Here is a 958,760-nt window from a genome sequence, read left to right on the forward strand (position 1 = left end):
TGCTCTGTCACTGTTCCACATTCTGCCTAGGCTCCACTGGGTCTGGGATCTGGCTCGGGCACTTCCACATCTGAAAGAAAGCTACAATAACATTTGAAGAACAAAATTTTAAGCTTATTAATGTAATTTTGCAAAACTTAGTGGCTGATATTTCAAGCTCACACCCAAATGGCCGTTGAGTCATAGAATGCCACCAAATGTTTCTCAGTTGTATCCAAATAATGAGAAACTAATTGTAAAAAGTTATGATAACAATAATTATCTGTGAATTGATATTGGCTCCTCCCTCTCTTCCTGTACTGTTATTGCTGAAACATGGAAAAGCACAATTGACCCAACTTGATGGCAACCAGCCAATTTCAGTGACAGACCCTACAAACCAATACAAAAAGCCATGAATCTTCTCACTTACTCAGGGATTTCCACAGTACTTCATATTCATCAAAATATTTGAAATGCTATTGCATGATTCTGATGATGATTCTAAAAATCTGCATAAAAGAGCACAACTTTTCCAGACGACCTAATTTTTTTATTTGAAGACTAGACCAGTTTTAACCTAGGAAGTACAACAACTAATTTCCACATTGCAAACTCCAACAAACTCCAAAATGATAACAACCCATATGACTTGCCCGTGCAGTGCTGAGAGAAGAACAAATATGGCTCAAAACTGAGTCAAAATAGTGGAACCTGGGAGAAAAAACAGGGCCCCAGTTGAAGACCAGATTTCAGGAACAGGACTTTCAGCAGCATGGTACTGCAATGGGCTGCCAAACTGAACGTTGGCACTCACATCTGGAATAGGATAAAGGCAAGAGACTATCTCCAGAGCCCCAGCTGACAGCACACACTGTAGTCCAGGAAATTATTAGCAGCTGACCAATAACACTAAAAGTCACTCTGCTTGGAAACAGACCAAAATAGATTAATGCCTTATGAAGGACAAGGTTGCTATTTTCACTTTGGACAATAGTACAAGACAGATTATATTTAGTCACCCACTGTTAACATCACTTCCAATTTATATTCCTATGTTTTGGTTTAATGAATCATCTTCATTTCATTCCAAATTTTTCCATTCCTTTGATTGACCTTTCCTGTGAAGACTTTGGGTTCTCTTGGCCAGGAATATGGTGACTGCCATCTCACAGAGACCTGGGTTAAAATATAAATCTTTGAGGACGTAGTCACCTTTCAATTCCCATCCTCCCCATAACGTCATTAACCTTTCCTGCTCACCTATGTACATTGTTATACGTTAAGTATCAGCTTTATCAGGAGAATGTCATGTTATGACCTTGAAACCTCCCTGGGCACTGAATCCTCAATTTCTTCACTTACATACCCCAGTCAGTTTGGATTGCAAACATCTCCTCGACAATCATTATCAGCACAGGTGTGCCACAAGGCTGTGTGCTCAACCCTCTGCTCTACTCACTTTACACTGATGAGTGTGACACTTAGCAAAGCTCCAAAGCCGTATTTCAGTTCACTGACATTGGCCGAATCAAGGATGGTGATGAATCAGCATATAGGAGGGAGATTGAAGATCTGACCGGGTGGTGCCACAATGTCAGCAAGACCAAGGAGTTGATTACTGTAAATAGGAGGAGACCAGAGGTTTATGAGCCAGTCCTCATCATGGGATCGAAGATGGAGAGTTAAATTCCTTGACGTTACCATTTCAGGGAATCTGTATTGGGTCAAGCTCGTAAGTATAATTAGAAAAATGCATGTCAGTGCCTCTCCTTTCTTGAAGTTTGTGAAGATTCAGCATGTCTTCTAAAACTTTGACGAATTTCCATAGATAAGTGGTGGAGAGTATACTGACTCAACATAATGACCTGGTGTGGAAGCACCACGCCCTTGAATAGAAAAGCTTACAAAAAGCAGTGGATACGGCCCAGTCTATCATGGGTAAAGTCTTCCCCACCATTGAGCACATCTACATGGAGCGCTGTTACAGGAAAGCAACATCTATCACCGAGGGTCGCCAACATCAAGGCCAAGCCTCTTTTTGCTGCTGCCATCAGGAAGGAGGTCTCGGAGCCTCTGGACCCACATCATCAAATTCAGGATGAGTTATTACCCCTCAGCTATCAAGATCTTGAACCCAAGGGAATAACTGCTCAAGTTCACTCACCACAAGAAGAATGTAATGCTGAGGCTATATATGGTATTAATCAGACTGCACTTGAAATATTGGGAGCAGTTTTGGTCCTGTTATCTAAGAAAAGCTGTCCTGGCATTGGAGAGGGTCTAGAGGAAGTTCTGGAGAATGATTCCAGGAAGGTATTATCCTGCCTTCACCCCATAACCTTGGATGCCCTGACTAAGCAGGAAACTATCAGCCTCCCTTTAAATAGACTCAGTATGAGGAGTGTTTCATGGCTCCGTGTCTGTACTTGCTGGAGTTTAGAAGAATGATGGGGATATCATTGAGCTGTTCCCACAATCACACTTTCAAGGACTCGTCATCACATGCTTTCAATAATTATTGTTTATTTAATATTATTATGTTTTTGTTATTTTTTTGTGTTTGCACAGTTTGTTGTCTTTTGCATGTTGGTTGTTTGTCAGTCTTGTGTGTGGGTTTTCATTGTATTTACTGTGAATGCCCACAAGAAAATGAATCTAAGGCTTGTACATGGTGCCATATATGTACTTTGATAATAAACTTACGTTGACATTTGGACTTTGAAGTAATGAGGAAAACCTTAGTGCATCACCTGCCCCTTATATGGATCAGCCCTTTCTGTCCCTGATCTTTAACCGGCATCTTGTTCTAATAAACACTTGTATATGGTAAGCTTTCAATCAGAGTAATGGTATTTTTTAAACAAGCTATGTGTAAGCATATTACCTTCTTATACTAAGTACCCTATTTACTTTTAGTTAAACAGATGCAAAAAAATTAAAGATATTTTGTCTGAGCACAATGAATTTGAGTAGAATGTTCTTCAAATCCAAGAGAGTTGAATAGTCTGAAAGTTCAATTTAGAAAAGGGTAAAACCATAAGACCAGGCTATTAGTCCATTCGGCCTATCGAATCTCCTCTGCCATTCCATCATGGCTGATTTATTAACACTCTCAAACCCATTATCCTGCTTTCACCCCATAACCTTTGATGCCCTGATTAATCAAGAAACTATCAGCCTCAGCTTTAAATAGATTCAGTGACTTGGCCTCCACAGCAGTTTGTGGCAATGTATTCCGCAGGTTCACTACCATCAGGCTAAATAAACTCCGTCTCATTTCTGCTCTAAATGGATGTCCTTGAGTCTATTCTAAGGCTGTGCCCTCTGTTCCCAGACAAACCTATTATAGGAAATATCGCCTCCACATCCACACCATATGGGTCTTTCAATATTTGAAAGGTTTCAATGATATTCCCCTCATTCTTCTAAACCCGAGCAAGTGCAGGCACAGAGCCATGCAACATTCCTCATGTTAATCCTTTCATTCCTGGAATCATTCTCCTAAACTTTCTCTGGACCCTCTCCAATGCCCAGACAACTTTTCTTAGATAAAGGGACCAAAACTGCTCACAATATTTCAAGTGCAGTCTGACCAATGCCTTATAAAGCCTCAGCATTGCATCCTTGCTCTTATATTCTGGTCCTCTCGAAATGAATGCTAACATTGCATTTGCCTTCCTTATCACCAAATCAGCCTGCAAGTTAACCTTCAGGGAGCCCTGCACAAGAACTCTCAAGTCCCTTTGCAGTCACCTCAATCATCAGCAAATGCTTTGAGAGGCTGGTCAAGGACTACATCTGCGACATGCTACCACCCATGCTGGACCCCTACAATTCGCCTCCTGACACAACCAATCAACAGACGATGCCATAGCCACAGCACTACACACCATCTTCACTCACCTGGAGAAGAGGGATGTTTATGTTAGAATGCTGTTCTTGGACTACAGTTTAGCATTCAACACCATAATCCCTTCCCCCACCCCAGATTCAACAAAGAGCTCAGAGACCTCGGCCTGCAAAAGCCTTGTGGAACTGGATCCTGGACTTCCTGTCAGGTTGCCGGCAGGTGGTAAGAGTGGGCTCCCTCACCCATGCCCCTCTGACTCTCAACGCAGGAGCTCCCTAGGGCTGTGTCCTAAGCCCCCTCCTCTACTCCCTATACTCCCATGAATGTGTTGCCAAGCATAGCTACAACCTGCTGATCAAATTTGCAGATGACATGACATTGATCAGCTTCATTTTCAACAATGATGAGAAAGCCTACAGAGGAGGAGTCAATGCCCTGAAACAGCCATGCCAAGAAAACAACCTCTCCCTCAGTATAGAAAAAATGAAGGAGTTGATCGTGGATTTACAGAAGGAATAGAGACAGGCCAGCCCCTATTGACATCAATAGGACTATAGTTCAGAGGGTGAGTTGTTTCAAGTTCTTTGGTGTACACATCACTGAGGATTTCACCAGGACTGGACATACTGGTTATGTGGTGAAAAAAGCACAACAGCGCCTTTCACCTCATATGGCTGAAGAAATTCGGCATGAGTCCCCAAATCCTCAGGACTTTCTACAGGGCACCACCAACAGCATCCTGACTGGCTATGTCATCGCTTGGCACAGGAACTGTACTACCCTCAATCGCAGGTCAATGCGGACAGTTCAGCGCATCTGTGGATGTGTGTCCTGTATTCTGGACATTTACAGCAGCAGGTGTGTAAATAAGGCCCAGAGGATCATCAGGAACTCTGGCCAGCCCAATCACAAACTGCTTCAGCTGCTTCCGGCCAGGAAGCTCCAGGACAGCTCCAGGACCAACATGCTCCAGGACAGCTCCAGGACCAACATGCTCCAGGACAGCTTCTTTCACCAGGCCATCAGAGTTATCGATGCACACTGATCTTATGGCATATCTGACTGTACACACATGTATACAAAACAATTACGTATACAATCTTTGTGTTTGGACCATACCCTCCCACATTTCCCTTCCTTATTGCTTGTACACAGCAACAGAGAAGCAACATAAAGATATTCACTTCTTCGGATGTAAGAAATAAAATAAACTGTAAATACAAATATCTCAGATTTTTGAATTTACTCCCCATTTAAAAAATAGTTTTGATTCCCTCTACCAAAGTGCATGATCATACACTTCCTTGAACTATATTCCATCTGCCACTTTTTGCCCACTCTCCCAATCTGTCCAAGTCCTTCTGCAGGCTCCCTGCTTCCTCAACACTACCTGCCCCTCTACCTATCTGCCCCTCTACCTATCTTAGTATCATCCACAAACTTGACCACAAAGGCATCAATTCCATCATCCAAGTCTTTGAGATAAAATTTGAAAAGAAGCAGTCCCATCACTGACCAATATGGAATACAACTAGTCATCCAGCAGTCATCCAGAATAGGGCCCCTTTAATTCCAACTCTTTGCTTCCTGCCAGTTGGACAAACTTTTATCCACACTAGTATCTTTCCTATTAAACCAGGGGTTTTTAGCTTGTCAAGCAGTCTCATACGCAACATCATGTCAAAGGTCTTTTGAAAATTCAAGTAAACAACATCCACTGACTTCCTTTGTCTATCCTGCTTGTTATTTCATTAAAGAATTCCAACAGATTTATCGGGCAAGATTTCCTTTTACGGAAACCATTTTATCACGTGCCTCCAAGTACCCTAAAACTTCATCCTATTAAAAGATTCCACCATCTTCCCAACCACTGAGGTCAGGCTAACTGGCGATAATTTCCTTTCTTTTGCCTCCCTCCCTTCCTAAAGAGTGACATTTGCAATATTTCGGTCCTCTGAAACCATTCCAGAATCTGGTGATTCTTGAAAGATTATTATTAATCCCCCCACAATCTCTTCAGCTAGCTCTTTCAGAAGCCTGGGGTGTAGTACATCTGGTCCAGGTGACTTACCCTTCTCCAGACCCTTCTGCTGCTCAAGCACCTCCTCCTTAGTAATAACAACTACACACATTTCTGCCCCCTGGCTCTCTTGAGTTTCTGGTATTCTGATAGTGCCTTCCACAATGAAGACTGACACAAAATACTTGTTAAGACCATCTGCCATATCTTTGTCTCTCACATTACTACCACTCCAGTGTCATTTTCCAGTGATCTGATATCTACTCTCATCTCTTTTTCACTCTTTATAGATCTGAAAAAAAACTTCGGTATCCTCTTTTTATAGTATATGCTAGCTTACCTTCATATTTCATATTTTGTCTCCTTTTGCCTTTTTAGTTGTGAATCCCACTAATTTTTGCAATATTTTATTGCCTTTCTTTACCTTTTATGCTGCATTTGGCTTCCCTTGTCAACCATGGTTGTGTCTTCCTCCCTTTAGAATACTTCTTCAACTTTGCAATGTATCTATCTAGCACCTTCTGAATTGACTGCAGGAACTCCAACCATTGCTGTTCTGCCATCACCCCTGCCAGTATCCCCTTCCAATCAACTTTGGCCAGCTCCTCTCATTCCTCTGTAATTCCCTTTGTTTTACTATACTACTGCTACTTCTGACTATAGCTTCTCCGTCTCAATCTACTGCACTTGGTGATTTCCATTATATTCTGATCACTGTCATCTCTGAGTTCCTTTACCTTAAGCTCACTAATTAAGTCTAGTTCATTACACAACAACCAATCCAGAACTGCCTTTCCCCTCACAGGCTCAGCCACAAGATGCTCTAAAAAGCCATCTCATAGACATTTCACAAATCTCCCATCTTGGGAATCAACACCAACCTGATTTGCCCAATCTACCAGAATATTCAAATCCCCCGTGGCTTTTATAACAATACCATTTTCTGTGCCTTTCCACTTCCTGGTGAAATTTGTACCCCACACCTTTGCGTCTATATATAATTCCCATCAGTCTTTCGACCCTTGCAGTTTCTTAACTCTACACCAAAGGAATATACATCTTCTGATACTATGTCATTTCTTCCTAAGGACTTGATTTCATTTTTTACCAACAGAGTCACCCCACCCCCTTTGTCCTTTTGATACAATGTCTCGAAACATGTTGGATGTTAAAGCTCCCAGCTATGATATTCTTTCAGCCACAACTCAGTGATAGCCACAATGTCATACCTGCCAGTCTCTAACTACACTGCAAGATCATCTACCTTGTACTGTAAGCATTCAAGTACAACACCTTCAGTCCTGTATTCATCGCCCTTTTCAATTTTGCCCCCATGTTACACTTCAACCCATCAAACTGACTGCAATTTTCCCCCTATCATCTGCCTGTCCTTCCTCACAGTCTCACCATCCTCTGCACCTATGTGTACAACAGCCACCCATGCTCAACCCTATCACTCCCATTGCAATACCCCTGCCAAATACCCCTAGGACCTACCAGAGATAAAACAGGAAACATGTGCCTGGAGTCAGAGGAGGTAGTGGGGGGCCTTAATGAAAATGTTGTTTCTGTATTCACCAGTGGGAGGGACTTCAAAGAATGTGAGGTCATCATTGGTCAGCTAATATGCTGGAACATGTCAATGTTATGAAAGGGGATTTGAAGAAACTTTTGAAAAACATTAGGATAGATAGGTCCCCACAGGCCAGGCAGGATATACCCCAGGTTACTGTGGGAAGTGTGGAGAGAGGTTGCCGCACCTTTGGCAATTATCTTGTGCACCTTCTGGCCACAGGTGTAGCACCAGAGATTGGGGGTGGTGAAAGTTAGTCCTTTGTTCAGGAAAGGTAACAGGAATAATCCTGGGAATTATAGACCAGTGACTCTTACTTCAGTGGTGGGCCAACTATTGTAAAGGATTCTTAGAGACAAGACTTATAAGCATTTGGAGGAGCTCAGTCTGATTAAGGATAGTCAGTATGGCTTTGTGACAGCAGGTCACAGCCTGAACCTCAGGAGCCTGAGTGAATACTTTGGGAAAGTGATAAAACTAATTGGAATTTGGAGAAGGAATTTCTTTAGCCAGAGGGTGATGAATCTGGGTTTTTTTTTTGCTATGGGCAGCTGTGTCATTGGGTATATTTAAAGAAGAGTTTGATAAGTTTTTGATTAGCAAGGTCATGAAATGTTATGGGAAGAGGGTAGGAGAATGGTGTTGAAAGGGAGAGCAAATCATCCATGATTGAATAATGGTGCAAATTCAATGGGCTGAATGGTCTAATTCTGCTCCTATATCTTATGGTCTTATAAACTGATAAGAGGCATAGAGTGGACAGTCAGAGTCTTTTTTTTCCCCAGAGCAACAGAGGCTAGTATAAGAGCAAATTTTAAGGAGATTGGAGGAAAGTATTGATCTTCAAGTAGGTTAAAAAGTTAGCACAGCTTCGTGGGCTGAAGGACATGTACTGTGCTGTACTGCCCTATGTTCTATGCTTTATGATACAGACAAGAAATTAAAAAGCATAATTTTCTCTAGAGAGCTTGGACTGAAAGCGAGAAATGGCTGTCACAAGATTACTGTGAGCAGCAGTTTTACTAGCATTGAATTTTTGAGTTCCAAGCATCCAATCTTCACCTTGTGCACATTTAGCAACATATGTCAGTTACCACAACATTACCTGCAGAGAAGAGGTGCTTTAGTGATAACTTTCTGGTCTCTAAGTATTTATGATTCTGTAACAGAGCTGCTCGGAAAATTCCCAAAATTCACCTGCTTTATTTTGGAAGGGAAGATTCCCTACACAGAATTTAAACATCAAAAGTACTGGATTTAGGACATTGTAGAGAATCATTGGAAACCATGTTAAGATCAGGATTTTATATTATCGCAGTTTTTGTCATGAAAACGCTTGACATTCCATTAATAAAACATAGTTACTTATAGCAGTCAGAGTGGGAATGCTGAGGGAAGGGGTTACTTCTCCTGTGGCCACTTAAAATAATTCCCCTTAATCCACAGCCAGCCTTCAAGGCTCAGGAATAGGTGTTTGTCTTCTACAATCCACACTCTCCTTGTTTGTTTTTCCATCTATCTCCACTGGGACATACGCAGTGTTTTCCTGTTGAGGAGGGGCAGCAATTCAAATAGAACACAATACACTATAGGCATGCCTTACGAATTATGTCAAATAGTCCTCTGCAATGAATATCTGCCTTATGACGCATTTCATTTGTTTCATAGGACCAGCCAGTTTCACACATTGTTCTTTTAGCTTGATTCACTGGGTTTGTCCATCACCTTTCTTTTCCTCAGCCAAGGCCAGGACAGCCTTCACAAGACCCAAAGAAGCTACAGAAAGCTGTAAAGTTAGTCAGCTCCATCTCGGGTACCAACCTTTGTAGCATCTTCAAGAAGCGGTGTCTCAGAAAGGCATCTATTATTAAGGACCCCCATCACCCAGGATGCTCTCCTTTCACTGTTACCATGAAGAAGGAGGTACAGAAGCCTGAAGGCACACACTCAGTGATTCAGGAACAGCTTCTTCCCCTCTGCCATCCAATTCCTAAATGGACATTGAACCCATGAATGCCACCTCATTTTTTTAATATCTATTATTTCTGTTTTTGCACTATTTCATATATATATGATTTGCTTATTAATTCAATCAAAGAATGCATTGGGATATACGATCAGTTACAGTCATGAATAGAGAAGTGGAAGATGAAGTTTAATCCCAGCAAGTGTGAGTGTTGCACTTTAGAAAGTCAAATGGTGGAAGAGGAAAGAACAGTCCAAGTCCATAGTTCACAGAGTTCATAGTCCACAGAGTCACAGTTCACAGTTCACAGTTCACAGAGTCCATAGTTCATAGTTCCCTTGCAAGGAGATAAGGAGATAAATCGTTACTTATTTATTTAAAGATACAACGCAGAATAGGCTCTTCAAGTCCTTTGGGCCATCCCACCAGAACCCCTGATTTAACCCCAGCCTAATCAAAGGACAACTTATAATGACCAATTCAGCTACTAACTGGTGTGTCTTCGGACTGTGGGAGGCAACCAGAGCACCCGGAGGAAATTCGCATATTCCACGGGGGCGACGTACAAGCTCCTTACAGAGAATGTCAGGATGGAACTCTGAACTCCAGTGCCCCGAGCTGCCGTAGCGTTGTGCTAACACTATGCTACCGTGGTATCCAAGATGGCCTAAGGAACAGTTCCCTTCATTTGCAGGCTTGCTGAGTATAAGAATAAGGAAGACTTGCTCTAGAAAACATAGAGTATTGTGTGCATCTCTGGTCAACCCATTGTAGGAAGGAAATGGAGACTGTGGAAAGAGTGCAGAAGAGGTTTACCAGAATGCTGTCTAAATTAGAGGGTATGTGCTATAAGGCTAGGTTGGACAAATTTGAGTTGTTCTCCTTAAAGCATGAGAAACCTGAGAGAGGTTTTTAAATTTTTGAGAGGCAGTCAAAATCTGTTTCCCAGGGTAGAAGTGTCAAACACTAGAGCAAATGCTTTTAAGGTTATGGGGGAAGTTTAAAGGTGATGTGAGGAGCAAGTTTTTTACCGAAGGTGGTAGGTTCCTGGCAGTGATTAGCAGGGTTGTAGTGGAGTTTAATGGAGTTTAAGAGGTTTATAGATGAGTACATGCACATGAATGGAGTAAAGGTTATGATGATAAACAGAAAACAGGCACAATATTAAGGGCCAGATAGTCTATCCAGTGCTGTTCTATGTTCTATGATCTATGAGTAGAAAGACCAAAATGAATTGACAAAGATCATTCAATTTCTGTTAATAGATCAGTGATTTTCTCATGTTACCCATACCAGCAATCAGAAGAGTAATTTTTAATTCCTGGAGTCTCCCATGCGTGTCTTGAGGCTTGACAAATCCACTTACAGATGAGTTGAGCTCAGACAGTTTATCCAGGTAACACCCTTTCCAATCCAGATGTTTGTTAAAAATGAAAGAGGCATGATGGCGTTTGATGGCATCAAATGCTACGATGGCATTTGTCTTCATACAAATCACTAGCTGGGAAAAAAGCTTCTTACACATCTTATTACTCTCATACATACCCAGCTTGCATTTGACATGACTTAGAATGGTCAAATGAAGGCCAGATGCTTCAATGAAGGAAGAGGAGAGCTGGAGGTTCTCCATTTCAGTAAGTTTTGAGTAAATAGCTCCTGGGATTGGCATTGCAAAAAAATCCCTGTTGTCTACTTAATATGAGTAATATTGTAAATTTATTGTTGATTAAGCATTCTTTATTTGTTTTCGTCATGCATTGTGGATTATATTAGCAAACTCAGAGACACTCACAATAAACTAGAAGAAGGAAAGCAAGGCAAGAAAGAGAGAGGTGTGAAAGAGACTGGGAATAAGAGCATAAGCAGGATTGGGACCATGAGCAAGACGATGATAGGAATCATGAGAGAATCAAGGATAAGGAAAGGGAGAGCGACTGAGGAAGGGGATGAGAGTGGGATAGAGGAAATGAAAGAAGCCGAAAGAAGTATATTCAGAGAGATATGCAAAGAAAAGGAGAAAATAATTGTCCAGAGCTGTCAGAATCACTTCCTGCAAATCCAGAGTCAACTCCCTCAACCTCCATGGAGAAGGCCCCAGAACCTGCGTTTCTTTCACAGCTGCAAGTCTCACCTGCCAAGCAAAATGACCTCCTTTGTCAGGAAAGACGCTATCCCACAAGAATAAGAAAGCACCCACAGTGATTACTTCTGAAGGGGACAATTTAGAATTTACTATGCTGTGGATGTCTTTAAAGTAGTTGTATTGTATAGTAAATAGTGCATGAAGTATTTGTATACAAGGTAAGATGCATTCTATATTGAATTGAAATTCACAGCTAAGCAGGGAGGAGGGTTGTGTGTTAAATATTTGAATAATATTGTAAATATTTTGATTAAGTATTCTTTATATGTTTACATTATGAATTGCAGGTTACATGTAAAAGTGCGTAAATGGCATACGTCATTGCATCTCACTTAAAGTAAAAACACATTAGAGTCTCATTTCAGACAATACTGTTTTTCTTCTGATTAGTTTTATGCTTTGGAATTACAAAACTTAACAAAACCAGAGTAGTTGAAATACATCATGGAGAAATGTGAAGTTATTTATTTTGAAAAGAAGTATGAAGAAGTGAATTATTATTGAAACAGAAGTGTTGCAATAAAGAACAGTACAGATTCTTTAATTTCCTGTTACATGAAACAAAGAAAATTAGCAGACAGAGCAGACATTAGCAAGCAAGCAGGAAGACTAATGAAAATTTGGGCTTTACTATGAAGGGTCTGGTATGTAAATATAGATTAGTTTGATGCAATTTCAGGACACAAGAGAGACCACACCAAGAATACAGAATTAAGTTTTCTTGCTCTCCAGTTTTAAGGCAGGATAGAATGGATAATAAGAAGATTCACTAGGTTGATTGTTGCAAGGAAGGGAATTGACATCTGAGAGCATTAGAGCACAAATGAACGAGGAAGATTTTTTGTAACATGAAAGGTTTAGAAGAGGATTGACATGGTAGATGCTGATAGGATGTTTTCCTTAATAGAGTTATCTAGAATTAAGGACAATCTCAGAAAGAGTGCTCACCCATTTCACATAGAGATGAGAAGGAATTCCTTCAGTTAGAGTTTTAAAATCTTTAGACTTCCTACCTCAGACACCTGTGGAGGTGGTATTATTGAATACTTTTTATGAGAACGTTCACATTCATTTAAGCCACAGAGGAGTCAGGGGGAATGAAAGAAAGCAGGAAAGTGATACAAAGACCAAAGAATGCATTGGCCTTGTCAACCTTGGTAAAATCAAAGTCAAGTTTATTTTCATGTGCACAAGTATGCTTTTGCACAGGAGCGATAAATACTTTCAGAAGCATCACAGATACTCGTGACATCAGAGGCACAGCATTCACAAGAAAAACTTATATTCAACATTAATTATACAAAAGGGTGCAAGAAAAAAGGGCAATTAAAAAAGTAAATAAACAAAGTCCTTTGTAGTGCCAAGTGGCCACAGTGGTCATTTTGTTACTATACAGAGGTAGTAATTTGGGCTGCGTCCTTTCAAATGTGGTTATTTTAAATGAGCATGCCTCAGAGAAAACAAGGATGGCGAAGTTAGTTGAAAAGACAAGGCAAGTTGTAGAGTTTGGATGGATTGATGTTTATATGCAAGGTGAAGAATAGAAGGTCAGCCAATGGACAAATAGATTGAGCAACATGGTGAAAGACATGATTGGCCATGTTAATAGTGTTTGGATTTGTTTCATTGGAAATTATTGATTGCGATCTATTTTATCAATTTGCCACAGTTCTCATAACTATAAGAACTGAAAGTGATGACATTAAAAGGAAGTCTGGGATATTCAAGACAGCATTTGCCAACTTGAAACTTACGGATTATACATACGTTTTCAAGTTGCAAACAAAGAGGAGCTCAGAAGTGGTTCATTTGAGCCTGGTCTAAGAAAAGTCGAGTCTGAAATCCCTTATGTTTTCCTTCTTTCTTTTAAAGACTTTTCAAATATTTGTCTAACATTTTATCTTTTAACCTGCCATTAAGCACAATTGTGCTCAAGCTTTTAAGCAAATAGGAATCACCAAGTGAGTGTAAATTGTTTTAGACTATAAATCCGAACCTTAATCCTTATAATTTGGTGTTAACATTGAACAGTCAATTTAAAAGTTTCAAGAGTTGAGAAGTATGCAGCATTAGAAAGGAAATTATCAAAACAATGAAAAACCTGGGAGTGAACAAGACTTTCCAAAAATAACCACAGTGTCGCCTATGTCTTTGGTTGTCAGGGCTCCAGTTAAAACAGTGCCAAGTACAAACTGACATCATTCCACATGTCACAAAGTCACCTAAAGAGAATAGGAGAGAGGCTGACTGAAGAAATTATATTTTTATATGTAGAGCCGCAGTAAAGTGTGATTATCTCCCTTATCTCTTCTGTTTGCTTTATGAGGCACCATTCAAATCTGTCAGGACTTAGATATAAATTTAATGAGTACACAAGATTTAAGAAAGAAGATATTGAATTAAGGACTTTTACAGTTTTTTTTTACTAATTTCCTTCAAATGTCCAGTAGTAAAACCGCCTTGAAATGGTACATGAACTTTGTATTTCAACCACTTTTAATTTTGAAACTGTAAAATGACACCATTACATGTGAAAGGGCTAGAAAGAGATTTTTTTCCTGGCAAAAGACAGAAATACACTGACGTGGCTGCCTTCCAAATTAAACAAGCTGATATAAAGTGAGCATTGCCACTCTGTTGCCTTCTCTGAGAGCAACAAAATCTGAACATTCAATCTTGCCCTGCAAATAACAAAGCCCAGGCCTTAAAAGTCAGCACCATTCTTTGGATGACCGGTGTGCCTGTTTGTTTCCAATTTGGCGTCCTTTGCACTATCCCACATTTGCAACATGAGACGTACCAGCACATTGGAAAGGTGCTATATTATGCCTGTCAGAGATAAACAGGGCAAACAGACCCTAACGTCCATCAGCGTGTAACTGCCAAATGCAACATCCATTAGGTATACGGCACCCTGTATCAACACACATGGAGGATCCAGCGGAATACGCACAAAGTGACGGAGGAACTCAGCAAGTCAGGCAGCATCTCTGGAGATTCAAAGTTTTGGGCCGCGACCCTTCATCAGGACTGGAAGAAGCCAAAATATGAAGGTGGGGTGGGGGGGGGGGGGGAGAGAGAAAGGAGTACAAAATGATAGGTGGAATTGTGAAGTGGGTGGGGTGTGGGGAAGGGGGATGAAGCGAAAAGCTGGGAGGTGATAGGTGGAAAAGGTAAGCAACTGAAGAAGGAGGAATCTGATAGGTTGAAAGTGGGCCATGGGAGAAAGGAAAGGAGGATGGGCACCAGAGGGATGTGATAGGCAGGTCAAGTTGGAGGCTACCCAAATGGAATATTGTTCCTCCAAATTAAGAGTACCTCATTGTGGCAGTAGAGGAGGCCATGGACAGACATGTTGGAATGGGAATAGAGAGTGGAATTAAAATGGTTGCCAGCAAGAAAGCCTGCCTGTTGCGGACGGAGCAAAGGTGTGTAACACTTACCCAACAGGCTGGTATATGTCTAGGGGAAAAGGAGATCCAGCCACTCACCAACCTACCTCCCGTACACGCAGGTGCTGTGAGAATCGAGTTTATGCCTCGCGCCCGCCCACAGTATCAAACCCACAACAAATACCGTTATGAAATACACTTTAAAGAGTTTACTAAAATTAAAAGAGTATTAGGCAATACAATATATATGCAAGGGAAAAAACAAAAAGGCGCCAACTTATCAAAGTTCAGTCAGTTTAGTGCACATTGTTGGAGCTCAAACATCGAACCATTCGACCCCTCGTCGCTTGCCTCCGACCTCCACGTCTTCGCACTTAGGACCACGCCTGGGGGGTCTTCCGAGCAGTGCAGTGCACGTCCACCTTCCTCAGCGTCATCCTCCCGGCTCTCTACCAAAAGCCCACGAAAAACCCCTCCCCCAAGTTCCCAGCCTCACAAGACAAAATAACATTCCCCATTGGTTAACAAATGAATACAATTACCATATCAACAAGTATAAAGCAAAACAACTGCGAGAGAAACACTTATCAAAGAAGCATTCCTACTCTTAACAAACCCAAAAACCCATTTTGAGTAACATACACAGGACATTGTACAGGTGCTTGACAAAGCAATCCCGCTATCTACATCTGATTCAGTATTTGACAGTGTGAGGGATCCCTCCCACTACCCCCTCTAACACATTGCTGTTTAAAGAGGTCACCGTTAACTTACAGACTAAATGCCAGGTTAGTGTTTGGTACTTCTGGACTTCTTAGGAGTTCAGATGCCCAAGCTGCTTTTGTAGTTTGGACTTACTCCTGCAATGCTCAGTCACTCCTGGGTGCTTTAAGATCCATTCCTCCATTGCAGAGAATGAGGACAGGACACGCTGAGATTAACAAGAAAATAAAGAGGGAACCTCTGCCGGAGACTTCATTCTCTAATCCTCTTCAATCTGTAATTCGGTGAAGAGATTCTTACTCAATTATGACAAATACCCCAGTCACACCTAGCAGGAATATGTTTCAGACATTCAAAGTTCAAAGTTCACAGCAAATTCATTATCAAAGTAACATATACAACCCTGAGATTCATTCTCTTTGGGCATACTCAGCAAATCTATACAATAGTAAGTACAAGAGGATCAAGGAAAGATCAACCAGGGCGGTGTTCAAACTACGGTAACCATCAATTTGTACACTTCCTAGGCCAAAGCTGGAAACACAAACAATGCTCACAGATTGGGAGTTGGTTAGTCGTTTTCAATACCAAACCTGTTGAGTACAGCTCAGTCCAACAAGAACGTAGCAATCAAGGCAGGCTTGTGGCTTCACCAGGATTTGAGCTTCCAAATAGAAAGGGCAGGACATTGAGTACCTTGTAAACCCCAAATGTGAACTCAGGGATATAATACACCTGCTACCAGACTGGTGCAAGGCTAAACATAGCCCATGGTGATATTCTGGCAGGGCAGCAGCATTCTCTCAGAGATAGTCTATTTTTATGTCTATACTTGCCCCTCCAGAACAAACCAAGGAGTGACACCTGATAACATCTAGCTACATGCAAATCACTCATAGACTGCATGTGTCTATCATGAATACCATCTATGATTTCTGGATATTAAAGAAACCAAGTGATGTGGATATAATGCAGGAAGATGGAGCGCAGATAGAAGGCCAGCCATGATGTTAACAAAAGGAAGACCATGCTTGAAGGGCCAAATAGCTGGCGTCTGCTGCTAATTACCGTGTTATGTTCACACATCCACTAGCTCAGCAAACGTAGATACCAACCCTGTGCCAGCTCTTATGTTATGCAAAAATTTGCATCCAAGCTGCTGACTGCATGCATCATCTGTAATCCCTCCAGTCCTTTTTGCCTTCTCTGGCATTCAAAAAGTCATTGCTGATCTGTCACCTCAGAGCCATTTTTATGCATTAACCCTAGATGCCTTATTTCATTCCATTTATAATCATCAATCAGATCTCAGCCTTGAATATACTTGGTGACTGAAACTCTCAATTGGTTTCTTGGTTTCTAAAGATTCAAAATTCTGAAGATTCACTACAGGAGAAACATCAACTTTGAACCTTGAACTTCATTTCTACTTTGTCATTGATGAAGTAAATTCACTTTTGCTCTTTTCCCATTCTAGTCCCATCAAGTTGCCAGGCTGAAGAGAGAAGGAAGGTCTCTGAGATTTTAGATGACGCCCTCTACACTTGCAGATGGGAAAAGGATGAGGGTTGAAGGGGGATAATATGTTGGGAGGAGGACTGTTTGTGAGGAAACTGTCACGCTCAGTTACCCATATCTATGAACCCCTTATCTCCCTGCTCACCATGGATTCCATCATAATTGTAAGCATCCTCTCGAGGGTAGGTCATGTGTTGCAGTCATAATCCTTCAGTCATAATGTTTCATTGCTACTGTACAACATACAGTTGTCCAAGAGGAAGGTGGGAAGAGTAGGAATGAGTTGGCAAATAGGACGCCAAGAGACTCAGCAAGCCCCACTGAACATTAGTATCCATGGGCAGGATGGCAGCAGATGAGCAGCTAATAGGGTTGGGTCCAGGCAACACACACAAAATACCGGAGGAACTCAGCAGTCCTGCTTAAGCGAGTTGGCTAGATGTTTTCTATACCAAGTCAGTTGAGTAGCCTTCACTCCTACAAGAATGTAGCATTCAAGGCACATTTGAGGTTTCAAAAATATTTCATCAGTCCTGATGAAGGGTCTTGGCCTTAAACATTGACTATTTACTCTTTCCCATAGATGCTGCTTGACCTTCTGAGTTCCTCCAGCATTTTGTGTGTGTGAGTAGATGTGGGTGATGTGCCTGCCGTGGTTGACAGTACACATAAGGTGTGAATTGTGTGTGTAAAACTTGCAGTAGAGTTGTAAATAAAAGTGAGGTGAACTTCAAGTGTAGGCTGACAGAAATTATCGGAGGGGGGGAGTGACGTGGATTGATGAATTGAACAGAGAATATGGCTATTGTGCAATGGTTTAAAAAGAAGCTTGCATTTACAGAAACCTACTTCCTGACATAATGATGCTAAAAAGTGTTACCCAGACAGTCTTGCAATGCAGGAACACAACAGCCAATGTATTGACAGTAAACTCTAACAACACAGCAACAGGATGTCAATCAGGTTCTGATATTGACTACACAACAACCATTGGCTAAAACAGAAGTGAAAAATCTCTTCAAATTATTTTAAATAATGCTATTAAATTTCTTACGCCTACCTGACTTGACAGATAGAACCTCAGTTTTGCACCTCATCTTAAAGACAGCACAGCACTCACTGCCCCTCTGAACAGTAAGGTTAGATTTTTTTTTGTAATCTGTGCTGAGTGCTCCCCTTTGAGTCACAGCTGAAGGGGCATCTCTGTTGGTGACTGTGCAGGAGGCGCCTGTATAAATCAAAGCCACAATAAAGAAATTAACCAGAAAAAAACAATGCACCTGCTCATTAATTTTTAACAGCTTCTGAAAAGGTTTGGAAAGGAATTGCATTTTGTGAACAACATTTCTAACCTCAGAACAAAACAGATAATTGCCCTTACAGGTGGCTTGCCTTGGATGTTATGACCATCCAGAGGAGCCCAACACGAGATGGAGGGTTACTGTACATAGAATCGGCAGCCAAAAGCCAGCGTACATCAAAAGATTAAGTGGACTGGAAGGCACATTGTAACATCCTGAAGCTGTGAATGGTGCTACGTAAGTGCAGGTTCTTGCCTTCATCTACAATGTGTCAGGGCTTAGGGGAGAATAAACAGGAACATGTTGCAGGAAATTAAACATTGATTTGATTTTGCAGTGGAGCCCCGGCTTTAAAAGTAAACATTTTGTGACAAATATTAATCCTGCTTGCCAGTTGTGAAATAGTGTTTTAAAGGAACAACAAAGTCTGTTAAAAATGTAATTCAACAGAAATGGCGTAAAGATCTTACCTAATTACATCTGTGCCATAACATTTTGATATTCGTTTAGTGAAAACCATGGAGCCTCGTTATTTCTCCTCTGTATATGTGTGTTTTGTAACAGAGACTGCAACAGGATGTGGTTTAGCATAGAGCACCAAGTCTGGCCTGCAGCAGGTTTCCTGTCAGGCAGCGACTGTTAAACGCTGGAGCCGTTATCTCCCTGCTGTCAGACCCGGCTCGGAGTAAAGTTTGTCCTTAGTGCCTCACTTCCTTGGTTTCTTACAGCATTTCCTGAGCACAAATCGATAAACCATTGACACGCTTTGGAAAAGAGGGGAAAAAAACTTTTAAGGAAAGCAGGAGAAGCTGATGTTTAAAAACCCGGTCTTACAGGCCTGGAAGAGAAAACTCCCGCAAATTTGAAGCGGTGTAGACCTGAAGAACTGGCTGACGAGAAGTGGGACAATTAAGGAATCATATTGTTTCTGGTCGCTCACAATGTGGACTCTGCAGAAATCATTTTCTGTCAAGACCGACTGATTAAGCGTGGTGCCAGGATGTGAGTCTGCATTTGGTCGGCAGAGATTTGATGGGATTGTGTTTTTTTTAAAGGAGCAGAAACTCATGGTTGTTTTCGGATAGCTCCCGCGATAGAACACCTTGACCCGAGGATTATTGAAGTCAACTTGTTCACCGATGAAGAACAAGGCGGCAAAGCAGAAAGGAAAGCGAAAGGGTGCAAAGGACACTGCATTTGGCTGTGACCTGGGCGAATACTTACAGAACTCCAATCAGGATGGTAATGTAAAAGCTTATTTGGATATTGTTTTTAAAAAAGCTGTTTTTCCAAGTGAATGGTTCGTCCCTGCGCGCCACCACCGTTCCCGTTCCATTACAAACCGTGCTGCAGCTAACTCAGTGACAGGAAATTTTATTTCAATTAAATCGTAAGTGACAACATGCAATGAAACATTTGTGTTTTACAGTTTGGTTATAACATCGCAATGGTGGGGGGGGGGGGGGTCAAATGAATGACTGTGCACCTCTTATTCTTGCGGTCGATTTCAGCGTTTTGCACGCAATTGGTTTCAACGCTCTGGCGTTAAAACGCTTCCCAACACCTGCAGATTGTCTCTACATCTCCATTAAGACCATTGCTTACTGTTTATTTCCTTGACAGCCTCAGCAGTGGACAGCACTTTCCCGAATAAAATGGAAGTCAACGAGATGTGTTAACCATCTAACACACACTTCAAGCTTTCAGTGGCAATGTGCTGGGGGGTGGGGGCGGGGGGGGGGGGACTGCTTGTAAGAGCATTTCTAGTTTTAAGATGATGTCTTCTTTGACACTGGTAGTGGCATTTAGACCTGAAGTCAGAAGTAACTTGTCAGCCAGTTCCTTCCAGTGACAGGATATGACAGGGGTAACAGGAGGGGAAAGAGTATGAGGATGGAAGGGGCGGCCCCCGCCTCTGGAAAAACTGCACTGCAGTTGCTGAAAGGTGGGAACTGATTTCACACCGCAGGTTGAGTCCTTCTGGTCAGTTCCCAAACAGCTGGCAAGCAGATCTTCCCCCCCCCCCCCCCCCCGTGGCTACACGATTCATCGATGGTACGGAAGTTTCGGGAGGAGTGTCATGGCTGAGAATGCAGTGGGGGGAAAAATAACCCTGTGAAATCAAATGCCTTACTCGACGTTGAGAGTGTGAAGGACGTGATGCAGGGAAAGAAAGGCCACTCACATTCCTTGGATAATTTGATCCATAAACTCAACTTCGTCCCTACTGACTCCCATAGAAACAGTACCCGGACTCCCACCACGTACATCTTGCAGTCACACTGCATATCATTTCTTAGTTAATTTTCATCTGGCCAGTTTACCCGTTGGTTAAAGAATAAGTGGAGACCGCTTTGGTCAGCACTCCTCCAGTCTCGGGCACTGTTTCCTGTTCATTTCGTTGGAAGCGATGCTTTTGCATAAGACTCAATCTGCTCTTGTCCCAGAGTTACGCATTAGGGTTTCTGTCCCGGCCCGAAGTAATGAGGCGTCGTCCCAGTAAAAATGTCTCACCGCAACCAACGGATCAGAAAGTGCTGGAAATGCTCAGAAAGTCATGATGCGTCTGTGGGAAGAGACCAGCTGAGCATTCCCAACATTGAATGCTTTGGATTCTCATGTACAGTTCAGGCGGCCAAGTCGCTGAAGGCCGCTTTCTTGGCTTTGCGCATTTTTGATAGTCCCTGATCTCCCCAGCGCTGCTTTGGAAACACATGTTGTTGAGATGGTGGGCATGCCAATCCAGTTCCCAGTGCTAGTTGAAGAGGCCTGGTTGAAATCAGGGGACGAGTGGGGGGAGCAGCTGCCAAACCTGCAGAAGTATTGGTTCAGGATCCACAGAAATCCTGTGTTCCACTGTATCCTCATCAATACCGAGAAACTAATGGCGCTCCTCACCATCGTGCTTTCATTCAGCTGCCACATTCTTCATTCTTAAAATGTCCTGAGTACCGCCCAGCAAAAGTGATGATATTTGGTGTTGTGCTTCCCAGTACATTTGTGCTTTAGATGATTGGGTTGCCTTTGCTGTATGAAACAGAGTAAGTGGTATGCAAAGAGTTAATAAGCACAGTGCACATTCCAACCCCTGGTTAAGAATGCCTGACTTATAGACACCTTAGGTATATGTAGAAGCTCCCATAGTATTATTAATATCTGAAGTATGAGGTAGACACGTGTTTGCTCCTACAAACACCAGAACTGTTTTCCACTCTCTGAACTTTTATTACTTTTTGGTACTTATCAGTCCAATGTGCCTTTGATGTTGTTCATTGCAATACAGTGGAGGTATAGTTACCGTATCAGTGACTTTGTGTATGTTCTGACTTATGGGCAGAATCAACTGGGGAACATCTGTGAAAACAGAACCCAGTGCTGACCTAGTAACTGCCTGAAGTAGATTAACATTGCTTGCATTATCAGAATTTAAGCATGATCCATTAATATGTGTGGAAGCAGAACACGCTAACAGTAACATATCTAGGTTGCGCATTCTGTCCAACAACAAAATTTCAGAAGTTTCAGTTTATTTTCAAGAAGAAGAAAAATATGTTGCTAACAGCAAGGCTGTGTCCTGTTCATCCCTCTTGCCACCCTCCCTGCATCTTTCTTTTTACCTACTTCCCAGTTCAGGTGAAGGACTTCCAAATTGAAGTATTAAAATCTGTTTCTCCCACAGATTTTGCCAGAACTGATGAATGTTTCCGGCATTTTCTGTTTTTAATTACAAATTTCCAGCATCGGCGGTATTATTAGATTTTCATCAGATAAACACAGTTTGAAATTATTACCCTTCCTCATCTTTTGCCGCATCCATGTGTTTCAAGCTGTCCCATACAAACAACTCAACAACAGAGTCCACGTGTTCCATGCCCTGTTTATTACCTGGGTCTGCATCTGTGCTGCTGCAGATCAATCTAAACATGAGTCCCTTTTTACAGCACAGAATGCTTACCATTTAACTTATACATCATCTTGTACACATTAATGCAAATTTTTATTATTTTGTTCGTCAGACTAATGCATGTCCCTGTGGATATTATATACAATTCCATATATAATTTGTAAAATATGTTCCACTTTACAGTGAGACTCATCTAATCTTTGCTTTCCCTGCCAATGTACTAAATTCAAGATGGACCTTGTAGCAGTTCACGAGAAGCATGAGGCAGTGCTGACCATCTCTGTGATGACCTGCTACATTGGTTCCATCTTTCAGATCGTTGATTGAAAGCACACTCATATCACTTTATTGTAGCAATGGTCAGTAAGTGACATCTAACATGGAATTTTTGTACGTCATCAATCAATCCTTAGTCTGCAGTGAGACCTAAGAACCATAGACACTTCACTAGTTGTTCTATTATTAGCTGCCTGGGAAATGTTAAAAACACATTATTGCTATTGCTACATGATTTATTTTTATATGGTCAAAATCTGATTCGCTGGAAAAAGATTACTAGACCCCACCTAACCATTATCTTTTAATACCTTTGTGAAAATTATACATACATAGCTATAATCTTTCTCAAAAAAATGGGACTGATGTCTCTAAAATTCAGTGATGGTTAAATTTAAGTTCTGTTTGTGTGATTGTTTTACCCTGCGGGTATGGTTGTTTGCCATGATGTAGAGACAGGGGAATGCAATGAATTAACCTGTTGTTTTTGCAACTTTAGAGATAAGGTTTAAATATATTATGAACCAATAGGATCAATTTACCCTCTTGGTATCTTATGCAATGGATGGGGTTTATCTGAAACAAAAACAGAAATTGCTGGAAGCAATCAGCAGGTCAAACAGAATCTAGGAGAAGCATCTTCTGTTTTTGTTTCCATTGCCCAACTTTTTCTGTTTTTGTTTTGTTTTTCCACTCTCTGTGCCCTTTTGCTCCACGTGTTTTTTCTCAATTCCGGTTCTTGTGGGATAGCACAAAAATTCTCCTCGTTTGGGGTAGACAGGCTCTTTAATGGCACTTGCTTGAGACATAGAAACATGTCAGTCTGTGAGGGGTTGAGATGTGCTTCTGAGGTTGGATGAATAGGTGCTTTATTCTTCATACTGATTACTCACAATGCATAGAAATTGTAATGCAACCCTAGATCATATGTGAATCTTCAAGGGTTCATTTATTAAAATGAATTCAAAATCATGCAAATAAAGAGCAATTTGCATCAATGCAATAGAGAATCATAGAGTCATACATGGCAGGAACAGGATCGTTGGTGACTGAATCATCAACCCCCATTTGGACTGATTCTAAGTTACTTTTATTTTATTCTCCCCCACTCCACCATAATTTCCCTGAATTGTCCACCGATTACATCCCTTATCTATGCACTAGAGACAGTTTATCGTATTCCCATTACCAACCTATAGGTATTTGGGATGTTTTAGAAATCAGGGCACTTAGACGAAACCCACACGATCACAGCAAGAACATGCACACTCCACACAGACAGCACCCAAGGTCAGGATTGAAACTAGTTTGCTGGAGTTGTGTGACAACAATTTTACTAGTGTTGCCAATATTCCCAATGGAGGTGTACTTTTATCAGCCTTGTTACAAGTTTCTGTACTATTAAAGATTAAGGTTTATCCTGATCTCTTAAAGAGAAGTTGTAACTTTTATTTTCGCTTCAGATGTATGAAGTGAAAAAAAATGCAACTTCTCTTTAAGAGATTAGGAAAAATCTTTTTTTAGTCTTCAAAAGAATTAGACATTCCATTAGCCTGGCACACATTGAAAGCTCCGTAGTTATAGAGTGGCTTTTTGAAGTTGCCTTTATTTTCCGCCACACTCTACTCATGTATCTGGATCAGTCAATGAGATATTTTCAACCCAGTTTTAACAGAAGTAATTTATTTGAAGTTTTATATTCATCCAAGGGATGTGGGCTTTGCAGGCTGAGCCTGATTTTAATCGTGGAGTGATACTGAGCAGCCTTCTTGAACCACTGCTGTCCTTGAGGTGTGAGTGCAGCCACAATGGTATTAAGTAGAGAGTTCCAGGATCTTGATGCAGTAATGGTGAAGGAACGATGATATATTTCCTAATTAGGATGGTGTTTGGAATGGAGGACAACTTCTAGGTGTTGGTGTTCCTATGTTTTTACTGTCCTTGTCCTTCTAGAGTCATAGAGCAATACAGCATGGATAAGGTCCTTCAGGCCAGTGAGTCTATACCCTCCCAGCCAGTCCCAATTCCCTGCATTTGGCCCATATCGCTCTAAATCCCCTCCCTCAAAGTGCCTATCCAAATGCTTCTTAAATGAAACTATTATGGTTGATTTAGCCATTCCCTCTGGCAGCTCATTCCATGTTCTTATAACCCTCTACATGAAAAAGTTGCCCTTCAGGTCCCCTTTAAATCTTTCCCCTCACCCTAAATTTATACAAGCATAATTTTGGTCTCCTATATCCTGGGCAAAAGACAGTCGCCATCCACCTTATCTATGTCTCTTAAAATTTTAAATATTTTACAAGGTCACTCCTCATTCTTCTACATTCCATAGAGTAAAGAATCAGAATGAGGTTTAATATCACCAGCATATATCGTGCAAGTTGTTAACTGTACATCAACAGTGCAATCAAATACAAACGTTTGTACATGATAAATAAATTTATAGAAAATAACTGAGTTATGTTAAATATACATATGGCCATTAAATATTTAAGTCAAAATAAGTCATGAAAAAAGACAGTAGTGAGGTAGTGTCCAAGGGTTCAATGTCCATTTAGGAATCTGATGGCAGAGAGGAAAAAGCTGTTTCTGAATCACTGAGTGTGTGCCTTCAGGCTTCTGTACCTCTTTCCCAATGGTAACAGTGTGAAGCGGGCATGTTCTGGGTGATGGGGGTCCTTAATGATGGTTGCTGGCTTCTTAAGGCACTACTCCTTGGAAATGTCTTGGATACTACAGAGGCTAGTGCTCATGATGGAGCTGACTAATTTTACAAGTTTCTGCAACTTATTTTGATCATGTGCAGTAGTCCCTCCCCAATACCAGACAGTGATGCAGCCACTCAGAATGCTCTCCACAGTATGTATGTACAACTTTTTGAGTGTTTTAGTTGACAAACAAAATCTCCTCAAATTCCTGATAAAATATAGCCGCTATCTTGCCGTCTTTATAGCAGCATCAATATGTTGCGACCAGGACAGGTCCTTAGCGATCTTGACACACAAGAACATGAAATTTCTCACTCTCTCCAGTTCTGATCCATCTATGAGGATTGGTTTGTGTTTCCTCATCTTACCCTTTCTGAAGTCCACAATCAGCTCTTTGGTTTTGCTGACACTGAGTGCCAGGTCGTTGCTGCGACACCGCTCCACTAACTGGTCTATCTCGCTCCTGTACGCCCTCTCGTCACCATCTGAAATTCTCCCAAAAATGGTTGTATCATCTGCAAATTTAAAGGCCTAGTCTGGCCAATCATTCCTTATAACTCAGGCCCTTTAGCCTTGACAACATTCTCGCTAATCATTTCTGAAGTCTTTCCAATATAATAATGTCTTTTCTATAACAGAGTGACCAAAACTTACAAAGTACTCAAATATAGCCTCAACAACAGCTTATAGATCTACAATAGACCATATAAGCTTATAGACCAGCTTATAGCTTATATAATAAGCTTATAGACCACAATGTCCCAACTCTTGTACTCAGTGCCTTGTCTGATGAGCACCAGCATGTTAAACACTATTTTCACCATCCTGATCACCGGTGACACCACTTTGAATGAATAAAACACCTGTACTCCTAAATCACTCTGTTCCATTACACTCCCTAGTGCCCTGTCATTCATAGTACGTTCAGTGTTTGAGCTTCCAAAATACATCAAATCATGGTTATTTGTATTGACATCCATTTACTGCTCCTTGGCCCACTTCACTAAATGATCAGGTTCCCGTTGTTATCTACGATAACTGTCTTCAGTATCAGCACCTCCTAATTTTGTGTCATTCACAAACTTACTGATCAAGACTTGTGCGTTTGCATCCAGATAATTAATATAAATAACAAATAAAATAGATTCCAACACCAACCGCTGCAGCACAGAGCTGATCACCATCCTGCATTGCTGACACTGCAGCACACCACTGATCTCCATCTACAACAGTGACCACTGATCTCCATCTCCAACAGAGACCACTGATCTCCATCTCCAGCAGTGACCACTGATCTCCATCTCCAACAGTGACCACTGATCTCCATCTCCAGCAGTGACCACTGATCTCCATCTCCAACAGAGACCACCGATCTCCATCTCCAACAGTGACCACTGATCTCCATCTACAGCAGACCACTGATCTCCATCTCCAACAGTGACCACTGATCTCCATCTCCAGCAGTGACCACTGATCTCCATCTCCAACAGTGATCACTGATCTCCATCTCCAGCAGTGACCACTGATCTCCATCTCCAACAGTGACCACTGATCTCCATCTCCAGCAGTGACCACTGATCTCCATCTCCAACAGTGACCACTGATCTCCATCTCCAACAGTGACCACTGATCTCCATCTCCAGCAGTGACCACTGATCTCCATCTCCAACAGTGACTACTGATCTCCATCTCCAGCAGTGACCACTGATCTCCATCTCCAGCAGTGACCACTGATCTCCATCTCCAACAGTGACCACTGATCTCCATCCTCTGACAGTGACTACAGATCATCCTCCAACAGTGACCACTGATCTCCATCCTCCAACAGTGACCACTTATCCCCATCTCCAACAGTGACCACTGATCTCCAACTCCAACAGTGACCACTGATCTCCATCTCCAACAGTGACCACTGATGATTCTCCAACTGTGACCACTGATGATTCTCCAACAGTGACCACTGATCTCCATCTCCAGCAGTGATCACTGATCTCCATCCTCCAACGTTGACCACTGATCTCTATCTCCAACAGTGACCACTGATCATCCTCCAACAGTGACCACTGATCTCCATCTCCAGCAGTGACCACTGATCTCCATCTCCAACAGTGACCACTGATCTCCATCTCCAACAGTGACCACTGATCTCCATCCTCTGACAGTGACTACTGATCATCCTCCAACAGTGACCACTGATCTTCATCCTCCAACAGTGACCACTTATCCCCATCTCCAACAGTGACCACTGATCTCCAACTCCAACAGTGACCACTGATCTCCATCTCCAACAGTGACCACTGATCTCCATCTCCAACAGTGACCATCAATCTCCATTTCGAGCAGTGACCACCGATCTCCATCTCCAGCAGTGACCACTAATCTCCATCTCCAGCAGTGACCACTGATCTCCCTCCAGCAGTGACCACTGATCTCCATCTCCAGCAGTGACCGCCGATCTCCATCTCCAGCAGTGACCACTGATCATCCTCCAACTGTGACCACTAATCTCCATCTCCAACAGTGACCACTGATCTCCATCTCCAGCAGTGACCACTGATCTCCATCCTCCAACAGTGACCACTGATCTCTATCTCCAACAGTGACCACTGATCATCCTCCAACAGTGACCACTGATCTCCATCTCGAACAGTGACCACTGATCTCCATCTCCAACAGTGACCACCGATCTCCATCTCCAACAGTGACCACTGAGCTCCATCTCCAACAGTGACCACTGATCATCCTCCAACAGTGACCACTGATCTCCATCTCCAGCAGTGACCACTGATCTCCATCTCCAACAGTGACCACTGATCTCCATCTCCAACAGTGACCAATGATGTCCATCTCCAGCAGTGACCACAGATCTCCATCTCCAGCAGTGACCACTGATCTCCCTCTCCAACAGTGACCACTGATCTCCATCCTCTGACAGTGACCACTGATCATCCTCCAACAGTGACCATTGATCTCCATCCTCCAACAGTGACCTCTGATCTCCATCTCCAACAGTGACCACTGATCTCCATCTCCAACAGTGACCACTGATGATTCTCCAACTGTGACCACTGATGATTCTCCAACAGTGACCACTGATCTCCATCTCCAGCAGTGATCACTGATCTCCATCCTCCAACGTTGACCACTGATCTCCATCTCCAACAGTGACCACTGATCATCCTCCAACAGTGACCACTGGATCTCCATCTCGAACAGTGACCACTGATGATTCTCCAACAGTGACCACTGATCTCCATCTCCAACAGTGACCACCGATCTCCATCTCCAACAGTGACCACTGATCTCCATCTCCAACAGTGACCACTGATCTCCATCTCCAACAGTGACCACTGATCATCCTCCAACAGTGACCACTGATCTCCATCTCCAGCAGTGACCACTGATCTCCATCTCCAACAGTGACCACTGATCTCCATCTCCAACAGTGACCAATGATGTCCATCTCCAGCAGTGACCACAGATCTCCATCTCCAGCAGTGACCACTGATCTCCCTCTCCAACAGTGACCACTGATCTCCATCCTCTGACAGTGACCACTGATCATCCTCCAACAGTGACCATTGATCTCCATCCTCCAACAGTGACCTCTGATCTCCATCTCCAACAGTGACCATTGATCTCCATCCTCCAACAGTGACATCTGATCTCTATCTCCAACAGTGACCACTGATCATCCTCCAACAGGGACCACCAATCTCCATCTCCAACAGTGATCACTGATCTCCATCTCCAACAGTTACCACTGATCTCCATCTCCAACAGAGACCACTAATCATCCTCCAACAGACCACAGATCTCCATCTCCAACAGTGACCACTGATTATCCTCCAACAGAGACCACTGATCTCCATCTCCCGCAGTGACCACTGACCATCCTCCAACAGTGACCACTGATCTCCATCTCCAACAGTGACCACTGATCATCCTCCACCATTGACCACTGTTCTCCAACTCCAACAGTGACCACTGATCATCCTCCAACAATGACCACTGATCTCCATCTTCAATAGTGACCACTGATCTCTATCAATGACCATTGATCTCTATGATTTGAGAAGCAATCTTCAGCCACGAGTCTATTTCCTGCCTTTTAATTTTGAATCTATCTAGTTAGCACTCTGGATTCCATGGGACCTAGCCTTCCAAACCAGCCTGCCATGTCGAAGGTCTTGCCTTGCATTCAAATGAACAATGTCCACTGCTTCACCCTACCCCCATCTAAATTTTTGTTCAAAAACCTCTAAAAGATTCATCAAGCGCAACTTACCAAACAGAAAGCCATGATGATTACTCGTAATTAGCCTCTGTTTATCGAAATGCTGGTATGCCCTACTCTTCAGAATTCCCTCCAGTAGCTTCATCAACACTGATTTCAGGTGGATCAGCCTGTAGTTTTTTTGGCTTGTCCTTGCTACCCTTCTTAAACAATAGAGGAACATTTGTTACCTTATTGTCTTCGGAACTTCACCAGCAGTTAATGATGAACCAAATAACTCTGCAAGGGCCCTTTCAATTTCTTCTCTAGCCTCCCGGAAAGTCTGAGATGCATTCAGTCAGGCCCCGTGGATTTATCCACCTTAATGCACTGTAAGGCTGCAAATACTTCTTCCCTGGTAATTTGAGGGGCTTCCAAAACATCTCCACTCATTTCCCCTAGATAAACTGTGATTTTCTGCTCAATAAATACAGTGGAAAGATATTTTTAACAAATCCCACCCATCTCCTGAGGATCAAGACATAGGAGGTCCTGCTAATTTCAAAGAGGACCTACTCTCTCCCTTATCACTCTTTTCATACAGCTAAAGAGCCTCTTGGGATTTTCTTATGCCTGTCTGCCAGTTCCATCTCATACCGTTGCTTTGCCCTCCTGATTTCTCTCGTAAGAGTATTCTTAATCTTTTTATAGTCATTAAGGGATTCACTCAATCCTGACATCCTAAACTCAATGCTTACTGTACTTCCTTCCTTTTCGTGACCAGACCCTCAATGTCTCTTCTCAACCAAACTTCACTGAACCTGCCAGGTTTAGCCTTCACCCGAACAGGAAAAGCCTCCCGCTTGCTGTTCATTCCTTTTGCTTCAGACTCATCTGATAGACCTCTGCTAGAAATTAGCCCTGCTACAGTTTAAGATCCCAACCTGTGGACCTGTCCTACCATTTTCCATCACTATCTTAAAGCTAGTAGAATCATGTCACCAGAGACAAAGTGCTCCATGACTGCTATTTCTGTTACTTGGTCTGCTCATTCCCCAAGCGGAAGTCCAGCATTACACCCTGCTGAGTAGAGCCCTCTATATATTAACTCAAGGAACTTTCCTGGACACATTTCACAACTTCCACCCCATCCAGGCCCTTAACACACTTGGCCAATCAGTACTGGGGAAATTAGAATCACCAACTAATACAGCTAGTTATGGATTGTGGGTTTGCAAGGTGCTGTCTGGGGAGCTTTGGTGAGTTGCTGCAATGCATCTTGTAGAAGGTACACACTGCTGCTTCAGTGATGGAATGAGTAAATGGTTTTGGGTGGGGTGCCCATCAAACATACTGCTATATACTGTAAAGCATCAAGCTCCTTGAGGGTTGTTGAATGTGTACTCATCAGGGCTAGTGTAAAGCATTTCATCACCAGATGTTGGAGCAGCTTTGGGGAGTTAGCAGGAGAGGAGTTAGCACCACAGGGTTCCCAGCCTCTGCTCTGCTTTTGTGGTAAGGTTTTGTATGAGACTGTTTGAGGTCAATGGTAACTCGCAGGATAACAGTGGCGGGGAGTTCAGTGAGGCTGATAGATGTGAACTGCATCACTATCTCCGGGGTTCGGGAATGGTGCAAAATATTGCGCAATTAGTGAATGTCCTTACTTCTGACCTTGCAATTGAAGGAAAGTCAGTGTTGAAGTAGCTGTAAATGGTTGGGTAAAGACATATTTCCTGGCCATATTCTGCCATAGTTCCCTTGGGAACTCCAGAGACATTCTGTGGCTGAATCTCCAACTACCATAACCATCTTCTCTGCTAAGTAAGATTCCAACCAGCAGAAGGTTTCCCATCAACTTCAGTTCAACCAAGCCTCCTTGGTGCCATACTCAATCAAAAAGTTTTCTTGATGTCAAAGGCAGACTGTAATCCTATAAGTATGTATTCATGTATAAATTATGTTACTTTGTGTTCTTCTTTCTTCACCAATCAGATTACATTAAGTAATCTGTAGCTAATTGCCTCTGCTTTTCCTGATTTAAAACACTGGACATATCATGCAACTCATTTTATTTGTGACCTTTCTAATATTGTGCTAAATATGCAGATGACTTAGAGATATTGAGATGCTATGGCCAGAAAAAGATAAAAAGTAGGACCTTAAAAGTGGCAGTCATTGCTATACACCAGCTTAAAAAAAAGCGAGGATTGGATCCCTAATATTCATGGAGATAAAACTGGGGAAGAAAGAGCAGCAGTTATATTACAGATCTGGTTAGATATTATTGTATTTGACAGGACAAGGACAGAATCGGTTTGGCTGGAATTAATGAGCAAAACAGGTGTGATTATGTTACTGGGATGTTCTACAGACCACCAACAGTGAGAAGTAAAAAGGAGGAGGAACTTTACAGGGATTACAATGTGTACAAAGACTTTCCATTGAGTATACAAGGAAACTTGGAATTATCCAAATATCATTGGAATGTGGTCACGCGCAGATCAGTTGCCAAACACAATGCTTTCTATGGAGTATCGATAAGGATCTAAGGGGATATGCCATATTTCTTTGGCTTCCTTAAGAAGAGTGCTGGTGAGCTTTCTTGGCTGTGACATCAACATGGATAGGCTCTTGATGATGTTCACACCAAGGAACTTGAAGCTCAGCCCTCTCAACCTCAGCACCATTGATGTAGCAAGGAGCATGTGCACGCTCCCCTCCCCCCCGCTTTCTGAAGCCAATGACCAGATTTTCTGTTTTGCTGACATTGAGGGGAAGTTTTTTGTCATGGCATCATGTCACTAAGCTCTCTCTCCTTCCTGTACTCCAACTCATCATAATTTGAGATGTGGCCCACTGCATTAGGGAGTCATCTGAAAACTTGTAGATGAAGTTGGAGCAGAATCAAGGGTGTTAATCATTTATGCCAGAAAGACCAATGCATTGTCTAAAAAGTGGACATCAAGCATAAATGATCAGTCACTAACTTTGGCAGTTTTTATCTCTGATACTGGGTTGTTGATCACCTTCAAGTATAACATAGCCCAGTTGCTATTAATGTGAAAGAAAATCTGAAAAATGCTAGAAATATTGAAGGGAATGGAATTAACTTCTTTGGTTAATTAATTATCTTTCCAAGCTTGTGACTTCTATAACTACTCTCCCATTTCTTTGTTACCTTTTATAAAATGAATATATTTAAAACAAATCAATTCTGAACTGCTCCCATTACTAATCAATAAATTTTCTCACAACTGTTATGATATAAAAAGCTGTCACAAAACTCTGGCCAAGCAATGTCCTTAAATGACCCATTAAACTGATGATAAGTGATGGCTCATTATATTTTGTGCATTGACTCCCTATTATAATATCTCATTGCACTTAAGTACCAGAGTCCTGTGCAGTAGATACAAGATGTAGCCTTGAATACTTCGAACGTTTTGCTAATGAAACTAGGTAAGCATCAGATCATGGGTAGCAGAGAGATCAAAACGGAGAGAAAGCCCCAAGGAGGGATACGGAGCATTGATTTTCAGCAGGCAAGCGATCAGGATCTCATGTATTGTGTCAGGACATTTATCTTTCTGGTGGAAGAGAGTCAAGATCTGATTGGTGGGCGGGGGGGGGGGGGGTTGGGGGGGAGAGGCCTACTGAGGCTCAAAGGAGGCCTCCAATGAGAGGGCCAAGACTGGAGAGGGGTGAAAGTAAAAGGTTAAAAAAGTCAAGTGTGAAATTCCATAGTGATAGTGATGTTCTCATTAAGCCAATTTATGCCGTGACTATGAGTGACCCATGCCATTTGTAGGCTATGCAGTTGCATAAGAATTTTATGAGTATCCTAATGTGCTTTGAACATCTCTGTACTCAATTCACATATCGAAGAATTTCCAAACATAACCAGGTCATATTCTTGAGGACCCAGATGCATACTTGTGCATATGCATATGACAATAAACTTGACTTTAACTTTCACCATGCCAGTATTGGAGTTTCTACTGCTTTCCACACGTAAACATTGCACAGTCTGACAGATTCCATGAATTAATGCAAGACTAACATTAGAAAGCTGAGCATGTGGGATTCATAAACACAAGACATTCTGCAGATGCTGGAAAACCAGAGCAACACACACAGAGCACTGGGGAAACTCTGCAAGTCAGACAGCACCTAGGGAAATTAATAAACAGTCAGCAGGACTGTGTGGGATTCAGATTCAGCCTGAGCTACTGTTTGATGTAGACCTCCTGTCTAGTCATGCTGCAGGTGAGCTCAGCATTATTTAAGAAATTGGCAATCAGACTCAAGAAGATTGTGACATCAGATCAGAGGGATAAAGGTGAAAAAGCTTGATATAGGATTCAAGAGCTACTTACTATCCCCAAACTCTGCCACAGCACGCTCGCTCACATCCATCCTGAGCCTTATCATTCTCCCCTCTTCTATGCCCGCTTTACCCACCCCTACACCATCCCTACCCCGGAACAGACTCATGCAAGCAGCCAGATGAGACAACAGGCTTAGAACCTCTATTGCACCTCTGCAGAAACCAGGCACTAAATTCCATTACTGAAAACACTCCGGAATTACAATTTACGACGAGGGGTTTGAAAGTTCAGAATGGTGTGCAGTGAATTGTTTTAACCTTGTGACTTGTCTGGATGAATTCTAAATTCTGACAAGGGTCATGAATAAACTGGAAATGATAAACATGCCTTGAAGGTATCTTTATCTTGAAAGATTCCTGGTTTCATCAACAGTGTGTGTAAACAAGTCACATTCTCTTCCACCATTGGAGTCCAGACCCTGAAATGCAGGTCTGTGACTCTGCCACCAGTTTGTTTGGCCACTGTAACAGTAGAAACACAAGGTACTGCTACAGGGACCCCGTCCCCCTCTGTCCAAGTTCTAGGACTGCCAAATACAGTCATATCTCAAGAGGAGAACTGCACTGCAATGATTAATGTGCAGACGGGAATTTGGGGGTAAGGATGAATTTGTAGAGAGCAGCTGGTCCAGGTTAAATGGCAGAGACATGGGAGTCAATGAAAATCTTCATATTTAGCCAGATTATTTTGGGGAATTAGGGATTACCTGGCCTGGGAAAGGAACAAAACTGACTTAACTTTCTCATCCCAGTTTGTGTGGTTTTAATGTATTTTCTTCAGCTAAATTCTCAAAGGCTGAGAGTTCTGCCTCTGTGTGATTCTGAGCTGGGTTCCCAAAGGTCTGAGCCTGAGGGGCTTTGCACATGTGACTGGTGATCCTGAAATAGCACAAATAACTTCTCTGGTCATATCTAAAGTAAAAGCTTTCAGATATAGATCTAAAAGCTCATAACAATGAACATCCTATCCACAAACCCCTCCCATCCCCGCACAATCCACAACCCCTTTAAATCAAGGACAAACTGCTGTGTTGGGTTTGAGTTATCACATTTTGTCAGGAAACACCATTGATACACAGCAGGTGGCCTTTGTATTTAAGAGATGGCTGTAAGAAATTAAATTGCCTTTTACACGTAGTGGATCTGTCATTTATTGCTCTAATAAAATCTGATATATATGAAGCAGACCTACACATGAATTGAATTGGAATTGGTTTATTGTTGTCACATGTGCTGAGGTACCGTGAAAAGTTTGCCTTACATAATGTTGATGGAGTGCGGTTATTACATAGTGCATTAGGAAGTACAAGGCAAAGTAATAATGGAATATAGAATAAAGTGTAACAGCTATTGAGAATGTGCAGTGCAGGTAGACCATAAGGTGCAAGACCATAGGGAGGTAGATAGAGAGATACTTTATTGACCCCAAAGGAAATTACAGTGTTACAGTAGCATTACAAATGCACAGATATAAATATTAAAAGAGAAGTAAGAAGAATAAAAAGTAATTTACCACAAACAGTCCTGCAGGAGGGTGTCAAAACTTCCCCAGATATAGGTAATGGCCAAGGGTAAGAATGGCCTCATACAGCGCTCTTTGGAGCAGCACAGTTGTCTTAGTCTGTTACAGAAAGTGCTCCTCTGTTCAGCCAAGGTGGCATGCAGTGGGTGAGAAACATTGTCCAGAATCGCCAGGATTTTCCGTAGGGTCCTTTGTTCTACCACAGCCTCTAGTGTGTCCAGTTTGACTCCTACACGGAGCCAGCCTTTCTAACCAGTTTATTGAGCCTGTTGGAATCACCGATGTTGATGCCACTGTCCCAGCACACCACACATAGAAGATTGTGCTGGTGACAACAGACTGATAGAACACATGAAGGAGAGGCCTGCATGCTCCAAAGGACCTCAGTTTCCTCAGGGAGTAGAGGTGACTCTGACCCTTCTTGTACACAGTCTCATTGTAGATCATGAGGTCAAGATTAAAGATTAGCTTTATTTGTCCAAATATACAATGAAATGCATCATTTATATCAAATCAAATCAGCGAGGACTCTGCTGGGCGGCCTGCTAGTGTTGCCATGCTTCTGGCACCAACAGAGCATGCTCAGAACTCCCCTCCACTAATTTTGGATTAACCAGAAATTACATTGCATTCAAGATTTCACTCCATTCTATAATTCGATTTAATGCACAGATTTTCTGGAAGCTACTTGAAATTGGTGCAGGTCAGCTGTTTCAGGAATCACAATTGCCGTTTTCATTCAGTAGCTCTTCACTGCCTTTTCCAACCTGCACCAGACATCCAAACATCCCTTTTACCAGATCTCTACGATAGTGTCAATAGGTTCTTGAGTGTTACAGTTTAGTAAGGCAAGTAACAAGTGAAATTTCTAATAAAGTTCCATTTCTGAAAGGAGTCAGCTCTCAACTAACAGCAGCCAGTGGAACAAATATTAATACCACAGGGTATCACAGTTATAAAAGGGATATATTTATATGCACTGAATGTTTACTTTAAAAAGTAACTACAACATGCAAGCCTCTAATTATTTACATAGTGCATATTGAGTTGTATCAGCAAACTACTTATCTATGTAAATGTATACTGTACAATCAACAATGTTGTACATAAGCACAGCTCAGACCCTAATCTAGCTGAACATATATTTATACATTTCTGTAGTCCCCTCGCCCACAATTCCTCCTGCATAAGCTAAAATTAACATCTGTATAGTATCCATTCCAAGAATAGTTAATTTCCACAAAATATTTCTTCTTGCATCCTTCATCCTATACTACATCCTTAAGTATAACCATAAATACTTCATACAATACATTTGCTGAACATCAGTTTAAATAATCAAATTATACTTATTAATTCATACAGCTAAAATTGTACATCATTTTCAGTATATTACTAAGCACGTAAACCCAACCGTATTATTTTCTGCTTTGATCCCTTCTCGAGTGTCTCTGCTTTGCCTTGCATCTGTAGTGTAGACACTGAACCTTTTTTCTTTCCTGCTTTTCCTGTTGAAGTTAGAAATTCATTGCTTCTGATCTCCAGTTCTTGCACTTTAACCATAACCACTTCCGGCCTCACTCGGGACACTTGGCCATTCTGCATAGAGCTGACATCCATTAAGTCTAAGCCTGGGGTAACACATCTCATGGGATCTTCAGATCACTTCAATCACCTCTACAATGCAATACAGTCCTCCCACAAACCAGCCAATCTGTGAACCTTTAAGCATCAGAAGGCTAGTTGGCATCAAGTTCTTTACCAGTATGTGTATTTTCAACAGCTGCAACATTATTTGTTATACTTGAGCTGACCTCACTGCCATGGGCTGTGCAAGTCTGTTGCCTTACACAACATTTACGTCCCTTGCAAATGGCACAGCCGTTGCTCTGACAATGTGATAAGTCAACGTGCCTTTACATCATGGCATTCTCAATAAGTAAGAGTATATTTAAGCATTTTGGTGTTAGTCTCTTCTCAGACATATGGCAAACACCATTCAACACATCTGTTGTCACCTCTTCATTAAATAATCCCAATGTCTGGATTATTTCCCAGTGAGATTGGTCCACATCTTTACTCCAAGGTTTCCAGAGCAATGATGTTCATCACTTTTCTTCTTTAAGGACTTGCACTTCTGTGCAATATACCTTAATCTGTGATGGTTATTGCATCATCTTTAATAAGCTTTCTGACATTGCATGCCTCCCACAACATTTCTATTAATGCTTCTCTTTTTACAGCCACTTGCCAATATGGTTAACGGCAGGATTTTTAGCAGTGTGGAGTCCATATCCATAGATCCCTCAAAGTTGCTGCACAAGTTGATATACTAATTAAGAAAGTATATGGTGTGTTGGGCTTCATCGGTCAGAGAATTGAATTCAAGAGCTGAGAGGTAATGTTGCAGCGTACAAAATCTGCTTACAGCAGAGTTAGAATATTGTGTTCAGTTCTGGTCACCTCATTATGGGAAATGGGAGTGCTTGTAACATTAAGTTTGACCTAATGAATGACACTCCAGAGATGGACACTGAAGATGAAGAAAAATCACATGTGGCCAGTTTTATCCTCAGCACCAATGTTATGACCCAGGTTAACAAGATTAACAAGAAATTTTAATATCCAAGTACAAATAAAGCTAAACACATTTTAAGAAGTGATCTAATAAATCCTAATGAAAGTTTGTAAGAAACGTAGCTATAATACAGTTAAACTTCTATAAATTTAAACAATGATTTATAAAAATGAATATTTCAAGAATGTTATTCAGCATTTGAGTAAATGTAACTTATCCATGAAGAGAGTTAGGAGAATCAAATCTCTGAGAGTGCACATAATGAACAATCTCACTCGGTCCCTCAGCATCACCTCTTTGGCCAAGAAAGTGCAGCAGCATCTCCAGTTCCTGAGGAGATTGAGGCGAGTCAGGCTCACCCCTCCCATTCTAACCAATTTTTACAGGAGGCACCATCGAGAGTGTCCTGACCAACTGATTCAGGAATTGCAAGGCATCTGACCTCAAGGATCATGAGGCTGGCTGAGAGGATCATCTCTTTTCCACCCATCAGAGATATTTATCAGCATTGCTCTATACGCAGAGCCCTTAGCATTGTCAATGATACCCCCCACCCATCCTTCCAACAATCTCTTTTACCCCTTACCATCAGGCAGGAGGTACCATTAGGACAAGAACTGTTAGGATGGAAACAGCTTCTTCTCCCAGGCTGTAAGACTGCTGGACTCAATGTCAGCACTTATGAAGCACCAGTAGCGTTATACTTGTGCTAATATTACTTTATGTGTTATGTGCGTGAGTTATATGTACTATGTTGTGCACCTTGGTCTGGTAGAACATTGTTTCATTTGGCCGTATAATTGAATGACAATAAACTGAACTTGAACTAGAATTTTAGCAAATGTGGTTGAAACCTTTTGCAGAGCTTTGATGAATTGAAATTACACTAGGGCCCTAATTTTAAGGCAGAAATTCAAGAATGGTGTAATGAGGAAGTACGTTTTCTCTGACCCCTGTTCTAGCCTAACTAGCAGATGCATATAGAAGTCCAGAGGCAGCAGTCATTTCAGAAGAATGTAGAAGCACATCCGGCAATTCAATAGGCAGTGACAGGGTTCTGGATGTGATCAGGAAAGGGAGCTCCGGAGTATGACACTGGGGAGCTGGATTCCTCCTGAGGTTCAAGGAGAATTCTTATTCCACAATTCACAAAAAAAAAACTGAAGAATGATTAAAACTGGGAGAACTGCTGTGTTGCTGTTTCGGAGATCTGAGTTCATCCTGATCTCTAATATTGACTGTGTGGAGTTTGCACATTCTCCCTATAACCACACGAGCTTTCTCCAATTGCTCCAAGCTACTCCCACATCCAAAGGTTGGTAACCAGTTGCTGTAAACTGCGAGTGTGGGTCGGTAATAGAATATGGGGGAGTCAGTGGGAACATGGGGGAAAGAGGTTGCAGGAAAAGTTAGTGTGGAAAGTGAGAGCTGCTATATACTTAATGAACTTCCCTTAACTCTCTGCAATGAGGAAATATGGCAACAAAATACTTCCTGAACTGGGCAGGCGTTGGAACAAAATTAAGACAGAATAACTCAGAATAATTTTTTTGACAGCTATTCTGATGGCACGGAATCTCCAGAATTTAGGGACCTCAGCAGCTGAAGACATGGCCAATGCAGGTGCTGCACTTACATTACGGCTTGAAAAAGAGGCCAGAATGGAGTGCAGGGTATCTGAAAGGCTGGTGGTTAGGAAGAGATTACAAAGGTGAGCAGGTGGAAGGACAAGGAACTGAAAACTGATTGGTACTTAGGGTATGAAAAGAAATGGCTGGAGTCGCTTAGCATTTCCATGCAAGGATGTTTATTGGGTGAGTCAAAATTCAAAGTTACAAAAATAGCAAAAAGAAAACTGCTGATATTGCCAAAGAGATATCTACTCAGAGAAAAAATAACAATAGCTGCATAATATTTTTGTCTGGTATGAAATCTTGGCAGACCCGATCTCTCTCGCCTACTGAGACCCTATTTACTGGGCACTAGGACACACCAACCTTCATTACCCACAAAGTTAACTTAAGACTACACATGTATTAGAATATGATGCACCCCACAATGTAGCTGCAATACTATTACAAAATAAACAGATGCATCTACCTTAAATACAGTATACAAACTACATATACACACACACACACACATTATTTGCACATCCCCATTACTAAAGAAATGGAATATTCTGCTATGTATGGTAGGAAAAGCACCACTCTTTAGGATCCATTATGAAAATATACTGGGGGACAGACACTGAAGTGCGTACGCTCAATGCAATAGCAGCAGAAAGACAAGGCACTGTGTGTGCATGTGTGTGTGAGAGCGAGAGAGACAGAGAGATGGAATGTGTTTACTGAGCACTCTCCATCACAAACACAGACATTAGAATTTTTCCAGTGAGATGCTTCCTCACTGGGGGACAACATTGCAAGCCCAGGGCTAACGGGTGTCTGCATTTGGCACAGCCAGCTCAGTTCTGGGTGATCTTAAGCACTTATCAGAGGGCACAACCTTTGACGATTCTAACAGATAGGATTTACTGATGAATACCAATATAAGTGTGCAGATTGCATTAGGGTATGTGGAAAAGTGATTGTAATCAAATTAAGCAGTTGGCTAAATTCAGGAACGACTAGAGTGCCAAAGAAACTTACTGAGCTAATAAAAATACACAAATTGCTAGCAGAACTCAGCAGGCCAGGCAGCATCTATGGGAGGAGGCAGTGATGACGCTTCAGGCCGAAACCCTTCATCAGGAGTGAAGTAACATGGGATGGTGGAGAAGTAGATAGCTGGGAAATGATAGGCTGGAGGGAAATAGGCTTAAGGGGAAGGTGGAGAATTATGGGAAATAAAAGAGAAAGAAAGGTAAGGCTGGGGGGTGGGGATTATAGTGAGGGGGGAAAAAAGAGAGAAAGAGAACCAGACTAAAATTATAGATAGGGATGGGGTAAGGGGGTAAGGGGGGGGGTATCAATGGAGGTCTGTGAGTTGAATGTTCATGCCGGCAGGAAGGAGGCTACCTAGGCAGGAGATAAGGTATTGCTCCATCGACCTGCGTGTGGCCTCATCTTGACGGTAGAGGAGGCCATGGACAGACATATCGGAGTGGGAGTGGTCTGTGGAATTGAAGTGTGTGGCCACAGGGAGATCCCGCCACTGCTGGAGGACTGAGCACTGGTGTTCGGCGAAATGGTCTCCCAGTCTGCGGCGGGTCTCCCCAATGTATAAATGGCCACATAGGGAGCACCGGATACAGTATATCACCCCAGGTGACTCACAGGTGAAGTGGTGCCTCACCTGAAAGGACTGTCTGGGGCCTAGGATGGTGGTGAGGGAATAAGTGTGGGGGCAGGTGTAGCACTTCTTACATTTGCAGGGATAAGTGCCTGGAGGGAGGTCGGTGGGGAGGGATGGGAGGGGGGGGAATGAATGGACAAGGGAGTCACGTAGGGAGCAATCCCTGCGGAAAGCCGAGAGTAGGGGGGAGGGGAAGATGTGGCTGGTGGTGGGATCCCGTAGGAGGTGGCAGAAGTTACAGAGGATTATACGTTGGATCTGTAGGCTGGTAGGGTGATAAGTGAGGACCAGGGGGACTCTATCCCTGGTGGGCTGGCGGGGGGATGGGGTGAGGGCAGAGGTGCGTGAAATACGGGAGACGCGATGGAGGGCAGAGTTGATAGTGGACGAAGGGAACCCCCTTTCTTTAAAAAAGGAAGACATTTCCTTTGTCCTAGAATGAAAGGCCGCATCCTGAGAGCAGATGCGGCAGAGGCGGAGGAGTTGAGAGAAAGGGATAGCATTTTTGCAGGAGACAGGGTGGGAGGAGGAATAGTCTAGGTAGCTGTGGGAGTCTGTAGGTTTGTAATAGACATCGGTGGATAGGCTGTCTCCAGAGATAGAAACAGAAAGATCTACAAAGGGGAGGGAGGTGTCGGAAATAGACTGGGTGAATTTGAGGGCGGGGTGAAAGTTGGAGGCAAAGTTAATGAAGTCGAACTTACTGAGCTATTGCTTTGAAGTCATGGGGAGAGATAGGATAGGGAGAGCTTGTTTTCCCTGGAGCAAAGGAGGCTAAGGGGTGGCCTCAAACAGCCAGAATGGGTAGACTCAGATATAATTGCTGTGTTTAAGAGCATTTCAACTGGTAAGTTAAAAGAAGTGGTGGAATCAGATGTAGTCATTACATTTAAGGAATAGGCAAAGCTGAATATCTCTAAATCTCTTAATGTTGTAGATAAGTAGTCAATAGAATAAATTGTCAATTAGCTGGCAAGTGTCATTTATTGTTACTTCCTTTCAGGTGCTGTGAAAGGCATTGACTGTGTTTGCTGCAAAACCTGATAGAAATGGGAATCACTTCACCATTTCAGAGAATAGTTTTTGAATTACAGTTAGAGTACAAGCCCGTGAGCTGGGAGTTCTATCCAGAAGTCAGAAAGATTGTGTTTTTGGGTTCTCAAACCAAGCTGTTAGAATAACAAACAAGTAGCTTACATAAGAACTGAGGCATTCCACTGGGTGTTGTTTCTGAACGAGCAAGGTCCTAAGTTGACGAGGTACATTTGATCATCATCACCCTGACACATTCATGACTAATCCTTTATTTCAATCCCATATCCCTGCTCTCTCCACATACCTTGTTGCTTGTTGTGTCTTGAAATCTACCTTTATGGTTCCCAAGTGTCTGCAGTGACCTGCTGCTTGTGGTAAAGTATTCCGAGTGTGCAGCCTTGTCTAAACAAAGGGTTTTCTCCTCTCTCAGTCTTTCCCGAGATCCTGAAACCAGTGAGGGCACCCTTCCTTTCAATGAGATTCCATCTTATTCTTCTAAAACTCTAGTGAATCGAACTAACCCCGTCTCTCCTTGTAAAACAGTTGTGCCTTCCCAAAAGTTGGTCTGATGAGCCTTCATTGCACTCTGCATGTGGCAAATATACCCTTTCTGAAGTAAGATGACAAGGACAATGCACAAAATACACCAGGTGTGATCTCATCATATTTCTTATCAAGACCTCTTGTATTAAAGGCCAGTTTGCCTTTCTGTGCTTGCATACTCTGAATGACTGTTTACAAAGAGACCCAGATTCCCTTGTACATTTCCACATCTATCGACATTTTTATGTAATTGTATGCCTTTGTGTTTGTCCTACCACAGTGAAGGAATTCTCACCTATCCACTGGCCAGTGTATTGGTTTGCTAATCCAATTTATCAAAATTGGCTTGAAGCCCCTTTGCATCCACTTTACAATCCCACATCATATGCTGTTGTCAGCAAACTGAAAATATTGCCTTTGGTTCTTTCAATCACACCATTGATATACATTGTTAATAACTGGGATCCAAATGCTGTAGTGCCCACTAGTGATTATTTACTGCCCCACAAAGGACCCACTTATCCCAATTCTATTTCAAGCATGCTGTCATACTACAATCACAAGAGCTTTAATTTTGCGCATTAGCCTCTTATCAATACACTTCTGAAAATCAACTCCTAACTAATCTAGCAGCTACCTTAAGAGTTTAATACATAGGAACAGAATTAGGCCTTTTGACCCATCGAGCTCGCTCTGCTATTTGATCATGTTTCATTTATTTTCCCTCTCAACCCCATTCTCCTGTCTTCCCTCTGTAATCTTCGACACCATTTGACAACTATCAACCTCTGCTTTAAATATACCCAATAAACTGACCTTCAAAGCCATCTGTGGCAATGAATTCCAAAGATTCACCAGCCTCAAGCTAAAGAAATTCCTTTTTATTTCTTTTCTAAAGGGAGGTCCTTTTATTGAGGCTGTGTCCTCTGGTCTTAGACTTTCCCAATACTGGAAACGTCCTTTCCACATCCACTCTTTTCAGGCATTTCAATATTTGGTAGATTTAAATGAGACCACCCCCATCCTTCTAAACTCCAGTGAGAACAGGCCCAGAGTCATCAAATGCTCCTTTTCCAATGCCAACAGATCCTCCCTTTGATATGAGGTCCAAAACTGCTCACGATATTCCAAATGTGGTCTCAGCAGTGCCTTATAAAGCCTCAACATCACATCCTTGCTTTTATATTCTAGTCCTCTCAAAATGAATGCTAACATTGCATTTGCCTTCCTTACTGGTGACTCAACCTGCTAGTTAACCTTTAGAGATTCCTGCACTAGGACTCACAAGTCCACTTACATCTTTGATTTCTGAATGCTCCACCCATTTAGAAAATAGTCTATGCCTTTATTCCTTCTGCCAAAGTGCATGACCGTGCACTTCCCTGTGTTGCATTCCCACCACTACTTTGTTACTTTCCTACTCGTCCACGTCCTGCAGACCTCCTTCCCTTCAACCTATCTATGTATCATCTGCACACTTGGCCACAAAGTGATTAATTCCATTATCCAAGTAGTAGACCAAACACAGACCCCTGTAGAACACCACTATGCACTGGCAGCCAACCCAACAAAGTCCATTTATTCATACTCTTTGCCTTCTTGTAATGCCATGGGACTCCTATCTTGTTTAGCAGCCTAATGTGTGGCACCTTGTCAAAGGACTTCTACAAACACAAGTAAACAACATCACTGACTCTCATTATTCTGCTTCTTACTTCCTCAGAAAGTTCCAACAGATTTGTTAGACACGATATCCCTTTTACGGGAACCATGCTGATTTTGACCCATTTTATCATGTGCTTCCATGAACACTGAAACCCCATCCTTAATACTGGACTCGAAAATGTTACCAACCACTGGTCAGGCTAACTGGCCAATAATTTCCTGTCTTTCTTCCTCACCCATAATTAGAGAGTCGGGTGACATTTCTGATTTCCCAGTTTTCTGAAGCCATTCCTGATCTTCGTGATTATTGAAATGTCACTAAGTATGCCTCCTTATTTCTTCAGCTACGTCTTTCAGAAACCTGGGTTTTAGTCCATCCAGTCCAGTGACTTATGCACCTTCAGACCATTCAGCTTCCTAAATTCCTTCACCTTACTGATAGTAATTACACTCTCTCCTGCCCCCTGACTCTCAAATCTATGATGTTGGTGTCTTCCATTGAAGACTGATGCAAAATACTTCTTGAGAGTTCATCCACCATTTATTTGTTCCTCATTACAACTTCTCCAGCATCATTTCCTAGTGGTCTGATTTCTACCCTTGCCTCTCTTTTACTCTTTATTACTAAAAGCATCCTTTCCCCTAATTTCCCTCTAATTTTTGCTATATTGCATGCTCTCTCTTTTGCTTTTATTTTGTTTTTGATTTCCCTTGTCAGCAGTGCTTACCTTATTTTCCCCTTTGAATACCTCTCGGGACTAAATTGAAAACAGCAGCAAAAAGTTAATCCTCTGCTTTGGGATAAAATGACCATGCATCTTCTGAATTGCTCAAAGAAACTCCTGCAATTGCTACTCTACTATCGTCCCTGCTAGGACCCTTTCCCATCAACTGTCCAGCTCGTCTCTCATGCCTCTGTAGTTACCATTACTCAATTGCAATACCAATGTGTTTGATTTTAGCTTCTCCCACTCAAACTGTAGGATTAATTCTATCATGTCATGATGACTGGCTCCTAAAGGTTCCTTTAACTTAAACTCCAGAGTCAAATCTTGTTCATTACACACCAAATCAAGAATTGTCTTTTCCTTATTTGAAACACAAAATGCTCTCAGAGCATTCTGCAAATTCCCCTTCTTGGGATCCAGTGCCAACCTGATTTTCCTAGTCTACTTGCATATTAAGGTCCCCTATGACTATCATAACATTGCCTCTCTTACATACCTTTTCACTCTCCTGTTGTGAATTATACCCACATCCTGGCAATGATTTGGAGGCCTGTATGTAACTCCCATCAGAGTCATAGACTCAATGATAGACTTCCACTTTAACTCTACCTGAACACTACTTTTTTCTTAACTCTGCCTGAGGATTCTGCTTCTTCCAGTCCTATATCACATACTTGCGATGGATTTGATTTAACTTTTTATCAAGAAGTCGAGTGTTAATGAACCCGGTCACTGACACTCAATTCTTGCAATTGTGTATAATGACTTGACTATATTATCCATAATTACAACTAAATTTCTCTTCTTTCTCCTCTCTTGAATGGCTCCCTGAACCACCGTCACCTTCACAGGGAGTCTCCGGAGATGTGAGGGAGTGGCTTTCCTCGCTGCGCTCTGTGCTTCTCCAGGAAATATTTCCTATCTGCAGGATTTACACTCCAAACTTGCAATTTTTCCCATGCTGGGCTAGATGCTTTGTGGCATTTTTGGAATGCCAGGTGTCTTTTGAATCACCAGTCTGATGCTCAGTGTCACTTTCTGCAGGTAGTTTAACTCATTTTAATAAGACAAGTGGAGCAATGCATTAAAACAAGGGAAGCTTGAGTCATCATTTTCAGAAAGATTATAGCAAAGCTGTACAAATCATTTTGGCATTCCTGGCATTTTGCTGCTCTTACTCAACCCATTCCCTGTCACATCTCACTTGATGACTTTAACATATCCGACTGCATTATTTCTCACATCTCAAATCTGGTTAAAAGACAAACCATCTCAGCTATGAACGTTATACCCAAACTATAAAGACCAGATAAATGTCTTAACATTTGTGGTGAAAATAATATATTTAATTCTAATCAATCTCCTGGGTAAATAGTAATTTCTCCAATGAACACTGTGGGATAAACAGAGAGAAATAACTGTACTGTTACTTAGTTTGTTAGATACAGACTCTGTATCACTGCTGGGCCAGTCATCTGATTCCTAACTTTAGAATCAAGTCAATTACCGGAAAGAGGACTTGCTAGCCAAATAGACTAAAGGAAATGACAGATGCACGAAGGCACTTGCAATTCCCACTAATGAATCGAGCATTTGACCTTAAGCATGGACATTCAGCTTATGTTTCTATAATTCTTTAATTATCAGTATTCAGTGACAGAAGAGTGTGTGCTTGTGTGTGTATATGTATAAAACTGAAATTATGATTTTGTTGATGTTAGCTCCCCCAGAGAGTATCTTTGTTAGTGAGGTTTTATAGAAACAGGTTTTCATTTATTTAGTTTTGCTAAGATCAGGAATGCCATTGGCATCTGAGTGGTGATACAAACATCACATCAGTCATTGTTGGAGGAAAAGGATTTGGAACATTTTTATTCTGGCATCTCAGCAGAGCAAATATTGATTTCCTATTGTTTGCTGAATGTTCGCAGGAGGTGGGATCCAGCACGCTGTGTACAAGCCAGCAGCCTGGAGGTTTTGTTCCCTTTGAACACAAAACTCCGATCTGTCCCTCCAGTTCTGTGGTGAGGGATTGTTGCCTTGTTTGCCCCTGTTGAAGTGAGGCTCCCAATGCCCTTACATAAATAAAGAAGGGAGCTATTCCCAGTGCTGGACAAATCACGTCTTTCAATCTGCATCAATGAAACAAAATCTTTACTTCAGCTTGGAGCCTGTGAGCACTCATGTCACCATACTAGGATATCCTGAGGGAGTGAGAGGAGCAATGCAAACACAAGTCCTTCCTTTCTTCAAATATGCTGCTTCCACTCTGACTTAATCACCAATAATTCACTGCAATTCCCTTCTGTACCTGAGCCATGGTTGAGAAATCCTTTGCATTCGTATAGATAGGTCATCAAAGAGCTGATTTAGGAATGCACAGTTCCTGTTGCAGTTTCAGCAAGAGCAAATGGAGAATTGCTAGGAAGGCTGTAGGTCTTTAACTTTGTTGATTTTAAAATGCTCATATTTGCTTTCAAGTCCTGCCAGTTGCCCACCGTTCTGGTTTGCTGCCAGAAGGCTCTTCCTCTCCAAATTTTGTCCCTCCCTGATAGTGCCAAGACTCTGACATTCCCTTCCTGAATCACTGGCACTCTCCTTGCTCTTCTCATCGAAGTGTTGTCAGGAAGTGCAGAGAAGCTTGACCCAGGAGCAGATCAGTGGAGATGATTTAGCAATAGACAATATTTTACTAATAAACTGCAAAGTCTCAGACTAGTTGGGTAACTGTCACCAAACTGATCCTGGTGAATGAGGTTTTTGGTTCTTATACATGATTGTTTATGGAACGAGTTCCTAATGAGGCAGATGTCGCAGAAAGGTTCTCGCCACTTTTCAAATGAAAAGCAGCAACCATGCTCAGTAAGCATTGCAACTTTGATTTAGGGAGAACTTTATTGTGTCAGATGCATTTCTTCCTGTTTGGCTTATGCCAATCTTTCTCGTCATGTGTGTAAAAATTGTATTTGTTAAGTTTGGGTCTAATGCTAAGCTGCAACCTATAACATGCTTCCTTAATAATTCCATGCTTGCCATGGAATGATTGTTAACCTTTGACACTTGCTTTGGAAAAACAATGGGCTGCAGCTGGATTTCTGACAAAAAGTATACTTCATTTCCATGTGTTTTTTTTTTGTATCCGTTGTACGACAGGATAATATTTAGAACTATTTACCTTGCTATCCCTTGATTCTGCTGAGTTCAACCACTGTAAAACCTTGGTCTATAATGTTTCGACCTCTTAGTTTATAAATTGGTATAAAAGATCAAGTAAGTTATATATAAGTTGACTTATTATTCAATGTCCAATGCAGCCATTTAGTCATAAATAATTAAGTATCCTCATTGCCAGTGTTTAAGTTTTGCCCTTAAGGCACTACCTTGTGATGTTCTCTCTAAAAATATAACACAGGAAACTCTTTGAGCTCCATCATATGTTTACTGTGTGTTTCTGTTGTCAGAAACAATTAGTTGAGTTGTTTGGCTCAGAAGGCTAACTCCTGGTGCATGTGGAAGACAGATGCATGTCTCTGGTTTAGTATTCAATGGAGCCAGTAGATAGAAAAATATATTGAGTATACACATTGCGCTCCTCAAGTATATCCAGAACTTTTACTGCTTGGGCTTTCTGTTCAGCCATTCCAAACTGATACTTTCCTTGTGGAGAAAGTATTAATGACTTATTTACTAACAACTGCCAAGCAAAATGGCAGTTCTGGAATTTTTTTCCAAGAACAATATAAAAATATAATATTTTTCAGAAGCTCAAGTTCATAACTTCCAGCCAAACCCATGCACGGTTGATTGCCAGATATATGCCTGAAATGTCTAAAAATATATTTTCATAGTTTTCATGTAGTAGATAGAAATAAATGTGTTTTTATGCACTTTGGGAATTACTAATCTCCAAGTGGATCAGTTGTGATGCAGTATTATACAATCTCAGTAGTCTGTGTGCTACATGATGTTTATTGACCCAGACAGAACCATCTTTTAAATATAAACATTTACTACCCATTCATATAAACCAAACAATCAGACTCTTTCAGTATTAATTAATCTTTGTGATGTGTAATAATTCTTAGTGTGTTCAATTCAGAATATTAGCATAAACCAACCAAAAGAAAGCATATCTAGGACCATTTTTAGTAAAACACACTAAAAAAAGATTTGGAGTTGGACATCAAATTCTAGTGTACATCATATCTTGAGGGTGTCTTTCGATATTGCATGGGAAAGTGTTTCTCCTTCAGGTGCAAATGTTCTGCCAAATATTTTAGATGCAACAACTTCACCTTGACAAAAGTTCCAGAGATGTGTATTTTTCATGATCATTGTCAAATCCCTCTGTGAGATTCAAGGCCATGCAAGAGTACAAAATGGAAGTTGCAGCCTCTTCTTATTGCTTGTAGGTTGTTCTGTCTCTCTCCGTGTTGAGTAAGGAATCAGGATCACCTCAATTATTCTGTCATTTGCTAGTAAGGAAGGCAAATGCAGTACTGGCATTCAATTTGAGAGGACTAAAATGCAAAAGCAAGGATGAAATGCTGAGGATTTATAAGGCACCCGTCAGACCACATTTGGAGTATTGTGAGCAGTTTTGAGCCCTATATGTCCTGAGGAGGTTTCTGAGAATTATCACAGGAATGAAAGGGTTATGTAAGAGGGGCATTTTATGGCTTTGGTTCTGTATTGTTGGAGTTTAGAAGAATGAGGGGGAACTCATTGAAAACTACCAAATATTGAAAGGCCTAGATGGAGTGGACGTGGAGAAGATGTTCATAATAGTGAGAGAGTCCAGGACCATAGAGAGAAACCTCAGCATAGAAATTCATCCCTTTAGAACAGGAATGAGGAGGAATTTCTTTTGCCAGAGGCTGATGAATCTGTGAAATTCATTGCCGTGAACAGCTATGGAGGCCAAGTGATTGGGGATATTTAAAGCAGAGGTTGATAGTACTTAATTAGTAAGAGTGTCAAAGGTTATGGGGAGATGGCAGGAGAATGGGGTTGAGAAGGGAAAATAAATCAGTTCATGATTGAAAGTAGAGCGGACCCAGTGGGCTGAATGGCCTAATTCTGCTCTGAAGTCTGTTGACCTTATGGTTACTAGATCATATTGAGTATGGCACATCAATGCAAATAATTCATTGTACCTTCCATGAAAATGACCTAAAATGTGCATTTAAATAAATAGCAAGATTAAAAAAAGACATTTTATAAGGCACATTGAATTATTTATAGTTCTAGTGTGTTGTTACTGGGCACAACTAAATTTAGATCTCCTTTAAACAATGAATACTGCCAGGGCAGACACTTTGAAACCTGCACTTCCTTTGCATAACTGGTCCCCAGTCTAAATGGGAGGTCACAGCTGACTTAATATGACCTCAGTAGAGTTTTCTCAGGGCAGGTCTTCTTCTGTCAAAAGTTATTTTTTTATAAAATGTTTCACTGAGCTGTTTTCTATCACAGTAACAACAGGAAAATACCATCACTGTTGTCTGCTCATCCATTTGCTTATTTGTTTTGAATTAAATCAAGGGGAAGATAAATACAGGGCTGGGATTTACCTTGGTTAATGCAGGCTGATGCTTTGGCCCTGGACCTGTGTTCCAGCCTGGTGATACATGGCCCTTGCCTGGTCTGTGCTCCTGGACTGATCTCCCCCTGTTCTTGGAACCACTCTTCAGATTATCATTAGCTGGATTGTGTAGGTGTTAGGCGGGGTGCTGTGGATAGAAGGGATGGTTATAAGCAGTTTTATTGTTCATTAGTGTCCACACCGTTGCTTGTATCACCACAGGAGAGTGGGAAAGTTCCCCAAACTTTTCAAAACTTCAGGCTGCCTTCCGAGCAGAGAGAGAGAGTGTGGCAGCCTGCATGTGGAAATTCTGAGTGCTCAGATTATGTGCCAGCGTATGAAGGCGGGAACCATAGCACTTGCGTAAATGTACTGGTGAGCACTGTAATGGCGGGTCCCTGTGGATCCCTAAAGGGAGCACCTGCGATGGCTTGTCTCTGCACTTCGTCTGGAGGATCCTGCTTGCTGCACTGGAGGGGATAAAATGGATCAGGAATCACACACCCACCTGCACCTGACTACACCATTGGAGATCTGCACCACACCCCACCCTCACCGCGACCCACTGGCCAAAAGGTGCTTCAGATCCTTCCTTGCACTTTACAAAGAAAAACTATCTAAGGTAGAGGCGCACAGAAAGGATCTGCTGCTCTGGTGCCAGCAGTATTGACTCATCTGGGTAATACACAAAGAGGGAATTCACTCAGGGAGAGTAACATGGTCTAAAGAAGCCCACAGAGTATTCCATTAGTTAGCTTCAGTAAACAGAAAATCCGAGACAGTCATGGTGCATGTGATTACTTCCATTCGGTCTTGTTCCATTCACTAAGCCCTGGAAAAATGCGAGGTAGAGGCAGTGGTTCAATAGACGACGCCATGAACCTGACAAAACCCCTCAGTTGGAGAATTCCATAGATTGACAAGTGAAACTCAAAGTTGAGGTCATTGTCACGTGTACAAGTACACATATACACAGGTGTGCAGAGAAACTTACCCACAGGCACATAGCATTAGATACCTAACATTTACAAGTAAAACATAAATTAACAATGTGAATCACACAAAATTATACAAGAAAGAACACAATTAAATGCCCATGGTGGTGTCGATTGGCCATAGTGTTGCTACGCTGAGGTAGTGATTTGGGTTGTGCAGGTTGCTTCAAGAATTGAATGCTGAAGGGAAGAGACAGCCGTATGTAAATAAATTTCTCTTCATCCCACTGACTAGCTTTAGTCAATTCCTCCTTGTCCTAGACTCTTCAATACACCCATGTATAGACAATGATAATGCTACACTTATAAATCCAGACAGTGGATTGCCAGAATAAGGATGGAAAAGTCCACAGGATTTGAACACCATATCCACTAATTTTTGAGGGATTTTCTCAAAGGCATTGGTGTTTCCATGCCAGACTGTTATGTAGCCAATCAACATACACTCACCAAACATCTATAGAAGTTAGTTGAAGTTACAGATGTTATGTAAAATCTTCGCAAACTCTTAAAGAAGTAGAGGTGCTGCCATGCTTTCTTTGTAATTACATTTATGTGCTGGGCCCAGGACAGTTCCTTTCAAATGATAATGCTGAGGAATTCAAAGTTGCTGATCCTCTCCACCTCTAATCCTGCGATGACAACCTCCTCTGAAGTCAATAATCAGCTCTTTAGACTTGCTGACATTGTTGTTGTGTCACCATTCAGCCAGGTTTTCATCCTCCCTCCTATGCGCTGATTTGTCACCACAATTGATGACACTGGTGTCATCAGCAATATTAAATATGCCATTGGAACTGTGCTTAGTCATAAGTGTGATGCGAGTAGAGCCTAAAGACTAAACACACAGCCTTGTGGTGCACCTGTGCTGATGGAGATTGTGGAGGAGATATTTGTTACCAATCCAAACTGACTGGAGTCCGCGAGTGAGGAGATAAAGGATTCAATTGCACAAAGAGGAATTGAGGTCAAGCTCTTGAAGCTTATTGATTAGTTTTGAGGGGATGATGGTATTGAATGTCGAACTGTAGTCAGTAGAGAGCATCCTGCTGTTTGCATATTTGCTGTCCAGATGTTCCAGGGTTGAGTGAAGAGCCAATGAGAAGCTTCTACTATGGACCTGTTATGCCATTGTGTTACCAAGGAGATGCTGCTGGGAAATCTGTTCCATTGTTTCTTATTAACAATGAGTGGAGAAAACATTCAACGACAAATAAGAGTATTGTCAATTCAGCACTGATTTGTGATCTTCATATAAAGAGGTGTAAACCTGGAATCATATTTACCCAACACTAAAATACCAGATTAGAAACAGGAAATCCAGACACATAAAAAAACCCACTGTCCTCTGGGTGAAATCTGAATATCAATGCAAATATACTGTATTTCTATCTTTTACAGGTAAATGAAATGTACAATAACTTTTGAGCAGATTCTGCTGGAGGTACATTGCAAATCCACTGCAAATTTTGATGAACAATCCTACCCTGAGTCTCCCACCTTCCATGTACAGATCTGTTTCAGCTAAAGGAAACTCATTCAAATTGACCCGCACTTACTCCCAGCTAACCTATCAGTTGCCATTGAAACTCACGATAACAGAATAAGAAAATAAGATCAAAATAGGACATGAATGATTGCTTAAAGTCCAAAGCAACATATACAAAATGCTGGAGAAACTCAACAGGACAGGCATCTATGGAGAGGAATAAGTAGTCAACATTTCAGGCAACTTTTCTCTTCTCTTCTCCTCACCTGCCCATGACCACTCTAAGGTACACCTTTTCCTTCCCTTTCTCCCATGGTCCAGGCTCCTCTCCTATCTTCTTTAGCCCTGCACCTTTTCCACCTATTACCTCCCAGTTTCTCACTTCCCCCACCTGCCCACACACCTTCCTCCTCACCTGGTTTCACCCGCCAGCTTGTACTCTTTCCCCTCCCCCACCTTCTTATTCTGGCTTCTTCCCAATTCCTTTCCAGTCCTGATGAAGGGTCTCGGTCTGAAATGTTGACAGTTTATTCCTCTCCATGGATGCTGCCTGACCTACTGAGTTCCTCCAGCATTTTACATGTGTTGCACAGAAACAACCAACCACACTTCAATCATGCCCTAGTATTCAAATTGATCATGGCTTATCTGCCCCAGGCAACATCTCCTCTTCTGTGTGGTTCCCAGAGCATTTAGTTCCCTGGATTTTTCAATAAAAGATGATATGTCTCCCCATAAAATGCTCCCAGTAATCTAACCTCCACATATCTCCAGGATAGAGAATTCTCTGGGGTAAGGAATACCAGAGACACACCACCCTGTGCAATAAGAAACTCCAACAGGTCTTGTTAAATAACAAAATCCCCACCCACCACAGCCTCATAACCATGTCTCCTGCTTCAAGATTCTCCCTCAAGTGGAAACTCCTCAATTTCTACCCTGCTGTATCCTCAAGACTTTAAATGCTTCAATAAAAGTTGATGAAGCTGGAGTGGGTTATGCGTTAGAAGACTATAAAGGATTGGATTGGAGAGCTGTTGGAGATCTGTAATCCAGAGCCCTTATCTGGGAGTGGTAACTGGGAGCCCTGATTAGTAATTTGGCAAATACAGAATTAGTTCCAAATACCACACACGGCAGGTTACAAATTAGAATTCAGTTTTTTTTCTCCCATAAAATCTGCAGACATGGCCGAAGAAACCAAAAAGCTCTTGAATTGTAGTAAAAAGCCATCTGGCCAATTCATATTCATTAGGATAAGAATTCAGCTCCCAAACCCAGCCTGGCCTATGCTTTGACTTCAGCATTCCAACCAATGATGTCAACTAATAATTGCCCTCAAACATCCTTCTGTCTTCTCAAAACAATTATTGGTGGTCAGTAATTGCCAGGAAAGCCCACATCTAAGGAGTGATTTTATGCAAAATAAGTGTGTCTGTTCCCTTGACAGCTCCCTTCAAATATTTGTACCAGTGTGTGTTAATTGTGAACTTCCACCTTGTGGCTTCCTGCTTTGTAGCAGGCTTGAATGTTGCCTCATCTTTCACCAGAATTGCTACAACATTGACAAGTAAGGACTGCATGTCAATGAGGTCAGCATTTTTTGTGAGCTGTCTGTTTTTCTTAAATCAGCCGCACAGTCTCCAGCTGCTCCCATCTGTAGGTAGTTTGTAATATCGATATTGTCAGGAACCCACAGGTCATGCTAGAGCAAGCCGAGTCCAACAGGATGTGTACTCTAACACGCCACTAGTACTACAGATTTTCTTAATTGCCTGGATGCTTTGATCAAGCCAGCAGTACATGTGGTCAATTCCATACCAGCAAAACAGTAACCACTTCAGTGCAGCAGTCAACCACTTCTCATCGCACGGACATCTGTCCCAATTGCTCATGAATGTTTTGCAAAACACTCAGCACATCAGTCATCAGAAGACATGAAGAAGAAACAAAAATTAATTAGTGTCAGGTCAGGCAAATGGCAATGAATGTTTTTTTAATTAATTTTTTATGCATTCCTACAAAACCGCTACAAACAAAAAACCCAACTATAAAGTGAATACAGTTCAAAATAAGCATATCAAATATATAATTCAAAACAATAAGGAAACAGCACCCAGAATAAAATCATATAAAGTTAGTATCCTCCCCACCCTCCCACTATATAACTCCAGGCTAACCATTACAATATTTAAAAATAAATTAATCAGAGCGTTCGACCCCACAGAGCTGTAAATATAAATTTAAAAAATTATAATGCCTAATAGCAAAACTATAATGTTACTCCCATCAAAAAGAAACCATAAAACTTACAGAAAGAAGAAAAGCTGAAAGTAAGGGATTAAAAAGAATAAAGTTATTCTAAAGGGGGGTTTGAAAGTATCCAAGAAAAGGTCCCCACACCTTTTGAAAATTTATGTCCGAATTGAGAAGTGAATAATGATTTTTTTCAAGGTCTAAACAGGACACAATATCGTTAAGCCATTGAGCATGAGTGGGTGGGGCAACATCTCTCCACCTAAGGAGAACTAACCGTCTAGCCAGAAGAGAGGCAAAAGATAATGTTCAACATTTAGTCAGACTCAAATGCATGTCCATCTCACCCAAGGTACTAAAAAAGGCAATCAGAGGATTAGGTTCTAAGTGGCAATTAAGAACATGAGATAAAGATAAAAAGACTTCTCTACAGAATTTCTCCAGACTAGGACAAGCCTGGTACATATGGATAAGAGAAGCCTCGCCGCCTTTACACTCGTGGCAATGAATGGTACCTCTCTGACTAGTGGCCTGTGACTAGTGGAGTGCCACAGGAACTGGTGCTGGTCCATAGTTATTTATCACCTATATCTACAATCTGGACGGTAGGGTGGTAACCTGCATTAACAAACTTGCAGATGACACCAGGACTGGAGGTGAAGTGAATAGTGAAGAAAGCCAACAGAGCTTGCAGTGGGATCTGGACTACGTGGAAAAATGGCAGGTGGAATTAAATGCAGACAAGTGTGAGGTGTTGCAGTTTGGGAGGGCAAACTAGAGTAGAACTTACACAGTGAGCATTAGGGCACTGAAGAGTGTTGTAGAACAGAGGGTCTGGGAATACAATCCATAATTACTTGAAAGTGGCATCACAGGTAGGTAAGGTCATAACGATAAGGCCACGTTGACCTTCGTAAATCAAAGAATTGAGTACCTTAGATGGGATATTATTATAGAGTTGAATAAGATGTTGGCAAGGGCCAATTTGGAATATTGTGTGTAGTTTTTGTCACCTACCTACAGGAAAGATGTCAATAAAATTGAAGAAGTACAGAGAAAATTTACAAGGATGTTGCCAGAACTTGAGGACCTGTGTCATAGGGTGTCATAGTGACCTGAGAGTGATTTAGGACTTTATAATCCTAAGAGCATAAAGGAATGAGGGGAGATTTGATAGAGGTATACAAAATTATGAAGGTTATAGATAGGGTAAATGTGAGCAGGTTTTTTCCACTGAGGTTGGGTGAGACTAGAACTAAGGTGAAATATTAAGGAGAACATTAAGGGGAACTTCTTCACTCAGAGGGTGGTGAGAGTGTTAAATGAACTGCCAGCGGATGTGGTGGATGTGGGTTCAATTTAAGATAAATTTAAGATAAATTTGGATGGGTACATGGATAGGACATGTATGGAGGGGTACAGGTTGCAGGTCAATGGGACTAGGCAGAGTGATAGGTCAGTATGGACTAGATGCGCCAAAGGGCCTGTTTCTGTGATGTGGTGCTCTATGACTCTAATATATCATCAGTTGCCCCCAGCTGACAGTAATCAGCCCCAAATTAATTTCAGAGTGACTCCATTTTACAGGGAATTAAGCTATCATTGCAAATCTGTTGATACACCAACCTTGTCTAAGATAAGGAGGTGAGGGAAGAATGTTGTAGGTCAAAGGTCAACAGTCCAGGCACAAAGCCAGAGAGGTTCTAACATTACCATGTGTGCAGCAATATCAATACTGTGTTCTGGCTTACATCCCAATGCTTGGGCTATTTAACACCCAACTCCTTATCACCTTCCTTGATGGGTTTTACTGACAACTCTTAGCATCACAGGAGGAAACGGATGCAGGAACAGTGGTTCACAGTATGTCAATATACGAGACAACATATCTTTCCACCATTCTTCTGCAGTGACAGCCTGGTTATTTAGTGCTTATTTATTTATTATCATTATTATTATTATTATTTACTTTTTCTCAGCTTAAGCTTGTAAAACCTGAGGTACGGGCACAGCCAAGCAAACTCATCTCTCAATTGCTAGGGACTTTCGGACTATTCTAGTGGTGTTTACTATTGTGACTTTTTGAAGATATTCCTGAGTAGGCCTAATTGTTTAATACTATTGTGTATTGTCTTTGAGATAGTATTATTATTAGGACAATGTATACCATGTTCATGTTCCATAGTCTTTCAATTTACTCTTTTAATTCAGCATATTTCTGCTGTTTTTCACTTACTGATTTCTGGAAGTTATGTGTGTTTGGAATGGCTATACCTATTAAATAAGTTGTTCTTGCTTGTTTATTCTGTATTATTATATCTGGACAGTTATTATGGATTGCCCTCTCTGTAATAACTGATTGGACATAATATGATTTGTGGTATTCTGACTCTAAAATAGGATCTGGCTTGTATTTGTAGTAATGTATGGTTTCTTTTATGAGTTTGGATTTTAAAGCAATATTTGGTGCGTGATGTTCGCCATTCGGTGGTGACTGTGCAGGTAATCAGATTGACTTAAACTGCTGCAGGATCCTATAATGTGTTGGATTGTTTCTGGTTTCTCTTGGCATTTTCTGCATTTATTGTTTTGAATTTGTTGGTCTTCTATGATATTTTTTGATGATTTTTGTGTTAACCACCTGGTCCTGTATTGCCACAAGCAACCCTACTGTTTCTGGGAAGAGGTCTCCAACTCTGATCCATGCTTTCGATGCTTCCTTGTCAACACATAGTCTGCTTGGATCATGAGGATATCTTTTCAATTGGTTGAGTTTTTCTTCAAAGGTGATAATTTCTTCATTGTGCTTTCCTTTAAGTTCAGTGGCGTGTATTCTTACCAGAATTGCATATGTTCGCATGGAGTGCTGAATCCTGATTCTGTTGATGAAGTATATCCCTAGACATTTTATCTGACTTTTGTGTAGATTTTTAATGTCTTATTATTCCTCTTCCCCCTTCTGACCTAGGTAGTGTTAATCTAAGCATGTTCAAGTATTCATAATGTTTTCAGAAATTTGTCATTTCAGTTTTTTGTAAATTTTCCAGATAGATATAGACAAAGATATTATGTGAAAAGAATACATTTACATGGGTGGTGTGAAAGTGTTTATTGCCTCTTTTATATTTTTACTGTTGAGCTCTGTTCAGCTGTTTTTCTTAATCCTTGAATTAAATTCTGTCTAGAGTTTTTCCTTTATCACACAATGATCTATTTTCTTTGCTTGTTGACATCCCAGATATTTATATGTTGCATATTCATCCATCAGTTGGGTTGTATCCTGCTGCTGTGTTTCATGTTCTACTAGCTGTCCAGAACAGCTGTCCATAGGCGGAAAGAGGCCAGCACCCCAACATTGTTTGCTACTAGCTCTATTACATCTTTCTTTATGTTTAACATTCTGCACTTATTCAGTACAAAGTTCATGTTTATATCTTTCAAAAATAGTTCTACTATTTGAATTAATTGCTCTGGTTTTACTGATGAAGTATAGTTTCAAATCATTCATGTAAAGAAGGTGTGTCAAAGAGTAATTCATCTTGTTTTTTTTCTGATTTGATACCCTATTTTCATCTGATTCAGTAAATTAGAGAGGGGGTTTAAAGCGAGACAGAACCATAGTAGGCAGAGAGACACCCAGAAAAACTTTTCAGTTTATTTTGATAATGTGGTTGTTTACCTTTTATTGGTTTTGGATCAGCTGGTTCATCAGATGTTAAAGGAATTTCACAACTATTGGGTGTAGTTCGCATCTATATTAAGAACTTCTAGTAAATGAGTGTGGGACAAAGTCAAATGCTTTTTGGTAGCCAATATAGCAACATGAAAGATTTTTGCTTTATCGCCAAGCTTGATTTAGAATTGCAGAATCCATTATCAGCTGTTCTTTACATCCTTTCATAACTTTACGGCATCCTTTCTGCTCTTCTGTAAACATATTGTGGTTATCTGAGTGACTGGTAATCGGTTACAAGTTGCATGATGTTACAATTTTATGTATAATTTGTAAATGAGCAATAGGATGATATCTTGATGGATCATTTGTGATAATAAATATTAATTTATGATTATTATTATTTCTTTTTATTTCGTTTTCATTCCTGCATCTCTTTCTGCTGGTCCTTCAATGTTCCTACTCATGACTGGAGCCCTGATCATTATATTTACCATAATGGACTAAATGTATACACAGTCAGCAACAAGCATCAAAGTGTACGACTGACCACACTGTTCATATCATGCCACAGTGACGAGGATGGTCGGTGTTTTGCCAGTGACTGTCCGGTTATTGCTAATATGTGTTAGTGATCTGGGCCTTGGCCTAAAATGTCAACTGTTTATCCTTTCTGTAGATGCTGAGTTCCTCCAGTATTTTGTGTGTAGTGCTGTGTGATACTGTTTTAATTAAAGTAATCACTTTTGCTGCAAGTATTTATTGTTTTGAATGGCTGAGTGCATTTTGCAGTGAGAATGAAGAGTTGTGTACAGTGAGAGAGTCACATGTGGGCTGTATCGCCTGCTCTGAGAATGTGGCTACTGTTTTGGTTACACAACTGAGAAAAACTGCAGTATCATTTCTATACACTTTTTAACTAATTAATATTCACTTCTTGGATAACACAGGCATCAGTGAGGGAAGGTCAATGTTGTCCTGACTCTGTTCTGAACTGATTCTTCTATACAAACCAGGGTTGTGACAGGGTCCAGTTTGATTTATTACTCTCACTAATTATTCTTCTCACTGTGGTTGAGGCATCCACAATCCAATTTGTCTATGATGTCAAATGGTCCATCAACCACCATTCTGTGTTATGTTTCATTTAGTCCACATCGAAAAGAATAAACAGAATATCCCAATCACGCACAGTATATTGTGGGCTGCTAAGATCAGGAACTGTACTATTTTAAAAATAAATCAATTTTTAAAGTTAAAAATGACAGACAGAGACAGAGAGAGGACAGAGACAGAGAATGATGGGGAAAGTGAGGGAGGGGAGAGGAGAGAGAAAGAGAGAGATCACTGGCCCATTGTTATTAAGAAAAATTTGCTGCCAAACTGCTAAGTTTGAAAGTTGGTGTTGAAAGGCTCCATGCCATTGAGAGAGGGCGGAACGTTACTGTGGAGACTTCGATACCTGTTGCAGAGGAAAACCATGGTGGATATCTGGAGGAAGCATTGTAGAAGCCAGGCCCCTCCAATAGATAAGATAGCTTTCATGAATACAAAGGTAAAATTTCAATTCAATTTCATCGATTTTGCCTCCAACTTCCACCATGGTTTTAAATTCATTTGGTCCATTCTGGTCTCCCCTTTCTCAGTTTCTCTGTCTCTAACTTTGGTGAAAAAAGTATCTACTGACATCTTTTATAAACCTACTAACTCTCAGGCTATCTTGACTATACCTCTTCTTACCCTGTCTCATGTAAAAATGCCATTCCCTTTTCTCAGTTCCTTTGTCTCCACCACATCTGTTCACCAGGATGAGGTTTTCATTTTTAGAACATCAAAGATGTCCTCCTTCTACAAAGAACAGGGTATCCTATCCCGTTCCATTGAAGCTGCCCTCACCTGCATCTCCTCCATTTCCTGGACATCCACACTCAAACCATCATCCCAACACTTTAACAGTGATAGAGTTCCTCTTGTCCTTACCCACCACCTCATGTTCCACCATCTCCAAAGGGATCCTCCCACTAAACACATCTTTATCCACTACCCCCCCCCCCCCCCATCCTCCACTTTCTGCAAGGGTCGCTCCCTCTGTGATTCCCTTATCCATTCGTCTTTCCACACTAATCTCACTCCTGGCAAGTGACCAAAATGCTCCACCTGTCCCTACACCTCCTCCAAACAGTCCTTCCAGGTGAGGCAACACTTCATCTGTGAACCTTTTGGGGTTGTCTGTTGTATCTGGTGTTCCTGATGCAGCCTCCTCTACATTGGTGAAACCCGTCATAAATTGGGAAATCACTTTGTCAAGCACTTTCGTTCCAGTTGGCAAAAGTGGAGTTTCTTGGTGGCCAATTAGTTTAATTCCTATCCCCATCCATGGCCTCCTCTCTTGCCACAATGAAGCTGCTCTCAGAGTGGAGGAGCAACACCTCGCATTCCATCAACCTGATGGCATGAAAATCTATTTCTCATTCTGGTAATTTTTCCCTCTATCTTCCCTCTTGTTCTATTCCAATCTCTGGGCTCTTGCCTCTTCACCTGCTTATCACCTGGTGCCCCTCCCTCTTCCTTTTCCCGCATGGTCCACTCTCCTCTGCTATCAGATTCCCTCTTTTCCAGCCCTTTAGTTTTCCCACCTATCACCTCCCAGCTTTTGTCTTCATTCCCCTCCCCCACCCACCCGGCTTCACCTATCAGCTTCAAGCTTGTCCTCATTCCCCCACCCCCCCCCCCCCACCTGGCATCTTACCCCTTCATTTACAGCTCAAAACTTTGACCGTTTATTCATTTCCATAGACGCTGCCTGAACTGCTGCGTTCCTACAGCATTTGCGTGTGTTGCTCTGGATTTCCAGTACCTGCAAAATCTCTTGTGTTTAAGACAAAATTTTGCTTTTCTTTTTAACACTTGCACATCAAAATATGCAGTGAGATGCATTGGGCGAGTCGGATCAGTGAGGACTGTGCTGTGCAGCCCGCAAGTGTCACCACGTCCACTGTGCCAACCTCGCATGCCTGCAACTCACTAACCCCAATGTCGGAGGAGACCTACATGGCCACAGGGACAACGTGCAAGCTCCTTACAGAATATGCAGAACCATCTCACGGTCCATCACAAACGATTCTGCGCCTGCCTTTCGTAATGGCTCAGGAGATCACAGCCCTACCAGCGATCCTTTAGCCTCTCGTTACAGCTCATTTCCCTAGTCAAAGCCCACAGTATACTCTTACTCAGCATCAATAATCTACCATGGCTGGCCTGAGGTGCCAGCACCCCAACATAGTTTGCTGTGAGCCCTCAGAAATCCCGAATATAATTCAAAATAAATTGAAAAGAGATAAATATTTAATGAATATACTGCTGATGGCTGGTAAAAGAACTCTTACTAGGAAATGGTTATCAGAGGAGAGCCCAACTTTAAATACATGGATGGAAATTACAATGGACATGTACAAAATGGAGAAGATAACAACATCTGTTAATCATAAGTTGGAACAACTTGATTCATACTGGGAAAAATGGTTTAACTCCATAACACCTCATAGGCCTGATTTTATTCTCACGAATCAATGAATATGTTGTTGAAAAAGATCACTCCCTACTTGTACATAGTTTTCTCCTTTTGCTTGTTCTTCTGTTCCTATCTTTTCTATAAGTGTATACCTCAGATAAATATTGTGTGGAGACTTGTGGCAAATATGACTATATGATGTATATGTACAATGTCTGAAATACATCTTATAGAAATGTTTGTTTGGTGATGAACTTCAATAAAAAATAAATTTTTCAACGTTGCAATTGAAAATTTCTAATACCGTATGTTGCATGACTTTTGACTTGTTGTTGTACTAGCTGCTGCTGTTACTTAAAAATTCACAAACATAACCTTCTTATTCATCTTGGTAAAGAACAACACCACCAAAGGGCCTACAGGCATATCGCCCCGTAACCAGCACACCTGCGAGCACCAATCCCCATCAAAACAAGCCAGAATTTGCCTAATTGTGTTCAAACAGGTATCATTTGTGAGCCAAAGTCAAATTAAATTGATTAGCAAAGTACGTATGGGATATATTACCATATACTACCTTGAGATTAATTTTCTTGCAGGCATTTACAGGAAAATAAAGAAATGCAATAGAATATATGAAAAACCATACAGAAAGACTGACAACCACCCAATGTGCAAAAGAAGAGAAACTGTGCAAATACAAAAATAAATGAACACATGAATTGTAGAGCCCTCGAAAGTGAGTCTGTGAGATGTGGAATCAGTTCAGAGTTGCATTGAGTGGAGTTATTCATGCCAGCTCCGGAGGCTGATGGTTGTAAGGTAATAACTACCCCTGAAACTATAGTCACATGCTGTAAAACAAAATGCATGCATCCAACCCTTCAGCAGCATCTGCAGGCACAGTTCATATAGCACTAAATGTTAGTTACTGCCCACATTGCTAATGCACGCTGCTTGGACAGAATGCATTCACGTTAGTCACAGTTCATTAATGAAGTTAACTGTTCACATCAAAACAGGGAAGATCGATGTAAAACAAGTACAGTACTTGGATAACAGGGTAGATTCAAAGAAAATCACTGAAAGTACATCTTTATTCTGAACTGCTATAAGATTCAGAATTTACTATGAAAGCCATAAATGGTCTTATTTTGCAAACACGAGGAAATCTGCAGATGCTGGAAATTCAGGCAACACACACAAAATGCACAGTAGGCCAACTGCTGCGCTCCACCAACATTTTGAATGGTCTTATTTTGTTTACTTGGGTCTCTTGTATGTTGACCTGCTCCTTAAATTGTGCATGGCATTATCACAAAGTCTGGGCCTCTAAGCAGTTTATTACTTGTGGTTGCTCTCCCCAGAGTATAAAAGCAGCTTCACTGTCCTTTTCTGGTTTAAGATGGCACTGGTGAACCTCAGCGACTTCTGGCTGGTGGCTAACGAAACAAGGAATGCAACTAAGTACTCTGTTAATCATACTTTTTCTGGTAAATGATCTTTGCAAGAAGTAGTCTGTAGCTTCCCTTTCAACTTGGAGGCAACTCGATGTGGCAGAACTGAGGCGAGGCAGTGGGCCTGTCGCTGAGGGTGAGGGAGACCCAACGTTCAGTTGGTTTCAGCGCTGTGCAAAACCAGAAAGTTAGGCTACAAGCCGAATCAAAGCGGCAGGGTCCAGGTGAGGCAACTGAACCCAATGTTTGAACATCGATTAGGCACCGGGCCAGGTTGAAAAAGGTTAGCGTGTCAGGTGCAAGGGGAGGGATGGGGTGGTTCAGCTCACTGCTCAGGGACATTTACTCAGCTCTGTGCTGAACTATGAACTCTCTTCGTGTTCATAGTTCTCTTAAGTTCAAACTCCATTCACTTGCGGTTATTGTTTGCATGGTTTATCTTCTTCTCTCGCTGCGCATTGGCTGTCCAACAGTCTTGCTTTAATGGGTTCTTTTAGGTTTTGTTCCGTAGCTGCCTTTTAGGAGACGAATCTCAAGGTTGTATAATATTCACCTACTTTAATATGAAATGTACTTTGAACTTTTCACACCGTATATCAGGTTGTTTAGGAGCAGAGTGCAATCAGACTTCCTATCGTAGTTGTTCAAACTGTGTCATGAATTAACGTCGTCACCTACTGTACATTGGAGATTGTATTGAAAGACAAACACTAGAGAGAGCAAACAAGAGAAAATCTGCAGATGCTGGAAATCCGAGCAACACACACAAAATGCTGCAGGAACTCAGCAGGCCAGACAGCATCTAGGAAAAGAGTACAGTCGATGTTTCAGGCCAAAACCCTTCAGCAGGGCTAGGGGAGAAAAGCTGAGAAGTTTAAAAGATGGGGGGGAGGGAAGAGAGAAATGCCAGGCGATAGATGAAACTGAAGGGGGAGGGATGAAGCCAAGAGCTGGGAGGTTGATTGGTCAAAGAGACAGAAGGCCATGGAAGAAAGAAAAAAGGCAGGGGGTGGGGTGGAGCACCAGAGAGAGGTGAAGGGCGGGCTAGAAGACAACATGAGAGAGCAAAAAGGGGATGGGAAATGGTGATGGGGGGAAGGAAAGGCATTACTAGTTCAAGAAATTGATGTTTGTGCCATCAGGTTGGAGGCTACCCAAACAGAATTTAAGGTGTTGTTCCTCCAACCTGAGTGTAAACTTATCACGACAGTGGAAGAGCCCATATTGGAATGGGAATGGGAAGTGGAATTAAAGTGGATGGCCACTGAGAGATCCCACTTGTTCTGGCAGACCAAGCACAGATGCTTAGTGAAGTGGTCTTCCAATCTATGTCGGGTCTCACTGATATACAGGAGACCACGCTGGGAGCACTGGATACAGTCGATGACCCTAACAGGTGAAGTGTGGCCTCTTCTGGAGGGACTGTTTGAGACCCTATATGGTAGTGAGGGAGGTGGTGTAGTGGAAGGTGGAGCACTTGTTCCTCTTGCAAGGAAAAGTACCAGGAGGGAGATCAGTGAGGAGGGACCAATGGACAAGGGAGTCGCGTAGGGACTGATCCCTGTGGAAAGTTGGGGGGAGGGAAAGATGTGTTTGATGGTGGGATCCCATTGGGGGTGATGGAAGTTTCAGAAAATTATGTGCTGGACATGGAGGCTGCTGGGGTGGTAAGTGAGGAAAAGAGGAACCCTATTCCCGGTAGGGTGCTGGGAGGATGAGGTAAGAGTAGATGTGCATGAAATGGAAGAGATGTGATTGAGAACAGCGTTGATGGTGGAGGAGGAGAAGCCCCTTTCTTTGAAAAAGGAAGACATCTCCTTTGTTCTAGAATGAAAAGCCTTATCCCGAGAGCAGATGCAGCAGAGGTAGAGGAATTAAGAGAAGGAGATGGCATTTTTACAAGTAGCAGGGTGGGTCGGCTATGTGGAACAGTCTGTGTTCCAAGCCTACACTGGTGACTGTCCCGTACCTTTCCTACGCTGCATTGGTGCTGCTTCTTGGCCCCATGCTAAACTCGTCGATTTCATCCACTTCCACCCTGCCCTCAAATTTATCTGGTCCATTTCCACCACTTCCCTTCCCTTTCTCAATCTCCGGAGACAGCTTATCTACTGATGTCTATTATAAACCAACAGACACTCACAGCTACCTGGACTCTATCTCGTCCCACCCTCCCAACCATTTTTTTTCTTCTACTAGCCTTCTGTCTCTTTCACCCATCAACCTCTTAGCTCTTTACTTCATCCTTTTGTCTCACCTCCCCCCCTCAGCTTTTTTTTTCTCCAGTCCTGCCGAAGGGTTTCAGCCTGAAATGTAGACTGTACTTTTTTTCCATAGATACTGCCTGGCCTGCTGAGTTACCAGAGGAACGTACGTCACATATATAACACCACCATACACAATAGGTAAAAAACTTACCTCATTACACAGTAAGCATGTGAGCACCTCCTGCTGAGGGAGTTTACCTTTGTATTGTAAAAATCAGGAAGACTTTATATCTTCTGCATACAAAAGCCTGGGAGAATGTAGTTAGAATTATTAAAAACTGATCTAAAGATCTAGGTATATCATTACTGATATACCTGGATTTGACTGGACAACTCTGATTGTACACTAGGCATTTTTTGAGGTGTCAACCTTGAACCAATGTGATGTAAAGTATGGAAGACCACTGATGAATGAACACTTTATCTGAATGCCAGAAATGGTTAACCACTTTCTGATGAAAAATTATCAACTGAAATGTCAACACTTTATTTCTCCACAGGTGCTATCTGGCCTGCTGCGTACTTCCAAAATATTTTTGTTTACAGTTCAGATTTCCTTCCAGCATCCACATTACTTTGTGTGTGTCTATATATCTCCAGGACCATGTCAATGTCCTGTACAATGACTAGCAACTTGCAACAGTAGGGCCACCTCTAACCTAATGACATGAACATCAGTTTCTCCAACCTCTGGTAATTTTCCCCTCCCTTTTCCCTCTTTTTCAATTCCCCACTCAGGTCACCTGGTGCCCCTCCTCCTTCTCTTTCCCCGTGGTTCACTCTCCTCTCCTGTCAGATTTCTTCTTCTCTAGCTGTTTTCCCTTCTCCACCTATCTCCTCCCAACTTCTGACTTCATTTCCTTCCCCCACCCACCTGGTTTCACCTATCCCCTTCCAGCTTGTCCTCCTTCCCCTCACCCCCACTTTCTTATTCTGGCATCTTGCCCCTTCTTTTCCAGTGCTGATGAAGGGTCTTGGCCCAGAACGTTGACTGTTAATTCATTTCCATAGATACCGCCTGACCTGCTGAGTTCCTTCAGCATTTTGTGTGTGTGCATTGCCAAAGATTTCCAGCATCTGCAAAATCCCTTGTGCTTACAGTAGGGTCACAAATCAGATTCTGCCACAGAAATCTTAAAAACTTCAACTAGTAAAGCTGAGTAAATTAATCTGTAAATGGCTGCTGCATGAGGAAGGCTCAGAGCAGTGAAGACAGGACCGAATGGCCAATAATGTTGACATTATTTACATACCAGCCAGTGCAAAAGCTGTCCTGTAACGGGGAACAACTGTTTGTAGAAGTAAAATGAGTGGAAGTATTCAGAAAGTCATCTGCAGAGATTTTAAAAAATCGACCGCTGGTAGCTTTTGATATTGGAAGGCCAAAATGTAAATGCTTTGCCTTTTTAATATAATTCAAACTTGGACTGCAGTACAGTCTCGTACTGTTCAAACTTATGAATACAGCAATTCATATTCTCAGCTTGGGTGAGTCTCTGAGATTTTCCTTCATCCTATTTGGGCCTTCTCCAAAACTAAGTAAAAAACATTTGCAGACAGTGGTGTGTGTGGACTGGATATAGTCTAGTGTTCAGTTACTATAGATATCACCACAGCAGCCAAAATGACTCACAGATGGAACCCACAGTGAATATCCGCCTGAAGCTGGGAAAAGTGTGGGAGGACTTTGGGATATATGCTGTGGAAGGTGAAACTGAAGCCAGGTTCAAAGGGCAAATGAGAGGCATTGCTGACAGAGCAATGTGACGCCTCACACACTCTGTCCCTCGTTAATGAGAGAGAGTCTGTGGCACGTCGAATTATTGGATGAACAATGGTTTTTGCTGGACTGCAGATCATAGTCTTTCTTTGGGTGTTTTGTTATTGCTTGCTCAAAAGGTGGTGGACGCAGACGCTTCCTGTGTGAACAAATGGGGAAAGGCTGATGCCTTGCCACTGCTTATGTGTGGGAGGGGGGAGGGGAGCTTTGGGGGTTCTAACGTTTTTACTGTCATTCGTTCTTTGGGGTTTTCTCCTGTTCCGTAGATGTCTGTGAAGAGTAAGAATTTCAGGTTGTATAATGTATATATTTTATGATATTGACTGGAAACATTGAACCATTATTAACCTGCAACAAGGCTGAAAAGGTACAACATTTCCAGTTAGAGTTGGGAAATAAACTCTTTCCCTCAATCAACACACGCAAAATGCTGGTGGAATGCAGCAGTTCAGGCAGCATCTATAGTACCTATAGATGCTGCCTGTCCTGCCGTGTTCCACCAGCATTTTGTGTGTGTTGCTTGAATTTCCAGCATCTGCAGATTTCCTCGTGTTTGTCTTTCCCTCAATCAGCAGCCACTAAATGCCCAGAGGAAAATCTCCAAAACACTGCACCAGAGATATCAGAGTTGCTTTCTAATTAGAAAAATGCAACTCATGGTTGATTTTTGAAAGAAGTAATCTGACTTAATGTTGCATTCCTCCTGAAACAATGCCAGAGCGGATAATGACTACAGGTAGAGCAGGATACTGTGACTTGTTGATCATAGTCTCGTGCATCAATGAAGTCTCTCTTCTATAACTGATCATTTCCTCTAATTACTGCTCCTTTCGGGCAACTGACACCCCCAACTCCCACTTCACCCCTGTATACTTTCCCTCCTTGTCAAAGGCCTGATGATCTTGTGAATGTTGCTCAAATCACTCAAGATCAGACAGGCTGGTGTATGGCAATAATAGAGGCATTATACTGTATTAGATTTGTTTTATTTCTCACACTTATTTTGATGTATATGTGACAAATAAAGCTAATCTTTATCTTTTCATCATTTTTGTATATCAGGCTTGCTATCTCTCCATGTTCTCGCTCTCTCTCGCTCTCAACGTCACCTACATTGACTCTCATTTTCATTCTCTCCCCAATCTCGCATCCCCCTTTCTTCCTCCCTATCTCCATCCCTTGTCACATTGTCCTCCTAATCTCTCTTTCTTTCCAGTTTCTCTGTTTTCAGTCTTTCTATCCATGGTTACCCTTGAACTTCTCTGTCTGCCTCCCTCCCTCTATCCTTCTGCAAGGCATTTGTCTCAGAGATCAGACCACTCGAAAAGACAAACAGGAACCACACTGCAGGACAAATGACTTCAAGGCCATGTCCAAACAGATAAGTGGCAGGTGCCACAGAAATGGCAGACAGTGACCATCTCACTTGCATCACCCATCTGAAAACATTAATGGCATCATTACTGCAGAGTCCTTGTCACTAACATGCTGGGCACTAGTAAAGAACAATGCTTTCACGTTTCGCTCTTCACTAAAGATGTTCCTTCGAAGTGTGTCCTCTGCCGCAGCCACAACAGCAAGCAGAGCAGAGCAAGGACAGGTACTATCAAGTTCAGCATGGCCATGACTTTTTACTCTCTGCAGGCAGAAGCTGAAAACATTCGCAACGTATCACAACTTTGCAAACTCTGCTGCATAAGGGAGAATGCAGAGGCACTTTTAAAGAAAGCCGAATATTTAGTTCCCTCTTGCTGGAAAGCAGATCTCATCAGGCAGTGAGCGTGTGTGGCTCCACCAGGATTAGAGATGCAGCCTGCTCTCTCAAGCAAGGGGCATGCATGGTGAGCTTCATGCAGTTGATTTGAGCGTCCTGCCTTAAATTGCTGGCAGTGTACTTTGGCTGTGACGAACGGCCACTGAGGCATCTAGCAGTTTAAATTCGCAGTGGGCCGCGTGAACGTTGGGAATGAAAGGTTGACCATGAGGGTGTGGTGGATTGAACAGTGCATTGGCGGAACATGTGATTTGTCAATGCTTTCACTGACCTGTAATATGTAAGGCATTGAACTTCTTAAATTCAGGAATTCTGAGCTTGCTTTCTAGCACTGAATGCCAGCATCATCTGCTCCCACTGTCTTCTGTGAGTGAGACTGCAGAGTCTGCCAGCCTCCTGTGTGTACCAGGTAACCCCTTTGTTTTGCAGTTCCTCCAACTGCCCATGGACGCGGCACCCACAACTCGATACTTGCCGTGCCATTTGGCAGCATTTCCCTGGATATGACTGAAATTCTGCTCCATGGAAGGGAGCGCAGTGACTTCCAGCAGTGCAAGCAGCCTTAACCAGAACAAGCCCTCATGATATTGCCCCCCCCCCCACTATATCCACGCAATCAAATACACCTCCCGCGGTAGCTCAATGCTGAAATCATGTAACTGAGACCCCAGAGCCAGTGTCCGAATGTCAAGCCTGTTGCAAAGATTAACTGCAAACCAACTGTCTGTTTACAGGAATTATCCAATTCGGAATTTGTTTTGTACACAAGGAATAGTACAAATGGAGTGTAATAAAGCATCCATTGACTAGGCTGATGCCTGAGTCCAATAATTACAGTTAAAGCTATAATCAACGAAGAGCTAAGGGAAATATTTACTGAGGTCTCTCTAGAGGACTGAACCGAGCTGGGGTAAGAGTGTGGTGTGGTGGCAGAGGTGGGTGTGGTCCAGGCAACAGAGAAGCTTCATTGCATCATCCCCAGTTGAAGCATTACTTCCCGCACCCTGCAACACTGTGCAAACTTCCTCACAAGTGCCTTTTGCAGCCTCCAGAAGCAAGACCGAGGAAACCTGGGAACGAGGATTAGCCCAATCGTGATTCAAAGGAGAAACAGAAAAGATTCCTGCTAACAGATGTAAAACCCCAAACATCACCACCTGAAATAAAATCTATAGTCAGTCTCCAAACCAAGGATTCTACATACCAGACACACCGCAGGTTTCATTCCTCCCTTCCTAACAGCCAGCAGAGGGAGCAAGGCCAGAAGGACCATTTAAATTACCTCGACACCTAACCACATTGATTCAAAGAAGAATATGCTCTCAAGCAAACTTGTTCAGCAGAGGAAATGCCCTGCAGTAATAGCTGACAACTATCATTGCTGGCTGTGGAAAGAAGTGTGGTGAACTACATATACCTGTCTGGACACGCTCCCTGCTGACTGCACCTGTGACTCCTCCCGCAGACCCCTGTATAAAGGCAATCAAGGCCTTAGGCCGGCCTCTCAGTCTCCAGGATGTAGTATGGTGGTCAACCACTGCTTGTTCCTTCTTCCAGTCAGTAAAAGCCGATATCTCGCCCTCCCATCTCAGAGAGTTATTGATGGTGCATCAAGAAGCATCCTCCTCCAGGAGCTAGTTCAGCAAGAAGTTCCCACAAAAATATGCACCTGAAGTAGACTGGGCATCAGAACAAGGTCTGGCTTTGCCTGGAAATAAGGAGACAAGAGCCTCTTCTTTATGACTCGCCAACATGAACTACCTCCTCCGTGAGGCAGTACACACACCTCAGCCTGCATGTTCGCTACTGCCACTCCGCAGCAATCAACAGTACATCAGCAATACCTTGTCCCCACTCCGCCTCCACAAAATGACTGATTCCAAGGCCAATTAACCCACCAGCAGCCTCAACCACTTGCTGCATCATTCCCAGTGTATGGAGTCTAGAACTGGTTTTTCAATTCTCTCACACAGGGAGAAATTTCATGAATTATATTTGGCAATGTACCCTCTCATAAGATGTCTAGATATACAGTTACCTCTTTAAATGCATTGGAGAATGTTTCTCTCCATTATATAGTATCTTTGTTACAATGTATGGATGTGCTTCACAATTTATTTACCAAGGACTTATAATAAGTTTAAATGTAAAATGTTAGAAGTACGTGCTAACTAAGAATGTCAATGTATCTGCCAGAAAGCAGGGCTTCCTCTCCTGTTTTCACTAGGCCTCAGTTGGACCCCTCCTTTGTAAATGATGACAGCAGCTGATCTGTCTAATTCTCTTTGCAGACAGCGCTTAGCACGCCTCGAGGTGCAGGGCTTCAGCCTGTTCCATTTCCAACACAGCAACAACACTCTCATGTTGGGTGTGTTACCTTTGCTTCACTGAAACAAACAACCAGTTTTCATTTCCTGTGACCTCAACCTTCCTGCCTGCAATGGAAAGAGCCATTCGAAACCTTGATTTAGCAATGACACAATGCAGGGAATGAGCACATTTTTTCATAAAGTGCCAAACCCATCAGCAGTATTGCCATACTTGGAAGGTGTCAATTAAAGGACCTGAACATCGTTGTTCTGATGGGAAGTAAACAAATATATTGCTATGGGAAAATCCTGATTTAACTTGTTGCACGCTTTTTAAAACTGCTCTCACTTGACATCCTGTGCTTAATGTGCTAGTTCAAAGTTTTCTTTCAGATCAACGAAAATTTCGAAGTTTTCTTTCGTGTAAAATCGTCATTTCGTGATTTTTTTGCTGCCTAATTCCCAACACCTTATTATTTAAGAATTAAATGCTCTGGGTTATTTAAAGTTGCGAAGGCAGCATGCCAGGATGTGAGCTGGAGATTTTAAATGTGTAAAGGTTGCGCACAAATTTCCACAAGGGAAAAGGTAAAAGGTGGGCTCGTTATCTTAGTGGTGGGAACAAGACCAACTCTTCAAGCAGCCGAGGTCAATTTTCTGTAACAACTCAGGTCTATGTATTGGTGTCATTGAGAAGATAAGAAAGGGGGCTGGTGAACTTTGGCAGAACCAGTCCTGGACCTCCGTAGTGAGTAGACCCTGGTACTTACACAGCATATACCTCCGTGCACCTTATAGAGGTTTGGATGTGTTAACCCAGGATTTGCTGGGAAAGAGCATCTCACGGTGTACCTCATTAGTTAGATTTTTGAAAATGTTTTGGCCTTTTACATACTTGAAGTGCAGATGTGGCACATTTGAGACTGTAGTGGTGTTTAGCTTAACTGTCTGTCTCTTTAGGAAGATTTGAGAGTGAGAATTGAGAAAAAGGCTGAATCAGATTCAAACCAGATAAAGAAGTAGAAGTAAAGAAGAAAGTAAAAAGATGGGACTGAGAAACAAAGAGATGTAAAGAAAAAATTTCAGCAATGTGCTTAAAAATCACTAACACAATCGCAAACACTAACAGCAGAAAGAAGCTTCAGAAATTAAATTATCCATTTTATTTAGCCAAGAAATCAATTGGCATTGCAAAAACATAAGTCTCCTCATTAAAAAAAAAGCTACTTAGCTGCTAAGTAGCTGCCGTAACTCCTTGCTGCAGGTTTAGTGATTTTTGAGTAAGCAATGACGGCTTATTCGAAGGAGCTCTCTAAAGTGAGAGATACTGGAGGTGATGCTGAAGACCAAAGTCAATCGGAGGTACAGGCCCATTGGCTGAGGCCCTGGTCCGTGATCTGCAAGTCCAGTGGGGAGGCAGCGGGCAGATATTTGCAAGCCCGTGACTCCATTGGAGGCTAGAAGCCCACAGCTGGCCTGGTCTGGGGTCGGAGGACTGTGAATGAGTGGGTGGAAGGACAGGGGCTTGCTTTGATGCTGTTGTTGTTGCTGTGTCGTTCTGCTGAGCTTTGCAGGTATGCTGTGCTGGTGTCAGAATGTGGGGCAGCACTTGCAGACTGTCCCAGCACACCCTTAGGTTGTGTTGGCTGTTAATGAAAATGACACGTCTCACTGTGTGTTTTGACGTTCATGTGATAAATGAATGCATCTGAATCGGAATAAATAAAATGGTTCAAGAAGTCTTTGCAGACAAACGTTATAACCTAGAGAGTACAGTGTGGAAGCAGCCCTCGGAGAGAATTAGAATCAGGTTTAACATCTCCGGCATATGTCAGGAAATGTATTGTGGCAGCAGTACATTGCAATACTTAATAATAAAAACTATAAATTAGAATAAGGAGTATATATAAAAATTGTTAAAACACTGTTGTCTACATCTGTAATATCCTCATTTCCCAACTGGAGTACTGTATGAAATGGTATTGCCAGTTCCTGGTACTCGTCAACACACCTAGCCAATAGTTACTCTGCTTCATAACCAATGGCGCAGTTCCTGCTCTGCTTGGGAAAGCTAGTAGTTAACCATTTCTATAAAGCCCACACAAATGATGATGGGAGAAGTGACCAGGCCAGACGCTGGCTGGGGAAAATACACTGCGGTTCCCCACACCTGTCAGAGTGGCCGAAGTCATCTGTTGCCCCTCGCACGGCTAGACAAACACAATGGCCACTTAACAGCAGCTCCAACTTTCAACATTTTCAGGAATGTAGTTCTACCTCTTTACTATGCCAAATAACTCTCTTCAGAATCAAGTTTAATATCACTGGCATATGTCGTGGAATTTGGCTCAATTATGAAATGAAACTTGAGCCCACGATCTTCTCATTTTATGAATTAGATTCTGGCTGGAGACGGACCTTATTCCTTGAAAGTAATCGTGCATACAAATTAGTTTGTTCTGAATTATGCAATTTTGTGTTTCTAAACTGCTTTAGTACCTCCTTCCTGGCGTAACAATGAGAAGAGGGCACATCCTGAGTGATTGGGGTCCTTAATAATAGACTCTGCTTTTCTAAGGCACCACTCTTGGAAGACATCTTGGATACTATGGAGACTAGTAGCCATGAAGGGGCTGAAAATGATTGCTTATTGAAAAGTAAATTGGTTACAAATGTAGGATTCAATTAATATTGGAATTTTAAATCAGTTAATGCTATGCCTTTAGCAATGTGCTGGGGATTTTTTTTTTCCATTTCTGCCCTTCCACAGACACCACTACTTGTTTGTAAACGCAGGGCATTAACGCTGCTCTTATTCAGTTCCTCAACCAGTATTCTACCCAGAGCACAATAAATTCCTATTTCTATCTCTTCACTCATCCTATTTAAACTGTCATCTTGCAACAGCGGTTCTTGGGGAGAGGGACAAATGAAAAATTTCTCTGCAAATAATTTCCATGCCCAAGGAACATATTTCCTTAATATAATTTCATAATAATCTTGAACAATTTACAAACTGGACCCAGAAGAAGTGGAGAGGCCCAGGCTCTGCAAGCAATTTTCCAACTTTTGAAGAGCACACAGATTCTAAGAGTTAAGGGCAAACGTGCTCATTAGCTCTTCTTTCATATATTGTAGATAGTCTAGGGGCAGAGGGACGCAGCCAACTTTGCCTCATCTCCCCTCCCTGCTGACCAAAATTATTTGACTCTGGAACCTGGATTAATGCACTAAAATTCATGGCAACAAAAAGTCAAGATCCTGTGCACCATGCTTGGCTGTCCAAAGTATTACTTTATAAGGTCCTTCTAATCTTAAAGGAGTTTCTCAAAAATCGAGCTGCATTTTCGCATGCAAACTGAATCTCTGAAAGCTTAAATTAGAACATGCCATTGTAGCTGTGGTTAGCAATAGTGCAGAATGAATATTTACTCAGTATATGTTACAGTCGGAGAAAATACTGTATGGATTTAGGTTATTGACTAAAAGAAAAAGACACACTTTACTAAATTTATTCCTGTAAAGCTTTTAAAGATCAAGGTTCACTTTTCTGAAGACTTTTTCATTTTATATTTCTGTATAGTCATCAGCTAAGGAGAAAGAGGTTGAATGAATTGAGCACTGAAACAATTGTCCATCTCTTCTTTATTTAAATAGTTCCGCAAGTCCTCAAAAGCTGTGCAGAGTTCATTGAAAAACACGGCATTGTAGATGGGGTCTACAGACACTCAGGGATTACATCCAACATTCAAAGGCTAAGGTAAGGCATCGCTTGATATGGTTTTAATGGTGTGAAATTGCATAAATAGTTCTTACATTGAGACAATACTCCATGTAAGCTAAGCTTTATCCTTAAACATGAATGAGTGCAGATGTATTGAGTTTGGCCTGAAAGATGTCAATAATACCTGTTTTTACCCATTGAAAGCAACCTCAGTACTGCACTAAGCCCCCTCTTGACCTGGTCTTTAGCACTGTACAAATTCATGATTAAAGCATTTGAAATTTTAAAAGGTAAAAATGCTTTACACTGTTTTCGGTAATGTAAAGAGCACCTTAATAATGACCAATCAAAACAGAAAATGCTGGAAAAATGCCACAGGTCGGACAGTATGTGTCGAACAAGAGGCAATCAAAGTTTCAGGTCAGTGATTCTTTCGACTTTCATTTAAAAATTACCAATTTGAATTCAAATAAAACCTTGTCCCTTCTACCTGCATAATCTTTTATGTGGAGTCAGAAAAGACTTGACGTCCATCTTATTCCGGCTCCAAGAGCGAAAGGGCATAAAATGGTGTTAGTGGTCTATTCATACTGACGCAAATATTGGTGAAATAGAACCTTGTGTTGCAATTTATAGTTTTTAAGCATGCCAGTTACCAACTCTGGGCCAACAGGCAAAGCGACCCAGACACAGAAAGCTTGGATTTGTATGTGTATGATAAGAACAGCACAAAGTTAACTTGAGTGACTGGCAGCCTGGGTCAAACCACTCTCTCATATCCCAACACCATCCTCCATAATCACACACCCGCCCTTGAGTATTGATTGATAAGTGATTGCTGATCACCGTGATCTGATCAGCAATATTGGGACATACAATCAATGAATCTTCAAACGCCCACCCCCCCCCACTTACCTCCACCATTTAATCTGTCAGTTCACCATCTCTCACCCCAGGTTCAAAGTACCATCCAGCACGCATGGCTGGCTGACTCCCAAGGGTCTTGTCTGACCTTGCTGGTGGCATGAATTATATGTGGCCCTGGGTTTGCAGCAGTTTGATTTGCCCTGCGTGGCACCTTCGCAGTAAATCACTGAAAGTCGATTGCTTCATCTGTTCAGACGTCTAAAGCCTAAACAATGTCTGTTTGCTTTCTCATTAACATTCCATGGGTTCCTTCTTCATTTATGGTGCCGAGATCATGGGGGAATTATACCAGCAGAACATATTGCACTTGGTAACTTCCATTTCTGGCAATGATGCCCTGGCTCCACTGATATTCATAGCTCTTGTGATCCATGTGTAACATCTAATTTAGATCCTATCAAGGAAAGAGGAAGTGCACCGAATGTTCATAGGAGCTGCTCGAAATGAGTTTAGTTTCCGAAAAAGAGCCCACATTTGTAAAGTGGCTAATTGTGTCCTCTAGATATCACAAAATCCTACGGTGCAGACACTACTTTTTGGGTAACTGCAACCTGTTTTTAATACACCACCACCAGTAACAAAAAAAATGAATATCTATGTCATTTTTAGTTAAAGGGAAGAATGTTGACCATCAGATGAAAAGCAGTCCCTAATCCCTTCCAGTAGTGAGTGCAATGGACTATACACTGCAGCAGGCAGCTGGAAAGCAGAGTTCAGCTTCACAGTTACGTAGGATTTCCTTCTTATAATGGAATATCAGTCTCAATGACATACTTATGCCTGTTATGTCACAGAAGTGAAATTACTTTCAGCTGCCACATTGTTTTCAGGTGTCATTAAGCGATGGTCTTCAGTTATCATTAAGCTTTATTCTCTTCAGCATCTTGCTGTAACTTTTGCTTCTATGTTTTTATTTCACTTAAGAATACATCTAGTTTCAGCCTTTCTACAAATGTTAGATATTGTGTAGATTTTCTGTCCTTTGAGTTAGTGAAGGGAACATGCTTGGGTCTTTGATAGTAACACCAAATAATTGACCAAAGTTTGTGGCTATCAACTTATCAAAGTTGTGGAGATTAAGTCTGAAGATTCGTTCAAGACTGTTTAATGTCATTTCCAGTACACAAGTGTAAAGGAGGATGAAATAATTGTTACTCCGGATCCGATGCAGCCCAAAAAAACACAGTAAGATAAAGAACAGAATAATAATAAAACACACCATAGCTACAAATACATAAAGAGCTGAGATATATATACACACAGATAGAGATTAATTATATGTCCATGAAGTGACATTAGGCATAGGAGTATCTGTACATAAGGTGAATGATAAGTAATCGTGGTGGGAGTGTTAGTGGGTTAGTGGGTGCAGGTGTTGACCAGCCTTACTGTTTGGGGAAAGTAACTGTTTTTGAGTCTGGTGGTCCTGGCGTGGATGCTACACAGCCTCCTCCCTGATGGCAGGGGGAGAAACAGTCCGAGAGCAGGGTACATGGGATTTTTCATGATGTTACTGGCCTTTTCCCAACACCCTTGCTGGTGGGTAGGCTGGTGCCATTCTCGTGTTGGGCCATTTTGACTACCCAAATGTAGACCCTTCCTGTCTGCCGCAGTGCAGTTTCTCTACCATGCAGTGATGGAGATTGTTAGGATGCTCTCTACTAGAACTGATGTGAGTAAAGATGTGCATTGTTCGGATCTCATCAGCCTCCTCAGAAAGTAGAGATATTGGTGAGCTGTCCTGATTGTGTTTAAAGTGTTCTGGCTGTGTGGGATGCCTCCGTCCAGGAGTTTGAAACTTCTTGCAGCTGATGTAAGAGTGTATGAATAGCATGAATCCTCCAGAACAAAGAGGCAGGTGTGAGATGGGTTAATTTCATCTGTATGTAATATGGATCTGCTTAATAAGTAACGTGAATAATGAGCGACTCATCTGACACTGCCAATTTGCACTATTACTCAAAGCTGGAATGACAGCTCAGTCTTCAGTTCATTAAAGGCTTTATTTGGTGAAGATGTATTCCAACTAGTTTTTTTAATTATTTGGGAACTTTCAAAGCCCTTTATTCATTTGGTTCTGATTCATGTTTTCAAATTACCAGTTCTCTTTGTTAGAATTTAGTAATGCTTTCAATAAGGTACTGAATGTAATTATCTGCAGATTGTGTTTGCATACCATATTTTATGACACAGCCTTGAGATTTCAATTCATTCATCACAGTTAATAGTATGTCATGTTAGATCTCTGTTTATGTGCAAAATATTAAAGGAGCTGTTACATTTTTCAATTTACTGAAGGAACAGTGTGGTCAACTATAGAGAACAAAATAGTAAGGATCACAATAGATATTAAGCTACTTTGCTGTAAGTCACTTGGTCTTTATTCTTCTGGGAAATGTTTCTGCCTATCAGCTAGTCTATCTCACATTTCATAAAGTTTCCATTCAGTTTACCTTCCTGATAATTCATTAATGCATCCAGTGCTTTCACCACTTGTCGCGAGTTGTTTGGGTTTTTTTTTAAATATGGAAAACATTTAGAGAATCAAGTTAAATGTCAGCCACTTATTTTGAGGAACAATTCACGCATCATTTACGTTGGATCCCTTCTCTCGCCTGTAGTTCAAAAATAACTGCAAGCTGACTTTGGAGGGTTCTTTTATACTTGAAACAAGTATCTGAGCTGCTACCTGTGATGAGATGTAAGATATTGTCCACAACTAGAGAGAGACACTCAGGTTTTGTCCCAGACTCTTTACAAATAAAGTGCTTGGACAAAGATCAAAAAATGGCCACCGTAGTCCGAAAGAACTTAACAAGCTCATGGTCCATTAAAGACAGGGTAGTAAGTGGAGGGAACACTGTAACTCCTGAGGCTCCTGCAGAAATACAAAACATCCAGAGTTGAATATGGAACAACTGGTTATTCATGACAACTGGATTAAAACCATGTCTGCAGCCAGAGACACCACGGGATGACATTGTCTCCAAGGACTGCACTGTGTCAAGAGGACAGGTCACCCCACCACCTTCTGAAGGGTAGTTAATGAGTGCAAAACATTCCAGCCTTCCTTTTGATACCCGTATCTGAGAATAAATTGGTATTTTTTTCCAGGAGGAATTCAAGAACATGGACAATTAAACATCTTATCATGAATTATAATTACAAAATTATAGCCAGCAAAGGGTCAGGTGGTGGCATGTGGTTTCTGCAGGGTCAAGCAAATGTGTTATTTTCCTTTCTAAACATATTTTTTACAATCACAAGACATTAAGAACTTGAAGAACTGCAGGTCTACTCCATCAGCAGGTTGCTCATTGGAGGAGGAACTGGATGGTGCAGATCGTGCTGCTGCTCGAGTCAGAGAGGCGGTGGAGAAGTCAGTGTGCGATGGAGGTGTGCAGTATAACAGCAAGTCATCATCTTAGTCACTTTTCCTGTGAGTGCAAGACCCAGTTGGACTTTGTTGAGGTAGAAAGCTGCAAGTCAGATTCTACTGATTTATTGGCAGGCAGCAGGGGTGGACAGCGAGGGAGCTGCATGCCCTCAAACGTAGCAAGGACTAGGCCTCAAGCCACGGGGTTGCCTGCTTGCAGCTGCCCAGGAGAGGGACGTTGGAGTCAGTGCACTCCACCAGAGATGGTGCAGCACAATGTCCAAGCTGGAGTCGGTGCAGACCACAGTGTTCGCTTGGCAGAAGACAAGCTGTATTCTGGTCAACAGCAGATTTCTGCAAAGGTTACGGACTCTGTCTTAGACTACATGTTTTGTGTGACTGTATTTTACTGATATCTTATACGTGCTTTGTGCGGAGTATGACTGTTGGTACCAGGTTTTGCACCTTGGCCTCAGAGTAACGCTGTTTCGCTTGGCTGTATTCATGGCTATTCATGTCTGGCTGAATGACAATTAAATTTGAACTTGTAAATCAACATGTGAACTTGCATTTGTTGCAGAAGGAATCCTTCTCAATGCAAAATTAAAGGTTGTGGCTTGCTTCAAAATTTAATGAACACTTCAGCACAAATTTATGGATGCTTACCGCACGGCATTAAGAATGTGAATACCTGCCCCTCCAAAGTTCCTGCACACCCCTCCATGCTCATGTTCTTCCTTCCTCACCAATAACATCTTTTCAGAGAAGTGATGTAGAGAAGTTGTATTTTCTTCCCTACCCCCCCCCCCCCAAGGTGGGAGGATCCAGGGTAGGAAGTTCTTTTCTGGCTGTCTTGAAACAATAAGAGCCCTCCTAAACCCACCATCGTTTCTGAGGTATAACATCCAGAGCAAAGTCAGGTATTGCACAGCTGGGAACTCTGGTGGATGAGAAGACGGAAATTCTTTAAGATTGGGTGCATAATCTACTTTATCCACTTTGGTGGCAAGAACAGTAAGGCAGAGTACTATCTAAATGGAGTCAAGTTAGGAAAAGGGGAAGTACAACGAGATCTAGGTGTTCTTGTACATCAGTCAATGAAAGCAAGCATGCAGGTACAGCAGGTAGTGAAGAAAGCTAATGGCATGCTGGCTTTTATAACAAGAGGAATTGAGTATAGGAGTAAAGAGGTCCTTCTGCAGCTGTACAGGGCCCTGGTGAGACCACACCTGGAGTATTGTGTGCAGTTTCAGTCTCCAAATTTGAGGAAGGACATTCTTGCTATTGAGGGAGTGCAGCGTAGGTTCACAAGGTTAATTCCCAGAATGGCGGGACTGTCATATGTTGAAAGCAAGATTGGAGCAACTGGGCTTGTATACACTGGAAGTTAGAAGGATGAGAGGGGATCTGATTGAAACATATAAGATTATTAAGGGATTGGACACGCTGGAGGCAGGAAGCATGTTCCCGCTGATGGGTGAGTCCAGAACTAGAGGCCACTGTTTAAGAATAAGGGGTAGGCCGTTTAGAACAGAGATGCGGAAAAAAATTTTCACCCAGAGAGTGGTGGATATGTGGAATGCTCTGCCCCAGAAGGCAGTGGATGCATTCCAAGTCTCTGGATGCATTCAAGAGAGAGTTGGATAGAGCCCTTATAGATAGTGGGGTCAAGGGATATGGGGAGAGGGCAGGAACGGGGTACTGATTGTGGATGATCAGCCATGATCACAGTGAATGGCGGTGCTGGCTAGAAGGGCCAAATGGCCTACTCCTGCACCCACTGTCTATTGTCTATTGTCTATTGTCTATAATGGACTGGTTCTCTTTCCTAGCAAAGGACTGTGTCTGTATTCTGTGCTGAATCACCAGCACTTTCACAAGCAGGACATAAGTCAGCAGAGCAAGAAAGGAGGCAGAGATTCATGCAGCAAAGAAACATTCTCCATTTTAAGCTGCCAAATATTGATGGGGTGGATTTGTCCTGAGAAATACTGGGAGAACTCATTGTTAATTGTTTCATCTGAAATCTCTTTGAATGCCAATTCAATAAAAAAAATGAACTAACTTTGACTCTTTAGCTATTAATACTTATAGAGCCATCTCTTCTCAAGTAGCCAACTTTAAACAGCTCCTCCATTGCCCGTGACCCTACATTACCAAGCAACAGTGAGGCAATAGTTTACCCTGCCTGGCACACATGTTTGAAAGAGTTCATCTGAAAATCATTATTACCAAAGAAAACTTTCCATCACCAAACCTTGCTGCAATAGCAGGCGGCAATCGGTCACAAAAACAAGACATGAAACCATTAATTACTGGTCCATTTTGTGTTTTGAGAGTACTATTTGATTTTTAATCAGTGTTCTGAATCAGTACATGCCACATAATACTGGTCCAGAAACAACAATTTGCATTACACGCCTTTAAAGATAATTTCATGTTGACTGTTGGCTATAATTGTAGAAAGTGTTGTAACAATAAGTTCTCTTTGGTAAAAATGAGTTTTTGTTTGAGGTTTTTAATGTTTACTGCTGCTAAAAACCATCTTGGATCAATAAGTTGCATCCAGCCATTAAAGGTCATATAACAAACACCCTTGCTTAAGTTAAGTAGTGACCATCCACAAATAACCAGTTGCAGTGTAGTTCAGCTCGCGAATACCCACATCTGCTCTGCTAAACCACAATCAAGTGTCACACAGGCATTCTACCCTTGGTGGGTTCATAGGAGGTGCAAAGTGACAACTAAAGATAGCTGTTAGGAACCAGCCCATCCTTCTGTTTTCATGCTCAGTCGTGCAACACCAAAAGAGTAGACTACTCGTAAAGTGTTTTGTACCACACCCATGCCATCCCTTTAGGTCTCCAATATTTGTTCCAATAACACTACTACTGAATCTCCATCTGCTACACTATAGAACAAATCAAAGGGAATATCTCCAGTCAAATAAACACCTTGATTTTAAGTTTCTTGAAGTAGGTAGTGTTTATGGAGGAACCATCAGTGCTGTTCAACTGTTTCAAGCCTTTGACCACTGAGGTGTGAAAAGGGACAGGGTCCTTAAGACGCTGAGTAACAACATTCTCAACAAACACAAGAAATCAAAACATCAGAGAAAAATGGTTTGCATTTCAACTTGTGCCTTTAGACAGAATTCCAATATGACCTCAGCTGCACAATTCAGTTTTCCATTTCCTTTGCCTCGGACTCTGAATGCTCCCCATGCTACACACAGCTATAGTTTGTTACGGTCATCATACAGGATATTAAATATCAGGTCTGCACATGCTTTACGAAAAGATTACTTCATCAGTAGAAAAGGAAAAGGAAATGATGGTTGTTTTCTAAGCTCATGAAAAGCAACATCTCTCATTTCTTGGTTCACATGAATCAGATCAAAACTCATTAACTGTTGCCCGCTAGTGCGTGACAACAGGTGAAAATGGCTGCTCCACATTTTCACCTTTACACCATGAACCCCTATCATTAGCAGACGATTCCATGGACTCTAGGTTGGGAACCCCTGCTATAGAACAACAGATATTTGTTGCTTGAAAAGATTTAGAATTTCTAGTCAATCTACACAATGACTGCTGCCTTAATGGTCTTCAGCCAGCCTGTGACCTGAAATTCCTCCCTAAATCTCTTCACCTCATTGGTTTGTCCTCCTCCTTCAGAAGACATGCCATAAAATCAACTTTTTTACCATAGGTATATTAAAAAGGTAGCTAGGGAGAGAATAGGCTCCTTTAAGGATCCACATGGCTAAAGGGGAGATTTTCAATTAAGATTTCTCGTCAATTTTTACTGTGGAGGAAATGATAGAAGCTAAGGATTTATGATAAATGAGTGGTGTTGTCTTGGACTACATAGGAATAAGTAGGAAGGAGGAACAGAAAGCCTTAAAGTGGATAAATTCCTTAGGACCTAACTTAGTGCATTCTCAGACCTTGTGGGAAGTTAGAGAGGTGGTCCTTACAGAGGTTTTTGCTTCTTCGATGGCCACTGCTGAATTTCTGGAGGACTGGAATTCCCATGACTGAGTGGCTAAGCACGTTCCAATGTCAGGTTCAGGTTTCCAGACAGCACCACTGTCGTTGGCTGAATCAAAGCTGGTGATGAATCAGCATATCGGAGGGAGACTGAAAATCTGTCTGAGTGGTGCCACAACAACAACCTCTCCCTCAATGTCAGAAAGACCAAGGAGTTGATTATTGTCTTCAGGAGAAGGAAACCAGTCCATGAGCCAGTCCCTCATCGGAGGATTAGAGGTGGAGAAGGTCAGCAACTTTAAATTTCTCGGTGTTATTGATGCACCATCAATAACTCTCTGAGACGTGAGGCGAGATATCGGCTTTTATTGACTGGAAGAAAGAACAAGCAGTAATTGACCACCATGCTACATCCTGGAGACTGAGGGCAGGGCTCAGGCCGCAATCGCCTTTATACCGGTGTCCATGGGAGGAGCCACAGGAGCAGTCAGCAAAGGGGCGTGTCCAGACAGGTAGAACATGTAGTTCACCACGGTTATTATTTCAGAGGACCTGTCCTGGGCACAGATATAAGTGCAATTAGGAAGAAAGCATAGCTGTGCCTCTACTTCCTGATGAGTTTTCAAAGATTCGGCATGACATCTAAAACTTGGATAAACTTCTGCAGATGTATAGTGGAGAATATATTGTTTGCCTGCAACACAGCTTAGTATGGAAACAGCAATGCCCTTGAAATCCTACAAAAAGTAGTAGATGCGGCCCAGTTTCTTAAGGGTAGAGCCCCCTCCCCTCCCACCAACATCCACTGTTGAGCACATCTGCACGGAGCGTTGCTGCAGGAAAGCAGTGTCCATCATCAGAGACCACTCACCACACAGGTCATGCTCTCTTCTCACTGCTCCCATCAGGAAGAAGGTACAGGAGCTTCAAGACTCACATCACCAGGTTCAAAGACAGTTATTACCCCTCAACGATTAGGCACTTAAACCAAAGGGGCTAACTTCACTCAACTTCGCCTGCCCCATCTTTGAAATGTTCCCACAACCTATGGACTCACTTTCAAGGACTTTTCATCTCACGTTTTCTTTATTCCTTATTTATTTATTATTATCATTTCTTTATTTTTGTATTTGCAATGTTTGTTGTCTTTTGCACACTGGTTGAGCGCCCAAGTTGGTGGGGTTTTCCATTGATTCCATTGTGGTCATTATTCTGTTAAGGATTTATTGAGTATGCCCACAGAAAATAAATCTCAGAGTTGTATGTGGCAATCTATATGTACTTTAATAATAAATTTATTTTGAATGTTGAGGAAATAACTAAGATGGTGAATGAGATTAGGGCAGTGGATGGTGTCAATTTGGACATTAGCAAGATCCCTCATGACATGCTTGTCTGGAAAGTTAGATTGCATGGGATCCAGGGGTTATAGCAAAGTGAGTCCAAGATATCCTGAAGTGGGAGGGTGAAGAGCCAGAGGTCATGGTACATGTAGGTACCAATGACATAGGAAGGAAAGGGGAAGAGGTCCTGAAACGAGAGTATAGGGAGTTAGGAAGGCAGTTAAGAAGAAGGTCCGCAAAGGTAGTAATCTCGGGATTACTGCCTGTGCCACACGACAATGAGAGTAGGAATAGAATTAGGTGGAGGATGAATGCGTGGCTGAGGGATAGGAGCAGGGGGCAGGGATTCAAGTTTCTGGATCATTGGGACCTCTTCTGGGGCAGGAGTGACCTGTTCAAGAAGGACGGGTTACACTTGAATCGTGGGGGGACCAATATCCTAGCGGGGAGGTTTGCTAGGGCTACAGGGCGGACTTTAAACTAGTAAGATGGGGGGGCGGGAGACTATTTGAGGAGACTATGGGAGAGGAGGTTAGTTCACCAGTGGAGCAAGTAAATAGACAGTGTGTGAGGGAGGAAAGGCAGGTGATGGAGAAGGGATGCGCTCAGCCCAAAGATGTAGGGGAGAAGAAAGAAAAGAATAATAAATTTGAATGCATTGTTAGGGATGGAAAGAGAGGAGGAGATGGAGAGTATCTTAAATGTATCTATTTTAATGCTAGGAGCATTGTAAGAAAGGTGGATGAGCTTAAAGCGTGGATTGATACCTGGAATTATGATGTTGTAGCTATTAGTGAAACATGGTTGCAGGAAGGGTGTGTTTGGCAACTAAATATTCCTGGATTTAGTTGCTTCAGGTGTGATAGAATAGGAGGGGCCAGAGGAGGAGGTGTTGCATTGCTTGTCCGAGAAAATCTTATGGCGGTGCTTTGGAAGGATAGATTAGAGAGCTCCTCTAGGGAGGCCATTTGGGTGGAATTGAAGAATGGGAAAGGTGCAGTAACACTGATAGGAGTGTATTATAGGCCACCTAATGGGGCGCGTGAGTTGGAAGTGCAAATGTGTAAGGAGATAGCAGATATTTGTAGTAAACACAAGGTGGTGATTGTGGGAGATTTTAATTTTCCACACGTAGACTGGGAAGCTCATTCTGTAAAAGGGCTGGATGGTTTAGAGTTTGTGAAATGTGTGCAGGATAGTTTTTTGCAACAATACATAGAAGTACCGACTAGAGATGGGGCAGTGTTGGATCTCCTGTTAGGGAATGCGATAGGTCAGCTGACAGATGTATGTGTTGGGGAGCACTTCGGGTCCAGTGATCACAATAGCATTAGCTTCAATATAATTATGGAGAAGGACAGGACTGGACCTAGAGTTGAGATTTTTGATTGGAGAAAGGCTAACTTTGAGGGGATGCGAAGGGATTTAGAGAGAGTGGATTGGGTCAAGTTGTTTTATGGGAAGTATGTAATAGAGAAATGGAGGTCATTTAAGGGTGAAATTATGAGGGTACAGAATCTTTATGTTCCTGTTAGGGTGAAAGGAAAGGTTAAAGGTTTGAGAGCACCATGGTTTTCAAGGGATATTAGAAATTTGGTTCAGAAAAAGAGGGATGTCTACAATAGATATAGGCAGCATGGAGTAAAGGAATTGCTCGAGGAATATAAAGAATGTAAAAGGAATCTTAAGAAAGAGATTAGAAAAGCTAAAAGAAGATACGAGATTGGTTTGGCAAATAAGGTGAAAGTAAATCCAAAAGGTTTCTACAGTTATATTAAAAGCAAGAGGATAGTGAGGGATAAAATTGGCCCCTTAGAGAATCAGAGTGGTCAGCTATGTGTGGAACCGAAGGAGATGGGAGAGATTTTGAATGATTTCTTCTCTTCGGTATTCACTAAGGAGATGGATATTGAATTGTCTAAGGTGTGGAAGTAAGGTGTGTCTAAGTAAGGAAGTTATGGAACCTATGACAATTAAAGAGGTGGAGGTACTGGCGCTTTTAAGAAATTTAAAAGTGGATAAATCTCCGGGTCCTGACAGGATATTCCCCAGGACCTTGAGGGAAGTTTGTGTAGAGATAGCAGGAGCTCTGACAGAGATCTTTAATATGTCATTAGAAACGCGGATTGTGCCGGAGGATTGGTGTATTGCTCATGTGGTTCCATTGTTTAAAAAGGGTTCTAGAAGGAAGCCTAGCAATTATAGACCTGTCAGTTTGACATCAGTGGTGGGTAAATTAATGGAAAGTATTCTTAGAGATAGTATTTATAATTATCTGGATAGACGGGATCTGATTAGAAGTAGCCAGCATGGATTTGTGCGTGGAAGGTCATGTTTGACAAATCTTATTGAATTTTTTGAATAAGTTACGAGGAATGTTGACGAGGGTAAGGCAGTGGATGTAGTCTATATGGACTTCAGCAAAGCCTTTGACAAAGTTCCACATGGAAGGTTGGTTAAGAAGGTTCAGTCGTTAGGTATTAATGCTGGAGTAATAAAATGGATTCAACAGTGGCTAGATGAGAGATGCCAGAGAGTAGTGGTGGATAATTGTTTATCGGGATGGAGGCCGGTGACTAGCGGGGTGCCTCAGGGATCTGTTTTGGGCCCAATGTTGTTTGTAATATACATAAATGATCTGGATGATGGGGTGGTAAATTGGATTAGTAAGTATGCCGATGATACTAAGGTAGGAGGTGTTGTGGATAATGAGGTGGATTTTCAAAGCTTGCAGGGAGATTTATGCCGGTTAGGAGAATGGGCTGAACGTTGGCAGATGGAGTTTAATGCTGAGAAGTATGAGGTTCTACATTTTGGCAGGAATAATCCAAATAGAACATACAGAGTAAATGGTAGGGCATTGAGGAATGCAGAGGAACAACTAGGAATAACTGTGCATAGTTCCCTGAAAGTGGAGTCTCATGTAGATAGGGTGGTGAAGAGGGCTTTTGGAACGCTGGCCTTTATAAATCAAAGCATTGAGTACAGAAGTTGAGATGTAATGCTAAAGTTGTACAAGGCATTGGTAAGGCCAAATTTGGAATATTGTGTGCAGTTCTGGTCACCGAATTATAGGAAAGATATCAATAAATTAGAGAGAGTGCAGAGACGATTTACTAGGATGTTACCTGGGTTTCAGCAATCAAGTTACAGAGAAAGGTTGAACAAGTTAGGTCTCTATTCATTGGAGCGTAGAAGATTGAGGGGGGATTTGATCAAGGTATTTAAAATTTTGAGAGGGATAGATAGAGTTGACGTGAACAGGCTGTTTCCATTGAGAGTAGGGGAGATTCAAACTAGAGGACATGATTTGAGAGTTAGGGGGCAGAAGTTTAAGGGAAACACGAGGGGGTATTTCTTTACTCAAAGAGTAATAGCTGTGTGGAATGAGCTTCCTGTAGAAGTAGTAGAGGCCAGTTCAGTTGTGTCATTTAAGGTAAAATTGGATAGGTATATGGACAGGAAAGGAGTGGAGGGTTATGGGCTGAGTGCGGGTAGGTGGGACTAGGTGAGATTAAGGGTTCAGCACGGACTAGGAGGGCCAAGATGGCCTGTTTCCGTGCTGTGATTGTTATATGGTTATATGGTTATATGAATTTATAGCGAGAAGCAGAAGGAGATAGCCAAGAGATGTTTCTCAGACAGTAGTGTGCCCCAGTGGTTGGTGCTGGGACCTTTGTTGTGTGTAACTTATACAAACAATTTGTATATGAATATGTAAGGCACAATTAGTAAGTGTACAGATGATACTAAAATAGGTGATGTTATAGATAGTGTACAAAGTTATAAAAAAAAATGACAGGGGAGCTGGATTTGTGGGCTGAGGGTTGACTAAATGGTTTGCAATCAAAAAGTTGTGAGGTTCTGCATTTTAGGAGATCAAATCAGTGTAGGGCTTAAATGGGGCATGGTAGGGCTCTAAAGATTGTTATGGAACAGGGGAAATCAGGGGTGTAGGTGCATAGTTCACAGATAGTGGTGTTAAAGGAAGATAGGGTGGTGAAGAAGGAGTTTGGCATGCTGGCCTTTATCAATCAGGACACTGTGTACAAGAATCGGGAAGTTGCTTTGTACCATGGAGAACATTGTAACTGGCTGTAATCACCTTCTGGAATTGGTGGGGGAGGGGGGGTGTTCTACTGCACAGGAATCAAAGTTAGCTGCAGAGAATTGTAAACTTAGTCAGTTCCATCTTGGGCACTAGCCTCTATAGTGCCCAGGACTTCTTCTAGGAGTGATGCCTCAAAGGTGGCATCCATCATTAAGCCCCCCTCTCCTCCCCAGGACATGCCCTCTTCTCATTGTTACCATCAGGAAGGAGGTGCAGAAACCTGAAGGCACACACACTTAATGATTCAGGAACAGCTTCTTCCCTCTGCCATCCATTTTCTGAATGGACATTGAACTCATGAACGTTACCTCACTATTTTTTTATTTTTGCACTACTTAATTTAATTATTTAATAGATATACTTAACGTAATTCACATTTTCCTCTATTATTATGTATTATGTTGTACAACGACAACAAATTTCATGACATATGCCGTTAATATTAAACTTGATTCTGCTTCTGATCCTAAGTTGGTGAGGCCACATTTGGAGTATTGTATGCAGTTCTGGTCACCCTGTTATTGTAAAGTTATCACTAAACTAGGAAAGTACGGAAAGGCTATGCCGGGATGGATTTCAGAGCCTGGTTGCATAGACGAGGGCTTTATTCCCTGGAATGTAGGAGATTGAGGGGTGGTCTGATAGAGGTTCATGAGATGATGAGGGGATTTAGAATGGTAAAAGTGCATAGTCTATTTCCCAGAGGGCACAGGTTTATTAAGATCAAAGGTGAGAGATTGAAAAGGGACATCAGGGGCAGCTTCTTCCTGCAAAGGGTGGTGCATATTCGAAATAAGCTGCCAGAAATAGGGGCTGAGGTGGGCAAATTAGTAACACTTAGATAAGTGCATGGATAGGAGAGGGTTGGAGGGTCAAGGGCCAAACGTGGGCAGATTGGACTATCTCGATGGGCAACACATTTAGCACACGTAATTGAGTTGGAATAACTGACCTGTTTTGATGATGTACGACTCTAAGTATTTGGCCCCTACTCAGCTCACGTAAAGTACTTTATTGAGGCATTCTGGAGTATTTTACCTCATTAAAAGGTACCAGGAAAATGAAAATTGTTGTATAAAACAGCCCTCTATATATACACTGATTGATAACTCAGCTCAGCATCACAGTCTATCAGCAATTAACAGAAGTAGCACTGAGATGTGCACTCAATGAAAATTTGGAAGTTTTGGAGAAATAACTAAAGAGGAAAGTGAGCTGAGGCCTCATCCACACTTTATGCAGCTAAGTACCCCTGTGCTATTTCTATCTCTGAGCCTTGTAGTGTTTCAGGGAAGCAGTCATCCCTAAGTTGCAAGAGGCAGGTACGTGGGGGAAAGGGTCATGAGAGGGAAAGGAAATGGGCAGCCAGTGCAGAGCATTCCTGTGGCCATTCCACTCAATATTATGTATACCGTTTTGGCTGCTGTTGGGGACAGTGTAATGCCACAGCAACAGGGTCTCTGGCACTGAGTCGGCCTCTGTGGCTCAGAAAGGAAGGGGGGAGAAGAGGACTACAGTAGTGATAGCAGATCCAATAGTTAGAGGAATAGACACAAGATTCAGTGGATGCGATAAGACACCCAGACGGTATTTTGCCTCCCAGGTGCCCGGGTCAGGGATGTCTCGGATTGGGCCCACGCCATTCTAAAGGGGAAGGATGAGCAGCCAGAAGTCTTGGTATATATTGGCACCAATGACATAGGTAGGATTAGGGTGGAGGTCCTGAAGGAAGGTCCAGGATAGATACATCCCAAAGATGAAGAAGTGTTCTAAAGGCAGAGTGTTGCAACCGTGGCTGACAAGGGAAGTCAAAACCATCAAAAAAAGGAAAAAAGAGGATGTATAATGCAGCAAAACTTAGTGGGAAGTGGGAAACTTAGAGGATTGGGAAGCTTTTAAAATCCAACAGAAGGCAACTAAAAAACAATAAGGAGAGAAAAGATGAAATATGAAGGTAAGATATCCAATAACATCAGAGGATACCAGAAGTTTTTTTTTCCAGATATATAAGGGGTAGAAGAGGTATCAAACTAATGGAGAGGTAGTGATGGAGAACAAGGAAATGGTGTGTCAGTCTTCACTGTGAAATACACTAGCAGTACGGTGAAAGTTCGAGAGTGTCAGGACGTATCAGTGAGTTACTAAGGAGAGGTATTTGAAAAGCTGAAAGGTCTGAAGGTAAATATGTTACCTGGACTACGGCCCAGGGTTTTGAAAGAGGTACCTGAAGAGATTGTGGAAGCTAAGTAATGATCTTAGAAGGATCAATAGATTCTGACATGGTTCCGGAGGACTGGAAATTTGCAAAAGTTACTCCACTCTTCAAGAAGGGAGAGAAGCAGAAGAAAGGAAATTATAGGCCAGTTAGCCTGACCTCAGTGGTTGGAAAGATGTTGGAGTCGATTGTTGAGAATGAGATTTTGGGGTATTTGGAGGCACATGATGATAGAATAGGCCATATTCAGTGAGGCTTCTTTAAGGGAAAATCTTGTCTGACAAATTTTTTGGAATTCTTTAAGGAAATACTAAGCAGGATAGACCAAGGAGAATCGATGGATGTTATGGACTTGGATTTTCAGAAGGCCTTTGACAAGGCACTGCATATAAGGCTGTTTAGCAAGATCCTATGATACTACAGGAAAGACACTAGCATGGATAGAGTATGGCTAATTGGCAGGAGGCAAAGAGTGGGAATAAAGGGAGCCTTTTCTGGTTCGCTGATGGTGACTAGCGGTGTTTTGCAACAGTCAATGTAGGGACTGCTTTTTACGTTTTATGTCAATGATTTCGATGATGTAGTTGATGGCTTTGTGGCCAGGTTTTCAGACAATATGAAGATAGGTGGAAGGGCAGGGAGTGTTGAGGAAGCAGGGTGGTTGCAGAAGGACAGATTAAGAGAATGTGCAAAGAAGAGGCAAATAGAATACAGTGTTGAGAAGTATATGAGAAGTATATTCTTTGGTAGGGAGAATTAAAAGCGTAGACTATTTTCTAAGCAGGGAGAAAACTCAAAGCTCAGAGGTGCAAAGGGACTTGGGAGTCCTTGTGCCGGATTCCCTGAAGGTTAATTTGCAGGTTGAGTTGTTGGTGAGGAAGGCAAATGCAATGTTAGCATTCAGTTTTGAGTGGACTGGAATATGAAAGCAAGGATGTAATGCAGAGGTTTTATAAGGTACTGGTGAGGCAGTTTTGGACCCCTTACCTAATAAAGGATGTGCTGTCATTGGAGATGGTTCTGAAAATTAACGAGTTTCATATGAGAAACATTTGGCAACTCTGAGCCTGTGTCCTTGCTGGAGTTTGGAAGAATGAGCGGGGATCTCATTGAAAACTATCAAATGTTGAAAGGGAAATGGATTGGCCATGATGAAATGGTGGAGCAGAGATGAGGGGGCCGAATGGACTAATTATGCTCCTATTTCTTGTGGCCTTACGGTCTTCTGGTCTAAATTTTCAAACATTTTATAAACATTTAGCAGATACTGCACTGTAACTATCTAGCAGAAGAGTGCAGCATAGACAGATCTTGACATCACTGACTTCTCCCCTCCTCCCCTATATTATTGGCATTACAGAAAATCCTCCTGCACTTTTTCCAGCAGCAACCAATCAAAGCATGGCCTGTTCTGTTCTCAACAACAAAGCAAAGGGAGGGTCTGTTAGACTGCCCCCCAAGGGATCTCAGAATCACATTTATTATTTCTTTGGGTTATTACCAAGCTTCGAAAGGCACTCCATTCCACAGGGACTGGTGTTATAAATGGGAGGAAATGTTCAATCGCCCTGCAGTCCCCCAACTGTGTCTCTCTGACAATACACGTACGTTAGCCTTACATCAACCCTGGCGTCAGAGATGCATGTGGCACAGGGTGCACTCCGGCAGGACCAATAATCAGTAACTTATTAAGGATGTACTACATTGTGTGATATATGTGTTTAATATGCCTCTCCAAAGCAGACACTAAAGTTCCTGCTCACATCACTGTGTGGAGCTGACTGCTGTCATTTTCAGAGTATCTTCAGGCTCCTCACTACATTCTGAATGTGGTGTTATAACTTAATTTGTTCAATGTGTAAAACCTCCACAATTGCAGTTCAAATGAGGCTGATATCAATCGTTTGTGAGGGGAACAGGTTTTCTACTTTTTCACTGTGCAACTCTGATACTTGTCAATGTCCTGCCATCACCCCTCCTGTTGTTGCCATTGCAGGCAGGAATTTGGCACGGAACAGCGTCCTGACCTGACCAAGGAAGTGTACCTACAAGACATCCACTGTGTGGGTTCTCTCTGCAAGCTCTACTTCCGAGAACTCCCCAATCCTCTCCTCACATATGAACTCTACAAAAAATTCACAGTGAGTACTCCTTCACTTCCAGCTCTCAAGATTACGCTTTCTTCCTCCTCGTCCTTCTCTGGTGAGGGCGATGGTTTGCATGGAGGTACAAACCTACAGAAAACTGCTGCCCCCCACTCCCCCCAGCACTTCACCTTTCTTAGGTAAACCCAGCAGGTGTGTGCTGACCTATGGGGTGTGGGAGGGACAACAAAGCATCACAACTGACCGTGCACCTGGGAGACAACGAGCAAAACAAAAACGATCACGAGCAATACTCACAGCGGACTTTACTTTTGTTTCCGTTTGCTGCCCAGCTGGGATCACTCTCCTCAGGCTTGATGCTCTGTTTGGCTTTGCATTTGCACACTCAATAAAATAGGCGTGTTGCCACAGCAAGGAAGACAAACTCGTTGTGTGTAGGCCCAAGTTTCCCCAAGGAAGGAGCGACTAGTATCTGATGGCACAGGACTAACTGTGAATTTATGGCTCAACCATTAATATCCCATTAAATTCCATTTCACTTTCACCGCCCCCTCTGCTGAAGCTCAAAGACATTAGTTGCTAAGCAGAGCTGACCAGGGACCACTGAAGCAACACTGAAAGATTTATGTCTCTTGGCCATCTGGCTTACTCACGTTTTTCTTAAACAGCTACTTATTGGAAAGCAAAGGCTTTTATTTTCTCTTTAGAAATCTGAGTGATCCGTGTCCTCTCTGCTTGCTCCTGATCCCATTAGAGGCGGGAATAGAACAGCAAACCTCCTAAGGTGTGTACAAAGCAAAACTAGGCTGCTTTGCGAGATGTCCAAATCGGATGTTGAACGAGGAGGGCTAGGCCATTGGCATGTACATTATAATATTTGATCCTGCTGCAGGCCAGAACTTTATGACTTTGATAGAAGTTAAACTTGTATTACAAAGGGGTGCCAATACAATCTGCTGCACCATGGTGCTCAAGAGCTGTCCTGTGCAAGTAGGCCTTTTAATGGAATAACTTATATCCTCAGGTTGAGTGTTGGCGCGTGGCCTAGTGGATAAGGCATCGGTCTAGTGATCTGAAGGTCACTGGTTCGAGCCTCAGCTGAGGCAGCGTGTTGTGTCCTCGAGCAAGGCACTTAACCACACATTGCTGTGTGACGACACCGGTGCCAAGCTGCTTGGGTCCTAGTGCCCTTCCCTTGGACAACATTGGTGGCATGGAGAGGGGAAGGCTTGCAGCTTGGGCAACTGCCGGTCTCCCATACAACCCTGCCCAGGCCTGTGCCCTGGAAACCTTCCAAGGTGCAAATCCACAGTCTCATGAGACTAATGGATGCCTATATATTCTTAGGTTACAGTTGCTGGCATTATCTCCAAAATTATCTCCCTAGTTGGTTTGGATGCTTAGCCTTACATCTTTTTACTTCTCTCATTTTGTTCTTGACTTCTTTGGGTTATGATATTTCATACTGGGTGCCTGGGAAAGACAGAAAAACTATCTAGGGTTTTCAATCTCCTGCACAGCCAGGATGAGGAAGAGGTAAAGGTGATCACTGTGTTACAGGAGAGGTACGATCATACTGGAGAGGGGCTGAGGATGTTACCAGTTCCACCAAGCCATTGGTATGAGGAAAGCTTGTATCAGTTTGGAGGTGCATTCTTGGGAATAGAAGAGGTTCAGGAGAGACTTTATTGAGGTGTATGAGGACCTGGGTAGAGAAAAGAAGAAGGACGTATCTCCCCATGTGGAAAGGTCAAGAACAGGAAGTATAGAGTTACAGCAATTGATTGAAGAATCAGTGGGGAAATGACAGTAGTTTTCTTCCAGTGGTTAGTGGGGATGTAGAATTCGCTGCCTGAAGTGGCGATATAAGCCAAAGCTCTAGACATACTTAAGCAGTAATTGCCCATATAGTTGAAGAACCATAACTGCAGGGCTTTGGACCAAACATTGGAAGGTGGGATTAGCCAGCAACACTTGCACAGATGCAGTGAGCAAAGTCTCCTTGCTGTGCACCATAACTCTTCTCTGACTCTAAGAACGCACAACATGTAAGCGGTTGTGAGTTCAGTGAAAATATAGAGAGAGTTGTGCTCACACACAATCAAGTGTTCTGATTTATTTCTTACCAAACATGTTCACAGGGTTAAGTATTCATGGACATTCACAGTTCAAAGCTTAGAAGCAAGAAGAGACCAATCAGCTAATGTGATTTCTCTAGTTAATCACTTTAATTGTACCCTGTAGCTGCATACGGCCTGATACCCAGTCACAACTTTAAGGCTTGAGACTTCTATTTGACTCAGGCTCACAGATGGGAAATGAATAGTTGGGGAGGGGATGGGGGTCTAATGAAAATGGGAGGTCCACACTATTTCCCCTCATTTCACCCATCAGCAAACACATACCAGGATAGGTCTATAATGCCTATTGATTTTAACCATGCTCCAGTCCTGTCAGTGAGTTACTTTGAAATTTCCTTGGGCCATTGGTCAAATAGCATTTAGAGACAGCAAAAGTCTGGATCATAATTATTTTTCATAATATGAAACTCTGGAATCAAATTAACTGAACAGTTTATAGCAATGAAATAGAATAATGTTTGATTTTCTGCACTGAGTGAGGCATTTCAACAATCTCATGGAGATATTGATTGACTAGTGTACTGTGATAGGCAAGATAACATTTTATTACCACAAAAAATCTGGAGGAATTCAATGGATCAGAGAGCTTCAATGGAAAGAAGTGGACAGGCGAGCCTTCATCGGCTGTCTCCATCGTGTGTTTTGATTAAATTTCTTCAAATAACAACCAGTTACCTTACGCTAATCTAATTAGACCGAGGGTATCCTATTGTACCTCACCAAGTTCTGTTGTTTGCTTCTTCAGGAAGCTGTTGCTGCTCAGTCAGAGGAGGAGCAGCTGTTAAGGATCCAGAATGTCATCAAAGAGCTTCCTCCTCCACATTACAGGTAACAAAGCCGGCTGACAAGTGACAGCATCACTGCCACACCAAGCAGATCAGTCAGAACCATGCCCCATCTGGCTTTTCATGATCTTCTGAGCACATTTCCAACAGCTAACATGCAAGGAAGTTCTCAATCATTGAAATAACCTAGGAAAAAAAACAGACTAAGCTGTGATAAAAGTAGAAAAGTAGGAATTAAATTATCTTCTAATTCTTCTCCCTACTTATCAGTGCCTTTTTAATTCCTAAATATTGAAGATTAAAGATCAGTTTTTTTGTCTCTTGTGTAACGAAACATACAGTGAAATGCGTCATTTGCATCAAAGACCAACTTAGTTCGAGAATGTGATGGGGGCAGCCACAAGCGTGACTAGCTTTTGCCGCCAGCATAGCATGCCCACAACTTATTAACTCTAACCCATAGTCTTTGGAGCGGGGGAAGAAACTTGAACACTTGGAGGAAACCCACGCAGTCACAGGGAGGGCGTACAAACTCCTTATGGACAGTGGTAGGAATTGAAACAAAATTGCTGGCTGTCTATTGCTAACCACTACACTACACAGCTCTGTCGTACAGTTTTGAAAGACCAGTTAATAAGGCATGTCTTATATCATAAGTTGGAAGATACGTTGCGGGAGGATTTCTCAAGCTCCCCAATGATACAGGAGGCAGGTCCCATGATTCAGTACCAATGGGGGTTGGTTGAAGCATGGTAAAATCTGGTTTTGTCCCACTGAATCATCTGAATCTTTTCTGCTGTTACATCAGTATCATCTGTAGGATTGGTGCGATTACGTGTGTGCCCTGACAATCAAAAGTCTGGAATGTTAATCAAACTCATAAATGTGAATCCCACTATGGCAATTGGGGAATATAAATTTACGTAATTAAGTAAATACAGAATTATAAAAACATACTGGTCTTGGTAAGAGTAACCGTGAAACCATTGGATTGGCATAAAACCACATCTGGGTCACGTATATCCTTTGGGGAAGGAAACCTGCTGTTTTTATTCCTTTTGACCTTCATATGACTCCAGACCCACCAACGTCAGCAAAGTCCATAATGTGCAAATGAATAAAAGGTGCTTTTAATACAAGAGTTGTAGATGTTATATTGAGTAAATATATGAATGTGTGGTGCAAGGCAGATAGATTATTCAATTTGGATATTAATCTTGTAATATTAAACAAAAATGAAAATTCGTAAAGTGCTAGAAATCTTATTCATAAACTTTACCCCTTTTCTCTTCCTGCAGAACTTTGGAATACCTGAGCAAACATCTAACACACATAGCTTCCTTTAGCACCAAGACAAACATGCACTCCAGAAACCTGGCCCTTGTCTGGGCTCCCAATCTGCTGAGGTAGGGAACTAAAGCTAACTCATTCTGTTTGCAAACTTGGGGTGGTTGTACGGAACAGGAAACATCTTGGATGAAAATGCTGCTTTTGCCAGTCGAAGAGCGAGCTGAAACCAGAAACACGGGAGAAATGAAGCAGCCCAGCTGGATATTATGGAGAGAGAAGCTTAATATGATAGGTGAATGGCAATCAGTGTGGCAATAGCAGTTCAACAGGTCCCTTCTCCCACTCTGGGGATATGAACTTGCCTGAAATTCTGTTGCCCAAACATGCCTTACTCTGCTGCTTGTCTCTCACCCCTCTGTTCAATAATCTGCACTGGCTTCTAGTCCAGCACTCTCCAAAGCTAAAACTTTCATCATTGCCCTTAAATCCCTCCATTGCTTACAATTCCATAATTTTCCCTTGCCCTCCAAAGCTCCTGGACCTATATATTCTTCTAATTCTGCCATATTCCCATTCATTCACCCCACCATCAATAGTAATGTCTTCAGCTATCTAGGCCATAAGCTCTTGAATTCCTTCCTTAAATCTTTTCACCTCTCACATGCTGGCACCTACATCATTAAACAATCTTTTTCTTTTGACCCAATATGTTCTTACATGGCTGTGAGGCCTTAGGCAGAAGTTAATACCTTCAAGGTTTTGGGGAAAAGGCAGGATGTTGTATTTGGGGGGAAAGAAATCAGCCTTGAGTGAATGGCAGAGCAGACGTATTGGACCAACCGGCCTTATTCTGCCCCTATAGCTTGTGGTCTTATTGCTGAAGTACCTGTCACCATGTAGGGCCTCCCGGTGACAGTGAGAACTCATTGTAGGTGAGTGGCAAGTGGACGTGGTTCACCACTGACCACAAATTCTGGGCCAATAATTCATGTCAATGATTTCTCATCAGAAAAGGGGAACTTATGAACACTGTAGGTTTTAAATACGTGCAGATGGAGAGGAAGTGGCTACCCAGAACACTTGCATTCAGACCACACGTGTGGTCCCAAGTTGCCTTTATTCTTATTGATTTCCTTGATATTCAGAAATCTACTGTTCTCAGTTCTGAACACATCAATCATCGAATGTCCACACCCCCAAAGACAATTCCCAAGATTTAACCCCTGTTGAGTAAAGATATTTCATATCATCTTGTTTCTAAAAGGCCTTCCCCTTATTTTGTGACTGTGCCCTCTCCCCCCCCCCCCCCCCGCCACCACCACCTCTGGTTCTCTATTCTTCAGCTTGGGGTAAAGTCCTCCCCACATTTACCCTTTCGGACCCCTTCAGCATTTTGGATATTTAAATATCATTTTTCTAAAATCTGAACAACAAAACCCACTCTTTATTATGGAATAGAACGTGGTAATGGGCAAGTGAAGGAACAAGAAAATTTTGGGCTGACATGTTAGGGTAGTGGTTAGCACAACACTTCACTGTGCCGGCAACCAGGGTTCAACTCCCGCTGCTGCCTGTAATGGGATTGTAAGTTCTCCCCGTGACTCTACGGGTTTTCTCCAGCTGGTCGGGCTTCCTCCCACAGTCCAAAGTTGAATGTGTTAGTAGCTCAATTGGTCATTGTAAATCGCCCCATGATCAGGCGAGGGTTAAAATTGAGCAGGGCAGTGCAGCTCAAGTAAGGGCCTATTCCATGCTGTATCTCAATAAATAAAATTTTGACAATCTGAATATGGAGTCCTCATTAGTGGATTGAGTGATAACTTTGTGGGTCACTTTGACTCTAATCTAGTTGCCCATCACTTAAAATCTCCACCTTATTCTCTCTGTGACCTGTCTCTCTTCCAATGAAGTTGAACACAATTTCAACGATCAACTCATTTTCCATCTTGACACATTGCAGACTCTACAATGAATTCAACTATTTCAGGTATTCGGCCATGAGGAGCCAGGCATCTCACATCTCTCCTCTTGTGATACTTCACAAGACCGGTTTACATCTCCTCAAGCCATGAGCTTACCACCCACTTTTAGCCGGTATTGTTACCACTTGTGTCACTGGAGTCTCCTGGTGTCCTCTGTATGTTTTCTCCAGCTTAAAGCTTGTCTCAGATTTCATCAGGCTCGGGATTGTTTATTGTCACGTACACTAGGATGCAATGAAACTCCGTGCCGACAGGGTAAACAGTAAATGTGGGCATGATAATAAAGAGGGCAACTTCCAGGACACGAAAGATTGTTGGGCCCTGTGAAGTAGTGTGAAACAAATTGCTGAAATGACCATAATGCAATGATCCAGTGAGGTGGATAAAGAAACTGAGAATGTGGCAGCACCACCAGGAAGGGCAAGTGAGAGAGGTGCTTGGTCAGAAGTGGGGAAGAAGCTGGACATCGGGTTTTTAGCCAAAGCTGATATAACTCTCTGTCACTATGTGCAGCCTTCCCTCACCCTCTGCGTTTATATGGATCGAGAGGAAATGTAGTTCACAGCAGTTAGACTTATTTCCAGATAAAATCACTGATGCTAATCTAAAATGGTTGAATTTAGATTTTGAGTCTGGAGCTCTAATAACTCCTTTATGAGGAGATAATGTGCGGTTCCTCATTTACATTGGTACTGAGTTATGGTCAAAAGGGCAGAGAGTTCCGAGTGGCAGTGGAGCAGGAGGTAATGAGGTGAGAAACCAGATGCTCCTGACCAAACTTGTGGTCTGAATGGAAATGTTTTATGTAGAACGTTCGCCCGGAGTACGCCGGGAGTCGGCGGTGGGTTCGCTCGGAGTACGCCGGGAGTCCGCGGCGGGTTCACCCAGAGTACATCAGGTCTCCATGTAGAACATTCACCTACAGATCATTGGGTCTCTCCAGTTTTGAGAGTCAAATTTCCTACGTTAATTCTTCATGCTGGTTTTCCCCCATTCACTATGAAATATTTACAGTTTGAAACTCTGACTGGGAAAAGTTATCACACACATACAGGGAACATTGCTGTAGTGTGTTGACATTTGCAATCAATAATTCCAAAGCAAACATGAAAATGAGATAATCTCCAGACAGTCAAACTCCCTTTAGAATTGTTTCTCAGGTTTGAAAATCCAACTTAATTTAGGGACTGAAGTTCAAGTTCTTGTTGAATCTTCTTTGTAGTATAAACTGTCGCTCCATTGTTGGTAAACAGAAATAAATAATGTGCGGTCTATGATACACCAACTCAAATTTTCTCTTTCCTAAGGCCCCACTCAAGCAGCAAGGACCAGCCGGACAATCTCGCCTATGACCAGTCAAATGCCATGTTGGGCAATTTAATCCAAAAGCACTGTGTTTAACAGAGAACTAGTCTACTGGCAAAAGAGCTCTCCTCCTGTACTGACTGTGATAATTGTGCCTTTCCACCGTCCTTAAGCAGAGGTTTCAGCCAGGCCTTTGCACACTTTATTGGTCTTGCTAAACACCTCTGCATTGCACCAGTTTGTGTCATCAGATGTATGTCACCCAACCTCCTGCCCTTTACACTTTGACTACCACTTAGTGTTTAAGGCACTAGTCCTTCCCCTGCCTATAAAATATTTTGTGGTTTTGCCAGCATTATAGGGGCCTTGGGTTTGACCTTGGGGGATGTGAGGATGGGGACCTTATGTGCAAGTCCACTGTCCCTAAATAATAACTTACATTAATAGCCCCATGCTATTATCAAACAGAATGTAACACTGAACTGTATAAATGTTGAACAAGGCATCGGTTTCCAGATCAAGAAGGCAAGAGAGAGATAAGAAGGCAGAGAGGTTTAGGGAAGAAATTCCAGAGTTCAAGACATGATGGCATCACCACCAATGATGGGGCTGTGAATATCTTGGATGTGCAGGAAAGCATAACTGTCTCTCAAGACTTGAAAGAGTTCCACAAAGCATGTGTGCAGTGTGATATCCCATTGTAAACATCTTACCGAGAGGGAGGGGTTGCAGCTGCCTCTTGCCTTGCTTTCTGCTGCCCGACCATGGGAGAAGTAGACCAAAGTAGAACAAGATTTAGTAGAGGTGAGCGGCTTGGTTAGGGAGAATTCCACTGAGTAGAAGAGCTAGTCTTCCCCATCTGGAGCACTGGTAACAGTACAAGACCAGCGAAAGAGGACTGTAGAGGAAACGAGAAAAGCAATTCGAGGGCACCTTGAGACAAAACGCGAAGCAAATCACGAGTAACCCTGCAGATGCTAGAAACCTAAAGCAACATGCTCAAAATGCTGGAGGAGCTCAGCAGGTCAGGCAGCGTCTATGGAAATAAATAAACTTGCTAAGCAGATACACACTAAAAATCAAAAATGGCCCCATGAGTGTAAATTATTACAGCTATTACTGCCTTAAACCAAGTGCATGAAAATCAGTGCTCAGGCAAGTGTTCTGTTCCAGTCTCCGACTTACACTGTTACCAAAGGCAGGGAAGAGTGATAACGCAGAGTTGTGGGGCACAATGAGCACAACTGTAAATACATTCTAATTGCTACAGGTTATACGTATTAGAATATGCCCCAGAGGAGCTTTCATTGAAAGTAAACAAAAAATATACTTGTCTAGAAATGTAAAAATCCAGGAGAAGTGCAGATTTGAATGAAGAAAGCTACTTATTGGGTTACTGTTTTTTCCAGAATGTGTTATAAAAACTAGCACTTTACTCTTGAGAATCTGAAAATCCAAAGTAACACACACACACAATGCTGAAGGCAGCATCTGTGGAAACTAGTAAACAGTCAACGTTTTGGGCTGAGACCCTTCTTCTGGACTGGAAAGGAAGTGGAGAAGTTCGAGTAAGAATTTAATCTTACGTGTGCAACCATGTTATTCATCCACAGGTCAAAGGAAATAGAAGGATCTGGTTATAACAATGATGCCGCATTTCTGGAAGTGCGCGTTCAGTCCATTGTTATTGAATTTATCCTGAATCATGTCAGCCAGCTATTCAACAGCAACACCGCCCAGGCCAAACAGGACTTGGAAGGTAGGACTGAGACAGCAGCAGTCTCCATCCCTATCTCTAGCTGAGCAACTTGAATCTGCTGTGTGTTGTGATACTAGTCTCTTCAGCCCGCAGAGCAACTCCCGGCTTGTATTTTTTCAGGATTTTAGCATATCCTTGGGATACACGGTGCATCTTACTGCCAATTAGTTACTTACGAAATTCAAAGCAAAACCCTGCAGATTCTTGAAATCTGAGATATAATGAAAACAGAAAATGCTGGAGCTGCTGAGCAGGTCAGGCAGCATCTGTGGAAAGAGAAACAGGTAATGTTCCAGGTCCAAGATTTTGACGTTTTGACGAAGTTCTTGGACTAGAAATGCTCACTTTGTTTCTCTTACCACTGATGCCACCCAACCTGCTGAATATTTATGACATTTTTGTGTTTTTATGAAATCTAGCGATTTCAGTTATATAACAAGAGGCATTTGTTGGTTGCATGTATCTTTGCATATGAAGAGAAAAGCTGCTAATTACCATGACCCATGGCTCTAAAGTTCCATGAACAAGCTGTTGAGGAGTTCACAAACGGGATTCCATTGCCGTCAGTCTGGTGAGGCAAGTCTTCTCATTTGCAGCAAATATATCTCACCTGCCTCGTGTAGGAACTATTTAACAGGAATGGGTTGTTCCAAATGTAGAACACACTTCTACAAATGAATTCTGGTCTAGTAATTGTAAACTGTGTATTGTGCAGTAATTTGCATTGCTCTCCATGTCTGGATGTCTCCAAGCACAAGAGTGACACACGTTACAAGGGACCCAGAATATATGTAACTTTCTGTGAGAACTATACAATAAGTACCCGATCATAAGTAGATCAGGCTTTTGATGGAATTTCCTTACATGGTTTATAAATTTTCATTGCTGTGCAATGTAATTTCTCGCCTTCTTTAGTTGCTCTAGATCTGGATGAAGAGCCGGGATGGAGAATAAGCAAAATAACATCCTTGTAACATTCTACTTGAAATCATTTACTCCACAGCACACAATCCTGTTGCTAAGTGCAAGTCACTTCCTATTGTATCACCGTCCATGAAGCTCTTATCCCTGGAGGAGGCTCAGGCTAGGACCTTGAAACCAGACCATCCTGCTCGCCTTGAGAAAATACATTGTGTTCCAATGGACACCGGACTTGCTGCTGGGACCATTTATCATACAGTCATCGACCTGCCAGATCCTAGGTAAGTATACTTCCCAAATTCTTTTACTCCCATGGAGCACTCTAAATTCTTAGCTGGAATCTTACCGCAGTCCACAGCTTGACAACTTCTGACTAGCTAATCTTCATCATTTCATATGAAATGCAGGCAGATTTCAGTTGTATTGACTACCACTGATAATATATTGTATACTAGCTGATGAAGAAGGGAACAAAACATAGCTGGAAAGTACCTGACTCATTTTGGCTCCCGAGGAGCAGACATTTTAACCTGGATTCCTCCTGTTGATCAGTATCAACTCAAGGAGGTAAGTTTTACACAGACTCTAATGTAGGCCTTCTCAGCCTGTAGTATGCCATGGACCAATACCATTAAGCAAAGGGTCCATGAACCCCAGGTTGGGAACCCCTGCTCTATAGGAAGGGGAAAAAAAGAGCAAAATGATTTGGTGAAAGGATCAACTCAGATAAGGACACAATGATTATTGACGGAATGGAGGCATGAATGCATGAGAGGCCAAGGTTAAAAGATCCAAAGATCCTGCGGAGCTGGGTGTTAGGGAGAGGGTGTGAGACGAGGCTATCAAGTGACTCAAACACACGCAAGGGAATCAAATGACACAAGGCCAGCAACGTTCCTGGTTTGCATGTCCATGGGTTACCAAAGGACAAAAGTGATGCCATCTTCCTGCGGCGGGAATTCGGAAATCTAGAAGTTCTGCCACAGACTCTTGTTGATGTCACATCCACAAAGTTTTTAAAAATGAGCTAGTTGGATGGAAATAGGAAAACAACAGAGTATGAAAGTGGGAGTAGACTGTGGGTGACTCAGAGACAACAGCATACAGCCCATTCTTCAATGTAACACTTGAGGATTTAATGTGTTGCCTAGTTACACTGGCAGTCAACCTGACTTCCATCATCATGTGGAACCAAAATAATTTCAAAAATCAACACGTTCTTGCACGTCAAGAAAGTAAAAATAGAGACAATTATTAGACGGTACCTGACATGCCAGCAACCAAATTGCATTTGAAGTGACTGCTTGGTTAGTTAATGGAGTTAAATCCACTTCAAGCAATTTCCCAGTGTGTTCATCTTGTTTTAGACTGAGGCACATAGAAAAGAGCCGAGTTTAATGATGTGCTCACCCATAACCTCAGCAATGCCACCCTCTCCCTCCTGTGAGCACTCCATCCAATCAGAGTTGATTGATTTCAGCTTTGATCCCAAAAGAAGATTCACAATTAGCCTTTGCACCCGAGGCAAACCGGGAGAAAAATAATGAACCGTGGGTCACTGTTCTAACAGCACTCCCATGGGCTTACCTCTAGTGAGCCAGAAGATGAGCTTCTTTATTACAAGATTGATGCCAGTGCTACATAGTAGTTAGTACCAAGACTAACTACAAAGTAATATTTAGTCATTATTACCTCTTACTCTCATACAGGGGTGTTGTACCAGGACACAGACATTGTAGTTCTAGGTCCAGGGCAGGATGAGGGACTGGGAACAAGGAGCCTGGGGTGGACTCCAAGCCCGAGACTGGACAAGGACCCAGACCCCAAAAACAGATGGGGACGTGACAAGACTTGGCTAGAGACTTGGGGTCTTGAGGCTTGGCTCGAGACTTGGGGCTGGGGTCGAGGCTTGGCTGGAGCTTGGAGGCAGACTAGGAACTGTACATAAACATAGAGCCAGGACTTCTCCTTCGACAAGCCGGGACTCATCTTTCACAAAACACCAAGATGGGGCAGGACTGTCCATTGGGTAACGGCAGAACAGCCTGACTTACCCCACAGAGGCGAGGACAAGACAAGACAGATTCCCCCCACAGGGCAACAGCAGAGCAGCCTGACTTACCCCACAGGGCAAGGACAGGAAGAGACAAACACTGAAGAACGACAGACAGTTCCATCCCTGCATCGGGGTTGCTCCGAGTCGCAGTTATGGCCAGCAACGTTGGCTGGCTACGGAAAAAACCGGATCCCCACCTAGCTTGGAGTGGCTGACGGCCACCCAGCTGGCCCGGAAAATGGCTGAATCCATACCGCAATGACAGCTCCGACTACCGACAGTAAGGTTCCAAGAAGCAATGGTTCTCCACGCAGCCTAAAAATAGCATGTGGCCGAACCAGCCATTTGCTCCGTGAGAATCTTGCCAGGGAAGCTTGACAAGACGACCCCCCAACCACACTCAATCCCAGGGCCATTTATATTCCCAGCCAACAAGATGAGCGTCAGGTGTTTATGGTTTAGTCCAATCGAAACAAGGGACAGCCGGAGGACCCGGAGTCCGGAGCCCGCAGGCCGCGAACTTGAACGCAAACCCCGGACCGGACCATGACACTTACCACCAATAGAGAAACCATGGAAAATTAATTGGAAAAAAGTGGGTGGAAAACAAAATAGGAGATAGGAAGTTGTAAAGTTCAAAGCAAATTTGTTATCAAAGTTCACATATGTCATTATACACAACCCTGAAATGTTTAGGTTGTCCTAATTTATTTAACATCATGTGGGGAGAGGTGTTGATAGTTTGGGAATGGTCTTTAGGAAAGAGGTTGGGACTTTCAGTAAATCCGTGCACTGGTCTTGGGTAGGTCATCAATGTATCTGGGTAGTGTTGTCAGATGCAAGGGTTGGGATGATAGTCTGTGGAGTGTTTCTGTGAGAGCTGTTGATGTGTGTGGGCAGTGATACTGGGGTAGTCAATGTTGATCTTCTTTCTAGTGATAGATCCTAGGCTGAATGGTTAAAGATACCTTTAAGTCTTTATAGACAGTGAGGGATCTTCTCTATGAGAAGTGATTATTCTAACTCACCACCCCATCCACCCCAAATCTCCTGCCAAATTCATCTGGTGCCAAAATTAAATATTCACAGTCCACTTGGTTTCTTCAGGGGATGTGAATTTCATAGCTGGCACCAGCCTGCCCACCATTAATGATGTTTGTACTGGAAAGTGCCAGAAAAAGGCCAGCAATATAGTGGAGGGTCCCACCCACCCTGCTTATGGACCATTTGTCCCACTCCCAGCAGGGAAGAGGCCATCCACTCCAGGACCACCAGACTCACAAATAGTTACTTGCCTCAAACCAGCAGGCTGATCAACATCTCCACTACATATACATCACCTAGCATCACTTTACGTACATACAATGAGTCAATGTATACAGTAGTCTGTATATGTCTCTATATATATATATATATAGAGCCAGGTTATCTAAGACTTCGGCAGCTTTATGTATTGCATGCTACAAGAAATAACAATATATGGGTCTCCTTTGTGGACTGAGAATAGGAAGGGGGCAAGCAGAGGGATGGAAAAGGGGTCAGAGAGAGTGGAGTGAGTGGGAAGCACCAGAGAGACATTCTGTAATGATCATTAAGCCAGTTGTTTTGGAATCAAAGACCTTGCCTGGTGTCTCAGGGTTGGGTGTGTCAGTGTCCGGGCCACTGCCCTGTGCCCGGCACTGCTCCTCCTGCACTTGTCCCACACCCTACCTGCAGCACTCCGACCTCACCATTCCCAACATCCTTTGCTCCCACTAGATTTATAAACTTGCTCTCTGCCCCACATTGACAAATGCAGTACTGTGCAGAAGTCTTGGGCACCCTAGCTATATACATGTGCCTTGGACTTTTGCACAGTACTGTACAACAATATCCTGTATATCCTGTTTTATTAAGATTGCTTTTATGTTTACATTTATTGTGTTTTCTTGTTTATTATTGTGTTCTTTTTATGCTGCGTCGGATCCAGAGTTTCATTCTCCTTAATACTTGTGTACTAAAGAATGACAATGAACAGTCTTAAATCCTCAATCTTGAATTTCAGGGATGAGTTGAAATTATGCAATTTGGCTAAAGGTTAAATGAAATTTACAATTAAACTGGATTTTGCCTCACTTCTAGAAGAAAGCTTTCTGCAAAGCCGAAGAAGTGGAAATCCATATTTAACCTGGGGCGACTGGGAAGCGACTCGAAGGGCAAACTAAGCAGGAATGGCAGTGTGTTCGTGAGAGCGCCTCTGTTTGCAGGTAAGGAGTGTATTGATACCCGGTGGCCGTGTATTGTGCTTTTCTGCTTTTCTGAAACAATTTCTGGCAAAATAAAGGAAAATTATTGGTTAGACTTTTAACATCTAGTGAGGAACATAAAGGCAGTGGCAGTGGGTTAATTATACGTGAGCCACCCGGCTGTCTCAACTGCCTTCTACCCTTTCCTCAGCCACCATTCATTCTATCCCGTAACTCTGAGGGGAGCGCAGTGTGTGCAGGTCTTACAGAAGGGAGCAGCTCTGTTTTACCAACTGGCTGGAGAAGTAAGAATGGAAGTGTTATGCTTACATATTTCTGATGGGTAAGAAAAATGAATGACGTACATACTTAGTGCAGTGGTTAGATTTAGCACAGAGAGAAAAGAGATTGGTCGTGACAGTAACCTCAGCTCTATTACTGGCTACAGGACAATGCAGCCATTACTGGATCAGCTAACTGTTCTATATCAGTGCCCATTCTGAGTTCTATTTCCACTTCATTGAGACATACCTAACAGGCAGCTGATCTGTCCGTCTTACACTAATGCCACTGTGCCCTTCAGTTGTTTTAAATATCAAAACAATGTGGAAAAATACCGACAGAATGGCCGGGATGGAGCAATCACAGTGAATATCTGATTACTGCCCTTGAGGAGTGTTACACTGACATTGTGCTCAAGTTCAAAATAATTCTTTTGGTACTTGACCTGGCAGCTAGGAGTGACAACAGAATGAGGCCTGATAGGCCAAAGTTCTTTTGCTTGTCTTTTATTTTCTTCTTGTTCTCATTAGATATTTGAGTCCTGAGCAGTCAAGTACAAGGGGATAAAAGTGATTAATTTGCCGTAGAGTGAATGTCATGTTAATATGTCATTGCAGGTCAGAGTTCCTCACAGGTACATGGTTTGTATGGGGTTAATGACATTACTAGATTAATATTCAAGACTTTTGGCTGGAGGAGAGATGAGTTTAAAGCTCCACCAAGCCAAATTAAAACTGCAGTTTCTTTAGGCCAAATTGAAGAGAGGTTATTACGCCACAATTATTATGTCTTTATTATGAGGTTATTATGTCTTGCAGAGTTAAACATACCTTAACAAAGAAAAGAGGGCAGGGACTGGTTGCACTGGGGAAAACAACAGCAGCAGAAGAAGATGGGAGTAGTGAATCCATGTAGATATCGTTGAAAGAAGAGAAAGGACCAATCCCATTTGTATGGTACCAGGAAGAGATGAAGTAGAAATCTACAGACTGGGGAAAAGAGAAGAAATATGTGAAATGATGACTAGGAATTGGAAAAAATCTAGCTTTATTTTTCAATCCTAATGAGAAACAGGGACAGTTAAGTGGCTTAGCCTAACAACAATATTGTATCCACAGAGCAATCTCTTAGTGCTGTACTGAAGTACGAGCCTTGATTATCCACTCAGATCTGGTCGAAGGTGAGATCTCTGTCACTGCACCATGTTACCACACTTCCATTTACTCAAGAAATCACCAGTTAACAGAGCTGGGTGAGGGACAATAGTGCTCCTAAAATGTGTACAGGTATTCTTTCAACCATGGAGTTGAAGAAGACTGACAAGTGAAGATTTACCCCTTGTTCCAATAATTGGAAATGAGGTGAGAGACTATAAAAGAAGTCTATACAATAGTGAAAATAATATGCACTTGTAGATAATTATTGCAAACTACACAAATCGATAACAAGTTGGTACTGAGAGGCTGAGGATGGATTTTGGAAAAAGAAGATTGGTCAGTTTATTAGCAAAAAGAGAAAGGAAGCCCTTAAAAGTATTTTCAACAGAGTTTATTCTGTTAAATAATTTAGAACAACTTAAAAACTTATTGGACCCCAGAGCTGAAATTGGAAAAAGTACTGAGGTTACTGGAAGAGATATTACTAAATATGTGAAGTGCAAGATATAATATGGAAAAACAGCTATGATTTGATTCGAGGCAAGCAAGGCTCCCCCTGCCCCCCCATCTTAACTGCATTTTACAGGAGCATCATTGAGAGCGTCCTGACACGTTGCATCTGCGTCTGGTATGGGAGCAGTCGAGCACTGGACCAGAAGTTCCTACCAAGGACTGCGAGGATAGCTGAGAGGATCACAGGGGTCTCCCTACCATCCATCGGGGACATTTATCAGGAGTGTTGCATACTCAGGGTCCTTAATTTTACTAGGGATCCCACCCACCTATCCAGCATCCTCTTTGACTTTCTACCATCAGGCAGGAGACAGGATGAGAAACAGTTTCTTCCCCCAGGCCATTGGGCTTCTGAACTCCCTGTTACAATGTATTCAAAGTGTCACTGAATCTGTTCCATGCTTTGATATTAATGCTTTTTAGTTTGTCATTTATGTGTGGATTCATCTATAGATTTGATCCTCACCTTCATAAGTTATTGTATGTATGTGTGTTATGTGCACTACTGTCTTTATATCCTGGCTCAGAAAAGTGTTGTCTCGTTTCTACAGGTATATAATTATAATATTATGATTATATGGTTAGACACATTATATACATGTATATGGTTAAATGACAATAAATGTGGCTTGACTTGGTTCAGAGAAAGATCACCAAACGACTAGTTTGATAAGATGATAAGTGAAGTAATGTAACCAAGGAGGATAAAACAAAATAGTGAAATATTCTGCATGAAAAAGAAAAGCCTAATAGTGTCAGGGGCACAAAGAGGTGGTCAAGGATAAAATCACTGACAGCAATACCAGGAATATGAAATAATTACTTCACGTCAGTATTCAGGGAATACAGAGCAGGTAGACAATGTCAAAGGAAGTGACCAACCTGAAAAATACAGGAATTTAGTAATTCTTGGAAGATCATTACAAGCGCCTTCTCAGCTACCTCGTTCAGGACCCTGGAACATACAGCATTTGGTGCAGGTGACTCAACTTCCTTTCGGCCTTCCAGCTTCCCGCCTCTTCTCTGTAGTAATAGCAACTGTACTCACTTCTGCCCCCTGGCGGTCTGGAACTTCCAGCACACTGTCAGTGTTTCCCACAGTGAACAAAGATACAAAATGCTTATTTGGTTTGTCCACCGTTTCCCTGTCCCCATGACTACCTCTCCAGAATCATTTTCCAGTGGTCCAATATCTATTCTTGCCTCTCTTTCACTCTTGACATACATGAATAGACTTTTGTAATATCTTCTGTGATATTATTGGCTATCTTACCATCACCTTTCATCTTTTTGCTCCTTATGGTTTTTTTAGTTGCCTTCTCGTGGTTTTTAAAAGCTTCCAATCCTCTTCTGTCCCACTACTGTTTGCTCAATTCTATGCCTTCTGATCTGCTTTTATGTTGATTTTGCCTTCCCTTGCAGGCCATGGTTGTGTACCCTGCTTTTAAGGTGCTTCTTCTTTGGGAAGTATCTATCCTGCACCTTCTAAAGTGCTCCCAGAAAATCCAGCCATTGCTGTTCTGCCGTCATCCCTGTCAGTGTCCCCTTCCAATCAACCTGTTCGGATTGGCTCTTAACCATCCGAATCGGCCCCTAATGAAAGCAGACTCTACTTTTGGTTTAATGTGCCATGCCAAAGTATCACTTCCGAACCAGATAACTCAGAGTCAAGAATGCTGTCAATCAGCCAAAACTGACCAAGGGTACGGTTTGGACAGGTCCTCTTCTCACTGTTACCGTCAGGGAGGAGGTACAGAAGCCTGAAGGCCACACTCAGTGATTCAGGAACAGTTTCTTCCCCTCTGCCACCTGATTCCTAAATGGACATTGAACCCGTGAACACTACTTCATTACTTCTTTATTTCTGTTTTTGCACTAGTTATTTAATTTAACCATTTAAAAAAAATATATATACTTACTGTAATCCAGTCTTTTTTCTATATTAACATGTATTGCATTGTACAGCTGCTGCAAAGTTTACAAATTTCATTACATATGACAGTGATGTAAAACCTGATTCTGATTCCGATTCTGATTTGATATAAAGCCTAACTTTTGTTGTCAAGGCTGAAAACCTTCATTAAAGGGATATCTTGTGACTCCCCCTAGACTCATCGCTCACCAAGTCTCTGTTTGCTTTGTTTTGAACAGAAAAGGGCAACATCCGCCCTGCGAAGAGTATGGAGTCCCTTTGCTCCTTGCCAATAGAAGGTAAGACATTGTATTATTGAATATCCTCCTTCAGAGAAAAGAAAATTGCACGTAACCTGGTGCCATGATAAACATTACTGCAGATTCACTGTGGGTCCAAGCTCAGGAAGAGAGCAAATGAGCTGCTCTGGAACACGTTAAAAATAATCGTCGTGAGCACCCTTTAAAAAACTAAACAATTCTGAACTGTCTTGGAATCTTCTTACTTTGTTTCAGCTTCTTCAGACAGGTCTTGTTTTAAATGTCAGTGTGTTATAATTGGGTGCCATGGTGCATTGAACCTGCTATGTTTCATGTTGCAAAGCAAGGAAACAAATTATGAATCCAGAAGAAAAAGGATATAGGTTAATTCCTTGTCTTCCTATCAGGCTGGTTAGATAGAGCAACTCAATCCCTGTGATTGAATCACTAGTATTCGCAATCTCAAATGGAAAGAGAAAGGATGATCATAGAGAACTAAAAATAAGCCATTGTTAACCATAATATAATTCAACAGGCAGATAGGTCCCAGATTTGAACCCTGACTCCTCATCGTAATAAATGCAATAGTGGATTGCAACATTTATGCTCAATATTTCTTTGAGAATATCATAGAAAATATGCCCAATTTTGCACTTTTAGTACTGATCTGATGGAGGTATGTTGCTGTAAGCTTTGCACAAGGGCAAGACTGTCTTTGAGCTGTGATTGTTGAAGGAAGCAACTATGAGAGAAGATATCCAGAAAACTGCCATACCTCATATTGTACCCAATTGTACACTTTGGAAGACAGATGAAGGCAAAGCAGAGGGAAGAGAAGAAATACAATTAATAACATACTTCTATTCCTTCAAACATTGATTTTTTTTACTAAACTTTGTAATTCTGCCATGAAAGATGTAAGTTTAACTTTTCTTGTTAGCTGTAGTAACCATGGAATTAAAGAGATCACCTCATTAAAGCCCATTACCACTCAGCCAAAACTGCAATTTTCATTGTAACATTCTAAAATCAAGGGTTAGACTTTTTGGTGGCTGTGCCTATATGAAGAGACTTTGTGTCAATTTAATTTCTGTTGTCTCATTATTATATATTCAGTCAGCGAGACCCCGATGATCTCAGCTGACCTCACTATCCGCTGTTTCTCTTCAGTATTTTTTGTGTACCATAGGATAGGAATTGATAAAGAACCCTACAGCTCTTTCAAAACTTACCTAGTTTGAGCTATTCATCGGGTTTATATGGCTTTCCTTCATTTTTCCAATTGTTCCTTTTATACTCACTTATGTTGGAATTACTTTTCACAACCTATGTTTCCCATAATATATATCTTTCCAAGCTGCTTTTCAATGAGTTATAGGAGATTTCTTACTGATTTTGCAAATGGTAGTCTTAGCATCACATCAGCCTTATCTCCTAGAAAGCGATTAGCTCATTGCTTGAGACTAAGGCATTGATTAAACTTCCTCAAAAGAAGTGAAGTGAAAAATGACACTCTCTTACATATGGACCCCATCCCTCAAAAGTCTAATTTCAGCAGAATTTTATTTCAGGCCTTATTTGGTATGTCATTGCTATTTCCTAGATGACGAGAAAGGGGTTCGATTCAAACATTGTGGAACTCTGGGAGGAGGTCTCTCAGCGTCTATGAAATCACACACTCTTGGATCGGGAAGTTCCTACAGTCTGGGTCGGAGGCACAGCGATTGGGATCAAGAAGACCTGGTGGGTGCAATTGGAGGATGTATGGGTAACATTAGCCCAGGAACACGTGAAAAAGAGCCAACCATTTTAAAGGCACAACCACAGCAGCCGAAAGCTTCTCGTGGAGATGCCATCAACAAATTGGAACCATCACCGAAGACTAGACGGTTGTTTTACTCAACAAATCTCAATGATTCTTCACCAAAGTCTAATTTCCCGGGTAATTTGTTTCCCCTTGAAGCATCCCCTCGGCATCATAGAAAGCCAATGGCAGTGAATATTTCTGAGCCCTTTTCTGTTTCTGTGCCACTACACGTCTCAGGAATTATCAGCCCTAGTGCCACATCCTGTAAGGAAGCGCGAAACAATGGACAAGTTCTGAATGACACGGGATCACAGGAGACAACGGACAGGCCATCAGAAGCTGAAAGCAGCGGAACTTCCAAGGCCAGTGAAGAGAAGGCAGATCTGCTCAGTACGCAGACTGATTCAGACCAGCATGAGTTGACTGGTATGTTCCATAAATCCTAATAGATACTTACTACCTCTGAATATGATGTATCTGAAATGTGACGAGCACTTTATTTATCGCCCCATGTCCCATAATGCCCCCTGTAGTACTAAGAAACTGATATAAAAAAGTGGGAGCAAAGTTAATGTTTCAAATCAATGATCTTTCATCAGAACCAGTACCAGTACCAGAGACTCGGGTTCAATTCCGTCCTGTAAGGAGTTTGTACGTTCTCTCTGCGATGGCGTAGCTTTTCCTCCGGGTGCTCTGGTTTCCTCCCACGGTCTAAAGAGGTACCGGTTGGTAGGTCAATTGGTCAGTGTAAATTGACCCGTGATTAGGCTCGGGTTAAATCAGGGGTTGCTGGGCAGTGTGGGCTTGGAGGGCCGGGAGGGCCTATTCCATGCTATCTCTCAATCCATCAATCAACCAATAAATGGAAGGATGAATGAACGGATAGATAGATAGAGAGATTAATTGATTTAGGGTTGAGGAGAAACAGGCATTAGAGAGCAGAAATGGAGATCTCTCTGACAGGATGGAAGAGACAAATTATTACTTTGATGACAGTTTCTCTCTGCGTTGAACAAAATTACTTACCTAACTTGTTTTTGTTATTTAGATGAAAAGGACAGTGAAAACGAGGGATCGAAGTCTGAACCCCCTGTTATCTCTACAGATTCAACATCCCAGAATCAACCAGAGCTCTCCCTAAATCCCACACTCCAGGACTCTGATTCACAGCAGCCTCTCTTCTCAGAGCCAACTACTACCGCATCTGTTCCTCTAAATCCTTTAGAAAACACAAAGTTGGAAGAAGCACCTTCTCCAATTGTTTCGTCGACAGAGAAACTATGTGAAACTAAAACTGAAAAACGTTGTAGTGGGAGCAGTGAAGAACAGCCAGCAACTAAACCGGTAAGAAAAATCACTGTACATTTAATTCAGTATTTCACAGAATTGGTACTCTGTGGGACGAAGAGCATGGGAGGTGTTCACATCGGTGCAGTTATGGTGTGGCAGCATGGTAGGACACTCGTCCTACTACCTGCATTGCATCAGGAGCCTCCTATGCCTTGGTGATGTAAATATAGTGAGAGGTTCTGCCTCCACCTATTTCCATCTCCAAAATCCTGAGTGAGGTGCAGGTACAATCACCCATCCCTCTGGGTTTCACGTGGTATGTGCCACAGACTGTGTGAAGTTGTTCACTTTATATTACGTTCACTGAGTTTGTTTTGGAACAAACACCCAGATTGTTGCAGTGCCACGCCTGCAATTTGAAAGGCTGGTGACTCTCAGATTTCAATTATCCATCAGGGAGGGAAGCATACTTTTTCTACTGAGATCAGCTCCCCTTCCCTGACCTCACTACGAGTCTCCACCTTGGGAAGGGAGAGAGAAAACAGAAAGGGAAAGATGTAAAGAAACCCTCTGACACAAGGAGCTGGCTGGTGGCGAGTTCATTGTGACCAATTTCAACACCTCTCATTTCCTGAAGCCTTTGATGCCCTGCTGTTTATGGTGCCAAGGACATGCGCACTTTGTGATGCGTTTGCTTTGTGGCATCGCAACAATGCTCAATACATACCATAAGTGTTCTGATTCTCAGCTCCAAGTCATAGCCAGGCACAGCACAAAATCAGGATCTTAATGTTCAGCCACCATTTACACTCATTGTACATCAATCCCACTTACTGTCCACCCTACAAACGCCATTCATCTCCCACTCCACGGGACTATATCCCTCTCCTACACTAGGGCAAGTTTACAATTACCAATTCCTCATTTTTGGGATGTAGGAGGAAACTGGAACGGCTGGGGCATGGAGAGAATATTTGAACTTCACACAGACTGCACCCACGGTCGGGACTGAACCCTGGTCTGCACTGCTCACAGCTGGTAGAGGGACATCCCCAGTGGTTTCCCTTCCAGCTGGGAAGTGTTCTTTCTGGTAGGCTGTACAACAGTAAATGTAGTTACAGCGTGGTCATTATAGCGTCTGTTTACAAAATGTAGTATGTCCCAACTAACTCGACACAGGCTCTGTGCATTTGGAGCTGAGAGTCTGCAGAGAGCATAGTAAGAAATCCAACACAACAAAATCCCAGAATTCACATTTAACTTATTAAACAAATCTGGATTAAAAAGTTAATTGTCAGTCACGGTGACCAGTTGGCTGCTGGAAGAGCTCCTCTGGCTCACTGCTATCTTTCAGGAATGGGTATTTGGAATCTGGCCTTTAACTGTTCTTTAAAATGGCCTTGGAAGCTGTTCAGTTTTTAGGAACACCAACACAAAGACAGCTGTTTTCTCCAGTGCTCCCCGTGTAGGGCAAGTGAAAAATGGAAAAGATTCCATGTGAAACTATTGAAATTGCAGAATCAGTGGGTGTGCTGTTGCTGCTTTCTATATTCTTAGCCAGTGATTGGAAGTGGAGGCCCAATAGCAACCCCACATTACTGAATAACTGGCTGAATTAGCAAAAGCAGAGCTCCCAACATAATTTTTTTTCAATACTGGCTATCACTATCATTATGTACCGTGTCGTATGACTTGGGCAATCATGGCCTTTGACCCTGATTGATCTCGGCAAAATTTTTCTTCAGAAGCAGTTTGCCATCACCTTCTTCTGGGCAGTGTCTTTACAAGACAGGTGACCCCAGCCGCTATCAATACCCTTCCGAGATTGTCTGCCTGGCGTCAGTGGTCGCATAAACAGGACTTGTGATCTGCACCGGCTGCTCATTTGACCATCCACCGCCTGCTCCCCGGTTTCATGTGACCCTGACTGGAGTGCTACCCCTTACCCAAGGGTGACCTGCAGGCTAGTGGAGGGAAGGAGCACTTTTCACCTCCTTTGGTAGAGACCCCACCACCCACATGCTGGTAGAATTTTTTAAAAGCTTATGTTTGTGAGAGTCATTGTGTTGAGGAATGTGAACACTGTGCACAAAGCAACATGTTGCAATTGTGTGGCACTCCTAAGGGTGCAAAGTGCCCAAGAGAATTTCATGCCAGTGATGAAAGTAGAGGTGAATAGAAAGGGTGAGGTTATGACTGAGTCATATTAGTAGTTACAACAGCGTACTGTATAGTAACACACGCTTTCAAAACTCAGGTGTTAATGTAACAATATCAATAATGATGTTTAGAATGAGTTTTTTTTCTGCTCAAACATAACCATTTTTGAGGATGATTTAGCTGCTCTGGGTAACATCACCTGGACTTCAGGCAGTATTTGACTGGAGAGAAATGGCGTTGGGTCCATAAATGGGGGGGACGCCTTTACCCGCCAAATTGATGGCTGCAGTTTTAAGTGAGTGGCCTTCTGAAACTTACAGACATATTTGAATGAGGTCCTGATGATTCATGTCTTTGCAAGAATCATATTACATCATTACCACTCATTTATACAAATGTCAAAGCACACCCATATAAAACAGGTACTCAGAGTTGGTCCAGAAATAAATTGCATTCCAACTTAAAGAATACAGCAGGCCATGAAATTGGTCACAAATATGGAATTTTCAGTCAGTTTTAATTTGAACCTTAAGTCTGCTGTTAAATTCTTGAGCCCCCTGCTCTTGCTCCTTCATTCTCCCAATTTCCAGTTCTGGAGAAGAAACAATATTTCCCTACTTTTTTGTACAAAATCAGAGGGAGAAGGAGGCCAGACTGGTGCAACAGCACAGCACACACTAGGCACATGGTCTCCACAACATCCACGTCAGAATTTCTAAACAAAAGGAATCTTACATCTGAATCAGACAATTCTGACGGAGGCTAGTCACCAATGAGGATATTATCATCGCGTCACATCCACACCCAATCGTAGCCTGTGCCAAGTTCTACTCACCCAGGAATCATGGTGATGTCCGCTGAAAATGGCATATCTGCCTTATTCTTTGAAGAAGTTGACCTATCAAAATAATTGTACTGCTCTGGCCTCCTTAAATTGTGGGGCATTAAAAAAATTCCCCTTTAAAATATAGTAGCTGTTTTCCTTCTGTCTGAATCATCCTCTGGGTTGCAGTATATATATATATACATATATACTCATTAACTGAAAAGGGATTTATTCATACACACCATGGAAAATCTAATGGCCATGTGAATATTTTTTTTCTTTAAACTGCACTATAAGCAGAGCTGTCCAAATATTGTTTCTGTGCAGAATGAAGTCACATTTAGATCTGAAAGTGGCTTGGATTTCACCAATTTTCTGTGGATGTGTAGCACGGCTGCCCTCTACTGGAAGCAATCAGTACATACATTTTGTCTTTACAATTGCAAGGGGCATGGAAGGAAGTGCTTCACAAATTCAAGCCCCCACAGAAAGCCACCTTCAGCTAGGCCTGTATATTGTAATTTTAGGCACAGATGTCAACAGGTGCATTAGGCATCTACTTCCACCCCCTGAATTCCCAATGCACATTTTTTTTTTGCATATTAATTTTTTTAATTCCTCTTGCCATTCTAGATTAGCTCACACAAGCAATCTCAACTCTGACTCACAAATGTGGAGATATATGATTTTTGATTAAAATTATAGCCATACATAATGTATGGCTATCTGATGTTGGTTTCTGTGTCTGAAATTCCAATTCAGAGGGATGATTGAAGACAATTTGCTCTGGGAGCTTGAATCATGAATCATTTCCTTAACTATTATCTACGTGGTGAAGGTGCTACTTCCACTAGAGGATAGAGCGGTAGATCTAAAGGTCATCTATTTAATGCCAGACAGAGGACAACTGTACCGATGAGTATGCAGGCTCCTGGAGGAACTTGCATCGGCAGGTGTGAAGAATCCATTCTTCCAGCGGGGGAGTTCTGATCTTTCCTAGCCAGTATTTTCCCATCAACTAACACGACAGAACACAGATATTCATGTCACATGGATTTACTATTTGTGGACTGATGGGTTGTAAAGCACTTTAACAGACATTATATAATGTAAGCTCCTACTTATTTTTGAATGTGGTGATTCTTGCGAAAGGGCACATTAACTGTTACAAAATGCCCTATGGCATCTCACCACATGGTTATTTTACACATATAAGACTATAATATATAGGAACAGAATTAGGCCATTTGGCCCATCTAGTCTGCTCCACCATTTCAACATGGCTAATCCATTTTCCCTTCTCAGCCCCAATCTCCTGCCTTCCGCCTGTATCTCTTCATGCCCTGGCTGATCAAGAATCCATTAACCTCCACCTTAAATATACATAAAGACTTGGCCTCCACAGCTGCCTGTGGCAACAAATTCGACAGATTCATCACTCTCTGGTTAAAGAAATTCCTCCTCATTTCCGTTCTAAAAGAACACTCCTCTATTCTGAGGCTGCTCCCTCTGGTCTTAGACTCCCCCACCATAGTAAGCACACTCTCCACAACCACTCTATCAAGGCCTTTCACCATTTGATATGAGGTCACCCCTCATTCTTCTGAATCCTAGTGAATACAGGCACAGCCATCATACGCTTTTCATATGACAAGCCATTCAATCCTGGAATCATTTTCATGAACCTCTTTTAAACTCTTTTAAAGTGTAAGCACGTCCTTTCTTAGATAAGGGGCCCAAAACTGCTCATATTACTCCAAGTGAAATCTCACCAGTGCTTTATAAAGTCTCAACATTACATCCTTGCTTTTTTATTCTAGGCCTCGTGAAATGGATGCTAACATTGCATTTGCTCTGTACCACAGAGTCAGATTTTCAAAATAACCTTTAGGGAATCTGGCATAAGCTCCCCCAAGTCCTTTTGTGCCTCAGATTTTTGTATTTTCTTTCCATATAGAAAATTGTCAACCCTTTCATTTCTTCTACCAAACTCCATGATCACACATTTACCGACACTGTATTCCATCTGCCACTTCTTAAATTCTCCTAATCTAAAGTCCTTCTGTAACATCTCTACTTCTCCCAATCTACCTTTCCCCTCCATCTGTCTTTGTATCATCCGCGAACTTTGCAACAAAGTCATCAATTCCATCATCCAAGTCATTGACATATAATGTCAAAAGAATCAATCCCAATACAGACTGTGGAAAACCGCTAGTCTGTGGCATCCAATCAGAAAAGGCTCCCTTTATTCCCACTCCTTGCCTCTTGCCAATCAGCTACTGCTTTATCCATGCTAGAATCTTTCCTGTTATACCATGGGCTCATAGCTTGTGGCAGCTTGTCAAAAGCCTTCTGAAAATCCACATACCCAAAATCAATCGATTGTCCTTTGTCTCTCCTGCTTGTTATTTCTTCAAAGAGTTCCAACAGATTGGTCAGGCAAGATTTTCCCTTGAGGAAACCATGCCGACTGCATCCTATTTTATGATGTGCCTCCAAGTACCCTGAAACCACATACTTAACATCTTCCCAACCACTGTCAGACCAACTGGCCTATAATTTCCTTCCTTCTGCCTCTCTCCCTTCTTGAAGAGTGGAGTGAAATTTGCAATTTTCCAGTCTTCCAGATGCATTCCAGAATCTAGTGATTCTTGGAAGATCATTACTAATAATTCCACAGTCTCTTCAGCCACCTCTGGGGTGCAGTCCATCTGGTCCAGGTGGCTTACCTACCACCAGCCCTTTCAGTTTCCCAAGAATCTTCTCCCTAATAATGGTGAATTCACACACTTCATGCCTCCTGACAGTTGGAACTTCCACCATACTGCTAACGTCTACCACAGTGAAGACTGATGCAAAATACTTTCTCAGTACATCCACCATTTCCTTGTTCCCCCATACCTACCTCTCCAGCATAATTTTCCAGTGGTTCAATGTCCACTCTTGACTCTCTTTTATACTTAATGTATCTGAAGAATCTTTTGGTGTCCTCTTTAATAGTATCGGCTAGCTTACTTTCATATTCTAATTACCTTTTCGGTGACTCTTTTAGTTGCCTTCTGTTAGTTTTTAAAAGCTTCCCAATCCTCTAACTTCTCACTATTTTTTGCTCTATTATGGACAATTTAATCTCAGGGGATGTATGCAATATACTACCTGAAATTCTTGCTCCTCAAAGGTATCCGCGAGAAACAGAAGGGTACATGAAAGAATGGGTGACAGTAAAAATGTTAGAACCCCAAAGCCCCTTCACCCCTCCCACACACAAGCAGCAGCAAAACGTCAACCCCCCACTAATTTCATCAAAAAGCATCAGCCACCAAGCAAGCAATGGCAAAACCCCCAGGAGAGACCATGATCTGCAGTACAACAAAAACTAATCATTCACCTGACAATTCGACGTACCTCAGGCTCTGTCTCTCCCTAATAAAGGGCAGAGAGGTGTCACCCTGCGAGAGGGGAGACATTAACAAAACAACTCGCTGGTTTATGGGTTAAAGTTTGCCATGCTGTTTTCTTTTGAGTTCTCTGACTCAAGAATAAGCAACAAGCTTTCCCGCTCCAAAAAGAGAAAGAGAGAGAGAGAGATTCATTGAGTACCGAGACCTCCGACAGCTGATCCGCTGTTCCCAGTATTCCATTTTCTCCCACAATGCTTCAGTCAGTGATACAGGCCAGGAATTGGCTCGTCCACAGGGCCGAGAAGCCTCAGAGCCCCGAAAGTGTACTTTTCTTCCAGGCCACACCCTTGGGATATCAATAAGCAGCCAGTCAGTGGGACCATCACCATGAGGATCCACAGTCTAAATGCAGCTGGAAGTCAAAGGCACTTACAGAACCCCAACCATCTTGAAAAGGAGAAATAGAGACATTAAAGGTAGAAATTAAGCTGTTTCCACAAATGAGCTCAAAGAAACTGCTCTCTAGCAACATCATAGCTCCATCCTCTCTTTGGCTTTTATGTTGGCTTTGCCTTCCCTTGTTAGCCACAGTTATGTCATCTTGCCATCTTCCTCGTTGGGATGTATATATCCTGTGTCTTCTGAATTGCTTCCAGAAATTCCAGCCATTGCTGTTCTGCCATCATCCCTGTCAGTGTTCTTTTCCAAACAGTTCTGACCTACTCCTCTCTCATGTCTCTGTAATTCCCTTTATTCAACTGTAATACTGATACATCGGACTTTAGTTTCAAATGTCAGGGTGAGTTTCATCATATTATGATCACTTGCCCCTAAGGGTTCTTTTACCTTAAGCTCTCTAATCCATTCTGGTTCATTGCACAACACCCAATCCAGAGTAGCTGATCCTCTAGTGGCTCAACCATGAGCTGCACTAAAAAGTCTTCTCGTAAGCACTCTAGAAATTCCCCCTCTTGAGATCGAACACCAACCAGATTTTCCCAACATACCTGCATATTGAAATCCCCCATAACTATTGTAAAATTGCCCTTTTAGCATGCATTTTCTATCTCCCATTGTAATTTGTAGACCACATCCTTACTACAGTTTGGGGGTCTGTATACCACTCCCGTCAGGTTCTTTTTACCCTTGCAGTTCCTTAGTTCTACACACAATGATTCAACCCCTTCCCCTGTCAGCCCATTCTGATGATTTGATTTCAATGATTATATTTCTAACGATTATATTCAAGTAGATAAAGAACTGATTTATCCAGCACCCTGCATTGTCTCAGGACATTACAAAACATATTGTACCCATTGTAATTTCATGAGAAACTGTCCATGCATTGTGGGAAACATAGTATCTATTTTGTGCATGGCAAGATCTCACAGTAATGTGATGATGTCATAGAGTCATATAACACAACAGCATAGATAAAGGCCCTTTGGCACATATAGTCCATGCTGAGGTATTACTCTGCCTAGATCCATTGGCCTGCTCCTGGTCCATGACCCTCCATACCTCTCTCTTCCATATAACTGAAAATTCCTCATAAATTTTGAAATCAAACCCACATCCACTGCTTCCACTGGCAATTCGTTCCACACTTTCACCACCTTTGGAATGAAGAAGTTCCCCCTCATATTCCCCTCAAACATTTCACCTTTCACCCTTAATCCATGACCTCTAGTGTTAGTCTCAACCAGTCAGTGGAAAAAACCTGCTTGCATTTACCATATCTATACCCCTCAAACCTCCCCTCATCTTCCTACCCTTCAGGGAATAAAGTCCTAACCTATTTAAACTTTTCCTATAACTCCAGTCCTCCAGTCCCGGCAACATCTTTGCAAATTTTTTCTGCACCCTTTAAATCTTATTGATATCTTTCCTGTATGGAGGTGACATAAACCGCACACAATACTCGAAAATAGGTCTCACCAACATCTTAGACAACTTTGTCATAGTATTTCAACACCTTTACTCAATAGACAGATAGATACTTTACTGATCCCAAAGGAAATTATGGTGTTACAGTAGCATTACAAGAGCACAGATATACAAATATGTAACTATCAGAAGAGAAATAAGAAAGGATTAAAAATAATAAGCTACTTCTAACAGTCTTAAATCCAATACGTTGATTTATGAACACCAATGTGCCAAACGCTTTCTTTATCTACCTACTTCCAAACAATTATGGATCTGTATTCCCAGATCCCTCTGTTCTCCCAGATTCATCAGTGTCCCACTGCTTACCATGTAAGTCCGACCCTGGCTGGCCCTCCTAAAGTGCAGCACCTCACACTTGCCTGCATTAAATTCCATCTGCATTTTGTCAGTCCATTTGTTTTTGTAGCTGGTTAGATCCCGCTGCAAGCTTTGATAACCTTCCTTGCTGTCTACTACATGCAGAATCTTGTTGTCAGCCACAAGTTTGTTGATTCAGTTTCTCATATTGTCATCCAGATCATTGCTACAGGTGACAATCAGCAATGGAACCAGCACTGCTCACTGCACACACTCCAGTCAGAGAGACAACCATCTACTACCACTCTCGGGCTTCCCCTGCGAAGCCCGTGTCTAATCCAATTTGCTACCTTGTCCTGACCTTCTTGACTATCCTCCCATGCAGGACATTGCCCAAAGTCTTGCTAAAATAGGCCCTTCATGGCAGGCTGGCCTGGAAAGTTAGATCGGATGGGATCCGGGGGGCAATAGCCGATTATATTCTTAATTGGCTCAGTGGTAGGGAGCAGAGGGTGATGGTTGAGGGTTGCTTATCCGACCAAACACCTGTGTCTAGGGGTCAGTGTTGGGACATTGGTTGCTGGCAAACAACTTGGATGTGAATGTAGAAAGCGTGGTTAGTAAATTTGTGGATTATACGAAAATAGAATTGTTGATGGTTATGAAAAGTTAGAGGGAGATCTTAATCAGCTAGCTAAGTGGGTTAAGCATTGCCAAATAGCTCTCAAGCCAGGTAAATGTGAGCTATTGCATTTTGGGAGATCAGCCAGGGTCGAGCGTATACAGTAAATGGGAGGGGACTGCAGAGTTATGGAACAGATCGACCTAGGAGGATTAGTGTATTCTTCACTGTAAGGTAGGTAAGGTGGTAAAGGAGACACTTGGTGTGTTGAGGCAAGAAAACCTGCAGCTGCTGGAGATCCAAAGCAATGCTCTCAAAATTCTGGAGCATCTCAGCAGCCCAGGTAGCATCTGTGGAAAAGAGTAAACAGGCGACTTTTCACCAGGACTGATGAAGGATCTTGGCCCGAAACACGGACTGTTTACTCTTTTCCATTTGGCATGATGGCCTTTATCAGTCAGGGTATTGAATCTGCATACTGTACACTAGGACATTACTGCTGGAATGTAGGAGATTGAGAGGTGACCTGATAGAGGGATATAGGATCATGAGGGTGAAACCACAGGTGAAAGCATGGGTTTAAGATCAGAGGTGAGAGATTTAAAGAGGACAGCAGGGGTAACTTCTTCACACAGAGGGAAGGGGGTGTGGATTTGGAATGAGCTGCCAGAAATAGTAGCTGAGGTGGGCAATTTAGTACCATTAAAACCATCTAGATAAGCACAAGGGGGGAATGGGGTATAAGGGATATATGACAAATGTGGACAGATATGACTAGCTCAGTGGATGAGTTGGGCCAAAGGGCCTGCTTTTGTGCTGTTATGACTCTATGACCAGATATTCTGCTTCAGTGAAATTGGGCATGGGAGACCAGTGACAACTCTCTTGTTTCTTTTCTAAAAGTTGCCATTGTCTTTGTGTCACCTAGAAGAGAAGGCGTACCTTTTGTTTAGTGGTACATGGCACCCATGACCAGGCAATATTCTCTCAGTTCTGCAACGTAGGGTGAAAGTCAGTCAGCTTGCCATCATGGCTAAGGGAATGGGCAACGTTAAGGAGCACAAATCCTAATTAACTTTTGTCTCTGCATTATAGGATTATTCAGGTCAATTACATCCCTGAGCCAAGAGTGGTTGCCATAGGTAGAGAATCTACTCATTATCTAGTGCAGTTATCCCATTGAACTATCCTTTTGATCAATGTGTAGGTGCCTGAGTTACTTCTGCACCATCTGACACAGAGTCCTGTTAGTCAAAGATATTGGTAAACTGAATATGCTATTCCAATGCAAGTTCCATAAATATCAGTGTCTGTGTTTTTTTTTGTAGGACACAGATAACTCTGTCATGGAGCATCTGTGGCCCCTTACCAAAGAACTTAAGATCATTGAACCTGAGGAGATCACCGGGCCTGATGTCTTTCTGGAAAATATGGAAGAAAAGTTTGTCCAATCCCATGATACTATGTATACATCCTTGCCTGATGCCTCGAAGGTAGCAAATATGTCTGGGCATCAAAGAATGCACAGTCTCCCTAACCTCTTTTCACAAAGTTCACCTCTAATGCTTGAAAGTGATCCTGAAGAAATCTCTCTCCAGTCCACAGGTAGTCAATGTTCCAGTGAATGGGACAGCACCAAGATACCCGGTCAAATCCAGGCTACTGGGTCCTTACTGAACCCTTCCTCCGAGATGGAGCATACACAGTCAATAACTGATCAAAATATTTTGAAGGCAATAACAGAGAGCTCACCAACAGAGTGCTTTGGAGCATCTGTAGATTCAAGTCAATTAATTGATATTAATTCAGATGCAAAGGATCAACATTCAATTGCTTCTCAAGAATTTCAGTCTTCAGAATCTTGCATTAACAAACTTGGATCAAACGCAGAATTAGATATTAAATTTTCAGAACTATGCTCAGATGGTTTGCACACGGGGGCAGAACATTCAGGGCAAAATCTTTCCTGCAATGAAGTAGTTCATGAGGGGCAAATGGCAGATATTCAGTCAGACCTGAAATCTGAAGCTTTGCCGGCTGATACCGGTGAGCCTGGCGCCCCTGGCAAACAGTGGACGGACAGCGACACACCAAATCGACCCAGCTCCCCTTCATTCCAGCTGGTTGAAGCCAAAAGCGATGAGGAAGACTGCTTGGGAAAGCTGTCACCGGATATACGGCCAGACGAATGGCGATATGCTGATCAGGATTTATGGCCCCTTGATGCTTGTGCGGATAAAGTAGCTCCTGGAGAGTATTATGATGTGCCATATCAATCTGCTAACAAGAAGACTGATTGGAATGATCAGAGCCCAGAGACTCCTTCACCAATTTGTAACGGTGAACTTTTAAACAATAGCTGTCCTGTGACCAAGCCTGTAAACGCCCTGAATGAAATAGAGGCAATCTCCACGCAAACACAGCTAACTGGTTTAGGAGCTGAAGATGATGCTTTAGCATCTTCTCAACTGGATGGTCTACATATTGGAAGCACTGGGGCAACACCATGCTTAGAGAGCGTCAATGCGATGTCAACAGTGGCAACGCCTGATAGCACTGAGGAAGGACACTTCAAGTCTGAAGATAGGCCACCAATATTTGCTTCACATTCAGCCAATAACAAACCTTCTGTACCCGATGGATCCCCAGTGCAGTCATTCCCAGTTGGCGTCACTGCTATTCGAACAACCTACATGATAAAAATGTGTCAGGTCAAAGCAATTCCCGTCATTCCACCGAAGGTACAGTTTACGCAGGTCCCCCAGCCTTTGCCAAAGAAGAACCTCACACTCCCCTCCCTCCCTCTGGACAAAGTACTAACGATTCTGCAGCCAGTGACACTGTGTGAATCAAATTGCCCTGAAAGCAAACAAAGGCTGGATCCGCCTGTAACCAATTCACCAATGGCGGAACCTAAAGACGGGAAGGAAAATGGTCTGCCGAAGTCTCAAGCGCCAGATCATGCAAAGTGTGCCATCTCTGCAGAGAGTTCGCTCTCCCAGTCCAAAACCAGTCAGGCGAAAGGGGAAGATCTACCAGACAGCTCTGTGCCTTTGAGAACAGAAAGATCCGCAGCGCAGCAGAAGCCTGCGTTTACGCGACACGTACAGAACAGGGCGAAGGCGAGCAGGCCCCAGAGCCTCATCCTGTTCAGCCCTCCCTGGCCGAACATGGAACGCCCGTCCCCTGTGGAGGCCAGCAAGGCACCCCTCAGCCCGGTGAAATCCAGTCCGGAGTCACAGGCGCCAGAGCCAGATCACCCAATTCCTGGCAGCCACTCAGCGGAACTTACCGAGAGTCAGAAAGGGCCAGAGGGGGTCACCCTTCGAAATCGCATGAGCGTGCCTAAAAGTGGGCAGAGGCTAGAGACCTCAACCAGTTGCTTCTACCAGCCCCAGAGGAGATCCATGGTGTTTGAAAATAGAAGCGGCAGGCAAATCGAATGACTGCTTTTAATGATCTCACAGACTATGGAGACTTGACAAAAGATTCTATTTTTTAATGACTCGTTTCATCGCCAACACCTTATGTATTCTTCCTCCCAAGCTCAAACAGCTCACAGTTTTAAAGTATATGTCAGACTAAGAAGGGGGTAGAGAATGTAAAAGAATCCAGACTTGTACATGGTAAGAAATAAGGTTATTTGGTTTACAAGGTAAGATAACTTTAAATGTTTAAAATGCTAGGCCTTTAATAAACAAGAAGGTGCTTGATTCTAACTTTGGTTTCCACACAACATATCCATGGTCAAATCAAAATGGGTGAAGGATAATGTAAAATAGGCAAAGTAATAAGAAATAGTTCATTAAAAAGAATATTTTATAAGCTTTCTCAGAATGAAATCTGTGCCTTGAATGTGTGGAAACTGGTAACTGCAAAAATATCAGTCCTGCTGATGAATCATCTCTCACTTTAGCCTAATTTCTACAAGGGGTACATTACTGTAATTATCCTTACATCTTCTAGTAATACCTGTAAGAGAAAGATTTTACTTTATGTATAAATAAATGCGGAGAATCCATTGTTGATGTTTCATGCACTTAAAGATTGACTTTCATTATCATTACGTGCTATGCTGTTTTCCTATTGGCTTCTATCCCCATTACTCTATTACTGATATTAATAGAGCAATGGACATTCAAATTATTTCCCCTTCCAAATCTGGATTCATTTCTTTGTACCTCATGGAAAAGTTAAAAAAAAACTGGCAAATTATGAAGTAAAGAGTGACTTTTGACCAAAGCAGATAATCTATTTAGACATACTACTAGATTATTTATCTCAATGCAAAACCATCTCAAAGAGTAAACGTCGGTGTTTCTGTAAATGCTTTATCATCTCGGTTTCCAATGTTAATGTACTTCTCATATGTATTGAAATTATTTCTATATTGTCAAATATTAAATATAAGTATTTTTTGTCAAGTATGAGAATTAAATAGTTTGAACACGAGTATACAGTGTCGAGTGTTTAGTCATTCCTAGAAGCAGAAAATGGTGGGAATGCTCCGTGGCTCGGGCAGCAGCTGTAAAGGGAACATAGAAATCTACGGCACATTACAGGCCCTTCGGCCCATAATGTTATGCCGACCACGTAACCTACTCTAGAAACTGCGTAGAATTTCCCTGCCGCATAGCCGTCTAGTTTTCTAAGCTCAAAGTTAAATGTTTCAGAACAGTGACTTCTTAAAAATTCTAAATCCAGATGTGTGGGTCATCGGGGACTCAATAAGACCTTGTCCCTCCTCTAAAGGTAATAAATGGGTGCAGACAGAGATGTCGTTTCACCTTTGCTTACCCATTCGACAGCATCTAGTTGTTACCCGGAAGTCTCCTCCCATCCTTCCACTATTGCACGTACCAGAGTAGCCAGCTTAAAACTGACCAACAGCAGCAAGCACTGAGGATCAATGAACTTCAGGGAAAGTCAGAAAGTCTCTGTTTTCAATTAACATGCTAACAGCACACCTGTTTAACATAACTTATTTATCAGTCAAGCAGAATGCTCGGTCCTGGATGGCATGAAACCTCTTAGAGATAAACATGGGAGCATCAGTAGATTTGCCCCATTGCCCCAAACTGCACACCACTCAGATTTGGAAATAAATAGCCAGTCCTTCATAAACAAGAGAAAATCTGCACACTTCATTGTCATTTAGCCTAAATCCTGGAACTCCCTCACCAACAGCACAGTGGCCATAGCATAACAAGAAGGTCTGCAATGGTCAAGCAGACAGCTCACCACCAATTTCTCAAAAGGACGACTGTACCCCAATGCTGCCGTGTGTGTGTTTTTTTGGGGGGGTGGGGCTTGGATTTCCAGCATCTGCAGATCTTCTCTTGTTTGTGAATGAAATGCGCATAAGCGTCCAAAAGCTTGTTAACAAGAAAATGAAATTTCCTGGAGATCTAGAATCCAATTATCAACAGGAGTTTCTGGATTTGCCAGTCAAGAATGGCAGAAAAATTATTGCAGTTATAATTAAAGTACCTAAAAGCAACACTGTGGGTGAAATAATCAGCTCATAAGATACTTATTGCACTTTCACTCCATACGAGCAAGTGGTGCCACAGATACCCAGCAGGTCAGAATCAGGTTTGTCATCATAAGTTGTGAAATGTGTTTGTTTAGTGCAAAGGATGAATAGTGAGGTAATGTTCGTGGGTTCAATGAACCATTCAGAAATCTGACAGTAAAAGGGTAGAAGCCACTCCTAAAATGTTGAGTGTGAGTCTTCAGGCCCCTGAACCTCCTCCCTGATGGTAGTAGTTGTGTTATTTTGTTTGTACATCATACAGAACTTCATTTCCCAGTGTGCAATGTGGATGGTTCACCCGGAACTGGAAGTGCCGTTGCTGAGCTGGTCACACCCGCTCGTGTGGAGCTGAAGCCATGACTGGAGTGAACTGTAAATAAATACAGTATGTGTTAGTTTTACCCCTGCAGTTTGTCTTTTATCAAGACAAACGTGACAATAATGAAAACAGTGCATGTGTACACAGATGGTGAGGTTCCTTAATCATGGAGGCTGCCTGCTTGAGGCACTGCCTTTGGAAGGTGCCCTTGATGGTGGGGAGGCTTGTGCTCATGATGGAGCCTCTGAAGCCTCTGAAGATCCTGTGCATTAGCACCTTCTTACCAGACAGTGATGCAACCAGTCAGAATGCTCCCTATAGAAATTTGCTGGAATGTTTGGTGACGTACAAAATCTTCTCAAACCCTTCGTGAAACATAGCCACCGACGTGCCTTTGACATGATGACATCAATATGTTGGGCTCGGGATAGATCCTCCAAGATATTTACACCCCAGAACCTGAAGCTGCTCACACTTTCCACTGCTGAACCCAAGCTGAACCCAATTTCCCCCTCCTGAAGTCCACAGTCCATTCCTTGGCCTTGCTGACGTTGAGTGCAAGGTTGCTGTTGTGACACCACTCAACCAACTGATCTGATCTACCCATGCTCTTCATCATGATCTGAGATTTGGCCCATGGTGGTGTTCATAGGTGGTGTTTGAGCTGTGCCTAGCCATGCAGTCATAAGTGTAGAGAGAGTAGAGCAGTGGAGCAAGCAGGTAACAGTTACTGTTAACAACCTTTCACTCGAAGAGACACAATGACCACCGAGTGGTTGGAGAGGGGCATAGAAAGGAACAACAATGACCTTTCTGATGAAGGTATGGAGATGTCTTTTTACAATTTGTGGGAATAAACACTGAGAAGAGGAAATGTTTGGTGATGTCAAGAAAGGCAATTGAATGGAAAAGGTGGGTGATCTTGGATTAACTCAATCTGGGAGGATCCTGTGGTGGAAATTAATGTGCGCTAAAGGATGAAAAACATAATGAATAGAATCAGGAGTAGAGAATATTCACCATTCTGTACATTTGTTGTAGCTTATCAACTTTCTCAATGATCTCTATTTCCTATGATTCCTTTAGCAATGCAGAAATCTTTGAAAAACTATGAATAAGTAGGGGTAAAAATTAAGGAAGAAAGAGCGAGAAATAGCCAGCGGTCAGACAGCACTTGAGGATAGAGAGACGGAGAGACACTGATCTTCCCTGAGATCTGATCTCTAAGAAGTGACCATCAAAGTCAGGCCAAAAGCAAATTTGATAGAGAGGCTGAAGGAAGTATTTAGTACCAAGGAAGAGACTCTGTTTCTCCCAACTTATCTTAATATAGGAAGGAGGAACGTTACCTACATGGCCTGTAGAATGAGAGGTGACGGGGGTGGGGGTGGGGAAGGAAACAAGATGACGAATCTGGAACCTGTGAAAAAATAGTTTGTTTGTGATGACACCACTGTAGCAGGGCAGGGCGGAGATAGTTCCCAATTAAGGAGCAGTAGAAGGGAGGATCCGTTGCGACAACAGTTAACACCCAAGATGTTAACATCTTTTTATGAGTGTTGCTCATCGACCAGCAGGTTTTCCATATCATAATCAGGCTGATAGGACTTATGGTATTTTTTAAATTCTCAATTCCTTTTTTTAACGTGAAAAGGAATTAGCCAAGCATCTCAAAGGCCATCTTTGAAATATGACATAAATCCCTGCGTCTTATTGAGCTCCATTCAGAATAGTATGGAAAGAATGTGGCCAAACTCGTCTCCCCTCACTACCTACGGGGTGTGCAATGTCACATTCTGGTGTCAGGCACAATCAACAAAGCTCCTTTCTGAATCAAACAGACAAGTAAACAATCACCAGACAGGAAAGTTCATTAATACGAGAACATTGGCTCATTAAGCTTTAGATTGGGAGGTCATCCAGAAATATGAACTTTACACCAGGTTAGGTGGGTTCAAAACTGGGTCAAAGGTAGGAAGCAGGGGGAGCTGATTGAAGACTGTTTCTTGGAATGGAGGCAGGGGACTAATGTCCTGTAGGGGTCTGTGTTAGAACCCACATTATTCATCCTTTATTTATACAATTTGGATACAAATACACAAAACTTGATCAGTAAGTTTATGGATGACATAAAATTAAGAGGTGTTATTGATAGCAAAGACAGTTACAACTGGAAGTGGGCTGAGAAGTGGCAAATGGGTTTCGATACAGACAAGTTGATATATTTTGGATGGTGAAAGCAATATAGGACTTATACAGTAAATGGTAGGGAGTGTAATAGAATAGAAGGACTGCAGAGGCATTGTAAGTAGACACAATGATGAAAAAGGCATATAGCATGCTGGCCTTCATCAATCAGGGCATTGAGTATAGAAGTTGGGACATGATCCAAGATGGCAGCGTGACGCAGCTTGCAGCGGCCACTCCAGAGCTGATTTATCTGTTATTTGTGAAGCGGGGTGCCGTGTGCAATCACAATCGGTTGAAAACGGATGTGGGAGCACGGAGGAACATATGGAAATCTCCAGGAAGACCTTCTTCATTGCTTCTGCTGCTGTGAGGTCCAGGACTCTGCTGAGAAGAACAGGTCCCCAGTCCTCGGGGTCGCGTTGCCGATGGCCGTTGGCGGGGACGTCTTAATACGCTCGGCAGAGGATGGTACTCGGAGAAGCTGTGCCGGAGGGGATGGTTGGAGGCTCAGAGGTTCAACAGACTCGGAGTTCACTGCGATCAGGTCACTTTCACTGTGTGCTGCATCTGCGAGGCTGGGTTCGATGGAGCTTTCACTGTGTGCTGCGTCTGCGAGGCTGAGTCGGGTGGTGCCGTGGAAGTCCATAGCGGGGGTATTCCCTTCTGCCACCGGCTTGGGATGACAAGTCAAATTGGGACCCTGAGAACTTGCGGAATCTGTGTGGTGGTTTCTTTCGAACTTATAGTCTTTTAACACCTTTGGACTATTATTACTGTGCCTATGATCTGTTTTTTTTTATCAATTATGCTATTGTTTGCATTGTTGTAACTGTATGTTGTAACTATGAGATTTTGTGCAGGTCTTGCAGCTTTAGTTTTTGGTCTTGTTTTGTCTGGTGGATTTGGAGCTCCTTTCCGGGGAACGCGCTAAGACGGTAGCGCGATATTAATACGCAGCAGCCTCTCTGGACTCTGGATTGGGGATTGCCAAATGTTATGTGGATTTTCTGGTGTAGTCTGTTTTGGCATATGCTTTTGTGATATCATTCTGGAGGAACGTTGTCTCATTTTTTAACTGCATTGCATTTGTGGTTTCTAAATGGCAATAAACTGAATCTGAATCTGAATCTGAATCTGAATTATAAGACCATAAGATATAGGAGCAGAGTTAGGCCATTTGCCCCATCAAGTCTGCTCCACCATTTCATCATGGCTGATCCATTTCCCTCTCAGCCCCAATCTCCTACCTTCTCCCCATCTCCCTTCATGCCCTGACTAAACAAGAACCTATCAACCTCTGTCTTAAATACACCCAATGACTTGGTCTCCACAGCCACCTGTGGCAATGAATTCCACAGATTCACCACTCTGGCTAAAGTAATTCCTCCTTATCTCCGTTCTAAATTAACATCCCCCTATTCTGAGGCTGTGTCCTCTGGTCTTAGACTCCCCCACCATAGGTTATATCGTCTCTATATTCACTCATTCGAGGCTTTTCAACATCTGATAGATTTCAATGAGTTCCCCCCCCCCCCCGAATTCTTCTGAATTGCAGTGAGTACAGGCCCAGAGTCATCAAATGCTCCTTGTATGATTAACATTTCAATCCCAGAACCACTTCTGTGATCCTTCTTTGAACCCTCGCCAATGCCAGCATATCCTTTACATTGGAGCAGTAATGCTGCATTTGGAGACCTGGTACAGTTTTGCTCACCGTTTATAGGAAAGACATGGTTAAACTGCAAAGACTAGAGGAAATATTTACAAGGATGTTGCCAGGACCAGAGAGCCTGAATGATAGGAACAGAATGGCCAGGTTAGGCCTTTATTCCCTGGTCCATAGGGAAAAGAGGGGTGACCTTATAGAAATGTTTAAAATTATCAGAGGTATAGATAATACTGCAATGCTTCTTGCGTTATGCCAGGGTATTCTGAACCACAGGTGGTATCAAATAAAGGCAGATCTTGTCTGGGGGTGTGTACGCACTCCCTTGATTGCCCCTTCCCCTCATTTGAAAGGGGTCAACATGAGTGATAATCAATATCAAAGTTGAGTTCATTGTCAAATGGAAATTTGCATGTATTCACAGGTACCATGGAAAACTTGCTTGCAGTAACACCACAGGCTTACTTCAGCTTTACACTTGTGAGATAACGCACCCCAGAAATATATTTATAGCAAGAAAATATAGACCTATTTGAATAGTGACATAAAATCCTAGAGTAGGCGAGTGAAACTTCATAACTCATAAAAATGCATTGCAATTTAGATTTCTAAACTCTATTTGAAGCATTTATTCTCTTTCTCTCTATCATCTTTCTGACTGGTCAAGTCATTTTCAACTGTGTTTTCATTATTCTGCAGTTGGAGCTGCTTCTGGCTTCTCTTTTATTTTTATCCCATATGGTGCTAAGGTGCCGAGAAAATTGCTTGGGGGCAGCGAGGGCCAGAGACTGTCACGAGTTCAGCACTAGAACGGCTAAATCCCTTTCACATCCCGGCTCAACCCATCACTAGTATCTTGTCAGCCAATGTCTCTATTGTGGGGGAGTGATTTCCCTGCAATGTGACCTCACACGTGTTGTGATAGTAAAAGCCCAAGTTTCTTGCAAAGGAGTTTACAGGTTCGTTCATCTGTGCTTTGCTTTATACAAGAGATATACCATACATTTGATTTAATCTGTCTGCTGGAGCTATTTTTCTCTTCCTTATCTTCTTTGTGCCATTTTTTCTGTCCCTTTCTACATTTCCTGCTTTTATGTCATGTTTTCCTTTCTCTTCCTTTAGGGTCAGGCTTTCACTAAGACTTCAATTCTCTGCTATAACAACTGGGCAATTTAAATGTAGGTCATTAGAGTGGAACAGCCCAGGACAGGCCCTTCAGCCCAAAGTGATGGTGCTGACACTAATCCCATCTGCCCGCACCAAGTCTATATCCCTCCCTTCCCCGCCTATCCACGCATTTCTCTAACTACCTCTTAAACATTGCTTTTGCATTTGTTTTCATCACGTCCCGGCAGCACCTAACTCTCTGTGTGAAAAGAAGAATATCTGTCTCATAAATCTTCTTTAAATCTCCCCCTTTCACCTGAAGCCGCGTCTCCTGGTAGTTAATATTTCCAGCCTTGGAGACAGACTCTGATCATCTACCCTATCTACGCCTCTCATAATTTCATATATTTCCATCAAGTCTCCCCTCAGCCATCAGATCTCCAGGGGAAACAATTCAAGTTTGTCCAACTACCTGTAGCTAGTACTCAGTGATCCTGCTGAATCTCTTCTACATCTGATTCAAAGCCTTGTCATCCTGTAGTGACAATGAGCAGAGCTGCACACAATCCTCCAAATGTGGCTGAACCAAGTTTTATTCGACTGTAACATGGCTTCCTGACATTCATATTCAACACCTCAATGGATAAAGTATGTATGCTCTAAGTATGTTGTACATCTTCTTTACCACTTTATCTACATCTGTTAAAGCAACACACACAAAATGCTGGAGGAACTCAGCAGGCCAGGCAGATTCTATGGAGAAGAGTTAACAGCCACTGACTGGGCCAAGACCCTTCATCAGGACTGTTTGTTCTTTTTCCATAGACACTGCCTGGCCTGCTGAGTTCCTCCAGCATTTTGTGTGTGTTGTTTGGACTTCCAGCATCTGCAGACCTTTTCTTGTTTGTGATAAACTACTTAATCCAGATCTGAGAGTCAGGAGTCAGCAGCACTTCAATTCTATGTAAAGGTCTGTGATTAGCAGTATGTGGCAGGCTGGACAAAATTCTAAAATTATCTCTGACACAAAAACAAAAAAAAATGCTGGAAGAAAGCAGCTGAGGAAAGATAAATAGTCAACATTTCAGATCTGTGACCCATTGTGAGAAATGTGCAGTTCTTTGCTTCAGAGTTCCAGCTTCTGCCTTTTCTTCTTTGATGAACACATGTCACTGTTGGCTGTTCAAGTTTACACTTGGCTTTGCAAAGCTTAGAAACGTCGCTATTAAAACAACAAATATAAGAAGCTACATCTTGCTGATGCTCTCATTTGAAAACTAGGAAGAGAAAGAAGTATTTGTACGTCACTTAACAGTTTTGCAAATTGTCCAAAACTGCATCATAGCCAATGACTCATTTTTAAGATAGAGCTGCTGTAGTTACACAGTCAAATACAGAAAAATGTTTCATGAGCAAGTTACTGGAGAAGTGATGGGCATCCCTGTTGTCTACTGATTTGTGTGCACTGATTATGGATAGACCGAGGGAAGACCGAGGAGAACATATTCCTCTTCTTTGGAGATAAAATTAATTGTTAGGTATTCTCACTAGATTCAGCTGAAAGAGGTAGCATGACCTTAGCGTGCAAGTAGTTCTGTAAATTTGCTTTTTTCCCATAACAAAATGTAAAAACATACTGCAGCAACCAGTCTGACCTTGCTCTGTGAAGAAGCCAAATGTCAAGAAGCTGTTATGAAGCAACCAGTTCAGGCTCGCTGTGGTTTCTGCCAAACCTGTCTGGCCTGTCTAGCAGCAACTTCCAAGCTTAGAACTGTCTAAATGATCCGAGTGCCAATCAATTGCATTCCTATTAATATCCCCCAGCACATTTCAAAGTGAGGAGAATGCACAAGGAAGGAGATCACACCCATTCAACTCTGTACATCGGCATCAGTTAATGACTAGTTTTTGCTCCCAGGTTCGGGTTTTAATCTCCAATTAGGCTGTACGTGTGCAGTATTTTCCACCCCATAAAGAACTACCTCCCTCTTTTGTTGAAGCCGACGTCAGTTTGATTCAAGAGACATACGATTTTGCGTGATTTTTTAAAATATGATTTTGATTAACTCCCAGCAATCCAGGTAAAGAGGAACTAATTACATTGGCACTAATTACATTGTTCTTTCAAGAACAAAGATAAGGACAAAACTTTCTCCTGTGGTGTATGGTGCAGAGGCCAATTACATGAGGCTGCTCTTCCTGATCACCAACTAAACTCCGACCTTCCCTGTTGCAGTCTACCGCCTAACACGCTATTGACTAACAATACCACAGACACTACCTGAAGGTGGTATGGAGGGTTGTGCCAAACTTATGAAAAAAGCAACAAGAATGATTGCAGATATTTTAACCTTTATCTAAAGAAAGACCCATCAAATCCAAATGAGAAAGAATTTTTACAATCACTTTTCAGACCTTTTTTAAAGCACAGGGTCATAGAGAAACTGAAACAGGCCCTTTGGCCCAGCTAGTCTGTGTTGAACCATTTAAACTACCTACTAACCATCGATCTACACTGGGACCATAGCCCTCCAAACCCCTACCATCCTAGAAATAATGAAAGCAATAATGTCACCTGCTGAATATTAGAAATATTTTTGAAAAAGTTAACTTTAAGATTACTTAAGGGCACCAGATTTCTTGGTGTTCACATGACGGAGAATCTCACCTGGTCCCTCAACACCAGCTCCATAGCAAAGAAAGCCCAGCAGCATCTCTACTTTCTGCGAAGGCTGAGGAAATTCCATCTCCCACCCCCCCATCCTCATCACATTCTACAGGGGTTGTATTGAGAGCATCCTGAGCAGCTGCATCACTGCCTGGTTTGGAAATTGCACCATCTCGGATCGCAAGACCCTGCAGCGGATAGTGAGGTCAGCTGAGAAGATCATCAGGGTCTCTCTTCCCGCCATCACGGACATTTATACTACACGCTGCATCTGCAAAGGAAACAGCATTATGAAAGACCCCATGCACCCCTCATACAATCTCTTCTCCCTCCTGCTGTCTGGGAAAAGGCTCCGAAGCATTCGGGCTCTCATGACCAGACTATGTAACAGTTTCTTCCCCCAAGCTATCAGACTCTTCAATCCCCAGAGTATGGACTGACACCTCATTGCCCTATTGTTCTGTTTATTACTTATTGTAATGCATGCACTGTTTTGTGCACTTTATGCAGTCCTGTGTAGGTCTGTAGTCTAGTGTAGTTTTTTTTCTGTTTTTTTTTTACGTAGTTTTGTCTAGGTTTTGTACTGTGTCATGTAACACCATGGTCTTGAAGAAACGTTGTCTCATTTTTACTATGTACTGTACCAGCAGTTATGGTTGAAATGACAATAAAAAAGTGACTTGACTTGACTTACTGAGGGAAATTCCTAGAATTAGGTTCTGAGCTGTAGAGTAGGAGAAGATGGGGAATGATGCCATTCTAGGCTTGGAACAGGGACTGTTCCATGTGGCTGACAAAAAGGCATGTATAACTGGGACCCTCGCGAGTGCTCATGGCTACGCCTTTGGGTTGTTGGAAATGGGAGGTGCCAAAGGAGAAGTTATTGAGAGTGAGGTCTAGTTTTGCCAGACATGGGAAAGTGGTGGTGGAGGAGAACTGGTTGGTTCTGTAGTACAGAAAGAAGCGGAGAACTTTAAGGCCCTCCTGATGGAAGAAGGAGGTGTATAGAGTCTGGACATCCACAGTGAAAGTTACACGATCGGGGCCAGGGAACTTAAAGTCATTGAAAAGATCAAGAGCATGTGAAGTGTCATGTATGTAGATAGGAAGGGACTGAATGGGGATGAGAGGGAACACTTTCTGCTTTCCACAGGGATCGTTCCCTATGTGACTCCCTTGTCCATTCTCCCTTCCCTGGATCTCCTTCCTGGCACTTATCCTTGCAAATAGATCAAGTGCCACACCTACTCCTATATACCTCCTCCCTCATTTCCACTCAGGGCCTCAAACAGTCCTTCCAGGTGAGGCCGCACTTCACCTCTGAGTCTTTTGGGGTCATATACCGTGTCTGGTGCTCCCAGTGTGGCCTCCTGTATACTTGTGAGACCTAACATAGATTGGGAGACCATTTCACCGGGAATCTAGACTCTGTTCACCAAAAAAAAAGGATATCCTAGTGGTCACCCATTTTAATTCCACTTCCCCTTTCCATTCCTATATGTCAGCCCGTGGTCTCCTCTACTGTCATGATGAGCCATGTTCAGATTGGAGGAGCAACACCTTATATTCCATCTGGGTAATCTCCAACATGACGGCATGAACATTGATTTCTCAAACTGGTGGCAATGCACTCCCCCCACACCACCCCCCCGCCCGCCCGCCTTCACCATTCCCCATTCCTATTTTCTTCTCCTCTTACCTGCCCATTGCGTCCCTCTGGTGCTCCTTTCTGTTCCCTTTTCTGCATGGTCTTCTACCCTCTCCTGTCACATTCCCCTTTCTCCAGCCCTTTACCTCTTTCACCAATCAACTTCCCAGCTCTTGACGTCACCCCTCCCCCTCTCCTGGTCTCACCTATCACCCACCACCTTGTACTTCTTCCTCCCCTCCCCCACCTTCTTACTGTTACCTCTGCCCTGAAGAAGGGCCTCAGCCCCAAACGTCAACTGTTTACTGTTTTCCCTAGATGCTGCCTGACCTCCTGAGTTCCTCCAGCATTTTGTGTGTGCTGCTTTGGATTTCCAGGTGTCTATGGCTGCCAGATACAGCACAGGTTTGGCCTAGGTATATCACCTGTCCCAGAGCAGAAAACCCATTTGGCAATAGCCTTATAATGTACATTCAACAGCAAAACATGTCTCCAGTCCTGCTGTCTTCCCCCCTCCCTCTGCCGCTTGTTAATGAGTTAGTGTTATGTTGCTCTTCCTCATGGAGTCTGACATGCTGCCAGCCAGAAGCATTTTCAGCAGGTTCAGACCCCTCCGCTCTCACAGAGCTAAGTAGAACTCTTCAGGTAAGCCGTCACTTCTGAGACTTTTGTTTGTGCCTAGGGAATGGTGGAGCCAATCAGCTCCTCAAGGCTCAGTGGCTGATCCGGACTCTCTTGCTTACTACAGCTAGCACCAGTATGATAAAGGACAGGAGGTGTAATCAGTGGAGTTCCACAGGGATCTGTGCCAGGATCTCTGCTGTTTGTGACCTACATAAATAACCTGGGTAAAAATGTAGATAGGTGGGTTAGTAAGTTTGCAGATGACACTGAGAATGGTAGAATTGTGGACAGTGTAGAAGACTGGCAGAGTACAGCACGATATAGATCAGTTGTAGTTATAGGCAGAGAAATGGCAGATGGGGTTTAACCCAGATAATTATGAGGTGTTGCGCCTCGAGAGGGTACTGTTGGGGGCAAGGTCCTTAAGAGTGTTGAAAAGTCCATGTCAGGGCTGCGTAAAAAGAGTTGCCTTTAAATCAGGATGGTGGTCAAGATTTTAAAGGCAGAGTTTTGTGTCAGTTTCTCTGAGTTGAGGGGCCACCAATCAGCAAGAGGGATTCATGAGAAAGGGCCAATAAAGGTAATTCCAGTGCAAGCAGAGCGGCTGTTTTTTGGGGTGTGCCAGTGTTTGGAGTGGCTTTCACTCATCAGGCTTGGCTGAGGTAAATTGTCTTATAAGTCACTCTCTCCCTATTCTTATTTGTTCATTTCTCATCTGTTAGGGCATAGTTTACTGAGAATGGTTCCAGGGCAGAGTTTTGTACTCAGTGTGGGATGTGGGAAGTCTGAGAGATCTCCAGTCTCCCAGGTAAACACATCTGCACCAGGTGCACTCAGCTGCAGCTCCTGAGAGAATGCACTGAGGAACGGGAGCTGCAGCTCGATGACCTTCGACTCATACGGGAGAAGGAGATAGACTGAAGCTACCAGGAGGGAGTCACCCCTAGGTTGCAAGAGACTGGTAACTGGTCAGGAGGAGGAGGGGAAATGTACAGCCAGTGCCGAGTACACCTGTGGCTGTTCCATCAATAATAAGTAATCAACTTTAGATACTATTGAGGGAGACGACCTGCTGGGGGGTGCCACAGTGACCGGGCTCTGGCAGAGAGGTGAAGAGGACTGCAGTGTTGATTAGAGATTCCTTAGACAGGGGAGCAGAGTTGAAGTTCCTTGGGTGTGCTAGAGACACCTGGTTGGTATGTTGCCTCCCTAGTGCCAGGATCAAGTTCAAGGGTTCAGATTTAAGGATCATTTGGATCTGTTCTGGGGGAAGTATGACCTGTACAGATGGGATAGGTTACAACTGAACCTGAGGGGGTTCAATATCCTTGACAGCAGGTTGGCTAGATTCGCTTTGGTGGGTTTAAACTAATTTGGCGCAGACTGGGAACTGGGGTGGTAGTGCTGAAGATAAAGTAGTTGGTTTAGAAACAAAGGCAGTTTGTAGTGAGACTCCTAGCAATGAGAGGCTGATGATAGGGCAAAATTGCAGCCAACAGGATGAGTTGCAACATAAAAGCTGGACAAAATGGAAAAGGGTTAATACAGGACTGAAGGTGTTACATCTGAATGTGCTCAGTATACAGGAGAAGGCAGTTGAACTTGTAGCACAGCTCAAACAGGGAAGTGTGATGTTGTCGGCATCACTGAATCATGGCAGAAAGAAAATTATAGCTGGGAGCTTAATGTCCATGGATACACATTGTATTGAAAGGATAGGCAGGAAGGCAAAGAGTGGCATTGCTCTGTTGGTAAGAAATGAATTCAAATCATTACAAAGAGCTGACATAGGGTTGGAAGGTGCTGAATTGTTGTGTATAGAGCCATGGAACTGCAAAGCTGAAAAGACCCTGATGGGAGTTGGAAGACAGACCCCCAAGCAGTAGTAAGGATGTGTTCTACAAATTACAATGGGAGATAGAAACTGCATTCCAAAAGGGCAATTTTACAATAGTCATGAGAAATTTTAATATGCCGGTAGATTGGGTAAATCAGATCAGTGCTGGATTCCAAGAATGCCTGCAGATGGCTTTTTGAGCAGCTTGTGGTTGAACCCACTAACAGATCAGCTATTTTGATAGGGTGTTGTGCAGTGAACTGGAATTGATTAGAGAGTTTAAGGTAAAAGAACCCTTAAGGGCAAGTGCTCATAATATGATCGAACTCACCCTGAAATTTGAGAAGGAGAAGTTAACATCAGATGTATCATTATTACAGTGGAGTAAAGGCCATTACTGATGCATGACAGAGGAGATGGCCAGAGCTGATTGGAAAAGAACACAGGCAGGACGACAGCAGAGCAGCAATGGTTGGAATCTCCGGAAGAAATTCAGAAGGCTCAGGATATATATACATATATCCCAGTCGAAGAAGTATTCTGAATTCCGCAACACTAGTAGAGAGGTCCAAGAAGGTATGGACAAGGGAAGCACAGGACTGCTTTGAATTGGTAGACTGGTCTGTTTTTGGGGATTCATCTTTGCACATGGATGAGAATGCCACATTTGTTACCAACTTCATTAAAATCTGTGTGGATGAGTGTGTGCCTATGAAAACTTGATGTACGTTCCCAAATCAAAAGCCATGAATGAACCAGGAGGTTCATTGTCTGCTGAGGACTAGATCTGTGGCATTTAAGTCTGTACAAGAAAATCAGGTACGACTTGCAGAGAGCTACTACAAGGGCAAAGAAACAATTCCAAGTGATATTGGAAGCGACATTGGATGCACTTCAACTCTGGCAGGGTTTGTAGGTCATTAGATCCTACAAAGCAAAACCCAATATCATGAATGGCAGTAATGCTTCACTATCAGATTAGTTCAATGCCTTCTACGCCCACTTTAAAAGGGAGAACTCAACTACAGCTGTGAAGATCCCTGCTGCACCCGGTGACACTGTGAACTCGGTCTCGGAGGCCAATATCAGGCTGTCTTTAAGGATGGTGAACCCTTGCAAGGGGGCAGACCCTGATAGAGGACCTGGCAAGGCTCTGAAAACTTGTGCCAGCCAACTGGTGGGAGTATTCAAGTACATTTTCAATCTCTCACTGCTATGATCAGAAATTCCCACCTGCTTCAAAAAGGCAACAATTATACCAGTTCCTAAGAAGAGTAGTGTGAGCTGCCTTAATGGCTATCACTCAGTAGCACTCACGGTGATGAAATGCTTTGAGAGGTTGGTCATGGCTAGAATCAACTCCTGCCTCAGCAAGGACCTGGACCCATTGCAATTTGGTTATCGCCACCATAGGTCTATGGCAGATGCAATCTCAATGGCTCTTCACACAGCCTTAGATCACCTGGACAATACACACATTGACAGTTCATAGTCAATGAACTGTCAGGATGCAGTTCATTGATGATAGGACAGCATTTAACACCATCAATTCCAATTGATAAGATGCATAACTTGGGGCCTCTGTACCTCCCTCTGCAATTGGATCCTCAACTTCCTAACTGGGTTTGTGATAATATCTCCTCCTCGCTGATGCACCTCAGGGGTGTGTGCTTAGTCCACTGCTCTACTCCCTCTATACCCATGATAGTGTTCTAGGCATGGCACAAATACAATCTATAAATTTGTTGATGATACAACCATTGTTGGCAGAATCCCTGATGGAGATGAGAGGATGTACAGGAGTGAGATATATACCAGCTGGTGGAGTGGTGTCGCAGCAACAACTTTGCATTCAAAGTCAGTAAGACCAGAGAGCTAATTACAGACTTCAGGAAGGGTAAAATGAGAAAACACAAATCAATCCTCATAGAGGGATCAGAAGTGGAGAGAGTGAGCAATTTTAAGGTGGTCAAGCTCACCGAGGATCTAACCGGGTTCCAACATATTGATGCAGTTAAAAAGAAGGCAAAACAGTGGCTATATTTCATTAGGAGCTTGAAGAGATTTGGTTTGTCAACTAAATCACTCAAAACCTTCTAAAGATGTATCACGGAGAGCATTCTGACAGGCTGTGATACCATCTGATACAGGTGTGTTGGGGGGAGCTACTGCACAGGACCAAAAGAAGCTATAGAAAGTTGTAAAATTAGTCAACTTCACTTTGGTTATATGCCTCCGTAATATCCAAGACATCTTCAAGGAGTGGTGGCTCAGAGAAGCGACATCCATTTATAAGGATCCCCATCACCCAGGACGTGCCCTCTTCTCACTGTTACCATCAGGAAGGAGATACAGAAGCCTGAAGTCACACACTCAGCAACTCAGGAACAGCTTCATCCCCTCTGCCATATGTTTCCTAAATGGACATTGAACCCATGAATATACCTCACTATAAATTTTTTTTGGTTTTGTACTATTCTAATACTTACTGTACTATACTTACTGTAATCGATTAACTTTCTTCTATATGATTAGGTATTGCATTGAACTGCTGCTGCTAATTAGCAAATTTCACTACATATGCCAGTGATAATAAACCTGATTCTGATTCTGTTTCTGTTTCTGATTCTAAAGACAAGAATGACACAACAGTGGCTAACAGGAGAAGGCAAAGCCAACAAAAATGCCAAAGAACGGGCATATAATACTTAAATATAACATATATAATGGCACGAGAGGGGAACTGGCCAAAGTCGACTGGAAAGGGACACTAGCAGAAAGGATAGCAGAGCAGCAATGGCTGGAGTTACTGCAAAAAAAATTTAAAAAAATAAGGGAAATGCAAGAAATGCATTCCAAATAAGAAGAAATTTTTGAATGTAAGAAGGACACTATGGTGGCTGACAAGTGAAGTCAGAGCCAAAGTAAAGGCAAAAGAGAGGGTATACAAGGAAGCCAAAGCTAGTGGAAGATAGAGGATTGGGAAACTTTTAAAAACTTGCAGGAGGAAACTAAGAAGGTTATTAGAAAGGAAAAGATGAATTATGAAAGGATTATGAAAGGCCTGAACAGATTAGATATGGCAAAGTTATTTCCCATGTTAGGGGAGTCTAGGATAAGAGGACATGACTTCAGGATTGAAGGAAGTCCAATTAGAACAGAGATGTGGAGAAATTGCTTTAGTCAGAGGGTGGTAAATCTATGGAATTTGTTGTCACAAGCAGCTGTGGAGGCCAAGTCATTGGGTGTATTTAAGGCAGAGATAAGTAGATTATTGATTAGCCAGGGCGTCAAAGGGTATGGGGAGAAGGCAGGGGAGCGGGAATGACTGGAAGAATTAGATTAGCCCATAATTGAATGGCAGAGCAGACTTGATTGGCCGAATGCCCTACTTCTGCTCCTCTACTTTATGGTCTTATGGTCTTAAAATGCATATAGAAACAAGACAACATTTCTTTAAACAAGGGTGTAAAGCATATAACACAGGATACCTTATGAAGGTAAGGATAAAATCTACAGATGAATCACACATAAATAACAAACAAAAGGGCATTAATATTAAGCAGCGTAAGGTATGGAACAGACTAACCAGTGGCACTTCAAATACAATGTGACCAGGAATTCAGACGCCTAATGGACTGGGTGAGGAAACTGTTTCTCATCCTGACCATTCTCGTTTTTATACATTGTAGTCTCCTGCCTGCTGGAAGAAAGTCAAAGAGGATGCTCGATGGATAGATGGGTGGGAGCCTTGATAATACTAAGGGTCCTGCGTATGCAGCGCTCCTGATAAATGTCCCCGATTGATGGTAGGGAGACCCTTATGACTCTCTCAGTTGCTCTCACAGTCTTCAAGTAAGGACTTCAGGTCTGATCCTCAATTGCTCCCGTACCAGATGGAGATACAACTTGTCACAACTCTCTTAATGGTGCTCCTGTAAAATGCAGTTAAGATGGGGGTTGGGAACCTTGCTTCCCTCAATCTTTTTAGGAAGTGGAGATGCTGCTGTGCCGCCTTGTTCAAGGAGGTGATAATAAGGGACCAGGTGTGGTCATCCGTGATGTGAACCCCCAAGAACTTGGTGCACTTAACTCTCTACGGAGTAACAATGTATTCGCAGAGGGGGCTGGCTTGTCTGCACTTTCCTGAAGTCCACAATGATTTCCTTTGTCTTCTCCATATTCAGGCTTAGGTTGTTCTTCTCACACCAATCCACCTGCTGCTCCACTTCCTCTCTATGCTCCGTCTCGTCATTGTTCTTGATAAGGTCAGCCACTGTTGTGTCATCCACAAACTTGATGACATGTTTTGATAAAGATAGAATACGAAAGTAAGCTAGCAAATAATATTAAAAAGGATACCAAAAGTTTCATCAGATACATGAAGTGTAAAAGAGAGGTGAGAGTGGATATTGGACTGCTGGAAAATAATGCTGGAGAGGTAATAATGGGGCACAAGGAAGTGGTGGCCGACCTGAATAAGTATTTTGCATCAGTCTTCACTGTGGAAGATACTAGCAGTATGGTGGAAGTTTCAGATGTCAAAGGTCATGAATTGTGTGAAGTTACCATTATTAGAGAGAAGGTTCTTAGGAAACTGAATGGTCTGAAGGTAGATAAGTCACCTGGACCAGATGGTGTACACTCCATGGTTCTGTAGGGGATGGCTGCAGAGATTGGGGAGGTATTATTAATGATCTCTCAAGAATCATTAGATTCTGGAGTGGTTCCAGAAGACTGAAAAATTGCAAATGTCACTCCACTCTTCAAGAAGGGAGGGAGGCAGAAGAAAGGAAACTATAGGCTAATTAGTCTGATGTCAATGGTTTGAAGATGTTGAAGTTGATTATTAAGCATGTGTTTTCAGTGTACTTGGAGGCTAATGATAAAATAGGCTATAGTCAACATGGTTTCCTTAGGGGAAATCTTGCATGACAAATCTGTTGGAATTCTTTGAAGAACTAACAAGCAGGAGAGACAAAGGAGAATCAATTGATGTTGTGTACTTGGATTTTCATAAAGCCTTTGACAAGGTGCCATACATGAAGCTACTTAAGAAGCTATGAGCCCATGGTACTACAGGAAAGATTCTAGCTTGGATAAAGCAGTGGCTGATTGGTAGGAGGCAAAGACTGGGAATAAAAGGAGCCTTTTCTGGTTGGCTACTGGTGACTAGTGGTGTTCCTCAGGGGTCTCTGTTAGGACCAATTCTTTTTACATTATATGTCAATGATTTGGATGATGGAATTGATGGCCTTGTTGCAAAGTTTGCAGACAATACAAAAATAGGTGGAGGGACAGGTGGTTGTGAGGAAGTTGAAAGACTACATAAGGATTCATAACAAACACAAAGTACACTGCAGATGTTGTGGTCAAAGCAACATGTACAACACGCTGGAGGAACTCAGCAAATCGGACAGCATCCCTGGAAACGAGCAGTCAACGTTTCCAGCCAAGATGCCTGGGTCTCAGCCTGTAACGTTGACTACTTGTTTCCATGGATGATGCCCGACCTGCTGAGTTCCTCCAGAGTGTTACACGTGTTGCATAAGGATTCAGACAGATTAGGAGAATGGGCAAAGAAGTGGCAGATGGAATACAGTGTTGGGGAGTGAATGGCCATGCACTTTGGTAGAAGAAATGAAACGGTTGACTATTTTCTAAATGGAGAGAAAGGACAAACATTTGAGGTGCGAAGGGACTTGGGAGTCCTTGTGCAGGATTCCCAAAAAGTTAATTTGCAGGTTGAGTCGGTGGTGAGAAAGACAAATGCAATGTTAGCATTCATTTCAAGAGGACGAGAATATAAAAGCAAGGACATAATGTTGAGACCTTATAAAGCACTGGTGAGGCCTCACCTGGAGAATTGTGAGCAGTTTTGGGCCCCTTAAAAAGGATGTGTTGAAACTGGAGAGTGTTCAAAAGGAAGTTCATGAACATGATTCCAGGTTTCAACGCTTGTCCTATGAAGAGTGTTTGATGGCTCTGGGCCTGTACTCACTGGAATTCAGAAGAATGAGGGGTGATCTAATTGAAACCTATCAAATGGTGAAAGGCCTTGAAAGTGTGGATGTGGAGAGGATGTTTCTGATGGTGGGAGAATCCAAGTCCAGAGGACGCAGCCTCAGAACAGAGGGGTGGCCTTTTAGAATGGAGAAGATGAGGGAAATTTCTTTAGCCTGTGAGTGGTGAGTCTGTGGAATTCTTTGCCACTGGCAGCTGTGGAGACCAAGTCTTGATGTACATTTAAGGCAGAGGTTGATAGATTCTTGTTTGGTCAGGGGGGCAAAGGGATACAGGGTGGGCGAGAGGCAGGAGATTGGGGCTGAAAGGAAAAATAGATCAGCCATAATGAAATGACAGAGCAGACTCAATGGACCAAATGGCCTAATTCTGCTCCCATACCTTATGGTTTTAACAGTGTGGAACAGAGAGATCTTGGCGTTAAAGTTCATAGCTCCTTGAAAGTGGCTATACAAGATGGTTAAGGCTTAGGGAATGCTTCTTTTGTTAGTCGAGGCGTTGAATTCAAAAGTCAAGAGGTTATGTTGCAACTTTATAAAACTCTTGTTAGGCCATATCTGGAGTATTATGTACAGTTCTGGTCACCCAACTGCAGGACAGATGTTGTTGAGGGTTTGGAGAGGGTGCCGAATAAGTTTGCCAGGATGCTACCTGGAGAGTATATGCTTTTGCGAGAGGATGGATAAACTCGGGTTGTTTTCTCTGGAGCACCAAGGCTGGGGGGAGATCTGATAGAGGTTTGCAAGATTATGAGAGGCATTGATAGTAGGCAGAGTATCTGTTTCCCAGGGTTGAAATGTCTAATACTAGCAGGCATACATTGAAGGTGAGAGGGGTTAGGTTCAAGGGAGATGTGAGGAATAAGAGTTGTAGCTGCCTGGAATGCGCTGTTTGGTATGGTGGTAGAGGCCATAACATTAGAGGCTCTTAAAAGACGTTTGGATAGGCACATTGATACAAGGAAGATGGATGGATATGGACATTGTGTGCGTAGGAGAGGTTAGTGCCTGGGTGTTATTGATTTGCTTTGAAGTTGCCTTGGCACAACATTGTGGGCCAAATGGCCTGTTCTTACATTGTATTCTTCTATGATCTATATTCTTGCTATCTGTTTTTAGGGGAAAATGGTAAGAGGCCTACGTTTCCCTCCTGTCATCTTTGGATACTGCACTATCCAATCTAATTCCACAGCCATTCTAGACGAAGTTGTAAAGCCCACATACCTCCTTTAAGAGGATGCATTCAGAGCAGAAAATATAACTTAATGTCAATCACAACATCAACCCCATCTGTAAACGCATCACTGAACATATGTTTGTAGTCATGACTACTGAAATATATTTAGCTGCAATTAGAAGGGTCTCCCTGAGACAGAGAGGGAGTCATCCTTTACCACCTTGCTTTGCTATCAAACTACTCGTCATGTTGGTTTAAGGGTTGGTGCACAACAGGCCTGACGTTTACTACAGCTCAAAATAGCATCAACTGTATTGTTGATTTATGATATTATAAACACCATACAGTCAGTGGAAGAGCATGATCAAAGCAAAGACAATCTGGAATCTGAGTCTAGAACAGACTATCTGCTGGAGGAACTCAGCAGGTCAAGCAGCATCTGTGGGAGATGGAGGAAGAATTGTCAGCAACCTGCGTTGGAAACCTTGTAGCAGAGTGAATCTTGATGCAATGTTTCAAACACTGACAATTCCTTTCCCCATGACAAATGTTGTTCAACTTTCATTAAAACCATTTTCAGCTAGACTAAATTTAGAAAAACTAGCAGGGCCTTTCGCCCATTGAGTCCACACTAGCAACTATTTATTTACAATCGTTATTCTCCCTATCCTTATCCCTCTCCCCCCCCCCCCCCCCCCCAACCCCAATTCCACCATTCACCCACACAGGAGCAATTTCACTGCTAATGAACTCCTGCAATCTGCATGTCTAGGATGTGCAGGAAACCTGTAATCATAGGGAGCTCATGCATTCTCCTCTCACACTGCACCAGAGTTTCTGGTGCTGAGGCAGTAACTCTGTTGGCTGTACCCCCCCGCCCCCTTCAAATATGACCCCATGGTAATGGGGTCTTTCCAAATGGGGGATTCAGTCCAAGTTGCTCTTCAGCTCCATCATGATTTTCTTCATATTTAAAACAGTTTGTTGTTTGATCATTGCCCATTGTCATCTTGTAGCAACATTGTGTTCTGAACTTAAAATAGTGTTAACTCAATGTCCTGAATATTCATAATTTATTGAAAATTAACGCTTTCATATATTAACAGATATAAAAGAAAATCTATACTGTACATGTTTAACTCATGATTTGCTTACAAGTAGAACTAATACAATCTAAAGTTACCTGCATTTTTGTACTCTGTACTTAAGATTTGTGAAGCATCTACAGCACAGTTATATTCAGCTTACATTGGATTCTAAACACTACAACTTTGGCCACTGATTTTATTGTTCATACAGTTCCACAATACTTAAAATGAAAAAGCACAGTGAACAGAAAAATTTTAAATCAAAATGGACTGTTGCAAGCCTGTTAAAATAATAGAAACAAGACTGAAGGGAAACTGGAATTAACACGATTGTGGAATGACTTCAAGCAGGTACTTCCTTTCCAAATTGTCAAAGTAGCATCCACTATTCCTAGCAGACAAGGATAAATTTAAGTCCACCATTCACAGAGCAGTTAAAGGGACATTTATAAATCAAGGTAAGCTAATGTTTATACCAATTAAGTCACATAAGTCTGGGCAAACATGCTCGGTTAATTAAAATAGGCAAATATGGGGAGTGAAAAATCCAATTTTCAACAGCAGTCAATTGTTTATGGCAGGGTTATAGCAGTGGACAATGGGTTCAAATTCATGGTTCCACAGAAGACTGCTCGATAAGAATCTAGGCAAGAATTAAAATTATTTCAAGAGGCCTTACATCAGGCCAAGATGCAGCCAAGTACAAAATGTTATACAATTCCAATTCCCAATACGTCACATGTGCAGTTTAAGTGTGATTTCCTCAGTATTGCCAAGTGGTAGATAGTTGGAAATCATTCAATTCAAATCCATTAGAAATCCAATTCAACCTTCCAGGATAGCATAGTAGTACATTGCACCAACAAGGACAAAAAACTGAAACGAGAGAAAAAAAATGGCAGTTTGTATTAATTAGTTCATTATTTCAAATCTTCTATTCAAGTTAAAGTACAATTGTCAGAGTGATTAAATATAGCACAGGACATCAGGGGAACCAATCACTCACTTCAGAAAAGGGAACATTACATGTGCACATAGTGCTGATGAAGCCTCAAAGCCCAAGGTAGAACTTCCATACTTGCACTCAATCATTGTACTGAATTGTACTAGGCTGCTTTGAAGACTGGCATTAAACAGAAACTTGATCTCGAATCAGTCCTACCTACTGAATATTTATCACATTATAGGGACAGTTTTAAAAAAAGTGAATCAGTTGATGATTACCACAGCAGGGATTTGTAAACTCCATTTCCTAACAAGATGTAGCATTCAAATTTATGGAATAAGCAGCACTGGGGCTAAATAACATTCATACACTTTATCAACACACATCAAAATTATCAACATACACTTGATAATTGAAAATCCTTTGGAGCGAGTGCACAAATATTATCAAACAATACATTAAAGATAAAGACTTACTGTCCAACAAAGAATGGCAAATCCAAACCATGCAACACCCCAAGCATGTCTACTCAGAGCTCCCGAGATAGCTTCATAGCAACCCTAAAGTTATTAGAAACCATTAATACAAGTTTAATATTGAATGCATAAAACATTGATTTCATTAATATGAACAAAATCATGTACTCATGGACTCAAAATAGATCCTATTGCCTGCTCAATAGTGACTGCAGACAGGTGATAGTTAGAATATTGCATTTACTGCAAGTACTCACTCACCTTTGTCTAGTTATCGCTTTAACTAGTTCAGTTGTTGCTTTAACCAGCTCTAGGACAAATAAATAAACTAGATATTTTTTGCATTCATCCCTGAGAAGTGTTCAATTTATAAAAGCTGGCATCACCTCCTTACAAGTCTAAAAATGAGATACTATCCACTTTGTCACACTGAAAGGAATATTCAAAACATTTTGCTCAGCTTTTACACATTTCCCATAACAATTAACAGGCATCATCAATCTTGGAATTGTTAAATCAATTAAGTGTTACTGTATAGGCTTGATCCCCTTACAAAAAGCATCTCCCATAACATTTATAATACAGCAAACAAGGCAGCTCTTCCAGTAATTTCACTGTACCCAGTAGCTCCAGAAGTGTAATCCATGACTGCATGTGTAGACCAAAAGACAAAGCAAAAAGCCAAACAGATTCTGGGCCTAGACTTGAAATCTGATCTCCTTGTCAGTCTCAACAAAGCCTCAATTGACCACACATACCAAGATACCTGGATACTTGGTTAGAAAACAGTCATACAGAATCCAAGTAGTCCTTTCAGGCTCTGTAAGAATTACCATCCACCCCTAATTGCTATTTGCTTCCCCAATGAGCCAACTACATTGTCCACATGCATGTTTATTGGTGAATAGTGAACTCCTCCCACAGCAGCTTATTTGCCAATAAGAATTTCTTTCCATCCAAAGTGCAAAGAGAGCCTACAAGCACAGGCTGTCCACTGCAAGTTATTGTATACTTATGAATAAAGAGGAGATTTTTTGGCCACTTTTTAAAATGTCAGCATGTTCAGTGATCAAGCTGCTTCTACAGGGTTCATCTCCTCCCAAGATGCAGGTCAACTCATCAAACCTTGATAAGCATCACCGTCTTCAATTGACTGGTGACAAAACCTCTGGCTAGGTTAAGGATCATTTTGGTTTGGAGTGGCTGGGGTGTAAATGCAGCAAGCTCAAGTAAAGCTGTAAAAACCAAAGAGGAAGATGAAGGATGGCCCCATCATAGGAAGCTTGCCAAAAAAGGGATATTGAAGGGAAGGGAAAAGTGAACAAGGAACAATGTAGTGGAAAAGGTCAACTATTTGGGTGGGGGTGAGAAAGAGGGCATAGGCATGTGGCTAGAGTGTGTTACCTTGTGTGATAGTCTCAGGATTGTAGTGGGTGGTCATTGTACACTACCTAACATGAAAAATATCTGCAGTCAACTTCCACAGAGTGTAAAACCTTCCACTGAAGGACAACACAAGACCAAAGTATTCCCCAAAGTAACTTCAACTCATTAAATTGCATCCCTTAAAGTAAATATGTTCAAGTGGAAGAATCAGATTTACCCGATTATAAATATAGCCATCGGCGCCAAGCTTGCATGCATCAAGATCAAGGATTTGGCCAAAAGAGGATGTCCTACAACACTGTCGAGGCCAGGGAAATTCAGAATCCAAATGGTTTGATCTGAACATGGAGTTAAAATTAATCCAGTCTTCAGGTCCATTTACACCACAGCATTCATTCTGCAAATGGAAGACAAGTTACTTCAGTCACTTGGTTTTAAAGAAAACTGCATAAATACAGGATTGCAGATTCCTTGGCCGGCTCTGCAATGGTTGCCCGTTTTAGCTTTCTTCCCAAGATCTTCCTTCAAGCCACCACCTCCATACACACTTTTATTAGTAATTACTATCAATGTTGGGTTGCTACAACCAAATATTACACAACTAGATTCTTTATCAATAATGTATCCAACCTCTCTCCCGTTTACTTACGTTAGGCATGATGTGATTCCAACTATTTGTGACATCTACAAACTTCCTGAATTCTACTTCATTCTGCCAGTTTCTGTTAGAATATAGCTTCAGCATTTGTTTGAGGAAGAAATTTGGAACAAACTATGAGAAAATAGATATTGGGAAAAAAAAATCAATTTACACATCTAAATCTGAAATAAATCATCCGCACTCCCTCCCAGCCCATTCCAAAAGAGGCAAAAAAAATAGGATTCAATGTCTGAAGATAACAAAAGTATGCAATAAACTATGAAAATTGGGAATTTTTTGACCAAGTCAGATTTTATAACCTAATCTTAAAATTTAAAATGGATACAGATACAAGTGGCAAAGGGCCTTGAGCATCAAAATATAGCTGTAATGAGAAGCAAATTTAGCAGATGTAGAATCACAATCTACATATTGCAGTAAGGCTACAGCTGGATTGATTTGTTGTGTCAGTAATGATCAAAGCTAAACATATTCAGGAGTCTAGAATACAGCTTTCATGTAAGGTTGAAAAACACTTCCCTTATCCGGGTTGCTGCCTGATTTCCCAAGTACCTCTTAGCCATAGAACATTACAGCACAGAAACAGGCCTCTTGGCCCTTCTTGGCTGTGCCGAACCATTTTTCTGCCTAGTCCCACTGACCTACACCTGGCCCGTATCCCTCCATTCATCCATGTACCTGTCCAAGTTTTTCTTAAATGTTAAAAGTGAGCTTGCATTTACCACTTCATCTGGCAGCTCATTCCACACTCCCACCACTCTGTGTGAAGAAGCCCCCCCTTAATATTCCCTTTAAACTTTTCCCCCTTCACCCTTAACCCATGTCCTCTGTTTTTTTTTCCTCCCCTAGCCTCAGTGGAAAAAGCCAGTTTGCTTTCACTCTATCAATGTGAATAAATGTGAAGTTATCCACTTTGGAAGCAGGAACAAGAGTGCAGAGTATTGTCTGAACGGTGTAGAGTTAGGTAAGGGAGAAATGCAAAGAGACCTAGGAGTCCTAGTTCACCAGTCAATGAAGGTGAATGAGCAAGTGCAACAGGCAGTGAAGAGGGCAAATGGAATGTTGGCCTTTGTTACAAGGGGAATTGAATTCAAGAGCAAGGATGTCCTTTTGCATTTGTACAGGGCCCTGGTGAGACCACACCTGGAATATTGTGTACCGTTTTGGTCTCCAGGTTTAAGGAAGGACATTCTGGCAGTTGAGGAAGTGCAGCGTAGATTCACTAGGTTGATTCCTGGGATGGCAGGGCTGTCTTACGCAGAGGGATTGGAGAGATTGGGCTTGTACACGCTGGAATTGAGGAGATTGAGAGGGGATCTGATTGAAACGTTTAAGATAATTAAAGGATTTGATAGGATTGAGGCAGGAAATATGTCCCAGATGTTGGGAGAGTCCAATACCAGAGGGCATGGATTGAGAATAAGAGGTCAGTTATTTAAAACAGAGTTGAGGAAGAGCTTCTTCTCCCAGAGAGTTGTGCAGGTGTGGAATGCACTACCTCGGAAGACGGTGGAGGCCAATTCTCTGGATGCTTTCAAGAAGGAGCTAGATAGATATCTGATGGATAGGGGAATCAAGGGATATGGGGACAAGGCAGGGACTGGGTATTGATAGTGAATGATCAGCCATGATCTCAGAATGGCGGTGCAGACTCGAGGGGCCGAATGGTCTACTTCTGCACCTATTGTCTATTATCTATTCCCATCATAATGTTATATAGTTCTATCAAATCTCCCCTCATTCTTCTGCACTCCAGAAAATAAAGTCCTAACCTATTCAACCTTTCTCTGTAACTCAGTTTCTCAAGTCCCTGCAATATCCTTGTAAACCTTCTCTGCACTCTTTCAACCTTATTAATATCCTTCCTGTAATTAGGTGACCAAAACTGCTCACAATACTCCAAATTCAGTCTCACCAATGTCTTATACAACCACACCATTACATTGCAACTCTTGTACAGAATATTTTGATTTATAAGGGCCAATTTACCAAAAGCTCTCTTTACGACCCTATCTACCTGTGATGCCGCTTTTAGGGAATTGTGTATCTGTATTCCCAGATCCCTCTGTTCTACTGCATTCCTCAGTGTCCTACCATTTACCTTGTATTTTCTACCTTGGTTTGTCCTTCCAAAGTGCAATTTCTTACACTTGTCTGCATTTAACTCCATCTACCATTTTTCAGCCCATTTTTCCAGCTGGTCTAAATCCCTTTACAAGCTTTGAAAACCTTCCTCACTGTCCACTACACCTCCAATTTTTGTATCATCAGCAAATTTGCTGATCCAATTTACCACATTATCATCCAGATCATTGATATAGCCACTAGTCACAGGCCTCCACTCAGAGAAGCAATCCTCCACTACCACTCTCTGGCTTCTCCCATTAAACCAATGTCTAATCCAATTTACTACCTTACTATGTATACCTAGTGACTGAATCTTCCTAACTAACCTCCCATGCAGGACCTTGTCAAAGGCCTTACTGAAATCCATGTAGACAATATCCACTGCCTTCCCTTCATTCGCTTTCCTTGTAACCTCCTCAAAAAACTCAGATTGGTTAAACTTGACCTACCACGCACAAAGCCATGTTGACTCTCCCTAACAAGTCCCTGTCTATCGAAATACTTGTAGATCCTATCTCTTAGTACTCCTTCCAATAATTTACCAACTACCAATGTCAAATTTACCGGCCTATAATTTCCCAGATTACTTTTAGAGCCCGTTTTAAACAACAGAACAACATAAGCTATCCTCCAATCCTCCGGCACCTCACCCGTAGATACGGACATTTTAAATATATCTGCCAGGGCCCCTGTAATTTCAATACTAGTCTCCTTCAAGGCCCAAGGGAATACCCTGTCAGATCCTGGGGATTTATCTACTCTGATTTCCCTCAAAACAAGAAGCATCTCTTCCTCTTCAATCTGTATAGGTTCCATGACCTCACCACCTGTTACCTTATTTCCATAGACTCCATGCCAGTTTCCTTAGTAAATACAGATGCAAAAAACTCATTTAAGATCTCCCACATTTCTTTTGGTTCCATACATAGCCGACCACTCTGAACTTCAAGAGGACCAATTTTATCTCTTACTGTCCTTTTGCTCTTAATATACCTGTAGAAGCTCTTTGGATTAACCTTCACCTTAACTGCCAAAGGTTTTAGCCCTTCTTTTAGCCCTCATGATTTCTTCCTGAAGTTTTTTTTTTGCACTTTTTATATTCAAGCACCTTATTTGCTCCCTGTTGCCTATAAATGTTATACATCTCTCTCTTCTTTGTATCAGAGTTCCAATATCCTTCAAGAACCAAAGTTCCTTATTCACTTTGCTTTCAATCCTGACAGGAACATACAAACTCTGCACTCTCAAAAATATCTAATATTATAAACTACCATTTACGACCAGCAGATTAGTGCAATTGTACAAGATCAATACCTCAAACATATTCTGTCACTTCAAACTACCTTTTATCTTTGCCCACATTGTAACTGTATGGGCAGAGTAAATATTATTTAAACTTAATGCATGCCATTATGATAGCACTTTGTCATCCATATAGAATATTTAGTTTGGGAATAAATTTACAAGAAAAAATATAGGTACATTAAACTGCATTTCAAACTACTTCATTAACTCAAACAGTTTACTCATGAAATTAGCAATATTACCTTGAATACTGATTACTTACATAGTCTCGTTGTGTCGCAGCTGTGATACAGGAGGCAACTTCAAAGGTGTAAACAATTATCATCAGTACAAGGTACTGAAACAAAACAAATGCCATTTAAGTATAGTGGCTACAAAGGCTACTAAGTGTTTTTGATACTCAACATGTTTTGTCAACTGCATTGCTACTGATAACTGAAATTGGCATGATTAATTGGTCATTCATTCCTTCATTGCTTTGTTATTTTCAGTAACTATTTACCACAACTGTTTACTTGAATCCATTACATGGAAAAGGGCATCACATTTCATTTGTCTGAAGAGTAACCATGTTCCTTTCAGTATCTGAAAGCAATTTAATCTCTCCCCACACACAATTTGAATGATTTTTTTTTTTTAAAAAACAAACTACAATCGGCCCTCCTTATCCGCAGATCGGGAAAACCTGGAAGTTCTCTCTCCAGCACTCAGTACTTGAGCATGTACAGACTATTTTTTCTTGTCATTATTCCCTAAACAATACAGTACAACAACTATTTACATAGCATTTACATTGTATTAGATAATGTAAGTAATCTAGAAATGACTTTAAAGTACAGGCAGTCCCCAGGTTATGAATGAGTTTCATTCCTGAGTCCGTCTTTAAGTCGGATTTGAAGTCAGAACAGCTACATCCGATATTATTTAGCGTCAGTCAAACGTTTTTCTTAGTATATAGTACATACTTTACCTTTCTAAGTATATAGAACACTTAAGAAACATATGTATTTCAATAATTTAACCACTGCGTTGCTTAGTAATAATCATAGCTTTCATCGGGGCAGGGCCTTTCACATTCTCCATTAAAATTGTTCTGATCATTGACCGACTGTAGCCTAACGCTTTTCCAATGACCGATGGCGTTTCACCTCTTTCCGATCACTTTATTACTTCCACCTTATTTTCAATCGCGATCGTGACTATTTTCGTGAACAGAAACACTGCAGATTCAGAGCTCACTGCCAGGTCCTAATGTCCACCGCATGGAGACATGTTAAATAAAGTCTGGGATTCCACTGGGTCCTGAAGACCACCGCACTGATTCAGGTTAAATAAGGGACTTGAGCATCCACAAATGTTGGTATCCGCGGGGGGTCCCGGAACCAATCCCCCGCGGATAATGAGAGCCGACTGTATGCATTTTATTAAAAAATACAATTACAATTTCCCAGAGTGCGCCATTTTGGTTCATCACAAAACAAAATACATGTTCAATGAAGTTCTCAAAAAACTTGAATTAAAGAATTCAATTTTTGGATTACCAGTGATGGACTCTAGTCAATTATCCCCTTCAGCTTGCAATTTGATTGCATTTGTTACATTAATAGCCAGAAGATCCTTTTTATTTAAATGAAAAGATTCTAATCCCACTACTACATTTCAATGGTTTCCCCAAACTATAACATGCTTAAACTTGGAAAAAATTAGGAGTGGCTCTATCGACCCTTCGGTTAAATTTGAAGAAACTTTAAGGCCAGTTATTCAACATTTTCATATATTGTAAGCTGACTTTTTCTGAATCCTTCTTAATAGAGTTTTGTACATGTATAGAGGAGCGGAGTTAATGACAAATAACAATTTTAACCGATGAAACAAGGCAGCCCAGCTTTTGTTTTGTTTTTAATTGTTTTTTTTCCCCTGTTAGTTTAGGGGGATTTTTTTCTTTTGTAAAATCTTTTTTCTTTGTATCCTTTTCATGTTTAAGTTACTAAGAGATTGGGAGGTTTAGATTGCACATGTTACTCAGAGTCTGTTTATGTATATGTTAACCTTTATTAATGTAATCCTGATCTCTTTGAATCACTATCACTGTTATGTTTATCTATTTGAAACTTTAAAAAATTGATAAGAATTTATATTACAGACATTTCTTGTAAACAGAAAGAATCTATGTAAGTACTAGTGAATATAACTAGAGTTCAAACTTACTGTCAAGATAACTTTCTTGGCCGACTTCATGATTCCAAATATACCAAGAATGCTCAGCAGAAACAGGAGGAAGCCAACAAAGAGACCGATCCATGCAGCAGCAAAAATGTCTGTGTTGTCAGCAGCTGCCAGCAAAGGCCAGAGCCTGTACTGATCCGAGACGTGGAAGATGCATTCGGCCGTCAATGCAATGCCACATAACTGCCAAACAGGAGCAAAGAGATCAATCAGAAGCTGCACCTTTCAAACAACAGTCAAGTTTCGAATCGCTTCTGGAAAACCGAGAAAGTACAACCAAAACTAGGACTTCTAGAGAATATTCTCAAATTCTCCTAGGTGGGCAATTATTTACAGTTCTTTTACAAAGAAAAATAGAGTCAACTTCACCAAGTTCTCACAAGAAACAGCATACAATGGAAATGTTCTCTCAGAATGTCTCAGCATTTGTTATCGGTGTGAGCTAAAGTAGCATGTCAAGTTCCAATATGATCAACATCAGAAGAGCAGGGGGTGAGCATCAAAACAAAAAAAAGTCCTTGCTTATTTTGATATTTTTATTAAGAGTTTCTCAGCCCTTAATGGAAGAGCTCAGTACAGCATCCAAAGTATCTAAATAGGAACAAATTTCTCATACAGACAAATTATCTTAATCCACAGGGAAAATAATCATTTAGCAAATATAGACAAAAACCATTTGCATTCAAGCATTGGTATTGTTCCTGGCATAGATATGTAGTTTGGTTATCTTCAAATGATAAAGAACCTATACATTCCCAGTTATCATTGATTGAGACTGAACATCCCAACTGCAGTTTCAAATTAATGAACAGCACCAAATTTCAAAGGGAATACTGTTACGCAAAACAGATTAAAATGATAATATTTCCAGAATGAACGTAAAATAGAGATGCTGCTGAACAGCTGTTATTTTTCCCCCACCACTAGTTTTCAAACATTGTCTGCTTAGGGAAGGTAGATACTTATAACATCTAGGAGATATTGATTCAGAATTAAAATACAAAGGTTAGTCGTGAATTAAAGAAAAGGAAGAGGATAGTTGGAAAACAGTCCTCTTTAGAAATATTAATATTATTACAGAGAAAAAAAGATGTCAATAAGGAAGAAGTGCAGGCAAACTGGGCTTGAAGTAGATGTTTTTGGACAGTGGGTTGGGCAGCGCAAAGGAAGAAGAAAACAAAAATCAAAGTGCTCAGGTCAGTGTAAGCATCTTTTCCCGTGGGTGCTTCTACAACCTCTGTCGTATTCAGATTGCCTGCTAGAATTTGCTATGTTATCCTTAAGCATTATTATCCAACTTTTAAGTTTTTGTTTTGAAAAAAGGTAGTCAAACATCAGAATGTTAGAGAAAGCTGAAGTACCACAGAGTCAGACTTGATAGCTCCCCCCCCCCCCATGTTTTTGATAAAAATACTGATACAGGGAAAATGTTCTGATTTATGTAGTATCCGAGCACACATTCTTATTCCAGATGCCTACTTCCATTGAAATTTAGATCTCCCAGCAGAATTCTTTGCTCCTTTAACCAACTCTTTGGATAAGGGTCTGATGTCTGAGTATAGAGAATACGTGCAGCCCAGGATATTCCAAGAGTTTAATGCGCCAGGATCAGCTTCCTCCAACTTTTCTCTCATGCCAGAGATCTGCATGCCAGGCTGGACCCTCTGTGGCCTTTAACCCCAGGACCACTTTCCCGCAATAACTATATCCTTCAATAAATGAGAAATTCTGCAGATGCTAGCAATCCAAATCAACACACAATGCTGGAGGAACTCAGTAGGTCAGGCAGCACCTATGGAAATGAATAAACGGTCGACATTTCGGGGAAACCCACTGATGCCTCAAATATACAAATCAGCCAAGTAAACAGCCGTATCGGTCAGCAAGTCAACTTTTGTTTAGTTCAAATAAATTAACGCACTTTGACAAGGAGCTGCTGGGGCGATTACGGTAAATTAACAGTCACACCTTTGAATGTTTGATTACATCTAACATTGGCAATCATGACACAGCCAGGGCTTTGGCAGATGGGAAGCACAAATCTCTGCTGGCTGTCAAAAGCTGCCCTGAAGCATAACCAGCCACCAATACAACACTTGTCTTCCAACAACTTTGGAATCAATCTCCCATTGGAAACCTGCACACCATAAACTGCATGGCCCAAGAGAGAAATCTGTCGGCAGAATCACTGGCTCATTATTTAGGTTTTTTGATGTTGATATCCAATTACAGAGCAGATACAGGAACACAATGCAAATCTCAGTTAATACTCACCATAATCACCACATTTCCAAAAATGAGCAGTCCTTGGAAAGCCCTAACTCCTGAACTTCCTTTAGCCATTTTGAGTCACCTAAAAAGGAAACAGAATTAATCCTTCCAGCTGGCATAGAAACAACTACAGCAAGAATCATGGTAAAGAAATGTAACTAGCAGGAGAAATATTGCACTTTGTTCTGGAAAATGCAGCCACTTCTCAGATTGATTAGAAAGGCCAATTCTCTCAACTGTTTTCAATAATGTTTTTCAAAAAAACCCACTGGGGAATGCTCACATCTAGTTATGCTACTTGCATTTATATCTGAAAGCTTCAAAAAAAAAATTAGACTGGTTTATCCAGGATTCAAACCCATAATTTTACAAGTTCACACAAACAAAAGCTTAGCAAATACATCATTATACAGAAGAGCCAAGATAACCAATCTCTGAAGTAACTACAGCTAAAACAGCTTTTGGTACAAAATAAGTTAAAAGTCATATACTGTAGTACAACCAATGTATCAGAACAGTGAGAAAATATATAGAGAAATAATTTTTTTCCTGCAGTAAAGACCCTGCATGATAGAGTATCTGACACCAAGAAATTTATTGAAGACAATAAGAATTTTGTGAAAGAAAGTCTTTGAAGATTAATCAGAGTGGTATCCCTCAAGCTTCAACATGGGAAACTGAACATTTTCCAAATAACTGAGGCACAAAGAAAACCTGACCAGGATGCAGTCAGCACTTGTCAGCATTATCTTCCATTCTTCACTGAAGTGATACCTGAAGATGCAGTCCAGTAGCTCGAAACAGAAATCCCACAAAAACCCAAGTACAGCACCACAGCCAACCCCGGGGTGTCTACTGAGACAACCTTCAGGGGAAAAACACGTCGCTGAAAAAAACAACAGGGAACCCAGTTCAATCAGTTATAAACACTGATAGTTTCCGAGTTCTCTTCCGTCAGTCTGGAAGATATAGACAAACATGCACACAAAACGATCCCACTTCCTTGGCTCTGTCGTGTAACATTAGGCCACACCACCAGCTGCAGGGTGGGAACAACAGGTTTAACCGCATTCTTTAAGTGACGAACTGCAACATTCCAAATTAGCAACTTGGACCGACACCAACAATTGGTTATCAATACACCCATTTATTACATGGGAAAGGGTGGACATGGTGCGACTTAAGCCAGAAATGCTCGCCCAAATTACGCGCCCCAAACGCTGGGATCACAAACAGGTCAGTGGCAACCCAGGAGGCAGAAAGCGCGACACACCCATCCATTTCCAAGTCACATGCTGGAGTGAGGCGGACAGCTGAGAAGATCTTTTGTACTTTAAAAAAAGGAGTCACACCGAGTGGTAATAATAAAATTACCTCAAAAATGACCGGGTGAAACCAGGAAAGTTTCCACAAAACCAAACGACGAACTACATACATGCCATCAGTTGGTGTGACAAAAGTTCAGTTACAAACACCGCTTGGAATTAAAGCTTCTCTTTACCCCATATAATGCAGACTTAATAGCCAGGAACAAAATAAAATCGCCGCAACCAGACGAACAAAGGGCGCAAAATATTTCTAGCATCGGACTAAACAGGAATTGGGTGGGAGCGCTGTAAGTTTATAAACCCTTCTCACCTGCACAACACCTGTTCCTCTTCTCTCCAGTAGCCGACTGAACGCGCAGCTTTTATAGATAGCTTATATAGCACTGGCGCACTGCCCCGGCCCCACCTCCCAAAGCCTCGCCCTCTCGGCGCATGGGGTCTCATTCCGGGGAAATAAAGCCCTCTCTAGAATCGCCTCCTTTCTGATGAGTATTTCCAGCAATCCTTTTCATCTGTTGAATTTCAGATCGTCGGTATCCGTCGTATTTTATTCTAATAACAATGTAAATCAACTGCGGATTCTTTTTTTTTAGTCGGTCAAAACAGTTCATGAATCAGCTGTAATGCCATGTGTAAGAAACTGGTATCTTCTTGGCAACTTCTGACTACTGTTGTTGCAGAAAAGTCTTCGGGACGTGGAAGAGAAGTGGGGCACTCTGAGGAAACCCATATGGTCACAAAGATAACATGCAAACTCCACACCATGGCATCTGAGGTCAGGATTTAATGCTGTTCTCTGGCATTCTGTGGAAACTGAAAAGGCACTCGACACACACACACACAGTGCTGGAGGAACTCAGCAGGCCAGGCAGCATCAATCTACCTTTTGGGCTGAGGGCCGCAGGCAGGACTTTTCTCCACAGATGCTGCCTGACCTGATGAGCCCCTCCAGTATTTTGTGTGTGTTGCTTGGATTTCCAGCATCTGCAGATTTTCTCTTGTTAGTGATTTGAAAAGTCATCATGATTCTCTCCCTTTCCAAGGACATGCCTGACACAGAGAGCATTTGTTTTGTGCCAGATTTCCAGATTCTGAATTATTTTTTATTCCAAAATGACTTCCTGAGGTTTACATGAAATGTGTTATAATCAGGTGAATGCAGTGGAAGATTTGGATGAGTGTAGACAAAGAGAAGCAGCATTAGGAATTGGTGGAAGGAAAAGGGAGAGTGTTGGGGAAGTGTGCTGAATGGAATGTGCCCTTATTATCTACAAATTCAGAAACACAATGCTCAGATGCTACTGAAGTGGGGGTGGTTGTGAGTGGGGGTGCCATGGAAAATGGAAAGCATTTAATTCAGCCGAAGTAGTCAAGGGAGTACAGAAGGCCTCACAACTCTTAAATACTGCCGGGGTTTGGGATTGTGACTGTATCCTGAGGTTGTGGGAATTTTGATGGTGAGAACAGCATTCAAAGTTCAAGGTAAATTTTATCATCAAAGTACATTTACAACCCTGAGATTCATTTTCCTGTGGGCATACACAGGAAATCTGTAGAATAGTAACTATAACAGGATCAATGTAAGATCAACCAGAGTGCAGAAGGCAACAAACTGTGCAAATATATATAAATAGCAATAAATAATAAGAACATGAAATAATGAGATAAAGAGTCCTTAAAGTGAGATCATTGGTTGTAAAAACACCTGAATGGATAGGAAAGTGAGTGCAATTATCCCCTTTATTCAAGAGCCTGATGGATGAGGGGTATTAACTGTTCTTGAAGATGATGGTGCATGTCCTGAAGCTCCTGCAGTGAGAGCAAAGTATGGCCTGGGTGGTGGGGATCTCTGATGATGGATGCTGCTTTCCTCCGATAGTATTTCGTGTTGATGGGCTCAGTGTCTGGAAGGGTTTTACCTGTGATATACTGGGCTGAATCCACTACCTCATGTAGGATTTTCTGTTTAAAGGCTTTGACATTTCTATACTAAACTGTGATGCATCCAGTCAATATCGTCTCCACTGCACATCTACAGAAGTTGGTCAAAGTTTTAGATGTCATGCTGAATCTCCAGACTCCTAAACTGTAGAGGTGCTGCCATGTTCACTGATTGCCCATATTGCACCAAGACACAATGCAAAATCCCTTTTTAAAATGGTCAGTTAGTTACTGTGCACAAACAACACACACAAAACGCTGGAGGAACTCAGTAAGCCAGGCAGCATCTATGGAAAAGAGTAAGGAGACAACATTTCCAGCCGAGACTCTTTTCCACAGATGCTGCTGAGGTCCTACAGCATTTTTTGTGTACCTTGCTCAGATTTCCAGCATCTGAAGGTTTTCTTTTGCACCAATTAGTGATACATTCTTTTATTTCACATCATTGGGACATACAGTACTTGAGTGATGCAGTTACTATGTTAAGCTGTGAAAACTTAAGAGAAATTAGACTTCAAAAATATCCTGTTAGAATTTTGTAGAGTAACATGGACAATAATAACATGGTGTCATGTAGGAATCTTGAGAAGATAACAGAGATTGGAGATGCTGGAATCGGGTAGCTCGCCCCAATTTTTTTTTCTATTATATGGACGAATACATTGGTGCTGCTTCCTGCCACTATGTGAAACTCAGCAATTTTATCAACCTTGCTAATAATTTCAACTCTGCTCTCATAATCGCTTGGACCATTTCTGACACCTCTCTCACATTACGGGCTCTTTTTGTCTCCATTTCAGAAGACAGATTTTCTGCTGACATTTCCTGTAAATCCACCAACTCCTGCAGCTACCTGGAGCACATTCTTCACACCGTTTCTAGTAAGAAATCCATCCCTTTCTCCCGGTTTCTCTATCTCTTGCACATTTGCAGTCTAGATGAGGTCTTCCATTCCAGGACATTTGAAATACCCTCGTTATTTCATGGCTTACCCCTTTATTGAGATTGATAAGAGTATTTCATTTTCCCATTTCCTGGATTTCCCGCTCTCACCATTCTCTACCACCCCCCCCCCCCAAACAGAGCAGAGACAGTATTTCCCTCAACCTCACCTCTCAGCCTACTGCCCTTCTCATCCAGCACATCAATCCTTCATCTTTTCCAACAGCTGCAATGGGGGCATATCATCAGCCATATCTTCCCCTCCCCAGCCCCTCTGTCATCAGCATGAACTATTCTCTCTATGATTCCCTGGTATGCTCACTCCCCATTCCCACCCCATCCCAACTTGTCCACCCTACCCTGACTCTGTACTTGCCCTCACAGCCACCAGAAGTGCAGAACTTGTTCCTACATCTCCACCCTCCCCACTGTTCATGGACCTAAACAGCCCTTCCAGGTGAGCCAGATATTCATGTGCACATGTTCCAATCTTGACCGTGGCGTTCAATGGGAAGAAGCAAAGGTTAGGTGGCTGAGGGGGGTAGTGAGCATGCCAGGGGGCTCTGTTCACCACGGTTCAATCAGCTATCGCCTGGAGTGTATTGTGAGAATGGAACGAACTGCCAGTGGCAGCAATGGATTCAGAATAAACTGGTTTGGATAGGTACGTGGATGGGAGGGGTATGGAGGGCCATGGTCTGGATACAGGTGGTTGGGGCTGGATGAGAGATGGGTTGAAGGGCTTGTTTCTATGCTGTAGTGCTCTGTAACTGAGCCATCCGAGCTCCCGACTGTATTCCATTTCAGCTCCCATCCCATTAGGATGAAATGATGAGCCTGAGAGCTCTTGAGTAAAGGGGAGATCACTGCCTTTCTTTTAACTCCAGGAGCATGCCAGCCTATAGTACTTGGAGCCATTCCATAGTAATCGATGCAGATAAGAATGGGCCACAATAGTCTTCCAAGCCACTGTAGAAAACTAGATAATACTCTGTCTTCCTCCTCATTATTAAATAATGAACACCTGATTGGAGACCTTCAATCAATATCAGTACCTGCATTTGGAAAATAACTGGAGAAGGTAATCAATGGAGCCATCACCTACTGATCGTTCATCTACTTAACCAGGACTTCAACACTGTGTTCAATTAATCCAAGAGGGCATGCCTTGAGGATATTAGGCATGCAGAAATCAGGTACATAACCGATCAGATAAACAGCTAGATGAGTGCCTAGAGCATGACATTAGTGTACGGATTTACTGCTGGAGGCTAGTAAATGTTTGGCTCTTACTGGTGGGTCATGGGTATAGTAGGAGGCTCAAAATGCACCTTTAGGCAGCCTAACAATGTTTCAAATTAGTGAGAAATCCGGGGTGGGGGGGGGGGGCGTTGAAAGAAATAATAAAATTACAAATAAACTCTATGACTCCATAAAAGACTTGCCCTAAATCGCATTAACTGAGCCAAAATGATGAAAGGCCAGAAAGCCGAGCTATTCCATAGTGACACCCAGTGGTCAGAATTAGTAATTGCAGGCAGACAAATTTGATAATAAACTTACAGTAATGGGTTATCATGCTGTGGAATATTCACTTTTTTATTTTCCAAGATGCTCCCTCTCCTTGTGACTGTTTTTCAGCGTTTCTGTGTTATCTTTATGCACTTACAGCTCCCGTATTATTTTGATTTACATATATACAGTGGGATCCTATTAATTAATCGAGTCAGCCACTTATTTGGTACAACTCATAAAGAACAAAAACTAAAAGAGAAAACAGCCGGGATTCCCTTTGTTTATTTGGGACACTTTGCCACTTAATTCAGACAGGAGACGAGTGCTGAACAGTTTCTAACTAGTATCAATCACATGAACTTGTGTGGCTGTTAAGATGCTGCACTGTGCTTAGAGCAAACAGTTCTTAAATAGCGTCGTTTGCACGTGCTTGCACTGATAATTGGTACGGAATAAATACTAAGACAATTTTGAATTGTTTTGCTCGCTGCAGCTTCAAGCATTCAGGAGTGAAAATGAAACAACTTTACTACTTTAACAAGTTAGGAGATATGAAAAACTTGAAGTATTGACAATCATCTTGTATGTTACAATGAAAATGAAGATTTGGAGAATGCAGTCTTCAAAAGCATTATGTGAAGGCAGTCTATTACAATTCTTTACAACCCTACTTACCTGTTACACTGCTTTCAAGGGATTATGGATCTGTACTCCCAGATCCCTCTGTTCTACCACACTCCTCAGTGCCCTATCTCTCATTGGTGTAAGACCTACCCTGGTTGTCCTCTCAAAGCACAACACCTCACAGTTGTCTGCTTTAAATTCCATCTGCCATTTTTAAGCCCATTTTTCCAGCTGCTCCAGATCTCTCTGTGAGCTCTGACAGTCTTCCTCACCATCCACTACAACACCCCAATTTTGGTGTCATCTGCAAATTGGCTGATCCAGTTAACCACATTATCATCCAGATCATTGATAGAGATGACAAACAACAGAGGACCCAGCACTGATCCCTGTGGCACACCACCAGTTACAGGCTTCCAGTCAGAGAAGCAACCATCTACTACCACTCTGGTTTTCCCTGCAAAGCCCATGTGTGATCCAATCTGCTAGCTCATCTTGAATGCCAAGCGACTGAACCTTCTTGACCAATCTCCCCTTCAGTATCTGGTCAAATGCCTTGCTAAAGTCCATGTAGGCAACATTCACTGCCTTGCTTTGATCAACCTTCCTGGTGCCTTCTTTGAAAAGCTCTGTAAGACTCATTAGACATGATTTACCACGCACAAAGCCATGTTGGCTATCCCTATCAGTCCTCGTCTATCCAAATACTCGTATTCAGTCGGCCCTCCGTATCCGTAGGGTTCAATTACGGGACCCACCGCGGATGCTCAAGTCCCATATATAAAATGGCGTAGTATTTGCATATAACCTACGTACATTCACCCCTATACTTTAAATCATCTCGAGATTACTTAGAATACCTAATACAATGTAAATGCTATGTAAAATGATTGTTACGCTGTACTGTTTAGGGAAAAATGACAAGAAAAAAAGTCTGTACATGTTCACTACAGACGCAACCGTCGTAGCTCTTCTGGGAACGCAGATGCTGCCTCGGCATCAGCCGATGCCGATTCTCCGGTGATCTTTAAGTTCTTGAGGCTGCAGCGCATTACATAGTTAGCCAGCCATCCCTTACTAGCCTTAAGCTGCTTCCTCTCGCGTAGCGAACAAGTAGCAAACAAACGAGATGCAAGGCAAACAATGCTCAAACAACAAGTAATACTTTTAATCATCTCTAGATTACAGTACTTTACGCTCCATCTTAGCCTTTAAGGAATTGCTTTGACCACTTAATTGCTTTTTAGGAGGCACTTTTTCACAAAAACAAAGGGTACACACAACACAAGTAGCGACCAAATGAGGCGCGAGACGAACAATGCTCAAACAAGTGCTGGAGAGAGAACGCCCAGGTTTTTCTTCAATCCCGATCTGCGGTTGGTTGAATCCACAGATGCGGAGGGCCGACTATTATATAGTCAAATAATCATATATGGTGGGGGTGTTGTCGATAGTCTGGAGGGTTGTCAGAGGTTACAGCACAACATCAATAGAATGTAGAACTGGGCTGAGAAGTGGCAGATGGAGTTCAACCCAGATAACTCTGAAATGGTTCATTTTTGAAGACAGGATATGATACTAATGGTAAGGCTCTTGGCAGTATGGAAGATCAACGAGATCTCGGGGTAAATGTCCATGGGACACTCAAAGCTGCTGCACAGGTTGACAGTGTTGTTAAGAAGGTGTATGGTGTGTTGGCATTCATCAACCATGGGATTGAGATCAAGAGCCGTGAGGTAATGTTACAGCTATCTGAGACCTTAGTTAGACCCCACTTGGAGTACTGTGTTCAGTTCTGGTCACTTCACTGCAGAAAGGATGTGGATACTATAGAGAGAGTGCAGAGGAGATTTACAAGATATTGCCTGGATTGGAGTGCATGCCTTATGAGACTAGGTTGAGTGAACTTGGCCTTTTCTCCTTGGAGCAATGGAAGATGAGAAATGACCTGATAGAGGTGTATAAGATGATGGGAGGCAATGATCACATGGACAGCCAGAGGCTTTTTCCCAGGGCTGAAATGGCTAACACGAGGTAGCACAGTTATAAGGTGTTAGGAAGTAGGTGCAAGGGGGATGTCAGAGGTAAGTTTTTCACACTGAGAGTGGTGGGTGTGTGGAATGCTCTGCCAGCAGTGGTGGTAGAGACAGAGACAGAAATAGGGTCTTTTAAGAGACCCTTAGAGAGGTACACTGAGCTTAGAAAAATAGAGGGCTATGTGGTAGGGAAATTCTAGGCAATTTCTAGAGTAGGTTATAAGGTCGGCACAACATTGTGGGCCGAAGGGCCTGTAATGTGTTGTAGATATCTATGTTTCTGTGTTTCTATACAGTCTCTTGGAATACCTTAAAATAACTTCCCTACACTGGCCTATAATTTCCTGGCTTATTGTTTAGCCTTTCTTAAATAACGGAACAACATGAGCTATCCTCCAATCCTCCAGCATCTCACCCATTGCTAAAGATGTTTTAAGTATCCCTGCTCGGGCCCCTGCAACTTCTGCACTTTCCTCCAACAGGGTCCGATAGGAACACATTGTCAGGCGGTGGGGATTTATCTACGCTGATCTTCCTCAGGACAGCATACAGCTCCTCCTCTGTAATCTGTACAGGGCCCATGACTTCGCTACTGCTTTGCCTCACTTCTGTGGACTGCGTGTCCATCTCCTGAGTAAATACAGATGAAAAAAAGTCATTTAAGGTCTCCCGCATCTCTTTTGGCTCCTCGCAGAGATTACCACTCTGATATTCCAGTGAACCAACGTTGTCCCTTGCTATCCTTTTGCTCCTGATCTATCTGTAAAAGCACTTAGAGTTCTCCTTCAGCTTGTCTGCTAGAGCAACCTCATGCCTTCTTTTAGCCCTCCTGATTTCCATCTTAAGTGTAATCCTGTATTTCTCATACTCAAGTGCCTCATTTGTTCTTGTCTGCCTATACCTGCTCTGCCCATCCCTCTTTTTCTTAATCAGCACCTCAATATATCTTGAAAACCAAGGTTCTTTAAATCGGGTGTGGCCGCTGATGCATGCAAACAGCTACTTGGAGCCACAGGTGAGAGCTCAATGTCAAAGGTGAGTGAACTACCCCAGAATGGACATGACAAGCCCCAGAGATGCTATCCCAACCTGGACACCCCATACATGGCAGTGAACACAGGATGAATTCCTCCGTTGATAACTGTTAAGAACTAATGCACAGCTTTATAGTATGGTGGTAGTATTGGTAGTGTTCTAATTTGTTCTGTATTTCAGTTAAATATATAACCTGTTATTCAGTTAAATGGTAATTTGCCTTTTTTACACCTTTACAACAATTTCCGTGAAAGCTTGGCTGAATGAGGAAACCGCTTAATTGAGCCAAAAAGTATTGGTCCCTGTTACGTACCCCGTAACTGGGTCACTTACCAGCAAACTATCGATAGAGAGGTCCGTTGAAGTCTGATGGTACTATTTTAACAGTATTTATTGATAAAAATACACAAAAATAATATCAATGCAAACATACAGGTAATATATGTCGTCAATACTAAATCTAAAAGCACAGGTATAATAATAATCAATAAGGAATAGCTCTATCGTTGTCTGGGGATAATGTATTGTCCAATGGAAATATAAAAGTCACTTTAGTTCATTCAAGCTCCAGCTTTTTGGTTAGAGAGAAAGACGGGTTAAAACTTGCCCATTCCTTTTATGATGTCAATCCTTCGAGAGTCGTTGGGAGTTGATTTCCCTGTTGTTAGCTAAAAACCGTTCTTCCGTGGTAAAGGACCACCGATTCCGGGGCAAAAGGAAACGGACGCACGTGGCCTTCCCACCGGCTTTCGCTATTACGGGATCGTTAGCGTTTCTTCTGGTGCGTCTGAGGGGCTGTTCCCACAGACCCTCTTTTATCCTGACTCACAGGGTCTCAGATGTCAATCAGATTGGGATGATGCAACCCCACCACCAACCTCCCCCTCGGTTCATTGCCTGGGGGCTTCGATGCATCGTACCGGATTCAATACACAATTCTGTCTCCAAGAGACAATAGCTGGTATCAATGGTTCTGCCTCTCGGCGGCCAGGACACATTCCAAATTCTTTGTGGATTCTGCATGTCTTTCCTAGGTCTCCTGAACTGACTCAATAGTGATCTTGCGATTCACAAAAAGGAGGGGACCACGGGCGTAACATCTCGATGTGTCCTAATTAACCAGAATCCACTGTATTGCACCAGCTGTTTTAACATTTGTGTGATACTTCATAACAACACAAGCAATTAGTACACTTTGATAATGGATTTTAATTTGGAGAAGGTACAACATAGAGTTTTCATTATAAATGAAGTTAATCACTCAATGATTCCAATAAGTGATTGATATGGATTTTAAACCCTGAAGTCAGATATGCTATGTATTGCAATTGTCATTGTAATGCCTGATAATGCTTTTTCTTTAATCCACATTTCAAGGATGATGGCAGAACAACAGTGGCTAGAGTTTCCAGGAGCAATTCGGAAGGTGCAAGATAGAAATATGCCAAAGAAGTAGTAGTATTCTTAAAGGAAGATGAAGCAACCATGGCTGATAAGGAAAAATCGAGAAATGCCGGACAAACTTATTAACTATTTTGCATCAGTCTTCACTGTGGAAGACATTAGCAGTTGTGAGAAATTTGAGAGCTTCAGGGCAGAAGTGAGTATAGTTGCTATTGCTAAGGAGAAGGTGCTTGCCAAGCTAAAATAGCTGAAGGTAAATAAGTCACCTGGACCAGATGAACTGCCTCCCAGTGTTCTGAAAGAGGGAGCTGAAGAGATTTTGGAGACATTGGTAGTGATCGTTCAAGAAACACTAGATTCTGGCATGGTTCCAGAAGACTGGAAATTGCAAAAGTCACTCCACTCTTCAAGAAGGGAGGGAGGCAGAAGAAAGGAAATTATCGGCCAGTTAGCCTGACCTCAGTGGTTTGTTGATGAGATGACAGAGTCTATTACTAAGGATGAGGTTTCAGTTACTTGGGAGGCACATGATAAAATTGCTTGGTTTTCCTTAAGGGAAATCTTGCCTGACTAATCTGTTGGAATTCTTTGAGGAAGTAACAGGCAGGATAGACAAAGGAGAGTCAGTGGATGTTGTTGATTTGGATTTTCAGAAGCCTTTGACAAGACGCCACACATGAGAATGCTAAACAATATAGGTGCCCTTGACACTCTCAGGAAGATGGATGGAAGATTAGCTGATTGGAAGAAGGGAAAGTCCAGGAATAAAGGAGGCCTTTTCTAGTTGGCTGCCAGTGACTAGTGGTGTTCTGTAGGGGGCAGTGTTAGTACTGCTTCTTTTCATGTTATATAGCAATGATTTGGATGATGAAATTTGCAGATAATACAAAGATAGGTGGAGGGGCAAGTAGTGTTGAGAAAGCAGGAGTCTGCAGAAGGACTTAAAATGGGAGAATGGTGTGGCAGATGGAATATAGTGTTGGGAAGTGAATGGTCATGAAATTTGGTAAAAAGAATAAAGATATAGTTTATCTTCAAAACAAGCAAAATTTAAAATCAGAGGTGCAAATGGATTTGGGAGTCCTCATGCAGGATTCCCTGAAATTATCTTGCAGGTTGAGATTGTGAAAAGGAAGGCACATTAACATTCATTTAAAGAAGACTAGAACATAAAAGTAGGGACGTAATGCTAAGGCTTTATAAGGCATTGATCAGACCACACTTGGAGTATTGTGAACACAAGGGAACACAAGAACACAAGGAACACACACAGAATGCTGCACAGAAAGATTGTTCAGTCCGTGGACCCTTACAAGAAAGCATTCAAAAAACAACTTCTAACTGAAGCACAACTCACATTTAAAAGAACAGTTGAAATTGCTGTATCAATGGAAACAGCAGACATAGATGCATTTGTGTTGCAGTAAGGAATGAAAGTGAGCATGCAGAAAATTGCAGCATCTAAACGGAAAACAGCTTGGCAGAACAAATTGTGTTACTGTTGTGGCAGGGACTCACGTTCACCAGAACAATGCAGGTTTAAAATTGAAAATTACAGGAAATGCAACAAAGTAGGACACCTATAAAGAGTAAGTCAGGCAGACAAAAATAAATAGATTGCACAGGGAAGAGAAAAAGATAAAAAGTCAAGTTGCAGTTTCAACTGGAGCACTAATCTGCACACTTTCGATGAAAAATCAGATAGAAACACAAGATTTTCAATGTGAAAACTAACAATAGACAAGCGATAAGGCTTACACCAAAAGTGAATGACAAATTAATTGAAATGGAATTGGACACTAGTTCAGCTATTTAAGTCATTCTACAAATTGAGTTTGAAAGGCATTTCAAAAATACAAAACTGAAGTGTACAGATTTCTAAGTACTTATACTGGAGAAAAGGTAACACCTTGGGAATGACATTTGTACAGTAAAATGCAACAACCAACAAACCTCATTGGGCTGGTATATGATAAAAACTGAAGGATCAGCGTTCTGGGGACGTGATTGACTAAGACAACTGTAATTTGATTGGAGGTCCATCATCCATTTGCATGCCACAACCCTGCAATAGAGCCAACCAAATGCAAATTTTAAAATGTGCTGGATGATATCACATCTGTCTCCATGTTGTACACCATGAACCATTGCCCATCAGAGGGCAAACAGGTGTTGGTATCATTCTCTGTGCTTCTGGTTGGAAAGCACATTGGATCAAGGAAGGATTGTGCTGCTCAGAGAATTCATGAAAGTAACAAAAACAGTGGTCCGATGATAACAGTTTTTGTAGGCGTCATATCGGAGAAAGCCTCTGATATGTAATAAGCCAGTTACTTGTGAAACAAACAGTGTTGGAATAATTGTGGTGGAGATGTTGTTGTCTATCCTTACTGATTGGGCTTTGTTGTTCAGAAGGTCAAGGATCAACTTGTAAAGGGAAGTCTTGAGTCCCAGGTCTAGGAATTTAGAGACAAGTTTGCTTGAAGTTATAGTTTTGACAGAGAGCTGTAGTGAATAAACAATGGTCTAATGTAGGGCCTTTACTGTCCAGATGCTCCACAGATGGCATTCATTGTCTGCAAGGTCATAAACTCAAAAGGAGGCTTTAAGCCCTATCCATTATAGGTATGTAAAGATACCCTCACCATAGGGAGTTTATATTGTATCAACATTGAATAGCTTATCATAGCTGCCAATGCTCACTATCTGATTTGTGGGTCCTTTCCTCTCACCAAGAAGGAGATACTTCCAGGTAACAAAGTAGTTTAAAAACAGTTCTTAAAACAATGTTGATGATACATGTTTAATTTTAGACAAATATTTAAAACTCGGAAGATTCCTAATTTATAAAAAATTTCCAAATTACGAACAATTTACAAACTACAAAGCACTTCCAAACACAAGTACAATTCTTATGAACTAAAAGAGCATACCAACAACTTGCAGACAAACGAGTTGTCCGTCGCAGAAACCGAAGGTTGAGGAATGAATGCGAGTTCTTTCTGTCACGGGTCTTGGAAAGTGAATATCCACCACAGATGTTTCGGCAGGACCTGTTAGATGCTTTCTGCAGGTTTTCTCCCTGGCAGGCTGCCCTTACATCCACAACAGTGACCATAGGTTCAGGTGCTTTGGAGGCTATTAGGATCAGTGGTGACATTCTTTGCAAAACATACATAGAATGCATTAAGCACATAGGGAAGGGATGGGAAGGGATGAGCTGGTGTGGGCAATGCCGCCTGACTTTGTCTAGTAGCCTGTTGTAGCACTCTATTTTGGACCGATATTGCTTCTTGGCATTCAGGATAGCTTCACAGTCTCATAACATTAGCACTACTGCACAGGCTTTGACCTTCCTATTAGCCAGACAGGACAACCTATTCAAACCATTTTGGTACGCTGGATGTACGCCTAGTAGGAAGTGGATGGACTTCCAATAAATTAATTTTTATAGAATCTTTCTGTCATAATAGACATTTATCTCATCATCTTAATAGGGATATTGCTCATCCTAAGCTGGATCAAACTTGTGTTGGCCTTAAGTAACTCCGAGTCCCTTGCACGGAATGAGACAAAATTAGTATAGCAACTTACTGCACAGAAAGAATCAATTTAACTCAGTCTATCAATGCTACCCCCTTAAAGGAATGATCATGATTAATTTCACATTGCTGTCCCTTTATTCATAATCCTGAGAGTTCTTTGTTCTCAACTATTATATTACATGTAGAGTCATCTTTCAGTGCCTTTTCAGCTGACACACTTTTGATTTCATCAACACATTTGTGAAAACATGTTTTCCACATCTCCTCTCTATGTCTTTTGTGAATGATTTAAAATATGTAGCTTTTGGTTACTACCAGAGAGAATAACTTTTCATTGTACACCATTAACATCTTGGAATTCTCAATTATGTTTATCTCTATTATCCCTTTTTTGATCTCTCCTCAAAATGGGAGCCCCCTGTTTTTTGGTAACATCACAGATATCTCCTCTGGACCTTCATATTCACGTGTCAACCTAAAGACCACAAACTGGCTTCTTCCACTACCCTGATAACCCATTCTCTGCCACTCTCTGCAAAAAAAAAAAATGTCCCTCACATTTCCATTAAACTTCTCCCCCCCAAAGCTTAAAGACAGTTATTCAGAGACTTATTCAAGCTGGCCTGGTAGAAATCCCTCAGAAGGCATCAAGGTGCACAGTTTCATATCTGTTGATTACTGTGCCTGCCTCATGTTGGTCTGAAGAGGAATGTACGTCGCTCCCAGGATGATGATGAAAAATTCCCTCAGCGGATAAAATTGGACATTCGACGCTAGATGTTCCAGGTCAGGTGAGCTGGACTGAGACAAGCTGTGCACCAAGCTGAGTTAATCATAAAGCATACTCCACCTTTAAGAGACTGAGATGTCCTGTCTTTGCTGGGCTGCAGTAATGTGGGGGATAGCCACGTTTCCATGAAGCGGAATACACTGCAGTCCCTGATGTCTCTCTGGTACAGTAGTCTTGCTCTGAGGTCTTCAATTTTACTTTACAGAGACAGCGCATTCACCAGAAGGATAGTCAGGAATGTGGGTCTGAGGTCTAAGCATTTCAACTGTACTTGTAAACCAACTTGGCTTCCACGCTTCCATTTACTTAAGCGGGAACTGCACTCACAAGCTGAATCTGCAGTCTGGGATCCGATTTTGAGTATCCATAGATATTTTTGTATGTGGAACCAGACTAGTGAACGCACCTGACCACTGTTATACCACCATCAAAAATGCTCACTGTGCCATCCTAGGCCCAGATGTCGGACAGTTCGATCACCTGACTGTACTTCTACTCCCAGCATACAGGCAGAGGCTGAGGACCGCAGCACCAGTAGTGAGGATGAAGGAGGAATGGTCAAGGGAGCTGGAGGAGTGCTTTGAGTTGCTGGGTTTCTTCCACCCACCATCATATTTCTGAATGGATTAAGAATCTATGAATACCACCTCGTTGTTCTTTTAACTCTTTCTGCACCGTCATATAATTTAATCTTTATATATACTGCCTGTTGTAAATCATAGCTTTTATTATTATGTATTGAAGTGCACTGCTGCCACAAAACAACAAATTTCATGACCTACGCTACTGCTATGAAACCTGATTCTGAGGGCAAATGTAAGGAAAGAGTTAATTTTGATTCCTCCTGGTTTCACTATATGCTAAGGTGTGTAACACAAAATGAAAGTTTGTAAGACAAAGTTGTGTCAGCTTGGAATGTGACGATAGTCTGGTGATGTGCATGAATGCACACTGTTTAGATTAGTTGTTGGTGAGGGACATTTTCCTCCTTTGTCTCCTGTTGTCACGGTTAAATTATGAGCTTAGCCAAAGGCCACCTGTGATAAAAAGGTACAGGCTCATACTGCTAAGAGATGGAAAAGTACTGGGATAAAAGTTAGTTTAGATTTTTGAAGGGATCTTGAAGGATATAAAAGGGGCAATTTCATTGTGCAAGGGAGAATCTTCTCTTAGGCTGGGTTGTGACTGGGCTGGAGAAGCAACAAGGGGAGGGAGAGGGAGGGAAGGGGGTAGAGAGGGGGGGAGAGGAAGGGGGAGAAACCACTTGTGGTTGCCTCTGGCAGTATATTGGGCAGTGTGATCTTGTGATTAGTTGTTAAGTATTATTTTTCCCTTTTACTGCTTTATTAATCGTTTTTCTCTTTCTGTGTTATATTCTTTACATAACCCTAATAAAGTAATTTCTTACAACCTTAGCACATGTACAGTGCCTTCTTTGTAAATACGTTCCTCTTAAAGCAGAATCAGAAAAAAAAACAGGAATTACTTTTTAAATAATTTCATTACACTCTACCCTTTGCTATTTGATATTCCTACCCTGGGGAAAAGATTCTGATTGTCTAACCTATCTATCCCTTTCAAAATTTTAATAATTATCCTTATTTCCCTTCTTGAATAGCACAGGTGCCTTGCCTTCAGCAAGCTCCTCTGTCATCTCCTCAAAGAACTGAATCATGTTGGTAAGGCATGCCCCGAACAAATCCATGCTGACTGTCCTAAGCAGGACATGCCTTACCCTGCTCAGGACAGGAAAGTATACAGTATCCTCTATAGCTTATCCCTTAGTATCCTCTCCAATATCTTCCCTATCACTGACATGGGGCTCATTAGCCAGTAATTACTTACTATATGTTATCCGTATTTCCCTTCTTGAATGGCACAACTTTTGCTACTCTCCAGTCATAAATCAGAGAATAGAGTACAGGAAATGAGATGTTATGTTGAAGTTATGTGCAGTTTTGGGTCCTCCATCATAGAAGGGATGTACTGATGTTGGAGAGATTTCAGAGAAGATTTACAAGAATGATTACTAGAATGCAGTGGCTAACATACGAAGAGTGTTTGTTGGCTCTTGATCTGTATTCATTAGAGTATGGAAGAATGAGAGGGGATCTCATAGAAGAAGTTGAAAGGGTTGGACAGAGTAGATGTGGAAAGGCTGTTTCCCTTGTTTCCCTTTCCTCTTGTCCTGGACAAGAGGCCACAGTCTTAAAATTAAAGGGTACAGAGATGAGGAGAAATTTTTTTAGCCAGAGGGTCATGGATTTATGGAATTCGTTGCCACATACAGCTGTGGAGGCCCAATCATTGATGGTGTTTAAGGAGGAGATTGATAAGTATCTAGTTAGTCAGGGAATCAAGGGATATGGGGAAAAAGCTGGAAATTGGAACTGGATGGGAGAATAGTTTAGCTCATGGTGGAGTGGTGGAGCAGACTCAATGGGCCAAATGGCCAACTTCTGCTTCTTTGTCTTATGATTTTGTAATCTCTTTACTTGCTCTTTTCAGTGTTCTGGGATATAAACATACCATCAGGCCTTGGGGACTTATTTACCTTAATTCTTTTCAGAAGACACAGCACTTCCTCCTCCTTAATCTCAAAGTGTCCCAGTGCATTAGCCTGCCTCACTCAGTTTTCATTATCCTATAAATCATTCTCCTCAGTAATTACAGATGGAAATTACTCATCTGGTATCTCAAACTCTTGCTCCGACTCCAAGCGGAAACTCCTCCTTTATCTTTGAATAAGCCTTCCTCTATTCTTCTTTACCTAAAAATAAAATGCCTTTGGATTCTCTCTGATTCTGCTCACCAAGGAGTCATCTCATAGCCCATTTTGACTCTCCCAACTACCTGCTTGAGCACTTTCCTGTTATCTTTATATTACACAAGGGCCCAGTCTGATTTTAGCTTCCTAAATATTACATATTACATACATATTTCTGATCTGCACTCGACTCCTTCGTATCCTCAGGCAACTGCAACGAGGTTTTATAGATGATCCTTGTGCCCCCGGGAATAGACTCCAAGGATCTGATGTTTAAGAGTCTTTCCTTTAGTCAGGACCTGGCGACAGGATCCCTTAGGCTCCAGGTTACCTCACAGTGGGCTGTCCCTTGCTGGTCATTGGACTCAGGAGTCTGGAGATCAGAACACCACACCACAAACAAACCCCCTTATAATAACTGGACCAAGCAATGATCCTTCCTTCCTTCTAGTTCACAGAAGGGTTATGCTGGGACAGCCATGGGTACCTGAGGATAAGGGGTATGAGTGGTGAGTCAATAATGTAGAAACTAATGTCCTCCAATTGATTTGCTATCCTTATCCTGAAGACTAATGTCTGTTGCTGAATCTACCTGGAGCTTTGCGGACAGCCGTCCAAGAAAGTAGTGGGCATGGACTGGCTCAACTCTTGTAGTGGTATGTTGAATCGATGGGCAGAAAACTGCCAGCTGCCCCAGAGTCCACAAAAGCCTTCACCTGTCTTCTGTTGTTACCCTAGGAGATCTCCACCTTCAGCGCCCGAGTCTAATGGGTTGGGAGTGGTGGCTGTACCATCACAGTCCTCCCAACACTGGATGGTGTTAGCAGCTCCCCAGCTGGACATTCTGCCCACAGGTGACCTGCTTCCCCACAGTGGTTGTAACAGCCTTGATTCTGGCCCGGGGACCTCTTGTCGATGAGTGCCTTGTGTAACTAACCTGCATGAGCTCGAAAGAGTTCTGAGCAGGAGACAGGCTGGTCGTGGTCTGAGATCAAGAGGTGCAACCACAATAGCACCTCGAGCTAGCCCTGTTCAGCCTCATGATATAGGCCCTTCTTCCGCAAGATGATTGTGGAGGTGGGTGGACTGGTTGATGAGGACTTCTAAGCCCCTTGCTGGCTCTCCCAAGGCAATACAATCCTTTAGTTGTACCGGAGTCTGTGGCAGTATAGAGTGGCCATGGCTTCCCAGTTCCAACCACTCTCTTGAGCCAAAGTCCAGAACTCGATAGTGTAGTCGGCCACTGATGCAGCTTGATCAGATAGTCCATGGCTCTGTTTACACCGGCACGATGATAAAATCCCTTTCACATGACAGCCATGAGTTCTTCCAAATCTGTGCACATCTCTAACCTCGATTTCCAATGCGTGGTCACCCAGGTGAGAGCTCTCCTGGTCAGGAGAGATCATGAAGGCCACTTTTCCGCACTCTGAAGGCAACCAGGACAGCTGGAATTCAAACACCAAAGAGTGCGGAGGGAGAAAGCCCCAGCAAGAACCCAGGTCCCCACCGAACCTCTCCGAGGTCAGAAGATGTACTGGCTCTACAGAGCAACCTACCACCTCACTTGATTGGCTCTGGCATTCTCTTTGCGATAGCTGAGACATGGCAGCCTGGAGGTCATGCATCTCCAGGTTCTGCCTGGAAATCCTCTCACTGTGGCTTGCCATAGTGGCCGAGAGGCTCTGATACCCCACTTCATACTGACGAGACACCTTTGGTTAGGACCCAAGTGCTGGAGTATCTGAGGAAAGGATTGAGACATGGTATGAGACTGGAATGAGAACTGAGCGCAAATCAAACGCTGGACAATATCTCTGGTTGAGCTTGCATTTGAGCACTGAGGTGCTCTTTACATACTGAATCATTAGCTCCAAAACATGATTGCCAATTAGCAGGATGGTTCTGAATCCTTAAAGGGGATGATGGTGTTGAACCTTAAGGTGTAATTAATAAACAGCAGACTGATATAGGTCCTGACGCAGGGTCTCGGCCTGAAACACCAACTGTACTTCTTCCTATAGATGCTGCCTGGCTTGTTGCGTTCCACCAGCATTTTGTGTGTGTAGACTGATATAGGCATTGCTATTGCCCAGGCGGTCCAAGGCCGAATGGAGAGCCAGTGAGATTGTGTCCTGTTGTGGTAAGAGGCAAATCCATCATGGGCACTAGCCTCACCAGCATCGAGGACATCTTCAAAAGGTGATGCCTCAAAAAGTTCAGTGAGACCCTCTCTCACCACTTGTCATCTGTGATCTCTGCTGCCCTCTGACTCTTCAACTGTGTGCTCACCCAGCTTACCTCATCCCTACTCCTCCACCCTCCTGGTTTCACCTATTGCCTACTCGCTTGTCCTCCTTCCCATCCTCCATCCCCACTTTCTTATTCTGGCATCTTCCCCTTTCTTTTCTGTTCCCAAAGATAGATCTTGGACTGACACGTCAACTGTTTATTCACTTTCATAGATGCTGCCTGACCTACTGAGTTCCTGCATTTTGCCCTGGGTTTGCGGCATATGCAGGTCAAGCACTTCCACTCCATCCTCGAAAAGCAGAACTTCCTGGTGGCCAAACATTTCATTTCCCATTCCCATTCTGACACGTCGGTCCATGGCCTTCTCTTATGCCAAGATGAGACCATCCTCAGGGTGGAGAAAGAACACCTCATATTCTGGGTAGCCTCCACCCTCACAGCATGAATGTAGATTTCTCCTTCCAATAAAAAAATATTTTCCCTCACCCTGCCCTCTTCTATTCCCCACTCTGACCTCACCTGCCTATCACCTCCCCTGGGTCTCCTCCTCCTTTCCTTTCTCCCATAGTCCACTCTCCTCTCCTATCAAGCTACTACTTCTCAAGCCCTTTACCTGTCCAACCACCTGGCTTCACTTACCACCTTCTAGCTGGTCCTCTTCCACTCCCCACCCCCACCTTTTTATTCTGGCGTCTTCCTCCTTTTTCAGTCCTGAAGAAGAATCTCTGCCCGAAACATCGAATGATTAGTCATTTTCATGGAAGCTGCCTGACCTGCTGAGTTCCTCCAGGATTTTATGTGCATTGTGTTGGATTTTCAGTTTCCGCAGACTTTCTTGTGTTTATAATCTGCAGGATCTCTTGTGTTTTCCAAAGGAATGCCACTTTCATCTCACCTCTAGATCTTAGCTCTCCTAACATTGAGTACTTGCCCTAGGAAAATGCCCAATGTGCATATGGCACAACAAGCTGGTGTGTTTGCAGACATTTTTAATTACTCCACCTCCCAGTATGTAGTACCTTCCTGCTTCAAAATACTCAACATTGTCCCTGTACCAAAGAAAACCAAAGTAGCACATCTGGATGATTGCACTCACCTCAATCATAGGCAAATGCTTTGAGAGACTGGTCAAGGACTACATCTGTAGCATACTACCACCCACACTGCACCCCGACGATTTGCCTACTGACACAATCAATCTACAGATGCCATAGCCACAGCTCTACACACCATCTTCACTTACCTGGAGAAGAAGGATGCTTATATTAGAATGCTGTCTTGGACTACAATTCAGCATTCCCCCATGCTCAACAAGAAGCTCAGAGTCCTTGGCCTACATCCTGCCTTGTGGATCTGGCTCCTGGACTTCCTGTTGGATCACTGTCAGGTGGGAAGGATGAGCACCCTCACCTCTTCCCCTTTGACCCTCAACACAGGAGCCCCCCAGGGCTGTGTCCTGAGCCCCTCCTCTACTCCCTATGCACCCACAACTATGTTGCCACGCACAGCTCCAAATTGCTGATCAAATTTGCCGATGACACAACATCAATAGGCCTTACTTCCAACAAAGATGAGACAGCCTGCAGAGAAGTCAACACCCTGACACAATGGTGCCAAAAAAAAACCTCTCCCTCAATGTCAAAAAAACAAAGGAGTTGATCAGGAGGAATGGCAACAGGCTAGCCCCTATTGACATCAGTGGGACTGTAGTTGAGAGGGCGAGTTCCTCAGTGTACACATCACTGAGGAGCTCACCTGGACTGTGCATTCCAGCTGTGTGGTGAGAAAAGCACAACAGCACCTCTTTCACCTCAGAAGGCTGAAGTTCAGCATGAGTCCCCAGATCCTCAGGACTTTCTACGGGGGCACCACCGAGAGTATCCTGACTGGCTGTGTCACCGCTTGGTAGGGGAACTGTACTACCCTCAATCACAGGGCACTGCAGAGAGTGGTGCGGACTGCCTAGCACATCTGTGGATGTGAACTTCCCTCTATTCAGGACATTTATGGTGGCAGGTGTGTAAAAAAGGCCCAGAGGATCATCAGGAACTCCAGCCAGCCCAATCACAAACTGCTTCAACTGCTTCTATCTGGCAAACTGTACTGCAGCATTATGGCCAGGACCAACAGGCTTTCAGCAGACCATCAGATACAATGAACTGATTGCATATCTGACTGTACATACAAGTATACAAAGCAATTATGTATACAATCTTCATGTTTGGGCAATATCCTCCCACATTTCCCTTCCTTATTGCTTGTACATAACGATTGAGATGCAACATAAAGATTTTTACTCCCTCATTGTGAGATTGATGTAAGAAACAAAATTCTAATTGTTATGAGGTCTGGAGAAGATGCCTGACCTGCTGAGTTCCTCCACCATTTGTGTATGTTGCTCTGGATTTCCAGCATCTGCAGGATCTCTTGTGTTTAGAGTGAAATTAAAACTGGGTATCATGAGCAGATTTTCGGTGTTATTGTTAACAGTAAAGGGCACTGTGGTAACTTAATAGTTAACTCAAAGCATCAGAGTTAAATTCCATCACCGTCTGTAAGGAGTTTGCATGTTCCTCCCCATGAGCGTGTAGGTTTCCACTGGCAACCCAATTTCTTCCTACACAAAAAAGATGTACCAGTTAGTAGGTTAATTGCTTATTGTATATTGTCCAGTCATTATAATAGGGTTACATAGGTGAGTTACTGGGTGATATGGCTCGTTGGCCCAGAAGGGCCTGTTTCATACTGTATCGCTAAATAAAAAATAAACATTGTTAGTTACATCCATCTATTCATTACTAATCAAGAGTAAACTGATTAGATGGCAATTAACTGGTTGTCCTGCTTTTTGTGAACAAAACATACTTACACAATTCTGTACATTGTCAAGCAAATGCTCATGTTGTGACCATATCAGAACATCCTGAGAGGAGGAGGAGAGTGCCTACATCTGGAGAGCCAGTCTTGTGTACCGTTGTTTGGTCCCAGAGCCATTTCTGTAATCTGGTGTTTCTGGACATCGAGCCTTGAATCTAATCAGCTGGAGCTTGGCTTATGTGAAGCTGGGAAATAGTGATGTGTCATCGATTCAGCACATCTGGCTGAACACAATCCAAATGTTTCAACCTTGCCTTAAGAACATAGATGCTGTGTCCTCCCTACCAACAGGGAAGGGAATATTCTTGGAACCTTCTCCACTCTTTGTGTCAGGACGCTGGAACAGGGATGCAATCACAGACCCAGTACTGTGCACACCGTGATATTAATTGAGTAACAAATCCCAAGGTGCAAACAATGTCAGCATCACAGTTCAGGCAGAAAACAAATCATACAGAGAAATTCAAAAACCAGAATTGGGAAACAGGCAGAATCGATATTTGAACAGATAGCGTACAGATACAAATGTTGGAAAGGCCCAGGAAAATTCAATGGCACAATCTGGCAACAAACAGGTGAAAGCACAGGACTGAAATACACTGAGTAATAAACAGAGAGGCAGATGACAGGTGGAGCACAGTGAGACACAGGTGACAGCAATACAGGTAATAATGAGAAACAGATGAGAGACGGAGTACTCAGTGATACAGGGGCCGAGGTAGAGTAGGAGTGGAGACAGGAGCACATGACAATACAAAACCACAGACTGACAGCTAGGGGAAACACACAAAAAGACAGAGTTCAACTGGAGGTACTGACACTTTGGCCCTTTAACTGCCCACCTCCACTCACCATTAAATGTGGTGGGGTTGCTGAGTTCTCTCTGTTGCCGCTGTTAACACATATACAGTCCTGTGCTGCTGTAGCAGGCTGCGTTGATCAGACATAATTATTTGAGTGTTCAGGAGTTGTGGTAGTAAGTCTACAAGCACAACAAAGTAATGTTGTTTTGTTTGGCTGTATTCATGTATGATTGAATGACAATTAAAGTTGAATTGAAACGAAGTAACTTAAGCCTAGTTTATTATCATAAAATAGCTAGCACAAATAAACCACACAAAGTACTATAGTCAGTTACAAAGATTTCTGCAAGCCACAAAGATTTTTGGGCTCATGATTCCTAGTCACCACTCGGTTGTTGCTAACGAGAAAATCTGCAGATGCTGGAAATCGGAGCAACATACACAAAATGCTGGAGGAACTCAGTAGGTCAGGCAGCATCTATGGAAAAAGGTACAGTTGATATTTCGGGCCAAAGTCCTTTGGCAGGACTGGAGAAAAAAATCTGAGGAGTAGATTTGAAAGGTGGGGGGAGGGAAGAGAGAAACACCAGGCAAGAGGTGAAACTTGGAGGGGGAGGGATGAAGCAAAAAACTAGGAAGTTGATTGGTGAAGGAGGCAGAAGGCCATAGAAGGAAGGAAAATGGGGAAGGGAGTACCAGAGGGAGGTGATGGGCAGGCAAGGAGATAAAAATGAGAGAGGAACAAGAGGATGGGAAATGGTGAAGTGGGGGGAGGCGTTGCTGGAAGTTTGAGAAATCGATTTTCATGCCATCAGGTTGGAGGCTACCCAAACGGAATAAAAGGTGTTGTTCCTCCAACCTGTGTGTGGCCTTATCCCAAAAGTGGAGGAGGCCATAGATGGACATACCAGAATGGGAATGGGAAGTGAAATTGAAATGGGCAGCCACTGGGAAATCTTACTTGTTCTGGTGGATGGAGCATAGATGCTCGGCGATGCAGTCTCCCAATCTACGTTGGTCTCCCCAATGTACAGGAGGCTACACCAGGAGCACCAAAACAGTATATGAGCCCAACAGACTCACAGGTGAAGTGACTCCTCACCTGGAGGTGGTGGAAGTTTTGGAGAATTGTGTGCTGGACACTGAGGTGGGTGGGGTGGTAGGTGAGGACAAGAGAAACCCTATCTCTGGTAGAGTGGTGGGAGGTGGGGTAAGAGCAGGTGTGCGTGAAATGGAAGGGATGCTGTTGATGGTGGAGTTGTTGCTACTGGGGGAGCTCCTATACTGACTTGTGAAACCACCCCTTGGTCCCAGACACTAATCGCAAACCCATTCTGGGTGAAATTCTAGTGAAGCCTCAAAAAGAAGCTGAACAAGCACAGTCATCAAGAGATGGACAAATCCTTTGTTCATGTCACAGCATCAGTCTTTTATCATTCAAATAATACTTGTGTCCATTAACACAATCTCATAAATCAATTAGACATTTTAATGGTCACTCCTTCTTATCTCATTCCTTAATCACACATAACATTCCTTGGGCTTACACAGTACATTGATGTTTACAGATTAGTGATAAACCCTATTTCCGAATGAATCCAGCTATCAAAGCACTAACAGATATTCAGTCACTCTACATGCTAAAAGTTCAGAAAGAACTAAGATGTAAGCTGACCTGAAAGATATTCAATCATTACTCTATAAATCCATTTGCTACTGTTGCAGCTTCAATAAACATATGTGGCTCATGACTCCCCTGACATGCCCTTTTGTATTCCTAACTAAAACACGTTTGATGGCTTGGCTTGATCATAATGGTAGTGTGAGAGAAATGCCAGTCCCTGAAATTACAGATTGTGGTAGTATACAAGTTTTGTGATTGATGATGTTTTTCCTCTGTCCAATCAGCTCTTATTTTATGTAAAAACATTTTGTATGATACTTACCAGAATTTTTAAAATCCATATTCCACTCTGCTATGTTTTGTAACCTCAAAACATTAAGCTAATTCAAAGGAAGGCATGGGAGTTCAAAATAAAGGTGTAACTTCAAGTTTTACTTTTAAAGAAGGCACACATATATCACATGGTAGCATGATGACATACACAGTTAATGTATTTTTACATATAACCCGTAATCTCACATCTACAGTGATGAAATGTTTTGAGAGATTAGTCATGACTGGACTGAACACCTACCTTAGCAAAGAACTGGACCCATTGTTATTTGCCTATTGCCACAATAGGTCAATGGCAGATGCAATTTCAATGCCTCTTCACATGCCTTAGACCACCTGGACAACACAAACACCTACGTCAGAATGCTGTTCATTGACTATAGCTCAGCATTCAACACCATCATTCCCACAATCCTGATTGAGAAGTTACAGAACCTGGACCTCTGTACCTCCCACTGCAATTGGATCCTCGACTTCCAAACCAGAAGACCACAATCTGTGCGGATTGGTGATAATATCTCCTCCTCAATGACAATCAACACTGGTGTACCTCAGGGATGTGTGCTTAGGCTACTGCTCTACTGTCTCTATTCCCATGACTGTGTGTCCAGGCATAGCTCAAATACCATCTATAAATTTGCTGATGATACCACCATTGTTGTTAGGATCTCAGATGAACATTAGAGGGCATACAGGAGTGAGATATGCCAACTAGTGGAGTGGTGTCGCAGCAACAACCTTGCATCCTTGCATTCAACGTCGGTAAGTCGAAAGAGCTGATTGTAGGAGCTGATTCAGGAAGGGAAAGACAAAGTAACACATACCAATCCTCCTAGAGAGATCAGAAGTGGTGAGAGTGAGCAGTTTTAAGTGTCTGGGTGTCAATATCTCTGTGACCCTAACCTGGTCCCAACATATCGATGCAGTTATAAAGAAGGCAAGACAGCGGCTATACTTCATTAGGAGTTTGAAGAGATTTGGCATGTCAACAAATGCACTCAAAAAATTCTATAGATGTACCATGGAGAGCATTCTAACAGGCTACGTCACTGTCTGGTATGGGGGGTGGGAGGGGGGAGGTTACTGCACAGGACCAAGAGAAGCTGCAGAGGCTTTTAAATTTAGTCAGCTCCACCTTGGGTACTAGCCTACAAAGTACCCAGGATATCTTCAAGGATCAGTGTCTCAGAAAGGCAGCGTCCATTATCAAGGACCTCCAGCACCCAGGGCATGCCCTTTTCTCACTGTTACCATCAGGTAGGAGGTACAGAAGCCTGAAGGCACACACTCAGCAATTGCCATCCAATTCCCAAATGCACATTGAACTTTGAACAATACCTCACTTTTTTAAATATATATTATTTTTGATTTTTGCATGATTTTTCATCTATTCAATATAAATATACTGTAATTGATTTACTTACTTATTTACTTATTTATTATTATTTTATTTTTTTCTTCTGCTTCTATATTATGTATTGCATTGAACTGCTGTAGCTAAGTTAACAAATTTCACGTCATATGCCGGTGATAATAAACCTGATTCTGATTCTGAATTAATTGTTTAAACGAGCAATAATGCTTAATCGAATGATATACCATAGATGCAAGACCACTCAATCATTACTGAAATATTAAATACACAACACTCCTCCCTGCTTAGCTATTAACTTCAACTCAATAGAGAATGCACAGTAAATGTATATGCAGTAAACTATATAATACAAATATAATATGCACACATCCACAGCATAGTAAATTTTTAATTGTCTCATTCAGGCTTCAAGATTTAATTGCTATGGAGGATTTCTTACTCTTGTGGGATAATGTCTTTCTTGACAAGGGGGATCAATCTGCTTGGCAGGTGAGAGTTAAAGCTGTGAAAATAACCTCAGTTTCTGGGACCTCCTTCATGGTGGTTGTAGGAGTTGACTCAGAGACTGCAAGAACTGGTTCTGACAGCTCTGGACACCAATGTTCCCTCTAACCTGTAATGGCCAGTGTTCGCAAAAATCTTGGGCTGTGCAATGTTTTGCCCAGTGACAACAACATGTGTGTACTGAATAATTTCTTCAGTAAAAACGGTATAAATAGGCCAGTTCTAAAATCTGCAGACAAATCATTGGAAACTGCACATTCAGAAACCAGAAAAGGGAATGTGATTATGTATGATCATGAAATATACTTAACATGTCCACAATGTAGAGAGTGACAATTTTTTGTGCGCTAGTAGCAAAAGATGTGGGTGCGCACACTTGTGCACACATTAGACAGAACATTGCTGTACACCTTCCTTCTCCTTTTCTCTCTCTGGATCTACTTTGATCTCTTTTTCTCTTTCTCAAATTCCTTCTCTCTTTTACACCTTTCTCTTTCTCATTCACATTCTTTCTCTCCATCTCTTCCCTCCTTTTTCTTCTTCTAGTTTCTGTATCTTGATCTTGGGGTGTCATGGTCCGGATCAGTTCCCCTTTAAATTTAGTTAGGTTGTGATCCGGACCATTGACGCCTTGTTCCCTTTTAATTTTGTTTCACGCGTCCCTTGAGCTTGGCAATCAAGGTAATCTACCCTCGACCTCAACCAGCAGTTTATAAGCCCCTGGCTTTAGCCGTTCGGGGTGAGAGTGTTAAGAAGCCTTCACAAGTCGCTGCCACCACCACTACGACGACAAGCCAGAGTGATCCAGCCCTCATCGGAGTACCAGCAATTCACCTTCCAACGCCAGAGTGGGTCCAGGGAAGGTCAATCTACCGGAGAGAGTGGAAGGTGGAGACCTGACTCGACATTCATGCCCCTTGTCCATGTCTACCCCCTGAAGAAGAGTCCCAGCTCAGTGCCTGAGTTGAAGGCAGAGTTCTGGCTCAATGTCATGCCCAGTGTCTGTGTCTACCCCTGAAAGAGTCCCAGCTCGATACCTGATCTGGAGGAGGAGTCCTGGTTCAAGATTCCTTGTCCTGTGTTTTGGTGTCCACGTTTCTGGCTGCAGCGATCCATGGTATCCAAGTGTCTGGCAGCGGTGAATCAAGGTCCCAGGGTCCAAGTCCAAGGGCCGTGGCGGTCCCAGTCCCCAAGTCAAGGTCCGCGGCTGTCCATGCTCCCCCTGTCCAAGTCCAAGGTCCGCGGCTGTCCATGCTCCCCCTGTCCAAGTGCAAGGTCCGCGGCTGTCCATGCGCAAAATCTTCTGATGGTTTTTCTGTTTTCATATCTCCATTAACTCCTTTCTTTTATGCCTTTCATTCGGCCATCTGGGCTTTGGTTGTTTTGTATCTACTTTTACAAGCAATTTTTTTTTTGTCTTTCACTTGAAGTTCATATATCCATCCCTCCTGATTAATTAGTCTTTGTCCAATCAGGTTTCTGCTGTAAACAATCTGGGACAGTAGAAACCTGATTGGATGAGGACTAAAAATTAGGCGGGACGGACAACTGAGGTATAAAAACCGCTGAACTAGACATGCCCAGGCATCATCCCTGATGAAGATTGAAGAGTTTGTCATTGAAACATTGGTTAAGATCGATACTAGCACCCGGCTGGAAACCCGAGAAGAGCTTATTCACCTTTCTCATATATGTTGCCTAACAAAACAGTTGTGGTCAGACCACTGCTTTTGTTACTTCCATGCTTCCTCTAAGCAGTATAGTCCTTCCTCGCTCCAATATGCTTTCCAACTAGAGGCACAGAGGTTGGCACTAACACATATTTGCTCTCTATTGGACAATGGTTCATGGTGTTTGGCATGGAGACACTTGTGGCTTCTTCCAGTGCCTTTCTTAATTTGCTTTCAGTTGGCTTTATTGCAGGGGAAGTGGCTTCCAATTGATGGATGGATCTCCAATCAAGTTATAGCTGTTTCAGCCAACCACACTCCACAATGCTGGTCCTTCTCTTTTTACTGCATACAAGCTCAATGTGGCTTGTTGGTTGTTGTATTTCACCATTATGAATGTCATACCCACAGGAGTTATCTTTTCTGCAGTATAAGTTCTTCCTGAATATTTGCAGGCTTCAGTTTGGTATCTTTGAAATGTCTGTCGTTCAGACTCATTTTGTGGAATAACAGAAGCAGCTGAGTCAGTGTTTGATTGCATTTTAATAGATTTGCCATTCACTTCTGGCAAAAGCCATATTGCTTGTCTGGAAATAACTCAGAAAATGTGTAGCTGTGGTGGTTGATGGTTGAGTTGTCTCCTATCTTGGCAATCCATTTCCAAACGTTTTATCACCATATGAGCAGGCATCATAAGTGTGCTGTTCCAACCAAGAAGCGACCAAATGGGTTGTCCTTCGATACATTTGAGATATCTCGGCAATGATGACCCAACTGCTCCAAGAACATAGAATTTCAGTCATGCATAAACCAACAGCAACATTGAGGAAAGTATGCTGCAGGCGTAAAGAACAAACCAATATGGTCTACAGAATCCAATACAGGGACTGCAGCAAATGCTAAGATGGCCAAAATGGGAGAAAACTATCCACAAGGATCCATGATGATCAACTGGCTGTTAAGCGGCATGACCAACTCTCCCTAGTCTCTACCCAAGATTGAGGTGCACATATTTAACTGGGCATCAGTGAAAGTTATGATGCAAGCAAACATGTGGCATGCAAGAGAGTTCCTGGAAGACATGTAGACCTTGATCCCATTTCTGAGGCAAAATTCCAGAAAACAGAGTTCACCATGCAACCAATCAGTGATGGGACCCCTTCCCTACATCACAATTATGTTCCCATAATGATGACCAATCAACTGATTGATAAGTGTATAAAAGGCAAGCTTTCAGAGGACGCATCACAAGTGAAAAGCGCACTGATGGTGTCTCCTCGTATGGAGACAAAACCATTGCAAATGGATTGCCAAGTTTGGAGAACAACTCAACCCAACCATATTGCTTGTCCAATGGTAATTTTCACATTGTAAATTTCAAGGCTACACAGTCCTGTGTCACTCAAAGGTTTATTTTATTGTCAAAGTATGCATCTACAATATAACTCTGATATTTGTCTACTCCTGATAACCATTAAATACAAAGAGAAATAATGTCAACCCCCTCCCCACATGAAAAAGAAAAACTAAACTCACAAACCCCCAAATTCCCACCTCCTCCCTTATGTTAGCACAAAAGCTAACACATCACCCACATGGAAAACAGCAGCTGGACTATCAAATCCCAAACCCCCGACCCCATCCCTCATGATAAGAACAGTGACAATAACATCACACCTCAACCCCCTCTGTCACACATAAAAACAAACAGATCACACATACAGAAATATCAACAAGAACATCAGACCCCAAATATCCAATCCCTCCCCTCACAGAAACTACCATATCGCCTACTGGAATGCCAACCTGCCAGTCAGCAACAAGAAAGTAAACATAGCAATCTGAAGGAGAGAAATGTAAACCACAGGCCAATTATCCCATAAATCTTAGATTTTGAAAACATCCTCCCATTGGAATTGAACTCAGTCCTTCCATGAAGAGAGCAATCACTTTTACAATAGCAGCAAAGCTAGTTTCTGATGGTTTGGTTGGAGCAGTTATTCAAAGCAAACTATATCCCTTTAAACCCAATTCACTTAGCTTCTCATTGGCTATTTCATTTGCTTCAAAACTCTGTTCCAATGGCTGAGTACATATGAGCCAATTACCTGTTGTGTAATCAAACTCGTCAATCTTTCCACATATCCAGCCATTTCTGATTTTTTTAAATGATATCATCTCCCGGTACTCACTCTTTATGAACCCTGAATTCTTCTGTTTATGGCCTTTTTTAAAAACTCGATGTCTCTGCATGCACTGGGCTGCATTTAACTCAACCATTCCTCATTTTTCTTTTTTTAAACTTGAAAGCTTCACTTCACTTGAACGGGTCAGTACCCATTTCGGGGTTTTAAAAATACCTCGTTGCCAATGTTTTGTAACTTCAAAATATTAAACTAAATCAAAGGAAGGCACAGGAGCCCAAAGCATAGGAGTAACTTTGAGTTTTACTTTTAAGTGAGGTACACGCATATCACGTGCTAGCGTGATGACATATGCAATTAACATATTTTACATATAACCCGTAATTATTTAAATGAGCAAGAATGCTTAATCAAATGACATATATACAAGATTACTCTAACATTACTGCAAAATGAAATACACAACATCACTCCAAGCTCAAACCACCCCCACACCCCCTTCATTATCTACCCTTCTAGCCAGTAGATGCCCAGTTTTCAGCTGCCAGGTCTGTTCTCATAATTTTCCAGTTAGTACATATTGCACAATCTTGCAAGTGATACCCCATCACTATTTAGTATATTATTCCTACTAAAGTGAACTGTCTCACATTTTTTCACCTTACATAAAATGTGTCACCCTGTTGATCAATCATTTCACCTATTGCCTTCAAATCTGATTTCCCATCTAGATTTGTACCATTGGCAAATTTAAACTTACTACACTCTATAGTTTTATCTGAGCAATGAGGATGTTGTAGTATGAGAACCTGCAATGATTAATTTATTAACCTATCAGTAAAAGCCTGTCTACCTATAAGAGAGTCTTTCATCTTAACCAGCTCTGTGCTGTAATTTCTCTGTCAAAGGAGTTCTTATATATGTGATAACTTTTTGTATGGTACTTTATTAAAAGTTTTTTTAATCCAGATATATTTCATCCATTCACAGCACAAATCAACCTATCCCATCCTTATCTACACAGCTAACTACAAGGGGTGATTGATAAGTTCATGGTTTAAGGTAGAAGGAGACAATTTTAGGAAACTTAGCACGTTTATTTTTCCTACATTTGCACACTTAGTCCAGGGGTTGTGGAGCATACAGATCCCTTCTTTGTGGAAGTCGGTGTCTTGGACCTCCAGAAGTGGTCCACAGCATTGGGTGATTAATAAGTTTGTGGCCTAAGGTAGAAGGAGATGAGTTATTAACTTCAAACTTTCTGCATTTTCAAATTAAAGTGTTGAACTGCACATGCATGTAATGAGAGCTGTAGAACTCATCTCCTTCTACCTTAGGCCACAAACTTATCAATCACCCCCGCTGTGGACCACCCGGAGGTCCAAGACACTCTCATTACATGTATGTGCAGTTCAGCTCTTTGAGTGATAATGCAGAAAGTTTGAAGTTAATAACTCATCTCCGTCTACCTTAAGCCACAAACTTATCAATCACCCCTGCAGTGGACCACTTCTACAAAGAAGGGATCTGTATGCTCCACGACCGCTGGACTAAGTGTGTACATGTAGGTGGGGACTATGTTGAAAAATAAATGTGCTCGGTTTTCTAAAATTGACTCCTTCTACCTTAGGCCACGAACTTATCAATTATCCCTCGGATATCCTCAAAAATGTGTCGGCTTTGTCAAACACAAGTTCCCTTTCATCAAAGCAATTTGATTCTGCCTAATTATTTAATGGCTTCATATGCCCTGTTAACTTGTCCATAATAACAGATGGACCAGATGTAAAAGGATGCATTCAGATGTTTGTTTTCAGAAAAAACGTTGCTATCATTGTAAATCTTAACATCAAATTCATGTAAAATATACATTCATGATTAGAAATATTGACCAGATCTTGGTGTCTGTTTGGGAAAGGGATACAATTTCATTCATTCAACTTTTGGCATCGTTCACTTGTCTTGTGTTCTCTATCTTACACTATACCATATGCTGTATGGTATTACAGAAACAATAAGAGGAGGCTTGATTAAAAATCAAAACACATCAACTCCTACATAATGTTTTCACAGCACAGTCGGCTCTGGTGCATTTTATTCAACACAGAATTCTTGCTGGTCACGCATCCAGATCATTGCTTGTACCTGTCATGGAGCAGAAATAGTCACATATTGTGAATAGGTATTATGTTTATTATAAAACAAGAAAATATCTGAGATTCTATTTGATTTAAATAGAGTAAGAGAATCCAGTCCAGAGGATTAAATGCATAAAAAGGTAAGAAGAAATATTATCACAACTCAACAAGAACTAAATACACTTTAAGAGTTTTTGTCACAAGTATCTTCAACATTTGTTGTGGAGCAGGAGCAGGGAATTTATAACAATACTAATGATATGAATTATTTAAAGGAATGGAACTCAAATTGCTGCAGTTTCATACCTCAAAAATTGAGAATGATTTGAAGACAATCCAACATATGGGGATGGGGGGGCAGGAAGAAATTTTGGTGGATATGCATTTGGGAATAGCCACAGTATTGAGATCAAAATGTAGAAAGAAAAGATAGGTGAGGAGTGACCTTTTAGGAAGTAGGGAAAGACAGGGAGCAAAGATTCAAAATAGGAGGAGACAGATGAGCTGCAATTAAAGAAGTGGTTAAAATACGGAAGTGCAGAAGTTTGAACCTGGAAGGGAAGAATAGGAAAACAAAACCAATCATGATAAGTTACATGAAGGGAGACATGGGTATGCATAATATTCAGACAGGAAAAAACTTTAGTCATAAAGATATGGAAGAACTCATTTTAAACAAGGAAACTAGTGAAGCATTATGTCACTAAATGATAAAGTAAACAAATAGTAAAAATAGCAAATAAATTTAAAAATCTCCATTTGGAAATTCCAGAAAGTGGGAAAATCTGCTGGGTGAAATTGATTATTATTTTGTGAGGGTTAAGTAAAACAGTAAAGATGTTTAAAATGTTGGTATGGTTGCAGGTTAGTCAAAATTAGGCTCAGTAACAGTGGGACAAAAATATGATAGGAAATTTGCAGCCATATTAGCCAGATAAGTTGGAAATACCAAAATTATCTCCCTACAATTGTTGCCCATCTTGCTGAACATTTACAACTGTTCTAGCTTTATTTTTAATTGTCATTGTATTGAATGTGACAGAGGGTAGATTTAGAAAAAAAAATAGAATTACCAAGATATCAGAATCAAGTTTAATCAGAATCACAATCTGGTTTAATATCACTGTCTACAGAACAGTTTTCTTTAACTAGTATTGTGGCAGACTGCATGGGTAAACTGTTCCTAGGTCAATTGTATTGTTCTAAAGCTATCTTGATTGAGAATCCTAGATTAGACTTTCAAATGGGAACTTCTTCACCTATCTACCTCAGTTTAAGTTTTACTGTGTATTTACCCACTAAGGTGCAGGATAACCTTGGTCAATAGCTTTTTTATTAATGTAGATGGGGTTGCAAATTATTTTGTGGTACATCTCATACCTGCTGTAACATGAACTCAAGGGGGTCATCTGGTCTTTCATATACCAGTTTTTCAGTAATTTTCTGTAAAACAAAATATTTAAAATCTGTTACATTTCTTTACAGAATTAATATTAAAAACCCAGTCTAAAAACTGTTAGTCCTCCTACCTGAGTTATGTGGGTGCTTACATTTTCATGTTGGTAATTTTATGAAAATGTTTAATTCATAAAAAAATATAGTGCTTTACAAGAACTAATTGAGTTTTGAAAAGTTTGCACTGTTTAGTGAAACCCAGCATGTTCCAATTTTTTAAATTATTTATTCCTTTACTTCTTCATTCAGCTCACTGGAAATCTTTGCTTACCATAGTATTTTACATATAATTTATTCATTGTACAATTTTTCCAGAATGTAATGCCTCATTTACTCAATTTATTTTGAAGTCAGTGATTAAACATTAATACTGCATTTTAGTCTGAAGGCTTAGAAATCACTATTATTCCATACTCTGCTTAGCATATTTGTCAAAAACTTAGTGTTGCTACTGAAACACCTTCTGTTTAAGACCCCTATATGCAGTAGTTATGCTGGGTTTCAGAGAGAAAGGACTCTGGTCGATGTTTACCGTCTCACCAGAACCACAACTGCTTGCACCCCAAAACCAATTCCTGCACGAAAGCTGATATTCACTTATTTCTGATTATCTTGTTTTACTATTATTACAATGCTGGAATGCAGTGAAGGTGTTTCTCATGAAATATTTTTCATCGGTGTACCTATGCAAAATAATTCCATAGAATAACCATAGAACCATAGAACACTACAGCACAGTATAGGCCCTTCAGCCATCCATGTTGTGCTGACCCATATAATCCTTTAAAAAAAGTACTAAACCCACACTACCCCAAAACCCTCCATTTTTCTTTCATCCATGTGCCTGTCCAAGAGGCTCTTAAATACCCCTAATGTTTTTGGCTCCACCACCATCACTGGCAAGTCATTCCAGGCACTCACAACCCTCTGTGTAAAAAACTTACCCCTAAACTGATGTCTCCTCTAAACCTCCCTCCCTTAATTTTGTACATATGCCCTCTGGTGTTTGCTATTCATGCCCTGGGAAACAGGTACTGACTATCCATCCTATCTATGCCTCTCATAATCTTGTAGTCCTCTATCAAGTACCCTCTCATTCTTCTACACTCAAAGAGAAAAGTCCCAGCTCTGCTAACTTTGCTTCATATGACTTGTTCTCCAAACCAGGCAACATCCTGATAAATCTCCTCTGCACCCTCTCTATAGCTTCCACATCCTTCCTATAATGAGGTGACCAGAATTGAACACAATACTCTAAGTGCAGTCTCACCAGAGATTTCTAGAGTTGCAACATGATCTCTCTACTCTTGAACTCAAACTCCCTATTAATGAAGCCTAGTATCCCATAGGCCTTCTTAGCCACCCTATCAACCTGTGTAGTGACCTTGAGGGATGTATGGATTTGAACCCCAAGGTCCCTCTGTTCATCCACACTCTTAAGTAACTGACCATTAATCCTGTACTCAGTCTTCTGGTTTGTCCTTCCAAAATGCATTACCTCATACTTGTCCGGATTGAACTCCATCTGCCATTTTTCTGCCCAACTCTGCAGTCTGTCTATATCCTCTTGTAACCTTCGACCACCTACAGCTCCATCCACAACCCCTCCAATCTTCGTGGCATCTGCAAACTTACTCACCCATCCTTCCGCCTCTACATCCAGGTCATTTATAAAAATCACAAATAGCAGGGGTCCCAGGACAGATCCCTGCGGCACTCCACTAGTTACCGACGTCCAGGCAGAATACTTTCCTTCCACAACTACCCTCTGCTTTCTTCCTTTAAGCCAATTTTTTATCCAAACAGCCAAGGCTCCACTGATCCAATGTATCATGAATTTCTGGATGAGGGACTTTGTCAAATGCTTTGCTAAAGTCCACGTAGACCACATCCACTGCCCTACACTCATCAATTTCTTTTGTTACCTCTTCAAAAAACTCAATCAGTTTCATGAGGCATGATCTTCCCTTCACAAAGCCATGTTGACTACAAAATACCAAACTCAAAATAATAGAATGATTCAGCATAGGAACAGTCCCTTTGGCTCATGATACCTATCTACACTAATCCAATTTTTTCTGCATTATTTCCATATTCTTCTGAGCATTGCCTATTCAAGTATTTGTCTAAATGTCTCTTAAATGTCCCTTTTTGTGTTCTGATTTCACATCCTCCTCAGGCAGTGAGTTCCAGTGCTATTCTACAAGTAAAAACAACTTACCCCTCAAAACTAATCAATAAGTTCCAAGACCGTGGACTCAATACCTTCTTGTGCAATTGGATCCTCATTTACCTCATTTGCAGACTTTAGTCAGTTCAGATTGGCAACAACATCTCCTCCACAATCTCCCTTACCACAAGACTGTGTGCTTAGCCCCCTGCTCTACACACTTTACACCTATGACTGTGTGGCTAAGCACAGCCCCAATGCCATATTTACATTTGATGACCACACAACTCTCATAGACCGAATCAAAAGTGGTCATAAGTCAGTATAGGAGGGAGATCAAAAATGTAGCTGAGTGGTGCCACAGCAACTTCTTACTCAATGTCAGCAAGACTATCGACTTCAGGAGAGGGAAACCAGAGGTCCATGAGCCAGTCTTCATCAGAGGTGAGAGGTGGAGACAGTCAGCAACTTTAAATTCTCCAGGGTTACCATTTCAGAGGACTTGTCCTGTGCCCAGCACATATGTGCAATTATGAAGAAAGTACAGCATGCCTCTACTTCCTTAGGAGTTTTCAGAGATTGATTATGACACCTAAAACTTTGACAAGCTTCTATGGATGTGTAGTGCCTGGTATGGAAACGCCAGTGCCCTTGTAGGGAAATTCCTACAAAAAGTAATGAATATGGCCCAGTCCAATCATGGGTAAAGCCTTCCCCACCATTGAGCACATCTACATGAAACACATGCTCCCTTCTCACTGCTGCTGTCAGGAAGAAGGACCAGATTCAGAAGCAGTTACTACCCCTTAACCATCAGGTTCTTGAACCAAAGGGGATAACATCACTCAACTTCACTTGACCCATCATTGAAATGCTCCCATCACCAATGGTCTAACTTTCAAACACTCTTATCTCATGTTCTCAATATATATATATATGTGTGTGTGTGTGTGTGTGTGTGTGTGTATTTATTTATTTATTATTTCTTCTTTATTTTGTATTTGCACAGTTTGTTGTCTTCTGCATTTTGGTTGAATACCCAAGTTGGGCAGACTTTCATTGATTCTGTTATGGTTAAATGTACTTTGATAGTAAATTTATTTTGAATTTTTGAACTTTGTACCTGTGTTTTCAGTATAAAGGGAACTATGGACCTGAACCCAAGGCCTCGCTGTGTATCAACACTCTTAAAGCCCATGCTATTTACTGAAAAAGTCCTGCTAGTACCTGATATCCCAAAATGCATAATCTCACACTTGCCTGGATCAAATTCCATCTATCACCCTCAAAGCCCAACTTTCCAGCTGAATCTACATCTATCTGTATCCTCAGACATCCTCTTTCACTATTTATGACTTATCTGATTTTTATCTCATCAGCAATCAGACCATCTATCACCAGTCATTTAAATATGCAAGTTCAGTACCCCTAATCCTAAATGCCTGGGGTCAGAAGTGTTTCAGATGCTGGAACATTAAACGAGAGAACTTGGGACCGTCATCATTTCTGACTCTGAATTTATGTGCTACTGGTAAGTAGTCTTTGTCTTACACTTGTTCATCATACATGTGTACAGTACTTAACAGCAAAAATTATTACATACCATTAATATAATGAAAAAATAAAGTGTGCAGGGTAACAAAAACAACACAGCAGCATCGGGAAAATACTTGAAACAGCTATTAAACAACAAATAACGAAAGGATTTCAGTCTCCTTCGATGCCGTGTTTTGATTAAAAGGTTACATTACACTGTATTTGGTTTTATGAAAGGTATAAATACCAATCAGTATTGTAGACTTGTTTGGATGTTAAGATGTTCAGCAGTGAAGATCTTCACAAACTTTTTAATGCTTCGTGATCAGCAGATGCTTTATCTTTAAAATCTTTAAAATTTTTAAGTCATGCTTTTTCTTAAATTTCTGCAACCAGCCTGTTGAATATTCACAATTACCATCAATTTTCAGTTTGTTGTGATCGATCTTTGCTTGTTTTATGATCAGCAATACCGTTAAGCGGCATATGTTCAGTCCGACGCTCCACTCTTTCAATACATATTCGCGATCTTCATTTTTCGCTTTATGCAGCATTTTTCTATTTTTCTTTATTTTCTGTTCATTACATATGTGAGGCTGCTTCTCAGAACTGTCTGTGATGCTGAGACACCTGCGCATCACCTGGGAACACTCCCAGCGCTGTGTGGAATTTACACTGATGATGTCATGTCAGCTCTCAAAAAAAATTCGGATTTCCGGTTTTTGGATGTTGGATTTTCATACAAGGGATACTCAACCTGTGTTATAAACAGCAAAGGTTTCAGTACCAATCCCTGAGGTATACCACTGGTAACAGTCTTCCACACTTTTTGGATCTTGCATCTTGAAAGGGTTCACCTTCTTGAAAGATACTCTGATGTCAGTCTCTGAGACAGAGATCACAGAGTCACTAGATGCTGCAGGGATTCTCACGCCTGTAGTTTTATTCTCCCCTTCAAAGTGTGCATGGAAGGCATTGAGCTCATCTGGGTGTGAAGCATCACAGCCATTAATGATGTTAGGTTTCATTTTGTTGGAACTAGTGACCTCCAAAAGCTGCTACAGCTGACGAGCATCTGATTCCACCTCTAACTTCAATCGGGATTGTTTTCTCACTCTTAAAGTAGCCTTCTGTAGGTTGTATCTGGACTTCTTGTACAGCACTGGATCATCGGTCCTGAATGCCACAGATCTAGCCCTCAGCAGACTAGGAATCTTCTGTTTCATTCATGACTTTTGGTTTGGGCATGTCCGGTTTGTTCTCAAAGGCACACACTCATCCACACAAGTCTTCATGAAGTCAGTGATATCTGTGGCGTATATATTCAGATTTGACAAAGAATCCCTGAATATCTTCCAATACACTGACTCAAAGCAGTTCTGTAGGCACTCCTCCTCCTACTCCTTTGACCATACCTTTTTGGTCCTCATCAATGGTGCTGCAGTCTTTAGTCACTGCTTATACACTGGGAGTAGAAATACAGCCAGGTGATCAGACTTTCCAAAGTGTAGGCATAGGATGGTATAGTAAGCATTCTTAATGGTGGTATAATGGTGGTCAAGTGTGTTGGTTCCTCTGGTTCCACAGGTGGTATGTCCAGGTAGCACATCATTGAAAACTTTACATTGATGCAAAAAGGAATTAACTTTTTACATTGTGAATGGTTGTAAATACCTGAAGTTTAATCAGACTACTTACTTATAAAGATATCTGGGGAGAAGATATACAATCAGTTTCACAGTGTACAGACAGCAAAAGTTGTCATTTTCACTCAGATAACAGCTGCAAGGACTTAGCCATAATTCTCTTAAGGCAGTACTTGGATATCTCAATAAAACTATTCACATTATGCATTGTCTTTATACTAAGAAGAGGTGTGTGACTAATTTCCAAAGGCATTTTATATTCAATGAAGCGTCAAAAATAATAATTACTTATTCAAAGAAAATAGAAAGGGAGCTTAACAGGATTAACTGGCCAAAATGTTGGAGCAATTATAAATCAACTTTTGAATGTTATGCCTCCACATATTCAGCTTTGTTTCAGTTGGTCTCATGCCAATGTTGACCAAGCACTTGAAATCTCATAAACCTCACTTTCAAAGTCACAAGAGCATCCAACATGCCCCCCCCCCCAACCCCAGACAAATGCAGCAATGGGGCTTGCAAAATGGAACAGGTCAAGGATTCCTCACCTTCTTCCAATCTCAACTTGAGCATTTTCCGCTGCTTCTGTGCTCAAGAGAAGAATTTCTGACCTGTTACAAGAACAGAATAGGCAGAACTTCCTGTGCTTTACATTAGACTGTGTACAACTCAAAAATACTTGATCCTGGTCAGAAGTTATAAAGATTTACAATTCTACTAGAACTTATTCAGACACAGGACTTTGACAAAAGAGATTCCATAGGTAGATAAATCTGAGATAAGCACACCAATGCTAAATAGTTCCAGACCTCTGACATTAATAAGGCACTCTAGGTTGCTTTTATTATAGTGTGTCCAAAAAATAATCTGTTGAGAGCAAAACAGAATTTTAATCTAATCCTAATCCCATTCTTAAAAAATAGAGAGAACTGGGGTATTCACAAAAGTAGTCAGTGCAGAATCAAAGGTCATCACAAAACTATGATGTATCCTCACCAACTGATTCCTGCATGGAAAAACTATGTAGAAGAATGACACAGATAGGCCATAATCTATGCTTCAATTAATTGGTAACCAAACTAAAAAAATGGTCTCTTTTGATTTATAGACAGCTGTTTGGATGTACCTCTTTTTTATGATTATAGCAGATATACAGAACCTTTATTTTTAACAGTAAGTGATTTAGAACACATAGTTTGAATGAATGGTAAATGAGATTAGAGAGTTGAATTCTGCACAGTAGGACATGCCCACGATGTGCTGACTTCTCAACCAAATGTCCAATCAGTCTAATCTGTCCCTCCTACACAGCTCATAGTCCTCCATTTCTTTTATCCACATAGCTACCTAAGAGACTCTTAAGTGTTCCTAATGTATCACCCTCTACCACCACCCCCAACAGTGTATTCCAGATACTTACCACTCTGTATAAAAAAATCTACCCCTGACATTTCACATCTTCCTCCACTCACATAAAATGTCTTCTAGTATTAACCATTCCTGCCCCAAGCTGTCCACTCCATCTATGCCTCTTATAATCATATACACCTCGATCAAGTTGACTGTCATTGTCCTACACACTAAAGAGAAAAGCCCTAGGTTGCTCAGCCATTCCTCATAAGACATGTTCTCTAATCCAGGCAGCAGCCTGATAAATCTCCTCTGCACCCTCTCTAAAGTTTCTGTATACTTCCTATAATGAGGTGACCAGAACTGAACATAATTCTCCAAGTGTGGTCCATCCACTTTTATACAACATTCCCTCGCAGCTCTTCACCTCAGTCCCTCCATCTGCCACTTCTCAGCCCAGCTTTCCATCCTATGATATACAACAACTTTCTACACTTTCCACAATGCCACAAACCTTTGTGTTGCCTGCAAATTTATTAATGCAGCTTTCCACTTCTTCAGCCAAGGTATTTACGTAAGTCACAAAAAGCAGGGGTTCCCAGAATAGATCACTAAGAAAAACGACTAGTCATGAACCTCCTGGTGGAATAGGCTCCATCTACTACCACCCTCTGCCTTCTGTGAACTAGCCAATTCTGAGTCCATGCATCTAAGTTTCCAAGGATTGCATGCCTCTTGACCTTTTGAATGACCTACCAAGGGGAACATATTTAAATGCCTTACTAAAATCCATATACACCACATCCATTGCTCTACCATCAATGAAATGTTTTATGACTTCTTCAAATAATTCAATCAGGCTCATAAGGCTTGACCTGCTCCTCACAATGCCATGCTGACTATACCTAATAATCCTCTCTCCACTCCTCCTCAAACCTTAACCTTCTGAACACACTGCCCTCCACTCTCTCTGTGCCAATCCCAACCTTACCATCAAATCTGCAGACAAAGCAGGTGCTGTTGTGGTGTGAGAAACTGACCTCCACCTTGCTGAGGCCAAGCAACAACTCCCAGATACCTCCTCATGCCTACTCCTTGAAGAGGACCTCACTCCAGACTATTGAAAAACTGTCTCTGACACAATCACTGACTTCATCAACTCTGGAGAACTCCCATCCACAGCCATGAAAATCATTGTTCCCTTACCCCACACTGCTCGCTTCTACCTCCTACCCAAGATCCACAAACCTGGCTGTCCAGGTAGGCCCATTGTCTCTGCCTGTTCCTGCCCCACTGAACTCATGTCCACATACCTTGACTCCATTCTATACCCCTTGCTTTAGACCCTTCCCACCTACTTCATCGACATTTCTCAAGCTCTCAGTCTCCTCACTAACCAATCTAATCAAATCAAACTCAAGTTTAATTATCATTCAATCATACATGAATACAGCTGAATGAAACAGTGTTCTTCTGAGCAAAGTATACACAGCACATCCAAAATAGCGAGCAAAAAAACATAGTCACACAAAAAAGTACATATATAAAGCCAGCTTCCTGAGTGACATGTCCAGCAAATTGATAGTACAGTTCCCAGCGGCACAGAAACATATGCACACAATCCAATCTGTCATTCCACCAATCGAACACTGAAGGGAGGCATGGGTGTGAAGGGCCATTCCCTAACCGAGCACAGACGTATGCTACACCACCTCTGGCATCTCCTCTCCTGGACTGCAGCAGCAGGCAAGCCCGTGGCTTGAGGCCTAGTCCTTGCTACATCCAAGGCCACACAGCTTGCCTGCCATCTGTCGTACCACCAAACAAGGGAAACAGACCTGTAGTATCTTACATCGTCAATGTCCAACAGGGCCTTGTGATCACAAGAGAAATGTGGAAGGCAATCACCCCATGGTTACACTGCACGCCACCTTAGCACACCTACTCCAATGCCTTCCTGTAGCAGGCAGCAACACAGTCCAGTCCAGCACCTCCACCAACGTGCAGCTCACTGATGCGGTAGACTTGCAGTGCCTGAAGTTCTTGGAGTCCAGCATTACTTTGCAACGTTAAAAAAATGATTTTAACAAAGAAATGACACCTTTGATTAGCCCCTGAGAGGCCACTGAATCCAAACGTGCTGCCATCTTACCGGAAGGAATAATCTTCAATTCTCTGACCCTGACTGACTCATGGATGTCCAGTCCCTATACACTTCTATCTCCCTGTGGTGAACTACATATACCTGTCTGGACATGCCCCCTGCTGACTGGCTCCTCCCACAGACCCTGGTATGAAGGCGATTGAGACCTGAGCCCGGACCTCATTCTCCAGGATGTAGTATGGTGGTCAACTACTGCTTGTTCTTTCTTCCAGTCAATAAAAGCCGATATCTCGACTTCACGTCTCAGAGAAAGTTATTGACGGTGCATCACTCCCATCAAGAAGGGCTTAAAGCTCTCCACTTCTTTCTCAATAAAAGAAAAAATCAGTTCCCCTCCTCCACCACCACCTTCCTCCATCTGGTAGAATTGGTCATCACACTCAACAATATTTAATTGGCTCCTTCAGCTCCTCCCATTTTCTCCAGATTCAAGGGGTAGTCATGGGCACCTGCATGGGCCCCAAGTATATCTGCCTTTATATTGGCTACATAGAACAATATATATTTCAAGCCTTCCCTGGTAATGATCCCCAATTCTTCCTCTGCTGCTTTGATAACTGCTTGGTACTACTTCATGTACCCATGCTGAGCTCGTCATCTTTGCCCCCAACTTCCACCTTACCCTTAAATTCACTTGGTCCATTCCTGACACCTCCCTCCCCTTTCTCTCGATCCCTGTGCCCCAATCACTGGAGACAAATTGTCAACCAACATCTTTTATAAACCACAGTAGGTTGTTGTACTGTGATGAGGCCACCCTCAGGGGAGAGGAACAACATCTCATATTCCATCTAGGTAGCCTCCAAATTGATGGCATGAATATCGAGTTCTTCTTCCAGTAAAAAAAATTCCCACCATCTCCCCTCTTTTCCTATTCCCCACTCTGTTTCCTTACCTCTTCTCACCTACCAATCACCTCCCCCTTGGTCCCCTCCTAATTCCTTTTCTCCTATGGTCCATTCTCCTCTCATATCAAATTCTTTCCTCTCCAACCCTTTATCTTTCCTACCCTTGTTATTCTTGCACCTTTCCACAATCTGCTTACTTATTTGATCTTCAGTGGCCCTATTACTATGGGGGGGCAGGGAGTGGTAAAAAATATTCTCATTAGAATGAGTGCTCCCATCCTGCTCCTGACTTCTACCTACACAGACTCAGTATACCAGGGGTTTCTAACTGCTTTTGTGCCATGGACCATTAAGCAAGGGGTCAGAAAACCCCAGGTTGGGAACCGTTAGCATAGACAATCCATCCATGATGTTCTGCAGTTGTGATACTATTCCTGATTAGCCATGTCCCTCTCCCAACTCTGTTATGTCCTTCCCTGTCCCTTCTGAAACATCTAAATGCCAAAGCATCAAGCAACCAATCCTGCCCTTATTACAGCAATGTCTCAGAATCGCCACAGCATCATCATTCCATCAGCTGATCCATGCTCTAAGCTCATCACCCTTGCTCGTAATACTTCCTGCATTAATAACATCAACCCATCCATCTGACTGCAGTTATGTCCTACCCTCTGCCTACCCTTCCTCACTGTATTTGTACAGTGCCTCTATCTTCACACCAACTGTCCCATCATCTCTCCTAACACTCTGGTTCCCATCCTCTTGCCAGCCTAGTTTAAACTTCCCTCACAGCTCTAGGAAACCTACCCAAAAAGACACTGGTCCATCTTGAGTTCGGGTATAACCCATTCCTTTTGTACAGGTCCTCCTTCCCCAGGAGAAATCACAATGATCCAGCAAATCAGAAATCACCCACCCCTGCACCAACTCTTCAACCACACACAAGGAAAATTGTGCTTTTATCTACAGCTATGTTATGTAGCAGAAGTAACCAGGAAACAATTTGGTGCAGGAACCCTAACTGATCTCTTTCCTTCTTAGTACAGGGACATTGATGCCAACTGAAAATTTTCTTACCAATCCCTGTCTGAGATCAGCCAGGTCAGCAGAGACCAGGTGAAGGGCCTTACCCTGCTGGCAGCAATACTCTTCTGTGTTGTATATATAATGAGGCAGGGAGGACAAGAACTTCACCCAGCCATTTACAAATTCACACCTCCCCGAGAAGAACCAAACAATATTAACCTGGCACCAGAAAAAAAAGTCTGCAGTTAATTTAAGCTCCTGCTAATCAGATAGACTAGAGTAACTTGCTTTTGAAGTGCCCACCAACCTGAAATATCTGTAGAATATTATGCTTCTCCATATACGACACAGATTGCTTATATGGATCTTCAAAACAGACTGCAAATTTTTCTTCAATTTCTGTAGACACCTCTGTCTCAGCTGCAGCTGGGGGTTGAATTGTAGCAATTGTTGTAGGCTGTAGTTCGGGTTTAACTGATGTTTCACCTTTACTTATTGGCTCAATTTCAGATGTGCTAATGACCTTCCCTTCTGCTTCAGCTGCCGTTTTTGCCACTGGTTCAGCTGCGGTTTCTGCCACTGGTTTAGCTTCAGTCCCTGCCACTGGTTCAGCCACTGGCTGTATTGCTGGTTCAGTTGCCGTCTCTGCTACTGGTTCAGCCACTGGCTGTATTGCTGGTTCAGTTGCCATCTCTGCTACTGATTCAGCCCCTGGCTCTGGCACTGGTTCAGCTTCAGTCCCTGCCACTGCTTCAGCTACTGGCTGTGTTGCTGGTTCAATTTCAGTGTCAGCTGCTTGGTTATCCACTGGCTCTGGCACTGGTCCAGCTTCAGTCTCTGCCACTGGTTCAGCCATTGGCTGTGTTGCTGGTTCAGCTTCAGTCTCTGCTGTTAGTTCGGCCACTGGCTCTGGCACTGGTCCAGCTTCCATCTTTGCCACTGGTTCAACCACTGGTGGTGTTGCTGGTTCAGCTGCAGTCTCTGCTACTAGTTCACCCACTGGCTCTGGTGGCTCTGGCACTGGTTCAGCTTCATTCTCTTCCACTGGTTCAGCCACTGGCTCTGACATTGGTTTAGCTTCAGTCTCTATGATCAGTTCTGACACCACTTCTGGGACAACAGTAAGAGTTCCTTGCTCATCAGATCCTTCAGTTTCCTTTTCTACAGATTTCTGGTCATCGTTCTTTTCAATAAAAAATGTGAGATGATATCGTAAATAGATGTACAATTGTCTCAATTTAATGCAAGAAACATTTTCAGTGTCTCAGCAAGAACCGCAACTCCTGGCAAAATGTGTACAATCATTGGAGCTGCAAATGGACTCACTATGGAGTTTTTTTTTAAGTGGGGTCAAGCAAAAAAGAAAGAAAAGTAAGAGAGGAGATCATTACAAACTCGAGAGTCAAAAGTATGGTTATCGTACTGGAGGATTTCAATTATTTCTTGGAATCATCTTTGCTCTGAAGGCTCAGAGGGATGTATCCAGGAGAGCTTTTTGATGCAGTATAAGATAGATAAACAAAGGAAGTATTATTGGATCTTGGCTTGCAAAATGTAATAGTTAAGTGCAGGGAGTGTCAGTAGGGTATTATTTTGAAGATAATATATTTTAAAGCAGCTATGGAAATGGACCAGTAATTAAGGTCTTAAATTGTGCTAAGGCCAATTTCATTAACATAATAGTAGATTTGGCAAAGTTAGACCGGGGTGATCTACTTATAGGTAATTCTGCATCTGCATAGCGGGGAGCAATCAAAGAAGAAATAGCAAGAGTTCAAGGCCAACATGTTCCTAGAAGGCTAAAATTTAGTGGCAACAACTGTAGGGAACTCTGATTGTCAAAGGATACTTAGGATTGGATAAAGAGAACAGGGGAAGCAAATGAGATAGGTATGGGGAACAACTGACGGGTGAATTCTGTCATGAGGACAAGAGCTCAAGGAAGAGGCTTAAAAAATTAGCAAGACTAAGACAGACCATGAAAAGAAGTTGGCAGGGAAGATTGGGTAAATCAAAAGGGGCTTTCTAAATATATTAAGGGAAAAGCATAATGGAAATTGTGGACCCAGTTAGGTACATCAAGGATGTTTTGTACATGGAGCCAAATTGTATAGCTGAGGTTTTAAGTGAATAATTTTCATCATTATTCACAAAAGGACCTGCCTTTGTAGCTGGAGAATTCAGTGAAGGGGTGGATAAAAATCTAGTGCAATATTTGGTGCATAAACATTAATCAAAATTACTTTTTGGTTATAAAGTAAACCAGTAATTAATAGGAATCTACAATATGAGTCTGAGATTGTATCATAATGAATAAATGGGATCAAAGGGTCTATAAAAATGGAAACACCTTTTAGTTTGGTCGATGAGTTTGAGTGTAACTGTTGACTTTTTCAAAACCTAAAAAAACGCTGCGCAAAAATAATCTGAGTATTCAATCTATGAAAAACTTTAAAAATCTTCTTCCATTTAATTGGATGACTGAAACCATTTGTGTTCCATGAAACAAAGTTAATAATATTATCCATTTTCCTTAAATAAACCATATGGTGTGTAGAGGGTTAACCACATTGTATACAATGTTTCCTATAGGAAACTCATGAATCAGGAAGAGGAAAAAGAAGTTTAAAGAGGAACTGGAAGTTACAACAATACAAACATATTTGTAGTTTCAAATCAGCCCAAATGAAAAATACTGAACTAAAAGTAGACCCCCCCCCCCACAATGCCACGAAATCTGGCCAATAGACACCAGAAAATTATCTAAGAACCACCCAATCCCCATCTCTCTTGACGACAAGACTCCAATATAAAAAAAATTAAACCATTTATAAATAAGCATTTATTTATCTCTTCCCAATTTAAATGAATATATGTTAATAATGGATGGAGATTTTAATCATTTGAATCCTATGATGGTTAGATCTGCGCCCAGTCAGGTACTTCCAAACAAATCTGCTACTTTTATTAATTCCTTTTCCATTGACTCAGGAATTTTAGAGATTTGGAGGTTGTTTACATCCTAATGATAAAGAGTTCTACACGAAGAAATGTGCAGATGCTGGAAATTCAAACAACACACACAAAATGCTGGTGGAACACAGCAGGCCAGGAAACCTCTAAGGGGAGAAGTACTGTCAACGTTTCAGGCCGAGACACTTTGTCAGAACAGACCCTTCTCGGGTCTCGACCTGAAACGTCGACAGTGCTTCTCCCTATAGATGCTGCCTGGCCTGCTGTGTTCCACCAGCATTTTGTGTGTGTTGATAAAGAGTTCTCTTTCTTTTCTCATGTATATCATAATTACTCTAGAATTGATTCTTTATTGATTCTCGATTAGTGTTGTCTGTCACTACCTGTGAGTATGATGCAATTGCCATTTCTAATCATGCGCCTCTGAAATTATCAATTAAATTTAGTGATGTAATTTTTAGTACCAGACAATGGTGGTTTAATTTTATTTTGTTTCAGGATTTAAATTTTGTTAATTTCATTAAAGAACAGATTGCATTTTTGTTTTAATCTAACTCAACTGAAGAAATTTCCAGTGGAATATTATGGGATACCTTTAAAGTATATATCTGCGGGCAAATTATTTCATACTCTGCTGGATTGAAAAAAATGAATTAATAGTAAAATACGTACATGGTTGATAAGATTAAAGAAATTGCTAAAAAAAATTCTATTACTCCCAATTTGGAGCTTTATAAAGAGAGAGTTGTACTTCAGATGTAACATAGTATGTTATTAACATCCCCGATTGAAAACCAATTACTTAGAACTAAGGGTCAATTTTATATACATGGTGATATATTGGGTAAATTATTGGCTAACCAATTGATAGCTGCTTTGGTGAAACGTCACAATAATTAAGTTTGTAGATGGGATGGTATTTTGATGGTTGACCATGATGAAATTAATAAACCTTTTCAAGAATTTTATACCAATTTATATCAATCAGAATTTCCTGATGATCCTACCACAATGCATGAATTTTTAAGGAAACTGAATATTCCAAAATTATCAGCTGATGAACGTTTAGCATTAGATGCACCCATTACTGAAGAGGAAATAAAGAAAGCAATTTTTTTGATGAACTCTGGTAAAGCAGCTGGCCCAGATGGGCATACAGTTGAATTTAAAAAATCTTTTTCAGATTATCATTATTGCTATGTTTATTAATTTGAAACTTAATAAAAAGGTTGAAAAAGAAAAGAAAAATCTAGTCCAGGCCTCTATGAAAGAAATTAGGTATTTGATGGCTAAGCAGTCTTAACAGGATGTAATGTTGAGAATTTGTAAAGCACTGGTGAGGACTCACTTGGTGTATTGTGAGTAGTTTTGGGCCCCTTATCCTAGAAAGGATGTGCTGAAACTGGAGAGGAATTTCTTTATCCAGAGTGTTGTGAATCTGTGGCATTCTTTGCTGCAGGCAGCTGCGGAGGCCAAATCTTGATGTATATCTAAGGCAGAGGTTGATAGATTCTTGACTGGTCGGGGCATGATGAGTTACAGAGAGAAGGCAGGAGATTGGGGCTGAGAGGAAAATAGGATCTGCCATCACGAAATGGCGGAGCAGACTCGATGGGCCAAATGGCCTAATTCTACTCAGGTTTCTTATGGTCTTAACAGTAAATGAATCCCCAGGATTAGATAAGATTTATCCCAGGCTGCCACACCAGGCAATGAAAAAGTTTGCCAGTGCTCCATCTGAGAATGTTAAATCTTCGCTAGACAAAAGCTAGATATCAGATGACTGGAGGATCGCAAACATTGTCACTATTTTAAGAATGGCAGCAGGGAGAAGCATGGTAACTATAGACCCATAAGCCTAGCATCAGTGGCATGTAAGATGCCAGAAAAAAAAACTGAGGCAAAGTACTATTGTTGACTTGGAAAAGCAGCTACTAATCAGAGACAGTCAGCACAGGTTTGTCAAGGGCAGATCCTGTTTGACTAATTTCAATGAATTCTTTGAAGAGGTAATAAAGTGCATCAATGAGGGAAAGACAATAAATATGGTTTGCATTGACTTTAATAAAGTCTTTGTCAATATCCCACATGGAAGATTGGTTCAAAAGATTGGGAACCATGGGATCCACAGTAAGTTGGCAAACTGGATCCATAAGAGGCAATAAGAGACAGAAGGTGATGTAGAGGACTATTTTTGTGATTGGATACATGTGACTAGTGGTGTTCTTCAAAGATCAGTGCAGGCATCCCACTGTTTGCAATATGCATGAGTTAGATTTGGACTTGGAAAGCAAGATAGGTAAATTTATAGATGACACCGAAATTGGTGGAGTCCTTGTAGTGTGTAAAGTTAAATTTGGCCACAGATGCACTGATTTTAGTAAAATAAGCTGAAAAATGCCAATTATATAGTACGTAATCCACACAAATGTGAGGTTCTGTTTTTAGAGAGTACTACAGATGTGACGATAGACCATGAATGATAGGATCTTAGAGAGTATTGAGGAACAAAGGAACCACAGTACAACTCCATAGATCCTTGAAGGTGCCAACATAGGTAAATAACATGGTTAGGAAGGCATAAGGCTACCTGTCTTTGTTAGTCGAGGTGTTGAATATTACAAAACTTTATCTAGACCTACCTGAAGGACTGCAGGCAATTCTGGTCAATCGTACTGATCTTGCCTCCCACATTCAAATCAAAGTCATAAATATTACAAACAACTAGGGTCCCAGCAGTGATCTTTATGGGACATGACTAATCACAGGCATCCAAATGCAAAACAATCTTCTGCAATCACCCGTCTCCTATTGCCAAGCCAAATCTGGATCCAGTTTGCCGACTGTCAGATCCCATCAGTCCTAACATTTTCAACCAGTCTCCCATGTGGGACCTTGTCTAAGGCTTTACTAAAGTCAATATAAATCATGTCTAATGCCTTGCCTTCTTTTATACATGCCACAGGAAGGACATAATAGCAGTGGAGATGGTGCAAGGGAGATTCACCAGGATGCTGCCAGGGGTGGAACAGTTCAGTTATAAGGAGGGGCAGGAGAAGCTAGTTTGTTTTTACTTCCTGGAAAAGAAGTGATTAAGAGGGGACATGACTGAGTATTATAGAATTATGAAAAGTATAGACAAGGTGGATTTCAGAAAATTTTTACTCATAACAAAGATACAAAAAACTACAGAACATAGGTTTTTAGGTAAGTGCAAGTTTCAGAGTGGATGTGTAGAGAACCTTCTTCAGCCAGAGAGTGGTAAGTACCTAGAATGCATACTGACAAAATTAAGTGTCTAGATAAGCACTTATACTACTGAAGCATATTAGTCTATGGACCAAAGGCTGGAACATGGGGTTAATACAGAAAGGTGCCACTGGGTGTCGTGAACAAGATGAGTGAAATGGCTTCTGTGCATGTTGCATAATTCTATGACTCAATGACTCGAAACTGTCAATTTGTTAATTTAATTGAATCTCTATCAATTATATATTCAAGATAAGGTTGTTCACAATCTGAAACAATGATTTCAATTCTCAGATGCTACCTAACTTTTGAGTAATTTTAGCATTCTAAGCCTATATTATATTGATTGCAAGGATATTTTGCCAGACATCTGTATCTGGTACAGCTCGGTCATAATTTATTTATTTTATTTATTGAGATATAGTGTGGACTAGGCCGTTCCCACCCTTCTAGCTGTACCACCCAGCAACCCCCCCCCCCCCCACCCAATTTAACCTGAGCCTAATCATGGGACCCATTAACTTATCAACTGGTATGTCTTTAGACCATGGGAGCACCTGAAGGAAACCCATGCAGTCAAGGGGAGAACATACAAACGCCTTACAGGCAGCAGCAGGAATTGAACCCCAGTTGCTGGTACTGTAAAGCAGTGGTCCCCAAACACCGGTCCGAGGCCCACTGGTTGGGGACCACTGCTGTAAAGCATTGTGCTAAGCACTACACTACCATGTTACCCTCAGGCTCCTCAATATACATAGTGGACCAAAAAGAGGAGACTGAAAGAAGTACAATTAAAGAGATCTCAGCAATATGATCTAAAAACTGCTATGAATGGATAAATATTATAGAGGTTAAGAGCAAGTGAGATTGGGAAATGGTGTCCCACAGGATTTGTTTTGGGATTACTGAAAGAGAAGACAGTAAACAATTCAAAGAATTATTTCTGTGTCATAAACAATGGAGAATTTGATATTATTGGGAGTAATTGAGGTGAATAATATAGAAGACAAAGCTTGAATTAAAGGAGATATTGATATAGTTAGATGGGAATTAGATACAAGTCTTGTAACACACCAGGTGTGACCTGAAGCAAGCCACATCTAAAAATTTCTGTGGCTTTATCTCACTCAGGGTCAGGAATACAAACCAGTTCAAATGTTGTATTCTCTATAATTAAACCTTAATTGAACTGAAACCGTTACTTCATGTGCACTGTTGAACCTATAATATACTGTAATTGAGAACTTAAGAAACTGTTGAATTTCAGTTAAATTTTAAAATGAAACATCTTACAGCATCTTAAATGTTAAAATTTAACAATTTTAACTAAAATAGTAAAAATAGTAGATGCTGGAAATATGAAATAAAACATAACAAAGTTGATAATTTTCAGCAAGACAGGCAACATCTGTGGAATGAATAACACAGTTAATGTTTTGAGTCAGAACCCCTCTGAAGAGACCAGAAAATAGATACAAAAAGTTAACTCTTAAGTTGCTGAAAAGGTTGCAGAAGGGGTGGATAAAACAAAGGGAATTTGTGACTACTTTGTCCATGTCACTAAAAGCAGAATAGTAGAACATGTGTAGGTTGGAGTAATGGAGAGAGAAATGAGTCAAACTATTGAATGTTCTACAGGAGAAATGCCCAGTTCTGATATAGACAGTAAAAATGAGCAAAAGTTGGAGAATTCAATATTGCATCCTGGAGGATGCAATATATTCACATAGAAAATAAAGTGCTGTGCATTGAACTTGAAATGGGCCTCGTTGTAATGATACCAGAAGCTACAGATAGAATAGGTAAGAGTCAGTGAAGAATTAATGTAGTAGGTAATAAGAAGCACTTATAGACTGAATACAGATGCTTCACAAAGTGATTTCCAAATCTGCATTTGTTTCTCTTTTACAGAAGAGACCAAATTGTGATCACCAAATGTAGAATACTAGTTCTGAAGAAGCTTAAATGACTGCTTTGCTTTGGAAGACTGCATGCATCCCTGGATGGTGAAAAGGAAAAAGGTGAAAGAACAAATATAGCATTTCCTCTCGTTGCAAAGAGCTGTAAGGTGAGGAATGGTTGGTGGAGACTGAAAAGAAGATCAGGAGTCATGAAGGGTCCACACTCTTGAAAATAAAAAAAGGGGAGAAGAATATGTGTCAAGTAGTGGAGTCCAGATGGAGTTGGTGAAAAATGAGAAATATGATCTGTGAAATGTGGAGCTGATGGTGTGTAAGGTGAGTTCTGGAGAAGTCTGTTCTTTGGAGTAGCGAGAGTAAGATCTGTGTTAGAGCAGAAGCCACTGAAAAGAGCAAGTCTCATTGCAGATGGATCACTTAAGCCAATAAAAGGAAGTGGCCATTGTGGGAGCAGCCATTGTTAGAGTGGGACAGGGATAGAGTGAGGAACTAAGACTTTGACTCAAGAGGCTTTAACAAGAAGAGGTGGAAGCCAAGGTACCTGAGCCATTTGGGATTGGCCATTGCATGAGCAGGCCAGTATAGGAGTCTGAAGTCTGATACTCAGAAGAGCAGGTAAGAACAGGTAAGGACATTTATATAGCAGTTAACTAAAAAGATAACAAATTGCAACTACATATTAAGTAGAATGCAGTACCTGGTGATGTGTTGTAGCTGCATGATGTAGAAGCTAGTGGAACCATTGTGGCTGCTGGTGACCACATTTACAGTAAGTATTGGTTGCTCAAGGAACTCAGGCTGAAAGTTGATAGTCTGAAATCTGACTTTCAAACAAGGTGATGCATCAGGGGAGAGGATAATTAACTTACACTGTGTTTCAGGAGGCAGTCTCACCCATTAGATTAATTACTTCAAATTCAGTCTGAAACCAGGGACAAGTGGTTGTGACTGTGAATGAGGCAGGTAGGGGGATCTAAAAGAAGTGCTGGTGCAGCCTCAGCCCTGAGCTTGCTCAACAGGTCTGAGATTGTTGCTCCCTGTGAGGATGAGAGTAGTGGTTGTAGGAAGGAAGAACAACCAAACCATGGCACCATGGTTCAAGAAATGTAACTGTAATGGGAATAGTATAGTCAGAAGAATAGACACAATTCTCTGTCATAAAGATCAAGAGTCTCAAAGGCTGTGTTATCTGCCTAGTGTCCAAGTTCAGGACATTTCAGATGAACTTCGAGGGGGAAGGGGAAGGTCCAAAAGTCATGGTCTATGTGGGTATCAATGACGTAGAAAGAACAGGGAAAGAGATTCTACTAAGTGAATTTGAGCAGCTAGGGGCTAAATTAAAATGCAGAACCAAAACTGTAACCATCTCTCAATTGTTACCATAGTCACATGCAAATTAGCACAGGGTTAATAAGATCAGAGAGCTAAATGAGTGGCTCAAAAATTGGTGTGGGAGAAGTGGATCTGAATTTGTGCAACAGTGTCACCAGTATCGTTGAAGGAAGGAGTTGTTCCAATGGGACGAGTGCCATCTGAACCGTGATGGGACCAGGGTCTTAGCACGTTGCGTAATTCGGGAGCTGTGGATATTGGGCTACAAATGAAGTAGTTGGTAGGGGGGAGGTGAGTTCAACAGCTTGGAAAAGTATGGATAAAATAAAAGTGAAGGAGAGCGCAAAAGAGGTTACTTAAGTCTCCAGAATAAGACACAATGTTTAGACAGGGATAAGAACATAACAGATGGGAGCTTAACAACTAAGAATACACCTTGTATTGAAAGTACAGGCATGTGAGTAGAGGGCATGGGGTGACTTTGTTAGTAAAATATGAAAGCAAATCCTTAGAAATAAGAGACATAAGATCAGAAGATGTAGACCCCTTGTTGATAGCGTTACACAACTACAAAGGTGAAAATACCCTGATGTGAGTTATATATAGTACCCAGGATGTGGAGTACAAATAACAACCAGAGATTAAAAAAAGGAATGTAAAAAGATCAATATTATGATAATCATGGGGAATTTCAATATGCAGGTAAATTGGGAAAAAGAGATTGTTACTGGATCCTAAGAGAAGAAATTGGAGAATGCCTACAGGATGTTTTTCTTTATAGCAGCTTGTAGTTGAGCCCACTGAGACATAGGCAATTCTGGATTGGGTGTTGTGTAATGGACCAGATTTGATCAGATAGCTTAAGGTAAAGCAACCATTGGGTTGCAGTGATCATAATATGATAGGATTTGCCCTGCTTTTTGAGAGGGATAAGCTAAAGTTAGATGTGTCGGTATTACAGATGAGTGTGCAGGCATGAGACAGGAGCTGGCTAAAGTTGATTGGAAGGGAACACTAGCAGAATGATAGTAGAACAGCAATGGCTGGAGTTTCTGAGAATAATTCAGAAGATGCCAGATGGATACATCCTAAAGAAGAAGAAGCATTCTAAAGCAATGATGAGACAACTGTGGCTGACAAGGGAAGTCAAAGCCAGCATTAAAGAAAGAATGAGGGCATACAATATAGCAAAAATTAGTGGAAAGCTAAATGATTGGGAAAAATCTTAAGAACAAACATAATCAACTAAATAAGTAATAAAGAGATAACAGAAAAAATATCAAGGTAAGCTCGCCGATAATATAAAAAAAAGGATATCAAAGGTTTGTCGGATATGTAATGAATAAAAGGTAGGCAAGAGTGGACATTGCACCACTGAAAAATGATACTGGAGAGGTAGTAATAGGGAACAAAGAAATGACAGATGAACTGAATAGGTATTTTGCATCTATCTTCACTATGGAAGACACCTGTAGCATGTCAGAAATTCAAGACTGTCAGGAGACAGAAATGAGTGTAATCACTATTACTAGGGAGAAAGTGCTTGGGGAGCTTAAAAGTCTGAAGGTAGATAAGTCACCTGGACCAGATGCACTACACCCCAGGGTTTGGAAAGAGGTAGCTTAAGAAATTGTGGAGGCATTATTAGCAATCTTTCAAGAATCACTAGATTTTGGAATAGTTCCAGAGGACTGGAAAATCACAAATGTCATTCTACTCTTTAAGAAGAAAAGGAGGCAAAAGGCAGGAAATTACAAGCCTGACTTCAGTGGTTGGCAAGTTTCAGGGCACTTGGAAACACACAATAAAACAGGCAGAAGTCAGCTTGGTTTCCTTAAGGGGAAATCTTACCTGACAAATCTGTTGGAATTCTTTGAGGAAATAACAGGCAGGATATAGAGTCAGTGGATGTTGTTTACTTGGATTTTCAGAAAGCCCTTGACAAGGTGCTGCACGTGAGGCTGCTAAGGAAGATAAAAGACATTGGTATTACAGGAACGATATCATGGACAAAAGATTGGCTGACTGGCAAGGGACCAAGAGTGGGAATGAAGGAATTGAGTTTCTAGATGGCTGCCAAATGATAAACGGTGTTCTGCAGGGTTCCGTGCTGGATCCACTACTTTTTATGTCATATGTTAATGATCTGCTTGACAGAAATTATGTGTTTGTGGCCAAGTTTGCAGATGATAGAAAGACAGTTAGACAGGCTGTTAGTGCTGAGGAAGCAAGAAATCTGCAGAAGGACTTGCACAGATTAGGAGAATGGGTCTAGAAATGACAAATGGAATACAGTGTAGGGAAGTGTATGGTCATGCACTTGGGCAGAATGAATAAAGATGTAGACTATTTTCTAAATGGGGAGCATATTTGGAATTGGAGGTGCAAAGGGTCTTGGGAGTCCTAGTGTAGGATACTCTAAAGGTTAATTTGAAGGAGGGGTCGGCAACAAGGAAGCCCAGTGCAATGTTATTGTTTGTTTTGAGAGGACTAGAATATAAAAGCAAGGATGTGATGCTGAGGCTTTATAAAGCATTCATCAGAACACATTTAAAGTATTGTGAGCAGATTTAGGTCCCACTTCTAACAAAGAATGTGGAGAGGATCCAGAAGAGGCTTACAGGAATGATCTTGGAAATGAAAGGGTTAGCATATGAGGAGTGTTTGATGGCTCTAGGCCTGTACTCGCTGGAGCTTAGAATAATGAGAGGGGAGAGATTTCATTGAAACATTCTGAACATTGAAAGGCCTAGATGGAGGATGCATCAAATAATGGGAGAGCCTAGGATCAGAGAGGACAGCCTCGGAATCAAAGGACATCCCTTGAGAACAGAGATGAGGAGGAATTTATTTAGCCTGAGGGAGATGAATCTGTGGAATTAATATCCACAAACGGCTCTGGAGGCCAAGTTATTGGGCATATTTAAAGCAGAGTTTGATAGGTTCTTGATTGGTCAAAGGTTCTGGGGAGGAGGCAGGAGAATGAGATTGAGAGGGAAAACAAGCCAGCCATCATGTGGCAAAACAGACTCGATGGACTGAATGGCTTAATTCTGCTCCCATGTCTTATGATCTCATGCTGAGACCAGAAAAAGAGGTGAGTGCAGAGGTGTGTAAAATAGATAAGTAATTGTCAAGGGCTCTGTCCACCTTGGTTGAGAGAAAGCCATGAGACAGGAAGATGGAAGACACATCAGTCATTAATTCCTGATGTCTATTAAATAAAGTGATTTCTTGCATAACTTTTCCAAGTACTTACATCAGAATGCATCTTGTCAAATTTAGCAGCTGCAGAAATTGTTAACTATGCTTTCAAATCAGTATTTTTAATAACTGGACAAAAAGCTTTTTGTTTTTTTAAAATTATTATATAAATATTTGTATCCAGCTGTATACATAATAAGTATCCAACAGAAACCTGTTTGCTAAAGAACTAATAACATGTCATTTTCATTGGACATTAATGCTAAAATTAATTTGTTAAATGGTTATTTACAATGCATGTTCTTACATAGTGGTTTTCAGCTCATAGGAAAAAAGTTGGTGATTTCTATATATAGTTTGTTGCATAGTCATAGAATTATGGAACACTATAGTACAGAACCAGGCCCTTTGGCCCTTCTAGTCTGTACCGAACTATTCATCGGCATTGTCCCATCGATTTGCACCTGGACTATAACCCTCCCATCCATATACTTACCCAAATTTCTCTTAAATGTTAAAATTGAACCTGCATCACCACTTCTGCTGGCAGTTCACTCCACACTCTCACCCTCTGAGTGAAGAAGTTCTGCCTCATGTTCCCCTTAAACATTTCACCTTTCACCCTTAACACATGACCTCAGTAGAAAAAGCCTGCTTACATTTACCCTATCATACCCCTTATACTTTTGTATACCTCTATCAAATCTCCCCTCATTCTCCTACACCATAGGGAATAAAGTCCTAAGGATTCAACCTTTCCCTATAACTTAAGTCCTCAAGTTCTGGCAACATCCTTGTAAGTTTTCTCTGCACTCTAATTAACATCTTTTCCTGTAGGTAGGTGACCAAAATTGCCTCAGTAATGGTTTACAATTCAACCATTAGTTTAACAATGGTAATTCAAATGCAAGCCATATTGAAAAATGGAAACTTTGAAATTCAAAGCAGAAAAATTTCTTAAATGTTGTCTTCTTTGTTGTCTACTTCAATAAATTCTAATAAACTCCACTATTCTTTCCTGGGATAATTCACCATGACATAGACATATTGCAAGTGGGAACAAAAAAAAGCAGGATTGAATTTTGCTGAACAAAGTAAATGTGCAACTCCATGCACTTTACATTTCCGTGAAACCGAATAAAAATAAAGCTACTCTGTTTGTGCCGATAGATTTTGACTTTGGCTGTACGCGCATTGGAAGGAAGAAGAACTATTATCAGAGAAATATACAAATCATGAAAACATTACGCTCCATCAAGGATCCGCCCTATGAAAGAACTTCAGAGGCTTAATTGTAAATATTTTAATTTGCTTATTAATATGTGATAACAGTTAATGTTTTAGTATTCTTGTGTTGGATGGAGAGTTGTCTGATTGCTACCTTTTTTTTAACAATTTCACGAAATTGAGACATAGTGAGGTGGTCATCCTCAAGTTAAAATATGCGTGGAAAGATTTCATATATATTTCCAATATTGCAACCTGTACATCGTTGCCTTTTTAATTTATTTCTTGGGGTGTAATTTATCCGACGGGTTATTCCCATTTACTTGGGCATTACAGTAGGCACGGGATCAGATAACTTATGACAAATGACCAAGCTCTGGCGATTGAGGAAACGATTACGTGCCCCAACCCGTGAGTGTAGTTGTGCCTGTAGAAAGCGGAAGATGTCCGCCATACCTCAGGGTCGGCTCCAGAGACATGAATTGAGGATGAACACGAGGAAATCTGCAGATGCTGGAAACTCAAACAACAACACACACAAAATGCTGGTGGAACACAGCAGGCCAGGCAGCATCTATAGGGAGAAGTGCTGTCGACATTTCAGGCCGAGACCCTTCGTCAGGACTAACCAAAAGGAAAGATAGTAAAAGATTTGAAAGTAGAGGGGGGAGGGGGAAATGCGAAATGATAGGAGAAGACCGGAGGAGGTGGGATGAAGCTAAGAGCTTGAAAGGTGATTGGCGAAAGTGATACAGAGCTCAGGAGGAAGGGGGGGAGCACCAGAGGGAGATGGAGAACAGGCAAACAACTAAATATGTCAGGGATGGGGTAAGAAGGGGAGGAGGGGCATTAGATTAGGTTAGAGAAGTCAATGTTCATGCCATCAGGTTGGAGGCTACCCAGCTGGTATATAAGGTGTTGTTCCTCCAACCTGAGTGTGGCTTCATCTTGACAGTAGAGGCCATGGATAGACATATCAGAATGGGAATGGGACGTGGAATTAAAATGTGTGGCCACTGGGAGATCCTGCTTTCTCTGGTGGACCGAGCGTTCAGCGAAACGGTCTCCCAGTCCCCCCACTACTTTCACATCTCTTACTATCTTTCCTTTCGGTTAGTCCTGACGAAGGGTCTCGGCCCGAAACATCGACAGCGCTTCTCCCTGTAGATGCTGCCCGGAATTGAGGATGAAGTAAGAGTACACATCCTAATTCCCTAAATTACTCTACACTCGTGTTGTTGGTGCTACTGACCCACGGGCACACTTGTGTTCTGCCCAAGTCAAAATTAGTGAGTCTCTCTCCGCAGCAGCTGCCTTAACTGCTGAATAATTTTATATTCAGATTTCTGCGCCCGCAGTGCTTTGCTTTGGTACCCCGGAGCCTGGTACAGCTTTTCCTCCCGCCGCCAGCCGGACCTGGCTCTACCCAGTGACCACGAAGAGCCCCCAGGGATGTGGTTACCTCGCTCCTGACTGCACCGATGTGTCTCCACAAGCCGTAAAACAAATGTTAACGTAAGTGTTTCCGAAATGCACGCCTCAAACCGCTGTGATTTTCCGTAGAGGATGGTGGTTGCCGTGGAAACCGGCACGCAATATACAACGCGCAGGCGCTGATCTGACGTCGCACGGCGCCGTCGCCGTGGTAACTGTGTTCCCCGCCGGCGCATCCGCTCAATCGCTACTTTACAAAGAGGGAAGCCGCCTGGGGCTACAGGCAAAGTAACAGAGAGCCAGAACTCTGGAAATGACGGGCATTGGTACCGTGTGGGACTACCCCACTGGTGGTAGGAATAACAAACAGATATGTGAATGGATAGTGAGTGACATTGGAGATAGGATTCTAACTGGTTGAGAAAGTAATAAAGAGTTCTGCTAGGACTAGAAAAACAGGCTATAACTAGAAACAATAGGTTTTAACAGGGAATTGTTGCAGAGAAACTTGAACTGGGGCAACCAGTAGGCATAAAGATGAAAAGATTTTTTTTCTGATTTAGAGAGATACCCTTCTGGTCCAGCAACACACCGATTTAACTCTAGCCTAATCACAGGACAATTTACAATGACCAATTAACCTACAGACTCCCACAGCTACCTAAACTATTCCTCCTCCCACCCTGACTCCTGCAAAAATGCTATCCCTTTCTCTCAATTCCTCCGCCTCCGCTGCATCAATCTAGGACAAAGGAGATGTCTTCCTTTTTTAAAGAAAGGGGGTTCCCTTCGTCCACTATCAACTCTGCCCTCCATCGCGTCTCCCGTATTTCACGCACCTCTGCCCTCACCCCATCCCCCCGCCAGTCCACCAGGGATAGAGTCCCCCTGGTCCTCACCTACCAGCCTACAGATCCAACGAATAATCTAACTTCTGCCACCTCCTACGGGATCCCACCACCAGCCACATCTTCCCCTCCTCCCCCCGCCACTCTTGGCTTTCCGCAAGGATAGCTCCCTACGCGACTCCCTTGTCCATTCATCCCTCCCCACCGACCTCCCTCCGGGCACTTATCCCTGCAAACGGAAGAAGTGCTACACCTGCCCCCATACTTCTTCCCTCACCACCATCCCAGGCCCCAGACAGTCCTTTCAGGTGAGGCACCACTTCACCTGCAAGTCAACTGGGGTGATATACTGTATCCGGTGCTCCCTATGTGGCCATTTATACATTGGGGAGACCTGCCGCAGACTGGGAGACTGTTTCGCCGAACACCGGCGCTCAGTCCTCCAGCAGTGGCGGGATCTCCCTGTAGCCACACACTTCAATTCCACAGACCACCCCCACTCCGACATGTCTGTCCAAGGCCTCCTCTACCGTCAAGATGAGGCCACACGCAGGTCGATGGAGCAATACCTTATCTCCCACCTAGGTAGCCTCCTACCTGCCAGCATTAACATTCAACTCACAGACTTCCGTTGATACCCCTGCCCCCCCAACCCCATCCCTATCTATAATTTTAGTCTGGTTCTCTTTCTCTTTTCCCCCCTCACTACAATTTCCCCCTAGCCCTACCTTTCTTTCTCTTATTTCCCATAATTCTCCATCTTCCCCCTAGCCCATTTCTCTCCAGCCTATCACTTCCCAGCTCTCTACTTCATCCCTCCCCCCACTTCTTATCCCCCCTCAACCATCCCATGTTACTTCACTCCTGATGAAAGGTTTCGGCCTGAAACGTCGTCACTACCTCCTCCCATAGATGCTGTCTGGCCTGCTGAGTTCTGCCAGCATTTTATGTTTTTATTTATTTCCAGTATCTGCAGATTCACTTGTGTTAACATACTATCTGGTACGTTTTTGGACTTTGGGAGGAAACTGGAGCTGCCGAGGGAAACCCACACGCTCACGGGAGGGACGTACAAGCTTTCTCCATAAATTGAACTTTGAACTCTGACGCCCTGCGCTGTAATGGTGTCAAGCTCATCGCTATGCTACCGTGGCGCCCAAGACTCAGGGACTAAAGCTGGGATTGGAATAACCGCTGGGACCGGCAAATCAAAGGCATATGGATCTGTGAAAACAAGCAATGTGGCCGTGACTGGGATTGCTAATACCAATGTGGCTGTGAACGCCACTAGAACTAAGACTAGCGCAGGTTGTTGCCATGATACAGGGAACATCATGAAAGTGAAAATACTATGGACAGTGACCAGCTGGGAATAGAGGTCTAGCAGTGATGGACCGACACTAGGCCAGGGCACACTTTAAATGTTCGCAGAATGGTTTATCAAGACTGAGAATAATATGGAGATCAGGAATAATATGAGCCTGGCATTAACACAGTGATACTGGAACCAAGAATACTGTAAATCTGTAGGACTGGTAATAGCACGTGTCAATGATACAAACACTATTACTATACCCAAAGTAACACTGGGAATATCTGGCTATGAGGATGGACAAAGAAGATTCTGCGAGATTGGGACTAGGAATTTGACTGAAATTGGGACTGATAATACCTTAAACAGTGACACTGTAGCTGGGAATACCACAGTGAGGGTGGAACTATGTATATTCCACTAGGAATGAGAGTACAATGAACAGTCAGTCTTGGAATATAAGTATCATTCTCTCTTTGCACATCTTTTGTATCTTTATTGGCTATCCTTTCTTGTTCATTAATCTTTCCTGCCATCCAATCTATCACAAACCTTGCCCTTTGTTCTTTCCTAACTCTTATCCCTCTTTATGCAGCTGTATACAACATTCGGCTCTGAAGTTTATCAAACTAAAATATTAAATCAGTTTCCCTCTCCACAAATGCTGCCTGATCTGCCAAGTATTTGAAATTTCCAACTTCCATAATGTTTTGCTTGAGTTTAAGTTATTTTCTTATTTCTAGATTAAAGACCAAAAGACATATTGAAAACAAATAGGTTATTTAATAAGAGTTGTGTACTGCCCTGGTTAAGATTTCTATTCCTATGTTGTGGGGTATTTCACTTAGTAGCTTTTTGTAGAAGTCATATGTCCTACTGTTAGAATGTTTTGGTTTTGGCTGAAGCTAAGGAGGCATGTTGTTCAGCTTAGGAATGTGGCGTCAAGCCAATCAGGATGGTGAATTTGGAAGAAGGTTCTAGAGCGCGCTGGGAGGAGAGAGATTTGTGATGAACACCGGTGGGGTTCATAGTCTTTTGGCAGGAGATGAAGAGAAGATCGGGAAAGATGGCTGTAGGTTTTGATGTGATGGGAAGACAGAATTGCAAGGAGTACTTCTTGAGACCAAGGAGTCCAAGATGGGAAGCTCTACCGGTGATTAGTGATGAGAATAGAGTACCGTGAGTAACAGTTATATCCAGCTTTTGGAAGAGACAAGTTACAACAGTCATGTGCACATTTAAACTGGCCCCTTTTATTTTTTATTTTCTTTCTTTTCTTTATCTTAATAACTATTTGATAAAACTGAAATTAGTAAATATTCTTTCTTTATAATTTTATGCAGCGTACAATCTGTTATTTCTTGCTGTCTGATAATTATTGACAAAGCATTTGCTCAAATCGTGATTTCTTTAGTTGGAATGTCATAATGTTCCTGTTTGGTTGAACCCCAAATCATACTGACCCTAGATGTATATTGTTTGTGAAAGGTAGCCTTCTCACCGCTGAGTCCATGGCTGTTAGCTATTGAGCCAAATTTGCATACAAGCCCCATGAGAATCAGAGTTCATTGATCAATCAAAGAAACTCACAATGTTATGGTCAGTGTCTTTCATGCTTTGCCCAGTCTTTGTAGCCTGCTCTATAGTGATAAGCTCTACAGATAACAGGAGATGTAAAATTAAAACCTCAGGTCAATTTCAAGCCAGCTCAATCTATTCTTAAACTAATATGCATCTCATGGCAACAAAACCAATGAATTGACCCTTTGCACCTTTTAAATAGCCTGATCAATACAATTAGTGGATCCAAACATCTGCTAGCTTACTCGTATTGTGAGAGTTTCATAGGTACAGTAGAATAGGAATTTGCATTTCCACCTGGAAAATAACAGCTGCCATATTTGCCAGTATTGCAGTGATACTTCAAAATTCTTCATTGCAAACATTTTAGGAGATTAAGGCTGTGAAGGACACTATCTGATGCAAATTCTTACTTCTTTCATTTAATTTATCCATGTGCTGTAAGCATAAGATTTCCATTTATACTGCAATACTCAATTGGCTTTGTTTCAAAAATACAAATGATAGATTTTGATAGAAATTTGAATTATTTTTGTGCCAAAATGTTTGAACTGAAGCAATTTTAGTTGAAAAAGAATAATTTCAATACTGTTGTATCAAAATTGCTGAGCCCTTCCTTTATTATTCAAAACAGCCTTCAAGAAAGCAAAATAAAAACTTGTAAGTATTTGTAGGATAGGTTTCATATGTAGGATAGCTTATCAGTTAAATCATAACTTTCAATTTCTCTACCTTGTGTGATTAACAATGTATCCTAGAAAACTATGTTCCTTTATACATCTCAGTTTGGTAACTTTAAAAAATAATTTTGCAGATGAAGTCTCATAATTCAACTATTCCTGATTATTTTTCAAGAAAATCCAGTTTAGTTTCCATGCAGAACTGTTAGAATTTCTGTGGTTAACTGTTAGGAAGCTCAGTCTCTCTCTGTGTGAATGTGCAAGGCCTGAGCAAGCTGGGAGGTGCGTGTCAGGACTTTGTGACTGCATCCGGTGCTGGAATCATCAATTAATTCTTGAATTCTGCACAATCTTCCAGGTTCCTGAAAATTGCACCCTGAAATTACTACTTTTCAGGGTGATTAAGAAGGCATATGGTATGTTGGTCTTCGTTAGTCAGGGGATTGAATTTGAAAGTTGCAATTTAATGTCACAGCTCTATAAAGCTCTGGTGAAACTACACTTGGACTATTGTGTTCAGTTTTGGGCACCTCATTATTGGAAGGCTTAGAAAGGTTTAGAGAAGGTGCAAAGGAGACTTACCAGGATGCTGCCTGAATTAGAGTGTATGCCTTATGAGGAAGGATCAGATTGATCTTGGAATAGGTTAAAAGGTCGGCATAACATTGTGGGCCATAGGGACTGTACTGTGCTGTAATGTTCTATGCTCTGTATTCCAAATCAGCCAGCTGAATCTTTCCAGTGTTAGTGATTACATTGGTAAAGAATAGCTGTGATGGAGAGAAATTAGTTTCTATCACAACCACGGATGCAGCAGCGCAGCAGATTTGGGAATTGCACACATGAATATGCACGTGTCAGCCAATCATTATTTCATTGTTATAGTATTTAACTCTATTTGTTCCATCGTAGTGTTTGTCCAGACTTGAACTCAAGACATAGCTATGCTTCGTTATCTGCATTTCGCTTTGCCTGAGAAATTGGACTGTCGAGTTAGCTGACTCTGAAGACTAGCGGTATTCGTTTTATTCTTAGTTCTTTCTAGCCGCAGAGTCGGCTTCATTTTCCATTTGAGTGTTTTAGTCAACGGCCCTGTTTGGCCAATTCTTTATTGTTTTCTTTTTCCTTTAACATTGTTCGCATTAAAGTCTGTGAAATATCAACCCGATTCAGTGTCTCTCACTCCGCACTCGGACCATATCCAAACTTGGTGACAGTTTCACACAATTTATGTTTTTAAATGGTAAAATCAAAATGTTTTTAGTAGATTGTGTGTTTTAATTTATATCCTTTTAAACTTTTAATATTTTGTAAATAACAGGTTTACATTTTTTTTTAAGTTTTGGAATATTGGTAAATATTAGAGATATTGACAAATTTTTTTGGAGGGATGGACTGTGACTAATCCTGGTATTAAAGCAATTATATAGGTGGGGTTTGGGTCCTGTCATGTGCTAGTTAAGATAGAAAGCCCTGCTCTGTGCAAGGCTCCATTGTCATCTCTGATAACTTGGTGACCATCTTTGATAACCTGGTGTGCAGGAGGGGATAGCAATGTAGCTAGATGTCAGCTTACTGGTAGGAGAACAGTGTGCATGGGCCTTTTGTACTCTTGAGAAATTCTGGCTGGGTGTGCAGAGCAGTTTCATCCTCAAAGCTTACATTTCCAATATGTCCATGAAATGCCCATGCAACCTAAAAGAACTATCCCTGCAAATAACAAGCACCACTCAATGCAGTTGACAGCATATTAAGATCTGGCACGAGGCTTTCTTAGCATGTTTTCTGTTTAACAAAGTCTTGGCAAAATGCTCTACCTCACTTTTACATCTTAACCCCATGTTTCTAAAGGTGGTTAGTGTCCAAACCACCTGGTCCTGAATCCACAGCCTTCTGAGACATAAAAAAAATTACAAGCAGGGTCAGCCCTAATCAGGGCTATTTTCATTATCTAGGTTTTTAAATGTCATGTGATTCCCTTATCATATGATTATGACCGCAACGTTTAATGGGCTGGGATTTCAAATTAGATGTTCTAGTCAACAGCACATATTTCTCTATCTCTTCACCCACCCCCCACCACCAACACCACCACCCACCCACCAATTAGATTCCTAGACACAATTATTATGCTTTCCCATGTAGATCTCCTTCAAGCTGACTTTTTTGGTCTTGACCCTCCAATCTTGTTTGCTTTACATTGTCATCCCTTTTGTCATTTATTTTTACAGCCTTCCATTTATCAGTCCTTCTCTCTTTTCTCCCCTTCTCTATTCTCTGCTTTTCTTGGGTCTTAAAACTCATTTTATCTCAGATGTTTTCCTAGTCATCAATCCATAGAATGCTGAATGAAGGATTTTTTTTTACCATATTCTTGGGAAATCTCCCTATCCTTTGAACTGGGTCATTTAGCAATAACACAGACAAGTTATTGGTATCTCTTAAAAGGAAAAATAGCTTCATTGATATTCTCCTTAGCAGTAGAATCAACTATTACCAAAATATTAGACTCCTTGAAGATTTGCCCCTAATGTTTGAATGAAACTTCATTAATTTCTGTTACTGCAGAGGCGTGGATCTGTTTTAATTAACTCTGATTATTAGTCATGTCAAAAATACATATATTTTTAGAAGAGATTTTTAAAAGAAATTCCTTTGGGAAGTTAATTATTTTTTGAAGTTTAGAAGTCTACGTACTAGGATAATCCCAGACTCTGGGTTATTTCAAGTTCAAATACATTTGTTATCAACGACTGTATGCAATATAGAACTTTGAGATTTGCTTGCTCACTGGTAGCCACAAAACAAGAAACCCAAAATAACCCAATTAAAGAAAAAAAATAAAAATAAAAACAAAAGACCAATACTGGATACGCAAGAGAAAGAAAGAAAAAGTGATGTCAATCAAACAGTTGAAGTGAACAACAGCATTCTGAACTATTTCTAAGGCACTTGCACTCCCCACAGCAGTGTGACACTAAGATACAATAATTTTGACTTCTCCAACTTATATATCTCGTGAAATGTTTCCATTTAGAACTTAAGGGCAGTCTTAAGCTGACCTACTTCTAAAGCAAAATCAAGACCAGTCAGTTTGGCATCTAAGTTCAAAAAGCTAAAGTAAATTTATTATTAAAGTACATATATAACCCTGAGATTCACTTTCTTGTGGGCATACTCAATAAACCTATAACAGAATCGACGAAAGACTGCACCAGCTTGGGCATTCAACCAGTGTGAAAAAGACAACAGCTGTGCAAATACAAAAAATAATAATAAATAAATAAGCAATAAATATCAAGAACATGAGATGAAGAGTCCTTGAAAGTGAGTTAATAGGTTGTGGGAACAGTTCAGTGCTTTGGCAAGTGACATTGAGTGAAGTTATCCACCTTGGTTCAAGAACTTGAAGGTTGAGGGGCAATTACTGTTCCTGAACCTGGTGATGTGAGTCCTGAGACTCCTGTATCTTCCTCCTGATGGCAGCAGAGAGAAGGAAGCATGTCCTGGGTGGTGGGTGTCCCTAGAGATGGATGATGCTTTCCTGTGACAACTCTCCGTGTAGATGTGCTCAATTTACCCTGATGGACTGGACCATATCACTAGTATTTTCCATTCAAGGGCATTAGTGTTCTTATGCCAGGCTGTGATGCAGCCCGTCAATATACTCTCCACCAAACATCTATAGAATTTGTCCAGGTTTTAGATGTCATGCTAAATCTTTGCCAACTCCTAAGGAACTAAAGGTGCTGCTATGCTTTCTTCATAATTGCGTCTACGTGCTGGATCCAGGACAGGTCCTCCAAAATGGTAATACAGTACCATGGAATTTAAAGTTGCTGATTCTCTGCACCTCTGATCTTCTGATGAGGACTGACTCATGGACCTCTGGTTTTCTTCTCCTAAAGTCAATAATCAACTCCTTGGTCTTGCTGTCATTGAGTAAGTTGTTGTTGTGGCATCTCTCAGACAGATTTTCAAGCTCCCTCCTACATGATGCTTTATCACCAGATTTGATTCAGCCTGTGATGGTGCTGGCATAAGTAAACTTGAATATGGTATTGGAGTTGTGCTTAGCCACACAGTTATAAGTGTAAAGTGTGTAGAGCAGGGGGCTAAGTACACAACCTTGTGATGCATCTGTGCTGATGGAAATTGTGATGTTGTTGCCAATCCAAATTGAGTGGGGTCTGCAAGTGAGGTAAACGAGGATCCAATTGCACATGGAGCTATTGAGGCCAAAGTCTTGAAACTTATTGATCAATTTTGTTGGTATTGAATGTTGAGCTGTCGTCGATAAAGAGCAACTTGATCTATGCATCTTTGCTGTCCAGATGTTCCAGAGTTGAGTGAAGAGCCAATGAAATGGCATCTGCTGTGAAGCTGTGGCGCAAGTAGGCAAATTGGAGTGGATCCAAGTCACTTCTCAAGCATTTTGATGTATTTCATCACCAACCTCTGAAAGCACTTCATCACTGGGGATATAAATTCTACTGGATTATAGTCATTGGGGCATGTTCTTCTTTGGCACCTACGCAAGTGAAGCCTGCTTGAAGCATGTGGATACATCAGACTGCCAAAGTGAGAGAGTGTTTTTAGTGAACACTCCAGCCAGTTGATCAGCACTGGTCTCAATAATCAGCTAGGATGCTTTTTGTGGGTTCACCCTCCTGAAGGCTACTCACACGTCAGACTGAAATCACTGCATTATCAGGGGCTGCGGGAGTTTGACGATCAACGTGAGTATAGAAGGCATTGAGCTCACCTGGAAGCGACCTTAAAGTGGTTCATAGAGCTCATATGTCTAAAGATAAGCTGTCTCATTTTTATTTGGATATATCTCCCTATTGTGATAGATGTAATACTGGAGAAGCTTCACTAATCCATATGTTTTGGACTTGTCCAAGTCTTGAAAAATATTGGAAGGAAGTATTTCAAACTTTTTCGGTGCTTTTTAAAGTAAATTTCAAACCTACTCCTTTGACTGCCTTATTTGGTATTGTTGGAGGAAACATTATTATTTTGGAGACAGACACAAAATGTTGGTGGAATGCAGCAGGCCAGGCAGCATCTATAGGAAGAAGCACAGTTGACGTTTTGGGCCGAGACCCTTCAAAACGTCAACTGTGCTTCTTCCTATAGATGCTACCTGGCCTGCTGCGTTCCACCAGCATTTTGTGTGTGTTGCTTGGATTTCCAGCAACTGCAGATTTCCTCATGTTTGCGTTATTTTGGAGACACACGATTTGCATATTTTGGTTTTTATTTCTCTTATAGCCAGGAGGGCATTGTTGCTTTAAGTGGAAGGATGTCACTCCGCCTACTCACACTCATTGGTTAAATGATGTTATGTCTTGCTTAAATTTAGAGAAGATTCGCTGTTCAATTTCTGAACCTAGACAAGATTTTTTAACATTGTGGGGACCTTTTTTGAATTATTTTCAAAATCTTTGATTTGCTGTTAAGCACAGATGTTGGCTAAGAATACGCTTTACTATATGTTAAGGATCTTTTTTCTTTTTTTTTAAACCAAACAGCTGTTTTTTTTTTCTGGTAGTGGGTTTAGATTTTTTGTATAATAAAATTATTTCTTTTCAATTTTATGCTTAAATTTAATCTATATGGATATGGGGTAATTACACTTCATCTGTGATTTCAATACAGTGTAATTGATATATATCTTACTGTACCCTGTATTCTTTTATGTAAGAAATTAATAAAAATATTGAAAAAGAAAGAAATTGATTGAGGAATAAGAACACGAGGAATGTAGTAAAGGAGACTGGCAAAAGAACCAAAAATAATGTGTGGGACAACAGTAAGTAGTTAGTGTCCAGAATGCACTGCTGGGTAAGCAGTGAGATGAGATTCAGCTACAGTTTTCAAGAGCCCTCTGGACAAATAATTGAGGAGAATTTGTTGCAGCATCATGAGTAGAGGGAGAGGAGGAGCACTGGCTGGATTGTTCTGACATGGATCTCCACGGCTGTGTTATAAACTTTCTGTGGTTTTCCTTAGATGAAGGAATCGCAGTTTTTTAAACATTTAGTGAAGTTTTTATGTTATAAATCTATGTGCATATTGAAAATCTTTTATAGACTGAACCTCCTATCTTTAACATTATTTCTGCAACAATGTTTTGATTATACAATCCTGTAATCCTCTTCCATTAGGCATAATATACAGGAGCAGAATTAGGCCATTTAGCCCATTGAGTGTAACGGGGGTAGTTGCCAAGCTGGCTCTGAACCAGGGTTGTTATGGTTAAGTTCTATATTTGTAACTAGTGGACTCCCAGGAGAGATTTAGACCAGTTGAACCCAAGTGCAAAGGAGACCAGAGACAAGGATGATATTGAACAAAGAGTCTCTACTTGTGAATTGATTAGTACAGAACATAGGGAGGTAAACTCAAGACTGAACAAAGTCATATAAACCTGATGCACCATCAATAACTCACACTGAGATGTAAGGCGAGATATCGGCTGTTATTGACTGGAAGAAGGAACCAGGAGTGAGTGTCTATCATACAATGTCCTGGAGACTGAAGCCGAGCGTCAGGCCTCAGATCTCCTTTATACAGGGGCCTGTAGGAGGAGCCACAGGAGCAGTCAGCAGGGGGTGTGTCCCGACAGGCACATAGTTCACCACAAAACCAGACGGAACTTAAGTAGACAAACAAAACAAGACAGAGGTGCTGTGGTAACTAAAACAAGGGATGGAGAACTCTGGTGCTGCCAGGTGGTCAGATTGAGGCATGACAGGATGCCACTCCACCTCCACTGCGGCCGGCACCTGAGGGTCCAGGCCGAACTGCATGGCAACAGTGGAAGTCTCTGACAGGTCCAGGTCCAGGACATCACAGGGCTGGTGTGAGGGGATAACCACGACCTTTCCTTTGGGCCATAACCTTCCCAGCCCATCAAGTACTGGAGCCAGCCCTGAACCAGATGGGAGTCCAGAGGACAATGGACTGCATACCGTTGATGATGCGAGGAACTGCGGTCGATCTCGGGATTGGCACCAGCGGGCCGCATAGAAGGGACTTCAGATGGAAGACATGGAAGGTGGGATTGATACACATGGCGTTTGACAAATGGAGATGGTAAATCACTGGGTTGATCCGATGGAGAACCTTGAACGGTCCACTGTAGCGTGAGGCCAGTTTCCGAGACTCAGCCACAGAGGAAGGTCTTTGGTGGAGAGCCAGACCCATTGATCAGGATGGAATGAAGGCCTTAGCCACCTCCGATGAGTGGCTTCTCTGTTGCAGAGAGGCCTTCAGCAAGTTTGCCTGAACTTTCCTCCAATTCTATCAGCAACGACAGACCAGTTGCTCAGCCAACAGGCCTCTCTGGAAACAGGGTGGGTGGAAACCAAACTGACACTCGAAGGGAGCAGTTGTAGAAGAGTGGTGCTGAGAGTGAGCAAACTCTGCCCAGAGCGGGTGATCACTCCAGGTAGTCGGGCTGCCGGACACAACGCCCTCCAGGGTCTTCTCCATCTTCTCATTGGACTGGGAGTGAGATCCCGATGAGTGACTGACCATAGCCCCAGTGAGCCAACGGGAGGTCTTCAGGAACCAGGAGGTAAACTGCAGACCTTGATCAGAAACAATATTCTGGGGAAAGCTAAGTACTCTAAACACGTGTTGTAGCACAGGGTTGGCCACCTCCCAGGCTGAGGGAACCGAGGGCACATTGGGACAGACCTTGAAGAACCAACCCACCAACAACACAATCACAGTGTTACCTCATGAAGGTGGTAGACCAGTAACTAAGTCCATGGAGATATGGGGCCAAGGATGGGAAGGAATTGGCAGTGGGTGTAGCAGCCCCTGTGGATGTGATCTGGGTCCCTTTTTCTGGGCACAGATGTGACAGGCTGCCACATATGATTTGACTTCCCCCTCCATGCTTGGCCACCAGAACCACCTCTGGATGAACTCTGCTGTTTGAGCAGTCCCCAGATACCCTGCGAAATGGGATGTGTGCACTCACTATAACCCATCGGAATGGACAGTGTTCAGGGACGAACAGGTGACCCAGTGGGCCATGACCTGGATCTTCCTCCTGCTGTTGTGCTCTTCTGATGATGGTCTCAACCTCCTTTCATAATGGTGCCACCACCCTGGGCTGCAGGAAGGTGTGTTGTGGGATGGCTTCAAACTGCCTGGTGAAGGCATCCACTTCTGATACTTCAAACTAGGATGGTAGGTAATGATAACATCAAAATGGCTATCAACAAGAGAGACAACTGAACCTGGCATTAACTTATTTGGTTTGCCTCTTGAATATAGGCCAGGTTTTTATGGTCTATCCACACTATAAATGGATGTTCAGCCTCCTCCAGTCAATGTCTGTACTCTTCCAAGTCCAACTCCTCCATTCCCATAATTCCTTTCACAGGGCTTAGTCTCCAAGAGAAGAAAAAGCAAATAGTTACAGTTTCTGATCAGACAGGGGCTGGCAGGTGGTATTGCAAAAGACCAGCCCCAAACCCAGCATCTGAGGTGTCTACTTCAACAATGAATGGTAGCTCTGGGTCAGGGTGAACAAGGATGGGAGCTGTTGTGAAGCAAAAAGTCACTTTGGTTTCCAGGGTCCAAGAAATAAGCTGGAAGGGGAGCTGCGATGGATTGGAAGTTGCGGACAAAACTCTGGTAAAAATTTGCAAACCTCAGAAACCACTGGAGCTGCTTGATTGTGGTGAGTTATGGTGAGTTGGCTTGGGTCTTACTAGGGTCCATCCGGTGGTTTGCCTTTGAGATAATAAACCCCATGAAGGAGTCCGTGGAGACATGGAACTCACTCTTCTCCAGCTAGATGAATAGTTAGATCTGGAGGAAACACTGAAGGACCCATCGAACATGTTGGATGGGTTTGTGGTAGGACTTGGAGAAGGTGAGTATATTATCCAGGTACACAAAAACAAAGTGATGTAGCATCTCTTAGAGAATGTTATGGATAAGGGTCCAGAAGACCACAGAGCCATTGTCTAAACTAAGTGGCATCACAAGATATTTGTATTCGCCAGTTGGGGATTTAAAAGTTGTTTTCAATTCGAATGCAGAACAGGTTGAGGGCCTAGTTTGGTAAAGATCGTTGCTCCTTGCAGCAACTTGAAAGCTGTGGTCATCAGTGGCAAGGCGTACTGGTTCTTGACTGTGATGTTATTGAGGCCCCGATCTATTCATGTGGTTGGAGTACTCCATCCTTTTTCACCATGAAGAAGCAGTCCATACCAGTAGTGGGTGTGGAAGGGCAAGATGGATGGATTGCGCCTGAATAGGAGGGGGACCAACATCCTGGTTAGGAGATTTTGCAATTCTGCTGAAGGGGGTTTAAACTAGAGTGGCAGGTAGATGAGGCCTTGAGCTTTAGAGTTGAGATGAAAAATTGGGATGATACTATAACCAATGAAAACAAGCTTAGTCATCAGGATACTCAGGTGCACAGTAAAAGGAGAGGAAGAACCTTTGGTTAAAGCTGCACCTACTTCAATGAAAGGCTTGGTGGATAAAGCAGATGAACTCAAAATCTGCATTGGCTCTGGGGACCGGGATATCACTGGCAATACAGAAATATGGCTGAGAGAAATATGAGCTCTCCGAAATAGTGGTTGAATCAGGCAGATTAGCAATATTTAAAATCCATTTGGGTAAGTACATGGATAAGAAGGGTTTAGAGGGCAATGGGCCAAATGCAGTAATATTGCAGAGACTGTATCCAATTTGTTCGAACCAAGTTCCCACAGACTGGAGAATGAGAAAATCTATTGTTACCCTTCTTCAATATACATCTAATATTACTTTGAAATTCAGCTGTCCTGCAGAGTCAATATGAACTTGCAGATAAGGATAAGTACATCTGTTTTAACATATCCTTTTTTGATTACAAATAGACATTTTCAAGGTTATATATCCAAGTGCAGATAATTTCAGACTGATACAACATGCCCCTTAAGTTATAGTTATTTATAGGTGCATATTTTCACTCTGGTTTCAATATTTTTAATAATAGCAACTTAAAATATGTGAACAAAGTTTACAATAGCTGAATAAAATTCTGAAGTTCGAAGTTCAAAATGCATTTATTATCAAAATATGTATACATTATACAACCTTGATATTTGTCTCCTTCTTGGACTACAGTTCAACATTCATCACCATAATTCCCTCCAGGCTTGACAAGAAACTCAGAGACCTCAGCCTTCACCCTGGATCCTGGACTTCCTGTCAGATCGCCAGCAGGTGGTAAGAGTGTGCTCCCTCAATTCTGCCCCTCTGATGCTCAACACAGGTGCCCCTCAGTGCTATGTACTAAGCCCCCTCCTTTACTCTCTGTACACCCATGACTGTGTCACCACCTACTCCAATCTGCTAATTAAATTTGCTGATGACACTGCATTGATTGGCCTCATCTCAAACAATAAAGAGGTGGCCTACAGAGAAGAAGTCATCTCTCTGACACAGCGATGTCAAGAAAACAACCTCTCCCTCAATGTCGCAAAAACAACGGAGCTGGTTGTGAATTACAGGAGGAAAGGAGACAGGCTAACCCCTAACAACATCAATGGATCTGAAGTTGAGAGGGTGAACAACTTTACGTTCCTCGGCATAAACATCACTGAGGATCTCACATGGTCTGTACATACCGGCTGTGGGGTGAAAAAGACACAACAGCGCTTCTCACCTCAGACGGTTGAGGAAGTTTGGTATGGGCCCCGACATTCTAAGAACTTTCTATAGGGGCACAATTGAGAGCATCCTGACTGGCTGCATCACTGCCTGATGTGGGAACTTGATGCACCATCAATAACTCACACTGAGACGTAGGCGAGATATCGGCTTTTATTGACTGGAAGAAGGAACCAGGAGTGAGTGTCTATCATACAAGGTCCTGGAGACTGAGGCCGATCTTCAGGCCGCAGGTCTCCTTTATACAGGGGCCTGTGGGAGGAGCCACAGGAGCAGTCAGCAGGGGCGTGTCCCGACAGGCACATAGTTCACTACAGAACTGTACTTCCCTCAATCGCAGACTCTGCAGAGAGTGGTGTGGACAGCCCAGCACATTTGTAGATGTGATCTTTCCACAAAGACAGGTATTTGATACTTCCAGTTATAATGTAACAGAAGTATCTGAGTGTTGCTAGTGAACCTGGCAATAGTTTATTTTAAGTTCTCTGAGCTTGCAAAAGATTATAACAGTTTAAGGTTATTTACTTAAACCTTGCCACACGCCACTTGGTTTTGGCCACAAGGTGTATTAACTAGCATTAATTAGCAAGCCCTCCAAGCTCACATCAGAATTTAGCAAGTTATTGGCAAGCAGAGGCCACAAGACTGGCCCTCATATTTGCTGAAGCTATACACACCGGTAGAGGCTGTTTACCAAATTCACAGGCACCTGAATTCCTCTTGTAGTAGTACATGCAAATAAAAAAAATGACTTAGTTAATTAACAAAATACCTGACAATACACATGCCCAGAGAGGTTTTAGTGACAAAGCAACAAAAACAATTTATTTTCATTTTTCATATTTTTTTCTTTATCAGTATAAGTCCAATGATCTGCTATCCATCTACTCGGAAATCCTGTTGGGTCAGCCAATAACTCTCTTCAGACGATACATGGACAATTCCTGCATTCCCTTCCCACTCTCAAGCGACCTAGATTCTCAGCCATCAATCCCTAATTCCATTACTCCATTTAAATTTGCCCAGTTCACCAGTCATGTCATTATAATATCCTGTAACACACTATTCTTTTAAACATTTGTGGACTGAAAATCATGACCAAGCCCTGGTCAAACTGAGGATAAGCATTTTTTTTATTTGTTGGCACTTGCAGGACATCAACCATGGACATAGACTTCAATAGAAAATAGACAATGGACAATAGTTGCAGAAGTAGAGCATTCGGCCCTTCGAGCCTGCGCCGCCATTCTGAGATCATGGCTGATCATCTACTATCAATACCAGGTTCCTGCCCTGTCCCCATATCCCTTGATTCCCCTATCCATAAGATACCTATCTAGCTCCTTCTTGAAAGCATCCAGAGAATTGGTCTCCATTGCCTTCCGAGGCAGTGCATTCCACACCCCCACAACTCTCTGGAAGAAGAAGTTTTTCCTTAACTCTGTCCTAAATGACCTATCCCTAATTCTCAAACCATGCCCTCTGGTACTGGACTCTCCGAGCATCTGGAACATATTTCCTGCCTCTATCTTGTCCAATCCCGTAATAATCTTATATGTTGCAATCAGATCCCCTCTCAATCTCCTTAATTCCAGCGTGTACAAGCCCAGTCTCTCTAACCTCTCTGTGTAAGACAGTCCAGACATCCCAGGGATTAACCTCATGAATCTATGCTGCACTTCCTCTATAGCCAGGATGTCCTTCCTTAACCCTGGAGTCCAAAACTGTACACAATACTCCAGGTGTGGTCTCACCAGGGCTCTGTACAAATGCAAAAGGACTTCCTTGCTCTTGCACTCAATTCCCTTTGTAATAAAGGCTAACATTCCATTAGCCTTCTTCACTGCCTGCTGCACTTGCTCATTCACCTTCAATGACTGATGAACAAGGACTCCTAGATCTCTTTGTATTTCTCCCTTACCTAACTCAACACCGTTCAGATAATAATCTGCCTTCCTGTTCTTACTCCCAAAGTGGATAACCTCACACTTATTCACATTAAACGTCATCTGCCAAGTATCTGCCCACTCGCTCAGCCTATCCAAGTCACCCTGAATTCTCCTAACATCCTCATCACATGTCACACTGCCATCCAGCTTAGTATCATCAGCAAACTTGCTGATGTTATTCTCAATGCCTTCATCTAAATTGTTGATGTAAATCGTAAACAGCTGTGGTCCCGATACCGAGCCCTGTGGCACCCCACTAGTCACCACCTGTCATCCCGAGAAACACCCATTCACCATTACCCTTTGCTTTCTATCTACCAACCAGTTTTCTATCCATCTCAATGTCTTCCCCCCAATGCCATGAGCTCTGATTTTACCCACCAATCTCTTATGTGGGACCTTATCAAATGCCTTCTGAAAATCAAGGTACACTACATCCACTGGATCTCCCTTGTCGATCTTCCCAGTTATATCCTCAAAAGACTCCAATAGATTAGTCAAGCATGATTTACCCTTGGTAAATCCATGCTGGCTTGGCCCAATCCTATCACTGCTATCTTGATATGCCACTATTTCATCTTTAATAATGGACTCTAGCATCTTCCCCACTACTGATGTTAGGCTGACAGGACGATAGTTCTGTTTTCTCCCTCCCTCCTTTCTTAAAAAGTGGGATAACGTTAGCCATTCTGCAATCCTCAGGAACTGATCCTGAATCTAAGGAACATTGGAAAATGATTACCAATGCATCCGTAATTTCCAGAGCCACCTCCTTTAGTACCCTAGGATGCAGACCATCTGGACCTGGGGATTTGTCAGCCTTCAGTCCCATCGGTCTACTCATCACCGTTTCCTTCCTAATGTCAATCTGTTTCATTTTCTCTGTTACCCTATGTCCTTGGCCTATCCATACATCTGAGAGATTGCTTGCGTCTTCCCTAGTGAAGACAGATCTAAAGTACTTATTAAATTCTTCTGCCATTTCTCTGTTTCCCATAACAATCTCACCCTATTCATTCTTCAAGGGCCCAACATTGTTCTTAACTATCTTCTTTCTCTTCACATACCTAAAAAAGCTTTTGCTATCCTCCTTTATATTCCTGGCTAGCTTGCATTCGTACCTCATTTTTTGTGTTGATTTTTTAGTTAAGTTCTGTTGTTCCTTAAAAATTTCCCAATCATCTGTCCTCCCACTCACCTTAGCTCTGTCATATTTCCTTTTTTTTAATGCTATGCAATCTCTGACTTCCTTTGTTAACCACTGTGGCCCCTTTCCCCCCTTTGAATCCTTTCTTCTCCAGGGGATGAACTGATTTTGCACCTTGTGCATTATTCCCAAGAATACCTGCCATTGCTGTTCCACTGTCTTTTCTGCTAGGATATCCGTCCAGTCAACTTTGGCCAGCTCCTCCCTCATGGCTCCATAGTTTCCTCTGTTCAACTGCAACACTGACACCTCCGAGCTGCCCTTATCCTTCTCAAATTGCAGATAAAAACTTATCATATTATGGTCACTACCTCCTAATGGCTCCTTTACTTCAAGATCGCTTATCAAATCCTGTTCATTACACAAGACTAAATCCAGAATAGCCTTGTCCCTGGTCAGCTTTCGTACAAGCTGTTCCAAGAATGCATCCCATAGGCACTCTACAAACTCCCTATCCTGTGGTCCAGCACCAACCTGATTCTCCCAATTCACCTACATGTTGAAATCCCCCATAACTACTGCAATATTACCTTTGCCACATGCCAATGTTAACTCCCTATTCAACTTGCACCCAATATCCATGCTACTGTTTGGTGGCCTGTAGACAACATCCATTACGGTCTTTTTCCCGTACTGTTCCTCAGTTCTATCCACACAGACTCTACTTCTCCTGATCTTATGTCCCCCCTTTGCAAAGGACTGAATCTCATTCCTCACCAACAGGGCCACCCCACCCCCTCTGCCCACATTTCTGTCCCTACAATAGCACGTGTACCCTTGTACATTAATTTCCCAGTTCTGATCTCCCTGCAGCCATGCCTCCGTTATCCCAACAACATCATAGTTACCCATTCACACCTGAGCTTCAAGCTCATCCGCCTTATTTCTGACACTTCATGCATTCAGATATAGAATATTTAGCCCATTTCTCCTCTCTCTGTTTAAATCACTGCCTATTGTGCTTAACCCAGCTCCCCAAACTCCCATCGGGCTATATGCCCCTTGAATTTTGTTGTCCTTCCTAAATTTACTTATTCTTTCTGCACATTTTACTCCATGTTCCACCAGACCATCCCTCTGTACATGTGTCCTCCTTATCACTTGTTCCGCCTCACCTTTCTCTACTACACACTTAATATTCCAGAACCGTGTAGACCCCACCTGTCCTTTATTCTTCATCTTGCTATCCTCTCTTGCATTCTGGATCCCTGCCCCCTGCAAATTTAGTTTAAACCCCCCCCCCCCCCCCCCCGAGAAGCACTAACAAACTTTCCTGCAAGAATGTTAGTACCGCTCCAGTTCAGGTGTAAACCGTCCTGTTGGAACAAATCCCACCTTCCCTGGAACAAAGCCCAATTATCTAAAAACCTGAAGCCCTCCCTCCTGCATCATCCTCTCAGCCACATATTAATCTGTGCAATCCTTCTGTTCCTTGCCTCACTCGCACGTGGCACAGGTAGCAATCCTGAGATTGTTACCCTGGAGGTCCTGCCCTTCAGCTTCGCACCTAACTCCCTGAACTCACTATGCAGGACCCCCTCACTCATCCTACCCATGTCATTGCTCCCTACATGGACCACAACATCTGGGTTCTCTCCCTCTCGAGAATTACCTGCACCCGATCTGAGATGTCCCGGACCCCGGCACCAGGGAAGCAACATACCATCCGAGACTCCCGATCTTCCCCACAAAATCTCCTATCCGCCCCGACTATAGAATCCCCTATCACTACCGCTATCTTCTCTTCCCTCCTCCGTTTCCTAGTCGAGGGTCCAACCTCAATGCCAGAGACAGGACCGCTGCAACTTGTTCCTGGTAGGTCATCCCCACCAACAGTATCCAAAACGGTATACTTAATGTTGATGGGAACGGCCACAGGGATGTTCAGGGGTCTCATGGTGTTCACGGCTGACAGGGGTCTCAGTGCCCACCTCGTCTAACATCACCCATGGACTTAAATTAATTACCTTCAACAACGAACAATCCATCCGCAGCCTGTCTAATGCACATTTTTGACGGAATCCATGAGGAACCCAGAGACAGTAAACTTGAGTGTGTTGGTGATTATTCACAGCCATCTGGTTCCACAGAGAGTGGGGTTTCTTCTTGGAGATTACAGCTGGTCAGCAATATCTTGCCAGAATCAAGACTCCTGAATGACTCCAGTGACTTTTTCTGGTTCAACCCTTTCCCCCCAAAATAGTTCCATAAATTTTCATCTACTCTTCACCACAACTAGCCACTTTACTCTTCCTTAAATGCCCAGTCCAGGGTAGCATGTATAAAAAGTGAAATCTGGATTGTGGTGATGTGGACTTGACATTTTCCATAAGCAGGTATGACATTTTATAACAGCGTTACCTTGAGCTTGATTCCCAGCCCCAGCTGGTATTGTATTTTCACCATGCTTTCAAAGGTAACTTTGAAAAGCCTCCAAAACCCTTGGGATGCAAATTTAACTTTTAATCACCATCCTTAGCTAACCCAACATGAAAATCTGTCAGGTTAAAATTTGCCTCAGAATATGGTAACAATCAAGTATAAATTAGTATTCAAACAGAAGTGAAATAAGATTGCATAGATTTTACTGTACCTGTAATGCATAATTTAATTTTTTGTACATAATAAATGAAATTCCATTCTGCTCCTTAACCACCATCTCATTAAAATAAACCACTTGCAACTTCAACCCTGTTTCCCTCCATAGATGAGGTCCCTATCATACAATTTCCAAGGATGTCCAAATTCACATTGTTGTCCATGCTACAATCACATTACTGACAACATTTGAAAGCTATACTTAGTGTTTACAAGAACTCACATCAATCACAGCATACTCCCCATAAAGATGCAAGAAGATCAATGTTGGTCAGACTTGTGGCTTTTTTTTTGTTCCTTGATGACTCAGGTTCTCTCTTTGTGTGTTAGTAGAACAATCTCTCTGTGATCCAGGTTCTTGGTAGAGGTAAATCCTATTTCTTGAAATCACCCCTTACAATTCTGATCTCTTCCATGAAGTAGTACTACATCAGTAGTCTAGCCCACATCTAACCAATTTTGTTCACCTTCATTCAATTGCTGTTGCATGATTTTCCACTAAAGTATCATCTTCATTTTTGACTTGAGTAGCATCCTAGTGATTACTACTAAACTAATTGTTCAAGGAATTGATTGTTTCTGATGTTTCATTCAAGGACCTCACTCTCCACTTCTGTTAAATGAACTGGCTTTAAGTATTTCCTTGTCTTAACCCAAGCAACCTCAATCAGGATCTCAAATTTTTCAGAACAAATATATTTATACAAGTATTGGGCAACACATCATTTTCCATATAAACACTGCAATCCAGAGGGGAGATACCAAGTGGGTCCCTGCCACGTATCGTCCTAATTGCAGGGGTGGTGAGCCAATAGCACACATGCCCAAGATGGCATGTGCAAAAATTTTGTTGGCACACGGCATGTAGTGCAGCACCTCAATTCATTAAAACCTACCCATAATTAAAAAAAACATGATGATATTTATGGCCAAATGAAACAGTGAATGACTTTTAAAACCTGAGAGATACTTTCACTTATTTTATTTCAATTTGCCTCTGTTTTACTTTTATTAATAGTAAAACAATGAATACATATAAATAAGCAGCAGGATTCATTCTTTTTCCTTTAAAAATGTTTTATTATCTCTGCACAAAGTTACCATGGCACATGAGAGAATCTTCTTTTAAAAGATTATAGTCAAATTGAGCACACGCTCTGAAAAAGGCCTGCTATCCCAATCTAATATAAAGGTCTTTTTTTTAACACAGCCACATTTTCTGATTTTAAAAGCTGATTAACGTTTGCAAGTATCGATGCATTGAATGGAAATCTATGATATTATTTTCTTTTTGATATTCAAATTTTAATGTATTTATTAAATTTGAATTCAATTTTCCATTCCTGCCCCAGGCATGTTCCTGCATGCTGTCCCATTTTGGTAGTACACCAAGTTCTTGTTACCTGATAGGAATAGGATGTGGTCTTCCTGCAGTTAATAGAAAACACCACCAAGGACTTCTCCCTTACACCCAATACACCTCTAGGGCATATTAATGGTGATGTGAGGATGTAACCTCAATAATATTTTCTTACTGGATTAAAACTGGGGATATCTGCTGACAATATGTAATGCTTAAGTCCATTAAAAGTTCCCAACAGAGTAGTACAGACCATACCTGTATACAGCAAAACAACATTCAGAAATTAAAGAAGTAACAGAAACAGTAACAATAAAGAGTGCCATGCAATGGCCACGTCCAATGGGAAACCTAAGGTTCAATTGTAAGTCACACAATATCAATACTTCTGTGAGTCCTAATGAAGTGTCTCGGCCTGAACTTTGACTGTTTATTCCTTGCCATAGATGCTGCCTGGCCTGCTGAGTTCCTCTAGTATCTTGTGTGGGTTGCTCAAATGTTTTGGGTCACCTTGACCAGAAAATACATTGGTTGGACTGGCTATACAAATACTGTCTCAGAAGTAGGCTAGATATTGGATATACTATAGTGAGAAATTCCCATCTTGCTACCCTAAACATTTCCACCATCAACAAGGCACGTTGTCATGAATAAGTTAGAATACATTGCCTGGATGAATGCAACTCCAACAACCCAGTCTATGACAAAGTAACCTATTTGAATGGAACAATTTCCAGCAAATTAATTGTTCAGTACCTCCTTCAAAGATGAACCATACCTGTAGTGTGTACCATCTGTAAAATATGCTGTACTCATCTGCATAGCCCACTCCATCTGCACCATCTACTCCCTTGACCTCCCCACAGTGAAAAACAAGGGTAGCAAGAATCTGAGAACAAGGGTTCAGTTAACCCTTTAAGTCACTCCAATCTCCAATCCTTTATCGCCAGCCTGGAACTCCTGACTCAAAGCACAGCAGTGCTTCAAGTTTTGTGATTCAAAGCAGCAACTCATCGTCCTCATCTTCTCAGGCCAACCATTGATGGGTAATATATGCAGGTTTTTTAGTAAAACCCGCATCCCATAAGCTAATAATAATAGTTCACTGAGTTAGAATCAGGGTGACCAGGCAGTACAATTGTAAGGCCCTGGTTTAACCCTGCTTTATTTCATTACTACCGTTATACTGTTGGGTATTATATTTTCTCAAAATGCAATATGTTCCTTAAATACATTATACAATCAAGTAATTCGGTTGATTGATAAATTAGGCTTGTTAAATTAGCCAATACGATTAGTCTTGTAAATGCCCCAGAACATTCTAGAGATATTGGGGTAGCTGTTTTTCTGGAGGGAGTACAGGACTTTTGGAGGACGAAGGAAAATGGACACACACCAAACATAGCAGAAGAACGTGAACTAATTTGGAAGGACAGCTTCTACTGTCGGAAAATCCCCAAGCAGAGAACATTCTCATGGAGAATGTACAGGTAACTTACAATTAGCTAATTATCACATGACCTTGGAGAATGTTTGACACCTTGTCCTTGGACACTTGTTTATGCTTCGCTTGGATTCTGTTTTCAGGCAAATTACCATGAGGAAACTAAACAAATTGAAGCAAACCAGATTGATTATGCAATGATGAGCTCCAAAGATTAAGTGCACGCACTATAGGCTAATTAATATATGTGTAATGGGCCCTTTTCTTTATTTTGTTTGTTATAGTTTAAAAGATTTTGTTAATGCAATTTTGATTTAAGTTTTGATGCACCATCAATAACTCTCAGAGACAGGAGGCAAACGATAGGGTTTTATCAGATGCAAGAGACCACGATTAGTATCAAGAGACCACCACACAACATCCTGGAGACTGAGGGAGGAGCAGTGCCTCCAATCACCTTTAAACAGGGGTCTGTGGGAGGAGCCACAGGAGCAAACAGCAGAGGGGCGTGTCCAGACAGTTCACCACAAGTTTATACTGGTGTAAGTTAAATTGTTGCTTCCTGCAGAACAGTACATTTACATGGGTGTGTCAGTATTCATATAAGTAAAACTCCTACTGTCCCTTGGAAGAACATTCAATTTTTTTGTTTACCAGAATCATATTTACCCTAGATGTGTTTATTTATTGAAAATGGCCTTTTCATCATTATTCTCCAAGCATTGTAGAGGTATGTTACTGTTAGTTTGCATTCTCAGTACTAGCCAACTCATTATAAGCTCATGGTGAAAGGGTACACAATGATGAAGGAATGCTGATTAATCACAGCTATAAACATCAATTAGTTCGATTACAATAGATCTTGAAATGACAAGTGGTGGATATTTTGGACAATCATATTCAGTCACTTTCCTTCCAAGCCTGCTTCATGAACTACTTCACTTACTAGTTTGTGTGGATCTTAATGAGTGATAAACTTATAACAGTTTTGTGTTGTGAAGGTTATCACCTTTCAACATAAGTATGAAGGGGGACAAGTCAACATGAAAGGATAGCAATAGGGAAATGGTTTTAAAACTGAGCCACTCCAGTTTTATCTTCCTTTGAGGGATTCCAGTGTTAATAATCATAAATCACATTAACAACCTCCCTTATGACATCAATTACTAGCTCTAAAAAAATTGGAGAAAATTGTTATAAATCCCTATATTTTCCCAAGTGTCTTTGAGTTGAAAGGAAAGGCTAATGAGAAGAATTCATTTGGTTTTGGTGAAGCTGCAGATGTAGCTACCACTTTGGAGAGGAACAAAATTGGCAATATTGCTTTTTTTAGTTTGCCTTATATTTCAAATTGATATTGGTATGAAACTTTATTCAATTATTCCAAAGTTGTAGTTTATCCAGCTTGATTAAGAATGTTTTCAGAATAACAAAAGTTGTTTTGAGTGAAAGGGGGCCATTCAGCCTGGTAAGTCCATACTACCTCATACAAGAACAATCTGATTAGTTCAGCTTCACAGATCTCATTTAAACACTCCGCAAATTCTTTCCTTTCAGATTCTTATCTGACTTGCTTTTGAAATCTGCAAATCAAACTGCCCTTGCAATGTAGTTTCTATCTGCGTGTCACTTTTGGTTCTTCTGCCAATCACATTCATTTTATAGCCTATGGTTCTTTGCCCTTCCACATTTTCTTCATCTAATCTTTCCAAACACTTCATGCTTTAAGATAATTCAGTCAGATCCCTCTCAATCTATTCTATTTCAAGTAGAAAAATCCCATTTTCTCCAGACATAACTAAAGTCCTTGTATTGCAATATTTTAGTAAAACTATCTGTCACTTTGCAACTGGATCCTTGAATTCCTCATCAAAAGACTTCATCAGTATGAATTAGAAGCATCTCTTCCTCATTGATCAGCAACACAGATGTGTCCTTTAGACCCCTGCGCTACTCACTTTTCACCCACAACTGTGTGGCTAAGCAGAGCTCCAACATCATAATTTCATCAATGACAATACTGTTGATGCCAAATCACAGGTGGCAATGAGTCAATGTACAGGAGATAGACCATCTGATTGAGTGGTGCTCTAATAACAATCTCATCCTTAACATCAACAAAACCAAGGAGCTAGCCATTAACTTCAGAAAGGAGAAATTGGGAGACCACATACCAGTACTCACTGAGAACTGGAGAAGTGGAGAGAGCAACTTCAAATTCATTGGTGATTCATGACAAGTCATCTTGTGCTGTACTTCAAAGCTGAAGACTTGGCATGACAACAGATATGCTAACAAACTTCTACATGTAATGCCCTCATTAAAGTATACTCAGAGGTAGTTTATGTCAACAGTTTTCTGTAAAAGTAGTGTTCCAGGCTGGGAAGGGTGTTTTGGCTTTGGCTAAAGGTATGTTGTCCAGTCAGGATTGTGGGATCTGATAGAGGGTTCTAGAGAGCTGCTGGGAAGAGTTTTCTGAAGGACAGTTGATGCACCATCAATAACTCTCAGAGGCATGAGGTGAGATATAGTCTTTTATTGGCTGGAAGAAAGAACAAGCAGCAATTGACCACCACATTACATTCTGGAGACTGAGGCCGGGGCTGTGTCTCCAATCGCCTGGGAGGAGCCACAGGAGCAGTCAGCAAGGGGGCGTGTCCAGACAGGTATATGTAGTTCACCACAACAGTAGTCTGGTCTTTTGGCAGGAGCTGCAGAGCAGAGCACAAGGGAAAATGCTGCAGAATGCTGTTTGAACGAGAGTCCCCATCGCAAAAAGTGCTTTGTGCAGATGGATGGCTCCCAGGAAGAAGGGATAATACTCCGAGAGAGCCAGTTCATTTAAGATCGTTTTGAGGGGAGTTCAGAATGCAGTGGGTGTTTTCACCCAGTCTGTGGGCCCAGTGCGCGAGTAAAGAGATACACCCCTGACTACTCCAGTATGAGCTGCAATGTTTATGTCCACTTTGGATTGGTTTAACTGTAATAGGCCCTTTTATCTTCTCTCTCTGTAACTGTTAAAGTTGAAAATTTGGTAAATATGCTTATAATTTTATGCTGGGATACGATCTGTCATTTCTGGGCTACTGATAATTGTGTATGGGCAGTATTTACACAACATTCACTCTAATTGAGGTTCCTTTAATTGAAACATCACATTGTTCCTGTTTGGTTAAACCCCAAATCATACCGACCCTAGTTGTTTATTGTTAGTGAAGGGTGGCGTTCTCAGCAAGTCATGTGGCTGGTAGCAGTGTTAGTTAACAAGCCCAATGAAAGGTTGACATTTATGAGGTTCTCATCTGGCAGTGCTGTGTGAATGCTGTTTAAGGATTGATTAAGCAGTTTATTGATGTGTTTAAGCCAGCATTTAAACTAGAATTTGTGTAAACTTAGCTGCATTGTAATTATAATACTTTATTTTGGATGCTGCAGGGATTAAGGTTTGGTGCAATACAAAGAGGACATCCATAAGTAATGCTTGTGTTCTGAGCAGGTTAGATGTCCAAATTCCCAGTGAACTACTCCAGAGAGTGCTGAGTTCTGTAAAAGTGTTGGGACAAATTATGCTGATTGAATGACATTTTGACTGATCAGGTGGTAAGCGTGTCATGTTAGTCCAGGCAGCCAATAATGTAACTGAAATCCCAATGCCTGATAAGATAGGGGCACCTGGAGAGGTGGGGCCATGGGCAGTCCATATCTCTAGACAAGCTGTTCTGATTTCTGTGAAGTGAGGGAAAGGAGCTGTCTGATGTGAAAGGTCTAATGGGTCTTCAGTGGTTGACTTAAATTCTGAGCTGGTTTCAGCTACTACATCACTAATTGATAAATGCCAAAGTGTACCTGTGGAGAGCCAAAGTGATCATAGGGGAAGAAGATCATGAGGCTTGGGTGGAGCAGACGTCTCAGTGATGGGATGAATGGCAGAGCTCAAATAATATTTTTAAAAAGAGACTGGTACAGAGTTTAAAGGGTCAGACGGCTGATATATTGAGGTTCTTAAAGGCAGAAAATCCATTAGCTAATTACTTGCATCTCTGAAAGATACTTTTGGCACTGCTGAAAGTGCACCTGATCTTAGGATGACGTTTAGGCACACATTCCAGGAGGAAGGAGAGAAGCTGTCTGCCCACCTTTTCAGGTGGGAGAAACTGCTGCAATGTTCATGCCACAAAGGAGACATTCAACAGTCTGAGAGAAATTGCTTGAGGATGGAGCAAGTTGTGAAGGGCACGCAGTCACGTGACATGATTGCTCTATGTATTCGAATGGCCCACAAAATGCACCCTCCTCCACCTTTTACTGAGTTACTCAGAGAAGCTAGAGAGGAGGAAAACATGATTGGAACATTTCCAAAAGCTGAGTGGCGTCTTCATCGACAGCCTCTGCTGCTAAAGTGACCCCTGATACCATGGAGATAGATCTTTTGATGAATGAAGTGAAAAGCCTTTGAGTTAAGCTGACCCTGGATGTCTGCTAATGTTTCAGCTAAATGTGACATGTCCACCTTATGATGAGGAGGCCTGCTGCTGAAAAGGCTCTCTTGACTGAAGAGGTGAAGGGTATTTTCTGTTACAACCATGGAGAAAATGGATTATTTCAAGCAAGACTGTGAAGGGCAGTAAAATCTTCAAAAAGTAGTGTCAGTGGTTAATCGAACAGAGAAGAGGAAAAACTATAGAGGGACCTTGTAAAGGAACTACCTGGGGAACTGTTCTTGGGAGGATATGTTCCGATCAGTGTTTCAAGGGAAATGCTAAAGTGCAACGCACTATTCCTGAATGTTTATAGGGACCAAGCTCTGATCTATCCATTAAGGATTCAAGGTGTTTATGCCGGAGCCATACTTAACACAGGTTCCAAAGTTACTTTGCTTTATGGATTGTTTAACAACTGGTATTTGGCACATTTACCATTGGTGCCATTCAGTGCCCTTGGGATTTGAGGGCTTAGTACTGATGAGTACCCGTACAATGGCTACTCATCGTTGAAACTGGAGTTTCTGGAAGCAGGTGTTGAGGTAACAGACCAGTGTTGCTCTGCCTGGATCCAGAAGAAAGAAATTAAGCTTCCAGTCTTGTGGGAACAAATACTCCAATTGTGAGAAGGCTCATAAGGAGCATGCAAGAAGTGGAGAGAATTTTTTGAAAATCTTGTCCATTCACTGGGTGTTCAGAGCTGATCTTGAAAAGGCACAAGTTCCTCTTAAGGAGAATGATGAGCATAAACAAGGAAGTGTGTGATGCACCCAGTCCAAACCCATCATGTTACGTCCTGGAGGAGTAGCTAGAGTGACAGAGGACACCCCTTTCTGAGGGAGGTCTCCCCAGTTAGCACCAGCAGAGTTTGAGGATGTTTGGCAGTACCTGCCCAAACTGAAAGAAGCTGCATTTAGCCATGGGGCAGAGGGACCTAAGCTGCTGGAAGGTACAAGTGATAGACAGGGGGAGGCATCGGCTGGTAGACTGGAAAAGACAAGTAGTGGCTGAAGCTGGAGAAATTGGAGGTGAGATAAGGGCTGAGAGTCAGGAAACCCCTAGCTATGCTGGCACAGGATGCACCTGAGAAACAGTGATATGTTACCTCCATTTACAAATAGATTTGGGAGGGGTCCTGGAATCACAAAATTCATTTAAATACAGTGTTATTAAAAATGGTTTAATGTTCCAAATTCATGTGGCCTTGACTATTTTTGGTGGGGGCTGGGGTGTCTACTCTAATTGAGGTTCCTTTAATTGGAACATCACAACTTTACTGTTTGGTTAGTCAAATCATACCAACCATTGAGATATACTATGAAAGGTGGTGTTCTCACCAGAGTCACGTGGCTGTTAGCAGAGTTAGCTAATGAGCCAAGTCTGTGTACAAGTCCGGTGAGGGTACATACAGATGCACTATTGGAAATATTACGACTGGTTGCATCACCTTCTGCTTTGGCAATTCCATCACAGAGGAATACAAACTGGCAGCATACAGCCTCCCCACCACCCACAGTTGTTACTATCAAGGTCCCACTCGTTTCTTGCTGCTATTGTCAGGGCTGAAGTCCTTCACCAAGTTAAGGAACAGCTACTTTCCTACAACCATCAGCCCATAGAACCTTTAACCCTAATTCAGCAATGGAACACTATAGATCGTTTCTATCTGTCATCGATTCTTTTGTTTTTGTGTGGTTTGCCACATCCTCTCCCCACTATATTGTATACCTGTAATTTATATTGTGCTGTCTGCACCTACTTTTTCTTTTCTTTGTACTTCACCTTGTGTACTTGTGCACAGCACAATAAACTCAACACGACTTGCATCACCTCCCAGGCCTTCAAAACTTCCCTAAGGTGGTCTAGAACCAGACATAACACCTTATTTGTGCTGAACTAATGTTTTATAAAGTTCATCAGGACTTTGTAGCTGTTGTATTTTGTATATGTTATAACCCCCACCTCCCCCACGACTCCGCACAGTTTTAAATATATAAACCACTTCCTCAACTGGCCCTGTTGCTTTATAAATTGTACCTATATATCTCTTGTATTCTTGTACTCCACTTAGAATAGTGCACTCTGATCTTTTTGTTTTTTCTCTTCATTATTAAGTTCACTTTGTCCAACTATTATGATGGCTGAAAATTTGTAAATTATGCCCTGCAAGTCTACATCAAGACCCCTGAAGAACATGACCATAAACTTCCTTCCCTTTTTACTACTACTCAGTGGTTCCTGACACTTAGCCAAGTTGCTGTCCAGGCTGCTACAGCCACTTGTATTCCATGGCCTTCATTCTGCATGACAAGCCTATTATGCAGCAACATTAAAACTGCTGCAAACTCAGCAGGTGAGGCAGTCACTGTGGAGAGAGAAATATGAATCAATGTGTCAAATACTACGTGCAAGTGATCCTGTGGAGCAACTTCTAAAGGATCTACATTGCACATACCACCAGGCTCAAGGGCAGCTTCCATATTGCTGTTAGACTACTTAAGTACCCTAGTGCAATAAAATGAGACACCGGACCTCACTGAGGCCTTGCCATTTCTGGTCTGCATGCACTGCATTCTATTGATTTTCCCCTGTACTACCCTGATGTACTGTTTACGATGAAATGATCTGTGTAGATGACACGTTTCTCACTGTTCTTCAGTACATGCAATAACAATAAACCAATTTACTAAGTTTTATGGTGAGTGTGGGGAGGTACATTTATGCAGCACTGACCCCTGCTCCAACTCCAACCTCCCTCCCGCCCAATCCCCCACCCTCTCCACACCTCTCGCCCCTTCCTCACACTGTCTGTAACCCTGCCCCAACTCCCCCTCCCCACACACACACCCAGGCATCATCTCCTCCTCTCCACCCTCCCCTACCCAAACCCCCCTCCACTTTTCCATACGTCAACCCACCCCTTCCATTCTCCCACACTGAGCCCTCCCTCCGTGCCCCCACCCCTCCCTCCTCTCCTTGATGCTACCACTCAACCCCTCCTGCCTGCCCTCTTCCCCTCCCACCAACTCCTCACCCTCCCCTCCCTTCTCTTCCCCTACCCCCTCCCCTCCTCCAACCCCCGCCCTCCCTCATCCCCCTCCCCTCCCTCCCAACTCCTCTCCTTCCCTCGTACCTCGCACTCCTCTCCCCTACCTCCCTCCCCTCCTCTGACCCCCGCCCTCCCTCATGCCCCTCCCCCCTCCTTACTCTCTCCCCTCCCCTGCTCCATGACCCACCAACTCCTCACCCTTCCCCACTCCTCTCCTTCCCTCCTACCTCCCACTCCTCTCCCCTGCCCTTCCCCTCTCCTCCCTACCCCTTCCCTCTCCCCCCACTCACCCCCTACCCCCTCTCTCCCTCCCCTCTCCTCGATGCTACCACTCAACCCCTCCTGCCTGCCCTCTCCCCGATGCTACCACTCAACCCCTCCTGCCTGCCCTCTCCCCCTCCCACCAACTCCTCCCCCCTACCCTCCTCTCTCCCCCTACCCCCGCCCTCCCTCATCCCCCTTCCCCTCCCCCACCCTCCCACCAACTCCTCTCCTTCCCCTCCTACCTCCCACTCCTCTCCCCTGCTCCCTCTCCTTACCCCCTCCCCACCCCTGCCCTCCCTCCCTCCCCTTACCCCTCTCACCCTCTCCCCTACCCCGTCCTTTCCTCTGACCCCCGCCCTCCCTCATCCCCCTCCTTACTCTCTCCCTTCCCCTGCTCCATGACCCGCCAACTCCTCCCCCTCCCCTCTCCTTCCCTCCTCTCCCCTGCCCCTTCTCCCCTCTACTCTCTCCCCAACCCACCCCCCATATCTCCTGCTCCACATTCCCTCGCCGCAATTGCTTTTCCCCGCTCCACTCTTTCCTTCCGCTCCTCCCTGTTCCCCCCGCGGAGCTGGAACTCCGCTCTGTCACTCTGACCCCGACCCCGGGCCCACGGAAGTGTTTCCTCTTGTTTTGGTCCGTTTGCTGGAAGTGACGTCAGGTGGTGCAGGTCGGTGCAAGAGAAGATGGCGGCGGTGGGTTGGAGCTGACACTCAGTTGGGGGGGGTGGGGGGGTAACGGTGTTGACTTCATTGTCGGCCGAGATAGTGGAGCGAGAATGCCGACGCAGACCCCTCCGTGATTCGCGGTTAGAAGGAGGGGTGATTTGTGTGTAAGGAGCGGCGGCTACTGATGTTGGTGAGTGGAGTGGAGGGGAGCGGAGCGGGAGTCGGAAGCATCCACTTGGGAAGAGTTGCCCTTCTCAGTGTAAAACCACTACTGGGACGAGATTAATTGGTCTCAGATCTCAATTAAAACACGCCGCTTCATTTTACCTGAAGAGGAAAGAGATTTGGTGGCGAAGAATGGGGGGGGGGGGGTTAACTTGGAGACAAGTTTGTTTTTAGAAAAAACCCTTTCTTCTTGACTCAAGCGGTCATATGGAAGTATTTAAAATGAAAGTTTATTCAAGTCTTTTCTGAGGTAAAAGTAAATCTTAATATCTCTGAACATGGCCGGGATCATCCAACCCTCTGGCACGTGTTTCTCTTTTATGACTGAGTTTTGAAGTGTAAATGTTTATTTCGGCGTTTAACAAATTTCAAGAAAGCTGAAGAGATTTTAAGACTGGTAGATAATTAATCCACAGTATTAGCATTTGTGGCGTCCAGAAGTGCATACTGTAAAGAACAACGTTTGTACTGTGATTATGAAGACACTAAAATTAAACGTTTTTCAAATGTCTTTCAATTTCTGATTACAGGGATGATCCTGCTGAGGAAAAATTAAGATAGGGAGTCTGAATCCCAAATGCCCTTGAATGTGTCATTTGCACTTTTTATAGTGTGGGTAGATACTGTCTGAGTGGTGGGGTATACATACATCTCTACCAAAGGAGGTGAAAGTCTCTCCTTCCTTCTGCTAGCCTGTGTGTCGCTGTTGGGCAAGGTGTAGCACCTGCTTAGCCCACCCCGATCAGTGTCACATGAAGCCATGGGGGCAGTTGCCGGATGGTTGTAGGAGCAGTCAATGCATATCACAAGTACTGGTTATGTGGCCACTGACGCTGGACACGATAATGACTGGGGCCACCCATCTTGTAAAGAAAAGACACTGCCCAGAAGAAGGCAATGGCAAGCCACATCAGTGGAAAAATTTGCCCAGAGCTCTCATGGTCACGAGACCATGATTACCCACTTCATACAACATGGCACATGGCGATGGGACATTATCATTGTCAATATGCTGCTTGGATGCATTTATTCCATCATGTATGTAGGAAGTTTGAAATAGTGCTCACATAATGTTCAGCTTAAAAATGAGATTTTATCAGCACTATTAAGATGGAACTTATGCTAAGTTGACCATATTAAGTACATTTTCAAACACTTGTAACGAAGTATACAGATGGAAATAACAGTAAACTGACACAACTTGAGTTAGGTGATTGCATTGTTTCTTGGGTTCCTTTAGCAAATCTGACATAGTTTTTATGCATATGACTATTCATTGAGCATATGACTTGGGAGCAGGAGTAGGTTATTCAGCTTCTGAAGTCTATTCCCCTATTTCAATACTGTCTAATGGCAATCTCGACTCCATTTTCCTGCCTAGCCTTCATAAACTTCAAAGTTACCTGATCTTTGTCTTAAAAATATTCAGAACTCTCTGGATATTCTGAGAGAAGGATTCAAATCTGTGTTCCAAAGATTTATGTTCCTCAGAGGGGGGAAAATATACCTCATCAGTTTTAAAAGCCTGGCCCCCTTATTTTTAACAGTGATCGCTTGTTCTGGATTTTATCCTTAGAGGAGACATCTGTGCATGCCCGTCAGAACATTTCATGATCTTGTTAATCTTGCTTTAGCAGTTTTGGGACTATTGATTAAGGTTAGATTGGATTGTTTTCCTGCCTGTGATTTCATCTCCAGTTAGGGAATAAAAAGCCACATGGGCCAGGTATGAAATAGCTGCAAACAAGTACAAACTCATTAGCAAGGAGGAGGGGAAAAATGAGGCTGTACATGTGATGGATGTTTTTCTCTGTAGCTGTAAGGGCTATCTATTTGAATGTAAGTAGGGAAATGTTTTAGTATATATGTTAATTTTTCTGGCCCTCCCATGCAGGAGCCGCTTGATAGCACGGAGCCTCTTTTAGGCAGGAGTACGGGACGATCAGGTCTGAGGACCCCGTCACGAATTCCGCCGATGTCACTACACACGTGTCCAACAGAAGGTGCACTTGCAGCAAGGTGAGATTACTATGGGTATTTCCTCTGAATGAGAATGTATCTTTATCTTAACAGCAGCCCAGGTAAGAACTGAGAGTTATTTACTCCTGGTTTTTGGGACAGCTGGGAACTATGGCTCTGATGTCAATGTTGTTCCCTTGCCCTTCCTCCTCAAATGGTCCCGTGAGATTGTGGGTGACTTTCTACTCAGCTCCCACTGGCTAAATGTCAGACAATTAAAAAAATCAAGTAATCAGAAATAACACCTAATCATTAAGCATGCAAATGATTTAGTATACATGCTATTTGTAGGTACCAGATGTGGATGATGTATATACTATTTCTTCATGCTCCTTCAACTTTCTGACCTATTTTGAAATCTGTTGGTAACAGTTGAAATTTGTCGTGTTGTTAGGTACCTTCTGAAGGCAGCCTCAAATCTTACTGTATATGGAACTTTTAACTGCTTCTATCTTTCTCATTAATGTGCCTCCAAACTGAAAGAAAAGCATCAATGTGAAAGTTTGTGCATGCTATTTTCTCCAATACAATGCATTCCAAGGTAGGGCAATGGCCACATATAAAAAATGAGAATGAATGAGTTGTTCTTGGCCTTTTGGAGACAAGATAACCTTTGCCTGTATTGAGATGGTACACGTACTCCATATGCATGAAAAATTTGGACAATTGTGAAAGTTGTTCGTTTCCAAATTCCACCGTCTGCAAAAGAATGCAAAACGTTAAGCAAGCTGTGCAGTTAATTTTATATAGAAAATATAACTTGTAGAAAAAATGAATTAGAAAGGAACTACCAAAAGTATTAACATTTACATTAAATGTGGAAAGCAGATGACTGCCTTACTGCAGGTATATCTGAAAATGGCTTGGGGATAAGTGAGAGAATGTAATGGATTCTGGTTGTGAACAATGGGAAGTTGAAATTGCTTTTCATTGCAAGAGAACTGTATAGGTCTTTTTGTGAGACTACAAGGAGAAATGCATACAGTTTTGGTCTCTTATTTAAGGAAAAGTGTACTGTTTGATCATGTGCCACCTTTTTTAGTGTTGTTCTGTTATGCTAACTTTAATGATAATAGCTAATTAATAGCACTCTTTGTTTAAGGTGATGAACAACTAAGTTAATCTGCCCCAAGCAGTGCAAGAGCTCTTTTCTGTGTGGTGACTCACACATTATTTCCTTTCCAGGCTGGAGCAGAGACCCATAAGTTGTTTTCATAACTGCTGAAACATTTGAGATCAAGAAAGGCAACAGCATTTCAAGGAGAATTTGAATTCAGAAACTGAGAGATGTTAACTAATTCATTTTGAAAACAATTCCTTCTATAAAGCAGTTAAAATAGCATTACAAGTTTGGAAACTGAAATGTTGTTTTGAATTCTGCAGTATGTTTTGCAATACAATTAATGGAATAATCTTTCATTTACAGCTGTAAAAGTTACTTTTCAACAACTTTACTTGTTACTAATGGTAGACCATATAAATGAAGTCACCTTGAATAGCATTTCTCTGCATTTGAGGCTTTGTGTTCACAGTAGAGGTGGACAATAGTTGAGCTTTCTTTTAAGAATACGCTAAAAAATGATTATATGGGCAAGACACTGCTGACCTGTATCCCAGTAAGAACTATTGTTCGTTTGTATTAGAAAGAATAATTAGCCTGCTTGATCTCACTACTTGAAAACACAAATTACATCCCCTTTAGTTAGCTTATTATTTTTTTCAGTGTAACTATAAAGCGCAAAGCAGTACAGCACAGTACAGGCCCTTTGGCTCATGATGTTGTGCCAATGTTTTAACCTCCTCTGAAGATCAATGTAACGCTTAGCCCATAGCCCACCATTTTTCTTTCATCCATGTGCATATTTAAGAGTCTATTAAATGTCCCTAATGTATCTGCCCGTACAACCACCCGGATAGCACATTCCACCACCTTTCCACTCTATGTGAAAGCCTTACCGCTGACAACCCGCCCATACTTTCTTCCAGTCACCTTAAAATTCTGCTCCTTTCGTATTAGCCATTCTCTGGGGATAAAAGTCTGTGGCTGTCCACTTGATCTATGCTTCTTGTATGCGTTTGATCTATGCCTATTATCATCTTGTATGCATCTATCAAGTCACCTTATCCTCTTTTGCTCCAAAGAGAAAAGGTCTAGTTCATTCAACTTGTCCTCATTAGATATGCTCCCCAATCCAGGCAGCATCTTAATAAATCTCATCTGCACCTCTAAACCTTCCAAATCCTTCCAATAATGAGGGCAACCAGAATAGAACACAATATTCTGACCAGAGTTTTATAGAGTTGTAATATTACATTGCGATTTTTGAACTTAATCCCCTGAATAATGAAGACCAGCACACCATATGCGAGCTTACTACCCTATCAACTTGTGTAGCAACTTTGAGAGATCTCTGGACATGGACACCAAGATGCCTCTGTTCCTCCACGCTGCTAGGAATCCTGTTATTAACCCAGTATTCTGCCATCAGGTTTGACCTTCCAAAATGTATTATTTCACGCTTTTTCCAGGTTAAACTCCCATCTGCCACTTTTCAGCCAAACTCTGCACCCTGTTAATATCCCATTGTAATCCTTGACAACATTTACACTATCCACAACACCAGCTTTTGTGTTATCTGCAGACTTACTGTAACACACCCTTCCACTTCCTCATCCAAACCATTTAAAAAGATCACAAAGAGCAGTTGTCCTAGAACATTTCCCTGTGGATCATGACTGATCACCAACCTCCAGGCAGAATACACCCCCCTCTGCTTTCTGTGGCAAGCCAATTCTGAATCTACAGTCAAGTTTCTTGGATCCCACAACTGACTTTGACAAAAGCCTTACTAAAGTACATATACATCATATTCATTGCTTTGCCTTCATCATCATGCTTTGTCACTTCCTCAAAAAATTCACAACCTCCCTCTCACAAAACCATGTTGGCCATCCCTAATCAATTTCACCAAATGCTCATAAATCCAGTCTCTAAGAATCTTCTCCATTAATTTGCCTACCACTGATGTAAGACTCACTGGCTTATAATTCCCAGGATCATCCCTGTTACCTTTCTTGAACAAAGGAATAACATTTGCCAGCCTCCAATAATCTGGTACTACTCCTGGGGAAGAGGAATAAAAATTCTAGCTTATTCGCCTCTCAATTCTGCAAACCCGAAAGCTTTATTCTTTTCTCTCCAGGCCTTTGTGCTTCTTTCTTTGTCCCTTCCCTTGTAAACCACAGTGTTTTGAAGTTGTCTTGCAAATCTTGTTATCTATTCCAATATATTTCAAAATATTAAGACCAATCTCTTGACAATGTTTTTAGTTTGTTTCATCCCCATCACTGAAAGTTCTTGCCCAGATTGGTAGCAACTTTTTAAATGCCTTGAACTTTACTTGGTTTAAACTGTAGATGTGAGCTACTGTAAAATAGAGATTGTAGCATAGTGGTTTCTTACTCGTTGACAATGAAAATGGTTGTGCTAAGTAGTTGGATTCTAATTCTAATGATTGCACAAGTCCATCTTCCTTCACAGAAGGTGCCTTGTTTATTACAATTAAAGCCATTGTCCCTGTCATTGGCTGAATCAAAGGTGGTGACAAATCAGCATATTAGAGTGATCTAAAAATCTGGCTGAGTGGTGCCACACCAACAACATCTCGCTCGATGTCAGCAAGACTAAGGAGTTGATTATTGGCTACAGGAGGAGGAAGCCAGAAGTTTTGAAGCCAGTTCTCATTGAGGGATCCGCTAAATTCCTCAGTGATATTTCAGAGGATCTGTCCTGGGTCCAGCACACAAGTGTAATTACAAAGAAAGCACAACAGCACCTCTACCTTCTTAGAAGCTTGTAAAGATTCGGCATGTCATTTGAAACTTTGACTAACTACTATAGATGCACGGTGGAGAGAGAGTATGTTGACTGAGTGCATCATGGCTTGTTAGGAAACACCAATGCCTTTGAACAGAAAAGCCCTACAGAAAGTAGTGGATACAACCCAGTCCATCATGGGTAAAGCCCTCCCCACCATTGATCACATCTACAAGGAGAGCTGTCACAGGAAAGCAACATTTATCATCCAGGGCCCCCACCATCCAGGTCATGATCTCGTCTCACTGCAGCCATCAGGAAGAAGGTAAAAGAGTTTCAGGAACAGTTATCAACCCTCAACAATCAAGCTCTTGAACTAGAGGGGAAAACTTCACTCACTCCAACACTGAACTGTTCTCATAACCTATGGACTCACTTTCAAGGACTCTTTATCTCATATTCTAAATATTTGTTTATTTAGGATTCTGTTTTGTATTTGCACAGTTTGCTATCTTTTGCTTATTGGTTGACCATCTTCTATGTGGTTTTTAATTGATTCTTAAGGTGTTTCTGCGTCTCTACAGTGAATGCCTATAAGACAATGAATCTCAAGGTTGTATATGTACTTTGATCATTTTCTTTGAACTTTATTTTTTTCCTGAACTAGCCACAATGAAAGCTTCCAAACCCTTTTAAGAATCAAAGATGAAAAGTGAAATGTAGATAATTTCTCTGGAAAATAAATGGATGGAAGTCGAAGTCAATCCATTTATCTTGTACTGCTAGCCAAAAATACCTTCTTTTTGCTGTGGTTTGTTAAGCATTTCAAATGATTAGCAGTTAAAATTGCAGCAAATTTGCTGTTGTTTTCTTTTCAGATGAAGCAGTGTTTATTTGTTGACATGGTTTACGATCAAACTGGCTTTTTTCCTGTTACTGGTAAATGCAATTTTTTTAAATTCTCATTGCCTCTTCTGCCCCCCCCCCCCCAACCAATGAACTTGATGAGTAATATTTGAGTTTAAATCTGGAAAATGAATGAAATACCAAAGGATAAAATATTCTTTATATATTTAGCACTTCCAAATTCACAGATTTAGGTACGAGGCTTAAAATCCTAGAGTAGGTCTACAGCTTTCTTCAGCTGAAACATTTAGTTGACAAATGAAATTCAAAAACTGAGGTGCCATTGTGAAAGGTGCTCTTATTTCTTACAATAATGGCCTGAATTATGGTTTCCTGCAGATCCGCTAAATGAGAAACCCATGTCAAATTTCTGAAAAATGGACTTAGGCTGGATTGACTAGCCAGTATCGACTTTGCTTTCAGATAAATATTTCTGATATCCAGTCCCTTTTTTGGGGCCTGGTAAATTTGCTGGTCTTGATTGATATTCTGCTGAAACTACATAATTTGGCTCAGCCAGCTCATTAGCACTCTTGAGCAGCCTTAGTGGAATTGTGCAGGTGTTGGCACTAGATTAAATTTGGATGAGTTTAACTGTGGTGTTTCATAACTGAATAGCCTACACAGAAACTCACGCATGAACAGAAAGAGGAGCCAGAAGATGACCTCAGAATGGAGCTCTGAAGTCAATGTTGAAGAAAGGAAATAGCATCTTATGATATTAGATATGAAATTTCTGAATTTCACATTTTAATGTCTGTGAGAAGGGAGAGCGGGCTAGCATTTACTAGAGGAAAGGGACAGAAGGGCAGGGAGATCATCCCAAATTAGTTGCAGGTCATTATTATTGTTTTTTATATGTCACCTGTCAATGGACCAAAACGCCAACAGTAAAAACTCACAACCAAAGGGAATTCGCAACAATCAAAGAACTGAAACAATATGGACCTTACAGCACTTTTGCTGATGAGACCAGAGTAGCAAACACCTGCCAAGTCTGAATATAGTCTGTGGTTTGCCGGGCCTTGGGAAATCTCTTCAGCATTAAATTCAAATTGTTGCCAAACTCTGAGGAACTGAGCCATAGAAACATGATGATGTTTCATTTTCTCTTCAGTAGATATTTCTTGGATGCTCTGGTTAAACAGTAATTGGTTGAGATAGAATAATGTCCATTTACTATTTTAATTGATTAATTCCCATTCTTCTGTACTGGCTTTACGATGTGAACAATGTTGAATCCCTTTTAGGAAATAGTGAGAATTTCAAGTGATTAGACACATCACAGTCATCTGATGAATCCTCAGGAGCAGTTAAATAATTTATGACTGTTGCTATCATTAAAGATATTTTTGCATTGTACCCACCCCCTTGGCAACTGTCCTTCTAAGCATGTTTCAGTATACCGTTGAAAGGTGCATGGCACACTTCTTGTGCTGAAAGATCACTGATTTCTTATTGTTGGTAATGAGAGTAAATTGGCTGCTTAACTAACCTTCATTCTAGTTGTGATTGATTTGAATAGAATAAACAAAAATCATTTGGATGATGATATCTTAGTTCATTGGTCCAGGTGCTGAAATTCTGATCTCTTAAACGTACTGACAGTGATCACCGCATATATTGACACTGAGCCATCTGAATACAAGCTGATTATGAGTTAGCACTGAAGTAAGCAATATACAGTATGTGCAAATGACATTGATCGCAAGTAGTTTGGATGTAAACTAATGTTAATAAGCACTGCAAATGATAATTGGCAAGTTTGATATCCCATGAATTTATTTTGGTATTTGACAATCCATTTAGTTGCTGATATTAAGAATGAGAACTGTATTATTTATGGTTAAAAACATTTTTTAATTTAACATAATACTTCTGTTTGGTAGGGAATTACCTATGCAAAATGTAACCATTAACTTGAATATTAAACCAGAAATTTTAAATATGCTGTGATTAATATAAAGTGTGGGCTTGGGGACAAGCCAGTAACTGCAAATTCTTTAAATATGTTCATCTTACCTTGATGAATATTAAGATTCAGTCTCTTGTCTGTTTCAGGGTTTTAATGGCTGGAAACGTGGATGTGTACAACTCTACTGTTCATGACTCCTGCGTCTCTTCAGGGTTTAAAACCCTATATGAGGAGCGATTGTTATTTGATGTCACACTAGTTATCGAGGATCACCAGTTTCAGGCTCACAAGGCACTATTGGCTACTCAGAGTGACTACTTTCGAATAATGTTCACAGCTGACATGAGGGAGCGGGACCAGAACAAGATTCACCTTAAAGGACTCACTCCTACAGGCTTTAGTCATGTCCTTCAATTTATGTATTATGGCTCCATTGAACTGAATATGAGCACTGTCCATGAGATTCTTCAGGCAGCAATGTATGTCCAGTTAACTGAGGTCGTGAAATTTTGCTGTTCTTTCCTTTTGTCAAAAATCTGCTTGGACAACTGTGCAGAAATCATGCGACTTTTAGATGATTTCAGTGTTAATATAGATGGTATCCAAGAACAACTGGACAAGTTTCTACTCGAGAATTTCGTGCCACTCATGTCCAGAGCTGATTTTCTGTCCTACTTGAGTGTTGAAAAGCTCTTGATGTGTTTGGAAAATGACCAGTTGAGCCGATTCCCAGAGATTGAGCTCTTCGAGGCAGCACAGGCCTGGCTGCGACACGACAGAAGTCGTTGGAGGCACACAGATACCATTGTTCAAAATGTCAGGTTTTGTCTGATGAATACCACAAACGTTTTGGAAAAGGTTAGTATGTTTGAGAGCGGTACCCAAGTCACAGCACTTAGGCTAGACCATTGTGTACTGTGAGGAAATCATCAGTCAGGATCCATTTATTCTTTACTTTAGCTAGCTGATTTATTATAATTAGCAATTACTCTTTGTCTTTCGCTTTTTAGCTAGTGTGGATTATAAAGGTTTCTGATGTCACATGGTGAGGAAATGTCAAGAAAGGTATTTCATCACGTGCCAGGAATTAAGTAACTATTTTTCACAAGAATATGGATCAAAGTGCTTTGGGTGCAACATTTTATAACATTGATTTCTGGTTAAGTTTAGGAGAGGAACTAGTATGAATGGTACCTCAGTGAGAGTTTTCACATTGAGTTTTTTTTAAACAGTAAATGCTCAGCTTCAATTGTTTTTTCAAGCTAGAGGGATTCTTCTTTCTCACCCGTTCTTCATTGTGAATGATAGTATAGACACCTAGGATTCTGGAGATGTCGATTCTACCAAGCCTTTTAGCTGCTGGTGCTTTGATATTTTCACCACTTGGAACTGGGTTTGAACCAGAATGGATATTTATCACCCTCAATTAGAAATACTATCATATCGTATAATGTAGTGACAAGTGCAAAGAAACTATTATTGGTTATAAGTCCAAAGAATCGTTTAAAATGATTAATGATTAGATCATGAAATCTCTATAAAAATAAGTTCTTCTTTGGCTTTGGTTATCTAGAGTTTATGGATTACGGGCATTTTGTGAAACCAATTGAACTAGAAATACTTTCCTAACTTTTAATAAAAAAGATACATTGCTGTCCAACAGCCATTTAATCTTTATCCTTCTGCAGTTTAGTGAAAGTCCTGTCGTTTTGCAGTCCAGCTCTGTGTAGTGGACTTTTATTTAAATTCGAATCCAGGAGAGCCCTTGTAATAATGTCTCCAATTAGACAAGAATTTTTGCCTAGCACATCTGCTTGGAGATGTTCCGTTTGTTTTTAATAAGGAGCTTGTTGGTAAACTGCACAGAAACTGCTGTATTTCTGTTCATCATAGCTTTGTGAATTCAGAAGAAAAAGTAATGAATCAAGGTGCCCAATAGTTTTGAATTTTGGCTGATTTTCACAGGATTCATTTCTTATAGTAATGTTAACTTTGAGTAATTTCAATATCCAACAAAATACAATTGACTGTAACATTTATAAATGTAAATTTGGCAAACAAATACAATGCGGTCACTTAAGATTAGTTTTTCCTGTCCAAATTACTGCTTTTCCTGCAGCTGAGCAGATAGGTGTGCAAGATATGTTGTGCAGCCACCTGGTAGAAGATTTGAAGGATTGGTTTGCTGAATGTGTTTCTGCTTTTCTTTCCCTCTGAATTATCAGCACTGTGAGGTAGGGGGACAGCAAAAGGCCTGCACTGTCCACACTCATACTCTTCCATTTTAGTGTCTAAAGTAGCTTCAGTGATCCAGTCCTGTGCAAAGTTTTCTGTTCCTCAACAAAAAACATCTTAAATACATATTTCATAGTACCTTGTACCAGGTGTTTGTATACCAAGCCATGGCCAGCAGCCATGTTCAGATTTAGAATCAGTTGTCCGAACAGGATGACTTCTGCGTCTAGTGATTTACCGAGCAGTTTTTTTTTGGCTGAACATCTAATTGTGCTAAATTGATTACTATGTGTAACATCAGGCTCAGTTTGGTGTAGTATTAAATTTTAATGGTGCTGTTTAATAATGTCCTGCACCCCACAGACCCCAATCTGTGATAAGTTCTTCTGAAGCTAGTGATACATACATGATAGCTCCAATCAAACACTGAACAGTATTCATAGTGACTGCTTGCAGAGAGTAGATTCTGCTGTATCCTCATTCTATCTAAAATCAATGGTGAATGATTGGATAAAGGCCAAAATTTTCTTGTGCAAAAAGAGATTGAGCTTAAGATGATCCCACTAGTCATCAATGGGTGCTACATGTTAGTATTGCTGTTTCTTCAAGTTCAGATTTGGTGTGGTGAAGGGAACCGTTGCTATGCTCGTATTAGTGACTGTAATTTTCATTCATCTTGTATGTGAAAACGTACACGTGATATTGATATAATTACAGAAACTTGAGCAAAATAGATATCTAAGGTTTTTGTTTGGTATTATTGTTTAATGGGGGATGGAAGGGACAAGACACACACTTTTACTCTAATACAGCTCACCTTTTGCAGTAACACACCAGCCGTGTGGCGTGGACTGATACTTCCAGCACACAACACAATGTGGAGAGCATTTGTACTGGGGATACCAACCTAGCCTGTAAGTCTTTGTGCATTTATTTGTAAATAAAATGCAAGCTGTAAGAATGATCAGAGAGCACAATGATTTGTGCGAACTGTGTAATATGATTGGCCAGGGGCTTGATGAAGAAATGCGTAATGCCATAATCTTTAAATCATAATGGCAGATTTATTTTGCTATTTGAGTTATTTTTCTTCCCTCCTCTGGAGTTAATTGACAATGAGAAATATCTTATGCTACCCAGGTGGCATTTGCTGAACACAGTCCTATCTGGAAGCTTAACTGTGACCACATTTACTTTTAGTAGAGGATGTTACTTAATCATACATTTATAAGTGGGCTTGTTAAAATATATTAAAGGTGTTTTCTTTCCACACACAACTGCATTTTTGTGGACCTGAGTGAAAATTTAAATCAAAGTAATCCACAGTGTTCCACAGTCTGTGTTGATTGAGGATCCTAACAAAATTGCATGCTACAGAAATTTGCGATTCTGTCATTAAGATGCTGGCTTCACCATTATTCCATTTTCTCCATGGCTCTCTTACCAGTTTTCTTCCACTCTTGATGCTTATTATTTGTGATCTGATTCAGTGAAAACTTAACAGTACTAGAGGAAATCTTTTTTGGGTATTAAAAAGTTTGTTGTATTTAGATAATGAAGTCAGTTGAATAGTGAGCTGCAGTTTTATAATTAATTCCTTTTTGTTGTCGTCATCCCACCCCCGTCAAATATCAACTGCTTCTAAACTGTGAACACATTTACTAATCTTGGGTTTATTGGTAATAATGAATGATTAATTTCTAACATTAGAAATATAAGGGATGGTTTGGAGCTGAAATAAATGATCCTGATAGGTCAATTTAAATCCATTTTTAGAAATAGACTACTTAACAGTGGTGTTTGAATGGTGCCCTGTGGATTGCATATCTTGTAACTCATTCTTTAATAAATTGACATGCTGGTGTTGTGGAAAATTTAAATGGGCCAGTGATTGAGATTACCAAGGTTGTAAGATGCTTGCAACTTTATCAAAAAGAGACTTCAGGTATCCCCTGACCTTTCAGATTGAGAGTACTGATTGGAATATGGTGCTTTTAAATTCTCATTTGTACAGTGGATGTTACAGGCAAGCACTTAATGCCCTTCCCTGTCTGTCTTGGAGAAGCTGACGGTGAGACTCTAATCCAAGTGGTGAAAGTATTTCAAAAGTGCTATTAGCAATGGAATTCTAAGATACTTACAGTGACAATGAAGTAACAAAAATACATTTTGATGTACAATCCCTTCTGTTTGTATTTTTATGTAAAAACAAATATTTGAGCTCACTCTATAAACTTGCTAGATGTGTGAGAAATACCAGTTTTTAACCTTAGTCCACCAGTGTATTGAGCCAAGGGGTGGAGAAAAAAATCAGCCTGTGCCTCAGTTTTCCATGCGTATCAAGTTGCTTTTGCATACATTAGAAGTTAGATGAAACAGGTTATTGAATTAACTGATGTTGATGTTTGATTGCATCTGTTATCTGGCTTCAACTCAAGATGTTTCAGGAGATATGCTGTTGTCAACATATTGTTTTCCAGTGTTTGATCAGAAGCAGAGGGAAAATAAACTTGCATTGATACTTTTCCATCTGTAGTGAGACTTATCATCTTTATATGGTCATATTCTGATTGATTTTATGTTTTGTATTATGTTTTCAACAACACATTGTTGAATGTTAATTTGCAAACAATGCCAGTCAGGTGGAAAATTTGCCCATAATTTCATTTTTAAAGACATCCTAAGCTTTTCATTTAGTCTGCAAGTATTTGAATAATAAAGAATTGTATGAAGTTCTGTGTTTGAAGTTTGATTTATTTCTTGTTTTAAGGAATTAATTGTCAAGTGTCTTTCCTTTTGTTTGAAAGTTCATTCTTGCATCCTACCTCAGATTGATTAGATTTAGTGCAGAGTTTGCAGACAGTCATGTCTTTTGATTCTAACTTAATGGAGTGATTCATGAAAGATGCAGTTTGAAGTGTATAACATTTAAGAATGAGATAAAAGTAATAAATGTGCAATTGACTATAATGCGGTTTTCCATTAGTGGCAATTAGCTATTAGGAACTGCATTGTTCAGTATATTTTGCAGTGTTCCATCCCTTCACTTACTCCCCCACAGATCCTGCATTGTGCTATAAAAGTCTTTCTATTTAATCTATAATTGAAATTGTGTTGTCCATTGATCTGTGAATCCTGAATCATTATTTTGCAAATAATTGTAACTGTGCTTTAAGAAGGAAAAGTTAATCTTGAATTCAGCCAGTTACTATTGAGCATTTCCTTTTTAACTGAGATGCACTTCAATTCATTTCTTTCAGTTTTAATTATCCCAGGTTAAGTTGAAAGTGGTTAGCTATTTGATATTTCTTAATGCATGGGAAAAATTCCAATACCATGATGACTTGATAACTAAACAAAGAATAAAGCATGACTACACAGTTGACAGATATTAAAGTATTGCTCAAACATGAGGAAATCTGCAGATGCTGGAAATTCAAGCAACACACACAAAATGCTAGTGGAATGCAGCAGGCCAGGCAGCATCTATAAGAAGAAGTACATTCAACGTTTTGGGCCGAGACCCTTTATCCTGACGAAACGCCGACTGTACTTCTACCTATAGATGCTGCCTTGCCTGCTGCATTCCACCAGCATCTTGTGTGTGTTGCTTAAAGTATTGCTGACATTGAGGAGGAACCCAAAAACAAGGTATTCATTTTGATCTTTTGTAAATGAGGAATTAATGAGCTTCACATTAAAATAAATATAAAAATGAGTACATCTTATAGATGATGTTATAAGATGAACTTATATATTCTTCGTTAGATTTCAGTTTCCCATATATTGACTATTTACATTTGTAAAGTTGTTCAGGAAAGTAATGAGAAAGTTTCTATTTTCTGTAACAGATCCAAAATTGTCACAAACATCGGAATAATGTGTTAAGTAATTATATTTTGGAACTATTTATTCAGTGTCCTTGTTTGTAATTTACTCTGCATTCTGCCGTTACCTAGTGTGTAAAAGCTGGATTGCAATGTTAGTAAGTATCCATTTTGGTCTGACCTAAAATTGTCCAGCCATGAAACATAATACTTTGGTGGATTGCTGATATGAATTTTTTTTGGACAATGATTTACTTTTGTTAAGCATTAACCAGATGGGGATTGATAACCAGTGCTATACTGGTTGCCGTGTAAGTGCATCATTTGAACTTGATTTTTCTTTTTTTAAAAATAAGTGTCATCGTTTTATTGTACCTTCTGATTTTTCTCAGGTAAAAACATCCGAATTTTATCGCTACTCACGGCAGCTTCGTTTTGAGGTTGAGCAGGCTTTAAGCTACTTTCAGAACGTGAATCAGCAGCCACTTTTGGAGATGAAATCTAACCGCATTCGCTCTGCTAGGGCGCAGACTGCAGTTTTCCGAGGGATGATTGGACACAGCATGGTAAACAGCAAGATTCTTCTGCTGCACACACCCCGCGTCTGGTGGGAACTAGACGGTCCACAAGTACCACTACGACCTGACTGCCTTGCAGTTGTGAACAACTTTGTGTTTTTGTTGGGAGGGGAAGAGTTGGGTCCCGATGGTGAATTTCATGCTTCCTCCAAAGTCTTCCGGTATGATCCCCGACAAAACTCATGGCTGAGAATGTCAGACATGTCTGTCCCCCGATCTGAATTTGCTGTTGGTATCATTGGGAAATACATCTATGCTGTGGCAGGCAGAACAAGGGATGAAACCTTTTACTCAACTGAACGCTATGATATCACGCAAAACAAATGGGAATTTATTGATCCATATCCAGTTAATAAGTATGGTCACGAAGGAACAGTTCTCAATAGTAAGCTTTACATAACTGGTGGTATAATGTCCTCCTCAACCTCCAAGCAAGTGTGTGTTTTTGATCCCAGTAAAGAAGGTACTGTGGAACAACGGACAAGGAGAACACAAGTGGTTACAACGTGCTGGGAGAATAAAGCTAAAATGAACTATGCACGCTGTTTTCATAAAATGATTGCCCACAATGGGAAACTTTATGTTTTCGGTGGTGTGTGTGTAATATTACGTGCATCGTTTGAGTCCCAGGGCTGTCCATCAACAGAAGTTTATAATCCTGATTCTGATCAGTGGACTATCCTGGCATCAATGCCCATAGGAAGAAGTGGGCATGGGGTGGCAGTTGTTGAAAAGCAGATAATAGTCCTTGGCGGCCTTTGTTACAATGGTCAATACAGTGACTCCATACTTACCTTCGATCCAGAAGAAAATAAATGGAAGGAAGATGAATATCCAAGGATGCCTTGTAAATTGGATGGTTTACAAGTTTGTAGCCTTTACTTTCCTGACTTCATACTGGAGCATGTTCGGCGATGTACCTAAAACATTGCTATGGTTACACAACAAAAATCACCTAAGGAGGGGAAACCATAGTTTTGTTAAGCTTTTGGGGAGAGCAAGTTTTACAGTATTGTAATGGTATTGCCCTCAAAAATTGCAGTTCAGAGTGGTTTGGTTTTCATCTTTATTTTGTGCAGTCAATTCAAATCCATTGTTAATTTTATCCTAATTAATAATCTACTATCTAAGAACTTTTAGTGAGTAAATGTGCACTTGTACAGCTTCTTGACAGGTTGTCTATTCGTGTCCTTGCACCACTATGACACTGAGTACCATTGTTGAAGATTTTACCAGATTTATAAGACCATTTATAGGAGCAGAATTAGGCCATTTGTCCCATTGAGTCTGCTTCATCATTGCATTATGGCTAATTTATTTTCCCCCTCAAACCCATTCTCCTGCCTTCTCCCTGTAACCTTTGACACACTTACTAATTAAGAATTTATCAACCTCTGTCTTAAGCATACCCAATGACTTGGCCTCCACAGCTGTCTATAGCAATGAATTCCACAGATTCACCATCCTCTAGCTGAAGAAATTCCTCTTCATTGCTGTTCTGTATATTTTTGATAACTTATTTAGTAGGTTTTTCCTTTTTAATCTTATTTTAGTATTTTATCAAACGTTTGGCCTTTTCACTAAAATTGTGACATTTTATTAAGTTGTGAACACTTTTTTTGCTGTTGTCTTATATGATTAATCTGCGCTCTCACTGAAGATTCAACTTGTTGCAACTTGTTGGAAAGTACTCTTAAAAAAATTTTTTTTAATGGAAAATGCTAGAAGCATTCAGAAAGTTAGGCAGCATCTGTGGAAAAGGAAATAGTTGATATTTCAGTTCATACCCCATTTGTCAAAACTGAAATAGAGACAAATTAGGTTAGTTTTAATTTCCAGAGAGTGTTGAGGAAGGGATGATGGCTCCCTAACTGCCCTATTTTGTTCACTTTCTCCGACTATCCTTGCAGAAAGATTTTTGCTTTGACCCTTCCCTCCTCCCTATTATTTGTGTTAGAAATACTTCATTGCCCAGTTTCCAATATTTTAAAAAATTCTTCAACCTGAGACACATTTTTTTCTATTTCCACAAATGCTGCCTGATTTGCTGTGTGTTCCCCATATTTCCTGTTTTCATTTCAGATTGAACTTCTGCATTTTAAAATTTTCATTTAGGACAATATTGTATGTTTAGATTAATATTTTAGAGATATTTTGGATTGTAGGAGGGCTTGGAGGTGGAATCTGGCAGCTGTGAACTTTTTAGAATGGTCAGCTGAACATTAAAATGTTTTGAAGGAAGTATTCAGTTCTTCCTTTGTGTAATCCTGCGCTTTTCAAATTAGTTTTGGGTTTGCTCCTTTTACTTGATGTAGATTTGCTTTCTGTTATTTGTAAAGTAATTGTTATACTATTATGAGTCAAGTTTGGCTCTGGAAACCTTCTGAATATTCTAGCTCCAACTACTAACTTAAAAAAAGGGTTGCTGGGAAATCCTTCACTAAGACACTGCAAAGTCTTTTATTTGTTTAGTTGTTATCTTTGAGTGAATGATAGTTTGAAACAATGGGATACATTTTTGGTAGAATTACATGAATTGTGTAACTGTCCAACATGGATTTATGTTCAAATGAATTGTTTGAGTGGTAAAAACACTGGAAAAGGGTTCTTTTTTTAAACAAGAAAAATATGTTCTGTTGTAAGAACAGCTTTTCAATGCATGTATATTTTATTACCATCTTAATTCAATCATTTATTCCAGAATGAACAGGAAATTCTCAAAGCTTTTCCAGGGACTGAAAAGTTATCTTGCACATTTGTAATACATTATTTCTCTTTTATAATCTGTAAAACCTATTTAAAAAATATTAGACACGTTTACCATTTTAATTATTCTGGAAACCAAAAAATAGCAAGCTGTGTTCAATTGTAAACATTTAAAACTTGTAAAGGGACAAAAAGATGTAAAAAAAAATTGCTCTGTAAATATTGAATCCTATTTTTCACTGAGGCTAAAGTGGATGCATTAAGTTTCCAAATAAAATGTATTTAGTGAGCTCTAGTCTTGAAAACCTATGTGACAGACAATTAAAGTATTTAAGAAAACTACAATTTATTACCTTAATTACATTGCAACAATTAAGACATCTACATTTATGGACTCAGTTACAGAATGGCATCCTAAAAGAAGCTATATTCATCGTCCTCATCACTTTACATCTTCTGGCATGTAAATTGCACCTTTACAAACAACCATTTTTTTTCTTGTTTTATGAATTCCATTTCTATTGATTAAAAGAGCATCTTTCAGACTGCATTTATTTATAAATTATCACATTTGTAAAGCACAAATCACCACGATAAAATTAAAATATTGGGAAAACGCAGCAGGTCAGGCAACATCTGTGGAATGAGAAATGGTCAACATTTTGGTCCTCCTCCTCATCATAACTAATTTCCATCTGCATCTTGTTTTGTTCCTTATGCTTGTTTGCCTGGTTTTTATAATGAAGACTTAAGATGACAACAACAGATTCAAGGAAAGTACACACTTGTTGAATGGTGTTGAGCCAATTTGAAAGCATTTAGTCTGGAGAATACCTTGGCTCTTACAGAAGAATATTTTGAAGGTAGCATGTTTGTGTCTGAACACTTCCTTAAAATTATGGCCCCTGTTGTGGGTTTTAACAATTCAGTCTAACACTCCATTTAAATAGATAATTCTGTTTAAAAGTTTTGGTAACAGACTGGATATTCAGACTGATCTCCCAGGGATTATAAGTGCCTGTATTTATAAACTAATTCTGAGATTTAAGACTAGTCCACAAAGATTCATTTAGCACATGGTTTTGTTCTTTTGGGTCACAGGAAGCGCATCAAACCATAACTTCTGTAATGTCAACGTTTTGTTTAAAGGGGAGTGTTTGTACATTTGTAGCAGATCATTCTCGGAGCATTTCAATTGAAGTGCAATGGAAAATTACATTTAAAATGTAATTTTAATTGCTGATCTCCCATTTAAAGTTTACCTTTCTGGTCACTCAGTCACAGAGGAGCTGCTGTGTTAATGTTGAACACAACCTTTACCAGCAAGTACAGACAGCATCATTTTCAATCTGAGGTAGACCCAAGGTAAAATACATTTACTTACCTGATAGAATGATCAAGTGTTATTCTTTATATTAACTGTTTATCTTCACTGGCAGACTTGGACTCATTTCAGTATAGTACAAAATAACTCAAATATCCACTTAATTAGTGCAAAAAACTTTTGAGACTTTTTAAATCAAAGATATTTGTATACAAAATGCAAAAAGTTAAATAAAAGAATTTTCTTTTAAAATGGCCGCTTGTCAATTTCATTTGAAGAGCTGGGTGTGAAGAAAACATTTTCAAATAATGCTGAACAAATTTAAAGGTAGTAGTTATGGACTTGCCTTCATTGGTTTAAGGGTATAATGGGTTTAAATATGCTGTCTGTATCAGTGGATGTGGATGTGCATGATTATTTTCAAATGAGCATGGGATGACAAAATCTAAAGTTAATATGTGCAGTTGCTTTATACTTATCTCAAAAATCTACTTGAATTCCAATTATTGTAATAAACAGTTTGAATGCTAGCACAACTACACACCCCTTAGCTTTGGCCAGTTTATTAAATAGTTTGTTAGTTAAGCCCATGACTCCAACTAAGGTATAGTCTACAACAATAGCTTGCCAGAATCCTCTGTCCTGGCCTTTCTAGTTGTCCCCGGGCATAGCCCATCTTGGTGTTGGATTCAAGGTCACATTGCCAAGTGTTTTTTGGCTCTCTTAGAAGGCTGATCGACCCTGTAGCTAACACAGACTTGTGTTTTTCACCGCACAACTTTGTACGTCTTTTAGGTGAAGATCCTTTCTCTCCCAGAGATGAAGTCTTTGGAGCTCTATTGCTGTTTCTGTCGCTGTGTTTTTATGGGTTTGCGTTGCTAGCCCCATGCCCAACCCTCCTTTCACAGCCAGGTTTGGGACTATCCATGGTGGAGTTAAAGTATTAGATAACTTAAGAAAATTACAAAGGTTCCAGGAACTTCTATGCACGCAATAAGCAGGATTGTGTAAAATGGGTGAGCGATGGCCTGTGTCTGTGCTGTATAGCTCTGATTCTGAATGTTTGATTTTATTAGGCCTACATTGAGAATTGAACAAGAATGGCTAATTTGAATAATAAAAATGCAGCTTTCTGCTAAGAATTTATATGCTATGTCCTCGTTCCCTTTTGTACATTGTTCAATGTCTTCTATTAGATTCCCTAATCTTCCACCTATTACCTCCCAGCTTCTTAATTCATATCTCTCTCCCTCACCTGATCTCACCCTTCACCTGCCAGCTTGTACACCTCCTCCACCCCACCACCTTATTCTTGTTTCTGCCCCTTTCCCTTCCAGTCCTGATGAAGGGTCTTGGCCTGATTATGCTCCTCCATAGATCTGCCTGACTTCATGAGTTCCTCCAGCATTTTGGGTGCGTTGTTCAAGACTTCCACCATCTGCAGTATCTCTTATGTTACAGAATATTTTGCAATCTATTAACCCCTTCCACTTCACAACATTAAAAATTCTTGTTTTTTAAAATAGAAGATTATTTTCAAAACAAAGAATCTGAGGTCTATTTTTATGGAAGATTAATAATTAAGTTCTGTAATGATTCATTCGCTAAAATATTTCCATTCATGCTGTGTATTCAAACAATCTAAGACATTGAATAGTATCTTGTGGATTTTAAGAAGGGTAAGACAAAGGAGCATATATAACAATCCTCATAGAGGAATTAGAAATGGACAGAGTGAGCAGTTTCAAATTCCTGGGTGTCAAGATCTCTCAGGATCCTGCCTGTCCCAACATATCAATGCAGTTATAAAGAACAAACATGAAGAAATCTACAGATGCTGGAAATTCAAACAACACACACAAAATGCTGGTGGAACACAGCAGACCAGGCAGTATCTATAAGGAGAAGCTCTGTCGACATTTTGGGCGGGGACCCTTCGTCAAGCCTAACCGAAAGATATTAAAAGATTTGAAAGTAGTGGGGGGGGGGGGGGGGAGGAAATGCGAAATGATAGGAGAAGACCAGAGGGGGTGGGATGGAGCTAAGAGCTGGAAAGGTGATTGGCAAAAGTGATACAGAGCTGGAGAAGGGAAAGGATCATGGGGTGGGAAGCCTCGGGAGAAAGAAAGGGGGGGAGCACCAGGGGGATATGGAGAACAGGCAGAGTGATGGGCAGAGGGGAAAAAAAACACAACTAAATATGTCAGGGATGGGGTAAGAAGGGGAGGAGGGGCATTAACGGAAGTTAGAGAAGTCAATGTTCATGCCATCAGGTTGGAGGCTACCCAGAAGGTGTTCCTCCAACCTGAGTGTGGCTTCATCTTGACAGTAGAGGCCATGGATAGACATATCAGAATGGGAATGGGACGTGGAATTAAAATGTGTGGCCACTGAGAGATTCTGCTTTCTCTGGCAGACCGAGCGTAGGAGTTCAGTGAAAGGGTCTCCCAGTCTCCTTTCTCCAGCTCTGTATCACTTTCGCCAATCACCTTTCCAGCTCTTAGCTTCATCCCTCCCCCTCCGGTTCTATCATTTCGCATTTCCTCCTCCCCCCGCCCCCCTCCCATTACTTTCAAATCTCTTAGTATCTTTCAGTTAGTGCTGACGAAGGGTCCCAGCCCAAAATGTCGACAGTGCTTCTCATAGATGCTGCCTGGTCAGTTATAAAGAAGGCAAGACAGCGACTATACTTCATTAGGAGTTTGAAGAGATTTGACATGTCAACAAATACACTCAAAAACTGCTATAGATGTGCCGTGGAGAGCGTTCTGACAGGCTGCATCACTGTCATCACATTGGGGGGGGGGGGGGGGGCTACTGCACAGGACTGACAGGAGCTGCAGAGGGTTGTAAATTTAGTTGGCTCCATCTTGGGTACTAGCCTACAAAGTACCCAGGACATTGTCAAGGAGCGGTGTCCATTATTAAGGATCTCCAAGGCATGCCCTTTTCTCACTGTTACCATCAGGTAGGAGGTACAGAAGCCTGAAGGCACACAGTGATTCAGGAACAGCTTCTTCCCCTCTGCCATCTGATTCCTAAATGGACATTGAATCTTTGAACACTACCTCACTTTTTAAAATATGTATTTGTTTTTGCACAATTTTTAAACTATACAGTATATGTATACTGTAATTGATTTTTTTCTTCTAGATTATGTATTGCATTAAACTACTGTTGCTAAGTTAACAAATTTTATGACACATGCCAGTGATAATAAACCTGATTTTGATTTAGTATTGGAACTCTAGTGACAATAAATAATTTAAAATATAATTTAGGCCAATAAAATCTTTATTAATTGCACTAGAATTATGGTTATGTAAATACTTAAAACAAGTTTAATCATTTCTGCCTGGAGCAGACCATAAAGTCCAAAGTCTTTATTTCCTATCTTCTGCTGGCCAGTAAGCTTAAATGCCATAACCGGACTCCAGTGTTCTGTTTGAGGATGTGTAAAATTCATCCAGAGTAGCTATTCTTTTTAGAGACTGCATATAAATAGATAGCTGTTGTTGACTTGATTTAAATTTGCTGGGAATTCACCAGTCAGATTGTCCACTGCTTGCACAAAATGTGAGAACTGCTGGTAACTCATCAAACTCTGAATCTGATTGATCCTTTGTGTCATGAGGAATAAATTATGCAACAACATTGATACAACGAGGCTTCAAGTAATCATGTTGGTAGTAAATTGGCTAGGTGCAAAAATAAATAGTGCTTACATCAATTAACTTATCAACAATGAAAATTCAGTTTATTTTGTTGAACATTAGTAACTAATACTGCATTGCTGGTTTATCTGGTCACATTTCAGGATTTGTAATCTTAGTTTATAAGCATATTTGCTTTAACCTGCCTCAATATTAGTTTTGAAATTTAAAAAGCATGACTCAGTGAAGATGACAGCAATATTATTAGCATCTATTTTTAATATTTCTTATAACTCCTTATGCATTAAATTTACTCACAATACTTGGCTACTAACTTTGCAAATGGAAACACCAACATCATTTTGCAATGTAAATATAGAAGAATCTGTATAGTTTGGATTTAATGTGTTTAGGTGTGCATCTTTCAGTTGCTTCCTAGCATGAATCTGGGCGATGCTTTCAAGTTTTTGTTTTTTTTTAATTTGGTTCCCTATTGAAGATGCCATTTGGTGGTTTTAGAAACATTAGTATCCTAGATCATAAGGCAGCAGAATTAGACTATCTATTCTAATGCATCAAGTCTTCTCCCCACATCCTTGTGACATCTTGCTTAAACATTATCTGGGTAATGAATATTATATTCACCTGAAGACCAAGCTGGAAACTAAGCCTATTTGTAACTCCCTTCCTTACTTTGGGTGGTCATCGATCCCAAACGAACTTTTACAATCCGCCAGATTTCAGCATGGCTCATAGCTGGCACATTCACCTCAATCAGTTTCAATTGATTACAAAAGTAATTGTCCACAAAATGCAACACAACACCCAATGGTGAAAATAACTATAGAGTCATCACTGCTGCAGCTTAGGAGAATTTCTAAGATTTCTAAAAACATAGCATGACTCATATTAATTTAATGGATACAGTTTGGCCAGCTTAAGCCATGCGTTCAAAGGGGAAATATCAGAAGGATGTTATTTGCACCTTAGAACACAGTATATAATAATGCCATGATCTCATGCATGCAAAGTTTGCATTAAAGATAAATGGTATATCAAAGTTAAAGTGCACAGTGTGAATTGTGCAGAGTGTTGGTCAAAGTGAAAGGCAATAAGGTCTTCATATCTTTTCTCATTTGTTTAAAAACATGTCTTTTTTTTGACTGGGCACAAACTAATGTATGCCACAATTGATCTTCCCCTTCTTAATACATAGTATTGTTTTAGTCAGGGAAAGGTGTCTCACATAAATCAAGTGAGAGTTTTTGTGTCCAAGCATAGAGTTTATCAACTTCATGCTCCCATTCTTCCTCTGAAGTTAAATGTGTAATTTCATCTTTTTCTTCTTGATCAGAGCTTGTGTAAAATTGAGAGTCATCCTGTGCAGGGCTGTGGCAAACTGATGTTTTCTTCTCTTCCTTGTCATTTTGTAATACATTCAAGAAAATTAAAAATGAAAAGCATTAATACAGATTAATCAAAATGTATTATAAATATACTGTATTTTACGTGTCCAAACAGGCTATTATTGCTGTACAAAAGGAACAAATCTCAATCATACCAATGGTACACTGATGTCATATTTAATATTATACTGGCAACTGAAATTGCACATTAATTTACAGTTATATTACCAATGAGTGAACAATCTTGCCAGGTTTCTCTTTTGTAACTTACTTTATCCTATTGTTAATCTTGCTTATAAACCTGGTTTGGCTTATCCAGAAAAGGATATTTCATCAGAGAAAGGTAATGCAAAAGGAAGAGTTGTCAATGCAAAATTCTTCATTGAATGCATGAGATTCAAACAAAATGTTCACAAACTTTACAATACTAACTACTCTATTCCGGCAAAAGGTCAGACTTTTCAGAACCCCTACAATGTACTGTAGATTGATCAGTCCTGACTATTTGCTTTGTAACCAGTCAGAATCAAGTCATTGTTTGACATGTTTCAAATAATGGTGGGTAAGAATATAATCACATTCCCAATACCAGCTAATGCTTACTTTAAAGTAAAATATATTCCAAGATGTTCTGCAAAGAGCTGAAAAATTATGAAAAAAAATAAAGTTTTGAGGTGTAAGAAGAGGTGAGAGCCAAGAAAGGAAAATGCCAAGGGTCTGGAAGTATACAGAGTGTGGACAATTAGTGACCATGACAAGGACACACTTGCTAAATAGATTCATAAAGGTGGTGAAAGAAGACTTTTTTCTAAGATGGAAGTTAGAAAGTTTTAGTGATATATCGGGGTGTAAGTATAAAAACAACAGCATTTAAAATGAAAGGGAGAAACCAGGTTGCTATGATTTTGCAGGGTTCTGAGGTGCAGAGAGGCCTGTGTATCACAATAGGTCATGTTCAAAGGTCGTTGAGTAATTAGGAAAGTTAAGAGTTATTTATTGCTGGAATAATTGAATGCAAAGCCCACTTTTGCTTCAGTATAGTTTTGATTTCCTTATTAAGGGAAGAATGTGGACAATGAAAGGAAGGTTGTCAGATAAGGACAACAGACTAGGTTGCATCAATTGGATTTAGGAGAGTTGAGAATAAGACTCTGAGCAGTTTCAACAGGATGGATATGGAAAGGATGATTCCTCCTGTGGTAGCATCTAGAACTAGTGCCCCCTGGTTAAAAACGTCACTTACATGAGACAAATAAAACCAAATTATATTTCCTTTTGGGCCACAAGTCTTTGAAATTTCACTTCCACTGTCTTCTGAGAAGGAGAGGCTTTGAATATTTTAAGACAAAATTGGATAGGCTTTTGATGAGAAAGGGGCTAATAGGTTACCGGGGCTAGATCCAAATGAGATCACAAAGGCTGAGTGGCCTCATCCTACTTCTAATTTACAATTAAGCCACTTGGATGGTTCAATTCAGTATGAGTAGAAGATGCAGAGCAACTGAGTCACTGAAAGATTGCAGAGCTTGTTTTAGGGTGGAAAAATATAATTTCAGGTCTTCCAAATATTGTTAGATAAAATCATAGTTAGTTATCTATGCTTTGAGATCCTACAGCTTGTTGATAGCTTGTATTTCCTAAGCGTTTTGCTAGATTGTGAAGATTTCTGACGTGAAAGGTGGGAAGAGAAGGAACTCAGTTAACAACAGACATCCATCTTGTTTCTAGTGTGTGGATTTAACAATGTTATGATTCTAATGAATTTACCTCAACACAGCAGCATTGTTTAATATACCATACTTGGATAATGACAAGAAATTCAATTACTTTAACCTCCCGTTGATGAACCCATTGAGGATTACTCAAGGTGGACAGCATAGAATAGGCAATTCAGTCCAACCATACAGGTGAAGAACTGATTAAGTACAAAAGAGTTGTATTTTGGTATAAGAAGGCATAGTCCTAAAGGGGCTAAAATAAATCACAACAGCTTCGCTGCTTTCTTGGGAATCTGTGGGAGATAGGCATGTTATCAAAAACCTTGGCAAACTTCTATAGATGTGTGGTGGATAGTGTGTCGACTGGCTGCAATACGGCCTGGTATGGGAACACCAATGCCTTTGAGTGGAAAATCCTACAAAAGGTAGTGGATTCGGCCCAGTACATCATGGGTAAAACCCTCCCAACCATTGAACACATCTACGTGGAATGTTGCCTTAGAAAAGCAGCATTCATCATCAAAGATCCTCACCACCCAGGCCATGCTCTTTTCTCACTGTTGCCATCAGGTAGGAGGTACAGAAGCCTCAGGACTTGCACCACCAGGTTCAAGAACAGTTACTATCCCTCAACTACCAAGCCCTTGAACAAAAGGGGATAGTTAGGCTTATTTAAAGACTCTTATACTGTTATTCCATGCTCGTTATTTATTGCTATTTAGTTATATCTGCATTTGCACGGTTTGTTTAGTTTACGGTCTCTGATGTTTCCAGTTACTGTTCTATAGATTTGTTAAGTATGCCTGCAGAAAAAGGATCACAGGGTTGTATGTGCTGACATGTATGTACTTTGCTAGTAAATTTTACTTGAGACGTCTGGGGAATATATGTAAAGTGGTTTAAAAAATCTCATTGTGCTTGTTTATAAAAGTCAGGGTCCACAGTACTACTGACAATTAATCTTTATAAAACTGGTTCAGACTTAAATGGAGTAATGTTTCCAATATGGGGCACCAAACTTTAGAAAAAAATATTAAGATTTTGGAGCGGGTGCAGAAACATCATGAAAATCACTCCAGGGATGAGAGACATTAATTAAGTGGATAGTCTGGAAAAGATGCAGATCTTTTGAACAGAAGAAGTTTTGTTTTGAAGGGCTCTAGCATAAACATGTGAATGTGTTACATGGGAGCAGGAGACAGTGACAAACATCTTTATAGAGAATGAGTGATTCAGGTTTGGAATGTACTGCCAAGATAATAGTTGGAGACAGTTGCAATTGTAACATTCAGAAAGGAACTGGATAAGCAGTTTGAGGAGAGATCAGGAGATTGAAATGAGCTACACTGCTCTTACTAGCATGTAGGCCAAATGGCCTCTTATCATAACATAACTATTCAATGACTGTATATTGGTCCATGCTGGCATTTATGCTCCATTCAATAAAAATTTATTTATTCATTTACGGGATGTGGGTGTCGCCAGCTAAGCCAGCATTTATTGCCCTTAACAAGGTGGTGATGAGCTCCCTTCCTGAACCGCTGCAGTCCCTGAGGTGTATCCACAGTGCTGTTAGGGAGGGAATTTTATGATCTTGACCAAACAACAATGAAGGAACAGCGCTATGTTTCCAAGTCAGGATGGCGAATGACTTGGAGAGGGATTTCCAAGTGGTGGTGTTCCCAGGTATCTGCTGTTTTTGTCCTTCTAGATGGTGGTGGTCGTGGATCTGGAAGGTGCTGCCTTAGGAACTTTGGTGTGTTGTTGCAGTGCCTCTTGTAGATAATACACTGCTGCAACTGCTCATCGCTGTTTAACACCATCATTCCTACAATTCTGATTGAAAAGCTCCAGAACCTGAGCCTCTGTACCTTCCTTTGCAACTGGATCTTTGACTTCCTAACCAGAAGACCACAAATGGTGTGGATAACATCTCCAGCTTGCTGAAGATCAATGCTGGCACATCTCAGGGATGTGTGATTAGTCCACTGCTCTGCTCACTCTACACCCATGACTGTGTGGTTAGGTCCTCTATAAATTTACTGATGATACAACCATTGTTAGCAGAAACTCAGATGGTGACAAGAGGGTGTACAGGAGAGAGATATCTCAGCTAGTTGAGTGGTGTTGCAGCAACAGCCTTGCACTCAACATCAGTAAGAGCAAAGAACTGACTGTGGACTTCAGTAAGGGTACAATAAGGAAACACATACCAATCCTCATGGAGGGATCAGAAGTGGAGAGAGTGGGCAATTTAATTTCCTGGGTGTCATATCTCTGAGGACCTACCCTGAACCCAAAATATTGATGCAGCTATTAAAAAAAGGCAAGACAGCAACTATATTTCATTAGGAGTTTGAAGAGATTTGGTATGTCATCAACAACACTTGCTAATTTCTACAGATGTACCATGGAGTGCATTCTAATTGGCTGCATCACTGTCTGAACCATAGAAACATAGAACACTACAGCACAGAAAACAGGCCATTCGGCCCTTCTGGTCTGTGCTGGAACTTTATTCCACTAGTCCCATTGACCTGCATCCAGCCCATAACCCTCCAGACCTCTCTCATCCATGAATTGATCCAATTTATTCTTAAAACTTAACAGTGAGCCCACATTTACCACGTCAGATGGCAGCTCGTTCCACACTCCCACTACTCTCTTGAGTGAAGAAGTTCCCCCTAATATTCCCCCTAAACCTTCCCCCTTTTACCCTAAAGCCATGTCCTCTGGTATTTATCTCTCCTAATCTAAGTAGAAAGAGCCTATTCACATTTACTCTGTCTATACTCCTCTTAATTTTGTAAACCTCTATCAAATCCCCCCTCATTCTTCTATGCTCCAAGGGATAAAGTCCTAACCTGTTCAATCTTTCCCTGTAACTCAACTCCTGAAGACCGGGCAACATCCTAGTAAATCTTCTCTGTACTCTTTCAATCTTACTGACATCCTTCCTATAGTTAGGTGACCAGAACTGCGCACAATATAGCAGGTAGGGGCTGGGGTGGGCTTCTGCACAGGATCAAAGTAAGCTGCAGAGTTCTAAAATTAGCCAGGTCCATTGTGGGCACTAGCCGCCATAGTATCCAGGTCAACTTTAAAGAGCCCCCACTACCCAGGACATGCCTTCTTCTCAAGACTACTATGGAGGTACAGAAGCCTGAAAGCACACACTCAACAATTCAGTAACAGCTTCTTTCCTTCTGCCATCTGATTTCTGAATGGACATTGAACCCATGAACACTACCTCACTACTTTTTTTAAATTTCCTATATTTTTGCACTACTTATTTAACTATTACATATATATATATTTACTGTAATTCACAGTTTTCTATCATGAATAGAGAATTGACCAACGGCGTTTCTGGACATTATAAGTTTGGAGAGGAGGGGACTTCAATCAGGTCCACTGTCTGAGGATAAAAGGGCAGGCGTGGTTTGTGGCAGTGTAATAGAGCTTTGACCAGCAACCAATAAAGGAAGGCGGGGCAACGGCGGCAACCAGCGTCTGAGTGGACATAAAGTGATGATTTAAGGCTTTAGCAAAGAGAGGTCAGAGAAAACAAAGGAAAGAAAAGCTCATTGTTTTCATTCTCTTCTTTATATTTGCTCAGCTAGGACAGTAGGGCTGACAAGCAGGATAGTGAAATGCTCCTCTTGCAGGATGTGGGAAGGCAGGGATATCTCCAGTGTCCCTGATGACTACAACTGTGAGAAGTGCAGCTTCTAACAAATCACGTTAAGGAGTTAGAGCTGGAACTGGGTGAACTCCCGATCATTCAGAAGGCTGAGGGGGTGATAGACAGGACACGTACATCTGAGGTGCAGGATACAGGGGAAAGGGTAATAGTCAGAAAGGGGAAATGAGTTAAGGAGCCAGTGCAGAGTACCCTTGTGGCCATCCCCCTCAACAAAAGGATCTGTCGGGGGTGGGTGGGGGGATGATCTAACAGAGGGAAGTTTCAGTGGGCGAGTCTCTGGCACTGAGTCTGCTTCTGTGATTCAGAGGGAATGGGGACGAGGAGGCACGCTGTGGTGACAGGGGATTTGTTAGTTAGGGGAGGGTACAGAAGGTTCTGTGGGCGAGAACACGATTCCCAGATGGTACGTTGCCTCCTGGGTGCCAGGGTCCGGGATATCTCAGATCAAGTCCTAAACATTCTTAAGTGCCAGAAGTTGTGGTCCATGTACGTTCCAAAGACATAGGTAGGATAAGTGACAAAGTTTTGCATAGAGAGTTAAGTGCTAAGTTAAAGGGCAGGGCCTCCAGGGTTGTGATCTCAGGATTGCTACCCATGCCATGTACTAGTGAGGCTAGAACTAGGAAGATTATTCAGTTTAATATGTGGTTAAGGAGTTGGTGTAGGAAGGAGGGCATATGATTTTTGGATCACTGGCTCTCTTCCAGGGAAGGTGGGATCTGTACTGAACGGATAACTTGCACCTGAACTGGAGGGGAAAATAATATCCTAGAGGGAAGGTTTGTTAATGCTGTATGTGGGGCTTAAACTAGAGTTGCAGAGGGATGGGAACCAGAGTGTCAGAAGTTAGTGGAGAGGTTATGGAGACAGATGTTACTAAGCCCTCAGACAAAGTTAGAATTCTAAAGGTTGAGCATGATGTGACTAGTGTCCTGAGCTGCATATATTTCAATGCAAGAAATATTGTAGGAAAGGTGGATAATAGTGCTGAAGATAAGAGAGCTGGTTTACAAAAAGAGGCAATGTGTAGTTAGGAGAGGCTGTTGATAGGGCAAAATTTTAGTCAACAGGATGAGATGCAATGTATAAGGCAGACAAAATCAAAAATGGTGAATACAGGACTCTGAAAGTGTTGTATTTGAATGCATGCAATACACAGAATCAGGTAGATGAACTTGCAGCACAATTTGCAGATTGCTGTATGATGCCGTAGGCATCACTGAATCATGGCTGAAAGAAGATTACAGCTGGGAACTTAATGTCCAAGGGTATATATTGTATCAAAAGGAGAGGGTGGTGTTGCTCTGTTGGTAAAACATAAAATTAAATCATTAAAAAGAGGTGGCAAAGGTTCAGAAGGTGTTGAACCACTGTGGATGGAGCTAAGGAACTGCAAGGGTAAAAAGATCCTGACGGAATTTGTATACAGACTCCCAAACAGTAGTAAAGATGTGGTCTACAAATTATAATGGGAGGTAGAAAATACATGCCAAAAGGGCAATGTTACAATAGTCATGGGGGCTTCAATATGCAGGTAGATTGGGAATATCAGGTTGGTGCTGGAATACAGGAGGGGGAAAGGGGGAATTTCTAGAGTACCTATAAAATTGCTTTTTAGAACAGTTCATGGTTGAGCCCACTAGGGGATCAGCTACTCTGGATTGGGTGTTGTGCAATGAACCAGAATTGATCACAGAGCTTAAGGTAAAAGAACCCTTTAGGGGCAAGTGATCATAATATGATCAAATTTACCCTGAAATTTGAGGAGTAGCTAAAGTCTGATGTATCATTATTACAGTGGAGTAAAGAGAATTACAGAGACATGAGAGAGGAACTGGCCAAAACTGATCGGAAAAAGACACTGGCAGGGCTGCTGGCAGAGCAGCAATATCTGGAATTTCTGGGAACAATTCAGTAGGCACAGGATATATACAGTCCAAAGGGGAGGAAGTATTCTAAAGAAAAGATGACACAACTGTGGCTAACAAGAGAAGTCAAAGCCAACATAAGCCAAAGAGAGGGCATAAAATAGAGCAAAACTTAACGGGAAGTTAGAGGATTGGGTAGGTTTTAAAAACCAACAGAAGGCAATTAAAAAAACATATAAGATAAAGATGGAATAGAAAGCAAGCTAGCCAATAATATTAAAGAGGACACTAAAAGCTTCTCCAAATAAATAAAGTGTAAAAGAGAGACGAGAGTGGATATTGGACCACTGGAAAACATTGCTGAAGAGGTAGTAATGGGGGACAAACTGAGTAAGTATTTTACATCAATCTTCAAGGTGGAAGACACTAGCAGTATGGTGGAAGGTCTAGGTGTCAGGGGTCATGAAATGTATGAAGTTACCATAACTAAACAGAAGGTTCTTGGGAAACTGAAAGGTCTGAAGGTAGATAAGTCACCTGGACCAGATGATGTACACCCCAGAGTTCTGAAAGAGGTGGCTGAAAAGATCGTGGAGCTTTAGTATTTATCCTTAAGGAATCACTTGATTCTGGAATGGTTCCGGAAAACTGGAAAAGTGCAAATGCCACTTGACTCTTCAAGAAAGGAGAAAGGCAGAAGAGAGGAAACTCTGGGCCAGTTAATCCATCCTTAGTGGCTGGGAAGACATTGGAGTCAAGAATTAGGTTACTTGGAGGCAGATAATAAAGTAGATCATAGTCAGTATGGTTCACGCTAGGGAAAATCTTACCTGACAAATCTGTTGGTATTCTTTAAAGAAATTACAAGGAGAATAGACAATGGAGAATCAGTTGACGTTACGTACTTGGATTTTCAGAAGGCCTTAGACAAGGTGCCACACATGAGGCTACTTAACAAGCAACAGTCCCAAGCTATAACAGGAAATATTTCAGCATGGATAAAGCAGTGGCTGATTGGCAGGAGGCAAAGAGTGGGATTAAAGGAAACCTTTTCTGGCTGATTGCCGGCGACTAGCAGTGTTCCACTGGGGTCTGTGTTGGGACTGATTCTTTTTATATTATATGTCAATGGTTTGGATGATGGAATTTAAAAATGCAACACAAGAAAATCTGCAGATACTGGAAATTCAAGCAACATACACAAAATGCTGGTGGAACACGGCAGGCCAGGCAGCATCTATAGGAAGTATAGGTATGGTATAGGAAGATGGCCCGAAACGTCAAATGTACTTCTTCCTATAGATGTTGCCTGGCCTGCTGCGTTCCACCAGCATTTTGTGTGTGTTCGATGATGGAATTGATGGCTTTGCTGCAAAATTTGCAGACGATATAAAGATAGGTGGAGAGGCAGGTAGTCTTGAGGAAGTAGAGATGCAACAGAAGGACTTGCACAGATTAGGAGAATGGGGAATGAAATGGCAAATGGAATACAGTGTCAGGAAGTGTATGATCATGCAATTTAGTAGAAGAAATGAAAGGGTTGACTTTTTTAAATGGAGAGAAAATACAAAAAAACGAGGTGCAAAGGGTCTTGGAGAGTCCTTAATTTGCAGGTTGAGTCTGTGGTGAGTAAGGCAGATGCAATGTTAGCATTCATTTCAAGAAGACTAGAATAAAAAAGCAAAGAAGTAATGTTGAGAGGAAACTTTATAGAAGTACTGGTGAGGCTGCACCTGGAGTGTTGTAGCAGTTTTGGGCCCTTTATCTCAGAAAGGATGTGCTGAAACTGGAGAGGGTTCAAAGGAGGTTCATGAAAATGATTCCAGGATTGAATGACTTGTAATATGAACAGCGTTTTATGGCTCTGGCACTGTACTTGCTGGAATTCAGAAGAATGAGGGGTAACTTTGTTGAAACCTATTGAATGCTGAAAGGCCTTGATAGAGAGGATGTGGAGAGAATGTTTCCTGTGGTGGGAGAGTCTAAGACCAGAGGACACAGCCTCAGAATAGAGGGGTGCACTTTTGGAGGGGAGATGAAGAGGAATTTCTTTAGTCAGAGAGCGGTGAATCTGTGGAATTCTTTGTCAAAGGCAGGTGTGGAGGCCAACCCTTTATGTATATTTAAGGCAGAGGTTGATAGATCTTCAATTGGTCAGAACATGAAGGGATATGGGGAAAAGGCAGGAAATTGGGGCTGAGAGGAAAACTGCATCAGCCATGATGAAATGGAGGAGCAAACTTGATGGACTAAATGGCCTATTTCTCCTCTTATCTCTCATGGTCTTTATGTATAGCATTGTACTGCTGTCACATAGTTAACAAGTTTCATGATATATGCCAGTGATATTAAACCTAATTCTGATTCCTCCCTTTCAGTATAATTCTATCTCCTCTATTTAAATGTTTGACTTACCACCATTTAGGTTCATCAATACCATTCATCTCAATCACTTCTTATAATTGCATTCACTACTCCTTGGATAAGATGGTTCTTCTGAATTTTCTACTTGATTTCTGGTTGACTATATCATCGGTCCCTTGTTTGCCCTTTTCCTGGATATATTCTCTCCATCTCCTCACTATCAAGGTATTTTAGTTTTAAAGTGCACTCTCAGGTCAATTTTCAATAATATTTTTCTGAAGAGCAAAGAAATTCCATCTGTTCATCTTCTCTGATATGTACAGTATACACTATCATTTTCAGTATCACTCTTGAAAATGGATGTCAAAGGAGAAAAGCATTTTTATGCCCATACCTCAAACATTAAGGAAGTATTTAATATGTCACATGATTTTACCTCTTTGTTCTTATCCAAGCCATATATCTTTCTCATTTTGGAAACTTTCATTCTTGCTTTGTGAGAACGCCGTTGTGACTCCTTTCCTGCTTTTAACAATTTTGAGGTTCGATGTGGAAGAGTTTGTGTGACTGGAGAAGCTGACCTTGAAAATTAAGCATATGTTTTAATAAGTAACCATGTTATATGCTGGATTGAGGAGTGGTTGCAAGGTTGTGGTCAAACTTGTTAGCTGATAAGTTGTAGAAATTCCACCTTCCAATTCTTTCTGTTTGTAGTGACTCAATAAGTACTCATGGGATAACTATATCATAATCATTCTGAGAATTAATATGATAGTTACAGTTTTCACCAGAACCACCTAAGGTATTGTCTGATATATGCTGAAACTTGAGAAATTGGGAGCTCTCCCAACCATCTTCATGATATACTGCTATTGCTCCTTTGAACAGTTTATAGCCATCTATACATTTGCTGATGACACAACTATAGTTGGCAGAATTTCAGATGGTGATGATGAGATGTACAGGAGTGAGGCAGATCAGCTGGTTGAGTGGTGTTGCAACAACAACCTTGTACTCAACATCAGTAAGACCAAGGAACTGATTGTGAATTTCAGGATGGGGAAATCCAGGGAACACACACCAGTCCTCATTGAGGGATCAATAGTGGAAAGGGTGAGTAGTTACAAGTTCCTGGTGTATTAACATTTCTGAAGATCAACCTTGGGCCTAACATCTGGTTGGAATTACAAATAACGGAGTTTGATGAGAGTTGCTATGTCACCAGTGACTCTTGCGGACTTCTACACTTGTATTGCGGACAGCATGCTAACTGGTTGCATTACTGTCTGGTACGGAGGGGTCACTGCCCAGGGTTGGAAAAAACTGCAGAAAGTTGTAAGCTCAGCCAGTTTCATCATGGCCACTAGCCTGCCAGTAACAAGGACATCTTCAGAAGGTGGTGTCTCAAAAAGGTGGCATCCATCATTAAGGACCCCCATCACCCAGGACATACCCACTTCTCATTGCCACCATCAAGGAGGTGGTACAGGAGCTTGAAGACACACACTCAATAGGAACAGCTTCTTCCTCTCCACCATCACATTTTTGAATGAACAATGAACCCATGTACACTGCCTCTTTATTTTTGAATGGACAATGAACCCATGTACACTGCCTCTCTATTTTTGAATGGACAATGAACCCATGTATTTTTTCTTTATTTGCTCTCCGTTTGCACTATTTACTTATTTTATACATATATATTTTTGCTTTATAATTTTTAAAACTGTGTATTGCAATGTACTGCTGCCTCAAAACAACAGATTTCATGACATATGCCAGTGATATTAAACCTGATTCTGATTCTAACATTTTTCCGATGATAGATATTAGACTAATGGGCCTACATTTTTCACCTTGCTATTTGAACAGGGGTGTCCCATTAGCAGTTTTCCAAGCTTCTAGTACATTATCAGAATCAAAGGATTCATTGAAGATTTTAACTAATGCACCCACTGTCTCCGTAGCCACCTCTTTCAGGATCCTAAGATGTAGCTGTTCAAACCAGTGGACTTATCAGCCTTTAGTTTTAGTTAGCCTAATACCAATTCACTAATAATGATGAAGGTATTTAATTCATTCCCAGTATTATCCAGATTTGTGTTTATAGTGTCTTTATTGTAAGGATTATGTAAAGTATCTGTTTAATCCCTCTGCCATTTCTTTGGACTTTATAGAATGAGGCTGGGGAAATAGTTACTGAGAATAATGTTCACTCAGACCTCTATCTTTCTTTTGATTCTCTTATCACTCACTTGTTTTCCTTCATAGTTTAATTCCTCTCTTATCTTTTGCTTTATCTTCCTTTGCTGGATTTTGAATTCATCCCAGTCTAGAGATCTACCTCTGACTTTTAGCACAAACAAGAGAAAATCTGTAGATGCTGGAAATCCAAGTAACACACACAAAATATGGAGGAACTCACAGGTCAGGCAGCATCTATGGAGAAAAGTACAGTCAATGTTTTGGGCCAAAACCCTTCAGTTCCTGCAGTATTTTGTGTGTATAGCACTTTACCTCCTTGTATGTTTCAACTTTCAACTTAATAGTCTCTTCTTTGGTTAACCATGGTTAATCTATCAGAGTCCTTGCTCCTTACTAGGTTGAGTTAACTCCTTAAATTTCTGATTGGGCTTGCCTGTATTCTCTGTTGACTTATCAGTGGAGTTCACTTCAGTCGACCTTATCCTCATTGTATTTTAATTGCCTTTAAGTTAAACATATACTTTTCCTACTCAAGTTCCTGCCTCTTAAGTTAAATACATATTTCAATCATACTATAAACAGTACTCTTCAGGAAATCACTTACACTTGATCATTTATTAAACCTCATTACCCATTACCGGATCCCAGACAAAACCTGTTCCCCAGGTGGTTCCATAGTACATCATTCAAGAAAAGAATTTTATTTCATAGCTACCCTTTGTAATTGGACTAGCTAATCTATGAATGAATTCTTCCATCATTACTACATATTTCTACCTGTATGTCCCCATTGCTTGTTGATATTTAGTTTTGTGTGGCAAACATTTAGGGCCATTCACTGCTCCTACTGGTAACTTCTATGCTGGTAATTTCTTCCTGATGCAGGGTTTTGTCCTTAAAGATCACCATTTCCTTCCGCCCCACAGATGCAATTTGATGGCTGAATTCTTCTGGTAGCTTGTTTGTCACTCCATATTCCAGCATCTGCAGTCTTTTGTGTCTCCAGCTTTCTTCTTTCCTTTGCTTTTTTAACCTCTACCCAACCAGACTCAATATGTTGTAAAGTCTAGGAATTTTCACATTTGTATTTATTTCATCGCTTATTAATAAGCTGACCCACTACCTTTTCCTTCCTGTCCATCCATTCAAAAAGCCAAATGTTCTTGAGTATTAAGTTCCCTTAAACATGGGTAAACAACATACCCATTTACCTGTGCTTGTGCAGTAAGTTTATTTACATTTATCTAGAAAATTTATCCACAAAGTTTATCAAAAAGCATTTAGATTATCTGTTGGGAAAAAAATTTACAGTTAGTTAACTCCTCCTATATGTGCCAAACATGCCCTAATACAATTCAAGGTGGTACACAGAGCCCATATCTCTAAGGACAAACTTGCTCGATTTTATTCCCATGTTAATCCAATCTGTGATAGATGTCTTCCTGAAGTAGTCTCTTTGACCCACATGTTTTGGTCTTGCCCTTGCTTGCAAAAATACTGGGAAGATATTTTTGGTACCATTTCAACAATTTTGAGTATTAATTTGCAACCTCGTCCTATTACTGCAATTTTTGGCTTACCAATGGTGGATAATAGTTATTTATCCCCTTCAGCTTGGCAGATGATTGCATTTGTTACATTAATGGCTAGAAGATCCATTCTATTGAACCGGAAAGAAATTAATCCCCCAACTACATTTCAATGGTTTTCCCAAACTATATCTTGTTTGAGTTTAGAAAAAATCAGAAGTGTCATTTTTGACCCTTCGGTCAAATTTGAAGAAACCTGGAGACCATTTATTCAACATTTTCATGAGTTAAATTGACCTTTCCCGAACCTTTTTCTTTCACCTTTAGTTATTTGGATAGAGGTGTGGAGTTATTGACACTACTGTGTATACCTGATATGATACAATAGCCTATGTCGGTTAGGTTAACTGTTGTTGTTAGTTTTATTTGGGTGGGGGGGGGGTTTGTTTTTGTAAACACAGTATGAATTTGGGAGGTTATTCTAACTGTGTTATTAACTGTTTGCATTTGCATTCCAACCTTATTAATTATGTACTCTCAAGCTCTCTGTATTTGTTGTTTTCTTTGTGTTTTGTTTGAAAATTAGTAAAAAGATTTAAAAAGAAAGAAAGATTATCTGTATTCCATTTTAATCAAACTTTTTGTAATTTTCTATGGCCCTAGTTGATTCTATTCCATTATCTCCCTGCCTTATTTTTTATTTTATTGTTCTTTCTCTCACTTTTGTCCCTGTGGTGATATGACATGTAAGAACGTGATTGGAGAGAGTTCTGAGCATGCGCAGGAATGATGGAAAGATCGAGAAAAGTGCCATTGTAAAAACGTGGTGGTTGTTGTTAAATAAAAGTTCCATTTCTTTCAGAAGATGTTTCTTTATTAGTAACCCACAGTATGTATGAATATAAAGAACACAACTTAGTGTCAGAAGTTGGTCTGGAAGAATAATATGTTTCCTAACATGGGAGATTCGAAGATAATTTTCTGAAAAAAGAATTCAAACTGTTTTGGTGTTTGCTAACAGTTTTACAAATGGAAGGTTTGCAGCCTCCACCAACACTTCAATTGTCTGGGAACGTAACTGAGAACTGGAAAAAATTTAAAAGCTTTTGATAGGATTGAGTGGAATTATCTTTTTAAGACCTTAGAAAAGTTTAATTTTGGGCCTAAATTTATTCATTGGATTAAATTAATCTACTTGTCTCCAACCGCTCAGGTTATTACTAACTCCCAAATTTCTAAGCCCTTTAAATTACAGCAGGGAACTAGACAAGGATGTCCTCTTAGTCCTTTACTTTTTGCTTTAGCTATAGAACCCTTAGCAATAGCACTTCGAGAATCTAAGGACATTTTTGGTATACTAAGGGAAGGTATGTCTCATAAGATTTCATTATACGCTGATGATATTTTACTTTTTATCTCTAATACTGAAACTTCTTTACCTTTGGTTCTTTCTTTAATCTCCCAGTTTAGTTCTTTTTCAGGATATAAGCTGAACCTACATAAAAGTGAGCTATTTCCTTTAAATGACCTAATATCATCAAATGCCAAATATCCATTCAAAGTTGTTACAATTTACATATCTAGGTGTAACAATTACTAAAAACTTCAAGAATTTATTCAAAGAAAACTTAAACTCCTTATTGAATTATGTGAAAAAGATGCTTTCTAAATGGTCCCCGCTTTCTTTATCCCTAATCGGCCAAATTAATTTGATTAAAATGAAGATTCTTCCTAAATTTTTATATTTGTTTCAGGCCTTAGGCCTGTCCTAAGACCTACTTTGATTCTTCAGAGTCAATTTTAACCTCTTATATTTGGAATAATAAACAAGCTCGTTTAAGTAAAGTTTACTTACAAAGAAATAAAGAGATGCCCTACCCAATTTTAGGTTTTACTAATGGGCTGCCAGTATAAGGAATATTACTTTCTGGTCCTATTATATTTATCGTAAAGATTGCCCATCATGGATCTCCTTAGAAGTTAATTCTGTAAAAAATTCCTCTGTTGTCTCTCTTCTTGGATCATACTCTTCTTTTTCAGCAAATAAAACAACAGATAACATAATTGTTAAGCAAACTTTAAGGATCTGGTCTCAATTTAGAAACTTTTATGGTTTAGAGAATTTTTCATTATCATCTCCCATTCTCCTTAATTATTTTTTTATCCCTTCCATGACTGATAAGGTCTTTAAAGATTGGGATGAATTAGGTATTAAGTGTTTTTGGGACCTGTTTATCTCAGGATCTCTTGCTTCATTTGACCAATTGTCAAATAAATTTGCACTCCCAAAATCACATTTTTACAGATATCTTCAAATTAGAGATTTTCTATGTTTCCAATTAGCTACTTTTCCTATAGGTCCTGATAAAATTTTACTGGATGATCTTTTAAATTTAAAACCTTTTGTTAATGTTTCTGTAACTTCTGTAATATCTATAACTTGTTGATTGATTCTAGACAAGAGATTTTAGATAAAATAAAAAAAGCTTGGGAGGATGACCTAAATTGTAAGATTTCTGATGATAGATGGAATAAAATTCTTAAATGGGTTAATAAATCATTTTTCTGTGCTTGTCATTCTCTTCTGCAATTTAAAGTGGTTCATAGAGCTTACAGTTCTAAACAGAAGCTCTGCAGTTTTTACCCGAATGTTTCTCCACTTTGTAATAAAATGAAACTCTGCTGATGCCTCTTTAATTCATATGTTTTGGTTTTGCCCTACAATTGAAAAGTTTTGGTGGGAAGTATTCCATACCTTTTCACAACTTTTTAGGGTCCAATTTGACCCAAATCCCCTTACTGCCTTGTTTGGTATTATTGCAAATGAAGATATAACTTTAAATACTCCTAACCTACAGGTTTTAATTTTTACCTCTCTTTTAGCAAGAAGAGCAATCTTGCTTAAATGGAAGGAGACTACCCTTCCTATACATCTTTAATGGCGGCGTGATATTACTTCGTATTTAAATTTAGAAAAGATCCATTGCTCCATCTTAAATTCGAAACAATCTTTTTATGATATTTGGGGACCTTTCCTAAATTACTTTTCCAATTTATAAAGTTTAACAGTGCACAGACTTTTATGTATATTTTTATCTTCTCTTCTTAAGTGAATATGTTTTTTTTTCCTAATTATCCATTGTCATCCATCAGCTTTTTTCTTTGGTAGTTAGTAGGGGTTTGACTTTTTTTATATATAAAAAATTTCTTTTATGATGTATGACCTATCTTTAAATTTTTGATTACAGAGTGGTATACCTTTATGTCTTATGCTGTAACATTTTGATAAATTTTATTACAATATATGAATGTACACAAGTTATGTTGAGATGTATCTATGTGTTGCACTCTGTAAATCTTTTTTTCTTCTGAATAAAAATATTGTAAAAAGAAAAGACCATATGTTATTGTCGAGACACCGGAGTAAAACATGCGAGTTTGGAGAACTGACAGACTCTCATATTAAAGACAGCATTGTTCGTGGCATTCTGGATAATGGTCTGAGAGAAAGACTGTTAAGAGAACAAGACTTAGACTTGGAAAAAGCTTTGATGCTCTGCAAAGCTTTGGAAACCATGATGTCACAGGCTAAAGAACTTTTCATTGACAGCTGCAACGTAGACGCTGTGAGGAAGTGTGAACATATTAGAAAAAAATAATAAAACGACAACAAAAACAACAGAGAGCAAGATGTCATTTGAGAGAAAAAAGCTATGTGATCGCTGTGGGTGGCAGCATCGGCCAAAGCAGTGTCCAGTGTATGGGAAAATGTCCAACAACTGCTGTAAGAGTAATCATTTTTCACGCTGTTGCAGAAGTAGAAAGAAAATAAAACAAGTAAATGCAGTGCTTGAAAATGAACGTGAGGAGTTTTATATAGATGTGTTTTGTGAAAACAAAGTAAGAATGACTGGAATATTTCATTGCAAGCGAACCAATACAATATTCTGTTTAAACTGAATATTGGAGCACAAGTAAATGTTCTTGCAGAATCTGAGTTTAATGCATTAATGCCAAGACCTAAGTTACATAAGACAAATATAAAAGTGACTGGGTATTCAGGTGCAGAAATTCCAGTTAAAGGAACATGTGTGGCAAAAGTATCACAAAAATATTGTGCACACGCTTTAATTCGTGGTGGTGCCAAGTAATATACAATCAATACTGGGTTTATCTGCCTGTGAGAGAATGAACTTGGTGAAAAGAGTATTAGTCCTGGACAGTGACACAGAGTCAGAATACAGTGACTTGATCAAAGAGTATGAGGACTTGTTCAAAGGGCTTGGTTGTCTTCCAGGAGAGCACATGATTAAAATTGACAACACAGTGCCACCTGTAGTACATCCATGTAGAAAAGTGCCTTTTGCATTACGTCAACTGAAAGCAGAGCTTGACGGAATGGTACGGCTAGGAGTCATAAAAATTTGATGAACTGACTGAATGGGTCAATTTGCTTGTCATTGTTGATAAGAAAAATGGAAAGCTGAGGATTTGCTTAGATCCAAGAGACTTGAATTGGGCCATTAAAAGAGAGCATTTCAAATTGCCTACTTGTGAAGAAATTATGTCACAGTTTGCTAATGCAAAGTACTTTTGTAAATTAGATGCATCCTCTGGATTCTGGCAACTCAAATTAGATGAACTGAGTTCAAAATTGTGTACCTTTAACACTCCTTTTTGCCAGATAATATTTTCTTAGGTTTCCATTTGGAATTGCATCAGCTCCTGAAGTGTACCATAAAACCATTCATGTTATATGAGCACATTGAGGACGTGGATACTTCCATGGACGATATTATTGTTTGGGGATCATCTAAACAAGAGCACGATGCCAGACTCAGACAAGTCTTTGAGGCAACATGCAAGGAAAACCTGAAGTTGAATAAAGACAAATGTCAAATAGGAGTGACTGAACTTACCTTTGTGGGTGATATCATCAGCAAAGAGGGTGAGTGTTCTGTTCCATTGAAGGTTTCTGCTATTGAGAACATGCCAAGACCACAATGTAAAAAGGATGTTCAAAGGTTTATTGGAATGGTCAACTACATGGGAAAATTCATACCCAATCTTTTGGAACAGCTTGCTCCATTGAGGCAGCTAACAGAAAAGAAAAACAAATGGAGCTGGATTCAAGAATAGGAGAAGGCATGGCAAAATCTCAAGAAAGTGCTCATTAAAGAAACTGTGTTGAAATTCAATGATGCTGAGGGACCCATCAAAATCTCAAGTGATGCAACTCCAACAGGCTTAGGGGCAGTATTACTCCAGAAACATGATAAGGAATGGCTACCGTAGCATATGCATCTCGTTCATTATCTGATCCAGAAACAAGGTATTCCCAAATTGAAAAAGAATTGCTCAGCATTATGTTTGCTTGTGAGAAATTTCATCAGTTTGTGTCAGGGCAAACTATTGATGTTGAAACTGATCATAAGCCTCTGATGGCATTGTTTCACAAACCTTTAACTGACTGTCCTTTGCAAATTCAGCAAATGATGATCAAATTGCAAAGGTATGTATCAAATGTGTCCTACACACCTGGAAAATTCATGTACTGTGCACAGCTGACACACTTTCCAGAGCTGTGAATCTATCAACAAAAGACAGTCATAGGGATGCTGTTGATGTTCAGGCATTTGTTGATGTGATCATAGAGATTGTACCTGATGCTGCTGAAAAGTTGGAACTGCTGCATCTTGAGGCAGAGAAGGACAAAAAAAGGAGTCCTGACGAAGGGTCTCAGCCCGAGACGTTGACTGCTCCTTTCAATGGATGCTGCCCGACCTGCTGAGTTCATCCAGCCTTTTTGTACGTCTTGATTTGACCACAGCATCTGCAGTGTACTTTGTGTTTAATAACAGATTACCACTCATTGTATCCTGAAGTGTGTGGTCTGAGCAGAACAACGGCAGAGAAAGTAATTACTTGCATGAAATCAGTTTTTTCCAGATGTGGTGTACCTGATGAAATTTTCACAGACAATGGTCCACAATTCAATGGTGAATGCATGAGACATTTTGCTCAGTAATGGGGCTTTGTTCAAACAACGCCTAGTCCATTTTTCCCTCAGTCCAATGGATTAGTTGAGAAGTTGGTAGGAATTATCAAGAAGCTGATGCACAAAGCAAAAGGTAGTGGAGGTGATTTTTATAAAGCTTTGTTAGCCTACTGAAGTACTCCACTTGAATGTGGATTTTCACCTGTTCAGTTCTTGATGGGACGCAGTTTGAGATCCAATCTGCCAATAGACGAGAGCCTTCTGAGAACAGAGGGAGGTGAACAAGTGAAAAGATGGAAAGATGAACACAAAGCAAAGCAGAAAACATATTTTGACAGATGTTCTCATCCATTACCTGAACTACACCAAGGAGATGAAGTAAGGGTACAGGACAAAATGAACAGATGGACATAGAAAGCTACAGTACTTGAAGTACAACCCAGATCATACATGGTCCAAACAAAAGGAGCAGTGTTAAGAAGAAATCGCAAAGACCTCATGAAAGAGCCAATTTCAGAGTTTCAGTTAACTGATGCAGACCAAATAAAACATGGAAATACCAACAAAACACAAGAACTGTCTGAACCACTTAGAAGGTCTACTCGTGTTCATAAACCCGAGAGAGACCGACAGAGACATGTTAAATTAAGCATTTGCTCTGGTCATGTTGCTAATTGTTTTTCTTTTTAAGGAAAGGAAGATGTGGTGATATGACATGTAAGAAAGTGATTGAAGAGAGTTCTGAGCATGCACAGGAATGATAGAAAGATCGAGAAACATGGCACTGTAAAAACATGGTGGTTGTTTCAATCGAAGCAGGAGGCTGAGAGTGGAAGACTGAAGGCATCACAGAGAGAAGGTCGTTTTTCTTTTCTTTAACAGCTCGGGGAAAAGAGGCTAGACTGTGCAGGTGTGTGACGTAGCGCACCAAGGTTTAAAAGAAAGACTGCCATATACAGCAGTCATTGTTGTTGCGGCCATCGTTGGAGTGGACTGAGTCAGAGTGGGACGGCTTTGGCTCAATCAGGCTTCAACGAGAAACAGGCAGAGGTGAGGGTAGGTTCTAGTAAGTTTCTGTTTTTCTTTTATTTTGTTCAGACTAGAGAATATGCCAGGCAGGATGTTGAAATGCTCCTCTTGCAGGATGTGGGAAGTCAGGGAGACCTCCGGTGTCCCTGACAATGATACCTGCAAGAAGCGCATCCAGTTGTAGCTCCTAACAGTCTGCGTTAGGGAACTGGAGCAGGAGCTGGATGACCTCTGGATAATTCGGGAGACTGAGCAGTTTATAGATAGTAGCTTCCGGGAGGTAGTTACACCTAAGAAACAGGGCACAGGTAACTGGGTTACCATCAGGCAAGGGAAGGGGAAAGGGCAGGTAGTGCAGGGTTCCCCTGTGGCCATTCCCCTCCAGAACAGGCATACCGATTTGGATACCGTTGGAGGGGGTGGCTTACCTGGGACAAGCTGCGGCAGCTGGATCTCTGGCACTGAGTCTGGTTCTGCAGTGCAGAAGGGAGGGAGGAAGAAGAGGAGAGCAGTAGTGATAGGGGACTCCATAGCCAGGGGTACAGACAGGAGATTCTGTGGTCGTGACAGAGACTCCCGGATGGTTTGTTGCCTCCCGGGTGCCAGGGTCAGGGATGTCTCTGATCGCGTACACAGCATTCTGAGGTGGGAGGGTGATCAGCGAGATGTTATGGTACACATCGGTACCAATGACATAGGTAGAAAAAGCCAGGAGGTCCTGAAGAGTGAGTACAGAGAGCTTGGTAGGAAGTTGAAAAACAGGACCTCGAAGGTAGTAACCTTTGGATTGCTGCCTGTGCCACGTGCTAGTGAGGGTAAGAGTAGGATGCTCTGGCAGATGAACACATGGCTGAGAAACTGGTGTAGGGGGCAGGGTTTCAGATTTCTAGATCATTGGGACCTCTTCTGGGGGAGGTGGGACCTGTGCAAGAGAGTCAGGTTACACCTGAACTACAAGGGGACCAATATGCTTGCAGGGAGGTTTGCTAGTGTTATTGGGGAGGGTTTAAACTAGATTTGCAGGGGATGGGAACCAGAGTGCCAGAGTAGATAGTGGAACGGGGGTAAAAATAAATGATGTTAGTAGTTCATGCAAAGTCACAAATAGCAAGGTTGTGTATGGTGGTAATAATCTTCTGAGGTTTATATATTTCAATGCAAGGAGTATTGTGGGAAAGGCAGACGAGCTGAGGGCCTGGATTGACACATGGAATTATGATATCATAGCCATTACTGAAACTTGGCTACAGGAGGGGCAGGACTGGCAGCTCAATGTTCCAGGGTTCCGATGTTTCAGATGTGATAGAGGCAGAGGGATGAAGGGTGTGGGGTGGCTTTGTTAGTCAGGGAAAAATATTACAGCAGTGCTTCGGCAGGACAGATTAGAGGGCTTGTCTACTGAGGCCGTATGGGTGGAGCTGAGAAACAGGAAAGGTATGACCACATTAATAGGGTTGTATTATAGACCACCCAATAATCAGTGAGAATTGGAGGAGCAAATCTGCAGAGAGATAACAGACAACTGCAGGAGACAGAAAGTTGTGATTGTAAGGGATTTTAATTTTCCACACGTTGATTGGGACTCCCATACTGTTAATGGATGGGTTAGTGTTTGTAAAATGTGTTCAGGAAAATTTCCTAAGTCAATATATAGATGTACCAACTAGGGAGGATGCAATATTAGATCTCCTATTGGGAAATGAGTTAGGGCAGGTGACAGAAGTGTGTGTAGGGGAACACTTTGGTTCCGGTGATCATAATGTCATTAGTTTCAACTTGATCATGGGTAAAGATAGATCTGGTCCTCGGGTTGAAGTTCTAAACTGGAAAAAGACCAAATTTGAAGAAATGAGAAAGGATCTAAAAAGTGTAGATTGGGACAGGTTGTTCTCTGGCAAGGATGTGATTGGTAAGTGAGAGGCCTTCAAAGCAGAAATTATGAGCGTGCAGAGTTTGTATGTTCCTGTCAGGGTTAAAGGCAAAATGAATAAGAATAAGGAACCTTGGTTCTCAAGGGATATTGGAACTCTGATAAAGAAGAAGAGAGAGATGTATAACATGTGTAGGCAACAGGGAGGAAATAAGGTGCTTGAGGAGTATAAAAAGAGTAAGAAAATTCATAAGAAAGAAATCAGGAGGGCTAAAAGACATAAGGTTGTTTTGGCAGTCAGGGTGAAGGATAATCCTAAGAGCTTCTACAGGTATGTTAAGAGCAAAAGGGTAGTAAGGGATAAAAGTGGTCCCCTTGAAGATCAGAGTGATCGTCTATGTATGAAACCAAAAGAAATGGGAGAGATATTAAATGGGTTTTTTGCATCTGTATTTACTAAGGAAACTGGAATGGAGTCTATGGAAACAAGGCAAACAAGTAGGGAGGTCATGGAACTTATACAGATTAAACAGGAGGAGGCGCTTGCTGTCTTGAGGCAAATCAGAGTAGATAAATCCCCAGGACCTGACAGGGTATTCCCTCAGACCGTGAAGGAGATTAGTGTTGAGATTGCAGGGGCCCTGGCAGAAATATTTAAAATGTTGATATCCACGGGTCAGGTGCCGGAGGATTGGAGGATAGCTCATGTAGTTCCCTTGTTTAAAAAAGGCTCAAAAAGTAAGCCGGGAAATTATAGGCCGGTAAGTTTGACATTGGTAGTAGGTAAATTATTGTAAAGAATACTAAAAGATAGGATCTACAAGTACTTGAATAGACAGGGACTTATTAGAAAAAGTCAGCATGGCTTTGAGTGTGGTAGGTCATGTTTAACCAATCTATTAGAGTTTTTCGAGGAAGTTACCAGGAAAGTGGATGAAGGGAAGGCAGTGGATGTTGTATACATGGACTTCAGTAAGGCCTTTGACAAGGTCCCACATGGGAGGTTACACATTGGCTCAATGGAAAAAACCAGAGAGTAGTAGTGGAGGATTGCTACTCTGAGTGGATGCCTGTGACTAGTGCTGTGCCACAGGGATCAGTGCTGCGTCCATTGTTATTTGTCATCTATATAAATGACCTGGATGATAATGTGGTAAATTGGATCAGCAAATTTGCTGATGATACAAAGATTGGAGGTGTAGTGGACAGTGAGGAAGGTTTTCAAAGCTTGTAGAGGGATTTGGACCAGTTGGAGGAATGGCCTGAAAAATGGCAGATGGAGTTTAATGCGGACAAGCGTGAGGTATTGCACTTCGGAAGGTCAAACCAAGGTAGAACATACAAGGTAAATGGTAGGACACTGAGGAGTGCAGTAGAACAGAGGGATCTGGGAATACAGATACATAATTCCCTAAAAGTGGTGTCACAAGTAGATAGGGTCATAAAGAGAGCTTTTGGTACATTAGCCTTCATAAATCAAAGTATTGAGTATAAGAGTTGGAATGTAATGGTGTGGTTGTATAAGACATTGCTGAGACCGAATTTGGAGAATTGTGTGCAGTTTTGGTCACCTAATTACAGGAAGGATATTAATAAGGTTGAAAGAGTGCAGAGAAGGTTTACAAGGATATTGCTGGGACTTGAGAAACTGAGTTACAGAGAAAGGTTGAATAGGTTAGGACATTATTCCCTGGAGCGTAGGAGAATGAGGGATGATTTGATAGAGAAGTGTAAAATTATGATGGGTATAGATAGAGTGAATGCAAGCAGGCTTTTTCCACTGAGGCTAGGGGAGAAAAAAACCAGAGGTCATGGGTTATGGGTGAAGGTGGAAAAGTTTAAAGGGAACATTGGGGGGGGGGGGCTTCTTCATGCAGAGAGTGGTGGGAGTGTGGAATGAGCTGCCAGATGAAGTGGTGAATGCCGGCTCACTTTTGACATTTAAGAAAAACTTGGACTGGTATATGGATAAGAGGGGTTTGGAGGGATATGGCCCAGGTGCAGGTCAGTGGGACTAGGCAGAAAAATGGTTCGGCACAGCCAAGAAGGGCTAAAAGGCCTGTTTCTGTGCTGTAATGTTCTATGGTTCTAATGTTCTATGTTGTTAAATAAAAGTTCTATTTCTTCCAGAACATGGTTCTTTATTAGTAACCCATAGTACGAATGAATATAAAGAACACAACAGTCCCTGTTTCTCTTCCCTCGGCCATCCTGTTAAGTGCATATCTTCCTGCTGTTCTAGTGTAAACTCTTGCCAAAAGCGCTAGAAAATATTCCTCACTAGGACATCAGTCCCGATCCTTCCTGGGTGTAAGGTAAACTGATTTGAAAGTAACAAAGAAATCATTGTAATCTGCCTTTGTTTTCTTTGTTGGTGATCATTATCTTGGATGACTTGCAGCATGTTCTCACTTCTTTTGAGATGGGATGCACTTGAAATTTTTTAACCTTATATTTATAGAAGCTTTAACTTAAAGTGGAAGCTGAAGACATCCAAGTTAAATCAAATATCCTTCCTCAACTGGGAGCTTTCAGTTGCCCCATAATATCATTTAAAAAGTATGATCCTATGTCCCTAGCTCATCTTCAAGTTAACTTTCCTTTTTCTTCAAGGAAAGTATGATGGCTTCATCATTTGACAAAACTACTTAATGTTTTGCTACCATCTGACATCTCACAATAAGGTGTGTTTAGGTACTTATGTATTCAAATTTCAGATCTTTAATTGCATTTTTGAACTGTTAAGTCTTGCATATGAGCAGATGAGGTGAATAATTTCAAGGATATGTTTTATAACATTTTCTTACTTCAAGTATCTGCTACGATGAATGATGATGCAACGAACTTTCTTGAAATTTGGGATTGTATTTCAGGAATCTTCAACGGTTTTTAATTTGGAGCAAGAAAGCTGAGACTGAACAGCTGATTTTTCGGAGCAAAGGGAGCTTTTTACTACTTGGGGTAAAAAAGAGGCAATACTGCACAGGCGCGTGACATCAGCCAGTAGAGCGTGAGAGGTTTAAAAAGAAGACCGCCATATCCAGCGGGTAGTGGAGTGAGAGGTAGCAGAGTGATAGGGCTTTGGCTCAATGGGACGAGGCAAGGTAGGTTTAACTGTGTTATTTGCTGAAAGGAGGAACAATGTGTGTGAGGCCAGTTTTCTGTGCTCAGTGTCAGATGTGGGAGGCCCTGGAGTCTCCCAGCCACCTGGACAGGGAGGAAGGCAAAATAGGTGGAGCTTGGCACTATTGATCAGAGATAGTGTCATGGCTACAGAAAAGGTGGATGCCATGGAGGGATTGTCTACAGAGTCTCCGTGAGTGGAGGTTAGGAACAGAAAGGGCTCAATAACTTTACTGGGTGTTTTTTATAGGCTGTCCAATAGTAACGGGGATATCGAGGAGCAGATAGGGAAACAGATCCTGGAAAGGTGTAATAATTACAGAGTTGTCGTGATGGAAAATTTAAATTTCCCAAATATTGATTGGCATCTCCTTAGAGCAAGGAGTTTAGATGGGGTTGAGTTTGTTAGGTGTGTTCAGGAAGGTTTCTTGACACAATATGTAGATAAGCCTACACGAGGAGAGGCTGTACTTGATCTGGTATTGGGAAATGAACCTAGTCAGATGTCAGATCCCTCAGTGGGAGAGCATTTTGGAGATAGTGATCATAATTCTATCTCCTTTACAATAGCATCGGAGAGAGAGACAAGTTAGAAAAGCATTTAATTAGAGTAAGGGGAATTATGAGGCTATCAGGCAGGCTTAAATTGGAAACAGATGTTCTCAGGGAAAAGCACGGAAGAATTGTGGCAAATATTCAGGGGATATCTGTGTGGAGTTCTGTATAGATACGTTCCAATGAGATAGGGAAGTTATGATAGGGTACAGGAACTGTGGTGGTACAAAGGCTGCCACAAATCTAGTCAAGAAGAAAAGAAAAGCTTACCAAAGGTTCAAAGAGCTAGGTAATGTTAGAGATCTAGAAGATTATAAGGCTACTATGAAGGAGCTTAAGAATGAAATTAGGAGAGCCAGAAGGGGCCATGAGAAGGCTGTGGCAGGCAGGATTAAGGAAAACAACAAGGCGTTCTACAAGTATGTAAAGAGCAAGAGGATAAGATGTGAAAGAATATGACCTAACAAGTGTGACAATGGGAAAGTGTGTATGGAACCGAAGGAAATAGCAGAGGTACTTAATGAATACTTTACTTCAATATTCACTATGAAAAAGGATCTTAGTGATTGTCGTGATGATTTGCAGCAGATTGAAAAGCTTGAGCCTGTAGATATTAAGAAAAAGGATGAGCTGGAGCTTTTGGAAAGCATCAAATTGGATAAGTCACCGGGATCGGATGAAATGTACCCCAGGCTATTGTGGGAGGTGAGGGAGGAGATTGCTGAGCCTCTGGCAATGATCTTTGCATCATCAATGGGGACAGGAGAGGTTACAGCAGGACATTGATAGTTCACTTTGGTAGGTCAAATATGATGGCAGAATATAGTGTTAATGGTAAGACTCTTGGCAGTGTGGAGGATCAGAGGGATCTTGGGGTCCGAGTCCATAGGACACTCAAAGCAGCTGTGCAGGTTGACTCTGTGGTTAAGAAGGCGTATGGTGTATTGGCCTTCATCAATCATTGAATTGAATTTAGGAGCCAAGAGGTAAAGTTGCAGCTATATAGGACCCTGGTCAGACCCCACTTGGAGTACTGTGCTCTGTTCTGGTCGCCTCACTACAGGAAGAATGTAGAAGCCATAGAAAGGGTGCTGAGGAGATTTACAAGGATATTGTCTGGATTGGGAAGCATGCCTTATGAGTAGGTTGAGTGAATTTGACCTTTTTTCCTTGGAGCGAAGGAGGATGAGAGCTGTAGAAGATGATGAAAGGCATTGATCATGTGGATAGTCAGAGGCTTTTTCCCAGAGTTGAAATGGTTGCTACAAGAGTACACAGCTTTAAGGTGCTGGGGAGGAGTAGGTACAGAGGAGATGTCAGGGGTAAGTTTTTTACTCAGAGTGGTGAGTACGTGGAATGGGCTGCCAGGCACGGTGGTGGAGGTGGATTCGATAGGGTCTTTTAAGAGGCTTTTAGATAGGTACATGGAGCTTAGAAAAATAGAGGGGTATAGGTAAACCAAGTAATTTCTAAGGGAAGGACATGTTCAGCACAACTTTGTGGGCCCAAGGGCCTATATTGCGCTGTAGGTTTTTCTGTTTCTATGAGTCTGAGGCTTATGATTTTTCCCACAATTGTAAATGTTTCATCTGTTGTAATGCTGAGAAGTTTATAACTGGCATATCAGCTTTGTCCAATGTTTTGCAAGTGTATTCTTAGTAATACATTGTGGATTATTTCTTATAGCAACACTTAGTCTGGCATTTCTTGTTTCAGAGTTTCATCCAAGAGAATATAGTGGATATACATATTGATAGTTCTGGTTTATGTTGTACGGCTGTGAATTTGTTGATAGTGATGCTGAATGGTAGAGGAACTTTCAACTTGTTTTGCAGCCTTTCTACCATATCTGAAAGATGAGTTTCTCTGTCGGGTGGAATGAAATTAGTAAAACCATCACTGAGGTTTTGATATTTTGATCTAAGATTGTCATCTTAACAAATTCCCTTTCAAAATATGTAAATTAAGATCAAACGATAGCGCCTGAAATAAAACTAGTTTCTTTTGTTCTTTAGTTTTCTTATTGAATAAAAGAATTATGTCTCTATCTGTACTTTTAATACATTTATCTTGTTCTACTTTAAATTTTAATTCAGTAGAATTTACAGTAAGCACTTGCCAATGATTCATTTTGAAGGGGCATGTATAGTTGATTACTTTGTGATCAGTGTGCACTGGTTTATAAATAAGGCACAGCGGTCTGCTATCGTTAACAGTGAAAACAAACTTCTTCCAAACCTAGCTTAAAATTTCTATTCTTTCTTACATTGCTGTAGTTTTTACAATTTAGGTGTTAATACAGTCATCTCAAGGTTAATGCAGGTTTAAGTCTTAATGGTCATAAGCATAACTTATCATATTCTGCAGAAATATTCTACAAGCAGATCACAGTATACCATTTGTATCCACCATAATGGCTGAATACTATTGGTCTTTGCTATATGATCCAAGAGTGCTATAATACAAAACACAGTTCTCTATGGCTAGTCAGCTCAGGCTAGAAAAGAAGATGCTCTGGACATCACATCACCCACCCAATCCTAAGCCCAACCACCTTCATGCATGCCAAGGTTAGAAGGAACAGTGGGATGGACTTTGTTTCTGCTGAATTTTAAACAAAAAAGAGCCTGAGTTTGTCTGCATCTCTGAAAGCTGCACCTGTGCTATAGGATGGCCAAATAAAGTTCATGTGCTATGATTTAGACACCCTTGTTATAGCTTAAGACAATTTTAGAAAAGGAGTTTGACACATTACCCTGAAAAATAGTTCAGTGAAAATTTTGAAAGAGAAGGAGAGAAAATATCTCAATGAAATAACCAATAAACTTGTTAAATCAGAAGCAGAAGGCAAATCAGAAGTCACAGCTGATAACAAAGGTCCGGGAACCATTGAGAGATTGGGATACTGCCTTCAGATTATGGAATAAGACAGCTTTTAGATCAGCAAGAAATGCTCTTTCCCATACCATCAAGAAGGCAAAATGGGATTATTCACAGAGATTTTACAGCCATTTCTGTGACAACAGAGACACAAGGTGGATGTGAAAGGATATTCAAGCCATAATGAACTACAAGTCTACCCTGCATGTCAAAAATAGTGATGCCTCTCATCCTGATAGGTAGAATGTCTTTTGTGCACGGTTTGTTGCATGGAATGATGTACAAGCGAGGAAGGATCCCTCCCCCACTCCCCACCAAGGAGCAGGCAGTCTGTCTGGCTACAACTGAATTCAGGAAGATCCTTGTCCATGTAAAGCTCCAGGGTCTGATAATATATCGGATTGGTGCTGAGAGACTGTGCAGCCCAGATAACAGAAGTTCCAACAGATATCTTGAACATTTCTCTGGAACAGTCCTTGATCCCGCAAGCTTCAGGCAGCCACTATCATTCTAGGGCCCAAGAATGTGATCTGCCGCTGTCCAACAATAATGAAGTGCTCAGAGCAGCTGGTTATGGACCACATTAGATCCCATCTTCTTGCTACATTAGACCCTTTCCAGTTTGCTTATTGCTCAAATCAGTCCACTGATGCCATAACCTTTGCGCCATGGCCCACCTGGAAAATGGTGGAAGATAAGCCAGGATACTCTTTATCGACTTCAGTTTAGTGTTTAATACCATCATCTCTCAGATGTTGGTTGTAAACTGTCCCGTTGGGTTTCAGCATCTCTCTCTGTAAGTGGATCTTGGACTTAACACATAGACCACAGTCATTACATGTTGGCAGCAACATCTCTAGTTCCATCACGTTGAGCACTGATGCCCCTCAGGGCTGCGTGCTCAGCCCACTGCTGACGCATGTCTGCATTGCTAGATCCAGCTCAAACTGAAACATCAAGTTCACTGATGACACAGCAGTAGTTGGCCTCATTAACAATGATAATGAAACAACATACAGAGAGGAGATAGAGCAGATGATAGAATGGTGCGAGCACAATAATGCATCTCAATGTGGACAAGACTAAAGAAATGATTGTGGACGTTAGGAAGGTGCAGGCTGGCTGCTCCTCACTACACATAAATGGCTCCTCCATGGAAAGAGTTAGGAGCACCAAGTTTCTGGGAGATGATCTCACCTGGTCCCTCAACACCAATTCTTTAGTCAAGAGAGCACAACAGTGTTTTCACTTCCTTTGAAGATTTGGGCAAGCAAGGGTGGGGACATTCAAACCAACATTTACAGAAGCACCATTGAGAGTGCCATGACCAGCTACATCACTGTTTGGTATAGGAGTTAGACCGCAAGACCGCATCTGCATCTGACTGCAAGACCCTCTGAAGGATTGAGAGAGCCATTGGGGTCTCTCTTCCATCTACTCAGAATATTTATCAGGAGTGCTGCATACACAGAGCCCTTAGCATTCCCAAGAATCCCTCTCATCCATTCCATAAGCTCTTTGACCCTCCCCCCAACCATCAGTCAGGAGGTACCACAGCAATAGGATAAGGACTGTTTGGATGGGAAGCAGCTTCTTCCCCCAGGCCATGAAGTTACTGATCTTCCTGCCATCACAGACATCTCATTGCTTATGAAGTTTCAGTTGTGTTATACTGTTTACTTTTTAACTTGTGTTGTAAATGCACCTTATGTCAATCTTCTAAAATATATTTTATTGTTTTTTAATTTCTTTGTGGTAATATTATTTTATGTGTTGTGTGTGAATTATATTGTACTGTGTTGTGTACCTTGGCCTGGAGGAACGTTATTTCATTTGGTGATATACAGGCATACGATTGAATGACAATAAACTTGAACTTGAACATAAGATGAGAGAAAGAAAGATGATAACACTGATCATATCCAGCCATAGAAGTACTGAATTCACCAATAATTAAGGTTTTGGAAAGCAGGACTTTGAAAATCAGTACTGCAAGTCAAATTGCTGTGGAAATAGTGGTCTTCAATGAGCCACAAAATGGTAGAAAATTCCCAGTTTAGATTCCCACTATCAATACTCTGTTCTGACAAATATCTCCTTTTCTATTATTTACGAAAAGATTCAACTCACAACAGCTGCTAATATCAAACAGTATGCTAATGGAAAATGTTTCTTCTGAACTTTCATGCATCCCTACATAAACTGTTTGATTAATAAGACATTGATGAATTTGTAGTTCTGTATTCAATATATCATGTTTATTGTTGGTCAGTCTAGCTTTTCTATATAATTGGACTCTGATTTCTGAAAAACAAAATATTATGTAAGTTTCATCAAAAGTACCTGGTCTGAGAGAGAGTTCTAATATGTTGAAGCTGAATTCTTTCAGTACTTGGCCTGGAGAGCAGTATTGGCAATTCCTCCTTTAAACGTTGTGATAAAGTTCTGCTGTACGCATAGTCCACAATATCATACATGATTGTTGTTCTAGGCAGATTTGTCAGGGTCAACATCCTCCAGTAGTTCTCTCTGCCCCCAAGGCAGGCTGGAGTCTCATCCAGATTACTTGCATACTTCAGAAGAATAACACAAAATAAGTACACAAATATCTCACTGATAACTTAATTCTTAGAATGTGATATAATCTATTTGGTTCATTTGATGTATATTTTATTTCACTTCTCTAATTTGTTGGCTTACCATCAGGTTCCAGAAAAGATACTACAGTAGCTTTGCTCTTTAATTATTTATTAAAAGGTACTCAAGTCCTAGGATAAAAATATTACCAATTATAAAATCCATAGATGGGTGGCCTCATAATTCTTTTAAGTAGGTACATAACACTACTGTACAATATGCTTTCTTAAAAAAGTGGTATGGTTACAGAATTATTGTAACATAGAGAGAGCCCATTGAGCCCATGTTGCAATGCAGCAGAAAAATCCCACTAGTTTCTTTCCCTCTCTCACTTCCCTCCTGAATATTCTCAAGGGGGAGGGTGAACAGCTAGAGATCATGGTGCATATTGGCACCAATGACATAGGCATAAAAAGGGCAAGAAGTCCTAAGCAGTGAATATATAGAGTTAGGAGAGAGGCTGAAGAAAAGGACCTCCAAGGTAGTAATCTCTCATTTACTCCCAGTGCCATGGTCTAGTCCTGGTAAGAATGGGATGATGGTGCAGATGAATGAGTGGCTGAGGAGATGGTGCAGGAGGGCAGGGTTCCAAGTTCTTGGATCATTGGAACCTTTACTGGGGAAGGGGTGACCTGTACAAGAGGGGCAGGTTGCACATGAACTGAAGGAGTGAACGTTGTCTACATGGACTTTTGTAGGGCGTTTGAAAAAGTCCCTCATGGGAGACTAATCCAGAAGATTAGGATGCATGGGGCCCGGGTCGAATTGGCTGTTTGGATTCAGAACTAGCTTGCGCATAGAAGCCAGTGGTCGGAGGGGCTTAGTCAAGTTGGAAGCTTGTAATCAGCGTTGTTCCGCAGTGATCTGTGCTGGAACCTCTGCTGTTTGTGATGTATATAAGTGACCAGGATGAAAATGTGGATGGTTGGGTTAGTAAGATTGGTGGAGTTGTGGATAGTGTAGAAGACTGGTAAAGAATACAGCATGATATTGATGAGATGCAGACATGGGCAGAGAAATGGCAGATGGAACTTAACCCAGATAAATGTAAGATGTTGCACCTTGATAGGGTAAATGCAAGGAGACAGTACACTGTTGAGTGCAAGACCTTAACAGTGTTTTGAGCAGAGAGATCTTGGGGCCCAAGTTCATAGCTTCATGAAATTGGCTACGTAGGTCGATAGGGTGGTTAAGAAGGATTATGGAATGCTTGCTTTTATTAATTGAGATAATGAGTTCAAAAGTCAAGAGGTTATGTTGCAACTTTATAAAACTCCGGTTAGACCATATTTGAAGTATTGCGTACAGTTCTGGTTGCCCCACTATAGGAAGGGTGTTGGGGCTTTGGAGAGGGTGCAGAAGAGGTTTACCAGGATGTTGCCTGGTTTAGAGGGCATGTGCTATCATGAGAGTCTGGACAAACTTAGGATTGTTTTCTTTGTAGAAGCAAAGGTTGAGGGGAGATTTGACAGAGGTTGATAAGATTATGAGAGGTATAGATAAGAGTAGACACAGAGTATCTGTTTCCCAGGGTAGAAATGTCTAATACCAGAGGGCATGTGTTAAAGGTGAGTGGGGGGTAGGCTCAAAGGGGATATGAAAGTTAAGTCTTTTACTCAGAGAGTGGCGGATACCTGGAATGTGCTGTCTGGTATGGTGGTAGGGGCAAATATGTTAGAGGTTTTTAAGAGACATTTAGATGGGCACATGAGTATGAGGTTCTGTAGATGGAGGGATGTGGATGTTGCGTAAGTGGGAGGGATTAGTTTTGTTTTTTTAATTTACTTTTTAAGCTGGTTCAGTACAGAATTGTGGGCTGAAAGGTCTGTTCCTGTGCTGTTCTGTTCTATGTTTGAAAGTATTTGCAGAAACTCATGAAGATTAAGTGACACTTCCACTGTAAAGATACTCAGAGCAATTGTGACACAGATCTACGGCCATTGTAAATGGTAGATCAATGATTAGTCTAACATTCCAAAACTGGGCACCTATGCTATCAATTCTCCATCAATTACAAAGTGTACACCACCTTAGTCTGTAACTTAATAGCTCTTATGAATAAACTCTTCTCGGGCTTCCGGCCAAGTACAGGTATTGATTAAAACCGACATTTCGATGACAAACTCCACCATTTTCTTCAGCGATGATGTCTTATTAATTCTTACTTTCACAAATTGTTCACTATGAAGCTTTATGAACAAAATTGATTTAAATGAAACTTCAGACATAGCTTTATCATTAAAGAAGCTACTGCAGCAAGTTAAATACATACTAAATGTATTGTCAATCTGGTGGTAGAGATTCTGTGCTTGGAAGATGCTGTTAGAGAGGTCTGGGAAGTAACTGCAGTGTATTTAAGATGGTGCATACTGTGGCCATTGTGCACTGGTGAGAGTCGGAATAAAGATTAAGGTTGGTGGATAAGATGCCAATCATGTGAGCTGCTTTGTCTTACATTGTGTCAAGCTTCATATTTTGATTTTTAGCTTATGGACTGTCTAATCAATCAGACATTACAGGCAATCCAGTTTTTGCCCTGTTCTTGTAGTGATAGCATTTATGTGCTTGGGTCACTTGAGTTTTTGCTCATTCCAAGTATATTGATGGTAGATGACTCAATGAAGGTTAATGACATTAAATTACTAAAATAAATGGTTCCATTCTCTTATTGGAAATGGCAGTTTCATGGGATGAGTGTTATTTGCAATATTATCAGCCTATGCCTGACTGCTTTCTAGGTTTTATTGCATGCAGGCATGAGCCACTTTATTTGCTGAGAAACTGTGAATGAATTTTTTAAAATATTAATAAACATCCTCACTTCTTATTTTATGATGGAAGGAAGGTCATTGATGAAGCAGCATTGTCAGGTACATACTAGTGTTCAGTTGAGATCAGAATAGCTTGGGTAAAGGCATAGCTTGATCAAGAACATAGAAATGTTCATATAACCTACTCTAGAAACTGCCAAGAATTTCTCTACTGCATAGCCCACTATTTTTCTAAGCTCCATGTACCTACCTAAGAGTCTCTTAAAAGACCCTATTGTATCCGCCTCCACCAGCATCATCGGCTGTGCATTCCACACACCCACCACTCTCTGTGAAAAGCTTACCCTTGATATCCCCTTGGTACGTACTTCCAAGCACCTCATTTCAGCCCTGGGAAAAAGCCTCTGGCTGTCCACACAATCAATGCCTCTCATCATCTTTTACACCTCTATCAGGTCACCTTTCATCCTCTGTCACTTCAATGAGAAATGGCCAAGTTCATTCAACCTGGTCTCATAAGGCACACTCTCTAATCCAGGCAACATCCTTGTAAATCTCCACTGCAATCTTTCTAAAGTATCCACATCCTTCCTGTACTAAGGTGACCAGAACTGAACACAGTACTCCAAGTGGGGTCTGATCAAGGTCTTATATAGCTGTAATATTACCTCACAGCTCCTAAGTTCATTTCCACGATTGAGGAAGGCCAACACACCATACGCCTTCCTAACAACACTGTCAACCTGCGCAGCAGCTTTGCGTGTCCTATGGACATAGACCCCAAGATCTCTCTGATCCTCCACACTGCCAAGAGTTCTTACCATTAGTATTATATTCCGTCTTCAAATTTGACCCACCAATATGAACCACTTCACACTTATATGGGTTGAATTCAATCTGCCACTTCTTAGCCCAGTTCTGCATCCTATCAATGTCCCACTGTAACCACTGACAACCCTCCAGACTATCCACAATATCCCCAACCCCAGATCTCAGGCATTTTGTACTAAATTTGATCCTACACAAAGACCCTACACATCCAAGACATACTCAATTCTCCCCTCTGCCATCAGGCAGAAGCTACAAAAAACTGAACATCATTGGTCAGGATCACCATGTCTTGGAACATCCTCCACTGTTAATTCTTTAAATGTTCACTACATTTCTTGACAAGATGTGAGCACTGTAGATCTTCAGTCTTATCTTAAATTGTGAGATTAATTACCTTGTATATTGGTTTTGTTGTTCAGCACATAAGCTGTCTTGGACTGCAAGTTTTGCCAGGCTGACACCTGACCATTTTTTTCTATGTCTGATATTGTTCCTGGCATGGCCTTCTCCAATGGTTATTGAACTAGGGTTGAACTTCTGCCAAGCCATCAGTGCTTCATGAATGCACAGATCTTTTCTGAGATCACCCTACTGCATTTGTGCTAACTTAAGTACATAACCCATTAAGATATTTATAATTTCTGCATGATATTTCTTGTTCCCTTTCCACTTTAATGAGAATTTTTGTGGTGTTTGTTACCTAATTGCTACAACACTGCATTTGATTTCTCCACAGAGGAGGAGAAAGGACCATAGAAGAATGCCGGGCAAGAAAAAGTACCAGAGAAAGAATACCAGACAAGAAACCATCTTATTTGGATGCATAACACATTGGTATACTAACTACTCTGCACATGACCACAAGGAACAGCAGAAAGTTATCGACAGAGCTCAATGCATCATGGAAAGCAGCCTCTCCTCTACAGACTCCATCCATACTTCTTACTGTCATCAGTCCATAGACAGATACAGATAGGTTAAGTAAGTTGGCAAAGGTCTGGCAGATGGAGTATAGGTGAGGCCATCCACTTCAGAAGGGAAAATATAAGATCAGATTATTATTTAAATAATGAAAGATTGCAGCATGCTGTTGTGCAGAAATACTTGGGGGTGCTTGTGCATGAATTGCAAAAGATTGGTTTTGCAGTTGCAACAGGTTATCAACAAAGCATATAGAATGTCGGCCTCCATTGCTAGATTTAACTTAAGAGCAAGAAGGTTATACTGCAACTGTACAGGGTACTGGTGAGTCTGCAGCTGGCGTACCAGATATAGTTCTGGTCATCTTACTTGAGGAAAGATATATTTGCTTTGGAGATGGTGCACAGGAGGTTCACCAGGTTGATTCCGGAGATGGAGTTAGCCTATGAGAAGAGTTTGAGTTGCTTGATTTCAGAAGAATGAGAGGGGATGTACAATTATGAAAGGGATAGATAAGATAAAAGCAGGAAAGTTGTTTCCACTGGTAGGTAAGACTAGAGCTAAGGACATAGCCTTGAGTTTCAGGAGCATAGATTTTGGACAGAGATGAGGAGAAACTATTTTTCCCAGAGAGTAGTGAATCTGTGGAATTCTCTGCCCAGAGAAGTAGTAGAGGCTACCTCATTAATGTATTTAAGGCACAGATAAGATTTCTGCATAGCAGGGGAATTAAGGGTTATGGAGGTAAGTAGGTGGAACTCAGTCCATAGCCAGATTAGCCATGATATTGAATGTTGGAACAGGCTTGATGGCCAGGTGGCCTCCAACTACACTTATTTCTTAGGTTCTTGTGTAAAGTAGCCAGCATAATCAAAGATCCCACACATCCCAGACATACTCACTTCTCCCCTCTCCTATCAGGCAGAAGATACAAAAAACTGAAAGCTTCTACCACCATTGCTCAATGACACCTTCTACCCCACTGTAGCAAGACTATTAAGAATTCTGTAATCTGATAAGATGGACTCTTGACTTCACAATCTACCTCATTATGGTCTTGCACTTTATTGCTCATCTGCACTGGAATTTTTCTGTAGCTGTTACACTTTATTCTGCATTATTATTGTTTTACCTTGTTCTACCTCAATGCACTGTGTAATGATTTGATCTGTGTGAAAAGTATGCAAGATGAGCTTTTCGCTCAAACTGGGTATGTGACCATAATTAGTCAATACCAATAAAGCGATATGAACTACAAGCGCACAATTGCATGTTGTATTTTTCTACCTGGACATTGAATATACATAAATTCTAGTCAGAAGTTATAGAGCGAGATTTTTTTTTCATTGCTAGTGCTAAACAAACTGAGAAAAAATGTTGATCAAATCCCAGAATTCAGTTTCACTTATGCCAGTGCAAGCAAGTATCAGGAGTTAAGTGCAAGCTGATACACTGACATCAGCTTTGTTTCATCCATAAACAAAGAATTCTCCCTGTATAGCAAAGAAAATGTACTACTTCTTCAAACCTGCATATAATCTTTGGCTGTAACAATATCAGCTTCATCTGCTACTTTCATCCTTTGATATTGAAGGTTATCCTGTATGATAAGATCATAAAATTTCCTTCTTCCCATGATCTTGCAAGAAGCAGCTGCTGCCTGTTAAGAAAAGAAGCCCACTGACATTAAAATCCTTTTTTAAAATACCACTTCATCTATGAATGATAAAGTGCAGAACAATGGGCAATTTACATCTGCTCTACCTTAAATGCTTCAGAGAAGCAAACCTTAAGGATAAGTAATCTATTATTTACTTGAAATCTGTGCATTTCAGATTTGTTACCATTTCTCACAGTCTAAATAAAAATGCTGCTTTCCTACATGTTAATTGCCTTTGTTTCAAAAGGGGTTCTTTTCTAAAGTATTTATCCTGATGTGCAACATATGCTACAAATGCACATTCTCATCTCACCAGTGTTTGTAAAATTCAGTTCTATAAATTAAGCCAGCCAGACATATGATAGTGTCTACATAATGCAGACATGGAGTGATCCATGGTTGGACGAAACACACGAATGGATGTGAACTTTTAATTTAAGCAGCACTGGGAGGAACAACAATTCAAAAGATTGAAAATTATTCAGACATCTGTTACTTTTTTTAAAGCTGGGACAGGAAAAGGCTGGAAAAAAGAAAAGTGACATAAGAGAGTGTGCAAATTAGAAATATAGAAAACCAGTGCAATACAGGCCCTTTGGCCCATAATGCTGCGCCGAACATGTACTTACTTTAGAAATTACTTAGGGTACCCATAGCCCTCTATTTTCTAAGCTCCATGTACTTACCGAGGAGTCTCTTAAAAGACACTATCGTATCCACCTCCACTACCATCCTTTCAATATTCAATAAGTTTCAATGAGAGTCCCCCCCCTTATTCTCCTAAATCCCAGCAAGTACAGGCCCAGAGCCATCAAATGCTCCTCGTATGTTAACCTGTTCATTCCTGGAATAATTTTCGTGAACCTCCCCTGCATCCTCTCCAATGCCAGCATATCTTCTAAAGTAAGTACATGTTCGGCACAGCATTGTGGGAAAAAAGGGCCTGTATTGTGTTGCAGGTTTTTCTATGTTTCTATCTATTCTGAGGTAGGGGGCCAAAACTGTTCACTATAAGGCCTTATGAAGCCTATGTCTTACATCCTTGCTTTTATATTCTGGTCCTTTTAAAATTTATGTTAAGATTGTACTTGGCTTCCTTACCACCCAACTCAACCTGCAAATTAACCTTTAGGGAATCCTGCTTAAAGAACTACAAATCCCTTTGCACCTCTGGTTTTTGAATTTTCTCCCCATTTAGAAAATAACCTACTTATTTATTTCTTCTACCAAAGTGTATGACCATACATTTTCATACTAAAATTCCATCTGCCACTTCTTTGCCCTTTCTCCCAATCTACCTAAATCCTCCTGCAGACTCCCTGCTTCTTCAACACTACCTGCTCCTCCACCTATCTTCAAATCGTCTACATACTTGGCCACAAAGCCATCAATTCTGTCATCCAAATCACGGACATATAACTTGAAAAGGTACAAACACCAACCCCTGCAGAAAACCACTGGTCACCCACAGTCAACCAGAAAAGGAGTCATAGGAATAAAATTTAACTGCATAGAAATATGGGATTACTAAATAATTTAGCAAAATTAGCATAGTGCAAACACACAGATTTCCTGATGTACTTGATATTCATGTTAAGTTCAATTTAATCTGTATGGATTTCAGATATTATGGTGTTGTAGGAATTTCTAAGGGTCTTTGATATGAAGAAAATTGGCTCAGGCTCCAGCTTTTGATAACCATCCACTAACCTTCAATTTCAAAGTGTAAGTGAGTAAACTAAGATTAAAAGCAGACTAAGCCTAGCTGTTCTAATTTCTATTAATGAACAGTTTCTCAGGTAAGATTGCTATTTAGGCACAATATTGGAGGGTTGCAGGACTGAAGTAAATGGTTTCCAATTACCCTCAAAGGGAATGGGCATCAGTAATTACCATTTACTACTTTTCTCCCCAGACCCAAACAAGATATATATATTTATATTTAAAAACTCAGGATTTGAAGCATAACTGGATGCCAGTAAGCACCAAAGACCAGGTACAGTTTTTATCTAATATGAGTAATGTTACTGCAGATTTTGTAGGTTAAAAAGTATGTAGCACCAAAATACCAAATATTTTTATGCCAGAATATAAATGGAAGGATGCATGAAGTTTTCTAATAAAGGAAAAGCAAAATACCACAATTGCTGAAAATCTGTAAGACAAACAGAAAAGAGCTGTCAGTACCAGTAGGGAGTTTATGTTTTAGGTCAATAACCAGTTCTTATGGAAGATTATCAATCTGTAGATACTAATCAGCTTCTGAGTATTCCTTTCTGTTTCCGCATTTCATTTTGGCTTTTACCTAGATTAGTCAAAATGCTGACTGCTATGTGTACAATTAATTATAAATTACATGATATTACTAAAATGACTTAGCAATATCATGTAATTTTAATTAAATAAATCATTTATCTTGTACCTAAATAAATATCAGCAAATATACCATATATTTATACTCATCATTACTTTTAAATATTACTCTTTGTTTCAAATCCTTTAAAATCTTGAATATAAATTCCATTTCTATATTGTTAATGATGAGTTGGTTTACTTTTACTTCCTGTGATTTTATACATAGAATGGCAGTATTATGGAAGGCATTGCATTATGGAAGACCAATGTTGATAAACAGTTTGAAGGAGTTGAAGAATGTATGATCTGCTTTTCAGTAATTCACGGTTCTAACTATTCACTTCCAAGAAAAGCCTGCAGAATCTGCAAGAAAAAATCCCACTCAGCCTGCTTGGTAAGCAATTTAAACTAGCAATAACATTCACAGAATTGCCAAACAAATTCAGTAAATTATATTTCATAAATTAATTTTAACTTCAGGGCATGTAACCCCATAAACACAAGAGATTCTGCAGATGCTAGAAATCCAGAGTAACATATACAAAATACTGGCGGAACTCAGCAGGTCAGGCAGCATCCATGGAAAATACACAGTTGGCGTTTCGGGCCACACCCTTTGCCCTAAATGTCAAGTGTTTATTCCTTTTCTTGGATGCTGCTGGATCTACTGAGTTCCTTCAGCATTTTGCATGTGTTATGCTATAATCCCATCAATTCTGTTTAAAAGCAGATGAGCTTAGAGCATGGATCAGCACTTGGAGCTATGATGTTGTGGCCATTACAGAGATTTGCATGGTGCAGGGGCAGGAATGGCTACTTCAAGTGCCAGGCTTTAGATGTTTCAGAAAGGACAGGGAAGGAGGCAAAAGAGTTGGGGGCTTAATGATCACTGTTCATCAGAGATAGTGTCCCGGCTGCAGAAAAGGAGGAAGACATGGAGGGGTTGTCTACAGAGTCTCTGTGGGTGCAGTTTAGGAATAGAAAGGGATCAATAACTCTACTGGTTGTTTTTTATAGACCACCCAATTGTAACAGGGACATCGAGGAGGAGGTAGAGAGACAGAATCTGGAAAGGAGTAATAATAACAGGGTTGTTGTGATGTGAGATTTTAATTTCCCAAATATTGATTGGCATCTCCCAAGAGTGAGGGGTTTAGATGGGGTGGAGTTTGTTAGGCATGTTCAGAAAGGTTTCTTGACACAATATGTAGATAAGCCTACAAAAGGAGAGGCAGTACTTGATCTGGTATTGGGAAATAAACCTGGTCAGGTGTCAGATCTCTCAGTGGGAGAGCATTTTGGAGATAGTGATCACAATCCTACCTTAGCACTGGAGCGAGATAGGAACAGACAAGTTAGGGAAACGTTTAATTGGACTAAAGGGAAATATGAGGCTATCAGGCAGGAACTTGGAAACATAAATTGGAAACAGATGTTCTCAGGGAAACGTACGAAAGCAATGTGGCAAATGTTCAGGGGGATATTTGCATGGGGTTCTGTGTAGATACACTTCTATGAGACAGGGAAAGGATGCTCGGTACAGGAACTGTAGTATACAAAGGCTTTTGTAAATCCTGTCAAGAAGAAAAGCTTTCAAAAGGTTCAAAAAACTAGGTAATGATAGAGATCTAGAAAATTATAAGGCTAGCAGGAAGGATCTTAAGAATGAAATTAGGAGAGTCAGAAGGGGCCATGAGAAGGCCTTGGCGAACAGGATTAAGGAAAACCCCAAGGCACTCTACAAGTATGTGAAGAGCAAGAGGATAAGACATGAAAGAATAGGACCAACCAAGTGTGACAGTGGAAAAGTCTGTATGGAACCAGAGGAGATGGCAGAGGTACTTAATGAATACTTTGCTTCAGTATGCACTACGGAAAAGGATCTTCACGATTGTGGGGGTGACTTGCAGCAGACTGAAAAGCTTGAGCATATAAACATTAAGAAAGAGGATGTGCTGGAGATTTTGGAAAGAATCAATGTGGATAAGTTACCGGGAACAGACGGGATGTACCGAAGGCTAATGTGGGAAGCGAGGGAAGAGATTGCTGAGTCTCTGGCGATGATCTTCGCATCATCAATAAGGACAGGAGAGGTTCCGGAGGATTGAAGGATTGTGGATGTTGTTCCCTTAGTAAAGAAAGGGAGTAGAGATAGCCCAGGAAATTACAGACCGGTGAGTCTTACTTCAGTGGTTGGTAAGTTGATGGAGAAGATCCTAAGAGTCAGAATTTATGAACATTTGGAGAGGTGTAATAAGATTAGGAATAGTCAGCATGGCTTTGTCAAAGGCAGGTCGTGCCTTACGAGACTGATTGAATTTTTTGAGGATGTGACTAAACAGATTGATGAAGGTAGAGCCATAGATGTAGTGTATATAGATTTTAGCAAGACATTTGATAAGGTACCCCACGCAAGGCTTATTGAGAAAGTAAGGAGGTATGGGATCCAAGGGGACATTGTTTTGTGAATCCAGAACTGGCTTGCCCACAGAAGGTAAAGAGTGGTTGTCGACGGGTCATATTCTGCATGGAGGTTGGTGACCAGTGGTATGCCTCAGTGATCTGTTCTGGGATCCCTTTTCTTCGTGATTTTTATAAATGACCTGAATGAGGAAGTGGAGGGATGGGTAAGTAAATTTGCTGATGACACAAAGGTTGGGGGTGTTGTGGATAGTGTGGAGGGCTGTCAGAGGGACATTGATAGGATGTAAAACTGGGTTGAGAAGTGGCAGATGGATTTCATTCCAGATAAGTGTGAGATGGTTAATTTTGGTAGGTCAAATATGATTGCAGAATATAGCATTAATTGCAAGACTCTTGGTAGTGTGGAGGATCAGAGGGATCTTGGGGTCCGAGTCCATAGGACGCTCAAAGCTGCTGCGCAGGTTGACCCTGTGGTTAAGAAGACACACAGTGTATTGGCCTTCATCAATCGTGGGATTGAGCTTAAGAGCTGAGAGGAAATGTTGCAGCTATATAGGACCCTGGTCAGACCCCACTTGGAGTACTGTGCTCAGTTCTGGTCACCTCACTACAGGAAGGATGTGGAAACCATAGAAAGGGGGCAGAGGAGATCTACAAGGATGTTGCCTGAATGGGAGGCATTGATTGTGTGGATAGTCAGAGGTTTTTTCCCAGGGCTGAAATGGCTAGCATGAGATGGCACAGTTTTAAGATCCTTGGATCCTTGTATCCTTAGGTACAGAGGAGATGTCAGAGGTAAGTTTTTTTACACAGACAGTGGTGAGTGCATGGAATGGGCTGCCGGCAGCGGTGGAGATTGAAATGATAGGATCCTTTAAGAGACTCATGGATGGCTACATGGAGCTTAGAAAAATAGAGGCCTATGGGTAAGCCTAGGTAGTTTTAAGGACATGTTCGGCACAGTGTCGTGGGTCAAAGGGCCTGCATTGTGCTAAAGGTTTTCTATGTTTCTATGTTTCTAAAAAATGCTGATTTGATTCCATGTTGATGTTATGAGTATATTTGTTTTTATAACCAATGAGATTACTAACTACTTAGTAATCTTGGTGGTAATCTTTTGCCTTTTTTAATATTGAATATTAATTGTAATAATGCATTTTGGGCAACACATTAAAGGGGGAGCTAATTACAGTGCTTCACTTCACATTATTACAGAAGTGACTGTAAATCACTAACAGGATTATTTTTCTTTTTAGTGCATTTACTGATTCTTGTGTAGGGTTGAGCTGGTGGTGCATCGCCATTTACATTACAATTACCTCTATTATATACTTACATAATGGTTACTTTTTTTGTCTAATTCAGAACAATGAAGATAAAAGTCTTATTATTTCCTCATCTCCTTTGTATCTGATAATCCACTGTCCAGTTCAGCATCTGGCTCATGTAGTAGTGCTCCCTTTACTCACTCATTGAGCACTCCCTTTAAACCCTTTGAGGTGCCATTTCCCAGACTTGCTTCGAGTTCACCTGGCTCTATAATTAGCAGCATGAAAACCTGGAAATCAGATTTCTGATAGAACCAGAACAACATTTTCCATATCAGCAATATGAAAAATTCTTATTACCATCTGATTCCAGATTAGCATCAGAAGGCAAATTAAAAGTGTCAGTTTTAATCTAATTCATTTTTATATAATTCTTATTCTTGTTGAATAAAACATAGAAACATAGAAAACGTACAAGCACAGTGCAGGCCATGATGCTGTGCCGAACATGTATTTAGTTTAGAAATTACCTAGAGTTACCCATAACCCTCTATTTTTCTTCTCCTCTGAACCTACTTCCAAGCACCTTAAAACTGTGTGCTGTCGTCTTAGCCATTTCAGCCCTGGGAAAAAGCCTCTGACTATCCACACGATCAATGCCTCTCATCATCTTATACAACTCTATCAGGTCACCTCTTATTCTCCGTCGCCCCAAGAAGAAAAGGCCAATTTCACTCAACCTATTCTCAGAAGGCATGTTCCCCAATCAAGGCAACATCCTTGTAAATCTTCTTTGCACTCTTTCTACGTTTTAACCATATAACATATAACAATCACAGCACGGAAACAGGCCATCTCGGCCCTCCTAGTCCGTGCCGAACTCTTAATCTCACCTAGTCCCACCTACCCGCACTCAGCCCATAACTCTCCACTCCTTTCCTGTCCATATACCTATCCAATTTTACCTTAAATGACACAGCTGAACTGGCCTCTACTACTTCTACAGGAAGCTCATTCCACACAGCTATCACTCTCTGAGTAAAGAAATACCTCCTTGTGTTTCCCTTAAACTTCTGCCCCCTAACTCTCAAATCATGTCCTCTCGTTTGAACCTCTCCTCCTCTCAATGGAAACAGCCTATTCACATCAACTCTATCTATACCTCTCAAAATTTTAAATGCCTTGATCAAATCCCCCCTCAACCTTCTACGCTCCAATGAATAGAGACCTAACTTGTTCAACCTTTCTCTGTAACCTAAGTGCTGAAACCCAGGTAACATCCTAGTAAATCATCTCTGCACTCTCTCTAATTTATTGATATCTTTCCTATAATTTGGTGACCAGAACTGTACACAATATTCCAAATTTGGCCTTACCAATGCCTTGTACAATTTTAACATTACATCCCAACTTCTGTACTCAATGCTTTGATTTATAAAGGCCAGCATTCCAAAAATCTTCTTCACCACCCTATCTACATGAGACTCCACCTTCAGGGAACTATGCACTGTTATTCCTAGATCTCTCTGTTCCACTGCATTCCTCAATGCCCTACCATTTACCCTGTATGTTCTATTTGGATTATTCCTGCCAAAATGTAGAACCTCACACTTCTCAGCATTAAACTCCATCTGCCAATGTTCAGCCCATTCTTCTAACCAGCGTAAATCTCCCTGCAAGCTTTGAAAACCCACCTCATTATCCACAACACCTCCTATCCTAGTATGATCGGCATACTTACTAATCCAATTTACCACCCCATCATCCAGATCATTTATGTATATTACAAACAACATTGGGCCCAAAACAGATCTCTGAGGCACCCCACTAGTCACCGGCCTCCATCCCAATAAACAATTATCCACCACTACTCTCTGGCATCTCCCATCTAGCCACTGTTGAATCCATTTTATTACTCCAGCATTAATACCTAACGACTGAACCTTCTTAACTAACCTTCCATGTGGAACTTTGTCAAAGGCCTTGCTGAAGTCCATATAGACTACATCCACTGCCTTACCCTCGTCAACATTCCTCGTAACTTCTTCAAAAAATTCAATAAGGTTTGTCAAACATGACCTTTCACGCACAAATCCATGCTGGCTACTCCTAATCAGATCCTGTCTATCCAGATAATTATTAATACTATCTCTAAGAATACTTTCCATTAATTTACCCACCACTGATGTCACACTGACAGGTCTATAATTGCTAGGCTTCCTTCTAGAACCCTTTTTAAACAATGGAACCACATGAGCAATACGCCAATCCTCCGGCACAATCCCCGTTTCTAATGACATCTTAAAGATCTCCGTCAGAGCTCCTGCTATTTCTACACAAACTTCCCTCAAGGTCCTGGGGAATATCCTGTCAGGACCCGGAGATTTATCCACTTTTAAATTTCTTAAAAGCACCAGTACTTCCACCTCTTTAATTGTCATAGGTTCCATAACTTCCTTACTTGTTTCCCACACCTTAGACAATTCAATATCCTTCTCCTTAGTGAATACCGAAGAGAAGAAATCATTCAAAATCTCTCCCATCTCCTTCGGTTCCACACATAGCTGACCACTCTGATTCTCTAAGGGGCCAATTTTATCCCTCACTATCCTCTTGCTTTTAATATAACTGTAGAAACCTTTCGGATTTACTTTCACCTTATTTGCCAAACCAACCTTGTATCTTCTTTTAGCTTTTCTAATCTCTTTCTTAAGATTCCTTTTACATTCTTTATATTCCTCGAGCAATTCCTTTACTCCATGCTGCCTATATCTATTGTAGACATCCCTCTTTTTCCGAACCAAATTTCTAATATCCCTTGAAAACCATGGTGCTTTCAAACCTTTAACCTTTCCTTTCAACCTAACAGGAACATAAAGATTCTGTACCCTCATAATTTCACCCTTAAATGACCTCCATTTCTCTATTACATCCTTCCCATAAAACAACTTGACCCAATCCACTCTCTCTAAATCCCTTCGCATCTCCTCAAAGTTAGCCTTTCTCCAATCAAAAATCTCAACTCTAGGTCCAGTCTTGTCCTTCTCCATAATTATATTGAAGCTAATGCTATTGTGATCACTGGACCCGAAGTGCTCCCCAACACATACATCTGTCAGCTGACCTATCGCATTCCCTAACAGGAGATCCAACACTGCCCCATCTCTAGTCGGTACTTCTATGTATTGTTGCAAAAAACTATCCTGCACACATTTCACAAACTCTAAACCATCCAGCCCTTTTACAGAATGAGCTTCCCAGTCTACGTGTGGAAAATTAAAATCTCCCACAATCACCACCTTGTGTTTACTACAAATATCTGCTATCTCCTTACATATTTGCTCTTCCAACTCACGCTCCCCATTAGGTGGCCTATAATACACTCCTATCAGTATTACTACACCTTTCCCATTTCTCAATTCCACCCAAATAGCCTCCCTAGAGGAGCTCTCTAATCTATCCTTCCAAAGCACCGCCATAAGATTTTCTCGGACAAGCAATGCAACACCTCCTCCTCTGGCCCCTCCTACTCTATCACACCTGAAGCAACTAAATCCAGGAATATTTAGTTGCCAATCACACCCTTCCTGCAACCATGTTTCACTAATAGCTACAACATCATAATTCCAGGTATCAATCCACGCTTTAAGCTCATCCACCTTTCTTACAATGCTCCTAGCATTAAAATAGATACATTTAAGATACTCTCCACCTCCTCCTCTCTTTTCATCCCTAACAATGCATTCAAATTTATTATCCTTTTCTTTCTTCTCCCATACATCTTCGGGCTGAGCGCATCCCTTCTCCATCACCTGCCTTTCCTCCCTCACACACTGTCTACTTACTTGCTCTATTGGTGAACTAACCTCCTCTCCCACAGTTTCCTCAAATTGATTCCCGCCCCCCCCCCCACCATCTTACTAGTTTAAAGTCTGCCCTGTAGCGCTAGCAAACCTCCCCGCTAGGATATTGGTCCCCCCAGGATTCAAGTGTAACCCGTCCCTCTTGAACAGAGCCTGCCCCAGAAGAAGTCCCAATGATCCAGAAACTTGAATCCCTGCCCCAATCCCACAGCCACGCATTCATCCTCCACCTAATTCCATTCCTACTCTCACTGTCGCGTGGCACAGGCAGTAATCCTGAGATTGCTACCTTTGTGGTCCTTCTTCTTAACTGCCTTCCTAACTCCCTATACTCTCGTTTTAGGATCTCATCCCCTTTCCTACCTATGTCATTGGTACCTACATGTACCACGACCTCTGGCTCCTCACCCTTCCACTTCAGGATATCTTGGACGTGTTCAAAAACGTTCCGAACCCTGGCACCAGGGAGGCAAATTACCATCCGGGACTCCCGATCACCTCCACAGAACCACCTGTCTGAACCCCTGACTATCGAGTCCCCTATTACTATGGTACTCTTTCTTCTATCCCTACCCTTCTGAGCTATAGGGCCGTCCTCTGTGCCGGAGGCCCAGCCACTGTCACTTCCACCAGGTAGGCTGTCCCTCCCAACAGTACTCTAACATGAGTACTTATTGTCAAGGGGTACAGCCACTGGGGTACTCTCTAGTACCTGCCTCTTCCCCTTCCTGACCGTGACCCACCTATCTGCCTCCCGTGGCCCCTGAGTGACCACCTGCCTGTAACTCCTCTCTATCACCTCCTTACTCTCCCTGACCAGGCAAAGGTCATTGAGCTGAAGCTCCAGTTCCCTAACTCGGTCCCTCAGGAGCTGCAGCTCGACACACCTGGCGCAGATGTGGACGTCCAGGAGGCTCGGAGACTCCAGGACCTCCCACATCCGACACCGAGAACAACAAGCTGCCCTCACACTCATACTTCCCAAATAACTGAAAATAACAAGAACTAAAAGATAAGCCTACTGTGCCCTCTTCCGCCTAAGCCCCCTGAGCCCAAGCCCTCCACTCTGCTCCCGGCGCACTCCACTGCCCACAAACGAAGCTGCCCGCTTCTTAAGGCTGCATTCTTTTTATATCTTCCCTCCTTCCCAGGCCTCCTTCCTGCGCCTGCGCAGTCCCGCCTCTCAGAACTCCGATCTGAGAAGCAATTGGACAATTTGAAAATGGCTGCCGCCGCACTTCCTCTCAAAGCCTCGCTGTCCTCTTCCAAAAGCTTTCCAAATCCTTCCTGTATTGAAGTGACTAGACCTGAGCACAGTACTGTAAGTGGGGTCTGACCAGGGTCCTATATAGCTGCAAAGTTACCTCTTGACTCTTGAACTCAATTCCATGGTTGATGAAGGCCAATACAATGTATGCTTTCTTAACCATAGAGTGAACCTGCGCAGCAACTTTTAGTGTCCTATGGTCTCAGACCCCAAGAACCCTCTGATCCTCAACACTGCCAAGAGTCTTACCATTAATACTATATTCTGCCATCATATTTGACCTACCAAAATTAACCACCTCACACTTATCTGGGTTGAACTCCATCTGCTACTTCTCAGCCCAGTTTTGTACCCTATCAATGGCCTACTGTAATCTCTGACAGCCCTCCACACTATCCACAACACTCCCAACCTTTGTGTCATCAGCAAATTTACTAACCCATCCCTCCACTTCCTCATCCAGGTCATTTATAAAAATCACAAAAAAAAGGGATCCCAGAACAAATCACTGAAGCACACCACTGGTCACCAACCTCCATGCAGAATATGACCCATCTACAACCTCTCTTTGCCTTCTGTGGACAAGCCAGTTCTGGATCCACAAAGCAATGTCCCCAGAGGTCCCATGCCTCCTTAATTTCTCAGCACGCTTTACATGGGGTACCTTACCAAATGCCTTGCTGAAATCTAAATACACTACATCTGCTGCTCTACCTTCATTAATGTGTTTAGTCACATCCTCAAAAAATTCAAACAGGCTCATAAGGCATGACCTGCCTTTGTCAAAGCCATGCTGACTATTCCTATTCATATTATGCCTCTCCAAATATTCATAAATCCTGCCTGTCAGGTTCTTCTCCATCAACATGCTAACCACTGAAGTAAGACTCACTGGTCTATCTCTACTCCCTTGCTTGAACAAAGGAACAACACCTGCAACCCCCCCCCCCCAATCCTCCGGAAACTTTCCCGTCCCCATTGATGATGCAAAGATCATCGCCAGAGGCTCAGCAATCTAATTGTAGAACATCAATACGGAGCACATGTTTAAGTACTGAGAAAGGATCTTTCCTGGTGTATTTGACTAATAAACTCTTCTCGGGTTTCCAGCCTGCAGCAGGTATCAATCTTAACCAACTCTTCTATGACAAACTCTGCCATCTTCATCAGGGATGATGCCTAGGCAAGTATAGTCTGGTGGTATTTACATTCCTGTCATCTGTTCCTCCTGATTGGTTGGTCCTCACCCAACTAGGTTTCCGCTGCCCCACCTTGTTTACGATTGAATTCCAGTTCTTACTTTGAGTGACACCTTTGTTAAAATTCTGTTTCACTAGTTTTATTTCAGTGGCTTCCTTCATCAGGCAGTCCCAAAAGCCACTGATGTGGCACTGTAGTTTTGTGCTGTCAAAATCAACCCTATGGCCATTGCAAATGCAATATTCTGCTACCGTCAATTTCTCTGGGTAAACCAAACGGATATTCTTCCTGTGCTCCGTGATGTGGGTTTCCATTTGTGCACCCTATTTGGCCAATATGTTCTGCTCCACATTCACAGGGAATCATATAAACGCCAGCTGTCCTGAGTCTCAGGTCATCCTTAAATCACATAAAAAGTGATCCGAGCTTCCTTCTGGGTTTGTGGATGGTATTAATCCAGCATTTCTTCAGGATCCTGGTGATCCTTCCTGAATCTGTGGAAAAGTAGTGACAGCTCCTCCTTGTTGCTAGGTTTCCTGGTTTTTCCGTCGGCCCTTTTAAAGGCCCGATTGATTTCCTTAACCTTCTGGCTATTCTGTAGGAATGTCATGTGTCTATTTTCACAGGTGAGACAGCGGAAATGTGATTGGATGAAGTCTAACCAAACAGGTGGGACGGATGATGAGGGTATATATACCACCAGGCTAGACATTCCTAGGCATCATCCCTGATGAAGATCGCAGAATTTGTCATCAAAACATTGGTTAAAATTGATACCTGTACCCAACTGGAAGTCCAAGAAGAGTTTATGTTTAAGTACTGTTTATCATGATGCTAAATGGAACAGAATAGAAGGGTCTTAGCAGATCGCAACCTGGATGGAGGCCGTACTGCCAAAATTGGAACAGAAAAGAATATAGAAAAAAATATCAAGTTTCCAATGTTGCTGTGTCAGATGGTAACAGAATTGGTTCTGCATCAATAATGAATACCTTATTGTTGTTCAATGCATTAGGGAAGGCAGTAAAATATTGATAAGAAAGAAACCCAGCATGGGGCAGATGCTATAGTCAATAAATGGATTGAAGAGGGCAAGAAGAATTCCATACATAAGATGTAAATAATATCGAAAACATTAAATCAGATCTACAAAAGAAACACAGATGGGGCAACCAAGCTTTTTTCAATAAACTGTAATGCAAGTGATTATTAAAAGGAAAAACAATGTTATTAGAGTATTAAATTTAAATCATAATTAATAAATAATTAGAATAGAAAATTGAAACACTTAATTAACAATTATTTAGAGTATGGATTTTAAGATTAGTTATTTATTAAAAACAATGTATGGCCAGCTATATTTAAATGCTTATGTAGAAATAAATTAATACTACTGTTACATTGCTGATGTAGGCATTAGAGTAATTTGTGTATACACAGATTAAGATAATCCCGGTATTAGATTTATATTGAGAAGTTACAGAAAGGAAAAGTGTGTTAGGAACTGGGCACATGAATATAGACATCAGGCAAGGACAGGATTGGGTTTAAATATAATCCTCCAAATAGATAGCTCAGTAGAGCACACAGTTAAAATGCAGTCATGAAAGAGGAGCACGAATTTCACCTGCCAAACTCAACAAAACTACACCTTTAAGGGAAGACAGCTGAAGGAAAAAGATCAGAATTACCTCAGTTGCGGGCTTGATTATTCTTTTTCCACTTAAATATTGATTCTTGTAGTTCCCAGTATGTTGAAAAATTTTAAACACAAGAAAAGGAGGAAATTCTTCTCCAGCAAATCTGATGGAAGTTAAGAATACTGATTTCAGTAGATAAGGTTAGCTGTCTTATGTAACTGTGCCAATTATGTTTTGTTAAAATTTATGAATAATGTGTCTATGGTCCAACTTTCAATGTTAAACCTTATAAATTCAAGCATTTTATTTCACTAGCAGGCCAAAGTCATGTTTTGTTAGTGGCAGTGAAGTGCCAAAAGCAAAATGGCTACATTGCCATGTTATAAAACATACAAAGCATGATTTTGGGCTAAATGAAAGATATTGGTGTATGGTTACTTTTGAAATTAAAAGCATACAAAATATATCAAACTGCAGAAAGCTGTTGAATTTTGTTATAATCACTACACCACACAAAATAACCACATATGGACATATGCTTGATCATGTTGCATTCTCTTTACTTTATACATAGACATATGGAAGTTATTTTGTTTAGCAAATTCTCACAGAACTTACCTGAACCTAACTTTATATGCCATCTTGGTATCTTTCAAGAGTTCAGCCTCAGAGGGTTGTAGTTTCCTTAAAATGTCAGTTGTCAGACAATGTTCCTGTTACAGAAATATTAATGGATTTTTACAGATTTTGAAACAAATACATTTGAAGATAAATTGTAATTTGTTTGCAGGCTAAAAGACCGCTGACCATTAATGTAATGACTAATTCTTAAGTTAAAAATAATCACCAATTGCTAGGAAGGATGAAGTTGCATTTTTTAAATATGTCATATTTCAGTGCAGTACCAAGCTTTAACGGTCAAGGTTCAAACCTAACTTCTCTGTGGAGTTTACACACTCATGTAAGTACATTACAAAGGAACCAAAGGGGAGTTGAAAAGAAAACAGAATCAATGAGATTGCTCTGATGGGAACTGGCATGGATCTGATAGAATGAATGGCCTCTTTCTACTCTGTAAAAACAGGACATTGCTCTGTTTTTGGATGTGTTTTGCTGTTCCGTGTTCAGAGTGCTTTCAGCACTTGTACCACTGATGACTAGAAGGGTAGGTATGTCTTCAACATCTGGACATTGATGCACAATGTCCAATTATGGATTAATTTGCAAATGAATATTTATCTCTGGTGCATAAATAGTAGGAAAAGAGGAAAGGGATGACTTCCCAATTTAATAGCTTGTCAAAACACTTGCCAGCTTGTACTCCTTCACTTCCTTCAACCTTCTTATTCTGGCGTTTTCCCCCTTCCTTTCCGGTCCTGATGAAGGGTCTCAGTGCAAAAATAACATCTGTTTACCCCTTTGCATCAATGCTGCCTGACCTGCTGAGTTCCTCCAGAACTTTGAGTGTGTCCCTTAAGAGTTCTTGCTGCAGAATCTCTTGTGTTTGTAGGTTATTCAATTGCACTTACTGCAGCACAGATTGTGTGTTTGAGTAGGCGAAATAACTGTTTATTTCTGTAGGAAATCCATGAAGTCTGGATAATTCTAGCTGCAGAGTCTGGATCAATTCTGAAACAGAAAAAGATTACCAGATTACAATGGAAATTAAAATCTGAATCTGAACCATGTTTATTCTCACTGACATTGTCATGAAAAATGTTGTTTTGTGGCAGCAGTACAGGGCAAGACATTATAAAAAACTGTAAGTTAAAAAGGAAATAACTAAGTAAGGCAAAGAGGAATAGCTAGGATGTGGTTATGGGTTCATGGACTGTTCAGAAATCTGATGCCAGAGAGGAAGAAGCTGTTTCTAAAATGCTGAGCATGTGTATTCAGGCTCCTGTACCTCCTCCCTGATGGTAATAATAAGAGGGCATGTCCCAGATGGTGAAGGTCTGTAATGATGGATCGTGTGCACTAGAGCCTCCATACTGGTGCAACAGTAAGAATGTTCTCCACAGTACATCAGTAGAAATTTTCCGGAGTCTTTCATAACATACTAAATCTCCTCAACACTGAATAAAGTATAGCCACTGGCGTGCCTTCTTAGTGATTGCTTCAATATGTTTTGGCCCATGATAGATTCTCTGAGATGTTGACATGAGGAACTTGAAGCTTCTCACCCTTTTTCTGCTGACTCCTCAATGAGGACTGGTGTGTGTTTTCCTTACTTCCCCTTCCTGAAGTCCACAATCAATTTCTTTGTCTTACTGACATTGTACAAGATTGTTGTGACACTACTCACTAGCAGATCTATCTCGCTCCTGTACACCTCTTTGTCACCATCTGGCAATCTGCCAAGGTGTCATCAATGAATTTACAGATTTTACAGAATTTTTACAGATAGTGCCTCAATTGGGCTTGGCCACACAGTCATGAATATTGAGAAAGAAGAGCAGTGGGCTAAGCATACATCCTTCAGTTTATTTATTTATTATCACATTGGACACTACTCAAAGATTGAGTTATTTTGGCAAAAAAGGCAAACAGAAGAAATGGTAGAAGGTCAACAAAGTAATCTTGAGGCACCTGATGAGCCAAGATATTGCTGGATAGCAGATTAGGCTACAGGGTTCATCTGGTTCACTATTGCTTATACTACTAAAGAAGAAAAACAAGCCCTGTCCAATCTACAAAGCCATCCTCATAAACATTTGGGGAGATAAATCAATCATGCTCATTGGATCTTACAACTAGTCAATGTCCCAGACTCGTTCACCACTATCTCATGGTATGGACTGCTCACTTTATGAAAAGACTCACCAGAGGTGGTGGCACAATGGCTTACAGTTGTAAAGAAGAAACTCTGAGAACGAGCTGCATTATACCAAGTTTACACTGTACTTCCCGTGTTGAACTCGCATTTGGAAGAATAAGTGAGGATACCAAGTATACAGTCCTTGGACTACAAGACTACAGTCCTAATGCAAGTGTCAGATCATAGCCACAAACAAAACTGGCTTTGTCTTCAAGTATAAAATTGCCAAGCTGGGTCTGCAGTGGAGAACCGACTGGACGGAAACTTCTCCATTGCCTTGTCTTCACCATACGTGTACAGATGAATCTATCCATGAGACACAGAAGCAGAATTATACCATTTGGCCCATTCAATCTGCTCCGCCATTTTGTCATGGCTGATCCAATTTTCCTCTCAGCCCCAAACTCCTGCCTTCTCAACATATCCCAAACCAATCAAGAATCTATCAAAGTCTGCCTTAGATATACATAAAGAGTTGGACTCCACAGCTGCCTGTGGCAATGAATTCCATAGACTCACCACTCTCTGGCTAAAGAAAGTCCTCCTCACTTCTGTTCTAAAAGGACACCCCTCTATTCTGAAGCTGTGTCCTCTGGTCTTAAACTCTTCCACCATAGGAAACATCCTCTCCACGTCCACTCTATCAAGGCCTTTCACCATTTGATAGGTTTCAATTAGATCACCCATCGTTCTTCTGAATTCTAGCGAATACAGGTCCACGGCCATCAAATCCTCTTCATATGACAAGCCATTCAATCCTGTATTCAATCCATTTCATTGTTAGCAACAGTGACTATTGCACAGGACTGATGAGAATTAAAACCTTTATTTTTTCAATAAGAATGCCCTCCATTATATTGTGCAGCTCAAAACTAGGAATCCATGAGGCATTAACAGCTGAACAGTATTCTACCACCATCTATAGTCTCACGTCCCAGCATGTTCCTTTATCTGAACTGCAGACCAAGTTTGCTTCACAGAGTGTAGAAAAACAGGACACAAGCGGAACTGATTTTGCACTATAAAAATCAGGATAAATCTGATCTGGTTAACTTTTGCTCTATTGTTCCAATCAGCAACTATGTGATTAAACAAAAAACAGAAACCTGCTCACTCATGTATAGATTGAGTTCTATCAAGTCTCCTCAGCAATCACTCAGCAATTTAGTATATGGACAAAAGAGGCAACTTCCAGAGGTAAACTGAGAGTGAATGGCATCTATGATTTACAGCGGACTGAAAAGCTTGAGCATATAAACATTAAGAAAGAGGATATGCTGGAGTGTTTGGAAAGTATCAAGTTGGATAAGTCACTGGGACTGGAGGAGATGTACTCCAGGCTACTTTGGGAGGCAAGGGAGGAGATTGCTGAGCCTCTGCCAATGATCTTTGCATCATCAATGGGGACGGGAGAGGTTCCGGAGGATTGAAGGGTTGCGGATCTTGTTCCCTTAATAAAGAAGGGGAGTAGAGATAGCCCAGGAAATTACAGACCAGTGAGTCTTTACTCAGTGGTTGGTAAGTTGATGGAGAAGATACTGAGAGGCAGGATTTATGAACATTTGGAGAGGCGTAATATGATGAGGAATAATCAGCTTGGCTTTTTCAAAGGCAGGTTGTGCCTTACAAGCCTGATTGAATTTTTTGAGAATGTGACTAAACACATTGATGAAGGTAGAGCAGTAGATGTAGGTAGAGCAGAAATATTTCACATCTGAGTAAGGGAAAAATACTAATGAATTACTTACATCTTTAGTTCTGATTTATGCATGTGTACTTTTATTTCTTGACTATTCAGTAATATGTGGTCCTTTTGTAGAGATTCACAGCATGGTGAACTTTTACTTTTCAGTTCTTTGAGATCCATCGTTAATAATTCACAACATTCTGACAAAAATAGGTTACCGTGATTATATCATCTGAATAGTATTTTTTTTGTTATTATCTGAGAAGGCAACATCAGTACATTAAAATAACCAGACATTAGACTTTACACACCAATGTGTTTCAGAAGAGGAGTCTCACATTTTAAAGGCAATACTTTATCACTGCATTGCCACACTGCACTTGGGCAAATGTTTCTTTATTTATAACTATCTTCATTAACTTTCATATTTAATTAGATATGTTCAAAAAAGACAGTACAGTTTGTAATCTAATACAGCAACAATAGGAGATTATGATTAAGAAAACCAGACATAGTTGGGATTAAGAAGCATTTACTACAATTTAATTTGAGTTTCTGAAATAAAGAAGCTCTCAGGAAAATACTGGCTCACCTCCTTAACCTTCTACGGTGATCAACAAACAGAAAACACCGGTTTTTAATTCTCATGTTTGTTCACTGGGAGTTACCTAGAGTCAGACAGTATGGACCATGTTAATGGAAGTACCCCCATTCAAGCTAGTCCCATTTGTCAGCGTTTGGCCAATAACCTCATAAACCTTTCCAATCTCTGTACCTGTCCAAATGTCTTTTAAATGTTGTTATTTCACCTGCCTCAACTGTTTCATCTGGTAGCTGGTCCAACATTGAGTTCCTCCATTGGTCGGGGTTGACCATTGATGTTGCATTGATACATAAGCCTAGGCAGTACTATACTGAGACCAAGCTGTTGCCCATGTAGCAAGCTCCCCCTCTCCGTGCGGCTGATGAATCCAAAAGAATTACAGGGGCCGATACAATTTGGCACCAGTGGAGTCACAGGAGTTGCCAGTCAGTGTAAAATTCAATACAGGACTGCCTTAGGGACGCCTACATAGGATCCAACATAGATACCACCCTTCTGTATAAATAAAGATGGCCCACAAGATCCTCTTCCCCACTGATGTTAAACCTACGATCTCTCATTTTTGATGCCTCATATCTGGGAAAAGGACGGAATTAATTCACGTTATCTATGCCCCTCATGATCTTATATACCTCAATAAGATCACCTCTCAGTATCCTGTACTCTGGGGAATAAAATGCTAGCCTGTGAATCCTCTTCCTTGATCTCAGCCCCGCAAGTCCTGGCGGCATCCTTGTAAATCATTTCTGTACACTTTGCAGTTTAATAACATCTTTCCCATAGTAAGCCGATCAAAACTGAATACAATACTCCAAGTCTGGCCTCACCAACATCCAGTTCAACTGCACTATGACCTCTCAACTTTTATACTCAATCCTCCGACTTATGAAGGCCAACATGCCAAAAGCATTTTTCACCTGTGTCTCCGTTTTTAGGGAAACATGTACTTGCTTTCTATGGCCCATCTTCTCCACAACATTCCCAGGCCTTGTCTTTTACTGTGAAATCCTGCCTAGATTTGAGTATACTTCTGCAGCTCCCAGGATTCACTTGATCATTTCCGGGATTCACAAACTTGGAACTGGAAAATGGTGGAGAATATGTTTAATAGGCTGGATTTTATGTCAGCCTGGCTTAGCTGAATCTATCCTAGCCAGAGCTGACTCTTGGTAGGACGGACTATTCTTTCCACTTGAATTTGATCTTTGGCTATTCAGATGTCGGATCCCAAATGAGGTTTCTGTCATGTATCTTTGGCTATTATTCATCCATAAATGAGGGGAATTGCTCGAGGAATATAAAGAATGTAAAAGGAATCTTAAGAAAGAGATTAGAAAAGCTAAAAGAAGATACGAGGATGGTTTGGCAAATAAGGTGAAAGTAAATCTGAAAGGTTTCTACAGTTATATTAAAAGCAAGAGGATAGTGAGGGATAAAATTGGCCCCTTAGAGAATCAGAGTGGTCAGCTATGTGTGGAACCAAAGGAGATGGGAGAGATTTTGAATGATTTCTTCTCTTCGGTATTCACTAAGGAGAAGGATATTGAATTGTCTAAGGTGTGGGAAACAAGTAAGGAAGTTATGGAACCTATGACAATTAAAGAGGTGGAAGTACTGGTGCTTTTAAGAAATTTAAAAGTGGATAAATCTCCGGGTCCTGACAGGATATTCCCCAGGACCTTGAGGGAAGTTTGTGTAGAAATAGCAGGAGCTCTGACGGAGATCTTTAAGATGTCATTAGAAACAGGGATTGTGCCGGAGGATTGGCATATTGCTCATGTGGTTCCATTGTTTAAAAAGGGTTCTAGAAGGAAGCCTAGCAATTATAGACCTATCAGTTTGACATCAGTGGTGGGTAAATTAATGGAAAGTATTCTTAGAGATAGTATTTATAATTATCTAGATAGACGGGATCTGATTAGAAGTAGCCAGCATGGATTTGTGCGTGGAAGGTCATGTTTGACAAACCTTATTGAATTTTTTGAAGAAGTTACGAGGAATGTTGATGAGGGTAAGGCAGTGGATGTAGTCTATATGGACTTCAGCAAAGCCTTTGACAAAGTTCCACATGGAAGGTTAGTTAAGAAGGTTCAGTCGTTAGGTATTAATGCTGGAGTAATAAAATGGATTCAACAGTGGCTAGATGGGAGATGCCAGAGAGTAGTGGTGGATAATTTTTTATCGGGATGGAGGCCGGTGACTAGCGGGGTGCCTCAGGGATCTGTTTTGGGCCCAATGTTGTTTGTAATATACATAAATGATCTGGATGATGGGGTGGTAAATTGGATTAGTAAGTATGCCGATGATACTAAGGTAGGAGGTGTTGTGGATAATGAGGTGGGTTTTCAAAGCTTGCAAGGAGATTTATGCCGGTTAGAAGAATGGGCTGAACGTTGGCAGATGGAGTTTAATGCTGAGAAGTGTGAGGTTCCACATTTTAGCAGGAATAATCCAAATAGAATATACAGGGTAAATGGTAGGGCATTGAGGAATGCAGTGAAACAGAGAGATCTAGGAATAACAGTGCATAGTTCCCTGAAGGTGGAGTCTCATGTAGATAGGGTGGTGAAGAAGGCTTTTAGAACGCTGGCCTTTATAAGTCAAAGCATTGAGTACAGAAGTTGGGATGTAATGTTAAAATTGTACAAGGCATTGGTAAGGCCAAATTTGGAATATTGTGTACAGTTCTGGTCACCGAATTATAGGAAAGATATCAATAAATTAGAGAGAGTGCAGAGACGATTTACTAGGATGTTACCTGGGTTTCAGCACTTAGGTTACAAAGAAAGGTTGAACAAGTTAGGTCTCTATTCAATGGAGCGTAGAAGGTTGAGGGGGGATTTGATCGAGGTATTTAAAGTTTTGAGAGTGATAGATAGAGTTGACGTGAATAGGCTGTTTCCATTGAGAGTAGGAGAGATTCAAATGAGAGGACATGATTTGAGAGTTAGGGGGCAGAAGTTTAAGGGAAACACGAGGGGGTATTCCTTTACTCAAAGAGTGATAGCTGTGTGGAATGAGCTTCCTGTAGAAGTAGTAGAGGCCAGTTCAGTTGTGTCATTTAAGGTAAAATTGGATAGGTATATGGACAGGAAAGGAGTGGAGGGTTATGGGCTGAGTGCGGGTAGGTGGGACTAGGTGAGATTAAGGGTTCGGCACGGACTAGGAGGGCCAAGATGGCCTGTTTCCGTGCTGTGATTGTTATATGGTTATCTGAAAAGACAATATTTTGAATATTTGTCCATTTCCCTTTTGAAGCCATAATTCATACAGTGAGAACATAATTTGGCACTGCGTCTTTTAACAATCTCAAGAGTTGTGTTCTTTTAGTCGGAAACGCCTTAGGTTTCAATAGTTAAAAAATCATCCACTGACAATGGCAATTGTAAAGGGGTTTTGATCTGAAAGGTTTGGGCTCATACCCGTTATTCTTTTTCCATTCAATTTCTCTGTTTCTTAAGTTGGCAAAGTCTATCAGCTCCACTCACGCCTCTGCTACCAACGAGACATTTCAACTAGTCCATTTTATTAGAGTAATGCATTGGATTTACTGGCGCCTTTGACTTACTCTCAGAAGTCTGTATACGCTTGCTACTTGTCCGCATAACCCCGAAATCAGAAATAATCATCAGACACCAAGGAATACCTGATTTTCCTCGCAAAAAAAGCGATCTGAGGGAGGCGAGGGGCCTGCAGCAGCCGCCCGTCGCCATGATAGCTTCGCCGTTTCCTGGCAACGGTGGGGCGGGACCTGGCGCCGGGGGCGGGGCCGGGGAATAGTGTTAGAATCGGCTCTGGTCTGACTCTCCGGGGTCTGTTTGCACTAGATTAAATTGAAGCCCAACTTTCGAGAAAAGGATTTAGGACCTTAGGTAAAAGTATTCAATGAAAATAGCGAAATATATAAGAAAGTTAACTTAATTTGTTCAAAAATGAAATAAATTTAGCATCAAGCATTTATGTTTCTCCATTTATTTCGGCTGGACAAAAGGCTGACTCAATGTGCCTAATTCTGCTCCTATGTCTTATAATCTTATGGTTTAAATCTCCATATTATAGAAATTTTTGACAATGTGGATAATAGAATGAAGAGTTCTTCGATAAGTGCCATGCACATCTAATATGCAATTACACTAAGATCTTTTGGACTAATGACAAACAGAATGTAAACTAAGCTTTCTGTGCTTGTGTATGTGAATGTGGAAATGTATGATTCACAGTAAGACAGCAGAATGTACTTCAGAACTGTATTATAATATTCTTTTCCAAGGAAAAAATAATTTGGGTTATTTGCCCAAAACATATTGCAAACTCATCAGAATACTTAGCTCCTTTCCCAAAGAAGCACAAAATGATCGAGATCTATTGATTTCAATGGATGAGAACACCTAGTGATGCAAATGAAACATTCTGGCAGGAGCTTGGCAAAGTAGGTGAAATAATATTTAAAAATATCATGTTTAATAATTTTCCATAATATTTTAAAACATTGAAGTATTGAAGAAATTAATTAAAACTTTGTGTTTTCAGCTTTTTAAAAAAACTTGCCAGAATCAGGATCTAGTGCTTTCCAGGTGTACATGATGAATGAACTCTTCTCAATCAATTATAACTGACGTTTTGATTTCAAACTCTGCTATCTTCATCAGGGATGAGTAAATGTGGAATTTTATTTACCTCTCACCTTACTTGCTCCTAAGCATTTTCCTGAGATTGCAAACATTCCCATTTATGAGGGGTGATTAATAAGTTCGTGGCCTAAGGTAGAAGGAGTCAATTTTAGAAAACCTAGCCATTTATTTTTCAACATAGTCCCCTCCTACATTTACACACTTAGACCAGTGTTCGTGGAGCATACGGATCCCTTCTTTGTAGAAGTCGGTGTCTTGGATCTCCAGAAGTGGTCCACAGCAGGGGTGATTGATAAGTTTGTGGCCTAAGGTAGAAGGAGTTGAATAATACAGTTCTCATTACATGCACATGCAGTTCAACTCCGAGTGATTATGCAGAAAGTCTGAAGTTAATAACTTATGTGGTATTTCTGTTTTAGATCACTGAAAATTGCTAGTAAGCACTGTCTGAGAAAATAGACATCAGCCTTCGTGCAGTCATCTGCTACCTCGGTCTTAAGGGCTTATCACCCAAAGAGACCCACGAGGACATGGTGGCAACACTAGGGGAGGGTGAAAAATAAATATGCCAGGTTTTCTAAAATTGACTCCTTCTACCTTAGCCTCGAACTTATCAATCACCCCATGTGTGCTTTCAGTGTCTATACTGGACAGGGAGAAAAGACTGGAACAAATTTCTAATGATGAACAAGTACAGAAACTGACAGGTACCATTTTGTTTTTAAAAAGGTGGAAAGACACTTTAAAAAAAACAAAAATCACCACAGTGAGTACAACTCATTAACACACTCCACACTATTATACACAATTTACAGTTTTACTAATGAACAATTTTATTACACATAATATTTTATATTATAAGGAAATTTAATGGTTTTAAATTCAACATGTGATGATTGCAAGTTTGACTATCCATTGTTATGTAGAAATCTGTGATTGGAAGAAGTGAGCTGCCAGGGAGTTGTTTGGTATTAACTCATACACTTTCCTGCAATGGATCCACAACAACACCATTGAAGGAATGAATGCAAGTCACCAAAGACAGAGGAACAAAATGAAACAAGGACAAACATCTTTATACAATATACTGTCATTGATTTAATTGATAAATTTAATTGTGGAAAGTTATTGATGCCCTTTTTAAAAAAAAAGGACACCTGATTGACTTTTAAAATTACAAGTTTTAGCAACAGACCAGAAAAAAAAATTGCTTCTGTTGTTTTATTCAAAAATTGTTATTTACTGGCTGTTATAAAGTCATTGAGTGATGTCTTCTGCTTCGAGACTACCTCCTGAGTCCACTAGGCCATTAAAATAACAGAAAACACCTCACACCTCACAAGAATGTCTCTCGACACAGTGGACATGTAGATTTGTTGCTGGAAGTAAACCATCGGTACTGTAAACACGACAAATATAAAAATTAGAAATTATAGATTCAGTTTTATACCGTTAGAAGAAAATATAAAAGCCTGCATAATTTGTCAGCAATTCATTCAGTCCTCTTTCAGAATTAAAATCAAGATTTTTGCTTGACAAGTCTTTCTCACTTCAAGTATTACAAATAAACATAGACATTCTAAATGATAGGAGGTTTTACAACATAGTTATTCACATCCAAAAGATCCAAAAAATTGTCTCAACATAGTGGAAGTTGAATAATAGATCTAAACAGATATTGATATTGACGTTGCTCTCTGCTATGCAGTCCTTTCTGTGGCATGGAATGTTTTAACATTTTGAAGTTTTCGAGGTCTTAGTGACTAGACACTTTGAAGAAAGATATACGAGTATTTAATAACTTATCTTTAGTTTATTTTGGTAGCTGAAAATTCAGCCATAAGAACAGAAATACAGAACATGCAATTAAGGATTAATTTACTACAACATTCCAGCTGAAAAGTATTTTCTGTTCCCAGAAATTATCAGATAGTATGGGTCAGCTGCAATATGGACTGGTACTTATTGTGAAAAGATTAAAGATGAGCTTTATTTGTCACATGTACATCAAAACATACAGTGAAATGCATTGTTTGTTTTCAGCAAGGACTGTGCTGGGCAGTCCGCAAGACTTGCCATGCTTCCAGCACCAACACAACATGCCTACAACTCACCAAACCTAACTGTGCATCTTTGCAAAGTGTAAGGAAACAGGAGCACCATGTAGTCACGGGGAGAACATATAAACTTCTTAAAGACAGTGGAGGGATTGCACTGATTGCTATGCCATGTTTTAAACAGCAAGGGACAAAACTACTTGATCACAATGGAAAGGACCAGGTGAAGTTTGAGAAAATAATCAGGAAACAAGAGTAAGGTCCACTCATGCTCCTGTTTACTTTAAAGGTCTTCTGAGAAAGAAGCATTAGTAACAATATTGAAGACAAATCCAGACAAAAAATAGGTCAGTTAGAAAGGCAAAATCCAAAATAAATCTTAAAAGTCATTGGAACATGCAATGCAAAACTGAAGAACATCTTAAAGCTGGAATTATATATTACCATTAGAGTGGAATAAAACAATATATTTTAAATTAATCAATCAGTGATGGATCTGAATTATGCTAGTGGGAATATGTATTAAAATCATAATTTAAAATCTCTGTTATTATTCAACAAGTACAATCATCCTATAAAATAAATGGAAGAATTCTGCTGATTCTACTTCGATTACCTCTACTGAATCAAATCTAATGAGGATCAAAGATAAACTTTATTCACCATATGTTGTGTTAGAAATTTACTGTGGTGTGTTGGTGCAACTTACCACAAACACAACAACAATCATCTTCCTAGAGCAAGGGTTTACATGGAGTGGAGTTTGTTAGGTGTGTCCAGGAAGGTTTCTTGACACAATATGTAGATAAGCCTACAAGAGGAGAGGCTGTACTTATTCTGGTATTGGGAAATGAACCTGGTCAGGTGTCAGGTCTCTCAGTGGGAGAGCATTTTAGAGACAGTGATCACAATTCTACCTCCTTTACCATAGCATTGGAGGGGGATAGGAACAAACAAGTTGGGGAAGTGTTTAATTGGAGTAAAAGGAAATATAAAGCTACCAGGCAGGAACTTGGAAGTATAAATTGGGGACAGACGTTCTCAGGGAAATGTACGGCAGAAATGTGGCAAATGTTCAGGGGTTATTTGTGTAATGTTCTGCAAAGGTACGTTCCAATGAGACACAAAGTATGGTAGGGTACAGGAACCATGGTTTACAAAGGCTGTTGTAAATCTAGTCAAGAAGAAAAGAAAAACTTATGAAAGGTTCAAAACCCTAGGTAATGATGGAGATCTTTAAGATTAAAAGGCTAGCAGGAACAAGTTTAAGAATGAAACTAGGAGAACCAGAAGGGGGCATGAGAAGGTCTTGGTGAACAGGATTAAGAAAAACCCCAAGGCATTCTACAAGTATGTGAAGAGCAAGAGGATAAGGCGTGAGAGACTAGGACCAATCAAGTGTGACAGTGGAAAAGTGTGTATTGAACCGGAGCAGATAGTGGAGGTACTTAATGAATATTTTGCTTCAGTATTCACTACAAAAAAAGGACCTTGGTGATTGTAGGGATGACATACAGTGGACTGAAGAGCTTGAGCATATAGACATTAAGAAAGAGGATGTGCTGGAGCTTTTGGAAGCCATCAAGTTGGATGAGTCACTGGGACTGGACAAAATGTACCCCAGGCTACTGTGGGAGGCGAGGGAGGAGATTGCTGAGCCTCTGGCGATGATCTTTGCATCATCAATGGGGACGGGAGAGCTTCCGGAGGATTGAAGGGTTGTGGATGTTGTTCCCTTATTCAAGAAAGGGAGTAGGGATAGCCCAGGAAATTATAGACCAGTGAGTCTTACTTCAGTGGTTAGCAAGTTGATGGAAAAGATCCTGAGAGACAGGATTTATGAACATTTGGAGAGGCATAATATGATTAGGAACCATCAGCATGGCTTTGTCAAAGGCAGGTTGTGCCTTATGAACCTGATTAAATATTTTGAGGATGTGACTAAACACGTTGATGAGGGAAGAGCTGTAGATGTAGTGTATATGGATTTCAGCAAGGCATTTGATAAGGTACCCCATGCAAGGCTTATTGAGAAAGTAAGGAGACATGGGATCCATGGAGACATTGCTTTGTAGTTCCAGAAATGGCTTGCCCACAGAAGGCGAAGACTGGTTGTAGACGGGTCATGTTCTGCATGGAGGTCAGTGACCAGTGGTGTGCCTCAGGGATCTGTTCTGAGACCCCTTCTCTTCATGATTTTTATAAATGAGCTGATGAGTAAGTGGAAGGATGGGTTAGTAAACTTGCTGATGATACAAAGGTTGGAGGTGTTGTGGATAGTGTGGAGGGCTGTCAGAGGTTACAGCGGGACATCGATAGGATGCAAAACTTGGCTGAGAAGTAGCAGATGGAGTTCAACCCAGCAAAGTGTGAGGTGGTTCATTTTAGTAGGTCAAATATCATGGCAGAATATAGTATTAACGGTAAGACTCTTGGCATTGTTGAGGATCAGAGGGATCTTGAGGTCTGAGTCCATAGGACACTCAAAGCTGCTGCGCAGGTTCACTCTGTGGTTAAGAAGGCATACGGTGCATTGGGCTTCATCAACCATAGGATTGAGTTTAAGAGCTGAGAGGTAACGTTACAGCTTTATAGGACCCTGGTCAGACCCCACTTGGAGTACTGTGCTCATTTCTAGTCATCTCAAGACAGAAAGGATGTGGAAACTATAGAAAGGGTGCAGAGAAGATTTACAAGGACGTTGCTTATATTGGGGAGCATGCCCTATGAGAATAGGTTAAAAGAACTTGCCCTTTTCTCCTTGGAGTGACGGAGGATAAGAGGTGACCTGATAGAGGTGTATAAGATGATGAGAGGCATTGATCATGTGGATAATCAGAGGCTTTTTCCCAGGGCTGAAATGGCTAGCACAAGAGGGCACAGTTTTAAGGTGCTTAGAAGTAGGTACAGAGGTGAAGAAAAATAGCTGAGAAAAATAGAGGATTATGGGTAACTCTAGGTAATTCCTAAACTAAGTACTTGTTCGGCACAGCATCATGGCCTGCACTGTGCTTGTACGTTTTCTATGTTTCTATGTTTTATTCACCAAGAATAAGAATTATATAAAAATGAATTAGATTAAAACTGACACTTTTAATTTGCCTTCTGATGCTAATCTGGAATCAGATGGTAATAAGAATTTTTCATATTGCTGATAAGGAAAATGTTGTTCTGGTTCTCTCAGAAATCTGATTTCCAGGCTTTCATGCTGCTAATTATAGAGCCAGGTGAACTCGAAGCAAGTCTGGGAAATGGCACCTCAAAGGGTTTAAAGGGAATGTTCAATGAGTGAGTAAAGGGAGCACTACTACATGAGCCAGATACTGAACTGGACAGTGGATTATCAGATACAAAGGAGATGAAGAAATAATAAGACTTCTAACTCCATTGATCCGAATTAGACAGAAAAAAGTAACCATTATGTAAGTATATAATAGAGGTAATTGTAATGTAAATGGCGATGCACCACCAGCTCAACCCTACACAAGAATCAGTAAATGCACTAAAAAGAAAATAATCCTGTTAGTGATTTACAGTCACTTCTGCAATAATGTTAAGTGAAGCACTGTAATTAGCTCCCCCTTTAATGTGCTGCCAAAAATGCATTATTACAATTAATATTCCATATTAAAAAAGGCAAAAGATTGCCTCCAAGATTACTAAGTATTTAGTAATCTTATTGGTTATAAAAACAAATATACTCCTAACATTAACATGGAATCAAATCAGCAATTTTTAAAACAGAATTGATGGGATTATAGCATAAAACAATCAAAATGCTGGGGGAACTCAGCAGATCAGGCAGCATCCAAGAAAGGAATAAACACTTGACATTTTGGGCAAAGGGTCTTGGCCTGAAATGTCAACTGTTTATTTCTTTCCATAGATACTACCTGACCTGTTGAGTTCTGCCAGCATTTTGTATATGCTACTCTGGATTTCCAGCATCTGCAGAATCTCTTGTGTTTATGGGGTTACATGCCCTGAAGTTAAAATTAATTTATGAAATATAATTTACTGAATTTGTTTGGCAATTCTGTGAATGTTATTGCTAGTTTAAATTGCTTACCAAGCAGGCTGAGTGGAATTTTTTCTTGCAGGTTCTGCAGGCTTTTCTTGGAAGTGAATAGTTAGAACCGTGAATTACTGAAAAGCAGATCATACATTCTTCAACTCCTTCAAACCGTTTATCAACATTGGTCTTCCATAATGCAATGCCTTCCATAATACTGCCATTCTATGTATAAAATCACAGGAAGCAAAAGTAAACCAACTCATTAATAACAATACAGAAATGGAATTTATATTCAAGATTTTAAAGGATTTCAAACAAACAGTACTCTTTAAAAGTTATGTTGAGTATAAATAAATATTAATTTGCTGATATTTATTTAGGTACAAGATAAATGATTTATTTAATTAAAATTACATGACATTGTTAAATCATTTTAGTAATATCATGTAATTTGTAATTAATTGTACACATAGCAGTCAGCATTTTGACTAATCTAGGTAAAAACTGAAATGAAATGCAGAAACAGAAAGGAATACTCAGAAGCTGATTAGCATCAACAGACTGATAATCTTCCGTAAGAACTAGTTATTGACCTAAAACATAAACTCCCTACAGATACTGTAGGGTTAGTGGATGGTTATCAAAAGCTGGAACCTGAGCCAATTTTCCCCATGTCAAAGACCCTTAGCAATCCCTACACCACCGTAATATCTGAAATCCATACAGAACTTAACATTATGAATATCAATTACATCAGGAAATCTGTGTATTTTGCACTATGCTAATTTTGCTAAATTATTCAGTAATCCCATATTTCTATGCAGTTAAAGTTTATTCCTATGACTCTTTTTCTGGTTGACTGCGGGTGACTAGTGGTGTTCTGCAGGGGTTGGTGTTTGTACCTTTTCAAGTTATATGTCAGTGATTCGGCTGACAGAATTGATGGCTTTGTGGCCAAGAATGTAGACGATTTGAAGATAGGCCAATGTTAAGGAAGCAGGGAGTCTGCAGAAGAACATAGGCAGATTGGGAGAAAGGGCAAATAAGTGGCAGGTGGAATTTAGTGTATGAAAATGTATGGTCATACACTTTGGTAAAAGAAATAAATGAGTAGACTATTTTCTAAATGGGGAGAAAATGCAAAAACCAGAGGCTTTATAAGGCATTGGTCAGACTGCACTTGGGGTATAGTGAACAGTTTGGGCCCCCTACCTCAGAATAGATAGAATCATAGAAAAACCTACAGCACAATACAGGCGCTTTGACCTACTATGATGTACCGAATATGTTACTTTGGAACCAGAGTAATAGGGGTGAGGATGGGGCAGTTGGTATGTGAGTAGATGCAGTCTATAATGAGACTGAGGAAGGGTAGGCAGATGATAGGGAAAAAAATCGAAAAGGGTGATGAATACAGGACTGAATGTGTTATATTTCAATGCATGCAGTACATGTAATAAGGTAGATGATCTTGTTGTGCAGTTAGAGATAGGCAGGTATAATGATATGGGCATCACTGAATCATGGTTGAACGATCAGAGTTGGGAACTTAACATCCAAGATTACACCTTGTATCGAAAAGACACACAGGTAGGTGGAGAGGGTGGGGTGCCACTGTTTGTATAAAAAAAAATGAAATCAAATAGGATTGGAAGATGTAGTATTTAAAACTGCGAGGATAAAAAGACCCTGAATGGGAGTTATATACAGACCCCCAAGCTGTTGCCAGGATGTGGGATATAAGGGGTTGTTGGGCAGCATAGCTCGCTGTGGAAGGGCCTGTTCCAAGCTGTATCTCAAAGTAATGGCAGATGGAATATAGTGTAAGGAAGGGTTTGGACATGCACTTGGCTTGAAGGAATAAAGGTGCAGACCTTTTTTCTAAACAGGAGGAAAATTTTAAAAAAAGCAGAGTTGCAAATGGACTTGGAGTCCTTGTGCAGGATCTCCTAAAGTTTAACTTGCAGGTTGAGTCAGTGGTAAGGACGGGAATTGCAACGTTAGTATTCATTTCAAGAAGACTAGAATACAAGAGCGAGGATGTGATGCTGAGGCTTTGTTAGGCATTGGTCGGGCTGCATTTGGAGTACTGTGAACACTTCTGTGCCCCTATCTCAGAACTAATGTGCTGGCATTGGACAGCCTTCAGAGGATGTTTACGAGAATGGATTAAAGTATGAGGAGAATTTGATGGCTCTGGGCCTGTGCTCACCAGAGTTTAGGAGAATGACGGGGTGGGGGGAATCTCATTGAAACCTATCAAATATTGAAAAGACTACGTAGAGTGGAGGTTTCATAAAGTGGGTGAGTCTCCATAGGGCCAGAGGGCACAGAATAAAGGGATGTCCATTTAGAACAGAGCTGAGAAGGAATTTCTTCAGCCAAGAGGGTGGTGAATCTATGGGTTTCACTGGATTTTATGGACTGCCATGGAGTCTAGGTCATTAAGTATATATAAAACAGAGGTTGATAGGTTCTTAGTTAGTCAGGGAGTTAAAGGATACAAGGAAAAGGCAGGAGAATGGGGTGGAATGGGATAATAAATCAGCCACGATGGAATGGTGGGGCAAACTTGATGGGCCAAGTGACTTAATTCTGCTGCTATGTCTTATTGTCTAATAATGATGTTTCATGCCACTAAATAAATACTGAGCACAGGGAGATTGGTTTTTCAGCATTGTTCAAGTATTAACTATCTAGCACTTAAAAGTATTTTGCAACCTGGAAATATTTTTGGTAACCCTATTACAGACTTTGTTCTCACCACTCTTCCATGCCTCTCTGACTTAAAACAAACTTGTTTTCTCTCTACAAGTTCTAGCAAAGTGTGATAGACTCAAAACATTTACAGGAATGCCAAGCTACAACTCGCTGCTTTATTTTCATGTTTTAAACAATTTCTATTTTTTAAATTATTGAAGCATTTTTATTTTTTGGTTGCTTCAATAATTTGAATGAGTCTGCATGCTAGACCATTTAAAAACTCTTAAAATTAAGAGTCATCCAGCACAGTAATAGGTCCTTTGGCCCAGCTTGTCTATGCCAGTCATAGTGTTCACCAAACTACTCCCATTTGGCTCACATCCCTGTTATTTCCTACTAACCAAGTACTTATCCAAATGTCTTTTTAAATACTCAGGTGCTCTTTAAATCTTTCTTCTCTCACCTTTAACCTATATCGTCTGGTCCTTAGTTCTCCTTCCCTGGGAAAACGACTGTGTGCGTACCCTTATCTATAACTTTCATGATTTCATGATTTTTTTTGTCTGAGTGACAGAAGGAAAAGCTTTCCAGACTGTTTCATGTGGGGCCCCACAATGTGATGACTATAACCCAACTGCGATCTGGACCATGTTGCTAAACCCCAAAGTCTAGCATGCCAGTGAGACAGACCCACCCCCTCCTAGTATCTGGTTTTGTATGTGTGGACATGTGTGGAAACATAGGTAGCAATTCCATCTAGAATACTGTGTCATCATGATCAAGCTGTATATTTTTCCCAGATACGCTGTAGTATACAAAACTGCTTAAATTCTTTTTTTAAATTCACTTGGCCTCCTGATTGTGATATTTTTCTAAGGCATTAACTAGGTATACAGATAAGATTCATTTTATTTGTCACATGTACAATGAAACATTAGGTGAATACACTCAAATGTGTCACTTGAGTCAACAACCAACACAGTCCAAATATGTGCTGGAATGCCTTTTCTGACAAATTTAAAAAAAGCTCAGGTAATGTTCTAGTGTCTTACAAATTCCAAACTTGTTCCAAACGGTTTGAATAAAAAAAACTATCAAAATGCCAAATTGCATCATTTTTGTGTACTTTCCTCCTCCAGTTCAAAAAACTTGCCTCAAGTCTTACCCTTAGACAGGACATTTGTGAGTCATAAGTGAAAATAATTCTGAAATAAGAGGGAATTCAATTTACAGTGAAGTTAAACTATTAGAAAGCCTACGCAAGTGAGTTTGGGTATTACAAATATAACATCTAATTATATTATTTGAATGAATGTAATCAAACACAACCTGAAGATTAAGAAATGTGTTTAGCTGCAACATCCAGTTACGCCACTGTTGAACAGCCACACCAATTCGTTTTCCACTTTCAACAGTAATTGATCCAATAGGATAGTTTGTTGGTAACTGAATAACAAGCTCGATGAATACTTCATTCACAGTATAGATAGCGAGTACTTCTCGGGCAACAGGGCGAGCTTTCACCTAAAGGGAAACAAAAAATATTAGCAACTTGCCTCTGAATGTGCAGCATCAAGTTTACATAGGCTTCAAAATACAACAGTGAAGTGAAAGTATGATGTCAGTTGTTAAGAGTCGAGAAAATAAATTTTCCATCACAGGTTGCTACAAAGTTTATGGCAACACCAGATGGAATGCAAGAGAAAATCTCCTCAGCTTTGTCAAACTGGTGTGCTGAAATTTGGCACTATTGACACCTGATCAATATCTGTGCAACGCCAGCTCAAAATAATCAAAATGAAGACCGAAGGACTCTGATGCTGCCAAAGTGACTATAGTAACACTTCCTGATATTTGGTCTGTTGTTTTGATAGTATGTGCAATGTGGAACAGAGCGGGACTGACAATTTTTTTTTGTATGTGCACTGTTTGTTGTCTTTTGCACACTGGTTGAACACCCAAATTGGTGTGGTCTTTCACTGATTCTATCATGGTTAATATTCTTTTATGGTTTTATTGAGAATACCTGCAAGAAAATGAATCTCAGGGTTGTATGCGGTGAAATATGTATATTGATTATAAATTTAATTTAGACTTTAAAGATGTGAACGTCTAATGTTGACATCTAATATGCTCAGAACTGTCAGCACAGATTCAGCCTGCATTACTTTTAGGTGTAGACAATATTAATGATGCCTAAAAAAACTACTACAACTTATACACTGCTTAAAATTTTCTTACTGATGTCTGTGACTTTTCTTTTAACCAGCCCATTTAGGAGTTTAGTGATTATTAGAAATTGTAATACAAAGCTACTCAGAGGGAATTAAAGATTCAAGGTCACCTACTAAGATGTGACTTACTGAATATACTTGAAAAAGCAGGAAAGTATACATTGCAATTGAAATCTATATTTGTAATGGTTACTGAAGATTGCTCAACATAGGCTATTGCCCATTGTAACTAGAGGGATAAAACTACTGAGGATTCTAAAAGGCTCTTGGTATTTAATAAGGTCCTTTGTTGGACATCTTTGTGAATTAATAATATTTAAACCTTAGCAATCTTTTCATTTACTTCAAATAAAATAATCAGGAAGTATGTGGCGTCAACTGTATCAATTCTTCCAACTTAAATTCAAACATAAGAATTTTTTTAGGTTTTACCTCCAACTGTAATTAATACAGCAGCAAGCAAAGATTCTAGCCCTCTAGGTGGAGAATATTAAGTTGCATTATAAGAGAATGCATCCATTAAAATTAGAACAAGCAAAAAACATAATTTTTCATGCAGCAGAACAAAACTCTAAGTACATCACCAACCATCATGTTCTTGAATACTGAAGTACTGGTTTGCACAGCTGAAATTTCCTGTGAGGAAAGAACGTTGCTGACATATTTGCTGGTGTATTTATCCACTGTACTGGACACACGCTTGTCTTGACTATTCCACCAAAGGCGAACTGTAGCTGGCAGGTTTTCCAATGCACTATAATATACAGCACAAGCCAATTTGGGAATCTCTGTATTTAAAGCTTTTGTTTCTAGCAGAAAATACAAGAACAAATTGCATTTTATTAAAATAGTCTTTTAATAAAGTATCAAAATAACCACGGTTCAATTTATACACTGGCAAAACTGATTCCTCAGTATTTTATCAATGCTCATGAGAACCAAGTAGATTAAGTGTAGTCATGATAACTGATGAAAGACTGCAATTTTAATGAAAAGTAAGACTCTCATTTCATGTGAAAAAACATGATTGTGTATATAAATAAATATTTTCCCATTTACTGCTCCATATCTTCAAATGTATTAATTTAATGCTAACAATTTAAGGATTGAGGTGAAATCACTAGAGAAATCACTTCTAGAAAATTACAAATTAACCTAAGTGTCAAGGGTCTTTCATCCAATGTTGTTTCTGATTAAGTGACTTGAATGTTTTCCATTTTCATCTTGTATTTTACCTTGAAGAAGAATGGCATGCTTCTCTGAGAATAGAGTGCGTACTCCTTTGCTAGTAGAATCAGCAATCTGTCCAGGAAGAGTTGGATTTTCCGGCATTAGTCTGAACAGATTTTGCAATAATTTGTGTAAGCATTTACTATCACGGAGATATGGTGCATATATGGCCCGTAACTAGAAAATATAAGAACAGATTATTCGTTAAGGATTTGCAAGCTTTTTCATCATTTTGCCTAATAAAAGCTAACTTCATGTGCTCGCCAGTACTTTTTCCCCTGCAGCAAGCTTTCAATTATTTAACATGAAAACACAATAACATTTAGACTAAATCAAGCCAACAATTAGTATAGTTTTCAATGGAGCTTAGAGTATGGTGTGGATTTTCACTCTCCATTATAACAAGTAAGAGGCCCAGCAAATTCTGGAAACATTGCAATAGAATAGAAACACTGGAAACACAAGTCAGCAACAAGAAAGCAATCATGTGATTTAGAATAATAGACAATAATAGTGTACTTATCAAATACAACAAGCATAGCTTGCACTAAAGACATTCCAGTCTCCATGTGTACCTCAGAGGGTGATGCCTTGAAAAATACAAGAAGCAGTTTCCAGCCAAGCAAGTATCCCAGGATGCAATAGTAAGCTGCACTCAGCGGTTCGATTTCTGTGTACTCTCCAACTGGAATGTTATTGAACATATCCTCTAAAACCTTCTCCTTAGCACTAATTACTGCCACAAGTGCTTCAGGTGGCGATCTAAAGGGCAGAAATGGAAACCATTAACTGATTATAAAGTACTTAATTTAACAAACATCATACAGCTGTTATTGATACAATCTATAATAAATTCTGCTCTGATCCTGGTTTAAAAGCTTCCACAAGTTTATTTATGCATTAATATTTCATTACTTTATGCAACTAATATTAGCAGTTTAAAAATCAGTAAATCTAAAATACTGTGGTTTATTACATTTTAAAATATTCACAAAAATCCACAATATCCTGTTACGTTGCTTCTTTGTACTACCCTTCAATACTGTGACAATTCTTTGATAAAAAATATAAAATTCTGGATGAACTAAAGTGTGAACTTGTAGGGAAGCTCTGTGGCATTGCAGATTGAAACACATAATTGCATCATGACCAAAGTTTGAAGCTATTCAAAGTAGTTCTAAGGTAAGTTTAAACTATTTGATACACTATTATAACAGGAATTCAAGTTGTGCCTTTGTTTTATATGGAATCCAGAACAACGAAAGATATTTAGAACGTTAAAAAATTCAATGTTAAAATGTTATACAAAAATCTTTAGATCATTACTTACAAACCATGGTCTTCATCATTTCCACTGTCGTCATAAGATTTCAGATGTTCATTATCAAAAGCAGGCAGCTCTGGCATTAACCTGAAATTTAATATCAGAAGCAAAAATATGTTTTACTTTTGTTTCGGGAGTCTGCGTTGCTACAAAGTGTCATCCAATTTACAGCGCAAGGAGAAAGATCATTTTGGATTTGGAATTCAAACTGGTAGATTTACAGTGCCAAATGTTGCAAATGTTTTTATATGGCTAAATGTTGTTTAAAAAATGACTTCTTTCCTTTCCTAAAATGTAACATCAGACAGTTCATCCATGAAATTAGTTAATATCCACATCACATTGGCATCTTAATGCATAGAATGAGAGGGCATAACTCTAGTCTTTGTCACAGATCACTCGAAAGAAATTCATGGTGTGTCTGACACAAGGTGATCTCAGCAGAGACAAGTAGACGGAAAATGACAATGGTTCAATATGTCAAGCTGCCTCAATCAGTTTGTAGTAATTATTAAATAGAAGGAAAGACAGTAGTTACTTGACTTCACTTTGCATGCCTGTAATTAATTCATCACTTGTGGTGTCTTAGCTTTGAAATAATGAGAATTTTGGAAAGACTTGAAATTCAAAATGTTTGAACTATTTGAGTTTTATATTCCACATGTAAAAAAAAAGGTGTATCAACACGTGCAGAAATTTTCTTCCACAAAACTATTCAAGTTTTTCCATTGGATTCTCTCAGTCTAGCTGAATTGGACCTCAGTTTAAAATTCAAACATGAATACTGCTTCCAATTGATAAAAGACATGGCTACAGGTAAATCAGCCTATATCTTGGCACTGTCTGGATTATTGTTCTGGTTTTAAAGCTCACACTAAGTTAACAGTAAAATTAGGAGTGTGGGTAAAGATTAATATTTCATTCTTGTTCTCCCTCTATTTTGCCATACTACAGGACTACTAGTTGTATTAAAAAAAATCATTTTCAGAATTTAGGCATCACTGGAAAGGTCAGCATTTCTTTCCCATCTTTGAGAAGGTGGTGGTGAGCCACCTTCTTGAACCACTGCAGTCCTATGGTGAAGTTTCTCCATAGCGCTGCTGGAGAAGGCATTCTAGACCTTACAATTCTAAGTCAGAATGATGCACTACTTAAGTGGGAGCCTGAAGATATTATTGTTTCCACATGCTTGCTGCCCTTGTCCTTCTTGGTAGGAATGTTTACCATTTAGGAGGTGTTGCTGTAATAGCTGAGTTACAAATGCAACTTGTTGATGGTACACACTGCGACTACTTTAATTTTAAGCACAGAATCTGTGAAAAAAAATGTAAAAAATGTAGGTCTCTGTTTTCTTTTCCAGTGCTACTATTATACCTGTGTCAATATTTTTACTGTGCATTGATTCGTGGCTGAACTATGGTTTTCTTACTGCCAGTGTTGCTGCAAGCACGAACTATTAACAACAGCTCAAGAATTATGGAAATCACCTCTTTAATTTCAGGGAAGTGCACAGAGATGAAAGACAATGGTAGCACCAGTAATCTAGCAAGGCCATGGGTGTGTTTGTTTAATAACGTTAAGGATAAGTACTTAATGTTAAGATAATATTAAGTACTAACATTAAAATAAAGTTGAAACTTTAAAGCCCTGCCTGAAAGTGACAATATCACGTTGTATCATTAGATATGTTAAAATTCCCAATTACAATGGAATTAGGGCTGACAACTAAATATTTGAAGTTATTCCACAGTGCCAGATTTAAAACTGGATTTCATGTTCCTGGATAGAAGAAAGAGGTTTTTGAAAGCAAACTTACAGAAAATGCCAAACTTGTCAACAAATAAGAGTTCCTAAACTTAATCGGACTTTCTAAATAGGCACAGAATGTTCAACATGAGGGGGAAATAATGAATGTGTCGGTCTGTAGCACTCTTAAACATATCTGAACAATGATCCAGGAATAAATTGCTTGAATATAAAGTTGCATGCAAGGAGAAAACAATCTCAAGTCAAGATTCCAGAAGATTACAAGAGTTCTTCTAACTTATCTAAACATGTCACTTCAAATTAGGTAACAAACTGGAAACTCAATTGAAAAAGATACCATTTGTGCCAGCAGGTGCACCGTTACATTACTGCAATGAATTATTTCTTCGTGTGCATTAAATACCAATTGTAAAAAAGTGCAGAAGTAATTTATCATTTTCACTACATGGCAGTATTCCGATTTGGTGGGTACATACTCATGAAAGAAACCACCTAATTTTAGAAAATTAAATTGTCAGGTTTTTTTAAAAAAATAAAATAGAAATGATGTATTCCACCTTTTGCATTGCAAAAAATGAAAATTTTCTCTTACTTGTATAACATATGATAAGCTGTGATTTGCAGAGGTCGCGTCTTGGAGAGCAACAATGGCGCCAACATGTTCATAATTGACTGAAGTTTATCAGGTAAATTGGTTTTCTGACCAGCAATATATTTAGCTGGCAGACTGTGATTCATCAGCTGCTTTAGTGGAATAAGTGCAGAAGCTTCACCTAAGGCTGTTAGCAGATGTATGGAGGTTGGGGGAAGAACATTTCCTTTGAATTCCGCTGTAAGGGAAAAAAAAATGTATTCTACATTTGTACAATTATTGAACTTACAATTTATGTTCAATCTAACTAATGAATTTAGCATTTTATAAATAATAAAGAAATGAGAAGAATTTTTGCTTTCTACTTAAACACGGCTCCATGGTTTGTTCATCCTGCAGCATGTGGGAAATCAGGGATACTTCCAGTGTCCCTGACGACTATGTGTGCAGGAAGTGTGTCCAACTGCAGCTTCTGGCAGACCGCATTGAGCGTCTGGAGCTGCGATTGGATTCATACTGGAGCATCCGTGATGCTGAGAAAGTCATGAATAGCACGTTCAGTGAGTTGGCCACACCTCAGGTAAAGGCTACACAGGCAGAAAGGGGTGGCCGCCAGACAGCGTAGCAGTAGGCAGGTAGTGCAGGAGTCCCCTGAGGTAATCTCCCTCCTAAACAGATATACTGTTTTGGATACTGTTGGGGGAGATGTCTCATCGGGGAAGGCAGCAGCAGCCGAGTTCATGGCACCATGGGTAGCTCTGCAGCACAGGAGGGAAAGGAGTGAGAGAGCTATAGTGATAGGGGATTCGATTGTAAGGGGAATAGATAGGCATTTCTGCAGCTGCAAACAAGACTCCAGGATGGTATGTTGCCTCCCTGGTGCAACAGTCAAGGATGTCTCTGAGCGGCTGCAGGACATTCTGGAGTGGGAGGGTGAACAGCCAGTGTTCATGGTGCACATAGGTACCAACGATATAGGTAAAAAATGGGATGAGGTCCTACAAGGTGAATTTAGGGAGTTAGGAGATAAACTAAAAAGTAGGACCACAAAGGTAATAATCTCTGGATTACTACCAGTGCCACGTGCTAGTCAGAGTAGAAATAGGAGGATATTTCAGATGAATACATGGCTTGAAAAATGGTGCAAGAGGGAGGGATTCAAATTTTTGGGGCATTGGAATCAGTTCTGGGGGAGGTGGGACTGGCATAAACAGGACGGTCTGCACCTGGGCTGGACTGGAACCATGTCCTAGGGGGAGCGTTTGCTACTGCTGTTCAGGAGGCTTTAAACTAATGTGGCAGGGGGATGGGAACAAGTGCAGAGAGACAGAGTGTAAATTGAAAGTAGAAGCAAAAAGTAGTAAGGTGAAAAGTAAAAGAGGCAGGCAGACAAATCCAGGGCAAAAAGCAAAAAGGGCCACTTTTCAACATAATTCTATAAGGGGTAAGAGTGTTGTAAAAACAAGCCTGAAGGCTTTGTGTGTCAATGCGAGGAGCATTCATAACAAGGTGGATGAATTGAATGTGCAGATAGTTATTAATGAATATGATATAGTTGGGATCACAGAGACATGGCTCCAGGGTGACCAAGGATGTGAGCTCAACATCCAGGGATATTCAATATTCAGGAGGGATAGACAGGAAAGAAAAGGAGGTGGGGTAGCATTGCTGGTTAGAGAGGAGATTAATGCAATAGAAAGGAAGGACATTAGTCTGGAGGATGTGGAGTCCATATGGGTAGAGCTATATAACACTAAGGAGCAGAAAACGCTGGTGGGAGTTGTGTACAGGCCACCTAACAGTAGTAGTGAGGTTGGGGATGGCATTAAACAGGAAATTAGAAATGCGTGCAATAAAGGAACAGTAGTTATAATGGGTGACTTCAATCTATATATAGATTGGGTGAACCAAATTGGTAAGGGTGCTGAGGAAGAGGATTTCTTGGAATGCATGCGGGATGGTTTTCTGAACCAACATGTCGAGGAACCAACTAGAGAGCAGGCCATTCTAGATTGGGTATTGAGCAATGAGGAAGGGTTAGTTAGCAATCTTGCTGTGCGAGGCCCCTTGGGTAAGAGTGACCATAATATGGTGGAATTCTTCATTAAGATGGAGAGTGACATAGTTAATTCAGAAACAAAGGTTCTGAACTTAAAGAAGGGTAACTTTGAAGGTATGAGACGTGAATTAGCTAAGATAGACTGGCAAATGATACTTCAAGGGTTGATGGTGGATATGCAATGGCAAGCATTTAAAGATCGCATGGATGAACTACAACAATTGTTCATCCCAGTTTGGCAAAGTAATAAACCAGGGAAGGTAGTGCACCCATGGCTGACAAGGGAAATTAGGGATAGTATCAAGTCCAAAGAAGAAACATATAAATTAGCAAAAAAAAGCAGCACACCTGAGGACTGGGAGAAATTCAGAGACCAGCAGAGGAGGACAAAGGGTTTAATTAGGAAAGGGAAAAAAGATTATGAGAGAAAGCTGGCAGGGAACATAAAAATTGACTGTAAAAGCTTGTATAGATATGTGAAAAGAAAAAGATTGGTCGACAAATGTAGGTCCCTTACAGTCAGAAACAGGTGAATTGATCATAGGGAACAAGGACATGGCAGACCAATTGAATAACTACTTTGGTTCTGTCTTCACGAAGGAGGACATAAATAATCTTCTGGAAAAAGTAGAGGACCGAGGGTCTAGTGAGATGGAGGAACTGAGGGAAATACATGTTAGTAGGGAAGTGGTGTTAGGTAAATTGAAGGGATTAAAGGCAGATAAATCCCCAGGGCCCGGGTCTACATCCCAGAGTGCTTAAGGAAGTAGCCCAAGAAATAGTGGATGCATTAGTGATAATTTTTCAAAACTCCTTAGATTCTGGATTAGTTCCTGAGGGTGGCTAATGTAACCCCACTTTTTAAAAAAGGAGGGAGAGAGAAACTGGGGAATTATAGACCGGTTAGTCTGACATTGGTGGTGGGGAAAATGCTAGAGTCGGTTATCAAAGATGTGATAACAACACATTTGAAAAGAGGTGAAATCATCAGACAAAGTCAGTATGGATTTGTGAAAGGAAAATCATGTCTGACGAATCTTACAGAATTTTTTGAAGATGTAACTAGTAGAGTGGATAGGGGAGAGCCAGTGGATGTGGTATATTTAGATTTTCAAAGGGCTTTCGACAAGGTCCTACACAGGAGGTTAGTGTGCAAACTTAAAGCACATGGTATTGGGGGTATGTTATTGATGTGGATAGAGAATTGGTTGGCAGATAGGAAGCAAAGAGTGGGAGTAAATGGGTCCTTTTGCGAATGGCAGGCAATGACTAGTGGGGTACCGCAAGGCTCAGTGCTGAGACCCCAGTTGTTTACAATATATACTAATGATTTAGACGTGGGAATTAAATGCAGCAACTCCAAGTTTGCGGATGACACGAAGCTGGGCGGCGGTGTTAGCTGTGAGGAGGATACTAAGAGGATGCAGGGTGACTTGGATAGGTTAGGTGAGTGGGCAAATTCATGGCAGATGCAATCTAATGTGGATAAATGTGAGGTTATCCACTTTGGTTGCAAGAACAGGAAAACAGATTATTATCTGAATGGTGGCCAATTAGGAAAAGGGGAGGTGCAATGAGACCTGGGTATCATTGTACACCAGTCATTGAGGGTGGGGATGCAGATACAGCAGGCGGTGAAGAAGGCAAATGGTATGTTGGCATTCATAGCAAAAGGATTTGAGTACAGGAGCAGGGAGGTTTTACTGCAGTTGCACAAGGCCTTGGTGAGACCGCACCTAGAGTACTGTGTGCAGTTTTGGTCCCCTAATCTGAGGAAAGACATTCTTGCCATAGAGGGAGTACAGAGAAGGTTCACCAGATTGATTCCTGGGATGGCAGGACTTTCATATGAAGAAAGACTGGATCGACTAGGCTTATACTCACTGGAATTTAGAAGATTGGGGGGGGGGGGGGGGATCTTATTGAAACGTATAAAATTCTAAAGGGATTGGACATGCTGCAGGTAGATTGTTTCCGATGTTGGGGAAGTCCAGAACGAGGGGTCACAGTTTAAGGATAAAGGGGAAGCCTTTTAGGACCGAGATGAGGAAAAACTTCTTCACACAGAGTGGTGAATCTGTGGAGTTCTCTGCCACAGGAAACAATTGAGGCCAGTTCATTGGCTATATTTAAGAGGAAGTTAGATATGGCCCTTGTGGCTAAAGGGATCAGGGGGTATGGAGAGAAAGCAGGTACAGGGTTCTGAGTTGGATGATCAGCCATGATCATACTGAATGGCGGTGCAGGCTCGAAGGACCGAATGGCCTACTCCTGCACATATTTTCCATGTTTCTAAATACTTTTGCAATCCTCTGATGTTACAAGTAATTTTGTCCTTCCTGTGCATTTTTGAATTAATTATCCATTTTGCAAAATGAAACTCTTAAATTGTCCCAATACAATTAAAACCCATGGTGATTGTACAATCAGAATTCATCTTCTATTATTTTCATTCCAACATAGAGTTATGAAAAAGTACAACACAGAAACAGGCCCATCTAGCCCTCCATATCCTTAACATCCTTGTACCTATCCATACTTCTCTTACACATTGAAATTGAGCTCACATGCACCACCTGTGCTGGCAGCTCATTCTACACTCTCACCACCCTCAGAGAAGAAGCTTCCCCTAATGTTCCCCTTAAACTTTTCACCTTTCACCCTGAACCCATGACCTCTGGTTGTAGTCCCACAGAACCTCAGTAAAAAATGTCTGTTTGCATTTATCCAATCTATATGCCTCATAATTTTGTATACCTCTATCAAATCTCCTCTCAATCTTCTATGTCCCATGGAATAAAGTCTTAATCTATTCCATTTTTCCTTCTAATTCAGGTCCTCCAGACCTGGCAACATCCTTGTAATTTTTTTTTTCTACTCTTTCAACTTTATTTACATCTTTCCTGCAGGTAGGTGCCCAAAACTGCACACAATACCCCAAATTAGGCCTCCCCAATGTGTTATACAACTTCAACATCCCATCTCCTGTACTCATTACTTTGATTTATGAAGGCCAATGTGCCAGTTTTCTTTACAACTCTACTTACGGTGATGCCACTTTCAAAGAATTATGGACCTGTATTCTCAGATCCCATTGTTCAATCACATTCCTCAGTGCCCCAGCATTCACTGTGTTACACCTACCCTGGTTAGTCCTTCCAAAGTGCAACACCTCACACTTGTCTGCATTAAATTCCATCTGCCACTTTTCATTCCATTTTTCCAACTGGTCCAGATCCCGCAGCAAGCCACGATAGCCCTCCTTGCTGCCCACAACACACCAATCTTAGTGTCATCTGTGAATTTGCTGAACCAGTTAACTACATTACCATCCAGATTGTTGATAAAGATGACAAACAACAATGGACCCAGCACCAATCCCTGTGGCACACCACTAGTCACAGGCCTCCAATCAGAGAGGTAACCATTTACTACCACTCACTGGCTTCTCCCATAAAACCAATGTCTTATCAATTTAGTACCTCATCCTGAATGCATAGTGACTGAACCTTCTTGAACAACCTCCCATATGGGATCTTGTCTAATGCCTTGCTGAAGTCCACATAGACAACATCCACTGCCTTGCCCTTATCAACTTTCCTGGTAACTTCTTCGAAAAACTCTAAGATTGGTTAGACAAAACCTATTACACACAAAGCCATACTGACTATCCTCAACCAGTCCATGTCTATCCATTCCCTTAGAATATAATTCTCATATATCTGTTCCCTTAGAATACCTTTCAATAACTTTCCCATACAGATGTCTGGCTCACCAGCCTTATTTTAGCCTCACCTGGTTTATTTTTAGTGCCTTTTGAAAACAGCAGAACAATGTTGGCTATCCTCTCATACTCTGGTACCTATGCTGGCACTAAGGATGATTTGAATACCACTTTTAAAGCCCTGCAATTTCTGCACTTGCTCCCCACAGGGTCCGAGGGAACACCTTGCCTGGTCCTGGGGTTGCATCCACCCTAATTTGCCTCATAACAGCAAAAAAATTCTACCTCTCTAATCTGTATTTGGGTCCATGAAGTTGATGCCGCTTTGCCTCACTTCTATTGACTCAATTGCCTGAGTAAATACAGATGCAAAATTTCATTTAAAAATCTCCCCATCTCTCTTGACTCCACACAGATTACAATTCTAATCTTCCATAAGGACCAATTTTTTGCCTTGCAATCCTTTTGCTCTTTAACATATCTGTAGAATCCCTCAAGATTCTCATTCACATTGTCTGCTCGGATAACCTCATGCCTTCTTTTAGCTCTCTTTGTTAACTGTTCTCTTGCAATTCTTATGCTCCATAAGCATCTCTCAAAATTTCACATTTGGAGGCCTCCCACTTACCAAGTACACTTTTGCCAGAAAACAGCCTGTCACAATCCACACTTGCCAGATCCTTTCTGATACCATCAAATTGGCTTTTCTCCAATTTAGAATCTCAACTTGCAGACCAGACCAATCTTTTTGCATATTTAATTTGAAACTAACAGCATTGTGATCACTAGATACAAAATGTTCCCCTACACAAACTTCTGTCACCTATCCCATCTCATTCCAATAGCAGATCAAGTATTGCACACTCTCTCATTGAGACTTCTATGTACTGATTAAAGAAATTTTTCTGAACACATTTGACAAACTCTATCCCATCTTGTCCTTTTACAATATGAGCGCCCCAGTCAATATGTGGAAAGCTAAAATCACCCACTATCACAATCTTATGTTTCTTAGAACACTCTGTGATCTCTCTACAAATTTTTTTCCCTAAATCCTTTGGACAGCTGGGTGGTCTATAATATAGTCCCATTAACGTAGTCATACATTTCTTATTTCTCAGTTCCACCCATAACACCTCACGAGATGAGTTCCCTAGGCTGCCCTTACTGAGCACTACCATAACATTTGCCCTGACTACTAACTCCACCCCTTCTCCTTTAATCCCTCCTACTCTGTCACATATAAAACAGCGAAACCCTGGAAGATTGAGATGTCAGTCTGCAACCAAGTTTCACTAATGGCTACAACAGCACAATTCCAGGGGTTGATCCATGCTCTGAGTTCATCTGCCTTTCTTGTATTGAAATATGACACAGCTCAAGACATTAGTTGTATAATGTTCAACCTTTTGACTCCTGACTTTGTTTGAAGCCTTACCGACATCTGTCTCCACAACTTCTCCACTAACTGTTCTGGCCCTCTGGTTCCCATCCCCCTGCAGTCTAGTTTATGCTGCCAACCATGCTGCCCCAGCAAATCTTCCTATTGGGATACATGTCTCCTTCAGGTGCAAACCGTCTCTTCTGTACAGGTTCCACCTTCCCTGCAATTTGGTTCCCATTCCCCTGCAACTCTAGTCTAAACCCCACAGTGCAGCATTAATAAACCTTCCCGCTAGGATATTACGCCCCTCTAGTTCAAGTGTAAGCCTTCCCTTCTGTACAGGTCCAATCTTCCCTGGAAGAGAGCCCAATGATCCAAAAATTTTATGCCCTCCCTCCTACACCAACTCCTTAGCCATGTGTTAAACTGCAAAAAACAAAACTTCCTATCTCTGGTCTCATTAGCATGTGGCATGGGTAGTAATACTGGGATCACAACCCTGGAAGTCCTACCCTTTAACTTAGCACCTAACTCCCCGAACTCCCTGTGCAGATCCTTGATACCCTTCCTACCAATATCATTGGAACCTACACGGACCATGACCTCCGGTTGTTCACCCTCCTACTTAAGAATGCTGAGAACATAATCCGAGATATCCCAGATGGACCCTGGCAACCAGGAGGCAACATACTATCCATAACATGTTCAAATTCTCTATGGAATTAAGATTTCAAAAGACCACAGACATAAGAGCAGAATTAGGCCCATCAAGTGTGCTCTGCCGTTTCAACATGGCTGATCCAACACGGCAGCCCCAATCTTCTGTCTCCACCCCCCCCCCCCCCCCACCCCGTATCACTTCATGCCCTGAGCAATAAAGAATCCATCAACCTATGGTTTAAATATACATTAAAAACTTGGCCTCCACAGCCACCTGTGGCAAAGAATTCCACAGATTCACCACTCTCTGGCTAAATAAATTCCTCCTCATCTCCATTCTAAAAGGACACGCCTCTATTCTGAGGATGTCTCCTCTGGTTTTAGATTATCCTAAAACAGGAAACATCCTCTGCACATCCCCTACATTGAGACCTTTCACCATTTGATAGGTTTCAATGAGGGCACCCCTCATTCTTCTGAATTCCAGTGAATAGTCCCAGAGCCATCAAACACTCTTCATATGACAAGCCATTCAATCCTGGAATAATTTCTGTGAACCTCCTTCGAACCCTCTCCAGTTTCAGCTCATTTGTTCTAGGATAAGAGGCCCAAAACTGCTCACAATTCTCCAAGTGAGGCATCAGCAGTGCTTTCTAAAGTCTCAACATTATATTCTTGCTTTTACACTCTCGTCCTCTTGAAATGAATGGTAGCATCGCAGCTACCTTCCTCACCACAAGACAAAACCTGCAAATTAACCTTTAGGGAATCCTGCACAAGCAGTCCCGAGACCCTTTGTGCCTCAGTTTTACATATTTTTTCTCAATTTAGAGAACAGTCAAGCTTTTCATTTCTTCTACCAAAATGCATGACCAAGCACTTCCCAACACTGTATTCCATCTGCCACTTCTTTGCCCATTCTCCTAACCTGTCCAAGTCCTTGTGCAGCCTCTCTACTTCCTCAAGACTACCTGTCCCTTTGCCTATCTTTGTATCATCTGCAAACTTTGCAATAAAGCCATCAATTCCATCATCCAAATCATTGACATATAACATAAGAATTGGTCCCAACACAGAACCCTGTGGAACATCACTATTCACTGGCAGCCAGCCAGAAAAGGCTACTTTTATTTTCACTCTTTGCCTCCTGCCAAGCAGTCACTGTCTTATCCATGCTAGAATCTTTCCTGTAATACCATGGGCTCGTAGCTTCTTAAGCAGCCTCAAGTATGACAGCTTGTCAAAGGCTTCCGTAAATCCAAGTACATAACATCAACTGATTCTCCTTTGCCCATCCAGCTTGTTATTTCTTCAAAATATGTCAACAGATTTGTCAGGCAAGATTTTCTCTTGAGAAAATCATGCTGACTACGGTCTATTTTATCATGCGTCTCCAAGTACCCCAACACCACATCCTTAACATTCGACTCCAACATCTTCCAAACCACTGAGGTCAGACTAACTGGCCTACAATTTACTTTCTTCTGCCTCTCTCCCTCCTTGAAGAGTAGAATGACATTTGCAATTTTCCAATCTTTGAGAACCATTCCAGAATCTAATGATTCTTGAAAGATCATTATGATTGCCTCCACAATCTCTTCAACCATCTGTTTCAGAACCCTGAAATATACACCATCTGGTCCAGGTGACTTATTGACCTTCAGACCTTTCAGTTTCCCAAGAATTTTCTCACTACTAATGGAAACTTCATCCACTTCATGACCCCGACACCTGGAACTTCAACCATATTGCTAGTGTCTCCTCATATGTTAACCCCTTCATTCCCAGAATCATCCTTGTGAACCTCCTCTGGAGTCTCTCCAATGACAACACATCCTTTCTGGGATATGAGGCCCAAAATTGTTGACAATACTCCAAGTGCGGCCTGACCAGTGTCTTAAAAAGGCTCTGCATTATCTCTTTACTTTTATATTCTGTTCCCCTTGAAATAAATGCCAACATTGCATTTGCCTTCTTGACCATAGACTCAACCTGTAAATGAACCATCTGGGAGTCTTGCACAAGGACTCCTAAGTCCCTCTACACCTCTGATGTTTGAAACTTCTCTCCACTAGTCTGCACTATTGTTCTTTTTACAAAAATGCATTATCATACATTTTCTAACACTGTATTCCATCTGCCACTTTTTTGTCCATTCTTCCAATTTGTCCAAGTCCTGCTGCGAAGGCATTACTTCCTCAGCACTAACTACCTCTCCACCTATCTTCATATCATCTGCAAACTTTGACACAAAGCCATCAATTCCATTATCCAAATCATTGACAAACAACGTGAAAAGCAACAGTCCCAAGACTGACTCCTGAGGAACACCACTAGCCACCATCAGCTAACCAAAAAAGGCCCCTTTTATTCTCACTCGCTGCTTCCTACCTGTCAGCCATTCCTCTATCCATGCCAGTATCTTTCTTGTAACGCCAGAGGATTTTATCTTGTTAAGCAGCCTATCAATCAAACGCCTTCTGAAAATCCAAATAAGTGACATCCACTGCCTCTTCTTTGTCCTTCCTGCTTGTTACTTCCTTAAAGAACTCTTAACAGATTAGTCAGGCAAGATTTCCCTTTACAGAAACCATGCTGAATTTTGACTTTTTTTGTCATTAGTCTCCAAGTACCTCAAAACCTCATCCTTAATAATAGAGTCCAACACTTTCCCAACAACTGAGGTCAGGCTAACTGGCCTATAATTTCCTTTTTTTTTTGCCTTCCTCCCTTCTTAAAGAGTGGAGTGCTATTTGCGATCTTCCAGGCCTCTGGGACCATGCCAGAATCAAGTGATTCTTGAAAGATCATGATCAATACATCCATATTCTCCTCAGCAAACTCTCTCAGGATTCTGGGTTGCAGTCCATCTGGCCCAGGTGACTTATCCACCTTAAGACTTTTGAGTTTGCCTAGCACTTTTTCCAATGTAATAGCAATGGTGTTCTCTCCTGCTCCCTGACACTTACAGACGCCTGGCACACTGCTAGTTCTTCCACAGTAAAGACAGATGCAAAGTTCACATTAAGTTCATCCACCATTTCACTGAATCCCATTACTACCTCACCAGCATCATTTTCCAATGGTGCAATATCAACTTCCTTTTACTCTTTAAATAACTGAAACTTTTGGTATCCTGCTTTATATTATAGGCTAGTTTGCCCTCATATTTCATCTTTTCCCTTCTTATAGAACTTTTAGTTGCTTTTCTTGGATTTTATAAGTTTCCCAATCATCCAACTTCCCACCCATTTTTGCAACCTTCTATGCCCTTTCCTTGGCTTTTATGCAGCCACCTCTGCTCTGTAGTTATCCCAGCCAGGATCCTCCTCCAAAAAATCTGAGCAAGCGTCTCTCTCGTGCCTATGTAATTCGCTTTATTCCATAGTGATACAGATTCAGATACATTCAGAATACTTCTTCCACTTTACATCCTGTGCCTTCCGAATTGCTTCCAGAAATTCCAGGGTGAATTTGATCATATTCTGATCACTTACTGCTAAGGGTTCTTTTATCTTAAGCTCTCTAATCAATTCTGGTTCATTGAGCCCACTCGAATATTAGCTATTCTGGATTGGGTGTTGTTCAACCATGAGCTGCTCTAAAAAGCCATCTTGTTGGTATTCTAGAAATTACCCCTCTTGGAATCCAGTATCAACTTGATTTTACTAATCTACTTGCATATTGACTACTGTAACATTGCCCTTCTGGCATGCATATTCTGTCTCCCATTGTAATTTGCAGAACACATCCTTGGGGGTCTGTTACAACTCCCATCAGGATCTTTTTACCCTTCAGTTCCTTAGCTCTATTCACAATTATTCAACTCCATCTGACCTTCTTTCGAATGATGTAATTTCATTTTGTTTTAGAAACAACAGAGCAATGCTACCTTCCTGCCTGTCCTTTCAATACAATGTGTATCCTTGGACGTTAAGCTCCCAGCTATGATCTTCTTTCAAACATGATTCAGAGATGCCTACAACATCAGACATGTCAATCTGTAACTGTGCAACAAGTTCATCTACCTTATTCCGTATACTGCGCGCATTCAAATATAACACCTTCAGTCCTATATTCATCCTTTTCAATTTTGTTCGCCTTTGATATTGCAATTCATCCTGTTGACTGCAACTTTGTTCTATCATCAGCCTCTTCTTGCTTGGAGTCTCACTATACCTTGCCTCTGTAAACAAACTACCTCATCTTCAGCACTATCAACTCTGGTTCCCATCTCCCTACCACATTAGTTTTAGCCCACCTGAACATGAAACCTATTATTACGGAATGTGCTTTTTTTTGTTATTGTTAATGAAGCATTAATAAGTAATAAATAGAAGACTTGCACTATATCACAGTATCTTTCAACAAATCTCATAGCACCTCAATTATTAACAACTGGACATTAGAACAGTAACTGCTTATAGCACTTAAGGAAGGAAATAACATGCAGCTCATGTGAGAAGAGAATTAGGCATACAACCAATTAGGCATAGGACTTAAACTCTAAGGCAGGGGTTCCCAACCTTTTTTTATGCCATTGATCTCTACCATTAACCAAGGGGTCCAAGGACGCCAGGTTAGGAACCACTGCTCTAACGTAAGTACACTGTTAGCAGCTTCCAGTAATTGGAAAAAAAAGACATTGGAAAACAGACTAATTATAACCATGGGCTATATTTTAATTCCTTTTTCAAACAACACCTGCTCATCTTCTTCTGTACTCAAGATCACCAAATTAAGGTTTTGCAGCATTTATTATAAATTATTCCATCTACTAATAATTAAATGGAAAGCTTACTGGGAGATTTCAAACTGATATATTTGATTTCAAATCAAGAACAAAGCAACTTCAGAATATATTATGTGTTAGTTTAATTATAAAACCAATTTGAACTCTTTCAAATAGGTACTTATAATGGAATGGCTTTAACTTATAAATTAATTGAATTTTCTTCCAAAGACTTTTAAAAACCCTGTGGCTTTCATTATAGAGTTTGGGATAAACATTAGAATTACATTGCAAAAGCATCCAAGTTGATCCAATTAGTCTATGGCAGACTTTACCCTCCAAGTAAGCAACGATTTGAATCATATTTACCCAAATTGTTCCCATAACCCTTCATTGTTATTTGCTTCATCTTCTGATGAGATAGTTGAGTATATATAAGGACATACTGCACTACTAATCCTGAAACTGGGACTAACAATCCAGAGATTCAAATGCAAATAGTTGTTGAATAGAAATTCAGTTAATAATTTTAAAATGTATCGATTGTAATAACGAACCCATCAGATTGCTGTTAAAAAAACATCTGGTATACCAATGCCTATCAGTAATAGCATATCTATGCCATTAAAACAAAAATAAAGCAGATGAGCCATACAACATTATCAACATCCAAATATAAATATGGCAAAGTTGTTCTCTGCTTGGTTTCACCTTGCTGTCTTCCTCATAAACACCTGGTATCCAATTGCAGGATCTCAAGCACAGAGCAGCCATCGCTGACTTCACTATGTTTGCAGAAACATCCCTTACGAGCTACTTGCGGTTTCCTCCATCGCAATGTCTGGGCAATTTTACTTCTGACTTCCAAAGTCTACAGTTTTATGATTTTAGCCCTTTTTTATTTATTCCAGGAGATACCAAGGAACAGCTGAGAGCACTGGATGCAGCAAAGGCTACGGAACTAAACAATATCAAGGCCAAAGTGATGAAGATGAGCTGAGCTGGTTCTGTACATATAACATATTGGCATCTGCCAAAAAGCTGAATTTAAAAGCTGAAAAGAGGGTCATATTTTGTTACAAAGCAGGAGGCTACTCAGCTCAACAAATCCACATTGACTCTCAAAACACAACCTGCAGTCCCACTCCCCTACTTGAAACCTATTCTCTCCATGAAACTTGAGCCCCCAGGGAAAATCCATGTAATTGCAGGGAGACTGTTTCAGTTCGACAGTTCGAGGTTTGACTGAAATTCAAAATGCTGAAGCTGGAAGGCGACAGTGGGCAACTCTCATAGATACTAAGGCAAGCTCTGACTCTCTGTGACATCAATAAGCCCCAGTAAAACTGAAGGCAGTGGACATTATGGAGGAGACACGCCAATGGTTGGAATAAAAATTCAAAGTACAATTATTATCAAAGTATGCAAAAAGTATGTAACCCTGAAATTGGTCTTCTTGCATACCTTTTCAGAAAGTAGGTAGCTATGGTTGTTGTACATTAATCAACCAAGTCCCAAATCTGAGTCCTTGGCCCAACCACCTTCAGCAGTTGTAAAAACTTCTCCATCATAAGGACAGAAGCAAAGATATTTTCTAATGTTTGCACAATGTTCAATTCCATTTGCAATTCAATAGTAAATGATGCAGTCTCAGTTGTACACAACAAGTCCTGGATAACAATCGGGTCTGGTAAGTAGTATCAGAATACCACTGGAATATATCGTGAAATTTGTTGTTTTGTGGCAGCAGTACATTGCAATACATAATAAAAACTATAAATTACAATGTAAATATTAAAAAAGAAAATTAAATAAGTGGTGCAAAAAGAGAGGTGTCCATGGGTTCTTTGTTCATTCAGAAAGTAAACAGGGAACATTCATACCACAAAAGTGTCAGGCAATGATCATCTCCATTAAGTAGGAGACTACTCACCTATTTGTAATGCTCAAAGACAGCAGCTTAGCTGAGCACCTCTCCTTAACATCTTGGAGATCATCACTGACCAGAACTTACAGATAAATACAGTGGCTGATTGGTATCCCATCCAGTATTCTAAACCTTAATTCCCTCTGCTAATGCATTGTAAGTGCATTGTAATACCATCCATGAAAAAGACTGCAGGTGGTCATGCAAGTTACTCCAAACGCATTGGAGTAAAGTATTCACAACCTGCGTCCTCTACCAGGAGAAAGATAAGGGCAGCAGGTGCAAGGAAGCATGATCTCCTGAATATTCCCCTACAAGTTGCATACAAACTTCATTCTCTTCCTTTATCATCACTGGATCTGTAACATGGAACTCTTGACTCAAATGGAGAATCTTCAACAGACAGACTGTACTATTTATCTTCTCCACAATCCTTACAACCTTTGATAACACAGTTTAAAATGAGAATGCACATAAAATGCTGGAAAACTCAGGTCAGTCAGCATCTGTGGAGATGGGAAAGGAAGGGGAAGACCTCAGGAAAAGACAAAGGGGTGAGAGGAAGCTGATATGTGATAGGTGAAACAAGGTGAGGGGGAAGGTGGGTAGGTGGGGAGAGAGCATGAAGTGAGAAGTTGGGAGGTGATAGGTGGAAGAGTAAAGGGCTAAAGAGGACAGTGGCCCATGGGAGAAAGGGAATGAGAAGGGGCATCAGAAGGAGGAGATGAAAAAAGGGTAAGAAGAGAGCCTGAATGGGGAAATGGAAAAAAGAGTTATTGGATGTTAAGAGAAATCTATGTTCATGCCATCAGGTTGGATGATGCTCATAATATGAGGTGTTGCTCATCCAATCCAAGAGCGGCTTCATGGTGACCTTGTCGGAATGAGAATTTCAATTTCCAAATACATTAAGCCTCAATTTTGACCCCTCTACTTCAAAAGCATCAGAACACATGTCCAAACTTACTCCAATTCTGGCCTGATTTTAATCATCAATATAGGTACCCTTGCCTTCAGCAGCACAAGCCCTTAGTCCCTTAACTCTGTTACACAATCTTGTTTCTCCTTCTGGTCTATCTTTTTGCTACTTTTCCTAATATTTCCCAGTGTCTCATTGTTTTACTTAAATTTGAGGGAACACTTACTTTTTAACAAAAAGGTTGCTATGGTTAATGTTTATGCTCCAAATGTGGATTATCCCAATTTTTTTAAGTCATTATTTACTTCTCTACCTAATCTAAATGAATATAAGTTAATAATGGGTGGTGACTTTAATTGTTTAAATCCTTTGTTGGACAGATCTATATCTAATCAGACTTTACCTAATAAGTCGGCCACTTATATTAACTCTTTTTTGACTGATAATGGAATTTTTGATATTTGTAGATTTCGGCATTCTAAGGACAAAGAGTTTTCATTTTTCTCACGTTTATCATTCCTACTCGAGAATTGATTATTTTTTTATTGACTCTTGTTTTATTCCATCGGTAATTGGTTGTAATTATGATATTATAGCCATCTCTGACCATGCTCCATTAAAACTTTCTATTAAATTTACGGATACAGCTTCTAGTGCTAGACAATGGCAATTTGATTCTACCTTACTGCAAGATCCGGATTTTATTAAATTTATGAAGGAACAGATTGATTTCTTCTTTTCAACTAATTCCACGGATGATATTTCTTGCAGAACGCTTTAGGACACTTTTAAAGCATATATACGTGGACAGATTATCTCCTACTCCGTTGGTCTGAGAAAACGCATTAAGAAAGAAACTCTTTTATTGGTTGAAAAAATTAAAGAGATTGACAAGAAATATTCGATCACTCCTAGTAAGGAGCTTTACAAACAAAGGGCTGAACTTCAAATGGAACATAGTTTATTACTTACATCTTCCATTGAAAATCAATTAATGAAAACCAGATCTGATTTTTATATACATAGTGATAAATCAGGGAAACTGTTAGCTAGTCAATTGAAGAATGCTTTGGTTAAACGTCAAATTACTAAGATCCGTCAGCAGAATGAGGATCTGACAGTTAACCATGATGAGATAAACAAATCTTTTCAAGATTTTTATACCTCCCTATATCATTCTGATATATCTCATGATTATAATACCATGTATGATTTTCTTGGGAAATTGAATTTTCCAAAATTATCATCAGATGATCTTTTAATATTAGAAACTCCTATTACAGATGCAGAAATTAAAGGGGTTATTTCCTCTATGAATTCTGGGAAAACACCAGGTCCAGATGGGTTTACAGTAGAATTTTTTTAATGTTTTTCCGCTACTCTTTCTCCTTGGTTATGCAGGGTTTTTGAAGAAGCAATTAGGTTGAGTAATCTGCCACAATCTTTTTATAGAGCTTCCATTTTTTTAATATTGAAGAAAGATAAAGACCCTACTGACTGTGCATCCTATAGACCAATATCTTTATTGAATGTAGATTCCAAGATTTTTTCCAAGTTACTGGCATCCAGGCTGGAGAAGATATTACCTCAAATTATCTCGGAAGATCAAACTGGTTTTATTAAAAATCGCTATTCTTTTTTCAATGTCAGTAGATTACTGAATATTGTTTATACTCCTTCACATAGCACCTCAGAATGTGTCATTTCACTAGACGCAGAGAAAGCATTTGATAGAGTTGAATGGCCATACTTATTTACTGTGCTTGAGAAGTTTAATTTTAGTCCGACATTCATTTCCTGGATTAAACTGATATATCATACTCCAGTAGCCTCGGTGCTTACTAACAATCAAAGATCTCCCTTTTCTCGTTTATTTTGGGGTATTAGACAAGGCTGTCCTCTTAGTCCATTATTATTTGATATTGCTTTAGAACCCTTGGCAATTGCTATCAGAGAATCACAGAACATTTTTGGCATTAATCGTGGGATGGATATACATAAGCTATCATTATATGCAGGATTTATTATTATTTATTTCTGATCCTGAGAAATCCATTCCTGCAGTTATATCATTGTTGGCTCAATTTAGTAATTTTTCCGGGTATAAATTAAATCTTAATAAGAGTGAATTGTTTCCTTTAAATAGACAAGTTCCAATTTATGGAAATTTACCTTTCAAATTAGTTAATGACTCTTTTATTTATTTAGGGATTAAAATCACAAAAAACTATAAGGACTTATTTAAGGTTAATTTTTTACCCCTAATCGATCAGATTAAATGTTTGTTTACTAAATGGCCACCAGTATCTTTATCTCTGATAGGTCGGATTAATGCTATTAAGATGGTTATTTTACCCAAGTTTTTATATATATTTCAAGCAGTACCAATTTTTATTCCAAAATCTTTTTTCTTGCTAATGTTGATTCAAAAATTTCCTCATATATATGGCAGAATAAAAATCCTAGAGTAGGTAAAAAATATTTACAGAAGGCAAGGAAGGAAGGTGGATTGGCATTGCCTAATTTTAGATTTTATTATTGGGCAATTAATATCCGATATTTGATATGTTGGTTAAAGGATTGGGATTTATCTTTTAGCCCTCATTGGGTGAACCTGGAAATTAAATCTGTACAAGGATTTTCATTGGGATCTATTTTAGGGTCTTTTCTTCCCTTTGCTCTTTCTAAATTGCAGAAACGAATTGAGAATCCGATAGTTAAACATACTTTACGTATATGGTCTCAATTTCGGAAATTTTTTGGGTTGACAGTTTGTTTTAAATATTCCTATTGTATTCAACTGCTTTTTTTATCCTTCTATTATAGACCAAGCTTATTCAGCTTGGAAGACGAAAGGATTACTAAGATTTTCCAATTTATTTTTGGATAATTGTTTTGTCTTTTGAACAATTATCTAATAAATATAATTTGCCTAGATTTCATTTTTTTTTAGATATTTACAGATTAGGAATTTCTTAAATACTGTACTTCCTACCTTTCCAAATCTTGCATCTTCAGGTATTTTGGAGAATTTGTTTGAACTAAATCCTTCTCAGAAAGAGCTAATATCAAAACTCTACAATATAATTATGAAGATACGTTCAGAGCCCTTCTATAAGATTAAAAATGATTGGGAAAGAGAACTTAACCTTACTATCCCTATTGAGAATTGGGATAAAATTCTTCAATTAGTTAATACATCATCTATATGTGCTAAACATTCATTAATACAGTTTAAGGTTGTGCATAGGGCTCATATGTCCAAGGATAAATTGGCTCATTTTTATTCCTATATAAATCCTATTTGTGACAGATGTCATTCTGAGATAGCGTCTTTAATTCATATGTTCTGGTCTTGTCCGCTTTTGAAAAAATATTGGAAAGACATTTTTGATATTAGTTCCACGGTATTGAACATTGATTTACAACCTCATCCTATTACTGCAATTTTTGGTTTACCAATGATGGACTCAGTCCATTTATCCTCTTCTGCTTGTTGAATGATTGCATTTCTTACATTAATGGCTAGAAGATCTATTTTGTTGAATTGGAAAGAAATTAATCCTCCTACCGTATTTCATTGGTTTTCTCAAACTATGTTATGTCTAAATTTAGAAAAAATTAGAAGTGTTGTATTTGATACTTATATTAAATTTGAAAAGATATGGAGACCATTTATTCAATATTTTCATATGATGTAATATGACCCTGTTCCAAGCCCATTTGTTTTTCCAGTTTTGGTTTTACATATGTTGAGAGGATCGGAGTTGACGACATTGATGATTTTGTATTTTTGTTAGATATTATAAACAGCCCTTTTTTTTCATTTTTTCTTGTTCCCTTTTTTCTTTTTTCGTTTTTTTTCTTATTAGTTATTAGATTGTTAGATTAGTTTTTTTGCATATTTTTTTTTTCTTTTTCTTTTCTCTGTTTTTTTTTAAATATATATTACGATATACCTAGGTTTGCCTTGTTTATTGGTTACTTGTATCGTCCATGATTTGGGAAGACTCATTTATACTGTAACTATTGCTTATGTACTCTTTCATGTTCAGTTGTAATGTGTATGTTTGTAATCCCATTATCTATGTATCAATCTTATTATGTTGATAATAATAATAATAATAAAAAGATTGAAAAAGAAAAGATCTGAGGGAACACTACCTCTGATTCAGAGGTAGTGCTTCCAATATTACATTAAACATTGATCTTGTGGGAAAATTTTATCTAGCTGCATGGGCCAGATTTTCACTGCAAATGACAATGCTTATACACATCTCTAATTAGAATTTGAAGACGGCAGCTTCCCATTGCTCTTTCACTCTGCCCATACTATTCAATTGCTGTGTTATTACGCTTTCCATAGACACAGTGATCCACTGACGTCTTTTAGCCCTTGCCCTGTAGAATGAGTCCTACTTCAGATGATCTAGGCAGTGTCCAAAATAAGTTGATAGCTCAGGTTTGCCTGAGCTCCCCTGCAGCGACAATATCTCCCCAGCAGCTCCACTCTCCCATCTACTCCCGGACTCTCCTTAGCTCTCCAGATCTCTTAGTTGCTGAGATCAAGTGAGGGTTCAACCTCATTTTTGTAGGAGACTGAAAGTAAACCAATCAAATCTACAGCGTGAACAAAAACACTATTCCAGGGAGAATTAGGAGAAAAGATTTGCATTTAAGGAAGCAACCCAGTTTGATGGGACTGCAATAAGAGTCCTTTGATCAGCACCCACAGGCTCATTCTGCCAATGACATGGTGCAGTGTTTCAAAATTTATCTTAGCTTTATAGTTACACCAGCACAAGCTGCTTTAGACCAAAGAGCTGATTGTGGACTTCAGAACGGGTAAGACGAAGGAACAAAAACCAATCCTCAGAGGTATCAGAAGTGGAGAGAGTGAGCAATTTCGAGTTCCTGGATGTCACCATTTTTCAGGATTTAATCTGGTCCCAACATATCAATGCAGCTATAAAGAATGATGTAATTTCATTTTTTACCAACAGAGCAACACTAATTCTGCCTGTCCTTTCGATACAATATGTTTCCTTGGACATTAAGCTCCCAGCTATAATGGCATTGAGAACTCCCACCACCTAGGACATGCAGTCTTCTCATTGTTACCATCAGGAAAGAGGTACAAGAGCCTAAAGACACACACTCATTGATTCAGCAACAGCTTATTTCCCTCTGCCATCCGATTTTTAAATTGATCTTGAACCCATAAACACTATCACACTACTTTTTAAAGAATTGTTTTTGCACTACTTATTTTAATCTGACTATTTAATATACATATATTAACACTGTAACTCAGTTATTTTTATTATATTTATCATGTATTACATTGCTAACAAAGTTATCAAAGTGAATAAATTTCACGACGTACGCCATGATATTAAACCTGATTCTGATTAATGGCCTTTGGACCTATCTGGGCATTCCTGGCCTTGACTCTCTGGTGACTAAACAGGAAAACTTGCATTCCATTTCAAAATTGTATTTGGCAGCTAAGTTTCCTGTTGGACATGAGAAATCCTCACAGAAGGACTCAGGGGAAAGAGTATGACCAACAGCTGAAAACAATATGATGGAAATATTAGACTGACATGTAAAAATCTTACAAATGAAAATAAATGTCCTTAAAATATAAAATATACTTTGACCTTTTTTATCTTAATTTAAAAGATTAAAAGTAGTGGTTAGCACATCACTTCACAGTGTCAGCTTTCATTATTTCCTGCTGCGCTCTGTGAGGAGTACATATGTTCTCCTCCAGCTGCTTCCACATTCCAAAGAACGTACTGTTAGCGGTAGCGAGTTGTGGGCAGGCTGTGTTGCACCACAAGCACGGCAACACTCACGGGCAGTCCACTGACTTGATTTGATGCAAATGACAGATTTCACTGTATGTTTCAATGTACACATGGAAATGAAGCTAATCTTTAAATGGTTGAACATAAATTCCTCAGAGCCTAGGCACAGTATTTTCACATGGTGAAAGTCAACAATATTTGCAAAACAAGTACAATACTTCACACTTACGACATGCAATCATTGCTATGTCACACAGAAAGAAATCAAACAGCTAAAGTCACAGAATTACTCCTTCAGCATACATAATACCTCTCTTACAGAATCTATGCATCATAAGTGCATTTTTACTCTTGTCACTAGAGTTCAGAATTGTAAGAAAATGTCATTACCTGCCATTTTAAAAAAAAGAGGTAACAGTTGGCTGTAGGCTCCTTCTACAAAGAAGTTGTTCCATTCATTCAGAAGATTAGCAGGAAGAGCTTTGCTTAATTCTGGAGTTAAAGTCTGAAACATGTAGCTAAGATCTGAGAGCATGCCACAACTCTGACAAACAAAGTGCAGTATCAGAGGCTTGGAGTCAAGGGATACAGTATTACCAGAAGTCTGAAATAGAAGAGAATAATTTAAGTATAAGATGGCAATCTGCTATTTTAACCTATCGACACACAGCCACAGTATTTCGAAAAGTTAACAAGTTTAAATTTAGGACATTTAATCCAGTAAATGACAAAGGTGAAACAAAAAAAAAGGAAAGCACCACAATAGAATGTAAATTTTATTTTAAACACTGTATACTACCCTAACCTACATCACTGATGACATGAAGCAGTGCACCCTACGATGCATCTCAGCATCAGCTTCCTTCAGAAGTTGCATGTTATTTTTTCCCACCCATAATGGTAAGAAACCCACTAAAAGTGATCCAGATTTGAGTAAAAATTAAAAGTTGAAAAAAATCACACCTGTAGCAGTATAGCAAGTATTTTTGAGAGAGCAAGGAAAACAAAAAAAAAAGTCAAGACAAAAACTAACAAGGTTTAACTGCAGTAGTGGCAGATGCTGGATACCACTAGCCAATTTCCTAATTAATAATTGTGAATCTGGAGAGTCTCAGTTATTCCTGCAGTGTAATCTGGACAATGCTTATCTGCCTTCCTTAAAGTGAGCTAGACATTAATGAACAAGGAAATCAGTCTTACATTCTCTAATTAGTCCAGCTAAAATTCTATAAGATCATTTGTTTGAGTAGCAGTCTGTTTCCCTATTTTACACCTCACCTCCAACCACATCAAAGTGGAACACATGATGAAATCCCACTGTTCACTCGTTAGTAAAGTTGGTAAATATTTGATCAGCAGTCTCAGAAAGCGTATAATTTCCACATTGATTCCAAGCAAATGAGGTCCTGGATTTTTTAAAGTGCTAGAGAGAAAGCAGAGATATTTAAAAATATTAAAATTATATATTAATCTACCTAAACTACAGAATCAAAGCACCATCATACATTTTAAAGAAATAAGATCAAGCTTTCATTTAAATAGTGATAGCCATACACTGAGTTATTAGGTATAAATAAAATGATAATTGTACAAAAACTTGCAACATTTTAAATTTAATTTTATAAATATTTCCACCACTTCTTGCAGAATTCTTTAAGTTAGAGGGCAGAGTCTATCCATGAGAAACTAAAATTAACAGGCATGAAGTATGCAACGGGAATCTTCGGCTGTTTAAAGTTCCTTCAGTGATATTTTAGGAAGACAGTGAAACAAATAGAATAAAATTTAAAACAGAAAATTTTACATTTTCAAATCTTCACATGAAACCTCAGAAATTTCTGTGACAATAAACTGAGGAAATATATAGGCCAAACAGCCATTAATTTGCTTTGGATTTCTCAAAGGCTCACTCCTTGCAGGTATTAGTCACAACACTATACTGCTTTTTTTTTGTGCTTTCAAGTAACAATAATAGACTCTGGCATTTTGAAGGGATGAATGCTTACTTTGATACTGTAAGTGTAGCTTTTTTGGTCTTACATTTTGTGCTATTATATATATATAACTTAAAATTCTGACTTACATGATTTATATACAATTATAATCTCAAATGTAAATCAAACACAATATTACCTTGGCTGAAGGTGCTACAGTATTATATGGCTGAGAAACTAAAACACTGTCCTGTCAGCTGTCTCATGTGGTTAATACAGATTTGAGAGGGAGTACTAAATGTCCTCAGTCTTCCTCAACCAAATTCACCATAAGGACTCAATAAAATCTTTCACTGCTTAACGTTATCCCAAAGTGCCTTTCAGCTAATTAAGTACTTTTAAGTATTTGCAGTTGTCAAGTAAGAAGATGCTGCATTTTCCACTATACCAGTCACAGTACATCAACGGCAATCTAATATCGCTTAATAACAAGTTCACCAACTATTTTGTTACTAATGAAAATCAATTAACACACATATAACATACCATTTTTAATGCTGTTCAAATTGTGTCAAATTATTAGCTATATCCAAAATATTATACAAATTTTACCACTAGCCACAACAGATAACCAGTTCTGTCTTCAACTAAAAACAAATAAACAGTAAAAACTTAAAAAAATTCATCTTACCAGTCAAACAAATATATCTGTTCATCAAGGTTTCTCCATCCCATGATTATATTTAACACATCCATAAACAGATGATCATGTACAACATGATCTCCCTCATTGACTCCTTTCTTTAAGTAGCTATTTAAAATGGCGAGGCTTCCAAACCCTCCTATGAAGAGAATTAAAGCAAAATACATTTTATACTGGTGATTATCAAGCTACAGATAGATACACGTTCAGAATAATTTTACAAAGAAATTATTTTAAGTTGCCAGGGGAAAACAAACATTAAGATTCCAGGGATAAGAGATTTCAGCAAATAGATTAGCCTAGTGCAAAGGCAGCACATAGAGGTTGTGTAGATCTTTACTGGTTTTAGAAAGGGTAGACAGAAGAAAGATAGTCTCATTCTTGGCAAGAATACAGAATTAAAATTCACCTCTTTTTCAGGTCAAACCATTTCAAAAAGGACTGATAGTTATAATTTATAAATGGTTATTGAATTTGCATATGTTATCTAATGATAAAATTAAAGCTGCGTGGGAATTGAGTTTCAAAAATCACTTCCAGATAACCAATGGGATAAAATTTTTCATTTGGAAAATACTTCTTCTATTTGTGCCCGTCATTCCTTGATACAGTTCAAGGTAGTGCATTGGGCGCATATGTCAGAGGACAGATTAGCCCGTATTTTTTCTAATATTCATCCTATTTGTGACAGATGTAATATTGAGATGGCTACTTTAACACACATATTCTGGTCTTGTATCAAGTTAGATAATTTTTGGAAAGAAGTCTTTAAAACTTTATCAAAGGTTCTGAATTTGGATCTACAACTGAATTTACTTACAGCAATTTTTGGCATCATTCCATCGGAAGGAGGAGATAACCTGCTTCCACTCAATAGATGATAGCTTTTAGAACTTTATTGGCTAGGAGAGCCATTTAGCTTAAATGGAAGGACTCTAATCCACCTACTGTTATTTATTGGCTTACCTCCATTGTGTCCTGTTTAAGTGTTGAGAAAATAAGAAATCGGACATTTGATACATCCTCTAAATTTGAGGAAACTTGGCCAACTTTTATTCAATATTTTCATATGCTCTGACATTTGGCCCTTCCAGTTACCTTTCTGAAGTTTTGGATTTGATCAGAAAGTTTTTCCTTGTTTTTTTATTGCTTTCACTCTCAGTTCTTTTTTCTCTTTTTTTTTGGTTGTTTTTTGTGTTGTGGGTTTTTTCCCTGTACATTTTTCTTTTTATGGCTAGGAGGAGAATCAATTATTTTTTTCTTTATTATATACTATTAGATTAATACTATGTTTGATCTTGATAATGTTTATTTTTCCTTTTATCCAAACTGTTATTGATATAGATATTTGTGATAATTCTCCTCTTGTCTATATATATATATATGTACAATTTTATTTAACTAATAAAAAGATTGAGAAGGAAAGAAAGAATTAAAATTCAGGGGAGAAGATGCACGAGATCTGAGGAATTTTTTGTATTCTAATACCAATTGGCATCTGGAATTTGCTACCTATAAAGATGGAGGTAAAAGTATTAAAGCAGAACCTTCAAAAAGAAACTGGATAGAGATTTGAAAACAACAATTTGTAAGATAGAGGAATGGAACTGAAGCTCCAATCCTCCTCTTTGATTGTTTGCATCACAGCTTGGCATGGCATTTCTAACACAGGAACACAAAAGGCTGCAGAAAGTAGTGCACAAAGCTGAGTCCATCACGGGCATTATTTTCCCCACCTTGACAGCATCTACAGGAAGCCGTGCCACAAGGAGATATTTATCATGAACGATCCCCACCATCTGGGTTATGCCCTCTTCTCACTGTTACCATTTAACCAGGAATTACAGAAGCCTCAAGTCCCACATCACCAGATACAGGAACATCAAACACCATCAGGTTCATCATGCGCCTGCACAACCTCAACCCAACCTTAGCAATGGAGCACTATGGACCTCCTGCACTACCATCGACTCGTCTTTAATTGTGCCTTGATTTTTTTCTTGCACTATCTTGCTTTTGTAGTCAATTTTCCCCCACGGTATGACAATAATTTTATGTATCCGTTATATCTAATGTATATTCGGTGCGTTGCCTGCGTCCGTGCTGATTCAAGTTTGACATTGTATCTGTACTTGAGCACATGACAATAAACTTGACTTGTTCTAGTAGGAACCTCCATACACATAATGGGCTCAGATTTCTCCCTCTGCCATAACAATTTTATTATTTTGTTTCATAGACAGAAGTGATAAATTTTTGAAAAGCATACCATGATATAATCAGAACTGAGAGGAATATGATGAATACTCACAGTATGGTAACATGCATAAAGATTAAACAAAATGAGACTACAGATTTATGGAGGAACATCAAAAATGTTTTCATGATATTTTAGAAAAATCATTGGAAAGCTCCATTAAGAGTATCGAGGAATATATTTTGTGGCCATTAGAGAGAAATAGCAGAATGTGCAGTTGTGCTTAATTATCTATGCTCAATATTAAAAGTAACCTACATAACTTTAAATGTAAACACTGTATCTGGCACAATTATTAATTAAATTCCTCATAGTCATTTACATGGTGATTTTACTACTTCTAGAAATGTTACTGCCAGCTATTAATGAAAGTGGTATGAACACTGAATTAGGAGCATAATCAATGAGCTGGTTCTGCAGCATGCTGCAATATGTGAATTTCAAGACATGGGAATACATATAGGGGAGCAATACAAAGCAAATTTGCTCCACTCATACATTACAGCTAGAAGCAAGAATTGGTGTGTGCACCTGTTAATCAATCTGATTTGGGAACCAACAGAAGACACAGAAAGAGCCTGGCTCGATTTAGCAGGAATGACATGCTTGTCATCTATATAAATGTGCTAGAATGTTCCAAGCTGAAATATCAGTGCCTGGACCCCTATTGTTCACTGGCTCTATCAATGACTTGGATACTGGAAATTCATCAAAACAAATGAATAATGTTAACACAAAATGCTGGTGGAACACAGCAGGCCAGGCAGCATCTATAGGAAGAAGCGCTGTCGATGCTGCCTGGCCTGCTGTGTTCCACCAGCATTTTGTGTGTGCTGTTGTTTGAATTTCCAGCATCTGCAGATTTCCTTGTGTTTGCTGAATAATGTTAAACTGTGTGGGACATTCAAAACAAGGAAGGCTGAGCAAAACACAAGATAAACATCAGCAGGATTTGCAGAAACAGCATGTAAATGCAAATTAATTCCAGTTTAAATAAGTGCAATGTAGTGTACTTTAGTTGTAGGAAATAACAAGGCTACCATAAAATCCCATGAAGAAGTAAGAGTCCAAATAGATAGATTGTGTCGATGTTTACAAAATATTCAAACAGCGATACCTATATCAACATAAGCTTCTAAAAAAAAAGCATGGAAGTCATATGTAAAAGAACAAAACTCAAAACCAGAGATGAACTCAGATACTATGCAAATCCATGTGATCACGGAGAGAACTGAAGGATGGAATCAAAGCCAGGTGCTTAGAAATTTGAGGCGGTAGGACTAACTACTGTTCCACCATGATGACTCACCCCCCCCACCCCGCAATAATGCTTACTATAACATTTAAATGAATAAAACAAAACACTGACCATCAATATCTGTAATATCTGAAGCTGTGCTTGAAACAAGTTTTGCAATGCATTGGAACAAAATAAGATCTTTATCTTCCTGAAGAACGTGCGGAATAATATTCTGAATAGTGTGCAGGCTTGCTTCAGTCAAAGGGAAAAATCTGGAATGGAAAATTTAGACATTTTATAAAGACTGCAGACTGCAAGTTAAACCAGATACCCACAGAATTACTGACCCCCAAGAGAGACACTGTAGGTCTCTTAAGTAAAGAAGTAAGTGTGATTAGAGACTATAATTCATCTTCCAGCACAAATATTCCAACAAGGCAGGATCTTTGCCTTCACTTCCAACACAGTTATAATTTTCTTTCTTTTTCCAAGATTTTAATTGTTTCATATACACAAATACAGAATTCATAAGGATGCAGGTGTCCTCCGCTTTACAAATGTTTGCTTTACGCCACTTTGCTTTTACAAAGAGGATTTTCACTTTTAAGAAAATTTTTCCCATTTAAATAAATGGTTTTTCGCTTTTTGCCATTTCGGCTTAAGAAAAGTTTCACAGGAACACTCTACCTTTGTAAAGTGGGGGGGAAGGGGAAGGAGACACCTGTACATTATAAATCAAGTAAGCACAAAATGCACTATATATAAATCAAACTGATACAATCACAGTATCCCATATTGATGATCAATCAAATAAAATAAATTGAATGATTAAATACAATAGTACGGTTAATTATACTATTTAAAAAGTCTACACCTCCTACCAAGACAAAGTTGGTTGGTAAAAAAAAAAGAGAAAAAAAAAGAGTACTTTACCATATAGTATTTTATAATAATAGCCCAGGTCTAAATTTTAATAACAATTCAATTATTTTTAAAATAGTTCAAAAAGGGTCCCAATAGTGTATGAAAATCTTGGTTATAATTTTAAAACAGTGTTCAAAGTGGTCCATCCCCAGGAAGGAGTGCACACCTGTAAACCATAACTGTACTGAAGATGCATCAGAAACAGCCATAGAATCAAAAGGACAGAAGTGCCCTTAAAGACTTGAACAATGAAGCCCTCTAAATGAAGTGAAGGCACAGTTTATGTACTGGGATCCCACATGTTCTGTTTTGCCGTAGGTGGAATACCAACTTTTCATCGGCAACACCAGGAATCAAATTTGTAAGATACATGGGCAATGCTAAATTTCTCATCCCACCGCACTCAGCAAATACTGAAAGAACGGGCAACAACAGAAAATCGAACTAAAATCTTGAAACTCTATAAATATGCCCACTGTGGATGTACCATTATCATATGTAGAAAAATGACTCAAAGCAGCTCACCATCATCATCTTTAGAGCAATTAAGGTTTATTTTATTCCCTTTTTATGGTGTTGCAAAGAGGATAAGAGATGAGGATAAGAGATTAGGATTAAAAATTAAGAAGGCCCAAACAATCATTTATCTTTGTTCTTTATCATACTCCTTTCGTTCTTTATTGGTGGTGATGGATTTTGGTGTTTAAATCCAAGGTTCTTTTGGAAATCAGGAATGGGGCATAAAACTTAATAATCGTTTTATTAAGAGTTGACAAAACAGTAGAAATAGGAGCAGAAGGCTTACTGACAAGAGACTAAAAAGATTAAGATGGCACTGCTTTGTGTTTAGCTATTTTATGCACAGAGGTAAGAAAGAATTCCATTCTAATCGAAAGACAAAAATTAACCAGTCAGAAAGTACTTAGTCAACATCACAGTAAAAATTAACCAGTGAGACTTAATGCAGAACAAAGCTTTCAAGCTTTCCTCAATTATACTTTGTATAGCCACTAGTATATTAAACCTATGTACATAAAGACTACTTAAAATGTAAACAGATATTGTTAAACTGCAAAGAAAATGACAATTAAAAAGTCTAACCAAGAATTAAACAATCAGATACAACAATCCCTCCCACTCCTTGATTCTAAATTCTAAATGTAGAATCATTACATCTGAAAATTCAGAAGCAGAAAAACTTGTGATATCTATGTTACGTACAAAGTAATTTTTTGAAAACTACTTAGGTTATGAAATATCCAAGGGTATATATACTTCAAAGTAAAGGCTGCAGCAACACTTTAATCTCTTACCTCCTTGCAACACCATAAAAAGGGAATAAAACAGATGCAGAACAATCTCCTTCTGAAATGTCTCATTTACTCCTAGACCCAGGAGGTATAGGTAAGGTGTGTCTCACAGCAGGGAGAACATACCCTAAATAACAAGTTCCATGGAAGAGAAGTGTTGGCTCCATTTCTGCAAATAAACTATGTAGTGTTCTATGAACTTTGACTATTTATTACTTGACAGGAGCTTTGTAATACTTCTGATCATCAATAATACAAGTATTTCAACTGGCACATTATGAGTAGGGAAAATTGGCAAAAATATACAGTAACAATAACAAATGATATTAGAAAAAAACTTCATAATCTCCAGTATTTGTCGATTGCTTGAAGTTTCCTGGCTGGTTTGTGATTTGCTCACTGCAGCCCAGCAGCTCAGATACTGTGTACCAGCACACTAACCACAGTGCTTATTGTTTGTATCAGATACCACTCTAGCTTGCTTGCAGTGGCTGGTGCTCTTATTTTTACCTTCTAATTTCACCGCTCAGTTGGTAATTACCAGTACTTGATAAGGACTTTCCCATCAAGCTCCTTATACAATTTTTAATCAGTACCCACTCGTCAGGCATCAGGGTGTGTGCTCCTCCTGTTGATTCTTCCCCAATGGCAGAAATCTGTTCAGATGCAGACTGGACAGCTTGGGTTGATTTCATACAATAGTTAACTAAACTGTCTACCATAACATGTATATCAGCTTCTCTGAGATCGAGGACTCCTGGCAGTGACATAGTACATCCTGTTACCACCTCAAATAGACATTTTCTTGTTTGGGATTGCTCTGATGCTACACAAGACCATATGAAGAGCTGTAGACCATGGAATGCCTTCCTCATGGTACTTAGTCAGTTGTTGTTTGCTGGTTTCACTCATTCGTTTGACGCTGGGTGACGTGGACAATAAAAAGACCATTCGATGTTCATCAGTTGACATTATTCCTGACAAACACTCCCAGTGAAATGTGTTCCTTGGTCAGAATGAATCCCCTTCTGGGAAAATAGTCCTTGATCACAGCTTTTGCTGTGTAGGTGGCGATGGCGGCTTTCTTTACTGGAATAACTTTCACCCAACCTGAAAGCTCTTCCACTATTACCAGTATGTCTGAGTATTGTTGACACTGGCAAAGAAATGTAGTCTACTTGTAAGGGTAAAAATAGATCAGATAGGGCAGGAGCACTTAATTATGGTAGCTTTTCCACTGCTCCAGGATTTATTTTGTGTATTGTCATGCATCTTCCAAATGTTTGTCGAGCTTGTGCCCTAAACTCTGGAATAAACTACCATTGGGAGAATCTGTCGATCACATTTTGTACTCCAATGTGTCCTAGAGAGTGTATTTGCTGTGCCAGATAAGGAAACAATTTAGTTGGGACTACCAGTCTATGACTATTGACATATTTCCATTCACTGTTTAACTTCCCACCATTCTTCATTCACAACCACTTTTTCTGTGGGGAGCACTGAGCTTACATTTCTTGAAGATCTTGTACGTTTGTCTGTGAAATAGAGTTTAAATTAGTTCCCATAATTGCAGTTGTCCATATACAGTTCCATAATTCCACTATATATGTTCTTGGTATATCTTTTATTCCTTCCCATGCTGCCTTTTTGCAATTTCATCTGTGAATGCATTTCCACAGCTTTCCATTGTATTCATTCTGGAGTACATTTTAATAGAGCAGCTTATGATGGCAGTTGTATAACATCCTAAAATTCTTGTACTAGTTGGCCATTCTTGATTGGAGTTGTATAGCCATAAGAACTCCTCTTCATCTCCATTAGTTTCCAAAATCACGAACACCTCCAAAAGCATATAGAGAATCAGTGTATAAACTAGCTGATCTTCCTTCTGCCAACCTACAGGCTTCAATTTGAGCTTCCAATCCCACCTGTGGCTTGGAGGTACCAGGAACCATGCTTCCTGATGCAAGCATTTCAGTTACAGAAATAACTATTCAAATTCCTCTCTTGTTCATTGAGGGTCCATCAGTGCACAGAACCAGATCTCCGGCAGAGTAATAACCAACAGGATGCTGTCAGTCTCCATGTTCTTGAGCATGACTACGATCATAGGTTACTCATTGACATACAGGGTAAATAGTCTACCTGTATCCGGGATTCTTAATGCAGATGCAGTGCACAATGTCACCTTTAAATTCTGAAATGCTTTCACTTGCTGTTCATTAAGAGTCACGGGGTCACCTGAGCACTTAGTCCTTTAGCAGATTGTTGAGTGGTTCAGAAAGTGTTGATGGATCTGCCAGTAGCTGGTCAATACATTGATTGACAACGGTTTCATTTTCAGTCCTGTGTCTTCACACAGTTGGCCTCTAATGGAGTAAGCTGTAACGTAGCTGTCATTCTTATTGTTTCATCATTGTCATCCCCACTTGAGTCACTAGGGACTGCAGTAAAATCCACGTTATGTCCATCCTGTAATTCTTCGGAGTTCAGGTAGTATCACTGTCTCAGAGGGCTGTCCTTTGTGAGATGTAATTCCTCTGGCTGAGCTTCAGAATCAGTTGTTTCCCAGGGTGAAGTGCCAGCAGTAGCGTCACTGGCAAGACTGCCCACCGGAAGTCGCAGCTGTGCTTTTCCATTTTGCCTTGAAACTCTGTACAATGCACACTGATTGAATTATGGCATTTCTTTTTTGCTCATTCAGTTAATTAAAAGATTTGCTATTCATAGTTCTTATCCTTATCATGCTGTATTTATAGTTTATCTCAAGTTTTGCATTTCTTTCGATTGCTAAGACTTTAATGAGACAAGTGAAGTCTTTCAATTGCTCACACATTTGATTAAATTGACTAGATGGTCTTATTACTTAAAAAGTAACAGCCATTTCCTTGCCATCAGGCATTTGCTGGATTTTACCTTAACATTGTTGGTATTTTTCTTCCGGACTTTTTCATTCATTATATCAAACTGACGTGTTTTATTCAGATAAGACCTCCTAGCAATGTGCACGACTTTGGCTAGTGTTTTGATTCAATCTTAATTTTTATGTATTTTTATCACTTTGACTGAAATCTCTAAATATTAATAACCAAACACCAAATTGATTGCTTCAGCAAACAAATAGATCACAATTACATAGGATTTATCCAACAACCATAAATCGATCTAGCAAGCAAGTACATTGTCAAACCACTATTTTCACCAGGTACCAAAACAGATCGCTGTGCGACCAAAATAGATCATACCCAAATAAGTTAAGAACAAATAGATTGCAACTAACTTTTTCCAAACAGAAATGCAGCTGTCTTTAATCCTCATTTTCATCCAATATTCAAAGTCAGAGCTTTTCTCTCAGATAGCAGAGGAATAGAGGAAGTTCTTATCCTTTTTGGTGCATGCTAAAGATTCACTCTTTTGTCTTCGAGTGAAACAAATCCTGAACTTGGTAATATCCTGCTGACTATGCCACTTAATGCATTTTGCTGTTTAATAGGCAATAGACAATAGGTGCAGAAGTAGACCATTCGGCCCTTCAAGCCTGCACCGCCATTCTGAGATCATGGCTGATCATCTACTATCAATACCCGGTTCCTGCCCTGTCCCCATATCCCTTGATTCCCCTATCCATAAGATACTTATCTAGCTCCTTCTTGAAAGCATCCAGAGAATTGGCCTCTACTACCTTCCGAGGCAGTGCATTCCAACCCCCACAACTCTCTTGGAGAAGAAGTTTTTCCTTAACTCTGTCCTAAATGACCTACCCCTAATTCTCAAACCATGCCCTCTGGTACTGGACTCTCCGAGCATCTGGAACATATTTCCTGCCTCTATCTTGTCCAATCCCTTAATAATCTTATATGTTGCAATTAGATCCCCTCTCAATCTCCTTAATTCCAGCGTGTACAAGCCCAGTCTCTCTAACCTCTCTGCGTAAGACAGTCCAGACATCCCAGGAATTAACCTCGTGAATCTACGCTGCACTTCCTCTACAGCCAGGATGTCCTTCCTTAACCCTGGAGACCAAAACTGTACACAATACTCCAGGTGTGGTCTCACCAGGGCCCTGTACAAATGCAAAAGGATTTCCTTGCTCTTGTACTCAATTCCCTTTGTAATAAAGGCTAACATTCCATTAGCCTTCTTCACTGCCTGCTGCACTTGCTCATTCACCTTCAGTGACTGATGAACAAGGACTCCTAGATCTCTTTGTATTTCTCCCTTACCCAACTCTACACTGTTCAGATAATAATCTGCCTTCCTGTTCTTACTCCCAAAGTGGATAACCTCACACTTATTCACATTAAACGTCATCTCCAAAGTTTTTTTTAGGTCAGGAATGAGACATAAAACTTGTTGCTTCACAATCGTTTTATTAACAGTTGACAGAACAGTAGAAATAGGAGCAGAAGCCAGTAACAGAAGGCTTACAGACAAAAGACTAAGAAGATTAAGATTAAGATGGTGCTGCTTTGTGTTTTGTTATTTTATACTCAGATAAGGAATTCCATTTTAATTTGTAGATAAAAATTAACTGGTTAGAAAGTACTTGATCAATACTGCAGTAAAAATTAACCAATGAGAAAACACTTACTCATTTATTGCAGATCACAGCTTCTGGAATTATACTTTGTTTAAGCAGTAGAAGCACATTAAACTGTTAAATGCATAAAGACTACTCAAAATATAAGCAGCTAATTAATTGTTAAACTGCAAAGAAAATTACAATTAAAAAGTCTAATCCGCGAATTAAACAATCGGATCCAACACTAACCAGACAGGAACGTTGCATAGAATTCTGTGCCAAATGAGTGAGTAAGCAAAATCAATAGCAATACATTAGTGTGACAATAATAGCATACTGGAAGATGGCTTAATATGTAAGTGATTACTGGAACTAACTGTTACAGTCACAAGAAATCCTGCACTCAAAACTTTTAAGAAAGTAAAGCTGTTTAAAGAGTAATCAAGTCTGACAAATTCCTTATACAATAAGTATATCCTCAAAAATGTGCTGTTGACTCTGAATTTATTTTGAGATAACTTTGAGAGTTTAATAAGGCAGTTTCTCCAAAAGTGAATGTGGATTACCAGACATATCACTCTATCTGTACAAAGCAGCATATCTGCCATAAGCAAACACACTTAAAACTTACTTATATTCAGTGAATTGTTTAAGGTATATTTGAATCCAAATATATCTTTTAGATTTTAAAAAAAGCCAATACGGTCACTCTGTCAAGATGGCAAAGTGGCAGCAGTGACGAAGATTGAGTTGCAATGAAGATTACGGGGAGAAGGTGGGAGAATGGGGTTGAGAGGGAAAATAAACTAGTCTATTTCTGTTCCTATGTGTTATGGTCAACAATGCAATTACCCTTAGCCTTTAATTGACAAGAGTTCATGAATAATACTTACCTATCCACTGTAACATAGAGTTGTTTCAAATTATAACCGCTATTAGACTTGTTTTCAGCAATATATGGAGAGGTGGTTAAAGCCCAGAGCAATCCACTTTCTAATGACCTGTTTGCAAAAAAAAAAAGTGCTTATAGATCTGTTAACAGCATTGTGGAACAGCAGATACAAGAAATTTAGTTCAATAAATGGTGAAAAAGACTTCAGGACAAAATCATAATCAGGTTTCTTATCACTGTCTTATATGATGTGTGAAATCTGTTGTTCTGAGGCAGCAGTACAGAGCAAATGGTCCAAACAGTTCATGGACAGTTCAGAAACCTGATAGCTATTTCTGCTTCATTGTTCCTTTATATACCATTTACAATGTAAAACCTTAATTTCCTTTATTGATCAAATATATGCAAGAACTAAAAAAAAATTAGTATGAAGTAGGAATCTCATTTATTAAGAGTTTTACGCTGATTCCACTCACTTTAATTCATTTCATTTCAGATGTGATAATTTCATTCTACAAAATCAATCTTTTATTAAATTATTCTGGACATTAATATTACACTATCACCTATTTTCTATAAGGTCACATTAACGCGCACAAGCTATTGATTTTAAACAAAAAACTCAGTCTCTGACCTGCTCTTATGGCTACAGTATATGTGCAGCTAGTTCAGTTTCTCGTCAAAGGTAAACTCGAAACTGCTGACATTAAAAGACCTGTTGATGGCAATGTCTTGAACATTGAGATTAGTTGGTTGTTCTGTCTCGATGGAGGCAATCGTTCCTAGCACACTTGAGGCATAAATGTTTCTAGCCACTTACTAGCCTGTGTATTTGCTGGGAACTGTTTTATGTATTTTAATTTGCTAGGGAATGGAATTTAACATCGTGCAAGCATATCCAAGCATCATCTCTTCTAACCTTTTGGAAGCTGATAGGCAGCTTCAGGTAGTTGGTCCTGAGGCATTTCTGCAGTATGTCCTGGTGCTGGGCTTAATGACTGCCAATACCAACTACATCTTCCTGTGTGAAAGCTACGATTCCAAATTTTCAAAGCTCAAAGTACATTTATGAAAATTTGTATATACTTTATTCAACCTTGAGATTTGTTTTCTTACAGTCAGCTGCAAAACAAAGAAACCCAATAGAATCCATTGGAAAAAAGACCCACTTAAAAAACAGAATATTGCACCCTATCATTTCAGTTCTACCAAGGCTCCTGGATTCCACACTCAGTCACATGATAGTATTGGTATTTTGTTGTTAGTATAAATTAAAAGAACTTAGTATCACTTTTTCCTCTAGAATTCAGCTCTTGGCCCATGTTTGAACAAAGTTCCGATGAGGCCTGTAGCCAAGCAGCCCTGGTAAAACCCATATGAGAATTGCGTTATGTATTTTCTGTAGGTAGTTCCACAGAAATACCTGTCTGTGATATTCTCCATGAGCGTTGCAGACAAAGGGCCAAAATATTGTTAAGAATTCCTACCACCCATCCCACAATCTCTTTGACCTATTAACTTTGGGAAGAAGGTACAAAAGCATCAGGACAAGGATGGCCAGACTGGGTAACAGCTTCTTCCCTCAGGCTGTGAGACTAATGAATACCCTGCCACGACCAAGGTCTCGTCACTAGGACAGCGAGCTGCTTACTGGACTGTTCACCTGTACTGCACTTTACTAAATACATCTTGAATTTATTTTATTAACTTATTTACAGTATAATATTTTGTTTTATATAGTGTGTGTGATATATGTTGCGTAGGTACACTGTGGTCTGGAGTAACTTTGTTTTGTTTGGTTGTATATATTTAAAATCAGATGACATTAAACCTGAACTTGAACAAGTCATAAAATTCATCTTAGTACCTGGTAAAAAGAGTTTCACATGTTGTGCTACAGGCTTTCTTCAGTCTTTGGATAATGTCAAAGTGAAGTAGTAATTCATGGTATTTAGAAATCGTTGGACAAAAGTCTTTCATTTCTTCAGACCACTGCACAGCGTAGAACATTTCTGCAGCAACTACCAAAATCATAAACAAGTTGGAACATTTTTCAATGTATTTTTATGCAAAATAGACAGGCCACAGATTTTTCAATTTTAACAAAAGGTTTTACATCACTGTTATAAGTGTTATAATAATAATTAGGAAATAAACTAAAATCAGATCAGACTCATCACACTAAGTTACAAGTCAAATGGCACCTAGTATAAAAACATACATAAATGCTATCCATTCATATTACATCTACTCACTCCCAATAAATAATTTTGCAGCAAATAATTTATAGTGCTAGAAATCAGAAAGTTTAGAACAAAGGAGACCATCTAGTCCCACATAACTATGACCATTGAGAAAGAACTACCTAACTTAATCCCACTTTTCTGATGGAAGATCTGTAGCCTAGTATATCAAAGCTCTTCAAGCACACATCATAACAGTGTTTAAAGGTGATAAGAACTTCCTTCTCTACTCTCCTTCAAATAGAGAATTTCACTTTCTAGTTATTCTCTGGTTGAAGAATATTCTAATTTCTCCATTAATTATTTTACCCCATGCTTTCTGGTTTTTGAACCATTCCATCTCTGCTAAGGGAAATAAGTCTTACTTTAGCTAGGTTATTGATAATTGTATATACTTCAATTAAGTCTCCCTTAGTCATCCCCATTCCCAAACAAAAACAACAATAACCCATCCAATCTCCTTTTTAAAAGGAGTATTTTTTCTAGCCTAAAAACACCTTTGTACATCTTCTCAGTGCAATCCCAACTTTCATCTAATCAGTTACCAGAATTGCATGCAATACTCAAGCTATTAGTGATGTATTTGATTGATTGACTGTTTCTCATAAACGTTTTACACACCATTTGTTCCAAAATTAATACACATCTAGAAATAATAGAAGATGAACCAAAGACAGCATGGATTTACTAAAAATGAGCAGAGGTGATAGGATGAACAAAATTTTTATTTTACTTCCAATATGGCATGTAAACACTTTGGGATTAAATTGAATGAAAAAGTTCTCACTGACAATGCTGCACAAGATGAAATTTATAATGCCGTCTAGTTTAGGAAGACAAAATAAAAATCAAGTTGAATCGTGAGATTTCAGAATGTTGGAATTCCTGTATTGGAATGCTTTCAAATTCTGTTAATAACATTTCATTCAATCGATAAATCAAAATTGGTTTTGACAATACAAAAAATATTAAACTTACTCTTTTAGTAAAGAGATTTCACTGAAACATAGAGATTCGATGTTCCACTAAAAACACTGAAATGTTCATTATAAAGACTGAAAAAGGCTATTCCACTGAGACCATTGACTTTTAAAACAAAGTCCTTTTCCTCTTTAAACAGTACTTTTTTTAATCAGAAAAGTGATTGATTGTAATGAATTGCATCATATATTAAAATGTTACCCATTTTAGTATCGCTCCATAAGTTTTTTAGGTTGCCTTATTGCAAATATCAAGATAATTTCTTAACCTTCTGGACCGTAACTTTTCCATGTGATCGAATTCACTCTAATTAATAAATACATAAGATTTTGATGAATTATCAAAGAACATAACTTTTATTTATACTTATGTACAGACTTACTTTCTGGTATGGATATAATAGTGGAAATTTCCTTCAGTTCAAAAAAAATATTGCTTTCTAATATCTGCAATAGCACGTGGCATAATAAAGTTGTGGCACACAAATGATTTGGTATCTTGTCAGAAGAGTAAATATTAAGCCCAGTGTACAATATATCTGTGTTTAGACTTATTTGTTCTTTCAGCAACACTTTACTCAGCCACTGTAAATAAAGAACACATTAAAGTTTAAGGCTTTTAGCATTAAAATTTTAGATATCATAAGAAATATACCTAAAGTTGTAATTATACATTACAACTCACAGTCATACAGTTACAGCACACAGACAACATAATTGTTTGTTCTTGGTTAAAGCTACATTTTCAATTGATAAAATTGTATATAACATTAAAGAATGACCCAAGAAAGCATATGTTAAAAACATGCAAGTTTGTATCTTGGGCTGAAAATTAGATATTACCTGAGATCCAAGTTTCTGCCTCAGATTTTCCCACTCAGAATGGTCTGGAGTCATACACTCAACTAATATTTTGAGATGACTGAGTGACTGAGGTTGAGTTCCTTTCAAAAGTTTATCAAGCAAAGTACGAACACAGGAAAGAAGTACCTGCAGACTTTAAAAGAAAAGAAGTGAAGTTACTGCAGCATATGTCCAGAAACAAATCTAAATAAAAACATTATGAATGTACCGAAACTATGACTTAAAAATAATCTGTAAGTTAACACGAGTCATAAATTTCCAGAATTCTTTGCTCCAGAAAGCAATAGAAGCTAGCTCAATAGAAATACTTAAAGTGAAGCATGATAAAAAGCTATGGGGATCTGACACAAAGGAGACGTTGAGGCCTGGGTAGCCACTCATGATCATAGTGAATGGTGGAGCAGACCTGAGACCTATTCCTGCTCTTCGTTTTGTATGTTGTGATTACAAATAGGAAAGTCATTTTAAATACAAAATAGTAATTTAAAGCAGTCAGTTTATACAGTCCATGGGCATTCTGAAGAAAGAGAATTATATCTTTCATGCAAGTAAACCCATTATGCTAACCCACATGTTCAGTGATTGATATGAATTTGTATATACACTGGTCTTCACAAAAGTAAACAATTTCTGAAATCTACAAAGAAAGATGAGGAACTACAGTAAAGATAATAGAGTTAAAAACAGAATTGCAAAAAATAAGAAACAAAGAAAGAACAGAATGCAGCAGTGAGAGGAGGGATGTAATAAATGATACATAGGATGCAAGAGTTAAGAGTATCAGAAATGTTGCAGAAAAAGAATGGAATGGGGCTGCAGAAGAATGGAATGAGACTGTTAGAGTATTTTAATTTTCATCCTGTGGAACACAAAAGGATGCTGCTGATGGCTTAAATATAAGACGGAACACTAATGGTATTTGCATGAACGATTTAGAGTTTGAAAGAAATGAATACATAAGAGAGTAATGCAGACATTAGAGAAGTTAAATCTAGAGATTAAAATACTGCTTTCAGATTACAGTCAACCATCACAAAGGTGGTCTGGCAGTACAAGGTGGAATGAGGTGCAAAATAGCAAAGATGTGGAGAAGAGAATCATCAGAATCAGTAATGCTCTGTAAAGAGATGAAGATGTATCATCCATTAAAAACTGAAAAATCCTCAAAGAATGCTAAAGGTAGCTCTGTGGTACTTCACTGAGAAGATGGGATTATGGTTGATATCCAGCATCGGGAGAATCTCTTGTGTTTAGGGTTATAGTTGTGTTGCTTATGGAACAAAGAGGAGGATAATCACAAAAGAACATAGCGGTTGCAGCATCAAATGAAGGTAAATTGACCAAGCTATCTAAGTAACAGAAATGGACATGACATCATGGAGTTGGTCATTGAAGATATGAGATTTGTAACTCTGTAAGCATTTCAGAAAATAGACTGAAAAGAATTAAAACGGTTAGGAGGTTATGACATGCTAAGAAACAGACAAATAGTGCAGAGAGATTTAGTGGAAATTAGATCATTCACATTTATAGTTATCAGTGTGGTCTCTGAACAACCAAATAGTGAAAGACAGGGAACAAGGTATACAAAAAGATTACAGAAATAAGTGAATTACGTGGAAATTTTAAATACCCATTATTAATTAAACAGAAAGATGATGGAGAAAGGAAATTAGATTCCTACAAAGTATACAGAACTCCTTTCAAGTAAAGTATGTAAAAGGTCTGAAAAGCCTAATTGCACTAAAATGGGCAATAAACCAGAGCAAATATAGTGTAAGTTGGGGAACATCAAGGAAACAGTAACAATAATATACATACAACTGAAGATGATAGAGAATTACATCGGTTCAATGAAAATCAAGTATACAGTTTAGTGAAAGCAATGCACACAAAATGTTGGAGGAACTGCCGAAAGTTCACAGCCCGAAACGTTGACAGTACTCTTTTCCATAGATGCTGCTTGGCTTGCTGAGCTCCTCCAGCATTTTGTGTGCGTTGCTTGGGTTTCTAACACCTGCAGATTTTCTCGTTTGCAATTTAGTGGAAGGCTTTTTCTAGGGACTGAGATCAAAATTTAGAAAGATGACATGAGTAACAAACAACAATCACTACTTTATATCATCAAATGTATTTACTGTTGTTTAATCTAAAGACCTACACAACCTTATGGATGACTATATCACCAATGATGCAAAAGAAAAACTAAAAATAAAACTTTAAAGATAGTATAGAGACCTAAAGGACTTTAAAGATCAAGGTTGTCAAATCAAAACATAGACATTCTGGAAGGGAAAGAATTAGAAACTCCAGGACTCCAGAGCTAAACCGTTTGTTTAATTCCACTCAGAACTGTCAGAGTGAATGCTATTACTGATCCAATCAACCTCTGCAGTACTTAAACATTAAGCAGTATAAAGTAGAAAATTATATCTGTAAAAAATACATTGATATTTGCCTTTATCTCTCCAACTTATTTAAAAAAATAAATTTAAAGCATTTTTCCTTACAAATTTAGTTGGTCACCGCTTTTTCCACAAGAGATGGGAACTTCCAAAACTTTAATTAATATAGCTTCAATTCAGCTTTCATTTTGTAATGAATTCCTTCTATTCTTCAGGGTCAGCGTATTGCGCCTAATAGTATTTATTGCTCCTTTCACTTGTCTTCATTGATTTACAATATACTGCAATGTTACTAGTGACTAGCTTTTGAAGGCAAATCTCTCAAAATTAATTTCTAGATCACCAAATTACATATTTTTAAATTATATAATAACCCTAACTTATAATGTCTTATGCTAAACACATAAGTTGCAGTTTTGAATAATTTGAACATTAAAAAATGTATTTCTTCATACAACAAAATATTTGCATGCAATAAAGTAATTGTATGGCTAGAGGCAATAATCTTATCATCACACTACAGCTGGACATCTGCACATAATTCACATGAGCATGATTTTATAGACAACTAGAATAATCACAAAAACAACAGTAATGCATTGTTTCACATTAATTTAAAACATAGTGTCTTGATCAAGCATATATAGCTTTACACAAAGGTTAAATGTGATCAGCTGTTTATGGCTTAGATTCTTAAATTAAGTAAATGCAAGTAAAAAGCAATACTGTTTATTTAAAAAATACCTTTTTACATCCACCGTTGATGTTAGCACCTGACTTTTCAACCATGTTGCAGAGCTATGAAAGAAACCACATTTTCTTAAATGTCCTTGTTGATTGATTAATGAAGTTAATCCCAGCAACCAAGTCTGCTCTAGCTTATGCAAAGCAGCATCTACAACAGAAACAAAAAGAATTGTAAATTAATATGTTAAATATTCTTCACTCATTTATGTTTATTCTGAGATTTAGGAACTTTTCTTCTAAAATGATAGCTTACACAAACAAAACAGTCATGACTATACTGGGAATATAGTGGGCCACCCAGAGTTTGGAATAATCATGGCGGAGGTTTTGCTGCTCAAGCTTATTGAATGTGGTCTATTGATCACTAAGTCAAGAATCTAGTAGCTGATGGAGGTTTTGACTCCCAGGTTCTGGAGTTTGGAGATAAATTTGCTTGGTATTATAGTATTGGAGGCTGAGCTATAATCAAAAAACAACAGTCTGACATAGGTGTCTTTACTGTCCAGATGCTCCAGAGACAATGGTAAGGCTATGAAGATGGCATCCACCACAGACATATTTCAGTAGTAGGCGAACTGCATTGGGTCAAGGTTATCAGGAAGGCTGGAATTAATGTGTGTCATGGCCATCCTTTCAAAGCACTTTAGGATGGGAGAAATCAGAGCCATTCGGTGGTCATTGTTAAGGCACATTATTTTGTTTTTCTTAGGTACAAGAACAAACTGAAGCAGGAGAGGTTTAAAATATCTGCAAATAAGCCCATCAGCTGCTCTGCACATGACCGAAGGACATGGTCAGGAACGTCACCCAGACCAGATGCTTTCTGCAGATTCACTGGATGCTTTTGGTGGTGTGTGGTGACTTACTTATTCCCTTTTGTTCTAAACATGCATCGAATGCATTAAGCTTATCAGGAAGGGATGTGCTGTTGTCACCAATACTGCCTGACTTCATCTTATAGCCTGTTATAAAATGCAAGGACTGCCACAACTGATGGCTGGTCTGGGGCTTGATTTTGGACTACTACTGTCTTTTAGCAAATCTGATAACTTTACAGAGGTCCTATCTTGAATCCTTAGGATCACCTGATTTTTTTTTAAATTGCAAACCTAATCTTCAGTAGCAAGTGAATTGCCTAGTTCTTCCATGGTTTCTGATTACAAATACCTAGATTGTGTCCTTTGGTACACTATCCTCCATACACTTGCTAATTTCAGTATGATTAAGTGACAACAAACTTCTTCAGTGTACTACGTGTTTGTTTTATCTGTAATATTTAAACTATTCTTTTCAATAAGAGCAACATCAAAGAATATATCCTTAAAGTACATTGCCTGTTAAATTGCTGAATAGTTCAAAGAATTTTTGACTTCAACAACCTGTTAGTATTAAAAAGCTTCTCCTCTTCAGCAAAACCTGGCAAGGCAAAGGCATAGTAGTTGTAATGGGCTGCAGTTCCAAAAAAGAACCAAGAGGCATGGTTTAACATGCATTACAATAATTCAATAGGCTGTGATCTACGTGGTCTGCATGATTGACTGTACTGCTATCCACATTATAGTCCAAATGCTTGCAGACCATTTCAATCAGGATTCAAGTGAAATTTTCTACCAGTGAACAACCAAATGAAGACAGACAGATGTATTAAATATGATTGAGAGTGTTTACTTTCTGTATGAGTAACTGAATATACCCATTCATCAAAATAATGAATGTTAAATACATTATTGCTCTTCTAACCATATTGATAACAGTATCATCAGTATGCGAAGGTAAGTGTTGCATTTTACTATGTTCAATACAATATTACAGAACATCAAGTGCAAATTGTAATCAAAAACAAGATAAACAGCATTTTTAACTGTGCTGAAATCATTTACTGCGTCACAAAGTAATATCAGTCTTTAAAGCATTGTTCCTGTGGCTAGCTTGCAGTTGATAATGGTATAAAGTTACAAGAATATTCACATCATTTTAACCCTTTTTGAAATCTTTCTATGATTTAAACATGCAAAGTTAATTCTGCAATAATCTATAGACCTTATAAATTTGCAATGTGTTTGAAACTAGCTATGTTCTTATTGCTCTATCGATGATACATTTTTAAGAGTCACAGCATCCCATCAAATCCAGACTGATTTATTTATTCCTTTGTTAGGACTCCAGCAGTTTGGGCGTTGGGCACAAAAACAGCCTACAGTAGATGCTGGTCAATCAGTAAACCGTATCATTCGATGTTCAGGATGCAATCACTCGGCTACGAGACAAAATAAACGCACCCGACCTAAACTCTCTCACAAAAGTCCACTGCCTTTCTAAAATCAGGTAATAAAATCCTGAATTTCTGATTATTGCTTAGGTTGAAGTATTAACATTTTGCTAAGGAAGAATAAACAATAGGCATAGAAAACATTGAAATAAAAAAATAGTTCTTAAAAAATCATAAAGCTTGGGGGGAGGAAATCAGGTGTGTTCTTAACAATCAGAACTTTTAATGAGATCTTTATTAATAGTCAAAGGTAAAAAAAAGTTGGTAATGGAAATAAAAAAAATCCCCTGATGAAGCAAGGGTGTTTGTTTTTTTAGATTCAGATAGAGCAAACTAAGGTCAGACTAGAAAGTACTCATCACAATTTGTATTACAGTCACTTAAAAGAGAAGATCAAAAATAATCCATTTTGCAAGAACTATAATGCATTATCAATCCTAGCTTGCAGATCAACAAAAATAAAAGTCAAGAAGTCAGGCAGAAAAAATACTTCCTATTCACTCAGTCACTACCTTTTCCACAAGGGGAAAATTGCAAAGATAACGAGAAATGAATGTAAGTTAAGAAAATGTATGTTTAAAGTAATTGTTATTAACTAGTGACTATTATTCAAGAAAAAAGGTAACAAATCATTTTACCTACTATGACATTTTAAATCCACTTTTGGACCAATGTGGGACTGTAGCTTGTAGAGAAGAGAAATATTTATTCAAGCTTTTAGCCATGCCATCTGAGATGGATAGGAACAGAGAAAATCTATTTCACAACAGGAGGAAGGAAACAGTGACCTAATGTTTCTTTCATGCTATTCCAACAAGTTATCTGGTAATTTAAAATAAAGTCACCAGGATGCCCTCTTAACCAAAGTGATACACTGTTCAGCTTACATGGACAAAGAGAAGATTAAAAAGTGCAGTGATGCAAATTGATTTCTCCCCCCACAACTGGCTTTTATTTGGTAAGATCTGTGCCTGGAAAATAGTTGAGCAGTGCATAGGCGGGCACACAGTAAGACAATAATTTGCTTTTTACCATCAGAACCATAGCAACCTCTTGTAGTCATTTTTTTTTACTCAGAAAGGAATTTGGGTTTGGAATACAGGGCCAGTATTGTACAGCTGGGCTTGCTGTCCAATTTACCACAGTAACAGTAAAACAAAGCCACTTTTATAAATTCAATCATAATTTCTCTTGTTTTTTTTTCTCTCCTCCCTTCAGGCACACTACTGCACCCAGTACTTCTTTACGGCAAACATCATGTTCTGTGCTATCTACGAGCAGAACAAGGAAGGACAAACATCTGTTTACTATCTCTTTGAGGAATACAATCTTTATTTCTGTTGAGATGCAGAAGATAGCAGTTTCAGCTGCCCCTAATACAGTTGCAGAAGGAACCAAATTTTCCAGTTGTGAATCTGCCACTTGAGCAAATATAATCAAAAGGGCAACAGAAAATGTAACATGCTTTGAGACATGCTGTACACAACAGACAACCACCATGCTTTTTTTCTTATATACACTCCAGGAGACCAGTTCTATCTGTAAGCAAGAGATTTTCTATCAGCTATTTCTTGCAACATACCCAGTAGATTATGAATAATTTAAATGGTTTAGAGACAGCTTTAAAAATAGTAATCACCTGACATTTAAAAATACCAATAATAGTCCAAGAAAATGTCATGAAAAATGACTGCATAAGTGAAATACTGTCAATTGCAGAAAATCTACTTGAATTATTTACAGCCCATTTAAAGCAGGATAAATGGTAGCAAATCAGAATTAAAATATTATTGAAGATTTAGATCTCATTATTATAAAACATTACACATTTATACTTCACTATTTTCTATGACGAGATTTAAAATAATGTAAATTCTTGCTTAATATACCCTGCGGCTGCTGTTTTACATAAAATTCAAAGCAACAAAATGTATTGACCATTAAAAAATTTCACTCAGCCTCAATTTATGATTAAATTGGTGAACTGTAAACTGAAGGGTAGAAATATAATTTAGAATATTCCTAAAATAACTAAATTAACTTAAAATATTGCAAATTTCATTAGTTGAATTTGCAACTTTTATTACTATTTTTAAATGTGTCTATTGCTTGATTTTTTAAGCACTTCATAGTTCATCATTTAATTTTAGAACTTAAATTATTATCAATTTAGACTATTAATACTGTGTTCCATGGACTAATTAGTTTTCAGTTCCAGGATGAATGGTAATCAATTTTATTAGAATAATACATTCATAAATTAAACTCATTTTTGATGTCAAAATTAATTCCAGAGCTGACACCTGCTAAGTCAACGGGGCACAGAAATTTCTCCCTTTATTTCTTGTAGCTTGGCCTGATATTATAGTTCTGACCTGACTCTTTCAATGTTTAATTTGGTACCTGACCACAAATCATCTCTCTTGCAGTTAATGAGAGCCAAACATTGATAGACAGCTCATAAGATGTGATTTTAATCATTGCCAGTACAGAAATGGCCATCTTCTTTTGTTCAAGGATTCTGCATGAGCTATTTCAGAACAATAACAAAATAATCTCACTAGATTATCAGTATCACCATCCCTGATCATTTCCTTGCAATCCAAATTGTACAGTCATAACATTCTATCAATTATATCAAGAACTGAATAAAACTTCCTGCCATATCAAAATAAAACTATTTTTTCTCAAGGACTCTGATAAACTACTTCCTTTACAGACATTGAATCCATGGCTTTTGAATAGGAGATGAGAAAAGGAAATGATGAAATCATCAGATCAGCTTGTATTTGTAATGAAGAAAATACATGTTATTATTACCCTCAGAATGGAAAAAAACATATAGATAACAAGCATTTAAAAATTGAGATTAATAAATTAGAGAAGAAATTAAATATTTTTTAAAAAATGTGTTTGAGAGGAGCTGTTGAAATCTGCCCTTCTTCCTTTACCTTTCATTTATCAACTTATCTGTGCTAATTCTTACAACCCACTGCAGTCAAAGTACTCTTGACAATGTATTGGAACAGAAATTTGGTGAGGATGGCTATTGTTACATTAAATGAAGATTTTCATCTTGCTATGGCAGTAAAACAACACCTCAGTGTCCACTTTTAGAATATCTGAAGCAAATCCAATACATACTATTCAACCACGAGGAAATCTGCAGATGCTGGAAATTCAAACAACACACACAAAATGCTGGTGGAACGTAGCAGGCCAGGCAGCATCTATAGGGAGAAGCGCTGTCGACATTTTGGGCCGAGACCCTTCCTCAGGACTTGTTAATAATCATGAGATTTTCCTCTTAGGACCTCCAACCCAGTTAGTCAATTTCTGTTATGTTTTGTAACTCCAAAACATAAAAATTAATTGAACGGAAAACAAGGAAGCTGAGAAGGCAAATCTAACTTTTTTTTTTAAACTTTAAGCAAAGCGTGTATATATCGCATGGTGGCGTAATGACAAATGCCAATTACATACTTTTACACACAATCTGCAATGCATTATGTAAGCAAGAATGCTTAATCAAATACATTTACATTATTACACAAATATTAATGAAATATTACATACACAACATTTTTCCCTGATTAGCTATATACTCCAATTTAATACAGAATACATCACAACTATCTACATAGTACACTACATAAAACAACTGCTATATACAGACATCCACTGCACAGTAAATTTTAAACTGTCCCATTCAGGCCTAAAGTTTTAATTGCTGTGAAGAATTTCTTACTCTTGTGAACTCTCCTGACAAGAGAGTTCACTCTGCTTGGCAGATGAGACCTGTGGTTGTGGAACAGTCTCCTTAGTGTTTGTAGGAGTTGACTCTGGTGCTTCAGGAAGTGGTTCTGACAGCTCTGGAGTTGTCTCTGGACACCTTGTCCCAAACAGTGCACGGCAAGTTTCACTAGCGATGTGGATCATATTATGTGAGCACAGTGTCAGACATCACCATTTCCTTTACCTTTTGGAAAGCCACCTCACACTACATCGTCCATTGCCATTTCCTCCCAATCTGTTCAAAGGCTAGAGCACAGTAGTCAGGTTTGTCAGGAGCCTGTTAAAGTAATTGGCAAATCCTAAACGACTGCAACGATGTCAAGTCCATTGGCCTTAGGTGTGGCATTTTCATAATTTATTTTACCTTGATACATTTGAGTTTTCCAATGCCATGCTTCAACACAGTTGTGGCATCATCCAATACCTTTCTTAACCTGCTCTCAGTTGACTCTGTTACGGGGGGTGTCGCTTGCAAATGATGGATGGATGGATCTCCAATCAAGTTGTAGTTGCCTTAGCCATCACGCACCCACAATGCTGACCCTACTGTTTTTACCACATACAAGCCTGATGTGGCTTATTGGTTGTTGAATTTCACTGTTAAGAATGGCATTCCCACAAGAGTTCTCTTTTCTTCAGTACAAGTTCTTAGTTGGATATCTGCAGGTTTTATAAAGTCTCAATGTTCCATCCGTGCTTTTACATTCCAGTCCTCTCAAAATGAATGCTAACATCGCATTTCACTTCCTCACCACAGACTCAATCTGCAAATTAACCTTTAATGAATCCTGCACAAGGATTTGCAAGTTATTTGCACCTCAGATCTTTGTATTTTCTATTAGAAAATAGTGAACCCTTTAATTTCTTCTATCAAAGTTCATGAGCATACACTTCCTGACACTGTATTCCACCTGCCACTTCTTTGCCCTTTCTCCTAATCTGTCTAAGTTCTTCTGTAGCCTACTTCTTCAAAACTACTTGCCCCTCCACCTATCTTTGTATCACTTGCAAACTTTGCAACAAAGCCATCGATTCCACTATCCAAATCATTGACCAATAACATAAAAGGAATCGGTCCCAACACAGACCCCTGTGGAACACTGCTTGTCACCCAACCAACCAGAAAAGGCTCCCTTTATTCCCCACACTTTGCTTCCTGCCAATCTGCCACTGCTTTATCCATGATAGAATTTTTTAGTAATACCTTGGACTTGTAGATTGTAAAGAGCCTCATGTGTGGCACCTTGTCGAAGATCTTCTGAAAACCCAAGTACACAACATCAACCAATTCTCCTTTGTCTATCCTGCTTGTTATTTCTTTAAAGAATTGCAACAGGCTTGTCAAGCAAGAATTTCCCTTGAGGAAACCATGCTGACCACGGCCTATTGTATTATGTGTCTCCCTGAAATTACATCCTTAACAATAGTCTCCAACATCTTTCCAACCACTGAGGTCAGAGGAACTGGCCTATAATATTCTCTCTTCTGCTTCTCTCCCTTCCCATTCATCTGAAGGAAGAGATTCTCAGCCTGAAAGTTAATTAGAGCAAGTTTTTCCTTAATTGTCACTCATAATTTGAATATTTTAATTATTTAATTAAAGTTTCATTAAGTTATTTTGAACAATCTGAAGGAAATTTAATCACTCATAAATATTTCTCATTATTAAAAATGTCAGGGGCAATCTTGGGCAATATGCCACCTTAGATCCCATTGTGCCTCCCAGGTCAACTCTATTGAGCCACTGCATCTGATCCAGGTAATCTTCTATAATTGAGAATCACAGCTAGAGAGTTGGATACAACCCTACCCTTGACACTTGATTTGTATTCAAACACCTCAAAGGAATACATGTCAGGGTCATCTTTTAGTTTTTTTATCTGTAATTTTAAACACGTCGGATTACAAGTAACAAAAAAAAACTTAAATTCTGCTGTCTCCATTTGATGACTAACTACTGAATCATTCTAAAATTCTGTGTTTAATTTTAAATTTGTAGATTTTTCATATATATATATACTGTATATATTGGTGAAGTTATGTATGAAAAGTGCTTGACTGTATATTATTCATATTCTGCTACATCACTAAAACTGAGGATTATTTCAAAATAATCATTCAATTGTTGAAATGTTTTCTGTAACTAGATATCGATAGAATAAAAATCAAGGATTCAGACCTAAAAACTGCATTGAAAATATTTATTTTCTACACAATTAAAAATAATCTCAAATTCTGGGAGCTGAATTGGTAAATAGATGAGAAAATACTATTACTACAAAATGAAAAGCTCTGAACTTCCCTTTATTGAAACACTGAGTAGAATGTGTGTGGAACGTGGCCAAGTGGTTAAGTCTAGTGATCTGAAGGTCACAAGTTCGAGCCTTAGCTGAGGCAGCATGTTGTGTCGGTGAGCAAGGCACATAACCACACATTGCTCTGCGACAACCAGTGCTAAGCTGTATGGGTCCTAATGGCCTTCCCTTGGACAACATCGGTGCCATAGAGAGGGGAAACTTACAGTGTAGGCAACTGCAGGTCTTCCATACAACCTTGCCCAGGCCTCAGTCAGCATTGAAAAAAATCGATGGACAGCCGAAGGAGTAGAATGCATGTAAAGTTTTGTTAATTAAAAAAAATTAAAGAAGATTTAGTTTAGATAATAATAAACATGAACACAAAATGCAATATCTATTGAAATGAATAAACAGACAACATTTCAGGCTGAGACCTTGGTTAAGAAAATAAGTGGGTGCATTGCAGGTATAGGCAAGTAGGAGCAAGTGGTGTGCTAATGGAGTATAAGAAATGCAAGAGAATACTGACAAAATAAATCAGGAGGGCTAATAGAAGGCATGAGATTGCTTTAGTAGACAAGGTGAAGGAGAATCCTAAGGGATTCTACAGATATATTAAAGAGCAAAAGGATTGCAAGGGACAAAATTGGTCCTCTGGAAAATCACAATGGTAATCCATGTGTGAAGCCAAAACAGATGGAGGAGATCTTAAAATGAATTTTTTGCATCTGTATTTACTCAGGAGATGGGCAGAGTCTTCTGAATTCAGGCATCAAATTTATGGACTCTTTGCAGATTACAGGAGGAGGTGTTTGCTTTCTTGAGGCAAATTAGGGTGGATAAATTGGGACGCAGGAGGCAAGTGCAGAAATTGCCAGGGGTCTAGCAGAAATAATTAAATCATCCTTAGCGACATGGGAGATGCCAGAGGATTGGAGGATAGCCAATGTTGTTACGCCATTTAAGAAAGGCTCTAAAAATGAACCAGGGAATTATAGGCCAGTGAGCCCAACATCAGTAGTGGGAAAGTTATTTAAGGGTATTCTGAGGGACCAGATATAGGAGTAAATGTTAGACATGGACTGATTAAGGAAAGGCAACATGGCTTTGTACATGGTAGCTTGTGCCTAACCAATCTTACAGAATTTTTTGAGGAAATTAGCAGGAAAGTTGATGAAGCCAAGGCAGTGAATATTGTTTACAGGGACTTAAGCAAGGTGTTTGACAAGGTCCACATGGGAGGTTGGTTAAGAAGGTTCAGTAGCTCAGTACTCAAGATCAGGTAGTAAATTGGATTAGACATTGGCTTTGTGGGAGAAGCCAGAGAGTAGTAGTAGATGGATGACTCTACTGGAAACCCGTGACTAGTGGTGTGCCGCTGGGATTGATGATGACTCCATTGTTGTTTGTTATCTATATCAACGATCTGGATGATAATGTGGTTAACTGGATCGGCAGATAACACCAAGATTGGGGTGCAGTGGATAGCAAGGAAGACCATCAGAGCTTGCAGTGGGACCTGGACCTGCTCAAAAAATGAGCCGAAAAATGGTAGAAGGAATTTAATGCAGACAAGTGTGAGGTGTTCCACTTCAGTAGGACCAACCAGGGCAGGTCAGGCACAGTGTACAGTAGTGCACTGAAGAGTGCAGAACAACGGGATCTGGAAATCCAACCCATAATTCATTGTAAGTTGTGTCAAAGGTTGATAGGATCGTAACAAAAGCTTTTGGCATATTGGCCTTTGTAAATCAAAGTACTGAGCACAAGGGATGGGATGTTATGTTGAAGTTGTAAAAGACATGGTGACGCTTATCTGGAGCATTGTGTGCATTTTTGGTCACCTACCTACAGGACAGATGTAAATAGGGATGAAAGGGTACAGAGAAAATTTCCAAGGATGTTGCCAGGTCTGAAGGACCTGAATTACATGGAAAGGTTGAACAGGTTAAGGCTTTATTCCTTGGAATGTAAAAGATTGAGAGATTTGAAAAAGGTACACAAAATTATGTGGGATATAGATAGGATAAATGCAAGCAAGCTTTTTGCACTGAGGCTGGGTGGGACTACAACCAGAAGTCATGGGTTAAGGGTGAAAGGTGAAAAGTTTAAGGGGAACATGAAGGGTAAGTTTCTTCACTCAGAGGGTTGAGAGGGTATGGAGCAAGCTGCCAGCATAAGTGGAGCATGTGAGCTTAATTTCAACATTTAAGAGAAGTTTAGATAGGTACTTGGATGGGATTGGTGGGCTATGGCCCAGTGCAGGTCAATGGGAGTGGGCAATTTAAAAGGCTCGGCACGGACTAGGCGAGCCAAGAGGCCTGTTTCTGTGCTGCACTTTTCTGTAAATTGATGACTATGATTATAATTGTTAAAATATAATGCCATTTTGTATCATGAATACTTTAAATTCACATTCACCATAACCCACATTTATGGCCTTGGCCAAGTCAAATTAGTTTATACTAATGTAACAAATCATCTAATCAAGCAGCATAAATATAACACAAATGAAATAAAAGAAAGACACAGGAGAAAAATTAGGCCATTTGGTTATTAAGTCTGTTGGGACAGCTTCTTTTCACATTATGTCAATGATTTGGATGTTGGAAATGACAGCTTTGTGGCCAAATTTGTAGATGTTACACAGATAGGTGAGGGGAAAGTAATGCTGAGGAAGCCAGAAGTCTGCAGAAGGACCCAGCTAGATTAGAAGAACAGGCAAAGAAGTGGCAGATAGAATACAGTGCAAGGAAGTGTATGGCCATGCAGTTTGGTAGTAGGAATAACGGTGTAGACTATTTTCTAAATGGGAAGCAAATTCAGAAATCAGAGGTGCAAAAACACTTGTAAGTCCTCATGCCAGATTCCCTAAAGGTTAAACTGCAGATTGAGTCAGTGGTAAGGAAGGAAAATGCAATGTTAAGATTCACATGAAGAGGACTGGAATATAAAAGCAAGGATATAATTCTGAGGCTTTATAAAGCATTGGTTAGACTGCTCTTGGAAGATTGTGAATAGTTTTAGAAACATAGAAAACTTACAGCACAATACAGGCCCTTCGGCCTACAAAGCTGTGCTGAACATATCCTTACCTTAGAACTACCTAGGCTTACCCATAGCCCTCTATTTTTCTAAGCTCCATGTAGCCATCCAGGAGTCTCTTAAAAGACCCTATCATTTCCACCTCCACCACCGCCGCCAACAGCCCATTCCATGCACTCACCACTCTTTGTGTAAAAAACTTACTCCTGACATCTCTGTACCTTCTTCCAAGCACCTTAAAACTATGCCCGCTCGTGCTAGCCATTTCAGTCCTGGGGAAAAGCCTCTGACTATCCACACGATCAATGCTTCTCATTATCGTGTACACCTCTATCAGTTCACCTCTCATCCTCCGTCGCTCCAAGGAGAAAAGGCTGAGTTCACTCAACCTATTCTCATAAGGCATGCTCCCTATTCCAGGCAACATCCTTGTAAATCTCCTCTGCACCCTTTCTATGGTTTCCACATCCTTCCTGTAGTGAGGTGACCAGAATTGAGCACAGTACTCCAAGTGAGGTCTGATTAGGGTCCTATATAGCTGCAACATTACCTTTTGGCTTTTAAACTCAATCTCACAATTGATGAAGGCCAATGTACCGTATGCCTTCTTAACCACAGAGCCAACCTACATAGAGGCTATGAACTCTGACCCCAAGATCCTTCTGATCCTCCACACTGCAAAGAGTCTTACCCTTAATGCCATATTCCGCCATCATATTTGACCTACCAAAATGCACCACCTCACACTTAATCTGGGTTGAACTCCATCTGCCACTTCTCAGCCCAGTTTTGCACCTTATCAATGTCCCACTGTAACCTCAGACAGCCCTCCAAACTATCCACAACACCCCCAACCTTTGTGTCATCAGCAAATTTATTAACCCATCCTTCCACTTCCTCATCCAGGTCATTTTTAAAAATCACAGAGTAGGAGTCCCAGAACAGATCACTGAGGCACACCACTGGTCACTTTGATCTCCATGTAGAATATGACCTGTCTACAACCACTCTTTGCCTTCTGGATCCACAAAGCAAAGTCCCCTTGTATCCCATGCCACCTTACTTTCTCAATAAGCCTTGCATGGAGTACCTTATCAAATGCCTTACTAAAATCCATATGCACTACATCTATGGCTCTACCTTCATCAACGTGTTTCTACGGCTCTGCCTTCATCAACGTGCTTCTACAAGTCTACCTTCATCAATGTGCTTCTGCAAGTCTACCTTCATCAATGTGCTTCTGCAAGTCTACCTTCATCAATGTGCTTCTACTAGTCTACCTTCATCAATGTGTTTTGGGTCCCTTATCCAAGAAAGGCAGTGCTGGCAGTGAAGGGGGCCCAGGGAAGGTTCATGCAAATAATCCTGGGGATGGAATGGTTGATGTATGAAGAGCATTTGATGGCTCTGAACCTGTACTCGCTGAGTTTAGAATAATGAGATGGTGATTTCATTGAAATCTATTGAATATTGGAAGACCTAGATACTAGGGAGAGGATGTTTCCTATAGTGGGGGAGTACAGGACCAGAAGGCATCGCCTCAGAATAAAAGGATGTTCCTTTAGAAAGGAGATGAGGAGAAGTTTCTTTAGCCAAAGGTTGGTGAATCTGTGAAATTCATAGCCACAGGCCAAATCATTGGATATATTTAAATCTGAGGTTGATAAGCTCTTGATTAGTAAGGGTGTCTAAGGTTACAGGAGAATGGGTTTGAGAATCATGTGAGATAAATCTTTAAAGTTTAATAAATCCCTAAGAAAGCAGAGATCCGATAGCAACATTTGCAGCATGGTCTGCAATCTGTGCACTTGGATATCTAACACACAGGACAGGAAGACCACTATTCAACTCTTCTTCCAATACAAGCTACTCCCTTCTCCTAAAAAGGAAAAAATCTGCAGATGCTGGAAATCTAAGCAACACACACAACATGCTGGAGGATTTCAGCAGGTCAGGCAGCATCTAAGGAAAAAAGTACAGTTGATGTTTCGGCTGAATGTTTCCCTAGATGCCACCTGGCCTCCAACATTTTGTGTGTGTTGCTCTCTTCTCTTTCTGCACTGAATATAACAGGTGGGATGTCCAACATTATTAGAATTTTCCCTTTGCAATATATGGCTGCATTTTGTTGAAGATGCAACACCATTCCGAAATCTGAAATAGCATGGAGTTTGAATGGTGGAGCTAGTGCCAAAGTAAAGGTAGATTACCCTGGTGAAAATGGAGATAATATAACAATCCAACATTATCTTGGAGAAAGTGGGAATGCAGATTTAAACATTAGGGTATCTGTGCTGTATAGAGAGGAATGGGAGTGCTAAGATGAGTGCAAGGCCTGAGGGACAGACAAGTGTTAAACTATTTCCAAAGAAAAAGGGATAAGGAACCCTGGGCCACCTTAAAGTTGGAAAGTCCGCAGTAAATTTAGTAACAAAATACGGTCACAAAATACAATGGATTCCAGTTAATTGGACACATTAGAACCAGTACATTTTGGCCCAATTAAGTGGCTGCCCCAATTAGTTTGACTGAGTAACAAACTACATATTAAAGTGAAATACAGAATAAGAAAACTACTACAGTATGTTAAAACTGTATATTAGTTCCTTATTGTTATCAATGGAGGAATTCATCCAGTGTATGCTGCTGTGTTCTTTTGATTGACTATAAATGAAAAAAAAGTCAGCATAGACACCTAGTGCAGGTAATAGACTACCTTCATACAATGCTTTTGATGATACTCCCCCCAAATCTCCATTTTCATTGTAACATTCAAGATAAGGGTCAAAATAGCAGTGAGCAGAACATTCTGAACTGTCTTACTGCTTATTTCTCACCGACTATCAGTGACAAAAATCACTGATTTTTGAATACAAGCAAAGGCAACTGATGCTATTTAAAATGTTTACTCTAAGCATAGTGTAGTGCCTAACAGCCACAAATGCATGCGTCTGACGCTAGTTAGAATCTGTTCGGCAGCAGTCTCCTGCGCCAGTTAGAGGGCAGAGTGTCCCCAACAAACAAAGGAAATCCCAGCTATTTCCTCAATTAGATTTTGTTCTTTAAGAATTGTCCTGATTAACTGATGACACAACTACACTGAGATTCATTTTCTTGCAGGCATTCATAGTAGAATAGAATCAATACAATAGAATCAGAACAATGGGATCAATGAAAATCTAAGCACAAGGACTGGCACACAACCAATGTACAAAAATAAACTGTGTCAAACACGGAAAATAAATAAATATAATAATAAACAAAACTACTGAGAATGTGAATTATGGAGTCCTTGAGAGTGAGCAAGCTTATAAGCGTAATAATCTTTGAATGAAGTCTCCATGTACTCCAAGAACACTAGTAGCTTACAAGCAATACAAGCTCAGCTTACCACATATCACCACACTGACATTAAAATCCGCTCAAAACACTGCTTTTTGAGATATCTCAATTTGCTGGATCATAATGACTAATGTTCAGCTGTACATGTGCAAGCAAGTTCCAATCTTAAATAGACATAATTACTGTACATGTCAAATGACAGGTGCCAGTCCTACCATTAAAAAACCCATTAAACAATACTAATAAGGCTAAGTCAGATTACATGTATTACCAAATGGTATTCACAGGAACTTCAGCTATAGAAAAGGATATGCATAAATGACCAAAGCTTCTACATTCCTTTACTGGTCTATAAAGAGCTATTTTATCCCTGATCCACAGATATACAAGTTTTCCCCGCTATCCAAAGGTGGAGCGTTGCTATGAAACAATTTGTAAGCTGAAATCTCGTAAAGCAAAGAAGCAATTACCATTAATTTATATGGGAAAAATTTTTGAGTGTTCCCAGACCCAAAAAAATAACCTATCAAATCATACCAAATAACACATAAAACCTAAAATAACAGTAACATATAGTAAAAGCAGGAATGATATGATAAATATACAGCCTATATAAAGTAGAAATATTGTATGTACAATGTAGTTTCACTTATCAAAATTGAGAAGACAGCGAGCCAAAATTGATTTGGAGGAAAAAAATGTACACGCCTGCGCATACAACTGCCCACACAAGGCTTCACGGTCATGGTGGTCTTTCTTGGGGTAAACACACGTATAAAGTGGCTGTCTTTTTTTCGTAAAAGCGAAAATCCTCTTTGGTTAGCGAAAACAGGTACTAATGTAGGTCTTTCGTAACAGCGAGCTGTTGTAAAGCAAATGTTCAAAAAATGGGGGCCACCTGTGGAAGCTCCACAATTGGTTCTGGCCATGGGCTGAGGGTATGTGAGAAAAGCAGTCAGCATTTGTTCACTCAATTAAACTTACCCTTGAAGAAATGTTATGGGGTATCAGGTAACAAGGTCAAGTTGATAAACTTGAAATAATGTACAGGCATTACTACACCAACAACTGAAGACAAATAACTTAGGCAAGATTTCAGGGAACAGAAAATCTTGAGATATGCCTATCAAAATGGGCATCTTAGGGAGAACTGTTAAAATAATGTCAAAAAAATCATTGTTTTCTTTTCTGCTTTACATCACACAGCAAAACTATATATAGTGATACTCCAATTTAGTTCTAACAATCATAAAGAAATCCTTAAGCACACATTTCATATTTATAAAGATATAATCAAGCAATAAACTCTGTGTCTCCATTTATCTATTGAATAAACCTAATTTAAACCAACTATTCCTTGTCCTTGGTGATCAAAAAGATTTAAATCCTGACAACAGTTTCAAGAAATACAAATACAGTGGACTATGGTTATTTGAGTCATTAGTTAATTGGGGTAGCTGCTTATTTCAGACAACTTTTAAATAACGAAAACTAAGTGAGAAAATAGCCAGGATTTCCTTTGTTTATTTGGGACAGAAAACTGTTGCTAAATAGTTGCTAATTAGATTTAGTCATGTGCAGTTGCATGGCTGTTAGACACTACACTGTCCAAGAGTGGACAGTTTTAAAATAGTGTCAGTAGTGCGTGTTTATTTAAAAAAAAAGTGATTTTTGTCACCGATAATTGACAAGAAATAAGCAGAAATAATTCACAAGTGTTTGGCTCACTGCGGTTTCAGCATCCCAGCTTGGAGATGCCAGAAAGAGTGGGAAATGAAAATGAAACAATTTCACTACTGCAACAAGTTACAAACTACAGAGAATTTGAAGCTATCATTGTATCAATCATCTTGAATGTTACAATGAAAATGAAGACTTGGAAGATGCAGTCATCCACAGCACTGTATAAAGAAGTGCATTATCTGCACGAGGTGTCTGTGCTGATTTTGTTCATTTACTAAAAAATGTGATGCAGACGAATTCCTCTGTTGATAAGTATTAGGGACTAATAAACAATTTTATAGTACAGTAGTAACATTGGTACTTTTCTAATTTGTTTTGTATTTCATCTAAATAGATCACGTTACTCAGTGTGTCTTTTTTATGCCTTTTTATCTAGTTCTATGAAACTTCAGCTAATTGGTGCAGCTGCTTAAATGGGCCAAAATGCACTGGTCCTGATTTGTCCCAATTAATCAGAACCTACTGTATAAATTAAACCTTGCCAGGTGGAACGTTCTAAAAACATTTCTAAAATAAGAACAACCAACCTTTATATGAAGATGTTAGATTTGGTAAACACTGCTATGGTGTTAGTGAAGGTCAAGAACAAATTGCATAACAAAAGAATGTAAGCTACAAACAAAGACACCTACAATTATCTTACTTTGTCCAAATGCAGCAAATTTACACCACCTATTGAACAATTATAGAAAATAAAAACTTACAAAAAATAAATCTGAATTGATCCTCAAAGTAAGATCAAAATTTAAAAGAAATCTACAGTAATAAAGAAAAACTGTTCAGAAACAGGCCCTGGGCCTATTAAGTCAACACTGACCATCAATCACCAATTTATACTCATGCCACATTAATTCCACTATTTTATACTCTTCACACTTGCATTCATTCCCTCAAGATTTTATAACTCATTTGTATGAATCACAGGCAATTCTGAATAGCCAATTAACCTACCAAACTTTTGAATGTAGGAGGAAACTCACACAGTCACGGGGAGAACGTGCAAAGTCCTGAAAGACAGCACCAGCTGTCAATTTTGAATTGGGTTGTTAGTGCTGCAAGGCAACAGGTATATTAGATGAAGAATAAATGCTCGATTTGGCAGGTTTCCTTAGAAAGCAAAATGTCCTTGTAACTTGTGTTATGGAAGTCTTCTCACAGAAAGGACAGCACGATAGTGTAGTGGTTATTGTAACACTATTACAGTGCCAATGACCCAGGTTCAATTCCGCTGTCCTCTATAAGGAGTTTGTATGTTCTTCCTGCGACCACATGGGTTTCCTCCGGTTATTCCAGTTTCCTCTCACGTTCTAAAGATGTATGGGTCTGTAGGTTAATTGGTCACATGGGTGTAATTGGACAGTATGGGCTTGTTCAGCTGAAAGGGCCTGTTATCATGCTGTATCATTAAATAAATTTACAAGATTTTAGTTGAGGAAAGAGAAAAGTATAAATTTGATCTCCACTTTTTCCTCGGAACAAGTGACATGTAAAAATGGCTGTACTGTTCAGCAGCATGTCTAGTAATGCAAGTTAACCATATTCTGTTTTGGTTTACAAGATGTTGGTGTCCTCATAAAATTAATATGGATAATTAAGAAAATTAACAGAATGTTGGCCTTGATTACAGGAAGGATAGAATGCAATTGTCAGGAGATTTTTCGATAGCACTTCAGTAAAATTGCTTCTGTGTACTACATGCAGTTCTGGACTCTTTAGATAAGAGGCATGCAGTATGCAAAGTTCACTTGAACATGATGGTGCAAGATAATGCAATAATTCAAATAAAATAGACCAATATAACATAGATATTGCATGAAAATCCAATAAGGAATAACTAAGCTTTACCTGAGAGACGAGTCTTCTCCTGGCTTTGGGCACAGAGCTGGAAGATAGTGAAAAGAAGATCCTCAGCTGATGACATCTGCAAACATCCTTTGATGGAGCAGAAGAAGTTAGATGCCAAATCACAAATGAAAGAAAGTGATGGCTCCAGAACTCCAGTTTTAGTGAGGTCCTTAGAGAGATTGCTTGAAAGTGCATTGTGGAGTCTGTCAATTATCCTTTCGATATAAATTTCGGCAATCACGAACTCTAAAGACAAACAGTAAATTAAAGTTATTACAATACATCACCAAGATATATTCTTATCAAATTCTAATGTCAGCTATTACACAATTATCAACAAAATAAAGATTCAAGATAATTATGAAGTTTTTTTCTGACAAAAATATCCTTAGTTTTGGTCTTTTGAACCACACTGTAAACCAGCTGAGTGAGTGGGCTGGCTTGTTATTCCATGCATTTGTTAACAGTGATTTTACATTGACTGCTACGTGGCACACAGGTAGTCTAACATGATTTACTTTGAAGACTTTCTATTAATCTAAATAAAGTAAACGGGATGGTTCAATGGTTCAATTTAATGTCAGAGAAGGCACACAGTATACAACCTAAAAGTTATCTCCTTAACAGATCACAAGATCATAATATTGGTACACCCTATCCTCATTATGTGCATCTTCAGACTATGCGGATTCACAGTTATGCGAGGAACCTACTTCTACCAATGTCTCCTTCTATGCGAGGAGCACTGCTTTCCCGCCAATTCAAGTCACATGCGCACGTCTCCCAGTCTCACTCCCGCCAGTCTCGCATTGGTTTTGGTAACGTATGGATGTGCAACCTTGTGCTCTTAAACTTCTGTTGGTTTTACCTATGGTCCAGTGATTTAGTGCTTGAAATATTTAACTATGACTCTTATGTGTCCGATGTCATGCCCTGGGCTATCAGCCTAGTGGCAGAGAACTGCTTTGACACCTGAAAAAAGGTTGGAAATTATAAACAGCGTGGCATCAGCTGAAGGTAACACAGCTCTGGGGCGCTAATAACGGGAACAGAATCTTGCCTTTAAAGTTCTTTTGTTGCTTGATAATGTGCCAGCCCATCCTAAACATTTGGACAGCATTCATCCTAACATAACAGCGTTTCCTGCCACCTAGCACAACATTGCTGATTCAACCACTTGACCAAGGTGTGATCCACATTCAAGGTGTATTTTTTTACGGCGGACTACCTCTCAGATGCTGCAAGCAACAGACGATTTTGAAAACCCCGGGAGTTTACCAACGGTGAGGGAATGGTGGAAGTCGGAACACTTGGCACAAATGGCGATGGATGCAGACCCAAGTTTAGAACAGAGTCAGCATTTCAGTCGTTCCCTGCCGACAACCCTTATTCCCTACAAGCAAATTTATGCTGTAAAACAAAATGCTGCCAAGCAAACAACCCTTACCACTTTATTCAAACAGGTGTCAGCTCCTGCTGCCCGGAGTTCTAAGAGTTCTGTGAGTCTTCCTTCACCTCTTGCTATGCTTTATATGATCCCTACACCACAACAACCACTCCTCTCCCGGAGTGAACACACCCATCACTGTTGCTGAGTACCGTACACCGTAGTATGTTAACTTTCTATGATTTATTTCATTGAATATTACCTTAAATTGATGAAATATAATACAAATGTTGCCTTGTGGTACTGCTTTTGTGTCATATTGGTATGAAAATGTGAATAAATTACAGATAAAACATACTTAGGAAGCCGTCTGGAACGCATCCCTATTTTCTCTATTTAAATAATTATTCACATTATGTGCCAACTGCAAGGAACATATCCCCGCATACAACGAGGATAGGGTGTACTTAGTATTTGAATTCTAAGGCAAAAGAATATATTTTTAACAAATCTTTTCAAACTATCATAAAAAAATCAGTCATGTTCTAAAGTGGGTGACAGAAGTGTTATTCTTTGAAATAAGTCAGTACTGGCTGTATATCGCATTTTCTGAGAAATGCTTCCTATTAAGACTTTGAAATACTCTAGCATGTTGCAGCATAATCTTCAAAGTATTGTAAAACAAAAATTACTTAGAGGTTTTTTGTCATGTACTTGAAAACTTAATATCTAACGATATGAAAGAAAATGGAAATTGTTAGTATACTTGGGAAAGTTTGTTTCTACTGTACAAGAGCTAACAACTCACAGGAAGAAAGCAGTGGGAATAAATCACAACTAAGTGAAGTAGAAGAACTTACTTCACTGACAAATGTTGTTCACAAATGTGGTTAAACAGACGTTCCACTGCCTTTTGTCATCCAATTGGACATTTCAACATTAATTGCAATCAATGATAAACAAGTTCAGATAACATTCCAATGTCATACAGTAAGTTTGTAAGCAATCTATATTATTAGCTCATAAACTGAAAGGCTGCTGTCATAAAAAATAATATAATCTTCTTTACCATAGTAGAGTGCTGCATTAAACAACAACACAAGACATTTATGTTTATTTTATAATTTCAATTCCTTTAAAAAAATTGAATGATGTGTTTGGTGACTAGTTGGCAATTAATTTTACTGCTTCCCTGCTTTAACAAGAAGTAACTTCTAAATAAAAACAAGTGATTCTGCAGATGCTGGAAATCCACAGCAACAAACGTAAATGCTGGTGGAACTCAGTAGGTTGGGTAGGGTCTATGGCAAGTAATAAACGGTCAATGTTTCGGGGGAAGACACTGTATCAGGACTGGAGAGGAAGGGGAAGAAACCAGAACAAGATTGGGGGGGGGGGGGAGCATAAGCTGGAAAGCCACAGGCAAAGGCAGGCAAGGAGGAAGCTTGGTGGATAGGGGAGGGATGAAACAAGAAGCTAGGAGGTGATAGGTGGAAGAGGTAAAGGATTGAAAGAGGAGGAATCTGATAGGAGAGGAAATTGGATTATGGGGAAAAAGAAAAGAGGAAGGGAGGTGATGAGCAGATGAGGAGAAATTGCCAGAAATAAGAAAAAATAGATGTTCATGCCATCGGGTTGGAAGCCACCCAGATGGAATTTGAGGTGCTGCTTGTCCAACCCGAGAGTGCCTCATCATACAGTAGAGGAGACCATGGACTGAGATTTTGGAATGGGAAGTAGAACTAAAATGGTTAGCAACTGGGAAAAAAAAGCAATTTTGTGGCAGACCAACTGAAAGTGCTCAATAAAACAGTCCCCAAATTTATGTTGGGTTTCATTGATGTAGAGAAGGCCACATTGGGAGCACCTGATACAGTAAACCAGAATTTCATTCAGAATACCACTTAGTAGCCAATGTATACTATTGTACCCGATACTGCTGTTGAGAGTTACTGCCTTCAGTAAAGGATTTTCTGCTGATAATTCCACCTCTGTTGTTTGCTCATGTTAAGCAATGCAAATGAACTAACTAACACGATAAAAGAACACAGGAACTTGAGAATCCTGCAATTCAGGTTCCTGGAGTCGAATCCATTGGTCAACTTAATCATAATTAATCTGTACATTGTCTCAATTTACCTGTTTTTGTTCCAAATGCTTGGTGGGTACTTCTACAAAATACTATCAATCTCAGTCTTAAGAATATTACAGCTCAGAAGGTTCTTGTCAGACCATCAGAAATGGTTTACATTTGTGGAATAATATGTATCTCATGTGCGGAAATGGAGCTTACATCTCTCTCCTACGTAATTAGTCGGGATCTTGCTATTTGGGTGATGTTTTTGCTGCTGTGAAACATACACAAATTTTATCTTTCCATCTTGAGTCCAGAAATAAATGGATCATTTCAGAAGGGGCTCTTTTAGCAACAATTTTATTCCCAACATATGGTTTTGCCAGAACCATCAGAGAAATTTTAACAATGGTGCAGTTTTAGAAAGTTCAACTAATGACACTGCTGGTGCTCTTTTGCTTGCTTATATTTTTTTATATAATCACTTATTTGAGCGTGTCATTCACTTTGGAAGGAAAAATGGAAGATCAGATTATTATTTAAATGGTAGAAGACTGTAGCATGCTGCTGTGCAGAAGGAATCATACTTGTGCATGATTTGCAAAAGGTTGGTTTGCAGGTGTAGTAGGCTATCAAGTAGGCAAACGGGACGTCAGCATTCATTGCTTGAGGGATTGAATTTAAGAGCAGGGAGGTTATACTGCAACTATGCAGGGTACTGGTGAGGCCGCACCTGGAGTACTGTGCAGTTCTGGTGTCCTTTTCTTGAGGAAGGATGTACTGGCTTTGGAGGCAGTGCAGAGGAGGTTCACCAGGTTGATTCCAGAGATGAGGGGGTTTAGACTATGAGGAGAGATTGAGTTGCTTGGGACTGTACTCGCAAGAATTCCGAAGGATGAGAGGAAATCTTACAGAAACATATACAATTATGATAAGGATAGATAAGATAGAGGCAGGAAAGTTGTTTCCACTGGTAGGTGAGATTAGAACTAGGGGACATAGCCTCAAGATTTGAGGGAGTAAATTTAGGATGGAGATGAGGAGGAACTGCTTTTCCTAATGAGTGGTAATCTGTGGAATTCTCTGCCCTATGAAGCAGTGGAGGCTACCTCAATAAATATAGTTAAGACAAGGTTCAATAGATTTTTGCATAGTTGGGGAATTAAGAGTTATGGGGAAAAGGCAGGTGGGTGCAGATGAGTCCATGGTCAGATACACACACACACCACCTGTTTGCGTGTAATTGTTCAGAGAGTTTTCAATAATTGTAATTTCATTAGTCCTGTATTTTGTTTCTCTGCAGCCTGTACAACATCACTGAATCTTTTTCATAAGTTACCTCTCAACACTGGGATGTTCTTTATCTGTCTAGTCTGAGATAGTCTTTAGGATAAAGACTACCACAACTTCTTTATTCTCCACTCTTCATTCATTCTTCTCATGACACCTAATAGAAAGGCTGCTACCCCCAAGTTTTATACCTCATTCTTGATGTCCAAAGAACCTCTGGATCATAACAACACCAGATCCAACAACCCCCTTGTTCTGATTTCCTTCAGAGAAAATAAATTATCTTTATCCACTATATTAAATCCATATTACAATTTTAAACTGCTGTCCAGTTAAGATTACTGAACATGAGGAAATAGTTTTAAAGAGCTCATGTTTGAAGAGTTCTGTACTCACCATTGTTGGTGTGTTTGGATAGAGCAAAGCCAAGTAGCATCAAGTTACTCGAGTCAGGTTTTCTTGGCAAAGAACCTGCTGTCACTTCTATTGTACAGAGGTCATCAGCTAACAAAACCAGCTTCTCTCCCAGAACATCTCCTTTTAACCAATCAGCAATCGCAACATACTTGACAGGATCAGCACATGCCTGAAACAAACAGGTTGGAAATAAAAGTAGTACAAAGCAAAGCAATGTATATTGCCAATACAGGTGGCCCCAGCTTTTCGAACGTTTGATTTACAACAACTTGCTGTTATGAAAATCTTACATTAGTACCTGTTTTTGCTAACCAGAGGATTTTCGCTTTTACGAAAAAAAGACGCCCACTTTATATGTGTATTTACCCCGAGAAAGACTACAATGACTGTGAAGCCTTGTGCGGGCAGTTATTCGCGCACGTGTGTACGTGCGTATGCACGTGCGTACATACGCATGTACATGCCGATTTCTTTTTCTCCAAATCAATTTTGGCTCACTGCCTTTCCGAGTTTGATAAGTGAAACTACACTGTACCTACAATATTTCTATTTTATATAGGGTGTAAATTTATATAATTCCTGCTTTTACTATATGCTCGTGTTATTTTAGGTTTTATGTGTTATTTGCTTTGATTTGGTAGGTTATTTTTTTGGGTCTGGGAACACTCAAAAATTTTTCCCATATAAATTAATGGTAATTGCTTCTTCGCTTTACGACAGTTCGGATTACAAACCATTTCATAGGAACGCTCTACCTTCGGATTGCGGGGGAAACCTGTATTAGAATAGACTGTATCAATTCAGCACATTCTTAACCATCCAGCATCAGTTGAGAACAAGGGGCACCAGCTACATGAATGTATCAGTCACATGAGAATTGTTCAACAAAAAACAGATTATATATTAGTATTCTATCTATAATCCTTTAAAGGAGTTGCTAAACTAAACAAAGTTTCATCGCCTTTTTAAATAACAATGTTTTAGACCGCAATTCTATATTTTAAGGCTGAACAGTTTTTGAATAAATCTTGTACAATAGTTTAACATTCTTGGAAATTTTTGCCAGTTGCACGAAAATTCCTAATGCACAAACATCAGAAAAACAATGGTTTACTATAGTGCAATTTGTTCTTTTAAAACAAGTAATAGTTATAAAAATTTGAATGTGCTGTAAGTAACCAATGTAAATTATTTCAAGTAATTTAGATTAATATTGACTACAAAGAATTCTTTAGCTCAAATTTGTTTCAATTTGAATATTTTAAGTAAGAGGCTGATGACACTCACAAACATAGCTTAAATTGTCTGCTACCTCTTTGAAAACAAAATACATACGTGCAAATTTAATTACAAATTTATGTAGCACTTAACACCTTAAGCTTATGAAAATAATATCAAGTTTGTTATTTTATTGCTAATGAAATTATATTCTGAAATTTAGCACAATGATGTATAAAAAATTACCTTTTCTATAACATGAAATAAGATGCGCCATCCTTGCTCCATCTAGAAAGGAAAAAAAAAAGTTAATTCAGTAAAAAAGGTAAAATGACAACAAAGTTCATATTTACAGTTCCATCAGAGCCTGGTATGGAGGATCCCATACACAGGATCACAAGAGGTGAAAAGGGCTGTAGACTCCACCTAATCCAACACAGGCACAACCCTCCCTACCTTTGAGAACATCTTTGAGGCGGTGTCTCAAGAAGATAACATCCATCACTAAGGACCCTCGCCATGTGAGATATGCCTTCTTCTCACTGCACCATCAGGAAGGAGGTACAGAGGCCTGAAGACTCCACACTCAAAGATGCAGGAACAGTTTCTTACCCTATTCCATCAGCTTACTTAGTGGCCCATGAACACTACATCACTACTCCTTTTTTTTTGCATTATGTAATTATTTGTAATGTACAGTAATTTTATGTCTTTGCACTGTACTCTTGCTGCAAAACAACAAATTTCACATAATCTAAGTCAGTGATAATGAACTGGATTCTGACACTTAAACATTGATGTTTCAGAGATATCAAATAAAAGTAAATAAAGAGAGAAAAGCTTATTTAGGTAGTGTAAATAAATGCTTATTCAGAGTGATGTACATATACAAAGTTTTTAAGGAGGTGTGGGTGATGCAGAAGCAGAGGTTTATAAAGGAAATCTCAGCTAGAATCAATCAGGCATATCCATCAATGATGCTAGAATAACAAGTAAAGGAAAGGTCTAGAGCCAGAGGCTCTAGAGGGAGAAAGGGAGAGCAAAGCAAAGACAGAATTTGAACATGCTGAGAAAAGTTTACAATTTAGGATATTTAAACATCCAGACCTAATATTAATCAACATGGACAAGGAGAGAAGGTTAAATGAGAACTAGCAAATCTAAACTTTGGATGAGTTCAACTTTGCAGGTCATAGAAGATGTTCAGTACATGAATAGCCGTGATAAAGGTATCAATAACGGTTTCAGCAGCAGATGATGGGAGTCAAAGCAGACCTATGCTACAAAAATTGACATGGCCAATCTCTGAAGAAGAAGTGGAAATGGGGGTCAAATAAGAAAACCAAAGTTATGAGCGGCCTATTAATCGACATCAAATGGATGGAAAAACAATGGAGTACTTCCAGGTCAACAAGCAATCTGCAGGGCTTCAAAGTGTTTTGACTGTGATGATTGTATTATAATTTCAATCTATGAATAATGTTGTAATACATAGTGTTTAAATGTTTTAATATTGTACTGTTGTATTCACTGAATAAACCATATCTGGAAAAAGGTAAAAAAAAAGGGCGAGCCCTTAAAGTGTCAGGCCCTGAAGCTGTACCTAGACAGGTACTGAAAACCTGTGCCAAATAAATGACTGGACTTTTCACGTACATACCTGCCTACCGGCTGAGCTTAAAAAGCAAAGCTTCAGAGATCAGGACAACTATGAGGTGATTGCAGGAGGCAGAGGAATGATTGCACGATTGTTTTGAGTCAGTGGACTGGTTCGTGTTCAAGCACTCATCTAGAGATCTGAATGAATACTCCATGGTTGTAACGGACTTTATTAAAACAGCTGCAGATGAGTGTGTCCCCACTAAATCAATCAGTCTTCTCCAATCAGAAGCCCTGGATGAACCACGAGATCCACAACCTGCTGAGGGTCAGATCAGCGGCATTCAGGTCTGGTGACCAAGAAAGTTACAAGAGGTCCAGGTACAATATCTGGAAAACCAACTCATAGGTAAAGTGGCAATTCCAGAATAATTTTGAATCAACAAAGGATGTTCAACAGTTATGGCAGTGCTTGAATGCTATCACCTCTTATAAAGTTAAATCAAATGACAAAGGCGTTTGATTGTAAGAACATGGAGGAAACATCACGAACCCACCACATTTTCCAATGATCCTTTGACCTCAGTATCTGAGCTGATGTGTAGGCTACGTTCAGGAGAGTGAATCCAAGCAAAGCATCTGGACTGGACAGGGAAACTGGCCATGTACTAAAGACTTGTGTTGACCAACTTCTGGTGTGTTCACTGATATCTTTCACCTCTCGCTTCAAAGTATGGGTACCCACATGCTTCTATCAGGCTTCAATTATACCAGAACAGCATGGTAACCTGCCACAATGACTATCGCCCAGCTGCACTTACATCCACAGTGATGAAATGATGAAGTACTATGGGAGGCTGGGGATGAAACATATCAGCTCCTGCTTGAGAGGCGACTTAAATCCGCTCCAATTTGCCTACCTGAGTAACAGGTCCACAGCAGATGCCATCTTATTGGCTCTTCACTCAACCCTGGAACATCTGGACAGCACAGATGCCAACATCAGGATGCTCTTTATCAACTACAGCTCGGCATTTAATACCATCATCCCCTTAACATTAATCAATAAGGTCTAAGACCTTGGCCTCAATACCTCCTCGTGCAATTGGATATTGGATTTCCTTACTTGTAGACCCCAGTCAATTCAGAATTGGCAACAACCTCTCCTCCATGATCTCCATCAGCACAGGTGCACCACAGGGATGTGTGCTTACCCCACCCCCCCCCACTCTACTCACTTTAGAGCTATAACTGTGACACCAAGCACAGCTGCAATGCCATATTCAAGTTTGCTGTTGACACCACTGGTATAGGCTGAATCAAAGCTGGTGATGAATCGGCATATAGGAGGGAGACTGAAAATCTGGCTGAGTGATGCCATTACAACAACCTCTCACTCAATGTCAGCAAGACCAAGGAACTGACTGTAGACTTCAGAGGGAAATCAGAGGTTCATGAGGCAGTCCTCATTGGAGGATCAGAGGTGGAAAGGGTTAGCAATTTTAAATTCCTGGGTGTTACTATTTCAGAGGATCTGTCCTGTACGTAAGTGCAATTGTGAAGAAAGCACAGCAGCACCTGTACTTCTTTAGGAGTCTATGGAGAATCGGCATGACATCTCAAACTTTGATAAACTTCTATAGATGTGTAGCGGAGAATGTATCAACCGGCTGTATCACGGTCTGGTACAGAAACACCAATGCCTTTGAATAGAAAACCCTACAAAAGGTAGTGGATTCAGTCCGCTACATCACAGGTAAAGCCCTTCCAACCATTAAGCCCATCAACATGAAACACTGTCATAGGAAAGCAGCATCCATCAAAAATCCTCACCAACCAGACCATGCTCCTTTCTCACTGCTGCCATCAGGTAGAAGTTACAGGAGCCTCAGGACTCGTAACACCAGGGTCAAGAACAGTTACTACCCCACAACCATCAGGCTCTTGAACAAAAGGGATAACCAAACACACTTGCCCATCCATTAAGATGTTCCCACCATCAATAATCTCACTTTAAGGACTCTATCTTGCTATCTCATGTTCTCGTTATTTATTGCTATTTACTTATATTTGCATTTACACAGTTTGTTGTCTTCTGCTCTCTGATTGATCTTTCATTGATCTTATTATAGTTATTATTCTATAGACTTGCTGAGTATACCTGCAGGAAAATTAACCTCTTGGTTGTATGTGGTGACATATATATCATTTGATAATAACACTTACTTTGAGCTTACTTTGAACTTCCCATCTGCTTCAAAAGGGCAGCGATCATATTAGTACCAAAGTGAGCTGCCTCAATGATTATCAAACAGAAGCACTCACATCTGCCATAAACAAGTGTTTTGAGAGGTTGATTACAGCTAAAATTAACTCCTGTCGTAGCAATGACATGAACCCACAGCAAGTTGCCTAAATACCACAATAGTGTCTACAGCAGTCACAAACTTACTGGCTCTCCATTCTGCTTTGGAGCATGTAGACAACAGCAAAATATATGACAAGCTGCAGTGTATCGATTACTGCTCAGCATTCAATACCATCACCCCCTCTGTATTAATCACGAAGCCTCTAAATGTGGGCCTCCAAACCTCCCTCTACAACTGGATCCACAACTTTTCCATCAGGAGACCACCGTCAGTATGAATCAGACAGAACATCTCCTTGCTGACAGTCAACACAGGCACATCCTCAAAAATGCATGCTTCACTCATTTCTCTGCTTTTTTCTCCACACTTATGACTGTATGGCTAACCACACCTTGAATGGCATCTATAACTTCACAGATGACACTCTTGGTAAAATCTCAAATGGAGATGAGTCGTCATGCAGGAGCGAGATAGATCAGCTGGTTGAGTGGTGTCACAGCAGCAAAATCACACTCAATGTCTGCAAGACCAAGTCAAGTCAGGTCACTTTTTATTGTCATTTCGACCATGTACACGTACACAGTAAAAACATTTCTTGTGAAATTGTAGATACAATTGGATGGATAGCAACTGTGGCAAGGCTTGCATGACACTACTTCCTGCGAGCAAGAACCTAACAACATAATTGGCAGTGATGTTTCACTCCCTGATCAGTTTAATGTCTTTTATGCATGTTTTGAATGGGAAAATAACATTAGCTCTGTGTGAATCCCCAGATCATCCACTGACCCTGATCTCCACCTTGGAGGCTGAAGTTAGAACATACTTCAAGAGGCTGAAGTGTTCCTCACAAGGCATCAGGCCCTGATGGTGCATGTACCTGGCAGGGTACTGAAAATCTGTGCCGACCAACTTGCTGGAGTGTTCAAGGACCTCTTCAACCTTTCACTGTTGTGGCCTGACATTCCCACCTGCTTCAAAATGGCAGGAGTTATATGGGTGCCTGAGAAGATCAGGGTGAGATGCCTCAGTGACTATCGTCTGGTAGCACTCACATCTAATTGTGATGAAGCACTTAGAAAGGTTGATAGCATCTAGAATTAACTCCTGCCCGAGCAAGGACCTAGACCCGCTGCAGTTTGCCTGCAGCCACAACAGGTCCAAAGTGGATTCAATCTCATTGGCTCACCAATCAGCTTTGGAGCATCTAGATAACAGCAAAACATACATCAGGCTACTGTTTACCAATTACAGTGCAGTGTTCAACAACATCACCCCCTCAGTACTAATCAACAAGCTGCAAAATCTGGGCATCTGGACATTCTTCTGCAATTGGATCCTCGACATCCTTATCAGCCAGTGCAGATCTTCGCCTCACTGACAAACAACAGATTTAATATATCACCAAAGACTCTTGCAAATTTCCATAGATGTAATGTGGAGAGCTTTCTGACTGATGCATCAGTGCCAGGTTTGGAAGCTCCAATACATAGCACTGAGGGGCTGCAGAGGCTTGTAGACTCAGTCAGTATCATCACAGGCACAATACCCCCAACCATCGAGGGCATATTCAGGGGGCGCTGCTTCAAGAAGGTTGCACCCATCATTAAACACCCTCACCACCAGGAACATACCCTCGTCTCATTACTATCATCTGAGAGGAAGTAAAGAAGTCTGAAGACCCACAGCCACACTTATTGTTTTAGGCAAAGCCTCCTCCCACCCCCACCTTCAGATTTTATGAATGGTCTATAACATATGAGCACGACCTCAGTATTCCTCTTTTGTACTTTTTACTTATTTTTGTAACTTACCGTAATTTTTATGCCTTGCACTGCACTGCTGCCATAAAACAAATTTCATGACACGAGTCAGGGATAATAAACCTAATTCTGACTGTTCTCCTATTTGCAGGAATATCCCAGTGGAGACATAAGAGTTATCCCTGAATGGAATAGGAAGAGTCTAAAAGAACTAAAATCTGCTTTGATAAACTCAAATAATGTTTGTACTACTGCAGCTTTTCCTGTTAATCTGCAGACCATATTCATTTCTCTGGTTCTTGCTTTAATCTTACATTTACATTTCAGAGCTACTGAAAATGCTCACTTCACCACCCTGTCTCTAGTGCAATTGCTACCTATCTTGAACACACTGATCCTAAGCTTTACTTCCTTAAAGGCACCTCAAAATGTATATGAAAAAGAAACAAATGCTGTAGAAACATCCAGAAGAGGTAAGTAAAATTACAAAGTATAGAAAGTACAATGGAAGCAGAGAAGAGGAAAGAAAAACAAAATAAAGATTATTAATGCCAAAATAACTGCTGTATACTTACTAAATGTGTTCATAGTTTGAAAAACGTAAGTAGCAATAAGAACATTTTAGAACCAGTGATCGACCTTAAAATATTGTAAGAGAGAAAACACCTACCTCAGATATTTGATTAAGTATCATGTTCTTCACATTCTTCTGACAGCAGTGAAGAACACTGTAGAGCATTTCAATCAGGCAACTGAAATCAGCTTTGTCTTCCTTCATCCAGATTAACAGCTTTTGATTCAGAAATTGCACAGCAGGATTAGATGCCATTGTTTTGACTTCATTATTTGCTTCAGGGAAAAGTTCAGTATTCCCCTGATTATCATTTTCCAGCAAAACTGTAAATAAATTCATTGATGGAAAGGAGCTGACCAGTGTAGCCAAGAATGCAAGGTAAGTTTCAGAGTTCTCTCTTCTGATAAAGCCTATACAGAGTTTGGCCAGTTTACAAACTAGATCTTCCAAAGGTACAGTTCTGGAAGGATTACAATGCTGAGAATTTTCTGAATTCAGCACATTTGTCGGTTCAAAATTTAATTCTTCCTGATGATTGCCATTGTTAGTTTCACTATTCGTAGTTTCTTCTTTGTTAAAAAACTTAACCTTTTCTTTCTTTTTAAGCATGTATTTTTGAGACCTCTCAGGATTTTTTAACAATGTAAGCAAGGAGGACACTCCTTCCAATATATTTTTGTCAGCTTCTGCACTTTTCACCTGAGACATACAAAGCTGAGAAAGCCCATCCCAAAAGTAGGGTAACAGTCTTTGATATGCTTCAGCACATTCTGTTATTTCTGGATTATTAGCTTGCCTTTCCCAGGACAAAAGGGTATCTGCCAGGTGGGAAAATGCACTGTTTTGCAGCTTGGGATTCTTCAAAGCAGAATGGAGCAGAGGTAGTAACTAAAAAGAAAGATAGGGTAAACGCATTCATTTTGAATTTATATTTGCAAAGAAGATCTTTGTATTTTTCATATAAAGCACTCAAATTCTTTTCTATGTCTTGCAAAAATATTCATCTCTGAAATATTTGATCAACCTATCATGTTCACATGGAAAACAGACATGAATACAACTTTAACACAAAGTACACTACAGATGCTGTGGTCAAAGCAACACGTACAACAAGCTGGAGGAACTCAGCACGTTGGGCAGCATCCGTGGAAATGAGCAGTCAATGTTTCGGGCTGAGACCCTTCATCAGGACTGAAGAGGAAGGGGGCAGGGGGCCTACAAAGAAGGTGGGGAGAGGGTGGGAAGGAGAAGGCTGGTAGGTGCCAGGTGAAAAACCAATCAGAGGAAAGATCAAGGGGTGGGCAAGGGGAAGCAGGGAGGGGATAGGCAGGAAAGGTGAAGAAGGAATGTAAAGGGAAAGCACTGTGTAGGCGAAGAAGGCAGAATCATGAGAGAGGTGATAGGCAACTGGAAGAGGAGGCAGAGTGAAACTGGGATGGGGGAAGGGAGAGGGAGGGAATTACCAGTAGTTGAAGAATTCGATGTTCATGCCAAGGGGCTGCAGACTACCCAGACGGTATACGAGGTTTTGCTCCTCCAACCTGAGTTTGGCCTCATCATGGCAGTAGAGGAGGCCAGATATGGACATATCCAAATGGGAATGTGAAGCAAAGTTGAAGCGGGTGGCAACCAGGAGATCCTGTCTGTTGTGGCGGACTGAGCGGAGGTGCTCAAAAATGCAGTCCCCCAATTTGCGTTGGGTCTCACCGATGTAGAGGAGGCTGCACCGGGAGCACTGGATGCAATAGTTGACCCCAACAGACTCACAAGTGAAGTGTTGCCTCACCTTGAAGGACTGTTTGGGGCCCTGAATGGTGGCAAGAGAGGAGGTGTAGGGACAGGTGTAGCACTTACACTTGCCGGGATAAGAACCAGGTGGGAGATCGGTGGGGAGGGACGTGTGGACCAGGCAGTCACGGAGGGAACGATCCCTGTGAAAAGCGAAGAAGGGTAGAGAGGGAAAGATGTGCTTAGTGGTGGGGTCTTGTTGAAGATGGCAGAAGTTGTGGAGGATAATATGCTGGATCCGGAGGCTGGTGGGGTGGTAGGTGAGGACAGGGGGAACACAGTCCCTGTTGTGGTGACGGGAGGATGGGGTGAGGGCCAAAGTGCGGGAAATAGAGGAGATGCAAGTGAGGGCACCATTGATGACGGCAGAAGGGAAACCACGATCCTTAAAGAAATGAGATGTCCTGAAACGGAAAGCCTCATCCTGGGAGCAGATGCAGCAGAGATGGAGGAGCTGGGAATAGGGAATAGCATTTTTGCATGTGGAAGGGTGGGAAGAGGTATAGTCGAGGTAGTTATGAGAGACAATGGGTTTATAGAAGATGTCAGTGGACAGTCTGTCTCCAGAGATGGAAACCGAGAGATCGAGAAAGGGGAGAGAAGTATCCGAGATGGACCAAGTGAATTTGAGGGCTGTGTGGAAGTTAGAGGCAAAGTCAATGAAATTGACGAGCTCAGCATGGGTGCAGGAAGCAGCACTAATGTAGTTGTCAATGTAGCGAAGGAAAAGTTGCGGAGAAGTACCAGTATAGATTTGGAGCATAGACTGTTCTACATAACCCACGAAGAGGCAGGCATAGCTGGGGCCCATGCGAGTGTCCATAGCTACACTCTTGGTCTGAAGAAAGTGGGAAGCTCCCTCTGTGACCGCTTGGTCCACACGTCCCTCCCCACAGATCTCCCACCTGGTACTCATCCCTGCAAATGTAAGTGCTACACCTGTCCCTACACCTCCTCTCTTACCACCATTCAGGGCCCCGAACTGTCCTTCCAGGTGAGGCAACACTTCACTTGTGGGTCTGTTGGTGTCATCTGTTGCATCTGGTGCTCCCGGTGCGGCCTCCTCTACATTGGTGAGACCCGACACAGATTGGGGGACCGCTTTGTCAAGCATCTCCGCTCCTTCCACCACAACAGACAGGATCTCCTGGTTGCCACCTACTTCAACTCTGCTTCACATTCCCATTCGGATATGTCCATACATGGCCTCCTCTACTGCCATGATAAGGCCAAAGTCAGGTTGGAGGAGCAACACCTCATATACCATCTGGGTGGTCTCCAGCCCCTTGGCATGAAGATCGAATTCTCCAACTTCTGGTAATTCCCTCCCTCTCCCTTCCCCCATCCCAGTTTCACTCTGCCTCCTCTTCCTGTTGCCTATCACCTCTCATGATTCTGCCCTCTTCGCCTACACAGTGCTTTCCCCTTACATTCCTTCTTCACCTTTCCTGCCTATCCCCTCCCTGCTTCCCCTCGCCCACCCCTTGATCTTTCCTCTGATTGGTTTTTTACCTGGCACCTACCAGCCTTCTCCTTCCCACCCTCGCTCCACCTTCTTTATAGGGCCTCTGCCCCTCCCTCTTCAGTCCTGATGAAACGTTGATTGCTCACTTCCACAGATGCTGCCCAACCTGTTGAGTTCCTCAAGCTTGTTGTACATGTTGCTATGAATACAACTTTACATCCTGACATTCTAATATCATATATGATGTTAATAATTATATTCAGCTGAAACGATAATTAAAGACAAATAATATCAGGGATATTAACAGAAAGAATAACGTGTAATAATATGTGAGAAACAAGATAAATAGTCATGATGGTATATAAGTCTACTCTTGGTGTTGTATTATATATTGGAATATATACTACAACAAAGAGAGATAATTGAAGATAATCTGCACAGCAAGTGGTCCATCTGTAATCAGAGCCGTTAGGTACAAACAAAAAAACTACAGTTATCTGGTTAAATAGCTGGTTAATTTCACCTTTAGTCTAGAATATTTTCCAAGTAGAAGGAATTGAATAAAGGAAAATAATAAAATAAAAAAACGAAGATTTCAAAGCACCACAGTATTTTAAAGATGTCAAGTCAAGTCAAGTCACTTTTATTGTCATTTCGACCATAACTGCTGGTACAGTACATAGGAAAAATGAGACAACGTTTTTCAGGACCATGGTGTTACATGACAGAGTGCAAAAACTAGACAGAACTATGTACAAAAAAACAACACAGAGAAAGCTACACTAGACTACAGACCTACACAGGACTACATAAAGTGTATAGTGCTGTAGACTGAAATGTCACAAATTCCAACTTCTCACCTTAAAATTTTTCCCATCGCAGCAAGACAATTCTTAGCAATTTTTCCTGCCAAGAAAGATTACACCTTGGCTTTTCTCACATACCTGATCATTTATGAGCATCCGTTGGAGCTTCTGTTGATCCTCATTCATTTCCAGATTCTGGTGTAATGTAAAACGTAAACATTCCATAATTGCAGCCACAATTGCTGAACTCTCAGAATGGCTCATCAAGGCACGTTCACTCAGTAATCTAATCAAAACAAAGTACGCTAAATCGTATCTTACAACTTTACCTGAAATTAGCTTTTATTATTGGTGTTTCAACTGAGTATTTTGTTTTGCATGGGCCAATTGGTTTGAAGGGTCTGTTTCTATGCTGTATAACTCTACTTAAAATAGACTGTACAAAAGATTTGCTCTTGTCTTGCAATTAGAAAAATGTGCTTATTATCAATGCAAGCATTTTCCCCAAAATCACACTGCTTTTGTCCTCAAAATTTATTCAACTGTTTGATCAACTTGGTTCTTAAGTTCTATTCAATTACCTTTTTGTGACAATCTCATTGATTTAAAACGAAGTCGAGTTATGCCTCGGGCCAAAGCCAAGTTTATTGTTCTGGAAGTAAAGAATTGGACTATTTTCATTTAAAATGATGTATATAAAATCCAACCAAAAGGATAAGCCTCACCAAGCATATGCACAACACAATTCCATGCTAAAAGGCCAATGGATAAGCAGAGACATCACACCTCACTGAAAATTCATAACTAAGTAATTAAGCTACTTAAGTATAGTTTTTTCATTAATCAGAAACTGCAAACTGTGGTGGGGGGTTGGAGAAGAGGCTGCAGGGATGTCAATACGAATTAAGGGAGATTCAAGACACAAAATGATCACAAAAGACTGTACCAAAGTCTTCTGGGGGCACTTGGCAACATGAAACTAAAGCTCCCAACATCAGTGAAGCAGACGTTCTGTGGGAATTTATTTTTCTCATTTGGTTCAAAAGCACCCTGAAGAGGACAGTTGCACTTGAATAATCAGTGAGAAAACTGCCAATATCCTGTAGTAATAAGATGCATAATCTTAAATTATTCAGATCAGTAGGGCTTAGTTCCTGCATAAAACGGTGTCAGCTGTAAGCCTGCAGCTGGGCAAATAAAATCTGCATTTATGGTTGCTATGCTTATACCGATTCAGGCAAAGTGGAATCTTTCCTAGAACATAGAACAGTGTAGCACAGGAATACAATGTTTGTGCTGACCATGATGCTAGATGAAACTAATCCCACTTGCCTACACATGATCTATATCCCTCCATCCCCTTCACGCTCTCTTAAACACCTTAGATAAAAATGTTCAACATTTTACGTTCATAATATTTTACACAGCATGAGAACTTAGATAAGAATTAACATATATTTAATAGTATTATCTTCGTGTGGCTAGCTGGAATAGATTGGCTGCAATATTGTTACATTTTCATTTCTCTGAAAAGGCAAATTGAAATTAACTGTTGGATCTGGTTTGTATTTCTATTACAGTCATCCAAATCTCTTATGCTCAAATCATAGTAAATGTGTGCTTAAAACAACGATCAAGGTTATACATACTGCACAAACAAGAACAAATCTGCAGATGCTGGAAATCAAAGCAACACACACAAAATGATGCAGGAACTCAGCAGGCCAGGCAGCATCTAAGAAAAAGAGTACATTGACGTTTCGGGCCGAGACCCTTTCATGGAAAAGAGTACGGTCGACGTTTCAGGTCGGATCCTCCAACAGTCCTGCTGAAGGATCTTGGCCCAAAACGTGGACTGGATTATTTTCCATAGATGCTGCCTGGACTGCTGAGTTCCTCCAGCATTTTGTGTATTGCTTATACATACTGTAGATGAGCTTAAAGAGCATTGTTTAAATGACACTTTCATTGGTACCTGTCAGAGAAGATTTGTTATTTCAAACAGAGAAATCCCGTAAAAAAAACCAAAAACTTTCAAACTCATGTTTGATTAATCTGATTCTAAGAGCACTTTAAAGGTGATTCAGTAATAATTAGCCAAGTAAGAGGTGAAACTAAATCGAGTTCTTTAATCCTCATTCTCACTATTTTTCAGTACACTCCATGAATTCCATTCATGACCATAAAGCAAAAATTTTGGAAAACTTAACAGGAACAGTGAGGCGGTCAGGCAGCAGATGGAGAGAAAAGTTAATTTCAGCTCCATGATTTTTCATCAGAATTCCAATCACAGAACTTTTCAATGGCACCACATTTCATATAGTTGAGTCTAACTTATGAGAGTTTTCCATTCATGCAATGCCTTGTCACACTTTTAAAGAGCTATTCAAAACTAGTCTTTCATCACCTCTAATCATTCTGCCATCAATTATTTAGCTAATTTCCCTTTCTGTCTTTTTAAATAACATCTGTTGATAAAACACTATAGGATGTTGTTTGTTATAATGATCCTGTTATAAATTCAACTACTTTCTCGTCTTCCTCCAGCCAGTTGGTTGCTCCAAAAGCACAACAATCACCATTCCATGTTTGCTCGCAGAAACTATGCACACCTAATTGTTGGAGTAGAGAGAAATATTATGCAAGCAGTGTTTAATGAAAGGAATGTGTATTTTACACAATATGAAAATATGTGTTCCATTCTGTACACTGCTTCATCTTATTAAATTTACAAACATTTATATCTTGGAAAAATTATTGGTGCTTGGAGACAGAAAAATAATTATTTTAAAAGAACACATTTGCATCATGCACTTGCAGATAAACTGATGAGAAAATTCAGGAAAAATCCCCAGCTAATAGTGACCAGGACTAAGAAAGAAATGTCACAAGTGGTCAAAGTGAATAGCACAGAAAACTGAACAAAACCTTTATAAAAACCTGAGAAGTAATTTTCCTGTGCTCCACATTCCATGTAACTGAAGACAGCCTCAATTAAATACATGAAAAGGTCCTTCTCCCCTAACAACTAGCTGAATACAGTTTGAGAATATAATACTGCAGCAACATGATGCATCTTATTTTTCTAATGCTACTTTTAAATTCTGCCTAATTGACAACAACAGCACTTGCCTTCCTTTCAAATACATCTTTAAATTACAGGACAATAATATTCAAACCTCACTCAATCCCTATAGGTTGCTAAGAGTTCAATCTAATGACAGTGAGGCCCTAAAATGGAGACTGCATGCTGTCAGCTGAAGCAAAATCAAATGCGTCAGAATTTGGCTGACCAGAAACAAACAGCATAGCCTTTGTTCCTTTTAATAGAAGTTGTCATGTTGTTTTTTTTTTAAACCAGAAGCTAGCTGGTACTGAAATTTGACATCTGGCATTACCAATATGTTATTTTATTTTGTGGCTGTTTATTTCCCCAAGTAATTAGGAAGGTTTGGGTTAAAGACCAATTCGTAGTATGCTAACTCAATTACTAAAATCTTAAAATCAATGAAACTTAGAGCAAAGGACGCTATTTGCTCTGTCACTTCTGTGCTTGCTCTCTGAAAGAGCAACTATGTTGTTTTACATCTGTAATCCTGTAATCTTCTTATCCTCACTCGTCTGACACAAAAAAAATTGTTGCTTTTAACACATTTATTAGACTAAGGAATCTACATCTGATATTTCAGTAAGAAAATTGTCCTCGTTCTTCATCTATATAATTGGCTTTTCCACGTATATGTATTCCAGGCCCTACGTTTTTAATTATAACATAGCTTACAAAGAAAAGCTTCAAACTAAGTAGCTGCATCACAATAGAGTCTACACAGTGTAGGAATAATAAAAAAAAACATACCCCTTAGCACAGGTGCTGAAGAAAATAGTAAAAAATTCCATCTTTGGTACAATTATTTCATCTGGTAATTTGCTAAAAAATGGTAAAAGATTTGGATAGATCACAGTAGCAAGTCCTCGACCACCTTCTTTAAGTACCATCCATAATTTTGGCAAAACTCCTTTTCTTGCACTTACATGGGTCCAACAATCCTAATAGAAACATCAAAAACACAGGAAGTTTAAAAAAAATCTCTCCAAGGCTGAAAAGGACTACGTCAGTAATAGTTCATGTACAGGATTTAAAATTTGATGGCTTTTAAATACATTATCTCACGCTATATGTATTGTTTAAATCAAGGACAGGAACTGTGTTCCTGGTTTTCCCCTCTTGCACTCCAAATAGATGCTAATTCCAAATTACCTGCAATATCTGAAACAGAACAGAGAATCATTATATAGGCCTTTTTCAACATTCTTCATAGAAACTTGCTGCAGATTCCCTGCAAATTCCACTGATCTGAATCCTATTGCATCAACCTTACTGCCCAGGGTCATTGTTTCCAAAGCTCCTTATCTGTGGATTTCGGGGGACTACCTTGTTCCCCAAAGCATTCTGGATTCCTGTAGCATTGCCTGCACGGTGGCAAGACATCAAATGGTGCATCATAGCAGCTCGTCTCAAAACAATCCTGAAACACCAGCAGCTGGCAAACTACAAACTATGAAGTAAGACTACAGATTTTACTTCTGAAGTGGTAACCTATTAAATTTATTTCAAATTAGCTGTCAGGAACAAAGATAAAACTGATGTCACGAGTCTTTAAGCGAGTGCTAAACAGATGGTGCATGAGAGATCACATATTACAAATGACTGAACTTTTCAAAGAAGTAATGAAGATGATTGATGACAGTGAATGTTGTATACATGGATATCAGTAAATCTTTCAACAAGGTCCCTCATGGGATAACTGAAGACTTAATAGATTGGATTCAAAATTGCTTCGCCATACAAGACGGAGGGTGGCGATGGAGGCACATTATTCTGTCTGGGAGGAAGGTATCAGTGGTCAAAACTGACTCTATTGTCATGTGAACAACTACATGCATGCAGAGGTGCAATGAAGAACTTATTTGCTGCTGCACTACTGAACCGGATGTCCTATTTCAAAAAGATTATGCTATGTTGCTTGTTACATAAGTGAAAGATTTGGACAAAAATGTAGCTGAGATGATTAATAAGTTTGCACACAACATAAAAAATGGTAGAAACTAGGAAGGTTGTCAAAGAATTCAGGAGGGTATAGATTAGTTAGAAATATCAGCACAGCATTGGCAGATGGAATTAAATCCAGGCAAGAGTGAGGTGTTGCATTTTGGAAGGTCAAATGCAAGAGGAAAGTATACCGTTAACTGCAGTGCCCTTATGAGCATTAATGTACAGGCATGCAAGTCCATAACTCCCTGTAAGTGGCAATTCAAGTAGATAGGATGGTAATGATGGCAGTCAACAGACTTGACTTCATTGGGTTTGGGTATTGAATATAAATGTCGAAGTACTGAGGGTTCAGACAGGATACACAAAAAGTTCCCCAGGATATCGCCTGGATTAGAGTGTAAAGAGAGGTCAGACAAATCTGGGTTGTTTTCATTGGAGCATTGGAGGACTAGCTTCTTGTCTTTTACACATTGGTTGTTTGTCTGTCCTATTAGGTGTGGACTATCATTGATAGTATTTATTGTGATTGTCCACAAGCAAATAAATCTCAGGGTTGTGCGCGGACGGACGGACGGACGGACGGACACACACACACACACACACATCATTAATAATAAATTTTCTTTGAACTTGAACCTTGAATAGTGACATGATCAAAATTTATTAAATTACGAAAATAGTGCAGACAATCAGAATCTTTCTCCCAGGAAAGAGACATTAAATACTAAAGGGTGAGGGGGGAAAATTAAGGTGAGGGGGGAAAAGTTTAAAGGAGATTTATAAGAAAGGTTTTATTTTTGATTCACCAAGAGTGGTAGTTGCCTACAATGTTTTGCCAGCAGAAATGATGCCAGTAACTTTTAAGAGTATTCAGACAGGCAGGGTATAGAGAGGTATAGACAATGTGCAGGCAGGTGGGATTAGTTCAAATTGGCAACATAGTTGGCATAGACATTGTGGGCCAAAGGACATGTCCCCGTGCTATACTGTTTGAAAAGACACTCTAAAGGTGTCCCATTTTCTAAAACCAAGTGGTAGCCAGGAATATGGGTACTAAGTAATGAGTGAGGGAACAGGAGGTGAGTTATTTGGACACAAAGAAGTGAAAATGGGAGAAAAAGTGGATAAAATTGAGTTTGGAACTAGGGACAGGTGAGGATTAGGGAAGGTGCTGTTCAGTTTATCTTAGTGTCTTGTTAAATGTTTATAAAATGCCAACAGCCTGCAGGTCCAATGGGAGATTACAGGTCGATTACGATACTATTGTCAATTGCTATCCATAAGCAAGTAATTCAGGAACAGAAGACCTAGGAAACTTTGCTGTCAAAGCTTAGGGTTATTGTTTGTCCATGATTAGATGAATCAACCAAGATCGAATTATTTATAGAAAAGAATTTATAACTTCAACAAAGCAAAACCTTCAAAAGGATTTCTTCTCTATTTTTTGTATTAAATAGAGAAATCAACTTTGCATCAAACTGTCCATCTTTCACTTTACCTCAATGCAGCTGAGCACATGAAGTGCCGCTGCCCAGACAGAAGGGCACACCACTGGATCCAGATCATCTATGCTCAGCAGTACAGCTGGACTGACTTCTGCAGCTTTACACTTCAACAGCTCAGGGAAATGTTGGCAAAAACCAATAATCAGCTCGAAGAAAGCTGATCGGATCTAGCAAATTAAAGAAAGCAGTAGAAACTTTGGTTTTGCACAGTTAATATAAAATATTTTTATACAGATTATAAAATAATTGAAGTAAACCAAGGATTAAGTATTAAAACAATATTAATTTGAAGTCCTCAAGTTATGCTAACGTAAATGGAGCTTTTTTAAAAAAGCTAACTCCTGTGTATTGTTAATTTGCCTGCATCAGGGAGTCTGATTTCCATACTGACACCATCAGCAAAAACATCTTTTCCTCATGCTATCAAAATCTTTCCTTTTTTAAAAGACCTCTGATAGGTCAACTATTATAATGAAAAGAGATTCGGGCTACTCATTTTTCCTGTCCTGTTAAGTAATCCCTTGTACTTCTGGCACTTTTTTTTTTAAAAAATACACCCTCTCCATTGCCTCCTTTTCCAAAAGAAATGACAAGCTGTGCTGTATACAATTGTTGCAAACCATGGTTTGATACAGATTTAGCTTTACTTTCCAAATCTTTCCCTCTATAAACAAACCCTGGAGCTTGGCTTGCTTTATGTATAACCCGTGCTACAACTAGAGAATGATGTAACTGTACTTCAGTGCTCTTCTGTTATCCATGTAGATATGACTATCCAAGTATCCAGTGACCTCACTATTCCTACCAAACTATACTATACTAATTCACATTTACCTCACCTGCTTACTGTATGCACATTCTGTAAATGTTATGTCTTTCTAATCTACTAAGGTTTCCTCACTACCAATTAGCCATATCACACCTACAAACACCTCCCCAATTCACCATGCATTATCATTTGCAAATTTAGAAATTGTTTTCACAACTTCAAACTCAAATTATGAGTGTAAATTGTGGATATCAATGGTCCCTCTGCTGATCCTTGTGGAACACTGCAACCCACCTATTTTCACTGTGAATAGCTACCATTTACTCCCACTCTCTGCTTCCTGACTTAAAGCTAGCTAGAAACCTTCATTTCTCCCTAACTTCATATTTTCTGATTTTATTTGTTAAAATATTATAGATTAACTTTTTGATGACCTTTTGAAGATCTGGAAAAAAAATACACTTACAGCATTGTACATACGTCTACTGTGTATTACCTCTTCAGAGAAGTTCAATACAATTAGTTAAGCAAGACCTCCGCTTTTGAATTCTAAGTAGATTATTCGTGATTTGCTTGTAGAACACAGAACCGCACAGCATAGGAATAGGCCCTACTACCTGCAATGTTCTTCTAAACGGTGTCAGGAGTTGGGGTGTCAAGGATTTTGTATATTCAATCTTTTTTTCGAGTTTTTGAGGATATAGGCGTTACTGATAAGGCTGCAGAAAATGCCAATCCTTATTGCCCTTGGTAATCTACATCCAGGAACTGCTCCAGTGCTCATGGTGAATTAAGGACTCTTACACTGCAGAAGAGCCCACACTTCCTCATGTAAAAGATCAATAGCAACTTAGCAATATTTTAACAATATTTTTTTTCTGTATTTCCGAGTATATTAATCAAACCTGTGGATTTTTATGCTTGCAGTATTTCCAAAACTTCGACTGTGATAAAGTTTTTATTAGTCTGTCCTTCAGAACCATATTTTCATTTTCAGGCAGAAGGTCAAGTAGCTTCTTCAAAGCCAAGAGTGAACTGGTAACAACTCTGAAGTATTTGGCTTCCCTTTCTTCTTCTGGAACACTTCTAAAGAAAAACAGCAATAGTGAACTGTTTTGGCTTTTATACAAATTGAATATTAGCAAGTACAAAATAGCATTTATGCACAAATTACTTAACACAATAACAAATTTGATTCATTTGTCTATTCCTAAAGAAATACACCTTTAATTGACTGTTGCAAAAGTTAAAAGTCTTCAAAAACAAACAACCTACTGTGGGTCACTGAGAGTCTCAGGAGTCTCCTTCATGATGTTATCATACAGAGTCTGTAAAATAGGGAAATACAACTATAATTACAAACAAATCTACAATATGAAGCTTAATAAAGGAGTTCAACAATGAAATTATTCCAGTCTTACAAATAAGACTTGGAAAACAAGTTGTATATGAATGGGGGGGGGGGGGAATATCACTAAATAATTAAGCAAGAAGGTTCCACATCAGATGAGCATAGAGTGAATCAGGATAAGCTGCAACAGGGTAAGATAGTTTCCGCCCTTTAAAAAAACAGAAATCGCCCACCAGTTAAAACATACTTGTGTGTCCGCGCAGTAATTTTTTTCCCTTACAAGGACACCTATGGGTGGATATTGGGTTGGCAAGCTCTGTGAACGAAGACCAGTAAAGACAAGGTCTGGTGAACGCGCCTCCCATCCCCAAACCAGACTGCCGGATCCTGCGATCAGAGGTCCTACCAAAACAGAGGCACGAGGGCTGCTGACCCCCTAAGTCGGCAAGTCTAGAGTTCAGGGTCCCGTTATTGGTAAGTCCCGGGTTCAATATGAAAGACTGAAGCCAAAAGGTCAAAGACCAAAGTAGGTAAGTCAGGAAGTTGAGGCCCTAAGACTGCAATTTGACGGGAAGTCAGAGATATTCGTAAGTCCAGTGAAAGTTGCTCAGAGGCAGCCTGTCCTAGGCCTGGAGAATTGGTAGTGGGATGGGGGGAGGGGGAGGGAGGGGGAAAGGGGGAGGGGGAAGAGAGGGGGTAGAGAGAGAACAGTGAACAGTGGAAAGGGCTAGTTTTGCTGTTCTGTTTTCACTGTTGTTGCTTGTATTGTTCTGTAGAACATTGGGGGCATGCTATGTTGGTGAGTAAATGTGTGGTACCACTTGCAGGCTTCCCCCAGCAAGTTGTGTTGGTTGTTAAAGCAAATAACACATTTCACTGTATTTTTCGATGTACATGTGGGGAAAAGAATGAAGTTGAATCTGAGCAAAGGCTGATGACAGCAATGGCTGAAAAAGGTGTTTTTTTGTTCTGGGGAAAGGCAGGACTGCTGACATTTGTATTTTATTCATTATGTGCTGTGCCATATGACATGGGAGATCATGATCAAATCATACCCTAAAGATTTGAGCTGGAAACTCCTGGGTGGCACCTGAGCACAGTACTAAGACTGCTGTACTGATAGAAGTGCTTTATTTTGCATGAGAACTTAAAGAGATCTAATGATATATTGTCAATGAGCATCAGGGCTTTATTCACAGAGAATTGGTATATACAGTATCGCAAAAGTGACGTGACTAGTATATTACCTAGTTGGAGTCATGTTGCCGTTTATGAGAGTTTAAATTTGGGTAGGACGTTTCTTGCATTATAAAAAAAAGGGCCCATTTTGCCAGTTAAGTATTTTGATTGTTCTGCTGTTAGGTTCATAATTTGAGATCAAATTGTATGCTTACACCACGACAATTCAAATTTTCAATCCTTAAAATTACTATGCACAAGATTTAACAAGCCAATAAAGCATAGAAACCTTATCATGAATTGAAACACAAAGTGGATTAAATTATACCATTGCCCTGTGGTGTGAAGTATTTAATGTTAAGGCACAGAAAAACAATTATACAAAATACAATGATTACAACTCAAGATAGAAGCCACAAACTCTCAAAAACAGAATATTTGTTTAAATCCTACATGGTATGCATTAGAAGTTTTTTTTTAAACTTACAGTCATAATTTCCTCTTTACAAAAAGCCACGGCCTCTGATTGTTTATTTGGAGGAAAAGCGACTTGAAATGCCATCTTTGCTGCTGAGGCTGCTGGACCATAGGTATCGCACTGAGCAATTAGCCAATGTCCCATTATACTCTTCAAATAAGGTGCTAAATTTCGCTTCACCTGAAGAATGAGTGACTCAAATGCCTGTTGAATTGCTTCTCGGACTCTACGGTCATGCTCCTGAGAGGAGAGGGCAAAATAGAAATTAAAAGCACACAGAAATATTACCAAGGTATATCACATCTGCATCTTCAGTCTCTCCTCCTAAATTACACCTTCTTTACTTACTCAACGAGTTGTTGATAACTGATAAGTAACAGGCAACTTCTCTGCCTTTTGCATTAACAAACATTTATTCATTACATGAAGAGCATGAATATTTAAAAACAAGAGAGATTCTACAGATGCTGGAAATCCAGAGTAATAGACACAATACACTGGAGGAACTTAACAGGTCAGGCAGCATCTTTGAAAAGGTTGATGTTTTGAGCAGAGACCCCTCATTAAGGCAGGACAAAGATTTGTTAAAGATTTGTTTTAATCGATTCAGATTAGTTTATTAGTTTAGTGTCATATAGAACCAGGGTGCAATGAAATTTCTTGACTCTTATGAAGCTCACAAAGTAAACAATAGAATGACACAAAGATAGTGGCTCAGTTTAAGAGGAGCTGCAGGTAAAATGTCACCACTGGGCATGTCATTGTTTTTTTTAAAACAAATAGCAATTATATTAGATGAGTAAATGAATATGTCACAACTTTCCTGTGAGATGTATTTATTTTATCATGGTCCCACTATCGTGGAAAACATGGTCAGCTGGAAAATAAGTAGGTTTAGACTACAGGAAGAACTCAGTGAGCCAGTGGAGCACCAAGGAGGCAAATGGATAGTCAATATTTTAGCTTCTGACCCTTGCATCAGGACTGAGAAGGTAAGAGGAAAATCAGCCAATATGAAGAGGCAAGAGGGAGGTAATGAGATAATAGGTAGAACCATTTGCCCCAAAAGGAAATCTTTACCTTCAATTTTGTTAGCTGCAATTGTTTTCTCTGCCTCTCTCCCTCAAACAACCTTTAATTGCTTACTTTCTACCCTCTGCCTCCTCCCACTACCTATCGCAATCACTCAATCCCTACATTCCCCTTAAGCTTGGGTTAAGGCTTCAGGGTTGCAGCATAACATCCAGACACTGGATGTCCCATCAGACACATAAGCAGCCTCTCTCATTTGCCGGATTGGAGGGTTGTGACTAGCGGTGTCCCAAAAGGATCTGTTCTGGGACATCACTTTTCGTGATTCTTATTAATGACCTGGATGTGCGGGTAGAAGGGTGGGTTGGCAAGTTTGCAGACCACACAAAGGTTGGTGGTGTTGTGGGTAGTGTTCAGGATTGTTGAAGATTGCAGAGGGACATTGATAGGATGCAGAAATGGGCTGAGAAGTGGCAGATGGAGTTCAACCCGGAGAAGTGTGAGGTGGTACACTTTGGAAGGACAAACTCCAAGGCAGAGTACAAAGTAAATGGCAGGATACTTGGAAGTGTGGAAGAGCAGAGGGATCTGGGGGTACATGTCCACAGACCCCTGAAAATTGCCTCACAGGTAGATAGGGTAGTTAAGAAAGCTTATGGAGTGTTAGCTTTCATAAGTTGAGGGATAGAATTTAAGAGTCACGGGGTAATGATGCAGCTCTATAAAACTCTGGTTAGGCCACACTTGGAGTACTGTGTCCAGTTCTGGTCGCCTCAGTACAGGAAGGATGAGGAAGCATTGGAAAGGGTACAGAGGAGATTTACCAGGATGCTGCCTGGTTTAGAGAGTATGCATTATGATCAGAGATTAAGGGAACCAGGGCTTTACTCTCTGGAGAGAAGGAGGATGAGAGGAGACATGATAGAGGTATTCAAGATATTAAGAGGAATAGATAGAGTGGACAGCCAGCGCCTCTTCCCCAGGGCACCACTGCTCAATACAAGAGGACATGGCCTTAAGGAAAGTTCAAGGGGGATATTAGAGGAAGGTTTTTTACTCAGAGAGTGGTTGGTGTGTGGAATGCACTGCCTGAGTTAGTGCTGGAGGCAGATACACTAGTGAAATCTAAGAGACTAATATACAGGTATATGGAGGAACTTAAAGTGGAGGGTTATATGGGAGGCAGGGTTTAAGGGTCGGAACAACATTGTGGGCCGAAGGGCCTGTACTGTACTGTAAAAAAATGAATACGTAGTGTTGCCTGCACATGGTTGCCTTTGATGAATTTCCTTGCGTTACTATAAATTGCCTACCTCCTCATAACTATAAAGGCCAATGTCCAAGTAGCAAAGTTCACTTATTGAAAGTTTCAGAGTCAAAATTCTGTTCAGTAGTTAGAAGGGAAGAAGGAATTCATGGAAACTTACCAAAGAAAATTTGCAATAAATCCTTGACCAATAAGGAAGAACTCCTTTTACACTTTCAGGATCCTTCTCTTTGCACATTGTGGCAAACTCTTGTAAAGCCTTATAGGAAACAATTAAGTAGTCAATGAGCATACAAGAGTATTGAAAAAAAATTAAACTTTCAACTCGTCAGAAAGAACACTAACAGATATGGGTATCTCAAAGAAGAACTCTCAATGCAATATATGCCCTTCAAATATGATTTTAAATTTAATATTTAAAACTAACTCTGTTCACTGTGTGGCATAAATTTTTAAATATCAGGCAAATAATACTCCAAAACAACTTGAAAGAGAAAGATTAATTTCCAATTATCCAAATAATCTGTCTATACTGAGACATTAGAAATCAATTTAAAACAGCAATGTTAATATCGCATTAATGGTACCATCACACAAATAAATAAAAGATAATCTTGCAGATACCGAAAAAGAACCTGAATTTACAGTAACATTCAGAGTTTCCAGTCCCACGTCTTGTAGATTGTGGACCGAAGGATAAGTATTGGAGAGTCATCGAGCAGTACAGTAAGGATGTAGGCCCTTTAACCCCCCCCCCCCCGAGTTCATGCCAACCACTGTGCTCACACATCTTGTCCCAGTTTTCTGCATCTGGCTCACATCATTCTAAGTCCTACCCCAAATGCTTCTTAAATTATACTGCTGGATCTGTTTCAACCACTTCTCTGGCAGCTCACTCCGTCTACTCAACACCCTCTACATGAAAAAGCTCTTTTACATGGTTGAAAGCTTCCACAAAATCACAGCCGATGATTCCCTATAACACAGAGCAAAAAGTAAACTACTGGAGGAACTCAGCGGGTCAGGTTGCCTCTGTGGAGGTAAAGAGATGACCACCATTTTGGGTCAAGACCCTGCATCAGGACATGCTGCTTACCCCACTGAGTTCCTCCAGATATTTCTTTTTTTGCTCCAGTTTCTTATTTCCAGCTCTCCAAATCCCATGTATTGTAAACGGACCAAGCCAAAAAGATCCTGAAAGCCAAAAGACTGATTACTTTTTCACTTATTAGGGAGAGAGAGAGCCTGTGGTGTGTTGAATTACTGGGTGAATGATAGTCTTTGAGGTACTACAAGTCTGTGTCTTTATTGATGCTTTCCTGCACGCTTGAGTGCTCGGTGGAGGGCACCAATGCTTTTTTTTTGCTGGTGGTGGGGGGGGGGGGACTTAGAGGTTTTAACATTCAACTGTCATTCATTCTTTGGGGCACTCCTCTGTCTTCATGGATGCTTGTGAAGAAAAAGAATTTCAGGATGTACAGTGGCATGCAAAAGTTTGGGCACCCCGGTCAAAATTTCTGTTACTGTGAATAGCTAAACTAGTAAAAGATGACCTGATTTCCAAAAGGTATAAAGTTAAAGATGACACATTTCTTTAATACTTTAAGCAAGGTTACTTTTTTATTTCCATCTTCTACAGTTTCAAAATAACAAAAAAGGAAAAAGGCCCAAAGCAAAAGTTTGAGCACCCTGCATGGTCAGTTCTTAGTAACTTGGAATTTAGCAGGATGAGAGGGGCTCTGATTGAAACATATAAGATTATTAAGGGATTGGACACGCTAGAGGCAGGAAACATGTTCCCGATGTTGGGGGAGACCAGAACCAGAGGCCACAGTTTAAGAATAAGGGGTAGGCCATTTAGAACGGAGTTCAGGAAGAACTATTTCACCCAGAGAGTTGTGGATCTGTGGAATGCTCTATCTCAGAAGGCAGTGGAGGCCAATTCTCTGGATGCTTTCAATAAAGAGTTAAGATAGAGCTCTGAAAGATAGTGGAGTCAAGGGATATGGGAAGAAGGCAGTAGCCGAGTACTGATTATGGATGATTAGCCATGATCACAGTGAATGGCGGTGCTGGCTTGAAGGGCAGAATGGACTACTCCTGCACCCACTGTTTATTGTAACACCCCCTTTGACAAGTATCACAGCTTGTAAATGCTTTTTGTAGCCAGCTAAGAGTCTTTTGATTCTTGTTTAGGGGATTTTCACCCATTCTTCCTTGCAAAAGGCTTCTAGTTCTGTGAGATTCTTGGGCCATCTTGCATACACTGCTCTTTTGAGGTCTATCCACAGATTTTTGATGATGTTTAGGTCGGGGGATTGTGAGGGCCATGGCAAAACCTTAGCTTGCACCTCTTGAGGTAATCCATTGTGGATTTTGAGGTGTGTTTAGCATCATTATCCTGTTGTAGAAGCCATCCTCTTTTCATCTTCAGCTATTTTCTACAGATGGTGTGATGTTTGCTTCTAGAATTTGTTGGTATTTAATTCAATTCATTCTTCCCTCTATCAGTGAAATGTTCCCCGTGCCACTGGCTGCAACACAAGCCCAAAGCATGATTGATCCACCCCCATGCTTAACTGTTGGAGAGGTGTTCTTTTCATGAAATTCTGCACCCTTTTTTCTCCAAACATACATTTGCTCATTGCAGCCAAAAAGTTCTATTTTAATTTCATCAGTCCATAGGACTTGTTTCCAAACTGCATCAGGCAAACTTTTGATGCTGAATATTGTGGTGAGGATGCAGGAAAAGTTTTCTTCTGATGACTCCTCCATGAAGGTCATATTTGTGCAGTTATCGCTGCACAGTAGAACAGTGCACCACCACTCCAGAGTCTGCTAAATCTTCCTGAAGGTCTTTGGCAGTTAAACGGGGGTTTTGATTTGCCTTTCTAGCAAACCTACGAGCAGTTCTCTCGGAAAGTTTTCTTGGTCTTCCAGACCTCAACTTGACCTCCACTGTTTCTGTTAACTGCCATTTCTTAAATATTACGAACTGAGGAAACAGCTACCTGAAAACACTTTTCTATTTTCTCATAGCCTTCTCCTGCTTTATGGGCATCATTTATTTTAATTTTCAGAGTTCTAGGCAGCTGCTTAGAGGAGTCCATGGCTGCTGATTGTTGGGACAAGGGTTGAGGAGTTAGGGTATTTATAAAGCTTTGAAATTTGCATCACCTGGCCTTTCCTAATGATGACTGTGAACAAGCCATAGCCCTAACAAGATAATTAAGGTCTGAGACCTTGGTAAAAGTTATCTGAGAGCTCAATTCTCTTGGGGTGCCCAAACTTTTGCGTGGTGCTCCTTTCCTTTTCTTCCCACTCTAAAATTGTGCAAAACAAAAATAATACACTAATCTTGCTTAAAATGTTGAAAAGAATGTTTCATCTTTAACTTTATGACGTTTAGAGATCAGTTTATCTTCTACTCACTTAACTAATCACAGTAACAGAAATTTTGACCGGGGCACCCAAACTTTTGCATGCCACTGTATATTGCGTACATTTCTCTGGCATTATATGTACTTACTGAACTTTAATCATTGCACAAATTTGCTCAGTCTGTGACAGAATTTGGTACACATTTTGGTACTTTCATTTGCTGAAACAATACATTTGTAAGCCTCCAAAAACAGAACTGCAAATCTTAATTTTAAGCAAAATTAAGACAAATATGCATCCATCCAAACTGAATAGCCCTTCACCCTAATAAAAATGGTATGTATAAAGAAATGCCAGAAATAGTAAATGTATCTCTTTGCTCCAACACTTTACTGAGTGAGTTTATAATGTGATACATGTCAATATCTGCTACAGAAAATAAGCAAAATGCAACAATAAAACATACTTTTAATTTAGTGATTGCATCCCTCTTTGACATTTTGCGCAGAACCATTCGGAAGTCAGCATCCACCAAGCTGTCCACCTCTTCGAGGCCTTGGACTGCAGGGACATAAGCCAATTCATTCTGGGTGGCTCCAAATCCAATAAAGCCTGGAACTATACCCTTGTCTTTGGCTAGCAGCTCAGCTGCTTTACCACTGCTCGATGGCTGTATAAAAAAAATGAACAGGAAACCAGATTTGTAGTTATGCAGATTTCATTAAGAGCAAAGATACTCCAGTAAAATATTTGACTAGCTCATGCAACATGCTGGACTTTATAAAAACAGTCATAGATGAGTGTGTACCCTCAAAATCATTCAGTCTTCCCCAACCAGAACCCCTGGATGAACCACGAGATCCGCAAATGCTTAGGGCCAGATCAGTGGCATTCAGGTCCGGCACCAAGAAAGAAAGAAAAGGTCCAGGAATGGTCTCCAGAAAGCCATCTCATATGCAAAGTGGCAATTCTGGACCAAACTTGAATCACTGTAGGATGCTTTACAACTGTGGCAGGGCTTGAATTCTATCATCTCCTACAAAGTTATCGAAGTGACATAGGTGAAAACAAGGCTTCGCTCCCAGAAGTCCTCGATGCGTTTATGCTCACTTTGACTGTCAAAACATGGAGGAGCTTTCACAAACTCTCACAGCCCCCAGTGACAGTGGGATTTCAGTCTCTGAGGCTGACGTAAGAGCATCCTTCTGGAGGTTGAACCCATCGAGAGCATCCAGCCCAGATGGGGTACCTATCCATGTACTGAAGACCTGTGCTGATTAACTGGCTGGAGTATTCACCGATATCTTTAACCTCTTGCATCAGTAGTCTGAGATACCCATCTGCTTCAAGCAGGTTTCTATTATATCATTGCCTAAGGAGAACATGGCAACCTGCCTCAATGACTATCGTCCAGTAGTACTGTGATGAAATGCTTTGAGAGGTTGGTGATGAAACATATTAAATCCTGTCTGAGAAGTGACTTGTAACCGCTCCAATTTGCCTACTGGCACAACTGATCCACAGCAGATGCCATCTCATTGGCTCTTTACTCAACCTTGGAACAACTGTTCAGCAAAAATCATACATCAGGATGCTCTTTATTGATTACAGCTTAGCATTCAACACTATCATCCCCTCAAAGCTAATTAATAAGCTTCAAGACCTTGGCCTCAATTCCTCTGTGTGATTGCATCCTCCATTTCCTCACTTGCAGATAACAGTCACTTTGGCTCGGCATATACAATCTCCATCAGCACAGACACACCACAAGGCTGTCCCCAGCTCCCTGCTCTACTTGGTTTGTACTTATGACTCAGTGGCTAAGCACAGCCCCAGTGCCATATTTAAGTTTGTTGATGACACTACTGTTGTAGGGTGAATCAAAGCTGGTGATGAATAGGCATGTAGGAGCAAGATTGAGAACTTGGCTGAGGGGTGCCGTATCAACAACCTCTCACTCAATAACAGCAAAACCAAGGAGCTGATTATTTACTTCAGGAGGACCAAACTGGATATCAATGAGCCAGTCATCACTAGGAGATCAGAGGTAAAGAGGGTCAGCAACTTGAAGTTCCTTCGGTTGATCATTTCAGAGGATCTGTCCTGGCCCCAGCACACAATTGACTTAACAAAAAAAAGAATGGCAGTGTCACTACTTTTTTTTTTAAAAAGAAGTTTGCAAAGATTCCACTTGACATCTAAAACTTTAACGAACTTGTATCGATGTGTGGTGTAGAGTATATTGACTGGTTGAATCATGGCCTGGTATGGAAACACTAATGCTCTTGAATAGAAAATCCTACAAAAGTAGTGGACATGGCCCAGTCCATCAAGGGTAAAGCCATCTACATGAAGTGCTGTTGCAGGAAAGTAGCATCCATCATCAAGGACGCCAACCACTCTGGCCATGCTCTCTTCTCACTGCCACCATCTGGAAGGTGGTACAGGAGCCTCAGAACACACACCACAAGGTTTAGGAATAGTTAATGGCCCCCAACTATCAGGCTATTTAACCAGAAGGGTAACTTCACTTGCCCCATCACTGAACTCTTCCCACATCTATAGACTGTATTCAAGGACAATAACGTCCTGGCATGTTCCACTTAACAGGACCTAAAATTAACATATTTACAAATTGTCAGTTAGTAATCCCTGGATTATCCAGGCACCATGTGCTAGTCAGGACAGAAATAGCAAGATAGAATAGATGAATGAGTGACTGAGATGCAAGACTTCAGCTTTTTATCATCAGATCCTCTTCTGGAGCAGGGATAAACTGCACAAGAGGAAATCACAGGGGTGTTGCCAGCTCTGGAGGACCTGAGTTATAGGGAAAGATTGAATTGGTTAGGACTTTATTCCTTGACATGTAGATGATTGAGAGGAGATTTGACAGAGGTATACAAAATTATGCGGGGTATAGAGAAGGTAGGTGCAAACAGGCTTTTCCCACTGAGGGTGGGTGGAGCTACAACTGGAGGTCATGGGTTAAGGGTGCAATATGAAACATTTAAGGAGAACACAAGAGGAAATTTCATTCAGAGTCATAAGAGTGTGGAATGAGGTGTGTGCACAAGTGGTACATGTGAGCTCAATTTCAACATTTAAAAGTACATGGATGGCTGTGGTCCCTGTGGGAATAGGCAGTTTAAATAGTTTAGCACAGACTAGATGGGCCCAAGGGCCTGTTTCTGTGTTCTACTTTCCTGTTCTTGATAGTTATTGCTAATTTATTTACTTTTCTTTTGTATTCACAGTTTGGTGCCTTTTGCACATTAGTTGTCCTGTAGGGTATGATCTTCCATTGATTCTACAGTGTTTCTTGGATTTATTGTGTATGCCCACAAGAAAATGTATCTTGGGGTTGTATATGTACTTTGATAACAGACTTACTTTGGACTTTGAAGAATATTTACAATTGCTATATGATATTTGGCACTTACAGAGTAATCATTTACGAAGAAGTGAAATAAAAAGGAGCTGGCATTAAAACTGATGACACAGGACATAAAATATAGCTTCAAGCACTGCCTTAATTGTGCTGTGCCAAAATAGCAGCTAAAGATATGAGAGAAAAGCTACAAATGACATTGTCACGTCTAGCAATTTCTACACAGCAGACCAGAAAATCCTGATTTTAATTCATCCATTCATGTTTCCACCATCACCAGTATAACTAACACTGATCAAAGCATGTAAAGACATATTATGGTTGTGAAAAATGTTCACCCTTGTGTCTAGTAATTTAAATGTGCCACCCCAATTTGCCAGTTACATTCTATCACTGAATTCAACATCAAGACCAAAGACATGGCAGATGCTTACTGGAATTCCCAACAAAGTTGTTGCAGATTTTCAGCTACATTCACTTGAATTGTAATGATAAAGCTACAAGGAAGAAAGGTAGATAGTTTTAAATATGTCTGGGTTAATTATTTACAGAAGTTTTTAAATCATTTAATGTGTTTGTTTCAAATCAATTGCTATTAAATTAGTTTTAAGTATTCAATCTTGAACAATTTTTTTAAAATTCTAAATTTCACAAACACAAGTACTGAAAAACTTTAAGGCTTTGACAAATGGCAACTGTCATCTTTGCAAACTGAGAAGACTTCCAAATGAAACCTGCTGTCACTAGGTAACGCACATGATCTGATTAATTCACTTGAGGTCTGTACATAAATACTTGTAGGTAAGGTTTTAAATTGAATTGTAAATGGATAAGGGGTAGAGAATAGAAATTCAGGAACAGACCATTTCAGATCTGGTATTATGTAATGCTCAAGTTTTAAATAAGTCATATTGTTGTTTTCAAGTCTCACACTCCCTATCTGCAATCGCATCTTCAGTCATACAATCCTTTTGATAGATCTATACACTTCTAATACTGGACTCTTGCTGTTCTTTATATTTAACATCTTCACCATTTGGGGGAATGCCTTCAGTTGCAAGTTGACCAAATCCTCACAGGTGTTTCCTGCTCTTTGCCTCCTGCCAATCAGCCACTGCTTTATCCGTGCTAGAATCCTTCCTGTAATAGCATGGGCTCGTAGCTTGTTAAGCAGCCCCATGTGTGGCACCTTGTCAAAGGCCTTCTAAAAATCCAAGTTCTGTACACAACATCAGCTGATTCCCCCTTTTCTATCCCGCTTAATACTTCTTCAAAGAATTCCAACAGATTTTCCCTTGAGGAAACCATGCTCACTATGTCCTACTTTATCATGTGCCTCAAAGTACAATACGACCTCATACTTGATGATTAACTCCAACATCTTCTCAACCACTGAGATCAGACTAACTGACCTGTAGCTTCCTTTCTTCTGCCTTTCCCCTTGGAGTGACATTTGCAATTTTCCAGTATTCCAGAACACTTCCAGAATCTAGTGATCTTAATGCCTCCTGAATCTCTTCAGCCACCTCTTTCAGAACTCTGGGGTGTACAGCATCTGGTCCAGGTGACTTATCTACCTTCAGACCTTTCAGTTTCCCAAGAACTTCTCTCTAGTTATGGTAGCTTCACACACTTCATGCCTCCTGACACCTGGAGCTTCCACCGCACTACTAGTGTCTTCCACAGTGAAGACTGATGCAAAATACTTATTCAGTTCGTCTGCTACTTCAATGTCCCTCATTACTACCTCTCCAGCATAGTTTTCCAGTGGTCCAATATCCACTCTCACTTCTCTTTTACATCTGAAGAAACCTTTGGTATCCTCTTTAATATTATTGTCTGGCTTACTTTTATATTCCATCTTTACCTTTTTAGTTGCCTTTTGTTGGATTTTAAAAGCTTCCCAATCCTCAAACTTTCCACTAATTTTTGCTCTATTATTACTATTACGTGCCCTCTCTTTGGCTTTTATGTTGACTTTGACTTCTCTTTGTTAGCCACGGATCAACCTTTTGATTCCTAACTTTGTCTGAGGTCTTACCAACATCTACTCCCACAACCTCTCCACTAACAATGTGGTTCCCATCCCCCTGAAACTCTAGTTTAAACCCCACCGTGCAGCATTAATAAACCTTTCCGCTAGGATATTAGGCCCCTCTAGTTCAGGTGTAAGCATTCCCTTCTGTACAGGTCCAATCTTCCCTGGAAGAGAGCTCAATGATCCAAAAATCTTATGCCCTCCCTCCTACACCAACTCCTGAGCCACATATTAAACTGCATAGCCTTCCTAGTTCTGGACTCACTAGCATGTGGCACGAGTAGCATTCCTGAGATCATAATCCTGGAGGTCCTGCCCATTAACTTAGAACCTAACTCCCGAAACTTCCCAAGCAGAACCTCGTCACTTATCCTACCCATGTCGCTGGTACCAACATGGACCATGACCTCTGGCTGTTCACCCTCCCACTTAAGAATGCTCAGGACTCGATCCAAGATATCCTGGATCCGGACACCCGGGAGGTGATGTACTATCCGAGAATCTCACTCTCGCCCACAGAACTTCCTGCCTATTCCCCTATCACCACAGAGTGCTTTTTTTCCCCACTTCCCTTCTGAGTCACAGAGACAGACTCAGTGCCAGAGACCCAATCACTGACTTTCTCTGATAGGCACCCCACCCCCGGCAGTAATCAAAATGATAAACCTGTTGTTGAGGGGGATGGCCACAGGGGTGCTCTGCACAGGCTCCTTAGCCCCTTTCCCATTCCTGACAGTCACCCAGTTTCCTGTGTCCGGCACACTGGGTGTAACTACATATCTGTATGTCCTATCTATCACCCCCTCAGCCTCCTAAATGATCCAGAATTCATCCAGTTCCAGCTCCAACTCCTTAACGTGGTTTGTTAGAAGCTGCAGGGTAGCTCACCGTTGTCAGGGACACTGGAGGTCTCCCAGTCATCCCACGTCCCACAAGAGGAGCATCTAATTTGGCATCTCTACTGTCCTAACTGAGCAGATATAAAGAAGAAAAGTGGAAAAAATGAGTTTTTCTTTCCTCTGCTTTCTCTGACTGAAGCCTCCAAGATCACCAATCTATGTCCACTCGAACAACAGCTGCAGCGCTTGCCCCTGCTTTCCTTTCATTTGCTCTTACTAATCAATCCCAGACACCGATTAGTTGCTGATCGAAGCTTTGTCGCAACCTGCCTTTTACCCTCAGGCAGTGGACCTGATTGAAATGCCCTCCTCGCCAAACCTTCAATGTCCAGTTTGGCTACTGGTCAAAGCTCTGCTACAGCCATATTTTTATTGTAAACCAATAGTCAGCTCATTCAAAAGTCTTGCTTACTTTTTATAATCGGCAATGGACAAATTACAAATCCATGCATCTCTCTGGCAAAGTTTTTTTGAACCATTTTGGCTGTCGCCCATTTGCAACTATTCAGGCTACTTCAGCATCACCTACAAAACATTCAGACATGAGCCGATAAGGGGCAATTACACCACAAGAGAGCCAGACAACAAATACCTCAAACAAGGGAGAATCTAACCAATTATTTTTTCATTCAAAATCATTACAGTTGCTAAGTCACTTCATCAATATCTTTGGAGTTACCACTGACTAGAAACTAAATTACACCATCACATAAATACCATGGCTACAGAGCAGATCAAGGCTGGGTATCCTGCTGGGTCTTTCACATCATGAGACCCCAATATTTTCCTATCTATGAATCACAAATCAGGAGGCTAGTAGAATACTCCACTTGCCTGGATGAGTAATCAACAAAGAAGCATGATGCCATTCAGGCCAAAAGTGCTGTTTGATTGACACTCCATCAATGACCTTAAATAGTCATTCATTTCACCACCTTGCAGAGGCCGCAGTGTGTTATATCTACAAGTTAATCTCCCCGTCATTCTTGAAAAACAAATCCCAAACCTATACCGTCAAGAAGGGCAGGACGTTTATCACCACCAGAAGGTTGCCTTCAAAACTGCACATCACACCTACTAAGGAATACAGACAATCTAAATCCTGGAACTGCGGGAAAACTATAACAGTTCAAGAAGATGACTCATCAGCAGCTTGTCAAGGGCAAATAAAGATGGAAAACAAACACAGACTTGCCAGTGATACCCAGATACTGTAAATAAATAATGAATTTCTGAAGCACATTACAGAAAATGTAAGCCAATTACTGAAGTAGTGAATATGGATTCATGCTTTGAAATTCTATTCTGTTATAGAACAAATGTAAACAAATATAATAATTTACAAGCTTATCAAGTCTGACTGGTTGCAATATGAATCACACCACCATGGCTATTAGCCTTACTACAGGCATACACAATCCTACTTACCAGGATAGTTTTATGGACTCCCTCAACCACATACTGTTTTGACATGAATGAAGATTAAACTTAGAACTGAAACACCATCCTTCACTCATTGTGAATGACTGGAGTTTGATTCCAAGCTTTTTTTTCAACCTGAGGCTGTAGTAAACTTAAGTCTTACTCATTTAAAGCAATTTGGGCTATTGCAACAAACAATATCTAAAAAATGTATCAACTGCAGTGTGACCAACATGGGCACCATTATCCTGAAATAACTTTCTGCTTCTGACTCCTTAAAATTAAGAAAATCGACAAAGCCAATTCTGCCTATGATAAGATTTGCACTATTTCCAGCTAAAAAGCATGCACTGTATATTGGAAAGCAAAAGTAATTGAGCCCTCTCTGCTCTCTGTGTCATTCCTGGAGAGGGATGGGCTCTGCCAGGTTTCAGATGCCCAAGACACGCCATATGATGAGCAATCACCAAAAAGATCAGTGCAAAAAGCTTGTCATGACTGCGCCCCGACGACTCCACCAGGAGTTAAGGGTGCACACACACAGACAACATGCCCTCTATGTGGATGAAGTCAAACCAGATGAGTAAAATCTCTATACAGCCCTCACTATGAAGGCTCATGTAATCAATTACATTACTTTCATACAATTCTTTAGCAGAATCCAGGCACTGTCAGTAAAATAAATCAGATAAAACAGAAACTGGAATGGTTGGATTGTAGCACTGCAGCATTGTAGACGGTGTGATTTATTCGAAAGCCAAATTTGTGTTCCACATGCAGCATCCATATTTATCTTTACTGCTTTCTGATTTTCAAGCTCACCTAAGGTAGCCAATTTTAGCTTAATCACTATCAACAGGTTATTTGCAGAACAGGTAAAATAATCCTGAAGAAGCATCTCGGCCTGAAACATTGACTGTACTCCTTTCCCTAGATGCGCCTGACCTGCTGAGTTCCTCCAGCATTTTGTGTACGTTGGCTTGGATCTCCAGCACCCACAGATTTTCTCGTGCTTGAAAATAATGGAAAACTTGCCATAGGGTTACAGTGTGATCTGGCCCTTTGGACCACTGAGACCATGTCAAGCATGAGGTGCCCATTTTTATACTAATCCTACCTGAGCCATCTGTTCTTTCCATGCCGTCATCAACTCCCCAGATTATACTACTCAGCTACATATCGGGGTGTATTAATCTCAGATTATACTACTCAGCTACCTACCAGGGTGTATTAATCTCAGATTATACTACTCAGCTACATATTGGGGTGTATTAATCTCAGATTATACTAAGCTACATATCGGAGTGTATTAATCTCAGATTATACTACTCAGCTACACATCAGGGTGTATTAATCTCAGATTATACTACTCAGCTACATATTGGGGTGCATTAATCTCAGATTATACTACTCAGCTACATATCGGAGTGTATTAATCTCAGATTATACTACTCAGCTACACATCGGGGTGTATTAATCTCAGATTATACTACTCAGCTACATATCGGGGTGTATTAATCTCAGATTATACTCAGCTACATACTAGGGTGCATTAATCTCAAGATTATACAACTCAATTACATACTGGGGTGCATTAATCTACCAACTCGTACATCTTTCAGATGCACAAAGGCAGCACTCAAGGTCAAGATTGAACAAAGATTGCTGGAACTCTGAACCAGGGCTCAACTAACTGCACTGCTGTGGTATCCACTATCCAACCCAAATATTATCTGAAAGCAATGTATGCACAAACTTTAGAGTCACCAGAGGAGGAGCATGAATCCTAGTTCAAGAAAGAAGGCAACAAACCCCAACGAAAGCACCTGGACACCTGCCATTGAGGAAACTCAGCTGAACTAATGGAACAACTGTATGTTTATCTACTGAGTTATGGTGATACTAACCATGGTGGTTTTTCATAACACAAGTGATGTGTCTCAATACCTTAGACACACCACTGTAATATTGCCCAATATACAAATCACAAAACCCAGCCTATTTAGGTCTGATCAGTCCTTTTCCAGTCAGCTGTTAGTCAAAGCCGGTACTAGCAAATGCAAAAACAGCAGGGTTTTCTTGAGTCACTAATAAGAAAAAAACAACTCAATTTTTATTTCCCACAGCCCCTCACCAAAATAAAACAAGGTACCCTTGAGGAAGTGCTTCCCTGTTTGAAGGGATAACATCACTGGCGTGAGCACACTGTCAGACTGACAACCCAGAGCTGCAGAGGAAGTATTCCGCTTCCTTTGCCCTCTCGAGAGTTGACTTAAGATTCCAGAGCACCATTCCAAAGGTCAGTAGCGAGTCTCCCGGGTGTCCTGGCTAGAACTTGTCCCCTCCGCCCCCAATCCGAGAAACAAGACACCAGGTCTGTAGATCTTGCCCTGTACGGAATGGTTTCTAGATTCCGTGTGTCAAAAATACTGCGCTCTTTGCATGCGCCCAGAGGTGCAAGTTTGGGGGGAAATTCAGGCCACGTTTCTGCGGCACTGGGATGGAGAAACAGCAATGAAGATTGGTGCTTCTGAGATACACAGTCTAAAACAGCTGACATTGCTGCGTGGGCCAAAGGGCTTTTACCAGCGTCGTGGCGGAAGCCAATAACTTACCCGCACGTTGCCTTTGGTTCGCTGTTTGTTTTTGCCACCCATCACAGGTGCCCCTCCCCCAGGCCGGGATCGGGTCCGCCGCCACCACGCCAAACTTCGGTTACTTTCAGAGAGCCACGACTCTCCACACTGCCCAGGCGTTGCGCTTGCGCAGGTGAACGGGCTGGTTGCCGTCCCTCACTAGCCGCCGGCTGGAAACCGCAGCGCCAACAGGGAGTTCCGTCTCTGGCGTTCCCTCTTTTCTCGGGAGCAGTAGTTGCGGATGGATTTGAAGGAACAGATCTTTCACCAAACTTAAATGTGTTGAAAGTGTTGCCGGAATTCATTTGACAATGACAGATAATAAACACTACATTCGTGTCACAACTTTAATGTAGGAAACCAGTTCACAGAAACTTCTTAAAGCAGATAAATGAGCAGAGCTAAATCCCTTACTATCTCTAATTTCAGTTAGTCCTGACGAAGGGTCTCGGCCCGAAACGTCGACTGCATTTCTTCCTATAGATGCTGCCTTTCCTACCGCGTTCCACCAGCATTTTGAGTGTGTTGCTTGAATTTCCAGCATCTTCAGATTTCTTCGGGTAGTGATCAAATGGTTGATTTAACGAAGGGGGATCCAAAAAGAGCTGACATTAATGGGATTAAGGTGAGCGATGTAAAAAGGAGTCCAATCACAAACAAGAGAAAACCTGCAGATGCTGTGAGGGTCTCCGCCTGAAATGTCACCTGTACTCTTTTCCATAGATGCTGTCTGGCTCAGTGTAAAAAAGAGCCATTTGGCATTGGGAAATAAACATATAATTTATTTTCGGTGATGGAACTGGTATGCCTTTAGATACGTACTGTGTCATGTCATCTGCAGAAATTCCTTGACGAGTTGACAATAGTTGAATGTATAAAGGGAGAATGAGAGGATGAATACAGGGCCCTGGTGAAGGACTTTATCAAATAGTGCAAACTGTATCATCTGTGCCTCAACATTAGTAAGACAAAGGAGATGGTGATGGACTTTAAGACTAAGCTTGCATTGCTCTCTGTTGCTATTGATGGTGAGGACATGGATGTAGTGAGGACCTACAGCTATTTGGAAGTGTACCTGAATGACAGACTTGAGTGGAGCACCAACACAGAGGCTGTGTACAAGAAGGGCTGAAGTCACCTCTACTTCCTCAGGAGACTTAGGTTCTTTGGAATATGCAGGCCTCTCCTTCACATCTTCTACCAGTCCATTGTAATCAGTACAATCTTCTATGCAATGGTGTGCTGGAACAATGGCATAAACACAGGTGATGCCAACAGGCTCAATAAACTGATTAGAAAGGCTGGCTCTGTTATAGGAATCAAAGTGGACACACTGGAGGCTGTGGCCGAACAAAGAACCCTATGGAAAATACTGGCAATTCTGGACAATCTTTCTCACCCTCTGCATGTCTCCTTGGCTGAACAGAGGAGCACTTTTAGTAATAGACTAAGACAACTGTTCTGCTCCGAAGAGTGCTATATGAGGTCGTTCTAAACCTCAGCCGTTATGAGTCAACCTATAGTTGGGGAAGTGATGACCCCCTCCTGTTAGTTTGTGGTAACTTATTTTTGAAATTCTTTATACTACTCTTCTAATATTTATATCTGTGCACTTGTAATACCGCTGTGATGCTGTAATTTAATTTGGGATCAATTAAGTATTGATCTATATCAATCTTTTGAATTTGAAGAGTGAAGGAACTAAGTGTGGGGAATTGTTTGGGAGGTGGAGAAAATAAATGTTTCAATGGGATCAAGGGCCTCAGAACTGAAAGGAGTGGTTGAATGGAAATGGAGAGACTGAAGTCTCTAAATTTTGCCTTCCCAAAGCTTTCCAGAATTATTCCTGTGGATGGAGGGGAACAAGTGTGGCCCTCATTATCTAAGAAGGGAGGGGACTATTGATCTTTCAGATGAATACCAGTAATGGGAATGATGTTGTGGTCTTTTTTAATAACAAGAAACCTTGAAAAGAATAATTAGATTGAGCAGTTAGCAGTTATCTATGACAGAAAATTAATGTATTGAGTAATGTACAAGAGTACTTTAACTTGTGACTAGATGTATAGTCAAGAAAATAACGGATGTGATGTGCTTAGGTTTTTAGAAAGCTTTCAGTAAAGTACCACACAGGGCTTAGATCACATGAAATGAGAATTGGTTATCACACTAAAAGTGAAGTGGGAATAAGTTCATCTTTTTCATTTGGCAGTATGTGACTGTTGGGCATTGAAGGTATCAGTGCTTGAGATCTAACTATTCACAATCATTGATTTGGCTATGAGGATCAAATGTCATATTTCCAAATTTGCCATGATACAAAACTAGGTGGGATTATGAGTATGAAGATGAGTGTAAAGTGGCTTCAAGGAGATATAAAGACGAAGAATAATGAAGCAAGGACATGGCAAATAGAATATAATGTGGAAATTGTAAAGTCATCCAAGCTGTGCACAAAACAGAAAAGAAGGCATTTGAAGTGACAAGGAATCTGGAATTAGGGTCATATGTTCAGTGGGCCATTTAAATTCAAAGTGAGAGATTTCTTCTCTCAGATTTTTAATAAACAATGTTGATGATAATTGATTGACCTGCATAAAGAAACTTCTACCCTTTTCATTTGAGGCATTGAATACCCTGGATTATAGTTTACACACTGCATTTAACCTTAATAAAGATTGAAAACAATCATTATAAAGGTATGGATTTCATTTAGCTCTTAACAGATATGTTAATCATGTTGTACTTGTAGTAACAAAATGGCAGTTTTGTCTGTAACAAAATGGAGCCTGTATTGTACCAGGGTACTTTGCTAACAGTGTTCATGCAATATTATGCCAATAGGACCTGAGTCGTTGACAAACTGCAGACCCAGAAGTTTTGATTACTGGAAGAATGCCAGCAATGATAAGCAGATGTACAGAATGCCCATGAAATGAAGCTAACACTTGGGCATAAAGGAGTGACAATGCTGTCTGTTTCTTCAAAGCTATCACCAGCTCTTGTGTAGTGATGGTCTTCCCTTGCAGCAAGTAAAATAACTGTGTTTATGATTAATCTACTCTAAATTAATTGTTGTTTGCTGCAAGACGTAGCAAAAAGGTGCTCAACAATGGTAACATTATAACCTGTACTGGAAATGTCTGATCAAAAAAAGGGTTACAATTACCACAAAAAACTCTAAATTTATTCAAATTTAATAACAGGTATATAAAACTGACAAGAGTACTTTTAATAACCCATTTTGAAAAATTAGATTCCCTTAACTGTTAATCGAATACTGTTTAAAAATTAATTAGATTTCCAGCAAAGTTGGATTGTAATACAAGTATTCTTTGACTTACAAAAGTTTAACTCCACAGACTTTTTAGGCTGCATGTTGATTTACCAACTATTGTTCAGTATAATGAATAGCATGTCAGTCTCTTTGCACAGAAAAAGTGTACCAAAATTCCCATAACACTTTATTCAGCCTTTTCAATTTATAAATCAACACCTCACAAAATGTTTTTCAGAAACAACCCTTTTGTAAATTTATGACCATCAGAGAATAACGGGGTATACTTAAACAAGTCTCTTTTTCTCTTGGTATAGTAAACAATCATTTATACCCACAATTGATTTAGGAAGCTTTTCCTTCTACACCGAAGTACAATTGAAAAATGTCTCCACAGTTTCTTTCATTTAAGAACTGGTACAACTGTCCAAGATCCATATGATTTCCCCTGTTTCCATGTGCATCAAATATCTTTTCTTCAAAATTTGTGAACTTCTGAAACTTTTGTATTGCAGAAGTCAAATCGGCATTTGTGATATCCATCGTTGTGTCCTCTCTGTGGCGGAGTAAAATTCTCTTCCAGGTCAACCGTTTTACTCTGTAATGGAGACACACATATATTAGCAGGATACTGAACAATTGCTCCGGTATGCTGGTAGCATTATGCAATATTAAGTTAAGCATTTGTGGCTTTGATAATCAACCTGTTTCCTGCCTTGTTGTAGAAACAAGTAAGCACCAAAGTTCAACCAGAAGCTGTACAGCCTCCACTCACCACTTGCCCAAAGTACACAAGTTCCCTGCCCAATGTTGCAGACATTAAATATTGATACAATATCTTTTAGATTTCATATACAAATTCAAATGAAAATGCAGTATATTCATAAATCCTCTCTGATGTTTCATCCAAAAAATCAAAAGTTAAACACAATTTGCCTCTGATAAATACAAGATTTCATCTATTAACCTTTAATTTTACAAGTCTCAATTTATTTTAATCCAAATTAATGCCTTTAATTTTTCAAACATTAAGCTAAGAAGCAGAGGTATCCTAAGTAAAAACGATATAATAGCACAAACACTTAAAGCAATATTACATCATGCATTGTGGATCCTAGTGTATGAATTGCATTAAGTCCACTAGGATATACTGCAAAGAATCAGGATAGAGAAAAAAGTAATTTTGCTAAGTGAAATTAATACAAAAGTAGGAGGCACTTATATAGAGCACTGGTGAAATCACATCTGAACTATTGTATACAGTATTGTTCTCCTTATTTAAAGAGGGGTGTGAAAGTGTTGGATGTGGTTCCTAGAAGTTTAACTAAATTACAAGATGGTGGCACAATGCAGCTTGCAGCGGCCACTCCAGAGCTGATTATCTGTGAAGTGGGGTGCCATGCACAATCATAATCGATTGAAAACGGATGTGGGAGCACGGAGGAACATCTGGAAATCTCCAGGAAGACCTTCTTCGTTGCTGCTGCTGCTGTGAGGTCAGGGCCGTCTTAATACGCTCGGCAGAGGATGGTGCTTGGAGAAGCTGTGCCGGAGGGGATGGTCATCAGCTTGGAGGTTCGACAGACTCAGAGTCTGCTGCGGTCAGGTCGCTTTCGGTGTGTGCTACGTCTGCGAGGCTGGGTTTGACGGAGTATTCATAGTGTGCTGTGTCTGCGAGGCTGAGTCAGGCAGCGCTGTGGAAGTCCATAGCGGGGGTATTCCCTTCTGCCGCCGGCATGGAATGGCGAGTCTGTTGGGACCCTGGGGACTTGTGGAAACTGTGTGGTGATTTCTTTTGAACTCATAGTCCTTTAACATCTTTGGACTATTTTTACTGTGCCCATGGTCTGCTTTTTATCAATTATGCTATTGTTTGCACTGTTGTAACTATGTGGTTTTGTACAGGTCTTGTAGCTTTAGTTTTTGGTCTTGTTTGTCTGGTGGATTTGGAGCTCCATTCCGGGGAACGTGCTAAGACGGTAGCGTGATATTAATACGCAGCAGTCTCTTCGGACTCTGGATTGGAGATTGCCAAACGTTATGTGGATTTTCTGTTGTAGTCTGTTTTGTCATATGCTTTTATGATATCATTCTGGAGAACGTTGTCTTATTTTTTAACTGCATTGAATTTGTGATTTCTAAATGAATCTGAAATTGGAAAATGGGTTGTGTTATGAGGAAAGGTTGAACAGGCTGGGTTGCTATCCAGTGAAATTTAGTATAGTGGGAGTTGATTTGATCGAAGCACAAGGTGTTGGGCGTTCTTAAGAGGGTCAATGTGGAAGTGGTATTTATTCTTGTGGTAGAATCCAAAACTCATTGTCTCTGGTTTAAAACAAAATATTTAAATCAAAAATGGGCTGATTTTTTTCTCTGCCAGAACCCGTCTTTGGAATGCCTTTCCTTAAATGACGGTGGAAACAGAGCCCATGCATATTTAGCACTGCAGGTGGCCGGCTCCTGCTTCTAATTCATGTGTTTGATAATTGGAGGGCACGGTCAGAGTATGCACAATGTTCACCTTTTCTCGCCCAGGTGCTTTCTATCTAGAATTAGATATCTTTTTTTGTGAAAGTTGCCAACCTTGTAACTAACTGTTGTTTTATCCTATCCAATACTGTTGTTACCAATTTCTTTACTGTTATATCATACCGCCTTTTCTCAGAAGAATATGCATACGTACGTACTTAATTGCATTGGACCTTAACTCACTCCTTCTTTTGATTACTATTTCACTGTTTATAGATGCTCTTAAAATGTATCTTCCGTGGATATAAAACAAATGTGTTGCTTGTTTGTTATGAGATTTCAAATTTGAAATAAAAATACTCAATGATGAAAGTACTCAACAGATTAGTCAGATCCATAGACAGGGAAAATGTTCAGGTCAATTACTTAGCATCAGAATCTTGAGAATTGGTGAGCATTCTGAAATATTTCAGATCTGTAATGTTAACTCTGTTTTTCTCTCCCCAGATGCTACCTGAACTTCGCAGCATTTTCTGTTTTTATTTCAGATTTGCATCACAATATTTTGTTTCTCAAATTCTCAATGTGGATTCCCTTTCTTTCCTCCTTGTGGAGATATATCAAGCCTATATCTTAATCTCCCAACTTCAAATTAGTATTTAACCTGAATAACTGATTTTAGCTCACTTGCATTAGAATCATTAAATCGTTGAAATTATCTCTCCTTTAGTCAAAAGTCTCCTTCTCCTTTTCATGCTCCATGCTCCAAAACTTAATCTACCCCTGCTTTCTAACACATGAAGCTGAAAACATAATTTCATAAAACCAGCCCATTCCTATGGATGGCAGAAGAGCGATATGGACTACTGGTTTGAATGGTGGAGAGTAAAACAGTTGAGAGAGGATTATCTTTATTTATTATCCATTACAATCCTCATAGAGGGATCAGAAGAGGAGAGAGTGAACAATTTCAAATTCCTGGGTGTCAATATTTCTACATTGGTCTAATCTGGTCCTAACATATTGATGCGGCTATAAAGAAAGCAAGGCAGTGGCTATATTTCATTAGAAGTTTGAGAAGGTTTGGTTTACCTCTAAAAACACTTGAAATCTTCTGCAGATATTCTGTGGAGAGCATTATGACTGGTTGTATCACCGTCTGGTATGGGGGGTGAGGGTGGTGGCTACTGCACAGGATTGAAGTAAACCGCATAGAGTGGTAAAATCAGTCAGCTCCATCATGGGTACTAGCCTCCATAGTATCCAAGACATCTTCAAGGGGCAGTGCCTCAGAAAGGCAGTGTCTGTCATAAAGGACCCTCACCGCCCAAGACATGCCCCCTTCTTATTGTTACTAAGAGGAAGGAGATACAAAAGCCTGAAGGCACACACGCAACAAATCAGGAACAGCTTCTTCCCCTCTGCCATCTAATTTCTGAATGGACATTGAACCCATGAACACTACCTCACTACTTTTTAAAGTTACAGTTTTTGCACAACTTATTTTAATTTACTTAAGTAATATACCTATAACTTAATTACAGTAAGTTTTTTCTCTCTATTATCATGTACTGCATTGTACTGCTGCTGCAAAGTTAACAAATTTCACAACACATGCCGGTGATATTAAACCTGATTCTGATTTACAAGTTGATTAATGTATGAGTAAAGATGCCATTAAGTACAGCTAATTATAGGGTTGGCCTTAAGTGTATGCACATATATTTGAATATAGGAATTGTGTGTTTTGTTGAAGGCTTCCCCTCCCACACCCAATGGGAAGAAGGACTAAAATTCAAGGTCTAGAGTTCTGGAAACAGTAAGAAGTACCTAGAGATAAGAAAACATATACTTTCCAATTACTAAAGTACACAATAAAAAAGTGTCACAGTAGAGTTCAACTTCAGATTTAGATTATATTAGATTAACTGTAATCTAAATATCAATATTTAACTGTTGAAAAGTTAAGGAAATGCTAATACTTAATGCTATTTTAATTATGACTTATCTATTCTGAAAACCTATTATGAGGAATATATTTATCGATAATCATGTGCCCTGATGAACTACTCGATTAATTCCGAAGAAATAGTGTAGACTAAAAATCAAACCTTGCCCAGTATTCTTCGCATGCCCTGTGTGCCCCTTCTACGCAAATCACTCCAGGCTTGCCAGGCATACAGAACCCAGTCAGTGAAAGCTCTTTTGCCCACTCCAGGATATTTTTCCTCTTCACTTTGTTGTAGATATGGTGGCTATAGATCCACAGTCTGGTACAAACTGCATCTTTGCTTCTGTTAGTAAGATGCCCCTTTTCAGTTGGAATACTTTCTTTGTTCATGTATGTGGTAGCATGTTCTTTGATCCATTCGATTGCATCCAATACGCATATCTCACCACAGCAGCTCTTTCGCAAGTACTCATGAAGGTCTGAATTTAACTGCATCTGCTGTGATCTGTACAAGGCATCCGACCTGGGAAATAGGTGGACTGTCAATTACTTGAAATCCAAGTTACCACATTTAAAGCACTTCAAGACATAGAACAATTAGCTGAACATATTTTCTCAATTCAGCTTCTAAAGGAAGAAAGCAACCTTTGTATGCATGTTTTACATTGCAGAGCTTTTCTCATATTGGTGAAGGAACTGCTAAGGTACTGCGTTTGTCAAAAGGTTTTTTTAAAGGAAGTAAACACTTGAATGTTGACTGCTTAACAGAGTTTATATAACTCTGAAAATCCTGTTCCTGGTTGTGAAATTTGACACAATTTTCCAGCAAATGTGTTTTTTTTTAATTCAAAGCTATCAGTTCTTTTAAAAATATTTCCAATTGTGGTTCTCTGGTAACAAAAGCTGTATAATGGAAACCTGCAAATGTAGAGTTAGTATGGTTTCTCTACAGCAATCAAAATGTCAGACAGAAATTATTGCCCAGGCAGCAATCGACATTTTTCTAACATTGGTTCCAATGAATCATCCTCAAGAAGGGTTTAAGGCCCTATAAAGATTGTTCAGACAATGTATGTTCTGCCAAGGTCAACCCTTTAAGGAGGAGATAGTTAAGCATCAAAACTTTGACTCTGGGAAAGTGACAACATCCACATCCATTACATGTGTTATGCAAATTACTTGAAATTTAATATCCCTCACTCTCAACTATTTAAAATGATTAATGTTTCAAAACAATTTACACATCACATTATACTGGAATTTTTCAATTAACACATCAGCCTGCATATTTGTTAAACTGTTTCTGCATTTTGCTTAGCTTATAATTTTAATAATTGAGGGAAAGAGGTGGAATGAGTAAATTAGATTGCAGAGCAGTGCAACAATCAAAATGGTGCTGCAACTGTAATCTAATTAGTTAATTCTTGGTACGATAACTATCTGGACAATATGTAGAGCCATGAAATTCTATGCTTTACTGATTATTCTCAGAGTTCATGATCTCAAATGTGTTTCTTAATGACACAAAAGGTCATGCACTTCTCAAAAGGGAGCAAGATATCGAGTCTAAGTATTATTTAGAGTGAGCAAGCAGTTGAGCTTACATTTCAATGACAGCTTCACCAATATAACAGTTTTCTATTTGACTGAAACATAGAGTAAGAAAGGAACATGAAAGAGAAATGGGTAGAACAATGAAACAAATTAAATCATTAATCTGTCTCCACTACAGTTAACAAAGTAGCCTCCAGCAAAACTGACTCTACTGTACCTTATTGAAATTTCTGGTAGTACAGATGGATAATTTGGGGGAAAAACACAACATAATGCACACAATACCTGAAAAAAAAGAAGACATTCATTGGAAGAAAATGTTTTATGTACAATAATCCAAAATAATCAGAAATTATCTTGTTTCATAAACATTTCTAAAGCAATACCGACATTTGGACCATCCAGATGAAGGCATACAGTGTATTGTAGTCTTGATGTTGGTGAGCTCTGTGTCTTTCCTTGTATATAGTCTCTGAGATCGGCTAAAGCCAGCTGATCATCCACTGTAACTTCGTTAGGAAACATGCTGAAAAGAAGTTCCAGTTCAGACATCTGTGCCTCAGCATTAGCAGGACTGGACATTTTGAAAGAAATGTCTTCACAGAATAGGAAAGCTGCACAACAGAAGTGAATATGTTGTATGTCAAAAAAAATTATGTAATTGCAACAATCCCAATGTGAATGCACATAAATAATTGCTGGCAGGATTACAACAACTTAGATAGTAAAATTTAAAAGTTGTTTTGTATGCTTTTAACTTGACAACTCTCTCACCAATCTTCTATTGGCAATTTATCAAAACTTTAAAGCTCTAGATCTTCATTCATTAAAATAAACACAGTTTTAGGTTCAAATGAAATAACATTTCTCATTTCATTTTCAATCTTTTTTTTATTAATTTTCCAATGAGAAAAAAATACAAATCAGAGGAGAAGTTTTAGCAAACACATAATACAAAAAATGTAGAAACAACAAATATATATATACTGTCAAGGTCAATTAAATATAAAGTTAAGCTATTGTATATAGTATCACAAGAAACCACAACTCCTCTTGACAAATAGTAAAGAAAAAAAAGATTGGAAATTTTATTAATAAAGAGGAAAAAAATCCCTGCTAAACTAAACTAAAAAAAAATAAAATAAGATTGGGCAGTCCATTTGAGGATAAAACAAGAAAAACAGAGAAAACATCCTTCCAGTCACCTCCGAACCTTCGCAGATAAGGAAAATTTTTTCCTTAAAAAATTTTTAAAAGAGAGAAAAAAATTAAATCATATGAAAAAATTGAATAAAAGGTCACCAGACTTGTTCAAAGTTAAAAGATGTGTCAAACGTCCGGCTTCTAATTTTCTCCAAACTTAAACAGGACATAATGGAAGAGAGCCAGTTAAAGACAATAGGTGGGTTAGAATCTTTCCAGTATAACAAGATAGCTCTCCTAGCCAGTAAAGTTGAAAAGGCTGTCACATGTTGAGCGGAAGCAGGAACTCTTCCTGTTTCCTCTGGAATAATCCCAAAGATTGCCATAAGTGAACTGGGTTGTAAATCCACACCTATAACTATAATATTCTAAACACTTCCCTCCAAAAATTATTTAACTTTACACAGGACCAAAACATATGAGTTAAAGTAGTCACCTCAGCGTTGCATTTGTCACAGGTGGGGCTTATATTAGAAAAAAATATGCGCTAATTTATCTTTTGACATTTGTCTGACGAATTTTTTGAGGATGTAAATAGTAGAGTGGATGGGGAGAACCAGTGGATGTGGTATATTTGGACTTTCAAAAGGCTTTTGACAAGGTCCTACACAGATTAGTGTGCAAACTTAAAGCACACGGCATTGGGGGTAGGGTATTGATGTGGATGGAGAATTGGTTGGCAAACACGAAGCAAAGAGTGGGAATGAACAGGACCTTTTCAGAATGGCAGGCAGTGACTAGTGGGGTACCACAAGCCTCAGTGCTGGGACCCCAGTTGTTTACAATATATATTAATGATTTAGACGAGGGAATTCAATGTAGCATCTCCAAGTTTGCGGATGACACGAAGCTGGGTGGCAGTGTTAGCTGTGAGGAGGATGCTAAGAGGATGCAGGGTGACTTGGATAGGTTAGGTGAGTGGGCAAATTCATGGAAGATGCAATTTAATGTGGATAAATGTGAGGTTATCAACTTTGGTGGCAAGAACAGGAAAACAGATTATTATCTGAATGGTGGCCGATTAGCAAAAGGGGAGGTACAGTGAGACCTGGGTGTCATTGTACACCAGTGATTGAAAGTGGGCATGCAGGTACAGCAGGCGGTGAAAAAGGCGAATGGTATGTTGGCATTCATAGCAAGAGGATTCAAGTACAGGAGCAGGGAGGTTCTACTGCAGTTGTACAAGGCCTTGGTGAGACCACACCTGGAGTATTGTGTGCAGTTTTGGTCCCCTAATCTGAGGAAAGACATTCTTGCCATAGAGGGAGTACAAAGAAGGTTCACCAGATTAATTCCTGGGATGGCAGGACTTTCATATGAAGAAAGACTGGATCGACTGGGCTTATACTCGCTGGAATTTAGAAGATTGAGGAGGGATCTTATTGAAACGTATAAAATTCTAAAGGGATTGGACAGGCTAGATGCAGGAAGATTGTTCCCGATGTTGGGGAAGTCCAGAATGAGGGATCACAGTTTAAGGATAAAGGGGAAGCCTTTTAGGACCGAAATGAGGAGAAACTTATTTACACAGAGAGTGGTGAATCTGTAGAATTCTCTGCCACAGGAAACAGTTGAGGCCGGTTTATTGGCTATATTTAAGAGGGAGTTAGATATGGCCCTTGTGACTAAAGGGATCGGGGGCATGGAGAGAAAGCAGGTACAGGGTTCTGAGTTAGATGATCAGCCATGATCATACTGAATGGTGGTGCAGACTCGAAGGGCTGAATGGCCTACCCCTGCACCTATTTTCTATGTTTCTATGGGCCCTGCGTACTATCTTAAACTGAATTAAGGAGTGACGTGCACAGATAGATGAATTATTAACTAGATAATAAATTTTACTCCATTGATCATCTGAAAGTGAACGTTGAAGTTCTATTTCCCAAGTATGTTTAACCTACTTGGCATCATACGTACATTCATTAACTGCTTAAAAATAATAGCTATTAATTGTTTCTGAAATGGTTTAAGCTGAAAAATAGCATAAACCAAATTTAGTGAATAAGCCAATGGATAGTTCAGTAAAAAATCACGTAAAAAATTCCTAACTTGCAAATATCTAAAAAAATGTGTACTAGATATATCATATTTATCCATTAACTGTGAAAAAGACATCAAACAATCCTCTAAAAACAAATCTAAAGAAGTTTTTATTCCCTTAGTTTTCCATATTAAAAAAGCCTTATCCAGAGTTGATGGTTTAAAGAAAAGGTTAGAATAGATATTACTAGAGAGTACAAAGTTATTTAATTCAAAAAATCTACGAACTGAAACGAAATTTTTAAAGTATGTTTAACAATAGGACTAAGACCTTGTCTACCTGTCCTGGAGAACAAAAAAAAGAAGAGGAACTCCTAGTAAAGAAGCTAAAGAAAACCCCCTTACTGAATTCTCCTCCAAATGTAACCATGAAGGGCAATCCTGGTTATCTACACCATAAATCCAGAAGGTGATACAACGAATATTAATTGCCCAATAATAAAATCTAAAGTTTGGTAGCACCAGTCCTCCATCTTTTTTTTGATTTTTGCAATAAAAATTTATTCACTCTCGAGCTTTTATTATTCCAAATGTATGACAGAATCATGGAATCTATTCTATCAAAAAACATTTTCGGGACAAATGATGGAACCCTTTGAAATATACATAAACATTTTGGTAAAATAACCATTTTTATAGCATTTATTCGACCAATTAATGACATCGACATAGGTGACCATTTAGAAAGTGCTTGTTGAGTATATTCAATTAGAGGGGAAAAAATTATACTTTTATAGGTCTTTAAAATTTTTAGTAATTTTAATACCAAGGTAAGTAAAATAGTTTTTAGCAATATTAAAAGGTATTTGATCATAATAATCAGAATAATTATTAATAGGAAATAGTTCACTTTTATGAAAGTTGAGGTTATTTCCAGAGAAAATACTAAATTCTGTAAATATAGATAACATAAAAGGAATAGACTTTCTAGTGTCTGAAGTGTAAACTAATAAATCATCCGCATATAATGAAACCTTATGTAATTTATCCCCTCTCTTAATACCCTGCACAGAATTAGAATCCCTAAGAGCAATAGCAAGTGGTTCTAAAACCAAATTAAATAATAAAGGATTGAGAGGTCAACCCTGACGAGTTCCTCCATATAATCTAAAATAAGGAGACTTTTGATTATTAGTTATAATCGCAGCCACCGGGGCTTGATAAATCAGTTTAATCCAGGAAATAAATCCTGGACCAAAATTAAACCTCTTCAAAACCTGAAACAGATAAGGCCACTCCACCCTATCAAAAGTTTTCTCTGCATCCGGAGACACAATACATTCAGATTCTTTGAATGAGGGGGAATAAATGATATTTAACAGTCTTCAAATATTAAAATGTGAGTAGGCAAAATATTCTCAAGTCTATTGGCTAGAATCTTAGAGAGAATTTTAAAATCTACATTCAGCAAAGAGATAGGTCTATAGGATGCACATTCTGATAAATCTTTTCCTTTTTTAGGAATCAATGAAATTAATGCCTCATAAAAAGTTTTCGGAAGATTCCCAGAGGGTATAGAATCAGTAAAAGTTTGACGAAGATGTGGTATAAGTATTTCATGGAAAGTCTTGTAAAATTCCACCATATAACCATCTGGTCCCGGAGCTTTCCCTAATTGCATAGAGGATATAGCTTTAGCTATTTCCACTTGTTTAATAGGTGCATCTAATATATCAACATCCTGAGTTGAAATTTTGGGTACACTTAATTTTTGCAAAAATGTATTCATAATAATAGTATTGTCAGAGAATTCAGATTTATAAAGATTAGAGTAGAAATCCATAAATATCTTAATAATTTCATAAGGATCTAAGGTTTCAGTTCTAACTGGTCTATGAATTTTTAAAATCTGTCTTCTAACCATACCAGCCTTTAACTGACCAGCCAAAAATTTACCTGACTTATCTCCATGTATATAAAATAGTCTTTTAGATTTAAGAATTGGCTGTTCGATGGGAAAGGTCAGAAGCAAATCATATTGTGATTGAAGTTCAACCCTTTCTTTATGTAGGCCTTCAGTAGGTTTAACTGAATACACTTTATCTATCTCTAATTTTATTAGTAAGCACTGACAGTTCCATTTTAATTTTCTTTCTTAAAGCTACTGAGTATGAAATTATCTGTACCCTAAGAAAAGATTTCATCATGTCCCATGTAACCAAGTTTGACATTCCTTCAGTTGTATTAAATTTAAAAAATATAGAAATTTGCTCCTTAATAAAAAATAACAAAAGCTGGATCCTGTAACAACATGGGATTCAATCTCCTCTGTAACATTTTCAAAAAGCTATCAGAAAGCTTCAGGTTTAATTTCAAAGGCACGTGATCTGACAAGGCAATGATGTCATACGCACACTCAACAACGGAGTTTAACAAATGTGTGACTGGAAAAAAGTAATCAATTCTAGAGTATTTATGATGAACATGTGAAAAAAAATCTTTGTCGTTAGGTGTTTATATCTCCAGATATCGACCAGGCCATATTCTAGTAAACAAGAATTAATACAAGCCGCCGCTTTATTAGGAAGCGACGGATTGGTTGATGACCTATCAATTGCCGGGTTCAGACAGCAATTAAAGTCACTGCCCATGATCAACATATTCATTCAAATTTGGTAGCTCAGACAAAAAGCTTCTTAAAAAATTCAGGATTATCTACATTAGGTACATATACACACACCAAAGCTACATTTTGATCGCATAATAAACCAGTAACAATTAAATATCTTCCAGTCGAATCAGTAATAGTATTGAAATGTACAAAAGGGATTTTGGAGTTAACAAATATAGATATTCCTCTAACTTTATTAGTCGATAAAGAGTAGAAAAAAAGGTCCTTTCCAAAATTTGAAAAAACTGTCCTCATCCTGTCTCCATATATGATTTTCTTGCGCAAAAATAATATCTGTGTTAAATGTTTTTAATTTCTTAAAAATCTTTTTACGCTTAATTGGATGATTCACACTGTTCAGATTCCGAGATTATATTAATTTTATTAACATCCATGTTTAAAATTTAATTTAATATTCTATAAAGAAAACTATTGCACAAGCGCAGATTGATCCAAAAGGTACGGATATGAGTCAAAGGAATGACATATTTGTGAAAAAAATTCCCATCAAAAGAACCCCCCAATCGAGAAAGAAAACCTATTCTAATAGCTCCCCCCAACAAAGCCAGAAAAACAGCAACCAATAGGCTGGTCGCATGCTAACCTAATGACCCTTGACCCTATCCTCCATTTTGCAGCTATGTATATTAAAATTAAAACATTAATCCCATCCAATTTAGCCATAATAAAAGGGACAAACAAATTTCAAATACTGCAATGTTATGTCTAACAGTAATAAAAACATAACTGGTGATGACCATCTTAAATTCATCTAAAGTATATTAATCACATATTCAAAGACAAGTAAATCCAAGCAATTAATATTGCAACTGAAGTTCTTTCTTTCAAAACGAATAAAAAATAAATGAATATATATAAAACAAACCTAAAACTATATTAATGTTGAAACAAACAAAAAATAATAAGAAGAATAGTTCACGGCAGTTCCTATATGGACCTCTATAGTATAATACTCTAAGAGTTCCCTACAAAACAATTATAAGTATATACTAATTATTAATGAGTAAAAAAAAATTAATCAGCCACATCCCATACCAGAGATTCAAAAAGCATAGAATAAACTTTATTCAGGGCATCTATAAACATCTCATACATCAGAATTACATATTCAGCAATCGGCTTAACTTTAAGATTTTTATTGTAGTCCCATCCCTCCTGGGGGGAGTAGATTCTCTGTGACTGAGACCCTTCAGGAAAGATTATCAGCCGTGCTGGATGCCACAGAGATGGATGTAAATTTAGCTTATACATTTCGCTCATAACTTCTCGGTATTTCCTTCTTTCGGCAAAAATCTCAGGAGGAAAATCTTCAACTATACGAATCTCTGTTGACTTGAAGATTATCTTTCGTTTTCTTCTGGCCTCTCGAAGTACGACTTCTTTGGTTGTATAATAATGCAAACAAAGTACGATTGCCCGAGGATGCAATTCAGATGAACGCCGAAAACTTGGAAGTCTATGGACCCTATTGAGTAAAGGGCTAGCTTCCAGAGTCTCACTAAAAAGTGAGTACAGCATGTCTAAGAACTTTAACAGAGCACCAGTGATGCACCATCAATAACTCACTCTGAGACATAAAGACGAGATATTGGCTTTTATTGACTGGAAGAAAGAACAAGCAGTGGTTGACCACCATACTGCATCCTGGAGACTGAGAGGCCGGGCTCAGGCCTCAATCACCTTTATACCGGGGTCTGTGGGAGGAGCCACAGGAGCAGTCAGCAGGGAGCGTGTCCAGACAGGTAGATGTAGTTCACCACAACCAGCTTCAGTATTTTCAGGCAATTCTAGTATACGCAAGTTCCTTCAACGTGCTCTATTATTCAAATCAATAATTTTTTCTTCGTTTTAGATAGTTCTGAGGTAATTTCATTAATTTTCTTTTCCATTGAAGACATCTTCATTCCTTGTTTTTTAACTGTTTGCCTGAATTGTTCATGTTCATTCTCAATTCGATCTGTAGTCTGCTTAAGCATCTGAAATTGAAAGTCCAAATTCTTCAGAGATTCTTGAACATTAAAGATAGATTTTTAAGCTTCCCATTGGTATCCGTCAGCTTATCAATCTTAGTATTGAGCGATCTGAATTCAAACTTCATGTCTTGTATTGAAGAAAATATTCCTCTCATTTCTTTATTTGTTGAGTTTGCTCCGTTTCAGGAAAAGTCTTGCCGCTTCTCAATTCAATACCAGATCGACTTCCGGCCATCGTAATTAAATTGTAAATCCTTCAGCAGAAGTAATAAATCATCAAACTTCAAAGGAATATGTCAGTGGGATGTAAAATATAAAGAAAAGTGGAGCTGCTGTAAAACACGTCTTACTCCATGCGCTGCAAAATGGCGGATCCATAAAATTTCTAAACCTACATTTGGCATCCACAGTTCTAAAGCTTCCTCAGCTGAGTTACAACTCCTTTTAATTCAAACCCATTGACTGGCTCTGTTACAGGAGTCAAACTGGACACACTGGAGGCTGTGGTAGAACAAAGGACCCTACGGAAAATCCTGGCAATTCTGGACAATGTTTCCCATCCTCTGCATGCCTCCTTGGCTGAACAGAGGAGCACTTTTAGTAACAGACTAAGACAACTGTGCTGTTCCAAAGAGCGCTCTATGAGGTCATTCGTAGCCTCGGCCATTAGGCTCTATAATGAGTCAAAGTATAGCTGGGACGTGATCACCCCTCCTCTTAGACTGTTTAGACGCAGAGCGATATGGTACAGAAACAGGCCATTTGGCCCACCAGATGCACACTGGCCATTATCCACCCATTTACACTAATCCTACATTATTCATTTTTAAAAAATTCTTCCTGCATTCTCATCAACTCAATCCAGAATCTTATGCGCTGGGACATGCCCTCTTCTCATTACTACTATCAAGGAAGAGTTACAAGAGTTTGAAGACCCACACTCAATGATTTAGGAATAGTGTTCATTCTTCCAGTGTTTCATCCTTTCTACTTCTCTTCTAACATTTATATCTGTGAACTTGTAATGCTACCGTGATACTGTAATTACCTTTCCTGTGATTTTCTATCTATATAAAGTTACAAAGCTCAAGAGAATCCATAACTAAAGATTAAAATCTAGTTCTGGAGTCAGAACATTAACACAAACAAACTCATTTTGTTCTTAAAATATACGCAGTTCTAAAAACTGGCACATCAAGTGTATATAAGACTTGATCTAAACATTTGGACCATTTCTGTGAGTTTCACTGAAGTTCAAACCTGAAGACAGCACAATCCACCAGGATTTGAAAGGTTACATTTTTAGAATGCAATTATAAATTCAAGGGATGGTTTAAATTTAACTTTGAAAATATTTGGTAATTCAGCTACCGAGAAGCTATTTATTCAAGATGACAGATTCATTGACTTGGTGAATTAATGTTCGGGCAATTTTGAGAGGTTTATTGAAATGTGAAATATAATTCTTTGAGACCACAACTCCTTTTAAAAAAGCTTTCACGATGAAAGCGCTCAAGTTGTTCGTTCTACTGTTGTTTTTAAAGTGTGCCATTCTACTTAATTTTAATTAAATAATGCTTTATATCTTCTAACAACAGAATCCTAACTGGTGGACAAATTTACAAACTTCGTAATATAAACCTGTAAGACTACAATAAATAACTATCCAATAAATTATTGATGTTGTTTCACCATTCAATAAATTAATTCATGGAGTTGCGGAAACAGGCCATTTGGCCCATTGAGTGAGTCCTCGGTAATCATTAAACATCCAGTATAATTGTACACTATTCCCCCACTTTATAACAACTTCCTCTTACCTCAAATGTCTTTGGGAGGCAGGAAGAAATCGGTACACCTAGCTGAAACCTACATGGCCAAAAATATTATCTGCAAATTCCACTCAGATAGCACTGGAAATCAGGATTGAAGCTGGGTCACTGGAATCGTGAGGTGGCAGCTTTACTGGACCGTCTACTTGTTACATTACAGGCGATCATGAACAGTCATAAAGGGGTGGAACAGCCCTCTTCTGTGTCATAAGGCAAAGTGGATTTTACTTTGACTTTCGTTTCACTTTCCCCGCTTGTTCTCCAGAATCATCCACACCCTTACAGCCAAACAAAAAATTCAGTGAATTGTTTTGGTACTCGATTAATCTTTTGTGATGGAGCTTTTTTGGCCATTGCTCTTCACGCTATCTCCGAACTTCAGTAAAGAACAAAGCATTAGCTACTCAGACCACACTACAAATTGTGATTCACAGAGGGGTTTTTTTTGAAATGTTTCGAACCTAGAGAGAAACGTTAGATCAAAATAGGAACGGTTTCTCGTCATTTCAAGAGGCAAGAGTTGAATGTTTCAACCAGATTGGAAACTGGTTTTAAGATACTGGGCGAGGAGGAGGTTGTTAAATATTATATAGAGGAAAAGTCTTTACTTGATGCGGACTCAAGAGGCAGGAAGGTGATGATTTCCACAAGACATATGTTTCACGAAGGTGTACTGTACCTGCCCAACGCCAGCTGGGTCCGCCGTTACCGCTCGTAATCCATCGGGCAACGCGTATTCTGACCTCTCTCGACCACCGTCACCTGTTCGCGCATGCGTGGTAGTCAAACGAGCGCTCAAGTGTCTCCCCCCCACCGTCCGGTGTGGCGTTGGAGCCGGCCAGGAGCCCCGAAAGGACCGGCTGAGGAGGAGGAGGAGGGTTGCGACCCTCGGCTCGGGACGTGTTCGGTCTGTGAGGTACAGGTAACGGGGCCTGGCCGCAGTCAGGTTCAGAGTGCCGTGCATCAGCCTTCTGCACATGTGTACACGTTTAAACCGGCAGGAGCGGCCGAGAACGCTGTTGTCGATCTGATCTGACCGAGTCTTACCTTTTTAAAAGAAGTTTCATTCCGATTGCTTAGTTGGATACAACTCATGGTATTAGTATTCAAAGTGAACCGCAGATGCTGGAAATCTGAAATTTAAAAAAATGAACAGGTAGGAAATTAGGGAATACAGGCCCCAAGTGAGTTTGACGTCAGTGATAAGGAAAATGCTCGAATATATTGCAGGAATCTTAACGAAATGGTTCAATTCTTACGAAATCTTAATTATTTAAAAAATCATTATATAAGAGCACTATTATTTCTGCTGAAAATGGTCGATGGGTGTAGACAGGTTATAAATGGCTCGGCACGGACTAAATGAGCCGAAGGGCCTGTTCCTGTGCTGTACTTTTCTATGACTCTAAAATGTTCGGTTCCTAGTTAGTGCTAAAGCGAAGGAAGATGCGGCTGGTCACCCGCCTGCGCTCCCTGGTAAGTTTTAGGAGATCCAGTTCGTTCACTTGTGAATGCTGATTGGGTTCAGAGTGAGTCCATTGATTCGTAATTGACGGTTGATTCCATTTAGAATGGTAACCTGCACCCTGGATGACTGGAATTACTCCCTGTACAGCAACGTTATTACATAGGGGTTGCTCACTGCCTGATGTGATGATATTTACTTTGTTTTGTAGCTGCCTGTAAGAAGACAAACCTCAAAGTTGTATAAAATACACACACTTTGATAATAAATATACATTGACTTTATGCCCACTGTTCTCAACAGTGGGCTTGTGGGGTGATGATGGGGTATGCATTGAGTTTATATCAGAATCAGGTTTGTTATCACTGTCTTTTATGATGTGAATTTATAAAACAAAATTACAATAAATTACAACATAGAAACATGAAAATCTACAGCACATTACAGGCCCTTTGGCCCACAATGTTATGCTAACCATGTAACCTACTCAAGAAATTGCCTAGAATTTCCCTACTGCATAGCACTCTATTTTTCTAAGCTCCATGTACCTGTCTAAGAGGCTCTTAAAAGACCCTATTGTATCCATCTCTTTCACCTTTGCTGGCAGTGCATTCCATACACTCACCATTCTCTGTGGAAAAACTTAACTCTGATATCCCCCTTGCACCTACTTCCAAGCACCTTAAAACTATTATCCCCACATTGTACCCTTTTCAGCTGTGGGAAGAAGCCCCTGGCTATCCACACAATCAATGCCTCTCATTATCTTGTACACCTCTATCAGGTCATCTCTCATCCTCTTTTGCTCCAAGGAGAAAAAGCCCAGTTCACTCAACCTATTCTCATAAGGCATACAACCCAATCCAGGCAATATCTTTATAAATCTCCTCTGCACTCTAATGTAGGCTAGCTGGTGGTGCAATGGCATTAGCGCCGGACTCCGGAGCGAAGGTTCGCGAGTTCGAATCCAAGCCAGGCCACCCCCGAGCGTGCTTTCCGTCCGTGCCGGGTCGGGTGTCGAGCTAGCTGCTCGGCCTCATAAAGCAACAAGGGTCGAGTCAGGAATGTTCATATCATGACTTGGTTAATCTGAAAGGAGACCAATCCTGACACCACGTGCCAGACTGACTGACTAGTGTGATCCGCTAAAAAAAACTAATGTATCCACATTCTTCCTGTAATGAAGTGACCAGAAGTGACACTCCAAGTTGGGTCTAACTAAGGTCTTAAATAGCTGTAACATTGCCTCACGGCTCTTGAACTCAATCTCATTGTTGATGAAGGCCAACACACTATACACCTTCTTAACAACACTGTCAACCTGCGCAGCAGTTTTGAGTGTCCTGTTGACATGGACCCCAAGATCTCACTGGTCCTCCACACTGCCAAGAGTCTTGCCATTAATATTGTATTCTGTCTTCAAATTTGACCTACCAAAATGAAGTACTTCACACTCATCTGGTTTGAACTCCATCTGCCACTTCTCAGCCCAGTTTTGCATCCTATCCATGTACCGCTGTAACCTCTGCCAATCCTCCAGACTATTCACAACACCCCTAACTTCTGGATCACCATTAAACTTACTAACCCACCCTTCTACTTCCTCATCCAGGTCATTTATAAAAAATCACAAAGATCCCAGAACAGATCCCTGTAGAACACCACTGGTCACCAATCTCCATGCAGAATATGAACCATCCACAACCAACCTTTGCCTTCTGTGGGCAAGCCAATTCTGGGTCCACGAAGCAACATCTCCTTGGAACCCATGCCTCCTTACTTTCTGAATGAGCTTTGCATGGGGAACCTTATCAAATGACTTACTGAAAACCATATACACCACATAAACTGCTCGACCTTCATCAATCTGTTTTGTTACATCCTCAAAGAATTCAATCAGGCTTGTAAGGCATGACCTGTCCTTGACACAGCCATGCTGACTATCCCTAATCAGATTATGTCTCTCCAAATGCTCATAAATCCTGCCTGTCAGGATCTCCAACAACTTGCCCACCACTGCAGTCAGACTCACTGGTCTCTAATTTCCGGGACTATCTCTACTCCCTTTGTTTGAACAAGGGAACAACATCTGCAACCTTCCAATCCTCTGGTACTTCTCCCGTTCCTATTGATGATGTAAAAATCATCGCCAGAGGCTCATAAATCTCCTCCCTTGCTTCTCACATTAGCCTGGGGTATATCTCATCCAGTCCTAGTGATTTATCTAACTTGTACCTTTTGAAAGCTCCAGCAGATTCTCTTTCATAAGTTCTGTACACTCAAGTTTTTCAGTCTGCTGTAAGACATCTGCACAATTGCCAATTTCCTTTTCACTGGTGAATACTGAATTAAAGTATTAATTAAGTACCTCTGCTACCTCCTTTGGTTCCATACACATGTTTCCACTCTCACTACTGATTTGTCCTATTCTGACACGGCTCAAATAGAGCCAAAAAAAAAAAAAATATGATGAGGTTGTTCTCATAGATCATTCAGAATCTGATGGCCAGGAAGAAAAAGTAGTTTCCGAATGTTAAATTTGAGTCTCCAGGCTCATGTACTTCCTTCCTGATGGTAATAGTGAGAAGAGGACATGCCCTGATAGTGAGGATCTTCAGTGATAGATGCGTGAGGTTTGCCTCTTGCAGATGTCCTCAATAGTGGAGGGGGTTTTGCCAGTGCTGGTATTGGCTGAGTCTATAACCCTCTGCAGCCTCTTGCAATCCTGTGCATTGGAGCTTCCAAACCATGCTGCGATGCAACCAGTCAGCATGCTATCCACTGTAAATTTGCAAAAGTCTTTTGATGCACCAAATCTCCTCAACCTCCTACTGAAGTAGAGCCACTGCACAATGGCAAATAGCAGAGAGTCCAAATGCATTTCAGGAAGTGATGCAGCATATTAACTAACATGCTGTTGTGTCAGAATTATGTTTTTTCAGACACTGCTAACCTGTAGTAAAGAAGAGGTAGAGTGATGCTTAGAAAATAAAGAATAGATTCATTAAGGAGTAATGAAAATAAAATTATGATATTTTAAGATTGTTGCAAACAGATTATCCATGTTGGAACACTTAATAGAACACATAGTAGAAATGAAGAGTATCTGTTAAATGGTGTGATATTACATAGTGTTGATTTTCAAAGGTTCTTATTAAATTGCTGAAAGCCAGTATGCAGACTCATCACCCTGCCTTGTGTAGCTGGATCCTGGACTGCCTGTCAGATCGCTGGCAGGTGGTAAGAGTGGGCTCCCTCAACTCTGCCCCTCTGACCCGCAACTCAGGTGCTCCTCAGTGCTGTGTACTATGCCCCCTCCTTTACTCTCTGTATACCCATGACTGTGTCACCACTCACAGCTCCAATATGCTAATTAAATTTGCTGATGATACTACAATTGGCCTAATCTCAAATAATAATGAGGTAGCCTACAGAGAAGAAGTCATCTCCCTGACACAGTGGTGTCAAGAAAGCAACCTGTCCCTCAATGTCGCAAAATCAAAGGAGCTGGTTGTGGACTGCAGGAGGAATGGAGACAGGCTAACCTCCATTGACATCAACGGATCTAGGTTGAGAGGGTGAACAGCTTTAAGTTCCTTGGCAGTAACATCACTGAGGATCTCACGTGGTCTGTACATACCAACTGTGTGGTGAAAAAGGCACAACAGCACCTCTTTCACCTCAGACAGTTGAAGAACATTGGTATGGGCCCCAAATCCTAAGAACTTTCTACAGGGGCACAATTGAGAGCATCCTGACTGGCTGCATCACTGCCTGATGTGGGAACTATAACTCCTTTAATTGCAGGATTCTGCAGAGAGTGGTGCAGATAGACCAGTGCTTCTGTAGATGTGAACTTAACACTATTCAGGACATTTACAAAGACAGGGCCCGAAAGATCATTGGGGACTCGAGTCACCCCAACCACAATCTATTCAAGCTGTTAACCATCTGGGAAATGGTACTGCTGCATAAAAGCCAGGACCAAAAGGCTCCAGGACAGTTTTTTCCACCAGGCCATCAGACTAATTAATTCATGCTGACACAACTGTATTTCTATGTTATATTGTTGTACATACTATTTATTATAAATTACTATAAACATTTAGAGGGAGACATAACGTAAAGATTTTTGCTCATTTATTTGAAGGATGTAAGAAGTAAAGTCAATTCAATTGATGTGATTAAGAGGAGAAATTGATTGTTAGCTTTTACTATGAGGGGATATGAATACGGGAGCAAGCAAGTCTTTTTGCAGTTGCCCTTCAAACTTCACATGGCACATTGTGGATGGTTTTGACATCCTTGCCTTAGAGAATAGTGCAGTAAAGATTCACTGGACTTGTTCCAGAGATGGCAGGTTTGTCATGTGAAGGGAGATTGAGAAGATTATTTTCTACTCTGGTGTTTAGAAGAATAAGTGGCTATCTGAATGGAACAAAATAATTCTTCAAAGGTCTTGGCAGGCTGATATTAGGATGATTCTCTGGAATGGAGGTTCTAGGACTGCGGAGCATAGCCTCATGGGGGTTGCCCATTCAGTACTGAGATAATAAGTTCTCCACTTCAGTGGAGTGAATCTGGACAGCTCTGTCAGAGAAAGTTGTGGAGGCTCAGTTACTGAGTATACTCATGGGTTGATTTATGGTATTTATTCAGGAAGTGGTCATCAGTCACGATTTTTCTGAATAGGCTAACACTGTTTTTTCTTTACTCTTGTGTTCTTGTTTTCCGCAAGTCAACAGCATTTGATGTAGAAAAACAGGTCATTGACCTCAAATATTAAGTTGTCATCAGAATCATTTAAACCTGATAATCACTTGATTATTTTACTAAATGACTTATAGGAGCCCCCACCTTTTGACAAGTTGTCAGTAGGTGATGGCAAAGAACATTATTCAAAAGGTATACAGTAAACCAGCTTCTCCCTCCAATTATAATATATTTTTATTATCTGTAATTACCTTATCATTGACAAGCAGTTGTTGCAATTCTCGGATAGGGATTTAGTGAGGAATCCATCTCTGAAGTTCTCTAAGACCTATTGGAGAAGGATATCTGAGGTACTTAGACAACCTAAGTACAAGGAGGTGAGCATAAGGAAGCTACATAATTATGATGCTGATAATGTGAACTGAACAGTTTGGTTTGATAATCATTCATCAGAGCTGATGGTTGACTTGATTTTTAAATACTTTTCTTCACTGAATTTTTTGAATGTTTTCAGATTTTCTTTTATTTTAAACATTTGAATAACTTTCTCTTGTTCAAGCAGAATTAACAACAAACAAGTGTTGCCTTGAGATGGTGCTTTGTAAAAGTATTCAGCCCCCAATCCTTCGTGCACATAAATGTTACAACCAGGGATCTTGATCAATTTAACTGAGATTTTTTATTTGTGGATCCTTTTTTTCACATTAGAGAAAAAAACAGGGAAAATTGTGATGCATGGAAATCTAAAAATTAAAAAACTGAAATGTCAGCAGTTCAAAAGTATTCACCCCCCCCCCCCACGCCCCACCCCCATCCTGCTTTGCTCAGTACTTAATTGAACCACTTCTTGCAGCTATTACAGCTGTAGTCTTTTTGGATAAATCTCTATTAACTTTGTACAACGTGATGGAGCAAGATTTGCCCATTCCTCCTTTCAAAATTGCTTAAGGAGTGCCAGTTTAGTTGGGGAGTGGCAGTAGACAGCAATCGCGAGTTCTTGCCAGAGATATTCGATCAGGTTAAGATAAGAACTCCAACTGGGTCTCTCAAGGACATCAATTTTCTTCATTCGCTATCACTCCATGGGCTGCTATGGAAGTGTGCTCTGGGTCGTTGTCCTGCTGAAAGAATAACCTCCCCAGTTTAAGCTTTCTGGCTGGTTTTTATCCAGGATATCCCTGTATTTAGCAGCGCTCATCTTCCCATCAATCCTGACCAAATTTCCAGTGCCTGCTGCTGAAAAGCATCCCCTGTAGCATGGTGTTACCTTCACCATACTTTACAGTAGAGATGGTGTTACATGGCTGATGTGCAGTATTTGATTTACACCACACATACCACTAAGTTTAGGCCAAAAAGTTACGCTTTAGTCTCATCTGACCGCAAGACTTTTTTCCCCAGCTTCTAAGTGATGTCTTTATGGGCAAGGATATATTTTTTAAGCCGGGGTTTTTCCTTGCTACTCTTCCATAAATACCTTTTTTTAAAGTCAAGGCCATAGAGATTATGGAGCCATGAACTTCATCTACAGTTGCAACTGTTGGCATCTCAGTAGCCTCTTTTACAAGTCCCATTGTCTGGTGACTAAGTTTAGAGGGGCAGCCTGACCTAGAGAGTGTGGCTGTGGTTTCATATTTTTCCACTTTTTCACAATGGACTGCACTGAGCTCCGAGGTATGTTCAGTGCCTTTGGGATGGTTTTGTACCCTTCTCCAGATTTGTGCTTCTCTATTGCATTTCCCTGACTTGCCTTGAATGCTCTTTTGTCTTCCTTTTGGTCTTGTCTGTTGAAAATCTATCATATTGTTCGGCCTTACAGAGAGAGGGGGCATTTATTCAGATGATCCTCCAATTTTCTACATCACCAAATTGGGTGAGTTGATAAGATAATAGTATATTGCACTTGAGGAGAGTGAGTTGCTCCACACATAGCCACTCACACATTTTATTTTAAAAAGCCCTGCTAGCTCTTCCCCTCTGCTGCTCTAGGTGTTGCACACGAGCACACAAAAGGGGAAAAAGCAACTTTTAAAAAAGCTGCTAGCTCCTGTCCTCTGCTCCTGAGATCGCAGAGGAAACAGAATCATTGTAATAGTAAGGGTTTCAGCTATAAGGTTAGGTTGGGAAGGGGGGGGGTGGGGAATGGAGCTGAACTTTTTGTTTGAAGGGAAGTTGAGATTTGATTGAAATGTGCAAGGTGGGCTCAGAAGGAGTGAGGAGGAGCTGTTTCCATTAGTTGGTTTAAGGAGGAGGAGAGCAGATGAGTAGAGATATGTATGTTGGTAATATAGAGTCATAGCATACTAGAATACAGAAATAGGCCTTTGCTTATTAGTGCATGCCGACCAGAGCTTCTGTCTCATACTACCTACCTGCATCCAGACCATAACCCTGCATACTCCTTCCATCCATGTATCTGCCGAAGTTTCTCTTAAATGTTACTATTGAACCCACATCTACCACGTCTGCTGGCAGCTCATTCCTCATTCGCATTACCCTCTGGGTGAAGAAGTTTCCCCTCAGATTCCCCTTAAATGTTTCATCGTTTACCCTAAACCTATGACGTCTAGTTCTACTCTCAGGGGAAGCCTGCATGCGTTCTCCTGATCTACACCTTTCATAATTTTGTATACATCTATAAAATCTCCCCTATTTTCCTGCACTCCAGGGAATAAAGTTCTCATCTATTCAACATTTTCCTTTAACTCGGGTCTCCAAGTCCCGACAACATCCTTGTAAGTAAGTGTGTAGGTAGGTGACCAGAGCTGCACACAATACTCTTAAATTTTGTCTCACCAACATCCAGTACTTTGTCAACATAACATCCCACTCCCATACTCAGTACCTTGATTTATTAAAGCAGTATACTAAAATCTCTTTCTAACCCTATTTACTTGTGATGCCACCTTCAAATTTTAAATCTGTAATCCCAGGTCCCTTTGTCCTACTGTACACTGCATTCACAGTTTAAGACTTACCCTGTTTTGTCCTCATGAAGTGCATCTCCTCACAATTGTCTGCATTAAATTCCATCGGCCTTTTTTAAAAAATTTAAGCCCATTTTCTCAGCTGGATAGCGCAAAGATCGGAGGCTTAGTGGACAGTGAGAAAACTACAAGCTTTAACGGCCTTTTTTGCTGTCCACTATGCTCCTAGTATTTGTGTCATTCACAAATTTGCTGGTTGCATTTATCATGTTATAATCTGAATCCTACAGATGATAAATAACAACAAGACCCAGCACTGATACCTGTGGCACTCCGCTGGTCACAGGCCTCCAAACAGAGAGACCACCATCTACTATTATTCTCTGGCTTCTGCCGGTAATCCGATGTTGGATACAGTTGGCTGCTTCATCCCACATCCTGTTGAACCTTCTGGGTTAGCCTGCCATGCAGGACTTTTTTTTAAAAGGCCTTGCTAAAATCCGCCACCTTTCCTTCAACAACCTTCTTGTTAACCTCCTCGGAAACTTCCTCAAAAAATTCTTGAGATTGGTTAGAAATGATCTACCATTCCCAAAGCCATGTTGACTGTTTCTAATCACATCCTGCCTATCTAAATACTTATCCTGCCCCTTAGAATTATTTTGAATAATTTACCCATTATTGGTGTCAGGCTCACAAGCCTGCAATTTTTTGGTGTACTCACTGAGGTTTTCTTGAACAACAGAACAATGTTCAAGTAGCTCATCCTATAGCTAAGGATATCTCTACCAGGGCTCCTGTGATATGATGGTGGGGGAGCAAGGCAGTACGGTTATTGGAAATGTGAAATAAAACAGAAAATTTTGGAACACCAAGTCAGATATCATCTGGGGAAGGAGATGGTTAAGGCTTCAAGTCAAGCTTCTGATAAAAGTTTGTTGGCCTGAAATGTTACCTGTGCTTCCCTTTCCAAAGGTATTGCCTGAAGGAAAGTGAGGCAAATCCTTTTTGTAGATGGATTTTAATTGGGAACTGGCTACCTACAGAGGCAGGATCACCGAGACTTCTGAAAAGGAAATTACAGTATATAAGTGAGGGAAAATAAATTCAGTGGAGTTGGACTACAAGGATAACTTCACAAGAGTCAAAGTTGACTTGATCTACCTTCTCTGCTGTGACTATTTTGTTAACTCTACACTTATTCTGTGGTGGGATTGTAACAAAGTACCAAATGGATCACAACCACATAGGTTGGTCCAGCAAGCAAATACCGTAGATTGTGATCTATTTGGTTACAATCAGATAAATTGTCCAACCAAAATTTTCACCAGGTACTGAAATAGTTTATAACTGAATAATTATGACCAAATAGACTGCAACCAAAGTTTTCACAGCTGTTTTTAAATAGCAACGTAGCAGTTCTTGTTCCCTGATTTCCATCCAGTATTCAAAGCCAGAACTCTTTTTTTTCCCCCTCTCAGACAAAAGAGGAGCATGCCAAAAATTCACCCTTTGTCTTCAAGTTGATAAAAGTTCTAAATAGCTGTAATATCCTGCTGACTACACTTGATGGATTCTGGTGTTTATATCCAGGGTTCTTTTAGAAGTCAGGAAAGAGGCACAAGATTTGTTGCTTCACAATTGTTTTATTAAGAGTTGATAGAACAGGAACAGACAGTGAGGAAGTGGGCTCTACTCGATGATGGAGACAAAGGAACAAAGATGGTGCCTAGCACCTAGCATATAACAGCCACTTTTATACCGCAGAGTTTAGAAAAATTCCATTCAAAGCTGTGGATAAGAGGCAGCCAATTAGAAAGTACTCATTTGAACACTGCCATACCAAGTTAACTAATGAGAAACCACTTATTCAAGTAATGCAGATTAAAGAAACTTCAAGAGCTTTCCAGTATTATACTTTCTATAGTCACTAGAGGCGTGTTAAACTAGTGTGCATGTAACTTGCTGCCCATTACACCGCGGGCATTTAGGGCAGCAATGAAGGAGCTACACATGTATGTATAAGAACTACTTAAAATACAAGCAGATAATTGTTAAACTGCAAAGAAAATAACAAACTGCCAGTTGTATTGTTCTGATACAATGAAAATTGTTTGTTAGAAAAAATATTAATTTAAAAATTATTAAAATAAATAGTTGAAAACATAAAAGTATGTTTGAAAAACTTACTTTTCCATGATCTCCCATTCATAAATGAAGATTCCAATTTCTTTGCAGAATGGAGACAAGTGATAGACATAGCAACATCTTGAGTTGTTTATTTTGGGATTCCAGCAGGATCAGAAAGTGTAAGCAGTTGATTGTTATCAGTCCCCTTTGCAACCTGGCTACAGATAATTTAATTCCGCCGATTACCTTCAGTTGTACATTTTTTCAGATGCTTCGTCTTACAAGTTTTTCTTTTTTTTAAGGTTATTGAAACCTAGTAAACAGCATTGGAATGGGGAAGAAGAAGGAAAGACTGAGTTCTGCTCAGGATGATGAGGCGTCTGATAATCATGGTAATAAAATGCTTTGTTTCATAGAACAGTACAGTTCTATGTACTGTTGTGCCAACCTTTTAATCTACTCAAAATCAAACACTTCCCTCCCACCATTTTGCTTTCATCTATGTACCTGTCTGATAGTCTCAAAAGTCCCTAATGCACCTGCTCTACCAACAGACCTGGCAATGTATTCAGTCCACGTACCACTCCCTGATACTTTTCTCCTCTCACCTTATGATTACAATTATGCCCTCTCATATTAGCCATATTATGCTACTCTGGGAAGAAAGGCACTCTCTCTGCTTCTTATCATCTTAATGATCTCTAATCAATTCACCTCTCATCCTCCTCTGCAAAGAGAAAAGCCCTACCTTGCTCAACCTTTACTCAAGACATGCTTTCTAATCCAGGTAGCATCCCGGTATAGCTCCTCTGTGCCCCCTCTCTCAAACTTCCACATCCTTCCTATATGAGGTGACCAGAACTAAACACAGTACCCCAAGTGTGGTCTAAACAGAGTTTTATAGGGTGGCAATATTACCTTGTGGCTCCTGAACTCAGTCTCCCGACTAATGAAGGTCAACACACAATACGCCGCCTTAACCATCCTATCAACTTGTGTGGCAACTTTGAGGGATCTACAGACATGGACCACAAGATCCTTCTGCTTCTCCACGCTGCTAAGAATCTGCCATTAGCCTTGTACTCTGCCTTCAGGCTTTACCTTCCAAAATGAATCACTTCACACTTTTCAGCACTGAACTCCATCTGCCAGTTTTCAGCCCAGCTCAGCATCCTATCAATGTCTAGTTGTAACACACAATAACCTTTTACACTATCCAGAACACCACCAGTCTTTGTGTCATCTTCAAACTTACTAACCCACCCTTTCACTTCTTCATCTAGGTCATTTATAAAAATCACAAAGAGCAGGGATCCCTCACAGAACTTTGTGGGAACCACTAGTCACTGACCTTCAGACAGAATACATTCCATCTACTACAAATCTCTTTCTTCTGTGGGCAAGCCAATTCTGAAACCACGCAGCCAAGTTTCCATGGATCCCATGCCTTCTAATTTTCTAAGTAAGCCTACCATGGGGAACCTTATTGAACACCTTACTAAAATCCTTATATACCACATCTACTGATCCTCGTTCAGCAATTTATTTGGTCATGTCCTCAAAGAGTTCAGCTAGGCTTGTGAGACATGACTTGCCCCTCACAAAACTGTTCTATCCCTAGTCAGATTATGCTTCTCCAAATGCTAGTAAATCCTTTCTCTAAGAATCCTCCCAAATAGTTTGCCCACCACTGATGTAAGAGTCACTGGTCTGTAATTCCCAGGGTTATTCCTATTACCTTTCTGAACAAAGACTAGATTTAGAAATACAGCACGGTAGCAGGGCCTTCTGGCTCAATGAGCATGTGCCACCCAATGACAAATTTACCTACTGATCCATTCATCTTTAGAATGTAGGAGGAAACCAAAGCACCTGGAGGAAACACACATGGTCACAGGGACAATGTACAAACTTACAGAAAGTGGTGGATTTGGACTGGGTTCCTGGAGTTGTAATAGCATTATGCTAACTACAGGAAATAACCCCCCCCTTCCCTCCCCCCCCCCCCCCCCCCCCAATCTTCTGGTACTACTCTCATGGGCAGCGAGGATGCAAGGATAATTTCTAAAGGAGCAGCGATCTTTTTCCCTTGCTTCCTGTAGAATCCGGTTATACGCTGATCTCATATTCATAAAGGTCCCTCTATCATACTCGCAGGCCTTCTCATGTCGCCTTAAGCTCCTTCTTGATGACCTTATAGCTCTCAAACCCTGTCTGATCTTTTCTTCCTAAACCTTAAGTATGCTTCCTTTTTCTTGACTATAAGTTCTACTTGTCAACCATGTTTCCTTCACCCGACCATCCTTTCCCTGCCTCATAGGGACAAGCCAATCCAGAACCCCATGCGAGTGCTCCCTAAGCAGCCTCACATTTCTGTGGTTTATTTCTCTTGAGTTACATCTGCCCCACATTCATCTGCCAAATCATCCTTTTCTTACCCTCAATGGCTCATGGTACAGAGATTACTACATTTGAGGTCCTGCCTTTTAGCTTCTTACCTAGCTGCTCCCTATATTCACTCTGCAGGACTTCATCCCTTTTCCTCCCTATATTGTTGGTACGAATATGTTCCATAACTTCTGGCTGCTGTCCCTCCCCATTAAAAGTGCTGAGGACCTGATGTGAGGCCCTGGTACCTGGGAGACTTCTTACCACTCAAATTTCTTACCACAGGAGCCTAGGTTGTACCTCATCAGGCCCTGTCAACTTACTGTAATACCACCTTTCTAATGGTAACTTGTTCCAGATTTTCCAGGTCCAATGTATTTCTCCTCAGTGAACAAAGATGTGAAATATTTATTTAGGAACTCACCTGTGTTCTGTGACTCCATTTTATTCTCAAGGGTTCTACTCTTTCCTTGGTTACTTTTTAAAGTTTAATCTATTTACATTATATTTTGCAATTTTTTTTTAATGTCATTTTTCCTTCTGTTGTTCCTGTATGTTTTTAAATGCCCTCCTAAGCTTTCTATGCTCCTATTCGGCCTTTCCATTTTCAGTTCTCTATTACCAGCACCATACTCCCTTCCAGCTCTTGATATCCCGTAACATCAAAGGTTCCTTAGACTTGCTGTCCTTGAAGTTTTTCTACCTTCACTTCTGATTGACTTCCAGTTCAGAGTTGCTGCTCCTGATCTACTTTTGCCAGATTTTGTCATATTTAGTTCTTCCCCTAATTCAGGATCTAAATCTCTGAGTCATCCGTATCCTTTCCTCATAACTGCATTGAAGCTTTACAGTTACAGTCACCATGACCAAAATACTCTTCTACTGTCAGTACCTCACCCTATATTCCCAAAGATTAGATCTAGCACTGCCCTTTTGTTGGACAGAATGTATGTTGACTCCAAAAGTCTCGCCTCAATCCACTTGAATAATTCCACCCTCTCTCATCCCATTTGATATTGGGGAAGTTGAAAACCTGTTATAGTAACCTTATTCTTACATTGTATACTTTGTTAAATCATGCTCTCTCCTGATTAATACCATCAGGTAGGATGGGCAGGAGCATGAAGACCCACAGTAAGCATTTAGGTAACATAATCTTCCCCTCAGTTATCAGGTTTTTGAACAGTCCATGAACACCAGTTCAGAATTCTTTTGAAAAGGAAACACGAGGAAATCTGCAGATGCTGGAAATTCAAGCAACACACACAAATGCTGGTGGAACACAGCAGGCCAGGCAGCATCTATAGGAAGAAGCACTGTCGACATTTCAGACCGAGACCCTTCGTCAGGACTAAGGAAAGATAGTAAGAGATTTGAAAGTAGGAGGGGGGGAATACGAAATGATAGGAGAAGACCGGAGGGGGGTGGGGTGAAGTTGAGAGCCGGAAAGGTGATTGGCAAAAGGGATACAGAGCTGGAGAAGGGAAAGGATCATGGGACGGGAGGCCTAGGGAGAAAGAAAGTTTGGGGGGGAGCACCAGAGGGAGATGGAGAACAGGCAGTGATGGGATGAGACAGAGGAAAAAAATAGGAGGGGGGAAAACTAAATATACCAGGGATGGGGTAAGAAGGGGAGGAAGGGCATTAATGGAAGTTAGAGAAGTCAATGTTCATGCCATCAGGTTGGAGGCTACCCAGCTGGTATATAAGGTGTTGTTCCTCCAACCTGAGTATGGCTTCATCTTGCCAGTAGAGGCCATGGATAGACATATCAGAATGGGGATGGGGCGTGGAATTAAAATGTGTGGCCACTGGGAGATCCTGCTTTCTCTGGCAGACAGAGCGTAGGTGTTCAGCGAAACGGTCTCCCAGTCTGCGTCGGGTCTCACCAATATATAAAAGGCCACATCGGGAGCACCGGACGCAGTAAACCACACCAGCTGACTCACAAGTGAAGTGTCGTCTCACCTGGATGGACTGTCTGCGGCCCTGAATGGCAGTGAGGGAGGAAGTGTAAGGGCAGGTGTAGCTCTTGTTCCGCTTACAAGGATAAGTGCTAGAAGGGAGATTGGTGGGAAGGGATGGGGGGGGGGGACGAATGGTCAAGGGAGTCGCGTAGGGAGCAATCCCTGCGGAAAGCAGAAAAGGGGGAGGGAAAGATGTGCTTGGTCGTGGGATCCCGTTGGAGGTGGGCCCGTCCCATGATCCTTTCCCTTCTCAGCTCTGTATCCCTTTTGCCAATCACCTTTCCAGCTCTCAGTTTCACCCCACCCCCTCCGGTCTTCTTTCATTTTGCATTTGCCCCTCCCCCTCCTACTTTTAAATCTCTTACTATTTTTCCTTTCAGTTAGTCCTGACGAAGAGTCTCGGCCCGAAACGTTGACAGTGCTTCTTCCTATAGATGCTGCCTGGCCTGCTGTGTTCCACCAGCATTTTGTGTGTGTTGCTCAGAATTCTTTTGTACTCTTTATTTACTTGTTATAACTTATGGTAATTTTTAAGTTGAAGTTCAAGTTTACTTGTCGTACAACCATACACAAATACCCATAAATCGAGACAAATACTGGGTTACTCTAGGGCCAAGGTGCAAAACACAGTACCACCAGTCATACACAGCACATATAAGGCAACAACAGTAAAATAGTAACACAACAAAGTATAGTCCAAGTTCCTGAGCCTATAAATGTTGCAGCAGTCTGCAATCAAACACCCTACATCTTGTCTTCTGCCAAGCAAATACTGAAGGGCTGCACTGACTCCAGCACGAACACCGCGCCACACCCACTCCACCTCTCCTGGTTGGCTGCAAACAGGCGACATAGCAGTTTGAGCTCTAGTCCTCACTGTGACCAAGGCCATGCAGCTCCCCTGCCGTCCGCACCCACCATTCACCAATTAAAGTGAATTGGACTTGCAGCATTCTACATTACCAGTGTCCAGTAGGGTCTTGAAATCACAAGAAAAGCGACTAAGATGATCATTTGCTGATAAACTGCACACTGACTCTGCCGCAGGCAGCAGCACGGTTCACATCAAGTCCAGCTCCGTCAGTTTCTCCATTAGGCAAGTCGCTGTTGGGGTAGGCCTGCAGTTCTTAATGTCCAGCAGGATCTTGCAATCATAAAGAAAAATGCATTTAAAATAAAACCAGTAACACCTTTGGTTGGCACTGTAGAAGCCGCTATGTCCGAGTGTGCTGCTATCTTACCAGAACCAGCTTATGTTCTTGCACTGTCACAAAACCACAAATTTCACAACATATGTCAGTGGTAGTGAACCTAATTCTGATTTTAATTCACTTCTGTGATTTAGCTCTCTGCTGTTGACTTATCAGGTCAATAGCAAACTCAGGCAAATGATTTCATTTGAATAACTTTTTGAGAATATCCTCCCTCATTACTGCAGAAATGGAGTACTTAATTAATATTGTAATGTGACCTCCTGTTTTATATTCACCCCATCATGTCTAAAAATTCTACACCTGGAATGTTGATAGTCTCTGACAGGAATAAAATCATATTCCCAACAACTAAGTTATTCTGTGTGTTTTGGTCTCCTTGCATTAGAATAGAAGCAGTTTAGAATTGTATTCTATTTGCCTTATCACACCTGTGCATGTTCTGTAGACTCTATTGGCTTAATTTTGTTTCTATATTTGACTGTAGCTTCCCTCTCCTGCCAAGTTTAAATCCTTTCCAACAATGGCTAGCAAACCTCCACCTAAGGACATTAGGCCTATTCCAATACAGGTTCAACTTGCTTACCTTATTTAACCTGTTTGGTTTTGCATAAAATGGTCCCAGTGACCCAGAAATCTGAAACCCTCCTGCACCCTCCTTTAGCTGCATGATCGCCTTATTTGTCTTCTCATACTTGCTGCCACATGGAACTGTGTAGTTCAGGGATTGCAAATTTAGAGGTCCTTTACTTTAATCTGCTAATTAGGTCCTTAAATGGTACAAGACCCTTTGTGTCTGTTACTGATATTGATGCAAGAGCATTTCATTCATGTGGTTTTCTCAACACCTTTAGAATACCATGCAACCAATTTATCAACTCTATCGGGATTTGCGTTTACATCAGCACCAGTGCCTGTCTGTTCTCACAATTGAGTTTCTGACCATTAATCGCTTTAGAACACCTCCTGCTCCTTTTATGCATCTGAGCGATCCACAGTGCCATGATCTTAGTTCTGCCTCTTCTCCCTGGATATACAATTCCAAAATAGAGGAATAGTTTTGGAACAAGATAAAGATTTAGGTTCAAGATTCCAGGATTCAAGATTGTTTCATGTTACTTCCAGTACATAAGCATAAATGAGAACAAATAATTGTTACTTTGGATAAGACGCATCACCAAAAAAAAACACAAAATGAAAAAGTATACCATAATATAAAACAATAAATATACATAAGATTGGTTCTTTACATTGATTGTATGTATAGTGCCTTTGAAAAGTATTCAGCCCTCTTGGAAGTTTTCATGCTTTATTATTTTACAGTTTTGAATCACTGTAGATTTAATTTGGCTTTTTTGACCCTGATCAACAAAAAAATACTCTTTCGTTTTGAAGTAAAACATTTCTACAAATTGGTCTAAATTTATTTGTTATTAAACACAAAATAATTGATTGCAAAATTATTCATCCCCATCAAGTCACTGTTTAGTAGATGCACCTTTGGCAACAATTACAGCCTTGAGTCTGTGTGGATAGGTCTCTAACAGCTTTGCACATGTGGACAGTGTAATTTTTCCTCATTTTTTCTTTACAAAACCGCTCAAGCTCTGTCAGATTGCACAGGAATTGTAAGTGAACAGCCCTTTCAAATCTAGCCACAAATTCTCAATTGGATTGAAGTCTGGACTCTGACTTAGCCATTTCTGGACATTAACTTTGTTGTTTTTAAGCCATTCCTGTGGAGCTTTGGCTTTATACTTGGGGGTCATTGTCTTGCAGGAAGACAGATCTTCTCCCAGGTCACAATTCTTTGCAGACTGCACCAGGATTTCCCTGTATTTTGCTGCATTCATTTTACCGTCTACCTTCCAAGCCTCCCAGGACTTGCTGCAGTGAAGCATTCCCACAGCTTGATGCAGCCACCAGTGTGCTTCACAGTCGGGATGGTGTGTTTTTGATGATGTGCAGTGTTTGGCTTACACCAAACATAGCTTTTAATCTGATGTTCAAAAAGCTCAATTTTGGTTTCATCAGATCGTAGAACCTTTTTCCAGCTGATTTCAGGATCTCCCATGTGCCTTCTGGCAAACTCTAGCCAAGATTTCATGTGAGTGTTTTCTCAACGGTGTCTTTCTCTTTGCTACTCTCCCATAAAGCTGTGACTGGTGAAGCACCTGGGCAACAATAATTGTATGTGCAGTCTCTCCCATCTCAGCCATTGAAGCTTGCAACTCCTCCAGAGTTGGCAAAGGTCTCCTGGTGGCTTCCCTCACTAGTCCCCTTCTTGCACAGTTACTCAGTTTTTGAGGACAGCCTGCTCTAGGCAGATTTACAGCTGTGCCAGCCATATTCTTTCTATTTCTTTACAATTGACTTAACTGTATTCCAAGGAATATTCAGTGACTTGAAAATTTTTTTGTGTCCATCTTCTGACATGTGCATTTTAATAACCTTGTCTTCTTGGTGTAGTTTTTGCCAGGATACTGTCTGACCAGCAGTTGGCCCTTCCAGATAGAGCTGTATTTTTACTCCAATCAATTGAAACATCTTGATTGTACACAGTGATCTCCATTAACTAATTATGTGACTTCTAAAACCAATTGGCTGCACTAGTGATGATTTGGTGTGTCATCTTAAAGGGGGATGAATATTTGTTGAATCAAATATTTTGTGTTTTATATTTGTAATTAAGTTAGATCACTTTATAGAGATCTGTTTTCACTTTGATATGAAGGGGTCTTTTTCTGATAATCAGTGTCAAGAAAAGCCAAATTCAATGTGAATCAAAAGTGATTCAGTGTTGTAAAACAATACAACATGAAAACTTCCAAGGGAGGTGAACACTTTCATAGGCACTATACATAATGTGATGCTAGGTACAGGAGTGTTTGTATACAAGGTGACTGACAGGAAATGATAAAATAGGATGGTGGGAATGTGTTGTGTTGGGGTTTATCAGCATTACTGCTTAGTAACTGATTTTGAGACTGTTAGTCCTGGTGTGGATGCTGCATCCTCTCTGATGGGAGTGGGACATACAGTCCATGATCAGGTTGGTTGGTATCCTTCATGACATTGCTGGCCTTTTTCCAGGATCTTTCTGTATATTAGTCCTTTGTGCTGGATAGGCTAGTGCCAGTGATGTGTTTGGCAGTTTTGACTACCTGTTGTAGAGCCTTCCTGTCCACCGCTGTGTAGTTTCTGTACCCTGCAATGACACAGCATATTAGGATGCCCTCTACTGCACATCTGTAGAAAATACTGAGTATTGATGTGCAAAGATGAAAATTAGCTTTATTAGTCACGTGTATTGAAATATGCAGTGAAATGCATCATGTGCTTCAAAGACCAGCATAGTCCATGTATTTGCTGGGGGCTGCCCACAAATGTTGCCATCCTTTCGGCACCAACCTAGCATGACCCTGACTTACTAACCCTAACCTGTAGTCTTTGGAGTGTGAGAGGAAACAGGAGCACCTGGAGTAAACCCGCACAGTTACAGAGCGAACGTACAAACTCCTTTCAGATGGCAGCAAGACTTCAACCCAGACTGCTGATGCTGTGGTAGTGTTACACTATTATGCTACTATGGTGCCCTGTGAAATTTATGTAACTACCTGACCTCTTTTTCTACCTAATGGTTACTAATTTGTTCTCTGGCCAGCCTTCCTTCAGGTTTGAGGTCACCGCTTCTTCTTGCAGTGTGCTGTTTAAGTAACTGTCAGTGTTCTGGATGAACTGTGGTGCTTCCATCTGCTGCTCAAGCCTCAAAACCTTGCACTTAAGTTGGCCAAGCTACAGTCATTTTCTGCATATGTGGTCATCTAGAAAGCAAACAGCATCTCGGAATTTCCACATACTACGTCACACCACACGTGGAACTATATTCTCCAATCCTTTTTATTTAGAAACAGCTCCATAAAATGTATTCAGCAGTTGCTGTATTCACACAATTTGAACAATAAAAAAGTAAAAATATTCATTGAGAGTCTCAATTGTGTTTGTGCCCTTTTCCGTGATGTAATACTAAGACACAAGTTAGGTTTGTATCATTGAGTGTTGCAAGGACTTCTACTGAGTATTTTCAATTTTTATCATTCAAATTGTGGGGCGGCACAGTAGCATAGTGGTTAGCACAATGCTATTACCGTGCCAACGGCCTGGGTTCAATTCCCGCTGTTTTCTGTAAGGAGTTTGTATGTTCCCCATGACTGTGTGGGGTTTCCTCCCGCATTACAAAGACATACAGATGAGTTATTAGGTTAATTGGTCACATGGGTGTAATTGGGCCAGCATGGGCTCGTTGGGTCGAAATAAACTGTTATGTACCTATATTGAATATTAACAGTAGACCAATTTATTTTAAAATTTGCACAACTTTAGAGAAAAAATATGTAACTAATGAAACCAATGATTAGGCAACATTTGTATGCCTAACTAAATTTTGAATTTCCCATTATTTTAGTGCCTCAATGTACTCACTTTCATAAGGGATTGAACCAACGCAAGGTTAAGAAAGTTTTTGACCAGGATTGGTGCGATGCTTGTGATGTCTGCAAAGCTGAGGACAAAACCAAGAGCAAATGTGAGGAAACTGATGAAACGCCAACCATCTGGTTATGCTTAAAATGTGGGCATAAGGTAAATGGCTGTAAGAATCACAGTAATTTGCTTGCAACCTTGAGTAAAGTTTGGCTTTAAATATTAAAAGACAATGTGTGATACTTGGTTAAAGGAGCTGAAATGTGTCTCATGACTGGCAAATGATTTAGCATATTATGATGGTTTGAATGTCTGAGGAAAAATATCTTCATTAAAATATTTCTTGATCTTTTGGTCAAAAACTGATGTCAGACCACAAGATCAAGTTGAGAATCTGTATGAAAATGGTTCCCCACCATTCAGTGAATATATGTGAGCTCAGAGATTACAAAATTTCTACGTCCACATTCCCATTTATTTTGTCATATATGCCAGATTTTGTTGTTTCCTAACTTTTTATCTGCTGTAACTGCTATATACTTACCTACAAGTTTAATTTTTTTTACCTTTAACAAACCTGCATTGAGTGAACCTTTTTATTTGCATAAAAAGAATGAAATAATGTGCTTGACTCTGATATTCATAGTCAATGCAGACACCAAAGCAGAAGTTAGAAAAGGGAAAAGATTGGAGTGGAGTACAAAAGAGCCGAGTTCAAAAAGCACAAAGATTACTAGATTCTAAAAGGACCACTAGTGTGAGGGTATTTTATCTAAATGCTGCAATACTCAAAGCAAGGCCCGTAAAGTTGTGGCACAAATCAGTACAACAGGGTATGATTTTATGGTGTTTTCAGAAACATGGTTGCAGGGTGGAGATGTTTGGCAATTAAATATGCAAAGATATCAGATACTATTGAAGGACAGGCAGAAAGGCAAAAGAGGTGGGATGGTGCTTTTAATTAAAATGAGATCAGGGCATACTGAGAGGCTGTATAAGATCTATGGAGCTAAATGTTGAATCTATTTGGGTAGAAATTAGGAATAGTAAAGGGAAGCAGTCATTGGTGTGAGTTGTCTATAGGCCACCAGATAATGACATTACAGTGGTACAAGAAATAAACTTAAATATCTGATGCCTATAAGAATGGAAAGGCTGCGGTCATGGTGTATTAAACATGCATATAGATTGTGCGAATCAAGTTGGTCCAGACAGATTCAGGAGGATTTCATAGAATGCATCCTTTATTAGTAGCTTTCTTGAACAGCATATTACTGAACCTATAAGGGAACGTGCTGTCTTGTATCTCGTCCTGTGCAATGAGATGGGTAAAATTAATGATGTTGTAGTTAGAGATCCTCTTGGAAAGAGTGATTACAGCATAATTGAATTTCTCATACAAATGGAGGAGGTAGTGGTTCCATCTAAACCAGTGTATTGTGACTAAATAAGGAAGACAACTTAGGATCACGAAGAAATTGGTTAGTGTAGACTGCAAACACAGAATATATGGTAGAACAGTTGAACAAATTTTTTATGGTTCTCAACAAAGTTATATTCCAGTTAAAAGCAATGATGGTAAGGGAAGGGAGAGCCAGCCTTAGATAACTTGGGAAATAAAAAGTAAGGCATCAAACTAAAGTTCATGCACACAAAATCACCAAGAAAGAAAAGGAAGATGGATTGTGAAACTAAACTAGCACAAAATGTAAAAATGGATAGTAAAAGCTTTTATAGTTGTGTATAAGGAGGGCAGTTAAAGTGAACATTTGTCCCTTAGAAGGTGGAAATAAAATTTTATGATGCAGAACTGGGCAAGGCTTTGAACAACTATTATGTAAGTCTTCACAGTGGAGGACTCTCCTAACATCCCAAAATGTGATCTAAGTTGAAGTCCTCAATACAATTACTGTTGCTGAAGAAATAGTGCCAAGCAAGCTAGTGGGCTCAAGGATGGATGTTTCCTAGTCTTGATGGAATGCATCCCTGGGTACTGAAAGAAATGTCAGAGTATTCAGAAGATGGTTTTGTAATAATTTACCAAGATTTCCTGGATTTTGGGCAGGTACTGGTGGATTAGAAGGCAACGAATGTCATGACACTTTTTAAAAAAAACTATGTTAAGCAAAATGTAGGTAACTATAGACCAGCTCCTAAATGTCTGTAGTCAGGAGAATGTTTGATGCTATCACTAAGGATGAAATAGTGTGATATCCAGGTAGAAATGGTTCCATCAGGCAGATATAACATGGATTCAGGAAGGGCAGGTTCTTTTTGACAGATTTAGTGGAGTTCTTTTAAGGATATTATGAATGCAGTGGATGAAGTGGAACAGGTGGATTTTAGAATGCAATGGATTCTGATTCATTGGGTCACAACAGGATCCAGTACATTTCAGTCCAATTAGCTGGTTTCATGGAAATAGTTAAAAATATATGAAAAAGACAAACTACCGTTTAACTGAGTAACAAATTACGTATTCAAATGAAATACAGAACAAATTGGAACACTACAGATACCATTACAGTACTATGAAACTGCAGGAGTTCAGAATGATTAATGACAGATGTACTTCATCCAGTGTACATTGACTGTAAATAAACAAAATTAATGCAGAGAATGGACTGCTTTCATACAATGCTTTCACAGATTGCATTCTTTAAATTTTGATTTTCATTGTAACATTCAAGATGATTGTAGATACTTTCAAATTCTTCATTGTTCCCAACTTGTTGAAGTTGTGAAATCATTTCTTTTTCATTCCTGGCTGTTCCTGGCATCTCCAAGCCTGAATGCTTACAACCACAGTGAGCAAAACAGTTCCAAATTGTCTTACTACTTATTTCTTGCCAACTACCAGTGACAGAATTTACTGCTCTTTGCATGGAATTGATGCTATTTTAGAAACTTCACTCTAAACACAGTGTAGTGTCTAATGGCCACAGAGGTATACACAACTGAAGTACATTAGAAGATGTTCAGCAACAGTCTGCTGTCCTAATTAAGTGGCATAGTGTCCCACTTAAATGAAGGAAAACACAGCTATTTTCTTGGATTTGTTTTTATTCTTCAAGTTGTCCCAGATAAGCAGCTGCCCTAATTAACCAATGGCGCAATTAACTGGAATCCACTGTACTTGGATTTCCAGAAGGCATTCGACTAGGTGTCACATAAAAGACATCCAAAAGATAAGGATGCATGGAGTTGGGTGTAATCTATTATTATGGATAGAGGATTTGTTAATCAATAGAAGGCAGAGAGTTGGGATAAATTGTTGGTGGAAATTGTTGGTTAAAGTTTGAACATAAAACATTAAGCAAGCAACTCAGGACTAGTCCATGGTGTGTGTGCCGACCATGATAACAGACTACAATAACCACCCCATTTCCTGCCTGTTTATGTGTGAACCTAAATGCCTTTTTAAACATTGTTCTACCTACTTTCATCATCTCCCCTGACATGTGTTCCAAGCACAATTCTTTGTACAAACAAAATAAAACTTGCTTTGTAAATTGTTTAGACTTTCCCATTCTCTCTTTAAAGCTATGCCCTCTGATGTTTGATATTTCCACTCTGGTAGAAAGACACAGACTCTTCCCTTTTTGTGCTTTTCATAATTTTATGCGCTTTCATCAGGTCACCCCTCAGCCTCTGGTGCTCCAGAACAAAAAGTTCAGGTTTGTCCAACTTCACCTTCTAGATTATAACACTTTAAACATCCCAGTGAACCTCTTCTGCACCCTCCCCAAAGCCTCCATATCCTTCCTGTAATGCAGCAACAAGAACTCCATGCAAAGCTCCAAATGTGGCTGAATCAGTTCTTGTTATACCTGCAACGTGACTTTGCTGATTTTTGTACTGGGACCAATGAAAGCAAGCATGCCCTATGCTGCTTTTAACACGCTATCTACTTGTGTTACTACTTTTGAGGAAGTATGAACTTGTGCCCAAAAATTCCTTTGTACTTACTACTCCGAATCGTCCTGCTATTTATTGCATAGTTTCTTTATGTATTTGACTTTGCAAAGTGCAATACTTCACATTTGACTCTGCCATTGTTCTGCCCATATTTTCAAGTGATCTATATACTGCTAGTTCCTTTAACAATCTTCCTAACTAGTCATGATGCTGCAGTTTTTTGTGCCATTTCCAGACTTGCTAATCAGCTATCTTACATTTTATCTAAATCATAAATATCCTGAAACAAAGGGTTCCGGACTGATTACCACAGAGTATCACAGATCTTTGACCAACAATAAGAATAATGCCCCTCCACTACCACTCTCTGTTTTCTACAGCCAAACCAACTTGAATCTATTCTACCAAATCTCCATGGACCCATGTGACTAAACCTTTTGGATCAGCGTACCATGAGATTCCTTTTCAAATGATTTAGTAATGGCCCTGCTACCCACGCAGCCTTGCCCCCAACATAACCTAATCAGCTTCATAAGAAATGCTGTCCTCTACACAAAGCCATGCTGACTAATAATTCCATGCTTTTCTACATCTAAGCCCAAAGAATCAACTCTAATAATTTCCCTACCACTGTTGTGAAACTCACTGACCTATAATTTTTTATTATCCCTACTGCGCTTAAATGAAGGAACAGCATTGGCTGTTCTTCAATGCTCCAGGACTCAAAGGCCCCAGCAATCTCCTCTCTTGTCTCCCTCAATAACCTGAGAGAGATCCCATCAGGCCATAGGTGCCTATCCAGTTTAATGTTTGTCAAAGGACCTGGCGCCGCCGCCTCCTTCTGGGCAAAGGCGTGCTTCCAATGGCCATTTTGTGTAATATAAACTGTTTTCTCAGCATTGTGTAATTATGTCATGGCTTACTTTATATTTTTCAGGGTTGTGGGAGGAATTCAGAAGGACAACATGCTCTTAAACATTACAAGGGGCCACATTCAGATACACATTCTGTGGCTCTTTGTTTGGACAACTGGAGCACCTGGTATGTTGACTTGTGTAGGGCAGATATTCATTTATATATGATTGACTGCTATTTTGATAGTCGATTTGTTGTGGGATCCTGATTAACCAATTATGATGAATACACAAATAGTTTCCAGAATGATCAAAAAATATTTTTGATACAGTTTTAATGCGTTTTTACCAGTTAGTGACTGCATGGGACTGGGTACCAGAGAGGATCCACTGGAGTTGAAAATTGAGTTTCTGAATTACCTATCATAGAATTATTTTCCACTAGCAAGTGTACCCTAAAGGCTGTAGAAAAGTTCACCATATCACCTTCTGAACTCTTTAGGAAAAATGTGATTAAGCTAGAGTTGGTGCAGAAAACATTTGCATGAGTTGCTTAGATTGGAGAGCTTGAATTTCAAGAAGAACTGGGATAGATTAGATCTATTTTTCCAGGAAGTGACTTGCTGTATAAAATTGAGAGGCAAAGGTTGGGTAGGTTGCTAGTGTCTGCTTCCCATGTTTAGAGGTGTCTAAAACTAGAGATTTTGGGAAAATTTGCATTTCCAATAAATTGGTCTCTTTATTAAAGGAGTGTGGGGGAGGGGAATTTGGATAATTACTGCAAACGAGATACCATATGATACAAGATCAGAATTAGACCATTTGGCCCATTAAGTCTGCTGCACCATTTTGATTGATTATTTTTCCTCCCAACCCCATAGTTTCACCTTCTCCCTGTACCATTTGATGCCCAGATTAGTCAGGAGCCTTTCAACCTCTGCTTTAAATATATCCAATGACTTGGCCTCCACAGGTTTACCACCATCTAGCTAAAGAAAATTTTCCTTATCTCTGTTCATAAAGGGACATCCATCTATACTGAGGCTGTACCCTCTTGTGCTATACTTTCCTACTATTGAAAACATCACCTCATGTCCACTCTGTACGGGCCTTCAGTGAAATCCCCCACTCATTCTATAATCTCCAGCCACATACAGCCTCACCAATGTCTTATACAATTTCAATGTAACATCCCAATTCTTGTACCCAGAACTGATTTATGAAGGCTATGGGCTGAAAAGCACTTTTTTTTTCACAACCTTGTCTACCTGTGATGACAGTTTCAAGGGAATATGGACCTGTATACCCAGATTCCTCTGCTCGACCTCACTCATTGGTCTCCTACAATTCACTGTGTAAGTCCTACCCTAGTTTGTTCTTGCAAAGTGCAACACCTCACAATTGTCTACATTAAATTCTATCTGCTATTTTACCAGCTGTAGCAGATCCTGCTGCAAGCTTTCTCGAGCCCTACACCCCCCCCCCCCCCCAATCTTGGCATCTTCTGCAAATTTGCTGATTCAGTTTATCACATTATCATCCAGATTGTTTGATATAAAGTAGGTGATTAGCAAGAACGGACTAAGCACTAATGCCTGTGGCACATCACTGGTCACAAGCCTTCATTCAGAGAGGCAACCATCTACTGCTACCCTCTGGCTTCTCCAACAAAGCCAATGTCTAATCGAATTTACCAGTTCATCCTGAATACCAAGTGACTGAATTTTCTTGACCAGTCTTCCATGTGGGACCTTGTCAAGGGCCTTGCTAAAGTCCGCGTAATCAACATCCACTGCTATTCATTCCTGGTAACCTCCTTGAATATCTATCCCAATATTTTATATCTGATTCCTTAGAATACCTTCCAATAATTTACCAACTACTGATGTCTGACTCACCAGACATAATTTCTGGACTTATTCTTGAACAACGGAACAGAATTAGCTACCTCCATTTCTCCGGCACCTTACCTGTGGCTAAGGACATTTTTAATACTTCTGCTAGGGCCCCTGTGATTTCTGCACTAGTCTCCCACGAGGGTCAAAGGAACACCTTGTCAGTCCTTGGGGATTTATTCACCCTAATTTGCCTCTGGACAGCAAGCACCTCCTCCTGTCCAAGCATATAAAGTCCACAACCTCTCTGCTGCTTTACCTCAGTTCTATAGGCAGTGTGACCATCTCCCAAGTAAATACAGATGCAAAAAAAACATTTAAGATCTCCCACATTTTTTTCAGCTCCATGCATAGATGGCGACTCAGTGCTTCAACAGGAGCAATTTTGTCCCTTGCTCTTGCTATACCTGAGGAAGTCTTGCAGATTCTCCTTTACCTTGTCTGCTGGAGCAACGTCATTCTTTCCTCCTGATTTCCTTCTTGCACCCCCCCCCCCCCGGGGGCCCCATCAAATTATTTACATTATTTATTTATTTATTCATTGAGATATTTATTGATTTGTTATGCTCCACTGTATCTAATTTGTTGTGCTGCCTGTACCTGCTATGTACCTCCTTGACCAGAGCTTCAATATCTGTTGAAAACCATGGTGCCGTAAAAGTGTTAACTTTGCCTTTTATTCTGACAGGAACACACAAAACCTAATCTCAAAATTTCACTTTTCAACCCCTCCCCCACTTACCAGATATCCCTTTTCCAGAACCAAGCTTTTCCAATCCGCACTTGTCAGATCCTTTCCGATATCATCAAAATTGGTCTTCCTCCAACTTAGATTTTCAACCCAAGGATATAACCTATCTTCATAATTATCCAGAATCTAATGAAATTATTATCACTAGATACGAAGTGTTTCGCACACATCCTTCTGACACCTGCTCTGTCTCATTTCCTAAAGGAAGATCCAGTATCACACTCTCTGCGGCTTTTACACGTTGATTAAATAAACTTTCATGAACCCATTTGACAAACTCTATCCCATACAATTCTGTTACAGTATGGGAGTCCCAGTCAATATGTGGTAAGTTAAAGTCATCTACTATCACCATCTTGTTTCTCTTGCAAATGTCTGCTATATTTCTGATATTTTATACCACCCATGTAGCCTCAGTAGACAAGACTTCCAATCTGTCCAGCACCCAAACTGCTCACAATATTACAAATATGGTCTGACCAACACCATATAAAGCCTCAGCATTACATCCTTGCTTTTGTATGCTGGTCTTCTCAAAGTGAATGTAACATTGCATTTATCTTCCTTGCTAGCAACTCAATCTGTAAGTTAACTGTGAGGAAATCATGCAATATAACTCCCAAGTCCCTTTGCAACTCCAATTTCTGAATTTGCTCCCCATTTTAAAAAAAATACTTTATGCCTTATTACTTCCACCAAAGTACATGCCCATGCACTTCCCTATGACATATTCTGTCTGCTACCTCTTTGCCCATTCTCCTAATCTGTCATATCCTTATGCAAATTACGTGTCCCTCCACCTAATTTTTTATCATCTGCAAACTTGGTCACAATGCTATTAACTCTGACATCCAGATCATTAACATATCACATGAAAAGTAATAAACCCAATACCAATCCCTGCATAACACAACTAGTGGCAGCCAACCAGCAAGCCTCTACCTTTATTCTCACTCTTTGCCTTCTGCCAGTCAGTTAATCTTCTGTCCATGCTAGTATCTTTCCTGTAATACCATGGGTACTCATTTTGTTTCCAGCCTCGTGTGGCATCTTGTCTAATGCTTTCTGTAATTTACGTCCACAGACTCTTTTGTCTATCCTGCCAGTTATTTAGTTAGTAATGCAGTACAGAAACAGGCCCTTCAGTCCATTCAGTCCCTGCTGAATTATTGTTCTACCTAGTCCCATTGACCTGCATATGACCGGAAGCCCTCCATACCCCTCCCATTCATGTACTTAGCCAAATTACTCTTGTATGTGAAATTGAACCTGCATCCACTACCGCTGGCAGCACAGTCCAAACTCTCGCCACCTCATGTTTTCCTAAATAAGTAGTAGGCAGCCTTCGATCCCAGAGGATGATGGGTTTGTGCCTCTGGTGGACTGTGTCCTCTCCGGGTGCAAGCCTGGGTGGGAAGATTTGAAGAACCGGCTGTTGTCCAAACAGCAGGTTCCCCCTCTCCACGTCACTGATGTAGTCCAAGGGAAGGACAAGTGCCGATACACCTTAGCACCAGTATTGTCACAGAGATTGCCAGAGTGGAGTTATAAACAACATCGAACTGCCTTAGGGACCCCAGCTCCGGATTTCTTCCTTGGTTTTTACTCCCGAAGCCTTTCCCATGGGTGGGTATGGCTGCAAGGCAGTGGAGGTTTAAAATCGGAAACTTCCTTCTCCTCAGCGAGCTGCCGTCCAAGGCTGATGAGCACCACCTGCCTGAAGCATCTGGTTTTGAGGCGCCAGTGGTCCGCCTTTGCCCCTTTTCTTGTCAGTAGAAACAGTTCCACCAGACCTAGTAGCTAAGCCACATGTGAAGGCCAAGAGTTGGACTAGGTGGTCAGAAGCTGTCAAAAGACGCACACCATTAGGAGCACTTTATAGTTAGTGGGACCTTATCCCCACTACCACCCCCAGCTATGACAACCTTAGGAATCTCCCATAAGTAACTCACTTCCTACAGTAGCTTGTCCTCTGTCAAATTGTGCCCAGGTGCAGCCCGTTTTGCCTTCTAGATGAAGATCTTCCCTCCTCCAGGGATGAGGTGATTGGAGCTTCTGTTGGCATTTCAGTCGCACTGAATTTTTACAGGATAGGGTTGCTAGCCCCATGTCCAACCTTCCTCTTTTCACAGCTGGGCTTGGGACCATTCATGGTGGAGTTACAAATATTTCACCATTCACCTTGACCCATGACCTCGAGTTCTAGTTTCACCCAACCTCAGTGCAAAAAGACTGCTTGCCCTATCTATACCGTTCATAATTTTGTTTACCTCTTATATAATCTCCTCTCAATCTTTTACATTCCAAGGAATAAAGTCCTAAATCTATTCAACTTTTCCCCATAACTCAGCTCCTCAAATTCTAACAGCATCTTTAAATTTTCTCTGCACTCTTTGAATTTTCTTGATATTTTATCCTTAATGATGGATACTGATGTTTTACCAACCACTGAAGTCAGGCCAATTAGACTAAAATTTCCAGTCCTTTGCCTCCTGCCACATCCCTTAAATAGTGGACCAATATTTGTGATTTTTCAGTCTTCCAGAACCTTTCCAGAATCCTGTGATGCTTGAAAGATCACTGCTATTGCCTCTACAATCTTTTCAGCAATCTCTTTCAGAACCCTATGGTGTAGTCCATCTGGTCTACCTAGCTACCTAGCTACCTTCAGACCTCGCACCCTCCCAAGCACCTTCTCCTTAGTAATAGCAACTACACTCACTTCTGTTCCCTGACCCACTCAAATTTTAGCTGGTGTCTTCCACGGTAAAGATGACACAAAGTACTTTCAGTTTGCCGGCTATTTTTGTTTCCCATTACTAGTATCCAGTATCATTTTCCAATGGTCTGGTGTCTACTTTTGCCCCCCTTTTACTTTGCGTGTATCTGTAAATATTTCTGGTATCCTCTTTTGTAATTGATGAGCTTACCTTTATATTTCACCTTTTCTCTCCTTACTGGTTTTTTTAGTTGCATTCTGTTGTTTTTTGAAAGCTTCCTAATCCTTTAGTTTCCCTGTAACTTTTGCCATATTGTATGCCTTCTGTTTTTCTCATAAGACAAAAGGTGAAGGCAATCTTTTAGTAGTGTACTAAAAAAAAAGACCAATGGATTAAAGTTATAAAAGAAAAAACAAATCGGGGAAAGAAAGATTGATTAAGGTACAATGAAATGTTCACATTGTATGTGGTTGATTTCATTAACTTTTAGTTACTTCATCGCAGGTGCTATTTGTGTGATAATGCAGTACATTATGAACCCACGGACCAGTTAGGACAACTTGTAAGCCTTGTCAAAAAAATGGTTGCTGGCAAATCCACTAAAGAAGGTGAGTTGTCCAGAGGTCTTTAAAATAATTGCAGTTTGTAATCTTGTACACCTGCAAAACTTTCTGCACAAGCAGCCTGCTGAAAATTGCTTTTGCTAGCATTACAATCCATTTAAGGACTGCAGAAAATCAGTTGACTGCCTTTCTGATAAAGTAATTAGATGCATGTCTACAATCTGCATTACTACTGAATTATGGATGTTGTAGTTGTTTTGATGGCAGTAGCTGAAGGGACAGATTAATGCAATTTGAAAATGTATTGAGTTTAATTTGCTCCATATTTCTTGTTACAGCTACATTCCCTCTGTCACATGAAAATGATAATGATAAGGGAAGACAAGACAATGAAACAGATGCTGAGAAAGAAAGCAGTTGGGAAGAGAAGAACCAGCAAATATCAGTGAAAGGACTTAGCAATCTTGGGAATACATGTTTTTTCAATGCTGTCATACAGGTGACTAACATGAAACACCAACCATGCTATCTTAAAAACATTAGATAGTTAGTTCTCATTTTGTTTAGGTGATATTTTATACCTTATTTCAAAAATTGCTTTTAACGGGTAAATGTCAAGCTAATTTCACTCAGAAGCAACTGCGTGCCGCAGGACTTGGACAGTATCCTTGCAAATAGCAATTGCTTCACAAAGGTGCTACCTATCCTTGATAACCAATGGCATTATCATTGCTGAGTTCCGCACCACCAGTGTCCTGGATTGGCCATGTATGTACCATGATTACTACAGCAAGTCAGGGCATAAGACCATAAGATTTAGGAGCAGAAGTAGGCCATTCGGCCCATTGAGTCTGCTCCGCCATTCAATCATGGGCTGATCCAGTCATCCCCACTCCACTGCTTTCACCCCATACCTTTTGATGCCCTGGCTAATCAAGAACCTATCTATCTCTGCCTTAAATACACCCAATGACTTGGCCTCCACAGCTGCTTGTGGCAACAAATTCCACAGATTTACCACCCTCTGACTAAAGTAATTTCTCTGCATCTCAGTTCTGAAAGGATGTTCTTCAATCCTGAAGTCGTGCCCTCTTGTCCTAGAATCCCCTACCATGGGAAATAACTTTGCCATATCTAATCTGTTCAGGCTTTTTAACATTTGGAATGTTTTTATGAGATCTTCCCTCATTCTCCTGAACTCCAGGGAATACAGCCCAAGAGCTGCCAGACATTCCTCATATGGTAACCCTCTCATTCTTAGAATCATTCTCGTGAATCTTCACTGAACCCTTTCCAATGTCAGTATATCCTTTCTAAAATAAGGTGCCCAAATTTATCTCTTGACAGACTCTGCCTTCCCAGCGTCTACAAGGCCCAAATCAGGGTCCTAATGAAGCACTTTCCACTTGCCTTGATGTGCACTGTTAACAGCTCTTTAAGAATTTTGATGCCATCTAGAATAAGGCAAACTTCTTAATTGACTCCTCCTCCACCAAGTTAAATGAACACATACAAACACGCTGGATGAACTCAGCAGGTCGGACAGCATCCGTTGAAAAGAGCAGTCAACGTTTTGGGCCAAGACCCTTTGTCAGGACTGAAGAAGGAGGGGGCAGGGACCCTATAAAGAAGGTGGGGGGAGGGGAAGGTGCAGGTGAAAAATCAGTCAGAGGAAAGATCAAGGGGTGGGAGAGGGGAAGCAAGGAAGGGATAGGCAGGAGAGAGGTGAAGAAGGAATGTAAAAGGAAAGGACTATGGGTAGTAGAAGAAGGCAGAGTCATGAGAGAGTTAAATGTGCAGTTCCTTCAGCACTGGTACACAGTGGTTGAACTGTGTAGCGTTCACAAAATGTGCTGTACTCGTGTAGGTTACTTACACAGCAGGTGGTTAAACAAATTACCTTTACACCAAGAAGGACAAGGCAATAAGCAGATGAAAACACCATTCCTCCAAATTTCACTTCTTTAGGAAATATATCACCAGTCAATCCTGGAACTCTCAGTACTATGGGAGCACATTCATCAGAATGGGGTCATCACTACTTTCTAAGGAGCAGGTAGGAATCAGCAAAAAATGCTGGCCTTGCTGGGAATACCCAGATCCCAAAAAATGAAACTAGTTTGAACAATGATATAATTGCAATACAATCTCCAGCAACTCAGTTAACCTGATTTTGTAAAGTTAGAGTACATTTTTTGTTTCCTTACCCCTGTAGTTTAAGAACTTTGTGGCCATTTTATATAGGGATTTTTTTTAATAACTTTTAATATTTGACAAACGCTATTCTTTATTTTTTAAACCTAGATCTTGTCGCAGACCTATGTGCTGAATGAGATGATTCGTGGAACAAAAATGAATGGAAATACATTGACAATTATAACTCCTAATTCTTCAGACCTGGTGGGTGTTTGGAAAGCTTATGTTCATTCATTTGAATTATAGATAATGACCATTACTTTAAACATGATTTAAAAAAGTCTTCCTCTGGATTTTTTTCATATTCAGGTTAATATCCAGGTTATAACACACAGTAGCAATTTGACCACAAATTTCCAGATTGTGAATTTTTATGGGTTTCTGTCTAAAATTTAACTTGTGGATCAAAGATTTCATTAAGGTGAAAACTTATCAGTTCTCTTCGTGTAACTAGTGGAATGAAATCATGAAACAGAATTATCTGAGCTGATTTTGGTGTAATTTTCAGTTATTGATATTGCAATTTTGAAAAATGACTTTGTACCTGTCCTCTAAATTCCTTTTTAAAATTGGTATCATTGAGTTATGTTTGATGTTGCATTTTAGTAATGTTCCAAAATATTAGCATTTCAGTCATAAGTTTAAATATTTCATTTTGGATTTCATATTTTTGTTGGAGAATATCTGGGACATATAAGATAAGACATAGGAACAGAATTAGGTTAATCAGCCATTGAGGCTGCTCTGCCATTCCATCATAGCTGATATATTATCCCTCAAACCCATTCTCTTGCCTTTTCCCTATAACCTTTGGTGCTCTTACTAATATAATCTTACTAATCCAGTCATATTAACAGCTGGATATGGTCATATACTTTATAAGTATTGGTATCTTGAACTTGGAGGGGTGGAAGGAGGTTCTTGCTTCTTGCCTGAAAAGTCCTCCTGTTTTATGGTTTAAAAAAAAAGGGATGCGTTGTTTCCCAGGTGGGAGAGTAATTGCTTCCAAAATTTTGGCAATGTTTTGTGATTGTTTTGAATCCTGCTTATTGAAATAACTGTTGCATTTGCCTAGCTACGAACAGCTGATGTATAATGTTCTGCATCTGATAGAAACATCTTAGTTTATTGTACATTCTGACCACGCATAACACTATTAATTACAAAGCAGCTATTCAATTATTTATTGAAACTTTAAAATGACAAAAGTTCATTCTAAACATTTAAAACTTCTCAAGCAGCCACCGTTATAGTAAACATTCTATCAGCCAATGAAAGCGCTTTACATATGCTCTGAGCCATTCACAGCCTATCATATATTTGTTCACGCTCTGTCTCCCCCACGTGGGTAAACGCTCTCGGCCTCTTGACAGTTCTATGTTTTTCACCCTTGTCTGGAAAATGGCCTGCAACTTCCAAAGAGGGTAGTACATCTAAGGTGTCTAGAAAAACATTAGCATGGCTGTGACTGCAAGTGATATGGTGTTTGGAAGCTGGGGAGCATCAGGTTGATGTTGGTGCCTCTTTGAAATTGGCTATATGAACGATTGGAACAATTATAGAAAATGCAGACAAGATAAAAGCTTCTGCAATGACTACCTCAAAGTTATCAATAATGAAGGTGACTCATTAAAGGAGCCACTTGCTTGAAAAATTGGAAGATAGGCTAAATATATGGATGGATGACCAAACACAACAAAACATGTCCCTAAGCCAGGTGATGATAATAATGGTCAAAGAAAGAAGCATCTTCAGTCAGATTCAAGAAGATGATGATACTTTGGGAACATTCACAGCCAGCAGAGGTTGGTTTGATAGATTTAGACAGCACAGTAACCTCCATAGCATACATATCTCTGGTGAGGTGGCTAGTTCTGACAGCAGGGCAGTTAAGGATGGCAATGTTGAAGAGTTACTGCAACGCATCCTGGGTGAATCTGACGACAAGGATGGAGAAGAAGAAATACCAGCACGAAACCTCACTGAAAATTTCCTCAGCATTAGCAGCACCACAGTCGCACAAATTATGGACCAGTTCATCGATAACTACCCTGATTGGGAGTGAAGCAATAAGGCAAAGAGGGGTGTTCTGGACATGATTTACTGCTACTGAGAACTGCTTTATAAGAGGAAACTTAAGGCAGTCAAATCTCTACTACATCGACTTGAAGAAGGCAAAGTTAGAGGAGGACCCGTGGCCTGGTCCCTCCTCTGAGATGTAACCACCACCCACTTCCTGCCACTGTTGCTGCTCCACTGGTGTACAGGTTAGGCCTACTTGCATGTTTGTTACTCCATGGACTACTATGTATACATAAAATAATATCATACACCTTGGGTTTGTTTTTTTAAAATAGATATATCAGGCGCACATGTCATTTGCTTAATGTTCTAATGACTCCGCATAGCACTCCAAATCCAAGGAATGTTTTCTCAGCGTTAAGCAGGGTCTGAATGTATTGAAATACAAATTTTGAGTTTTCCATTTTTCTTTATTTCTTAGCTTTCCTTTGTAATTTATTCATGGTGAGCTTTCAAACGTGTATGTTGAAATTGTGAAACCAGGAGATGTTTTCAAGAGAGCCAAGATAATTACACAGCTCTTTCAAAACGTTGAATTGAACAGCAAAGAAGGAACAAAAAGGATAGAGGTTTTTTGGCAGACTTTGTTTGTTTTGCTTATCAATTATTTTTTGAACTTTAAAGATGTTTTGGTTTAATTTAAATTATCAGGAACCTCTAGAGATACACACTGAGCAACTAGGCCCACTGTCATCTGCAATGCATCAATTTCTTCTTGATATTCAACACACCAAAAAGAGTGTTGTTACTCCAAAGGAGCTGTTCACTCAAGTCTGTAAAAAGTGAGTACTTGTGTTTGTCAGTGATATGGAAAGATGAAGCATGTTGTATTGTGACGATGCATTCTTTAGCGTTTGATCTCTCAAAACTTAATAACGAATAGAAACATTGCCTGGTTTTCCCATGGTAGTGCTAATTCTTCATAATAGTAGTGTTCAATTTATTTTTTTAATTTGATCTTTTTTGCAACAAAATGATGAGTAATGAGAACAGAAAGACTTGCATTCATATAATGTTTTACACAACTTCAGGAAATCCAAAGCATTATAGAAACTGATTATTTTGTGTGTTTGGTATGAAAATAGAGGCAGTGCAATATTCAGTAAGCAACAATGAAATAATTGACTTCTTTTAGAGTTATTTTGTACTTTATGATATCAGGAAAGGTGAGGTATGGCAAAACAGCCAATCAAGTAGAAACTGTAGGAAGTTGTAGATGCTCTCAGTAACCTGGAGGATTACAGGTGTGAGAACTGCCTCTACCTGCAGTGATTTGAATCTTTGGAAATGTCCATAAGACTGTAAGATTTAGGAACAGAAGTAGACCATTCGGCCCATCGAGTCTGGGCCTTTAGCATGAAAATGTCAGCTGGAAAGGCGACTGGAGTCACTGGCACAGCTACAAGACTGAGTTTATTGTTAGTATTGTTACAGAGATGGTCGCAAACAGTTTAAGAGGATGCTGATGAAGAGAATTGGCGACCATCAGCCAGACCAGAATGAGCAGTCAGGTGGTCCCTTGAGTGAATTTTGTTAACTTAATAACTTTGTTTTGGATACTCTTGAGAATGTTAGTTCCTTAAAGAAGTGCAGCTGAAGCCAGAGCCATGGTATTATGAATAGCTCAAGGGCACAAAAAGGGAAGAAATGTGACAGGGCAATAGCAAAGGGTGCTCGTATCCTTGCCATAGATGTAATTCCGGGATGGCATGTTGTTTCTGGTGCCATTGTCAAGGATGTCACAGAAAAGAGCAATGTGAATGGCAAGGTTGGAAAAGATCAGATGAGGTCTGCATTGTACCAACAACAGATGCAAATGAAAGAGAAGCCTGTGCAACTCGTAAAGTGTTTATAAAAGCAATACCTTAAAGGTATAGTTCATCTCTGAAATACTCCCAGTGTCATGTGCTAACATACTGATATAGGAAAATAGAATGCATGACTGGAGAGATGGTATGGGAAGGAGAAGTTTGGATTTCTGGGACGATGGAATATTTTCTGGGACAGGTGGGACATGTACAAGTCAAATGGACCAGTGTCTTCCTGTAGAGGTTTTCCAGTGCTTTTGGGGAGCGTTTAAAATAGACATGATGAACAATAACTGAGAAGAGTCAGGTTGGGGAAAAGTAAAGCTGAAAGTTAGGAATGTAGTTAATAAAAGTAACTGCAATGAAATCAGAAGGAAGGAGCACATGGGGTTAAAGTACAGAAGATTGTTAAAGCCAAATTTAAATGTCATGTGTCATGTCATGTGCCACTTCCCTTGCAGAAATATGGGTGTTGGGTGGCCAAAGCTGTGAAATAAATATTCTAGAATGTCTGACATATAGGAAGGTCAGGTAAGTAGGAAGGTGAAAAAGAAGCTGAGGTATCTAAGTGATGATAACTGTTAGATGGGATCTTTGTGCAGTAGATGGTAATGAAAATTATCCTTGGTAGATCTGAGTGGAATTGAGGGCAGAGCAAAAGTGTTGGTGGAATTGTTCCTGTGCCTCAGCAAGCAGATATCACATGGAGCATAGTAGAACTGAGGATGGTTTTATTCTTCTGCCATTTCTTTATTCCCTGTTAAAACTGCATGTAAAAGAAATAACATCATTCTGAAGTTATTTAATCCACTTGGACAGGGTAAATCAATTAAGTACCAACAGTGTTATAGAATTATATGCTGAGTGAGTGTCCAGATTTGTGTATTGGGGAGCCATTGAGGACACTAACTATATTAGATATAGGACAGTAGATTGTGAAAAGATTAATTCGTAAAGGGACTCCTGGGAAAGAGCGACAACGATTTGATAGAAATTTATTATGAGCGCAAAACTGATGTAGTTAGAATTGAAACAAACTATGAATGTGGAAGGTGTAGACTGGCTTTGGTAGATGGATAACTGTTGAAGGATTTGACAGTGGCAGCCATTGGCTGGAAATAAAATTAATTATTTATTTTAAGGGTAAAATAACAGGAAAATGGTAAGCAAAACAAAAGAGCTGGTCATTAACTTCAAGAAGGAAAGTGGTGCACATGCTTCAGTTTGCATCAAAGGTGCTAAGGTTGCAAGGGTTGAAAGCTTCAAATTCCTAGAAGTGAACATCACGAATACCATGTACAGAAGAGATTCACCAAAATGTTTATTTCCGGCGCATTCAATGGTAGTGGCTTCTACCATTGGTGGGGTCGACCAAAGGTGTTACTATCTTTTTCTATCGTACCTTTTATGATCACAAGACTCTGCTGGACATTAAGAGCTTAGGGTACTGCAGGTCTGCCCTCCAAGTGAGTTGCTCATTGGCAGAGAAACTGAAGGAGCTGGTCTTGCAGTGGATTGTGCAGCTGCCTGTGTCAGAGAGGAGTCTGTGTGGGAAGGTGGTGCGCGGTCTAACAGCAAATGGTCACCTTAGTTGCTTTTCTTGTGATCACAAGACCCTGTTGGACATTGTCAATATGGAATCCTGCAAGTCCAAGTCACTGATTTATTGGCGGATAGCGAGGGATTTGCATGGCCTTGGTCGTAGCGAGGATTAGGCCTCAAGATGCAATGTTTGCAGTTGCCCAGGATTGAAGTGTCAGAGTTGGTGCAGGTCTCTGGAGACGGTGTGGCACGGCATCCAAGCTGGAGTTGGACCAATTCCCCAGTGATTGCTCGATATTGTGTTGGACTGCAAATTGCTGCAACATTCATGGACACAGTCTTGGACTAAATTTTTTTTGTATGATTGTGTTATGCGCTATATGTGCCTCGTGCTGTGTATGATTGTTGGTACTGTGTTCTGTCCCTTGACCCCGGAGTAACGCTTCATTTGGCTGTTTTCATGGGTACTCATGTACTTGACAGAGTCATTTCTGTTGTGAGGGGACACTGGATAGGCTGAGTTTGTTCTCTTTGAAGTATAGAAAATTGAAGGGGGTCCTTACTGAATTATACAAAATTATAAGGCGTGCAGATATTAAGAAACATTTTTTCCAAGTAAAAGAAAATTCTCTAAGCAGAGGCGACTGCATCCAGACAGAACAGGTTTAGTAAGAAAGAAGAAAACTGGAGAGGATTTGAGGATTTTTTCTTTCACTCAGGATGATTGAAATTTGGAGTGCACTGTCAGAGGAGGTGGAAGAGGTCAGATGGCTTGTATTTCTTAGATCAAACAAAGAATGTCTTTTTTAAAAAATGCAGTGTAATTTCCTATGGGGACAGGAAGGGCCTCATATTAAGGGCTTCGGATATGAACCAGCAAGCGTTGGACTTTGAGGCATAAAATGACTCAAGGCTAAGTACAAGGAGCTGTGTTGGTTAAATAAGTTCTCTATTATAGATTTGTGACTTTATATGTTGTCTCTTCAAATCTTGTTTTTACTCAGGGCCGTGCGCTTTAAAGGGTTTCAACAGCAAGATAGCCAGGAGTTACTTCATTATTTATTAGATGGAATGAGAACCGAGGAGATCAAAGTAAGTAAATCCTTTGGTCATGTATAAATGTAGATAAAGTGTAGTACTGAAGTATCATAAGACAAGGGAGCAGAATTAAGCCATTGAGTCTCCTTTGCCATTCATTGCTGATTTACTTTCCTTCTCAATCCCATTCTTTTTGCCTTCTCTTTTGACATCCTTACTAATCAGGAATTTGTCAGCTTTTGCTTTAAATATACTGAATGACCTGACCTTCCCAGCTATCTCTGGCAATGAATTCCTCAGATTCAGCACTGCCTGGCAAAAGAAATTCCTCCTCATATCTGTTCTAAAGGGACACCATTTTATTTTGAGGCTCTGCCCTAGATTCTTCCATTATTAGAAACATTTTCTATGTCCACAATGTCTATACCTTTCAATATTTGGTACATTTCAATCTCAGCCCCCTCCTCTCCCCATTCTTCTAAACTCCAGTGAGTACAGGCCCAGAGCCATCAAATATTAGACTTCCCATTGTTAAGTACCCAGTAACTGTTTGTCTTACCAGCAAAGATAGAAGTGTCCATTGGAGTCTGGTACTATTTTCAAAACAGTTTTTATTAGTAAGATATACAAATCAATATCAACAATGCAAATATACAGATAATACACATTAGCAACACTAAGCCTAAAAGTGTGGGTATAATAATAATCAATAATAAACTATCGATGTCTAGCGGATAATGAATTGTCATATGTGAATATAAAGTTCAGTTCAGTTCGTACAGGCTGAGGTAGTTGTTGGTCAATGTGTTGTAATTGTTGGAGAGAGAGAGAGAAAGCAAGCAGTGACAGCCAGTCAAACCTTCCTTTACGATCCTGATCTGTCGATGTGTTGTTGTGGCCATTCAGGTATGACCCCTCTCGCATTTAGCTAGACCGTTCCTCTATGGTGGACTCATCACCCAGGCAAGGGTGGGGACACACACAAGCTCCCACCGGCCTCACTATAAACACTGTGAGTTAAAATTGACCGATCCCTTGTTCGTTCTCCGATGCCCCACACTTTCTTGTGGTTTCCAACACTTAAGCAGTACTCACTAGTGTGTCTCTTGGTGCGTCTGAGGGGTGTCTCCCCAGACCTCACTTTTATCCCTACTCACGGGGTCTCAGGTGTCAATCAGTTTTGAATGGCTTAGCCCATGAAACCAGCCCACTCCACTGAATTTTAATGAACAGAATAATACCAAGTAAACAGCCCTCTCCGTAGCCATAGGTCTTACAGGAGTCATAATATGGTGGAACAACAAGTCTCTTCTTCCCTGTGTTATCTCTCCCTTATCTGAAGCAAATGTTCCAGTCCAAGTATGTTTTTGTTCCATCTCTTTCTCTCTCATTATCAGCCTGGCAACAGTAACGGTTTGTAATTCTCCCAGGGGAGGGGGACTTGGGCAACCCTGCACCCTTCTGCCCACCAGAGCTGTTCATCCTTCGTAACACCATCCATCCATCTCTGGCAATGAATTCCACAGATTCACCACTGTCTGGCTGAAGAAGTTCCTCCTTATCTCTCCTTAAAGGGATATTCTATTTTGAAGTTTTGCCATTATACATCAACTCTCATTCCCGGGATCATTCTCATGAACTTCCACTGGACTCTCTGTAATGCCAGCATATCCTTTCTTAGATATGGAGCCCAAAACTATATATGCAGGCTGACCAATGCTTTAATAAGCCTCAGCATTACATCCTTGCTTTTATATTCTAGTCCTCTGGAAATGAATTAACATTACATTTGCCTTCCTTACTACAGGTTAATCGTTAAAGAATCATGATGCACTATGACTCCCAAATCACTTTTCAAATCTGATTTCTATATTCTCTCCCTGTTCAGAAAATAGTCTATGACCTACCATTCCATCTGCCACTTCCTTGCACGTTCTTCTAATCTGTCCCAAGTCATACTGCAGACTCCTTGCCTCTCCACCTATCTTTGTAACATCTGCAAATTTGGCCACTCAAATCCATCTTCCAGATTATTAACATGAAGAGTAGCACACTTAAACTTCTACTTCTGCAGAGCACCACAAGTTACAGCCAATTTATTCCCATTATTCCCATTCCTTTATTCCCATACTTTGCCTTCTGCCAGTTAGCCAACCTTTCTATTTGTGCTAGTTAGTATCTTTTCTGTAATATCATGGGTTACTGTATTGTTTAACTGCCTCATGTGCGGTAGCTTGTCAAAGACCTTCTGAAAATCCAAGTGCACGACACCCACTGACTCTCCTTTGTCTATCCTGCCTGTTTTTTCCTCAAAGAATTCCATCAGATTTGTCAGGCAAGATTTCCCCATAATGAAGCCATGTTGACTTTGGCCAACTTTATCATGCATCTCCAAGTTCCCCGAAACCTCATCCTTAATAATACTCACATCTTCCCAACCACTTAAGTCAGGCTAATTGGCTTATGATTTCCTGTCATTTGCCTCTCTCCCTTAAAGAGTGGAGGGACATTTATGATTCTTCCAGTCATTCATAACCAATCCACAATCTCTTTCAGAACCCTAAGATTCAGTTCATCTGATCCCAGTGATCTGACTACCTTCAGACTTTGCAACTTCCCCAGGCACTTTCTCCTTACTAATAGCAACTACACTCACTTCTGCCCTCTGACATCTCCAAATTTCTGCTGCTGTCCTCTACAGTGAAGATGGGTGCAAAATACTTCTTGAATTTGTATGCCATTTCATTGTTTCCCATTTCTGCCTCTTTCCCAGCAGTTTAGTGTCCACTCTTACCTTTCTTTTATTCCTTATATGTCAACAATCTTTTGGTATCCCCTTTTATGTTATTGCCTAGCTCATAGGTGTCAAACTCAAGGCCCGCAGGCCATATCCGGCCCGCGAGATCATTTTAGATAGATCTATTATTTTAATTATTAATAGCGCGGCGATATGAAGCCTATGATTGTAAGTTAATACCAATCATAAAAATAATGCTTGCTTAGCAGTCTTCTTCATAAAAAACGGAATTTGTGAAGTGAAACACTTTGTAGTTATAGCAGAGACTGAGACACATGAGAACAGGCGGAAAAAACGGAGGCAAAGAAAGCTGCGCTCGCACGCGCCCGACTGATCCGGCCCGCATGAAGCTGCATTTTGCCCAATCCGGCCTGTGGCCTAAAATGAGTTTGACACTCCTGGCCTAGCTCATCTTATTTCATCCCAATCCTCAAGCTTCCTACTAATTTTTGCTATATTGTATGCATTACTTTTGCTTTTATGCTATCTTTGACTTCTGTTGTCATCTATGGTTACCTCATCATCCCATTAGAATGCTGCTTCTTTGAAATGACCATGTATCATCTGAATTAATCCCAGAAACTCCAACCAAAGCTACTCATCTCCCCTTCCAATCAACTTTGGCCAGCTCCTCTCTATGCCTCTTCTCCCTCTCAAACTGCAGGGTGTACTATCATAATATTATCATATTATGATCACTGCCTCCCAAAGGGTTCCTTTACCTTAAGCTGCCTAATCAAATCTGGTTCATTACACAACACTCAATCACGAATTGCCTTTTCCCTAGTGAGCTCTGCCATAAGCTGCTCTAAAAAGCCATTTCATAAGCATTCTTCAAATTCCTTCTCTTGGGATCCGGTACAAACTTGATTTTTCCAATCTACCTGCAATATTGCAAACCCTAATGACCATCATAACATTCATCATAACCATCACAGCCATCATAACATTACTACAGTCCTTTTTTATCTTCCGTTGTAATTTGTATCCCACATCCTAGCTTACTGTTCGGACTACATAGGGCACCGTGATAGTGTAGTGATCAGTGTGACGCTATTACAGCTTGGGACGTTGGAGTTCGGAGTTCAAATCTGGTGTCCTCCAGAAGCAAGTTTATACGTTCCTTCCCGTGTGCGAGTGAGTTTCCTCCCACTGTCCAAAGATGTACTGGTTAGTTGGTCAATGTAAATTGTCCAGTGATTAGGCTAAGGTTAACTTGCTGGGTGGTGCAGCTCAACAGGCCAGAAGAGTCAGTTTGGTGCTGTAAGTGAACAAACTTCTGTCAGGGTCTTTTTATCTTTGCAGTTTCTTAACTACCCACAAGGATTCTGCATCTTCTAGTCCTATATTGTTTCTTTCTAATGATTTAATTTCTCTTTTTTTAAAAGCGACAAAGCTACCATACCCTCTTTAACCACCTTCCTTTCTTTGATAGGATGTGTGTCATTGGATGTTAAGCTCCTAGATCTTTTAACTATGGCTCAGTGATTCCCACAATGTCATACCTGCCAATTTCTAACTGCACTACAAGATCATCTGCCTTATTTCGTATACTATCTGCTTTCAGTCCTGTATTCCCCATGTCTCTATTGTCTTTTCTATTGTCTCCCTGTTGCCTGAAGTTCAATTCTTATTCCTTTCTAAACTTTGCTATGTATTCTCGACCTCTCCTGCACTCTCCTTCACTTTCACTTTACCCATATTTTTCCACTTTAAATATTTTTATTAGTTCCTGCATAGAGAAATAGAGTACAAGATATATAAGTCAAAAGAAAAAAGTACCAAATACATTGTATTAAAATTACAGTTACAATCACAAAAACCTGTATTCATAAAATGAAATTAAATTGTAATATTGAAATATAATAATTTTGTTATACAGAAAAAAAAATCTAAACCTACTACCAAAGCCAGAGCTGTTAGGAAAAGCAAGAAAAAAGGGGAAAAAACCCTTATATAATAGAATATATTATTAGCCACCATCTGTAGTTTTACAACAAATCAAAGATTTTGAAAGTAACTCAAAAATGGTCCCCATAATGTATAAAAGTCTTGGCTAGATTCAAAAACTGAATGACAGATCTTCTCTAAATTTAAGCATGACATAACATCCCGTAGCCATTGAGCATGAGTAGGCGGAACAGCATCCTTCCATTTAAGCAAGAATGCCCTCCTAGCTATAAGAGAAATAAAAGCCAAAATATGCAAATCAGGAGTCTCCAAAATAAAGTCTTTTCCTCCAACAATACCAAATAATGCGGTCAAAGGGTTAGGCTTAAAATTTACCTTGAAAAGTACTGAGAAAGTTTGGAGTACTTCCTTCCAGTAATGTTCAAGGCTCGGTCCAAAATAAGTGAATTAATGAGGTGACCAGTTTATTAGTGTCCTTTTTACAAAATTCAGTAAGGTAAAAAAGTTTTCATTAAATAGGTATTTTATAATTCTTGGTAATTGTTACACCCAAATAGGTAAATTGATTTCTTACTATTTTAAAAGGAAGGTTAGTATTAATTGATAACAAATTATTCAGAGGAAAAAGTTCACTCTTATGTAAGTTCAGTTTGTATCCTGAAAACTGGCTAAAACAAGAAAGTAGAGAAAGCACAGGAGGTAGTGAAGGCTCGTCATATTTTTCCTAGTTGTTGAATCCAAGCAATTCAATTTATCTTAAAGCCCTATCCACAGCCCTAGTTATGCGATTCACCAGAATCTTGGTTCCATCGTGGTTCAGGTGGAGTCCGTCACATTGTAGCAGTTTCCTCCTTCCCCAGTGCTGATACCAGTCAACATCTCCTTTCACACTAGTCTTTAGGCCATGCATTTAACTCTCAGATCTTATTAGCCCTTTGCCCATTTGCACATGGAACCTGTAACTATCCAGTGATGATTACCTATTTGGTTCTATGTTGTAATTTAGTCCCTCGCAGCTCAAATTTCCTTAGCAGAACCTATTTTCTTCCTTTATCGTTAGTACCCACATGGACCCCAACAATGGTTCTTTCTCCTACCTCTCTGAATTCCTGTGCAGATCTGACGAGATCTCCCAAACTCTGCACCATGCAGACAACACAGCCTTTGGGACTCTATTCTTACAACAGGGAATTGTATTCTCCTGACTATACTATCCCTAATTCTCTTCTCTTTCCCCCACCCCCTTGAATGGCTCACTGAACCATGGTGCCATGGTTCGGTTTCTCATCCTTCCTGTAACCCCCACACTCATCCTCACAGGGAGCAACAAACTCAAGACGTGTTGAGCTGAGGCTCCTCCAGCACTATATTGAATTTTCCTACTTGCCTCACTTGCAGTTACACCTTCTTGTCCCTGGCCATAGATGGAATTTGAAGTAGTTAATCTAATGGGTGTGACTGTCTCCTGAAACAGTATCCAGGTAGCTCCCTCCTTCTCTGATGCATCTGTTCTCAAAAATCAAACATGATTTCCTGTAGTTTCACAAAGTAACTATTTTATAAGCAGCGTTTTATATGTACATAGACTTATTTTACGAGTTCCTTTGGAGCAGTCCAACATGCAGATCTAGTTTTGTGCAGTTTCTAACGTCTACCAATCCCATCTTTGTATTGCAGGCAATCCACTTCTGTGTACGTACACTTTTGTAAATTTTGTGGGCTGTGAGTTCAGAAAAAGGGATTCGTTTGCTTTATTGTCTTAGTTTCAGAATCATTTCATTTCAATACCTTCAGAAATGTATATAATTACTTGCAACATACAAGCACACTATAGAGTAGGAGTTCCCAACCTTCTTTATGCCATGGACCTCTACCATTAACCAAGGGGTCAGTGGATCCAAGGTTGCGAATCCCCTGTTATGGAGTATGCCGGGGTAGCTCATGAAAGAAAAATCTGGGATCTGGCAACATTAAAACTGATATGTGGCTGTAATTTAAAGAAAAACTTTGTAAAAATGTACATGTTGCATAGCTTCCGATGCTGAGGTCATAGAAATTAGTCCATGATTGAGTGCACCAATTTAATTGTGGATGTAATTGAATTTGTGAATCAGGACAGGATTGTTGACAAAAATTAAAGCTTTTCGTCCTCGTCCACCTAAATAAATTTAATATGAATTTTCCACTTTCAGTTGTGGATGGTCAGATCTTTTTTAGTTAAAATTGATTTGGATAAATCAAAATTCATTCACTTAACTGAATACACATCAATACAGGCATTTAAGGATGGTCTGATGTTCGGCTAAGACATCTGATATTGAGGCAAAAAATAAATTTCAATAAACAAGATAGAGCAATAGAGTGGAGGGTATTATGAATAATTCAGATAAGTATTGATTTAACTTTAACCAAGAATGTCACTAATTCAGGAAAAGTATGATGTAGAGTTATAACTTTTTAGTCCAGCTGTGCTTTATTAAAACTAACAGCACTGTTCCATAGACTTTGAGGACAGTACCTTTAACTTGAAGTAACAACACTATAAAATTCCCCCACTGTCAATGGTTTGTAACTGTAAAGCAAAATGCTGGACCCTAGCTATCTTGTATGTTTTGCTGTTTCTTTTGTTCTTAGCTGCAGCTGTAATCTGTTGAGTAACCTAGAACTGAAATCCAAATACTGACTGTGGTTGTATTGCTGCATTCAACCTGCTTTCACAATAGACTTCAATTAATCTTGTTGCCCAAAGTCAAAAGCTTTCCATTGTAAAGAAGCTGAGTTGAAAATGGTAATTCTCGACTTCGATTTTGGCAGCAAACCCGGATTATTGATTTATTCATGATCTTGTTGAAATGAATACTCAGTCTCTTTCATTCTTAGATTGGACAGTGAAAACAGTCATATTTATTTGGGTCATTAATCAAGCTTTGTTGTCTTTACAGAGTGCTTGATGGATTGGAAAAAATGTAAATTAAGATTTTAGCTGACTTGATTGATATTTCAGAATTAAATAAGTAAAATGCTTTGATGTTTTGCCACATAGAATTTAGTTATTGCCATTCATTCATTGCCTTGTTTTTTATTTATTAAATGCAACTAAGCAGTAAGTACATTGTGGAATTTAGAGTTCTGTGTTTTGTAAGTATAATCCAGATTTTTGTAACTGTATGGAGGTTGTTAAATAGTTGAGATTAAGGAGATTGGAGTATTGGATGGAATTGCTTGCTTTACAGTTTTGATTGTATAATTGAAACTATATTTATATTCTAGAAATTATTTTTTGAAACTATCTTTTAATTTTATTTCATATCAGCGATTTGGTGCTGCCATTTTAAAAGCCTTAAATTATCCTTCAGAGAAGAGAGAAGATGAAGAATCCAGGAAAATCAGGAAAGGTAATGCCATATCATTGCATGTACCTATCGGAACTTCCCTAGTGGCTCATTGTCTACATGTGCTAGTGACCTGGGTTCAATCTGGACGTTGGAAGCTGTATGCATGTGCTCTGTTAGCGCATGGTTTCCCCAAGTATTGCAGTTTCTTCTCATATCCCAAAGATGTATGGTTTAATTAACCACTAAGTATAAGTTCCACAGATACTGGTAAATTTGAAGGAAGTTGATGAGAATTTGGTGGAAATGAAATGGGATTAGTGTAAATGGATGCTAGATAGTTGGCATGGATTTGCTGTGCCAAGAGGCCTGTGTGACTCAGATGAGCTGAACTTGATGTAGTATATTATGACTCCCTGTTTTGTTCCACACAAGAAGAATGGATATTAAGTGAATCTAATTGGATGCACAAATTTGAAGACCTAAAAGCAAAAGTATTATAGTAACCCTTTTAAAGGAGTACATGTCCTGTTTGTGATTTGCTACAGGACCCAAAAGCAGCCATTTGTTCAAATTTAAGCAAATATGCAAAAACTATCAGGAACTTGTATAAAGGACAGTTGTATCTGAATATTTGGTAATCATAGCCAATACCATTTGATACTCTTTAATCTCTCTGGTTTAGCACTGTAACGACAAACACCATGTTGTACTAGATTTGCATGTTTATAATTCAGAGCATCATTGTCTCAAAGAATTTTTTTTTATAAAACTGAGTAAGAAGGGAACTCTATAATAATGTTAGTCATAAGGTAGTCATTCTTGCTTTCTCATATAAAAAATGTTAAATCATTTGTTTTCCCCTTTTCAGTATATGAAAATGAAGCTTCCATGCTGAATTTTGTTGATCAGGTTTTTGGTGGGACTTTGACAAATACAATCATGTGTGAGGAATGTAAAATGGTAAGGTTGATTACATGATAAATAAGATAAACTTTTACAGATATGGTGTGAACTTAAAAAAATGCTTTGTGTACATAGATGTCCTTCATAATTTTTGTTTGCCATAAGTTTGCATGCCTGATTTCTTTCTTCCCTCCTGAAGGTGTTCACTTAATGAGAAGCAACTTGATAGTGCCTTGTATCCACAGTACCATCTGCATTGAGCAAGTCATTAGATATTGGGACTGTTACAATAGGGTCATATCCTCACTTCCCTCGTGGATTCATAGAAAAGATCCCTAGAACCTGAATGGGGCTCTAAACTTGCATTCTTTGTGGGAATTGCAGCAGTACTAGTCATGCAGTGACCAAGTCCCTATAAACAGAGCATGGAATTTTAAACCGATGCTTGTCCACTCTTGATGATAAATCTTGCAAAGCTACTGTAGTATGTAAACTGAATAACAAATTAACTGAGGTTGTGATCTGCATTGAGCATGTAGCTGGTAATTTAACAGTAATGAACATTTTTGTCCTCTTGTGACATTTCATTAGAGGTAATAATACAAGGTCCTTTGGTTTAGATTATATATCTGGTATATAGGGTGTGCCCATGACACCACTATTTTCTTGTTTTAAAAAAAAACAGCTTAATGTACTTAATGCTGCCATATCAGTATTCTCCATGGGGCTTTCATAAAATGAAACTACTTATAATCCCATTTTTGAAACCCAGGATGCTTTGTTTTGAAGAACAGTTGAGAATGTGTGCTGTTTTTAAAGATATGGGGTTGAGTGTTTTTGAGGATATGTACATACAAAATGTTTTGTGTACCAAGATGTAATTATTATGATTAATTAAAATCAAAGGAATAGATAGTATTATTTAATAGTTTGAGCTGGTTAGTACCAGGTTAATAGCATGACTCTTTAGCAGTGTGGAGAAACAGACCTATGTCCGTAGGGTCTATGTCCATAGATCTCTCAAAGTTGCTGCACCAGTTGGTGGGGTGATTAAGAAAGCTTATGGTATGTTGGTGGTCTTCATTAGGCAAGGGACTGAGGTAATGTTGCAGCTCCATTAAAATGGTTAGACCAGACGGAGTAATGGGTTCCCTTCTGTGGTCACTTCACAGTAGCAAGAATGTCGAAGCTTTAGACAGTGCAGAGGAGATTTAGCAGGATGCTGCCTGGATTAGAGAGCATGTTTTATGAGGAAAGGTTGAGTGAGCTAGGCATTTCTCTTTGGAGTGAAGGAAAATGAGAAGTGACTTGATAGAAGTGTACAAGGTTTTAAGAGGCATAGATAGAGGACAGCTAGCTCCTTTTCCACAGGGCGGCAATAACATATGAGAGAACATAATTTTAAGCTGATCGGACAAAATTATAGGGGAAATTTTGGAGGTTGGATTTTTGAATACAGTGGTAAGTGCATGGTAACTGCCAGAGGTGATAGTAGAGGTAGATACATTAGGGACATTTAAGTAACTTTTATATTGGCACACGAATGAAAACAAAATGGAGGGCGCTGTGGGAGGAAATTCTTAGATTGATCTTGGAGTAAGTTTAAAAAGTCAGCACATCATAGGCTGAAGGATCTGTACTGTGCTGTAATGATCTATACTCTGTTACGAGTGCATAGTATAGTTGGGTGAAGGGCATGGTTGGCTCAGCTGTGTCTTCCCCCTAATTAACCACCCTTGCATTATATTAGGAATAAAAGAACAGTCAGAATCTGAATTTAATTGACTTTATATCTTATATTCTTCACCTACATAAGGAGTAAAAATCCTTAGGTTACATCTCCGTCTAAATGTGCAATGTACAAATTATAGTAGTATGTACTGAAACTGCAACTGTTAAAGGAATGTCATTGCAACAGTTGAAGAGGTAAAAATATTTTAATTACATCAATAATAAATTACTTAAAATATGAATATTTTGTGACTTACTCTACAGGTTACATTAGTGAAAGAAACCTTTTTAGACTTGTCACTACCTGTTTTGGATGATCAGGTAAAATATTGCCTTTTTTAAAATTTGATTTGATTGTGAGGGAAATGTGTAGAAGTTTAATAATCAGAGGCATATTTTACTTGTGGGCATTACTGCTTTGTTCTGAATTTTAAAAATAATTGCTATTTACTTTCCTATCAATGTCCTTTAATGACATAATTAGAGATGATGTAGTAGAGGATAGAGTGAGGTTGGCCTCACCTTTTGTTTGATTTGTATCTTAATTTTCACCATCGGTTGGTAGATAACAATCACTTTGAGAGTTTGAGCTTATTTTCCGTCAAACTAAAAGCCATGGTCAGATAGTCAGTGGTTAGATACCCTAACTCTCTCTCTGAACTACCTGTGTAAATGTTCTTTTGTGTGTGTCATTTTCTTCAGTTGGATAATTATTCATTTGTATAATAACTTGTTCAGGTGTGCATGACAATCATTGGACTTGGCTGTGGAAATGTCTACAGTCAATGAGAAAAAGAGTGGCTACTTAAATCTCTATTGCCATTCATTCAAATTAGTTTATTTCATCATAATCAGTTTCTGGTCTTGGTTCTATATGACTTCCCTAACAAAAACAACCTGCACCTGTCTTTTGTGTACTGGATGAAGAAAAAACTTCTTGGCTTTGCTAATGAATGGTCTAACACCTTATATTTTTAAAATTCCTTTTCCAGATTCTATTACGCACTTCAAGTGTGTTCACTTGACCCAGTCAACTCCATAATTCACATCAGGTCGTTGACAATCCGAATATTGAATATTTTTACTGGTAGTTCACATCTTTATCTTAAGGCATCCAAAGATCTTGACACTGGGAAGGAGTTAGTAACTATTATGAGTATTTTAAAATATAATATAATTTTTGTCCTTGTAAGGTATCATTGTATGAGGCTGAGTCATTAAATCTCTTATAGCAAAGTTGTGCAAACAAGTGTTTGGTATTAGTTAATAGTTATTTGTTTGTTTCTCTGATGCAACATGGTTTCCTATGTTTGACCTCCATCTGCAGAGCAGTTAATTCACAATTAATTAGTGCACTTAATTGTGGTGTTTTATTGCAGGGGGACAAGAAGAAATTCCAGGGAAAGGGTGGAAGAAACACTACTGAAAATGATGAAAATGAAAATCTTGGTCGTTGTAATGGAAATTTTATCTCTAAGGACAGAAATGAAATTTCAACTGGCCCGAGCAAATATGAACAAAAGAAGGCAAAGAAACAAGCTAAAAAGCAAGCCAAAGTAAAGATCCCTCTTCTGTAATCAAACTATTTGTCATTTTGTGTCATAGAAGTTTGGAGTTCATTTGGTGCCTCAGTCTCTTCTGGATCTCTGCGTAACAATCCAAGCTAATTCCAGTGGCACTCTCTACTGAACACCTCCACCCCTCACAATTTACTCTATGGCCTATTTCAGCTTCTTGTCTACGTACTGGCCTTCAGTCGCTCCATACAAAAACAAAGCTGGTTCCCACTTCCATGATGTTTATATCTAGCTCAGTTTTTCATCTTGTCTTTAACTCATCACAGTGCCTGACCAACTTATAGTCTTGAAATTTATCTAATTGAAGAAATGACCTAAGATATTTCCTTCAGTCATTATCATATGCTCAGTTCCCTGTACGCTGATTCCATCCTTCCCCCTGATTACTATGTGCTCTTTTGTTAATTGCATTATATTATATCTGTAAATGTTATGTTTTGCTTTGTTTTAGCACCATCGCCAACAGCAGAAATCTCAAGCGAAAACGCTTAGTTTAGAGGATTCCAGTGTCAAATGTTCTTTGGATGAAGGTCAGAGAGGAAAACTTGATGCCTCTGCAGAAGGCAATGAAGACCTAGACTCAAATGGCATTGAAGCAGAGGCCTCTCCAGAATCAGATAAATGTGACAGCTTATCAACTGACCATTGTCTTGCGACCACAGCAAAAGAAACAGTGGCAGTTAATGGTCAAGAAGTGAGCCAAGAAAATCTAGATGTTGAAGAAGGCAGCAAATCTGCCGAAACTGAACAAAAAGAAAGGCACTCTGATTCCCATAACTCCAAGGACTCTGACACTTCAGATACATTAGAGTCGAACAGAATTTCAGAGGACCTAGTTAGTGGATCCAGTGAAGATGATGAAACTATTACCAATAATATGAATAAACTGAATCTCAATGAGTACGTGACAAATCATGATGAAATAACTTCAAATCAAGTGGAGTGTGAGAGTGATTCTGGAACTTCAAATGATCGACTCTCTTCCATTAAAACTGAACAGGTGTTGTTTTTGGATCCGGAGAAAGCATTTTGCACATCTACAAACGGGAAGCTGCTAAGTGGAAAAGACTGCTCTATTGAGGCTTGTTTACAGCAGTTCACTCAGATAGAAAATCTCACCGGAGCAAATAAACTACTTTGTGAAAAATGTACCCAAAGGCAGTACAAAAGTGGAATGAAGAGCAATGCAAATGGTAGTAAAGCAATTTCAAATCTGTGCCTTTCATTACAGCTGCCTATCATGTATCTGGTGTTAACTTGTTGAAAAGTATGATACTAGTTAGCATTGCATCACTTCGGCTAATTCTAGAACTCAAATTTAATTCTTAGTTGTATCAAGTCTTTAAAGTTAGGTGCAACAATAATGCTTACAGGAAAAAGGATGATGTATTCGCAACAGGTGTCCAAATACATAGTCAAAAGAAAGTTTTTAAGCAGTGTCAAGGGAGAGAGAGAGAGAGGTGAGTCTGCACAGCTGAAGTTATGTCTGCCAGTGACGGGAGTATAGAATGTGTTGGGAGATCAAAGTGGTGAGGGGAAGAACAGAGGATTTCCTGCAGGGATGAATTGGATGAGTTTAACTTGGATTGGATCCAGATTGTGGGTAATTTATTGGTGAACAGTGATTCAGTATAGATTAATTTGAATGGGTGTGTAAAGAGTTGCGTATAGGGGAGAAGAGGTCATTGTGATGGACGATTTGTTGAAACCCCATAATGACTATTCTAATGCTCATCTTCCGTTAGAATAGTCAGTCCGGGATTTCAACAAAAGCTTGAACAGTGGATGTGATTTACTTTCTGTCACTAGAAACACAAAGGCCTATACTTAACAGCATGGTTATTAAATCATATATGCAAACTTACAATTCCAAGTGCAAGTTAGTAAAAATGCTTCTATTGCTAAATCAAAAGGTCATAATAATTTTGCACTCTATTTACCCAGGTTGGGGCTAATTGAGTTTTGTGATGATGTATTTTGATCTTTTGCTTTCATTATGTTCAGTATTGACAGAAAACTCTTTAGTTGTATGCTTAAGAGCAAAAGTAGTCGTTAATTAGCAAACTGCTTGCTTTGCAATGGAATTCATTGCATATTGAATCTTTTTTCTCTTTTTTTAAAACACGTTAGCAGATGACAAGTGGGTGTATAGGAATGCCAAGAAACAAACACTTATTTCGTCATTTCCCCCAATTCTTATACTTCATTTGAAAAGGTTTCATCAGGTAATTGTTATTTTTGGTATTCCGATTTCTGTGTTTCATCATTGTATTTCATTTAAAAGTCAAGTGACTTGTGGATAATGTCTGTTACAACAGTGAAAAATTATTTTGGAGAATACCTTCTACTTTGGGATCTTAGTTTGTTTATGTTTTCATGGGATATCATTGTCCACATCTGGGAAGTACTGACCTCGATGCTGTAATTGTGACCATCTTCAAGAAAAATGACAAGTAGAGCTGTGATAATTGCAGGGAAATCTCCCTACTATCTGCTACAGGAAAAACCATTGCCCACCTTCTCCCCATGGCCAAGGAGCCACTCATTATGTCACAGCATGGCTTCCAACCATCTCCAGGCAGATTGGACAGTATTTTTGTGGGGTAACAAGATCATGAAAAGTGCAGGCAATAGCTCCAACCATTTCACATGACTACCTTCATTCTTTCAAAAGCCTTTGATTTTATCGATCTGGAACTATGATTAGGCTGACTACAGAAATTCCTCTCAAACTTGTGTTTGCTGCATATGGCAGGCAAACTGCAATACTAACTAACAAGTCAACATCAGAATTGTGAAGACCAGTGTCAACATTTTGTCCTGTCCCAACATGTCATACTTTCAGTTTTACTTGTCAGCTTCAACATACCTGCTTTGGGAATAGAGCAAATCTTCAGAACTAATAGGAAATTGTATAACCTGCAGTCTACATCATCAGAGCTAAGGTCAGTCAAATCTTATTTGTTGAACTGCAGTATCAGGACAACAGTTCAGTTTGCACACATTCAGAGAGAGAACTCTGAAACTTCATCAACTTGTTCACTAACGTATACAAGTGAATGGTCCTTGCACTAAACATCTGCAAAGCTGCACCTCATTGCATTCAAACAAGAAATGTTCATAGTGAAAATGTAGGCCGTTTCCCATACCTCGGGAGTCCTCCCCTGGTGAAGGCAGACATCAGTAATGAAAACCCTTAAATGCAGCCTTGGCTTGACGGCAGTGATCCCTGCCCTCCTGTGAGCTTCTTGCACCTGATCTGCCTACAACAGGGACTTCAAAATAATGAAAAAAACTTCAGCATTGCCTTCATAAAATCCTCCAAATTCCTGGGAAGGTAAGGGAACCAATGAAAGGCTCGTTTCTACAGCTACATTATAGCACCACATTATTTGGAATCAGATACTTAGTCTGAGTTGTATTTTGAGATGAGATCTGTGAAAGTGTTGCAGTTCCTGCATTAGCTACCTCCAAATGGAGTGGAACCGATTCATCCACAATCCTGAATTTTCCTACAATGAATTTGCATTAGCGACATAAGTGACTCCCATTTTAATAGTATTGCCCAACAGTCCAGAAATTAGAGACTTAAGAGTATGAAAGATGCTGTGTAAACGCAAGTGTTTTATGTTTTAACCAGTTTTCAACAAACCTTTTTAGATGCCCATGCCAAACTATTTTTCTGCCGATATACCTCTGATGTCACTTTCAAGGAATTATGTACCTGTATTCCCAGATCCCTCTGTTTTACCTCACTCCTCAGTGACCTACAGTTCACTCTGTAAATCATGCTGGTTCAGATCCCGCTGCCAGCTTTAATACCTTTCCTTGCTGCCCACTGCACTAACAATCAAGTTTGCTGATCTAGTTTACCCAGTCATCCAAATCATTAATATAGTTGACAAACAACAACTGACCCAGTACTGATCCCTGTGGCCTATCACTAATCACAGGCCTCTGGTCAGAGAGGCAACCATCGACTACCACTCTCTGGCTTCTCCTGCTTAAGCCAATGTTGAATCCATTTTACTACTTCATCCTGAATGCCAAGAGACTGAAGCTTTTGGACCACACTCCCATGCAGGATTTTCTCAAAGGCTGCCTTAAACTCCATATACACAACATGCCTTGCCCTTCCTTCATAAACTTTCTTGGTAACTTAATAAGACCTAACACACATACAAAGACATGTTGACTATCCCTAATCAGGCCCTAAATATCCAAATCTTATTTATGCTGTTCCTGGAATACCTTTGAATAGTTTACCTACTACTGAAATCAGGCTCTTCACCCTATAATTTACCTGTTTATTCTTGGAGCTTTTGTGAACAATAGAACATTAGCTTTCCTCTAGTCGTTGAACATTTCGCCCACAGCTAAGGATGTTCCAAATACCTCTGACAGGGCCCCTGCAATCTCTACAGTAGCCTCTCGCAAGATTCAAGGGGACACCTTATCAGGTTCTGAGGACTTATACACCCTAATTTGCCTCTAGACATCAAGCACCTCCTCTTCTGTAATCTGGATATAGTCAATGACCTCCCTACTGTTTTGCCTCACTTCTATAGACTGTCCATCTTCTGAGTAAATACAAATGCAACAAATCCATTTAAGATCTCCCACATCTCTTTCAGCTCCATGCATAGGTAACCAAGACAATTTTGTCCCTTGCTATCCTTTTGTTCTTAACATTTGCATAGATTCTCCTTAACCTTGTCTACCAGAGCAACTCCATGCCTTCTTACAGCCCTCCTGATTTTCCTCTTGTGTTCTCTTGCACTTATACTCAAGCATCTTGTTTGTTTCTTGCTGCCTGTACCTGCTTTGCACCTCCTTTTTCTTAACTGGCATTTCAGAATCCCTTAAAAACCAAAGTACCTTAAATTGTTAGCCTTGCATTTTATTCTAACAGGAAAATACAAACTCTGTACTCTAGATATTTCACTTTTGAAGGCCTCCCACTTACCTTTGCCTTAAAACCTATCCATCTACACCAGCTAGATCCTTTCTTATGCTATCAAAATTGACCTTTCTCCAAATTTGAATCTCAACCCAAGGACCAGTCCTGTCCTCCTTCCTAATTATCTTGAAACTAATGATATTATGATCACTAGATCTAAAGTGTTCCCCTACACACATTTATCATCTGCCCTGTCTTGTTCCCTAATAGGAGATCCTGTATCGTGCTCTCTCTGTTTGGGACCTCTGTCTTGATTATGCAAATTATCCAGGATACGTTTAACAAACTATATCCCATACATTCTTTTTAAAGTATAGATGTCCCAGCCAATATGTGAAGAGTTTAAAATCACCCACTATCACAACTTTATTTTTCTTGCAACTGTCTGCTATCTTTCTAAAGAATTTGCTTCTCTAAATCCCATTGACTTTTGGGAGGTCTATAATATAGTTCCATTAACGTTGTCATTCCTTTATTATTCCTCTGTTCAACCCATATAGCCTCAGTGGATGAGTCCTCCACTGTCCTGTCTGAGCACTGCCATGACATTTTCCTGGTTGAGTAATGCCATCCCCAATCTTTAATACCTCTTCCTCTGTTACATCTATAACAGAACCCCAGAATATTGAACTGTCAATGCTGCCCAAGTCTCACTGAAGGTTATATCATAATTCTATATTCTGATCCATGTTCTAAGTTGCATCTTCCTTTCCTGCAAAACTCATTACATTGAAATAGAAGCAATTCAGAACATGAGTCCTACCATGCTCAACCTTTCTGTTCTTGGCCTTTTAAGCTTAACGTCTACTTTTCCCCACATACACTCTGGCACTGGTTCCCATTCCCCTGCAAGTTTAAACTCTTCAGAACAGTCTTAGCAAACTTTCCAGCAAGGATGTTGGTCCTCCTCCAGTTCAGATGCGAACTGTTCCATTTCTACAAGCTCCATCTTCCCTGGAAGAGATCCCAATTATCCAAAAATGAAGCCTCCCCTCTTGTACCTTCTCCTTAGCCATGTGTAGTAATACTGAGATCACCACCCTGGAGATCTTGTTCTTTGACTTAGCACCTAACTCCCTGAACTCTCTTTGCAAGATCTTGTTACCCTTCCTGCCTATGTTATTGGTACCAACATGGACTGTGACCTCTAGCTGCTCCCTCTCCCCCTTAAGAATGCTTTGGACTTGATCTGAGAAGTCCGACTCTGCCACTTGAGAGGCAACATTCAATTCAGGAATCTTGTTTCATCCAGAGCCTGTTAGTTGTTCTCTTAATCAATGAACTCCCTACCACTACCATTCACCTCTTCTCTTCTCCTCCCCCCCCCCCCCCTTTCCCTTCTAAACCAGAGCAAGACTCAATGCCAGCAACCTGTCTGCTGTATTTTTCCTCTGGTAGGTCTTCCCCCTATATAGTTTCCAGAACAGTATACTTGTTATTGACAGGAATGGCCATAGTGGTACCCTGTGCTGGCTGCCTATCTCCTTTCCCTCTCCAGATGGTCACCCCCAGTAACCTATGTCCTGCACCTTGGGTGTAACACCTCCCTGTGTCTCCTGTCAATCAGTCCCTCTGTTTCCTGAATGATTGGAAGGTCCACCAGCTCTGGTTCCTAATGTGATCTGAAAGAAGCTGCAGCTGGTTTCAGTTCTTGCATGTATAGTTGTCAGAGATAGTAGAGATTTCCATGTCTTCTCATATCCCACAAGAGCACTTCACAGTCCTGTTAGTCACTTCCTCTGCACCAACTGCACAATAAGAAAATGTTTGTACATTTAACTGTCTAATACGCTATTGTATCAGGAAAGTAGTGAAGAAGTTTTGAAAGTAATTTTGAAGGGCATATTAATTTTTCTAAGCATGATATTTAAAGAATAATTCTACTTTATGCTAGCAAGATTTTTATTGCATATAATGTAGATGACCAATTTTCTTTTGCGTATAATACAATAGTGAGTATTTTGTTTCCTTACCTAAATTCATAACCTGAGCTAGTAAGACTTGAATGTGAATAGCCAAACAATTTATTGTACGTTTGTTGAAAAAATGTTCTGTAGAATGCTTAATGTAGATTGTTGCTTAACCAATCACTGACAAACCAATGTGCTTTTAATAACTGAAATCTGCACCATACTTATTTTTCAGCTGGGATTCAATCTTCGTAAAATAAACAAGCATATCCATTTCCCACAAGTTCTTGATCTTACTCCATTCTGTGCAGTGAACTGCAAGGTATGTTGAACAAAAAAGATTGAACACTCAACTGGTGTTCATGCTTTCACCAATCGTTCAACAGCACTGACGTCACAAGTTTTATTAATCTAAATCAGAACCTTTTATACTTGATCAGTTTTCCTCCACTTTTCCTGAAGGTAACTGATGCCAAGGCTGCGAACATTAATATCATATAGTACTTTTGCATTGCCACATCAGTGATGTTCTGTTTATTTTTAATATAAATCACTAGTTTCAATACAAGATAATTTAAGTATTAAAAAATAATTTTTAGCTTCAAGGGGTGACAGATTTAGAATTATTAAAATTTCATTTGAGCCTAACTTAAAGTTGCAATTTATCATAGGCCTTAAAGCTTTCTTAACTCCCCACAATTTCCAGTAACAAATTTCCTCTCTTCTAAACTGCCTACTGTGATACCATAGACTTAGCTTGATTGATAGCTGGTCCTTAACTCATTACTTACAAATTCTGAATATTCTTTCAGTCATGGTTAAAACTGCATACATGTTTAGTAATTCCTGGAAATAAGGCTGATAGTTGTAGTGCAGATGTTAGCAATTGTTGCACATTAACACTTGAGTTAACTATTTCATTACAGAATGTTGAAGGCTATACAAATATATTATACAGTCTCTATGGAGTTGTGGAACACAGTGGCACAATGAGATCTGGACATTATACGGCTTATGTCAAAGTGCGAGCTCCCAGAAAACACCTTTCTGAATATGCACTCTCTAGATGTAAAGTCCCAAGTAAGTGGTGTTACCTCCAAATCAATGGTAACAGAGCAATGATTAAAATTGGGTTAATTAGAATAAGTGTAGAAGGGCCATAACTTACCAAAGTAACATATGCTTATTAACATTTGGAATTTATACATGATTACACATGTGTATTAATGTATGGAAACAATTAATATGTATGTTCATAAGTTTGGAATTAATCCTTCATTGTAGTTTGACTTTACAAGCTTTTTGAGGAAATTTTGGATTTGAGACTACTTACAAGTGGCAAATACTTATCTGAAAGTGGAGAACTTGATGTTTATGCTGTCATTTCTTAAACTACCCAGACATACTGAGATGCTGTTCCTCTATTTTGAATTTAGCCTCCTCTGTATCTTGTAACTGTTAACTGTTCCCATCTACAGATGCTGCCTGACCAGCTGTTTCCCCAGTTACTCATTTTTTTGCTCCATGATAAATCCCGTTTGCAACTAACATGACTTTGGTGGTGGGGTAAGAATATATTATTCAACTGAGTAATTTAGAACTTGCATCACAACACAGGCCTTTTGGTCTATCTACCTTGTGCTCACCAGTTTCATTCCCCTTATGGTTCCTTGTACAATTTCATTTGTGTCCTTAGATTACTTTGCCATTCATAACTGGAAAGAAAATACAGGATACTGTAAAATCTCATTCAGTTACAGGAAGAAAATGTAAACTCCACCTAGACAGATTTGCAGGTCAAGATAAACCCAGGTATCTGGAGCTGTGGACAGCAATAATAAATACTGTGGTATTATGCAATTAGTATTAATATTTTATTAAATAAAAACACAAAATGCTGGCAGAACTCAGCAGGCCAGACAAGCATCTATGGGAGGAGGTAGTGATGATGTTTTGGGTCGAAACCCTTCATCGGGAGTGAAGTAACATGGGATGGTGGAAAGGGGATAAGAAGTGGAGGGAGGGATGAAGTAGAGAGCTGAGAAGTGATAGGCTGGAGGGAAATGGGCTAGGAGGAAGGTGGAGAATCATGGGAAAAAAGAGAAAGAAAGGTAAGGCTGGGGGGAAGATTATAGTGAGGGGGGGGGAAGAGAGAGGAAGAGAACCAGACTAAAGTAATAGATAGGGATGGGGGTAAGGGGTATTAACGGAGATCTGTGAGTTGGATGTTCATGTCAGCAGGCAAGAGATAAGGTATTTCTCCATCGACCTGCGTGTGACCTCATCTTGATGGTAGAGGCGGCCATGGACAGACATGTCAGAGTGGGAGTGGTCTGTGGAATTGCTTCCTTGTACAATTCATTTGTGTCCTTAGATTACTTTGCCATTCATAACTGGAAAGAAAACTGAAGGGTATTCACCTCTGTTAATACCCTTGCCCCCCCCATCTATTATTTTAGTCTGGTTCTCTTTTTCCCCCCTCACTATAATCTCCCCCCAGCCCTACCTTTCTTTCTCTTATTTCCCATAATTCTCCACCTTCCCCCTAGCCCATTTCCCTTCAGCCTATCACTTCCCAGCTCTCTACTTCATCCCTCCCCCCACTTCTTATCCCCCCTCCACCATCTCATGTTACTTCACTCCTGATGAAGGGTTTCGGCCCGAAACGTCGTCACTACCTCCTCCCATAGATGCTGTCTGGCCTGCTGAGTTCTGCCAGCATTTTGTGTTTTTATTTATTTCCAGTATCTGCAGATTCACTCGTGTGCCTTAATATTTTATTAATTTATTTTTTACAGTCATCAGTGCAGAGGCACCCAGGGGAAGGTGGTTCCACGTAAGTGATACCTCTGTGAAAGCAGTGGCAGAGTCTGACGTAATGAATGCACAAGCCTACCTCCTGTTCTATGAGAGGATCTTTTAATTTTTGCCGATAAAATGACTTATTGATCACATTCATTTGTACCAGAATGGTCTACTTTTGTTTGAGGGAAAAAAAATGGAATCTATGCAACATTTATCAAATGAAAACAGTGACTGTGACAAGCACCAAAAATATTATCTGTATGATCTGTAAATTAGTCTTTCTAAACCACTAAGATTACCATGTATTTTCCTACATATTAAACATTGCTTTTTTAAAAGTAAGCAGTGATACTTTGGGAGAATAAAATTGATTGTTTGATAGCAGAATAAATTTCAGCATCCTCTGAGTAATTTTGAAACATTCATTGATGTATCCTATTACATGTAAAATGAGTTGGGAGAATATGCAGGTTTTAATTAGGTTCAATTTTAATGGAGAATGCTTAGCGGTTCCACTTATTTACATGTAAAATGAAGACGGGTATTGATAGGATCTGTTAGTTTTTTCCATTCACTAAGGATCAACAGATACTTATTGAGTGATTTGTTTCATATGTATGACATGCTGAATTTCAATGTTGTAAGCTTTGTCTCAGGAAATTGCAATTAATAAAATTTAATTATTGTCTTACCTTGTTTTCTCATAAGCACTGCTTCACACCCACAGACTTGATTAATCAAGCTTCCCCTCTTAATTCCCCTCAATACTTAGCCTTAATCGACATGAGTGGTTCATATCCCACTGTCTTTATTTCAAGCTTTTTAATATCAACACCTTTACAATACACTCATACCCCACAACATCGAGGATGTGTTCCTTGTAGGTGGAGCGCTATGTAAATCAGCACCATGCAGTCATTATAATACGTAAGTGGACATGTGCCCGATTCTTTTTTTAAATCAAACCCGAGATATTTTATGTACATACAGTAATTTGTGGAGTAACAAGCATGAAAATAGGCCAAACTTGTTATCAGTGGAGCAGCAACACATTACAGAGAGGTAGGTGGTAGTTGCATCTCGGAGGGACCAGGCTGTGGGTCCTTCTCTAACTTTGGCTTCTTCAAGTAGGCGTCAAGATTTGACTGCCTTTTAAGTTTCTTCTCAAGAGGAACAGCTCTGCCAATTCTCAAAGTTCTTCGTTATTAAGGCTCTCACCACAAGAATGCAATAACTCTAAAGCAATGTCATCATTAACATCCTGTAATTTCAGTTCACCGGCAATGTTTGGATGACTGGTTCTACCTGAAATCCTAGAATGCCATTCAATGCTTCTGGCCATAGCTTCTATCACACTCTGTTCATGCAGTTTGAAGTTACTTCATCCTAGGTTGCCCTGATACAGTTGTCTACAACTTTCATGACACTTGTAATTTTCCAAAATTGCCTGATGGATTGTTTGTCTTAACCTTTTGTTTCTTCTACAGTTGCTTGAATGTGTGAAGGTATTAGGCTTTAAAATTCAATACTGCCTTGATCCTTTGGAGTGAAGTGGTGGTGGGTGGAAGGTCAACCACTTCTACAGGAATGCAGGATTGGAGTTGTCAAAATTCTCAGTATGGCCTAGGTTATCAAGTATTAACAATGCTTTAGGTTCAAGATCAGACTTCTCAAAATACAGCACTGCTGGACAAAAAGGCGAAACAAACCTATTTTGGAAAATACCAAGTCACCTAGGAAATCTTTGATTTCCAAATCACTGGTAGACTTGACGTTAAAATGTCTTTTTAAAATGCTCATGGTGGTTCAGTGATACACAATCAAAGGCTTAACTTAAAAGTCACCTTTAGCTAGCATAGTGTTAAACCAGTTCTTTGCAGCCTTGAGCCATTTCCATTAACAATCAGCCAGCTTAGGGGCATGTTTCATTGTTTGGTCACCCACCTCTTTTCCTTTTTTTCCCCCATACATGAAGCACTTTTAAAAAAGAATAAATTGGCAGGGGAGCAAGAGTTCTGTAAAGCACTCTCATTGGCTGATTGCACCAAACAATGGCCACTATTGAAGTTTAGTGGTGTTTATTTTTTTTAATTAGTTTTATGCATTTTCTACATCACTACAGATAGGAAAAAACCCCAAATCAAAATGAAGAAAATTAATACAGTGCAAAAACATACAATAATAATACAAAAAAGATAATTGAGAAAGCACCCAAATTGAAGACATGTAAAGTTAGTATCCTCCCCAAGCCCCGCAACAAAAAAAAAATTCCAGACCAACCACAACACAATATAGAGAATATTAATCAGGACATTCAAACCCCCAAAACTGTAAACACACTTGAAAACAGAAGATAATGCCTACTACCAAAAAAAAGCTGAAAGCAAGGGACCGAAAAAAAACCTTAGTTAAGAGGAAGGTTATGAAAGTACTCAATAAAAGGTCCCCAGACCTTATGGAACTTTGTATCTGAATTAAGAACTGAATAATGAATTTTTTTCAAGGTCTAAGCAGGACATAATATCATTAAGCCATTGAGCATGCGTGGGCGGGGCAACATTTCTCCATCTAAGGAGGATTAAACGTCTAGCCAGGAGAAAAGCAAAAGATAATATTTGACACTTAGTTGAACTCAAACGTTTATCTGTCTCACCCAAAAAAACAAAGCAATTAAAGGGTTAGGTTCTAAGTGGTGATTCAGAATATAGGATAAAGTTATGAAGACATCTTTCCAAAATTTCTCTAAGCTAGGACAGGACCAGTACACATGAATAAGAGAGGCCTCGCCCCTTTTGCATTTATCACAAAGAGGACTAATATTAGGGTAAAATCGAGATAATTTAGATTTAGACATATGGGCTCTATGAACAATCTTAAACTGTAAAAGGCAATGACGAACACAAAGAGAGGTTGAATTAACCGATTTGAGAATCGAGTCCCAAGTCTCATCAGATAAAGAGATATTTAAATCATGCTCCCAAGCCATTCTAATTTTATCCACAGGAGCACGCCATAAGAATGCTAATTTATCACGAATAAATGATATTAAACCTTTACCCAGTGGATTAATAGAAAGAAAGAAATCCATAACATTTTTCTCAGGCATTTCAGGGAAGTTAGGAATTAAAGGATTAATAAAGTGTCTAATTTGGATATCTAAAAAAAATGGGCATTAGGCAGATTGAACTTAGCAGAGAGCTGTTGAAAAGATGCGAAGCGATTATCAATAAAAAGATCTTCAAAATGTCCAATGCCCTTCCTATACCAATCATGGAAGGTTGAATCATACATAGTAGGTAAAAAAAAGGTGATTATGTAAGATAGGACTAGAAGAGGAAAAACCATAGAAACCATAAAATTTCCTAAACTGAGCCCATATTCGCAAAGTGTGTCTAACAAGAGGATTAACAATTAATCTGGACAAACTACTAGGGAGAATAGAGCCAAGAAGTGCAGAAATAGATAAATCTTTAGTGGAACTCAACTCCATTGCCACCCAATTGGGGCACTCAGGTTGGTTATGGAAAAAAGACCAAAAGGTAGCACAACATATATTGGCTGCCCAATAATATAAACAAAAGTTAGGTAAGGCCATGCTACCCTCTTTTTTAGATTTTTGGAGATAAACTTTATTATTCTGGAACGCTTATTCTTCCACAGATATGACAAAATAATAGTCATATATAGGAATCAAAAAAAGTTTTAGTAATAAAAATTGGGATTGATTGAAATAAATATAAAAATTTAGGGAGAACATACATTTTAACAACGTTAATACGACCTACCAAAGACATAGATAGAGGTGACCATTGTGACAGACTCTGTTTTGTAGTATATAAAAGATTGGCAAAATTTTCACGAAAAAGATCTTTAAACTTCCTTGTAACTGTAATCCCAAAATAATTGATTATGAACTACTTTAAAAGGGAGGTCACAAAATGCTAATTGTGCTTCTTTATTAATTGGGAAAAGTTCACTCTTATGTAAATTAAGTTTATAGCCAGAAAACTGGCTAAACTGATCAAGAAGTGAGAACATTGGCGGTAAGGATGTAGACGGATTTGAAAGAAAAAGTAGTAAGTCGTCAGCATAAAGAGAAACTTTATGCTCAACACCCCCCACCCCCCTCCAAATCCCGGTCAATTCAGGACAGCTTCGAAATGCTATCGCCAAAGGTTCTATAGCCAAATCAAAGAGAAAGGGACTTAAAGGGCATCCTTGACGGGTGCCACGTTTGAGGTTAAATAACTGGGATTTCTGAAAATCAGTCAAAACAGAGGCAGTAGGACACATACAGCAATTTGATCCAAGAGATAAAACTTTGACCGAAGTCAAATTTTTCTAAAACTGCAAAAAGGTAGTTCCACTCTATATGATCAAATGCTTTCTCCGCATCGAGGAAAATAACACATTCAGGAATCCCAGTTGAAGGTGAATATAAAATGTCAAATAAACGCCAAATATTTAAAAAAGGAAGACAGTTTTTAATAAAACCAGTTTAATCATCAGAAATAATAGAGGGAATAACGGTTTCTAATCTATAAGCCAAAACTTTGGCCAAGGTTTTAACATCAACATTAAGCAAAGAAATCGGCCTATACGAGGAACACTCTGTTGGGTCTTTTTTTAATAAAATAATAGATGCCTCATTAATAGAGGGTGGCAATTTACCGTAATTAAACGAGTCAGATAGTACTGAGTAACTGAGGAGAACGAAGTGAAGAGAATGATTTTTAAAATTCTACGGGGAACCCATCAGGTCCAGATTTCCCTGAAGACAATGCAGAAATTGCAAAAGGTATTTCTTCTGATAATATAGGCATATTAAGTTTGGCTTTAAAATCAGATGAAAGCAAAGGAATATTCAGATTATTTAAAAAAAAGATCAACAGAAATATTCTCATTCAGAGATTCAGAGGAATAAAGTCCAGAGTAAAATTTTTTGAATACGTCATTGATTTCTAAGTGATCCGATGTAAAGTCTCCATTTTCCTTCCGGATCTTTGTAATATGTTGTTTAGCTTTAGAACGCCTCAGCTGATTAACTAGAAATTTACCAGATTTGTTACCATGAATATAAGAGCGACTCTTACTTTCAAGAAGTTGGCGTTCAACAGGTTTAGACAGATGATTAAATTTAGTTTGAAGTTCTACACTCTTCTTGTATAATTCAGGATTCTTAGTTAGAGCATACAATTGATCTAATTCTTTAATCTGATTAATGAGGTTTAATCGATCTGTACAGGACTCTCTATTAAGATTTGCTGTATAGGAGATTATTTGACCCCTCAAATATGCTTTCATGGCATCCCAGACAATCTGGGATGACATTTCAGATGACATATTGGTGTTAAAATAAAAGGTTATCTGATCCTTAATACATTTTAGAAAATCATCCGATAATAAAGTTGAGTCAAGACACCAGTGTTTATTCCTCTGAGGGGGACCAGGAAAATTTAAAGACAAAGTAATTGGGGCATGGTCAGAAATCAGTATACTCTGATAATCACAAGAATAGACAAATGGAATAAGTTGATTATCAAGTTAAAAAATACTCAATTCTAGTAAAGGTATGGTGAACATGTGAAAAAAAAAATCTCTCAGTAGGATGAAGGAAACGGCATATATCTGAGATAGCATAATTAGAAAGAAGAGTGACTAGCTAAGGCAGATTTAGTAGGTGATCTAGTAACAGAGGACGATCGATCCAAATTAGGATCTAACCAACAATTAAAATCGCCACCCAGAATAAGAGAATATGAGTTTAAATCTGGTAGTGAGGAGAAAAAACGTTCAAAAAAATTAACATAATCAAAATTGGAAGCATACAGGTTTGCTAGTACAACTTTAGTATTATATAATTTACCAGAAACAATAATAAAACGGCCATTTGTATCAGATATCTTATTATGGAGCTCAAAAGGAATATTTGAATTATTAAGGATGGAAACCCCCCCCCCCCTAGCTTTGGTGGCAAAGGATGAATGAAAATGCTGACCTGCACACTTTGACAAAAGCCGAGAATTATCAAAACTACGAATATGAGTTTCTTGAAGGAAAGCAACGTCAGCTTTGAGTTGTTTAATATGCGAGAAGACCTTCCTTCTTTTAACAGGATGATTCAATCCCTTTACATTCCAACTCACAAATTTAAGTGTATTAACCATTATCAATTGTTAGTGCATAGAAGGTAGCAGGCATATAAAAAATCAAGCAGTACAGTAACAGTCTGGGAGCAAAAATGTAAACATAAATCAGTAGAATCAAAACAGAGACATGTCCTAAATAACAAGGGAAAACAAAAGAATCAGTGAGTAGTGTTGGAATTGGAGAGCCCACCCCACCCTCGCAACCCAAAACTAGACGGCTACCCGAAAAAGCAACTTGCTCTACAAAAAAAATTAACCCAAAAATGACTTCCAGTTCCATATCGTTAACAAAAGTTCCGTATAAATAATATAGCAAATAATAGCTAATTTATGCACTAAAAAGTATAAAACTTAATACAAAAAAAATCAGAAAACTAAAACTAACCTACCCGTGAAAAATTATAAAAGACTGAAAGAAAAAAAAGGGGGGGAAGGGGGAAATTATAAATTTAAAGAGTACATATCAACCGTTTACAGAAAAAAAAGCAAAACTTACAACTATAAATCAACCAACAGGGAGGCCTTCAATAACAACTCCAAACCTCCAAAACAAGTTAAAATCAATTGTAGTTCTCTATAAAGATATACAGAAGTAAAATAGATGACACGAGTAAAATCCGCAGGGAAACATTAAACTTAAATCATCTATTTAGAAAAAACGCACCAAGTCCAGGGAGAGATTAACTACAGCCCTTAAAGTTTCAATTGTTAATGTCTAGATTATTCAAGTAAAGTCTGAGTTCGGAAAAAATAACTTCACTTCGAGAAGTACTTAACTACCATTTTAGAAGGTCAGACCGGTTCAGAAGAAGACGAGATGGCTGGAAGACTTCCAACAAATGCCTCAGCCTCCTTCACTGATTTAAACCACTTATATTCTCCAGTAGTAAGCGTAATTCGAAGATCGGCTGGATTTCAGAGAGAGGGTCTGAATCCATGATCAAAAAGCACTTTCATTACATCTTTAAACTCAGCAAGCATCTTCAGAACCTGGGGGGCATAATCCTCCACAAAACGAATGACCATATTTTGAAAAGCAAAAGTACCCCTGCGGCATGCCTCCATAATCTGGCTTCTGGCAAACCAAGAATTCGTAGATTGCAACGTCTGCTCCGATTTTCAAGATCCACCATTTTGGAAGAAAGTTTACTGTTCTTCTCCGCTAGGTTGGAGCAGAAAGTTTCGAGATGTTGAACACGGCGTTTTAAATCTTCTGAAGTTAAGTCAATGCGAGATAAATGTTCAGCATGTTCATCCACTCTAGCATTAATCTGATCCAATTTGGAATCCAGCTGGTTGAAAGAGTTCTAAATTCAGTTTTAAAATCCGTTAAAGTATCTTGTCGATGTTGTTCCAAAATAGCGAGAATCTCAGCCGAAAGAGCCATATAAGTTTCCTTTTTCCCGATTTTAGTACTTTTGGTAGCCATTATGAGATAGATGTGTTCGCAGGCAGGTAAAAGAGAACTAATAAAATAACTAAGGTTTAAGAAGGGAGACAAATAGTGCAAAGATAGGAAGTATAACGGAGCAAAAATTCGGAGCGACTAATCACTCGCCATCTTACCGGAAGTCCCAAGTTTAGTGGTGTTTAGAAAATTTTTTTGCAATTAAAAAATCCAATAAAGAATTGAATAACTGCATTGTAATGAATTAGCACTATGTGGGGTCTGAGTGTACATCTCACTCAATTGTTAGGGGTCTGAGTGGAATCAAAGGCATTGAGATTAACCCAGAATGTCACTAGGGAAAGCATGTTACAGAATCTACAAGTACAAAATCAGTAGACCAAAGACTTGCATGCTTTGTTCAGTTTCTTTATTAGAATATTAGCAATGTGATCAGTGCACAATGAAACTTAACTTCTAATGGGCATTGTCTGGTACTTTACAGTGATGGAACTTCACTCATTTTGATCATCATCCCAATCCTTTTTCTGTGGTGGTGGTTTAGGTCCACCTGCTGGTTTTGCCATGATTATCTGAAAAACATAACAAAAAAGCTAGTTAGGGAGTTATCCTCCAATGTTTAAAAAACTCGTAATAATTTTTAGGAATTATTTCATACTGTACAGTAAAACAGCAATCTAATAACTTCAATCCTAATGTACCAACCGACATCCTGTTTTAGCATTCCTGTTTGTCAGTCAATGTACAATTTTAAAGGCAAAAAAAAAATCGGCATTTGCGATTGAAAACCACAAGATAGAGGAGCAGAATTAGCCCATTTGGTCCACTGAGTCTGCTCTATCAGTTTTAGCTTAAAAAGTCAGAATGCATTTTGATTTGCATTCCACCTGACATTGTCAAACATCCAATAAATTCAGTATCTAATTCTTCAGCTATTTTGCACCATTCTAAAAAAGTTTCTAAATAAAAACTGTCTTCCTAAGCTACGTGGAAGTGTTTCATGTAGACCAAAAAGCCAAGAACAGCATGTTACAACGGAGAAAAAGATTGTACAATTCTCAACATGCTAATAAGTTCCTTATCCAATCAAGATTAGTCATCCTTCATCTTCATGTACCCCTGACAAATTATAGAAAATTTGCCTCAGGTGTTCTATTGAAATAACTATTCCATATGTTCTTCCCTCTGGTACAGACTCCACTCAGTGTAATCTTAAATTAATAATAAAGATTTGTGCATGAATAAGCCTGGCTTCATGCAGGTGTACTTAATTATGTACAATAACAATTACCAATCAGCAATGTATACATTGCCCTTTGTGCCATTATGGCTGTGGAAATGCTTAAAGATACGAACACAAATTACTGTTAAGGAATTGAATTCAGTTACCACAGGCATTCCCATGCACAGCTGAAAAAAGAGAATAATTGGTATTTCTGCCCTATCTCAATAATGGGAGGCAACCCCAATAATTCAGTTTTGTAAAATCAAAGTGTAATGAAGAAATGACTAGAATTTTATGATCTGTACTAGGAGGGTATAATGACATTTGGGACCCATGATTGAAACAAAACATCTAATAACATCCGAAGCAAAAGCTATTGTCTCTTGCCAGAAATGCAATTCTGTGGCTTGAATTAGCTTATTCAATTAGAGATTACGAGACTTTCAGAACAAATGCCTGGTACCTAGACCTCATAGTCCAGATTTCTAACAATGCCAACCCTATCATGCAAAGTAAAACCTGAAATAATTTTTTGTACAATAAAATCATTACATCAGATCTCAGAGCCATTCTTGTTCACTACTTACCTGGTCTACCCTTAGAATAGTGACAGCGGTATTTGTGGCAAGCTTAATTCCCCAGTATTTAACCAAGTATGGATCAAATATTCCAGCCTCAAGCATGTCCTTTAGACCCAAACCTTCACCCTAAAAACATGAAAATATTGGGATACAGGAGATCAATTTTAAAATGATTAAAGAAAATAGTGGACTGGCTCATTGGAGTGTAAAGTGAAAGGGGAATTAAAAAATACAGAACAGTTTAAATGTAAGAAATATGATTATCTACTATTTCTGTAATCTTAAGTGTAATCTTAGCCACCTGAAAAACAAACTCATACTAAACATGCACTGATGCATCAATTGGAACTTCCTTATAATCAAGCACTGTATCTTGTCATCTAAGAAACTACAGCCTGTCCTCAAAATCATGGTCAACTTTGAGTTGCAAACTCCCATTTGCAAAACATTAGCTAAATTGGATTTAAACTAAATTCACACAAAGTTTTTACATTAAAAGATGGGCAAGACTTCAAAGCTATCAAGACATGGTATATTTTGGACGAAGTTAAGGCTACAAAATGCCTGTTCCCTGGTCAGGATAAGTAAAAACTCAACCCTAGGGCTATGTAATCAAAGTAAAAATACTAATACTCTTGCTTAAGCACATTAAGAATTACTTAAATACCTCAATGTCAAAACCAATGTTCTTGTTTCCTTCCTGATGAACTGCATACAATTTTGAAATTATTTCATTAGCCCGAATGCCAGAATTCTCAGCCAATGCACGTGGAATACTTTCAAAAGCTTCTGCAAATTTCTTGATTCCATATTGCTCAAGACCAGGACATGACTGAAAAGAAACCAAGATTATATTACTCATTCATCAGTGAAATTTTAAATGTGAATAAAGAAATTGTTTTATTCCGTACCTCTCCGTAAGTAGTGATTCGTTTAGCCAGTTCAATCTCAGTGGCTCCTGCACCTGGCAAGCAGCGTTTATCCTGCCAATAATACATGTTGTTACAATACATCTGAATAAGTTAAAAGCAGCTTTCCAAAATGTTGCCACTATGTATCAATTATTACAATTAACACTAAAAATGGTACCCAAGGTAGATTTGATTTGCCCCACGATTTCTATCTCAGACCATAAAAACTGATTTGTCTTAACAAAAATTCATGCTAGTCATGTGAGTGTCAAAATAAATTGTTTGCATGATCATGTCAAATATCATTCTAGAGATTATTCATATTTTTAAGTTTTGACTTTCTGTGAATTTGAATAATGCTTAAAATACAGTATCGGTTCTAAAATCAGAAACTCATGTACTATTAGAAACAAATTTAATCAGTAATTCTGAAGATATTCAATACCATACCCTTGTGAGAACTTTGAAAGTGTTGACGCCATCATCGACTGCCCTCTCAATGTCATCCATAATGTTGTCTGTTGAACCACGGATTACAACTGTGGAAATGGTACCATCTTCTTTCTCTGCAAAATAACAATTCAGTAATGAGGGTTCATGTAATAGTATAAAAAGGATTCATCCCTGTCTATTTAAGGTTACAGAAACTTTTTGTTGTTTACACCAGTCCTAAGAAATTGTATGCTTACAATTGAAAGTACCTGACATTTTTCAAATGAATTGCAAAGTTTCAGCAAAAAAAAGCCTTGTGCCAACTCTACATCACTGAACACAAAAACACAAAACAGTTCAGATATTCTAAGACTCTGCAGTTATATAGAATTGAACATGTTCCCCTTCATCTGAATTATAAAAGTAACAAGCTAAGATTCCAACTTAAACCCTTAAGTGTTACTGTTGATGAAAAACCACAATTCCTGAACAATATCACCAGACTTAACCTGCAATTTAACCTTTAGAGAATCCTGCAAAAGGACTCCCAAATCCCTTTGCCTATCAGATTTTTCTATTTTCTCTCCTTTTCTATCAAAGTGGATGACCATACACTTCCCAACACTACATTCCATCAGACACTTATTTGCCAATTTCTCCTAATCTGTCCCTCTGTAGCCTCTCTATTGCATAGAAACAAATAAAACGTACAGCACAATACAAGCCCTTCAGCCCACAAAGCTGTACTGAATATGTCCCTACCTTAGAACTATCGAGGCTTTACCCATAGCCCTCTTTTTCTAAGCTCCATGTATCCATCCAGGAGTCTCTTAAAAGACCCTATCGTTTCCGCCTCCACCACCGTCACTGCCAGCCCATTCCACGCACTCACCACTCTGCATAAAAAACTTACCCCTGAGATCTCTTCTGTACCTACTTCCAAGCACCTTAAAACTATGCCCTCTTGTGCTAGCCATTTCAGCCCTGGGAAAAAGCCTCTGACTATCCACACGATCAATGCCTCTCATTACCTTGGACACCTCTTATCCATCACTCCAAGGAGAAAAGGCTGAGTTCACTCAACTTATTCTCATAAGGTATGCTCCCCAATCCAGGCAACATCCTTGTAAATCTCTTCTGTACCCTTTCTAAGGTTTCCACATCCTTCATGTAGTGAGGCGAACAGAATCATGCAGAGTACTCCAAGTGGGGTCTGACCAGGGTCCTATATAATAACTGCAACACTGCCCCTAGGCTCTTAAAACTCAATCCCACAATTGATGAAGGCCAATGCACCACATGCCTTCTTAACCACAGAGTCAACCTGCATAGCAGCTTTGAGTGCCCTATGGACTCTGAACCCAAGATCCCTGATCCTCCACACTGCAAAGAGTCTTGCCATTAATGCTGTATTCAGCCATCATATTTGACCTACCAAAATGAACCAGCTCACACTTATCTGGGTTGAACTCCATCTGCCACTTCTCAGCCCAGTTTTGCATCCTATCAGTGCCCCGCTGTAACCTCTGACACCCCTCCACACTATCCACAACACCCCCAACCTTTGAGTCATCAGCAAAATTACTAACCCATCCCTCCATTTCCTCATCCAGGTCATTTATAAAAATCACAAAGGGTAGGGTTCCCAGAACAGATCCTGGAGGCACACCACTTGTCACCGGCCTCTATACAGAATATGACCTGTCTACAACCACTCTTTGCCTTCTGTGGGCAAGCCAGTTCTGGATCCACAAAGCAATGTCCCCTTGGATCCCATGCCTTGCTAAAAACCATACAGACTACATCTAAGGCTCTACCTTCATCAGTGTGTTTCGTCACATCCTCAAAAATTTCAATCAGGCTTGTAAGGCAGACTTGCCCTTGACAAAGCCACACTGACTATTCCTGATCATATTATGCCTCTCCAAATGTTCATAAATCCTGCCTCTCAGGATCTTCTCCATTAACTTAAAAACAAGTGAAGTAAGACTGACTGGCCTATAATTTTCTGGGCTATCCCTACTCCCTTTCTTGAATAAGGAAGTAACATATGCAACTCTCCAATCCTCGAAACCCTCAAAATTACTTGCCCCTGCAACTATCTTTGTATCATCTGTAAAAAAATTGTCACAAAGCCATCAATTCCATCATCCAAATCACTGGCATATAATGTAAAAGGAATCTATCTCAACACAGACCCCTGTATAAAACTACTAGTCAGCAGCAGCCAACCAGAAAAGGATCCTTTTATTCCCACTCTTTGCCTCCTGTCAATCAGCCACTGCTTTATCCATGCTAGAATCTTTCCTGTAATTCCATGGGCTTGTAGCTTTCTGATGTTCCAAGTACACAACATCAACTGATTCTCCTTTGTGTATCTTGCTTGTTATTTCTTCATAGAATTCCAACAGACTTGTCTGGCAATATTTTCCCCTCGAGGAAACCATGCTGACTACAGCCTTTTAAAATCACGTGCCTCCAAGTATCCCAAAACCACATCCTTAGCAACTGACTCCAACATCCTCCCAAGCACTGAGGTTCAGGCTAACTGACCTATATAACTGCTTTTCTTCAGCCTCTCTCCCTTTTTGGAGTGACATTTACAGTTTTCCAATCTTCTGGAACCAATCCAAAATCTAGTGATCCATGATTACTAATGCCTCCACAATCTCTTCAGCACCTCTTTTAGAACCCTGGGGTGTACAGCATATCATTTGTTATCATATCAAATTACAAATATATGAAGTACTTTAAATAATAGCTTTTGTAAAGAAGGTCAGAAGATAGATATCGAAAAAATGATCAAAACTACTTGTAACTTCCCATGCCTCTGTGCAGAAAAGTTATGGGCTGGTGAGTGGTTAGCAATACTTCCATCACAAAAGTACCCGTCAATAGTCACATCCAACAAGAGGGATTCCAACCAGGGACACTATACCACAAAGCTTTACTATCAACAAGTGTCACAACAGAATTGTGTGTCATCAGTGAACAAAAAGTCACATAACATAACATGGTTCTAAAAGCAAATCATTTACTACAGTGAGCACCTCATTCCAAGACCTAAGGCACAAGTCACAAATGTTAGAATACTCTTCAAGATTTATAGTGTCAATAACTCAAGCACTTGACACCATCCAGAAGGAGCCAAATCCATTTGATTTTCATCCATCCTTACAGTCTCTTCATCATTGGTACACTCTGGCTTCACTGTTCACCATCACTGCAGATGCTCACACAACCTATTGCAAAGACAGAACCTGCCTTCCTAAAGTCAACAGGAACAAGTACACGAAAACATCACCACCTGCAGTAGCCCCCCACACCACACAGCATTACAATTTTAAAATGGGTCAAATTCCTCTTGCCCTGTCTTGCTAAACTTATACAACTGTGGACAAGCATCCCGAAGTCCCTTTGGTCCTCCACAGCATTCATTATCCTTTGACATATTTTACACTGTTTTTTCTCACAGATCCCCAAATGCAGCAACTTCCTTTACACTAAATACAATTTTCCACTTTACTGCCCAAATGATCTTGTTGTATTCTAATTTGTCCTCCTGTTAACCTCACATCCAATTTAGTATTATCTACAAAAATTCAATGCATGTCAATTAAAATAAACTCACCATGTTTAAATATTATCACCTGTGTGTCTCCAACCTCTGACAAGTACACATTACTGCATGAACCCATTTCCTCTGGGGTTGGTGGTGCCTGTAAAATTTAGACTATATTTAAAAACTAAGCCGTTAAACTTTATTGTAAGATTTAATTTACAGCGTTACCCACCAATCGTGGAAGTGCTGTAGCTCCAATTGTTTTGCATAATCTTCTTAAGTCCCATTTTGAATTTAACCTGGAAAATAAACACATTGTATGAAGCTATGCAATTTATATTTTAGGTCAAACATACAGTAGTGTGCAAAAGTCTTAGGCACAAGTGAAAAAAATTCTAGAAAGTGAAGACATTTTCGAAAACAATTAAGTTTCTAAATACAAAATCTATAAAGACTAACAAAGTGTTTAAAAAAAAAACACTAAAATGAATCAATATTTGTTGTGACAACCCTTTGCCTTTAAAACTGCATCAATTCTATCAGGCACACTGTCATGCAGTTTCAAAAGAGAATAAACTGGAAGGTTGTTCCAAGCGCCTTGGAGAACTTGCTGCAGTTCTTCTGCAGACTAATGCTGTCTTGCTTGCTTCTGTCTCTCCAGGTAATCCCAGATTGCCTCAAAGATGTTGTGATCAAGGCTCTGTGGAGACCATATTTCCTGTTACGGAACGCCTTGTTCTACTTTTCACTGAAGTTCTTTATGACCTTGGCTTTGTGTTTGGGGTCATTACCCTGCTGAAGAATTAAGTTGGGACCAATCAGACACCTCCTTGATGGTACTGTGTAATGGATGAGAATCTGTTTGCACTTCTCAGCATTGAAGATTCCGTTAATTCTGACCAGATCACCAACTCAATTTGCAGAACTGCAGACCCAATCCTGCAGGAAGCCTCTGCAGTACTTTACTGTTGGCTGAAGACACTCACTTGTGTGGTGGTCTTCAGCTTTTCTACTGACAAATTGTCTCCTGCTTGACCAAAAAAATTTAAAATTTTGGCTCATTAGTCCAAAGCACGTGCTGGCATTGTCCAGCACCCTTGTGCTTTTGTGCGTAGGCGAGTCTCTTAAGGCTGATTTATACTCGTGCGTTGCCTCGACGCCTTAGGCAATGCATACCCTAAGCTGTAGGGTGACATGCACCTCTCCAGAAAAATTACTCACGCGTCGCAGACCGCAACAACTGTGATTGGTCCGCTTGGTAGCATCACATTTCCACCTATGCACTTCCGGTTGCTTCTTCTCCGCCACATCTGTAGGCTGCGCATACACTGATGTGGAATACATGAACCAAATCGTCAAATCTTCCTGCCAACATGTGAAAACGTTTGAAATGCGTTTCCTCACCCATGTCTCTCACGAAGAAACTCAACATAGTGGTATAGAAACAACACTACCAACTAGCGTTTTGGTGTACACCAACGCATGCTCACTACAGCGTACAGCAACGCTATAGTGAAAATCAGGGTTACGCCGCATGCTGCGGCGTAGCCCCTACACACAAGTATAAATAAGTTTTGTTTCAACTTTGGAGAAATGGCTTTTCGCAACAACTCTTCCATGAAGAGCGTTTCTGACAAGACTTCTCTGGACTATAGAGGGGTGTACTTGGGTCCCAATGGTTTTAAGTTCAGCGCTGATAGTGCTGGACTTCTGAATTAGAAGTTATGCCAGTTTGTTATATCTCTTGCCTACTGCGCTGTTTCCATGGCTGCCCACTATATTTCTGGCCCTCATCCTTGCCTGTTTCATTGTGCTTCTTCAGAAGAACTTGGACAACACATCTTGAAACTCATGGCTGCCATAAAATTTCTGCTTGGGAGAGTCCTTGCTGACACAGGATGACCACCTTGTGTGCTATGTTCACTCTTGCCGTGGTGTAAGAAATAATAATTTGTAGGTTAAACCATCACATCTGCCACACCCTCACCTTTTAGTTTGGCTGTTCTTCACCCACTTTAATTCCTTCTACACTCAGAAAAATTTCTGCTTCACTTAATCAGTTTAATTCATTCAAATTATGTCACTGATCATTAGCAACTTTTTTTTAAATCATGCACTGGGCTAGATACTTACAAAGAAATCAAGTTTTTAATTGAAAAGTGGTCTGTTACTTAATATGAAATACAAAAAAATACTCCCAACATTAAATTTTTTGAATATCTGAAAATCCAAAATTCGTTCTAAACATCTGAAATAAAATTTATTTAAAAAATCTAGGGCGCCTTAGACTTTTGCACAGTACCGTATAAATAGAAATTTAAATTTCAGTAGAAAAGGTAAATAGAATGTGGAAATTACAATCCAAAAACAACCAATGGAGATTGCAAATTAATAACAAATTCATAGTCCTAACCCTTCAAAGTTTTCATTAAATAGGTGATCCTTGTGCAAATTTATCTTAAAATGGGTTGCTTATCAAAAAATTAGAAACCTTACCATTTGAACATTCCACATGAGTCTGCATCCTTTGGAATCTATGCCAAATAACTATTCATTTGATAACGTACTGATTGCCTTTATAGTGTTTGAGCACTGCTTGCCCCATTTCTTCTAGTATAATCTTATAACACATATAGCTTACTGGACCCCTAATGTTTTTAAATCAACTGCAATTGTTTTTAACATACACAAATATTTTGCCACGTGAAGCTGTGGAGGCCAAGACATTGGGTGTATTTAAGGAAGAGATAGATAGGTTCTTGAATAGCCAGGACATCAAAGAGTATGGGGTGAAAGCAGTGGAGTGGGATGACTCATAGTCTTAAATAAGCATCAATACACATGGAGCCAAACTGTATTTTAAAGTAATAAAGTGTAAACTTGTGATCAAACACATTACACATCAGGCAAAGCAAATCTAGTCCTAGAAAATAATTTATAGAATAATTTACCTAACTACCATCAGCTGGTACTTATTAGCATAATGCAGTGCCATGTCTGCCACTTTTCCTCCAGTTACAATTACATTAGCACCGGCATCTGCTATAGCCTTTACTTGAACCTCCATGAGATCCTCCTCTCCTTTGCTGAAAGTCATCAGTTCAGCTGCATTCTTCAACAAAACCGTTCCCTTAAAAAAAAATCATTAAAAAATTATTCACTTCTCAAAAACTAAATTCAAGTTTATTGCTAAAGATGTTTCGGATGGGAAGAGAAAGGTTTAAAATAATGTTTTAAAATATTTATAGAATTCCTCATAATTTTACAAAATTACACCACTATCTAAATGATTAGAAATCTAGCTGGCTCAGCAGCTGCAATTATGAAAAAACTTTAGAAAGCATGTATGTGACACTAAAGTCAGATCTCAGAAAAGATGAATCATGGCAAAATCAAGTGGAACTGAATACATTTATATCAGCTCGATGACATGCACAATGAGGAGCTGGCTATTGGAGAAAAAGGAATGAAGCAAGTACAATGCCTGGGGATAGCTTTGAACATGGAAAGTTTTTATACAAATAAAGATAGATTTAATAGATGCAAAATTTTGAGAGCCAGACATCTTTTGAAGGCAGTTACAACAATAACTTCAAGATGAATTTACTTTTAGCCAAAAACTAAAAAATATTTCAATAGTTAATTGACTTCAGATTTATTTACAATGTGCAGGCTGTTATTTAACAGGTCAGAATAAAGATACCTCAACCTCTGGAGAACATATAATAAATTAGGTATTAAAAACCTTAATCCATAGATTAATATATCACAGGAACCATCTTTCAAAAAAATTTCTAGTAATCTTGAAATGTAGTTTGTGAAAATGGTTATAAACATAATCTGACTGCAGTAAGGTACCTTTGTCTCTGTTACCATACAGTCAAAAGGACAAGAATATACTGCTATTTTGGCATCTTTCACAGAGGAAACATCCCCTTCAGTCTCTCGTTTGAAAACCATGCCATGCAAGACTGATGAAGAAGTCACACCAGATCCCTGAAACACAAAATCCAGTTATCAATTATCACACAGAATTTAAAACAATACAGGAACAAACTTATGAGCCCACAATGACAATTAACTAATATCATCTGGCAGCATACAATGCATTTCCTGCTTGTTCCTGGGGTCTGTCTAAATCCTTAAATTTTACTATCCTATCAGCTTCAACCACCCTCCCTTGGCACCACATTCCAGCCATCTACTCCTTTGTTTAAAACATCTGCCTCTCAAATCTCCTTTAATCTTATCCCCTCTCACCACAAATCAATGCCCTCTGGTATTTAGACATCTCCATCCTTGGAAAAAGACTATTATCTCCTTTCAGATTATGTATTATTCTACCAGGTCATCAATCAACCTCCAACACCCCAGAGAAAGCAGTCCCAAGTTTCCTAATTATCCTTATAGCTGATACTTTCAAATCCAGGCAACAACCTGGTGAGCCTTCTTTGCACCCTCTCCAAAAGCACCTATAAAATGGCAACCAGAACTGCTAACAATACTTCAAATAAAGTTCAAAGTTTTATGTAGCTGCAACATGATTTCGTAAATTTTATACACAATGAAAATACGTTGGGACCTCTTTTTTGGCTACCCTACCTACTAGCGATGCCATTTCAGAAAGCTATAGATTTGCACCACAAATCATTCTGCCCATCAATGCTCATAAAGGCCTTGCTATTTACTAAATATTTCCTTACATTTGGCTTCCCAAAGTGCAACACCTCAAATATGAACAGATTAAATTTCATATGCCATTTCTCTGCCCATTTTTATAACTGATTCATACACTGTTGAATCCTTTGACAATCTTCCTCGCTGTCCACCATATACCTCTAACAAGACCTCAGCAAGCTCCTTTCTTGCCTCTCCCAATAACTTGGAGGTATATTCCATCAGGACCTGGGAACTTATCCAGTTTAATGCTCTTTAAAAAAACCCAACATCTCCTCATTCTTCCTGGTATCAGCATGCGTCAGAGTATCAGAATGATCTCACTAGCCTCCATATTCTTCTCCTTGGTGAATACTGATGGAAATACTCACCACTTCCTCCATTTGTTCTCCAGTGGTCCTCACTCTTACCTGGCTACCCCGTTTTTAAACTCGTAGCATTTAAAATGCTTTTGGGATTTTCCCTAATCTACTTGCCAAGGCTATTTTCTCTCATGCAGTATGACGCTTTGAATTAACCTAATATTTCTGCAAACAACCACACATCTACAAATTCTCTTAAGCCAAATTTAAAATTACTAATATTCTTCAAAATCCATACAAATACAAAAAAGATTTTTTTGTAACATATCTCAATACTGTTAACATCAAGGATATGCTAATCAGTGCAATCTTAATGTTAGTAACCTAATTCACAAAACAATTGCTTCACCAAAAACTCACCAGAATTTTGCAGACTTGAATATTGTCCACATTAAAATGGCCAGTTTCAGAATAAATGCACACTAGAAAAAGTAAATACAGCAATTACTAGCACAAAAGGTATATGTCTTCCAGTTTAAGATGGTGCTACTGAAGACATGCAACAGCTTAATGGTAGCCCGAAAGCAAAAGAATTTGATTAAAAACATTATTACTAACTCTTTTTGAAGTAAACTATCACTGAAACAATGCAGATGTGGTTGGGGATAAACCAAACTCAAGATATGTGCCCTGCTGGTGTGCTACAAAATCGACACACTTGGGAGTTGGAGACCTGCTAGCTGGAGTGAATGATTTGGAGGAAGATGGGTCAGTTCTGATGCCCATCTAACTGTCCTGGATGCGAGGGTGGATTATTCTAAGCACCCAGCCGATTTGGAGAGGTCAAGAACGGCATCTTCAGCAGTGAAATTTAGGTCCAAAGTGAATTGCTGGGCAGCATTTCTAGGTCTTCAATGATTCACCGCGCCAAGGTCCTGGACTGATGTGAAGTACAATGTGCTGCTTGGACAATCTAAATGCTGGCCCAGATAGACTGGGTATCAGGTGAGGTTGGATCACTTTGGTCACCAAGCCGATATTGGAGAGGTTGAGAACGGCTTATCCGGCAGTGAAATCCAGGCCTGGACAATTTAAATATAGTCCCAGATAGTTTTGGGACTCCTTTCTGCAACACTGTGGCTGCAAGACTCCCCCCCCCCCCCCCCACAGTTGCTGTGCTCTGCATCTGTTAGCTTTGCAGCCATTTGCCCCACTAATATGAACTGTATACTAAGGCTTTGAGGCTGCTCCAGGGATTTGGATCTAAGGACTCAATTTGGGTTTGGAATACTGTTGTTGTTTGCTTCTATTGTTTGCAGGATTTGTTTTGTGTTCCCCCCCCCCCCCCCCACACTTACTCTATGGATATGATCTTTTTTTAAAAATTGGTTTCTTTCAGTTTCCTTGCTTTATGACTGCCTGTAAACAAACAAATCTCATAGTTCTATAATTTATACATTATTTGATAATAAATACACTTTCAATCTTGTTTGCTGCATCTATTCTGTAAATTTTCTAATTGTTTCCCATTTGTGGCCCTTTTCCTCAACTAAGAATTCTGTACCACCAGAAAAGCTAGTCTTCAACTGAGTCTTCAACAAGAATATTTCGCATTCCTGTTAACTTTAGCTTCCTCTCAGAACAGCATTCACCCCATCAAGCATTTTATTTCTCAAGCTCTTCTCCTTTCGATACCTAATGTTGATTTCAAACACTCCAAAACTGCTAGGCAACGCACACAAAATAATAATGATATGCAAAGAAGTTTCAACTGCTTTCCAAAATAACAATTTACTGTGAATCATTTTTTTAAAAAATGTATTTAAATTTTCCAAGCTCAAAACAGTTACAAGAAACTTCAGGAAAAAGGCTCAAAGATACAGTCAAATGGCTCATAACCACCATGGGTTTCAAGTTAATTTAGAGCTTCCAATACTCACTCTTAAATGCCAAATATGGCCGATAACTCTGTCAATGACCACTCAATAAACTATACTAAATTCACTACTTCTGGCCCACTATAAATCAATCAATCCTCACCATACAAGAAAATGTACAAGACCAATAAAATGAACACAAATCAGTCTTTTAGTGGGGAGTTCTGGCTTCATTTTCAGTTGAAGATGTAGGGCTTCTCTTTCACAGTATTGGCCCTAGGTTCCCCTACTTTTCCAGGGTTTGATGAGTAATTAAATCTTGTTTCCAGGACCTGTCCACCTTTTTTTTTGTTCTTACCCAATGGAATTAAGTGCTCTGGATAGTTCTTACAACGTCATTCCTGATTATAGACATGATAACCAAACCTTATCACATGTATTCCAATGTCTTAATCTAGGTCTTAAAAGTATTTATTCCCATCATGACAACCAGCTTGTAAGTGCAAGATATAACAGCATCATTTTCCCCATGGTAGGGCAAATGAACAAAGTCATTATGAACATGGTAGGTAGAAGGGCCCATTTCAGTGTTTTACAATGCATGACTATCACCATTAACTAACCTTGCGTGTGACAACTTGCAAATATCAGTTCAGATTGAAATCATTATCCACTCTTCTATTCTGCCCAGGAAACAAATACGTGCTAAAAATATAACCCAAGTAACCAAAATCAACATTGCAACAGGAACATGAGGGATTAGTGTTCCCCTTCGAACACCCTTGTAGTCTACAGCATATTCTAGCTTAGCAGCTAAGTTTTCAACTCCAAAGCTGCAATTTCCTTGAATGTCATGGTTTGGTTAAGATTATTTCCAAGTTATTTATCTGCACATTGTACTGAAAACTAATTTAATATAAAAAGATGCAAATTCAGAACTCAATTCATTATATTTTTATACATACAACATGCTTGCGTAATCAGCTTGGACAGGAAATCCTCATTGCCATACTGTTTGCTCATTACAGATGTTCGAATGACAGGCAAAACATCTGCTGAATCCTGTAGGCTTTTAACAGAGCAGCATACCAGATCTGGAAGAATTTCTAGAGCCTTTTTAGAGGCTGCCTCATAGCCTTCTATCACCTGTAAGTAAATAAGAAGCACAAAATATTTGGTCAGACTCATCAGATGCTGATCATTGCACCCACGGATCTTCCAGTGGGGTAGAGTGTGCTGAAAGCTGCAAATAGATCTCAGTGAGTATAACCTGAAAGCACAACTTTCATTGCTCACCAGAGTCAAAATTTTTGGACTTTTTCCTCACTGTTTTTTAAACAAATAAATGTTCAATATATAAAATGTAAAAGATTAAGTATAACTCATACAATTCCTCAAAACAGTCAATAGCCACCAATTCAGAATATCACATTCAGACACCAAACTGTGCTTATCATTGGCTAACCTTGGCATAGAGGGCCAGCTGTAATGAACATTCAGCTCCTTTCTACAGCAGTACTCCAGGTTGGACTTCATACGAAGCCTGACATTCAGCATTTGACTTTTAGTTGAAGTGTGACACAAATGGGACTGAGTTAGGGAACTGGAGATGCAGCTTGACGACCTTCACCTAGTCAGGGAGAGCGAGGAGGTGAGAGAGGAGTTACAGGCAGGTGGTCACACCGGGCCCACGTGAGACAGACAAGTGGATCGGGGGGGGGGGGGGGGGGGGGGGGGGGGACACCTACCTGGGGTAAGCAGCAGTGGCCATGCCTCTGGCAGAGTCTGGCCTTGTGGCTCAGAAGGGTAGGGAAGGGAAGAGGAAGGCAGTAGTGATAGGGGACTCTATAGTTAGGGGGTCAGACAGGCGATTCTGAGGATATAGGAAAGAAACTCGGATGATAGTTTGCCTCCCAGGTGCCAGAGTCTGAGATGTTTCAAATTGCGTCCAAGATATCCTGCAGTGGGAGGGAGAACAGCCAGAGGTCCTGGTACATACTGGAACCAATGACATAGGTAGGAAAAGGGAAGAGGTCCTAAAAAGACTACAGGGAGTTAGGATACTACAGTATGTAGATAAGCCTACAAGAGGAGAGGCTGTACTTAATTTGGTATATACTTTTTTATACAGTATATAAAAAAGACTGGGAGACCGTTTCGCTGAACACCTACGCTCGGTCCACCAGAGAAAGCAGGATCTCCCAGTGGCCACATGTTTTAATTCCATGTCCCATTCCCATTCTGATATGTCTATCCATGGCCTCTACTGTCAAGATGAAGCCACACTCAGGTTGGAGGAACACCACCTTATATACCGGCTGGGTAGCCTCCAACCTGATGGCATGAACATTAACTTCCGTTAATGCCCCTCCTCCCCTTCTTACCCCATCCCTGACATATTTAGTTTTTTTTTCTCTCTCTCTGCCTATCACTCTGCCTGTTTTCCATCTCCCTCTGGTGCTCCCCCACTCCCCCTTTCTTTCTTCCGAGGCCTCCTGTCCCATGATCCTTTCCCTTCTCCAGCTCTGTATCACTTTTGCCAATCACCTTTCCAGCTCTTAGCTTCATCCCACCCCCTCCGGTTTTCTCCTATTATTTCGCATTTCCCCCTGCCCCCACTACTTTCAAATCTCTTAGAATCTTTCCTTGCAGTTAGTCCTGATGAAGGGTCTTGGCCTGAAACATCGACAGTGCTTCTCCTTATAGAGGCTGCCTGGACTGCTGCGTTCCACCAGCATTTTGTGTGTGTTAGTTGATTTGGTATTAGGAAATGAACCTGATCAGGTGTCAGATCTCTCAGTGGGAGAGCATTTTGGAGATAGTGATAATTCTATCTCCTTTACAATAGCATTGGAGAGAGATAGGAACAGACACGTTAGAAAAGCGTTTAATTGGAGTAAGGGGAATTATGAGGCTATCAGGGAGGAAATCGGAGGCTTAAATTGGTAACAGATGTTCTCAGGGAAAAATACAGAAGAAATAAGGCAAATATTCAGGGGATATTTGTGTAGATTTCTGTATAGGTACGTTCCAATGAGACAGGGAAGTTATGGTAGAGCACTCATACCATGGTGTACAAAGGCTGTAATAAATCTAGTCAAGAAGAAAAACTTACAAAAGGTTCAGAGAGCTAGGTAATTTTAGAGATCTGGAAGATTATAAGACTACTAGGGAGGAGCTTAAGAAGGCAATTAGGAGAGCCAGAAGGGGCCATGAGAAGAACATGGCAGGCAGAATTAAGGAAAAACCCAAAGCATTCTACAAGTATGTGGAGAGCAAGAGGATAAGACGTGAAAGAATAGGACCTATCAAATGTGACAGTGGGAAACTGTGTATGGAACCAGAGGAAATAGCAGAGGTACTTAATGGATACTTTACTTCAGTATTCATTATGGAAAAGGGTCTTAGTGACTGTCATGATGACTTGCAGGAGACTGAAAAACTTGAGCATGTAGATATTAAGAAAGAGGATGTGCTGGAGCTTTTGGAAAGCATCAAGTTGGTAAGTTGCTAGGACCAGACAAAATGTACCCCAGGCTACTGTGGGAGGCGAGGGAGGAGATTGCTGAGCCTCTGGCTATGATCTTTGTATCATCAATGGGGACAGGAGAGGTTCCGGAGAACTGGGAGGGTTGCAGATGTTGTTCTTTTATTCAAGAAAGGGAGTAGAGATAGCCTGGGAAATTATAGACCAATGAGTCCTACCTCAGTGGTTGGTAAGTGGATGGAGAAGATCCTGAGAGGCAAGATTTAAGTACATTTGGAGAGGTATAATATGATGAGGAGCAGTCAGCATAGCTTTGTCAAAGGTAGGCTGCGCCTTACTAGCCTGACTGAGTTTGTCGAGGATGTGACTAAACACATTGATGAAGGAAGAGCAGTAGATGTAGTGTATATGGATTTCAGGCATTTGATAAGGTATCCCACGTGAGGCTTACTGAGGAAGTAAGAAGGCATGGGATCCAAAGGGACACTGCTTTGTGGATCCAGGCAAAGAGTGGTTGTAGACAGGTCATACTCTGCATGGAGGTCAGTCACCAGTGGAGTTCCTCAGGGATCTGTTCTGGGACGCTTACTCTTCGTGATTTTTATAAATGACCTGGATGAGGAAGTGGAGGGATGGGTTAGTAAGTTTGCTAATGACACAAAGGTTGGAGGTGTTGTGGATAGTGTGGAGGGCTGTCAGGGGTTACAGCCGGACATTGAAGTGGCAGATGAAGCTCAACCCAGATAGATGTGAAGTGGTTCATTTTGGTAGGTCAAATATGATGGCAGAATATAGTACTAATGGTAAGATTCATGGCAATGTGGAGGACCAGAGGGATCTTGGGGGCTGAGTCCATAGGACGCTTAAAGCAGCTGCGCAGGTTGACTGTGGTTAAAAAGGCGTATGGTATATTGGCCTTCATCAATCGTGGAATTGAACTTAGGAGCCGAGAGGTAATGCTGCAGCTATATAGGACCCTGATCAGACCCCACTTGGAGTATCATGCTCAGTTCTGGTCGCCTCACTACAGGAAGGATGTGGAAACCATAGAAGGGGTGCAGAGGAGATTTACAAGAACGTTGCCTGGATTGGGGAGCATGCCTTATGAGAATAGGTTGAGTGAACTCGGCCTTTTCTCCTTGGAGCGAAGGAGGATGAGAGGTGACTTGACAGAGGTGTACAAGATGATGAGTGGCATTGATTGTGTGGATAGTCAGAGGCTTTTTCCCAGGGCTGAAATGGTTGCCAAAAGAGGACACAGGTTTAAGGTGCTGGGGAGTAGGTACAGAGGAAATGTGAGGGGCAAGTTTTTTTTTAACTCCAAGCGTGGTGAATGCGTGGAATGGGCTACCGGCAACGGTGGTGGAGGCGGATATGATAGGGTCTTTTGGCTTTTAGATAGGTACATGGAACTTAATAAAATAGAGGGCTATAGGTAAGCCTAGTCATTTCTAAAGTAGGGACATGTTCGGCACGGCACAACTTTGTGGGCCGAAGGGCCTGTATTGTGCTGTAGGTTTTCTATCTTTCTATGTTCTATGTTTCTAAATCAAGCTGCAACCAGATGACCCCACTGCTCCCTACCAAACCAACCATCTACACTGTCAAGGAATTTTAAACATAATATATAAGCTAGCTGGAGTAACAGAGATTTGCTTGAATTTACTTTAACAGCCCTGATTTACAAAGACATCAGAAATCCATTCAATTGTCTGAATGCATATGTATTAACCCCGTTTTAATTACACCAAGAAAATATCAATATATATTTATTTTTAAAAAATTACACACCTCTGAGACAGAAAGACCCATTCGTAGAAGCTCCTCAGCTAATTCCAGCAGAGCACCTGCAAAAACTAGCACAAAATTTGTTCCATCTCCAACCTCTTGTTCCTGCATTTGCGAAGCTAAAACCAACATCTTAGCTGCAGGGTGCTGAACCTGTATTAAAGAAATGTAAAACATTAAGCCTCCAAGAATAAGTGCTACTTGCTTATATTCAAAACTGTTTAGCAGTCTTCACAGCTTCTAAATTATGAAAAGTGGTTCAAACTAATTACACACAAAATGCTGGTAGAACACAGCAGGCCAGGCAGCATCTATAGGAAGAAGCACATTCGACATTTCAGGCCGGGACCTGGATTGGCAAAAGATCTCGGTCTGAAACGTCAACAGTGCTTCTTCCTATAGATGCTGCCTGGCCTGCTGTGTTCCACCAGCATTTTGTGTGTGTTGCTTGAATTTCCAGCATCTGCAGATTTCCTTATGTCAAACATTAGATATTGTCTCTAGAAAAAAAAGGCAGTATTGTGCAGTTCTTAAAATTTGTCTGTTAACAAAGCCCATGGCATACTGAAACTGTAAAGAGCACTTCACATTAAGACCGAATGGCTCACTTCCGTGCTTTATGACTACGCCAAATGCAATAGTCAAAGAAAATCTAATAATAAGCTACAAGTTTCCCAAGGAACTCCCAGCATCTAGCAAATATAATGTCATATATCCAGAAAGATTTACAAGCATAGCCAGAGCCAATGCTAACTAATTTTGCAAACGTAACAAGGAACATTGCAGCTTAGTCAGTTTGGTTTAAACAGCATTTTATAAGGAAATAGAAAGAAACAAAACTTCAGGGAAGACATTTAGCTGTAGATCAACGGAAAATTCAAAGATGTGTGAGATTTGAGAAAGCACAAAGATCTCAAAACTTGTGAAAATGATTGTGGGGTGCACGATGTTGTAGGGAAAATGAAATGCAAAGGAACAGAGGGATTTGTTAACAAATTATGATAACTTTAAATAAATTTGTCACAGATAATGAATTTACAATCCAAGGACCTATAGGAGTAATAAGTACAACACCAGATTAAAATATTTGCTTATTGCAGAAGATAATGCATGGCCCAAAATTTAATTAGCATTGATTATCTTTACATAACATACTATCAGGTTTTATTGCCAAGGAACTTCTGCCATTCATCAAATACTATACAGGTGTCTCCCCCCCCCCCCTTCTTTTTCAAAGGTAGAGCGTTCCTATGAAACCTTTCTTAAACCGAAATGGCATAAAGCAAAGACCATTAATTTATATGGGAAAAATTTCCATAAAAGCGAAAACCCTCTTTGTAATGTGAAAACAGGTTACTAATGTAGATCTTTTGTAAAAGCGGCTTAAAGCAAACATTCATAAAGTGGTGGACACCTGTATAATCAATCCAGAAAAACTTTGATTAATGTACAGAGGCAATGTTTAAAAATCTTTTAAAACATTATGCAGAATACTGCATGACAACTGCACAAAGATTATTACAGCCAAAATAAATCTATTTTTGTTTTAAAACCCTTAAATTTTGAAACATTCATACAAGTTGTGACGCACAAAATTAGTTTTCATAGATAAGTGGTTGTTAGTATTTAATTATGACTTAATAGGCATGCAAAAAGATAATTTATATCCTGTTACATCTGAATTGAAGACTTTAGAATATTTTATGGTGGAATAACTTCAACTAATAATTTTGATTTCCCCAACTTCTAATTCTCTCAATCATACTGCAAAATAAAAAGTGCTTATTAAGTACTGAATAACACATTACCTAAGCTGACTTTCAAAATTTGTTCAAAAATAGCCAACTGAAGAACTACCACCATTTCTAGTGTCTTAACTTTCATTGCTGAAAACTATACATCATAACTGAGCTGAGCCAATATTGGAATAGACAGTGGAAATTTGAATCTAACAGCCACCCACTTCTTTACACATTAAATAAACCACCTACCTCTAACTGTTGCAAAATAGTCGCTGCATCATTGGTAACAAAAAGCTTCTCCAGATGATTAATGACCATTTTATTCATCCCTATAAAAGCATTAATGATATTAATTACTCAACAAAACAACAAGAAAACAACAAGAATGACTTTATTTATGAACTTTAAGCTACGTAATCATACCATTTGGACCATAAGCTGTTCGTGTAGTTTGAGCCAGCTCCTTACAAGCTTGAATGTTCCTATAAACTGCCTCTTCCAAGCCAGAGTAATGCTGAAAAGTACACAAGTATATCATTATAAAGATTGTCGAGCATTCTCCTGATGAAATAATAGCTAGGATGAAGTTCCAAGTGTTAGAAGTGCACAAATGGTGAAGCTATGTTTGTAAAACTGTACGAAATTAAGCAGAAAGTGTAACATTAGTATACATGTCAGAGTACCACTGAAACAAATTCACGATGAGAACAAAGTTCAACATGTAATGCAATGTGCTTTGCTCAAGAAAATTGTGTCAATTTTCCAAAGCAGCTCTTTCGTTTCTCAGAGTTCAATAATTTTCACCATGAATCTTTGCTATATTCCTCATCAAACCTGTATTAAAGCAATACTCAACATTCATAGCACTAGCTCATCTTGCTTCTCATCTGAAGCAAGTGACATCTCAAATGACTTGTCACTTGACTGAGAAAACAAATGGACACAAAGTTTAATATGATGGCATAGTTAAATATATTACACCTTTAATATTACCCATAAAAGTTATCAAACTGGGCGAAGGTGAGGGTTTGGCAGCTGTGAGAGTTTAACCTTCAAATAATCAATCCTTACACCACAGCATGAATGAGCATAGCAACAAGTCACAAGGTGGCCATCCTGCACCAGCAAGGTCTCTCTCAAGCAGATTTTTTTTGGGAGATAGAAGTTTCAAGACGTGCTGCCCAAGCTCTTCTGAAAAAGCACATAGAAATGGGCATGCTTGAGGACAAGATAGGTAGTGATCAGCCACAGGAGCTGTATACAGCAGACAAGAGATGCATCAAACCAACATCCCTTCAAAATCAGAAGTCGTCCATCACTGCTATCAGATTTGAACTGATAGAAACCACTGGAACCCAAGTACACCCCTTTACAGTTAAGAATTCTTGATAGAAGTGATCTTCATGGAAGAGTTGCTGCCAAAAGCTATTCCTCTAAAGTGGAAATGAAGTCAAGAGACTCACCTACACACAAAAACAAGGACTGGGGTGCTGAACAATGGCTGCAAGGGCTCTGGACTGACATGTCAGAATTTGAAATTAAATTTTTGGCTCAACAAAGACCTGATCTCAACATCGTTGAGGCCATCTAGGATTACCTGGAGAGAAGGAAGCAAACAGCCGAAGTCTGCAGGAGAACTGTGCTCCAAGAATTTTGGAGAACTTGCCAATCTATCAGGCAATTTTCTTACAAAACATCATAGTTTGCTTAAGAGAATAGATGCAGTTTGAAAGGCAAATATTGATTTGATTTAGTTTAGGTTACTGCTCTTTATTTAGATATTAATATTTAGAAACTTGTCTTTTCATTTAGAAACTTTTTGTTTTTGAAAGCACTGCTTTCTAGTATTTTTTAACGTGTCAAAGACTCCTGCACACTGTATATATATTATACATACATAGTGGATTTCGGCTAATTGGGCCATCAGTTAATCAGGGCAGTCACTTAACTAGTGTTTGTTGCACGTACTTGTGTGGCCGATATGGACACTACACCGTGCTTAGAGTCAAGAGTTTCCAAATAGGGTTTGTTTTGTGTGCTTGTGATAGTTGACAAGAAATAAGCAGCAAAACAATTCAGACCTGTTTGGTTCACTGCAGTTGCAAGCATTCAGGCTTGGAGATACCAGCAACTGCCAGTGTGAAAATGAAAGGATTGCATTACTTCAACTAGTTAGGAACTACATTAGGAATTTGAAAGTATTGACAATCCTCCTCAAAGTTACAATGAAAATATATATTTGGAGGATGCAGCCACAAAAGCATTTCATTATCTGCACTAGGTGTGTGCAGTAATTTTCTTCATTTACCGAAATTGAAATAACATGGCAGGCTGGATAAATTCCACCATTAATAACTAATAATATTTTAATTTATTGTGCATTTCATTTGCTACATAGTTAACCAGCAGTTTGTCTTTATTATACCTTTTTAACTAAATCTATGAAAAGTCGGCTAATTTCTCCAAAATGTACAGGTCCTGATTTTTATGAGGGTGGGGGTTTGTGTATGCACGCAAACATACTTCCATGGGAAGTACAGTCCTTGGCCTTTCAAGAGAATTGCAATGATCAGAACCACTCTTAAAATTGATCTATTCCCTTTCCAAAGATCTTAACTGTCAAGTTTCTTTAATACTTCTCTTTGTTCAGGATTTCCAGCATAAAATATTTGACTTTTGTTATAAATGCAAGAACATTACAGACATATTGCCAAAAGTGCCTATTCATGTTATACCACAAAAAACAATAAATCAAAAATGTATGACAACACATACAATGAAATGTACTGTTCCGCATCAAATCAAAATGGTGAGCATCATGCTAGGCAGCCTCCAAGTGTTGCCACACCCAGTCCCAACACAGCATGCCTGCAACTTACTAATCTTAACCCATATGTTTTCTGAATGTGGAAGGAAACCCAGAGTCTCAGGGAGAACATACAGAGTCCTTACAGACAGCAGGATTCAAACCCCAATCTTACATTGGTGCTGGAATTGTGTTATGCTAACCATGCCGCCCCTAAAGCTGGAGAAGACTGAGAACAGGAGAAGGAAAACGTGTTGGTATTCATCAAAGAAAAAGAATGCTTCTCTGCAGATTAGAGAGCATCCAGAGAGACTAAATTTTAAGACTAATGACCTTTCTTCAGAATTGGCCAGCTCTAGGACAAAATGGAAAGGTTGTTTACTCAAGTCATTGAATTCAATGCAAACAATCAAGTGAGAAAATAGGATGCTGTTTGAGTTTATGCCAATTGCACAAGGTAGAGGTTAGTGCAAATGAACGTGACAGAATTACCCAGTGAGCCTGTTAGAAAAACACCCAAATGGCTTTTCATCTCTCCGATATACATGAAGTTATACAATAAGCATCAAATGAAGGGCTTGTTTCCAAGCTGTACCTCTTTCGATGACTCTAAATGTGTACTAATTTGGAAGAGGCACTAAACTTCAGTTTGAAGAATGTCTGAGTTAGGATGATGTTATACCTCTGAAGTTTTAATAAATTGTGATTTTGGCATATTGAATTCATTCTAAACCTAACTCAATTCATTGATGACCAGGGGAAATCTTAAGTGAGGTCGGAATTAGAATTTATATATGGTACACAGCTTGACAGTAGTCCGGTAAAGCCTACCAACCCTTGGTAGGCTGGGTGGATGGTAGCTGTCAGCGATTCCTCCGATCAGCCAAATTAAAGTGAATTATGATTTAAAAACAAAAGATCATAATCAGAATCTGGCCGGGGTCGTTTTCTCATAGAAATGCAGAAGTCCTGCTGAAGTCAAACGTTGCGATTCGGCTGCAAAGTGAATAAAAAGGCGAAAATTCAAAGACAGAACTGTGAAAAGGATTGGGTTTGAGCTCGAGGGAGAATCCTCCAACAAACGCTGGGCTAGTTGCCTGGACAATGTGCCCTCTGCCCGAGGATGGTGGATCTCAGCATCATCCAGCCGGCTCTGAATAATCCAGACAGTGGCCGGCCTACGCACATGGCACCGTTCCCCGACCCTACCCCATTCATTCGCAGGTAGGCCTGCGTGGCGCAAACCGCTTCCCCATCGTTTCTCCAGTCCATCCCCGGCCCGAAGAACCCGCGTCCCAGCCCCCATTACTCTGCATTTCTAGAACCTTCTCACAGCGTGCGCCTCGTTGTAATAGCACTTCCAAAGGAGAACCACTTCCTTCCTTCTCACCAAATCGTCGTAGTACTCACCTTCGCTCCATCTTTTAGCATCTGGGCAAAGCCCGGAGCTTTGGGGACGTGCATGGCCATTTTCCGTAACACAACGCAGCTCCCACCCAAGCCGGTTCACCCCACGGGAAAAGATCGCGTGCGACAGTTACTCCCCACCTTCCTCCCAGCAACCATCGCGGCCCTATTGCCCTTCCTCCCAGCAAACATCGCGGCCCGATGCTACCCTTCTTCCCAGCAAGCACCGCGGCTCCATGCTACCCTTCTTCCCAGAAGTCTCAAAAGTCTGAAGCTTGTGCAATTTGTTCCTTCATGTGCTCTGTATCAAAAGAACTGAAGAATATATCTAAAAGTTAGCATTCCGTTAGCTTTTTGGTATTATTTTCCGAAATTGTTTACGTGGAAATGTTATTGGGTGCAAAAGGATATCCCAAACAATTGAATTTCCTTCTTGTGTATATCATGAGGCTGTTTGACAGAAGTTACCACAGTTAAATTTCAGGCTTGGTCCTCACTGTATTTGCAGAATTTCTATCTTAATAGTTTGAGAATACAGGTACTGGAATATTATCAGTTCAAAACGAAAGCCATGGTTTCCAGTTGGGTGCAAAATAGAATTACGGCAACTATCTTATTGGCCAAATACTAAAATCATTTTTTGAAATTCGTTTCCAAGTGCAGATTCTTTTTCCAATTTGTACAAAAGCATTTATACTTATCTTCCCATTGCCATTATTTTGTACAAAGTGTAGAAAATAATAGAACGTCCTTGGTTCTAAAAATAAAAAGTAAATTGTTTTGTGGGGTGACAACCGAGGAAGGATAATATTCACACTAACGTGAAATTCTCATTAAGTACTAACTTTTCCCAGTAGTGATTGCTCTGTGAATGCAGAGCAGTGATATCATGCATATGTGGATGCTATTTGTATCACAAAAGCTGGAAATAAATGGCAGACCTTCTGAACAAAACCATCCAAACAATCAGTGGAATTTACAGAGTTGTTTCAAGTCATTCTAGAGAAAGAAATAGCCACAAATATTTTTAAAACACACTTTGATGATACAATTTCCTGTAACAAATTTGATTTTAATTAGATTAATTTTTATATTTGCGTACAACAAGAAAAAATCTAATAAGGGGTTAACAGCTGTCTTACTTCCAGAAATCCTTTTATTAATTGTACTTTCATTGCTTGTTTATTTTCAGACTATTGGTCATAAGCAGGCAAGATGTACAATGTGTGCTTTCTACGCAATGCAGTGCACTAGTGAGTGATGAACAACAGCGACTATTACTTGCCAATCACCTCACTCTGGTTCCTTCTTCCTTCCCTTTCCATGGCCACTTACCTCCCCATTAGACTCTTATTCAGCCATTTACCTCTTCCACCTATATCCTCCTAGCTTCTTACTTCATTCCACCCACCACCTTCCCCCACACCTGGTCTCACCTATCATCTGTTAGTTTGTATTCCTTCCCCTCACCCTTTCATTCTTAAGAGGGCTTCTGCTCCCTTCCTTTCCAGTCCTGATGAAGAAGGGTCTGGGCTCAAAACACTGACTGTTTATTTCTCTCCATATATGCGGCCTGATCTGCTGAGTTCCTACAGCTTTTTGTGTGTGTTGCTCTGGGTTTCCAGCTTCTGAAGAATTTCTTGTGTTTAAAATGTGGTAACGATGCAGGCACACAACATAGACATTCGCTATTGTCCAGCCAAAGACATGCTTGTGTCTTTGTGTCAAAGTGTATCCCAGGGAAACAAGAAATGTTTGGAATACTAAGCTTGGGCATTCAACATAATGAGACCCAGTCCATTCAATCAATCAAAGCTGAGATGATCAGACAAGATGAGATATAACATCTGTGCGAGTGATTAAGACAAGATGAAAAGAGTCTGAGCATGTTCTTGGACAATACTGAGGAACTGTACCAGTGCTCCAAGTTCAAAGTAAATTTATTATCAAAGTACATATATGTCAGAATGTAGAATGCTGAGATTCATTTTTTGCGGGCATACTCAATAAATCTATAATAGGATAATAACCATAATATGAAAGACCTCAACTTGGGCATTGAACCAGTGTGCAAAGTACAACAAACAGTGCAAATACAAAAGGAAAGAAATAATAATAACAAATAACTAAGCAATGAATAATGTGAACGTGAGATGAAGAATCCTGGAAAGTGAGTCTGTAGATTGTGGAAACATTTCAGTGATGGGGCAAGCGAAGCTGAGTGAAATTACCACTTTTGATTCAAGAGCCTGATGGTTGAGGGATAATAACTGTTCCTGAACCTGGTAGTGTGAGTCCTGAGGCTCCTGTACCCTCTTCCTGATGTCAACAGCAGGAAGAGAGCGTGGTTTGGGTGGTGGTGGTCTCTGATGATGGATGCTGCTTTCCTGCAACAACGCTCTGTGTAGATGTCCTTAATGGTGGGGAGAGCGTTACCCATAATGGACTTCGCCACATCCACTACCTTTTGTAGGGTATCCTCTTCAAGGGCATTGGTGCTTCCATACCAGGCTGTAATGCAGGCCAGTCAACAAACTCTCCCCACACATCACTAGAAGTTTGTCAAAGTTTTAGATGTCATGTCCAAGAAAGTAGAAATGCTGCTGTGCCTTCCTCATAGTTGCAGAGGTGGAGAGGGTCCAGGGCAGGTTCTCCGAAATGATAACACTGAGGAATTTAAAGCTGCCGACCCTCTCCACCTCTAAACCTCTAATGAGGACTAGCTCATGGACCTCAGGTTTCCGTGCAGTCAATAATCAACTCCTTGGTCTTGCTGATGTTGAGTAAGAGATTGTTGTAGGACAATTCAGCCAGATTTTCAATGTCCCTCCTATATGCTGATTCATCAGTACCTTTGATTTGACCAACAACAATAGTGTCATCAGCAAACTCAAATACGGCATTGGAGCTGTGCTTAGCCACGCAATCGTGAGTGTAAAGCAGGTAGAGCAGGGGCCTAAGCACGCAGCCTTGTGCTGCACCTGTCTGGATGGAGATTGTGGAGGAGATGCTGCCAAAACGAACTGACTGAGGTCTGCCAGTGAAAAATCGAGGATCCAGTTGCTGAAGGAGATATTGAGGCCGAGGTCTTGAAGCTTATTGATTAGTTTAGAGGGGAAGATGGTATTGAATACCGAGCTGTAATTGATAAAGAGCATCCTGATGTATGTATCTTTGCTGTCCAGATGTTCCAGGGTTGAGTGAAGAGCCATTGAGATAGCATCTGCTTTGGACCTGTTGCGCTGGTAGGCAAATTGAAGTGGATCCAAGTAGTTTCTCAGATGGGATTTGATATGTTTCATCACCAACCTCTTAAAACAGTTCATCACTGTGGATGTAAGTGCTGCTGGATGACAGTCATTGAGGCAGGTTACCACCTTCTTAGGCACTGTTGTAATTGAAACCTGCTTGAAGCTTGGATACCTCAGGCTGCTGAAGCGAGAGGTTAAAGATCTCAGTGAACACTCCATCCAGTTGATCAGCACAGGCTTTTATTACTTGGCCAAGTACCACCTCTGGGCTGGATGCTTTTTGTAGGTTCAGCCTCGTGAGGGGTGCTCACATGTTGGCCTCGGAGACTGAAATCACAGCATCATCGGGGGCTGCAGGAATTTGTGATGGTTCCTCCAAATTTTGACAGTCAAAGCAACCAGAGAAGGCACTGAGCTCATCTGGAAGTGAAGCCCTGTTGTCGTTTATATCCCTTGATTTTACTATATAAGAGGTGATGGTATACATGCCCTGCCACAACTGTCAAGCATCTTTTGTTGATTCAACTTTAGTCCGGAATTGCCACTTTGCCCATGAGTTGGCTCTCCAGAGATCGTACCTGGACCTCTTGTAACCTTCTTGGTCACCAGACCTGAATGCTGCTGATCTGACCCTCAGCAGGTTGTGGATCTCGTGGTTCATCCAGACTCTGAATGATTCTGTTAGGGCACACTCCTCTCTGACTGTTTTTTTAATATAAAGTCTGTGACACTCAACTGTTCTCAGAGTTAATTAATCCAAGATACAAGTAAACAAGATGATAAAAATATTCACTCCTCACATCTGGAAATGAATACATCTGCAGAGTAAGAGAAAATATCTGCTGGCTTGGGATAAATGGGAAGATTGGGTACTGGGTGAAGAAAAACTGCATCTGTGAATCTCAAAAGAAACCCTTTCATCAAATCCCAAGCATATCTGAGATTGATCAGGGCTTTTTCACTACATGGAAAAATTATCTGATGACAGTTTACTGTTTTTCAAACCCATTCATCAATGTTCAGTTTTCCAGCTGTGGGACTCCTGAAGCATTGATCATTGATAACAGGTGTAAAATACAAACTGCTTGAAGGAACTCAGCAGGACAAATAGTATTTCAAACCCAATGTAAATTCATTATCAAAGTATGTTTATGTCACCATATACTACCTTGAGCTTCATTTTCTTGAAGGCATTTAGAGGAAAGTAAAGAAATACTATAGAATTTATGAAAAACTGTACATAAATACTGACAGATAACCAATGAGCAAAAAAGACAAATTGTGCAAATAAAAAATAAATAAATAATGCCTAAAACCTAAGATGTAAATATTCCTTGAAAGTGAGTCTGTAGGTTGTAGCGTTAGTTCCTGTTGAGGTGACAGACAGACCCTGCTGGTTGAAGAATGATAACTGTTCCTGAAGTTGGTGGTGTGGATCTAAGGCTCCTGTACCTCCTGCCCGGTGGTAGTAGTGAGAAGAGAGCAAGGCCTGATTGATAGGGGTCCTTGATAATGGATGCTGCTCTCTTGGAGAAGGGCTCCTTGTAAATATACTCAATGGTGGGGAGGTCTTTGCTTGCAATGGGCTGGGCTGTCTCTACCACTTTCTGTAGGCTTTTCTGTTCCTGGGCATTGGTGTTTCCAGACCAGGTTGTAGGGCAGCCAGTTAGGATATGCTCCACAGTGCATCTATAGAAGTTTGTCAAATTTTTAATGAAGTACTTACAGAGGTGAGGGGATAGTTGATGTTCTCGGATCAGGGCCCTGCATCAGAACTGAATACGTGAAGGGGAGATAGCTGGTTGATGCACCATCAATAACTCACTGAGACGTGAGGCGTGATATCGGCTTTTATTGACTGGAAGAAAGAACAAGCAGTATTTGACCATCATACTACATCCTGGAGACTGAGGGCCGGGCTCAGGCCTCAATCACCTTTATACTGGGGTCCGTGGGAGGAGCCATGGTCAGTGGGAGGGGCCACAGGAACAGTCAGCTGGGGGGGGGGGGGGCATGTCCAGTTAGGTATATGTAGTACACTGGTATAAACAGATGGGAGGGAAGGGTGAGGCAGGGGAAAGAAGGAGCTAGCTGAGGAGGGATATGATGGACAGATGGTGAGGGGGTGGTGTGGAGTTGGCAGACCACAGCTGTTGGTGATAAAGATAGATAGCAAAGAGGGAGGGTAAAAGCCAGATGGTCATGAGGCAACCGGGGTGGGGGGTGGGGGGTTGCAATAGAGACAGAAGCCAGAAGGTGATGTGGAAACGAGGTTTCAGAGAATGAATCTGATAAGGAGCTCAGTGAAACAGTTAGGAGAGATAGAGGGGAAGATGGAACAATTTGGAGAGGGGTTAGGAGAACTGGAAGGCATAATATGTAAATGATGGGCAGATAGGGAATGAAACTGGGTGTTGTGTGTGTGTGTGTGTGTGTGTGTAATAAGAAAGGAGTGCAGGGAGCATTCACTGTACCTTCAGTGCCTATAAAAAGCATCCTCTCCCCCGCTCCCCAAAAGTTTTCAGGTTTACAACATTAAATCACATTGAAATTAAATTGGCTCTTTTTGACACTGATCAACAGGAGAAGACTCTGTGTCAAAGTGAAAACAGATCTCAACAAAGTGATCTAAATTAATTACAAACATAAAACACAAAATAATTGATTGCATGGCGCAGCCAATTCGTTTCAGAAGTCACATAATTAGTTAAATGGAGATTGCCTGTGTGCAGTCAAAGTGTTTCAATCGATTGTAATAAAAATACACTTGTATCTGGAAAGTTGTACTGCTGGTGAATCAGCCTCCAACCTGGTGGCATGAACATTGATTTCTCAAACTTCCAGTAATGCTTCCACTCTCCCCCCCCCCCAACCTTTCACCATTTCCCATCCCCTTTCCCTCTCTCATGTTATCTCCTTGCCCACCCATCACCTCCCTCTGGTGTTCCTGCCCCCCCCCCCCCACCCGGCCCTTTCTTCTTTTTTCCATAGCCTTCTGTCTCTTTCACCAATCAACTTCTCAGCTCTCTCCCCTTCCTGTCCTCTGGGTTTCTCTCTCCCCTCCCCCCACTTTTCAAATCCACTCCTCAGCTTTTCTTCTCCAGTCCTGCTGAAGGGTTTCGGCCCAAAACGTCGACTGTACTTTATTTCCATAGATGCTGCCTGGCCTGCCGAGTTTCTCCAGCATTTTGTGTGTGTTGTCAAGAAGACAAAAGAACATTCCAAGCAATTCCAAGAAAAGGTTATTGAAAAAGCACAAATCAGGAGAGAGATACAAGAAAATTTCCAAGTCAATGCATATCCCTTGGAGGACAATTGAGTTAATCATTATGAAATGGAAAGAATATGGCAGAGCTGTAAATCTACCTAAACCAGGCCATCCTCAAAAACTGAGTGATTGTGCAAGAAGGGGACTAGTGAGGGAGGTCACCAAGAGACCTATGACAACTCTGGAGGAGTTACAAGCTTCAGTGGCTGAGATGGGAGAGACTGAGCATACAACAACTGTTGCCCGGGTGCTTCACCAGTCACAGCTTTATGGGAGAGTAGCAAAGAGAAAGCCACTGCTAAAAAGAAACTCACATGAAATCTTGGCTAGAGTTTGTCAGAAGGCATTTGGGAGACTCTGAAGTCAGCTGGAAGAAGGTTCTGTAGTGTGATGAAAGCAAAATTGAGCTTTTTGGCCATCAGACTAAATGCTATGTTTGGCATAAGCCAAACACTACACATCATTAAAAACACATCATCCCTACTGTGAAGAACAATGGTGTGTGCATCGTGCTGTGGGGATGCTTCACTGCAGCAGGCCCTGGAAGGCTTGTGAAGGTAAAGGGTTAATGCAGCAAAATACGGAAAAATCCTGGAGGAAAACCTGATGCCGTCTGCAAGAGAACTGTGATTTGGGAGAAGATTTGTTTTCCAGCAAGACAATGACCCCAAGCATAAAGCCAAAGCAACACAGGAATGGCTTAAAAACAGCAAAATTAACACCATGGAGTGGCTAAGTCAGAGTCTAGACCTCAATCTATTGATTATTTGTGACTGGACTTGAAAAAGCCTGTACACTCACAATCCCCGTGCAATCTACAGAGCTTGAGCAGTTTTGTAAAGAAGAATGGGGAAAAATTGCAGTGTCCAGATGTGCAAAGCTAAGAGAGATCTATGCATTCAGACTCAAGGCTGTAGTTACTACCAAAGGTGCATCTACAAAGTACTGACTTGAAGGGGATGAGTAATTATGGTATCAATTATTTTGTGTTTAATAATTGTAATGAATTTAGATCAATTTGTAGAAATTTGTTTTCATTTTGGCATGTAAGAGTTGATCTGTTGATCAGTATCAAAAGAGGCAAATTAAATCCGCTGTGATACAATGTTGTAAAATGTGAAAACTTACAAGGGGGTTGAATACTTTCTATAGGCATTGTATATTTGGAAAATTCAATGTTTTAACCATTGTAGATTACCCAGGTGGAATGTGAGATCCTCTTCTTTTAGTTTACATTTTGTATCGCCCTGGCGTTGGTGAAGGCCGAGGACTGACAGGTTGATATGGGAATGGGCGGGTAGTAGAAATGGTATATAATATAGAGATTAGGATAGCTATTGGCCATGCCTCACAAAGAACTGGCTGTTCTATCATCATCACTTCAGTTCCTCTATGGAAAATCAGAAATTGCTGTGAAGGTGGCCATGAAACTACTGAGAAGGTTGATAAATCGGGCCCCTATTTGAGCATAATAACCTTCCTCAATCTTTCCAATGTCACTGCCTTTTGGGCAGACTTAGAAGTACAAAAAAATGCAGAAAGATAACCGGAGCTCAGCAAAAGATGACAGGTAGACTTCTACAATGCAGGTGCCAAAGAACTACCAATGCTAAGAACTTGCAACATAGTGAAAATGAAACTCACAGCAGACCAGTATCGGGTATGTCAGAAGGTGGTGGAGGTTCAACTCAGGCCACCTTCCAGAACTTTGTGATATCCCACATTAGAACAGATGCCATCTCAGAAAGGCCAGCATGGAAATGTATTGACTGCACCAGATATGGAAATATCAGAGAACGCATCACTAATACTATAGAGTTAGTACACGCAGGATGACCACAAGCGAACTGTAACCATTTTGGACCAGATCAGGAGCAACTGTCTGTCAACCCAAATACCTAAAGAGCATATTGCCAATCTAAAGCATATAGGAGTGAGACAATTATCTGGCCTTTTTTGTTTTATGTAATGAATTAGCTGATGTGTCCTTTGTATTTTTTTTTCTCCTTTTAAGCATTGTATCTTGTAAAAACAGTTTCTGGCACTATAGCATAATTGAGGGTCAGAAAGTCCCAGAAAGCAGCTTCTGGTTCAAAAAAGTAGCCATGTTAGTCTGTTGACTATAAGCTGTTACATGAATAAAGAATCTTTATTGATAATTGAAATTGCTCTTTCCATTTTTGAGACAGTGGGAAAGGAAGCTACAAAGTCTACTCAGATGCAGTATGTGTGGCTGTAGTAATGTAGATCACCATTCAGTTTTACAAAAATATCTTTTATGATCATGGTCTAAACTCAACAACTAAAATACAATGATAGGTTTTCACTTATTATACAACATAGTCTTTAATGAATATAATGTAAAGCAAATTGCATGGTGTTCATGTCATATACAACTAAGAGAGCAATTCATGTGATAATTTAGACATAATCCTAAAGCATCTATGTGATATCGAACATTGTCCTTGATTTGTATTCAAAGTTTTTAAATCCTGCTGGTAATTCATGGGAGGTTTCTCTTAAAGAGACTTGTTTATTCCATTTGGAGATTACTACCTTAAAGATTTCTTAACAACAATTTATCCTCCACAATGACTACCTTGGAAGTAGCAATACAATCCCAGCAGACTCCAGGAAATTCTTCCTGCAAAACGTTAGTTTCAGCCACTTCCTCATTTTAATTAAATCCAGTGGAGAAACCAGTATCATAATGCTCATCAAAATGTTGTCCCAAGAAAACAGATGTATATTTTACATAAGTAAACTAGGAACAGGACCAGTGACAAGTTACGTTTGAAATCAACTCAAAGCAGAGCAAGGGTCAAATTATTCTCACCAATATCCTAAACTATTGCTTTGCATTCATCCAGCAACTTGGAGGCAAGTTCATAACTCTGCCGATTTTACTCACAGAGACAGCACTTTCTGGGGACACAATTTACCATTACACATGTGACTCTCAGCCTTCATGTCTTCATCAACAATGTCTGGTCAAATCAAACTTGAATGTGGAAGTAGTGTCTGTGACTTCCTTAGCAAGATCTTTTATAATAATCAAACATCTCTCTGAGTTCCCTGAAAGTTTCCAAACTGAAGCTATTACCACTACTTTGTCACCAATGCAGCCTTCTATATCTCACACAATCAGTGGGATTTTATTCTGAAAGGAAATGCTTTCATCAAAATTGCTTCCCTTAAATTTTTAAAATATTGTTCTCCCTTTATTAGTGTATACCACCTACATTACCTATCAAATATCATTTATTTTTTCTATTGTTCCCATTTTCAAAGTTAAGCATTTCTATCTATATGCTTCCAATTCATAGACATTATCAACTGCAGCCTTTATATATAGTGTAATAACAACTTTTTTTTTTGAAAATAGTGTCAATAATAAGGCTAACATTTATTATTAATCTGTATTAAAAAAAAAGATTGTTCTCCCCCTTCTCTGCCTCTTCCCCCTCCTCCCACTGGCCAGTCCTCTGCTGAAGCACCTCCCACAAATTTAGATCAAGTGACAATGAAGGACTGAAAATGTCGGAATTGACTGTGCCTTGAAGGGGAATGTTCAGGAGGTGATGTTTCCATACACCTACTGACCTGGTCATTCTTGGTAGGGCTTGGGAAGTGCACTCAGATTGGCCTCGAAAGTCATTTCCAGTGTATTCTGCAGATTGGATGCACTGCAGCCATAGTGAAATGGTGGTGGAGAGGATTTAGGGCAAAAAGCAGAGTACCAGCTAAGTGGCTCTCTTTGTATGAGGTGGTGTTAAGTTTCTTGCGTATCACTGGGGCTGCACTCAGGCAGGCAAGCGGAGAATGTTCCATCACACTCTTAGCTCATGCCATGTAGATAGAGAAACGGTTTTAGGCTTTAGGCTGTAAGCAGATAGGTCGTACATCATTGGATACCCAGTCTATAATCTGTTTATTTAGCTAGTGTATTTTCAGACTTTCCCTGGGTAACAAACTAGTTCCACTATTACAGACATCTATAAGTTGGAAAACAGACAGAAATCTCTCCATGTGGTAATCATAGCTGCAAAGTATTGTAATGATACTTTACATAGGGCGTATAACAATGAACTAATATAGTTAAAAAGATATCTGTCCATAGAACTTAAGTATGCATGTTGGACTTTTGATTTTAATGTCATGGGAGCTTGATATTATGCTGAGATGACCATAAATTGGGCATTCATCACCCAGAGATAGCTTGCTGTCTGTAGCTGCCCAGTTAAATCTGCTGTCTGTGGTGATTCCACCAGGATATTGATGTGGAGGGTGTGTTTGCAGCATGTGCCATTGAGTGTCAAGGGCAAGTTAGACTTTAGTTGGAAATGGCTGTTTGCTATTGAGAAGATGTTTTCTCTCACATATTAATAATGTCCATGTGTTGAGTGTGCTGCATGTGGGTGTAGGCTTCTTCATTTGCCCAGGAATTGCAGATATATTTGAACCCTCTGAATTCATCAGTGTTTATTCATTACATTCACTCATTAGCAGCAGTAAACTCAGTATAGCAATTATGTCATTCATGACTTGGTTAATAGTGGGAATACTAACCCACTTTTGATGATAGACAGATCCCCATCTAGAGTACATTTTAAGGCATTGCAACATAGAGCAGAACAGATTGAATGAAGTCATTGATCAGGACTACCTGCCCAGTACTCCCTCATACTGCACCACCCCTGCCACTGGGACTGCCAGTGATTATTTTGGAGTCTGACAGATTGTCTCCAGGATATGCTTGCTCCTCTGAATGTGATGATTCACTCCCAATAAGTATGTTCTGCAGTAGCATTTTTTAATATTTTGCCAGCTAACCTGAACAACAATAATTTAATAATTTTCTCAAATGAGACAAAAATGTGTTGATAATTCCTCTTCACTGAATTTAGGTATTAGACCAAATTTCTTTGCCAAAGCAAAACCATTGGAGTTTTCTTTGTGTCATCATCTCAGGATCATTTAATTTGAACAGATTGATGATTGCAAGTTTCCTCATTTCTTTTTCTTCTCTTTCTAATCTCATTCCCTCCATGCTATCCAAACACCAACAGAAAACTTTGTTTCTTTCCTAAGTGTCACCTGACTAACCTTCCCATTTGAGGATCTGAGGGTACACTGATCCCTACCTAGGGTACTAAATTAACTAAGTAAGCTTTTCATCTCATGCAATTTACTGAGGCATGGCTTTTCTTACGGCAGTAATCATCTTGATAGTGACAATGGGAATAAGCTTATCTTGTGTGTTCAAGTTCTGAAAAGCTCTAGTGAATTTGCTTTATTATTTCTGAATACCAAAGCTTAATTTGTCTCCCAATTGAGCATTAACAATTACTATGTTTCAGGTAAAGTTGCACTTAAAATTATACAACATAACATTTAGTGAATAAAATGAGAAAGGTTAAGTTTTTCACAACTTAACTGATAAATGAGGAGGAATTGGGAGATCATGAGTTTGTAAATGCTGCTGTTGTACCATGGGAGGTTGCATCAAAACAACACTCCACTTATAGATGATGTGCTCCAATTGACTGCCATTTCACCATCAACTCCCATAACAGTGTCTTCTCCATTAAATATGAATTATATTGGTTTCCATCCTTAACAGTGGGCTGAAGGTACAAAATGGTCTTTCCCACCAAGTCCTAGGCATATAATTTTAATTTGTGTGGCCTATTAAACTTTGTTATCATTAGTTACACATTTTGAAAGCATCATTCATAATATCATCAAAAATAAGATGTTGCACCTCCATTATGTATTCATTCCTCTGTTCAATCAGTTCCTCCATTGTGTTGCCAACAATTGTGCTAAATTAATACTGAGCTGTTGAGAGGGCAACCAATGCATTTGCAAGATCCAAATATGAATTGTGAAATCTAGCGGAAGGTTTTAATAAAGTTGATAACTTGTAATGTATGTACTTACATTATTGTAGAATTTACCCTGCTGCTTGGTGTTGGTGCAGATTGGAGATGGCTGTTGTTCTGCCTCATTCTTCTTGGTATTTGACCTTGAGTTATCAGCTTTATTCAGCTGGATCATCTTCTGTGATAAACCAGAAACATCTTCAATGGTTCAATTTAATATCAGAGAATGTATCCAGTATGACAACTGAAACTCTTATTCTCCACAGACATCTGCAAAACAAAAGAAATCCCCGAAGAATGAATGGCTAAAAAAAAGTTAGAAGTCCGAAGCATCAACTCCCCCTCCCCCCTACATGTTCGAGCAGGAAGCATTAGCTCACACCACCCACAAAGCAAGCAATAGAAAAGCCCCCAAAAAGCCCATGATCTGCAGTCCAACAAAAACTGCAATCCACAACGCAGCACTTTGTCATGTCACAGACTTACTCTCACTAACAAGAGACAGTGGGTGCCACCCTTTCCACAGTGAGAGGGAGACAACAGATCACTATTTCAGTGTTACAACCTGAAGTGACACTTACTCAAGCTGATGACCCAACTCAAGAACCAGCAAACTCTTCCCCCACCGAGAGAGTGATCACTTGAGCCCAGAGGCCTCTGACAGCTGCACCTGCTGTCTTGATGTTCTGATCTCTGTGATGTTCCAGTTGGCGACACTAGTGAGGAATCTATTCATCCACAAGGGCCATACACCGAAGGCTACAAGGTGCACATCTTCCAGGGCACTCCCGGAGGTATTAAAAATGCTAGGCTGCCTGGTGAGCTCTGGAAGTGGAAACCCCACAGCCATGTAGGACCACAGTTTGAGTGAGCTGTAGATCACGGACTCCCACAGGATCCCACCCTCCTTGAAAAGGTAAAAAAAGACATTAGAGAAAGGAACTTAAGCTGTTTCACAGATCAGCTTGAAGAAGTCAATCCCTGGCGACACCTTAACTCCTCCCTGCAAAAGTGTTTGATTCACAATTTTCATTGGCACCACTTCCTGAGAAGGCAATTATAACTCCCCCATCTCTATTAGTCTTCTCAGATGTTGTTTATTTATGTTGGTGTTGCATTTTGTTGATATCTTAACATCTGGAAAATCCAGTCATGCTTTTCCTAAGGCAATTAATGAGATGGGGCATCTACTAGCACCATATATTTTCTGCTTTGTATTTTAACATGGAATCATAATTGCAAAGCCTCATATGATATTGTTCCAAATAGTTTCCCCTTTAGGTGTTTTAGATGTAAATGATATTAGCTTGCTAAATTGTACCTCTGTTATCCCTAGGCTTCTACCAATGAAATGACTCTGCTTGTTTCTGATATGAAATTCACTCATTTCTCAGGATTGTGATCATTGGTATTTACTATTTACTCTCATAAGTTCCTTCATGTTTGCCATATCTTCTGTTAAATGAGGATTAAAAGAATTTACATATCATCTCAGAAAGTTCTGGATTTCTTTCTTAATTGTGTCTATTTTTTGGGCTTGGCATAACTTAATTATTTCTATCATTCTGCAAGAAGCCATTCTATCTGAGTCTGGTTTCAAGTCAGGCTTCTTCACCATAAAGAAGTTGTTCCTGAGATATGGACTCCATATTTCCAGGTTTCATTGTGGGGCAGGTTGGGAGAGGATGTTAAATGCAAGGTGCCTCTTGTGCATTTCAGTAAGTGAATTGATCATGACTTGGAGCTCAGTTTCCCAATGGGCATATCAACCAGCATCTCCTACATCTGGTTACTCTGGTTGGGGGTAGTCTTGGTTAGAAACATAGAAAACCTACAGCACAATATGTGCCGAACATGTCCTTACCTTAGAAATTACCTAGGGTTATGCATAGACCTCTATTTTTCTAAACTCCATATACCTATCCAGGAATCTCTTAAAAGACCCTATTGTATCCGCCTCCACCACCGTCGCCGGCAGTGCTTTCCACGCACTCACCACTCTCTGCTTAAAAAACTTAGTCCTGACATCTCCTCTGTACCTACTTCTAAGCACCTTAAAACTGTGTCCTCACTTACTAGCCATTTCAGCCCTGGGAAAAAGCCTCTGACTATCCACATGATCAATGCCTCTTATCATCTTGTACAACTCTATCAGGTCACCTCTCATCCTCCATCACTCCAAGGAGAAAAGGGCAAGTTCTTTCAACTTGTTCTCATAGGGCATGCTCCCCAATCCAGGCAACATCCTTGTAAGTCTCCTCTGCACCCTATCTATAGTTTCCACATCCTTTCTGTCATGAGATGACGAGAACTGAACACAGTACTCCATGTGGGGTCTGACTAGGGTCCTATAAAGCTGTAACATTACCTCTCGGCTCTGAAACTCAATCCCATGATTGATGAAAGCCAATGCACCGTATGCCTTCTTAACCACACAGTCAAGCTGCACAGCAGCTTTAAGTGTCCTATGGACTCAGACCCCAAGATCCCTCTGATCCTCCACATTGCCAGGAGTCTTACCATTAATACTCTATTCTGCCATCATATTTGACCTACTAAAATGAACCACCTCACACTTACCTGGGTTGAAGTCCATCTGCCACTTCACAGCTCAGTTTTGCATCCTATCGATGTCCCGCCGTAACTCTCTCCACACTATCCACAAATTCCCCAACCTTTGCATCATCAGCAAATTTACTATCCCATCCCTCCACTTCCTCATCCAGCTCATTTATAAAAATCATGAAGAGAAGGGGTCCCAGGACAGATCACTGAGGCACACCACTGGTCACCAGCCTCCGTGCAGAACATGACCCGTCTACAACCACTGTTTGCCTTCTGTGGGCAAGCCAGTTCTGGATCCACAAAGTAATGTCCCTTTGGATCCATGTCTCCTTACTTTCTCAATAAGCCTTGCATGGGGTACCTTGTCAAATGTCTTGCTGAAATCCATATACGCTACATCTACTACTCTATCTTCATCAATGTGTTTAGTCACATCCTCAAAAAATTCAATCAGGCTCGTAAAGCATGACCTGCCCTTGACAAAGCCATGCTGCCTATTCCTAATCTTATTATGCCTCACCAAATGTTCATAAATCCTGCCTCTCAGGATCTTCTTCATCAACTTACCAACCACTGAAGTAAGACTCACTGGTCTATAATTTCCTGGGCTATCCCGAGTCCCTTTCCTGAATAAGGGAACAACATCCACAACCCTCCAATCCTCTATAACCTCTCCCGTCCCCACTGATGATGCAAATATCATTGTCAGAGTCTCAGCAATCTCCTCCCTCACCTCCCACATATGCCTGGGGTACATCTCATCTGGTCCCGGTGACTTATCCAACTTGATGCTTTCCACATGTTCCAGCACATCCTCTTCCTTAAAATCTATATACTCAAGCCTTTCAGTCCACTCTAAGTCATCCCTACAATCACCAGATCCTTCTCCATAGTGAATACTGAAGCAAAGTATTCATTAAGTACCTCTGCTATCTCCTCCGGTTCCATACACATTTTTCCGCTGTCACACTTGATTGGTCCTATTCTCTCACATCATATCCTCTTGCTCTTCACATACTTGTAGAATGCCTTGGGGTTCTCCTTAATCCTGTCTGCCAAGGCCTTCTCATGGCCCCTCTGGCTCTCCTAATTCATTCATAAGCTCCTTCCTGCTCGCCTTATAATCTTCTAGATCTCTATCTTTACCTAGTTTTGTGAACCTTTTGTAAACTTTTCTTCTTGACTAGATTTACAACAGCCTTGGTTCCTGTACCCTACCACCCTTTCCATGTCTCTTTGGAACATACCTATGCAGAACTCCACACAAATATCCCCTGAACATTTGCCACATTTCTTTCGCACTTTTCCCTGAGAACATCTGTTCCCAATTTATGCTTCCAAGCTCCTGCTTGATAGCCTGTTATTTCCCCTTACTCCAATTAAAATCTTTCCTAACTTGTCTGTTCCTATCCCTCTCCAATGCTATGGTAAAAGAGATAGAATTGTGATCACTATCTCCAAAATGCACTCCCACTGAGGGATCTGACACCTGAACAGGTTCATTTTCCAATACCAGATCAAGTACAGCCTCTCCCCTTGTAGGCCTATTTACATATTGTGTCAAGTAACCTTCCTGAACACACCTAACAAACTCCACCCCATCTAAACACCTTGCTCTTGGGAGATGCCAATTGATATTTGGGAAATTAAAACCCTGTTATTATTACAACATTCCAGAACCTGTCTTTCTATCTGCTTCTCGATTGGTTCTGGAATGGAGGCTGGAAGCTTGTTGATGGTACTGTGCATCAGTGTGTCAAGAAAAATGGAGATAGTGATTGGAATGATAATGCATATCATGTGTGACACTAGTCCACATTGAGATTAGATTTGATATAACCCATTGTTTAAGATCACAACTTCATGTAGCAGATGTAAAGTGCAACAAAATTTCTGTGGATAATCAGATTTGAGAATGATGTTCCACAGTCTCTCTTGAATGGCATAGTCAACAACAATAAATTATAAAGTCATTGTCAGTCACAAACATTTTCCCAGTATCGATTATTGAATAAATGTAAATCTGTGGAATGTGGTTGTCTATTTTTCCTTGCTTCCAAAGAGCTGTAGGTTTTCGTACCTTGGCACTTTAGCACAGGTCAAAGTTTCAGGCATTGGCCCAGGTTTGATGAATTCCATGTTAGTTTAGCAATTGTTTTCTGCTGGACAAATCTGTGCCTGCTAGTTCATATGACAGAACCATGTTGACTATCTTTTATCTATCAAATAACAGAAGGAAAATAATTAAACCGTCATGCCAATGCCAGTCAAAAAAGCACACTTTACATCTCAGTGGAATGCCTTGTACATTACACAAATCAAATATTCATTCATGTACTTTTGAAATATGGTGAGAATTTCTGTCTCCACCACCCTTTAAGACCACCAAATCCATATCTCATTTACTTGTACAGAAGAGTTTTCAACTCTCCTGTAATGCTTCTACTGATTATTGTAAATTTAGTTACCCTGGTTGTTGACTGCTTTCCAGAAATGAGTGGCCCTACTTATTTGCTGTCTAAGCTTTTCATCATTTTAAACATTCCAATTAAATCACACCTCAGCTTTTTTTTTGTTCCATGAAAAACAGCTTCAGTCTAACAGCTCTTCCCTCAGATCTAAAGTCCTTTAGCCTCTTGAAAGATCCACATAATTACATCCATTCTGGCATTTTCACATTTTCATGGAAAATAGTGACCAGAGTTTGTATGGTTTTTTTAACAGTGAGTACAAATAGAACACTTGCATCTATAATAATCATTCTTGTAATAAAATAACATCAATACATTTTCAGCATGTAAGGGGAACAGCTGTGGTTTGGCTGAGAAGTATAAATGTAGAGTTTCTTAAATAGGCACAATGGCTTTCGATATTGTTAATTATCAAATCCTAGCCAATCACAAACATTTCCAGTGTCAGTTATTGAACTCATCTAAATTTGTGCAATGCAGTTGCTTGGTTCTAAATAGCTGCCATTTCGATTACCTTTATAAAGATCTAACAAATCTTGGCCTCAGTTAATAAAGTGAGGTATCCCAAATAGCTGCTTTTCTCCCCACATTTTGATGTTGCTAGTGCAGAGACATATCAAGGACAAATGCACCATAGGAATATGCCAAACACCAGCATGGTAGAAGCAACTGAAGACATTGCTAGTGATTCTCCCATTATAACCTTACAGATGTGAACACAGGTGAAGACTCATTCGGACATATGGAGGTAGAGAATTGATGGAGGAAAGTGGTCTGGTCAACCACATCAAAAGCTGCAGATGGGTCAAGAAACTTAAGTTGGGTTAGTATACAGTTGTAACACTAAATGTTGTTTGTGAATTAGATTGCACATAATATATTCTATGAACTGTTAATAAACCTTAGGTGTTAATATTTAGCAAAAAGATTGCACAAAATATGGTTGGCTGCAAATTATAAAGTCATGCTTAGTTTCCATAATTGGCCAGCAGTGCTAAACCTTAGACAATATGTCATAGCTGAAATATTTGACACCTCCTTAATGGCTGAGATGCTAAATTCAGTGTGTAACTGAGCCTTACACAGTGGGAAGTCCCAGACTCAATCTGAAGGCTGTGCTAAATTAGCTCACTTCAGGCAGGGCAGTAATGTCCTTGTTTTAGTTAAGAAAATATCAACTAAGGGGGTTTTGATGTACAACTAGCCATTTATGCTGGAAAGATTGCATGAAAACAGAATGGATTTGTTTCTATTTCTATTAAACTGCCTGTTGATAAAGGTTGCCAAGTCTTATCCACTTAAGTGGATATTTAGACTTCTATGAAAAGCGTAATCATGTATCTCTTGCCTAATACAACTTTACTGGACAAGTCGAACAAAAACTACATACTGCATGCATTTAGAACTGATTTCCCTGTGTAATGAGCATCTATATGTGTTCAGGGCTTGAAGGAGGCTGACTTTATCATAAGGACATCTATGATCTGGAAGTAACATGATGAGTATTTTAACTCTTTAATAGTTGCTACTTGACACAATTGTTGCCTCAACAAACAGAACATGTTTCCAGAGTCCCTGCCTGAACTTACAGAATGATAGTACTGTATAATTGTGCTGTAACAATCCTATGATTCCTGGAAAAGTGTTCATATATGGGTCAGTTAAGGTTAATTGCCCTTAATAGCGAAAGGTTCCAGCTTATATGATACTACAAGTGCTATACATGTAATCATTGGTGTGGTATAGAACTAAGACCAGGTCTCTTCGCAAAGCCAGTGAACAAAGGATGTTTAGTGAGATTTTACTGATATGTTTAGAGCTAGTTTTATGTTGTTAAATAATATTTAGTGGTCGGACAACGATCTTCATTCTCAATTGGATTACTGTGTAAGATGTAGGGGTACACCACAGGGGACCAGCCAATTAGCAGAACATCTCAAAGTATATCACAGGAATGTTATCAGGTAAAATTTGACATTTTGTAAAGAAATTAGAATAGATGTTTAATCAAAGATATTAGTTTTAAAGGTTATTTCAAAAGAGGAAAGAGAATCAAAATAATGAAGGTGTTTAGGGACACAGAGTTCCCAAAACTTTAGGCTCACAGCCACCAATGAAGCAAATAAAAAGAGGTATGAGCAAGAGTCACAAAGGGAGAAACTCAGATATATTACTTTTGGAGTTGGAGGAGATTACAAAATAGTACGGTATAGGGCCATAGAAAGATTTGTAAAATCAAATGGAGTAATTTGTTTTTGAACAAAATAGAATACATTTCCTAAATAGAAGGAAGGCTTTCTTTTTGTTTATTTTCTTTATTTTCTCCTTCACAAGGTTTTAATATTAAGTAAACTGACAAAGAAAGTAACAGACCATTTGAAGCTAGTCTTTTATTACTTATACCAATAAGAAATGAGTGCTTCAGTTAATGATCCTTCATTTTAACCAAGTGATACTAAATATTCTACTCTGAAAGTTACTAATAAGAAATTGACTAAGTAAGTAAGCTTTGCTGATGAGTATAACTCCGTGCTCTATACATTTTATGAGCCTCTTTGTTACCTCTTATTTATTCTTTGCTTTGATTCTACCATGTTTATCTGGCTAAATCACTAGATTATTTTTTTTAACTGTTTTTAAAGTAAATTTAGATAGACTAATTAAATGTTTTCTTGATATAAATAATACATGATTGTATATGGATTGTATTGGACTAATGTATTAATAAATATTGTAGTTGAAATTTGTGTAATGTTTGTGTAACATCACATCTGCTTATGAACACCAGTGCTTATGCTGCACATGTGACTCTGCCTACCTTCAGCCCTGTTTTAATCCCTTCAGCCAGAAGCTTTGAACAGAAGACTCATCTTGACTTCTTCCTGAGATCCTCATTGTCAGAAAAACCATTTCTCTTAAATGGTGGCAAGAAATGGCTGAGAATACTGGGATATGAAAATAAGTACCTTGAGGCCTGTACCTTCGCTGTGGCACTGAAGATTTGCACTCCAGAATCAGCTGGGCCTTAAGGCAACATGTTGCACATAAGCATCTACTTGATAGTGTGGAAATCTGCCCTGTTCGAAAAAGCAGGATTAATTCAGTAGAGCTAATTTCCACCTCAATGTCTCAGTCTACTGCCGGTCATCAGCAAAATGATGAAAGCTGTCATCAAGAGTACTGTCACAAAGGACTTACTCACCAATAACGTTTCTCATTGACGTCCGGTTCTCAGGATTGCTTGGGCCCAGACTTCATCAGAGCTTTGATTCAAACGTGGATTGTAAGCTGAAAACCAGAGGCCAGTTGAAAGTGACTGGCCGGAACATTGCGGCAGTCCTTGACAGAGTGTGGCATTAAGAAGCACTGGTGAAACTAAAACAAAGGGACATAAAGAAGAAAACAATGATAAAATGAATGCAATGATTGAAGTAATGTCTGACAGAAAGGAAGGTGGCTGTGGTTTATGTAGGTTGATCATCCCAGCCCCATGATAGCCCCATAGGAGTCCTCAGGGCAGTGTCTGATGACTATATCCGAACAGGGAGAGTCTAAGCATTCACCTTGAGATTCAATGTCAGAATCTGTGAGGGTCACCACTGACCAGAATCTTAATGGGACCAGCCACATGAGTACCATAGCTACAAGAACAAGTTACTAATCGGGCACCCTGCAACTCAACTCTTGACACCCCGAATCCTTTCCACTATCTGCAGCACGTAAATCAACAGTTTAGAAGAAAACCGTCAACTTGTTCAATGAGTAAAGTTTCGACAGCTCTGAAGAAGCTCAACACCATCCAGAGCAAACTCCCTATACACTCATTCAGGACCAGCAAACAAGGGTTGCAATGTATACCATCTACAACATGCAGTGCCGTTACTCATTACAGTAGCAACACTGCCCAGAACCACAACCTTCACTACCAAGGACAAGGGCATGGGAACACATTTTTATATGGGCTGCCATCCAAGAAATACACCATCCTGATCAGCAAATGTGTCAGTCCCCATTGTCACTAATTTCAAATTCTGGAGCTTCCTGTCCAACAGCATCGTGTGTGAATCTTCGCCAGAAGAACTGAGATGGTTCAAGATGGCTCTCTGCTTACTTCTCAAGGATAATTTGGGATGAGCTGTAAATGCTGGCCTTGTCAATGATGCCCAGATACAATGAATAAAACAAAACATATTAAGTCCCTTCTCCCTTGTGCATTTCAAGCATGTTTCGGGATCTGCTGCTACAATTGAAATCATTCTCCTTTTACTCTGCCATCTCAGTCCTGGGTTGTCCCATCTGACTTACATTTTACATTAGTCCAAATTGTGTACCACTGTCATGTAAATATTTGTGACTGATGTGCTTTTCCTTCATTTGATAAAGCAACATTGAAACATGCAATTACTTTTTCTCTTACCTAAGGTCTTCCCCACACCACACAATGGAGCCTAAACGCAGCATCATGGTTTGACCTCAATCATGTATTTCAGGTTTTTACGCTTTGAACAAGAAAGGTTTAGCTGGGAAAATCATTGATAGGTTTGTGGAGCTTTTATCAGTTTATCAAATTAAACCAATGCTTTGAACTCAGAATAAAGTAATATTAATGAAAGGGTTGATTTCAACATTGTCAGCAAAGAAGTTTAAGAAAATGTTGGATAGAGATGTAGCAGATAGAATGAATGGATGAAAATTTTCAGATTCACAAGTAATTCAAGCAACAGGAGACAAAGATTGAAATTTTTATCTAAATGAATCAGTAAAAAAAAACTTGGTTTCCTTAGAAAGTAGTTATGAGCTGGAATTCACTGCTAGAAAGAAAGAATTAATTGGCTTCTTCAAGAAGGGCTTGCACGGACATTTGAAATGAAACACTTTGCAGAACGATGGAAAAAGTTGAATGAATGGGACTCCTCTTCTCGGAGTCAGAATAAATTCAATGAGATGGATGTAATACTCCTTTTGGCACTCCCAAATGTCAAGTATCAAGTTTGACTTCTCAGTCTTGTATTTCTGATCTTAGTGGTGTACCAGTAGGAAGTGGATAATATGTCACCCATTTACCCAAGCAATAACAATTCTGATGTTACAATTTAATATATTTTGTAATTTAATATTTATGCTAATTTTTGTTTACATACTTTGACCACTGAAAAAGTACACTGATTGTTGTGATTCAATTTATTTTGTGAATTTATAATCATTCCCTTTTTTGTCAACATGTTTAAGAACAGTATAGATGTGGAAAAATACTAAATATGAAACAATCTCAAAATTCAATTACATTTAAACATTGTGTTATACTTTAGCCTATTATCAGAAAGCGGCAATTAGATCTACTGTATAGATTATCTGTGTGGCGGGGTAGAGATATGTGTCTACCAAAGGAGGTGTAAGGCGCTACTTCCCTCTGCCAGCCTGCACGTCACCCTTGGGCAAGATGTAGCACCTGCTTAGCACCTCCCCCCTTCCACCCGATCAGGGTCACATGAAGCCATGGGAGCAGGTAGTGGACGGTCATACAAGCAGTTGGTGCACATCACAAGTGCTGGTTATGCGACCATTGACACCAGGCAGACAGTCAATGAAGGGTATTGATAGTTGCCTGGGGTTACCCATCTTGTAAAGGCATTGCCAAGAATGATGATGGTCATGCAGAATGGTTTCAGGATATTCAATATCATTTACATGGCTCAAGAATGGGGTCGTGGCACATGAAAGCCATCTACATAACTACTTATCACCTCAATCATGAACCCATTCTGATATTATTTACAAGTTTCACAATTCATTTAAAAAAAACCTGCAGATGCTGGAAATCTGAATTAATAATAGAAAATGCTGGTTAGGATGCATCATCTTGATCTGAAGCTTGAACTATGTTGCCTTCTCCCTGCCTGACCTCAGTGGTTCCAGTCAATAATGTGCCATGGATGTTATTTTACTTATTACTTTGTTTGGAATGAGAGGAGGAAATTATTTTATAAATAAATAATTATAAATTGAAATTTTATATAATAATGAGGAGAATAGTGCTGGGCAAAGGTTTGGAAATGAGGGAAAATATGAGTATTAACTCTAATCTGCCACTAGAGGACAGCAAACAATTCCAGTTTGGTGAGCAATTCTTCAGTAATCATGTGATCAGTTGATTCTCTGAAATTACTCTGGTCATAACTGATAGAAACTCTTTGCAGCACTCCCTTACTAGGTTTGGAATGAGAGACAAAGAACACATGCATGTAGCAAAAAGGCAAAACAAAGAGGAAGAGAAGGTAGGTAAAATAAAGAAGCACTATGGATTTTGCTGTTGTGTTTCTACTGATAAAACCAATGGGCTTTTTTTGCAGTATTATCATTCAGAAGAGTTTGTGTACTGTGAACACAGACCAAAGAGGAGTGGGCTGCCGTACATTTACTCTTGGTCTTTTGCTATTGGTTAAAATGAATGCTGTGTATAATGCATATTTCTCATATACAGATGGCATTTTTTGTCATTATTTTCATGCAGTGAACATGACAATTTTAACTGTTTATGCGCAGTGTTAAATTCTTTTCAGTGGCAACAAGTACAGCACGTTGCAGGTTCAATCCAACTGAGTGATTACAGGAGTAAGTACTAGAGATTGATAATCACCAGCTGATTATTACAGACCAGGTCAAGATATAAGCAGCTTTCATTTATGTGGGAAATAATCTGTTGAATGAAACCATAGATTTAACAATGCAAGTCCTGAACACGTCCTTAGACAAACCACTGGTCTACACTATTCCTCAGGTTTTGGTGCATTTAGGAATTTGTAAACAAGTTTTGCCACAATATTGAAAGATGCCTAAAAGTGCTTCATGGAACCACAAGGAAATAGACTGAGTCAGAGGGGAAGATTAAAAATAATCATCAGTGAGAGGAAATGTAAGGAGAATGATTATTGAGATTGGGACAGCTGAAGGCACAGAGGACGAGTAGGTCAAAGCCATAGAAGTATTTGTTTTGGAAAGAGGTACAGAAGCTTGAAGGCACACACTCAGCAATTCAGGAACAGCTTCTTCACCTCTGCCATCTGATTTCTAAATGTACATTGAACCCATGAACACTACCTCACACTACTTTTTAAATTTGTTTTTTTGCACTACAGTACTTATTTTAATCTAGCTTTTTAATAGACACACATATATTTAATGTAACTCAGTTTTTTCTCTATATTTATCATGTATTTTGTTGTACTGCTTCTGTAAAGTTAACCAATTTCACAACATATGCCATTGATAATAAATTTGATTCTGATCAAAACTCCCATCTACACATATGCTGTCTCCAAACTCATTCGCTCCCAAAGAGCTTCTTTTCTCCATCTTCATTTCTCAACGCTATATGATCTAGCTTGCTGGCTTCCACCAACTCAGATTCTTCACACCTTCTAGAAACCTATTTTACTATGTTAAATCTAACCACAATTTCACCTCACTCTTTGGCTGTAACCCTCTCCAACCCAACAAAAATGGCTTTAATAGTTCCTAAGGCACCGTCCCTTGAAGATGTCCTGGATACTATGGAGGCTAGTACCCATGATGAAGTGGCTAAGTTTACAAGTTTCTGCAACTTATTTTGATCTTGTGTGTTAGCAAACCCTCCCCCATTCCAGACAGTGATGCAGCCAGTCATGATACAATTGTAGAGTTTTTCAGTGCCTGAATTGACAAATCAAATCTGATGCTGCATGGGGGCAGTGAATAATTTAAAAATAGAACTGGTTGTCCCCTATCTAGGAAAGAATATGAATTCTGAAATTCAGCTTTATTGAATAAAAAGCAGAGAATGTGAGCAGTCTGTGTCAGCCTTGGGCAAACTATGGTGGCTTTAGTGGTTGAAAGGTGGTATCATAAGCATAAAATGTTGCTCAAAGAGTACTTGTATACAGCATGTTGCCAAGAAGGATGTAATCAAAAGGGAAACAAGAATATATTTTGCTTCAGAGATAGACAGGTGCTCAGGAATGCATTGAGGGCAATTAAATTGAAGTTTGCTGTCATGGTAAAAAAAATCAAAGTTCATTTCTCATCATAGAGTCTGAGGCAGTAAGAAGGTGAGTTTAGCTACTTGTTCATTCGCAGAAAAAAGCAGCTATGTCGAACTTTTGTCTCCAGTGTGTTCTATTAGTGGGAGATTATGCCAGGGAGAATTATATGTAGTTAAGTCATAAAGGGTTCCGGATGATTAAGCAGGATTTCAAAGTTTACCTTCTCAAGGAGGCATAAAATCGACTCATTCTGAAGAATAACTGGGATAGGACACAGTGCAGGGTTTGGTGGAGTCACCGACATCAAAGTAGATGAGAAGACATACTTGAGCAAATCAACCTCGGTGATATTGAATGGTTAATAATTAAGACATTTAGGACGGGGTGGACTTTTGCAAGTATAATCAGATAATGCCGAAAGTACTCAGCTGAACTGAAGAGAGAGAGAAGCCGGTCAATTACAGTCAATTACTGTTCACCACAAGTGATCACCGATCGGCATTCGATTACTGCCGCTGTCTGTGAAGAATTTGTATGTTCTCCCCTTCACTGCATGCGTTTCCTCTGGGTTCTCCAGCTTCTTTCCACATTCCAAAGATGCACAGTTAGGGTCGGGAAATTATGGCGGGCTATGTTGGAACCGGAAGCATGGCGACACTCGCGGGTTGTTCCCAGCACAAAACTGACTGCTTTGGTTTGGCACAAATTACGTATTTCACGGTATATTCACAGGTACCTGTGATGAATATTGCTAATCTAAATTTAAAAAAGGGGGAGGGTGGAGAACAAAGGGTTTAATGGGATAGAGTCCTGAAGAATCTGGATGGTGCAAGTACTGGTGGTGCTGGCTGAGTGACGATGTGAAGTCGTGTTAATCGCAGCTGATGACTTTGGAGGAAATTTAAATGCAGGACATAGAAGAGAGAAAACAAAACAATGCAAGGATTGTGAGATGCAGAAAATCTGAAATAGACAAAGATCTGGAAAATATTGCATTTTCTGTTTCCTTCTCCGACTTGGAGCATCTGCAGTGCTTTTTTTTTGCTTTTCAATGTGGGTGAAAGTAATTGGTGCAGGTTTTTTTTTCTTTAATTTCCAGGTAGCTGAAATAAAATTTTGGTTAAAATTATATTAGAAAATTATATTTGGTCTTGACAGTGATGAGGACAGTGGTAGTGGAGAGCCTGCACAAGGTGTGTGTGTGTGTGTGTATATATATATATATATATATATATATATACACATACATATATTCATTCAGTGGCCACTTTATCACATACACCTGCTTATTAATGCAAATATCTAATCAGCCAATCATGTGGCAGCAACCTAGTGCATAAAGGAAAGCAGACATGGTTCAGTTCAATTGTTGTTAAGAGCAAACATCAGAATGGGGACGAAATGTGATCTAAGTGGCTTTGACTATGGAATGATTGTTGGTGCCAGGTGGGGTGGTTTGAGTATAGAGACATAGAAAATAGGTGCAGCAGTAGGCCATTCTGCCCTTCGAGCCTGCACCACCATTCAGTATGATCATGGCTGATCATCCAACTCAGAACCCTGTACCTGCTTTCTCTCCATACCCCCGATCCCTTTAGCCACAAGGGCCATATCTAACTTCCTCTTAAATATAGCCAATGAACTGGCCTCAATTGTTTCCTGTGGCAGAGAACTCCACAGATTCACCACTCTCTGTGTGAAGAAGTTTTTCCTCATCTCAGTCCTAAAAGGCTTCCCCTTTATCCTTAAACTGTGACCCCTCGTTCTGGACTTCCCCAACATTGGAAACAATCTTCCTGCATCTAGTCTTTCTTCATATCAAAGTCCTGCCATCCCAGGAATCAATCCAGTGAACCTTCTCTGTACTCCCTCTATGGCAAGAATGTCTTTCCTCAGATTAGGGGACCAAAACTGCACACAATACTCTAGGTGCGGTCTCACCAAGGCCTTGTACAACTGCAGTAGAACCTTCCTGCTCCTGTACTCAAATCCTTTTACTCCTTCTGAGTATCTCAGAAACTGCTGATTTCCTGGAATTTTCACGCATGGCAGTCTATTAGAGTTACACAGATTGGTGCAGAGAACAGAAGTCACCCAGTGATTGGCAGTTGTGTGACTGAAAGTGACTTGTTAATGTCGGGGAGAATGGTCAGACTGGTTCAAGCTGTTAGGAAGGTGACAGTAACTCAAACAACCACATGTTACAACAGTGGTGTGCAGAAGAGCATCTCTGGATGCACAATACATCAAACCTTAGAGTGGATAGGCTACAGCAGCAGAAGACCACGCTGGATTCCACTCCTCTACCCAATGAAGTAACCACTGAACATAAGCTGAGGAGATGACTGTACTTTGGGTTGTGATGTTTACATGTATGGAGAACAGGTGCAGTGAATTCTGAATGAGAAACCAAGGTTAAGATTCAACTAATGAAACTAATGGATTATCATGAAATGTGACTGTGGTGAACTATGTGCCTGTCTGGACACGCCCCCTGCTGACTGCTCCTGTGGCTTCTCCCACAGGCCCCTGTATAAAGGCGATCTGAGGCCTGACGCTCGGCCTCAGTCTCCAGGTCATAGTATGATGGACACTCACTCCTGGTTCCTTCTTCCAGTCAATAAAAGGCGATATTTCGCCTTATGTCTCAGTGTGAGTTATTGATGGTGCATCAGTGACTCCAGACCCACAGTAATGTGGTTGACTCTTAATTACCCTCAATTCACAAACCATTCCATTCAGAGATGACTGAGGAGGGGCAATAATAACTGACCTAGCTACCAGCAAACATTTACAACAAATTCCAATAAACTGAGCAATCTCCTCTCTCCCCAGAATCAGTGTGTAAACTAGTGGCTAGAAAAGGTTAATCTGCAATAGTTGCAGATGCGAATAGTGTTAACTAACTGAGGAGCCCAGGAGCATATTTAAAGCTGTGGAAAGACTGGAGAGATACATTCAGAGGATTAGTACAACTACGAAGATGGTTCAAGTGTCAGTAATGATGCGAAATACATGAGGTTGGAAGCAGCAACTTAAGCATGTGGACCTCATCCAACTCAGAGCAATGAAGAGTGACAGAAAATCTGTAAGCGGAGTAAAGCAAAGTCCGGCTCATTTCAGTTATCTTTGGTGAACCTAATCTAAAACAAATCTTTCATTCAAAGCAATGTCAATGTTATCTAATGCACTCTCGCACTGTAATACATGATATATTTTTTAATCCTTTTCCTCAATGACTTCTTCCCAGCATCAACCTTTCATCTCCAGCTGGGCTGGTCAAAGTATGAACAGCTGCAGCTCCCTGGCTTGTGCTTCAGATGAACCGAGTGCAACCTGCCAACTTTAGGATAAGTTGTTCTGACATGCTGTACAGTGTTTGAACAGTAGGAACCAGCAGGTGAAATCATGGTTAAGCTTGCAATTTTGAACTAACAGGTTAAAGCCATGGTAATAATTAAATAATACCAACAGGGCAATGTGCAGATTCCTGCTGGAAGTACTCAAAGTGTATCAAGAATCCAGTAATAGTCATCCAAGGTCACCATTGCTGAAACAAGATCACAGACCCATTAAATAACATTTATTTAATATCTATTTTTGCTTTCCACTGCTTGCAAAGCACAATTAAATAGGTGCAGGATATAGTTAAAAAATAGCATAATAACTGCCCAGCACACAGCCAGCCAAAGCTTCATTACATTTCTACAGATTTTACGTTGGAACATAATGTGCAAAGAGCAGGACTGCTTCTATATGGTGCTCAAGTTGTTTCAATCCTACTTGTTCTCAGATTTTGACTTAAAGTGTCTAAACACTGGAACTATTAAATCATATAACATAGATTTAAGATTCCTAATAACTACTTCTTACCATCAAATATTAGCATACCTTTAGTTTGCATACTTAATTAACTTTTATGTTAGATTCTTACATTTTATTTCTATTTGCTAAACAAAAATGCAATGATGCACATTTAGATTCTCAATTAACTATGCTGATTAACAGCTGATATATTGGCCAACACTAACCTGGTAACCCAATGATTTACATGAAGCCGGTTAAGGATATCTGGAGCAGCAATCTTCAAAAGTGTTCATGTAATGTTCAATAATGGTTATGATCACCTCAAAGGGAATAGTGACTGTTGTGTCAAAAGTGTTTCTCATATAATCTCATGATATTTAGGAACACTCCTTTGTAATCCACTTTTTAAATATGGAGTGGAAAGGGTTTTATTAATGTGCCTTCCCTTTTGCTTCACTTTTCTAGGTTAGGATAGAGGATAAGCAGACTTCATTTGACATTAGCTCACTTTGCTCTCCATGGGGACAAGTCTTTGAGCACTGAACACGAGTCATTCATTGTTCCCATCTATGTATTATTACAACATTTTGAAACACCTTATCAGGTACCAGTATTTTCAAGCAACACAACCTGCAAATGATGGAGGTGAAGTAAAAATTAAGCCCTTGGAAATCAGTAGGGGTTATTTAGGGTCTTGGAAATACAATTCAGTGAGTTATGGAATGATACAGTTCAAAGATCCTTTTCATCATCTTCATGGTAACCTAATCTTTAGCTCAATTCTCCTGTTTTATTCCCGTAGTTCTGCAATTCTTTACTCTTCGGATACATACATAAACAATTTCCCTTTGAAAGCTAATATTAAATCTACTATCTTAAAAACATAAGAGCTTGAGAAGTAGAGGAAAATAACCTCACAAGCCTGATCTACCATTCAGTAAAATCCTAGCTGATTCTGTGTTGCAAGACCAATTCAAAGATCTATATTCTCACATTTTCCTTAGTGTCCAAAAATTGATTGAGTGCTGCCTTGAATTAATCAATAACTGAATTATAGAGTTCCAAGGACTAGTAACTCTTCATTTAACAACATTTCATCTCATCATAGTCCCAACTAGTGACTACTGATCCTAAATCAATATTCCCTGTTTTTTTTTTAGTCACTCTTGGGACTCTCTTGACAACCCTTCGTAGGATCCTGCATGTCAGCTCCTTTTTTTTAAACAAACTCTTACCAGTTATAGATGAATCACACTCAGTTAGTCTTCTCAGGACATCTCCCCTCATCACAGCAATCAATCTATTAATATTCACTACATTGACTCTAAGGCATCTATATCCTTCTTTAGGTACAGTGTCCAAAACTGGGCACACTTATCTAAACGAGGTCTCGATCTCACCAAGCCCTGTACAGATTTGGCAATTTTATTCAAATTTTGTTTCTCAATTTGCCTTTCCAATTGCATTCTGTACATGAATGTTTTTGTGTCTTATGAACCAGATGGCTAGGATCCTCCAGCATAATAAAATATAATAGCTTCTCACCATTAAAAATACTATTTTTTTCCCTTATTCCTATTACTAAAATTTGTAACCTAGCAAATGCTCACATTATATTCTACCTGGTTCCTTCATTCCCCTTCTCTTAATTTGTCTGAAACTATTTGTAGACTAATTAACTGGTATTGGTTTATTACTGTAGCATATACTATGATACATGAAAAGCTTTTCTATTACATGCCATCCAGACAGATCATTGCCGTTCATTACATCATGGTAGTAAAAAGAAAACAGGTTTTGTATTGTCAGCAAACTTGGACACATTGCACTCACATCTATCATCTGAGTCTTTAATATCAATCATAAATAACTGCAGGCTTAGTACTGATTGCTGTCACACCCCATGAGTAACAGTATCAACCCACTCAGTTTACTGTCAATCATTACCACAGCAATGGAAATGTCATTTCCAACCTTATCAAAAGGACTGACTCACCAATCACCCGCTCACTAATAACCTGTTAGGTCTTTTTTTTTCAGATCCATTCAGCTCTAGCTTTGAACCCAAAAATACTTCTGAGATGACAGTGGTAGCCTTTGACATTGATGTCAAGGTAGCATTTGACTAGGTTCATCTTCAAGGAGCCCTGGTGCAACTAAAATCAACTGGCATCCAGAGAAAATGCCCCATAGTTGGAGTGATGCCTTGTGCAAAGGCTGAAGTTAGAAGAGACTTCAGGTCCAGGATAATTACATGAGAAACTGCTGAAGTAGTATCCTTGCCCCAGCCATCTCCATGTGCTTCACCGTGAACTTCCTTCCATCAGAAGGTCAGAAGGAGTTTGTTCAATGGTGAATGAATGCCATTCATAATTCTCTGGAGAATGAAGGAGTTAACATCTGTATGAATCAAGACATAACAAACATTAGACACGTGCTGTTAAGTGACAGGTAATATTCATATCGCATCAGTGCTAAGCTTTCACCATTTCGTACATCAAAGTATCTAAACATCTCCTTTCCATATTCATAGAGTCATAGAATTACACACAATGGATATGGGCTCTTTGGCGCAACTCACCCATGCTGACAAAGGTGTCTTCTGATAGTCCCATCAATCTGTATTCAATAGCAAATCCATTCTCAGCCACCCAGACATCACCGTGGTTGCAAAAGCAAGTCAGAGATTGAGAACTCTGCAAGAAGCCACTTCACACCAGGCTGCCACCATTTCCATCTTCAATAAGGCACATCAGGAATGTGATGCAATACCTTCCGCTTGCCTGGATGAATGTAGGTAGGGAAATTATTATAGCTTGACTTGGAAATATACTGCTGATCCCTTAGATCTTGCCAGTGGAGCCCATGTCCCAAAAACTAAATCAATAATAAAATTCCAACTCTCTGTTTTCTGTGCACTACCCCAAAAACCACATTTCAGATTATATTAAAAAAATACTGTTCTCTTTTTTAACTTTATTTGCTGACATTTTTTGACATTCTAAACAAAGGAACTGCTTTCAGTTTTGAAACATAGAAATCTACAACACAATATAGGCCCTTCGGCCCACAATGTTGTGCTGACCATGTACCCTACTCTAGAAGCTGCCTAGAATTTCACTGCTGCAGAACCCTCTATTTTTCTAAGCTCTATGTACTTATCTAAGAGTCTCTTAAAAGACCCTATTATATCCGCCTCTACCACTTTCACTGGCAGTGCATTCCACGCACCCACACTCTGAGTGAAAAACTTACCTCTGACATCACTCGTTTACCTACTTCCAAGCACCGTAAAACTATGAAAACTATGCCCCCTCGTGTTAACCATATGTTAGAAACATTTCACGATTTTGAAATCCTCTGTCAAATCCACCCTTAACAGTTTGGTCTTTGTACTTCAGCCACAGGTGAAGTTCTGGAAGTCTGGATGGCGGTTAGCATACCACTATTTAAGAAAGGTACCAATGACAAGCCGGGGAACTACAGGCCACTGAGCCTGGCCTTAGTAGCTGGAGGGGATTTTGAGGGATATGATCTTCCAGCATTTGGATAGACAGATCTATTAGAGTTTCTTGAAGAGGCATCCAGAATGGTGGATTTGTTTTTATGGATTTCAGCAAGCCACTAGGTAAAAACCTGCAAGGAACACTAGTCTGGATCAATAGCCAGTGGAATCCAGGGAGAGCTAATTAAGTGTATGCATAATTTGCTTGATGGTAGAAAGAAGAGGGTGATGAGAGAAGGTTTTTCTTTTTCAAACTGGAGGCCTGTGACAAGTGGTGTGCTATAGGGATTGGTGCTGGGTCCATTTTGATCATTTATATAAACTCTGAGAATATACATGGCATGGTTAGTAAGTTTGCAGATGGCACTAAGTGCCATGGACAGTGAAAATGGTTGTCAGAAGTTACCGAAGTGAGCCAGCAAATGGAAAGTAGCATTCAATCCAGATAAGTGTGAGGGGCTACAGAATGGGAAATAAAGCTAGGCCAGGAATTTCCGAGCAAAAGGACCTGTGACTACAAGTACACAGTTAAAGTTAAAGTCATAGGTAGACATTGATGAAGAAGGTGTTGGCATGCTGGCCTTCATTAGAAAGGGCATTGAGTCTCAGAGCTGGGACATTATCTTGCAGTTGTCCAAGACATTACTGTGGTGAACTACATATACCTGTCTGGACATGCCCCTCTGCTGACTGCTCCTGTGGCTCCTCCCACAGACCCCTGTATAAAGGTGATTGGAGGCACTGCTCCTCCCTCAGTTTCCGAGATGTCGTGCTCCCTTTTCGCTGTTAATAAAAGCCTATCGTTCGCTTCCAGTCTCCTAGAGTTATTAATGGTGCATCAATTACTGAGACTGCATCTGGAGCTTTGTTATAAGGAAGGTGTTATTAAACTGAAAAACAGTGCTAAGAAGAGTTATGAGAATGTTGCCAAGAGTTGAGGGGCTGAGTTATAAGGAGAGGATGTGCAGGCTTAGACTTTATTCATTGGACCATAGGCAACTGAGGAATGTTTTTGTAAGATGTATAAAATCAAAAGGGACGTACATAGGATAAATACACAGTTCTTCCCAGTTAAAGGGAACCAATAGCTAGAGAGCATAGGTTCAGGGTGATAGGGGAAAGATCTAAAAGGGACCTGAGAGGCAATCTCCACATAGAGAATGTGCTATATACAACAAGCCGCCAGAGGAAGTGGTTGAGGCAAGTACAAGAACAACATTTAAAAGGTATTTTGAGGGGTCGTTGGATATGAAAGGTTAAGTGGAATATGAGCCAAATGTGAACAAATGGGTCTAGTTTAAATGGGTATTGTGGCCAGCATTGATAAGTTAGGCCAAAGGGACTTTCTCTGTGCTGTATTGATCTGTATCTCTCTTAAATTTTGACTGGAACAATCCCAGCTTTTAAAGTCTTATAAATGCTGATAACTGACATCTCATGTGCCTGGTGTCTTACCAGCGTGTGTTCTTCACAGTTTACAAGGCCTTGACCATATAGTATGGAATCCTAAATGGCTACAATTGTGGCCTAATTAGTATTTTACAAATACCTTCAAAGAGATGAACAGTATCTTATTAAAATGACATTTGGTTAATGACTCTGCACATTAAAAGATTAAAAAAGAATGTAAGTCACTATTCAAACGTACAGTGATAATTTCAAGCATTGATAATTCTTCATTAGTTTTAGACTTTGTGGCAATGCATGCTGATAATGGAATTGCTGGAGTGAGGTACAGTGACCAAGAATGTTTAATATAATCAATCAGGTAAGGATGGTACGATGTGCTTCCCTATGGAGGTGGAAGAAAAACTGAAGGACAGGTCTCATGAGGTCACTCCCTTGCGTTTATTAGAAGCCAATTCCAGAATGGCATTAAGGGGGTTTATTGCCTATCCAGTTTGCTAAGGAATGGCATGTAGCTTGGGACAAACTAAAAGAAGAGGAGATATAACAAAAAAAGGATGATTATAAATAGCTACTAGAGCCCTCAAAAGATTAATTACTTATCTAGCTAGCTTTAAACCTTTATGTTTTAATCCAATCTAAGTTTTTTTTGGTTTCCAAAACCATGACCATCATTGCAAATGTCTCCTCTATGATCTATAAAACTCCAAGAATTTCCCAATATATTTAAGAAAGTGTCCTTGATTTTACTAACAAATTATGGCTGGAGGTTGACTGTCAAATTCAGCAACCAGTGCTATAAGTGAATGCTGTATCTCAAAATGTGGTTATTTGATCTGAGTTGCAGAAAACATGCCAAAATATGTAGAGGACTTTCGAGTCAGATGAGGCTGACACCTGTCATTACTGTCATTCAAGTGTACTACCATTCTGTCATATTGTGCAAAAGCACAGGCACACAGAGCCTCAGTTTGGAAGGCTGCATCATGGTACATTAACGTACTGTTGCAGCTGCAGTCCAAACAAGCTATGTCACCCTGTGCTAATTGGGGTCACAGGCATTTTTACTGACTGGAGTCATGTTGTTTAAAGGAGTTTGCTGTATTGAACTGAGACAGATAGCGTCATGCTGACAATCGTTTTCTAGTTTTAAGACAGTTTGTGCTGTAAGGTTTATGGACAATGTGATGCGAGGCACACACTGCAGAAAGGAATTTCTGTGCTTTTGTGGAAGTGAGTAAAATTTGGTGCCTTTTTCAGCAGAAAAAGAAGAGGAAACCCAGCTGGCAGAAAGCAGGCCCAGAGGAGCCCCAAGCCCATGGGAAGTGCAGGTAATGGCGTGCTGTCTGCCAACTGCTTCATTACCTATTACACTCTCAATTTGTTGCCACTCAGCATGTGCTCTGTCTCACATTTGATCTTTAATGCTCCACCAAGGCAAAGACCAGTCAAGAGAGAACTCCGTCCAGAATCTTGCATTGGCAGGTGTAGAACTGAGGAAGGTAAGGCAAGAGGTGCGGGCTGGGTGCATGCAGTAAATCTGAATTGTGCCTTTATAACAAAGGGAACAATAGTTTACTTTTGGATTTCTGCAGTTTGTATGGTCAGTTATGCTTGCTTTATGATGACTGGCAAGCACGGCTGTAAATGTTTGAAGTTATTACTGAGAAGTAAGATATGAGACACTCAATGAACGCTGATGTTTTCTGTGCCTGTTTTATCATTAAAGATTATTATTAACTTTATGTTCACTTTTACATTTGCGATTTGAAGGGAATAGGTTCTGTTTAGCAAACATACTTTAAGGAGAGTGATGGTAGTTTACTCATTCAGTGCTTTAAAGACTTACTAAGTAAATACAAGAAAATTGTACTGAATTGCACTATTTTTTGAATTGCACAGCATAAGAACAAAAACTACAGTCAGACCTCTAGTACTATTGGCCATATGATTACCACAAGGAGGCTACCTTCAGATAAACCTGTCCATATTTCCCTGAGCCTAGATGACCTTACAGGTATGATAATACTTCTAAATTCTTAATGTCAAGGTGAATACTCTTAAATGTAATCCTTCAGTCAACACTTCAAATCTGAATAATTATATTATAAAGAGAAAACTTACAAAGTATTTTACAATGAAATAAGAAGCTTGAAAATGATCGATGTTTTATCCAATGGAAAAGAGAATAATAAAATAATAATAATGTTGATATGCGGGAATACAACCACTGCTGTAGCTGATTATTAAAATATTTTATATTTATCATATTTTCTTGTGACATAGAAGTGGTAATTTAGTCTTTAAATGTGCAAGGGTTAATTTTGATTAATTGTACATGAAAATTGACATTGGTTGAGTCATAATTTCAATTTATTTTTGATGACTGTTTTTTTTCCATTCTCTGTGTGCTAAATTCAGGATGGCCATTTAAGCAATACAGAATTATGTATGGCAGTTTCTGTTATCTGATGTGATAGTAGATGTAGATGAATTTCTTAATCCAAATAACTCATGGCATACCAAACAAGAAATGGAAACTAGTAAAGCAATCTGCATTACAGTAATGTTGTCCATTATGCACATTGCATAAACTTCCTTTCTGAGTGTTACAGAGCGATTTTGCTTAAAATTCTTTGGACCTTCATTTGAAACAATGGTAATCACTTCTTAGCCTGGTACCTTAATGACCAGACACTTAATTCCCTCTTAAAATGGGTGAACTTACAACAACCATTTGACATAAAATCAGTAGATTTTTTACATCTAAAGTTCAAAGAGCAAGCATACACAGTGAAACAAAGTACAATAGAATCAGTGAAAAGCTGCACCCCAAGACTGACAAATTGACCAGGTACAAAAAGAAACGTGCAATAATAAATAAATAAATAATACCGAGGCCATGAGTTGTAGAGTCCTTGAAAGTGAATCAAAAGGTTATATTCAATGATCATTTCAGTTATCTGGTGAGTGAAGATGTCCATGCTGGTTCAGGAATGACAATTCCTGACCCTGGCGGTATGGGACCTAAGGGTCATGGACCTCCTGATGGTAGCAACAAGGTGAGAGCATGGCTGGATGGTGGGGATCTGAGTTGATGGATGCCGCTTGTGGCAGCAGTTTTTGTAGATGTGTTCAATGGTGGGGAGATGTGATGAACTGGGCTTTATCCACCATTTCTTTGTCGGGTTTTCTGTTCTTGGGCACTGGTGTTTCCATACCAGACCACAATGCAACCAGTTAGGATACTTCACGGTGTGCATCTATAGAAGTTTGTCAGAGTTTTAGATGTCATGTCAAACCTGTATAAACTTTTAAGAAAGTAGAGATGCTGCCCTGCTTTCTTTTAAATGGCATTTATGTGCCGGTCCTAGGAGAGATGATAACACCCAGGAATTTAAAGTTACTGACTCTCTCCATCTCTCATCCCCTGATGCTCACTGCTCATGGCCCCTCAATTTCTTCCTCCTGAAGTCAATAAGCAGTTCTTTGGTTTTGCTGATGTTGAATAAGAGATTCAATAAGACCCCCTCCCACACTCTCGGCTTTCCGCAGGAATCGCTCCCTACGCGACTCCCTTGTCCATTCATTCCCCCCCATCCCTCCCCACCAACCTCCCTCCGGGCACTTATCCCTGCAAACAGAAGAAGTGCTACACCTGCCCCCATAATTCTTCCCTCACCACTATCCAGGCCCCAGACAGTCCTTTCAGGTGAGGCACCACTTCACCTGCGAGTCAACTGGGGTGATATACTGTATCTGGTGCTCCTGATGTGGCCATTTGTACATTGGGGAGACCCGCCGCAGACTGGGAGACCGTTTCGCCGAACATCGGCGCTCAGTCCTCCAGCAGTGACTGGATCTCCCTGTGGCCACACACTTCAATTCCACAGACCACCCCCACTCCGACATGTCTGTCCATGGCCTCCTCTACCGTCAAGATGAGGCCACACGCAGGTCGATGGAGCAATACCTTATCTCCCACCTAGGTAGCCTCCTTCCTGCCGGCATGAACATTCAACTCACAGACCTCCGTTGATACCCCTGCCGTCCCCTACCCCCATCCCTATCTATTACTTTAGTCTGGTTCTCTTCCTCTCTTCCCCCCCCCCCCCCGTCACTATAATCTCCCCCAGCCCTACCTTTCCTTCTCTTTTATTTCCCATAATTCTCCACCTTCCCCCAGCCCATTTCCCTCCAGCCTATCACTTCCCAGCTCTCTACTTCATCCGTCCCCCCACTTCTTATCCCCTCTCCACCATCCCATGTTACTTCACTCCTGATGAAGGGTTTCGGCCCGAAACGTCATCACTACCTCCTCCCATAGATGCTGTCTGGCCTGCTGAGTTCTGCCAGCATTTTGTGTTTTTATTGAATAAGAGATTGTTGTTGTGGCACCACGCAGACAGATTTTCAATCTCCCTCCAATATGCCTATTTGATTCCATAGACAAAGATCAGCCCCTCATCCTGCAAGGCCACTCATATGCCAATCAGCATGAGTATTAGGGCCCCACGTGGTCAGTGCAAGGTTATGTGTCAATGTCAATGCCAGACCTGGCTCGTTTTTTTTTAGTATGAAGTCGTGTTTCTGTAATAAGATGTCTTTCAGTCTCAGCTTTCAAGAGTATGGTAAGCTGCAGGGCTGCGACACAGTTCCACGGTGTGCTTTATTCAGTATTAAGGCCATTATCATTCAGTGTAAATCCAAGGCTTTTTCCAGGTAATGCAAACTTCTGTCTCACTCATTGCCGGGTATTTCTAACTCCTTTCTCCCTACTGCTAAAGCCGGTCACTCATAGCCAGGGCCTTCATATTGGAGGTCACCATAACACAGGTTTTCAGTCAGCACCATTGCTTAGACCTCCTCCATTCACCAGCACAGCCAGTCTGACTAATCGCACGAGGTGTCAGTTTCACTTAGTGGCATGGTCCTTTGGTGAGGTGATCTATCTAACGCAAGACAGTGTAAGGTGAATCCATCTCAATGCTTGATTCACTCAGTGGAGGAATCTCATTACATTCAGGGATAGAGACCAGCTGCTTATGCTGTCCCGTATCTTGCACCAGATGAACATACAACAAGTAGGTTGGAGTTGAGCTGAAATCCATATATTGTATTTATGACCAACTTTCCTCATCAATTTACCAGAGTAGTTACATCGCATGTTTGGCTGTGCTCAGAGGTGAGAACTTGCACGCAAATGAAGTTCTAAATGTCAGTGACAATCAAAAGGAATTGCTGCAAGGAATGTTTTGTGAACTGAATACCAGACCAGAAGTTCTGTTGAGCTGCAACCAAATCAAGAAATGTGAGCTCAGAAATCATTGCTGTGTGTCTGTTATAGAGGAAGCTAAAATAGTTCATGCTTCACAAGAAGGTCGAACGCCCTGTCCTACACACAAAGCACGGATCTATGAATGGAAAAAACAGTGAGTATGGGGCCTCAAAGTGCGTACAAAGCTAGCAAAGCTCAGGGGAGAAATAGAGAGTTAATATAATGCATCTAAAATGCCCTACTGATGCACCATCAATAACTCACTCTGAGACGTGAAGGCGAGATATCGGCTTTTATTGACTGGAAGAAGGAACAAGCAGTGGTTGACCACCATACTACATCCTGGAGACAGAGAGGCTGGGCTCAGGCCTCAATCGCCTTTATACAGGGGTCTGTGGGAGGAGCCACGGGAGCAGTCAGCAGGGGGTGTGTCCAGACAGGTAGATGTAGTTCACCACACTTACCCATGGCAGTATCCTTGCAACTGCTTTAATATAACTATCTGTCACTCAGTGTTGGGGATACTCACTCAGTATCAGGATACCATAAGATTCAATGGCCTGAACTCCAACGTGCATACAGGCTCGTCTAAGTTGAAGTTGGATGAATTCAAGTTATATAATATTTGACAAGCACTGGACAGATCAGCCAGCAGATGCAGCCATATCTACTGATACCTTTCTCAGAGAGACACAGTGCCAGTGTTTTTCTGCTAGCATTTAGTGCCAGGATCTATCTGATTCAGTGCCAGGCTGTCTCAATGCCAGAATTTCTATTGCAAAGTTGAGGGTCACTATATCAGTTTCTCTTTAATCTAATGCCAGGGTGTCTTTCCCTTGGTGTCATTTCCAGGGCTTCTCTCACTGAATGCCAGAGCCAAGGTTCCTGACTCTGCACCAGATTGTTTCCTAATCAGTGCAGGCTCTCTCATGTTTTGGGTCCACCCTCTTTCAGCAAGCATCATTGCTGCTTTTGCTTTATAATAGGGCCTATCTCACTCAGCACCATTGCTAAGGTTTTGCTAAGTCAGAATCAATGCCCTTCACTCTTTGCCATGGTCTGTCTCAGCAATATTTCCATAATCCCTCTGTCTCTTGCACGGTATCAGGTTTTTCTCTTAACCAGTGCCAGGTTGTGAATGACACAGGGTCAGAGTGTATCTCACTAAATGTCACAGCCACATTCTATAAGCCATGCTATTTCCGTGACAGGAGCTTTTCTCCTGCAGTATATTATCCATGTGCATCTCTATCTCTCTCTCTCTCACTGTCTCTCTCTCACTCTCACTCTCTCTCTCACACACTCACTCACTCACACACCTCCCTTCATCTCTCTCTCTCTCTCTCACACACACACACACACACACACACACACACACACACACACACACACACACACACACACACACACACACACACACACACACACACACACACACACACACACACACACACACACACACACACACACACACACACACACACACACACACACACACTCACTTAATGCCAGGATAATTTTTGCTTCATTCCAGATTCCCCATCACCTAGTATCAGTATCACAGACTTCACATTCAGTGCCAAGGTTTGTTTCACTGAATTCTTTCACTGATTGCCAAGGTCTGTATCTCATTCATTATAAAGTCACTCTGCTTTTATCAATCAGTGTATCTTGCCTTTTTAATTCATACATACGACATGGATGTCATTAGCAAGCCCATTGCTGATTGCTCCTTAAATAGGAAGGGATATGTTGTGCCTTCACCTTTATAGTTTATATGGAGATGTTCACACACACTCTGATGTTAGGAAGTGACACAGGCAATGTATTTTCAACTCATCATGTTCTGGAGGTGGTGTTGTTCCCATGTGCCTTCGTCCCTTTTACTTCTAAGCTGCAGGAGAATGCTTGTTTGGAAAATGCTGCAAAGAAGCCGTGACAGGTTTAGTGGTAGATCTTGTAATGGGCACATATTGCAGCCACAGCTCACTGATAGCAGAGGAAATAGCTCAGGGTGCTGGATATGATGCCAATCAAACCAGCTCCTTTGTCCCGCACAATATTGAGTTTCTTGAGCATTGGAACTGCACTCATTCAACCAACCGCAAAACATTCCATCACGCCTGTCTTGTATTATGCTACAAGATACCTGGCTTCTGATCTGATAGCAGTAATGAATGCCAAGGAGAAGTGATTAAATCTTCTGGTAGAGACGCTCATTGTTTGGTACTTGCATGACGTAAAAACTATGAATGATTTCCAGGACTTAATGCACCCATATACAGACGGCTTTCTTTAACAGGTGAACTGTAAATGGAATTGAACTCAGTTTATGAACAGACCCACTTAAGAGTTTAGCATGGATGGAGGTATTTTGAACCAAGTAAAAGCAATTTTGCCTTAGATTGCTCTTGGGGACCCCTGCAGTAATATCCTGGGACTCAACGGAGTGGTCTGAAGTGCCTCATGCCACAACCATCGTTTGCACAAGCTCTGAACTACAGAGAGCCTTCCTTGTGAATTCCATTTCCTTCAATTTGATTTCAGCTCTTTGAAGTCGTATTTGATTTAGTACTGGTTTAATGTCAAGGTGAATTACTCATCATCCATGTTCCAAATGTAGCTCTGATATCCATGTTTGAACTGAAGTTCTAATGTAGTCTAGAGCTGCATAGTTCTAGCAGAAAGCCAAATTAAACCTCAGTACACAGACTTCTGGTGGGTAATTGCATTTGAGATCACCAACAGCAATCTCTTCAATTGCTCATTGCACTTTATATACAATAAATAGTGTTCAAGGCCATATCCAGCCAAGGCTTTGGGCCTACACTGGGCTGCTCCAGCATTCGAATCTAAGGACTCATTTTTTTCAGAATGTTGTTGTTGGCTTTATTGTTTGTATGATTTTTTTCTCCTTTCTCTGCCTATTGGGTGTTGGTCTTTATTTTACTTTTTAAATAGGGTTCTTTCGGGTTTCTTGCTTTGTGACTGCCATTAAGCAAACAAATCTCAACATTATATAACTTAAACATCCTTTGACAATAAATGTACTTTGAAACTTTAAAAAAACTCCATAATTTTAGAATGAAGTTTATTGATCCTCCCATCATCTTGACTTCAAAATCAACTTTAAGCCTTAAAACCCTAATTACACTACCTGGTCCAATCTGGTTTGCGCACTTTATGCAGCTGATGACTTTTTAAACATGTAATGCTTACTAAAATCATTGACTTACAAAAATCTAATGTTCGTAATTTTAAAATTTTATATCTCCTATGAATCAATAGAGCATCAATTTGAACATTAGATAGACTAATAAAAGTAGTTTTAAACAGCACCCCTGTAATCTGGGAACCACACAGCCAATTTGAGCACAGCGAGTTCCCCTCCCCCCAAATTCGGTAATGTGATAATGACCAATTAATCTATTTTACTTAAGTAACATTGAGTTAGATTAATATTGTCCAGAATACTAAAATCAATTACCTGCTCCTCTTCAATTGTGCTGACAATTTTTTTTATTAACTCTCAGAACAGAAAGGACCTTCTTTAAATTTTTTTAACCCCCAACAGCACTTATGACAGTGCAAAACTCCTTCACATCTACACAGGAGTGCAAACACAGATATTTGTGCTTTGGTCTCTTGGGTGGAATTTAAACCCAGAACCATCTGACTAGGAGATGTAAGTGTCACCAACATCGCCAAAGAAAAGCAGGCAGCCATTTTGACAACTTGTGCTGTCCATCTTGACCGATCTGATACCTATCACTGGTTAACTAACTGATAGAGAAATCTGTCAGTCACATTTTAAGAAATTTGGCAAGTTCATTTATTTAACTGAAAATAAAATAAAACTGCCAATACTGGAAATCTGGAATTAAATATGAAAATGTGAGAATTCTTCAGCATGTCTCGCAGCATCGATAGAAAGATTTAACGTTTCAGTTCAGAAACTCTTCAGAAGATTTATTTAACTAATACGTTCCCCAATTGAAATAAAATGTCTCCCGTTTAGTGTTTCAGTTGTAGATAAATAACATTCCATTTCATAGAGATACTTAAACCATACAAGAATCAAAAAGGTTTTTATTTTCCGTCAATATTGTCTCAACAGTTGTGATTTAAGACTACAAGTATGATACATTTTTATTTTGCTTTCTTTAAGCCACTGGGGAAAACATGGGGAAGCAGATAGATACAGATTTGAAGGTAATAGTGAATAATTTGGCTGAAAAAGAATTAGCAAAATTATATTGAGACTTTTGCACAGCAATAGACCTTTTGGCTCAAATGGTTAATGGCAGCATTTATGATTAGTGCTTCAATCTGAGGTTTCTAACTGCTTTAGGAAAACCACTATCATCCATGTGCCCAAGAAAAATAGGCTAACGTGCCTTAATGTTTACCACCCACTGGTTCTGACATGAGGTGTTTTTTTTGAGAGGCTGGTTGTGATATGCATTAACTAAAGTCTCCCAGGCAACCTCAATCCACTGCAGTTCACCTACTACCAAAGCAGGTCTATGAGAACAGCTGCCATCTCCCTGGCCCTACACTCATCTCTGAAGCTTCTAGACAGTAAAAACACCCATGTTAGATTATATTTATTGACTACAGCTTCACCTTCATTACTATAATTCCAAAGAAACTCATTTCCAAACTCCGAAATCCAGGACTCAGCTTCTCCCTTTGCACCTGAATCCTTGACTTCCTGACCAACAGACTGCAATGAGTAAGGATAGGCAGTAACATCTCCACCATGATTATTCTCTACACTGGCACCCACTAGGCTGTGTACTCAGCCCCTTTCTCTACTCCCTGTGCACTCACAACTGTGTGGGCAGGTTCAGCTTTAACTCCATCTACAAGTCTTCAGATGATGCCACCATAGTGGGATGTATCTCAAAAAATGCTGAGTCAGAACATAGGAAGGAGGTAGAGAGTCTGGTGACGTGGTGTTATGGCAATGATATTTCCCTTGATGTCAGTGAGTCGGAAAAGCCTGTCATTGGCTTCTGAAAGAGGTTGGTATACATACTTCTGTCTACATCAGTGGTGCTGAGGTCAAGAAAGTTGGAATTTCCTGGGAATGAACATCACTGTTCAATCACAGAAGCTCACCACCTCCTCTACTTAAGATGTTAAAAGAAATTTGGTATATCTGCTTTGACCCTCACTAGTTTTTAACAATGCACCACAGAAAGCTTCCAATCTGGATACATCACAGGCCAATACGGTAGAGTTGTGGACACAGCCCAGTACATCATGGAAACCAGCCTCCCTTCATGGACTCTACATAACTCACTGCCTCTGTAAAACACACAGCATAATCAAATATCCCAGACGTTCTTTCCTCCCATTAGGCAGGAGATACAAAAGATTGAAAGTACTTACCACTAGGCTCAAGGACAATGTCTATCCTGCTGTTATAAGTCTCCCTGGCATGATAAGATTGACTCTTGACCTCACAATCCACTTTGTTTTGATCTTGTACCTTACTGTCTCCCGGCACTACATTTCTCTGTAACTGTAACACTATTCTGCACTCTGTTATTGCTTTACCTTGTCCTAACTCAGTACTCAGTTGTAATGTATTGATCTGTATGGACGTGATGTTCACTGTGTCTCGGTACGTGTGACAATAATAAACCTCCATTGGTGAGGGTGGTACAGTGGTGATGCTAGTGAAGCTGCTGGCTCACATTTCCAGTGACCCAGATTCAATCCTGATTTGTAACGGCATCACTTTCAACTTGTTTTCACAATGAATACCTGGTGATCTGGTTTCCTCACACAGCCCAAAGACATGCACATGGGTAGGTACAATGGACATTGTAAATTACCCCTAGTACATAAGCAAGTAAACAATCTGGAAGGAGAAAATGGTGAATAAAATATAATTTGTATAGAATTCTATATTCCTACAAGATGGGTTCTTCATAACTGACCTGGACTCAGTATGCCTAAATCTCTTCTTCCCCCAGCCATCATCAGAATATCCTTCTATCCCATTCTTCATTTTATATATATATATATATTTAGTTCCATCTTGAAAGCATCAATGCTTTTAATCTTGTTACAGGAGTACCATATTATTAGAGTGGATAAAGATATTTCTGCAGAATTGAATGTGTTAATTGTTTTGGGAAAATTGCAGGAATTAAGAAGAATTTGTGGCTGCAGGCACATTTTTGAAGACAGTACCTCTTTGAGATCCACTGTCTCACATCAAACAAAACATTGTATTTATTCATTCTTTGTCATGACTTCCAGGCATCTGGAAGTGACTTACAGCCGATGACACTCCTTTGAACTGCAGGTGCGATGAGAGTGTTGGAAATGTCATGGCTAAGTTGAAAAGAAAAGTGATAAGGGTCAGACTATTTTTTTTAGTGATTTTTATTGAAGAGTAAATGTCGGACAGAAATCATCTCCAATTCTTTTGAAAATAACATAATAACTTATGGTCTTTTAAATCTGTCTGCAAAGGCAGGCTTGGTCTCTCTTTAATATTCCCAGGTTGAAAAATGCCTTTGAATAATACCCAAAAAATGCATTACATTTTAGTTGAGAAGAAACCAAGTAGACAAAAGAGCTAACTGCTCTTGTGTTCGTTGTATCATAAAAGGGAAAACTGAATGATTATTTGACGATAATGAGAGCAGGGCAGTGAAATTAATTTTGGTTACTTTAGCAAAGAGCCAGTAATATCAGGAAGAGCTAATTAGCTTCTGTTTGTGCTGCAAATCTCCATGGTTCCGTGGAATGTAATTGCGAATCAGAACTACTGAAAACATACTGTACAAATGGAAGGACCCTGGCCAGATTATAGGGTTAAAAAGTTGCTTTCTGACTTCATGCGTTGCTGTGCAGCACTGTAGCTCCTGTTCCACCATCACACAAGCACAGCATTGTCATTTAATTGAGTATTCCATGCAGTATCTCATTATCAGTGAAAGCATTTGGCCCACATCTTAAAGCTATGACTTATTAGAATCTATTTTCAGAAGTTAGCTGTTAATTTTTTCCACTCTCGAGAAGGCTGATTGAAGTAGTGCTATGGAAACTGATCCAATTTTATGTGCACCAATCCTCTGAATCAATAAATCAAAAATCAAAGAGACCTAGGAGTCCTAGTTCACCAGTCAATGAAGGTGAATGAGCAAGTGCAACAGGCAGTGAAGAGGGCAAATGGAATGTTGGCCTTTGTTACAAGGGGAATTGAATACAAGAGCAAGGATGTTCTTTTGCATTTGTACAGGGCCCTGGTGAGACCACACCTGGAATATTGTGTACAGTTTTGGTCTCCAGGTTTAAGGAAGGACATTCTGGCAATTGAGAAAGTGCAGCGTAGATTCACTAGGTTGATTCCTGGGATGGCAGGGCTGTCTTACGCAGAGAGATTGGAGAGATTGGGCTTGTACACGCTGGAATTGAGGAGATTGAGAGGGGATCTGATTGAAACGTTTAAGATAATTAAAGGATTTGATAGGATTGAGGCAGGAAATATGTTCCAGATGTTGGGAGAGTCCAGTACCAGAGGACATGGATTGAGAATAAGAGGTCAGTTATTTAAAACAGAGTTGAGGAAGAGTTTCTTCTCCCAGCGAGTTGTGCAGGTGTGGAATGCACTGCCTCGGAAGACGGTGGAGGCCAATTCTCTGGATGCTTTCAAGAAGGAGCTGGATAGATATCTGATGGATAGGGGAATCAAGGGATATGGGGACAAGGCAGGGACTGGGTATTGATAGTGAATGATCAGAATGGCGGTGCAGACTCGAGGGGCCGAATGGTCTACTTCTGCACCTATTGTCTATTGTCTATAATATTCTATCAAGCACAAATACCTTTTTGCTTAAGAGGTATCACATCTGCAGAAAGATACCAGAAAGAAATTTGGTAGACTATGGATCACAGAGTTACCTGTGGGAGGTGGGATGAGGAGCGGAAGGTGGAAGGGAGGCACGAGAATGCAGATGCTGGAACAATAAACAAGGTGTCAGAGGAGCTCCGCAGGTCAGGCAGCATCTGTGAAGGGAACATGAGAGTCAACATTCTGAGTCAAGAACCTTCAAGGCAACAGAAAGACAGGGGTGAGATGGCCAGTATAAAATAGGTGAGTGGGCTGGGTGGAGCAAAATCCAGCAAGTGACATGTGGATTCATACGTGGAGGGGTGACGGGACAGTTCAAATAGTGACAGAAAGCTGAGAGGTGATAGATGGAACCAGCAAAGAGCTGCAGATGAAGAAATAGACATTCTTTTCGGAATTTAGTTTTTGCATTCACAGAACAAAAATAAAGTACAGAAGAAATAATTCTTTCCACTCTCCTTCTTCCACTTTGTTTTTATATTATTTATGTATGACAGCTTGATACTGGGCAGTCAAAAATAAAACTCGTAATTCTGGGACCTCCTCTGAGGCCCTAGGATGTGGTGGTAGGAAGAAGAATTTAGAATCAGGAAAACATGCTCTTAGGAAAGGATGTCTTTGGAAATCATCATCTGAACGGACACTAGAAGCAGAGTAATTATATATCTTTAAAGCATAGGTGGAAAACTGTTTGATAAGCAAGAGGATGAAAGGTGAGAATGGAGAATTAAGGACATGATCAGATTAACGTGTATGTTTGCATTTAAAACATGCACAAGTTGAAACTGGCCTGTTTCAATTTTTATTCAATTTGTGGATACTGTCGCATTGCCTTTTATATAATGTATCAGGATTGTTTAAACAACCCCCAGTTTTCATAATCTACCAAGCAGCTTTTGAAGATCTACACGTGTTTAATTTAATGTATTTACTTTATCAATATACTTCAGTACTTCCTCCATTGTTTAAACACCATTTCTCAGTGCATGCCATGACCTTGCGAACTCTGCTCAGCTCTGTTATCAAGTTAGCTAGCCTGTGGTAAATATGCTTAATGCTTTCCTTTTCTGAATAAAGGTGCAACATTAATATATCTTACAGTATTCTAGCTCTGCTCAAGTCAATCTCTGCTGCTGCCTTTCTGGCGTGTCTAAGCTTTATGTCGAGATAAAGCTGTTTGCTCCAGCTTTTTTTATAAACCTACTTCTCTATCTAAATTTTACTTCACAATAATGTATGGGAATTGAGTGATTACGGGTTGGATCAGAATATGAAGCAGAAAAGATATAATATCCTGAGAACCCAAGAATAATGAGATGCTGTGGGAACTCAGACAGATGCCTTGATGCCAGAAGCAATCTTAGTTTGATTAGCTTAAGCAAGCAGGCCTATAAATTCAAATGTCAGATAAAAGAGAAATTATACCCTAACCTTGTTTATAAAGTGTTTATTTTAACATTTATCAATGAAATTTCCATTATCAAATTACTATTTTAATCAAATGTCATGTTTTGTGACTTAAAAGCAACCTAAATATTTGAAATACTTTGCATTGTGTGTGTAATAGACATCGTGATTCAAAATTGCCCAGGATTTCAGAAGAGTTTTGCAATTTTTAAAAGCTAAGTAAAGAGCGCAGGCATCTTTATCACAATCACAAACAAGAGAAGATCTACAGATGCTGGAAATCCAAGCAATGCCATAAAATGCCGGAGGAACTCAGCAGGCCAAGCAGTATCTATGTCGATGTACAGTCGACATTTTGGGCTGAGACCCTTCAGCAGGACTTGAGGAGAAAAAGATGAGTAGATTGAAAAGGTGGGGTGGGGGGGGGGGAGCGGGAGAAACACAAGGTGACAGGTGAAACGGGGAGCGGGAGAAACACAAGGTGACAGGTGAAACAGGGAGGGGGAGCGGGAGAAGCACAAGGTGACAGGTGAAACGGGGGGAGCGGGAGAAACACAAGGTGACAGGTGAAACGGGGAGGGGGAGAAACACAAGGTGACAGGTGAAACAGGGAGGGGGAGAAGCACAAGGTGACAGGTGAAACAGGGAGCGGGAGAAACACAAGGTGACAGGTGAAACAGGGAGGGGGAGCGGGAGAAACACAAGGTGACAGGTGAAACAGGGAGGGGGAGCGGGAGAAACACAAGGTGACAGGTGAAACAGTGAGGGGGAGCAGGAGAAACACAAGGTGACAGGTGAAACAGGGAGGGGGAGAAACGCAAGGTGACAGGTGAAACGGGGAGGGGGAGAAACACAAGGTGACAGGTGAAACAGGGGGGGGGAGCGGGAGAAACACAAGGTGACAGGTGAAACGGGGAGGGGGAGAAACACAAGGTGACAGTGAAACAGGGAGGGGGAGCGGGAGAAACACAAGGTGACAGGTGACAGGGGGAGGGGGAGAAACACAAGGTGACAGGTGAAACGGGGAGCGGGAGAAACACAAGGTGACAGGTGAAACAGGGAGGGGGAGAAACACAAGGTGACAGGTGAAACGGGGAGGGGGAGAAACACAAGGTGACAGGTGAAACAGGGAGGGGGAGAAGCACAAGGTGACAGGTGAAACGGGGAGGGGGAGAAACACAAGGTGACAGGTGAAACAGGGAGGGGAGAAACACAAGGTGACAGGTGAAACGGGGAGGGGGAGAAACACAAGGTGACAGGTGAAACAGGGAGGGGAGAAACACAAGGTGACAGGTGAAACGGGGAGGGGGAGAAACACAAGGTGACAGGTGAAACAGGGAGGGGAGAAACACAAGGTGACAGGTGAAACGGGGAGGGGGAGAAACACAAGGTGACAGGTGAAACAGGGAGGGGGAGAAACACAAGGTGACAGGTGAAACAGGGAGGGGCAGAAACACTAGGTGACAGGTGAAACGGGGGGAGGGGGAGAAACACAAGGTGACAGGTGAAACGGGGAGGGGGAGAAACACAAGGTGACAGGTGAAACAGGGAGGGGGAGTGGGAGAAACACGTGACAGGTGAAACAGGGAGGGGGAGCGGGAGAAACACAAGGTGACAGGTGAAACGGGGAGGGGGAGAAACACAAGGTGACAGGTGAAACAGGGAGGGGGAGCGGGAGAAACAAAAGGTGACAGGTGAAACGGGGAGGGGGAGAAACACAAGGTGACAGGTGAAACAGGGAGGGGGAGCGGGAGAAACAAAAGGTGACAGGTGAAACAGGGAGGGGGAGAAACACAAGGTGACAGGTGAAACGGGGGGGGAGAAACACAAGGTGACAGGTGAAACAGGGAGGGGGAGCGGGAGAAACACAAGGTGACAGGTGAAACGGGGAGCGGGAGAAACACAAGGTGACAGGTGAAACGGGGAGCGGGAGCGGGAGAAACACGTGACAGGTGAAACAGGGAGGGGGAGCGGGAGAAACACAAGGTGACAGGGGGAGGGGGAGAAACGCAAGGTGACAGGTGAAACGGGGAGCGGGAGAAACACAAGGTGACAGTGAAACAGGGAGGGGGAGCGGGAGAAACACAAGGTGAAACGGGGAGGGGGAGAAACACAAGGTGACAGGTGAAACGGGGAGTGGGAGAAACACAAGGTGACAGGTGAAACGGGGAGGGGGAGCGGGAGAAACACAAGGTGACAGGTGAAACAGGGAGGGGGAGAAACACAAGGTGACAGGTGACAGGGGGAGGGGGAGAAACACAAGGTGACAGGTGAAACGGGGAGGGGGAGAAACACAAGGTGACAGGTGAAACGGGGAGGGGGAGAAACACAAGGTGACAGGTGAAACGGGGGGAGCGGGAGAAACACAAGGTGACAGGTGAAACAGGGAGGGGGAGAAACACAAGGTGACAGGTGAAACAGGGGGAGGGGGAGAAACACAAGGTGACAGGTGAAACGGGGAGGGGGAGAAACACAAGGTGACAGGTGAAACGGGGAGCGGGAGAAACACAAGGTGACAGGTGAAACGGGGAGGGGGAGAAACACAAGGTGACAGGTGAAACGGGGGGAGCGGGAGAAACACAAGGTGACAGGTGAAACAGGGAGGGGGAGAAACACAAGGTGACAGGTGACAGGGGGAGGGGGAGAAACACAAGGTGACAGGTGAAACGGGGAGGGGGAGAAACACAAGGTGACAGGTGAAACGGGGAGGGGGAGAAACACAAGGTGACAGGTGAAACGGGGAGGGGGAGAAACACAAGGTGACAGGTGAAACGGGGAGGGGGAGAAACACAAGGTGACAGGTGAAACAGGGAGGGGGAGAAACACAAGGTGACAGGTGAAACAGGGGGAGGGGGAGAAACACAAGGTGACAGGTGAAACGGGGAGGGGGAGAAACACAAGGTGACAGGTGAAACGGGGAGCGGGAGAAACACAAGGTGACAGGTGAAACAGGGAGGGGGAGCGGGAGAAACAAGGTGACAGGTGAAACAGGGAGGGGGAGAAACACAAGGTGACAGGTGAAACAGGGGGAGCGGGAGAAACACAAGGTGACAGGTGAAACGGGGAGGGGGAGAAACACAAGGTGACAGGTGAAACAGGGAGGGGGAGCGGGAGAAACACAAGGTGACAGGTGAAACGGGGAGGGGGAGAAACACAAGGTGACAGGTGAAACAGGGAGAGGGAGAAACACAAGGTGACAGGTGAAACGGGGAGCGGGAGAAACACAAGGTGACAGGTGACAGGGGGAGGGGGAGCGGGAGAAACAAAAGGTGAAACGGGGAGGGGGAGAAACACAAGGTGACAGGTGACAGGGGGAGCGGGAGAAACACAAGGTGACAGGTGAAACAGGGAGGGGGAGAAACACAAGGTGACAGGTGAAACAGGGAGGGGGAGAAACACAAGGTGACAGGTGACAGGGGGAGGGGCAGAAACACAAGGTGACAGGTGAAACGGGGGGAGCGGGAGAAACACAAGGTGACAGGTGAACCGGGGAGGGGGAGAAACACAAGGTGACAGGTGAAACGGGGAGGGGAGAAACACAAGGTGACAGGTGAAACGGGGAGGGGGAGAAACACAAGGTGACAGGTGAAACGGGGGGGGGGAGCGGGAGAAACACAAGGTGACAGGTGAAACGGGGGGGAGCGGGAGAAACACAAGGTGACAGGTGAAACGGGGGGGGGAGCGGGAGAAACACAAGGTGACAGGTGAACCAGGAAGGGGGAGCGGGAGAAACACAAGGTGACAGGTGAAACAGGGAGGGGGAGCGGGAGAAACACAAGGTGACAGGTGAACCAGGAAGGGGGAGGGGGAGAAACACAAGGTGACAGGTGAAACAGGGAGGGGGAGCGGGAGAAACACAAGGTGACAGGTGAAACGGGGAGCGGGAGAAACACAAGGTGACAGGTGAAACGGGGGGGGGAGCGGGAGAAACACAAGGTGACAGGTGAAACGGGGGGGAGCGGGAGAAACACAAGGTGACAGGTGAAACGGGGGGGGAGCGGGAGAAACACAAGGTGACAGGTGAACCAGGAAGGGGGAGCGGGAGAAACACAAGGTGACAGGTGAAACGGGGAGGGGGAGAAACACAAGGTGACAGGTGAAACGGGGAGGGGGAGAAACACAAGGTGACAGGTGACAGGGGGAGGGGGAGAAACACAAGGTGACAGGTGAAACGGGGAGGGGGAGAAACACAAGGTGACAGGTGAAACGGGGAGGGGGAGAAACACAAGGTGACAGGTGAAACGGGGAGGGGGAGAAACACAAGGTGACAGGTGAAACAGGGAGGGGGAGAAACACAAGGTGACAGGTGAACCGGGGAGGGGGAGAAACACAAGGTGACAGGTGACAGGGGGAGGGGGAGAAACACAAGGTGACAGGTGAAACGGGGAGGGGGAGAAACACAAGGTGACAGGTGAAACGGGGAGGGGGAGAAACACAAGGTGACAGGTGAAACGGGGAGGGGGAGAAACACAAGGTGACAGGTGAAACAGGGAGGGGGAGAAACACAAGGTGACAGGTGAAACGGGGGGGGAGCGGGAGAAACACAAGGTGACAGGTGAAACGGGGGGGGAGCGGGAGAAACACAAGGTGACAGGTGAAACAGGGAGGGGGAGCGGGAGAAACACAAGGTGACAGGTGAAACAGGGAGGGGGAGCGGGAGAAACACAAGGTGACAGGTGAAACGGGGAGGGGGAGCGGGAGAAACACAAGGTGACAGGTGAAACAGGGAGGGGGAGCGGGAGAAACACAAGGTGACAGGTGAAACGGGGAGGGGGAGAAACACAAGGTGACAGGTGAAACGGGGGGGAGCGGGAGAAACACAAGGTGACAGGTGAAACAGGGAGGGGGAGCGGGAGAAACACAAGGTGACAGGTGAAACGGGGGGAGCGGGAGAAACACAAGGTGACAGGTGAAACGGGGAGGGGGAGAAACACAAGGTGACAGGTGAAACGGGGGGGGGAGCGGGAGAAACACAAGGTGACAGGTGAAACGGGGGGGGAGAAGCACAAGGTGACAGGTGAAACGGGGGGGGAGAAACACAAGGTGACAGGTGAAACGGGGAGGGGGAGAAACACAAGGTGACAGGTGAAACGGGGGGGGAGCGGGAGAAACACAAGGTGACAGGTGAAACGGGGGGGAGCGGGAGAAACACAAGGTGACAGGTGAAACGGAGGGGGAGCGGGAGAAACACAAGGTGACAGGTGAAACAGGGAGGGGGAGAAACACAAGGTGACAGGTGACAGGGGGAGGGGGAGAAACACAAGGTGACAGGTGAAACGGGGGGGAGCGGGAGAAACACAAGGTGACAGGTGAAACGGGGGGGAGCGGGAGAAACACAAGGTGACAGGTGAAACGGGGAGGGGGAGAAACACAAGGTGACAGGTGAAACGGGAGGGAGCGGGAGAAACACAAGGTGACAGGTGAAACGGGAGGGAGCGGGAGAAACACAAGGTGACAGGTGAAACGGGAGGGAGGGGGAGAAACACAAGGTGACAGGTGAAACGGGAGGGAGCGGGAGAAACACAAGGTGACAGGTGAAACGGGAGGGAGGGGGAGAAACACAAGGTGACAGGTGAAACGGGAGGGAGCGGGAGAAACACAAGGTGACAGGTGAAACGGGGAGGGGGAGAAACACAAGGTGACAGGTGAAACGGGAGGGAGGGGGAGAAACACAAGGTGACAGGTGAAACGGGGAGGGGGAGAAACACAAGGTGACAGGTGAAACGGGAGGGAGGGGGAGAAACACAAGGTGACAGGTGAAACGGGGAGGGGGAGAAACACAAGGTGACAGGTGAAACGGGAGGGAGCGGGAGAAACACAAGGTGACAGGTGAAACGGGGAGGGGGAGAAACACAAGGTGACAGGTGAAACGGGAGGGAGGGGGAGAAACACAAGGTGACAGGTGAAACGGGGAGGGGGAGAAACACAAGGTGACAGGTGACAGGGGGAGGGGGAGAAACACAAGGTGACAGGTGAAACAGGGGGGAGCGGGAGAAACACAAGGTGACAGGTGAAACGGGGAGGGGGAGAAACACAAGGTGACAGGGGGAGGGGGAGAAACACAAGGTGACAGGTGAAACGGGGGGGAGCGGGAGAAACACAAGGTGACAGGTGAAACGGGGAGGGGGAGAAACACAAGGTGACAGGTGAAACGGGGGGAGCGGGAGAAACACAAGGTGACAGGTGAAACGGGGGGAGCGGGAGAAACACAAGGTGACAGGGGGAGGGGGAGAAACACAAGGTGACAGGTGAAACAGGGAGCGGGAGAAACACAAGGTGACAGGTGAAACGGGGGGAGCGGGAGAAACACAAGGTGACAGGTGAACCGGGGAGGGGGAGAAACACAAGGTGACAGGTGAAACGGGGAGCGGGAGAAACACAAGGTGACAGGTGAAACGGGGAGGGGAGAAACACAAGGTGACAGGTGAAACAGGGAGGGGGAGCGGGAGAAGCACAAGGTGACAGGTGAAACAGGGAGGGGGAGAAACACAAGGTGACAGGTGACAGGGGGAGGGGCAGAAACACAAGGTGACAGGTGAAACGGGGGGAGCGGGAGAAACACAAGGTGACAGGTGAACCGGGGAGGGGGAGAAACACAAGGTGACAGGTGAAACGGGGAGGGGAGAAACACAAGGTGACAGGTGAAACGGGGAGGGGGAGAAACACAAGGTGACAGGTGAAACAGGGAGGGGGAGAAGCACAAGGTGACAGGTGAAACAGGGAGGGGGAGAAACACAAGGTGACAGGTGAAACGGGGAGGGGGAGAAACACAAGGTGACAGGTGAAACGGGGGGGGGGAGCGGGAGAAACACAAGGTGACAGGTGAAACGGGGGGGAGCGGGAGAAACACAAGGTGACAGGTGAAACGGGGGGGGGAGCGGGAGAAACACAAGGTGACAGGTGAACCAGGAAGGGGGAGCGGGAGAAACACAAGGTGACAGGTGAAACGGGGAGGGGGAGCGGGAGAAACACAAGGTGACAGGTGAACCAGGAAGGGGGAGGGGGAGAAACACAAGGTGACAGGTGAAACAGGGAGGGGGAGCGGGAGAAACACAAGGTGACAGGTGAAACGGGGAGCGGGAGAAACACAAGGTGACAGGTGAAACGGGGGGGGGAGCGGGAGAAACACAAGGTGACAGGTGAAACGGGGGGGAGCGGGAGAAACACAAGGTGACAGGTGAAACGGGGGGGGAGCGGGAGAAACACAAGGTGACAGGTGACAGGGGGAGGGGGAGAAACACAAGGTGACAGGTGACAGGGGGAGGGGGAGAAACACAAGGTGACAGGTGAAACGGGAGGGAGGGGGAGAAACACAAGGTGACAGGTGAAACGGGGAGGGGGAGAAACACAAGGTGACAGGTGAAACGGGAGGGAGCGGGAGAAACACAAGGTGACAGGTGAAACAGGGAGGGGGAGCAGGAGAAACACAAGGTGACAGGTGAAACGGGGGGGAGCGGGAGAAACACAAGGTGACAGGTGAAACAGGGAGGGGGAGAAACACAAGGTGACAGGTGAAACGGGGAGCGGGAGAAACACAAGGTGACAGGTGAAACAGGGAGGGGGAGCGGGAGAAACACAAGGTGACAGGTGAAACGGGGAGGGGGAGAAACACAAGGTGACAGGTGAAACGGGGAGGGGGAGAAACACAAGGTGACAGGTGAAACGGGGAGCGGGAGAAACACAAGGTGACAGGTGAAACAGGGAGGGGGAGCGGGAGAAACACAAGGTGACAGGTGAAACAGGGAGGGGGAGCGGGAGAAACACAAGGTGACAGGTGAAACGGGGAGGGGGAGAAACACAAGGTGACAGGTGAAACGGGGAGGGGGAGAAACACAAGGTGACAGGTGAAACAGGGAGGGGGAGCAGGAGAAACACAAGGTGACAGGTGAAACAGGGAGGGGGAGCAGGAGAAACACAAGGTGACAGGTGACAGGGGGAGGGGGAGAAACACAAGGTGACAGGTGAAACGGGGAGGGGGAGAAACACAAGGTGACAGGTGAAATGGGGGGAGCGGGAGAAACGCAAGGTGACAGGTGAAACGGGGAGGGGGAGAAACACAAGGTGACAGGTGAAACGGGGGGGGTGCGGGAGAAACACAAGGTGACAGGTGAAACAGGGGGGGGGGAGAAGCACAAGGTGACAGGTGAAACGGGGGGGAGAAACACAAGGTGACAGGTGAAACAGGGGGGGAGAAGCACAAGGTGACAGGTGAAACGGGGGGGAGAAACACAAGGTGACAGGTGAAACGGGGGGAGCGGGAGAAACGCAAGGTGACAGGTGAAACGGGGAGCAGGAAAAAACACAAAGTGACAGGTGAAACGGGGAGCAGGAAAAAACACAAAGTGACAGGTGAAACGGGGGGGGTGCGGGAGAAACACAAGGTGACAGGTGAAACGGGGGGAGAAGCACAAGGTGACAGGTGAAATGGGGGGGAGAAACACAAGGTGACAGGTGAAACGGGGGGAGCGGGAGAAACGCAAGGTGACAGGTGAAACGGGGAGCAGGAAAAAACACAAAGTGACAGGTGAAACGGGGGGGAGAAGCACAAGGTGACAGGTGAAACGGGGGGGAGAAACACAAGGTGACAGGTGAAACGGGGAGCGGGAGAAACACAAGGTGACAGGTGAAACGGGGGGGGGGTGCGGGAGAAACACAAGGTGACAGGTGAAATGGGGGGGAGAAACACAAGGTGACAGGTGAAACGGGGGGAGCGGGAGAAACGCAAGGTGACAGGTGAAACGGGGAGCAGGAAAAAACACAAAGTGACAGGTGAAACGGGGGGGGGGGTGCGGGAGAAACACAAGGTGACAGGTGAAACGGGGGGGAGAAGCACAAGGTGACAGGTGAAACGGGGAGCGGGAGAAACACAAGGTGACAGGTGAAACAGGGATGGGAAGAAACACAAGGTGACAGGTGAAACAGGGAGGGGGAGAAACACAAGGTGACAGGTGAAACGGGGGGGAGAAACACAAGGTGACAGGTGAAACAGGGAGGGGGAGAAACACAAGGTGACAGGTGAAACAGGGAGGGGAAGAAACACAAGGTGACAGGTGAAACGGGGGGGAGAAACACAAGGTGACAGGTGAAACGGGGGGGAGAAACACAAGGTGACAGGTGAAACGGGGGGGAGAAACACAAGGTGACAGGTGAAACGGGGGGGAGAAACACAAGGTGACAGGTGAAACGGGGGGGGGTGCGGGAGAAACACAAGGTGACAGGTGAAACGGGGGGGAGAAGCACAAGGTGACAGGTGAAACGGGGGGGAGAAACACAAGGTGACAGGTGAAACGGGGAGGGGGAGAAACACAAGGTGACAGGTGAAACGGGGGGGAGAAACACAAGGTGACAGGTGAAACGGGGGGGAGAAACACAAGGTGACAGGTGAAACGGGGGGGAGAAACACAAGGTGACAGGTGAAACGGGGGGGGGTGCGGGAGAAACACAAGGTGACAGGTGAAACGGGGGGGAGAAGCACAAGGTGACAGGTGAAACGGGGGGGAGAAACACAAGGTGACAGGTGAAACGGGGGGGAGAAACACAAGGTGACAGGTGAAACGGGGGGGGGTGCGGGAGAAACACAAGGTGACAGGTGAAACGGGGGGGAGAAGCACAAGGTGACAGGTGAAACGGGGGGGAGAAACACAAGGTGACAGGTGAAACGGGGGGGAGAAACACAAGGTGACAGGTGAAACGGGGGGGAGAAACACAAGGTGACAGGTGAAACGGGGGGGGGTGCGGGAGAAACACAAGGTGACAGGTGAAACGGGGGGGAGAAGCACAAGGTGACAGGTGAAACGGGGGGGAGAAACACAAGGTGACAGGTGAAACGGGGGGGAGAAACACAAGGTGACAGGTGAAACAGGGATGGGAAGAAACACAAGGTGACAGGTGAAACAGGGAGGGGGAGAAACACAAGGTGACAGGTGAAACAGGGAGGGGGAGAAACACAAGGTGACAGGTGAAACAGGGAGGGGGAGGGGTGAAGTCAAGAGCTGGGAAGTTGATTGATGGAAGAGATACAGGGCTGGAGAAGGGGGAATCTAACAGGAGAGGACAGAAGGCCATGGAGGAAAGAAAAGAGGGGAGGAGCACCAGAGTGAGGCGATAAGCAGGCAAGGAGCTAAGGCGAGAGAGGGAAAAGGGAATGGGAAATGGTGAAGGAGGGGGGCAGAACCAGAAGCTCGCAAAATGGATGTTCACGTTGTTCCTCCAACCTGAGCATGGTCTGATCACAACAGTGGAGGAGGCCATAGATGGATATATCGGAATGGTTTCAATAGGTTCGCTTACTGTGAGAGGAATGTATACAATGTACATCCTGAAATTCTTTCTCTTCGCAGACAACATGAAAACAGAGGAGTGCCGCAAAGAATGAACGACCGTTAAAACGTTAGAACTGCAAAGCCACACCCTGCTTCCCCCTCCCACGCACAAACAACCCCAAGGCAACGACATCCTCCCACCCCACCAGCCAAAAAACATCAGCGCCCCCCCCCCCCCCACCGAGCACTCAAGCGTGCGGCATAAAGGCACAGACTTGCGGTGCCCCAAAGACTACTCGTTCACCCAGTATTCGACATACCACAGGCTCTCTCTCCACCTGATAAGGGAAAAAGAGGCGCCTCCGTTTCACAGCGAGAGGGGAGACATAACAAGCAACTCGCTGATTTATGATGTTAAAAGTCTGTTGTGTCGCTTTTTCCGAGCTCTGTGCCCAGAGAGTCAGCCCTGGAAAGGGGCACACCATCGCCCCTAACCGGCCACTACCGATGTTCCATGTTCTCCAGCGATGCTTCAGTCAGGGGCACCAGCCTAGGATCAGCCCGTCTTCAGAACCGCAAAATCCTGGGAACCCTGAAGGCGTGCTAGTCTTCCAGGCCACATCCTTGGGATATCAAAAAGCGGCCAGTTGTGACACCCTGAGAGCGGAACCCATTTCCACAAGGAACTGATGTCAGAATGTAACTCCATGTCAGGGTCTTCAAAAGAACCCCCCACACTCTGAAAAGGGAAAAAAAGAAATATCAAAGGTAGAAATAAAGCTGTTTCCAAAGATACAAGCAAAGGAATTGCCATTTAGCGCCATCTTAACTTGGGAATAGGAAGTGAAATTAAAATGGGTGGCCACAGGGAGATCCTGCTTTTTCTGGGGGACGCAGCTTAGGTGCTTGGTGAAGTGGTTTTCTGATCAGTATCGGGTCTCTCCGATATACAGGAGGCCACGGCGGAAGCACTGGACACAGTATATGACCCCAATGGGCTCACAGGTGAAGTGTAGCCGCATCTGGAAGGACTGTTTGGGCCCTGAATTGTGGTGAGGGAGTAGGTGTTGGGGCAGGTGTAGCACTTGTTCCGTTTACAAGGAGAAGTGCCAGGAGGGAGATCGGTGGGGAGGGACGAGTAGACAAGGGAGTCACATAGGGAGCAATCCCTGTGGGAAGCAGAAAGTAGGGGAGAGGGAAGGATGTGGTTGGTGGTGGGATCCAATTGGAGATAGCAGAAGTTGTGCAGAATTATGTGCTGAATGTTGAGACTGGTGAGGTGGTAGATGAGGACAAGAGGAACCCTATCACTGGTAGGGTCACAGGAGCATGGGGTGAGTGCAGACATGCATGAAATGGAAGAGATGCAGTTGAGGGCAGTGTTGATGATGAAGGAAGGGAATCTCCTTTCTTTGAAGAAGAAGGACATCTCCTTTGTTCTGGAATGAAAAGCCTCATCCTGAGAGCAGATACAGTGGAGATGGAGATGGAAGGGGATGTCATTTTTACAAGTCACAGGGTGGGAGGAGGTATAGTCAGGTAGCTGTGAGAGTCAGTGGGTTTATAATAGACATCAGTAGATAAGCTCGCTTTAGAGTTGGAGACTGAGAGGTCAAGAAAAGGGAGGGAGGTGTTGGAAATGGACCAGGTAAATTTGAGAACAGGGCGGAAGTTGGAAGCAAAGTGGATGAAGTTGACAAGTTCTGCATGGGTGAAGGAAGCAACACCAATGCAGTCGTTGATGTAGCGTAGGAGAAGTGGGGGACAACCACCTGTGTAGGCTTGGAATATAGACTGTTCCTCATGGCCAACAAACAGGCAGGCAGAGCTGGAACCCATGCAAGTGCTCATAACTATTGTCTGAAGGAAGTGGGAGGAGCTAAAGGAGAATTTATTAAGAGTGAGGACAAGTTCTGCCAGACAGGAGAGTGGTGGTGGAGGGGACCTGGTTGGCTCTGGTGTCCAGAGAGAAACTGAGAGCTTTACATAAGAACATAAGAAATAGGAGGAGGAGTAGGCCATCTGGCCCATCGAGCCTGACCCACCAATCAATAAGATTATGGCTGATCTGTCCATAAACTCATACCTGCCTTTTCCCCATAACCCTCAATTCCCCAACTATGTAAAAATCTATCTAACTGTATCTTAAACATATTTAGTGAAGAAGCCTCAACTGCTTCCCTGGGCAGAGAATTCCAGAGATTCACCACTCTCTGGGAAAAACAGTTGCCCCTCATCTCCGTCCTAAATCTTCTCCCCTGAATCTTGAGCCAATGTCTCCTAGTTCTAGTTTCACCAACCAATGGAAACAACTTTCCTACTTATCTATCCCTTTCAAAATTTTGTATGTTTCTATAAGATCCCCTCTCATTCTTCTGAATTCCAGAGAGTAGAGTCCCAGGTGACTCAATCTCTCCTCATTGGTTAACCCCTTCATCTCTGGAATCAACTGGGTGAACCTCCTCTGCAAAGCCAGTATATCCTTCCTCAAGTATGGAGACCAGAACTGCATACAGTATCTTTCCTGGTGGAGGATGGAGGTGTACAAGGACTGGACATCCATAGTGAAAATAAGATGATGGGGATAGGGAACAAGATCCAGAGCTTGCGAAGTGTCGTGGATGTAGGTAGGAAAGTACTGAACTAGGGGAGATAAAGCAGAGTCCAGCTATGCAGATATGAGTTCAGTGGGGCAGGAAAAAGCTGAAACAATGGACCTCCCTGGACAGAATGGGGCAGGAGCAAGCTGCCTTTATCACAATATTGCTAAATATTATTGGTATTATTTCACCATGATTTTAAACTATTTTCTCATTTGCTTTTTAAGTTTGAACCTTTTCCAGGTTCCCTAGCCCAGCCCCACTGTCCCATTAATTAGCAGATCCCAAGACAGCAAACAACCAGCAGTAAATTCTAAGTAACATGTACTCAATGAATTTGGTGGCGTTGTCACATTACTTTTCTCCTCCCACATTAGTTGAATCAACAGTATTTAAGGAAGGAAGCTTTTTATAGAGCTCTGTTATATCATGTTTAAAACATTTATAACTCCCTTACCTCATCGATGAGCAGTTAAACTATCCAGAAATCCCATATAAAATAAAATAAAGAATCAATGACATAGGACAGGCTGTTCCATCTGCTATTCTTATTTACAATAACACTATTTAGTGCTGACGAAAGCAAATTTATCAAGTAGATTGGTGTTCTGTTAATGACATTTACTTTAAGGAAAATTTATTTTTCTATAAGTAACACATGTGAAAGTACCAGAGCAGAAATAGATTTTAAACAACTATGTGTGTGGTACATTGCAGTAATATGTTAAAGCTACATTTCCTCACCAAAAATATGAATAGAAATCTAAATCATAAAACTTGCCATTTTAAGAAATTTTATTACTTTGATTGTTTTCTGTGGCTCTAGAGATGGGCTGATTCTAGGCCGGTGCCCCGACTGAGGTGTCGTGGGAGAACATGGAACATCGGGAGCAGCGGGTTAGCTGCCGTGGGCTGTGTGTCCGGAGACATGAGCCTTTCTGGGGCCGATTCCCTGGGGCCGATTCCCTGGGCACAGAGCTCAGAAAAAGTGCTGCAACAGACTTTTAACATCGTAAATCAGGGAGGTGTTTGCTATGTCTCCGCTCTCGCTATGGAACGGAGACACCCCTTTTCCCCTTATTAGGGAGAGAGAGAGAGTCTGCTGTCGAAGAGGTTTGTCGAATCGCTGGGTGAATGATAGTCTTTGGGGTACTGCAAATCTGTGTCTTTACTTATGCTTTTCTGCACGCTTGTGTGTTTGGTGGGGGTGGGGGTGCTGATGCTTTTTTTGCTGGTGGGGTGGGGGTGTTGTTACCTTGCTGCTGCTTGTGTGAGGGAGTGGGAGCTAGGGAGGGGTTTTTGGGGTTCTAATGTTTAGCTGTCATTCATTCATCTGTTTTTAAGGATGTTTGTAAAGAAAAAGAATTTCAGGATGTATATTGTATACATTTCTTTGACATTAAATGTACCTATTGAAACATATTTATTTTTATATTTCATATCAATATATTATAGAGAAAATTTATAACAGAGAATGAACTCTGATTAGAAACACAAAGTGCTGGAAATACACACCAGGTCGGATGGCATTTGTGAAGAATGGGTCAGTGACCTTTGATCAGACCTGGAAAATGTTAGAGAGAAAACAAGAGCAAATGATAAAAAAAAATTATCTTGCAAGGAAAATGTAAATGATAATGGGAAAACAAAGAAGATAGGTTTGGAAGAGGTGTGAATTGGATTAGCAGAAACATCTGAAATTACTGAAGTGAATCCAAAATGTTATTAAGTCAAAGGAAAGTGCGCTGCTCTTAGGGCCTCGTTGCAACAATGCAAGAAGCTGAAGAAGGAACTTCAGATTGGGATGGAGGATTGAAACGAAATGGAGCCAGAAGCTCAGGGTCATGTTTGTGCCCAGTTGGAGGTGTTCTGTAAAGTAATTAACCTGACTTCCCTCCTCTTGCATTGCCATTGATGATTAATGAAGCTAATTTAAAAAGTAGTAAATCAGCTTCATTTGCAGTCGTGGGCAAAGGGGGCATAAAAGGAGCATGTAAATTGCCATTGATAAAGAAGGGAGCTTCTCTGATGCCATTATAGAATTGAAGATGGCTTAGTCAGAACAGCACAAATAGAGCAAAGTGGAAAAAATAACAGAATAGAACACCAGCAAAAGAACTAGATGAGAAGAAATGTTGTCAAGTGGCTGTCCGATGGGGAGAGAGAGGGAGGGGGAAGGAGATGCCGAAAATGGACTATGTGAAGATGAGGGGAAAGTGGAAAATGGAGCAGGAATGATGATATTTTCAAGTTCAGGTGAGAGCAGGGATCCAGTCATCAATGTGCCTTTATTTCCTGTGGAGCATCAAGAAAGCTCACCTCTGTCCCAGGATACTGACGGACTTTTACCGCTGTACCATTGAGAGCATACTCACCAACTGCACCTCAGTGTGGTATGGCAGTTGTCTCAAAGCAGACCGCAAAGCACTCCAGCATGTGGTGAGAATTGCCTAGCGGATTATCGGCACCCAATTGCCCACCATTGAGAACATTTACCATAAACACTGTTTGGGCAGGGCGAAAAACATTATCAAGGATGCATCTCACCCTAACCATGGACTTTTTACTCTTCTTCCATCTGGACCAGCACCAACAGGCTCAGGAAGAGTTTCTTCCCTGACCCTGTGACCCTGATGAACCTCACATCAGAGCACTAAGCAGCATTGTACCCATATTGGACCGTCTCAGTACTTTTATATTTGTATGCTGTAGCACTTACTTTTTACTTGCAGCTATTTTGTAAATAATACTATTCTTTTGCACCTCTGGTTAGATGCTAACTGCATTTCATTGGCTTTGTCTCTGTCCTCGGCACAATGGCAATAAAGTTGAATCTAATCTAATCCAAACTAAAAGGTGTGAAGAAGAGAATTTCACCATAAAATGTGCCATGAGCGCATCGTGTAATGTATCTCTTCTTAGAATAATACTAAATTTCTGAATTGGCAAGGCCAGTAATGATTGCTCATCTGTAATTGCCCTTGAGAAGGTGGAGGCAAAGAAGGTTCTTGAACCGCTGCATTCAATCTGGCGGAGACACTCCTACAGTTGGGGAAGGAGTTCTGAGAATTGGATCCAGAGACAATGAAGAGCTAGTATTATATCTCCAAGTCAGGATGGTGTGCGACTTCTCAAAGAACTTACAGGTGCGGCTGCTTCCATGCATTTCTTGTTCTTGACTGGCTTCATGATGAGGCTCAGGCAAGCAATTGTAGTGTATTTTGTAGACGGTAGGCACTGAAGCCACTGTGTGCCAATGGTGGAAGGAATAAATGCCTGCGATGGTGGGTGCCGTACTAACCCAGCAAGTTGCTTTGTCTTGGATAGCATTGAACTTCCTGAGAGTTATTGGTGATGTGCTCATCAAGGCAAGTAGAGAATTTCCACTCCTGATTAGTGCCAGATGGAAGGGTAGGAAGGCCCTGAGGCACCAGGCGTTGAGTCACTCGCAGGAAGATACCAAGCCTCTGACAAGCTCTTGTAACATGGTAATTTTTGTAGATTGTTTAGTTCAGTGTCTGGTCAATATGGACATTAGGAAGTTGATGGGGTGGTCAGTGACTAATTCCATTCAAGTCTAGAGCTGGTGGTTAGGTTCCCTCTTGCAACAGACAGTGATTGCCTCACACTTTTTGGATGTGAATATTAGCTGCCAATTATCATGAAAATGTAAAGTGAATGCCTTTTTTAGGTTTCCATGGCAACTCCTCTCTTTTGGAGGAAGTGAGTAGAGCCAAAGATAGTTCATTATTTCAACCAATTTTGAGTTATATCTTTGCCATGTAGTTTGCCAGCTGATTGCTTAGCAGTTGTAAAAAAATACAGATCTCAATTTTTAATATTTGAGACCACATCAACTAACTAAGACATAATTGCTCAGTTATTTGGATCAGGTATCAAACAACAGGTTCCAAAATAAAATTCACTTATCAGTCTCTAAAACTGAATGTTATTTTTCCTTAAACTGGTTTCTGAAAACGACCATAAATTCTTGAAAATGATTGAACCCTTCCCATTCCAAATGAAGAAAACTGGTTCCTTGCTCTTGTCAGTAGAATGTTTGTGTTGGGATCTGTTTTGACACAGCCAATGTAAAATTAATTTACTTTTATCCAAAAATTGGAGTTGAATCTTCAAGTGCATAGGAATATGTAAAAGTAGCAATTTTAATGATATGGCACCTTTTCAGTTCTCAACTGAATCTGAGCCAGTGACAAGTATTTGAATGCAACTTTTTTAGGCTTGTCCAAGAAAAATAATTTCTGTTTAAATGCTTTTAGTACAAATAATTAATCTGGCAAAGGCATGCTCCATCAGAGTCCAGCTTTTAGAGATGTTCCCCTAATCTTCCGTCTTACACCGATATCGACATGTTTTACGATCAGTCACCCTAACATTACCCCAGCAACTGTACTGTTGTCATTACAAATCTTTATTATTTGCACCATACTGGCCATCTGGAGTATGATTCATCGATCTGTTTTTAGAATACTGATCTATTTTCAGTCCCCAGTAAAGAAAACCTGCAATACTGAACAAGTAAACAGACTCTGTTTTTTGAAACTGAAACTCTGTGATTTCTTATTGGATGTTAAAAAAAATGTTTGATTTTTTAACATGATGCTGGTATTAGTGACTGTCCTGCTGTTGGTCAATGTCAAGCACCACCCTGCTGAAAATAGTTGTGTGCCTTCACAGAATGAACAGCAGCTATGCATTACTCTATTTCTATCGAGTGAAGTGTGACTAACTGCTTAGACATGACTCACACAAAAGAAGTGTATTTTTGATTTATGTTTTAAGCATAAATTTTCATTTCTAGATATGGGAAATGTATCTATCTTTCTTGATAGTGCATATTTAAAAGTGAGTAATGCACAGTAACACCATTTAACAATCCCAGCCAGCATTAAGGTCAGGATTCAATTTCTGCCACTGTCTGTAAGGTTGTATGTTCTCCTTATGACTGTGTGGGTTTCCTTTGGGTGCTCTGGTTTCCTCCCACATACATTCCAAAGACATATGCGTTAAGGTTAGTAAGTTGTGGGCGCGTTTTGTTGGCGCTGGAAGTATGGCAACACTTGCGGGCTGCCCCCAGTGCATTTCAGACTGTGTTGGTCATTAATGCAAGACAACGCATTTCACTGTATGTTTCAATCATGTGATAAATAAAACTAATCTTTAGCTATTGTAATGAAGTTACTAAAGACTTCTTAGAGTATATTAAAGGCGGTAAAATTGAAATCACCCTTGATACATTAGATGTACTGTAAGATGTGACACTGAGCTATGGACATTATGAACTGGCAAAATGTTTGATAACTTGCTGAATTAGCTTGTCTCTATTACTGAAGCAGTGAGGGTATTTTAATTGGTTTAGCATTTTAGACTGGATTAGAGCGAAAGAAAATAAAGAGTCAGGATTCTCACTTTAAAATGGGATCCAGTGACCTCTGCTGGAAGTGTCTGAATGAGAAATGAGAGTGCTGAGTGAAGATAGGGCTAGCTTCTGATATTGTGCTACAGCATTTGAAGATTCCACTGACTTTGACAGTTTAGAGTGAAATGCAAAAGGTTACTCAGCATACTTAAGTAATAGGTTACTTAAGTAATAACAGAGGTGTTACAAAGAACCATACTTTGCAAACTAATTCTTCAGAGCAAATGAATGAGCTTGCTGATTACTATCCTAAAGTATAGGGATTTGCGTTTGTGCCTTAGTATGCATTTATTACTTTTAACTAAATGATGCCATAGAAAAATAATTTCAGAGGAAAAAATCCATAAAGTTGGTTCAAATTGCATTCATCTTATCCCATTTATAACAAATTAGCCTTCATAAACATTCAATATAAAATTAACATTGTCCATTTCTGTATCATTGATACACCATCGCTACGTCTACAATATGAATTGCAACCACTCCCGAAACTTCTACAGAAGCACTTTTCAAGTCTGCAAACTCCACAAAAGCAGTCACTTCAAAGTCAGTCGTTGAAAGAGGAACAAAGTTGAAGTTTCACGTCCTTAACTCTGGTTCTTTCTCCACCAACCTTTTTCATTTTACTTTTAAAAATTTCTGAACCTCTGCAGTTATTTAACTTTCATAGTCATTTGACTTCTTGGGCATTGCCTCAGCAAGTAAAGTACCATCTGTGGTAGAGTCTATGGATCCCTCATAAGACCCTTCAACTACTTCAGAGCCCACAAAACTGTAGACCAGTTTATCCATGATCCCAAGAGTCTTACAGGAAGTCACTCTATATTCCAAATATTCTGTCCTCACCAGCCTCGCTGGTGCCAATGGCCGGTGCCAGTCATTGAATAAGTCCTTCATCTTGGGATCTGTTTCTTAAGCTTTTGGCAGTTTCTTTTCTCTTATTACTCTTGAAAAGGCTTTTAATGTTTCTACATGAGCTCAGATTTCTCAACCAGGATAAATACAAAGTTCAAAGTAAATTTATTATTGAAATACATATATGTCACCATATACTGTGATTCCTTTTCTGTGGTGACATATACAGTAGGTACTTTGATAATAAATTTCCTTCGAACTTTGTATTTAACCTGGCTGGGAAATCTCAGCTCATATAGGAAGGAATAGGAAATGCAAGTAATTTAGCACCTAACAAATCTACAAAACTGAACAAATTGAATGAATAATTTAGATGATTGAACTGATGACTTTATTTGGTTTGATTAGCTACAGAAAATTCAATAGATGAATTAAATTAAAAGGATACTGCCACAAATAATTGTGTTAATTAAGCAGATGTAAGTTATTTAAGTAACAAGAATGATATGACATGCGTATCTATTTTGAGCAACACACACAAGACGATGGAGGAACTCAGCAGGTCAGGCAGCATCTATGGAAAAGAGTGAACTGTCGATGTTTCGGACAGAGACCCTCCTTCAGGACTGAATTTATTTTGTGTGATGGATTGGGATAGAACACCCTATAATGTGGTAAACTCTACATTATAATTTGTACTGTTTAAGTTAAAATAGGCTGATTGTAAATGCCACCCACTCTCCTATCAAATGAAGCGATAATGATACCTGTCATCACACAATATTTGCACATTCTTCATTTGGAAACAATGAGGAAAACATTTTGCTCAAAGGACGCCTAAGTCCAGTTTACATGACAAGCCACATGGGGGTGCTACTGCTATCCTTGTGAACAACACGTCTCACCCAAGCAAATGACATCAAAATTGATTACTTGTATTCAACAAGGTAAACTAATTTCTTTACAAAATTTACAATTAGTTTCAATACTTGGAAACTTGGCCATGCTCCCCATTTTCTTTTCGTTAAGTGGCGTGAAATAGCCTCCTAATCTTGGAATATTGATCTGTGTATGGCGCGATCATTATAAGCCATGATGGTACCACCCATCATGTTGGTATATTACCAGAAATAAATTCCTTTACTGTGGACCTCACAGAAAAAGTTATGTTTTGGCGATCAATACCTAATTATGAACTACTAATATTAGAAGTCTGGAAAGTGCAGAACTCAGGAGATTTTAATCCTGATGAAGGGCCTTGACCCGAAACATTGACTAGTTATTCATTTCCACAGACGCTGCCTGGCCTGTTGAGTTCCTCCAATATTTTGTGTGCGTTGCTTAGATTTCCAGCATCTGCAGATCATCTCGTGTTTGAGATCTTAGTGAATGTTGTAGAGGCTGATTTACCAGAGATATGAGCTGCAGTGCCTTTTCTCAGAACTGGTTTATTTTAGAACTGTCTGTGTTTTTCTGAAATTACTTATTTCCCTTTCTCTGGTGTAGCTCTTACATAACCAAGAAAGTTTCGATAATATGACAGTATTCAACAGAAAAGGGAAGCGTAAGGATGCATGTTGAATAAAATTTGAAATAACTGCAATATTCAAATTTTAGGGCAAGTCAGAGGAATCCTATTAATAGAAAGTGTTCATGTTTGTGGTAAACATAAATGATGATAAAATTGATGGGTGTTGTGAAAAATTTGAATTTATGTGAACCCTTGGAATATTGAAGGTAAAAGTTGATTTTAGAAATAGAAAGGGTTTGTTATTCTAACTCATATTTGGTTCAATATAATTTTAGGTGTGCTTTCTTGAGGGGTGGGAATTCACAGATCATTATTTTTCTTCCCATTTTGTCCTATTTCACCTTTTCCTGGTGCAGGCGGGACTGGTGAAGCTCACCATGCAAATGAATCAGTGTGCGATTCCTTATTGAAAGCACATGTGAACCTACCTTCCACAGCCTGGATGAGGTTTGCTGAAGCTCCTCCATCGCTAAGCCATCACCTTGCTCCCTGTTGAGTAATAATCTCCACTGCACAGTCGGTATCCCTCCTCCTTCCCAGCAACTTCCTCAAAATTCACTTCTCTCACTTCATGCTGCTAATCTTGAGCAAGTTAATTTTTATTGCAGTGGATATTTTGGTCTACCACTTAAAACGAATATTTCCATGATTCAGCTTTCTCCACTTGCCCTCTCTGAATTCCGTGGTGACTTTGGCAGAGGATAGGAGGAGAAAAGAAAGTTGCTGAAACAGGGAGATTTTTTCAAACCTGCTTTCCCCCATTATGCCTGCATTTTTACAATGTAAAGTTTGACATCCTTGTGAGAGAGGATGTTTCCGATCTTTCTGCCCGTTAACGTGTCTGGATCTGAATTGGGCAGTTAGTTTCCAGGGATGTCCAGAACAGTAGCTCTAATTTTGCTGGGTTTTGACTGCAGTTTAACTTCTGGTGTCTTTCAATATTAAGTGCCAGTCAGCTCCAGGACTCACATGAAAATCCAAAAGTCCAACACTTGTCGGCAAGGTTCTTGATAAGATTCCCCAGAACTTATTTTGTGGAATTTGCTGTGGAATTTTTTTGTTGGATTAAACCTGAAGCAGAATCCACCAGCACATTCTTTTGCTTGGGATGGCAGGGCTGTATAGATGGACGAGAGGTGTTAATGGATCTATTTTTTAATTATTCATGATTTTTTTTGATTTTCTAAATATTTAATCGTGTTTTAGTAGATTATTTCAATTTTAACAATTTAAAAGTTTTCTAAACGTTAGAATTTAAAAGGCTAGCAAAGTGTGGCTGGAGTTTTGCTGACTCAGACCAACTTCCAAAGTAGTTTTGTGGGTTAAGTTATTTCTGCAGGGTTCCAAATTACTCTATTCTCTTGTCAGGAGCTTCCGCCTGGATGGGCATTCCATCAAATTTAGGGTTTCCCATTGCTCCATATACCCCTCCAGGATGTAACATGGCAGGTTTAGACTGGGTGTGTCACACAGTTCCTCATTTCTGCTTATCATCCTGCTTAGGAGGAACTTGCACCTTCTCGAAAGCAGTTCTGAACACAGGGTGAATGGACAAGATTTCAAAAGATTCTCTCCTTTTCTCTCCTTGCATGGTCCCCTGAGTCTCCTCACAATGCAAGCCACAAGGACAGAAACTTCACATTTTTCAATCAGATCCAGATCTGGGCAGACTGACACTGGCACGTCAATAGTCTCAGTTACCCCAACATTTGCTTCAGAAAACTCCAGTTTCAATGACAGGTAACCATTGTACGGGTACTCATTGGCACTAAGCTACCAAATGTCAAGGGTACTGAGCGGTGTCTATGGTGAATGTGTCAAATACTGGTTGTAAAAGGATCTGTAAAGCACAGTGACTTGAGAACCTCTGTCAAGTATAGCTCTAGCAAAAACACCATCAATCCATAAGGAAACATCAGAACTTGGTCCCATCAAACCTTCAGGAATAAACCTTCCCTTGATACATTGATTAGAATGCTTCCTTTCCGCGGTCCCAGCCTGTTCTTTTGCTGGGTCCCACTGTAGTTTTCCCTCTTCTCTGCTCTGTTTGATTAACTTTTTGAAGATTTTACTGTTTCTCACAGTCTCTCATGAAATGTCCATCATCTCTGCAGTTGTAATAGAAAGTACCAGTCACCTCTCTAGTCAAGAGGCTCTTCAGCAGAAGTCCTCTGCATTGTAAGTCCTGCAGGTTGGTTGGGTTTCCCAACAGTCATGTTTAGCTGACACATTGGTAGACATCCATTGAGCAAGTTCAGCTCGAAGATTTTTCACCTCTTTCCTCAAAAGATCTATCTCTGTGGCATCAGGGTCACTTTAGCAGCAGAGGCTGTTACTGTTACTGTTACCACTCAGCTTTTGAAAAAGTTCCACTTCTCAATCATGTTTTTCTCCTCTCCAACTTCTCTGAGTAACTCAGTAAAAGGTGGAGGAGGGTGCATTTTGTGGGCCATTCGAATACATAGAGCAATCACATCACGTGACTGCGTGCCCTTCACAACTTGCTCCATCCTCAAGCAATTTCTCTCAGACTGTTGAATGTCTCCTTTGTGGCATGAACATTGCAGCAGTTTCTCCCACCTGAAAAGGTGGGCAGACAGCTTCTCTCCTTCCTCCTGGAATGTGTGCCTAAACGTCATCCTAAGATCAGGTGCACTTTCAGCAGTGCCAAAAACATCTCCATCTCTCCATCTCTCCATCTCTCTCTCTCTCTCTCTCTCTCTCTCTCTCTCTCTCTCTCTCTCTCTCTCTCTCTCTCTCTCCCCCTCTCTCCCCCTCTCTCCCCCTCTCTCCCCCTCTCTCCCCCTCTCCCCCCTCTCCCCCCTCTCCCCCCTCTCCCCCCTCTCCCCCCTCTCCCCCCTCTCCCCCCTCTCCCCCCTCTCCCCCTCTCCCCCCCTCTCCCCCTCTCCCCCTCTCTCCCCCTCTCTCCCCCTCTCTCCCCCTCTCTCCCCCTCTCTCCCCCTCTCTCCCCCTCTCTCTCTCCTCCCCCTCTCTCCCCCCTCTCTCCCCCCTCTCTCCCCCCTCTCTCCCCCCTCTCTCCCCCTCTCTCCCCCTCTCTCCCCCTCTCTCCCCCTCTCTCCCCCTCTCTCCCCCTCTCTCCCCCTCTCTCCCCCTCTCTCCCCCTCTCTCCCCCTCTCTCCCCCTCTCTCTCTCTCCCTCTCCCCCTCTCTCCCCCTCTCTCTCTCCTCCCCCTCTCCCCCCCCTCTCTCCCCCCTCTCTCCCCCCTCTCTCCCCCCTCTCTCCCCCTCTCTCCCCCTCTCTCCCCTCTCTCCCCTCTCTCCTCTCTCCCCCTCTCTCCCCCTCTCTCCCCCTCTCTCCCCCTCTCTCCCCCTCTCTCCCCCTCTCTCCCCCTCTCTCCCCCTCTCTCCCCCTCTCTCCCCCTCTCTCCCCCTCTCTCCCTCTCCCCCTCTCTCCCCCTCTCTCCCCCTCTCCCTCTCCCCCTCTCTCCCCCTCTCTCTCTCCCCCTCTCTCCCCCTCTCTCCCCCTCTCTCCCCTCTCTCCCCTCTCTCCTCTCTCCCCCTCTCTCCCCCTCTCTCCCCCTCTCTCCCCCTCTCTCCCCCTCTCTCCCCCTCTCTCCCCCTCTCTCCCCCTCTCTCCCCCTCTCTCCCTCTCCCCCTCTCTCCCCCTCTCTCTCTCTCCCTCTCCCCCTCTCTCCCCCTCTCTCTCTCCCCCTCTCTCTCTCCCCCCCTCTCTCTCCCCCTCTCTCTCTCCCCCTCTCTCTCTCCCCCTCTCTCTCTCCTCCCCCTCACTCTCCCCTCTCTCTACCTCCTTGGAGCCACTCATCTGCACAAAGCACCTCTTGCAACAGGGACTCTTCTTCCAACAGCATCTTCCCTTGCTCCCGCCAAAAGACTCCACACTATCCTACTGACCTTCAGAAAACTCCGCCCCACAGCTCTCCAGAACCTTCTCTCATATCCCACAATCCTGATTGACTGACACACATTTCTAAGTTGGACAACATGGCTCCTTAGCTTAAGCCAAAACACTTTCCAGCCTGGCACACTGCTTTTACAGAAAATTGCTGATATAAACTACCTCACAGCACGACAATGAAAATCTTAACCAAGGCATTACACTGTTAAATGCCAGGAGTTGCTTTTGGGAGTACTGATGAGGATAGAACATGCATGGTGAATAGTAGAATTCTCGGGAACTTTGGGGAACAGAGAGAACTTGGTGTCCAAAGATTATGGAAGGTGGCAACACAGCTACATAATTAGATGGGAAGGCATATAGAATACTGGCCTTCATTACTCTGGGCATTGAATAAAAGAGCAGGAGGTTTCTGCTCAATCTTTATAAAACACTGCTCAGACCTCAGCTGGAACACAACATATAGTAAGAAAGATGTGACGGTGCTGGAGAAGGTCCAGTGGAGGCTCAGCATATGTTGCCTGGAATGAGGTGTTTTATTTATGAGGAGAGACCAGGACTGTTTCCCATGAATCAGAGGAAGTTAAGAAAGGACATGACTGAGGTAAATAATACTGGGAGTGTTTTAAGGGAGTAGACTGTAGGAAACTTCTCCCACGTCAGAGGTAGGTAAACTAGAGGACATAGATTTAGGTTAAGGGGTAAGAGATTTAGATGGGATCTGATGGCAGACAATTTTCACTAAGAGAGTGATGAGTACCTGGAATGCAGGCTCTGAGAGAGAAGTGAAGCAGAGTTGCAGACAGCATTTCAGACGTGTTGAATCATCTAGTCTGTGGGTTTCATACTGGAAAATGGGATTATTAGGGATGGATGGCCTATTCCAGGCTGTGTGACTATATACAGTTTAATGTATTACACACATGGGTAATTTACTCAGAAAACGGAGTTAATACAAGAAGTGGTAAAAAAGAAACAACAACTATTCCAAATAAAAGTATGAAAATTGCAGTGTACTAGATAAGTAGTTGTGTAAAAAAATATGCGTATAAAGCAATCCCAGTATAGCAGTGTGGTTGTCATGTTGATTGACAGAGGAATTACCCAATCATCTTCACTTTATCTAGCTGTAACATTATTAGGAAATGTCATCTTCACCATATTGGGAAGCATTGGGCCAGTGTGCACTGATATTATTTGTTTTAATGTATTTTTCTGCAACTTTCTGGATTCCCAACCTGAGAAGGGAAATAGGGGATCAACTCATGGGTTTGCTTTCATTCAGCAACAGGAAGAATAAAGACCCTGGACAATGATCAGAATAAGAGGCAATGTTCTTCCAGTTTTAACAAAAATAATTAACATCTTCTCTGCTTTTAATTCAGTTTTGAGTGCTTCACCTTTTCTGTTCCTTTATCTTTTCTTAGAATTGAATATCCCTGATGACTTCATTCCCAATGTTTATCTTCAACTTGATCAGCACCTCCAGGTAAAGCACTTTGAATTGTGTTTGATTTAAAGAATAAGAGGCAATAATTCTTGTCACCCCAACAAGCAATGTTAATAGGCTTGTTCCTGTTGAAAGTATAAAACACTTGGATCTGATATTAACAAAAATGTGAATTTGTACTTTATTATCTGGATAAGTGGATAAATTCAGAACAATAAAAATGTTCATTTTACAATATCAATACTTAATTTAATCAAGGCACTTGTAGAGAATACTGAAGGTAATTGCAGATCAGTCCATGTTGACACCTTTAGTCTAATCCAGCCAGTTTGGCATTTTACTTTGCCTCATAAAGATAGCATTGCTAAATTTACTCCCGTCAGTGAAATCAAAACTTTCCACTTTGGGGGTGTAGAAAGTTAAAAGATTGTTATGTCTGCTTTTATATCTTTTGCATCTAGTAAGCTTTCAGTAGAAGTTAATGTGATCACAGTTTTCCACAGAGTTCACTGCAGGGGCTCACCCACTACTGGTCATTTTGAAAACCTTGTGTTTCAGTTGTTTATCCCTGGGATAAGTCGTACACAGAATTGGTCACTTCATCTTATTCTCACTAGCTGAGTATGTAAAATTTCTGGGAGAGCCACATTGATACCAGCCCATCTTTATAGCCTGGGCAGTCCATTAAAACAAAAAAAACCAATACACACTTTCTGTAGCTATTTGAATTTAAATTGTGCTGTTTTAATAAAAATAGAATATTATCTTAGCCTAGGGCACTTATTCCATACATTTGCCCTGAAAAACAAAAGTAGTACATTAACATTTACAAGTATGTCTTTTATGTTGAAGAATATCCACAACACTAAATAAATGGAGGAGGAAATAAATGACCTGAAATGATCAAAGTGATGGGCTAAAAGTTTGTTTGAAGAGATGGTTTCAGTGTGTGGGTGTTAAAGGAGCAAGCTGGGGTAAGAATATAGAGGAAATTAGAATGGGAATTCCAGAATAAGAAAACTAAGCCTATAAGTGGTCAGTTGAAGTGTGAAGGGAAGGGTTTGTGTATAATGCTGCAATCAGAGGGGGGACATCTGGATTATATTACAGAGGAAAGAAAAAGGGTCATAATGGGGATTTAGACATATGTGAGACAATTGACCAAGTAGTGTGGCAGTATTTACAACGCAATACACAACTGCTAAACTGAGTTCATTCACACAAAGTATTTACTTCTGTCATATGTTATCAGCATAATGTATGCATTTTAGGTTTATATTTCCTTATGACATAGGAGGAGGCCATTTTGGTCCATTGAATCTGCACCAATTCACAATTCCATCCCCACACTAATTTTTCTTGTAAAATATTGTGGTATCATTCCATCAAATTTCCCCTCCCTCTCCACCTGAGGCTCTACCTTTCACCTTCACACCAGAGGCAATTTACAGTGGCCCATTAGTCTTTCACTATGAACTCAGTAAACACTTTATTAGGCAGACCTGCTTGTTAATGCAAATATCTAATCACCCAATCCTATGGCAGCACTCTATACGTGAAAGCATGCAGACACAGTCAAGAGGTTCAATTGTTATTCTTAAGAATAGTGAAGAAATGTGATCTAAGTGACTTTGACCATGTAATGGTTGTTGGTGCCAGATGGGGTGGTTTGAGTATCTCAGAAACTGCAGATCTCCTGGGACTTTCATGCACAAAATCTAGAGTTTACAGAGAATGGTGCAAAAACAAGAAAAACATGCAGTGAGTGGCAGTTCTATGGGCGAAAATGCCTTGTTAATGAGAGAGGTCAGAGGAGAATCACCAGACTGGTTCAAGCTGACAGGAAGGTGACAATAACTCAAATAACCAAGCATTACATATGTGGTGCAGTAGAGTATCTCTGAATGCACAACACATTGAACCATGAACTGGATGGACTACAGCAACAGAAGACCATAAACATGCACTTAGTGGCCACTTTATTAGGTTAAGGACCCTGGGTGTACCTTTAGGATTTGAAAAGAAACTGGAGTACCAGGAGGAAACTCACATGGTCAAAGGGAGAATGTGAAAATTCAGTTCACACATCACAAGAGGTCACTGCAGCTATAAGGCAGTAATTCAATACCACCCATATATAAAGGATGGTAACAATTTTGAGCTGCCACAAAGCAATTCTACCTTTCAAATATCAATAATAAATTTTCACTGTTATAAAATTAAGTGAAATTTAATTCTTCATTTTTTTTCCTCTATTAAAGATTCAAGAAAAGAGGTGTAATGTTACGAGTTCAGAGAGGATATTCAGGCAAACGAGTATAATAACACGGTAGAAGTTCACAGCATACGAGGAAACCATTATAATACATAGATTATGTAAATGTGTTTTCAAGAGTTAGTACAAAGGATTGACTTAAAACGATAGTAAATGTATGTAAGCAGAGAACAAGAACAGGCCCTTCAGTGCACAATGTTGTTCAGAACTAATTAGCCTATGGTTTAAAATGGTTAACTAAACAAATTCTTTCTACCTACACAATATTCATATCCCTCCATTCTCTGTATAATCATGTGCCTATCTAAGTCTTTCAAGCACCTCTTTCATATTCACCTGCACTGCCACCGTGGCAGCACATTTGGGAAATGAAGGAAAATGAAGAAATAAAAACCACGAAGCATTCTTAGCACAGGAACAGTTCAATAACCAAACAGCTAGGAAGATGAGCTGATTGAAAAGATAAACAACATGGAGGAATTTCCATTTCATTTACCATGACTCATGATAAAAGTTGGATGCCTGCTTATTTCAGCAGTTGAAAAGATTAAATTAAAAAGGATAGGAAATATAATAATTAAAATGTTGTTTTAAAGTTTTTGCAAGTCAATAGTGTGTGCATGCATATATATGTGTATAAATGCATGTGTACTTTGTTCATAATGAACTTTACATGCAAGAATTTTTAAACATAACCCCAGAAGCTCAAAACTCATTGGACTAAGGGCATATTTTTTTCATTTTGCTAAGTAACAAAGAAACAAACTTTTCAAATATTGTATAACATGACTTTTTGATTTTGTTTTGGAAATATTATTTTGTCAGATATTTTATAATGATCAAAAACAGACACAGGCAGACACCTAGGCTTTATGTCTACAAAATATTCCAAACGATGAAATTACTTTGATATAGAATCATTTACATATGGATATAAGTTACTACTTTCCGAAAGCAGGAATTACTATCTCTGCTCTCCAGCTACAATGACATGTTTTGATTTGGCCCCAGTGCCTCATTCTTTTATTGCTCTGTGAGCTGTATTATACCTGCACAGCTTAAATTTCCCTATCCCTGCTTACAATCATCTCTTACATTTTGGTCTGAGCAGTCAAAATAGCATTCCACTTCCTTTCTTAGTCCCACCTTCCTCCCTCAATCTGTTTCCCTCTCCTGTTTTCCACTTCCCCTAGCCTCTATGCTGTTCTGATGCATCTCTCTCTCTCCTTTCTAGAAACCCAGTTCATTATGTAGTGTAACATGATTCAGATCATTATGAGAAGTAAATCATATTTGACAACTCTATTGCGGTAGTTTAAGGATGAAACTAGTAAAATAGATAAGGTTTGGAGCAGAAGATGTGGTCTATTATGATTTTCAGAAAGCTTTTGTTAAGATCCCATGTAGAAGGTTGTTTGACAAGGCCAAAGCACATGGAATTGTGGTTAACATACTGATACATGTTGAAACTTGGTTAACAGCTTGAAAGCAAAGTGGATTAATGGATGTTTCATGGGTTGGCAGACTGTTGGCTAATAAGGTACCATGTGGATAAGTTCTTGAGTCCAAGCTGTTCAGAATCTGTAAACAAATTTAACTGATGGAATCAAATATTATATCTCCAAATCTTCTGACAGTATAAAACTAGATGTGATTGTACATAGGGACAAGATTATAAACTGAACTCAAAGGGTTATAGACATGGATAGACAAGAACATGGCAGATATGCTATAATGTGGAAAGCTTTGGGAACATTGCTTTGGTGCACAAAACTGAAAGAACTTCATTAATGGTGAGCGATTGGGTTATAGTGATGCTCAAAGACATCTAGGTTCCTTGTGTGTTAGCACTGTGAGCTAACATACAAACAATTAAGAATGCAAATGGTATGATAGTCTTCACTGTGGGAAAAATTGAGTACTAGCAATAAGATCATTTACAACAATTTTGTAAGTATTGGTGAGACTGCATCAGGAGTATTGTGTAAGTTTTGGTTTATGTATCTGAAACAAGGATATACTTGCCATGAAATGCAATAAGAGTTTTGCCATACTGTTTCCTGGGATGGAGTAATTGCTGTATGATGAGAAATCAAAGAGAGCAGCCCTGCGAGCTCTAGAGTTTTAAGGTGACCACAGTGAAGCAGTCTTAGAGTGCTTGAAGTAGTACATGCATGGAATCTATTTTCCTTTGCTAAGGAGTAAAGGAATAGGGGGACAGAACTGTAAGAGCAGGACATTTAGGAGAGAAGTTCCTTACTCAAAGGGTAGTGTATCTTTGGAATTCTCTAACACAAGAGCTGTGGAGGCTCAGTCAGGGATTGAGTTAATATGAAGCAGAGATCCATCAGTTTCTGGATATCAAGGCTTCTTGTGGATAGTGCAGGAAAATGGGGCTAAGATAGAAGATCAGCTGCAATCTTGATGTAACAAGGAGAAGGTTTGAAGAGCCAGATGACCTGTTCCTGCTAATATTCTAATATTCCTCAGTGGTTCTGTCCCATTTTAGTTATTGCACCATCTCCTCACCCTCTGACTGCTCTCCCTCCCACTCTATAAATTCATTTGTCCTGGCCTGGCCTGGCCTAATCGGCATCCAACTAAAAAAACTTCCTAACTAAATCATGAAGTTAATTGAAAATGAAGGTCTTGTTAAATACAACATTGATTTGGTCTTGGCAACTCTGGTTATTCCAAACTCTTTTTTTTTGGATATTGTAAAAGATTTTGTTCTGGTAGTAATAGCATACCAAAAAAAAAAAACTAAAGTGGCAGGAATCTAAAGCTATTCTTTTATTCATTTCAGAAATTGTATCAATCATTAATATTGGGTTACATTTAAAACAATGTTATTATTAATTTGCCAACTGCAGAGAGCTATTTTCTACCACTCCTAGAAAAGACACAACTATGACTCAGCTTTGTAGATGAAAACAAGCATTAGATATAATATAGCCGAAAGACTAGCAAGGAGGCACCAGTGACCATGGCGATATATTGCGGGCTGCTAACAAAACTTCCAAGCATGCCTCTTTTGAATTACTCTCACAGCAATCTGCAGTATATAATGTTCCTTTAAGCAATGTACTTTTGAACCGTCTTAATGATCTAGTGATTTCACGATCTTCTGAAGGACTCAGCAGACTTATCTCTGAACATGCAGGTACGTCACCTTTAAGCGGACGAAGGTACATCAGTATGGCTGGAAGGGAGGGAAGAGGGGAGGACTCTCGCTGGAAGAATGGGCAAAAACAGTGGCAGATAGAATACAGTGCTGGGAAATGTATGATGATGCATTGTGATAAAAGGATCAATAGTGCGGACTATTATCTAAATCGGGAGAAGGTTCAAACATCAGAGGTGCAGAGGGACTTAGGAGTCCTTGTGCAAGACTCACAGAAGGTTAATTTACAGGTTGAGTCTGTGGAAAAAAGGACAAATGTAATGTTGGCATTTACTTCAAGGAGAATAGAATATAAAAGCAAGGAGATAATGTCGAGGATTTACAAGACACTAGTCAGGCCGCACTTGGAGTATTGTCAACAGTTCTGGGTCTCATATCTCAGACAGGATGTGTTGTCATTGGAGAGAGTCCAGAGGAAGTTCACGAGGATGATTCTTGGAATGAAGGAGTTAACATATGAGGAGCTTTTGACAGCTTTGGGCCTGTACTCATTGGAATTTAGAAGAATGTGGGGGGATCTCATTGAAATCTACCAAATGTTGAAAGTATTAGATAGGGTGGATATGGAAAGGATGTTTCCTATGGAGGGGGTATGCAGAGTTAGAGGTCACAGCTTCAAGAGAAACAACCCTTTAGAACAGAGGTGAGGAAGATTTATTTTAGCCAGCGAGTAGTAAATCTGTGGAATTTAAACCTGTGAATACTACCTCACTTTTTCAATATATGTTATTTCTGTTTCTGCACGATTTTTAATCTCCAATATTCATAAACTGTAATTGATTGATTTACTTGTTCTCTTCTATATTATGTATTGTATTGAACTGCTGCTGCTAAGTTAACAAATTTCACAACACAAGCCGCTGATTCTGATTCTGATTCTCAATGCTCTGCCAGAGACTGCGGTGGAGGCCAATTCTGTGTGTATGTTTAAGGTGGAAGTTGATCGTTTCCTGATCGGTCTTGGCATCAAAGGATACGGCGAGAAGGCAGGTGTCTGGGGTTGAGTGGGATCCAGGATCAGCCATGATGGAATAGTGGAGCAGACTCAATGGGCTGAATGGCCTAATTCTGCTCCTATGTCTTGTGGTTTTATGGACTCCAAGCCAGGTTGAGATACAGAGGAGTGCAAGCCCTTCTATCCAGCATCTTGTTAGCAAATGTACAGTCACTGGAAACCAAGACTAAGGACCTAAGGGCAAGATTGCGGTTTCAGAGGAAAATGAGCATTTGCTGTGTTCATGGAGACATGACTCACTCCGGAGATGCCAGCTGTATCAGTAAGACCCAAAGACTTCCTGAGACACAGGATGGGCCAAACTACTGATTCAGAGAAGGCAAAAGGTGGCGTTCTGAGTTTCATAATAAACTCTCTGTGGTACTCAAATGTGGTGGCTTTATTGTAATCCTGATTCCCCCAACCTGGAATATCTAATGACTAAGTGCCTACTTACCAAGAGAGTTCTCCATGATTCTGACCACAGTTAACATATCACCAACAGCCGATGGTAATCAGACACTCAGGATATTGAGTACTGCCATCACCAAACAAGAAACAGTCCTCCCAACACATTTCAAATCATTGTCAAAGACTTCAATCAGGCTTGTCTGAAGAAATCTCTGTCCAATTATTATCAGCGTATCATCTGCAGCAGCAGGGTTCCCAACATTCTATACTATTGGTATACTATGATAAGGAATACCTATCATTCCATGCCCAGACTGCATTTCAGGAAATCTAATCACTTGGCTGTTCTTTTCCTCCCTGCATACAGACAGAGGCTAAAGAACAAAGTTCCAGAGATAAGTACAACAAAGAGGTGGTTGTGGGAGGCAGAGGAACAGCTAAGGGGTTGCTTTGAGTCGGTAGACCGGGACGTGTTCAAGGACCGAGATCTGATTGAATACACCACAGTTGTCACAGACATTATAAAAGCAGTTGTAGATGAACGTGTCCCCACAAAATTACTCTGTTTTCCTGTATCAGAAGCCCTGGATGAAGAATAAGATTTGCAATGTTTTGAGGGCCAGATCAGTGGCATTTAGATCTGGTGACCAAGTAAGATACAATAGGTCCAGGTATGATCTCCGCATCTTGCATGCAAAGTGGCAACTCTGGACCAAATCTGAATCATTGAAGGATGCTTGACGAGCGGGGTCAGGGCTCTTACAAAGTCTAACTAAGAGACATAGGTGACTACAAGACATACCTCTAGATCAGCTTAATGCCTTCTATGTTTGCTTCGACTGTCAAAGCGTGGAGGAATCTTCATGAATTGCCAGAGTCCCCAATGACCCTGTGATTTCAGTATCTGAGGCTGATGTGAGGGTATCCTTCAGGAGGATGAATCCATGGAAAGCATTCAGCTCAGGTGGGATAACTGGATGAGTATTGAAGAAATGTGCTTATCAACTGACTAGTTTGATCAGCACAGTCTGTGGTACCCATCTACTTCAAGCAGGTTTCAATTATACCAGTGCCTAAGAAGAACGTGGTAACATGCCCCAAAGGTTATTGTCCAGTAGCACTTACATCCACAGTGATGAAGAGTTTTGAGCGGTTGGTGATGAAACATATCAACTCCTGTCTGAGAAGTGACTTGGATCTGCTCCAGTTTGCCTACTCATACAACAGGTCCACAGCGGATGCCATTTCATTGGCTCAACCCTGGAACTTCTGGACAGCAAATCTGCCTACATCAGGATACTCTTTATCGACTACAGCTCAGCATTCAATACTATGACCCCCTCAAAACTAATTAATAAGCTTCAAGACCTTGGTCTCAATACTTCCTTATGCAACTTGATCTAGCCAGTTCAGATTGAGAACACCATCTCTTCCACAGTCCCCAAAACCACAGGTGATAGAGACTGTGGTGTACCACAAAGCTGTGTGCATAGTCCCCTGCTCTACACATTTTACACTTAAGACTGTGTGGCCAAGCACAACTCCAATGCCATATTTGAGTTTGCAGACATTGGCCGAATCAAAGGTGGTGACAAATCAGCATGTAGGAAAGACGTTGAAAATCTGGCTGAGTGGTTCCACAACAACCTCTTACTCAATGTCAGCAAGACCAAGGAAATGATTATTGACTTCAGGAGGAGGAAACCAGTCCTTATTGTGGCATCAGATGTGGAGAAGATCAGCAACTTTAAAATCCTCGGTGTTATCATTTCATAGAATCTACCCTGGGCCTAGCATGTAAATCAGTTACAAAGAAAGGACAACTGCATCTCTTCTTCCTTAGAAGTTTGCGAAGATTCGGCATGACATCTACTTTGATAAACTATAGATATGTGGTGGAGAGTACATTGACTGGTTGCATCATGGCCTGGTATGGAAACACCAATGCCCAAGAATGGAAAAGCCTATGAAATGCAGTGGATATGGCCTAGTTCATCATGGGTAAAGCCCTCCCCATCATTGAGCACATCTATACGGAGCATTGATGCAGGAAAGCAGCATCCATCGTCAAGGACCCCCACCATCCTGGCCATGCTCTCTTCTCCCTGCTGCCGTCAGGTAGAAGGTGCAGGAGCCTCAGGACACACACAACCTGGTTCAGGAGCAGTTATTACCCCTCAACCATCAGGCTCCTGAACCAGTGGGGATAACTTAATTCAACTTAGCTTGCCCCATCACTGAATGGACCCACAACTAATAGACTCACTTTCAAAGATTCTTCATCTCACTTTCTCATTTTTTTTGTATTTGCACATGTTGTTGTCTTGGACATATTGGTTGTTTGTCAGTGCTGTTGGCCGCAGTCTTTCACTGATTCTATTATGCTGCTTGGATTTTCTGAGTATGCCTCCATGAAAATGAATCTCAGGGTTGTATACAGTGACATATCTGTACTTTGATAATAAATTTACTTTGAACTTAAAGACATAAGTATAATCTTAAGGTAATAGAAACCACGTACAATAAAAATATTTGAGAGAATACATTCAACACAGGTTATCCTGTATCATATAAAGCAGTGGTTTTGAAAGAAAGAGCAATTTGTTTGCAAATGATAAAATATACAACCCCCATATGCTTGATGATGTGATGGTTGTTTGCTTTTTGAAGGAACTGAGTGATGCACCATCAATAACTCTGAGACGTGGGTTAAGGTAGGCTTTTATTGGCTGGAAGAAAGCACAAGCAGCAAGTGACCACCACACAGCATCCTGGAGACTGAGGAAGGGGCTGTGCCTCCAATCGCCTTTATACCGGGGTCTGTGGGAGGAGCCATGGTCTGTAGGAGGAGCCACAGGAGCAGTCAGCGGGGGGTGTGTCCAGACAGGTATATGTAGTTCACCACACTGAGGCTGATTGAGAACTGTGCTGTCTTACAGATACCCAAGAATGCTATTACCCCAAAGTGGAGGCAGCTGACATTGCCGAAAATATTTTTATTTAATGTTATTTGCTTTGTGAAATTGCTAGCTAAACTACCTCAATATTATTAAAATCACAAATATTTCATGCACTTTTTGAGCTACCCACTGCTATTGCCCAGCCCTTACCCTGGCACCGGAGGAATCTTTCCATTAGAGATGAGATGACATAGAGAATGAATAAAAATAACATTTTGTGTGCCAGAACTAAATGGACGTGTTCACACACATCAGATTTGATGGAATGAACTCCATCTGGTGTATATTTTGACACAATAAGACTATTACATTTTTAGCTCTTTTCCCATCATTTTTCAGTTAAATGTACATCACAAAAGTTAGCCTTTTATGGAATAAAAAATATGAAGTGTCAAACAACTGCATTTTAACCTGGATTTTTGTACAATCCATAGTGGAAGATAAACACCTCATCCTGTGTTCAGCAGGCGAAATAAATAGCTCAGTCTCTGTCTCTATACTTCCCTACTCCTCTCCATCTGGTTCCACTTGTCCATTATCTTGTTCTATTTATCATCTCCCAGCCTCTGTCTCCACATTCCCTCACCCCTCCCCTCCTACGTTGCTCTATTTGACCATCATCTCCCACCTCACCTAGATCCACCCATCACCTAGCAGCCTCTGACTCAACCCCCACCGCCCCCCCCCCCCCCAACCCGGATCTCCTCTTTGTACTCCCTCTTTTCCCTCTACACACTCAGGTCCTGATCAGTTCCCTAGACTCAAATATTGAATATTTCTTTGCCTCCTCAGATGAGTTCCTTCAGCAGTTTGATTTTACTTCCAGATTCCAGCATCTGCAGTCTCTCATGTCTCCAGTAAACAGCTAGTTTTATTATTTATAACAGAACCATTACACTAAAGCAAAATAATATATTTCCTAACAGTATTAATCACTTTACAAAAGTAACAATGTTTTTCTTTTTAGATTATTTTGCCATTGTCTCTGAAGAACTGTGCTGTCCTTGAGTTGGCCTCTCACCTTCACTTGCAATGCAACATTAGGCAATTAATTTCTGGATGCAGGTTATACTGTGACTGTGGTGAAGTTGCTAAGCCTGACGTTACCTCAGAACTTAGTTTCTTTCAAACCAGCTTAATACTCTATCTGTCTCCTCTGTCAATAGGAATATCTTGGAAAAAATACAGTCCGAATGCACCGACGGCAATAATATGGATGAATTAATCACACAAATAGATCTAAATTAATATGAATGATTTGTATTATGGAAACATCACTGGAGGGGGATCGAGGATGAGAATTGAACATCTGGGAGTATTTAGTATTGCAGAAGGATGGGGGAAAGGAAGGAAAAGGAGGTGAGGAAGCACCTCTAGTTCAAGAGGAAATCACACAGTGTTAAAGAAGGATATCAACACAGATGATGTGGAATGTGTCTGGGCAGAGCTAAGCAACACCTAGGGGCCAAACTTGTGAGTGAGGCTTGTACACAAACCCTCCAAAAAGAAGAAGAGGTGATTATGAAAATTGCATTAAACCAGAAATTAGAGACATGTGCTCTCAGGGTACAATGATAACAAATAAGTTTAACCTACACATAGATTGGACTGGCCAAATTAAGAACATCACAGTGAAAGAATAATTCTGAAGTGGATATAAAACTGTTTTGTGGATCAATATATTAAGGAATCACCAAATAACAGGCCAAACCAGACTAGGTATTAAGTATTAGGAACGATTTAATTAGCAGTCTTGTTGTTCAAGACTCCTGGGGGAGAAGTGATTGAAATCTATTTCTTCATTAAAATAGAGGATGATATGGAACGTACTGTTATGTGATGGTATGAGATGAGATTTGACTGAAATTAATTAGGAAATTTTACCTAAATCGTTGACTGTTGGCTGCCAATGGCAAACATTTGAGGAGACTATGGTAGAACCACAAAAATTACTCTTTGTTATTTAGGGGAAGAGAATCAGATGCAAAGCGTAGCTTAACTGTAGCCAACAAGGGGAATTCCTGAATATATCCAAGGAGAAAACGTATATTATTGACTAACAAAACCTCAAACTTGAGGTCAGTGTAAAATGCAACAAGGGGACACCAAGGGACTGAGATGGTGATGAGGAAACTCCTGAGTGAGAATAAGCTTGCATGGAATATAAAAGATAGTTGGATCTGTGAAGAGAAAAATATTAGTGAAGGCAAATATATGGTGATACAGAATTTTGCTAATAATTCTTTCTCATGGAAAATATTGCCCAACTCCCTGAATTCTCCATGTTCCAATGTCAGCAGTCTCTTGTGCTTCCACTAAATTAGAATGATTAGTCATGATCTTGTTGAAAGGCAGACTGGGCTAGAAAGGCCAAATGGTCTACTCCAGCTCCTAAATTCAATTATTTATTAACTCCTGCATCTCATGGTCACTCTAGTCACATTAATTTCAGTGTTGTCTGGTTAAGAAATCAACAATCTCTGGACAAATACTACTCATGGGGTACTTCGAGGTAGACCAGGCTCTGCAGCTCCGGTAGAGTGCAGTCGTTTAAGGTTCGCCATGAGTTGCTGACTGATTAGAGCTTCCTATGCAGGGGTTTTCAGTGTTCATATGATTACCTATTGCATGACCAAAAGTTTATAATAGTTTTAGTAATAAGCCATAAAAGACAAGATACTATATTTCAAGAAAAACAATTCAATAGTAATACTTGGAAGTACCACTGTCATTGTGTACCACCCATAGACAGATAACTGAACCATAATATCTGGGATGTGCTATATTGCAGATAAAATAATGAGATAATTTTTATCACTGAAATGATTAAATAGAGGCGAAGTCTTAACATTCATTTTGCTGAAATTTATCTCAGTTTATAGCTGCTGATTTGAAAAGAGTGTATTGTATATTTCAGGTCATTCCTCCTTCTAGTGTTGTATCTCTTTATTTCTGGTTTCCTCACTTCAGGTTGCTACCTCTCCACCGTGTACTTAGACAAGAATGTGCTCCAAGTTTAAAATCAATAACCTGAAATTAAAACAGACAATGCTGGACAACTTCATCAGTTCAAGCACGTCTGTGGAAAAAGAAACAGAGTTAGCATTTCAGGTCTGAGTTGTCAGGTCCTTTGTCAGCTTCAGATGTGAGGTAATGAGCATCTTTCTCTTCTCACTGATGCTGCCTGACCTGGGTGTGAACTGTCACCTTCTGAAGGGAGCTGTATAAGGATGATTTTCCCTCTAATTTTGTTTTTCCTTCCCTGGTTTCTTTGAGACGGCTTGTTGTAATTTCAGATCAAATAACAAATTAAAAGAGTGCAGCATTATGCAGTGACAGCTGCCTCATTGTTCTACTATCTTACCTCCCTCTCCATGTTTGGTTTTCCTTTCCTGCTGCAAAACCCATACCACCAAGAGAGGTTGGCAGATTACACACTCAGACTGTGCAATGCCCCAGATTTTAAATTTTAGTTTCCCATCTTGTTTTAGAAAACTTCCCAGCCTTCAGTTATCCCTCGTGGAAAGCTGAAATGGAGCTGGAGTCCTTGACAGCACAGAAACAGGCTCTTCAGCCCATCTAGTCTGTGCTTGCCTGAACTTCTGCTTAGTCTCATCTAGCTGACCCCGAACCATATCCCTTTCATGTACACACCTTATGAACAATAAGAGGTGAAGCCATGTCGAACCACTTTGTGGAAGAGTGCTTTGGCACAGACATGGGCTAAACTTCTAACTTGACCGGTGAAATGCATTTGATGCGACCCACACCGAGATCCTAATTTCTTTTGCCTCCTAGCCTCTGCAACCATGCCTGAACTCCAAAGAGTCAATGCTGGTGTTCCAGAAGCACTGCAGGATAGCCGAGGAGTACCACAAAGTACAGAAAGAAATCGCGCTGCTACAGGAACGGAAGTAAGTGAAGTTTCACATTTGCAATTTAATGCTTTCCCTGGTAATATTTATTCACCCTGTTGCATTAATAACAAACATTATATTTGTTTAATTGAAAACATTTTCTGGCTTTTGAATCATAAGGTGAAAATTAAAGTGTTGTTGAATCCATGATGTGGTACAGGTCTAATCCCCAGATGAGAACGAAAGCAACAGTAGGGCACCGACAAAGATGGAAGGACAAATCAAGCAAACTTTCTGCTCGTGATTGTTACTTTTTCTTTACTATTGGAAAGCAGATCTGCGGGTGTTTGGTTGATGACACCTCGCATGTTGACTCATGTTCTTCCTGCTCTCAACTAATCTGAAAACACCCTTGGAGGTCCAAAGGGTGTCAGCACCTGCTTTACTGACGTTTTATAGCTATGAGAACACAAACCATATTCTTTTTTTTCAAAGTATTGTTCCTTTCTTTTTCTCTTATATATGACTTCTCTGCTTGACAACTCCTTGTGAAGGTGTGGTTCCATGGACATTGACCAGATTTTGCTGACTCGACAAGCATTATTATATTATGCTCAAAATATCAACGAATGGGAGAATTTTGCACTGGGTTGATGGTGAGGCTATCACAGGAGCAAATTAGATACAGGCTGCCACCAGGTAACAAACAAATTCTTTTACAGATGCTCAGAAGACAAATTTGTCAGAAAAATACACATAAATCAACCTATATGGCAACTATATCTTTACAGTATTGTACTGAATGGCTTTGAGAGATAAGAGAGCTAAGAAAGAACAATTAGTGAAAGTGGAGAGAAAGTGGAAGCTAGTTCTGCTCTCCATCAGAATGAACATACAGTACATACAAACATCAGACTTTCAAATTTAATAATATTATGGGAACTCATTTATATGTCCAGCTGTCTGTAAGTCAGGTTTTCGTTATCTGCTGACAGTCTGTTGTAATACTCAGAGCATGCACCCACACAGTTACTTCCAGAAATTCGAAAGCTGCAGCTCAATTTGCCCTGAACTTTTCAGTCCACATTGTAACACTTAACAAAACTTTCCAGGTAGATTCAGGAACGAATGCATGAGTATGAAGGTGCCATGTTTCCCCATTATTATCTATTTGACACCCATTAGTTATAGCAAACATGGGAGGAGGACCTGCTGTATTCAAATATAGATTATTTTACCAAAGGAAAAGATGGTAGAAAATAAATTCTGTAGCCGTATTTTTACAAACATGGCATCTCATTCATTGGAATTTATGTTGGACATTAATGTTTTTCAATTTTTTTCTGCCTATATTCTTTGTTCCTCTTAAACCCATATTTTTTCCTCTCCCCTTCCCCCTCCCTTTCATTCACTTTCAATATGCAAATTAAAAAACATTTTATCCTTGCTGGTTTAGACTCTGCAGGATATGGTTTTCGGTCTAACATCATCAGGGATTCCAAAGCACAAAGTTGTGTTTTCCACTCAACCCACATTGACCATAAGTTTGCTATGAACAAGTGCCATTGGGCAGCATTTTAATTTTTTTTTAATTGCTTGATCTATTTAAAGGCTATAACCTTCACTGAAATTTATTCAATACTGCAAAAAGTGGGTTCCTCTGGAAAAATACTTTCAAAATCAAATGAGATTAACCAATTGAAAAACTTTAAAATTATGAACTTTTAAAAATATGTAGTTGGTGTATAATAGTTTTTTAAAAATAAAATCACTTAAGACATTTCACAATGCAGTAATTAGTTGTTTTGTGTCCTAAACTTTCATCTCAGAAGCCTTTTTAAAAGGCCCAAAAACAGAGAATTATAAATAGAAGGTCACCCAGGAAGCTTGGCCAATGTTGTGCCTCTACCACATTATTAAACTCGAGCAAAAGACAGGTTGAATCATGTCACACTGAATGCAATTTGCATTAAAATTCTGCAATACCTGTATTAAGAGAAGTGCGATAAATTCACTTGAAACTGAGATGAACTTCCAAGCCTGCAGGTCTCAATGTGGGCTCATTGATCTGATTGGTTGATGCTGGCATTTACAACAGCAGAGAGTACTGCTGGATTAGAGGCCTAGATATGTACTGAGGTATTTAGCAAAATGCACAATTTTGGAAGTGCTGCTAGTTGCTGAGAACAACATAAATGAAGTAGATAATATTTCTCGTTGATGCACAGTATAGTATTTGTTTTTATTTTGATACAAGGTAAAGAAGAAACATGCCCAATTTCCAATTACAGGAGTAGAGAGTTCATAAATTTATAAGATAAATATCTTTAACAGAGTTCAAAAAATAGTTCAATGTAGTTAAATTCAGGGAAAATAAAAAACAGATTTGCTGGTGGTAATTTTGATAAGTTGAGATTCAATGATACGGTGAGCTACCATGCTATGAATGCCCATGATGGAGTGACTAATCTGCTGTAACATATCTACCAGCTAAATTCAGTATTTTTTGCATTGTTATCATGATTTTGGACAGCAGATCTCTTAAATTTAATTCTCTAATGCAATTGTAAAATTCCATCTTTTGGAGTCTACATTGGATAATGTAAGGAGTTTCCATTTCATGCTAAGTGATTATCAAAGGATCATGACTAGTGAACTGGTCCACTTACTATTATTTACGTGGCTTGTTTTTGAAACACCTGTCTCTAAAATCAAATTAAGCTATTTTTATAACTCAGTTGACAGAACTACTGGTACAATCAGGGTTGTTTCTACACTATTTGCACCATGTACTCAAAGATTTTGTATAGATTATGAATGATTACAAATAGATTAGACTATGAATAAATGAATGGTGAATTAAATGTATCCACAGTATATCAGATATCGGGGGTGAGTATGCAACACAGCAGCCTCAAAAGCTAGAAGTCTGTTGGGAAACTATGTATGCTTATTTTGTTCTTGGATGAATTAGACTTTTCATGATTAGAAGACAAATATCAATTTCTAAATATTAGATCAATTAGTTATTGATTGACACTATATTATCTTTGCATCACGATGAATGTGCTGAGACTGGTAAGTATTTCTCCTTAGACATATTCTTTCCACTTTGCTTTCAACTTTCTTCTTTCCTCTCAGCTCTGAAAAGAAGTCACTAACCTGAAACACTAACACTGTTTCTATGTCCTGAAAATCTGCCTCAGCTGTTGAGCATTTTCAGCATTCTCTGTTTTTATTTCCCAGTACTCTCTGCATTCTAGTCTGTGGACAAATGTTTACCCATACAGTTACTGACCCTTAAAATTCCATGGCCACCGATTTTTCTAACCAGCCCTGTGTGTGGGAATTCATCATTCAGGAGACATCTACTGCATTCCCTTCATCAGTGTTCTTTATCACCACTTCAGAAAAGTTCAGGCAGAGAGCTGACTCTCCTCTATCAACTCAACGTTATCTGAGTGGCCATTAACATTTTTCCTGATCTGAAAGAGAGAGAAAAAAAAGTTATTGGAAATCTGAAATTAAAAATAGAAAATACTCAGTAGGTCAGACAGCAGAAGCATTTTCTCGGATGATTATTTCTGTAAGTTTCCCACAAGAAAGATAAACACCTCCCATTTGAATAGAGGCACTTCCATGTTAAGTTAGTTGCCAGTCTACTCTCATACTTTCCCTTTGTCTTTTACACTTCTCCTTTCAGCTTACAATCACTGAACAGCATCCTGACATCAGTGTTTGCATTGTCCAGGTGATCTAGAGCCTGTGAAGACCCACTATTGCGTCCAATATAGGCCTATTGTGGCGATAGGCAAATTGCAAATTGCAGTGGGTCCAGGTCCTTGCTGAGGCAAGAGTTCATTCTAGCCACGACCAACCTCACAGAAAGTATTTCATCACTGTTGATGTGAGTTCCACTAGGTGATAGTCATTAAGGCAGCTCTTCTTACACACTGGTATTATTGTTGCCTTTTTGAAGCAGGTGGGAACTTCCAACCCCAGTAGTGAGAGGTTGAAAATGTCCTTGAGTACTCCTGCCAACTGGTTAACACAGCTTTCAGAGCCTTACCAGTACTCCATCAGGGTCTGCTGCCTTGAGAGGGTTCACCCTCCTTAAAGACAGCCTAAAATCGGCCCCCAAGACAGAGGTCACAGGATCACTGGGATCTTCACAGCTGTAGTTACATTCTCCCTTTCAAAGTGGGCATAGGAGGCATTGAGCTCATCTGGTAGTGAAGCGTCACTGCCATTCATGCTATTGCGCTTCGCTTTGTAGGAAGTAATGTCCTGCAAACCCTGCCAGAGTTGATGTGCATCTGATGTTGCCTCTAACCTCGCTTGGAATTGTCTCTTCACCTCTGAAATAGCTCTCCACAAGTTGTACCTGTACAGGCCTGGGTCACCAGACCTAAATGCCCCAGACCTAGCCCTCAGCAGATGAAGTACCTCCTGGTTCATCCACGGCTTTTCTTTGGGAATGTACAGCAAGTTTTCATAGGCACACACTCACCCGCAGAGGTTTTAATGAAGTTGGTAACAACTGTGCATTCTCATCCAGATTCAAGGATGAATCCCTGAATACAGTCCAGTCTCTATGTCCTTTCTCATGTCTTAGGATCATCCTCATTATGGGAGTGAACCTAACCTGGAGCAGAAGCATCTGTTCCTGAAAGGTCACCTATTGGTCTGGTACATCTTTACAGGTTAATATTTGGTTCAGCATTGTCCAGGCCTGGGCCCCTCTCATCCTGTTGAAGTGCTAAAGAAGCCTTGTATTAATACAGGTAAAATCTTTTGAAAGCATGGGTACACAGAAACCTAGTTAGTCGATGTAAATGGACAACAAAAACAAAGCAGTTTTTCTGTATTCCTGACCGATGACTAAAACTGGATGAAAGGATCCTCAGTCTAATCTTATTGTAGGCATTTGCTGATATAATTAGATTGTCACACTTACGTAACAGCATTTGCATATTAAAAATAGTCATTTGCCTATGAAGCCTTTTGGAACATTTGTATGGCATGAAAGGAATATCAAAATTCAAACGCCTTTCTTTGGAACTCAGCAATTTGTTATCATAACTGACAGAGTCAAAGGGTGGAGTAGTCACTTTTTTTCGAAAACTTACACCAATGAGTTGAGATATTGCATTATTGAGGGTGGGTAAGTTGGTGACAATATCTGAAAAAGCAGGAAATTAGTGGTTAGTTTGTAATTTAAAAACAAAAAATGTTTTATGAGAGGGAAATTGAAAGGGGAAATTGAAAGGAAGAATTGTAGGAAGGAATGCCAGTTTCAATTTCATCTTTAATTTCAGTAAAAAGTCTGGTATTAAGCAGAATGGTGACAAAACAGTTGGCAATTATTTTGAAGATGAATATCTTTTGCTCTAAATTTTCTCTCCTCTTGAAAGAAACCTATAATGAAATATAAAAGTAATGCTGGAAGTAGGAAAACATCAAAAGGCAGTGCTTGAGAGTGAAGCACATAACAACTTCGGTCAATGCCACTGCACCTCACCAATTCTGATAAAAGGTTAGATTTCTTTTCCCCTGTGGGAGAATGGGGAGGTAATGGATGGGAGCTGCAGGGAGGTAGTTGCCCCTAAGCTTCTGAAGGCAGATACCAGGGTGACTGTCAGGAGAGGGAAACGAACCGGCAGCCAGTGCAACGTACCATGGTGGCTGTAATAAGTACACAGCCTTGGACACTGTTGAGGGGGTACAACCTACAGGGGGAGGACTGAGTCTCAGACACTGAGTCTGCGGTTTAGAAGGGAAGTGAGGAGAAGAGGAGTTCAGTTGTGATTAGGGATTGCATAATCAGAGGAACAGACAGGAGATTCTGTGGATGTGAGAGGGACACACACAGATGGTATGTTGCCTTCCAGGTGCCAGGGTGGGTCAGGGATGTTTCAGATCAGGTCCACAAGAGTGAGCAGGCGGAACATATTCATACCGAGGAAAAGAGAGGAAGTCCTGAGAGAGAATACAAAGAATTTGCTCAAAAGCTGAAAAGCAGGGCCTTCAGGATAGTAATCTCTGGGTTGCTACATTTGCCACGTGCCAGTGAGGGTAAGAATAGGATGATTTGGCAGATCAATGCATAGCTGAGGAATTGGTGCAGGGGGCAGGGTTTCAGATTTCTGGATCATTGAGATCTCTTCTTGGGGAAGGTATGACCCGTACAAAAAGGACAAGTTACACCTGAACCCAAGGGGGACCTAAATCCTTGCGGTCAGCTTTGCTAGAGTTGTTGGGGAGGGTTTAAACTAATTTAGCAGGGGGAGGAGACCCATAGTAATAGGGCTGAGGACTGGACAGGTGGTATACAAGTCGATGCAGTGTGTAGTGAGACAGTGAGTTTGGATAAGCAGATGTTAAGGCAAAATTACAGTCAGATGGATGAGTTGAAATGTAACATGGGGACAAAATCAAAAAGGGTGTTGAATACAGGACTGAAGGTGTTGTACGAGGGGCGATTGATAAGTTCATGGCTTAAGGTAGACGGAGTCAATTTTAGAAAACCTAGCACATTTATTTTTTCAACATAGGCCCCTCCTACATTTACACACTTAGTCAAGCCGTCATGAAGCATACGTATCTTGGACCTCCAGAAAGTGTCCACAGATGGGTGATTGATAAGTTCGTGGCCCAAGGTAGAAGGAGACGAGTTATACAGCTCTCATTACATGCACATGCAGTTCAACTCTTTGAGTGATTATGCAGAAAGTTTGAAGTTAATAACTCATCTTCTATCTTAGGCCACGAACTTATCAATCACCCATCTTTGGACACTTTCTGGAGGTCCAAGATCCGTATGTTCCATGACTGCTGGACTAAGTGTGTAAATGTAGGAGGGGACGATGTTGACAAATAAATATGCTAGGTTTTCTAAAACTGATTCCGTCTACCTTTAGCCACGAACTTATCAATCACCCCTCGTATTTGAATGCATGCAGTATATAGAATTAGGTAGATGATCTTTTAGTGCAGTTAGAGATCGGCATTTATGATGTTGTGCGTATTTCTGAGTCAAGGCTGAAAGAAGATCAGGAGCGTTACATCCAAGGATACACATATATCAAAAGGACAGGTATGAGGAGTGTTTTTGTTTGGAGAAGGAAGTAGGAGGATCAGAACGGGAGTGCGGCAGGAGCCATCTTGAATTTTTCTTATTCTCATCGGAGTTAAGGGAGGCGGGACTGCGCAGGCACGTGAAGGTGGGCAGTGAAGCAGGGAAGATTTAAAAAGGGCACAGCCTTGTACAGCGGGCAGTGGAGTGAGTCAGGAGCAGAGTGAAGGCTTAATTTCATTTGCTCACCTTGCGAGGCAAGGTAGGTTTAGGTTTCAGTTTTTCCTGTTATTTGAGGAAAGGGGGAAGTATGAGTGTGAGGGCAGCTCGTTGTTCTCGGTGTCAGATGTGGGAGGTCCTGGAGTCTCCTAGCCTCCCGTACGTCCACATCTGTGCCAGGTGCGCCGAGCTGCAGCTCCTGAGGGACCGTGTTAGGGAACTGGAGCTGCAGCTCGATGACCTTCATCTGGTCAGGAAGAGTGAGGAGTTGATAGAGAGGAGTTACAGGTGGGTGGTCACACCAGGGCCAAGGGAGGCAGACAGGTGGGTCACGGTTAGGAGGGGGAAGGGGAAGAGTCAGGTACCAGAGAGTACCCCACTGACTGTACCCCTTGACAATAAGTAGTCCTGTTTGAGTACTGTTGGGGGGGACAGCCTACCTGGGGGAAGCGACAGTGGCTGTGCCTCCAGCACAGGGTCTGGCCCTGCAGCTCAGAAGGGTACGGAAAGGAAAAGGAAGGCAGTAGTAATAGGGGACTCCATAGTTAGGGAGTCAGACAGGCGATTCTGTGGATGCAATCAGGAGACCCGGATGGTAGTTTGCCTCTCTGGTGCCAGGGTTCAGGATGTTACTGATCACATCCAAGATATCCTGAAGTGGGAGGGTGAGGAGCCAGAGGTTGTGGTACATTTAGGTACCAAAGACATAGGTAGGAAAAGGGACGAGGTCCTGAAAGGAGAATACAGGGAGTTAGGAAGGCAGTTGAGAAGTAGGACAACAAAGGTAGTAATCTCAGGATTATTGTCTGTGCCATGTGACAGCGAGAGTAGGAATCGAATGAGGTGGAGGATAAATGTATGGCTGAGGGACTGGAACAGTGGGCGGGGATTCAAGTTTCTGGATCATTGGGACCTCTGTTGGGGCAGGTGTGACCTGTACAAAAAGGACTTGAATCATAGGGGGACCAATATCCTGGCGGGGAGATTTGCTAAGGCTACTGGGGAGACTTTGAACTAGAATGGTTTGGGGGTGGGAATCAATTTGAAGAGACTAGGGGAGAGGAGGTTAGTTCACAAATAGAGAAAGCTAGTAGATGATGTGTGAGGGAGGATAGGCAGGTGATAGGGGCGCACTCAGACTGAAGATGTAGGGGAGAAGGAAGAAAAAGATAATAAAGTTGATCGCATTGTTAGGGATAAGCAGAAAGGAAGAAGTGGAGAATGTCTTAAATGAATCTATTTTAATGCTAGGAGCATTATAAGAAAGGTGGATGAGCTTAGAGCATGGATTGATACCTGAAAATATGATGATGTAGCTATTAGTGAAACATGGTTGCAGGAGAGGTGTGATTGGCAACTATATGTTACTGGATTTCATTGCTTCAGGTGTGATAGAATTGGGGGGCAAGAGGGGGAGGTGTTGTATTGCTTGTCCGATAAAATATTACAGCTTTGGCAGGATAGATTAGAGGGCTCGTCTAGGGAGACTATTTGGGTGTACTTGAGGAATGGGAAAGGTGTAGTAACACTTATAGGGGTGTATTATAGACCACCTAATCGGGAGCGAGAATTGGAGGAGCAAATTTGTAAGGAGATAGCAGATATTTGTAGTAAGCACAAGGTTGTGATTGTGGGAGTTTTAAATTTTCCACACATAGACTGGGAAGCCCATTCTGTAAAAGGGCTGGATGGTTTGGAGTTTGTAAAATGTGTGCAGGGTAGTTTTTTGCAGCAATACATAGAGGTACCGACTAGAGAAGGGGCAGTGTTGGATCTCCTGTCAGGGAATGAGATAGGTCAGGTGACAGACATATGTGTTGGGGAGCACTTCGGGTCCAGTGATCACAATACCATTAGTTTCAATATAATTATGGAGAAGGATAGGACTGGACCCAGGGTTGAGATTTTTGATTGGAGGAAGGCTAACTTTGAGGAGATGCGAAAGGACTTAGAAGGAGTGGATTGGGACAATTTGTTTTATGAGAAGGATGTAATAGAGAAATGGAGGTCATTTAAAGGTGAAATTTTGAGGGTACAGAATCTTTATGTTCCTATTAGGTTGAAAGGAAAGGTTAAAAGTTTGAGAGCACCATGGTTTTCAAGGGATATTGGAAACTTGGTTCAGAAAAAGAGGAAGATCTATAATGAATATAGGCAGCATGGAGTAAATGAGGTGCTCGAGGAATATAAAGAATGTAAAAAGAATCTTAAGAAAGAAATTAGAAAAGCTAAAAGAAGATTCGAGGTTGCTTTGGCAAGTAAGGTGAAAATAAATCCGAAGGGTTTCTACAGTTATATTAATAGCAAAAGGATAGTGAGGGATAAAATTGGTCCCTTAGAGAATCAGAGCGGGCAGCTATGTCAGGAGCCGAAAGAGATGGGGGAGATTTTGAACAATTTCTTTTCTTTGGTATGCACTAAAGAGAAGGATATTGAATTGTGTGAGGTAAGGGAAACAAGTAGGGAAGTTATGGAAACTATGATGATTAAAGAGGAGGAAATACTGACACTTCTAAGGAATATAAAAGTGGATAACTCTCCGGTTCCTGACAGGATATTCCCTAGGACCTTGAGGGATGTTGGTGTAGAAATAGCAAGGGCTCTAACAGAAATATTTCAAATGTCATTAGAAACGGGGATGGTGCCAATGGATTGTATTGCTCATGTGGTTCCATTGTTTAAAAAGGGTTCTAAGAGTAAACCTAACAATTATAGGCCTGTGAGTTTGATGTCAGTGGTGGGTAAATTAATGGAAAGTATTCTTAGAGATGGCATGTATAATTATCTGGATAGACAGGATCTGATTAGGAATAGTCAGCATGGATTTGTACGTGGAAGTTCATGTTTGACAAATCTTATTGAATTTTTTGAAGAGATTACAAAGAAAGTTGACAAGGGTAAGGCAGTGGATGTTGTCTATATGGACTTCAGTAAGGCCTTTGACAAGGTTCCGCACGGAAGGTTAGTTAGGAAGGATCAATCATTAGGTATTAATATTGAAGTAGTAAAATGGATTCCACAGTGGCTAGATGGGAGATGCCAGAGAGTAGTGGTGGATAACTGTTTGTCAGGTTGGAGGCCGGTGACTAGTGGTGTGCCTCAGGGATCTGTATTGGTTCCAATGTTGTTTGTCATTTACATTAATGATCTGGATGATGGGGTGGAAAACTGGATTAGTAAGTATGCAGATAGTACTAAGATAGGTGGTGTTGTGGATAACGAAGTAGGTTTTCAAAGCTTGTAGAGAGATTTAGGCCAGTTAGAAGAGTGGGCTGAATGATGGCAGATGGAGTTTAATGCTGATAAGTGTGAGGTGCTACATTTTGGTAGGAATAATCCAAATAGGACATACATTGTAAATGGCAGGGCATTGAAGAATGCAGTAGAACAGAGAGATCTAGGAATAATGGTGTATAGTTCCCTGAAGGTGGAATCTCATGTGGATAGGGTGGTGAAGAAAGCTTTTGGTATGCTGGCCTTTATAAATCAGAGCATTGAGTATAGGAGTTGGGATGTAATGTTAAAATTGTACAAGGCGTTGGTAAGGCTGAATTTAGAGTATTGTGTACAGTTCTGGTCACCAAATTATAGGAAAGATATCAACAAAATAGAGTACAGAGAAGATTTACCAGAATGTTACCTGGGTTTCAGGACTTAAGTTACAGGGAAAGGCTGAACAAGTTGGGTCTTTATTCTTTGGAGTGTAGAAGGTTGAGGGGGGACTTGATAGAGGTATTTAAAATAATGAGGGGGTAGACCGAGTTGACGTGGGTAGGTTTTTTCCATTGAGAGTAGGGGAGATTCAAACAAGAGGACATGATTTGAGAGTTAGGGGGCAAAAGTTTAAGGGTAGCACGAGGGGGAATTTCTTTACTCAGAGAGTGGTAGCTGTGTGGAATGAGATTCCAGTAGAAGTGGTAGAGGCAGGTTTGGTATTCTCATTTAAAGTAAAATTGGATAGGTATATGGACAGGAAAGGAATGGAGGGTTATGGGCTGAGTGCGGACCACTGGGACTAGGTGAGTGTAAGCGTCGGCATGGACTAGAAGGGCCGAGATCGCCTGTTTCCGTGCTGTAATTGTTATATGGTTATATGGTTTGGCTCTAGGCCTATACTTGCTGGAGTCTGGAAGCATGATGGGGTGGGAGGAGGAAGATCTTATTGAAACATATCAAATATTGAAAGGTCTAGAAAGAATGAATGTGGAGAGTATGTTTCCTAGAGTGGGGGAATCTAGGACCAGAGGGCACAGACTCAGAATAGAGTGACGTCCATTTAGTGCAGAGGTCTTTAGCCGGAGGGTAGTGAGTCTGTGGAATTAATTGCCACAAGTGACTGTGAAGGCCAAGTCATTGGATATATTTAAAATGAAGGTTGATGGGTTCTTGATTAGTGAGGGTGTCAAAGGTTACAGGAAGAAGACAGGATAATGGGGTTGAGAGGGATAATAAATCAACCATGATGGAATGATGGGAGCAGACTTGATGGGCTGAATGGTCTCATCCTGCTACTACGTCTTTTGTCCTTATTGAGACAGGTCACCAGGCTCTTACTGGACCGCAGTACTATTGATACCTCTTTTGACGCAAGATGATGAGTGTAATTCTATTTCTATAGACCATTCACTGGCAGGGTGGCACAGCAGCTCGCAGAGTTACTGCCTTGCAGCACCAGTGACCTGGCTTTAAACTTGGTTATGGGTGCTGTTGATGTGGAGTTTGTATGATCTCCCTATGACCACACAGATTTTCTCCATGTGCTCTAGTTACTTCCACATTGCAAAGACCTGCAGACGTGTTAAGTTAATTGACCATTGTAAGTTACCTCCTGTGTGTATCTGAGTGATAGAATATGGGGGTCAGTTTATGAGAATGTGCAAAATTGTAATTGATATAAGATTAATGGAAAGGGTATTGATGGTTGGCACAGGCTCAGTGGGCATTCAGTGTAATCCTGAGATTTCTATTCTTGTAATGCTTCTAAATCATTTTCCTTAAAATCTGCTTGCAAACCTCATCCCACTTTCTTCCTTGTAGTTGGTACAAACATGTATATTGAGGTCTGATTGTTCAGCTTCACCAAGGTTCTGAAGTTCCTCAGTGGAATCCATAAAGATACCACCATGTCTTCTTGGAATCAAATCTGGAAATACAGAAGTATCTTGTGTGTTCCCAAACTATGGCAAACTGGTATTGTGAAAACATTCATTGTACAGTAGTTTTGTCAGTAGTCAAAAGTTAATATGGCAAAACCCTCAGGTGCATACTGAATAATTTGCATGTTCTTTGTGCAATTAGTCATTCACCTTGTGAGTGTCAGACTAGCCATAAGACACCCAGCTTCATGAATGTACTGCAGTGATTAGTCAGGGTGTCAAAGATTACGGGGAGAAGGCAGTAGAAAGGGTTGAGAGGGATAATAATTCAGCCATGATGGAATGGTGGAGCAGACTTGATGGGTCTGGTACTAAGTGATTTTGCCTCAAGATTTGGGGGAGTAGATTTAGGATGGAGATGTGGAGGAAATGCTTTTCCCAGAGAGTGGTGAATCTGTGGAATTCTCTGCCCAATAAAGCAGTGGAGACTACCTCAGTTAATATGTTTAAGACAAGTTTGGATAGATTTTTGCAGAGTAGGGGAATAAAGGGTTATGGGAAAAGACAGGTAGATGGAGATGAGTCCATGGTCAGATCAGCCTTGATCTTATTGAATGGTGGAGCAGGCTCAACGGGCCAGATGGCCTCCTCCTACTCCTATTTCATATGTTCTTATGGTGAAATGGCCGAATTCTGCTCCTATGTTCTATTGTCATATCGTCTTATGATCTGTCATTTTTTTCAGGATTTCTTGTTTTATTTTAAACTTCTAGCATCTACAAGACTTTGCTTTTGAGTTGCAAGGGTAGGCATTTCAAAAGATGGTAACACTTCTCTGGAATGTAACCCACCCATCAGGTGAATTTGCCATTGACAATTGGAGAAGCTGGGTTTATTTATGATTAAACATGTAGAGCAGGGTTACTAGATCAGGATTACAGTGATATGTGCATGTGCTAGAGCAAGATGTAATCATGAATCACCAGGTTGGCAAACCAGAGTAGCAGTTATGTGAGTTTGAATCACTGTGTTAACCAAGCAGAATTCTAGCTACATGTGCATGGTTCTGTTTTTTTTTCAAGAAAATCAAAACACTAGATATCTGAAATAAGAGCAGGACATGATAAAAACACTCAGTGGATCAAGCAGCGACTATATGAAGAAAAAGAGTTAGCTGTTCAGATTGAAGATCCTTTGTCAGAACTGGAAAAGAGCGATTTAAATGGGTAGTTTTATTTTGTGTGGATGGTGGGGGAAGGAGCACATAGGACAAAAGAAATATCTGTGATAGAGTGAGGCAAAAGTTTCAGCAGGGATAAGTTGTAAGGTCCTCCAGTCAAATGAGTTAACGAGGGCAGGAAAAGAAGTGTTACTGTATCTGTTATAAATAGCAGGGGTGTGGGCTATGCCCAGGCAGTCAGACCGCACTTGTGCAGAGCCAATATCACTGTGGATGACTTGCGGCACAAATGGTCAGTTTTGATACAGAGAACTTGTAGGATTCAGTATTGAGTTCAGAAGGCTTCAATATGCTGCTTGAACTTGAGCTTGAACTGTATGAGGGTACAGACAGAAAATTATAAGAGGGAGTGGATAGTGCAGGCAACAGTAAGGTTAGTGTCACTCCTGTAGACTGAATGGATGTGTCCCATAAAGCAATCATCAGTATTTGGTTCCTTCAATGAAGAGAAGGCCACACTGCAAACACCAAATCGATCAGCTTTAATTATTCACATAATAAGTATGATTCATAAATTGGCAAGCTGTGACACAATTCATTGAGCTCAAAATGTGATTTTATGGCTTACACTTTTTTTTTGCATCACCTTACTAATGATACCAGCGCATTGTTTTCTTAGACATAGGAGGCCATTTATCCCATCGGATTTATGTCGGCTCTCAGACAATCCCATTCCTCAGTAGTCTCTTCTTTCACATGTGCCAAACAAGCACACCTTTGATTCTACCTCCAGCACTGTGGAAACATACAGTGGCCAAATAACTTTAGCAACCTGCATGGCTTTTGGACATGAGAGGAAACCAGATCATTAGAAGAGAGACACATAATCCCAGGTCAGATGCGCAAGCTTCACTCAAACAGCACCAAAGGTCGGAGTCAACTCCAGGTCACTGGTGCCATGAGGCAGGAACATTACCTGCAGTGTCACTCTGCTTAAAGGGTTTGGATAGAGGTAGACCTGACTTCAGTGTTTATGTTATATGTATATCAACCACATAGCTTATGACATTTATTAGGGACCCCATTGTTGTCTATTGTGAAGTGTGTTTGAATTTTTGAAGTGGCTAAAGGTCTTAAGGGGAGGCTGGAGGAGGGTTTGGATGAGGTCCAGCTGGTTATATGGTATTCTAGCTCTCTGAAAACAATATTTTACCCAGATACTTCTGGTAGGAAGTCCATATTTGATACCATAACTAACTACGTAATGTCAGAATTGGAATCAGGTTTTATACATGGCATACTGTATGGTGTGAGATTTTTGTTGTTTTGTGGCAGCAATACATAATAACTAAAAACACTACAAATTACTATATATATATATTTTAAAGAAAATATATAAATAAGTAAGTAGGGCAAAAAGTTAGGGAAAAATGGTGAGATAGTGTTCATGGGTTCATTGTCCATTCAGAGATCCAATGGTGGAGGGTAAGAAGCTGTTCCTGAAGCACTGAGTGTGTTCCTTCAGGCTCCTGTACCTCCTTTTTGATGGTAGCAATGAGAAGAGGGCATGTCCTGGGTGATAGGGTTTCTTAATGACGTTTGCCACTCTCTTGAGGCATTGTCTTTTGAAGGTGTCCTGGATGTTGGTGAAGCTAGTGTCTGTAATGAAAATGGCTGAGTTTACAACTTTCTGCAGCTTTTTCTGACTCTGTGCAGTGGTCCTTCCATACCAGAAACCTGTCAGAATGCTCTCCACAGTATATCTGTAAAAATTTGTGTCATTGGTAACATACCGAACTTTCTCAAGCTCCTAATGGACTATAGCTGCTGTAGTGCCTTCTTTGTAATTGCATCAGTATGTTGGACCCAAGATCGATCTTCAGAGGTTTTGACACCCAGGAATTTGAAACTGCTTACCTTTACCACTGCTGCTCCCTGTTGACTGGTGTGTGTTCCCTTGACTTCCCCTTCCGGAAGTCCACAAACAATTCCTTGCTCTTACTGATGTTGAGTTCAAGGTTGCTGTGGTGACACCACTCAACCAGCTGATCTGTCTTACTCCTGTACACCTCCTTGTCACTGTTTGAAATTCCTACACCAGTAGTTGTGTCACTGGCAAATTTATAGATGGCATTTGAGCTGTGCCTACCTACACAGTCCTGGGTGTAGAGAGAAGAGAGCTGTGGGCTATGCAAGTATCCTTGAGATGCACCAGTGTTGATTGTCAGTGAGGAAGAGATGTTATTTCCAATTGGCACAGACTGTGGTCTTGAGTAAGTAAGTTGCAAAGAGAGGTAGAGAGGCCCAGGTTTTGGAGCTTTTTGATTTGAACTGAGGGTATGATTGAGTTAAACACTGAGCTGTAATCAATGAACAGGAGCCTGATGTAGGTATTACTATTGTCCTGATTATGATATGTGTGTTATTTCCTGAACTTGTAATTTCTGGAATCATTGCTGTCTCATATGTGAAGATGAGTTTAGACATCACATTGTAAAACAGAAAATTTATGATCCAGAAGTTGCCTCTTTTCTGTAGTTGAACTGAAACAAGCATTTTAAAGATGCATATATTCAGTAAAGAGGAAGTTAGTTCATTTGAGTTCCTTTTTAAACCATACAACACACAACTCTTAAAATATATATTGGGATATTGTATCGATTACTGATTATATCTTAGCTTTAGCAAAATTGGATATAAAATCTTAAAATGACTGAGCAAAGAACGAGGCATTCAGCCAACTTTTAAGCTTTTTTTAAAAGTCCAATGCAAGAACCTCCACAGCCAGTTGCCAAAATGGGGCTTATGTAGGGCTTGAATTTTTCAATTTTATTATTAGTTTAGTGCAGCAGTACTTTTTCTTTTCAGTTTTATTCCCATTTGACAGAACACGGTACTTTAAATTATTTAAATATAGTCAAACATTGTGTCAACCTCTATAAAGCCCAACTAAATCAAAATCAGTAGCAATTACAGACCTATTAATTATTTCTTAACTTAATTTTCATTTTTTCAAGGAATTATTAATATTTTTGTATTTTACCACATTTACCACTGCTCCATTCTTTTTGACAGGTCACTACACTGACACCACTGCACAGAGCATGATGCTCAATCACATTTTGAAAGCTTTCTTAAAACAAATGTGAACAGAAATATACATTCTGTGTGATTGTTGGCAAAGAGAGAAGGATGAAAGACATAATTTTGGTGGTCCCTTTGAATGATTTTTTTCAGTCAATTCTAGAATTTCAAGCTTTTTGCAAGCAGAGATTACTGATTGAAGTTCTGGTTTTCAAACATTACTCCAGGTCCTGGTCAGCAGTTGGCCAGCACTGTTTTGAGTGGGCTGGCTGGAAATTCCTGAAATATAGAGCAGATACCAACAAAAACTTTACTTGGAAATGCATCTGATCTTCAGGCACAAGGGAAAACTGAAAGATTTCAGCTAGATAATGGATCCCATCCCATGTTCTGCTCATTTAAATGAATTATTGGGGAAAAAGACTGTAGCAGTTGATACTGGATTGAGCAAAATGAATCATTCCCATGTTGACCTTCCTAGGCTGCCTCATGTTGCACTGAGTTCAGAAAATGAACATATATTGTTCTAAATTTCAATCTTTTAAATGATGCCATGCCTGAGCTAAACCTGTGCAAATGTCCTTTAAGATGATAGTTATTTGGCCTTAAAATAGACTACAAAATTAGATCCAGTGATTTTATAGCACAACATGGAACTGTTTAATAGAATTATAAAAGTATACAAAGGAGGAAGTATTTTGTATAAGTACTTCCCTATAGAATCTGGTTCCCCATTGATGACTGACATTTTTAGATGGCAGTGAAGAAGGGAAATGATGTTAAGTCTTTGAATAAGAACAGCAGCTGAGTCTGTTGCTGATTAGACAGTCAGGAAACTATCCAGACTTAACTCTAAGGAGTTGCTCCTGGGGAGGACTTCTGCAAAATGTCTCATCAATTATGTCGCCAAGCAGTGGAAAAGGAAAATACTGCTGTCTTTTTCCTTTAAAGATAATGATACAATTTTTGGTTTTTATTATAAGAGAAGGTGTCTTGTGTAAAGGAGCAGGAACTAGTCAGATGATAAAATCAGATGATATAGTCAGATGACAAATTGCTAGCTTGAATTGCTTGAATGAGTCTCTTGGTGACTCAGTATGAGATGTATTACTGTGACTTGGAGCCTTTGAAACCAGGAAATCCGCAGGTTCAACCCAACATTGTGTTTGGGTTAGCTTATCTCAGTATTCTGCGGAGTATCCTTTGGTGGTCCAATGGACCAGCAAAGCTTCATAAGTGAAACCTCTGCCTTTTCAACTGAGCCAGGTTTTCATAGATATGTAGCAGAAAGTAACATGCACATCTGTTGAATGCTAGCCTTGCAAAGGTTTATTCTTCAAAGAAATTAAAGAAGAAGAAATAGAGCGCACAAAGTGATAAAGGGAATAGGAAAAAGTTAGATGCATGAGAACACATTGTGAGAGATGTTGAAATAATGCTTTCTTGCTTAGCAATTACTATAAAGGCATGGTACAGGATAAAAGTCTCTTTTTATAGACAACACCTGATAGAAAATCAGTGTTACTGTTTCTTTACACTGCACAAGATCTTATGCATTCTGATGTTTTCACAGTCTCAGTCCAGATCCCAGCCATGGATGGTGTATGATCCACCAGGCAAGGAGGCTAACTTAAAGCCCTTTCTAGGAAACAAGTATTAGTGCCAAATTTATCTGTTTACTGACTGGATGTAGGCCGACTAGCACAATTAACTAACTTCACTAACAGACTTAATCTGCTTACATGACTGATTGGACCTGACTTGGCACCCTTATGGTATTGACTCACTGACTGATAATACCTGATTGATTTTATTTGTTGTTTTATTTATTTACATATCGACTTGCTGCTTGAAAGTTTACTCTTTTAATAAATGAAAAATTGTTGTTTCCGCTAACTGGGGGTAACTGGAACAAAGGGTCACAATCTCAAAATTTCTTTGATATGGTGCAGCATTGACATAAACCCATGGGTGTCTTTGACAAGCACTTGAAATCCTGAAACATTATATTTGTAGATTCTTGCAGTTAATTAACTGTCACAGCACTAACTTTTGAGCAGAAAATATCAAGACCATTGTAATGAAGCTAAGTTGGGATAAATATTTTTGTTAAACTGTAATTTGAAAAAGGTCAGAATCAGAAACAGGTTTATTTTCACTGGCATGTGTTGGGAAATGTGTTAACTTAGTAGCAGCAGTTCCTAATGATAAAGAAAGAAAAATTGTTAATCAATTACAGTAAGTACATATATATATATATATTGAATAGATTAAAAATAGTACAGAAACAAATAATATATATTAAAAAAGGTGTGTAAGTGTTCATGGGTTCAATGTTCAGCATTTATGAAACATAATTGTGTGAATAATTGAACCCAGGAAAATGTTCCCTTTAAATTATTGTTTTTTTTTAAACAACAAGTCTTTATGGTATTGGAGAAACTTCATATGTAAAGCTTTTCTTTCTATTTGTTCAATGTTAGTTGTCACTGAGTGAAACTTCTTTCTGATAGATTATCTTTTGAACAGTATCTGGCTGCATATGAATAAAAGTGGAAGTTTCATTTATTTTTGGAATGCAACTAGAATATACGGCCATAGAAATGGCTCATTTAAGCTTAATCTCCGTGCATTTGATTGTGAAATTTAACCCTTAACAATTTTTGATGTTTGGGCAAATGCCTGTGTTTCTCGAGGTGGATGTCTGCTAAAACAAATTTCAATATTTGTTTCCCATTATTAGCATTTCCAAGTGAGAAACAAATTTGTTGCACAATGCGACTCCCTCCAGACTTTGCACCCTAATCAGAATTTGTCCTTGCTTCATCATTGGGATTGTGGGATTGCATTTAGTTCCTCCACCAACCTCCTTCTGATTCTGTTCTTGAGTAGGAGCTAAGTGTGAAAGAGTTTGTGCCTTACTCTTCGTTTTACTGAACTAAAACAGCTTCTTGACATCCAGTTCTTACAAGTGACAGAGAAGGAATGTTTTTGATGCAAACTGAATTCATGCTATTGTCCTGGAGTGTTTCAACTCATGATGTTCTCCCCCTTTAATTGAAGGATTGTTCTCGAGTATAAATTGCTATATTCCAAATATTGAATGTAATAAAACAAATTAATTGTGGATGTGGAGCAGTTCTGTACTAAATATTATATTCATGGACTAATGACACAAGTTTGCAAGTGCTGGAGTTGCATGTGTGCAAACAGAGATACAAAATTACTTCATGCACTGTAACTGTAATATTTCACTGTTGGTGTGATTGTCTGAATATATCAAAATCCAAATTCTAAAGTTCAAGAAATGAATGGGTTTTCACATGTAATGGATTTATTTACAGAGACATTCAGAAAGCTGAATGAAGCCGCATGACTCAGTAGTTGCTGGCATGTCTTGGATGACAAATATTTACCACCACATAAAGTAGTAGAGTTTTCAAGATAATCAGTCGGAAAATAAACAATTAAAGTAGTTTCTTCTCAAAGATGAAGAGAGCATTTCAACTGTTAGAAACAATATGAAAAATTAACCTTTAACATTATTTAGCAGTTACCTTAAGATGTCATATTTTTTTATTTTTCAATTAATTTTTCCTTTTTAGATCCTCTGACAAAGTAGTTACTGTCACGGTTTGAACTAGATTAAGCCAGCTGTAAAACATTACATAGACTTTGCGCATTCCTTTATTAACAAAGTGTGTTTATTGTTGGGATACTTCTTGAAGAAGAATGGATATAAATGTACAAAAATTATAGTAGACAAATAATATATAGTAGGAGTGGGATTAAACCCCAGTTCAGAAAATCATTGAGAGAACAGTACAGAGAAGATTCTGCATGACTGCAAATGCTTACTTATGAATATAATATTAACCTGAGATGCGTCTGGTGCAGAACAGTGATGTACAGCTATGTCTTGGACTCAGAAAAATGGGTAATTTATAGCATGTATCTCCAGCTGGTGGAGAAGTACTGTCAGTTTTTTCTCTGAAAATTTCTCAGTGCTTTGGGAGAAAGGTGAACCAGTGTCAGTATTCTCTCTCAAGCTGACATTCCCAGCATAAAGGCATATCTGGTCAGGGTTCACTGGGCAGTCTGTATTCTCCATTGTCTGACAATGAACTCCTGAAACAAGTCTTCTATTTACAACTAACCCATGGCAAGCAATTTGCAGAAAGAGAAAATGCTTCAAGACCATTCTTAAAACTTCCTCAGAGAAAATGCAATGTTTTTACAAACTGAAAGGAGAATTTAGCCCGAGTCGGCTGAAACTGGCAGGAAATCATTTGGGAACGCACTAAGGTCTTTGAAAACCATCAATTGGAACACAAATGGCAACTCAAACTACTTGGCCACTCATTCTGTCAAGCACTGACTTTTCCATCTGTGGCAAGGTCTGTAGATCTTCATTAGATTAACCGGCCACCTTAGGACATGTAGGAAGTCAGCCTTGCAAGTCATCAAAGAAGAAGTTAATTCGAGTCAGTTTTTCTGTTCAGATGAATCTAAAAGACCTCTTGATTATTGTTAAGTTTTCTGTCTTCAATATCAGTCATCCAATTCTTCCATCCATCAATAACATTGACCAGAACTCATTTGATCAGTTATTAATTTCTTGTATATGGAAGCCACTCAACTCACGTAACAATGATGTTGTTATTTTAAAAGTAATCAGTTGAGTAAAAAAATACTTCAAATTCTAAGGGCATGGTAAGATATTGTATAAATGCAATTCTTTCTTTAATATATTAAACAGGATTTATCTTTATAAAGCACATGTCAATCTTACAGTAACATTCCTGGTAAATTAGTAGGCTGTACACATTGTGTATGCAGTGCTATGATAGAGATTGAAATTTTATCTATTACACTGGAAAATCATACATACGGTATGCACTAATTAGAATTTATTATTCAAATGTTAATGCTGTGCTTTGAAATGACTGGGACAGTTTTAGACTGTAAGACTGCAAATGAAAGTTGTAAACTACCACAAAAGTTATCTTGTAAGTAACATGGAGCTAGTTTCTCACCCATGGCTAATCATTCCCCAATTTTTTCATATATAAACCAGGATTAAACTTGAATGTAGAATGGTCTGTTATCTGTGAAAAGATGTTTGTGATCATTATTTTAAGAACCTGTGAATAAACATAAAATAGTAGAGAATTGCAAGCATATATATTTTTTCAATATTTCCATTTTATTTATTTGTCAGGAAACAGCTGATCGCAGAGCTTGATCAGGATGAAAAGGATCAATTGAATGGCACTCTCTTAACTCAGGAATATCAGCAGCTCTCTGAAGAGAACCACTCTCTGACCTCCTACCACTTACAGTGCAGAGAACATCTAGAGAAACTTCAGGTGTTACTGCAGCAGCAACAAGGATCTTCCTGATTCCCGATTCCTTGCACATGGCGGAAATTTTACAGCAAGCAAAATGCTGAAATAGCTGTGTAATCTTCTTTATAGATTCAGAGAATCAATTGGAAGAGATGGTAAGAGGAGAAGCCATTTTGGTGGTTCATGATATTTCTGGAAGCTGATTTTCAGCACTGCTGTTTTTCTAGATGAGCTTTTATGTGTAAACAGTACAAAGCAAAATTAGATTTGCTGACATCAAAGAGTACAACATAGTAAGGGTTAAAAATCCCTAGATGTTGTAAACAAATAACAAATTTATCATTGTTCTTTGTTAAAGTAAATCTAAACATGCAAGAATTATTAATAAAATCCTCATATAATGGTCACATTAATGTTGATAAAGAATGTTTTTGTCAACAGATTTGTTCTGTACTTAAAAATATTTGAAAAAACATTGCGTCTATAAAAATTGTGATTTCTTTTTAAGTCTACAGTGCATGTGTGCATAAACATGTGAAAGATGTTTGTTGAAGACTACCAGCCAAATCTGGAAATCAAGAGGATATTCTGAGATTTGTGTTTTTTCAACTTTAGTCCATTGCAAATTAAAACAAATCTGCATTTACAGAATGGGTTAATCCTACAGGATTCTCATGTAATGTACACCATAGATTTCTGTATTTTCTCTATGGTGAACCAGGAATACAGAAAGCACGAGTGCAAATGGACATCTTATTTCAAGTTATTATCTTATGATTTTTATAAACATAATTAAATATTTTAAAATAATATTACTTTAGTTTTTTTGAGGATACTTTTGACAATTTTACACCGTTTTTTTACAAGGTGCAATTATATTTAACCAGTTATCTGAAGAATACATTGAAATGTTGAATATTTCCAGTTTTTTTCTCATTGCATACTAATTGTTTTAGTAGTTAATGTATCCAACTCTTCTTCCTTATCAATTGTCTTGAAATGGTAAGTGTATACTGTGAAATATGCACATGATATTAAGTACTCAAGTAAGAAAACTCAAAGCTGGTCTCTTGTGGTTATTGTTTTATTTGAAATAGATGTACAACTACCTATAACTTTAATAAAACTTGGGTGAAATGTTTTTTCATTTGTTGAGTTCTATAAAAATATACAGGTTTAGGTTGTTTGAGCAGTTTCAATAAACTTGACATAGCTAACTCAAACTCGGAACAACATCTGTGGTATTGTATTTCTGCTTTCCGTGAAACATCCAATTTTATTCACTTCAACAGTTCTTCTCAAATTGCAGGTACTACTGTCAAAATGACTCAATGTGTCAGTCCAGCAGTTTTGCAACATTCATGCTGATATAGTTTATTGCATTTGCCCACCTATCTGAATGCACTGTACAATGGTTACAGAAAGAGCTTCAGCTTGAATATAGGTTGGAATATTTCCTCATATATTTACTTTTGTATTTTTTCCTGTTGTCTTTTAAATTATAAGAACATTTTGATCATTGTTTAGGGGATGTGGTTTAAGGAAGAGGACCAACAGAGATGGCAGGCATGTATCCTCCTGTCATTTCCTCCTCTTGAATAACGAAGCAAAGGCACGTGTGTTCACATTTGTCAGATGAAGAGTCAGAATGGTTCTGCACTGCCTGTGCCTCACCTCCCTTGGTCCCGCCTTTCAGTGGATTTCATAACTGTTCTGAAAACACAACCACTTGGTAGCTGTGGACCATTTCTCCAATGCTCTTCACTGCTCTCCTCAAGTGACCATCAGCTGGTGAGACTGCCACTCTCATGGTCCATCACGGGTTCAGGCTGCACAGCTTCCCTCAGGACATGGTGAATGATTGATGATCTCAGTTCGCGTCCTGCTTTCAGAAGGCTTTCTGTTCTCCTTTGCGAGCCAGAGCCAGCATCTCATCTGGTTCCACCCCAATCTAAAGCCAGATTGAGAGAGTGGATTGGGAACTGAGACAACACTGCGTTGTCTTATCTTTTGCAAGCCCATAACCTGGCGCTCCATCTGGTTTGGGCAAAGAATGTCCACCATAAACTCCAGTTGTCTTCCACTGGCATGTCCCCCTTTGAATAACATGAGGGATTCCAGCCATCAAAAATACCCCCTTGACCAAAGGACTGACGTGGGAGTTCCTGTTGCTGAACGGTTGGTCCAACATTACGAGTGCACAGGGAGACGGGCCAGGGCTACTCTGCTGTGCGCTCTGAAACAATATGCTCAGCAGGCTAATCAGCTTCACCGACAGGTGAAACCTCTCAATCCAGGGGAGAAAGTCCGGCTGGCATCTAGAGATTTTCCTTTGAAAGCTGAGAGCTGCACGTTGGCCCCACGCTACTCAATCTCGTGGAGGGATATGACCCAGAGGAACGTTCTTGGGTTCCAGCTCATAACATCCTGGACGAGTCTCTTGCCTGCAACTTATGAGCACAGGCCTCTAGCAGTTCAGGAGCGGTGCCTAGGGAGGGGGACCCCGTCACAACCACGGGCTCTGCCGCAGAGTTTGGGTGTCCTTGCAGGCAGTTAAAAGGTTGGCAACCACACTCATGAGTATGCATGCCCCAGTCAATTAAGGTTCCTTTGTGATTGTATTTAACTCCCTTTCTTTAGTTTCAGTCTTGTTGAGCCTCGACTAAAAGCACGGCAACATCAATGCACTTGGATTACCTCTGGCTTTGTTCTGGGGAGAGAAGCTACCGTTTTAATTGATGCTGTAAAGAAGCAGTATTTATTTAGTATTAAATTACTGCTTCCAAACTGCAGTGACAGTGTTAGCTTTCATTTTGAGAGTTTTAGTTAACAGCCCTGTTGGTCTAGTGTTTATTGTTTTCCCTGTTAATTCTGTACAGTTCTTCTTAAAAGTTTCTCCCTCTGCACTTGGGCCACCATAGCCACACATCCTCGTCAGTAATGGTGCCATGCAGGTTTTGTCTTACAGGAAGTCCTGCTCCATAAAACTACAAGACACTGGAGCACAATTAAGTCGTTTAGCCCATTGAGTCTGCCATTTGATCATGACTGATTTATTTTTCCTCTCTATTCCATTTTCTTGCCTTCTCCTTGTAAACTTTGATGCCCTGACTAATCAAGAACCTACCAACGATTGCTCTAAATAAACCCAATGATTTAGCCTCTATAGCTATTTGTATGCCAATGAATGCCACAGATTCACCACCCTCTGACTAAAGTAAATCTACCTCATATCCGTTCTAAGGGAACTTTCTCCTATTATGAGGCAGTGCCCTATGATCCTAAGCCCTCCCACAGTTTGAAACATCCTTTCCTTGTCCACTCAATGAGATGCTCCCTAATTCTTCTCAACTCAAGTTAAAGCCCAGTGCAATCAAACACTCCTCATACATTACCCCTTCATTCTCAGGATCATTCTCGTAAACCTCTTCTGGACCCTCTCCCATCCCAGCACTTCCTCACTAAGATATAGGGGCCCAAAACTGCTCGCAGTCACCGGTCCTGTGCTGTGCATTTTAAATTGACCAACAGACTAAACTTCTGCATAGATGCAGCACTGCCAATAGTTATCGAGATAATTGTTTAAGGTGAAAGTTCATTCTGGTTACTAAATAGCTGGATGTAGGCACTCAGAGTAAAAGATTCCCTTGTATGCTTAAGCCAATAACTCATTTTCATACGGACAATCCTAGGCTACATCAGAGGTCAATATATCGAACCAAGTGTAAAGATTTCCAAAGGTTTGGTGGAAAGGCCATCATCTATAAGATCTCATGTGCCTACAGGAATGGGATTAGACATTTGGCCCTGACTGCGTGCTGTCTTTCATAGCAATCTTGGGGGATCAGCCATCTCGCTACACCGTTCTTACCTTCTCCCCATATCTCTCGATCCTTTTAACAGGAAGAAAAATTTCTCTCACTTCCTTGAATACACTTAATGATGATGATCATTGCTTTTCAAGGCAGAGAATTCCACAGGCTCATCTCTCTCTGGGTAAAGATATTTCTCCTGATCTCTGTTCTAGATGACATTCCCCATATCTGAAGCTATAACTTTTGCTTTCTCGTCTTTCCAGCCTAGGCACATTCTGGTATGTTTTTCCTAGGGGAATTTTATAAGTTTATATGAGATTTACTCTTACTCTTCTCTACTCCAGATTATAGGTGTAATCAACCAAATCTCTGAGAATGGAATTCGCTATTGAGTGATCAATCTTCCTCATTTCTGATGGATGATCTTAAGATGAGCTTTATTTGTCACATGTATATTGAAACATACAGTGAAATGCTTTGCTTGCATCAAATCAAATCAGGGAGGATTGTGCTGGGCAGCCTGCAAGTGTCACCATGCTTCTGCCACCAACACAGCATGCCTGTAACTCATTAACCATAACTGTCTATCTTTGGAAAGTGGGAAGAAACTGGAGCACCTGGTGGGAACCCACATTGTCATGGGAAGAACGTGCAAAATCCTTACAGACAGCATCAGAATTGATCCCTTATTGTTGGTGCTGTAAAGTGTTATGTTAGCTGCTATGCTACCATGCCGGTGTCAGTGAAGGAATGGCATTCATGAAGATTAGAATGATTTATTTCCAGGAACTATAACCATCTTCCCTATGCTGTGCGTGATTCTCTGTAGTAGCATCGGTTTTCTGACTCAGCATGGGGTAAGATGCAAGTTTAGGTTAGATCCATTGTAGGATTCAACTTTGTTTTGATAAAGTGAGTAAATTTCATTAATACTTGCAACATCAAGAATTGCTACCAGAATTCCTGTATTACCTCTCATGTGAATATACCTACAACAGATCAAAATATTTCCAATGAAACTTCTAAAAACTTGTTGTTTAATAATGAACATTAAATTGAGAATTATTTTAGTAACTGGAATATAGATGTTTTGCACCTTTGTGATTTAGTGAGCATTTTTCTGGCTGTCTAATTGCCACTCAATTGTACGGATTCTTACTTGCAAAACAAAATGATTTACTAAGCAAGTTCTTTTCCACTGCCTCTAAAGTTATAAAAATAGTAAAGTGAGAATATTCACTTTATAATTTGAAGTGGCTGGAATACAGGATTCACATCTTAAATCATTCAAACACAATATTTTTACATCAGTACTCTGAAAAGGAAACATCTTCTTTGAGAACAAGTCCAAACAAAATCGCATTACTATGTTCAAAATTATGGCTTTGCACCAGAATGCTGAGGTGTTTTCTTTAGTCCTCTAACAAGAGGCAGTATTTATATTTTATCTCAAGAAAGCAAATAACCAACTTTTCAATCTTTAAAGTTGCTTGCCAATAATTAGACAGACAAGTAAAGTTTCAGATTCACTCCTTGTTCTTACAATGGGACAAGGAGGCAAAGTCCAGTTATTGAAATAAAGATCAAATAAGCCTTTGCATGATTCTAAGTACAGTCATCAACACCTGCCCTAAATGCACTGCTATCAAAAATAGATTAACTAGTCATAAGCTCACCACTATTTGTAAGATTAGCTGGGTGTAACTATTTTTCCACATTTGTGATTTATAGTAATTACACTGGACAGCAATTTTTTTCAAGAGTTGCTTCTTCAGAAATTTGTTTGTCCATGACAGACCACTGGAAGCTGAACACCAATATAATTTCATACCAGTTGTATCACATAGGAATTTGGAGAAACAAGAAATTAATTTTTATTGAAACCAATGCTTTTAATTGCATAATGGCGGTGATGCTTTGCAATAATTCAACCAAGCTAAAAATGGTTTGTTGATGACTTTTATTTGCACTTAGTGTCTGTGACTTCTCACTTAGGTATACAACAATTATCAATCAGCATTGATAGATTCCAGATACACTGATACCATTTCTCCATGTCTGCAATGTCCTGGTGAAACCTTTCACCATGTTTGTCACAGACAGCACTAAGATTTGCAGGGAAGAGTCTAAATGGGAATGCAGAAAATTAATCTTTAGTGACATGTTGCACTTCATGGTTTTGTATGCTTGAAAGATGTTGTCAACCAGCTGCACATAGTTTGGTGTTCTGTAGTTGCCAAGGAAATATTCAACATCCTTGAATGCCTTCCATGCAATTTTCTCTTGTCCCATAGAAGTTCTTTGCATTGCCTGTCATTGATGACCTGATTGATTTGTAGATCAATAAAAATGCCTTCCTTAATCTTGGCAGCAGTTATTCTGTGAATCATCTGTCTCAAATATAGAATTCCTTCACAGAGGTCTTTGTGCCTGGTGACAGCAGATTCTATCCTTGCCGTCTTGAACCCAGTAAGTCTGCTTTTGGCTTTGACAAACACAAGTCTCTGACCTGGTCATTTAACTCAGACTGAGTTATCAGATGAGGCTCACTTGACATAAAAGATTCAAAAATCTGTATTTGTTTTAGTATTATTTTCCATTCTTGGCTTGTGCATCATGATATCTTTGTCTGCCTCCATGTCTCTGGTGGTTTCAGTAGTGGAAGACTATCATCATGCAGCACAGGTCTCATGGCTGAAGGGAGATTCACGTATTCAATGGATTTCTTTTTTTTTTCAGTAGAGAAACCAGATACAATGATCAGACAGAAATAGCAGTCTGTCACATGATCCCTCTGCTCTCCTCAGATCACTGAGACTTCTGAGTACCTCTGAGTCAAGCTCTAAGATAGATGGCCTTACAGTTTTGCATGTTGCGCAACAAATGTGAGGAGCCCAGGTTTTGTCTTGGTCGCCAATTTTACACACAAAGTGGAGCTCGTAGGCTTTCTTAATAAGAGGAGTCATGCTCCATCTTTGAGATGTAAGTGTATATTCGCCACAAATATAACAGAAAGTATAGCAGCTATTGAAACATTGGTGGGACATTTTGCTATAACAAATATTCCTAAAAATACTATTACTTCATTATAATGAGTACACACAGTATGCTATGTGCGTAGAGCATGTACACCAATGTGATTGCAGACCAATATATATGTAAATGCAATGCATAGGGTGGTATGTGCATGATGCTTTTATAGCCTTTCTAAAACCTGTCCTGCCATGCAGCATCCCCCTGCCCAAGCATGCCCAGGCATACCTGGACAAGATAGAAAACTTTTCAGCTTACATTGCAGGCAACATTTTAATTGAATTATGAATTGAAATAACAAATAGAGGTGATTTCAAAAACATGATGTATGATAGGGAAATTTCATGAACAACAGACCAAAATTATAATATACACCCAAAGGTATTCAGGAAGCAAAATCTTTGTTGTCCAGTGTAATGTGAAGTGGTTTGAAATATTTCAAAGGGGAAACAAAGAAACATATAAGCTTGTCTTTTTTTTAAGTGGGACTATCAAGATGCATTCAGTAGTAACAAAGACATCAACTGAAACGATGACGTTGTATCGGAAGCACATCAAGAAATTGACCAAGACACAACTCAGGCACTTACACCAAATATTGCACATCAAGTGGCAAGAGAGGGTACCAGATGTGGAGGTGCTCAAACATGCTGGGACAGTCAGCGCAGAATTGCTCATCACAGCTTCTCAGCTGCGTTGGATTGGTCATGTCACAAGAACGAGCGATGATCGTTTACCCAAAGCTGTTTTCTATGGCGAACTACCTGAAGGAACGAGGAAGCATGGTGGTCAGAAGCTGCGCTGCAAAGATGTGCTCAAGCACTAATATGAAGAACACTGACATGAATGTCAACACCTGGGAGAAAGATGCTTTGGACAGAAGAAGTTGGTGTCATATTGTCAAGAAGTCAATCCCAGCTATTGAGGAGAAAAGGCAGAAGAAATATGAAGCAGGTCATGAACACAGACATTCGATGCTAGACCAGTCAAATCACAAATGCAACCGATGTGGGAGACAGTGCCGATCCAATGCTGGTCTTGCGGCCCATAAACGTGCCTGCAGAGACTAAACTCTCAGCACAGTCAACATCGAAATCGATGGACAGCTGAAGAAGAATGAGGTCAGAAGAATGAGAGGTGATCTTATAGAAACATATAAAATTTTGAAAAGGATAGGTAAGATAGAAGTAGGTAAGTTGTTTCCATTGGTAGGTAAGAGTAGAACCGGGGGATATTGCCTCAAGATTCAGTGAGAAGATTTAGGATGGAGATGAAGAGAAACTGTTTTTCTCAGAGAGTGGTGAATCTGTGGAATTCTCTGCCCAGGGAAGCATGAGACTTCTTCACTAAATATATTTAAGTAATGGTTAGATAGGTTTTTACATAGTAAGGGATAAGGGTTATGGGGAAAAGGCAGGTAGATGGAGCTGAGTTTACAGACAGATCATCCATGATCTTATTGAATGGCTGGGCAGGCTCGATGGGCCAGATGGCCTATTCCTCCTCCTATTTCTTATGTTCTTATCCTAATAATAGGAAAGGCTCATTGACAAATTTGGGACCATTCATTTTCTTCTCAGGAATGTGATACAGCTGATTTTCTAAACCAAAGGAAGTGTATGAAAATGAAACAAAAGACTGGAGAGCACAGATTGAATGTGCTGGGAAATTATAGGCTGCTCTGCTTCCCTATATCCTAACCCACACCAAATTCGACTAATAACATGTAATGGCTCAAAGTTAAGAGCTTAAACTATCTTTTTTAACTTGTTCCCTTTCCTCTAGCTCAGCAATTGTCTGAGATATCTGAACTCTCTAGATCTTAGCTCATGTGTAGTCACTCAGTAACTTCCTAATTCATAAACAGAGATATCCTGGCAACTGGCCACTAAATCATCTATGGAACTATTGACTGATACTGCTAGTCACATCTATGAAGCAAGACCCAAATTGTCAGCTTTCTACCAGTTGAGTAAACTCTGATTCAACACATTGGAGATTGTTTCTCACAGCACTACAGCAGGGCAGCACTTTTTACTGAAAAGTTACCCTTTTTGGAATAGGGGCTGGGGGAGGGGGAGCAGTGTCTTAAATTGAGCTTTGCTATGGCTGTTGCCACATCCATCAGTATTCCCCAGCTGTGTCTCTGCTCCTAGACACCACCCTGGACAAGAATGAAACAAGTTAATTACTATTGACTAAAACTATTTGTTACGTTATGTAAAATTTAAAGCAAAATCACATCTGATTTTATCCCTGGCAGTTGACTTGTTTTCCCTTCAAATAAAGAGGTCTAGTTCATAAAATAATTGGCTGAAAATATGCTAAAATACTGTACTGCATATTCACTGTATAAATACTTCTACATTACATTTTTCTCCTTGCTACATATTAGTTAGAATCATGAACAGCATTAGAAGTTAGATATCATATTTTCTTGTCATGCTTTACAGTTTTTGCATGAAATTTGGACCCACTGCAGATGAAAGAATGATAATAAATGTCCAAGTGCAACTCAAGATGGAAGCCTGCAGGTGCTCGATGTGCACCCAATGTCCCTGGTTTTCTTGATGACAGAGGTCACAACCTTTGGATATGCTATCAAGGCTAACTAGACAAGTAGCTCCAGTGCATTTAGTAGACAGAACACACCCAGCATTGCTCACAATGGTGGAGAGAATGAATGCTTAGTATGGTGCATAGGATGCTAATCCAGATGATTGCTATGTTCTGGTTTACATCAAATTCCATGCATACTGTTTAAGTTACACTCAAGGCAAAGAGATAGTAATCCATTCAGACTCTTGATTATTGCCTTGTAAAGGAAGGGAAGGTGAGATGTGTTTGAGATATGAGGTGAGTCACTTGCTGCAGGTTACCCAGCTTATGACTTACTCTTCTAGCCACTGTATTAATGAAGGTAATTCAGTCAAGTTTTGAGGCAGTGCTGAATTCCAAGATGATGAGAATGTGGCTTCTCAATCATGTTCATACATTTACTATCAAGGGGAGATGGTCATTGCCTGGTGTATTTGTGATACTAACATTATTTGTCACTTATCAGCATATGCCTGAATGTTATCCAGGTGCTCCTGAACACTGAATTGAGCAGTTTCATTTGGCAAATTGCCGTTCTGACTTTATAGTGGAACAGCTGAAAATGGTTAGGCTTGCAACATGAGCTTGAGAAGCCTTTCTACAGTGATGTCATGAGGCTGGGTTGATCGATCACAATCATCTTCCTTTGTGCAAGATGCAGGTGTAATCGTTGGAATATTTTCCCTTCAATGTTCAAAGTTCAAAGTAAATTTATTATCAAAGTACATACAATCCTGAGATTCATTTTCTTGCAGGTATACTCAATAAATCCATAATGAATAATAACCATGATAGAATCAAATAAATTCTACTGAACATTCAATCAGTGTGCAAAAGACACAACTGTGTAAATATAAAAAGAAATAAAAAATAATTATAAATAAAGAATCAGGTTTATTATCACTGGCATGTGTCATGAAATTTGTTAACTTAGCAGCAGCAGTTCAATGCAATATAAAATATAGAATAAATAAATAAAGTTAATTTCAGTATATGTATATTGAATAGATTAAAAATCGTGCAAAACCAAAATTATTTGTATTTAAAAAATGAGGTGATGTCCAAGGAATCAATGTCCATTTAGGAATTGGACGGCAGAGGGGAAGGAGCTGTTCCTGAATCACTGAGTGTGTGCCTTCAGGCTTCTGTACCTCCTACCTGATGGTAACAGTGAGAAAAGGGCATGCCCTGGGTGCTGGAGATCCTTAATAATGGCCGCTGCCTTTCTGAGACACTGCTCCTTGATGATGTCCTAGGTACTTTGTAGGCTAGTACCCCAAGATAGAGCTGACTAAATTCAGCTGCTTTTGGTCCTGTGCAGTAGCCCCCCCCCCAACCAACATCTGTCAGAATGCTCTCTATGGTACATCTATAGAAGTTTTTCTAGTGTATTTATTGACAAACTAAATCTCTTCTGACTCCTAATGAAGCATAGTTTTGCCCTCTTTATAACTGCATCAATACGTTGGGACCAGGTTTGGTCCTCAGAGATCTTAAAACCCAGGAACTTGAAACTGCTCACTCTCCCTCTATGAGGATTGGTATGTGTTCCTTCATCTCACCCTTCCGGAAGTCCACAATCAGCTCTTTTGTCTTTTGTTGAGTGCCAGATTGTTGCTGTGGCACCAGCCCACTAGTTGGCATATCTCACTCCTGTACACCTTCTTGTCTCCATCTGAGATTCTACCAACAATGGTTGTATCATCAACAAATTTATAGATGGTATTTGAGTTATGTCTAGCCACAGTCATGGGTATAGAGAGAGTAGAACAGTGCGCTAAGCACACACTCCTGAGGTGCACCTGTGTAAATCGTCAATGAGGAGGAGATGTCATCACCAATCCACACAGATTGTGGTTTTCTGATTAGGAAGTCGAGGATCCAATTGCAGAGAGAGGTAGAGGCCCAGGTTCTGCAACTTCTCAACAAGTATTGTGGGAATGATGGTATTAAATGCTGAGCTATAGTCGATTAACAGCATCCTGATTTAGGTATTTGTATTGTCCAGGTGGTCTAAAGCCATGTGAAGAGCCACTGAGATTGTGTCTGCCATGGACCTATTGTAGCAATAGGCAAATTGCAATGGGTCCAGGTCCTTGCTGAGGCAAGAGTGCAGTCTAGTTATGACCAATCTCTCAAAGCATTTCTTCACTATAGGTGTGAGTGCTACTGGCTAATAGTCATTAAGGCAGCTTGCTTTATTTTTCTTAGGCACTGGTATAATTGTTGACTTTTTGAAGCAACTGGGAACTTCCGCCCATTGGAGTCAGAGTTGTTCTTGGCTTAAAAAAAATGTGTGCCACTGAAGAGTTTTCACTAACTGGCCTGCTGCCCTTCCTCTGGTGTACTGTCCTCTACCAGATTCCTCTTCCACCTATCATCTCCCAGCTTCTTACATCAACGCCCTCTCTGACCCTCCCACCCATCTACCTTCTCCCTCAACCATCACCAGCAAGCTTGTACTCCTCCCCACCTTCTTGTTTGAGCCTCCCTCTTCCCCCCTTCCCTTCCAGTCTCATGAAGGGTCTCACTTGAAACGTTCAGTTTATTCCTCTCCATGGGTGCCGCCTCACCTGCTGAGTTCCTCTAGCACGTCCACACACACCATCTCTTAGATTTTGAGTGCCTACACCAATTCACATCACTTTTTTTTTGTTCTTTCTTCTTTCCACTTTTCCTATCGTAGCCTTTTGTCTCCCCCAGCTTTCCCTTCCTCCTCCGCACAAACACCCAGAACAATTTATTTCCAGCCGTTCATGCGGCGATATCATTACGCGTCAATGTTTGCGAATGTCAGTGTTTCCGGCCAATGGGAGCGCGAGGGATTGCGAATGTCAGTGTTTCCGGCCAATGGGAGCGCGAGGGATTGCGACTGTCAGTGTGTCCGGCCAATGGGAGCGTGGGGGATTGCGGATGGCCGTGACGTAGTGCAGGGGCGGGAATGGTGGTGGGGCTAACGTTTCCCCTCCCAGTGCTTGGCTCAAGGAGGGGAGTGACAGTTTGTGTGGAAAGCAAGCGGCGGAGCAAGGCCGAGCGGCCGGCCAAGGGAGGGCAATTGCGAGGCAGGTGGAGGTGCCGCGTCTGAGGTCGAGTTTCCCTTCTGTTAGGCATGTGTATGAGGTGAGGGGCAAGTGTGGTCCGCCGCCCGCCGCCCGCCGCGGGCCGTCTCCCGGTACTTGAGCTTCACGGGTCTGGGTCGCTCATGGGCCAGCCCGGAGCGCCCACTGGGAGGCTTCGGGCGTCGCTGCTGGCCGGGCCGTCAGCCTGAGACTGGGGTGTGTCAGCCCTTCCCGCGGTGACAGGGAGCCCGCCTCCCCCTTTAAGCAGAGATCGGGGCTTGACTGAACCTCGGAGCGGGGGTGGCCGGGCATTTGTGTCCCTGAAGAGGGTACTTTCCCCGGAGTTGCAGAACTTTACCTTTTCGCTTTCTTGTAAGCTGTAGACGTTTTCGTCTCTTGCTAATTTCCTTGAATGTGTTTGAACTTCCTTGTCTGTACCTTTTAGGGGTTTATTATCTTGGAATAGTGCTTGCCTACACCGTGTGCTGACTTTAGAGACAGCGTCTGTTTAATAAAACTGTTACTATAGCTTTCAGTGTTATCCGGACTTAGTTTTGACATTTATGTGTTTTGGATCAGCTGTTGTTTAACAATGGTATTAGTTGTAAACAATGAAAAAGACAGTTTCAGGAAACATTCCCCCAGCATTTACCTCCTCCAGCCACCAGTGATGATATTTAAGACTGCCATCATCTGTAGCCTAGTTAGGTTTCCTTCACTAGACTCTATTGATTCACATCCCATTGCTCCCCATTCCTGATGTTCTTCCATGGATTATACATCTTTACTGGGAGTCATAAAGTATTTGCTTAACTGTCTTTCACTTGTGCCTTTTCATCTATTTGCCCAGTCCAGTTTACCAACTGTAGCCCATTCCATTATAACTCCTAATATTTAAGTGTAGCATGTTTGATTCAAATCCAAATTCTACCATGCTGTGATCTCAACTGCCTTAGGTATTTTTTTTACATTGAATGTTCCTTAACTAAAGAAACTATACAATTCTATGAATTGATTCATATAGCCACCACTTGCAATTTGATTATTCCAGTCTACAAGAAGACTAAAGTCATCCAAGATTAATATGCTACTTTATTTACGCACAGTCGTTTAATTATACATTTTCCTACAATGAACCTGCTATTGGATTACTTCTTTAATGTTTTCCTGTATCTTGAACTCTTGAAGTAAGGATTGACTTTTGTTTGTAAGCCTGCCTATGGCTAGAATTGAATACTCATACTGCAGAAGATGTACTTGTTAGGTTAATTAGATTTTGTAACTTAATTGTACTTTTAGTAGCCTTCTCTATTCATTCTACACACTATTCTTTCACTATTCTTTCTCACTCATTATTCAATACAGTATTTCATTGGATATTTTTGGTTTTCATTGTTTTTATTTTTCTACAAAATTCACTTTAAAATTTATCCATTATGTGATGTTTCTGAATACTTAGATGCAATGGCTTTCATCATTTGACCCACTGCCACTGTTTTTAAGTCTGCAAAGTTTGCTGATAGTATCCTCCATCCAAGATGAATTGTAAATACAGTAAGAGGATTAAACTTGTTCTGTGGGTTATTCATTGCTTAATTGCTTTTTAATTTAGGTTTTCCATTTGGGCCATCTTTGTAGTTAGCCAATGCCTCTTATAAATTGCTGAAATTTCAGAACTGGACTCGAGTGCAATATTGAGGGAATAATGGGTTTACACCCTAAAGAAGGACATGGAGAAGTGGCCTGTACTGGTGTGGGAGTTCGGGATTTCTTCCTTTAGGCACCTTTGTGCCAATGCCAGATTACCCTGTTCATGATGTAAGCTAGATCTATAGTGAGGACTGGTGTAAACAGATGCATAATTTGCAGTTTGATTTGCTCTACCTCATGGATTAAACATGGCAAATTTCAGAGTTATGCAAAAGTAGCTTCACTTATGGGAGTGACTAATCATGAACATGATTTGTGGCCAGGAGGGCCTTTCATCCAATTGGTTGTGATTGTGTGGCCTGAAATTGATTGCTTGTCAGATTCCATACAGCAACTGATGCTGTAATTAGTATTTTTAAAAGAGATTCATAATTTAGGATTTATGATATTTTCACCTTTGGTACTGAATACCGGGAAGAAAGTGCATTAAAACTCTAATCTGCAATCTAACTGTTCAGAAGATGCCAAGGTTCAGCAGTTATCTCTCAATGCATGAAACATCTTTTTTAACGCAAATGCTTTGCACTGAGACAAACATGTTGAGGTCTAAGATTTCTGGACTTTGGGCAGTGTGACTGATGGGATCAAGGATAGGATCAGGTGTTGGGCAGAAACTGGAGAACTGCTTTTAATAGGGTGGTACATGGCACTCTTGGTGGGAATGAGTAGACAGCAGCTAGAGAACAAGGTGAGGTAAGATTGCAAAAATGAGAGCAGGAAAGAAAGGTTGGAAAGTTGTGGCAGGGTGATGGGAGGGGGATCTGAAGAAGGGAAGGAATGAAGGTGGAAAATGATACTTGTAGGAGTGTGTGTGTGTGTGTGTGTGTACAATTACCCATGAGCCTGAATTTCGGTTTTCTTGGACTTGCTTGTCATTGGACCAAGAGTTTGCTCTGTCAAGAACTATGCACCAGTCACCCTCAGTGGATAAACTCTCACACAGCTATTAATCTACCACTTAGCGGAAGTGGAAGCAAGTCATCCTTGCTATGATGAATGTGCCCAAGAAGAATTGTCAAAATGAGAGGTTTCTGCAAGTCCTATAGTTGCAGTGTACATATTCCCACAGTTGACATGGTTAGGGAAGACTAAAGTCTTGTCTTTAAAGATTTCTTTAAAGACTCCGTATGCAGGGTAAATCTGCCCCTGCTCTTTCATTCCATTCTTTTTTGCCATTTTTTAAATCTGTTGCACATAATGAAGTTCTTCTGTTGACTTTTGAATAAGTGGTGCTTGTATCATTTCATTTTTGTTTTCCTAGTTCATAGCGTACACTTCTCTGATATTAATTTATATACCTTTATTAGGAGTTATTATTCCAGTTCATGTATCTTTGAACTTTAATTTTGGTTTAATCAGGTATTCTGTTTAATATAAAATGATCTTCCATTCATTTTTTTGATTGATTCTTCTCCCCTAAAGATTTTACTGTAATTTCTGGGTATACTACTTCAGAAGAATGTTTTCATTATAATTAGTTTGAGCAGGCTAACATTTGGCCGTTGCATCAACTGATTGCCATGTAGAAGCCCAAGTTGATGTTAAATGGAGTGTTGAGTCAGAGATTTGAAAGTCCCATAAATACACTAACAAAAAATCAGTACTGGCACGCAATGTAGCTTACCCATTGCAGTTATCACACACACTTTGAAACTACAGTCATGAACTAATTAAAAAATAATGTCGAACCAGAATAAACTTGCAATGTGAAAACTGAAAATGGTGAGAGAATTCAGCATATCAGTCAGCGTCTTGCGGAAAATATTCAAGTAAATGACCTTTCATCAGAATCAGAGAAGTGAGAAAGCAAGCATGTTTTAAGTTGCATGAAGATGCTGAACCAAACTTGTCATCATCCTTTCTAATTATGGCCATTAGAAAGGAAAGAAAAATAAACAAAGAATAGGTTGGCATTGAGAGCAGTTTTAGGAGAAAATATGTTGGCTACCTGAAATAGTACTGGGTCACAATGGCTGTAACTTGTCCAAAAGGAAACTGATTTCTGCTCTTCCGGCTTGCATTAGGGATTGTTGGAACAGTGTAGGAGGTCAAAGTCAGAGAATTAAAGTGACAAAGGACTGAGAGTTCATGATTATCCTGTGGACTGAACAAAGTGTACAGCCTAGTGGTCACTCTGTTTGCAATTGATTTTTCCTTTTTACTAGTGATAATGTAATGAACACTGAATGAACTACTCTGCATTGGAAGAAATGCAGGTGGATTACAGCTTCACCTGTTTAATCTGTGGATGGCAGGAAGGGAAGAAGTGAAAAGAATAAAGTAACATCTCCTGCAGTTGTGTGGAAAGTGAAGTGGAAGAGTGAATCTGGAAAAAGAGTCCTGCAGTTGTAACAGTGTGGGAAACAGCAGCACTGATGAGTCAGATGCTGACCATGCACTTCACAGATGGCAGATTATCAGAGTTTTACTATTCCACAGAACTCTAGGGACTAAAAGCAATCAATCTGCATAAATCCATATGTGTCATAGTTTGGGCAAGGAGTAATCAAATTATTTAAAATAAAAAATATCAATAATATCTTAATTTAATTATTTTTCTGTATCTCAAGGTCCTGTCTGTACTAACTATGTCATGATTTCAAACAGCTCTCCTCTTTTTGAAGTAATGGACTTGGGCATGGAATTTCAAGCATAATAAATTGGTGTAGTAGTCTGTCATTTGGGGATAATAGGTTAAGGATTCTTTCGAATTTCTCTAAGATATATTTGGAGCTTTATCAAGTGATCTCAGAGATATTGTTGTTACAACGTTTGATGCCAGACAGTTTGCATACTACTTCTTTCATTGTTTGAATCACTGAATGTATAGTGGCAAAAAAAATAATAGTTTTTTGAACTTTCATTGGGAGTTTATTGGTGAGAACAATGAAAAAATGCTACCAGAAGCTTGCCTTTGGAATGAGAGCTTAGGTATATTTTGATTCACTTAATATCCCTGTCTCAGGATATTTCCTGGGCTGTCTATGGCAGCTAGCATGTTCCAGCTAAAAAGATTATGCAATTGCATCTTTCTTGCTGTTTATTCAGTGCCAGATTGTGAAACTGAAAGATCTCTCTGATTTCAGAACAGCTACGTAATTATATGTAGGAAAGAAAGGTTGAGAAGAATTTTTGATCTCTGACACAAGGTTATATCTTGAATTTTCAGTCACTCTTGATCCTGATGCTTAAGACACAAAGGAAAGTATAATATCTGTTTGGATAGTTTAGTGAATATTGAATTTTTATTTATTTTTCCCTAACCATTGTAGCTTACTGTGTTGGCCTAAATGCGTGACATTTGCAAAAACCAACAAGTATGTTCCATTAATCCGATAGAGCCTTGCTCTGAAATCATCTCTTGAAAGATGAGAGAATAGCCTTGGATTCTCTTGTTTACTTCAATTTTACTGTTGAGATTGGTCTTTGAAGTTTTAATTGGGATCTGAAGCCAAGTATCAAAGTTCACACCAAACTTATTTTCAACCCTGAGTTTCATTTTCTTGTAGGCATACTCAATAAATTCATAATAGAATAATAACCATAACAGAATCAATGATACACTGCACCAACTGTTCATTCAACTAGTGTGTAAAAGACAACTATGTGCAAATATAAAAATAAATTAATAATAATAAATATTGTGAACATAAGATGAAGAGTCTTTGAAAGTCAGTTCATAGGCTGTGGGAAGGTTTCAGTGATGAGGCAAGTGAAATTATTCCCTTTGGTTCAAGAGCCTGATGGTTGAGGAGTAATAACTGTTCTCGAACATGATGGTTTGGGACCTGAAGCACCTGTACCAATTTCCTGAAGCAGGGGTGAGAAAAGAGCATGGTCTAATTGGTGAGGGTCCTTGATGATTGATGCTGCTTTCCTGTGATGGTCTGGGCTATATCCACTACCTTTTGTTAGATATTCCATTCAAGAGCACTGGTGTTTGCACAGCAGGCTGTGATGCAGCTAGTTATTATACTCTTCACCACATATCTATAGAAGGTTTAGATGTCATGCCAATCTTTGCAAACTCCTAAAGAAGTAAAGGTGTTGCTATGCTTTCTTTGTAGTTGCACTTGTGTGCTGGGCCCAGGACAGGTCCTCTGAAATAGTAACACCAAGAAATTTAAAGTTGCTGACACTTTCCAGCTCTGATCCTCTGGTGAGCACTGGCTCATGGACCTCTGTTTTTCTCCTGTATCTAATAATTCACTCCTTGGTCTTGCTGACATTGAGTAAGAGGTTGTTGCTGTTGCACCATTCAGCCAGATTTTCAGTCTTCCTCCTATATGCTGATTTGTCACAACCTTTGATTTGTCTTACCACAGTGGTGTCATTAGCAAACTTGAATATGGTATTGGAGCTGTGCTTAGCCACGTAGTTGGAAAGCAAGCAGAGCAGGCGGCTAAGCAGACAGCCTTGCGGTGGTGCATTTGTGCTGAAGGGGATTGTGGAGGAGATATTACCAATCCAAACTCACTGGGATCTGCAACTGAGGAAATCAAAGATCCAACTGCATAAGGAGGTATTGAGGCCAAGGTCTTGAAGCTTCTTGATTAGTTTTGAGGGGATGATAGTATTGAATGCCGAGCTATAGTTAATAAAGAGCATCCTGATATATGCATCTTTGCTGTCCAATGAGTGAAGAGCCAATGAGGTGGCATCTGCTTTTGACTAGTTGAGCCGGTAGGCAAATTGGAGTGGAACCAAGTTGCTTCCCAGGCAGGAGTCGATATGTTTTTTCACCAACCTCTCAGAACACTTCATCACTGTGGATGTAACTTCTTTTAGACAATAGTTATTGAGCAGGTTGCTGCGTTCTTCTTGGGAACCGGTGTAAGTGAAGCCTGCTTAAAGCAGGTGGGTACCTCAGACTGCTGAAGCAAGTGGTAAAGATCTCAGTAGACTTTCCATCCAGTTGATCGCACTTAGTACTTGACCAGGTACTCAATCTGGGCCAGATGCTTTTTGTGGGTTCACCTTCCTGAAGGGTGCTTGCATGTTGGCCTCAAGGACTGAAATCACAGGATCACCTGGGGCAATGTGAATTCAAGATGAGTCCTCCACTTTTGGACAGTCAAAGCAAGCATAGAAGGCATTGATCTCATCTGAAAGTTAAGCCCCTGCTGTGATCCAATTGTTGTGATTTGCTCTTGTAACTTTTAATAATTTAACTGCCCAGGAGCACTTTGTTGTATGCTTCATTGATGTTGACTGCCAAATAAATCTTCCAGGCAGGGTGTGCTGGAGTATGCAGTACTCTTACAGAACCTCTTACACAGTGCACTTGGGTTGTGAGGCTACTACTTTACCCTTGGAATTGATTTGTTTCCCTTTACCTGGCATAACCAAACTAAAATAATTAAAAAAAAGCTTTTTAGAGCCCATTAGGAAGGAATATTTAGACGCCAAGTTGATGTAGGATGATGACAGTATAATAACTTTTTAGATGAGTAGAAGTGATAGAGAGGCTAACTGTTTTGAAGAATAACTGACAGATAAATGAAAATGAAGAGCTGAATAAAGGGATGCTGAGTATGTAGAGTGACAGGAAAAATCCAGAAGGTTGGACCCTGTCATCTGGCCAGTGCTAAATTGTTTCAGTGAAGTGAAATCATGAATGAGATCATTCAATACAACAGGTCAAAATATTTTACATATACCTCTTCCCCTTTTGCCTAACCTTAATGTATCCTTTTATTCCTTTCCGCCTTATTTCCACCTGCTTTTTCCTTAAGACTGATCTGTTCACCTCAATTACTGCTAATAGTAGTAAGTTCTTTGGGCAGCATTATTAATAGGTAAAGTTCGTCCTGAATTTTCTGCTGGATTTATTAGTGACTTCCTAATAGCTCTTTCCCTCAAGTAGATTTATTTGATTTGAGAAAAAATTAATGAATTGGTGTGATGTAATATTGTGTATATTTATTATCAGGTGCTTATTGTATCCTTGTATTTGACTATGGTTTGTTTTTCCCCCCATTATTCCCACAGTTCAGGTTTCCATTCCCTTGCTAATTGCTTTTCCAACAAAGAGCTGACACGTTAACCAATTTTCTCATTCAGCACAGACACTTAGTACAGATAATGGGCTGCCTTCATACGGTGCTTTAGAATATGCATGCTCCAAATCTTCATTTTCTTTGTAACATTCAAATGTTTGTTGATTCCTTCAAATTCTTTGCAATTCTGAACTTGTTGAAGTAGTGAAATCATTTCATTTATATATAGTTAATTGGGGCAGCCGTTATTTGGGACAAATCTTAAAGAACAAAAACTAAATTAAGTAACCAGATTCCCCTAATTTATGACTAAAGATGTTGCTAGGAATGGAGGTCTTTGGTACAAGAAGAGATTGGATTGGTTGGGATAGTTCTCACTGGAGAACAGGAGGCCAAGGGGGGGGGGGGGGGGGTGTGTGTGTGTGTGTGTGTGTGTGTGTGTTCGTTCGTTCTCAACAAATGCTAAACAAACAGCAAGGTTGCCACCTGAAGCACCACGATGTGTAGAGAAGAATATATTGTAATATACAGCCAGCTTGTATATTATATATTAGCAGTTTAACACCTATGTAGTGCTCTGGTTGAAATATTATGCAAAGAATACTCTGAGATGTGGCTGAATGAGGAACTTGTCAATATATGAAATTAGTTCAATAAAAGGTCAGATTTTTTTATATATGCAGAAGAGGTAGATTTAACATGAAAAAATTTGGAGCAAATTTGGCCATTCATTTTGATCAGGCCTGATGCACTGAATCAATGTCATCTTTCTACTTTTTTTTCCTCTTTTCTCATGATACCTTTCATATGTTTACCTCTTGTTAACTATATTTAGTGATTTTTATCTCTACACCATTACTTTATATGGGAGTTGATTAGTCCAAAAACTATCTGGATTTGTTCTTGCTTACAAAGATGGTATTCCTGCAGTTGGCCCACATTCCTCTATTCCTTTCCTATCCATGTACCTGCCCAAAAGCTTTTTTAAAAACTTGCTCTTAAATATCCCTTAAATATTTCTCCTCTTACTTTAAATATGTGACTTGCAGCTTTAGATTCCCCTTCTCTTAGAAAAAGACTGTTTAGTTAATTTACTTATACCTCTCTTAACTTTATAAGATCACCCCTTGGCCTCTTGTTTTCCAGTGGGAACTATTCCAACCAATCCAATCTGTCCTTTTAACCAAAGACCTCAATTCCTGGCAACATCCTGATGAATCTTTTTTTGCACTTTGTCTAACGCTACAGCATCCATTTAGTGTGATAACCAGATATGCATACAATATTTCAAGTGTAGCCAAACCAATGTCTTTTATAGTAACAACATGAAATTCCAAATCTTGTACTCAATGTTCAAGAATATGAAGGAACTACTTATCCACCCATGTCACCAATTTCGGGATGCTGTGATCTTGATCCCAATCTCCCTCTCTAAATCAATGCCTCAAAGGTCCCTGCCTCTCAATGTACGTAGTTTGTTAGTTTGTTAGTTTGAGCCAACCCGAAATGCATTACTCTTGTTTGGATTAACATCCATCACCATCACTCCACCCAGCTTTGCACTTAAACCATATCTCTGAATCCTTATGCAAACACTGCATTATCTACACCACCACCAATCTTCATGTCGTCAGCAGACAACTTATCATAACCACAGACATACAGTAATCAAAAGTGGCCCCAGCACTGAAACCTGCAGTATGCCAAAATATTTGTCCAAAAATTATCACACATACACTCCAGGAATTCATCCACCACACTATTATTGCTAATTTAGTTTTATTCAAGATTTCTGTAGTATCTGTATTACATATATTTTTAATTCAAAGTTCCTGTGTGATTTTAATTAGTTTAATTTCCTAAATGACTGCTTTTGTTTGGAGGTCAATGGACAACTCTCATCAATATTTTGTGTTACTTGAAGCTTCAAGGCACCACCCAGACAGATTCAGCATCTTAATTTTCTGAACCATTGCTTGTTGTTCATCCTTTAGTGTCTTATTTATTTCTTTTGTATCTTTATTACATGGGCCATATTTGTTAGTGTATACTCTGCCCCTTCCTGATGTCATTTGGCTACTGAGTCACAGAAATGGGCTCTTCGGTGCACTACATCCAGCCAACCGTGTTGCACATTTACACTAATTCACTTGTCCGTATTAGGACCATATTCTTCTAAGCCTTGCCTATTTGAAGGTCTGTTTAAATGCATCTTAAAGATTGTAATTGTATTGCCAACCTAATTGTAATTGTAGTCCACCTACCTTTTTTCTCAAGCAGTCTAGATTTATCTCCAGTGGGATTTCTTCTCACCCCTACCTTCTGTCTCCATTTGGTTTAAATTCTTTTCTACCTTCGTAATCAAGCTTTGTTGGTTATTGATCACACCCGAAAAACTACATCTTAGCTTTGAAAGCTACTACTGTATTGCACCATATTAAACCACTCAGATGAAGCAAATCTGAAAAAAAGTCACGTTAAAATAAAAAAAACTAAAACATTGAGGCCAACTAAATATAGCAGTTTGAATTAATTTAATACAAAAGTGACAAAATAGCTTTTTTTTCAAAATAGCAGGTTAAACAATTTGTTTTCATCACGTAATTAGGAAAAAAACTGGGAAGGACTAGAGCACTTGCATTGGAAATAAAAATGGACAGAATAAATCTGTCGTGTATATATCTTGTGATTTACAATGGATAATGGAGTATCAATCTGTTTATAATATATTAATTTGTTGAATTAACAATTGCACCAATTACTAAAATAAAACAGTCCTTTGGAGTAGACCAATATAAAATGATTAAATATTCTGAAAGACAATTTGGTTGTTAAGAGAATAATTGTTTTGAAGACTGATGGGTAATCATTTAAACTAAGCTTTAATTGGGTTTGAACTAAGTGCTACTTACTGCATAATATTTTGATAATTCTAGTACATCACACTCATAAATTATTATCTGGAGGCATGCAGCTTATGTCTACATTCTGTGTATAAATGAATGTATATTCATTTTAAAGAAATTCCTGACCTGAGGTTAGAGGGAAGAACTAAAGGAACAAACCTTCTCATTCTCCTCTATTGTTAAAGGAAAATTCTGCTGCTTCGATTTTATCGTTTGAAAGATTTTGTTGCAGAAGTTTTGTATAACATAAATGAAAACACATGATCCCATCTTTCAACTCTGGGTATTTAAGAAGACAAACATTGGGGAATTTTAAATGTTTTGTAAGAATTATAGAAATGAGTCTTGCAGCCAAACTTGTTGAGATTTTCTTTATTTTATGTTTTTGTGATCAAATGAAATCCTCTTGGTTTCCTGAGTCAACATATGAAGACCCTACTTAGGAGGATGCAAAACTGGACCTCCTGTCAGGGAATGAGGTAGGGTAAGTAACAGAAGTGGCAGTCCAATATCACTTCAGCTTTAGTGACCACATTGAGGTTTAAAATAATGATGGAAAAAGATAGGGCAGGTTCACAGGTTTGGGACCTAAACTGGAGCAGGACTAATTTTGGGGTAATTAAGTAGGATCCAGGACAGGTTGATCAAGTGAGCTTGTTTGAAAGGAAAATAATGAATAACAAGCAGGAGGTGTTCTAATGTGTTATCAAAAGCCCAGGGACAGCATGTTCCTTTTAGGATAAAGGATAATCCTGGCACGTTAAAGGGAACCGTGGCGGATAAGAGATATCAATGCTGTGGTTGTGAAAAGGAAGGAAGTAGATTTTGAGTTCAGGAGTTGGGGACAAGCAAATCCCTATAAAAGACTAGTAAAAAGTTTAGGAATTCTCTTAAGAAGGAAATCAGGATAGTAAAAAAGGTATTTAGCATACTGGCCTTCATTAGTCAAGGCACTGAGTAAAGGGAGTTGGGACATGATGTTGCACTTGTATAAGTTGGTTAGGTACGCTAAGAGTACAGTATACAGTTTTGGTCACAGTGTGTAGCAAAGACATTAAACTAGGAAGAATGCAAGAGGATTTTCAATGATGTCAAAACTAGAGGGTCTGAGTTATAGGGAGAGGTTGGAATGAAGGAGAGTGAAGAGCAACCTTGTAGAAATGTGCAAAATTGTGAAGGTGAACGGTAACAAGTCTTTTCCCCAGGGCAGAGGAGTCTAAAACTAGGGGCTATAGATTTGGGATGACAAAGGAAAGATTTACAGATTGAGGGGCAGTGTGTTCACATTGAGAGTGACTATATGGAATGAGCTGCCAGAAAAGTGGGGGGGGGGGTGTATGGTTAGAGGGACATGGGTCAAATGCAGCAAATTGTGACTAGCAGTTGTCACCATGGTCAGTATGGACTTCTTGTACTGAAGGGTTTTTATCTGCTGTATTGCTCTGACCATGGTTCTTTGCTTCTGCATGATAGACATTGTGGGTTCAGGTGATGTTGTGAAAGAAGTGGTGAGGAGATACTGCAATGTTTTTGTTTGAAAGTGGTGTATACTTTTACCATGTTGTGTTTCTGACCCATGTTTCTGACCTAACTTGTATCCAGAGTAAACAAGTTGACATTACAGGAAATAAACCAGATACCATAATGATACATAATGGTGAGCAGTGAAATCTTGTGTGCAGCAATATGATAAAAGCTTCTCACCATAAGCAATACTTTTTTATCAATTGCCTCCCGACTGCAGACTGAACTGCATCTTTGCAGCACTGTATCAAATAACATCCATGCCATGAGTCAGCCCACGTTTGAATGTTATCTGAGTCCCGTTAAATGCAGGCTTGGATTGCCTCATTATCTATTTATCACTTCCATGTTTTTTATAAGTTTGAATTTTCTTGATAATGTGTTCTTTAAAAAAAAGCACAAACACTTATTAAAAGCCTGGAAAATAATATTAAATTTTCTTAATGCTAATACATGTGATTTGTTCCATTCTATTATGCTGTAGCAATATTCGAGAATGTAATTTTACATATTACATTTTTCGTACCAATTGACATTACGTTTAGATTATTCTCTCATTTTATGTGCTAAAAGAAATCGCATTGTGCAGTTCTCTAATGTCAGTTTCGACTTGATTTTGGAAAAGAACATTTTATCCAGAGATGCTTCAAATTCATTTTTATCATTTATTCTTATGGCTTGAGAATTGCATTACTGTAAGAAGAGAATGAAATTTTTCAGGGTCTGGTATAACTTGCAAAGATATCATTATCCTGTTCTTAGCCATGCTTCTTGTCACATGCAGTTATTACTAGGTGGAAAGCATTTTGGTAGTGAAATGCTTGCCTGGTTATCGTGAATCTGTTGTTGAGGTACAGGCGATTCCCACATGATCGAAGATGGTCAGTGTCACAATTTTCTGTAACTGTAAGCTGTGTCATCTGCTTGTGTTACAAGAAACACACTGAAAGATTTAAATTCTGTAAAAAAAACCAGTGAATTTTCATTACTTGAATGGCCATAACACAAGGGTCACCTGTATACAAAATATGCATGAAAATTGCATGTTTCATATAATTATTCAGAATTTTCACCCAATTCTACCTAGTTGGCCATATTCCATGAGGGAATTTTTAAGTATGGCTCTTGTATCCTATCACTTCTAAAATTATGTATTCTTGATTATCAGAAAAATTAGTAATAGCCTTTAGGCAAGTAATTTTGCATGAAAATTCTGTGTGGTACATAACTTGTAAGGATCACGTGTAGTAATGTTATTGAACCTTTATTATTGGTAATTTTTAATCCAGAAGGGTTCTGTATTTGTCTTCATTGCAATTGCATCCCTTTTTTTCAAATAATACTGTTTTGCTTAAGATAACTGCAGCTCCACTCATCTTTCTAAGTATGTTATATCCTGGAATTTTAACTCCTCCTGATTTTTCTGTAGCCATCGTTCAATTATCATTGTTTCCTTCCCCCCCCCCCCCCAAACATTATTGTCACCAGCTCCTCTGTTTTATAATGAACATTATGTGTGATCTTGCACAAGCAACTTTCTCATTTTTGGCAGTATTGCTTAAGGCCTGTCATCTTGTACACTTTATTGAATTAGTTGATGATAACTTGGAGCCCAGCCTCCAAGCATCCATAAAACCAACTATTTTAAGCATACCTTTTGTAACTCAGTGCTGAATACATGGACATGATAAGTCTATAAAGTCCATTACTTTGATTTCTGTGCCCTTGGTGACCAGAAACACATTAGATAATGTAGCAGTTGGTAATGTGCTTAAACATGTTGTAATGTGCTGCTTTTTATTAAAGGAGGCTATATAATTAAGTTTTGTGAAAATATGTAAAATGATGTACTTAATGTCATCTGCAGTTTGTTCAAAATAGTGTAATACAGTGGGAGTGGCAATTTCAAGCATTGAGGTATTTTAATGTGTAGCTCAGCACATTTTAACATTCATCACCTGTTCTGCAAAATATGTATAAAGACTGCAGCATGAATGATCTGAATTTCTGTTTTATTTCAATAGTTTCTCTCTTGCCTATAACTTCTGCCATTGAATAATAATGGTATTTTTTTTCCAAGTTTTCTTCCTTCTGTGGCTGATATTTGTTTTCTTGAACTGGTCACTAAATTAGCTTCACACACTCAATGCTGGTGGAACACAGCAGGCCAGGCAGCATCTATAGGAACAAGTACAGTCGACGTTTCAGGCCAGGACCCTTCGTCAGGACTAACTGAGAGAAAAGATAGTAAGAGATTCGAAATTGGGAGGGGGAAATCCGAAATGATAGGAGAAGACAGGAGGGGGAGGGATGAAGCTAAGAGCTGGAAAGGTGATTGGCAAAAGGGATACACAGCTGGAGAAGAGAAAGGATCATGGGATGGGAGGCCTAGGGAGAAAGGAAAGGAGAGGGGAGCACCAGAGGGAGATGGAGAACAAGCACGGAGTAATTGTGAGAGGGGCAGAGAGAGAAAAGGGGGGGGGAATAAATAAATAAGGGGAATGGGGTAAGAAGGGGAGGAGGGGCATTAATGGAAGTTAGCGAAATCAATGTTCATTAACGGAAGTTAATAACCCCCCTCACTTTCTTACCCCATCCCTTATTTATTAATTATTCCCCCTCCTTTTTTTTCTCTTTTTTCTTTCTCTGCCCCTCTCATAATCACTGCTTGCCTACTCTCCATCTCCCTCTGGTGCTCCCCTCCCCCTTTCTTTCTCCCTAGGTCTCCCATCCCATGATCCTTTCCCTTCTCCAGCTCTGTATCCCTTTTGCCAATCAACTTTCCAGCTCTTAGCTTCATCCCTCCCCCTCCTGTCTTTTCCTATCATTTCAGATCTCCCTCTCCCCCTCCCACTTCCAAATCTTTTACTATCTTTTCTTTCAGTTAGTCCTGACGAAGGGTCTCGGCCCAAAACGTCGACTGTACTTCTTCCTATAGATGCTGCCACGCCTGCTACGTTCCACCAGCATTTTGTGTGTGTTGCTTGAAGTTCCAGCATCTGCAGGTTTCCCTGTGTTTGCACTAAATTAGCTTGCTGGAATTCTCTCCAGAGTATCATCACCATAAGAATGCAGCAGTTCACTGTCACTAGTTGGCATGAAAGGAATCAAAATAATTGTGGCCTTCTACATTTCTCTTTTATAGAAACAGTTATTTTTGTTTCCTCTAGCATATTTATTACTGAATCTGTGAGGTTTCACAGCTTGGTTCATTGAACCTTGAATAGAATATCTAAGACTATATCATTGTGATATATCTGTTGATAAAGTAGAATGATTTATTTATAATATATTATCATACATGGTTGGCCGGTGATGTAATGGCATCAGCATCGGTCAACATCAGGCAAGTGGTTCTGGGTTCAAATCCAGCCAGCTCCTTGCATGCTTTCCATCCGTTCTTGGTCGAGCATTGAGCTAGCAATTTGACCTTGTAATAAAAAAAAGACAAATTGCGAAAGAAATGGCAATGTCCAGAGACAAGGTGCGGAGAGGAATTTAAAAAAAATTAGCGTTCATGGATTGGAACTGCAGCTAAAGGTTGCTAAACTTAAACCTAAAGATGCCTTTCGTTGCTAACTTTAAATATTTTTGTCTTTCCCTGGGATTTGAAGTTGCTGTTCTTAATGTAGTTTCAAATTCCACAACTGAAATATGAATAGTTACAATGTAGGTTAATATGAACCCAGGCTGAGAGAAGTGGTGTGATAGGAAGATGCATAAACAGTTGAAAATGTGCATCGCTTTCACAGACTGCATTCGCAAGCTTGAAGTCACTATACATTTCTAACAGCAATAACCAGAAACCAGGTGATGACTTTGAACATCTCAAACCCCTCAACAATCCAGGTGAATGGAGACCTTCACAGGGTGACCTGAACAGGAGTTCAGCTATCTGGGCAGCACTGTCAGACACAATGAAGGAGCAGGCAATGACATCAAGAACCATCTAAGCAAGGCCGGGAATGCCTTCAGAATACTCAACAACCTATGGAGGTCTCAACAGTACAACGTCAAGACCAAGCTAAAATTGTATCAGAGCTGTGTTCTTTCTACCCTCCTCTATGGATCAGAATGCTGGAGAATGATGGGAAGTTGTCAGTGTTCCACACAAAGAACCTGAGAAGAATCTTAAGAATATTGTGGCCAAGCATCATCTCAAATGACCAACTACTTTCTCAATACCATCAAGAGAGCATTGAAACCATCCTTATGAGAAGGTGATGGAGCTGGATCAGGCATGTGCTTAGAAGGGAATCTGATAACACCACATATATAGCCTTCCAATGCACACTAGAAGGAAAGAGGAAAAGAGGAAGACCCAAGAATACCTGGCGTTGAACTGTAGAGGGGGAGCTGAAGACCCTGAACTACACCTGGGGTGCCATTCAGAAGCTAGCCCAGAACAAACAGGAATGGAGGACCTTCGTTGCTGCCCTACATGCCACTAGACATAACGGGTGGTAAGAAGGACAGAGACCCAAGTCAAATTCTCCCTCTATGAACTTTATTTTGGACATGATGTTTTTTTCACCCGTTTATTCATATAGATGTACTAACTTATGCCTTGGGTTTTCTCCTTCAGGTATAACTCCAGCAGTCGGTTCTTCCCCACCCATAGAAATCTTGGTTTGTCTTAAAGGCCAAGTTTGCTTTTTATCAAAACCATCTGCTGAATTTTGGTATATGAATGAGCAATAGAAAATGTATTTTGACCAAGAGTAGACAAATTGCAATTATTGTGTATATAAACTTACTATTGAATTATCCAAGTAACACAATACACATCTCTTCTTTAAAATTATAATCTGTTTGGCACATTGGGCAATACTCATTAAAATAGTTTATCATGAAAGTAAGCTTACAAAATACTTCTATAGTCCTTTTCCACTTATCCACTAATGTACACATCCTGTTAAGTGCAAACGTGCATGTGAGAAAATATTACAATAACATCAACCCAGAACACTTTACCTCTAATAACATATTCTAGAATAACTGAATTCTTCTGTTCTGAAAGAAAAATAATGTTGTAGATCTTGTAATTTAATGGGAAAAACCTCCCTTTGGAAAGATTTCTTGAAGCAAACTTTAATGGGAAGAACACCTATAAGCCTGAAGGTGAGGTACTTTAGCTATCTTGCTATTATTCTATGCACCTTGTGGCACATAGGGTAGCAACCTTGCTGTTTCTTTAGTATTTTTGTTTGTTTTACAAGGCCAAGTTGCTAGTTCAATGTTCAACCAGCACAGGTGAAAGGCATGCAAGGATCCAGCTGGATTCAAACGCAGGACCACTGGCCTCTAAGTCCAGTGCAGATGCCACTACATCGCTGGTTGGCTACTTTAGTTATTTACTACAGTGCAACATGGAGTGATAAGCAATGTTCCCTCTAATTTTTACTCTTCGGTATGTGTAAAAATCTTATGTTGTGCAAATTTTTTTCCTCTGATAAAAGTATGTGCACACTGAATGCACACATGGCACAGTTTATGTAGGTTTACAAAATATTTGACATAAAACTGCACAGAATAACAACAAAATAACATACATATTTAAGTTATTTAGTTATTTTTTCTCTCTCTCCTGCCTTTGGCATTTACCCATTCTTTGTAAACATGATCTAGACTAACAGAACTTCCATCCAATTGATTCTCGTTAACCTATCCAAATGACATTCACCTAAACGGTTTCTCAGCTTGTTTTTGAAGTTGATTCATTAAGCTAAAACCTCGCTCACAGTCCGCACTAGACACAAGAAAGGTTTCCCCAATGTCCATCAAATGTGCAAGGTCGCAAAACTATTCATTTTGAAGTACAAATGCCACCATTTGAGCAAAGTTTGAAACCAGTTTGGATTTAATTTTTTCTTGCACGGAAAATTTGAAATCATTAAACTGCCTAACTTTTGCAGTATTTTCAGCTCAAAAATCATGATATTTTAGATATAAGGCATTGACTTGTTCATCGCCAAATGTGAAGCCACAATCTGCAATTGTGGAGAAATCAAAATCTGACTATTCTTGTACCTCATCTTTCAGTAAGAACTTCGATTTCCTCTGGGTTTGATCTTTTTCGCTCTCACTTATCTGCACTCAACCGCAACATGCGTAACACTCCTATATCGGGTAATGACGGGTTCTGTTGCCTGAGCTTTTGCACACCATCCAAATGCGATTTACTTGCCAAATGACGCTTCAAAAAGTCAAGTTTCCAAATATCATCCCACTTCTTTCCACTAGCAAACTCTCCAGCAACATTCGCATCATGACAATAGAAACAGATAATGCCAGTTTCCGAATCATACATAAATATTTCTCGTAGCTGAACATTCATGACCTCATGAGCTTTTAGTGTAGCAGTTTCTACTATTTTGTTAAGCCATTCAACTTTAAACAAATTTGCAGTTCTTTTGCGCTTCATGCCCTTCACTTCTTTTGAATTCGACATAGTGAATCAATTTTTTTTTCAATAAAAACATAGTAAGCTATCTACAGGATTTGAAACAGATCTTTGTAAACTTTATGATATGAACACTGTCCACCAAACATGGCTGCCGCCATGATACAGCTGTACAAACCGGAATAAGAAAAGTGAGGTGACATAAATTAGTGACGTGCATTGTGGTATTTGAAAAACTGACTAGCTAGTTAACAAAAACAGTCAGCTAAAAGATTATTTTCAATAAGTATAATTATTAATTACAAAGTTATTTTGGGTAACTAACCTTTTGTGTGCACATTAATTTCCTTTGTTCGTTGGTTGAAAAACATACGTGCACGCGCACATGTGCACAGCTCAGAGGGAACATAGGTGATAAGGTGAGTCCTGTGTAATATTATTACCTGTGAAATAGAATTGAGACTTCTGTGTTTTTTTTTACTATGGAAGTGATATATTTATGTAGTAATTTCTCACTGAAGAAACTATAATGCAGGTTAAGGTTGAAATCTTAAGAATGGTAGCCTGTGATTTTACTGAATGCTGTTTAATGACATTGTAAATTGCTTAAGGTATTGATTATATTTTTGAAAAAAAGTAATGTGCCTGTTAATTATGTTGAAGCGTGAAGGAACTTGGTGGATTTCCTTTGGGTAGGTTATTTCGAGAAGCAATGATTTGAAGAAACCAGAAAATGCTCACTCATCATTTGTCAGCATTACTGCATGAGATCAGCACATTGCAGAGCTTAGCTGACAGCCCTTAACAGTAATCCAAAGATACATAGCAGAATAGACTGACTACGTGTTTTGTGCGTGACTCAGTAACAAAATAACCTAAAAATCTGAAACTTTGAATGTTAGTTAGGTTCAGAATCAGATTGTGCTTGTTTTTCTAAACCCCCCATAGTACAAATGGGGCCTAATTGTAACTATCACTACTGAAATGTTAAATTATTTTCAGATCTATTTTTCAAGTATTAAGTATTTGTGTGGACTTAGCATAATGTTTTTGACCTTACTGAACTACAGAGGAATAGAAAAATTGGGCATCAAGTTTCTATAGGAGATTGTCTATACATTTAACTGGCTAAACCACTGATATTTAATAAACCCCAATTTAACTGGCTGAACCAGTTAAATGAATAGATCTGAGACAGAAAATCAAGCTTTGTGAAATACCAAAGTAATGCCTTGAACACTATTACAGAAGCTGCGTAAAGTGAGTAAACAATCTTTCTATTTTGTATTTTTCTGGTGTAATGGGGAAAAAGTATCTTCCTTATTAATCTACCTTTGGCGGAAGCTTAACTTTTCATTTAATGCAAGTGAATAGCAATGCTGGTTGTGGTTGCTGGTGTTGTATAACTTAAAGCATTCAGTATTCAACTCTCAGTGTATATATATATATATATATATTCAGTATATCTCTGAATATATAAGATATTTTACTTAGATATCTGTAATTGTGTGAAACAAGTAAGCAAGCTGCATGCTCTTCATTAAAATCATACATTGAAGTTCAATAACTTGTCATGATTCGCTTATGCCAAATTCAGTAATTTGTCACGAGTTACTCCTGCACAAAGCTTGCAGTGAAAAATTTGGGGCTTATTAAGTATCAGTGAATTCTGCAGGAAATTGTTACTTTTTTTGAAAAGTGAGTGGTAAGTAGTTATACTGAAAAGCTCCGGGTACAGTTAAAAAAGCCATTAGTCCATCAGGTTTGGGACTTTGGTGCCAGGTAAGCAGATTTTCCTGGCTGTCAAATGTTATTCCTATTTCAAAGTTCAAATTAATTATCAAAGTATGTATACCATATACAACCTTGATATTGATCTTCCTGCAGGCACCCACAAAACAAATACCATAGAATTCACTAAAAAACATATGCACTCACACACCCAAGACCTCCATGTATCCAATTTGCAACAGAGGACAAATTGTGCAAATGATTTTAAAAAAGCATACAAAAATACATAGAACTAAATGATGTTATACAGTAGAATTGTGCATATATTCCAGTTAACTCAGTTAACAGCCTGGCCCACATCACCAAAATGTTCCAATGTCTGAATAGAGGTGCCATTTTTATATAGACTTAACTAGTAGTTATGTCTATTGATTAATTGGTTACCCTGTTCATGTTCAAATTCCTTATTTGCAAGATCAAAAGGTATTCACAATACAGGTGTTCAAAGAAACTACAAGCTTAAAGTTAGTAAAACAATTGTCTTTTTGTTGGTGTGTGGCTTGCATCCTTATCTTGTCTCTGTGTGCAAAATGGCTCCAGTGCCCTGCTGTGCAAAAGGAAGTTATGCTTGTCAAAGACTTTTCTTGCATAGACATTATCTTAATCCTTGCCTTGCGGCAACTTCCAAAGTGACTTAGAGGGAGTGCAGGAACTTGGGACTTAGTGAGCCAGATGGCAAGCTATTTGGATTTCTGAATAGTTGGATAGTGGATTATCAGAGTATAGGCTCAATTTACTGTAAAGTGATGTCCTTTTTTAAGACTCATTTTGATATATACTTAATTAATATCCAGACTCCTCAATCAGTTTTCATGAGAATCTGATCACATGTTGGATGAGCTCTTTGGGAATGAGTTGTGAATTTATTGTTTCTTGTTTTCTTGAGTTAATTTAGGGAGGAGTAGAGGGATTTGAAAACAATGTGTGTTTTAGGGTGGAGAAATGGGAATTACAAATACTGAAGAATGGTGTTCAATGTTCAAAGAGCATTTATTCTCAAGGTATGTATATATTATACAGCCCTGAGATCCGTCTCCTTACAGGCAGCTACAAAACAAAGAAACCCACAGGAACTTATTTTTTAAAAAGACTGTCAAACACCTAATGTGCAGAGAGAGAGAGAAGGGGGGGGTAAACAAATTGTGCAAGCAATAAAAGTAAGCCAATAGCACTCAGAACAAAGTGAGTCCATAGACATGATACTCGATACTCGGAGCAGGCAACAGCCTATGCCTCAGTTCAGCACAGAGATGAGTAAATGTTGCAGAGTAGTGAGCAGAACTGGCCTGACCCTCGCCTCTTGTCCCAAAACCCTGCCTTTTCAAAACATCTGGGCCCTGTTGCATCGATAGACTCTGGGCTTGGACCCCCGCCACCACATTATGACTGTAAATCAAATCAGCCTGGTGCTTAGATCGATCAAACCTTGTTCTTGGTTTAGGTGGACAAATCTGCCTCTCTTCCACTCCAACTAGAAAAGGAGGTGGGGTAGCATTGCTGGTTAGAGAGGAGATTAATGCAATAGAAAGGAAGGACATTAGTCTGGAGGATGTGGAATTGATATGGGTAGAGCTGCATAACACTAAGGGGAAGAAAACGCTGGTGGGAGTTGTGTACTGGCCACCTAACTAGTAGTGAGGTTGGGGATGGCATTAGACAGGAAATTAGAAATGTGTGCAATAAAGGGACAGTAGTTATAATGGGTGACTTCAATCTACATATAGATTGGGTGAACCAAATTGCTAAGGGTGCTGAGGAAGAGGATTTCTTGGAATGTATGTGGGATAGTTTTTTGAACCAACATGTCGAGGAACCAACTAGAGAGCAGGCCATTCTAGATTGGGTATTGAGCAATGAGGAAGGGTTAGCAATCTTGTTGTGCGAGGCCCCTTGGATAAGAGTGACCATAATATGGTGGAATTCTTCATTAAGATGGAGAGTGACGTAGTTAATTCAGAAACAAAGGTTCTGAACTTAAAGAAGGGTAACTTTAAAGGTATGAGACGTGAATTAGCTAAGATAGACTGGCAAACGATACTTAAAGGGTGGACGGTGGATATGCAATGGCAAGCATTTAAAGATCGCATGGATGAACTACAACAGTTGTTCATCCCAGTTTGGCAAAAGAATAAACCAGGGAAGGTAGTGCATCCGTGGCTGACAAGGGAAATTAGGGATAGTATCAAGTCCAAAGAAGAAACATATAAATTAGCAAAAAAAAGCGGCACACCTGAGGACTGGGAGAAATTCAGAGACTAGCAGAGGAGGACAAAGGGCTTAATTAGGAAAGGGAAAAAAGATTATGAGAGAAAGCTGGCAGGGAACATAAAAACTGACTGTAAAAGCTTTTATAGATACGTGAAAAGAAGAAGATTGGTCAAGACAAATGTAGGTCTTTTACAGTCAAACAGGTGAATTGATCATAGGGAACAAAGACATGGCAGACCAATTGAATAACTACTTTGGTTCTGTCTTCATGAAGGAGGACATAAATAATCTTCCAGAAATAGTAAGGGACTGAGGGTCTAGTGAGATGGAGGAACTGAGGGAAATACATGTTAGTAGGGAAGTGGTGTTAGGTAAATTGAAGGGAGTAAAGGCAGATAAATCCCCAGGGCCAGATGGTCTGCATCCCAGAGTGCTTAAGGAAGTAGCCCAAGAAATAGTGGATGCATTAGAGATAATTTTTCAAAATTCCTTAGATTCTGGATTAGTTCCTGAGGATTGGAGGGTGGCTAATGTAACACCACTTTTTAAAAAAGGAGGGAGAGAGAAACCGGGGAATTATAGACCAGTTAGTCTGACATTGGTGGTGGGGAAAATGCTAGAGTCGGTTATCAAAGATGTGATAACAGCACATTTGGAAAGAGGTGAAATCATCGGACAAAGTCAGCATGGATTTGTGAAAGGAAAATCATGTCTGACGAATCTTACAGAATTTTTTGAAGATGTAACTAGTAGAGTGGATAGGGGAGAGCCAGTGGATGTGGTATATTTAGATTTTCAAAAGGCTTTTGACAACGTCCCACACAGGAGATTAGTGTGCAAACGTAAAGCACACAGTATTGGGGGTATGGTATTGATGTGGATAGAGAATTGGTTGGCAGACAGGAAGCAAAGAGTGGAAGTAAACGGGACCTTTTCAGAATGGCAGTCAGTGACTAGTAGGGTACCACAAGGCTCAGTGCTGGGAGCCCAGTTGTTTACAATATATATTAATGATTTAGATGAGGGAATTAAATGCAGCATCTCCAAGTTTGCGGATGACACTAAGTGGGTGGTGGTGTTAGCTGTGAGGAAGATGCTAAGAGGATGCAGGGTGACTTGGATAGGTTAGGTGAGTGGGCAAATTCATGGAAGATGCAGTTTAATGTGGATAAATGTGAGGTTATCAACTTTGGTGGCAAGAACAGGAAAACAGATTATTATCTAAATGGTGGCCAATTAGGAAAAGGGGAGGTGCAATGAGACCTGGGTGTCATTGTACACCAGTCATTGAAGGTGGGCATGCAGGTACAGCAGGCGGTGAAAAAGGCAAATGGTATGTTGGCATTCATAGCAAAAGGAGTTGAGTACAGGAGCAGGGAGGTTCTACTGCAGTTGTGGAAGGCCTTGGTGAGACCGCACCTAGAATATTGTGTGCAGTTTTGGTCCCCTAATCTGAGGAAAGACATTCTTGCCATAGAGGGAGTACAGAGAAGGTTCACCAGATTGATTCCTGGGTTGGCAGAACTTTCATATGAAGAAAGACTGGATCGACTAGGCTTATACTCATTGGAATTTAGAAGATTGAGGAGGGATCTTATTGAAAAGTATAAAATTCTAAAGGGATTGGACAGGCTAGATGCAGGAAGATTGTTTCCAATGTTGGGGAAGTCCAGAATGACGGGTCACATTTTAAGGATAAAGGGGAAGCCTTTTAAGACCGAGATGAGGAAAAACTTCTTCACACAGAGAGTGGTGAATCAGTGGAATTCTCTGCCACAGGAAACAGTTGAGGCTGGTTTATTGGCTATATTTAAGAGGAAGTTAGATATGGCCCTTGTGGCTAAAGGGATCGGGGGTATGGAGAGAAAGCAGGTACAGGGTTCTGAGTTGGATGATCAGCCATTATCATACTGAATGGTGGTGCAGGCTCGAAGGGCTGAATGGCCTACTGCTGCACCTATTTTCTATGTTTCTACGTTTCTAACTTTGCTCCGTTTTTGACCTTGCCTTGACTTCACCTTGCACACGCATGCTTCGACCTTTGACTCAGTCTTGCCTTTGCTTGCCTCTTTCTTGTTTTGCAATAATGGTTTGCCATAAATTTTTACAAGGTAGTGTTTTTCATAAAGTATTTAGTTGTGCTTGTTTTGTTTGTCGCTCGTAAATAGTCACTGGGCTTCATCAATGTCATCTTAAACCGGAAGTAGTTGTGAAAAAGCAGGGCTGAAAGTTTTGAAGATAATTCTGGGTTCCAAAATAATGTGTGGAAAACTGTGATATTGGAGGGAGGAGTTTATGATCATGAACTGAAAGTTGAATTGTGAAATTCAAGAACAGAGTTTAGAATAGTCCTGAGTAAAATATAGTTTTGAAGATTTGGTGAGTTTTTTTTTAAAGAGCATACAATTTTAATATTAATTTTCTATATCATGGTGCGAGTGGAATGATAGTTTCTTTTTAGAATATAAGAAACAAAAATGTCAAATATTTCATGCCTGCATTACAGGTTTTTAAGACCATAAGATACAGGAGCAGAATTAGGCCATTGGGCCCATCAGGTCTGCTCTGCCATTTCATTATGGCTGATCCAGTTTTCCTCTCTGTCCTAATCTCTTGCCTTCATGCACTGGCTAATCAAGAATCTATCAACCTCTGCCTTAAATATATATAAATACTTGGTCTCCACAGCTGTCTGTGGCAACGAATTCCACAGAATCACCACTCTCCAGCTTAGGAAATTCCTCCTCATCTATGTTCTAAAAGGGCGCCCCTCTATTCTGAGGCTGTGATCTCTAGTCTTAGATTCTCCCACCATGGAAACATCTGCTTCACATCCACTATATCAATGCTTTTCACCATTTGATAGGTTTCAATGAGGTCACCCTGCATTCTTCTGTATTTCTAGTGAAAACAGCCCCAGAGCCATCAGACACTCTTCATATGACAAGCCATTCAATCCTCCCTAGAAACATCTTTGAGAACCTCCTTTGAATCCTCTACAGTTTCAGTGCATCCTTTCTCAGATAAGGGGCCCCAAGTGAGGCCTCACCAGTGCTTTATAAAGTTTCTATATTCCATCCTTGATTTTTATATTCTAGTCCTCTTTAACATTGCCGTCTTCACCACAGACTCAACCTGCAAATTAACCTTTTAGGGAATCCTGCACAAGGACTCCCAAGTCCCTTTGCATCTCAGTTAATTCTCCATTTAGAAAATAGTCAACTGTTTCATTTCTTTTACCAAAGTGCATGGCCATACACTTTGCGACACTGTATTCTTTCTGCTATTTCTTTCCCCATTCTCCTAATTCTTTCTGTGGCCTCTCTACTTCCACAAAACTATCTGCCCCTCCACCCATCTTCATATCGTTTGCAAACTTTGCAACAAAGCCATCAATTCCATCATCCAAATCATTGACATGTAATGTAAAATGAATTGGTCCTAACACAGACCCCCTGTGGAACACCACTAGTCACTGGTGGCTAGTCAGAAAAGGCTCTGTTTATATCCACTCTTGGCCTCCTGCCAATCAGCCACTCATTTATCCATGCTAGCGCATTTCCTGTAATACTGTGGACTATTAGACAGGTATATGGAGGAGTTTAAGGTGGGGGGTTATATGGGAGGCAGAGTTTAGGGGTTGGCACAACATTGTGGGCTGAAGGGCGTGTACTGTGCTGTACTATTCTATGTTCTATAACTTGTTAGGCAGCCTCATGTGTGGCATCTTGTCAAAGTCCTGAAAATCCAAGTGCTCAAATGCAGATTCTCCTTTGTCTATCCTGCTTGTTACTATTTCAAAGAATTCCATCTGATTTGTCAGACAAGATTTTAGCTATATAACCATATAACAATTACAGCACGGAAACAGGCCAACTCAGCCCTTCTAGTCCGTGCCGACGCTTACACTCACCTAGTCCCACTGGCCCGCACTCAGCCCATAACCCTCCATTCCTTTCCTGTCCATATACCTATCTAATTTTACTTTAAATGACAATACTGAACCTCCCTCTACCACTTCTACTGGATGCTCATTCCACACAGCTACCACTCACTGAGTAAAGAAATTCCCCCTCGTGTTACCATTTTCCCTTGAGGAAACCATGCTGACAATGGCCTATTATGTGCCTCCAAATACCCTGAGACCTCATCCTTAATGATCGATTTCAACATCTTCTCAACCACAGAGTTCAGACTAACTAGCTCATAATTTCCTTTCTTCTGTCTCTCTCCCTTGAAGAGTGACGTGACATTTGTAATTTTCCAGTCTTCTAGAACTTAGTGATTCTTGAAAGATCATTATTAATGTCTACACAATCTCTTCAGCCTCCTCTTTCAGGACTCTGTGGTGTACACCCTCTAGTCAAGTTGACTTCAGACCTTTCAATTTCCCAAGAATCTTCATATCCCCTGACATCCGGAATGTCCACCATACTGCTAGTTTCTTCCACAGTGAAGACTGATGCAAAATACTTACTCAGTTCATCTGCCAATTTGTTGTCTCCCATTACTACCTCTCCAGCATCATTTTCCAGCAATCTAATATCTACTCTCACCTCTCTTTTGCACTTTGTGTACCTGAAGAAACTTTTGGTATCCTCTTTAATATTATTGACTATTAAGGTTGTCACTGATATTTTACAACATTAAAAGCCTTAAACTTTTCATTGGTTTTAAGCTAGGAGTGAAGTATAGCTGGAATGGAGGTGAGGCAGGAGAAAGGAGCAGATTGCAAGCCTGGTTGCTCAATGGTGGGGAAATCTTAGTGGAAATTTCATAATTTAGCACTAACATCAACAAATGTTGCTATCTGAACAGTCTTTAGGTTGCTTTAAGACTTTGAACATCTTCATGAGGCATTCTCACTCTGGAGGGGAGTTAATAGGAGTGACTCAATTGAAGAAAAGCTACCTGAATTGGGAGGAATGCATTTCAGGACCTTGAGCGTTTTCCAAAATCTTTTGAATTATGACTTATCTTGCCTGCCTTTCTGTCTTTTCCCCATAACCTTCAGTTTCCTAACTGATTAAAAAATTATCTATCTTAGTATTAATTAAATAGAAGAAATCTGCTCCCACAACTCTTATGCAATGAATCCAAAAACACTCACTCTTGGAGAGAAATTCTTCTAATCTTAGTCTTAAATAGATCCCAGTTACTCTGAGACCACATACTCATTCTGGATTCTCCCATGTGAATCATTCTGTCTACTTTTATCCTATTCAGTGCCCAGAGAATATGGGTATTCACGAAGATCTGCTCTTGTTCTAACCTCCAGTGAGTAAAGTCCCAGATTGTTAAGCCTTTCCATGTAGGACAACCTGTCCATATCTGTGATCATCCATGTGGACCTTTTATGAACTGTGTCCAGTTAAGTAATATTTTGGCATGAATAGTTCACATACTCGCGATGGTCTTATGAGTGCTTTGTGTAGGGCAGTAAAAAAAATTCTCTACCTTAACACTTCGTGCTTTTTGAAATGAGTGCCAACACATTTTGCTGTGTTTCCCTGTTGGATGCTGCATTTGTTTGTCATTGTGTCATACAATGCATTTAGGCACTTCAGCCCACCATGTCAATATTAAATATCAGTTATATTAATTGCATTTTCAAGCACATTCTCCTTAGCTTTCTCTACCCTGGGCAACTTAAGTGCTTGTTTAAGTAAAAATGTTGTGAGATTAGCTACCTTCACCCATCCCTCTGCTGGTGCTTTCCAGATTCCATCTACTCTGGATGCGAAAAATAACACTTTTTAGATTCTCTAAACTTCCTGCAAAACCCAGAAAGAACAGGTTTAAGATTTAGATATCTGCTAAAGGTAAAAGTTTCTCGCTGTCTTTGCCTCTCAATAAATAGTCCTATCATGCCAGTCTCTGCTTTAAGGAAAACAAACCCAACATATTCCAACTTTCCAAATAACTGAAGCATTCTGTCATATCCCATGCCTGGTTGAATCACTGCTGCGCCTTCTGTGGAAATGCTTACTTCCTATGATGTAGCAATCTGAACTGAGCACATTAGTCTAGATCTGGCCTAACAAAGGTTTTTTTTATATAAAGTTCTATTACAATTTTTCTGTTTCTATATTTTTTGAAGCTAATGACCTTAAACATGATCTCTCTGTGTTGCTGCCTTTGAGGGACTTTGGATTGATAAATAAAGGTCTCTCTGTTCCTCAATATCACATAAGGGCTCTGCCATCCATGCATCTGTCCTAACATTTATACATTACCTCACACTTAATAGAAAGTAAATTCCATCTACCAATGTTTGGCTGTCCTGATCAATTGATTAGTATAACCTCATCACCTGAGACTATACTCCTCACTACTGATAACAGTATGGCATCTGCAAAATCATACCCTTTGCAGTTCAATAATAGATAACAACTGTTTTCCACCTTCACTCCCTGCCTCCTATTAATTACTAAGGCAATTTTGGATCCAATTTGTCTCCTTGCATTGAATCCCAGCAGCTCTAATCATTTGGACCAGTCTCCATGTGGGTACCTTGTCAAAGATTTTACTGAAATCCATGCATCTTTCTGCCAGTTGATTAGTATTTTATAGAGTTGTAGTCCCGCCAGTCACAGGTTGAAACTCATTGCTTTCTGCCTGTTAATGAATCTATCCAAGCCAGCAAATTGCCTCCAATATCATAGTCACTTCTGACTTTACCTTTTAAGAGGCACCTTGGTGAATACCTTTTAATTTCAAATACAACACATCTACTTATTTTGCTCTACCCACAATGGCTAATATTTCCTCAAGAATTTACAATATATTTGTCAGACAAGATTTCTCTTTCATGAAATCATTGCAACTTTGCTTGACTTGATCATAATTTTCCAAATGTTCTGTTATACTATTCTAAATGACTCTACTAATTACAGGCTAATTGGCCTGTAATTACTGTCTGTTTGTCTCTACTTCTTTATAAATATGAATATCATATTGTCAGTTTTCCAGTATTTTTGTTTGTTAGAGACCTGTGTAACCAAGACAGGACAGAGATTTAAGCTCTTGGAGTTTCTCATCGAGTCACTCCAATTGATACTTGGTGCAAAACAAGAAATAACTTTAGCACTGCTTGTGTGATTTCAACTTCCAGAATTGTTTTAATTATCAATAGGAGGTAGTAGTTTCTAAGCCTTGAAATATTACTGAAATATTAAAGACACAATGACTGTGGTGACCACTTTAAAAGCACTCAGTGATCGGAATGTTGGAAATGAGTTGAGCTTAGATGGGCACCTTGGTCAGCATGAACAAGTTAGGCCAAGAAGCCTGTGTTGTGCTGTCAGATTAAAGACTTGAAGATGAAGTATAAGCTGTTTTTCCTCGGTACATTTATTAATTCAAGGATTATTCATTAAAAATGTGTCCTCATGTCAATAACAGTGCAAAGAAATTAAAAACTATATTTTGCACCGTTTTCTCAGTGATCAGTTTTGAGTGCCTTGGTGAACAAAAAAAGTATTGAAGTTATTGTACAAATGCAAAAAAATAATGAGCAAATAAGTGTAAATTTTAGCAGGAGTGCCTCTTTGTTCATAAAAGGATATAGTCTGAATACATATGTAGAAAGGAGGCTGTAGCTGCTGGAATCTGGATGGAAAAAAACTGCTAGCTCAAGAGGCGACACTTCACCCGTGAGTCAGCTGGTGTGGTATACTGCGTCTGGTGCTCCAGGTGTGGCCTTTTATATATTGGTGAGACCCGACGCAGACTGGGAGACCATTTCGCTGAACACCTATGCTCGGTCAGCCAGAAAAAACAGGATCTCCCAGTGGCCACACATTTTAATTCCACGTCCCATTCCCATTATGATATGTCTATCCATGGCCTCCTCTATTGTCAAAATGAATCCAAACTCAGGTTGGAGGAACAACACCTTATATACCGGCTGGGTAGCCTCCAACCTGATGGCATGAACATTGACTTCTCCAACTTCCATTAATGCCCCTCCTCCCCTTCTTACCCCTTCCCTGAATATTTAGTTGTTTGCCTGTTCTCCATCTCCCTCTGGTGCTCCCCCCCCCTTTCTCCTGAGGCCTCCCGTCCCATGATCCTTTCCCTTCTCCAGCTCTGTATCATTTTCGCCAATCACCTTTCCAGCTCTTAGCTTCATCCCACCCCCTCCGGTCTTCTCCTATCATTTCGCATTTTTCCCTCCCCCCCCCCCCCCCCCACTACTTTCAAATCTCTTACTATCTTTCCTTTTGGTTAGTCCTGACGAAGGGTCTCGGCCTGAAACGTCGACAGCACTTCTCGCTGCTTGCCCTGTTGTGTTCCACCAGCATTTTGTGTGTGTTGTTGCTAGCTCAAGCAACATCTTTGGACGTAGAAGGTATATGGATAGCTTCAGCTCTAGCCCTAATGTTGGCTGTCTCCACCTCCAGTGAGACTTTCCTTGCTGCTGCTGTGCCTCTGGCCTCCCTTCCCCACCACTACTCCTCAAACCTAGGTCTCTCAGAGTCTCCCATTGCCTCTTAGGTGCGCAGAGCCTCCATCTTCCTCCTACCTTACCTTCACTGAACAGTCCAGCCCTTCCCTCTCTTCTGACACCACCAACTGTCTTCCCTGCCCCCCCCCACCTCTGATCCCAGCTCTAATCCCTGCTGTGTTTTCGCCATTCCCCCAACCTTCCCGTCTCTTTATTCCCATTTGCCTGCACCTCTGAGTTCAGTACTCACCATGACACTGAGATCTTCGTCCATTGCCTCTGTCTCCAAGCCCACTTCTTTGGCAAGGATTTCCTATCCTGCACCGATGTCCCTTTTTCCTGTCTCCAAACCTCTTCCTTTACTTGGACAGCTGCTCTGGTTCTCTATCTGCTCTGTATTTTTTTTCATCTCTAGTTGCTGACAAGACATCAACCAGGTTGACTTCAGCATTTCCCACTCTACTCTCCTCTTCCAACGTTATCCCCTCTGAATGCACTGCTCTCCACTCTCTCCGTACCAATCCCAACCTCAGTATCAATCACGCAGCTGGAGGGTTTGCTGTCATAGTGTGGCAGACAGCAGCAAAGCAGACATCTGAAAGTTGCTGCCTGGCCTCTGCAAGGTAGCAGTGTGGCAGACTAACTTCTATCTTTCTGGGGCCAGGCAGCAACTTTCAGGCATCTCCTTTTCACTTGCCCCTTGAAAAAAACCACACTTGGACCATCAGGCCAATGTCTCCTGCACCATCAACTCTGGACATTTCCTGTCTGCTCCCACCAACCTCATAATTCTCTTACTGTTCTTCACCCTTTGGTTCTGCCTGGTCCTGCCGCACTGAACGTGTCCTCATAACCCAACTACATTCTATCACCCTTGGTTCATCCCTTACCATTTATGTACATCTGCAACATTTCACATGCTTTTGATCTCCTTAAGAACTTTAAATTCCCTGGCTTTAGCCACCTCATTTTCACCATGGATGTCCAGTACCTATACACTTCTATCCTCCATCAAGAAGGCCTTAAAGCTCTCTGCTTCTTTCTGAACAACAGACACCATCAAATGGTGGAACTGGACCTTACCCTCAACAGTTTCTCTTTTGGCTCCTCCCACTTTCTCCAGACTCAAGGTGTAGTCATGGGTACCCGGATGGGCCTCAGCTATGCTTGCCTTTTCATTAGCTCCATGGAACAGTTCGTGCTCCATGCCTTCCCTAGTAATGCCCCTCAACTCTCCTGTGCAACATTGACAACTACGTTGGTGGTGCTTCATGCACCTATGCTTAGCTCATCAATTTCAGCAACATTGCCTCCATTTTTCACCCTGTCCTCAAATTCACTTGGCCTATTTCTGATATCTTTCTCTCCTTCCTTGATCTCTCTGTCTCCATCTCTGGAGACAAACTGTCTACTGACATCTTTTATAAAATCACTGATTTGCATGGCTATTTTGACGATACCTCTTCCACCCTCTCTCCGAGAGAATACCATTCACTTTCTGCTCTTTCGTCTCCACCCTGTCTGCTCCCGGGATGAAGTTTTCCTTTCCAGGACATCAGAGCTGTTTTTTTCCTACTTCAAAAAACGGGGTTTCCCTTCATCCACCGATAATACTGCCCTCTCCCGCATCTCCTCCATTTCCCAGACATCCACACTCACGACATCTTTCCGTCACCTTAACAAGGATAGTGTTCCTTTTGTATCTACCACCCCATGAACCTCTGCATCCAACATATAATTCTCTGCAACTTTTGCCATCTTCAATGGGACCCTACTACCGAACACACCCATTTACCTCCCACCCATTCTCCACTTTCCACAGGGATTGCTCCATCTGTGATTCCTTTGACTATTCATCTCTTGCCACAAATTTCCCTCCTAGCACTTATCACTGCAAGAGACAGAAATGCTACACCTTCCCATTCACTTCCTCCCTCACCTCAATTCAGGGTCCCAAACAGTCCTTTCAAGTGAGGCAGCACTTCAATGAATCCGTTGGGGTCGCCTACTGTATCTGGTGCCCCCAATGTGACCTCCTTTACATTGGTAAGATCTACTCAGGCCCCCCTCTGCAGTTGTTTTTACACTGCATCACCAATAGCACCGATGTTGCTTCCTGTGTGTATCTCATCAATTTTATCACATTCTCTAGCAACATCCATCCTGCCCTCAAATTCACCTGCATGTTGCTGACTCCTCTGGATATGTCTCCATCTCAAAATACAAACTAGCCACTAATGTCAGTTATAAACCCAGCTACTTAAAATGCATCTTCTCTAGGGCTTCAGAAGTGTCCTCCTCCTAAAAAAGTTAATGCATTAAGTGTAATTGAGCAAATATTTGCCCATCTCCTTCATGGTCATCTTCTATCCAGAAGAATTTGTTTTCTGTTCTTCTGTTGGGTTAAGTCCAAGCTTCAGAGCACAGTTGGAAAATTAGAATTAGAGCTGGGCCAGCTAAAATGTTGGTTTTGTTGCATTCAGATGGGAATCCTGAATTTTGTATCATTTGAGTTTTAAACAATTAAAAAAAAACTGGTGCAGCAGATAAAGTTGCTGTGATCCCAGAGATACAGAATGGATCCTGTGCTCGATTGGCCTTTGTAGGGAGTTTGCAGATTCTCTGTGAATTCTTGGCTTTCAACTGGTATCTTTTGCTTCTACACTCAAAGCCATGCTGGAAGCTTAATAGACCATTGTAATTTATCCACTAGTTAATTAGCAAAGGAGTATATAGAACTGGATGGACCTGTGAAACAATGAGTTGCAGTGTTAGAAGGGAACGAGAAAAGGAAAGGCACAATAAACTTAGAGTTTGATTCTGTGAGAGTGCATAAATTGCAGAATGATCCAGTTTTTAAGATAGTTTCTGTGTTCTAGATTTCTTCTGACACATGGAAACTAGAACAAAAGATGTGCATTGAAGTTTGATTAAAATAAAAGCTGACAATAGTGCATGCTACTGAATTTGTGTGACTTAAGTCAACCAGTTTATGAGCAGTTAATATAAAATCATTAGTTCCAAATGACCTGATTGCAGTCAAAGGTTATGGGGAGAAGGCAGAATTGTGTTAAGAGGGAACTAAGTTAGCCATGATCAAACTGTGGCGTAGACTCAAATGGCTTAATCCTGCTCCTGTGTGTTACAGTCTTACGGTCTCTTGTTCCAGAAATATTTAATTGCTGTGTTCCTCAGTAACTCTGTAGAAGACAATGAATAAAATTGTCATGTAGAGAAATCTTAAAGGCAATACAGATGTTGGGATGTACAGTATTCATCTGTACCTATATAACTTTTACCTCATTGCTTTGATGCCAAACTGCATTCTTCTATAATGAGCAGATATTACGTGTTCTCCAGTTAGTTTTTATTTGTTATTTAAAAATCTATCTACAGTGATAGACCAGCATAAGAGTGTGCTATTTCTACTTCTATATTGGTAGATGCTGCATGTCTGGAGAAGGAGCAAGTTTAATGACTTGGCGAGTGGGAAGGTGAAATAAAATACAAGGAACAATGTTTGAAAAGTGTGAAATATCAGATTTCCTGAGACATCAGAATTGCTGTTTATGTGAAATTTTCAGTTCTGCACACTTGTATGGCTGTGCAAAGTTAATGTACAGTAATTTTGCCTCTGAAGGTTACCCTTGGTCTGTAATGTTGTGTCGATCTTTTAACCTACTCTAAGGTCAATCTTGCTCAGCCCTCCATTTTTCTATCATCCATGGAGCTATTAGAATTTGTTAAATGTTAGATCTGTTTATTAAATCTGTATTTAGAGAACTTTCCTTTCACCTTCTGTTTCATCCTTTAGCTTTTGCATAATATTTGTTATTGAAGTTTTGTTTCCTTTTAATCTACACCCAGCTAGAATAATGTTACAATCGTTAAAGTTTTATCAAAAATATATATACCATTCAGATCACTTGTAATAAGTTAAGACTAGAGGCAACTTTTTGTTGTTGCAGCAATGTATGTTCCCCCTTCTATAATCAAATGTTCTATGTGGTCTCACTGAAAGTAGTATTCAGAGTAGGCTTAATGGTGAAACTAATACATTTAAACTATAGCCACCAATCTTAAAATCAGCCAGTTTTTGTCTTTTTTTTATTGTTGGAATGAAATGTGTAAGTCACAATATATGGGAAAATAATTAAGCTGTAGGACTTATCAAGTCTGCTCCTCCAATCAATCATGGCTGATACTTTAAAACCCCATTCTCCCAACTTCTCCCCATAACTGTTAACCTCTTAGCAATCAAAAACCTATCAACCTCTGCTTTGAATAAACCCAATTGTTTGGCACAGCCCTCTGAAGCAATGAATTGCACAGATTCACCACCCTCTGGCTGAAGAAATTCCTTCTGTAAACTTACTTTTCTATTTGAAATTCTGGTTTAGTTTGAGCTGCTGACCCTTCTGATAGGTGAGAAAATTAAATGTCTCCCATACAAGCACAGAGGAAACTGGAAAAAATACTGCACATCACAAAATTTCTAACTAAGTTTTTTCTTTAATGTTGAATTAATATGTTTAAACATAATTGAAAAGCATTAGGTTTGGAATCATGAAATGTATTTATTTTTCCAGATATGAGAGACAATGTCAATAAAAGACAAGAGCGACACTTTGGTTTATTCCTATGAGTCCTCGGTACACAGTACTAATGTACTGCTGAGCCTCAATGATCAAAGGAAGCAAGACCTCTTCTGTGATGTGACTGTGATAGTAGAAAACAAGCCCTTTCGTGCTCACCGTTCTGTGCTTGCTGCATGCAGTGATTATTTTCTGTCAACTGTTGGATGGACGAAAGAGCTTGACATGCTTGTGACACTTCCTGAAGAGGTAAGGACTGCATACAATTTACTTAATTGTCTTCTGATAATTTATCATGATTTCCAGGTCTCTGTCCTCAACAATTAAGCACACTGTGACCTGGGTAGGTGGGAGGTCATGGGGTGGGGTAGTTTGTATTACCCCTGCATGACCTGGTAATTTCTGTGGCTGATAAGAGGTCCTCTCTTCTGAATGCTGTTTGCCTAAGGAAAAGTCAATGATATTATTGATATTGATCTTGCGATGATTAATTGAAGGGTAGATTGCTTCGATCAAGGAATTTTTCATTGAAATCTTTGGCCTAGCTACCAATCTCTACCAGTGGTCAGAAGGTTCTAATTTCAGAAGTCTGCAGTTATCTCGTAACAGCTTTGTCAATGTTGAGCTCTTTATTAAGACAAGTGTTGACCACATATTTCAGAACAGCAAAATTATGCATAATTTTGATTATGTTGCTTTACCTTAAAATCTGTCTCAGGCAAATTTTGTAAAGAAGCCTTTTCTGTTTTAATGCAACACTGAATTCCTCTAAAAGACTTGTAAAATCATGTATGCTTTTTATGGAAATAAGAACCAAGGGGCAAAGAATAAAGTACTTGACGAGAACCAAAAGCGAGTAAGTGTTTTACTTTTACACAGTGAATCATGAAGATTTAGAAAATGCACCACAGGGGTGGATGGTATGGGTAGTACTGAGGTAATAGTCATGAGGTAATAGTGAATCCTATTCACTTTGTTATCAGAATCGGAATCAGGTTTATTATCACCCGCGTGTGATGTGAAATTTGTTATCTTAGCAGTAGCAGTTCAATGCAGTACATAATATAGAAGAAGAAAAAACAAAATAACATAATAACAAATAAGTAAATCATTTACAATATATGTATATTGAATAAATTAAAAGTTGTGCAAAAACCAAAAATAATATATTTAAAAAGTGAGGTAGTGTCCAAAGGTTCAATGTCCATTTAGGAATTGGATGGCAGAAGGAAAGAAGCTGTTCCTGAATTGCTGAGTATGTGCCTTCAAGGCTTCTGTACCTCCTACATGATGGTAACAGTGAGAAAGGGCATGCCCTGAGTTCTGGCAGTCATTAATAATGAACACTACCTTTCTGAGACACTGCTCCTTGAAGATGTCCTGGGTACTTTGTAGGCTAGTTCCCCCAAGATGGAGCCGATTAGATTTACAACCCTCTGCAGCTTTTAAAAAGAGAGAATTTTCAGTGCTATCAATACGGGGTTGGGGAGTAAGATTGTCTAGATTGCACTTGTACAGTGCCAGTACAGACTTGATGAGCAGAATGATCTCCCTCATGGTATAACTTTGGTCCTTGTGTGAATCTGTGAAATCATTTTTTAGAATTAAGGTTGTTGTCCCTTTTCCTGTCAGTTTGATTTAATCAGCCAGATTGGGATGGGACTTGATTTTCAATATCTTCTAGGAAAATTGGTGAAAAGGTGGTCATGTTCAGTAGTTATGTAATGACAACTATCTTTGTGAAGATAGAACATAAAGCAGTAATGCACTGGGCAGACCATTTGGCACACAGTGTTGTACTGGCCTTGATGCTAATTTGTATTAGATGTCGTCTTCCTGTCTATCATGCACACACCTTCATTCCCTTTGCATTCTCATATTCTTGTGTCTATCTAAAAGCCTCTAAACTCCATCAAACTTCCTACTTCCAGTACCACCCTTTGTATTTACCAATCCCTTGCCCTCACATCATCTTTAACACATCCAGCTTTTAAAAACACGTCCTCTGGCGTTTGGCATTTCTGCTCAAGGAAGAAGATTCTGACTCCATATCTTTGCTTCTCACAATTTTACAAACCTTTATCAGGTCTCCACTCACCCTTTGACACTATAGGGAAAAGGACACTTTTTTTTTCCAAGGCAACACGAGTGAATCTGCAGATGCTGGAAATAAATAAAAACATAAAATGCTGGCAGAACTCAGCAGGCCGGACAGCATCTATGGGAGGAGATAGTGACGATGTTTCGGGCCAAAACCCTTCATCAGGAGTGAAGTAACATGGGACGGTGGAGAGGGGATAAGAAGTGGGGGGGAGGGATAAAGTAGAGAGCTGGGAAGTAATGGGCTAGGGGGAAGGTGAAGAATTATGGGAAATAAAAGAGAAAGAAAGGTAGGGCTGGGGGGAGATTATAGTGAGGGGGGAAAAAGAGAGAAAAAGAGAACCAGATTAAAATAATAGATAGGGATGGGGGTAAGGGGGGGGGGCAGGGGTATTAACGGAGGTGAATACCCTTCAGTTTTTTTCCAGTTATGAATGGCAAAGTAATCTAAGGACACGAATGAAATTGTACAAAGAACCAATTCCACAGACCACTTCCAGTCCGACATGTCTGTCCATGGCCTCCTCTACCGTCAAGATGAAGCCACACGCAGGTCGATGGAGCAATACCTTATCTCCTGCCTAGGTAGCCTCCTTCCTGCCGGTATGAACATCCAACTCACTGACCTCCGTTAATACCCCTGCCCCCCCCCTTACCCCCATCCCTATCTATTACTTTAGTCTGGTTCTCTTTCTCTCTCTTTTTCCCCCCTCACTATAATCTCCCCCCAGCCCTACCTTTCTTTCACTTTTTTTTCCCCATAATTCTCCACCTTCCCCCTAGCTCATTTGCCTCCAGCCTATCACTTCCCAGCTCTCTACTTCATCCCTCCCCCCACTTCTTATCCCCTCTCCACCATCCCATGTTACTTCACTCCTGATGAAGGGTTTCGGCCCGAAACGTCGTCACTACCTCCTCCCATAGATGCTGTCTGGCCTGCTGAGTTCTGCCAGCGTTTCGTGTTTTTATTTTTTTCAACCTGTCTTTATAGCTCATACCCGCTTATCCAGGCATCACCCTGGTAAAACTCTTCTGCACCCTTTCTAGTCTCGTGCTTCTTGTAATGGACTCCATACAGTACTGCAAGTGAGGTCTGACTTAAGGTTTATGAAGCTGCGGCGTTGCTCTTACACTCAACGCTCTTAACAATGAAGGGAAGTGTGAATGTGCCACCTTTACCACCTCATGCACATGCTTCGGCACTTCCAGAGAGTAATGGACTTGGACTCCAAGGTCCCTCTGTATCTTTGTTGTTAAGGGGTCTACCATGAACTGTACACTTAATTCTTTCACTTAATAGCAAAGTGCAGCACTTCACACTTGCCAGATTAAACTCCATCTGGCACTTCTGTACGCATATCTGTAACTAATCTGTATTCTTTAATTGGCCTTTACAATGTCCACAACTCCACTAATCTTGGTGCCATCTGCAAACTTGCTAAGCTGCCCATCTACATTTTCATCCAAGTCATTGATGTATACAGTGGCATTCGAAAGTTTGGGCACCCCTGGTCAAAATTTCTGTTACTGTGATTAGATACGTGAGTAGAAGATGAACTGATCTCCGAAAGTCATAAAGTTGAAGATGAAACATTCTTTTCAACATTTTAAGCAAGATTAGTGTATTATTTTTGTTTTGTACAATCTTAGAGTGGGGAAAAAATAGAAAGGAGCACCATGCAAAAGTTTGGGCACTCCAAGAGATTTGAGCTCTCAGATACCTTTTTACCATGGTCTTAGACCTTAATTAGCTTGTTAGGGTATGGCTTGTTCACAGTCATCGTTAGGAAAGGCCAGGTGATCAAATTTCAAAGCTTTATAAATACCCTGACCCCTCAAACCTTGTCCCAACAAGCAGCAGCCATGGGCTCCTCTAAGCAGCTGCCGAGCACTCTGAAAATTAAAATAAATGATGCCCACAAAGCAAGAGAAGGCTATAAGAAGATAGCAAAGTGTTTTCAGGTAGCTGTTTAGTCAGTTTGTAATGTAATTAAGAAATGGCAGTTAACAGGAACGGTAGAGGTCAAGTTGAGGTCTGGAAGACCAAGAAAACGTTCCGAGAGAACCACTTGTAGGATTGCTAGAAAGGCAAATCAAAATCTCCGGTTGACTGTAAAAGACCTTCAGGAAGATTTAGCAGGCTAGAAGCCTTTTGCAGGAAGAATGGGCGAAAATTACCCAAACAGGAAATGAAAGACTCTTAGCCGCCTATAGAAAGCGTTTACAAGCAGTGATATTTGCTAAAGGTGGTGTTACTAAGTACTGACCATGCAGGGTGCCCAAATTTTTGCTTCGGGCCCTTTTCCTTTTTTGTTATTTTGAAACTGTAAACGATGAAGATAAAAAAAGTAATCTTGCTTAAAATATTAAAGAAATGTATCATCTTTTAACCATGCCTTTTAGAAATCAGGTAATCTTTTACTTGCTTAGCCATTCACTTTAACAGAAATTTTGACCAGGGGTGCCCACACTTTTGCATACCACTGTATGACAAAAAAACAAAGGTCCCAGCACCAATCCTTGCAGAGCCTCCATCCACACTAACAACCTTGCACCCCTACTCTGTCTTCTGTGGGCAAGCAGTTCAGAATACAAACTTGCAATTCATCCTGAATCCCATGTATCTTTACCTTCTGTATCAATCTTCCATGAAGGACCTCATCAATGCCTGAAAGCCCATGTAGGTAATGCCCACTTCCTTGCTCTCATCAAGGACTATTGTCCTTTCCTCTAAAACTTGGTCAAGTTTGACCTGCTAAGCAGATGTTGACTGTTAGCAGGTCTTGCCTTTCCGAATGTGCATAAATCCTATCCCTCTGTATACTCTTCTGTAGCATTTCTAATATTGACTTGAGGCTCATTATCATGTAAGTACATAGATTATCCCCATTTCCGTTCTTGAATAGCACAACATTTGCTACTCTCCAGTCTTCTGGGTCCTCACCTATTGCAGAGATCTTTGTCAAAACCCAGGTGGTCTCTTCACTTCCAGTATTTTGGGATGTATTCCTTCAGAACCTATGGATTTATCCACCTAATGCTTTTTAGAAGACCCAGTACTATCTCCTTAATCTCAGAATGTCCCAACATGTCAGCATGCCCCACTGTGCTTTCACTCTCCTCCAAATCCTTCAAGTACCAATGCAAAGTATTCATTTAGCACCCTTCAAACTCTTGATAATACCAAGCACCAATTCCTTCCTTATCCTGACCTCTCCTTAGCTCCTTAGTTAACTTTTTAAAAAAATAGGTAAATACAAAATGTCTTGGGATTTTCCTTGACACTGCTCAAAGGACATTTAATGACCTGCTTTTGGCCTTAATAATAGCCTGCTTGAGTACTTTTCAGCTATCTTTATATTCCACAAGGGCCCAGTCTGATTTTGGTTTTCACCCATTTACCCATTTCACCAGGTCTGTCACCCATCCTGGCTCATTTCCTAAAACCAAGTCAAGTATGTTCTCTCCTCTGGCTGGACTCTCCTTATACAGTTATAAGAACCCTGCTTGAATCATCTTTTTATTCTCAATTCTTAAACTGCCATAGTGATATATAAATTCTTGTTTCATAAATTACTAATTCAATTCTCTTGATTACGTATCAACTATACCAGTTATATCATGTTGGCTTTGACAATCCTATCTGAAATTATTTTATGTACACCAATCAAGTTCCACGGCTCCCAACACACATTCACATCAGCAAGTAGTAAACTCTGATGGTCTAAGTATATTTGATTATTTTAAAAAGTCTAATTAACTTATTTGTAAACTGTTTTAATCTGAGATTATTTGTATTTTTCAACTGAAGGAAATCTGTTGGTAATGTATTTGTATTAATTATAATATCTGCAGTTCGTGTGAACAGATAGCTGTCCTCTTGAAAGATCTTGGCCCGAAACATCAACTGTTTACTTCCCTCCGTAGATGCTGCCTAACTTGCTGAGTTCTTCCAGCATTTTGTGCATGTTGGTGAAGATTTCAAACATCTACAGAATCTCTTGTGCTTATAATAGCAATCTTTGTTCATTTCATTAAAAGCTAGCCACATGTTTTTGGTATGCTTTCACCTGACACCTTTAAGAAATTACAGGGCTGCTTTAACTTTTTATTCTGCATAGAGGATGTAATATCTCTGTGAACAGAGAAAGCATAAAGTGTTGAAGAACAAGTAAAATTATTGATTCAAGGAATTTGAGGATGAGGTACCTAAGCTGCTTAACTTGTAATTGCAGGCCTTGACTGTTGCCTGAAAGGCATTAAATTGCATCATTAAAATGAGGAACGCTGTATTAAAGAAATGTTGAAACTACTGCAGTGTCAAAACTCGTCTGGTTGACTTACGTTCTTCAGAGAATTTAATTTGTTATTTTTGCCTGTTATGTGTAGATTCCAGGTTGGGTCTCCTCAGTCATTATTGTACTGGATCTCTTGCATTTAAAAAGAAGATTGGTTATCCAATATGGTAATTAATACCAAGTGCCAGTTTTCCAATCCAGATAGCCGAGGTTTTGACAAGATCAAGTTATCATTAAATTTACCCCAAAGTACACAGTCACAATTTGCTGTAAAGCCTGTCTGTATAGATCAGAGGTAAGAGTACATTCACTATTGTCTCCTGATCTCTCAGACCCCACTTGATTTCAGTGCCAGTGAGAGATCAGACTAGGCCAGAAACCCAGTGCTTTATCTGATCTCGTTTTTCTTCTGTTCTCCCTGTGGCCACACACTTCAATTCCACAGACCACTCCCACTCTGATATGTTTGTCCATGGCCTTCTCTACCGTCAAGATGAGACCACATGCAGGTAGATGGAGCAATACCTTATCTCCTGTCTAGGTAGCCTCCTACCTGCTGGCATGAACATTCAACTCACAGACCTCTGTTGATACCCCTGCCTCCCCTTACCCCCATACCTATCTATTATTTTAGTCTGGTTCTCTTTCTCTCTTCCCCCCCCCCCCTCACTCCAATCTCCCCCAGCCCTACCTTTCTTTCTCTTTTATTTCCCATAATTCTTCACCTTCCTGCTAGCCCATTTCCCTCCAGCTCTCTACTTCATCCCTCACCCCTCTTCTTATCCCCTCTCGACCATCCCATGTTACTTCACTCCTGATGAAGGGTTTCAGCCCGAAACGTCATCACTACCTCCTCCCATAGATGCTGTCTGGCCTGAGTTCTGCCAGCATTTTGTGTTTTTTATTTCTTCTGTTCTTGTCCAGATTCAATTCTCTGCACAGGTCAATAACTGTGGAACACTGGGTAAAGTACTATTCAGTACAAGACTATCATTATGACATTGGATACAGTACTTCTGGGCATGGGTTTCTTACTAGCAATACCGCTAGCCTCAAATAACTTTTTACAAAAGTAGAGGTATAATTGGCAGTAAGGTCTTTAAATTATTTTTCCTGAATGAGCCCCTCTCCCAGATTTTATTCTTGTTAGAGATGGACTCAAAAGATGCCAATGGTGCCTTGATATGATAGTTAATTTTTGCCCATTGGCACTCCACACAGGCTGCAGTGCAATCATGCATGTTCTTCCTAAGGCCGTGCAATCATTTTCTGTGAGGCCTTCCGGCTCAGACATGAGAGGCCACTTATGGAGTGAAAGAACAGACCACCTCCAGTTTGCAGGCACTATGGGGCAAGGGCGACCGATTGAGACATTGCACGGAAGAGAAATCCCAGCTTTCCCAAACTTAATGTCAGCCAACTGCAGGCCTGTGGCTGCTGTTCGTAAGCCTGGACCTCTGGGTCAGTAGCTTGGTCAGGCGTTGTCAACCCTATGTGTATGGCCTCAATGGCTGGTCGTGGAAAGCAATCAGCTGCAGTATTATTTGTCCCCATAATATGTTATATGTCAGTTGTGAACTTTGATTTGTTGGCCAGTTGACATTGTTACCATGCAGACCAAGGGTCTGCTATTTCAGCCATTGCGTGCACAAGGGGTTTATGGTCAATGAATGCTGTGAAATGACAACCCTCTAAGAAGAAAATGAAAATGGCTAACAGCCAGATAGAGACTGAGCATGACACAGTCAGGCATGTTGTACTTCCTTTTGGGGTGAACAGAGTTGCCGGCTGAAGAAAGTGAGTGGATGTCACATGCCTCCGAACAACTGTTTGTGCACAGCACCCACAGCATAGTTTGAAGTGTCAGTAGTAATGGCTATGGGTGCAGTGGGGAGTGGCTGCAATTGGGAGTGGGTGCGCCAGTGAGGTTGTGTCGGAAAGAGCTCGTTTGGTATCTTCAAGTGCCCTGGTCATATCCTCTGGCCAGTCAAGCTCGTGATTAGGGGTATTGCTTTTAAGTGCACTATGCTTGCAGGGTGAAGTGGTGATAGAAATTCACCATGCCTAAAAACTCCTGCAGTGTTTGATAGTGCAGGACAGGGGTAAATGCATAATAAAGGCTATTTTCAATGGATGGGTTTTGCAGCTTCTGTAAAGATGCAGTGGTTGAGAATGCCAATGGTTGACGACCCAAACGGGCATTTAGCAGGTTAGTAATTAACGTGTTGGCTGAAGCCCTCAAAGTGTGCAGAAATGAGATATACGTTCAGATTTGGATGCACCAGTGACAAGTATGTCATCCAGGTAAACAAAAAGAAAGTCTAAGTATTTTAATACAGACTCCATCAGCCACTGGAAAGTCTGCTCTGCATTTTGTAGCTGACATGGCATGCACAGAATATCAAAGAAGCCAAATGGAGTTATCACAGCCATTTTGAGAATGCTGGGAATACATAGGACCCTGATCAGACCGCACTTGGAGTACTGTGCTCAGTTCTGGTTGCTTCACTACAGGAAGGATGTGGAAACCATAGAAATGGTGCAGAGGAGATTTACAAGGATGTTGCCTAGATTGGGGAGCATGCCTTATGAGAATAGGTTGAGTGAACTCGGCCTTTTCTCCTTGCAGTGACGGAGGATAAAGGGTGACCTGATAGAAGTGTATAAGATGGTGAGAGGCATTGATCGTGTGGATAGTCAGAGACTTTTTCCCAGGATTGTCACAAGAGGACGCAGGTTTAAGGTGCTGGGGAGTAGGTACAGAGGAGATGTCAGGAGTAAATTTTTTACTCAGAGAATGGTGAGTGCGTGGAATGGGCTGCCGGCTGCAGTGGTGGAGCCTTTACAATGGGGTCTTTTAAGAGACTTTTGGATAGGTACATGGAGCTTAGAAAAATAGAGGGCTGTGGGTAAGCCTAGTAATTTCTAAGGTTGGGACATGTTCGGCACAACTTTGTGGGCCAAGGGGCCTGTATTGTGCTGTAGGTTTTGTGTGTTTTTGTTTTTCTGTGTCCTCCAAGCACACAGACACCTGATGATGGCCCCTAACTAGATCGACTTTGGAAAAAACTAACTTTCCGGCTAAGCATACGGAAAAAGTCTAGGATGTGTGGGATTGGGTAAAGATCGGAGGTGATTGCCTCATTAAAGCATTGGTAATTGTCAAATGGGTAGCAACTACCATTGGACTAAGGGATCATATGGAGGGGCAAAGACCAGGGGCTGTTCGACCAGGGTACAATGCTGAGTCTTTCCATGTTGACAAACTTAGCCTTCGCGGTTACAAGCATTCCTGGGTCCAGCCGACGTGAATGGGCATGGACTAGCGGGTCATTTGTGAGGATATGGTGCTCAACCCTATGTTTTATGACTGTAGTGGAGAATGTGTGCTTGGTGAGGTTTGGGAATTTTTCCAGCAGTAGAGTAAACTTGTGTGCGGTGGTACATGCGCTTGACAGATTTGTTGTGGGGAACTTGCTGGGGGAGCAGGGTAATGACCCAAAGTCCTTGAAATCTAAGAGCCGGCAGTTTTTAAGACCGACTAATAGCTCTTGAACATACAGGAAATCTGTACCAAGCAGAGGTCTAGCCACTTTAGCCAGGATGAAGTCTCATTTGTAATGTCGCCCACTGAAGCAGAGTATTACCCATCATGTCATGTAAGTCTGGATCTTGCTATCGTTGGCACCTCCAGCAAGGTTTTGTCGATCTTTGCCTCTCCTCTCATCAGTAGTGGTGCTGGCAGCACACTCACTTTGAGCAGCTATGTCACACAGGAAGCATCGTCCTGAAAGGGTGTCTGTAATGAATAGTAGACAACTCTGACTGCTGAAACTCACAGTGTGCACAGACATCTGATGTCCTGATGTGCTGGCGCTATTGAAACTGCAAGGCGGTCGATGCATCCCAGTGTTTGTACCAGAGTGAATGTGGTAAAAACATAGAACTGACATAATATATTTTGCGGCCGTGGGCATCATTATGTAAGGTGCCTTGCTAACTGGGCTATTTGAGGTAGAGAAAGGAGGAGGAATGCTGTACTGCTGCCTAGCTGAGTGTGGACTATCAGCCATTTTAGCAAGCTCCCTGTGGTCCTTCACGGGTACATTAGTGAGGGCTATGCAAACTTGATCAGCTATTTGCTGCATGAAGAGTTCTTTAAAAATAAAACCAGGATGGTGATTTCGCCGGAGAGACAGTGTTTGGTCCATAGGTAGAGTGGCCAACCAGAGACTTTACTCCCCCTTATTGGACATTTTAAGGTTTTTTGCTCTTTTTGCAGACTTTAATTGCAATTTCTTGATTTTTAAAAATGCACTATTGAAATTGATGTATTACTGTCACATGTATCATGATTAGTTTAAGAGACTACTAGACAGGTATATGGAGGAATTTAAGGTGGGGGGTATATGGGAGGCAGGGTTTAAGGGTCAGCATAACATTGTGGGCTGAAGGGCCTGTACTGTGCTGTATTGTTCTATGTTCTGTACAATGAGAAGCTTGTCTTGCATCCTGTTCATATAGGTCAAGTCATTACACAGTATGTTGAAATAGAACAAGGTCAAACAATATAATGCAGAATAAAGTGTAGCAGCTACAGAGAAAGCACAGTGCAGGTAAACAATATATCATAATGTGTCTTCCACACTGCTTGGGCCTGATGACATAATTGAGTATTATGTTCTTTTATATATTGCATATGCTAACCAAATTGGCAGAACATGTTGGTGTAAATTGATATTATCAAAATGTGCATTGTAGGATTTTGGTTGCAACTTCATTAAAATGTTTTAACAAAGATATCACGTAAATTATAGAAATGTAGGATTATACAGCATTGTGTAACCTGAGTAAATATTTGAAGATGCCGGGTGACTTGTTGAATATCCATGAAAAGAAAACCACAATGATGTATGCTAAGAGGGTATTAATACTTGATTTTTTTAAAGCTTGGGAGTAGAAAACAATTGTTTTATTTTCCATAATTACTATATTATGTTCTGTGGAGTAAGACTGCAGTTTTATTTTAGAGGAACTTGTATCTTCGACCTGATGGCAACAGTGAGAAAAGAGCTTGGCCTGGGTGGTGAGGATCTTTGATGGATGCTGCTTTTCTACGGCAGCATTTCATGTAGATGTGCTTAATGGTTGGGAGGGTTTTGCCCATGATGTACTGGGCCGTATTCAGTACCTTTTGTAGTTAATTGTAGTTTTTCTTTTAGTTAATTTTGTCATAAATACTTTAAAATTTGGTTACAATACGGCTATTATGCAATAAAGAATTATAGAAGTATAGGTGTCCTGCTGAAGGGTCTTGGCCTGAAACATCAACTGTACTCTTTTTCATAGATGCTGCCGGGCCTGCTGAGTTCCTCCGGCATTTGTGTGTGTTGCTTGGATTTCCAGCATCTGCAGATTTTCTCTTGTTTGTAGAAGTATGGTATATCTTATTCAATTTATGTCAGTAGAAATCTAAATCACTAATGAGCTAATTTTGTTTTATGCTTCATCATAATTGGTCTTGTGCAATTTTGTCAAAATATAATTGTTTTTTTTTTGCTTTATCAGGTTACAGTGAAAGGTTTTGCACCGCTTCTTCAGTTTGCATATACTGCCAAACTGCTTCTGAACAAAGATAATGTGTTGGATGTATGTAGAAGCGTAGAATTTCTTGGAATTCATAACATAGAAAAAACATGTTTTAGTTTTCTTCAAGCAAAGCTATTTGGAAAGTTTAAAGATCATACAGAATATCCAAGAAATGCCTGTTGTATGTCCACTTGTCTGAAAACAAATCTAAAAATCCCTGTTGGTGACAATGAAAATTCTGAGATTGATGATGATGTGGAAGAATTTCTTGAATTTGACAATCTCAAGAGTCCCTGTCCAAAACTCCGTAAATGCATTGGAGTTGGGGAAATTTGCCCTGATGCTCAAAATGAGACAACTGACTCCAAGTATACCTATTTGAAACAAAGTGAATGGGCCAGTTCATTTTCTCTTTGTCCTAAATACCGAAAATTTCAGCTGGCCTGTGGAAAGGAACGTAAGCAATCGTGGAGTAATAATTTGTCATTACCAAATTCTTCATTGGAGCAAATTGAACCTTGTCAAAATCCAACATCGACAGTCGAGTCAGAAGATGCACCTATGAGACAGATTGAAAAGGATCATGTTAGATCATCTATGATGGGTGAGAATGGAATCCATAATGATGAAAATACTGAAGTGAAGATCTCAATGGATATACATTACTCAGTAGCACAAAACATCTTAGCTGAAGAATCAAATGGGTCAGTGCAAAATATTTTGGGTACTCAACTAAACTATACTAAAGAGCATTACAACTTGCCTTGCTCCCAGGCAGAACAACTTGTCTCTGAGACATTGCAGTATGACGTCTTGCAGAAGAACAGTGCTCCTGTTGCAAATATTGAAGGAATAACAATCGAAACTGGTCAAGGATTTGATCAGCAAAGTGCTTCAGAAAAAGGAGGGGGAGACTCTGAGAGAAAGTCTGTTATTTTTAGCTCGAGTTGTTCTAAAAGGCAAAGTATCAATACAGTCTGCAGTGGTCAAAATGTTGTGGAAAGAGAAGTGGCAGGATTCTGGAGTGAAACTAATGATACAACATCTAGCTGTAAGGATGAATCTTCTATTGAAGAGAACAATTGTTCAAAAGAACTCAATGAAATGAGAATTTCTCTATGTCCACAGTTTTCTATAGATTCTTGCCAAACCCTTGAAGAAAATCAAAATGCTCTACTACTGCACTATACCTCTTCAGCATTACACCTGTCTGGTTCTAACCGGTCTTCAAAGTGCCCATTTAAATATAATGCTGTAAATTCAGTATGTTCTAGCAGCTCAGGTTTAGAGGATCTTGAAAGTGACCAAGGGCATCAGCAAGGCAAATTTGATGACACCTGTACTACTAATTCAGGAGATGATTTTGGCTCTGAATCAGAGGATGACAGTGAGTCATGTTCTGCTAGAGAACAAGATTGTGAGGTAAGAAAACTAATAGTTTTACACATGTAAAATAAACAGGATGATGTTTCACTGGAAAAATAATGGGAAAAGATGGTGAAAGTAGATTTGGTTTTAATTTTGAAAAGTGAATTGGGTTACTATTTAGCATTGCAATTTATAACCCATTATCAGAAAAGATGAGGAAATAAATGGCTAATTCTTCCTAAGGGAGAGTGCAAGCATGATGGGTTTAAGGGCCTGCCCTGTACTTTATTATTCCAGGTTTCTATAGGAGGCGGTGAAACTTAGCAATCATTAAAGCTATTGTGATCTGTGATTGTCAAATGTTCTGGTAGAAGAGACAGTAATGTTGGGGAGTTAATAACGTGGATGAGCACTGTTGTTTAGTGTGATGCTGTGTAATTAGGGAGAGTAGGATCAAAATTATTGTGAGGAAACTGTACCAAAGCAAAGAAGCCCAGGATGAGGTAAATGGGTTAGCAATAGATTTAATAGTGTGGTAAACATTTTCTTGAGGCAAGGATCCAAGGGGAAGCTATTGATGACACAGTTAAGTTATTGTGAAGAGTGGGAAATAAACTTATGGTTTTGTAAGTGAGAGCTAATCACATGATTGACTTCTTAATTGAATCTTATACCATAAAACATAGGATCAGAATTGGATCAATTGGCCCATTGGGTCTGCTCCACCATTCCATTAGGACTAGTTTATTACCCCTTTCAGCCCTGTTCTTCTGCCTTATAAGCTTTAGTACCCTTTCTAATCAAAATATACCCAATGACATTTTGGAAGGAAACTAACTGGTGGTGCAGTGCACATTGGAAGGCCCTATTTAAGGGTGACCATTAAAAACAATCATGGATGATGAAAAATATAGATATTAACAAGGGAAAGATTAATAGGTATGCAGAGAAATTCCAATTAATAATAGTTAGAATTGTTTTTGAATGGCAGAAGATGTGAATGGCTGCAATTATTTGAGCCTGATATATGAATAAACATATATGCTCCAAGAATATGGGCTTATCATTGATAACACAATTGCAGAGGTGAGGGCTGTCAATTTAGAAAATATTTCAGTGTTCTATAAGAAACCATTGAAAGAAATAACAAAATAATGGTGTTGTAAATTTTGCCCGTGAGAAAGGCTGCGAATTTCATATATCAATGCTGATACTATGCTCTGTTTCCTTATGGTTTCCATATTTCCTTGGGAAGATGGAGGCCATGGGCACCACGATAGTGTAGCAGTTAGCCCGGTGCTATTACAGCTTTGGGCATCAGAGTTTGGCATTCAATTCTGGCGTTCTCTGTAAGCAAGTTTATAAGTTCCTTCGGGTGCATCAGTTTCCTCCCACAGTCCAAAGGTGTGCCAGTTAGTAGGTTAATAAGACCATAGGACAAAGGAGTAGAATTAGGCCATTTGTCTCATCAAGTCTACTCCGCCATTCAATCATGGCTGATCCATTTTTTTTCCTCCTCCTCAACACCATTTCCCAGCCTTCACCCCATAACCTTTGATCCATGTTCAATCAAGAACCTATTGATCTCTGCCTTAAATACACCCAACAACCTGGCCTCCACAGCTGCATGCGGCAACAAATTCACAAATTCACACCCTCTGGCTAAAGAAATTTCTCTACACCTCTGTTTTGAATGGATGCCCCTCTAAACTGAGGCTGTGTCTTCTTGTCTGAGAATCTTGCACCATGGGGAAACATCCTTTCCACTTCTACTCAGTCTAGGTCTTTCAACATTTGAAAGGTTTCAATGAGATACTCCCTCATCCTTCTAAATTCCTGTGAGTACTGACCCAGAGCCACCAAATGTTCCTCATATGATAAACCTTTCATTCCTGGAATCATCCTTGTGAACCTCCTCTGGACCCTGTCCAATGTCAACCCATCTCTTCTAAGATGAGGAGCCCAAAACTGTACACAATACTTAATGTGAGGCCTCACCAGTGCCTTATAAAGCCTTAGCATCATGTCCCTGCTCTTATATTCTAGACCTCTTGAAATGAATTCTAACATTGCATTTGCCTTCCTTGCCTCTGACTCAGCCGGCTAGTTAACCTTTAGGGTGTTTTGCACAAGGACTCCCAAGTCCCTTTGTAGCTCAGATTTTTGGATTTTCTCCCCGGTTAGAAAATAGTCCGCACATTTATTTCTACTACCAAAGTGCAGGATCATGCATTTTCCAACATTATATTTCATTTGCCACTTTCTTGCCCATTCTCCTAATCAGGCTAAGTTCTTATGCATCTTACCTGTTTCCTCAACACTACCTGCCCTTCCACCAATCTTTGTATCATCTACAAACTTGGCAACAAAGCCAACTCTTTCATCATCTAAATCATTTCTATACAGCATAAAAAGAAGAGATCCTGAGCAACACCGCTAGTCACTGGCAGCCAACCATAAAAAGTATTCCCTCTCGCTGCCTCCTACCAATCAGCCAATGCTCTAGCTACGTTAGTAACTTCCCGGTAATACCACGGGCTCTTAACTTGGTAAGCAGCTTCACATGTGGCACCTTGTCAAAGGTCTTCTGAAAGTCCAAATATACAACATCCGCAGCATACCCTTTATCTATCGTATTTGTAATCTCTTCAAAGAATTCCAAAAGGTTCGTCAGGCAGGATTTTCCCTGAAGGAAACCATGCTGTCTTTGTCCCATCTTGTCCTGTGTCACCAAGTACTCCATCACCTCGTCCTTAATAATTGACTCTAATATCTTCCCAACCACTGAGGTCAGTCTAACTGGTCTATAATTTCCTTTCTGCTGCCTTCTTCCTTTCATAAAGAGTGGAGTGACATTTACAATTTTCCAGTCCTCTGGTACCATGCCAGAGTCCAATGATATTTGAAAGATCATTTCTAATGCTGCCACAGTCTCTACTGCTACCTCTTTCAGAACTCTAGGGTGCAGTTCATCTGGTCCGGGTGACTTACATACTTTAGGTCTTTCAGCTTTTTGAGCACCTTCTCCCTTGTAATAGTAACTGCACCCACTTCTCTTCTTTCACACACTACAACATCTGGCACACTACAAGTGTCTTCCACAGTGAAGGCTGATGTAAAATACTCATTTAGTTCATCTGCCATCTCCTTGTCCCTGTTATTATTTCTCCTGCATCGTTTTTCTAGTGGTCCTATCCACTCTCATCTCTCTTCTATTTTTTTTACATACTTAAAAAAGCTTTTACTATCCAATTTGATATTATTTGCTAGCTTGCTTTCATAATTCATCTTTTCCTTCTAATGATTAGTTGCTCTCTTGTAAGTTTTAAAAAAAAATCTTCCCACTAATTTTTGCTTTGTTGTATGCGCTCCCTTTTATTTTTACATTAGCTTTGACTTCCCTTGACAACCTCAGTTGTACTATTTTGCCATTTGAGTTTGGAATACACATGTCCTTCACCACCTTCATTTTCCCCAGAAACATGTGCCATTGCTGCTCTGCTGGTATCCCTGCCAGCAGCTCCTTCCAATTTACTTTGGCCAGCTCCTCTCTTATACCACTGTAATTTCCCTTACTCTACTGAAATTCTGCTACCAGACTTTACTTTCTCCCTATCAAATTTCAAGTTGAACTCACTGGTTCCTTGGGGTTCTTTTACCTTAAGCTCCCTAATCGCCTCTGGTTCATTACATAACACCCAAACCAGTACAGCTAATCCCCTAGTAGGATCAACGACAAACTGCTCTAAAAAGCTATCTCTTGGGCAGATCCATTACCAACCTGATTTTCCCAATCGACCTACATGTTAAAATGTATCATGACTATTGTAACATTGCCCTTTTGACACACCTTTTCTATTTCCTGCTGTAATCTGTGGTCCACCTCCCAGCCACTTCGGGAGGCCTGTATATAATTGCCATCAGGGTCCTTTTACCCTTGCAGTTTCTTAACTCAACCCACAAGGATTCAGCATCTTCTGATCCTTGGTCACATCTTTCTACTGATTTGATGCCATTCTTTACCAGTAGAGTCACACTTCCCCCTCTGCCTACCTTCCTATCCTTTTGCTACAAAGTGAAACTTTGGACATTCAGCTCCCAACTACAACCATCCTTCAGCCACGATTCAGTGATGGCCACAACATCATACCCGGCAATCTGTAATAGTGCAGCAAGATCATCCACCTTATTTCTATACTCTGAGATAAAACACTTTGAGTACCGTGTTTACTGCGTTTTTGATTTTTGCATCCCTAATGTACTGATACTCACCCTGTTGGCTGCGACTATGTCCCATCACTTGCCTGCCCTTCATGGTAGTCTGACTGCACACTATCTTTACTTTTTTACCATCGTCCTATCCTGAGTCCCTTCATTCCAGTTCTCACCCGAGACAATTGGTCGTTGTAAATTGTCCTGTGATTAGGCTAGGGTTAAATCGGTGAGTCACAGGGCCATATAGCTCAAAAGGCCAGAGGGGCCTCTTCTACGCAGTATCTCTAAATAAATAAACGTCGGTCTATCTAGTCTATGCTGTCGTAGATCAATCCTTCGCTTTGCTAATTTTCCCTGTAATCTGTTCTCCCTGCATTCTCATTAACTTTGTTTGTACCTACTCACTAGCATCAGTTTAGAGTTGCCAGATAATCTACTGACCTGATATGGAAGCAAACCGAGCAGCCAGAGTAAATCCACATGGTCACAGGGCAAAAGTGCAACTCCACACCTACAGCATTGGAGATCAAGAGTACACATGCGTCATTAGAGCTAAAACAGCAGCTCTTCTCTATAAGTAGTTGTACACCTTTGATAGCAGGTGACCAGAGATGTTGGAATCTTTCCAGACACCCTGTAATATTCTTTTATCTGGGCTAAAATTGACACATGTATAGGTCAGAATGGTAAGATTCCCATAATGGTCTCTGTTTTGGAATATTCCCTAGCAAATCGGACACAGAGGCACATACGCTTCCCAACCCGCAAAGATCAGTAGTCAATTAAGATTGCTCACTCAAGTCTGTTTATCCCATTGCTGCTGCAGTTATTTGATTTAAATTAGTCAGTTAGTTTATGTCCCCATGAAATACTGGATATGTGACCATCTATCAGCAGAAGCCAGAGTCATGCTATGTTGCTGTAGATTTTTTTTTTATTCAAGGCAACTGTCAAATACAGTTTAAGACCAAATGCATTAAGAGGATCACTAGCGAATTCAAACACAGGAATCACAGAGACTTCATTAATTCAAACAAAACTAATTATTTTTGCATAAAAATTAACTTGAAAAACTAACAAGAGGACAGGTAAATTAAACAGAATCTTGATCAAAATAGAAAAAGTACAGCACAATGTAGGCCCTTTGGCCCACAAAGCTGTGCAGAACATATCTTTACCTTAGAAATTACCCAGGGTTACCCATAGCCCTCTATTTTTCTAAGCTCCATGTAGCTATCCAGGAGTCTATTAAAAGACCTTATCGTAACCTCCTCCCATCACCATCACTGGCAGCCTATTCCATGTACTCACCACTTTCTGCGTTTAAAAAAACAAACAGACAACTTACCCTGGACATCTCCTCTGTACCACACTCTGCACCTTAAAACTGTGGCCTCTCGTGCTAGCCATTTCAGCCCAGGGAAAAAGCCTCTGACTATCCACACGATCAATGCCTCTCATCAGTCAGTTCACCTCTCATCCTCCATCGCTCCAAGGAGAAAAGACTGAGTTCACTCAACCTATTCTCATAAGGCATGCTCCCCAATCCAGGCAACATCTTTGTAAATCTCCTCTGCACCCTTTCTATGTTTTCCACATCCTTTCTGTAGTGAGGCAACCAGAATTGAGCACAGTACTCCACGTGGGGTATGACCAGGGACCTACATAGCTACAACATTACCTCTCAGCTCCTAAACTCAATCCCACGATTGATGAAGGCCAATGCACCGTATGCTTTCTGAACACAAAGTCAACCTGTGCAGCAGCTTTGAGTGTCCTATGGACTCGGACCCCAAGATCCCTCTGATCCTCCACACTGCCATTAATACTATATTCTGCCATCATATTTGACTTACCAGAATGAACCTCTTCACACTATCTGAGTTGAACTCCATCTGCCACTTCTCAGCCCAGTTTTGCATCCTATTAATGTCCCACTGTAACCTCTTACAGCCCTCCTTACTATCCACAACACCCCCAACCTTTGTCATCAGCAAATTTACTAACCCATCCCTCCACTTTCTCATCCAGGCTATTTATAAAAATCACGGTGTAGGGGTCCCAGAACAAATCCCTGAGGCACACCACTGGTCACTGACCTTCGTGCAGAATATGACCCATCTACAACCACTCTTTGCCTTATGTGGGCAAGCCAGTTCCACAAAACAATGTCCCCTTTGATCCCATGTCTCCTTACTTTCTCAATAAGCCTTGCATGGGGTACCTTGTCAAATGCCTTGCTGAAATCCATAGACACTACATCTACTGCTCTACCTTCCTCAATGTGTTTAGTCACATCCTCAAAAAAATTCAATCAGACTCGTAAGGCACAACCTGCCTTCAATAAAGCCATGCTGACTATTCCTAATAATATTATGCCTCTCCAAATGTTCAAAAATCCTGCCTCTCAGGATCTTCTCCATCAACTTACCAGCCACTGAAGTAAGACTCACTGGTCTATAATTTCCTGGGCTTTCTTGAATAAGGGAACAACATCCGCAACCCTCCAATCCTCCGGAACCTCTCCCATCCCCATTGATGATGCAAAGATCATTATCAGAGGCTCAGCAATCTCCTCCCTTGCCTTCCACAGTAGCTTGGGGTGCATCTCATCTGGTTCCAGTGATTTATCCAACTTGATGCTTTCCAAAAGCCCCAGCAAATCCTCTTTCTTAATATCTACATGCTCAGGCTTTTCAGTCCACTGTATGTCATCCCTACAATCACCAAGGTCCTTTTCCATAGTGAATACTGAAGCAAAGTACTCAAGTACCTTTGCTATCTCCTCTGGTTCCATACACACTTTTCCACTGTCACACTTGATTGGTCCTATTCACTCATGTCTTATCCTCTTGCTCTTTGCATACTTGTAGAATGCCTTGGCCTTTTCCTTAATCCTGCCCACACAGGCCTTCTCATGGCCCCCTCTGGCTCTCCTAATTTCATTCTTAAACTCCTTCCTGCTAGCCTTATAATCTGCTAGATCTCTATCATTGCCTAGTTTTTTTGAACCTTTCATAAGCTTTTCTTTTCTTGACTAGATTTACAACAGCCTTTGTACACCATGGTTCCTGTACCCTACCGTAACTTCCCTTTCTCAGTGGAATATACCTATGCAGAACATCACGCAAATATCCCCTGAACATTTGCCACTTTTCTTTTGTACATTTCCCTGAGAACATCTGTTCCCAATTTATGCTTCCAGGGTCCGGTTCCTGCCTGATAGCATCATATTTCCCCTTACTCCAATTAAATGCTTTCCTAACTTGTTTGTTCCTATCCCTCTCCAATGCTATGGTAAAGGAGATCACTATCTCCAAAATGCTGTCCCACTGAGGGATCCGACACCTGACCAGGTTCATTTCCCAGTAAAGTCGGCCCTCCTTATCCACGGGGGATTGGTTCCGAGACCCCCTGCAGATACCAAAAAACGCAGATGCTCAAGTCCCTTATTTAACCTGTCTCAGTGCGGTGGACATTAGGACCCAGAAGTGCAGCTCTGAATCCGCAGTGTTTCTGTTCACGAAAATAATCATGATCACGATTGAAAATAAGGTGGAAATAATAAAACGATCAGAAAGAGGTGAAACTCCATCGATCATTGAAAAAGCGTTATGCTACAATCGGTCAACGATTGGAACAATTTTAATGGAGCATGTGAAAGGCCCTGCCCCGATGAACGCTACAATTATTACTAAGCAACGTAGTGGTTTAATTATTGAAATACGTGTGTTTCTTAAGTGTTTTATGTGCATAGAAAGGTAAAATATGTAGTATATACTAAGAAAAACGTTTGACTAACTGACGCTAAATAATACCAGATGTACCTGTTCCAACTTCAAATCCGACTTAAAGATGGACTCAGGAACGGAAGTCATTTATAACCCAAGGACTGCTTGTACTTTTAAGTCATTTCTAGATAGCTTATAGTACCTAATACAATGTAAATGCTATGTTAATAGTTGTTATACTGTATTGTTTAGAGTATAATGACAAGAAAAAAGTAGTCTGTACATGCTGAAACGAGTGCTGGAGAGAGAACTTCCAGGTTTTCCTGCTCCGCGGTTGGTTGAATCTGCGCATGCGGAGCCCGCGGATAAGGAGGGCCAACTGTACCAGATCAAGTACAGCCTCTCCTCTGTAGGCTTATCTACATATTGTGTCAAGAAACCTTCCTGTACGCACCTAACAAATTCTACCCCATCTGAACTTTTCACTCTAGGGAGATGCCAATCAATATTTGGAAAATTAAAATCTCCCACCATGACAACCCTGTTATTATTACACCTTTCCAGAATCTGTCTCCCTATCTGTTCCTCGATGTCCCTGTTACTATTGGGTGTTCTATAATAAACACCTGGTAGAGTTATTGACCCCTTCCTGTTCCTAACTTGCACTCACGAGACTCCGTAGACAATCTCTCCATGACTTCCTCCTTTTCTGTACATGTGACACTATCTCTGATCAACAGTACTGTGCCCCCATCTCTTTTTGCCTGACACTTTCTGAAACATCTAAAGTCTGGCACTTGAAATAACCATTCCTGTCCCTGAGCCATCCAAGTCTCTGTAATGGCCACAGCATCTTGGCTCCAAGTCTGATCCACAGTTTAAGTTCATCCACTTTGTTCCCACCCCCCAGCAATTCTAGTTTAAACCCAATATCCTTAGCAAACCTCACTGCCAGGATATCAGCTTCCCGGGATTCAAATGCAACCTGTCCTTTTTGTCACACCTGCCCAAAAGAGGTCCCAGTGATCCAGAAATCTGAATCCCTTCCCCCCCCCCACCACTCTGATCCCTCAGCCACGCATTTATCCTCCACCTCATTCTATTCGTATACACACTGTTATGTGGCACAGGCAGTAATCCCAAGATTACTATCTTTATGGTCCTGCTTCTTAACTTCCTTCCTAACTCCCAGTAGTATGTTTTCAGAATCTCCTCCCTTTTCCTACCTATGTTATTTGTACCAATATATACCACGACCTCTGGCTGAAAAGAAATCACGATGCACAGAAGAACTTGGTCAGAGTTTCAACCAACAGGGAACCACAACAACCCAACAGAGAGAGTTTGCATGCTCCCCTGAAATACAACCTGGAGCAAGTAGGAATTCTGGATATTGAAAATAATATGCTAACTAAATTATCCCAAGTTAAAGAAAAGTGATAAATACAAAGAGCTTAACATTCTCCCAAATGAGACACCTGCAAAATAAAGTGAAAAACCAGAGCTAGTGCAAAGACAGTTAGACATAAATGATCATCAATCCAAGGACAAAACACACGTACAAAGTGACATTGAGGGTGGGGGGGAGTTCACATACTAATTGACCAAAAAAAAATCATTTTTAAAAACAACCCCTGGTTGTGACAGCGGATCAGGAGCACGATGGAAATTGATTCACTTGTCACAGATGAGTGCCGCTCCAATAATACTCTAGCTTTATGCAGTTGGGATGCTGTATCCTTCCTGAACCAGACGTGATTCATTAACCTAAGCACTTTAATTCCCTCCACCACTGGTGCATTGCATTTGTGTTCTGAGCAATATTCACTAAATTTTCTTGTTTGCGCTTTGACCACATCTCTTAAACCTACCGGGGGAACCAAGTCATTTGGCATATCACCACCTGCAGATTCCCCTCCAGGTTATAATATCTAGAGAAACACACACAAAATGGTGGAGAAGCCCAGCAGGTCAGAGGGCATCTGTGGAAATGAATAGTCAATGTTTTGTGCCAACACCCCTCATCAGGACTGGAAGGAATGGGGAGGATGCCAGAGTAAGAAGGTGGGGGTGAGAGGAGAACAAGTTAGAAGGTGATAGGTGAAGCCAGGTGGGTGGTTGATGGGTCATGAAGAGGTGAAGCTGGAAAAGAAGGAATCTGATGAGAGAAGATTGGACCATGGGAGAAATGGAAGGAGGGGGCCACCAGGGGGAGGTGATAGGCAGGCGAAGGTAAGGCACCAGTGTAGGGAAATGAAGGAGATAGAAGGGGGAGGGAAGAAAAATTAACAGAAGTGGGTGAAATTGATGTTTATGCCATTAGGTTAGAGGCTACTTAGATGGAATATGAGGTATTGCTCCACCAGCCTGAGAGTGGCCTCATCAAGGCAGGAGGGGGCCATGGTCTGGCATGTTGGAGAGGGAATGGGGATAGGAATTGAAGTGGTTAGTCAACAAGAAATTCTGCTTTTTTTGGTTGGACTGAGGTGCTCGACAAAGCGCTCCCCCAATCTGTGTTGGATTTCTCCAAGAGCACCAACACCGTAGATGATCCCGACAGTTTCACATGTGAAGTGTTCCCACACCTGGAAGGACAGTTTGGAGCTCTGAGTGGAGGTGAGGGCAGAGGTGAATAGGCAGGTGTAGCACTTCTGCTGCTTGCAGTGATAAATGCCAGGAGGGAGATTAGTGGGGAGGCACAAATAGACAAGGGAATCACAAAGGGAGCGATCCCTGCGGAAGGTGGAGAGTAGGAGTGGGAAGTAAAGATGTGTTTGGTAGTAGGGTCCTTCTTGAACATGGTGGAAGTTGCGGAGAATGATGTGTAGGGTATTGGATATTTTGCCTTTATCGTCACTTGGAGTGATCCTGGAGTGATCTACAGCCCTTTCATTAAAAACACTGCAGTGGCTCAAGAAAGTAGCTCATCAGTCCTCAAAGATTTTTACTGCTAGTCAATAATTGCTGGCGCTGCCAGTAATGTCCACATCCTGATAAATTATTAAGCAATTCTTGTAATTATTTGCTGATCTGAACAAATCTACTTTCCAATAAATCCCTGTTGAAAATTCTGATCAATCTCTCAGGTTTGTGTAATTGAACAAATAATACAAAATGCATTATCTGTATGATTTTTAGTTGCATTCATTTATCATGCAATTTCCTCCTCCTTTTGTAGTAACTAATTATAAATGTTGGGTTCCTTCCAGGTAAAACTACCATTTCCTGTTGAAAGAATTACCCTGTTATCCAGAAATGATTTTCAAACAATGCTGAAGCTGCATAAACTGAATCCAGAGCAATTAGATTATATCCATGATATACGACGTCGTAGTAAAAACAGAATTGCAGCTCAGCGATGTCGAAAGCGGAAACTTGATTGCATTCAGAACTTGGAATGTGAGATACACACGCTGGTAGGTTTAAAGAAAATGGGTTTTGTAGATTTTTTTGCCTGCTTTTTTGTGCGTGCTTAGTGGCGAGTAAGTTGAATGCAGTAATTTTTGACATGCCATTATTATAAGACCATAATTATCTGGAAAATGTCTTGAGGTTCTAGTAACCTTTTATGAATTTGAATCTGGTACACTGTTCAATTTCATTCACGACAGGGGATGATTGAACCATGTGAGCTTAAGTCGCAAATCTGAACAGCATTTGGCTGTGGATTGATAATTTCACAAGTAACATCCATGTGACCATTCCAAATAAGGTAGTGTAACTGTCTCATAATGATCAGCAACATTGTCACTATTGAATTGCCTAATATCAATCAACATTCTATTAATTTCTATAGTTTAAAACTTAGCTGGCTCAGCTGCACAGTTATAGTAACTACAACAGCATATCAGAGCTGGGACATCTATGGCAATCTTGACTTCTCACCCCCACACCCCTTCACCCATTATAAAAAAAAATCTGTTATTCTGTTACTCTTAAGAGACGAGAGTTAGTTAGGACACTCTTTATTTGCCAGGGTGAGTGCACTACCAGCAATACTTGGCAATTGAAATTATCCAGAGTAAAGCATGATTGCTTGAGTGGCATTTAATCAACCAATGTAAGTGCTTCTCCTGTCACTAGCAACTACAATGGTTGCAGTCTTTGCCCTCTGTAAGGTGCATTGTAGCAGTTCATTGTTGTTTCTTCTCACCTCCCACCTGCACTAGCTGAAAAGCAAAGGTAAGTTCTTCTCACTGTGAAAGATGAGAAGGTGGTGGTAGAGGCAGATACATTAGGGGCATTGCAGAAACTTTTAGATAGGCACATGGATGATAGAAAAATGGAGGGCTATGTAGGAGGGAAGGATTGGATTAATCTTTACAGTAGGTTAAAAGATCAGCATAACATTGTGGGCTAGGGGACTTGTACTCTAATGTTCTGTGTTCTTAACCAAATGCAAAAGAATTAAGTAACTAAAATTCTGTCTGTGCGCAAGTGCTACAATATATAGTTATTAAAACATGTAACTTTCTTCTTTCCTATATAGCTTTGTGAAAAGGAGAAATTGCTGGAAGAGAAGGGCCAATTAAAGCTGTCTATGGGTGAAACTTGGAGTAATTTAACAGGCCTCTGTAAGCAGATATGCAAAGAAGCAGCCCTGACCCCTGAACAAATTCAGACACTAGCGAAGTACTCCTCCCCAGAATGCCCTCTTTCAGTGCTGAATACCCAAAGAAGCCATGGCTCCATCACTCACACAAATCTAATTAATGCACATCCAGGATATTCCAAGGTTTTAAAGGGTATGGCATGTATTGGTGAGCAAGGCTCTGGTCAACAGCTTCGAGAAAAAACTTTGAATATTCCCAGCAGTCCACGAGAAGGGATTACAGCAGATTCATCTAAAACTGAACAGTGCAGCCAAAATGTAATGACTGATTTCTGTCAAGAAATGATAGACAAGTGTACCACAGATGAGTAATCATGCTGTATTTTACAATTTTCAATGGGAAGTAGTACACTTTATAGAGCTCAAGATTCATTTACAAGAGCCTTGATGTATAGTTGATACAGAAGAGCAATGCAAATCATGTATAATCTTATGCATTTGATCTACATGGACTAGAAACTGAGATATGTTTTATAATGTTCCTTTTGAATTTATAGTACATGTTATTACATGTGAAATTTATGCAAGTTTCAAAAACTGGAGGGGAAGGATGCATATTGGAGCAATCCATAAATTCCACTTAGCATCTCAATAACTTAAACATTTCACTAAATTTTAAACATCCTGCAGCAGACATTGGGTCGCCTATGTCTGTTCTTTGCATGTTTATGTGATGAGATACCTTTTCATTCTCAACACTTTAAAATCTGTCTTCTCAATTTTTCAAAAAAAACAGTGCCATGTCCTCTTTGAGGTATTGTAGAAGTCCATGAACGTGAAGTTTTGCATTAGTGAAGTTTTATAACTAAACACTAATTTGTTTCCTGAGCATTGCACATATCCTCAAGCACTATTCAAGGGCTTTCTTTTGCCAAGTTAATTCAAATCTTTCACAACACAGCAAATTCCTAACATGTGTAAATGTATATTGCGAATAATGTCGATCCTTGATCCTTCACACAATATAGAATATTGTGATAGTGGATAGATTGTTCTTCTAAAGAGACAGCACCATAGGTTAAGTGTGTCTTTTATATTCAGAGATGATGTTTTTCCTCAGTAGTCATCTTTGAAATTTTGACCCATTAAGTTCATTTTACCTAATCAATGCAGGATCCTGTGTGCCCTTTTGTCAGCATTCTTTTGTGAATTGAGTAGCATTAATGTATTTCCTACTATGAAACTTAAAAAAAATTAGCAAGTTAGGAACATCGTGCATTGCATCTAACTTAATTTGTTAATCTTTGGTTTAATTATAGCAAGTAATTATAGACTATCTTTTTTATTCTCTGGAAATCATGGAAACAGAATCAATGCTTTCTAATATTTGGTGCAGAAAGGATCAAAACAAAGCTCTGATCATGTTTTCAAGCAGATTTATGCTTTATTCATGGCCTAGAAAAGATGAGAATATGACTGAGGTGATAGCTTCTTCCTGGCATCTCTTAACTCGATCTGAACTCCTTCTCAAAGAGGTCTATAATTATGGGTTGGTGGAGGTGGTGGTGCTTATATATACATTCAATGGCCACTTTATTAGGTACAGGAGCGGAACCCAATGTGGTCTTCTGCTGTAGCTCATTCACGTCAAGATTCAACGTGTTGTGCATTCAGAGGTGCTCTCTGCATACCACTGTTATAATGTATTATTAGTTGAGTTACTGTCTCCTTCCTGTCAGCTTGAAACAGTCTAGCCATTCGCCTCTGACCTTTCTCATTAACAAAGCATTTTTGCTCTCAGAACCGTTGTTCACTGGATGTTTTTTATTTATCCCACCATTCTCTCTGAACTCTGGAGACTGTTGTGTGTAAAAATCCCTGATTAGCAGTTTTAGATACTCAAACCATCCTATCAGACAGCATCAATCATTCCATGGTCAATCACATAGATGACTTTCCTTCTCCGTTTTGATGTTTGGTCCAAATAACAAATGCCCTTCTTGACCATTTCTATTCTGATGTTTGGTCTGATCAACAACTGCACCTCTTGACCATGTCTGCATGCTTTTATGCATTGAGTTGCTGCTACATAATTGGCTGATTAGATATTTGAATTAACGAACAGGTGTACTTAAAGTGGCCAGTGAGTGAGTGTGTGTGTGTGTGTGTGTGTGTGTGTACACAATAAGTATGTGTGTGTAGATTTATCGTCTTTATTATATTTTGCAATATACTACTGCCACAATCCAGCACATTTCATGAACTGGCCAATGACATTAAAACTGACTTTGATTCTGCCCCTGGTCCTCAACTCCCCCATGATAGGGAACATCCTCTCTGTGTCCACTCTATCTAGGCTTCAACAAGATAAACCCTGATTCTTCTAAATTCTGGAAAGTACAGATCCAATGTCATCAAACGCTCCTCATATGTTAACTCTTTCATACCTGGCATCTTTCTTGGACCCTTTCCAATGCCAGTACAAACTTTCTTAGATAAGGGGCCTTTTTCATAATAAAGTCTTCCTTTTCACACCAGAAACATTTCCTATCCTGTCCAGATCTGTTTTGTGGAACGTAATCCCAGATCCTTGTATTTGTTTTGAGGCATTCACTTTTTTAAAAACTTGAAATATTTCAAAAGAGAGTAAAAACATCAAATGTACACCTGGATAATTTATGGGTTTTATAGGGCAGCCATGGAAATCCCTAATCATGTAGACTCTGCATTTATTCAGAAAAGACATTAACCAATAATTACTGCAGTAGTACAACAGAACAATAATTACTGAGTGGCTTAAGTTAATTGAAATAAAATGCCTTTATCAATATTACTTGAAAAGTGAATCATTAAATATTTTTATGCTTGGTTTAGTTGTATTGCTCCTAACCATACAATCTGCAAATTATTGACAAACTCTATCATTGTCTTACTGTATGATGAAGTTAACTATTTGGTTTCTGTGTACAGCAGTCCTGTAGGAAAATTTCCTTATACTTTTCCCCATGCAGTAGAAGCCATTTATTCCAGCCAATATCTTGACTACCTCAGTGTTGAAGGAATACATCAAAAGAGGCAATGGTATATCATTCTACCCAAATGTCTCTCAGTACTTCTCCAGGGACAATCAAGCTTCAAGTTGCATACCTTTCTTATTGAACATGATTGATCACAAATCACCACCATGGGTGAAAGAAAAATAAGAGTTGCTTATTAGGGCAGCAGTGTTATTTTATTTTCAGTGGACCACCTAGTTCAACATTATTGTCAGGGATTATCTAACATTAACAGTATTCTTATTTTTCTTTATTGTTGCCCTATAAGGAACAATGTAGAGTGACAATTTTTAAAAACGTAAGATGCTTTTGAGATTCAATTCAATTATATGCAAGCAAAGTAAAGCCTCCAATACAATTTGTGAATATATCTGAGTGATCCTTGAAAGTTAGGTTGAATTTGGTATTTGTATTTGGATACAGGAAACCTGTATTTGGAGGATGGAATTAATCAGAAAGATATGGAAATAGAAACAATTTGAAGCGTTTAAAGATGTTTTATTATTTCTTGGGAGTACAGTAGAGGGCGTCTGAGATCAATTGTAAATTAAAGTTAATACTCTTAAAATTCAGGGTGTATTAAAAGAAACTTAAATGCAAATACAAAAATTTGTCTATGATTCCAGCTATCTTCGAAGACTAACTTTCCTTAATTTATCTTGAACCCCCTCCTCTTTCAAAACCAAGATAATGAAACAAAGAATTCTCATTTGTATCAGCTCAGGTAAAACAATTAATTTTTTCCTTTAAGAATTTTTTAAGTTATCAATCTTTTTTGTTATTGTGGCTTTTCCTTTAAATATTAATGCTCTCAGTTAACCTGTTCTTCAGTAATGGACAGGCACATTAAACAGTGAAATGAAACAGGACTTTTTGAATCAAATGTAGCTTGTATATTTTTTTACAATATTTTTGTTCACTGCAGTGTTGTAGTTTTATACCACATATCTCATGTTTATATAATGGATTATAATAAAAGCTGCCTCAGAAGGCAATAGATGTGCTTATTTTTGGTAGACTGTGCCTTCAAAGGCATTATCAAAATTTGTATACTCTTACAGAACAAGTATTGTTGAAATAGTCCAGGAAAATGTAATTCACTGCAGGGATATGGGCTGCATGATTGAAATCAAGTGTGTTCAACTTTCAACCTCACTAAATATGCAGTTTATCAAATTTACTGGCTCAAGCAGAATCTAATTTCTCTGTGATATCTACAAATCAGTGCTGAATTTCTCCACAACTTTGATAATCCACCTTTTCTATTAATAAAAAAGTACAAAGATTTTGTGTTTCTGATGTGCAATTTTATAAAGATATTTACAGAAATGTATACTAAAATCTTTTTTTAAAAATTGTTAACATGTTGCTGTGATTAATAATACTCCTTTGAAGCACTAATGGAAGATTAGCACAGTGGTTGTCTAATGTCTGGTCTACTTATTCATATTCAGATTCTGTTTATGATTGATGTGTTGAATTAACCTCAAATATTTCACTATCTCTAATCTTATGAATGTTTTTTTTGACATTGTACAGTTGTATTGTAAATAAATATTCACTGCCATTCTGTTTTTTTTTTGAATTGTTCAAACTTCTAAGATACAACAGTAATTGTTTGGTATGTCTTAGCTTTACTGAATATACTTGTTTGAATTTTTAACAGACTTTACAAAAAGTGTAAATATTAAAATGTGGTACAGTTGTTCATCTCAAAATGTCGTTTGTTTGTAAGTCTGAAGCCTTCAGACTATGTATTAGCCAAGTGATTAGCTTAATGCCTTATAGTGCTAGCTGTAAGATTGGAGTTTAATAGAAACATAGAAAACCTACAACACAATACAGGCCTTTCAGCCCACAAAGCCATGCCGAACATGTCCTTACCTTAGAAATTACCTAGGGTTGCCTATAGCCCTATATTTTCTGAGCTCCTTTGTACCTGTCCAGGAGTCTCTTAAACGACCCTATCGTATCCATCTCCACTGCCGTCACTGGCAGCCCATTCCACGCACTCACCATTGTCTGTTTTTTTTTAAAAAAAGAAAAATAATCTTACCCCTGACATCTCTGCTGTACCTACTTCCACGCACTTTAAAACTGTGACCTCTTGTGCTAACCATTCCAGCCCTGGGAAAAAGCTTCCAACTATCTACACGATCAATTCCTCTCATCAGCCCCCCTGATGTTTGTACGTTATCTCTGTGACCTCATGGGTTTCCACTGGGTGCTCCAGTTTCCTCCCACAGTTCAAAGATACACAAGTTAGTAAGCTGTGGGTGTGCTATCTATCTGAGCTGCCCCCAGCAAGCCTTGATTCAAGCAATGCATTTCACTGTATGTTTTGATGTACATGTGACAAATAAAACTTTTTGATGTTTATTCTGTATTATTATAGATTTAAATCATGTACATTAGTACCAAATATTGATACACTTAAAGGGAAGTACTGTTTGCCCGAAACTTCGGCTGTACTTTATTTCCATAGATGCTGCCTGGCGTGCTGATTTCCTTCAGCATTTTGTGTGTGTTACTGTTTCAATGCTTGTATTTTGACCCACGTTAAGCTTTTATTCAGTGGGAATTAACTCCATAAATCAGGAATCAAGGCTATACCGTTTAATCTGCGTCAATTATTGATATTTGTTCTGGTATCTTTAGGTAGATGGAATTAAACCTGATCATGTCCAAAAGTCAGCAACCCATATCAGTGATGAATCCACAACAAACAACATACACTATTATTTCATCCTGAACTCTATATGTATGTGTGCAGCTGAACTGCAAACATTGAACTGCAAACATTGTTGGGACATTAGATTGTAACAGAACAGCTGCAAGTGAGTCCCTCAGCCAACAAGAGTTTAGCTAAGACCCAGCGGGGACATTACAGATATTAGAGCTTCCACAGTACTTTAGAGGAAATGGGGTAAGGGAAATTGTAATCTTAAGATGTTGCACCCTTTGCCAGATGATCTTGCAAACTTTAATTGCTGTGAATGCTAGGAATGCGAAATAAGAACTGGAAATGCTTAGCAAGTAAGTCCACTTTTCTGAAGTGAAAAACAAATAGATTGGTGACCTTTCAGGATTAACATTTCAAATTCAAGACATTTCCACTTAAATTTGAATACTCTGGGGTTGCAAGGTTTAAGGTGGGCCTACTTTTTGTGATGCACTGTTATTAATGATGAGGCCTCCGTTGGCCAGGGTTGACCATGAATGTTCAGTCCTAGCTGTCTAGACACGTAAGCCAGGGCAGTACGATATAGAGAGGAAGCAGTTGTCCATGTAGCAAGATCCCCCTCTCCACGCATCTGATGAACCCAAAGGAACGCCAAAGACCGATACAGTCTAGCACAGGGGTGGGCAAACTTTTTGACTTGTGAGCCACAAAGGGTTCTAAAATTTGACAGGAGGGCCAGACCAGGAGCAGATGGACGGAGTGTTTTGGTAATACAACTCATAAGAGAAAATAAAATATCATGGTATATGTAGAAAACATGTGCTTTAATTTCAATTGAAAATGAACAAATGCATTACAACAAAATATCTGCCTTTGAAGTCCCATGGCATTTAGCTATTTATTGAAATGACGTTTAAAACACTGAAAATTAAATGAATAAAATACAGCTTTTTTTTAATAGTAACAGTTATTTTAAAGCACTGAAAATTCTGTTATCCTTCAAGATATTATTATCATCACTCTCCTCCTGACTGTCTTTATTTCAAAAACGGTAGGAGATGCAGGTCTACTTGTCCTGCTCCTTCTTATTCAATTGTCCCCTGTGCCAAAACTCAACAACGACCAGCAGAAAGACAGAACAGTGACAGTGTGCCAGTATGCGGAGCGCGTTATTTGATCTGGAGCGCATTTTTTTATTTTGAGAACGTACGTGCACCTGTGCACTACTCATGTCCATCACTTAACAGAAATGACATGTAACATGTAAGGCTTATTGAAAAAAATATTTTCAAATGCATTTTTACATAAGACAACTAAGAAACATATTTTTAATTCCAGTGGGAACAGTGTTGTTGGTCTCCCTTTTTAGCCAGCGCATCAAAGTCTGGATTTAGTTTTGTTGTGGCGATTCTCAGGATGGATCTGAGGTGTTGGTCAGTTAACTTGGATCTGTGGCTGGCTTTGTTGATGTTCATGACGCTGAACGCCTGTTCACACAAATAGGTCGAGCGGAACAAAGAGTAAAGCGCAAATGTGGAGTAATACGCTGCACCTCAACAAAGGTCAATGTGTAGCGGTGTGCTACATGCAACGCTAAAATTACGACACGGAGTCGGTAACTGCAGTCGAAGAAAAAAACTTTATTCGAAATCCCCAGCCTCACTTTTAAGCCTCCCTCAACCTGCCCCCCGTGGCGTAGAGGCTCCAAAGCTCTGTGCTCGCAAATCCCCGCAGGCTATCTCCCTTAGCCGCAAGGCAACGGAGGTATGAGATCAGAGTTTTCCTTAGATGAGTTGCCAATCATGGCTGACAAGCCCCATCTGCCCAAAGCAACTGATTTTAAGGTAACAGTAGCCAGCCTTTGTTGCTACTCAGTACAGAGTGTTTAGCTGGGCTTAGTACCTAAGCCTTGTGTGGATGCCAGGAGCTGGACTTAGTTGTCAGAGGCTATTTTCATTGTATGCCATTGGGAGCATTTAATAGGTAATGGGAGCTTGTACCTTCTACCACTCCTGGCCATAACGACCTTAAGTACTGTTATTAAAGAGCAGATAATGTGTAGAGGAGAAGTGGGGGAGAAATTGACTGTGTCAATTCAGCTTTTTTTTCCTTAAAAAAAGGCAGTTAAGAGCATGCTGTGCTCTCCTTGATCCTTTGCTAACGTTTCTGTATCAATACCTTATTGAGGGATTTGATATTCAGAGACAAGACAAACACAAATTTATGGACTGATCTCCTGGATACTCTTGAAGACCATAACAGTAGGACTTATTCATTCAAGTGTGGATTATTTCTTTAAGAGGCTGATAATTGTTACCAAACCATTTCCCTGACACTGCAGACATTCATGTGTGCAGCCTCAATCATGTAGATTTTAATTAATGAAGTATTATTTAAATGTACTTGTCTTTCCAGTCAGTTCCATCTTAATCTCCTAATTGAACAATTTTACCTTGTTTTGTGTTTTGTGTACAATAATGTTGAATTAAATATGCTAGTTTTGACTGTTTGTGTCTCTAAGGATTCTCAAGTCTGATTGAGATGTATGTGTTATTGCATGAGATGGAGCAGACCTTCCAGACCTAATAGCTCACTCCATCATTCATTGCAGTCATGACTGATCGCTTCCAGCACTGTCACCGCAGCCTTCAGTTCGCTTCAAACCCAGAAATCTATCTCAGCTGTGAAGAGACACTATGCTGAAATATGTACTTTCAAAAGTTCAATACGCTGAAGAAGTTTAGAGGCATAGAGCATTACAGCCCATCTAGTCCGTACAGAACTGCTATTCTGCCTAGTCCCATTGACCCACACCTGGACCATTGCCCTCTATACCCCTCCCATCCTTGTACTTGTCCAAGCTTCGTAAATGTAATTGAACCTACATCCACCACTTCCACTGGCAGCTTGTTCCCAACTTGCACCACCCTGTGAATGTTTGATGTTTAAATATTTCACCTTTCACCGTTAACCTACTGTATGACCAAACCTTAATAGAAGAAGTCTGCTTGCATTAACTTGATCTATATCCCTCAATCTTGTACATCGCTATTAAATCTCCCCTAATTCTCTTAAACTCCAGGGAATAAAGTCCTAACCTTTTCTACCTTTCTCCATAATTCAGGTCTTCAAGTCCTTGTAAATTTTCTCTGTACTTTTTCAATCTTCTTGATATCTTTCCTGTAAGTAGGTGACTAGAATTGCACACAATAGTCCAAATCTGGACTCTTTAACATGTTATTCACCTTCAACATAATATTCCAACTCCAGTAATCAATGCTTTGATTTATAAAGCCAATGTGCCAAAAACTTCCTTATGACCCCATCTACACATGATGCTTTCAAGGTATTTTGCATCTGTAATCTCAGATCCCTTTGTTCTACCACACTCTCAGTGTTCTATTACTCACTGTGTAAATCCTACCCTGGTTGGTCCTCCGAAAGTGCAACACCTCACGCTTGTCTCCATTATTCCATCTGCCGCTTTTCAGACTTTTTTCCAGCAGGTTTGGATCCAACTGCAAGCTTTGATAGCCATCCATGCTGCCTATTAGGCCCCCAGTCTTGGTGTCATCTACAAATTTGTTGCTCCAGTTTACCACATTTCTCCTCATCTCAATACCAAGTCGCTTACCCCTTATTCAGAAACAGTGCGCTGGTATAAGATAGCTAGAGGAAGAATAGTGCCTATAAACCAGCCTGTCAAGCCTTATAAATTTTCTGCATGTTTTGATGAGATCTCCCTTTGTTCTTCCAAACTTTGGAAAATATGAACATTTCTGCTTAACTTATGCTTACGCTTAACTTCTCTTCATACTTGCCATCCATGAAGCCTGAGAGTTTTTTTAAAATTTTCTTTCTATGCAGCTATATCCTTAAGGATGAAAAGTGCACGAAGTACTCCAGATGAGATCTTCATACTGCCCTGTAAAATTGCAAGTTGATTCCTTATTCTTATTTTTAAAGGATAAAATTCCATTTGTACTCTAAATTGTGTGCAGCACCTGTACTGTATATTGGCCTGCAGTGACTTAAGTACAAGTAGACCATGGAACAACAGAACTGCACAGTCACTTACCATAGAAATAAGTACTGCATTTTCCTGTAAGATGCACTGAATTATATAACCTTCCATTTTCCCACATCCTATTCTACCTGCTATGTTCTAGCCCACTTTCTCAGCTTGTCCATATCCCCTGAAGCCTCTTCACATTCTCTGTACTCTAAATCTCACTCAGTTCAGTATAATCAACAAAACGGGGAATAGAATGTAGGGTACTCTTCACTAGTTACTGAATATGAAAACTGAGACACAAGTACTTATCCACTAATCACAGCCTCTGAATCCAAGAAAGGTCAGCCTATTCCCACTTAACTTATTCTATGACAACCAATTCTCAATCCATGTCAGTCTATTGCCTCAACTCTGTCTGCTCTAAGCTTGTTGATCAATGGTTGGAATTAATCAAACCTTAAGGAAATCCAGGTACAAAAATGTCTATTGGTTCTTCCTAGTCACATGCAAAACTCCAGTCACAAATTCATATACAGTAGATTGTTTTTTTTTGAGGTAGGTTACTAGATCAGTAGCTCCCTATTTTCTCTCTTATATAGTAGGGTTACTTCTGCCACTCTTTATAGGAATAATTTCAAAATATATTGCATTTAGGAAGATGATAACAAGAGTACCCACCATCTATAATACAACTCTTGGATATAGATACTAGGTCTTTGATGAGCTTGGTAAACCCCAACTTCTCTATGACTTGTTATTAATTTCTTCAGTTGCTTGCCCTGCTGTTCCTAACTCCCAGCTTCTGTTAAGTTGCTTCCTTTGTCCATTCACAGATATTCAAAAGCTCTTAAGTCTCTAGGAAACTGTAAACTTAATTAATGGTGTACACAATTTGTTTGCCACTAATGACCAATTAAAGACATGTCCTTACATACTGCTTCCTTTATTTTGGCAGACTGTATTCGTTGTTAATGAATGCTAGGATGAAAGTTAGTCTTGCAAATAGCAAGTGATGATAACTTTGCTTTTTCATTGAAATTTCCATAAAATGGCATTTGATAGAGTTGAGTGGACATATCTGTTTAAGGTATTAGAAAAATTTGGTTTTGGTAATAATTTCAATAGATGGATTCAAATGATCTAAAAGAATCCTACTGCTACTGTTATTACAAATAATCTTAGGTCCTTTTTTTCACTTTCACGAGGTACTAGACAGGGATGTCCATTATGCCCTTTATTATTTAATCTTGTACTGGAGCCTTTGGTCATAACACTTCATGAAGCCAAAAATATTCATGGTATCTCTAAAAGTGGGACTGTATATAAGATTCCCCTTTATGCAGGTGATCTTTTGGTTTATATTTCAAACCCTGAAGAATCTATTCCTAATCTTCTGGAAATACTAAATGACTTTGGAAATTTTTCAGGATATAAACTTGCCTTAAATAAAAGTGAATTGTTTCCATTAAATGCTCCTGTTTTTATATATAATGATATTCCATTTAGAATTGTTAATTCTTTTAAATATTTAGGTATTATAATTACTAAAAATATAAAGATCTTTATAAAGCTAATGTAGTTCATTTAATGGACTTTATGAAACAATTATTTTCTAGATGGAACCACCTTACACTTTAATAGGTCGTATCCATGCCATGAAAATGACGATTTTACCTAGATTTTTATACATTTTTCAAAATATACCTATCTTTTTAACTAAACGTTTTTTTATCAAATTGACAATTATTTCATCCTTTGTTTAGAACAATAAGAGACCAAGAATTAATAAGTATCATTTACAAAAATCTAAAAAAGATGGTGGACTTGCACTTCCAAGTTTAAGATTGTATTATTGGGCTGTTAATATTTGACAATTATGTTTTTGACTATATTGGCTCGACGAGCCAAAAACCAGCTTGGATTGATTTAGAATTAAAAGCTATCAAACAATTTAATTTAACCTTATTATTAGGAGCTCCATTACCTTTACAACTCTCTAAAATTCTAAATTTAAATCTCTACCCTATTATTAAACAATCCTTATGGATTTGGTTTCAGCTTTGCAATTTTTAAAATTTTAAACAATTTTTTTTGTAAATGTATTTTTTTTATTGAAGTTCATCAAACAAACATTTCCATAAGATGTATTTCAGACATTGTACATATATATCATGTAATCAGATATATCACAAAATCTCCATGAAGTATTTATCTGGGGTATACACTTATAGAAAAGAGTGGAAAGAAAAAACAACCAAAAGGAAAGAACTATGTACAAGTAGGGAGTGATCTTTTTTTTTACAACAAATTCATTGATTTGTGAGAATAAAATCAGGCCTATGAGGCATTATATAGTTAAACCATTTTTCCCAGTATGAATCAAATTGTTCCAGCTTATGATTAACAGATGCTGTTATCTTCTCCATTTTGTAAATGGCCATTGTAATTTCCATCCATGTATTTAAAGTTGGGCTCTCCTGTGTTAACCATTTCCTAGTAAGAGTCTTTTTACCAGCCACCAACAGTATATTCATTAAATATTTATCTCTTTTTAATCATTCTTGAGGTATATATCCAAAATATATGGTCTTACTCTCCAAGGGTATTTGTATAGCTCTCTATATTGATTTTTAAAATTTAAACCTTCAATAATCGATACCATTTTTTTATTATGGAGAAATAAGGGGATCTGTTTTTTTGTGATGGTCGATTGATAAATTTTGAAGCAAATATTCTCTCTCTCATACACACCTTCTGCAATATTTTCAGGTTAGACATTTTTTACAAAAATATTTATCTAAGTTTCCATATATGCAAGAATCTGATTTGTTGGATACTATTTTGAATATGAATCCTTTAGTAAGAGGTTCTATTGGTATAATTTATAATTTATTTTTACTACAAACAGATAACCTCTCAAGATTGGGAGAGAGAACTTAACATGACCTTTGTTAACAAAGATTGGTTGTGAGTTCTGAAAATGGTCAATTCTTCTTTGATATGTGCCAATCACTGTTTAATTCAATTTAAAATTGTTACTGTTATTATTTAACAAAGGAGACACTATCTAAAATATTTCCTAACATAGACAATTAGTGCGATAGGTGTTATACTGAAGTAGCCACTTTGTCTCATATGTTCTGGTCATGTCCTTCATTAAAATCTTTTTGGAAATCTTTATTTTCTACAATTTCTAAAGCTCTGAAAATTAATTTACAACCTAATACATTGACTGGTCTATTTGGAATAGTTCCACATCATATTCAGGGTATTTCATCTTCAGATCAACATGTAATTGCATTTGTTACATTGTTGACAAGAAGGGCTATTTTATTAAAATGGAAAGATAACTCTGTCCCTACATTAATTCAATAGTTTTCTCAAGTAATGTTATGTCTTAGTTTGGAAAAAATCAGAAGTAGAACTTTGGATCCTTGATTTGATTTTGAGAGAAGATGGGGCTCTTTTGCCAAATATTATAATTTAATTTGAATTATTTTATATGGTTTCCTTCCAATTTTATTTTATATAAACATGAATTGGCGGTTGATGATTCTTTTAAATATATATATAAATATATATATATATATATGATGGTAAGTCGTATTGCTCTGGGAGTTGATTCCTAATGTTTTTTTTTCTTTTTTCTTTTTCTTTCTGTTGTAGTTAGTCTTTTTTTTTAGTAAGTTGGGGTTCTCTTTTCTCCTTTTCTTTATAAAAACATTTTTCTTTCATTATCATATATTATCCCTTTTGGTAAGTTTTTTTCCTTCATCTTTGTTAATTGTATATATATCAACTTGTTGAAGTTTTGTATGATTTTACAGAAAATTATGTATCAATAAAAAGATTCTAAAAATGAAATGAAATTTCCATAAAATGGGAAACATGCTGAAAAGGTACTGAATCAAATTGGTGCTTGTAATTGGTGCTTCATTTGGTGAACAGCAATAATGCAGTATATGTCTGAGAAAGTCTGGTAAGTTAACACAGGTAATCTTTATCTAACAAAGAAGAAAACTCACTAGCTTAAGTTATTGTAAGACTCATGCGTTGCCTAATTAATCCTCTTGTGTCAAGCTGCATTTACTTCACAACTGTGTAATATAAGTAAAAAGGAATTAGTATGATAAGAATGAAGTGAAAAAAACAGCTTGCTGAATGCTTAGTTTAGAATTGTAATGTGTCTGAGTCCTGAATTATTGAATTCTAAGTGTTGATGTAAGTGCTGATCCATACACTTAATTGCTATGTTTCATCAGTAAATCTAACCTCCAATATTAGATTTAGGCTATTTAGCCCAAGCCTCACTGGTCTTCTCTTTTAATTGTTCTTGTTTTCTCTGCCACCCACTGATCTCCTAATCCTGATTTCCTAGATCTTGGAGTGGTATCTTAGAAAAGACCAGCATTGAAGATGAAATCCATTTATGCATGTGGTGTGCCAGGATATCCTTTGGCCATCTGAAGAAAAGTATTTGAAATTCAAGGCCTGAAACCCAATCCAAAACTCGTTGTCCAGCAGCCAGCATTGATCCTGACCTTCTCACTTGTCAAAATAAGACAACATACAGCATGGACAATGTTCAGAGCTGGAGAGATGGCAACAAATACTATCCCCACAAAATCCTCCAAATCAGTGTTGGTGCCTTTGCACAGCCAGCATTTCCAGCATTGAAGCTCTATTTGCACTTCATTATTATTGGGTTGACCATGTTGTGTGCTGTATCCTGATTACCAGAAAGAAGGAAAAGATTCAAGGAGATTCTCCAAGCATCTTTGGGAAAACAAGCATCTACGCAGGCTTCTGGGAATCCCTGACTAGTGAAAGTAGTCGAGGAATGTTTAATCACAAATGAAAGAGAAAATCTGCAGATTCTGGAAATCCGAGCAATGCACACAAAATGCTGGAGGAACTCAGCAGGCCAAGCAGCGTCTAGGAAAAGAGTACAGTCGATGTTTCAGGCCAAAACCCTTTGGCAGGACTGGAGAAAAAAACTGAGGAGTAGGTTTAAAAGATGAGGGGGAGAGAGAGAAACAGCAGGTGGTAGGTGAAACCTGGAGGGGGAATGATGAAGTAAAGAGTTGGGAAGTTGATTGGTGAAAGGGACAGAAGGCCATGGAAGAAAGAAAAGAGGAGAGAAGCACCAGAGGGAGGTGATGGGCGGGCAAGGAGATAATGTGTGAGGAAGAAAAGGGGATGGGAAATGGTGAAGCGGGGGTGGGAGGGGGCATTACCGGAAGTTTAAATTGATGTTCATGCCATCAGGTTGGAGGTTACCCCCAAACAGAGTATAAGGTATTGTTCCTCCAGCCAAAGTGTGGCCTCATCATGATAGTCCAGGAGGGCATGGGTGGCCGTATTGGAATTGGAATGGGAATGGGAAGTGGAATTAGAATGGGTGGCCACTGGGAGATACTGCTGCTTCTGGCAGACAGAGCACAGGTGCTTGGAATGTTTAAGAATGCATTGAGAGATTTGTGCCCTTGGGTTGGATGTCAATTAGTAGTACATTTGCAGAAGAAGCACACCACCTCCCAAACTGCGTGCCCTGAAAAGTGTCTCCAGTCCCACTTGATCAGCCACCTTAGAATCATTAGAACTGGAGTGAAAGCAAATCATTCTTGATCCTTTGAGAAGAGTAGTGCAGAGAGTGCTAATTCATAATTCAATTTCTTAATGAATGGGTGCAAAAACCCTATACAGTATAAGATTAGTTAATCAGCTTGTATTGGACTGGATAATTTAAATTGACTGGGTAACTTGATGGTATCACAACACTGTTCTTCTGTAGGAATAGATGATCCCCTGGTGCTGCCTTTCTCAGAAGAGATGGTTAATTAATGAAAAACCAAGCTTCGCCAGTGCAAATAATAAAAAATGAAATTGCTGCTGGATTTTATATAAACTTGACTTGTTCATTACTCTTAAAGAAAGAAGCCCTCTTGCTGAACAAACAAGTCTGACCTAACACTGCTTAGCCACTCAGTTGTATTGCCACCACAGGGCAAACAGGGATGGACAGTAACTGCCAGCTATGCCTAAGTGACCACATTACACAATTGCGTTATTAAAAGCTTTTTAACATCTTAATGGAGCCGAACAACTAAGAGAGTCAATAGGATTTGTAAATTTAATGAAGCTTTACTTTTGATTCTCAGAAGTATTTCCTATTAATTGAATGTGTGATTTCTAGTTTTATCCCTATGAGTTCTGAAGGAACATGTAAAATCGTTTTATGTATTATTTTGTATGATGTACAATATTCAATTCAGTTCACAAAGTCAAGACCATGCAGGCAAAAAAGTCAGGAAATTATAGGCCAGTTTCGTTTTGCTGAACCATGCAGACTAGGAGACTATTTCGCTGTCTGCCAGATAAAGCAGGATCTCCCAGAGGCCACACATTTTAATTCCATGTCCCATTCCCATTCTGATATGTCTATCCATGGCCTCCTGTACTGTCAAGATGAAGCCACACTCAGGCTGGAGGAACAAAACCTGATGTTCTGTCCGAGTAGCCTCTAACCTGATGGCATGAATATTGATTTCTCTAACTTTTGTTAATGCCCCTCCTCCCCTTCTTACCCCATCCCTTATTTATTTGTTTGTTTATTATTCCCCCCCCCTTTTCCTCTCCTTTTTTTCACTCTCTGCCCCTCTCACAATCACCCCTTGCCTATTCTCCATCTCCCTCTGGTTCTCCCCTCCCCCTTTCTTTCTCCCTAGGCCTCCCATCCCATGATCCTCTCCCTTCTCCAGCTGTGTATCCCTTTTGCCAATCACCTTTCCAGCTCTTAGCTTCATCCCTCCCCCTCCTGTCTTCTCCTATCATTTCCCGATTCCACCCCCCCCCCCACTTTCAAATTTCCTACTATCTTTTTTTTTCAGTTAGTCCTGATGAAGGGTCTAGGCCCGAAACATCGACTGTACTTCTTCCTATAGATGCTGCCTGGCCTGCTACATTTTGTGTGTGTAGCCTGACTTCAGTGTTTGGTAAGATGTTGGAGTCCATTATTAAGCATGAGGTTTCAGGGTACATGATAAAATAGGCCATAGGCAGCGTGGTTTCCCTAAGGGGAAATCTTGCCTAACAAATCTGTTGGAATTCTTTGAGGATATAACTGGCAGGTTAGACAAAGAAGAGTCAATGGATGTTGTTTACTTGGATTTTCATCAAGGCTTTGACAAGGTGCCACACACGAGGCTACTCCATAAGATAAGAACCCACACAAAATGCTGGGGGAACTCAGCAGGCCAGGCAACATGTGTGGAAAAGGTTACGTTTCAGGCTGAGACCCTTTGGGAAGATATAAAAGGCCTAGATAGAATAGACATGGAGAGGATGTTGCCTGTAGTGTGGGATCTAGGACCAGAGGGCACTGCCTTAGGACAGAAGATGTCCTTTTAGAACAGAGAAGAGGAGGAATTTCTTTAGCCAGAGGGTGGTAAGTCTGATGAATTCGCTGCCACTGACAGCTGTGTAGTCCAAGTCACTGAGTATATTTAAAGCAGAGGTTGATAGGTTCTCGATTAGTAAGGGTGTCAAAGGTTGGAGAGAGAAGGCAGGAGAATGGGGTTGAGCGGGATAATCAATCAGCCATAGTAGAATTTCAGAGCAGACTTGATGGGCTGCGTGGTCTATTCAGGGTCGGGGATGTCACATCACGTAGGTGCCATGATAGCGTAGCGGTCAGTGCAACACTATTACAGCTTGTGGTGCTCCAGAGTTCAGAATTCAATTCCAATGTCAATCTGTAAGGAGTCTCTATATGCCCTCCCTGTGGAATGTGTGAGTTTCCCCTGGGTTCTCTGCTTTACCTTCCACAGTCCAAAAACGTACTAGGTAGGTTAATTGGCCATTGTAAATTGCCTCATGGTTAGATTGGGATTGAACTGTGGTTGTTGGGGCAGCGTGGCTCGAAGGGACTAATCTGTGCTAAATCACTAAAATAAAATAAATGTCCTGGATCGTGTCCACAACATTCTAAAGGGGGAGAAGCCAGAAGTCTCGGTATGTACTGTATAGGTATTAATGTCATAGGCAGGAAAAGGGAGGAGGTCTGGAAGTGAGGTTTTAGGTAGCTAGGTAGAAAGTGGAACAGCAGGACATCCAGGGTAATGATCTCTGATTTGCTGCCTGCATCACATGTCAGTGAGGGTTAGAATGAATGTGTTGCTGACAAACTGCTGCAGGGGGCTGGGCTTCAGATTTTTGGATCATTGGCATCTCTTCTGGGGAAGGTATGACCCGTATAAAAGGGATAGTGTATTTCTGAACCCCAGGGAGTTCAATATTTCTGTGGGCAACTTTGCTAGACTTGGGATGGGCTTAAAACTGATTTGACAGGGAGATGGGAACTAGAGCGGATAGGGCTGAGGCTGGGGCAGTAGGCATACAAGCAGATGTAGTATGTAGTGAGACTGCCAGGAAGGACAGACAGATGACTGGGAAAAGTTGCAGTCAGTGTAATGAATTGCAGTGTAACATGGGGACAAAATTGAAAAGGGTGATGAATACAGGACTGTAAGTGTCATATTTGAATGCACACAGTATATGGAATTAGGTTGATGATCTTGTAGTGCAGTTAGAGATTGGCAGGAGTGATATTGTGGACATCACTGATCCGTGGCTCAAAGAAGATTATAGTTGGGAGCTTAACATCCAAGGGTACACATTGTATTGAAAGGATAGGCAGGTAGGGAGAGGGGTGGGATAGCTCTGTTGAAATCAAATCCATAGAAAGAGGTGACACTGATTGGGACATCTAGGTAGGCTTAGGAAACTTAGAGCTAAAAAGACCCTGATGGGAGTTATAGTATATACAGGCTTGCCAGGATGTGTGGTATAAATTTTAACAGAAGATAGAAAAGACCTGTATAAAGGGCATTGTTATGATAGTCATGGGGGATTTCAATATGCAGGTAGATTGGGAAAATCAGGTTGGTGCAAGCGAGAGAATTTGTAGAATGACTAGAAGATGGATTTTTAGAGCAGCTTGTGGTTTAGCCCACTAGGGCATTTATTATTCTAAATTAGGCGTTGTGTAATGAACCAGATTTGATTGGGGAGCTGAGGTAAAGGAACCCTGAGGAGATAGTGATCATAATGTGACAAATTCACCCTGTAATTTTGAGAGGGAGAAGCTAAATTCAGATTTATCAGCACTACAGTGGAGTAAAGAAACTATAGAGGCATGAGAGAGGATCTGGCCAAAGTTGATTGGCAGGGATACTAACAGGAGTGATGGCAGAGCAGCAATGGCTGGAGTTTCTGAGAGCAATGTGGAAGACACAGGATAGATACATTCCAAAGAAAAAGAAGTATTCTAAAGGCAGAATAGCACAACTGTGGCTGACAGGAGAAGTCAAAGTCCACATAAAAGCAAAAGAGTGGGCATATAATCAGTGGGAACTTAGAGGATTTGGAAGCTTTTAAAAACCTACAGAAGGCAACTAAAAAGCCAAAAAGGAGGGAAAAGATGAAACCTGAAAGTAAACCAATAATATCAATGTGGATACCTGAAGTTTTTTATTCAGATAGATAAAAAGTGAAGTGTGAGTAGATACTGGTCTGCTGGAGAAGTAGTAATGGGGGGCCAAGGAAATGATGGATAAACTGAATAAGTTTTTTGCATCAGTCATCACTGTGGAAGATATTAGCAGTATGCCAGAGGTTTGAGAGTGTCAGGGGGCAGAAGTACATGAAGTTGCTATTACTAGGGGGAAGGTACTTGGGAAGCTGAAAGGTCTAATGGTAGATAAGTCATCTGGACCAGATGGACTACATAACAGGATTCTGAAAAAGAGAGGGAGCTGAAGAAATTGTGAGGACATTAGTAACCATCTTTCAGGAATCACTAGATTCTGCCATGGTTCTGGAGGACTGGAAAATTGCAAATGTCACTCTATTCTTCAAGAATGGAGGGTGCCAGAAGATAAAAAAATATAAGCCAGTTAGCCTGACCTCAGTGGCTGGGAAGATGTTGGAGTCGATTGTTAACGATGAGCTATCAAGGTACTGGGATGCACATAATAGAATGTGCTAAAGACATTGTTTCCTTAAGGGAAAATCTTGCCTGACAGATCTGTTGGAATTCTCTGAGGAAATAATAATCAGTATAGACAAAGGAGAATCAGTGGATTTTATGCACTTGGATTTTCAGATGCCACACCTGAGACTGAACATGATAAGGCCCCATGGTATTACAGGAAAGATACCAGCATGGATAGAGAATTGGCTGATTGGCAGGAGGTAAAGAGTGAATATAAAGGGAGCCTTTTCTGATTGGATGTCAGTGACTATTGGTGTTCTGTAGGGGTCGGTGTTAGGACTGCTTTTTATGTTAAATGTCAGAATTGGCTGCTTTGTGGCCAAGTTTACGGGTAATACAAAGATAGGAGGCGGAGCAGGTAGTGTTGAAGAAGCAGGGGGGCTGGAGAAGGACAGAAGAATGGGCAAAGAAGTGGCAGATAGAATACACTGTTGGGAAGTGTATGATCATGCACTTTGGTACAAGGAATAAAAGCATAGACTTGTCTAAATGGGGAGAAAATTCAAAAATCGGAGGTGAAAAGGGACATGAGAGTTTTCATGCAGGATCCCCTAACAGTTAAGTAGCAGGTTGAGCTGGTGGTGAGGAAGGTCAGTGCAATTTTAGCTTTCATTTTGAAAGAACTAGAATTAAAAGCAAGGATGTAATACTGAGGCTTTATAAGGCACAGGTGAGGCCTCACTTGGAGTGCTGAGAACAGTTTTGGCCCCCTTTTTAAGAAAGTATGTGCTGATATTGGAGAGGGCTTAGAGGAGGTTCAAGAAAATCTGGGTATAAAAGGGTTATTGTACGAAGGGGGTTTCATGGCTCTGGGCCTGTATTCATTAGAATTAAGAATGAAGTGGGATCTCATCAAAACCTATTGACTGTTAAAAGGCCAAGATAGTGGAGAAGCAATTTCCTAAAGTGGGGAGCCTGGGACCTGAAAGCACAGTCTCAGAATAGAAGGGTAACCACTTAGAATGGAGATGAGGAGGAATTTCTTTAACCAGAGGGTGGTGAATCTGTGGAATTCATTGCCATAGGTGGCAGTGGAACACAGGGCATTGGGTATATTTAAACCTGAGGTTGATAGTGAGGGCTTGAAAGGTTATGGGGAGAAGTCAGGGGAATGGTGTTGAGAGGGAAAGTGTATCAGCCATGTTGAAATGGCAGAACAGACTTGATGGGCCAAATGGTCTAGTTCTGCTTCTATGTCTTCTGGTTTAATAGCCTTAATGCAAATATTTAATCAGCCAATCAAGTGGCAGCAAATCAATGCTCAGAGGCACGCAGATGTGGTGAAGAGGTTCCATTTGTTGTTCAGACCAAGTATCAGAATGGGGAAGAATTGTAATCTAAGTGACTTTGACTGTGGAATGATTGTTGATGCTAGACAGGGTGATTTGAGTATCTCAGAACCTGCTGATCTCCTAGGATTTTCATGCACAACAGACTCTAGAGTTTACAGAGAATGGTGTGAAAAACAAAGAGCATTCTGTGAGTGGCAGTTCTGCAGGTGAAAACACCTTGTTAACGAGAGAGGTCAGGGGAGAAATGCCAGATGTCTTCAAGCTGAAAGGATGCGACAGTAACTCAATAACCACATATTACAGCACTGGTTTGCAGAACATTGCTGAATGCACAATGTGTCAAACCTTAAAGTGGACGGGCTACAGCAGAAGAAGGCCACGCTGGATTCCACTCTTGCGGCCACTCTAATAGATTCACTCCTGTACTTAATAGAGTGGCCATTGAATGTATATTGAAGCTAAAGGCTTACAATGTTGCCGACAAAACTGGTAAGCCTGAAGATCAGGATAATATTAGAGCTCGTTAGCTAAAATAACATGATTCCTTTTACAGGCTGAGGCCAGAGAACACAATTAGGTGAATAAATAGCAGATAAATTAAACAAATATTAAAAGCAGAAAGCAGAAATAGAAAGCTTCCTGAAAATAAAGGAATATTTAACCTGTGAGTAAGCAAAGAAGTCAAAGAAATTAATATTTGTAAGAAGTTAACAATAGAAATTTCCAGGACTTAAAGATCTGCATCCTTGGGTATTGGAGGTTGTGGATATACTGCCTGTCATCTTTCAAAATACCATAGATTCCAGAATGGACTCCATGAGTAAAATCCCAGTGTTTTAGATGGGGAGAAGAGAAAACTGAGAGCTGGAGATCAATTAGCCTGACGAGTTGGGAAAATACTGGTACCTTTTATTAAAGAAGTGGTACAATGTAGACAGAAAATAATAGGATTAGGCAGAGTAAACATAGAAAATTTCAAAGGGAAATCATGCTTAATGAATCTGTTTTCTGAGGCTGCAGCCAGCTGACTCGAGGAGTTTCAGAAGGTTACTGACAAAATTAAGAGTGCCTGACATTGAGTTTCATGCTCCCTTTGTGGCTTCAGTTCAAAACGCTGTTTGCTTGGTTTATTGTTTGCATGATTTTATTTTCCTCTCAGCAAATGGGGTTTTTGATGGTCTTTATAAGTTTTTCTTGTTTCTTGGTTGTCTGTTAGGAGATAGATCTCAAGGTTGTATCTCCCTAGGAGATCTCAAAGGTTATACTTTGATAATAAATGTACTTTGGAGTGCTCTGGTATTGAATGAGGATTGGTTAAAAGACAGAAAACAAATGTGGAATAAATGTTTGATTTTCAGATGCAATGAGTGAGATGCGACAGAGACTAGTATTGTGGGTTTAGTTATACACAAATGAGGGGCTCAAAAATAGTTTAGCCACCTTTGCTGTTAATCAGAATCAGAGTTAGATTTAATATTCCTGGCATATGTAGTGAAATTTGTTAACTTTATGGCAGCAGTACAATGTAATACATGATAAATAAAAAATATAGAGGAAAAAAACTGAGTTACATTAAGTGTGTCTATGTCCATTAAATAGTTAAGTTAAAATAAATTGTTCAAAATAGGAGACATAAAATTTATAGATGCTGTTTGAGCTATGCCGAGCCACACAGTCATGAGGGTAGAGAGAGTAGAGCAGATCCCTGAGGAGCACCAGCGAGGTGCTGATGTTATTTCTAATCTGCACAGATTGTGGTCTTGCAGCTTGGAAGTCGAGAATACAGTTGTAGGGGGAGGTACGGAGGCCAAGGTTCTGTAGCTTTTCAATCAGGACTGTAGGAATGATGATGTTAAATGCTGAGCTATAGTCAATAATCAGCATCCTGACATAGCTGTTTGACAATGTGAGCTGAAAGGAAGATATAGGCATGTCAATTGAATGGGTAAGGATATGGTAGATGGAAAAATGCATAAATGGATTGAAAGGCGGAATATTTTTAAATGGTAAAAGATTGAACAATATTGATGCTTGGAGAAGCATGAGTAACCTTGAAAATTAATCACTGAAAGTTAACTCAGGCACGGTAAAGAATAGGGATGTAATACTTTCAACAGCATTATTGTGTCGAAGTCTGATCTTCATACCTAAAGAGGTATAAAGATGATAGATGGGATGCAACAAAGGTTTAGCTGGTTGATTTTTAGATTGGCAGGTTTGTCCTTTAGGGAGATTAAGCAGACTGCCTGCACTCTCAGTTGGCTTTCGAAGAACGAGAGGTGATCTGTACAAATCTTTCTCTGAGGCTTTACAAGGTTCATGCAGAGGAAATGTTCATCCTGGCTGGGCATCTATAAATGGGTGCTGGATATTTGGTACAGTAAATCTTTGGTATGCTGTTCCTTCAAGACAGTGATTTAAAGCACTGTTAAAAATTAAGGAAAACACAAACATCAGGCTTATTAAAGATATTTATTTATTTATTGAAATACAGGACAGAATAAGCCTTTCTGGCCCTTTGAGCTGTGCACCCAGCAACTGCCGATTTAACCCTAATCTAATTGCCAAACAACGTACAATGACCAATTAACCTACTACCCAGTACGTCTTTAGACTGTGGGAGGATGGAGGTCGATTGCGCAGTTGTGTGGTCTGTGAGACAGTACAGTGTTGACCTCCCTTTTACTGAAAACAATGGCTAAGTGTGGTATTCCTTTGAGAGTTTGGTGAGGTCGAGAGTTCCTCCGTCTCCATGGATTTACAGCCAGCTGAGATTGCAAGCAGATGGTCTGAATGGTGGATCCTCAGCTCAGGCAAAGTGAGGGCCTTGAGTGGAGAGCTGGGTGTAACTCAAGGTGAGAGGAGTGTTGTATGAGTCAATGAGGAAGAATTGGATGGACTGGCAGATCTCCTTGATGCTCATGTGCACGCTCCTACTGTCCCAGACCCCAAGGGTCATCCATCAATGGCCATGGTGCTAAGTAGAGAGTTCAAGCTGCACACCCAGAGTCCAGTCCAGAAAGTCTCTTGTTGCACTTGAATCCACCAGAGTCTCTTACGTCGGTACAGTTGTGGAGGACGTATAAAGTATACTGAAGTTAACCAAGCAAATATTAGTTTATTTGAAATTCAGTCTTTGTTCATTGGTAGTCTACTTTAGTTCAGAAGCACTTCTAATATAACTTGGGAACAACAATTTTCTTTGGATAAGAGTGTGGCTAAGAGCTAAAACAGAAAAAGCTGCTTGATTACTATTACATATACTGCATGCCATCAATCTTTCTTTGGCAGTTTGACTGGCCACTAGTTTGCAAGATCCTGAAATGCTGAGACTGAAACCAATAAATGAAAACTATTCCATAAGGCAGACTTAAATTGGATAAAAAACATGGGAGCAAATTTACCAAGCCTTTACAAAATATACGGAGTTTTGATTTTTGTATATGCAGGTAGAAAATTGAGTTTCTAACCCTGCATGTTCATTTCTCGATGACTGCTACTGCTGGCAGCCAGCATGTGCCTGCATTCCGACTGACTGGCACACCTGGGGCTTCCACTTACAATGTCAGTGTATTCCTGCAAATGCCCTTCCTCCAATTCAACATCTATACATTCCAGCTTGAATGGTTCCCCTCTCGCTATCATGTAACCTTAAAACAGCCTTCAATTATGAGCAGAATATGTTGACATATATTTTGTGAATGAAAGCTGGAAAGGTTTTCTCTCTGTTTTCTGAAAGTTCAGAGCTGTCTTGAGTCTGATAGTACATCTGCAGATTTTTCACCACATCTATTGTGAGCGTGCATGAAAATATGTCATTATACAGCACTCAGAATAAAAATGTGTTATAATAGCAGAAACACAAGAGATTCTGTAGATGCTGGAGATCCAGAGCAACACATACAAAATGCTAGAGGCACTCAGCATGTTAGACAGCATCTGTGGAGAGCTGTAAAGAGATGACAATTTGAGCAGAGACCCTTCATCACGACTCATAATAACATATAAGCTTTGCCATTATTCTTCAAAGATCCAACAGATAGATGATTTTGCTTCTTGTATTGCATCAGGTACAACTACTTCTATGCACATAGCCTGTTTAATTGAACATAATCATCAACAGATGTTGCATGGGAATGTTTGCAAAATTACTGAACTAAAGATATGTTAGGGCAAACAACCTACAGCTTTGAAAATGAGGTAGGTTTTGATAAGTGTCTTAAAATAGAAAAAGGAGAAAAGGGGCGGAGAAATTTAAGGTGTTTAAATTTCATTTTGGCAGCTGAAGACAGGCTGTCAGGGACTTGGTTAAATTTGTGGAGCAACAGGCACAATTAGAAGAATGAGAATGCAAGCCTTGGTGTGCACCTTTGCATTCACATTATTAATACCTTTGAACTTTCTTCTTCTGCTTCATGGCCATTTAATGTGGAATGGAACAGTGGCAATTTGGGCTGTTTACTCACATGTACTAAGAGTCTCAGAGTTTTAAGGAGAGAGGAGCTAGCCATTTGCTCCCGAAATACTTGTCTACCAGACCTGTCTGATCAGCATCTCCCAGGCATCTATACTGAAAACTGAAGACTTTCAAAAGCCATCTCTGAAATTTAAGCAGAATGTCCATCTATATTGCCTAACAAAATTGTCTTTCTATAAAATGTTGCCTGCGCCTTAGGGAGTTGCTAGTTTGTACCCTTTTTCCAATTTGTAGCCTTGAGTGACAGAACCACACTCCACTGAATATTTTTCTTGTATATGAAGACAATTACCATGATGGACAAAGGCTAAATTGCAAAGTCCGGGCTGAATCTTTGCACTGCACATAAACAGGCAGATGAGCCATGGGCATGTGTTTGCTTCTACTCTTACAGATTAAATGCATAATTCAAAACATAGAAGCCCTTCAACTCTCTCCACTATTCAATTTGGAGTTGGTTGACCATCCAAATTTAATATCTTGTCCTAGGAAACATAGTAATAGAAAATCCACAAGATCTAATTGGATGTGACTATGGTCTTAGTTATCCCAAAGCACTTGCATGCAGTGCTGGTTAGTTTAAGATGTGTTCTAAATGTATGTTATGATTAGGCTCTAATCAAAAACTGCTAATAAAAATATAAATATATCAGAGTTTTAGTCACAACCATTGTAGTTGTGATTATAAGGGTGATGACATTGTCATGGGATACCATTATTGCTACCTAATACAGCAGCAATAGTTGGAAATGCACGTACAAAGTAATACACAGAAATTCAGACTTCTATCGGAGACTACCAAAATCCCACACAGACAGAGCTGTTACAATCCTTGTCAACATCTTCAGTAGCAAGATCATCACAATGGTTTGAACCTGAAATCTTCTGACTATTAGTAAGATGCTAAAAACAACTGAAGAAGTTTGGACTAAGGCAATTGCGAGAAAAGTAGAATTTTAAACTGCTGTAAGTCATAGTTCATACTTCTTCAGCTGAAAAACATCTTTGGCCTTGGAAAAATAAATTTTATGATTATAGTCCTATTTTCTTTAAATAAATTCAATCTTATAAATTTAAAGGAAACTAAAGTAGCTATTCCAATTTTCTTTCCAACTCTTCTATTTCATTAATCTCAACATCCAATTACTTAGTTCTCTGTGTGTAATATAAATATGATACATATTGCCTATTTTTGTTTCTGGATTTGGCTGTATGCCTCTGTGATGATAATCAAGACAGATTTATGGAAGATCCATGTGGTTATTTGACGTTATTACAAAAACCATGAATCCCCAGTAAAGAGCATCATCCGGAAACTATCTGTGCCTGCAAAACTCCTCCAGGAAACTGTACATGAAGTGAACGGCTAATGGGATCTTTCACTGCAGAAAGCAAACAACGGACAATGTGGTTCCCTTGACCATCTTGTATATTTAAAAAATGTTTTAATTTGTTGTTAAACCTTTTTAAATGACAGAATGTCTGTTTTTGCAGAGACACAAATTACTATAAAATTATCCCTGATGTTATATCATTACAAGGGCTTCATTGTTTCTGGGACTTTGGCACCATGATTTAAATCTGCCATTACAAATGTTGTGAAGCATACAATAAAGTTTGCAACACATGAGGGATTGCAGATGCTGGAGGAACTCTTCAGCATTTACTGAGGGAAGTGAACATCAGCGTTTTGGGCCATAGCCCTTCTTGAAGAACTGGAAAGGAAATAGGCCAGCAGCCAGAATTAAAATGTGGGGGGAAGCAGAGGCAGAGGAGCGTGAGCTGGAAAATGCTAGGTAAATCCAGGTGAGGGGGAAGGTAGGAAGGTGGGGGAGGAAGGAAAAGGGAATGATGTTAGAAGGTGCGGGTGATCAGCAGGTTGTGAGGGTGGCGGAGGGGAAATTGAAGGGAAAATAAATTGGGGTGGGGCCAGAGTCAGATGAGAGTGTTTACTGGAAGTCAGAGTAGTTATTGATATCAGCAAATTGAGGACTACTAAGACATAAAATTAGGTGTTTCTCCTTCAATTTGTGTCTGGCCTCCAGAGTGCAGAGGCAGAGGCTGTGGACAGTTATTATCAATGTGGGAATTCCACATCTCATTTCCACACTGATAAGTTTGCTCATGGCGTACTCTACCGACATGTTGAGGCCAGGTGCAGATTGGAGGAGCAACACCACATATTCTATCTTTGTAGTCTCCTATCTGAATGCAACAAGATTGACATTGTCTTATACTGTCCTCTTTGTTTTCCCTTATCCCTATGGTCCCCATTACCCCTCTCTTCCCTTCCCTATCCTCACCAACTGCACATCATCTTCACCTTCCTCCCACTGGTTCCACACTTGCCTTTACTCTATGGTCTATTCTTGTCTTCTATCAGATTCCTTTCTCTTCAGCCCTTTGCCTCTTGCACATACTACCTCCCATCTTCTAACATCATTCACTTTTCTGTCTTTCCAGACCTTCTTGTCTTTCCCCATCACCTGTATTCAACTATCATCCACCAAATCATGCTCATCTCCCTCCTCTCACCCTTTTACTCTGGCTTCTGCCCTCTTTCCTTCCAGATTTGATGAAGGGTCATGGTCCAAAATGTCAATTGTTCATCTCACTCAACAAATGCTGCCTGCTGTACTGAGTTCCTCCAGTAAAGTTTGGTTCTTCATATCCAGGAGGAGCTAAAGTAGGAATATTTGGATGTCTTAGTTCATAGATAATCCCGATTGTATTGGATGACTGCTGGAAAAAAGTGTGACTGTAACTCAGCATCAGAATAAGTTTCAGGTTTAGTAGGTTAGTATCACTAGTATATGTCGGGAAATTTGTTTTTTTTTTTGCAGCAATACAGTGCTATACATAAAAAGACAATATTTAAGTACAATAAGAAATACATATAATTAAATAGGTAATACAAAAAGAGAGCCAAATATAGTGAGGTAATGTTCATGGGTTGGTTCACTGTCTGTTCATAAATCTGCTGGTTTAGGGGAAGAATCTGTTCCTAAAATGTTGAGTGTGAGGCTTCCGGCTCCTGTACCACCTCCCTGATAGTAGCAATGAGAAGAGGGCATGTTCTGGTTGATTGATGTCACCTTTTGGAGACATTGCCTAATTGAAGATGTCCTCAATGCTGGGGAGACTAGTACCCAAGATGGAGCTGGATGTGTTTGCAACCTTCTGTAGTTTCTTTCTGATCCAGTGCATGCGCCCTCTCTATACCAGTGATGCCACCAGTTAGAAATCTCACCCAGGTACATCTGTAGAAATTTGCTTCAGTCTTTGGTGACATACCAAATCTCTTCAAACTCCTAATGAAATATGCTCCTTGCTCCTTGTTTGTAATTGCATTTCAGAGATGCTGACACCCAGGAACTTCAGACTGCTTCCTTTTCCACTGCTGATCCCTCAATGAGGACTGGGTGAATGTTCCCTTGATTTCCACTTGCTGAAGTCCACAATCAATTCCTTGGTCTTACTGACATTGAGTATAAAGTTTTTGTTCAAAACTGTTCAACCAGCTGATCTATCTCACTCCTGTATGCCACCTTGTCGCCATCTGAGATTCTGCCAATAGCAATTGTGTCATTGGCAAATTTTAGGTGGCATTTAGCTGTGCCTAGCCACACATTCATGGGTTTAGAGAGAGTAGAGCAGTGGGCAAAGCACACATCCCTGAGGTGTACCGGTGCTGATTGTCAGCAAGGAACAGATGCGCTTTCTGATCCGGACTGACTGTGGCCTCCCGATGTGGAAGTCAAGGATTCTGTTGCAGATGGTTCAGAGGCCCAGGTTTTGAAACCTGTAGATTAGTACCTGTCTATCCCCAGCTGAACAGAATTAGAAGCCAAGGTCTGTATTTGCTTAAATTTCATATATTAGGCAACTTACACTCAAAGCACTGTAAAGCTTCTTCCTTGGACATGAACAGAAAATGAGACACTCTGCTTCCTAATATTCAGCAATGTCCTTGGTATCTCATTTGTGCAGATAGAAGGCATCGTGCCATATCCAGTGCCCAACACTAATCCTTCCTACTTTTAATTCAAGGCAGAAACTACAAATGTTGCTCTGAAATTGAGATTGCCAGTCATCACCGGACAGGCTTAGAGAGTTATTCAGTGGAGAGACCTCTATTAATCAATTTCAGCTTTTTTTTTGGTCTATTAGGTACAAATTGAATTCTTCCCCATGCAATCAAAACCATGCCAATTCTTTATAAGCAGAAATTCTTTTTTACCTTATCTAGAGTGAACACTCTCCATGAAGGGATAAACTCAATATGGATAATCAGCAAAGACTGAGGCAGGATGACAGAAGCAAAGAGTTTCAACTTCCACTGTATGTCTACCTGGAGCTGAGTACAGGAAATCCTTCCATTCTTTTCTTCATCGAACATCTGATTAGTGAGTTAGCATGGCAGGCTACGCTTAAGAGTGCCCTGATACTTAGTGGAGCTGACTAATTCAAGTATAGGGCCATGATACGAGCCCTAAAGGACCGATTTGATTCCTATCTTCTTCAACAAGAATGATGTCCTCTACCAGATACATAAACCTGCCAAGGTCAGGTTCTTCATATCTCAAACAGTTCAAATGATCTGAAAGACAAATTCATAGATCCTGTATAAGAGATAAATCTCTCAGGGGTTCCAAAGATAAGAGCTGATTTAACAAGAAAAGAAAACTGCTTTATGCAAAGCATAGTGTGGTAGCATAGTGGTTAGTATGTGGTGTTGAAGATCAAAGTACAATGCTGGCATCCTATTTAAGAAGTCTCTGTACGTCCTCCCTGTGAAACTGACGGGTTTTCTCCAGGTGCTCCAGTTTCCTCCCACAGTCCAACGACACACTGAGTAGGATAGTAGGTCTTTGTAAGTTATCTCATGGTTAGGGGTGGGTTAAATCAGAGTTGTCTGGGGTTGCTGGGCGGCATGGCTCAAAAGGCCTATTCTGTGCTGTATCTGTAAATAAAAAATAAAATAAAAAAGAAACACTAGACCTGAATATTTGCATTGCTTGCAAATAGTGATTCCAAAATAACAAGGATTTTATGCATCATATTTGTGAGTAAGTGAAAAGCTGCTATGAAAATGCTAGCAATTTTGGCTTTAAAAATGTTGGATAGATTTACAACTGTCATCAGGGTGCAGACGTACAAAGCTATGCAGTGATTTAGACACCTTTCGGAAAATTACCTGAGACTGATGCTTCCTTCAGGGTTTTTAGTGAGATCTTACTTGCGAGAAGGTATTGCTATTTAAAGGGCAAGTAAGGAGTGGTTGGAGATAGGTACCTTTCCACCATGTACTTCTAGTTGAAATCCAAATTAACTGGTGCAGGAAATGATATTAAAAAAATCAGTTTGCAAACAGAAGGCAATGTTCATACAAAACAAACTGTATACAGATGAACTGCGCCTCTAGAGGCAAGAACATGTCCTACCTGGCATTCATAGCAGGTCAAACTTAACTATTGAAAGATAAAGTCAAATAATCATTTCATTAAGTATTTGGTAAGGAAAGGATAATCTCAGAGTCTGGTCTTGAAAGCAGTCTTCGTACACAGTCCTCAACCATTCTCATTTCGAACATACCGGCCTTGATGATTTTCCTGACAGGAATCAGTGAGAAACGCTGGGCCAGTTAGCCATGAAGAGAGTGTGAGCTGATTTGCTTGGAGCCCTCTTGTGGTTTGATCAGCCAGGTGGAGATTAGTAGAAATTTAGTTCTGGTTTGGTTGCCATATGTGTTGCATCCTATTACGTACAGAAGCATAGAATCTCCTTGCTTCATTAAGATATATAACCTGTTATGCTTTGTAATTCCAAAAAAAAACTAATTGAAAGAAAAACAAGGGAGCCCGAGAGATGTGGGTAAACTTCATTTTCACTTTTAGGTGATGCGTGCACTTAAAATGACGAGGTGATTTCCCATTCATGTACTTTTACATTATAACCACAGTGAATTATTTAAACAACAAAGAATGCTTAATCAGACAATATATTTAAAATATTACTGGGATATTACTGAAATATTAAATACACAACATTCCTGCCTGCTTAGCTATAAAGCAACTCATTATAGAATGTATCTCAACTCAAATATGTAACGTATTGTTTTCTAGTCATTTATATATATAATATATATAATACTATAAATAAATAATATTATATTGTATACATCCATAGCATAGTAAATTTGAAAGTGCCCTATTCAGGATTAAAGATTTAATTGCTGTGGAAGATTTACGGGATAATGTCTTTCTGACAACGGGTTAATCTGCTTGGCAGGTGAGACTTGTGGTGTGAAACAATCTCAGGTTCTGAGACCTCCGCGGTGGTTGTAGGAGTTGACTCTGGGACTGTAAGAAGTGGTTCTGACAGCTTTGGACACCTTTCTGCCGGACATGTCAGCATCCTTGACGGTGCATGGCAAGCTGTTTGATCTGCTGATCTATGGCAGGCCTCCAGACAAAGCGCGATGCAAAGGGTGTTCACTTGCATCACTCATAACCTGTGACGTGACTGCACCTGTACCATAAGACAAGGTGTCAAAGGCAAGCTTCACTGGATAAAGTGGATTATAATTGTGAGTACAGTTTCTGACATTGCCATTTAATTTGTCTTTTGAAAGCCACCTCACATTACTTTTTCCATTGCCATCTCTTCCTGATCTGTAATAATGAGTAAAATGGGTGGAGCACAATAACCATTTTTGGCAGGAACCTATTATAATATTTGACAAAACCTAACAAGAACTGCAAGTACATCCACCACTGCTTGAATTTTCTCAGCACACTTACAGTAAGTAATCCTTTTGCATCAATAGTGTTACAACAGTAAACAATGTTTGGTTTAGAGAATTCACACTTGTTTCATGCTCCGAACCCATAATCTTCGGATCTTTTAAACACTGTCTTGAAACTTTGGAGACATTCCTTTTCAACGTGGCCAGTGATGATAATGTCATCCAGGTAACACTGAGTGGCTGGATGTTCTTGCAGCATCTGGTCCATGGTTTTCTGCCAGAGTTCAGGTACAGATGCTACTCCAAAAAGAAGCCTATTATAGTGATAAAGCCTTTTGTGGTTGTTTATGGTGAGAAATATTTTGGACTCTCTTCCAACTCCATCTGTAGGTCGGCCTCAGCTAAGTCTACTTAGCTGTTCTTACCTCTCTTCCTTTGTTTTCCTCCTGTTACGTACCCCGTAACTGGGTCACTTACCAGCAAAGATAGAGAGGTCTGTTGGAGTCTGATGGTACTATTTTTAACAGTATTTATTGGTAAAAATACACAAAAATAATATCAATGCAAACATACAGATAATATACGTCGTCAATACTAACTCTAACAGTGCGGGTATGATAATAATCAATAAGAAATAAGCTCTATCGTTGTCTAGGGGATAATGTATTGTCTGATGGAAATATAAAAGTCATTAGCTCATTCAGGCTGCAGCCTTTGGTTGGAGTCAAGAGAGACAGATGTTTTAAACTTGCCAGCTTTTCCTTTTTACGATGTCGATCCTTCAAGAGTTCCGTTTTTGTAGTCGGTCCTTTTAGCTAAGCCGTTCCGTGGAAGCCCGCCAATTCCTAGGCCAAGGAAAAGGACGCACGCGAGCCCCACCGGCTGTCGCTATTAAACGCTGTCACGGGATTTCTAGCGTTTCTCCGGGTGCGTCTAAAGGGGTTGTTCCCCAGACCCTCTTTTATCCTTACTCACAGGGTCTCAGATGTCAATCAGGTTGGGTTGATGCAATCCCTCAACCAGCCCCCTCTGGTCCTCCCCTGAGGGGCTTCAATGAATAGTACAGTACTCAATACACAATTCCGTCTCCAAGATACAATGGCTGTTATCCGTAGCTTTGTATCGCTGAGGCCAGGACACATTCCAAAACCTTGTGGATTCTTTCTCATTTCCTGGGTCCCAAACCCAAATTAATAGCGATCTTGCGATTCTCAAAAAGGAGGGGGCGACTTTGTACCCTTTGGCCCCTCAGAGTTGTGGCACATTCGTAACACTCCAGAAAAGTTTGCAAAAATATTCTCTGCCCTGGGCAGAGGGTAAGGAACTACTTTCAGTATTGGGTTATTGATCTTAAAATCACTACAGATCCTGACAGATCCATGTTTTCTTGGACCACTGGCATTACCCATAGGCTACATTCAACATTGGAAAGAATTCCTTCAGGCTCCATGCAATCATGCTCACTGGCTACACTGTCACAGATGGTATAAGGAACCGCGCAAGCTTTGTAAAACTTGGGTGTGGTAATTTCATTTAACACTATTTGGACCGTGATCTGTTAAAATAGTGTATATTTCAATGGATATATATCCATAGCCCAGATGAATTGTTGATTAGGGTTTTAGGTACTGATGAAGTGTCAGAGAAAGCTGCAGTCATGGAATGGCAGTGCCTAAGAAGAATAATGTGGGCTGTCTTAATGACTGTCACCCGGTAGCACTCACATTGACAGTGATGAAATGCTTTGAGAGGTTGGTTATGACTAGACTGAACTCCTGCCTCAACAAGGACCTGGACCCATTGCAATTTGCCTATCGTCACAAAAGATCAATGGCAGATGCAATCTCAATGGCTCTCCACATGGTTTTAGACCACCTGGACAATACAAACACTGATGTCAGGATGCTGTTCATTGACTATAGCTCAGCACTTAATACCATCATTCCCACAATCCTAATTGAGAAGTTGCAGAACCTGGGTCTCTGTACCTCCCTCTGCAATTGGATCCTGGACTTCCTAACTGGAAGACCACAGTCTGGGCAGATCGGTGATAACATATCCTCCTCGCTGATGATCAACACTGGCATACCTCAGGGGTTTGTGCTTAGCCCACTGCTCTGCTCTCTATGTACATGTAGGGCTCTCAGTACCAGTAACTGTGGTGTCAACTGTTCAGGCTAACAAAATGGCTTCTCAGTAATGTTATAATGAAATGCCTTCTCTGTAATGTTACTTAATGCTGTAATGGGTTTCTGTATCTGGAATGTTTGGGTTATAACTGTATATAAGGGGGGAACTAGCCAATGGAGAATTGTTATGCTATCTTGTATGTGTGTGCTGAGCAGGAGTTTGCGGTCTTTTTCGGGAAGCGAGCGAGGAGGATGGACGTGTGAGGAGCGGACAGCGGATAGTGGACGTTGGCAGTTTGGACGGTAGCTGAAGGCTTGGAAGGTCGTTGTGGATGGAACCGGAGGTGTGAGTTCCAACGTATTACAATATTATGTGCATAAACGGATAAACCTACTAATTTAGCGCCTTTAGGTTATCTGTTTCTACTAGCCCATCACTAAGAAATAACTATAAAAGAGGTTTCCAGTGACATTATTGTCGAGAATGGCAGCTTCAGGCACTAGCTCCTCTGGAAAAACATGTATTTAAGCCCCATTAACCCATCAAATATCATATTTTTCAAAAAATATTTGAACTGAAAAGAGGGGCAAGAATGGGGAGAAGAAATGGAAATAAAAAAGCGACACTGCGGAGCCTGTGTCTGAGAGGAGTGCAGTGAGCGGCTCTCCGACCCGACCGCGTGCTAGCGAGGCGGCTGCTGGGCCTCGTTCAGTCGAAGCGGAGAATATGTTCGAAATCCTGAAAGAGATAAGAGAGTTCTGGGAAGAAATAGAGCAGCAGCTGCATGATATTAAGGCAGAACTCGCCAGCGTTAATCAAAAAATAGCGGTGGCAGAGACTCGAAATGAGAAGGTGGAAGATCGCGTTCAAAACGTGGAACAGATACTGAGTAAGACAATAAAAATAATACATCACCAAGAAGGTAAACTGCTTGACCTGGAGGGAAGATCATGGCAGAAAATTATCAGAATCCACAACGTTCCCGAAGGAGCGGAGGGCTCATCTATGACGGAGTTTGTCGGAATGTTACTGCGGGATGCGCTGGATCTTCCCCCGGCTATGAAGCTGGAAGTTGAAAGAGTCCACCGCACGTTAGTCCCAAAACCTACCCAGGATAGAAAGCCACACTCAATAATAATTAAATTCCTTCGGTACAGCACCAAGGCAGAGATTCTACTAAGGGCCTAGGGTAAGAAGAGAGTGTTTTTAGAGGATAAATTAATATACTTTGACCAAGATTACCCCCCAGCCTGCAGTCCTCCAGAAATGCAAAGAATACTCCGAAGTAAAGTGAGTAGTAAAGCAAAATAAGATTAGATTTCAAATCCGTACCCTGCTAAACTTTGAGTGTTTCATGACAATGGGAAGTGGTTGTACCAGACAGTGGAAGAGGCGACTACAGACAAGAAGGCCAGAGGGTTGCCTGTCAGCATGACAAAAATGAGTGAAAGCCTGGGTGAGGAATTATCCCGCTCCGCTTGGGAAATAGTGCCAGAAAAGAGAAGGCAGGAGACAGGAGGAGGCCGAGAGAAATATATCAGGAAGAGACCGGGAGTTTCCCAAAGACAGTCCTCACCCCCTTCAGAAGAGCCATAAGGTTTGGCTAACTTTAAAAATGCTGAGAAGCTAAACAGAAGCAAAAGTACACGCTGATATACCTATCTCGAGAAATACTTATTATAATGTGGATTTTATATTACTTAGTTGTTATTCTTTATTCGCTCACTTACCCCTTTTTCCCCACCAAAATGAGAATGTGTGTATATATGCGTATGTGTGTAATGCGTGTGCGTGTGTGTGTGTGTGTGTATATATATGTATGTGTATATAATATATATATATATACTATAAATGCTACATTTATATATACAGATGCTACCTTCACATGACTGTGAGGCTAGGCATAGCTCAAATATCATCTATAAATTTGCTGACGATACAACCATTGTTGATAGAATCTCAGATGGTGACGAGAGGGTGTACGGGAGTGAGATATGCCAACTAGTGGAGTGGTACCACAGCAACAACCTGGCACTCAACTTCAGGAAGGGTAAGACAAAGGAACACATACCGATCCTCATAGAGGGATCAAAAGTGGAGAGAGTGAGCAGCTTCAAGTTCCTGGGTGTCAAGATCTCTGAGGATCTAACCTGGTCCCAACATATCAATGTAGTTACAAAGAAGGCAAGACAGTGGCTATACTTCATTAGGACATCTTCAGGGAGCGGTGTCTCAGAAAGGCGGTGTCCATTATTAAGGACCTCCAACACCCAGGGCATGCCCTTTTCTCACTGTTACCATCAGGTAGGAGGTACAGAAGTCTGAAGGCACACACTCAGCAATTCAGGAACAGCTTCTTTTGCTCTGCCATCCAATTCCTAAATGGACATAAAATCTTTGGATAACTACCTCATTTAAAAAAAAAATATACAGTATTTCTGTCTTGGCACGGCTTTTAAAAAAACGTCTATTCAATGTACATAATTGATTTACTTGTTTATTTATTATTATTATTTTTATTATATTTTTATTTTTTCTCTGCTAGATTATGTTTTGCATTGAACTGCTGCTGCTAAGTTAACAAACTTCATGCCACATGCTGGTGATAATAAACCTGATTGTGATTCTCACCAAATGGCAGGCAAAGATGTCACTTTTGTTCAGACCAGATATGACATGATGGGAGTGGATCTGCCTGGTATCATTGGGTTCCTGGGATAGGTGGGGCCATGGGCTGTCCATACTTTCAGAGAAGAGGGGAGTGTAGGTGAGGGTGCTGAATTGAAAGCTGAGTTTTCCGTAGCTGAGAGCAACGACTTTAAAGACAAGTTGCTCTTGTTCCTGCAGAGTGAGGGAAAGGAGGGGAAAGGAGGGGAAATGTCTAATGAGTCTTCCAGCAAGGGGTGAAAATTCTGAGTTGGTATCGGCAATTATGTCCCTGGTGGATAAATGGTAAACTGAACTGGCAGAGAGTCAAAGTTACCGTAGGCTGAGAATATTCTCGGGAAGTGAAGCCCACTCCAAGGAGGAGGAGGAATGTAAAACTTGGGTGGAACAGACGTCTCAGGTGTTTTCGGTGACGTCATCGTCGAGAATGGCAGCTTAAGTCACTAGCTCCTCCAGAAAAACGCGTATTAAGTCCCGTTAACCAATCAAATATAATATTTGAACTGAAAAGAGGGGCAAGAATGGGGAGAAGAATTGGAAATAAAAAAGCGACACTGTGGAGCTTGCATCCGAGAGGAGTGCAGCGAGCAGCTCTCCGACCCGACCGCGTGCTAGCGAGGCGGCTGCTGGGCCTCGTTCAGATGAAGTGGCGAATATATTCGAAATCCTGAAAGAGATAAGGGAGGTCCGGGAAGAAATAGAGCAGCAGCTCCGTGATGTTAAGGCAGAGCTCGCCAGCGTTAATCAAAAAATAGCGGTGGCAGAGACTCGAAATGAGAAGGTGGAAGATCGCGTTCAAAACGTGGAACAGATACTGAGTAAGACAATAAAAATAATACATCACCAAGAAGGTAAACTGCTTGGCCTGGAGGGAAGATCATGGCAGAAAATTATCAGAATCCACAACGTTCCCGAAGGAGTGGAGGGCTCATCTATGACGGAGTTTGTCGGAAAGTTACTACGGGATGTGCTGGATCTTCCCCCGGTTATGAAGCTGGAAGTTGAAAGAGTCCACTGCACGTTAGTCCCAAAACCTACCCAGGATAGAAAGCCACACTCAATAATAATTAAATTCCTTCGGTACAGCACCAAGGCAGAGATTCTACTAAGGGCCTAGGGTAAGAAGAGAGTGTTTTTAGAGGATAAATTAATATACTTCAACCAAGATTACCCCCTCCCCCCGCAGTCCTCCAGAAATGCGAAGAATACTCCAAAGTAAAGCGAGTACTAAAGCAAAATAAGATTAGATTTCAAACTCCGTACCCTGCTAAACTTCGAGTGTTTTATGACAACGGGACGTGGTTGTACCAGACAGTGGAAGAGGCGACTACAGACAAGAAGGCCAGAGGGTTGCCCGTCAGCATGACCAAAACGAAAGAAAGCCTGACTGAAGAATTATCTCGCTCCGCTTGGGAAATAATGCGAGAATCGAGAAGGCAGGAGACGGGAGGAGGGCGAGAGAAGTTTCCCAAAGACAGTCCTCACCCCCTTCAGAAGAGCCATAAGGTTTGGCTAACTTTAAAAACGTTGAGAAGCTAAACAGAAGCAAAAGTACATGGTGATAGACCTATCTCGAGAAATACTTATTATAATGTGGATTTTATATTACTTAGTTGTTATTCTTTATTCGCTCACTTACTCCTTTTTCCCCACCAAAATGAGAATATATATATATGTGTACATATATGTGTGTAATGTGTGTGTGTGTGTATATATATATAAAAAGAGTACACAGGGAAATCTTGTCTTTGTAATGGATTTGTTCACTGACTTTTATGAATACTGCAATGGGGGCCCTCAACTCACAAGTAGGAGGGGTTATCCCTCACAGCTAGACATTTCCTCTAGCTCAACGCAGGGTCATCTACTAGTGACCTCACTCAGCCTTGGAATCACACGTTCGTTGCCATTTTTGTTACTATTTGCGTTTCTTGGTTCTTATTTGTTCAGGGAGTAGATCGATTAAGTTTTATTCTAATTTCAATGATACATTGACAGATAAATACATATGGCTAAGGACAAGGTAAAATTCATTTCTTTTGATGTAAATGGGCTATTAAATCCAATCAAACGTAAGAGAATTTTATCCAAAATGAAAAAAGAACAAGCCCATGTAGTATATTTACAGGAAGCTCATTTAAATGATAATGAGCATAAAAAACTAAAGAGAAGGGGCTTCACTAATCTGTTTTTCTCCTCATATAAATCAGGACATAGGAGAGGAGTTGCTATTCTGATCTCAAGTAGGCTAAATTTTGAAAAAGTATTCGAAATGGGAGATAAAGAGGGCAGATTTATTCTGGTAAGGAGGAATATAGATGGCAATTCAGTTACCCTATTTAATACATATGCACCCCTGGGCAGTGATATTGGTTTCTTTCAGAAAATTACTAATATTATGGTAACGGAAACAGAAGGTCTCCTGATATGTGGGGGATACTTAAATTTACAATTGCAACCAAACTTAGACTCTTCCAATAGAAAAACCTATGAAACAAAATCTTTACATAAGAAGGTCAATACACTTTTTGAGGATATTGGTTTAATTGATATATGGAGGGATCTTTTCCCTGACAGAAGGGTTTACACTCATTATTCTGCTCCCCATTTTGTATATACAAGACAAGTATATATTCATAACATTTGGAAAAGACAAAGACAAAATAAACACCTGTGGAATTGGGACAATAGATGTAAGTGACCATGCACCTATATATTTATCTGTTGATTTTGACCTACAACCAAAGAATGCTATTTGGAAACTAAATTCAAGTCTACTCAATGATTTGTACTTTAAGGAACAAATTAAAAAAGAAATTGGTCTCTACTTAGAATTTAATGACAAATGGAAGGGTTTCGCCTCCCATTTTATGGGATACTATGAAGGCGGTCTTAAGAGGGAAAATTATAGCGATACTTCATATAAGAAAAAAATAAGGAATAAAACATTAGAGGAATTACTAAATAGGCTGAAGGAACTAGAGGAAAAACACAAATTGAATTTGGCACAGGATTCACTAGAGGAAATTAAAAGAATTAGGAATGAAATAAATAATTTGGCTATGCAAGAAATCAGGAAAAACTTAATGTTTCTGAAACAGGCACATTATGAAAGTGGATTGAAATCTATGAAAATACTGGCGTGGAAACTGAAAAAAAAAGATAGCAGAAAATACAATTCATAAAATTAGGGACTCAGGAATGAAAATAATAAAAAATAAGCTAAGTGGAATTCAAGAAGCTTTTGAAGTGTTTTACAAAATGCTATATTCCAAAGTTCCAGTGGGAAGCATAACCCAAATTGACACCTTCTTGAATTCTCTAGAGTTACTCACTTTAAGAGAAGAACAAAATAGAAGGATGACTGCTGACATAACTGAAGTTGAATTAAAAGCTGCAATTAGTAGGCTTAAATTAAGCAAGTCACCAGGATCAGATGGGTATACGGCAGAGTGGTACAAAGAATTTATAAATGAGTTAATTCCTGTTTTACTTGCCACTCTGAACTGGGCTCTAAAAAAGGCACAAATGCCACCCAGTTGGAAAGAAGTGATAATCTCAGCTATACCGAAAGAAAGCAAGGATAAAAAGGAATGCGGGGCATTTAGACCAATAACGGTTCTTAATGTAGATTATAGGTTATTTACCTCCATAATGGCCAGGAGATTAGAGGAGTTTCTACCCATACTGATATGTAATGATCAGACAGGTTTTATACGACAACGCCAGACTCAAGGCAATATAAAAAGGACACTTCACATTATGGATCATATACAAAAAAACAATATCGAAGCAATAGTGATAAGCGTGGACACTGAAAAAGCATTTGATTCAGTTAATTGGAACTTTCTTTACAGAGTTTTACACTGATTTGGTTTCCAAGACACAATTATTAAAACTATACAGACACTATTTGACAATCCTACTGCTAGGATTAAAATCAATCGATATTTATCAAATAGTCTTACCATAGAAAGGGGCACGAGACAGGGTTGTGCATGGTCACCGCTACTCTTCGCGTTATATCTGGTACCATTAGCTCAATACATCAGACAAAATGAAGGTATCAGGGGAATTACTGTTAAAGGGACAGAGCATAAATTGGCTTGTTATGCGGATGACATTTTGATCTATCTAGGGCAACTAACATACTCTTTACCTAAATTGATGCAATCCTTTGAACAATATGGTCAATTATCAGGATACAAGATCAATATAGATAAAACCCAATTACTTTCATATTACTATAGCCCACCAAGAGAAATTGAAAGTCGATACCCCTGGGCATGGCACACAGGGTCTTTCAAATATTTGGGCATCATTATGCCAAAAGATTTGGCAAAATTATCAGAATGTAATTATCAGCCTTTATATGAAAAAATTAAGGACGATGTGGCAAGATGGAACCTGATTCCTTTTTTCAGGCTCAGTTCAAGGATTGAGTCTATTAAAATGAATATACTGCCCAGACTGTTATATCTCTTTCAGATCCTACCAATAGAGATTAATCAAAATCAATTCAATGAATGGAACAGATGTTATCAAGGTATATTTGGCAGGGTAAAAGGCCTAGAGTTCGTCTCAAAACTTTGCAATTAGCAAAGGAAAAGGGGGGACGGGGCCCACCTTCTCTTAGAGATTATTATTTTGCAGCACAGTTGAGAGCTGTGATATGTTGGTGCAACCCATCATATGACGCTCAATGGAAAAACATTGAGGAGCGGGTACTTCCCATCCCCATACAAGCAATTTTGGCTGATAACATCCTGCAAAGGTACATAAATACTATTGATAACCCATGGGTGAAATGGACTCTTAAAATATGGAAAACTGTTATAAAAGAATATAAACTAGAGGGAGATATTGCAATTCTTAAATGGTGTGCATATGACTCAGATTTTACACCAAATAAATTGGATGCTAGATTTAAGGACTTGACAGCTAAAGGAATAACAGTTCTTTGCAACATAATGAAAGAAGGAACACTGTTCAGTTTTGAAATGCTTAAAGAGAAACACTTATCAGAAAAACAAGATTTTTATCGGTATTTACAGATGTGACAATATGTTAATACGATGCTTGGAAATGTAACCAAGGCAAGTACATGCTTGATAGAGCTCTTTAGAAAAGCATATAATTCAGATAATGGTAGTAGAATCATTTCAAGCATGTATAAGCGGTTGTCAAATCTTAAAACACATTCGACTTCATACATTAAAACAAGATGGGAGAAGGAAGGAGAGATAATTATATCTGAGGAAGAATAGACAACAATATGGAGATATCAATGGAAGTGCACCAGTTCACAGAAATGGAGGGAGTTTGGATGGAAAAACTTAATAAGATATTTTATTACATCCTCTCAGAAATCTCAGTAACCTCCCTGTTTGCTGGAGAAATTGTGGAAATCAAAATGCAAATCATTATCATATTTTTTGGGACTGCCCTATCAAAAACTATTGGAGGGGGATACACAATGCCCTACAAGACATTTTTAAATATGAAATACCCTTAGAGAGTAAGACAATATATTTTGGATATATACCTCAAGAATGGTTGAAAAGAGATAAATATTTAGTGAATAAACTGTTGGTGGCTGGTAAAAAGACTCTTACTAGGAAATGGTTATCACAGGAGAGCCCAACTTTAAATACATGGATGGAAATTACAATAGACCTTTACAAAATTGAGAAGATAACAGCATCTGTTAACCAGAAGCTGGAACAATTTGATTTATTCTGGGAAAAATGGTTTAACTGCATAATGCCTCATAGGCCTGATTTTATTCTCACAAATCAATGAATCTGTTGTAAAAAAAAGATCACTCCCTAATTCTACATAGTTCCTTCCTTTTGCTTGTTTTTTCTTTCCACTCTTTTCTATAAGTGTATACCTCAGATAGATACTTTGTGGAGATTTGTGATATATATGATTATATGATATATCTGTACAATGTCTGAAATATATCTTATGGAAATGTTTGTTTGATGATGAACTTCAATAAAAAATAAATTACAAAAAAGGAACAGACGTCTTAGATGCTGGATGAATGGCAGTGCTCTGATAATGTGGAAAGACAGCGACTGGTAGAATCTAAAATGTCCGGCTGCCGAGGTTATTTCTGCAGGCTACTTGCAAGCATTAGAAAGTGTTTTTGGCACGCCAGCAGCCCAATGGAGCTGATGATGAGGTTTACGAGCATGCTTGAGGAGAAAAGGGAGAAACTTTCTGCCTACATTTTTCAGTTTTGTTTGTGGTGTAAAGAGGCGATTCAACTGGCTGATGCGAATCAATTAAAGATGGGCTAAGTGGTGAAGGGCGCACAGTCATGTGATGTGATTGCTTTAAGTCTCTGAATGTATTTTAAGACATGCTCCCCTCCCTTGTTTGTTGAGTTGATCAGAGAAGTAAGGGAGGAGGAAAACGCAATGGAGGAGTGGGAGTCATCCATCAGTAGGGCACAGTCCTCTGAGTCACCTCTGTGCTGAAGTGACCACTCAGTGCCCTGGAGCTCTGGGGCCTTAGTACTGATGACTACCTGTATGATGGTTACTTGTTATTGAAGCTGGAGTTTTCAGAGGCAGATGTGGGAGTAGCTGAGGTCCTTGATATGTTAGTGTTGGTCTGTCTGAATCTGGTCAAGATGGCTGAAGCTTCAATTCTTATGGGAACAAATTCTCCTATTGCGAGGAGGCTAGTGAGAGACTGCAAAGAGAGAACTGGAGAGAACTTTCTGAAAACCTTGCCCATTCACCTGATGTTCAGAGCTGTTTTGAGAAAGTGCAAGCCCATCCTATGCCGGATGATGAATACAAATAAGGAACTGTGTGGTACACCCTGTCCAAACCCATTGTGTTACAGCCTGGGGAAGTAGCTAGAGTGATGGGAAACCCCAAATTTCCCAGAATGCCTGATGCTGAGGCCCTCCTGGTGGATGCTCTGGAAGGCGACAAAGCAGAGTCATGCTTGGTGAGGCCTAACCTGCAGAAGCCATTGGTTGTGCAAGTAAACAGGATGGCGTCGATTGTATGGAACACCTCGGAGAGGGAGGTCACCCTCAGGAAGGGAATGCCGATGGTATATCTTTTTCCAAAGGCCGTAATGTCTAGTTTCCCTGTGAGAAAAGCAGGACAGTGACCTGCTTTCCTGGTTCAGGAAAGCTGACAGCCAAGTCAGTCAATTTTGGTGACTCCCTGGTACCTGGAGGTTGAAAAAGGAAACGAGGGGATATGATCAAAAGATTAGGTTCTCCTAACTGATAACTGGAGATAGCGTTCCAATGAGGAATCTGGAGCTACCAGGGAAGCATAAGTTGGCTGGCTACGCCTTATATGGTAGAGATGGATGCCAAATGTACTAGTTTTTCGGGTGAAGCCAGAAGATGGGAATGGGCCTGACAAAATTCACCACTAGAACCACCTGTTACTTCTAGGATAAGGGGGTCATGTTGACCCAGAGCCTAACATCAACCCTGCACCTAGTAGGAGAATGCTGCGCTGAAGTGGGAGAACAGAGAGTCAATCAATGGAGAGACTTGAAGGAGACTGAATGTTGTATGGACTCTGAGGATGAGGAAATGGGGGCTGTGGTATATGTTACCTTATGCAAACTCCCCAACAATTGATGAAGAGATTCCCAAACCTCCCCATGCTGATGCATATGTGGCTAAGGGTGGGGGGAGGTACCAGCAGTGCACAGGCAGGCCTGTGGCTGGACAATGAAGGTTACTTTGGGCTCCAAAGTAACTGGGGATGGAGCTGAGTGCAGTCCAGTGACCTGCATGAGTAATGGACAGGGGAACGCCACTCCAAGTGGACAGGAAAGATCCCAAGGAGTGTCTGGGACTGAAGAAGTGTATGATGGAATAAGGAGGTCTCAAAGAGTCAGGAAAACCCCAGATAAGCTGGCCTATGACACACTGGGGAAACAGAGTGTTGCATCTACCCCCCTAGTGAGATATGTCACTACCATTTACAAATGGAGTGGAGGTCCTGACATCACAAAATTCTTTTGAAAACTGTATTATTAATGATGGGTTGATAAATTTCAAAGTCATGAGGAGATGACTATTTTTGGTGAGGGGAATGTGTAATGTCCTGGCAGAGATTTTACTGCTAATGTTGTAGGGTGTTTCATGTAATGGCTTTCTGAATCTGATAAAGGTGACTCTCACATGGCTGAAGCCGGTGGGTGTTAGTGAAGGGCTAACAAGCCACATCTTTAAAGACCCCAAGTAAAAAGGGGTTTCACTACTTGTCAGCAGCAGCCAACTAGAATAAACCCCCTTTATTCTGACACTTTGTCTCTTGCCAATCAGCTAATTTTCTATCCATGCTAATAAATCTCCTGTAATATCATGGGTTCTTATCTAGTTAAGCAGCCTCTTGTGTGGCACCTTGTCAAATATCTTCTGAAAATCCAAGTACACAACGTCCACTGACTCTCCTTTGTCTATTTCCTCAAAGAATTGCAACAGGTTTGTCAAGCAGGATTTCCCTTAATGAAATTTCAACTTTGGCCGACTTTATGATGTGCCTCCAAGCACCCAGAAACTTCATCATTAATAATGGACTCCAACTCTATTTCCATCTTTAATGTCTCTATTTTTTCCTTTCAGGGTTCTTTTGAAGACCCTGACCTGGAGTTACGCGCTGACTACGGTTCTTTTCAGGAATGGGAGCTGCTCTCGGGGTTTCGCAAATGGCCGTTATTCTGCATGCCAAGGGCTCACCTTTGGAGAACGGAGATTTCGTGGCTCTGGAGGCAGGGGGATTGGAGGTCAGTGTCCAGGCAGGAGATTCGGGTGTCATGGGAGATGGAAGATCTCTGGCTGTGTGCCCAGAGACCAAAGACCATTGGGCACAGAGCCTGGAAAAAGCAACACAATGGACTTTTAACATCATAAACCAATGAGTTGTTTGTAATGTTTCTCCTTTCACTGTGAAGCAGACACCTCTTTCTCCTTTATTAGGAAGAGAGAGAGTCTGTGGTAGGTCGAATACCGGGTGAACAAGTAGTCTTTGAGTACCGCAGCTTTGTGTCTTTGCTTGAGTGCTTGGTGGCAAGTGCTGGTGCTTTTATTTGCTGGTGGGTGAGAGGGGATTGTTGCTTGCTGTTCCTTACATATGAGTGGGAGGGGGGAGCTGGGGGGGTCTTTGGGGTTCTAACATTTGACTGTCGTTCATTCTTTGGGGGCACTCTGCTTTTTGTGGATGGTTGCAAAGCAAAAGCATTTCATGATGTATATTGTATAAATTTCTCTGACATTAAATGTACCTTTGAAACCTTTGAACATCTTCCCAACCACTGAAGTCAGGATAACTAGCCTTTAATTTCCTTTCTTTTGCCTCCATCCCTTCTTGAAGAGTGAAGTGTTAGTTGCAATTTTCAGTCCTCTGGAACCATTCAGGCTCAAGATTGAGTACATCTGTTTAGAACAGAGATTAGGAAAAAGTCCTTAAGCCAGAGGGTGGTGAATCTATGGAACTGATTGCTAAAAATGGCTGTGCAGTCCAAGGCATTGGGTATGTTTAAGCAGAGACTGATAGTTTCTTGGTTAATAAGGCTGATGAAGGTTATGGGGAGATGGCAGGAGAATTGGTTTGAGAGGATTAATAAATCAGCCATGATGGAAAGGCAGACAAAGATGGGCAGAATGGCCTAATTCTGCTCTTATAGCTTATGGTCTTATGGTTGTGTAGAGGGAAGAATGTCAGAGTGCAAGGTTTGCTTACCTATGATCTTCTCTTTCATAAAAATTCTACTCTCACAGGGTCTGGAATGACTTGGATGCCCTTTCTCCAGGCCATGATTCTTAAAGGTGCTGCTGGTGGGCCAATAAACACCATCAAGGCAGACCTCGCCCACTATGGCCCAACCTAGGTCCAGGCATTGGACAAAAGGTGCACTGAGCCAACCATGTTTCTTATGTGCATGGATGGAGCTTCTGCCAGGTAACAGTGGAATTGCAGTGGAAGAGTCAAGTGGGGGAACCTTGTCAGCTATGGCATTAAGATGTGAATGACCGCTTGCAGCTTCAGGAGTTGGGAATGTGGTCACACTCAGTGAGGGTGGGCAAGGGTAAGCAGACCTACCCTCCTGCAGACTCCACGACAAATCCACTGGTTTTTCTTGCAACTTCTGATGTTCCAGAACATGCCTTCAGGACCTATGGGGAGACAGAACTTTGAACACTGAATGTGTGAAAGAATGTTGATTTTGCCAATGACACATTGCCCTGATCATCCGATGCCACATATGCCTTTATTTTTTCCTCAGGATGTCCCTTTGGGTAGATATTCACTAAATATATTATAGAACAGGTTTTGCCTTGGAAGCCCTTCCCACACATATCTGCTGATGAGGAAGTAGCTACATGTGATGGATGCTCCACTGGCTCCCTGCCGTGCTCTGCTAAGAGTGTGCTGGAACTAGTAGTAGCCCAAGATGCCACCATGAATGAAGTGCTCAGATGTGCTGGTCACTGTTGTACTCAGTGAGTGGATGATAGATTCCAGATTTTTGCTTACAGCTCTGTTAAAGCAAAACATTTGAAACATATTGAGCACACCTAGAAAGTGTCTCTGGTTTGCAAACGGGCTATTCTTTGAATCCTCTGCATTTCCTTAAGGGATGAGGTTTCTTATGGATGGGGCATTGTCAATTGGAGTTTATAATAGAGTGTTCTACTTCAGTTTTGTTGACCGTGATAGAAGTTCTGCTTTTGCTGAAACCCTCTCTTTGAATGACATGTTGCCAGAAGTTGAGAGAATAAAATCTAGGATCATTTTACATTTTTGCATGGCAGCAGATGAATTCCATAAAGAAAGAAAATCCTGGCTGTGTGGTGTGGACAGCTTCTCTTTGTAGAGCTGGTGCACTCTCTTTTTATAGCCAAAATGCATTTGGACATACTCTTCAGTAATCTGCATTGTCATGAGGGACTCTGACTGCAGACTCATCACTGTTGAAGTCAGCTGTTATTTTATACATCTTTGCCTCTGCTGAGGCAGTGACAGCTTCACGCTCTTTCTTGAGTGCACCCAGTACGGGCTCTCCATGTCTATTCGAGCTTTCTCCATTTCTATGTGAGCTTCCTCCTTTTGCATCTCAACTTCGCATTTAGTTTAAGCTGCTCTTGTTCTTGGCTTTTCAGCTGCTAAATGGGCTCACGCAGCAGCAATGCTAATCGTGGATTCAATCGAGCTTCATGGCTGTGCAATTGATGCACCACTTTCTAACCTGACCTCCGGGTCTTGGCGATTGATGTTTGGGTTGGAAGCCGTGTACAGCAATCAGATGTATCTCCAGACTGTGGGCGATGCCTTTGAAGGTGAGTTATCTTTTCATTCTACTGGCCTCACAGGGCAGATATACAATGCTATGCAGTAAGTTAAACACCTTCTCAAAAATCATCCAAGATAGAAACTTCCTTCAGGGTTTTCAATGGTACCTTACCTCTAGGCGGAGCTAAAGATGGCTCCAGTCAACTTCTCCCAGCTCATTAACAAAAGTTAAATTCTTCCTACTCTAATGTGTCATGCAGGTGAGAAACTGCTAGAAAATTCAGCAGTCTAATGAACAAGGAGGCAATTAAAAGAGAGAGAGGACTCTGACTTGGTTTTGATAGCACTTTTAATTGTGACCTTGAGAGAGAGAGTACGGTGCCAGCTGAGACACACGCTGGGAAGTCACCATGGTAACAGCTCAATGCGGTTGAGCTAACAGACGGCTGGAATTTCAAGTGGATATAAAAAAGTCGAGGCTTTTGGTCTGACAATGGCAGAGGAGGCATGACACGGGAGAATTGTGGAAGCTACCCGAGAAACCACTGGTGGAGTTTAAGAGCACCACGAGGGTGGAGGCCATGGACCAATTAATTTCAACCCGTGATTACCAGTGCAGGTAAGAGATTGTCTGTGGAGGTCTGCTGGTGGTAAATCAGTGCCATAGGGTAGTAGACCATTCCCTAGAAGGAGCTCTGTCAATCTGTGTCTGTGTGGGGTTCGCATGAAGTGACTCTAAGGACTTCAGAAGCAAGAATAACTAAAGCTGCCAACGTAAACATCAACTCAATTAACTCTCTCTCTCTCCACCAATTCAACTCGACGCAACACAAAGTGAACTGAACTGCTTAAGCTTACTTGACACCATAAGACTGATATCTACCTCTAGGACTATTATCTTTGTATCCACACACTCACATTTACTAAGATATATATATATAAAATATTTTGTAACCTATATCGTATTACCCGGTTTTAGTGATATTAATTTGTAGTAGTAATAAATATAGTCTTAATTTATAGTAAACCAGACTCCAGGTGTGTTCCATTTCTGCTGGTCCTTTTCAACTTGTCATGGGATTCATGACAAAATTGGGTCCTGCATCCGGGATCTGAACAAATTTAGTTGGAGCCAATTTTTGAAATTGTGGGGGCTTGCTTGTTTTGATTGGAGAAATCCCTTGTAATTAATCTGTGTGTGGAAAATAGCAGAAATGGAGGCTATTGAATTTATAGAGAACCCTACTCTTCTGTTTTTGAGGAGAGCCAGAAAGGAGGTTCTATGTGACATTGCTAAAAAATGGAAACCTTCCAGAATACAGAGGAGTATGACAAAGGCAGGAATTCGGAGGAAAATAGCTGAATATTGTGTTGGGAAAGAGTTATTTGAGGAGGAGTCACTACAGGAGTTTCTGATAGGTGATGGGGAGACCCTGTTACGACTACAACAATTAAAAATGGAGAGACTTAAGTTTGAGGCTGCAGAGGCAGAGAAACAGAGGGAGTTTGAGAGGGAGATGCGGCATCAAGAGGGTCAAGTGTCAGGCCATGGTGGCGAGAGGGGTGTATCAATTAATGTCAGTCAGGAAATTAAGTTGGTACCTCCGTTTGCTGAAGGAGACGTTGATAGGTACTTCCTACATTTTGAGAAAGTGGCTCAGAACAGGAGGTGGCCAAGGGAGGATTGCGCAGTATTGCGGCAAAGTGTGTTAAAAGGGAAGGCGGAGCAAGCATATTCTGCCTTGTCTGTGACTGAGTTGACTAATTATGATGCTGTGAAGGAGGCTGTGTTTAAGGTCTATGAAATGGTGCCAGAAGTGTACCGACAGAAGTTTCAGGGTTTGAGGAAGTCTGGGAACCAGACATATATAGAGTTTGCCTGTGAAAAGGAGAGGTACTTTGATCAGTGGTGTGCCTCGAAAGAGGTAGACGAGGACTACCATAAAGTGAGACAGCTGATGCTGATCGAGGAATTTAAAGAGTGTGTCCCTACTGAGATACGGACATACTTAGAAGAGAAAGAGGTTGAGACTCTTTCTGCGGCCGCTAGGTTAACAGATGAGTTTGCCCTGACTCACAAGATTAAGTTTTTCCCGAGCAAGGGTTATCAGAAGAGCTACTGGGATAATCCGCCAAGTAACACAGGAAACAAGGCAGGAGCTAGTGACAGAGATAAAGAGGAGGGGAAACCGACCAAAAATAAGTTTTCCAGTTTTACCTGTTACTACTGCAGGAAGCCTGGCCATGTGGCATCTAACTGTCTTATTTGGAAGAAATAAATGGGAAAGGAGAAGGGGAAAATCTCCGACGCGTGTGTGCCGGCGCTGAGACCACATGAAGGAAGGTGGGGTCTGGCCGAGTTCAGGAAGGGATTGAGTGGTTTATTACCAAGGGTTTTGTGTCTGTGAAGGAGGGGTCACCCCTAGTTCCAGTGAGAATCCGGCGCGACACTGGAGCCTTTCAGTCACTGATATTAAGTGATGTCTTAGAAATTGGTGACGAGACAAAAATGGACCAAGTGAATATTCTGGAAGTATTGGCAAGGGAACGGAGGTTGTGCCTTTGCACAAAACAATTTTGAAATGTGACTTAATGTCTGGACCAGTTGAGATAGGGATACAACTTAAATTACCGATAGCTAACGTGGATGTCTCGTTGGGAAATGACCTGGCAGGAAAAGATGTATACCCAGGGTTACAGCTAACAAGCCGGCCTGCTGAGACAAGCGCAGACAGTGAACTTTATCCCGCATGCGCGGTCACAAGAAGCATGACAATGAAGGCTGCAGAAATGAAGTGATCTGGACGGCAGAGGCCAGGTGCCCGCGATAGCAAAGACAGGGGTACGGATCCTACTGACTTATCTGAAACTTTTCTACTGTCCATGTTCAACCAGGACCCAGGTAGTGAGGCGGATAAGAGGGGATTGTCATTGTCTAGGCAGAAGCTTATGGAAGAGCAGGATAGGGATCCTGAGATTGCAGTTTTAAAAGAGACAGCTCTTTCTGAGGATGAAATTCAGAGGGAGTCAATGGGTTACTATCTGAAGGACGGGATATTAATGAGGAAGTGGAGACCATCGACAGTACCTGCCGATGAGGATTGGGCTGTGGTGCACCAAGTGGTGGTTCCAAGGGGTTACCGTACAGAAGTTTTAAAGATGGCTCATACAATGCCTTTATGGGGACATCTTAGAGTTAGAAAGACAAGGCACAAGATTATGAAAGAATTTCATTGGCCGGGTATAAGAAAGGATGTGGCGGATTTTTTGTAAAACCTGTCACACATGTCAAGTGGTAGGGAAACCGAATCAGACTATCCCAAAGGTACCACTTTGCCCCATACCAGCTTTTGGTGAACCTTTCTCCAGGGTCATTGTGGATTGTGTTGGCCCACTGCCAAAAACTGCAGGTGGCCACCAATACTTGTTGACCATTATGTGCGCTGCCTCTAGCTTCCCAGAAGCAATACCCCCCAGGAACCTAAAGGCTAAAACAGTGGTGAAGGCACTTATTAAGTTCTTCATGTCAGTGGATCTGCCAAAGGAGATACAATCGGATCAGGGCAGTAATTTTACATTGGGTGTATTTCAACAGTTCGTTACGGAACTGGGAGCGAAACAGATTTTGTCCACGGCATACCATCCCCACTCCCAGGGAGTGATAGAGAGGTTTCACTCTATCCTCAAAACCATGATTAAAATGTGCTGTATGGAAAACAAAAAACATTGGGATGAGAGTATACCTTTACTCCTATTTGCAATAAGAGATTCGATCCAGGAATTGTTGGGGTTCAGTCCATTTGAGCTCGTGTTCGGTCATAGGCCTCGAGGACCCTTGACCTTACTGAGAGAGTGATGGTCTCATAAGGAAGTGTGAATTAGGGTATTCACACTAATTATGTCTTATGTCTTAGATTATGTCTTAGAATTTCGAGACAGGCTGAGCAGGGCTTGTGACCTTGCGAAACAAAATCTCCAAGACTCCCAGGCTGATATGAAGCGCTGGTACGACAGACAGGAGCGAAGCTATGAGGTTGGAGATAAGGTTTTGGTTTTGTTTCCCTTGGAGAATAACCCTGTCCAGGCTCAATTTAGTGGACCTTACAAAATAATGAGGAAAATTGATGAGCTGAACTATGTTATCAGGACACCTGGTAGAAGGAAGGCCACTCAATTAGTGCATGTGAATCTAATCAAACCTTATTTTGACAAAAAATCCATATCAGTTGAGGTCACGACCAAACAAGACCCAGCTGCAAAGACTAGCCCAGAGATAATGGGGGAGTGTAATGAGCAGTGCCTGGATTCAGCTCGACTCAAGAATGCTAGTGTTTTGAAGAACATTTGACAGTAAAATTAACCACCTGGACCCAAAGCAACAACAACAGATAAAAGAGCTAATTGGCAAACATTCCGATCTATTCCCAGATACACCGAGGCAGTGTAGTATAGCTACACACGATGTCATTGTGGGGCAGGCGGATCCAGTGAAACAGCACCCCTACAGGATGAACTCAGAACATAGTAAAGTAGTGGAACCGGAAATCGAATATATGTTGGCCAATGGTATTATCAGGCCATCCACCTCTGCGTGGGCTTCCCCGTGTGTGATAGTTCCCAAGCCCAATGGGACAATGAGATTTTGCACAGATTATAGAAAGGTCAATGCAATAACCAAAACAGATGCTTACCCTATTCCCAGAGTAGATGACTGCATCGTTAGGGTGGGGAAGACTAAGTATCTAACAAAAATTGACCTGCTAAAAGGGTACTGGTGCATTCCCTTAACCAATAGGGCTCGAGAGATATCGGCATTCGTCACCCCCTCAGGGTTGTACGTATATAATGTCATGCCTTTTGGGATGAAAAATGCTCCTGGGACATTCCAACGTATGATAAACTATGTGATTCAAGGCTTGAAGAATACTGGGGCATATATTGACGATTTAGTAGTACGGAACGACACATGAGAGGAACACATTGTAACAGTAGAGAAATTATTTGACCGGCTCTCTAAAGCTAATCTGATGGTGAACCTTGCCAAGAATGAGTTTGGTCATGTCAGGGTCACATATCTTGGTTATGTGGTGGGCCAGGGTCATATATCTCGGTTATGTGGTGGGTCAGGGTCACATATCTTGGTTATGGTGGGCCAGGGTCAACTGGCTCCTGTGAAAGGGAAAAGTCAGGCTATTGCTGATGTACCCCTTCCAATCGGTAAGAGAGCCTTGAGAAGGTTTTTAGGTATGGTGGGGTATTATCGAAAATTTTGCAAGAACTTTGTGGATATTGCCCTTCCACTGACAAAAGTGTTGAGAAAGAGTGAACAATTTGTGTGGGATGAGTGTTGCCAAAAGGCGTTCGAATAGTTAAAGGGTATCTTGTGCCACCATCCAGTGCTAGAGGCACTGGACTTCACTAAGCTGTTCTCCCTAGCGACGGACGCTAGCGATGAAGCCGCAGGGGCGGTGCTATTACAGAGGGGAGATGATAGTATTGAACATCTGGTGGCATACTTATTCAAAAAGTTTAATGTGCACCAGAAAAATTACTCGACAATAGAAAAAGAATTGCTGTCCTTCATTTTTGCATTACAACATTTCGAGGTTTACGTCAGTGCCACACAAAAGCCATTAGTGCTGTACACTGACCACGACCCTTTGGTGTTTTTAGATAAGATTAAAGATCGAAATCAGCGTTTATTAAACTGGAGCCTGTGGGTACGGACAATATCATTGCGGATTGTTTAAAAAAATGCTGATAAAATGTGTAAATGCTAAATGTACACTTCGTGAAGCAGAATGTAGTCCTTGGTGTGTAGAATCTGTGAGTGAGCAAAACTTTGCTCAAAGATCAAAATTTTCCCAAGGGGGGAAGGTGTCACGCAAGTGAGAAACTGCTAGAAAACTCAGCAGTCTAATGAACAAGGAGGCAATTAAAAGAGAGAGGGGACCCTGACTTTGTTTTAATAAAACTTTTAATTGTGTCCTTGAGAGAGAGAGTACGGTGCCAGCTGAGACACAAGCTGGGAAGTCACCATGATAACAGCTCAGAGCAGTTGAGCTAACGGACGGCTGGAATTTCAAATGGATATAAAAAAGTCGAGGCTTTTGTTCTGACAATGGCAGAGGAGGCATGACACGGGAGAATTGTGGAAGCTACCCGAGAAACCACTGGTGGAGTTTAAGACCACCACGAGGGTGGAGGCCATGGACCAATTAATTTCGACCCGTGATTATCAGTGCAGGTAAGAGCTTGCCTGTGGGAGCCTGCTGGTGGTGAACCTGTGCCGTGGGTTAGTAGACCGTTCCCTAGAAGGGGCTCTGTCCATCTGTGTCTGTGTGGGGTTCGCATGAAGTGACTCTAAGGACTTCGGAAGCAAGAATAACTAAAGCTGCCAACGTAAACATCAACTCAATTAACTCTCTCTCTCTCCATCAATTCAACTCGACGCAACACAAAGTGAACTGAACTGCTTAAACTTACCTGACACCGTAAGACTGATATCTACCTCTGGGACTATTATCTTTGTATCCACACACACACATTTACGGAGAGAGAGAGAGAGATATGTATATATATATGTATAAGTTTATAACCTGTATCATATTATCGGGTTTTAATGATATTAATTCATAGTATTAATAAATATAGTCTTAATTTATAGTAAACCAGACTCCAGGTGTGTTTCATTTCTTCTGGTCCATTTCAACTTGTCACGGGATTCGTGACAAATGTCTCTATTTTCCTTTTTAGGGTGGCTGGGGTCTTTGATCTACAGTGGCACTCAAAACTGCATTTCTGCATGACTGAGTGTTCCTGTTCTTGCAGCTTGCCAATTGGCCGCATTTTGGTATGCCCAGGTCCGTCTTGAAGTTGGGTAACTTCGGGGCCTTGTAAAGCTCTGTGGACTCACTGGTGTCGCAAACTGAAGTGAAGTGGGAGCCAGAACATCGAAGACAGTGAGAGAGGCTGTGGGAGGGCTCTGCATTTGGTAATTGATTGATCTCTCTCCCTCACTCTCTCACTCTCTCAATGGTGAGGGAGAGTTTGCTGCCAATTCTTGAGTCGGGGAACTTGAAATAAGAGGCAACATTTTGGGCTGAATTGAACATCGAAATAATGATCATTGTATCCTCTGTCACTGTGGAAGGAGCAAGGCCTGTCTCTCCCTTGTTAGGTGTATTAGTGCCTGTAAGATGTCAAAAATGTTGGTGTGAACAGTTTGTTTTTGATGTACGGTAGATCTTGGTCTCTCTATGTCGGCTTTGCTGTTGGGTGGTGGGAAAGCTGGTGCTTTATTCTAGAATAAGTTGGGGAGGGTTTGATGCTGCTTGCTGTTGCTTGTGCGAGGGATGGGGTAGGGGACTTTTTGGGGGGTTTATGTTTTTTTCTGTCATTCATTCTTGGGCCTTTTTCTTTGTTTTGAAGATGTCTGTGGAGAGTGAGAATTTTCTCCTTAGACTGACGGAGAATGAGGGGTGACCTGACAGAGGTGTATAAGATGAAGAGAGGCATCGATCATGTGATCGTCAGAGGCTTTTTCCCAGTGCTGAAATGGCTAACATGAGAGGGCACAGTTTTAAGGTGCTGCGAAGTAGGTACAGAGGAGATGTAAGTAAGAGATGGGTAAATTTATTTATGCAGAGAATGGTGAGTGCGTGGAATGGGCTGCTGGCGACGGTGTTGGAGGTGGATACAATAGGGTCTTTTGAATAGGTACATGGAACTTAGAAAAATAGAGGGTTATGGGTAACGCTAGGTAATTTCTAAAGTAAATACATGTTCAGCACAGCATTGTGGGCTGAAGGCCTGTACTGTGTTGTAGGTTTTTGAATGTTTCTATATTGAATACATTATATGATATTAAATGGAGCTATTGAATTATTGAACTATTGAAAAGATCCTGCTGTTTCAAGAGCAAATAAAACGTGGATGGAGATAGACGTCTTTCCACTATCTGCTTCAATTCAAGTTGAAATCAAAATTAATCTGCGCAGTAAATAACATAAAAAAACAACTTATGTACCAGAGGTGATGTTCATAAAAATGGATTGCGCCTCTAGAGGCCAGAACACACTGAATTCAAAATCAAATGAGTTGTATATATTCAATAAATCCTTTGACTAAGTAAACTAGATTCATTATCTATCAGATGGAAACCTATAAAACTCCTTCTGATCCAAAATTTACCTGGTTCCTGTCACAGCAAATGTTTGGTTTTGAATTTAATTTCAGGAAATTTAATCACTCCCATCATCCATCCACAGAGGTGATGAGTTTTTTTAAGTGAACAGATGGATTTTTAGCCTTAAGCCAGATTGAGAATGAGGCTGTATGGCCCAGAGCTCTTTTTTTGGAAGAATTAATACGTTTTTATTGCTGTGTAAATACTAACTCTGACATTTCTAAATAAGGTTGGGATTTTGCTTCCACAGGCCGGACCAAGTCGAGCAGGTTAGCTCAAACAACCCTAACTCGCAGACAGTTATTACTTTTTCATTAAAATACAGCACTGTTTAAATTTGCAGGCAAATTTTATTGTACACTTTGAGCGACTGGATTTATGAATGCAATAACTCAAAAATGCCAAAGGTATTTGCAAAAAGTACTTGCACTTTAACTGGCATTGTCATTTGATTGTATCATCTGCTACACCTTCTGTGATTTTTGCTCACAGTGCTTGGGTGATGGAAGCTATGAACAGGTTACTGATTGCTTGCCCTCCATAAGCATAATAAAATGGGCTTTGAGTTTTGTAGTACTTCAGCTTTTCAGAAACAGGTGCCCACTTAATAAGGCAATGATTCAGAAAGCACCCTGCATTCAAACTGACTGAGCTGCCTGTGACTCTAAACCTGCACACCAGTTGTGTGGAAGAGCTATTTACTAAATTAGTGGATCCCATTATGTGCTTGAGCAGGTCTCAGATAGTACACTTGCTCCTCTCGTACGCTGGGTTCTTTATATTTAAAATCACCATAGTAACCAGCACATTTAGTTGCACCTGAGCGTCTTTGCTTGTATTATGGGTTAATATCTTGAGGTTCTTTCAGTGATTTAAATATAACCTACTTCTGCATCTGCACCCTTCTTCTCAATTCATTGGAAGTTAAGCTCTGAGCCCTCTGGAGCTTGATCAACTGAGTCATGGGTTGTTTTTGTGCCCTCTTTCTGGCTTTCGTGCATCATACACTTTCATTTGCTGTGTGGCTCTTGTTTTGATGTTTGTTTTGATGCTGGTGCACATGCTGCCAGATGAGCAACACAATATTTGCTTTAACCTCGCTTATTTTCCCATTGTCCTCTTGGTATCCTCCAAGAAGTTATCACAGGATTTGGAGGCTTGCGTGCCTTAATGACCCAGAGAGTTATGTTGGCTGGAGTCAGGGCCTTGTGCTTTGACTCTTGGTGGGGTCACCCATACCAGACAGGTCAAAGGGTAGAGGTCAGACTAAGAGTGGTCCACTGGTCCTCCAGGTTTGGGGGCTCAGCTCAGGGCTACCAACCCTGACAGGTCAAAAAGATTGTTATGAAAACAGCAATGAAAAATTCTGTATCTGTGTGTGATGGTATTCCTGAGTCTCCACCAGGATTTGCATGGCTGCCAGTAGTGAAAACCAAGAGAAATCTACTGCCACGATGAAGGAAGCCCTGAACAGTGCCAAGATCAAGACCTAAGTTAGGATTAGGAATGTATGAACCATGTACCACACTGGCAAGCTAGCACAAATAACTGCAGGAATGCATCCTTACAGGCTACATATACTGGGCTTCAGTGAAAGCAGATGGACAGACTAAAGGCAGCAACTGGTGAAACAGTTTTATACTTCGGAAGGGAAGATGGTCAGCATCAAGGTGGTGTAGCTGTCATTTTGAAGAAAGTCATTGAGAAGTGGTTGCTGGAGTGGAAACCAATCAGCAGTAGGCTGATGGGAGACAGGCTGAAAGAGAAGCAAGTGTGATCCTGCGCTATGCTCTAACTAATGATAGTGACATTGAAGAAATGGGTGCTTTCTCTGAACAGCTGCAATTGGAGGTAGAGTTAACTCCATGCCATGACATAATCATTGCCATGGGAGATCTAAACGCGGAAGTTGGAAAAGGCAGCTCACCCTTCACTAGGGTCATGGGCACGCAGGGATGTGGAGCGATGAATAACAACGGTGAAAGGTTGGTGGAATTCAGAACCATGAACAATCTGGACACAGGAGGGATGCTCTTTCCACAGCGTGAAATCCACAAACTAACATGGTGCCCACCCAATAGACGTGACAAGAGCCAGATTGACCATTTAATGGTCAATGGTATGTGGAGATGATCCTTGCAGGATATAAAGGTGAAGAGAGGAGCGGATACAGGAAGTGATCACCATCTTGTTGTAGCAGTGATGAAACTCAAGCTGAGAACCACTGGGACCACAACACATGTACATGGAGACAATTTTGGTGTTGAAAAGCTCAAGGTCACCAGTGTGAGATCTGCCTTCACCATTCAGCTGAAGAATAGGTTCCAGGCCTTGCAAGAACTTGACAAGGATGTGTCAGTAGACAGGATCGACACCATGTGGAAACACATTTCCTCAGTTTTCAAGGAAAGCAATGAGGTTTGTCTAGGACACAGAGCTGGAAAGAAGAAGAACAAAGAGTGGATACAACAGAAAACATGGACAGTCTTAGAAAAGTGTGTTAAATGGAAAGTCAACATGAATTAAGAAGAAATTTCATCTAACATTTACTGAAGCTAACAAGAAGATGAAGAGACTTGTAAGAAAGGATAAGAGGGTCTACAAGGAAGACCTTGCAGAGGAGGTCAAAGCAGCAGCCAACTGAGGGGATCAGGGAAATATAATCATAATTTCAAAATTGGTATGCAGTAAGTTCCAGGCCAGATCCAGTGGTCCCGTGAGAGATAAGAATGGTCCATTTTGACAGCTGAGGAAGAGAAAGAAGCATGACAGATGGAGTATTTCAGAGAATCACTGAATAGACTACCACTAAATGAAGAACCTACTTATGAGGCGAAAGAGGATGTTGACATCAACACAGATCCACACAAGAAAGAAGAGATTGTTGCTGCGATTAAATCATTAAAGAACAGCAGAGCTCCAGGACATGACAATCTGAATGCTGAACTCAAAGCTGAACTAAACGTTGCAGCAGGTATCCTGCAGCCACTGTTTACTATCATCTGGGAATGGGGACAAGTACCCAAGGCCTGGTCAAAGGGAGTTATTAAAGGAAAGAGCAAGCTGGTTTCAGGAGAAACAGAGGCTGTGTCAACCAGATCTTCATGCAGCATAACATCATAAAACAGCGCACACAGAGGCAGAGACGACTGTTGGTGAATTTTGCGGACTTTGAAAAGGCTTTTGCTAGCATCCACAGGAAGGGCCTCTGATGAATTCTCAGATGATATGGGATCCCTTCCAAAATTGTCCAGCTTATCCAGAGTTTCTGTGGTAATTTCAGCTGCACAGTTGGAGACTGCAATTTGAACTTTGAAATCAAGACAGGAATCGAACAAGGGTGTGTCATGTCAGCGATATTACTTAACCTGGTTATGAGGCAAACAGCAAAAGATAAGCAGAAACATTAAGTTAACTCTACTCTTTCGAAGACCTTGACTTTATGGACAACCTCAATTAATGATAATTGATGATGATTATCTTGTTATGACCTCTTCTGACTTTCTTCCCCATTATTTTTCAGTTTGGTGTGAATTATGCTGGGAACTGCTATATTATTGCAAAGGCAGAATTGTTTGAAGACGAGATCAGGATGCCTCCTCTATGTTTACTGAAAGTGGCATCATTAACCCAATGGCAAATGTTTCTTTTCCTTTCTCAAATTCAACACATGGTTTTGACAGATGGATGGTATGTGACCAACTTCAGTGAGATTCTCCAGCCCGATCTCACTTGTTTGCTTTCGGTCAGATTCAGATTAGATTGTATTTATCACATGTACATCGAAGCATACGGTGAAATGTGTCATTTGCGTTAACAACATACACAGCCAAGGATGTGCCGCTGCACTGGGAGCAGCCCACAAGTATTGTCACACAGTCCAACACCAACTATCATTCCTTCTCTGAAACACAAACAAAAACTTTTTAGTTGTTATCTGCACTCATTCTCAGCTGTTGTTTCTGACGTGCCTAATAACAGGCCAGTCCAGTCCAAAAGTGGGATCTGTAATGAATGGATCTATTTCTTTCAGAGCAGTGACTGTTCCCCCCCCCCCACCTTAGCACTATATATTGATCTGTTGTCTGTGCATGCACATTGCTCTCCCCTTCTCTCACTCGAACATGAATACACCTACTTTACAAAAAGACCACTCGACAACTTGATGGCCAGAAGAGCATCTTTATCTGGGATGGCAAATGATATTTACAATACAGATTCTTCCAGGTACCTCGTGCGGCATGGGTGGAGGAAATATATACAATGCATACTGGGAGTAAAAAGAGCAGAAGTAAGACCCCGCCAACTCCGGACCCTGCCTCTTGCTACCAACAGCTTCCCAATTAGTATTAACTTACTTTTAATAATACTCCCATTACAACAACACCAGTGTGCTTGCTTTTATTTAATCGATATGTTGTTGTGCACAGACACACTGATAGGAAATGAGTACAAACCTGAATGTCAGAAAATATCACCAACTGCACTGACAGTTATAGGACAAAACAGCATGACATAGCTGTTACTGATGTTATCAAAGAAACACATGAATAACAGTGAAAGACACGCTAAATTTAAAGTGAAAATTACATGGTAATGGCTTTCAGAAAAGTTGACAAATTTAATAGTGGTACTGAAGACTGGGGGTCCTATATCAAGAGGGTTGAACTATATTGTAATACAAACAATGTGGAGGAGCAAAAGAAAGCCCCTATGTCTCTCAGCTTAATGGTCCCAAGAACGTACAGTCTCTTACACAACCTGGTAACACCTGAAAAGCCAGCAAGCAAGACATTTGATGAAATTGTTACAATTTTACAAAATCACTTAAGCCCTAAGCCACTGGCAATAGCTGAAAGATTTCGATTTTACAAAAGGAACCAGTCAAAAGGTGAAAGCATTTCTGAATACATTGTAGAACTGTGCAAACTTTCCCAGTACTGTGACTTTAGAGATGGACTTTCTGATGCATTAAGGGACAGGTTTGCACTCAAATGAGGACACTGGCATAAAGAGACCTAACCTTAGAACAGGCATTGAGCATTGCAATATCGTGAGAGACTGTAGCAAAGGATGCAGCAGAACTACAGAAAAGGAGGTTAGAATGTGAAATGCACAATATGTCCCTGAATGGTAAAACAGCCAAAGATGTTACCAATGTGGCAAATCCTCCCATGATGCAAATGACTGTCGGTTCAAGGAAAAAGAGTGCAGAAAGTGTCAGAGACAAGGTCATATAGAGAAAGTGTGCAAGTCAGACCAAAAGCAGAACCAGAGAGGAAAATACACCGAGTGAATTGTCACACACAAAACCAAGCAACTGCACGAAGTGACTGAATGTGAAAGAGACAACCCAGAGTCTGACACAAGTGAATTGTCATGCCTCGAACTGCATAGCGTTACTGAGGCTGATCATAAAAGCATTTGAGTCACAATAGATGTGTCTGGTGCAAAACTGAAAATGGAGCTGGATTCAGGATCAGCTTTGTCCATAATTCCAGAGGCTGACTACAACAGACTGTTTTGTAAGATGCTATTGGAGAAGATCTCAGTGATGGTAAAGACCTACACAGGCAAAAAGAAGTGTCTCCCAAAGGCTAACTGAAGGTAAATATGATGCATGGAGGCAAAACACAGCAGTTAGAGCTTTAGGCATTGAAAAGTGGACAGCCAGCACTTTTTGGACATGAGAGGTTGAGGAAAATCCAACTAGACTGGAACTTAATCAAAGCTCTCAGAGTGGCATCAACAGGCAACTGCAACTTAAGTGGTAGCACTAACCAGAGGCAGTCACAGCTGCTTAATGCTAATCAGAAGGTGTCTGAGAAGGGAATAGTAAAACAGATCGAAGACTTGGCCAAAAGCTGTTTGGGATGACAAAAGTACAAAATGCATCCCCACTGGCACCATTACTCATATGGGAGTGGCCACCTTCACCGTGGCAAAGAGTACATATTGATTTTGCTGGGCTCCATTTTCCTGATTGCTCACTCGAAGTGGCTGAAGGTTATACCAATGAAGTCAACCACCTCAGAAAAGACTGCCTCTGCTCTGAGGACTATCTTCACCAGAAACGCCTTACCCTATCAAATTGTGAGTAACAACGGAACACAATACACGTCAGAAGAATTCCAACTGTTCATAAAGAAAAATGGCATCAGACATTTCAAGTCAGCTCCTTACCACCCAACAACAAATAGGTTAGCTGGAAGGTTTATCCAAACCTTCAAGAAGTCCATGAAAGTGATGGACAAGGAAGATATTTCTCTAAAGCACTAGGTGCACAACTTCCTTTTTGTGTATCAGAACCCTGTTCATGCAACAACAAATCTGCAATGCTATTCATGAACAAGATTCTTAGATCTCACATAGACCTCCTGAAACCAGACTGCTGGATAGAAGTACAGAATGAACAGTTCAGCCAGTTGCCAAGTGAAGCAGGAAGGAGCTTTGTGATTGGACAGGAAGTCTTAGCACATGATTACCAAGAAGACAAGTGGACACTTGGTAGGATAGCTATAAGAACTGGACCACTGATGTACATACACAGTGGATGTTGGAGATCAGACATGGAGATGTCACGTGGACCAGATACTGAATTCTCAACTGAAGAACAGACCTGAGTCAAATGCATCCAACAAGATGGACACGTTACAATCACTGGACTTACCTCCCAGTGATGATGTCGCTGAAAGAAACGTGTCACCGGAAATCGAGAACATTGTCTTAGACAAGACATTGACCAAACATGATGCCATTCCACAGGCCCAGAGGCGCTAACCAGAAAAACACAGAACACCACCAAAAGACTGAACCTTTAGAACTGTGAAGTTAGTTATGGATTGTTATTGTGAAAACATGTTTATTTGGAATATAGGTTATTGAAAGGGAATTGAATGTTTTGTATACATGTAGTTTTATTTTGCATTAATCTAAAATGGGAGAGGGATGAAGTGTAACATATGGATCTATTTCTTTTAGAGCAATGACCTCCCCCCCTTTAGCACTATGTATTGACCTATTGCCTGCGCATGCACATTGCTCTCTCCCCCTCTTGCTGCAATGTGAATACACCAGTTAAATCCATCTCCCATGTGCGTGATTTTATTTAATATATATGTAGTTGTGCACAGACACAACAAGGTCCTGGGTTCAATTGGGAATCAGCTTGCTAGCTGTCCTTTCCTGCTTGGAGCTGTGTGAGAGCTGACTGCATAGCTACAGTCAACGACTGTCCTTCTGCTGACATGTCCAGGTTCTCTGTACTATTCATCTGAACAATTGTGGCAGAGTTCAAGATATTCATTATGAGTGCCATCCTGGAGATTGTTTTTGCTTATCCTATCATTAGCACATTGGACGAGAGTGCCTGTCTTGTAACTTACATACCTGTACCCTGCGTTCATTCTGTGTACAGTCCATAGCCCCCCATATCATATAATCCTTTCACTGGACAAGATATAAAATTAATTTGAAAGAAACATTGATATTTATTTTTAACAGTGACTTATGTTTGTCTTTCCCTATCTAATTGCTGCGTCATGCCTTTGATCTTCCGAACACTTTCTGTTCTCTCCTCCTCCAAAATGTGCTCTTCACTGAAATAGGGGCATTTCACTGAGCACTTCAATGTCGTCTCCCACCTTACTTTGAATCTCAAGCCCAATTGGTTTTTATATCTCAGTTTCTGTCTTCGTTCATCCATTAGTGATGGTGATTTGTGCTGTTTGGGGTTATGAAAGCAAGCTTCAGGTATCTGATGAAATGAATGGTTCTTGATCAACACTTTCCATTGCACAAATTAAATAAAAGTTGTGGACACCTTATCTTCCGATTCACCCCCTTGTGCTTAAATGGTTGAGGAAGGGCACAATGTTTAGAGAGATCTTATGAAACATTGGGAAAAAAGTAAAAGACTTAGCACATAGACTTAATTGGACTCCTGTGCTTCTTGGAAGGGAAGATTGATGGACTATGTCAGCGGTAATAATTCAGTTTTTCTGGATTATTGGTAATTTTGGTCTTATACACGTGTAATCAAGAGACTGAAACAAGAAATGGCTGGTCAATTTTCTGTAAATGTACACTCTCTGCTGGAGCCTGTGTGAGTGGTAACAAAGGAAAACAAGTTGTGCTGCAAACCTGCATCTTAATTTCCTCATTCTCTTAGCATCTTTTTTTTTTGCCATTATGAGGTTAATTACTTTATTTTCATAATGCCTATTGTAATGAGGGGAGCCAAAAATTTTCCTCTTGATAAGTGTTGTTGATTGAAGCAGCCTACTACAATGTAGTCTTATTAACAATTCCAATTATGCATAGACCTGTTTTGTAGCATTTACTTTGCTGTGCTGGAGACTTGAGGGTTTATTTACAGAATATCATGGTCTTTGGGTGTGAATATTTATCCTATTATCATTCTTACCCGAAGGGTGTAGGGCATAAGGTAACGTTGTTATCTTCACCCTGTGTGAATGTCATGGCAATGATTGAAACAATTGCAACATATTTTGTGGATTTATCTTAATAAAAGCTTCAGAAAATTGGAACAAGGCAAACATTTGCTTTCCTGTGTTTAATCATGGACTATGTCAAATGCAAAATCTGAAAACTGCTCTGTGGGATTTATGCCATGGATGATATGAGATTGTCTTAGTGGATTAGTGAGAGGAGAGGTTTATTCAGGGCACATTAGAATAGTGAACTGTGAACCAATTGTTGAGTCAGATTGTTACCTGAAAGCTGTACAACAATTCAGAAACTCCAAGAATAATCATCTTCTTGGAACAGGTATCATAACATTTCTGAATTATTTTAGACGCTTGATAGGTGTCATAGAAAAAACCATTAATAACATGAATGTACCTTATATTAAAATAGCATTGTATTCACATGGATTGAAGGGCTGGATAAAGGACAGAAAGAAAAGAGGTGAATGAACCTTTCCTGGGAAGTGCAATGTAACAATATCTCATGTTATCACAAATTATTTGTATAAGGACATAGCAAGACACATGCTGATGTTTGCTGAGTATACGAATTAGGCATTAAAGTTCAAAGTAAATTTTATTATCAAAGTGCATATATTTCACAATATAAAACCCAGAAATTCACTTTCTTTACAGTATGTGCAGGAATCATCCAGAACATTTGGAAAGCCTTAGGCTGCAGATGGAGTTGAATGCAGGCAATATGGTGGACTATGTCTTTTAAAAAGATTGAAAGGGAGGTAGGTGAAATATCAAGATTCTCAGTAGGGTAGAAAAACTAAGGGAATGCAAATGTATTGATAATTAAAGGAAGCAACGCAGACAGAAATGGCATTCCCTGCATCAAAGAAATTAAAACAGGAATTGAAACGTGTATGCAGGATTAGAAAGTTTTTTGATACATTCAATAGTGAAAGAACATTTTTATTGCTTGGCAAATCAATAATAAGGAAGTAACAAGATCATGGATGGAAAAACAAAAGTGAATGTCAATAAGGAAATTTTTCAAATATTTTTCTAAAATGCTTTCACAGAAATTGCTGTTACGGCAGAGTATACAATGTAAATGTGGATTGGATTAACATTTTATGCAAATAGATCATAAAATAATCCACAGACAATAACTCATATTCTGTGAGGACACATTGGAGACTTCAGGATTCCACATCAAATTGACAATTTCAGATAAATAACTTCTTCTCTTTGTATCAAAGTTGACCAGTTCTGCTAGAGGTTACCCATATGTAATAATATATTACATATGTTGTCCAGGGAGCGCGAAGAGCAGAATCAACTATTGCTGTGATGATTGTATGCTCTAGTATCAATTGTTCAGTGACAATAAAGTAAAGTAATCGATAACTCAGTTTTTCTCTCTTTAGAAGCATTGCCTGTATGACTGGGCATTTCCAACTTCCCCATTCTGAATTTAGGTTTGCAACATTTGCTCTAACTTGCATTTCACAGCATTAGCACGCATTTGTTTTCCTCTTTTCTATTGTCCACCATCAATGTATTAATCAGAGAGCTATGTAAATATTGGAAACATCTGGCCAACCTAGTCTCATTAGAAATATTTAATTCGTCATATTTATATACATGCCCCCCTTCACGGCATTACACCAACTGCCTTCTCACCTTCCATGTTATGATGAAGGGTTCTTGACCTGAAGCATTAACCCATTCCATAGACGCTGCCTGACCTGCTGAGCATTTCCAGCATTTTGTATTAATCTACCCAATGATATTATTCAGTCATACAATTACATCTGAGGCCAAAAGTAGGAGCTAGTCCTGAAAGTAATGCTGCCCTGAGGTAAACTTTTATGTATTTATAACCCTATGTGGCTATTTGTCACTGGGCATGTGCTGCCTCATCACTTGTAACAGCATTAAAAGACCAACCGAGCAGGTATGATTTCCTTTGTTTCTCAGGTCAACTTGGCTACGAGTACTTAACCTTCTTCAAACACTTCAAAGCTTTACTGTGCTACTATATGAACCAACTTAATATATCAAATGGTTTCTGCATCCTGGCATGTATATAAATGATTGCAGTGGAATCTTAATGAATTGCATTAATTACGAATTGGCAAATTATTAGGAACTTCAGGAAGCCTGTCCTGTTCCAACTGTTCAATCCCATAGTGAAAATCTGTGATCAACTTATATGAACATTATAAATATTTATGATGTACCTTATTCCAAAATAAGATCTATTCCCACTTAAGGTAAAAATCAATATTTCAAGTGATTAAGACTACCTTTCAAAATATGCAAATGGAATGCTTATGTTTTTATTGATTTTACATCCATTTTAGATCTCTTAAAAGCATGTTTAGAGGAGGGTATAGTTTTGGACTTCTTATTATAGACAATATGTTGAGTTAGCAGAGAGTATGATAGTTCAATTTTCTTTGGTTTGCAGGGGAATAACCTTTAAGAAAGTGCTTGGGAATATTGGGAATGTAACAGATGAGATAAAAGCATGATTTGACAGAGGTATTTAAATTAGTGGAAATGATATTTTGGAATGAACAATGAGATTGTGTCACTGGCTGTGAGATGTGGATCTATGATTAATTATTAAAACTTTAGGAGTAAGACTTCGTAAAATGTGGAATGACCAAGTAAAGTAACTTGATGCATGTTTTTCAAGATGCTTCACAAATTTTACCAACTTGGTTTACATTCTGCAGGAGAACCAACCTAGTAGAGATTAGGATGTTCCCTCATCTCCCACTAGACTTTCCCCAGGCCCAATCTGAACAAGTTGGTAAAACCAATTTCGACTTCCAATTGAATGCCTTTTCAGCTTGCTGCTCCTTCAGTGAACTCCCAACATTTAGTTTCTGAGTATCATTCAAAAAACTGATTACTGACATCATTGCACAAAATAAGCTGACAATGAATTTATTTGTGTTATATTCAAAGGTTTAATCATTGCAGGTTTATGCCTTGAATGTTTTGCATATTCAAAATTTTTTTAGTAAGTTACAGGCAACCCAACCTCAAACTCTATTTGAAATCAAAGAATGATTCAAAGATTCTTCAATTATGGAATGCTTTCAACTTTACCTTCCTGCATATTAAAAATGATTGCCATCTTGATTTGGTTGTAACTGTCATGTCATATATTATCAAGCTTTCAATACAGATGGTAAATTTTAGTTTTCTCATCCAGGCTGCCTGCTCAAGAGGTTGTAATTTTCTAGCAGATCTCACAGAATTTAACCCAATCCATGACTGATTGAGGACACCAAATCTTGCATGAAGTATGTCCTTATTTGCAAAAGTCTTGTCCCCCTGATAAAATTAGTGCTTGTTTATATTACATTTCCTCTGGTTCTGTATGGCTTCTTGTATACCAATAAAGAGGTTATGATAATAAGTTTTGCCAGGCTTTTGAGCCCCAAGGAGTAGCCTTGAAGGAGCCAGGCTTAATCCCTTCTTTGTTTGCACTTTTCCAGTAGGGTTTTCTTTGGAATATCAGTTGAGTGAGAACCTCAGTTGCCCTTAACTCAGAACTCCAAAGATGGTGGATATATAGCCAACACCATACGATGAACTCTGCTTAGACCTGGAATCAGTCCTGATACTTCCATGGCCTGGCTGGTGCATCAAGCAAATGCAAACAGATCAGCTGGTGCAGGAGGGGAGCGTAAACCAATAACTTCCTAATAACCTATGTGTTTCTAAGAACAAGCCTATTCTGGAGTTTACAAAATGAAAAACATCCCTGCAGCTTGATGTTAAGGGAAGCAAGATTGGAGATTACAAGGAAGTGTATAACATTTTTTAATTTGCGGTTTTCTTAAGCATAATCAATAAACTTGCTCTATTTTTGCTTTTGACATTGGCAAACTATTACAGATCTGAGAGTTGATTAATGAGCCAAGTGAAGAGTGAAGTTATTACACTATTGTATTGAAGCAATCTGCTTCCACTTGAAATGGGCTGTGTCTATGCATCTTTGGATGATGTTTCTCTGTTGTAGTAATTTATTTATCTTCATTAAAGTGACATGAATAATATCTCAAAACACATGCTCATTAACTAGTCTATTTCTTGTAAATATTGAGCAGATTACTGCCTATAGTTTCACTAAACCTGTGGAAGTGAGTCATTGATGGTTTTGACATTTTTTTTTTTTTGTTCTTGGTTACCTGGTCCTGTATCCAATATATTTACCTATTTATTTATTAGCTTGATGCCATTTGTTTTTGCTAAACCAATTTGCATCTCATGCATAATAAAATTGCATTACAATTATCTATGGCTATTCTAAAAAACATAGACAATTCAATGGTTACTAGCAGCTGGTGGTGTAGTAGTATCAGCACTGGACTACAAGACTACTGAGCTCAAGCCCAGCCGGCTCCCAACCTGGGCAGCAGCAGTATCTGTGAGGACGAAAGGCCTAGTAATCTACTTCCGTATCTCGTCATGAAAACTCTATGGAGCCGATGGTCCATGAGGTCATGAAGAGTCGGGCTCGACTTAATGACTGAACGACGACATCATTTGTGAACACCTGGATGATGAGACCAATCCAATATAGTTAACTTTTAAATTGCTGGCCTATCTACATTTTTTTTTACAGTGAATGACTAGGTCTGAATGTTTCAATTATTCTGTTTTTATCATAAAGTAATTATGAAACTTTTAGGTTCGGGAGCATTGTCGAGAAGGAATGGCTTCCCCGTGAACTCTTATATGTGTTGATGCAGATCAGGTTAAGAAGTGACTTTAAAGATTTCCATTTCCAAACCTGGGGACCATTTATTCGACACTTTCATATGAATTAATTTGGCCTATTTCAGATCCTTTTCTCTACTTATCCTTGTTCAGGTATGGAGTTCCGGAGTTCTTTTCTTGACACCTTCATATATTTATAAAGTACTATTATTGCCCATGTTAGTTATAGTTTAGTATTTTTTTCAATATATATTTTTTCTCATATATAATCTCAATTTTTTTTTTCTTTTTTTGATGATTATTTTTGTTTTTTTTTCATATATATTTATATAGACTTGATTGATTTATGTACCTTTTGTTGATGGATGTTTTAATAGGATATTATTATCCTATTACTAATGTAATCTCAAGTTTATTGAATCTGTAATCTATTCATTATTATGTGTTGTTTTTTTTTATATATGAAATTTAATAAAAAGATTGAAAAAGAAAAGAAAGATTTCCATTCCCAAATAGTTGCCTAAAAAATATACCTTTGGCTGAATTAACCTCACATAGAGAATCAGTCCTCTTGTTTGCCAGAGCTCCATTGGGTCACAGGTAATGAATAATCACGCAGGGGCTCAGTGTTATCCTGAGGTGGATACCACATGAAGGAAGCCATTTTGCATACTGCAACCAGAGCTCACTCACCAACATGTTCAGTGCTTTGAAGGTCTTAGGAATTTTACAGCTACGTTTACTTTGCTTTGAGGTTGTAAATTCTCCAGTGGTAATCCATCAGTTGATTATTTGTTAAAGAGGGTAACAACTGGAACAGGGGCTTTTTGAGTGAGGAATCATGAAGTTGGATCCCTATTTTTGGTTAAGAAAAATCACAAAATGCTATAAAAACTTGATAAAGCACTAGTTAATGTTTTAGATTGAAATCCTTTGTTAGAACTGGGAAAGAGAAAATAAGGCTTTAAGTTGCAGGAAGGCTGTAGAAGGAATTGATAGGACAAAGAGGAATTCTCTGTTTGTGTGAGGCCATGGTTGTTGTTAATGAAGCCATTTAACTGATATGTTCATGAGGTAAGGGAGAAACAAAAAAAAACTAAAGGAACATGTGGGAGTTGTGAAATACAAGTCCAGAAGATCAGGCTATGTCAGTCATAATAGAAAAACTGAAATGCTCTTCCTCAGGCTTTTGATAGCCCATGTGAAATCAGCACTCAAGATCAATGAAAGACCAGTGTGGGATGAAGAATTAAAATGAAGAAGAATGACCAAGGGCCTTCGGTTTGAAATGTTAAGTCTACTTCTCTTTCCACATATGTTGCTAGGCCTACTGATTGCTTCCAGAATCTTCAATTTTTAGTTCAGATTTACAGCATCTGCATATTTTTTGATTTTTTTCCCCTTTGTTTTAATGAAGTATATTTGAAAACCGGTAATGCTCTTGGGACAGGTTGTAATAATTCTATGCAATTGTTGATTGAAATGGTTTTCAACATTTTGCAGATTTCCCTCTACTTTTATTCATGAATGAAGATGAGTGATAGGTACAGTACCAAGCACTATGTCAGCCATTCTCATGAGGATGGTGAATCTACTTCTACAATGTTTTCCTGAGATCGTGGAGGTTGTATTGAATACATCTGACATAAACCTCTGTACAAGCTGAACCACTCTCCAATAAAGCTTCTATCATTCAGTGTCCAATCATCTTTATTTTCTAGTTTTCACTCACAGTGAATCTGAAGCAAAGAGATTGAGAAGCTGCTATATTTTCTGACATTTTGGACATTTGTGTCATGTTGGTTTACATGAATATTTGTGGCCCAACTCAGAATCTCTTTTGAGAAAGCAATTAGGAGTCATCTGGATGTCTCAAGTCCATCTTGTGTGTCAAAGTGTGGATCCAGTGAGTAGCTGTAGCAAATAAGCAAAAGAGTCATGGAGATGGTGCTTGCTAATCTGAGTTGGCAGGCAATCTAACTTTAATATTTATTGTAGTTTTCGATTATGTCAATTCCTCAGAAATGTATTTCATTAATGACTTATAGGAAAGCCTCAGACACATTTGAAATTAACTTTCTGACTGATAGTCATTTAAAAGTTATTTCTACTTCTGGCTCTCACCTTTCTAGTAAGCGAGTTTAGGTCTGGCCTGGCTGAAGCTGTTTACTGATGCAACACCTTTGTGTGATGCTTTGGTGCCTAGAGTGAGTGGATATAAGAAGCAATACATGATTAAGTAGGGTACCTCCAAAGAGCTAAGCAATCTTGAATTTAAAATGTTTGGATTTGCAGTCACTACTAAAAGTCAGCGTGTGGAATAATGGGAGAACCACATGGACATAATGAATCAAGGGAGAAACAGATTTGCAGTTAAAATAAGGTCAATCTTTAATCTCATATGGATCAGGAAGAAGATTTGAGATTTATTCTGAATTGTAATTATGAATACAAGGTTAAAAGATTAAGTACCAGAAAATCAAATTGAAGAGCTTTAAGATTCAATCTCAGGATTCATCAACAAATCACTGGAACTGAAAATGCCATTACAACATAGGATTACTTTAAATCCCCTCCAAACCTTGATTTGTTGCCTTCCTTTCTAGGGCAATCCAATGCTCCATCTTTATCCTTCTATGTAAAATATGTTTTCCTCTGGATCAAAGTTCAGAGAATAAAGAAGTAACTCTAGTAACTTTAACCTGAATTACTAAAGAATTTGTAACTTCTTCTGGTGAAGAAAAATTTGTGAACTTGAGAAATTTAATAACATGGTAGTTGTGGTTCAATGTTCCTTTGGGGAATATTAAACAAGGCACCATTGGCAATAGTATGGTTCATCAGATAAAGTTATAAATAAAGTGCATGCAGTTACTCACAATATGGGCTTCTGTGTAAATCAGCACTAGAGTGAGGGAACTCCAATGGTTTATATTTGAAGTGGAGAACCAACCAGATTCTGAAGGCACCAAATTTCCACTTAATGGCTGGCATTCAGATGTTTAACCCAACCTAGTTGACAGAAGAAAGTAAGAGGCTAAAATTGCTCACCAAATCTTGAGCAGATCAAAGTCTAAAGTTCAAAGTAAATTTATCATCAAAGTGTATATATGTCACCACATACTAACTTGAGATTAATTTTCTTACAGGCATTTCCAGGAAAAATGGAAATACAATAGAATTTCACAAAAAGCTGTACATAAACAGACTAAGACTAACAAACTCCAATGTGCAACATGCAAAAAGAAGACAAACTGAGCAAATAAAAATAATACAAAGAATATTAGTTGTAAAGAGTCTTTGAAACTACTGACCGTTCTGCAATTGTAACCTTCCTGAAAGGTGCTTCTGACTTAGTATCCAACTTACCACAAGACAGCAGCAAGTTCCTGCTGATTCAACTGTGAGGCAGATCATCCAAAGAGATAGGATGTTATTGGTTACAAAATATTTTCTTCAATTTCCTTGTAGGGCTTATAGGATGTGGAGTGCTCCTTCAAGCCCAAAAAAAGCAACAACTTGACTTCCCCTTGTAAGAGAAAGAAAGTGGGGGCTAGAAGATGCCCAAGGTGATGTCTTAACAAAAGATTTTAGTTAATTATCTGCGTGAACCTGAAATTCCAAGATTCCAAGAAATTTGACCTGATGCATCACATCTTGGTGTAGCAGTTACTCTGCTAAGACCCCAAGAAATTGCACACAGTTGTGAATATAGCACCGGTCAATTATGCAAAGCAGCCTCCCCATTGCTCACTCTGTCTACACTTCCTGGTGCCTTAGGATAACAGGAAACATAATCCAGGCTCTAACCCACTATGGTCATTCTCTCATCTCTCCCCCCCCACCCCACCCCACCATTAGGTAGAAGATACAAAAGCCTGAAAGCATGTACCAGTAGAGTCAAGGACAAGTTCTACCCTACTGTTATTTGACTTTTGAATGGACCTCTCGTAAAGGTAAACTCTTGATCCCAATCTGCCTCACTATGGTCCTCGTAGTTTACTTGTTTACCTGTAATGCAATTTCCTTGACAGCTGTACCGCTATATTCTACATTCTGTTTTACTCTTTACTACCTTGCTGTATCTTGATACATTTGACAATAATAACTGAAGACCAGTAGAAAAACCAATACCTACACATCTTGCACCCACAAAATACGTAAGGACATTAAGTAATTTTCATTCTGCCACAAGCCTACTCATGCCTGATTGTATAATCTTCAGCTGGTTCATATAACTTGCCCATGCATTTTTTATGCTGCTTGCATGTAATAGGCAAGAAGTCGACCTCAGTTTTAAATCAGTGCCCTAATTTTGTGAAAATAATTTGTGTTTTGCACATATGTTCAGAAATAGTTCACAAATCAAATCAGGACTTATGGTTTCATATTGCTGGTGCAGCAATTGTTTATAGGTTTCAAGATTTATGCTTCCCTTAAATCAGCCAGGATTTGCAGCCTTTGATTACCAATTTTCTTTATGTTTGTCCTTTTAACTTTATAAAATAAGCAATGAATTTGGGAACCCACTGAAGAAAATTGGAAATAAATTCTCACTATAAAATTGACAAGACGGGTATGAATGCACTTTATTTAGATAAGAGTCAAAATGCATCTGATCTGTGAAGGCTGCTGAGTCTCAATGAGCTGCTGATTCCAAAGCTTCTGCCTTTGCTTTCATGGCACCACAGAAAAAGGGTTTTCTATACCCATTCATCAAAAGTGCCTTCTAAATTAAACAGAATATTGAAAAGAAATTATATACAGTTAATTGGGACACTTCGGGATCAGTATATTTTGACCCAAATAAGCAGCTGCCCCAAATAGTCAAAGTTTCATGGAAATAGTTAAAAAGGTAACTACTGTTTAACTCAGCAACAAAATAAGTACTTGAATGAAGTGCAGAACAAAACAGAGTACTACTAATACGATTACAGTACTATAAAACTGTGTATTAGTTCCTAATAGTTATTGGCGGAGGAATTAATCCAGTGTACACTGCTGTGTTATTTTGATTGACTGTAAGTGAACAAAGACAGCGTAGATACCTAGTTGAGGTTATAGATTGCCTTCATACAATGCTTTTAATAAATGCATCTGTCATATCTTCATTTTCATTTTAACATTCAAGATGATTGTCAATACCTTCAAATTCTTTACAGTCCCTAACTTGTTGATGTAGAGAATTCATTTCATTTTCACTCTCAATCGTTTCTGGTACCTCAAAGCCTGAATGCTTGAAACTGAAGTGAGCAAAATAATTCGTATAATTTGTGACAAAGTACAAATACACGCAACTGCTGTCAGTTAAAACCTGGTTACTCTAAGCTCAGTGTAGTGTCTAATGGCTGCACAAGTGCATGTGACTGATGCTAGTTAGAAACTGACGATAACCTTCTGTCTCAATTAAACGGCATGGTGTCCCAGATAAATGAAGGGAGTCCTAGCTTTTTTCTCAATTAGTTTTTATTCTTCAAGAGTTGTTCAAAATAAGTAGCTGTCTCAATTAACTGGAACCCACTGTATTCCCATTTGTGTTTACAATGGAAGCTTCTTTGCAGTTTTTGCTGAGTTTAATTTTACCAGTGCAGCAGAGGATAAATGTGTCACACAGACCTCGACACCTGATGTGATATAAACCACGGAAACACTCAAAATGAAAACCAGACTAGACTTCACCACTATCTTCCACTTAAAGATGGGTGAGTGAGAACTGCTACATTGCAAAGAAAACATTTTAAAAATTTCTGTTAGATCATCTTAAAATATATAGCTTTATATAAGTTATGCTATTTATTATGGTTGGTAGTTTTATTTACTGCTTCAACTTATTAATTCAGCGTTCTTTACACAGAATTAAATAGCACCACAACAGAGAAACTGGCTGTTGGAACAAGTTTCTTTTCAAGGTTAACACTGAAGATATATTCACAGAATCTTAATCATACAGAACAACAACAGGCCCTATGGCCCAAGCTGACCAAATTCTCGGCTTGAGCAAATCCCGTTTTCCCACATTGGGCTATATCCTTCCAAATCTTTCCTATTATTGTACCTGTTTAAATGTCTTTTAAACATTGTAATGGTACCACTTCTTCCTGCAGCTCATTCCACGTACCCACGTGGCATCATCAGTGGACAGAGTTGAGCAATAAATGACCTGAAAAGGATCCAATATTGCAGGAACATACAAAGAATGCTGGAGGAACTCAGAAAGTCAGGCAACATCTCTGGAAATGAATAGATCATCATTGTTTTGGGCCAAGACCTTCTCCAGGAGCAAAAATCCGCCCAGCCTTTTATAAGTGTTGCTTTGGATTTCCAGCATCAGCAGACTTTCTTGTGTTTATGATTTTGCTGCTCAAATACAAAGTCTTTTCAAGGGATGCCTACCCTCAAGAAGTTTTAATTTAAAGTCCTGACTGCTGATACAGTTAATTGGGACACTTCGGGACCTGCTGAGTTCCTTCAGCATGTTGTGCGCTTTGCTTTGGATTTCTGGCATCTGCAGAATTTCTCCTGCTTACAATATTGCAGGGATTGACCGCGATCCATAACCAGCTGCTCAGAGCACTCATGACTGTTCAGGTCAGTGCTTTTGGACGGTAGTTGTTGAAGCAGGTTCATTTTGCCCTCTAGGGCAGCAGGATGATGGTGGCCACCTTATAGCCTGAGGGGTCAGTGGACTGTTCCAGAGAGATGTTGGAGACGCCAGTTAGAACCTCTGTTAACTCAGCTGCACAGGTCCTCAGCACCTGACCAGGTACGTTATCAAGCCCCCCAGCTTTATGTGGGCTGACACTGGCTCAGGCCTCCTTCACATCAGCTGTGACGAGACAGAACGCCTACTCCTCAGGGGGAGTGCGAGGAGGCCTTCTTCACCGGCACTGGAAATTTAGATTTCACTGGAAATTTTAGATTTCCAGGGTCCACAGTTGTTTTTTTTTACATTTTCATTTACTGTAGCATTCTGACTGATTCCGTGCATGAAACTGAGCATAAAAAGACATTCAGTCTATCAGGAAGAGAGGCGTCAATGTCTTTGACCTGCAGGGTGGATTTGTTGTCCATTATGGTCTAAATGGCCTGTCATATGCACCTCATGCCTGTTATTGTCTTGTATCTTCACCTTTGCTCTGAAAGACCCACAATTGTTAACATCTCTACACCTGCCCAATCAAATCTCTTCATAAGTTTAACAACCTTTATTAGGTCACTCTTCACTCAACTCTTTAGTAGCAAGAAGAGCCAAAAGAAAATAATTGAACTTCAGGGATTTGTCCTGAAGAAGCTGAGATCAAATCTTAGTATCGGACAGTGCATACAAGCAAAATAGTAAATTGATAGCTGCCTGAAATTCATTATATGCTTACAAGGTATGTAGGTTCAATAGGTATATTTAATGTCAGAGAAATGTATACAATATACATCCTGAAATTATTCTTCTTCGCAAACATGTGAAAACAGAGGAGTGCCCCAAAGAGTAAATGAGAGTTAAATGTTGGAACCCCCAAGGACCCCCAACTCCCCCCTCCCATGCATAAGCAGCAGAAAAGCAACGACCCCCCCACCAGCAAAAGAGCATCGGGGACCCCCACCGAGCACTCAAACGTGCAGCAAAGCATCAATAAAGACACGGACTTGCAGTGCCCCAAAGACTACTCGTTCACCCAATAATTCTCTCTCTCCCCAATAAGGGAAAAAGAGGTGTCCCCCTTTCACAGCGAGAGGGGAGACATACCAAAACAACTCTCTGATTTATGATGTTAAAAGTCCATTATGTTGCTTCTTCCCAGCCCTGTGCCTAAAAGACTCAGGTCTCTGTGCACATAGCTAGCAGCAAGCTTGGTGCTTCCAATCTTCCGTCTCAGGTGGTGGTACCAGCCTTGGATCAGCCCATCTTCAGAGCCATGAAAATCCAGCACCCTGAAGGAATGCTAGATTCCCAGGCCAAGGTCTCGAGAGCGGGTCCCATTTCTGCAAAGAACCAATATCAGCATGTAACTCCAGGCTGGGTTCTCCTTGTCGGAAATGACACTAACAAAAATAAACAGTTATATTGTCTTCTTTGGGAATGGTTTTGTGCTACAGGTCAGGGTCATAACAGTTGCCTAAGAGTAATAGGTCCCAATGTCACAGGCTGAGTGGCAATGTGCCACACACTTTGTTCCAGTATGGCCCTCACACAGTTCTCTGCTCACCTTCTGTGTGCCCTAATTCAATGAAAGCATCACCAAACTTAAGCAGTCACCTGCACTCACAACTATCAGAGTTACCGTGAAGAGTTTAGACACTCACTATTTGAAACACCTAATATCTGTTTAAAAATTGTTAAAGCAGTTGAAAATATTTGTTTTGAAAACTGCATTAAAGCACCACAAATGTGAACAATACAGATCAATTAAAATATTGAAACTAACCTAAGTAGGTTTCCTGCTTACAGTAAAATCATAGTTCTCTCTCATCAAAATTCAAAGTAAACTTTTCTCAAAGTACATATATCAAAAACTTTTATTGGGCTTCCAGCCTAGTACAGATAGGAAGCCTGAGAAGAGATTATTTGTCATGTACACCAGGAAAGCACTAGATCCTTTCTCAAAGTACATAGATGTCACCATATACGGCCCTGAGATTCATTTTCTTACAGGCATTCACAGAATCAGAATCAGGTTTATTATCACCAGCATGTGTCATGAAATTTGTTAACTTAGCAGCAGCAGTTCAATACAATACACAATCTAGAAGAAAACGTAACACAAAATAAAATAATAATAATAAATAAATAAGTCAATTACAGTATATATATATTAAATAGATTAAAAATCGTGCAAAAACAAATAATATATATTAAAAAAGTGAAGTAGTGTCCGAGGATTCAATGTCCATTTAGGAATCAAATGGCAGAGGGTAAGAAGCTGTTCCTGAATCGCTGAGTGTGTGCCTTCAGGCTCCTCTACCTCCTACCTGATGGTAACAGTGAGAAAAGGGCATGCCCTGGGTGCTGGAGGTCCTTAATAATGGATGCTGTCTTTCTGAGACACCACTCCCTGGAGATGTCTTGGGTACTTTGTAGGCTAGTTTCCAAGATGGAGCTGACTAGATCTACAACCCTCTGCAGCTTCTTTCGGTCCTGTGCAGTATTCCCTTCATACCAGACAGTGATGCAGCCTCTCAGAATGCTCTCCATCTATAGAAGTTTTTGAGTGTATTTGTTGACATGCCAAATCTCATCAAACTCCAAATGAAGTATAGCCGCTGTCTTGCCTTCTTTATAACTACATCGATTTGTTGGGACCAGGTTAGATCCTCAGAGATCTTGACACCCAGTAACTTGAAACTGCTCACTCTCTCCACTTCTGATCCGCTATGGGGATTGCTATGTGTTCCTTCATTTTACCCTTCCAGAAGTCCACAATCAACTCTTTCATCTTTCTTACGTTGGGTGCCAGGTTGTTGCTGTGGCACCATTCCACTAGTTGTCATATCTCACTCCTGTATGCCCTGTCATCACCATCTGATATTCTACCAACAATGATTGTATCATCAGCAAATTTATCAATGGTATTTGAGCTATGCCTAGCCATACAGTCATGGGTATATAGAGAGTAGAACAGTGGGCTAAGCACACACCCCTGACATGCGCCAGTGTGGATCATCAGTGAGGAGGATATGTTATCACCAATCTGCAAAGACTGTGATCTTCCAGTCAGGAAGCTGAGGATACAATTGCAGAGGGAGGTACAGAGGCCCATGTTCTGCAACTTCTCAATCAAGATTGTGGGAATGATAGTATTAAATGCTGAGCTTTAGTCGATGAACAGCATCCTGACGTAGGTGTTTGTGTTGTCCAGGTGGTCTAAAGCTACATGGAGAGCCACTGAGATTGAATCCGCCATTGACCCATTGTGATGATAGGCAAATTGCAATGGATCCAGGATCCTTGCTGAGGCAGGATTTCAGTCTGGTCATGACCAACTTATCACTGTAGATGTGAATGCTATCGGGCGATAGTCATTAAGGCAGTTCACGTTATTCATCTTAGGCACTGGTATAATTGTTGCCTGTTTGAAGCAAGTGGGGGTTTCTGCCCGTAGCAGTGAGAGTTTGAAAATGTCCTTGAATACTCCCGCTAGTTGGTTGGCACAGGTTTTCAGAGCATTTCAGAGCCTTGCATCTGATGTTGCGTCCAACCTCATTTGAAGTTGTCTCTTCGCCCTTGAAATAGCTCTCTGCAAATCATACCTGCTTTTCTGGTACAGGCCTGAGTTGCCAGACTTGAATGCCACAGATCTAGCCTTCAGCAGATGACATACCTCCTGGTTCATCTACAGCTTTTGGTATGGAAATGCACAGTAAGTGTTTGTAGGCACACACTCATCCACACAGGTTTTAATGAAGTCAGTAACAACTACAGCATACTCATCCAGGTTCGAAGATGAATCCCTGAATACCGTCCAGTCCACTGATTCAAAACAGTCCTGTAGGTGCTCCAGTGCTTCCCTTGTCCAAACTTCTTGGTCCTCACTACTGGTGCTGCCGTCTTCAGTCTCTGCCTATACTCCAGGATTAGAAGTACAGCCAGGTGATCAGACTTCCCGAAGTGAGGGCGTGGAATAGCACAGTAGGCATTCTTGATAGTGGTGTAAATACAAAGAAACACAATCGAATCAACAAAGACAGATAAACAACTTACGTGCAAAATGCATCAAACAGTGCAAATACAGAAAGAAAAAAGAAAAAAAAATCACAATAGTGGCAGTGGCGAGGAGTAAAATGCTGCCGGTGGTTCAGCTGTCGTGAATTCTGAAAACTAGGGACACATGGGAATACCTGGAGATATTCTGGCATTTGCACTGAAATTGGGTGAAAGTCTGTCCCATTACTTCAGGCTCAGTTAAATAATAGAAAAGGCAAAGATCTTGGAATCATTGTCAAATATAAGGCCATAAGCCATAGGAGCAGAATTAGGCCACTCGGCTCATCGTGTCTGCTCCACCATTCCATCATGGCTGATTTATTATCCCTCTCAATCCCATTCTCCTGCCTTCCCCGCCTTATCTTTGTTGCCCTGATTAAACATGAGTCAATCAACCTCCACCTTAAATATACCCAAAAAATTGGCCTGCATGGCTGTCTGTGCCAATGAATTCCAGCCACTGCTCTATCCATGCTCGTATTTTTCCTGTAATACCATAAACTTTTATCTTGTTAAGTAGCCTAATCTGTATCACCTTGTCAAAGGCCTTCCAAAAGTGCAAATAAACAGCATCTACTGACGCTCTTTTCTCTATCCAGCTTGTTATTTCCTCAAAGAATTCCAACAGAATTATCAGGCAAGATTTCCTCTTAAGGGAAACCAGATTAAGGCAAGCTGGGCTTCTGTAGCTCCCCACGGTTGGAGCGGCCATTGTCTGAGTGGACACTGTTAGAGTGGTCAGACTTAGGTTCAACCAGCTTGGGTGAGAACAGGCAAAGGCTAGAGCTTAGGTTTGAGAAGTTAGAGGCATAACAAGTGTAGGTAGGTTGGTAGTTCAGGCAGTGTATTACTCCTTCTGTGAGATGTGGGATTTTAGGATATCTCACAGTCTCCCTGATGACTACTTCTGTAGGAAGAGCACCCAACTTCAGCTCTGACTGACAGGGTCAAGTAACTGGAGTTGGAGTTGGATGCACTCAAGAAAATTCAGGAGGCTGAAAACTTAGTAGATGAGTCTTTTACTGAGTTGGTCGCGCCCTGTGTGGAGACTTCAGATAGTAGATAGGAGAAGCAAGGGGAGTAAGCAGTCAGTGAAGGGTCCCCCTGTGGCCACTCCCCTCTGCAACAAGTATAGCCTTTTCGTTACTGCTGGTGGGGTTGGGGGGGTGGGGTTGACCCATCAGGGTATAGCAGTCGTGGCCAGCCCTGAGGCTCAGCAGGGAAGGGTAAGGTCAGGCAGAGCGGTAGTAATAGGGAACTTGACAGTTAGTTGGATTTAGTTGGATCCCCTTTAGGAAACCATGCTGAATTTGGCCTATTTTATCATGTTTTTCTGAGTACCCTGAAACCTCATAGACTCCAACATGTTCCCAACCACTGAATTTAGGCTAACTGGCCTATAATTTCCTTCTGCCTCCCTCCCTTCTTAAAGAATGGAGTGACATTTGCAACAATTATCCAGTCCTCCAAAGCCAATCCAGAATAAGATCAGTACTAATGCCTCAAAATCTTTTCAGCTTCCACTTTCAGAAGCCTGGGTTCTGGTCCTGTTAACGTATCTACCTCCTGATGTTCCAGCTTCCCAAGCACCTTCCCCTTAGTAATAGCAACCAGACTCACTTCAGCCCCCAAACCTCTTGAATTTCTGGTTTACTACCAGTGTCATTTTCAGGGAAGACTGACACAAAATAATTATGAAGTTCTTCCGCCATTTCTTTGCCTCCAATTGCTCCCTCTCCAGTGTCATTTTCCAGTGGTCTGATATCTGCTCTCACCTCTCTTTTACTCGTTACATTTTTGATAAAGTTTGTTATCATCTTTTATACTATTCGCATGCTAACCTTCATATTTCATCTTTTTTTTCTCTTTATGGCTTTATAGTTGCCTTCTGTTGGTTTTTAAAAGCTTCTCAATCCTCTACCTTCTCAATAATTTTTGTCATATCTTATGCTCTCTCTTTTGCTTTTATGCTGTCCTTGATTTCTCTCGTCAGCCACAGTTGCCTCATCCTCCCTTTAGAATACTTCTTCATCTTTGGGATACATCTTTCCTGCACCTTCCAAATTGCCCCCAGAAACTCTAGCTATCACTGTTCTGCCATCATCCCTGTTAGTGTCCCCTTTCCAATCAACTTTGTCCAGCTCCTCTCTCATGCCTCTCTAATTCCAATTTACTCCACAGTAATGCTGATATTAGCTTCTCCTTCTCAAACTGCAGGGTAAATTCTATCATATTTTGACCACTGTCTCCTAAGGGCTCCTTTACTTTAAGGTCCCCAATTAAATCTAGGTCATTACATGACACCCAATCCAGAATTGCCAATCCCCTACTGGGCTCAACCACAAACTGCTCTAAAAAGCCACTTTGAAGGCACACTGAAAATTCCCTCTCTTGAGATCTAGCACCAACCTGATTTCCCTATCTACCTGCATATTGAAATCCCACATGATTAACGTAACATTGCCCTTTTACATGCCATTTCTATTTCTGTTGTAATTTGCAGCCCACATCCTGGTTACTGTTCGGAAGCCTGCGTGTACAGTAACTCCCATCAGGGTCTTTTTATCGTTACAGTTTTTGAACACTACTCGAAAGGGTTCTATATTTTCCGATTCTACGTCACCTCTTTCTAAGGATTTAATCTTATTTTCCTACCCACCTCCTGTCTCATACTTATGCCATTGGTGTCAGCATGTACCACGACTTCAGCTTGTTCACCCTCCCTCTTCAGAATGCTGTGGGCCCATCTGCGACATCCTTGAGCCTAGCACCTCAGAGGCAAAAAACCATCTGGGTGCCTCTCTCATGTCCACAGACTCTGCTTTCTGCTCCTCTGATTATGGAATCCCCTATCACTACCGCACTCATCTTCTCCCCTCTCCTCTTCAGAGCCACAGGGCCAGAGAGCTGCAGCTTCGTCCTCTGAGCAGCTTCCGAAGTGATCTGTTTATTATCGAGGAGCACTCTGCACTGGCTCCCTTTTCCCTTCCCCTCTCCTGATCGTCACCCGGGCACCTACCTCCTGCAGAGTGATTACCTCCCTGTAGCTCTCTTGAATCACCTCCTTATTTTTCCATATGAGCCGACGGTCATCCAGCTGCAGCTCCGGCTCCTTAACGCTGTGTCTAAGGACTGAAGCTTGGTGCATTTCCCACGGTGCACGCAGTTATGAAGGAGACTGGCAGTCTCCCAGTGCTCCCACATCTCAGACAAAGAACATGCCCTGGCAGTTGGGAGGCACCATGCTGTCTCTTTCATTTACACAGAATCCTCTGATTATGGAATCTCCTACCACTGCTGCACTAATCTTCCCCCAGCTTCCCTTCGGAGCCATATTCAGTGCATAGCTATGTACTAACGGGAAAAGAAAATCTCATTGGAAACTTACCTACTTAGAACCTCTGCCTGCACTTGCCCAAGCCTGTTCTCACCAGAGTCTTTTGAGCCAAAGCCTGGCCACTCAAACACTCGCCCACTCACAGCAATGCTCACTTCAACAACAGCCTACACCTCTGTTCCACTTATTGGCCCTGTGCTGATTGCAGCCCTTTGAAATGAGTCAAGAGCACTGGAACTCCTATTAAACCTCAGTTTGCATCACCAGTGAATGACCTTTCACACCATTCGCCTGCTGAAAGGAGCCGAAAGTACTGGAGTATTTTTAAACCTTGTGTTGTGTCACCAATGAACAACCTCTCACGCTGATTGCAGCCTGCCAGATAGAGCCAAAAGCATCAGGCATAGGGCAAGGTCTTTGACACATTTCACATATAGCAAATTATTCTTCAATCGATCAGGAAATAGAAGATTTAGTGGGAAAGCAAATTTTCAGGGCAGTAGTAGGTGAATATATATATTGAATTTAGCTTCATTCATTCATGATAATAAACCGAACTTTAACATTTGCTAATGGAATTGCAAATTAAATAGATAGTTATCAGGAGCTAGTTGTCTGCAACACGTGAGTGCTTTCTGGGTAGGGAGTATTATTTCTAAGCAGGGAGCTTGTCATCATTTTTAACAGGTGTGGCTTAAAATAATGCAAAAAGTAGCGTTAAGTGAAAATTTGCTTGAATGTAAAATAGTGCTTCAGTACTTGAAGTATTTCATGTAAACTTGAGACAGTAAAGATTTAGTAATTAAAAAGATTTCTAGTGTTGCAGTACTCTCTGTAAAATTGTATGAACCTTTTGTGCACCACACACAAAATTCTGGAGGAATTCAGCAGGCCAGGTAGCATCTATGGAAAAAAGTATTGTTGATGTTTTGGGCTGAGAACTTCAGCAGGACTGGTGAAGAAAAGATGAGGAGCAGGTTTAACAGGTGGGGGAAGAGGAGAGAGAAACACATGGTGATAGGTGAAACTGGGAGGGGGAGGAATGAAGTAAAGAGCTCGTGAAGTTGATTGGTGAAAGAGATACAGAGCTGGAGAAGGGGGAGTCTGATAGGAAAGGAAAGAAAAGGGAGAGGAGCACCAGAGGGAGGTGATGGGTGGGCAAGGGGGTAAGGTGAGAGAGAGGAATGTGGTTGAGGAATGGTGAAGCAGGGGCAGGGCCATTACCAAAAGTTGAAGAAATAGATGTTCATGCCATCAGGTTGGGTTTACCCAGATGGAGTATAAGGTGTTGCTCCTCCAACCTGTGTGGCCTCAATGCAGCAGTAGAGGAGGCCACAGACTGACATATCAGAATAGGAATAAGGAGAGGAATTAAAGTGGAAGAGGCCACAGCGGGAGCACCAAGCACAGCATATGACCCCAACAGTCTCACAGGTGAAGCTTCACCTCACTGGGAAGGGCTGTTTGGGGCCCTGAATGGTAGTGAGGGAGGAGGATCAGGGACAGGTGACACTTCACCTGTGAGACTGTTGGGGTCATATGCTGTGCTTGGTGCTCCCGCTGTGGCCTCTTCCACTTTAATTCCACTCCTTATTCCTATTCTGATATGTCAGTCTGTGGCTTGCAAGGATGAATGCCAGGAGGGAAATCAGTGGGAAGAGACAAATGGACAAGGGAGTGAGGCCTGCGAAATTCAGAAAGTTGGGGGCGGGGGAGGGAAAGATGTGATCAGTGGGGAGGGATCCCACCACCAAGCATATCTATCCCTCTCACTACTCACTAAAGTGGGGGGGGGGGGCGGGGCGAGGGAAAGATATGCATGGTGGTGGTATCCAATTGGAGATGATAGAAGTTTTGGAGAATTATGTGCTGGACACGAAGGCTGGTGGGTGGTAGGTCTCTCCCCACTGATCTCCCTCCTGGCCCCAAACAGTGCTTCCAGGTGAGGTGACACTTCACTCATGAGTCTGTTGGGGTCCTGTACTGTGTCCGGTGCTCCTGGTGTGGCCTCCTGTATATCAGTGAGACCCAACGTAGATTGGCAGACTCCCTTGCCGAGCATCTGCTCTCCATCCAGCAGAAGTGGGATCTCCCAGTGGCCATCCATTTTAATTCCACTTCCCATTCCCATTCCCATTCCCATATGTCAATCCATGGCATTCTCTACTGTCTCGATGAGGCCACACTCAGGCTGGAGGAACAACACTTTATATTCTGCCCGAGTAGCCTCCAACCTGATGGCATGAACATCAATTTCTCAAACTTCCAGTCATGCCCCCCCCCCCCCACTTCACCATTCCCCATCCCCATTTCCCTCTCTCACCTCATCTCCTTGCTGGCCCATCACCTCCTGCTGGTGCTCCTCCCCCTTTTTCTTTCTTCCATGGCCTTCTGTCCTCTCCTGTGGACTCCCCCTTCTCCAGCCCCGTATCTCTTTCACTAATCAACTTCCCACCTCTTTACTTCATCCTTCCTCCTCCCAGTTTCACCCATCACCTTGTGTTTTTCTCTATCTTCGCCCCCACCTTTTAAATCTGCTTCTCTTCTTTTTTCTCGTCCCAAAATGTTGACTGTACTTTTTCCCATAGAAGGCCTGGCCTTCTAAGTTCCTCCAGCTTTTTGTGTGTATTGCTTGGATGTGTAGATTTTCTCTTGTTTGTGATAAATCTTTCGTGACTGACTTATCTATAAAATATAAGTAACTTAAAGAAAGCTAAGGCAAAGAACATTTAGTGTCTGAACTGCAGAATACGGGAATTTTTGGATAATAATAAATCTGTTCAAAGCAATCACGTCTACAAGACTTGGAGTGATTGCTTTTGAATGCAACTTAGAGAAATCCTGTGCCACACGGAAGCTAAAGAGGAACTGAATGGTTTGTTGAAGACCCACTATAGATCCCACAGCATGTCACACCTTGTAGTGAGGTGTAGCTCACAATGAATCTAGAATGATGAATAGCATATTGATCTGCTGAAACTGACTCAGCCACAAGATGATGGACAATATACTGCGGATATCTGAAATACTAGTTTGACCGGATTTCTGACTGTGTAACTGCCAAAAAACTATGGTTAACTTGTAAGGATGGACTATAGCATCTAGGGTCATATTCTTGGAAAACTGGAAGGTCAATCGTTGATCTGACATTTTTATGGGGAACTGCTAGGGTAAATGAGGGGGAACCATCTTGGTTATTGGGGAATGATAATCTAAAAATTCAAACTAGGTCCTCATTGAATAAAGGAAGAAAAATCTTCTGTGTAGAGGCTGACAGAAATTTGGAATGCACTTCCCCAAATGGATTTTTTTCTTACTAATTTTAAGATTATTAGATTCTTATTCATCAGTTATTATGGGGAAATAATAGGCATATAGAATAAGATGACAGATCAGATGTGAATTTATTAAATAATGAAATAAAGTTGAGGAAATAAAATTACCCTCTCAGTTCCTATATATCCATGCCATATTCATTTGACTTAGCATTGAAATGTAATCAGGATGTCAAGCCTGGAATATTGATTTTGGCCTTGAATGTGCAACTAGCAGAGCTAGCAATTTTCAGAATTACTGACTATAACTATAACTCTGATTTATTTTCCAACTTGTTTAGCAGCTCACTTGTAAAAGGTACACCTATGATCTGCCTTCAGATATTATGTCCAAACAGAATTTGATAAATAATTTGATCGTACTTTGTGGCATCAAATTAGGAAATGTTTTGTGATGGATGTTCACTTTCCATGGCCCGAGGAAACCTTCGCTTTCTAGCACAGCAGCGTGCCCTTTCCAAAGGGTCAGAGTCTTAGTGATAAAGTTAAACTTTGAACTAAAGTTCTTTGCTAAGCTTTTTATTGTAAACATGGACCACTCTCGTTCTTAATGTAAATCACAAGCAGTAATCAGTTTGAAGTAAAAGGCAGTTGGCTACTAAGAGGTTTGGTTTGCAAAGTGAAGCAACCAGAAGATTTTCTTGTCTGCATTAGCCAAATGCAAGACAATGGGGTTATGTCAATGAACATATCAAACATGGTTACATGTTGGGACATTTGTGAAGTCAGATGGCCAGCCTTCTCAGCATTAATTGTATATGTTTGGGTTGTTGCCAGAATTTTTTAAGACCATCCATGTGAGTTACTTTGTCCCAGAAAAGGCATTTGGAAGACATCACATGCAGATGATGTCACCTAGTAGGAAAAAGTATAAATATCAGAAGCCTAGGAGATTGTAGGGAATGAAAAGGGGTATGATAGAAAGAAGCGGTGACAAAAATGGACTTTCGTCTGCAGCTCATTGGTATGTTCTCCTAGTTCACAGGAGTTGTACCTGTGTTGGGAAATCCTTTGTAGTTGTACATCTTTTGTAATTCAGAAATCATTTATGAGAATGAAAAAATTCTTACATTTGTGTTAAAAACCATTTGTCTAAATTTCAACATGTAATATTAAAAATAGCATAAAGTCTCTCTAGCTGGAAGTATTATCTCCTCCTTGATAAGGAGGGGGAACCAACCAATTAAGCAGTGGGGGTTGGGAGCTGGACCTCACCACAGAGATGAGACAGGGATGGTAACTGCTCCTTGAAGTGTAGGTGAACACACTGTGACTTCCCTATAGTAAGGGTACCTGTTGATATCTATATTTGATAGGGCTTAAAATATTTTTTGAGTTTAGGGCTTTGTGGACAGGTAACCCAATACCATCACAGTTTGACTGTATATTTCTGCAAGCTAATTTGATTGAAACTGTTTCTCACACATTGTGGACCTAAAGTTTTGCTTCAATATTGATCAAATCCATCTTGCAAGATTCTTTATTCTTTCTATGCATTGTAACAATGCTGAAATGTAATGGAGAAGGCAAAAATCTGCTAAGAAGGAACTTCATTGGCTAGGCAGTGTTGTATCTATTTTGATAGTGGAAACAGACTGATAAATTTGAAAGAGTTTGGTATGTAAAAAGGCTGCAAGGGTATCCGATAAAAATCTTGATTGAAGTCAAGCAGCTATTCATTTAAAATCAATGTGATGCTCCATAAAAGAACTTGCTTTCTAAACTCAGCTGGGGATCCATCTGAGTGATATGTTTATTAATTTATTCACTTCTCCTCAGGCATTACTAATAGAGTATCTTAATACTAATCGTATTTGGCAAGTACTTGGCCTACTGAATGCGTTGTTGCTTCATTCCTGCCTTGTGACTTTGTCTTCTGAAAGCACTCAGAACAACGTATTAATATGAAAGTTAATAATCTGGTATTTCTGGCCACAGTCTACCTTGGAAGCCAATTCTATGTCACACGTAAAACTGTAAAATTTCCGAAGAATAACATCAGGTTGCCAATATGGCCAATATTGCTTTATGGCTAGATTGTCCACTATGGCAGATCTACCATTGTAAATGCTCCAAAATTTGCATCTATTGATATTCTATTCTGACTTAAACTTCTTAATTTTATCTTGATGTTTTTCATAGGTTCATCATCAAGTATGTGGGTCTGATATGGATTGGATTTTTTCAACACTTGAGGCTATTATTTCTTAAAAACACAGATCCCCACATATACAGACTTCTCAGATGAAATTCCCAAAAGCTGCTCCATAAGCTTTATGGAGAAGTTTGCTCCTTAAGTTTGACCATGCATGCATTGGCTCCTGTCAGTACTCAAAACAGTTTAAGAAGTGCTCGGGAGTTTGAAGAATTTTCTGGATGCTTTGTAAAAAACTAATTATATTTGTAAGTACGTTTTGAGAGAATAAATAGGTATTAATTCAAAAATGATTAAATTTGAACAATAGCATGCATATGAATTATTTACTTCCAGCAGGTAAAATACAAAACATTTACTGACTGTCTGGTTTGGACAAGGAATAAACTCAAACTGTTATTAGAGACTTTATCCCCACTGGCAGCTTCCATTTTCTGCAGTTTATTTTAGAATGTGAAATAAATGTAAAAATAAAATTGGTCTGGCACTATAGAGGCCACACACTGGATGTATGAGAGCTGAATTGCTTGAAGATTCACATTGGAAATCATGTAAAAGCCTGATTGATGGGGCTATAGGAAGCACTTCTGTTTGTCTCATATTGGGAAGCTTTTGTCTGAGCTCAAAAGGTCAGACTGAAAAATACATGGAATTAGCCAAAGGAAGAGGGGGGAAAGTGTTCACATAGCACAAGAGTGATGGAAAATCACTTTTTCACAGCATGGGACTTGTAGCAAAATTGTACTTCATCTAGGTGGAATTTTTTTGAGCTTTTCTGTTGTTTGATTATATACTTTTTTTCAGATATCGAGCATGTTTGGTCAGTTTGCAAGTACTAGTCTTTGCAGTTTCATCTGTTCAAATGATAGAACCCAAGCTTACAGCCTCCTGTCAGTTAAGGTGATCCACCTGGAAGTCACTGACCTTTCACTTACTGAAGTACGAATTAAAAAGGATAGCTTGGATCAGTATTTGGCTATATATTTCAGCCTGCTTCATTAACTTTCCATTAATTCTGGTAATATGTGAGATCCAGTAAAAATGCTGGAGGTGGGAAAGTGCCCACAATGGTGTGCATGAACCAATGCGTGATTTGCCACCCTTTTGAGATTGAATTTACTGCTAATGATGGCTCAAGCTAGATAAATGAATGATAGATAACAGCATTAACATTAAACTGTTTAATTACAGAAAATTTATCATTTATGCCACTTGACCTTTATGATTGTGACTTTGTTTTGAATGCAGGTAATGGAAGTATATAGCACGTCACCAAGGTTGTAAGTCACATTTTAACGAGTCTGTGCTCTTTATTTCAATTAAAGAATGAACAGAAATGAAAGATGATCTAATGTATAAATCAAGTGGGCATCAAGATGTCTGGGATATAATTCTTTCCCCAAAACTTCAAATATCAGGGATGATTGAATATATTGTGAAAATACCTTTGCAACTTGAAATTTGCGTTAAGAAATACGACCTAAAATAAAAGAAGGAGCAGAATACTTTCAGTGGAAGATGTATCCACTGCAGGAAGGAAGATTAAATTAAATGGAGTAGATGTCAAAGAGTTTGTGTTCAACCTCGATGAGCTCGAAGTCTTTTCATTAAATTCCAATGATGTGATTAAGGAGATAATTGGAGATGGCAGATTGCAAGCACTGTGTCTGCTGCTAGGAAACCATCCAACTATCTGAACACAGGCTGATCAGGCAAAATCCAATGGGCCTCCTGTAGGATTATCATTGATCCACTTCAGTGAAGAATATGAAAAAATGTCTTTAAGTGTTTTGGTAGTGGCATTAGTGCTTAAGGTAGCAGACAAGTATCCAGTGACAAGACTGACTAACAAGAAACCCGAGATAAAATCTTACTGTAGCAGCTATAGAGTTAAAATCCAGGTAATAATTTGGAAATTAAAACAGAATGGAATATTAAGTACAAAGTGATCAAATGCTTGTAAAACTTCCATCGCTGTTTCACGCACAGCTGCACTCATCCCCTCTGAAACATGGATAAAGTTCTCCTTGACCTCATCACTCTTCCACCCACCAGCCTCTATATTCAAAGGATCAACTCCCATAAGCTCTTCAATTTCAACAGGATTTCAGCATCAAGCACATCTTTCCTCCCCTCCCCTCTCCTCCCTCCATTTCAGCATTTCGAAGAAACCTCACCCTCCGTGACTCCCTTGTTCACTCCTCCATTTCCACTGACCACTCCCTTTCCACACCAGGTACTCAAACAGATGGGGGTGATACAACAGCTGCCCTTTTAGTTCTTCACTCCCAGGTGAAGCAGCGACTCATTTGTATAATTGTGTTTGGTGTTTATGATGTTATGGCCTCTCCATGGAGGAAGCCAGTTTGGTAACCGCTCTGCAGAGCAGTTCTGTTCTGTCTGCAAGGACGATCCATAGTTTCTTGTCACCTGCCACCATGATTCTCCATCCCACTTCCACTCTGACCTTTGTGTCTTTGGCTTCTGAACTTGCTGCAATGATGAACAAACAGAAACAGCACCTCTCTTTGTGGCCACCTTGAAGCCCTCAGGACCCAATATTGATCTTATCAATTTCAGGTAGCCAATTTATTTTTTTACTTCATAGTCATTGACCAGAATTTCAGATTCAAATTGTTCCTTTGTCTCCTTTCTGTCTTTGACTGCTGGTATTTAAAGCTATGGTTACCGTGACAACTGTGGCCTGCACCCATCACAGACATTTCCCCTGTTGTCTCCACACTCCCCTTTCCTGCAACTTGCAACACTTTTCCATTTCAGATGAAGAATTATTGCCCTGAAGCATCAAACCTGTTTCTCTCTTCAGAAATTCTTCCTGACCTTCTGGGAGCTTCTGATATATTTTTAAAATTATTTGTGTTGTAACCCCCCCCCCCCCCCCAATCTGAATCATAACGTCCTTCAGGGGAGGAAATCTGTCATTCTTACCTGATCTGGCCTGAATATGATTCCAGACCCACAAATGTAGCTGACACTTGAATAACCTATCAACTTGGGGCCTACTGGGTAAAACAGTAAATCAGGTCATATACATCAGAAAAAAATTAATAGTTAAAAAATTAATATAAATTATTCCCAACCAGGCCAGATTCAGTGCTGGCTCAGTGGTAAAACAGGCTAAGCAAGAGAAAATAGCAATTACTTAATAGGGTTAATACGTCTCATTGGCAATTCTGGTGCCTTTTTTCCATTAATCTGAACAGGTGTCTACTTCCACTGAGAATCTCCATTTACTGAGACTTTGTCTTGTATCTATGATGCACCATCAATAACTCACTCTGAGACGTAAAGGCGAGATATCGGCTTTTATTGACTGGAAGAAGGAAAGAGCAGTGAGTGACCACCATACTACATCCTGGAGACTGAGAGGCCGGGCTCAGGCCTTGATCGCCTTTATACAGGGTTCTGTGGGAGGAGCCACAGGAGCAGTCAGCAGGGGCATGTCCAGACAGGTATATGTAGTTCACCACAATCTGTCTATATAGTGACATCTGGAGAATTAAGCATGAAAAAAGAAAGGCTAACATTCAAGATTCAGGATTGTTGGATGTCTTTTCCAGTGCACACGTGTTAAGGAGAATGAAATAATTGTTACTCTGGATCAGATGCAGCACAGAAACACAGTAAGATAAAGAACACAATAACTATAAGATAGCTTACATATATGTCTGTCCATAAAGTGATGCTAAGCACAGGAGTGTCTGTACGTAAGGTGACTTTGACAGGAAATGATAAAGTAGTGATGGTGGGGGTTGTGGAGTGGGCTGGGGTGCTACTGAGGAATTATGCATTATTTGGTGAAATGACAACTTCAGGTGGACTTAAAAGATCACCTGAGCATTATTTCCAAGAAGAACAGGGAGACCTCTTAGATCATTTGGACAATCACTAGGACAATATATTTGGTTATATCACGTTGGGAGTTTGCTACATGTAAATTGCATCACAACAGTCAATAAAATCTATAGAGTGATTTGGGGTACCATGAAGGAATGACGAGCACAATATAAATTAGATCCTAATCCTATCAAATATTATGTTTAATAGCTGAAAAAGATGTGAAGATTTACAGCTAACATTTCTTTCCTAATTATTTTGCTGTCAGTTTTTTCACTTGGGTGATAACAATAGACGGCTGTGATATATTCATATAGAAGTCTAGAACTGATCAGCAGTAAAATTTAAAGATCTTATGTACGGAGAAAAATATCTGGCCAGCATTTAAGGCATAAAATCCCTTTTTGGCACCTATTGATTCTGTTTCAAATATATACCTAGTTAAAATAATGTGTTATGTATTTCAATATTATGATTTTAACATTGATATACCCATGTCAATCATTTGGATGATGGAATTGATGGCTTCATTGCAAAGTTTGCAGACAATATGAAGTGAGGGCAGGTAGCTTTGAGGAAGCAGAGAGGCTACAGAAGGACTTAGCCAGATTAGGAGAATGGGCAAAGAAATGGCAGATGGAATAGTGTCAGCAAACGTATAGTCGTGTCCTTCGATAGAAGAAATGAAAGGGCTGACTATTTTCTAAGTGGAGAGAAATACAAAAAACTGAGGCACAAAGGGACTTGACAGTCCTTGTGCAGGATTCTCTAAAGGTTAATTTGCAGGTTGAGTCTGTGGCGAGGAAAGCAAATGCAATGTTAGCATTCATTTCAAGAGGACTAGAATATAAAAGCAAGGATGTAACGTTGAGACTTTATAAAGCACTGGAGAGGCCTCACGCGGAGTATTGTGAGCAGTTTTGGGCCCTTTATCTTAGAAAGGATGTGTGAATTTGGAGAGAGTTCAAAGGAGCTTCACAAAAATGATTCCAGGATTGAATGGCTTGTCACATTTGATGACTGGACCTATATTCACTAGAATTCAGAAGAATTAGGGGTGACCTCATTGAAACCTCTTGAAGGGTGAACAGTCTTGGTAGAGTGGATGTGGAGAGGATATTTCCGATGGTGGGAGTGTCTAAAACCAGAGGAGACAGCCTCAGAACAGAGGGGCATCCTTTTGGAAGGGAGATGATGAGGAATTTCTTTAGCCAGAGAGTGGTGAACCTGTGGAATTCTTTGCCACAGGCAGCTCTGGAGGCCAAGACTTTGTGTATATTAAAGGCAGAGGTTGATAGATTCTTGATTGATCAGCACATGAAAGGATACAGGGAGAAGGCAGGAGATTGGGGCTGGGGGAAAGTTAGATCAGTCATGATGAAATGGCGGTGCAGACTCGATGGGCCAAATGGTCTAATTCTGCTCCTATATCTTATGGTCTTATGGTTCTACTATATTGCAATATAATATTATATTACAATCACCAGCAGCATAGGGCACCACCATGCAGTGTGCTTAGTACTCTGATCTACTTGCTTTATACTTATGACTGTGAAGCTAAGTACAGGTCCAATGTCATATATAAATTTGCTGCTGACACCACTGTTGTTGGCCAAATCAAAGATGGTGATGTATCAGCATATAGGAGGGAGATTGAAGATCTGTCTGAGTGGTGCCACAACAATCTCTCCCTCAGCGTCAGCAAAACCAAAAGCTGATTATTGACTACAGCAGGAGGAAACTGGAAGTCCGTGAGAGTCCTCTTCGGAGGATCAGAGCTGGAGAGGTACAGTAATTCAGAATTCAGCAGTGTTGTCATTTCAGAGAATCTGTCCTGGGTCCAGCATGTTAGTGCCATTCCAAAGAAGGCATGGCAGCACTTCTACTTTCTTAAAAGTTACTGAAGATTTGGCATGTCACTGAAAACTTTGATAAACTTCTATAGATGAACAGTGAAGAGTATACTGACCAGTTGAATCATGGCCTGGTATGGAAACACCAATTCCCTTGAACAGAAAAGCCTACAAAATATGGTGGAGACAGCCTAGTCCATCACAGGCAAAGCCCTCCCCATCTCAGAGCACATCTACAAGGAGCACTGTCACAGGAAAGCAGCATTAATCATTAAGGACCCTCACCATCCAGGCTGCTGCCATCAGGAAGGAGGTACAGGAGCCTTAAGTCCCACACCACCAGATTCAGGAACGGATATTACCCCTTAACCAACAGGCTCTTGAACCAGAGTGGGTAACTTCACTCACCCCAACTCACCTATGGACTCACTTTCAATGACTTTACAATTCATGTTCTCAATATTTATTGGTTATTAATTTATTATTATTATTATTATTTTGTTTTTCTTTTCGTTTTTTTGTAGTTGCATGATTTGATGTCTTTTGCACATCTGTTTCTTTGTCTATCTTTGTTTTGTGCAGTCTAGTATGGAGAAGGATATTGCTGATGTAGTAAATATAGTAAATGTGGTAAATGTAAATGTAGTAAACTTGAAGGGCAGTGCAAGCATAGTCCTTGAACTCTTTTAAGGCAGAGGTAGACACTTGATAAGTAAGTGGGTGATAGGTAACTGGAGATAGACGAGAAAGCAGAATTAAGGTTCGTCATATCAGCCATGAACTTATTAAATGATGCAGCGGGCCCAAGGATTAGAGCAGCCTAGTCTTGCTCCGAATTCATGTGGGCAGAAGATACAAAAGCCTGAAAGCACATTCCACCAGGTTCAAGGACTTGCTGTTATAAGACTACTAAATGGTTCCTTAGTACAATAAGATGGTCTCTTGAACTCACAATCTACCTTGTTATGATCTTGTGCTTTGTAGTTTACCTGTACTGCACTTTCTCTTTAGCTGTTACACTTTGTTCTGCATTGTTATTGTTGTACCTTGTTCTATCTCAGAGCACTGTGTGATCACTTGATTGGTAAGAACAGCATGCAAGACAAACTTTTCACTGTATCTCAATACACATGACAATAATAAACCAATACCAATTCTAGTTCCTGCCTTGCTCACTCACTTTACTGCAGACCATTTATCTGAATCCTCCAAGCACGTAGTAGAACTATTTCCAAATATCCTCTGTGCCCACAGATGGGAAATGAGAATCAGTGTTGGTTCTTGGAGGAAAAAATGGCATTATTAGAATCTCATTGTGTTTCGGAGAGAAAAATACTAACTTATTTCCATCTCTGTTTTTCCATCTCTTTTTTCCATCAAGGTAATCTGTTGATACACCTTGCAATCTCTATGTCTCCTCACAACTCACTTTCCCAACTTTCTGTGTTTTATTGGAAAATGTAGACACTCTAGTCTGTCCTTGAATCTCCTTAGACTGTTAAAAACCCAAGGCTTTTGTAATCCACCCTAAACACCTTGTCAACCCAAGCGTGACCAGACTTATTCATCCTTCTTCTTTCTGTCCTTTAACTAATTCTCAATTCCTGCAAATTGAGCATTCCTAATTGCTGAAGTCTTTACTCATTTAACAACTTTTGTGTAACACCTTTTCATGTGTCTTTTGAAAATCCAGATGAAATGCGTCCTCTTGTTCTCTCAAAATTAACTGATCTTTGCTTTTACAAAATGTTCACACTGCCTGACTTTATCATTTTCCATGCGTCCTATTCTCACATTTTTAATAGTAATTTCCAGGCTGTGGATGTCAGCCAACCTGATCTATAGTATAATTCACTTGTTCCCCTCTTCATCATTTATTGAATCAAATTGTTACAGTTGTTGCCTTCTGATCTCCTGGAACAAGTCCTGGATCTGGGGAATATTGGAAGATCATCCCTAATGCATCCACTATCTACATATTGACCTTTTTTGAAACACAAGACCATCCAGTTGGTCCAGTAGATGTATTAGCTTATAGTCTCCTTGTTCCTTCATTACTTTCCTGTTACTGATATTGATTACTTTAAATTTCTTGTTTTGTAAACCTAGTAGGGAGAAAACCTTGATTGATGTAACTATTTTCTTGATTTCTTCAGCCAAACTGAGGATAAGGTAAATAAATGCAATGTCCACAGTGTATTATTTATAATGACAACTTAATAACCTTTTTTATTTTATACACAGATGAGAAAATTGCTTCTGTTCATATTACTGTAACTCCCTGAATCTGAAAGGATGGAGACATATTTAAAATGAAGCAGTAGGAAAGCTAGAATATTTTGGAATAAATTTTTCTGAGATTAAAATATCCTGAGGACTTCTGCTCTTCTGTGCCGTAGGTTATAATGTTAAATGTTTGTATGAAAACCTCTAAATTGCATGATTAGTGCTTCACCATTTTGCTCTGAAGTTCTGAGTTCTGAGGCCTCTGTCAGTCAGAGCTGACCATGGATATTGCACCCTAGCTGTCCAGACGTGCAAGCCAGGGCAGTACGATATGGAGAGCAAGTTATTGCCCCTGTAGCAAGCTCCCCTTTTCTACTCACCTATCAGAGAAATGGCAGAGACCGATACAGTTTGGTACCAGCAGCGTTGCAGGAGTTGCCAGTCAGCATTGAGCTCAATGTGGGACTGCCTTAGGGACTCCAGCTCCAGGTTTTTCCCATGAGTGGTATAGCCACAAGGCAGTGCAGGTTTGAGATCAGAGTTCTCCTTCTCCGAGATGAGCTGCCAACCACGGCTGATGAGCCCCATCTGCCCAAAGTGACTGGTTTTAAGACACCAATAACCTGCTTTTTCCCTCTCTTCTGTCTGTAGAAACATTTCTGCTGGGTTTAAGCCACATGTGGAGGCCAGAAGCTGGACTTGGTTGTCAGAGGCTATTTGAGGCACACGCCTTTGGGAGCACTTGGAAACAAGGCAGAAGGTTTTATACTACCTATTAAGGTAGTGTTATGAACTATCTGCCTTGTTTCCAAGTCAGAAGGTTTTGGATTTAAGAACCACTCAAGGACAGAGCATAATCTGGCTTGATGCTTGTCAGTGGTACTATTGGAAATGCTGTCCTTTTAGAAATTACATTGAGCTTAAACCTTCAGATAGATATCAAGGTTTCAAAGGTAACATTTAATGTCAGAGAAATGTATACAATATACATACTGAAATGCTTTTTCTTCGTAATCCTCCATGAAAACGGAGGAGTGCCCCCAAAGAATGAATGACAGTTAAAGGTTAGAACCCCACAGCCATCCCAGCTCCCTCCTCCCAGCCCTCCCAGCTCCCCTATGTAAGCAGCAACATAGCAATGATTCCCCCCTCCCCCACCAGCAAAAAAAGCATCGGCACCCACCACAGAGCATTCAAGCGTGCGGCTAAGCAACAGCAAAGACATAGACTTGCAGTACCTCAAAGACTACTCGTTCACCCAGTATTCAACATACCCCAGGCTCTCTCTCTCTCTCTCCCCCTAATAAAGGCGAAAGAGGTTTCTCCATTTCACAGTGAGAGGGGAGACAGAACAAGCAACTCACTGATTTACAATGCTAAAAGTCCGTTGCGTCACTTTTTCTGAGCTCTGTGCCCAAAGATCTCGGGTCTCTGGGCACACAGCCAGAGATCTTTTGACTCCTGCGACACACCAATTTCCTGCCGGGACACCGAACTTCAGTCCACCCGTCTCCAGAGCCACAAGATCCCGGAACTTCGAAGGCGAGCTAATCTCTTAGGCTGCATCCTTGGCATATCGAATAACGGCCAGTTGTGAAACCCCAAGAGCAGCTCCCATTCCCGCAAAGAACCAAAGTCAGTGTGTAATTCCAGGTCATGGTCTTCAAAAGAACCCTGAAAGGGAAAAATAGAGATATTAAAGATGGAAATAGAGCTGTTTCCAAAGATGCAAGCCAAGGAGTCGCCGTTAGGCGCCATTGTCTCCATCAAGGATTTATTTGGTGCCCTGATTGTAACATCCCTGCAGGGAAAGCCTGCTTCTGGTAGCAGCAAAGGACTTTTGGATGTCATAGAATTGTAAAATGCTCAATATAAATACAAATAATTACGTTGGGTTCAATCTTAAATGCAAGCTGTTATGTTTTGTAACTTCAAAACATTAAACTAATACGGAGAAAGACATGGGTATCCATGAATGTGAGTCTAACTTCAAGCTTTACTTTAAATGAGGTATGAATGTATTATGTTGTAGCAAGATGATGTATATAGTTAATGTATTTTTACATATAACCCATAGTTAATTAGGTGAAAGAACAAGAATGCCAAAATCAAACAATATATACAGTATATAGAAGATTCCTCAAATATTTTTGAAATATTAAATACACAACATAAGCTGTGTAACGTTGTTTAGACTGATTCTGTTTTTTGGATAGGTAATTATGCATCTATGAAAGCAGATTTGTTGCCTTAGTACTCACTGTATAGTTTGTAATTTTGTATTAATCTACAGTGAGTGATCAGTTGTGCCTCAGTGTCTCGGTAGATTCCTGGGGTAGGTGTTACTGTTAAGAGAGGTTAGAAAATAGCAGTGTTCGACGTGACCACAAAATCAATGTTTCAAAAGTACCTCAATCAATAACTTAATTTAACCACATTTACTTCAATACATTATGCTGTGTAATATGTTTTTCATTTTGAATATATTTGTATTTTTGTGTCATTTAATCTAGTAGACTGTTGGTCAAATGCCGTCTCCTGCTTACTCAAAATGCATAAAGCATATACATGATATATTTTATCATTGAGTTGTGTGTGTGTGTGTGTGTGTGTGTGTGTGTGTGTGTGTAGGTTACCTTTGGCAGCCTTCACACACACAGGTAGACAGGATGGTGAAGAAGGAACAGTGACCTTCATAAATCGGGGCAGTGAGTACAGAAGTTGTACAAGACGTCGTGAGTCCAAATTTGGAACACTGCGTTCAGTTTTGCTTACATTGCTATAGAAATGGTGACTTTAAGCAGGAAACAGTGCAAAGGAAATTTACAAGGATATTGCTGGGATCAAGGACCTAACTTAGGGAGAGAGATTGAGCTCTTGAGATTGGGACATTATTCACTGCAGCATAGAAGAATGAGGGGCAATCTTACAGAGGTATATAAAATCATGAGGACCCTAGACAGGGTAAACGCACACAGTCTTATTCCCCTGGTCAGGGAATTACGAGCAAGTGGATTTAGGATGAGATGGTAGGGATTTAATAAGAACCTGAGAGGCAGCATTTTCACCAGGTGGGCGGTCGGTATATAGGATGATCTGCCAGAAGAAGTTGTTGAGGTAAGTACATTAGGAACATTTTAAAGGTACTCAGATACGTACATGGATAGGTAAGGTTTTGAGAGATATGGGCCAAGTGTAGGCAAATGCAACTATTTTAGATGGAAATTCTGATTGGAATGGACCAGTTGGTCCAAAGGACCTGTTTCCACACACACAGAATGAGAATTTCTAGCACTTTCTCCTTTTATCAGATATGCCTGTTCATGTTGTCTTATAGTAGTAGAAAAGTGGAATTGCATTAATGGTGCATTTAGACTACAGTGCTGCTAGAAAGCTTGTGAATGCTGTTGCATTTTTTCTATTTCTGCATAAATATGACCAAAGATGTGATCAGATCTTCAAGTCAGTCCTAAAGCTAGCTAAAGAGAAACCAATTAAATAAATAACACAAAAACATTATGCTTGTTCATTTATTTATTGAGAAAGATATTCCAGTATTACATTTGAAGAAATATAATGTTTTTGTGTTATTTATTTAACTGAGTTCTCTTTATCCGGTTTTAGGACATATGTGAAGATCTGATTGCATTTTAGGTCATAATTATGCAGAAGTAGGAAAAAATTCTACAGGGTTCGCAAACTTTCCAGCACCTCTGTATATCCGTGCCATATCCAGATTCCTGTGGAAACAAGAGTTATTCTTTCAAATCTGTGGCTCAGCTTAGTTTGCAATGAAGCCAACTGCCGCTCGTAACAGGAACCGAGACAGGTGTCTTATTACATTGTATCACTGTACTATGTTGTGGCACTGTTTTTGCACTTCAGGCAGCATCCTGACTTTGAAATGAATTGCACTTCCTTTGTAATCTTAACGTTAAGATCATCCCTACAAGGACAGCAGTTGTTCAAGAAGGCTGCTTCCCATCTTTTACTCAAGTATTGTTAGCTCTGGGAGATAAACATTGGCCTTGCCCCCAAGTCACGTCAGAGCAATAAAATAGTATGCACCTTTTATATGTTTTTCATTACCCAAGCGGTTTATGCTAAAAGCTGTGGGGATTATTTTTTCCTCCTACAATTTTGAATATTTCATTCATTCATTATTATTAACCCCAGCTATATAAAAGCAGATAGGCTAATATTTCAGGAAAAACTGATGTGAAGGGAAGGCACTGTGTTGATGCCTGGTGGCAGGTGATTGTGGAGCATGCATGGAGCCACCTCTGGTGACACATGAATCATCTGTCTCTGGATTAGGTTGAAATTGTTCCTCCTTGAAGCATTTGTCTCTTCCCTCACCCCAACACATAAAAGCTTTTCAGTGCAAATATTTTTCTTTCTTTTATTGTTCTTAAAATATTTTAAAAGGGAAGGTATCACTTGATCAATCTTGAAATTTTAAAGGGTTTTAGAGAAAGTAAATGCACTGGGTCTACATTTTCAGAAGGTCTTTTTGAGCCAAAGTACAAAATTACTAAAAGTTACAAGAAGAATAAAAAATAAGTAAATAGTGTAAAAAGAGACCAAAATAATGAGGTACAATTCATGGGTTCATGGACTATTCAGAAATCTAATGGAAGAAGGGAAGAAGCTGTTCCTAAAATGTTGAGTGTGTGTCTTCAGGTTCCTGTACCTCCTCCCTGATGGTTGCAATGAAACAAGGGCATGTCCTGGATGGTGAAAGTCCTTAATGATGAATGCTGCTTTCTTGAGGCACCTTGATTTCCTTCATGGTGGCCAGGCTGAGTCTACAACCTCTTCTGCTTTTTCCATCCTGGGCACTGGAGCCTCCATACCAAGCTACCATGTAACCAGTCAGAGTACTGTCCACCATATCACCATCTAAATTTGCAAGAATCTTTGGTGACATCAAATCTCTTCAAACTCCTAATGAAGGATAGCCACTGCTGTGCCCTCTTCATGATTGTATTAATATGTCGGGCCCAGGACAGATTCTCTGAGATGTTGTCACACAGGGTCCTGAATGCTGCTCATCCTTTCCACTGTTGATCCCTCAATGAGGACTGGTGTGTGTTCTCCCAACTTCCCCTTCTTGAAGTGCACAATCAATTCCTTGGTCTGACTGATGTTGAGTACAGGATTGGTATTGTACCACCTTTCAAAGAGTTGATCTATCTCACTCCTTTATGCCTCCTTATCACATACCGAGATGCTGCCAACAGCAGGTGTGTCATCAGCAAAGAGCAAAACATTGGGTCAAGTATGCAACTCAGCGGTAAAAAGTTGAAGATGTCCTTGAACATTCCAGCCAATTGGTTGGCACAGGTTTTCAGTGCCCTATCAGGTACACCATTGGAAACTTAAGCTTCATGAGGATTCACCCTCTTGAAAGATTTTCTGATGTCACAACATCAGGAATCAAGAAGCACAATTTTATTGGGACACTATCAAATTTGCAGGATGATCAACTATTTGGAAAATAAAGTTCAATGTAGATAAGTGTGAGGTAATAAACTTTGACTTGGAAGAATAGAACAGTTGCTTATTTCCAGGAAGATGTAGCTCTAGATAATATAATAGAACTAAAGGATCTCAGTCTATAAATGTACCAAGTATTGATTATAGAACCACAGTTTGGCATGGCCATTAGAAAGAGAAAACAAAGTATTTAAGGTTATTTTGTTCATTTGTGGAGGGATGGAATTGATAAAAATGGAAGTTATTCTAAACTTTTATTGAACCTTTCTTAGACCAGACTTGGGACATGCATGCAGTTTTGGGAATAAAGGTTATTGAGACACACGGGGAAGATTTGCGGTCGATACTGGAAATGCGAAGATATGCATATCAGGAAATGGTTTATGACATTGGCCTTTTTTTCCACTGATAAAATGGAATTCAGAAGAGTGTGAGAAGGTACAGTAGTGGAAGTAAGTAGATAAATTAAGGGGACTTTTAGCAAGCATACAAAGGGAAAGGAAATAGACGGTTATGTGATTGGGAGAGAGGCCTATTTGTGTGGTTGTTACTGTATATGAAATCTCAGGCACAATGCAAGTTCTGGTAATTCAGTGTCATTTCTAGTTCTTCAAGTTCCCCAAAGCTGAGAAGACTGTGGACCAAAGGAAGTCAAATGCTGAATAAAGAGTTCAATGCTAAACAAAGCAGGCCAGGTGAAAGACAGCACATGATTTATGAATTTCACAATAACCTCTCCAAGGCTGGAATAGAATCATAAGAGCTTCCTTTGTAGAACATGGTGCTTTGGGCAATTGGACCTCTGCCGGCAAATTATTCCCTTTATTGAATGTGTTAAATATATCCTTTTATCCAACTCTCTTTTATAGGATGTGCTCCTGCCAATCTTTACATACTGACTTCCCAGAAAGTATTGCTGCTTTTAACTTTTTGTTGAAATGTCCACAATCTCACTTTGTTACTGGAAGGTTTTAAGCTTGTTGTGTAAGTTTTACCCCTCCGTACATCCTCCTTCTCGCCTGTCTGACCTATCACCTGCCAGCTTGCACTCCTTCCCCCCCCCCCCCACCCCATCTCTTTATTCTGGATTCTGCCCACTTCTTTTCCAGTCTTGATGAAGGGTCTCAGCCTGAAAAGTTGATTGTTTATTCCCCTCCATGGATGCTGCCTCACCTGCCAATTTCCTCAGGAAAGTTCTACATGTTGATCAAGGTTTGGGAAAGATATCTGAAAAATCGCTAAATCGGCATTGTAGGTGGCAGCATCATCTATTTTTAATGAACTATGTGGTACAATGAAAGTAGATTGGCCAGAGAAAGGGAGAGCAGTTCAGGGTAGTTGTTGGTTTGAATCATTATTAAGTAATGAAGGAAGAAAATTTAGAAAAGCTGGATGACCAAAAACTATAATTTGATCTATTTTAATCATGAAATGGAACTATGGTTAGAAAGTTGTGAGTTGCTCCCTTTGATAGTTGTTGGCTTGGCTTCCTGTGATTGCAAACTATTTCCCGCGAATAGATCAACTTAAAGGAATATAAGTAACTACTGATAGAAGATTTTTCACCAAAGAAATTACAGAAATTTAACTGTACAACAAATAGTGTATAGCTACAAAATATGAATATTTAATCATGAAATGTTGGCTTTTTGTTGATAGTTCCTGGAGATGCTGGCCATTTCCAGGTTGTTTTGCATCATTCTGGACATTCATTCTGGCACGGTCCAGGCATAACTCACCATAAATAACTGTAGATGAGTGTCAATATTTTGGAGCAATGCAGACACAATTAGATCAAATTAGATCAAACCTGGGGGTTATGATTGACAGGAAACTGAACTGGTCTAGCCATATAAACATCGTGGCTACCAGAGCATGTCAAAGATGAGGAATCCTGTGGTGTGTAACTCACCTCCTGACTCTCCAACACTGTCCACCGTCTGCAAGGCTCGGGTCAGGAGTGTAATGGAATACTCGCCACTCGCCTGGAGGAGTGCACCTCCATCAACACTCATGAAGCTTGACACCATCCAGTACAAGGCAGCCCACTTGATTGGTACCCGTTCCACAAGCATCCACTCCTTCCGCTTTCATTGAACAGTTACACCGGTGTGTATTAACAACAAGATACACTGCAACAACACACCAAATTTCCTAAGGCAGCACCTCCCAGACCCACGACCACCACCATCTAGAAGGATGAGAATAGCAGATACCTGGGAGCACCACCACTTGGAAATCCCCCTCCAAGTCACTCACCCTCCTGAATTGGAAACATTCCTTCCTTGTTGCTAGGTCAGAATCATGGAATTTCCTCCCTAACAGCACTGGGGGTGTACCTACACCTCAGGGACTACAGTGGTTCAAGAAGGCAGCTCATCACCACCTTCTCAAGGGCAACTGGGAAGGACAATAAATGCCGGCTTGGCTGGTGATGTCCACATCCATGAATGAATAAATGAAAAAGCTCTGGGAACAATTATTGTTACATATTAGGTCTTTACAATACAGTGCTGATTAAGAACTCCCTTGGTTTTCCATCATATGTGGCACTCCATCTGCACTGATCAATAGATTGCACTCCTGACCACAAAACTCAGTCTCTGACCTCCCATTCTTTCTCTCCACTCTTCCTCAGTCTTATTTTGGCCCCATGATGGAGGTCTCAAGCTCCACCCACTGTGACCTTCCAGCCTTGCCCAATACCCAATTTCTAGCCCTCTCCAGATTAATTACTCTTTCAGAGCCATCCCTTCTTTGCCATTTCTACTCCTTCTCTGGCCACTTGTCCTACCTACCTACCCAACACCAACTGATTCCAATGGCCTCTTGAAGTTCCGCTCTCCCACTTTGCAATTCCCAATACTTACCATCCCAAAGATCTGGCTTCTATTCTCAGTTCCAATGAAAATGTGTAAAGCCTTTAAATCCTGAGCCCCTGGCAACACTGATTTTTTTTTGTCAGAGGCCCCCTTCAATCCTGCAACCAACATTGAACAAACCATTTACAAGCCCACTTGTTTAGCAGGAATTTCCAGATATGGTTGTTATCTTTTGTCATTCTGGTGAAAAATTCATCTTTCAATAGCTGTAAGAAAAACGGGCTGAGGGATTTTATATGACTGGAAATGCAGACATGAGTGCCAGAATGGTAGAACAAAGTGTTTGAGTTGAGAGGGCATAATGAGGAAAACTCCATTAATATTACAAGGAGAGAGGTAAAGAGTTATGAGACAAGAGACGGGAATATGTTCCAAGAGCTGAAAATACAATCTACAATAAAAAATGCCTTTTTATATTCAAACATTGTCTTGCCGTCATATACCCATTCCAAGCATTGCAAATTCATTTATATTAATTGCTCAGCTAATCTAACTAGTTTAATTTATATTTATATTATGTCCTAGAGCCTAAGCAATATTAATACATACTAATCTCTTTAAGTAGACATAAGCCATTCTATAATTGAAAATGTAACAAGATTTTTCTAAATGAACAACTTGTTATACCATTTCAGATTCGATAAGCATTCTTCTAAAACATGTCAGTCATGCTATACGTTTCAAAGTGATGATAAATCTAGTCAAATATTATAAATAGAATGACTCTTTGTTTCCACCTCGTACCAGAATAAAGGGAGTTATCTCCCACCAACATGTAAATAATATTGTACCTGTACTGTATCACTTTTTTGTTCTATGCTGGTTACTTTTCCTGCAGGTTTGTGTATTTCCTTTTAAGTCATGCACCTAGTCGCTCACGGCACCATTAATCTTAACTTTTTTGTTAAATTAGATTGATGGAGGCGCTACTCTTCATGCTTAGTTTGCCATATCAGCTGGAAAAGCCCCCATTGATGATAATGAATCACCAAAATTCTGCTGAGTGCCCCTTCTTCCTCCTCAGAAATGCCAGCTCTACATCAGCATGCAATCTATTACAGCACGACCTTTGCTTGCAAGGGGCTTCCCTACAGCAGGCATGAAGGATCCTTGCATTCTGGTTCAATTGTTCTGTAATTTGCACATGAATCTCTTGTTGATCATCAAAATCCCAGCAATTTACAAACTGAAAAAGGAAAGGCTAATATGCACATGGCTTATGGGTTCAATTTCAGATAAGTGAATCTCAACTTCATTGAAAGAATGTTTTTAAAACTACATTTACACATGTGCACAGTGTCCAAGAGAAGAGATGAACATCTGAGCATTGAATATATGTAGGATTGTTTTCACGGAACTATACATAATATAATCTCCATTCAAAGAGGTGGAACATTTATTTTGAAAATTAATTTATTTAGTCTATTACATCTACATGGTGGGGAGAGAATACTGAGTAGAATCTGAATCTGAAATTGTAAACTTTGTAAGTTATACCCTCCCCTGATGTTTATGCATCAAAAAATTAAGAATTTAATTTCCTGAATAATGTCTTTAATTATTTAATTTTAATATTGTCATTCATATGGTTTGTACTGTTGACAAAGATTATATATTAATGAGAGTGGTGGTTTCTTGTAACAGGACATGGATTTAACTGAAATGATGCAGATTATTTTAACACCCTCTGACAGATGAGTTGAAGTAACATGAGGCACCACCCACACATGTTCAAAAACAATTAAGGAAAAGTAGCGTTTCACAATCCTTCCACAACGGTTCTGGTCTTCTAACTTCTTGCCTGTGAGTGTCATTTTCTCAGAGTAGCTCCCAACAAAAGTAAGCCAAGCACATTAATCAGGCTGACTTCAGGCTTCACGTTCAAAGTCCACCATTGTGAAGGTGAAATTTCACGGCTTGCAGGTGATGCACCATCAATAACTCACTCTGAGACGTAAAGGCGAGATATCGGCTTTTATTGACTGGAAGACGGAACAAGCAGTGAGTGACCACCATACTACATCCTGGAGACTGAGGCCGGGCTCAGGCCTCGATCGCCTTTATACCGGGGTCTGTGGGAGGAGCCACAGGAGCAGTCAGCAGGGGGCGTGTCCAGACGGGTATATGTAGTTCACCACATTAGGGAAACTTAAACTTCAGGATTTCCTGACCAAAACTTTGCTCTTCCTGTTCACCAAACTCTGCTCTGTCAAAATTGAATTTGCAGTAGGCAAATGCTTACTCTTTAGTTTATCAATCTGTCTGTGCACCATTCTCCTTTGTTCTCTGCTGAGTGAGAGATCTTGCTCCATTCTAGCTAACATTTGTATAGAGAAAAATACACTTAGTGTGCACTCCTGAACCTAATAATGTGGCCACTATGCACATGATCCTGGTCATCTGCTGCTGTAGCCCACCTGCTTCAAGTTTTGATGTGTTATGTGTTCAGGAATGTTCTTCTGCACAGCAACATTGTAACGGTTGGTTATCTGAGTTCCTGCTGCCTTGAATCAGTCTGGCCATTCTCCTCTGATCTCTCTCAGTAACAGGGCATTTTTGCCCACAGAACTCCCACTCACTGGACATTTATCATTTTCTGTAAACTTTAGAGACCGTTGTGTGTGAAAATCCCAGGACATCAGCAGCTTCTGAGATACTGAAACCATCCTGTCTGGTATCGACAGTCGCTCAAGCATAGATGCAGCCCTGGTTTCAGTGGTAAGATGTAAGAATGTGACTGTGCCACTGTTATCATTAGGGAAGCTAAGAGATGATCTTGCAGAACCAGAAGTAGTGTCATTATTGTATTATTTATCTATTACTGACTGTATGAACCTATCTGACCACTGTTCTGTATATAACATGGTAGTTATTATCACTCATTGATGCAGAATGACATTTGCATGAATGGATCAAAAGCAAACTGACCTGAAATAACTGTTGAGGTTATTAAAAGTTTAGGATGTATCAAGATACGCCAATAACACATCAACAAATTTGTACTTGTTTGCCTCCAGCTAGAAAAATATTTTCAAATTTGTACCCACAATAGAAATCATGCCCATTATTCTTAAAATAATGTCCTTACAGCGGGGGTTCCCAACCTTTTTTATGCCATGGACCAATACCATTAGGCAAGGGGTCCATGCATGTCAGGTAGGGAACCCCTGTCTTACAGACTTTATAGGAAAGGCTTCGACAAAATTTTTTTTTGATTAGAATGATAAGAATGAGAGCTAAAGCTGGAATCAATATGGTTTGCACATAGACAAAGCAGGACATTTTCCCAGCTGCTCTGATATGTATTTGCGGAATCAAGCTATGAGTGGGAGTAACAGGTGTTAACTCCAGGCTTTTTCCATTGGCATGGACTGAAATACTAATCATTTTTAGACTTGTAATCTATAAATTGCAATTCCTAATATTGCTGCATGGATAGCTATGTTTTCCTGAAACATTTTTGGTTGTTATGTGGAATAAAGGAGATTTTCTGCAAATGTTTATCTTTGTGCGAGTTGCCATTATTGTGAGTGGGAGGAGTGTTGGACTATCACCTGCAGCAGGTTGCAGTATCTATAGGAACATGAATCTTATCAAGATAGATGATCTTTCTTCATTTTAACATGTGTGAATATTCCAGTCTATGAATATTCTTCACCTCAATGGCTCAGGTCATTTTGGGAAATGTCAGCAGTTCCAAATGGAATGATGGCATTTTTCTCTTTATATAGAATCAAATGTTGGCTGCCCACATTGTTGAGCTAACTGACATATTCAGAACTGAATCGAGTGCTGAGGGATTACTTTTTGCATCTTGATTCAAGTTAGATGGTGTAGGATCAGAAATTGTAGGATTGTGTCCATGAGGTAAGGGGATTGGTTGTGAAGGAATCCGTCATTTCATTTAATTTCTTGATTTAGTTTATTGACTGTTAACTATACCTATTAAGTGATTTCAGTTAAATTTTCACAGTTTCAAATATTTTTAATATTTTGTTGATTTTCACTTCAATTTTAATATTTTAAAAATATCTGACATATATTTTAGATGTGACAGAAGGCAAAGCTGGAGGCAGAGCTTTGCCTGCTGTCAAAGCATTTAAGAGTATTTTTAAAGGTTTACTCTATGCATTACTAGAAGCCCTACCATACTTGGGGCTCACCATGGAAGGCTGGCATGCTTCAGCCTGATGAGGTTGGGCTTCAGCATTTGGACCAGGTTCAGTTTAGTATTTCCTTTGATCTTAAACACAACTGCCAGATGAGTTCTATTGTGCGAGCTGAGTTTATGAGATTCAATTTCTTTGATCATGATGAACAATCTTTCTTATTTCCACAACTGTTATTTTTTTTGTGTGAAGCCTCCAGCTTGTTAAAAAGATAATAATTCTGGATCTATTTTGATACTTCACCCATGTGTCTTCTGTGAATCTTGACTTTGAACAGCTCTGAACATTAAGTACTCGCTAAAACTTGGCAGGTGTTCACAAGCTTCTCTGAAGCATGCATTCTGTGCAGAAAGGGATTGGTTTGTCACCATCCATCTTGATAGCCTCCAATGCACTCGAACTTAGTCATGGCTGCGGATGTAAGATCAGTCTTCTGAGAGTGAACCCTGGGAAAACATCTGGCCTGGATGGTTTCCCTCACTGTGTCTTTAGATCCCGTGCAGATAATCTGGCAGAAGTACTTGCAGACATTTTTAACATCTCGTTGCCTTAGTCTATGGTTCCCACCTGCTTTAAGAAGGCTAATGTTATCATAGTACCTAAGTAGAACCAGGTGACATGCCTTAATGTTTCCTCCCAGTAGCTCTGACATTATGAAGATGAAGTGCTTTCGAGAGGCTAGTCATGATACACATACACATTAACTCCACTCTCAGACAATCTTGACCCACTGCAGTTTGCCTACCACTGAAACAGGTCAATGGTAGAAGCCATCTTCCTGGCCCTACATCCATCTCGAGCATATCTGGACAATCTAAAGGCACCTCTGTAAGACTATTGTTTATTGACTACAGCTATACTTCCAAGTAAATCTATCACCAAATTCCAAGACCTGGGAGTCAACAACTCCCTTCAGAAATGGATCGTTGACTTTCTGACCAACGTACTGCTATCAGTAAGGAGAGGCAGCAACACCCCATTCTATTCCCAATGCACTCATAACTGCATAAACAAATTCCGCTCTAACTCCATCTACACATTTGCTGATGGTAGCACCATAGTGGGCCTTACCGCAAATAACGATGACTCAAAGTACAGGGAAGAAATAGAGAGCTTACTATTATGGTTTCATGACAGCAACATTTCCCTCAATGTCAGGAAAACAGAAGAGACAGTCTGTGGGTGAAAACGCCTTGTTAATGGGAGAGGTCAAAGGAGAATGGCCAGACTGGTTCATGTGACTGATTGGCGACAGTAACTCAAGTAAGCATACGTTACAACAGTGGTGTGCAAAAGAACATCTCTGATTTCTACAGATGTATTGTGGAGAGCATTTTTACTGCTTGTGCTACAATGCACAGGATCAAAAGAGGCTTCAGAGAATTATAGATTCAATCAGCTCCATTTCAGGCTCAGGCCTCCCCACCATCAAAGGCATCTTCCAAAGATGGTGGCATCCATCATTAAGGACCCTTAGCATATGGGACATGCTTTCTTCTTATGACTACCATCAGAGAGGAGCTAAAGGAGCCTGAAGAAACAAACTCAACATTTTAAGAACAGCTTCTTCCCCTCTGATAGCAGACTTCTGAAGGGTCCATGGCCTATGAACCTCTCTATTCCTCTTTCACATTATTAATTTATTTTTACCATAACTTATTGTAATTTGGTAACCCTATACTGTACAGCAATCACTAAAAAAGTTTCACAACTTGCATCAGTGACAAAATTCTGATTCTGCTGGGTTTCTATCAGGTTATGGGTTAGTTCATTAAGGAAGCAGAATTGATGACAGGACTGAGATTGCATGAGAATTTATTTATAGCAAAGTCATGGAAATCATTGCATATACTCCACACTTAATACAAGTATTTCTGTGTGAATTAAACCTTTGCCATAGGTCTGCATATTCATTGGTTCATTGAAAATTCAGTTCCTAAATCCTGACTATAAATTTACAGACCATTACATTGTGGAAACAAACATTATTCTGGAAGAATATACAGGTTGGTAAGTTCATTATGCCTGGTAAGTAGCAGAATTGTAGAACGTGAGGAGTGGAAATATGGTGAGAATTCATAGGATGGGTATAATCATAGGGTTGTAAAACCTGTTTCCATGCTGTATGAATCTTTGACATAATGACTATTATTTGTTAAGTATAATAGATAATCTTTACCTGAAACAGGCATGAGGTGATAAATATCAAGTCATTTTCACATCACACTGGTGCCAGACTGTGACAAACTCCACAACAAGTGAGAATCAATGAGTCCCTCACCATCAATAAACTGAAGTTCACCATTAACTAAAAATTCAATGGAGTCAAATCTTTCTCGTATGAACAAGACACAAATCAGAACTGAAGTGGAATGTTCCCCACCTGCCGGATGGATCCAGTGCCAACAACTCAAGAAGTTCGACAGTATTCAGGACAAAGCAGAACATTTATTCCCTCCATCACCAATGCAGTTTGTCCCACTTCAGTTACTTGCCGCACACCCTTACTATCCTGCCTTGGAGGTATATCATTACTAACTTGATCTAAGCCATCTCATTTCCCTCAGTAACAAGTGGAATTTAAAGCAGACATTTTTCCAGGAATATTGAACAAATGAAAGGATATTGAGAAGTTGGCATATCTGTATATATGCGCAAATGCTTAAAGATTGCAGTATAAGTAAGAAAAAGTGATTAAAAGGGCAGTATAAGATGCTTTCCATTCTTAGCCAAAGCATGGAATAGGTGTTAAAAGCTAGAATTATATATAGTGCTTGTTTGCCACAGTCTGAAGACTGCTTGCAGTTCTACTCACCCCTTTAGAAGAAAGATGTAGGAGAAGAGGGAGTTCACAAGGATAGTGCCAGGACTGGAAAAGTTTAATAATAAGAAAAGTTTGACAGTTAAATTCTTCAGAATAGAAGGATTGCAGTGGTTCTTGAAAGTGCACAAGCCCATCACCACCTTCTGAAGGGCAATTTGAAACGGGCAGTAAATGGGCAGTTTCTAATGGACAATTAGAAATGGGCAGTAAATGGGCAGTTTCTAATGGGCAATTAGAAATGTGCAGTAAATGCTGTGTTTACTGGTGACACACAGATTCCAAAAGTGAATGCAAAAGGTGTATTATCTATATTTTGTTCTCCCCCTCTCCCACCCATTTCCTCAAGGGGCTAAAGAAATAAGGCCTGCTTCTGTCGACCCTTACCAAATTTTATGGGTAGGGTCTACCTGGATGCATCATGGCTTGGGTGTGGCAACTGCTCTGCCTGTGACTGTACAAAACTACTTATGGACATAATTCACCAGATCACGGGACCTCATGGACTCTGTGCGTACGTCTCACTGAAACAGCAAAGCAGCCAGCACACACTCCTCTCTTTTGTTAGGCAGAAGATACAAAAACCTAAAAACATGTGCCACCAGGCTCAAGGACAGCTTCAACCCCACTGTAAGCAGACTATTGAATGGCTCCCTAGTAAGATAAAGTGGACTCTCAGCCTCAAAATCTACCTTATTATGAGCTTGCTCCTTATTGTCTAGCTGCACTGCACTTCCACTGTTGCTGAAACACTTGGTTGTGCATTCTGTTTTACCTTGTACTACCTCGTTGCAGAGGGTAATGATTTCATCTGTATGAACAGTATGCAGTATGACAATAATAAACCAATTGTGATTCCAGCTCCAGTTCCAAGTATGCATGGGATAGTTATGGTGGTGGATGGTAGCAGGGTGGGCAGTGAGATGGAGAGTACCAGGTCTGATTAGCTAACAATGTAAACTGGAATTTGTGCAATTTGGCACCTATTCGGCATTTCAGCACATGTAATTGCAGTGTAGCATGTCGACTTCAGACATGACCTGGAAGTCTTGTGAATAGATGCAGGAAAAAAATAGCATAATATAAAGATGGTAAAATCATCTATAATACGTTTTAAAAATTATAATAAAATTATCTATATAAGTTTTTACTTTATTGTTTTTTTGGATCTGGGCTTTGTTGATGAGGCCTGTATTTATTTCCCAACTCTAAATGTTCTTAAGAATGTGGTTGTGAGCTGCTTCCTTGAATCACAGCAAGAAGATGTAGGTGGAGGTGTTCCACTCAGCTCCTCTGATTGATTGTGAGTACCAAACTGGACTGGAAGAAGTACAAGTGAGTCTCTACTTCATCTGGGTAAACTTTAGTTCTGAAGGTGAGGGCAAAGTTGAAGGGGAAGTTCAATGTAAGAAGGAATGTCCATGCATTGTGTGAAGCGCTCAGCAAATAGTTTCATACTAACTACAGAGCAAGCTGAAGGGTTGTGGCTGTATCTTTTCCAACAGTGACCTGGGGCCTGATTTTCCTGGAATGTTTTTTACTTCCTCAGTCACAAGGTGCAGTGTATACAACGTCTTAAAGCAAACCTCTCCAAAGGGATGGAAAATACAAAACTAATAAAATAGTACCCCATGTTTTGGAATTCACTTATTCAAAGCCTCTGCTATTTTCACAACATTTTCTTCCCCATGGACCCCTCGTTTCCATTCCTAAGGAGTGAAGCAAGGTAAAAAGGCTAACAGCTGGACATCCTACTCATTCTGCTGAGCCAGGCTTGGCTTGATAATTGTTGCTGTATTGAGCAAAGAGAAGAAAAAGGCAGCAAAGGAGAGTTGCAGCCGAAATAGAGGCAGGGCAATTTGCCAGCGTTTGTGCTCATCTCTGTGACAGCTGATGCGGTGGTGGGTGCCCGCCCTGCCTCCCTACTACCTATGCAATACAGTTTAGCTGGTACTAAAGGCATGGTTTTACACATTAAAATTCCCAGCTCTTCAAACCCCTGCTGTGCTCTGAAATGTCAAAATGAAGGAGGTGTTATGATTTTAGTTGATTCTGGCAGACACATTGACAGGAAGCCAGCTGTGACGTTTGAGCTGTTTTGTACTAAGCTCAGGTCTGCCATCATCAATTGAATTGACTAATTGAATTGCTACGGCACAGATAGAAGCTATTCAGCTGATTAGGGCAGCATGGTAGCAAATAGTTAGCACAACACTGGTGATCTGGTTCAATTCCCACCACTGCCTGTGAGGAATTTTACGTTCTCCCCATGACTGCGTGAGTTTCCTCCAGGCGCTCTGGCTTCCTCCCACAGTCTAGGTTGGTAGGTTAATTGGTAAATTGAAAATTGTCCCGTGATTAGGCTAGGATTAAATCTGAGGATTGCTGGGTGGCGTGACTCGAAGTGCAGGAAAGACCTTATCTGTGCTGTATCTGAATAAATAAATAAAATCTGCCCCATGTCCCTGTAAATTACTCTCTCTCGAGTACCTGGTTCATTCCCTTTTGGAGGCATCTGTGAATTGTTTCCACTCACCCAAGGACATGGAATTCCAGAATATGCCTGTTTCCACAGAGATTTTCATGTTCTCCTTAGATCTTTTGTCCAGAATTTCAACTCGATGTTGTTTTGTTTATGAACCAACTGTTAAGAGAACTGCTCCTTCTATCTATCCTGTCTATCCAAGGGGAATAATCCTATGTACTTCATTCTGACTTCAAATCCTTCAACTTTGGAATCAATCCAGTAAATCTTTTCTGTGCCCCCTTCAGGATATTCACATCTTTCCTAATATGCATTGACCAAAACTACTTCAAATGTGGCTAGGTTGAACATAATTCACTGCTATTTTACTGTAACCTTGTTCCTTTGATGCTTCCTCTTTCATTTGCCAGAGAAATGCTGAGATGGATTTAAACTTTAGTTATAAAATTAAAACCTATACCAAGTTTGAAAACCAAGCCTGAGGATCAATGATCGTTTTGGCACCCAACCCCATTCTGACACATGTAGAGTCTTGCTGCTGCAGGCTGAGTAACCATACTCCACTTCAATAATGGAAAATTCTTGACACTGACATCTTTTACACCCATCCAGTAAAGAGATGATCTTATTATCAAAGGTTAATGGAGAAAGAGACATTGCAAAGGGAACAAGAATTCATGGTGAATAAGAGACTGAAAATAAGACTTCACATGATTTGATATCTTCCTTTCTAGTATAAATTGCAGGACGCCACCACGAGTGTGCATTGTTTGTGGACACATTGAAATGCATGAATGAAGTAGCAATATGTTCCTACTTTTGAAACTTAGATCTGAGCTAATGGAGGAGGACCAAAATGTCCTCCTTCAGGAATGACCCTTCCTGAAAAAAGGACTCGGCCCAAAACGTTGACTGTACTCTTTTCCATAGATGCTGCCTGGCCAGCATTCTGTGTGTGTTGCTTGGATTTCCAGCATCTGCAGATTTCCTCTGATTGGGATAGGATCACAATGTTGAGGGTTTATTGTCCTGTGGGTTTGACAATAAATAATCAGCAGAATGATGGTAAGCTCCCTTTTGGATCACAAGAAGATATTCAGCCTTCTATGTCTCTAGACATAGTACCTTGCCTGCTTTACCCATTACTGTTGTTCAGATATTGCTGTGCACTGGTTGGTTGTCAGTCACTTGCAAAATAACGATGGCAACAGAAGTAAATCATTGGTGAAGAATTTGTAGATATTCTGTATAGGGGTTACATATTGCAGGAATGTTAAGATGAAATCTGATAATTACATTCCTTTCCATGATGATCTGATGCTGTCTATTTGGATAATTGACTGATTTCATTTGTCCTATTGCTTATTTTATTCATGGTGTCCATTTCTCCACTGATACCGAGCTGCTGGACTTGTTTTCCATTCCAGGCAAATTGTGAGTAACCAAACAAGCAATAAAATAGGAAAGGGTGGAAGGCTGCGCTATTCTCCAACTCCCCCAATCCCATCACCACTCCCACACCAAACCTTCAGACTTCCCAATTCACTCATGACATTTTTTCTTCTTCCCTGTTAATAACTAGTCAGGTGTGCTTTCTTTGTGCACAGTCACTCATACACAATTGGTTTACATTAAATCCCAATTTTACATAGTTCCTATTCACAGATTGTCGAGCATTGTTTCCTGTTGGGCAACCAGTTTTGTGCTAAATCTCTTAGGCATAACATGGAGCTTTCGTAAGGAACAAAAACATTATACAGTAACAGTCTTCTGCTTTGGTGTGAATGGCTGAATAGTTCTGTCCTAGACTCGGTCTGCCCACTTGGGGGTGTCAGAGTCTTCCAGGCTCCGACGCTCCTCCTCCCCGATTATTAGCTGATTATTTTCACCTGTGTCTTGTCTTGTTTGTCTGTTTAAGTTCCCTCTGCTTTGTTTGACATTGCTCAGTCTTGAGCCTTTCTATTCTGTTTGTAGTAATTCTTGAGTCCTAGCCTGTGCTTCTTCATGGCAAGAAATAGGATGGTGGACTCTGACCATTTATAGATGGTCCAGGCCTCAATAAGATCACAGTGAAGAACTGGTGCCCCTTGCCATTGATGCCCATGACTTTGAGTTGCTGCAAGGAGCCTGTTGAACATGTTGGACATGTTCATGGTATGTCTTAGATAAGATGAGTATAGCATCCAGGTACACGAAGACAAGTGATGGAGCATCTCTCGGAGAATGTCATCGATAAGAACCTGGCAGTTGACCGAGGCATTGAATAAACCAAACAGCATAATGAGATATTCGTAATGGCCTGTAGGGGTGTTAATAATGGTCTTTCATTTGTCACCCTCTGGAATGTGGACCAGGTTTTATGAATTTTGGAGGTCAACATTTTACTGCTTTGACTAACAGAAACTATGGCAACACACACAAAATGCTGGAGGAACTCAGCAGGCCAGGCAGTATCTATGCAAAAGAGTGCACTTGACATTTCGGGCTGAGGCCCTTTAGCTGCCTGGCCTGCTGAGTTCCTTCAGCATTTTGTGTGCGTAGCTTGGAATTCCAGCATCTGCTGATTTTCTCTTGTTTGTGAACAGAAACTCTGACCCATTTCGCTGGGCCCCAGAGGCTAAGGTAGCTTTTTTTGGAATTGAAGCTTTGCTTCACAATGGCTCCTGTCCTTGTTCTCCCTGACTCAGAGTTGCCATTCATTGTTGAAGTAGATGCCTTAGACATTGGAGTTTGGGCTGCTCTTTCACAATAGTGGCTGTGGAGAGGAATTATTACATAGGAAATAGAGAGCTGTCAACCATTATATTAGCTCTGGAGGAGTGGAGAGGTTGGCTGGAGAGGGCTAACCATCTGTTTAAAGTCTGTCGGGCAACAAGAATCTGACCTGTATTCACGAGGCAAAGCAATAAAATTCACATCAGACTCAGCAGTCCCTCCTATTTAAAAGCTTTGCTTCTATCATCATGACCGTCCAGGTTTGAAGAATCTGAGGTCAGATGTACTCTCCAGACAGCATGAAGCACTAGACCTGGTGGTCAGTGTCCTTTCTAGGTCCAGGCTGGTGGCACCAATCTGATGGGAGATTGAGACAATCATTAGCAGAGCACAATAGCAGGAGGTTGACCCAGGGAATGGCCCACCAAGTTGCTTTGGCATCCCTAACACTGTCCTTTCAAATGTGTTATAGTGGAGGCATGCATTGCATTATCACAGGACGTACAGACACTGCTCAAATGGTGGAGTTCATCAAGATGCAGTTCTGGTGGGCAAGCATGATTGGGGATGTCATATCATACATGGCAGCCTGTTGTATCTGGTCCAGAACAAGGAACCCAAGGCTGCTAAACACACTGCCCATTCCTTCCCGTCCCTGGTTCCATACCACCATGGACCTCATTACTGGTCTACCATCATTGTGCAGTAACATGGTGATTATGGTAGTGGTGGACTGCTTCTTCAATGACTACCTTTTTGTGCCCCTACCCAAGCTTCCCTCAGCTCAGGAGATGGCCAAACTTGTGCTGCAACATGTGCTTAGAGTACTTGGCTTTCACCAGGATGGTGTTTCTGACCAAGGACCTTAGTTTACCTCCTGGTTCTGAAAGGCCTTCTGTTGGCTCATTGAAGCTACAGTTTGCTTCCTCCCAGTCCAATGAACTAACCAGGACCTGGAGAAGACTCCGAGGCAACCCAACCACCTGCTCTGGCCAGAGTTTGCTCATAATGCACTGCACCATTCTTCTATGGGTATATTTCCCTTTGAGAGTCACTTTGATTATCCACCCGCTCTGTTTCCCAAACAGGTGGGAGTCCCATCTATTCAACACTTAGTCCATCATTGCTGGCAGAAATGGAGGAAAGCTCGGACAGCCCTGCTGAAAGCCTTTCTGCAACAACAATGGTAAGTCAACCATTGGAGGCAGCTGGGGCCTTCATTCCATCCTGGTCAAAGGCTCTGACTCCACCAAGGACCTTCCCCTGCAGGTTTAGCCTCAGAAAGGGGCATCATGCTGCTTTGGACCTTTCAAGTTTCTCTGTTCGATCAAGCCAGTTGCTGTCTTCAGTTTCCATGCACCACGCATATCAGCCCCATCTTCCATGTCTCCCATCGAAAGCTCCTGTGCAGTCCGCTGGCTCCTGACTCATCAATGGTCAACCAACATATACCGCCCATCAGCTCCTGGACTTCCCATCTGGTTCACGGCTGGCTCTGGTACTAAATTGGGAGGGTTACGGCCCAGAGGAAAGGTTGTGTGTTCCCTCCCGTGACCTCCTGGACCTGATCAAACTTCCACTGTCACCAGCAGGATCACTCTGGGCCATCAGGTGCTGGCTGTTGGAGCGAAGGTCCTGTTGTGCTTCAATCTGACCACCTGCGGGCGCCAGAGCCCTCGAAGCTCCAATGCTCATTGTCCCCTGAGTACTAGTTGATTATTTTTATCCATGCCGTGTTCTAGTTGTCAGTGCACCCTTGTCTTGTTTTGTTTGCCTATTTAAGTTCCTCTGTTCTGTTCATTTTTGTTCAGACTTGAGCCTACTTGCTCTGTGTGTAGAGATTTCAAGTCCTAGCTTATGTTCTCTACAAACCAATCCACAAGCAAAGACTTCTTGTTCAACTCCATTCTTGTCTCTGCTCTCCCATGCACCTGCTCTAGGTCTCTCCACAGGTTAAAAATTTGGAACTTCACCATAACAACTCCTGTTCAAGCCCAATCTGGCAACCACTCCCATTACAAATTCACTATCGACATGCACGTTATACTAGATTAGTGTAATTCGGACTGTTTGTGCCACGTACAATTGAATATCTCAATGTGTGTTTAATTATTTATATTTAATTATCAGCTGATTTAACTGATGGGATAATTAGAATTCTAGTTCAATTGGATTAAATTGTAAGCATCTTCATTCTACTTTGATGAAAACCATGTTTTCAAGTGGCTTTTTTCTTCAAGATTATTACATCAAATGATGCTTGCATTCATTAATTTTAAAGAAAAATAATTTAGAAAAAAAACATTTCTTTAAGGCTGTAATCTTCACAGGGATGAAACAAAATAAAAGTCTGATTGAATTTGTTCAACTTATCTACAAACAGAACTTTGATCTGCACCAAGTACAATTCAGTAGTACATTTCTACCATTACGGTGCTGTAAGGCTTTTTTTTGGACTGCGGTGCATTTCTCTGTATCAGGGAGGTTAGAATCACTAGAAACAATGGCTTCACTGCGATCATTTACTTCAAGAATCGGTTCTTGTTACCATAATTCTGGCAACTTTCAAGGACAATTCAGCTGGCTTTGGCTGCTATATCTAGTGCTAGCCAACTTGGGCTGACAGCCAACCGGTGGTCTGAAGAAGGGAGAAAATCGGCCCCATGGAGTTGAGCAGAGGGCACCGGTTAGAGAAACGTAGTATGGCAACTACAGTTTTTGTGAAGTACAGAGAAGGATCTGTGCTCCTCTTGCCCCACAATGAGGTCTGGGTTTCCCTTTGGGTCTTCCTGGGCAGGAGCCAGGATGCGTCATACTGCACAAGTTTGCATATTAAATGGGAGATTCGGGCAGATGTTCCAGCTACTTCATGAGGAGGGACGGCAATTCCTTAACTTGCGTTGAATTTGATATTAGCATTATACATCAGAGGAGCAGTGGTTTATTACAGCTAGCACACTTAAGTACATGTTAGGTGTTAAGCAATTTTGCAATATTACAGAACATGCAAACCACATGACTCATAAACACAGAGTACACTGCAGATGCTGGGGTCAAATCAACATGTACAACAAGCTGGAGGAACTCAGCAAGTCGGACAGCAGTCAATGTTTCGGGCCGAGACCCTTCATCAGGTCTGAAGAGGGAGGGGGCAGGGGCCCTATAAAGAAGGTTGGGAGAGGGTGGGAAGGAGAAGGCTGGTAGGTGCCAGGTGTAAAACCAATCAGAGGAAAGATCAAGGGGTGGGGGAGGGGAAGCAGGGAGGGGATAGGCAGGAAAGGTGAAGGAGGAATGTAAGGGAAAAGCATTATGGGTAGTAGAAGAAGGCAGAATCATGAGGGAGGTGATAGGCAGCTGGAGGAGGAGGCAGAGTGAAACTGGGATGGGGGAAGGGAGGGGGAGGGAATTACCGGAAGCTGGAGAATTCAGTGTTCATGGCAAGGGGCTGGAGACTACCCAGACGGTAGATGAGGTGTTACTCCTCCAACCTGAGTTTGGCCTCATCACGGCAGTAGAGGAGGCCATGTATGGACATATCTGAATGGGAATGTGAAGTAGAGTTGAAGTGAGTGGCAACCGGGAGATCCTGTCTGTTGTGGCGGACAGAGCGTAGGTGCTCAACGAAGCGGTCCCCCAATCTGCATTAGGTCTCACCGATGTAGAGGACCACATGACTCTCCTACCCCAAAATATCTTAGCTCTTCCACAAAGATCACCATATGTCTCTGTGTGTAGATATATTGTCCCCTATACATTATACCAATACAATATCAGTATACTCCCCAGATCACATTATGCAAAGTTATCTTTGATCTAAAATAATCGAGTTTGCATGAAATGCTACAGGTTCAGGGAAGCAAGTGGAACTACTTGAGACCACCTGTGTAGGGCACATGACTATCTTTTGCATCATTCTCTTTTGATGTTGTCATACTAGATAACCACTCGATAATATTTCAGCAAGGAAATGGAGCTGATGCTAGGACTTAACCTGGCCAAAGATGATCTGACTCAAGCTGGAAGGCAATGCATTTGGGGACAAACAGTTGTGATCCCTTTAGTGTACCACGCAAGATTCGTAAGCTCCTTTAGTCCTATTCTTTCTCACTTCATGATGGCTCCACATGAAGCCAACTTGTATGAAGGGGCATGAGTACATTTGACACTATTTTATCCATTCTTTAAAGGTCTATTTATTCACACTTTTCAATAGCAGACCTTTCCTTGTCCTTGTTACTGGAAAAACCTCATTCACCAGTCTAATACGGCATAAAGTTCCAGTATTAGGGGCCTCGTGTGGCAATTGTGATAAATCATTCACAATAAATCAGGCTACCTGGCTTTCTGCTTTTGACAATTTAGTCGTACTGCAGCAAGAGAATTTGTATCCTTGATGCTGTCCTAGTGGTGTTGGGGCTAGTGCTGATGTATGAATAGTAAAAGTCTACTGTCTAGACATTTTATTTCAAACATTATCCTAAGAGCTCTCAAGTTGTGCAAAATTGCACTTAACTCCCCTCAAATATCTGAGAAGAAAAAGTTGTGGAATTACTTTGACTACATGGTAACATGATATGAATTCCACAACTTTTCCTTCTCAGACATTCATAGCTGACTATGTAGTTGAAGCTACCATGTGATATGGTATATCACATGGTAGCTTCAACTGGTATGCAGGTACCTTAATGAACTAATATGGTTTCACTTGCTAAGCTTGACTGGCAGTCATTTTATTACAGGTTGAGTACTCCTTATCCAAACTTCCAAAATGTGAAAACCTGTGAAATCCAGAAGTTTGTTTTGAGTGCTGACATGATGTCACAAATGGAAAATTCCACACGGTGCTGGGAAGGTTCCCAGGCAATGTGCAGGTCTCTGCACACCACAGACAGTTCTGAGAAGTGACCTCACATAGGTAATGAACAGAAGTTAATGAAAAATAGAAAAAAAATTCTGAATAAAGTGAAAAGTGAAGGCCTTGATCGTGTACTGTCAGCACCGGAGTGAATATATGCCACTTAATGGTATGCTGATCATGAAGTAAGCAAAGATCTACTGAAGCAAGCACAGATCTATCACAACAAACAGAAAATTGAAAATAATTGAGAATATTCAGCAGGCTGATGACAAAAATTTAAGAAGTAGAATGGTGTTAAATTTTTAAAGCATCTGCTGATCACGCAGATCTAGCACCAGAACAAGTTTACAATGCTGATTGTTTTGATAGCTTACATAATGGCATTACATTTTTAAAGTTCTGCTGATGAAAATCTATCACCAGAACAAGTCTACAATGCTGATTGTTTTTATACCTTACATAAAACTTAAAGCAAGCAAACTACAAATACAGTCTACTGTAACCTTGTAATCAAATAACTACATCAAAGGTGGAGACTGAAAGCCTGCTGCTATTTGTTGTTCAACAGCTGACTCAGGTATTCTCCCAATGTTGCTGTGCTGGTTACCCTGCATGCATTATATTAATGGTATGTAATAATTTTTACTGTTAAGTACATATGTGTTATAAGCAAGTTTATGACAAAGACTGCTTAGAGGTAGCACATAAATTCAGAGTTGGAAAGATGGTGAGACCAAGTTATCCTCATTATATATTCCAAAATCTGAAAAATCTAAAATCCAAAACCCTTCTGGCCCCTAGCATTCAGATAAGGGGTACTCAACCTGTATTTTGTTGGTTCTTGCCAAACATCCGCTTGACATCATTTTTTCAGTAAGTGATGCAATAATTATGTACCATCACAAAACCCGGAAGGAATTATGTTTACTATTGTACCATTCCCTGGAACCACTTTAACTCTTGTATTTTATGGTTTTGACATATTAGATTCTGCTTTCTCCTTCAACTTTGATAGCCATTGGCATCAGCATTTTTAACCAAGATACATCACTTCCAGTTATAAATCATACAATTGCTTTATTTCGGCTACTTATTGTGTTCACATATTCTCCTGAATTTCAGGGTACCTAGGGGCGACTTGAGTTGCAGCAGTATTCTTCATGGATATAAGTAAATATTTTCATTTCAACCTGTTACAGCTAAAAAGCACAACTGCTTCCAAGGTCAGTACAGTCAACAATGTTTAAACAAAATATCGCTGCTTAAAACTGACGGAAACAACTCTGACTGTGGACAGGAGCGCCCACGGAAGAAACATAACTGTAGATTAGAGTTACAAGTGTCTTTAAGGAAATGGGGTTTTAAGCTTGCAATACTGACTATCTAGCTGGCAAATGTGCAGTTTCTGGTGAATAAAATCAATAATTTCAGAGCTAGGACCGGGTGTGTCCTTAGTTTCACAGAATCCTGGTTAACCCCTTCTGAACTGAATGTAGCGATTCAGATTGATGGGTTTACTATACATCGTCAGGATAGATCTATAAAGTCTCTCAAAAGCAGAGGTGGAGGAGTATGCCTCATGAACAGTTCTTCTTGGTGTATCAGTGTGGTCCCAATTCCGCTCACCAGACCTGGAATATCTAGCAGTTAAGTGTCGTCCTTTTTACCCACCCCGGGAGTTCTCCAGGGTCATTCTAGTAAGCAGTAAGCATTCTAGTAATTCCACCTCAGGCCAAAGTCAGTTAGGCTTTAGATGATCTGAGCAATGGGATCAACATGCACGAAACAGCACACCCTAACACCTTCGCCATTGGTTTGAGAGATTTTAACCAGGCCATTCCAGAAAAATCACTGAGCAATTACCATCAACAGATCACTTGCAATACCAGAGGAAACAACACTCTGGACCATTGTTACACCACCATCAAGAATGCCTACCGTGCTATTCCACGCCCTCACTTCGGTAAGTCTGATCACCTGGCTGTACTTCTAATCCTGGAGTATAGGCAGAGACTGAAGGCTGCAGCACCAGTAGTAAGGACCAAAAAGGTTTGGACAAGGGAAGCACAGGAGCATCTACAGGACTGTTTTGAATTGGTGGACTGGTCTGTATTCAGGGATTCATCTTTGAATCTGGACGAGTGTGCTGCAGTTGTTACTGACTTCATTCAAAGCTGTATGGATGAGTGTGTGCCTGCAAAGACTTACTGCACGTTCTCAAACCAAGAGCCGTGGATGAACCAGGAGTTATGTTGTCTGCTGAAGGCTAGACCTGTGGCATTCAAGTCTGGTAATCGAGGCCTGTACCAGAAAACCAGGTATGATTTGCAGAGGGCGATTTCAAGGGCCAAGAGACAATTTTGAATGAGGTTGGAAGCGACATCGGCTGCATGACAACTCTGGCAGGGTCTGCAAGACATGACTTCCTACAAAGCGAAACCCAATAGCATAAATGGGATCAATGCTTCACTACCAGATGAACTCAACGCCTTGTATGCCTGCTTTGAAAGGGAGAACACAACTACAGCTGTGAAGGTTCCTGCTGCACCTGGTGACCCTGTGATCTCTGAATCAGAGGCTGGTGTTCGGCTGTCTTTAAAGAGAGTGAACCCTCGCAAGGTGGAAGGTCCCAATGGGGTACCTACTATTGTTCTGAAAACCTGTGCCAACCAACTGGCGGGAGTATTCAAGGACATTTTCAACCTCTCACTGCTATGGGCGGAAGTTCCCTCTTGCTTCAAAAAGGCAACAATTAATCCAGTGTCTAAGAAGAATAACATGAGCTGCCTTAATGACTATTGCCTGGTAGCACTCACATCTACAGTGATGAAATACTTTGAGAGGTTGGTTATGACTAGACTGAACTCCTGCCTCAGCAAGGACCTGGACCCATTGCAATTTGCCTATCGCCACAATGGGTCAATGGCGGATGCAATCTTAATGGCTCTCCATGTAGCTTTAGACCACTTGGACAACACAAACACCTATGTCAGGATGCTGTTCATCGACTATAGCTCAGCATTTAATACCATCATTCCCACAATCCTGATTGAGAAGTTGCAGAATCTGGGCTTCTGTACCTCCCTCTGCAATTGAATCCTCGACTTCCTAACCGGAAGACTACAGGCTGTGCTGATTGGTGATAACATATCCTCCTTGCTGACGGTCTACACCGGCGCATGTCAGGGGTGTGTGCGTAGCCGACTGTTCCACTCTCTATATACCCTTAACTGTGTGCCTAGGGATAGCTCAAATACCATCTATAAATTTGCTGGCAATACAAACATTGTTGCTAGAATCTCAGGTGGTGTCGAGAGGGTGTACAGGAGTGAGATATGCCAACTAGTGGAATGGTGCCGCAGCAACAACCTGGCACTCAATGTCAGTAAGACAAGAGAGCTCATTGCAGACTTCAGGAAGGGTAAGACGAAGGAACACATACAAATCCTCAGAGAGGGATCAGAAGTGGAGAGTGAACAGTTTCAAGTTCCTGGGTGTCAAGATCTCTGAGGATCTAACCTGCTCTGAACATATCAATGTAGTTATAAAGAAGGCAAGACAGCAGCTATAATTTATTAGGAGTTTGAAGAGATTTGGCATGTCAACAAATACACTCAAAAACTTCTATAGATGGAGAGCATTCTGAGAGGCTGCATCACTGTCTGGTATGAAGGGAATACTGCACAGGACCGAAAGAAGCTGCAGAGGGTTGTAGATCTAGTCAGCTCCATCTTGGGTACTAGCCTACAAAGTACCCAGGACATCTTCAGGAAGCGGTGTCTCAGAAAGGCAGTGTCAATTATTAAGGACCTCCAGCACCCAGGGCGTGCCCTTTTCTCACTGTTACCATCAGGTAGGAGGTACAGAAGCCTGAAATCACACTCTGAGTGATTTAGGAACAGCTTCTTCCCTTCTGCCATCCAATTCGTAAATGGACATTGAACCCTTGGACACTGCCTCACTTTTTTAAAAAGTCTATAGAATTTCTGTTTTGTTTTGCATGTTTTTTAATCTATTCGATGTATATATACTGAATAAGATTTATTTATTGTTCTTTTTCTTCTATATTATGTATTGCATTGAACTGCTGGTGCTAAGTCAACAAATTTTACGTCACAGGCCAATGAAAATAAGCCTGATTCTGATTCTGAACGCTTCAAAATCAGGAGATTTTCCTCCTCTGGGCTCTAAGTAATCAATGAAAGCACAACAGCTACCAACTCCTTGAAAACTTTTGCTCACACGGTCCTGGAAAATTATATGTGATGACTTGATTCCAAAAGACAATTTTGCGTTTGAATGGAAACCTTTGTATGCATTGATGGACAGAATCTGCTGATTATAATTGAAGACATTCAGTTTGTGTAGCCAAGAGAGAATTCCTTTGTTCCTGCTCACATACCATACAAATCGTTTGAGGTAGGTAGCCCAATTTACTCATCATTTACCACTTCGTTGTCTGCACAATTTCATCTACTTCAGGCACAATGACTACTGATGTAGCCACAGATGTTCTTACCACTTGTGAGTCTGTCATAGCAGGGAGTAGTCAGGTTTCCTTGAATAACAACAGGTTACATTTGATAGCTTTCCCTTTTCACTCACTTCTCATGAAAAATTACAGAAAGAATTGGAATTTGCTATTGACTAACAGGTGAAGGTCAGAATACCCTATGAATAATTGCATGAAGGAGAGCAGCATTGTATTGGGAGTTCTGGACTTGTTCTGAACTGTGAGACATTCTTGTAATCACTGTCTATTCTTGTGCATGCCCAGTTGTTCCTGTGCTTATGAGTCCCACATCCCAAAAATAAACTTTGGAAACTCTGCAATCTATGCTGAAAGAACACATTGCATTCAGAGCTTTGGATAAAATTATTTTTGCCATGCAAGAGAGTTAGAAGCATTGAAACAGCCCCAATTTTGCAAAAATAGGTAAGAACTCCACGTTGAGATTAAATGTAAAATATGAGAAATACTCACCAGGTCTAAACAGCTTCTGCGGAAAAAGAACTCAACGTCGGATTAAAACAAACTTTTGTCTATTACCACTTGGTTATATTACCACACCCGTTTTGCAGGGCTTACTCTAAGTAAAAAAGGCTTAAAGTAGTTTTATGAAATTATCAAAAGGATTAAAAGGCTCATGATGGCCAATTCAAAAAATGTGAAAAAGAAACAGATGTTCAGAAAATACTGCAAAATAATTAAAAAAGAATTAACTCTGAGGGCAAAGATACTTGTGGGTTAATTTATACATGGAGGTTACTCATAAAGTTAATTGCAGTGTCAGAATGTAGTATAGTCTAATATGTTTGAACATTTGATTAAGAGAAATTGAAAGTAGCTGCTTCCTTAAAGAAATGAGTATAACATTAGATGATGCCTATTATGAAACAAAGCCAGTAAATTATAGTATATATCAATAAAGCTTGGTGAAATTAAATTGCATTATAATTATAGTTTGAATGGTACAATAAAAAAGTATGTGGTGATCTCATCAGTGCCTAAACATTTGTTCTAAATTCAGCATGCACAGGCTGACTGATGCTTTTTCTTTCATAAAATAAATTGGATGGAAGTTATGTTAACAACATCAGTCTTGTATTTGAAGTATACAACATTTCATTAAACAACAAAATGGAGATTAAATTAAGTAGAAGATAAATGAGACTTGGCCAAACTATAGGTTTTCAGAAGCTATTTAGAGCTGGTGAAGAAAATAGGTAAAGAGAACAAAAGTCCTTTTTATAATACTAATTGGCAGTTATTGTTGTTTTTATACCAACTAGCATCACCTGTAGAGATACCGCCTATTTTTGGTGGGGGTAGGGTGGGGTTAAAATCTGAATTCATTTTCTATAATACCTGTTTGTCTAACAAAGATAAGGCTCCTATAGACCCTGGACCAGCTGGAGAGTGTCCCTGTTTGAAGTGCCTGAGAAAAAAAATGGAAACTTGCAGAACTGTTAGCCAGCCATGTGTACATTGACACCCAAACGAGTCTGGAAGAATGTCTGTGAACCTTGTGAACATCATGTACATGTCATTGTGCGCAGATAGCAAAATAACAAGAATAAGGAGGGAAAGGGGAAAGAACATTTCTGAAACAAACACGTTGGACTGATTAAGTGATCACCAGAAGCAAGGTATGTTTCATCCACACACAAATAGATGGGAAAACTGAATAGAGGGGCAGTAAGGTCTGCTTAATTATTGTGTATGCATATCTTTCTCTTAACATTAAGATGCAACTTCTTGAAATTCAGATTTGTTGTGTTTACGTCCAGGCTTGAAAGTTAAACATTTCTCTACATTAGTAGATGATGAAAAAGAAATATTTCTGGTAAACGGTTTCTTATGATTTACTTAAAGTACAAGAGGTGGAAAAAATAGATAAAATGAGTAAGGAAACTGAACTCTAGAATTTAGTCAAATTATGAATTAATCCAATATTCTTAAAGTAAACAATATCTGAATATGTAGAAGATGAAAGCAAATACAAAAGTTTAAATGTAGTCCTCCACTTCCCAGATGAAATCAGAATGCTGGTATGAGGTAGGAACTGATGGGAGACATTCTGGGCTTCAGTCCCAGGAGAATACATTAAAACATGTATGAACTCAGTGTCAAATCATAAGCAGCTGAAACCAAACATTTTTCAAAAGCAATCTGAAAATTTAAATACATTAGGAACAAATGAATTAAGAAAATGAAGAAAATCTATTTTCTTTGGGAATAGATGATAAAGATTAGTTTGCAAATGGTTTCCGATTTTACCTGTGTGTCCTTGTATACACGCGCACGTGCACTTGAACACAAGTTGGAACTTCCAAGCCTCAGTATACTGTATGTGGCTTTCTTCACCATTCAACCTAATTGGAAGGTCTCTGTCATTTTTCCTGCAAGCTTCCCTAAGTAAGTCTGGTTCCTTTTTCACTTCTTGAAAACAAGTATTTACCTGCTCTAGTGTTGTATCGGAGTTCTGTATTGAAACCAGAAGAAGTCAGGGGGAAACTTTCTGGTTCTAGGAGTCACATTTGACACAAGAAAGGAAGCTGCCTGAGTTTATCAGAGATTATTCACTTTAACTCAAGGAATTCTTAGGACTTCATCAGGTAGTGTCCCAAACTCAACCAACATCAGCAGTTCCATCAATGACCTCCCCTCTGTCACAAGGTCAATAGCAGATACAATTGAACAACATTTGGTTCTATCCTAACAGGTCAGATACTAAAGCAATCAGTACAGCAGATAGTAAAAAAAAAATCAATCAGTTTCAGGATTTTGTTACTGTTTGGCAAGTAATATTCAGTGACTTACTCAGTGGCAATCTCCAACAAAAGAGAATGCATCCATTTTCTTGTGGTGTGCAACATTGTTGAGTCCCTTTCTATCTATATCCTGGGTTCACAACTGACCTAGACTCGACTGCACCAGCCACTTAAACACTGTGGCTATGAGAGCACATCGGAGATCCTAATATCAAAGACTCTAACCCTAACTTTGAAGTGTGACTTCTCTGCCTACCCTCAAGAGCCTTTCCGTGACATGAGCACAAACTGGTGAAATGCATTCCATTGCATGGGTAAGTACTGATCTAAAGTTCTCAGACTTACTTAGAACACTTGATACTTCAGTCTGGAGTTTGCTCTGTTATTTACTCCTTCCACCCGAGGTCCTATGTGAATAGGATGTACTGCAGCCTCTCACCCAAAATGAACAGCAGCTTCAACACCTGTGTAACATCTAAGGAAAGAATTGGCCCAGCATCACTTGCAAATTTCTCTCCTGTTCATCCTGTCTTGGAAGTTTATCATCAATCCTTCATTATTAATAAATAACTAACAATCTGGAAGTCTCTGAATGCAGGGGAGCACCCTTATCACATGGATGACAACACTTCGAGAAAGCAATTTATCGCCAGCTTTTGAAAGGTAGTTGGTTGTTGGCAACAAGGATTAGCCCTGCCACAAATTTGTAAAAAGAGCTTAAAGTTTTTTTTTGTTTAAACAGATGAATTCCATGGCACAATACAATTCCTAGGAAATTTAGTACATCATTTACAAACGATTTTTCTTTCTATTATCTTTTTCCCTGTTTGTTTAATGCCTGCATCATACGTAGTAAAGTTGCTGTAATTTAAGAAAAACAGTAACTTTACAGGTACCATGTTCAACATACTACAGAGATTCTTGAGTTGGTCTTCCTGTCCTTGAATGGGTTGTGAAATACGTCAACTGGGATGAGATATTATATAAAATAAGGATAGGAACCCAGGTCATATTGTTTGCTTTACTTAAGTCGTGCCTTCTATCAGTAGACGTTGGGCTGACTTTGACCTCACAGTCAAACGTCTCTCAGATCAGTCGTGTGTAGAGGAAAAGAAGGAAAGCAAAATCTAAATTAAAACCTTTCAGTTTCAGATCCAAACTGAAATGTTACCCATGCTGAACCTAGTTAAAAATAGACTCCAGTTTAGAAGAGATTTGAAGGAGCAATTTTGACATAATGAATGGGGTTAATATTTATTGTGAGCAAACCCCTTCTGTGTAATTAGAGCAGACAGCAAGCAGCACTTGAGAAAGACAAACAACTGGTCGATGGCACATAATTAGTCTCACTTCTCCTTTCTCTCTCATTTTATTTCATGTAAATTCTTGCAGTTGAGCAGCATAGTTTGATTCATTTGACTTCTTGTCACATTTTTTTCCAGGTTGACCTTATTTTTTATTCAAATTCTCTATTTATTATGGTCTGTGAATCAGTCACTATCCTGTGACCAAACTGATGTGCCTGAGGCCTGAACTATATTGATCCTCAGGGCATGTTTTAATAAATACAGTAAGATGCTGATGTTCACCGAATATTGCCAGGCACCTGTGAAGCAGGTCAGTCTTCAAGACTTATGACTGGACAATGGGCTGACAGCAGCCTTCAGTATTAATGAAGGTTACATATTGTGGAATAACTTAAAAAAGAAGGAACTAATGTGAATATTCAGTTTTGTGAGATGCATTGTTATAATCAATTTAATAGCTAATGCCCTGTTTTGATACATTTAAGATAAATTAATGCTGTAATGTTATTTGGTGATAGGAACACAGAATTGTTTTCTGAAACTAAAAATACATTGTGAAGACAAATGAAATTGCCAGGAGTTAAACCATTTAATACTATTAGTTGCTTTTTATTGCCAGTGGTATTTACATTCATTTGATTTTATAATGCTGTCTTGAGGGCAAGGAAACATTAAGGGGAAGAATAGGGAAGGGACGGAAAGAAATTGGATTCAACGTATGAAGCATTTATTTGAGAAATCAGTTGCTTAGCAACCTTGCATTATCTATGAAAATTATAATGAGATGAAATGTAAAGGATAACGATCCTTCTGGCTGACTGATTTCCTGATCTACGGTAGTTGGTATTCAGTTACAATAGTTTGGGTTTACATGGGTTGGCATAGGGAAATGACCAGAGAGTTGAATGCAACACACGCAAAATGCTGAAGGATGAAAGATCTTGGCCTGAAACTTTTGACTGTTTATTCTTTTCCATTGATGCTGCCCGGCCTGTGAAGTTCTTCCAGTATTTTGAGTGTGTTGCTTTGGATTTCCAGCATTTGCAGATTTTCTCATACAAGGCTCAGAGACTGGGTCAGGGAAATGAGTTTTGATTCACAGCCACTTGCACCAGTACTGGGAAAAGCGAGTGCTCTTCAGTTGAGATGGACCACTTAAATTAGGCTGTGACCTGCATCCGAGCAAATCAAATAACGAGGGCTGGAAAGCCTAAGAGTAAACATTTGGGAGCAATATATCAAAAGATAAGTAGCAAAAGTTAAGGAAAAAAGACAAGACAATAACGCAGGCAGATGAAATGGGTAATAATATCTAGAACTTGACTGGAGGATAAAGACAGCCAGAATCTGCCAGGAAGAGACTGGACACACCAGTATACACTTGATTAGAATCAAGAGCAGAGAAAATATGATAAAGATATAAATGAACCTGAATGCATGTTGTGGAAAACAAAGAATGACATTATCTGAATGGATCTAATAGCTGTTTCAGAGATATGGTTGCAAAGTGAACCTGTTTGGAATAAATATTTTAGGGTGCTTAATGTTTACAATGGAAAAACAAAATGATAAAAGAGGAGAATTGGCCTTTAAAATAAACATTATAAAATCAAAGGATCATAGCCTGGAAAATCAGGCAATAGAATCAGGGTGGGTGGAGCAAATGGAGACCAAGTTAACATTGGCGGAAATTGCCAGCGGCATTGCATGTAACAGGGGTAATGCCAAATCTCGGGGAATTGTAATCTACATGTAAACTGGATAAATCAAATTAACATCAACAGTGTGAAGGATGAATTTATTGAGTTGGAGTCACAGGATAGAGTCATAGAACATTAAGCTCAGAAACAGGTCCTTTGGTGTGTCTAGTCCATGCTGAGCTAGTTCCACGGACCTGCATCTGGACCATAGCCCTCCATATCCCTCTCATCCATGTACTTATCCAAATCTCTCTTAAGTGTTGAAATTGAACCTGCATCACCTCTTCTGCTGGCAGTTCGTTCCACTCTCTCACCCTCTGAGTGAGGAAGATCCCCCTAGTATTTTCCTTAAACATTTCACCTTTCACCCTTAACCCATAACCTCTAGTTCAAGCCTTACCCAATCTCAGTGGAAAAACCCTGCTTTTATTTACTCTATCTATACCCTATTTTGTATATCTCCCAAATCTCCCTTCATTCTCCTACACTCCAGGAAATAAAGTGCTTCTGGTGCGGCCTCCTCTACGTCGGCGAGACCTGACACAGGTTGGGGGGCCGCTTCATCTCTGTCCGCTCTGACCGCTCTGTCCGCCACAACAGACAGGATCTCCCAGTTGCCACCCACTTTGACTCTGCTTCATATTCCCATTCGGATATGTCCATACATGGCCTCCTCTACTGCTGTGATGAGGCCAAACTCAGGCTGGAGGAGCAAAACCTCATATACCGTCTTGGTAGTCTCCAGACCCTTGGAATGAACACTGAATTCTCCAACTTCTGGTAATTCCCTCCCTCCCCCTTCTCCCATCCTGGTTTAACTCTGCCTCCTCCTCCAGCTGCCTATCACATCTTTCATGGTTCCGCCTCCTTCTACTGTCCATAGTACTTTCCCCTTTCATTCCTTCTTCACCTTTCCTGCCCATCTCCTCTCCGCTTCCCCTCCCCCACCCCTTGATCCTTCCCCCTACTGGTTTTTCACCTGGCACCTACCACCCTTCTCCTTCTCATCCTCCCCCCACCTTCTGTATAGGGCCCCTGCCCCCTCCCTCTTCAGTCCTGATGAAGGGTCTCGGCCCGAAACGTCGACTGCTCGTTTTCACGGATGCTGCCCGACCTGCTGAGTTCCTCCAGCGTGTTGTATGTGTACTCCAAATTAGGCCTCTCCAATGTCTTAAACTACTTCATAGTTCAAAGTTCAAAGTAAATTATTATCAAAGTACATATTGTATATGTCACCATATGCAATCCTGAGATTCATCTTTTGCGGGCATACTTAATAAGTTCAATAACCAAAATGGAATCAATGAAAGACCACACCAACAGGGTGGACAACGAATATGCAAAAGACAATAAGCTGTGCAGATACAAAAAGAAAGGAGAAAAATAAGTAACAGTAGTAATCAGGCGAGCAGTCCTCTTATAACTGAGCCCACTCAAGTAGATAAGAGAAGAAAAACATGCATGAAATGGTCATTAGAAGTAAACACATTTACTTCTGTGACTGACATGACAGTGTACAGGGACAAACTTCACCAGCAGTTTACAGAACAATATCCCTTCATGCAAGTAAATGCACAATGAATAGCAGATCTATAGCAAAGCATTAATAAAAAAAATAACTTAGTCCCTATAGATGTGTTAAACCAAATAAAACATGAAATTGCACAAGAGCTAGAATTAAACCAACCTGAAGACCACAGCAATGCTATAGGAGAAAATAATGAAACTGCCAACCCTGAAGTACGGATGAAAATATAATTACATCAATATCTGCCACACAACACAAATGTAGAGCCTCCAAAGATTGCTGATGATGGAGCTGAGCTTACAGACAAAATTATCCTGACATTTAACATTACACTAACAAAATATATGGACACTGATCCAACAAAAAGGCTCTACATACCAAAACAAAACATCTCATCAAAATTTGCAAAAATTTTTAATATTATATTACCACAATATTTAGGAAAACTTGAAACATTTGAAGAGCTACACACAATAATGTACTGCAGAGCATTAACAGTGGCGCAGTACAATGGCTCCAGAATAGAGGCACTCATTAATAGAAACCCAAAACTGAGTAATGAAGGGGGAACACTCAAATGGCAGAAGAGATTAAGAAACAAAATATAAACCTTAAAATCAGAATAGCCCAAATAATGGAGTATAAAATTGATAACCCGAGCAAGAAAGTTAAGAGAAAAGCTAAGGAAATACTAAAGAATTATAAGGTCCATACAAGATGTAATCAACCTAACAAAAGCTTTGTAGAATTAATAGATACACTAAAACAAAAGCTTGGTGCATACAAGGCCAGACTAAACAGATACATGAAATTTTCCAGATGAGAAAAGCAGAATTATCAGTTCAGGAACAATGAAAAATGTTTTATACAAGGCATTGAAACAAAATTCGATGCACCAAAATGTCACCAATCCTAGCACAGAATTACCAACAGGCACAGAGAAAATGAATTTTTGGTTTAATATTTTTGGTCAAACAGGGTAATGCACCATCAGGAAGAAAGCTGGATCAGGGAGAAAAAAGAATGCACACAAACACAGTTGAAGAAATGCAAACACCTTTAGTTACACTGGAATGCGCTAAAAGCGGTTATAAAAATATCCATAACTGGAAAAGTAGTGTTAAGGTTAATATTTATAGTTATTGGTATAAAAATTACTTGTCTTCATCTGTACATAATACATAGCAACAATTTTCTTAAAATTCTTGAAAAATCATGAAAAAGATATAAAATGTTTTACCTCAAAGAGAAATCAAAAATGACCCATCAAAATATCATCCTATTTCCTGTTTACAAATTATATATAAAATTGTAACATCATGCATCTCACAACTAATCACTAGTCACTTAGATAACCACAATATACTTAAAGGAGAACAGAAAGGATGCTGTAAGGCTATAAAAGGATGTAAAGAATAACTGATAATAGAGTCTGTAATTCTAAATCAGACCTGGAGGAAAAGCAAAAATCTCTCATGTTGTTATATTGACTCCCTAAAAGCATTTGATTCTGTCCCACACTCATGGTTATTAGAAGTTCTTAATATATATATTACCCCCAATACTTGTGAAATTTCTACAACATGTGATGAAGCATTGACATAATATAACAATCTTTTTAATAACCAAAAAAGAACGACCACTGTTATCAAAATAAACAGAGGCATTTTTCAGAGCAATCCTCTAAGCCCACTATGGTTTTGTCTAGTTTTAAATCCACCCTTTAATTTTCTGAAACAGTCGAAAATATGGTATCAAATCAGAGACGACTAAACAAATTATACCTTAACACATTGTCTATTCATGGACCATTTGAAATTTTATGCTCCCTCATGAGCAATTAATTCAAATAGTAGAGCAACTTTTGAAAGATATAAACATGAACTTTGGACTAAATATGTACAGACCATTAAACATAAATAAAGGTTCAATTGAGCTAGTGGAGTATGAAAAAGAGCAGCAGGATACAATACAACTGACGGATGAATATAAAACATATAAGTACTTGGGATATCAACAAGCAAAGAGAATAGATCATACTGTGATAAAGGGAAAACTTTTGACAGAATTTATTTCAATGCTTGAGAAATTCTGCCAAACAGTGCACAATAATAAAAATGTAACAAAGGCAATAAACACTTCTGCTGTACTCATATTATAGTATTCTTTTGGCATTTCTTGGTCCCAATCCAATCTGGAAAATTTACGATGAAAAGTAAGAACTGGAATGTCAAACTAAAATTATGTACATTCAAATGCACTGAGATTAACACTGCCTAGGACAGAAGGAGAAAGAGGAATAGCAGGTGTAAAACTTACAGAACAGTCAGATAGAACTTCTAAGGACATATTTTCATTAACAACAACAGAATTCAGCACTCCGTACAAGCATATGCAATTCTGGCAAGAAGTACACACCACTAAACTTAAATGAAAGCACAACCCAGAAAAATGAAAAAATTATCTCTATAGAAGAAAAAGTTAACCAGTGGAAGAGCATGACCCTCCATGGAAGACATTCCCATGATCTGAGCAGACTATTTGTCAACAAGGAAGAGTCGGGTGCCCGGATCAGAGTTGGAGACCTCTTGCCAGACACAAAAGGACCAGGTGGTTAACATATATAAAAAAAATCAAAAAGACATAATAAAAGACTGACAAATTCAAGATGATAAATGCATAAAATAAAAAGAGAAACCAGAAACGATCCAACACATTACATGATCATGCAGCAGTTTAACTCAATTAGATTAATTACAAAAAAGTGGCAAACATCATTCACAAAAATCTTGTTTTAAAATACAACCTCATGAATGACACCATACCTTACTGTAACTACAAGCCTGATGCCATTTTTGAGTCAGAGTCCTACAAGTTATACTATCACTGATCCATTAGTACAGACAGAACAATCCATAATAACCATCCAGATACAATATTACAGGATAAACAAGCAAGAACAACTAACTTAATAGGTATAGTCATTCCAAACACATATCACATTCAGTAATCAATAATGATAAACACCAGAAGCATGCTGTATTAAAAGAGGAAATTGAAAGAATATGGAACATGAGCATTGTCCCAATAGTAATATGTACAACTGGAATCATTCCAAAGTCAATGTAAATCTCCAGAAAACCACAATTTAAACACCACTAGAATAGTCCGTAAGTTCCTAGTCATTAAGAAATTAATGTGTTTGGCTATGCCCATACTTCAGGTTTTACCAGCACGAGCTGAGAAAAAATACAAATACAACAATAATAATAACAATAATAAAAAAATTAGCAATAAATATCGAGAACATGAGATGAAGAATTCTTGTAAGTGAGTCCATAGGTTGTGGGAACAGTTCACGGATAGGGCAAGAGGTTATCCCTTCTGGTTCAAGAGCCTGATGGTTGAAGGGTAATACTGTTCCTGAACCTGGTGGTGTGAGTCCTGAGGCTCCTGTACCTTTTTTCTGAAGACAGTAGTGAGAAAAGAGCATGACCTGGGTGGTGGGGGTCATTGATGATGGATGCAACAACACTAAGAGTAGATGTGCTCAATGCTGGGAAGGGCTTTACCCATGATGGACTGGGCCATATCCACTACTTTTTGTAGGACTTTCCATCCAAGGTCATCGGTGTATCCATACCAGACTGTAATGTAGCCAGTTCAATACTCTCCACCGCACAGGTCTCAAAGCTTAGGGATTAGTTTTGAGTGGATGATAGTATTGAATACCAATTGTGGCCAATGAAGAGCATCCTGGCATGTGCATCTTTTCTGTCCTGATATTCCGGGGTTGAGTGAAGACCAATGAAATGGCATCTGCTGTTTGTTTTGGTAGGCAAATAGGAGTGGATCCATGTTGCTCCTCAGGCAGGAGCTGACATGTTTCATCGCCAACCTCTTGAAACATTTCATCACTGAGGATGTAAGTGCTACTGGACAACAGTCATTGAGGCAGGCTATTGTATTCTTCTTAGGCACCAGTATAAAACCTGCTTGAAACAGGTGGGTACCTTAGACTGCCAAAGTGAAAGGTTGAAGATATTGATAAACACAGCAGCCAGTTGATCAGCACAGGTCTTTAGTACTTGACCAGGCACCCTGTCTGGGCTGGATACATTCTGTGGGTTCATCCTACTGAAGGATGCTCTCATGTCGGCCTCAGAGACTGAAATCAGGAACTCTGGGTCTGTGATGGTTTCCCCATGCTTTGAAAGTTAAAGTGAGCATAAAAGGCCCTCAGCTCATCAGGAAGCATCTGCCCTGTTATCACCTATGTCACTTCATTTCATTTTGTAAGAAGTGATACCTTTCAAGCGCTGCCACAACTGTTGAGCAGCATTCATTGATTCAAGTTTAGTCCATTAGGTCCATGGAGACGTCTTTCTAGAGATTGTACCTGGACCTCTTGCAACTTTCCTGGTTGACAGACTTGAATGCCTCTGATCTGGCCCTCAGCAGGTTGCAGGTCTCATGTTATATCCAAGGCTTCTGGCTGGGGAATTCTCTGAATGATTTTGTGGGGACACACTTGTCTACAAGTTCTTTTTATAAAATCTGTGACAACCGTGGTGTATTTATCCAGACCCAACTTCAACATAACATCCCAAATCCTGTACTCAATACTTTGAATTATGAAGGCCAAAATGTCAAAATCTCTATTTACATCTCTATCTACCTGTGATGCTACTTCATGGAATTATGGATCTATATTCTCAGATATGTCTGGTCACAAACCTCAGTGCCCTATCATTCATTCTGTAAGTCCTACCTTGGTTTGTCCTCCCAAAGTGCAACACTTCACACTTCTCTGCATTAAGTTCCATCTGCCATTTTTCAACCTATTTTTCTAACTTATTCAGATCCCACTGCAAGCTTTGATAGTCTTCCTTGTTGCCCACTATACTCTCAATCCTGATGTAATTGGCAAATTACCTGATCCAGTTTATCACATTATCATCCAGATCAAGAAAACAATAACAGACCCAGCACTGATCCGTGTGGCACACCACTACCAATGGCCTCCAGTCAGAGATTCATCCACCTCCTACCACTCTCTGGCTTTCCCATGAGCCAATGTCTAATCCAATTTACTACTTCATCATGAATGGCATGTGACTGAACCTTCTTGACCAACCTCCCATGTGGAACCTTGTCAAAGGTCTTGCTAAAGTTCAAGCAGACAACATCCTTTACCTTGCCTTAATCAGATTTCTTGGTAAGCTCCACGAAAAACTCTATAAGATTGGTTGATCTACCATGCAAAAAGACACATTGACTATCCTTGAACTGTCCGTCTATTCAGATATTCAGTCCCTTAGAATACTTTCCAATAACTTTCCCACTACTGATGTTAGGCTCATCGGTCTATAATTTTCCATCTTATACTTAGCTTCTTTCTTAAACAACGGGAACAATCAGCTATCCTCCAATCCTCTGGCACCTCACCCTTGACTAAGGACTTTTTAAATATCAGTTAGTATCCCTGCAATTTCTGCACTAGCCTCCCGCAAGGTCTGAGGGAACATCTTGTCAGGCCCTGGGGATTTATCCATCTTAATTGTCAGTAACGTGTATACAGACCATGACCATACTGCTGAGTTGCTATATGTCTACAGACTCTGTGTCTATCTTCTGAGTAAATATTAACTCTAAGTAAATAAAAAAAGTAGGCCTTGGAGCTGTGTCATCCCAGTAACCCCTGACAACCTGGAGTTAACCATAACCTAATCATGGGACAATATACAACGAGCAATTAACCTATCTGGTACATTTTTGGACTGTGGAAGGAAACCGGAGCACCTGGAAAAAATCCACACATTCCACGGGGAGGAAGTACGTAGACTTCTTACAGAACAGTTCTGGAAATGAACTCTGTACTCCAGTATGCCTTGATTTGTAAAAGCGTTGTGCTAACCACTGTACTACTGAGGCACCCAATCTCTTAGCCACTCAAATACCTCATTAGTTCCTTTCTGCCTATACTTGCTACGCACCTCCTTCTTCTCAGCCAGGCCCTCAATATCCCTTGAAAACCAAAGTTGCCTAAACCTGTTGTCATTTCATTTTATTCTAACAGGAACATAAAATCTCTGCACTCTCAAAATTTCATCTTTGAAAACATCCTACTTACCAAGCACACCTTTGCCTGTAAACAACCTGTCCCTGTCCACACTTGCAGATCCTTTCTGATACCATTAAAATTGGCCTTTCTTCAATTTGGAATCTCAGCTCGATAACAGACCTATCCTTCTTCATAATTATCTCAAAACTGATGGCATTATGATCACTAGATCCAAAGTTTTCGCCTACACACATATTGAACTCATGAACTCTACATCTTCAACTTATTTAATTTAACTATATGTATGTATAAACCCTTCGTAATTACTTGGTTTTCTGCATTAATTACTTACAAAGTGTAGTCAGACCTTCATCTAAGTCACAATAATAGACAAACACAATCTGCCTAAACTAATAACACAAACAATTGTTCCTCTTGTTAATACTGAGTACACCATTTAAATGATCACAGTCTAGGTTCAAAAAAGTATGTGAACCTCTGTGGTAATGCCTTCTACAAAAGCTACTTGGAGACAGCTGTGCCAATCAATGAGATGAGATTGAAGGTGTGGGTTGTAGAGGGTGCCCTGCCCTATAAAAAAAGACATGCAGTCAGATTACTGACACAGCCTGCTCTCTCTCAGGAAAGATCTGTTTATCTGCACCATGCCGCGATCAAAACAACTTTCAGAGGACCTTAGAAGGAAAATTGTAGAGATGCATGAAGCTGGAAAAGGCTACAAAAGTATTTCTGAGTGTTCATCAGTCCATAGTGAGAGAAATTGTCTACAGATGGAGGAAACTCAATACCTTTGCTACTCTCCCTAGCAGTGGGTGTCCTGCAAAGATCACACCAAGAGTACAACATGCAAAGCTGAAGGAGGTGAAAAAGAACTCAAGGGTAGCAAAAAACCTGCAGAAATCTCCAGAACTTGCTGTAGTCTCAGTTCATGTGTCCACTATAAGAAAAACACTCAACAAAAATGGTGTTCATGGAAGGACACTGCGGAGGAAACCACTACCCTCCAAAAAAAAGACTTTGCTGCGCATCTCAAGTTTGCCAAAAAGCACCAGGATGTTCCACAATGCTTCTGGGACAACATTCTGTGGAGAGATGAGACAAAAGTTGAACTTTTTGGCAAAAGTGCACACCAATATGTTTGCTGAAAGAAGGGCACAGCACACCAACACCAAAACCTCATCCCAACTGTGAAGCATGGTGGAAGGAGCATCATGGTCTGGGGCTGCTCTGCCGCCTCAGGGCCTGGACAGCTTGTAGTTGTTGAGGAACAATAACTTCAAAATTGAATCAAAACAGGAGAATGTCAGGGTAGCAGTCTGTCATCCGAAGCTTAAAAGACGTCGCAACAGGACAATGATCTGAAATACAACAACAGAATGGTTTAAAAAGAAATGTTGTGTTTTTGAATGGCCAAGTCAGTGTCCAGACCTTAACCCAACTGAGCTACTGTATCTAAACCCCAAGAAGGCTATTCATGCAAGGTATCCCAGAAATCTTGATGAACTGAAAAAGTCTCGTATGGAGGAACGATCTAAAATTACTCCTCACCATTGTACAAGTCCAATCAGCAGCTACAGGAAATGTTTGGTGGGGGTTATTGCTGCTAAAGGAGGTTCTACCAGTTATTAAATACAGGGGTTCACATACTTCATCCAGCCGGGACAGTAAATTATTAAACAATGTGTTTAATACAGACAGACATAGAAAGTACAATTGTTTGTGTGTTATTAGTTTAAGCAGATTGTATTTGTCTATTATTGTGGTGTAGATGAAGCAGACCACATTTTATGAATAATTAATGCAGAAAACCATGTAATTGCAAAGAGTTCACAAACATTATCCTGCAACTGTGTGTATATACACACACACACACACTCTCATACACACATATACACACACACACACACACTCTCTCACACAAATACACACACACACTCTCATACACACATATACACACACACACACACTCTCTCACACAAATACACACACACACTCTCATACACACACACACACACACACACACACACACACACACACACACACACACCCTCTCACACACATGCACATACACACACACACGCACACACCCGCACACACTCACACATCGATAAGTTCATGGCCTAAGGTAGAAGGAGATGTGTTTCACAGCTTTTATTGTTTTGTACTGAAACGTACAGCTGCCACATAATAACAAATTTCACTCCATATGCCAGTGATATTAAACCTGATTCTGATTTTGTCACCTGCCCAAGTCATTCCTAATACGAGATCCAATATCACACTCTCTGAGTGAACCTCTATAGATTTATAATTCTATAAACTCTCCTGAACACATTTGGTAAACTATCCCACTATCCTTTTTACAGTATGGGAGTCTCAGTCAGTATATGGAAAGTTAACTTCACCTGCCATCATTACCAATGACATGATGAGTCCTGATGAAGGGTCCCGGCCCGGAACTTTAATTGTTATTGATTTTCATGGATGCTACCTGATCTTCCCAGTTCCTCCAGCCAGCATTTTGTATGTATTACTCTGGATCTTCAGCATCTGCAAAAAGGAGAGAGGGGGAGGGAGAAAGGAGGAGGATGAAAGAACAGAAGAAAAATTGAAAGAGAATAGAGAAGAGAAAAGGAGGAAAGAGGGAGAAGGGGAAAGAGGGGGAATTGAGAGAAGCTGAAGAGGGATGAAGAAAAAGGGAGGGGAACAAGGAAGGGGCAGACAGCGGTGAAAAAGAAGGTGGGAATGGAGGTAAGAGAGAGTGGTGGAAAAAGCGAGTGAGGAAGAGTGAGTGGGGGTGAGAGTGGGGTTTGAGGCTAGGGAAACCTGGAGGAGGGAAGGAGGAGGCTTGTAAAATGGGGGACTCTATTACCAATATGGTTATTCTTGACTTTGGTAGCCTTAACAAGCAAGTGCAGATGAATCAGATGTTCCTACCTCTGTCTAATGACTTCTAATACAAAACTGACAGGGTTACCAAATAACACAGGCTAAATTACCCCTAACCAACGCAGCTAGCTTGCCCATAGGAAGTAACTGCCCTTGGTGGTGGTGGTGGTGGTGGTGGTGGTGGTGGTGGTGGTGGTGGGGTGTGTGTGTGTGTGTGTGTGTGTGTGTGTGTGTGTGTGTGTGTGTGTGTGTGTGTGTGTGTGTGTGTGTGTGTGTGTGTGTGTGTGTTTTCCTCAAGTATATCACTGGCAATGTCAGCATTTATAACTTGAATAACTTGCTTGGCCATTCAAGAATCAAATACAGATGTGACCAGATATGTAGAAGAAAGCCATTCAGGCTATCCTACCTCTGCTCACAAACCTTCCAATTTCTCCATGAACCTTTCTATAAAGTACTCTGCTCACACCACATGCATAGGGCCAATTTACAGTGGTTAACTAAGCTACCCCATTTGGAGAACAGAAGACCCAAAGGAAACCTGTGTGTATAACAGGCGTAAAATGCAAACTCCACGCAGACAGCACCAGAGCTCAGGAACGAACCCTTGTCACTGGAGCAGTGAGAAAGCAGCTCCAATAGCCATTCAACCTTGGCACCCAAATTACCCTCCCATGATTCTCATCACTTCTCTATTAATTGCAGGACTTGCCAAAGCCTTTCCTTTATTCAGACTCCTCAATACCTTCTCTGTGGCTTTGTGCTTCTATGAGGAAGAATTTCTTTAGCCAGAGGGTGGTGAATCTGTGGAATGCATTGCTGTGGATGGCTGTGGAGAACAAATCATTGGGTGTATTTGAAGTGGAGGTTGATGGATTCTAGATAAGTAAGGGCATGAAAAGCTATGGGAAGAATGGAGTTGAGAGGGATAATAAATCAGTCACGATGGAATGGTGGAATAGACTCGATGGGCCAAAAGGCCTAATTCTGCTCCTATGTATTATGGTCTTATGTTTTTGTGTTTATACTATCATAACCTTATGTTTCTTGCAACTGTCTGCGATCTCCCTACAAATCTGCTCCTCTAAATCCCGGTGACAATTGAGTAGTTTATAACAAACAGTAGTCCTATTTCTTATTCCTCAGCTCCATCCATCTAGCCTAGTAGATGGGCTCTCTTGTCTGAGCGTTGTTGTGACATTTCCGTGACAAGTTATACCACCCCTCCCTCTTTAATCTCTCCCGCTCTATTAGGTCTAAAACAGTGGAACACTAGAACACTGAGCTGCCAGTCTCACCCTTCCTAGCACCAGATATCACAAATGGCAACAATGTAATAATTCCATGCTCTAAGCTCATCCACCTTTCCTACAATACTCCTCGCATTGAAATATGTGCAACATTATCCCCACCTGCCTTTTGATTCCTGTCTTTGTAAGCGGACGTAAAAACATTATTTCCCACAAACACTCAACTATCTGCTCTTGCACTCTGGTTCCCACCTCCCCCCCCAGATCTAGTTTAACCTCCACTCCCCTCCCCCACCCCCGTGCAGCCTTAGCAAACCTTCCCGCAAGGATTGGGCCCTCTCCATTTCAGGTGCAAACCATACAGGTCCCACCTTCCCTGGAAAAGAGCTCGATGAGCCCAACATCTGAAGCTTTCCCTCCTGCGCCATCCCCTGCATCACATGTTAAACTGTATTATCCTCCGACCTCCAGTCTCAGGGCCACATAGCTCATAGAGCAATTTTGAGATCACAACCCTGGAGATCCTGTCCTTTAACTTAGCACCTAACTCCCTGAATCAGTTTGCAGCCCCTCCTCAACAACCTTCCTATAATGTCATTGGTACTGACTCAGAGTACGATCTCTGGCTGCTCGCCCTCGCAGTTATGAATGCCACAGTTTGATCTAAGGTGCACCTGACCCTGGCGCCAGGGAGGCGTCTTACCATCAGGGAATCTTGCTCTCATCCACGGAACCTCCTGTCTGTTCCCATAAACATGAATTCTCTATTGCTACAGCTTATTCCTTCCCTTCTGAGCCACAGGTCCAGGCTCAGTGCCAGAGATCTGACCGCTGTGGCTGAGTTCTAGATTTGTATGTCGAATAACAGTTGAAAGAACGCGGTATTTTAGACGTAATATTGCTTCATGAGATAGTTAATACTTTGGTATGAAGGCACATTTAGGAAAGTGTCATCATAGCATAAGAGAATTTTATATAAACACTGAAAGAACTTTGAAACCATAGAAGTGAGTTGAACATAGCTGTTAAAATATATGAAACCACTATATGTACCACACTTTGTTCAGTAAGTTGAAAGAGAAGGGGGTTTTTAGTAGTTTTCTGAGGTTTAGTTATTAGTTTAATACTCCTCCCCACACTTCAAATGTATTATTACTGCATATTAACAAACCTAGTTTTCAGCCACCTTCCTCTTAATTAACTCTGCCCTGACAAAAAGCCAGTTGATTTTCCTGTCTTCTCACTTGCTGTACTAATAATTTGCTTGTGAAATTCCTCTGAAGACGGACCATGAAAATGATTGGACATCTGACATTTTCTGTGACTTGCTCTGACCAATAGAAGCAGATAGCACAATGCTGATCTCAGCACCTTTGATTGTAATTCATGAAAATGGTGAGGAAGACATGAGTGCTTTTGAAATTAACATAGTAATAGGATAGATTAATTAACAGTATTTCTATCTAATGTTTGTATAACGACTATTGAATTGTAATACTCTGTATATTGGTGTGGAAATTGTACTGGTAGGAAGACTACCAATAATGCAGCTGGCTCAGTGATATTCTTTCGGTTCTAATCAAGGAATTAAAGCTCAAACACATAAACTTAAAAAGCAAGTCAAGCTTAATACTGTTATCAACTTCACTGTCAAAAAGTTAACTCTTTGGGTCCAGTTCCATTCCAGTGCAGAGAAGGAAGGTGTACCCCATTAGCTGAAAATTGAGAGAAGACATTTCTGCATAAACTAATCATTTGCTCAAATTCATAGTTTTGCAATTTTAGGAACATGTGAAGTATTGAATAAAATCTTAAAAGATGATCAAACAAATCTACATGGAATGTTTAATTGGCCTAGCAAGCCACTGAGTTAAACTAAACCTTATTGGTAAAGCTCAGCAAAATAGGAGCTGAACAAACAATTTGATATTAATCATTGTATTGGATTTGAGACATGGCAAGCCTACACTAAGCTGAATTTATCCTGCAAAACCCACCTCAATAACATAAGGGATTTGTGCCAAAACTGAGAGAATTACCCTGAGATGAATCAGCACCAAGCCTGACATTCATAAATTCATATCTTACAATGTTTCTTCCATCATAATCCCAGCACTGAGAGGAAAGTCGAACAGAGGACGTGACTACAGCATGCAAATGGCAGGGAGTGGACCTTTGATGTTGTACCTTCCAAAAGCTCATCATCAGCTGATGCACAACAAACCTTTTGCTATATATTATGCAAAATATTCATTCAGCTGCTGAACTATCACTCCTCACTCTAAACAAAACTTGGAAGAAACACCAAGAAGCATAGAGAAGCACTTGCAACTCAGGGAGTCCCAAACCAGTCAGCCACTGTTATATGGTGATTAGGAATGCCTACTGCTCCATCCCCAGACCGTATTTCAGCAAGTCTCACCTGTCCTCTTCTTACCTGCAAACAGGCAAAGGCTGAAGAGCAAGACTCCAGAGATAAGGACAACAAAGAAGGGGTCACAGGAGGCAGAGGGACAGTGATGGGACTGCTTTGAGTTGGATGACCGGGCTGTGTTCAAGGACTCATCAGAGGATCTGAATGAATACACAATGGTTGTCATAGACTTTATAAAAACAATTGTAGACGAATGTGTCCCCACAAAATCATTTACATTCTTCCCCAACCAGAAGGGCTGGTTGAACCTGCAATCTGCCGAGGGTTACATCAATAGCATTCTGGTCTGGTGACCAAATAAAATGCAACAGGTCCAAGTACAACCTCCAGAAAGCCATCTAACATGCGAAGTGGCAATTCCGAATCAAACTTGAATCACTGAAGGATACTCAATAGCAGTGGCAGGGCTTAAATGCTATCACCTTCTACAAAGTGAAATCAAGTGACATAGGTGACAACAACCTACTGTCTTGTTTATTATTTATTGTAATGCCTGCACTGTCCTGTGTTACTTTATGCTGTCCTGGGTAGGTCTGTAGTCTAGTGTAGTTTTTGTGTTGGTTTACATAGTTCAGTGTAGTTTTTGTATTGTTCATGTAACACCTGAAAAATGTTGTCTCGTTTTTACTATGTACTGTACCAGCAGTTATGGTTGAAATGACAATAAAAAATGACTTGACTTGAACAAGGTTTCACTGCCAGATGAGCTCAATGCCTTTTGTGCTTCTTTGACTGTCGAAATATGGAGGCACCTTCATGAACTCCCAAGCCATGCCAACGTTGTGATTTCAGTCTCTGAGGCTGACGTGACAACATCCTTCAGGAGGGTGAGCCCATGGAAAGCACCTGGTCCAGAAGGGGCAGCTGTCTGTGCACTAAGGACTTGTGCTGCTAAACTGGCTGGAGTTCTCACTGACTTCTGTAACCTCTCACCTGGGCAGGCTGAAGTACCCAGCCGCTTCAGGGAGGCTTCAATTTTACGGGTGCCTATAAAGAACGTGGTAACCTGCCTCGATGACTTTCGTCCAGTAGCACTTCCATCCATTGTGATGAAGTGCTTTGAGAGGTTGCTGATGAAAAATATCAACTCCTACCCAAGGAGCAACTTGGATCCACTCCAATTTGCCCACCATCACAACAGGAATAACAGCAGATGCCAATTCATTGGCTCTTCACTCAACCCAGGAACATTTAGACAGTGAAGATGCAAACATCAGGATGCTCTTCACCACTACAGTTTTGTGTTCAATACTATCATCCCCTCAAAACTATTCAATAAGCTCCAAGTCCTAGGCTCAATACCTCCTTGTGCAATTGGATCCTCAATTTCCTCATTTGCAGACCCCAGTCAGTTTGGATTGGTAACAACACCTTCTCCACAATCTCCATCAACACAGGAGTACTACAAAGCTGTGTGCTTAGCCCCCTGCTCTACTTGCTCTATTCTTTCAACTGTGAGACTTAGCACAGCTCCAATACCATGTATGTTTTCAGTTTGCTTACAACACCACAGTTGTTGGCCAAATCAAAAGTGGTGATGAATCAGCATATAGGAGGGAGATTGAAAATCTGGCTGAGTGGTGCCACAACAACAACCTCTCCCTCAATGCGAGCAAGCACAAGGAGCTGATTATTGACTTCAGGTGGAGGAAATCAGACAGCACCTCTATTTCCTTGGAAGTTTGCAACAAGAACTTTAACAAGCTTCTATAGATGTGCAGTATCTTGACTGGTTGTATATTGGCCTGGTATGGAAACACCAATGCCTTTGAATTGAAAAGCCTACAAAATGTAGAGTATACAGTTCATTCTATTGTGGGTAAAACCCTCCCCACCATTACATGGAGAGCTGTCACAGGAAAGCAGCATCTGTCATCAAAGTCCCCCACCAGGAAGAAGGCACAGGAGCTTTAGGACCCATAACACCTAGTTCAGGAACAGTGATCACCCCTCAGCCATTAGGCTCATGAACCAGAGGAGTTAACTTCACTCAACGTCACTCGCCCCATCACTGAACTGTTCCCACAACCTACAGACTCATTTTCAAGGACTCTTCGTCTCATGTTCTCTATATTTATTGCTTATTTATTAGTATTATTTTGTTCTTTGTATTTACTATGAATGCCCACAATAAAATGAACGTCAGTGCTGTATTTGGTGACATATATGTACTTTGATAATAAATTTACTTTGAACATTCAACTTTGAGAACAGCAAGGATATCTTTGATATTCATCATTGAACTTTAACTCATATAGCTGAGTGTTTATGTATAAAGCTATCAGTCTGTAGCTTGGCAGGTCATGACAAGGAAAACAATCTCCTTAACAATGTAGCTATTACAGGTGTTCATCGATGTGATAGTTCTAGCAGGAATAAGCTGCTGAAGAGATATAGCTGGCAGAGACAGAGAGAATTTTTCAAATTCCTGCTCCCAGAGCGAGTGCTAATTATTGTGATCTCTGAAACATATTCATGCAAAATGAACCCATAGGTTGTGAACAGTTCTGTGTTGGGGTGAGTAAAGTTATCCCCTCTGGTTCAAGAGGAGATTATATTCATGGATGTGCAGACATCAGTCAATTGGATGTTTGCTGCTCTACATTTTACTCTAAAATGTAGCTGCAATCTACAATCCATATTCAGATCTGAAGACTGGATGCTGGCGAAATTAATATTTGCTATATTGCATCTCCAAAATACACCCGAACAGAGACCTAAGCTCATAACCACTCCTTCCACCGTTCTGTCCAACTAGCTCAGTGCTAACTGACAGATATTCAGACCAGAAGTAACAATCCAAATTTAGGCAACTATTAAGTGATGTGGGATCATTAACAGCAGAAATACAGAACACTTTATCATAATTAAACTGGAGAAAATACACCAGGGGATTTTGTGTTTCCTAAGCACCTTAAGCAGAAGGTAATAGGCATGACTAATTGATTCCAGTAGATGAGATCAAAGCTCTGTATTATGTACATGCGAATGGTGAGAAGGAAGTAAAGTGACAATTCCAAGCCAGTGGCATGCCATTTTAATTTTTTTTCTGACATGTCTGCCCTCAGCCTTCTCAATTGCTACAGAGAGGATAAATGTAAATTGGAAGAACAATGTTTCATATTCAATTTGAAAATTTTCAATTTCAGATAAACCCCATCCTTGATGCCCTCTCTCCTTACACCTGTCTATCTAGATCTTTTCTCCCTTTGTTTATTCCTTCCCTAATGCCCTTCCCTTGGACAGCATTGGTGGTGTGGAGAGGGGAGACTTGCAGCTTGGGCAACTGCTGGTCTTCATTAAAAAAAACCTTGCCCAGGCTTGTGCCCTGGAAACTTTCCAAGGTGCAAATCCATGGTCTATCAACACTAACGGAGGCCTACCCTACTTACCTATTCCTTCCACCCCCTTCCCATCTGATTCCAGCTATCATTTACCCATGTCTATCCCACCCTACAATGCATCACTACATACCAGCAATGTTTCCTGTTCTTTTACAGATTTGATACAGTGTCTTGACCCAAAATGTCTACTTGGACCCTTTGCCTGTTACATGAGCGTTGTGTTCATGTTCTATATTCACATATCTGTAATCTCTTTTGTCTGCATGAAAATTCCCATCCTCAGTCATATTACATTTCCAAATGAAATATTAATACATTTGCAACCATCTTCACTGAGGTAAGGCATTCTGTAGCAAATGGCTCAAGTCCCGAGTCCTGGAAGTCTTTTTGCCATCAACAAGGTACAAGGTAAGATGTAATATTCATACTGGCTTGAATGAGTGCAGCTCCAGCTGTAATGTATGGATCAATTCAACACGTACAAACAAGCTGGATGAACTCAGCAGGTCGGGCAGCATCCGTTGAAACGCGCAATCAACGTTTCGGGCCGAGACCCTTCGTCAGGGCTGAAGAAGGAGGGGCAGGAGCCCTATAAAGAAGGTGGGGGGAGGGTGGGAGGTGCCAGGTGAAAAACCAATCAGAGGAAAGATCAAGTGGTGAGGGAGGGGATAGGCAGGAGAGGAAGGAATCTAAGGGGAAAGCACTATGGGTAGTAGAAGAAGGCAGAATCATGAGAGAGGTGATAGGCAGCTGGGAGAGGAGGCAGAGTGAAAGTGGGATGGGGGAAGGAAGAGGGAGGGAATTACCAGAAGTTGGAGAACTCGATGTTCATACCAAGGGGCTGGAGAGTACCCAGATGGTATATGAGGTGTTGTTCCTCCAACCTGAGTTTGGCCTCATCATGGCAGTAGAGGAGGCCATGTATGGACATAACTGAATGGGATTGTGAAGCAGAGTTGAAGTGGGTGGCAACCGGGAGATCCTGTCTGTTGTGGTAGACAGAGCGGAGGTGCTCGACGAAGTGGTCCCCCAGTCTGCGTTGGGTCTCGCCAATGTAGAGGAGGCCGCACTGGGAGCTCTGGATGCAATAGATGACCCCAACAGACTCACAAGTGAAGTGTTGCCTCACCTGGAAGGACTGTTTGGGGCCCTGAATGGTGGTAAGAGAGGAGGTGTAGGGACAGGTGTAGCACTTAACATTTACAGGGATAAGAACCAGGTGGGAGATCTGTGGGGAGGGATGTGTGGACCAGGCAGTCGCGGAGGGAATGATCCCTACGAAAAGCAGAAAGGTGTAGAGAGGGAAAGATGTGCTTAGTATGGATGGATGGATCTATTTATTTTAGAGCAATGACTCCCCTTAGGACTAATTATTGATTGATAACTTACACATGCACATTAATTTGTTGCCTCTCTCTGCAGTGAATGTACACATTTTCTTCACCACTGAGTGTGTGCACTTATTTATTTGATATGTAGTTGTACAGACGCAACAAATTGGCAATGAGTATGAACCTGAATGTCAGGGAATATCACCAACGACACTGACAGTTACGAGACGACAGAATTTGGAGGAAGGGAGAGAGACAGCAAGAGGAAAGTGTGAACTGAACAAGTACAGAGAAGGTGGTCCCAGATGCTGTAAGAGGGCTCATGAGTAACGGTTCACAGTCCACAGCAGAGTCACACAACTAGCAAAAATAAAGTCAAAATAACATGATGATGGCCTTAGTCAGGAAAGCTGACAAAATCGATAGTGTTCCTGAGGACTGGGAATCGTATATTGAGAGGGTTGAACTGTATTGTAATACTGACAATGTAGATGAAGTAAAGAAAGTCTCCTCACTTTTTAGCTTAACAGGTGATAGAATACGCAGTCTCTCACACAACTTAGTAACTCCCGAAAAGACAGCAAGTAAGACATTTGACGAAATTGTTGCAATTTTGTAAAATCATTTGAGCTCAAAACTACGAGTAATAACTGAGAGTTTAGATTTTACAAAAGGAACTGGTCAAAGCATGTTCTGAATACATTGCAGAACTGCGCAAACTCTCTGTAACTTTCTGATACAGGCTTCTATGTGGCATGCATAGTCAAAGCACTCAAAAGAGGCTACTGTCAGAAAGAGACCCAACCTTAGAATGAGCATTGACCATTGTGGTATCATTAGAGACTGCAGCAAAGAATGCAGCAAAACTACTGAAAAAAAGAGTTCAGAATATGAATCACACTAAATGTCCCTGAAAGATGCAAAAAAGCCAAAAATGTTACCAATGTGGCAAATCCTCCCATGATGCAAATGACTGTTGGTTCAAAGAAAAAGTTTGCGGTAAGTGTCACATTGAGAGTGTGCAAGTCAGACATAAAGCACAAACAAAGGGAAAAAACATACAGACTGAAAAGTTTCAAACACAAAACTAAATAAATGAATAAAATGATTGAATGTGAAACTGAATCGAACAACAGAGTCTGACAAAGGCGAGCTGACATGTCTGGAACTGTGTAGCATTACTGAAGCAAATTGCAAAATTATATGGATGATTATAGAGAGGTCATGTTGCAACTCTACAAATCTCTAGTGAGACCGCACTTAGAGTATTGTGTTCAGTTTTGGTCACCTCATTATAGGAAGGATGTGAAAGCTATGGAGAGGGTGCAGAGGAGATTTACCAGGATGTTGCCTGGTTTGGAGAACAAGTCATAGGAAGCAAGGTCAGCAGAGCTGGGACTTTTCTCTTTGGAGCATAGAAGAATGAGAGGGGACTTGATAGAGGTTCTCAAGATTATGAGAAGCATAGATAGGGTGGATAGTCAGTACCTGTTTCCCAGGGCACCAATAGCAAACACCAGAGGGCATACGTACAAAATTAAGGGAGGGAAGTTTAGGGGAGACATCAGGGGTAAGTTTTTACACAGAGGGTTGTAAGTGCCTGGAATGACTTGCCAGGGATGGTGGTGGAGGCTAAAACATTAGGGGTATTTAAGAGCCTCTTGGACAGGCACATGGATGAAAGAAAAATAGTCAGTTATGGGGTAGTGTGGGTTTAGTACTTTTTTTTAGGGATTATATGGGTCGGCACAACATAGAGGGCTGAAGGGCCTGTACTGTGCTGTAATGTGTTCTATGGTTCTATGGATCATAATATATGTGTTTAGTGCAAAACTGAAAATGGAACTGGATACAAGGTCAGCTCTGTCTGTAATTTCAGAGGCTGACTACAACAAACTGTTTTCTAAGCTACCATTGGAAAAGATCTTGGTGATGCTGAAGACCTACACAAGCAAAAAACTGTCACCCAAAGGCAAATTGAAAGTGAATGTGATGTACAGAGGCAAAACACAGCACTTGGAGCTTTATGTGGTGAAAAGTGGAGGGTCAGCATCTTTTGGACATGAATGGTTGAGAAAAGTCAACTAGACTGGCACACAATCAAAGCTCTCAATGTGCTATCAACAGGCAACTGCAGGCCAAACAGCAGGACTAGTCAGAGAATGTCACAGCTACTTAATGCTAATGAAAAGGTGTTTGAAAAGGGTATTGGTAAACTCAAAGCATGAAGGCCATAATTGGACTGGATGAAACAGCAAAACCAAGATTCCATAAAGCGTGTCAAATGCCTTATGCATTATGTCCTAAAGTGGATGCTGAACTTCAGACCTTGGAGGTGTCTGGCATTCTCTCCAAGGTTGAGTGGAGTGATTAGGCCATGCCCGTTGTACCAGTGATCAAAAACAAAATGAAAGCCAGAGCTGTTAGCATATGTTGAGTGAACTCCGCCTTTTTTCCTTGGAGCGACAGAGGATGAGAGGTGACCTGATAGAGGTTTAGAAGATGATGAGAGGCATTGATTGTGTGGATAGTCAGAGGCTTTTTCACAGGGGTGAGATGGCTAGCACAAGAGGGCAGTTTTAAGGTGCTTGGAAGAAGGTACAGAGGAGATGTCAAGGGTAAGTTTTTTTTACAGAGGACGGTGAGTGCATGGAATGGGCTGCCGGCAAGATGGTGGAGGCAGATACAATAGGGTCTTTTAAGAGACTCCTGGACAGGTACATGGAGCTCAGAAAAATAGCGGGCTATGGGTAACTCCAGGTAATTTCTCAGGTAAGGACATGTTGAGCACAGCTTTGTGGGCCAAAAAGCCTGTATTGTGCTGTAGGTTTTCTATGCTCCTATGTGGGGTCTTCAAAGTGAGCATCAACCTGGTGCTGTGTACCGTGCAGTATCCCTTGCCACAAATAGGAGGCAACTTTGCATCTTTGGCAGGCAGGGAAAGGTTTTCAAAGATTGACTTGTCACAAGCCTATCGGCAAATGGAGGTTGAGGAGTCAATCAAAAAGTTTCTCACAATCAACACTCACAAGGGGCTGTTCCTGTATTTGGTGTCACATCAGCTCCAGCAATTTGGCAAAGAGCAAAGGACCGAGATATCCCAGGAACGCAATGTTACCTTGATGACATCATTGTGACTGGCAAGAATGATGAAGGGTTTACCAGGCTGAGTAAATATGGTCTGCGCACAACGAGAGAGAATTGTGAGTATGTCAAGAATGAAATCTCATATTATGGACATGTCATTGACAAGCATGGCTAACATAAATCACAAGAGAAGATTGACGCAGTGCTGTGGGCAACCAAACTGGAAAATGTGTCACATCTCGGGTCATACCTGGGCCTTGAAAACTACGTCCACCGGTTTCTCCCAAACATTGCTATGCTCTGCATCCATTGAACACATTGTTACAGACAGGAGCAAAGTGGGAATAGTCAGAAAGATGTAAAAATGCATTCAAGGAAACAAAGAGATTAAACACATCAGATGATCTGCTCACCCATCATGACCCATCTCTGCCCAACATACTGGTGTGTGATGCGTCCCCTTATGATTGCTGCCATTTTGTCACACACTATGAAAGGCGGAGCTGAACATCCGATTGTATTTGCTTCAAGGTCATTGATGAATGCAGAACACAATTACACACAAATCGACTGAGAGGCCCTTAGTCTAGTACGTGGAGTAAAGGAGTTCCACCACAACCTCTACGGACAAAAGTTTATTCTAGTGCCAGACCTCCAGACCCCTGAGTCCATTTTCTATCCCAGGAAGGGAATCCCAGTGATGCCTGCTACCTGGTTGCAAAGTTGGGCACTTCTCCAAGGAGCCCATTCTTATGACAAAGGGTTCCAGGATTCCAAACACCACAGCAAAGCTGAAGGCTCGTCATATCTTCCACTGTTGACAACTAAAGAAGAAAAGACTTCAGTCTGTAACTCAGCAGAGTTGTTCCACAGAGCTTTGGTGAACCAGCTGCCATTAACAAATTCTGAAATACAAAGAGAAACAAGTAATGACTTGACATTGTCAAAAGTCTATGAAATCACCATGCAAGGATGGACAGCTCATGGTAACCCTACGTTTCTAGAATTCTCAATGAGACAAGACCAGCTGATGTGTGGATCTCGTGTTGTGGTTCCCTGTAAACTCTGTACCAGAGTGTTATAGAATCTGCATGAAGGACAGCTGAGTGCAGTCAAGGTGAAGAGACTCATCCAGAGCTACATATGGTGGCCAGGAATAGATAAACAGATTGAGGACTTGACCAAAAGCTGCTCGGGTTGCCACAAAGTTCAAAATACACCCCCACAGGTACCGTTACACCCATGGGAGTGGCTATCTTCACCATGGCAAAGAGCACACATTGACTTTGTTGGGCCATGTTTCTGATTGCTCATTCAAAGTGGCCTGAGATCACACCAATGAAGTCAATATCATTAGAAAACACTTTTTCCATTCTGATGACTATCTTCTCCAGAAATGGCTTACCAGAACAAATAGTGAATAACAAAGGACCAATAAAACAACAGGCAAGGTGGACATTTCTCTACAGCACAAAGTGGACAACTTCTTTTCTGTGTATTGGAACTCTGTTCATACGATGACAAATCAAACACCTGCAATGTTGTTCATGAGCAGGAACCTGAGATCTTGCATAGACCTCTTGAAAGCAGACTTACAGAGTGAAGTGCAGAATAAACGGTTCAGCCAGTTGTCAAGTAAATCAGCGAGGAACTTTGTGGCAGGACAGGAAGTCCTAGCCCATGTTTACCGAGAAGACAAATAGATACCCAGTAGGATATCTACAAGAACTGGACCATTGATGTACACAGTGAATGTTGGAGATCAGACATGGACCAGGCACTGGATGCTCAACCGAAGAATGCAGCTGAGTCGATTGCATGCAACAAGACTGACACGTTATAACCACTGGACTTACCTCTCAGTGATAATGTCACTGGCAGCAATGTGACACCAGAAACTGAGAACGTTGTCTTTGACAAGACACTGGTCAAACCTGATGTCACTCCATGGGTCCAAAGGCATTATACTGAAAGAAACCCAGTGCTACCCGAAAGGCTGAAACTTCAGTATACTAAAGTTAGCTATGGACCGTTGTTGAGATAGCATGTTTATCTGAATATTGTCTGTTAAAGGGACATTGAATGCTTTGTAGCATATACAGTTTTATGTTACATTGATCTAAAGGGGGAGGAAGTGTAATATATGGTTCTATTTCTTTTAGCACAATACTCCTCTTAGCACTACCTATTGACTGATAGCTTTCGCATGTGCATTGTTTTTGTGGCTTTCTCTGAAAAGTGAAAGTGCAGGTTAACTTCACCACTGAATGTGTGCTTTTATTTATTTGATATGTAGTTGTACAGACACAACAACAGCCATGCTCAAACTTTCAGGAAGAAAGTAACCCAGTTCAATCCACCCCAACTACCATGTTAAAACTCCATGCAGTCCATTAGAGGCACATCTTGGCCACAGTACATACAAAGTACCAGATGCATGACAACAGCTCAGTAAGGTTCCTCCAGCAGCAAGTCTACCACTAAGAAGGATAAAGACAGCAAGCACGTGGGAACACCAGCGTGTCTAAGTTCCCCAGCTTGGTTTAGTTAGTATTCCTTCATTATCCATGGGGCAAGATCCTAGAACTCCTTTCTCAGCATCATTGTCCTCACCACTCAAATAATATGGCTTATCACTAACTTCAGAATAGAATTCTTGACTCAGTAATAAATTACTGACTTGCCATTGATCTCCTCAATCTGCATATAAAGGAACTTGAATACAATTTACAATAACCATCACTCATCTCTCATCAGATGTATCATTCACAGGTGGGAAGTACTTATCTTGGAAACTAGGACTGAAATTACATGGGGAAATCGTTGATCATTGATTCTGATAATGTAGCGGATGGCCCTTGGATATATTCATTCCTCTGAGACTTTGCTTGATTTATATCAAAGTCATAGCGATACCTTTGGGAGGCACTATGGAAATTTAATCCCACCGTGTTAAGATTTACAATGCATCAGTGTAATTTATTCATTTCCTCTTATGTTTTACACTGATGATTAGTTCACATTCTCATTCCATAGGAAAAGCGTAACGTTAGAAGTCTTACAGAGATATTCTTCTTGTCAGTCTGATCTATAATCAGGCTTTTAGCCCTGATACGCAAAGACCTCAGAATTTTTAAAGGTGTTCCGAACTGAGTCCTCAACCTATTGTGGGCAGCACAGTAGCACTGTGGTTAGCAAAACGCTTTATAGCGATCGCCAATTAGCGTTCATATCCTGCTGCTGCCCAAAAGGAGCTTGCACATTCTTGTACATGGTCGCATGGATTTTCCCCAGGTACTCCAGTTTCCTCTCACATTCCAAAGACAAATGGGTTAGGGTTAGTAAGTTGGTGCCAGGAAAATGATGACACTTGTGAGCTGCCCCCAGCACATCTTTGGACTGCGTTGGTCATTGACGTAAGTGATGCAAAACACTGTATCTTTCAATACTTCGATATACAGGTACAAATAAAGCTAATCTATAATCTTTATCTTATAACTTTAGGAAGAGCAGAGACAAAGGAATGGTAGGATTAACAGCATGTAAGTATGTTTGTGAGAATTATGAGAAATCTAAAGATCTTTCACTTTGAATTTGGCACTTTACATCACACAAAAATATCTAATCTGCTGAGATGATCAATCAATCAGCCACACATGTTGAGGATAAAAAGCATCCATGAGGGGATAGTGGAGAACGTTCATTGAAAAAAGGTTATCTGTCATTTTGGATCTAAAACAACAGATTCCGACCAGAAGCAATATAGAAAGCTGCAGGTGAGAATGCTAAACAATGGAAGCAGGCAGCATCTGTTCATCTCTGCTGTTTGATACACCTGCAAGGCTCCTGGGATAAACCTGAATTTGATTCTGCACAAAACTGTACTTAAATTTGGACATCGTGCATTCAATCATTTATTAAACACTTTCCCTAGTTTATCAATGGCTGTCCATGAAAAGGGATACATTTCCAATGACTATGATATGTAATTTAATACCAGGTGAGAATAACATGTTATTCTACTATTCAATCTGATTTATTGTTGCAGTAGCAGAAGAAAAAGAAGTTTGTAGATTTTAACCATTTCTAAAGTTCTGTTACAGTAGAGAATGCAATGTTCTTAGAACTTCACTGAAAATGATAATTTTAACAAGTGCAGAACTATATAAATTATAGCAAAATTGCAAGAATAGTAGAAATGTGAGGTGTACTTTAATAAATGACAAATATTTTCAAGAAAGGGGAATTTACTTTTGAGTTATTCTGAGATAGGTTTTGTATTTAAAACCAGAAAATAAAACATTTGAGAGTAAGGGAAATATTTCTGACACCTCTATGAGTGAACCCAAAATTACTGAAGTGCATAAAGCTTTGCATAATGAAAGATGTCTGTAAGCAGTCACTGTGGTAGCTGTTGCTTTTAATTTCTGAATCAATATGGTCTAGCTTGAGAAGACTGTTTTACATCAAGTGACTAGTTATGCAATTTCAGTCAAGATTTGCATTTCATGAAAATTCATTAACACTGTTCTTTTAGTAGAAAAGGAGAATTTACTCTTTGAATAAGGAAAGGTGCCTGCAAATTGAAGAGTTCAAAGTTTAGAATTCAATCTAAAAACAATAAATACTTGAAACACTCAGCAGTCAGGCTGAGAAAAATAGTATTCACATTGAGGACCGCCCATCAGAACTATGCAAAGTTAGAAAAGAAACACACTTTCTTTTTCAGAGAAAAGTGAGAGGGAACAAAAGGAACATTCAATGAAATGTGGAAACCAGGGGAGTTTAAATGACAGAATTGTTGGTTTTAGTCCCTGGAAGAAGGTAGTAAAGGAATCTAGGAGGAGGTGAATGAAATCTTAAATATCAGAGAAATAAAAATATATAAACAAAGGCTGGAATTGTGAGACACAAAGCTGAAATAGCTGATTATTGAAATTGTTGAATTCAACATTGACTATTGAAGGCTATAACATGTCCAGTGAAAAGGTGAGGTGTGGATGAGCCTACAGGAACAGTGTAGGAGCTCAATGACGAAGAGTTTAGAGTGCTGACAGGTGGAGAATCTGAAGAGAAAGGAAACTGATAAATCCATGGTCGCTTTTGAGAGCTGAATGTGTTTTGTGAAGTGTTTATCCAATCTGCTTTTGGTGTCCACAAACAGAAATGACTACATTACAGGCACTGAATACAATGCCCTGATTGGAAGAGTTATGGAACTCCTTCAACTACAAGAATGGTGTTGAGATCTGGACATAAAGAAATGAGAAATTAAAACAGGAAGATGTTCCATCTTTTCTGCTGGTTATGGAAAGGTACAATGAGAAAGAGTGTGGGTGCTTGTAGAGAAGGAAGAGAAAGCAGGGAGTTGTGGAGAGGATTGTCACTTAATATTGATAAACTGGTAGTTGAGGCAAAGATATGTCGGGTAACAGCATCTCATTGGTGACGTCAGGAACTCTAGAAGGTGATTGAACATGTACAGGTGAGAATAAGGTGAACGTTTCTCCTGATACACTCTAGAGAGTGGAGAGGAAGAGGAAACAGAAGTACAGGAAACAGCAAAGATGTATCTGAGAGCTCTGTAAGCAATGGAGTCTATGGTTGGAGAGAAAGGCCTATCAGAGTACTAATGTAGAACTCGATGAAATATAGTCGAGATGAAGAAACTAGGAGAATGAGATAATGAAAGCAGAGTGAGAGGAAGTCCTGACCAAGTTTACAGTGGGTGCTGCTCAATGGTCCATCCTCTGAAATGGTAAATCGTTTTATTATTGTCGCATGTACAGTGAAAAACTTGTTTTGCATGGTATCCTTACAGATAATTTCTTCACAACATTGCATTGAGATAGTTGAAGGGAAAGCAATAACAGAATGCAGAATAAAGTGTTACAGTTACACAGAAAGTGCACTGCAGGCAGACTGTAAAGTGTAAGGCTGTCTAAGGTAGATTGTGAGGTCAAGAGTGCAAATTACAGCACCGGGGAATGTTCAGTAGTCTTACAACAGTGGGATAGAAGACGTTGTTGGGTTTGGTGCACATGCATTCAGGCTGTTGTATTTTCTACCCAGTGGGAGAGGAGATTAGGGAATGTCCGGGGTGGATGGGGTCTTTGATTATCAAGGCAGCAAGAAGTGCAGAGCCCATGGATTGGATGCTGATTCTGTGGTGTGCTGAGTTACAGCATGTTCATACCTCCTGGCATTTTTTGCACTCTCTGGCTGAGCAGTTGCCATACCAATCCATTCCATGACACATCCAGATAGAATGCTTTCTATGGTGTACATTAGCTTCCTGAGAATACTCTTAAGAGGGAAATCAGGAGAGCAAAGAGAAGGTATCAGTTGGATATGGCAGATAAGGTTAAGGAAAAATGTAAGAGAGTATACAGCTGTATTAAGGGCAAATTAAGGGTTACCTTAGAGATCAGCAGGTGTGCTTATGACTGAGCAAAGGGAGATAGGTGGGATTTTTAATAATGATTTCTCCTTATTGTTTGCTGAGGAGAAAATGATGATTGCTCAAGAGATAAAGGGAACAAGTGGAGATGTTTTGGAGAGCATTCATATTACTAAGGAGGAGGTATTTGCAGCCTTACAGTGCATTAAGGTAGATAAATACCCAGAGCCAGACCAAGTGCATCCTTGGGCATTGTGAAATGCCAGAAGAGAAACTGTGGAGGCTCTTGTGGGGATATTTATTTAATTGTTAGCCAGCGGTGAGGTTCCTGAAAACTAGAAGGTAGCTAATCTTGTTCTATTATTTAAGGAGGGTAGCAAGGACAGGCCAGGGAGCTGCATGCTGGTCAGCCTGACTTCAATAGTGGGGATGTTACAAGAAGGAAATCTGAGGAACAGGATTTGGATAAATAGAGTCTAACTACAAGGGGTCAGCATAGTTTGCTCATGGAAAGTTGTACTTGGCAAACATTTTAGAGTTTTTTGAAGTAACCAAAAAGGTAAATGAGGGTAGGGCAGTGGATGCTTTCTATTTGGGCTTTTGCAAGGCCTTTCACAAGTTCCCACATGGTAGGCTGATTAGGTTCCATCAAATCCAGGGAAAGCTGGTTAGGTGGATTAAAAATTGACTTGGAAATAAGAAGCAGAGGGTAGTGGTTGAAGGTTGTTTCTAGGCTGGGTGAAGAATGATGTGTCACAGAGTTGATGTCAATAATTTGGATGCAAATACACAAAGCTTGATCAGTAAACTTGGGGTTGACATAAAGTTAAGAGATATTGATAGTGAAGAAAGTTATCATCGATTGTAAGGGGATTTTGATCAGTTAAAGGAGTGTGTTGAGGAATAGCAATTGGATTTCAATACAGGTAAAATTAAGACCATAAGACCATAAGACATAGGAGCAGAATTAGGCCATCTGGCCCATCGAGTCTTCACCATTCAATCATGACTAATCCTTTTTTTTATCCCCTCCTCAACCCCAGTTTCTGGCCTTCTCCCCATAACCTCTGATGCCATGTCCAATCAAGAACTTATCATTCTCTGTTTTAAAAACACCCAATGACCTGACCTCCACAGCTGCATGTGGCAACAAATTCCACAAATTCACCATCCATTGGCTAAAGAAATTTTTCTGCATCTCTGTTTTGAAAGGGTGCCTCTCTACCCTGAGTCTCTGCCCTCTTGTCATAGACTCTCCCACCATGTGAAACATCCTTTCCACATCTACTCTGTCTAGGCCTTTCAACATTTGAAAAGTTTCAGTGAGATCCCCCCTCATCCTTCTGAATTCCAGTGAGTACAGACCCAGAGCCATCAAGCATTTCTCATACGATAACCTTCTCATTCCCGGAATCATCATTGTGAACCTCCACTGGACCCTCGTCAATGCCAGCACACCTTTTCTAAGTTGAGGGGCCCAAAATTGTTCACAGTACTCAAGATGAGGCCTCAGCCATGCCTTATAAAGACTGAGCATCACATCCTTGCTTTTGTATTCTATATCTCTTGAAATGAATGCTAATATTGCATTTGTCTTCCTCACTATCGACTCAACCTTCAAGTTGACCTTCAGGGTGTTCTGCACAAGGACGTCCAAGTCCCTCTGCATCTCAGATTTTTGGATTTTCTCCCCATTTAGAAAACAGTCCACACATTTATTTCAACTACCTAAGTGCATGAACATGCATTTTCCAACATTGTATTTCATTTGCCACTCTCTTGCCCATTCTGTTTCCTCAACACTACCTGCCCTCCACCAATTTTCATATCATCTGAAATCTTGGCAACAAGGCTATCTATTCTATCATCTAAATCATTTATATACAGCATAAAAAGAAGTGGTCCTAATACTGACCCCTGCGGAACACCACTAGTCACTGGCAGCCGACCAGAAAAGGATCCTTTTGTTCCCACTCGCTCCTCCTACCAATCAGCCAATGCTCTAACCATGTAATACCATGGACTCTTAACTTGGTAAGCAGCCTCATGTGTGGCACTTCCTTAAATGCCTTCTGGAAGTCCAAATATACAACATCCCCTACATCCCCTCTATCTATCCTACTTGTAATCTCTTCAAAGAATTCAACAGGTTCGTCAGGCAGGGTTTTCCCTGAAGGAAACCATGCTGACTTTGTACTATCTTGTCCTGTGTCACCAAGTACTCCATAACCTCATCCTTAACATTTGACTCTAACATCTTCCCAACCACTGAGGTCAGGGTAACTGGTCTATAATTTCCTATCTGCTACCTTCCCCCTTTCTTAAAGAGTGGTGTAACATTTGCAATTTTCCAGTTATCTGGCACCATGCCAGAGTCCAATGATTTTTGATAGACCATTTCTAATGCCACCACAATCTCTAATGCTACCTCTTTCGGAACCCTAGGGTGCAGTTCCTCTGGTCAGAGTGACTTATGTACCTTTAAGTCTTCCAGCTTTTTGGGCACCTTCTCTCTTGTAACAGTAATCACACTCACTTCTCTTCCTTCATATACTATAACATAAGGCATACTGCTAGTGTCTTCCACAATGAGGGCTGATGCAAAATACTCATTTAGTTCATCAGCCATCTCCTTGTCCCCGTTATTATTTCTCCTGCCTCATTTTCTAGCTTATGATATTACTTGCTAGATTGTTTTCATATGTCATCTTTTTCCTTCTGATGATTTTTAGTTCCTCTCTGTAGGTTTTTAAAAACTTCCCAATGCTCTATTTTCTCACTAATTTTTGCTTTGTTGTATGCCCTCTCTTTTGTTTTTACATTAGTTTTGACTTTCCTTGTCAGCCACAGTTGTACTATTTCATCCTTTGAATACTTCTTCATTTTTGGAACACACATGTCCTGCACCTTCCTCATTTTTCCCAGAAACGTATGCCATTACTGCTCTGCCGACATCCCTGCCAGCAGCTCCTTCCAATTTACTCTGGCCAACTCCTCTCTCATACCACTGTAATTTCCCTTACTCCACTGAAATACTGATACATCAGACTTTACTTTCTCCCTATCATGTTTCAAGTTGAACACAATCATATTGTGTTCCCAAGAGTTCTTTTACCTTAACATCTCTAATTGCCTCTAGTTCATTACTTAACACCCAGTCCAGTAGAGCTGATTCCCTAGTAGGCTCAATGACAAACTGCTCTAGAAAGCCATCTCTTAGGCATTCAACAAACTCACTCTCTTGAGATTCATTACCAACCTGATTTTCCCACTCAACCTGCATGTTGAAATCTCCCATAACTACCACAACATTGCCCTTTTGACCCGCCTTTTCTACTTTCTGTTGTAGCCTGTGATCCACCTCCCAGCCACTGTTAGGAGGCCTATATATAACTGCCATCAGGATCCTTTTACTCTTGCAGTTTCTTAACTCAATCCCCAAGGATTCTATATTTTCTGATTCTATGTCATATCTTTCTACTGATGTGATGCGATTCTTTACCAGTAGAGCCACATCACCCCCTCTGCCTACCTTCCTATCCCTCTGATATAACGTATAACCTTGGATTAGCATGAGACATTCTGGGAAGTCTGACCAGTGTAGGATGTATACTATGAATGCTAGAGCACTGGGGAGCATAATGAAACAGAGGGATCTGGGAGTATAAGTGGATAGTTTGCACACTGGCTTTAATCTGTCATGGCGTTGAGTATAGGAGTTGGGACATACTGTTGGAGTTGTATAAGTCATTAGTGAAGTCACAGTTTTGGTCACCCTGTTGGAGGAGAGATGTGGGTAAACTGGACAGATTGCAGAAGAGATCTTATGAGGATGCTTCCAGAACTCGATGGCCCAAGCTACAGTGAGATATTGGCCAGGCCAGCTTTATTCCTTGGAGCTTTGGAGGATGAGAGGTGACCTTGTAGAGGCATGAGTGGAATAGATAATGTGCATGGTGTGTAAGGATAAGGGAGTCCAAGTAGCAAGCAAAGATTTACAGTGAGATGAGAGAGGTTTAAAAGGCCCTTGAGGCATAGCATTTTCTCACTGAGAGTGGTAAGCACGTGAAACGAGCTGTCAGATGAATTGGTTGATCAGCTACAATAGAATCATTTAAAACCACTTGGATAGGTATATGGAGGGCTGGGACACAGAGGGATAGCGGCTGAACACAAGACAGGAAATTGCGACTAACTGGGTGGGCACTGAGATTATCATGGACTAAAGGGCCTGTATCTATTGCTCTATGAAATTCTGACTAGGAAGTAGATTTGTTTGTGCACTTTCTTGCCTGTGGTTAGACCAGGACAGGATACCAGTAATGTCTACTCCTAGGAACCTCTTGACCTCAGCACTGCTGTTGTAAACAGGACTGCATGCAGAGACCCCACCCCACCAACTTACTGAAGCTCTTTTGTTTTGTTGACATTGTTACAAATGAAGGGAGCAAAGTTGCCCCCCCCCCTTTTGAGAATCACAAGATCGCTATTATTTCGGGTCTGAGACCCAGGAAATGAGAGAGATACACAGCATGTCAGTAATGGGAGAGACACAGGATAACAGCAAAGGCAGTTGTTACAGACACCGCAGAATACACAAGGTTTGGAATGTCTCCTAACAAAAGCGGAACGGAACTGCTGATTACTGCTATTGTCTCTTGGAGAAGGAATTGTGTATTGAGTACTGTACTATTCATTGAAACCATTCAGGGGACAACCAGAGTGGTCTGGTTGAGGAATTGCATCATCCCAACCTGATTGACATCTGAGACCCCGTGAGTGAGGATAAAAGGACGGTCTGGGGAAAACACCCCTCAGACGCACCAGGAGAAACACTACGAGATCAGTGAGGGGGCTTGTGTGTGTGTCCACCCTTGCCTGAGTGACAAGTCCTCCATGGAACGGTCTCGCTAAAGGACGGATACGGATCAATATCGTAAAAAAGAAAGTCGGCAAGTTAATAGCTGTTACTGCTTTCTTCTCTCTCTCTCTCTCTCTCTCTCTCTCTCTCCAACAATTGCAACACAGCGACAGACAAACATTGGACCCTGTGTGAACTGAAACAAACTTTATATTTCCATTGGACAATTCATTATCCCCTAGATCAACGATAGAGCTTATTCTTATTGATTATTATTATACCCGCACTTTTAGGTTTAGTGTTGATGACATATATTATCTGTATATTTGCATTGATATTATTTTTGTGTATTTTTACTAATAAATACTGTTAAAAATAGTGTCATCAGACCAACAGCTACTCCTATCTTTGCTGGTAAGATACCCAGTTACGGGGTTCGTAACAACATTGAGGGAAAGGTAATCATGACACCATGCCACTTAAGTGCTCTGTTTCCTTCTGTCCTCCCTCTCATTGTCATTGGAGATTCCCTCACTATGTTGATACCATCTGCAACCCTGTAGGCGGAGTTCGAGCAGAATCTGGTCATGCAGTCATGAGTCTACAGGGAGTGGAGTAGCAGGCTAAGGGTACAGCCTTATGGAGAGCCAGTGTTGAGAATGATCATGACGAAGTTGTTGCTGCCTAAACTTACTTATTGCAGCCTGTTAGTCAAGATGGCAAAGAACCAGTTGCGAAGAGAGTCAAATAGAGATTAAAACGTCAAGAAAGAAAAGGTAAAGTCAGAGGAGGATCTGGTGAAAATGAGAGAAGACTGGAAGGGTAAGGCAGTGGCTCTGAATTCTATACCAAAGCAGGATGCAGTATTGATACAGTTATTTACACATGAGAAAAATGAGGTGAGAAGGAGGAGTAAGTGAAGCATTGAATTTTCCACAAATCCCATTAAGAGTTGGCTGTAGCTTGTCTCCATTATGTCTCCATTGCTATAGCTTTGATCTGCTGGAAGTGGACAGAGTTAAAAGCTGTTGAGTGTGAGGGTGATGTTCAGCCAGGGAAAGGAAACTGGAAGTGGAGAGGGGAGCACACACAATATTGGAGGAGCTCAGCAAGTCAGACAGTATCTAAGGAGGGGAATAAACAAGTTAATGTTTTGGGTGGAAATCCTTCATTAAGTGGAGGGGGCTGGTCAGTTCTCAATTCAAGGAAAAAGCGAAGGACCCTCAGGCCATTCTGGTGTGGAAGATGGAGATGATATTGAATTACTAGGATGTCATTAAAAGAGGTCATTACACATCCTCTGGACATTTCAGTAAACTTTTACATCTGAAATGTGGTCTGAAATGTACTCACTAGTGTGATGCCAGAAATAATAGCAGCCAGTTTTTGTAAAAAGAAAACCCACCATAATGTAGTGGGCAGGTCATGCATTGTAGTGGATTAGAATAAAATATACTGGTCAAGAATCCTCAGGTTCATTCACAAGGAATCTGTTCTAAGCGCTCATACAAGAGTAAATAAACCTTGGTTTAACATGGCTTCTGAAGTAAATTGGAGTTCCAACACATTAATCAAGAAGAGGCAATAAGGGATTACATACCTGATCTATTACACTGATCATTGTAATTTTATCACTATTGTCTGGAGGCTCAATACACTGATAGGTAAGGGAAAAAGCCATCTGTCAGTGAACTTCACTTGGATACCTCTGGATAACCAAGCATGAAACAAGCAACACGCCGTGGGATTTAAGAATCACCAACCAAAAGTAATTTGTTCAGAAGTATCAGTCTTGAAAGAAAAATGAAAGGTAAATATCAATAAGAGGCTTCCTAAAGGCACTTTAGCTGTAAATGGATCACCAAGCCAGAACTACAAAGAGAAGAAAAAAACCATTTTGTAAGTGAGAATGAACAAATGGCAGAGGCATCACAGACAAGAAGGATTTGAGATTAAAATGTGAATGCAGAAAATCTTATCAAGGTGTCTGTTAATGTGAACACATTAATGCAACCTTAGGGTTGAGTTCTGATGATCAAATGTGGTGTCAAGGAACTCTGAAGTCAATAATTGGATTCATACCACAAACCTTGGAAGATTGTTGATGACCAGAAACTCAGTGTTTACCATCTTTAATTATTCGTCCAATCTTCTTCAATAATGGTAACTTCCATGTTATGGTCAAATGGAAATTCACTCTTACAGAACTCACTAATTACTATACAACCTTGGAAGATTGTTGATGACCAGAAACTCAGTGTTTACCGTCTTTAATTATTCGTCCAATCTTCTTCAATAATGGCAACTTCCATGTTATGGTCAAATGGAAATTCACTCTTACAGAACTCACTAATTACTATACAACCTTGGAAGATTGTTGATGATGAGAAACTCAGTGTTTACCATCTTTAATTACTTGTCCAATCTCCTTCAATAATGGCAACTTCCACGTTATGGTCAAATGGAAATTCACTCTTACAGAACTCACTAATTACTATACAACTTTGGAAGATTATTGATGACTCAATGTTTACCATCTATTTAATGATCTTTAATTATTTGTCCAGTCCACTTCAATAATGGCAGCCTCCATGTTATTGTCAAATGGAAATTCACCCTTACAGAACTCAATAATCACTATACAAAATTTGACTTACTGAATTACCCTTATGGAATTTATGTGGAAAGAAGTAATCAGAATCAGAATCAGAATCTGGTTCAATATCACTGGCATATGTTGTGAAATTTTTAATTTTATGGAAGCAGTACAATGAAATGCATGATAAATAAATACAGAGAAAAACAAACTGAATTACACTCAATTACAAATAATTGTGTACAACTTGCACTTCTTGATGCATGTGTAGATAATGTGGCTTCACAATATAGAAAATGGCAATATTGACCACTTCCCAGGAGTGAAATTCTCTGTAACAAATGGTCTACATTAGTAGTCATCAACCTTTTTAAGCCCAAGATCCCCTACCTCCGCCTTAGTGAAAGGCAAGATCGACCTACTAAATCATTTAGGGAAAAAACAGCTGAGATTGTACTAAAATGCTTTTATGTAATTAAATTAAATTAATTTAACCAAGAATACACTGTAGCTAGCATATCAAACAGGCCATAGTGGCATCGAGCTCATCCAATAACGCCTTGAATAAGTGGTGCTGAAGCACTTTCGCTCCAATCAAGTTTATCAGTTTGACCACCAGTGTCATTACATGAGAAAAGTCCATGACCTTGCCAGCCAAGGCCTGCTGATGAATCATACTGCGATAATCTAGAAAGTCGGGAAAATCTGGGTCATTACGGCACTGTGTTATAAAACCAACGCGCACACCGCGCATTACTGGGGCCCCATCAGTAGTAATTACCACCAGTTTATGAACGGGGATGTCATTTTCATGGATTTTTTTTAACTCATTGTAAATATCCTCACCTCTTGTTCTCTCCTTTAAGTGCAAAAGAGTGAGCAAGTCCTCCTTTGTGGTAAAATCCTGGAAAGCCATTCTGACAAGTACAACAAGCTGAGCTGTTTGCATTACATCCAGGGATTCATCAAACTGTCGTGAAAAAATATTCAGAGTGACAAGTCCTTTAACACTTGTCAATCCATGTCTTCTGAGCAGCATGTTTGCTGGGCCTTCAACCCCGATTTCAGCTCCTCAACTTTCCTGGTATTGGTAAACTTACTGAGACACTAGTTAAAGTTTCAGGGGTACGCAAGCTAATGACACCACTGTTTTTGTTTCCCATTTCTTGTACATTTGGGGAATGATGGAAGTTAAAGGGGGGGGGGAAGGATTGTAATGTGAATATCATAAAGATAAGTTAATACCAATTAGGATCATGGTAATATAGCAATACTCCTGCTACGGAAAACTGTTTGTAAAGAGAGATTGTTTCCGGGGTTGCGGGCTTTCCCTTCCGGTCTTTTCTGCTCGGTGTGCATTAGTGATAACCTCTGTCTGTAAATCAACTGGTGGTAATTACTACTGATGGGGCCCCAGTAATGCGCGGTGTGCGCGTTGGTTTTATAACACAATGCCGTAATGACCCAGATTTTCCCGACTTTCTAGATTATCACTGTGTGATAAAGATGGTAAATCTACAGCTTCAACCAATTAGAAAAGCACTGTGTGTGCATGCAACTTGGTTGCGTACTCCAATCAAAAACAAGAGAAAATCTGCAGATGCTGGAAATCTGAGGAATAACACAAAATGCTGGAGGAACTCAGCAGGCCAGGCAGCATCTGTGGAAAAGAACGTAGTTGATGTTATGGGCTGAAACCCTACTCTCCCCTCTCACCAATTTTTAAATCTACTCCTTAGCTTTTTTCTCCAGTCCTGTCAAAGGGTCTCGGCCTGAAACGTCAACTGTAATATTTTCTGTTAGTTATGCATTTCCAAGTTTGGGTTTGATCCAGTCTGGAGAAGAATTTGCAGGTTGCTTGTGCATTCAACCTGCAAGTTCCTCTCCAGACTGGATCAAATCCTAGCTCAGAAATGTATACCCATTAACTTAGGAGATCCTGCAGATGATGGAAATATTGAGCAACACACACAAAATGCTGGAGGAACTCTGCAAGTCAGGCATCATCATCAGGACTGGAAAGGAAGGGGGAAGAAGCCAGAATAAGAAGGTGGGAAGAAGGGAAAGGAGTATAAGCTGGCAGGTGATAGGTGAGACTAGATGAGGAGGAAGGTGGATGGGTGGGGGAGGAGAATGAAGTAAGAGGCAGGAAGGGGTTAGGTGGAAGAGATACAGAGAAGGAAGAGGGGAATCATAGGGACATAATGGGCAGGTAAGGAGAAGAGTGGGGAATAAAAAAAAGAGAAAAGGAAGAAAAAAAAGGCAAAATTACCAGAAGGTGGAGAAATCAATGTTAATGCCATCAGGTTGGAGGCTATCCAGACAGACTTAAAGCTGTTGACCCTCCATCCTGAGTCTGGCCTCATTATGGCAGTAGAGGAGGCTGTCAGCGCACATGATTGGGAAAGGGAAGTCATAATGAAATGGGTAGCCACTGGGAAATCTTGCCTTCTTCTGTGATCAGATCCATTATCTCTGGATCTAAATCCTGGGACATTGCAGAAGGACTACAGTGATTTGAGAAGGCAGCTCATTATCACTTTCCCAAAGGAACCTGGTTATGTATGGAGAATAACTGCTGGCTTTGCCGAAAGGAACTTACACTGGGGGAGTATAATTAGAATGACAGACTTTTGAAAATCTATAATATTGAATGAAAGTCTCTAGAGAAACTTTCATGCATCAGCATAGATTTCTAGCCCAAATTTCTAAAAGATTTGTCATCAGCAATCAATTTTAATTGATTCACTATGGATAAACAAAGTGAATAGATAAAGAAAATATTGAAGTGGTTGTTTAGTTGAATGTTTAAAAACACTTTATTGGTTATATAAAGGCATTTAGCAACATAAAAAGACTCTAAATGAATAAAGCATTAATCTATTTAAAGGGACTGTGGCCAGATGGATAGGGTTGAATGGAATACAGTGGATTAAAGGAACCGTCTTTAATGGGAAAGTTGAAACAGCAGTGTTTAGAGTTGCTTATTCTTGGTCTATTTCTGATCTTACATAAGCATAGAACTTCCAGGGAATTTACAGGGGATTGTGCCAATGACCATAATGATCACAGAATTGCCTAAACAGAAAGACATTCAATTTATTCTTTTTCAGAAAGTTCCAAAGTGTTCTACAATCAACAAGTACAATCAGTGTTCAAAAATAGGGAAGCACATTGCAACGGGCAATAGACAAGTAACCCACGCTATGTGTTGACAAAGGAATGGTGACTAGGATCTTGGGGAATTCCCCAGTTAAAGGTGAATGTTTCCATGTCTCATACAAGAAGAACTGCTGGGAGAATCAGGCACTATCTGTGGAGACAGAAGGATTTTTCCAGGTGGACAATTCTTCCATCTCCACAAATGCAACTTAAGTCCTTCTAGCAGTTTGTTTCTTGCTGCGGATTACAGCATCTGCAGTTTCTTTTGTCTCCATTGTGCTTAATGTCAGTCTGAATACACTAAGAAAGCTCAACTTCATGTCCCTTCTAGCCCTTGAAACAATGCCGCCTTCTCTTAACATTGGATCTAGTGATCAAGTTACACTCTGTTTTAAATGGAGCTTAGATTCTTGATTGATCTCAGAGGAGTACTGCTGCCCTGAGTGAAAATTTGACATTTGATGGATGGGTGGTATTGGAAAGACGCCAGATACTCTTCAATTCACAGGTGTATTGCTATATATTCTGACAATAAGAGGGCCAAAAATGAAATTTAATTAAGGGGTTTTAAATAGAGCAGAGGAGATAAACAAGTCATTTAAGATGGCACACAAACTAAGAGCCCACAAGAAAGCCTCGTGCTTTTTCGGAAATTGTGGAAAACAACGAGGTGATGACAAATTTGTAGATTGGCTTAGCAGATTTAGGATGGAGTATTGTGGTCAGTTTTGTAAGTGGAGGAAAAATACAGATGATCAAAGGTACAGTAATCTATAACACTGCAAGTGTGTAAATCTGAAACAGACAATGAGTTAATATTTTAGATTAAGGACCCTTCATCAGAACTGTCAAAAGAATCTTCAGCCTTAAGTGTTAACTTTGTGTCGCTTTCCACAGAAGTTACCTGACCTGCTGAATACTTCCAGGAGATTGATAGCTTCTCATTACATTACTGCATGGGTCTGTCAAGCAGTCAAAGCAGCTGAGGGGGACTATGTTCATCTAAGTTTGATGAATTTACTATGATACTTTAGGTAAGGAGGGAATGTCACAGTCAGTGGGAGGGTCCAATTTGTTTTCAGGATTAAACTCTACTGACGCTATTTAATTTGCTGCCATGTTGTTGACATGGATGGTCCAGGTCTGATTAGTTGTGCCATCTTACTCACACCCCACCCCCGCACCCAAACCTCTACCCCAGGGCATTAGGTATAATGGAGCAGCTGAGGAGAAAGAACGGGCATCTGTGGCTGATTTTCACTGGAATAGCCATTCTGTATCTTTCAATATTGAACGTGTTTTCCCCCTTGGTTTTGATGTTACACAGATTGCACAGAAGGCTAGTATGGACTGTGTCATTATTAGAGACTATGTAAATTGAAACAAATATTTGAATTGTCAACAGGCAGCTATAATTCTTATTCTGATGATGGAAAGAGGGTAACCGATGAAATACGTAGTTTCAAGTGATTGGAATCTTGTTCTAAAACTTGGTCTCCAACATCTACAGCCATATTTCTTTTTGATAACCTGATGATTGGTCCCTATGATTCACTAGTGACTTTAATTTTGCCAGGGATCTTTAGTGCCATGTTCAGTAGGAGATGACCTTGATACCAAACACACTTCCACTCTCTTGAGGTAAATTACCTTCAGTGAGTTTTATCAGCAACAGTTGAAACTTCACTGACTTCATCTCCAGGTGCTGTTCTAAGTCCAGTGAGGAGATAGCATTTACAATGGTCAGAAGATGCTATAGCAAATATCAAAAGACCTCAGTAATGTGCTGTATTTTCTATATAATATGATGTTACATGTAGTAAAACAACTTGTTGCATTTATTTGCTTAATTTATCAATCAAAACTGAATTTTCCCATTTATTGCACACAACCTGTTACATTTATGTGAACATAAATACTAGTTGTCGTTAAGGTGAAATGTGTAAATGTTTGGCCGATTGCTGGTAAAGTGCTTGAAGCATCATCAGCGTATGGCTATTGCTCTGTTGGTACAAGCAGCTGAAGCTTGCAAGGATGTTGCACCATGGACCTGGTTTGGCTTTGTTGGATAAATGCAGTGATATTTGATAGAACTCCAGAAACATTTATGTATAGCCGGTACACTCATAACTGTGTGGCCAGATTCTGCTCTGATTCCATTTACAAGTTTGCAAGTGATACCACTGTAGTAGACCGCATGTCAAATACTGATGATTGAGGAGATTAGAAAGGAGGCAGAGAGCTTAGTGACATTGTGTCATGACAGCAATCTATCCCTCAACATCAACAAAACAAAAGACCTAGTTATTGACTTTGGGTTATTGACATGTGTTTGTTGACATCAATGATGTTGGGATTGAGAAAGTTAAGAGCTTCAAGTTCTTCTTAGGTCGCCAATAGTCGGTCCTGGTCCAATCATGTTGCTGTCACAGCCAAGAAAGCTCGCCAGCACCTCTACTTCCTCACAGGTTAAAGAAATCTGGCATGTCCCCATCAATCCATACCATTTTTATCAGTACACCATAGAAAGCATTCTGTCTGGATGCCTACCATCCTGGTATGGCAACTGCTCTGCACATGACTGCAAGAAACTGAAGAAAGTTGACACAGCTCAGCATACTATTGAAACCAGCCTCCCCTCTATGGTTCCATCTACATTCCACAGTAAAGCAGCCAGCATAATCAGACCCCACCCACCTTGGACATTTTCCCTTCTCCCCTCTCCCATCAGGCAGAAAATAAAAATCCCTGATAGTATGAACTACTAGGCTCAAGGCCAGCTTCTACCCTGCTGATATGAGATTACTAAGTGGTTCCCTTTTACAAAAAGGTGGACTCGTAACCTCACAATCTACTTCATTATGACCCTGCACCTTAATCTATTCTCATGCTTCACCTTCTCTGTACCTTTACACTTTATTCTGCATTGTTATAGTTTTATCTTATCCTAACTCAATGATCTAATTTGTATGAACAGTATACACAAGACAAGCTCTTTACTGTATATGGAACATATGACAATAATAAACAAAAAATACTTCAAATACACCAACCCACTTACATGTTGCTTTGCCCAGTGAACCTGCCCTTCATTTGTAATATCAGATCAACATCCAGCCATGATTATACCACGATGTTAGACATCTTAGATCAATGTTAATAAACTTTTTAGAAGAGTTCTTTTAATGGCTAGATAAAAAAAAATCTATTCCAGATATTTTTAGGAAGGAAGTTTCAAGACAGGAAATGTGCAAAGTTATATAAAAGTCTCAGTTAAAATCATATACATAACTTAGAACATAAAATTAATCATATTCATTTTTTAGTGTTTTTTTTTTGTATGTGGTTGTTGCTGGAATGGCCAGAACTTATTGCCCATCCCTAATTGTGCTTGAAAAGGGGGTGATGAGACACCAATGTAAATTGCTTCAGTCTCTCCAGTGAGGATACCATTACAGTACAGTTGGGTGGGAAATTCCAGCATTTAGATTCAGTGATGATATATTTCCAAGTCACATTGGTGTGTGACTTAGAAAAGTGATATTCCTATGCACCTTCTGCCCTTTTTCTTGGTGATTTGGTTGTGATGTTGTGAGGATCAGCCTAGGTATGAATATGCATTGTGTAGATGTTGCACCCTGCAGCTATGGTGATATGGAGGGAATAAATGTTTAGGATAGTGGAAAGGGTAGCAGTCAAGTAGAATGTAGAACAATACAGTGCAGTACAGGTCCTTTGGCCCATGATATTGAGGTAAATCTTCCACATCCTTCCTATAATGAGGCAACCAGCACAGAATACCATATTCCTAGTGTGGTCTAATAAAAGTTTTATAGACCTGCGGCATTACCTCTTGGCTCTTAAACTCAATCCCTTGACTAATGAAGGCCAACACGCCACACTCCTTCTTAACAATCCCATCAACTAGTGCTGTACTTGAAGGATGTGGAAGATTCACCTCAACATCATGGGCCAAAGGACCTGTACTGCTCTATATTGATGTATGTTCTACTTCTACTGGTGGGGACCTCAAGATACCTCTATTTTTCCACACTGTTAAGAATCCTGCAATTAACCCATTATTCTACCTTTGGAGTGAATTACTTCACACTTTTCTGGATTGAGCTCCATCTGCCACTTCTCAGCCTAGCTCTGCATCCTATCTGTGTCCTGTTCCAACGTACAACAACCTTCAGCACCATCCATTACACCACTAACCTTCTAGTCAGTGGCAGTCTTTTTAGTCCAGCCTTTCAAATTTTCATCCAAGTCACTTATAAAAATCACGAACAGCAGAAGTCCTAGAAAAGATCCCTGTGGAACACCACTGGTCACTGACTTCTGGGTAGTATCTACTGCCATCAATTGCCTTCTGTGGGCAAGCCATTTCTGAAACCAGACGGCCAAGTTCCCTGGATCCTGTTCTTCCTGACTTTCTGAATGAACCTACCATGTGTAGCCTTGTCAAATGCCTTACTAAAATCCATATTCACAACATCTACTGCTCTGACTTCATCAATTTATTTTGCCACTTCCTCAAATAATGAAGTCAGGCTCGTGAGGCCTGGCCTGGCCCTCACAAATCCATATTGACCATCCCTAATCAGAATAAGAATAGCCGGAGGAGGGCTCTGCTCTGTCTGCCTATTCTTTTTCCCTCTCCTGATAGTCACTCAGCTGCATGTCTCCTGCAATTTAGGTGTGACCGCCTTCCTGTGGTTCCTATCTATTCCCTCCTCATTTTCTCAAATGAGCCGAAGGTCATCCAGCTCCAGCTCCAGTTCCCTAACGCAGTCTGTAAGGAGCTGAACTTAGGTAGCCGTTCCACAGCTAGAGCCATCAGGAAGACCGGAGGTCATCCTGCTTGATGAGCACACCACTGACCTGGGAGCCATTCTCACTATTCTAAATGGACACTAATAGATCAGGAAAGAGAAACTTAACAGTGACCTCGCCCTAGCCTCCACCTCTCGCCACCTCACCAAAGTCTCTTAAGAGACTTTGTACCCCACTCTAACCCTGTCCCGCTCCAGCAATGGCCATTCTACTTAAATCTAACTTACTTTTGCCCTTTCAAAGTACCTAATGACTCAAACAATCTCAGGCTCTAGAGAAAGCCCTGTGAGGCACCACTCGCTTTTAAAATCTGGTGCTTAAACTCTACAAGCGATTCTCAAGTTGCACCTGAGAAAGGTAGTTGCTTTATCCTGGATGGTGCTGAGCATCCTGGGTGCTGTTGGAATGACATTCGTTCAAACAAGCAGACAGTATTCCATCACTTACTTGGCCAGTGCTTTGTGGATGGTAGAAGGACTTTGGGAGTGTTAAAAGGTGGATCACTCACTGCATGATACACAGCCTTTGACCTCACCTTGCAGTCACAGCACGTATGTATGTATGCAGCTGGTCTGCATGGGTTTCTGGCCAGTGGTGGCCCTCAGGATGTAGTGCTGACATTGAATACCAAAATTTCTCTCTTATTGATAGCATATTGTTCCCAAGCAAAAAATCAGATGACTATGAATAAATATCTGAAAAAGAAGGAAGAAAGTTTGCTTTCCCATTAAAATGGTGGGAAAATTCGAAGATTAAATCATCTCTTGATTTGAGTGTGGCCATCTGTTTTTCTTATCTATGCAGAAAACCTGCCAAACCAAAAGCTGTGGACGTTTTGCCCCATTCTGTCTCTTTGAGTTTGTCTCCAATCTAAATCAAATATGACAAAGCGATTACCTTTTGAAGTTCTAGAAAGTAGATTTTCGTTATTTCCTTTTGAAACCATCCTTAAAATAATCTCTTTATCTTTTATTTTCCACCTTTGGTGAAAGTTTCTGTTGACTTTACCCACTAATGCCAATGCCGTGGAGCAAAATCCACAGCTGAAATGTTATGAATGGTATTGTAAGTTATTTTTATACACACAAGTGAGGGACGAAAACCACTCTGCCTCACAGCTTTGTATATAAATTGCTGAGCTGTGTCTACAATTGTACAGAGTTATGGACACAGCTCAGCACATCCTCCCCTCCACAGACTGTCTGCACTTCTTGCTGCCTCAGTAAAGCAGCCAGCATAATCAGACACCGACCCACCTCAGATCCTCCCATCAAACACCAAATACAAAAGCCAGAAAGCACTCACCCCCAGGCTCAAGGACAGCTTCTATCCCACTGTTACAAGACTATTGATTGGTTCCACAGTATGATAAACCTTACAATCTATCTTGCATTTTATTGTCTACCTGCACTGTACTTTCTCTGTAACCGTAACAGTTTATTCTGCACTTGTTTTACCTTGTACTACCTCAATGCACATTGTAATGAACCAAACTGTATGGATGGCTTGGAACACAAGTTTTGCACTCTTCCCCATATACGTGACAATAATAAATACACTCATCAATTTAACCTCGAGTTTCAGGGAAACACCTGACTTCTGCTTTGAATGCAACCAATGATTAATTCATCATATCTCTCTGAGTATAGAACAGATCATGCCCTTTGACCTGTGATGTTATGTTCACTTTTATTAGCCTCCTCCATGATCAATCTAACCCTTCCCTCCACACAACCCATAACCCTCCATTTTTCTGACATCTATGTGCCTCTCTAAGAGTCTCATTGTATCTTTGTGGTAGGGAATTTCAAAGGTTCATGACCAAATGAGTGGAGAAATTTCGTCTGATTTCAGTCACACATAGCACTATCCCAGCACGATCCCTAATTTTGAGACTATGACCCTTAATTTAGACTGTTCATCTCGGGAAAACATTCTTTCCATTTCTGCCCTGCCTAGCCATGTAAGAATGTACTGTTACCTTCCATTCTTCTAAATCGCTAGAGGGTATAGAACTTATCTGCCTAATCACTTTATATAACAGACCCACCGTCTCTGGGTCCAATCTAGTGAGTCTTTGTTGTGCTTCCTCAAGATAGAACAATTACGTCTTTTTTATTAGGAAAGGAGATCAAAGTTATGCACAATACACCAGGTATAGTCTCACCAAGGCCATGTATAATTGTAGAAAGACATCTTTGCACTTGTATTCAAATACTCTAGGAATAAAAACTAACATGTCATTTCCTTTCCTAATTGCCATCTTCAGCTACATGTTAGCTTCCAATGAATTATGTATAAGGATATCCAGGTCTCTTGGAATATTAACATGTTCCAGTCTCTCCCCATTTAAAAACTGTTCTGTATTAGAGCATTTCTCTTCCCAAGTGGATAACTTTGCATTTGTCTGCATCAAAATCCAGCAGCTTGTCTAAATCCTCCAGGAGCCTGTTTGCATGCTCATGATTATTCACTTTCCCAATTAGTTTTATGGCACCAGTAAACTTCAAAATACTGTATTTGGTCTCCTCGCTTAAGTCATTGATATAAAACGTGAATCATTGAGACCCAAGCATGAGCTCATGCAATCTCCCATTAATCATAGCCTATCAACATGACCAGGGCCTGCTTAATTGTACTTTTTTTTCTATCCGTCCCAACCCATGCTGGTGTAGCCTCCGTCGGTTGTGGTCAACCTCTGTGCCTGGGTACAGTGCCTCTGGTAGTCACTGGTTTGTTGAGCAGTGTCGACTGTGGCTATTGAGGCAGATCTTGGAATGGTAGGGTCTGCCACAGTTGCTGCATGTGTAGAGTGTTGTGGAATTGTTGTCCGCTGTTCATTGTCCGTTGTGTTCTCCGTTTAGCTCTCCACTCCTCAAACGGACTCAGGATCACTCTTTCGCCTTTCTCCAGGTGTTGCTGAAGAGTACCTCGCCATTTGTTGCCGTCATCTGCTGTATCCTCCCAGCACCTGTGTTGGTCTCTAAGGCTTTCATGTCATGCTTGCAGAGGTCCTTGAAGCGAAACTGGGGTCTACCAGCATTCCTCTTGTCTGTTGCTAGTTCTCTGTAGAAGATGTCCTTTGGCAGTTTACCATACTTCATACGACAGACGTGGCCGAGCCAGCACAGTCTGCGATATCTTAAAAGCGTGAACATTGTGGGAAGTCCAGCGCAGGAGAGGACCTCAGAGTTTGGGACTTTGTCTCTCCAGGTGATGCCAAGGATTCGGAAAAGGCTGCACAGGTGAAAACTATTGAGTTTCCTCTCCTGCTTGGAGTAGATGGTCCAAGACTTGCTACCAGACAGGAGGGTGCTAATATCGCATGCAGTGTACACAGCAGTCTTGGTCTTTATAGCAAGTTTCGGATTCTTCCAGACCTGCAAGAAGAGTCGAGCAAGGATCGATATTGCTTTGCCGATATGCCTATTGATTTCAGCATTGAAGGAGAGAGTATCGCTAATGGTCGACCCCAAGTATGTGAACTCATGGACCACTTCTAGATTGTAATTGTCGATTGTAATGACTGGTGTCTCCACTATGTTCTGGGCAAGGACATTTGTTTTCTTTAGGCTGATGGTAAGCCTGAAGTCCTTGCATGCTTTAGAGAAGCGGTCCATGAGAGTTTGTAGTTACTGTTTGGTGTGCGAGGTTATAGCAGTGTCATCAGCAAAGAGCATGTCGCATATTAAGATTTTTAGCACCTTTGTTCTTGCTCTCAGGCGCGCAGGGTTGAACAGCTGCCCATCAGACTTGGTGTGCTTTCTGTCGATGTCCCAAGCGCGTATTTCAATAGCAGAGAGAAGAAGATGATGAATAATGTTGGAGCCAACACGCATCCTTGGTTGACTCCACTGCGAATAGCGAAGGGTTTTGATGAGCTGCCATCATGCTGAACAGTAGCCCTCATGTCATCATAGAATGACTTGATGATACTTTGGAGTTTTGGGGGACAGCCGATCATGAGGAGAATCTGAAAGAGCCCATCCCTGCTGACAAGGTCGAATTCCTTGGTCATGTTGATGAAAGCGACATAGAGGGGTTTCTGTTGTTCCCTGCACCTCCTGGAGGCTCACTCCGTCAACTCCAGGAGAAGTGCCGGGAACAAAGGAAACCCACACTGGTATATTACTCATAATTCCATGTGCAGGATTTATCAAAAGCTTTCTGAAAATCCAAACATAACACGTTCCCTAACACGTTGCTTACTCTATGACTTACATCTTGAAAGAACTCCAACAGATTAATCAAGCAGGACTTTCCTTTCATAAATCTATATTTACTTTGCTCACTCAATTATTTTCTGTATCTTAGCTATTACATTTTTTCTTTCTAGAACCCAAGACTTTCCATAGGAAATTCGTTAATAATTCCCTGTTTTATACTTTCCCTCTTTTTTAAAATAATGACACCACACTTATAACCCTCCAACCTGCACAAACAACTGCAGGAGCTATAAAAATTTGGAAGATGATAACCAAAGTACCTCTTTCAAAAGGAGAGGGAGAGGGAGAGGGAGAGGGAGAGGGAGAGGGAGAGGGAGGGAGAGGGAGAGGGAGAGAGAGAGAGAGAGAGAGAGAGAGAGAGAGAGAGAGAGAGAGAGAGATTGATTATCAGACCCTTGGGATTGTCAGTTTTCAAGCTCACCAGGTTCTCTAGCAGTATTTTTAATATTAATGTCATTTTGTTCAGGTTTTCCATTATTTCTGTGCTGCCCATTGCAAACTCTGCTCTGCTTATTGCAGGTCCCTTGTGGATAATGATGGAAACATTTACGTTTTTAAACTAATTCGGAAAGAGAAAGGTAATGAGGGTGCATACAGGCTCCAATGTGATTTAGACAAGCAGAGTGAGAATTTAAAAAAAAACAATGGAAGTGGTGGAGAAATTAAATAAATACTATGTGTCTGTGCTCTTACAAGGCAAAAAAAGCTTAGAGAAGCACTGAGAATCAAAGGTTCAGTAGAACGGGAAAAAAACAGAAAAGGGTAATCATAACAAATGTAAGAAAGTGACAGGTGTCTTAGTCAAATGTACATTTTGAGTTTCTTGTACCTCACTGTGCTGCTGCATCATATCATGCCATGAAATGATAACTTCCTAGTTTTACTGATCCTTGAATTTAATGAAGCAATGCAATGAGTAATAACATTGTTCAGCTGGGTACAATATTAAGACATAATGGAGTCAATATCGTAATGAATGGTAGTGGCTGCATTTTGACTAGAGCCTTCCTGCTGAGACGCATTGCTGGTAGGCACAACTGATCTCGGTCTCTTCTGCACACGGCTGGCGGTTGCCAACTGCCAGGGTATGGTTGATGTAAGTTATATCATGAGCCCACTTCAACATCTTCAGGGGGAAGACAGACAACTTTTTGAACAAATAATGGTGTGTGGGTAAGTGGAACTGCAGTATTACCCTACCTCCCCAGGGAAAGTTTAGAAGGCTAATGAAGTTGGGGAGACTTAAAGCTTTCGAAATGGCAAGAGAAAGTTGTGTCAACTGTGCTCGGTTGTCAGTGCCTTTGTAGGTGGACCTAATTTCCATTTCAGTGACTTGTGCACAAAAATCCAGGCTGGCAAGCGGGTGCAACACCGAGTGAGAGCTATGGTGTCTTTTAAGCACCCAGTATACCAAGCCTCGTAGTTTCCTCAGTGGATGGAAGGAGTCTCGTTGCACTATTTTAATGAAAAGCATGTAAATTTTCCTGGTTCTGAATCAGTGTTTCTTTTTTTTGTGATTTCTTTTTATTGAAGTTCATCAAACAAACATTTCCATAAGATGTATTTCAGACATTGTACATATATATCATATAATCATATATATCACAAATCTCCACAAAGTATTTATCTGGAGTATACACTTATAGAAAAGAGTGGAAAGGAAAAACAAGCAAAAAGAAAGAACTATGTACAAGTAGGGAGTAATTTTTTTTTACAACAGATACGTTGGTTTGTGAGAATAAAATCAGGCCTATGAGGCATTATGTAGTTAAGCCATTTTTCCAAGTGTGAATCAAATTGTTCCAGCTTATGATTAACAGATGCTGTTACCTTCTCCATTTTGTACATGTCCATTGTAATTTCCATCCATGTATTTAAAGTTGGGCTCTCCTGTGATAACCATTTCCTAGTAAGAGTCTTTTTACCAGCCACCAGCAGTATATTCATTAAATATTTGTCTCTTTTCAACCATTCTTGAGGTATATATCCAAAATATATGGTCTTACTCTCTAAGGGTATTTCACATTTAAAGTTGTCTTGTAGGGCATTGTGTATCCCCCTCCAATAGTTTTTGATAACAGGGTAGTCCCAAAAAATATGATAATGATTTGCATTTTGATTTCCACAATTTCTCCAGCAAACAGGGAGGTTACTATCATAATGGGATTTCTGAGAGGGTGTAATAAAGTATCTTATCATTTTTCCATATAATCTCCCTCCATTTCTGTGAACTGGTACACTTCCATTGATACCTCCATATTATTGTCCATTCTTCCTCAGATATAATTATCCCTCCTTCCTTCTCCCATTTTGTTTTAATATATGAAGTCGAATGTGTTTTAAGATTTGACAACCCCTTATACATGCTTAAAGTGATTCTACAACCATTATCTGAATGATATGCTTTTCTAAAGAGCCCTATCAAGCATGTATTTGCCTTAGTTTCATTTTTAAGCATCTTATTAACATATGGTCACATCTGTAAATACCTATAAAAATCTTGTTTTTTTAATCAGTGTTTCTCTTTAATCATTTCAAAACTGAACAGTGTTTCTTCTTTCATTACGTTGCAACGAACTGGTATTCCTTTAGCTGTCCAGTCCTTAAATCCAGCATCCAATTTATTTGGTGTAAAATCAGAGTCATATGCACACCATTTAAGAATTGCAATATCTCCCTCCAGATTATATTCTTTTATAGTAGTTTTCTATATTTTAAGAGTCAATTTCAGCAATGGGTTATCAATAGTATTTATGTATCTTTGCAGGTTGTTATCAGCCAATATTGCTTGTATGGGGATGGGAAGTACCCGCTCCTTGATGTTTTTCCATTGAGCGTCATATGATGGGTTGCACCAACATATCACAGCTCTCAACTGTGCTGCAAAATAATCATCTCTAAGAGAAGGTGGGCCCCGTCCCCCCTTTTCCTTTGCTAATTGCAAAGTTTTGAGATGAACTCTTGGCCTTTTACCCTGCCAAATATACCTTGATAGCATCTTGTTCCACTCATTGGATTGATTTTGATTAATTTTTATTGGTAGGGTCTGAAAGAGATATAACAGTCTGGGCAGTATATTCATTTTAATAGCCTCAATCCTGGAACTGAGCCTGAAAAAAGGAATCAGGTTCCATCTTGCCACATCTTCCTTAATTTTTTTATATAAAGGCTGATAATTCTGATAATTTTGCCAAATCTTTTGGCATAATGATACCCAAATATTTGAAAGAATCTGTGTGCCATGCCCAGGGGTATTGACTTTCAATTTCTCTTGGTGGGCTATAGAAATATGAAAGTAATTGGGTTTTATCTATGTTGATCTTGTATCCTGATAATTGACCATATTGTTCAAAGGATTGCATCAATTTAGGTAAAGAGTATGTTGGTTGCCCTAGATAGATCAAAATGTCATCCGTGTAACAAGCCAATTTATGCTCTGTCCCTTTAATAGTAATTCCCCTGAGATCTTCATTTTGTCTGATGTATTGAGCTAATGGTTCCAGATATAACGTGAAGAGTAGTGGTGACCATGCACAACCCTGTCTCGTGCCCCTTTCTAGGGTAAGACTATTTGATAAATATCGATTGATTTTAATCCTAGCAGTAGGATTGTCATATAGTGTCTGTATAGTTTTAATAATTGTGTCTTGGAAACCAAATCTATGTAAAACTCTGTAAAGAAAATTCCAATTAACTGAATCAAATGCTTTTTCAGCATCCATGCTTATCACTATTGCTTCGATTTTATTTTTTTGTATATGATTCATAATGTGAAGTGTCCTTCATATATTGTCTTGAGTCTGGCATTGTCGTATAAAACCTATCTGATCATTATGTATCGGTATGGGTAGAAACTCCTCTAATCGTTTGGCCATGATGGAGGTAAATAACCTATAATCTACATTAAGAATGGATATTGGTCTAAATGACCCGCATTCCATTTTATCCTTGCCTTCTTTAGGTATAGCTGAGATTATTGCTTCCTTCCAGCTGGGTGGCGTTTGTGCCTTTTTTAGAGCCCAGTTCAGTGTGGGGAGTAAAACAGGAATTAACTCATTTTTAAATTCTTTGTACCACTCTGCCATATACCCATCTGATCCTGTTGATTTGCTTAATTTAATCCTACTAATTGCAGCTTTTAATTCAACTTCAGTTATGTCAGCAGTCATCCTTCTATTTTGTTCTTCGCTTAAAGAGGGTAACTCTAGAGAATTCAAGAGGGTGTCAATTTGGGTTATGCTTCCCCCTGGAACTTTGGAATATAGAGTTTTGTAAAACACTTCAAAAGCTTCTTGAATTTCACTTAACTTAATTTTTATCATTTTTGTTCTTGGGTCCCTAATTCTATGAATTGTATTTTCTGCTATCTTTTTTTTCAGTTTCCACGCCAGTAAAGGTCCCTCCATGTATCAATTAAACCAACATCCTCACAAAGTGTATTAACATTCTTATGTAAAGATTTTGCTTCATAGGTTTTTCTATTGGAAGAGTCTTAAGTTTGGTTGTAATTGTAAATTTAAGTCTCCCCCACATATCAGGCGACCTTCTGTTTCCGTTACCATAATATCAGTAATTTTCTGAAAGAAACCAATTATCACTTCCCAGGGGTGTGTATATGTTCAACAGAGTAACTGAATTGCCGTCTATATTCCTCCTTACCAGAATAAATCTGCCCTCTTTATCTCCCATTTCGAATACTTTTTCAAAATTTAGCTTACTTGAGATCAGAATAGCAACTCCTCTCCTATGTCCTGATTTATATGAGGAGAAAAACAGATTAGTGAAGCCCATTCTCTTTAGTTTTTTAGGCTCACGATCACTTAAATGAGTTTCCTGTAAATATATTACATAGGCTTGTTCTTTTTCATTTTGGATAAAATTCTATTACGTTTGATTGGATTTAATAGCCCATTTACATTAAAAGAAATGAATTTTACCTTGCCCTTGGCCATCTGTTTTTATCTGTCAATGTATCATTGAAATTAGAATAAAACTTAATCAATCTACTCCCTGAACAAATAAGAACCCAGAAACGCAAATAATAACAAAAATGGTAACGAATGTGTGATTCCAAGGCTGAGGTCTCTAGTAGATGACCCTGCGTTGAGCTGGAGGAAATGTCTAGCTGTGAGGGATAACCCCTCCTACTTGTGAGTTGAGGGCCCCCATTGCAGTATTTCATAAAAGTCAGTGAACAAATCCATTACACAGAAAGTTCCTCAGCCAGGCTTTCCTTCATTTTGGTCATGCTGATGGGCAACCCTCTGGTCTTCATCTCTGTGGTTGCCTCTTCCACTGTCTGGTACAACCGCATCCAATTTTCATAAAACACTCGAAGTTTAGCAGGGTACGGAGTTTGAAATCTAATCTTATTTTGCTTTAATACTCGCTTTACTTTGGAGTATTCTTTGTGTTTCTGGAGGACCGCAGGGGGGTAATCTTGGTTGAAATATATTAATTTATCCTCTAAAAACACTCTCTTCTTACCCCAGGCCCTTTGTAGAATCTCTGCCTTGGTGCTGTACCGAAGGAATTTAATTACTACTGAGCATGGCTTTCTATCCTGGGTAGGTTTCGGGACTAATGCGCGGTGGGCTCTTTCGACTTCCAGCTTCATAACCGGGGGAAGATCCAGCGCATCCCGCAGTAACTTTCCGACAAACTCCGTCATAGATGAGCCCTCCGCTCCTTCGGGAACATTGTAGATTCTGATATTTTTCCATCGTGGTCTTCCCTCCAAGTCAAGCAGTTTACCCTCTTGATGATGTAATATTTTTATTGTCTTACTCAGTATCCATTCCACGTTTTGAATGCGATCTTCCACCTTCTCAATGCGAGTCTCTGCCACCGCTATTTTTTGATTGACACTGGCGAGCTCTGACTTGATATCACGGAGCTGCTGCTTTATATCTTTCTGGAGCTCCATTATTTCTTTCAGGATTTCGAACATATTCGCCGCTTCGCCTGAACGTGGCCCGGTGTCCGCCTCGCTAGCACACGGTCAGATAGGAGAGCCGTTCGCTGCACTCCTCTTGGATGCAGGCTCCGCAGTGTTGCTTTTTAAATTTCCATTCTTTTTCCCCATTCTTGCCCCTCTTTTCAGTTCAAATATTTTTTGAAAAATATTATATTTGATGGGATAACGGGGCTTAATATGCATTTTTCCAGAGGAGCTAGTGACTTAAGCTGCCATTCTCGACCATGATGTCACCGGAAACCCTTGAATCAGTATTTCTAAAAGGAATGGTCTGTTGATGATCACATTGCTGTTTGAGAGGAATTTCTCTGAGCATGTGCACTGTGTAATTTCCGATGTTACAACAATAACTACACTTCAAACAGACTTTGTTGATTGTGAAGCACTTCGTAATCCTTCATAAGGATTTGGAAACCTCTATACAAATGCAAGTATTTCTTGATTTAAAACAGAAATACCAGACTCAGCCTCCAGCTTCCTTATAACTAATGATCTGTCAAGCAGTGTTATAAATGTGAGTGCTTCCTTATCTGTGCTACCCATGGCTTCAAGAGTATGTTGAGGGAGTGCCTGTGGCAGATTTGAGTGGCATGTGTAGGAGGAGCTGGTAAATCAATCAACCCATCTGAATACTTCAATCCACTGCCACTCTGTTCCAACATTCTGTGAATCAAAGTGCACAGCAAGTACTCAGACAAAAAAGCTATTATTTACTTTACCCTCTCTGTTTACAGACATAAATGATGTGGTAGTGAGATGTAATTCTTCCCCTCTGCTTTAGATGAACAATAACTCACGTACAAATAATGTCGCTGTTACTCGGTTAAGAAAAGTACAATAGAAGCAGTGGATTCCTAAAGGAAAGAATTGGAGACACATTGGACTGTCATAGAAGCAAGTTGGGTAAATGTGACCCAGTTGATGTACGTATTCAATGAGGTACGTAATGAGGTGACATATAAAAGATTTCTGCTGCACAAGATAAGGGAGTATGGTGCTGAGTTTCATATTTAATTGCACAGAGGATTGATCAAGAGGCAGAAAAACACTAAAAAAAGGAAATTGCAAGGAAAGAATTAAGAACAACATTAAGCAAGTTTTGCTGCTGTTATACTGGATATTGGTGAGAGCACATCTAGAGTACTGCAAGGATAGCAATAGTTTAGTGATTTTATTCCTTAAATTAGAGGTTGCCTTATGATATATATTAAACAGGACAAGCTTATAAGCTCTGGAGATAAAGGATGATTTCATTGAGGTGTACAAGAGTCTGAGAGTCGGCAGTGTTGAAACACATTTCTGTGATGGCTAAATCTAGAATTAGGTGAGAGTCTCTGGATAAAGGGTGCACAACTTAGAGCATTTTCCTTTCTCAAAAGATTGTGAATCTTTGGGGTTCATCAACCTTGAGGTCTGTGGATACAGAAACATCAAACATACTCAAGGAGGTATATTTTAGAACTACTTTTGAGTTGAGGGTTAAAGGTTAAGGAGTACATGGAGGAAAGTAGGCTTTGGCTAAAGAACAGACTGTTCACAACTGTGAACAGACTTGAGGGGGTGTGTGGCCGACTCCTGATACTATTTTTATGCTCTTTTTCTACCCTGTTAACCAAACTATGTAAGGAACCATTGCCTTGTTGTAAATGATACCGAACAGAAACTTCAACTGACTTGAGAGCTTTTCTTCTTGAACGTTAAGAAATATTTAAATAAAAATATCAGGGGAGTGTAGAAAACTTAAAATTCATTGTACATTATACTTGTAGTGTTCTCGCATAGGTGTAAAAACTCTGAACTAAACACCAAGTATAAAGCACAGTCAATGAGGCACGATCCCAGTAAGATTAACCGTTTACTGTTCACTCTTCCACATTAACGTTAGGTGAAAACTGTTGATAAAACAATACAAAATATATACAGTATTTGTTTCCTTCTTGGCATCACATTTACATCATAAATACTTGCAAAAATAAAACTACGACAAACTATATTACATTAAAATATGACATACAGTCAGAATCTACCTATGCCATCAACTGCTTTAAATACTTCAACACAAACTATCCAGTAACATTTTAAATAGGACAAGAAAATAACTTTATCAACTGTCATTACTTTTAACAGAATCAGTGTTAACATTTTTACTTCAACATATCGATTATCTTATGAACTTACGGTGTTGCTTCTATGATGTTTCTTAGTGCGTAGAAAGAAACCTTTCTTGCTCTGATCCTGCACACACCAGCCCCCTCCTTTCTCCAAACCGGTATTTTCCCACAAGACGCAGCAAAACCAGGAGTGACGTCATTGCATGCCGCGATACATCACAGACAATGAATTTACTTTCAACAGCCTTAACTTTAACTAGAAAATAATTACAAACAAATTATTAAAGCGAAAATGTAATAAAGCTAAACAAATGCCTTAAGGGCAACTACTTGGAATTTTCATAAAAATGTCAACTTTCCATTTTGGATTGTATTGGTGTGAATTTCAGAGAATCATGAAAAAAATTATTGGTAGCCAGGATGAATGAGACAGAATACAGTTTTACATAGTTGTTGTCAGAGTGTATCCTATTACACAACTGTAGTCCTATTAAATATTTCACTCTGCTGATTGCCTTTGACTTGCAGAATGTGGTCTTCCTTTTACACAAATGTGTGGGCATTGAACATTTGTTTTGTCTCTGCCTCTATCTTACAATGAGTGAGGTGAAGATCCTCCCATCATTGAGTTAGGTATGGGGTTCCAGGATTTTGAATCCACAAAAATGTAGGAACCGCTGTGTATTGCAGCGACATGTATAAATTGTTTATTTTGGCATTCTCATGCATCTGTTGCCCTGTAACTAAAGGAGGGAACAGCTTGGAGCTTGGAAACTGCAGAGCATTTTGAAAAATAGGTGCAATTAAACAAGGAAAAGTATTTTCTTTTCCCTTATTTATTTCCTGAAATTTATAGGACAGAAATAAAAGCTCAGGCAGCTGTTAAACAATGGTCTGGACCTTGCAAGCCCCTGGAATGTCAGCACTGATACCCCAGCCTTCCAACTGCCTCATGCTAGTCCGTTGTTGCTGATCCTGACTTTGGCAACTGCTCTCAGTGAACCAGGCAGCACCAAGGTGCTTTGGAGCACCCGAACTGTTGAATGGTGGGATGCCTCAGGCCAAGTGAGCTCCAAGAAGGATCAAGTTTTCTGCCTCAGTCTGGGACTTGGAGAGGTGGTAGAGGACAGAAGTAAGGTTTTTGGTACAAAGATCAGCAGCCAGTTCCTTTATAATCACTAAAGAGATCTGCACCAGTAATGATCATATCACAAATATCTTTCATAGTAAATGCAAACATCATTAAAACGAAGACAAACAACAATTTTCTAAAAGCTCCCCTTTTCCCCTCAGTAATCCAGAGTGATCCCTGGACTTTACAGCTCATTTGGTTGTTTTACTGCGTGGGCAATGACTGGCCTTTTACCCATGCTCTATCCTGAGAAACGACTCAGCTGAGAAATGTTACCTGCTAAATAAAGGAACTTGTCATCAGCTTAACAAACTTGACTAACAATAGCTTGGGCAGTTAGTGCAGGATTCAGCAATGAGCTACACTGCTGAATTCCCTCAGTAATAGTCCCAAGCAGTTTGGGATGGATTGCAGAACAAAGCACACTCCAGTTTATAGGAGCAGACAAAAGCAGCATGCGATAGGTGAGGGAGGAGGCCCATTAGGAGGTAAAAGAAAATGCCTTTCCTAATTTAATTGAACTTCTCAAAAGGGGGCCAAGGTACAGATTTGTAGCTCATTGGGATCTCTTCTGGGGAAGGTATAACCTGAACTCGCATGATATCAATACGCAGTATCGCTAGAGTTTTTGGGGAGGGTTTAAACTAGTTTGCCAGGGGATGGGAGCTAACATGATAGGTCAGAAGATGGAGCAGTTGGTTTAAGGGTAGATGTAACATGTAAAGAGACTGTGAGGATGGATAGGCCATGGAAAGGGTGCAAATGCAGTTAGTTGGATGGGTTAAAATGTGACTATTTTAATGATGGAGGTTATCAGGAACAAGGGTGATGATCTTAGAGCATGGGTTGATATTTGAACCTACGATGTTGAGGCCATAATGAACGGCAGAAATGGTTGCTGGATGTTCTGGGGTTTAGAAGTTTCAAAAGGGACAGGGAGGGAGATAAATGAGGTGGAAGAATGGCATTGCTAATCAGCTGGAGAAAGGGAATATGTTGTGGAGGGATTGTCTACTGAATCCGTGTAGATGAAAGTCAGAAACAGGAAGGGAGCAATCTCTCAGTTGGGGATATTCTATAGGCCCCCCACTAGCAACAGAGATGATAAGGTGCCAATCAGGAGGTAGATTTTGGAAAGATGTAAAAATAAACCAGCGTTGTTTTCAAGGCTAACCTCAACTTCACTATTATTGATTGGTACCTCCTTAGTACAAAAGGTTGAAATGGGGTGGAATCCAGGAAGGGTTAATGTAGACAGACCGATTAGAGGAGAAGCCATAGTGGATCTGGTCTGAGGCAATTAATCTGAGCAGATGTCAACTCTCTCAGTGGGTGAGCGTTCCAGAGACGGTGATCACAACTCCCCTCACCTTTACCATTGCGTTGGATAGGGATAGGAGCACACATTATGGGAAAGTATTTAATAGGGGAAGGGTGAATTATGATGCTATTAGACAGGAATTTGGTAGCATAAATTTGGAACAAATGCACAGGTGAATCATAATGGAAAGGTAAATGTTTAGGATGCACTTGTGGGTAGGATTGTCCTACTGATGCAGGGAAAGGATGGTAGGATGTAGGAACCATGGCTGACAAGACTTTTTTCCCCAGGGTGGAAATGGTTGATATGAGAGGATATAATTTTAAGGTGTTTGAAGTAAAGTATAGGAGTGGGATGACAGAGGTAGGTTTTATTCACTGAGAGGGACAGGTGTGTGGAATGCATTGCTGGGGTGGTCGGAGAGGCAGATACATTAGGAATATTTAAGAGATCACATGGATGAAAGAAAATGGTGGGCTACGTGTGAAGGTGTTGCAGTAAGTGTCAATCTTACCTATTCATCAAAAGCCGCTCCCCCATGCTAGGGATTGACTTGTTTAAGGAGCTTTGCAGTCCTTCCGCTGGCACAGTTTGGTGCCAGGCCACATGCCAATGAGGCCATGGTGCTGGAAGAGTATAACTCTAACACACCAAGAACACTCGGTTTCTTGCTTCATGGGCTCACTGACAGGTTGGGTTGTAACGGATGCCATGGGAACAGTGGAAGTGTACTGCACTGAGAGAAGTTCCAAGCGCAGATTTAGGTGAATATTTGTAACTGGGTGTTACTCAATATTTAGAGTCTTATTCTGAAAATAAATAATTCAACTTCAAAGTTCAAAATACATTTGTTATCACAGTACATATATGTCAGCATTTACAACCCTGAGATTTATTTTCTTGTGGGCATTCACAGTAAGTACAAGAAACACAATAGAATCAATGCAAGAGTGCACCCAACAGCACAGACAGCAAAATATTGTGCTAATGACCACAAACTGCGCAAATACAAAGAGAGAGAAAAAAAAGAAATAATAATAAATAAATACCATAAGCAATAAATATTGTGAATTTCTGAGGTGGTCGACAACCCGCCTCTGCATTTCTAATGACCAGTACTGTTTATTGTCCTTCTGTTAAAATGCTTTTGTGGGATTATGGTGAAAACTTCCAGTTTGTTTATTGTTACATTTTAGCTTGGGTTATACAGTTACTTGCTTGTGTATTTGTGGGTCACCCTGACCTTAACCAGGGTGTGTGATGGTCACCTCCCCATCTGTATGAGACTGGTTGGGTTCACTCTCTGGGTCATAGTGCCCGGTCTGTTTTGTGTCTATCGCAATAAAGTGGTTCTTGAGTTAAAGAGCTTCCTCATCTGTCATTATGGACATAATCCTCACCACAATATCGTGAGAAAAATGACCTTGAAAGTGAGTCCATAGGTTGTGAGAACAGTTCAGTGATGGGGCGAGTGAAGATGAGTGAAGTTATCCTCACTGGCTCAAGAGCCTAATGGTTAAGGGGTAATAAATGTTCCTGAACCTGGTGGTGTGAGTCCTGAGGCTCCTGTAACTTTGTCCTGATGGTGAGAAGACAGCATGGCACATTGTTTTTCTTCAAAAAGAGGACAGAGATATTTGAGTTTTAAAAAAAGGGCAGAAAATGGATGAAATTCATGAGTTTATAACCAGTGAGCACTGGGTGATAATAATAAATAAATAACAACATACATAAATAAATAAAACAGATATGGTCAGAAAGGTAGATGAGTTTGATTGCACAAAAGATAACTCGTTGTTGTATACTGAGTGAGTCGAGCAGCATTTTGAAGCAAATGAAATAGCCAATGAGAAATGTGTACTAGTTTTGCTGAATGTAATTGGTGGAAGAGCATATGGTTTTCTTAGAGGTTTGACTGCTCAAATAAGCTTGCTGAAATGCGCTCCGCTTATATCATGGAAGTAATACAGGAACATTTGGAACCAAAACCATTGTTGATTGCAGAATATGTGGCTGAATTGAAGAGATTCTCTGAGCACTGTTTGTTTGGTGATGGGCTTAATAATGCACAGAGATAATTTAGTTTGCGGAATCTTACAAGAAAGCATTCAAAAACAGCTCTCAACTGTAGCACAACTCACATTTAAAAGAACAGTTGAAATTGCTGTATTAATGGAAACAACAGGAAGAGAAACATTGAATTGCAGTCAGGAATGAAAGTGAGTGTGAACTAAATTGCAACTTCAAAACAGAAACCAGCCCAGTTGAACAAATTGTGTTACTGTTGTGGCAGGGGCTCAAATACACCAGAACAATCCAGGTTTAAAGGCCGAACTTGCAGAAAATACAAAAAATAGGACCTACAAAGAGCATACTGGGCAGACCAAAGTAAATGGACTGCAGAGGGAAAAGAAAAAGATAAAAAGTCAAGTTGCATTTTCAAAGAGGGCACTAATCTGCATGCTGTTGATGAAAAATCTGATAATGATGAGAGTGACACTGGACTGGGTAGCCTTGAGATTTACAATGTGAAAACTAACAATAGACAAGTAACCAAAAGTGTATGGAAAATTAATTAAAACGGAATTGACTCAGCTCTTTCAGTCATCCCACTAAATATGTTTAAATGGCATTTCAAAGACACTGAACTGAAGTCTGCTGATATCCAGTTAAGAACCTAAATGGCAGAAAAGATAACCTCTGTAGGAATGACATTTGTAATAGTGAAATACAGCAAACAACAAGCCACATTGGGCTTGTATGTGGGCCAGCATTGTAGGGCTATGATTGGCTGAGACTACTACAACTTGATTGGAGATCCATCCAACAATTGTTTGCCACATCTCCAACAATGAAGCCAACTGAAAGTGAATTAAGGAAGGTACCGAGTGGAGTAAGTCTTTTAAGGGCTGGTGCTTCCCTACTTATAATTTATCTAATCCCAAACTCCTGACTGTGTGAATAATCCCTCTGCCATCAGGGAAGGGGAAGGAGTGTTAGTGCAGGCTGTATGATGAATGTTGGTAATCATACTGGTAATGTTACAACTATGTAGGACCCTGGTCAGACCCCATTTGGAGTACTGTGCCCATTTCTGGTCGCCTCACTGCCGGAAGGATGTGGAAACCATAGAAAGGGTGCAGAGGAGATTTACAAGGATGTTGCCTGGATTGAGGAGCATGCCTTATGAGAATAAGTTGAGTGAACTCGGCCTTTTCTCCTTGGAGTGATGGAGGATGAGAGGTGACCTGATAAGAGGTGTCCAAGGTAATGAGAGGCATTGATCGTGTGGATAGTCAGAGGCTTTTTCCCAGGGCTGAAATAGTTGCCGCAAGAGGACCCAGGTTTAAGAGTAGGTACAGAGAAGATGTCAGGGGTAAGTTTTTTACACAGAGAGTGGTGAGTGCGTGGAATGGGCTGCCGGCAATGGTGGTGGAGGCAGATATGATAGGGTCTTTTAAATGACTTTTGGATATGTACTTGGAGCTTAGAAAAATAGAGGGCTATAGGTAAGCCTAGTAATTTCTAGGGTTAGGAAATGTTCAGCACAACTTTGTGGGCTGAAAGGCCTGTACTGTTCTGTAGGTTTTCTATGTTTCTATGTTTAGGTCCCAATTGGTCAATGGGAGTGAGCAGGAGCAGCATTTTGGAACAACTGTGTTAATGCAGAATGGCACTGTCAAGGTGAGCACCTCCTAGACGCTAAACGGTACATATCAGATATGTGGCTCCCAGGCATACCAGGTGGCTCCCCACAGTTGGTATGGCTGCTGCTATCCGGGGTACATGGCACCTTACATACACCACCTTAATTGCCTGGATGAGCCCCCTGCCCATGAGGGTCGGTGCAGTAAGAGGTGTTAGAGGCAGAAAAGTTCTGAATGATATCCTTTCCCCTGTATGGTATAGCCAGGCTGTCCCAAGAACTGATATGCATGCCCTCTGTGAAGGAGACAATGGCCGCAGTGATCAAGGATACACTGACCAGAGTGTTAGCTGAGATGGTGGCCTTTGCAAAATCTTTCCTCCGTGCACTACCTGCTGGTGGAGAAGATGGTACCTGTGCTGTGATTGGTCTGGAGTGCTGCACCCACATCCCCAAAGAGTCTACGAACTGACTCAGCTGGCTGATCATATCTAGCTGTCAGTAAATACGATCAGAAAAGTGGGGTCCAGCTCCATAAATTTCCCTGGGGGAAAGTTGGTAGCCTTTTGGGGTGTTGGGAGGCCTATTGTAGTCTTATGGGCAGCAAATGGTGGGCTGGTAATACTGGGTATCATAGTGTAACATTTTATGGGTAGCATAGTCTGCGGGGGTTACACTATCCTATGGGTCAAATGTCACGATATTGCATATTTTGAGAGATGGAGTGTTGCAGTATGTGTCAATCTTATTTGTTCATCAAAAGCTGCCCCCTTCCCCCATGATAGTTAGGGATTTGCTCATTTAAGGAGCATTGCGGCCCTTCTGCCAGCTGATGATGTTACGGCCCTTGTGGAGTATAAATCCATCGCTGAATGCAATCTGTCTCTTGCTTTGGGGGCTCGCAGTTGAACTGGTTCATGACTGGTGCCACAGGAACAGTGGAAGTGTGCGGCAGTGAGAGAGGGCCTGAGTACACACTATAGACAAGTTCTTGTATCTCATTGTAATTTGAAGGGTTTGCTGAATGCTTAGTTCCAGTCTTGTCCTGTAAGTAAATAGTTAACTCACTTACCGGTAGTGAGTGCCTTCTGTCACCATTCACTGAGCCAGCAAACCTGATTTCACACAACAGAGAGAAGGGTAAGATTTATCTTTAAAGGGCCAGTACAATCTTATGGGCTGTAGTTCCTGTACTGTGCTGTAACGTTCCACGTTTAAAATGCAAAGGTGCACGTCTTCATGGCTTTCCAAACTCATGGCTGTTACCACCCTGAGAAATGGGGTCATGGGGAAAGCAGGCACATGGGAACACAAAACCCAATCCACCACCCCTCCCGATACAGGTAAATCTCAGCAGTTACTGACATAACTTCCAGTGACAAACCAGAGAAAATCTGCAGATGCTGGAAATCCAAGCAACACACAAAATGCTGGAGGAATTCAACAGGGCAGCATCCACAGAAAAGAGTGGACAGTCAATGTTTTGGGCCCAGACCTTTCATCGGGACTGGAAAGAAAGAGGAGCATTCAGAGTAAGAAGATGGGGGAGAGTGGGATAAGATGTACAAGGCTGTAGGTGATAGGTGAAACCTGGAAAGGGGAGGGGTGAAGTAAAGAGCTGGGAGGTTGATTGGTGAATGAGATACAGGGCTGGAGAAGGGGGAGTCTAATAGGAAAGGACAGAAGGCCATGGAAGTTAGAAAAAGGGGGAGGAGCGCCAGAGGGAGGCGATAGGCAGGTGAGGAGATGGGGTGAGAGAGGGAAATGGGGATGGGGAATGGTGAAGGCAGGGAGGGGGGCATTACCATAAGTTTGAGAAATGAAGGCTCACGCCATCAGGTTGGCGGCTACCCAGACAGAATATCAGGTGTTGTTCCTCCAACCTGAGTGCGGACTCATTGTGACAGTAGAGGGGGCCCTGGATTGATATATTGGAATGAGAATGAGAAGTGGAATTAAAACGGGTGGCCAGTTCCGTCAGAAGATCCTGCTTCTTCCAATGGACAGAGAATAGGTGCTTGGTAAAGCGGTTTCCCAATCTACATTGGGTCTTACCGATATACAAGAGGCCACACCAGGTGCACTGGACATTATAGAGGACCCCAACAGACTCACAGGTGAAGTGTTGCCTCACTTGGAAGGACTGTTTGGGGCCCTGAATGGTAGTGAGGGAGGAGATGTAGGAGCAGGTGTAACACTTGTTCCATTTGCAAGGGTAAGTGGCCAGGAGGGAGATCAGTGGGAAGGGATGAATGGACAAGGGAGTCACGTAGGGAGTGATCCGTGTGGAAAGCAGAATGTGGGAGGGAGTGAAAGTTGAGGGGGATCATTGGACAAGGGAATCCACTAATTTCCAGTTAGTGGGTTCAGTGACGGATCTTTACAACCTCTCTCACAATCTGTTTAGAAACAAGCACCTAACATGAGTTACCTGAAGAATCATTTAACATTCAAACTTTGAATGATTTTAAAAGTCAAACATGCTTTAATTGTTGGAAGTTGATGTCACAAATTGACTGAGCTCAAATGACTAAAACTTAGTAATGGATTCTGAGTAATTAGGTATACATTATGTGTTCAATCTGCTTTCAACTTACAGAACCAAAACTAAAACCAACCCAGATGCATTTTAAAGTCAATAATTGTGATGAGATATTAAAAGTCAGAACCGAAGATGGATAGGTTCTTTTCTGCTTGTGAAATATGTCCATATTTTCAAACAATGCTTTCTCTAAACCTTAGTTTAGATGTTGAAATTCCTCTTGTTGAGGTCAGATTTTTTCTCTATTCTTGAACAGACAGTATCTGAAATTGCTGAAATGAAAATAGGAATTTTGTTGATCTTTTTAATATAGTTTTTAAACACCAAAAAAATAAAACCATTGTTCTAGTAACAGAATTAGTACCTAGAGATTACTGCAATGTTTTTATCTGCCTATGCGATGGTGATTCCAAGTTTTGGTATATACAGTCCATCTTCCTTTGGAGCCTGGACTTATGTTTGCAGCCACACATACTGTACATTCCAGAGCCTTGAGCACAGTTCGAGAAGCTGTTATGCTCAGAAGCTGACATGCATCTCCATTTCCTTGCAATCCAATATATCTAAATTCAAAGGTGGCAAGTTATTATGAAACAAGAGATTCTGCAGATGCTGGAAATTCAGAGCAACAAACACAGGAACACAGGAACTCAGCAAGTTTGGCAGCATCTATGGAGGGGATTAAACTATTGAAATTTCAGAGTGTGATCCTCAACCTGAAATGTCAACTGTTTACTCCCCTCTGAAGATGCTGCCTCACCTGCTGAATTCCTCCAATATTTTGTGTGTGTGTGTGTCTGGTGGGTGGGTGGGTGGGTGGGGGAATTGTTGATGGCAAGAGTCCTACATCTAAAATCTTGATACTGAAAACATAACAGAGCCCATTGTTCTGTCCTCACTGCAACTGGACTTCTGCTTTGGTCATTATATTGCTCTGTTTTAACTTGCCAAGGCAATCAAGCCAATGTAAAACATGTACTTTAGCTCATTCAGCCACTTCAGGAATGGCAGCACTTGAACTATTTATGTTAAAACAGTCCTGCAAAAAATGTCAAAGGATTTGGAATCATTGGCAATTATATTGTTCAGGAGGTGAACTGCAATCCTGAATTGTCAGTTTTATTTCATGAACATGAACTAAGTAGCAAGAAACTGCATTGTGTAAGATAAATGCCTAAGGTTACTTAAAGTCATTTTTAGGTGGGTCTATAAATTGGTGAGCAATAGGTCTAGCTGATTTGGGCAGAAATCTAGGAATTTTAACATGCATAAACCTGTCTTTAAATTTCACCGAAAAGTGGACAAGCTTAACAAATCTGTGGCAGGCTTGCGCTTGTCCCCAAGGAATAGCTCTCGTTCT

At 40.4% G+C, this 958,760-nt stretch overlaps 10 protein-coding genes and 1 long non-coding RNA gene across 33 annotated transcripts; 5 read left to right on the top strand and 6 right to left on the bottom strand.

Moving 5' to 3' along the window:
- Positions 1-14,655: 14,655 nt before the first annotated feature.
- Positions 14,656-19,030, bottom strand: LOC132393174 (uncharacterized). The gene is made up of 3 exons (XR_009511771.1): positions 18,939-19,030; positions 18,228-18,395; positions 14,656-15,923 (listed from the first exon to the last, which is right to left on the bottom strand). It is a non-coding gene; the product is annotated as an uncharacterized LOC132393174 (long non-coding RNA).
- A 545-nt stretch (positions 19,031-19,575) lies between these two features.
- On the top strand, positions 19,576-129,617 carry LOC132393173 (rho GTPase-activating protein 31-like). Of its 3 annotated transcripts, XM_059968088.1 has the most exons (13): positions 19,576-19,710; positions 76,086-76,188; positions 94,113-94,257; positions 97,108-97,190; positions 98,446-98,553; positions 103,338-103,483; positions 104,487-104,685; positions 108,582-108,706; positions 112,789-112,848; positions 114,413-115,042; positions 115,665-115,960; positions 126,494-126,658; positions 126,764-129,617. In XM_059968088.1, the coding sequence occupies exons 1-13, from the start codon at positions 19,608-19,610 to the stop codon at positions 128,609-128,611; spliced, it is 4,011 nt and encodes a 1,336-aa protein (XP_059824071.1). In that variant the 5' UTR covers positions 19,576-19,607; the 3' UTR covers positions 128,612-129,617. The 3 variants fall into 3 exon arrangements, with proteins under 3 accessions (XP_059824071.1, XP_059824069.1, XP_059824070.1); XM_059968086.1 differs by having other exon boundaries at positions 126,494-129,617; XM_059968087.1 differs by having other exon boundaries at positions 108,585-108,706; positions 126,494-129,617.
- A 21,399-nt stretch (positions 129,618-151,016) lies between these two features.
- LOC132393175 (uroplakin-1b-like) lies at positions 151,017-164,197 on the bottom strand. Of its 2 annotated transcripts, none has more exons than XM_059968089.1 (8): positions 164,085-164,197; positions 162,450-162,528; positions 160,158-160,358; positions 158,212-158,286; positions 154,506-154,628; positions 154,074-154,253; positions 152,471-152,554; positions 151,017-151,924 (listed from the first exon to the last, which is right to left on the bottom strand). In XM_059968089.1, exons 2-8 carry the CDS (start codon positions 162,516-162,518, stop codon positions 151,874-151,876), a joined length of 783 nt encoding a protein of 260 aa, XP_059824072.1. In that variant the 5' UTR covers positions 162,519-162,528; positions 164,085-164,197; the 3' UTR covers positions 151,017-151,873. The 2 variants fall into 2 exon arrangements, with proteins under 2 accessions (XP_059824072.1, XP_059824073.1); XM_059968090.1 differs by lacking the exon at positions 164,085-164,197 and adding an exon at positions 163,221-163,425.
- A 91,520-nt stretch (positions 164,198-255,717) lies between these two features.
- klhl15 (kelch-like family member 15) lies at positions 255,718-272,394 on the top strand. Of its 2 annotated transcripts, none has more exons than XM_059968091.1 (4): positions 255,718-255,793; positions 257,886-258,010; positions 264,795-265,506; positions 271,103-272,394. In XM_059968091.1, the coding sequence occupies exons 1-4, from the start codon at positions 255,785-255,787 to the stop codon at positions 272,210-272,212; spliced, it is 1,956 nt and encodes a 651-aa protein (XP_059824074.1). In that variant the 5' UTR covers positions 255,718-255,784; the 3' UTR covers positions 272,213-272,394. The 2 variants fall into 2 exon arrangements, with proteins under 2 accessions (XP_059824074.1, XP_059824076.1); XM_059968093.1 differs by lacking the exon at positions 255,718-255,793 and adding an exon at positions 255,806-255,956.
- Positions 272,395-279,053: 6,659 nt separating this feature from the next.
- On the bottom strand, positions 279,054-341,130 carry c4hxorf58 (chromosome 4 CXorf58 homolog). 3 transcript variants are annotated; one of them, XM_059966163.1, is made up of 9 exons: positions 340,815-341,130; positions 336,626-336,764; positions 333,589-333,688; positions 332,678-332,772; positions 332,111-332,222; positions 317,911-318,042; positions 311,566-311,795; positions 290,470-290,614; positions 279,054-280,385 (listed from the first exon to the last, which is right to left on the bottom strand). In XM_059966163.1, exons 1-9 carry the CDS (start codon positions 340,879-340,881, stop codon positions 280,290-280,292), a joined length of 1,116 nt encoding a protein of 371 aa, XP_059822146.1. In that variant the 5' UTR covers positions 340,882-341,130; the 3' UTR covers positions 279,054-280,289. The 3 variants fall into 3 exon arrangements, with proteins under 3 accessions (XP_059822146.1, XP_059822144.1, XP_059822145.1); XM_059966161.1 differs by having other exon boundaries at positions 279,054-280,389; XM_059966162.1 differs by having other exon boundaries at positions 279,054-280,389; positions 336,626-337,232; positions 340,815-340,880.
- Positions 341,131-342,607: 1,477 nt separating this feature from the next.
- On the bottom strand, positions 342,608-461,732 carry ltn1 (listerin E3 ubiquitin protein ligase 1). Its single transcript, XM_059968094.1, has 30 exons — positions 461,427-461,732; positions 451,528-451,731; positions 447,841-447,939; positions 445,391-445,621; positions 443,649-443,701; positions 443,279-443,459; positions 441,598-441,771; positions 438,903-439,093; positions 435,185-435,332; positions 431,084-431,875; positions 424,929-424,970; positions 423,444-423,633; positions 418,297-418,542; positions 399,958-400,108; positions 396,788-396,941; positions 396,328-396,529; positions 394,589-394,742; positions 392,723-392,830; positions 385,203-385,345; positions 381,565-381,715; positions 380,218-380,362; positions 379,330-379,543; positions 357,722-357,959; positions 355,369-355,449; positions 354,614-354,800; positions 354,044-354,215; positions 353,397-353,617; positions 351,904-352,098; positions 347,926-348,093; positions 342,608-343,198 (listed from the first exon to the last, which is right to left on the bottom strand). Exons 1-30 carry the CDS (start codon positions 461,466-461,468, stop codon positions 343,136-343,138), a joined length of 5,340 nt encoding a protein of 1,779 aa, XP_059824077.1. The 5' UTR covers positions 461,469-461,732; the 3' UTR covers positions 342,608-343,135.
- Positions 461,733-464,636: 2,904 nt separating this feature from the next.
- On the bottom strand, positions 464,637-481,160 carry rwdd2b (RWD domain containing 2B). Of its 3 annotated transcripts, none has more exons than XM_059968106.1 (5): positions 481,058-481,156; positions 471,089-471,312; positions 470,916-470,983; positions 469,305-469,667; positions 464,637-465,322 (listed from the first exon to the last, which is right to left on the bottom strand). In XM_059968106.1, the coding sequence occupies exons 2-5, from the start codon at positions 471,278-471,280 to the stop codon at positions 465,070-465,072; spliced, it is 876 nt and encodes a 291-aa protein (XP_059824089.1). In that variant the 5' UTR covers positions 471,281-471,312; positions 481,058-481,156; the 3' UTR covers positions 464,637-465,069. The 3 variants fall into 3 exon arrangements, with proteins under 3 accessions (XP_059824089.1, XP_059824090.1, XP_059824091.1); XM_059968107.1 differs by lacking the exon at positions 481,058-481,156 and adding an exon at positions 480,367-480,634; XM_059968108.1 differs by having other exon boundaries at positions 465,057-465,322; positions 469,310-469,667; positions 481,058-481,160.
- usp16 (ubiquitin specific peptidase 16) lies at positions 481,154-543,648 on the top strand. Of its 10 annotated transcripts, none has more exons than XM_059968096.1 (19): positions 481,194-481,294; positions 491,722-491,792; positions 491,916-492,005; positions 501,645-501,820; positions 506,517-506,620; positions 512,304-512,407; positions 512,701-512,861; positions 514,667-514,762; positions 517,292-517,422; positions 520,995-521,082; positions 529,050-529,131; positions 529,940-530,031; positions 531,970-532,026; positions 533,085-533,261; positions 533,734-534,475; positions 535,413-535,507; positions 540,388-540,474; positions 541,079-541,232; positions 542,951-543,648. In XM_059968096.1, exons 3-19 carry the CDS (start codon positions 491,945-491,947, stop codon positions 543,073-543,075), a joined length of 2,532 nt encoding a protein of 843 aa, XP_059824079.1. In that variant the 5' UTR covers positions 481,194-481,294; positions 491,722-491,792; positions 491,916-491,944; the 3' UTR covers positions 543,076-543,648. The 10 variants fall into 10 exon arrangements, with proteins under 10 accessions (XP_059824078.1, XP_059824084.1, XP_059824083.1 ...); XM_059968099.1 differs by lacking the exon at positions 481,194-481,294 and adding an exon at positions 481,308-481,534; XM_059968095.1 differs by lacking the exon at positions 491,722-491,792 and having other exon boundaries at positions 481,154-481,294.
- A 7,260-nt stretch (positions 543,649-550,908) lies between these two features.
- Positions 550,909-575,484, bottom strand: cct8 (chaperonin containing TCP1, subunit 8 (theta)). The gene is made up of 15 exons (XM_059968109.1): positions 575,315-575,484; positions 571,522-571,612; positions 571,348-571,427; positions 569,360-569,509; positions 565,047-565,227; positions 562,625-562,686; positions 561,084-561,221; positions 560,177-560,355; positions 557,458-557,524; positions 557,295-557,382; positions 553,682-553,797; positions 553,232-553,303; positions 552,988-553,152; positions 552,327-552,446; positions 550,909-551,086 (listed from the first exon to the last, which is right to left on the bottom strand). Exons 1-15 carry the CDS (start codon positions 575,372-575,374, stop codon positions 551,009-551,011), a joined length of 1,647 nt encoding a protein of 548 aa, XP_059824092.1. The 5' UTR covers positions 575,375-575,484; the 3' UTR covers positions 550,909-551,008.
- Positions 575,485-598,932: 23,448 nt separating this feature from the next.
- On the top strand, positions 598,933-686,887 carry map3k7cl (map3k7 C-terminal like). 5 transcript variants are annotated; one of them, XM_059966164.1, is made up of 7 exons: positions 598,933-599,026; positions 610,752-610,819; positions 610,926-610,990; positions 611,391-611,505; positions 650,041-650,102; positions 663,686-663,801; positions 685,620-686,887. In XM_059966164.1, the coding sequence occupies exons 2-7, from the start codon at positions 610,807-610,809 to the stop codon at positions 685,798-685,800; spliced, it is 552 nt and encodes a 183-aa protein (XP_059822147.1). In that variant the 5' UTR covers positions 598,933-599,026; positions 610,752-610,806; the 3' UTR covers positions 685,801-686,887. The 5 variants fall into 5 exon arrangements, 4 of the variants coding, with proteins under 4 accessions (XP_059822147.1, XP_059822148.1, XP_059822150.1 ...); XM_059966165.1 differs by having other exon boundaries at positions 598,987-599,026; positions 610,749-610,819; XR_009511502.1 differs by lacking the exon at positions 598,933-599,026 and having other exon boundaries at positions 610,612-610,819; positions 685,620-685,901; positions 686,255-686,887.
- An 11,288-nt stretch (positions 686,888-698,175) lies between these two features.
- LOC132393181 (transcription regulator protein BACH1-like) lies at positions 698,176-765,355 on the top strand. Of its 2 annotated transcripts, none has more exons than XM_059968110.1 (5): positions 698,176-698,312; positions 733,831-734,085; positions 745,803-747,245; positions 758,347-758,553; positions 759,627-765,355. In XM_059968110.1, exons 2-5 carry the CDS (start codon positions 733,843-733,845, stop codon positions 760,059-760,061), a joined length of 2,328 nt encoding a protein of 775 aa, XP_059824093.1. In that variant the 5' UTR covers positions 698,176-698,312; positions 733,831-733,842; the 3' UTR covers positions 760,062-765,355. The 2 variants fall into 2 exon arrangements, with proteins under 2 accessions (XP_059824093.1, XP_059824095.1); XM_059968112.1 differs by having other exon boundaries at positions 698,177-698,278.
- The last annotated feature ends 193,405 nt before the right edge of the window (positions 765,356-958,760 follow it).

Source organism: Hypanus sabinus, chromosome 4 (assembly GCF_030144855.1).
Source record: "Hypanus sabinus isolate sHypSab1 chromosome 4, sHypSab1.hap1, whole genome shotgun sequence".
Taxonomy (NCBI): domain Eukaryota; kingdom Metazoa; phylum Chordata; class Chondrichthyes; order Myliobatiformes; family Dasyatidae; genus Hypanus; species Hypanus sabinus.

What these genes read in the sequence shown, in the direction of transcription:
- LOC132393173 (XM_059968086.1), top strand. Translation starts at nt 19,608, where the DNA reads ATGAAGAACAAGGCGGCAAAGCAGAAAGGAAAGCGAAAGGGTGCAAAG. An exon ending in TGGGCTCCCAATCTGCTGAG is followed by an intron (nt 98,554 to 103,337) that starts GTAGGGAACTAA and finishes ATTCATCCACAG; the next exon opens with GTCAAAGGAAATAGAAGGAT. An exon ending in TTGCTCCTTGCCAATAGAAG is followed by an intron (nt 112,849 to 114,412) that starts GTAAGACATTGT and finishes GCTATTTCCTAG; the next exon opens with ATGACGAGAAAGGGGTTCGA.
- LOC132393175 (XM_059968089.1), bottom strand. Translation starts at nt 162,518, where the DNA reads ATGGCTAAAGGAAGTTCAGGAGTTAGGGCTTTCCAAGGACTGCTCATT. An exon ending in GGAATCACATCATGCCTAAC is followed by an intron (nt 154,254 to 154,505) that starts GTAAGTAAACGG and finishes TTCCATTTGCAG; the next exon opens with AATGAATGCTGTGGTGTAAA. An exon ending in ATGGCTATATTTATAATCGG is followed by an intron (nt 152,555 to 154,073) that starts GTAAATCTGATT and finishes TAATAACTTTAG; the next exon opens with GGTTGCTATGAAGCTATCTC.
- klhl15 (XM_059968091.1), top strand. An exon ending in GAAGGTGCACTTGCAGCAAG is followed by an intron (nt 258,011 to 264,794) that starts GTGAGATTACTA and finishes TGTCTGTTTCAG; the next exon opens with GGTTTTAATGGCTGGAAACG. An exon ending in CCACAAACGTTTTGGAAAAG is followed by an intron (nt 265,507 to 271,102) that starts GTTAGTATGTTT and finishes GATTTTTCTCAG; the next exon opens with GTAAAAACATCCGAATTTTA.
- c4hxorf58 (XM_059966161.1), bottom strand. Translation starts at nt 340,881, where the DNA reads ATGGCGACGGGCGGCTGCTGCAGGCCCCTCGCCTCCCTCAGATCGCTT. An exon ending in AGAACTCTCTCTCAGACCAG is followed by an intron (nt 290,615 to 311,565) that starts GTACTTTTGATG and finishes TTAATTTTCAAG; the next exon opens with GTCAGCTTCTCCAGTCACAC. An exon ending in GCTTGGATAAGAACAAAGAG is followed by an intron (nt 280,390 to 290,469) that starts GTAAAATCATGT and finishes CAAAATGACAAG; the next exon opens with GAAGAGAAGAAAACATCAGT.
- ltn1 (XM_059968094.1), bottom strand. Translation starts at nt 461,468, where the DNA reads ATGGGTGGCAAAAACAAACAGCGAACCAAAGGCAACGTGCGG. An exon ending in ATGCAATCACTAAATTAAAA is followed by an intron (nt 447,940 to 451,527) that starts GTATGTTTTATT and finishes GTTTCCTATAAG; the next exon opens with GCTTTACAAGAGTTTGCCAC. An exon ending in TCAACGGTGGATGTAAAAAG is followed by an intron (nt 396,942 to 399,957) that starts GTATTTTTTAAA and finishes TTTCTTTTAAAG; the next exon opens with TCTGCAGGTACTTCTTTCCT.
- rwdd2b (XM_059968106.1), bottom strand. Translation starts at nt 471,280, where the DNA reads ATGTCCAGTCCTGCTAATGCTGAGGCACAGATGTCTGAACTGGAACTT. An exon ending in CTACCAGAAATTTCAATAAG is followed by an intron (nt 469,668 to 470,915) that starts GTACAGTAGAGT and finishes CCTATTTCCCAG; the next exon opens with GTCGGATGCCTTGTACAGAT. An exon ending in TGCGAAGAATACTGGGCAAG is followed by an intron (nt 465,323 to 469,304) that starts GTTTGATTTTTA and finishes TCTCCATTACAG; the next exon opens with AGTAAAACGGTTGACCTGGA.
- usp16 (XM_059968095.1), top strand. Translation starts at nt 491,945, where the DNA reads ATGGGGAAGAAGAAGGAAAGACTGAGTTCTGCTCAGGATGATGAGGCG. An exon ending in CTCCTAATTCTTCAGACCTG is followed by an intron (nt 514,763 to 517,291) that starts GTGGGTGTTTGG and finishes TTAAATTATCAG; the next exon opens with GAACCTCTAGAGATACACAC. An exon ending in AATGAAGAGCAATGCAAATG is followed by an intron (nt 534,476 to 535,412) that starts GTAGTAAAGCAA and finishes AAAACACGTTAG; the next exon opens with CAGATGACAAGTGGGTGTAT.
- cct8 (XM_059968109.1), bottom strand. Translation starts at nt 575,374, where the DNA reads ATGGCCATGCACGTCCCCAAAGCTCCGGGCTTTGCCCAGATGCTAAAA. An exon ending in TGCTAAAAGATGGAGCGAAG is followed by an intron (nt 571,613 to 575,314) that starts GTGAGTACTACG and finishes TGTACTTTTCAG; the next exon opens with CATTACTCTGGCTTGGAAGA. An exon ending in ACATTGGTTTTGACATTGAG is followed by an intron (nt 552,447 to 552,987) that starts GTATTTAAGTAA and finishes TCATGTTTTTAG; the next exon opens with GGTGAAGGTTTGGGTCTAAA.
- map3k7cl (XM_059966164.1), top strand. An exon ending in AACTTGATCAGCACCTCCAG is followed by an intron (nt 650,103 to 663,685) that starts GTAAAGCACTTT and finishes TTTGCCTCCTAG; the next exon opens with CCTCTGCAACCATGCCTGAA. An exon ending in GCGCTGCTACAGGAACGGAA is followed by an intron (nt 663,802 to 685,619) that starts GTAAGTGAAGTT and finishes TTTATTTGTCAG; the next exon opens with GAAACAGCTGATCGCAGAGC.
- LOC132393181 (XM_059968110.1), top strand. Translation starts at nt 733,843, where the DNA reads ATGTCAATAAAAGACAAGAGCGACACTTTGGTTTATTCCTATGAGTCC. An exon ending in TTGTGACACTTCCTGAAGAG is followed by an intron (nt 734,086 to 745,802) that starts GTAAGGACTGCA and finishes TTGCTTTATCAG; the next exon opens with GTTACAGTGAAAGGTTTTGC. An exon ending in AATGTGAGATACACACGCTG is followed by an intron (nt 758,554 to 759,626) that starts GTAGGTTTAAAG and finishes TTTCCTATATAG; the next exon opens with CTTTGTGAAAAGGAGAAATT.